Here is a 1,088,393-nt window from a genome sequence, read left to right as displayed (position 1 = left end):
TATAAATCATCTCGGAAACTGGCTCAAGCCACTTACTATGAGGAGAAAATCAGAACTTCCTCTAACTCATCCAGAGAGACATTTAAAATTGTCAAAGATCTCCTCAAAACACCAACTCCTTCAACGGTACAAGTGGCATCTGAAGCTAGGTGCAACCAATTGGCCGCTTTCTTTGAAAATAAAATTCAAACTACACTTAAAACTCTACCGCAGAACGGTCAAGCCTCTAACTGGGCTTACCCTTTGTCCCCCAACATAGGCCCTCGCCTCGATTTGTTTGTCCCGATCTTAAGGGAGGACCTCCTAAAAATTTCACACACCATAAAGAGTGGCTCTCCCAATGACCCTGCCCCCATGCATGTTCTGAATCAGGTAGCTGCCATCACTGCCCCAATAATTACAGACCTTATCAATGTCTCCTTCACCCAGGGAATCGTTCCGCCCAGCTGGAAGCGCGCCACGGTTAAAGCACTCTTGAAGAAACCTGGGCTGGACCCCGCAGAGCTGAGTAATTTCCGACCAATTTCGCTGCTGCCGTGCGTCAGCAAAATAGCGGAAAAAATAGCCAACCAAAAGCTTTCCTCTTTCTTAGAAATGAATAAACTGCTCCGTAATTCCCAGACAGGCTTTCGCCCAGGGCAGGGTACAGAGTCAGCCCTACTGGCAGTCGTAGATGAGGCAAGGTGCATTCTGGATTCAGGGGGATCAACGTTGGTGATCCTCCTGGATCTTAGCGCTCCGTTCAAAACGGTGGACCATAAGCTCTTAACCCATCAATTGAGCAATCTGGGAGTGTCAGGTACAGTGTGGCAGTGGCTCACATCTTTCTTGGAGAATCGGACATTCCAGGTGTGGGAAGGATCAGCACGATCCAAGATAACCCCTTTCGAGTGTGGGGTACCACAGGGCTCTTCATTGAGCCCTACCTTAGTTAACGTTTATATGGCCCTCCTCGAAGATGTGGTGAGTCCATTTGGGATTAAAATAGTCACGTACGCTGACGACACCCAATTGGTCGTCGCGCTCTCCCAAGAAAAACACTGCAAAAAAACCCTTCATACCTGCCTCTCAGAAATCCACTCGTGGATGAATGTCTCACGTCTAAAATTGAATGGGACTAAAACAGAGCTCATGTTGTTAGGCCACCATATAACATCTCTACCAAAGTCCATCTGGCCTGCCTGTCTGGGACCTGCACCGACCCCAAAGAATGAACTAAAAAGTCTGGGAGTATGGCTGGAGCAGGACTTAACATTTAAGACCCAGGCAAAAAAGACAGCTGGCATCTGCATAGGGTTACTCCGTTCTGCTTGAAAAATACCCCCCCTACTGCCAGAAATTTCTAGGAGGCTACTGATCCAGGGTCTAATTTTATCTAGACTGGATTATAGCAACGCTCTCCTCCTGGCAGCCTCGGAATCTACAATTAACATTCTTCAACGAGTTCAGAACTCGGCAGCGAGACTACTGACTGGCATCTCACGCAGATCGTCAGCTAAACCAGCACTCAAAGCCCTTCACCGGCTGCCAGTTCGTGAAAGGGTCAAATTTAAAGCCCTATGCATTGCTCATAAGTCCCTACAGGGGAAAGGCCACCCTATCTTAGAGCATTTTGTTCGCCCATACAAGGCCACCAGATCGCTCCGCTCTAACCATGCCAATCTGGCAATTGTTCAGAGAGTTATGCGGACGCGGGCTGGGGGTCGCCGCTTCTCAGTGAACTCAGCGACCTTGTGGAATGCTCTCCCACTCAGAATTCGGATGGAGCCTAGCCACCCGAAGTTCCGAAAGCTCCTCAAAACCTTCCTGTTCCCTCTAGACCCCTATCCGCTGGCACTGTCTTTGGTACTTTTTGTTCTATAGCGCTGGTACGCTTGCGGGCAGCGATGCGCTTTACAAATCTAATTTCATTTCATTCATTTCATTCACCGAGACACATAGTTACCCAAAAGACATTGCAGAATGGCATTCAGAAGCTAGCATCCTGCGAGTACTCGACTAGTCCCAACACTACACCTCACATCCACTGTGTCTCATGGGACGTCCCCGGCATCCTCCTCAGTTCCCGAGTCCCACGGTGAGAATAATTCTCCACTCGTCCCTTCTGATTCGCTGTGGGAAGTGTGTCCCTGGACCCCTATCCTAACACACATGGCTCGCCAGGCCAACAGGTCCTCCTGTAATTTCTCATCCCTCCTACAGCTCTGCATATGTGTCTCCTCCGCTAGGGACCATTCTCGCACATCCCTATTCCACGTGGGAATCTCCGGGGCCCTCTGGCCCATCCAAATGATAGCCACCCTACGTCTGGCCAGCACCAGCATCAATTGCATCAATCTGTAAGACAATTTACGTTTCTTCGGCCGAGGTATCAGCGCTAACAGGCAGTGCAACGGTGTCAATGTAATACGGAGCCCCGTTGTGGCCAGTACGTGTTCCACTACGCCCACCCAAAAGCTCTGGATTAGTGGGCAGTCCCAAGCCAAGTGCAGGAACCCCGCCCCCCGTGCCACATCTGGGACAATCATCTCTTCTGTCTGGGGAGTAACGCTTCAGTAAGACTGGAGTGAGATAGGTGCGGTGTAGGAAATTGAAATGTATCAATTTAAAGCGCGCATTACAAGACACCTTCTTTGTAAGGGCCCCTATGCGCTTGCGCTGTTCCTGGTCCAGCGGGGTGCCCAAATCCACCTCCCAAGCCTCCCACGCCGGTGCGACCGGCGGAGCAGAGTTCCTACGCATGGCCGCGTACAGCAGGGAAATAAGTCTACGTCCCCTGCCACAAGACAGCAAAATATCCAAGGTGTGAGTCACCGGGGGAACCTCTGGATACTGTGCCCACAGCTACCGCACCACTTCCTGCAGCCCCTGATAATGCAGGTACTGCCCTCTACAGAGGCCAAAGGCCTCCTCCGCTTGTTCATAAGTCAAAAAGACCTCAGTCGGATATAGGTCAGCCAGGGACTCACAGCCCCTCCTCCCGCCAGGCCCGAAAGGACATATGTTGTTCCATTGTCTCCATGGACTGCAGGATCCAAAGCAGCAGGTCCTAGTGGAAGGGCGCCTTCCGCAGCACCCTCTCAACGAAGCGGTGCCAAATACTCGCCGTATGCCTCGCGATGTAGGGCAAAGTCTCGCTTGCTCCCCTACCCCGCATCAACCCCACCTGAAGCTCCTGTACCGTCGCTCTGCCCGCCAATAACTGCATTTCCCAAACTTCAGCATCCGCAAACCATCTGGCAGCTGGTAGCAGCTGCGCCGCATAATAGTACAAGTCAAAGCGCGAGGCCTCCAGACCTCCCTCTTCGTAGGATCGCACCACTGTGTGAAGGGCAACTCTACTACGCCGGCCCGCCCAGATTAGGGATGTAGGGAGCGTGTTCAGAGTGCGAAAGACCCTAGGGGGAAGAGGACATAGCATGTTTTGTAGTATATAAAGAGTACTAGGCAGCATCATCATCTTAGCGACGGCTAGCCGGCCCATAAGAGACAACGGGAGGGTGTTCCAAAAGGACACAGAGCTCTGCAGAGAATTAAGCACCCTTTCAATGTTGCAGGCCAGGGAACGCGCCTCCATCGGCGCCACCTGGATCCCTAAATAGCGAAAACTATCCGTCTCCCATCAAAGCCCGAGCTCTGGCAAAACATCCCGGGGCACCATTCCCAGTCCGGACAGCGGATAAATCAGGAACTTGTGTCTGTTGAGTCTCAGTCCCGAGACCTCCCCGAATCGATCCAACTGATGAAGCAACACAGGGAGCACCTCCCTTGGAGCCCTCAGATAAAACAAGGCATCATCTGCATACAAGGAGACAATATTACATGTGTACCCCACTTGTATGCCCCACTGCGACATCTCCAGGCGGATCCGGATGGCTAAAGGCTCTATTGCTAGAGCAAAGAGTAGTGGCGAGAGGGGACACCCCTGTCGTGTACCCTGCCCCAACTGCCACTCCTCCAATCGGGCCGTTCCCAGTCTCACCGAGCCCGGGGAGAGTTATATAAAATACGGATCCATCGACAAAAGTTAGGGCCCAGACCCAACACCCGGAATGCTTCTTGCAAATAACCCCAGTCTACTGTATAGAACACCTTGGCGAGGTCGATAGACACAAGCACCATCTGATCATCCAACCCCTGGACCTCATCTATAATGTGATTCAAGCGCCTTAGGTTCATGGCGGTGTTCCACCCTGGGATAAAGCCGCATTGGTCCAGGTGGACCAATAGCGCCATATGCGGGGCCAACCGGGTGGCCAATAGCTTAGTCAAAATTTTCACGTCCGTGTTGATCATGGTGATTGGGCGATACGCGGAAGGGTCGAGCTTGCCTCCCCCGGTTTAAGGATAATGCAGATCTCCCCACTGGACATGCTCGGCTGGAGTGACCTGGTCTTAAAGACCTCGGCATAGACCTGCACCAGGAGATGCAACACCGTGTCTCTGAACTAGTGATAGCACTCCAGGGGGAAACCATCGCTACCCTGTGATTTCGCTCGTGGCAGGCGGGCCAGAGCCGCCCGCACCTCACCCACCGTCAATGCCACATCCAATTCCTCCTGGTCCGCTGCCGAGATCGATGGGCCCTGCAGATAAGGGGAATATGAAGCCTCGGAGATGTCGGGGTCCGCAGTGTATACCTGTTGGAGGTTGGAGCGGAGGGTCTCAAGAATCGCGCGCTCCGAATGAACCACAGCCCCGTGGGCGTCCCGTAGAGCCACAATACTTTCCGGGGTTTGCTCCTTACGAAGGATCCAGGCCAACAGCCGCCCCGATTTGTCCCCTTCTCTATGGAGCCGCTGCCTATATTGACCTAGGGTATAATTGTCAAGTCGGTCCAGAATTTCATGGACCTTCCCCAGGGCCGCTTGCTTTTCCATCCGCTGTAGGTCGTCGGAAGACTCATTAGTCTGTACACTTAAGAGCACCTCCTCTGCCGCCTGCAAGTCCTGGAGGAGCTGCTTCCGGACTCCATACATAAGTCCCATACAGGCACCCCTCACCACCGCCTTTAGGGCCTCCCATTTAGTGGCCAGCGACAGGTCCCCTACCTCCCAATTAAGGTCTACATAGTCCTTTAGGGCCATCTCTACATGCTCCTTCCCCACCAGATCTCGAAGAATATCCACCGGAAACCTCCAAGTACGTGGGCGGGAAACCGGGGCTCCCCATCGCCCCAGGCATGTCACTAGGGAATGGTCAGATAAAAAGAGCGCCTGGGGTGTCACTTCCATGGACATGTTAATCTCTGCATTAGCGACCAAAACTCTATCCAAGGCCCTGTCTGTATCGTGAGTGGGAGAGAAACAGGTATAAACCTGCAGCGTCGGGTTGGTCTGTCGCCAGATATCCACCGCCCCAATGTTTCCCATGACCTCCTGAAGCTGGGCAGTGATTCGGGGTTTCGTGCCCTCCCGTGGTGGAGACCTATCAAGGACCAGAACACAGCCAGAAAATTGGAGCCCCCAGGTCATCCATCAGGATGGTCTGAAGACCCGGGAAAGAACTTGGATCATCCACATTAGGTGCATATGTGTTCAAGAGGGCAACATTCCTACCATCTAATTTAGCCCTGAGGAGCAAATATCTGCCCTGAATGTCTGCTTATACATACTGTACTGAAAACGGGACCACGGGCGCTACCCAAATCAACACCCCTCTAGCATACGAAGGGTAAGAGGAGTGGAACACCTGGCCCCGCCATTTTCTACCCAGCTTCTGGGCCCCCTCGTCAGTAAGATGGGTCTCCTGAAGGTATGCAATCGAGACCCCGTGCCTACGAAGCCAAGACAGAACTCTGTATCGTTTAGTGCAGGCACCTAGCCCTCTCACATTAAAGCTCACAAACTTGTATCCCATTGTCAACGATGTGTCCCGCCTCCCCCCATAACTTCATCCATAGTGTCCCCCCAGCCCCGTGCCCGAAGTGTCATACATGCGATGATTACAACATTCCCTTTCAACAACCTCCTCTGAACCCCCACCCACAGGCAATATGCTAGCAACAACCAAACCCGCTGATATGCCCTTCCCATGCTGGTGCCAGGACGTGCACAGCCTCCCCATCCCCCAACCTGGCTAAATCTGCCCACAGAGAAAAAATAGAAAAGAACAACTACCCTCCCCCCCACTCAGCTCCCTGCAAGGCCGCCAACAGGACATAATTACAGCACTCCGGCCATTACAGTGAAGGAGTCCATCATACGTCCAACACCACGAACCCTGACCCTCCCCCTCCACCCCTGATACCCAAAACTATTTAAGGCCCTCCTTTAATCAAGAGCCCCCTTACTGTCCGACATCGGTCAACCACCATGTCCAGAGTCCAGTAAGCCATGCAGTGCCAGTTCGACTCCTCACGATAGTCCGTCCGGCACCTGCTCGAGAGCTGCAGCTGTCTCCGGGATCGTAGCACTGGTAGGAGAGACAACATCTGTGGTGGGCTGCAACGTGTCCGGCACACGAACCTCCCCAGGAAGGGGAGACTCAGACGCCGGTGGCAAACGGTCAGACTACATCAAATCCAGGCAGAGGGAGCCATCCTCACCCACCGTGACTCGGTTGCCCTCTTCCCCTTCATCTGTACAGGACCAACGCCGTCACCTCCTGCTACGCCTCCTTTGCGGTCTTGTCCCCCATGTGCTGCGGGCACCTCCCCGATCTCCTGGAGTGAGGGCTTCCCCCATAATCTCGAGCCACTCCCAGACCTCCTCAGGAGCTTCGAAGAAGTGCACCTTTCCCTGAGATATGACCTTTATCTTAGCTGGGTAGAGCAGAATATGCTGTAGGTGCATCTCCCGGAGCGTTTGTTTGACTGCCAGGAAGGACTTTCGCTGCTCCTGGACCAATTGGGTGTAGTCCGGAAAGATGGCCACCTTCGCATTCTCAAACGTGAGATCCGGAGACTCCCTCGCTGCCCTAAGGATGCAGTCTCTGTCATAGTAGTTTAGGATCTTGGCAATGAGGGCCCGCGGTGGAGCACTGGGCCTCGGAGGTGGGACCAACGCTCTGTGGACTCGTTCAATCACAAAGACGTCTGACAGACCTCCAGGGCACAATACCGTACGAATCCAGTGCTCCAGAAAGCGTTCCGGGTTCCCCGTTCTGGAATGCCCAGCACTCGTATGTTACTTTGGCGCACGCTCCCTTCCGCATTTTCTGCTCTCCTCTCCAGGGCGTCCGTCCTGTCAGTAAGTTGCTAGCCTGTATTTTTTGAGGGATGCCACCTCCCCTTGCAATTGGGTGATATTCCCCTCCGCATCCGTAACCTTGTCGGCCACTTTACGCAGGTCAGTCCGTAGGAGATTCACGTTGATGGACGCCATCTTGATTTGATGCTCCAAGGCCGAGTGGGACCCATGTATCGCTTTTAACAGTTCCGCACGGGAGAGCTCTTCAGGCACCGGGTCCCCCTCATCCTGCCCCGACTGGTGCGCGATCCTCTGCGAGGGGAGTCGCTGCGTAGTGTACTGCGTTATGGTGTTGGGCTGCGTAGCCCTGGGCGTTCTGTCCTTACCTATTGTGGACATTGAGAAAGTCCCTTTTGGGCTTCCCTGGTGACAGGGGAAACCCCACTAGCTCCACGCCACAATCAGTTCAGATGAATATCCCACACGTACAAGTCGCCAAACTCTGACTCACCCTCAATCCGCCTCAGGCAGCCCCGGCGGGCTCCTCACGACTCAAAAGCCTGTCTTGGGATGCTCTCAACGACGGGCCACCAACCAATGCCACCCCACTCTAGGCACTCTCTAGTCAACAAGAGAAACTAGCAGATCCCCTTGACAATCCACGGTATGCGGCAAGAGCCCTGCACCTGCTCTGCAGCCCTCTTCGGGCCTCACCACGTCCGGCCGGCTCTCAAGGCCTCCCCCACCGCGGCCACACTGGAAGGAGCTGTACAACAGGTCACCCAGGTGCCACAGCAAGGATCACCATTGCATCTTCCTGATTGCAGGCTTCTCAAAGAGTCTGCTCCCGTTGTTCACCACTCACATAGTCCCGTGCCAGCTACCGGGTACCCCTGCCTCTATGCACAGTTCCAATATCTGGGCCCCTCACCATCCGAAACTGCGGCGGCTCCCACGCCACTCAGCGTCTCTCAGGATAATCGCCTCGTATCGGCCGGCCCGCAAGGCCCAGGTCACCGACTCAGCCTCTCCACGTCACGCGCGGACCAGCTCTTATGGCAGCTTCAGCTCACTTCCCAGGCTCTAGGCGGTCTCAGGAGGTGTCCTCCCCACCGGGGCCCTGACCGACAGAGGGCCCCGTGTTACCATGCACCAGTCTCCGGGGGCCCGATGGCAGCGGGCTCCCAGTGTCAGGCCTCCTCCTTCTCACGCGGGGCGGCCGCGAACCCCAGCCGCAGGCATGGCTTCCCGCTGGCTTTCCTCACCTCTGCAGGGCCCCAGGCAGCGCAGGCTCCGATCCGCTCAAGCTCACACGCGGCGGCAGAAGGCCCGATGCCAGCGGGTCCCCTGTCACTCATCCGCCGCCCATCGCAGGTGCAACCTCAGTCCCGGGCCCCAGCTCCCGGAGGCCCCGTCTTCAAGTTGTGCAGAGTGCAGCCTCCTCTGCCGGGCACAGCTCACCCAGGGCCCGATCCACCGCCTACTCTTGCAACACCCAGGGGGGCCCCGATGTCAGTGGGCCTCCCGGTTCTTGTGCACCCGCAACTCGTGACCACAGGCCCAGACCCCAACCTCAAGTAGGAGTGGCCCCGCTCCCGGGCAGACAGGCCACCCCCTCCGCTCCGGGCCAGGCATTTACCAGCAGGTTCGTCCAACCCAGGGCCCCGGTGGCTAGGGGTCCCCGGTGCAGCTCTGGCGTCTCAATCTCAGCGGGAGGCCCCGATGGCAGTGGGTCCTCCCGCGTCAGGATAGCTCCGTGACACAGGGCTAGGCCTCAATCCCCGGCCTCGGGTACTCGCGGCTCCGCCCCAGGACAGTCCAGGCCAAGTTCTCAGCTGATCCGCCTGCCAGCTGTCTCAAACCGGGACAGGGGAGAGCCCAGAGCAGTCCGGGCTCGTGAAGATCCCAATATCTCTCGTTTGAGCACGTGAAGGATCTAAATTACAGGATCAAAGCGGCGGCCTGCAGGGAGCCGAAGGAGCTCACGTCCTGTCGGCCATGCTGCTTGGCCACGCCCCAAGATGGAAAATTATTAACACCCTAAAGACTGGCTTCTAATATATATATCACTGCATCTTTTTATTGGCAAAAGAAATACTGCATTTCACTGTCAAAATTGATTCCCATCTCTACTGCATGGAGTCTAATTATCCAACGCACCTCTGCTTGCCTGAGCATAAGTTCTCGATTTCCACCTCTTATGTTGATCGGAAAACTTTCGAGTCCATGAAATGTAAAGGCAAGTTGTTTCATTTTTTGTGGGCAGACTGCGGCATGCACTCCAATTGGATATCTAGTGTCCATATTCTTAAACGCTCTAAAATGTTAAGAGATACTATCTTTCATGCTCCTAATCGTCCTTCCCACATAGATTTTGGAGCAATTACATACAATAATATAGACCACATATTTGGTAGTGTAATCTATATGTTGTCTAATTGTATATGTCTTTGAGCCATTATATCGAAAATCCTTTTTTTCTTTAACTGCAAACCTACACATACTGCAATTTGTACATTTGAAGGAACCTACATTATGTCTGTGTAACCATGTTGGATTAGCTCCTTCATTTTTAGGGTAACTAGGACTAATCATACTACCTATAGTTTGACCCTTTCTATATGTTACACTAGGATATTTTGAAATATATTTCTGTAGTTGTACATCCGCAGTTAATAGGTGCCAGTGGCGTTTTAGAATTCTAAATATCGTGTGAGACCATGGATAGAAATTGGTCACTAGTGATCCAGCGCTCCAATAGAAATACTGTCTCATAAACGCTACCTAACACCTCAATACTCACCATTAATCACAAAACACATGTAAAGGCCCATAATACCAATGAGACAATTTCTGAGCAACTGAATCAGGTGGTATGAATAATAAATCTACTCACTTATTATTTATACTATTATATACAATTGCAGTTTATCATCTTTACCATGGTTTTAAACATCTATTATTTATTAAACAGACCACTAAGGCGATTGAATCAACTGATGGTAACTAGACCATGAATAAACAAGACCAGCTTGTCTTCTTCAAATCTAATTTTATTAACTTTATTATTCATAAGGAAAAAGCATTTAACGTTTTAGAATCTTTATTTCATAAGCAATTAAGAAAGCAGCTTTTTAGAAAATTCATTTATAACTGACATTTATAAAGCAAGCTCAGAAAAATGAAGTATTAACAGAATAACAGTTTCCATTCCCTAAAATCTATTTCCCTGACTATTTCTCTTTTCACCTAAAGGGGAAAAATCATTTAAAGTCTGCTGTCCTTACATGCGCCAAAGGTCCATCAGCATGTCACGACACTCAGGGATCGGAAAGTAAGAGTTTTTTTTTCTTGCTCATAGTGTCAGACTTTATACCTTTCTCTCTAGCTAAACTTTCTACATTTTACATTCTTTTTGACAAATCCAAGCTTCTCATTGGCTGTCCAGTGTCAGTCCATGATTAAATATTGTTATGTCACCTCCAACTCTTGATCAAGTCCAGGCTTCATATAAGCCCTATTGTCTTTCATTTCCACGTTTTCTGCTTCCTCAAGAATGATACTTTTTTCTTCGAGTTTTCGAACATTTACTTCCTAACCTTGGCAGACACATCTAGTTCCTGTCCTTGAGCTATCTCTCCATGAGCACGTTCAACACGACCAAAGAACTGCTTTTCAATTCACAGTAACAATGCAGAAAAAATCTTCACTGCTGCTCATGTGCAATATGCTCCACTCTGGACAAGGTTTCGCATCTGCAGCTCTGTCAGTCATATTTTTTGAACCATCTTTAGGCCTCACTTTGGAAACTATTATTAAACAAACACAAGACATCAATTAATTAAAGAATTGAGACCAATTCTGTTACCCTCCCCCTTTACTAATTAATCCTGTTAATTATGTTACCTAGCAAAAGCACATAAATGCAGCATTATAGTTACCTTTCCTTTTCGAATAACAGGAACTCCATGAGCTCTTTATCACAAAAAGACATAACATAAGCACATAAAATTAGCACATGCCATTAATTTAACTGCCTCATTTAATACTGACAAAGACATTGGACAAGGTTAATTTATTATTTTTCTTTGCGTATGCAACATAAAGCACATTCGTTTTCCCACGTGTAATGATGAATGTATTCTTAAACTAAGTTGATTAATAATTTAAAAAAAACTTGTTAATTCAATTCATCGTTATGGAAGATCAATTTCACAAGTTTGAACAAAATCTTGTTCTTAACTTGCTCCATCAACTCCCTCATCTGGTGATTTTTAAATCACCAAACAATACCCAATTTTTTTTTTAATATTTAACCCTTGAACATGTTTTGGACTTTCTTAATATTAGTATTTCTAAACTTTAGATTCACCTGATTTTCTGCATTTCTCATATTGAGTTCTCCAAAACTCTTCTAATTCTAGTTCTTTTCCTTTTCCTTTCTTAGTTTGCAAATTCTTTTCTTTTCTATTACATGTTTTCTTCTCTTGTGTATCATGCAACTAATTTTTAACAAAAGTATCACTACAGCTATGATTATCAAAGGAAAAACTATTTTACCTATGAATGAACTACCAATTTCTTGAAACCAGTGTTTAATTGCTGCAAATCTTTTAACTAGGCGTTCTGAAAAACTCTTGTCTTCTAAAGGTTCTACTTCTTCATGTATTTCAGTAATATTCTTTATGTACAACTCTATATTCTGACTTTTGTCAGGTATGTAAGTGCAACAATGTTGGACATGCAAAATTCCACAGACTCCACCCTCTTTTGCCAGCAAAATGTCTAGTGCAAGACGATTCTGCATTACCATGGTTCTCATGGCAAGAAGTTCTGTGTTCACTAATTGAAATCCACTTGCAGTATCTGTTGACAATCTATCAACAATTGTGGACATTTTTCTGATTTTATTTGCATACAGGGTTATTCCTACCATAGGTATTAATGCACCAAATATGTCTCCCATAATTTCTGTAAAGCTTTCCCTTCTAAATCTATTCAAGTGATTCCCAATTTCAAATGAACCTTTTGCATTTCTATCTACATGAAAAATCTTTGGAAAGACTAAACCTACATAACACGTGCCATACCAGTGGTCTGGGAGATTGTAATAGGCTTTATTCCCACAAACAAAATAAATTCCAGGGAAAATTGGATCCTTGCCTCCTTTAAATCCCCAACCCCCTATAATACGATAAGTATCTTCACATTGACTTGCACCTACAAAATAATTATCATATAAAGTATTATCTCTTCTTATGCAAAATTTTCCACTAACAGGTTTATCTATATGAATTGCAACATTTCCATTTCTACCATTGAGCTTTTCATCTTCAATCTGCCAAAATTTTGACTTAGTAGTTTTCAACATCTCATTTCGCTTGTAAATTGCCCTTCTCTCTTCCACCATATTTAAGAACGTCTTCTCTTCTGTTCTCAATTTACTTTTTATTTTTTTTATTTTTTATTGAGACCAGACAATAAATAACACAAGTTCCTACTTATTCAGCAGAATTGGTTTAGAAATACAGAATAAAAATATACAATCATTAAACAGGTTAACCAAACAATAAACAAAAGCATTCCTGAAAATTCTGTTCTCAATTTACATGTTAAATTATTTCTAAAAGCATACTCATAAGTGAGTTCACTAGTCGTTAGGAAAAATTCCCTCATCTGTTTAGCAGGTCTCACTTTATTCAAGTTATTTTTAACTTTTAAATTTGCAAAAATCTCATAAAAATCTTAGTAATAGTACTCCAAACGTCCGGTTTTATAAAATAAACTAGCTATTACACTACAGGTTATGCCATAAGTAAGAGGAAGCATATTATATGTAACACCTTCAGATACAGAAGTAGGTAACTTCACACAAATGTAACAGTCTTTTGCGTCCATCACCTTAACATATTCAGATAAAAGTCTTGAAAAGGTATTGCTAGAAAAATCTCCCACATATCTATCTTGATGAATCTCTGGTTTATGTACAATAATTTTATTAGTCTTATCATCTTTTTCATAATTAACTACAACTTTGCTAGTCATATTAGTTTATACATTTCTTTATCTATTCCAAAAGGAAAAATGACAGCTTAAATTAGCCAAACTAAAATTATCATAATTACACATATTGAAGACAATTTGCTACATCTTTTGAGAATTGAGCATCTCGAATTATTATTAATATAAGGCATCTTTACTTTCAAACGAAAGCCCTAAAAATAAAAATAAAAATTGAAAAATTGAAAAATTACTAAATATTCTCCCCTCTTTTTTTTGTTTTTTTTACAGATAACTTTATTCTCTAATAGTTTTTCTTTGACCTTATGTCATACATCAATGTGTTTTCCAGCTAACACAATTTCTTCAACCTTGTGTCTCCTAACACAATTTCTTCAACCCTTTGTCACCTAATGAATAAAATCAATCATTATCACTTGTATCATCAACATTTTCTTGACTACTATTTACTTCTACTAGTGGTGGAATTATAATGTAGGTCCACTCAGGTGACTTGTACTTCTGATTTGGCCTTATTATTCTCTTTGCTCTTCTGTTTATCACTTCTATTTTCTTTCCTGCTTGTTTTGTCTTATTTAAGTCTTCTTATTTTTTTTTACTTGTGATCTCATACACCTGCTCTTTTGCTTTTTTCACTAATTTAAATTTTAGGCCTTCAGTTTCTTTTGGCCAATTATCTCCTTTTCTTGTTAGCTTACTTTTTGGTTCCCCTAAATTATATTCCACTCTCCAAGCTCTTTTCCTTGATCTTTTCACTTTTTATTCATCTCCACTTTCATCTGTTTCACTTTCTGTGTTATCAGCTGATTCATCAATAATCAATTTTATTGTGTCAGAGTCTTCTTCAGATTCAGGTACTTCTTTACTCAGCAGTTTCACTTTGTTAGGAACAACATCCTTATAGCTAGAACTTGGAATTTCTTCTTCTACTTCTTCTTCTTCAATTACTTCCAATTCACCAGTTTCAGAATTTTTGTTCCTTCTTCCAAAGCTTCCAATCTGCTTTTCAATACTCTCCTGAATTTGATCTTGAATCACTTCTTGCTCAGTTTCCTCTTCTGCTATTTGATCTAGCAGATTTTTTTATCATTTTCTTCTTCTGAGTCTTGTATTACAATCTCTTAATTTTCTTCATTCAGTGCTTCATTCTCATTTGCATTTTCCAGATGTCGACTTTCTTGTCGATCTTCAGGATCTGGATTTCTTTCAGGTTCTTCTTCCGAATCTGAATCAGCTGTTGTCTCACCTTCATCGGGATTCTCAGGTGTTGGCACACGTATGGTGTGGCTTGCATGAATCCATCTTTTCAATCCCCTACACTTTACTGCATTTGTTGTGACTAATATCACTTGTCTTGCCTTCTGCCACCTTGGTACTAGGCAATTTCTTCTTCAACGTACTTTTGTCCTTACCCAGTCTCCTGGTAACAGATCATGAGCTTGTTCTTTCTCTTTTGAAAATACTTCAGTTCCTACATGATGTAACACAGAAGTCACCACGTCAGATAGATTTTTGCAGTAATCCATAATTACGCTATCATTAATGCTCAACAGTTTATCGACTGGAACAAATGCTTGCCTCATGACCCTGCCCATTAAAATTTCATGGGGGCTCAATCCTGTTTTTCTATCTGGAATGCTTCTCAAAGACATCAAAACAAGTCGAAGCGCATCTGTCCACTTCATTCTGGTTGCTAAGCACATTTTTGCTATTCTGTTTTTTATTGTACCATTCACTTGCTCAACAACACCTGATGCTTCTGGTCTGTAAGCACAATGTAATTTTTGTTTTATATCGAATGCTTCACAAATAAATTTTAGCAATCTGTTTTCAAAATGTGTGCCGCGATCTGTCTCGACCGTCACTGGAAAACCATACCTTGGTATGAGTTCTCTCAAAAGCAATTTTGCCACAGTAACTGAATCATTGTGACGTGTTGGGAGCACTTCTACCTATCTTGAAAACAAACAAATTATCACCAAGACATATCTGAGTTTGTTGTGAGGTGGCATGTCAATGAAATCAAGCTGCATTCTGGTAAACGGACCACCCTCCCGTCCTATGGTTCCCATGCTCACAACTGTTTTTCTATTTGGATTGATCTGCTGGCAGATCAGACATCTCTGACAAAGGGATTCTGCAATTATTCTGAAATTTGGATTGTACCATATTTGTCTAAATAATCTGATCATAGAATCTCTTCCAATATTTCCTGGATCATGATACATGCGTGCCATATCAGAAATCATGCTTTCTGGCATTACTACTCTGTCATTTTTTTAAACCCAAACCTCATCTTCTTCTCTTTGTCTGCATCCTGCTTTTAACCATGTGTCTTTCTCCTCATCACTCACTTCATCTTGCAACTGTTTTACTCCCTGCCAAGTCTCAACTACAGATATTAGCATAAGTGAGTTCCAAACATGCTCATTCTTTTTTCCGATTAAAAAAGACTGTTTTGCACAGAATTCTGCTATTGTGTCAGCATATGAGTTTCCTTTTGTTATGTAATCCTCTCCTTTTTTATGTGCTGTGCATTTAACTACTGCAATTTTTTCTGGTAGCTGAATTCCATCAATCAATCTTTTGATCAACTGAGCATTTCTTATTGGTGATCCCGCAGAAGTTAAATAACCTCTTTGAGACCAGAGCTGGCCATAGTCATGGACTACACCATAACCATATTGACTATCAGTCACTATGGTGATCTTTTGCTCTTTTCCCAGTTCACATGCACGAATCAAAGCAATTAATTCTGCTACTTGAGCTGAACGAATTCCTTGAAGAGAGGAAGCTTCAATCACATCTGCAACCGTACACACTGAATATGCTGCACTCAGAACACCTTCATCTGTTCTCAAGCATGAACCATCAACAAACAAAACATAATCTGATTCAGAAAACGGGACATCTTTAATGTCCTGCCTTGGTTTAGTGCAATATTCTAATACATCCAGGCATTCATGATCAATCTCATCCCTGATCTCTGTTTCAGATGTATTAGGAAGCAATGTGGAAGGATTTAAATTCACACATCTTGCAATTGAAACATTGTCTGATATATAGGTTTTTCATATTTCGTCAGTCTATTGTTTGTCAAATGCTGTGTTTTGCTTCTAGTGAGAAGAATTTCAACTGAGTGTGGTACATATACTTTTACAGAAAATCCCATTATTATTCCTTCACTTTGTTCCAAACTTACACTTGTTGCAGCTACTGCTTTTACACAACCTGGTAATGCTTTTGCAACAGGATAAAGAACAGATGAGAAATATGCTATTGGCTTTCTCAGTCTTCCGTGTTTTTGAATCAGAACTGATAATGCACATCCTTCTCTTTCACTGCAATACAGCTCAAATTCTTTTTCATAATCAGGCATTCCCAATGTTGGAGCTTCACACAAACTTTTCTTTAACCGTTCAAAAGCTTCTAATTCAGTTTTTGATAGACTAATTGGGCCTTTTATGCCTGCTTTTGTCAGTCTCTGCAGTGGTTTTGCGATTACTGAAAATCTACTAATCCATTGGCGACAATAACCTACCATTCCTAGAAACATTCTAACCTGTCTCTGTGTTTTTGGAGGTTGCATTGCTTGAATCATTTTTATTCTTTCTGTTGTCACTTGTCTGATTCCTTTGGCAATTCTGTGACCAAGATATTTCACTTCTTGTTTGCAAAACTGTAATTTCGCGGGAGATACCTTGGGCTCGATTCCGATCCGGTAAAAAGTGCTTCGAATTTCCGTACGAAGTGTTTTTAAACGTACAAATCGCATCCGTACACGTCTCCGTATGAATCTGCAAGTACGATCTCAATCCAAAGCATCACTCCGTACAACTCGTAAAAATCTCCATACAAATCGAACGTCCATACGAATGGCATCCGGAAGACGAATGACGCTACGTCCGAACGTAAATAGACCGCGTCATCCCAACCAGGAAGTACGATCCATGTCGAAGACACTCCGTACGGCTCTTCTGCTACGAGAGTAAAAAACTGCAGTAAAAACAGAGTCCGGCCCAACCTGCACCCCGGTACGCGACAAACAAGACATGAACCCCATCGTCCGGGTCATACCAGTCATGTACGCCCACCACCTCGTACATGGAAATCGACGACGGCGCAGACGGTGAGTACAACGAAATCAAACATACCTGTATGTGGTGCCACACGCGCACATCTCTATGAAACACCTGTAATGTCGGGGTACGTAGCGACACACGCCACCGCATATCACCAGTGCAAGAGTCAGACGTGCCGCACCTATCTCATCGATTTCAGGGTGCGGTACGCTACCGCATATCACCAGTGTAACAGTCAGACGTGCCCCACCTACGTCATCGATGTCAGGGTGCGGTACGCAACCCCACATCTCCAGTGTAATAGTCAGACGTTACACACCTACGTCATCGATGTCGGGGTACAGTACGCTCCCGCAATTCACCAGTGTAACAGTCAGACGTGCCTCACCAACATCATCGATCTCGGGGTACAGTACACTCCTGCAATTCACCAGTGTAACAGTTAGATGTGCCGCACCAACATCATCGATCTCGGGGTACAGTACGCTCCCGCAATTCACCAGTGTAACAGTCAGACGTGCCGCACCAACATCATCAATCTCAGGGTACAGTACGCTACCGCATTTCACCAGTGTAATAGTCAGACGTGCCGCACCAACATCATCGATCTCGGGGTACAGTACGCTACCGCATTTCACCAGTGTAATAGTCAGACGTGTGGGACATAAGTCTGCAGTCTCAGTGCAAGTGTAAGTGATGTGTAGAAAACATACCCAGCAGTGTCCATCATCAGAGTGTGTGTGGCTAAGACCCCCACCAGTGCCCAGCAGTGCCCAGCATAACAGTGTGTGTGTGGCTAAGACCCCCACCAGTGCCCAGCATAACAGTGTGTGGCTAAGACCCCCACCAGTACCCACCAGTGGCCAGCAGAACAGTGTGTGTGTGGCTAAGACCCCCACCAGTGCCCAGCATAACAGTATGTGTGTTGCTAAGACCCCCACCAGTGCCCACCAGTGCCCAGCATAACAGTGTGTGGCTAAGACCCCCACCAGTGCCCAGCATAACAGTGTGTGTGTGGCTAAGACCCCCACCAGTGCTCACCAGTGGCCAGCAGACAGTGTGTTTGTGGCTAAGACCCCCACCAGTGCCCACCAGTGCCCAGCATAACAGTGTGTGTGTGGCTAAGACCCCCACCAGTGCCCACCAGTGCCCAGCATAACAGTGTGTGTGTGGCTAAGACCCCCACCAGTGCCCACCAGTGCCTAGCATAACAGTGTGTGGCTAAGACCCCCACCAGTGCCCAGCATAACAGTGTGTGTGTGGCTAAGACCCCCACCAGTGCCCAGCATAACAGTGTGTGTGTGGCTAAGACCCCCACCAGTGCCCACCAGTGCCCAGCATAACAGTGTGTGTGTGGCTAAGACCCCCACCAGTGCCCAGCATAACAGTGTGTGTGTGGCTAAGACCCCCACCTGAGCCCACCAGTGCCCAGCATATTAGTGTGTGGCTAAGACCCCCACCAGTGCCCACCAGTGCCCAGCATAACAGTGTGTGTGTGGCTAAGACCCCCACCAGTGGCCAGCAGAACAGTGTGTGTGTGTGGCTAAGACCCCCACCAGTGCCCACCAGTGACCAGCATAACAGTGTGTGTGTGGCTAAGACCCCCACCAGTAAAAGCTGGAACATACCATTGGTAACCTCATTACCATCAGGAAATAAACACATGTTACTGTATCCAAATTTGAACATCACACCAGCTCCCAGGCACACAGCAGTCAAATACATTAACAGACAAACTAAAGTACAGAAACAAAAATAAATAGCTTTATTCAGCTGGATCCATAAATAAAATGCAAATAAGAGTACTTGCTCTTTGAAGGCCAAAGGCCAGTCCAAACAAGTGATAAAACCAGATTGGGCCACAATGGATGTTGACACACCCAAACTTGCCTGCACATGGAGTTCAATCCGCAGTGGAAACAGTGGGGGCATCATCTGTGGAATCACCCGGCACCGCAGGGACAGGAAAGGGAAGGACAGGTGTAGTGGGTGCAGGTGGTGTGGATTCATCCACACTGGCCGGTGCATTGCAGAAAGTAGCAATATAAACTTGGCTGCACACTTCAGCCAGTTCTGTAAAACTTCCACCTGAACCCGGGGACACATTGGGGGTGGAAGTAGAGGGTTGTGAGTCTGTGGTTGTGGGTCTGTGGATGCGTGTGGTATGTCTGTCCCCTCTCCCTGTGCGTGTACCTACATCCCCTTGAGATTGGGTGCTTGGTGATTTGAGTTTCTTCTGCCGTGTGGGTGTGCTGGGTGTGTCTATTGTTGTGTCTGACCTGTGGCGTCTGTGTGTACTTTTGGAAGGTATGGGAGAGGCTGAGGTGGATGGGTCAGAAGGAGGGGGGACAGATGCTGCTGGGTGGACATAGCTGCCGTCAGTGTTGACTCTATGGCAGCCGCACTCCAACTTAGATCAGACATGCCAGATGACATGCCCTCCATGAACGACGAGAGTATCAAGAGGGGGTTCACCCAGACAAAGTCACTGGGACCTGGGTCATAGCAGTACTGAGAGAGGAGGGGTCCCAGTGAGAGATAAGCAATTACCACAAATTATAAACAAAAATTAGTAATGCACTGAATGAATCTACACTGTTTTTATTCACAACGTAGATATAACCAGGATATAGTATCCAGCAATAACCATTTCAAAAAGGTTGTATAGTGCCCCAGGGAACAAGGGAAAGGTGATAAGGTGAGGATAGTGTGGATGGGGAATTGTGACATAAAATCAGGCAGTAATGTGAACGCATTTTTAGGTCAATTAGAACATACAGACGAACATAAATGCAGGTATATCACTTGATCAAAAACATGCTCCACCTAATACATAAATGTAACAGTTTTGGTGTGAAGCTGATAGGAGAAAAACAGTTGTCGACGTTTCGACCCTCAGGTTATGCAGGGATTAATGGTGCCCTTGCTGGGGGTCTTCATCAGGACAGGGCGGGGGCAGGCAACCTATTACTACATATCTCAGTACTCCATGAACGACAACAACTACGTAATGAGTTGAGTATGTCCATGGAGGACAGTCAACATGGATGTCTGACCTACTACAATCTGCCGGAGTAGGTCCACAGACTCAGCACTCAGGGCAGCAGGGGACACAGGGGCAGGTGCTGCGGTGCCGGGACCAAAGGAGACATGGGGGCTAGAACGGACCCTAGGGACCCTAACAACTGGGAGGGTGGAGATGGTAATGGAGGAGGAGAGGCCAGACAAAGATAAAGAAGAGGCCATTTCTGCATATTCCCCCTCCTCCTGAGAGTCTGATTCTGAGCCGTCCGCATGGTAGGAGGTGTCGGTCACATGGGGTCCGGCCCGCAGACTCTCCTCACCCTACGTGCAACTGGCTCCCTCCGACTCCTCAAAGCAGGTGGCACTGTCGCTGGGTCCCTCTGTGTGGTCCATGTCTGTGTCTCCTCCAGATTGTGGTGATGATGCTGTTGGCAAGGAGAATAAGAAATACATATCAGTCACCCGTACACATCTGACAAATCAGCTTTAAAAAAATTGCTAACATTTCTAAACATGGCCTGCATCATGAGTCCCAATCCACTGAACTATGCACAATGCCAAGCATAGTCTTGGGCAATCTGAAGAGAAAGTAAGTTCAATGTATAGTGGGTTGAAGTAACAGGCAAGGCAACAACTTGTATGAGAGAGACACATTGATGACCGACTGCCTGACAACTGGATAGATGATGATCAGTCACTGTTCATTTTCACACCCTGACACACAAAACCAGACCTGGCCATGGTCGAATTGCTGCACCCCTGTGCCACATGCTAAAAGTCCTTCATGAACTGCCATGTGAAGCCATCCTGGGAACTGGAGCCAAGTGTACCTTCACCTCACACTGGCATGACAGATGTCTACACCCAAAGTCACATTGTCTGGTTGACCATCCATAGGATTGCCTAACAACATGCAACATATTTTGAGTATATGCACACACACACACACTGCACAGTGTGAGTATGCACAAGCCAAAATTATTATACATGTACAGTGTGGTCCTGTAGCTAACACATCACAAATAGAAAGTACACCATGGACCAAGGCCACTGAGGCTGACTCTTGCAGAAAATACATGTTGATTCTCCAGATCAGTGCGAAAATATGTAGAAGGGCAGACCCAGTGCACATGTGGTGCTACATGTAAGGTAACAACAGGTGTCACAGACCACACTCCAACATGATGATGTGTTAAGGAATTTGCATACTAACACATAGCACCTTAGGAGTGCCTGTGAAAGAAAAGGTGTTAGCACAGAGCTGGGCAAATGTGGAGTAGGGCAAGGCATGTAAAAAGCATCTCCTGAAACTTGGCCATTCTCATGCCAATGCATGAAGTGGCTGTCTGACAACACCAATCTAACTGTGGGAGTGTTAGCATGCCTGGGAGCACTGCAGGTAGCATGTGACACACATGACAACAAACAGATATGTACCTACCCCCTTCCTGCTGCTGTCTCCCCTGCCACTGCCTATGGAGGTCTGGAAACACCACTTCCAGGACCCGGAGCTTGTTGGGGGTGAGGTGGCGGATGCCGCCATGCCGGCGTGGAGCCTCCAGCTTCAGCTGTACTCTGGCGATGCGGCGGGTCCAGCACCGGATGTCCAGCCACCTCTTCTCGATGTTTCTGAGCCTCCTGCGAGGCCCCCCCTCTCTTCTGACAGCCCTGGCGATGTTCAGCCAGATGTCACCCTTCTCATAGGCAGATACCTGTCACGAATGTAAAGGTAAAGAACATCAGTACACCTGGCCTGTGAGAAAACAGAAATGCACTACATGCCGTTGCAAGGCTACAGATGACATAAGGGCTGCAAACCACTCATTCAGTATGGCACTCACTGAGAAACATCCGCCACATCAGGCTGCACTGCAGCCCGTGACATGCAGTCATACACCCCACTACAACAAATAACCCTCTTCAGACAATACTGGGCACATTGGCACTCCATCAAAACACATAGCATCTCTGAAACATACATATACAATGGCTGTAGTGTCACACACACAACAGGTGCACACTCCAAGGTAATGCACACATCACTCACCTGATCCTCTGGTCTCCCATACAGCTTGCTGTAGTTGGGCAGGAGGGCATCCAGCAGGGCCTTGTTCTCAGCATCACTGAATGCAGGTGCCCTCTCCATGCTCAGCTAATCAGGGTCCAGAGGATACAGAGACACCAGCTGTGTTTTCCACTCCAATTTTGTGCAGGCAAGTACCCTCCCCCTGCCACATGCTGCCTTATATCTGTGCTGCTGAGGGTCTGTGAGTGCAAGGAGTAGTGTGTGACAGGCCAAAATACTTTGCATCCTATGTTCCATCCAATCCGATGACACATAAGGCCATGACACACATATGCATGGTTTGAAAAGTGAGCCAGACCTGAACAACAACTTTTGCAACATTGTATACTTTTGGCCAACTGAATTTTCCAGATCCCCTGTAGGACACTCTCAAACCTCTGTAACCATGACAACCTGGCTGCATCCTAATCCTAGTTCAACATGTGGTTCCAGCTAGCAGCTGGTCCCATCCCTTAGCGCACACCTTCTTGTACTTGGGTGTGAATCCCAAGGACTCCACAATAAATGTTAATCCAACTCAATTCGGTAACATTATTTATTTCATCAATTAAGTTCAAAGATTCTTATGTTCTATTCACATAATTTTATCCATTCTCATATCTCTGGCGTTAATTTCTCCTATGCATTTCGGGCATAGTGCCGTTCTTCAGGGAACATTACAGAGGAAGAAGATAAATGACATGTTTTTATAATCTTCAGAGTGACAAGTGTACATTATTAGCATGTTTATACTCTCATGTATGACATAGTTAGCATTAAAAACTTATACTTTTCATCAATACAAAATTCAATACATTATCGATATATCAAGCATCGTTCTACTTCACAATAGTAACAAGAAATGTAAGCACTTACATGCCAGATTCCTAGATTTAGTTGATGTGATGATAGTAGCATAACTGAAAACAGAAAATATATAACCAACGCGTCAGACACACCGTTTTACTGAAACTATCAAACTTATCTATCCTTTCTGTAGTTTAGGCTTTTACACGAACACTTACTTCTGAGACGTGGACGTCTCTTCTCTCCTATCGCTTTCTGAATGCGTGCGGTTTCAGTTACCTAGCGGGTTATGCGCTCGTATATTTTTTGTGTACGTCTTAATGTGAAGCGCACTGATTGGGCGTCCACATTCAACGTGGTTACTACTAAAACTAAAAAACGGACTCTATCGAATTTCACCAGAAGAGTATTCTGTGACTTTCAAATCAATGTAATGTATGCTCTAGATTGGTCAGGATGCCTATTGTGATCGGCGACAATTTCATCTCTCCCGCTAATGAATTTCAAAGAATATATATCGATGTGTTAAACAAAATTAATGTAAGGGACAAAAACATTAGGTATCGCTATACTGCAGTCCATATTTTCAAAAGTTCATTCATAGGTAACACGAAAATTCAATCCAATCATTTAGCCCATAGGGCTTTATCGAGTTCATTTTGTAAATCCAAAAGTTCTCTCTTCTCAATAGATGTTTGTTAATATCTACTCCTTCTTTTTGGATAGCAGTTTCTAGAATGATGAATTTCAATTGAGAAACATTATGATGAGCTTCTGCGAAGTGTACTGCTATGTTTGATTTTTGATTTTGGGTTTGTATATTGGATTTATTTTCATTTAATCGTATTTTGATTTTCCTTTCTCTTTTTCCAATAGAAGCTTTCCCACATGGGCATTTCTATAGGTATATGACATGAGTAGAATCACAAGTTCCATTTACTTTGAGTTTTATATCTTGACCTCTCATAGGATGAGTTATCACAGTTCCCTTTATGATATTGTTGCAATTTCCACAGTGCATGCATGGACGGGTTCCTTTATATGTTTCCACTTCATCTGTTGTGGTTTTTAGTATTTCACCCAGATTTTTTCCTCTAGTGTAGGCAAACAATGGCGGCTTCATGAATGATGTTTTAAAATCCGGTTCTATTTCTATGATAGGCCAATGCTTTTTTATGATTCTTTTAAATTGTATACTAGCAGTTGAAAATTTCGATACTAGTACCATTCTCTTTTCTTCAGGTTTTTTTTATTTAGTTAGCAGATCCTTTCTCGAGATGTTGTTTACTTTTTCTTTTGCCTTATCGATGATAGTTTGTGGATATCCCCTTTCTGTAAATCTTTTCTCCATTTCAGCAAATCTTACTGTGGTCTTTTCAGGGTTCGACGTGATCCTTTTGACTCTCATCAACTGCGAAGTGGGTAGATGTTGTTTAAGGGCCAACTGAGAGAAACTGTTGTAGTGCAGTGTATTGTTTTTATCTGTGTTTTTTCTGTAAATGTCTGTTTCTAGACCTTTGTCTGTCCTTGTGATTTCCACATCTAGAAATGTGATCCTTTGATCAGAGATCTCCCATGTTAGTTGTATTCGTTCATCAACTTCATTAAGCTCATTTAGTGCTTGTTCTAGTTTCTCTTTTGTATTGCACCAAATAATGAAAATGTCATCGATAAATCTCACTATCATTTTAGTGTTAGATTGCCAAATTGGTTTACTTAGAATGTTCTCTTCCTCATATGCCTTCATGAAAATATTAGCATATATGGGTGCTGCCGAATTGCCCATGGAAGTTCCCACAAGCTGTTGGTACCAGTCTAGTTTGTATTTGAAGTAGCTGTGGTACAATGTAAAAACCAGGAGTTCCATCAAGAACGTTTGCATCGATCTATTCAATTCTGTTCCAAGTATAGCCTGTTCCATGGCTTCTATGCCTGCTGCATGTGGTATTGATGTATATAAAGATTTTACATCAGCTGTGCATTCATCATTCTGGAAACTGCTATCCAAAAAGAAGTAGTAGACATTAACAAGCATCTATTGAGAAGAGAGAACGTTTGGATTTACAAAATGAACTCGATAAAGCCCTATGGGCTAAATGATCGGATTGAATTTTCGTGTTACTTATGAATGAACTTTTGAAAATATGGACTGCAGTATAGCAATACCTAATGTTTTTGTCCCTTACATTAATTTTGTTTAACACATCGATATATATTCTTTAAAATTCATTAGCGGGAGAGATTAAATTGTCGCTGATCACAATAGGCATCCTGACCAATGTAGAGCATACATTACATTGATTTGAAAGTCACGGAATGCTAGAGTCCGTTTTTTAGTTTTAGTAGTAACCAAGTTGAATGTGGACGCCCAATCAGTGCGCTTCACATTAAGATGTACACAAGAAATATACGAGCGCGTAACCCGCTAGGTAACTGAAACCGCACGCATTCAGAAAGCGATAGGAGCGAAGAGACGTCCACGTCTCAGAAGTAAGTGTTCGTGTAAAAGCCTAAACTACAAAAAGGATAGATAAGTTTAACAGTTTCAGTAAAACGGTGTGTCTGACGCGTTGGTTATATATTTTCTGTTTTCAGTTATGCTACTATCATCACATCAACTAAATCTAGGAATCTGGCATGTAAGTGCTTACATTTCTTGTTACTATTGTGAAGTAGAACGATGCTTGATATATCGATAATGTATTGAATTTTGTATTGATGAAAAGTATAAGTTTTTTGTGCTAACTATGTCATACATGAGAGTATAAACATGCCAATAATGTACACTAGTCACTCTGAAGATTATAAAAACATGTCATTTATCTTCTTCCTCAGTAATGTTCCCTGAAGAAGGGCACTATGCCCGAAATGCATAGGAGAAATTAACGCCAGAGATATGAGAATGGATAAAATTATGTGAATAGAACATAAGAATCTTTGAACTTAATTGATGAAATAAATAACGTTACCGAATTGAGTTGGATTAACATTTATTTTGGAGTCCTTGGGATTCACACCCAAGTACAAGAAGGTGTGCGCTAAGGGATGGGACCAACTGCTAGCTGGAACCACATGTTGAACTAATTTACGAAACGCCCTGGACACGAGGCGTTACCTCAGTAGCACCCATAAGTTAAAGAACTACTATATTTTTTCATTAAAAAGAAAGAGGTTGTGCACTAATCAAACATTACATTTGCATTCTAATCCTACCACTGTTGCTCTAGATGTTCTGTATGCATTTTTTTGAATATACACACAAGTATGGTGCGATAGCCCTCGCAAATGCAACTCATTCAATGGTGAAATGAGGCGTACACACGCACATAACATTGTGGTACGCTCTGCTCGCGTATGTCTAGAATGCATTGTGGAAAAGAGGCGTACGTACGTACGATTGGGGTACGCTCTACTCGCGTATGTCTACAATGCATTGGGGAAACGAGGCCTACACACGTACGTACCATTGTGGTACGCTCTGCTCGCGTATGTCTAGAATGCATTGTGGAAAAGAGGCGTACGCACATACGATTGGGGTACGCTCTGCTCGCGTATGTCTACAATGCATAGGGGAAACGAGGCCTTCACATGCACGTACGATTGGGGTATGCTCTGCTCGCGTATGTCTACAATGCATTGTGGAAAAGAGGCGTACGCACGTACGATTGGGGTACGCTCTGCTCGCGTATGTCTACAATGCATTGGGCAAAGGAGGCCTACACACGCACGTACCATTGTGGTACGCTCTGCTCGCGTATGTCTAGAATGCATTGTGGAAAAGAGGCGTACGCACATACGATTGAGGTACGTTCTGCTCGCGTATGTCTACAATGCATAGGGGAAACAAGGCCTTCACACGCACGTACGATTGGGGTACGCTCTGCTCGCGTATGTCTACAATGCATTGGGGAAACGAGGCGTACGCGCGTACGATTGGGGAACGCTCTGCTCGCTTATGTCTACAATGCATTGGGGAAACGAGCCCTACACACGCACGTACGATTGGGGAACGCTCTGCTCGCGTATGTCTACAATGCATTGGGGAAACAAGGCCTACACACGCCCGTACGATTGGGGTACGCTCTGCTCGCGTATGTCTACAATGCATTGGGGAAACGAGGCCTACACACGCACGTATGATTGGGGTACGCTCTGCTGGCGTATGTCTACAATGCATTGGGGAAACGAGGCCTACACACGCACGTACGATTGGGGAACGCTCTGCTCGCGTATGTCTACAATGCATTGTGGAAACGAGGCCTAAACACGCACGTACGATTGGGGTACGCTCTGCTCGCGTATGTCTACAATGCATTGTGGAAACGAGGCCTACACACACATGTACGATTGGGGTACGCTCTGCTTGCGTATGTCTACAATGCTTTGGGGAAACGAGGCCTACACACGCACGTAACAATGGGGTACAGTGCGTCAGACATGCTCAATGGGCTGGTTGTGTAGGCTGCGTCCTTGACCTCATACATGTCAACATTGGGAGACTGAACCTAGCAAATCACATGGCAGGGATGTAGTGTACACTCATGCTGAGCATGTGGATGTATACATCTGCATGGCATCCTTCCGTCAGCAGGCCCTAGGTGTGGCAGACAGTGATGAAGCACAGGAAATGTCATCTTGTGGCTCAGTTGATGTGTGAAGAGCTTTTGAGACATGTCAATTATCATGGTGCACATGTGGATAACATACATACAACACGTATCACCTGAGTAACGTCTGCAACATATTGTGATGCACATCAACACTGGAAGGGCACACCATTGAGTACATGGAACTGTCACATCATGACATTGACATGCCCACTGTCACAGATGTGAATTTGAAGCACAGCATGACCCTGTGTGACCACGTCATGTGTGTGCCACATGCGACATTGTGCATGCTGACAGCAAATGAAATGAACAGGTCAGTTTAATTTTCCTCCCCTTACAATATCCACAAGCGTCAGACTGGATCTGCAAATTTGTGCTTAGCAGTACCCTTGTGCGTTGGTAGGCGACGTCTGTGGCTTAGCCTGTGTCGTTGGCGTTGTGTGCGCCGTAATGACGTTGTCTGAGTACTCAGACCCCGCCTACGTGTGCTGACGCCAGCTCTGATTTTTTCACACCAGGAGCGCAGTGCTGGTATAAGTGTCACCTAAGTTATTCAAAATCAAAACCTTGTACAATCACTTTTGATGACTTTACTTGAATTTTCCACTCTGGACGGTGCCAATGGGGATCTCCGGTATCAAGCCGGTGAGGATAGTGACTGACTGATGTCGGTGACTGACCCTCAACATCGGTGTCTCCACTGTCTCCACGTCAACCACGACAACAAGAGCTGCCCCGACTGCCGGGCCCTGACTTTGGAGGCTAGGCGGGAGTGGTCCGCAAGCGTCTCCAACTCCAGCTGTTGGCCTGCACTGCAAGAGGTCAGGGTCTGGACGGAGGTCGAGGGACCGGGCGTGGGGTTTGAGCCATCAGAGCTGCGGGAGTCAACATCACTCCTCTGTAGCTAAGTCGTCAGCAAAACACAAGAAGTCAGAGAGGTCATCGCTCTTCCAAATCCCCACGATGTACGTGCAATGTGGCAGGGGATTTGTGTGACACCGCCCACACGGCTCTCTCAGAGTTGCGTGCGTCGTAGCCTGCCCCACAACCTCCTGTCCCTGGGCAGCATGGAACGCAGGATGAGTTTGAGCACTCCCTCATTGCCATGATGTCCCTCACTCCTCCGACGGGCAATGCGGCGGCTTTAGGCCCAGCGAACATGTCTGGGGTCCCTAGTGGGTCTGGTGCTTCTGGCCCGATGCCAACAGGTGCTTTGGCTCAGACAGCGCCGGCGCATTTGGCCCTGCACTGCTGGGCCACACTGGATCCAAAACTTGTTTTTGGTCCTGGCTGGTTGACCTCACGCACTCACCGTCTACAGTCCCCCAAGTTTCACCCTCGGCGCCGTCCTCGGGTGGTGCCGCCCCCAAAACCACCCTGTAAACGGCTCTGGCGTGGGAACGGCGCAGCCAAATGCCGCATTTGATGTTGCATGGGTAGTATAAATTAGACTAGCCTGCCACATCTGTTGACAATCCTGATAATCATGGAATGGGTGATAAGGAGTATTGGGATTGGTCTGAAGACCCACTGACACGTGAGTGTCAGTCCCAAGACGAATGGACAGGTGGACTGGGGGATGCGAGTGGTCTGCACACCTCGTCAGACACTGGTTGTGTCACAAGTCCAACCGTGGCTTTGGAGGAGGGGACAACCTACAGTGTGGTGTTGACGTGGGCGGCCAAAGCCTTGCCCCTTCATCTCGCTTTCGCGGCCGTGAGGACCAACCTCATCAGTGAGGTCCTTAAAGTGCAGTCACGCTCGGCTGAGCCTCTGCAGCCGTGTCATGAGGCATTGACTGATGCTATTTTGGGCACTAGGTCCAGGCCCGATGCAGGTTTGGCTGTAGATATGTACGTGGGCAAATGCCAACACCCACCACCAGACGACCCATGTGTCCTGTCCTCCCACCCCACCCCAGAGAGCCTGGGCATCCAGGCCTCCAAATCACAGATTGCATTCCCATCTGCTCCGCCGGACAGGGTATCCAAGAGGTATGAGCAGTACGGCAAGATGGTATCATCCTCCCTGAGTCTAGGACTGCGGTCTCCCAACATCACATGCCTCTTTGTCCTCTACGCCCACTCTTTGCAGGACACGGTTGCGGAACTGCTGCCCGTTGTCGGTACAGGTGAAACTTGCACAAGCCCTTGTGGAAGGGCAAGCTGCGGCATGGCATTTGAGAAGGTTTTGAATAGTAGGAGGAGAAGGATCAACAAAGGCAGACGAGGGGGGGGGGATGTTGGCTTTAATGGTAGCGATCTTGTCAAGAAAGTAAGTATTTAGTTGGTTGCATAGAGACTGGGATGGGGGGATTTGAGGTGAAGCCCTATCGGAGTAAGCCAGGTCCTGCACTAGGCCAAAGATCTCCCTGGGTTTATTTTCAGCAGACATTATTTTTGTTGAGAAATAAGAGGTTTTGGCGGCAAGGATTGCGGTCTTGTAGTCGGCGAGTGATGTAAGATAAAGGGTTTTAAGTGAGGGACAGTAATTTTTTCTCCAGTGCCTTTCAGCCTGTCGAACGGACAGTTTTAGTTCTTTTAGGTGGTCATTAAACCACCTATTAGACTCCTTAGGTCGCCGGACGGAAATGCGACGCAAGGGAGCCACTGAGTCACAACCTCTAGCCAACCAGGTATTGATAGTGTTGGCTTGAGAGTCGGACGGAAGACCAGAGAGGGTCGGGGTAGAATTCCGAAGGTAAGAAGTCAGTGTGGGAAAGTCAACTCTGTTCCAATTCCGCGCCCAGGTATTTTTGGCGTGGGAGACTTTGGATACCGGGTTGAGAGAGATGGAGAAAGAAATAAGGGCATGATCAGACCAAGGACAGGGGGAACCGTCGCCGGGGAGACTGGAAGGTTAAGGGACCAGACCTGGTCAAGTATGTGACCATGAGAGTGAGTGGGGACAGAGATGTGCGACACAAAATTCAAAGATGTGAGAGACTCAGTGAATTCTTTCGAGGCTGTGCACTCAGAAGGGTCAGAGGGCCAGTAATTGAAATCCCCTAGTACCAAGACCGATGCATAGTTGACCACCATGTTGGCCAATAGGTCTTGAAAAGCCGGCAAGAACAGAGGCGAAGACTGGGGAGGACGGTACATTAGGAGACAGGTGATGGGGGGGAGGAGGCGAGGGAGCGGACTGTAAGGAATTCAGTGGAAGGAATGGGGGGAGAGGGGATGGTTTGAAAATTTAGCTCCGACCGAGCGATTATCGCCACTCCGCCGCCAACCCTACCTGCCGGACGATCAACGATTAGGGGTGGAAGAAGGTACAAGCCCTAGTGAAATAATGTGCCTACGGACGGGATCTGAGAGTGGCCAATGGCCTTGGAGGGTGGTACGCTCCTCAGAGGAGTAAGAGATAAAATTGGCATGGAGTCGTGCCCCTAGCCCCGTCCGGCCACGGACGGGCGCAGACGGGCTTGCCTAAAGTGCAAGAGTGCTTTTCAAGGTGAAAAAATACAATTTTAAAAGTCAGCAAGCTCAATAATAGCAGCAACAGCGTCTACTCCCGGCTTTTCGCCTCAGGAGACAACCCAACCGAGCGCCTGCAACTCAGCGCTTATGAAGGGCGGGAAGGGGGCGTGGGTTAGCGGTGGGCGTGGCCAGCGGCGAAGGACGCCGGTGTGAGGGGTCACGTGAGCGCTAGATCCGCTCCGTGATGCCCTAAAGTGCAAGAGTGCTTTTCAAGGTGAAAAAATACAATTTTAAAAGTCAGCAAGCTCAATAATAGCAGCAACAGCGTCTACTCCCGGCTTTTCGCCTCAGGAGACAACCCAACCGAGCGCCTGCTACTCGGCGCTTATGAAGGGCGGGAAGGGGGCGTGGCCTAGCGGTGGGCGTGGCCAGCGGCGAAGGACGCCGGTGTGAGGGGTCACGTGAGCGCTAGATCCGCTCCGTGATGCCCTAAAGTGCAAGAGTGCTTTTCAAGGTGAAAAAATACTATTTTAAAAGTCAGCAAGCTCAATAATAGCAGCAACAGCGTCTACTCCCGGCTTTTCGCCTCAGGAGACAACCCAACCCATGGTTTGACATTGTGTGGGAGGTCACAACCACAGACTCTGTGGGGGATTGCAGCCTCACTGTGTGCATTACAATGTATCAAGATCATCACCTCCACCTTGTAGACCAGTCCAGTTTGGTACATAACAACCATGTTGTGTAGTTGTGGCCCAGTGAATGTTCCACATGTTAAGACACCTGTCCTGTGATTCTGTTCGCATGGATGCATTACCCCTTGTTGCAGTATGTCATGTCGCTGTTGTGTCGTTACCTCACTGCAGGTTGAGAATATCGCTACACCAGCCTTCACTGTGAGTATGAGTACTGTTTACATTGACCTGATGCCATGTATGTTGGGCTGATGACATCACAATGGTGTGCTGATGCACATGTTATATATTCTGTGGCACCAGTGGGGTGCAGTCATTCCCATGATTCTCATGTCCCGTGCAGCATTTATGTGCGACGGTCGGGTTTTTTATGTGGCTTGGCTCCTCATTGATTGCTGTTGACTATTATTCTACCAGCTTGTCATGTTTACCATGGTGAGGCACAGTTACTATAGCAAAATACTTGCTACAGAGTGCCTGTATTGCAATTAGGTAATTATCTTCCTCATCATTTGTGATGCTGACAGCTGTTGTGGGTGATGTACAGTCTGCCCTCATGGCCCTTAGGGGTACACATGAACATATACAGATGTTACACTTTGCGTAAGTACCACTTCCATATGTTTACATGTGTTTGCAGGGGACACATCATCATACATTGTGAATTATTTTTTGTGAACATAAATCTCATTGCATCGTAGCAGACTTGTGACCTTTACACAAGACTGAAATAGGTGACAGGCTGTCCTAGGTTTCATGTGTCCGTGTTACGGCATCTGCTCTTACGTGATAGCATGATGACTGATCTCTAATTGGCTACAGTCGGTACAGTTCACAGGTGTGACTGGTACAGTGAATATCATGTGGTATTTGTAGTGTCTGTGACATGAGATAGTACTCCTAATGCTTGTTTGCCTCTGTTTCAGGTCTCCCTCCCTGCAGTACCCATCCTCTCCTTCCCTCGCCTGATCACCCTTTTGTGTCTGTCATTTGTACTCAGACCAAGGGGCTATTTGGAGGTGGAACCCTTTGAGCATCACACCACGCTGATGGAGTAAGGTACGGCCAGTCCCTGGCAGTCTAGTCGGGAATGTTTCAGCTGCATTCCAGATGAGATCATTCAATGACTTATTTTGTCTACTGGTAAATGGCACTGACCATGTATGTTGGATTTTGCTCCATGGCCTCACAAGGTAAATCATCATGTTTTGCATGACGTGTCATTCCAAACGAATATTGTGCATCCTTGATGTCAACGCACATGTCCTTCTAATGTGCATGTATAATATATGAGCTATTGTAGGATCATTGATGATAGGTGTTTACTTGTACTGTGACAACATGGATGGTGTAGGTTGAGGCTTAAATACAGTATTGTGTGTGAGGTAGATGGGTGTGTAGCTGCTGGTTTGCTTTGGACACAGTACATGTAGACTACACTTGCTGATGGTGTGTGTCCTGTGCCCCACTTGTCCCTAAGGGGCCAGATCCTGTGACTGTCATCTTTGCTGATTACTGTGTCATTTAATTTGCAGTGACCCTGAGTGACACAGACACTCCTGCATCCACATACACATGTAAGTTAGTGGCTTGACAATGCCCTTGTGGTATGTGCTTGTTTTGCAAGTTTTCGCACACCTTCAGCCGTAATGTCTTCAATCATTTCTGCTGCTGCATACACAGCCACTATGTTGCGCACACTACCCAGATCCAGGACCACACACGCCTACAGATTACCCCTCCTTCAAGCCACACAGGGAACACCAGACAATCATCCACCTGGAATCTGAAGACCTCAAACTCACCCATGACAGATCATCTGCCTGTGTGTGCAACACATACTGGCAAGACTATGCAGAGACACATGACAGTGTGTCGACATACAACCAGGTAATGTGCCTCGTAGGGCACACACATACCTTCCTTCCACGAAAATATGGACAGTGTTACCTTGTCAGCAACACAGCAGCACATATCGCCTTCCTTACAGTACCGTGGCAGTACACTACCTTGGCAGACCTATTCTACATTTCCCTCACAGCCAGTGGATTACACACACCATTACCTTGTCTCTTGGGTGTGGTGTGATGTGGCCGTTCTGGTGAAGCTAATTGTCACACGTGGCTAGGTGTTCTGTAGGCGTTGCACACATCTCATCAGTTGTGTACTTGTAACTCCATAGGGGGAGGTCACGTGAGCAGGAGAGCTTGTGTAGACTGATACAGCCCATAGGCCACAGTCTGTGCTGCCACCCTTTGCCTGTGCACCAATCATCACATCCACAGTACAGCAGCATGCTGATGATAATTGACATACCTGAGGACACAGTTGTAGGTACTCCCAACGTGGCCACCTAGCTTTATAGCCCTGATCTATACACCTCCAAGTGACTCTCCTGTGCCTGTCATTAATAGCAGCATTGTGAGGCAAACCACCCTCCACCATTTACTAACCATCACAGGTGTGTGTTTCCATCCATGTATCTAGTTGTTGGAATATTGTTACCTATGTGTGTCCTCATCCAGACTCATATCCAAGTGTGTGGATGGCTACAGTTTGTCGCATACTTTGCAATTCATACATTTGCACACACATATTCTTCATACTGTGGTTACAGGATGACTACACAAATGCGTGTGATGAAATTTGAATTTATTAGGTGATCTTGTGCAGGAAACGTGAGTAGATGCTGTACAGAAAGGGGGGAATCCAAAGTTCACTGCTGGAGATGAGATGCCTAGCAGTTAAAGTCAACAGAGTCCAGCACACAGTGCTTGGCATCATTGGGCAGATTGTGACCAGCAAGTCCATGTGGGAGAGTCTGATGGGTGATGCTGTTGTACCCAAGGACAATATGCCAGGTCAGGTGTCCTGGGAGTTGTGCATGACCCACTGCCTCTCAACGTCTTAGCCGTGGACGACCCTTCTTCCTTGGGGGACCCTCAGGTGCAGGCCTGGGCGATGCATGGGACGCTGCGTCAGACAGTTCCTCCTCCTCCTCCTCCCTCCCTGTGGCTGGTGTTGCACTTTGCATTGATGTTTGTGGCCTGGTGACACAGGGAGGGTGCTGCATGTTGCCAGCAATCTGACGTAGTGATTGGCTCATGTCCCGATGCACCGTCAAGAGCTCAGCCAGTGTTGCCTCCACCCGTCCATAATGCTGTTCTTGCCTGGCATGTTGCTCAGCCTGCTGTTGTTTGAGTTCGGTGAGGGCCTCTGCTACCTGGCTAACCTCCCTGGTGTCCCGCCGGTATGCCTCCAGGATGGTAGTCACTTCAGTCAGACCGGTCCCTGCAGCTGACTGGCCAGAATCTCGCCTCCGCCTTGCGCCACTCCCACCACCCTGACCCAAACGAGCACGGCCTGCGCTTGTGGGCACATCCAATCGACGGGACCCCGGAGTGCTGGCAGGGTGGATGTTGTCTGCCACCTCAAGGGTGCCCGTCAAAGAATGTCCCTCATTTTCAGACTGGCTGTCTGTTGGATCATGGGCAGGGCTCTGACCAGTCTGCTGGGATATGGTGGGAATGGGTCCGGTACTTGGCACAGATGTAGCTGGGACAGTTGCTGCAGGGCTTTGGGATCCAGAGGGGCCTGGTTGGTTTGGGTCATCCACAGTGCATTGAGTGGCGTTGCTGTCGGTGGGGTCAGGGTCCTGCTGAGCCTGGGACTGGGATCCTTCTCCCCCCTGGTTGGGGGTTGTTTCCACATGTTGCCCTGTGTGTGTGTGAGAGACATACACAGTTAATGCACTATCAGAAAACATATATATTTGTTATCCATTATCAGCATCACAGTTCCACAAGCTTGACATTGTTGTCATTGTTCAGTTGTGTATGTAGTGGTAGCAAATAGATATGTAGTCAAGTATTTTTTCCTTCTTCCATTCTCTTGACAATGAGTGACACAGCCATTGCTGTGTCTTGTCTTGCCAGCACAACACATATACAGCAATGCACTGTTTCACGCTACATTCAGGATACAGTGTCAATCCTTATGGCTGCGTATGCACAGAGTTTAGATGCAGCAGGTTCTTGTAAGAGACAGAGTTTATTTTTAACTGATACATTCCAGTACTTTGGATAGTTGTTGCTGTTCCGTGATGGCCAAGCAATGCCAACCCCCCAGGACCTGTACACCCACTTCTGCATCATGGCTTTAGGACGTGGCACTTGTCCTAGAAGCGATTTACAAAAAGGGGGTGGTGATGAACAGAGTGTCTGAGTTAAACAGACCACTCTTACCCAGTCCAAAGATCAGGGCTTGATCCATCACCGTTATTTATCTCACTGCCCCATCCCAGCTCAGAACCTGGCTATATGCAAATCAGTCTGTCCCTGGCCCAGTGCATCATGGGAACAGGGCAGACTAAACTACCAAGCCAATTCTTCACCAGAAAGGAGACAAGCTACCGGGGACCGGTTTCTGGCATTTCAGCCTTCTTCGGCCCGGCTTGCTTGAATCCTGATGGAGCAGTGAGAAAGGGACTCATGTCTGAGTATACCCTGCCACACCTATAGTGGCCAAAAACGATTTACAAAAAGGGGGTGGTGATGAACAGAGTGTCTGAGTTAAACAGACCACTCTTACCCAGTCCAAAGATCAGGGCTTGATCCATCACCGTTATTTATCTCACTGCCCCATCCCAGCTCAGAACCTGGCTATATGCAAATCAGTCTGTCCCTGGCCCAGTGCATCATGGGAACAGGGCAGACTAAACTACCAAGCCAATTCTTCACCAGAAAGGAGACAAGCTACCGGGGACCGGTTTCTGGCATTTCAGCCTTCTTCGGCCCGGCTTGCTTGAATCCTGATGGAGCAGTGAGAAAGGGACTCATGTCTGAGTATACCCTGCCACACCTATAGTGGCCAAAAACGATTTACAAAAAGGGGGTGGTGATGAACAGAGTGTCTGAGTTAAACAGACCACTCTTACCCAGTCCAAAGATCAGGGCTTGATCCATCACCGTTATTTATCTCACTGCCCCATCCCAGCTCAGAACCTGGCTATATGCAAATCAGTCTGTCCCTGGCCCAGTGCATCATGGGAACAGGGCAGACTAAACTACCAAGCCAATTCTTCACCAGAAAGGAGACAAGCTACCGGGGACCGGTTTCTGGCATTTCAGCCTTCTTCGGCCCGGCTTGCTTGAATCCTGATGGAGCAGTGAGAAAGGGACTCATGTCTGAGTATACCCTGCCACACCTATAGTGGCCAAAAACGATTTACAAAAAGGGGGTGGTGATGAACAGAGTGTCTGAGTTAAACAGACCACTCTTACCCAGTCCAAAGATCAGGGCTTGATCCATCACCGTTATTTATCTCACTGCCCCATCCCAGCTCAGAACCTGGCTATATGCAAATCAGTCTGTCCCTGGCCCAGTGCATCATGGGAACAGGGCAGACTAAACTACCAAGCCAATTCTTCACCAGAAAGGAGACAAGCTACCGGGGACCGGTTTCTGGCATTTCAGCCTTCTTCGGCCCGGCTTGCTTGAATCCTGATGGAGCAGTGAGAAAGGGACTCATGTCTGAGTATACCCTGCCACACCTATAGTGGCCAAAAACGATTTACAAAAAGGGGGTGGTGATGAACAGAGTGTCTGAGTTAAACAGACCACTCTTACCCAGTCCAAAGATCAGGGCTTGATCCATCACCGTTATTTATCTCACTGCCCCATCCCAGCTCAGAACCTGGCTATATGCAAATCAGTCTGTCCCTGGCCCAGTGCATCATGGGAACAGGGCAGACTAAACTACCAAGCCAATTCTTCACCAGAAAGGAGACAAGCTACCGGGGACCGGTTTCTGGCATTTCAGCCTTCTTCGGCCCGGCTTGCTTGAATCCTGATGGAGCAGTGAGAAAGGGACTCATGTCTGAGTATAACCTGCCACACCTATAGTGGCCAAAAACAATTTACAAAAAGGGGGTGGTGATGAACAGAGTGTCTGAGTTAAACAGACCACTCTTACCCAGTCCAAAGATCAGGGCTTGATCCATCACCGTTATTTATCTCACTGCCCCATCCCAGCTCAGAACCTGGCTATATGCAAATCAGTCTGTCCCTGGCCCAGTGCATCATGGGAGCAGGGCAGACTAAACTACCAAGCCAATTCTTCACCAGAAAGGAGACAAGCTACCGGGGACCGGTTTCTGGCATTTCAGCCTTCTTCGGCCCGGCTTGCTTGAATCCTGATGGAGCAGTGAGAAAGGGACTCATGTCTGAGTATACCCTGCCACACCTATAGTGGCCAAAAACGATTTACAAAAAGGGGGTGGTGATGAACAGAGTGTCTGAGTTAAACAGACCACTCTTACCCAGTCCAAAGATCAGGGCTTGATCCATCACCGTTATTTATCTCACTGCCCCATCCCAGCTCAGAACCTGGCTATATGCAAATCAGTCTGTCCCTGGCCCAGTGCATCATGGGAACAGGGCAGACTAAACTACCAAGCCAATTCTTCACCAGAAAGGAGACAAGCTACCGGGGACCGGTTTCTGGCATTTCAGCCTTCTTCGGCCCGGCTTGCTTGAATCCTGATGGAGCAGTGAAAAAGGGACTCATGTCTGAGTATACCCTGCCACACCTATAGTGGCCAAAAACGATTTACAAAAAGGGGGTGGTGATGAACAGAGTGTCTGAGTTAAACAGACCACTCTTACCCAGTCCAAAGATCAGGGCTTGATCCATCACCGTTATTTATCTCACTGCCCCATCCCAGCTCAGAACCTGGCTATATGCAAATCAGTCTGTCCCTGGCCCAGTGCATCATGGGAACAGGGCAGACTAAACTACCAAGCCAATTCTTCACCAGAAAGGAGACAAGCTACCGGGGACCGGTTTCTGGCATTTCAGCCTTCTTCGGCCCGGCTTGCTTGAATCCTGATGGAGCAGTGAGAAAGGGACTCATGTCTGAGTATACCCTGCCACACCTATAGTGGCCAAAAACGATTTACAAAAAGGGGGTCCTAGAAGCATCACCTTGGCAGTACACATGTCCATGTTGGGACTTAAGTGCATGCACAACGTTCATATGATGGGCCAAGTGCATTGTGTGAGAGGCACAATGGACTTGAGCATCTGCACTGTGCATGTTATAGTTGTATGTGTATTCATATGTGAAACTGTTTAGTTGTGGTACATGACCATTGTGACAGTGTAGGACTCCATTGCCTGTCCCCATGGGATTACTTTCTGTACGGGGTGTGTGTGACGGGCCATGCTAGTAGTTGGTATGTGATTTGCAATCTTCCATCTTTTTTGTGGTTTGGCTGTGCCCTCATGAGACATGCTACCTTGATCGTGGTTGAGGGTTCCTACACAGGATGTCTGACTTTGTCCTGGAGTTTTTGTTTGCAATGTTCACAGGAGTGCCTTGTTCTGCCTACACCAGGGCCCATTGTCTACTACAGAGCTTTACAGACTGTGTGTCCTGAAACAGTACTGTGTCACCTGCAAATGCTGGGTGTGTCGCAGGCAGTTGGCACATTACTGCTGGTAATTGAGCAACATCCCTCGACACTCTGGTGTATGGTCTTTAATGGACCTATGAAGTGCTGAGGTGTGACTGTGTGTGCCCAGGTCACTGGGGTGAGTTGACCGTGGGAGGATAACTGAAGGCGTAATACAGAGGGAGGAGGGTGACAGGGTGTGTAAGTCAGACCTAGGTAGGGAGACAGACAGAGGGAGAGTGAGGGGGACGGAGTTAGAGGGAGATGGAGACAGAGGGACAGCGACAGAGGTTGCCAGACACAGGGAGACTGTCGGAGGGAAGGAGACAGACAGATGGAAGAGGGCAACAGAGGGATGGAGACAGGTGGTTCGGCCTCACTCGCTTACTACACTGCCTTACTGTGTCACCAAATGATGCATCTACAAAACATGTCTCAAGGACATGGAAAAAATAGATTTGTGTGGTGTACTATCTTGTCTGTGCTTTCACACTCCATGTGCATTCAGCATGGTGCTTGTGTGTGTACCTGGGACATATGGGATGAGAGCAGCCTCCTACCCTATGCCTTCTACCCTTTCTGCCTCCACCTTGCAACTACCCCCATACAGTTTTGCACAGCTGTGACTTATGGCCACCCACCCCATACTGCTGTGCACTGTGGTAAGTTCCACCATACTACATGTGTTTGTTGTGTACTCACCAGGCTCAATGACTCCTTCTATTCCGTGTACTCCCACCGGTGGCAGCAGGGTCATGACTTTCTCCTCCCAGGGATGGTATACTGGAGGTCTGCGGGGACCACCACCGCCTGTGTGGTGTGCAGTGGCATGGACCAGGTCCATCTTCTTCTTGACCATCCTCCGCAGATCATACCACCTGGACTGGCATTCCGCCTTGGTGCGCCTGATGGGTGCAACAGCATTGACCTTGTCTACGATCCTCTCCCACATGCGAGTTTTGTCAGCTATGCTGGTCTGTCTGACCAATGCGCCAAACAGCTGGGGCTCGACTCGGATGACTTCATCTACAAGGATCTCATTTTCCGGGTTGGTGAACATTGGATTCTTTTGTGTGGTCATGGTGTGGGGTGTGTGTGATTGAGAGGGTGATGGTGTGTATGTAAGAGGGTGTGTGTGTCTGATTGTGAAGGGGGTGGTGTGGGTGTATATGTAGTTGGTTTTATGTGTGAAGGTTAATGGGTGCTGTAGGTGATGTGCTGGCAGGCTCTTCTATTTGCAATTAGGTATGTTGCAAGGGATGTTGGGTTGTATGTGTGTCCACTTTTATTGGTCCATTTATGAGTGTGGCTTAGTTTGAATTGGAGGTGTGTGTGTTATATGGGGGGTGTGACTTGTGCCCTCTGTTTGGCTGTGGCCAGAACTCTGTTTGTCAATGGTGTGTACACAGGTGACATGTTTAGTGTTGTTGTGCGACTAGTTTGAATAGTCCTTGTGTTGGTTTAGGGGTTTGCGTTGTGTGTGCGTGTAGTGTTTGTGCGTGCGGGTGACTTGTACGGGCCGTTGGGGGTGTTGGGGTTCGCGTTCGCTTGAGGGGGGTGTGCGTGTGGTGTTTGTGCGTGCGGGTGACTTGTACGGGCCGTTGGGGGATGTTGGGGTTCGCGTTCGCTTGAGGGGGGGGGGTGCCTGTGGTGTTTGTGCGTGCAGGTGACTTGTACGTGCCGTTGGGGGTGTTGGGGTTCGCGTTCGCTTGAGGGGGGTTGTGCGTGTGGTGTTTGTGCGTGCGGGTGACTTGTACGGGCCGTTGGGGGTGTTGGGGTTCACGTTCGCTTGAGGGGGGTTGTGCTTGTGGTGTTTGTGCGTGCGGGTGACTTGTATGGGCCATTGGGGGTGTTGGGGTTTGCGTTCGCTTGAGGGTGGTGTACGTGTGGAGTGCGTGCATGTGGGTGACTTGTACGGGCCGTTGGGGGTGTTGGGGGTCACGTTCGCTTGAGGGGGGATGTGCGTGTGGTATGCGTGCGTATTACTTGTACGGGCCGTTGGGGGTGTTGGGGTTCACGTTCGCTTGAGGGGGGGTGCGTGTGGTGGTGCGTGCGTGTGGTGGTGCGTGCGTGCGGGTGACTTATACGGGCAGTTGGGGGTTTTGGGGGTCGCGTTCGCTTGAGGGGGGGTGTGCGTGTGGTGTGCGTGCGTGCGGGTGACTTGTACGGGCCGTTGGGGGTGTTGGGGTTCGTGTTTGCTTGAGGGGGTTTGTGCGTGTGGTGTTTGTGCGTGCGGGTGACGTGTATGGGCCGTTGGGGGTGTTGGGGTTCGCATTCGCTTGAGGGGGGTTGTGCGTGTGGTGTGCGTGCGTGCGGGTGACTTGTACGGGCCGTTGGGGGTGTTGGGGTTCGTGTTTGCTTGAGGGGGTTTGTGCGTGTGGTGTTTGTGCGTGCGGGTGACGTGTATGGGCCGTTGGGGGTGTTGGGGTTCGCATTCACTCGAGGGGGGGTTGTGCGTGTGGTGTGCACGCGTGCGGGTGACTTGTACGGGTCGTTGGGGGTGTTGGGGTTCGCGTTCGCTTGAGAGGGGGTTGTGCGTGTGGTGTTTGTGCGTGTGGGTGACTTGTACAGGCCGTTGGGGGTGTTGGGGTTCGCGTTCAATTGAGGGGGATTGTGCGTGTGGTGTTTGTGCGGGCGGGTGACTTGTACGGGCTGTTGTGGGTGTTGGGGTTCGTGTTCGCTTGAGGGGGGTTGTGCGTGTGGTGTTTGTGCGTGCGGGTGACTTGTACAGACCGTTGGTGGTGTTGGGGTTCGCGTTAGCTTGAGGGGGGGTGTGCGTGTTGGGTGCGCGCGTGCAGGTGACTTGTATGGGCCGTTGGGGGTGTTAGGGGTCGCGTTCGCTTGAGGGGGGGTGTGCATGTGGTGTGCGTGCGTGCGGGTGACTTGTACGGGCCGTTGGGTGTGTGGGGGGTCACGTGCGCTTCATCGAGGGGTACACGGTTGGTATGTTTTGCTGCCACTTGCTGTTAGGAGATGTTTCCGTACGAATCAGTCTTCATGCGCGACTACTTTGGCCCGTACGAATCGCGTACAGGCTTTCTGCACCGGATCGTACTAGTGTTGTTGTACGGCATGTTTAGTAATCGTACAAAAGGATTTCCGAATATAATTCGTACGGGTCACCGACTTTGATTCGTACGGTGCGATGATTTTCGTACGGTAATCGACGAAAATGAATCGTACTACGCAGGTCATACGGTACTTTCCCATTCATACGGATTCGGCTACGAATACGAATCGTACAGCGTTTTTTTTTCCGGATCGGAATCGGCCCCTTTATGTCCCTCATCTGCCTGATGATTTAAAACAGTAATGGTATCGGTTACACAATTATCTCTGGTTTTTGCAGCCACAAGGAGGTCATCAATATACTGCACTAACGTAGATTTTCCAGGTAAATCTAGATTTTCCAATGATTTCTTTAGCAACTGATTAAAAATAGATGGATTTTCAGTGTACCCTTGAGGGATTCTACACCATGCTTAAATACGTTCTTTGAACCGGAACGCAAAAATTTGTTGGCTTTCTGGATGCAATGGAACAGTAAAGAATGCATTACATAAATCAATAACTGTATACCATTCTGCATCATGCGGAATCTGATATAAAATTACCGCTGGATTTGGTACAACCGGGCAACATGGAACAGCAATTTTATTAACCTTTCTCAGGTCCTGAACAATTCGGAACGTTCCGTTTTGTTTTTTGATTCCCATAATTGGTGAATTATATGGGCTACTCTCGATTTCTTTTAAAACACCTTGTTTTATGAATTTGTCTATTACAGGAATAACTCCTTCAATCACTTCTGCTTTCATTTTATACTGAGGAATGTTTGGATAATCTGCTCCTTGTTTTACTGTTATTTGTACTGGATCTACATTTTTCATCAGGCCCATCTCATCTCCAGTGAAATCCCAAATTTTTACATTACCTGGGTCTTTTAATTCTTCATGTAAATTATTCTTATCAAACACAGGAAATACTTTGCTTTCTTCTGCCTCAACCATTGACATTGTTAATTTGTAAAGCCCATCTTCTTCTGGAGTTTGAAGCTCTATACCAATCAGTGAGCAATATATTGCACAGTTCATCTTATAAAGAATATCCCTACCTAATAGATTTACAGGACTACTATCACAAATATCACAAACTACAAATCTATGCATGTCTTTAAATTTACCTATTTCAACTTCTACTGGTTCAGTTAAATTCGTTTTTATTTGCTGATTAGCTACACCTACTACTTGGATTTTATCTCCAGAGAGAGGAAGATTTTCTATTTCCACTGATCTAACAGTAGAACGGGTAGCACCTGTATACACTAGGAAAGTGATTTCTACATCATTCACTTTACCATTTACAAATGGACCAGATTGATCTACCTCAAGAGTGGCTCCAAGCACACACTCTTCCTCCTCTCTCAGGCACCGTCAGAAGTAATCTTCAGATTCACTCCCTCCATCTTCTTTCAACCAATATTGTTGAGACACATTTGACACATTCACTCTCGGTGATCTGTTTACCTGTTCACCTCTGCTGAATCCTGTTTCCGCACTGTATCTCTGCACATTTACACAGTTTGGAAGTGGCAGTTGTGGTAACTGACTTTGCTGAATCACTACCTGTCGCTGTAGCTGTTGTTGCTTATTTATCTCATTCTGCATCTGTGGAATTAATAATGTATTTTTTAAATGAATTCCGGGCGGATTCTTACACTCACGCTTCCAGTGTCCAATTTCGCCGCAATTAAAACATGGGAGTTTCTGTTTTAACTCTTCTATATTTCCCATCAAATTTGGTTTATTATAATTACCTTTACATTTCCCTTGATTTTGTTCAACATTCTTATTTCCTAAAGTTGCTATTTGTTTTTCAGCCACTTTTACCTGTGCCCACATAGCTTTTTCTTTCAGCTTCTTTTGTTTAGCTTCTATTTCATCACTACAGTATTTTGCTTTTCTCAAGATATCATCTACTGTGTGAGATTGCCCTACCAACTATTCCAGTTGTTACCATTTCAATAATTTCAGGTCTCAAGCCATATACAAATCTGTATATAAAATGGCTCATATCTTTTTCACTTAAATGTTCATAACCACTGTATTGTTTAAATACCAGCAGTAATCTTTCATAAAATGAATGTACTGATTCTTTTGACTCTTGGATTGTTCTGTCAATTTTAACCCAATCTATCTCTTTTGGAGGAATTTGTTTTTCAAAAACACAATTACCTGTTCATACTTTCTCATTACCTCTGGAGAAGGAGCACCTGTTACTTTATCTCATTCATATTCCTCTCTAGGCCAATCTATAGCAGTTTTACATTCTGTCCAAAGATCTGATGGAACAACTATGTCAAATAATCCATCAAGATCAACCCAAAAAACTTTTTAAACTTTCACAAATCTTTCTACCTGTCGATACCATTCTACAGGTTTTTCTCTTAATCGAGGAAAATCATTTGTGAACAGTAAAATGTCCTGTCTTGTCCATGGGACATGAACATACCCTCCTCCTGCCATTTCTCTCATTGGAAATTCATTCACTACTTTTTCCTTTTCTCTGACAGGAAAAGCTAAACTTGTTCTGTCTTCATCCCTTTTCTTTGTCCATTTCACTCTACATTTACTCAATTCACCCCATTTTCTCAAAATCACAATTAAATATTTTATATGAGTGATTTTTCCTGAGGTATTCATATTTTCAATCTATCATTTTCGCTTTTTCAGAGAAATCCACCCTATAATTTTTCTGTAAATTCTTCTGCTTACTTAAATCCACTTCTAATTCAGAAGCCATATCTTCCAATTGATCATATTTGTTTTTCGTTTTCCATGTTATGCTTTTGCAAATAAATAATAATTCATCATCCTGATATGCCTTTAAACTGTCAGTTCCAATTGTTCCAATTATTAATTCCTCTAAATCTGCTTTCAATTTTCCAACATCAAGTAATTTACATTCTGGGGTTTGCGTTAAATCTATTTTACTCAAACTCTTTTCTGGAGTTCCAGAATCAGAATCTGCACCTGTTGGACTTTTACATGACAAACTTTGATTAAAAGTTAAGTCAGGCATCATCATTTTCCCTCGATGTATTTCAGGCAAGTCTGAATAAAAAAATCCTGTCACTTTCTGTATTTCTGAATTTAATGGAACAGTTAAAGCTGAATGTCTAATTTCTTTTTGATCAAATACTGGAAAAACAGGTCCAATCGTTACAGGTACTGTTACTTCTTCCATGCTTTTTGTTAACTGCTGTATTAATTCATTTGCAGAACGAATATATTCTGAGGTATCTGGTAAACCCTCATACCTTCCTGTTCTAATTCCACTTTTTGGAGTTTCATTTCTTTGAACTGGAGTTTCAGTAAAATTACTATTTTCTCCTGATATATTTGAACTATGACCTGTTTCCACTCTTTCAGGTGTTTTTCTAATATTTGGATTTGTTTCAGGGGATGTCTCATCAATAATTTCTCTTTGTGGGGCACTTGGAGAAGTCCATGAACAAACTGGATGATAAGGTGGCGGTTTTTTAGTATAAATTTCTTCTAATACCGCATCTTCTGAATCACTTTCTTCACTAATTCTATTTTTCTTTTGGGTACTCTTTCGTCCAATTACTTCATCAATTAGTCTTACTGGATACAAGCCATCACACATGTCTGCGCTTCTCCATCGACGCATTCTATCCTGATGAGTTTCTCTATCAAGGCCTAATCTTGTTCCCCTTGATACTCCTCTACTCTCTCGTTCTAATTCATGCATTTCGTCTTCCCATTCAACTAAGGCTTCAAATTGAGTAGGTCTAGGCCTTGGTACAAGTTTCATCATTCTTTCTCTTAAATTTTTCAAAACTGCTATGTTAAATGATCCATCTTCTGGCCATGCTAATACACCATCATTTTCAGTATACTTCATCCAATTCTCAATCCAAAGACATAATAACCATATTCACCCAACATATAAGCTGCAGGTGTTTTGTACTTATGAATTAATCTTCCGCCTCACGTTGAAATTTCTTTATCGGTTTTAAATTTCTTTTTCAATTTCTGAAACCATGAAAGCTTCTTTTTCTCTTTCATAAAATAGTAATCCATATTTTTAAATACTTTCCCTTACTTCGGAAAAGATCGTAACAACTTCCTTGTTATTCCGTAACACCAACCAATCCGTGCGCGAAACTCACCAACAAACCAATCAGGTTAAGCTTTCGTCACTATTTTGCTCAACCAATAGAATTACAGTTTTTCAGGATGAGCCAATCAGCTGTAAGCTTGCCTTAGTCACATGAACCAATCTGTGTGCGAATTCTGTGACGTATGTTAACCAATCACAGTGCGACACTAGTGACGTATGCTACCGCTGCAGCTTCTCTGTCTCTCAACTCACTCCTTAAATTGACCCCTCCTTTACAAAAAATTTTCACAGCGCCATATTTACAAAACTTTCAATTAAATCCAGTTATTAACTCCACAAAGACAAACCATTTGTCTGTTTCGCTAAAATAAAGTGATAGTTTTCCAAACATTCAAGTATTCTTTTCACGTGAAATAGACAACGCTATTTTCACAGAATATATAAATTCATCGATAAAGTAAGACTACTTTACCCTTCTAGCAGGTAATAACGAACTTGTTTCACTCTTAATGCACATACAGAGATATTTTACACCTCCTTAGAGACAATTCAGAGTTTCACTCGATCATATATTACAAATTCATTTACACACATACGTACGGGAAAATCCCTAACCATGCATACATAATTTTTTTGTAGGACTTTAATCCACCGATAGAAATCCTCACTCGCCAGTAAGATAGACAACGCTTCCTTACCCTTCACTCAAGTTTAGATAAATTCTACTACTCTTTTCACAGTGAGTTTTAAAACAGGACAGAAGTCCCTGTACTCGAATGTTACAATTTCATAGACAATCCTCACTATACATTCTACCTTGCACGCCTATAATCCCTAAACTTGTGCTGTACGACCACACCACTAGTGATATACAACGATACCACTATTTTGAAGCAGAACAAATGCACTGTGTAACTTCACCTGTCACACTTCTCATGCCGGCACAAACCAGGAATTTTCACACTGCTAGAAAACAACCTTTCGACTACATATAACAACTAAACAGACTTAACATGTTTTAGACATCGATCCTATGTAATTACCATGTAAGATGCTAGTTACAATAGAAACCGTAACTCTGCTACCAAGTAATTGATCCAGCGCTCCAATTGAAAAACTGTCTCATAAACGCTACCTAACACCTCAATACTCACCATTAATCACAAAACACATATAAAGGCCCAAAATACCAATGAGACAATTTCTAAGCAACTGAATAAGGTGGTGTGAATAATAAATCTACTCACTTATTATTTACACTATTATATACAACTGCAGTTTATAATCTTTACCATGGTTTTAAACATCTATTATTTATTAAACACACCATTAAGGCGATTGAATCAACTGATGGTAACTAGACCATGAATAAACAAGACCAGCTTGTCTTCTTCAAATCTAATTTTATTAACTTTATTATTCATAAGGAAAAAGCATTTAACGTTTTAGAATCTTTATTTCATAAGCAATTAAGGAAGCAGCTTTTTAGAAAATGAATTTATAACTGACATTTATAAAGCAAGCTCAGAAAAATGAAGTATTAACAGAATAACAGTTTCCATTTCCTAAAATCTATTTCCCTGACTATTTCTCTTTTCACCTAAAGGGGAAAATCATTTAAAGTCTGCTGTCCTTACATGCGCCAAAGGTCCATCAGCATGTCACGACACTCAGAAATCGGAAAGTAAGAGTTTTTTTTCCTTGCTCATAGTGTCAGACTTTATACCTTTCTCTCTAGATAAACTTTCTACATTTTACATTCTTTTTGACAAATTCGAGCTTCTCATTGGCTGTCCAGTGTCAGTCCATGATTAAAAATTGTTATGTCACCTCCGACTCTTGACCAAGTCCAGGCTTCATATAAGCCCTATTGTCTTTCATTTCCACGTTTTCGGCTTCCTCAAGAATGATACTTTTTTTATTCGAGTTTTTCGAACATTTACTTCCTAACCTTGGCAGACACATCAAGTTCCTGTCCTTGAGCTATCTCTTCATGAGCACGTTCAACGCGACCAAAGAACTGCTTTTAAATTCACAGTAACAATGTAGTAAAAATATTCACTGCTGCGCATGTGCAATATGCTCCACTCTGGACAAGGTTTCGCGTCTGCAGCTCTGTCAGTCATATTTTCTGAACCATCTTTAGGCCTCACTTTGGAAACTATTATTAAACAAACACAAGACATCAATTAATTAAAGAATTGAGACCCATTCTGTTACCCTCCCCCTTTACTAATTAATACTGTTAATTACGTTACCTAGCAAAAGCACATAAATGCAGCATTATAGTTACCTTTCCTTTTCGAATAACAGGAACTTCATGAGCTCTTTATCACAAAAAGACATAACATAAGCACATAAAATAAGCACATGCCATTAATTTAACTGCCGCATTTAATACTGACAAAGACATTAGACAAGGTTAATTTATTATTTTTCTTTGCGTATGCAACATAAAGCATATTAGTTTTTCCCACGTGTAATGATGAATGTATTCTTAAACTAAGTTGATTAATAATATCACCACAAGCTTGTTAATTCAATTAAACGTAATGGAAGATCAATTTCACAAGTTTGAACAAAATCTTGTTCTTTACCTTGCTCCATCACTAATCTAACTGACTGTACCCAGTGATTGGACTGAAATTGAAAATTTGAATTGGAATAAATAAAGAAGATACGGATAATCACATCAACTTGAAAAGGCTATTATTGATTTGGACACTAGTGATTACAAGAGTTGCTCAAATTGGGGAATTGTGTTGGTGACTCCCAGCAGAGGCCAGACATATGAGGGGTGGGTGGATTTGACTCCCAGCAGTGCCCAGACATATGAGGGTTGGGTGGATATGACTTCCAGCAGTGCCCAGACATATGAGGGGTGGGTGGATATGACTCTCAGCAGTGCCCAGATATATGAGGGGTGGGTGGATATGACTACCAACAGTGGCCAACAGTATGGGGGCGGGTGCAGAGGACTCCCGGCAGAGGCCAGACATATGAGTGGTGGGTGGATATGTCTCCCAGCAGTGGCCAACAGTATGGGGGTGGGTGCAGAGGACTCCCAGCAGAGGCCAACAGTATGGGGGTGGGTGGATACGACTCCCAGCAGTGGCCAACGTTATGGGGGTGGATGGATATGACTCCCAGCAGAGGCCAACAGTATGGGGGTGGGTGGATATGACTCCCAGCAGTGGTCAACAGTATGGGGTGGGTGCAGAGGACTCCCAGCAGATGCCAACCGTATGGGGGTGGGTGGATATGACTCCCAGCAGAGGCCAGACATATGAGGGGTGGGTGGATATAACTCCAAGCAGTGCCCAGACATATGAGGGGTGGGTGGATATGACTACCAGCACTGCCCAGACATATTAGGGGTGGGTGTATATCACTACCACCAGGGCCCAGACATATGAGGGGTGGGTGGATATGACTACCAGCAGTGGCCAACAGTATGGGGGTGGGTGCAGAGGACTCCCGGCAGAGGCCAGACATATGAGGGGTTGGTAGATATGACTCCCAGCAGGACAACAGTATGGGGGTGGGTTGATATGACTAGCAGCAGTACCCAGACATATGAGGGATGGGTGGATATGAATACCAGCAGTGCCCAGATATATGGGGGGTACATCATCATCAGCATACCACAACTACCTGGGGGTATGTGCCCATCCCTAACTTGTGACTATAATGATAGAGCCATAGCAACACATCACTAACAGCAGTGTCCCACTCCCTGGAGGATGGATTACTTTCACACACTGCATGACACACCACATGTGAGTGTGATGTCAAATTCCACATGCATATCCACGCATGAAGGCTGCAGGCGAAATACACACCCTACAATCATGACACAATGGTGTATAGGGATGTAACAGCCTACCAAACCAAGAGAGCGAAAGGGAACACACACTGTCACGCACATCCCAGGACTGATATGAATGTCCAGGTGGTGGTCAGACCACCAAGATTTAGTCTCTCATGGAAGGAATAGGGTTGAAAACAGTTAGATACAATGCACAAAATTGTGAGTCTTGTGCCCAAATACCCTGCATAACAATTCCCAACATAGGGGTAGGCTGTGATTTCACACATGCATAGTGGTGAAAAGGGTGAATGTGTCCAGGAAGGCCTTTGTACATACTCAAAACACAAGTACAGTGAGTTGCAAGCATGGCACAGACAAATGAGCAGTAGACATCTGTGAGCAGGCATGGCCATTGTTGAAGGGAACCATCACCGAAAAAGGAAATGTGCACATATGTCAGCACTACAATTGTGCAACTGTCTGCAGTGAAGATGTCAGGTGCCACAGAGGAAGGAAGACTCCTTGGGATAATGTCTCTAGCTAAACTGAACAAACACAACCAATGATTAATTGCAAATACAGTGTGATGGCACACAGATACCATGGTCCACCTCATGACCATCAACAAAAAACATCTTTCAGAACCCCAAAATATTACCATGACACCAACTCCAGGCCCCTCATCACCAACATCAAGTACCTTAAATGCAATAGTGTTGAACGTAAAATAAAAGGCTTTATTCAGCTGGAAAAAATAAGATGTGCAAAAATGAGTCAGTGCTCAAATAAGGCCAATGGCCAGTCCACACAAATGTCTTTGTAGGGGTACGTTGGGTAGGCGGTCTACCCCTAGTTTGCCTGCACATGGAGTAGCTAATGGGATGTTGACCCTTGGGGGGCATCATCGGGGGCAGGATCAGGCACCGCAGGGACAGGAGTGGGAAGTGTAGGTGTGGTGGGTGCAGGGGTGGACGTATCCTCCTCAGTGGCTTGTGCACCGCCAAAGGTGGACAGATACTCTGCACTGCACACTGCAGCCAGTTCATCCAGACCAACCCCTGCACCCAAGGACACTATGGGAGTGGAGGGAGAGGACTGTGAGGGTTGCGGACTGTGACTTTGGCTGCGTGTATGAGGTCTAACCCCAGCCCCTGTGGGTGTGCCTGCAGCCCCCTGAGTGTGCATGCCAGGAGGTGTGCGCTTCGCCTTATGTGGGGGTATGCTGCCTGTGTCTGTTGGGGTGCATGATGGTGTCTTCCTGTGTGTGCGTGGGACAGGTATGGGAGAGGGGAGTGTGGATGGGTCCGAAGGAGGGGGGGGTGGACCGCTGCAGGAGGGAAACTGCTGCCGTCAGTGATAAGTCCATGGATTGCATAATCCGATGTTGATCAGACATCATTGCTGACATGCCCTCCATGAAAGACAACAACTGTGTCAGGATTTGTGTGTGGGAATGGAGGACATTCAGCATCGATGTCTGACCAACCTGTTACTGGCGGAGTAAGTCCACAGACTCCGCACTGAGGGCAGCAGGGGTGACAGGGGTAGGGGCTGCGGTGCCGGGCTGAAGGAGACATGGGGGGCTGCACGGACAAAAGGGACGGGAGCAAATGGGAGGGTGGAGATGGTGCTGGAGGGGGTGGGGATAGACTCGGTGCTGCTGCCCGGTGTTGCTGCAAATTCGCCCTCCTCCTGGGATTCAGAATCGGATCCATTGGCGTGGTAAGATGTGTCGCCTTCTAACATGTCCGCAGACTGACTCCCCTCACCCTCTGTGCCACTGGCTTCCTCTGACTCCTCCACGCTGGTGGCACCGTGGCTGGGTCCCTCCTCCTGGTCCGTGCAGCTGTCTCCTCCAGTTTCGGGTGATGATGCTGTGGGCAAGGAGAATAAACAGAAATGCATCAGTCACCTGTACAGATCTGACACATGATCACAAAATCAATAGGTCACACTGCAAATCATGCCATGCATTATGAGTTACAGCCAGATAACTCTGCACATATTTGAGCCTTGTACTGCCCAGTTGGTATAGACACAATGCTACTTGGACACAAGGATCCAAAGAACACACCAGGCCACAACTTGAGTGAGAAATACACAGAGAAGCTAGTGGTTCTTTACAGGAGAGCAGATCAATACAATGAAGTGATGCCACCTCTTGTTCACCAAGAAAGAAACAGTAGTGGTGCCCCTCAGGGCAAACTAAACAATCTCACTCCCCAAGGTGTCACCACACTCAGAGCCCTGTAAGTACATTGGCCAAAAATGTAATTTGAATAAATGTTGGTACCTTGGGACTCACGAAGCTTTACACAATCTACATGTATTGAATGTGGTAATTCGCCATTTTGAGAAAAGAACACTTATGTGCCTGCATGAAAGATGTCTCACAAGGAAATGCACACTAAAAAACTTTTCCACATTCATTGAAAAAGCTGGCACCCTTCAAAATAAAACACTGTTAGAAACAAATGGCGTTGCAGATTGTCCATCTATATGGGCCAACGGAGGTCTTGATGTCTTGACACTCCTTAGTTTGTATAATCCACAACAAAGGACTTTCACAACCCCAAGACCAATGTGGGAAAATGTATATGGAGATCAAGGCACACTATTTATCGCTAACACCGGCCTCTTTGAAAAGGTGCCAGTGTCTTACATGAAAGTGGAAATGTAGTTTTCTGTGCACTACCTTGTGGGACATCTATCATGCAGGCACATAAGTGTTATTTACACAATTCGTCATATTAACACATTCTAAACATGAACAACTTTTAACAAGTGTTATGAGTTCCAAGGTACAATCATTAATGGGACAAACTTCAAGTATGTCAGTCATCACATGGGCATCCATTCCCTGATGACACAGTTGCTTGCACATAAAACATACTGGCTGTCATGTGGAGTGGCACACATGTCCCAACTCAGGACAATGCTTAAGCTAATGGGCCTGCAATTGTGATGAACAAAATCATTGCTGCATTGTGAGCACACCCTTATCCCCAGGCACTTCCACTATTCCACTTCCACCTTCCACTATCCACATATGACAGATGCTTATGCGCGCAGCGTTCACGCGCAGCGGTCGCGCCCCATGCGTGCCAAAGGTGCACCAAAGGTAAGCCCGTCTACGCCCATCCGCGCCTGGACCGCGCCCAGCGCCAGACCCCCTGGTCCTCGCAATACCCACTCCACCCGCTTGACGTATGACGCCGCTACTCTCCTTGCCCTTAACCCCGGCCGCACCCCACAATGCTGCGTAGCTACCCCAGGACACACCCACGGACCTTTCGCCTGCCACTCCTGCAAGTTCGCCTGCATCGGGACCCACATCAAACCCTCCTCCTCCAAACACAGCTCCGAATCTAACCACCTGAAATGCATCCTTCTGAACACCCGCTTGGTCCACAAACACGCCACTGAACTCTGGGACCTACTCGACACTACATCGCCGGACGTCGCCTTTCTTACAGAAACCTGGATGAACGCATCATCAGCGCCCGACATCGCCATAGCCATCCCAGACGCTTACAAGATCATCCGAAAAGACCGCACCAACCAAACAGGAGGAGGCATCGCCATCGCCCATAAGAACACCATCCGAATCACGACCAGCTCCGACGATAACCTTGCAACCGCCGAACACCTTCACTTCCAGATCCACACCGACCCCAGGACCACACTTAGAGGCACCCTCATCTACAGACCACCAGGAACCCGCACACAATTCAACGAAGACATCACTGACTTCATCAGCCCACATGCCCTCACCTCCGAGAACTACATTCTACTGGGAGACCTCAACTTTTACCTGGAAAAGAATAACAACAGCAACACCACCACCCTTCTGGACAACCTGGCCAATCTCGGACTCAAACAGCTTGTTGACACCCCCACCCACTTAGCCGGACACACGCTCGACCCTATATTTACCTCCAGCAAACAAATCTCCTTCGATCACACCACAGCTCTCCACTGGACGGACCACAGCTGCGTTCACTTCAGCTACAAAAAGACCACAACCCACATCCCACCACAACCTATTCCTCGAAGAAACTGGAACAAAATCACCACGGACCAACTCTTCACATCGCTTAACCAAAACCCCCCCGCCATATCATCGGACCCAAACCAAGCTTCCACCAAACTCACACAATGGATCACCCACAGCGCTGACGAATTAGCACCCTTTAAAAACCACCAGATCAAACAAGGCAGCAAAAAGGCCCCTTGGTTCAACGATGACCTTAAGAAATCCAAGAAGTTATGTCGTACCCTCGAGAAAACCTGGAAAAAAACCCAACCACTAACAACCTGACCACCTTCAAGGACGCCACCCGCAAACACCACCAATTGATCCGATCCACCAAGAAATCAGCATTCAAGGATCGACTCGACAACAACACCCACAACAGCAAGGAATTAGTCAACATCGTCAGAGAATTTACCAACCCCACCGCCGGCACCAACGACATCACTCCCTCCCAAGAACTCTGCGACTCTCTATCCTCTTTCTTCCACAACAAAATCGCCGACATTCATAACAGCTTTGAAAACCTGTCCGAAGAACAACCCACTCCACCCAACTCCGAACCAAAACAGCACTCTCACAACCTTTGCGCCTGGAACCCAATCACGACTGAAGACACCATCCGCCTGATGAACTCCATCCACTCAGGATCGCCAACCGACCCATGTCCCCACCACATTTTCAACAAAGCAGACTCCATCATCGCACCCCATCTCCGCGATGTCATCAACTGCTCCTTCAACTCCGCTACCTTCCCAGATAGCTGGAAACATGCCGAACTCAGCGCTCTTCTGAAGAAACCCACAGCGGACCCCTCTGAACTCAAGAACTACCGCCCCATCTCACTCCTCCCCTTCCCGGCCAAAGTCATCGAGAAAGCCGTCAATAGTCAGCTCGCCGCCTTCCTTGAATCCAACAATTCACTTGACCCCTCACAGTCCGGCTTCTGAGCCAAACACAGCACCGAAACCGCCCTCATCACTGCCACAGATGACATCCGAACGCTACTGGACAACGGAGAAACAGTTGCCCTCATCCTACTTGACCTTTCTGCCGCCTTCGACGCAGTCTGTCATAACACCCTCATACAACGCCTCAGCAACGTCGGAATACAAGGAAAAGCGTTGGACTGGATCATCTCGTTCCTCGCCGGAAGAACCCAGAGAGTCCGCCTCCCCCCATTCAAATCAGAGGCCACCGAAGACATCTGCGGCGTACCACAAGGATCATCACTCAGTCCCACCCTCTTCAACGTGTACATGAGTCCCCTCGCATCCATCGCGCGACAACACAACCCCAACATCATCTCCTATGCTGACGACACCCAGCTGATCCTCTCCTTAACCAAAGACCCTAACACCGCCAAAACCAATCTACACGAAGGAATGAAAGAAGTAGCCGAATGGATGAAGAACAATTGTTTAAAACTAAACTCGGACAAAACGGAAGTCCTCATCTTAGGATCATCCCCCTCTGCATGGGACGACTCATGGTGGCCACCGTCTCTGGGCACAGCACCCATACCTACAGACCACGCACGTAACCAGGGCTTCATCGTAGACTCCTCCCTATCGATGACCAGACAAGTTAATGCCGTCTCATCATCATGCTTCAACATCCTACGCATGCTCAAAAAAATCTTCCGCTGGATCCCCACCGAAACAAGAAAGACAGTCACCCACGCACTTGTTACTAGCCGACTAGATTATGGAAACACCCTTTACGCCTGAACCACAGCCAAACTACAGAAAAAACTCCAACGCATCCAAAACGCCTCAGCCAGACTCATACTGGACATTCCCCGTCAAGCTCACATTTCCGGTCACCTGAAAGATCTCCACTGGCTTCCCGTCAACAAGAGAATAACGATCCGTCTCCTCACCCACGCACACAAGGCCCTCTACGAACTAGGACCCGAATGCCTCAACAAACGACTGTCCTTCTACACACCCACCCGCCAACTACGCTCATCCAATCAAGCCCTAGCCGCATTACCACGCATCAATAGATCCACCATGGGAGGAAGATCCTTCTCCTGCTTAGCGGCCAAAACCTGGAATTCTCTCCCCACTCATCTCCGCCTCACACAGAACCACCTCTCCTTCAGAAAGCAGCTAAAAACCTGGCTATTCGATAAGTAATGCACCCACCCTCCCTCAAGCGCCTTGAGACCCTCTGGGTGAGTAGTGCGCTATACAAATTACTGAACTTGAACTTGAACTAGGCAAAATGTCGACACAGATGGCTGCACACAAAGACAAAACAGCGTTCCATCTAAACTACATACATGTGGCAAAAATGTATGAATCTGAATCATGTCTGAAACAAAACAACATAGGCTGCAAAGCTCCAAATGAAATCACTGGCCACCATCACAGGGAAAGTGCATGGTGAATCATTGTTCAGCCAATTCTCACCCACAGGTCAGACCTGGCAAGGCTAAATCAGGTGGGCCCATGTAGACCTCTCCCGCACAACACCCCCATACCTTAGTCAATGTGGGTATGACTCCCAGCAGTGGCCAACAGTATGGGGGTGGGTGATATGACTCCCAGCAGTGGCCAACAGTATGGGGGTGTGTGGATAGGACTCCCAGCAGTGCCCAGACATATGAGGGTGGGTGGATATGACTACCAGCAGTGCCCAGATATATGGGGGTTACATCATCATCAGAAGGCCTCTAGAAGCTCTCCCTAGTGAGGGAACTGGGGCTGCGAGCTGCACGTGAAATGCTGTGATCTGTGTTGTAATTAGCGATCTGAACTCGGAGCACTTGGAGCGTTTTTTAAACAATTTTAAACTGCATCATTTTATCCTGGGGGGCTTTTAGAATAAGGGGAATTAAGTGACAGGCACTCTGACACCCTAACCAGCTACCTATCACTTGCCCAGCCGCTTCTCAGCCGATACTCGGCGGCGGTGGGCGCCATATTGAGTGAGGCGGGGACAGCGCTCTAGTCGCGCCGTCCTCCCGCCCTCTTAGATTATTTAATCAGTCTTCTTCCTGCGCTCGGTGCCTCTAGAAGCTCTCCCTAGTGAGGGAACTGGGGCTGCGAGCTGCACGTGAAATGCTGTGATCTGTGTTGTAATTAGCGATCTGAACTCGGAGCACTTGGAGCGTTTTTTAAACAATTTTAAACTGGATCATTTTATCCTGGGGGGCTTTTAGAATAAGGGGAATTAAGTGACAGGCACTCTGACACCCTAACCAGCTACCTATCACTTGCCCAGCCGCTTCTCAGCCGATACTCGGCGGCGGTGGGCGCCATATTGAGTGAGGCGGGGACAGCGCTCTAGTCGCGCCGTCCTCCCACCCTCTTCTCTCCCTTCCCTCCCTATATCATGTGTAAGGTGGCCAGACGGCGCAGCGGGCTGGCGCAGCGGGCGCGCCGGATGCGCGCCGAAGCCGCGCCTAAGCCAAGCCCGTCTGCGCCCGTCCGCGGCCGACCGGGGACAGGGGCCATGACCCCTGCCCAAATTATTAGTAAGATTCCAGACTCAAGCGGAAACTTTACTTATACAAGCCGCGAATTGCTGGATCTGATTGGTAAGACGGCCATAAATACATTTGACTGCGCTCACATGGGTCCGATGGACACTTACGGCCCATTTAGCTGTTACAACTGTAGATGGGAAAGTACCCCCACGCTGAATCCCGTGAAACTAAATTTACCTACAATTCCCCTTAAATGCATCTATACGAACGCAAGATCACTACCCAAACATTCCACCTATATTTGGGATCTTCTTAATGAACATCAACCTGATCTATTGTGTTTATCTGAAACTTGGCTTGATGACCACAATATCCCTGACATAGTCACAGCCCTTCCCCCAGACTATAAGATACTGAATGTTAATAGAGTCGATAAAAAGGGTGGTGGTGTAGCTCTACTGTTCAGAGACCACCTTTCATGCAGGCAAGAGAGTATCGTGCCGGCTGAAAAATATGAAGTCCTGGCATTTACTGTGTCCATAAACACCAATGTGCTATTCGGAGGCATTTTAATCTATAATCCCCCAGGCTGCACATTAAACTTTAGTACACAATTACTTACACAAATCATGCCTGTCTGTTTGAAGAACAAGAATATCCTCCTTCTTGGAGATTTTAATATACATCTGGACAACAGCAGTAGCTCCTTGACGAATCTATTAGTGGAAGACATGGCTATCCTGCAATTATCTCAGAGAGTCCATCAACCAACTCAAATTGCAGGACATACATTAGATTTGATATTCTCTAATATAGAATCTATAGACATCGACCCTCTAACACCACTGTTATGGACTGATCATTACATGATTACCTTTCGTATTAATCTTCCCATCCCCCAGACCAAAAAACACAGTGCATTTACAGCAAACACGAGAAATTGGAAATCTTTCACAATTGATAAATTTAGAAATCATTTCTCACACCCCTCTTGCACAAGCACTAATATCCATGAGGAGATAGATCTCCTTCACAAAAACATTAAAAATGCTCTTCAACATTGTTCGACCACCCAATCCCGTCACACACCAGGCAACAAAAAATCAGAGAGATGGTACGGACCTGAGCTTAAACTTTTAAAAAGAAATTGCACTTCCTTTGAGCATAAATGGAGAATATCCAAAACAGATGAGACCAAAGATAACTTCAGGAAAGCTCAAACACTCTATCACAGGGCGATCAGAAAGGCAAAAAAGGAATACTTCACACGTAGAGTATCCGAGAATAAAAATTCCTCAAAAGAACTTTTTAAAATTGTCAAAGAATTATGCAACCCAACCAATCTCTCCCTACATCTTACTCCCTCACAGGAAAACTGTAACAAGCTCAATGACTTCTTCTGTGAAAAAATTGATACCATCTATGCCTCCTTTCCAAACCAAATGACCGAAATCAACGAACAATATGTACCAACCGTTGCACATACCAGCTGCCACGGTTTCGGCCCTTTCTCAGAAGAGGAGGTAGAAAAGGTCATGCTTGAGGTCAAGTCGGGTTCCCCACTTGACCCTTGTCCACATCACATTTTCTCCCAGTTAACCCCTGTAATATGTCCAGTAGTTACTAGAGCACTCAATCTCTCCCTTAGTTCTGCTGAATTCCCAAAATCATGGAAACAGGCCCTAGTGACCCCTTTAGTAAAGAAGGCTGGAGCAGACGTAATTATTATTACAGACCAATATCCCAGCTACCTTACTTATCAAAGGTTCTGGAGAAGTTAGTCAACAGAAGTCTTTCCACATTTTTGGAAGTGAACGGTCTGCTGGACGATTCACAGACAGGGTTCCGGACAAACAACAGTACCGAAACTACACTCTTAGCGGTGACAGACAGTATCAGAACCAAGGTGGATCAGGGTAGAACAGTCGCACTGATACTCCTTGATTTATCAGCGGCTTTTGATACCGTACCCCACGATCAACTATTGAACACCCTGGCAGAGAAAGGAATACAAGGCAAAGCATTAGGATGGCTACAATCGTTCCTAGCGGATCGAACCCAATCAGTACGCTTGGGTGACTACACATCCCCTCCACGACTTATAAAATACGGAGCTCCCCAGGGGGCGTCATTGAGCCCAACTTTGTTTAATGTATTCGTCTCCTCGCTGGCAACCATTGGCAAAAAGTGGGGTGTCGAAATGTGCTCCTATGCTGATGACACTCAGCTGATGGTCACCATTGATGAAAATGATGACTAAAACTAGATTGACGAACTGTCTGACTGAATTGGCAACTTGGATGCAGGACCATTGTCTCAGACTAAACGCTGACAAATCTGAAATCCTATTGTTCGGCAGAGGTACACAGGCCTGGGACAACAGCTGGTGGCCAAGTGACTTGGGCTTGCCTCCCATTCCTACTGCAAAAGCAAAAAATTTAGGAATAACACTGGACAGGGACTTATCCATGAAATCCCATGTTTCCATAACTTGCGGAAGACGCTTTGGACTTTTAAAGATGCTTAGACGAGTCTTCCCCTGGGTGCCGACGGATTGCAGGAAAACCTTAGTCCAGTCACTATTGATGAGTAGGTTGGACTATGGTAATTCTCTGTTTGTAGGAATGGCAGATTATCTCTTCTCTAAATTACAGATGGTTCAGAATGCCGCTGCTAAAGCCATCTGTAATAAAAGAAAATATGACTCAGCTAAAAACTGCATGCGTGAGCTTCATTGGCTCCCAATGCAACAACGAGCCATTTTTAAGCTGTTGTGTATTTCTCGCAAGGTACTTCACGACTCAGGCCCCACCATCCTACATGACATGGTTAGATTTCATAAACCCTCTAGAAACCTACGATCTATGACGTTAGGAAGAGCAGCTATCACCCGAGCTCGTACTGTCAGGATGGGAGAGCGGGCCTTCTCTCACATTGCGGAAACAAAGTGGAACGAGCTACCCCCTAAACTTAGAACAAATGACTGCTTTGTCTCATTTAAGAAACAACTGAAAACATTCCTTTTTCCCAGGCTAGATCAATAATTTTCAATCAGAGCTGATGTCAAATCACTTGCAACTTTTCCTCAGCGCCGTGATGTCCTTTCAGGATGAATGTTAGCGCTTTACAAATAAATAAATACAAATACAAATCAGCATGCCACAACTACATGGGGGTATGTGCACATCCCTAACTTATGACAATAATGATAGTGCCATAGCAACACATCACTTACAGCAGTGTCCCACTCCCTGGAGGATGGATTACTTTCACACACTGCGTGACACACCACATGTGGGTGTGATGTCAAATTCCACATGCATATCCATGTATGGAGGCTGCAGGCGAAATACACACCCTACCATCATGACACAATAGTGTATAGTGATGTAACAGCCTACCAAACAAAGAGAGTGAAAGGGAACACACACTGTCACGCACATCCCAGGACTGATATGAATGTCCAGTTGGTGGTCAGACCACCAAGATGTAGTCTCTAATGGAAGGAATAGGGTTGAAACCCCCTAGATACAATGCACAAAACTGTGAGTCTTGTGCCCAAATACCCTGCAAACAATTCCCAACATAGGGGTAGGCTGTGATTACACACATGCATAGTGGTGAAAAGGGTAAATGTTTCCATGAAGGCATTTGTACATACTCAAAACACAAGTACAGTGAGTTGCAAGCATAGCACAGACAAATGAGCAGTAGACATCTGTGAGCAGGCATGGCCATTGTTGAAGGGAACCATCACCAAAAAAGGAAATGTGCACATATGTCAGCATTACAATTGTGCAACTGTCTGCAGTGAAGATGTCAGGTGCCACAGAGGAGTGAACACTCCTTGGGACAATGTCTCTAGCGAAACTGGACACACACAACCAATGATTAATTGCAGATACATTGTGATGGCACACAGATACCATGGTCCACCGCATGACCATCAACAAAAAACATCTTTCAGAATTCCAAAACATTACCATGACACCAACTTCAGGCCCCTCATCACCAACATCAAGTAGCTGAAATGCAATAATGTTGAACCTAAAATAAAAGGCTTTATTCAGCTGGAAAAAATAAGATGTGCAAAAATGAGTCAGTGCTCAAATAAGGCCAATGGCCAGTCCACACAAATGTCCTTGTAGGAGGACGTTGGGTAGGCCGTCTACCCCTAACTTGCCTGCACATGGAGTAGCTAATGGGATGTTGAGCCTTGGGGGGCATCATCAGGGGCAGGTCCAGGCACCGCAGGGACAGAAGTGGGAAGGGTAGGTGTGGTGGGTGCAGGGGTGGACGTATCCTCCTCAGTGGCTTGTGCAGCGCCAAAGGTGGACAGAGACTCTGCACTGCACACTGCAGCCAGTTCATCCAGACCAACCCTGCACCCGAGGACACTATGGGAGTGGAGGGAGAGGACTGTGAGGGTTGCGGACTGTGACTCTGGATGCGTGTATGCGGTCTAACCCCAGCCCATGTGGGTGTGCCTGCAGCCCCCTGAGTGTGCGTGTCAGGAGGTGTGCGCTTCGCCTTATGTGGGTGTGTGCTGCCTGTGTCTTTTGGGGTGCGTGATGGTGTCTTCCTGCTTGTGCCCGGGACAGGTATTGGAGAGGGGAGTGTGGATGGGTCCGAAGGAGGGGGGGGACGGACCGCTGCAGGAGGGAAACTGCTGCCGTCAGTGATGAGTCCATGTACTGCATAATCCGACGTTGGTCAGACATCGTTGCTGACATGCCCTCCATGAAAGACAACAACTGTGTCAGGATTTGTGTGTGGGAATGAAGGACATTCAGAATTGATGTCTGACCAACCTATTACTGGCGGAGAAAGTCCAAAGACTCCGGACTGAGGGTAGCAGGGTTGACCGGGGTAGGGGCTGCGGTGTCGGGGCTGAACGAGACATGGGGGGCTGCACGGACAGAATGGACAGGAACAACTGGGAGGGTGGAGATGGTGCTGGAGGGGGCGGGGATAGACTCAGTGCTGTTGCCCGGTGTTGCTGCAAATTCCCACTCCTCAGGGAAGTCAGAATCGGATCCATCGGCGTGGTAAGATGTGTCGCCTTCCAACAGGTCCGCAGACTGACTCCCCTCACTATCCGTGCCACTGGCTCCCTCTGACTCCTTCACACTGGTGGCACCGTGGCTGGGTCCCTCCTCCTGGTCAGTGCAGCTGTCTCCTCCAGTTTCGGGTGATGATGCTGTGGGCAAAAAGAAGAAACAGTAATGCATCAGTCACCTGTGCACATATGACACATGATCACAAAATCAATAGGTCACACTGCAAATCATGCCATGCATCATGATTTACAGCCAGATAACTCTGCACATATTTGAGCCTTGTCCTGCCCAGTTGGTATATACACAATGCTACTTGGACACAAGGATGCAAAGAACACACCAGGCCACAACTTGAAGGAGAAATACACAGAGAAGCTAGTGGTTGTTTACAGGAGAGCAGATCAATACAATGAAGTGATGCCACCTCTTGTTCACCAAGAAAGAAACAGTGGTGGTGCCCCTCAGGGCAAACTAAACAACCTCACTCCCCAAGGTGTCACCATACTCAAAGCCCTGTAAGTACATTGGTCAAAAATTAAATTTAAATAAATGTTGGTACCTTGGGACTCACGAAACTTTACACAATCGACATGTATTGAAAGTGGTAATTCACCATTTTGAGAAAGAACACTTATGGCTGTCTTGTGGAGCGGCACACATGTGCCAATCAGGACAATGCTAAAGATAATGGGCCTGCAATTGTGATGAACAAAATCATAGCTGCATTGTGAAAACACCCTTATCCCCAGGCAAAATGTCGACACAGATGTCTACACACAAATACAAAACAGCGTTGCATCTGAACTACATACATGTGGCAAAAATGTATGAGTCTGAATCATGTCTGGAAGAAAACAACATAGGCTGCAAAGCTCCAAATGAAATTACTGGCCACCTTCAAAGGGGAAGTTCATGGTGAATCATTGTTCAGCCAATTCTCACCCACAGGTCAGACCTGGCAAGGCTAAATCAGGCAGGCCCATTTAGACCTCTCCCGTACAACACCCCCATACCTCAGTCAATGTGATGTGATTGATTGATACAGCTCAAGAAGTGAGACCTCTGAATCAGGGTTACAAAAACTGCGCAGCGATAATTCCAAAAGTAACCCAACATCACCTTGTGGGGCTGGCAATACATATTTGTGACAAACAACCACCAACAGATTGTTGTGAATAGGCACACAGGCACTGCCCAATGTAAGTACGCACAAGCCAAATGTTGTATCCCTGTCCAGTGGACATATGCTTACAGACCCCGGTGGTTATAACGCGCTATATAAGTTAAATAAATAAATAAATAAACAAATGTAGCAGACACAGGAAAAATACAAACTATGCCAGGGACCAATGCCACAGAGGCAGACCCATGCTGAACCCACATAGAATGGGCACAGTGTTGGATGACACACATGATTAGGAGGCCAGGGTGTCTCAGGGGACTGTAGTTGGCACCCTGATCCGTGGGTCTGGAATGAGCTGACTGTACCATGAGCAACGGCCATGGCACTATGCATATCTCCCACTGATGTACATCATGTCTGAGGACACTACATAGGTCATGCATGCTGCAAGGGTGTGCAGTTGAAACCTTGCACTCCTATGTTGAGAGTCATCATCAGTGCCAACAAATATGGAGCCCCAACACAGTGCACAGGTCATGGCACATGCAAGGTCCCAACACATGTCACAGACCACCCTCCCACATGATGCGGAAATCAATGTGCAGTCTGATTTTCTTGCACCCTAGATGAACATGTGCAAATGTGATTATACAGAGACCAGGGGACACATGTTAAGGAGGAGAAGGGATGAAAATGAGCACCAGGTGACTATGGGGAGCCGAAAAGGCACTCCACATATAAACTGTCTGAGCTGACACCCCAACTGTGAGAGTGTAGCCAGGCTTCAGAGCACTTCACAAAGCAGGTGACACACAACACAACAAACAGCCATGTACCTACCCCCTCTGGGAACACCACAGCCAGGACACGGAGCATGTGGGGGGTCAGGCAAAGGCGTCCACCATGCCGGCGTGGAGGTGACAACTTCAGCAGGACCCGGGTGATACGCCGGGTCCAGCACCAGATGTCCTGCCACCTTTTCTGCACGTTCCTCAGGTGCCGGCAAGGGCCCCCCGCAGACCTGACAGCCCTGACGATGTGCTGCCAGATTTCCCCCTTCTCTTAGGAAGTTACCTGTCAGGAAGACACAGTGAAACAACATCACTACACCTGCTCCATGTCCCAGAGACACACACTTGCACATCTTTGATAATGTGAACAGGGCATAGGATGCTGACAGGACTTGCATCATTGTCCATGTGAATTTGGCCTGTGTGCAAGCCCCAATGCACTAAATGGCATTGGAAGCCAACAGATGGCGAAACGGGTGCAACACAATCACTGATCATGGCACACACTGGGCAACACATGCAACTGCAGGGTGTGGGACAGCACGTGTCAAGCAGTCACATATCCCACTCCACTGAATAACCCTCAGCAGACCAGACAGACACACCCTGGCACAGATCACTCGCCTGTCACTGACAACAGCGGATACAACCCTCACTTTGCACATGTGCCACTTGCCATTGGGGTGTCACAGGTGTCGTGCCAGCTTTGCAAGTCCGGCACACTGCATTGCTTATTTGTCACATCAGATGGGTAGAGCTGCTGCATACACCATGCAGCAGGGGTGCAACACATCACATACACACTCACCCACATGACAAGGCACATTCATACACATCAATGTCCATGAGTTTGTACACATCATTTGAACAATCTCACCACAGATCCCCTCAAGTCGTAAACATCTGTGAGTATAGTCACCTGTCACTCCGGGGGGACCACTGTTCTACCTCAGGACATTTGGAAATAAAGCCACCAAGGTCTGGCACGGCTGAATGTGACATTCACTATGCAGTGAATGTCACAGTAAGCACAATGCAAGTGAGAAGTGAACATACATGACCTACATCATGCTCTGCATGAGAGACACCACCATGTACACCCCCCGGGACTCACTCCAAACCACATTGCATGACTGTCCCACCAATACACAATGCCTGTTGTGACACTCGCACAACTGGTGCACAGTCAAAGGTAGTAGAGTCAGCACTCACTTGCTCCTCTGGTCTCCCATACAGCTTGCTGTACTGTGGTAGGAGGCTGTCCAGCAGGGCCTGGTTCTCCTCCTCTGTGAAGGCTGGGGCCCTCTCCATAGTACGTGCCATGATATGCCAGAGAATGCAGAGTCAGCAGCAGTGTGGTCCACTCCAACGTTGTGCAGGCAAGTGCCCTCTCAGGGGTTCATGCTGCCTTAAATCAGTGCTGCTGAGGGGCTTTCAGTTCGAGGAGTACAGAGTGATAGGTCAGATTCGTTCGCATCGTACTTTTCCTCCAATCCCTTTAAACATACGGCTCTGACACGCATTTTGCATCGTTTAAAATTTGAGCTTCAGCTCAACAATCATTGTGCAACATTGTATTTTTTGGGCCAACTGAATTTGCAGGACACCTGTTGGACACATAGCTACTCGAAACTCAGTATCCATGACACCCATGATGCATTCAATCAATCAATTAATCAATCATTACGTTTGTAAAGCCGGCTACACACCCGTGAGGGTCTCAAGGCACTGGGGGGGCTGCTACTGATCGAAAAGCCAGTTCTTGAGAAGTCCTCTGAAGGCCAGCAGGTCTTGGGTCTGTCATAGGCCGGTAGGGAGAGTGTTCCAAGTCTTGGCGGTGAGGTAGGAGAAGGATCTGCCGCCAGCGGTGGTTTTCTGGATGTGTGGAACTGTGGCGAGGGCGAGGTTGGCAGAGCGGAGGCTGCGGGTGGGAGTGTAGAAGCTGAGTTGGTATGCTGGTCCGGCATTATGTAGGGCTTTGTGTGCGTGGATGAGGAGTTTGAAGGTGATTATCTTGTTGATGGGGAGCCAGTGCAAGCCTCTCAGGTGGGGTGTGATGTGGCTGCATGGGGGACATCGAGGATCAGTCGTGCCGAGGCGTTCTGGATGCGTTGCAGCCGTCTCAGGAGCCTGGTTGTTGTTCCTGCGTAGAGGGCGTTCCCGTAGTCCAGTCTGGGTGACGGTTCTTCTCGTATCGGAGGGGATCCAATTGAAGATCCTGCGGAGCATTCGGAGGGTGTTGAAGCAGGAAGTGGAGACGGCATTGACCTGCTTGGTCATGGTGAGGGCAGAGTTGAGGATGACCCCTAGGTTGCGTGCGTGGTTGGTGGGTTCTGGGGCTGTTCCTAGCAATGTTGGCCACCAGGAGTTGTCCCAGGCTGAGGGGGTTGAGCTGAGGATGAGGACCTCCGTCTTGTCTGAATTCACCTTCAGCCTGCTGTCCTTCATCCATTCGGTGACGGCGTTCATTCCTCTGTGGAGGTTGGGTTTGGAGGTCTGGGGGTCTTCGGGGAGGGAGATGATCAGCTGGGTGTTGTCGGCATAGGAGATGATGTTGAGGCTATGTTGTCGTGCGACGTGGGCGAGTGGTGCCATGTAGATATTGAACAGTGTCGGGCTGAGGGATGATCCCTGAGGAACGCCGCAGATGGTCTCGGTGGTCTTGGAGCGGAAGGGTGGGAGGCGGACGCTCTGGGTTCTGCCAGAGAAGAAGGATGTGGTCCAGGCCAGGGCCTTCTCTTGGATTCCGGCGTCATGGAGACGTGCTGTTAGGGTTCGTGGCAGACCATGTTGAAGTCTGCTGATAGGTCCAGAAGGATGAGGGCGGCTGTTTCTCCTTTGTCCATAAGGATCCTGATGTCGTCGGTGGAGGCGATGAGGGTGGTCTTGGTGCTGTAATTGCTGCGGAAGCCGGACTGGGATGGGTCCAGGATATTGTTGTCTTCGAGGTAGCGGGTCAGCTGCCTGTTGACGATCTTCTCCGTGACTTTCACCGGACAAGGGAGCAGGGAGATGGGCCGGAAGTTCTTGAGGTCATTGGGGTCTGCCTTGGGTTTCTTCAGTAGGGCGTTGATCTCGGCGTGCTTCCAGCTCTCTGGGAAGGTTGCTGTCTCGAAGGAGATGTTGATTGTTTTCTGGAGGTGGGGGGCGATGGCTGTGCTGGCTTTGTTGAAAACGTGGTGAGGGCATGGGTCAGATGGGGACCCAGAGTGGATGGAGTTCATGGTTTTGACGGTGTCTTCGTCGCTGACGTTCGACCAGGCGGTCAGGCGGCTGGTGCGGGTGGTGGTTACAGGAGTGGTGGTCTCGGCGGTGGAGGTGGGGGTGGTAGTGTTGAAGCTGTCGTGGATGTCGTTGAAGCTATCGTGGATGTCGGTGATCTTGCGGTGAAAGAAGGGCCTACGACTCATCCCCTATGTGTCCCCTAAGTAATTTTGAGATCCACACACGGGTACGTTGTGTTTCACGCACTCGCGTATGGCACCATTACAATAGTGATACTATGCGCACACACGTTCTGAAAGTAGGGGTACGGTGCATTTCACACGCTGATGCTAATGCAGGGGAACGGTGTGTTTCATACGCTGATGCGAATGCAGTGGTACGGCGCGTTTCACATGGTGCGTTGCACACGCTGATGCGAATGAAGGGGTACGGTGCATTTCACATGGTGCATTTCATAAGCAGGGGTTCGGTGCATTTCACATGCTGATGCGAATGCAGGGGTACAGTGTGTTTCACACGCTGATGCGAATGCAGGGGTACGGTGCATTTCACATGGTACGTTTCACACGCTGATGCAAATGCAGGGGTACGGTGCGTTTCACATGCTGATGCGAATGCAGAGGTACGGTGTGTTTCACAGGGTGCGTTTAACACGCTGATATGAACGCAGGAGTATGGTGCTTTTTACACGCTGATGCAAATGCAGGGGTCCGGTGCGTTTCACACCCTGATGCCAATGCAGGTGTACGATGCGTTTCACATTGTGCGTTTCACACGCTGATGCGAATGCAGGGGTATGGTGCGTTTCACAAGCTGATGCGAATGCAGGGGTACGGTGCGTTTCACACGCTGATGCGAATGCAGGGGTACAGTGCATGTCACATAGTGCGTTTCACACGCTGATGCGAATGCAAGGGTACAGTGTGTTTCACATGGTGTGTTTCACACGCTGATGCAAATGCAGGGGTACAGTGTTTTTCACACGCTGATGCGAATGCAGGGGTATGGTGCATTCACATGGTGCGTTTCACACGGTGATGCGAATGCAGGGGTACGGTGCGTTTCACACACTGATGTGAATGCAGGGGTACGGTGCATTTCACATGGTGCATTTCACACGTTGATGCAAATGCAGGGGTACGGTACATTTCACACGCTGATGGGAGTGTAGGGGTATGGTGCGTTTCACATGCTGATTCGAATGCAGGGGTATGGTGCGTTTCAAAAGCTGATGCGAATGCAGGGATACGGTGCGATTCACACGCTGGTGTGACTGCAGGGGTACGGTGCATTTCATATGGTGCATTTCACACGCTGATGCGAATTCAGGGGTACGGTGCTTTTCACATTGTGCGTTTCACACGCTGATGCGAAAGGAGGGGTACGGTGCGTTTCACATGGTACGTTTCACACTCAGGGGTGCGGTGCATATCACACAGCGCTTTTCATACGCTTTTGCAAATGCAGGGGTACGGTTCGCACAAGGATTTCTATCAAGTACTTGTCATTGCATACTTTCATATGCAGGCCCTAGGTGTGGCAGCCAGTGACATAGCACAGGGCATCTAATCTTTTTGCACAATCGATGTGTGATGACCTGTGGACACATGTCATGTGTGATGGGGCACTATGTGGCACACTTCACCTTGACACTTGTCACATGTGCATCATTATTCCGATTTTGTCATGCACAGCAACACTGGGATGGCACAGTCATCACTACCGGAACCTGTCTCCTGATGCCAGGGACTAGGGCACTTTGTCAACTGACATGTCACGCTCAGCATGACCCTATGTGACTATGTCAGGTGTGTGTCATGTGTTATATTGAGCTTGCTGTTTGTGTTCGGTAAACAACATCTGCTGTTGGTGCATCTAACATGGGTCTGTGTTGAGATGGGAATGGTTTCACATCTACGCACACCATGCCACATGTGGATTCCCACAGCTGTTGGGTCTGTTTGCATCAGACATTATATTTCCCCAGGCACACATGTCTGGGTTGTGTCAATGGCTGTGTTGTTTTGTTGTCACATGTACATCTTAATCACAATGTGTTTGATATGTACATTTGACATTCCATGTGACCTGTGCATGTGCCTTGCAGTCAGCTGTCTGTATGGGATGACAACCTTCCACTGCAGGTATTGTGACGTGTGTCACTCCGGTGTTATCTCAGACTGTTAACTCAGACCGGCCCAGCAGCTCATTTCAGGGCATGTCATGTTGATTTGTCAATCAACAGGTGTATCTGGCTTTTCGTAGGAGTGCCAGTAAGCTGGCATATGTGTCCTGGATGTATTGTACACGCCAGACTCCATAGTGACCTGATGTCTAGTAGCAGTTTTGCATATGCTATGTACATTGCCATTGATGTTGGCTGACTGTCACTCTCCATTATTCCCAAATATGTCCTGCAGGGCACCGCCTCTACCAAGGCCATTCCCAGACTTGGCTACCATGAGGGAACGTGCCTGCATCCGACGTTACAGATACACTCAACAGTTGATTCAGAAGTTGACAAACAAGCTGGAACCACATCTCCAACCGCAACACAGGTATCCTACGGCGCTGACCCCCAAGATAAAGGTGATGGCAGCCCTACATTTTTTTTGCAACAGGTATGTTTCAATTAACCATAGCTGATGTTGGTGGAATGTCACAGACGATGTTCAGCCATGTCCTGCTTGATGTTTTGGCAGCCATGTTGGTGCACATTGATGAATTCATCAAATTTCCGACTCCTGAAGAGTTGAGAGATGTCAAGGGTGATATCTATGCCCTGGGAGGGATGCCACATGTCATTGGGTCCATTGATGGGACACATGTGGCTTTGGTGCCACCACAGGCACAGGAGCAGGCTTACTGCAACCGTAAACATTACCATTCAATAAATGCCCTTATGGTGTGTCTTACTAACCTGCTGATTTCCACGTTTGTGCACGTTTTCCAGGTTCAGGCACACGATGCATTCATCATGAGGCGTAGCAGGTTGCCACAAATGATGCTGCAGCTGCGCAACGAGCGGGCATGCCGTGTTGGTGGGTAAACTCTGTTTGTCCTGTGTGTTTCTGGATCTTTTGCTCTTACGGCATCTCCTGGCCCACTTATCTACATGATGTATGTATGTAGGGGACTCGGGATATCCCAATATGCCATGGCTAATGACACCTCTCCGCAACCCAAGAACAGCTGCAGATCAGCGGTACAATAATGCACACGGGCAGACCAGGCAAGTGATTGAGAGGACGTTTGGCCTCCTGAAGAGCCAATTCCAGTGCCTCAGTAAGACCGGCGGATCCCTCCAATATGCACCGGACAAGGTCTCTAAGATCTTCATCGTGTGCTGCATGCTGCACAACATGGCAGTTGAGAAGGCAGTGCCACTTATCCTGGATCCTGAGGAGCAGGAACATCCACCCGTTGAGGATCAAGGGCTTGGTCATGATGCAAGTGATGAGGAGGTGGAGGATGATATCCGTAGTCAGCTCATACGCAACTTCTTCTCATAATTGTGAGTCACTGGGTATGAGTGAGCAAGCTTGTAGCATTGAGTGTCATGTGTAGCAATGTGTGTGTCCAGCTGACTGTATGCAAAATGACTTTGATGTGTGTTCTGATGTGTCACTCAAGTGCTGATGTCAGGCCACACAGTAATGCGCCATGACTTTCTTTGAAATTTGCATGTGTCCTACATAGTTCATGTTTCGTAACTGCCCATGTCTATAGCAAAGATTTTTACCGGTGACCTCTTGTGTGTCTGTCATTCCCAGGTTGCTGTGCCTGTTGTCTGCTCGTGTCATCTTTGTCCTCCTTCTATTCCTCATGATGATTGCAACATGGGCTGAATCAGCGTTCCATGCACAGACATGTGTAAATGTCAGTTCGGGTAAGAGGTCCAAACAGGTTTTTTGGTGTTGGTACGCTTTGGGAATGTGTGGAAACTGTTTCTGTACATGTTGTAGTACCATGCATACATGTCTCATCACCATGGATCAAATTACATGTTGCACCACTCCCATGACATGACAATCACCCTTCTTGACAGTCATCTGTATTGGAGTGTGGACTCTGGTGAAGGTATCAATGTGTGTAAACCTTGCCCCTGACACATTGTGGATGCCCTGGTTGACATTGTGTGGGACCTCACAACAACAGGCTCTATGGGGAATTGCAGCTTCTCCGTGTGCAGCAGGATGAGTTTGGCTCATCTACTTAATCTTGTGTGCCAGTAAAATTGGATTTCCAACATCCATGTTGTGAAGGTGGGGGCCAGCGTATGTCCCACATGTTCTGTCAACTGTGCTATGAGTCTGTTCGTATGGATGCATTGCCCTTTGTGCCAGTATGTCATGTCACTGTCACGTCGATTCCTCAGGGTCGGTGGAGAACACTGCAGTGCAAGTCTTCTCGGTAAGTGGATGAAAAATTTCATTTCCCATCAAGCCAAGAACTTGGCGCTGATGACATCACAACGTTGAGCGGAAGCGAATGTAAACGCTTCCTTGGCACCAGTTGGGTGTCGTTAATTCCAGGATTCTCTTGTGGCGTGCTGGATATCATGGTCACTGTAGGAGTGCATTTGCGCCATCGCTCCTCAATACTCTCTGTTGAGTTCGGACCCAGCAGCTTATGTTTTGCATTTCAAAGCCCAGTTTGATGAGCCGAGGACTGACTCTTGTGGGACTTCCTAATTCCCTCCCTCGTTGGACAAGCTTCTTAAGGCTCTTGCGGGGTCTGTGTAATTCCCGTTCTTGACCCTCACTGATTCCCTGGGGGAACTACGGATTGTTGGCTTTGTGTGAGACGCGCAGCAGCGCATCTGAATTTCTGTTTATTGGACTTTATTCATACACTGTGAATTTCTGGATTACTGCATGCCTTTAATTTTGTTGGAGCCCATTTCGAAGTTCGTGGATGTCTTCTTGAAGGAATTTACCATCAAAGTCCCTTCATTTCTCCGGGACACCATGGATTTCCTAACCAAAGTGGAGGGGGTAGAATTTGACTCAAGTACCCAGCTCCTAGTGACAATGGACGTATCGTCCCTTTACACTCAAATTCCGCAGCAAGATGGAGTGGATGTCATCGAAATGTACCTAGACTCAAGACCTCGTCCCCACAGAGTGTCGACTGAGCTGATTGTGAACCTGGCATCTCTCGCCCTCAAGAAGAACTTCTTTGTATTTGAGGATGAAATGTTCTTACAGATAAAGGGGTCGGCGATGGGGTGTCCCTTCGCCCCGGAAATGGCTATACTCTACATGGCCCAATATGAAGAGAAATATGTCTATAATAACAATCCGTACAGAGCCCATATTGGGCAGTGGCTCAGGTACATAGATGATGTGTGGTGCATCTGGAATGGTACACCACAGTCCCTTGAAGATTTCCATGATTGGTTGAACAACCGCAGTCCGGATATAAAATTCAGTCTGGCATATGACTGCAAAACCATGCCATTCCTAGATGTGGAAATAAAATCGACACCAGAAGGCCTGAAGTCCACACTCTATCAGAAAAAAACTGATAAGAACAATGCTCTACATTATGCAAGCTTCCACCCCAAAAGTCTAAAGAATAATCTCCCCTATGGCCAATACCTTAGGGTGAGACGGAATTGCTCGAGAACAGAAGATTTTATCACCCACGGAGAAGCATTGACCAACAAATTGAAGGCACGAGGCTATCCTGCAAAACTTTTGAAACAATCCATAAAGAGGGCAAGATGGACACCTCGGGAAGATCTGTTGCAAAAGCGAGAAAAACCTAAGGTGGAACGGATGGTCTGTGTTTCCACCTTTGGACCTCACACCAACCCGGTACAGAAAATCATCCGGAACAACTGGCACCTAGTGGAAGAAATCCTGCCCGACATCCGTAAACCGCTGTTTGCCCTAAAAAAAACCAGAAGTATCGGACAACAGATCTCATCTACACGAGGCACCACCAAAAGAGAAATACAAGGGACCCTTTTCAACATGGGCCCGGTTAAGGGTCATCACAAGTGTGGGACATGTTCGGTGTGCAACCTGACAACAGAAGGAACTCTCTTCACGGATGGTCAAAAACATTGGCGACATGAAAATTTCACGAACTGTAAGACCAAATACGCAGTCTACGCCATCACGTGCCCACGTGGAAAAGTCTACATAGACAAAACAACTCAAGAAGTGTGCCAACGCATTATCCAGCATAAATCCCGGATTAACAACAAGGTCCTGACAGCACCCCTGGTATCCCATTTTTTGCAAAAGGCACATTCGCCCAATGATCTAAAATGGACAATCCTAGCAAACATCAAGAACACTCCGGGAGCAGGAGGGGACCCTGATGCACGCCTTGCCCAAAAGGAGGCTTATCTCATCTTGCGATTCAATACTGCCATGTGTGGACTCAATGACCTCAATGAATTTAGTAGCCTGTAGCCATCTCTGTGGCGATTGTCTGTCTTTGCTCACTGCTGCTCATGTGTCCGCCAAACTTTCCACTGCTCACACAGCTTATTAATGTACACGTGTCATTCTAATGATAAGGGTCCTCAGTTGCGAACCCCCTTTTTGAGCCCCGCTTCTAATCCAGCCTTGGTTTTGCGCCATGACATATGGTCGAACTACATCTCCCAAGATGCATCGGGACTTGGTCCGTGTTAAATACACTTGGACACGCCCCCTCAAGCTTCGACTTGTCATTTCACCACTGCTTGGGCGCCGGTGCAGAGCTTTCATCCATCGGTTCTGAAGTAAGTCCCGCATTGCAATTATTAGTTTCCTGCCAAGCGAGCGCCAAACTAGAGCCTAAACGACCATTCTCTGTTTTTACAGCGGTATAACTCATGCGGCGGCTGCCGCTCGCGTTCGCGCATTTAGAAATTCTAACTTCTACACACGAAGGTAGGACTCTTTACATATTTACATATCTGTATCACGTTTCAGCAATTGGGACTATACTAAGAAAGGGTTTGTGCTTCTTGTAGGCGCTCCAAAAATCTAAAAACCACCGTAGGTGCTCCGGCGCCTTAACTACCATCCAGTGTTTACCAAGCCAAGGTATGTGGCATAATTTACTACTCTGACCAGGTGGCTCATAGGGAATTTCACAAAAACCAATAATAACTGAGGTTTTTTATCATCTTATTCACAGAGAGTATCCTGACACTCCAAGTACAAGGTACTCACACGTTTACTCACGTTGTTTGAGTTTGAGTTAGTTCCTAGTTAGCTCGTCATTGATACCATTTTTTTAAACTTACTTCACAGTGACAACGACCCCCCAATCCTTGTCCTGAGGAGAACCCGTAAATCGCTGAGTGGGTTCGAAACGCGTCGACGTCCAGCTCCACCAAGATACCAAATCGCTAGGGCGTAATAGGAATAGAATTCACACATTTCTACACTATTGTTTAGTTTATGTGTCTTCCTATTTTTCGCACCCTGTGACAAATTCACTGTGTATTCTGTGGTGGGTGAAACAAGTAGGCTAGTTTTTTCATCTTGTTAGTCCACTTGTTCAATTTTCATTCAGGATTGGTGCCTCACTGACATAATTTGCTGAGGCCTTGCACAGTTGTCTGTATTTATTGTTATCACAATTGTCTATATGTGTTTTATTGATTGTATGTACTGTATATGGTTTATTCAATGCATTTGTGAACCTCTGTAAATGTGGTGGTGTATCCTTTAATGCTAAAAATTGTTCATAACTTTTCATAAAAAATAAGTGACTAAACACAAATGGTTTTTCAGCCTAGCAATTCATTATACTAGGTTTGCATTGGTTTCAAAAATTATACTGTCCGGCTCCTTTTTTGTTTCTTCTATAAGAGTGGTCCAGGCCGGCCAGGGACAGGACCCAAGCCTTTCCTTTTTTCGCTGTTTAATTTTGTTGAAGCAACCTGCAGAGCGTTATACCCCCTCATATCGCTGCAATACTCTGCTACCTTTTATGTTTCTCCTGTTCCCTGTGCTAGTTGCACAATCCTTGAAGCAGGATCTTAATATTTGCCTTTTTTTTGCAACTTGTACAACATTATCTCTGGTGTGTTATGGTGTTTCATCAACTTTACATGTGCTATGAATTCATGTGGATTGTTCATCTCTGTTTTTACAGCAGGGGCTTGTAGAGCTAGTCTGGAAGAAAGCTCCAATTCCCCAGGTACGTGGCTCTTAAAACTTTTATGGGTATGTTGCTAACTGCTGGATAAATACACGGACACGTATGGAACTGCCTTCTTTGTAAGTGTGTAGTAATGTCCTTGTTCGATCCTCAGATCCACTAGCACTTTCATTACTGTGATCCCAACTAGGATACAGTGTCTGTTGTTTTCCTTTACAGGTATTACTGTTACAGTATAGGTCCTGAGGTATTATGTTATTCAGTGACAAGAAGTATTGAATCCTTATGCTTGTTTACCTTTGTTTCAGATCTCCTTCGCTGCTGTTCCCTTCCTTTCCTTCCCTCGCCTGATCACCCTTTTGAGTCTGTCATTTCTACTCAGACCAAGGGGCTATCGGGAGATGGACCCCTTTGAGCATCGCACGTTTCCGACGATTCAAGGCCCTGACAGTCACAGGCAGTCCTGTACACATTGGATCACCAGCAGAAACAACATCACTACACCTGCTCCATGTCCCAGAGACACACACTTGCACATCTTTGATAATGTGAACAGGGCATAGGATGCTGACAGGACTTGCATCATTGTCCATGTGAATTTGGCCTGTGTGCAAGCCCCAATGCACTACATGGCATTGGAAGCCAACAGATGGCGAAACGGGTGCAACACAATCACTGATCATGGCACACACTGGGCAACACATGCAACTGCAGGGTGTGGGACAGCACGTGTCAAGCAGTCACATATCCCACTCCACTGAATAACCCTCATCAGACCAGACAGTCACACCCCGGCACAGATCACTCGCCTGTCACTGATAACAGCGGATACAACCCTCACTTTGCACATGTGCCACTTGCCACTGGGGTATCACAGGTGCCGTGCCAGCTTTGCAAGTCCGGCACACAGCACTGCTTACTTGTCACATCAGATGGGTAGAGCTGCTGCATACACCATGCAGCAGTGGTGCAACACATCACATACACACTCACCCACATGACAAGGCACATTCATACACATCAATGTCCATGAGGTTGTACACATCATTTGGACAATCTCACCACAGATCCCCTCAAGTCATAAACATCTGTGAGTATAGTCACCTGTCACTCCGGGGGGACCACTGTTCTACCTCAGGACATTTGGAAATAAAGCCACCAAGGTCTGGCACGGCTGAATGTGACATTCACTATGCAGTGAATGTCACAGTAAGCACAATGCAAGTGAGGAGTGAACATACATGACCTACATCATGCTCTGCATGAGAGACACCACCATGAACACCCCCTGGGACTCACTCCAAACCACATTGCATGACTGTCCCACCAATACACAATGCCTGTTGTGACACTCACACAACTGGTGCACAGTCAAAGGTAGTAGAGTCAGCACTCACCTGCTCCTCTGGTCTCCCATACAGCTTGCTGTACTGTGGTAGGAGGCTGTCCAGCAGGGAATGGTTCTCCTCCTCTGTGAAGGCTGGGGCCCTCTCCATAGTACGTGCCATGATATGCCAGAGAATGCAGAGTCAGCAGCAGTGTGGTCCACTCCAATGTTGTGCAGGCAAGTGCCCTCTCAGGGGTTCATGCTGCCTTAAATCAGTGCTGCTGAGGGGCTTTCAGTTCGAGGAGTAAAGAGTGATAGGTCAGATTCGTTCGCATCGTACGTTTCCTCCAATCCCTTAAAACATATGGCTCTGACACGCATTTTGCATCGTTTAAAATTTGAGCTTCAGCTCAACAATCATTTTGCAACATTGTATTTTTTGGGCCAACTGAATTTGCAGGACACCTGTTGGACACATAGCTACTCAAAACTCAGTATCCATGACACCCATGATGCATTCAATCAATCAATTAATCAATCATTACATTTGCAAAGGCGGCTACACACCCGTGAGGGTCTCAAGACACTGGGGGGGGGGGACGGGGCTGCTACTGATCGAAAAGCCAGGTCTTGAGAAGTCCTCTGAAGGCCAGCAGGTCTTGGGTCTGTCGTAGGCCCGTAGGGAGAGTGTTCCAAGTCTTGGCGGCGAGGTAGGAGAAGGATCTACCGCCACCGGTGGTTTTCTGAATGTGTGGAACTGTGGCGAGGGCGAGGTTGGCAGAGCGGAGGCTGCGGGTGGGAGTGTAGAAGCTGAGTTGGTATGCTGGTCCGGCATTATGTAGGGCTTTGTGTGCGTGGATGAGGAGTTTGAAGGTGATCCTCTTGTTGATGGGGAGCCAGTGCAGGCCTCTCAGGTGGGGTGTGATGTGGCTGCGTCGGGGGACGTCGAGGATCAGTCGTGCCGAGGCGTTCTGGATGCGTTGCAGCCGTCTCAGGAGCTTGGTTGTTGTTCCTGCCTAGAGGGCGTTCCCGTAGTCCAGTCTGGGTGACAGTTCCTCTCGTATCGGAGGGGATCCAATTGAAGATCCTGCGGAGCATTCGGAGGGTGTTGAAGCAGGAAGTGGAGACGGCGTTAACCTGCTTGGTCATGGTGAGGGCGGAGTTGAGGATGACCCGTAGGTTGCGTGCGTGGTTGGTGGGTTCTGGGGGAGTTCCTAACAATGTTGGCCACCAGGAGTTGTCCCAGGCTGAGGGGGTTGAGCCGAGGATGAGGACCTCCGTCTTCTCTGAATTCACCTTCAGCCTGCTGTCCTTCATCCATTCGGCGACGGCCTTCATTCCTCTGTGGAGGTTGGGATTGGAGGTGTGGGGGTCTTCGGTGAGGGAGATGATCAGCTTGGTGTTGTCGGCGTAGGAGATGATGTTGAGGCTATGTTGTCGTGCGACGTGGGCGAGTGGTACCATGTAGATATTGAACAGCGTCGGGCTGAGGGATGATCCCTGAGGAATGCCGCAGATGATCTCAGTAGTCTTGGAGCGGAAGGGTGGTAGGCGGACGCTCTGGGTTCTGCCAGAGAGGAAGGATGTGGTCCAGGCCAGGGCCTTCTCTTGGATTCCGGTGTCATGGAGACGTGCTGTTAGGGTGCGGTGGCAGACCGTGTTGAAGGCTGCTGATAGGTCCAGAAGGATGAGGGCGGCTGTTTCTCCTTTGTCCATAAGGATCCTGATGTTGTCGGTGGAGGCGATGAGGGTGGTCTTGGTGCTGTAATCGTTGCGGAAGCCGGACTGGGATGGGTCCAGGATATTGTTGTGTTCGAGGTAGCGGGTCAGCTGCCTGTTGACGATCTTCTTCGTGACTTTCGCCGGGCAAGGGAGCAGGGAGATGGGCCGGAAGTTCTTGAGGTCATTGGGGTCTGCCTTGGGTTTCTTCAGTAGGGCGTTGATCTCGGCGTGCTTCCAGCTCTCTGGGAAGGTTGCTGTCTCGAAGGAGATGTTGATTGTTTTCCGGAGGTGGAAGGCGATGGCTGTACTGGCTTTGTTGAAAACGTGGTGAGGGCATGGGTCAGATGGGGACCCAGAGTGGTTGGAGTTCATGGTCTTGACGGTGTCTTCGTCGCTGACGTTCGACCAGGCGGTCAGGCGGCTGGTGCGGGTGGTGGTCGCAGGAGTGGTGTTCTCGGCGGTGGAGGTGGGGGTGGTAGTGTTGAAGCTGTCGTGGATGTCTTTGAAGCTATCGTGGATGTCGGTGATCTTGCGGTGAAAGAAGGGCCTACGACTCATCCCCTATGTGTCATCTAAGTAATTTTGAGATCCACACACGGGTACGTTGTGTTTCACGCACTCGCGTATGGCACCATTACAATAGTGATACGATGCGCACACACGTTCGGAAAGTAGGGGTACTGTGCGTTTCACACGCTGATGCGAATGCAGGGGTACGGTGCATTTCACATGGTGCGTTTCACACGCAGGGGTATGGGGCGTTTCACACGCTGATGCGAATGCAGGGGAACGGTGTGTTTCGCACGCTGATGCGAATGCAGTGGTACGGCGCGTTTCACATGGTGCGTTTCACACACTGATGTGAATGCAGGGGTACGGTGCGTTTCACATGGTGCGTTGCACACGCTGATGCGAATAAAGGGGTACGGTGCGTTGCACATGCTGATGCGAATGCAGGGGTACGGTGCGTTTCACATGGTGCATTTCACAAGCAGGGGTTCGGTGCGTTTCACATGCTGATGCGAATGCAGGGGTACAGTGCGTTTCACACGCTGATGCGAATGCAGGGGTACGGTGCATTTCACATGGTACGTTTCACACGCAGATGCAAATGCAGGGGTACAGTGCGTTTCACATGCTGATGCGAATGCAGAGGTACGGTGTGTTTCACATGGTACGTTTAACACGCTGATGCGAATGCAGGAGTATGGCGCGTTTTACACGCTGATGCAAATTCAGGGGTCCGGTGCGTTTCACACCCTGATGCCAATGCAGGTTTACGATGCTTTTCACATTATGCGTTTCACACGCTGATGCGAATGCAGGGGCATGGTGCGTTTCACAAGCTGATGCGAATGCAGGGGTACGGTGCGTTTCACATGCTGATGCGAATGCAGGGGTACTGTGCATGTCACATAGTGCGTTTCACACGCTGATGCGAATGCAGGGGTACAGTGCGTTTCACATGGTGTGTTTCACACGCTGATGCAAATGCAGGGGTACAGTGTTTTTCACACGCTGATGCGAATGCAGGAGTATGGTGCATTCACATGGTGCGTTTAACACGCTGATGCGAATGCAGGAGTATGGCGCGTTTTACACGCTGATGCAAATGCAGGGGTCCGGTGCGTTTCACACCCTGATGCCAATGCAGGTTTACGATGCTTTTCACATTATGCGTTTCACACGCTGATGCGAATGCAGGGGCATGGTGCGTTTCACAAGCTGATGCGAATGCAGGGGTACGGTGCGTTTCACATGCTGATGCGAATGCAGGGGTACTGTGCATGTCACATAGTGCGTTTCACACGCTGATGCGAATGCAGGGGTACAGTGCGTTTCACATGGTGTGTTTCACACGCTGATGCAAATGCAGGGGTACAGTGTTTTTCACACGCTGATGCGAATGCAGGAGTATGGTGCATTCACATGGTGCGTTTCACATGGTGATGCGAATGCAGGGGTATGGTGCGTTTCACACACTGATGCGAATGCAGGGGTACGGTGCGTTTGACATGGTGCGTTTGACACGCTGATGCAAATGCAGGGGTACGGTACATTTCACACGCTGATGGGAATGCAGGGGTATGGTGCGTTTCACATGCAGATTCAAATGCAGGGGTATGGTGCGTTTCAAAAGCTGATGCGAATGCAGGGATACGGTGCGATTCACACGCTAGTGTGAATGCAGGGGTACGGTGCATTTCATATGGTGCATTTCACACGCTGATGCGAATTCAGGGGTACGGTGCATTTCACATGGTACATTTCACATGCTGATGCAAATGCAGGGGTACGGTGCGTTTTACATGCTGATGCGTATGCAGAGGTACGGTGTGTTTCACATGGTGCGTTTAACACGCTGATGCAAATGCAGGAGTATGGTGCGTTTTACACGCTGATGCAAATGCAGGGGTCCGGTGCGTTTCACACCCTGATGCCAATGCACGTGTACGATGCATTTCACATTTTGCGTTTCACACGCTGATGCGAATGCAGGGGTATGGCGCGTTTCACAAGCTGATGCGAATGCAGGGGTACGGTGCGTTTCACACGCTGATGCGAATGCAGGGGTACAGTGCATGTCACATAGTGCGTTTCACACGCTGATGCGAATGCAGGGGTACAGTGCGTTTCACATGGTGTGTTTCACACGCTGATGCAAATGCAGGGTTACAGTGTTTTTCACACGGTGATGCGAATGCAGGGGTACAGTGAGTTTCACACACTGATGCAAATGCAGGGGTACGGTGCGTTTCACATGGTGCGTTTCACACGCTGATGCGAATGCAGGGGTACGGTATATTTCACACGCTGATGGGAGTGCAGGGGTATGGTGCATTTCACAAGCTGATTCGAATGCAGGGGTATGGTGCGTTTCAAAAGCTGATGCAAATGCAGGGATAGGGTGCGATTCACACGCTGGTGTGAATGCAGGGGTACGGTGCATTTCATATGGTGCATTTCACACGCTGATGCGAATTCAGGGGTACGGTGCTTTTCACATTGTGCGTTTCACACGCTGATGCGAAAGGAGGGGTACGGTGCGTTTCACATGGTACGTTTCATACGCAGGGGTGCGGTGCATATCACACGGCTTTTCACACGCTTTTGCAAATGCAGGGGTACGGTTCGCACAAGGATTTCTATCAAGTACATGTCATTGCATACTTTCATGTGCAGGCCCTAGCTGTGGCAGCCAGTGACATAGCACTGGGCATCTAATCTTGTTGCACAATCGATGTGTGATGACCTGTGGACACATGTCATGTGTGATGGGGCACTATGTGGCACACTTCACCTTGACACTTGTCACATGTGCATCATTGTTCCGATTTTGTCATGCACAGCAACACTGGGATGGCACAGTCATCACTACTGGAACCTGTCTCCTGATGCCAGGGACTAGGGCACTTTGTCAACTGACATGTCACGCTCAGCATGACCCTATGTGACTATGTCAGGTGTGTGTCATGTGTTATATTGAGCTTCCTGTTTGTGTTCGGTAAACAACATCTGCTGTTGGTGCATCTAACATGGGTCTGTGTTGAGATGGGAATGGTTTCACATCTACGCACACCATGCCACATGTGGATTCCCACAGCTGTTGGGTCTGTTTGCATCAGACATTATATTTCCCCAGGCACACATGTCTGGGTCGTGTCAATGGCTGTGTTGTTTTGTTGTCACATGTACATCTTAATCGCAATGTGTTTGATATGTACATTTGACATTCCATGTGACCTGTGCGTGAGCCTTGCAGTCAGCTGTCTGTATGGGATGACAACCTTCCACTGCAGGTAATGTGACGTGTGTCACTCCGGTGTTATCTCAGACTGTTAACTCAGACCGGCCCAGCAGCTCATTTCAGGGTATGTCATGTTGATTTGTCAATCAACAGGTGTATCTGGCTTTTCGTAGGAGTGTCAGTAAGCTGGCATATGTGTCCTGGATGTATTGTACACGCCAGACTCCATAGTGACCTGATGTCTAGTAGCAGTTTTGCATATGCTATGTACATTGCCATTGATTTTGGCTGACTGTCACTCTCCATTATTCCCAAATATGTCCTGCAGGGCACCGCCTCTACCAAGGCCATTCCCAGACTTGGCTACCATGAGGGAACGTGCCTGCATCCGACGTTACAGATACACTCAACAGTTGATTCAGAAGTTGACAAACAAGCTGGCACCACATCTCCAACCGCAACACAGGTATCCTACGGCACTGACCCCCAAGATAAAGGTGATGGCAGCCCTACATTTTTTTGCAACAGGTATGTTTCAATTAACCATAGCTGATGTTGGTGGAATGTCACAGACGATGTTCAGCCATGTCCTGCGTGATGTTTTGGCAGCCATGTTGGTGCACATTGATGAATTCATCAAATTTCCGACTCCTGAAGAGTTGAAAGATGTCAAGGGTGATATCTATGCCCTGGGAGGGATGGCACATGTCATTGGGTCCATTGATGGGACACATGTGGCTTTGGTGCCACCACAGGCACAGGAGCAGGCTTACTGCAACCGTAAACATTACCATTCAATAAATGCCCTTGTGGTGTGTCTTACTAACATGCTGATTTCCACGTTTTTGCACATTTTCCAGTTTCAGGCACACGATGCATTCATCATGAGGCGTAGCAGGTTGCCACAAATGATGCTGCAGCTGCGCAACGAGCGGGCATGCCGTGTTGGTGGGTAAACTCTGTTTGTCCTGTGTGTTTCTGGATCTTTTGCTCTTACGGCATCTCCTGGCCCACTTATCTACATGATGTATGTATGTAGGGGACTCGGGATATCCCAATATGCCATGGCTAATGACACCTCTCCGCAACCCAAGAACAGCTGCAGATCAGCGGTACAATAATGCACACGGGCAGACCAGGCAAGTGATTGAGAGGACGTTTGGCCTCCTGAAGAGCCGATTCCAGTGCCTCAATAAGACCGGCGGATCCCTCCAATATGCACCGGACAAGGTCTCTAAGATCTTCATCGCGTGCTGCATGCTGCACAACATGGCAGTTGAGAAGGCAGTGCCACTTATCCTGGATCCTGAGGAGCAGGAACATCCACCCGTTGAAGATCAAGGGCTTGGTTATGATGCAAGTGATGAGGAGGTGGAGGATGATATCCGTAGTCAGCTCATACGCAACTTCTTCTCATAATTGTGAGTCACTGGGTATGAGTGAGCAAGCTTGTAGCATTGAGTGTCATGTGTTGCAATGTGTGTGTCCAGCTGACTGTATGCAAAGTGACTTTGATGTGTGTTCTGATATGTCACTCAAGTGCTGATGTCAGGCCACACAGTAATGCGCAATGACTTTCTTTGACATTTGCATGTGTCCTACATGGTTCATGTTTCGTAACTGCCCATGTCTATTGCAAAGATTTTACCGGTGACGTCTTGTGTGTCTGTCATTCCCAGGTTGCTGTGCCTGTTGTCTGCTCGTGTCATCTTTGTCCTCCTTCTATTCCTCATGATGATTGCAACATGGGCTGAATCAGCGTTCCATGCATGGACATGTGTAAATGTCAGTTCGGGTAAGAGATCCAAACAGGTTTTTTGGTGTTGGTACGCTTTGGGAATGTGTGGAAACTGTTTCTGTACATGTTGTAGTACCATGCATACATGTCTCATCACCATGGATCAAATTACATGTTGCACCACTCCCATGACATGACAATCACCCTTCTTGACAGTCATCTGTATTGGAGTGTGGACTCTGGTGAAGGTATCAATGTGTGTAAACCTTGCCCCTGACACATTGTGGATGCCTGGGTTGACATTGTGTGGGAACTCACAACAACAGGCTCTATGGGGAATTGCAGCTTCTCCGTGTGCAGCAGGATGAGTTTGGCTCATCTACTTAATCTTGTGTGCCAGTAAAATTGGATTTCCAACATCCATGTTGTGAAGGTGGGAGCCAGCGTATGTCCCACATGTTCTGTCAACTGTCCTATGAGTCTGTTCGTATGGATGCATTGCCCTTTGTGCAGGTATGTCATGTCACTGTCACGTCGATTCCTCAGGGTCGGTGGAGAACACTGCAGTGCAAGGCTTCTCGGTAAGTGGATGAGAAATTTCATTTCCCATCAAGCCAAGAACTTGGCGCTGATGACATCACAACGTTGAGTGGAAGCGAATGTAAACGCTTCCTTGGCACCAGTTGGGTGCCGTTAATTCCAGGATTCTCTTGTGGCGTGCTGCATATCCTGGTCACTGTAGGAGTGCATTTGCGCCATCGCTCCTCAATACTCTCTGTTGAGTTCCGGCCCAGCAGCTTATGTTTGGCATTTCAAAGCCCAGTTTGATGAGCCGAGGACGGTCTCTTGTGGGACTTCCTTGTGTTTACCTAATTCCCTCCGTCGTTGGACAAGCTTCTTAAGGCTCTTACGGGGTCTGTGTAATTTCCCTTCTTGACCCTCACTGATTCCCTGGGGGAACTACGGATTGTTGGCTTTGTGAGAGACGCGCAGCAGCGCATCTGAATTTCTGTTTATTGGACTTTATTCATACACTGTGAATTTCTGGATTACCGCATGCCTTTAATTTTGTTGAAGCAGCCTGCAGAGCGTTATACCCCCTCATATCGCTGCAATACTCTGCTACCTTTTATGTTTCTCCTGTTCCCTGTGCTAGTTGCACAATCCTTGGAGCAGGATCTTAATATTTGCCATTTTTTTTGCAACTTGTACAACATTATCTCTGGTGTGTTATGGTGTTTCATCAAATTTACATGTGCTATGAATTCATGTGGATTGTTCATCTCTGTTTTCACAGCAGGGGCTTGTAGAGCTAGTCTGGAAGAAAGCTCCAATTCCCCAGGTACGTGGCTCTTAAAACTTTTATGGGTATGTTGCTAACTGATGGATAAATACACGGAAACGTATGGAACTGCCTTCTTTGTAAGTGTGTAGTAATGTCCTTGTTCGATCCTCAGATCCACTAGCACTTTCATTACTGTGATCCCAACTAGGATACAGTGTCTGTTGTTTTCCTTTACAGGTATTACTTTTACAGTATAGGTCCTGAGGTATTATGTAATTCAGTGACAAGAAGTATTGAATCCTTATGCTTGTTTACCTTTGTTTCAGATCTCCTTCGCTGCTGTTCCCTTCCTTTCCTTCCCTCGCCTGATCACCCTTTTGAGTCTGTCATTTCTACTCAGACCAAGGGGCTATCGGGAGATGGACCCCTTTGAGCATCGCACGTTTCCGACGATTCAAGGCCCTGACAGTCACAGGCAGTCCTGTGCACATTGGATCACCAGCAGTACAGGTAGACTCATTACAATTTCCGCAGACCAATGGCACTGGCCATGGACATTGGCTCATGCAGCATGGCCAAAATCACATATTTGATCCGTTTGTGTAGTAAATGTGTTCACCACAGTACAATGTGCCTCATCTCTGTCACCGCAGATCTCTTGCCACTTTGCATGCGTCATCTATGGCATAATTGTCAAAGATAGTGCATATGGGAGTATGTGTACTTCGGCAACATGCATGCAGTTCTTCATGGCTAATGATCCCTATTGTGCATGAAGTACTTGGTTGTGTATGTATTTGTACTGCTTGCTACCCACAACGGGCAGGCAACACCTGCTGACGCTGTGTGGCTTGTGCGCAGCTTGGCCTTTTGGAGCCTGATCCTGTGCCCGTCATTTTTGGTTATTATTCATCCCTTTTTTTTGAGTGATCCATGAGTAACCAGACACTCCTTCCTTTCCATACACCTGTTACACTGTGGCTTTCTAACCTCCTTGTCTTTGTGTGCTACTTTTTGTCTAGTTTCTCACCCCTGCCGCCATCAGGTGTTCACGCATTCCTGCTGCACCGCCCCACCGAGGGCCCTGATTCTGCAACACACACGCCTCCCAGATGCTCCTCCCTCTCTCCACCCATTCTTGATGCAGGAATCAGCTTGTCTGGGCCGCTGTTGCACCAACACCGTGACAAAGGTAGGACCGGCAGCGCCCGGCAGCGCCTGCAATGTGCACAGTTCAAAACCCTCTGGTGCTTGCATGACCCACGTAACACAACAGACTCATGCTCCAGCCACCCTCCAAGCAATGAATACCAGACAATCAACCACCTGCTTTCAGGCAACCCTTAAGCGCACACATGACAGCTTTGCATGCTGGGTGTGCAACTCCTACTGCCTACACAATGCAGCCCCACCTACCAGACCATGTCCGTACAACCAGGCCATGTGCCTCCTACTCCACACCAGCTCCGTCCACCAGCACACCATTGGACTATGTTACCTCCTCAACACAACAGCCCCACACATTGCCTTCATTGCAGTAACCTGGTTCAACACATCCTCAGCACACAACATTGCCATCACAGACGGATACAGATCACCCGCAGGGACCGCACCATCAATCCAGGAGGATGAAGTGCAATTCATTCAGAAGTACACCCTCAGAGTCACATACAACACCAAGGACACACTCAGCATTGTCAAGCACCTAGACTTCAAGTTTCACACCAACCCCCTGACCACCCTCAGACTAACAGTCATCTACAGATCTCTAGGCCTCCACCCACAATTCCGCTAAGCCATCAACAAATACATCAGCACGCAGGCCCTCACCTCCACAGACTACATGTGGCTGGGGGACAGCAACTTCTGGCTGGAGGACAACCACACCACCATCCTTTATTGGTACATCAACATTTGCATCCAGTTCTCTGACAAGCAACACACTGCCCCACACTCCGCTACAGATCACCCAAAGATGCTTGATCTAAGTCACCACAGACGAGCTGTGTGGCACCCTCGCCCAGGACACTCCAACCAACACCACCTCCACTCCCTGCAACTTCACACACTGGATCAGCATCTGATCCAACACTCTTGCCACATTGGCAGACTTTCCTGTGAAGCACAGCAACAGTTAAGCCACCTGGGACAAGGCAGACCTACTGGACTCATACAGATCTACCCGGACCCTCGTGCAAACCTTGAGAAACAAACAACCATCAGTTACCTTTCAGTCCTGAAACCCACCACACACAGACATCACCATATCATCAGCACGGACAAGAGGACATCCTTCAGGTAGGGCATAGGCACCAACACACACAACATCAAGGAGCTCATCAGCATCGTGAGGAACTATCTAACCCCAGCTCTCCATCCAAAAGACATCCCACCCTTGCAAGGCCAGGGGAATCCCTCACAACTTTCTACCACTGCAAGCTCGTGGACATTCATGACAGCCTCCCCACACAGAGGCAGACAGCTATTATCCATGGGACACATACCCCCCTCAGATCTTTGACTCCCGTCAGCAGCAAAGACACTACCTGGCTCATGTACACCATCCACTCTGGCTCTCCATCAGGACCCTTCCCACCCAACATCTCAATTTCAGTATACACCATCCTTGAAGCCCACCTCCGGCACGTCAAGAATGTCTCCTTTGAGTATGCCACATTCCATGGTAGCTGGTGGCATGCAGAGACCCAGGCCCTTCTTAAACAACGGACGCCAATACCTCAGGAGCTCCTGGAACATCACCCTGCTTCCCTACCCGGCAAATGTCATCTCGAAGACAGTCAACTGACCAACTCCCTCCAAGCAAACACCTCCAGGCAACCCGCCCCAGTCACTCTTCCACAGTAATCAGACCACTGCAACTGGCCTCATTACCACCACCAACATTTTGGACCCTGCTCAACAATGGTGAGACCACCACCCTCACCCCATCGACCTCTGAACGGCATTCTACACCATGTGCTACCACACTGTCAAATCACACATCTCCAACACTGGGATCCAGAGGAGGGCCCAGGATTAAATCGCCAAGTACCTCACCAGCAAGGCCCAGGGAGTCCCCCTCCCCCCTTCAGCACGTAATACACTGGGGTCTTCTGGCCCATGCCCCAGGGCTCATCTCTCAGCGTGACGATCTTCAATGTCTCCATGACTCCCTCTCCACCATCACATGCGCACACAACCTCATCATCATGTCCTATGCCATTGACACCCAGCTGCTCCTCACCCTCACCAAGGACCCAGCCACTCCCAGATCCAACCTTCAAGAAGGCATGAGGTCCGTTGACGAATGGATGAACATCAGCCACATGAGGCTGGACTTGGACAAGACTGAGGTCATCATCTGAGGATTGTCCCCTTACGGCTGGGACAACTCCTTGTGTCACACCGGCCTGGGCAGCGCACCAGCACCCAGTGGCCACGCAAGCTGGTGTTCATCGTAGACTCCTCGCTCACAATTACAATGCAACTCAACACCATCTCTACCTCATGCTGCAACACCCTCCGCATGCTGCAAATGATCCTCAGATAGATCCAATCCTAGGCAAGACAGACAGTCACCCAGGTCCACGACACCAGCCGGGTCAACGACGGCAGCGCCCTCTACGCAGGAACAACAGCCAGACACCAGGAGGACTTGTACACATCGAGGGTGCATCCGCACACCTCATCCCCAACATCCCCTGCCACAGCCACATGACCGTCCACCTGAGATACCTACAATAGGCTCACTGTCGACTGCAGGATCACCTTCAGACTCCTCTGCCACACTCAGTAGGCACTCCACAACCCCAGACCCAAAAACGACCTTGGACGTCTCTCATCCCACACCCTATTGCCCCAAATCCGTCCAGCCAATGTTGCCCTGGCCACCATTCATCACATCCACAGAACAACTGCATGCGGGAGATAGTTCTACCACCTCACCAAACAGACCTGGGACTCCCTCCCCGGGCACTTCCACATGAACCATGACCTCTACGCCTTCATGATACTCTTCAAAACCTGTCTGTCGAGCAGTATGGCAATCCCCCCCCTCAGCAGCTTTAAACCATCATGGGTGAGTTTTGCTCTCTATGTATGTATTTGATGATACAATGTAACCTTTGTGTGTCCTCGACCAGACTCAGATCCCAGTGTATGGATGGTTTGAGTTTGTTCCACACTCAGGCATACTTTAACATGCCCCCACACGTATGTTGTTGACTCATGCAAAATGACTGCAACATCAATTTTCCATGTGATTGTTTTGTTTATTTATCTGTCAGGTGCATGAATCGTGAGTAAGTAATAGGTGCTGTACAAAAATCCCGGGAATCCAAAGTTCACAGAGGGAGATGTGATGCCTTGCAGTTGGAGTCACCAGAGTCAATACCACAGTGCTTGGCATCATTGTTCAGACTGCAACCAGCAAGTCCATGTGGCAGAGTAGGACAGTCAATGAGGTGATTCTGTTGCACACAAAGTCAAGGTGACAGACGAGGTGACCTGGGAGATGCGCATGGCCTGCTGCCTCTCACTGTCTTTTCCAGACGACCCACCTTCCTTGGGGGACCCTAATATGCAGGCATGACGATGCATGGGATGCTCCGTTACATGATTCCTCCTCCTCCTCCCTCCCAGTGCCTGGTGGCGATCTTCGCCTAGAAGTGTCTTGCCTGGTGACACAGGGAGGGTGTTCCATGTTGTCCGTGATCCGACGGAGTGAATAGCCTATGTCCCTTTGCACCACCAGGAGCTCAGCCAATCTTGCCTCCATCCGTCCTTGGTGTTCTTGTTGACTGGCGTGTTGCTCGGCCTGCAGTCTTTTGATCTCTGTGAGGGTCCCCACTACCTGGCTGATCTCCCTGGTGCCCCACCGGTATGCCTCCATGATGTTGTGTAGTTCATACATACTGGGCCCTAAAGCTGGCTGGTCAGGTTCTCACCTCCGCCTGCCGCCACTCCCACCACCCCTGCCCACACGAGCCTAGCCTGCCGTTGTGGGCACATCGGGTCAACAGGACCCCTGAGGGATGACAGTGATGATGTTGTCTGCCACCTCCTGGGTGTCCGGCGAACCTTGTCCCTAATTGTCAGACTGGCTCAGTTGTTCACTGTGGGCAGGGCTCCGAGATGTTTACTGCGATATGGCAGGAATGGTGGTGTTGGTTGGCGCCGATGTTCCTGATCCAGCTGCTGCACGGGTTTGGCCACCAGAGGTGCCAGGTTGGTCGGGGTTATCCGTGGAATGGTGAGAGGCATCGCTGTCGGTGGGATCAGGGTCCTGCGTAGCCTGGGACTGTGATTCATCTCCCCCATTGTTGGGGTAGATTCTACACGTTGCCCTGTAGGTGTGAGAGACAGACAATGTTAATGTCATTTAATGCAACATCCATTTTTCATACACATTGTAGTTGGCACTGTTCCACCTGGTAGTTGTCTATGCTTTGGATTGTCGTCAATGTTCACTTGTGGATGGGTATGTTGTGGGGTTAGATTGATCTGTGCTCAGGAGTCATTGACATGTGGGGGCATAGTTACAATCACTGTCACAGCCCTGCATATCAGTCGGGATTCGCCAGTCATTGTGCACCACAGCTATGCCAGCATGGATGCGACACATTTACAAAGCGGAGCACCATGGGGGAAAAACAGCACAGCTGCATCATGCATCTGTGCCGTAGAAGTGGCGCATTTCTGGAGATGCGTCACCAGCGCATGGCAGCTCCAGCAATGCTCTGTGGGGCCCTATCTGCACAATGCTGCGTCAATCCTTACGCCTGCTTCAAGCATGCGCAGGGGTTTGACGTAGCATGTGCTTAAAAGTTATAGATTTCACTCAACCACTTTTGAGAGGCGTTGCTGCGCCGCCCCCCTTGCACCCTTCTCCCCACTGCCTTGCACCCTTCTCGCCCTCCCCCTTGCACCCTTCCAACCTCTGCCTTGCACCCTTCTCGCCCTCCCCCTTGAACCCTACTGTAGTTGTGGGCGTGGGCGCTTGGGGGTTGGTGCAGGCATTTTTTTTACTTGGGGTCTGGATGCCATTACCCCCATGTTACATGAGTTGTTTGTATACTCACCAGGCTCGACGACTCCTTCAATTCCATGTACTCCCACCGGTGGTAGCAGTGCCATCACCTTCTCCTCGCAGGGCTGGTACTGTACTGTTCTGCGGGGACCACCATCTCCAGTGTGCTGGCTCCGTAGGTACTCTTCGTCCATTTTCCGCTTGATCATCCTCCTCAGATCGTACCACCTGTCCTGGCACTCCTTCCTTGTGCATCTGATGGGTGCAACAGCATTCACCCTATTGGCTATCATCTACCACAGGCGTGTTTTCTCAGCTATGCTGGTCCGTCTGACCAATGCGCCAAACAGCTGTGGCTCAACTCTGATGACTTCATCTACAAGGATCTCCAGCTCCTCCTTTGTGAACTTTGGATTCTTCTGTGCGGACATGGTATGGGGTGATGGTGTATATGGATGTGGGTGAGTGGGTCTGAATGTGAATGGGGGGTGTGTGGGTCTGACTGTGATGGGGGTATGTGTCAAGGTGGATGTGTGCAGTTGGTGGTATGTTGTCAGTGTCTCTTGCTAATTGGGTCTGTTGCAAAGGATCATGGTTTGTGTGTGTGGGCCCTTTTTATTGGTCCATTTGTGAGTGGGGCTTAGTTTGAATTTTTGGTGGGTGTGTTATAAGGAGTGGTTCTGAGGTAGCCCCTCTGTTTGCCTGTTGGATCTGGCCAGGACATTCATTTCCATGGTTTGTACACTGGAGACGTGTTTTGTGGTGTTGTGCGAGTCATTTTCACCCTCCTTGTGCTGTTTTTAGGGATTCCCGTGTGCTTCGTTCAGTGTGGGTTCGTCTCGTATTTGATTTTTTGGCTCGCTCATACGCGACGTTTTTACGGGGTTCGCATGCGCTTCGTTCAGTGTGGGATCATCTCGTATTTGATTGTATGGCTCGCACATACAGGAAGTTTACCGTACAAATCGCAGCTCATACGCGACGTTTTCCATACGTATCGCATTCTGATTCCCCGGTCTGGATCGTACTTGTCGGGTCATACAGCATGTTTACGATTCGTACGGTTCACTTTCAAGGTCCGTATCGTACGGATTTTCCCTTGATTTTCGTATGGTTTGCAAAGATTCAGACATATTTTTTTCCTACGGATCGTACTATACGATTCGGACGGATTTGTACGATTCGTATGGAAAGGGCTACGAATTCGAATCATCATACGGATTTGTTTCCCGATTCGGAATCGACCCCTAAGTGTCACACATAGTCGGTGAATGTAGCTGCGCTACTACTGTTTGCCCGCACTTGGCCCCGCAAGGACTTCAAGGACCAGAGAGCCGCGGGGGATGCCACCAGACCGCCCGCCCTCTGCACCGGGGGATTTAAACTCCTTGCGTCTCCCGATTCGGAATCGACCCCTAAGTGTCACACATAGTCGGTGAATGTAGCTGCGCTACTACTGTTTGCCCGCACTTGGCCCAGCAAGGACTTCAAGGACCAGAGAGCCGCGGGGACGCCACCAGACCGCCCCAGCCTTCTGCACCGGAAGTATTTAGGAAATCAGTTGATTCCGCAAGGCGGACGCGCGCCGGTCGAAACCCGGTCCAAGGGCGGGACCGTTTGAGGCCGTTCGAGAACGGCTCGGAGACGGGACGGGGCCACCCTCTGACATCTAGCCAAGGTTAGTACTAGATTGTTACTTGGGGACCTCTTCGGATTTGTAATTTATACCCTGGTAAACTGTTTCACGAGGGTTTTTTCAGTGGAACATTATACTGAAGTCAGATTACATACATTGACAAAATGGCTTCTAAGGCAGGGAAAGGAGGGAAAACAACAACTACTGGCACAATCATGGGAACGCTGGATCAATTTATTATACAGGCTTCTTCAATCTTGGCTCATGAAATAGACCGCACAGAAAAAAGACCGTCACTGGACCCTGCTTTTAATTAAAGGTCTTCAATAGGAAGGCTGGCTCAGGTGGTGTCCCCTACCCCCACCCAGGCCTTGACGTTCCCCTAAGTGAAGGTGTTGCGGTGGACCACGGGGTTCATCTTGTTCAAGTCCATTCTGTCCAAAGTGATCCGGATTGCCCAAGCACTGCTCAAGGAGGTAACACGTCTGAAGTGAGAACTGGTTCCCCTGAATGCAGCATCCTGTCCGACCCCTCGGAGAGTACTGTAAGGGCTCGACCCACACGTGGTGCAAAATCTGGGCAACCAATACCGGTTACCATGGGGGTAACATGGGGGTGCAGCTCATAAGGGCAGAAAAGCTAAAGTTAAGAAGCCAAATGCTATTATAGAAGCTCCTGGGGTAACATTGACACCACCAAATAACAGTGCAGAGGATTTGACTCCGACGGCTGTTGTGGTGGATCCAGTGACGCCACCTAGGACGGACTCTCAATTCAAATGGAGCCAGAACATGTGGGATAAACTTGAGCAGCTTTTTTATAGGTCCTGCTTCCCCATCTATAACAGACTGGACTCCATTGAAAAGAGACTCACAATCCTAGAATCTCCAAGGGCCAAGGTCAGAGACAATAGTAGGCCTGGGTCTGTGGACGGGTCAAGGAGTGGGGATGGTGGTTTGGGTGATTCTGAGGATAGATCAAGTCCCAACCCTCCTATCCAGATAGTGAAGGCAGAGGCACCCAAAAGTAATTCCGCCACGATTGCTAGTGATTTTATCCCTCAGACTAGCATGTGTGGGGCTAACGGAGTGCAGCTACTGTGTGGTGAGGGAGATGGGGTGGGAGGTTTGAATCCAGGGACCCAACTCCTAGGCTGTAGCAATAGGGTGTCTAACGAGACACCCTTAGATTGTCTACCATGTATAGATCACCCCTGGCTTCCGCACCATACGTGTCTATTTTAACGGGGGTTCCCCCACTGAGACCAGGTAACGAGAAAACTATGCAGAACTGAAGAACAAGTGCATCCACTGGCTCAATGTGAATCGGTCTTTACCCCCCAGGGTGTCGGCAGAAATTCTATTCGTAAGAAGGGTGCATTGGGTTGGGCCCAGACACAAAACTACCAAGGGTGATGGTGTTATCATCAATTTCAGGGATACCAGAGCTGTACAGTACGTATGTGGCTGGGAACATCAAGGTACAGATTCCCTCATTAAAGCACTCCCTATAAAATACCTTTATCCAGCTAATTACCTGGGTTATTCGAATGCCCAGGCAGGAAGGAGTGGGTTAACCCAAAGGCCTTGGGGAGGTTCGGTGTATGTACGGGGAACAGGTACGATGTATTATCTGGCCTAGAAGAGTGTGATTGACATCAAATCACTCCCAGCCTTTATGTTCCCGTACGTGCCCCGCAAGCTGATATCCCCTATAACTTTGGTCGTAGATTGGATGGGTTGGGACATGGTGAACCCAGTTTAATTAACCCCCCGCCCGGCAGAGTTATATGTTAGGCTCATTTATTATGCGCACAGATGCTCCAGCAAAGGAGCGTCCTGGCGCCCGACAAGGTAGCAACACAACATAACTGGACAGAGTGAAAGGAAGAAACTAAGGAAACAAAAAAGTTTTTACAGCTCGGCGAAAAGAGAGCAAGTCCCTGTATAGAGAACGCAGGTAAAGTCCCTATAGATGGCAGTATATTATCTACTGGTGGAAATGGTGGCAAAGAACTGTTATGTTTCACGGGGTTGAATAGGAGTCCTAGTCTGCCCCCTACTCAGGACGGTTGTCCCTTAATAATGGATCTCTGTACTTAAAGGTCCAATACTGTGTGACTTCTATCCTGGAACATTGCAGGGCTGGGTTCTAAATTAGTGCTTCCTGAATGGTCAAACTTCATAGATGCTCACGATATATGTCTCTTTCGCAAGACATGGGAAGTAGAGCCCGTGTTTCGTCCGGGGTATCTTTCATTCCAGGTTCCAGCGGTAAAACAAGCGAAGGGCCGTCCAGCGGGGGGGTCTGGTGATTTGGGTTCCGCAGGCTTTGCTGTGCAAAGTATCCCAAATATGCACAAGTAACATTGACATTCTCGGAATAAGAATTATCCCAGAGCAGGGTGCTAGTGTGCATATCTACACTGTTTATGCAAGAGGTCTCACTGGTGGGCGACGTTCGGAAATAGTAGCAACCATCGAGAGGTTGTTGGATGGCATGCCATGTAACACTGGTCCGATAGTCGTTGGGGATTTCAACACTACGTTTGAACCACTAGGGCTTGAGGATCAGTGTTTCATGGAAGAAGAAGACGTAAAATGGGGTATACCTATCTTCGAAATTGATCCAATCAAAAAATGGACAGATGCAGCCATTCAAATGAAGGGGATGTGTATAGGTTACCAGTTGAGGGCCGCAAATGGGCGTACAGTGTTCGACAGGATGGGGGGTTAACACTTTTAACAATGGCCACAGGTCTAGCCGTATTGATTATGTGCTAGTGAGTTTCTCACTGTGGCAGTTCCTAAAGGATATGGTTGTTACCACTTGAGCCGAAAGCAATCATAACCCACTTATTGTTACAATGGCTGGGTTGTTAAGTGAAGCTTTACCCAGTAGGGAAGAGGCAGTGGCCAGTGACTTGGTACTGTCTAACGATACCCGCCATTTGAAATGGAGTAACGTTATAGAATACCCAGAAACATTGCTAGCCATGAATAACGAGGTAGACAGGGTATTAGAAGTCTGGGGAATTAGTAAGGGAAGCCAGGCACAGATGCCCCAAATAACCGAGACGCACACTATGCTTTTTGACCAGTTAAAGCTATTCTTCTGCAAACCTGCTAATACTAAGAAAGGCAGGAACAAGAAACCGGAAGGGTGGTTCAACGAGAAATGTCGGCACTCACGGAGGGCACTGGGGGTAGCCTTAGGTTGTGGGGACTCAGCTAGAGTAAGACTGGCGCGGGACTCCTACAGAAAAGCAGTTAAGGAAGCCAAAAAGCTCTGGGACCAGGCAAAATGGCAGGTGCTTAAGGAAGCATGTGAGTCTCGGAACTCCAAACTATTCTGGAGTAAGTACAAATGGGACAGTGGGGTGCCCAAAACCCCCGCAGAATAATGTCGCCTATCACCTATGGGTTGAATACTTCAAACCTCAGTATGCTTCCCTTGATGATGAGCGGATTATTGATCCGTTTGATCACACTTTTTTTACCAGTGGGACATTTACCCTAGAGGGTGTGGATAGGGCGTTAGATACTATCAGACCAGGACGTGCCCCTGGAACTGATAGCATCCCCGCGGATGTTTTCTTAAACTATAAGGCATCTTGGCGTCTGAATATAAGACATTTAGCAAATGCAATTGCTTGTGGTGCTCCAATCCCACCATCCTGGAAAGGGGCGGAGATAATTCCAGTATTTAAGAAGGGTGACAAATCTGTGGCAGCTAATTACAGGCCAATTAGCCTTATAGATTATATTCAAAAGATTATGGGTAGACTGATTTTACAAAAGCTTCAGTCATGGATAGAAGATGAGCAAATTCTAACCCCATTCCAGGCGGGTTTCCAACCCCTTACAAGCACTTTAGATCAGGTCTTCCGTTGTATTACTATCTATTGGAAGACAGTTGTTCTGGGGAAAGGGGCCTTGTATGCGGTATTCGTTGATTTGAAGGCAGCCTTCGACCTGGTACCGCGATGCAGGCTGTGGTGTGTCTTGAGTGAGATGGGGATGGCTCCCGAACTGCTATCCCTAATCGTCCGCTTACATGAGGACAACCATGCACGGGTCCGGTGGGGGACCAGGGGCGAGGTTACTGAGTCATTTGCCATGAACAGAGGAGTGCGCCAGGGTTGCGTGCTAGCACCACCCAGTTCTCACTCTTCGTAAATGGGGAGGCCGATTTCCTCCCAGTGGTCCACTCCGATGCCCCTATGCTGGCGGAAGAACATATACCTATCCTCATGTTCACGGACGACACTCTGATTATCTCCAAAACACCTAGTGGCCTGCAAAAAGCCCTACGTAGGTTTGAGGACTTCTGTTCTATTCGGGGCCTAGTAATCAATACGGCAAAGACAAAGTTCATGTCATTTCGGGGCAGGGTATACATGAACAATGCTCCCCTTGAAAAAGTTGACGCCTTCACCTATCTGGGAGTCACACTACAGGCAGATATGAGGTGGTTAAATCAAATTGATGTGGCCACATTAAAGCATAAACAACAGTCAGGGATTCTTGCAGCTAAATTGAAATCCTCCCTCTCTAAACCAATCAGCCCATTACTAGAGATCTATGGCATAAAGGTCTTAAGTTCCGCTCTGTACGGGGCTGAGTTCTGGGGGTTCACAAACTTAAACCCTCTAACTGTAGCTGAAAATTCATTTTTGCGAAAGGTTACCAGCACTCCAAAAAGTACACCTATGCGACCACTACTGCTAGATCTAGGCAGGAAAGCAGTAATGGATCTGGCGAAACTTCGCCCCCTTCTATATTAGCGAAGATTGTGGTGCACAGTCAAATTATCACATTATGCCAAGGGTTTCAAAGATGTAATGGATGCAGATCGCTTCCATAAGGTTCATTGGTTGAGGGAGATTAGGTCGCTGTTGGAGAACCTGGGCCTTAGTGAACTGTGGGACGATCCCCTTAACGCTGCTTTTCCTTCAAAGAAGGTTCTGTAGGAAATGTATTGGGATATGATCATTGTAACAGTATGCTCTAGTGGATCAGTAAAGCATTTAACAGGCCGGTTTCTAGAATTTAAGTCAAGGCACATTTTAGAGCAGTATTGGGATGCTATCGAGAAACTATTTGATAGGAAATTGTATTTCCAGTTGAGAGTCGGTACCCTACCTGTCAGGACATTCACTAGTAAATGGGCAGGGGTTACTGGGAATGCATGCCTAAGGTGTCCAGATAGACAAGAAACGATCAGTCACCTGTTGTTTTTTTGCCCATTATATAATAAACCCTGCACTTTGTGGGTTATACCTATTTGCAAGCTATTAGGCTTTAGAAGGCATGAAGAGGCGTTGAGAGTCCTTACCAGGAATCCAACCCTACCAATAGCAATTGCAATGGCCAAGTTTTTGGGTTGGGCCTGGTCTATCTGATCTAGGGTGTTTCCCCAGGCTTAACTAAATGATCACCTCCAATGTTACCCTGTAATACAAGCAATGAACTGAATTTATGAAATGCTGCTGGTGGCTTAATGTCGATTTTTATGGTATCAGATATTTTAAATCCTTTTAGATACATATTATTAGTCAGCTACCAAATGTTTAATATTTTCTTAAATATGTTTTTAGGCCTGGAATATTTATGTATTTTAATGTGTATGTTGTAATGTTTATTTTGTGCTTTTATGACATATCTGTCGAATAAAGCTATTTTGATTGATTGAATGTCACTTATAAGTATGCTGAAAATATGAAAATGTCACACATAAGCAATCTCAAACCAGCTATACAACCGTGCTTTTTGTCGCATGGACCTTTGTTTGTCAACAAAGAGTATAATATTTTTTCTAGCTAATGGATGGATTCAGCATTTCCAGACACCCTCAACCACAGGCGGCCAAACTCCTACACACATTGATCTCTTACAGTCACTTGCAGGATGTCTGGCGTCTCTCCCATCATGATTCTGGCGAAGGTACATTCATCTCCACATACCATAATACATGGTCGAGGATTGACCTTTGGTTAACCTCCAAGGATGCACGGACCTGGACAAAATCAATAACCCACTTGTCACACACCTTATCATATAACACGCTGGTAAAGCTTGCCTAGCAGATCCCTCACACTCTACCCCAAGAATTCACCTGGCGCAAACCACAGGGAGTATTAGACACGGTGTTCCGGGACGAAATCCGTTCAGCTTTTATCGAATACTTCGAGCAGAATCCCAAGCACGACGGTACAGCGAGGGAGACCTCCCAGGAAATACACTAACAGGGTTGCTCCGCAAACCTCATGCATTCGCCTATGTCTCAGACCTCCACAATGCAAACGGCAAAATTCATACATCTCCACCCGACTTACTGACTAATGTCTGCATTCTACGCACAACTATAAGCCATCAGCCCTATTGCCGGTTCTGCTGAGCTTAAGGCATACCCAGACACAATACAGCTCATATGGTTAAATAGCCCCCACTGGGAATGTCTATGCTCACCTATAAACGTGGGGGAAATCTCCCAGGTATTTGCGGCCCAAGGCCTTGACGGCCTCACAGCAATCTTTTACAAATAAAATGTGCAGATCCTGGCTCCCCGTCTTCTAGATATCTATAAGAACTTCCTGGCGGTGGGCTCGCTTTCCTCCCTCTCTATGGGAGGCTGTCACTTTGCTCAAACCAGACAAGTCAGCCGAGCAATCTGACTCCTACTGCCCACTATCGCTTATAAATATCAACAACAAGATTTTTGCTAAAGTTATGGCGAATCAACTGCTACCCTTACTGCCAATGATAGTGCTGCCAGACAAATGCGGCTTTGTACTGGGCCGCTCAACATCACACAATCTTTGCACAATATTCGCAGTGATGCACCACCTAACCCTGCAGATATCGGCCGCGCTACTGGACACCACCAAAGCGTTCGATTCACTCGAATGGGATTACCTCTTTCCATTGCTACAACAACTGGGACTCAGCTGCCAGTTCATTAAGCAAATCCAACTCTTATATACTCTCCCGGTGGCCCGGGTGCAATTTAACAACCTTGCCTCCAAACCATTTCCCATCATGCGGGGCAGCAGACAAGGTTGCCCGCTTTCACCGATCTTATTCGCCATCGGTATGGAGCCCCTAACTGCTAAGCTGCGGTAGCATCACAAGGAAAAAGGCATAAGATTTACATCCAGAGGCTTAGTGGTATTTTTATATGACAACGACGACATTCCCTTATATGCGCATGCCTTCCAGACCAATCTGGGCCCCCTGACATGCAAAGTGCTGCGATTTGAGGAATAGTCAGGTATCCAAATAAACTGGTCCAAGTGAATCAATGAATGTACACTTATAAAGCGCATGGCTACCAAAAGATGTTTATGGAACAGATGGTGGTTAGGCTCCCGTCGAACAAGATCTGGTAACTGATTCCAATATTTCGCCGCAATGGCGGAAAATCGACGGCCACCACTTCGCACTCGGTTACTCTAGAAACTATTGCGAGATGTTTCTTCTCAGAGCGCAGTGATCTTTTTGAAGGTACCGGGGGATAATGGCACGGAGAATCGGCGGAGCATTATCCAAGAGAGACTTATGGGCAATGCACAAAGCCTTAAAAACGATTCTCTCGGCCACTGGCAGCCAGTGCAGAGAAATTATATGAGGTTTAGAAGATTCACGATTGTGAGCCTGCGTAAGCAGTCGTGCCACACAATTTTGGACCGTTTGAAGTTTTTTGATAGTAGAACCGAGGGTGCCAAAATACATCACATTGGTGTAATCAAGCCGTGAGAGACTCAAGGCTTGCACCAGCAGTTTCCTAGAACTAAATGGCAGAAAGGGAAGAATCTTTCTAATCATTTTAAGGATGCCATACCAGGTCCCTGCTACCCTACGCGCCTGATCCTTAAAGTTCAGGTTGCGGTCCAGCCATACCCGAGACTTTTTATGTGTTTTTTGGGGGGTGGCATAGTACCTTGACAGTTAGGCCAAAATGTGCTGATCTCCAGATTGGTGGACTTGCCCAAAAACATCAGTTCCCTTTTAGCAGCATTCAATTTTAAAAAAGAGCCATCCATCCATGCTGACACTTTTTCCAGGCAATTTGCAAGGCTGGTCTTATTATTGTCCGAGGGAATAAGGGGCACAATCAGCTGAGTGTCATCAGCGTAGGTGATGATCCTAATCCCAAAGGGCTTGACCACCTCGGCCACGGGGCACATATAAACATTAAAAAAAAAAGCGTGAGGCTCAGGGAAGAGCCCTGAGGCACCCCTGCATCTCAGAGGCATCCTTTCAGAGACGGCATTGTCTTTAAAGACCTGGAATGACCTATCCATCATAAAAGACTCAAGCCATTTAAGAAGCAATTCAGTCACCCCACTTTCTCTTAGTTTTGCAACCAAGAGTTGATGGTTGACCGTGTCGAAGGCAGCACTGAGGTCGAGTAATATAATAGCTTGTAGACCTTCTGACATCTGGAATTATCCTTGATTCCTCAATCACCACCAATAAAGCAGTCTCTGTGCCTTGATTGGTTCTGAAGCCAGTTCGTGAAGGATGCAAACGATTGTTCACCTCCAAAAATGTGGAGAGAACGGAGTTGACATACTTTTCACTTATTTTGGCTATCCCTGGCAAGAGGGAGATTGGGCGATAATTCACCCATACCTCAGGGTCCATGGTTGGTGTCTTCAGCAGGGCTCTGACCATAGCCCGTTTCCAAGAGGAGGGAACAATCCCAGAGGAAAAGGATGTATTCACCAGTTTCAGGATGACAGGGGTGATAGAGTTGATGACATGATTAAGAATAGTGGGGGAGTGCAATATCGCACGGGGAGCCAGATTTCAGCTGATCAATATAGATTTTTAGAGCTTTAATATCCATGGGGGGGATTGACTCAATAATGGGGTCAGGGAGTTGGGCAAGGTCTTCAGACAGGTCAGTCCTTGTTGCTACTACTCGGGGGGAAAAGCGGAGTAGATATCTTCAATTTTCTTATAGAAGAAATGTGCCAAATTGTTACACCGTCCAACGATATCCTCTCAGAGCAACGGGGGAACCGGAGGTTTCAGGAGGGACTTAGTTATTTTAAATATTTCCCGGGGAGAGTTGGCGGCTGAGATGATTTTCTTTTCGTAATAGCCAGATTGGGAAGTTCTAATTTCTGTCTCATAGGCTTTGATAGCATCTCTGTATTCACTTTTTTCCTTAATGGAGAAATCCCTTCTCCAGTTTCTCTCAAGGCGTTTACATGATTGTTTTAATTCTCTGAGTTTAGGGGAGTACCAAGGTGCACAGTGCTCGACGTTTTTGCTGGTTATCCACTTTTTTGGAATTAGGGCATCTAGTGATGTCTCTAGCCATTGATTAACTGTATTGCTGGCAGATTCTGGATCACTAATTAAAACAAGTCTCATGTTGTCCAGGGTAGATGCCCAGGAATCAATTGACAGTTTAGACCAATTCGTATTCCACGTTTTTACCCTTTCTCGTGTTTGACCACCCTCCTGTAGAGACCACACAAAGGGGACTACATAATGGTCAGACCATGGCATAGGAATGGGCTTTTCCACTACGAGGCTATTAGAAAACAGACGGTCCAGAAGGTGACCTTTTTGGTGGGTGGGTCCAACCACTTTAAGCTTCAAGACCAGCGCGTCCAGATTGTCCTTTACTGCCTCTGCATCGAGTGAGGATACCCAGTCAAAGTGAATGTTAAGATCACCTAATACGGTAACATTGGAAAAGGAGCTCAATGGTTTGGCAATAATTTCAAGTCTGTCTTTTTTCCACTAACTGAAAACACCCAGGAATTCTCCACAGTATACCACTTGAAATGAGCAACAGGCCCGACCAAATATCTTGGAATATGGTTGAGCTGGGACACAGCGGAGCTGCGGCAAGCAAACTATGGCCGCAAAACCGACCGGATTTAAGACCGGATTCCAGTTTGTCCAGACGTACGTTAATTGTGGCAGGCCGCATTGCAATAGCAACAAGCATTGGTATAGCCAATAGGTTTTGCCTTTGGGACCTTATAAGTGTTTAGCCATGCGGCGCTGAGTACTGGCTTACTCTTGGGTCTTGTAGTCCTGGTGCGTCACGGGGAGCACGTGGTAATGGAGAGCCCCGGATTTAAGCATGTGTCCCTAGTGAGGCGCATGGTGATTGCCCTTTCCCTTGCCATCCTCAGCTGTTTGTGGGATGTACATGCCCCAAATGACGTAAAAAATAACCAGTACAGTGTATTGTTCTCTCTGAAAGTTATGTGAGCGCAGCTATGACCTCACAAATGATGTAATGTAACGTTTCGTCTGGGTAATACCCAACTGCCGGTACAATACACCATGCACATCCTTTGACATCTCCAACAGCAATGGAGGGCATCATTCTAAACTTATGACATCACAAACATGCGTGGTAATTAAGCGGTCTAAGCTCGTGACATTACAAGCACCAGTTGGAATGGAGCATGTTAAGATTGTGACATCACAAACAAGCATTACAATGAAGCATTTAAAGCTAATGACATCACAAACAGCCGGTGATATGCACCGGTCTAAGCTCATGACATCACAAACAGCCGTTGGAGTGGCACAGTCTAACCTCATGACATCACATACAACTATTACATTTAAGCGTTCTAATCTGATGACATCACAAGCCGCCAATGGAATGATTCATTCTAAGCTCATCAAGTCACAAACAACCGTTGGAAGGGAGCGTTCTAAGCCTATGACATCACAGCCAGTGGGCGGTACATTGTAAGTCTGACATCACAAAGCCAGTGTAATGCAGGGTTGTGAGCTATGACATCACAAGACATTGGAATGTAGCATTCTAAACCTATGACATCAGTCTTTTGAATGTAGAGTGCTCAGCCCATTGCATTACAAACAGCCACTGTAACAAGGTATTCCTCATTTATGACGTCACAGCCAGGTTAATGAATGGAACCTACAGAGACCAATAAGTGTAAAAGCCACCACGTATTGTATGACTAAGGAAAACAAAAAGGGAGGGTCATCATTAAAACGCCTGCTTTTTCTCTAATGACCTCACGCTCGCTGGTCACGCTCCTTCCATAATTTCCGAAGATCCACCTCCAGCAGGTGATGTTTACACTGAGGGTTGGATTAGACAGAAGCAAGATGGGTGGAGCGATGCCACATGCCGTGCAGGGGTGATGCCCAGCAGGTTAACCCCTGCGGGGTCCGTTCCGGACTGCAGATAATCATGACGTCAGCACAGTGAGGTAAGTGAGACGGTGGCTTGGGGAGGGAAGAGAAACATGGTCCCAGACCTGCAGTGCGGGGCTCTTTCAGAGAGTCACTGGAGTTTATGCCACCAACCCCTCGGGGATAAGGCGTGCAAAGGGCAGCATGTTTACCCCACAGCCCAGGCTTGTGCAACCCTCCATGTAATCCAGCCAGCGAAGCAGCTCAGTATCACAGTACAATGCACAAATGGCAGAGCTCTTTGATTAATCTGCTGATTAGGGTTACTGCATCCTGTAGTGTAGTTCCTATATTCTCAATAGGCTCTGTGCATTGGAATTATATATTCAGCAGTGTAGACGTAGGACTGAAGTCAACTAGGTCTCTACTGACTATATTAGACTTAAGTTTCGCCAGATAGCTCAGAGGTCACTAGAAACTTTCTCGAATAAACGAGGAGGAGTTTAACCTCCCTGGATAGACAAGAAGGGATTAGCTTCTGACAACCATATAACATGACAATTTTGCTCCCCCAGAATAAGAGTGTATCTCTAGAGTCGTGTGAAAACAATAGACAGCTATTTAACCCAGTCAATTGTGCATACTTAGTTTCACCAGAATGCAGAGAAAAGAGAGACGGGCGTTTTCAATAAAAAGGCATAATTTATTGAGCAGTCTTCCTTCTCATGCAAGAGAAATGAATTGCCACAATTGCAATACTTAATGTAAAGTAAAGTGCGTACAGTAAAAGGAGTCTTAGAAAATAATACTGCAAAAGCATTGATATGGTTTCTTAGCCATAAGATACTTAAAATGGATAAAATCTATACATACATATATACATTGGCTAACGTACTCAACTGGTGCTTCTAACTATGCCTACTCCGGTGTACCTGACCTAAGCCTAATACATGGGAAGGAGTAAGGAAGTAGCAGTTTAAGTTAAGTTTGTTTTGCCAAGGATCTGAATGAGGAATTCTCTTTAAGGGTTTAGTCAGCTCCGTACCTTGGTATTAGAAAGCAGGAGGTCTGGTATCTCTTGGTCAGGACTCGATATCCCAGCAACCCGCGAGGGTAGGCTGGAAATGCCAGAGCTGGATTTTCTCGGCTGGAGAAAAAGACAGCGTCTTTCTCAGCGCATCAAAGAGGAGGGGCAGCGTCCGTGGGCTCTCGCATCAGCTGGGCTCTCGGGCAAGTAGATAACTGCTCTGCTCCAAAACCACCACCGTGTGTTTGCTTAAGGCAACGTTGGTATATTTATACCTGAAAGGTGCCGGGTTTGACGTAAGGGTGGACATAAGACGTCAATAAAGATGTCACCAAGAACTGGCCGTTCTTACAGTGTTCGCAAGAGTTCTATTACAAATCAAAACAAAAGCAAACAGGGATTTCCCAGGTTGCTGGAGGTTTGGTGTGTTTAGAGAACTCATTGTGCTTTCTAGGAGTCCGGGGAAGTAGCGTTGCTTAATATGACTGCACGGGCTACTGCTAGGTATGGATATAATTCTTATGCCGTTATAGGGACATTATAGATTATACCCGGATAAAGGCATAAAACAGGAATATCGATATAGGTTCCTAGATAAAAACACAATACCCACTCCACGATCTAATGTCCATCATTACTAAAACTAAGCAATAGTAAACATTTTAAAGGTGCATGTGTATTCCAACCCACCCCAAAATACATTTTTTGCATTCGAAAAGGTGTATGTGAAATACACAAAATAGACTATAGGTACTGTACGCATATTAAGCAGAGTAATCATTCAGTAAAAAAAGATGCATATTTGCTGAACGATTTGCGAAAATTACACATGAAATGGCTCTTTAATACAGAAAAAAGGTCGAGACCATTCCATCACATATAAATACAGTTGCTGTAAATATGCTAGAGGCTGAGGTAATGTAATGTCTCTAGAGTCACTAAAAATAGAAGCTCTGTTCTTTAAGAATAGTTCTACTTTAAGCAGATTATATGTGCCAGAAAAAAGGTAAATATTTTGGAAGTTGAACGTTTTCAGGGGAAAAAATAGTTCAAAACGTGTTCAGTAGCTTTTGTTATCAAAGTTGATGGCCAAATTCAGAGTTCAGAGGAACACTGTGTGCTCGTCGTTTAAAAAGTTATTCTCTCTGTTCAGGGGAGAACATCATTTCAGACAGATGTGCAAAAAAGCAGTCTACAGCTTCAGGTGAAAGTTCGACCAAGTTTGAAAATGCCGAAACAGTGCAGTTTTCTGCATGATTGCTATCATCGATGTTAGGATCAGCAATGCTCACAGAAGGTCGTACCTGGGTGATGTTGCTCTCATCTCGTACTTCACTCCCACCTAATCGTAGTGATGAAGTCTCAACGAATGCCGTCATCAGGATTGGTAACCGCTGGGGACAACACCATGCATGAGCCGTCACAGGACTTAGCAAAGTATCGATATCCATTGGTACTGCTGATTGTAGTGTAAGACAGGTGTCCAACACACATTCTTCTCCGCATAGCATACATCGAAGCACAGGTAAATTGCAATTTTGCCAGATTGGCCTGAATGATAGAAATCAGGTCATATTCAGATCTCTTAGCCGGGCTAATCCAAGGACTCTAGTTAAGCGGTCCCGATAGCGTATGGCTAGGATCATTTCTTCCATCGTTGCTGGAGTCTTGTCTGCAACTTGGCTTGCCATATCGGATCAGAAGTATTAAAAATAGAATTCCTGATATGAGTCCCAAAAGTAGAGGTAGACCGCCAAAGACAGAATGGACAAAATTGGGAAAGATGCCCAGGACTGCTTCAAAGGGTGTCAACAGTCTCGAAAAAATTGTCTTAAATACATGTGCGATCCCACTGGTATCTGACATGTTTAGGATTTGGCTTAGCATTTCTACGAAATGCACGGGGCAATTTGTTGATAAAAGGGTATGTATATCTGCTGTTGTCCTTGCAACTTGCAGATCATACGTTTCTTTTGATGACGTAAAAGGCACTGTTGTCTGTAAAAGAACAGACTTCATTCTGCTTAAAGTATCAATTCGTATAGAAGAGATATTCAAAGAAGGCCAAATCGTCGTCTCCGTATCTGGAGAGGCGTTTGGATACAATACTTGCATACAGCAAGTGACCATGGAACTAACACTTACGAGATAGGCTTTCCCTGGCACCATGCCACAACAGCTGCGGTCCGTTATTAGAACGTAACTCCCGTTAGAAAGTTGTCTAAAGAATGGCTCTATTTGTGTTGCAGGTGTGCCGTGCTGGTGGCATGAAAGGTTATTTGAAGTCCCCTCACAGGCCCCATGCAAGTTAATACCTTGGCACAGAAGTATACCGCTCAGTGATCGTTTACAATTGTTACCACTAAGAAATACATTCTGTTTTTTGTCACTATAACATGTGTGTGTGTAAGGTAATTTCCATGATGACTTAATGTACCCTTTGCCCAACCTTTCATACTGGCCTGCTGGTATATACTCTTAATTCAAAATATGACTTAATTGAAAAAAGACAACTGTTTCAAGAAGCAAAGTTATTAGATGCAAAAAAGTTTAATTCAGATTTGCACATGTTACCTTTCATTGGTTAGAACACATAACAATTTTTTCTCTAAGTAGCAAGATTTTTTATGTGCCCACATACACAACGGGGAAGGGGTGAAGTGAGGGAAAGTGTCAAGGATAGGGTAGGATAAAGGGATAACCTGAATCATTCAGTGACAGGTATTATTCACAATTCAAAAATTAAATACAAAGGCCACAACATAAGGCTCATAAAGAGTCCAGAAACAACTAATGCAGACAACCAGACTCCACTTCAGCCGCTAAAGTCTTGCTTGGGGTAGGAGTTGGTAATTGTTGTATGGTCTACGTTTCGACCCAAAATACGTGTAGGAAAGTAGCCCTTACAGAACGGGTCTTCTTCAGGACAAAACAGTTGTGGGTGGGCGACCTCCTAGGGGCAGTTAAAAAGAAATCAATTAACACACACCCTCCCTGTTGATTAATACAAGGAAGGCGGAATTAGGAAAATTATCAGTTTGCCTGAAACATTAAAATGGGTGGTATTGGAACAGGTGACACTAGGCCCAAGGGGAGGTGATTTGTCAAGTATCCTCAATGTTAGAGAGCTGAAGTGGATCCATATTTTCAATTCTGTAGTTGAGGGCCTAAACGAATCCGAAAGTAGTTTTGTATAGTTGGCTAACCTCTGATCCTTTGAACGGGCAATATGTTGAACAGTCTACACTACCCTGCGAGAAAAGTGCACTGTCTACAGGTTTGCACTAGAGCTGATGAAACCAGGGAAAGGGGTATGGTTTACACTATCCTGCGAGATAAGTGCACACTGCCCGTATATATACTACATGTACATTCCATTATCTGAACATTACTGTATGGCTTTTGCTACCCTGTTTGGCAGGCAAGCCATAGATTCTATACAACAATGAATAACATGTATGTATTTCATGTGTCATATATGATCATCTACTACATAGAATTGCAATAACGTAAATTGTGTGTCTGTGCTGTGATAGAAGATGGTTACAACCATAGATGGGGTTTTACTTCTGATGTCCCACATCTCCATGAACATACAATAGGGTTTCTTTAATAATGTCACTCATTTAATATCAGACACCAATATGTGTGCCATGTTGGACACAATTAATTTTGCCTCTCTGAATAATTATCCATTATGATGGGGCGCGGCGCGCCTGTGGGCCTATCAACATGAACTATTACAGCTCCATGTGCCTAGAATAAGTTTTTACTCACCCTCATGTGCCTAGAATAAGTCTTTACTAATGCCTTTCAATTAGTGCCTTTCTTGATTTGTCCTAACACGACTAGAGGAGCAACGCTCCTGTTATGAATTTTTTTACACCTTTTTGTGTGTTTAGTTGGATTCAATCTAAATAACCTCGTTTTATTATTTATTAATTTATATTTTTTACAATCACAAATTGAGCCCACAAAGCCTTCCATAATAGGCATTTTTTTATTAGAAAATCGGCTGGTACCAAATCGGCAAATATCACCTGGGTAAGCCGGGGAGGAGTAGTCTTTGTACTACCTCCATCGAGGCTTCGGTGGTATGCTCCACCCCCTACCCCCAACCAGGAAGTTCACGAGGCCCCGGTTGTTTGTCGGAGACCTGAGTGCGTCGGGTTGCGGGAATACATTCCGGTCCGATTCAAAAGTTTGAAGGTAAGCGCTTTAATCATATCCCGTCTTTCGCCCTATGATGTTGCTTTAAGGTAACGTGGCATGCAGGGGATGAATACTCAAACCCACCGGTGTTTTCGTTGTTTTGCAGAGAGGTGTGCCGGATAAATACGATTAACTCTGCCGGCATATCAGAGCCCTTGAGGTAAGCCCCATGTTTAAAACCGTGCCGGTTTAATGTAGTACGTTGTCGGCTTCTATACTAAATGCCCTCCTCCTTATTTAAAGGCAGAAGAATTATGGAATAATAAATGCTTTTCGGCGAGACGCCTCCAGAACCCTTTGGTGGTCAGAGGTATGTCTTTAATTTTGTTTACAGTGAGGCACTGACAATTGTGCAATTGCACTTTACCGATAGCACTATTTTCCTGCTTTGTTTCCCATGCACAGGCTCTTTCCCAACCCCCACAAGTTGACAATACGAAATAACTAAGTGGTTTAAGGTATGATCACTACATTTGGAATGCATTAATTTTAATGTAGAACTATGGAATTCAATATTGATCGGTAGACATAATGTTTGCCATTAACTTGTTTGCAGAGAGACGGTACTCAGGTCTATACTGCACATGAAATATACGCGCTTTCTGGTGTCACAGAATTACACGTGAGGTATGTCATTTTTGAGCCTACGTTAATAGACACCCTTAGAAGCTTCAATGGCTGAATGTGTAGAAAACACGACCACTCGTATATCTCTATTCAGGGAGCCTGATTTTCCCAACCACTGAATACTTCTGGGACCTTTGCCCTGTGTACTCGAACTAACAGTCTGGTATTTATCCTGTTAATTGGGGTTTGGCGAAGCCCTTATGGGTATTCGATTACAGTCCAAGCGACAAGATGTCCATAGGTGTGTCTGTTTGTCAACGAAAGTTCTGAATTGCCTATATGAAACAGAATTTGGTGTAATTTTTAGCTGACCAAGAGATGACAATGTCTTTTCTTGTAATTTTCTGTCATAATTCTATAACATGGGATGGGAGACACCACCCCCTGGAGACTCTGTTCCTCTCGCCCTCCGCGATAGGTGAGTCAGTACCAGATCTTGTATATCTGGATTGCAATCCCCTGCAATATTAGAACTATGTGTGTAGTGTCTTTTGCATTTTGACAACACGTTTTTAACTGATAATTTTCCTAATTCCGCCTTCCTTGTATTAATCAACAGGAAGGGTGTGTTAATTGATTTCTTTTTAACTGCCCCTAGGAGGTCGCCCACCCACAACTGTTTTGTCCTGAAGAAGACCCGTTCTGTAAGGGCTACTTTCCTACACGTATTTTGGGTCGAAACGTAGACCATACAACAATTACCAATTCCTACCCCAAGCAAGACTTTAGCGGCTGGAGTGGAGTCTGGTTGTCTGCATTAGTTGTTTCTGGACTCTTTATGAGCCTTATGTTGTGGCCTTTGGCTAAAGGAACCACATGTATTTAATTTTTGAATTGTGAATAATACCTGTCACTGAATGATTCAGGTTATCCCTTTATCCTACCCTATCCTTGACACTTTCCCTCACTTCACCCCTTCCCCGTTGTGTATGTGGGCACATAAAAAATCTTGCTACTTAGAGACATTTTTTTTATGTGTTCTAACCAATGAAAGGTAACATGTACAAATCTGAATTAAACTTTTTTGCATCTAATAACTTTGCTTCTTGAAACAATTGTCTTTTTTCAATTAAGTCATATTTTGAATTATCTGTTTTCTGTCTGGGACCCCCTTCCTTTTGTACTGCATAGTTACCCAGGTCCTTTTGACTTTAGTGGGTTTAACCCTGTTCTTCTATAACGGTATATACTCTTGGCAATTTTTAAATTGGAAAGTTGTTATCGGAATTGTGATTATCCCGTGTATTAATCATTCAATGACAGGTCTTTCTGACATTGTCAACGTTAATCTCTCAAGTTTTTCAATGCTCAGAATCGTATAGTCTGCTCCTTTCTGTGCCAAACTGATTTGTTTATCATTAAGGTTAAAGATAGAGAACAATGACGTTGTGTTGATTAAACGCCAAGGCACATAGCTTGAACGCAGATTTTGCAACGTCCAGCCAAGCTGTACAATAGAATGTAACTGGGACTGACCGAGTTGTAACATTAGTAAGTCCTGATCTATTATATCGATATCAGATGATACAATACTGTCCAGTGAATATATTCTGGAGGACAGAGTCATTAACCCATTGTCCACCACAGAAAACGATTTTTCCAAATTAATACGATCAATTTCTCGTATGTTCTCTGCCGTTTCAATTTGCATTACTTTCCAAGCTTCGTTGTATGCAGCGTATATACTGCCCCTATGAAACGTTTTTGACGCTGTTTGCGTGGTCCCATTAAGAAATCACGCAAGTCAGCACCGTCTTTAAGTAAAGTCAAGTGTTGCTTAATTTCAGCCAGTGTGGATTTCTCTAGCCAGTCAAGGCATAGTTTCCCTTCACTGTATGTTGTAACTATCCCTGGATGTTGTCTCTGGGAGTATCTAGGGTCTGGCCTGGTCATTTTGAATCCCTCTTGTTTGTTCAGGAATCTATTTTGACAGTTAATAGTGTCTGTGGGCCAGATCAACCATTTTTTCCAATCGGGATGTGTTCTGTTTTGGTGTAAAATATGGGATACGTCTATCTCAATGTCTGTAGTGCTATTATAGTCAGATACTGGTTTAGGAATAGACGGTTTATTTAAGTCTTTAATTTTAGCTAGGCCAAGACAGGTTGTTTGTTGGATGGTGTCATTCAGGAATATAATTTGTTCTGGGATCATGCCGGCTCTAAACAATGCTTCTAAACCTTGTACCTGCCAATCTTTTGAACCCCAGATGGTTTTTGTTTCAATGTTGTTTTTCCAAAAATCCAAAACCAAATGTAATCATTTTTTCATAAAATGTTTCTGAATATATCAATTTAGTATTTGTCAACATTGTTTTTAAACCTTTTTTTTCTGACAGTTGAAAATAAAACGTTTCTGTATCACTTGTGTTAAACCCTGAGAAGTATGGGAATTTCTCATAAAATGTCTTCGAACTGCTTTTGGGTAGAGTTGCACAATGTTCCCACTGATTAAAGTTAAAAACATTTCTAGGTTGTGCAAATTTATGCAAGTAGTGATGTGCGTAGTGATTGTAGCAATACATCTGTTCATAATTCGATGAACCTTGTGAGTAATCATGTTCTGTAAATTTTGCTGACATTACTAAATCAGACATCAAAGTCCCAATCATCAGAGAATGTACCTGGTTTTATTAAGTCACTTAATGAAACCTTGAACTGATGTGGATACTTTAAGAGTTCAACCGGGCCATAGATTTCGTAATCTGTTTTGTCCCAAGCTACCCCGCCGGGTATTGGAATGGCTGTGACATTTACTGATGAAAGTTCACGTTTCTCGATGTGAGATGATTTGTGTGGTTTCAGGACCAAGTTGATTTTCTGGCTTGTAATGTAATGTAATGTAATGTAATGTAAAAATTACTTATAAAGCGCGGCATTCACCGGACGGTTTCTTGGCGCTGATCACTTGTTTGGTAGAGGCAGAGGGCGGGAGGGGGAAGGCTTATGTGTAGATGCTACGGAAGAGATGAGTTTTTAGGAGAGACCTAAAGTGAAGGTAGGAAGGAGAGAGTCTCAGTTCCAGCGGGAGGGAGTTCCAGAATGAAGGTGCCAGAAAGGAGAATCTGAGGCCTCCGTGTTTTTTGCGTCTAAAACGGGGAGTCTGGAGGAGCGCAAGATGAGAAGAGCGGAGGAGCCTAGAGGGAGCATAAGGATGCAGGAGAGAGGAAATAAAGGAGGGACCAATGCCGGCCAAAGATTTATGAGTCAGGCAGCCCAGTTTGAACTTACAGCGCTCTGAGACTGGAAGCCAGTGTAGGGCTTTGAGGAGGGGACGGACGTGGTGGTGTTTTGGTTGGTGATAAATCAGGCGAGCTGCCTGATTCTGTATCAGTTGTAGTCTATTAATTTGATATTGTGGGATGCCAGCGTACAGGGCATTGGCGTAGTCAATCCGAGAGATGACTAATGCCAACAGTGCTAGGGTGAGGGCCTCAGTAGGCTTGCCGAGTCCATTGTACTGTATTTTCCTTCAATGAATTTTCCCAGGCAAAGGACCATGATGAGCCAAAGCAGGAGGAAGAGTACACCTAACACAAACCAAACTTCAATCCATGGAGAAATCAAATACATTTCTTTGAGTTGAACAAAGAGTTCAGTTACTTTGTCTTTAAAACTTTTTGTTGCTGGCGTTTCTTCATGTTCGCTTGGATCTTCCGAAAAGTTATCAAAGTTGATGAAGTAGCCAGATGCAGTTCTGTCAATTGGTGGAATTGCTTCCGAATTTTCATTTGCTTTATCATCTCTTCTTTCATTAGCATAGTCTGAGGCTACATTGTTGTAGACAGGTGTTTCATGACGAACTGTGGTGATTTGGGTTTCAAGAGGCACAAGTTCCATGGCATTATTGCATAGACCTTTATTGTTCACTGCAGGTTTATCAAATGTGATTAGTCTCTCAGTTTAAACCTCTTGGATTGTAGCAAATTTTAGTATTCTGCTACTTCTTGGGAGACCACTGGGCCTACTTCTTATTATTGGCCACATGATTGTGGTTTTACCAGGTCGATGGATACAACTCGGTTCTCCTTTTTACCAGCAAGGGGCGGTAGTACGACTGATCTTGTTCTGTTGACAGCTAACACAGGTACTGCTTTTCTGTAAGAAGGCCCAAATTCCTTCTTTACCGCGATTTTTTCTCTGACCAGATCCCCAATCTTTGGAATCCAGACAGGCCTTGCTGGGACAGGTGGTGTATCTTCAGTGGCTGTCGGCTGTTGTTTTAACTTTATGTTGCTCAGAGCTTTTCTTTTTTCATTTAAGTCCTGTAAAACAGCCAAACGATCTTTGATATCAAAGCATTTCTTTTCTACCACTGAGCTCTGATGATCTAAGTTCTGAATATGCATTCTAACACCGAACAATAGTTCGTACGGACTGAAACATTTTAGGGAATTTCTTGGCAAATTGTTAAGACTACGTTTGACACTTGTTAAATGCTTGACCCACCCATCACCCGAACCTAATACCTTTGCCGTTATAGATTGCTTTATGTCTCGCTTTTTTCTTTCCACAATCCCATTTCCCTCAGGATGGAAGGGACAAGAGTACCGCAATGCAATGCCCATGCTGGTCATGGCCTCCTTATAAGCTCAAGAGCTAAAAGCAGGACCTTGGTCAGAATGTAGCATGCCAATTGCGTATATGCCGATAAAGACTCACAAATCTTTTATAACAGTTCTGGCGTTAGCCGAGCGCTGGGGCCACATCCAAATGAATCTCGTACCGGAATCCACTGTGACCATGATATATTTATAGTTACCGTCCCTTTCTAAGGGACCACAGTGGTCCAGGTAAACACATGCTAATGGTTTATCCGAGATTAGGAGGGGCGTCTGTGCTGGTCGTTTCACTGTTGATACCTTCATTCTTTGGCATATATCGCATTCTAGAACATAGTTCTTAGTTTGTATTCTCATGCGTGGCCACCAATATCTCTGTTTTAATAATGATATTGTGGCGGAAACACCAGCATGTGCAGAAGCGAGCCCTTCGTGTGCCGCTGTAATCAGTCCTAACCTGTGTTCCGTGTTTGGAATTGCCCTATCCCCCACTCCTGGGATTCGAGCAAAAGGAACATTATTCGCATCAGTTATGTATGAGTACTTTACTGGAAATCAGTCAACAAAAAGAGAGAAAGGGATTCGGGCACTCTTGGTCCCCAGTCAATTAGTAAATAAACAAAGGAAGAGTGTCCGTAGAATAAGCGTTCAGAATGATTATAGCACGTGAGATTGAGGCCAGTTGTAAGTGGTCGTATGGAAAGACCATTTCAAGAAAAAATGCAAGATTTTTTCAGGAAACCCTCACTCACCCTAGTGGTGACATGCTTCATCATAGAATAAGCGTTCAGAATGATTATAGCACGTGAGATTGAGGCCAGTTGTAAGTGGTCGTATGGAAAGACCAATTTCAAGAAAAAATGCAAGATTTTTTCAGGAAACCCTCACTCACCCTAGTGGTGACATGCTTCATCATCGGGTCCACCGGAAGAGATCGAATACCTCCCCGGTGTGCTGCGACGCCAGGAGACTGCGGAGCAGGTTTTCGTGAGGGTAGGGAGTGAAAAAAGTAGTGAATTTAAAAATGTCCAAGGTTGTACCAAAAAATCATTTATTGGTTGGTCAACCTGACATATTAAAAGCTTTCTATGTGTGGGGAAAACTAACCAAATAAAGTATACTGGTGTTTCCCTTTTAAAGAGAGGTCAACATGTTTCTGCCCGTGTTATGTGTGACTTTACAGGGCTTTCTTCAGGACCAGTTTGCGAGTGTCACCTTGACAGGTCTGGGCACGCTAAGGCCCACCCTGCCAAAGGCAGTGAAAGTTAAAAATAGCACTATGTGTGAAAAGGTGCATGAAAATAAAATCATACAAACTTGTAAGTATGGGGTTTTACCTCTATTACGAGGAACCTAGAAGTTTGTAAACAAATGAACCACGCCCCATAGAACTCAGGAGGGGGGTGGGAGTGAAAATGGCACACCGCCCGCAACGCTCTGCACCCTCTCGGTACCTAGCTGCTCCCTGAGGGTGCATGAAAATAAAATCATACAAACTTGTAAGTATGGGGTTTTACCTCTATTACGAGGAACCTAGAAGTTTGTAAACAAATGAACCACGCCCCATAGAACTCAGGAGGGGGGTGGGAGCGAAAATGGCACACCGCCCGCAACGCTCTGCACCCTCTCGGTACCTAGCTGCTCCCAGGAGCAGCTAGGTACCGAGAGGGTACAGAGCGTTGCGGGCGGTGTGCCATTTTCGCTCCCACCCCCCTCCTGAGTTCTATGGGGCGTGGTTCATTTGTTTACAAACTTCTAGGTTCCTCTTAATAGAGGTAAAACCCCATACTTACAAGTTTGTATGATTTTATTTTCATGCACCTTTTCACACATAGTGCTATTTTTAACTTTCACTGCCTTTGGCAGGGTGGGCCTTAGCGTGCCTAGACCTGTCAAGGTGACACTCGCAAACTGGTCCTGAAGAAAGCCCTGTAAAGTCACACATAACACGGGCAGAAACATGTTGACCTCTCTTTAAAAGGGAAACACCAGTATACTTTATTTGGTTAGTTTTCCCCACACATAGAAAGCTTTTAATATGTCAGGTTGACCAACCAATAAATGATTTTTTGGTACAACCTTGGACATTTTTAAATTCACTACTTTTTTCACTCCCTACCCTCACGAAAACCTGCTCCGCAGTCTCCTGGCGTCGCAGCACACCGGGGAGGTATTCGATCTCTCCCGGTGGACCCGATGATGAAGCATGTCACCACTAGGGTGAGTGAGGGTTTCCTGAAAAAATCTTGCATTTTTTCTTGAAATTGGTCTTTCCATACGACCACTTACAACTGGCCTCAATCTCACGTGCTATAATCATTCTGAACGCTTATTCTATGATGAAGTATGTCACCACTAGGGTGAGTGAGGGTTTCCTGAAAAAATCTTGCATTTTTTCTTGAAATTGGTCTTTCCATACGACCACTTACAACTGGCCTCAATCTCACGTGCTATAATCATTCTGAACGCTTATTCTACGGACACTCTTCCTTTGTTTATTTACTTTACTGGAAAGCCTTTCGGGAGTGTTTTTCTGCCATCTTTTACTTACCCACTGACAGCTTGTAGTATGTCGCTATCTATTTTTGTTTTTGACCGGATGATAGCAGCTACGGAAGCCGTTTGCACAGCTGCCTTTGCTGCTTCATCAGCCAATGAATTCCCTGCAACGTGAACGCCATCACGTTGATGACTCAGTGTATGTATCACGTGAGTTTTTTGTAGTTCTTTCTGTAAAAGAACTACTTGTTCCCAAAGCGTTTTATGCTTGATTATGCCACCTTTTGCATCTTTGAAACCGTTTTGAACCCAGTTCTGCAAGTATTCATTATAAGATTGAATGCAGTAATATGAATCGCACACTATTAGTGTGGGGAATTCGCGATCGGTATTTTCAAGCGCCATCTTAAATGCTAGTAGTTCAGCTCGCTGAGCTGTACAATCTCCTAGAGATTGCGTTTTAGTGACCAGTGGTCTAAATTTACCTTTGTGCCAACGACCTTTAACATTCGCGCACGCAGCACTGTAAGCTTGTTTACCCCCAACTTCGGGTTGTGCTGATCCGTCTATATATTATACAGCCGTAGTGTTCTAGAGGCAGGATTTCGGCTGGCAGAGGACATTCATATTCATATTGTAGAAATTCTTGCATTTTTAAATTAGCATCAAATTCGTATACTACGTCTGTTGCAGCAAGAGAATTAACCCATTGGATCTATCTCGGATGTAGTGCTTTAGCATTTGGGATGCTTGCTTTTGTTACCGCCTCTAAGGCTGGTACTGGTGTAACGATTATTATTTGTTTACCTTTTGCTAAGGCTCTTTCTTTTGCTACAGCAGTCTGAACCGCAGTTAGAATTTTTTCAGTTGAACTGAATTTCATTTCAGCTTTTGTTGTACAAATGTGATTTGTAAGCTATTGGTACCGTTTCTCCCTCATTAGAGGTCAGGTACGTGAATTCGCATCTTCCTGGGATGACTTGGATTACAAGGTTGCGTGTGTTGTCGCGAGTTTCCAATTTTGTTTTAGCTAACATGTCTGTTTGCAGTGATCTCAAAATTTCTGTGTGTTTCTGAGTCCAATTGATTGGTTTAAAATCAGGTTTTATTAATTCATAGAGAGGTTTAACCCTCTCCGCATAATTTAGAATGTAAGTTCTTCCGAAATTCAGGAAACCTAGTGTTGATTGTAAGTTCCTCAGCGTTTTTGGTGCTTGGAGTACAGCGCACTTCTCTAAGATGTTGTCTGCTAGGCTTTTGCCTTCACTCGATAATTCATATCCTAAAAACAGGACAGTTAGATGGGCAATTCGTGACTTTTTAAAGTTGAATTTGTAACCCTCAGCTGCGAAACCAAGTATTATGGTGTTCACTCATTTCAAGTGAGTATCCAGGTCATCATCTGTGATATAGATGTCATCGACATAAGATAATGCCTCATCATCATATATTTGTAGTAACTCTGTTACCCTCGCTGAGAATAATCCTGGGCTATTCTTGAATCCCTGTGGGAGTCGACAGAAATCTTTCTGTGACCCCATTATTGAGAAAGCGGTCAAATACCTGCTTACAGGTGCAATATTTTGATAAAAGAATCCATTAGAGATGTCTAACGTAGTTTTGTATTTTTTGCGCACAATGTTATTCATTAGTGCTGCACTGTGTGAGGTTTGTACTGCAAATGTTTTGCAGCATGAGTTAAGATGTCTGTAGTCCAAGACTAGACGATATGAATTGTCTGGCTTGGAGACAGGAAACAAAGGATTGTTCATTTGAGAGGTGCATGTTTCAATCACCCCTTGATATTCAAGTTGATCTAAGATATCCCCGACTTGCTTTTTAGCTTCTTGCTTAATTGGGTACTGCCTCTGTGCAGTCGGTTGACATTTTAACTGAATGTTGTGAGGAGGAGAGTCCTCATCCCATCCTACATGATTTTTATATAATGCAGGTGCTTGGGCCACTGCCCATTTTCTTGCATATCTGTATTTTGTTTAATGGATTGGGATATGATCAGAAAAGGCAGGCATAATAATTTCTTCGCCATGAGGGCACTCCCTGACAAACTCTGGTGGCCAGTCTTTCTCAGCTAACAGAATGTCATAGCCTTTCGAAAGTTTTTCCCAAAACAGACTTTTTATTTTCCTGGTTTTATCTCCCTCTATACGTAATGTTATTTCATATAGTTTGTGGGGCACACTAACTTGTGTGTCTGTAGTTTCCACCTGAATGTACTCATTCGTGTCCACTGTCTCCAGAAGATTCATCAGGGTCTTGTGAGCTATGGTCACTTCTGCTCCGCTGTCTAGCATTGTCTGTGCCCACTCTCTGTTTTTCAGCTGTGTCCTCAGTATCCTCGGCATGTTTGATTACTTTAATACTGGCTACCTTTTTTCTTGTGAATTGTAATTTTTTTACTTTGAGCAGGTTCCTTGTCTTTGGACTTGACATGCTCTTCCTTGTGTTCTGACCATCCTCTTCTTTACGATTTCTGCGAGGAAGTCTGAAAAGATCGAGAAGGACGTGCATCAATATCTTGATATCTATCAGGTTTCTTCAAATTGTCCCTATTTCTAAGGTTGTATTTTTTTTCAGAGGGTTCCCTTTGGGGAGTCTTGTCTTCTCGGCCTAAAGATCTCTCTCTGCGCTGAGGAGACCTTCCTCTGGACTGAAATTTTTTTCCTTTGGGAGTGGATTGTTTGTTTCCATCCCAGCTCTTTTTCTGAGTGTTTTGATTATTTTTTATAAATATCTTTTCTGGATTTTCAGTTAGTTGGGGTTTCACTGGTTTTCCACCCAAACTATCTCTACCCAATTCTTCATAGCATTTTTCTATGATTCTGGCAAGTTCAATTGGTTTCAATTTCTGGCGGATCGCCACAGTTGCTGCTTCTCCTTTTATATTGGCTAATAATATAGCCGAGACCTGTTTGAAGTCTTTCAGTAATTTCATACCCAGAGTTAAAGCAGGTTCCGGACCGTATTCATTTTGAATCTGTCTTAGTACTTGTGGTATTACCGCCGTAGACGGAACACCATGTGGTTTTTGTGTAAATGGAAGCAAAGACTGTGCCCCAAGTGTCACAGTCCTCCACATGTGGTGCGATCCCCATTGGAAGACAGATAGTCAGAATTCTGTGTTTCTCAGTTGGAATAGTATTGGGGAATACTGCCTCTACTTGAGTTATTTTTTGTGCTAACCAGAATGGGATTTGTTCCCGTTTTATCGGTACTTTACCAAGACATGATTGTATGTTCTGTGGTGTTATTTTGTTTGTGTTCCCCTGGTGAGGGGTTGGTTGTGGAATGTTAATAGCTGGTTGGACTGTTGAAGTCCGCATTACATATTGGACTAATTGTCTAAGTATTTTAATTAGTACTTTCAGCTGGGCTAAAAGTTCCCGGTCTGACATTTTTTCGATGTCCGGACGTGGTGTGTAGCTGGCTAGAACCGGCCACGTTGCTCCTGGTCTACCTAGTGGACCGAGCCTGGTGATGTGATTATTATGTTGTAGGGCACCTTTAAATCAGAGCAGGTGCTCTTGGTAATTTAATGGGATTTCAACATCCTCGAAAGGAGTATATTCATCCGGAGGTTCCTCTATTTTGTAATAGTGAAAGTTGTGTGTGTCAGCGTTTGCTGCTGGAAAGTTTATCCATGTGTAGAATACCTCTGTCTGCCGATATTCATGGGCCTCTACCACAAATATGACTGTACCACCTCGTGATGTCAGTCCATTTTTTATAAGTTTGAGAGTTATAGATCTTCTTACGTTGACCAGAATGATTATAACATTCGGGTCCGTCTGTAGGAGACTCGTGTCTTCCTCTAGGAGTCGAGCTGCTATTCTAGCTGTCTCCGCTTCATCGTCACCTTCCACCATTTTACTGACAGAAAGTTTTTTTGTTGCAGATCAAGTTTCAAGGAAACAAAGATTAGGTGCACAATATTTTGGAACACTGTATCCTTCAACGTTGACTAAACCAAAAACTATACATAGGAATCTCTTCCTACTAAGTTCCGGCGGATTTTAACCTTTCACCCACTCCAGACGTCTATTGGAGTATTTACAGGAAAAAGGGTCTGTGTGAAAAAGCACGACTGAGTTACTCTAACGTCTTGCGTTAGTTTTATTGCCTTACCGAACGTTGGGCGCCATGTAGTGTAGTTCCTATATTCCCAATAGGCTCTGCGCATTGGAATAATATATTCAGCAGTGTAGACGTAGGACTGAGGTCAACTAGGTCTCTACTGACTATATTAGACTTAAGTTTCGCCAGCTAGCTCAGAGGTCACTAGAAACTTTCTTGAATAAACGAGGAGGAGTTTAACCTCCCTGGATAGACAAGAAGGGATTAGCTTCTGACAACCATCTAACATGACAACTTTGCTCCCCCAGAATAAGAGTGTATCTCTAGAGTCGTGTGAAAACAATAGACAGCTATTTCACTCAGTCAATCGTGCGCACTTAGTTTCACCAGAGTGCAGAGAAAAGAGAGACGGGCGTTTTCAATAAAAAGGCATAATTTATTGAGCAGTCTTCCTTCTCATGCAAGAGAAATGAATTGCCACAATTGCAATACTTAATGTAAAGTAAAGTGCGTACAGTAAAAGGAGTATTATAAAATAATACTGTAAAAGCATTGATATGGTTTCTTAGCCATAAGATACTTAAAATGGATAAAATCTATACATACATATATACATTGGCTAACGTACACAACTGGTGCTTCTAACTATGCCTACCCCGGTGTACCTGACCTAAGCCTAATACATGGGAAGGAGTAAGGAAGTAGCAGTTTAAGTTAAGTTTGTTTTGCCAAGGATCTGAATCAAGAATTCTCTTTAAGGGTTTAGTCAGCTCCGTACCTTGGTATTAGAAAGCAGGAGGTCTGGTATCTCTTGGTCAGGACTCGATATCCCAGCAACCCGCGAGGGTAGGCTGGTAACGCCGGAGCTGGAGTTTCTCGGCTGGAGAAAAAGACAGCGTCTTTCTCAGCGCGTCAAAGAGGAGGGGCAGCGTCCGTGGGCTCTCGCATCAGCTGGCCTCTCGGGCAAGTAGATAACTGCTCTGCTCCAAAACCACCACCGTGTGTTTACTTAAGGCAACGTTGGTATATTTATACCTGAAAGGTGACGGGTTTGACGTAAGGGTGGACATAAGACGTCAATAAAGATGTCACCAAGAACTGGCCGTTCTTACAGTGCTCGCAGGAGTTCTATTGCAAATCAAAACAAAAGCAAACAGGGATTTCCCAGGTTGCTGGAGGTTTGGTGTGTTTAGAGAACTCGTTGTGCTTTCTAGGAGTCCGGGGAAGTAGCCTTGCTTAATATGACTGCACGGGCTACTGCTAGATATGGATATAATTCTTATGCCGTTATAGGAACATTATAGATTATACCCGGATAAAGGCATAAAACAGGAATATCGATATAGGTTCCTAGATAAAAACACAATATTACAGCAGGCCTGGTATGGCTTTCCATCCTTCCAGGGACACAGACTCGCATCACAAGCCATACCTGTTCTTTATAGCGCTTCATGTCTGAGGCTGCAACTGCAAGCACTGATTAAAATAAGTTCTGTGTAGCCTCATTCCCAGCTCCCAGTGCTCGGTTTTCCCTCCTGCCACTGTTTCAGCTGGAGTCGTCCTGTAGTGTACATAGTAGGCAGCCTACTCTGTTTTGGCTGCGGGTGCCTTAACCCAAAAAAAACAAGCAACCGCAAAAGTGAAGCGGCCGCCCTTAAAAGGAAAAAAGAAAAAGCCAGCGCAAGCGCCATCTATTTACAATTAACGCGGGTGCGATAATTGGGAACAGATTGCACTGATGCTCGCTCTCGCAAGCCCTAACCCAGGGGAGAGAAAAGGCAGGACAGGCACCCACCTTTGGCCAATTACGTGTTATCTTTCTTCGAAAGACGCACGCAATGGCCAATAGCATGTGAGCAAAAAAAAGCACACGAACGAGCGTATGGTCCAAGTTGGAAGTCCTTACTAGAAGCCTTGCAGAGCAGCGCATGCGTGCTGACTCAGGCGAGACCTGAAAATAATCATACTCCTCCAATTCCTCTACCTGTTTGTAAATACCTCAATCCCAATCACCACATATTTTTTTAAACAACTGTGGTCTAATTTGATATTGTTAGTGGGGTCAGGGAAACAAACCTGGATCACTGACACAATATCGATTACAAAAATATCCCCATACACATATATCGACACATAAATATCAATGTCAAAAATATCGACATCCTATCTTTATATTTATTTATTTATTTATTTTTTTTATTAATTTTTGTGGCAGAGGTAAATTACATAAACAAATACAATTGCAGCAGTCAAGAAGAAAAAACAAACAAAAAAAAAATGAAAAAGAAAAAAAAAAGCAATTATATAGCACCCAATAAAACACTAAGGCACATACAAATTCATTAGAATACTTCTGGAGATGGGAGACCTCCCCTCATATCACATAGTCAAATAACTAATACTTAATACATAGATAGCTTTTTCAAATCCAAGTTTCAATCGGGGACCATAATTTTTGAGCAAAGATCTTTCTTTTCCGCCCCTTAAATTTATAAACCGTCTTTTCCATCCTGTATATATTTAACAGTTTAGATTGCCAATGACTAAAAGTTGGGGGGTCCTTATCTAGCCACTGTGAAGTTATACAAGATCGAAATACTGCCATGGTTATAAATAGAAAACCTTCTTCAGCTGCTGACAACATTTCAGATTCAGTTTGAATTCTAAAAATTATAAGTGCAGATGATAAGATCACATTAGTATTCATCACAATATTTAGAAATTCTTGAATTTTAGATACAAATTGCGTCAATTTCGGACAACAAAAAAACATATGGTTTAGGTCGGCTGCAAAGAACCCACAACGACTACAGCATGTGCCCTTTAGTGCTTTCCACTTTGCAAGTTTTGAAGGTGTATAATACAGGTCTAAGGCAGACATAAAATGCTGACTTTTAAGAGAGCCATTAACTAAGACCCTATTACATATCTCAAAAGCCCTAGAGACATCTATTCCCTTGATTCCCAAGCTTTTTTGCCACTTCTCATCATAAAAAACTAAATCGTCTTGCATCCTGTCTAGCAGTAGTTGGTATACGACACCGATTCGATTTTTCTTTCTGCAGCTCTCTAGGACATTTTTTGTCTGCATTGAGTCAGTGTGTAATAAATTATTGGTTTCCAGAAAGCTACGAATCTGCAAGAATTAAAAAAAATCACCCCTTATAAGTCCAAATTTTTCCTGTAATTCTGAGAATTAAACAAGAGATCCATTTTGATATAGTTGCCCCAACACATAAACCTGCGAGACTTGCCATCGAAGCATAGCGGGATTCGCGAAGATCCCAGAAAGAGGACTATTCCCATAAAGCGGCGTGTAATAATTGAGTTTTGGTAAAAGATGAAATTTCTTATTTATTTGTTTCCATATCTGAAAAGCGGATATCATTATCTTAAACTTTGTTTTTTTATAATAGCTCGGTTCAAAAAATTTCACCAGGCATTGTCGCGCCTCCTCCCCCAGCAGCATTTCATATATAGATGGTGTCATGAATGTTTCTAAACTAAAATCATGAAATAATAGAATCCCCATAAGTCTAAGTATGACTGCCCAATAGTAAAGTCGGAAGCTTGGTATTCCCAGGCCACCGCGCAGTTTCGGCAAAATACACCACTTTAGAGACCTTCTGGTACGATGGTAGCCCCATAAAAACCTAGATACCATTCGATCTATTTTATTAAAAAGGGACGAAGGAAAGAAAAGTGGTATAGTGCGAAAAAAATAAAGAAATTTTGGAAAAATCAACATTTTCACCACATTTGTACGGCCATAAAGTGATAAATGCAAATTATTTAGCCTTTCTAATGTCCTATTTGTAGAAATTAACAAAGGGTCCAAATTTAGCCCAACTATGTCCTCCACCTTGGCCGAGATAGTTACTCCAAGGTACGTGCCTATGGGAGCTAGAGCTATACCGGTCGGTTGACTAACAGATGAGTGTAGAATTTGAGTTTTAGAGATGTTGAGCTTATATCCTGATAGTGCACCAAACTCCTGTGCCATTTCTATAATTTTAGGTATAGCTAAAGCAGCATCTAAGGTCACAATGGCAACATCGTCTGCATAGGCAAAAACCTTGTGATCAACATTATGCACTTTTACTGGTGGAATCCCTGTTTCTTTAATAGGTTTGTTCAAATATGGCTCTATGTAGAGTGCAAACAGTAAAGGGGAACAGGGACAGCCCTGCCTTGTCCCCCTGGTTATTGAGAAAGAATCAGAGATTTCTATACCTATACGAATCGCTCGTTTAGGACTAAAATAAAGCGCCTGTATGGCCATAATAAATTCTAGCGGAAGACCCTTCCAGGCCAGAACAGACCACAGGAATCTCCAGTCAACCCTGTCAAAAGCCTTTTCAGCATCTAGCAGGATAACCCCGACTGGAGATTCCGTGGCCTGTGCCCAATCTAAATTTTAATATGTGGTTCAGAGTAGGCCAAATATTTTACAACCGTGCATTTAGTCTGGTTCTTTCTGTCCCGCTCTTCACAATATAAATCATACAATGCCCTTAAAATGATGGTCTTATGGGAGCGATTTATTAGGTTTGGTGATGTGAACAAGGAAGCCAAACCCACACTTGCAAGGCACTCTTTTACTGATTTCAGCCATGGTATATGATGTCCCCTATCACACTTTAGGCAATCCAAAATGATTTCACGGGTCAACGTAGCTGCCGGGTTGTTCCATATTTTTATCCAGAACAGTACTGGTCTTGATCTCACAAAATCCTCTATGTAGGGAATATTTAGTTCATTATGACAAACATGGCTTGGAGAACAAATAACCCCCCCCAATACCTTACGACAAAATCTATTTTCTTCTATTTGAATAGGGGAGCCGTTGGTATAACCCCAAACCTCGGCGCCGTAAGTGCCGGTTGGCATACATTGGGTTTGATATATCTTAACCAGGGGAGTTATCACATCAGCTTGGTTGGGTTGTCTCAAGGAGGTTACACAATTAATGGCCTTGCCCAACTTATTCCTGGCATAAGAAACATGTGCATGCCACGTACCACTATTTGAAAATAGGAGCCCTAAATAGGGAAAAGTGCTGGTGCTTTTTAAAACATTTGACCCTGAAGTAATCTGGGGAATTTTGTGATTTTTTGGGCCACAGCTCATAATCAATGATTTTTTAAAATTAGTTGTTAGGCCTAAATCGGCCATAAAAAGGACAAACCCTGAGATTAAAATACGCAGTGCCTTCGGAGTGCGGCCCATCAGGACCGCATCGTCTGCGTAGAGAAGGGTGGGTATAGGGGCTCCATTAATATAAGGCACATCACTAGTTAGGGTGCTCAAAGTACCGCTTAGCTTATTGATGTACAAAATAAACAGGAGAGGGGCCAGCACACACCCTTGCCTGACCCCCCTACCAATGCTAATATCATCAGAAACTTCACCCATTTGTTTCTGTTTGTACTTTTATGGATGTTTTTTATTCCGAATAAAGATCTTTTGACTTGACTTGATCCCAGGGAACATGAGTTTCTTGTATACACAAAAAATCAACACCTAAAAGCTGTATTATTCTACGAAGAATCCCTACTTTTTTCGGGTCGTTGAGGCCATTGATATTTAAGGTACAACATTTTATTTTCTTATCCATCCTGTAGCAATAACCAGAAAAAAACAAAAACATCAGCAAAACGTAATATGTGTCTTAATGTCTGCACACTAGTAACTACCTCTGCCTTACACCCCCACCACCAACCCCATCCCCAACCCCACCACCCCCCTCCCAACCGGAACCCCCGCCCCACCCTCCCCATCATATGAGGCTCAGGAACTACCAGTTCCTGTAAAAGATGGAGTACCGCGTCCCCTGCCCTAGAGACCCCCTCCGGAGGTAGAAGGAGAACAATTCATGCATATGCGATATCTGTGAAAACACAAAAGAGAAAAAAGATACACACTAATCTTCTTAGAATAATCTAATACAGCAACTTTGCCAGCTCAAAAAATATGCATTATGTCCCAGAGCATCATAGAGTGTCCAAATATTCCTTAGCTTTAACTTCTGAAAAGAAGAATTTCATCTGTCCCTTAAATATAGTCTTCAATTTAGCCGGATTTTGCAGAAACACTGTGGCTCCCTTCTTCTGGAAGTCTGGAATAAGTTGACGCAGTTGCCATCGTTGGGACACGGTGGCCTGACAATAATCAGGTCTCACGAAAAATTGACAGTTCATGCCTTCGGCTTTTTTATCCGGTCTTGCTAATGAAAAAATTGCTTCCCTGGCAAGAAAATTATTAAAGGAAACCAGAATGGCCCTAGGATATTCTTCTTGACCTTGTCGTGGTTTCCTAATTACAAAAGGAAATCTATATGCACGCTGCACTTCCTTGGACCAGTCCCAAGTCGTCAGTTCAGGAAAGGCATCCTTTAGTAGCCCAATGATAAAACCCCTGACATCAGCCCCTTCTTTTTTCTCGGGCACACCCAAAAACCGTAAATTATTTCTACGGGCCTGGTTCTCCAAACTTGCCAGCTTATCAGAAATATCATATCTGTGGGCTTTAATGTTAGCGACCTCTTGCTTTTGCACTATAGTCTCATCCTCAAGAGCAGATATCCTCGCCTCTGCCTCAGTGACTCTATCAGCTGTCTCTGTGCACAATTTGATAACTCTGCGAACTGCATTTTTTACATTTGAGCATGTCGCCTGAGTGCGCTGATTCTCTGCTTTGCTTTCGGCCCTATGACTCATCATAGTGTTATAAATAGTTATTAGAGTGATTTCCTTAGAATTGTCATTAAGAGGTCCATCCTCGGCTATAGCATTAGCATTAGCAGCCTGATCAATGCCCTCAAGGGTTTTAGATGCACTGGTTTTTTCCTGAGGATTTGCTTTAGAAAAAACTCCTTCAGCCAACTCCAGTAAATTAGATTCACTCTCCTTATTTACAACCCGTTGAGAGCCCCTCTTTTTCCGTCTCCTGACCGTAGAAGCAGAAGCATTCGGAGTAACTGGGCTGCCGCTGAGCTCCCCCTCTACTGAACTACTCTCGTTACTGCAATCACCCCAGTCTTTACTAATATTCGTACTCTCATCTGTAGAAAAATCAGATAGAGAGTAAAAATTTTCCGGCAGTTCCTGGGGGGGGTAACATTTCTACTCTCGGAATAGTTTCAGACACTAATGAGGGGCCTGATTCTTGACCAATCTCCTGCATATCCTGTGTATCTCCCAAAGTTTCCAGGACTCCATCTCCCATAGAGCAACAGTTTGCGCTATCCAGAGCCTGGTTTATCAATAACTCAGTGTCTTTAGGCTGTAAGGCTTTCTCATTTTTTCTCCTTTTTACCGAATGTTTTTCAAAAAACTCAGGAAGTGTCAAAGAGATGATGCCTTTCCCACCTGTGCCCGCCGGCTTTTCAACAGGCTTCTGAAGTTGAGCACTCCCCTTCTGTGTATTTTTCCCCACTCTGGATACAGTCTTACCGGGAGTCTTACTGGAAGTAATTGTTTCTTTCCCCACATTGACGCCACTGCCATCACTGTTACCTCCTGCAGTATTTTCATCTTCTTCATTCGGTTTATGACTGCGAGTTCCAGCCGGAGCTTGAGCCAGAACTTGAGGCTGCATCTTCTTTTTGCGGGACCCCCCGCGTCCGGGATACACGCTGCTCTGAGCCCAGAGCAGATACACCGTTACACGCCACAGCGGGGCACGCCGCTGAATACGGAAAAGGTCAGCCAGCATTCGGAGCAGCTGCGGCAGCTAAGCCGTAGGAAAACGAAGATCTTCAGCTGGATGCACCGCCTCTGATAAAATCAAACACGGCTACACAGATCATGAAGAAATCACCGGAGCTGGACCGGGGCCACTCAGTTCAAGTATGTGCACTTTCAAAAGAAGCGCTGGTAAGAGCTTTTCTCCAGCATGCGGCGCTCACTGTAGTCGGTCAGAACGCAAAGGTCTCCTCCTTCTACTCCAGGGTGTTCGGAGCAAGGGATAGGGCTGCTCACACAGCCTTCGCCACGGCCGCCATCTTGCCACCCCTATCTTTATATTTAAAGTACAAAAATATCAAAAAAAGAATATGGATGTAAAAAATGGTACGCAGTCAAAATATCGAGTAGGAAATATCGACCTACCATAATATCGAGTCTGAAATATCGAAGGAGCATAATATCGAAGTCAAGAATATCGTAGGACAGAATATCGACCCAAGGTAAGTAATATTGAAATTCTTAATATCGATGTAAGTAATATCGAAGTTAGTAATATCGATAGCATATATATCGATGTTACTAATTTCGATGACACTAATATCGATATTTGTATTATTTTATGGTTTTTTATTTTGTATGTGTTATATGTTTAATTTAAGTATTTAAAATAATTACTATTATATGTGTATTAATTTTATATAATAATAAAGTAATTTATAAGAAAATTGTATGTTTTAGTACCGGAGCGGGTTGTGGGTTTATAGGGGAATAGGGTGGGAAGTAATTTAATTATGGTAAATTGATTATTAATTAGTAGGATTAATTAATAAATTAAAATTAATTGGTAATTAATTGAAAATAATAGGAAAATAATTTTATTTACTTTATTAATTGATATATATGTTCTGTAGCGGGTTGTGGGTTTATAGGAGAATAGGGTGGGAAGTAATTTAATTATGGTAAGTTGATTAATAATTAGTAGGATTAATTAATTAATTATAATTCATTGCTAATTATTAATAATTAATTGGAAAAAATTAAATTAATTGATTAATTGACATATATTTTCTGTAGCGGGATGTGGGTTTATAGGGGAATAGGGTGGGGAGTAATTTAATTAAGGTTAATTATTTAATAATTAGTAGGAATTATAAAATAAATTATATTAATTGGTAATTAATTTTAATTAATAGTTAATTAATTTTAATTATTTACTAAATATTTTTCATTAAATCATTATTGGATAAATGTGTTATATTATGGGTAGTTGTTTTATAGGGAAATATGGTGGGAAGTAAAGTAAATTTAATTAATTAATAATGTATTAAAACTAATTGTATTGTTTATAATTTAATTGATAATTAATTATTAATTGGTAATTAAATATTAATAAATGTTATTATTTTACATTAATTTTAGGTAAAATATATTTTGCTAAGCATGTGTTTTATAATTAAGTATAGGTATTGTATATGGTTTATATTTATTTAATAGTTAATTTATTTATAATTACAAAAGTCGTTTATTCATAAGTATGTTATTTTAACCCTTATACTATCCAACACTTTCCCTACTGTTGCACTCTCTGGAGTTGGAATAGTATTTTTTACCCCTACGCTATCCAAAGCTTTCCCTACTGTTGCACTCTCTGGAGTGGGAATAGTAATTTTTACCCCTACGCTATCCAATGCTTTCCCTACTGTTGCACTCTCTGGAGTGGGAATAGTAATTTTTACTTCTACGCTATCCAACACTTTCCCTACTGTTGCACTCTCTGGAGTGGCAATAGTACTTTTTACCCCTACGCTATCCAACGCTTTCCCTACTGTTGCACTCTCTGGAGTGGGAATAGTAATTTTTACCCCTACGCTATCCAACGCTTTCCCTACTGTTGCACTCTCTGGAGTGGGAATAGTAATTTTTACCCCTACGCTATCCAATGCTTTCCCTACTGTTGCACTCTCTGGAGTGGGAATAGTAATTTTTACTTCTTCGCTATCCAACGCTTTTCCTACTGTTGCACTCTCTGGAGTGGGAATAGTAATTTTTACCCCTACGCTATCCAACGCTTTCCATACTGTTGCACTCTCTGGAGTGGGAATAGTAATTTTTACCCCTACGCAATCCAACGCTTTCCCTACTGTTGCACTCTCTGTAGTGGGAATAGTAATTTTTACCCGTACGCTATCCAACGCTTTCCCTACTGTTGCACTCTCTGGAGTGGGAATAGTAATTTTTACCCCTACGCTATCCAACGCTTTCCCTACTGTTGCACTCTCTGGAGTGGGAATAGTAATTTTTACCACTACGCTATCCAATGCTTTCCCTACTGTTGCACTCTCTGGAGTGGGAATAGTAATTTTTACTTCTTCGCTATCCAACACTTTTCCTCTTGTTGCACTCTCTGGAGTGGGAATAGTAATTTTTACCCCTACGCTATCCAACGCTTTCCATACTGTTGCACTCTCTGGAGTGGGAATAGTAATTTTTACCCCTACGCTATCCAACGCTTTCCCTACTGTTGTACTCTCTGGAGTGGGAATAGTAATTTTTACCCTTACACTATCCAATGCTTTCCCTACTGTTGCACTCTCTGGAGTGGGAATAGTAATTTTTACCCCTACGCTATCCAAAGCTTTCCCTACTGTTGCACTCTCTGGAGTGGGAATAGTAATTTTTACCCCTATGCTATCCAACGCTTTCCCTACTGTTGCACTCTCTGGAGTGGGAATAGTAATTTTTACCCCTACGCTATCCAACGCTTTCCCTACTGTTGCACTCTCTGGAGTGGGAATAGTAATTTTTACCCCTACGCTATCCAACGCTTTCCCTACTGTTGCACTCTCTGGAGTGGGAATAGTAATTTTTACCCCTACCCTATCCAACGCTTTCCCTACTGTCGCACTCTCTGGAGTGGGAATAGTAATTTTTACCTGTACGCTATCCAACGCTTTCCCTACTGTTGCACTCTCTGGAGTGGGAATAGTAATTTGTACCCCTACGCAATCCAACGCTTTCCCTACTGTTGCACTCTCTGGAGCGGGAATAGTAATTTTTATCCCTACGCTATCCAACGCTTTCCCTACTGTTGCACTCTCTGGTGTGGGAATAGTAATTTTTACTCCTACGCTATCCAACGCTTTCCCTACTGTAGCACTCTCTGGAGTGGGAATAGTAATTTTACCCCTACGCTATCAAACGCTTTCCCTACTGTTGCACTCTCTGGAGTAGGAATAGTAATTTTTACCCTTACGCTATCCAACGTTTTATATAAATAATTGTAAAAAAATTAAATGTTTATTTTATTTTTTATATTACTTACATTTTATTTATGTTATTGTTTTATGTTTGTAAATGTATTAGTAAATCAGAATATATTTTATTAATTTATAAATTAGTAAAATAATTATTAATACTTATTGTTCAGTACATATATATTATATATTTAGTGTATATATTTAATTAATGTATTATTAATATATATGTATTATTTATTAATTTTAAACATTATTAGATACTTTTAAATATGTATATTTTATTTATTAGTGTTATATACTTAATTTTACATTTATATATTAAAAGAAAAAAAATCGATATTTTTAACATCGATATTTTTTACATCTATATTATTTTTTCGATATTTTTGTACTTTTGTAAATATGCATTATGTCCCAGAGCATCATAGAGTGTCCAAATATTCCTTAGCTTTAACTTCTGAAAAGAAGAATTTCATCTGTCCCTTAAATATAGTCTTCAATTTAGCCGGATTTTGCAGAAACACTGTGGCTCCCTTCTTCTGGAAGTCTGGAATAAGTTGACGCAGTTGCCATCGTTGGGACACGGTGGCCTGACAATAATCAGGTCTCACGAAAAATTGACAGTTCATGCCTTCGGCTTTTTTATCCGGTCTTGCTAATGAAAAAATTGCTTCCCTGACAAGAAAATTATTAAAGGAAACCAGAATGGCCCTAGGATATTCTTCTTGACCTTGTTGTGGTTTCCTAATTACAAAAGGAAATCTATATGCACGCTGCACTTCCTTGGACCAGTCCCAAGTCGTCAGTTCAGGAAAGGCATCCTTTAGTAGCCCAATGATAAAACCCCTGACATCAGCCCCTTCTTTTTTCTCGGGCACACCCAAAAACCGTAAATTATTTCTACGGGCCTGGTTCTCCAAACTTGCCAGCTTATCAGAAATATCATATCTGTGGGCTTTAATGTTAGCGACCTCTTGCTTTTGCACTATAGTCTCATCCTCAAGAGCAGATATCCTCGCCTCTGCCTCAGTGACTCTATCAGCTGTCTCTGTGCACAATTTGATAACTCTGCGAACTGCATTTTTTACCTTTGAGCATGTCGCCTGAGTGCGCTGATTCTCTGCTTTGCTTTCGGCCCTATGACTCATCATAGTGTTATAAATAGTTATTAGAGTGATTTCCTTAGAATTGTCATTAAGAGGTCCATCCTCGGCTATAGCATTAGCATTAGCAGCCTGATCAATGCCCTCAAGGGTTTTAGATGCACTGGTTTTTTCCTGAGGATTTGCTTTAGAAAAAACTCCTTCAGCCAACTCCAGTAAATTAGATTCACTCTCCTTATTTACAACCCGTTGAGAGCCCCTCTTTTTCCGTCTCCTGACCGTAGAAGCAGAAGCATTCGGAGTAACTGGGCTGCCGCTGAGCTCCCCCTCTACTGAACTACTCTCGTTACTGCAATCACCCCAGTCTTTACTAATATTAGTACTCTCATCTGTAGAAAAATCAGATAGAGAGTAAAAATTTTCCGGCAGTTCCTGGGGGGGTAACATTTCTACTCTCGGAATAGTTTCAGACACTAATGAGGGGCCTGATTCTTGACCAATCTCCTGCATATCCTGTGTATCTCCCAAAGTTTCCAGGACTCCATCTCCCATAGAGCAACAGTTTGCGCTATCCAGAGCCTGGTTTATCAATAACTCAGTGTCTTTAGGCTGTAAGGCTTTCTCATTTTTTCTCCTTTTTACCGAATGTTTTTCAAAAAACTCAGGAAGTGTCAAAGAGATGATGCCTTTCCCACCTGTGCCCGCCGGCTTTTCAACAGGCTTCTGAAGTTGAGCACTCCCCTTCTGTGTATTTTTCCCCACTCTGGATACAGTCTTACCGGGAGTCTTACTGGAAGTAATTGTTTCTTTCCCCACATTGACGCCACTGCCATCACTGTTACCTCCTGCAGTATTTTCATCTTCTTCATTCGGTTTATGACTGCGAGTTCCAGCCGGAGCTTGAGCCAGAACTTGAGGCTGCATCTTCTTTTTGCGGGACCCCCCGCGTCCGGGATACACGCTGCTCTGAGCCCAGAGCAGATACACCGTTACACGCCACAGCGGGGCACGCCGCTGAATACGGAAAAGGTCAGCCAGCATTCGGAGCAGCTGCGGCAGCTAAGCCGTAGGAAAACGAAGATCTTCAGCTGGATGCACCGCCTCTGATAAAATCAAACACGGCTACACAGATCATGAAGAAATCACCGGAGCTGGACCGGGGCCACTCAGTTCAAGTATGTGCACTTTCAAAAGAAGCGCTGGTAAGAGCTTTTCTCCAGCATGCGGCGCTCACTGTAGTCGGTCAGAACGCAAAGGTCTCCTCCTTCTACTCCAGGGTGTTCGGAGCAAGGGATAGGGCTGCTCACACAGCCTTCGCCACGGCCGCCATCTTGCCACCCCTATCTTTATATTTAAAGTACAAAAATATCAAAAAAAGAATATCGATGTAAAAAATGGTACACAGTCAAAATATCGAGTTGGAAATATCGACCTACCATAATATCGAGTCTGAAATATCGAAGGAGCATAATATCGAAGTCAAGAATATCGTAGGACAGAATATCGACCCAAGGTAAGTAATATTGAAATTCTTAATATCGATGTAAGTAATATCGAAGTTAGTAATATCGATAGCATATATATCGATGTTACTAATTTCGATGACACTAATATCGATATTTGTATTATTTTATGGTTTTTTATTTTGTATGTGTTATATGTTTAATTTAAGTATTTAAAATAATTACTATTATATGTGTATTAATTTTATATAATAATAAAGTAATTTATAAGAAAATTGTATGTTTTAGTACCGGAGCGGGTTGTGGGTTTATAGGGGAATAGGGTGGGAAGTAATTTAATTATGGTAAATTGATTATTAATTAGTAGGATTAATTAATAAATTAAAATTAATTGGTAATTAATTGAAAATAATAGGAAAATAATTTTATTTACTTTATTAATTGATATATATGTTCTGTAGCGGGTTGTGGGTTTATAGGAGAATAGGGTGGGAAGTAATTTAATTATGGTAAGTTGATTAATATTTAGTAGGATTAATTAATTAATTATAATTCATTGCTAATTATTAATAATTAATTGGAAAAAATTAAATTAATTGATTAATTGACATATATTTTCTGTAGCGGGATGTGGGTTTATAGGGGAATAGGGTGGGGAGTAATTTAATTAAGGTTAATTATTTAATAATTAGTAGGAATTATAAAATAAATTATATTAATTGGTAATCAATTGTAATTAATAGTTAATTAATTTTAATTATTTACTAAATATTTTTCATTAAATCATTATTGGATAAATGTGTTATATTATGGGTAGTTGTTTTATAGGGAAATATGGTGGGAAGTAAAGTAAATTTAATTAATTAATAATGTATTAAAACTAATTGTATTGTTTATAATTTAATTGATAATTAATTATTAATTGGTAATTAAATATTAATAAATGTTATTATTTTACATTAATTTTAGGTAAAATATATTTTGCTAAGCATGTGTTTTATAATTAAGTATAGGTATTGTATATGGTTTATATTTATTTAATAGTTAATTTATTTATAATTACAAAAGTCGTTTATTCATAAGTATGTTATTTTAACCCTTATACTATCCAACACTTTCCCTACTGTTGCACTCTCTGGAGTTGGAATAGTATTTTTTACCCCTACGCTATCCAAAGCTTTCCCTACTGTTGCACTCTCTGGAGTGGGAATAGTAATTTTTACCCCTACGCTATCCAATGCTTTCCCTACTGTTGCACTCTCTGGAGTGGGAATAGTAATTTTTACTTCTACGCTATCCAACGCTTTCCCTACTGTTGCACTCTCTGGAGTGGCAATAGTACTTTTTACCCCTACGCTATCCAACGCTTTCCCTACTGTTGCACTCTCTGGAGTGGGAATAGTAATTTTTACCCCTACGCTATCCAACGCTTTCCCTACTGTTGCACTCTCTGGAGTGGGAATAGTAATTTTTACCCCTACGCTATCCAATGCTTTCCCTACTGTTGCACTCTCTGGAGTGGGAATAGTAATTTTTACTTCTTCGCTATCCAACGCTTTTCCTACTGTTGCACTCTCTGGAGTGGGAATAGTAATTTTTACCCCTACGCTATCCAACGCTTTCCATACTGTTGCACTCTCTGGAGTGGGAATAGTAATTTTTACCCCTACGCAATCCAACGCTTTCCCTACTGTTGCACTCTCTGTAGTGGGAATAGTAATTTTTACCCGTACGCTATCCAACGCTTTCCCTACTGTTGCACTCTCTGGAGTGGGAATAGTAATTTTTACCCCTACGCTATCCAACGCTTTCCCTACTGTTGCACTCTCTGGAGTGGGAATAGTAATTTTTACCCCTACGCTATCCAATGCTTTCCGTACTGTTGCACTCTCTGGAGTGGGAATAGTAATTTTTACTTCTTCGCTATCCAACACTTTTCCTACTGTTGCACTCTCTGGAGTGGGAATAGTAATTTTTACCCCTACGCTATCCAACGCTTTCCATACTGTTGCACTCTGTTGAGTGGGAATAGTAATTTTTACCCCTACACTATCCAACGCTTTCCCTACTGTTGTACTCTCTGGAGTGGGAATAGTAATTTTTACCCTTACGCTATCCAATGCTTTCCCTACTGTTGCACTCTCTGGAGTGGGAATAGTAATTTTTACCCCTACGCTATCCAAAGCTTTCCCTACTGTTGCACTCTCTGGAGTGGGAATAGTAATTTTTACCCCTACGCTATCCAACGCTTTCCCTACTGTTGCACTCTCTGGAGTGGGAATAGTAATTTTTACCCCTACGCTATCCAACGCTTTCCCTACTGTTGCACTCTCTGGAGTGGGAATAGTAATTTTTACCCCTACGCTATCCAACGCTTTCCCTACTGTTGCACTCTCTGGAGTGGGAATAGTAATTTTTACCCCTACCCTATCCAACGCTTTCCCTACTGTCGCACTCTCTGGAGCGGGAATAGTAATTTTTATCCCTACGCTATCCAACGCTTTCCCTACTGTTGCACTCTCTGGTGTGGGAATAGTAATTTTTACTCCTACGCTATCCAACGCTTTCCCTACTGTAGCACTCTCTGGAGTGGGAATAGTAATTTTACCCCTACGCTATCAAACGCTTTCCCTACTGTTGCACTCTCTGGAGTAGGAATAGTAATTTTTACCCTTACGCTATCCAACGTTTTATATAAATAATTGTAAAAAAATTAAATGTTTATTTTATTTTTTATATTACTTACATTTTATTTATGTTATTGTTTTATGTTTGTAAATGTATTAGTAAATTAGAATATATTTTATTAATTTATAAATTAGTAAAATAATTATTAATACTTATTGTTCAGTACATATATATTATATATTTAGTGTATATATTTAATTAATGTATTATTAATATATATGTATTATTTATTAATTTTAGACATTATTAGATACTTTTAAATATGTATATTTTATTTATTAGTGTTATATACTTAATTTTACATTTATATATTAAAAGAAAAAAAATCGATATTTTTAACATCGATATTTTTTACATCTATATTATTTTTTCGATATTTTTGTACTTACCATGTTGTAGATAGGATGTCGATATTTTTGCCCTCGATATTATTGACTCGATATTCTTGTAGGTCGATATTTATGAGGTACAAATTCTGTCAGTGATCCGTAAAAAATATCGAGGTACAAAATATTGGGGGTTTATATATATAAAAAATAATGTTAAATAAATTAATTAATAAAATTAACTTAAATAAATATTTAGATGTAATATACATTTTAACAAACATAATTAATACATATTATTTAAAAAAATGAAACATACATATATAAAATGTCATATATATATGTATATATACTTTAAAACAATTACTACACTTATAGTTTTAGTTTATTTGAAAATGTTATAAATATATAAAAAAGTACAAATAAATATATACATGTATATTTTTTTTCACACAGAATCGGATAATAGTAGAGGCTGTCAAGTGGGGCGGTCCTCGCTCGGGGTATCGGAAACCCTGCAACATGCAGCACCCAATTCCTGACGTTCTCAGAAAAAGCAAGGACACCTTGGAAATTTTAGTATAAAGATATTACTGACTGCCCCAGCAACACGTTTCAGCTTACGCCTTGGTCACTCTGAAGGCTAAGCAGTAACATCATCCTTTTATTTTAATTTACAAGTGCACTAAACATAATAAAAAGGACAATTGCACCAAAAGGTGAAAATTTCACAAAAACATAACGGCCATCTTGTTACTGTCACACAAATGTACACATCAGAAGCCTTATTTCTTATTTCATATAAACTCTTGGCTATTTTAGCTTCTTAACAAAAGCCACCATTGACATAATAATCATTCTCCAATACAAATGTACATTCTTATTAAAGCTATTCAGCATTGTTCAACTGTATATTCGTGTGACTTACACTAATATTAGCCACTCACATGGAACATTGAAGACAACTGACCATATTGTCAAAGCATGCTTGAACCTATATCTATCCCCAATGCATCAGCTCAATAGCTATAATAGAACAAGTTGGCCAAAAAGTCCCATGTTCACAGTATATGCATTAAACAATTAAGCCCCAGTGGGCTAAGGATTCCAATATCTCATATGTGCGCAGTCAACAGTTCTACCCCAGTGAGCGAAGGATTCCAAACTTGCATTACGATTACATGGCCTGAGTGAACCCCTTCTATGCTGATGACGGCCCCCGGCTGTCATGCATCACGGTGGGCGTGTGCTGATGACGGCTGGGGGCCGTCATGACCACGCCCGCGATCGGAATGTGCCGCACAGGCGCAGAATTTCGTCCGCGGCAGAGGAGTGAAAGAAGTGTACCCCACCTAAAAATGTGAAAGATGACATAAAATTATTGAATTATATTTGAAAAAACTATTAAAAAGCAGACAAAGTATATAATCTTTGCATCTTAAAAGTTACATTCCATGTATATGGTTCATTACATATATACAGTTCATTAACCTTACTGTAGATGTACAGCTAACTCCTCACTTTAATCCTAAGGGAGTCATAGGGCTCCATTAGGATGTCGGGCGGATTTCCTCCACCAGGGTAGCGGTGGCCACCGCCACCCTGGCGGAGGCAATCCACCCGACATCCTTCTCTACATTCCCCCGCCATATTACGATGGCGGAGGGGACCGCAGCGGTGGGAAACACCGCCCGCCTGTTTTCTGCCCCGGTCGCCTTGCGGCCGGGGCGGAAAAGGGATAACATGGTGGCGGTGTCTATCAGACACCGCCAGCCATATTAGAATAGGCATTTTTCAATGCCTGTCCGTGGCGGCAATGCTGCCACGGAAAGGCATGCAGTGTTCACTCTGGGGGGCCCCTGTGGGCCCCCAGAGTGACGGCCAAAGGGGGGTGGCACATGGGGGGGTACCTGTGGTACCCCCCTGCATTTGCATAATCGCAGCGGCAGGCACCGCACGGTGCCTGCCGCTTCGATTATGCAAATGCGTGCATTTGTTATTAACATTGTGGCGGGTGGTGCAGTGAGCACCGCCCGCCACAATGTTAATTTGAGGAATGCGCCCCCCACTGTGGCTGGCGCATCCTAATGCCAATGTCGGGACCCCCGGCCTTTGGGCGGGCGGTCCCGATTTACGATGGGATGACGGGCAGGCAAAGTCCGCCCGTCATCCTAATGGAGCCCATAGTTTCCAGGTGAATGATATATCTTGACTCTAGTTGGCGTAGTGCAAGTTGTCTATTCCCACCCCTTACATTAACTGGGACAGCGTCAATCACCACCATTCTTAAAAGTTTTTCATCTTGAAGATGATGATCAAAGAAATGTCGGGCAACTGAATACTGCCTGTTGTTGTGACGTATTGCCCTGACATGCTCAAGTACACTTTTTTTGCGCAGTGAATCGTACTGCCTATATAGGCTTTATTGCAAGGGCAAATTTGTGCATAAATGCAGTACATAATATTGCAGGTAAGGGCTTTCTTGATCGCAAATTCCCTCTCTCAGCTTACTGTGACAAGTGTCGTGCAGTCCCTGCTATTGCTGCACGCTTTACACTTTCTGCAGCATCGAAAGCCTGGTACACATTGTGACACCCTTCCGAGTCACGTGATTTGGGCTCAATTCATCTCTGAAAGATTTAATTCTCTGAAATCTAATTTGGGGGCAACTGTTAAAGGGTTTTCGAAGGTATACATCAGTTAACAAGATGTGCCAATGTTTCTTAAGTATCTGACGCACATCTTGTGCTTGTCCCGAATAGGTCGTTATAAATCTCAAGTTATCAGTACTAGTTTGAAGAATTTTTGGAGGTAGCAATTGTGTACGATTAACAAACTCCACTGTGTTACATGCCTCCGATATAGTTCTAACACTGTATCCTCTTTTTTTGAAGCGTTGGACCATTCTTTCTTTTTCTTGAAGATAACTGCTATGTGAACTACAATTGCGCTTAGTGTGTAGTAATTCACCATAAGGGATACTCAGTTTCCAAGGATGGGCACTCGTGGCGTTCAAAATACTGTTTTCTGCAGTTGTCTTCCCGAATAGTTGTGTCTGTATAGTATTATCATCAATTTCTACCACAACATCCAAGAATTCTATTCTAGTTTTACTTATATGTTCAGTCAGAGCCAGGTTACGTTAATTGTCATTAAGTTTGGTGACAAAAGTCTTGACTTAGTCAATATCCCCATTCCATATGATGAAGATGTCATCAATAAACCGTAGCCACAGAGCACAGCGGTCATATTCTGGAAATTGTGCGACCACCTGCTCCTCCCACCAGCCCATCACCAGATTGGTGTAGCTGGGGCGAAGCAGGTTCCCGTCACTGTACCCCGTGACTGACGGTAGACAACATTATCAAACAAGAAAGAATTATTAGTCAAACAGTACTGAATCATTGCCAAGATCATTTCAAAGTGTGACCATAGAGAAATTGAGCGAGTTTTTAAATAATGTCTTACAGCTTTTAGGCCAAAATCATGTTGGATACACATGCATAAACTACACACGCCAAGGGTAACCAAGGTGTAATTTGGTTCCCAATGGATCCCATCAATAATGGTTAAGAAGTGTGTATCCCTCAAGTAGGCTGGTAGGCTGACCACAAATGGTAATAGATAGTGATCAATAAAGTGAGAAGTGTTCTCCAAAAGTGCTCCAATGGAGGAAACAATCGGCCTCCCTGGAGGGTTGCCTGGATCCTTGTGGAGTTTAGGCAGCAAATAGAGTACAGGGCCTCGTTGGTGGGGGCATTTCAGATAATTATATTCCTCCTATTCCAGTAGTCCCCACTCCCTCCAATCCACAAGCTCTCCATATTCCACATTAGGTTTCAATATGGCATTTCTATCTGACACACTATAACATGTTACATCAGTTAACTGTCTGTAACCTTCCATTAGGTAAGCTTGTTTATACTGTACCACTATATATACATACATATATATATATATATATATATATATATATATATATATATATATATATATATATATATATATATATATATATATATATATATATATATATATATATATATATATATATATATATATATATATATATATATATACACACACACACACACATATAACATAAAATCTAATAAAAACATTATATTATAGATTAAAACATTACAATATTTAGTAATTTTTAAACTTACACTTTGCACTCCATTGAGTGCAACAGTAGGGAAACTGGTGGATAGAGTAGGGGTAAAAATTACTATTCCCACTCCAGTGAGTGCAACAGTACGGAACATGTTGGGTAGCGGAGGGGTAAAAATTACTGTTCCCATTCCAGTGAGTGCAACAGTAGGGAAAGTGTTGGCTAGCGAGAGGTAAAAATTACTATTTCTACTCCAATTACCAGACGACGATCGATTATATCATTTTAAGCGACAAATTGCAACCCCTAATGTCAGATTACACAGTCCACCCGCGCAGTGACAGCGACCACGCCGCCCTAACAATCACTCTGAACCTGACAGCAGAAACACGCCACAGGCTGCAATGTATGGGGGGCTGCTAACGGAGACGAACTGATAAAGCTCCCTAGAAGAATTAAATGGGGGCACGTAGCGACCTCCAAATTTAATAACTGGATAAACTCGTGGGCGGGCTGGCCATCGTGTGAACAGAAGGGCGCTATAACAACATGGGATGGCATCACTGGGACATTAGCGGTGATACTTCGAGAGGACTCAAACAGGACTCCCCACCGCGATCCATCAGCTGCATTCGGATTCAACCGGGTAATCAAAAATAGTGCTAAACACCTGAACAGGAAACGAAAAGCTTTTCGTAAAAATGGCACAGCCTCAGATAAAAAACAACTACAAGAGGCTGTAAAAAACCATTCCAAGAAAGTATGGGCTGCAAAACGCGAATATTGCGATGGACAATGGCTGAAGATCTTTGACCTGCTGAGCCCCGGGAAAACGCAAGAGTTCTGGAGCTACCTAAGTAATCTTGGCCGAGGCACTAATCACAGAGAAAACTCCCTTGAGGCCTCAACCTGGGTAGCCCACGTAAAAGCTCTATACTACGAAGACAAATGGATCTCCCAGGAAAATAATGGACCAACAGTAAGAGACGAGCCATACTCCTACACCGACAAGAAGACCGTGCCTTGTAAATTGTTAGTCTCAAAAATCCTAAAAAAAATCAGGAAAAATGGGGCACCAGGCCCAAATGGCCTTCCTGGCCAATTGTTCAAAGCGAACATCGAATTCTGGTCCGAAAATCTGTGCCACCTATATGACGAATGCTGGCTCTTGGGGGACGTGCCTGATTCCTGGAGAGGCTCACTTTTACACCCAATCCATAAGAAGGGGCCTAAATCAGAGCCGTCTAACTACAGACTGATTGCCCTCTTGGACATCGAGGGCAAAGCCTATGCCAGTGCAACATTGACGGACCTCGCAGATTGGGCACGTGAAGAAGGTCTTTTGCCTTTCTGTCAAACTGGTTTCAGACCCGGGTCTTCGACCGTGGACAACATCACTGCACTCTCCTATTTGGCCTATCAAGCACGGTCACGTAAAACCCTCCCTCTATTCGCCTGTTTCATCGATTACTCTGCCGCTTTCGATGGGGTAGACCGCGCAATTTCATGGAGAAAGCTGGCACAATGGAACATCAATTCGACCCTGCTAAGAGCAATTCAGTCACTCTATCAAAAAACTTGGGTTAGAATTAAACTCTCGAGCGTTTCAGCATCTGAGAAGATCAACACGGACCGAGGCCTAAAGCAAGGGTGCGTGCTAGCGCCACTGCTGTTCAATCTGTACACAGCAGACATGGAGTCAGCCCTGTTGGGGGCAGCCTTAGCAACCCCAAGGATTGGGGGGGGTCAAAATCCAGTTTATGCAGTACGCTGACGACTTGGTACTCCTGGATCACACTAAAATAGGACTACAAAAGATGCTAACAGCCCTGGCAACATATAATAACGAAAACAGGCTGGTGGCAAATCCTTCTAAATCAAAAATAGTCATTTTTGGGCACTACCCACATAAAAAACGAGTAAAATGGAATCTCGGTCACCTCTCCTTGGAAAGCACACAACGATATACCTACCTGGGAGTCTGCTACCATGAGTCAGGTCTCTCCGGCGCCCAGTTAAAGAAAATCCAAGGCAAAGGGAAAACCATCACTTATGCACTCTGTAAATTACAAGCTTCCTTACATAGCCCAACTACAACTGCCATTCGAAGAGTATTAAAGGCCAAACTAATGCCGGCCCTCAACTACGCTCAGCAAGCGTACCCTGGCAAACTAAACAAGGAACTTGAAAAAATTCATTGCAGAGCATACAAGAGAATATTTCACTTACCGAAGAGCACTAGAAACACCCTTATCCGCTTAGAATTCTCGCTCAACCAACAAATCTTGGAAGAGATGGCGGCCTTAAGTAAATACTACTACCTTACTTCAACCGCAAAAGATAAGACACTTAAGGCAGTTTTGAAATATATCTTTATGGAACCTGGGAATCCTTGGTCAGCTACCCTTACAGCGGCAAAAGTACGCCTCAATCTGGCCACGGAACATTGGGACCCTGAACTAGTCAACTACATGGCAATCAAAAATGCAATCAAGAAACAAGTTCAGGTTCGCTCCCGCGAATTGGACTTGGAGTCACTAGCGATAAGAGACCTACACGAGACCCTATGCCTGCCGCATATTGTGTACAATCCAAAATACCATCTCACGCAGGCTGTGGGCCGCACAGCTCTCCATAAGATTCTAGCCTATAGACTACACCCTCTGCCCCTCAAAGAACTATATGGTGTTGAGCGGGCAGAGCTGGGTGCATTGGAATGCAGGCTCTGCAACTACAAACGTGAGTCCCACGCTCATCTGTTATTTTGCTGCCCGGCCCTGCGTGCAGCACGCAGTCTCTACCTCAGGCCTATTCTAAGACATGCGGGGACCCGAACTGTAAAGGAGGCGGTCCATCAATTATATACACTGTCTACAGTAAAAGACATGGCCTCATTTGGGAAGTTCATCCAAGAGACACAGTCTAAGATGATGGCCACTCAGGGCTTAAATGAATAGAGACTTCGTAAAAGCATAGACTTTTTCGCTAACCCATTCCCTGTTTTAACTTTTTGTAACTCCTTTTTATACGTTTGTTTTAATGTAATGGTTTTGAGTAACCAAACAATAAAAAGTTATTCATTCATTCATTCATTCATTCATTCATTCATTCATTCATTCATTCATACTCCAATTACTGCAACAGTAGGGAAAGTGTTGGATAGCGGAGGGGCAAAAATTAGTATTCCCACTCCAGTGACTGCAACAATAGGAAAAGTGTTAGATAGCGAAGGTGTACAAATTACTATTCCCACTCCAGTGAGTGAAACAGTAGGGAAAGTGTTGGATAGCGAAGGGGTAAAAAGTAATATTCCTACTGAAGTCAATTCAAACTTAAAAACAAACAAAATATCAACTTCAATACAGAAGATGTTAAAAAACAAAAAAGAAAACATATATGAATTACAAAAGATAGAAACATATTGTAATGTTAAAACAAAATAAAAAATGACTTACAAAGTATACTTTATAAAAACTTAAAAAAACATTGACAAATAACTCTATTTAATAGAAAAACATTAATTGTTACATACATTTAATATTTTTTATTTCCTACCCTATAACACACACAATTCACAACACACTTCTAAATTTCTAAAAAATTGTACCTCCATAATTAACATAATAAATTGTCAAATAAACAATTATTATTAACTTAAAAAACAAATTAAAACAACCTAAAAATTAATTTACTCGCTAAATATTGCCCATATAAAACCAAAATCCACACCCCAAAAATAAAATAAACAATTACCATAAATATTTATCAATTAATGAATTAATATTAATGAGCAACTAATTATTAATTAATGAAACCTAAAATACTTTCCACCCTCTACCCAAATAAGCACCACAACACACACCTAAAAATCATTACCCAATTTCCATAACTAATTTTACATTATTAAATTATTATCAATTAACAAAAACTTATTAATGTATTTAAAATAATTTACTTCCCAACCTTTACCCCTATAAACTCCACAACTCACATCTCAAATTAATTACACAATTGCCATATTTATTTTTTACTTAATTAATTACCATTAATTAACAATTAATTATAAATAGATTTCTTCTCATCCTATACCCCTATAAACAACAACCTGCTCCTACAAAAATGGCACACAACATAATTATCAATTATAACAACCAATGAATGATTATTTAATAATAAATTAATTACCACAATTAACACTATTACATTGAAATTAAATAAATATTAAGAAATAACAATATATTCATTAATTTAATATAGTTAAATTACTTCCCACCGTATTCCCCTATAAACCCACAAGCCGCTCCTTAAAAAAATAACACAATTACCATAGTTAACAATTAAATAATTAATAAAAATTAACAACCAATTAAAAATTGACTAATAATTAATTTATTTCCACAATTAACGCTATAAAATCCAAATTAAATAAATACTAAAAAATAAAAATATGAATTAATTTATTATAATTAAATTACTTCCCACCCTATTCTCCTATAAACCCGCTACAGAACTAAAAAATGCAAAATGTAATTATCATAAAATTATTAACGGCTAAAAATGTAACACATATATTTTTAAAAAAGCAATATTTATACCAGAAAATAAATCACAAACTTTTAAAATACACACTAAAATACAAAACACTAACTTAAAAATCGATATTTTAAACAACTATATTTTTGCAAACGATATTACTAACTTCGATATTTTCAAAACCAATATATCTTACCTTAAAGTCGATATTCTTGACCATGATATTCTTGCTGTCGATATTTCTGTATCACACTATTTCCAACTCGATATTTGTGTATGTCGAAATTTAAAACTCGATATTCTGTCTATACACCAACAACCCTAGGCCCGCACGAACTGCGTATACTGATAAAGTCTCAAGGGGGTTTAGGAGCACTGGATATGCACCTCTATGCTTTGTGTGCTCAGGCCCAATTTTTACATTATTGGCTCCATCCCACACCATTTCAACCACACTTTACCATTGACCGTGACAAAGTCTCACATTGGCCACTCAAAACTGCATTGTTTCTCCCACACAAAACTTCCAGAGCTGAAATTGATACTATAGGAAGCTTGCTCTGGTCGTGGGTCAGACTTAGAAAGTGGGGCGCGCCTTAACACTGTATGCTCCCTTAGTCTCTGTGGCCAACAACCCCTTGCTTCTCTCACTGCAAGACAGCGGCACTTGGTCGTGCAACCAAAATGGGCCTAACAACATTCGCAGATATATACCCCGACTGACCCTCCCCCCGCAACAGCCCCTCCGCCACTCAAAATGCTTTTATACTTCCAACTACGAGCTACATGTCGAGCGATACACAGCTCTTTCCCTGCTACACCAGTGACCCTACCTGCTCTGGAATACATGGACACCAACCCATCACAGTGCAAACTCATAACCCACATCTACACACATAGGCAACACGCTCATCCAATCCCCTTCCAAAGGCCCTCAAGGCCTGGAACAGTGACCTAGACCAACACCTGTCTGACTCCCAATGGACATTCTGTTGCAGCCAATTAGAATTCTTATCTCCTAAATTACCCGTTGCTCCTCATTCAATTCAAATACATACCCCACTTATATCGCACACCAACGCAGCACTCCAAGATAGGATTATCTTCCGACTCACACTGCTGGCGCTAATGTATAATAAAATTTAGGAGCGGGATGTGGGTTTTTAGGGGAATAGGGTGGGGAGTGTTTTAAAAATTTGTATATTAAATTTTAATTTATAAAAAAAAAAATTAATTGTAAATGTAATTAAAATTTTTTAAATAATGTATAACAAAATGTAGGAGCGGGATGTGGGTTTTTAGGGGAATAGGGTGGGGAGTGTATTAAAAATTTGTATTTTAAAACTTAATTTCTAAAAAAAAAATTGAAAATTTACAATTTAATTTAAAATTTTAAAAATAATGTATCATAAAATTTCGGAGCGGGATGTGGGTTTTTAGGGGAATAGGGTGGGGAGTGTTTTAAAACTTTGTATTTAAAAAAAAAACATTACATTTAATTTAACATTTTTAAAATAATGTATAATGAAATTTAGGAGCGGGATGTGGGTTTTTAGGGGAATAGGGTGGGGAGTGTTTTAATAAAGTGATTTTAGAATTTTGTAAAAAAAATTCTTCAATTAAATAATTAATATTTTTGAAATAAATGTATAATAAAATTCAGGTGTGGGATGTGGATTTTTAGGGGAATAGGGTGGGGAGTGTTTATAAAAATAAAATTAGATTTTTAAATTTTTAAAATTAAAAAAATTATTTTTAATTTTTTTTAAACAAAATTCAAAAATTTGGGAGCGGGGTGTGTTTTTTTTTTTAGGTAAATAGGGTGGGGAGTGTAGTAAAAAATTGATTTTTTAAGAAATAAATTATTTTAAATATTTTTTTTTAAAAAATTTAGGAGTGGGATGTGGGTTTTTAAGGAATTTGGGTGGTATTTTTATTTAAAATTAGTATTTTTATAAATAAATTATAAATTTAAAAATAAAAAATAAAAAATAAAAATAAAAAAAGGTAAACATTTTTTGGAGTGGCATGTGTGTTTTTAGGGGAATAGGTTTGTGATAATTGTAAATGTTTTAATTATTAATAAAGTTTAAATAATTGTTTACAAAATTTTAATTTTTTTAATTTTTTTCTTAATGTATACTTAGATTTAGAAATGTGATGTGTGTTATTATGTGAATATGGACAGTAGTTACCTTAATGTTTTGAATTTGTAAAAGTTAATTTTAAAAAATTTAAAAAATGTAATTAGTAGATAAAAATTTGAAAAAATTATATTTAAATTTAAGAGTGGGATGTGTGTATTTATGGGCATAGGGTGTGGAATGTTTTAAAAATTTGAAATTGTATAATATTTTATTAAAATGTTAGAATTAAATTGAATGTAAATAAATATTTAAAATACCTGACGTTGTGCTTGGTGGAGTGGGAATAGTAAAATATATGGTTTTTGTGACCAGCACCTTCACAGAGTTTGTACTTGGTGGAGTGGGAATAATAAATTGTATGGGTTTTGTGTCCAGCACCTTCCCTGAGTGTGTAATTGGTGGTGTGGGTGTAATGGCCGGATTTTCTGCTTAGATGGGATCAGCCCCTAGGGGCCCCTCTAACCCAGCCAGAACGTAACCACATCCCTCCTCAGGACCATCTATCCAGCCACCTGGGTACCTACCTGAGGATGGGGAACTCGCAATATACAGGCTCATATTATCAGAAACACCACTAAATCTATAGGGATACTAAGAATACTCACTGATTACTAAGGATATCCATGCCCTACACCACACTCATACCTTATAGTCTCGCGGCCACTCAGACCCAGACTAATCTACCCTGGGGCAGATATGACACACAATCCGGCGTGTCTACACACGTGGGTCTGCAGCCCCAGTGCTCTCCTTTACACACGGTCTACAATCCGGCAGACCTCCACGTTGGTATCCCCCCCAGCGCTCTCACTTACACACGGCCCGCAATCCGGCAGACCTCCACCCTGGTATCCTCCCCAGCGCTCTCATTACACACCAGTATCCTCCCTGGTGTTCTCATTAACGCCACTTACCAATGACGACCACTTTCCTATGAATACCTTCAGCTCTCTGTCTATTCACTAAGGGTCTGCTACTACAATATTATTATGGGATGGCCGAATTACTTAGTGTCAACAATTCCCTAGCTCAAGGGCTCCCTGTTCTCTCTATTTATTCAGACTTACCGGATCAGGGGCAGCATCTGTTCTGGCTGTAACATCTGACTAGGAGAAAAAGGTTACCTATGCTTTGGAACAGAAGACGCTGTTTACAGGATTATGGGATGGTGTACTAACTTTATCCCTTAGTTGCAGGTCTCCTATCTCCCTAATTATTCACTATTACTTACCTGATCAGGGGTAGCATCTGTTCAAACAGTAATACCTGACTAGGAAATGGGATTACCCTCACTGTGTGGGGACAAAGATATACACACTATGTGATTGAGTTATTCCTTGATTTAAGCGCTCCTACTCCCTTCTGATCCGTCAGTGGCTCAACAGCAACTGGTTAGAAGACAGGCTAGCTTTATCATAAAAAACTCATGCACACTAGTTCACTAATTAATGGGGAAGTTTATTATAACAATGATAAAGTACACATACACAAAACTATGGGGTCTCTATAACTAGCAGTAACTTTAACACACCGCTGAAAGAAAAGGATTAGACATACAATTTATCTGCGGGGTAACAGGAACTTTTAACACACCGCTGAAAGGGAAAAGATTAGACATACAATAGCCTAAGGAATAAAGACAAGATTAAGATGTAAGTGTAAAGGGGACTAGTTCAGACTACCTCACCTATTAGAAGGAAGATTTCTCTCTGACTCTGGTGGGATCAGGGCTCTCTCTCTGTCTCTCCCTCCGTCACCACAGCACCACGCCTCTGGTTCAATTGCTCCAGCTGACAGCCTTCTTTGATGCTCTCTGCACTGCTCTCTCTCCTCATCTTCAGCAATCGTCTGCCTTCTTTCTCCATTCCAGAACTGCACTCTATTCTGCAGCTCTAGCAGACATCCTGTTCTCTCCTCTGCAAGAACCACACTGCTCTCTCTCCAAGCTGAACTGACCTCCAAGCTGGACTGCACACAAGCTGGAATGAACACTCCTCCTCTCCTGCAGCTCGCTATTATGGATTCCCCTCCCCTCATGGAAATTTCCACCAAAGGGCTGCCTCCCACCGAATTCCTGTGCCAGCTCCAGAGCTCTTTACGCAACCGCAGTGGCCAGCTGCATGTTACGTCTGGGCCCAAGAGAAAAACACATTCCTCGGATAAGAAGCAGTCCTAACTGGTTTTTCCTCTAGCACACAAACAGCCTTACTGTAAACTTTACCTTTCCCCCTGAAGCCTCTCAGCTCCATCAAGATGGAGTCCCTCTAGTTCTAGGCCTTATAGGCCTAAGAAGGATGAAATAACCCTTAGCTCTGTCAGAGTACCTACATAAACCATACCAATGTGTAATATAAAGCCAGGACCACAGGATCCAACCTCTACTATAAGAAATAATGACAGGCCAAAGCCAATAGGCAATAGATGGCCTCCTCTAGGTCTAGAAGAAAGGGCTTAAAAGGGCCAACACAAGCTAAGAATACATATCCTAGATGTGAGCAAGATTAAAGTCTATATCACTGCTAAATAGAGCCAAAAACCCTGCCAAGACATTCCACCCTTAGACTTTATTTTGCGAACATCTATAAACAACAACATCCATATAAACAAACATCAACATAATCTATCAACAAATCAAAAACCAAAAAAAAACTCTCTAAAATGAATGACAACTTTAGGAAATTCCACCTAAAACTCAATATAGGGAATACAAATCTAACAACCAACTGAAAACAAATCAAAGCACCCTTGACTTGAATGCTGAAACATATCTAAGATTGGATCTGATAACAACAGAAACTATCCAAAGCATCCTCAAACTAAATGTGCCTCAACTTCTAGTGATAACTGGTGAAATCTAGTGATGTAGGGACTTATGTGTTGAATGAAAACAGCAAGGGGCCTAAATGGGGCCTAAATGGGGCCTACCTACTTCGGACAACTTAAGAACTAAATGTGTTTTAACTTCTAATGGTAAAACAACAAAAGGGCCTAAATGAGGCCTACCTACTATGGTCAACTCAAGCTAATGATAACTCATGAAATCTATTGGTGTAGGGGCTTGTTTGTGGGATAAAAATAACAATGGGCCTAAATGAGGCCTACTGACATTGGTCAACTTAAGGAAAAATTTGGTGAAATCTGAGAAGTAAACATGACAAACGGTTCTCAAGGTCTGGGCAAACATTAATAATAGATGTAGGACATAACCATACTAAAAGACACACCTCCCAGGACAACCTAAAGTCTAGGGTAACCACCCTTTGATCAATCAAAGTGAAAGTGTAATAACAGGAAAATAAAGACAACCCCATTCCTACAAAATAGCTGGTGTAGCACTATGCATTTAAAATTTATCTAAACGTGGTGCATACATAAAAGCACAAAACAGTTAGCACCTAGTTTTCATCACACTGTGGAACACATGTGTGCACCACCATTTTTTTTGTTTCCCCCGTTCCTCCATACTGTTTTGCAGAAAACAGGAAAACTATAATAGGTGACTGCATCCTAAAAAGCAAAGATAGTACTACATAAACATCAAAACCATGAAAACATTTCTTTTTTTTGTTTAAACGTGGGGCCTGTTGGTAGTGATTGCAAAGAAAAACATGGGAATAATGCAGGCCAAGGAATTACATAACAAAATCCTTTTGCGGGAAATCGCAAAAATATATATGGTTTTTGAACCTGACCGCTGAGGCGGCCAAACATAGATTATAATTAACCCCTTCCATGCTCATGACGAGCTCAGCCAATTGCAAGTGGTAAGTCCAATGTCCTAATATCGGGGTTCAAGGCAGTCAATTTTGGGACATCAGTGTAGGTCACCACCCTGCATCTTCATCCGGTACCAAGGAAGCACGTCCTCCACCGTTGATCCACCACCAATCCGGTCTGGTCTGGTCTGGTTCCATCTTCCAAAAATAATAAACTAACATAAAAACATGAAAGTAAAAAAACTAAAATAATAAAGGGAGTGGGAGGGGGGTGGGCCGACGCACGCACCAACACTACAACCCAGAAACCTATTAGAACGAGAAAACCAGTATCATTAATCTAGCATGATAAAATTTTCCATTTAAAAAGCACCCCAAGTGCTTTTCATTGTTAAAAAGAAAATATCCTAATTAATTAAAAACATTATTCTGAAGTCAAGAAATAATTAAAACCATATACTTTGAAATTTGTTTGAGCAAAATCTAATTTTTTTAATACACAGCTGGAAGGGTTGGGGCCTAACAGTACCCTAATCCTCTGTGAGACAGCCCCTCCCTTCAGAAAGATGTTCGCGCTCAGAGTTTTGAATCTGCTCCAAAAAATACGCAGAAGCCAGGCTACAGTGTGAAGTAATTTGAATCACTGCCAAGTGATGATCTCATAGCAGGAGCAGGGCGCTGCCAAGCACTCGGTTCAAGCCTCTCTTTCTCTAATCAGGGAAGCCTACCCAGGCCTACTGTATCTAACTAACTCCAAGGGCCAAGAGTCTGCCAACTACTCTGCATGTACAAGGATCCCTTATCTGGAGGCAATGAAGCTGTCTGCGCTGACAGCAAGGAAGAGCGAGTTAACCCCACCCTTACATAAACACTTTCTGCGCGGAACAAAATTGGATGTTAACCAATCATAACAAGACAGGCAGTGATGGGAGCTTCTAGAGGGAAAAAGCCCCCCTTTACAAAACAGCTATCTGAGAGCCAGGCAAGATCAAGGTCAAACACATTTCCTGGAAGCCAAAACAATTCTGTTCCCAGGCCAGATTCTCTAACTAACGAAAGCAAATTCAAATGTGGTAAAAAGCAAATTAATCTGCCTACTTAAAAGCTCCACTTTCTAAAAAGACTTTTGTCTAACTAATTCAGCTAGAAGGCAAGACATTTGAAACATGGGCATTTATTTAGCATGCAGATCAACACACAAAAAGGGGCAATTTGCTTCTGCACACAAGACTATGCATTTTGCATTTGAAAAAAAACGAATTATCATGGACTGTTGGGTTTAATATTTCTCTGCAGGCAGCATGTTTAGTGAACACTGCTTTTACCGTCCAAGGTATTACCTTTCTATCAACAGCGTGTCAAAGTACATAGGCGAGCCTTGTAACTAAATGCAAATTAAACTAATGTAAGGGACACATAGCAATGCATTAAGATGGTAGTGTGTTATAGTTATCATTTTTAACAATATATTCTGCTCCACCCTAACTATACACACTAGCATCCAAAAAATAAAAATATATACTGTCAGCTGTTGAAAGGGAAATAATTGTAAAACAACATAAAATGCAGACACAGTTCACCATTGGTTTTTTTTGTTCAACCAGGGGCAACATGTAATATTGCATTGCAGCATAATTTATCGTGCAAGCCTGTCAATTCAACCTAATAAAAGGGCCACATTCATATATTATCAAACAGCCATTTATTTTCTAACTGAGTGGGTTAACTTACATATGCTGGTCTGCTGCATATTAAAACATCTACATGTGAAAAAAGGTTCAGCTTGCATTTGGGAAAATAATAATGAGAACACATTTATTTCAAAAGCACACGGTTGCCTTTCACTAATTAAAGCACATGTTACCATGCACTGTCGGGCAAGATTGATTATTCTCAACCTGTGATCATTGCAAAACACCGGCCAGCACATTCCTTTCTAGTTGGAAACCTTCAAAGAAATAATTAAAGAAAACAGCCCGTAGCGTGCACTCTAACTGGGCCATCTTTCTAATCATTCACTCATTTTAAACATGCATTCAAAAAATAATTCTCCACATGTCTGTGGATGCATATTAAGTAGCACATTTAAAAGAACACAGCTCTCTCCGTGCAAACCCTTATCTCAATCCGACTGGCTGATTTATAACTTACCAACCTCTAAGAGTCAGACACATGAAGTCATCCGTTCCAAGGCAAACCCACACAAATTCGTAGACGCAGTTCAAAAAGAATGTTAAATGAACAGAGCCCTACGCTCAGCACAAGATGTTACCTTTCCGTCAAGAAGCTGACAAAGCACGTAGGCAGACCCAGGAACCAATAAAAGTCAAACCAAACCATCAATCATCAAAATACTCACTGACTATTAGAGTCAGCTCAACCATGCATGTTAGACAGCATGTTAAAATAAATACTGCCATCTCAATTCAAGATATTGACCCTTTGGCAGCTCAAGTACAATCATTCCCCAATGACTGCAGATACATGGGAAAGTCATGAACTCATCTCTCCACGTTTACAGATAACACGTACGCACATCTACAAAACAATTTCCCCAAGCAGTTGAAAGAGAACCAGCTCTCTCCTACCCAATGCAACAATAACATGCCCTGTCCAAGCCATGACCACATGGCGCTATTCACAAGCCATATTTACAAGACAAGCTCTTCACAAGTAATATATCCAAGGCGCAATTCACAAGGAACACAGAAAGTCAAAATGAGAACATGCTCCTCACAAGCCACATTAACATGGCGCTATTCACAAGCCATATTTACAAGGGGCTATCTACAAAGAACTCCACAAATCATATTACATTGAATACATTTCACATTGCACAGTATAAGCAAACGCAGCAAGCAAGTTAATGGGCAATTTAAAAGCATTTTTTACAAACATTTATACAATTGGACCATCACAAAGATGTTACTGGCTCCCTCATGTAATGCCATCCTTCAACCCTGACAGTTCAAACACCAAAACGAAAACCATTCCTTCCACCCTGAATAAACCAAATGCCATGATGTAATGCAATCTCCTCACACTGCAACTGTTCAAGCCCATAGGTCACACAGGCTACATAAACTGCCAAACTATGCCAGATGGAACTGGCGCTCAGGGCACTCCCTCACAACACATAGGAACCTCTTCAAGCACATGGCCAGGTCACACAGCATTCGTAAACAGACGACTACGCCAGATGTAATGTCTGGCGCTCAGGGCACTCCCTCACAACACATGGGAAACTATCCAAGCACATGGCCAGGTCACACAGGATTCGTAAACAGACGACTACGCCAGATGTAATGGCCGGATTTTCTGCTTAGATGGGATCAGCCCCTAGGGGCCCCTCTAACCCAGCCAGAACGTAACCACATCCCTCCTCAGGACCATCTATCCAGGCACCTGGGTACCTACCTGAGGATGGGGAACTCGCAATATACAGGCTCATATTATCAGAAACACCACTAAATCTATAGGGATACTAAGAATACTCACTGATTACTAAGGATATCCATGCCCTACACCACACTCATACCTTATAGTCTCGCGGCCACTCAGACCCAGACTAATCTACCCTGGGGCAGATATGACACACAATCCGGCGTGTCTACACACGTGGGTCTGCAGCCCCAGTGCTCTCCTTTACACACGGTCTACAATCCGGCAGACCTCCACGCTGGTATCCCCCCCAGCGCTCTCACTTACACACGGCCCGCAATCCGGCAGACCTCCACGCTGGTATCCTCCCCAGCGCTCTCATTACACACCAGTATCCTCCCTGGTGTTCTCATTAACGCCACTTACCAATGACGACCACTTTCCTATGAATACCTTCAGCTCTCTGTCTATTCACTAAGGGTCTGCTACTACAATATTATTATGGGATGGCCGAATTACTTAGTGTCAACAATTCCCTAGCTCAAGGGCTCCCTGTTCTCTCTATTTATTCAGACTTACCGGATCAGGGGCAGCATCTGTTCTGGCTGTAACATCTGACTAGGAGAAAAAGGTTACCTATGCTTTGGAACAGAAGACGCTGTTTACAGGATTATGGGATGGTGTACTAACTTTATCCCTTAGTTGCAGGTCTCCTATCTCCCTAATTATTCACTATTACTCACCTGATCAGGGGTAGCATCTGTTCAAACAGTAATACCTGACTAGGAAATGGGATTACCCTCACTGTGTGGGGACAAAGATATACACACTATGTGATTGAGTTATTCCTTGATTTAAGCGCTCCTACTCCCTTCTGATCCGTCAGTGGCTCAACAGCAACTGGTTAGAAGACAGGCTAGCTTTATCATAAAAAACTCATGCACACTAGTTCACTAATTAATGGGGAAGTTTATTATAACAATGATAAAGTACACATACACAAAACTATGGGGTCTCTATAACTAGCAGTAACTTTAACACACCGCTGAAAGAAAAGGATTAGACATACAATTTATCTGCGGGGTAACAGGAACTTTTAACACACCGCTGAAAGGGAAAAGATTAGACATACAATAGCCTAAGGAATAAAGACAAGATTAAGATGTAAGTGTAAAGGGGACTAGTTCAGACTACCTCACCTATTAGAAGGAAGATTTCTCTCTGACTCTGGTGGGATCAGGGCTCTCTCTCTGTCTCTCCCTCCGTCACCACAGCACCACGCCTCTGGTTCAATTGCTCCAGCTGACAGCCTTCTTTGATGCTCTCTGCACTGCTCTCTCTCCTCATCTTCAGCAATCGTCTGCCTTCTTTCTCCATTCCAGAACTGCACTCTATTCTGCAGCTCTAGCAGACATCCTGTTCTCTCCTCTGCAAGAACCACACTGCTCTCTCTCCAAGCTGAACTGACCTCCAAGCTGGACTGCACACAAGCTGGAATGAACACTCCTCCTCTCCTGCAGCTCGCTATTATGGATTCCCCTCCTCTCATGGAAATTTCCACCAAAGGGCTGCCTCCCACCGAATTCCTGTGCCAGCTCCAGAGCTCTTTACGCAACCGCAGTGGCCAGCTGCATGTTACGTCTGGGCCCAAGAGAAAAACACATTCCTCGGATAAGAAGCAGTCCTAACTGGTTTTTCCTCTAGCACACAAACAACCTTACTGTAAACTTTACCTTTCCCCCTGAAGCCTCTCAGCTCCATCAAGATGGAGTCCCTCTAGTTCTAGGCCTTATAGGCCTAAGAAGGATGAAATAACCCTTAGCTCTGTCAGAGTACCTACATAAACCATACCAATGTGTAATATAAAGCCAGGACCACAGGATCCAACCTCTACTATAAGAAATAATGACAGGCCAAAGCCAATAGGCAATAGATGGCCTCCTCTAGGTCTGGAAGAAAGGGCTTAAAAGGGCCAACACAAGCTAAGAATACATATCCTAGATGTGAGCAAGATTAAAGTCTATATCACTGCTAAATAGAGCCAAAAACGCTGCCAAGACAGTGGGAATAGTAAATTATATGGTTATTGTGTACAGCACCTTCCTTGAATTTGTACTTGGTGGAGTAGGAATAGTAAATTATATGGGTTTTGTGTCCAGCACCTTCCCTGAGTTTGTACTTGGTGGTGTGGGAATTGTAAATTATATGGTTTTTGTGACCAGCACCTTCACAGAATTTGTACTTGGTGGAGTGGGAATAATAAATTGTATGGGTTTTGTGTCCAGCACCTTCCCTGAGTGTGTAATTGGTGGTGTGGGAATAGTAAATTATATGGGTTTTCTGTCCAGCACCTTCCCAGAGTTTGTACTTGGTGGTGTGGGAATAGTAAATTATATGGGTTTTGTGTGCAGCACCTTCCCTGAGTTTGTACTTGGTGGTGTGGGAATAGTAAATTATATGGTTTTTGTGTCCAGCACCTTCCCTGAATTTGTACTTGGTGGAGGAGGAATAGTAAATTATATGGGTTTTGTGTCCAGCACCTTCCCTGAGTTTGTACTTGGTGGTGTGGGAATAGTTAATTATATGGGTTTTGTGTCCAGCACCTTCCCTGAGTTAGTACTTGGTAGTGTGGGAATTGTAAATTATATGGTTTTTGTGTCCAGCACCTTCCTTGACTTTGTACTTGGTGGAGTGGGAATAGTAAATAATATGGGTTTTGTGTCTAGCACCTTCCTTGAGTTTGTACTTGGTGGTGTGGGAATAGTAAATTATATGGTTTTTGTGTCCAGCACCTTCCCAGAATTTGTACTTGGTGGAGTAGCAATAGTAAATTATATGGGTTTTGTGTCCCGCACCTTCCTTGAGTTTGTACTTTATGGTGTGGGAATAGTAAATTATATGTTTTTTGTGTCCAGTACCTTTCTTGACTTTGTACTTGGTGGAGTGGGAATAGTAAATTATATGGGTTTTGTGTTCAGCACCTTCCCTGACTTTGTACTTTGTGGAGTAGGAATAGTACATTATATGGGGTTTGTGTCCAGCACCTTCCTTGAGTTTGTACTTGGTGAAGTGGGAATAGTAAATTATATGGGTTTGGTATCCAGCACCTTCCCTGAGTTACTTCTTGGTGGAGTGGGAATAGTACATTACATTGTTTGAGTGTTCAGCATCTTCCCTGAGGTTATAGTTGGTGGAGTTGGAATAGTAAGTTATATGGGTTTTATATCCAGCACCTTCCCTGACTTTGTACTTGGTGGAGTGGGAATAGTAAATTATATGGGTTTTGTGTCCAGCACCTTCCCTGAGTTTGTACTTAGTGGAGTGGTAATATTAAAATATATGGGTTTGGTATCCAGCACCTTCCCTGAGTTACTACTTGGTGGAGTGGGAATAGTAAATTACATTGTTTGAGTGTCCAGCACCTTCCCTAAGGTTATAGTTGGTGGAGTTGGAATAGTAAATTATATGGGTTTTGTGTCTAGCACCTTCCTTGACTTTGTACTTGGTGTAGTGGGAATAGTAAATTATATGGGTTTTGTGTCCAGCACCTACCCTGACTTTGTACTTGGTGGTGTGGGAATAGTAAATTATATGGGTTTTGTGTCCAGCACTTTCTTAGAGTTTGTACTTGGTGGAGTGAGAATAAGAAATCTGAAAATAATTTTATTGACATTTTTTAATCTTATCTGAACATTTTTATTTTCATTAAATCAATAAAACATATTTACATTTTCATCACAGTTGTACATTTGTCTGAAAATTTTTTTGCAAACATAATTTATTACAATTATTTTGAAGTAAAGTAATATTTATCTGAGTGGATATTTTTATGTTTATTTCACAGATTTTAATGTAAAAATAAATATTTATTTGACACGTTATATATAACAACTTTTTTTAGAATTTTCTAACATTGTGGTAGTATTTTTAAACATTTTTTGTAGTACACATATTTATAAACATTAATACAAAAAGGTAGGTTTTGTTAACATTGTTATAATATTTACATTTGTATATTTTAGAAATACATTTTTATTATTAATATATAAAATATTAATAATAATAATTTTTACAGATACATTGTAATGTTTTTAGATAAAACATTGCTTTATACAAACAGTAAATAATAGTAATATTAATAACAGTATTGTATATTCATACAGTCATGTAAGTAATTTGTAATAAGAAAAATGTTTTTGTTTTTAATATAAAGTCATTGAAAATAACATATAGTACATTGGAATAATATTTATAACAATGTTACATTTTTATTTAATTGAAAAAAATACAATAGTTACATAATGTATATTGTAACATGTATAAAATAATTTTTAAATGTTATTTAATGTTAATAGGAATGGGACTATTTGTTTGTTTGGGCCTATTTTGTAACCGCGCCATGTTATTTTGGGTCATTTCGACTTGGAGGAGCTCGCGGTTGGAGCCTGCTTCGCGTGTGGAAGGGTAAGTTTAATTTTAAGTACTTTATATAAGCTATATGTTTAGTTTGAGTGTTTGTGGAGTGTGTGTAAGTTTTCTATCGTTTTGTAGTTGTAGGATGTCTGTGTTTTAGGAGGTAGTTACGGTTTTCGTTGTGGTTCCGGTTTACTAATTTTGGGTTAATATGTTGATGAGGTAGGAATAGGGTTAGAAATGTAATGTAATGTTTTGTATTGTATTTAATAATGTTTTATAATGTATGTTGGGGTGTATTGTGTGTGGGTGGGTATGTATTTTTTCTATCTTACAGGTACTTTATGTGGATTTTGTTTTTGGGAGAAGATTGCGTTTTTTATTCGTAAGAAGGGTCTCTATTATTTTTTAATATATTAGAGACACACTTTCGACCATTTTCGGGTTTACCTGGAGCGTTTTCCTGGAACGTTTTTTTTATGTTTTACACTATTTTCGGGTCTTTAATGGCTTATCGCTGGATCCATTATGGAGAAGAATTGTTGTTGGAGCATATTTTTATGGATTTCTTGTTATTTTTGGATGACCCATTTTGATTTGTTTTGGTGGATTATTTCGAAGGAATTACTTATTTGGTTACAAAGGTTTTTCTTCAGCAACAAAGTGAGTAAGTATTTTTCATTTTTTTTATTGGGTGGGTTTGTTATGTTATATTTTATGTAATTTTATGGTATATGTTAGTAATTGTAAGGAAATTATTTAGATATATTTAATATATTTCAATAATTTCTAACATGTTTAATATCTATATTTTATGTTTACTATTTGAATTTTGTAGGTAGGTGAATTAGGTTTAAAGAATTGTTTTAGCTATGGTAGATAGGTATGGTAGGTCTCTGGTAGTTGGGTATAGGGTTACCTGGCTTTGTAAGGTGTTGTACATTTTTATAGTTTCTTTAGTTAGTTTCGGGCCTATTTGTGTTATAGATTGCTCCATTCTGAGTTCTTGATAGCTTTGCTCTTTTTGTAATGCTTGAAGGAGTTTATGTAGGGTTAGGGAACCTCTGCCTGTACCTGCTTGGAAAGCATTGTACCATCCTTCGACAGCGTTGTTGCTTTTAGCTAGTTTATTTAGTTTACTTAGATAGACGTTCCACCAGGGGATTTGGAATTTGGGTTGCCTTCTGTGTCCTGATCTGTGTAGTCTCCATACCCATGTATCCTCGAAATAACCTAAGAGAGGGCTTAGTTTAGTTTCATTTTTTTATAATAGGGGCTGTCTATTAATAAGTTATAATGTTCGGCTACATCTGTAACTGGAACGTAGGCCAGGGAAATCAATTTTTTTACCTGGTAGGCAAAAGTACTGTCAGTGCAGTATTGGGTGCTTAGGGCCGATTTTTGTATATGTTTCCATATACATTTGTTAAAGTGGTAATAGCAACCTTGGATTGCTGTGTGAGGGTAGGATTTTAGAATAGTATTTATCATTGCTTTCTCAAAGTCAATGATAATTTTTGGGGGGAAGTAATTATTTGTTAGGTCTTTTATTTTATCTAGTACCTCAGTATAGGTTGCTTGCTGTTTGTTGGGTAGTAGGGCATATATGAAGGGGATATTGCAGTTTTGATAGTGTCCATGGATGGTGTATAATTGGTAGAATGGTTTTGGGCACACTGAGAATGTGCCATCCATGTATCGCATTGGTGTAATTTCACCATATTGTTAGCTGTAGCAAACATTATAATTCTTTTTTCTTTACATGCATTGTCATATATGATGAAAGGTTCATTATTATGGGTTATTGTTAGTTCAGGGGGTATTTGGACTTCCTCAAATGTTTTTGGGACAGGTGGTGTAGCTGTAGTTATTCTTTTTTGCCTAGCTATTGTCCTTTTTAGAGAATCTATAGAAGGGGACTTGACTTGATGCATGTTGGGGGAGAGTTCTTAGATGGTCTTTAAGAATAGTTATAGATGGGCGGTCTGTGTTAGTGCTTGCTTCTTTTAGTGAGTAAAGCATTTGTCTAATTTATTTTTCTGTCACGTTGGGAGGGTGGTTATGTTCTGTTGTGTTAGTTACAGTTGTTTCATTAGTTATAGCACGTCCATTACATTTATTACTGTTTATTTACTGCATTTCCAAAACACTTTCAATTGATGTTGTTTTTCTTGGGTATATGTGTAGCCCATATAACAAAGAAGCATTTTCCCTTTCTGTGAAGTTACAAATTTAGCTTCTTCTGTCATTGTTCTGGTTTCTTTCTACAGTAAATAAATGTTACATAGAGAAATTTAGGTTTGTTTTATGTTTATCATTACATTTATCACATTTGCACAGTATATTTACCTGTTTTTCAGTTGTTTGGAGGGCTGTGCTCTGTGTTTTGATGTTTTTTTCTCTGTTTCTTTTGTAGATGGCTCTGTTGGTAAAAGAAAAATAATTTATTGTATATGTTTTGTTCTCAAGTATTGGATTCCTTTTCACTTGGACTTTTTCTTTCTACGTTTCGTTTTATAACTTGTATCTGTTATTTCAGTTTATATACTTACTTTGTTTTTAGAGTTGATAGGCTTGTAAATGTTGGTCTTTTTTTCTTTAATTGTGGTGTATCTGCAATAAATGGTAAAAATGAAAGAAAAAGTTTAGTTTATTGTTTAATTTATTACTTGTAGTTTGTAGTGTTAAGCCTAGTAGTTAATGTCAGGTACTTACTTTGGTATTCTTTATCCTTTGTTTGATGGTAGCAGTTTTCTGTTCTGGTGAAAATTTGGCAGAATTTCCCCTTCTTCACGTTTTGTGGCACCAAGTGGTATCTAATTGTGTGTTTTCTTTCTTTATATAGTGTTTGAATTATGTGTTGGTTGATCTCATTGGTCGATGTAATTGTTTGGGGTGTTTTATTGGTTGTTTGAGACATTTTGAATTTTTTTGGTAGTTCAGTGAATCGTTTTGTAGATGGTAGGTAATGATTTTATATTGTTGTGCATTTATAGTTAATTTTTATTATTTAATATAGTTTTGTAATATGACCTGTATAATGTTTTATATGATTATATCATGTGAACTTATTGTATTATAAAAATGTTTTATATGTGTTAAATGTTGCTGTTTATTTATTGTTTAATTGTAGTATATTATATGTTATATAAGTATACTGATTTATGTTATGATTAAAGTGTATTTTTATAGATATATTCCTATATTTATTATGTATATTGCAGTCGATATAATTTTTTTCGAAATTTTAGTGGTATATATTTTAGTTTTCGATATTTTTGATTTTTTCTTTATGTGTATTGAAAGTCGATATATTTGAATTGCGATATTTTTTAGGGTCGATAATGATGTATTCGAGGTTTTTTAGTATCGATATATTTGAGTCGATATTTTAGTAGTTTTATGTTTAAGTATAGAGAGTCGATATTTTGTAGTTGATATAATTACGTCGATAATTTTTGTAGTCGATATTCGGTCCGTCGATATTGTTTCAGTGATCCGTATGAAAAAATTGCAAATTGCGAAAAAAATGTAAATTAGCATTTTTGCAAATCGCAATTAACACCAAGTACATGAAGGTGGTAACCAGGTGCAAGCTACTTAAACCAGCCCACAATGCTTCAGGTTCTTCCACAATGGCAGCACTATATGTAATGGCCAGGAGGCTGCGAATTCGGGCAGTAACACAGAGGAGAATGTGACAAAAACAGATCTTCAGACTGCGCGTCAATCTGTTCCAGCAGACTGGAGAGGAGATCCATGAGAAGTGCAGGCTGGACCCAAAGACAGGGTCGGACTGGCCATAGAGCGCATCGGGCATTTCCCCGGTACGCCGCTTGGCTGGGGGCCGGTTTTGGGCCCCTGGGGGACCTTTTTTTGTTACCCGGGGCGCAGCAATATCGGCCCCCTGTAACAAAATCGGCCGAAACCGGCCCTCTCAAACTGCTCAGCTGCTCTACCCTTGCCCCAGGGGGGGGCCAGCTGAGCAGTGTGCCAGGGCTGGTTTCTGTTCCCAGTCCAGCCCTGCCCAAAAACCATTTTAGACCTGATTAAGGAGCTGTAACCCTATCTGGAACACCCAACACGCAGGACCCTAACAATTCCGACCCATGTGCAGGTCCTGTGCTGCCTGCACCTCCTGGCCTCAGGGAGTTTTCAAGGGATGATAGCAGCGGCAGGTGGGGTCTCACAGAGAGCCCTGTCGCGCTTCTTCCATGCCTTCTTAAATGCAATGCTACAGAGGCTACCACATCACATACACTTCCCCAGCACACAACAGGCATTACAGCAAACAAAACTGGACTTCTACCAGATTGCACGTTTCCCCCACGTTATTCGCTGCATAGATGAGACCCATGTGGCCCTCACGCCCCATCAACAAATGAATATGTCTTCAGAAATTGTAAATCCTACCATTCCCTGAATATACAGGTTGTGTGTAATGGGAAACATATCATCAATGACATTGTAGCTAAATGCCCAGGCAGTGCTCACGACTCTTTCATCTTTAGATGCTGGTGAGTTTGGTGAGGGCTACCTGCTAGGTAAATGCAAGGCACACTTCCATACATACAGTACATCTTGTGAGGGGGGGACATTGACTCACCTATTGTTTCTATCCCTGCAGGTTACAGTGCCTATGTGGGACTTCATCCTGACCCCGTATCTGAATCCAGCCAATGCAAGGGAGAGGAGATTCAACAGGGCACACAGAGTTACGCGCTGTGTCATAGAGCGTACGTTTGGGATCCTGAAGAGCCGGTTCTGGTGCCTGCATAAAAGCGGAGGAGCACTCCAATACAGCCCTGAGACCTGCTGCAAAATCGTCGCTAGCTGTGCAATGCTCCACAACATAGCAATGGAAAAAGGCATCCCAATTATCTTTTAGTGTACAATTCACCTCCTTCGGTGACGGACTGCTGCTGGCCGTTCTTCAGGCTGAGTGCCCTCTGTTGGGTACCTAGGTGCTGCACCCTGTCTGCCAGTGCACCTTCTTGTATCTGGCACTGTTGGTGTGTAGCTACTCCTGCTCGATGTCTCCTCACTCTCCCCTAAGACCATGAGTGCTGTTCCACCTGTGTTTGCCATCTGCATCTGTTCTACAGCACTGGTGACCTGCGCCAGGCCTTTTGCGATGTCGTGGCAGCAGTGTGACATCTCTACTTGCATGCTTATGCTGGGAAGGGTCAAGTTCCTTGTGGTGGTGCACAGGCGGTTCATCGCCTTGGTGTAGCTGTGCAGACGGGCGTTAGCACGTTCTTGGTCCCAGTTCAATGTCACACACAGGTCATGTATGGCACTTGAAATGGCAATGATTCCCTCCCCCATTTAGTGCTGATTTTTGTTTAATTTGCAGAGCTGCCTATTTATTGCTGTTCTCTAGACCTGCGAAGACTGTAGGATCTTCTACTGTGGCAGTGCTGGTGCTGGCCCTTGACCTGCGTGTTCCAGTTACTGGCTCCCTCAGTTGGGGTGTGTGCTGTCCACGCGTGTGTGAGACACCCTGCCTTAGCTCCTGTTCATTTTCCTCCCATGTGGCATCGGTGTCATCCTCCAATGGGGACAGTGGGGGCACAATTGTGCGCTTCCTACGTATGATTGGTGTGGGCTCTGTGTCATTGCATGAGTCCCCATCATCAGCCTGGTCCTCAGGATTTATAAAATGCTCGTCCTCTGCACTGTATTTCAGTGTCCTGGATTGTGCTGCGGATGTAAAGAGGAATTCATGAGTTTGGGACAATGTCTGCATAAAGTTTTTACAATTTATATTGGCTAACATCTGACACTCCCTTTTCCCCTTTTCATTGATTCACATGTTGCGTTTAATTTGCTATATCTCATGGACACACTATCATGCATCTGACTTCGTCTCCCATGATGCATTGCTGGGTGTGCTGTAAGAAATGGACCGGAGTAACATGTGTGGTTTGGGTTTGGTGCATTCCTGACTGTATGCATGGGATGGGGGATGTGTGCTGCTATATTTTGCATGCATCTTACCTTGGCTGCTGGTTGCAGGGTCGGAGCTGTCCATGTAAGCCACACCAATGACGCTCTCAGGCAGGAGGGTTGACTCCACCAGCTCCTCATGGGTTGTTGAGTCTGTTGCTGTGGATGCTCCTCCCCAGGTCTTGTTGGCGTCCTTCAGCCTGGCTGCCACCCTCTACTTCGACCTTTGGCGCCTGTCGTACCATCTTTTTCGTAATTCTTCCACTGTGCGATGGGTCAAACCAACAGCATTTACTTTTTGCTGGATGTCCAGCCAGATCTTCCTTTTCCTGGACTCTCCAAACAGCCTCTGACTGTGACTCAGGCAATCAGGTGCAGCACATCACTCCCACTTCCTGAGTGTGATGTCATCAGGCTGCACCTGTATTGCAGATTCCCGATTTTTGCGATTTCTTAATTTGCAAATTTTACAATTAAGGAATTGCAAAACGAGTTTCTGAGAATTTTTTGCGAATTTTAAGAAATCGCAATTTGTTAGTGAATTTTTATTTACAAAGCCATTTGCGAATCTCAAAATGAGAATCGTAAAAATTCGCATTTTTAGATCCGCAATTTGGGATTTTGATACATATGCCCCCTAGTCACTTGTTAATTTAATGTTCCACTCAGTTTATCCTGAGAAATTTCAATGCCATATGACAATGTGGGGCCAATTTTGGCTTTCATGACTTACAACATTGGAGTTAGGCTTGGGCCCGTCATTTTTTCGAAAGTTTTGAAAGATTCACCTGGAGAGCCATGGCTTTCATTGAGATGTTGCTGCAATGTTTGGCAAGGGTGCCCCTGGGGTCAAAATTAACCCCAAGGTATTTGTAGGATTTTCCTACTACAAGTCCACAAGGGACCATCAGAAAGCTGTATTGCCGTTTGTGGGAGTCACTGGAAGAGCCTCTGCCCTGAAAGGAGGTAACGCGAGGATTTTTACCAGCTCCTTGCCGGACCCGCTGCGCGGGTCCCGCTGCGTTGCCTGCATCTGTGAGCCATCGTTTGGGAGCCGCAGGGCTGCGAGCTGACCCGCAGGGACTCAATCTCTCAGGAGTCCCTGCGTGAGGTCGAGACCCGCAACACCTGGGTCGCTCTCCCTGCCTGCCCCGCCCTCGCCTCAGCAGATAAGGACCTGCTGCACCAACCCTCGCTGGGACCATCAGAAAGCTGTATTGCCGTTTGTGGGAGTCACTGGAAGAGCCTCTGCCCTGAAAGGAGGTAACGCGAGGATTTTTACCAGCTCCTTGCCGGACCCGCTGCGCGGGTCCCGCTGCGTTGCCTGCATCTGTGAGCCATCGTTTGGGAGCCGCAGGGCTGCGAACTGACCCGCAGGGACTCAATCTCCCAGGAGTCCCTGCGTGAGGTCGAGACCCGCAACACCTGGGTCGCACTCCCTGCCTGCCCCGCCCTCGCCTCAGCAGATAAGGACCTGCTGCACCAACCCTCGCTGGGACCATCAGAAAGCTGTATTGCCGTTTGTGGGAGTCACTGGAAGAGCCTCTGCCTGAAAGGAGGTAACGCGAGGATTTTTACCAGCTCCTTGCCGGACCCGTTGCGCGGGTCCCGCTGCATTGCCTGCATCTGTGAGCCATCGTTTGGGAGCCGCAGGGCTGCGAGCAGACCCGCAGGGACTCAATCTCCCAGGAGTCCCTGCATGAGGTCGAGACCCGCAACACCTGGGTCGCTCTCCCTGCCTGCCCCGCCCTCGCCTCAGCAGATAAGGACCTGCTGCACCAACCCTCGCTGGGATCATCAGAAAGCTGTACTGCCGTTTGTGGGAGTCACTGGAAGAGCCTCTGCCCTGAAATTAGGTAACGCGAGGATTTTTACCAGCTCCTTGCCGGACCCGCTGCGCGGGTCCCGCTGCGTTGCCTGCATCTGTGAGCCATCGTTTGGGAGCCGCAGGGCTGCGAGCTGACCCGCAGGGACTCAATCTCCCAGAAGTCCCTGCGTGAGGTCGAGACCCGCAACACCTGGGTCCCTCTCCCTGCCTGCCCCGCCCTCACCTCAGCAGATAAGGACCTGCTGCACCAACCCTCGCTGGGACCATCAGAAAGCTGTATTGCCGTTTGTGGGAGTCACTGGAAGAGCCTCTGCCCTGAAAGGAGGTAACGCGAGGATTTTTACCAGCTCCTTGCCGGACCCGCTGTGCGGGTCCCGCTGCGTTGCCTGCATCTGTGAGCCATCGTTTGGGAGCCGCAGGGCTGCGAGCTGACCCGCAGGGACTCAATCTCCCAGGAGTCCCTGCGTGAGGTCGAGACCCGCAACACCTGGGTCGCTCTCCCTGCCTGCCCCGCCCTCGCCTCAGCAGATAAGGACCTGCTGCACCAACCCTCGCTGGGACCATCAGAAAGCTGTACTGCCATTTGTGGGAGTCACTGGAAGAGCCTCTGCCCTGAAAGGAGGTAACGCGAGGATTTTTACCAGCTCCTTGTCGGACCCGCTTGTCCTAGAAAAAGAAATAGCGGACACTGAAAAGCGCCTATCGATGGATTTGCTAACCGGTAAGCGCTCCTCCTTAGGTCTGATTGGGAATGCCCGCTCTCCACATTTGATCGACTCTGATTCTCAGTCCTCCATTATTCCCTCCTCTAACATTAACTCACTCTCATTTTTGGGAAACGATGCAAGGGATACAATCACTCACCCACTTAAAAATGAACTAGAAACAGAACAAGAACCGGTTCCTGAAATAATTCTAGTCAGTCCCAATGCATCTAGACTATCTAGCTCCCCAAATCTCTCCATTTCCCCCCCACCTCCCTTAGATCAAACAAACAATCACACCAAGAAACGAAAGTGACAATCTTCCCCTACTGTTTCTAATACAATCACTACTCTGAACACAACCCCTCCTCCGCCAACACCCCTCCTCCTTACCACCACGGCGCAGAATACCCGCACCACGACAGGATTACTTCCTGAAATGGAGGCGGAACTTCTCTCCAGAATAGAGGTAATAGTGAAGGCTCTCATGCTCCGTCTTCTGGAGAGAACAAGACTAATGAGCTCTCATTTAGAAAAACTGGGTAAACAACTAGAAGAAAATACTGCGGCCATTCTCAAATTATCCTCACAACCACACAAACACCCAGCATATAACCCTACAGGCCAAAACGCACCTCTACTGGCCCAACCATCGACCAGTAGTGCGTCCCTGAAACCAGGAACCACACAAGGGAAAAAAGCGGTACCAAAAACCTTAAAAGAAACAACAAAAAAAGATAGCCCAAAACCATCGAACAGTAATCAGGTAAAAGATGGGGCAAAACCAACCGTAGAGGGCAAAAACACGACAGGGAAGAACCCTACAGAAAGAACCCTCCCCGCATCTAACACCACCTCTAACCCCCCAACGAACCCAATACCAACTACCGAGTTGGGCGAACAGTTATCACAGCGCCCATATAGACCTAGACGTAGGATAGTTGATTTACCTTCTGAATCTGCACCTTACACAATCGTAATGGCAGGAGCTCCAAAACTAGCAGAAGGGGATAGAGAATCATACCACGTGCTAAAAAATAAAACCATCTATTGGTTGAAGCAGAATAGACCCCTCCCTGCTCACGTTAACGGGGTAATTCTGTCGGTCAGGCGGGCTGTTTGGGTGGGGTCCAGGCCGAAAGACAAAAGAGGGGACGTCATAATCATCAATTTCAAGGATCACAGGGCAGTAAGAACTATAGGTGATTGGTATGAGATTACAGGAGGGGACAACATCACAACACACTACGTTAGCTACTTCTACCCACGGGAATTAATTAATAAGCCACCTCACCATCGCATTAGTAGGCAGCGCCCTGAGTGGAGAGAACTAGGCTATCAATTCACCCAGAATCAGTTTCTAAATCAACAACAACACCCACCTTATCACCATCCCTACCAAAATAACCTGTTTAACAACAATTACCATCTGATCCCCTCAGGCTATAACATACCTACATTCAACCCCTTCTCAGCCCTGAGCGGCTTAGACGGAATAGATTGACTTGCCAGCAACCAATCTTCACCCGCAGAACCCTTCATGACAAAAGAGAATATCCCCCTGGTTGTTACAGTTCTAGACACTCCAATTAAAACCTGTAGTAAGGTAAGCCAACCTCAACCTACCCAATTGCACGGAACAAGTCCGAGGGATCAGAAAGACTCTAGCATACAGACCGAAACAAATGTGAGGCCCATCAGAACATATAGGGAACCTATTCCAGAGCCAGATACGGTCACAAGACAAACAGAAGATGGACTAAATAAAGGACAGATCCTCACCAGGAGAATAGAAAATATCCAGATAATGTTCTGGAATGTTGCGGGCCTCCGTGAAAAAATGGTGGATGGAACTTTATTAGATTTTGTCAAAGACTGTCAAGTAGTGGCCCTTCAGGAAACATGGCTTACGAAAGAAATGCACCTTGTAGGATACAAAACCTATTCCTCGGCAGGGATCGCAGGAACGCATGGAAGAGCCAAAGGAGGGCTGGCAATTTACATATCTAATACTACACCAGGCTTAGAAGCGACTGTACTTAGCTCAGAACCCAACTTCCAAATTTTAAAGCTGGTTTTCAAGACAAAGAGGACAGTAATTCTTGTTAATCTATATGATAATACAGGGGAAAATGACAGGCTAAAAATGCTGGGGGCCCTTTGCAAGAAATGATCTAGTGGCGCGAGACTAAGACCAGGGCTGGAACCCGCAAGCATCGTATGGGGAGGTGACTTTAATCACCATCCGTGTACGATGTCAAATTGCGATGTCTGCGGGATCGGAGGTGACTCAGAAGGCCAGATAATCCACTTTAGTCATTCAGTGGTGGGTGATCTATTAAATGAAACACTGTTGAGGCTGGATCTACTTATACTAAATCAAATTGACCCCCTAACCGGGAAACTGGATCCCACCTACCTTGGCAGGGGCCACGAAACAACTGTCGACTACATTCTTACGACAATAAATAAAGTAATAATGGTTCTGTCGGACAGAAATACACACAGTTTTAGTATTTCAATGTTTCCTTTCTTCAGTCCCGTACCTAATCAGGATATCAAGACAAGTGTACTAATACATTCACAAACAAAACTCACTGACCATAAAGAAAAATGAAAGCAAATTTTACTCAAATCTTTCACATGTGAACACAAAATACTTCAATCACTGTCCCTAACGAACATTTAAAACATATAAGGCACAAAAACTTTGTGCTAGAGTAATACTAAAAACACCAAGTAAAATGTGTTACTTCATATACTTTTGGGTTAAACAACTATACATATACAATCATCCTGTAGACACATCAATTAGATCTTGGATCCTACAGGATTTTGAATAGTTTGTTCACGCCAAAGGAGAGGATTGCGTCGACGTTTCGACCCTAGGGGGGGCGATGCGGTGTTTTCACGCATCAGGTGCGGGTCTTCATCAGGACTGTATATATATATGGGACAGCCTCTTGCAGACCTAGCTCCGCATGGAGTCCTGGTCTCTTCCTCTTGAATCGTATTGTCGGTCCGTGTTAATCAGGCCGGCTAAATGTTCGTTACACCTCTGTATATATACAGTCCTGATGAAGACCCGCACCTGATGCGTGAAAACACCGCATCGCCCCCCCCTAGGGTCGAAACGTCGACGCAATCCTCTCCTTTGGCGTGAACAAACTATTCAAAATCCTGTAGGATCCAAGATCTAATTGATGTGTCTACAGGATGATTGTATATGTATAGTTGTTTAACCCAAAAGTATATGAAGTAACACATTTTACTTGGTGTTTTTAGTATTACTCTAGCACAAAGTTTTTGTGCCTTATATGTTTTAAATGTTCGTTAGGGACAGTGATTGAAGTATTTTGTGTTCACATGTGAAAGATTTGAGTAAAATTTGCTTTCATTTTTCTTTATGGTCAGTGAGTTTTGTTTGTGAATGTATTAGTACACCTGTCTTGATATCCTGGTTAGGTACGAGACTGAAGAAAGGAAACATTGAAAGACTAAAAAAGTGTGTATTTCTGTCCGACAGAACCATTATTACTTTATTTATTACCCACCCAGGTTCTGAGGGCTACAGGGTCACCCCATTGCATGTATTGTGATACATTCTTACAACAGCATCCCTAGTAAATAGGACTGCAAATTTTAAAACTAAAATTAACACCCTGAGTGACCACTCTGCCTTAGTTTTTGATCTAACCTTAGACCAAGCTCAGCCAATAGTCCAGACTATAATGTCTACCCTCGCCCAAAATAATTTACAGCTCACAAAAACAAACGGCTACACCCTGGGGTGGGGAAAGATTGACCCAATTGAGCTGACACATAAAGTGGTAACCGAAGCAGAATTTGCTATATTTAATTGCTTAGACCTCGAGGCTAGTGATGAGAATGTAATATTCCACTTAAAAAAAATATTAGCTAAAGTAAATGAATGCCTTACCAAGGAACAGAAAGGGTCTTAGCAAACAAAGAAAAAGGGTTGGTTTAGTCCAGGTTGTACGGCTGCCCATAAACAATTAAAGAGAGCCCTGTCAAAAACAACAAGAAACCAGGAGGAGATTAGGATCCTGAGGAAACAATACAGGCTAGTGTGTAGAGCGCGTAAAGAGGAACTAAAAAAGGCCCTATGGGATCAGCTGCACGAAAGTTCACTCAATAGAGACAGTGATCTGTTTTGGAAGGTGGTAAAAGCACCGTTCCTGAACGACACAGACGACCATCCTAGCATAGATGTGGCCATTGAGGGACAAACCTGGGTCAATCACTTTTCTAAGATCTTTGGACAAACCCAGCCTGTAGTCCCTATAGATAGAAGACACTCCCTACATCAGGATGAAGTATACTCAATCCCATTGGAAATCCAATTATATGAAGTTATCATGGCAGTTAACGCTAGCAAGAGTGGAAAAGCGCCAGGCCCTGATGGGGTCCCGGTCGATTTCTTTAAATTCAAAATAGACCTGTGGGCGCCCATCATAACTAGGGTCTTCAATGCAACAATGCATCAAGGTTTACTTAACTCTTGGACACAATCTATACTAGTACCCATCGTTAAAAAGGGCAATAGAGAGGAGGTGACTTGTTATCGGCCTATTTCCCTTCTCGACTCACTGGGGAAAGTACTGGGAAGAGTAATACTCCAGCGTCTGCAGGAGTGGGCAGAGGATAGCGGGGCCCTCTCCGATGTCCGGTACGGCTTCCGAGAGGGACTTGGAACAGCGGAACAAGCCCTGAACCTGGCCCTTTTGCTGGGAAAATACGTGTCGGCAAAACGCGGGAAGGTCTACATGGTTTATGTCGACCTTTCCGCGGCTTTCGACTGCGTATCCCATGCAAAACTGTGGGTGTTGCTGTCCGATATGGGAATAGACGAGGCCTTGGTGACTTTTCTTAGGAAACTCTACTCGAACGCCTCCTCCAGGGTGCGTTTCGGAGCAAGGGGCGAATTGTCGGAACCATTTTCTGTGGAGCGTGGGGTCAGGCGGGGGTGCGTCCTCGCCCCCTTCCTCTTCTCCCTCTACACAAATGGTCTCGAGGCGGAAATGTTGAGGGGGGGTTTGGACCTGCCCCGTGTGAACAAGAGACTGGTGCCCACGCTCCTGTACGCGGATGACGCGGTGCTTCTAGCACGCACCCCACGAGAGCTCCAAAAATCCCTGAACACCTACGCTAAATTTATGAGCGACCTAGACCTCCACATAAATATAAAAAAAACTTATGTGATGGTGGTGGTACAAGCCAGGAAACAGGGAAAAGCTATCTTCCTAAATAGTGAAAAGCTGGAAACCACCTCCCAGTACCCTTATTTAGGGATTATGATAGATGAGAGGCTCACCTGGAGAGCAGCCATAGAAGCGCGCAAACACCAACTACTGCGCTCTATCGCTGCCCTAATGAAATTTGCCCAAAAACTGAGGAAAAAACCTCCGGTAGAACTACTTAAGATATATAGAGCCAAGTGCCATTCCATCGCTCTATACGGGGCGGGCCTATGGGGACACAAAAATATAAACGCCCTGCAGGTAGCAGAAAACATTTTTCTGAGATTCTTGCTCGCGGTCCCAAAAAGAGCCTCCACCTATGCTTGTCATGCAGAACTGGGACTCCCACACATTGAAGATCTGGCTAAAGTTGAACCAGTACTTCTTTGGTGCAGAATATGGGTCTCAACAAAAAACACACTTACCAAAGCTATAATCATGGACTGTATGACTCTAGACAGGGCCGAAAAAATAGCCTGGCTTACATATGTAAAGAAACTTTTTGCAGACCTGGGAATGCCGGAGTACTATTACAATCCTGAAACTATCGCCGAAATAACAAAAAAAGAACTAAAGGTAAAAGCACTGAGCTATTTCGAAGAGCTTCGCATCACTGTGGGGATCAGGAAACAATCAGTACAGCATTCCATAGCAGTTATGTCCACCCTGGAAATGGAACCCTATCTAACATACGTAAACTCGCAGTTTGAACGTTTCTTATTAACGAGATTTAGGTTGAAAATTTTCCACAGGGTGGTAGCATTCCCTAAAAGAAACAGCTGGGATGAATGTTTAACTCTTTGCCCATGCAACGAACTATCAGAACAGTCAACAATGCACACTGTTTTGTTTTGTAAATTCTATTCTGTTCATCGCAAACTTTGGTTAATTCCTCTGCTTCGATCTTTACATTTTAGAAGATGTCACCCTGCTATGTTATGGCTACAATTCTTAAATTCGGCTTACGTGTGTAAAGTTGTTAGCACCTTCTTAAAATGCATTTTTAAGCATAGGCTAAACCTTGAAAATAACAACCTCTAAAATTATTTGATAAGTCAATGATGACGTCTTACCAAACTGAATTTTAATCTGTATTGTTAAATGTTATAAAATGTTTGTACACTTTTATGGTTCTCTTTTTAAAAATGAAACCGAATAAAGATTTTACTACTACTACTACAAGTCCAGAGTTGTTATACGTCCAGCCACTACCTCCGTAGTGTTTTCTGCAGAATATGACTACTTGAGTTTTCTTTAAGTTAACCTCTAGGTTGTTCGTGCGTAATGGTATAACTATGTAGTTTATTTAACAGTCGTGCAGCCCTACTCGAGTGAGACCGAAAAGAACAAGGTCTCTGGCGTACAGAAGGGATGGCTTTTATCGCATCTAGTTCCCCTGAAAGGTCGGTGATGACCAGGTTGAAGAGCAATGGAGCTAGTACACATCCCTGTTTGACTCCTCTTGTCGTCGTGATTTTTTGAGACAGATGTGAGCCAGTGCCAAGCTTGACTGGTATCCAGGTGTTAGTATGTAATTGGATAATGGCCTCCAAAAGATCGATCAGGATTCCCCATTTCATTAGCTTCGCCCAGAGTGCTGCTATAAGGACCCGGTCAAAAGCAGCTTTCAAATCAATAAAGCAAAAAAAAAACACCTTAGATGAAATAAGTGCTATATCGATAAGTATTGATAATGCCATTAAGTTAGACATAATGTCTGAGTTTGCGGTGAAGCCGGTTTTATGTTTTAGGATCATGTATTTCTAGTCCGCCCAGGAGCTCAGGTCTTCAAGTAAGATATTCGCAAAGTACTTTGCCTCATTGTCCAGTAAGGCTATCAGCCTGTAGTTATTTGGGGACGAGTGGCAGCCAGACTTGTAGATTTGGTGGATTATTGCACCTCGCCAAGAGTCAGGTATAATTGAACTACTCAGTGTGAAATTGAAGAGAGTTGCTGGATGTTGTGACCAGAGAGGAATATTTGTTTTAAACAGGACCTGTGGCAGGCCGTTTGGAACTGGCGCTCCATCTGGTCTTGCTTTTGATAATATTTTAGCCAGCCTTGCTTGAGTAATGGAGATTTTCTCAGATTGAGGTTGTGTCAGCTCGTGAGAATAGTCCTGGCACTCCGTAGGACCATCTTAGATCAGTGTATAGTTATTCATTGCTGTAGGATCTGTATCTCCATTGGCCGTAATGTGGTCAGTCAGGAATATGACCCAATCTGCCTCAGCAATGTTTAAACTCCTGTGACTAGTTGTACCATTGATTTGTCTATTTGATAGCGCCCAAAATTTTCTTGTGTTGCGATTTTTACTTTCCCAGAGAAGTTAACACCAAAATTGGTCACAGTAAGATTGTTTGTCCTTTTGGTGTGCCTGTCTGAAGTTTTTTTGTGCAATTTATAGTCATTCAGTCGATCATTAGAATCTGGCTGCTTCCTAGTTGCCCATAGGGTGGTATTTCTGATCTTCTTTAGTACCATGGTTTGTCTTGAAATGGAAAACTGGGTGCTTCGAGAAACCTCATGAGAAAGCGAGTGAGTTGGAAAAAGACAACAAATGATAGCAGAAATTTCACCAATCAACGAAGGGAGAGGCTGTCAAAGGGGGCCACCTAGTGTAAGGGACAGACATTCCTTCATGATGTTAAAGCTGATGTGGAAAAGCTAGTGTGTACAGTTCCTAACTGGACGTGGGTGGAGGGAAAGGGAGGTCTTTCTTCGTGTTGCCCTCACACACCCCAGAGGATGTCATGCTTCATCATTGGGCCTTGCTCCTCATCGGGCCGGCACTATAAACGCGGCTCTTTGTCAGAGATCTTTTGAAGAAGCCGGTGGGTGCATGCGGGTGTGAGGGCTGGGTAGTGCAATTGCATGTGATTTCAGATTAAAAAAGGTTGGGAGCAGTCCTACTCTGGTCACGTTTATTGACTTAAGTAGCTCAAGCCTTATTACAATACATTGTGTGAGCCCTTACATGGAAGTGATGTCCCTTTAAGGGCTGCTAAGGTGCAAATAGGTCACCATTTTTCGGACCTCTTACGCCTCTAACGGGTCTAATGGCACTTCTTCAGGACCAAGAGCTAAAAATCTTTGTGGTGCACTACCGCCTGGCTCCGTTAAATTAGGGGCTAGTAACCAGATCAGTGAGGGAATACCCTGGTAGGCTGGTACTGGGGTGATGAGTAGACCTGGATGGAGGGAAAAGGGAAAATGGGACAACCAAGTGCAAGTTAAAAACAGCTTGTAACCTAGGAGAGCAACAAACATTACAAGTGAAATGGTAAAAATATATGTTAGCAAGGTTGTGCAATACGGATTGCTGATGTGGAAAAGCTAGGGTGTACAGTTCCTAACTGGATGTGGGTGGAGGGAAAGGGAGGTCTTTCTTCGTGTTGCCCTCACACATCCCGGAGGATGTCATGCTTCATCATTGGGCCTTGCTCCTCATCGATTCGGCACTGCAATGCCTGACGGGCTCCCGGCTCTTTGTCAGAGATCTTTTGAAGAAGCCGGTGGGTGCATGCAGGTGTGAGGGCTGGGTAGTGCACAGGCATGTGATTTCAGATTTAAAAAGGTCGTGAGCAGTCCCACTATGGTCAAGTTTATTGATTTAAGTAGCTTAAGCCTTATTACCAGTGCTTTAAATGGGCCGGTACTCGCCGGTACTGAGTACCGGCACTTCTTTTTTTCCCCCCCAAGAGTACCGGCACTTCTCCGTCACAAAATAGAGTACCAGTACTCACTGTCACGCATAGTAATATGAGCATGCATCGCATTTCTACACTGCGGCGCATGCTCACATATTGGTGATTTCACACGGAGGGCAGTAATGGCTTGGCTCCAAGGCAGGGCGATGTGTGACCCAGGCGCGCAATGCCCATTGGACTTTAGCCCCCCCATCCTCGTGTGTGAGCCTGGCTGAGACAGCTTCCGGGCGCGCACACAGCCACACCCAAGTACTTCACAGGTCTTTGAAAGACCTATTTGCTTGTTAATGAAGCGTTGATTTACTTCACCCCTTCTTAGAGAGCTCCTGCAGTACCACTCTGACTTTTGCTTGAAGATACTCTCTCCCCCCCAAACATTTTTTCCTAGGCCCACCCCACTCCTTTCTCCGATATTTGTCTTTCGTTGCTCCTCTGGTGTGACCTCACTCCCCGCCAGGAAACTGTGCACAGGAAGAAAGGGAAGCTCTTTAAAAAGCCCAATTTGCTCTGGCTTTCCCTTTCTTCTATGCGAAAAAGATGGAAAGGAAACAATAGCACAGCAGGTGGCTGGTGAGAAATGGAACAACAGGAGAGCTTTCAGGAGTAACGTCACACATCAGCTGAAGAAATTGGGGAGGGGTTATCTGAAGAAGAAGAAAGGGGCAAGCAAATTATAGTAGACAATACTCTGCAGGCGCGGCCACTGGGTTTAAAATAAAGCACATGATGGATGAGATGAGGATCATCTGATGAGAGTCGGGGGTCGGTGTCCCAAGAAAGAGCCAAGTCGTTCGAGAATGACACAGGTCGGTGGAAGGGGCCTGTTGAAAAAATTCTTGCGCCCTTCAAATGTTTTTTCATTAGACTCACCCTTAGTCCCGCCTCTAGCCCCGCCCCGCGTAAGAGTACTTTCGACCATTTGTCCATGACCAATTTGGGGGAATGTCCTGTGTGAACCTACCGTTCATTACAATGAACCTGGTGCTGTAAAGTTGCAACACACACAGCTCTCCTAAGCCGCAACATGATTGGTTTGGAGGTTTAAACTGAACCTTCATTGCCGGCGATGGCAGTGGTAGAAGACCTCCAAAATCCGATGGATTTCCCTGAAAAAGATTGGTGTTGAAGTCCCCGGTGAGCAGGCAGTCAACATAAGGAATGTCCACAGCCAAGCCACACAGAGTTTTAAGCAGATGATTTAAAAGAGCCCTATTTGTTTGTGCACTTGGATAAATATAAGCATTAAGAAGCAGGAGGGATGGCTGTTGTCTCCACGAGCTGATTTTAACTCCAAGCAACCAATCCTCATCGAAGTTTAATAACTCTGTTGGACCCTTTAGACTGCAAGAGATGTAGATAGACAAGCCCCCATTAGGGCTTCTATAATTACAATCTCTAACGGCTTGTTTCCAATGTTCGATAAATCCTACAATGGGGCACATGTGGGTGGCCCATGTTTCCTGGAGGGTAATTAGGTCATGACTAAAACAAAAATTTCTGGTCTCCAATGAGGTCATTTTATGATGAAGACCACTAATGTTCCACGAACACAGAGATAGACGAGACTGCAGGGTTTGTAGGTTGGAGCTGAGGAACGCTAGGTTTGACAGCCTCTAGCGGATTAAATTCTGGTGGGTGTTGGCCAGTTGGTCAGGCTGAGTTTTTACAGGACAAAACTGCTGGCAGCCACCCCCGGTCTTGAACTTTATGGAGATTAGAAGATGTAGTCCATGAGCTTTCTGTTCAAGATGCGTCACCTACTGCATTTTTTAAGAGTGAGTGTGGATTGTTTCTATCACCATTCAGGGTCCGATGAACACTTGCCTGGGTAGCTGATTGCTTGGCTAGCGCTGTAGGGTAGCCTGGATTAAGGTGTGGGTAGATTTTGATTCCCCATGATCGAAAAATATCTTTAGAGGCTAGAAAGGCTCGAGCCCAGGTAGTGGATTTGAATGTCACCAAAGTTACTAAGGAGGGTTGCAACCCTTTTGGCGGGAGATATTCTATGTATTCCATGTCTTCAGATGCCAGTGTATCAAATCCCGGTACTCCTTTCAATAGTTTGATGATATTTGCTCCGTGAAGGACGTCATGATGGCCTGTTGATTTATATTCCGGAGCATAGTAGAATTTTGGAGATCACTGGCGCTGCTTTGTTGACAAGGGCCTGAGTCAGGTAAGACATTTTTTTCCGTTAGGAAGCCAGGAACTATTCCTAATTTAGGCAAAGCGTTATCTCGGAGCTCTTGCAGACTTGTCAAGGATTCCTTAGGTGGCTTTGGTGTGTTCTTGAAGGTTAATTTTGAGAGGTTATCTCCGATGCTTGATGGAACAGTCTGAAGGCAAGGATAAGGAGAAGATTGAGTTTGAGTAGTCATTTCTGTTGGCAAATTTGTTTTCACTACATGTAATTGACCAGTTGCTTTGTCTGTGCCAATTAAAGACTCTATTGCCTTTTTCAGCAGCCGCGATATCATGAGGATTTATTGGGAGACCTCATAAGCAAGAAGGGGAAGCCTATTGAACCTGGTGGTGTACAGGAGTGGGCTGCTGCGCATTTGATATTAGAAGAGCAATGATGGTCTGTTGATCCTGTTTTAGTGGAGAAAACTTGAAGCTTGTTTATTGTCCGAAGTTTTAAACAATGGGAACAATTTAAGGGGTTCAGCTGTGGATTTTATTGTTGGCTTGTTTCTTTGTTTACTTTGACGTTTTCTCTTTCTCTTACTGAGAGGATGAAGTGGTTGAAGGTTTGTCTTTGAGCAAAATGGGGCCGGTGTGGGTGACTTAGGGTCCAACTCAGCATGAGCAAGGTTGACTGAAGTTGTTGCGCAACTCACAATTTGGATGCTCAAAGGCAGGGGTGGTATAGGCTTGGCTAGCAGTGTCAACTCTTGATCTTAATGATGCAAATTTGATTCTACAGAAGGTTTTGCCTCTTTAACTTTCTGGAAACCCGTCGACCACTGATGTTGGAATTTTGTCGTTTATTTTGACGAACTTAAATCTGTACACTTTAAGTGGTCCTGGTCCTGGCGCTGGTAACACTACCTCCTGACAGTTGTTTGACTTCATCTGAGACACAATTTAAGAAAGCTGGAAGTGCTGAGAGGCTGTCAATGATGGGTGAACAACAGCAAACTGACTGGACCAGGTTTGAAGATGATTGAGCCCTTATTGTTAGGTTATTTAGGTTCTCTAACTTATTGTCAATACCTGCTGTAAACAGGGCTAAGGTGTTCAAAAGGTCAACTTGCATGTCCCGTATGTCTGAATGGTAATTTAATGCAGTGACTGTAGTTTGAAAGGTTTGCAGCAGTTGTGGCCAAACGTTCAACATAAATATGGGGGGGTAAGCCAGTGGGTCGTGTTCCAATTTCAGATTAGGTAATTTGTCTGAATCTTTGAGAAAAAAAGATAGATCCAGTAGTGATTGGTCATTTTAGTCGGTTCCTTGTTGGTGCTTTGTGAGAGCTGTTACTGTGGCTGAGTTTGAAGGCATTTGAGGCAGAAGCGGTTTAATGTTCCCCTTCAGTGGTCTATCCCATTGAGCTGCAAGTGGGCTAAATACGTCAAAGCTTGGTGTTTGATTTTTTTGTGCAAATAAAGGACATGGAGACGTATATTGTGGTAACATGGTCATAGGGATGTCTATTTGTTGTGACAAAACATTACGTTTTGGCTCGATGGTTTTGGTCCAAGAGTGATTGTTTGAGACGTGTAGTCTGTGACTTTCCTGGGGGGGGAGATGGATAACAAAATGGAGAATGCTGGATAGCCGAGAGGACCCCAGAGGGGAGCACTGGAGGCGTTTTCTGATCATCCACAGATGATTTTACGCTGGGGGTGACCAACGATGATATAGTTTTATTAATTGGCGGCATGTGGAAAGTTGCCTGTTATTTGTTGGAGATTGCTGGCCTTAGGCTCCTCCAAAACTTGAGAGGTACTTTTTTGAAGTAGTCCAAGAGGATCGCGAAGTCTTAAGGCTCGACAAAGGAGGGCGATCCCTGTTAGTGTCAGGGTCAGGTCCTTGGAGATGAGGACTCAGTGAGTGCGGCGGGGACGTAGGCACCAATTGTTTGGTAATATTATCTGCGGCTCCTTCTACCACTGCTGTCAGCCGCTTTAGTTTTTTTTTGCTTCAGTGACAGGAACGCCTTCCTTGCTCTCCCAGATCTCATAACTCTGCTTGTTAGGCTGCATTGCCAATAAGGAACTGCTTACGCTTCTGCTTCTGCTGAATCCTGGGTTCACAATGGGTTCACACTGGTGACTACAGGCACTGCAGCTGTGGCTTGGACCCCCCGTTCTCCCCCCCTCCTCCCTGCCCACAACAACCTGCTGTATGACCCTTGTTACCCTGCCACCTCAACCAGGTCTACAGTGGAGCTGGGACAGAGTATGGTATACTGCATGAGGTATATGTAAGGGCCTCAACAAGGGGTCAGTGTGGTCAGTGTAAAAGTGTGTGCAGTGAAAACGGAGGGGTGATGGTGCTGATGGAAGTGAAACCAGGCCGGTCACGGCAGGTCGATGCTACAGCAGAGCAGAGCTGAACTAGGGTAACCAGGGTAAGTAGAGCTGGAGCCAACCAGGCCAGCAAGTACGGCAGCTGCAGTTGGTAAATCAATAATTAAATACAAGCTAGTGCAGCTAGTGCAGCCAAGACTAACCTCAGACCTTTCAGTGTGAGCAACACAGCCAAGAGGAAGCAGGCGCAACAGGCACAACATGCACCATATCACTGCTGCACTGCTGCACCACAGCACAACCGAGTGAGGGTGAAAGGAGGAGGGTGGTGTTGTGCTAGGGAGTTGAAGTTGGGGTTGGAGTTGGAAACACCATCGACCAACGGGGGAGTGGCGGGGGACTGTACCTGCGGAAGTGGAAGTAGAAGTTTCTACAGTATCCGAGGGTCAAGACTCACCTCGGCAGGCTTTGCCCTCAGGAATCAACAGGGGCCCCCGCGATACTACTGCCGCGTCTCTACTCTGCACTATTCCACCTCTACTCCTTCACACCCTCACACCTTACAGTGCCACAGCCACCACAGACTGTGATCGCCACCAGCACCACCACCGGCAGCTGGACTGCCGCTGCTGCCGCTGCCGCTGCTGCTGTCTGAGGCTCCGCCCCTACGCACTACCACACTGCTCTGCTCACGCTGCACGCTCCGCTGAGCTCCGCTCTCTGCTCTTATCTCTACTCTCGTGCTCCACAGTTTTTATTATTGAAAAGCTAGCACGTTTCTAGTAATAATTCCCTAGTTACTTGAATTCTACCAAACTTGAGGGCTACCTTTTTACAGCAAGAAATCCCCAATTGCAGGAAACCACACAAAAACAGTACACCAATGAAAATAAGGAGCAGTGACAGGCACATTCTGGGCACCCATCAGGAAAACCAGGACAATAAATTGGAAAACCAGTCCTGTGCAGGGTCATCCCCTTGCCTGCTTTATGTCAGCTTGTAGACGATGCAGTGCTTGGATGGCAAGAGCCAGTGTCCTGTTATCGATATAATTCCAAGGGATAAACGTTCGGCAGGACACATCGATCTTGGCACACAACCCACCCTCCATCAGGTCATCAAGTCCAACACATACCGATATTGCATCACCATAATTCGAATGGCTCTTAGTTCCTCCTTGATAGTGTTTAGGCCGAGCTCAGTATCGTTGATCATTTTTTACATCCCCCCACCTGGTTATTTGTAACCAGTGGGCGTTCGCTTTTGTTTGCAAGGTGTAGAAGGATATAGATCCTTCTGAGTTTACTTGAGTGTCAGAAAACAGTCTGAGTTCTTCAGGAATATCCTTCGACTGAGCCCAGCCAAGGTAATCAACAGTTCTTTTTTCTCAAGCCTGATGCTAAAGAGTTGTTTTCTTCAGTAGCGGTTGTTGGAACAACTCGGACAGTTCTTCTCCAGGGATGGCCATGTTCGGTGTATGTATGGTTATGTGGATGCAGGGGCCCTTCCATCCACGGACGAGCTGCACTACCAGTAGGCATCCATCAACATGGAGGTGCCCCAATGCAGATCTGGTACGTGCAGTATTGCTCCACAATTTTGATTGGTGCTTAGTTGGATTGTTCCTTTGCCTCTGAAACACAGAGTATACAGTGTGCATTTCCATACAATTAGGGGTTGCTCGTCTCTTCTAGCCATGTGTACCTGCCTATCTCTGTGTCCCAGATTTCCTACAATGGGGTATCTTTGCTGGCATTCAACCCTTCCCGACTCATTTTCCCTTGTATCATCGAGGTGAATGGCCCCGCACTGGAACTCCATGTCTGGGGTCCACTTGTTATTAAAGAATACTGACCCAGATATGCTAAGGGCCATTCTAGGACCACAGACAGAGGCGGGAGCAGACACCTTTGCGCACTGGTGCAGTGGTCTTGCTATCTCCTAGAACCTATCTTCTGGGAAATCTCAGGGCCAAACAGTGTCCTTCCCTATGGTGTCCCGCCTGTGGATCCTGTCTAGCTTGGTTTGAATGTCGCTAGGCTCAGTGAAAAGGTGGAACGCTGCAGGGTTGGTTTTATACCGGGTGATGTTTACCACCAATCTATGGGGTTCTACTCTACTGGATTGTATTTTGTCTCTAAACATACATAAGTAAAGGTGGATAGGACATTTTCAGGGACTATTTCTTGTGATTGGTAAAGTCTGTCTGTGCCCATGGTGTGGGGTATCAGAAAGCAGACATAGCATGACTTAGGCGACGTCTAGGTGCTGATGGCAGTATGCCATTGGTACCATGTGTTGTGCAAGAGTGCGCTGTGTAGTGTGTGTGGAATACTAACGTTTGGTTCAGTGTAAGTAAGGTAGGAGAGGTCCTTACGCAAGCACTGTAGGAAAGTTGAAATAGGCTCCATGTGATTAGGCAAATTTCTCACTGGGAATGGATGTGGACACACCTATGCTAAGCAGACGATATACAAAAGTGCAATACTGCATAGTTTTAAAAACATTACAGGTCTTGGTATGGTGTCTGGAGGGGTCATCTGTGGCTTTCTGGTGTCCAGATTTGTCTTTGCATGGCACAGTGTAAAGAGTCAGTTTTTCAAAAAATTGTCTGTAAAATATAGCCTGTGGTCTTTTGGTTTGAACCTTTTGGCCTCTTTGCGACTTCGGAGTATGTGCTGAAGAGGTTGTGGGCCGTAGTAAAGATGGTGCACGTAGGTTTGATTGCGAACCTGTTGGATAAGAACTTTGGGTTGAAGTTTAGCCTTTAGAACAGCATGCATTATTATTCGGTCTTGGAAATTCCTGTGCCTGTTCTTTTTGGTGAACATTTGGTACATTCATTTTGCGTAACATTTTAGTGGGGAACAGGAAGGTGGCCCGAGTTAGGAAGTCATTTTTAGGAGACGATGAATATTTAGTCATGGAGCACCTGGGGTTTGCCTGTGTGGGTCATTTTGGTCCTCCCCTTCTTTGACAGAGGTGGGTGTTTTAGCAAGGTGAGCTTCATGGGTGCGTATATTACTCTTTTTGACTAACTAGCGTTTTATCGGCGTTGCCAGCCCTCTAACATCCTACTTTTTCTAACATGTGTGTGTGTAATTTTACCAGTGTGGATGGTACCTTTTGATCTACACATGAGCGACGTGCCATTATAGTAAGGAGGCGTTTCGCAATTTGTGGGTTGTGAAAAATTGCAACATGTCGTGAGGACACGTGTATGCCCCTTTGGTCCCTGCACATGGTGTGCAATAAGGTTTTCCTTTATGGAGTTTGGTGTTTAGGAGAAGCCCTATTTCTGGAAGCTCTGTTATTTTTAGCTAATTTTGGGATTCTGCCTGCAGATCACTGGGTGCCTTCCTAAGGTCGCGTAGTGTTGGCTCTAATGCTGCATGCCTATGGGTGTTGGGAAGCTGCTCTGTGGTCTTGTGCAATTCAGATAGTAATGACAAGGGCAGGCCCTTTGCTTCCTTGGACATTGTTCGTGAGGCCTTGTGTTATTTGAGTCTACACATTGGTGGCGGTGGTGAGCGCACTTGTGCACCTTGTGTGGGGGCTACAATGGTCTTCTACATAACCCCTTAACTCCCATCACCTCCTCCCTCCCTCGGATCCAGGATGCTCGGAGCACTCGGCGGGACTCCGGGACTTCTACCTGGTGACACACAACTCCCTCTTCTTTGGAGGGACATTATCCGAAAAACAGACTGTGGCTGTTTTGGAAGCATTGGGGAAGAGGAGGAGGCAAGATCTTATACTTGCGATGGGAATCATGTGCATGGCTGGGACTTGTCGTGCCTTGAATAACAAACTGAGATGGTTGATTGCCCTGATGTGTTTCCCTACTGACTTTATGCAAAATTGTTGACTACGGAGTTCTACGGGTCATCTCCGACACCCCAAGTGCATGGAAAACTTGGTTTCCCATGCCAGAAGGTCCCCTTGATCTGACACTGAAAGGGGTCCTCCATTTACTGGAGGCCTGGATGTTGAGGAATGGGGTCCGTTTGACCAAGCAATAGGTTCCCGTCAACATTGAACTCGGGCAAAGGGCCCTCAGTGCCTGCTTTTATTGCATTGGTTGGAGGCCGCCCTACCACCTCATCAGACTGCCCTCCCGTGGGGCATGGCCAGGCAACCCCACCCTAGGGGACCAGCAGCAAAGTGGGGCCTACACCCCTACAGGCACCCAAGATGGCGGACTTTAGTACGGATTCCCAATCAACCGAACATACTAGAGCTCTGAGTTTTTCCTGAACGCAAGAAAAGGCTTGAGTTTTCTCCTAATGCAATGTCATTGGTCTTTATTGTTTTGGTGAGCTTTCTGATGTAGGTATGAAGTGGATGTGCCATATTTGTGATTTTAGGCTTGCTGCGCATTTGAATCGGGCGATTGTGTAAAGTGATTACCTCCCCAGACAGTCACCCCTCCCTGCCTGATTCTTGATTGGCTGGGTTACCTGACTGCTGCGGTTGCCATGTGTTTGGCCAACCAACTGTTCCTTGTTGCAGCAGTGTGTGTGCTGGCTGATTTGCTTGTGGCTGAATGTGCTGTGTCCTCAAGTTGACCTGGGCTTGGTTTTGTGGATAGGGATTTTGTGGAGACTGGCTCGGGACTATCAATCTTTGCTCATGTTAAGCTTTCAGGCAGCATTGGCCCGCCATGTGGCCCATTTGGTGACAATAGTAGCACTCTCAGAGGTCTGGCTGCTGCCAGCTCTCTGACCTCTGCCGTTAGGACTGAGTGAAAACCCTCTGGAGTTCAGCGGCAGAACTCCCTTCAAGACTGTTGCTTTAGGAACGCTTGCGGCAAATTCAGCCCCCTAAAGGAAGGTATTACTTAACTTATATTGGACCAGCTTAGCGATGTCTTTTTGGACTTGCTTCTATCTTTCCCTGTCCCTTTACTGTTTCTTCCTGTGGCATTGTAATATGTGGGCCTGTATCTCCTGCCAAGGTTTGGTGTCTAATGCTGCTACACTAGCTAGGACACTCTGTATCTCAGCGGTCATTCCTTTTTTGAGGATGTTGTACAAAAATGCAACTTGGGGACCAGTGTCAGTCCATGGCTGTCCTTCCCTTGACCTGAAAACACAAAAGGTGATGGAAGGAATGCTTGCAATTTGTCTAATCACTGGCGATCGCTCAGAGCAGCATCCCAACCCACCGTTCTTTTGCTCACCATGTCACCTCAGTTTGGATCCAGCTATATGCAAATCAGTCTTGACCCTGCTCCTCATGGGAACAGTCCAGCCTGAACTGCCAGGCCTGCTCCTCCCTGAACTGAAAACAAGTATCCTGGGACTGGTTTTGTGAGTTTCACCCCTCATGAGCCAGGCTAGCTTGAATCCAGTGACACAGTGAGCATGGGTCCCATGTCTGGGAATACCCATGCCACTTAGGGCGGTACATGAAAACACACAACGTGATGGGAGGAATGCTTGCAATTTATCTGAACAATGGCGCTCGATCTGGGTAGCATCCCAACCCATCGTTCTTTTGCCCACCATGCCACCTCAGTTTGGACCCTGCCATACGCGAATCAGTCTTGACCCTGCTGCTCTTGGGAACAGTCTAGCCCAAACTGCTAGGCCAGATCCTCCCTGAAGTAGAATCAAGCTTGCCAGGCCAGGTCCTCCCTGAACCAGAAACAAGCATCCTGGAGCCGGTTTCCGAGTCCACCCCTCCTTAGGCAGGCTAACTTAAATCCAGAGACACAGTGAGTATGGGACCCAGTCTGGGCATAACCCTGCCACTTAGGGCGGTACATGAAAACACAAAAGGTGATGGGAGATATGCTTGCGATTTGTCTAACCACCAGCGATAGCTCAGGGTAGCATTCCAACTCATTGCTCGTTTGCTCACTATGTCACCTCAGTTTGAACCCTGCCTTATGCAAAATAGTCTTGACCCTGCTCCTCATGTGAAAAGTCCAGCTCAAACTGCCAGGTCAGGTCCTCCCTGTGCAATGGGTATGCCTAGATGTGGGTACAGTGCTCTCCATGGCACTGGAGTTAAGCTAGTCTGGCTGATGAGGTGTGAAACCCCTAAACTGGTCCCAGGATGCTTGTTTCCGGTCCAAGGAGAACCTGGCCTGGCAGTTCAGGCTGGGCTGTTCCCATGGGAAGCAGGGTCAAGACTGATTTGTATTTGGCTAGCTTTACACTGAAATGGCATGGGGAGCAAAAACCGATGGATTTAGGCCCGAGCTCTGTACTGGGGTGAATGTTTGACATTGTTAAACATTCTGTCCATCAATTGTTCTTTTTGCCTTTGTCAAGCCAAGTGGACCGGGTATGCCCAGACATAGTACCTGTGCTCTCCATGTCACTGGAGTCAAGCTAGCTTGGCTGATGAGTGGTAAAACTCTGAACCCGGTCCCAGGATGCTTGTTTCTGGTCCATGGAGAACCTGCCCTGGCAGGTGGGGCTAGACTGTTCCCATGGGGAGCACGGTCCAGATTTATTTCATTATGGCTGGGTTTAAACTGAAAGGGCATGGGGAGCAAAAAAGCAATGGATTTAGACCCAGATCTCTGTACTGGGGTGAATGTTTGACATTGTTCATAATTCTTCCCATCAATTTTTCTTTTTGCTTCTGTCTCTTGACCCCACAGTTCCCTCATTCCGTTCAGAAAGTCAGTCACAGTTTTTCCAGGTTTCATGCTCTCTGCTATCAATCCTTCTACTACTGGGCTGTCAAGGAATATTTCTCAAAGGGCTGTCCAGATCTGGTGTCTGCATGAATTAAATGCAGCCCGTCATGCTCGGTGTAGGTTATCATGATGGTTGGGAGTCAGGCTCGGGAAAACACTGTATTGGTCTGCTCTCTAATGAGACAGCTGAGCAGACTCTTGATATCTCTTATTGCTAGATTTATCCTTGCTGTGTTTTTGTCAAAACATGAGATCAATTTTTCCACCCCGTTCATCAATGCGGACAGTTTGGTCCTGAGCACTTCTTTGCCCATCTGGGCCCATGGTACATAGGTGGTCCTGGTGGTGCCTTTCTGTAACAACAGGCATATTTTGGCTTGAAGCTGCTACTCTGGCTTTTCCTCTAATGTTGCGCTCGCATCTTCCCAGGCATTCATCCATGAGGAGAAGTTCCACCTGGGATCTCCCCAGTCTTCTGTGATGGCCATGTCTTCTGTTTCGAAGGATCCCTCCTCTGACCAGTGCTTGTCATACTGACCCTCCCTTTCGGTCCAGCGGGATAGCAGGTGGCAGAATGGTCACGCAAAGATCCTGCCTTCTTCTCTCAACTTTATATCTCTAGGGGTCAGTTTGCTTGACCGGCGCGTTCAAGGGGAGCAGCAGTCATCCTCTTTGCTGCTCTCCTTGTGCATGTGCAGAGGTGCCTTTTTTCTTCTCCTTTGTCTTTACTGGGTTTGGGCTAGGCTTCCCTGATCTCTTATTTCTTGGTTAGACCCTCTCCTATACTGACGATCTGGTGGCGTCTGTGTTCCTGGTAGGGGCCTTCCCTCTTGTTCTATTTTGGTCTCTTCTTCACATGGAACATAGGACCTAACTCGGATATCCTTTAGGGGAGGGTGGGTTTCTGTCTGTGCTTCCCAGGAGAGGGCTCTTTAATTTTCCATTCTCAACCGGTGCCTCTCCTCTTATTCCCATCAAGGCTGCCTCCTTCTCTCTGTGTTGTGCATGGTTCTTCTCGGAAGGAACTTGTCCTCCAGCTCACTTCCCGTTGTTTGTTCCAGTGCCTGGACATAGCCTGGCGGTGCATACACTGCGGCACCCCCTCAATGTCAGACCCCGGAGAGCTGGGACCCCTTGTATCCCTATCACTGTGGTATCACTATCCAGTATGTCTATGAACCTCCCAGTTACCTGAGAGCGCTCTGCCGACGGGTTGGAGTGCTGGCTCCCCCTGCCGCTGGGGCCTGGTGGGTTGCACGCAATGGATTGGCATCGAACTTTGGGGAATCCTGGCACCGAACTGGAATAAAGCCGGAATTGTCTGGGTATGCTGACCTGGAATCCTCCTAGCCCTAGATCTAGTGGTTTGCTGCCTGGTGGAGGGCCTTTTGGCCCCATCGACTGGCGGATTAGCATAACACAGTGCAGGAATGGCAGGGATGGCGGGCTTTAGAGTGAGCACCTCTGAGCTCATGTATACTACTCTGATCGTGAAGAAAATATGTCCTATGAGCTCAGTTTTGGGAAACAAGACATCAAAAAAGCTTAGTACATAAAGCAACACATATGGAGAATATCAACCTTTAACAAAGTGCAATGGTTAAATTCAAAACACTGTGAATTTTTAGGAGCAGAATAGCAGATATAGAACAACAATTCTTGGGAATGGTAACTTCTTCATGATTACATTAAATCATTAACAAGACAAATGTTCAACATGAAAAAAGTAACAATTATCTACCAGCACCAAAACATCAAGAATGTCTAAAACATTGTGAGTGTAACATCTGAACACTAAAATGACATGAGAGAGAGAGAAAGAGAAAAGTAGAGAGAAAAAATAATAACTGGCAGGAAAAATTGTGATTTTGCAAACAAAAACCTTAGTTGCCTTCTAGCGTACGATGGCCGATTTCGAGGGGATCCTCTGCGTGATACATGGAACTAAGGAGCCCGATAGTCTGTCAATATCCGCTCAGGGACAAAGATAGCAGCAATTTGCGCCAAGAAAAAGGAGCAACTCGACAACTACAGGCCCTCTTTGTTCAAGCACAAGCTACACCTCACGCTCCAAAAGACCAAAATGTTCCCTAACGTCCGAATGACACCCTTTATAACCCCTTGGGGTCATGCGTACCATCTGTCTCATGCCCAGCGGTCCAAGCAAGTAACACCTCCCACTTCTTTCAGATACTACCAGTGATAGGAAACCGACAGCACTAAGAAAACTCCTTTAGACTAAAAAAATAAGATCAAGATGCTGACCATATATCACACCCAGAGCCTATGCGTACCTTCTGTTTCTTGCCCAGTGGTACAAGCAGCTCCTGTATCACACCCAGAGACAAGTGAACCCTCTTTGTCACACCCAGTGATCCAAGCGCAAATGATCCTCACATTACCTAGTTTGTCATACACCAAATGCTGGGACTAAGGATCAGAATTAGTCTCTAACTCACTGATGGGGACTTCAGGATGGACCCCCGCCCCGCGGATTCAGCAGAACTTTTCATCAACTGCGGCATCCGCTTATCGATCTTGTTGCGAAGATGTGAATCTGTACGGGCAAGGTCCTTTTCTTTTGGCAGCATTCGGGCTTGAAGAACCAATCTCTCCTGCCTGGCTCACCAAAATGTTGCACGAATATGAATTTACCTTTGAAAAAATGAAAGACAAGAGGCGTTTGGCAAAATAGGTACAGTTGTTTAATTAGACGCAGTGGTTAGGAGAACAGACAACAGAATTGGGGTCTGAAGCTGTCTCAGAGCTCATTGATTTTGGCCCTCATTTTATACATTACACAGACCCCCCCAGGATATTGCGGCATAGATTATCAAATTTAGCGGCTTAAAAATTGTAATTTGGCTGCACAAAAATGTTCATTTAGCTGAATTATTGAGGCACTTTATTTTAATCATAATCATTCCTTTTCAGTCTTAAATCAATGCAAACTGTTTTAGCAGAGTATTCCACTTTCATATAGGCATGTTTAAAGTGTCTGAGTGTTTGTTTGCTATGCTAAGTCCCCAAGTCCAGTAATGGCTGGCAGCAACAATTTTTGCATCTTACTGGCAGCCAATCAGAGAACTTGCAGGACTCTGACTTCCACAGGAGCAATATGGCCCAAGGGAAATAAAGATCCCAGGGAGATAAGATTGTGACTGCCGTAGCTCGAACATCATGGTGCTAGTGCTGGTAAGTTGCATTTTTAAAAAGTATTCACTGCTGGATTTTTTTAAATACAATTGTGCAAAGCTTCCTTACCGTTTACTGTTCACAATCCTTGGCAGAAGCTACCCGCCTATGCTCCCCGGTCCATCACGGCAAGTGCCGATTGTATGGAGGGGGCGGAGGGCGCGGTCAGCACGCCATCACTTCCGGCTGAGAGATCATTACGGGGGTGAGCGGGCTAGTTGTTGAAGCCCTAAGACTAAAAAACCACGGGAAGGGCGGACACGGGGTCCATAAGATTGTGAGTTGTGACTGCTGTAGCTCGATTATCGTGGTGCTAGTGCTGGTAACTTGCGTTTTTAAAAAGTATTCACTGCTGGATTTTTAAAATACAATTGTGCAAAGCTTCCTTACTGTTTACTATTCACAATCCTTGGCAGTAGCTACCCGCCTGTGCTCCCCGGTCCGTCAAGGCAAGTGCCGATTGTACGGATGGGGCGGAGGGCGCTGTTAGCACGCCATCACTTCCGGCTGGGAGATCTTTACGGGGGTGAGCGGGCTAGTTGTTGAAACCCTAAGATCATTTAAACTCATGCTGCTACGTTCGCGCAGCAGGCACAACGGCGGCGCGCCAAAGGCAAGCCCATCTGCGTTTGTCCGCGCCTGGCCCGGGAAAAGGGCCAGAATCTCTGCACAAAATGAGAACAAAGCGAACAGGAGGGTTTATAACAGTTTAGAACTGAGGGAACTACGGACTAAGCCGGTTTGTGAGATTCTCAATCATTGGGAAGAAATCAAACACTGCCCCAGTTGTCCGCTGCACCTCTGTTACACGCTTTGCGGCACAGCAGCGCGTCAGTTTCAGCAGCCTGGTCTTATTTCTAGTGAACAGATAAAGGCAGCATTGGTGAATGTCAGGTCCCTAGTGAAACATAATACTGAAGTAGCCAATCTGATCGACACTCATGACTTAGATCTGTTGTATATAACGGAAACTTGGGCAGATAAATCCTCAGATATTGATATGGCGTTAACAGTCCCGGGGGGATATTCTCTCCTTTGAGCAGACAGAAATGGGAAGCGGGGGGAGGGCTTGCCATCATCAGTAAAGAGGCATTTCAGGTGCGGGGTTTGGAGGGCTTGAACTCCCCTGAGTGTGAGACTCTACTGTTTAAAATTTGCATGACTAATAACTACACATTTGCGGGCCTTCTGCTGTATAGACCTGCCAAGGCTAGTTTCCCATTGTCACAGTTGCTGGGCCCCTCTCTGGAGTCCAGTCTCTCGGGGGCAGACTATACTATTCCGGGTGACTTTAATATCCACCTTGATAAAGTCGAAGACAAAAATACGATACTCATCACAGAGACCATGACTAACTGCGGGATGACCCAATTAGTCCAACAAGGAACCCACTCCGCTGGTCACACCTTGGATGGGATCTTCTCCTCCAATCCTAACATCAAAATAGGGGATGTGATGCCGGTTCCCTGGTCTGATCACAAAGTTGTCCATTTCACCTTAACCATTGACCACACAAAAACGGTCAGGGTCCAGTGGGGGGGGGGCAACTCTCGTACCAGGAATGGGACAAGATTGAAATAGCCAAACTGCATGCACAGCTAGGTGCTACTATATCAGGCTTAGATCAAGACTGCAATGTAGCTACAAAACAAGTAGATAAATGGATCAAATCAGCGGTTCTCTCAGTAGCTCCCATTAAAATTAAGAACCATAAGAGGAAAAACTTCTCGGAGCCTTGGTTCTCAGAAATATTAAGATTACAAAAACAGACATGCAGGCGGGCAGAAAGGAGATGGAGGGCCCACTATGAGGTTAGGGAGAAAGAAACTTACTGCTAATTATTTGCTACCTATATGAAACTGATAGCTGAAGTAAAATCGGCCTTTTTCGTAAAAAAAATCAATGAGGCAAAAAACTCTAGTAAAGAACTGTTGGCCACTGTAAAAAAACTCACTGAACCTACTGCCAAACAAAAAGAAGGTAGTTTGGACCTGAGTAACGAACTGAGGCTATTTTTCACTGACAAAGTGAGACTCATCTACGAATCCTTTGTTTCTCCGCACTGCGACACACAGGCAAGGGGTAATCTCAAGCCTAATCTGGGAAAGCCCTCAGTTTCAAGTACCCCAAAATTCAAATTCTCAGTCCTGTCAGTAGAACAGATTAATCATCTCGTTATGTCAACCAAGTCAGGGGGCCCCCTGGACCCTTGCCCCCCCAAGGTCCTGCATATGTTCCCTAAGATGCTCAGCAATCAACTTCAGCTGCTCCTCGCCAACATAATACAGTCCAATGCTCCCCGAAGGCTTGGAAAGCAGACTCCATTCTTCCCCTCCTTAAGAAGCCTAACCTTGACCTTTCTATCCCAGCCAACTATAGGCTGGAATCTAGAATCCCATTCCCGACCAAGAGCTTAGAAAAGCTGCTGAACTCTCAACTTGCTGGGTTCGTTAGGGACTCCCATGTCTTAGATAACTCCCAATACGGGTTCCGGGAGTAACATGGGACTGAAACCGTTCTGGTTATGGCAGCGTAGGAAATTAGGAGTATACTGGACGCTGGGGGAAGGCTGCCATCATAATGTTAGACCTGTCGGCAGCATTCGACACCGTCAACCATGATATACTCTTATCCCGGCTTGAGGAAATAGGCCTACATGCATCAGCGATCGCATTGCTGGCCTCTTTTCTTGGTGACAGATCCTTCTCGGTCCAGCTTGGGGAATTTGTATCAAAGTCCTTCAGCTGGCCCTGAGGGGTCCCCTAGGGTCCTTCATTAAGCCCCTCCCTCTTTAACATTTATGTTGCCCCTTTAGCCAACATCATCAGAAACTGCGGCTTCCTACCAGTTTCCTAAACTGATGACTGCCAAATAGTGGTGGCAATTTCAAACAACCCTGCTGAGACAGCGAATAGATTCAGGCACTGCATGGACCAAGTCAATCAATGGATGCAGACTAACTGCTTAAAGTTGAATGGCGATAAGTCAGGGGTCCTGCTACTGGGGGCTGAACCTAACATCTGGTCAAGCAACTGGTGGCCCAACAGTCTCTGCAGATGTCCGTCACTGGTGGACAAGTTAAGGAACCTGGGGGTCATATTTGACTCCAAACTTACTTTTAATGAGCAAATAAATATACTTGACTCCTCTGTATGGTACACGCTAAAACTGATTAGGAAACTGCTGCCATATAAACCTCCTGACACCTGCAAAACCTTGGTAACCTTGCTGGCTCTATCAAAAATAGATTATGGGAATGCACTGTATGTAGGGCTGCAAAAACAGCTATTATTCAAATTACAACGGCTCCAGAATGCAGCAGCCAGGCGGGTACTGGATATTCCTAGGTTTGAACCAGTGGCCCATAAAATGAGAAGTCTCCACTGGCTCCCTGTAGAAAAAAGGATCCAATTCAAGTCAGCTTGCCTGGCTTACACAACTTTGCATGGATCAGGCCCTCACTTTCTGAAAAGAAACTTACTACATTATGAACCTCCTAGGACTTTAATATCAAGTAGTGCCAAGCTTCTCAAAACTCCTAGATTTAAACAACTAAGAACACAGCAAAAACCTGGAACAAGTTTCTTGTAGAACTAAAAAACAGCCCTTCACTGTTGTCTTTTCGTAAGAATCTGAAGACCTGGCTTTTTTCAGCATAGTCTTGTCTGGCTGTCGCACGGCTCTTTCCACTTCTGCAGCATAGTCATTTAGCACCAAGATGCCCTCGGGCATTCGAGCGCTCTACAAATCCAATAATCAAATCAAATCAGGGACAATAATAACTCTCTACTTTTAAATTGGAGTGGCAGCAAGAGTCTAAGACACTCTTGCAAGCCTAAATGCACTCCTGCTGGATCCCAAAACAAGAAGAGAGGGGATGTGTTGCTGGCCAATGCTGCTTCCCGCTTCCTGTCTACTCACGCCCCAGAACAGGGTACAGGCACCTCTACCCTGACCAGTGGCATCACCCCTTCCACTCTCCCACCACCGACCTTGCTTACAAGCCTACACCATGGTTTGCAGTAATTCGATTCTCTCCTGGCTGCTCATGCTCTTAAAACTGAGCAATAAACAACAAGTTGCACACGTGATTATACTGACTGACTTCCTCTCGCCTCACCTATCACAAACCCCCTCCACCAAGGCATGTGTCCTAAAAAAAAAAGGGGGGGGGCTAACCAAGTTAGGTAGTTTGCAAGTGACATCATGGCGCGTGCCACCATAGCACATGACGCTATGACACAAATAATTATTTTATCACTTTTTACACAAGTCTCCTCAGAGGATGGGGGTGAGGATTCAGGGAAGAGAAGCATGGACTTGTGAAAGAGTGCATGATTACAGAAAATCCCACAAACTGTTTATGGAGGGAAGGGGTGCTTTGACAGGAATTATTAAAGGTATTTTATGAAATCCATGTTTGATGGAGTCATATGGATGGAGGGATGATAGATTTCCAAAGTATTGGTGCAAACCCAGAATGGGGGGCAAGCACAGTCCCTGCCAAGCACAAGGTATCCAGTTACACACGAAGTGTTCAAAGCTGCCACTGACCCCAACCACTGTAGAGGGCCTTGAGCAGTCTTACTCTAACCTTCCTCGTACCCTAGGCCTAGACTTAGGCCCATATTTACAGAGGGGAAAAGTAAAACTACCAATCCCAGCATGCAGTGGTGAAGCTTCAGAGACCTTGGTGGGTAGTGCACCCCCATCAGCTCGAGATAGAGGGATGCCCAAGGAGTACCAGAGGTGCCAGTTCAAAGAGGGGGCTGAGTCACCTGCCTGTGTGGCCTCAGAACCCCTGAAGCATCAGTTGACCAACAAACTGGTACCTATCAAGGACTCCTCCTCGATATCATTTGAGGTTGGGACTTAGTGCAATGACAGTCTGAGGATGATTGTTGCAAATCATTAGTTGCTTTTCTTGTGTGTGTCATGGTTTTGTTTGAACTCGGGTGCATGGGGGGGAGGAATGTAGTATATGCACTTGCACACATTCTTGGGGCTTTGGTGGGTTGGGTGGGATGATTTGTCCTATGCTTTTGGAATAATGGTTCTGTCTACAATTATGTCACCTTGTTATAAAAAAAAAGGTACTGCAGGGGTCTGGGCCCTTCAATTAAGAGTATGACACTAACCTACTACATGCAGGGCTCTGGGAATATACGGCAGAGGATAACCAAATTATAGGTAGTCTCCACTAACTTTTGCAACAAAGGCAAATTCTGTGGCATAATGCGGCACATTTTGTGACAGCATTACCTCATTATTTTGGAATTCTTGCACCTGTTCACACTATTTGTGCAAAGTTTTCCCTCATTAGTACCACTTTGACACTCAAAATACAGAAATGAGCAACAGAAAGGTAGCAATCCAGCCTTCTGAAGGGCCTTCCACTGTGCGGCAGCATGCATGTATCTCGCTGCATTTTTAGTAACTTTTGATCCATTTGAGCTACCCAAAAACATTTTTGTTGCAATCTCCTGATTGGATTATGTGGAACTGCGGTAATTCGATAACTATGTGAAAAACAGCACACCTCAAATTCACGCAATTTTATTGGCCCTGACTATATGAAGCCCCTGTCACTGTTGCCCCAGTGTGGTTCTGTTTTGTCACACGCAGTTCGCGTATGGCAGCTTTGGGCCATACGCGCCAGCCTGTTCATCTGAAAGGAGGTAATCGAAACTCCCGGGTTCCGATGAGTGCACCTCCTGCGTGACGAGGCCCGGCTGCTGTGCACACAAGCACCTGTTATCTGTGGCAGCATGTCAGCAACCCTCTGTAGACCAGTCACACCGGCCTCCTGGGGCCCCCATTGCCAGGCGGTCCCATGTCGTGTCTGACACTTGCAGGCATTCTAGTTGTTCAGAAAAGAGCTCAGTGGAAGCCAGCACCATTGAACCATTACCCACAGTGTTAAAAATAAACTACAAGTCCCACAAGGCTGTTTAGTAAACAACCATGACTCGCTGGTGGAACACATGGCATGTGGCAACCAGGGCCAGACTGAGAACCAAAACCGGCCCTTGCAAAGTGCTGGGCCGGCCCCCTGGGGGTGCGACCGAGCTCTTTGTGGGGTCAGTTTTAGGCCGATTTTGTTACAGGCCCGCTTTTGCAGCTATGCTGCAAAAACGGTCCTGTAACAAAAACGACCCCCTGGACCCAAAACCGGCCCCCACCCTTGCGGCGCACCGGGGGATTGCCATTCCGGGTCTGGTGGCAACCTGACAACTATGTACCCGGAGTGTGCCAGCTCGTCAGCTGGTGTGGTATAGCTTCAGGTCAGTCACTGCACTTTAAAATCAAGTAGCTTGCACTGGGGCATGGAGCCTTGAAGGTGAAAAGATGTCTTCTAAGAACGTCCGGAAGAAGAGTCTTTGCATACATCCTGAATTTGAAGAGCTCCCCACCTGACCCCGCCCCTCCAACCATAATTACACACAGTGACTGCCACTGTATGAACTTCAGGCACGCAACACCCATTGGGCTCACCGGGCTCATGGGAACAGTCCAGCCCCCCAAACTGCCAAGCCATGTCTTCCCTGGACCGGAATCATGTATCCTAGGACCGGTTTCTGGCTATCAGCCGTCCTCAGCCAGGATAGCTTGACTCCAGTGACGTAGTGAGCCGGGACCCACGTCTGGGCATACCCTTCCCACATAGGGCGAATACCAAAACACACAAGATGATGGACGGAATGTTGCACATTGGCAAAACATTCACCCCCAGTTACAGATCTGGGTTTAATCCATCGTTATTTTGCTGACCAGGCCACCCCAGTTCATACATGGCCATATGCAAATCAGTCATGACCCCGTGCCTCATGGGAACAGTCCAGCCCAAACTGCCAAGCCATGTCTTCCCTGGACCGGAATCAAGCATCCTAGGACCGGTTTCTGGCTATCAGCCATCATCAGCCAGGATAGCTTGACTCCAGTGGTGTAGTGAACACGGGACCCACTTCTGGGCATACCCTTCCCACATAGGGCAAACAGCAAAACACACAAGATGATGGATGGAATCTTGCACATTGGCAAAACATTCACCCCCAGTCACAGATCTGGGTTTAATCCTTTGTCATTTTCCTGACCACGCCACCCCAGTTCAGACAAGGCCATATGCAAATCAGTCATGACCCCGTGCCTCATGGGAACAGTCCAGCCCAAACTGCCAAGCCATGTCTTCCCTGGACCGGAATCAAGCATCCTAGATCCAGTTTCTGGCTATCAGCCATCATCAGCCAGGATAGCTTGACTCCAGTGGCGTAGTTAGCACGGGACCCACGTCTGGGCATACACTTCCCACAGAGGGCGAACAGCAAAACACTCAAGATGATGGACGGAATGTTGCACATTGGCAAAACATTTACCCCCAGTCACAGAACTGGGTTTAATCCATCGTTATTTTGCTCACCACGCCACCCCAGTTCAGACATGGCAATATGCAAATCACTCATGACCCTGTGCCTCATGGGAACAGTCCATCCCAAACAGCAAGCCATGTCTTCCCTGGACCGGAATCAAGCATCCAAGGACCGGTTTCTGGCTATCAGCCTTCATCAGCCAGGATAGCTTGACTCCAGTGGTGTAGTGAACACGGGACCCACTTCTGTGCATACCCTTCCCACATAGGGCAAACAGCAAAACACACAAGATGATGGATGGAATGTTGCACTTTGGCAAAACATTCACCCCCAGTCACAGATCTGGCCAGGGGAATTAAAATCATTCTAGTTTCAGGTGAGTTGTGGGCAGTGCTTTAAATGGAAAAATAAGTGCAAGTACTCACCAAAAGGAGTGGTAGACGGGGGGTTAAGTGTGGGGCGGGACTAGGGGCAGGGCCAGGGGCGGGGCTAGGGTTTCAACCTTTTCAAACTTTATATGCAAGAAAGCCTATTGTAGAGTAAAAAAATCGGAATTATCTGTCCTATGGTTATGGCCCTAATAATAATAAGGGTATGTTCAAAACCGTCTCAGAATTTTGCCATCAAAGCTTTGCATGCTGGAATTTTCAGACACCCTTACTTATAATGAGAAAGGAGAACTACGAGCCCCAGCATGTAAAAGCATTACCAGCTAAAATCTATAACTGTCTGAAAGTCTAAAGCATTCCATGAGTTGCATGTCGCATTTGGGTTAAACATGGTTTCCCAAACGAAACAAGTGGTTTAAATGCACCAAACCCCAAAAAATTGTGTTGTCTTTAAAGTGTTTTTTTGTTTGAGGGTAATCGTAAAATTAGTGGCAAGGGCAGGGATTTACATTCTATTAAAAATGCTTAATTTAAATTGCTGATGAACTAACATTTTAAAACAATGGCATGCTGAAAAGCTGTACTGCCCTGAAGAATGCGCCCCACGCCCTCTCCATTATTGGACTCTCAACTCCTACTGTGCAGGATGAAAGGGTAAACAAAACACCCTGCCCCCCCCCCCCCCACACACACACACGCTGCTGGAAGAGTTGCAGAGAAGCAGGACAAGATTGCTGTATGCTGGTGACAGGAACTACTGCCTGGAGCTCCTGTGGGAACTCAGCTCAGGATTACAATATCAGAGCTGGTCGTGTTTAAAGTGCTGCTGAGGCACGAGAAATTTAAGCGCACCACCTGTGTCAAGGCAAGGCCCCCCATGAGTACCGGTACTCTCCTTGTCCTAGGAGAAGTTCCTGTACTCAAGGGGCAACAATTAAAAAGTGCCGGTACTCCATACCGGTGAGTACCAGCCCATATAAAGCACTGGTTGTGGGTAATAAAGTTCCAAATAGTTATGCACATGCACTTGTGTACTGCGGCTTACAGACAGTCGACTTCTCCGGTGTTGTGTGCAGGCCGGCGACGTGCATGAATGAATGATCATCTGCAAAATGTATTTTGGCAGGAGCGTGCCAGAGGCTATTATTTAGCGCTGCACATGAATGATGAAAGGAGCGGTGGTCAGAGGGAGCAGTTACTTCACTTTTCTAGTCAATTCAAACAATTAAATCAGTTTATTCAAGTGTACCACATGTCTGCACAGAGTGCCGCTTTTAATTATTTATCCAAAATAACGCACAATAGACTATATGACCATGAGCACACACACTTTTCTTTTACTTTAAGAACAACTACATGTCACTCTCCTGAGACTTGCACAATGCCCAGTACCATCTGTGGTTGGTGCGAGTCCAAGACGTCTTCATTGCTTGATTTTGCTTGCGAGAAAGTGTCACATACAGTCTTTGAAATGTCACTCCTAATTACACTGAAATTATGAAAATATCACACATGGCAATCTGAAACAATGGCAGCTATGATTGCATGAGGCAGTATCATAAACTGATTTATGCATTCCTTCGTTAACAGGAAATGTTGGCCTAATCAAGGGGCCATAAATCGAGGTGTCTGATAAGAAGCGCAGGTGGGCCTCGAACTAGCATGGGCATGATGCTGGGCCAGTGGTTACATGTCCAGATGGGTACTTGTCTAGATGGCCGGAATGAGGAGCGCGTGAGCACTGTTTGCAATGTGCATGTTGTGTTCTGATATTCTGTGTGTTTCTAACTAAGGAGCTCATTAGGATGGCGGGCAGAGTCACCTCCTCGGTGCTAGCGGAAAATGTCATTTTCCGCACGCCAACAGCAGTCGTCGTTGCCACCATATTATATGAAACATAGCCCATTTCCCGTCTGCTGTAGTGCGACGTGAAACGCCATAAAAATACGCCCGCCACCTTGGCAGTGGGAGCGAATAAAGATCCACCACAGTGCCGAATGACGTCTCGTCCGCCGTAAAAATCAGGATGCCCCAAACAGCCCATCACACCGCAGCGGAGAAACCACCCAACCGGAAACAGTGGAAGCACTACAGCGGAGCCCCAAACCAGACTCCCAGTCCCCTCCACAGAGTCCGGACCGCAATGGATCCAGCTTTACAAGCCTTTACGGTGCTGTACCTGATCCACTCCCAGCAAATAATGGACCGTCGTGGACTAATCCGCAGGTACGCAATCACACAACTCCGCACACATACACAACACACAACTCCTGGCCTGATATACAGTTCATGTCCACATCAGACACTCTGGTGGGGACAGGAACACTTCCTCAAATGTACCCACACATGCCCTACCTGTCACAAAATCACCCCTCCGCATCCGGGTCACCCATCAACAGCGAAATCACAGCAATGTCCCGGTCACATCACCACAGCGGTGCAGATACGAGAAAACCTGCAAACAATGTAGTAGGCAGGTCCAGCGCCAGGCATGGGAAGTCGACAAAGATTCACAGGGCCCCACCTCAACTTTTCACACACTACGCCCCCCACAGCCATATGGGGACATGCTGTGTACTCCTCCTGTGCCCCTCTGCGCAATTAACCAGCCAGGTGTACCCAAACCCTGTACCACACACACCAAACAACCAGGGAGACTGTCTCAGAAGGTGGGGTGAAGAGGAACACCTTGCATAGAAGCTCGGGGGCAGGATATTCCTCATCCCCCCACCAACCCTCCACTCATGTCAAGCAAACTGAGTCCAATCACAAAATGAAGACTCACACTGCATGTGAACAACCACTGAACTGGCCACACTGCCTATCAAGTCACACACCAACACCCAACACTGACACCCAGATGCATACTCATACCATAGGGCAGCAGCAATGGAGGACAATAAATGGGCTAGCCCAAAGTGAAGTGGACAGTGCTGGAAAGCCATGGAACAAGCCTTACCGCATGTGTACATCACATTCACGAGAAGGAACAAATCACACCACCCTTAGGCCATCAAATCCGACATGGGTGGCACAGTGAGTGAAATTAAACCAAAGTGACCCCTGTGCAACAACACAAGGTATACATCAAGGCAAGCCATGCATAGGCACATGAATGATACTAAGTCTTTGAAGTCAAACAATGAGTAGCCACACATCTGTCTCAACTTACTTGACATGTGTATGTGATCAGCACATAACACATGTCTCATTGTCACACACCCTGACTGTCAAACACAAGTTGGATCCTTCACACATACCCCTCCTCTACCCATCTCAACACCAGTGTTAAACACACAGAATGGTGCAAATGATGTCCTGTCAGTACACAGACAATCAATCACACTCCCTGGGGTGCATCCACAAACATCACACACACACTCAGGAATGCCTGAAACAATGCTAACACAAAAACAATATCCAAACACAAACCTCACAAACAACATACACAGAAGTACAACACGCCCACATATGGCCAGCCAAACAGTGGAAAGACAATGGGACCCCAGACAGAACAGGAGTGCACAATATTTTCACTCAGGACCACTGCACAGACACCATAACCCAAAACAAACAAGAATTGCATCATCTCAAAACAATCATAAACACAAACTGGCATCAAGCTAACACAGACAGAGACACCACACCACCCATCAAGTCATCATGGTGTCATAGTGTACCACAAGCATGCACGTGCACAATACAGACAAGCAACAGGTCAAATATAGGAGGACATTGCACTAGTGTGCACTCAAAACAAGCCCTGTAACAAGAACACACCTTGCTGCATGTGACAGACACACAAGTAATGCACACTACACTTGCAACACACATCAGAATGTATCACAATGCACAAACTACTGACACACATTGTCATGCAAATAGAACACCACACACAGAGCCTCTGTCAGCAGAAAGAGTCAACACAGACCAAACACTACATACATCAACAACAAAAATATAACAGATGCACAGGCCAATCCATCACATTGCAAACTCAGCTGGACATCAGAGAGATGCACACCAGGCAAGTTCAAGGTAACATACACTCAGAGCACTGCATGCAGGCTAAGCAGTGTGTGCACACCAACCAAATTAGTAGCACACACATCTCAGTGCCACAACATGTACCCCCACAACACAAATCAGCACATCATAAAGACAACATAACACTCAGGAAGGGTAGCAGTACCTCAGCAAACACACATACAGCTAACCCAACACCCACAGATGCACAACTCAGGGACTCCTAGGTGCAAACAACATGACCAGAGGACTGTGCTGCCAAAACAGTTGCACTGCACATGAGCAACCATTACTGCAAACCAGTACAAGAAAATCGCACATAATTAATTGGGAAACTGTCCTGAGTGGCACATTGGTCATGTGCCTAGATCAGCACCACAAATCATAGTGTAACAAATGAAGTGGTGGGGAGGCTAACACACTGGCAACCTAAGGGGTAGTTGACATAAGATTGAAGTGGTTTGTATGCCAGTAGTGGACAGGTTAGGAGTGTACTGTATACAAACACATGGAGGAGTCACTCACAATGGGTAGGCATCAAAAGCACAGATAGGGGATGGTATGACTCCATATCCGACATACCGTACTGGAGCCAAAAATGGCTCAAGTAACAGCAATGCATGAGAAAACTCACCAACAAGGTCAGTGTGGCTGAGCAGGTCTGCACAGTGAGCACAGCAGTAACAAGACACATGGCTGATCAACAAAACACAACACAGACTTGGCGGTCACACACTCTGCATACTCAAACTGGCAGCAACAACAAGTAGGTGTCCCCCAGGAGTGCAAGGACACACCAACACACTGCACAGTGCACAACCTACAACTCCTACATGTGCACACAATCACAAGCACATGGCAGAGAATTCAAACAAACAGGCACCCAGCTCCTGGGTCATACATGTGTGCAGTTGGAATTGCAGGGGCACACACACATCAACACTACTGACAAGTCACCCCTTCACACTTCATGACCACTCCAGTGCACACATTAAAATGTACCCATGTGAAGACTAGGAAGACAGTCCATCACAAGATGACCATACATCAACAGAGCTGTTCACACATCAAGAAAGATCACACAGACATGCTGGACCCTGGCCAGCCTGACTGTAATCCTGTGGATACAATTCCCCTCTGTGCTGGTAGTGCATCCTAACATGACGTGTACAATTTATCAAACCTGACCATAGAATGATTAGGATAATAGCAGATCATCACAAACAACCATCATTGCACCCTCAAGCCTCAGAGTCAAGAAGAACTGAAGAGCCTGTCACCTCTGGCAAACTCTGAAAAAGTGAAACAAGCAATTGGCAATGTGAAAGTGGCATACAGAGCATGAATGATTAGGATAACAGTAGATCATCACAAACAACCATCATTGCACCCCAAGCCTCAGAGTCAAGAAGAACTGAAGTGACTGTCACCCCTGACAAACTCTGAAAAAGTGAAACAAGCAACTAGTAATGTCAAAGTGGCATACAGAGCATGTGTCACATGAAACCATATCCATACAGAAAAGTTTGTATTAAGCAAGGACACTGACAAAGCAGACAACAGGAGTAACTGTCTTTATTACAAATTACCCAGATAGGCATCAAAAGTAGACAACAGCAAGGCCAGTGGCCAGTCCATAATTCAAAGTAGGCACATGTGTGCATGAGAACCTGCACGGGGAATGGGCATCCTAAGTGATAAACAGCAAGGCCTTTTTCCGTTACAAAGTAGAACAAAGTACATGTGTGCTTCAAAAACTGCACAGGGAATGGGCATCCTAAGTGATAAAAGCAAGGCCAGTGGCCAGTCCATAGTTCAAAGTAGGCACATGTGTGCTTGAGAAACTGCACAAGGAATGGGCATCCTTAGTAATAAACAGCAAGGTCAGTGGCCAGTTCATAGTTCAAAGTAGGCACATGGTGCATGAGGACCTGCACAGGGAATGGGCATCCTAAGTGATAAAAGCAAGGCCAGTGGCCAGTCCATAGTTCAAAGTAGGCACATGTGTGCTTGTGAAACTGCACGGGGAATGGGCATCCTTAGTAATAAAGAAAAACCAAAGGGGATGATAGATGGAGCGTTGACAATACAATACAAGGCAACTACCTGTGCCAACTTCTTGTCATGGTCTTGGAAGGCATTCAGGAGAGTTGTCTGACCCACGCACAGCTGGCACAATGGTCCACAGCCTTAACACTGAGGGCAGCAGGGGAGACAGGGGCAGGGGCAGAGGTGCCTGGAGGAAGGACACTTTAAAAAAAAACATATATTTATTATTTATATCAAAACAAAGGCAGCATCAGCAGTTTACAACATTGTCAGTTGCAACTCTGGTTATTCTACTTCAGTTGACAATTGGATATAATCTCTCTGATCAGATTCCACATAGGGACATCATACCAGTAATCACATTACATAGCCAAGGCAACCGATTATCCCTCTACTACAACATCCCGCATGATCTCAACAACACATCTCTACATCTTGACATTCCAAAATATCTATACACATACTTAACCAGTACTAATTTCACTCGTGCAGCAATTGGCAATGGCAGGCATGTATACTGTCAATCCCCCCCTTCACCCCCTCTAGGTCCCAGCACTGCATTCCACCCCACATCATTTCACATTATTCTTTATTAGTTTGGCTTAAGTCTCTTGGCTGAGCAATCAAGTAGCATTGTGAAGGGGCCCATATATCTCGGGGTCTGGATGCCATGGGCAACAGTTTTGCAGATGCTGTAAGTCTCTCTTGGCAGGTTATCAAATCAGCAACCCATTCCTTAAATTTAGGTGCTCGCCCCCTACCCCACTGGCAAGTCACCCTCCTCTGAGCTATCAAGAATGCCATGGCAGCGAATCTACAATGTTCCGCTATTAGAGGCCTAACATACCCCAGCAGGGCCATCAATGGGGTTGGCTCCACGGGTGTATCAATCATCAATTGCAACGCTTGAAACACCTGTTCCCAGTACTCTCTAACCCCAGGGCAATCCCATGCTAGATGTAAAAAATCAGCCCCCGCCGAGCGGCATCTATCACATCTGTCAGTCTCTCTTAACTTATATCTGCACATCCTTGCCGGGGTATAGTACAACCTATGTAAAAATGTATAGTGTATTATACACAGCCTGCTGCTAGCTGACACCCATTCAGTCTGCTGACAACAGAACTCCCATTGCTCATCTGTTAAGTCAAATCCCAATTTCTCACCCCATATTTTGCGTGAAATCACAGTTGGCAATTCCATTTGTGTATGTACTGTTTTATATATCAGGGACAACAGTTGTTTAGCTGTAATGATTCCTAATATTAACTGCAATGGGGCGAGCGCCTGTGGCTCTGCCGGAAAGTCCGGAGTAAGTGATCGAATCCCCTGCCGTACTCTAATGTACAAAAAGACATCAAGTGGAGTCCTCTGTCTTTTGTCAAATATATGCTCACTAGTGCGGAATTGGCCATTATAATATAGATCCTCCCAAGTGTGAATGTGGGTTCGCTGTCAAAAGTTGTGAAACACTGCCTCCTGTAGCAATGGCATGTCAGGGTGGTAAGTAAGAGGCAATAATGGCGAATATAGCATAGGGACACCTAGCATGTGTCCTATGTTTTGCCATGCTGCTATACTGCATGTGTGGGCGTTGGACCTCCTATCTCTATAGTCGATCTGTACACAGAGCGCACTGTCTATTGGGATGGGGTGTGCCAACCAATGCTTTGCTGCTACTTGGGGCATGTATTTAGGCTGCCTCACCCAAAACCAAGCATAGTGTGCTTGTGCGCACGTAAAGTACAACTCAAAAATTGGAATGCCGAATCCCCCCTGCGAGTACGGCTATGTCAGTAGCTCCCATTGTAATCTGGAGCTCCTACCTCCCCATACGAGACGTATCATTTAGGATCTCAGTGTCTTAAAGAAATGCGCTCCCGGGTAAAATGGGATATTTAAAAAAAGGTACAGAGGCTGGGGTAGCACCACAATTTTTATCAAGGACACACGTCCCGCCATGGAGAGGGGCAGTGCCACCCACCTTGTGACACAGTCCGCTATCCGAGTTATGGCCGTCCCGTAGTTCAGTCTCATAAGTTCCTCCGGAAGGACACTCTTCCCTTCTTACTGGTGCGAGCACGTGCAGCACTAGTGGAAGTAGCTGGGAGGACGGGCACTGGACGATGTGTGGTGGAAGAGGAGGCAGATTTCCCACTCTCTGTGCCTGTCAACATCGAGGAGTCACCGCTGGCATCAGATGACTTTGAGGTTGGTGTTTCTGGGCGGGATTCCTCAAGGACACTTGTAATGGCCGGATTTTCTGATTACATGGGATCAGCCCCTAGGGGCCCCTCCAACCCAGCCAGAACGTAACCACATCCCTCCTCAGGACCATCTATCCAGGCACCAGGGTACCTACCTGAGGATGGGGAACTCGCAATATACAAGCTCATATTATTAGAAACACCACTAAATCTATAGGGATACTAAGAATACTCACTGATTACTAAAGATATCCATGCCCTACACTACACTCATACCTTATAGTCTCACGGCCACTCAGACCCAGACTAATCTACCCTGGGGCAGATATGACACACAATCTGGCGTGTCTACACACGTGGGTCTGCAGCCCCAGTGCTCTCCCTTATTTCCAAACGGTTCGCAATCCGGCAAACCTCCACACTGGTAATCCTCCCCAGCGCTCTCACTTACACAAGCCACAATCCTGTGGGTATACACGCTGGTAATCCACCCCAGCGTTCTCACTAACGCCGTATATCAACGACGACCACATTCCTATGAACACCTTCAGTTATATGTTGGGAAGTCTCTCTCTCCCTATTCACTAAGGGCTTGCTACTACAATATTAGGAGTTAGCCAATTAATATAATGTACCTCTTATTCTTGGCATCAAAGGTCCACTCGCTCCCTATTTATGTGATCACCACTTACCTGATTGGGGTTACTCATCCATTCATATAAACAACAACCACCTAGGAGATACATTTACCCTGATTGAACAAGAATACAAGGCACATTGCAGTTCACTATGAACTGGGGGTTTCTTTATTAGAACAATATAAACACCTACACAGATCTGTACACATTCACATGTAACTGACAAAGACTATAGATAGAACACACCGCTGCAAGGAAAAGGATTAGCAATACAATAGCCTAGGGAATAAAGACAAGATTAAGATGCAAGTGTGAAGTAAACTAATATGACAGGATCAATATCACCTGATTAGTGTGAAGTCTTGTTGTAGCTGTCATCTGAGTTCCTCTCTCGTCTGTGCCTTGGCTCATCTCAGACTCTCTCTCTCTCCTGCACTCTTGGATACACCTCTGCGCTGATCACTTTGCACTGGACTCCTCTCCCCCACGAACTGTCTCCACTTTCCAGCTTCAATCTAATGGTTTCTGCCGCTCTGATGCTCTTCATTCCACTAGCTTGTTCACTCTATTTTATGTCTCTGTACCAATGTCCAAATAACTCCAGCTGCTCCCACAGATTAGTCCACGATCTCTCCTCCGTCTCTTCTAAAAGGCATTACTTCAGACTCCAGCTATTCACACCTCCTCCTGATAAGTAACTGCTTCTGACTGCTTCCTTCAGTTCCAGCTCACTGACTGTCTGTTTCCCTTCTCTCTGTTCCAAGCATGTCCTGTCTCTTCTCCTCTTGTAATTCCACTCCTCCAACTCTACCAACACTCTCTGCTCCTTCAATTCAACTCAGCTCTCTCTAGCTCGAACCCTCTCTCTCTCTCCTACTCCAACAGCTCCTCACTCTTCTACCACTCCAGCTTGACTCCTCTCCGCTCTGCCAACTCCACTCGACTGCTCACCACTCCTCCATCTCAACACGACTCACTGACTCCGCCTCTGCACTTCACTGATATAGAATGCTGTGTCCTCATGGAAAGTTCCAGCCATCAGCCTGCCGCCCACCAGATCTTTGCATCACCTCGCATCAAGGACACACACCCAGCCGGCCGGCCTTTTGTTGTGTCTTCCACACAGAGAATAATACAGCCTACCGATAAGGGCTGGCCCAGACCGGTTCTCTCCAAGTGAACAACAGCTTTAACTATAAACTTTACCTTTACCCTGAAAAGCCTCTCAGCTCCATCAAGATGGAGTCTCTCTAGTTCTAGGCCTGTAGGCCTGAAAGGGATGAAATGCCCCTTAGCTCTGCCAGAATACCTACATAAACCATACCAATGTGTCAAGTATGTCAAAGCCAATAGGCAATAGACAGGTTAGAGTCAAGAATAAGGGATCTATCATCATATTAAGCAGCTATCCTCTTCTAGGTCTGGAAGAAAGGGCTTAAAAGGGCCAACACAAGCTAAGAATACCTATCCTAGATGTGAGCAAGATTAAGATCTATATCACTGCTAAATAGAGCCAAAAACCCTGCCATTACATTCCACCCTTAGATCCTTATCTTGCGAACATCTATAAACAACATCCATATAAACAAACATCAACACAATCTATCAACAAACAAAAAACCAAAAAGACTCTCTAAAAAGAATGACAACCTAAGGAAATTCCACCTGAAACTCAATGTAGGGAATACAAATCTAACAACCAACTGAAAACAAATCAAAGCACCCTTGACTTGAATGCTGAAACATATCTAAGATTGGATCTGATAACAACAGAAACTAACCAAAGCATCCTCAAACTAAATGTGCCTCAACTTTTAGTGATAACTGGTGAAATCTAGTGATGTAGGGACTTATGTGTTGAATGAAAACAGCAAGGGGCCTAAATGGGGCCTACCTACTTCGGACAACGTAAGAACTAAATGTGTTTCAACTTCTAATGAAAAAACAACAAAGGGCCTAAATGAGGCCTACCTACTATGGTCAACTTAAGCTAATGATGACTCATAAAATCTATTGGTGTAGGGGCTTATTTATGGAATAAAAATAACAATGGGCCTAAATGAGGCCTACCTACTATGGTCAACTTAAGCTAATGATGACTCATGAAATCTATTGGTGTAGGGGCTTGTTTGTGGGATGAAAATAACAATGGGCCTAAATGAGGCCTACTGACATTGGTCAACTTAAGGAAACATTTTGGTGAAATCTGAGAAAATAAACATGACAAACGGTTCTCAAGGTCTGGGCAAACATTAATACATAATCATACTAAAAGACACACCTCCCAGGACAACCTAAAGTCTAGGGTAACCACCCTTTGATCAATCAAAGTGAAATTGTAATAACAGGAAAAATGAAGACAACCCCATTTCTACAAGATAGCTGGTGTATATATTTAACCACATGGCTGCTGCGGGGATTTTTGCCCTGTGCTGGAAAATCACTGATGCCATTTATTCATGACGAGCTCAGCTCGTCATCAGCACACGACACCCGTGGGTGATGACGAGCTGAGCTCGTCATCAGCAGCGAAAGGGTTAACACCTAGTTTCTTCACACTGTGGAACACATGTGTGCACTACCATTCCTTTTTTTTTCTTTTTTCTCCTCATACTGTTTAGCAGAAAACAGGACTACATAAACATCAAAACCATGATTACATGTTTTTTTTTTTTTAAAGTGGGGCCTGTTCGTAGTGATTGCAAAGAAAAACATGGGAATAATGCAGGCCAAGGAATTACATAACAAAATCCTTTTGCGGGAAATCTTATCATGATGCATTCTGTCACAAATAAAAAAAAAAATTGTCTCTGTTTTTTTTTTTTCAAAAATATAAGTCCAATGTCAATTTTGGGACATCAGTGTAGGTCACCACCCGGCATCTTCGGTATCCGGACACTTCCTCCGATGCGGCCATCCACCACCAATCCGGTCTGGTCTGGTCTGGATCCATCTTCCAAAAATAACAAACTAACATAAAAACATAAAAGTAAAAAACTAAAATAAGAAAGGAAGTGGGGGGGGGGGCCGACCCACACACCAACACCACAACCCAGCAATCCTAGGACAAGAAAACAAGTATCATTATTCTTGCAAAATAAAATTTTCTATTTAAAAAGCACCCCAAGTGCTTTTCATTATTGAAAAGAAAATATCCTAATTAATTAAAAACATTCTTCTAAAGTCAAGACATAATTAAAATCATATATTTTTAAATTTGTTTGGGCAAAATCCAATTTTTACATACACAGCCAGAAGGGCCTAGTCATACCCTAATCCTCTGTGAGACAGCCCCTCCCTTCAGAATACGCAGGAGCCAGGCTACAGTGTGAAGCAATTTGAAACACTGCCAAGTGATGATCTCACAGCAGGAGCAGGGCGCTGCAAGCCTCACTTTCCCCAATCAGGGAAGCCCGCCCAGGCCTACTATATCTAACTAACTCCAAGGGCCAGGAGTCTGCAAGAATCCCTTATCAGCAGGCAATGAAGCTGTCTGCGCCGACAGCCAGGAAGAGCGAGTTCACCCCTCCCTTACATAAACATACCGTCCGCAGAACAAAATTGGATTGTGGCCAATCATAACAAGACAGGCCGTGTTCGGAGCCTGCAGAGGAAAAAACCCGCCTTCACAAACCAGCTGGTCTGCCAAGGTCGACAAACACATTCTTTGTAAACCGTTCCCAGGCTAGATTTTCTAACTAACGAAAGCTAGCATTTTAAAAATAATTCTGTTACAATGTACTGCTACTTAAAAGCTCCACTTTCTAAAAGACTTTAGTCTAACTAATTCAGCTAAAAGGCAAGACATTTGAAACATGGGCATTAATTTAGTATGCAGATCAACACACAAAAAGGGGCAATTTACTTCTGCACACAAGACTATACAGTCTGCATTTGAAAAAACGAATTATCATGGACTATTGGGTTTAATATTTCTCTGCACATATATCTATCAGGCAGCATGTTTATCGTGCAAGGTATTACCTTTCTATCAACAGCTTGTCAAAGTACATAGGCGAGCCTTGTAACTAAATGCAAATTAAACTAATGTAAGGGACACATAGATAAATGGTAGTGCGTCATAGTTATCATTTTTAACAATATATTCTGCTCCACCCTACCTATACACACTAGCATCCAAAAAATAAAAATATATACTGTCAGCTGTTGAAAGAGAAATAATTTTAAAACAACATAAAATGCAGACACATTTCACCATTGTATTTTGTTCAACCAGGGACAACATGTAATTATGCATTACAGCGTAATTTATAGCGCAAACTTTTCAATTCAACCTAATAAAAGGGCCACATTCAGATATTATCAAACAGCCATTTATTTTCTAACTGAGTGGGTTAACTTACATTTGCATATTAAAACATCTACATTTGAAAAAAGTTCAGCTTGCATCAGGGAAAATCATAATGAGAACACATTTATTTTAAAAGCACACGGTTGCCTTTCACTAATTAAAAGCACATGTTACCATGCACTGTCGGGCAAGATTGATTATTCTCAACCTGTGATCATTGCAAAACATCGGCCAGCACATTCCTTTCTTAGATGGAAAACCCTCAAAGAAATAATTAATGAAAACAGCCCGTAGCGTGCGCACACCAACTGGGCCATCTTCTAATATTTCACTCATTTTAAACCATGCATTCAAAAATAATTCTCCACACGTCTGTGGATGCATATTCAGAAGCAAATTTAAAAGAACACAGCTCTCTCCGTGCAAACCCTTATCTCAATCCGACTTGTTGAATTATAACTTACCGACCTCTAAGAGTCAGACACATGAAGTCATCAGTTCCAAGGCAAACCCACACAAATTCGTAGACGCATTTCAAAAAGAATGTTAAATGAACAGAGCCCTTCGCTCAGCACAAGATGTTACCTTTCCGTCAAGAAGCTGACAAAGCACGTAGGCAGACCCAGGAACCAATAAAAGTCAAAATCAAACCACCAATCATCAAAATATTCACTGACTTTTATAGTCAGTTCAGATAACCATGCATGTTAAACAGCATGTTAAAAATAAAGACTGCCATCTCAATTCAAGATATTAACCCTTTGGCAGCTCAAGCACAATCATTCCCCAATGACCGCTGATACATGGGAAAGTCATGAGCACATCTCTTCACGTTTACAGATGACACGTACACACATCTTCAAAACGTTATCCCCAAGCACCCGAGAGAGATCCAGCTCTCTCCTGCCTAACGTTATGATAACATGCCCTGTCTAAGCCATGACCACATGGCGCTATTCACAAGCCATATTTACAAGACAAGCTCTTCACAAATAATATAACCAAGGCGCAATTCACAAGGAACACAGCAAGTCAAAATGAGAACATGCACCTCACAAGCCACATTAACATGGCGCTATTCACAAGCCATATTTACAAGGAGCTATACGCAAAGAACTCCACGAATCATATAACAATGAACACATTTCACATTGCACAGCATAAGCAGATGCAGCAAGCAATTTAATGGACAATTTAAAAGCATTTTTTACACACATTTATACAATTGGACCACCACAAAGATGTTACTGGCTCCCTCATGTAATGCCATCCTTCAACCCTGACAGTTTAAACACCAAGATGAAAACCATTCCTTCCACCCTGAATAAGCCAAATGCCATGATGTAATGCAATCTCCTCACGCTGCAACTGTTCAAGCCCATAGGTCACACAGGCTACATAAACTGCAATATTACGCCAGATGGAACCGGCGCTCAGGGCACTCCCCCACAACACATGGGAAACTATCCAAGCACATGGCCAGGCACACAGGATTCGTAAGATGCCGACTACGCCAGATGTAATGGCCGGATTTTCTGATTAGATGGGATCAGCCCCTAGGGGCCCCTCCAACCCAGCAAGAACGTAACCACATCCCTCCTCAGGACCATCTATCCAGGCACCTGGGTACCTACCTGAGGATGGGGAACTCGCAATATACAAGCTCATATTATTAGAAACATCACTAAATCTATAGGGATACTAAGAATACTCACTGATTACTAAAGATATCCATGCCCTACACTACACTCATACCTTATAGTCTCGCGGCCACTCAGACCCAGACTAATCTACCCTGGGGCAGATATGACACACAATCTGGCGTGTCTACACACGTGGGTCTGCAGCCCCAGTGCTCTCCCTTATTTCCAAACGGTTCGCAATCCGGCAAACCTCCACGCTGGTAATCCTCCCCAGCGCTCTCACTTACACAAGCCACAATCCTGTGGGTATACACGCTGGTAATCCACCCCAGCGTTCTCACTAACGCCGTATATCAACGACGACCACATTCCTATGAACACCTTCAGTTATATGTTGGGAAGTCTCTCTCTCCCTATTCACTAAGGGCTTGCTACTACAATATTAGGAGTTAGCCAATTAATATAATGTACCTCTTATTCTTGGCATCAAAGGTCCACTCGCTCCCTATTTATGTGATCACCACTTACCTGATTGGGGTTACTCATCCATTCATATAAACAACAACCACCTAGGAGATACATTTACCCTGATTGAACAAGAATACAAGGCACATTGCAGTTCACTATGAACTGGGGGTTTCTTTATTAGAACAATATAAACACCTACACAGATCTGTACACATTCACATGTAACTGACAAAGACTATAGATAGAACACACCGCTGCAAGGAAAAGGATTAGCAATACAATAGCCTAGGGAATAAAGACAAGATTAAGATGCAAGTGTGAAGTAAACTAATAGGACAGGATCAATATCACCTGATTAGTGTGAAGTCTTGTTCTAGCTGTCATCTGGGTTCCTCTCTCGTCTGTGCCTTGGCTCATCTCAGACTCTCTCTCTCTCCTGCACTCTTGGATACACCTCTGCGCTGATCACTTTGCACTGGACTCCTCTCCCCCACGAACTGTCTCCACTTTCCAGCTTCAATCTAATGGTTTCTGCCGCTCTGATGCTCTTCATTCCACTAGCTTGTTCACTCTATTTTATGTCTCTGTACCAATGTCCAAATAACTCCAGCTGCTCCCACAGATTAGTCCACGATCTCTCCTCCGTCTCTTCTAAAAGGCATTACTTCAGACTCCAGCTATTCACACCTCCTCCTGATAAGTAACTGCTTCTGTCTGCTTCCTTCAGTTCCAGCTCACCGACTGTCTGTTTGTCTTCTCTCTGTTCCAAGCATGTCCTGTCTCTTCTCCTCTTGTAATTCCACTCCTCCAACTCTACCAACACTCTCTGCTCCTTCAATTCAACTCAGCTCTCTCTAGCTCGAACCCTCTCTCTCTCTCCTACTCCAACAGCTCCTCACTCTTCTACCACTCCAGCTTGACTCCTCTCCGCTCTGCCAACTCCACTCGACTGCTCACCACTCCTCCATCTCAACACGACTCACTGACTCTGCCTCTGCACTTCACTGATATAGAATGCTGTTTCCTCATGGAAAGTTCCAGCCATCAGCCTGCCGCCCACCAGATCTCTGCATCACCTCGCATCAAGGACACACACCCAGCCGGCCGGCCTTTTGTTGTGTCTTCCACACAGAGAATAATACAGCCTACCGATAAGGGCTGGCCCAGACCGGTTCTCTCCAAGTGAACAACAGCATTAACTATAAACTTTACCTTTACCCTGAAAAGCCTCTCAGCTCCATCAAGATGGAGTCTCTCTAGTTCTAGGCCTGTAGGCCTGAAAGGGATGAAATGCCCCTTAGCTCTGCCAGAATACCTACATAAACCATACCAATGTGTCAAGTATGTCAAAGCCAATAGGCAATAGGCAGGTTAGAGTCAAGAATAAGGGATCTATCATCATATTAAGCAGCTATCCTCTTCTAGGTCTGGAAGAAAGGGCTTAAAAGGGCCAACACAAGCTAAGAATACCTATCCTAGATGTGAGCAAGATTAAGATCTATATCACTGCTAAATAGAGCCAAAAACCCTGCCATTACAACACTCCTGTACCCCTCCGAGGCACTGGTCACATCAGTGTCAGTGAGGTCGTGTGTAGCAGTCGTGCAAGATGCCTCACCACTGGTGTCCCTCCCCTGTCCCTCTGTGCTGCAAGAGACAGAGAAGTAGGTTCAGTTTAGTGCCATACACACAAACACCATCTACAAGCAAAGCACAAAACAAAATGATGATACCCCCAAGTTGCACACCACTCTTTGCAGTCACATTGTGCAACCTTAATTCTAAACTCAAAAATACATGGTAACATGCACACTTGGCATGATTGACCCATGTGATGTCCACACAGCCAAATAGCTTGCCCGTGCCACTGTGTAACCTGGGACAGCAAGTCCGAAATGGATTCGTTTCCAAACCGGAAGCCAATGTAAGGAAGATAGAAGATGGGTCGTGTGTGTCCTAGGTCCTGGCAAAAAGATGGCCCTGGCCACCACATTCTGGACCATCTGCAGACAGCTAAGTAAGTAATCCAGAAGGCCTGGTACTGAGAGTTTATGTAGTACAGTCTTGAGACCACCAAGGCCTGGACTACTGTTTTTCTGTGAGAGACTGGAAGCAGGAGGAGAACATTTCTCAGAATTCTCAATATCCCAAAACAGGTCCCGGCCACCGATTGAATTTGAGCCTTCATCGAGAGGTCAGCGTCTAATTTGACCCCAATATTTTTCACATTAGTAACTGGTGATGAGGGGGGAGACATGTCTTGCGGCCACCAATAGTGCCATGCTTCACAAGGCCTTTTGCCAAAGAAGATAATCTCTGACTTTTCAGAGTTGCACTTCTGTTGGTTTTGTCTAAGCCTTGAGAATTCCTCTGAGAGACAAGTGTTGATCGCATTGCCTTTGAACTCAGCACCCTTCTTGCACGTGAACAGCAATTGAGTTTCATCTGCATACAACACTATTTTGGCACCGTACTTCTCGGCAAGGTGTGCAAGAGCCCTGTGGAACCCCAACATTCATGGGAGGGATGGCGGCAGCGAAAGGAGGGGACTAAATGGTTCGTAGACGGATGTTTAAGAAGGAGGTGAACCATCTCAATACTGTTCCTCCGATATCGCGCTCCCCCAGTCTATGCAGTAGTCTGTTGTGAATCATGTTATTGAACGCAACGAAAAGATCCAACAACACCAAAACCACATGGCTTCCTCTGTCCATTGTGGCTTTTATAGTTTCAGCAACTTCTAATAAGGCTGTTTCCGTGCTGAAGTTGTCTCTGAAACCCGACTGACTCGAATGCAGAAGATAGTTGGCCTCCACGTACTCTGTGGTGACTGTGTTGATTTTTGAGGAAAATAAAAGTTTCTTTCCCTCGTGGACATTCTTATAATGATCTTTCAAAGCCCGCTTATAAATGACTTAATCAGTAGATTTGTAATTCGCCCGCCACTCTCTTTCAAAGCATTTGCACGCGCTTTTTCTTTTCCTAAGGGCCTCCATAAACCACGGAATAGAGGCTCGGTTAGTTTTAACTGCCCTCGAGGTGGGAGGGGAAAGTTCTAATGTGCAGAGTTGAAGCCAGTGCTCTAAGGAGTTCACATCCCTCTCAAAGTTCCCGCTAAGAGGAATAGGGTAGTGACTCAGTGCACTCTGCATAGCCTCTTCGGAGATCATGTGGAAGGGGCTAAAATTATTGGCGCAGGCCTTGCCATGTAGTTGGGGACTGAAAAGCTCACTACAGAATCTAAAACCTTTCAAGCAATGGTCCGACCAAACTGAAGGGAGGGGGACATCCATTTCGATCAGATTAGATTAAAAAATCTGATCCCACGTATGCCCTTTTTCATGAGTGGGGAGGCAGACATATGGGGTCAAGTTAAGTATGTCCAGGAATTCATGCAACCTCACTGACTCTGGTTCCGAGGCGTTATCCATATGGATATTACAATCTCCAAGAACCTGGCAGAGACTATATTTGGCTACTATGGGAGAGATAACATGGCTAATAGATTCAAAGAACTTTCCTGCCGGCCCTGGTGGGCGGTAGAGAACTACCCCTCAATGGACTGGTGGGCCGAAACAGTTATAAGGAAACCCATACTCTCTGCCCCCTCTAACTCCATGTTTGGTAATGAAATGCAGTAGAAGGAGCTCCAAGAGATTAAAGTCACACCCCCACCTCTCACCTCGAGTCAATCCTTCCTTAGGATTTGGTAACCCAGGGGATTACATTATCGATAGTGGGGTTACATGCTTCAGTTAACCACGTCTCAGTTAAGAACAACAGATCAGGTGTTGAGTTGACTAACAGGTCGTGGAGTTGAAGCTCATGTTTTTTACTGAGCGTGTATTAAGTAGGAACGCCATCAGGTGGTTGCCTACACCGTCCCGCTGGACTCTGTGTGTGCCCATGTTAGAGTTCACACAGCGTTTCACCAAATTGGGGGAAAATCCCCAGTTACTGTGTTTGCAAACTTGGTAATTTTCACTCCACTGCACAGGCTGGTGGGGCCTAGAGCTCACACAACTACCGATGTTAAAGAGACTGTCTCTACCATACATAATGGGATTAGGCTGTTCTGATGGTGGACCGGCAGCATTCCCGGCGCCGGCCCCCTCCGGGATGCTGACGGGCGCAGACGGGCATGCCGTAGGCACGCCTTCGCCAGGCCAGCAGCGTGCTCCCACAGCGTCACGTTTTGAGGTGTCCAGGGTAAAACAACTAGACAGCACCGTCTAGGAAAAATGGCGGCGATCGGTGCAAGAAGCCTCCCAAAGTCAGGGTTCGATTCCCCTTCCCTCCCCAATCAATTTCCCCTTAACAATAGACACTAAAATTCAGCACACAGTTTTAAAAGGTTTAAAAGATTCAAATTTAGTGCAAAAGAAATGCGAGGTAGCAGCAGGTTCAATAAGCACTCAAATTCAACACAGAATGATTGAAAGGTTAAACGATTCAAAACGAGTGCAAAAGAGTGCGAGGTAGCAGCAGGTTCAGCAAAGGGACATGCCGGTCTCTTCAAATATGGAGTCAACATAAGGGGACAACACAGATACAGACTTCAAAATGTAATTTAGCGATGGCAATGAGCTCCTGCTATCCACCATGTCATGCTTTGCTGCACAACTACAGTTGCACATTGGTGTCAGATGTGTAGTTCTCACAATTTTGAGCTCAGGCACTGCACACATTGATGATAGAACACTCAGATGAGCCACACTGCCGTTCACTGCCATGGGATGTCCCTGACTCCCCTAATTCAGCTGATGCCATAAGGTCAAAACTCAAAATGCAACGTCAAGGGCCAATACATCAATGACATGAGAAATTACATGTAGTGAAAATGCATGAAAGCTGCATCCAACAGAGAGGCCACTTACCAGCCACTGCATCGCACTAGCAACATCACAGAGCGCAGCACTGGATTAGGGTTGGAATACATGCAGTCACTCACAACCGAAGTCACCCTTCCCCGAATACTCACCCCCAGCTTGCTGCTGATTGGCCCTCAAATGTTTATCCAGCTCTGACTGTGTCACAGCCAAGATGCGGGCCATTAGTGGTTTCATGCTCCTGCAAGCCAACCTGCCAGTCCGAGGGACTGCCCCAGTGTCATCTCTGCCATGTTTTTGCTCAGCCGGCAGATGTCATCCCACCTCTTGTGACAGTGTGTGTGCCATCGGTTGGAGACACCCAGAGCCCGCACCTTGTGTACAACAGCCCTCTATATGGCCTTACGCTGGTGGACTTTGAGCTGCAGACATGGGATACAAGGAGAGCAAATGTCAGTGTCACTGGGTTATGTACCACAGTGTCTCAGTACGGGAGCATGCACACACTCAGCACAGCTATTCAGATATGTTTAGCAGAGACAATACAGCATGACACATAGTACATCAGCATGAGATAATCATACCTAGATGCATGCAGGTATGAGTATGGACACAGTACCTGGCCATCTCATACACATGCAGAATGCCAGCACAGATAGCAAGGTGAGGATGGCCCACATCTGCAATGTATGTATGTATGTATGTATCGCCTATTTATATAGCGCTAACTGTCACCCAGAGGGTACCCTGGCGCTTTGACCTTCCTGAGCATGCAAGATGTTACGCTATAACGATGTTACGCTGTCCTAGGAAAAAGGTGAGATTTTAATCCCTTTTTAAAGGAGGTAAGTTCCCCCGCACTCCTTCGGGACAAAGGTAAGGAGTTCCAGAGCTTGGCCGCAGTAAAACCAAAGGAGCGGCCGCCCATCCGACTCCTAAGAATTCTGGGAACTGCCACCTAGCATGCGGACAAGGATCGCAGAGGTCTGGCTGTCGTGTACCAGAGGAACAGCTCCTGCAGCGGAACAGGCCCCAGACCATGAAGGGCCCTGAAAACTATGCAGGATGCTTTAAAGTAGATGCACTGGTGGATAGGCAGCCAATGGAGGTCAATGAGCGCTAAAGAAGAGGAGTCGGAGCGCAACCGAGACAAAGCCAGCTTGGCTGCCATGTTCTCTATTCGCTGCAGCTTACCAATCAAGGTGCTAGGTGCGCCCAGAAGTAGTGCGTTGCAGTAATCAAGCCTGCTTAGAATGATACTGCGCTCTACCTCTGGTCTGGCTTGAACTGGAAGCATGGGGAGGATCTTACGTAGCGTGCGAAGCAGCGTCATGCATGTGGCGACTGTTTTATTCACAAATACATCCAGCTGTAGATTTGGTCCGAAAATGACACCCAGGTTGTGGGCAGAATCTGCTGCCACAACTGTACCCTGGGAAGAAATGGGCCAAATGTCCACCGGCAGAGGACGGGGGGTACGATCCATGGAGCAATGCAGTACCTCGGTTTTAGAGCTGTTAAACTGAAGAGAGTTACAACGCAGCCATTCCGCAGTGGCTGTCATGCAACGATGAAAAATCTCCTGAGACACAGCATCACTTCCTTCAAAAGAGAAGATGAGCTGAGTGTCATCAGCATAGTTGATAACTGAGATACCAAAAGATTAGATCAGCCTGACCAGAGGGCGGAGGTAAAGATTAAATAAAATAGGGCTAATTGCTGACCCCTGGGGCACACCTTGCCCTACTTTTTTGATCTCAGATCTATAAGGCGGCAAGGCTACTACCTGACGTCTATCGTGAAGATAGGAAACCAGCCAGTCCCGGGCCAGGCCGGCTACCCCAATTTCCTCCAGTCTGCTGACTAGGATAGCGTGACTGACCGTATCAAACGCGGCCGACATATCGAGCAGCACTAGAAAGGCTGCCCGACCAGAGTCGACTCGCAGGCGAAGATCGTCCAGGACGACCACCAGTGCGGATTCAGTGCCGTGAGCTGGCCTGAAGCCAAACTGGGCCACGTCCAGGCAGGTATTAGTTTCTAGGAAGCAGGACAGATGTTTGGTGACCAACTTCTCCAGGATTTTAATGGGAAAAGGAAGCAGCGAAATTGGCCGGTAATTCGCTGAGCATGTAGGATCCAGCGTGGTCTTCTTCAAAAGAGGAGAGGCCACAGCCAGTTTCCAACATTCGGGAACCCTGGCGGTGCTAAGGGACTGGCAGCAGATGGCATAGAGAGGAGGAAAAAGTTCCTCTTGGAACACCTTCCAAAATCTATGAGGCAACGGGTCCAAGGGAGAACCCGAGGACACACCTTTAGCCAAGAGACAGAAATCCCAAAAGGAAGGGGGAGGGAAGCTGTCCAGCCGTGCCTGTATCCCGGCTTCCTCATGGACCCCAGAGATGGCTAAAGGTGCTGAGTTCAGCCGAGACTGGAGGGGAGGAGTAGCCGGGTCACCGAGATTGCTCAAAATAATGGCAATCTAGTCCTCAAAGGCTGTTGCCAAAGAATCACATAAGGATTGAGAGGCCGGGATGGTGTTAGTGGCACAGGTAGGATGGGAGAGATCCTTAACGATTTTAAACAAGGTCTGGGACTTATTCACTGCCTGCATCAACGTCTCCTCGAGAAACTTGGCTTTCGCGCACTTGATTTGCGCATTATAGTGCAGCAGTGTCTGTTTAAAAAAGACTTTATCTGGCTGTTTTCTCCAGGCTCTTTCCGCCTGCTTGCACTGAAGTTTCAACTGGAGGAGATCTTTTCAATACCAAGGCATGGCAGGTTTAGACCTATCCCTTGCATTCCGCCAGGGGGCCGCTTTGTCCAGAGATTCTGTGATTTGCTGGCTTAGGCATGCATAGCTCTCCTCCACATTTGCTCCCAGGGTAAAACCCCCTGATAGTAGGATTGGTAGGCTAGAATGTTTCAGAAGCCTGGACCATTGCCTACTAAGTTTGGTGGTAGCTCCCGTGGTGCCTCTCCTCAAGGTGTCAGCAGGGAGAAGTAGGGTGAAATCCACAAGAGCATGGTCCGTCCAGCATTGGGGGATTATGTCCCTGATCACTACTGGACTAACATCTGCAAAAACCAGATCCAAAGCGTGACCCTTAGATGAGTCTGGGAGAGCACCAGCTGCTGTAGATGAATATTACAGCAAGCCTGGGTCAGGTCTCTATAGGCTGAGTCCAAGGGCCCATTAGGCCACAAATTGAAGTCTCCCAGAACTATTAGCCTGGCATGGGTATTGGAGAGATCATAAATAAGATCTACCAGTTCAGGTAAGGCTGACAGAGTGTTGGCAGGAGGTCCATAACACAACAGCCCCGAGTGTAGGACACCTCCCTGACCTTTTAAGGAAAAGCCCATCAGCTCAAAGCCCCAAACTTCCTTAATCTCCAGAAGTGAGAGGTCCAGTGTGTCCCTAAAAATGAGACCTAAGCCACCCCCTCTATTCCCTACCCGAGGGTTATGCCTGATTCTATATCCCGGGGGGCAGGCTAGGCCCAATTCTACCACACTGTCGACTCTAGTCCATGTCTCCGTCAGGAATAGCACATCTAACTCATGTGATTCAATGAGGAGAGCAGTTTCCACATGATGCTTACTGAGAGCTCTAACATTAAGCAGGCCGCAGGACAGCGTCTCTAAGCGGCCGGCGATGGTATTTGAACGGCCGCTCAGGTTGGATCGCTGATCAAATCGAGTAAGCTCATTTCTGGAATATACCAAGCGGGAACAGACAGAAGAGGCAGCATTACCGGCGCCGGTCGCGACCTGTGCGCGAACAGGCGCAAACGGGCTTACTTCTGGCGCACCTCCAGCGCACCCACGGCGCGTCCGCTGCGCGCCTATGCTGCGTGTCTGAGAAGTAAGCATCTTATATTACCGTAAGTGCAGGAGTCCTACGAGGAAAACCTCTAGCCCCACAACAAAGATGGCGCCAGTAAATCGGCACCCAACCTAGTTTCCCCCACCCAAGATGGCGGCCTGAATCACCGCGACGCGTTGAACAGTGGGATCTAGATCACCCTAAATCCCGCAAAATGCGGGGTGAGGAACAATTATAGTGCGAGGTCAGGAACTAATGCCAATTATCGCCCCCAGAATAGCAAAGGTGAGAGGCAGCGTCTGTGTTCAAAAAACAGCAGCGCGATCTTGCAAGATTTAAAAAGTTAAAAGCTTAGCAGTAAGCAAAGTATGCGTACGTGCTGTGGTCAGTAAGTCTACCTGCCAGCAAAGAGAGTCCGGTTTTAAAGGCTCCTCCAGCGCGGTAGTCCTACGAGGAAAACCTCTAGCCCCACAACAAAGATGCCACCCGTAAATCGGTACCCAACCTAGTTTCCCCCACCCAAGATGGCGGCCTGTATCGCCACGACGCGTTGAACAGCGGGACCTAGATCACCCTAAATCCCGCAAAATGCGGGGTGAGGAACAATTATAGTGCGAGGTCAGGAACTAATGCTAATTATCGCCCCCAGAATAGTATGTGAGGGAGCAAGACATGCATTACAGTGGAAATGGTGTTTTGGGGCAGAATCACTTTCTCTAACACTTCACACCCCTCAATGTCCTGGGCCTGTGAATGGCTAGCTGTGTCATGGAGGTCACATATAGGGACATGATCTCACAATCTCACACCCCATCACAAGGTCTGTCTTGTGCAATACACAGGCGTAAGATAGGTCATTGATAAATAGGGTAGCAGACAACCCATATGTCTCACTCTGTCCATTCAGTGATGGGTCCCTGACAAAATGGGCAGTAACTGTGAAGGCCAGGGGGCTCACACTGCGGTCTAACGTGGGCATTCAGAACTGTCACATGCATGTACAATATGTGAGGAAAAGATGTGCCAACACATGTGAGTCTGTGCACATTATGAAGGCAATGGAAGGGGGATGTCTCAAAAGTACAACAATCTACTGTGTCATAGGTGATTTTACAAAAAGAGTGTCACCCTCAGGCATTTCACTCTTGTTCTTAATGCTGACATATCCATGGTAGCAATATGAAGTCAAACACACTTCCATCATTACCCTCTGGACGGAAACTCTTTGTAATGTCACAGATGAGCCTGTGACGAACCTCATGGACCCAAACATCCATTAGCACAGGTAATGTCTGTCCCGACTCCCACTTACCAAACTTGCAGTGTCACTGTATGGCTGCAAAAACACTGCATGTCCCTTCCATCCTGATATGTAGTCAGGGAAATGTGTAAACAAGGCTACAGGCCCCTTTCCCCTGAAGTCCGCGTGCTAGGCAGTGTATCACACAAACCCTCACTCTCGGGCACATACTGCAGCAGATCCAATTGATTTGGGCACTCCCTGCACTCCCCTACTTTCATTCTGAAACACTTACTATGACATCAGGAGCACCATACAACTTACCGTACTGTGTGAGCACCTCGTCCACCAGGACCTCTAGCTCCTCTGTGGTGAAGGGACGGGCCGTGATGTTCTCAGTCCTCGCCATCATTGGGTCCATGAGCCATGAACAGCAGAAGTTGGTGGTGAAGGGTGTCAGTCAGCAGTGTCTGCAAGCAGTGAAAATGTGTGGCTCTCTCCCACACATATATAGCCCCCTGTGGCTGTTTCACTGGTACTAAGCTGCTGTAATTGGTGTTCCAGGTCAGCTTTTTTCAAATGCATCCAATGACCGGGCCTGCGGTAGCGGTCACGCCTACCGCGATTTTCGAAATTGCATTTGGCTACCGTGATTGTGGTTTCCATTGGCTGTAAGGGCATGGGCAATGGCGGTGAGAGGGGCCCGGCGGTTGCTACCGCGATCATGCATCTTATAATTGCATCCAGTGACCGGCCAAGATTCTGGAGACGGAGCACACCAACCACCATTTTACAATTTGTATATCTCTACAGCGATTGCGGTGGGAATTGGCGGTGGCACACCGCAGGGACCAGGCGGTCGCTTCCGTGATTTGGGCATTTGATATGGGTGACTTTGGCCGTGATTGTGGTGGTGGTGCACGCTTATGCCACCTATGGACACATCATGCTGTGGCATTGTCAATGGCAAATTCTCAACATTGTACAGTAGACACATGAATCATGCCACCAGATAGTGCAGACCAGTTCTAGTGTGACATTTAGACCACTGATGACTACACATGCCATGTCTATTCCCATGATTACATGCACGGGCATGTACTCACTCATATGTCACTTATGAAATTGTTCTGCATGTACACAGATCTGTGGTGTGATGGTCTCTCGTATGTGTACACATTTCAATGTGGGAGATGTTAAAGCGACACACAGTAATGAGGGTCTAACCACATATTGTTCCTATTTCACTGTGTAAATTGCTGGACTCATGTCAATACTTGATCTTTGTGCACACACTGTACACATTGTGTTGCTAATGTGTGCCCTGTCCGAATTACGCAAGAAGATGTGGAAGGTACAGCAGCTACGTTGAAGCTAGCAGTATTGCTGTCTCACACATGTGCTGTGTTAACTAGTCTCAGGGCTGGTGGCACAAGATGTTGTGATGTACCTTATTTGAATGCACATAGTTTGAATCTGTTTTGGGGGAAATCTCTGGGTGAATAATGGACATATGTGCGACTAGTTTAGGTCAAGGTGTCCCTATATGTTAGTTGTGCTGTAAGCCGAAGTGTTATTGACAATCATTGTTGGCGTTGTCTCTGTCAACACGTAAGATGTTGGACACATCACATAGGGGAATTTAATTGACATGTGTGCCCTTTCATCTCAACTAGGAGGCGACAAAAATGTTCATCGTCCATTCATAGTGCTAGCGAAAATGGAGGATGAGGACATCATATGTAAATTCCGTCTGGATCGACCAACCCTTCAAAGCCTATGTGCTCTCTTGGAGCCCCATCTGAGGCCTCGCAGAATCTATCTGACTGCTTTGACTCCAACGTGTAAGGTAATGGCAGCCTGCATTTCTTTGCTACTGGTTCATTCCAGTACACAGTATCCACCGCAGGTGGGATGTTGCAACCTATGTTCAGCATGGTGCTACATGATGTCCTGTCCGCTATGATGACCTACAAGGACAGATACATCCATTTCCCCAGGAGGCATTAATAGGCAGCTGTTAAGGGTGACTTTTATGTCCTTGGCCACATACCTAACATTGTTAGTGCCATTGACTGCACACGTTTTCCTGGTTCCACCACAGGCACGTGAGCACATCTACAGGAACAGGAAGCATTTCCATTCCATTAATTAGCAAGTGGTTTGCCAGGCGGATATGATAATCTCCCATGTCTGTGCCAAATATCCAGGATCAACTCATGATTCGTACATCCTGTGTAACAGCATCGTACTACAGCTGATGGCAAATCTGCATCCAGAGCGTGCGTGGATTTTGGGTGAGTACGCAGAGTCAAGTAGTGTGCTGTGTGTGTGACATGCTGTTTTCAGCTATTGTTTCTCCTACACAATTGGTCTGTGTATCTCACACTTAGGCGACTCTACAGATCCCAACCAGCCTTGGTTGCTGAGCTCACTGAGGAATCTCCGGACCCCGGGTGATGTCTGCTACAATGATGCCCATAGCTGGACCCTTAGAGTGGTGGAGCGTACTTTTGGTTTACTTAAGTCATGATTTTGCTGCCTGGACAAGACCAGAGGTGTACCTATGTACTCTCCCCGAAAGGTGTGTCAGACCATAGTTGCATACTGCAGAGGAGGAAGGTGTTGGCCTGCGTCAACAGCTCATCAACCGTAACTTCCCTTGAAGGTGAGTGAAAACGTACAACGGTGCCATTGTCTGCAGATTTTGTTGTTGTTGAAAAGGCCTAGGTGAGCTTTGTGACTGCTGCTTGTTGTTGGCTCTGTGCTGGCCTGCTAATGTTTCTGGGACAGGGTAGTCATGCACAGCTACAGGGTGTCTATGTTGGTACTGTTGCTCATTGTAAGGTGTGCAGAATTGAGTACCTTGATGAAAAGTGTTGTGTAATGGCTGTAATGCCCTCACCTGACTAGTGAATAGTGTTTTCTTGTGTTTTCCTAGGTCCCTTTAGTCTCTCAATGCCTCAAAACAATCAGTGCTCTTGGTACATTGTAAACAGTGTGACATTGTACATCCTGGGATAAACATGGAGCTGACACAAAAACATAGGTGTGTGTAAAGAGTGTTTATTTACAATGGGTACATGTGACAGGGAAGTGAATATTGACAAAAAGGTGAAAAGTGAATCAATGAGTTGTCAGTGATGGAAGATGAGACAATCAAGTAGTCACCACATTTATGTGTTGACCCAGTCCCACAGACGCATGTCATTAACCTGGCAGTGTGGGGAAGGACAGTCAACAAAGTCAATGGCAAGGTGAAGAGGAGTGCCATCATGGCTGGATACTTGACTGGCGTTTGGCTGGTTCTTTGCCACAGAATCCTCTCTGGGATTTCTTTGGACGGCCCCTAGAACGTTTGGCAGGGGGGCCTCTGCTGCAGGCTCAGTGGGATCTGAGAACTCGCCCCTGCCTCTGTGGCCGCAGGGGAGTTTGGGGAACTGCATCCTGCGGGACACTGGAATGAGGTGGAGCTGTTTGGGCCACAGGTCTGTCTCAGTACTGCCACAAGCTGGCCCAGTAGGTCCAGGATTTGGCCCTTGCGGGTGTGAATGGACCTCAGCAGAAGGTGGTGCTCACGGGAATCTTCAAGAGCCTGGCCTGTGTGTCCCTGGGCCCATTCATCGGCCCCAAGCACTCTGGCGTTGTTGGGCAGGGCTTCGGTCCCAGTGTCCGATTGTGTTAGACACCCTGTTGCCCTCCCACCTGCCCTGCTGTCCTGGACCTGTGGCGTCACCACTGTACACACCCGCGTACTCTCTCTGCCCTCCTCAGATTGTGGGATGGGGTGGTAATCTTCTGTGGCAGCGAGAGTGTTGCAGGCAGCACTGGTGGTGCTGGTGGTGGTGGTGGTGGAGGTGGCTGCACAGGTCGTTACAACAGGGTTCAGCAGAGTTGTTGTTTCTAAGGTGGTGGCAATTGGGACAGTGGGGTCCTGGGACCTGTTGTGCCCTGGCATGCCTGACGGGCCGGCTTCTGGCTCTGCATCCAAGAAATCTAAGAAGTCAGCATCAGAGAGTCCATGTTCCGGGGGTGGAGACTGGCCCTGCAGGTTGATCATCTTCTGCTGTCAGTTTGTGGTCACCTGTGGAACAGAGGGTAAATGTTCATTGGAGTGCATCCCTCAAGCTTGGTGTTAGATGTATTTTATTTACAAGTTATACACCACACAGTTTACATTGATATCACATTGTATGTCTGCACAGTAGCGTGCATCATGACATGATGTGGAGGTACATACATTACTTGTCCATGGTGTGACATGCCAATAGATACCATGCGCCACATGCAGTTTTTGTGATTACAAGGACATGTTGTCATCTAATGACTAGCAGCACAACGACTTTATGTGAAGAATCTTTGTTGATTCCTCCGCATGGAAGACTTTACATCTGAGCATGAACTAGACATTGTAATCTCATGCATACCTTTGTCATGTCATATGCTTTGCTTTCTTTTTACTACAGACCTTGATTGTTTTGTTTTCATATGGGCCTTGATGCTCTGCCCACATGGCACTTACAGATAGCATTCAGTGATGTGCATGATTGTGCCCTGAATTTCTTAAGTTTAGTTGGTGAGATACAATGGCTGCCACAGGCTTCTGGCTGTAGGGGAAGGGCTACATCTTGCTGAGCTGTGGGACAAGGGGGCCTGGTGGGAGTTGTAGTGCTGGCTGCCTGTTCACATGCAACCTAGGGAATGTTGCTAGCTACCTTTGGGGCGAATGAGAGGGCCTGAATGTTGGATCTGTGAGACATGTGTTGAGGAGTGTGTGGTGCACATGGGTGCATTTGGGCCTAGGCGGTGTAGATTTGTCGTTGTGCAAGGCAGTACATAGCAGTGTGATGGTAGACATTTGTTTGTGCTTACCAGCCTCCACTCCCCCGGTTATTCCTGTGAGACTCTCTGGATGCAGTATGGCAAGAACCTTCTCCTCCCATGCAGTGAATATTCTTGGTGGAATGGGAGGGCCACTGCCAGTCATCTGAGCCAGCTGACAGTTCTTGTTGTTCTTCTCCTTCACCTGCCTCTTCAGGTCATGCCACCGATTCATAATCTCCTTTTTGGTGCGTGGGGTGGTCCCATACTGCATTGACCTTGTTGACTATCCTTTCCCACATTTGTGCTCTGGTGGCTAATAGTGTCTGTTGGACCAGGTGACCAAACAATTGTGGTTCTACTGTGATTGTCGTATCTGCCATGACTGACAACTCATTGTCAGTGAATTTGGGCATTTTCTTTTGTGCCATGGTGTGTGGTGTGCAAATGGTTTGAGGTGCAGGTGTGAGGGTGGTGGGGGTGGTGTAGGTGGTGTGTGTGTTGTAGTGCTGATGAGATGTGTAGTGTTTTGCCTAGCCAATGTGGTGTAGGGTTTAGTTTCTTCAGGGGTGGAGTAGTGCAAAGGATTCTGGTCAGGGAAGGGGCAGGTTTTATACTCACCTATGTGGGTGTGTCAAAATGGTGTATTGCTGTCAGGTGTGTTATGTGGGTTGTCCTGGGATTTGTATTTTTGTAGTTGCCCTGGGGTGTGTCCTTGGAGTGTGTAAGGTGTTTTTGGGGGCTGAGTTAGTTTGATGTGTACACTTGGTGGCCTTGTTGTGTTATTATTTTTTACCTCCATAATAGTTGTCGAGCGGGCGCGGCGGTGGGTATGCAACAGCCCTTCCGCCGGCTCTTCCATTCATCACTGTTGGCGATCGCGGAGGTCAGGAACAGCGGATCGTTCCCCTGTCACCTCAATGGTATCCTAATTGCGTGTGCGGTCACTCCCCTGGCCTAGTGACGGGTTTGGGTTTTTCCGCCACAAATCCGACCGCCACAGATGGATTTTCACCTGCTCCACCTGCTACCAGCAGTCTTTTGTGGCATTGTTCCGCTGCGGTCGGATTTTTCTGGCGTTTGATCCGGGAAACATTCTTCACAATGCAGTAATAACACCGCACTACCTTTACAACACAGTCATTACATCGCAACATCCTTTACATTACATGTCATTACAATGCAGCCTTTACATCGCATGTATGAATGAATGAATGATTACGTGTTTATATAGCGCATGGCTACCCGGGGGCATCCCAGCACTTTAGACCGAGCACGAAACACCGCTCACTGAAAGAGAAAGGTCTTCAGCCGTTTCCTAAAGGCCAGATGGTTGGATTCCAGCCAAATACAGTCAGGGAGCTGATTCCAAAGTTTGGCTGCGTGAAATGAAAAGCGCCGGCCACCCATATGTGTCCGCTTGACCCTAGGAACTATAAGAAGGTTTTTGTGGTTAGATCTGACAGATCGAGGGATCTGATGGTGAAGAAACATGGGGCATAGAAGGGCTGGGCCATTGTTGATGGTTGACTTGTGAACCATACACATGGCCTTGAACCGGATCCTCTCCTGCACCGGCAACCAGTGCAGAGCTATATTTAGGGACATCCGTGAGTAGTCGGGCCGCACAGTTCTGGACAGACTGCAAGATTTTAACAGTACCTAATGGTGCACCCAAATAAACCGCGTTCGCGTAGTTCAAACGGGATAGAATGAGTGACTGGACCAGGAGGCGTCTAGCCGTGGGGGGGGAAGTACGGCCAGGACCTTCCTTAGCGATTTAAGCAGACCATAACATGTTGCCGCAACCTTGCGTGCCTGCACTTGAAAACCCAAACTAGGGTCCAACCAAACACCCAAGCTCTTAATTTGGTTTTTAGGGGGTGGGGGGGGCAGACACTCTGGCCACCAAGGATCCAGATTAATGGGGGCCTTGTAACCTAGCATCATGATTTCGGTCTTTGCCCCATTAAGCTTCAGGAAGGAGAAGTTCATCCATGCTAGCACCTTAGTGAGACAGGGGGTAACCACAACACGTGTCATTCCAACGCATGTCACTACAACGCAGGCATTACATCACAAGTCATTACAACGCATATCCTTACAAAGCATACACCATCTGACACTTACCCTACTGTTGCATTCACTGGAGTTAGAATAGTAATTTTTACCCCTACCCTATCCAACACTTACCCTACTGTTGCACTCACTGGAGTTAGAATAGTCATTTTTATCCCTTCACTATCCAACACTTACCCTACTGTTGCACTCACTGGAGTTAGATTAGTAATTATTACCCCTACACCATCCAACACTTACCTTAAATGCGATGTAATGGTATGCGTTGTAATGGTATAATGCAATGTAATGGAATGCCTTGTAAATATAGTTTCTAAAAATGTGATGTAATGGTATGCGATGTAAAAGAATTCTTTGTAAAGGATGTTGCGATTTAAAAACTGCTTTGTAAAGGCATGCATTGTAAATGTATGCGTTGTAACGTCATACATTTGTTTGAACCTAATCTGACCGCCGGTATTGCCACAGTACCTGCGTACGGTTAATTTCCGCTACCATAGTGGTCGGAATGGTTTACCGACCCCCATCCTAATAAACCCCTAAGTGTGGCATCTGACTTTAAGGCGTTTTAGGAATGTGCACCCCTCCGGTCAAACATGTTTTATTGGGGTCAGTCTCCCGGGACCTTTGTGATGGCACTGCCTATCTGTATGATTGATCTGGGTTTTCGTGTTTGCACGTTTGTCTAAGGGTTACGTGTCCCACCACCTGTGATCGTCAATGAGTTGCTTCAGGCCTATGTCGTAGGACCTGTCTAACCATGCATTTCTGACTCAGGGTTGAGGGGGAGGTCACATCAGGTTAATTCAACAATGGAGGTGCAAGTTTGTTTTTCTATGTACATATAGCACGGTGTCATAACGACTGAGCATTGAAGGTCCAAGGATTCCAGGACTATATCTGTTTTCACAGAGGTTTTTGTGGAGGTGGAGGAAACATACTCAAAAACTCTGGACCTTTTAGAGTTTTAGAAAAGAACAGTTTTTTGAAAGGTAGAGTATGTTTTCCAGGTTTTTGTGCGTGCTATTTTTTAGGTTAAATCCTGTGATCGTTGATTCAAATTTTCATTCAACAAATGAGGTCGATCCAAGGTTTAGAAAGAGTATAACATTTTATTGGTGCAAAATTGAACGAAGACAGCCGACACGTGTTTCGCCCTCTTTGGCGAATTGCGCCAGGGCTTTCTCAAAGCTAAGTTCAGTTCCTCAATAACAATCAATTGGATTCTCAAAAATACATCGTAGTCGGTATATACAAAGGCAAATTCCTTATAAATTTCAATTTTGAGTTGAATCTCCCGCCAGGTCAACACGTTGTCACGGTGTACATCAACATCGTACTTTCCAATATTAACACCAGTGTTAGAGTGCTTTGGATTATTCTGATTTACAACAAAGATTCTTTAAAACGTAACAGCTTTTGTTTGAATTAGCTAAGCTGAACTTGTAAATACTTATTGACTTCTCCGAACTGTGTCATTACCTGTATCAACTCTTCATTGTTTGGTGACATCTTAAACAATTCTTTTCAATGGCTTCTAACAGTTTAGCTCAGATCTCACCCTTTCTTCAACTGCCTTGGAAGCCTTTGATGAAGTGCAATGCTTTTGAAATTGATTTAATCGCATTTGGAGCAGATGGCTTTGAACCTAAAAGAGAGGCTGCTATTTTGTTTAGTCATTTGGGAAATGAAGGGCAGCAAATATTTGATAATTTTCCCCTAGCTGCTGCTACATCTGGACAGTCTGGAGATTCTAAGTGCTCAGAAGTGATTAGAAGACTTAGAGTCATGTTCTCAGAACAACCTGGCATTCTGGTGGAAAGATTATATTTTTCAAGAAGCAACAAACAACTGATGAAACTGTTGAATAATTCTTATCAGCATTAAGGACATTAACTGCTTCATTCAAGTTTGGAGCATCTATTTACTTATACATTCAAGATCAGTTTTTGTATAGCTGCTTTTCAAAAAAGATGCAAGAAAGGCTACTCAGTTTCAGAGACACCCATTGTCAGATGTTGTTGATCTGGCCAAAAGCATTGAATGTTCAATAATCTCCAGTCACATGTGAAATCAGGAATCCACTCAGACATCTTCTCCAATTGTTCATGCTATGGGTATTCTGAACTTGTTGATGCTGTACAAATTAAGGGCAAAGTCATTAGGAATGTTCAACATAATATGATCACTTTTTGTTTCAGGTACAGAACTAAATCCCACTCAAGCAATTATATGGAATGTCCAGCAGTAGGTAAACGAAGTAACAATTGCAAGAAATTAGGTCACTTCCACAGTGTTTTCAAATCTGGTAAACACCAAGCTAAAGTACAGTGTTGACTTAAATGCCAGAGGCTGTCCTGTGGATCTGTCAAATATGGTCCTGAATCTGGAGATTGACACACACTTTTGGATCTCAAATCAGCTTACCACCAGATCCCATTTGATGAAAGGTCCCAAGAGTTAACCACCTATGTAAATCCTTTCGGAGCATTTAAGTTTTGCAGACTCCGTTTTGGATTGACTTTAGAAGCTAATGTTTTTTAGCGCCTCATGTATAACATATTGGAGGGTATGGATGTGGTGCATGCGTTGATGATGTGATGATTTTTTACAAAATCTTAACCTTAACATAATCACACTCTTGGAACAGTTTTCACTAAATTTAAAGAGTTTGGTATCCCTCTTTGCACAGATGAATGCAAATGTTTTGAAGAAAACATGGACTACTTAGGACTCTCGATCACTCCCAATGGTATTTTTCCAAATTTTTATTGATTACATTATTGAAGATACACATCCACCCACTGGCAAAGATGCCCTTCGCTCCTTTCATGGGCTAAGCGAATGCTCTTCAAGGTTTGTGCTAGGTTATGCTTTTATTGTGCAGGCCTTGAGGAATTTACTAAAGAAAGGAGTGAAGTATATCTGGTCTGATGATGTCAAGAAGCTTTTCAGAAATGTAACAATCTCATTATTTCATAATTGGCCCCAAAGTGGTTTCGAAAATTTCTATAAACCCTTCTTGACCTTAGTGCGGTTTCTGATCAAAACTCAATCCCCTGCTTTCAATGTTAACACAGTGTGCTATGTCAAAATATTCTTTAAACTGACCTTGCATTGCTTCAGCTCTGGATGCAGCAGTCTGCAAATCAAGTGTGCTCTTTTTGCTTATCTCTCTCCCAGTCAGGACAAACTGAAGCCCATGGAAATCTTTTGCGTAACATCATAAATGGGTACACACCTATTGTACTCAATGGAGTTACTAGATATGACCAAACCTTCTCCCTGAGAAAAAATTCTACCTCAAGACCCATGTTCAAGGCTGTTTGCACACCCTTTTAAGAATGTATTCATGTGTTTGAACCATTGGCAGAAGGTTAGCTTTAACTCCATTTGTAGCATGGCAGAAAGTGTATCATAACTGTCGATGCCAGTCAAGTTGGATTGGGGGCTGTGATTTCCCAGTTATGTTAGAACAAAGAAAGCCCCAATGTCTTTGCCTCTTGTTCTCTCAGTAATGCGGAAGCCAATTACAGTACCATTGTGCAAGAGGTATTGGCATGCTGTTAGGCGGCAGAAAGGTTTAAAACTTTCATTTGGTCGGTCCTTTAGATTCCTTGCCGCCAAGCTTTGGAATTCTCTACCGGTATCCCTGCGGACCAATTCAAATTTGCTTGCCTTTAGGAAAGATTTAAAAACCTGGCTGTTCTCTGATTAATGCGCCCCCCTTTCTTTTTGTTAGGTTTCTGTCTCTTTTACTGTTATGTTTTCCAGCTCTTTCTTAAGGTTTAGAGTACAAAGCGCCGGGACACTCCTTTGGAGTAGCCGTTGCGCTATAAAAGTCCCATTTTAACATAACATTAACATTAACAAAACATAACATTTGGAGTTCCCATTTTGATCTATTCACTGACCACAAACCAATTTCTCCACGTGTTGAGTGTGGATGGTTCAGGGAAAGCATCATCACTATTGGTCAGCATGTTCTCAAAGCTGCAAGAATGTATTTTACAGTGAAACAAGTACCTGGTAGGAAAACATACAAGCAAACTGTCTCTCTAGATTACTCATTGAGGTGAAGAATCCAACATACGTCAAGATAATGAGAATGTGATTGCTTTTGCAGAGGCTATACTGTTGAACGAAGGGGTGATTACACATAAACAGTGTTTAGAAACTGTTCATGAAAGAAGGTTGCCCAAAGGAAAGAACTATTAAGGCCTATGTGAGATATGTTGTACAGATTATAGAGGACCTATGAGTTGTTTAAGGGGAGCTAGTATGTAATGATGTGTGTGTGCCTCCCGTGACTATCAGAGTTGACAATATTAAGGAGGCACACAAGGGTCATTTAGGGGTCAGAAGCAATTTTACTAGTGGCCTGCATTGGAAGCTCAAGTTTCTAAGTTTAATGGTAATTGCCCAACCAAATTGGTATCTGATAAGCAGTGGAAGGTACATGAGTCACCTATTCATGTGGTACCTCTTCCGGAGGAATGCTGGTAAAAAGTGGCACTTGATTTTGTGGGTCCATTTGAGCTATTTCCTATTAACAAAAGATATATGATGATTATGATTAATTATTTTTCAAAATGGGTGTATTTTGGTTTTTACCTCTTTTACCAACACTGACACTATAATAACATTTAAAAATATTTTTTGATGTAGAAAGAGCACCCAAGGAAATTGTTACAGACAACGGCACCCACTTCACATCAGCGCGCATGAAGGACTTCATTGAGAATTTTCATGTTACTCATCTATGAGTTGCACTTTAATCACCTTCTGCCAATGGGTCAAACACATGAATACATTCTTAAAAGGGTGTGCAAACAGCCTTGAACATGGGTGTTGAGGTAGAAACTTTTCTCAGGCAGAATGTTTGGTCATATCTAGCAACTCCATTGAGTACAATAGGTGTGTACCCATTTATGATGTTACGCAAAAGATTTACATGGGCTTCGGTTTGTCCTGACTGGGTGAGAGAGATAAGCAAAAAGAGCACACTTGATTTGCAGACTGTTGCATCCAGAGCTGAAGCAATGCAAGGTCAGTTTAAAGAATATTTTGACATAACACACTGTGTTAACATTAAAAGCAGGAGATTGAGTTTTGATCAGAAACCGCACTAAGGTCAAGAAGGGTTTATAGAAATTTTCAAAACCACTTTGGGGCCAATTACGATGAGACCCGTAAAGCCCTCGACCTGCGGTATCATACCTTCTGCTTGAAGATCGTATGTGCACCCAGAATAGGAAACCATTTACAGTGCTCTTGTTAAGCATTAGATAGCATACTAACAAGATGACAACCATTTTTTCGTTTGTGCCTTATAAGACACAAGCTATTACCAGATCCAGTACTCCTCAACATGCACATCATGAATTCCTGTTTGCCGATGCCTTTATGATTAGATACGCCCACTCCATGTCAACCATATAATGGTGAAGCATTCAAAAGCTGAATTATAAGCATTGAGGCAAGGCGAAGCTTTGGAGAAGATAAGGCCACAGTAGATGAAGGTTGAGAACCACGTCATGCATGCATTAAGGAGGCTTCCTGTTAGTCCTTAACCATACTCCTCCTTAAAAAGACATGATTTCCTACCTACAGCCACAATGATAACCCCCAAACTGCGATCCTACTATTTGCACAGGGTTAAAGTTGGTGCATTTCCCATCCCAGTGTGACTGACCCTATTGCTGTGAAATTCCCCGGCAGGAGAAGAATACTTACTTGCTGCCTGGAATAGAAGCCAGGAAAATGCACCCTATGGCAAGCCGCATACTGGAAGTCTCTGATTGTGACTCTCACTCGGGAAGTTGTTGAGGGATTTGTTGAAAGTTGAAATGAGCTAACTTAGTGTTAGATCTGTGTGGCTGTAAAAAACCAAATCAATATAACCTATCTTACCTCTCTGTTAAGATGAGCAAATTGTAAGGGAAACATGCATATTGTACGTCAATTGTAACCTATTGATCGGCACAGATTTATTCTATAACCTAATAAAAAACATAAATATTTTTTTAAAATGCATTCAGTATGAACATTATAAAACCATTGCTTGACCTAGATGTGCTTTGAAATCAAATTTAATTGTTATCTTGACCTCTATTATCTAAATGTGAATAACGGTACTCACAGGGACATTCCCTCCTGATAAATTAATACATTTGATGAGACATTATGTCTTTCTCATTTTTAAAGATGATAATGCCTTTATACATTTCATCAAGTTCGGGTTTAATTCTTAATATGAGAGTTTACATATTAAATCATCAGCCCGTGAATGAAACAACAGGGACACTTTTGGGTTCTTCAAGATTAATCCAGCGATCCGGGACCAATAATTTTCCAATGACTAGGCCCAATTTCCATTACCCAACAAGTACCTTCATGCTGGGTTATTGTTATTCAAAACTATTCTAATTGACCAATTTCCATTTAGTATTCTCTTTTCTAGTATACTAAATTTGGCGATGGAATCTTAATTTAGTTGATTATACTTGGCAAACCAATACTTGTATCAGATCACTCATAATCTAGAATAAAAACACTCCTAATAAAACAGACTCTTTTGTAAATGCTCATCAGTACCAGTACACAGAGTACAAATCATAGATCGGCACAAGGTAAACAACATCAGAAGTGAAAAGGACAAATTCATATCAATGACAATGCATAAAGGAGTGGATAGGCGAAAAGACAAAAGATTCAAAGTCAAAATACATTTGCAAATGATTATGCAAATTTAGATTTCAGACTATACTAACCCAATCAAGAAATAGGAAATACTACTCTCTGGCCATGAGAGTAGACAGGGCCCCTCAAGAGGATTTGAAGAGGTAAAGACTAAGCCAGTAATCAGTGAAACATGAACAGTCAGCATCAGAATAGGAGACAGCAAACAAGGTCTCTCCTCACCCAGGCAGGACATTAAACCGACGACAAACAACAATCTCTTCCCAACAGTCTGTCAAAATGTCTGCCCCAAACCCCTCCCTCCAGACACCTCAATTATGCCATAATACCCAAATGTCCAACCAACACATGTATCTAAGCTAAGGGTTTTCTTCACATTTGATTGGTTAAGGAAGGGGTATATTGTCACACCACTCTCAGAATTTTCATAGCATCTAAAAGTATCATTGTTTTATTCATTCAATTACATAAACTTCCACCCCAGGAAATACAAATTCGAGCCACTGTGATTTCCTTTCCTCCTCTCCGGCTCGTTGCAAACTTTGGATAACTTTTACAGATTGTACCTCAGCAGAGGAAGCTTCTCTCCGCGTGTCGCATTGTTCTTTCATTCAAATCTTGTCAGGCACTCAGAATTTTGAAGGACAGAGTTATATTCCCCTTTCATCGTCTCTCTCATTTTCTCAATTTTAAGGATTTTATTCGGAAACTCCATAAACCCCTAGGTCTCATGCAGTGTAGGAAAACATGCTTCTATAAGAAACAAATACAGACATTTATTATTCACATGAAATGCTTTTTTCGCTATGCACCAACCCAATTCTGCATTTATCCCAGCGCATTCCATTGTTAATTATTACCTTTTCCATAGCAGACAATAATGACAAGGACAAGAGCAGCACTAGTCCTTTTAATTTTGTTAGTCAAAAAGCATTGCGGACTACTTTTAGCACCTTAGTACGCACTTGCACAGTATTATCTTCCATCATGTTAGCTAATCCCGTCTAATTTTCACTGCACACAGTTAGTAAATGTCACTGAGGGTTCAATCCAAACAGGTTTTATTTAAGCAAAAACTCTGCTCCATCAAGATGACAGTCTGATTTCTATCCATCATTAGAAATTAGATAATGTTATAGCCAGGCACATGATAAGGTCCCTGTGTTTATGTCTCATTTTATACAAGCTTGATTATTGTGTCCTGATAATTTCCCTGTAAATCTATAATCTTTTGAGACAAACAGTGGATAGAGGGAATACATATGCCTGCCATCTATTACAGCACAGGATCTGGATATATATGTTCTTCTCACTTGGTCTCTCATGGAAATTACAGCATTCGTATAGTTGATAAAATGTATTTATTTAAATAGTTGGTTAAGGGCGTAGTTTATGGTCATGTGTATTGCACCCTTATCTTACTGATGTCCTTCCTAAGGTGTTAAAGGTGTAGGGGGCAGTGTGTAGCCCAAGGTTTTCCACCCTTCCTAACTGGTTAAAATGTAGGGGGTACTGTGCAACCCCAAGGTTTTCATCCTTCCTAAGGGGTTAAGGGTGTATGGGCAGTCTGTAAGCCCATGGTGTTCATCCTTCATCAGGGGTTAATGGGGTAGGGCAGTGTTTCTGCCAAAGGTTGTCCACCCTTCTTAAGGGGGTAAAGGTGTAGGGGCGGTGTTTGAGCCTATAGTTGAAATTTGTAGGGGGTATGTTCTTACACCTCAATTCTGTAGAGGGTGGGAGAAACCCCATGTCATGTGTGCATGGTGTGTGGTGTCTAGTGGTAGAGGGCAATTGTGTGCCTGGGGTCTGCTTTGTGATTGTGTGTGATGTAGAGGGTATTTGGGTATCTGGGGTAAGGTGTTGTAGAAGTGATCAAGGAGTTTGAGTCCTTTATGTAGTAGTGAAATTTAGTGATGTCTGATTTATTATTCTATTTCCTGGTATAGTATTTTTTGTATTGTTTTTTCAGGGATGGAGTTGTGTTGTGGTCTTGTATGCGTCCCATATTCCCTATGTTCCCTGCTGCTCAGCTAGGGAATTTCTGGATCAACGAGGCCAGAGCCATGAGTACCCGAAGCCCGCAAGCGTAACCACGCTTGCCTGAACACCAACTTTGCCTTAACCACAAACATGCGTGGTTATGGCAAATGCGCTGTTCGGAATGGGTGGGAAAGAGGTGAGCTGGGAAGCTGACACGGAAAGGTAAGTGGCGCTGGGGCCAGGTCTGGGGGTTTGTGGTATTTTTATGGGATGGTGGGGGTTCAATATAGTTTTAAGGGATTGTGGGTGCTTAGGGTAGTTTTATGGGGTGGTGGGGGCTCGGGGTAGTTTTAGGGAATGGTGGGGGTTCAGGGTTATTTTCAGGGGTGGGGGGTTCGGGGTAATTTTTAGGGGTGGGGGTAGGTTTTTGGGGTGTTGGTTGTTCGGGTAGTTTTTTGGGAGGGTTTGGGGTTGTTTTCATGGGTGGGAGGGAGTTCAGGGTAGCTTTTAGGGGTGGGATTTTGGGGTAGTTTTTAGTGTTGGGGCTTCCTGGTTGGTTTTTTAGAAGGGATTTGGGGTAGTTTACAGTGGTGGAGGGCAGTTCGGGGTAGTTTACAGGGGTAGTGGGGGTACGGGGTATTTTTTAGGGGTGGGAGTTTGGGGTAGTTTTTAGGGGATGGTGGAGGTTCGGGGTTGTTTTGAGTGGTGAGTTTTGGGGTAGTTTTTAGGGGTGGGGGTTTGGGATAGTGTTATGGGGTGGTGGGAGTACTGGTAGTTTTAAGGAATGGTGGGAGTTTGGGGTTGTTTTCATGGGTGGGGGTTTGGGGTAGTTTTTAGGGGTGGGGTCAGGTAGTTTTTAGGGGTGGGGGCTTTGGGGTTGTTTACAGGGGTGGAGCGAGGTTTGGGGTAGTTTTCAGGGGTGGTGGGGGTTCGGGTTGTTTTTAGGGTTGGGGTTTGGGGTAGTTTAAAGGGGTGGTGGGTGGTTCGGGCTAGTTTTTAGGGGTGGAGGGGGTTCAGAGTAGTTTTCAGGGGTGGGGGTTTGGGGTGGTTTTTAGCAGTGGGGGTTTGGGGTTGTTTTTAGCGGTGGGGGTTCAGGTAGTTTTCAGGGGTGGGTGGTGGGGGTTCAGTTAATTTTTAGGCGTAGGGTGTTCAGGGTAGTTTAAAGGGGTGGCTGTTTCGGGTATTTTTTTAACTGGTATTAGGGCTCAGAGAGGGGAATGGGGTAGTTTTTAGGGATTAGGGGAGGGGGGGTCATTTATAGGGCTCTGGGGAAGGGGATGGTAACCTTAGCCAAGCATACCCCTTTACCATGCATGCCATTACCATGAAAAAAAATCGTGGTAAAGGCATGCGTGGTTAAGCAAGTCATGGTTAAGACGTAGTCATTATACAAAGCGCATTGTTTAGGTATGCAGAGTTGAGGAACTTGTTATTCTGTCATACAAGGAGAAGTGTGGCTCAATGGTTAGAGCGGCAGACCCTGATGCAGAGGTCTAGCCCGGGACCAGGGTTCAATTCCCGCCTCGGCGGGTCTTGGGCTCAATTTCCTCGGACCTGATAATTCTCCCCTCAGTGCCTATTCTAATCATGGGTCCCACTCTGCAACTCTGGGCAATAGCTTGCTTAATCTCCACAACGGCCCCAACAATGCTAGGATGCCTGGCTTCCCCTTGGGGGTGCCCAGGAGTGGGCACTTCAAAGGGAAAAGCCAGGAAGGGTTCCACAGCGGTATGCGTACAAGCGCCAGATACCCTCATGGGTCGATTTGTGCGCTATACAAGTACTACTACATTTACAACCGCTCAGCCAGTATGTGAGGTCTTCCAAATGTTGAGAGTGTTTAAAGTTGAAGGAGTGTCAGTGGAAGGAATGGATAGAGCAGCAAGGATCCTGCACCTGGTGGGGCCTATCTGTACCCTACAACTAAGCTAATAAACCTATTTCTTTTATAACCTATTACAATCCATCTTTGATTATAGCAAATATGTCAGGGGCTCTGCCATGAATTGCCAGGATAAAAAGAATCAAATAACAATGTATAACAATGATGTGCCAGATACTGTAACCATGTGCTTTACGACAACTCCAATGCCCAATTACATCACTAAATACTTTGGCACAGCCCCAGGTATCAAGGATCAAATCTAAAGGCAAACAAACAGCCTGAAATAAAACAGACATAATGAAAAATACGTAGGCACAGCTGCAAGTGTCTAGCCATAGCCCGAGTCTGCATGCATTAGCTCAAATAGCCATTCACAGCTCTAAAAGGCCCAGGCATCGCTTCAAACGCGGAATATTTATGGCTTATGCAGCAGTTGACATGTTTCCATCACAGAGAGGGCAGTAGTGTTAACTCTTATACTGGGCTATAGGCAGGGGCTACTCTATTGAGAAGAGCACACATTCTTAGAGAACTTTGAACACCGAAAGTTCAATTTCACAAATCACAGGGATATAAACATTAAACATTAAAAGCAAACAGCCTTATGCAGGTGATGCAGGTGGCTAGCCTTACAGTAGCTGAGCGTTAACTGGGTTCAGTTAATGATGAGCCACAGATTTATTTGAGAAAACCTTTAATTACTTTGTCCCTGATGGCCCTTAGTGTGTGGACTGCTCAATCCTCATTTATGTTTTTGTTTGTCCTACAAAAGGGTCATTACATGCTGAATCAAAATTCTGAGTAGGGGTCTAGAGGGAGTGATGAGGAGGCTAATACAGGCTTCCAAGCCTGGAGTTTGGAGACAGTAGTTGTATGAGCTATAGAACAATTGGCTATGAGTCCATTTGAAGAAAGCATAGGGGGCTCAACCAGATAACCCTTTTACATAGTGCTGTAATTATATAATAAATAATTAATCAATCATTTGCTGTAATCTCTCTGCAAGATTGGTCTCTCTAATGATTGTAGGCTTTTCCTCAGGCTACATCAGCATATTTATTGCAACCATTATAATAAAACAGATTTGGTATGTGGTATGGAGGTCTGTGTTTTTGTTCCAGGTTGTGCTAACACTCCAGAGGCTGAATTACAGCCCATAGTTGTTTATGATACACTAAGATCCTTTTGAGTGTTGCTGAGAGTGATGGATGATACGGATCAGCAGTGTGAATTGTATCTGGTGCTCACTGGGATGAGAAAAGTCCCATTAGTTCAATGCAGAGCTTTGGGTGCAATGTTATATCTTCTTTCTTCTTTGACATGAAAGGTTTATTCCCAGACATTTGTTTTGTTCTCGGAGACTCTGTAATGAGGGGTGATCTTCACAATTTGGCTTCTTATCCACAACAATGTTGTTTAGGTTGTACAGTCTCTAACAATAGGTCCTCTCCCTCCCATGATATGTCAAACAGCACTAAGTGCATCCTGCTTTCTTACTAGCTGGGCTCTTTACTTACTGAATCCAGTTTGCGACCTATGTGTAGTGTCTTATGAGTTAACAATAACAGATACCTTTTGGTTCCTGATGGACTCCGTAGAACTATGACGTAAGTGTTCGGGTTTGGTGAATACAGTTCATGTTTAGAACGTTGAGTTTGCATGTACACACTGAGGAATAAAGAAGTGTAATACCAAGCTCTGTGTGAGGCATATTCATTTCCGAGTACCCCTGATGGTGAGGGCATTATACTATGCAAGAGGTTTCTTTCCCTAGGCTTCCTGCTGGTATGACGTTTTGTCTATTAAATTAACCCTCTAAGCTATCATGTGCTCTTTGGGGATCGTCTGCCAACGTTTAAGGGAGAAACCCTTTTGTGTCCCTCTTATTACTCCAGTTTACCAGCAATAGGCTGGTGGTGGTCCGGACACTATCACTCTACAGTCCGTTACATAATAGTTCCTCCAATCTACTGCTTCTGCAATAAATGTTGACATTCACTTCTTGTTGCTGGAGAGGTATTTGCTGCCAGGTTTGTGAGACCAGGTTATTCTCACAAAATGTACAGACGAATACAAAGCAGGGAACTTTTAATACATGTGGTCATTTTCTAGCTCCCCCTTATGGCCCCTTTATAAATCTTCAACACGTTTGAAGGCTATTACATAAGGTAATCAAGCATTGGATAAGCCAAAAGCTTTGGCCTTGGCAAGCAGGTGTGATGGACAATTCTCTTTTCTTTATTGTAAGAACATGCCTCAAAAAAAAAAAAAAAAGAACAAAAGCAAACATACCGGCACTTAAACATGGCAGCTATTTGCTTGCCATAAAAATAGTACATTTAAAAAATAACCTTTACATATAACTTTAATAGAACACTGTCAATCAATCAATCAATCATTTGTAAAGCGGACTACATACCCACGAGGGTCTCAATGCGCTGGGGAGGAGGGGGGAGGGGGCGCTACTGATCAAACAGCCAGGTCTTGAGTATCCTCTTGAAGGTCAGCAAGGTCTTGGGTCTGTTGGAGGCTCAGTGTCGTAGGCTCTTGGCGGCGAGGGGGGAGAAGGATCTCCTAACAGTGGTTGTTCTTCGGATGCGCGGGACGGTGGCGAGTGAGAGGTCGGCAGAGCATAGCTGGCTGTTGGGGATGTAGAAAGAGAGCTGTCTGTTGAGGTAGGCTGGGCCGGTCTTGTGGAGTGCTTTGTGTGCATGGATGAGGAGCTTGAAGGATATCCTCTTGTTGATGGGGAGCCAGTGCAGGTTTCTCAAGTGGGGCGTGATGTGGCCGTGTCATGGTACGTCGAGGATCAGTTGTGCCGAGGAGTTTTGGATGCATTGTAGTCATTTGATGAGCTTGGTCGGAGCTCCCGCGTAGATGGCGTTTCTGTAGTCGAGTCTGCTGCTGACGAGGGCCTGGGTGACTGTCTGTCTTGTATCTGTCGGGATCCATCTGTAGATCTTGCGGAGCATACAGAGGGTGTTGAAGCAGGAGGAGGAGACGGCGTTGACTTGCTTGGTCATTGAGAGCGTTGAGTCGAGGATGATTTCAGGTTAGGTGTTTGGTCGGTGGGTGTCGGGGCTGCCGCCAGTGCCATCGGCCACCAGGAGTCGTCCCAGGCTGAAGGGTTGGAGCCGAGGATGAGGACCTCCATCTTGTCCGAGTTCAGTTTCCGACGGCTGATCTTCATCCAATCGGCGACGGCCTTCATTCCTCGGTGGATGTTGGCTTTGGCGGTGATGGGTTCTCTTCTGAGGGAGAGGATCAGTTGAGTGTGTTGGCGTAGGAGATTATGTTGGAGTCGTGCTGTCGGGCGACGTGTGCGAGCGGGGTCATATAAATGTTGAACAGTGTCGGGCTGAGGGAGGATCCCTGGGGTACGCCGCAGATGACCTCAGAGGCATTGGAACAGAATGGGAGTAGGTGGACGCTCTGAGTTCTGCCGGAGAGGAAGGAGGTGATCCATTCCAGAGCCTTGTCTCGGATCCCTGCGGCGTGGAGGCGAGCGCGTAGAGTGCGGTTGCAGACGTTGTCGAAGGCGGCGGAGAGGTCTAGGAGGAGGAGTGCTGCGGCCTCACCGTTGTCCAGCAGGGTCCTGATGTCGTCGGTGGTGGCGATGAGGGCAGTCTCGGTGCTATGAATACTGCAGAACCCTGACTGGGAAGGGTCCAGGATTCTGTTTTCTTCAAGGTATCGGGGGGCATATTATCAAATGGGTTTATCTCCGCTTTTTTGGCTTTAAAAGCCAAGAAAGCGGAGATAAAATTATCTCCCTATTACCAAGCTGTCGCTAACACCAGTTAGTGACAGCTAATAGGAGATAGCGACCATCTTGGGCCCCGCTTTGCATGTCAGTGATATTTATCACTAATGACATGCAAAGTGGGCGTGCCAAGATGTTAGCTACTGGAAACAGTCCCTAACATCGCTATCTCCTATTACCAACTTTTGGAGATATTCGCGCTAAGCGCGAATATCTCCAAAAGCTAACACCTGCCCTGAGCAGTTCTTAGCCATGTTATCCAATGGGAGGTGGATAACATGGCTAAGAGCATTTGCTCGATAATGCATGAATATCGCTGACTTTTCAGCGATATTCATGCATTGCGGCCGTTTTTTATCGCATTTGCGATAAACCTTGCTAATAGCAAGGTTTATCTGCGATAAAAATCGCCGATGTGCGGCGATAATTTTGTCTCTAAACAAGTTAGAGACAAAAATTATCGCTAGTTGTTGGTAATATGCCCCCGGGTTAGCTGTCTGTTGATGATTTTCTCGATGACCTTGGCCGGGAAGGGGAGCAGAGAGATGGGCCGGAAGTTCTTGAGGTCTCTTGGGTCTGCCCTAGGTTTTTTGAGTAGGGCGTTGATCTCGTCGTGTTACCAAGTCTCTGGGAAGGTTGCGGTATCGAGGGAGAGATTGATGACATTGTGCAGGTGGGGTGCGATGGAGCTGCCTGCTTTGTTGAAGACGTGGTGCGGGAATGGGTCTGATGGAGAGCCCGAGTGGATTGTGCTCATGGTCTTGATGGTGTCATCAACGCTCATGCTGGCCCAGGCAAGCAGGGGATCATGGTCGATGGTGTGCAGAGGGTCTGTTGTGTACTTGTCTGTTGGGGCTGTCTGGGTGTTGAAGCTGTTGTGGATGTCTGCTATCTTGCGGTGGAAGAAGGTGGCGAGGGAGTCGCACAGGGCTTGCGACGGCGGGATGTAGTTGGTGTTGGAGCTGGGGTTGGAGAGTTCCTTCATGATGTTGAAGAGCTCCTTGCTATTGTGTGCATTGTTGTCGAGGCGGTCTTTGAAGGTGGTCCTCTTGGCCGCCCTGATGAGGTGGTGGTGGTGAAGGAAGGTGTCCTTGTGTGCTGCGTGGCTGTCCGGAGTTTGTTCACTGTGCCATTCCTTCTCTAGTTTCCGGCAGGCTTGCTTGGAGGCAAGGAGTTCTGGGGTGAACCAGCTGGCCTTCTTGCTGGTGTCTCTGTGGAGGAGGTTCTTCAGCGGGGCGAGGGTGTTGGCGCAGTCTGAGTCTGTGGGCAGCGTTGTCAGTGTTGGAGGGTTCGGTGGGTGGGCTGAGAGCGAGGATTGCCAGAAGTGTCGGGGAATCTGTTGGGTGCGGACTGCGGAGGTGTGTGATGGGTTTCTGGAAGGCGAAGTGGATGCAGCGGTGGTCAGTCCAGAGGAGTTTGGTGGTGTGGCTGGCAGAAACGTGCGGGCTTGAGGAGGAGATGGGGTCGAGCATGTAGCCAGCGGAGTGGGTGGGCATTGTGACAAGGTACTTCAGTCTGGGGTTGGCGAGGTTATCGATCAGGGTTGTGGAGTTGTTGTTGTTCTCAAGGTGAAAGTTCAGGTCTCCGAGGAGGATGTAGTCGGCGATTGAGTCGCTGAACTGGGGACAGGGTCCGGGGGGGGTCGGTAGACGAGGGTACCTCTGAGGGTGGAGTTAGGGTGTGTGTGGATCTGGAATTGCATGTGTTCCGGGGTGCTGAGCGCGTTGTCGGTGCTAGTCGAGACCCTGATGCTGTTTTTGTGGATGATGGCGATTCTTCCTCCGACTCCGTTGGTGCGGTCTATGCGGGTGATCTTGTAGCCATCTGGGATGGCTATGGCGATGTTGAATGGAGAGGAGTCATTTAACCAGGTCTCTGTCAGGAAGGTGACATCCGGGGATGTTGTGTTGAGCAGGTCCCAGAGCTCGTGTTGCGTGCGGAGCGGGTGTTCAGTAGTATGCATCAGAGGTGGTTGAGGACTTTCTTGGCGGGTGATTCGTCGGCTCTGAGGCTGGTGTAGCTGCAGTTCCGGCAGGTGAAGGTACCGTGTGTGCGTTTCGGGGTGGCCTTGAAGCATGTGTGGGTCCATCCAGAGTTGAAAGTGTGCAGAGTGCTGGCGGCGGTCGTTGTGGTGGGTGCTGGGGCCAGGGGTTCTGGTGCTGGGCGCGGTCCAGGCGTGGACGGGCGCAGACAGGCTACCCTTAGGCACGCCATCGGTGCGCCAGTGGCGCGGCCGCGCCTTTGGCGTGCCTAAGGGGGAGGTGGGAGGGAGGAGCAGCTGGGAGGCGGGGGCAGCAAGTGGGCAGTCAGGGGGTGTGGGCGCAGGGGGCGCAGCGGCGGGGGCAGTGAGGGACGATGAAGGGAACAGAAGGCAAAAGAGCACAAAAAAAGAGGGAAAACAAGCGTCACAGAGGCAAAAAGGGCACAGAAATACAGGGAAAACTAGTGTCAGAAGGCAAGAGGGCACAGAAATACAGGGACAAAACGAGTGGCACAGAAGGCAAAAAAAGGGCACAGAAACACAGGAAAAACGAGTGTCACAGAGGCAAGAGGGCACAGAAATACAAGGAAAAAAACGAGTGGCACAGAAGGCACAAAGGGCTCAGAAACACAGGAAAAACGAGTGTCACAGAGGCAAAAAGGGCACAGAAATACAGGAAAATCGAGTGTCATAGAAGGCAAGAAAGCACAGAAATACAGGGAAAAACGAGTGCCACAGAAGGCAAAATGATTTAGAAAAGGGGGTGGTGATGAACAGAGTGTCTGAGTTAAACAGACCACTCTTACCCAGTCCAAAGATCAGGGCTTGATCCATCACCGTTATTTATCTCACTGCCCCATCCCAGCTCAGAACCTGGCTATATGCAAATCAGTCTGTCCCTGGCCCAGTGCATCATGGGAACAGGGCAGACCAAACTACCAAGCCAATTCTTCACCGGAAAGGAGACAAGCTACCGGGGACCGGTTTCTGGCATTTCAGCCTTCTTCGGCCCGGCTTGCTTGAATCCTGATGGAGCAGTGAGAAAGGGACTCATGTCTGAGTATACCCTGCCACACCTATAGTGGCCAAAAACGATTTAGAAAAGGGGGTGGTGATGAACAGAGTGTCTGAGTTAAACAGACCACTCTTACCCAGTCCAAAGATCAGGGCTTGATCCATCACCGTTATTTATCTCACTGCCCCATCCCAGCTCAGAACCTGGCTATATGCAAATCAGTCTGTCCCTGGCCCAGTGCATCATGGGAACAGGGCAGACCAAACTACCAAGCCAATTCTTCACCGGAAAGGAGACAAGCTACCGGGGACCGGTTTCTGGCATTTCAGCCTTCTTTGGCCCGGCTTGCTTGAATCCTGATGGAGCAGTGAGAAAGGGACTCATGTCTGAGTATACCCTGCCACACCTATAGTGGCCAAAAACGATTTAGAAAAGGGGGTGGTGATGAACAGAGTGTCTGAGTTAAACAGACCACTCTTACCCAGTCCAAAGATCAGGGCTTGATCCATCACCGTTATTTATCTCACTGCCCCATCCCAGCTCAGAACCTGGCTATATGCAAATCAGTCTGTCCCTGGCCCAGTGCATCATGGGAACAGGGCAGACCAAACTACCAAGCCAATTCTTCACCGGAAAGGAGACAAGCTACCGGGGACCGGTTTCTGGCATTTCAGCCTTCTTCGGCCCGGCTTGCTTGAATCCTGATGGAGCAGTGAGAAAGGGACTCATGTCTGAGTATACCCTGCCACACCTATAGTGGCCAAAAACGATTTAGAAAAGGGGGTGGTGATGAACAGAGTGTCTGAGTTAAACAGACCACTCTTACCCAGTCCAAAGATCAGGGCTTGATCCATCACCGTTATTTATCTCACTGCCCCATCCCAGCTCAGAACCTGGCTATATGCAAATCAGTCTGTCCCTGGCCCAGTGCATCATGGGAACAGGGCAGACCAAACTACCAAGCCAATTCTTCACCGGAAAGGAGACAAGCTACCGGGGACCGGTTTCTGGCATTTCAGCCTTCTTCGGCCCGGCTTGCTTGAATCCTGATGGAGCAGTGAGAAAGGGACTCATGTCTGAGTATACCCTGCCACACCTATAGTGGCCAAAAACGATTTAGAAAAGGGGGTGGTGATGAACAGAGTGTCTGAGTTAAACAGACCACTCTTACCCAGTCCAAAGATCAGGGCTTGATCCATCACCGTTATTTATCTCACTGCCCCATCCCAGCTCAGAACCTGGCTATATGCAAATCAGTCTGTCCCTGGCCCAGTGCATCATGGGAACAGGGCAGACCAAACTACCAAGCCAATTCTTCACCGGAAAGGAGACAAGCTACCGGGGACCGGTTTCTGGCATTTCAGCCTTCTTCGGCCCGGCTTGCTTGAATCCTGATGGAGCAGTGAGAAAGGGACTCATGTCTGAGTATACCCTGCCACACCTATAGTGGCCAAAAACGATTTAGAAAAGGGGGTGGTGATGAACAGAGTGTCTGAGTTAAACAGACCACTCTTACCCAGTCCAAAGATCAGGGCTTGATCCATCACCGTTATTTATCTCACTGCCCCATCCCAGCTCAGAACCTGGCTATATGCAAATCAGTCTGTCCCTGGCCCAGTGCATCATGGGAACAGGGCAGACCAAACTACCAAGCCAATTCTTCACCGGAAAGGAGACAAGCTACCGGGGACCGGTTTCTGGCATTTCAGCCTTCTTCGGCCCGGCTTGCTTGAATCCTGATGGAGCAGTGAGAAAGGGACTCATGTCTGAGTATACCCTGCCACACCTATAGTGGCCAAAAACGATTTAGAAAAGGGGGTGGTGATGAACAGAGTGTCTGAGTTAAACAGACCACTCTTACCCAGTCCAAAGATCAGGGCTTGATCCATCACCGTTATTTATCTCACTGCCCCATCCCAGCTCAGAACCTGGCTATATGCAAATCAGTCTGTCCCTGGCCCAGTGCATCATGGGAACAGGGCAGACCAAACTACCAAGCCAATTCTTCACCGGAAAGGAGACAAGCTACCGGGGACCGGTTTCTGGCATTTCAGCCTTCTTCGGCCCGGCTTGCTTGAATCCTGATGGAGCAGTGAGAAAGGGACTCATGTCTGAGTATACCCTGCCACACCTATAGTGGCCAAAAACGATTTAGAAAAGGGGGTGGTGATGAACAGAGTGTCTGAGTTAAACAGACCACTCTTACCCAGTCCAAAGATCAGGGCTTGATCCATCACCGTTATTTATCTCACTGCCCCATCCCAGCTCAGAACCTGGCTATATGCAAATCAGTCTGTCCCTGGCCCAGTGCATCATGGGAACAGGGCAGACCAAACTACCAAGCCAATTCTTCACCGGAAAGGAGACAAGCTACCGGGGACCGGTTTCTGGCATTTCAGCCTTCTTCGGCCCGGCTTGCTTGAATCCTGATGGAGCAGTGAGAAAGGGACTCATGTCTGAGTATACCCTGCCACACCTATAGTGGCCAAAAACGATTTAGAAAAGGGGGTGGTGATGAACAGAGTGTCTGAGTTAAACAGACCACTCTTACCCAGTCCAAAGATCAGGGCTTGATCCATCACCGTTATTTATCTCACTGCCCCATCCCAGCTCAGAACCTGGCTATATGCAAATCAGTCTGTCCCTGGCCCAGTGCATCATGGGAACAGGGCAGACCAAACTACCAAGCCAATTCTTCACCGGAAAGGAGACAAGCTACCGGGGACCGGTTTCTGGCATTTCAGCCTTCTTCGGCCCGGCTTGCTTGAATCCTGATGGAGCAGTGAGAAAGGGACTCATGTCTGAGTATACCCTGCCACACCTATAGTGGCCAAAAACGATTTAGAAAAGGGGGTGGTGATGAACAGAGTGTCTGAGTTAAACAGACCACTCTTACCCAGTCCAAAGATCAGGGCTTGATCCATCACCGTTATTTATCTCACTGCCCCATCCCAGCTCAGAACCTGGCTATATGCAAATCAGTCTGTCCCTGGCCCAGTGCATCATGGGAACAGGGCAGACCAAACTACCAAGCCAATTCTTCACCGGAAAGGAGACAAGCTACCGGGGACCGGTTTCTGGCATTTCAGCCTTCTTCGGCCCGGCTTGCTTGAATCCTGATGGAGCAGTGAGAAAGGGACTCATGTCTGAGTATAATCTGCCACACCTATAGTGGCCAAAAACGATTTAGAAAAGGGGGTGGTGATGAACAGAGTGTCTGAGTTAAACAGACCACTCTTACCCAGTCCAAAGATCAGGGCTTGATCCATCACCGTTATTTATCTCACTGCCCCATCCCAGCTCAGAACCTGGCTATATGCAAATCAGTCTGTCCCTGGCCCAGTGCATCATGGGAACAGGGCAGACCAAACTACCAAGCCAATTCTTCACCGGAAAGGAGACAAGCTACCGGGGACCGGTTTCTGGCATTTCAGCCTTCTTCGGCCCGGCTTGCTTGAATCCTGATGGAGCAGTGAGAAAGGGACTCATGTCTGAGTATACCCTGCCACACCTATAGTGGCCAAAAACGATTTAGAAAAGGGGGTGGTGATGAACAGAGTGTCTGAGTTAAACAGACCACTCTTACCCAGTCCAAAGATCAGGGCTTGATCCATCACCGTTATTTATCTCACTGCCCCATCCCAGCTCAGAACCTGGCTATATGCAAATCAGTCTGTCCCTGGCCCAGTGCATCATGGGAACAGGGCAGACCAAACTACCAAGCCAATTCTTCACCGGAAAGGAGACAAGCTACCGGGGACCGGTTTCTGGCATTTCAGCCTTCTTCGGCCCGGCTTGCTTGAATCCTGATGGAGCAGTGAGAAAGGGACTCATGTCTGAGTATACCCTGCCACACCTATAGTGGCCAAAAACGATTTAGAAAAGGGGGTGGTGATGAACAGAGTGTCTGAGTTAAACAGACCACTCTTACCCAGTCCAAAGATCAGGGCTTGATCCATCACCGTTATTTATCTCACTGCCCCATCCCAGCTCAGAACCTGGCTATATGCAAATCAGTCTGTCCCTGGCCCAGTGCATCATGGGAACAGGGCAGACCAAACTACCAAGCCAATTCTTCACCGGAAAGGAGACAAGCTACCGGGGACCGGTTTCTGGCATTTCAGCCTTCTTCGGCCCGGCTTGCTTGAATCCTGATGGAGCAGTGAGAAAGGGACTCATGTCTGAGTATACCCTGCCACACCTATAGTGGCCAAAAACGATTTAGAAAAGGGGGTGGTGATGAACAGAGTGTCTGAGTTAAACAGACCACTCTTACCCAGTCCAAAGATCAGGGCTTGATCCATCACCGTTATTTATCTCACTGCCCCATCCCAGCTCAGAACCTGGCTATATGCAAATCAGTCTGTCCCTGGCCCAGTGCATCATGGGAACAGGGCAGACCAAACTACCAAGCCAATTCTTCACCGGAAAGGAGACAAGCTACCGGGGACCGGTTTCTGGCATTTCAGCCTTCTTCGGCCCGGCTTGCTTGAATCCTGATGGAGCAGTGAGAAAGGGACTCATGTCTGAGTATACCCTGCCACACCTATAGTGGCCAAAAACGATTTAGAAAAGGGGGTGGTGATGAACAGAGTGTCTGAGTTAAACAGACCACTCTTACCCAGTCCAAAGATCAGGGCTTGATCCATCACCGTTATTTATCTCACTGCCCCATCCCAGCTCAGAACCTGGCTATATGCAAATCAGTCTGTCCCTGGCCCAGTGCATCATGGGAACAGGGCAGACCAAACTACCAAGCCAATTCTTCACCGGAAAGGAGACAAGCTACCGGGGACCGGTTTCTGGCATTTCAGCCTTCTTCGGCCCGGCTTGCTTGAATCCTGATGGAGCAGTGAGAAAGGGACTCATGTCTGAGTATACCCTGCCACACCTATAGTGGCCAAAAACGATTTAGAAAAGGGGGTGGTGATGAACAGAGTGTCTGAGTTAAACAGACCACTCTTACCCAGTCCAAAGATCAGGGCTTGATCCATCACCGTTATTTATCTCACTGCCCCATCCCAGCTCAGAACCTGGCTATATGCAAATCAGTCTGTCCCTGGCCCAGTGCATCATGGGAACAGGGCAGACCAAACTACCAAGCCAATTCTTCACCGGAAAGGAGACAAGCTACCGGGGACCGGTTTCTGGCATTTCAGCCTTCTTCGGCCCGGCTTGCTTGAATCCTGATGGAGCAGTGAGAAAGGGACTCATGTCTGAGTATACCCTGAAGGCAAAATGGGCACAGGAAAAACGAGTGTCACAGAGGCAAGAGGGCACAGAAATACAGGGGGAAAAAACGAGTGGCACAGAAGGCAAAAAGGGCACAAAAACACAGGAAAAAAATATGAGTGTCACAGAGGCAAAAAGGGCATGGAAATACAGGAAAAACGAGTGGCACAGAAGGCAAAAAGAGCACAGAAACACAAGAAAAACGAGTGTCACAGAGGCAAGAGGGCACAGAAATACGGGGAAAAAACAAGTGGCACAGAAGGCAAAAAGGGCACAGAAACATAGGAAAAACGAGTGTCACACAGGCAAAAAGGGCACGTAAATATAGGAAAAATGAGTGGCACAGAAGGCAAGAAGGGCACAAAAATACAGGAAAAATGAGTGTCATAGAAGGCAAGAAAGCACAGAAATACAGGGAAAAACGAGTGGCACAGAAGGCAAAATGGGCACACAAACACAGGAAAAACAAGTGTCACAGAGGCAAGCGGGCACAGAAATACAGGGGAAAAAACGAGTGTCACAGAAGGCAGAAAGGGCACAGAAACACAGGAAAAAAATATGAGTGTCACAGAGGCAAAAGGGCACAGAAATACAGGAAATTTCAGGAAAAACGAGTGTCACAGAAGGCAAGAGGGCACAGAAATACAGGGAAAAAACGAGTGGCACAGAAGGCAAAAAGGGCACAAGAATACAGGGGCAGCTGAGAAACAGAAGGCAAAAACGGGTAGAGAGGCATGGGGGCAGCGAAGGGAACAAATGGAAAGCCGGGCTGAGAGACACGGGGCAGCGAGGGGAGCGGAAGATGAACAAACCTACGGCCTACCACTGGCCACCAGGGATGAGGCGCAGGTAGTAGCCTGCGGGTGGTTGAGGACCTCGAACTTCCTCAGCAGCGGCAGCTGGGGCAGGGACACACAGGCGGTGCTGTGCGGAGGAGGAGCGACCTACCTGGTGGGGTGTGGGTGCTTTGGAGCAGGCAGGTTTACTAAAAAAAGGTATAAAAACCTTTTTAAATTTTAATACACATTGCAAGAAAAGAGGATTCTCATAGGCTCAAAGAAAATGCACGATTTGTGTGAATTACTGTAAGTTGGAAACATTGTTTAAAAACACACGAAAGTAGAACACATAAATAAGGGATAAAGAAAGAAAAGAAAGAACTCTTTGACGAGGTACAGTTTTGGACCACCTTCCCTGGCACGAAAGTGGACTTCTTTTTAGACAGATATTCACACGGGATCAGATGAAATTTCATCTCTAAAAGTGCAAGACAGCCAAGGAGTAAAGGGGGCTGAACCATTGTCCCATGCGGCACCCGTTGGTGGGTGAAAGCAAAATGCGCATGACAGTGTACCAGACCCATGGATGCAGAAGGCTGAGTCAGAGCACCTATATTCATGTATGTATTTTTTATTTATCATTTTTGTAATTTATAGGCTATCAACAAAGCTTTAGCTTTCTGTAAGCCAGGCCTAAACATACAGTTTTATCTATGTATGTGTGTATACGTGAGATGTGTCACGTTTGACTTTAGTAGTCAAAGAGTTATTGCTAGAGAACCTACAGAGAGTTTTGTTTTCCCACCTATCTCCAACCATCGCATGCAGTCCTTTCATCACTAACACACCACAAGACCACTCATGGACTGTCCTGATGATTGCCACAGTCGCTCTGGTGGTTGAGTTTCAGTGACTACACAAGACCAGTCTCAATGTTCGACGGCTGTAAATGGCGCCAAATTAAACAGACACTTGGAAATGTAGAAAACAAAAATATTTTAATGCAGTTTGTTTTTACACATCTAAAGTCCATAAAACAAATCCATAGAAATGAGGACACTGTTTGCATGCAGTCTGCATTTTCTCTTGCTTAAACGTTTCTGCTCACAAAAATAACAACACATTTTATTTTCCTTCAAAGCCACTAAAGCAGAGGGAGAGCAAAACATGCAACACTGTACACATTTGCATAGTATTTGTTACCCAGCATGCCTTGTAGAATGCTACACATATCTATAGAGTTAAAAAGAAAGAAAGTGAAAAATTAGCAAAAAAACTAAATACAAATGTGTACTATTTTGGTTCAGTAAAGGCAATGCTTTCCCACCCTTTCATCTGTGGCTTGGTCATTGACTAGCTGTTGAAACAACAAGGGCCACAAATTGTAAATTTGAATGATTCGTTTTCTCGCATTAGCTTGAAACATTTATTCAAGTGTTATAATATGAAACTTTTGTATTCATAACTATTTTACCAATCCATCTTAACTTTTATAGTCTGTAAATAGTAAGACACAGTTTACCAACAATTTAACTTTGAGAGCCCTAGTAAATTTTTAAAACGGACTTCAGTGGTCCTGTCAAAGTTTGGGCAATACAACATTTCACATTCTGCAGATTATCCATGCCATAATGTTACACAGGAGCACTAGCGAGTAACTCGCCTACATTCAAAATCCTTTTTTTTTTGGACAACATTTGACTAACTACAATATATTATCAATGATTTTCTATTCTAGACAATCATAAAATAGGCATAGTGTTGCATGGAAAAATCACAACGAGGCACAATTTGCAATATTTTGAAACTGTTTGTGTGAAAAAGCAGATACAAAGTCCACCAAATGAACAACACGTCCATCTATCCGAAAAATCAGTGACAATCTAATAGCTGACTAACTTTGTGCTGTTCAAAATGTGCTTTTTTTTCCTCCATGAGCCGTATTTTCGCAGTGCCAAAATATAAATCTCATTTTAGTGCTGTACAATATATTCTCTACCTACAATATTTATTATCTGAATGCTAAATAGGCTACAATTTATCAAGGGTATGGATTATTGACAAGTGAGAGCTTTTGTAAACAAGGTCTGAAAACAGTTCTTGAAAGGCAATAACAGGCAGGCTGTAACAGAAACACTTTAAAATGATGACTTTAATGAACGAACAATTTTCAGTTTTAATGCCAGCACCGAAAGAACAAGCCTGTAACAAGAAAATACAGGGGAAAGAATAATGCATTCAAAGGCTACTTGCAGCACAGGCAGTGTAAATCCAAAGAAAGCTATTGATTTACTTTTTGATGTTCAGTGCTATGGCTCTACCTGAATTTTAACTTTTTGTTTCACCTGCCTTCATCTCCCCAAAACCTCTATCAAACTATAACTGAGCATGGTGATTTAAGAATTTTATTAGTTTTGAAGAGCAAATCTTTTGAGTCCGAAAATATGGGCGCTTCTCCATGGTGCATGATGTAGATTTCCAGCTCACCTCACTGCCCAAGATAATTTATCAAATGAATTTTAAGGGTATTAACATGGAACTATGTTTGAGTTTTAAAATTGTGTAGGGCTTGCACAACAGGGAACAACACCGGGCTGAAACCAAGGAGAGTATTCCTATCAAGGCTAAAGGAAAACATGTTTGCTGAAACGAGTTTGCAAGCTGACAACATAGCATTCCCTACGATGCAACCACTGAGTGCAAATCATATGCTATACGTTGATTGGGAATTGAAAGGTATTCTACACATTATAGTAACTTCCCCGTTGAGTGGCCACTGATTTGACTGAAGCTGCAAACATTCCGCTCACATATCAATAGATAAAGGCGCACGGCTAACTTCCAATGTACAAAGGAATGACCATGAACATTAGCTTCTGGCCTTTTTGTACTTTGCTTGCAAGATAACAAACTAGGTGCAAACAAGTTTGAAGAGCAAGGAACCAGAATGATATGGAAACTTATCTCATGTTCAAAACACAACTAATGTTTGAGTCAGTATAACACATGGAGATTTGACAGGTGCACCCATGCTAAAAAGCAAAACTACTTTGACATGAATTTTGCCCTAGCCATCACAGAAACGTGCAGTAAATTGAGAGACTGAGCCACACTGGATAGGACTGTCGAATTGAATATCCTCCCAGCCAATTCATTTACTAGCTTTTTCCAGGAATAGCAAACCTTTGGAAGGACAGTGAATGGCTGGTGTACAGCTGGGCAAAGCCCAGTGATATAACTTGTCAAAACATATGAGGCATCAAGAATTTCATAACTATAAAATTTAAACAATGCCTATTTGTTTATTTTGTCATGTCTGTCTGACTTAACAGCTACATGATTTCACTGCATGTGCAAAGCAAGGACGGTTGCTTTAGCCTCGCCATCTCATTTGACCCTCATCAGTGCTAGAACAGCAACAGGCTGCACCCATGATTGCCATTTTTTGACATGCTACTTATACATGGTATCCGTAACACGATGACACTCTGTATGTATACTTGGTGAAACAAGTAGTATGTGTCCAGATGGACATGTAAGCTGTGTGTTCTTCCCAGGCATGTCTTGTGTAGCACAGAATGTGGTTTGGAGATTCTCAGTATATTTGTAACTCTTTCTTGGTAATTTCATATCATAAGCCAGAAAAATCAGATGTCTGTTGATGGTTGCCCCAGTTAAGCATGCAGGTTGTCTTTTGTATATGCGTTGTGACACTGCTCTGCATGTTGGTTGACACTGATTGTACATTTTGTCTTAATGACGATGCTGTGGTCAGCGTTGGTATATTGTTGGTGTTTTATTTTTTCAACTATACATTTGTGAGGCGGTCTTACCTCAATCTCTACCTTCTATTGTGATCAATGAATGTTTATGGTACATACATCGGTCACTGTGGTCTACGTCTCCTCACTCCTGGGTGCATGCATGTGTGAACTCTGTGACTGTTTCTTAACATTTCTGTCATGGTGTCCTTAATATACTGTGGCATCCAAATGGCCTCTTTTAAGTCCTTTTTGCTTGTGTGTGTGTGTGCTTGCTCTATGTAAAGGGGAAGCTATTACAGCAAGGTGCTGTCAGCCATTTACAGCTGCGCCTGTATGATGTACACCATTCATATTGTTAATGAGGATGCACTGACTGGTTAGAGGTTCTCCTCAAGTAGCCACCTTCAGTTTCTAGTGGGTGTGGTTAGTTGACAAGTGTTACACTGTGCATTTCCCTTGCCCAGTCAATATGGTTTGCCATTTGATTTGGTAGCTTGGATGATTCCATCTAAATGGTGACTATGGTTAATATTTAGTGGGGACAACATAAAGACTGAAGTTAGCTTAGAAAATAAAATAAAAAGTGACACTATTTTTGATTTATACGTTTGAGATCAAACTGTTTATCTTTCAAAAATTAAACTTTGATGTCAACCTTATACTATCCTCTGGATCTGCGGCACGCAAGGATGGGGCATGTATGCACTCCAGGCACCCGTTTTTTTCAAGAGAAATGCTATCAGTAAGTTACATTTTAGAGATTTGACATAACATAAGAACACACATTTGTAAGATATAAAGATAATCCCAAGCACACACAAAGAAAACGAAATGAGCCTTGATCCCTATGTAGAGGGACATTGCTAATTTTCCATTCATGTTTACAGCACGTAAAGTAAAGGAAATATTCCTAATTACAAGCAGGGCTGGACTGGAAACTAAAATCAGTCTTAGGAAGTTTTTTAAAACTAATTGCACACTGCAGGAGGTAGCAACCAGACTAGGGCCACGGGGTCGTGCATGGGACATGGCAGCCTGTCCTGTTCTGAATACAGCCTCCAAGTCTCCAGCCCACAAGGGAAATGCTAGAGTGGCAGAATTGACAGTCTGGCCCTTAGCTTAAGTAGAGTAGACTAAAACAGCGAGGTTCCTGCAGGAAGCAGGGGCAGGCAGGAGAATGTCTGGAGGAGCAATACATTATTTTGTGTGTGAAAAAAATCAGAGTTGGGGACGTGAGAAAAATTATTTTTTTGATAGACGTCAGGAGTCAGTGTGTAGTCTATGGAAAGTCGCAAACATGAGTCATTATTTATATGCTAAAGAAGTTAACTGGAGTAAGCAGAACGATCAATTAAGGAGTTGTATGTATTGGTAGTTGTAGCATCAACCTTAGGTAGAGATTAATAGAGTGCTGAAAATGGGCGAGAGCGCTGGAATTTGATTTGAAAGCGTTTACCCGGAAGTATATTATTGTACGGTGATGATACCTAATAAGCGGAAATGTAGTCAGTAAATTGAATTATGTTGATCAGAATATTGACAGTGCTCAGATGCCTTTCATGACTGCTAAACAACAAAAAGATAGACCTTGCATCAGATTTTTGATGTTCACCGTTAGAAAGAGCATGACTTAAGTATTTTAAAATATATATATTATTATTGGACTGCTTTGGAATCTCTTACATTGGGCAAGAGATTCTGGTGAGCCTGGCAACTGTGGATTTAGATGAGCTTATTCCTCACTTTCTGCAGCACATTCAATCAGGTTGTTGCATCCCAGAGAGTACTAGCATATAGTGCATGACCTTCTGCTAAACGTGGCATTTATAGTGGACTCTCTGGAATTACATTTTGCACGTGGTGTCAATCACTACTTTTCCTAAACAGAAAATACATCTCTTTTTAATGACATTCATCACAAATACCTCCTTTGGTGTTCCAACATATTTCAGTTTTGACACAGGTCATTTTAATGTATTTATCAAACAAATGGTTTATTTGATACCTACATTCAGAAAAAGAGTTTACCACAAGCTAATCTGCAATAGTGTTCACCCCGATCCTAATTTAACGAATGGCTCCATAGAATGCCAAATCCAGAAATAACTCAACATTATGAACCTGATGGAGTCCCTTCACAATTTTTCTGAAAACATCAAGTCAGTAGGATTCATCATCAGCAGCAACCTTTTGTTCAGAAGGAACGATGTGGTAAGTTGCTAAGACTATTGTTTCTTGACGTGCAAAGCTGGTAAAGTATTTAGAAAAGAGAAATGTGCATCTTTGGGAAATGATTTTGATGCTACTCATGTCTTCATTTAAGCTATCAGTGGACTTCTGGACATTAAGGTGTCAGGGTATGGACAGTGCAGTAGCGGCTCCTGGAGAGAGTGCAGCGGGCGGTGAGGCGGGGTGGGGGAGGGTTAGGGTGGAGGCTAGTAAATTACAGCATACGGACGAACAGAGTTAAGTAACTACCTAAATAAATAAAATGAATTACATTGTGCGCGCTGCATCGCAAATGGAGATGCGGCGCGCGCAACGTTTTTGGTTTTAATAATTTATTTAGTTACTTAACTCTGTTCGGCCGTATGCCGTAGTTTACTACCCCCACCCTGCTCCTCGCCCGCCCTGCCCCACCGCCAGCAGTACTCCCTCCAGGAGCCGCTACTGCGACAGCTTGAGGCTCCTGAGCAGTGGCTATTGCAGTGCTTAACCTTTCCCACTCTGGAGTAAGAACAGCTCGAGTGTTAGCAGGAAAAACTCCATGTCTGCAGGAGCCAAGCCATCCTTCTGGAAGTTTACACATTGAACATAAGACTTTTGGCAATCAAAGCCAGGTGATACAGAACTTCACCTTAGGTAAATTTGGGAACATTTGCTCACCTTCAGGATGAATGAAGTTGTTCCACTTCGTGGGCAAGGGTTGAACTTCACCCTCCCACATCTCTTGCAAAACATATGCATCATTATAACAGATATTCCATCTCTGCTAAATGAAGCCTTCAGAACCACCTTAAAAAACCTTGTCCTTTCCCACATGGATGGTGGCAACACTCTGCTCACCTGCAATCCCCGGCTCTCATGTGACTCTACTGAAGTGGTCTGCACGCTGCTGCACTATTAAGATAAGGCTTTATGAAGAACATCCACATCACCCAGATCTTGACAGAACTTCACTGGTTTGCCTACAGGCACTTTATCTCCAAGACGTGGAAAGTCGTCTGCTCATGTCACTTTACCCAACTGAAACTAGTAGTATCACCAGGGCCATAAGTCATAACAGAAAATTAGGTATGGTAGCAGTAGCCACTTTAAAACACATACATAATACCTGCCATAGCGCTTATGCCGTAATAATTTGATCCAATATATTAATTTAAAACATAATATAATTTGAGTAATAATAATTTGATCCAATATATTAATTTAAAACATCATAATATATGTGTGTATGCTATCTATAAGATATGCTGGATTTGTAACTTGTATAACGTTACAGTAAGAAGTGAGATACACAACACCTACAATCAGAAGCAGCAATGTACCTCTGCTGCTATGTGTCTTCCCAGTGGAGTGTTTTATCACACATCACTACAAAAATTGCAGCCTATCATGCTAGGGGTGCAATGCTTCATTGAGTAGTAACTTTGACTATGACTTGGTCCTTTGTCCAGCCAGACTGAGGATATTCAAAGGTGGATGCAAGAGAGTAAGCTCACACTGAATATTGAACTTATTACCTGTGGGATCCAAGATGGTCATAAAAAATATATGAGCAGTACTCTCAAGATATTTAAGGCTAGGAATGCGGAAGGTGAACTCCCCAGGGTTAAGACCTTCACAGTTGTGATCAACACCACATTTGAATGAAAGACCAGGCTAACCATCATAACTAGATTATATGTCAGAATTGTCATAATAAAAACATCAATCTGACATAAATGTCATGGCCTAGATCTCATGTACAAGACTATCACTCCATTGGGTTGTATATTGTTTTATTATTAACTCTAATGAGCAATAGTTTTTTAAAAGGTATTAAAGACGTAATATTTTTTTCAGACAATATTTAGGCTACTCTCTTCTGGTATTATACCCTCTGCTCCTATATTTGTGTTCTGGCTAAACTAAAACTCTATCATCCAAAGTCAGTCTGGTTGCCTGTGCCAAGGCCTTCACTGGATTCAGACTTGATTATTGCGCCTCCATTTTTGCGAGAGTCTTGAAGAAGGTTGTTGGATGGCTGCAGAAACAACAGTATACTACAGCTAGGGTTTTTTAAGCCATGTTGAATGTTAACATGTTATTCAAACTATTCGAAAGATTCACTGGCTTTATTTTGCAAGCTGTGTGAGTTTTTAGGTGGTCAGGATGCTTCATAATAATCGCATACTAGGCATGCTCAATTCACTGAACTTATTTTTTTGGGACATGAGTTCCAGTGCCTGAGTTGAGATCACAAACATATGTTTTACAATTTCAAGTTTACGATGTAAATGAGGAAGAGAAAATTCCATAAGAAGTAGGACTACAGTAGTGGAATGAGCTCCAACAAGAGATAATGAAGGAAATGATCTAGATTTATAAGGGTCACAAAAGCATCTAATTTATGAAGCCAGACTGATACCTTGTGGTATGTGCTGACAACTAGGTACCCCAGGATTTTTTGCCGTACAAATCCTATGACTTATTTCACTCCACCATAATGTTCACAGATATCAAATCAAGTCCTTCAGTGGGGGCCAATTTGGTTGGAGTATGCCCTGTGCCAATTTTCCATGCTCTTAGTCTAAGCTGGTCATATTGGCCACCAAAATATTAAAATACAGACACACGCAATCTGCCGATAACAATTTTGAGGTAAAGGAATCACCAAAGATGCAAGAAACAGAGGCAGACCACACTCAAAAATGGCAAAAACTGAAACACAAATGGGAAATTCAGGACCAGAAAACAGCATACCAAAACCACCCAGGGATCCAGAAGCCAATAACCCTCTGGTGAAGGAAAAGTAGAGACGATTCCCATCCATGCATCAGGAGTTGTACTGTACACCCAGTACAAAACACACTAAATAAGCAAAGAGAATAAACACTTTTAATGCATCACAAAAATCCTGGGATACCAAGCAATGTAATGATGGGACAAAAAGAGCAGAATATTGTACTGAGAGCTACAGAATTTGCCAGCAGCACCTGGAAAGGAAGCTGAGAATCGAAAGAATGGATGTAAGAGAACTTCCACTGCAAAAAATATTGCTTTTTTATGCAAGAGGTACTAAAAGGTTGAGTTCGCACCAGACAGGGACATAAAACCTTTGTTGTATCCATGGGATTTCACTTAATACTAGACATGACTCAATTTCGTCAGAATGCTTGTATAAAAATAACGATAATAATGTTTTTGTAGAAGCTGCTCAGTGTATTCAGGAAGCATGTGCGTATGTATGTATGTGGTATTTGCATAGTGCCAAAAGGCAGCAAGTTGTAAGATAATGGATTAAGATAAACCAGTTGTTGATGACCACAATGGTCAGCTGCAAGGCAATGTATCAGTTATGCATTGCTGAATAACACCCTTTATTAATGCTCTCAACATCTCACCGGCAGCACAGAATTTTAATAGCCGGTAGATTAAATCATTAGGTAATTCTTTGCAACCCACAATACTAAGAAGACATTATTGTCCAATGCACCTTTCAAAATTCGAAAGAACCTTTTTCAAAGACTAACTAAATTGTCACTGGACATAAGTATACAACCCACAGAGCTTATATTTCAATTACAACACCACGTCTTATAGTGAGATTGAAATATGTGCTTTTCAAGAGCTCTGTAATGTTATAATGGACTAAGTAGTTTAGGATTTGTTTTTCAAGACCTGTAACTCAAACATAATCCTGATTTAGAATGCAAAATTCTTAAATCAAAGCATTGGCACAAAGTTACCATGCTTTTGTGATTGTCACAGCCCATATTATTCTTAATCAAAAGACTTTCTCAGCTCAAAGCAGCTAAGGCTAACAAAGACCCATATCACTTAACATACATCTCTAAATATTTGTTCTAATATCTGAATTTTAGCAATACCAATTTAATGACTCATAAATGCCCAGTAAAGTGTTGATACTATAAAATAATGGATATTACTTTAAGTTTTGGTCTGAATATGTTGACTTCATAATTTCACATCAAAGCATTGTGATAAAGAATAACAATTGCAATGGCTAACACTGTACAATTAAAGAGACCTATGGTACAAAAAGGGCTCACGGGAATTCGGTTAGTGGCTTTGCCCAAAGTAATGTAAAATTTATAAACAATCGTGCATCTGTACTAAGTAAACTAGGGAATTTATGTATGATAACCACTGACCACAATGAAATTCATTTGCATCAGTGGTTCAAATATTCAGTTTTGGGTAGTTAAACATATAAACGTTGAACTTGTTGCAAAAGAATCCCCAAATAATAACTTTGAAAACATTATGAAGGCAAACTAAAAAACTTGCAAAATTAAAGAAAACATTTTAATGTTTCTGCAATAAAATACATGTACATGTACTTTAACATGTAGCCCCCTTTAGAATGGTGTATAAGAACACAAAACAACATTGTCATTGGCACAAAATGAAATATGTGCACTTCTTACAGAATGTAACATATGGTCTAAATGTTTTCCCTTTTCTAGCATGGCATGGAAGACTTAAAAGCAAGGCTTCGAGGGGCTACAATAGAAAGTACATTTTTCAGTTCAAATGATAAAGCAGCACTATTAGTTTCTAGAAATATATACAGAATTTGTTTTGCAGCCAAAAGAGATTTTGTTTTCAAGCATTTAAAATGACCCAATCGCTAATGCTGCTACAGAAGTAGAAATGAAGGAAAAAAGCTCTCTATTCTAATTTTATACTGTACATTGTAGTGCATTCTTTGCAATCAATATTTAATGCACGCAAAAGAACCCTTGAAAGGCTACAGCAAATGCTTCACCGAGTGCTTTCTCTCTCATGCAAATATGTGTGCTGTACATATCATAAAAACTGGTAAAACTACCAGTGAGTGCTCCACTGTGCTATAGCATACAATATTGGTACTGGCAGACTTAGCCAATTTCTACATAACAAATGTTCAGGCTTGGGCAAACACTGTAACTGGCATGGCGTGCTCTTTATTTGTCACTTGTTGAAAAGTGCCTCTTAAAAAAATTGCAACATTTAAGGCTTGCATGGATGTGGACATGACAGACAGAATTGCCAGTGCTGCATTCATTTTCTGGAAACAAATGTTGAAAAACTTTGTCTGTCTTACATTGATACAGTACTGTCACTATCAAGAAAATAAGCAGGCATATCCAAACAGATTTCTCAATATACCTACTTTGTAACACAGGTTTTGAAAAATGTAGTTATGATAGGAAAGATTGTTTAACATTCCATGCTGTCAAAGCCTACAGATCAGTAGGCTTTTGGGAAAAAATGCAGTGTTTGATGTAATCACAATAGTAGTTAATTATTGTAATTCACATTTTATGTCTGAGTACTGAAGAAATTATCTGTAAAAAAAACAACATGCTCTGATTGTATCCACCCAGGGGATATGCAATCCTTTGCAATTCTTTAACCAGCCCAGTGTAAGGCTTCCTAACTAACATAGGGTATGAATCCAATACATCATGAATTAAAAAATGTTTTTTTTAAAGTCAAGTTTAAGTAATGTAGATCATTTCTGTTTTTAAATATGGTGCAGTTCTTTGTGTGATATTGGGTGAAACATCTAAAGGCCCTATCATACAATAGCTGCTTTTTCAAAACCCATGATTCACGGCAATTGTATCATCCTTTGTATCAAAGGCTGTAATTCAAAGATGAACAAAATATTCAAAACAATTGAAAACCTAAAAAACTTTAACATCTAATATCAAAAATACATCAAAGGCAACATGTCTTGACATCGGTAAGCTGAATCATGTAGTAACCTATTTGGAAATCAGGAGTAAAAAGAATAGGAAAAATGTTTACTTTAGAAGAAAGATTTAATTGTTTTTTATTTCTGTTAAAAGTAAGTTGCCTGAAATAAGGGTTGATTTATAGCTGTTCCCTGTAATGTTCAGCTAACAATGAACAGCTCATTGGATGCAATGTTTCTTTTTGTTCATGCTTCATGGATAATATGCTACCATATCAAGGGCCGGTCAACTACTTGAAATAGCTGCTTTAATTATTCACATAGATTCGTCTGTTTGGATGTCACACAGAGAAAATAGTTAAGAGAGCTAACAGTTGGCTGGCGTCCTTGATTCAAATATGGAAGTATTTCACTCTTATGTAATCTTTCTAGTGAATTTTAGGTTTTGAAAACGGCAGTTTGTGTACACATATTGCCCGCCTTATAGTGCATATTTAAACAACTGAAGGAACTGCTTCATTTATTTATGAAAAGTAATTATAAAAAAGTGATTTGTTTATAAAAATCAATTCTTCAGTAGAAGTGCAATGTATTCTTTAAAAGTGTATGTGTGTGTGTGTATGTATGTATATATATATCTAAAAAGGCTCCTTCTTGCCTCCCGCAGGCATTTCTTCAGCAAAGCAGACACGGATCCATAAGTGAGTGCTTAAAGTTGCAATTTAATGTCCGCCATTACGTGTTTCGGTCATTGTAGTGACTTCCATGATGCCAGGCCTACGTTTTACATTTGAGCCAACCAAAGGACAGCTTGGCGTTTATATTAATGGTAACTGTATTTGTGCACATTCAGCTATGTCAACTTTGTATCATTTCACTAAGAACTTTTTTATACGTGCTAATCATAAATTCCTCTATGCAGCTACAAGAGATCATCTGGGAGGTAAAATGAAAGTGAAGTCACTCGATTGTGCAGGCAGCAGGTTACAGAAAATGTAAAAACAAGCGCAATGTAGATCTTACGGTGTGAGAAAAAACTTCACATTCTCATTGTCTTATATCACCTTTACATTACCCTACAGTCTTTTTCCGTAAGGGCATGCATTTTGCATTCTTTTATTATGCAGCATGAGTCTAGGAATACTGTTCTTTAGAGACAGCTGTCACTTAACAACAGACCTTAAACTGACCCATATCAATGAAGCTTTAGTTACAGGATGCTTTATGCATTCTGAAAAATAAAGTCTGATGTTGTTTGAAATGCGTGTGGCAAAAAGTTAGGATGACAGCTTTAACCCAAATTTCGAGTGTCCAATTGTAGCTTCAGATTATATACAGCATTCTTAATGTAGTGGCTTACATCAAGTCCACAAATTAAAAGACAGGAAAAAAAGTTTGCCAATCCTATGAGATGCTGCAGCAACCGTGCTCGCAGTGTTTAGGAGAGTGAGGAAGAACGAGGAAATTGAAAACAATTTCATTTGTCAACTCATTTTTGTTTTTATCATAGACATGATTAGCTTTGCTATTACTCAGTGAACACCCACTTCTTTCACATTGCACCAGAGGTCCATGTCGTCACGGGTGACAATTAGAAGCATTTTGGCAAATGAGCTGACATAATGTGCTTTGTGGTGACCGCCATACCAGAACATCTTAATCTTAGTGACAAAGTTTGGTGTAACTGTGGCATCCTTTTCACAATATTTGGCACCATCCACGTTCAACATTTGGTAAGTTTGAAAAAAAAATCCAGAATTAGTATTGTACAGTGAAACCTACATATCTTTAACTTAAATTTAGCTTTCAGCAAATAGCAAATAAATAGCTTTTTATTCAATTTTTTGGTTTATATCAATATTATCATTTTATTTATTGTTCATAATTCCATTGTTATTATATTTTTTCAAGTGATTGCAACATGCTCGAGTAGACTTTCCAGTCAATTAACCCAAATTCCAACAGGAATTGGCTTATAAATTGGTTCCAACTGGAACTGTTTATTTGGAATTTCCAGCACTGGAAATTTTATTTTTTACTGTATCTGTGCCTTGATACGTACTCTAAATTACAGATTTAATCCTCTAATATATAATGAAGAAAACAAGCTCCTGCGGTGATGAAAATGTTGCACTACAAGAACTATAGACTGGGCAAAATGAATTTTCACCTAAATATATGTGAGCATGAAATATAATTTTCTATGATTTACATCAATCATTGGTGAGTGAGCACAGTACAACTGTGGTGCACTTGGCAAAATAACGTGATGTGTTCTTTTTAGCTATGTTTTGGCAATTTGTTTAGTGATGAATGCTATCTTCCTTTAAAACCTAAAATCAAAGCCTGTGTCTGGAGTCATGGCTGTAGCCTCCAGGCGATCCCCGGTTCCTATGAGGTTTGTAAGTGTCCTGGTACGAGTCAGAGTACTCTTCTTCCACCAGAGGGTAATGATCGCGGCTATGCTGGGAACTGGAAGACAAGCGATTCCTACTCTTCCGAGCCCTTTCATTGTGATAGTTTTCATCAGCTGTCATCAAGCTTCTTCTTTCAATTGGGGAGTTTTCTGTTGAGTGGTTGCTGTGCCTCATGCGTTGACTCTGTACAGAGCAAAAAGATACAAACTTAGCTCTAGATAGTTGACTTTCATCACATTTCAAGTAGGAATTCCTAGCACTTTAAACATCTTATTTTCTTCGAATTTAAAGAAAATAACCTTCAAATAAAATAAAATAATTATCTTAAAGCTGCATAGTATCAAAAGAAGAGTACTTTTGTGGGGAGTCTTGTGATTTACCAACATTAAAAAAGCACAGGCGCAGCAATTTGATATCACTTAAAATCAGGGTTGGAGCAGTTCCTCATAACAAAAAAGAGGACAAGCAGGAAAGGAAATACTCTAGCCTGCCATTCACTTCATTTACACCATGCTGTGGACTGGGGCTTTACTACCAATCATACAGTGCGGCATGTAAAGGAGATCCACCACTGCATCATAGAAAGATGCATCAGTGGCCACACAATCTCAACCAAAAGGTATGCCAGATAAATAGTGGTCTACTCTTGAGCTGTGTCCATCCTTCCACCACTGGCATCCTGATATCGATTTTGGATTTGATGCCAGGGGTGGAAGGCGATAGGCATCATGTGTAGAGGGTATGTCGCTAGGAAAATTATGCCTACCATTCACAGCAGTTGTGTTGAGCATTGTATTCGACTGGCAGGAGACACCATCCATCAGTGCCAGTCAGTGTTGTTAGGATGCGACCTACTTCTGGGCAGTACAGTTTATAGCCCATGTCTGTATTAAAGGACTGGAAGATTACCTTATTAGTCAATGACAGTGCTAACCATTTACAATGATGTGAAATCAACTCTTCAAATTAGCACAATGCTGGCAAGCTGCCAACACTCTATGTTCCAGGCCAACAATTTATGAGGATGGCATCTGAACTTCATTCAGAGCCTCTGAGATGCACAGACAGGCAATGTGATGCTATTAGCACTTGTGTTGATGAATTTGGGTTCTAGGGCATTAAATCTGTCCTTAACAAACTATGAATTTAAGCAGCAAAAACAGATTTAAGTATGTGTGCATTATACACAACTCCATCAAAGGTCACCTACGTACGCCTTCCATCCCCAGCTCACCCATCCTTTGTTACTTTATGCCACTGTCCAGTCCCACAGCCACTCTGTTCTTCTGACTCAAATTTCTCACTTACTGTAACATCATATACCACACAATGTTGATCTATCATCCCATAACACTTCCTGATAAATATATTTACAACATATATCTCTGTGACAGACTGCATCACCAAATTCCAATCATTGAGTTTAAGAGTTTTGTCATATTATAGCAGCACAGTGATTTCCTTAAAGTTGACACATCACTCCTTAGGGATTCTTATTTCTATATCCTTAAACACTTTGGCCACCACTTACCAATATTAATAAATCTCAGTGGAAACAGCCTTTGACGCTCCCATTGCAGGGCTCTTTCAAAGGCACTGTCAAAAAACTGTCTGTCAGAGACTTTCAAAAGTCGTACTTTGGTGGGAGGTCTATTTTGTCTTTGGCGGTCTCGGGCGGGTTGGTGATGTGGCGGCCCGCTCCAAGACCACAAAAGTCAAAATAAGGCCCTAATTCTGTTTATAAAGATTCATGATCTTTTTATTCTTCCAAGAACACTAATGGCCAATATGTGTTTTGCGACTTTGTATAATCTCTTCAGTCGCTTTGTCAGGATCAGCAAGTTACGTTTTCTGAATGATCATTATTCAAAAAATGTTTTAGGTCCGTTCCCACCCATTTCAGTCCCACCCAAATTTACTACTAAAATGTATACTTAAGTGCAGGAAGACTCCACAGAGATGGCGGAGAACTCTGCACACATACTTACAGATAATGTGGAGGCATGAAACTCCATCCATAGTTTGTGGATTGCAATCTGTAGTCTGATTTGGTGTAATACAGAATAAACTACAAAGTGCAGTTTGTGAGTCAGGTCCACACACACACACACACGTAGGAATTTCCCCAGTTGCTGACTGGTTCATTGATAGTAAACATGTCAGTTAAAAGTACTGCAGGATTCTTCAATGTGTCCCTAGAGAATAAATGGTTTATACCATCCATGCTTCTGACCATGAAAACATACCATACCCTTTCTAAAATAAAACATTCAGAACAACAGAAAGTGTTATTTTTTTCTATTATATCACATTGTACAACACTATACAGTTAGTAACAAAAGTCAATTTCAGAATGTCACCCCTGCGGAAGAGTCAATTAAATGTTGCCTCATTTTCTATGAACCTCCATAGCTGAAGCCACCATCTTCATTTAGTGAGTTTGGAAAATACACTTCATCCTAGCATTACTCCACATCATTAACAGCTTATGTATTTTAAAATATACTTTAAACAAACTAAAAACCATTTTGAAGATGTTTTATTTCTTTTCAACCCTATCTTAAAAAGTAAACAATGAAAGGGGAACCTTGAGCTTGCAACAGGTTATCTACAAATGGTACGTCACTGCTTGACTGTAAACCACAGTGCACAAACAGAGGCTTTTCTGGCGTATCTCTTAGTACAAATAATGTACTGAAAGTTAATGTAAAAATAAAAAAAGAGTGACTGACTGCAACGTATCAAAAATGTAAAATAAGATTTATATAGATATTTTTGTTGCCCTAATATTTTAAAATAAAACATTTCAGAAGTTTGCTATTGGATTCCTTGTAATTTTTCAAAATTTAAATCCATTATTTGCCCCCGTTTGTTATAACACCACATAAGAGTGCAATGCATTCTGATCTATCCAAGGATTTCTGGTTGTCCACAATAACATTTATACACAAAGGGGATAAACACTTGTTAAGTGACTGTTGGGGCTCATCAGAATGCTGGTATACCTGGTTCAGCCAGGCGTCATGTCTAGCAGAAAAAACAGGTTAACTGCATGATAATCTGGCCTTGGCACAATGGGTGGCTGAACCAATGGCAATTTTCTGTAGGCTGCTCAAAAGGTATTGACTCTGTAAAATGCTCCTTTCTATTTTATGTTTAAAGTATTTTATTGAAAGGGTACACAGAACAAAAGGAAAAACATTTAAGCAATGGCATTGTGCTGCAGTCCCGGGAGCCCATCTTAAAGTAAATGCTACGTGTCCCGCAAGAGCAATAGAGGCTGCGTGGGCTCCTCGTCCATCAACATTACATTCGATAACCCCCTGAGGTAGAAGAAAGTGTCCATGCCCTTCCCTTTTAAAAGAAACAGTTCCCCCCCAACTCCCCCCACCCCCCTCTTGTTCCCCAACCCCCTCCCAACACCCCCGTCCAGTGTCCTGTCTTAGCCAAACCTACTGTGCTCAGCCCCCCCCACTACTCCCAAACACTATCCAACCCATGATTATTGTGCAGTGAAATCTAGCGGTGGTGTCAATCTCAAGAGCCTCAAGTACCTCGGCAGTTCCCTAAATTCGGTAGCCAGCAATGCGTGGAAGGGCTGCCACAACTCCCCAAATTGCTCTACCTCCCCGGCCATCATCAGTGATAGTTTTTCCATACCCAGGACATGCCATAGCCTATGTAACCAGCCCGTGATAGATGGAACAGTGGTGGTCCGCCAATGGATTAGGCAGTGCTTAATTTGTAAAATATGAAGTGCAGGTGCTCAAATTTTTGGGGGGAGGCCACACCCACTTTACCGGCTCCACCCACTTCATCTACTGGCTCCACCCACTTACTCTATTGGCTGTACCCACATCCTCAAGTGGCACTTCGGAAAGCCAGATGTAATACCCAGTGATTCCATGATATATAGGGGGGTCATGTCTTTAAAAATAAACATACTGGGTCATGTCCATCAAATATCCAGGTGCATTAGGCTTACACAGTCATCATATGCACTATAACATCTCCAAATTCACTGCACACGCACTGCAATGCACATGGCTGCGACATAATCTATCCTGCAAACATAGGTAGTGTACGGTGGTAGGTGGTGTTCTCCACAGAGCTGAAGGTGGGATAGTGGTGTGTATGCGCTGCTGCTTTAATAATAGGGTTCCTCTTAAGTGGTTGTTTTTGGCACCCTCGAGCAAAGGGGCGAGAGGGACCCCTGCTTTGACTGGGGTGCAGTGTGCTGTGAATGAGGGAGGACTGAGGGAGTTGCTTTCAGGGCTGGAAAGACAGAAACTTCCGGAAAGCAGCATCCCAGCCACCATTGGAACAGGGTTACTAACCCCTTCCAATATAGTAGCTCAGCCCCTCCTAGATTCTTATTATGCACAGAGCTAACGGTTAGTCTATTAAATCAAACCAAATAAATGTTTTTGTACAGCAGGAATGCTGAACTCACAAATTGGAACATGCTCTCTGAAGTGATGAAGAAAAAAGTGGCTATGAAAAATAAAATATTTGCATAGGATGGCATAATGAGACCAGTTTATGGGTCATGTACAGGACAGATCAAAAGGATTCTTCAAGTTAGCATACCTGGGGGTTATGATTTTTCGAGGTCTTCAGAGGTATTAATATGTGAATGGAGCCCCTGTCTCAGTAGGACTCTGAAAGCTCTTTCTTGTTGATCACTTAAGGTCAAGCACCCTTTGAACTGTGCAGGCAGACAAAACAATCATTTGCAATGCAATAGGTCTCACATTTACGCAAGTTTAAGCTATTGGTAGTGTAAATGACAATGCGTTTTATTTATGTTTTAAAAACCAAACCATACATAAAAGGCATTGTCATTTACATGCCTATAGCTCGAATTCGCATAAATGCAAGACCTGTTGCATTGCAAATTAATTGTTGTTTGGAGTATTTTGGCTGATATGGTGTTCTTTCTACAATAAAACATGGCGGATCAGGTAACAAGCCAAAGAGCGTAAAGTGTGATTAGAAAAGAAAGAAGCAGGACGAGTTTGTTATTTAATAGGGTGAAAGTAATATCATTATGCATATTCCATTTGAACAAGTGAAACAGGCATTCGAACAAGTGAAACAAGTGAGTAAAAAAAAACAAACATGAGTGAAACTACAACTTAACAGCCTGAAAATTAAAATGAATTACAACAGTTTATAAAACAAAACCACTTACCACCAGATTGGGTAACTTGATAGACCATGAGTCAGTCTACACACAAACAGTGCACATTAAAAAAAGGCCATCGGAAGAGTGATTTTAAAGCAGCTAGGGAGAACACAGCAAGGGGAGATGAGGTAGCAGGGGCACGGAAGACACGAGACGAAAACAAAGCAGTATTAAGCAGTGACTTGGAAGGTACTAACAGTCTTGTTAAATTACTTATGGATTGAACATCGGGTTCTCATTTTAATCACGCCATTATCCACAATATGTTTGTTTGTCACTTCGTGTTTTCTGTCAATGGGAAACCTGCAATATGTCCTTTAAGTGGATCGATAAAAAGATTACATAAACATATTAAAACTAAAACTTTTTTTTTTATCTGAAAGGAAATTCGCACTGCGATGTTGTGGGCCCTAAGGTGACATTGCAGGGAAAACAAGGCAGACAATGAAGTGCTCAGTGTAACTGGAGCGCTGGAGAGGTATGTCTAGCTGAAGATGATCATCAATCATCATGGCATGGACGGCAGGCACATGGTGGCTACTCTACGTCGCACTTGCTACTACACTACTTGTTTAGTTAACTAACTTCCTGCTTACATCTACTTAAACTTAGGGTTTTTTTGTTGACGTGGTGGGCCGGGCGGCTGGCCTGGATTACTAAAAAAAGTTTGCATTCGAAATAAAATGCACTTTTTTGTTTATATTATTGTGCTAACATTTTAAGGCCAGAGGTGAACTACTACCGCAGACGCACGCAGACAATGTGCCAGGTAGGTGCCCATTCTACAGTAGACTAGCATACTCTTTCAAGGAGTGGGGGGTGTAGGATCAATGGAACGTTGGGGGAGAGGGGAGGGGGCCGGGGACCGGATGGGTCATCAGTCAGTCAGTGTTCGAAAATACAGCAAAGCCAGAAGAACGTAGACACGTAGTGACTGCAGAAAGTGCACTGCGGTGCGTGCGTTAACTGAAAAATAAGGGCACACTGGGCCAGGCAGGCCTGCAGTGCAGTGCCTGCCTCACCTTGTGCTGCAGCTGTTGCCTGTGTAGTATGGCCCCACTACTACTGCTGCCTGCGATCCTCAACCAACGTAGTTGTCGGTCGTCGCTGGAGACTTAAGTTTAACGGCCATTGATTGAAGTACTAGAATTGATTTTTTTAAAACGTAATCCTGTGCCTGCGGCCCCAGCCAGGCCCTGCCCAGTGCCAGCCCTGCCTGCCTCGCCTCACCTGCCTGCGGAAGCGCAGCTCTGCTCATCATGAGGATTATTTATTTCGGCCGCCGCCGGCGCCGGCCTACCCCCAGGGCAGGCCATCTTGTCCAGGCGCTGCTCGTAGCAGTGGTAGGTAGACCAATCCTGAGCACTCGGATGCGCTCCCAACTCCGAGTCCAGCAACTTTGGGCGGCGAATACCAGATACTCGCCGAGGGCCAGGGAGAGGTGCGGGTATGCTGGGGCGGGCAGAGAAAATGCGCGTGCAATGCATTCAATTGCATGCAATCTGCGCACGCGTCGCTTCCTCTGGTGCGCACAGCCCCAACCCCCTCAGCAAAGCCCTGCCCAGTGCCCTGCCCTGGCCCCTGCAATTGCAACAACACTCAACAGTGTCCCGCCCACTGGGGCCCTGATCCGCGCCGCGGCCTGGAAGAGAGAGAGTAAACTGGGAGCAGCAGGCACGTGACGTCACCGACACAGCAGTAAGTACTGCCAGTGCATGCATGATCATCGAAGTGAATGAAATTAATCAACAAGTTTGGCACAACAGCAGTAGCACAGCAGCGCCACGCTCTCTGTGTGTGCCAGAGTCACCAGTCAGTGCGCAGTGACATGCACGAGTCACGACTCTTAAAAAATTAAATTCTGAGGCAGGAGGACAGGTGCACTTAATGCCGCGTGATAGACCCGGCCCCCATAATTAAGTGCCGGTGCTGAGCACCGGCAGGCTCCGGCTCAAATTAAGCCCTGGGATTAGGATATTCTGAACGGCGGAGCCCAGTGCTATTGCAATTTGTCTGCCCCTACGGGATTTCAATGGATACATCAGCCCGTTGGGCAAGCCCAACAGGACATATGCCGGAAAGCGGGGCAACTCTATTTCAAATCGAGTATCAACCTCATCTAGCACCTCCTTCCAATAAAGGCTCAATACTGGGCACTCCCACAGGACGTGTGTCAATGTGCCCGGATGCCCACATTCTCGCCAGCAAGTATTATCGATATGTCTGTCCATCTCGTGTAACCGCTCCGGGGTGTAGTACCAATACGTAGACACCTTAGTGAAAGTTTCAGTAAGCCCTACATGATATGCAGAGTGTCGTGCGCGGTATGAAATCTGGTCCCACTCTTTATGGCTCAACGTTCTTCCCAGCTCTCTGTTCCAGCGTTCCCTACCTGGATTATGAAAGTGTGAGGGGGAAGGCTGCAGTAATTTATAAAGATCTGTGATGAGTTTAGCATCCGAAGAACGCGTCACTAGCCACCTCTCGTACGGCAATAGTTTCCTATCTGCCAGCTCACGTACCTGTGGTTGCAAAGCCCAGTGTCGCACCTGCCAGTAGCGCATCCTATCCGTCTCAGCCAAACCGTACTCCTCCTTAAGCGCTTGGAAAGAGAGAACTCCGTCCGGCCCGTACACATGGAAAAGTGACCTACAACCAGCAGCCTTCCAGTGTGCAAAAGCCCCCTGGGTAACCCCTGGTGTGAAATCCGGGTTGTCTGCAATAGGAGTAAACGGGGAGGGGAATGTGGTAAGCTTGTGTGCTGTGCTAGTAGTGTCCCACACCCTCAGCGGGACCCGTGTTACAAAAGACGCGTAAAGATTCGGAGGGCGGTGAGCCCTGCGCAAAAAGGGCACCTCTTGTAAAGGGCGACCCGCTACAGCCTGATCTTGAAATAACCAATGCTTGTCCGACTCCCATCGGCTCCATTCAACCAGATATCGGAGCTGCGCCGCTTGAAAATACTTGTGTAGGTCTGGGATTCCCAGCCCCCCAGACTCCGGTGCCAGCATGGAGAGAACTCTCCTCATCCGTGGCTTACGGCCTTGCCAAATAAAATGGGATAGGATCGATTGTGTCTGCTGAAACCAGCCCTTAGGCGGGTGTAGCGGCAGGGCCCGGAATAGGTATAGTATCTGAGGGAGGACAGTCATTTTAACCGCTGCCACTCTCCCTAGCCACGATATCAACCCTTTGCTCCATCTCCCCAATTCCTCTTTAATCTTTCCAGTCAAAGCCGTATAGTTGGCTGTCACCATAGCCTGCAGCGTAGGTGCCAACAGGATGCCCAAATACTGGACTTGGTGAGCCGACCAATGCATGGGGAAGAGGCCCTGCAACTCTTGCCGTGTTGCAGGATTCAGGGAGATATCCAGTGCTGTCGATTTGCCCATGTTCATTTTGAATCCAGCCACCCGTGAGAAAGCCTCCAATTCACCGATACATGCAGGCAGTGCGCGTCTCGGTTCCTCCAAGGTCAAGATCACATCATCCGCATAGAGGCTGACCGTGTGGACATATCCCCCCATCTTCACTCCGGTAGCGTCCGGATTCTGTCGGAGCATCTGAGCGAGTGGCTCCATATATAAAGCGAAAAGGAGCGGGGACAGGGGGCAGCCCTGTCTGGTACCGCGCTCAATGCCAAACCTCCGAGAGCCACAGCCATTCACCCGCACCACAGCCGACGGGAACCTGTAACAATTAAAAACCAGGGTTCGATATTTCTCACCTATGCCCATCCTCGTCATAACCCTTCCAGATAGGGCCAGTGCACGCGATCAAACGCCTTTTTCGGCGTCCACCGAAAGGAGCATTCTCTCTCCAGGAATCCGGGAGGCCTTCTCCAGAACGTGCACCACTCTCTTGGTGTTGTCCACCGTCTGCCTTCCGGGGACAAAGCCAGCCTGGTCCGGCTCCACCAGGCCCGGCAAGTGAGGCGCTAATCGCGCCACCAGAATACCCGTGTACAGTTTCAAGTCCACGTTCAAAAAGGAAATCGGGCGGTACGAGCTGCATTGGGTCCGGTTTTTCCCTGGTTTAGGGATAACCGAGATCGAGGCATGTAGGAGGTCCGGAGGGATTGCCCCCGGCTCGGAGAAGGAATTAAACAATTTGGCTAGTATGGGGGCCAACGTGTCACTGAACGTCCCATAGAAGAGCGCTGTGTAGCCGTCCGGGCCTGGGGCCTTCCCATGTTTAAGCCTGGAGATGGCAGCAATCACTTCCTCGACCCGTATCTCCCTTTCGAGATACTCCGTTTGTGATGGTTCTAGGGACGGGAGTGTGACTGAGTCCAGGTAGTCCTCAGACTCCTGATCCCGCAGATCCTCCCCGGTGTATAAGTCCGCATAAAATCGGCGGAAGGCCTCGGCTATCTGGTCGATACCCGTGACTAGTCCGCCATTCTCGGTCGCAATTTCCTTCACCCGATGACGTTCATTGGCCACCCTGAGTTTATACGCCAGTAGGCGACTACACCTGTCCCCCCGTGTAGTAAGCGTGTTTCAGTCGAAGTGCAGCGTATTCTGCCCTATCCATGTCCAGGGATGACAGGAGCTTTCTCGCTGCCTTCAGCTGTTTCCAAATCCTGGGGGCCCCCGTACGGCGGTGCGCTTCTTCCAATTCCCTTACTTTTTGGGTGAGCTCGTCCCGCTTCTGCCTCCGGTCCCTGTTTTCCGCCGAGGAGATCGCAATAAATTCCCCTCTGACCACTGTTTTAAGAGCGGCCCATTGCGTCGCCGCCGAGGTATCTGCGTTATCATTTTGCGTCTGGAAGTCCCTGATCACCTCCGTAACCCTTTGCACAACAGATTTCTTGTGTAACGGAGCGTCCCTGAGGCGCCAGCCCCCCGGGGGGCCCGGTCGGCCGGCAGAGAGAAGCTCCCTGAGACCGGCGTGTGATCCGATAGAGATAAGACCCCCACCTCCGATGTCGTAGCTAAGTCACGTACCGGGCCAGTAACTATGAGGTGATCCAGCCTCGCGTAGGTTTTGTATGCGTGGGGGTAAAAGGAGTAATCTCGGTCTGTGGGATGCAGGTGGCACCAAAGGTCATGAAGATCCAGGTCCACCAGTTGGGATTTAACTGCTTGTGACATTTCCCCTGTCTGTGGTGAGCGCTGTGCCGACCTATCTATAGTGGAGTCTGCCACCATATTTAAATCCCCACCCAAAATAATGTGCCTGTCCGGGGATGGTGTTATGTCCACCAATGCCGACTGAAAGAAGCTATCCTGACGTTCATTCGGGCAGTAAATCGAACCGTTGATAAATGTCGGAGCCCCCAATTTGAATCTGTGCGCTAATAGTCTCCCTTTTTGTTCCGCAAACTTGTGGAGGACCTCCCCTCTAAAGGAGCTCGACACTAAGATCGCCACCCCTGCCGTCTTAGTGCTGGACGAAGAAAAAAGCTGTGTGGGAAATTTGAGGGATCTTAACCTATGGCAGTCTCGTGCAAGCAAATGAGTCTCCTGTAAAAGACAAATGTCAGCTTGTGTGTTCTCTAGTAGGGACAGAATCGCTCTTCTTTTGACAGGGTTATTAAGTCCCTTAACATTAAGGGTCACTACCTTAAGAGTTGCCATCCGGAATCAAGACAGAATGTAACATGCAATGAATCCTGTGTATCGGGGGGGGGCCTATGGGCCTCAACTGCCCGTGACTCCCCATCGGGCCATCGTGAAAAGCTCAAGAACACTGAACGGACTGTACTCTCCCCTGCTCTACCCAACTCCTGACCCCCTCTTCCCCCAACTCCCCAACTCCCCCTCCTCCCACCCCCCGTTCGGTCCCCCAAACCCCCAGAACCCCCAACTTCTTCCAAAGAATTGTCCCAGCCATGTCCTATCCGGACAAGTCCGTGGTAACTTATCGTAGTGGACGTCCAGCCACACCCTTCACCCCTCTGCCCCCCCAGCCCCTCATGGCTCTAAGCCGGCAAAGACAGAAATGCAAAGTCGTTCTCCCCCCGGAGCAGTCTTACGCTGTTAGTGCGACTCCGTCGTGCACCACTATGTCTCTGGAGGCTTCCTGGATGGCACTCGCCATTTCAGCCCTGATGGTAGGCGAACTCGGACGTTGGGATGCCGCTGATGTTCTGCGTCTCGAGACTCTGTGCCAGCCGTCCCCGGTGGTGTGTCTCCTGCGAGGTGTGGTGGAGGCCTCTTCCTCCGCAGTGATCCCCAACACCTCGCACGTGTCCTGTAGGGACCTCAATTGATGTAGCACACCGTTCCAACGGAAAAGAAGTCGGAAAGGGTGACCCCAGGAGTACGGCGTTTCATGCTGTTTCAAGAAGTCCGTTGCGATTTTAAACGCCTTCCTTTTTTGGAGGGTGATGATGGACAGATCTTGATACAAGGCCACAGGGTGTCCTCTAAACGTCAGCGAGGGTTTTTTCCTGGCCTCCGCCATGATTCTTTCTTTCAGTGGAAAGTCAGGGAGTAACGCGAGGATGTCCGGTGGTGGGCCTGAAGCGCGTCTACGAGGCCCCACTCGATGAGCTCTGTCAATTCGTACCGGAAAGTCTGCTGCTTCGCCCAAGATGTCCCTGAAAAGCTTCCTCAGATATTCCGCCACATCTGTCCCCTCCTCTGTGGATGGCACACCCCGGACCCTGATGTTATTCCGCCTAGAGCGGTTCTCCAAGTCTTCGTTGTGGGCCTGGAGGTCGATCTGTTGGTCCCTCAAACGCAGCACCTCCTGTTGTAGCTGCGTGATCTCCTCGTCTTGCCTCTGAGCGGAACTTTCCACCGTGACCACTCTCTCGCCAAGGCCGTCGACTTCTCTCTGGATCTCGCGGACTTCCCCGGCCACCTCCTGCTTCAGCGCCTGAAAGTCGTCTCTCAGCGTCCCAAAAAGCGACTCCAGAAAGGACCGAGTGACTGGGGGTTCGCTGCCGCCTGTTGCATTGGAGCCACTCGCTGCGTTCGGGGACGGTTGGCTCCTTTCACCCCTGGTCTGAGACCTGCCAAGCATCTTGGGGAGCGTACGGTCGTTTCGTTTATTGCCTTTCTGACTCGCCATCTTGTCCTCGAGGCCGCCCTGCCAAAAACTGGCACCTCGTCAGCCGGACACCGGGCCAGCGACTCCACTCGCTTCATCTGGCTAGAAGGACTCCGTCCTGTGTCGCAGGATGCTTCTCTGGGACCCTCCGTGTCCAGGGGGCGACTTCAATGGCTGGGCGCCGTCGCTCCCGGCCCCGCCACAACCAGGGCCCGCGCAAATCGAGTCCTCTGGCCTGGCTCGTTCTTCGGCTACTGCCAGAGTTAGCTGCGGTGAGCCGATTATCCAAGACGGAGTTCTCAAGGGCTCAACACTTCGCCGTCCGACTCTTCACCATCACCGAAAGCCAAGATGGTGCCTCTGAGTGCCCCTGTAAGCTACCGTTCCCCCTCCGGTGAATGTTCCGGCTATGGGCGTCTCCCCGCCCGGCTCAGGGTCAGTTACCAGCCGGCTAGAAGCGGACTCCTCCACAACAGCTTGAGGGTCTCGGTTCCCGTCTCGTCGCTGCAACTCCTTCGCCGCTTATGCGTCCAGTGACCCCGCCCTTCCGGCTCCCAGGCCTCCGATCAGCTAGGCCGCAGCCGCGACCTCAATTTCGATAGGGATCGGCAGCCAGGGGCGCTTCGTCTCCGCGGGCAGCCCGTCCCTTCTCCGGGTCGCAGGTCCTGTCACGGCACCCAGGCGTGGCACCCGCTGCCCTCCGCTGTACCGCCGCCGACTTCTACATGCTTCGGGGAAAGAGCTCAGGACAGCCGCAGCTAGGACGCCATTTCTCTTTGCGCCTGGTCTCTGCGTTGCTCAGTGCCCCGGTCCGGATTACAGTCACTCCGAGGTCAGATTACGGCTCTGATACAGCCCAAACCGTTCCCGCACTGTCCCCACTCGGTTTCACGCCGATGGGGGGGAGAACAAGCTACACAAAAGGCTCAGGGCCCGGGCTGGGTCGGGAGCTCCCGGAGAAAGCGTCTCCTCACTCCGCCATCTTGGCCACTCCCCCCCTTTCTATTTTAAAGTATGGGATTAGTCCCCAGAAGGGTGCAGGGATATTTTTCTGTTTGACTCACTTTGGGTGAGAGTTGAAGTAAATTGGTCATTGTCACAGACTGTCATGTGAGATAATGTGCAAATTGGCCATTACAAAGCAATGAGAAGGACACAGATGTAAAAAAAAGTTGTGCAATCTCTTAGGTGGAACTCTGGAAATAGAAGCACTTTTGATAATGCTAAGAATCTGGAGAGACCAGAATGGTCCTTCTGTCCTCAAGTTGAAGACGCTCTCTTTTCTACCTGAGGCTTTGAGAGACTAATAAGGACTGATGTAATGTAATTTTTCTCAGAAAACTACTTACATAAGAACCAACAATTAAAAAACTAAATCTGAACTGAATGCCATGAGGAAAGTGAGTCAAGATGCTTCTATTATTACTGACTCCTCTGATAATGGGGTAAATATTGTAATTATGCTCTTGACGAAGGTTATAGACAGCTCAAGAACACCAGTTAAAACAAATAATCAAGTACACCTACTACATATCTGCCATCTAAGTTTAGCAACATTATAACAGAATGGGTAAACAATGGGGTTATCAGCAAAGCAGAGGAAATTACAATAATCTCCCAGAATATCCAAGACACTTGTAATTTATCATTTAATCTGCACCCATATCTGCAACACCATCGGGTACACCAAGTACCAGTAGCATAGGCAGCCTCACTGAAACTTTAACTGTAAAGATACTAACACATTTTGACTGCCAAAATTTAACCTGATTAACATATATTTTAGGTACAGGGAATGCCATAAAAACTTGGAAGTTGTACCAAAAAAAACAGTTGGGTTATTTCCACCCTAGATGTATGATCTCTTTATTCTACTATTTAACATGATGATTGTATTCAATCTTTGACCTCCTTTCCTGTCTTATCAGTTTGCATCTTATTTTAATCACATCAATATGCTGATTGATATGACAGCCCTTATCTTGAATAATAATTATTACTTCTTACTTGAAGATAATTAGCAGAGCACCGTTAAGGGCACAGCATTTGCCTTATCATATGCCAACCTTACATGGGCTTCTTTGAAAACAACTGTGCCTGGTCTCAAGACCTCAAGTAATACACTTGTGACTTCGAGGTCTGGATCAGATATGTAGATGATCTTTTTGTGGTTTGGAGCTCAAACGTAATAGGCTGTTACAATATAAATAGAAACTTAATCAGACTCCATGGGGTATAGAGCTGATTCATACATTATCAAATGACAGTGTTTAGTTTTTGAATCTTTATGTGATAGAACGGGATGATAATTTGACAAGTAAACACTGGCCTTTGTTGTAATCTGATTCAAATTTAAAAATATATGTTTCATTTGGTGTTAAAACATTTTTCTTCAAAGGTGAAATTTCAAAGGATAAACTTACCAGTAGCATTAGTACACCGTTTACTTAATATGCTTCGTGGCTAACTGAAAAATGATTCTTTTATTGCAGTATATACAGAAATGCATGGAAGGAATGAAAAACATTAAAAAATTTGAACATTCATCAACTGTAAGAGTTCCTATATAGTGTATGCACTACACTGCCCTTAAGGCTTATGATATATGGATGTACCAACAGGCAACTAAAAAATCGAATTACATATTGTTACCATAAGAAGGAATAAAATAAAATACCCCATACCATTACTCTATGACGAATATGATTCCTCATTACTTAAATTGCTAGCCATATGTTCCCAAAAATCAATGTGAAAGGTGGGAATTGGAGCTGAAATTATGATAAATGTAGTGACAGTATGACCCAAAGATTTGCATTTAGAGGAAGGCTTGTCATACTTTCTGAAATAATTATGATTTGTTGAATCTGGAGAAAGATAAAATATAATAATGGAATTGTTCTAGCTGAGGCATACACTTAAAGAACATCAATGTTTAATACATTTCACACTGAATCTTGTATGATCAATACATGGCAACATTTTAGAAGAGGAAAGTGGGAGATGTTTAACAAATAATCAGGAGAATGTATTTGCCCCAATGGATATTTTTAAAACAGTGGCAGTATTAGGCAGGAGATATCTAATATTACGTTTTTTTTTAACTTAAAATATCAGGAGTCTCCAACCTGAATCGGGTCTATCGGCATGTATATTGGCATAAAAATGTGTTCTTTAGCTATTTATTTGTATAATTTATTTTACTAAATTTGTATTACTTCCCATCATGTTATGTTTTATTGGTGGCTTTAATATATGCATAACCTTAGCTTCAATATATACAAAACCTCCTGATGAATACTTTTCATCAATTTATTATGTTAATTATGTATCAAAGGGATTACAATACAGATTTTCCTAACAATATATATGTTTTTTCTCCTTAGCCATATGCAATCAGAATATTACGGAGCACTGTGGCAAATTCAGTTCTGGGTATTTGCCCTTACCATTAACTATAACAAACAAGTGTTCTCAGTTTGAAATTTCTATTTTCTACAACACCAACCATAGAAGAGACAATTGAAATAACTCCAATAAATCGACTACAAGCACAAGTGAATACCAAAATGGCAGTTCCTCATGAGTCAGAATGTAAAGTTATTTGACACTAATAAACCAAATGCAAGTAATCCAAAAAAATGTAACATCGTTTTAGCGCATAATTTATAGCAAATGATAACCTGTGAGAATTCTCATGAATTTAAAAATGTGTATTTTCCTCCCTGCACCATGACAAGCAGGCCTAGTAAGCAATAAGTAGTAAATACCCATACTATACTATTGTCAAAGTACTCTCCAATTTGGGAAATTGTTATAACATACAATAACAACTCAAGGGCATAACAAGCTGACCAGTCAAACCACGTTGGATGCCTTAACAAAATACCCAAGATAAACCCTTCCATAACTCCCATCTCAGTTTAGTGTTACTCCAGGTACTTAGTTAATCAATCATGTGATTTCTAATCTACTCGTCAACATACTCACTCCGCCTCTTACAGACATCTCATTGGCACTCAGTGGTGATTACAGAGGGGTAGCCCCAATTGAGACTTGGCATCTTTCAGCATTTAGGTTAAGCCCTCCTGCACAGGACAACCACTCCCTCCATTGTATCCCAAATTCTCTGGAACAGCATTGGTAATTCTTTTGGATCCAGAAGTGGATGACAGTAGTTAGCATTGCTCCTATGTGGTGGACACTGCTATTGGAGCATCAGTCAGCTGTGCATTGTTGAGGGCGCGCAGTGTCCTCAGCTGAAGGGCTGCCAAGGTATGGCATCCCTGGCAGACTATATCGGGGGTTTGATTTCTTTTTGCACTTAAGGGTCTCTAAACCTGTATCCACCAGTTCTCTCCTGACAGTCCGTAAGTTAAGGTTTTAGAAATTAGGGCAGGTGAAGAAAAAGTAAAGCAGGGGATGAATCCCAAGAAGTAGGGGAGAACAACTGAAATTTGGTGATGCAAGGCAAACGTGATTGGAATGAAAGTAACTGAGGAGGGGAAATTGACTAGCACATATTTTCATGCTCAGAAGGTGATGGCTGACACTGTGACACTTCAATAACAATGGGAGCATTGTAGAGTGGAGTGTGAGTAAAGACTGTAAGATAATTAAATGGCGGTTGAAAGATAGACATTTATTATCCTGAAATATAGTGGGCTTTATATGCAAAATGGAGGATGTTGTGGGATGTGGAATCTAATTGATATGTGTTCCTTTCAGAAGACCTGGCCTCTATTCCCATGACAAAGCCATATTATATATAATTTGTAAAAATAGCTAGTAAACAAACAAGCCATAGCAGGAAGGGTGGTTTGTGTTGCAACTAGGATAAATTCTACCCAACTACATTAACATCATTAATATCCTTAACATTATTAGTAAAAGGGGCAATAAGTAATGACTCTACTTTTTACCTCGTAAATTGCAATAATCCCATTTGTGTAAGAAATCCCCAGAATATTTCAAACATCCTGAGAAGTTACTGAAGACATAAAGAGTCGCTGAAATAAGAACTGGTGGGGGCATAGAATCACAACGAGAGGGATTTTAATGCCAAATGCAGGAATTAAGTACTGGGTTGTCAGGAAATCCATTGGGAGGGTGAGACATGACTGATTCAGGCCGCTAACAGTAATAACCACAAACGTGGCTATTTAAAAAATGCATTTATATCTATATATACCTTTAAATTAATCTTAGCAGAAGATGTGGACAGTGCTGTATTAGTGGAAACCTATGTGAACTAACAGTATGGTAGGCCAGCAGGAGATGCCCTGCTGTGGAGGCAGATAATTTTGCACAAGGAGGGTAAGTCAAAGCCGAGCAGCCTGAGGCAGGACTCTGCTTCTGCCACCCCAGTAGCTTGACGACCTTCCACCTCAGTATAAATTAGTGAATCGGTATTATAAACTTTGTAGAGAGGCAAATACACATTTACTGGAGAAGGCTAAGTGGCCAAATGAAGCACATAATAAGGAGCAAGAACAGCATGTTGGAAGATAATTACAGAGAAACAAAAAAGTTGCAGATTATGCAGGCATAGAAAAAGAAAGAGTTAATTTTTGGAGCATACTGGCAAATAAAATATCTATTTCCCCACATGTAAAAGAGGTTGTCACTAAACCCTTGAGATGGATTACATACCTTGGCACACTGTTAGGGATATGCTAGATGGAATTAAACCAATCATTTTATAGGACTTCAGAAAACGGGCATGCTACCAAGGAGAAAGAACCCATGAAGCAATTTTTCAGTCACAACATTCTGTGTTGCACTAGGTCACTAAATAGCAGGTAAAACCTCTGAACCAGATCACATTTATTTGAAATGTTTTATAAAGCACGAACATGACTCGAACGGGTATCAGAGCGCTATACAAAGGAGAGTAGGTGGAATGAGGTGAAGAGCATGAGTACAACATCAAAATGGAACATATGAAGTACATGAAAAGTAACCAAGTCATAGGGGAGCACGTGGAAAAACAAAATAATAATAGTGACCCAGGGTAATCAACCCATCTTGTCGGACCTGTAAAGTTCCAGCAGAGTAATAAATCACAAGGGTACGAGAGGAGACACCTATAGCACTTTTGAACAAACAGTATAAAAGAATGTTAAACAGAAGATGGAAGTGGATTAAGATGGCATCAGGGCTATTGCTGTAGATCATGGGTACTCACAATCATTTCCCCGGGGGCAGCAAAGTGCTGTCTGTGGCATGCCTAAGGGCCGCACCGATGAAAACAATGGGAGGGTCGCTGAGAAGAAAGGAGAGCATAGGAGGACACAAAGCAGATGCATGGTGTGAACAACAAACCAAGCCTTCACATGACTTCTGTATGCCACCTATGCTCTATTCTATTCTCATGCATCAAAATTAAAGTCAAAGCATAAACTTATGATGTAAAACATGAGTGGGAAAGAGTTACTGCTCTGGTGGTAGAATTGTAACATGGGAAACCAGAAAACCTGGTATCAGTCCTGGCTTCCCTACTTGATGAAATTGTGTGATCCTAAGCAATTTGTTAATTTCACTTTGCCTCCTATTTCTTCATTAACACGCCTGGGAGCCCCTTAAAATACTTATAGGGGTTCAAGAATAGGATATGTAAGGTACAAAACCTTCTCAAGTTTTATTTCATAAACAATAATGGTGTTCCAATTATAAAACAACCAAGGCTAATCACAAGGTACACCTGAGAAATGACTTCCATCTTGGTTCACTAATAACAATCTTTTCAGAATGGGGGCGGCATGAAAGTTTCCAAGATCTTGTTTGAAAACTATCACTGCTAATAAATGCCTCTCAATAAAGGGACAATCTGATCTGCTAAAGTAAAACTCTCATGCATGTTAATAAAATGCACATCTTTGCAGAGAGTTTGAAGCTAACAGTGTCTTTAAAACTAAAGGTGTTCCTAAACATACATTTTTCTAGAGCACTTGTTTTCTTCTTTATGGTTACTTTAGCTAATGTGTAAAACGTGTATATAAAATATTCCCGTCTGTTTTGCAGCTTTCTGAATTTTTATGCTTTGTTAAGTCAACAGCAGCTCTGGCCACAATTAAAGGTCAGGCGGGCCGCATGCGGCCCCCGGACCCTACTTTTAGTATCCCTACTGTAGATGGTCATTTAGGAATGGCCATTTGACATGTTTTTTTAATTAGGCAGTAGATGGGTTAGATGTGATCTCAGGAGGAAGAGTGTTCCATATTCTTGGAGCAAGACCAGAGAAAGCACAATTGTATGGTCTTTTCTTGTTGAATTTTGGAGGTTTCAACAGTAGGGTATTAGAGCTTCTTAGGTTCAGAGTTGAGCCCGATAGCTCAAGTTTTTTTGCCAGGTAAACAGGGTTGTTGTAATGAATAGATTTGTGCATCAGGGAAGCTATCTTAAAACGGATCCTTGCTTCGATGGACAGCCAGTTTAGTTGAATTAGGTCTGGTGTGATATGGTCTTGTGTTCTGGAGCCCATGATGAGTCTGGCTGAAGAGTTCAGAGTGGCTCTCAAAGGAGCCAATCTAGCTTTTGGTAACTCAGCTAGGGTCACCAATCCATATTCCAAGCATGAGATAGCTAAGGATTGGACTGCTGACTGGATTTCTTCAGAAGGTAAGAATGGCTTTAGTTTCCTTAGAGTGTTGAACTGATGATTGACTTCCCTAATATGATCTTGCATATTTAGGTATTTGTCCAGAGATATACCTAAAGATCTAGCAGAGTCAACAACATGAGGGCTGCAGTTAAACGTAGTAAGTTGTTTGAGCTAGTTTTGAGAAGGTGCGGAGTAATAGTGGGGGGCAATCAGGAGGAGTTCTGTTTTGAGGCTATTTAACAACAGATGATTATGAGTTAGCCATTGTTGAGGTTTTAGGAGTGTATAATTTTGAGTTTTTCTGTCATCTGATGAGAAGATTTTCAAATACAGTTGAGTGCCATCAGCATACATATGGTATTGAATGTTAGACAGACCCTCCAGGATTTTGCGGTTTGCCGCGAAATCGGCACTTTTGTAAAAATGCCGTGATTTTTACAAAAGTGCCCTCGAAATCGGCACTTATGTAAAAATGTTGTGATATTTACACAAGGGCATTTTTTTTTTAATGGACCAGGTTTGATTGGTGAGGGAGGCCGTGGTCGAACACCATGCATTGCAGGCAGCTCCTACGATTTTGTTGGTGCTATAGAGATGGTTTGTGAGGATTGGTCTAAGTGTATTGTGCCCTCCGGTAAAAGTGAGTAATTTTGTAACTTGCTGAACTGCTTGCAGTAGCGCACAAACTGTAAAACGAGCTTGCGATCTCATGGAGAGGATGCAGGTAGGAAAAGGGGGGGCTTATGAAGTATGCCTTGTCGTATTGAGGGTTGCATGTGGATGTGGGGGGGTTTGAAGAGGAAGATGTTCAGTTCCGTCCTGAATAGCAGAAGTGAAGGAGCTTGCTTGTCACAAATATCAGTGCAAAACTGTACACATCACAGTGCGTAAGATGAGGCCTTCTAAGTGGACTTGACGCGATCAAAGTAGAGTCCAGACCTCGAGACAGCGATGCAGATACAGGAACTGATTCACAAAGCCAGTGGCACTTGTAAAGGTACATTGTAGAGGGCACACATGGTTTGATTTTACAAGTGCAAGATAGCCACAAAAGGCATTTTAAGGGAGTAAATCCCACCCATGGGAGGAAGAATCGTATTTTTTTATGCTTTGTAAGTTTGTGAATGCCCACAATCACATCAGTTAGTAACCTCCGACCCTTTCAATGGTTGCATGTTTGCTGCTTCGAATGGCGCAGTAAACCCCTCTCCAGGAGGAAAGGGCACTGAAACGATACACACTGTGTGATTAGACGAAAGAATTTCTTCTCATGAAAAAAAAAAATTCGCCTGAAAAAACATGTGCTATTGCACAAATATTGGACAGCCTGCAACTGATCCCTGCATACAGTTTTGTATTGTTCATATCTATGTCAATACATGAAACAGCAGTCACAAAATCTTTCTAGGAGAACACCTGGAATCGTGTGATTGGTGCAACGTGAGAAGCCAAAAGTCTGCAATCTAAACCTGTGCCCATGAGTATCTGTACTAGTTCAGCTTTAATTCCAGTTTGTGAGTTGGGTGTATTGTTTCGAGGCCTTGGTACAATATTCCGATCTGACATCCAGAATTGGATGGAGCAGTCCAGATACCACCTCGAGAACAAGCCACAATTATCACATGTTAAGTTTTTAGTTTGCTTAAGTTTGACACTGCCATGTTTTCAGTGAGTGACATTTGATCACGAGTAGAACAAAGCAGTTATTTATCTCCATGAAATAAGATAATTATTAGAAAATACCCACTTTTGCAACCGAATTGTTTAGAACTGGCTTTAAAGCAGCCCAGGATCTAAAATGAACTTAGCAAAAAATCAAGGACATATTAGATGTGTGAATCACCCAAGACACAGCACCGCTTCCCAACTATACCATGGGATTGCACTTTCCTACCATGACTCCCGGTGTGCAAGACCTCAAACACACACACATGCACACCTAGACACGCCTCAGGAAGCGAAATGTGAAGTCACAGAAGTTTGTGAACAGCCAGAAACATGTCTTTTTATTGGCATTCACAAACTCCTCTTCCTCCGCTTTTCACCCTGAAAAGTGTTGATTTTTCTCCAGCTCAGGGCTGGAGTAAATACCTTTCCAGGGTGTAAAGGGTCTAGATCACCCTTAGATTTAGTGGGGATTTAGATGAAGGGTTTCTCTGTGTGGAGTTCTTCACTATGAGAAATTTGCACAGCAGGGATAGGATCCTGCTGGGAATGCCACCTGATCTTTCCAGAAATACACATGGAAGCATGTGCCTGACAGAATTCAGAAAAGCTATACATCTTCACTTGTACATAGGTGCAAATCTACTATTACAGATTCAGTACTTTATTTGTGCAATCAGGCCTTGGATGTAATATGATGATCTATAAAAGTGCGCTTACCAGTCCTAAGAACATTCACTATCTGTTCGAAAACCTCCTATGCTCTATACAGCTATCCTCCATCCGACATCCAATGGATAGTTAGTTGGCTATTCAAAGTGGAATACTCTGCTAAAACAGTTTCCATTGATTTAAGCCTGAAAATGAATGATTATGAATAAAATAAAGTGCCGCAAAAATGCCGCTAAATTTCCATATTTGTGCCGCTAAATTTCCATATTTGTGCCGCTAAATTTCCATATTTGTGCCGCTACATTTGCGAATCCATGCCGCTATATCCTGGGGGGTCTGGTTAGAGCGATTCAGAATATCAGAGAGTAGTTCCATGAAAAGGTTTTAAAGCGTGGGCGAAAGTGCGGTACCTTGAGGTACTTCAATAGTGACCGGGGTACTAGTTGCAAGGGATTGGTTAACTTTGATTCTTTGTGTATGGTTATGTAGGAAAGAGGCAAGCCAATTTAAAACATTGCTTGTTTACAGGAGGTGATCCTAGAACTGTGGTCTAGAATACTGACACGAGTATTGAACTATATTGCAGCCAAACTCAATGCACGGTAAGTGTGAAAAGGACCCATAGTAGTCCCAATATTTAGGACACATTATGGTAAAGACCAAGCAGGAGACCTCACTAAATTAGTGATTGACAGCCAGATTGTTTGGCAATGTTATACATAATTAGCAGAGTGAATAGGTGGAAGCAAGTTCTGAAAAAGTTATCAAGCACTATGGGTTCCATAGGGGAATAAGAATCATTGATCAAAAAGCTATCTTCTTTTTACTATCCTCCTCTTTGTTGTTAAAACGAAAAACATGTAGGTGGACTTCTTGATCCGGATAATAGATTTGATATTGTGCAGGGGCATATGGTTGTTCTTACTGGCACTTGTATAGTGTACTATCTATCTTTAGACTGGCATTGCAGCACTTTCCATAGCTTGGGGATGACTGTACAAAGAGTTCAAAAGCTTACTACACAGAGCAAAGTCTGATTTGTCTTTTGTAGGGGTACTGTCGGTAAATCGAGCAGGACTGTATCTCTGTTAGATAAGTTTGTCAACCAGTATGAGTTGTAAGAGTAACCCTTTAGTCTTTGGTGAGTGTGATTGGAGAGGTCTGTCAAATTGCTTACGATTCGTCTAGGTAGCTACATAGGCATTTGGCCAGCAGATGTAAGTGCGTGAAAGGCAGCCTATGAGCACTCTATTTCAACCTCTTACAAGAAGAGTTAGTTGCAGTAGAACCACAAAGGGTACATTTTGTGCAAAGAGGGGTGAGGCACCTTGGCTCTATCTCTCTGTGTTCTGCGTTTGAATGCTAGTATGCGATATCTGTGGGGCCGATTATGATGTCGGGCGTTCGGACAATCAGGAGACTTCCTGACGAGCATGCGGCGGTATCATGATGTGACCACTGGGCTGGTGGTTGTAAACAGCTCCATTTCATGGCGGCTTGTGCTGCAGCTGAGGAAAAGGGCCTCAGCACAAGCCGCCGTGAAATTGAGCACTTCTTGCACATCCATGCACCATATGCCATGCACCATGTGGTGCGGGGCACATGGTGCATTGAGGTGAGTGGGAGCACTACATGTGCCCCCAGGGCCACTTTGCAGTGGCCCCCAAGGGACAGTGGCCCAGTTTGTGGCCCCCAATATCCCTTTCTGACAGCCTATACATGGTGGTGTTCCTGCCATGAACAGGCTGTTAGAAAGGGATATCCAAATCCCGACGGTGGTGCCTGGCTCGGCACTGCTGCCATTAAGAGCTGTAACTCCGATTGCCTCCCAGTCGGGATCTGAGATCCTAACAGAGGCGGCAACGTGGACTCCGACCGTATGTGGTCTGACCGCCAGCATCATAATGCGGCAATCAGACTGAAGGGCTGTCAGTCGGACCGCCTGTCTGTGGTGGTCCGACCGACATCGTAATCAGGCCCTTAGACACAGGTCACAAATATGACTGTAACTCTTTGCAAATTATACTCTGTTACTTGTAAAATTCCCCGCATTTTACAGACAGCCCCAGTGCCTATTTAGGCAGACTACGATGTGGGGCCTACCCCATAGCCTAGTAAGGTTGCAATATTCTCCACTGCTTGGCTTCTCTAATATAAAGAGAGAGAGGGAGAGAGCATTAGGTGGGAAAGTAGAGTTGCCAGATAAGTGACCAGGCCAGCCAGGAAGAGGATCTGGGTGTACAACTTGGATGCCCAGGCAGGGATCATAGACACAATATAGTGGTAAACAATATCGTTGACAAAAATATTGTGTCAAGAAATATCATTTACCACAATATCGTGCTCCCATACTTATATCTGTGACACTAATATCGTCCAAAAATAGACAAAAATATATTATTTTTGCATATAGAGTTTAAAGTAGTAAATATTAAATATGTTAATATACAAATGTAATATATATATTTTTATTTATATACTTCCTATACTACCATAAATATTACAATGTATTTATTTTACACTATATTAATTAAATACATCTTTGTAATATTTTAAACATATTACTATACAAATATATATAACATTTTAATTAATAACATTTCATTATTATGATCATTGAATAAGAAAAAATATATATTAATGTAGACAATAAATAAATTATAAACTTTGAAAAATCCCCAAAACACATTCACAGAAAATACTATAAACAATAAAAAATTAAATAAAAGCAAATAACATGAAATATAATGAAAGAAAACAATAATGCTATAAAATCTATTTAACCAATATTATGAAACCTATTGGAGTCTAAGAATATTAAATATACTATTCCCACTCTAGTTTATGCAACAGTAGGAAAAGTGTTAAACATCGGAGGGGTTAGATATACTATTCCTACTGCAGTAAACATAAAGTTAGGGAAAGGGTTAGACTTTAGAGGGTTTATTTTTACTATTCCCACTCTAAACAACTCAACAGTAGAGAAAGCTTTTGATTTCGGAGAGGTAAAATTTACTATTCCCACTCCAAACAACACAACAATGGAGAAAGTGTTGGGCTTCAGAGGGGTAACATTTACTATTCCTACACCAATCTGAGCAACAGCAGGGAAAGCTGTTGGGCTTTGGAGAGGTAACATTTACTATTCCCACTCCAGTCATTGCTAGATTAGAGAAAGTATTGGATTTCGGAGGAGTGAAATTTACTATTATTACGCCAAACAGGGCAAAAGTAGTGAAAGCATTGGATTTCAGAGGGATAACATTTACTATTCCTACTCCAAAGAGCTCAACAGTAGAGAAAGAGTTGAACTGTAAAGAGTTTCATTTGACTATTTCTACTGCAGTCTCAGCAATAATAAGGAAATTACTTCACTTCAAACATATTACTTATATGAGTATTTGCATGAATGTAGACAAAATCTTAAACCCCTAAAAAAAAATAATTAACATTATATATATGTATTTATAAACTAAAACCAAGTAATCAATTTACATAATACTCAATAAAACTGATCAAATAATAAATAATGTTTATTAAATTAATTAATTAACATCCCACCCTGTACACCAACAAGCCTAGCAGTCCACACCTAAAATGTAACTCATTAAATAACTATTCCATAACGTACATATTTTAAAAAAGAAAATGTACCTAGACACCTACAAACCTAGCATGCGGCAACTAAAATAAAATTAATTAAATATATATTCCACAATTTACATATTCAAAATTCAATTAAATAATTAATTGACAATTATTAATTAGTAGTTACAATAATTATTACTTGATTAACTTCCCACACTATACCCCATACAAACCTTGCACCTTGTAACTAAAATATAAGTAAAATAAATTTGTATTCCATATTTTACATAATTAGTAATTAAATAATTAATTTGAAATTGATAATATATTGTTAATTAATTATTGCTGAATTAACTATCCACCTTACAGTACTACAAACCTAGCAGCCCGCTACTAAAATATAAGTATATTCAATGAATATTCCATGAATTACATAATTAAAAAACAACTAAATAATTAATGAACAATTTATAATTAATTGGTGATTAATTATTACTTATTCAACTTTTCCTACAAACCTAAAATCCTGCAATGAACATATAAGGAAAATAAATCAGTATTACGTAAATTATATAATAAATATCTATCACATAACTAAATAAAATGTGTTAAATAGTTTTAAAATATTTATTACCCAATTAATTTCCTGCCCTATAACCCTACAAATGCAACAACACTCTATGGCACTATAAATGACTATAAAAATGAATGAACAATACTAAATCACTTAAATTACAAGCTATATTTTAACAATTAATATAAACTATAATAACACATACATTTATTAGATCAACTGAAACACATTAACATAAGTAAAAACCTATATCTGTAGCTACTATATAGTGAAAACTATATTAAAACATCAATATTATTATTTGATACATAAGCATCTTATGTTAATATTTGATGTCCAATTCCAGCTCTCCTTTCCCATGATTATGCTTGGTCCATTGGCCTCTCCTATCCCGTTGCCTTTAGATTCCTTAGAATTACAACTAATGGATCTTCTATTAACTGTTGCTGTCAAAATGATTCTTATGGAATGGAAGTCTTTTTCCTCAGTCTCATACCATACCTGGTGGGCATGGGTTTCCTTTTTGAGAAGTGCACACACTTCGGTTGATGAGGCTCATCTCTCTCCTTCGATCTCTAGTGGTGTTTGGAGAGCTTTGGATGCATATATGGAGTTAGCATCGAAAGGTTTGGTTGCTCAATATCCCTTTGGGCTACCTGATTGAGTGTGTCTTGTGTGTTTGTTTGTGGAGCCTCGCATGAGTTTGTTTCTCTATCTTTTCTTCCCTCTCACTTCTTTCCCCGCTTTCTTCCTCTTTTCCTTTCTCTTGCTATTTCTATTGCATAGTGATACTGTTGATGCTTTTTATTATGCTGATCACTAATTCTTTGTATTCTACAATACTTATATGCAATTTATCCAATGAATTATTTGTAACTCAGCCACCATTGATATATCATTCTTTATCACTACTCATCACTTGTATCACTTTTTATTATGTTTTACTATTTATTTACTGCCTCAAATTCTAATAAAATTTTTGAACTTAAAAAACATCAATATTATTTACAATGATATTACTTACCTTAAAAAACAACATTCTTGTCAATGATATTTGTGCATCACGATATTTCTGTGTCACGATATTTAATTTTTGATATGTCTATCTCCCAATATATTTAAAACAATATTTTGTCCAAACACCCCCAGGCAGTCTTGGCAATAAGGATAAGGGTGCCCCACATGATGGACAGGGACACCCTATAAAAGTAAAGAAGCACAACATTGGGTAATTTTGTTTGACGGAAACAAGTAGGACAAGAATGAAGACAAAATCTACTGATAGAAACATCCAAAACAATCACTGTTCGTAGAACCATCTGATCTCCTCAAAAATGCTTTGACACACACATTAACAACTCCGTGTAGTTGATAGCAAGAAAACTGTCTGTTGTCTGTTTTCCTAATTCAATTGTAAGCTTTGCAGCCTGAAAAGAAGAGCACAATTATAAAAAAAAGTGCCTGCCTAATGAGATACCAGAAAGCCTTGGGGACATCAATTCTTGTTCATATTAGAAGGGAATCATCAGTAAATCTGAACCGACATGTTCTAAAATGGCAGTTAAATGAGGCTGTGATGGGAGTTGGTGAGAAGAAACGTATTCTCACCAAATCCTATAACAGACTCAGAAGAAAAGTGAGAATAACCAATGTCTATAATGACTAGAGTTGGCGTAGATATATCGGGTGAAGTCCGAGAAATTGCTCTTACACTGAAAAGCTATGTTCACCCATACCTTTCTATAATATCTAGGTGTGATCCGATAGCTTGAGTAAAAAGACCGAATAATGTGTGAGGGGGTATAGTGCTTAATCCTCCTGGCTATAAAGCAAGGGGCAAAGCCAACTGGGTCTTATTAATGAGGCAGCAGGTCTTAAATTGAATTCTCTGTTTTATCGGTAGCCAGCAGAGTTGTTTCAATAGTGAAGTGACATAGGAGTTTCTCAGCGGTTTGTATATTGAATGAGCAGCCTGTATTTAAACCACTTGTAGTCTGTGACGAATGTTGTTCGGGAAGCCCAAATAATTGGAAGCAGCATAATCAAGTCTGGAAGAGATAAAGCTGTTGCCACAATTTTTGGGGATTCCTGAGGTAGGATTGTGCTAGCTTCCTGATCATTTTCAGCATAAAGATGCATCTAGATAGTACAGATCCAGTGTGTGGTACATGTGAGGTTACAATCCAATATACCATCAAGACATTTAGCACCTATTTGGGACAGGAGCAGGACCAATTTCTGCAAACCATTTAAATTGGCTCCAGATGTTCACTCTCTTGTTTAGAATTATTATTTCTGTCTTAGCTGCATTCCATTTTAAAAGATTAGTATCCATCCATTCTCATATAAAATGCATAGTATACTGGAAGTTCTGTTGTGTGGCTGCAGTTCCAGTTAGGTGAAGCAATAGTTGGAAGTCATCTACGTAATTGTATAGCCTGCAGCCTCATGTAGCTAACTCCTTAATTAACAGTCTTACATATATATTAAACAAATGAAGAACTAAGGAGGACTACTGAGGGACCCCATATTTTACCTGTATTGCTGTAAAGTTATCTCTTGCATGGAGAGTAGGATTTATGAATAATAGATGTTCATGATATAATACAATGCTCTGCAATGCACGTCCTAGAGAAGGCAAAACTATTCCACTCCAAGACTGCACCCAAAGCCCTATGTGAAGATAAGGTTTTTGATAGGGTCTCCTGACCATTTATCAGAACTGCCCTTCATGAATTTGACTATGGTTTGATGGGCCTGGCCTTATATGTGTATTCAGTGGCCAATGTTAAAACTTGTCGAGCCATCTTACAGACCTTCTCACTCTAACAAGGAACAAGACAGGAATGCTCAATGCCTCCTGTACTCTTCACCTTAGGAAAAGAGCCACATTAGGAATCAATAAGGATAACACTAACATACTGGTGGTGTCCTTCTCCCACTTAACATAAAAATCTGCAGCATGCACTGACAATATTCTAGTCTTCCCAGAAATAACAGAAACCTCCATCTGAGCACTAATACCATTGAGCAATACTCTGCTGTTCTAGCTTTTCTTTCAATACAATCTAGACAGATGCTCTGCTTTTGAATATAAACTGTACACGGGAAGTTCTAGGTAATACTGGCTTGTCTTGGCAACAAGGGTTCTATAAAGACTTAGGCACATCATTTCATGATGATATATCTAAATCAGTGAAACACAATGAACAAATAATGTTAGGGAAATATCATGCAAATTTCTATCCTATGGGGAGATATTGGGTACTGGAACATGGTAACACTGATGGCTGATTAACCGGAATGTGGGGGGACCCCCTGCTGCCCAGAGCCTGCCACCTCCCGGGGCTGATTCCCTGAAATGCGGAGGGGCCATGCGGCCCCCACAGTCCCGTGGACCGCCATCACCCGGGGCTAAATTTACAAATAATGCGTTGGGGGCTCCAGCCTCCACACGCAGCCCCGGGGATGGCCACCTCCCCAGTGCAACTGTATACTAAAGTAGATACAGAGGCTGCGTGGCCGTCGCAGCCCCGGGGACCACCACATCCCTGAGGCTTGATTTGTGTTGGAGGGGGGTGGCCCCCCTCATAGAGTTGTAGATGACCCTGGGGACAACCACCCCACAGGGCCAGCTCCAGCAATGTTCCGGGGTGCCCAGTCCAGGGACATTGTAGTTAGCTAAGGTTTGGCAGGAGCACAGCTACCGCCAAGTCATAGTGAATTCTGCTCCGGCTCATGGAAACTAGAGTATTGAAAATGCTCTTGCATCCATGAAGCAGACAAGAATTGCTTTTGGACACAGGGAACTGCATGTTTTTAGCTCCCTCCATCCAAAAGCAATGCCAGCTCCTGCAGGAGACGGGGAACCAGCGGGACCTCGCGGGCCTTGAGGCTCCCCCAGCAGTCCCCAATATGGGTGATGGGGTGCCTGGAGCAATATCTGCCAGGGGACGCGAGACGCAACGGCCCCCTCCCAATTAAGAAAAAAAAAATTATGACGGCTTGGCCCCTGGGGATGGATTCCCCGGGGCCCAAATGGGGGCCACACAGACCCCCTCCCCTTTAAAAAAATTAAAGGCCTGCCCCCCTCCCTTAAAAAAAAATATAAAAACAAAGGGCCCGGGCAATGGGGTCCCTGGTGCAAAACTGGCTCAGAAAAGTGGGGCCGTGTGGACTGCCTCCCCATTTAAAAAGAAAAGAATGGCCCTGTGGGCTAGGTCCCCAGGGCTGAAATCGGCTGAGGGAAGGGTGGTATGCAGCCACTCTTCCCTAAAAAATGTTTTTATAAAAAAAAAGAACTCCGTCAAGTTGCCGTAGGCCACGCGTCCTTCACCACGACTTTGCAAATGCACCTCCTGGTGCAATGGTGGTTGGAGAACGAAATCCCCTTGATTGCTGAGGGTCTTTGGGGGCCAGCAAGCCATAGAGCAGGGTTGCTGAGAGAACTTGAATGCCACACCCCTTTCTACAGCACTCTGCAAACGCACCTCCTTGCATGCTTCTGGTTGGGGAATGAATGCCACTTATTTCTGAGTGCCTTAGGACTAAAGTGAACTACTTCCCCCAACCAGTAGTGCTTCAAGAGGCTCATTTGCAGAGTGGTGGAGAAAGGAAGCGTGGCCTCTGACAACCTCTCAGCAATCCAGCTGTGGGGTGTTACTAGAGGTGGCAGGAGGGGTAGTTGACCCCCAAGACAAGGGGACTTCATCCCCCAACTAGTAGTGTGCCAGGAGGTGCGTTTGCAGAGTGGTGGAGAAAGGGGATGTGGCCACCGAACATCTCTCAGCAAACCTACTGTGTAAGTCTTACTGGCGTTAACAGGATCCTCTGGAGCCAAGTTGAGTCAGAGATTATGTGGATGATGTAATCAGTGATGTCACTGAACATGTCATGAGTGATGTAATATGTGGTCATAAGCAGTGCATTGCGGTGGCACGTGTTATAGCTGCTGAATTTCTCTGGATTTGTACGAGTAAAATGTCAGCCTAAATATAATATCCCTATAACCTTTGTTTTTTTCCAGTGAATTTCTAAGATTTTTTTACATTTTTATTTCCTAACTATAAAGCCCCTAAAACCTTTGTTTGTGTTCACTGAATCTATATTATATATATTCACAAAAAATCAAAGGTTAAAGGGATGTCAAAGGTAAGTATGGTAACAGGTGTTAGTTTATATTAAAACAAAATGCTAGAAATTCGAAGAAAAAATAAGCCTTGAGATGTTATACTTGCAGCACCCTGTGGGTGGACAACTCCCCACTGTTCTTGGTCTTTGGGCCCTATTTTCAACCCTGCTGTGGGCAGCCAATCCCCCCTACTATAATTTGGCCATGTGCAGCAGAGGGTTGGTCACAGAGCCTGTCCAGAGGCAGCCAACTTCACTGAGAGTGGCTTAACCCCTGCTGTGCACAGCATGCAGTCAACTGCTGGGCTTGGCCTCTGTCCAAGCCCTGTGACCATCCCCGACAAACAGAAAATCCCCTCCAGGCTGCCAACCCCTTGTAAGTGGCCAACTGCTCAATGTGCACTGGCCAGGCCCTACGTCCAACTTTCCATGGACACCCAACCTCCACGATACTCGACTCACATTTAATTTATTTTCTAAACTTTTTTTAGGGTACCGTGGTACTCCTGTAATGCTAGTGCTCAAGCTTTAACCTACATTGTACTGCAATGCTGTGCAAGCCTCTCCCATGGCACCTTTCATTGTAACGGGGTATCACGATTAAAAAGCTTGAGAGGAGACGCCAAATATTCTTTTTTTTTTAGCTTTTGGCCCCTGAAGGATTCTTGTGAGACCAACCCCCCCACATGTGCCAGGTGTACAGGGTGTCACTATACCACCATATAACACTTTTTTTAAACACATTCAAGATACAGGAATAGAGTCCCAGAGTCTTATAATGGAGCCTGCCAATCACATCTCTCAGCGCTGCAGGACAAGTACCAGTCCCTTGGTACCCAAATAGCTTTGGCTAATCAAAGGGTCCTATTTATAGAATTTTTTTCAGATGTACCTACCTTTTAACCCCTTCATGACCACCCCAAGCAGCTGCTTAAACTCGCATTTCTTGAAAACGTTGAACAGATTTATACCAAATAATGAAGAACACTAAATTTCTAACTTTCTTTGCCGAGGGGTGTGAAATTCCCATTGCTAGACAGCAAGGCCATGTTTTTTGGACAATAACCGTTGATGTTTAGTTTGTATATAAGATTCATTAAGGCAATGTTAGGGTGAGAACTGTAAGGAAATGTAGTGAGCTGTGAGCTCAGTTTCCATTACTGACAGCAGTTCCAGTATAAAATTGTGTACACATGTTTGCTAAATTGAACAATCTGAGGCCATGTATGATGTTCACTGAATACAAATAAATACAAATAGAAGTCTGAAAACAAGATTGGTGATTGTTTCCCAAATAAAAAATGAAAAAACTATTTCCAACTTGAATTCCATGCATGAAACCATCACTTCTTTCCCACATCCACACTGGGTATGTAGGTTTGCAGAAAGGCTGCCAAATGAGGACATTGCTAGATCCAAACCCTAACATAATATGAACTCTAACACTATCAGAGATTCTATCAGAGGTCTGATATAATGAGAACACTGCCATAATTTATCACCTCACTGCGTGGCACCAAAAGGCACAAGTGTATTTGTAATTTTACAAGACAAGTAACTTTCTGAAGCATATAATTCCTTGGAGAATTATATAAATTATATAATTTTGCATTCCTGTTGGACACTTTATGGAACACTCGGAACCTTTCTGGGAAGAAGCTGAGGTGGATGAACTTTTCTTTTTCGGAAAATTTCATGCAGATTTATTAAAAATGACAAAAAATTATCAGCAAAATAAAAAACAAGTCTAACCTAAGTATGACCACTGTTTTTATATATAAATATACATTACCCAGTAGTGGTTGCCACTGGGTAGTTAAAGTTAGATCAGCGTTTCCAAGGGGATTGTTTTTTTTGTGTTCCTAATAACTTTGGCACCGTTTGACTCTCCACTAAACCGTTTAAGAAAGTGCTTTTTTTTGCCCTTTCTGTGCATGAAACGTTTCAGGGTAATTTCCCAAGTGGGGGCCGAGAAAAAAAGGGGGGGTTCAAAATGCTAAATCCCCATTCATTTTTCATAGTTTTCAAAGAAGGGCTTCGTCCTCAGATTGTGCTTTTTGTGATTTGGTATAGATTTGGTATAAATCCGGTTGGTAGTTTTTGAGATAAAAAGGTTGAAAAGAATATAGATATCTGGACGGTTATGTTCAAGGAACACTTGTGAAGGCCTGATAAAAGTCCTGTGCTCCTGTAAAACCGGTGCAAGATCACAGTGTAAAATAACCTTGTAGATGAGACCATACATGCCAGTGTTTTTTTGAGTGGGATTAAACCCTACAGAGGGTCAATTCTTGGATCACAATAAGTGTTATCTATTGTATCAGTAGTCTGAGAAGAGCCCTGTCGGTATGAGCATGGGTCATGGATTGGAAGAACAACACAAATTCCCAAGCTTTTCTGACAGGAAAAAATCACAAACATTTTATTAAGTGGCCAGGCATCGTGTTGGATGAGTAAGTAAGGCACTTGTTGAGAGAGGGAGTCAGAGATATGACTAGCAGCGGAGAACAACCTGCAACACAAACAATACAGCTTGCATGTGTCGTTGGTCTGCCACGGATAGCCAGAAGGTCATCACAAAGAAGTCAGGGATGAGCCACTAATATGCCTTGGACAACTAGAATGTCATCAAGAATGTCCACTATTATTTATGCCACAGATAGGTCACTATATGCCAGGGATACCCATACTGTTACCAACAATACCTGAAATATGAGAAGGATGAGATAGATAGAACGTTGCCAACAATGGCAAGTATCGGCTATTTTGTCAAGGATAACTTGCATATCACCAACAATATGCCAGATTGGGCCATTTTTCTGCTGAGAATAATCTGAATATTGCCAGGAATGTATTCAATATGGTAAGTTTGACCACCGTTAGGCCCTGGATAGGTTCACAGCAGGGCAAGGGTGAGCCACTATTATGCCAGAGACAGCCAAATTATCACAGGATGTCATGTAAGAGCACTATGAGGCCGTGTGCAAAGCAGTTATTACCTAAGCTGAAGGCCTTAGGTCAGGACCTCAGATTTAGCAATAACTCCTTTTAGAGGTGGTTGGAAATGAGTGAGGTCTGCCAACCCTACCCTAATCAGCTTTTCACAAGTGCTCAGCAGACTCTGGTGGTCTAAAACCTATGTGCATAAACACAACAGAAACTGGCAAGGCAAAACTAATCATACCTGTAATCCAGAGATTGCAGTAGGGTATGGTGAAAGTGCAGTAGATCCCAAATTTCTTCCAAGAAGAGGAGTCATTGGTGTGCTGCTCGTAGTATGTGTTGCACGCCAGTAGGCGTCAAGGTATTCTGATAAATGTTCGCAGGCATCCTCTAGCTGATTTTCATCCAAAATGACATCAAACATTTCCTGTTAACAAGAAAAGCCATTACACCATGCTGGTAAGTAATTTAGGAAAAATATTCTTGAAAGAAATTTACAGTACATATTGTAAAATTAGACATTTGTCTTATTCAAAGCAATTGCAAATATCAATCCCTCTAAATCTGAAATTCTCCCTGTTGGCAATTGGGACAATACCTTATTGCCTACCCCGCCAGGGGAATGTCCCCAACTTGTCACCTCTATACATGACCTTGGCTTCCGGTTAGACATGGACCTCAACCTACAGCTTCAGATTTCTAGGGTCACCCAGTCCTAGTTATGTGAAATACGTCTCCTAAGATAGATTTTTCCCTTCCCTTGTTTTTGACATAAATTAAAAATGGCCAATGCTTTTGTTCAATTGTGCCTTGTCTGTGCCAACTCTGCTTCTCTGGGGTTACCTCGTAAAGCAATCAATTAATTGGAAAAGACAAAAAATGCTAAGTTTATCCAGTGGCTACCCACCAAAAGCAACTTCATTGGCTGCCGATAAGTAAGTACATAACCGCTAAAACCTCTGGCATCAAGTACAAGATCTATAATAAATGAACTATGTAGCTGCTCTTTTCAAGTTCTGGTTGCCATTATAGTTACCTTAGGGCACAAGTTAAAGTTTCTTGACATAACTATTACTATAACTGCTGAATGTCTATGGGTTTATGTGTGTCAAATCTGAACCTAACCATAACCTTTGGTTTTCTAGGGAATTTCTAAGTTTTTTAAAATCCTATTTCCTAACTATACCATCCCTGTAACCTTTGATTTTTTCAGTGAATTTCTATGGTTTTTAATGCTATTTCCTAACTATAACACCCCAAGTAACATTGTTTTTTATGGTAATCCAACCGCTGCCTTCGGCTGTGCATGTGGGAGGTTGATTGCAGGGCCTGGTCGTGGCTTACAGCCAACCCCACACTGTTCATGGGCTTTGGCCATGCACAGTGGGGGGTTGGCCACAAGGCTTGGCCTGTGGTCAAGTCCTGTAGCCAACCCTCCAAAGGCAGCCACACCGCGGGCCCCCTCCCTAGGCTGCTTTTGGCCCCAGGGATCCCATCCCTAGGGGCCTGGCACATTTTATAGGGGGAGTGGTGCACAGATCCCATCCCCGGGGCCTGGCAACTTATTTTAGGGGGAGGGGCACGTGCCCCCCAGGCTGATTATCTGCAACGGGAACCCCATGCTCAGGGCCCAGCACCATAATTGTGAGTGGGTGTGTGAGTGTGTGAGTGCCTGTGGGGGTCTGTGAGTGGTATATGAGTGGTTATCTGGGTATCTGACTGGGTGTGTGAGTGGCTGTATCGATGTCTGAGTGGGTGTTAGACCCAGAGGTTTCTGACTGGCAGGGAAGCCAATCAGAATCCACCGCTCTAGGTAGGATGAGTACTAGACACATGTCCGACAACCTGTGCTCACCCTTGGGTAGTTTGGCACGAGCAGTCAGGCCTTATCCTCAGGGACCAAGTGTAAATTATTGGCACAACACCACCCTCACAACACACTGCGTATGCCACAAAAAGACTCCACACTGTATGTATAAAACAATTATCTTTATATTCCACAAACTGAAAAGAAAACGGGATACACAGGCAGGTGCCAACAAGGCACACAAAACCCCTCAGGCTTTGTCATGATGTTCTCCACAACAAAGTACCTTGTGGCCTGGGTCCAGGCGAGAGGGAGCCAACAACCTCAGACAGAGGCCACAATATCAGGTACTGTCGTCCTTCTGATCTGGAGGTCAAAGACAGTCTCAGCTCCCAGCTTAGGCTCCCCCACATCCCTCGAACACCACACGCTCTGGAGCGCAAGCTAGCATAGGTCCCCTTGGGTGCGAGCACAGGTCCCTTGAACTCTACAAGCTTTCCCTGCACTCCTCAAACTCCTCTCATCTTGGCACCTCAGGTGGCTGTCGATCTTTATGATCACACTCTTCTGCACAGCGTCATGATGGTGTACATCAGGACAGTTCTTCTCCCAACCAATGATCACTTCTACCTGTTTCCACCTCACTCCGTGAAGCCCTTATGATCTCATGGAAATAGTGACATCCTTTGTGTTCCTGGAATCTCAAGGATAGGAAGCCAGCTGACCGGTCCTTATTGAGTACTTTGGGACCTGGGCCCCACAGTTGTCACTTAGCTGCAGGCCAGTAATGTCCAGGAAAAATCCACCAAGTGATAGTCCCCTTCCTGGAACACTGACAAGACCCAGGCCACCACAAGTATGTGGAAAATGCAGTTGCAGTCCCTCCCTATGGATTCCTCGTGCTGATGTATCAGCGTCGAACCAGTGTTGTGTGGTTCCAAAATCGTCTCTAACCGCTGAGGCCGGAGCCCAAGTAGTTATTCCCACAATGGCCTTTAAATATCTATTTAGTTCAAGATGTCACCTTTGAAATGCAAAGGCTCTCTCTAAATTATTTCCTGTCTGCCACCCTACTACGGGAGCTTAGATCAGTATCTTTAGTGGGGCCAAGACTCTGCCCCTTGGAATGCAGGTGCCAATTCCACCTCCATGTAACCATCTCAGAAAGGTCCCCTAGAGTCAGAGGTCCACAGTTTCTCATGAGACCCTAGTTTATGGCCTTCAATCAAGAATGCACAGATGTAGCTGTCCCCCTAGCACCCAGATGTGAATTGGAGACAGGCTGACAGCCTCAGGCACAGAGAGCCATGAGCATCGAAATGCCCACTTTCCCAAAAGTAACATTTCCATACACGTAATGTTGGATCCACTCACACTGTCAGAGAGGATTTGACATTACAAACTCATTGATATCAAATATCATACTGCTACTACTCTGCCCACATGAAATATTGCTCAATAGCCTTTCCCTACATTCCCCATGCTAATCCAATGTGAAAAGCAAGCTGCGTCGTACCAAACAAATCAAGAGGTGCCATTCACGACCCTTGCATACAACACACAGGCACATGCCCTACATCTTCCCAACACCGCAACCTGTTCCCAGGGAAAACGCTGGTATAGCAAGGGACATGCACATGGTGAACTCCACTCCGTTCATTGAGTTTTTGGAGTGTTCTGCATTCGCAGAGCTTGCAGAGTTCAGAAAACTCTGCTCCGTGTAGGGCAGCTGAGATTTTTCCTCACTCGTGCTCGCCAACGTTAAGTTGGCGAGCATGAGCTAGCGCTTGGGTACAATTTCTACTTGAGCAGCAGGAAGATCAGCACGAATGGCAGTTCTCACTGTACTCTGCCACTTGCACCCTATATATGACTGGGTGTGTCAGTGGTTGTGTGGGTGTGTGAGTGGGTCTGTGAGTGGATGTATGTGTTTTTAATTTGGGTCTGTATCCAAGGATCCATCACCGATTCACACAGGGGGCCATGCTGAGCATCGCAGTGGACACGTGGATCCTCAAATGTACAAAAAATAAGTTTTCTAACAATGTATTCCCTTTGAGGGGTCCCTCACAGACCTCTCCATCAGTCCCATGTGGTCAAGTTACCTCTATCCTGAACCTTCATATCCTATTTTTACTTTACCCCCCCCCCCCCCTCCTGGAACCGTGTCCCGATTCACAAAATGGAGGCTGCAACTTTTATCTCAGGTTGTAGTCAGCCAATCACAACATTGCTATTGGCATGTGGATCCACATCTCTAGGTATACATAAATCTTCTTTCTTTAACAACTCCAAAACTACTGAACAGGTTTACACCATGTTACGAAAAGCACTGTTTCTGGACCAAGATCTATTTTTCTGCCACATTTGGTTTAATTCTGTTTAGCAGTTCGGGCTGCAGCTGTGTCTAAAATCCCCATGGGAAATTGAACGGAAAAATACATTTTGGGATACCGCCTTTTTCCCGGCCCCCGCTTAAAGAATCACCCCAACACTTTCCAGATAGCAGCTGAAGTTAGTGGCAAACTAGTTTTGAAAATCGCGTGAAGATTCGTCATACAGCACAAAAGTTATTAGCAAAACAAAAAACGCTTTTCTTATGGAAACTAGGGGGCATATTACCAACAACTAGCGATAATTTTTGTCTCTAACTTGTTTAGAGACAAAAATTATCGCCGCACATCGGCGATTTTTATCGCAGATAAACTTTGCTATTAACAAGGTTTATCGCAAATGCGATAAAAAACGGCCGAAATGCATGAATATCGCTGAAAAGTCAGCGATATTGATGCATTATCGAGCAAATGCTCTTAGCCATGTTATCCACCTCCCATTGGATAACATGGCTAAGAACTGCTCAGGGCAGGTGTTAGCTTTTGGAGATATTCCCGCTTAGCGCGAATATCTCCAAAAGTTGGTAATAGGAGATAGCGATGTTAGCGACTGTTTTCAGTCTCTAACATCTTGGCACGCCCACTTTGCATCTCATTAGTGATAAATATCACTGACATGCAAAGTGGGGCCCAAGATGGTCGCTATCTCCTACTAGCTGTCGCTAACTGGTGTTAGCGACAGCTTGGTAATAGGGAGATAATTTTATCTCCGCTTTCTTGGCTTTTAAAGCCAAAAAAGCGGAGATAAACCCCCTTGATAATATGCCCCTAGGTCCTTACAATAACTACATACTGGCAATCAGCAGTAGGTAATATATATATGTAAAAAATGAATGTATGATTCAGCAACTACCTCTTAAATAACGAATGCCTAAACCACGAAGGCTAAACAACGATCAAAGCCAAACAACTATGTACTGAACCATGACTTACTGAACCACGAAAATTAATCTATTGGCATATACTCTGAATCTACCACTATGTTTAAAACAATGCATGTTTGAAACATGATCCCAAAAATGTAATTTAATTAAACTAAACAACACTTCTATTAATAACTATTTTTAATAAAGAATCTTGTGCCTCTACTGTTCCAGACTGGCCCAGTGACTCCCGCTAAAGCAATGTATTGCTGCAAATCAGCCCTTTTCAAAGAAAACCCAGTAGCGCTTTTGCCACAACTATTACTAATTGTGTTGCCTCTTTCTGAAAATGCTTATCTTGGAAATTGGGTCATCACTTCCGCTGGTCACTAATTGATATTTGTAAATTGAGTGCTTTCCAAATAGGCGAGTGTGTAACTTTAACCGTGCCGTGTCAAGTTTCATCCAGCCACTAGATGTAATTTTTGCCAAAATTACTGTACAAGTGCTGTTCATCTGCAGCTAGAAACTTCTGCTTATAATGAGTCCAGTTTCAGTTTTTGCACTCAATCGGAGTTTTAAACCCAAGGTCATGAACATGGACATACTTTTTACCCTCCTACCCTTGTCACATACTTTAAATAAATACAGATGGATCACTAATTGTCGTGCTTGATTTTATCTAGATGTTCATATTTTAGTAAACATGATATTGTTGAATTCTTTAATTAAACCAATTATACTAATATGATCTGTTGAAACCGTTTACCATATTTGTTAACTTATAAATACACTTACCTCTTAAAATTCGTTGTAAATGAAGTAGTAGTTAAGGAGGTTGTGGTTCAGGTCAAGAAGTGGTTAAGGGGGTCGTGGTTCAGGTACAGGTCTTTCTTTAGGTTTCGTTGTTAAACCCACTCGTTGTTAGAAATTCATTATTAAGGTTGTTTCCCGTAAAAAATATATTTAAGGGGGGGAAAGTATTACGCACTGGCAGCTGTTAGGATTGCGTTTCCATAGTTAAAGCATTTTTGGTTTGCTTATAACTTTGGTGCAGTTTGACGAATCTTCCCAAAACTTTCTTTTAAAAAAAAGGTTCATCCACCTCAGCTACTTCTGGGAAAGTTTTTGGGTGATTAAAAACTAGAGAAAGGATTTGCACCAAATAACAAAAAGCACAATTTATGCTACAACATCTACCTATCTGCAAAGTATGGCGTAATTCCGTCCAGTGGTTCGGGCTGTAGGTTCGACAATGCGTTCCTGTAGGAATTAACAGTACACACGCACCTTATTTCTCGGTCCCCACTGCACGGATCACCCCTCAAACTTTTCATTACACACAGAACCTAATGTGACACTTTTTTGGGAAAATTTCATGCAGATTGGTCACACAACGCCAAAGTTAGAGGCAAGTCAAAAAATGCTTTTCCTATATGTAGGAAGGTGGAATCTGACTACATGGTTGCCACCACTTTTTTGCTGGTGTTTTGATGGTTTGTGACTTAGTTTGGCTGGGATCCTGCTATTCAGAGCCCCAGCCTATCTGTTTTCTCTTCTAAAATGATTCCAAGTACTTTAGGTACACTCCAGTTTGGTTACTTGGGTACCCTTATGAGTCCCTAGTACGGTACCTAAGGTACCTAGGGCATAGGTACCCCAGAGGCCTACCAGGGGCTGCAGCATGTATTATGCGACCCCTGGGAAGCCTTCCAAAATGACACCACAGGACTGCTACTGCAGCCTGGGTAAGGTGGTGCATGCACTTCTTACTTAGATATAGGCTACCTATATCTACCTTAAATCACTACACATATAAACCTATTAGTCACCTCTAAGGCAGGCCTTGTCAATCTTGAAGGCAGGGTGCTGGGTTTTGTGTGAGAGGGTGCCCATTAGCAGGGCCCCTCTGCAGCCTTCAGAACCTATTCTCTGCGGCTTGTCGGTGATGCAGCCAGACCATATACTCTTAAATGCATTTTAATCTCAGGAAAAATGCTAACTTTGGAATGGCTGCACGGAAACATGTGTTTGGTGTCAAACACTTTGGAATCTTACCCCCCCCCCCCCGACAGTCCTGGCGGCGGAGGTAGAATTTCACCCTTCTAGAGGGAGAAACATGTACACACTTGTATACCCGGTACCTGTTTAAAAGAGCCCTGGCATCAAAAAATGGATGCTGTAGCCACAGACACGAGTGTGGCCTCCTGCTGCTGGACGAAACTCCAGCAGGGGAGGCCTGGACAATAGATTTCCTGTCACAGGGAGGTGTAACCGCCTCCCAGACAGACTTTAGTGTATTGGGGCTGTGTGGGTGCACTCTGAGAGAGCTCTGAAGTCAGCACTGGGGGCACAGTTGATGTCCCTGTGCATAGCCCAGTTAAAACCGGTTTCTGGCGTGAAACTGGACAAAGAAAATGGGTGTAGCCACTCCTCTTTCCAAACCCTCCCATAGATGGGTCCCCAGAGTTAGTCCAACCCCTTCCTTGGGTATAAGAAAGGAACCCCTGACTACAGAACTTTAGATTACACCTGGATGAATCTCTGCTACAGATATCCTGTAACTTTGATGATCTACACGACTAGATAACTGAAGAATCTCCCTTGGAGTAAAGGAGTTACTCATCTGCTTGGCAGGCACCTAAAACGCATCTGACAGGTCTGCATCTCGGAAGATCCCGACGGACTCCGAAGTAATTGCAGCCCAGGAGGTGGACTTCCAGACCTCTCCGAGGCCGACCTGAGTCCCCAGCAAAGCTGAGGCCTGCAGCCTTCGTGAGTACTGTGGAACCGGAACCCCTGAACACCGTGCACACTTGCAAGTGCATCAGCTTCTCGACGTCCCTTGAGGCTGTGCATTGGGTTGCTTGTAGCCCAGACCCCGAGCACCTTTTCCACTGAAGATTGCTGGCCTACACTTCATGAGTGTTCCGTGAGCATGCCCTTTGTGTTTTCTCTTGAGGTACCTTCGTGATCCCTGGTCCGTTGACTGGTAGGTCCCTGAGAAGGCAACTTTGGCTTTCATTGGATTTCCCTGGTTGCTCCAAATGTGCCCTGACTCTCCACCTCTTGGTGAGTCCCTCGGACTTTGCTGGTCCGCACCGAAGCATTTCTTCACTTTCTTCGCGGGTTGCTGTTGCCATGTCTTGTTGGGTCCAATCCGGTCACCGACGCCGCAGCACTCAACATCCTTTGTGGGACAGTTTAAATCCAGCTCCTGGTTGTTGTCAACACCTCCTGGTCCTCGTGGCTGCGGAGTCAAGCTTCCCCTCTTCAACCTGAATTCACCCAACATTGGTGGGCATTCGTCTATCGTGCCCCTGGTCACTGGCAAGTGACCCAGACTCTGTCCCCTCTGCTTTCAGGTTCTTCTCATCTTTGATCCAGGCTTGGATCACACTGGACACTTTCCACTTCGACGGCAGCAGCACTTTGCTGCAGATCGCCTTTGAAATCACTGACGATTCCCAACACCAAAAGACTCCTATGCACCAGCTTCCCTGGTTGAGGTAACTCGAGTATTCCAGTGCTCCCGTGGGTGTTGGCCCTAGAACCCCTGAAGTCTAAAGGGGTTTGCTCAAAGTCCTCTCCTAAATGTCCTTAATCGGTAAATTTCCAACCGCGACTTTCCCCATTGAAGTTAACGGCGATTTGTGGCTGTGTTCTCACACTGCACGCGTCCCCCGTGGGTCCCCTGGGTCACTACATTGAGCCGTTCCTTGTGGCTCCAACATCTCAATAGGCTCTAGGCCTTGTGTCTGGCCAAGTTGTGGTTCTTATACCACTTTCTCAATATATGGTTTGGTACGCCCCTAGAGCACAACGTATATATTGTGCCAATTTACTGTCTGATATTAAGTGTACCGTATGTGCTTTTACCTATAGCCTCATAAAGAGACTAATAGGGTGAGTTTAGAATAAATACATATATTTTATATATTTACCTGGTGTGGTTCTCCTTTCATTTGGTCATTCAAGAGGTTATAGACTGGTAAAAGAAGCTGCTTTACACTCCTTCAAGCCGGAAGGCTGCTCTCCATAGCTACCACTAGGATAGCTTTCAATAAAGGTTGTCTTTAACCTATCACCTGTTAAGGGGTTGTTTGGACTGGTGCAAGGTGCCCACTATACCTAGTGGACAGCATATGCCAGGCCAAATTCTCACACTATGGAAACTAGGATTTAACTATAACTACCTACCTTAGAAATTCACTGAAAAAAAACACAGGTTTCAGGGACTTTATAGTTAGAAATGAGCTTTTTAAAAACCTTACAAATTCAGTGAAAAAACCCACAGGTGTCACGGACGTAATAGTTAGAATTTAGCATTTTAAAAATCTTATTCACCGAAAAAACAAAGGTTACAGGGACGCTATACTTAGGCTGACATTTCACTCGTACAAAACCAGAGAAATTCAGATGTTATAGCCCCCCGCAATGCAGTGATGACACCATCCGGTGACTTTGAGTGTTTTTTAAAAGTTTGAGTGTTAAATATATATACCAAGGTGTATTAGTGAATCAGTGGGTTATGAATGACTGTATGGATGACTCAGTGGGGACGTGACTGACTGTGTAAGTGAGTGATTAGGTGTCTCAGTGAATGTATGGGTGAGTGGCTGGTTGTGTGATTGTGTGTACCTGTCTGCCATGTAATGTCTAAATCGGTGTATGAATGTGATAGTGTGTACCTGAATGACTATATGGATGATTTATTGGTTGTCTGACTATGCCTGTGGTTGTCCAGGTGTCTGTGTTTGTAGGTAAGGTGTGTGACTGCCTGTATGGATCAGTGAGTGGGTGAGTCAATGGCTATATGGGGTACTGTTGTGTGTGTGAGAAGTTGTGTGGGTGAGTGAGTGTCAGTATGGCTGTGTCGGTGATTGAGTGCATATGTCAGTATGGGTGATTACCTGAGTATGTGAAAGTCAGTATGCATGAGTGACGGGGTATTGTATTGTATTGTATTGTATTGTATTTGTTATTTATTACGCGCAGCTGTCACCCTACGGGTATCCTGGCGCCCAAACAGGAAAAAGTCAGATGGTACAACAATACACTAGCTGTCATGATATATAGAACAGCCGCCAGAGCTATTAAAATAGAGTTACGGAGATTATACTTTGGCGAACAACCAGGTTTTCAGGCTCTTTCTGAAACCCAATAGGGTGTCAATTTGTCTGATGTTCTGAGGAAGCTCGTTCCACAACCTAGAGGCAGAGGTGCAGAAAGCTCTGCCTCCCATCCTCGTTCTCCTGATCCTGGTAGTAGCTGCCAAACTCTGGCTAGCAGAGCGCAGGGACCTGGAAGGTCTATACCAGGAGAGCCTTTCCTGTAGAGGGATAGGTCCTGTGTTGTGCAGGGCTCTGTACACGATACAAAGGGACTTGAAGGCAACTCTACTCCCGATTGGCAGCCAATGTAGATCTCTTAGCGCCAACGTAGTGGAGGAACTACGAGGTCTTTTAAGAGCCAGCTTGGCCGCTATAGACTGGACCCTCTGGAGCCCCTGTAGAATATATAAGGGGGCCCCTAAATATAGAGAGTTACAATAGTCTAGTCTAGCCAGAATCACACTCCTAACTACTAGAGGTCTAGACTCATCAGGCAGGAGGGGCAGAATCTGTCTGAGTGCCTTCAACAATCCATAGCAGACACTGATGGCTTTATTGGTCTGGGAGGTCATTTGGAGATCCGCATCAAACAATACCCCTAGATTGCACACAGTCTTAACTGGGATGCAAGGTTCTGCTCCCGGCGCAAGCCTGATCTCATGGGAAGGTTGTTGACTCAGTTTGGCTGACGAACAGTAGACAACCTCTGTCTTCCCCTCATTAAATTGAAGGGAGTTTAATGTCAGCCACCTGGCCACCTTGTTCATGCAGTTCTGGAAGGACTCCATGGTCACCGCCTGTCTTCCTTCTAAGGAGAACACCAGTTGTGTGTCATCGGCATAGTTTATCAAATCTATACCGAAGGATTTGATCATGGGGATCAGGGGCTGCAGATAAAGATTAAAAAGAATGGGGCTGATCGAGGAGCCCTGAGGGACTCCGTGACTGACCAGGGACTTGGGAGATGAAAAGTGTGCTAGGGTCACCACCTGTTGTCTACCTGTCATGTAGGATTGTATCCACCTCAGGGCCTTGCCCTTCACGCCCAGTTTTTCCAGCCTGCTTAACAGAACTGCATGGCTAACCGTATCGAATGCGGCCGACATGTCCAACAGCACCAGGACTGAGGAGTTGCCATTGTCGGCTCGCATCCGGAGAGTGTCCAGCATGGTTGCCAATGCAGTTTCTGTTCCGTGGCCTGGGCGGAAGCCAAATTGGTCCTTATCCAAAAGGCAGTTGTCTTCCCGATAACCTGACAAGGACCTACTGACCACCTTTTCCAGAATTTTTATCGTGTAGGGCAAGAGGGATATGGGCCTAAAATGCGCCGGAATTGTAGGGTCCAGCAAACTTTTTAAGCAGGGGGGTGACCACTGCCTGCTTCCATGCTTCCGGCACTATGCCTTCTTTAAGAGATTGGCGACAGATCTGATACATCCAGGGGAACAGCTCTGGCCCATATTCTTTCCAGATCCTGTGCGGAAGAGGGTCTAGAGGAGACCCAGATGACACATTCTGGGCCAGTGTAAGAAAGAGCTCCTCTGTAAGAGGGGTGAAGTTTTCCATTGCAGACAATGTTGATGAGGGTTCCTCTTCTTCAGTCTGTGCCTCTGTATCTTTGCAGTTATCCCTTTCCTCCTTCAGCCCCCCCACAGTTTTAGCAATCTTTTCCTCAAAATAGATCGCAATCTCATCACAGAGTTCTTGTGTGGCAACCACCTTATTACTCGTACAGGTGGGATGTGAGAGATCCCTTATGATATTAAAAAGGGTTTTGGTACTGTTAGGGGACTGAAGAATAGTAGTGGCATAGAAGAGTGCCTTAGCTTTGGCGATGGCTCCTTTATATATTGCCTGTTCCACTTTCAGCTGTTTTTTATCAATCTCAGAATAGTATCTACGCCATTTCTTTTCTGCCTGTCGGCGTGCATTGCGTAGGGCTTTCAGCTCCTCATTAAACCAGGGAGCAGATGGTTTCTTCTTATTCTTTATAATTTTCAGGGGTGCAAGTCTATCCAGGGTCTTTGTGATTTGATTACAGTACTTTTGGTAGTTCAAGTCTACCGATTCCTCTGGGTCATAGGAAACATTACTCATAAAAACAGGCTTTGTTTTATCCTTTGGTAATTTAGACCAATTCCGTCCCTTCCTATAAGTCACCGGTCGCTCACTTCTGTTCCCCTCGATAGATAAGGAGATCTGGAAGTGGATTAGGGAGTGGTCGGTCCAGTGCTGAGGTAGGATATCAACCATCCTAGTCTCAGTCTGGTTGGCGAAGACCAAATCTAGGATATGTCCCCCTGAATGGGTTGGTTTCTGTACCAACTGATCCAGACCCCAGTTTCCGCAGTTGTCCTTCAGATCCCTCAGGTGGCTCCCTAGGGACCCGTTGTCCCATAGGTTAAAATCTCCCAGGATCAACATTCTGGAGTGGGACAGGGCAAGGGCAGCAATGGTGTCGAACAGCGCCTGGTATTGTGTTTCCGCCCCAGGTGGTCTGTAACATAACAATCCGGTCAGGATCCTACCTTTTGGTTCTTGCAGGGAGAACCCCAATAGTTCTATCCCCGCCACCTCATCAATCTGTTTAGGGGAAAAGTCCCACTTATCTTTATAGATCACTCCAAGCCCTCCTCCTCTTCCCAGTGGCCTAGGTTTATGAAATAGCTTGTACCCTTCAGGGCATGACAGTCCCAACTCAACTGTGGTGTCCACAGTAGTCCATGTCTCCGTGATGAATAGGGCATCTAGGTCCATATCATTTAGCAACTCTGACACTTCCAGGTGATGTTTCACTAAGGATCTGCTATTGATCAATCCACAGTCCAGCAATACAGCGCACTGTGGTAAAGTGCTTAGAGGTAAGCTCCCAACACTCTTACCTATGGTTAATAGCTCATCCCTGGAATACCTACAGTCGGCAGCGGTCCTGGCCCTGAGCCCGTCCGGGGCACGGACGGGCACAGACGGGCTTTCCTCTGGCGCTCCTCCGGCGCGTCGCTGTATATGAGTGACTGTATGCATGAGTGAATGAATGTGAGAGTGGCTATATAGATGAGTGCATGCTTCTGTCAGTGAAAGTATAGCTGAGTGAGTACGTGTTACTATTGGTATGAGTAAGTAAGTTGGTGGGTGTGTAACTGTTTGGGTGAGTAAGTGGCTGTATGATTGACTGTATGGGTGAGTGTCTAGGTGTGAGAGTAGTTTTATGAGTGACTCACTCAGTGTGCCAGCGCCTGTATGCCTGTATAAGTGGATATGTCAATAGCTGTATTAGTCAGTGAGTGGGTCTATGAGTGGCAGTATGGGTGATCGAGTGGATGTATGTATAGATCAATGAATCTGTGACTGGGTGTGCATGTACTGGTATGGCTCTGGGAATGGGTTTGTGAATGGTTGTGTGGGAGTGGCACTGGGTGTATAAAAGATTATATAGGGGTGAGAGTGGGTACATCAGAGATGCTGTTGATGATGTCATCACTGATGTTATTTGTGATGTCATATGAGATATCATCAGTGATGTCACTGACCATGTCATGAGTGATGTAATATGGGAGGTCATAATCAGTGCATTGCAGGAGTGCTATTTATAGTTAGCTCAGCAAACTATAATGGCTGAATGGTTTTGTACGAGTAAATTGTCAGCCTAACTATAAAGCCCCTGTAACCTCTGTTTTTTCTATGAATATCTAAGGTTTTTTAAATGCTAATTTCTAACTATAACGTCCCTGACACCTGTGGTTTTTTCACTGAATTTTTAAGGTTTTTAAAGGCTAATTTCTAACTATAATGTCTTTGAAACCTGTGTTTTTTTTCTGAGAATTTCTAAGGTTTTTTAACTAGCAGTCACGTTTGCAGAGTGGTGGAGAAAGGGTTTTGGGTATCCACCCAGCTCTCAGGAATTCCATTACGTAGGACTTACAGGCCCTTACAAGGCCCCTCTGGAGTAAAGTGGACTTTATCCCCCAATTAGTAGCGTGCCAGCAGGAACATTTGCAGAGTGGTGTAGAAAGGGGACATGGCCTCTGAAACCTTCCTAGGAATTCTGCTGTGTGGGACTAACTGGAAGTAAAAGGAGGTGTAGTTTGCCCCCAAGGACTTCATTGGTGACAACTACCCCTTATATTGCCTCCAGTAGGTCCCACACAGCAGGATTGCTGAGCTCTTATAGCAGGCCATGCCCCCTTTGTCCACCACTCTGCAAACACACTTCCTGGCACGCTCTTGGTTGGGGGAGAAACTCCCCGTCACTGCAGTCGGTCCTCAGGGGTCAACTAGCCTACCTGATACCTCCAGTAAGTCCCAGATAGTGGGATTGCCGAGAGTGGTCGCAAGCCATGCCCCCATTCTCCACCACTCTGCAAATGCACCTCCTAGTGTGCTTTTGGTTGGGGGATTAAGTCCACTTGCCTCTTCAGGGTCCCTGAGGTCCCTGAGGTCCCTGAGGGCCAACTAGTCCTCCTGCTACCTCCTGTAAACCCCACACAGCTGGATTGCTGAGAGGTGGTCCAAGGCCATGCCCCCTTTCTCCACCACTTTGCAAACGCACCTCCTGCCGTGCTGCTGCTTGGGGGATGAAGTTCACTTTAGTCCGGAGGCTTTCAGGACACAAGGGGACCTCATCCCTCCCACCACCAGTGCGCTAAGAGGCACATTTGCAGAGTGGTGTAAAAAGGGATGTGGCCTTCGACCACCTCTCAGCAATCCAGCTGTGTCTGGCATACTGGAGGTATCTGCGTGGCTAGTTGGCCCCTAAGGACCCTCAGCAGCGAAGGGGACTTCATCCCCCAAACAAGAGTATGCCAGAGGCGTGTCTGCAGAGTAGTGCAGAAAGGGGGTGGGACCTCTGGCAAGTTGCTGGCTTTGTGTTTTTTTTATTTTGCAAAGGGACTTTGTGGGCCACCTTCCCTTGGTGCTTTTGGGCCCCGGAGACCACATCCCCAGGGCTAGGCCTATATTTTAATTGTAATTGATTAAGGGAGGGGAGATGAGCCGCTCCCCTCCCCCAGGCCATATTCGACCCCGGGGACCCCATCCTCTGGGGATTGGTATTTCTTTTCATTTCTTTTGTTTATTTTGAGGTAGGGTGGCCGTGCGGCCCCCCTTCCCAGGCCGATTTCCGCTCCAGGACCTCATCCCCATGGCGCCAGCCATTTTTTTTGTTTAAACAAAAAAGATAGGGGGGCAGAGTGACACCCCTCCTGGGCCGTTTTCGGCCCCAGGGACCCCATCCCCCAGGGCTTGGCCTCTCATTTGGGACAGCCGGGGAGCCTCAATGCCCGGCAGTCCCTGCCGGCTCCCCACCGCCGGCGGGAGCCGGCATTGCTTTTGGGCAGATGGAGCTGCTAACATGCAGCTCCCTCCGCCCAAAAGCAATTCTGCTTCGCTTCATGGAAGCGAGAGCATTTTTAATGAATTGAAGCAGTGCTTGCTATGGCTTGGTGGGAGCAGTCCTCCCACTAAGCCTTAACAAACTGCAATGTCCTGGGGGTGGGCACCCCAGGACAGTGCTGGAGCAGACCCTGTGCGGTGGTGGTCCCCAGGGCCAGGGAGGGCTCCTGGAGGGGGAGAATGTGGCCCCCTCCCATCTTCTGTATAGTCCTGAAACGTGGTAGTCCCCGGGGGTCTGTTTACTTAATTTGTGCCCAGGGAAGGAGCTGGTCCCCGGGGCTGCGTGGGGGAGCTTGAGTCCCACCCACCCATCTTTCTTAATTTAGCCCGGGTAGGTGGTGGTCCCAGAGCATGCTGGAGGCCGCACGGGCCCCTGCTTCTCATTGTTATATTGCCCCCATGACTTGCCCCACCCTGGGACTTCAAGGAAACTGAGCGCGGGAGACCAAGCTTAGTTTTTTGTTTAAATGTTCATCCGGATTCACGTATCCAATGCGAATACCACACAAAATACTCCCTCTGCTACCTAAAGAGTCGCGATCACTGGTGGTAAGCAGTATAGTGGGAAGCAGACTGGATTATTGTAAATCTTTGTATTTGGGGGCCCCATTATACATCTTTCAGGGGCTCCAAAGAATCCACGCTGCAGCAGCTAAACTGGCCCTTGGCAGGCAACGTGGATCCTCCACAACACTGGCTCTGAGAGAGCTACATTGGCTGCCCATAATGGAAAGGGTTCAGTTTAAATCCCTCAGTCTGGTTTTCAAAGCAGTGCATGAGTTAGGTCCGGTTCCTATGCAGGAAAGGTTTTCATGGTATTTACCAACAAGGGAGCTCCGCTGCTTTAGTGCCGGCCTAGATTCAAATGGTCCAGGTCAGGAGGAAGGGCATTTAGGGTGGCTGGTGCTCGTTTGTGGAACAAACTACCCCAGAGTCTCAGGCAGTCCAGCTCCTTGCTAGAGTTTCGTAGGAACCTTAAGACTTGGCTTTTTACTAAGGTTTAGTCCTTAAGCCCTCTCTTTTTTCTGTTGTGACCTGCTTTCACTCTGGTTTATTAGTCTGAAGCGCCAGGATACCCGTGGGGTGACAGATCGCGCTATATAAGTGTAAAAATCAATCAAGCAAATGCAACACTGGTCGTGCCTTTCGAGGTAGAACATTTACAGTGTGGTCCAAGGTATTCTGTTATCTAAAACTTGTGAAGTTTAACAATGTGGTACTGAAACATATGAAAGGCTAAAGGGAATTGTAAGCCACTGTTATCTTACACTCCACAAATAGAAGGTGTGAAGAGAACGCATACCAGGATGATGTCCAGTATCAGAATATCAAGATGCATATACTGCCCCACAAAAATATTGTGCCAGGGATTCTGATTACCATAATTTTGTGAAGGTAAGTATTTATTGGTACTGTAGATGTATTATTGTTAACGCCACATATACAAAACTGGACTCTCTCTCTCAATACATATATTGTATATATATATATATATATATATATCAAAGCTCAGAAAACATTTTCTTCAAGAAATGTGAAGCGCACTCCAGAGGTAAGGCGGCAAGATTTTATTTTCAGCCCACAAACACTTCGTGCAACAGACGCGTTTTGGACGCCAAGTCCTTCGTCAGTGTTTACACATTCAACCATCTGGCAGCAACATATAAAGTTTACCAACAAACTGAAAAACGGACTATAATTTGTAGCATAGCAAATGCAGTGGCCATTTCAAAGTAGGTTAAATACTACAATCGACATTAGGAAAACTCCAATTATATGTCAAAAAAAGGCCCAAAATAGCCTTCAGGTCATGTTTCATAATGCCGTGTATCGGCAAAGCACTGCATTGCAAAGCGCTAACGTACTGTCCGTTTCAGCAGCATGAGAACACAAACATCTATACACATCTATATGTAGGTATGCATGCATCGATCACATCCGTGATTCTGATAGTTCTTAAATCAAACGTGCATGCATATAACAGTCAATACCTTAAATCAAGGCTGAAATTAATAAAATAACGAGAATCGGCATATCACCACACCTTGCCATCCTAGAGGTGAAATTCTTAAATTATCCATATTTCATAGTCACATTCCAAATTTTCAGAACAACATAGCATAGGTAATTGTTGAGGAGATGACCCATTATCTCAGCATAAGGGTCCTACATAGGTCCCCCGCATGAGTCAATTTATAGTACATTAGCCGTCTCATATACATGCAATTTCATATTTCACATTTCTCAAGTCAACAGACTCAATTTCATCACATTTGAGCATATTTCAACTGTATTCATCATTTTCCCAAATGTACCGTTAATTCTTCCCCACTATTGAGACCTTGTGGGTGTTTTGTTTGCATGTCAATGATATAACGTGACTCGAGTCTACGAAGGCTAAGTAGTCGGTCCCCCCCTCTAGGGTTGAGGGGTATGTGGTCCAGACCGAAGTACTGTAACAGCTCCCTGTTACTTTGATGTGTCTCTGCGAAATGCCGCGCTACAGGGTATACCATATCTTTATTCATTATGGCTCGTTGGTGCTCTAAAATTCGCATTTTTACGTTTTTAATCGTACTTCCAATATACTGGAGTCCACAGGGGCAGGTGAGACAGTAAACAACATAGGGAGTCGTACATGTGATGAACTGTTTGATGGGTTTCAATTGGGACATCCCTGGGATCTTATAAGATAAGATAAGATAAGACAGGTTTACTCTTTTCGCATGCTCGGCATATGTATATGGCGGTCGCCAGTAGGTAGTTATAGTTAGGACCAAAGTTTTTTGGTTTGCCAATAACTTTGGCGCCACTTTACGAATCTCACAAAATTTTCAAAAAACGTCCCCTTTTTGGTTCATCTGCTGTGTTGAATGTTTCAAGATGATCTGTCAAGTGGGGGCCGGGAAAACAGGAGGGTCCAAAAAAGCGTTTTCTTGTGTTGAGTTTATAGGGATTTTTCATTTTTTTAACATGACTACAGCCCGAACAGCTGAACAGAATTTGGCAGACAGCTAGATGTTGGTCCAGAAAGCGTGCTTTTTGTAATTCGGTGTAAATCGTTGGGTAGTTTTGGAGATATTATAATTTAAAAAATATAGATATCTGGTTGCCCAAAAACCTACAGAAAAGCTACTGAAATTTGATTGCCAACCAACACTTCAACCAGGAAGTGTTGAAAGCCATCTCATGACCAATATACATGATAGCACTCCATTGAAATACATTGTAGTAAATGGCAGGTTTTGAGGGTCACAAAAAGGAGAACATATAAACGGTGATAACAGATTTTAGTAAACAATACATCATTTGTTAATGGAACCATACTAATTTTAGGAAACGTAGTGTGTTGTAAGGTGATTTTACATTAAAAAAAGCTTTCTGCTAGGATTTCATGAATCATGTTTGAGAGAAAACTGTTTTCTCGTGATTTTCCCATAGAGGTTATGGAAGGTGCTCCAGAAGCTAAAATGCAGAGCATATTTTCTGTGAATTCACACTATCTTTCTCAGCCATATGAAAATGAAGTCTGAAAGTTGATTCCCTTGTTTTCCACTGCAGCCTTCCAGAGTGTTTTAAAGAAAAACTACAGTGCTAACATTGATACATATGACAAAACTATGGCACACTTAAAGCCATGTTAATTGAATCAAACTGGTAGAACTTAAAACATTTAATTTAGTAAGGAACAAAATGAGGGGGGTCAGTTTGTCACAGAAATTATGGTTAGTGCTGAAGTAAGAAACATTAGGACACATTTTGAGTGATTTCCCAGATATCTTCCCCTTCTATTTCACTAAAACATTCTGACATGCAGACTGAAACATGCACTTTCAATACCTGCAGCAGACTGCCAGTTAACTCCCTGGTGATTAGCAGCTTTACTACAGGGTTCTAATGAGCAACTAGATTGCTAACATTCTGAATTTATTTCAAAGGTCTAAACCCCATCTTGAAAGAATGGAAGTCAAAACCTGAAAGCATTTTCTACTGAGGACACTGCAGTAAATGAGGAAATTAGGGAGCTTATAACAAATAAGTCTCCCAGGATGGCTATCAGAGAAAAAAAGAGCACAAATACAGCACAAATATCACCAACAAGTATCCCAAGTATAGCCCAATGTCAGAAGTGTGCAAAACACTTATTTATTTGCAGTTTTATATAGCACAGACTTGACCCTTGAGGTATTGGAGTGCATTACATGAGCATCATTACTGATAAGACACATTAATTTTGTTTTTAGGCATGGGGAGATTGAGTGGTTTGTCCAGAATCTCAGGATGTCGAGCACCGAAACTCAAACCTAGTCCCCCAGTTGCAAAGTCTGCAGCTCTGGCCATAATGCCACATCCTCTCCCTAAAGTGTAACAAATAATCAAATGATCAACTGGGTAAAAAAACATAAAGATTGCTAATTATTTAAATATGCTTTGTCGCTATTTGAGAACTCAGAAAATAGGTCCTCATTTTAGTTGTTTAGAGCACTAACCATAATTTCCCTGAGAATAAGACCCTCTCATGCATGGTGGAGGGTGCAGAGGCAATAAGTTGACCATGCTGGACAGGTGGGATGGGCACTTGCAGTACAACAAGGTTTTTCCCTTTCTTATTTCTCAAACTCCTAATTGTGAAGCTCTCTGATACTCATCTTGGTCTTGTTCGTGCTATACAAAACTTTATAAATAAATTAAATAAATAAACAGACCATGGAGGGCAGAGGAAAGGGGGCAAGGGCAGCAAACCAACTATGCAGTACAGGCAAAAGAAGCTGTGGCAACATGAAAGACCACCAATGGCAGAAGGAAGAGGCAGTGACAGGACAACCATTTGGGCCAACAGACCCCATTCAGGCAGGAAACTCCCAATGTTTTCCAGCCCAAAAGAGCTTTATTTTATCTGTGTTCTGCCTAAAAGCTCCTCTTTTTCAACCAATGGGGAAAATCAATTCCCCAGGTTTTCTTTTTCAAAATCTCCCTCTTACCAAAATGTTGGTAAATAAGGTACATTGGATCGTGAAGGGCAGGAGGAATGGGGTAGGGACTTGGGCTAGGATAAGAGAGGAGAGGGAAGATCGGCAGGGGCACCAAACTGACCTTACAGAGCAGGCATCCGGGGTTGTAGCACCATTATACACCTCACAGGGCAAGCAAGATGGCAGTGCAGAACAACAGACCATGGAAAGCAATAGGGAGGGGACCGGGCCATGCACATTGACAACAGAGAGCAGAGGGGAAAGAGGCAAGGGCAGCAAGCTGACCATACTGGACAGACAGGAGGGACAGTTGCAGCATAACAGAACATGAAGGGCAGGAGCGAGGTGGCAGGGGCATGAAAAAGGACCAGACAAGGCAGGAGAGAGGGGATAGCGGTCTGCACATGGAAAACAGAGGCCAGGACAGGGGTCAGGGCAGGAGCAGCAAGCTGAACGTGGTGGGCAGGAGGGATGGGCACTGGAAGCACACACACCATGGAGGGCAACAATGAGACTATAATGGCATACACACAGACATTGGATGGAAGGTGGGAGGGGGATCAGGGACAGCAAGCTGACTATACCGGGCAGGTGGGAGGGAATGTGGCAGCACAGAAAACCATGCATGGCAATCAGGTGGGTTAGTGGCAGCACAATGGCTACGGTGGGCCAGAGGGAGGAGACAGAGGCATGCCCAAAGGACCATGGAGGACAGAAGGGAGGGGTAGGGGCTGGACACAGACAAAAGAGAGCAGGGGAAGGGGCTTCATGGCAGACCATGTAGGGCAGACAGGAGGAGCAGTTGAAACAAAACAAAGCCTGGAGGGCAGAAGGAAGTGGCAGCAAAATGGACCATAGAGGACAGGAGAGAGGGGAGGGGGCATGAAACTTGGACAGGCAGGTTGAAGGTGGCAGGGACAAGCGGCAGCCATCTGACCATGCTAGGCAGGTGGAAGTGGCTGTGGCAGCTCAGCAGAACACTCAGAGTAGATAGGAGTGTGGCAGGACCATGGAATATGGTGGTCGGAAAGGGGGGAGCAGGGGCATGCACACAGACATCGATGGGCAGTGGAAGTGGAAAGAGAGTAGGGGCAGCAAGCTAGGTACAGAGGCTAAGCAGGAGGGTAACAATGGAGCATAGAATTGGGCAACGGAGGGCAGGAGGAATGGGCAGGGACATCAAGCTGAATGGAGGGCAGTGGCAGCACATCAAACCATGGAGCGCAGGAGGGAGGGGGCTCATGTATGGACTCGGACAACAGAGGGTAGTGAGGGGGTGGATGTGGCAGCAAGCTAACTGTTTAGGGCCGGCAGGATGGCAGTGGCAGAACAATTGGCCACAAATGGCTGTAATGAGGGAGCAGGGTCATGGACTTGGACATTGAATGGCGCGGAGGGTGAGCATCAAGCTTGGGTGGAGGCAGCAAAATGCCGGGCCAGACCCTGTGTTCAACCCCCCCACTGTGCATTGTGATGGACATCTTACTTCATGTTAAAAAAAAAGTAGAAATTTACTGAAATAATCAAAGGTTACAGGGACGTTATAGTTAGGAAATAGAATATTATAAAACTTTAGAAATTCACAGAAAAAGACCAAAGGTTACATGAACTGTATAGTTAGGCTCAGATTTCACTCACACAAAACCAGTAATATTCATCAGTTATAGTTACTTGATCTAACTAAAATTTAGTCCCCCACAATGCACTGCTTATGACCTCACATATTAGATCACTAATGACATGGCCAGTAACATTACTCATAACATCACTGATGACATCTCAAATGACATCACCGATGACATCATCCAGTGTTGTTTCTATATATTTATATTCACTGAAAAGACCAAAGGGGAGAGGACATTATTGTTAGGAAATGGAATATAAAAAACCTTGAAATTCACTGTAAAAACCAAAGGTTACAGGGACGTCATAGTTAGGCTCAGGTTTCACTCGTACAAAACCAATAAAATTCAGCAGTTATAGTTAGCTGAACTAACAATAAATTGCACCCCCGCAATGCACTGCTTATGATCTCACATATTACAGCCCTCATGACATGGTAAGTGACATCATTTAAAACATCTCAAATGACATCACTGATGACATCATCTAGTGACTGAGTATTCAAAACAAAGTTTACGAGTGTTCTAAATATAAACCAAGGTGTATTGGTGAATCAGTGGGTGTATGAGTGTCTTATTGGATGATTCAGTGGGAGCATGACTAATGGTATAAGTGAGGGATTAGGTCTCTCATTGAATGTATGGGTTAGTGACTGATTGTGTGAATGTCAGTATCTGTCTGTCAGTTGCTGTCTAAGTGGTTGAATGGGTGTGAGAGTGGGTACATGAGTTTCTGTATGGTTGAGTGATTGGTTGTCTGAGTACCTCTATGGGTGTCTCAGTGTCTGTGTGGGTGGGTGAGAGGGTGTGTGACTGCCTGTAGCGGGTGAGTAAGTGGCTGTATGGTTTAGTGAGAATGTGTGTGAGGGGCTGTATGGGTGAGCGAGTGTGTGTATGACTTTGTGGGTGAGTGAGTGCATGTGTCAGTGGTATATGGGTAAGTAACTGGGTATGTGAAAGGCAGCATAGATGCGTGATGGGTATATGAGTGACTGTATGAGTGAGTGAGTGAATATGAGAGTGGCTGTATGGGTGATTGTGTGCTTGTGTCAGTGACTGTATAGGTGAGGGAGTACATGTTAGTATATGTATGAGTAGGTAGGTGTGTTTGTAACTGTATGGGTGAGTGATTGTATGGGTGAGTGAGTAGGTAGGTATGTGAGGTGTGTGAGTAGCTCTAGGGGTGACTCACAGTGTGTGAGTGGCAGAAGGAGTATATGAATGGATATGTCAGTGGCTGCATTAGTGAGTTAATGGGTGTATGAGTGGCTATATGGGTGAGTGAATGTGTGTGTAGATCTATGAATAGGTAAGTACTAGAATGGGTATGTGAATGTGTTTGTGAATGGCTGTGTAGGAGTGGGTGCATGACAGGTTCTATAGGGGTGTGAGTGGATACGTCAGTGATTCTGTGGATGTAGTCATGAGTGATGTCATGAGTGATGTCATTTGCGATGTAATCAGTAATGTCACTCAACATGTCATGAGTGATGTAATATGTGAGGTCATAAGCAGTGCAATGAAGGAGCATGAGTTATAGTTAGCTCAGGTAACTATAACTGCTGAATTTCAGGGATTTTGTATGAGTGAAACCTGAGCCTAAATATAGCATCCCTGTACATTTCACTCATACAAAACCATTGAAATTGCTCCTATTTAGTTAGTTGTACGAACTATATTTCACGCACCCGGAATGCACTGCTGATGATGTCACATATTAGATCATTCATGATATGGTCAGTGACATCACTGATGACATCATCCAGTGAATGTGGTGTGCTTCGTTATTTAAATATGCATTATATATATATATATAGCGATTTGCATTGAACAATGAGTGGATATATATAAATAAATATTTGGCTGGAGGATTTAGTAGCAGTGTAATTGACTGTTTACTTGACCAATTTATAGTGTCTCACTAAATATAGTGGATAGGGACTAAACTGTGTGAATATCTGTATCACTTTGTCAGTTGTTGTGCAAAACTGGTTCTACAGTTGGTTTCTAGCTATGTGAATGTCTAGATTATTTATTAGATAACTGAGTATTTGTATGGGAGAGTGAAAGTGTGTGTGGTTCGGTGGGGGGTGTGTGACTGTCCAAAGATGTGTGAATAGTTGATTCAGTAGATATATGAAGTTAAATTTACATGTTCTAACAGTTTGGGTGAGTGAATCTCTTTATGGGTGTGGTGATGAGCAAATATATTTCTCAATGGTACATGTCCAACAAACTAGAAAAATAAAAGGCAGTGTATGTTTCAGTTGTTGTATATAAATAAGTATACATAAGACTCAATGATTGTGTGAGTGACTGTATGGATAACTATATACTTGTAATAATGATTTTATAATTGACTAAGTATGACTTACTATCTAAATGAATAGATGAAGTGGTGTTTGTATAAGTGTGTAGTTAAGTAAATATGTAGGTATGATACATTGTGTGCATAAGTGAGTAGGATGACTTCATATGTGAATAGGATGTGTGCTGTTGTTTAATGTCGATATAGGTGTATAAGTATTTTTGATGGTGTTCTATTGTTCATTGACAGTATGTATGAGTGAATCTACAGGTAAGTGATTAGATGTGTGTATACATCTATGAATCACTGAGTGGGTTTTTAGATACTTGTATTGCTGTGACAATGGATTCAAATATGATACTCTGTATTTTACAAAGAGTGATGAAAGATTTTGCTTGTGTATGAAAAGGTGTATGTGATTGTCACATGGATGATGTCATCAGTGATGTCATCAGTGATGTCATTTGAGATGTCATCAGTGATGTCACTGACCATGTCATCAATGATCTAATATGTGAGATCATCAGCAGCGCATTGCGAGTGTGCAAAATATAGTTAGTACAACTAACTATATAGGAGCAATTTCAATGGTTTTGAATGAGTGAAATGTCCAGCTAACTATAACACCCCTAAAACTTTTTTGAGTGAATTTCAAAGGTTTTTTAAAAGCGAATTCCTAACTATATAAGGCCTGAAACCTATGGTTTTTTCAGTGAATTTCAAAGGTTTTTTAAATGCTAATTCCTAACTATATAAGGCCTGAAACCTATGGTTTTTTCAGTGAATTTGCAAGGTTTTTTTAATCCTAATTCCTAACTATATAAGGCCTGAAACCTATGGTTTTTTAAGTGAATTCGCAAGGTTTTTTAAATGCTAATTCTATTAGCGGATAACGTTTAAATATGTTAATTTCCTTGTGGGACCACCTGAGCAGCCCTAGGGGATCAGGTTGTTTCTACCCTGCCCCCTTTTTGCATTCTACACGTTTCTTTTTCTGCTTCTTTTGTGCCTCGGTCTACCTAGCACAAGATGAATGCCATCACTTCCTGGTTAGAATTGTTGACAGCCAATGAGCATGCTGCTTTCCTGCGAAAGGCATGCTGATTGGCTGCCACTGTCTGTCAACACTCCAAACCAGGAACTGTTGGCAGCCATCTTGTGCCTCGGTAGAACCAAGGCACAAGAAAGCAGTGAAACAAATGTGCAAAACACTCAAAGGGGGCAGGGTAGAAGCACCCTGACCCCCTAGGCCTGCTCAGGAGGTCCCACAAGGACCCCCCAGGCCCACAAATATATATATTTTTGGTTTTCTCTGTGGTACGCTCAGGGTACGTGTACATGACATCGCACCAGCGCGTACTCCGCAAAATTTTCCCCCAAAAAATTGTTTTTTTGACCTTCGGGGTCCTCCTAGGCCCCCCTGATAGGGGTCAGGGGGTCTCTACCCTGCCCCCTTTTATAGTTTTCCCCTTTTATTTTTCACCTCTTGTGTCTCGGTTCTACCGAGACACAAATGGCGGACTCTCTGGACCGTTTGCAATGTTCACAGACACCCGAGAGCCAATCAGCTTTCCGCTCGCGCACTTCCGTGTCGCGCGGGTGCGCTCCCCGGTACGCGTACCTGTAAGCGCTCGAAGCGCGCATATAGATATATATGTGTTTTTGAAGTTAATTTTCGTAAAAACCACTGAAGCAATTTTCACCAAATATAGAAAAGGCACTTCTGCGTACCAGTCCCTACAATTTTGCCAAGTTTGGTGTAATTCCGTTCAGCCGTTCGGGCTGTAGCCGTGTCTAATCGTCCTATGGAAATTAACATGGGGGAAAACACGTTTTGGGACCCCCCTTTTTCTCGGCCCCAGCATGACGAATCCCCCCAAAACTGCAAGGGAAGGAGCAGAGTGGAGCTGGCCTAAATTTTGGAAAATTACACGCAAATTCCTCAACCGGTGCCAAAGGTATTCCCAATAGAATGTTGCAGATTTCCTATGGCAGCTAGGTCCTAACTATATATACCTACTGGCTATCGCTAGTAGGTAATATATATGTAATGTAATATATATATATATATATATATATATATATATATATATATATATATATATATATATTACCTACTGGCGGTCGCCAGTAGGTATATATAGTTAGGATTTTTTTGAATAGGAATTTCTGAAAATTCTATGTTGAATAACTTTGGAGTTGATGGACGGAATTGGCTGACATTTTCAGGAAAATGGCACATTTTGTTTCTGAGCGTCCCCTGAAAGTTTGGGGGGGTTTCGTCAAGCGGGGGCCGAGAAAAAAGGGGGGTCCCAAAACGTGTTTTTAACATTGAGTTTTCCATAGGGCGGTTGGACTCACTTTTAGCTCGAACGGCTGAATGGATTTCCACAAAACTTGGCAAAATTGTAGGGACTGGTAGCCCGATGTGCCTTTGCTATGTCTCAAGATATATGCTCCAGTGGTTTTTACGAAAATTAACTTTGAAAAATATATATTGGGCTACATTGGGCTATATATATGTTAGAGCCCAAATGTAGCCCAATGTAGCCCAATGTAGCCCACAGATGGCCACCAGAGACAAAAAAAAACAAATGTAGCCCAAATATCAGCCAGATGTAGCCCAACTATAGCCCAGTGACAGAATGTCCCAGAGTGTTCTAAAGAACAACTAGAGCGCTAACAGTCTTACTTATGACAAAAGTATGGCACACCTGAAGTCATCTTGATTGGAATAAAGTGTTAACACTTAAAACATTTAATTTGCAAAGGAACAAAATGAGGGGTTTCATTTTGCCATAGAAATGTTATATATATATATATTACCTACTGGCGGTCGCCAGTAGGTATATATAGTTAGGATTTTTTCCCTATGGGATTTCTGAAAATTCTATGTCTAATAACTTTGGCGTTTGTGGACGGAATCGGCTGAAATTTTCAGGAAAATGGCACATTTTGTTTCTGAGTAGTTCCTGGAAATTTTGGGGGGGTTCGTCAAGGGGGGGCCGAGAAAAAAGGGGGGTCCCAAAACGCGTTTTTCCCATGTTAATTTCCATAGGGCGGTTGGACTCACTTTTAGCCCGAACGGCTGAATGGATTTCCACGAAACTTGGCAAAATTGTAGGGACTGTTAGCCCGATGTGCCTTTGCTAGGTCTCAATATATGTGCTTCAGTGGATTTTGAGAAATTAACGTTTAAATCAAGATATATATCTGTAACAGCGCTCCGGGCAGCGATCCGGTTAGCGAACTTTTCGCGTATCGGAACTTTGCGATGCGAAGCTGATTGGCCCTCCGGTGTCTGTCAACATTCTAAACAGTCCGGAGCGGCCGCCATCTTGTCTCTCGGTAGGATCGAGAGACAAGAGGAGGCCAAAACAAAGGGGGAAATGAAGGAAAGGGGGCAAGGTAGACCCCTTCTGACCCCCTAGGATTGATGAGGGGGATATTATAGAGCCACGCGGGGCCCCAAAAAAAAAAAAAAAATATATACGATTTTTTCGCCGTAGAGACGCGTCTTGGTAAGCGAACCGGGCAGCTAACCGGGCAGCTAACCGGGAAGCTAACCGGCAGTGTAACGGGAGTCTGAGGAGTAGCTGATTGGCTGTCAACATTGTAAACAGTCCGGAGCGGCCGCCATCTTGTCTCTCGGTAGGATCAAGAGACAATAGGAGACCAAAACAAAGGGGGAAATGAAGGAAAGAGGGCAAGGTAGACCCCTTCTGACCCCATATGATTGATGAGGGGGATATTATAAAACCACGCGGGCCCCAAAAAAAAAAAAAATCCTGAGGAGTAGCTGATTGGCTGTCAACATTGTAAACAGTCCAGAGCGGCCGCCATCTTGTCTCTCGGTAGGATCGAGAGACAAGAGGTGGAAAAAAAAAAGGTGTAAATGAATGAAAGGGGTAAGGCAGACCCCTCCTGAACCCCTAGGATTGATGAGGGGGCTATTAAAGTTCCCTGCGGGGCAAAAGAAAAAAAAATTGCGATTTTTCGCGGTAAAGGTGCTTCCTGGTATGTTAACCGGGCAGCTAACCGGCAGCGTAACGGGAGTCCGACATATTGTGTTTTTTGAACGTTTGTGATATGTGCACGTGTGGATTTTGTCTAATTAAGGTTAAAAATATATATATATATCTTTAAGCGTGTTCTGGCGCGCTTACGTTTTGGGTTTGGTTTGCGCTGCAGAGACGATACGTCACGGTTATGCGATGCATCATGAGGCGTCTCACGGGGTACGTGATACGTCACTTAATAAAGAATATATTTTACAGCTATAGATATTAGCTTTTAAAAAACCAATGAAATTCACAGAAAAAACCATAGGTTATAGACCATATATAGTTAGGAATTTGCATTTACAAAACCTTGAAAATTCACTGAAAAAACCATAGGTTATAGACCATATATAGTTAGGGATTAGCATTTAAAAAACCTTATTTTATTTGCACAAAACCATTGAAATTCCATATATAGTTAGTTGCACTAACTATATATCGCGGACCCGCAATCCACTGCTAATGATGACACATATTACATCATTCATGACATGGTCAGTGACATCACTGATGACATCACTGATGACATCTCAAATGACATCACTGATGACATCACTGATGACAACACCCAGTGACTGTATGTTTCTGTAAAGTTAAAATATGTCTTACATATTGAAGAATGAGTGGATGTATAAGTGTCTGGATGAAGAATTTAGTAGGTGCATGACTGACTGTATGAGAGAATGATTAAATGTGTCTCACTGAGTGTATGGGTTAGTGATTAAAGTGTCTTAATTTGGCAATCATTATTTATGTTGTTCTGTAAACTGCTGCATGTTTAAATCAGTAGCTATATCAGTAACTATATGGGTTATTGAATGGTTGCCCAAGTATTTGTATGGGAGACTGAGTATGTGTGTGGGTGGCTGGGAGGTGTATAACTCTGTGCATAGATGTGTGAGCAGTTGATTCCCTAGGTGTATGGGTTCAAAAGTGCATGTAGAAACAGCTGTATGGACAGTTGACTGTGTGCATGAGTATATTGGTGAGTGAATGGATATCTCAGTGCTACATGTCAAAGTAAGTACATATGTAAAACACACTCCATGTGAGAGTTGACATATATAAATAACTGAACATAAGAGCCAGTGAATGTGTGAGTGGCTGTATGAATCATTGTGAACTTGTATCAAGGATTGTATAAGAGAGTAAATATGTGTTACTATATGTTTGAATAAGTAAGGTGTGTATAACTGTATAGTTGAGGAAATGGAGATGTGATTGATTCTTTGCATGACTGACTAGGTGTGTGAGTAACTCCATGGATGTGTGACAGTCTGTGAGTGCCTGTTTACACTGAGTGTATCTAAGGTTATATTAGAGTCTGAAGATGTATTATCACATAAATGATATCATCAGTGATGTAATCAGTAATGTCAAATGAGATGTCAGTGATGTCATCAGTGATGTCATTTGAGATGTCATCAGTGATGTCATCAGTGATGTCATTTGAGATGTCATCAGTGATGTCATCAGTGATTTCACTGACCATGTCATGAATGATGTAATATGTGACATCATTAGCAGTGGATTGCGGGTCCGCGATATATAGTTAGTGCAACTAACTATATATGGAATTTCAATGGTTTTGTGCAAATAAAATAAGGTTTTTTAAATGCTAATCCCTAACTATATATGGTCTATAACCTATGGTTTTTTCAGTGAATATATATATAGTTAGGATTTTTTTGAATAGGGATTTCTGAAAATTCTATGTTGAATAACTTTGGCGTTGATGGACGAAATTGGCTGACATTTTCAGGAAAATGGCACATTTTGTTTCTGAGCGTCCCCTGAAAGTTTGGGGGGGTTTCGTCAAGCGGGGGCCGAGAAAAAAGGGGGTCCCAAAACGTGTTTTTAACATTGAGTTTTCCATAGGGCGGTTGGACTCACTTTTAGCTCGAACGGCTGAATGGATTTCTATGAAACTTGGCAAAATTGTAGAGACTGTTTGCCTGATGTGCCTTTGCTAGTTCTCAAGATATGTGCTCCAGTGGATTTTGAGAAATTAACTTTCAAAAAAATATATATATCTGTGACAGCGTCCCGGTTAGCGCCCCGGTTCGCGTACCAGACGCGTAACGGAACTTCGCGAGGAGCAGCGGATTGGCTCTCCGGTGACTCTCAACATTCTAAACAGTCCGGAGCGGCCGCCATCTTGTCTCTCGGTAGGATCGAGAGACAAGAGGTGGAAATAAACGAAGGGGAAAATGAATGAAAGGGGCAAGGTAGACCCCTCCTGACCCCCTAGGATTGATGTGGGGGCTATTAAAGGGCCCCACGGGGCAAAAAAATAAAATACATTTTTTTTCGATTTTTCGCGGTGGAAGCGCTACCCGGTACGCGAGCTCACCGGTAGCGTAACGGGAGTCCGCCATCTTGTGTTTCGGACGAATTTAGTCACAAGATTGAGGATAAACAATGTTGGGAATGGGTATAAGGGGGCACGGGAGACATATCCTGATCCCCTAGGTTTTCTGAGGGTGGCTGAGGAGGCCCATATATGTAAAAAAAAACATTTTTTTTCAAATTTTCGCACGGTTAGCGCCCGGTCCGCGCACCGGGTAGTGTTCCGGAAAGCGTAACAAGGGGAAAACCAAGGGAAATAGTAAAATAATATTTTAGAGTGCTTTGAGGTAGGGTAGCTCTGAATAGAGCTGTTGTGTTGTGTGGGTGATGTAAGTACCAACATGTAGGTACCAATGAAGAGTCTAAAATTCAATGTACACCGTCTCCTCTGTAGATATTTTGTATGTTCTAATATGGGTTATTTAAATGTAAATGTGTGGAAAAGCACTTCATGCTTTAAAGCAATTGTATTTTTGAACTGATTGTTCTTTCCTCTTAGTCCTCCACTTTGTTTTTTATCCCCACACTCTTCTTCAGCATGATAGTTGATAAATTCGTTCCCTCAAAAAATGTATATACATAAAAAAATTATATTAAATACATATAAAATATATTTTTCCTTTAAAAGAAGAATACATTTTACAGCTTTTGATATTTGCTATTAAAAAACCATTGAAATTCACTGAAAAAACCATAGGTTATAGACCATATATAGTTAGGAATTAGCATTTACAATACCTTGAAAATTTACTGAAAAAATCGTAGGTTATAGACCATATATAGTTAGGAATTAGCATTTACAAAACCTTATTTTATTCACACAAAACCATTGAAATTCGCATATATAGTTAGTTGCACTAACTATATATCGCGCACCCGCAATCCACTGCTGATCATGTCACATATTACATCATTCATGACATGGTCAGTGACATCACTGATGACATCACTGATGACATCTCAAATGACATCACTGATGACATCACTTATGACAACATCCAGTGACTGTATGTTTCTGTAAAGTTAAAATATGTCTTACATATTGGAGAATGAGTGGATGTATAAGTGTCTGGATGAAGGATTTAGTAGGTGCATGACTGACTGTATGAGTGAGTGATTAAATGTGTCTCACTGAGTGCATGGGTTAGTGACTAAACTGTCTTAATTTGTGCATCATTATGTCTGTTGTTCTGTAAACTGCTGCATGTGTTGATCAGTAGCTATATGAGTAACTATATGGGTTATTGATTGGTTGCCCAAGTATTTGTATGGGAGACTGAGTGTGTCTGTGGGTGGCTGGGAGGTGTATGACTCTGTACATAGATGTGTGAGCAGTTGATTCACTAGATGTATGGGTTCAAAAGTGCATGTGAAAACAGCTGTATGGGCGGTTGACTGTGTGCATGAGTGTATTGGTGAGTGAATGGATATCTCAGTGCTACATGTCAAAGTAAGTACATATGTAAAACACAGTACATGTGAGAGTTGACATATATAAATAACTGTGCATAAGAGCCAGTGAATGTGTGAGTGGCTGTATGGATCATTGTAAACTTGTATCAGGGATTGTATAAGAGAGTAAATATGTGTTAGTATATGTTTGAATAAGTAAGGTGTGTATAACTGTATAGCTGAGGAAATGGAGGTGTGATTGGTTCTTTGCATGACTGGCTAGGTGTGTGAGTAACTCCATGGATGAGTGACAGTCTGTGAGTGTCTGTTTACACTGAGTGTATCTGAGGTTATATTAGAGTCTGAAGAGGTTCATCGTATTATCACATGAATGATGTCATCAGTGATGTGATCAGTAATGTCAAATGAGATGTCATCAGTGATGTCATCAGTGATGTCATTTGAGATGTCATCAGTGATGTCATCATTGATGTCATTTGAGATGTCATCAGTGATGTCATTTGAAATGTCATCAGTGATGTCATCAGTGATGTCACTGACCATGTCATGAATGATGTAATATGTGACATGATCAGCAGTGGATTGCGGGTGCGCGATATATAGTTAGTGCAACTAACTATATATGCGAATTTCAATGGTTTTGTGTGAGTAAAATAAGGTTTTGTAAATGCTAATTCCTAACTATATATGGTCTATAACCTACGATTTTTTCAGTGAATTTTCAAGGTTTTGTAAATGCTAATTCCTAAATATATATGGTCTATAACCTATGGTTTTTTCAGTGAATATATATATATACATATGTGTGTGTGTTAGCCCAATAAAGATTATTGGACTCGTCCCTGCGAGTGCTGTGTACTTTCTGAACAAAATATAGCTTAGGTCTGAGGGACCAGCGTGGTGTCCGTCACCCCGCATGAACAGCACCCTTCACGAGTGAGGGGAAGTTGACGGAGAATGAGCCTGCAAATATATATATAAATAATAATCCGTTTTTTTGCCCTTTACTTCGAGTGCTGATTTTCATTCTCATATTGGAGTTTATAAATACTTTATGGATATTCCGGTGCTTGTGATAGCGCTGTTTAGAAGCACCACCAGCGATTAGGCAGCAGGCCAGCATTCTGCATGTTTTCTTCTGATATATATCTATATATATATCTTCAAGGTACGTAGATGTGGAGTTGAGAATAGTAAATCAATATTCACCTAAATATACACATATACTTTCAGGATATTCTGGACGTCAATATTGTGGATACAAACTTTTTGTATAACAATATTTTTCTTATCAATATTCTGTCGTATAACTCCCCCAACGTCATTACAGAATGAAACCTTCTAAAGACAATCTAGGCAAAGGTGGGCAATAACTACGAGAATGTAGTTATACTCGAAGCTGCCTTTCCCGCTTTAAAATCGATTTCTACTTTGCAAAGTCAGGCATTATATTATAACAGCGTATTTCTGACCATTTTTTTAAGCATTGTTACGAGCAATACAAACAAAGTAAGATGATTCTACAAGCACACATGAGATGCAAAATATCTTTAACTTACCGGTGGGCACTGTGCAAGTTTATCAGCAGCTACCAACTGAACGTTTAAATGTTTACTTTGCGATTTTCCTCTGGACTTGATCAGCCGCTGCAAAACCTGATGGAGAAAACGAAACTTTCATTTTTTCAACCCATTAATGATTTTTTTTATACTCAAAGAATAATTAAACTTACATACTCACCAAATGTACCGCTCAGAATCCTACATCATACTAAGTTAATTTGTTATGAACAGAAGCACATGGCGCAATCAGAACAAGTGCTATGTCTTTACTGATTTTTTGGGTCCAAGAATTTATGGTCTTCCACTATGTTGGGCATTAGTATTCTAAGGAGGATTCTCCCCAATTGTAGGGTGTACAAGTATACTTATATGGGTAGCACTGCACTGGCATTAGCTTATCTTAATCCTGGTGTCCAACAGTTACTTTTTGGTTACTTGTGTAACTCAAATGCATAATTGGAAGTCTTGTACAGTAGGGCTACACTTTTGAAGAGCTTTAAAAAGGAGTGAACTTATAGCTGTAATGTACTTCACCCTGGACACATTTTCAGACTGAACTGTTTTTAAATTATAAGATCATATTTGTCTCTTAAAATATATATCACTAGATTAGCCACCATTTTAGTGTATTCTGTGTATCACAGAATGTCTGTCATGATATTTAAGACAGTGAAATAGTTATCAAAGTATATTCCGTGCTAGCAGTGGAATTAACTTCAACCTAAACAATAGTTTCTAGCCTTGCGTATATATATATATAGGCATCCGGCTCATCCAAAAGATCTGGTCGCTAAGAATGAAGATGGAAAAATTATGGCACAGGTAAAAAACAAAGCTGTTGCTGCATGAAACGAAGGGAAGCCGCTGCCCGGCTCCAATTCGCTAGGGGAGATAAGCGTTCTGATATTGGTGGGTTGATATTTTAGGGCTTTAGAGACTCGAAGTGACTGTGGGACAAGTAGTTGGTTGGACTAAGGAAGGGATTGACAGCAGCTACGTTGCCCAGGAACACTGGGTCAACAAAAGAAAATATACCTGTATGTGGTTTAATCCGGGGCTCAAGGTCTGTTTATATCTGACTTATCATTGCTCAATTCTTATCCATGTTTGTATTGCAAATTTTGTTCCACTGTCATGGTGTACCCATGGTTTGTACTCCATACATTTGCCTGTTTAGAGACATGCATGTCTTCTTCACATGCATGGGGGTTTCCCTTGCGTGGGCACAAGTCTTCCATTGCCATAACTGTAGTGTACCCCTGCCCAATGGAGAGTGCAGTCACAGAATGCACCCTTTCCTCACCACAGGTAGGTTCTTTTGCCTTCAAAAGTTGATTGGGCTCCCTTAAAGAGAAAAAAAGCATTTGCAATGCAAATTGGTCTTGCATTTGTGAGAGTTAGAAGTATTGGCATTGAAAATACAATGTCTTTTACCAATATGTTTTGGAGTGGAATGGATGTATGTGAAGTGGAGTGGAATTATGTGGGTTGGATTGGACTTGTTAGTTGTGGAATTGTGTGTGGTGTGGAGTGGATTTGTGTAGAGGAATTATGTGGCAGGTGTGCAGTGGAAATATGTGGGTAGTAATTATGTGGTATTGAGTGTACTGGAATAATGAAGAGTGGGATTGTGTGTCAGACTGTAATTATGTGGAATGGCAATTTGTATTGTGTATTGGTATGTTGTGGAGTTAAATTAGGTGGTGTGCTGTTGTATATTGTGATAGATGTCCCCCCTTCTTGTGACTCACAATTTATCGCACACTTTGTGAATGTTCCTACTATTGTCAAAAATTGAGTGGCTATTCAATGAAGAGTATCAGAAATACTTGAAGATTGTAAAAAGGACTGCCTTTGCTCATTTGGAAAGACTAAATTATGAAGCAACGTAAGTATATTTGTTCAGCTTTGTGCTTATTTAATTTTAATGATGACCTGATTTCTCCTGATGTTTTTTCTCAAAATTAGATGTGTCTCCTTTTTAACTATACATGGATTTTAGTCCTTTTACTGTATAGTATGCTGTATAGTATGCTTTTGTGGACATTTTGTATGATCCGAATAAAGCTTGTTTTGACTTTCACTTTGACTGCCTTTCACATGGCAGCTAATACTTACGGAAACATCGGGCTGCGCCACAAGGAGGCCAGTTAAAACACCTGGCTTCTGTTAAATATGAAATCTGTGTACTAGACAGTAGTAGCTGGCCATCATTCAGACATGCCATAACACACAAAGAATTGTGCTCAAATATGTTGCAAATCCGTGTCACGTGGCTCAAGTGTGCCAAATGGATGTGTGTGTTTGTATGGCCAAACAGCCTGTTTAAATCCCTGACAGAATGAATGGGTCCCAAAATAAAAGAATACAGTGAACCTCTGGAAAAAAGTCACACAGGAAGTAAGCAAGACAACATGGATTCGAGGATGACAGTAGATCCGCTTGCACACCAGTACTACGATTGCCGTGGGCATCCCTAAATATACACGTGTTATATGAAACCAACGACAGGCATGAGCATTCACTGAACAACATCTACTAAAACCCCTATTCTGAGTGCTGTGTAATTCCCTGGGAAATATCAAAGCAGTGGGAAGCCCAAAAAGCTAACCAGCTAGAACCTGATGACATTTCCCAGTAGGTAACCAGCTGGAAATGGGGAACTACAGCAGTAATCGGTGGTAGTAACACTGATACCAGAAATTCCCCCGTTGTATGAGGCTCTCTTAGGTGTCACTCAGAATGCCACGATACTCCCACATCCAGGAATTTCCAATGTCTGTGGTATCTGCACTTCTGTGCCTAATGGTGTAGTATTACGGGACTCCTCAGAATGGGGAACCCAAGTGATGTCACTAAAGGGAAAGTGATTTGAGCCTCCCGAGTACATTCCCTGAAGGCAGCAGCAATAGCTCTGGGATATATGACATGCAGGCCCAGTCGGTGAAACGTGTGCTCACAACCAGGAGAAAACACACTCTGCCTCTGCCCGACAGCGAGGAGAGAGCGACTTTCCCCCTGGTTATATGTTTCAGACAGCTTTTATTTAGATACAGTGCTTAATCTGTAGTCCCAGACCAGCGGGTCGAAGATAGAGCGCTGGTTGAAGGCAAGGAAGGAGGGACAGGTGTGGGTGCTGGAGGGAGAGTGAAAGGTGTGGGCTGAGCGCCTTCTCCTGTACAGCACCTGTAGCCAGTGTGCACAGTCCCAGCCGGTGATATGTGTGTTCACAACTCAGAGGAAATCACTCTGCCCCTGCCCGACAGCGAGGACAGAGCAGCCTACCCCTGGCTATGTTTGAGACAGCTTTTATTTAGAAGACACACAATTGCTGGACAGAATGCAAAACAAATTAAAACATTCACCCCCCAGTCAAGAGATCTGGGTTAAATCTATCATTCTTTTGCTCACCATGCTACCCCAGTTTAAACCTGGCCATATGCAAATCAGTCTTGACCCTGTGCCTCATGGGAGCAGTCCAGGCCGAACTCCCAAGCCAGGTCCTCCCTGGACCGGAAACAAGCATTCTAGGACCGGTTTTGGGATATCTTGAATCCAGTGGCACAGTGAGCCCAGGACCCACATGAAACCCCAAAACCGGTCCTAGGATGCTTGTTTCCAGTCCAGGGAGGACCTGGTCTGGCAATTCAGGCTGGACTGTTCCATTGGGCACAGGGTTAGGACTGATTTGCATATGACTGGGTTCAAACTGGAATGGCATGGGGAGCACAACAACAATGGATTTAGGCCCAGATCTCTGTACTGGGGTGAATGTATGGCATTGTTCTGCATTCTGTCCATCAATTGTTCTTTATGCAAATGTTATTTAGAGGTGGTAATTAAATTTAAATAAGCATTTGTTAATGCACTGTCTTAGATAAAGTGACACAGAGCCTATCAGCGAAGCTACCCTCCAGGCTTTATGAAATGGAGTCAGAGAAGGAGGAATTGAAGTCATCTTGGTATGTCTGACTGATTTGTTAATTGCACTCTGCTGGATGCTCAGTCGAGCCAGTGTTACACTGAAGCCTGCTGCTGCCTCCTGAGCCTCAGCAGCCTCCTTTGTGATCCACTGCTGTTGCACCGCAGTATATGGTGTGAAAAACAGCACAAAACACCAGGGCTCACTGAAAATGCCAGACTGCACTGGAATGGAGGTAATATCAAAGTGCAGTGAGAAAGCAATTGGCATGATGGGATATGTAGTCCCTGCAACTTAAGCAATGTGTGCGATTAGTGCAGTTTAAAGGAAAAAGGAACTACTTTTTCGGGTATTCATTGAAAAGTATTTTATTTCGGTGACTGGTGACAAGAGCTGCAGGGAGATCAGGACAACAAGGAGATCAATATGAATTTCATGGAATAAACACACAGCCACGCAGGGGCAGGTGGGGGTGGGCATATAACACATGGCATGAGGTGGAGACATGCTAGAAGGGGTGAGGGACGTGAGAGCAGGAAATAATGAAATAAAATAGTTCCCCAAATGAGCGTAACTATACAGCAGTTGGTCCCTACTCCTGTGGGAGGAAACCAAAGTCAAAAGGAGGGACAATAGATAGGATTGACCACTAGCAAGCAAGTATTTTTAGAGGACAATGAAACAGAAAAATGGTAGAAGTGGGTGAGCTCTAAGCTCACATATAAGTATATAGAAGTATATACTAAACTATATACGATAGGTCTCGAATGCTCGGCCTAAAAAGGAGGTACTGGTGTCACCACACTGTCTTTTGCTTCACAATTGTTTACAGCTCATACACAAAATTACAGAGAGTTAGGGCAGGCACTGGAGAGACCACATTTTTCTGTAATTGGCATATAGTCCCGGTCTGCATCTGTGCGCAACGAGTGCGCATGGGCACAGACTGGGAACAGGCGGTCAGTACAGAATAATTATTTCGGCATCAAGCTGTAGAAGATGACATGCATGACTAGTGTATTAATTATTCTCTTTTGAAAGGCAGCAAACAAAAACATACTTATGCTGTGGTTCGGAAGTTGTATAAAATTTCTCTTGTAAGTCCTAGTCTGCCTTAAATCTCAATGCAGTTTTTTTATAGCTGGTGATTCAACCATTAAAACACTAATTTTTCTCAAAAAGTGGTCAAAGTTGATTCTTATATCTAGGGCATTACCTCTTAGCAGTCTGGGAAATAAGGAAATCACCGGCTTTCGGCTTTAAAGATTTAGCATTCCCCATGAAACAGCAGTATTCCAGGTAATTTTGGGCAATTTACCACTGGGCCTATGACCTTCCAAAGCTAATTAATCCAAACTTAACACGGTATTTTATAGCAATGTAGTAAGCGAGAACATCAAGGAAAAAGAAATATTTGTATAGATTTATTTAGAACTATGATCTTTTGTCACATAGGATGCTTCTTTTAAATTGTTGTTAATCTAATGTACTTTTTTATGGATATGGGTCAAATTGATAATATGTTAAATAGCTTCGGTCTTGCCTTTCCAAAACTATTAGAAGGGTTTGTTCCCCCTGCAATTTACACATCACTCGTGTCCCAGAGAATTTTTATGATTATGAAATACAATATTATGTCTTGTATTAAAAAAAAAAAAGTTTTATGGGGTTAATCCAGAAATAAACATCTTTGAATGAGCGAATGATTTTTTATTGATGACCTCCCTTGCACTCTTTGTTATGAGTGAATTACCCAATGCATTATTTATTTTAGTCAGATTATTAGCTATCCCTTCAATCACTCAATTAAAACGTTATGTAAATGTTTTGAATAGCTGTCTTTACTCTTTAATTTAGCTGTGGATGAAGAAAAGGTAAAGGAGCTCCCAAGCGAGTAGCATGCCCCACATGGAATTATAACACTATGTCATTAATTCACCCCTGGGTGTCTCCTAATATTCTCAGAACAATATTTTGGTAAACAATATAATGGAAGGTTGAGTTCAAAACATCATGTCTGATTTACTTGTTTTAAAGGTGAATGTCACAGATGGAAATCTTAAAATCTCCTCCTAAAGCCTGTACTTTGACTGAGTTAAGGTAATCTCTTAATCTATCATAATTAGGTGTGACATTATCATAACACCAGCATAATCTTGCATAGCTTGCGCTGCGAAAATGCACTAGTATGCGTCATTATGATTTGTTCATAGCAATAATTTTGCACAAGCGCACGGAAACAACATGAATTGTCATGTCCTTTAGGCTAGTCCTGTCATGTATAGCCCTCTTTACATACATTGTCCCATCTACACTACAATAACAATTCTAAACAGGTGACCTTTTACCTAGTAGCTTGCTCCTGTCTCTTCGACACCAGGCTCTTAGTATGCTATCATAATCCCTGTACCTGACATAGATAAACATATCCTAAGGCTCAGCATCATTATTCTGTATAAGGGTCACCACATTGTTCATCCTTGGCCAACAGCCCGCCGTGCATGATCGTATTTGTTTGGAAAAACATTTATGATTATTTTCAAAACATATTGATTCTAGAAGAAACCCTGGAGTGACCACTCTAGTATAAGACTCCTATTCCCCCCTACAAATCAGCGGAGAATTCCTTCCAAGCTGACACAGGGTCCTGCATGCTGAATCTTTGACACTCAGCGGTCTGACATCCCTTGTGGGATGTGTCATCCTCGAAGCAGAGACAGGGTAACGCTCATGGGGTGTTCATTTATTTTTTTCAAACAGAGTGCCATTTGAAATATGAACATACATAGAGTATTAAGATCTCAGGTATGTTTGCTTCCCACGCATTGTAGAGCCACACCAGTTTAATGTTACACAACCAGTTTATTCAAAATAGAACTTTATTGTCCACAGATATCTATGGAGAATAGATTATGTACTCTTGCCTTGCATGATTTAAAGATAAGGACAGAAGAATTCCCTACATTGGCAGGTATGTGCTGAAAAACCTTCAAAGGGTCAAAGAATTATTGTGAAGGGTACGGTGCAAAAGAGTTATAGCTTGTTTATTTATGTTGTAGATGAGCCCAATGTGTGGAAAATAAGATGCCCTGATGAGAGCCCATAGAGAACCCGTGAGGCTTGAAACGCGTTGGCAATTAGCTACTAATTGAGCTGGATGTGATAAAGGATCAAGAAAAAGGAAAATAATTGATACTTTATAATATATGGAAGAAACTTGAAGGCCATAAAATGCTTAATGCCATTGAAATTGATCAAACATCTGATTATTTGTTACACATTGTTTTTTTTATGTGGTCTTGATTGTAAAAAGTACTGTAAAAGTACAATGTATGTTTTGATCAAATGTTGGTCTTGTATATTGTTGTAAGTATAAGTGTAAATTGTGATATATGTAAATATATGTACTATATGTAAGATATTTTTGTGTTTCTGTGTGAAGGTTAAAGTCCTTCTAAAAAATAGGAATCTGAAAAATAGGGTGAATAAATAACCCAATCACGGAAAGAATATAGCGTGGTTGTTTAAAAAAATAAAATATAAGTGACAAGGATACCAAATATTTTCTCGTTTAACTTTTTGCGATTCACAGCGTTTGCGAATCAAAATTCGGTAGATACATATGGCCCATAGTATTTTTAGTTGAAGGTGATGTTCAACGTGTTGTTAAAGGGATTTTTTGGGAGAATCTGACTTCTTCATGTGACCTGTTCTCAGGACACCCCCGCGCCGCACGGCCCCTAGCTGTGTGTGTGCCCCCTCGTGTGCCCTCGCTGCTGCTCGCAGTATCGTTCTGCCGTTCTGCCTGCCTCCCTAGCTGCCTGCCTCACTGTACTGTCCCCCAGCTGTTTCGCTTTAAAATTGTGTTAAACTTGTTGTATTTTGTGCCTCATTTTGTTTAGAATTGTTGTATTGGGTACTTTTTCCCGTTCTGCCGCCTGCCCTGCTCTCCGCTTCCCGCCGCCTTTCTCGCGGCCACGCCCCCTTTTTCTGTGTCCTCCCTGCTCCCCCCTCCCAGCTGCTCCTCCCTCCTACTTAGCCTTAAATGGCGACCGCACAGACGCGCAGTGGTCACGCGCAGCGGGTGCGCCGATTGTGCGTTGAAGGCGCGCCAAAGGCAAGCCCGTCTGCGCCTGGACCGCGCCCAGCACCAGAACCCCTGGCCCCCGAAGACGCCTGCCCACACGATGGACCTACGACGCCGCCACCCTCAACGCATTCAACGCCGGCCGAACCCCGCCTGCTGCTGAGCCACCCCGAAACGCAACCACGGACCCTTCACATGCCAAGCCTGCAAGTTCACCTGCATCCGGACCTGCACCGCACCCGCCAAGCCGAGCACCCGCGGCAAGCACCTAAAGTGCATCCTGCTCAACACCCGCTCCGTCCACAGACACGCCATCGAACTCTGGAACCTGCTCGACACCACATCACCAGACGTCGCCTTCCTCACAGAAACCTGGATGAACGCCTCCTCAGCGCCCGACATCGCCATCGCCATCCCGGACGGATACAAGATCATCCGGAGGGACCGCATGAACCAGACTGGAGGAGGCATCGCCATCATACACAAGAACACCATCCACATCACGACCGACTCCAGCGACACCTTCCCCGCCGCCGAGCACCTCCACTTCCAGATACACACCGACCCAAAGACAACCCTCAGAGGCACCCTCATCTACAGACCCCCGGGACCACGCACACAATTCAGCGAAGACATCGCCGACTTCATCAGCCCGCACGCCCTCCCCTCCGCTGACTACATCCTCCTAGGGGACCTCAACTTCCACCTGGAGAACAACAAAGACCGCAACACCGCTGCCCTGCTGGATAACCTCGCAAACCTCGGACTTAAGCAACTGGTCAACACCCCCACTCACTACGCAGGCCACACGCTTGATCCCGTCTTTTCATCCAGCAAGCACATTACCTTCAGCCACTCTACCGGACTTCACTGGACCGACCACAGCTGCGTCCACTTCAGCTTCAGAAGAACAACGACCCACCACCACCCGCAACAGGTTCCTCACAGGAGCTGGAGCAAGATCACCGCCGAGCAGCTCACCACCTCCCTCAGCCAGAACTCGCCCTCAAGCACAACGGACCCCAACGAGGCAGCCCCCAACTTCACACAGTGGCTGACCGACTGAGCAGATGATCTCGCGCCACTGAAAAACCCTCCCAGCAGACCCAGAAGCAAGAATGCCACCTCGTTCACCGACAAACTCAAGGACTCCAAGAAGAACTGCCGCACCCTCGAGAAAGCCTGGCTCCTCAACCAGACCACAGACAACATGACCACCCTCAAACAAGCCACCCGCAAGCACCACCAGCTCATCCGCACTACCAAGAAGAAAACACTGAAGGAACGGCTAGACAACAATGCCCACGACAGCAAGGAACTCTTCAGCATCGTCAAGGAGTTCTCCAACCCCAGCACAGGCAACAACGACATCACTCCTTCTCAAGACCTCTGCGACTCTCTCGCCTCGTTCTTCCACCGCAAGATCGCCGACATCCACAACAGCTTCGGCGCACCATCCACGCACCCTACCGTCGAACCAACGCCCCCCACCGCCACCCTCCGCACCTGGACCACGGTGACCACCGAAGACACAGCCCGCACGATGAACACCATCCACTCCGGATCTCCGACCGACCCCTGCCCCCACCACGTCTTCAACAAGGCCGACTCCATCATCGCACCCCAACTGCGGGACATCATCAACATCTCCTTCGACACCGCCACCTTCCAGGAGAGCTGGAAGCACGCCGAGCTCAGCGCCCTACTGAAGAAACCAACAGCGGACCCCACCGACCTCAAGAACTTTCGCCCCATCTCGCTCCTCCCTTTTCCTGCCAAAGTCCATCAACAGACAGCTTGCCGCCTTCCTCGAGAAGGACGGATCCCTTGACCCCTTGCAGTCCGGTTTCCGAGCCAACCACAGCACCGATACCGCCCTCATCGCAGCCACCGATGACATCAGAACCCTGCTCGACAACGGGGAAACAGCGGCCCTCATCTTCCTGGATCTCTCCGCAGCGTTCAACACAGTCTGCACCACACCCTAGTCCAACACCTGAGCAACACAGGTGTCCAAGAGAAGGTTCTGGAATGGATCATCTCGTTCCTCGCCGGAAGAACAAGAGTCCGCCTCCCCCCATTTCGATCCGAGGCCACCAAAGTCATCTGCGGTGTACCACAAGGATCATCACTCAGCCCCACCCTCTTCAACGTCTACATGAGACCCCTTGCAGCCATCGCACGCCAACACAACCTCAACATCATCTCCTACACTGACGACACCCAACTGATCCTCTCCCTCACCAATGACCCCGCCAATGCCAGAACTAGCCTACACGAAGGGATGAAAGACGTCGCCGAGTGGATGAAGAACAGCCGCCTGAAACTGAACTCAGACAAGACGGAAGTCCTCATCCTGGGACCATCGCCCTCCGCCTGGGTCGACACCTGGTGACCCCTGGCCCTAGGCAGCGCACCCAAGCCAACAGACCACGCACACAACCTGGGCTTCATCCTGGACTCCTCCCTCTCGATGACCAGACAAGTCAACGCCGTCTCCTCATCATGCTTCAACACCCTACGCACGCTCCGTAAGATCTTCCGATGTATCCCGACGAAACCAGGAAGACGGTCACCCAGGCACTTGTCACAAGCCGACTGGACTACGGAAACACCCTCTGCGCCGGAACCACAGCCAAGCTACAGAAAAGACTCCAACGCTTCCAGAACGCCTCCGCCCGACTCTTCCTGGACATCCCCCGACGCAGCCACATCTCCGGACACCTGAGGGACCTGCACTGGCTCCCCATCAGCAAGAGAATCACGTTCAGACTCCTCACCCACGCACACTAGTCCCTCCACGACCTGGGCCCCAAGTACCTCAACGACCGCTTGACCGTCTACACGCCCATCCGCCAGCTACGTTCGACAAGCCTCGCCCTCGCCGCCATACCACGCATCCGAAGAGCCACCGCCGGAGGAAGATCCTTCTCCTACCTGGCGGCCAAGACATGGAACTCCCTCCCCACCCACCTCCGGCTGACCCAGGACCATCTCGCCTTCAGGAGACAACTCAAGACCTGGCTGTTCGAGCAATAGCAGACCCCCTTCCCCTAAGCGCCTTGAGACCCTTCGGGTGAGTAGTGCGCTATACAAATGCTATGATTGATTGATTGATTGATTGATTGATTGATTGATTGATTGATATGACATCTTGTTAGCTGAGGCAGATTGGCCCCCGCCTTTAGTATTGGCCGCTCCGAGGGGGGAGGAGGTAATCCTCCCTAGTTTGGCACACACTCTGCCTAAGGAGCAGGTACTACATTTTGCAAAAGAGTGGGCTCTGGTGCTTGCACCAGCTTTGTACAATACTCCAGTTGAGTGGGATAAACTTTCACCACCCCATGAGATACCATTGCAGTCTATGCCACAGCCGCAACGCCAATATCCCCTCCGGCGGGAGGCAAAAGCTCCTGTTTCTGAAATTCTAGACCAGTTACTCTATAAAGGAGTAATTGAGACATGTGTGTCACTGATGAATAACCCTCTTTTTTTACTGTAACCAAACCTGATGGGTCGTACCGCCTAGTTTTGGATTATCAACATTTGAACTCTCATTGTCGAACCTGTGTGGTTCAGAATACCCATAGTTCTGCCCTCGTGGATAGTCTTGTAAGAAAAAGATTTGAAACCACTCTTGATATTTCAAATGGCTTTTTTAGACATAACATGTCCTCTATAAGTAGTCAATGGACAGATTTCACTTCCGGCGGCAAACAAAAACAATTTAAAAGATTAGCCATGGGCTACTAGAACAACCCGGGCGTTTTTGCCGCACGTGTCGTCTCTTTGTTAGACGACATAGACCCTGATGCGTACTCGTATGCTGATGATATTTATCTCACGGATGATGAATTATGGCCGCATCTCTGTCGCTTGGACAGCATCATTGTTTTGTTTGCGAACTACGGATACAAATTTTACTTTGCAGAGTACACAATGTTGTTTCTGGGCTATGAGCTAAAAAATGAAGGTAGAAATGCACACGTTTTTGTTCTCCAACAAGCCTGAAAAAATTACAGTCTTTGCTGGGAGTTTTGAACTTTGGTCGAACTTACATTCCCGAGCATACCCAGCATATCAAGCCGCTATATGCCTTGGTACAACCAATCTTTACGAAAGCCTGCTGGCTTCCGGAACACTCAGCTATTCTGCAATCTTTGCAGTCTGATCTTCTTGAATCTGAATACTTGTTAACACGTGACAACCACACAAACCTGGTGATAAGATTGTTCCAGGCGCAGTGGGCTTTACATTTAATAAAGGTGACACAGTACCTATAGCTTACAAGTCACATTTGTACACTTCAGCTGAAATGCGATTTTCAACGGTTGAAAAAGTCTTGACGGCGGTCCAGATGGCGATCCTGAAGGAGCGCGCACTGGCGCAGGGAAAATGCATGTTGGTTGTTACACCGTATCCTGCGCTTGAGGCAGTGACGAAAGCCAGTGTACCAAACTCAAAAGCTTTACATCCTCGTTGGATAAAATGGACTACATCGTTGACATCACCTGATGTCACTTTTATCTTTGACTCCTCATTGTGAACTCAGGAGTTCTTACAGTATGAATTTGTTCATCCTGCTCCTCTGTCTATGCGCCCGCTTGAGGATTACCAATGTATCATTTACACAGACGGTTCGGCGCAACCTGCGAGAGGATCTAAAAATTCTTATTCAGCAGCCTGCGCTATAGTGGCCGGGACCATGTTGAATGGAGAATTCAAGACCAATGTCTGGCAGACGCAGGCACTAGGGGACTGTACCACCCAGTTAGCAGAGCTGCGTGCTCTGGTGCTTGCACTGGAGTTTGCAGATCCACATGTGACAACTTTAATTGTAAGTGACTCTTACTACTATGTTCAGTTCTTGAAAGACAACTTATTTTTGTGGACTCAGAATGAGTATTGTGATTCCAAAGGTAGCACAATCAAGCATAAGATGCTTTGTATTCGAGTCGCAGAACTAAAAGAACATCTGTCTCTCACACATGTAATTTATACTCTTGGTCACCAGCGCATAGGAGTACACGCTGTTGGCAACAGCTTGGCTGACAAAGCAGCTAGAACAGCAGTAGCCACATACACAGTTGCAACAGTTACAATATCCAAGAGTAAGATTGATAATGACATTTTAGCAGTGATAGCAGCTACAGAGCAGGGAGGTAATTACCCAAAAGGTTTCCTTTCTAAATACTCTTATCATTTAAGTTCCGATAAAGTTCCCTATGTGAGAATTAATGACGTTGGTGACAGGTTGGATCCCAACGCGGACCGCAAACTTTCATTAATAACAGCCTCAGACGAAGGCATGGCCTCGGCTCATGCAGGCGTTTCAGTGACTGTTTCTATCTTACAGCAGCGTTACTGGTGCTGTGGGTTGTATAAACAAACCAGTGATTATGTGCTTTCTTGCGACATCTGCCAGCAGATTAAACCTTCTACTGCTGTGCGGCAGCCACAAACTCACCTGTACATTTTTAATAAACCATTCGGTTGTGTTTATTTAGATCACTGCGGTCCATTTTCTTCAGATAATGCGTATGAGTTTATCTTAGTTGCAGTTGATTCGTGCACACGCTTTTTATGGGTCTGGCCACAACGTAGTGCTGATGCACAAACTGTCATCAGGGATTTGCATGTCTTAGTGGGAATTTTTGCATGTGGCACCTTCCATTCTGACCAGGGTCCTGCGTTCGCCTCTAAGGCGTACAAGGAAGCCATGGGGTCATTAGGGGTGCAAGTCAAATTTTCGTCTCCATACAGGCCTGAGGACAATTCCGTTGTGGAACGAAAGAACTGTGACTTAAAGCAATCCTTGACAGCTAGAGTTTTAGGTACTGGCAGAAACTGGCTTGCCCATTTATATAGCGTACAATGTGCACTTAATATCTCCCGAGAGGATCTCTGGGTGGGCGGACCCCATACAAATTGCTCTTTGGCATAAAAATGTTTGTCCCGGACCTTGATGGTTTAGATATGGCGGCGTCAGCCGCAGCCTTTGACGTAGATAATCATTCTGCTGTATTACAGAATCTACGAGAGACTTGTGACGGTCTTGCAAAGGAACACTTGCCCTCTGCCACTGAAGCTGCACTACAGATTCCGGTAGCTGGCTGGCTACCTAGAGTTGGAGACCTGGTCCATGAGAAGGTGGAGAACAAGAAAGAGTTTGGCCCCCCTTACCGTCTACCAATTCCGGTGCTTGGCGTAAAGGGTACTCGTACAGTCATTTTATCACCACTTCCTGATCGCAAGGATAACAGATACATCTCAGTGGACAATGTCAAATTACAGCGAATGGCCGATTCTTCTTAGTATGATTCCAACTGTTTCCTGCTCAGCAATGTTAAGGAACTCTGTCTTGGACTCAACAAACAACATAAAGCCTGACATTGCCATAGAGATGCCAACTGTTACGAATCCTTTATTCATTGCCTGGTTTGCAAACAGATGCAGTTAACCAGTCATGTTTTTCTTTTGACACTGACTCCACAACATCGAGTTGCCCCTCAAAATTTTTAATTTTTGTTACATGGTTTAAACACAATTTTTTAGTTCCACCTTGGACTTACATCTGGTTGGCCTTCATCGCCATTTTTTTGTTTATGTTAATTGGATTTGTGACATTCTTTTTTCATTTAATCAATGGTCACTACCTTACTGAACGCTCTGCTAAAAAATTGATTGATGGAACTTTAGCACCACACTCTTCTACACACATTATGAAACGAGACCAGACTTTTGTCAACATCTCTGCCTGGCTAGTGTTGGATGTAATTGTTTGGGATGCTGTAAAGTTCCAAATTCTAGGACTTACAGAGGTGGTTAATGTCCCAAATGTACTTCGTGTTTCGATGGGGGATACAGTGAAACAAAACATACGCTCTGATGATTGGAATGTTCAAGCCGTTCAGTCTTCATTTTCTGATTTGAAATATTATGCTGCTTTAGATGCTGAAGATTTGTATTTGAATTCTGCTAATTATGCTGATTTATTTTGTCACCAGCAGTATGACCATCCTTTTCTGCATAAAGCTATATATTCCGAATCTTTTATTGATCAATTGGCTATAGGTGGCTATGAGCTATGGAAAGAAACTGTCGATCTTAAATCTGTTTGGGGTTCTAGACCCTGGCAGGTTCAGGGCACGTAAGCTTTACATCGAGCATTCCTGATCCCAAACCAAATGATGTTTTTAAACAGTTCAATTTATAATACTACCTGTTTTGGGTTGGCCACTTCAAAACAAGTGAATGCCCCTAATATTCCTAATCTATATGCTTATGACACTTGGAACAATCATACAGATGTGACCCTAGAAGAGTTGCAGTCATTAATTGTGAATGCTTCTTTTAATGTTTCTACCTTAGACCCCCTGGGTTGGTTGGTTTGGCAAACAAATTCTGATTCCTGCCAACACCGTTTTACTGAGCAAGGCTCCTGGTTACAAACAGGATAGACCTGATCCACGTTTTCCAAGCACCCATTCTGTTACAACATATTCAGTAGGAAAATTATGTCAAAATTGGCTGAAACATTCTGCACTAACATCAGTTAAACACCATTTATCTTTATTAACTGAGGATGTTTATTTGACAGATGCAGGTGCCAGATCAAAAAGATTTCTGTATGCTATTTACAATGAAGTTTGAAAGCTCTGCCAAATTGAAACAGCTTCACGTCTTAGGGCAATAGACCAAGCAAATATTGAAAAGGTGCTTGCTGTCATTGATAATAGCATTAACACGCTTTCCTTCCGCATTTATACACTGGACAATATTGTTTCATCTGTTGTGGATATTGTTCACGATGAAGTCTCTGTGTTGTACCATGGTCCGAATCAATTTCGTTCCATCATGCAATTTGCTTGGACATTACAAACACTTAAGATGGGGAAAGTTTCTTGGGACTATATGAAGACGTCAACTTTATTTTTGCCTTTTAACCTGACACATATACAACAGTTTATGTCCATGAAGGATAGAACATACAGAATGTATATACAGCGCCTTGAGACCCTACGGGTATGTAGTGCGCTCTATAAATGTCATTGATTGATTGATTGATTGATTATGTTGCATATTGAAAAGTTAGAACCTTTACCTATTTCAGTAGCCAAAACCGATTCTGCTGCCTGGCTTATCCATGGGGTGATAATTTTACCATTTTCACTATTTAAATTTAGTTCATGCATGAAACATTGTGCACTTGGACATTATGAACCCTTGGGTAGAGCATATCTTCATGAAGTGTGGTCTTTGCCATTCACATACCAATGCCTTTGAGATGGCAAAGAAGTGTATTTGACTGGGGAATCGTGTGATTCCTCACTGGATCACTCCCTTGTGTGTAAGAATATACAATTGCACTGCGCTTGTAACCTTCAGGCACCAAATTTAGCTTGTATTTTAAAGGGAAATCCAGTGCCAGCAATCACACCTATATTCACACTGCTTGCTAACGGTAGCTATTTGCTTGTAAATAATGAAGCTTGCTGTGGCATGCTGGCTGGCATCCTTTACATTGTAACTGTCTTCGCAACGTGTCGTTTTCTGTAAAGATTTCCTTTTTTCGCCACCACATGGGAGGCTAGACATCAAATTTTTGATCTTCCATTCCAATCTTGAAAGCAGAGTTCAATAAATTGAGCAGAATAAGAGCACTGTTGTCCCAAAAAGAAGTTGCGCTCACATCTTCCTGTGAAACATTAATCCTTCACGTGGCCAACACCTGCACAGAAGTACAGTCAATTTTAAATACTGATCTCCCACTTAATTTCGGTGGCTTGATACATATAATTTTCATTGCCTCTAGTACAACTGGCTTGGCCCATTTTTTTAAACTTGTGACTTCATTCCAAACTATATTTGGTGTGATACTGGCATTTTTTAATTCTCTTTTTTCCAGCATCTTCGGCGGCTTCCCATTAATACTTGCCGTGGCTGCAGGAGTACTGCTGTTATTGTGCCTGGTACAGAATGGCTCCTCTATATATGGCACAAAACAGCAGAGCCAGGCTGATACAACTACATAGTCGAATGCTTCAATGCTACGGTACTCTGCTCCTAGCACCTCTAAGCAAGGCTTATGGATTGTCTTTCCGATTCGCATATTTCACTTGTGTGCAACCTGTATTCCACTGCCTGGATTGTTCTTTTGAATGGGCACTGGATTTATATCTCCCCAACACAGTGTCTCCGGACCCGGATTACGGAATGCTAATGAGTCCTCTTGTGACGCATGAGATGGAGTGTTCGGGTGTTGGGAATATGGCCTGTGCTGCGGCGCTTGGAGTGTTAGCTGAATGGGACGTCTGTGCTGCTGCACATGATTTCCTGCAACAAAGTTACTTTGAAGAGCACGCAAGTAGTCCTCTGATGGTGCTAGAGGCTCCCTTCATTGAAGAACATGTTTGTTCATTCTCTTTGCTTGATTGGATGGTATCTCTCTTTTCTGAGCGCAACAATGACTTCCCCTTGGAGGCCGTTGCCACTTATTGCTCGTATACACTGATGGATTAACTTGGCAGCCTTCCATCATTAGTTGAGAACCTTAACTGGAATTTTTTCTGTTAGCTAAACACCTAAATTTTTCTTCTCTCTTTTCTTTTTCTTCTCTTTTTTTCTCTCTTTAGTAATGTACCAATTTTTTACATGGATGACCTTATTGCTTGCTCACTTGAACTTGAACTCTGCGTTCTACTGAGTCCTTTGTACTTTAGTCTGCTCAAGGGGAGGGTGTAGTGAGGGTACGGGGTCAACTGCAGACATTGCTATGTTAGCATAAGTGAGGTATAGGCTTAAACACCATTTTGCTTCTTTTGCCGCTTTTGCACACAACACTTTATGGCTCTCGTAAATAACCTGCTTGTGCTCTTGCTCATGAAAACTGTCTGTTTTTCACAAATCTAGGCGCGCTCTGTGCCCTTAGTCTGCACAGCGCGTTCAAGGTGGAATAACAATGTATGCTGTTAATTCATGTTGATCAGTCCCACACACTTTAGACATAACAGAAAATGCATCTGCTCATGCTCAAACTTGGGTGTTTTTAATATTGCACTGCAAGCATGAGACGGCACCAACATCAAGGAGCTGTTCTTGTGGTTGGATGTGATTCATTCCATCTGATCTTCCCGCACCAGTCTGGTGCGTCCCGCAAACGAAGGATGCGATGGCTCTGGCAGGGACAACAGGCGCTGCGACGATCTCAGCCTTCGTAGCGACGGGAATTTCCTCTCACTGTCGGGGATGCTGTCCGCAAGCGAGCGATGCAACACAACTTGCATAAAGTCTTTAAAAGCTTGGTTTCCAGCTTCCCAACACAGGTACAACTACCAGAGGCACCACAACTGGCCCAAGCACTCTAGGAAGGACAGAACTCTCTCAGCAGAGTTAAGGGAAGCTGGGGGTGAAGTGCTTTTGTTCCTGGGACTTCAAAAACAGGGAGCCAGCTCTTCCCAGGCCCTTGGAGATTCCTTCAAGACAGGGGACACAGCACCAAGCAAACTCCTTCCCCTCTCCTTGGCAGCAAAGCAACAGCAGGACAGTCTTCCTTCTTCAGTTTCAGCTTTCTCCTTGGCAGAGGTTTCTTCTTGATTCCAGGATGACCTAATTTTCTGTAGTCAGGGGTCCCATACTTAAACCCCTAAAAGTCTTTGATCCCTTTGTGCAGGAGGGCTCTGCGCCCGGTCTGAACAAGTTCTGGGTGTTCCTTGAACACTTTGTTTTCCTGGCCTCTCCTTTCCTTTCAGGGAGAGGGGCAGGGTCGTCAGCCGCCCAGCAGGAGGTGGAGCCAGCATTGAGGAAGGCATGCACAGCCCTATTCAGGCCCAGGTGCTATCCCCTCCCCCCACTCAAGATACAGATGCAGTCATTCAGCCTAGGGCTGACCCAGCCAGCCTCCTGGGGACCCCCAGCCCCTGCCACTCTCAAACCAGACAGCCAATTCACAAACAGGCCAAGGCACACAGAAGGGTTAGACAAGAGAACAGCAACTTCCTAAAAGTGCTGTTCTCAAACACAGGATTTAAAAACCACCTTTCCTAAAAGATGTGGTATTAAAATTCTGAGTTCAGGGATACCAGACGTTTATGTCATATCTTGCTCCTATGGGAAGATATGCTGGTAGCCACTGTAGCCAGCATCCCCCATGATAGCCTATGGGGCAAGATAGCCTTACAATAGTGAAAAACTAAAATGGCTGTAATTCACTACCAGAGCATTTCACCTGCACAAGTACATGCTCTACCTTTCACATACACTGCACCTTGCCCAAGGGGGTACCTTGGGCCTTCCATAGGGGTGACCAATGTGTACAGAAAGGGAAGGGTTAGGCCTGGCCAGTGGGGACACCCACCAGGAGGAGATGGCAGTTCACAGACTGCACACAGGCACTGCGGTGGCAGGCCTGAGACACCGTTTTAGGGCTACTCATGTGGGTGGCACAATCAGTGCTGCAGGCCCACTAGTAGCATTTGCTATCACCAACCCTGGCACACTCAGTGCACTTTACTAGGGACTTCTTGGTGACACAAATATGCCAATCATGGATAACCAATCACTATATTAATTTACACAGGGAGCACTTGCACTTTGACACTGAACAGCAGTTGGCAAAGTGCCCAAAGCATCTAAACCAGCAAAAACGAAATCCAGCAGAGCATCAAAAATACAGGAGGTAGAGGCAAAAAGATAGGGGGTAACCACGCCAAAGATGCCAGGTCTAACACTCACATTGTGGACTGGTATGAGAGCTAGAACAAAAGAGTGTTCTTGATTGCCACTGTTCCTGAGAGTTTACTAAGTCGCATGTTCTAGGTTGGCTAATCATTGGTAGCTTCGCTGTAGCACAGAGAACAAGTGAGACACTAATGCTAGCCTGGCCACTGAGGTGGGTTTTTTTGTACACCACAATACACCGAGGTCCTGGTTTCCTGCGCTAGTTCTATGCATGAGCAGAATCCCTGCAACATTGTACTCACCAAGTTGAGGTTGATGAACGTGAGGGAAAAACCTTTTTTCTGAACTTCGCAAAATCTGCATAATATGGAGTGCGGAAAACTCTGCGAAAACCAAGAGCGGAGCAGAGTTCACCGCCCAGATTTAGTTGTCTTGTTCAGTGGTTGCCAGAAACTACCTACACCACTGTAAGATACAGGGGGCAGTAGTGGCACTGTAGAGCTAGCTGGTCTAACAGCTGACATATACTGTGGGGGTGTCCGGAAGCAGTTGGGACAATAAGCTCTCAATTTAGGTTCTCCAAAACGTGCAAGTCCTTGGGATTCCTAGGAACTACACGACATGGTGCTGCCAACGTTGGTTTGGTTCCTATATTAACAGTTAAAATGTGAGTAGTTCAGTCATGCTTTCTCAGAAAGCCCTACTCACACCTTTCAGAGACATCGGAAGTGGGAAAGGGAAATCCGCAGCAGCTGAGCAGATATACCCTGTGTATTGGCTAAAGGTTTAAACAAGCTTGTAAGGATAAAAGGTTCCCCACAATGTGCAAAAACCTTAGTCACTAAAACATTTTCTTCTCCTGAGAATGACTGAGTCTACGAGTGGTGGTTTGTGCTCGGGAGAAGACGAAGTTGCAAACGCTCTTAACATTACAGGGAACTACGGAAATGCAGTAACAATTAAATTGATAGAACATGGCGTACCAGCAACAGGTGGCTGTGTTACCTTTGTGATTTAGGCACACAAGGTGTTCGGATCAGAGGTTTTCTATTCTTGTGTTCAGTTCCAACCTGTAGATCCACAGACTAAATTGTTCCACACATATTTTGTAGTTGAATCACTGGAAGAATACAGTCCATACTAAGACATTGAAGTCCTGTTAACTTACCAGCAACACAACTGTTTTAAAAGCGCCCTCGCTCACACATCTGTTGTAAGATTCGGGCGGCTCAGCATAGAAGGAGCAACCTGGACGGTCTTAGCAATATATACTCCACATCCACAGATAGACACACTACCAGTGGATACAGTTCGTACAATATATAAAGACATAGTCAGGCTATACAGACACATTGTCCAGTTTGTCATGTGAACATTGACAGTCCAACCTGCGAGAAATTCTCCAGTCAGTCTACATCAAGCAACACCAACAGTTAGCCCACAGGCACTGAAATCAGTAATAGAGACAATACCTTCCAAACAGGCGCAAATTCTGTTCTGGATAGCACAAAAAATAGCACTACTGGAAGCAGTATTTCCCCATACGAGTCCACAGGAAAAACATAGAATGCTAACCATTTGCTTGTCAATGGAGATTGTTCCCTCGATTGAAGATTGTACCACCTGGGGAACAATCTTTGCTGCCATATACATGGTACCCCTTCCATGGCAGCCGTTCCAGAGGTATTGAAACATGCAGAATGAGTACAGGGCAGGACGCTTGAACTGTTATAAAGGATTTGCGAGTCTTCATCGGGACATATGCAATTGGCATGTTACATTCCGACCATGGCCCTGCATTTAGCTCTCGGATTTACAAGGAAGCCATGGAAAGAATGGGCGTTGGAAATTGGGAGATTGTGAGACCGACAGTGGAAAGTTATAACGATTCGGCACATTGAGGAAGGAGATAATTCAACCTAGAGGGAATGGTCACGGGAAGGATACTACCGGGCGTTTGGATACTTGCGGGCACTTAAGGGCGCACACAGAGCAAATTGAGTGGCGAATTTACTCCAATTGCCACCCGCCTGGGTGTCCGTTTGTTCTACCCTTTTAAGAACGGTCGAATGGAAAAGTACATACTCAACTGCCCTAGTCCTGATGAGGCCATCAAATATATTGGCTGAAACGCGTCGATAGATTTGTTTAGAGACCATAAAAAAATGAAATAAAATGTAAAATTAGTAGAGAATGCCTGACACAATATAGGGGTTGAATTAATAAAACCTTAAGGCGATTCCAAGGATGGTGATCTAATAAAGGAATGCAATTGGTTTATATCATGTAAGGTGCATCCTGGTATAAAATAAGGGCCTAAAGAGGAAACAATTTCTTTATATTCATGTTTGTGTTATATGTACAAATGTAAATAAGTGTATATATATGTTCTATTAATGTATTTGTCAGTATATCTACTTTGAAAATAAGATGTTATGCTTTGAATGAAATGCAATACAGATTAATCTGAACTCAATACACTTGATTGTTCTTTGACTACATATATTTGAAAGGTATAAAATGTATTGATAATAGTGAAACAGATAGGAAGAGTTAAACTGATTTTCTCTTCATCTTACTCTTTAGTTTATCTATTGATCCCGAGGCATTGTATTTTTTTCGGATTGTATATTATTACCGTGATGCCCAAGGGTTAATTGGGTTGTCCCCTGTTTTAAATGGCATACACATTGAAGGGATTTCACTGGCTGATGAAGCCTCCAAGGCGACAGTACGAACTGCTGACGCTGCTGCAATCACTCGTTCTAGCACGTTGATAGTCTGAGACATGCTGATAGCTGTCAACACCTGAAAGGATTTCCGAAAGGCTTTCCACTCAAATATTCTTATAAATTAGATGTGCAAAACACAACACATGCTCAAATTCCAGGAGTGAGGGATAGAGGTATACGAAACATGGATCGCAGATTAGGTTTAATACTAGCTGCACTCAAGGGTCTGGGCTTAGCACATGCAGGAGTCACTGCTACAATTTTATTTATGAAGCTGCGATACTGGTGGCGAAGTTTGTCCAACCAAACAAAGGCTTATGTCTTAAAGTGTGACATCTATCAGCAGATGAAGGGTTCCACTCACGCACAGCCACAGCAAACACCATTACTTATTTCAGACAGACCTCTCGAATGCGTCAATTTTGACCACTGCGGCCCCTTGAATTCGGACGGGGCTTACAAGTAAGCTTGGTGAAAGTGGATTCATGGTCTATATTTCTATGAGTTTAGCCTCAGCACTCGGCTGACGCTTGAACTGTTATAAAGGATTTGCGAGTCTTCATCGGGACATATGCAATTGGCACGTTACATTCCGACCATGGCCCTGCATTTAGCTCTCGGACTTACAAGGAAGCCATGGAAAGAATGGGCGTGGCCATGCGGTACTCCTCCCCCACCATTCCGAGGAAAATTTGGTGGTGGAGAGGAAAAACTGGGACCTAAAGCAATCCTTAACAGCAAAGGTATTGGGTGCGGGCGGTAGTTGGGCCAATCACCTATATGGAGTCCAGAGGGCACTATACAATATGCCAAGAAAATCCTTGGGTGTATGTACCCCCTATGAGATCCTGTTTGGGACAAGAATGTGGGTACCTGACCTCAATCGTGCCAGCACAGTGGCGGATGTAAAATCATTTGAATTGAATGATCTTTTGGCTACATGACAGAATGACCACAGTGCGGGAGGCTGCTGTCTGCAGTGGCTGTGTTTTTGCACAAATACATCGAAATATGTCCTTGCATCCAAAATAGACACAAGGAAGCACTTCACGCTAAAATATAACAGCTAAGGATATTTTTCCATTGCATGTAATTACTTGTAATTTTGCAATAATTTCCCTGAACTGTCACATAGTTACACAAATGCAAATTACATTAATTCTACATAATCCTGGTCCTAATATAGGAGGAAATTAGCAACAAGGAAATTAGCTGCTCATTCTACTTTCTCAACATCTTGTGTTAGATTCCTAAGAGCCCAAGAGTTTATCTGCTCCGCATACTCATAAGCATCAATATCCATTATCCTGGTTATCGTGCAATACTGCTGGTATAGAAAATATATTTAAAGGTTTCCCATTATTTGTTTGCACGAGGTGTGGTGTACATTCATTTTCAGTCCCAAATTCCTTTGAGAAAGAGGAACCTGTAAGAAATGTAGCAAGAGACATACATACCAAGTGCTACATGATCACTTCAATCTCTGATCCTTGGAGGGAGTGCTGTGAACAGGGGAAGGCACCTTTGTTTATGTGTGGTGGTCCTGTGCACATTTTCAAACATTCTGGAAGGAACAACTCATCCACATTAAAGGGACATTGGGGTACCTACTCCTAATTGACCCTGACACGCTTATCCTAGGGCTGAGACCACTGAATATGGAGGGTTAAACAGGCTCTTATTAGAGCTTATTCTTTATATAAAGGGAGTGGCCAAGCAGTTCATAGCTCTTTTCTGGAAGAAAAAAGACCCCCAGCTACCTCACTTTGGTTCCATTAATTATGGCAAGCATTGACTATGGCGCAACTAATGCATACGATATCAAACTCTGAAAAGGAATTTGTTGGCTCATTGCAATCAACTGTAGACTAAATGTCTCAGTTGGAATGTGTCTGCTCTACCCCACAGAGATTTAGGGAACTGCAACTTTTTGACTGAACCAGGCTAACTGGGACATAGACTTCCCCTCTCAGGGAGCTGGATTTCTTTTTACCAGTTTTAACCAAGCTGTAGTAACAGTGATGGAGTTCTCTTGTCTCTGCTACTTAACCCAGGCAAATCTCCTTTGCTTTGAGCCCATCTAACAACGTAGTGCCTAAATACGATGTCGGGGGGGGGGGAATCCCCATTGACAGGTTGTCGATAGAGATCCACCCAACATCAGACACAGCAGTCCGACCACAGCATTACGATGTGGTAGGTCAGACCACTGCAGCCTGGGGGAAAGACCAACGCCTCTGACAGGATCAGAGACCCCATCGGGCCGTCAGTCGGACACATAATATCCAAATGGCAGTGGTGCCTGCTCATGATGTCTGCTTCCCACAGCCTTTCCATGTCAGCCTCTCCAATATGGAAAGGCTGTTGGAAAGTGACTTTGGGGGCCCTTAGCAGACCCCCTTCTCCTTTGGCCCTCCGCTATGAAGCCTGTGCCCACCTAAACATCCCTGCACAGTGTGGCAGGCACCATGTGGTGCCTGCCACACAGTCCAGGGATATTTATAAAAATCAATTTTTCGATTGCAGCATGTGCTGCAGCCCTTTTACGGCCTCCGCACAAGTTGCTATTGAAAAATGTATGTTTCCAACTGCCCAAAGGGTGGTGCATCCAAATTTAGTAGGTGGAACCGCCGACTTATGGTCGGGCGATTCCATTCCACAACGGTGTCCCGACATCGTAATTAGGCCCATAGTACCTATATCCTCTACCCACGCACAAGGAGCCCAACACCCCCACCATAAAGGGACCCCTGATTCTTTAACTAGACCGTGACTACACTCCTCTTTCCTCCTTCTCTCGTTCTTTTGTCTTTCTCCCACTGTTTGCATATGTTTGGTTTAAAGGGACATTAGGACTGAGATGTGGTTGCTGTGTTATTTTTACTTTGGACTTTGTACTTTTTCCTTGTTTTATTGAATATTCTGGGGAAATGCTAGCAGATGTCAAGACAATGTATGACTATGGCTATCACTTCTCTACTGATAAGACATTGAACTGGTACGACTATGTTGTATTTTAAAATCCAATAAAAAGATTTTAATGAAATGACTGGATCTAAATAAGGGTATTAATAAAGTTTCCTGTAAGATATATATATTTCTGGTGCCTTTAACCCTAAGTTATGTCACATACTTGGTTGAGAGCAATTGGAATTCAAGCACAGTCACTGAATTGTTTCTGGCCTATTTAATTGTTGTTCACAAATATATTAATTTGTTGACCAAGGAGTTAGATACTTGGGTACAAATTGGGAGATTTAGTGGATATTCTGATGGATCTAATATATTTTGAGATGGTGAGAATCTGTTTTAAATTTCACATTTGTTTGAATATGACACTTTTTAGGTCGAAGGCCTAAAAGGCTGCGCTTGCGCAGTCTTAGGCCGGAGATTTAATGACTCTGAGTAGCGGCGAAGGTCCCGCCTCCGTGCCCCATCTCTCCTTCATTGGCTGGCTTCCTAAACGGAGGCCAGCCATTGGAGGAGAGATGCGTCACTCCAAACAAGCTCCGTCCTTTTCGGATTTGGGGGCGTAATTTTTGATGTTCTTTAGACAGTGACGTTGTCCGTCACTCAGAACATCAAAACCACGCCCCCAAATCCGAAAAAATCTCGGAGCTTGTGTCCGCCATTTTCGATCCTTCGCAGTGAAGGTAAGATCGTGGCTGTTTCCCTCCGTGCCTTCTTCCCCCTGTCTGTTTCCCGCCCCCCTCCCGCTCTCCGTGTATTTTCGCTGTCCGTGTGTGTGTTTCCCGCCCCCTGTTTGTTTCCCGCCCCCCTCCCGCTCTCCGTGTATTTTTGCTGTCCGTGTGTGTGTTTCCCGCCCCCCTCCCACTCGTGTGTGCATTTCAGAGCAGATACCCGCATCATGGTAGGAGTTATGATAATGCTTGTCTAAGACGTCATAATTTTAGTGTTCTCTGCTCACTAGTCTCTTTCATATTTTTCTACTTTTGTCTCAAACTTCTTCCCCGTCTGTTTCTCGCCCCCCTCCCGCTCTCCGTGTATTTTCGCTGTCCGTGTGTGTGTTTCCCGCCCCCTGTTTGTTTCCCGCCCCCCTCCCGCTCTCCGTGTATTTTTGCTGTCCGTGTGTGTGTTTCCCGCCCCCCTCCCGCTCGTGTGTGCATTTCAGAGCAGATACCCGCATCATGGTAGGAGTTATGATAATGCTTGTCTAAGACGTCATCATTTTAGTGTTCTCTGCTCACGAGTCTCTTTCATATTTTTCTACTTTTGTCTCAAACTTCTTCCCCGTCTGTTTCCCGCCCCCCTCCCGCTCTCCGTGTATTTTCGCTGTCCGTGTGTGTGTTTCCCGCCCCCTGTCTGTTTCCCGCCCCCCTCCCGCTCTCCGTGTATTTTCGCTGTCCGTGTGTGTGTTTCCCGCCCCCTGTCTGTTTCCTGCCCCCCTCCCGCTCGTGTGTGCATTTCAGAGCAGATACCCGCATCATGGTAGGAGTTATGATAATGCTTGTCTAAGACGAATGCACGGGGCAGCTTGATGGGGTTTGTCAGTGCTTATTTCTTGATGGGGTTTGTCAGTGCTTATTTAATTAATTTTTGTTGATTGCAGAGAGGCTTACCATTAAAAATTAACATGCGGTAACCAGACACTAAATACCTGAGCTGGAAGCAGGGTTGATCTCAGTAAATATCTGTTGCCAAGGTTTTCTGGCAGTAACCAAGGGAAAATAAACATCGGCAGTGGTTTTGCTTTTATTGCAAGTGTGGTTAGCGGGGTGTTGACTCAACGCTCTCCGTGTATTTTCGCTGTCCGTGTGTGTGTTTCCCGCCCCCTGTCTGTTTCCTGCCCCCCTCCCGCTCGTGTGTGCATTTCAGAGCAGATACCCGCATCATGGTAGGAGTTATGATAATGCTTATCTAAGACGTCATCATTTTAGTGTTCTCTGCTCACGAGTCTCTTTCATATTTTTCTACTTTTGTCTCAAACTATGAAGTTATTAAATGCGTGAATCAACAAAACATTAGAGAGCAGTGAATTGATCGAGAGTCAGGGTCTTGCTTGGAAAAGGTTACAATGTTCCCATTAATTCAGGATTTGTCTATTGGAAAAGAAATAAGCATAAGCATGTATTTGGAAAACATATGTTATTTTCTATGTAGCCACGGTCTCCTTGAGGCTTGTTTAGAGATAAGAGAGGCTCACTTCTTCTTTCCGCAACTAGCAAGTACATTTTTTGTTGGTGATATAGGTGATTTGACAGGTGATATATTTGGTGGCAGGTTTGTGTGTTACAGAATGTGTCTTGCTGCCTACAATTCCTCTGACATCTGTTCTGCACTGATCATGTAATTGCATTCCTTATCATGCATGCACGATTATGCATGCAGGCATTTCCAGAGTACTGAGCCAATAAAAAGAGACTGAAATATTCTCAATAATGACGTTTCATTCAACAGGAGAAATGTTTTAAACCACCCAATCCACCATAAGCGCATCTGGCCATCAGCAATAAAGACTCTTCCTTCTTAACTCTGTGGCATGATCGTTTAAATGCATTTGACTAAGTAAATGCTAAAACATTATTACAGGTGAAATCTCTGAGTTTAAAATTTACCAAATCTTCCTGTCTCACATTAATGCTACGGCTTTGATGCCTTGGTTTGTCCATTTATACTGACATGCAATATAAATTACAGATGCAGAAAGCAGTCGCATTTATTCCATTTAGTGGTAGCAGTGGAATGATTTGGAATTCTTTACCTGCAATTTAAAATTTGCCACTGCATGCGTCGCAAAGTGAGTGCAAAGATAGCTGTGTTTAATATATTTAACAGCTGTGTTCTTAAAACCATTTTTATGTAGTGAACTAATGTAGCTCTGATTTCTAGCCAGCTCATGTCTGATTTTTTTCTTGGGTGAATTCTGCTAATATTCGCAGTTAAGGCAATATAATAATAGTTTCCAGAATGAGAGAACCATTATCTCCCTGATCCTCAGGTAGTATCAAAGTCTTCTTTTAAGTCTTTAGTTTGTTCCCAACAAATGACTGTTCGCTTTAAAATAACTCAAGAACATTGTGGCATTGATTATTCTAGAGCATTCTGAACATCCAATCAATATTCTACTTACTGTTCTGTTGCAACTCCAGGAATTAGTTGGGGGCCCATTTTCTTAAATCCGTTGAAAGTTGGAATGAATGGTGGAGCGATAAATTAATAAATTGGTCATGTTTGCAATTAAAGGCATTCAGGTGTTCATTTACTCTCTGAAATAGCGATGAACCAAAACCCTTTTCTCAATGTTCCATCATGAATTTTTCTAAAGTGCCCTTATACCTGGAAAATCTAGTTTCAGTTGATGTATTTAACGGGTTATTCTGAGTGATTGATGGAAATCACGACATTATAAAAATTGGATTCTACAAGAGCAAACCACCCCTGCTTCATTGAAATTGATATAATGCTGTACTATTGACAATCATTGGGGCAACTGAACAGTCTTGTTGAACTTTTTCCTACTCTCTAACCTGAGGTGCAAAACCAAATGTTTTCTGAATAGGAAGGGCTGTTTGTGCTGTTAGACTCATTGTTGCCATTCAGTGGGAATATTGAAGATACCATGTCATCTTTTGTCATGTCATGTGGATCACTTTCTGGTTTGATCTGCCCGTATGGTGTTAATGAAATCCCATGTTGGTTTGGTATTGGTTTCATGGCGCTGCTCACAGGGTTGAGGGCCGACTCTGTTGCTAAGAATTTTGCTTTTCTTTGTTTAATTTACCACATAGGCTCCATGATGAGCTAAGTGTTCAATTCTTTTTGCTTTAAATCTAACTTATTTTCTTTTGCCCGGAGCACAATCAAAGGATTTATTTTCAGTACTTGAATGCAGTGTAACTAATTCAGGGTTGGGGATTTTTTTAATGTAATGTTCAAGAAAATGTGCCTGATAATATTAGGAACGTGGCAATAATAACATAAAGGTTTAACTTTTCGCCTACATGGGTGACCTGTTTCTTTGGCTTAGAGTGTGAAGGAATAAAATAGTTGGTTATATCTTTATTTGTTTCAAAGAAGATGTTATTTCTGATAAACAACGAGCAGGGTAATACTATTCAAAAGAGTGCTATATTTTCCAGTTGAATCTGTGTGTGTCCTTGACAAACTTTCCATTTAGACATGGCTTTCTCTTTCATATAGCCTTCAAGTTCAAGGACCTTAACTATATCTGCCCGATCAAACTAGTTGTATTTCAGTATAACAAAACATAACCTCTCTTTTCTGGAAGGATGTTAGTTGTCTGTCTGTGCCTGATGTCAAGTGTATTTAAGACTTGTCTTTTTCTCGAATAATTGATCAGAAATCCTTTAATCCTTTAAGGAGTCTCTGGCACCTGAGTACTCATTTCTTGAAAAAGTAGTATTTTTCTTGAAACTCACTATATCACGACACACTCTCTAAAGTTCACTACATCACTCTCACTACCCCACAACTTCACTCTCTCTAACTCACTACTTCACTCTCTCTATCTCACTACCGCACTCTCTCTCTCTCAAATACACTAACTCACTTTCATTCTCTCATACACTACCTCACTCTCTCTCTAGCTCACTACTTCACAACATCGCTCTGTTTCTATCTCAATACAGCACAACAACTCTCACCCTCACTACCTCGTTCTTTAACTACCTTACTCTCTCTATCTCTCACTACCTCACTCTAAATCTACTTCACTCTCCCACAAAACAAAAATAACTACATCACTACTCAAATTATATCTATAAAACTATCTCACTCTCTCTCTCACTAACTCTCTCCATAACATCACTCTATTTCGATATCACTCTCACTACCTAACTATAACACAAGTCATCACTCAAAAAATAACTACAACACTCTCTCGCTGACTCACTCTATCTCACAAGTTCACTCTCTCTCTCCAACTCACTACGTCACTCTCTATCTCACTAACTCTCTCTTTCTATCTCACTAAGTCACTTTCACTCTCTTACACTACCTCAATCCTTCTCTATCTCACTACGTCACAACATCACTCATTGTTTCTATCTCCCTACCACCAAAAATCACTCCATCACTAACTCACTCTTTCACTACCTCACTCTCTCTCACTACCTCACTCTATCTACCTCACTCTCTCTCACTACCTCACTCGCTCTCTTTCTATCTCACTAAGTCACTTTCACTCTTTCACTACCTCACTCTCTCTCTATCTCACTACCTCACAAACTCACTCACTGTTTCTATCTCACAACCTCAGAACATCCCTCTACCTCACTCTTTCACTACCTCACTTTCTCTGTCTCTCACTCTCTATCTACCTATCTCTTACTACATAACTCTCTACCTCACTATTCCACTCTATCTCACTATCTCACAACTTCTCTCTCTCAAAACATCACTACCTCACTCTCTCACTACCTCACTCTCTCACTACCTCACTCTCTCACTACCTCACTCTCTAGCTCACAACCTCACAACGTCACTCTCTTTCTCTATCTCACTACCTCAATCACTCTCTATCTCACTACCTCACTCTTTCTATCTCACTAACTCACTTTCACTCTCTTTCACTACCTCTTTCTCTTTCTCTATCTCACTACATCACAACATCACTCTATGCTTATATCTCACTACCTCACAACATCCCTCTACCTCACTCTTTACTACCTCACTCTCTATCTACCTCACTCTCTCCCACTACCTCACTCTCTCTCTATTTCAATACCTCACTCGCTCTCTCTATCTCACTCTCTCTCTGCTAATGCAATAGGTATCACATATGCAAAATACAAAGCTAATGCCAATACAAATGACAATGCCATTTATTTAGGGATACAAAAAAGATTTAAAAAATGAGCAATTCCAATAGCTCTACCTATAATATTGCCGAGACCATTGCATTGTAAATGCTTGTTTATTTTAGTGGTTTAAAAATACCTACTTAAGCAATTTAGGTAAATGTTTGGCAGCACAGTAATTCTTTAGAGGCATGAATACTGTATGCACTCAGAAAGTAAATTGCGTTATTTCAGTTTGGAAGTTTCATTGGGGTTGCTAGAAATAATTATTTTATTTATTTAGTTATTCTATTCCCAATCCGAACATTGCCCCTGTGTAAATGAATATAAAGGACAGGCCCATTTGGGACTTTATTGATATCAAGAAAGGTAAAATACATTTTTATTACTGGATCATGTAGGACAGTGGATCTTAACCTATGGTCCGACGACAGCCTGGGGGTCTGTGAAACCTACTCAGGGGGTCTGTTACTTGTTTTACAAAATGGAATAATATTAAAATTACTAAATTAAAATGAATAAAGTATATACATACACAAAAAAGCAACATTTAAAATTTTACAACCTTTTCTATATTTGAATTTGAATGAAACAAAATATTTCAATACTTAAGTATTTGTTTAGTATATAATTTTTCTGTACTTTTCTGTGTATTGTTTTGAGGTTCAAATCATAGACATTGTATAGGCTAAATGCCTGTGGCTCCCAGTAAAGACTCAGAGGGGGTCCCCAGATTTTATTAATGATTCAATGGAGGTCCATAGAAGTCAAAAGGTTAAGAATTGCTGCTATGGGAAGAAAATGAATTAGTGGAGATGTTATCAAATGTCTTTAAGAAATTAAAAATCCTTCAATGAGCATTTTAATTTATAAGATGACCGATGCATGACAACATGTACGGCTACGCATATCTTTAGGTCTCTTTGTGAAAAAAGTAAATGACAGCTTAATTTGTTTAATATTACAGCATTGCAGTTTAATAATAATTAAGTTGAAAATGAAAAGTTCATTTTCACAACAAATGTGGGAAGATGAGCATAATGTTATAAAATGAAAATAACAAATATTGGCAATCAGACACAAGAGGTGTGGGAGTACAGACTGCTTGGCGCAGTAGCGCTATAATCCTACAGCCTAGAAGGTGCCTTAAAAATGCTCCCTTTTTGTATCAGTGACAACGTTAAAGTGATGGTTTAGTACAATCATTTTGGCCGTAGTATTTACTTATCTTCCTATGGGAAGGCACTAATCAATTTTAAGAAGGGTTCCTGCCAGCTGACTTAAAACGGTTGATAAATCACATCGCTGAATGTTTCCACAATGCAAATTGGAAATTGCATTGTCATACAATATGTTAATATGTAGGTCTGAAATGGGCTATTTGGAGAAACATCTAAACTATGTTCTCCATCGATTACATCACAAATGCGCTACAGTGAAATGGTTTAATGCACCACTTTCTCAAGCATATCCGAAGCAAACTCTACTGTGGTGCTGACAAAATGCACATGATAACCAAGTGCTCTAACCTAATGTCATCATAACAAATTATGACACAGCCTGATTTTCTCTAACCACATTCTAAACCTATTAACGTGTTCTTTATTATATATCAATTTCTCCATTTGGAAAATTCTAAAGCTATAATGTGTGCAGCTGCAAGACCAGGTGATGCAAAGGAAGTCGGAGACAGAAAAATAAGAAGGGTAGAGATAAGAAGAGGTGAGTTTGCTGGAAAGTTGTGAAACCTTTACGACTAATTTGTTTACCTTGACAATATTGACATAGAGCTCCTATTTTGAGAACAAGTAGGCCTGAGTTATTTATGATTTTAGGTACTATGAAGGTGTCCTAGTTAAAACTGTGAAGGGTTCTAGCTAGGGTCTGTTTTGAAATCTTGGAGTAGAGATTAGATGCCACTTTGCCATGAATCAACTTTTGCATTGGAATCAAAATTGTTATGTTAATCCTGGCAGCATCTGGGAGCCAAGCGAGGTCTATCACTGTGGGGTTTATGTAGACTTGCTTGGATGTTCCAATTACAAATGTCTGAATGCCTGCAAGAATTCTTTAAAAGTGACATTCAGGAAAGAGTGGTCTACATGTTGGAGGGTTTACTAATGAATGTGTGCTATAGCTTTAAATACATTCTTGGCTAATGATTGGAGGTCTAATCAACTAGTGCTCTTCTTAGCCAATAAACAAAGCATCAAGTCTTGGAGTTCTTTCTGATGACAATATCTTTATTTTTCTACAAAAACGCATGGTAGACGCTATGTATATTCCATGTATATTCTACTTCCGCACCTTTAAGAAAATCCTACCATTCCTTATTGAAGCTGCTATTTCTTCCTGAATATGGCAATGCCCTGTACTTGGGCTTGCGTACATATCTTTTTTTCAGGCTCCAAGCGATTCAGAATGCCACTGCCCATTTTCATCTGGATATCAAGAAGACTCAAGCTATTTCCAGTCAACTTGCCACCCTTCACTCGCCTATTACAAAGAGAAATCATGTGGTAGCCCTATTCCTAGTGCATTATACACAATTATTATGGGATTTTTTAAATTATAAGAAACAAAACACCAAACACTAGACAGTATAGTAGTCACCACCGCGGTTTCACTAGCGCCAAGATCGATTCCAGTAAAACAAACATAATTTATATTCATATACTTCAAGGCAGGCAAGATTGATTTCTTAACATAATGTCCCCATATGACTGAAAGGTCAGAAGTTTGCTAATATGATCACAGCAGCCTGCTCTTCATCCATCACTCTTTTCCCCAGAACTCAGTTGAAACACAAAAAAAAAACTGGAAAAGATTTTTTGGGTACCCACTGCCCTCGCATTCATTTTTTTTCAGTGGACATAACACCAACCCATGTTTATGCCCCATATCTTTCGAATCTAGAATGGCCACACTTGCTCACTGTCAACAGGAGGGCTGGGCTGCAACTTCTTTCCAGAAGGAAGATCACCATACGCGGGAACATACAGTCAGAATAATGTGTGCTACCATAGCCTTTGTTACACAGATTACTTTTCTCGTAACCCAAATTCCTTATTCTACTTTTAATGGGGGTTAGATTTTAGTACCTGGCAGGTGTTGTTGGGGTGTACATCAGGAGCATGTCTGAGACTGAAACAGTGAAAGAATTCGATTTCGGCTTGAACTAAAGACAGTTATTCCATGCTCCCGAACCCCATACCTCGTTTATTGTAGAAATGCCAATATTGCCGCATTTATCCAAGCGCATCATTTTTTGTACCAGTGGCAAGCATTTGCTAAATCATAGCAGAGTAAACCTGGTCAATTTATCTCTCACCTCGGTATATGTCGCTAGGAACAAGGATTGTCTCCAGAGCTTAATTTGAGGTTGTGGTAGCCAGTGGTGCCTACCTGCACTTATTTTTATCACATTAGACAATACCCGCGAGCAAGCAAGGTAAAAAACATGGAAAGGAAAAGGAAGGAGGAAGAAAAAGATGGAAAAAAGTCACAAAAGGAGAAAGCAGGAACCTGCAAGGGAGGGATAAAGGGGTTGGGTGTGTCTGGTAGTGGATTAAAGAGACATGAGGTGGAGTTAAGACTAAGCAGCCTTGGTATTCGGCGACCAACAATTATAGCACCGTTCATGCGCTTCTTAGCAAAGCTTTAGGCACCAGCACTCATTCTTTGACAAATTCAGCACCGATTGTCTCCTATTATACAGAGCTCCCAGACACCCCACCTTCCCCATGGCCTGCTGGTCTACTCTCAGAGATGGCCTATGCTATCGAACACCGAGTAGTGCACTGGTATAATTTGTGCAGCTCAGTAGTAACTACAAACACGTATTCAACAATTCAAATTTGCGTTTTAAACCTATATTTTACTTTGTTGCTTCTGACAAATACATCACCACGTGAAATACTTGATAAAACAAATGTATTACTCTAGATACTATAATCAGGTGTTATGCAATATATTAATCTTAAACCACCCTAAATTGATATTACCAGCACTACACTCATGTCTGGAGCTCCCAAAAGTGGTGAGAAAGCACACGTCACTCGTACACTGGCGTGTTGTGCACTCATCTCGAAACAGACTGCTACGCAGTTTGCTAATAAAAACGGTAATTGTGCCTGGAGTTGAGCCAGCGATTGAGGTCGGTCATAATATGAAGACATAAGTCGATTAATATGCCTTACGTTTTAATTAAGCAGACAATCATTTTCAGTTAGGATAACCTCTTCAGCTTCGACAACGCTGAGGACAGAAGAGATTGCCGAGCAAATTATATAATACATTAGGCCAAACAATGCCCCATTTGGAGAAACCGTGCAGTGTAGCTTTAGCAAACATTCTTGTGGGTGGAACTGCCATTTAAAAGAGGCTGTATACGATACGCGTGTGTTGTAGTCCATGAGATTTCCTTCACCGTAGGTACATGCTTTATGAATACCCCAGAAACTATTATTAGCTATGCTGAAGTGCAACGAAATGTTTCAAGTATGTGTGGGAGTTGTATGTGTGGGAGTTGTATCCCTTTATTTTGAATGCATTATAAACTGAGCTTATGCTAACTTAAACTAGGTTAACTCTGTCCTCCATCTTGCAGCTAAGTCATGATACATGTAACTACTGTTTTTTCTTCCAGTTCTAAATAAAGAATTGTTAGGTTTGCAATACTAAACAGAGAGTGTTCCCAGAGAACTTTCCGTACTGTAGCTAACCAAGGGCATCCTAACTGTCTCAGGCTACTGTTGTAGAATCTATCAACTAGTAGCCTTGAATAAACTGTGAGAACGACTAAAATCCAATGTAATAAAATAAATAAAAGAATAAATAAAAGAATCTCTAAAGATTGGTCTTGCAGTACTGAAAAGCAAATGTAAATAGTTTTTCAATTTCAGGATATGTAAAATTTAAAAGTACATGTCAATATTTTAAATACCCTGCACCCTGCCATTGGGGCTGTGCAAGGCCATCCTTACGATTGACTTATATGCATTAAAAAGGAGGGTTTGGCCCTGGCATAAGGTTCAGATTGCCACATTAAAATAGCAGTTTAAAACTGTGCACACATTGTCTGACTGGCCAATATTTATACCTGATGGAGGCTGTGAAGTAGGAGAATGTTCTGGAGATTTCCACCCCCTGAGGTGTTTGGAATATCCTGCCTCCCTGCCCTAGCCCCAGCTTGTCTGTGGTCACAAAATACTAGGGTCAAACCCGTTGTGGAGTGCTCAGGTACAGCATTTGTGATGGGCATGTGCTTTAGGTGACAGCTCCGCCCCCTCATCAAGTTGGAGATAGCCCATCCAGGGGCGTAACACAGGCCCCCGCAGCCCACGCGGTGCGGGGGGCCGAAGCTCCAGGGGGCCCCCTCGGCACTGCAATCTGTCCGGAGAGCTCCTAATTGAGCCCGAAGGGGGCCCCTCTACATGCCTTGCAGGGAGGCCCCCTCGATTTTCGTTACGCCAGTAAGCCCATCCTGTCAAGATAATCCTCTAAAATGTATTATTGATGGGTCCAATCGGGGTGCACCAAAGTCTGTATTGGGACTACTCTTCACCTGCTTGGCACATTTTGATAAGATTATTTGATACACATTTGCAAGCTGACAGATCTGGTAGCAGAGGTGATGGTTCCTATTGAAGTCAACCAGTAATTACTGAATCAATTGGCTCTAGAACCGATAACTGAAACTTCATGGTGCAAGTGGTTTTCCCTGATATTAACATTGATGCAGTCCCAACCAGATATGCTTCTGGGAGCCAATAGGGCAGAAGAAGAATGGCATGAATGTTAACAGAGATTGCACATATGCAACAAAAAGTTACGGACCAGTGCATGCTGAGAGTTGTAGTAGGCGCATTGTGGTGGAATGCAGTGGACGAATTTTGAGAGCAATTATTGTGTGGCTTTCATTTTGGGATTCTTGGGAGTGTTAGTTATTGTTTTCTTGATGATGTTCTTTGATTTTTGAAAATGACATCTATGTGAGTTGTTGTGTGCATAGTATAGAATTAAGGAGAGGTACCTCAAGTTAGAGTATTGACCTGTTGAACTTCTCTGCTAAGGTGAGGTGTGCTGTGAAGCACGAACAGCTACAACAAGATAGGGACATAATCTTTTCTGCCTGGGTGTACTAATTTAACTTGGTAGTGGATCGCTCCATAGTGTACGGGATTGAACACACCAGGTACAGTGACTTTGGCAGATTGAGGGCCTATCATTGGATTAAAGTAGGTAGTATTCTTCCTATTGTAGAGATTTCTTCCTAGTCGGAACAATTATAAAAAGTTTGTAAAAAGTGGTTCACAAGAAGTCTGGCAGTATTTTGGTTTTGCGTCATCAAGGTGCTGCGTATGGATTGGCTGGTGGACACCATAGCTGTGTTGTGATAGGGTGACCTTTGACAGAGACGCTCTATTATTAGTGGACAGATCGTGACCCCATTAGTGTGGAGTTAGTGAGTGATTGGAACAGAAAGTGACTGAGACCTCGTCAGAATTGAAAATCCCTCTTCAAAGAAGGAGAAAGACGTAAAAAAGGAGGATAGCTTTAGCCCTGAAGATATCTCAGCTAGGGAAGTGGCGTCCAAGAAAGGGTTACACATGTGTATTTGGCTTAGCAAGTGGCACAAATTTATATCCAAAGTTGAGGAATTGTGATTCCCACTGAGTGGGACCTTCCATATCCCTACATTAGAGAACTTGAGAAGAAGAATGTATGACTTAAAGTCACATCAAGGCCTACCTAATTTTATTCCTTAAATCTTTGGGAGCAAATGGTGAATGAAAAGGTAGAAATTTCAAGATTTGCAATTGAGCTCATGTGTGGAGGAGCGTGCAGATTGAGGAAAGCTATAAAAGGTGGAGGGAGGAAGTCATTGAGACTGTTGGGGCCTATCCCTAGATAGAAAGCAAAGTGAGCGAAAAGTAAAAAACAAAAAGTTAGACAGAAACGGAGAGAGTGAGGAGGAAGATAACTTTGTATTAAACAAGCTCCTCAATATAAGACCACCCCCATTAAATGTGGCAGGCGTTGCTCGAGCACCACAGCCCTGGCAGTAACCAAGACAGAGATAGTTGCAGAGTCCCCTATAGCAGCTCGTGCACCCGAGGTACACATAAACTGCCATCCCATCCCATGCTGAGAGCCCTGTGCCTGTAGCAGTAAGTACCCTGCTATCGTTGAGTGTTGAAATCGTTTCCCTAGTTGAGGCACTTATTAGTACTTTACCAAGTCAACCTGTCCCAAGTATACCTCAGGACTCAGCACTGAGGCCTGGATGGAAGGCAATAGTACCCCTGCAAGGAGAGAGCTCAGTCAACAGTGTGATGGGAGTTCAGACAACTAGTACTGCATTGCCAGTTAACTCACCAATCGCAGGGTAAACCCCAAATCGGAATAACATCACCCAGCTGAATACAGAATTCAAAGACATTGTTATGCGAAATGTGGGAATGGATTACCTAGGGCATTATAGTGAGAACAAGTTGCTCTACATGAGTAAGGAAGCAGCGAGTGTGGAGATAGAGTCACATGCAAGGATGTCAATGTAACCCAGCAAAAGAAGTTGCAGAAGAATGCTACCTTGACAATGGATGGGAAGGAGTTGAAAATTTTGAAGTTGAGAGAATTAAGGACCCATGTAAGGGAATTGATCTAGAACATTAGGGAATGGTGTGAAACCGAAAGATGTAGGGGGTTTTCGTCCAAGAAGGAGAAAGTCATGGCGAAGCAAAAGAAAGAGAGGGTGAAGGAGGATGGGGAAGGAGACACAGGGGGAACGGTAAGGGAATTTCCTTTGAGAGAAGTACAGGGAGGAGCATACATACACATCCCCTGGTATCAATTGGACATTTTCCACTTTACAAACTACCGTCCCAAGCTCAGTGAGAATCCCACTAAGTGGTACACAGAGATGGAACAGATTGTGACCATTTACAAGGTCCTGTGGGAACATTTGGACGTAATGTTTGAGGTTGCGGAACCAAAGATCTGTCAGCAGAATGTAAGAGGGCAGTTGATCATAGGAACCCCCCAATGGTGGCAGGGACAAATGCCTGCCACTTATAGTCAAAATTAAATATGACGAAGTCATAAACCATTTGAATACAAATGTCCCCGAAAGAAAATTAATTAGTATTAGATTTTATGAACAGAATTTAAATAATTGGTCCATGCCTATTTCAAGAGGTTGATGTAGGGAGCATCTAAGAATGAACAACCCACTAGGGGATAACATGGGAGAGATTCTTGCCTTTTTTGTGCAGGGACTAAAACCCAAGGTTAGCAACCAGATCATCCAAAATGTGTTTTGCTGGAAGAGCAAACCTGTTAGCCAAATCTTGCAGTATGTGAAATACTGTATCGATATGCTGGAGGCAAAACTAAAGGGGATAAATGATAGCCCAAACCTAATTAGCACAGAGTACAGGAATAAAGGAACTTAAACCTCTGCATCAAGGACCCAAAGTAATCAGGTGATAGCAATGCAAGTAGTTTCCCTGACATATGGTGGAAATGTCCCAGGAATGGGAAGAGGTGGAGGTAAAATACCAGGAACCAGCCTACGTGCCCTAAACAAGGTTACCCCTTGTCACATTTACAACAAGGTGGGGCATTGACAACAGGAGTGCTGTTAAAATCAAGATCAAATCATGACCGACACTCAAGATGCGAGGCTTGCGGGTCAGGGAGAGCTTCCATCCAATACCCAGACCTCTATGTCAGCCGGAAAATTCCAAAGTCTGGCATGGTGCCATATTCCTCCAATCCCATACAAATGCAGGGTAGGATTCCATATTCCCAACTGAGCCATAGGGTACTCCAAAACCTGATGATGTCTCCAAATGGCCTTGTCCCAATGGTGTTTGAATTTACCACAAATTTCAATCAGAACCAATGATGGTGTCTAAGAAAGGAGGAGGAGGAGAGGGTGCTTGGCACAGTCCTGGAAGTGGAACAGAGGAGACCTTATGTGAATGGAGAGATCAATGGTCATCCAGTATCTTTCCTAATAGACACAGGAGAGACTTGTTCAATGGTTAGAACAATTGAGATCCACAACCTACCTATCAGGAAAAGAAGTCCTAGTTGTAGGTATCACAAATCAACAGCCTACCAATCAAATTACTGCCCCAGACAGAGTTGGAATTGAAACACAAGCTGCCAATGCTGAGTTTAAGTTACAGTAGCCGGGGCATGTTGTCATGTGATATCCAGTTATTACCAAAGAAGACTTATCAGTTGATTTGAGAGAGATAGTTAGGGAGGAAGTCAAGTCTGGGATTTCACCAGGAGGGAAATTGGATTGATCAAAGGTGCCAAGCCCCTAAAGATCACCCACCGACCAAATGCTGTTTTTCCAAAAAACCTATCCTTATAAAATTACTCCAGAAGCTGTCACATAGATCAACCCTGTCATTGAGAGCATGTTTGAACAGGGCATTTTAAAGAACGTTATTGGGAGTCCATGTAACTCATTGATCATGGCTTTATGAAAGGCCAACTAGAAGTGGAGGATAGTACAAAACTTGTGAAAAATTCACCAAATTGTCATTCCATGTTTTCCGTGGTACCAACCTCTGCTGTCATTTTGTTCTAAATACCCCCTGAGGCTGTGTGGTTCAAGGTCATTGACCTCTGCAAAGCCTTCTTCTTAAATCCTTTACATGAAGAGAGCCAGTTTCTCTTCACATTCCGGTTCCAAGAGAAGACCCTCATGTGGTATCGCACACAGAGCCCATCCTATTTCAATCAGACACTCAAAAAGAAACTAGAATCTCTGCAGCTACCATGTAGTTCAACCGTAATACACTAAATTGGGGATCACTTGATTGCATTGATGACCAAGGAAACTTGCAAGCAAGACAGCAGAGCAGGAAAGAGCAGTGGAGTGGTGGGGTGGGGACAGAGTGGTGGCGAAGTGAACAGAAGACAATGAAGGGAAAAAAAAGAACAGGGAAAAAAAAACCTTATCGGTGATGCAGCGAGCGCAAGAAAAGTGGTTTTCTTTTTTTTTTTAATAAAATGTTATTTTTAATGAAAACACACCAACCAAAGACCGGTACATATAAAAACAGAGTCATTGTACAAAATACACTCTCGAGTACATACTGGTGTTCTACATAATGCCATTCAGCCCATGGCGGATTGGGGGTACAAGTAAAAAGGTTTTCGTTATACATTTCCTGGCAATAGTGCGAGACCTGATTATACATCAGCTGCAAACAGACGGTAACAGGGAGTGGGGGATGGAGAGATTTAAAATGTCACCCCTAGGGTTTTCTTTTTTAATTGAATTTTCCCTTGTCGTCATCTGTCGACTTCACCCCTATCCCCTCCTCACCGTTCTTACCTACAATGGCCACGACTGAAGCAAGATACAGTTGCTCTTTTAAACCATTTGGCTGAGAACAGGCATAAGTTCTCTCCTGAGAAATTACAATACTGCCAAAAGGAAGTCATGGTCTGGGAGATCAAATAGAAAAGGTAGTGAGGTGAGTGTCTCATGAAAGCATAGAGACCATTCTCAGAATTAAGTTTCCGACCACTCAGAGGGAAGTGCGAATGCTCCCGGGCGTGGTTGGATATTGCAGATAATAGATCTTGCACTTTTCCCTTGTGGCAAAGCCTTTACTGAGGCTGACGCACACTGATTTCAATGGCCCGGTACCAAGGGATGGTGAAAACATAGAAGCCTTTCAGGAGTTAAAAAATGTCCTCTGTAGCTCACCCACTCTTGGCATGTCAGATGGCAACCCCCCTTCCAACAATATCCGTTTCAGCAAAATCAATACCGCCCTCCTTTTCAGAACAGAGGCAGGCGCGGAAGAGGCCGCAACAAAAGGGGCAATACCGTCCATTGGGAGGAAGACGATATGGTGAGCAGCAACACCAGGAACAAAACCGCATCCAACAAAGCAGGCCCCAGCAACATGAGGACCTAGTGACCAATCTATCGTCACACATCCTAACAGACATTGAGAAGAAGGTCCTCAACAAAGGACTGGGATTTGTCCCCACTGCCAACTTAGACAAGTTCAAATTACATTGCGAACTAGCTGCGTTCTTTAGAAAACTGAAACTGAAAGCGTTTGTTGAAAAAACCAACAAGGAAAACATTGAGGAAATACCCAATGAAACTGGTTTAAAAACTAAATCAACGTTCGTTCCCCCACCACACGCCATCCCAGTGGAAATAAATACATTTGAACAAGCGGTATTCAATGATATAGAATCCACCAGAATCCCCACACGGTATCAGAACACCAGTGGAGCCGAGAGGAAAGCTCTATCTGATCTGAAGGGAGATGACACAATCATCATAAAACCGGCCGACAAAGGCGGAGGCCTAGTTATCATGAACCGTACTGATTACCAACAGGAATGCAGACGATTACTTGAGGATCGGAAGAACTATCTCCCCCTCACCTATGACCCCACAGACGACCTGAAAAGAGAAATTATGAACCTGGTTGAAGAAGCGGAACACAAAGGTGAAATCTCAAAACAGGAAGCAGATTATTTAACCAAAACAGAGGCTAAAATTCCATATTTCTATGTGGTCCCAAAGATGCACAAGAACAGAACACCACCACCTGGTAGACCAATAGTATCCGGAATAGGCTCACTCCTCGAAACACTGTCCAGATTCTGTGACTACTTCCTGAAACCGATTGTACAGGGGACCTCAACCTACCTGAAAGATACAAAAAGCCTCCTAACACTCCTGGAAACCATCAGAATGGAGGATGACATGACCTTGGTCAGCTTCGATATAGAAAGCCTCTATACCAACATCCCCCAGGACGCTACCATCACTGTACTAAAAGAAACCTTGGAGCACACCACGTGGGAATACAGAACACCCAAGAGTTTCATCATTGATTGTGCCACCTTGGCCCTCAAAAGGAATTTCTTTGAATTCGAAGGATCCCTGTATTTACAAATAGGGGGCACATCTATGGGCAGTGTTTTTGCGCCTAGCATAGCAGGACTCTATGTCTTTGAATTTGAGAAAAAACACATACTCTCACCTACCAACCCATATTTTGAAAACATAGTTTTCTGGCGCCGTTACATTGACGACGTGCTAGCAATCTGGAAGGGCCTGCATGAAATTCTTACAGCCTTTATCGCTTGGGTCAACACACGTGATCAACATCTTCACTTCACCCACAGCATAGACAAAGAAAAAATGGTCTTCCTAGACATTGAGATTCAAAAGAATCAAGAAGCCCTGACCACCAAAACACATTTCAAGCCCACGGCAAAAAATAACCTCCTTAGGTTTGAAAGTTTTCATCCCCGACCTTTACGGGAGAATCTTCCCTATGGCCAATATTTAAGACTACGGAGGAATTGCAGTAATCTTCAGGACTTCAAAGAACAAGCTGAGGACCTCACCACCAAACTGTCACAACGTGGATACCCAACCAAGATCACCAAGAAGTGCCGACAACGAGCTAGAAACCAACCACGTCAAGCGCTTTTGGAAGAAACCGTAAAAGACACTGAAAACATACCACTGACCTGTGTGACGACCTATAATGTGATTTCCAATGAAGTGAGCAAAAGCATCAGAAAGCACTGGTCAATAATCAATTCTGGATCATTCAATTGGGAGAAACCTCTCTTCTCATACAGAAAAGCGAACAGTCTGAAAAACACCTTGGTCAACACTAGACCCAAAAACAACATCAACACTAGTGACCCGACATTAACACAGATATGGGGTCTACCACCAGTCACTGGACATTCTCGGTGTGGGGACTGTAGTGTATGTCACCTAACAGAAAACACCAAGACCATCACCTTGGAACCTGGAAAAACATGGGAACAGAGATCCCACATGAATTGCAATAGCAACAATGTGATTTACTTGATCACCTGCACCTGCGGAAAACCCTACGTGGGTATGACGACACGCAAAATTAAGCAACAAATTTGCGAACACAGGAGCACGATAAGATGCAAGAAGAACATGACAAAACTCACAGATCATTTCCTCACTGCCCATCACACCACCAATGACATGAGGTGGACGGTCATTGAACAGTTACAAGCGGGCCCTAACATCCAGGCTCGTTTATTTGAAAAAGAACAGAGATGGATATATAGACTTTCCACTCATATCCATGGGCTCAACGACAATATCCCGTGGAACTCTGTATTTAAATAACATCTTTTCCTAGTAACTCTGTCACATGATACATTGATACGTTGCTCTAAAAAAAAATCCCCTAATGTAGAGCCAGTCTGACACCACAGACTGTTCCCCTCGTTTATCTGTAACAGCTCCCAGTTTGATAACCCCAATCAGGTCCACATAGTCAGCCCTTACTTATGGATGCACCTCATCCCTTACTTTGCCGGTAACAAAAACCACGAAGCCTCTTAATCAAAACTCCCGGGCTTCTGTTATGCCTTCCCTGCCCCATTCCGTTATTTACAGCACAAGCGCGACCCAAGTCCTTTCCAACACGCGCTCACCCTTCATACCGCATAGTGATCACAACAACACGATCACTACGGCACAGACGCAGCGCCCAGTGGTTACCACGCCAACCACCCCTCGTGGTGATCACAACAACACAATCACTATGGCGCAGGCGCAGCGCCTAGTGGTTACCACGCCAACCACTCCTCCTTACGGGCCGCCGTAGCTGACACGTGACACCCCCCGGAAGCAGCCAGGCGCATATACGCCCAACGCCCTCACTTACTTGTTGCTACCAAGCAGTGAACAGGGAGACGTAGGTGATCCGCCTTTGCTCGCCACATCCAACTGTAAGTTTTATTTTTCCTCCCCATGCAGGACCAACAATTGGGCTTAACAACAAAACCGCTATGTAGACTTATTTCGCTACGGAGGTTAATCCTCATTTTACAACATATGCCTTTCCTATTAGAACATGTTGTAACCGGCGAAGCGCCCACCTCCTGCTTGATGCAGCTCAACTAGAGCTCCACTCCTGCAAGCCCTTTTCTTTTCCAGCCATGTGACACGTCGTGATAAGCTCTTTGTTATATGTGTATGTTAGTCTAGTCTGTCCTTATATGTTGACCACAAATCCTGATTAGGACTTTCTCGAACATTTACAATGTAAATAAAAACTACCCAGCTGGCACAAGTTGAACCACGGCGGTACAAGTATGAGCACTCGAGTTTAGTGCACCCTGACCAACGGCGCCAGCATGTACTTTTAAGGCACGCACTAAGGACGAAAATCAAGAGCCCTTAGCCAGATATACCTTACTCTATAGATTTACTACTCCCACGATAATGAGCACGTTTTCACACCACTTGTAGACACGCTCTGTACTGATGAAGGCACTGTGTCATTCACCACTGTGGAAAGCAAGAATAACTGCACGTATTCTGCACCCTAATTCTGCACTACGTTACAGGATAGTAATTATTTTATTTACTCCCTTTCTTCCCCACAGGTTTTTATCTGCACCCTAAATCTTAGGAGTGCTTACCCAGAAGTATATTTTTCTTCTGGATGACCAAGGAATTAGGACTGGGTGCGTCTTTTAGGGGGCGCACACCACCCACTTCCTTGTTTTGGTCCTGAGGAATACCGGGGATTTCCCCATATGGTAGAAACATGTCGACCAACACATAAACGGAGATATGTAGGCCGTAACTTCCCTACTACTATCTCGCCCACATTTTTAATATTGTCCAGTTACTTTTTTATTAAAAATTGTATAAAAGCATTAACCAGGACAATTTTAACATTCACACTTTTTTGTTTGCATCCCACACTTCACTACCTGCTCCACTCTTACTCAGGTGTTGAAGCACACCCAAGTGACGCTAGGCCACTTGGGTGGGCCCCGATGATGAAGCAAGTCACCACCAGGTGGTGAGTGAGGGGTTTACTAACAAAGGAACAGTGTTTCCTTAGTTTGGACAAAAGCCTTCATTTACCCTCATCGGGTAATACTCCTCCATTTGTTCTTTTGATGTCAGACTATACTCAATCATTTTTTATCTTCTCTCATGAAAGAATTGGGTGTGCACTCTCTGTACTAACACAAGTCCATGAGGAGACTAAGCGCCCTACCAGATGCTGCTTCTCAGCTACTCTTGATCCTGTGGCAGAAATTTTGCCTGGTTGTGTCAAAGCGGTTGCAGTGGGAAGCCTTAGCATTCAGCAAACTGAGGGGATTGTGATGGGTTATCCTCTAATCGTGATGGTCCCTCACTCTATTGAGATACTTATGACCTGTACCCGAACACAACGTTTGACAACCAGCTGCCCTGACCACCTCCAAACAACCTAAAAGAGAGCGAAAGATCAACTGAATGTATTCAGGCCCATATTTGACATACCTTGCAAAAATGAACTTTAAATCTGATGATTGCCTGGCTGACATTGATGAACCTCCCTGAGACAAAGACAAACTACAGCAAGGGTACATTCTCGACAAATGCTGAAAGGACGATTCGAGAGTTAGGATAATGGTTGGAGGACAGTAGCTCCTCTAGGCTTTCGGTTGATGCAGAATAAAACTAATTGTAGCTTTTGAGATAGGGTAGTGAGGGTAGGGTAGAGCCCAAAGGACTAACCATTATCACCTGAGAAGCTGAGATTTCCTCGGTCAGCTTCAAGCTAACATGGTACAGATGCACTGCAAAATTTTGCTTGTAATTGTGATAGTTGCCATAGTTGGATGGCTGTTGTACGTTTATCTGATGGGAAGGGATATCCCTCATACTCTGACAAACTCCACCGTTTTGTCAGTAGTCAATACACCCTCACACGAGAATATGGATTCACACCGCTCAAAGCATGAAAGTGTGTATAGTTTATATTGTATATTATCAGATGTTAGCTGAATATGTGAAAGTTGCAGGAGTAGAAAACCATTATGTGTGCTCCTATCTTTCAGCTTTGGAAGTTGAAGGAGCTGTATTTTTTAATTTACCCTAGTCCTACTTCTTTTCCTGCTCTGTTTTCTGGAATCTCTATTACCAACAGGATTCCATTGTTCTAATCTGATTTGTATAAGCTGTTAGAAGATGTTCCAATTGTAACTGGTGCACATCTGTATTTGTGGGCTACTAAACATGTTTATCAATCTTTTAAAAGGTTTACCTCGAGAGATCAGAGTGAGGACATATTTAAATTATTTACCCCCTGTAACTAACATGAGCACTAATAACCAGAGTAGCATGATGTAACCTGCAAAATTAGTAAAGATGAAAGGGCATTTGTAGACAAACTAAATGAGAGAATAGAATAAAAACAGATGAAGAGAAATGGGAGGGGAAGACAGGTGCAGCACTTGTTATTGGGAAGGGTAAGGAACTAACTCCAAGACAGGGCATTGATGTCACCAAGAAGGGATCTATGTTTAATGCAGCAGCCAGAGGGAAATTACTGTTGAAGATTTTGGATGGAGCGAATGTGAGCATAGTTACTTAGTCAAAGGAAAACTTTTTCCAAATTTAGAGGTAAGTATAAAAGGTATCTATTACATGTGCGGTTAGTCAGCGTACTTCCTGCTGCCACATGAATAGGTTGGTAATTGCTATGCCGCCCTTGGGTCCATCATACTAACGAGCTAGATTTCCCCCTTCAGCTATGCATAAGGTGAAGCAAGCATAGTTTTAAGCAGATTCTTAGCGACATCTTTGAAGCTTTCCATAGAAGTGACCTTAAACAACGTAAAGATTAGAAAGTTGTCCACACTGGTAGATTCGCTTACCACTAACACGACAGGAGCATTAACCGTAATTAATAAAGAATTGCTTGTTATGAGATATATGATTATGCAAAAGGTCCTTGCAAAGAAAGGCGGAGTTTGCAAAGTCATTCATTCTCAGGAATGCTGTGCTTATACCGCTTATAGATAAGCAACATGACAGCTACATTATTAGCATACTGAATATAACGCATGAACTAAATGAGCTTGAAGAGTCAGGTGCATGGGAAGGGCTAGGGTCTCTATTTGGATCGATTGGGAGAGGCTTTGCAAAAATCAGAGAGCAGCTTGGTATTTGGTGATGGAAGAATTTAAAAATTATTTTGAGCACCTCTATTCTATTGGTTATACCAATAAAAATTGCATGTGTGCTTATTTTCCTCAAATTTTGCAAGAACATTTTATCAAGAAATGGTATGGATTGTGGATATAAAAAGCTGTCAGCAACAAAAGGCACAAAAAGAAAGCAATGATCGGAAGGTTAAGAAAATGCAAAGTGATCTATATGACACCTTGAAGGACTTGGGAGGATTCAAAGAATCCGAAGCTAATGAAGCTAATGAATGACGTGTTGTTATAAAGAGATGACGTGATGATTTAGCAATCATCATGCCAATTATTTACTAGCTGTGCATTCCTGTACAAATGAAACTGGTAAAGCAGAATTCAAGTTCAATGGAATTGACATAGCCAAGCCAGATCCCGGAGGTGGAAACAGATGCCTGCGCTTACTGCAACTAGCGACTAGATGGATCTGTAAACTGCGGACAGCAGAACAGGGTCTGAAATCAGATAGGGAATTGCACAGCTTCTTTGACTAAGCAGGAGTGAGCTAGGACTGGTGTTTATATCATGAAACTAGATTAAAGACGACTTTGGGAATAGACATGGTAGAAATTGAAAGTTTTTGTCATGTGTGGCCCTCTATCCCATGGACTCTGTAGTACTCGGATCAGCGTCTCTCTATTAGCATCTTGCTAAAGATGAACTTGTGTATACATGCAAGGAACTATGTGCCTAGGGATATATTTAACAATTGAACATGACTCTACATATGCTAAATGATGGCATTTAGTCTTATAGGATGAGGTACCTTTCTGGATTTGCTCTGAGCATAAATATATATTTCCAATGTGGATTTCCCATATTAATGTTATAGTGAATTATGAGATGTATCTATATAGGATAAATCACTTATATGGACATAGGGATGACTTTAAAACATCATATTTTGCATTGAGTTAAAGAGGATGTTGGACTATGTTTACCTCTCAATGGGCTGGGTACATGTGGTGACTAACGTAATTTTAATGGGCAATTGTGTCTGAATTATGTTTGCCGTGTTTGAGGAGGCAATATGTACACTACAACAAGCTCAAGATGGCCCTCATGGTTTTTTAATACAGGTTGATTTTAAGAGGATGACGTACATTAGCTTGGGAAGAACTTAAGAGGATGATGTGACATCTGTCAGCATAAGATGGCGCTCAAAAAGTTTATTTTTTTGGTAACGATATCCAAGTGTGTGGAGCGGTCTATTTGCTCACACTTCCGAATCACTACAAAATGGAAAGACGGACCATCACATTCCGTTTGGCAGTCTGGAAATGGAATGGTTTCAATGGGTGCTATCAACAGGTGAGTTTTTTGGTCTTCTCCACTAGACATTTACTGTATGGATATAGGGAGTTTGAAGTGCTTGTTGTATTTAACAGCACAAGCATGTATATTGTGGGCATGGTGTGGAGTGAACACCTAAAAGGTGTTTGTTGGTATGTGGCGCTTTGGACATGCTTTTGAGGTTGGATATACCGCAACCTCAAATCACATGATGCATACAGTATGGGACTGGACTGAATTTAGGAGTGAGTGTATATAGCATGGAGAGTAACAGGAACCTTTGAAGGTTACAATGGATGCCGTACACAGGTGAGTTTTTTCTGTCCTCTCTTCCCCTGTCATTCACTGTCCGAGGTAGGGGGTTTGATGTGCTTGTTGTACTTAACAGCAGGTGCACCAAGAACACATTAATGATGTATCCTGGTATGTGGTGCTTAGGACATGTTTTTGAAGTTGGATACTCCACAACCTTTAGCCACCTTGTGTTTGATAAATGATTATGGGCCAAATGTAAGACCCTACCAATTTGCGAGTCGCAAATTGCGTCATTTTGCGACTTGCTATTGTGACTCACAAATAGGAATGTACAACAGTGTCTCAGACACTGTTTGCGATTTCTAATGGGGTCACAAATTGTCTGCCGCATTAATATTCATGAGGCAGGTGCTATTTTTGACCCCATTAGGAATGGCTAGCTCTCCCAGGGATGGTGATGACCTGCTGGGCCATGCCTGTGACTGTTTTTTAAATAAAAAAAAAGAACAATTGATGGACAGAATGTAGAACAATGTCATACATTCACCCCAGTACAACGATCTGGGCCCAAAGCCATCATTTATTTGCTTAATATGCCACTCCAGTTTAGACCCAGACATATGCAAATCTGTCTTGACCCTGCGTCCAATGGGAACAGTCCAGCCCGAACTGCCAGGCCAGGTACTCCCTGGACTGAAAATAAGCATCCTAGGACTGGTTTCGGGCTTTCAGCCCTCATCAGCGAGGATAGCTTGACTCCAGTGGCATGGAGAGCACTGGACCAATGTCTTGGCATACCCGTCCAACCCGGGGTGACAAATGCAAAAAGAACAGTTGATGGACAGAATGCAGAACAATGTCATGCATTCACCCCAGTACAGAAATTTGGGCCTAAAACCATTGTTTTTTTGCTCACCATGCCATTTCAGTTTGAACGCAGCCATATGCAAATCAGTCTTGACCTTGCGCCCAATGGGAAAAGTCGAGCCAGACAGCTCCTCTCCCTCTTCAAGTCAGAGATGGCCCATCATACCAATACCTATGGACCTTTGTTTCACTCTCTGGGAGCAATGCACACAGACCAACTGCAAGCTACACCTAGTCATGTGACCCAGGAAACAAGTTGCAGGCACCAAATGGTTAGGACAAGTAAATGCTAACTTTCTAAAAGTGGCATTTTCAGAATTGTGACTTAAAATCCAATACCAATAAAGAGAGTTTTAAAGTCCAATTCTTTAGACACCAAACTTGACATTCCCACCTAATCCCAAATGAAAGTTGCTACTCCTTAAAAATAAAAGGTCAACCTAATGTTATCTACTGGGAGAGGCCAGTCTTGCAGTAGTGAAAAACACTTTTAAGACTACCAGGACATGTAAACGTTAAAAGTACACGCCCAACTTATTAAGCACAATTTTCCGTGTTTAGGGCCTAAACTAAAGGTGATTTATATGCATTAAAAAGGAAGGCCTATGCCTGGCAAAATGTGTATTTTGCCAGGTCAAAATAGCAGTTTAAAATTGCACACACAGGCTGCAATGGCAGGCTTGAGACATGTTTAAAGGAATACTTAAGTAGCTGGCACAAGTAGTGCTGCAGGCCCACCAGTAGCATTTAACTTACAGACCCATGGTACATGCAGTGCCACACTACTAGGGACCTTCAAGTAAACTAAATGTGCCAATTGGGTGAAAGCCAAGGTTACCATGTGAGCACACACACTTTAGCACTGGTTGGCAGTGGTAAAGTGCACAAAGTCCTATGGCCAACAAAAGCGGGAACAGCAAGGAAAATGGATGCGTGAGGCAAAATGCTTGGGGGACTACCATCCTAAGGCTAACAGGTCTAACAATGAGTTTAACCAGACACAGTCTGCAGACAAAGCAGGGCTCCACTACATTTTAGTTCCCAGATTACCAGCTACACTTTTGGTACCAATAATGTACTTAAGTGATGAGCTCTTTAGTGTTCTATATCTGGAATACACCAAGGAAAAGAACTGTGCATCAAACATGGTGCAACTGCATTCAGACCAGTCCCTTTTGTATCTGACATCAAGAGTGGATGCTAAGCCGCCTAGGCTAATTTGCTGCCCGCCACTGTAGTAAGTATAAAAAGTTATCCTTCTGGATGTTCAGAAGAGCAAACAATTCTGAATGCATTCTGTTTTTTGGGTATGGTTCTACAGATCTATATCCTACAGGGTGATACATGCAATATATGTAAAGAATTAAAAAAAATACCAACAAAGGAAGGGTAAGCAATGAAACCAAAATAGTGCAATCAACGAGATTGTACTGAAAAAGCATAAATATAAAGGTGCTATGTCGTCAATGTCTTTGTTAGATCTGGGGGTCTCTAGTTGCAGAGGAAGGTGCCATTGTCCAAATAGGGACCCTTGCCTCTAGTTAGGGTAAGGAGGATACACTCTTTAGATGACCCCTACTGACCCCCTTGGTAGCTTGGCACGAGCAGTCAGGCTTATCAAAGGCAATGTGTAAAGTATTTGTACCAATACTCACAGTAACACAGTGAAAACACCACAAATGGACTCCACACCAGTTTAGAAAATTAGAGTATTTAATCTAAACTAAACAAGACCAAAACGACAAAAATCCAACATACACAGTTCAAGAATATGGTTTCAAAAGAGTTCTTAAGGTTGCGGTAAAATAATCCACAGTTGCGTCACGTTTTAGCCAACAGTACCTTTAGATGTGACAAAAGTTCCAAGTGAAAGCTGCAGCCTTGAAAAACAAGCGATGCGTCACTCCTGAGACCCATGCGACAACCCCGCTGGACGCAGTAGGCGTGTTGCGATGACTCCGGTCTGTATGGGGAGGGATGCGATACCTTGTATGGATTCAGGTGCGCAGGTTTCATAGGAAGCGTTTCGCAAAAGGTTCTTCGGGACGGCGACGATCTCAGGTGCGGAGATGATGCGCGGCACAGCGTCGATCTTCTCCTTTCGCTGCCCCTTGATGCGATGGCTCTGCGTCGACTCTCGGAGCGACGTGATGCGGTCCGCAAGAAAGCGGTGCAATGTTCTCACCCACTGACGACAGGCTCTCCGACGATACCCGTACCGGAGCGATGCGTTCCGCAAGCAAAGGATGCGTTGGTTCTTGCAGTGGCAACAGGCGCTGCGACAATCTTGATCTTCGTGGCGGCGAGAATTTCCTCGCTCTGACGGGGATGAGCTCCGCAAGCGAGAGATGTGTGAAACTTTGTAAAAGGTCTTTAGTATCTTCATTTCCAGCTTCCCAAGCACAAGTACAACTTCCAGAGGCACCACAACTGGCCCAAGCTCTCACGGAAGGACAGAACTCTCTCAGTAGAGTTCAGGGAAGCTGGGGATGAAGTCCTTTTGTTCCTGGGACTTCTTAATAGGAAGCCAGCTCAACTCAGGCCCTTGGGGAGCTCTTCAAGCAAGGGGACACAGCACAAAGCAAAGTCCTTTTGCTCTCCTTGGCAGCAAAGCAACTGCAGGTCAGTCCACAAGCACACAGCAGGACAGTCTATCCTCTTCAGTCTTCCAGCTTTCTCCTTGGCGGAGGATCCTTCTTGATTCCAGGATGATCTAATTTTCTGTAGTCTGGGGTCCTATACTTATACCCCTAAAAGTCTTTGTTACCTTTGTGCTGGAGGGCTCTGAGCCCGGTCTGAACCAGTTCTGGGTGTTCCTTGAGCACTTTGTTTTCCTGGCCTCTCCTTTCCTTTCAGAGAGAGGGGCAGGGTCGTCAGCTGCGCAGCAGGAGTTGGAGCCAGCATTGTGGAAGGCAAGCACAGCCCTATTCAGGCCCAGGTACTACCCCCTCCCACCACTCTAGATGCAGATGGAGCTATTCAGCCCAGGGATGGCCCACTCAGCCTCTGGGAGCCACCCAGCCCCTGCCACTCACAAACCAGACAGTCAATTCACAAAAAGGCCAAGGCACACAGAAAGGTAAGACAAGAGAACAGCAACTTTCTAAAAGTGCTGTTCTCAAACACAAGATTTAAAAAACACCTTTCCTAAAAGATGTGTTATTAAATTCTGAGTTCAGGGATATCAGATTTTTATGTCCTATCTTGCTCCTATGGAAAAATATGCAGGTGGCCATTGTAGCCAGCATTCCCCATGATAGCCTTTAGGCAAGATAGCCTTACAATAGTAAAAATCGAAAAATGGCTGTAATTCACTACCAGAGCATGTCACATGCACTAGTACATGCCCTACCTTTCACATACACTGCACCCTGCCCAAGGGGGTACCTTGGGCCTTTCATAGGGGTGACCAATGTACACAGAAAGGGAAGGGTTAGGCCTGGTCAGTGTGGACACTGGCCAGGTTGATATGGCAGTTCACAGACTGCACCAAGGCACTGCGGTGGCAGGCATGAGACACCATTTTAGGGCTACTCATGTGGGTGGCACAATCAGTGCTGCAGGCCCACTAGTAGCATTTGTATCACCAGCCCTGGCACACCCAGTGCACTTTACTAGGGACTTCTTGGTGATACAAATATTACAATCATGGATAACCAATTACAAAAACAATTTACTCAGGGAGCACTTGCACTTTGACACTGATCAGCAGTGGCAGAGTGCCCAAAGCATCTAAACCAGCAAAAACGAAATCCAGCACATCATCAATAATACAGGAGGTAGAGGCAAAAAGACAGGGGAAACCACGCCAAAGATGCCAGGTCTAACAGTCTTTGACTCTCCTAACCGGATGACAATCCTATTGAGAATAGTTGTTATCCATATTGAAACGTCGACTCAATCTTTATGGGACTGCCCTTAATTCTCTACATTATAAGAGTTTTTTAATTTCTATTGTCATATAACTGTTTACAAAGTAAAACAGATGTACGTAAGAGTCTGTTCTAGTATTATCTACAGCCAATAGATCCTTACTTGTTTTATTATTGTATTAATACTTCCATCATGTAAGGGGCAAGAGCACAGCATCATCACTTCACTATCCTTTGCATTGCATTTTTATAAAGTTTGATTATGGAGATTAATGTTAATTCATTGTATTTTGCTGTAGTTCGTTTGGATGGAGTTCAAACAGTGATAAGGAAAATGACTCTGATGGAGGAGTAAAATGCAGCTCTAGAAGGCATTAGTTAATACATTAATTTAATCTCAAATGAAATAGTAAAGTGGAATGAACATCGTGATGCAATCACAAAAAATGTTGTCAAGTTAAGAAGAAATTTAATTGGTGACACAGATAAGTTAATTCTCTGTTCATGAATGTCATTTAAAAAATGGTTGAAAGTACCTCAAGTACATCATTCAAGTATTTTTCCACAGCATCTTCCTTGCTTGTGGAAGCATCTCCCTCTCTGAAAAGGCAGGTAGGAGCTGCAACTGGCTTTCTTGGTGCAGGTAAAATGGAAACTCAGATACTTCAAATTTCTGTCTGCGGGCTAGTGGCCACCATCCTGTTTGTGATTAGACTAAGCCCCAAGGTTCTATCCCTTCCTTCACCTTCATCTTCCCTCTCATTTTGTAGTTTCCAGCCAGTTCCTCCATTAGACTTCTCTTGGCCAGTTCCTAGGTCTCAACATCTGAGTAAACATGGGATTTGAACGCTGAACAATATGGAGTGCACCAGGGGACAGGAGCTAGAATTTAAAGCAGGTGGCCCAGAGTATAACTGCTTATCAATAAGACTATGGAGGAGCCCTCTCTATCAACTTATAGGATAATGTAGTGTAAAGTAATGGAGAGAAAGAAAGAGCATGCCACAAACTGCACCGAGGAGCAGTCGCCTCTGTAGTGACTGCTGTCCTCAACCGTTCAGCATGGACTGACTGTGATGGACAGCCAAGCATCATCTTCTAGTACCCAGAGTCTGAACAATTTGTCTGCAAAATAAGATTTTCTTAACTGGCCGGCACAGCTAAGAAAAACAGGTGGTTAAAAATGTGACAGTGAGAGTGGTCAGAAATCTAGCACCTAAAGCATAGACACTGAAAGAAGAGGTACTCAGGGCGCTGCAGCATCCCCCTAATACACATATGGCAGCTCAATGGGGTGAATGAGCAAGAAACATGCCTTTAAATTTTATTTTATCTTGTCACATTTTTGCTGTGGGTTCAAAGGCAGGAGTCAAATGTCAGGCTATGTCTACTGACAAACTGCTGCTTATTATTTTAACATGAAGACTGGAGGGTTCATTTTCTTTCTTTGACTGCATTTTGTTTAATTGAACTATGAGGCAATCTTGCTAGGGTACAAGGAGTGTGAAAGGAAAAGCTGTAGGTTGTCCATTTTTTCAATAAACTAAATGTAAAAACTTGTAAATTAACTTTACAGATACTGCAAAGTATATAATCAGTTAAGAAAGCACAATTGAAGTATACTTTTTGTAATTCTGAAGTCTCAGGGAAACAAAGACTCTAAAAGATTAGGAACCATTACTTGGTGATGTAGAAATAATAAATATTTGCAGAAATCTGATTTCCACATGTTATCATTTGTGTGCTGTATAGTTGTATTAGTAAAACCACTTAAGTGCGAATTTTGTGGCCATTTCAAAAGATACTGTAGATTGCAGTGTGCTACTATACCATGTTTTAGCAATATATTTTCTGCAGTGTTGCTAGACCTGGCATCCTTGGATTGGTTTCCCCTGACTGTTAGCCTTGAGACCTCCTGTTTTTGCTGACTTCGTTTTCTGCTGGCCTTAGAACTGTGGGCACTTTACCACTGCTAACCAGTGTTAAAGTACACGTGCTCTTTTATTTTTATTTTTATTTTAATTTTTTTTTTTAATAATGCATTTAACAAACTTAAGTTATGCCAAAACAGAGCATTACAAAAACAGTAAATTAAACCAGAGCATTACACATGAGGAAAAAAAAGGAAAAAATATAACATAAGATAAACCAGCAACAAAAAAAAAACAACACATGGGTGATGCATAGAAAACAGATAAGGAAAGGAACATAGAGGTAGCCACGAAAGCACAACCTATCCTATCCAAGCCGTTATAGGGATCCATATTTTGCGGCTCATTTCCTGTCGTTTTCTTCCTTTTAATCTATAGACTGCTGTTTCCATATTGTAAATTGCTAGAAATCGGGATCTCCAATTAATAAAGGTAGGGGCAATTAATAAAGGTAGGGGGATCAGAGCTGATCCATTGGGCAGTAATCCCCGATCTATATATATATACATAGCTATGAATAAGAAGCCTTTTCTGGTTTGCTATGCCCTGACAGGTTATGCGGTTGTTCTACCCCCAAAATAACTAGGCTAGGTGATAGCCACACAGCTTTCTCAGAGACCTGAGTGAGAAACATTTCTATATCTTGTATGTAGTTAGAAAGCATAGGGCAAGAAAAAAACATGTGTAGAGTATCAGCAGCAAAGAGGTCTGTACCTTCTTGCCCAAGCTTTCTATCCCACTTTTCACTTTGGGCATCTGGCTGATTGAATAGTAGTATTTTATAAATTATCCCAATCCTTGCCCTTTTCTCTATAGGTCCAACTAAGGAAATCTTCTGAAACTTTTTGGGTCCTCCTAGCATGAATTTAGATAAATAGCTCCTGATTTGTAGGTACTTAAAAAAGTGACTAGTTGGGAGTCCATATGTTCCCTGGAGATCGGAAAAAGAAATAAATTGACCCTCAAAAAAAAATCCCCCAAAATTCTAATTCCTAAATTAACCCATCTAGGAATAATAGGATCCTGAAATATGGAAGGCAGAAGGCCGTGAGCTGAGAGAGGGGTATGTGCATTAATATTTAGGATCCCAAATCGCCGCCGGATTTTCCGCCAGACATAATAAGCTGATTGGATGATTTTAAATTTAGTTTTCTTATAATAACCTGGTTCGAAGATGCTTACCAGACATTTATGAGCAGCTTCACCAAGTAGTGTCTCGTAAATCGTGGGTCTTGTAAATTCGGGCACAATTCAGCTCTCCCCTGAAATTAGCACCCCCATGTGTTGCAGCAATGCAGCCCAATGATAGAGCATTAAAGAAGGCAAACCCAGGCCACCCCTTAGTCTAGAAAGTATCAGCCACTTAGATGCCCTTCTGGGTTTATGGTACCCCCAGAGAAATCTCGAGCAGGCCCTTTCTGCGCTAAGGATGTACTCCTTCTCGGCGTCCAACAGGATCATTGCCAAAGGTTGTTTACAGGCAAGGGCCCAGTCAAATAGAGCGATCGCCCGCCTAATATGATCAGAGGTGTCGCAACCAGGTATAAAGCTGTGCTGACAAATAGAAACTAGAGGAGTGATGACCCTTCCTAGTCTAGATGGCATAATTTTAGTGTAAATTTTGCTATCGGCACGCACATATTAAGGAGATTGGTTGATAGTTTTGTCCTTTTTCTTAAAGACTACAATGGTAGTTTTGTGCCAAGACTCTGGTGTCTGGCCACCCTGAGCAGATACAAACGGGGACTCAAGCTCCTCATACAGAATACTGCTGAACGTTCAATAAAATTCCAAAGGTAACGAGTCTGGCCAGGCAGCCTTCCCCGCAGCTAATGAGGTAATTGCTAATTCTATCTCTTCCCTTGATATTGGAGAAGATAATAATCTAACTGCTGTAGTGGAACCTTCGTTGTTACATAGTCTTCCAAGTAACCCTCCCCTGGAATAACTTCAGCATCCTTATCTGCAGAATATAATGTCTCATAAAACTCTTGAAACACCTCAAGCACTTATTCTAGTTGGCCCTGCGTAGCACTATTTTTATCATTAATGCAGCTAATCCGGTTTTCCACCTCCTTGCATTGCAGTCTCTTAGCCAAAAGCCTACCTGTATTTTCCCCGTACTCATAAATTTCGGTTCTATATTGAATGTACTTGGCAGCAAGCACTTCACCAAAATACTGTTGTATTCTGTTCTTACTGATTACTATTTGTCGTTGACACTCCTCTCTTTTCCCTTGATCATCAATAACTAGAATAAGTTCTTCGATTTTGCGAAGCTGGTCTACCCAACAATTAACCTTCTCTTTAATGACATTCTGATGATGTTGCAATCTAAGTAGGTTATTAAGCTATCATTAGTGGCACATTCCGCCCACCCCTCCGGACTTCCTCCTGTTGGTATGTTCCCTTGGAGGCAGCTTTGGAATGTTGGGACTCACCTGATAGTCTGGAGAGTTGGGTGACAGAATAAAGGTTCTTCTTACCTTTTCCTGGTGACTACACGGACGACGATATTTGGCGTAGGGGGCCAACCTGTCACCTCCCCATTCTGTGCTCTCTCCGTTTGCTGCTGGTCCAAAGTAAACAAATGTGCAAGCTGATTAATATGAAGAGAGACCCGTGCCTAATGATGACAGTGCCTTGTACATCTTGAGGTAAAAGACAACCGAAGGTGAGGAATCAAGAGGAAGGAGCCTGAGGTGTTTATGTGGCTAATGCGGTAGCAGAGACTGGTTCACTGGAGGTTCACACGTCTTCAGCTCCATTGATACGTCGTGGGAGTTGGTTGGTGAGTCCTGTGTCCAGCTACATCCTGCGCAGGCATAGCCGGTGCTGCTACATATTTTTGGGGTCAAAAGCGGCAGTGAAAGGGAACGGTGATTCGCTACTCTTCCGTGTGGTGCCGTCCTACCTTCTGGACTCTGCCAATGTGAAATTTGTGCTGAAGTACTGGTCCACCGAGGTTTCCCCTCGGTTTTGACTCTGCCAACGTAAAATTTGTGTTGAAGTACTGGTCCACCGAGGTTTCCCCTCAGTTTGTGCCGCCTAAAGCCTGCCAAGCTCCGAGACCTGCCACTTAAGAGTGCCCTCAAATCTGCCAGGTAGCGTGTAGAACCATCCTGGAGGGGAAGGGGCAGCCTTTTCCTGGTGTCGAGATTCTTTCTTCACTACAGTCTCCCCCCTCACCGCGGCTTTAAACGTGTCCCAGACAATTAAATCAGAAGCTGTATCTTTATTATTCTGGAAAAAATCATGTGTTCATGTGATCACGGTACTCTGCATCAAGCAGTAATCTTCGCTCAAATGTTCATGTTGACCTTACAGGTCTTGAGCCACTGGAGGAGAGTTGCAGTATTACCGAATTATGATCTGAAATAACTCTGGGATGTAACTCACATGAGACCCTACCAAGGATTGATTCTGCAATAAAAAAAGAATCTAGGTGGACAAATTTGCGATGGGGAGCTGAGAAAAACGTGTAGCCAGGATCTGTTGACCGTAGTCTCTGCCAGACATCGACCAAGGCGTGCTCTCGACTGAGCCCACGGACTGCTTTAAACGTCTTCATTTTTCTACCCAGATAGGGAGCATCACTATATAGGTCATTATTTGAGTTCAAATGGAGATTAAAAGCTCCACACATAACTTTAGGAGATGGCCATAATGCAAGTTCGATGCTTAACATATTAAACATAACAGGATCGTCAAGATTGGAGCCGTATAGAGAACAGATAGTGTAAGGTGAACACCTGACTACTACTTCTGCAAGTGCCCATCGTCCTAAATTATCAATCTTAACCTGCTTAGACACATATGTACCCCGCCTGGCCATTATAGCCACACCTCTAACTGTCGTAGTTTGCCGTGAGCAAGCAATGAGATCAAGACCCACTTCTGATAGACATGCACGGTTATTCCAGGAGACATGAGTCTCCTGTAAGCATAATATGCCATCTAAATGTCTAATAAGTTGGTCAAGGACTCCCCTTTTTTTCCTGTCATTTAATCCACAACAATTTAAAGAACAAAACCAAATCAATTCATGTCTCCCCATCATCTTTAGAGATTTTCCACCCGTAACAGCCCACTGAGACCCAAACCTCTATACATTAAACTCATGCTTGCAATCAATGTAATGCAAACAAATGAAGCAAAAATTAAACACATACCACTAAAAAAAGAATTTTTGTGCTGTTTGCCATAACAACTTAGTGAAAAACCTGTTAGTGCCCCAAACCCGCCACCCCCAACCCCAGCCGATCCTCCCACGCCCCCTCCCACTTCCTAGCCCCCACCACATGCAGGGCATGGGGACCAACAGTCCCTGGTGATGTGGAGCTGCCCCCCCCCATCTCTCTCCACTGCACTAAAAAAAGCAACAAAAAAATGTTATCTAGTTAAAGGTATTGAAGAGCCAAAATTGTAATAAGCACAAAAGAAAAATGCAGCGATAATAAATTGGCATAATTCTCCCAAGATAGAAAAAGGCGATAAACCATCCCTGTTAGCTATCCCTAAGCTTTGGTTATCCAGTCAAAGAGCTAAGGCTTAGTCAATTCAATTTCAATTCAAAGTTTCTTTATTCGGCTGAAGGTAAGTTCAGTCATAAAAGTACAGAAAAAAAACACATGTATAAACAATTCATCAGTTAAAAAGATTACATATAAGACAGTAGAATGCATGATAGCCTATCACAGCTCGTGCAAATGTGAAAGTGCAGTTTATCAGAGACTTGTTAACCTTCTATACTTTTTCTAAATCTCAGGGCTGTTTTTAGAAAATTGCATACGTATAAAGTGCTTTCACTGTGCAGCATTTTAAGATAAATTAGTGCGGGCCTTATTTGCACAAAATTCAATTTTTTAAAAAGAGGTTTTAAAAACATTTTTCGTGGTAACGTGTAATAGAAGCATATAAATAAAAAGTGCGCCAGGTCTTGCGGAGATTATTGTCGCAGCCGCAAGCTGGCAACACTTGTCCCCTGTGGGCTCCACTGGGCACGGCTAGCAACAGGTGGAAAAAATCAAAACGAAATCTAGTCAATAAAAAGCGCTCATATCTGGAGATGGGCCAGGATAGATATGGTTCTATTTGAATACATGATTTAGTTAAAGTATGACTCATCACGCTGCCCTTCTTCAATTCGGCCTCTTCCCTGACCATCTGGCGAGTCATTAAAAAGGTTGTCCTTTACAAAAATTACATCTCGCTTTGTTACTAACTGTGGTGTTAAGAAGAGGTCCATCCTGCCCAAATCTTGAAGACAGTTTCGAATATACTTTATCCAGGGTATCTTGAATTTCCCTTCCCAGTTAAGTGCTTCCGATAAAATGTTCTGGGTAAAAGGTATTTAATTGTTCATCCAGCAATTTAGCCAGCACAGGAGGGGGTTTACCACAATTTTGTCCTCTAAATAAGGCATGCCCAGTTCCTCGTGGGTAAGGCTTAGTCTTAGCACATCTTCAAGGAGAGAAACAGAAAAAAATAATAACAATGAAACAAAAACAAGGCCAAAATATTACATTAGCCATTAGTTATTCAACTAACATAATCAAGATTTTTCTTGCCGCCATGGAGAGCAAATACTCCTTGGCCTGGATCTCTGATTAGAAAAAATGTGTCTGTCCTTTATAGATCACTTTTAATTTGGAAGGATTCAAAAGAAACACCTGAGCACCCTTCTGCTGAAATTCTGGGATCAACTGTCTTAAGAGCCAGCATGATTCAACTGTCCTCTGACAAAAGTCAGGGCGCACAGAAAAACTGCATCCTTTACCATCTCTTTTGCGATCAGGCCTGGCCAAGTCATACAGAGACTTCCTGGGCAAGAAGTTGTTCAGAGAAATCAGAATTGCTCGGGGCTATTGTCCGATTGACCACCAGTATTGCGACGATTGAAAAGAAAACAATGTGCCCTTTGAATTTGGGTCTTCCAGTCCCATTGAGGGAGATCCGGGAAAGCTTCCTCAAAGAGTTCGACCACGAATTGGTGGACATTAGTATTTTCTTTGCCCTCCGGGACACCCAAAATTCTTAAGTTATTACGCCTTTCCCGATTTTCAAGGTCGGTCAATTTGAGCGGGGTATCGTCTTTTACCATCTGTATATTCTCAACCTTCGATCTTTGCGAAGCCAGGTCATCTTCAAGTTGCAAAATTCCGGTTTCCGCTTCTGATATTCTAGAAGAAAAGTCCGAACAGGTTTACGCAATCCTGCAGATGGAATTCTGAAGTTTCCTGCAAACTCCTTGTGTGCGGGAGCTTTCCGCCCTTGCCTCCTCCCTATGAGCCTTCATCACTTGGTAAATGGTTGAGAACGTAATTTCCTCAGGAAAAGTACTGGTTAAACCCGACCCACTAGGCACTCCTCCATTTGTTGTATTATTTGGGACCCCTAAACCAGATGAATAAGAATAGTCCCAAGACATCACACCAGGGATCTCCTCGTCAGAGTGGGACGAGCCGGCACTGTTTTAATTTGTTTAACAGTCTCTGGGCTTAACAGAGAGCATTCAGCGCCACCCTCCCAATGCAGGCTGCTCGAATCACTGCCATCCCCAGCCCAGTCTCTGTCTTGAGCATCTTCTTCTCCGGAAGAGTTAGACACATCAGACAGAGAAAAAAACGTATCAATTGTGTCATCATCTCTGTTCAGGTCCAGTTCTTCTTTAGGAACCTCAGTCTGAAGTGTGGCCAATGCGTCTGCATCGTGATTCCCCAAAAGCAGGACTTCATTTACCAGAATGCATCTTTTTTGCATAGTGATAGCGGTGTCTGCATCGGTACCAGTTCTGGTCTGGAAAGCAATTGTATCAGTATATATAATTTCTTTATTCGGTTTTTGACATTACAAAACCATAAAAGCAGCAACGAAATTCATACATTTACAAAATTCCAGAATGTTAAAAAAAATGGAGTTCATAAAAATAATTCAGTTTTTAAAGATTGTTCCTGTGCCTGATAATACATTTTAAGAAGTTAAGTACATGATAACAAGTTCGTTCAGAGTCTAACATCTGTAGAGATAACATGGCGGGACGACACTGTCTGAAGCCCCAGCACTTTAACAGTGGGAATAGCCAAATTTTTCTGTGAGTATGAAAATATTTGCAAAACAATATTGTATGCATACAAGACTGTGGCGACATATCATCACATGGGCAATGAGCCAAAGTTAATTCCCAAGTATTTTTTACTGGAAAGGCTACAAGCCTATGAAAAAGATTGAGTCTAAACCTTGTCAGGAGCATCTTATCATATGTACTGATTTCTAATGTAAGGTAAGGCTGGATTTGCGGGGTGAACTGTACCATGTTTGCATGCAATACAGATTGTTTGGTCGATAGCAGAGTGATCCTAAGAGTCTCTAGATGGGTCATAGCTAGTTGCTTCAGCTCTTTCTTTGTTATTTCAGTTAGTTTCTCTGGTGTAAGATAATACTTTTCTAGTCCCAGATCTGAGAAAAAATGCCTAACATAAGTGAGCCATGCTATTTTTTGCGCACAATCCAGCGCCATGGAATCCTCTAAGATATGTTTGGTCAGCACGTTTTTATCCGATACCCAGATGCGTCTCAAGAGTAACAGTGGCTGAACCTTTATCAGATCTTCTATGTATGGGATTCCCAATTCCACATGACAGGCGTAGATAGAAGAGCATTTTGGAGCAGATAGGAGAAATCTCATGAAGGAGTTCTCTGCTATTTGAAGAGAGCCAGCATCTGCATGCCCCCATACCCCAGCCCCATACAGTGCAATAGCTTGGCATTTTGCTGCATAGATTTTTAGCAGTTCGACTGGTGGTCTCCTTCCAAGTCGTTGTGAGAAGTTCATCAGTGCTACAATTGCTCTCTTAAAAAGATGCCTCCTAGACTCAATGGCTGCCCTCCAATTTAATCTATCATCTATCATTATGCCCAGGTAAGGGTACTGGGGAGTCCTCTCAAGTTTTTGTTCATTTAAATAAATGTTCTTTGTGCGTTTTCGCCCTCCACCAACCACCATAACAAATGTTTTTTTAACGTTTATATGTAAATCTAAGGCACTCATAAAATCAGCATATTTGGTCAGGGATTTCTGAAGTTCTATTGGTGTGCGGGCCAGGATGACCGCGTCATCCGCGTAGAGCAGTGCGGGGATCAGGCGTTGATTTAATCTGGGGAGGTCCTGCCCCCCTCTCAGCATCTCCTCCTCCAGTCCGTTGGTATACAGCGAGAAGAGAAAGGGGGCCAGGACACACCCCTGCCTGACTCCCCGCTCTACTCTAAAAGACGCGGTGAGCTCCTCTTTTGTCCCATAGCGCACTCTTGCAGAAGCTTCAGCGTATAATTCTCTCAGAAAATCCAGGAGGGGAAGATCCACCCCCATGGTTCTCAGGAGGGTCCATAGCTTCGCGTGAGATACGCAGTCAAACGCAGAGGACAAGTCCACGTATACCATGTGCATTGTCCCCTAATTTGCGTGTATGTACTTGGACACGATCATACTTAAGTTAAGGGCCTGTTCTACGGTTCCAAAACCTTCCCTGAATCTAAATTGTAGATCCGATAGGATCTTCTTATCATCTGCCCATTGCTGGAGTTGCTCTAAGAATACTCTGCCAACTACTTTGCCCAGAGAGTCCAACAATGAAATGGGACGATAGCATTTTACATCCTGGCGGTCCCCCTTTTTAAAAATTGGCACCATGATGGAGTTGGACCAAGACTCCATCAGGCCCAATTTCGCTGCTGCGGAGCATACTCTTGTAAGTATGGGGGCCCAGAGATCCGGAAGATGTTTGAACAGATCTACTGGCACCCCGTCAGGTCCAGGTGCTTTACCACCTTTACTTAATTTTAATGCCTGTATTACATCGAGTATGTCAAATTGTAGGGAAATTGGAAATTCAACTGGGGGGAGAGAGTGATGTAATTCTTCTATTGGAGATGTTAATTTGAAGATTTTGGAGAAGTGGTTTACCCAGGTTTCCTCTTCTATGGCCACATCAATCTGAGGTCTGTTGGAATCAGATAAAAAGGGGGACTTGACTATCCGCCAGAAGGACTCGCTATTTTTCGTAACTGCACTTTTATGAAGATCGTCCCATAAAGCTTGTTTTAGCTCTTGTTTTCTCAGCTTCCTAACCTTGTTATATTGAAGTCTGAGATGCTGTATCTGTTGCTGATCTCTGTTTGGTTGTTTAAGGGCCTTTTTTAGCTTGGTTTGTGCCATAGTGCAGTCGTGGTTAAACCATCCTGTTGGAGTTGACTTAGTTTGATTAGAATTTCTAGTCAACAATCCTTTTGTTTTCTCTAATATTGTCTTGAAATTTTCGAGGACCGTCCCGTCATCTATTGAGATCTAAACATTTTATTATTTTGGGGTATGTTATCTTTATCAGTTTATTAGTTAGTTGAAAGGGGTCGATCTTTTCCCATTTTACAGTGAACCCGTTTTTTTTGCCCAGTTCTATCCTATTTTGAGATAGGGTGTTTGCTATTATAGTTGTATGAGTTTCTAGATTGTTCAGGTAGAGATCCAACCTAAGAGCAGAGTGATCACTTAAGATGTTTTTCATGAGTGTAAAATCCCTAGTTAGGTGTCTCAATCCATCCGTCGAAAGAATGTAATCGACGGTGGTCTCATGCCCCCTCCCTAGGTATGTTAGTTCTAGTAGGTTCTTAGTAGGGCCTTTTTTATTTGCTATTGACAATTCAAGGTCTAGGAGAAGATTTTTCATAGCTGTCCCCGTTCTTACGTGGGGGAAGTGCACGAGAGGGTTGTCATACTCATCCACTATCCCGCAACTCCGGTTGTCCGAGCACGGGCAGGGGTGTAAATTAAAATCCCCTCCCCATAATAGATGAACAGTACCCTTTTTTCCATACGATTGTCTGAGGTGGGCAATTTTTTCCTGAATTATTAGAAGGATGTTGCAAAAATGGTCGTCCTCTAAATTATTATAGAAATTTATTAGAATTATAGTTACTTTTTTCCCTACCGAGAGGCAAAGCAGTTGGAAGTTTGGGGCAGATTCTGTTTTTAATATCTTCAAGTTTTTTATTGTATTGGCTACGTAAGTGACCAGGCCCCCCTTAGGCCTACCCGCGTTACTTGGAAGGGCTGGGGAAAAATACGTTCTATAGCCCAGAAGATGTAGCTCCTTCATGGCCCATGTCTCTTGTAGACATATTATTTTACCTTCCTCAAGGAAGTGAGCAGCGGAGCCATCCTCTATTTTTAGGCGGAGGCCTGCAATATTCCAGAAAATAACAGACAAAAATTGTGTTTTATTTTCTGGGCCTGAAGTCGTTGTCCCTAAGGGGTCTGAGGATGGGATAGTTTGTTCAAGAGTTGGGTTTTCTGCTAATGGTCAGTCGACCATTTCTAGGCCACTGAACCGATTCATGGTCGGTATACCCATCCAGTTATGCCAATGTGGCGTTTCTCTGTAGGTGGGTCTATATGGTCACTGTGGAGGCCCTCCCCACTGTTCCCGTTCTCTGCCTCTATTCCGTGGTCCCGCGATCTGCCATGAGCCCTCATAGTGTTGGTAGTTGGGGTCCACTGCCCACCAAGGGCTATCATGATCATTATATCGCTGGGCCATTTTTGGTCTGGGGTTGTCAAGTTCAAATTGTATCAGTATCTTGAACTACACCCTCACCCCCTGCCACACCGGTAAGTGATGCAAATATTGTAGATTTTGACCCTTGGGGGCATTCACTTACTGGTGCAAGCTCATAGACAGGAGGAGCTGCAGCGTTGTCACAAGCAGGCGGTGCATTCACAGCGGAATTAAAGAGTTTTCATTAAGTCGGAGCCTCTGACCCCAATACCAGTGTCAGCGCTGGAAACAGCCTTTGTTTTTAAAGACTGTGCCTTAAACAGCTCAGGAACTGTGTGCTTTACCCGACCGGCGGTAGAGCACTTCTTAGGCTTCACTGTCACTCTCGGAACAGCAGGCAAGACAATGGTGCCCTCCGTGACGGAATCGGCTGAATTGGCTCCAGGAGCCTTTGCCGAAGCTCCGGCCGTAGTGCTGCGACCCCGGGTTCCCTTGCTGACAGCTTTTGGAGCCATAATTCTGAGCGGGAGCAACCGCATTCCATCAGCTGGTAGAGAAACAGTCAGACAAGACAAACAGCTCTCCCGGCGTCGGCACACCAGGAAGCAGGGGATCGGAGAGGTAACTAAGGCAGTTTCAGGCAGGCGTCGAAAATGGCTTTGATAATGGCACAATATCGCTCATTTCCTCAGAAGAACACTCAAATGTAAGCTCTTCATAGCCCAGCAGATATGGCAGCGGTGGAGAGAAGGAAGAGAGCATCTCACTCTGCCATCTTTGCGGCCGCCATCTTGCCCCTGATTTCAAGTACATGTGCTCTCTGCTTAAATATGGTAACATTGGCTTATCCACAGTTGGAAATTTACATTTACTTAAAGGTCCCTAGTAAAGTGCACCAAATGTACATAGGGCTTGTCAATTAAATGTTACTTGTGAGCCTACAGCACTGATTGTGCCACTCCCATCAGTAGTCCTTTAAACATGTCACAGACCTTCCATTCTAGAGCCTGTGTGTGCAGTTTTAAACTGCCATGTCGACCTAGCAAGTTATCCCTCTTGCCGGGCCTAAACCTTCCTTTTTTAAAGATATGTCACCCCGAAGGTAAGCCCTGGAGGCAGGGTGCAGGGGATTTTTAAAAGTGGGACATTTACTTTTATGTTTTCCATGTCCTAGTAGTGAAAAACTCTTACGTGTTTATTCACTACTGCAATGCTTATCTCTCCCACAGGTTAATATTGCCATTACCTTATTACATGGGTACTCACAAGCTTTCTCTCTGAGGCCAAATTTACAGAATGGTTTGTGACTGAGGGCCGCACCGGTGGGGGTGGGGTCAGAGGGGGAGGGGGCAGGGCTAAAGCAAAAAAAAATTATGACCATGAGGTTGAACACAGGTCCCTACAGCAGACGCCTTCGTCCACTGAGCCACCAGACGAGGCATAGACACATCTCTCTCTCTCTCTCTCTCTCCCTCTGTCTGTGTCCCTCCGTCTGTCTCCCTCCGCCTACCTCCCTCTGTGTGCCTCTCTCTGTCTGCCTCCCTCTGTCTGCCTCCCTCCATCTGCCTCCCTCCGTCTGCATCCCTCCGTCTGTCTCCCTCCGTCTGTTTCCCTCCGTCGCCCTCCCTCTGTCGCCTTCCCTCAGTCCCCCTCAGTCTCCCTCTCTCTCTCCGTCTCCCTCTCTCCCCCTCTCTGTCTCCGTCCCTCAGTCTTCCTCTGTCTCCCTCTGTCTCTGTCCCTCTGTCTCCCTCTGTCTCTCTCCACTGTCTCCCTCCCTCCTCTGTCACCCTCCTCCCTCTGTGGCCCACCTCCCTCTGTTGACCTCCTCCCTCTGTCGCCCTCCTCCCTCTGTCTGTCTCCCTCTGTCGCCCTCCTCCCGCTGCTTCCCTCTCTGCCTCCCTCTCTCTGTCTCCCTTCCTCTCCCTCCATCACCCTCTGTCTCCCTCCCTCCTTCTGTCACCCTCTGTCTCCCCCTGACTGCCTCTCACTGTCTCCCTCTCTCTGTCATCCTCTGTCTCCCTCCCATTGTCAACCTCTGTCTTCTCCTCTCCCCCCTCTGTCTCCCTTCCTGTCTCCCTCCCTGTCTCCCTTTCCCTCCCTCCCTCTGTCTCCCTCCCTCTCTCCGTCTCTCTCTGTCTCCCTTTTCCTCTCCCTCCCTCTGTAATTCTCTGTCTCCCTCCCTTCCTCTGTCACCCTCCGTCTCCCTCCCTCTCCCTCCCTGTCTCCCTCTCTCTGTCTCTCTCTGTCTCCCCCTGACTGCCTTTCTCTGTCTCCCTCTCTGCCTCCCTCCCTCCCTCTGTCAACCTCTGTCTCCCTCCCTCCCTCTACTTCCCTCCCCCTCTGTCTCCCTCTCCCTCACTCTGTCGTCTTACCCCGTGTGTGTGTCTGTGTCAGCCCTCAGCCCGCCCTCAGCCCGGACTGAGACAGCTATCCCGGCACGCACACACAGCCGCACCCGAGCACTTCACAGGTCTTTAAAAGACCATTTACATGTTAATTAAGCTTTGTTGTATTTCAACCCTTAGCGCCCCTGCATCCCCACTCTGACAATCACTGGAATCCCCCCAGAGCAGAGGCTCTGAGAGTCCGGACTGCTGCAACCGCCGGTGTTTGCTGACACTATTTAATTTTTTTTTAATATCACGGGTACGATGTCTGCAAGGTCCGCGGGTCGCCAAGAAAGGCTTGCCAGGCCGATGGCGGCCCACGGACCGTACTATGAGTACCCATGCCTTATTACATCGTATAAGTGTAATTTCCAATTCGGATGGGATGCGACCCTGATGTTTGGTGTCTCTTGAATTCCAATTTAAATTCTCAACATGTATGGTGATATTAGATTTTAAATTGTAATTCTAAAAATTCCACTTTTAGAAAGCTGGCATTTTCTTATTTAGCCATTTGGTGATTTCTGCTGGTCTCTAAATACACATCTGGGGTGGATGACAGCTGGGTTTTGTGCATTCCCTCTAGACCGCCACACACAAAGGCACAAAGGGAGCTTAGGTGTTAATGATGGGCCAGCCACATCCTGATGGGCCATCCTTGGCAGGATGGGAGGGAGGAGCTGACACTTACACCTGAATAGGATATATCCTGTCCCCATACAAAGGGAATGCATACCCCCCTGTAGTGAGTCTGGAGCCAGGACAGGAAGAGCAGGGACTATGTGCACTTCAAAGGCCTCTCTTTAAAATCTCCCCCACTTCAAAGGCTTAACTGGGTATAAGTACTGGACCCCTGACACCACCAAGTCAGTACACTTCTTGACCTGTGGATACTCTCAAGAAGAAGACCTGCTGTGCTTCTGAAAGGACTGTCACTGCGCTGGACTTTGCTGGGCTCCTGCTCTGCTGTGCTGACCTGCTGCCTGCTGCCCATCTTGCGTGGTAGTGAGAAGGACTGGACCTGCATCTCTTCAACTCAGAACCAAAGCGACTTCCCGGGCTTACTGGCTTGTCTGCTGTTTAAAGTCTTAGGGACATCAAAGACTTCCAACCCATGTGCCTACTGTACCTGGACTCTGCCACCTGTGAGACTTGCCCTGACAAGTAGTGCCATGCCAGTCCTGAGCCCTTGGAAGTGGGTATAAAGTGCTGCAACTGCAAAAACCTACGCATTGTTGTTGTTACGCCACTCAGAAATGGCACATCTCCATCCACACTGACACATCGCTGCTGCTGTGAGGATCAAGGAGATCGCCGACTGGGTGGCTTGTCACGTCTATTCTTGACCCATCTCTGAATTTACAGGTTGGAGCCGACGCATCGCCTACATCCTAAGGATCGACGAATCGCCTCTTTTGCTCCTCACAGCTTGTCCTCAATGTAAACGCAACAGTGAACTAAGATACTATTTCAGTGGGCCTGGGCTGGTCCCTATATCAGACCCACGCTCCATCTTGGTCGGCCTGAACTTTTGGATTAGACCTGACCTAGTGCGACCAGATAGCGCTGATTGGTGCTTTATGTTTTAAGCACTACATTTCAGCTTATTCTTTAAAATTGAATAACCCTAGTTTTATTTATTGAAGTTTTGTTGTTTTAGTCTTGTTTTGTTCAATAAATTACGCCCTATTTTGCTACCCAGGTGTGGTATCTTTTTTATGGTGTTTTCACTGTTTTACTGTTTGAACTGTTGCACAAATACTTAACACATTGCCTCTTAAACTAAGCCTGACTGCTCTGTGCCAAGCTACCAGAGGGTGAGCACAGGTTAATTAAGGGTGTGTATCTGAATTACCCTGACTAGGACTGTGGTTCCTGTTTGGACAGGGTGCATACCTCTACTGATCAGAAACCCAATTTCTAAGAAGTGTACTCCAAAATGGGCTCCCGGCTACAACCTACACCTTTATTACCCTCATTTTAAATGGCTGTGGCTCATTGCTTCAACTTGATCTTTGTGAAACCCTTGCATTTTTCACATTTCCTATGACTTCAATGATGTTACACTGATAGCAGCACTTCCACTGAAAAATTGTTCCAGCTCTACTGAACTCAAAAACATGTCACCTATGCTAGACACTTCTTTCATTGGATGCATGCATAGTAAAAGATTACATTTAAGGTCCTCACATTGACACATAAGGCATTTTACTGGCATGCATCACAGTATCTAAAAAGTAGTATCACCTCACATAATTGTTTCAGGGCACTATGCTCACATGAGAAACAACCTCTGATCCCACACAAGTTCTAATAGGCCAGGGCAGGAGCCAAGGCCTTCTTGATACATGACAGTTACAGCCTATAACAACATATATAATTAAATAGTCAACTTTGTCCATTTTGGGCATCTCTCAAGACATACCTGTTACAATTGAGAGGACACCTCCTCTTTCACCATACACTAGGGTGCAGGCTAAAAAAAGTTTATTCTGTCTTACTAGTTTTCAGCTAATTGTGTCTCAACCTCTAACTTTGATGCTAAATTCATGCCTGCTTAGATGACTATCAAATTGGAAAGAACAGTGAAAGTAGCCGGAAAAGAAAGGAGATAAAAATAAAACACTTTAAAAAAGTTGTCAAAAGAAGGAAGAAGCTACAAAAAGGGAGCCAGTGGTGACATTATTAAATCAATTAGCTCTCTAAACGTGCAAACGCATCAGCACATGGTGTTAACCAGTTAGGCTAAGTGCAGAGTCATAAACAACTGTTATGTGGCCAAGAAAATATGCAATTTTTCAAAAATGACCATACTAAGGAAGAGCTTACCGGGAATCACAAAACAGAAAACACGTACCTATTATGATATATATATATATATATATATATATATATATATATATATATATATATATATATATATATATATATATATATATATATATTACCTACTGGCGATAGCCAGTAGGTATATATAGTTAGGATTTTTTTCCTATGGGACTTTTGAAAATTCTATGTCTAATAACTTTGGCGTTTGTGGACGGAATCGGCTGAAATTTTCAGGAAAATGGCACATTTTGTTTCTGAGCAGCTCCTGAAAATTTGGGGGGGGTTCGTCAAGGGGGGGCCGAGAAAAAAGGGGGGTCCCAAAACGCGTTTTTCCCATGTTAATTTCCATAGGGCGGTTGGACTCACTTTTAGCCCGAACGGCTGAATGGATTTCCACGAAACTTGGCAAAATTGTAGGGACTGTTAGCCCGATGTGCCTTTGCTAGGTCTCAATATATGTGCTTCAGTGGATTTTGAGAAATTAACGTTTAAATCAAGATATATATCTGTAACAGCGCTCCGGGCAGCTATCCGGTTAGCGAACCTTTCGCGTATCGGAACTTTGCAAAGCGAAGCTAATTGGCTCTCCGGTGTCTGTCAACATTCTAAACAGTCCGGTGCGGCCGCCATCTTGTCTCTCGGTAGGATCGAGAGACAAGAGGAGGCCAAAACAAAGGGGGAAATGAAGGAAAGGGGGCAAGGTAGACCCCTCCTGACCCCCTAGGATTGATGAGGGGGATATTATAGAGCCACGCCGGGCCCAAAAAAAAAAAAAAAAAAAAATCCGATTTTTTCGCCGTAGAGACGCGTCTTGGTAAGCGAACCGGGCAGCTAACTGGGCAGCTAACCGGGAAGCTAACCGGCAGTGTAACGGGAGTCTGAGGAGTAGCTGATTGGCTGTCAACATTGTAAACAGTCCGGAGCGGCCGCCATCTTGTCTCTCGGTAGGATCAAGAGACAAGAGGAGACCAAAACAAAGGGGGAAATGAAGGAAAGAGGGCAAGGTAGACCCCTTCTGACCCCATAGGATTGATGAGGGGGATATCATAAAACCACGCGGGCCCAAAAAAAAAAAATCCTGAGGAGTAGCTGATTGGCTGTCAACATTGTAAACAGTCCAGAGCGGCCGCCATCTTGTCTCTCGGTAGGATCGAGAGACAAGAGGTGGAAAAAAAAAGGTGTAAATGAATGAAAGGGGTAAGGCAGACCCCTCCTGAACCCCTAGGATTGATGAGGGGGCTATTAAAGTTCCCTGCGGGGCAAAAGAAAAAAAAATTGCGATTTTTCGCGGTAAAGGTGCTTCCTTGTACGTTAACCGGGCAGCTAACCGGCAGCGTAACGGGAGTCCGACATATTGTGTTTTTTGAACGTTTGTGATATGTGCACGTGTGGATTTTGTCTAATTAAGGTTAAAAAAATATATATATATCTTTAAGCGTGTTCTGGCGCGCTTACGTTTTGGGTTTGGTTTGCGCTGCAGAGACGATACGTCACGGTTATGCGATGCATCATGAGGCGTCTCACGGGCTACGTGATACGTCACTTAATAAAGAATATATTTTACAGCTATAGATATTAGCTTTTAAAAAACCAATGAAATTCACAGAAAAAACCATAGGTTATAGACCATATATAGTTAGGAATTTGCATTTACAAAACCTTGAAAATTCACTGAAAAAACCATAGGTTATAGACCATATATAGTTCGGGATTAGCATTTAAAAAACCTTATTTTATTTGCACAAAACCATTGAAATTCCATATATAGTTAGTTGCACTAACTATATATCGCGGACCCGCAATCCACTGCTAATGATGTCACATATTACATCATTCATGACATGGTCAGTGACATCACTGATGACATCACTGATGACATCTCAAATGACATCACTGATGACATCACTGATGACATCTCAAATGACATCACTGATGACATCACTGACATCTCATTTGACATTACTGATTACATCATTGATGATATCATTTATGTGATAATACATCTTCAGACTCTAATGTAACCTTAGATACACTCAGTGTAAACAGGCACTCACAGACTGTCACACATCCATGGAGTTACTCACACACCTAGTCAGTCATGCAAAGAATCAATCACATCTCCATTTCCTCAACTATACAGTTATACACACCTTACTTATTCAAACATATAGTAACACATATTTACTCTCTTATACAATCCTTGATACAAGTTCACAATGATTCATACAGCCACTCACACATTCACTGGCTCTTATGTTCAGTTATTTATATATGTCAACTCTCACATGGAGTGTGTTTTACATATGTACTTACTTTGACATGTAGCACTGAGATATCCATTCACTCACCAATATACTCATGCACACAGTCAACTGTCCATACAGCTGTTTCTACATGCACTTTTGAACCCATACACCTAGGGAATCAACTGCTCACACATCTATGCACAGAGTTATACACCTCCCAGCCACCCACACACATACTCAGTCTCCCATACAAATACTTGGGCAACCATTCAATAACCCATATAGTTACTGATATAGCTACTGATTTAAACATGCAGCAGTTTACAGAACAACATAAATAATGATTGCCAAATTAAGACACTTTAATCACTAACCCATACACTCAGTGAGACACATTTAATCATTCTCTCATACAGTCAGTCATGCACCTACTAAATCCTTCATCCAGACACTTATACATCCACTCATTCTTCAATATGTAAGACATATTTTAACTTTACAGAAACATACAGTCACTGGGTGTTGTCATCAGTGATGTCATCAGTGATGTCATCAGTGATGTCATTTGAGATGTCATCAGTGATGTCATCAGTGATGTCACTGACCATGTCATGAATGATGTAATATGTGACATCATTAGCAGTGGATTGCGGGTCCGCGATATATAGTTAGTGCAACTAACTATATATGGAATTTCAATGGTTTTGTGCAAATAAAATAAGGTTTTTTAAATGCTAATCCCTAACTATATATGGTCTATAACCTATGGTTTTTTCAGTGAATTTTCAAGCTTTTGTAAATGCAAATTCCTAACTATATATGGTCTATAACCTATGGTTTTTTCTGTGAATATATATATATATATATATATATATATATATATATATATATTCACTGAAAAAAACATAGGTTTCACACCAGTTATAGTTAGGAATTAGCATTTAAAAAACCTATTAAATTCACTGACAAAACCATGGGTTTCACACCAGTTATAGTTAGCTTGAAATTTTACTGTCATAAAACCATTGAAATTCCCACGTTATAGTTAGTTGGACTCACTATAACTTGCGCGCCTGCAATGCACTGCTGATGACGTCACATATTACATCACTCATGACATGCTCAGTGACATCACTCATGACATCACTGATGACACCATCCTTGTGACAGAGTGACAGACCTAATTTCAGTGTAATGTAACGCTTGAAACACATATTCAAAAATAGAAACAAACATTTTAAAAAAAATGGGGATACCCAAACCAGTAACAACAACCAATTCAGTAATTCCACCATCTATATACACATCCACTCATTCATCAACAGTTCTATATAGTCACTCATATATATACTCACTCATCATATGTAGTGATACACCTATACATCCTGTTACACATCAGCAGTCATCCAAAAGTTACTCACACACATACTCACACATGCAAATAAACTATTGAACATCCATTTATTTGCATATACATTTATACACACACTACCACCTTACTTCTAAGGAAACTTACACATACTTACTCTCTTAAACAATCACTTATAGAAACACATACTTATTTAAACAGGAACTCCTACAATCTCTCACTATATATACTAGACTCACTTATATACATCAATACTCACATATACTAGATTAAAACTTATGTTGTTACTAATGAAGACACTAGTGAGACAGTCATTCACTCACTAACACACACATATACACACTCATCCACCCATACAGTCCTGCACATATGCTGTCTTCAAAACACATACAAACAGTGAGTCAGTCACCAACCCCTGCAGCCACTTATACACAAAGAGAAACACTGATACAAACATTTAAATATTTAAACAATACTCGCTAATATATGTATTCACTAAGATACACTTAATAAGCCAGTTAACCAACCAATTTTTTTTTAAAAAAACATCCATTTACACACTTATTTAAACATTTATTCTTCCATCGACCTTTACAAGTACATATATAAAACAAATTTATTTTTCAGAAAGACACACATTCACTGGATGGTGTCATCAGTGATGTCATGAGTGATGTCACTGAGCATGTTATGAGTGATGTAATATGTGACGTCATCAGCAGTGCATTGCAGGCGCGCAAGTTATAGTGAGTCCAACTAACTATAACGTGGGAATTTCAATGGTTTTATGACAGTAAAATTTCAAGCTAACTATAACTGGTGTGAAACCTATGGTTTTGTCAGTGAATTTAATAGGTTTTTTAAATGCTAATTCCTAACTATAACTGGTGTGAAACCTATGGTTTTTTCAGTGAATTTCAAAGGTTTTTTAAATGCTAATTCCTAACTATAACTGGTGTGAAACCTATGGTTTTTTCAGTGAATTTCAAAGGTTTTTTTAATGCTAATTCCTAACTATATAAGACCTGAAAGCCCACCAGGAATCTCCAGTATGCGCCAGGGGACTGCATTGCAGAGAGGTGTAATGAAGCCACAACCCTTTTTACACCTCTCTGCAACGCAGCCCCCGTGCATGTTTGAAGAGGGGGAACTAATTCCCCTTGCATACTGGGGGCCCCTGGGGGCCAATTAGCCCACCTGGAACCTCCAGTATGCGCCAGGGGCTGCATTGCAGAGGTGTAATGAGACTATGCCCCTTGTTACACCTCTCTGCAACGCAGCCCACTGCCGCGTTTGCAGAGGGGGAACTAATTCCCCTTGCATACTGGGGGTCCCTGGGGTCAACTAGTCCACCAGGAGCCTCCAGTATGCGCGAGGGAGCTGCATTGCAGAGAAGTGTAATGAGGCCACACCCTTGTTACACCTCTCTGCAATGCAGGCCACTGGCGCGTTTGCAGAGGGGGGACTAATTCCCCTTGCATACTGGGGGTCCCTGGATCATATCTGCCCAAACACCGATATTCCGAACGATTGTAAATGACTTTTCTTGAGAAACATTTGGATTTGGATTATCATGTCCTATACTTTGGAATTTTTGAAAGACTGACTTTGAGGATGCTATAAATTACTCAAGTCTGCCCGAATTGTGTGGGTAAAATTGATACCTAGTCACTTTGAATAAGAATATACTTATGTCTCGTCTAACATTTGGAAGCAATATCTAGTTATATGACAACTGGATACCGACATAACTTGAAGGAAATAAGAACGCCCTGAAGAAGTTCTGTTGTACAGAACGAAACGTTTCGGCTGGCTGTGGTACATAAACTTAAGGAAAATAAAAGCATTTGAATATACACCAAGATTCAGCGCTTCAATAAGGACTCTAAGTGATAGTATTTGATTGGACTCATTGTGAAAGTGGTGCTGTGCCAAACTTTGGAATATTCTCCACTACTCTCTACTACTTACTCTCTCCTACTCCACTACTCTCAAATACGCACTGTCTACTACTCATTCTCTACTACTCTACTACTCTCTACTACTCTCTCTCTACTACTCACTCCCTACTACTCGCGACTCACTGCTCCCTACTACTCACTATCTACTACTCTCTACTACTCACTCTCTACTACTCTCTCTCTACTACTCACTCTTTACTACTCACTACTACTCTCTACTACTCACTCTCTACTTCTCACTCTCTACTACTCACTCTCTACTACTCTCTCTCTACTAGTCTCTACTACTCACTCTACTACTCACTCTCTACTACTCACTACTATTCTCTCTGCTACTCATTCTCTACTACTCTCTACTACTCACTCACTACTACTCACTCTCTACTACTCACTCTTTACTACTCTCTACTACTCACTTTCTACTGCTCTCTACTACTCACTCTACTACTTACTCTCTACTACTCTCTACTACTCACTCTCTACTACTCTCTACTACTCACTCTACTATTCACTCTACTACTCTCTACTACTCACTCTCTGCTACTCTCTCTACTGCTCTTTACTACTCTCTACTACTCACTCTCTACTCTCTATTACTCACTCTCTACTCTCTACCTCTCTCTTCTTCTCTCTCTACTAATCTCTACCTCTCTACCGCTACCTCTCTACCTCTCTACCTCTCTACCTCTACCTCTCTACCTCTCTCTACACGCACACATATACACATATATGCATATATATATGCATATGCATTTATATATATGTATGTGTATGTATAAAAAAAACAACAACATTTTTTTTTTTAAACAGCTACTTTTAAAACTGTCATTCTTTTTCCCTATGGTACGCTCCCCGGTACGCGCACCGGTGCGCGTACCGGTGCGCGTACCGGGCGCTCCCCCCGCGAAAATAAAAAAAAATATTTTTTTTTGCCCCGCGGGGCCCTTTTATGGCCCCCACATCAAACCTAGGGGGTCAAGGGGGGTCTACTCTGCCCCCTTATGGTCATTTCCCTCTTTGTTTTGGCCACCTCTCGTGTCTCGATCCTACCGAGACACAAGATGGCGGCCGCTCCGGACTGTTTAGAATGTTTACAGACACCCCAGAGCCAATCAGCTTTCAGCGCGCAAGTCGCGTAGCGCGCCCGGTGCGCGTACCGGTGCGCGTACCGGAGCGCGGCTATAGATATATATATTTTTTTGAACCTTAATTACTCAAAATCCACTGGAGCACATATCTTGAGACATAGCAAAGGCACATCGGGCTACCAGTCCCTACAATTTTGCCAAGTTTGGTGGAAATCCATTCAGCCGTTCGGGCTAAAAGTGAAATCGACCGCCCTATGGAAATTAACATGGGGAAAACGCGTTTTGGGACCCCCCTTTTATCTCGGCCCCCGCTTGACGAATCCCCCCCAAACTTTCAGGGAAGGACCGGAACGCCGCAAGGCCATTTTGAGGAACTTTTGAGGCAGATTCGTCAACCGGCGCCAAAGTTATTCCAAATAGAATTTTGAGATTTAACATTGAAAAAAATCCTAACTATAACTACCTACTGGCGACCGCCAGTAGGTAATATATATATATATATATATATATATATATATATATTCCCTGCTTGTCTCTCAGGTACTCCGCCGCACACCTAATAATGAGGGCACTTTGTTAGTGTGGACCACCCAAATTGAGTCCGATTAAATTGAAAATTTCCTCCCACAGAAAGGTAACAAAGATATGTCTCAAGCCAAAACTTTTATTCGTCGGCTGAAGTTGAACGTGTTTCGCTTGATTGGTGAGCAGGCGAAACGAGTTCAACTTCAGCCGACGAATAGAAGTTATGGCTTGAGATACTGCTTTGTTACCTTTCTGTGGGAGGAAATTATATATATATATATATATATATATATATATATATATATATATATATATATATATATATATATATATATATATATATATATTTAATTGCAAAACTAAAAATACTCTTCCATATGAGATGTGAAATTGCAAATGTATATATATATTTTTTTATACAATAATACTACAGGACTAATTTATGTATTTATACAGTTATTAATTCTCCTCTGTATTGGCACCTATGAGAAACTATAGGCAAATGTATTTATACATGTAGTATTTTGTTTATGTCCATCATTGGAACATGTGACTGCACGATATCACTTTAAAAAGGGCAAAAGCAATCTATATCGCCATGTGACCAAGGTCGCTGGGACGGCCGAAACGCGTCATGACTTTCTGGTTAATGGTTGAATAAACAAGATGCTGAGAAAAGCTGGTCCTTGCCTCGTGTTTCTTTGAAGGAGCGCTGCTGCGAGGTATTTGCAGATACTTATCGGCATTGGATTGCTGCCGATGTTGGACCCCCTCTTCTGAAAGCCGGCTTCACAGCAAGCAGTCCTTCGTTGCCCGGCAACCTTCTGAGCTCCTTCCTCATGGAGGAGAGTTGGCGGGGACCCCGGGGGCACTTTGAACATCCCATTCAAGGGAAGGAGTGGAGCCATCCGATTATGCACCGTGCGAACAACGGAAACGCTGGAGAACGCTAGAGAATCTCTCGCCCTGAGGCTACAACAGAACGGGTGCAGCAAGGAGATCAGCGCGCTTTGTGGGCGCCATGTGGCGCCGATATATAATCAGGCAGCTGGTCCCGACATGCGTCTTTGATGGCAGCTTAGCCAGTGGCACGGAGTGGAGAAAGCACATGCGGTGACAATCGGATTGAGGAGGTACGTGTTTTACCGCTAGCGTCAGCTGCTGCTGACATAGACTATTGAAGCGAAAAAAAGCGGTTTTTGTTAAACACGTTATTCAGCACTTAATTAATTTACAGCCATTAGCCAGAATATGTCAGGCGATGTACGGAGGGCCCGTGAGCTCGCTGCGCAAGCAATGTTTTCAGACGACATTGAGCAGGAGGTGATTGCTGAGAAGGAGGTGGGGACAGGGGGACCAGAAGGTGCTGCTAATAGTACCGCCAGAGACTTGTTCAGGGAATTGGAAAAACTGAAAAGAAATGAACAGTCTAAATGGTGGGAAGCTCGCTCCCTCAAAAGATATCTGGATGTAGGGAGAGTCCCCAGAGGACTTCGCATCATGCTGGCCCCCAGTGATGGAAGAATGGGGTCAGTGTAACCTTGAATCCTCACGGAAACTAATGCAGATTCTGGTGAAGTTTGCTGAAATCGATGGTGAGGAACTCCAAACAAAGATAGATATTCTTGAGGAGAAAATAAAAGCACTTCAGGGTGAGAAGGAAACCCCACAGACCACCAAAATGAGGAATGAAATGATAACAAGACTATCCAAGGAGGAGGAAAAAATCAAGACAAGAAAAATATATAAATTTAAAAGAGACCGGGACGACTACGCGAATGGCCAAATATTCACATTTGCACGTCGCTACGATAATCTAAGAAGAGCCACAGCAAGTAAGAGAGGAGCAGCCAGCACAGGGGCAGTGCCGGCAGAATCTGATGAAATATCTATATACAGCTCGGCCGCAGAAAGTGGCTCGGACAACGAAGGGGCAAGAGGCAATGTTGTTTTGACGATGGGGGAAGAGTTGGCGGTCTTGAAAGACAGCAGAAAGGCAACCCTAAGATCGCACTTCCAGGGAAAATTGTCCCAACCAAGTCCCAACGCAGGAGGGGCAGAAGAAAAGCTGCCAAACAAAGGCGAGCCGACCAAGCGGGGACGAGGCCGTGGACGGGGGAGGAGCAAGAAACCCCAGGCTTAGCCAAAGACAACACTATGGATTCTTCCAACACTGTGAGCTGTGATGGAGATCAATCCAGCAAGGAGAAACAAGCTAAATCCATAATCAACCTAAGCTCAGTACAACTATCAGCTGCAGAAGAGCAACTTCTAAGCTTAGGTTTAAGCTTTTGCCCTGAGTCGAACTTTTCCTATACCACCACGAGGGCAGACATTTACAGATTTATAAGGAAATTGAAACTTAAGAAACAATTCCTAAATAAGACAGCCAGCACAGAAAATGCTCCAACTAGATCAGCGACTAGCACCTCTGAACTGGCAGTCAGTGACCTAAATCTATATCGTGACATGTGCCAGCTGGGGATTGATGAGACTATGGGGACACAGGAGATAGTGGCATCCAGTGGTCAGATGAAACCAATTACCCCATTCAAGCCTAAGTCCAAATACATTCCTCTGGCGGCACGTGATGGTCTTGACTCGTTTAGCGATGCTGTGGTGCAACAAGTGAAAAAGATGGCCTTAAGGACTGACAATAATAAGCGACAATTTACGAATCAGGAAAGAAAATTAAAACAATTGTCCACTAAGTTAAAAGATGCTGAAGTTATAGTTCGGAATTCAGACAAAGGCGGGAACATTGTTTTATGGCCTACCACGGAATACCTTGAGGAGGCGCACAGGCAAATAGACGACCCACAATGCTATACTAAGAGCAACCCCCAGAAATACAGGGCAATGTTAGAGGCCTTGTGTAAGAACCTGGTGGCATGGAAGGGCCTTGGCATGCTAAGTGGAGATGAGTTTAAGTATGTTAAAAAAGATCATCCACTCACTCCATATATATATTTCATACCAAAGGTCCACAAGAGTATCTCCAAACCACCAGGCAGACCAATAATTGCAGCTTGTGGTGGCCCGTTGGAAAACCTCTCAAGGTACATTGACTATTTTTTGCAGCCACACATGAAATCTTTAAAGTCATACGTACAAGATTCTAGTGACTTTCTGCGAAAACTAGAGGATGTAGTGTGGAGCCCAGACTTGCTGTTGGTAACGTTGGACGTCAGTTCATTATACACATGTATAAAGCATAAAGATGGCCTGCGTGCATGTGCGTACTATCTTAGCCGCAGGCCTATCGAACTGGCCCAACATACCAAAATGCTTTTAGAAATGCTAACATTCTGCCTTAACAATAACTTCTTCATTTTTAATGGACAAATGTACCAACAGGTCCAAGGTGTAGCAATAGGGGCCAGTTTCTCCCCCAGTTACGCGTGCCTGTTTATGGGGTGGTGGGAGGAACTGGTCCTCAGGCGCAAATTTGAGAAATACTGCACCACTAACATCACCTGTTGGCTCCGTTTTATTGATGACTTATTTATTGTATGGCGTGGTTCCGAGGAAAGTGTTTTAAATTTCATATATGAAATCAATGAAAATGATCTTAATATGCATTTTACCTCTGATGTAAGCAGGGAATCGGTGACATTTTTAGATGTACAGGTTTTTATATCTAATAATATTCTTACCAGTACCCTTTTTAGGAAACAGACGGCAGGTAACACTCTTTTACATGCCACGAGTGCTCATCCCCAACATCTAATCAAATCCATACCTTACGGCGAGATGCTACGCATCCGCCGTATTTGTAGTAATCATGATGACATGATTGTTAAACAACATGAAAGTTTTCTAAGATTTGTAGATAGGGGTTACACTGCTCAGATACTGAACACTGCTATAAGGAAATCCAGGCTTAAAGAAAGAGGTGACCTGTTGATTGAGAAAGTGAAACAATGTGATAAAACCAATGAAGTTAGACTTATTCTGACTTATTCCAAGCAGGAGAAAGAAATCAGGAGTATAGTCAGAAGAAACTGGCACTTTGTAAAAGATGATCCCATGATTGGCGATGTGATGCCCCCAAATCCTTCCATTACCTTTCGTAAAAGTCTAAGTATGGGCTCCATCCTCTCAAAAAACAGTCAAGAAAACATAGGCAAGGAGCCTTGGCGACCCACCAGCAGGGGCTTCTATAAATGCCTGGCATGTAAGGCTTGCCAACATGGTGTTAACACCAAAAAATACACAACAGTAATTCCAAGAACTACGAGGGAGATAAAACAGCATTTGACCTGTAGAACTGAATACTGTGTGTATATATTGGAATGTGACTGTAAACTCAAATATATTGGTAGCAGTAAACTGCAAATCCACAAGCGTATCTTACAACATCTGCGTGCCATTGTAAATAAGGACCAGAGTTATCCAGTGGCCAGACACTTTGAGGCGTGTCACAACAGTAAGCCTCAGTGTCTCAAATACTTCGCCATAGAATCCATCCCGCTTACTAAAAGAGGAGGCGATAGGGAGGCGTGTATGCGCAGGCTTGAAACCAAATATATTTTGGAGTTTAATTCAAAGTGGCCGGGAGGTCTTAATACCACGGAGGACCTCCACACATACCTTTGATCACTTTATGATAATGCCACATCTTAGCCATATAGTTAACACCATAATACAACAACATACCATACTATAAGAGGAGTTGGTCCGCACCTTGCACTTTTTTTACACAATTGTATTTATATTGTAATGTATTGTGCATAATTTATATATTGAGTGTAAAGTATGGGTGTGTATATATATGAATTGATTGATTTTAGACGTCGTTTTAAATATTAGGGTAGTTTTTTTATCCTGATGTTTGATGTGATAGCTGATTTTAGTCATGTCACCGATTCCCTCTTTTTTATAGATTGGTTTTATGGTGTGATTTTTTCTATATGTGCTACATTGGTAATGTATGATCATATCTTGTCTTGAATACTATAAGTATAACTCTGTTCGAATAGAGTTAAGATTTTCCCTCCCCATACTACCTCATTCCAGTATAACCCTCCAGCACCAGCCACTTTATTTGTATCTGCACTTTGTTTGCTCGATGTCACTTTATGGAAAAAATTATATATATTTTTTCTAGTTGACACGAAGCCACTTTAAAATACAGGTGCAATAATATGGTTGAAGGTGAGAATGAATTAATAGAACTAAATAATATCAAGCGGTATTATATCCCCTTCTTCCGAGTTTTTAATGGCTGGAAATATGTTCAGCATGAATTCATTTCTTTTTTTGTAGGGTCCTTATAGATTAAGTTATCTTCTTTTTTGGATCTTCCTTTCTCTACTATCATGTAATAGTAGTGATTATTATTATTATTTTGTATTATGATTTAATACACGTTGGTGAGCACTGACTATGCACAATAGTTATTAATGGATTTGATGGACAAAATTGACATATTTTTCTCATTACCAACTTGAAGAGTTAAAGGCATTCATGCTGTTATGTATAAAATTGCAAAACTAAAAATACTCTTCCATATGAGATGTGAAATTTCAAATGTATATATATTTTTTTTTATACAATAATACTACGGGACTAATTTATATATTTATACAGTTATTAATTCTCCTCTGTATTGGCACCTATGAGAAACTATAGGCAAATGTATTTATACATGTAGTATTTTGTTTATGTCCATCATTGGAACATGTGACTGCACGATATCACTTTAAAAAGGGCAAAAGCAATCTATATCGCCATGTGACCAAGGCCGCTGGGACGGCCGAAACGCGTCATGACTTTCTGGTTAATGGTTGAATAAACAAGATGCTGAGAAAAGCTGGTCCTTGCCTCGTGTTTCTTTGAAGGAGCGCTGCTGCGAGGTATTTGCAGATATATATATATATATATATATATATATATATATATATATATATATATATATATATCCATCCATATCCACTCCGTAGTTGTAGTTAGGATTCCCAGAGATTAAAAATTCCTCAGATTTTTGGTTGCTAATAACTATTGCCGGTTGATGAATCTCCAAGAAACTTTGTAGACCTATTCTCTACAACAACTTCGACAAACCGGAACCAAGGCACCAACACAACACCTACCACCAGCAATGCCAACCAGCCTACCATCACCGCCTGGACCCCGTTCACCATAGATGACACTGCAAAGGCCATGAGGAGCATACATTTAGGAGCCCCCACCGACCCCTACCTACCGCACCTCTTCCACAGAGCTTCTTCCGCCATAGCACTCAAACTACGACATACCATCAACTGCATCCTCGAAACAGGCACGTTCCCCGATGACTGGAAATGCGCAGAAGCCAAACCCCTCCTCAAGAAGCCCTCTGCAGACCCGACTGACCTCAAGAACTACAGACCCATGTCTCTCCTCACCTTCGCAACGAAAGTTACCAAGAAGATCGTTAACAACCAGTTCACAAACTTCATAGAATCTAACTGATCCTCGACACCTCCCAATCCAGATTCCTCAGCAACCACAGCACCGAGATTGCCCTCCTAGCTGCCACAGACGACATCCGCACTCTCCTCGACCAAGGCCACACAGTAGCTCTCATTCTACTAGACCCCTCAGCAGCCTTCAACACTGTCTCCCACCGCACACTAGCCGTCCGACTCCACAACACAGGCATACAGGGAACTGCCCTAGACTGTTTCCACTCCTCCCTCATCGGCCAAACTCCAGGAATTAGACTTTTGCAGTTCATCTCCAAACCCACTGAGATCAGCTGCAGAGTACTCCAAGGATCCTCACTCAGCCCCACACTCTTCAACAACTACATGGCACCACTAACTACCATCGTCACAAAACAAGGGCTCAGCATAGAATCCTAATGTCGACGACACCCAGCTCATCCTCTCCCTCACCAAGGAACCCGACATCACCAAACACAGTTTCCAGGAAGGAATGCAGGATGTTGCATCCTGGATGAGCAGCAGCTGCCTGAAGCTCAACTTAGAGAAAACGGAAGTCCTCATCCTCGGATCCACCCCCTCTGTGTAAGACAACATCTTGTGGCCCATTGTTCTTGGCAAACCTCCCACAGACCACACCTGCAGCCTTGCCATAATACTAGACTCCGCCCTCACCATGAACCGACAGATCAACGCAGTATCTTCCACTTGCATCAATACCTTTCGCATTCTCCGCAAGACCTTCAAATGGATCCCCCCCGAATCCAGAAAGACCGTCAAACAGGCATTTATAACCAGCTGACTGGACTACAGGAACGCCTTCTACGCCGGAATCAACAAATCTCTCCTCCTCAAACTCCAGACTATCCAGAACGCAGCAGCCAGACTCGTCCTCAGCATCACAGGACAATATCACATCACCCAGCACCTACGAGACCTCCACTGGCTCCCCGTCGAAAAGAGAGTGACTTTCGAGCTGCTCACTCATGCCAACAAATCCCTCCACAACACCAGACCGCAATACCTCAACGAACGAATCTCATTCTACGCACCCAAGAGAAACCTCTGCTCCTCCGACCTTGCACAAGCCGAAATCCCTTGCATGTGCAGAGCTAGAATGAGAGGAAGAGCATTCTCCTACATCGCAGCCAAAACCTGGAACAAACTTCCCCTCAGCATCAGACGAAACCCCACACTGCAAGCATTCAGGAAGAACCTCAAGACCTGACTCTTTGGATGAGACGGGTGAGTAGTGCGCTTCACACATCCTTAATTGATTGATTCTGTTTTCTACACTGGCTGATGATGCACAGTTTTGTGGTGAGTAGTTATGGGGGTGCAAAGAAAAAAGGGGTCCCAAAGCACGTTTTCCCACCAATGGAATTTCCACAGACTATTAAGACATATGTACCAACAAAATGGCTGAATGGATTTACATGACATTTTACAGGAATATAGGATGTGGTGTGGAAAGAGTCTTTTTTGATCTGAATTTGTCAATCGTTTTTAAGTTACATGGGATAGAAACTTTCTTTTTAAAATAACTTTATTGCCATTTAAACATGAAACAGCATACCTTCGAGGAAATGCAGCAAAAGGTATCATCCAAGAGTAAGTACTTAAACGTGGCCCATCTCGCCTAGAAAGACAGTATCGTGCTAGCAGATCATACAATGAAAACAGAGAAATGTGGCACATGAGACAGTTAAGATAAGAACTCATGTTGACATAGTGCATCTAATCCGATAAAGAAGAAGTCAACTTGCCTGTTATGAAATAAAACAAACTGACCACCAACAAAACCCTCCGGCTGATGCCACTCAGAGGCAGCATGTCGACATGTCTTTACATGTGGGTGGGCAGGTGGGAGGAGGAGGGAATAAAGGTTTATTCCTACGGGGACCCCTACAGGGAGATACATGGGCTGCAGTGCCCCCCAGCACCCATGCATGTGCAACGAGGCCTGTGGCACCCATATCCCTCGTACCATCTCCAGGTGGCAGTATACAGGATTCTGTTCCCGAGTTGGGGGGGGCTCATGTAGTTTGTCAAATAATTTGAGAACGTATGTGTACCAAAGCGTGGCGACGCCACCTCTCCCTCGTAGCCAATAATCACGCGCCATGGTGTCTGATTCTGCCTGAGCCCACTTGTGAGTCACCTGAAGCCAGCCTCTAAGCATGAGCAGCTGCAGGGCCTTTCAGGCCATAGCAATCAAGCATTTAAAAAGGAATTAAACTAATAATTTGTGAAGGGATACCAAAGTGTTTTAAAATAGCAAATAAAGTTGTCCACACCACTAAATCAAAAGCTTTCTCTGCGTCTAATAATAAAATTAATGCCGAGACTTTTTTAACCTGAAAATAATCTAACGCTTCTGTGAGAAAATGGGTATTGGTAACTAACTGCCGGCCTACCACAAAGCCATTCTAATCTAAGTGAATAAGATCCGTTGCAATCGAATTAAAGCGTATTGAAAGTAATTTAGTGAGGATCTTATAATCAGTGTTAAGTAATGTGATAGGCCTATATGAGTTAGGGTCTTTTGAATCTTTACCTTTCTTCGGAAAGCTAACAACTGTCCCCTCCCCAAAAGAATCCGAAACTTGACCACCCATTAACAAATAATTAAATAATTGTAATAATAAATCAGAAAAAGCACTAAAGAAGCTCTTAAAGAATTCAACTGGAAGGCCATCCGGACCACAAGCTTTACCAATTGGTAAATTCTTAACCACTAATTCTAGTTCTGATTTAGAAAATAAACGCTGCATTGAATCACTATCTACCTGAGATAAAGAGGGCATATTATATCTGGATACAAAATTTGAGAGCCTGGAATGATCTATTTTTTGCTGTTGACTGTAGATCTGTTTATAATGGGACAACATAATAGTGCCAATAGCATCCGCCTGTGATACTTCTACTTGAGTGACAGGGCACTTTAAAGAGTGGATTAAATTTGCGGCCACTTGCTCTTTTGCCTGCCATGAGAGGAGTTTACCAGAGAAATTACTCTCCTCGTAAATCCTCTGAGATTTTATCAAAAATTTCTGTTCACTCTGTGTAAAAAGGAATGTATTAAGTTCACGTTTGGCCTCATTTAATCTTTTTTGTACATCACTGGAAGGATTAACTTGACGCAGCAGAGTAAGTGAGTGGATTTTTTGGTAAAGTAAGGTCTTAGTTTGTTTACTAGTACGCCATTCTTCTGCATCTTTACTAATTACGATACCACGAATAAAAGCTTTTAATGAGTCCCATACAATATGCAGTGGGGCTGTATCTAAATTACGTGCTATAAACTCGGCGATTTCGATTTTTAAAAAAGAGATCCAATTATTGTCCTGCAGATACATTTTATTAAATATCCATCTTTTAGAAGACTTAATTTCTTCGCCTACTTCAAATTCAATTAACAACATTGCGTGGTCTGAAAAACCATTATAAAAAAGTTTTTGATAGGAAAATTTTAATAACCTAGAAGCCAGAAAAAAATCTAATCGGGACGAGGATCTATGTCTCCCTGACCAACAAGTAAATTCTTTTTTCCGTGGAAATTTAGTACGCCATGGGTCACAGAGATCTAATAAAGATATATTCTGAATAATGGACCTTCTTGATTTTGGTTTAGGTTGTTTCCTCGACACACCCGTGGAATCTAATTTTATATCCATAAGGATATTAAAATCACCACCTATCACTATGTCCCCCCTAACTAACAGCAAAGATTGTAATAACTCATCATAGATTGGGGCACGGTCTTCCACTGGGGCATAAAAACTGACAAAAGTAATTGGTCTTTTCCTATCTTTTATTAAGCACGTGACCCAGCACCACCGCCCTGCCCCTCCATCTTCAAACTGGATCATTTCTGCATCTAGATTCTGATTTAAAAAAATAGCGACCCCACTTTTAGATTCTTGAGCGCATGAAAACCCTCTATATAACGACCATGTTTTAAACATAGAAAAGGAGTTAATTTTGGCAGCAGAAATATGGGTTTCTTGGAGCATTACAACAGCTGGTCGCTCTGACTTAATCCAGAGCTCAATTGCTCGCATTTTTTTCCGATTATTCAGCCCATTAACATTAAAGGAAATCACTAAGTCCCCCAATAGACATGTATATAAATCATTGATAATTCATTGAAACAAACTTCTTGCCAACTTATTTTTCCATCAAAATGCAACAAGAACTTCAATTTTTTCCTTTTTTCCCCTCCCCCATCCCACACCCCACCTCAGGTGCTCCCCTCCAGCACCTAACCCTATGGCCCTGTACTACACCTTCACCTCCTCCCAACGCTGACCACCTGGCACTAACCCCTCTCATGGAGGTGCCTTGTTGTTGCGCCCCTAACCCCGTGATCTGCCTGTTCCTCACCTACCCCCCCCCCCCACAATCATATCTAGTTACATCATTATCTTATTTTGGCTTAACTCTGCGCCAGCTGTTTAAGCATCTCACGTGCCTCATCAACATCAGTAAACAAATAGAATTTGCCTTTGATCAAAACTTTTAACTTTGCCTGCTGTGCCATCGAAGCTTGCACACCCTTGTCCTTAAATAATTGCAGAATCTTTACAAAGTCTTTTCTCCGTCTAGCAGCAGCAGCCGACATATCGGAGAAAATCCGGCATTTAGTAGTTGGATTGGCATGAAATTGTCTTTGCTTAAAGGCCTGTGATAGGATTATTTCTTTGACATGTACATCAGCAAAGTTAACAATAATTGTCAGAGGAAACGGAGAATTAGGAAATGGACGAGCTGGAACTCGGTGCGCATGTGTTTAGGGATTACCTCTCGAGAAAAGAAAGAAGTAATCCATTGCATCATATCCGAGCCTTAAATATTCTCTGGCACACTCACTACTCGAAGGTTTGACCTTCTATTATAATTTTTTAACTCATCCAATTTAATTTCAAAGGCTTTTGAAGATTTGGATATAGTCGACAACTCCTTCTGCATAGTAGTCATATTGTCCTCCAGCCCTGACATTATAGTCTCGGATTCTTGAATTCGAATTGGAAAAGAAGCCATCGAATCTTCAATTTTATCCAAACGGTTACTAATTACTGCCAATTCTGCCTTTTGAAATTGCTTCATTTCTCTTATTTCCCCTAGAATCAGGTTTAACATGTCTTCCACTGAGATTTGGAAGTCCCCAGTAGTCTTAGTGTCCATCTCCAAAATCAGGCTCTATGCCATTGTATGTGCCATAGCATCACCATGGGAATCTAATTTAGATTGTGGCAAGGTAGAAGATATGGCAGAAGGAACAACCGTAGAAGAAAAAGTTGAGACTTCATTATCACTCAAAAATGCAGTTTTTATATCTAAAGACGGAGAGTCTGTTAAGTTGACTAAATTACTAGTTGATGTTGTTGAATCTGTAGGATTTACGGGGGTTGGGGCCCCTGGCGAATTTGCCCGGGTCCCAACTGTATTAGCAGTAATATGCACTGTGCCCTTCCGCTCAAATAACGGAAATTGTTTAGAGACCTTGGTGGTGGAGACTATCGGGGGATCTTTAGGTACCTGTGGTCATGTGCCACTGTAGAATTCGCGCCTTGTACCGTTTCCGATGATTTAACTCTTAACTTGACAAGGCCATATCCATTCCAACCACGGGCCACTCTAATACCTCCTTCACTTCGCTAGTAATGGAGTTACCGGGGTCTTGTTGGTGAGCCTGTGTTATGTTACCGCTCGGGAGATTGTCTTCACCTTCTCCAGAGCTCTCAGAATTTTCAACAGAAGAGTTTTCCTTCTCTGTAGCAGATCCTGCCAGTTTAGCTTTCTCTAATTTATCTTTCAGTTGTTGACGTCGTTTTATCGCCCTGGTCCTAGCTGTCAATTGCTTGCCCATAATCCGATAACAAGGCGATGTATTCTCACCTCGAAATCTCTGAGCTTCAATCTTTAGCCGGAACAGAATCGGTCTAGTAAATACCAAGGAAAGCCAGGGCGTCGGGGATGCTAGGACTTGTGATTTATGATAATTTCAATCACTGGCAGGACCCCAATTTATTCGAAGTCTCGCCCACACAGCGGCTTCAACGCAATACTATATAGCGGAAGCGGCGGGGCAGAATAATCAAAATCAGAATCGGTCCAATAACCTCTCGAATCGCTGGGAATGCTGGAACTTGTAGTTTTTTTTTCTTTTTTTCTTTTTACCCACACCACGTCATCGGCATCAACATCAGCGCTCCATTGTATAAGTAAAGTGGCGGGGTAAAGCAACCTCAATCAGCTGTGAGACCACTGAGTTAATCAGTCATCCAATCTGAAGTTCAAGCCTTTCAACCGACTCCTAAATACTTGCTACTCCACTCCGAAACTGTGAATTTTCCCAACCAAGCTTCGGAAAAAGTTTTGAGCCACTGCAGCGCTGTAAAGCGTTTTTCCAGGAATAGCAAAAAGGAATAGCAAACAGGTCCCAAAAAAGATTAATTGCCGTGCTCAGCGTGTGACTAATAACAAGTTCAACACTCCTAGTCAAAGACGCCACCGACTATCGCGTTTGCCTCCAAAAGTCTACAATGAAAGAGAATGCCCCGCAAGCCCACCGATGCGAGCACTTCTGAAGCTTCCAGTGTCTTAATTTAGCAAAAATGTCACTCTCCGATGAAAGCACGGCGTCCCCACGGCATGCACTTTCCAAACGGCTTCTTTTGAGAGAATACCTTGGGAGAGCGCGTCCTTCCTTCGTGAATTTCACTGCATCCGCATCTCCTGCGACAACCAGCGCAACAGCGTTCACAGCACGTCACAAATACCAGCGCATATCCTCACTGCACTTCAATCAGATCGAACACTGCGGGCACCGCAGAAACGCCATGAATACACCTCCGGCGCCATCACCCTTGAGGAGCCGAGTGGGGGGGAGGAGCAAGGAACAGGAAGCCCAGGTGCTACGTGGAGTTTAATTCAAAATTTATACACGGGTGCCAGAGCTAATATAATTATTAATTCTGATATGGTGGGCACAGTATCGGTTCAACGGGGCACCAGGCAGGGCTGCCCCTTATCCCCTATTCTTTTTGCTTTTTTTATTGAACCGTTAGCCACAGCAATCCGTGAATCTGTAAATATCCCTCCACCGATTGCATCTATGGCAAAAATTAAACTTTACGCCGATGATATTATGTTGATAATTAAGACGGATATCCAATCTCAGACTGCTGTTTTACAGCTTTTTGAAGAAATTGAGGCCTTAGGAGGTTACCGAATTAATAAAAAAAGACTGAAATATTAGTGTGTGGCGGGGGAGAGGTGGATTTACATGTTGATTTAGCTGGCTGCATTAATTTAAGACCAAAACAGTATTTAGGGGTTATGTTTTCTACTTTGATATCCGATTTAGTTAAGCTGAATTTTGATCCACTTTTACGGAAGGTACAATCCTTATTTACTAGATGGGATTCACTCCCATTTACTATTATGGGTCGGGTGGCACTTATAAAGATGTCTATACTTCCACTATTTAATTTTTTATTTTCAGCTATTCCGTGTTTTTTACCTAGTATCTTTTTTTCAAAAGTAGAATCATTATTTTCAAACTTTATATGGGCTAAAAAAATGCCCTAGGATAGCAATGAAGACACTTTACGTGGATACCGAACTGGGAGATTATTATAGTGGATATTTCGCCCAATATTTAGAACGATTTAAATCCGGAATGCAGAGTCCAAAAGTATTTATTAATTTCTTTTTTGACCAAATTAGTCAAGAGGTTCAAACCCCAGTTCCTCTGCACATCCCTAAATCGCCAAAACTCACTCGGTATAAACTTATGTATTGGTTTTCTAAACGTCGTGATGTTTTTCTAAAAAGATATTCTCTCCCGCAGTTTAATTCTAGAACTCTCCTAAGGAATGCTCTCATTTTTATGGGAATGAAAATCGGAGCAGATATTGTCTTGCAATGGGAACGGGCTGGGTTCTGTACTCTATCAGATTTTTTAAGAGAAGGGGCTTGGTTGTTATCAGGAGAGTTGCAGCAATTAATTTCAGGGAATTTTATGTTATTAAATTCTTATGTTTTGATCTTTAAAACACTGGGACAAGTTGAGCCAAGAATGATTGACTCTCCTTGTCAGTTGTGGGACGATTTGTTTTTGATTCCTCAGATGAGGAAGCCAGGAGCATGGAAACGTTGTTTAGCTCAACATATTGAACTAGATCTCAGTATAAGAGTCATCAAGAAATGGCAGGAACAAGAAAATCATGTTCTTACTACGAATACCTGGAAAACTATAAATAAGTTGAATTTTAGTGTTCTTCGAGGATCTAATTGGAGGAGAATGTTTTTTTTAGTAAATGGCTCCTATATCGAACTCCTGCCGTCATTTCTAAAATGTATGTGAATGTCAGTGCCATCTGTTTTAGATGTCAGCAATACACTCCTGCTAATTGGTCTCACACTATAGCTCACTGTGTTAAAATCGTGCCTTTTTGGAATGAGATTTTCGAATATTTACAAAAGTATTGTGGGATTCAGATTGTTTACAACGTCAAACTAATACTTTATGGATATGATTCTGATCTTGGATTGTTAGAACAGATGGTTAAATTATTATTTATTGTGATGGCAGTAGCAAGGTCTCTGGTGCTCCAGAATTGGAAATTAACACAAGCTCCTTCGTTTAATACCTGGCTTCAGAAAATGAGAAATGTTAGAATAAGTGAATTTCGTTATGCACAGCGAATTGGGGGGATAAGGAAATTTGACAACATTTGGAAATCGTATTTTGAGTAATATTGGACATTGGATTCTGTAAACCATGATTCTGTATTCTTTGTTTGCCAATATATGTATTTTCTTTCTATGTCATTGAAATTATGATACAAGAACTTCAATAATAAAAATTGTAAAAAAAAATTTAAAAAGCATTTAAAAAGGACTAGTGTCGGGTGCAACAGCTTGAAATAGTGCCTATTGTGCTTGGTTGGTTGCATAATCCCCCCCAAAAAACAGGAGTGGGTCTGGTGGTACCTGCACATCAAACTCCATTAAAACCTGTTCCCTCACCTGGATCCACACACGGGGCAACAGCGGACACTCCCACACCCTGTGCATAAATTTAATGTCTGCATGTCCACAATGCAAACAGGCCGGTGACACAATCGGGAACATTCTATGAAGGCAGTGTGGTGGAAGGTAGGTCGGATGCAGGCAGATGAATTGTGTAAATTTCAGACGGGTGTTGCAGGAAATGCATTTCACCCGGTCCAAGGTCATGGCTCATTGTTTGGTCCTCAAGTCTGTCCCTAAGCACTCATCCCACTTGGGGTTGTCTTGAGTCCGGAGATCAGCGCGACCTGCAAGCAGGGTTGGATTGGGATTGAAAATCGGCCCGGGCACGCAATTTTTTTTTTTTAAATCGTCCCATATTTGCATAATCACTCCTCAAATCACTGGTGTAATCTCATTAAAAAACTTTAGGAGGGGGTAAAAAAAAATGCACGCGCTAGTTTACACTGGTGAAACAAGTGAGGCCACTTCTACTCAGGCCCCCTGCCCCTACTCAGTATGTGCACACATTAATGGGCCGGCCCGCGAGTCAAAGGGAGTGATACCTCTGATAAACGGAGGTAATGAGCGCCCATCCGCCTTTAGAAAGGCCACTCAGACACCCACTGGGCCGCTGGCTGTTCGAACAATAGAGACCGCGCCCAAATAGCCACCCAGACTGCTGAAAAAAGTAGCCCACAGCAGAACTCGGACACCGGCCCCTCGGGCATTGCCCGAATGCCCGCGTTACCAATCCAACGCTGCCTGCAAGTAGTGCAACGTATAATGCCTGGCAGTCCAATCCGTGTGTCAAGAAGCATTGCAATCCCAAATGTAGTGGTAGCTTAGCCTGTCCTGTCGACCATGTATCCCCGGAAGCGGCCATAAATGCATTGTGTGCAAAAAAGGAGCCAGGTCCCAGTCTATAGAGTTCTCTTAGGGCCTGGAAGGAGAACAGAGCACCCTACTCGTACAGGTTGCCCAGCTGGGAAATCTCTGCCTCTCACCAGGTGGAAGAGTTGTGTTCCTCAAGCAAGGCATTGAGAGCAGCTTCTCTTCAAAGGGGGGCAGTTGTGGTGCGTAAGGGCCCGGTGTGCTGCGGGGGCATATAACAAACCCAGATCAGTTTGGCCACATGCGGAAGCCTTGCCAGTCCCCCAGTAGAACCTCCTGAAGATAACTACCAGTCTAGTCACATCCTTTAAATCTTCCCAAATGAGTCTACCCTCCTCAGCCTCATCACCATCTAGCCAGCACATGGACCATTGCAATTGGGCTGCTGCGAAATACAGCTCCAGGTCATGGACCCCAAACTCTCCATCCAGCATAGGGCACAGAATCATTGGAAGTGAAACATGCTTCTGAGCGGGCGCTCATGCAAGCTCAGCATATAAACTTCGTAAAGCAGAAAAAAAGGATTGTGGGGTAATCACTGGTAAGGCATCAAAGAAGTGTAGAAGCCTTGGGACAATATGCATCTTCGCTATTGAAGCCCTACCCATGGGTAAGAGAGGCAATCTATTCCAAAAAAGTAGGGATTGATGAAGCGAGGTCAGGGTCCTGCCATAAATCCCGTAGATTGAGTTCCTGTTGATATGATAGACATTCACACCAAAGTAATGAAATGTTTTAAAGCTCCAGGAGACACACCCGTCTACCGTTGACATGCGACATTCAGGCGTGACCCAGAACTTGCCTAAATTTACCCTGAGGCCGGTCATGTCATCAAAAGATCAAGCAGGGCACAGAGGGCCAACCGGGTAAGTGCATGGTCCCTTAGGGACACCAAGACATCATCCATGTATAAAGACACAATGTGCCAATCCAATTCCGCCTTGACACCCCATTCTCGGCCCTTGGCACATAGCTGAACAGCTACTGGCTCCATGACTAGCGCAAAGATCACCGGTGACAGGGAGCACCCCTGACGGTTCCCCTTGCGATGGAGAAAGAATGCAAAATCTGGCAGCCAGTGTAAACCCTCACCTGTAGGATGGTATAAAGTGTCGTGACCCATTGGAAAAAGCCACGGCCCATCCTGAAGTTTCCAACACTTGCAGCAAATAAGACCACCTCGGCGTATCAACCGCGTTCTCAAAATTCAGGGAGACAATCATTAGGATGCCAGTCCCCCTGGATACAGCATCCATGATATGATACAGGAGCTGAGTATTGGAATATGCTGCTCTTTGTGGCACTACCCCACATTGGTCTGAGCTGAGCACTGGGATCAGTCTATTGTGAGGACCTTGTTTAATATTTTATAGTCAATGTTCAGCATTGATAGTGGGCTATCAGAACCCACCTCAAGAGAATCTCTACCCGGTTTGGGTAGCACCACTCTAAGGGACTTACAGAGAGTCCCTGGACGGTAGCTTCGGTCATGTGCCTCCTGATAAACTTCAACAGATGAGGGGCTAGGGTTTCTCTGTAGATGGCGTAATATTCCATGGCAAACCCATCAGTGCCCAAGATCTTGCCACAAGTCATCTGACTAATAGCAAGATGAATTTCCTCTAACTTAAGGGGTTGTTCCAGTTCCCACAACTGTATCGGGGTCGAACGAGGAAGTGTAACTGCATGAAGATAATCTTGTAGCTGTGCCGGAGCTGGCTCTGGAGGGAGGGAATACAACCGTTCATAATATTGTGAAAATACTTCATTAATATCAGTTTGCGTGTACACCACACAGCCCGCACTGTGCCGCATGATGCCAATCAGAGTCCTAGGGACACCAGAGTTCAACAGCCACGCTAGTGTGCACCTTGTTATTGCTGGCAGCATGGGGGAGGTCTAAGGAGGTCTTGGAATCTTGAGCACACAATCTTCCAACCTCCTCCTGATACTGACGACACAAGGCCATAAGGTGGGGTGGGTGGCAAGTGTCACCACCACCTCTATCGCAGGTATTCAAATACGAGTCTCTATGTCTAGCACAGTGCATGTACATGCTGCCCGAACTCACCATGTAGTACTGATACAGTGTTCCCGCATGACCACCTTTAGGGCATCCCATTCAAACCTTCGAGAGTCCACTGAGTCCGCATTATTGGCAAAGTACTGGGTGAGGTGTGTGGCTATGGTGTCTCTATACACCGTATCTAGTATTGCTTCCGTGCGGAGCCGCCAAGTTGGAATAATAGCCTTCGCCCTTCCCCACTGGAACGTGATCTGCAATGCATTATGATCATATAGAGTCCGGTCTTAGTACTTAGAGCTGTGTACAAGGGGCCAGCAGTCGGTGTTGATAAAGAAGTAAACCATCCTAATGTGAACCTGGTGCCCCGGTGCATAATAAGAGTACTGAGTCTCCCCGGGTTGTCCCAGGCGGCAAACACCATGCACGTTCAAGGCCGTGTCCAGTGTCGAAAATGTTTTGTGGCCTGTAAACCTTGTGTGTCCAGGATTGGGGGGATGGAGCGGTCCAAGTCTATATCATGTACATAGTATAAATGCCTGCCCCACAGCCCCAGAACCTGTGGATCAAGTAACATGGCAGGGGAGAGTTAGTCCAGAAACCCGACCTGTGAGGCTCTGGGTGCATGAAGGGATAACATAAAAACAGGCGTCCATCCAGTGTTCCCTCTAGGGCCACATATCTGCCCTCTCTGTCAATCAGGAGCTTGCTTTTCACAAAAGGAACCACTGCGGCAACCCAAATCAGATCCCCAGGTTTAATACTGAACACATGCAAAGTGGACATGCAGGCAATAGGACAGAGACTAAGGGCCAGATGTATCAAAGGGTTTTACCCATTCTGTGTCTTTAGGAAAATGTGATCATACATATGGCCCTAAGTGATTTATTGAGCCCCGGTACACTAGTATACAAAGCAATGGTGAACACAATACTATTGGTCAATCCTAAAGACCTTGCAAAATAAAAAGGTAGCCATGTTGTTTAGACTACTCTTTGTCTTTGTTCTTTGTTTTAATGTTAAATATAGCTAATAACTCTTTTTGTAATGCACAGAAACAAATGATGCAGTTTAGCCAAGTCTGTAGTTAGGAAAAAGTATTTTCATAGATTTATATATGTTTTTGAAAAGTTGATTATGCACCGCAGTATTTACTCAAAAGTATTTAGAAAGTACCACGATACTAAAACAACAACTAAAGAAGTAATACCATAATTAACAAAATTATATGATTACAAACACATTTTTAAACAAGCATTGGAAATGCAATAGGGCTCGCATTAGGAAAGTTTGAGCTATTGGTCTTATAAATGTTTTTTTTTAATGTATGTGTTAATTTTTCAAATAGTTAAATTAATAGCTTTGTCATGTACAATGGCAATAGTTATAACTTTCGCAAATGTGACACCTATAGCATTTGTAATGCAACATGTTTTGTACTTACATGACTTAGATTTATTGATATTACAAATAACAATGCTTTTAATTTTTTTAAATAATTAATACTTAAATAATTTATTTACTTTGTAATGACAATAGCTTAAATTTTTGTAAATAACTTTTGTGAAGAATATGTTCAGTGTTTTTTATTGTGACGAAAATCCAAGAACAGAAGTGAAATATTAAGACCTTTTTGTGATTTGTAAAAAAGCGTGAAAGCTTGAAAACAGCTTGAAACATTGAAAGAACGTATTTGAACCAGTGATGCTGTGGTGGTGCTGAGTGGTGCTGTTGTTGCGCTGAGTGATGCTGTGGTTGCGCTGAGTGATGCTGTGGTTGCGTTGAGTGATGCTGTGGTTGCGCTGAGTGATGCTGTGGTTGCGCTGAGTGATGCTGGGGTGACACTGAGTTGATGCTGGGGTGGCGCTGAGTGATAATGTGGTAGTGCTGAGTGATGCTGGGGTAGCGCTGAGTGATGATGTGGTGATGCTGAGTGGTGCTGTGGTGGTGCTGAGTGATGCTGGGGTGATGCTGAGTGATGATGTGGTGATGGTGAGTGGTGCTGAGTGATGCTGGGGTGGTGCTGAGTGATGCTGTAGTGGTGCTGAGTGATGCTGTGGTGGTGCTGAGTGGTGCTGTGGTGGTGCTGAGTGGGAGATGGGGAGAGGGAGAAAAAGGAGAGGGTAAAGAGAGGGAGAGAGGAGAGAGAGGGGGAGAGAGGAGAGAGAGAGGGGGAGAGAGGAGAGAGAGAGGAGAGAGAGAGGGGGAGAGAGGAGAGATAGAGGGGGAGAGAGGAGAGGGAAGAGAGGGAAAGGGAGAGGAGAGGGAAGTGAGGGAAAGGGAGAGAGGGAAAGGGAGAGAGGTAGAAGGAGAGAGGGAGGGTAAGAAGAGAGGGGGAGGACGAGAGCGAAGGACGGAGGGGAGAGAGAGGGGAGGGAGAGAGAGAGGAGAGCAGGCAGAGGGGGAGATGGGGAGAGGGAGAAAAAGGAGAGCAGGGGGAAGGTAAAGAGAGGGAGAGAGGAGATAGAGGGGGAGAGAAGAGAGAGGAGAGAGTGAGAGGGAAGTGAGAGAAAGGGAGAGAGGTATAGTGGCCTGGCTACGGGTGTACCGAGAGCCACCAGAGATGGGGAGCTTTTCCACGCGTTAACGGTGATAGTCATAATGATTTTATAAATGATGCAGCTGGTTTTGAATATTGTGTGGGCTGGCAAGGCGAGTTCATGTAGTTCCATCAGTATAGGGGGGGGGGGGGGTTTCAGCCCTAGTCCCTAGATGAGACATGTTGCAGCACGTAATGTGCTTTTAAGGGATGTCGGTGTGGAGTCTTGTAAGCATTACCACCATCCTGGGCTGTATAAGTGTCCGCACTATAAATGTTAGAGTACGAAAATGGTGACTGAACCCAGGTGCGCCTCTGCAGAGGAGAAATGTCCCTGTATTTCAACATAGAGATGGGAAGTAATCAAAGAACCTCGTTTTTCCTCTTAAAATCCTGACAACAACAGGGTGTGATTGAGCAAGACATTTTATCACGTTGAGAGCAATCAAGCAGTTGGCAAAAGGGTCTTGGTTGAAAACAATTTGCAATTTCTGTAGCTATTGAGGAAAAAATCTGAAAGTCAGGGGACATGTGAAGTCCACACAAAGACATCCAAGGCGCATCAAAACTAAAGCGACAATTTGGAGACCAACTGCCCTGATTGCATATATTAAAAACAAGTTGCACAAGCTTTCCAGCACACGCCACGGTAAGGGCAAGCCAGGCTCACATGCACCAAGTGCAACGCACTTCCTGTTTGACACATTCAAGACGATTCAAAGCAACATGAATTACTGAATGAAACCTCAACAAAAGGCATTATTTGCCGCAAATCACAGATTCATTCTTGTTCGGCTGAGCCCTTGATCAGAGATTTTTCAGTTTCAAGAGGACAGGATTTCTTTCTCACATCAATCAAACCTGTTCTTTTTTTTTTAACTCAGAGCTATTTCTGTTCTTTTTTTTACTTTGTTTATATCAGATTATCCAAGTAATGTTATTATTTCTTTCGCAAAGTGTTTACAGGCGCAGAATGGAATTTAATAACAAGTTAAAAAAAATAACAAGCATCAGAGAGCCTAAAAGGAGATACGGCCTGGCGGCCGTGAAACTGAAAGTACAGCCGGCCGGCCGTGAATAATTAGGGGATGAGAAATGCGCTGGGAGGAGAAATGCAGAACGCACGCTGAGAAGCTTGTGGGAGGGAGACTGGGCTGCCTTTGATGTGGTAATGCGAGGCAGGCAGGCAGGCGTTGTGCACGCGCTTTTTAGGGCTTGCGCTTGCACAATGACCTAAAAAGCGCACATGCACTGCATGGAATCGCCAGTGGTTAAACTCTGGATAAGCCACTATAGAGCTTCGCCAGCCATGCGCAAGAGCATCAGCAGGCGAGCCCTGAAAACATACTAATTCCATTTTTTTAAAGTAAAGGTTTAAGATTAGTTGTAGTTAGGAAAACTTCATTTGTTATTTTTATATAAAACCAACTTAAACTACACATACCATAGAAAGGTCTAAAAATATAGTTATAAATTAAAGTTATAATTTGCTCCCCAGCCCAAATCTTACTATAGCTTGCACACCTCCGAACAGTGTTGTCAACTCGTTAGCCAGACTAAATGAACTATAACCCAGCCCTCTACCATGCACCCTTTCAAATGACATCACTTATAGCATGTTAAATCATAGCATTCATAACGACACTTATGACATCTCAAAGAGATCATTTATGAGAAGTCTGTGTATGGTAGGTAAATGGCGCAGTTTTAGTTCATATTGTCTGACTAGCAAGTTGACTCCTAAAACAGAAACATATTTCATAAATCTAAACTGCCTTCAGCTGTAAAGCATCGATGTTTCCAGGATAATATAGATAATATAAAGTTTCTTTTTACAGGAAGGATAATACCAAAATGTTTCCAAATAGTAAAACACACTCAAAACACAGCCATTTCTCTTATAGCACCAAAACATTATAATGCAAGTAGTACAAAATCCAACTGTACAGAATGACCTTAATTTTAAAAGGCCATTTAATTTGGGGACAGTGTCTCGTCATTCAAATAATAAATAAACGTTGAGAGTCGCTTCGTGAACTTTGGTGGCTCAAACTAAAGAACAAGAAAATGTCCAGAAGTATGTCATAAATATGGTAACCCCGAAAGAGTGTTGTTAATCCGGAAGAAGATCTGTCTAAAACGACAAACTGTTGTAAGCTGAAACTGTGAGGTCCAAACAAGGACCTACCTCTCTGCTTCTAGTCCCCCTGACAGGTTAGATGTGTCATGCTTTTAGCTAAAATATAATTCACCCATTCCTATTATAAATTAGCCGTTCCCTGTTGACATCTCCATTGCAAATAGATTTTGACATAAATAATTCATACATAAATAATTCAAAGGGTTAAATGTGTGCTCATTCTTGCGTGAAATGCTGGTGTGCCCGACGTCTTGATTTGCTGTTGTTGGGCAGTGATAATGAATGCAGTACGTGAAGTGTGTTTTGTAGTGAGGGCGTCTTAACATGTTTTGTTTGTCCACCAGATGGCAGTGTTGTATTTCTGTCAGAAATATTCAGTTTATATATTGGTTGACAGGAATGAAAGTGTTTGAAAGGAAAGGATTGTGGGTCACGTTACAGCATGGCACTGTCACTCACCCAGGTTACCACTGTCAGTGTGTCTTATCGGTGTTTGGTCAGTGAGAGGCTTCTAGCTGAACCAGGATCACTGGTACTTAGTTGTCATGTCTACAGCATTTATGGACAGCACCTGGAACAGGCGAAGCTCCGTATGACACATGCAATAGCGGATGTAAACTGACAAAATTCTCCCCTCATTTTACAAAATGGTGCGATCCCCTACGTCACTTTGGGGACGCGCGAGAAGTGTCAGAGAAGCACCCTTCTGCATTCCATGTACAGAGGCAGGTAAACGCCACGTCACATGTTCTTTGCACCCGGGGTGAGCCCCTCCTTCAGTAGTAATAGTGGAATATTCTGTGCCCATCCCTCAGGTGCATTGTCAGTAAAAGGAATATTTGGTTACCGTTTTATATTTGATCCTTTTTGAGTGCTTTATAAATCACCACATGCTGACTGCCATTCGGCAGCAAATAAGGCTGTAGGAAAACAAATTACACAGCTCTAGTCTGGCTGTATTATTCCCATTGTTACCATCTGGGGGTTAAGTGAACAGATTTTACACTATATCCACATTTAAGTTAGACCAATTCCTCAAGATGTTTTCATCTGCTTCAGAAGTAGGTGAGTTTTCAGGCAATTATTGAAGGATGTCAACGAAAGCCCCTGCTTGCTACTTAAGAGGGATGTTGTTCCAGTTCCTTGGAGCAAAACCCGCACAGTGTATATAAAAAAGAAAATTGGTCCAATATACTCTGGAATTTAATATTGTGTTCCTCATAGTGTTGTCTACACTCCAAACCTCACACTGAGTTAGTTCTCACTTAAATGCTTTTTTAAGGCAGGGTAAGCATTTGTGGAGTTGAAGGAGCCACCTCGTATGGCAAGTGTTTATTTTTAAAATGTTTTTAGTAGTGAGCACATGACTCCACGTCACCAAACACACAGTCCCTTAGCCCTTGGCTTTACTTAAGCTAAACACGTTTTATAGTGTGTTAATTCATATGGATGAGCCAACGGGAACCAGAGCATTTCCCCCCACAGTACATTAGGTGTGGTTTGTTCCCCCACTGCCGACCAGGGAGATCAGGCAGGCGATGCAACTCATAAAATTATTAATTTTTTACAAGATGGAGGCCTCAGGTCTGTCTGCACCTTGCTATTGCTATAACTTCTCTTCTCCTTCCACTACAGCCCCTCGCTATTATCTAGCTCCTCCTCATCCAGGCACCCTGAACTGACCACGATTGGAGCCACACCTATTTATTTATTTATTTGAACTTGTAATGCGCAACAGCTACCCGCAGTGGGTTTCCCGGCGCCAGGGATAGACACAAGAAGAAAAAGAAAACACAATACAATACAATGAGCCAGCTAATGCGAAAGGACAGATCTACTGAAAGAGCAGAGTCTTAAGTCTTTTCCGAAAGCGAAATACATCAGTCTCAAATTTCAGGGCGATAGGTAGTGCGTTCCAGGATTTGTGGCCTAGATGGGAGAAGGACCGATCCCCCATCTTTACAAGTTTAAATCTTGGAACAGCAAAATCACCATTTGCAGAAGATCTCAATGTGCAACTGGGTTTGTAGGTTTGGACAAGACTCTATAGATATTTAGGGGCCAAGCCCTGTTTAATTTTAAAAAGATAACACAGGGCATTGAATTTGATACGGCTCGGCACCCTAAGCCAGTGTAGATCACGAAGAGCCTGTGAGGCCGAAAATCTCCTCGGTACATTACAAAGAAGTCGGGCCGACGACTTTTGCACCAGCTGAAGTTTGTTGATGGTTGAAGTGTCGGCACCGAGATAAAGGACATTTCCATAGTCCAGGCGGGAGATTACTAACGCCTGGACAACGGTTCTCTGGGTGGCACGGCGCAGCATCCATAAGATTTTCTGAAGCCATCTCAGGGTGGCAAAGCAAACGTAGGCCACCTTAGTGACCTGCTGCCTCATAGAGAGCTTGTCATCTATAAGAAATCCGAGGTTGCGAACTACAGAGACCGGCTGGGGGAGGGGCCCCATTTCACTAGGCCAGTGCTGAGGGCCCAAAAGATCTTTGTTCTTCCCCAAGATGACGATCTCGGTCTTGTCACCGTTTAACTTGAGGAGATGCCTCTGCTATTGCCTTTATGTTCACATTTTCAAGAAAACACAACAGATGCTTAAACAAGCACAAAGGGAAAGGAGCAGAGAGCACGTGGAGACATGGAATCATCCGGTCAGTCATTTTTTGCCTTCCATGCAGAGCGCGTCACTGTTTTGTTGGATGGTGCCTGTAGAATACTACAATTGTGTCCTGTTGCGAGAAGCATAAAGTCCCACTAATGTATATGAGATGCACCAGGAGCTCATCCAATCCGGGTTTTCGTGCGCTTCTGTTTCGTTGGGAGCAGCAGAAACCCCCCCAAAATGAATATAAAGTACATAAAAGGCTATGAACTCCTATTTAACAGCCCTGCATGATTTATTTGCTTTATTTCCATCATGTGTTTGTAAATTACACTCCGCATCAACACGTCACATTAGTTAACACCTAGATTGTTTTAAGTCACGTTCCATTAAAACATTGTGGATTTGGAAGCTCCATGAAGTCAATCTATTGACTTTGGGACATTATCAGACCCCCCCACGATATAGCGGTATGGATTCGCAAATTTAGCGGCACAAATATGGAAATTTAGCGGCACAAATATGGAAATTTAGCTGCATTTTTGCGGCACTTTATTTTACTCATAATCATTCATTTTCAGCCTGAATTCAATGGAAACTGTTTTAGCAGAGTATTCCACTTTGAATAGGCAAACTGGAATATGGAATAGAGGAAGCAGCCCACAGCTGAAGGCTGTTATCCCTTGGAAATGCAATTCTCCATTTGCTTTACTATAGGTTGGTAGCAGTTATCACACCTTTTGACACATTGCGGGACCAGTGTTTGGCACATCCTTAACCCTTTTCTCGCCTGAAAGTCTCAGGGCGGCTGGACACCTCTTTCATGGACAGGCCATGACCCGTTGAACAGACCCAAGAAGGCCCACTGTGAGAAAAATAACTTACTTTGTTAGTACACAAACCTTTTGAAATCCTACTTCAGCCCATTTATTTTAAAGCTCAAAATGATTCTGGTGTCTTCTTCCCACATCCTAAAGCTAACTTCCTGATTTGCAGAAGGGAAGAATATTTGTAAAAAATCCTCTCACGTTTGCCTCAATTTGTAACAAGCTAATATACAGAATTTGGCACACAATCCCTGGTAACCCCTAGTTTTACTGCAGAATAATTAAAGACACAGGTTATCTCTGCCCAGTCTGAGGTAGATAAGAGATGTTAATATAAAGGTCTTTACAGGTGGTCTCTTTGCTAGACAAAGTAGCTTGGTAAAGTGACTTTAGCGAGGCTGTAGCATAGAAGGGTCACACTCGGTGTACATAATTTACAGCTGCCACGTGAGTCCATGTATCATCGGTGTGTGGCTGGGGGGGCCTCAGCAACAGTCCCCACACTCTCCGCCACATGCAGCAGGCTCCAAGGGCTCTACACAGGAATCACCATGCCAGGGGGTAGTCATGTCATCCCAAGTCTTTAGCTCGCACTCTAGGCCGGCAGCAGAGGGGAGGTGGCAAAGTGGGCCCAGTCACTGCCCTTCTGGGCAAGTCCTGGCCCGAGCAAGCAGATCCCTCAAGGGAGGCTCGTTGGGGTGCAGGATACATGGCCCTCTGGAGTCCAGGTGGCCGACACAGCTACGTCTCAGCACCAGGCCCTTGCCAACTGTCCCTGTTCTCAGACTGTGGGAAGTTAACAACAGCAATCAGTATGCCCCCTTCTCACCTGATATCCCGCGAGTGGAGTGGGGGGCTTTGCTCATGTGTGGTCGGTGGGCCAGGGCACTGGATGTGCAACCCTCTCCGTTTGCGCCACTTTCTGGAGATCAAGTGCAGAGGCCACTGCAGCGGGAGACCTCACCTGCAGCTCCCCTCCCTGACCAGGCCTCACAGCCACTCGCCGACCAGCCATGCGCCCTCCAGCCAGGACTATCAGCACCTCACAGCTGGCCAGCGGTCTCTGCTGCAGGGACAGGAGGAGACTTGGTATGTGAGCCCGTAACTCACAATGTCACTCCACAGGCCCTGCATTGAGGTCCCTTCAACCCAGAACCCAGAACCTGTTGAGACATTTACTAGGTCTCACTTGATACTACATAATATCTTTAGACTACTGTAGGACCGTAGTGAGGGGAGAAGAGTTTAATGGGGGGTTGTTGATTTCGCAGGCACTTTTGTAAAAATTGCAGCATTTTTACAAAAGTGCTGATTTCACAGGCACTTTTGTAAAAATCGCTGCATTTTTACAAAAGTGCTGATTTCGCGGCAAACCGCGAAATCGCGAAATCCAGGAGGGTCTGAGTAATATGCAAAAGAAACAATTAATGAATGGAATGCTGGACAATTCAAACATTCACCCCCCTTCACTAGGATCTGGGTTTAATCCATCATTCTTATTCTCACCACACCATCCACTCCAGTTGGGACCAAGCCATATGCAAATCAGTCTTGACCATATTCCTTGTGAGACAGTCCAGCCCGAACTCTCAAGCCAGGTCCTCCCTGAACCAGAAACAAGAATCCTGGACCGGTTTCAGGGCATCACCCTTCATCACCCAGGCTAGCTTGAATCAAGTGGTGTAGTGAGCAAGGGGACCACGTCTGGGCATACCCTTCCCACTTAGGGCGACATATGCAAAAGAAACAATTGATGGACGGAATGCTGGACAATGCAAACATTCAGCCCAAGTCACAAGGATCTGGGTTTAATCCATCATTCTTTTGCTCACCACACCACCCAGTTTGGACCCAGCCATATGCAAATCAGTCTTGACCCTGTTCCTTATGGGAACAGTCCAGCCTGAACTGCCAAGCCAGGTGCTCCCTGGACTCGAAACAAGCATCCTGGGAACGGTTTGAGGGCATCACCCTTCATCAGCCAGGCTAGCTTGAATCCAGTGGTGTAGTGAGCACAGGACCCACGTCTGGGCATACCCTTCCCACTTAGGGTGATGTTAGAAATGGGATTTCTGGTTGGCTAGGGTTTCCGCCTCAGCCAGGCAGAAACCACCACTCTAGTTAGGGCAAGGGAGTTATACGCTGAAGATTACCCCTGCTCACCCCCTTGGTAGCTTGGCACGAGCAGTCAGGCTTATCCCATAGGCAATGTGTAAAGCAGCAACACACTAGGCACACCACAAAAGAAACTTCACACGAGGTTATATATAAAAATAGCCTTTGTATTATCATAAACAGTAATCACGCAATATACACTGTGCCAACTGGCACTGGCAATATTTACAGGGGATAATATACATCTGACAGGGCCAATTGGGCCACTGTCAGAACCATCACAAGCCCAACTAATAAATGTAGAACACAACCACTAATGACTGGCAAAACACTGTACTCAGCATTATATCCTGCAACATAAATCATAGTATGCAATCAGCATCACTTTAGGAGTGAAATATATTCTGCACCAACCTCATAAGCCTAAACACATTAGACAATATCCTCATCAGCATAAACACATTATGCAATAACTTCACTAGCATAAATACATTATGCACTAACCTCATAAGCATAAATACCTTATGCCATAACCTCATAAGCATAAATCTTAGATTAGGGAATAACCTTCTAAACATAACTACTAGAGGCATAAATCACAGTGCATAAAACACATCTAGCACATTAGCACATAAATCACATAAGGGCCTGGCGCCCTACCAACCTCACACTGTCCCCCTGGCCAATTGGCCTTCTCAGAGGGCTCAAATACCCTATGTCCATAATGTCAGGGTGTGCTGCCAATCCAGCAGAATCCAGATGCGCAATTGCGTTGGCACCACTGTGCCTCTTGGGTCCCCACTGGGCCTCCTTAAAAAGGCTCTGGCCTAAACATTGTAGCTGCCGCTAATTGCCGTGCAGCTGTGATACAAAATGAGGGCATGGGAACTCACTGTGCCCTCTGGGTGGGTCTGCACTGGGACTCTCTCCACAAATGTAGCCCAATGTTGCAGCTGCCCACTACGGAGGTGCAGCTGTAAATCCACAAGACAGACACAGGCACCTCGGTGCCCCCTAGACCCCCACTGGGGCCTGAAGAACAAATTATGCCCATCGGTGCAGTTGCCCGCTATGGTGGCGCACTGAGGTACAAAAGGGGCACTGGTTCTCTGTAAACAAAGTGGCCCCCAACATTGGAGCGGCCCAGTCTCTGTCGAGACCACTCAGGCACCGGCAATGTGCCTTGACTGGCACCATCACAGTGTAACCTCGAGCCCCCACTCACGGGCTCTGGGCAAGACTCGGTTTCGGTCTTCTCTCGCTGCTGTGATCGGCACTGACAAGGTGCCGCATCGGGTCCAGCACTCGGTTCTTCTCCCTCTGGTTCTATCTTGGGCACCGGGGGTCCCAACAGCTCACAGGAGCCCGATAAGGCCGGATGCACCTCTGCCTCACCTCCGGCCATACACGGCATGCTCAGGAGAGCCCCTACTCTTCGGGGACTCTCTCTCCTTTCTCTCCCGTGGCTTCTCCTCCCTTCACCCGGGCCCCCTCCTGGGACTTTGATGTGGAGCCACGAGGCTACAGACGTCCGGCTTCAGTTTTCAGTTTTGCGGCCCCACCCACAACCAGGCAAGGCCACCTGGCTTCCGCGTTGCACCCGAGGTGCGGCTTTTCTTCTCTCCTGTCGGCATAAAGCGGGGTGGGCACCCACTCTACAGGCACAACAATGCGGGGTGGGCACCCGCCGGGAACAGGTGCATAAAGCTGGGTGGGCACCCTCTCCTACGCAACTCGCAGGAATCCCTACGCCTGGGATTCCCTCTCTCTTCATACAGCACAGCACTGCAAAGCCCACGCGCTCCTCTCTCCTGGAAACATATCACGCTCACAGGGCGCCAGGAAAATTAAAAGGTGTAGTGCTCACAGGGCGTCAGGAGCCATAGCCAACAGCAAAAGTCCTCAGAGATCAAGGGGGCAAGGCTGGGCCCAGGAAGGCAAGCCCTCATTGCGAATCCTCCTGCGCCCAGCAGCAGGACACCCCAGCGAGGTGAGGAACAGCACACAAACATGGGGTCACAGCCCCTACATTTATACTCCACAGTCTATTTCTGCAGTACAGGGCTTGGGGGAACCAGATGCAACTGGTTCAGGGGGAATTGGAGCACAATGTTTACCAGGCTCATATTCCCCTTTGTCAGGTGTAAACTCAGTGATCAGACACACCACATGGGGCGGAGCCAGCATTTTCCAGGCTAGGCACAGTTCTATTCAGGGTCAGAGGATTACTCCTCCCACTACTCCCAATGCAGATTTCTCATTCAGCCTAGTGCTGACACGCCCTGCCCCTCCTGGAGCCACACACACCTCCCAGCCGCTGTCACTCAAAAGCTAGACATGCAATTCACATCAGGCAGGCAGACACATAGTACACAGAAATGCCAACTTCTAAAAGTGGCATTTCTAAAATAGTTATAATAAATCTGCGCACACCATTGTGCAGCGTTTAATATGACAATTCCAAATATACTAAACTTGACCATGCTGCTCCTCCCATATCAGGAATTACCACTGACACACTGATCAGGGAATCCCCAATGCATTTCTATGGGAGGGCAGGCCCATCGTACCAAATGTAGCATAGAGAGTGCACACACATTACATTGGACAGCAGTGCTAAAGTGCCTAGAGGCCTAAAACCACCAACACCATGTCAGAAATAAGGCAGGGAGAAAGGCAAAAAGTTTAGGGATGATCCTGCAAAAAGGGCCAAGTCCAACAGGCGACATATGCAAGAGAAACAATTGATTGACGGAATGCTGGACAATGCAAACATTCAGCCCCAGTCACAAATATCTGGGTTTAATCCATCATTCTTTTGCTCACCACACCACCCCATTTCGGACCCAGCCATATGCAAATCAGTCTTGACCCTGTTCCTTCGGATATTAATGGCTGATATTGAACTGCTTCAACGTTCAAATGCTTATATTTCTGTTTCTTACTTTTAGTCTAGCACATTATATCCTCAGATTGTGGACTGTTCTAATAATAATAAATAACTTCTGCCTTGTGCTCTACCTGTCATTATTGTCCCTTGTTTGTGCTTTCAGGTGTTATCTCAGGTAGAGAGCCTTTAACAAATATAGCCATTAAAAGCAGGCTAAAATCCTCTGTTAGTACACTGAAATGTTGGGACCTAATCAAAGACAATGGAGTGGCAGAAGGTCAATAACAGCCGGTATAGACTATCTGCTCCAGCATTTCAATGTTTGTCTTTCTATTTCTATAGGTCTATAAGTCTAGTCTGTGTGGGTGGAAAGTTCTCATACCATTAAAGGACTAATGACTCAGTCTGAACTAGTCATTAAAGAAGACCCTCTCCCTTGTCACAGGCCAGGTAGACAGCCTATAATGCAGTCACGGCTGGCAGGGAATGGGCGTGTCAGTGTGGAGGGACTGAGGCGGGTGGGGGGGGGGGAAACGTACCTTTTCACAGCAGCCATTTTTCCTTAGCTTCGGTCCCTTCTTACGGCCGCCTTCTCCTCCGCTTCGGTCCCGGAAGCACACTGGCTCCACTAAGCCAATCACAGTGCTGCAATACAGAACTGTGATTGTTCTGAGCGGCGTGGTTCAGCACTCCGACGGGGACTGGGAGCCTGTGCATTTTCCCCACCAGGGTGAGTATTACAGCCCGGTGGGGAACATGGAAAGTGCGCATAACTATTTGGCCGGCCCAAGATGGCCGGCCCAAGATGGCCTGCCAAACCGTCATACGCACTTAGAGTGTGCCACCACTCCTCCCCCTGACACCCCAGTCCTGCCCTAACCCAGCCCTGTAGCGAAAAATAAAATATTAATAACAAGGTTATTGTCTTTTTATTTTTCAAGCTGTGAGAGCAGTGGGGCGATTTTCCTCTGCCTTAGCGGAGGAGCCACCCCTGCTATAATGGTTGTGGGAATGACTTATAATTCAAAAACATTCCTTCCGTCACAGTTGTCCAGAGCTATTTCAAGATGCGCAGTTCTCCTCTATTTTACCGGAATCTTCTCTGGTGAGTCAGGCTGACTGTGAAAAACAATCAGAACTAGGACAGGGATATCTATCAGAAAGTCTCACTCTTTACTCCTCATTTTTATGGACTCAAAGACGTAAAGGGCAAGCTGTTAAGTGGCATTGTATTTGGTTGCCCCATAAAGCAGTCAAGTGATCTAGTTAGTATTTTGGTGGCACAGTGTGTGTGGGCAACTGTTATAATCGGGTAATGGCCAAAGGGCCTACCAGCCTGTTATTAACTGTGAAATGGGACCTATTGTGAAGTGAGTGTGGCTAACAATAGGTTTATAGAGTATTTTAAATGGACTGGTACTAATGGTCTCTCAGTAATGCACTTCCCAAATTTACCATTTTGTGTGCTTGGAGTACCGGCAGTGGTTCTGCAAAATTCTGTACAAGTGTCAAAGAAGGCTGCTCTTGCAGCTGATGTGTGCAGTGACACACCTTGCAGCTTTGCAGTTGTTGTGTACTAAACATTCGAGTTTTTCAAATGGACCCTGAGACATTCAGGCACATACACTTGTAACCAGTTGCTACAGCAGGCAGACTGAAAAAAGACAACAATGAGAAGAATTAAGACCTTAACGGTGGCTCAGTAAAGAGCTCCTTTAGAGGCAAATCTGATATCTTCAAATAGCCTTTTGTCTTCTGTCCTAATTTAAGGTTTATTTATGTATATTGTTCGGTTCCAAAAGTTTTTTCTGCAAGGAGGTTTGGCCTACACCTGACCTGCTCCTTAATGTCCAGGAGTAAGGCACACATAAAACATGGTAAAGATGTATTTATTTGTTTATTTATTTATTTATAGAGTGTCTGAATCACCCCATAAGGGTATCTCTGCGCTTAGGACACAACGGCGAACACAGGAGCCTAGTTAGAAAAGCGAGGTTTTCAGTAATCTCCTAAAGACCAAGTAGTCTGTGCATTGCCGTAGGCGAATGGGGAGAAGAAGCTTCGCGAAGAGTGTATACCTGTGTGCAAATGCACAGACAAACACACATTTATGAAATATCTTTTTTGTGATGGAGGGGCTATTATTTCTATATTTTGATAGAGTTAGGTAGGGCATGTGTCAGGAGCCCCACACATATCTCTTTTTCACCCCATCTCTGACTCTTTAGGAAGATTACATATATTTTAGATCTATATTTGGCAAATTTGTAAGAGTTTCTATTGTTGGAGAGTGGAGTGCGGGGATAGGAACCAGGTTAAAAGATCCACCGAGTCTTACCTCTCAATTTAAGGAACTCATTTTGTCGACCTTAGAGAGTGATGGGCAAAGTTGATCCATGAGAGATTCACACCTGTGATCTCTGGGTTGCACACATATGTCTGCAGTAAGTATCCCTTTGTGTTATCTTACTGTTATTGGAGCTTTGCAGAAGGTGCGATAACCCATCAAGCAACTGCACGGACATTGGGATCTGAGACCCCCCCCAAATTACGAAGATCTCTACAGCAGAGGCCCAATGCCCTGAACAATCAAATGTTAGAACCTGTAACCCATGGGTTACAGAGATGTTGTAGGCATGGCCTTAACTTACTCACCTACCATTTATCTCACGCTTCTGTAATGCCTCACACTAAGGGCCTGCTTTAGAGCTCCGGGGACACGTTTCTCTGTCACAATCGTGACGGATAGTCCGTCTTCTGTATTACAAGTGACACTAGATATATTGCACTTATAATACGACGGATGGGATATCTATCATGTCTGTGACATGGTGTGGTGGAGAGGTGTGGCACAGCAGGCAGGTTGGCTGACTCCGGAGCACGAAGCTCAAGGTACGATCGCCGGTGGCAGCTCAGCTCAGCATCATGTGACTCTGGGAAGTAGTTCACATAATCTCCCCGACGGCCCCCAGCGCCTTGAAACACTTGAGGAAGTGATATTTTTGTGCTTGACAAATATGATATATTATTATTATAGAGTAGCCTGTCCACTGAACTTTATATCAGGCTCACAGATCTCATGCATAATGCCATTATTGTAGAAGTGCATTGTAAGAGCATTGAGCGATCTAATTTCTGAGATACCAAGTGCACTAGAAATCAGGGTACAGGTGCACTGTGAGATTATCCAATATTGTCATACAGGTGCATACTTCCGGCCACAATAGCTTGGAATTGTAAGATTTCCCAGCACTTTCAGTGCCTAAGGAAAAACCACTTAGATATTGATTCAAACAAGATACAGAGGTGCACCATGCAACAGTTATATATCAAAGTAACCAGAATGTACATTTCCATTTCCAGAGACGTGTTTTCAAATCTTCTTTTTATTCAGTAATATATTAAAAGAACTGTTCAGTAAGAGGTCATTTAGATAGTCAATCAGGGTGAGTTCAGCCCTGGAGCTTCCAACTAAGGAGGCCAAGGGTGCAAAAACCCTAAAACCGGCGACAAAGACAAGTTCATGCCTCGCTGAGACCCACAAACGATGTTCGAGCCCACAGTTGTGTGTGGGCCTCAGCAAGGCACTGACTTGACCGGTTCTTTATATATAGAATGCAGCACTATATATACACTTAGACCACGCTCTACCCTTACTGTTGGATAGGTGAATCTGAAGCATCACCATCACATACATCTATTTGACACTTGCTCTGAAAAAGTCCAATGTTTTGGACGAAACACGCTGGCTGTTTTCTGCTGTACACATATCTTATATGTGAATATAACTGAATAAAGAGAAGATTTGAAAACACGTCTCTGGGAATAGAATTGTTTTTTCTAGTTTATTATATATATAACTGCTGCATGGTGCACCTCTGTATCTTGTTTGAATTTATATAGTCTTGTTAAGTCCGCACCTAGACGGTCGGTGCTTGAATTGTGTGCACAATGCCAGGTCATGGCTTTTCATTTCTTCCTAATATATTGGAGATATCAGGTTAGGTGCGATCCCTCTCAAGGGTTCAACTGTCGTGCTTAGGTTGAACTTAGATATTGAGTGAACTCTGTAGTTATGAGGGAGCGTAAGCAGCACATGTAGCAAGGGTTGCCCTATTTGAAGTCTGGTCATTTTAGCTGTTAAAACCATAATGAACATAGAACAAAAGGTAGTAGAATGAAAAAATTAAGAAGGTCCAAATTAATTACTCCTTATAGTGGGCAAAGGATAACTGACAGGGCATGTACTATCTGTTCTATGAAGGGGGAGGCGTGGTTGTAAGAGTGGTAGGACATCCTCAATGAATTTCTTAAAATGCAAGTCTTCTGTCTGGTGTGAGTGCATCTTCCAATCCTGGAACTCATTTTGTATTGGGGTACTTGTCGTTTGTTGTTTTTGTGCACGACTATAAATAGAAAAATACAAAGAAAACATCATATGTATGAGCTACTAATGGCGTGGCACAATTTAACAATGCCAAGATACCACTGTAGTGAAAATAGGCAGGGGGTAGAGGGATAAGGAAAGCTTGGTCTTTGTGCTTTGAAGGGTCAGCAGGAAAATCGAGAGGGATACTGGGCCAAAGAAAGCTCTGAGTTGAACGCAGTACATTCAAAGAGAATATTAAATTGGACCATTTGCACATGCAAGTGCAGAAAGACAACTCACACACAAGTGGTATAAGGAGCTTGGACACAAAGAAAATCTGGAAAGTCCATTCCATGCGCTGTTTCTAGGCTCCACAACTTAAGCCCTCAGCCCTGAATCAGTATCTGTTGTGTTGATCCACCAAATAACTGTACAGTTGCACTTCGCAAAATTAAAGAGAGAACATCTAGAAAAAATGCAGAGTTTTCCCCAACTCTTGCCTCTCGCATACTCAGCTAAAAACTACATAGGCACAAGTCCAGTGGAAACCGTGACAACTGAGATCTAGAAGAGTGATCTTGGTGCAATACTATTAGAATAATTGGCCCTCCTAAATACAATTTCATGGAGAAGGCAAAAAACTGCAACTTTTCACAAAGTTAGTAGGAGCTTGGCAGGCAACACAAAAACACAGCATTACTCTGTGCTGTTCAGAGTCAAGCCTGTGATTATGCACCAAACAAAAGTCACCTTTTCACCATAACTGATGCTGTGTGGAATTTGACATAAAGTGTGAGAATTTTTTTTCTGCTCCTCACTTCTTGATGGGTGAGGAGCAATGGGGTCAAGGTTTTAATCTGCAGTTTCCACCACACCACTGGGTGCCACACTATTTTGGAAGTAGTTTTTTCATTCAATAATGTTTCAATTTGTAATTTATTAATAAAAACTCAGAAGAGAGATATTTAAAAAACTTTCTATCTGAAGCTTGATAGGAAAGAAGTGGTGACAGTTTTGTTCTTGGTAAGCTTTCTGTGACCTCAAAGTTTTGCAGCAATATTTTCCACAAGAGTGAAGTCTCTAGAAGTTGGAATAGGCCACCAAGCGCAGGGGCAGCAGGAGAGGTCTACAGATCCAGGTCACAGGCGTTAGACAGATCTAAGCCTATGAAGAGACCACTTCTTGTAAAGAAAATGTAAATATTGAGTGAGAAAGAAGGATTGTAGCACCCCTCTTCAACACCCACCACCAGTCCTGTAGGAAAACTCTTAATCAAAGGCACCAATGCGTGATTAGCTGCCACCTTCCTACATACACTCCTTCTCTGTTTCATTCTGTGTGCTCTCTCTCCCACACACAGTTATATACATGGATAATGGGCTAAATGTAGTTATATTCAGAAGTATTACATTTTTATTACTTGTCTTCCACTGACATTTCCTTCATATCAATGTACAGTGTGCACTGTCAAAGAAAAAACCTAGGAGAGGCTAGATTCAAGCGCCAGTACTGTATACTAAAGGTTGATACATTGGTAACATCCAGAAAGTAAAGGGAGTACCTTTGGAGATGAAACTTTTACATGCACAATAATGGGTGCTAATGATGTCTTGATGAGTTGTGCAGGGTGGTTGATTGTGTCCGCATCGAGAACAACCAGTTGTAAAGATCGCGCCAATTCAAAGATTCTCTCAATCTCACTCTGGACTTCGGCTAAAAAGAGAAAGAGCAAAAGCGTTCATAGTTTGTCTGGGTAATAAAAGCAAATATTAAGAGTTTACATTGTACCTTTCAAGTAATATCACTGAATGTAATTCTATGCATGCTTTTACATTCAGTTACTAAGAATGAAACATTGCCCCTATTCCAAAGTCTACCCATAGATCTGACTCTTCACATGTGACAAACCTCCTTTGCACCTTTGGCCAAATGCTTGCAGTGTAGAGCCCTAATGAAAGAGGTATGGCAATCTGCATACATAAAAATCTATTTGATATTGGATATTTAATGTGTCTACTTGACAAAAGAGATTAACTGTTTTCTCTATTAAAACTGTGATATTACAGTACACACTAACTTAACTTATGACATCGTTTTCTAGTACTTTGTGGTATTCACGAACATAAGAACAAGTACGTCACAAATTTTTCAGGCTTCAGAAACACTTTTTCTATATATAGAAACATTTGATATGAAGCTAACAGATTCAGATTTGCCTGACTTTACTCTTCCAATCTAACAATAGTAAGGGACAAATGTACTAAGCACGTTAGAGGTTGCAAACCCTGCAATTGGCTAAATTAGGGGGGTTGTGACGACTGAATGGCGTTTTACTCTGCAATATGCTCATTTTGCAATTCAGTAAATGGTTACCAAATCACAAAATGGGTTTAGAAATACATAAGTAATCACAATTTGGAATGGGTTTGTTTAGAGTGTCCATTGCACATTGTGATGGGCAATCCAAAGTATAAATGGTTTGTGGCCACAATTCCAGTTGCAATGCATTGAACAATAACCGCCTCCTCAAAGGAGGTGGTAACCCATTCGGAAAGGAGAAGGGGTCCCAAATTTTAAATAAATTCTAAAATAAGTTTGTTGAGGAGTAAGCAGTGGTTCAGAAGACCACTGCAAGCTCCCAGACAACCATTTCAAATTATTGAAACTTTCTTCTTCAAAAACAGCTGCATTGAAAAAATAGGTTTTCCTTATTTAAATGCCATCACAGACATAGTGGCCTGCTGACCCTAGCACCATACCTTTGATTGCATCTATTTAGAGTAATTTTCAATTTGCAACCTACCTCATTAATATTCAAGAGGTGGGGTGGTTAGGAATGTTGCCCACTCCAAACCTAGGTTGATTCACAGAATCTTATTGGATTTGCCAAAACTCAGTGCCCAATTTAGGAAAACCTTTTGCTAATTCATCAGGGCCTAGGTCATTTGTTGCACTAGTCCAGTTACACATATTAACCCCTTGCGTGCTGATGACAGAATGGTTCCGTCATCAGCATCGGTTGAGCTGTGCTGATGACGGAACCATTCCGTCATGACTCCGCCCGCGCAAGGCAGAGTCAGCACAGGCGAGAAAATACGCCCCGCACGCAAGTGGTTAAAGTCCATTAACATGTAAGAGTGGCCCCTTATGGACAAGAATGGGCCTGCATGGATCTAACTCACTTTCAATACTCATCAAATGCAAATGACATCAACACAAACATAGGACTTAGACTCCAGAGCAAGACAAATCAATTTAGTTTCCAGGCTTGAGACAAAACCTAACAGAGAGTCATCGTGGCTCCAAGCCGAAGACATTGCATATCATAATTTATGAGGCTCCTTGCGCCTCTGGAACATCACTTTTGTGACGTTCCGTGGTGCAGGAGCCTGCTCCATATTTACGAAGCAGCACTAAGCCACTTTTCTTGGCTTAATGCTGCCTCAGACACAGTTTTCTGCGTTAAAGGGGTGTGCAATGGGTGTTTCTAGAGCGTTTCCAGCAACATCCATGGCTTTTTGAGACTACCCCAGATTAAAGAGAAATTATAAATATGAGGAGGTGCAAAAAGCCTACGCCTCCTAGAGGAGGCGAAGGGGGGCACAACGAGGAGAAATATCATTATTTCTCCTCGTTTTTCCTTTTTCTTTGTGTGCTGCATTCTGCAGCACACATAGAAAGAGGAAAAAGCCTCTTGTGATTGTTTTTGTGCAGGAAGGTTTCCCTTCATGAACAAAAATAATCATCCCTACAATGCAGGAACCCTTGCACCATGGTGCAAAGGTGCCTGCATTTGTGTGTGGCAGCCCATTGTGCATTGGTAACAGGGGAAAAAGACAGGAATGTGCAGTATCTGGTAGATACAGCCCATTCCTGCCCTTTTCCTTTGCTGAAAGGCAGTGCTGCAGGAAGGCCTGTGGCACTGCCCTACGGCAAAATCTCATAAATGAGGCCTTCTGTTTATCAGAAACCCATTAAGCGGAATTCTTACACTCCTGTACTGTTTTCAGGAGACACCATCGAAGCAATCTGAAGACGATTCACTTTCACTGGATAACCACAGGTCTGACTCAAAGGAAATTTTTATCACTGATTAAGCCCAAAATGGATTTGTCATTTATGTCTGTCCTCTGTTTCTATTCTGCCTTGGCCATTGAGCTCAAGCGAATAAATACATCTTTCCGACGCCCATTGCTACTGGTAGATTCCAAGATTCAACTTTTATTTCAAGACTCTCACCACTCTTCCAGTGTAGGTTATGTTCTCTCCCATTTGGGGTTTTAATGCATTATTTTGTTACTAGGACCTCCTAATCTATTAAATGACGTTAATTTCGAATTGTTTAGACACTCCTGAGATGATATAAATTGTGTTTTGGTGTGCCATGACTTCCTTGATCTCTGGTAATCTACCAAATGTTGAGTTGGATGCGTTTAAATTAAACTGTATTCCTCTTAGTTTCTAAGTACCCGTGTCCAAGTGAGGTGTGAATGAGGGTCAGATACAATGGACCACATGTATCACTTTTGGAAATAGCGATAACCGAATTGCGATTTTCTTTGAATCGCAATTAGGTAATCGCTATTCTTAATGTATGAAACTCCATGAGTTTCACATAGCGATTCCTAGTGGGTCGCAAATCGACCTACCTCCTGTTTATTAAAGAGGTAGGTCGCGATTTGAGCCCATTGGGAATCGCTAACATCACAGGGATGATGGCCTGCTGGGATCACCAGACCACCATGTCTGTGATTGCTTTTAAATAAAGCAATCATTTTTTTTAAATGCAGCCCATTTTCCTTAAAGGAAACTTGTTGCATTTAAAAAAGAAAAATAAAAAGTTTTCTTTTAATTTTTTTAGGAGCAGGTAGTGGTCCATGGGCCTCAAAAAAACGTTTTTACATACATTTACATAGGGGAAGGGGTCCCATTTGCAAATGGGTTACCATTAGATTGAATTTGATGGAAAACTGCAAATCTTTTGTGACCAGTATTTGGGTGCAAAACATTCATACATACCTCTGGGATTCAGTATTTGGAAGGGATGCCCTGAACATACCCCTTACAAATACCGAATGGCAAACTCATTTTGTGGTTCGGTAACAGGTTACCGAATAGTAAAATAGAGGTTGATACATTGGGAAAGACTTTTTGTATTCACGAACGGGTTGATTCTGAGAATTAGCCCGTTTGTGAACGTGAAATAGCTTCTTACATGTGGCCCAATATATCTTACTCTGTTAAAGGGTCAATAAAATACTCCTGAAATTGATTTGGAAGAAAATACTTTTTTGGTTCAGTACCCTTTCCAAAGATTCAATTGAGCAGGCACAGCCAGCCGAAACCCTGGCTGCTCAAGATTTTTTCTTGTGTGATATTGTATACTGTGTTTCCTCAAACTGGCCATTAACAAACGGGGAATTTTCATTTTAACTCTCTTTAAAATGTACAAGTCCTACTAAAGGTATTTATCTACACAATTCTATAAGAAATAAGATATCCCCACCTAGACTCCACAAATGTCCATTGCATGTTGTCACTGTAAACTTGTGCTATTTCACTACCTTGTGGACTGTGTCTAATTTTCTCCTGAAACTCTATACCTAGGGGACTCACATTTTCACTCTACAAGTTAAACTATTCAGAGTTTCTGTGCCAGAGTATTCAAAAGAAACACCTAAATCCATGTTGAAGGCAGAAATAATTAACTATCAAATAAACAAATTCACACAGAATCTGTTCCAATGAGTGCAAGATCCTGAAGATTAAATAATGGTTCCGGCAGCTGTGTGGTAACAGAAAGGAAAACCTAAATACAATTAATCTAGAAAAGAGAAGTACTGAGCACTTCTCAAGTAAACGTCCACATAAGTTAAGAATTGCCATTAGTATTAAACTTTAAATGTGCCTTTCAATCAACAGGGCAATTATTCAATCTTACCTAAACTTGATCTGGTGTTTGAGCGCTCGATTATTGCTCTCTTGCTGGGGTTATTGAGTACAGACCTCTTGGCAAGAGAAATGTCAGCTGTCACTCTAGTTATTGAGATCCTGAAAACAAGAACAAAACCAAAGAGGGTGAGTTGCGGCAGGAGGAATCATACAAAGGATATCGCGTAATTTTAGCCAAAAGTGAGTCCCCCAAACTTCCTCTTATATGGATGTACTAAACACCTAGAGAATAGAAAGGTTTCCCAAAAAACACCCCGGATGGACGGTTCATTTACACTACTAAACTGTTACATGCTCCAAGTCTCAGTGGCATCTTGATACATACATCAAATACTACTTAAGTGTCCCCACAGTGTTTCCTAGTGACTTCATTCTTGGTTGTAAAAATGTGGTCTATTGACTGTAGCTTCCCATTTATACTCGTGGAGCCATGGGATGACTCTATTACAGTGGTTAGGTACCACTATGTGGGGAGTTCGGTTGGAAAGAAAGGTATAAGCAACACATTTGCTGTAGGAGGGACAAAGTTCAGGTGAAGAAGTCCAATGCTCTCTTCCTGTTAAATATTTTTAGTTATGCCATTTCCAAAGGTGTGCACACTTTTAGACACAACAGAGTGTCATCATTTTGTCTACATGCCCTAATGGATGATAGGTTGGTTACCAGGGTTCTCAGATGTTCCATGTAAAGACAGGATGAGATTAGGAGGAATGAGGTTCTTATCCTTGGACAGTACATTATAGAATCATGATTTGGCAGACTTTGACCTCTCAATGTTGGCTATTGTGGGGATAGCTAGAAAGACAAGAACCAATTGAGTGGTGTTTACCCACTGCCTTTGCCTTTTATACAGATATTGAGGATAGCTCCATGGTCAATAATTCATCCTGGGCGGGAGCACTAGCCGTGCATTGCTAGGTAGTGATTTCACACAGGAGGTATAGTTCTGAATAGAGGAAGTAGTTGCTGAGAATCACCTAATGGAGTGATTTTGTTCAGCGCCGGGTTGCCTGGACTATCATGAGGGTGCAGGATTATGTTGTCCTAAGGGGGCTTGTGGCATTGAAGAAGGCATTCAGGTGGGTGGCTGGAATTGGATCGGTACGGTGATTGACTGATCTTGAAGGGGAAAGATGTTAGTGATGTTAAACCATCTATCTGAGCTGTATTATTGTGTAGTGAGACAGATTACAATAGTCACGAAGAGCTGATTACATTTTTGGCTGTTCTACGTATGCCATCATAGTCCATGGTCCAATTCTAGACATTTCGCCAAGTGGCAGGGTCACAGCTCAGGGCGGGGGATGTGGGGAGAGGAATTGTGCATTTTTCTAATACAAATAGTTGCTTGGTGTCTTGCCTGACTTCTTGTAATTGATATTTCTGGTAGTCCATTCTGATAGAAATGGCATCTTTCTATACTTTCTATCCACATATGTTACATAATTTAAATGTGTGTTATTTTAGTGCCTTGAAGTGTTTCTTGAGTAATGTCCTGTTTTCTGTATTAGAGCTGCTGAGTCCCACTGAGACATGCACTTAGTCTTTTCTTTCAGGGAAATTGGGGGATTCTACAGAACTGGTACCAAGCACACGTATAGCAGCGTATATTGGTGGCAATAAGCTTGGTGCTTCTGTTTTGGATGACGTGATTGTGTGACTATGTTTGCTGTCTCTGATACAGACTGTACATTGATTTTATTACTCAATCCTTTAATCCCTCTCCTCCACATCACACATAGATGTGTATTTATTGTAAAAACTTTGAATCAGCTTTTGAATGTGTCCCAAAAGCATAAATAAATTAACAGTTTAAGGACATTTGAATATATAGGTGCTGTGTAAACAGGATAATTTGAGGAACAATTCACGATCTATGCTATGATGTGAAAAGAAAAATATGTTGCTGTTGTTACAATTGAGCCAGTTTCCGTTTTATGTAATGCCTGGGACATGGCAGGGTGTTCCTAAAATAGCAATTTTCCTTCAGTTATGCCATGCTGAGCTTGAGGTTTTCCTCCACTGGAGGTTTTAGGGAAAACACTACAATCTTGTGAACACCCTGAGGATATTTGCTGAGCAAAAGTAATCCTGCCCAATCTTTTTACAGCTGTAGTCTGTGTCTGTATGCACATATGTACATTTGAAAAAATGCCTTAAAAGGATTGTGTTTCAGTAGGAAAGCAAACAATGGTACTAATGATGCCGTGGAATGATGTGCATAGCGAAAAGTAGTATTTCGCTATATTTGTTTATTGTATAGTTAATATTAGCAATTATGCATTTACTGTACTGATACATGTTTATTGTTTGTATTATATAGTTGATTAAAACTATATGATTGTAGGTTTTTGCTAATTCTGTGAATTTCTGTTGAAATAATTTTAATATTTGTACTCAGTGATGAGAAGGATCTATTTTAGTCACATCTTGCACCTTTTGATGATTTTAAAAATGTTGTTTTAATTGCCTTCTAATTGACTTCAGACACTTGTTGGTTTCAGCGTGTTTATTTATGTGCCACTGACAAGACGGGTGCTAATTGCTTAAAACTCAGTATCAAATGCTGCCCTTGCCCTACTCTCCTCTGAACCTCACTTATTATTCAGTTCTCTGCCAACGGAAATTATATTCACAAATTTGATTGATCATCTTCCCACGATTCTGGCATCGTCTGATATCTCATCATCATCATTTGCTTAGTCTGTCTGGAACACATTGGAGGCACACAGATATAATATTTTTCAGAAGTTGTGGGCAAGTCTTCATTGCATTTGTAAAATCTGTTTGCTATCGATCATGTCCTCAGGTATACACCTGTTACAACGCATTTTTTACAACGCACTACTGTTACAACGCATCTATTACAACGCAGATACTGTTACAACTCATGTTTTTACAACGCATTTTTTTACAACGCAGGTACCCTTACAACGCATACCATTACAACGTAAGTATTGGTAAGTATATAATTATATTTTAAATGGTATATGTTTGGGGTAAAGGGGTATTTTTAGGGTTTAGGGTCAGTTTTGGGTTTTAGGGTAAAGGGGTATTTTTAGGGTTCAGGGTCAGTTTTCAGTTTTTGGGTAAAGGGGTATTTTTAGGGTTCAGGGTCAGTTTTTAGTTTTTGGGTAAAGGGGTATTTTTAGGGTTTAGGGTCAGTTTTTAGTTTTTGGGTAAAGGGGTATTTTTAGGGTTTAGGGTCAGTTTTTAGTTTTTGGGTAAAGGGGTATTTTTAGGGTTCAGGGTCAGTTATCAGTTTTTGGGTAAAGGGGTATTTTTAGGGTTTAGGGTCAGTTTTTAGATTTTGGGTAAAGGGGTATTTTTAGGGTTTAGGGTCAGTTTTTAGTTTTTGGGTAAAGGGGTATTTTTAGGGTTCAGGGTCAGTTTTCAGTTTTTGGGTAAAGGGGTATTTTTAGGGTTTAGGGTCAGTTTTTAGTTTTTGGGTAAAGGGGTATTTTTAGGGTTCAGGGTCAGTTTTTAGTTTTTGGGTAAAGGGGTATTTTTTGGGTTCAGGTCAGTTTTCAGTTTTTGGGTAAAGGGGTATTTTTAGGGTTCAGGGTCAGTTTTTAGTTTTTGGGTAAAGGGGTATTTTTAGGGTTCAGGGTCAGTTTTTAGTTTTTGGGGTACAGGGGTACAGGGTAAAAATAAATTAAAATTAATTTTAAATTAAATTAAGTAATTGAAATTAAATTAAATTAAATGACTTTAATTTATTTTTCGGGTTGAGGGTCAGTTTTGAGTTTCTGGGGTACAGGGGTACAGGGTAAAAATAAAGTAAAATTAATTTTACATTAAATTAATTAATTGAAATTAAATTAAATTAATTTACATTAAATTATATTTTTGAAAATTAATTTACGATTATAATATTAATATTAATATATACTTACCAATACTTACGTTGTAATGGCATGCGTTGTAAAGGTACCTGCGTTGTAAAAAAATGCGTTGTAAATACATGAGTTGTAACAGTATTCGCGTTGTAAAAGATGCGTTGTAACGGTATGCGTTGTTACAGTCCGCGTTGTAACATCATATATCCATGTCCTCATACTTGTTGGATATATTATATATGGACAATTTAACCTCTATAACACACCCTATAATATCTTTCATTTCCACATTATTTTACATTTGGACTGGAATGACTGCTTGTTACAAGTATATGTCATATTTTAATTCTTAGTTTTATAGTTACTTCTGCATTGATCCGCTATTTCACCATAATAAAGAACAACCCTAAGTCGATTTGGCAAAAGTAACTCTATTCTTAAGATATATTCCTTCAATGTGATTGTTTAAAGAAAGGTTTCCTTGTGCCCATTAGATTTCCTGTACTTGCATTGACTGGTCATTCTACTGTTCCCAGGCCATGAATCCTGAAAACTAGTGTCAATGGACAAGTCTAGACTGCATTAAGCTTGGTGGAAGAATAAGGTTAGTCTGCACCTCACAAAGAATAATTAGATAAGTATCTGGCAGCTAGGAAGGTACAATCCATTCAAGGGGCAAACATAAAGATCCAACCCCACAAGGCTTAGCAGAGCTTAGGCCGACATGGATTTGGGACACACTAACATCTAAAAGAGGAAAACAAACGCAAAGGAAGGTAAAATAGTGTCTTGAGAAAATTACATCTCCAAAAATCCTCTCTGTCAGTTACAGGCATTTGCAGCCCCACTATTTTGCAGAAGAAAATACAGGGAAATATCTACTTAATTCTGAATGTATTGAAAAAAGTGCTGCTGCCGCATTCACAGTGCTTGATACCACAGTCCACAGGACTTGGGCAAGTGGTATATTAGCAAATTCCACAAAAGAATGTTAGCGGAAATTTAAGTTTCACGGAAGATCAACTACTCTAAGATCCAAGACATTTTCCAGGCAGAGGCTAAATCTTGGGGTTAATTTTATGTGCTGTTCATCCTACAGAAAATAGCTCTTTCAATTTATTAAACGTAGGCTTTAGCCTTCTAGCAACGGGGAAGAGTAAAAAAATAATATACCATGAATCAGCCCTGGACAGTAATACCTGAATCTTCTGAACTTATATGGACATAACTGGCTGCTGAATTGGACCAGAGTGTCTGTAGAGGTCTTGAAGTAGAGTCAAGTTAATGAAAGAGATATATGTGTACTCCTAAACTGTCTCCTCGAAGATATAACATTCTAGAACACTCAGGGTATGGTAAGAAAATGAACCTGAAAGAGGTACCCAAATACACATTTATGGTGAACAGCTACACTGATCCCAGCAGTGATCACATAAGTCAACACAGGTTCAATCGATGACACACTTGCCATCTTGCCTAACACTGCCAGAAAGGGTCCCAGTCAATAGAAGTAAAGATTAATGTACAGACTGCACTTGCACCTAAGGACACGCAGAAGAACAAAACTTTGTTATGATCAGCTGTGCTGAAAGCCAAAAGTAGAAAAAAAAACTATTTTGGCAATGATATACATGCATGCGGAAATAAAGTTGTTTATGATGAATGTTATCATTTATATACCCTTACTTAAGGGAGACCACAAAGAAAGTTGGACATGTAAAATGTTCTTTACCCTATAGGTCTAAAAATGAAGAATCCATACAGGATGAAAGGAAAACAGTGGTCACCACATGGAAGGCACACAATTTCTGAATCTGCTTGAAGCATTGGAAGTTATGATGGGGAGCTCTGGATGCGGTTGTCAAAATCTCCCATATGTGTGCTCTGAGTAAAGGCAACTGAAGAAGACAACCCTAATATCTCCTGAGCTATGACAGCACCAGTCTACATAAGCAATGTGGAGGGAGAAAAGTCAAGCCTTGATGAAGATAGTTACCCGTCCCACTTAGGGCGACATACTAAGGTATACAAAACAAAATGGATGGAATGTTTGAATTAATCATACCACTGGTAATTACACGAGCCGCATCCCAGTCCATCGTTACTTTACACACCATTCCACCGCAGTTTGGACCAAACCATATAAAAATCAATCTTGCTCTGCTTTGCAGGGGGCAATTCAGCCTTGTACTGCTAGGGCAGGTCTTCCCTGAACCGGAACAAAAGCAACCTAGGAATGGTTTCATCCTAGTTAGGGCTACTTAGGGCTATTTAGCTAGGTATACTTGTTTCCAGTGACACAACGTGCCAGGGACCCATATCTTACCATACCCATCCCACTTAGAGTGACATACTAAAGTATACAAAAAGGTGATGGATGGAGAGCTGGAATTAATATCAGCCACTGGTAATTACTCAGGCTGGCTCCCAGTCCATCGTTATTTTGCACATCATGACATCTTAGTTTAGACCCACCTATATGCATATCAGTAAGGGCCAAACCAATCCTGGGATGCTTGTGTTCTGGATCAGGCAGGACCTGGCCTGGAAGTTTGAGCTGGACTGTTCCCATTAGAGCTGGGTCAAGACTGATCTGCATATAGCAGGTTTCCAACTGAGGTGGCATGATAGGTAAAAAACAATGGATTGGGATGCGGACCTGAGTGATTGCAAGTGGCTGAGATTAATTCAAGCATTCCAACCATCACCTTATTGTTGATGCCCTATGTGTGATGAGTATACTCATAGGTGGGTCCTGCTCTCATTACACCTGAGGAACAAAGCTATACCTGGCTGATGAGCCCTGATAAGGGAAAAATGATTCTGGGTTATTCGAGTTCTGGTTCAGGGAGGATCTGGCCTGGCAGTTCGGCCTGGATTGCTCCCATTAGAGGAGGGTCAAGAGCGATATGTCCATGGGTAAATCCAAACTGATGTGGCCTGGTGGGTGAAAAACAGTGGATTGGGAGGCGGGCTCAAGCGATTGCCTGTGGCTGGGATTAATTCTAGCATTTCATTCATCACCTTATTTTCGATGCTCTAAGTGTGACAGGCAATCCTAGACATAGGTCCTGACCTCACTGTGCCTCTGGAACCATGCTATACCTGCCTGATGAGTGCTAATAAGGGCAGAACCGATCCTGGGTTGCTTGTGCTCCTGTTCAAGGAGGACCTGGATTGTCAATTTAGACTGGAATGTTTCAATTGGCGCATGTTCGAGACTAATTTACGTATGTCTGGGTCCAAACCGAGATGGCATAAGTGGGAAAAATAATAATGGATTGGAATGCAGCCTGAGCAACTGCCAATGGCTGAGAATAATCTAAGCATTCAAGATGCTCTACGCTCATATCATGCCAAAATAAAGACAGCACACAGACAGCATATCGCTAACAAAATAGATCAGACAGGCAACTCCTCCAAGTACCTATTTTAAATCTTAAACACCATTGTCAAACCCCAGACCTGTTTCTTGGATACTCAAGCTTCTCAAACATACTGCAGAACCTAAGCTACACATCTTCAAACAAAAATTGAGGATATCTACAATAGTTTTTACCCTATGAGTTATCCACCCATTCTAATACCATTACATTCCCCCTTAGGAAGCTTCAAACCTATCTCTGAAACACAAATGTTGGATTTAGTAGCCAAAGCAAATTCAGGGTCTCCTTCCAATCCATGTCCTCCTCATGTCATTCCACTCCTCTCCCCTCTCTTTGCCCTAGCAATCGTAGCATTGTGTAATCAATCCCTGAGTCAAGCCACTGCACCGAAACAATGGAAAGCTGCTCATTTTACACCCATTATGAAAAAAACATCTGCAGACTCCAAAGACCAGACTAACTATCGACCCATATCTCTCCTCCCTCTGTTGGGTAAGATACTGGGACACATGTAACAAACAACTCTTGATCTACCCACAGAACAAAAACCTGCTAGACATTTCACAATCATGCTTTCGACCATCACACAGCACTGCGACGGCTCTACTGGCAGTAGTGGACACCATAAAACTATCCATGGATGCTGGACTTCCAGCCATGCTGGTTTTGCTTGACTTATCAGCAGCACTTGATACCATCTCGCATTCTATTTTGGTACAGCGTCTCCAGCAAATAGGTATAAAGGGATCCACCCTCAACTGGCTGGTGGACTTCCTCAAAGATAGGGTTCAAACTGTCTCTATGGGTAAATTCCATTCTAACAGCACCTCTATGGACAAGGGTTTTCTGCAGGGCTCCTCCTTGAGCCCTTCTCTTTTTAACATCTATGCTGCTCCCTCAGCCCAACTAGTCAAGTTCTTTTCGTTGAGGCATTTCCATACTTGGATGCACCCAGTTGGCCATCTTATTTGGGCAGGAAATGGAGAATGTCAAACTGAGATTCCACACATGTAGGAGAGAGATTTCCATATGGATGTCCCTACACTGTCTCCAACTTAATGGGGGCAAGACAGAGATTCTACTACTTGGCAAAGCTTAGCTTTACTGGACAGAGGATTGGTGGCTCGCAGAACTTGGTCCTCCTCCTTTGCCCAGTCGAACCACAAAAAACTTAGGCATTCTCATAGATGAAGATCACTGTCTATGGTCGACCATATTACCTCCAGATGTGGAACCTGCTTTGGTACCATGCGTCTCCTTAAGAAAATCTTTCAGTGGCTTCCGCTGAGCTCATGTAAAACTCTCATTCAGGCCCTAGTCATTAGTCACTCGTACTATGGCAATGCCCTGTTCCTTGCCTCAAATTAATATCTCCTATCAAAATTGCAAGTGGTTCAAAACACTACTGCCCACATAGTAAACAACCAGTCACCGAGAACTCCTTCAGTGCCTACACTCTGAGCCCTACATTCGTTACCCATCCATAAGAGAGCACTGTTCCAACTGCTTTGCCTGACTTACAAAACCTTATCAGGCTCAGGCCCAAACTATCTACAACAAAGACTTATTCTCTATGCCCCAAACAGAAAGCTGCAACCAAGGACCCAATTGCTACTATACCCACAGCACATTTTCACTGCTAAATATGGAGGCAGAGCCTTTTCCCATATTGGCCCATTTCACTGGAACAAACTTCCTTTGTTCATCCGTGTGTGTCAAAGACTACCTGAATTAAAAAACATCTTAAAACCTGGCTGTTCTAACACCTCCTCTTCCTAATGCCTTTCTTTTCAGCATTGAGATGTCCCTCCAGAGATGAGTCGCATACTATATTAAGATAAAAAAAATACCATAACATAACATTGCATCCACTACCTTGTTTTTGATGCCTTCAGTGTGACGGGTATACGTGGATGTGGGTCCTGTGCTCATTGTGCCTCTACAACCAAACTTTACCTGTCTGATGGGCCCTAATAAAGGCAAAACCAGTCCTGGCTTGCTTGTATTCTGGTTCAGGGAGGACCGGCCTGGAGGTTTTAGCTTGACTGTTCCCAATGGAGCAGGGTCAAGACTGATTTGCATTCCGCTGGGTCCAAACTGAGATGGCATGGTGGGCAAAAAATGATGGATTGGGATGTGGCCTGAGGGATTGCCAGTGGCTGAGATTAATTCAAGCGCTCCATCCATCACCTTGTTTTTGATGCCCTTTGTCAATCCTAAGGCATGGTGAGAAAATGAACACCATGACTTGCTGTAGTGTCCAGCTATTCAGAAAAGGATATGCAAGGAATAGAAGAAAGACTGAGAAACCTTAAATAATCATGATTCTGATCAACCATTTGATTGTCAGGCCTGAAAAAGGTGACAGGAGAAAATATAGTTCTCCCTGACCTGTACAACAATAATAAAGTTGAGCAGGGATTTGAAAGGATGTTTTACCAGAGATGATAGGTTGCGATTGAGAGGGGGCTATGAGGGTATTTCCTATGGTTCCCTTCTTATATGATCCCCTGGATCCAGTTAAGAAAACTGAAGCACTTGAGCCTGCTAGAAGATTCTATTTGAAGTCCATCTGAGGCTACTCAGAAAGAAGAACCCTTCTTGGGCAGTCTGTGCTCAAGTGCCGTTGCTCAATTCAACTTTCATCGTGAATCAAACGACAAGAAGGGTGACATGTTTGCACCACTTGGGCATACACCTATTCGGTTGTGAGGTGGACCACTGGGATGAGCCTCACTATGAATATATTTTTAAAACAATGATCACGTAAGAGGACGTCAGAGGATATCTAAATCTAAATCCAATGGCGGTTAAGTACCGCGCTCAAAAAACAATCTATCCCAGAAGCTGTTATCGAGCAAATTAGCTACACATAAACATGGCATGGACATTTCTATACATGCTCTTTTCTACTTTCAGGGATAATTTTATATCCTTGGTTGGAAAATATAAGTGCAGAGGTAGAAAGGTTTCATATTCTTTCTTTGTCTTTCATAGTCTTGTACTATTATTGTTATTGGTTCTTATACACATTTTCCTCCATGAGGAGCATCTTTTTTTATTGAAGGCATTTTCACTCAAATTAAAGATGCAGAAGCTACGTTGAAATGCTTTGAGCGTTTCCCACTGGAGGATGTGCTCTGATAATTTGTGAACTATCGTCTATTCATCAATGCTGCTCCATGACCTTCTTCACATTGGCAAACCAAAAATGTAGTTCTGTGGTTACATTTGCCGCACCCACAAGAAAGGAAAAGTAGCAAAAGCTGAGCTCCTCAAATCCATGTTTTTTAGAAGTCCCAACATTTGACAGATTTGTTAGCCTAGGACTATTAAGAAGCTTGTTTGCACATTGAGTTCACTTGACCCGAATAATAAGGTTTGGGGTAGCCCCATAGTCAGCAACATCGCGTTACAAACAATGGTGTAGGGCTTGTGGGTGGACAAGGCCCTATATTTTCATAAATATCTTGGAGGTTATAAGGGGGACAATATATTTAGTTTTAAGTGATGCCCTTGGCATCATCAGTCTGCATACAAGTGAGTTGCCAATTAGCTCCCTGCTCCTTGCTACTTTCTATTTGAGGGGGTGGTGAACCAAAGGACCCATATCTACAACTCTGGTAGGGCTAGGTTCTTGGGACACTGCTCTGCTGAAACATATGTGCTTCCAGGTTAGGATATGCAGGTATAGGGACTACCTGAGTACATGGAGTTCATTATTGCACTCTTGCCAACTCCTAAACCATGACTATGCATCTGTCTAGTATTATCTTTGAAACACAAGAGACCAAGAAAAACAGACTTTTACTGCAAGAACTGTGAGCCATATTATCAAGAAAGGGCGATACATTATCGCCGCTTTTATCGGCAGGAAACTGCCGCTAAAGCGGCGATAATGGGCTTGAAAGTATGCCCTTGTGAATTCCCATAGCAGCCCAGGTTCTGTTGTTAACCTGGGCTTCTATGGGAATTCACAAGGGCATATTATCAAGCCCATTATCGCAGCTTTAGCGGCGGTTTCCTACCGATAAAAGCAGCGATAATGTATCGCCCTTTCTTGATAATATGGCCCTGTGTGTCTCTCTCCCAAATATGAAGCCCCCTTTGCCCATAATTTTGATTTTTTCGTATTGTACGTTCTCTGTTTTCATTTGTTTCAGTGCAGTTTGCATCTGCATGTCACAAGTCTTCAGCCTGCACAGTGGTCAGTATTTGAACATGTTGAGAAATTAATTTGCCAGACGGCACAATCAGTTTCATAAAGATTTTATTTTTCCACTTGTGGGCTGAAACTAAGAACGTTTGTTGGGACATGTAAAAGGCAACATTTTCCAATTTTCAACAGTAGGGCTAACCTCACTGGGACCAAAGATACACTCTCACTTAAATAGTCATATTCTGTTATAACAAATGTGGTTCCCCATTAAATGTACTTTCTAATTAGGTTCTCCCTAAAAGCACAGTCAACAATCAAAAGTAGTATCTCAAAAGTGCCCCTGGGGGTCTGGGTGCCAAACGCACCCAATTTACCCTTGTTTACCGTATAATACAATACAATAATTTACTATTCTACCTGCTGTTCTGCAATTTTGAGAGAAATCCTGGGCATGCTTTAGAGCTTGTCTGATAGGATACTCGCCATAAACGTGAAGAAAATCCTGTCTACTGTATTGCAAGTGCATTATGTCCTATGGTAGTTGTAATAAAGGTGGTTGGATATCCATCAAATTTGTGATGGAGTATTCTATCTGTCAAAATCTGAACCAGGTCTTCTGAACTTAGGCGTGTCTGTGGACAGAAACAGTGTGAGCATGAAAACCGGATTATATGGAGAACCAGAGTCCAAATAGCAGTACCATAAACAGCGGCGACTAACTGAAGCAATGATAGACAAGGTACAGGTTTTGGTAATTCAGGGAATGTGAAGATACACTTAGCCTATAAAGTGTACCTCCTCTGTCTTACGATAGCCCGAGAAACTCTACTGGGTGGCTTTAAAATCCCTGTTTTTTCGATTCTTAAAACTTGAACCACATATGGTTAAACACCTCACTTTTTCCTTACTGGAATAAGGTACAGCAATATCGAATCATGGTGTAAAACCGGATTGGGGCAAAAAGAAGAGCACAGAGGGAAAACAAAGACAAGAACAATGAGGTTTCAATAGAAAAAAAAGAGAAAGAAATAGTAAATGGCGATAGGACTATCTTTTAAAATCTAATAATAGGTCCAAAAAAATGTGTGTGTGTGTGTATATGTGTTTGTGAGTTCATATACATATATGCGTTGTCTAAATGCAAACTTCGCACCCTTTGCCAGCATGACATTCGCTAGATAAGACCTGGAGGAAACCTTATGGGCAAATAGCGCGCATTCCAAACTTGCAAACCACAGAACAGGGGACAGTCATTCACTAGTAGTACTTTGCCCTGTTCTGAGGTGCACACGTTAGAATGCCATGCTTAGCGCTTGTGAGTAATTGGCGATACCTGTGCTATTGATCTGTACCAGGTGCACAGTTTGCACCAAGAATTGCCTCCAACAAAGATAGAGGGGCATGGTGAGAGCATCTCTGCAGTGTAAGAAAATCCTGTTCTCAGATGTTATGCACCTCTTTCCAGATCTCAACAGACACCAACAACCCTCCGACCCTCCCCCAAATGCAAATGACCACGTTTCTCACCTCCCATCAAACCTGTGCTTCAGGAAGTCAAAAAGGGCTTTCTGCATCATGTCTGTCACCTTCCCAGAAGTGAGGAAGATCGAAAGGAAGAAAATCGATGGAGAGAAAGAAGTGACAGGTAAGAAAAGAAGCAAAGGACAGACGATGTACATCACTCATCATTCATTTGCCGTCACGTGGACAGGGTTCATTAGAATGCGTTGCCATGTCGCCTAATTCGTGCGTTGCCATTTTTGGCTACAACATTTTAATTGCAATTGGAAAGACTCAATCAACACCCTGCGAGAGATTCTTTGCAAGATTTCGAGTTCACACTTTGAGGTGCGCCAGCCTCTGGCGGGCCGCTTAAATGTGACACGCGTGCAGAACATCACAGCTCTCTGAAGCATCACAGACCCTATGCCTCCACCATGAAACCAGGAAGGTTAACCATTTCATAGCTCAGCTCATTGATCCAGCATCCCCTGTGCAAAGAAGTTAGTTGTAGATTTTACTTCAGTTTGATCACCTGCTCCAACACCCAGAACTCCTTCCCGTTCTTGGACACCCAACAATGTCTGTACAAGATCAAGGACCACACACCCTTCACTTCCCCTGCTTCAAAAGTGTCAACAAGACAGTGTCGCAGCCTTGATGTAATTCACACATAATTATTACATATAGACACATTCAAACTTCAGAACCTTTGATGTATACCTTTTCTGCGTCCCAAATCGGCCATCAAATTCGATTGGTCAGTTTGCGTTGTTGACACTCTTTGTCTTCTGTTGCCAAAATGCTTCCCCACATCTTGGTTCAGGAGAAAATGAGTTTTACAAGAAGTAATAGTACCATTTATTGGGCGAACATAAATCACACACAGATGTTACCAAAACACATCCTTCCTGAGAATGTACAAAGGCACTTAGTTGACTTGGCCATTTAGATCCCTTTGAAACATTTAAAAAATATTCATGTTTGTCCAATACTGATCTTTTCTTGTATTTACTAGTTTTTTTTAATTTTACGGAGATTTATATAGCGCAAACTTGACCTGCAGGTATCGGTTTTACACGAGCACCAGTTGCGTTACATGATTACACATTCATTTTTGTTGGGCACGGGGAGATTAAGTGATTTGCCCAGAATCACTGGATGTTTAGCGTCATTGCCAAATTTCAAACCTGGTTCCCCAGCTCTGTGGTCGACCGCCCTAGCCGTTAGGCCAACTCCTCTCTCCAACTACTTTTACTAGTAGTAAAAATGTATAGTGTAGTAGCTGACATTACATCTAGTGACGTGTGGAACACTTCAAGTTAGTTAATGCACTGTATGCTTTTGATTGTGCAGTGAATGTTTATCACTACTTGAGGCATTATTAAAAAAATCACTTGTACAAGCGAATACAAATTACAAACCCACACACAAGGCAAGGGGTTGGTCCTCCAGGAGTATGTGGACATGTTACGAGATTCACCACTAGGATTTACAAAGTGATGTTAAGGGGGGAAGGTGGTAATGTTACTGAGAAATTGGGATAGGATAGGAAACACACCCCTTGGGAATCATAACCTATGACTGTCCATCTCAGTCGCAGAATCCTCAGACTTCAACGAGGCAGATTGTCAGGCCCAAAAGTAACCCTAAGTATAGCCCTGCAAGACAGAATAAGGTGGTCGCAAATGGAGTTATGCTCGGGCCATCTAGCTCAGGGTTCTCCAAAGTCAATCCTGGAGGGAGGGATCCATGCCAGATTTTTAGCATATCCCAATTTAGATAAATATAGTTACTTTAACAATCTAGCATAGATCCGGCCCTCCAGGACAGACTTTGGAGAACCCTGATTTATATCCCCATTACAACTGGTGGAAGATCGTGGAGTGCATACAGTCTCCGTCGGCAGCTCTAAAAGCCAGCTAGAGTCGACTGATGGTGAGAAATCATCTGTACCCCCTTCTAACACTGTTGTTGTACAACATGCAAGTCACCACTGTTTATAGGACAGAACCTTGCCTATAAATCAAAAACATGGCGACTTGACCTCTTTGAAAATGGCTGGTTGGCCAAAATTGCCTCTGTAGCATCAGCAGTTACTCTGATCATTTCTTAGCCCTCCTGTTGAAAACCAGTTACTAAATGAAATCTTTATCCATGTATTTTTTCTGGAAATGATACCTTGATGGGCATTGGTGTTATATATCCAAGCCCACTTGTCCACCTAAGGTCTCAAGGCGGCTCCTGTGCTATTTGATTGCGGATTTTCAGCTGACACTATCAAGCATCTGTTGGCATTCAATCTCAGGAAAAACTTTGAAAAGTATATATTCCAGAACATCCAGCCTTATTGTATTGTCTAACATAAGAAGAAACAAGGCTTGAAAGCAGCGTATTCTCCTTTGTGTTCTCCTTTTTCGTATCACAATTATTAGTGCTATGATTTTAGGATAATTTAGACCCAGATAGGGACTGATTTTAGATGCTTTTTCATATTTTCAAAGGTTTGCATGGACAGCATGGCGGCGGACTCTTAGGAAGGGTTGTCTTCAGTTCAAACTGAGAGGAGGACCTTGCATGCTGTGAGAATCTTTAACTTCCTCCTTATAATGAAGGAGGCAGCAAGAGAAAAGCATTGTGTCTGCGGTTTGAGGCTCCTGGGGCTTATTTACAAGCCCCTTGCGACGCGGATAACTTGCGACGCGGATGCTTGACTTTTTATCATGTAAAAAGTGGCGCACCCATGGCGCAAGGGGGTTGTAAATAAGCCCCCTTATTTGTTGACAGGTTTCCAACATGAGCACTCAAGAAGAATTGTAAATAGAGCCCGGTTTGAGATTATTTCTACAATGCAGGAATTATTATGATTTTATTCATCGGAGTTTGCTTTAACTTTGGCGTTCCAGCATTTATTACTAAGAACCGGCCCTGAAATATGGTCCTGGACATAGTTTTTTTTTTGTTTTTACATTTTTTTATTGAACTTTTCAGACAAGTCATAAGCGAGCAGTATACAGTCGGTTACATTCACAAGATTTCCAATACCACATATTCACCAAATGATATCTGCATTTACTGCACTGTCGCTTCCATTGCTAAATGGGGGATGGGGGGGGGGCTGGGAGAGACAAAGGAAAAGGGGAAGGAGGGCAACTCAGCAAGGGGAGAGAATATTAAGCCTCCCCAAAGGGAGCTTCAAAGTATGCACTCTAATGCATGAGGGCAGATGCATCGCACTGCATCCTCTCCTAATTGGAGAAGTGTGGCTCAATGGTTAGAGCGGCAGACCCTGATTCAGAGGTCTGGCCAGGGACCAGGGTTCAATTTCCGCCTCGGCGGGTCCTGGGCTCAATTTCCTTGGATCTGATAATTCTCGCCTCAGTGCCTATTCTAATCATGGGTCCCACGCTGCAACTCTGGGCAATAGCCTGCTTAATCTCCACAATGGCCCCAACAGCGCTAGGATGCCTGGCTTTCACCATGGGGTTGCCCAGGAGTGGGCAATTCACAGGAAGGGTTCCTCAGTGGTATGCTTACAGCACCTTGATGCCACGTGTGGGGTGATACGTGCGCTATACAAGCAACACTACATTTACATTTAACTAGAACCCCTAAAGAGCCCAAATCACAGTGACAGGGTATGTGGCAGGAAGTCACCCCCAGCAGCAGCTACAGGCTATTCCACGCCCGCCTGGGCGTCGAGGTACAATTCTAAGGGGGGCTAAATATCTTTGGGTCGGGTCTTGGCCATAGTACCATTCACCTCCTTAAATTCATGCTGTCCAGGGTCTTTCTTCTTCAACCACCCATGTGCAAAAGATCACACATCTCATTGTGGAGATAACAGCTACATCAGCTTTAGTTTTGTTTAACTCCATGCTCTTTCGAGCACTGACTTGTCTCCATACAGGGTACATACTTACCACTGCTGGCTTGGTCTGAAAGAAGCAATCACACCCCTAATCAAATTTAAGTAGGTATTGTTGTAAATATGTATTCTTCATATGTTTACTGCCTAACCGGTTTTTCTTTTGAGGAATACCTAGAATTGAATAATACTTTGGTGGCTGTCATACTGAGCATGAGCTGGTGATTAACTGTGACACTTTAGTGCATATTGGAAATGAACTGCTTAGGGTTCACACGTTTCTTATCTGCTATTCCCCCCAGGATTGCCAGTTGTCATGGGACTGGCATTGCTCTGGTGGTATAGCCTCTGCACCATACGTAGCCCTCCTTTTAGTGCCCACGGTGGGGCGCACAATGACTATATCCCTCTATGTACTTAGCGGTGTCTATTACATGAACCATCAGTCACCTGAAGGCACTGAAGCAGTTATGGTCCGTGCATGTAACAGCGGTGGGGGCGCGTGTGGGAATTTTCGAGGGACGATGCCAAGGGAAAATTATTTATTTATTTAATTTTCCTTCGGCAACGGCGATGAGGCGGGGTGGGAGGAGTCGACAGACAATAGGATAGGTAAAATTAAATAAAATATTAAATAAAAACACTTACCTTGCGCTTGCCGCATCGCCAAGTCAGCAATGCGGCGAGTAGAAGGTAAGTGGGTTTATTAATTTTTTTATATAATTTTACCTATCCCGTCGTCTGTCGACTTCCCAACCCGTACCTTGCCCGCCCCTCCCCCACCCTGTTCCACTGCCCCATCGTTCTTACCTGTGCTGGCTGCGCCTGCGGTCTAGAGCCCCTCTATTCCCTCCACCAATAAATGGTGTACCATGTGAGGCACTTGCTCCATTTTGGCCTTCTAAGTGACAAAAAGGACTCCTGACAAACCTTTTAACACTTGGAGATGCCCAGTGTCAATAAAATAGTTTCCTGAAGCTTCAAAAACCATAAACAAAACTTTTGCAGACCCACAAAGCCTACACCTCGGGTATAGCACCCCTTGATTTGTAAAACCTTTGTCCGCCAATGTCTCAGTCTTATAAAGGGATCAGCTGAACATCAAGGACCACTTACATGCCACTAGTCTTAATGGAAATAACCCTAACTCGCTCCTAAGAGCGGACAGAAGTATAGGTAACTGCTCAGCACTTTGGAGCTCTAAGACATCAATTCATAAAAATGGTATGTCATCACTGAGTGCCACTAGCGTGAACACCAGATGCTACATCATCAAGAATTCCAGGCTGGCCTAACAAGACTCTCTGACAGCCTGTCAGTGCTGCGCTGCACACTGCTCCGACAGAGTGTAGAGGGCACAGCTTCAGGAGCGAGCAGGAAGGCACCAAGGATGGTGGGGGGGGGGGGGAGTGTGGCAGGCAGCAGGTATTTGTTTTCTTTTCCATTTGAGACAGAAAGGAGAGGCCAGGTTATGTATGGCTTCTCTGTTGCTCCTCTGCCCCTGCGTAGGAGCTGAAAGCAGGGGCAGGTGATTTTGGGAACCATACATATGATAAAATTATAGATGACTAAACAGTGAATAACGGGGATGGTTTCACCCCAGGGTTCTGAGGTGGCATCATACATAACTTAAGTTTCTTTTTGATTGTCCATTTAATTTCACTCAGAACCTCTGTGAAAAACATCTCCATTTTCACTGTTACCCACCTCTACTTCTATATATTATGTTTTGAGTATTTATTCAATGCTTTTACACCGAGGATTCCTGGCACTAAGGGCTTGATTTAATGCTTGGAGGACAGAGTTTACTTAGTCAGGATGGTAGAGGACAACACTTCCGCCATCCCGAGGAACCTCTGCCCGCCTAATTTAGAGCTGTCCACTGGCCCAGCAGACAACTCTCAACATTGACAGAATCTGCTCTCATGACAATTCCTGACAATGTAGGAAAGGTTTGATGGATGGTGCGGTCAGTCATGATGGCCGGCCGGTCAAACTTTTCAAAAGTATTTTGTTTTTCAAAAACAAACTCCCAAAGAAGGAGTCTGATTTTGAAAACCAAAACTGAATGTCCTGGTACCCTAGAAGTTGTTTTTCAAGGTTGTCTTGATCATTATTGTTGTTTTCTTTTCCTTTCTCGCCAGGTTTTTCCTGGTGGTGATGGACTGGAAAAACTTTAGACCATCTACTCTAAATAGAGCTGATGGTGTAAAATCCTTCCTCTAACAGCCTCTGGAAGATGTATTCCATTGACAAAGCTGATGGGGGTTATGCTGACGAAATACTAATGGTCCCCTGACGCTAAATAAGACAGGCGGGCGGAGGGTTTGGCGGACAGGGTACTCTGTCATGTTTTCAATGGAGTATTTTGTCACTAAATTCTAAATCAGGCCCTCTGATATCTATAATTGATTTAATTGAAGCTGCAGGGTTATGATGGAGTCAGAAACGTTTTTAGTTGCTGTCTGAAGCATAACAATAAGTTTCTGCAGGGATAGATAATGGTAATGCCACCATTTTGCAGCAGCGACTTAAAAGGCATGGTCAATGAAAAACAGTTAAGTATTATACAGTTTGCTGGAAACACTGCAGCTGCAAGGTGTTTTATAGCCAGATTGATTCCACCTGCTGTAAACTGGCGGAGACACCAGGTGAAATACTAAGGGGGAAAGGTGGGACACGGCATGGTAAATCCACCTCCTGCGTGTTATCCCCCCAAATTTTCTAATGTCTGTTACATATCCATCTTGGAAATACTGGGACCCTCCATAATGGTAATTACCCCCTGGATGTGGTCCTCACGCATGATACTTCTCCTTTCTGGCAGAACCAATTCCCTAGCTGAAACTCAAAAAGTTCCCCCAAGATGGCCCCCGTTACCCATGATGACATCACAAAAGGGAGGAACAAATGAAACACTTCCTGTAACATATCACGCCAAAAGGCACACAAAAACAGGAAATAGTCAACCGCCATGCATGGGCGGCAGGGCGGGAACTTAGGACTGCATCCAGGTAGACCAGGACTCGGAGTAATGAAGATTACTGGTAAGTAACAGGGGCGTTCCGGTGGAGGAGAATAAAGGAAATAATTCCGAGCTACTCGTGATGAGTTACTGCATGCTCCAAAAAGTGCAACGAGCTGGGCACCGTGCACCCTAACCAGTCACAGAGATTTTTCCAACATGTTATGTCCCATTATTAAACTGAGGTAATGCCAGGTCTAATGCTATTTCCCTGAGCGACTTTTTCACATCCCACAAAATGAGTCGACAAAATAGCAATGCTACAAAACATTTGCATACACCCATTAAAGTTTGAAGATGCAGGTGAATCTGATAATATTTTTAAGGCAAAAATACAGTGCCATGCATATTAAAAGTGAAGTCAGGTGGCACTTGCTGTGAGTATGAAGATTAAAGACATGCAGAGGCTATCCGCAGACGTCACCAATTAACAGGCACCATGCACCAACATATTTCTATCTTTGTAAAGTAGAAATGAAATACTGTCCCCAGAGGTCTGGCTGCACTAACACTTACCACTGAATGCTTTCCTTCCTGACGTAGACTTGCATGTTTTTTATAGAGATGCTAAAGCCAATAAGTATGTTTTCATACCTCATAACCTTTAAGCGATGGACCAACCAGCACCACCGGCCGCATGGATGGCACAACGTCATAGGGAGGAATGTGTTCCGTCTGAAAGAAGGAAGGCAAACAGTACCAAAATTAGGATCACAAATCTGCAAATTGCCATGGGTTATAGAAAGATGCGTGAAGAGAGAACTCACCACTTTCTGCTTCTGTTTAGCTAAAAAAGGAAACAAGAAATAAAACTTGTAAGAACCAAGTTTAAAAAAAATAAAGTGTGAACAAGTCCCATGAAGAAACATGCAAATTCTATTTGAAAGATATTGATTAACACATTTCTTAACAAGAATGCTTTTTTGTATAACTTAAATTATTTTCAAGACATTTTTTATTTATCTCACCAACAACAGCTATCCTTCCACACAGATATACCATTCTGTCTCCCATTTATATGTTTGGGTTTCTTGCTGGAAGGTATGTATACATCTCTCAATGCATACTGTTAGAACTGAGGGTCTCTAGTTGGCTGAGGTAGGTACCTTAGTTCAAATAGGGACCCTTGCTTCTAGTCAGGGACAGGAGGGACACACTCTTTGATAACCCCTGCTCACCCCTTGGTAGCTTGGCACAAGCAGCCAGGCTTATCTCCAAGGCAATGTGTAAAGTATTTGCGACCACACTCCCAGTAACATAGTGATAACACCAAAAATGGACACCACACTGGTTTTATAATAATAGAGGTATCTTTATCAAAAGGAATACGATGAGACCAAACGATAGAAACCCAACATATGCGTATTCGTAATATTTCACTTTGCCGGTTATTCGGCCAGAAATCACTCGTAGGTTCTTGCGGTATTAATGAGCAGTTCACGATGATCTAATTCAGTCCTAATGCAATGCTATGCAGTTCGTAATGCAGCTCGTAATGTAGAAATACGACAGTCCTTAATGCACGTATTAATGCAGTTCGTAATGAAAGAATAATGCAGGTCATAATGCAAGAATAATGTAGTTCATAATGCAAGAATCAGGCAGTTCGTAATGCAAGAATAATGCGGTCCGTAATGCAAGAATAAGGCAGTTCGTAATGCAAGAATCAGGCAGTTCGTAATGCAAGAATAATGTGGTTCGTAATGCAAGAATAGGGCAGTTCATAATGCAAGAATCAGGCAGTTTGTAATGCATGAATAATGCGGTTCGTAATGCAAGGAATAATGCAATAAGCCAATCTGCGCTGTCAACTCGGGCACCTCTATGCCACAACAGCAGAGACAAAGGTTGTAAGCTTGAAGGAGCGGCCCCGGTAATGCTGGGCAGGTAGAGGTCGCTCGGGGACTCAGCGCATCTAACAAAGCACAGCGGGAGAGGGATAGGAGCACTCCTGTACTCCTCCTACACGCCTCCCCAGGCCACACACACTTACGTCTTCCGAGTGGAGTCCAACCTTACCTGGGGGGTGCGCTGCCTCACTCTCTCTCTCTCCCTGCTCATCAGACGCCCTGCTGTGCGGCCCAATGGCGTTGCAGCTCTGTTGTTAAGCGACACTACAGCCGGGCTTGTTATGGCCCTGCCTTCTCCTTTATTGACGATCTTGAGCAGATTCCTCTTGGTGAACAATGATCACGATCCCTTTCACTTTGCAGCTTTCTTACCTTCAAGAAATCCTTTAGCACATTGCGGCTTGGGCCGGCAGCGGCGATCCTTACTCACAGCCTCAGCTATGATGACGGCTCGGGCCAAAAACAGCAATGCAGCAACTTGGACGATGTTTCATGCTGCAGGGGTAATGCAGTCATGGGGCACCTCGTAAACAGCACCATGGACCACATGGCAGTCTCAGGCGTGCAAAAAGCACATGCACCAAGCGTGAGACACGGTTGGAAACATTGATGTTCCTGAGTTTCCACAACAAGGGACCAGCTCTCCTCGGGTCCTTGGAGACAAGTTACTTCAGGACATAGCACACAGCAAAGTCCTCTCAAGCAGGAGGACACATCACACAGCGAAGTCCCTTGTCCTCTCCTTAGTCAAATCAGCAAATTGCAGGCCAGCCCCAGAACTCACAGCAAAGGAGGTCCTTCTCTTCAGTCTGTTCTTCTTTGGCAGAGGTTCCTCTTGATCACAAAGTAGTTTCAATCCTTTTTCAGTCTGGATTTCAGTCTTGAGTTCAGGGGTTTCAGCTTTTACATTATACCCCTAAAAGTCTTTGTGTTCAGGGGGCTCTAACCCAGGTCCAAACCAGACCTGGGTGTCTTCCTGCCAGTGCGCACGCTCTTCCTTTGATAGTCAGGGTCTGGGCCCCAGATGCTTTGCAGGAGGTGGAGCCATCCTTTGGTAGTAGCAACACAGCCCTCTTCACATCCAGGGGGCTACTCCTCCCCCCACATCAAATGCAGGTCAGCCTGTTTCTGTCTCACCTACTCCTCCCTGGTGTCAGAACACGTCCCAGACCATGTCACATCCAAATCCAGACAGGCAATACACAACCAGGCAGAGGCACACAGGATGGTTTAAGACAAGAAACCAGACACTTCTAAAAGCAGGGTTTCTAAACACACAATTAAAAAAACATCTTCACAAAAAGTTCAGGCACACTAAACTCCATCTCTCCATCTTATGCCTATGGGAAGATATGCTGGAAATATGGGACTCAGCATTCCCCATTCTGTCCTACGGGCAAGATGGCCTTGCAACAGTGAAAAACTAATTTGGCAGTATTTCACTGTCAGGACATGGTACACATCTCAGTACATGTCCTACCTTTTACATACACTGCACCCTTCCCAGGGGGGTTCCTTGGGCCTACTATAGGGGTGTCTGGTGTGCATAAAAATGGAAGGGTAAGGCCTGGCAAGTGAGTGCACTTGTCATGACAACCAGACAATTAACAAACTATGCCTGGGCACTGCAGTGGCAGGCCTGAGATCTCTTTTTAGGGCTACTTGTGTGGGTGGCACAATTAGTGCTGCAGGCCCACTAGTAGCATTTGCATTACCCAGACCCTCCAGGATATCGCGATTTCGCGATTTCGCGATTTGCCGCGAAATCGGCACTTTAGTAAAAATGCCGCGATTTTTACAAAAGTGCCCGCGAAATCGGCACTTTTCGTAGAAATCGCGGTATTTTTACATAAGCCGCTATATCCTGGGGGGGGGGGGGTCTGACTTACTTTGTTTATTGGGGCGGGCGGGAAGGACACAGAAGCACGAAAGAATACCATTCTGGGCTTAATGGGGCATTAGCAGCTCACTCAGCTCACAATGGATAGAAGCGCACAGACCGACCCGGGGACTGCAGGTGGCCAGAGGCTGGGGGGCATCTATCTTCCAGAGGGCGGGGGGAGGGGGGAGTAGAGTGTCTGCTGGAGAAGAGCGGCTGCCTTGCAGTGTGTGTGTGTCTGCCCTGTGTACAGACTGCGCTGCCTATGATGTGGGGTGAGCGTGAACACCGCTGCAGGGCGGGCGGGGCGGGGGGGGGGGGGCTCGAAGTGGACACCCGACCCCCCCCCCCCACCCTGAAGAAAAGCCTCAGTGTAATCCCGACATTTTACTGCAAACGATCTGACATTCTCTTAATAAGGCGGAAGCGAGTTGCAAAGTGAAAGCGAGTGGGTTTTGTGACAGTAAAGCTACATCTCAACTACTTGAAAAGGTGAATCCCAATCAAAACATTTGTATCGTCCCAATGTGTAAGACACTTTAATGCATATAATTAGGCGACTTACATGGGTGAAGGAGAGATCCTATAACTTTCCATTAATACTCTCATTAAGTAAAAAAAGAACACAATTTTCTGTGTAATCCCGACATTCCTCTCGGTAATGAGCTCTGGAGCCGGGGGTCTCGGGAGGGAAATGAAACAAACACGAGGATTGTGATGGGATTGGATTCCCAGCAGGAAGCAGGGGCTCGCACCTCCACCGCCCCCCATACGGCAGAGAACCCACAGCACTGAACTCCTCTTGCTTCACAGATAAAATTGGCAGTAAACCTAGGTCTGAAATGCATGCTACTTTCAAATTGCACATTATCTAGCATCGAAAAGTGTGTCACTTTCACTTAAAAGCCTGAGTAATCACCGATGTGAGTAGCCTCCAGCCAATGGAAGGCAGCCTATAGCAGCCTGTGCCTACTTTTGCCCTATCCATTAGCAGTGGAGCGCAAAGGTAACGAGGGGGAGCAAGAATGAAAACTGAGGGTATGGGGCAGGTGAGACGAGAAAGAAGGGGTGAAAGAGAGGGGGAGTGAGCAAAGAAGTCACAGGTGGGAAAGAAGTAAAGGGTAGTAGGGGGTGAGAGAAACTGGGCGAATGAAAGTGAAAGGTGGAGAAAAGTAGAGAGGAGTGAGCAGGAGAGAAAGAGGGAGGGTGAATGCGCGAGAAATAGGGCGAGAGAGGAAGGGGAAGAAAGACAGTGTCTGGAAGAATGAAAGTATGAGAGTTAGAGAGAGAAGAGAGGGCTAGGAAGGGAGAGAGGGCGACAAGAGAGAACTAGAGAGGCAGGGTGCTAGAGAGATACGAAGATGGAAAGAGAGAGGGACGGGGGAGAAGAGACTGGGCTGATGAGAGAGATATCGAAAAGGAGAGAAAGATGTGTGTGTGTGTGAGAGAGAGAGAGGATGAGTGAATGAGGCACAGAAAGGAGGGGGCATGAGAAACAGAAAGCTGAATGGGACAGTGGAAAGAGTGAATTAGGAAGGAAGATAGAGGAGCTAAAAGCGGCAAAACACAACTAAGAGAGGGAGAATTGGGAGGCAGAAAGAGTGTAAGGAAGGGCGGGTGACGGATGGGGTCACTGGAGGCCGCTTTATGAAGGTCCAGGGCCAAATGAAATGCCGCAAAATTGCCGCTAAATTTCCATATTTGTGCCGCTAAATTTCCATTTTTGTGCCGCTAAATTTGCTAATCCATGCCGCTATATCCTGGGGGGTCTGATTACCAGCCCTGGCACATATAGTGCCCTTTACTAGGGACTTTACTAGTAAGACAAACATACAAATATGGACAACCAATGACCATAACACTTTATACAGGAAGCACGTTGCACTTTGACACTGATCAGCAGTCGCAAAGTGCCCAAAGCATCTAAACCAACAAAACGAAATCCATCACAGCATCAAAAATAGAGGCGATAGAGGCAAAAAGTCAGAGGTAACCACACCAAGAAATGCCAGGTCTAACACATACCAAGGAATCCTTAGTTAATTTTGCATCTAATACCTTGCAATTTCAAGCTTGAAGAGTGTCAGATGTAGATCCTCCTCCCCCCCCCCCCCCCCCCCCCCCTTGTGGATGGTATGTCCTATTAAGGAGAGCAAACCACAGAAATGGTAATTGCCACAAAAGGGGCTGGAAATGTTAGAAAGTATAATGCACGGTGCACGCAATAAAAGATTTACTGTGGCAAGGCATAATCCACAACTCTGATAATGCTATTGAGGTCCATGATTTGAAGTTCTTCCATGCCAGGAAGGCACTTTATGATAAGGAGAGACATGATTTTGAAGGGAGGATGAGCACAGAGTTTAGGTGAACAGGAAACATTCACCCACAAGGTCTACAAGACCGCAGACATATCCCCTTGGGACTCTGAAGTGGACCTATCTTTGGGGGTCATGTGAGGAGGCAGAAGGAGGTGTACTCATCTAATGCTGGTTCCCGATGGGTGAGCAGCTCTGAAATAAGTGGGCTAAACAGGAAGAGGAAACACAGTGCTGTTGGAGTGAATTTCAACTGTGGATTACCACCCAGCCAACAATCAAGTGGTTCAAGATGCTTACTCACTGAGTTCCAAAGCAAAGAATTCTGAGAGGCGAGGTGGTGCCAGTGACAAGATCGAGTAGGCAGTAAACTGGAATGCCCTGCTTAGCCTTCCTCCCTGTGGATAGATTCTGGAGAAGACAGCACAGATAGAAGGCCACAGGATCTGCCCTCTATATGACTATCGGGACACAGTGTGTCTTTACTCCAGATGATGACCTATTGTGAGCACATGATGTGGAGTGTAAGTTTGGTAAACAATTAAAGGAAAGAATCCTGCAACAATGCCTCTAAAAGCACAGAATGGTTAAATTAAGATAGCTACATCCTATTTATTTGGACCATGGCCATTCCCAATGTCAGACAGGAGAGGAAACTCAGAAGGAACATTTAGGGCTGTGGTGACTGGCGGGTCCTTCAATGAGACACACCACAAAAGGTTCCCACACCAGATTAGGAAAATATAATATTTTTAAATAAAAAATACAAGACCTAAATGACAAAAATCTAACCAGTAGAACCTGAAATATTACATTGTAAAGATTTAATGGTAACATAGCGCCAAAAAGCACAAAGCGCAAACCACAGATATCTGGTTGCGTGAGACCGGGAGAAAGTCAAAAGTTCAGGCTGACGCTATTGAGCAAGGGTAGGATACAGGAACCAGGTTAATCGAGCTGAAAAGTTACCTTCTCAGTCCCGCCTAAAGAGCTGTTAGCAGTGGAGCGGGTCAAGAGGATCATGGAAAAGCATCACGGGTGGTCATCCTTGTAGCGCGAAGATCCTGCTGGCATTGCAAATGGAAAGGCTGGTGATTTGTGGTGCAGTCCACACGAGCGGTTGATGATGTAGCGCGAAGGGTCGGACTGAAGGAACTTCGCGTTGCCAGGCAGTGCGAGTGACAAGGATTTGGTGCCAACAGGCCCATTCACAGTTGCGAAGTGACCAAAAACTTCAATTCAGCTTCTCTGAGGCCGCACTAAGGGTCGAGGACATAAGCGGTACTACTTGGGAGTCAGGGACTTGCTCCAGCTGGATCTCTGTGCAGGCAGTTTACTGCCTGGTATGATCCAGTGGCTCAGAACAGCAGACTTACCCTTGGAGTCACTCTAAGAGTCCTGGGTTCGATTACAGGTCTAAATCCCTCTGACACAGGTAGGAGGGCTTCAGGCAGCAAGGTAGCATTGCAGCACCATTGCAAACCAGTAAAACAATAGTCCGACAGGGCAGCTGTCCAGCAGAGTGGCAGTTTTTCAGCAGCACATCACCCCTTCTTCCTGGGAGAGTGTCCACAGGTACAGAAGTGTACTGAAGAGTTGGTGTCTGAGGTCCAGTATTTATACCCAGTTGTGCCTTTGAAGAGGGGGAGCAGCTTTTAGAGGTTTCCCTTTGGAGTCCCCAGGCATCCTGCCTTCACTGCTGCGGCTCCAGACTAACTAAAGGGGGTATGCAGCCCTTTGTGAGAAGGCAGTACACAACCAATTGAAGTGTAAGTAAGGCTATGCCCAGCACCGCCCTCCAATCATGTCAGTGATGGTGCATCCAGGCACACCTAAGCTCTCTATTGTGTGTGGCTGTCTAGGAGGAATACACAAATCATAACTTTCAGCTACATCCAGTCTTGTGACCCAGGGAGAGGCTACAGCCCCTAATGGCTAAGGCAATAAAATGGCAACTTTCTAAAAGTGGCATTTTCAACATTGTAATGTCAAATCCAACTTTAGCATGAAAGAGGATTTGTTATTACAATATGAAGACACCATGTCCAGAGGTAAGGCCCAATAAATTGTTTCTGTTGTTTCCAGGTGAGTATGGATACCTTTTGATACAGGTTCCTAATTTACACACCAACTGTTCCTGGCGAATATGTGACATTACAACGCGATCAAAATGATCCCGGTACGTTACATCACAGCTTTTACAACGCAAGCGATTACAACGACTTGCGCTGGAGGGCGCAGGACTTAGGAATAGCATGATTTACTATTCCAACACCATTCTCTGTACAGTAGGTAAGGTGTTGGAATAGTAAATCATACTGTTCCTTAGGTTAGAGCACCATCCAGCGCAAGTCATTGTAACGACTTGTGTTGTAATACCCACGATGTAAAGACATTGCGATGTAATGCCCGCGTTGTAATGGATATTACCCGTTCCTGGCACCTGAAAAGTCAGTTTTGTGACCCCTACCTACAACTGTCTTAAAAAAGTATTTGGTGAGGAGGGTACATTCCCTGTTATTCACCTCAGGGATAGGGACATAAGTAGAAATATGATTAAAGATCCCCTAACAACATAGAAGACATCGATTGATGTAGGAAACTATCCCATCACCAGCCACAGTCATTTACTAGAGTTCATGTCCCATGGTGATCCCAAACTATGAAATGAGGCCTCAGCCTGTTTTTTTAGCTTCAAGCAGTGGAGAGGGAGATCATTTGTGCTAATCTCTCACTTGTAGCTTAACAACAGAATCATCAGGGGAACATTTATACTATTATGCTATCGTAGTCAAGCTATTTCCCTAGGCAGGAAACATCAAGAATCCATTATTGCATCTTAGACTGACTGAGAGCTAGACAGACAGATACACACAGGGTATATACCATTGTTAGCGTGGGGCTACTCACACTTTTATCAACAGTCTTCCAGGCCCATTTCCTGCCATGGATTGTGACTGAGCATGAAGCACCAAGTCACCACCAGGAATTCATTCGGCTGAGGACAAGTGAGGCAAGAAACAAACAGGCCTTGCACAATCTGTGTGTGACAAGGTACAATGGGGCCCCCAACATCTTCAGCAGGTGCAGCACTAAAGCTGGGATTGCGCAGCGCCTGATGTAGGCACATTCAAATCCTTCCTGAAGAGGTTGATACCTGTGTGTCTGTAAAGATCATGGGGCTTTGTCTGGGATGCTCAAAATAACAATGACATACTAGGCTACTGCTAAGTGGAAAACCAAAGAATCAACACCACAACCAGAAATTTGTAAATGGCCCGAACCTTTCACTTTGGTCCATGTTCACAACTAAATATTCATGTTCCAGCTTGAAATTATCATTGCATTGATTTAAATCTACAATCCTGCACAGGATTTTCTTTTAGGGCCATATCAGCACAGTCTTTGAGTCGAAACTGAATGAAATGAAATGGAGTTTTATAAAGCGCATTTCTACCCGAAGGCCTCGTAGCACTGAGGACGGGTGGAGGGGAGAGCGGCCAGACTGAGGGTTACTGAAAGAGGAATGTTTTCAGGGTTTTGCGAAACTTAAAAAGATCAGGTTCGCCGCGCAGGGTGAGAGATAGGGAGCTCCAGTCGGAGGCAGCGTTCCATGAAAAGGATCGGCCTCCCCATCTAGCTCGTTTGATTTTCCTAGTTGAGGCTAGAAAGGTTGTGCTGGAACATAACGATCTAGGAGGGTGGTACAGAGTGACTCGGGAACATATCATTGCAGGACCTTTTTGCCACATAGCTTTGTGTGTTATGCACATCGCCTTGAATTTTATCCTAGCCTGTATGGGCAACCAGTGCAGTTTCCTCATGGCGGCAGTGCCCGAATATCTTCGGGGAAGTCCGAGAAGGAGACGTGCCGCGGCATTCTGGGTGACCTGGAGTTTCTTGACAGAGCTTACCGGAGCGCCGAGATAAAGTGCGTTCCCGTAATCAAGGCGGGACAGGATAATTGACTGCACCATTATCCTTCGAGCCTGGAATGGAAGGAGAGGCAAAAATTTTCTCAGCATCCTCATCAGGCGGAAGCATGTGGCAGAGAGTTTGGTGGCTTCCTGATTGAAGCTTAGGTTGTTATCTAGCCATATTCCTAGACTTTTGATCTGGTCTTTTGGCTCTGGCGGGGCACCTATGCAGGTCCGCCAGTCGATGGTTGCTCTAGGTGAATCGGATTTTCCGAGAAACATCAGCTCCGTTTTTTCCCCGTTTAGTTTCAAATGGGATAGCGCCATCCATTTGGGTATTGCTTCCAGACAACTACCCAAATGACTGGGCGTGCCCTCCAGATGGTTTAGAGCCACCACTAATTGGGTGCCGTCTGCGTAGGTTACAATTTCAAAGCCATAAGGTTGCACTATCTCTGCCAAAGGCTCCATATACACATTAAAGAGGGTTGGGCTTTGGGAGGAGCCCTGGGGCACTCCACGATTGAGGGGCCATGCTTTGGATTGGTTGGCACCCTCTGATACCTGGAACATCCGGCCTTCCAGGAAGGATTGCAACCAGGTGAGGGCCTGACCTGCAACTCAGAGATGTTTTAGGCGGGATACCAAGATATTATGATCCACGGTATCAAAGGCGGCACTCAGGTCTAATAGCATAATTGCCGTAGTGCCGCCCTGATCCATGTGCTTTCAGGTTAGCTCAGTTACCGTCAACAAAGCTACCTCAGTCCCGAGCTTTGAGCGGAAGCCTGTTTGAGAGTCGTGGAGTAAGTTGTTAACCTCCAGATGGTTAACCAAAATGAAATTAATATGCTTCTCAAGCAGCTTACTCACCCAAGGGAGAAGGGAGATAGGACGATAATTAACCATGGTTGCTGGGTCTAGGTTAGGTTTTTTCAATAGTGCTCTGACCTAAGCGCACTTCCTTGCCTTTGGTACTGTTCCTGAGATGATTGATGTGTTCAAGATGTTTAAGATGAAAGGTCTAATGGTACCCGCAACCAGCAGCAGGTGGCGTGGAGGAGCAGGGTGAGTGGGGGAGCCCGACGAGACTTTTAGCATTAATGCGTTTCAGGGTCCTCATTAAGCAATGGGAATTCCACTAGTTGGCAGGTAGGGTTTGCGGGGAATTTTCCTGCGTCCGGGGGATTATGTTCATTTGTAGTAAAGGACAGAGAGATAGACTGTATTTTTTGGAAAAAGTACTCTGCCTGTTTGTTGCAGCGGTTTGGGGCTTCTTTTGGGTCAGGGGGATTAGGTGGAGTTTTAATCAGAGTTTTGGCAATTCGAAAAATTTCCCTTGGAACATTGGCTGCCATCCTTATCTTTTGCTCATAGAACACAGATTGTGCCAGTGTGATTTCGGCCTTGTATTCCTTAATGGCTTCTCTATAGTTCTTTCTGTCTTGCGCCCCAGTGGTCTGTCTCCAATTCCTCTCTAATTTCCTACAACTTTGCTTTAGCTCTTTCAGTTTAGGAGTGTACCATGGTGCTTCTTTGGACTTAGTTTTTTTCTTAAGGATTTTTAAGGGGGCCACAGAGTCCAACGAGGTCTGTATCCACTCATTAAAATGCCTATTCAGAGACTCTGGGTCTTCCCCTGAAGATAAAGGGGTGGCTAGAAGGGATTTTGTCCAGTGGTTACATGATACCTTCGACCAATTCCTCCCCATTAATGTGGTATGGGATGGGATCGAGGGGGGATTCGGGATTTCCCAAACTAACAGTACCAGTAGATGGTCAGTCCAGGGGAGTGGGATTGGAAGGCCTACATGAAGCCTATGGTCATTGCTGAGAACAGTATCTAATAAATGGCCTTTTTTATGTGTTGGATCGAATCCTTTCTGAGTGATTTGAAGAGCTGCTAGATTATTCAGAAAGGCCATCGCTTGATAGTCAGAGGATTGTCTAAGTGTATGTTTATATCTCTCAGCACCGTGAAATTTGGCGAAGATAGAGCTAGCTCGGCAACATGGGAGGGGAGAGAGTCAGTAAACTTGCCTATCTGTCCAGGGGGCCGATAGAGTAATAGTCCTGAGAAAGTCAGGGTGGGTGACCGTTCTAAAGCAAAGCTCATGCTTTCACAGTCAGGGACTTCGGCTGGAGAAGATCTACACTGGTAGCAGTCTCTGAATATTATCCCTATCCCCTCTCATCTTCCCGCTTTCCGGTCAACCCTCTGCAGTACATAGCCTGACTGTAAAATATGACTAATAGCAGGGTCTGCCTCCTCCCTTAGCCAAGTGTCCATGAGGAAAATAGCATCCGGATTAAGGATTTCTAAAAGGAGTCATATTTCTACTACGTGTTTTGTCAAAGAGCGGCAGTTTAGGAGATACATTTTAACAGGTGGCCGAGACTCACAATCTAGTGTGGTGGAAGGATTAAGTTCAAAGTGGCAGTTGAGGCAACTCGGGACGATGTTAATCGGACACATAGCGTGGAGGCAGGGGGCCTCTGTGAGTGGCTGTAGGTTCCGAAGGGTCTGGGAGTCATACCTGAGACGAATTGCTTGATTTCCGAGGGGCAGGGCAGGGGTTCTGGTCCATGGTCTCGGAAGGGCGCGGACGGGCTTGCCTTTGGCGCGCCTTCGGCGCTGCGCGCGTCTGCTGCGCATGCGCTTGGCTTGCAGTTTAAGTAGAGTGGGGTGCTCCAGGACTAGAGCGCTACCCCTCCAGGAAGTGATGCAAGCGGAAGTAGGAATCTTCTCCCTCTAGCCCTCCGCACAAACGGCAAATGCCGCGATGGAACGGGGCTTGGGAGTTTGAAGAGGCGTTTTTAAAAATACAGGTAAGAAGTGAAAACAGTGCAGTTAAAAATAGTAGATCATTTTAAAAACACAATAATTGCCGTAAAACTTCCCAAGTAACAAGAATACTCAAGTGCAGTTGTCTCTCTATAGAGATCCACTGCGTCCACCACGCGTGCTCCTGCCTTGCAGTTTAAGTAGAGTGGGGTGCTCCAGGACTAGAGCGCTACCCCTCCAGGAAGTGGTGCAAGCGGAAGTAGGAATCTTCTCCCTCTAGCCCTCCGCACAAACGGCAAGTGCCGCGACGGAACGGGGAATGACTGTAGAACACAACTTTGTTTTCACCAGTGTAAATTATTATCCAACATTTGCACTGGTGATAGGTAGCCTAAAAAGCACAGTCATCCTTGAGTTTATCTGTCTGTGTAAGGGTGAAAGTAAAAAAAATGACAGCTTGTGCGAAAATGGAGGTTAGAAAGAGAGAGAGATATGAGAAAAGTAAGTCAGTATGGATAAGGTTATGTGTAAGAGAAGGTCAAGTAAATTGATTAGTGATGGGGGAAGAGTTTGATGGAGAGAAGCTAATGTGTGCATGTGTGTGTGAAAGAAGAGCATTATTTAATTGGATGTGAAGGTAAGGGCGTGTGAGTGAGAATGGGATTGTAAGTAGATTTTGTGTGATAGAAAAGTGGATCTTTGAGAGAAGGGCATGAGAAGAAAAGTGAGAGGAGGAGATGTGAAAGGAAGAAGTGATAAAGGAATGTAAACAATAGTGAGATGACTTTCATGAAAAGTAGTGTATGTGTTCGGAGCATGAGAAAAGTGAGGATAGAAAGAGCAGTGTGTCAGAGGATGGATGGGAATGGATGTCCAAATGAAGAGTATGAGAAGTGAGAGAGAAGTAACTAAGATAGAGAAAGGAAGGTGGATGTGTGAGAAGGGGAAGTATGAGGATCATGGATTTTTGAAGATGCAGGAGGATGTATGATTAAAAAGAGTTCATGGGATTCGCTGTGAGAAAACAGGGTGGTTTGAGATACAGGAGAGAGCAGATACATTTTTTGGGAAAGAAAATACTGGAAAAGTGAGTGCTACAGAAAAAGGTACTTTGAACTAGGATGGCAAAAAACCATATGTTGGTTATAAGGAAGATAGAAGAAGTAGAGAGGAGGAAGTGAGAGACCGGGTAGGTGAGAGATAGAGGGAGTTAGAGCCTGGGAAAATGAGAACAGCACTGCAGGTGGTCTGTATAATAGTTTAAGCTAGGAAAAAAAGAGGGTGAGTGAGGCATGTGTAAATGAAGAGTGTGAGGAAGTTGATGGTAAGAGAAAAGGGAGAAATAACAAGGAAGCATGCAACAAGAGGAAAATAGGAAGAGACTGAGATGAGAGAGAAGAGTTGAGGAGAAAGGGGTGAGAGGGAGGGAAAGTGAGAAAGAGAAAAGGGATTAAAGGAATGACAAAATATAGGCCAAGACTGAGACTGGAAAGAGAGTGAACGAGAGAGAAAAGTGGAATATGTAATAGAGGAGGGAATAAATGAACAGAAGACGCAATGGATGGTGTGAAAAAAAGCAACACATATGCATGTTTTTTGTTCATGTTGACATTGTGTCTTTATATGGCCTTAATGGGGACATGCCTCGCTCCCCATTTCCTTTCCTGCCACAAGTAGGGAAGATCTCTGCATTGTTACACAATGGCCCCAGTTTATGAGATCTAAGGTTCGTGTACAAATATGCATGTTAATAGAATGATAGCAGCTAACCTGCAGGAAATAACCACAGGTCTGACTGACAGCAGCACAACTTTCAGGGTGTGGCATGCTGTGGCGGCCGGCACAGGTAAGCTCAGTGGGGCGGGGGGGGGGGTGGGGTAGAGTCAACCGACGAAGTAATAGGTATTATTATTTTTTTTAATTATGTCAAATGTCAAATGCTTTTATATAGAGCAACTATCACCAAAGTAGGTCTCAAGGCGCTTGGCAGAAAGAAAGGCAGCATCCTTATTGAGCGGAAACGTCGGAAGAGAGGCATTATTTGGGAAAGAGCCATGCTTTGAAGCTCTTACGGAACTCCAGATGATTGGAAAGGGACAGAAGATGGGCTGGCAACTTGTTCCAGAGTTGAGGAGCCACATAAGAAAAGGACCGACATCCATTCCTTGATGTCCGGACCCGAGGCTGGGATAACAAGTATTTCGAACTAGAGCGAAGTGCTCTAGACGGTCTATACCAGACTAGTTTTTTTGCTAAATATGAAGGTCCAATGCCATGAAGCAGTTTATGAGTTAAACTCAGAATCTTAATTTGACATCTCTGGCGCACAGGTAGCAAGTGCAGTTTTTTGAGGTTGGGTTTATAGGCAGACCTAGGGGGCAGTCCCAACACTAGTCTTGCAGCCGCATTCTGGAGGGTTTGCAGCTTAGTCAGCAGACTCTCATTAATGGAGGCGAACATCGCATTTCCATATTCAAGCCTGCTAACTATCAATCCCTGAACCAGGGGCTTTCTGGTTTCAAGAGGAAGCCATTTGAAGATTTTTCGCAATTGCCGCAGTATTCCGAAACAAGTTCCGGATACTAGGTTAACATGCGCTTTCATGGAGAGAGCACTGTCAAGCATAAAGCCTAAATCTCGTACGGCTTCTTTAGGTCCAGGGCAAGGTCCTAGATCGTGAGGCCACCAATCCTGAGACCATATAGTCTTGGCCTTTCCAAATAACAGAATTTCGGTCTTACTACAGTTGAGTTGAAGTCTGTTTTCACTCATCCAATTACTGATACTGATACTGATACTGTCCTTCGTCTGTCGCCCGCCCCTTTCACCCGACCCATCCTGCCCCGCCCCACCCCACTGCGCTCACCTGTGCCGGCAGCAGCTGGCGCAACGGAATATTACACAAGTGAGACAGGTGCCAGAACTTGCATATTTACTCACTCAGCAACCTATGCTTTACTGTCAGTGAGTTATTCACCGGCTACATAAATCTGTCTGTGACTACAGGTCACTCTTGCCTCAACTGTACATTTTCTGTGAGTAATGAAAGCTGGTGCTAGTGCTCCCTGCTGAGCCTGTTCTGCAGGGAACCAAAGATTACACGTTCTGCCTCCTCTAAGAGAGAGGTGCTTGCTTTGCTACAGTCATCCTGTACCTGTTCAGTGTGTAAACAAAAGTTGCACTGTTACTGCCATATTTGTATGTGTGTCTAGAGATTGAGAAAGCTTGATCTGAAGCAGGCTAGCTGTACCTGTCCGCTAAAGGAGGGAGTCTCAACCTATTTCAGCCCAAGGTGTATTAAATCTATGATGAAAGGATACTTCCACTGCTGGTTCCACATCTTATGAAAAAACAAAGCATATACTCAATGTACTTGTGTTTCTTGCCTTACGAACCAGGGGCGGTTTCACAATATTTGATACGAGATGCTGATGAAGATACCTGCCCCTCTAAGGCAATATTTGAGGGTTGAAACGCGGCGACAGAAAAGAGTCCATTGCTCGACCCTCCTGTTATTTATCTTGAATCGTGAGATGTTCCTCCCGCTACTATCGCTTATCCTTTACTTATTCTTTGTTTTCAGTACGGTTGTGCTGCTGCTGCTGCTCATGCTGCACCTTTTCTTTGTAGTGATACTCACTATAAAAAGTTCAACTGCACAAAAGACAAAATGAGTCACATTAACAATGCCTGTTTTAATACATGCGGTGAAGGAAAGATTGAGCTCTCACCAAATACGTGTGCAGAGTTTACTTTTGGTTTTCTGTGTGAAGCAAGCAGTTTTTGAAATGGACTTGATGACTTCGTAAAATGGTAAAATGTGTCTGGCAAGCATGAAATGCTTAATTTGTCAAAAATAAGTGCTGATACTCATTTTTTTTTTACATAGAATTGTCTGCAACTCAATCAGCTGGTGCACAGACAATGACAAACTGTTGCACTCACCACCTTCCCTGTCTCGTTTTTCAGCTCCTCTTACTAAAAAATATGCTTGTGCAATAACAGTGGAGACCACAGCCTGGACAGAGATGACAAACTACACAGTGAAGGTGGTGAATGCAAACATTCATCACACTCTTTGAGCTGCCTGATTGAATTCAGGGGTCTACACTATGAGCCCCAGTTAGCAGAAATAAGTGCAGGTGGCGCCCAACATCGACCACCAGCAGAAATCAACCAGTGGATGGCACAAGATAATGTGAAAAACATGCAGCCAATCATAGCAATATGCCAGCAACACTTAGCATGCTGGGGTTTTGAGTCCAAAATGACAGTGTTAAAAGCAAAGCTACAAGCCCCACATTGCATCTTGCTTTTTCCTGAAAAGCCAGGAATGGCAGATGTTATCATGGGTCATGGTGTCACTTTCCAGACCAGTGAAATCCCGAATAAAATGTAGTTCCTGACTTTGTGCGTTTTTTTCTTGTAGACAATCAATAATGTACTTAATGAGTGTGTCCTACGTAACTGGTGCTATGTAAAGCGCTCTGATACCCGATTCGGTTCGGGTCAAGTTCGCGCTATATAAAACTCTGCAAAAATAAAAAAAACACACACACACTTGGTGAGTGGCCTGGGATAGCCTTCCTATGCACATGCGCGCATCCAATGCTATTAGGCTAACATTAGTACCCAGTAGAAAAATAAACTGGCATGCTGAAAAGACAGTATTTGCCAACAATGCATGTGACCAACAGTTCTGAGGAGACACTAAGAAGGAAAAACAATGTGCCAGCACCCCTTTTCCTGACCCCATCCTCAGCCTAGAGGATGGCGTGATTTACGTGGCGCGCCTGCCTTGAAGAAGTGCAGCACGTGCTGCCCCTTGAGGGCCGCCAGTGACGGGATGTACCCAGAATCCTTCGGGGCCGAGCCTGGAAGGAGGCACAGAGCACCTCAGTCTTCCTGCGCCTCGCCCCAGCAGCAGCTTTCCGCATATTTACTTCAGGAATCCAATTAAGTCCAGTACCGAGTCTGCAGAACAAGTGCTGAAGCAGCGTTTTAAAAACACGCTCGCCAGCAAGATTATGCCTAGAGTCTGCTTTTTAAGAAAGTGGCTTTGACTCAGCATTAACATTAAAAACAGTTCCTTGCCATCGTTCCCTAGCACTATAGTAAATAATGTGACCATTGGCATTACAATGTACATAATTGAAGTGCTTAAGTGCTTAACAGCATCATTTACAAAAGCTTTCAGAAAAAGGTCTTTAGCCATCACTACTACATTTTTTTAAATTTATTTTACCTTTTCTATTTTTAATTATGTTGCTTCTATTTCCAGCAGTACAACACTGTTATTCAATAAATGGAATACTTCCTTTTAATAAAGGTTCACGTCTTCTGTTTTACTGAATTCGATTGTAAATACAGAAAAACAATGTTTTCCTCTCTGAATTTATTTTTTAAAACTGTTAAATAGAGACTAGGAGCCACAGATATAAAATGATTTTGCAATTGCAAACCCTTCAATTCACAAAATACTTTTTGACATGTTCAAACCCCATTTTGCGAGTCGGAAAACTTTTTCCGATTCCTAAAATGGATTTTGTGACCCATATTGAATCAGAATTTGAAAGGGGCATTAAAGGGGTGCTCCTTTCAAATTGCGATGTGGTATATGGTATGCTTCAATGGTTGCGATCACAATTCTGGTTGAAAACCATTGAAAAGTTACAGAATTCTCAAAGGAGGTGGTAACTGATTTGCAGAGGGGAAAAGGTCCTTTGGGACCCCTTTCCTTTTGGATTCGGGGTGGCAGCCTCGCTCAGAGGGAAGTAGGCAGCGGTCCAGGAGACCTTTTTTGTAAGCAGCACAGTTTTTTTTAGGGAAGACAGCTTGCGTTAACCCCTTGTGTGCTGTTGACGAGCTCAGCTCGTCATGAGGGACAGTTGAGCTGCACTCATGACGAGCTGAGCTCGTGACAGCCATTGGAACGTTCGCACGCGGGGATAATTTCCTCGCTGTGCTGAACGTTCTAAAAACGGGTGTGGTGTGACGAGCTCAGCTCGTCACGAGGGCAGCTCCGCTGTGCCTCATGACGAGATGAGCTCGTCAACAGCACAGCGGCCCCGCGCGCGGCCCCCTCCCCCCGCACAGCGGGGGGAATCACCCCGCAACCAAGGGGTTAAACAGTGGCATAACTAGACCTACTGCCACCCGGGGCGGACCCTAACTTTGCAAGCTGGTGCAGGTAAGAGCGGTGTGGGGGGTGGGAGGGGGGGTGTTGCATCCGACAAGTAACTTGTTCTGGGTGGGAGGGGGGTCTGGCTGCCGACAGCTGACTTGTTTCCGGGGCGTGGGGGAGGGTGGTAGTCGATAGACTAGACTTGCTCACCTCTGCCACCCCGTAAATCAGTGCCGCCTGGGGCAGACTGTCTCCCCACACTCCTAGCTACGCCACTAGCTTTAAAAAAAAAGTTTTCAGCTTTGAAACGCAATCTCCGGGATGGTGGTCTGCAGTCTCCTGAAAGCCACGTCCCTGTGATTGCAGCCAATCACAGGCAGTCACCAATTGCGACCTGCCTAATGATTTAGGCAGGTCTTTCTACGACCCCATGCCAATGGTGATTTTGCTAAATGACCTAATAATAAAAAGGTCAGTTTGCAAAACCTGATTCCATTTGCAAAAAGTCGGTGTGCAATGTGCAACCATTTTTTTGCAGATGGAATCTTAGTAAAAAGATTAAGACCATGATTTCCTAATGAAGCTAATTAGCAGCATCTGTGTTGCTATTACAATGCACAACGTTTATGCTTTCAGATGAGTCTACCAGTTAATATTTTTGTCAGTTTAGCACACCAAAAACATATAGATATTGAGATCTCAGCGTGCATTTATTGGTTAAATACATGTAGGAATATATTAGCTGCAAGGTTATTCCTTCAGCAACAAAACATGTAGATACATATTAACAGAAAGAGGAAAAATATGGTCAAATACAGACATTCTCATTGGGAACATTGGTAGGGTGCCACCACTTTCTGACAAAGCAAGCCGTCCAAGCGCCATGTTGGATTTACAAGAGTGGGCATTAGACGGATTAAATAAGTGGTATTTTCTACATCTGTGTATTTGTCACCCCTCTTCTGCATGCTCCCTCAATTTCTCATATGCCTCCACGAAGGCAAATCTTTCAGTTTTCCTTGTTACAGGGCATGATTCTTTTGAAAATACCTGAGAGGCAATAACAAGCAAGAAGTACCCTAAGCTCTCAACCATGTTATGTCAGTGTCTAGGTTTAAAGAAGATATATTAAATAAATTCCTCACAGTTGATTTTATGATTCATCAAGGTGTATGTGTGAGTTCCTCACACCAATGGCCATGAAAGGCCCGTACGGGAGAAGCTAAATCCCGACCCTGAGGCATCATATCGAAATTTGCAACTCCGTGACACCGAGTGAAGTGATGCAATAATTGCAGCAATTATTAGTGATTGGATGTCTATGAATGGGATCCACACGAAAGTAAATGAGTCTGAAGACAAAGGATGAGAGTTATGAATAGGATAGTGTTGGGCCTGGCCCTTTTGGCGGGGTTATCCCAAAACGTTTCTTCTTCCTATATTTTCTGACCTCCTTTTGTTGGCTTTAGGACTCTGGGCACTTTGCCACTGCTGAATCTGATCAGTGCTAAAGTGAATATTCTCTCTGTCTAAATGTATTTATTTATTTTGCACTGATTGCGCCACCCACACGAGAAACCCTAGAACCATGTCTCAGGCTTGCCACTGCAGTGTCTGTGTGGGTAGTTGTAAACTTCAATGTTGACCTGGCCAGTGCACCCACTTGCCAGGCTCGACCCTTCCATTTTACTACATGTAAGGCACCCTTAAGCTAGACCCAAGGTAGATCCATGTGTGGGGTGCAGTGTATTTAAAAGGTAGGATATGTACTGGTGTGTTTGACATGTCCTAAAACTGAAATACTGCTAATTTCGTTGTTTTACTATTGCAAGGACCATCTCTCTCAAAGGTTATTATTGAAGCTGGCTTGTAACCTCTTACAAGTGTAACTTCCATTTGGGAAGAGATGGAGATTTGGAGTTCGGGGTCGCTGAACTCACACTTTAAAGATACATCTTTTAGTGAAGTTGTTTTTTAAACAGCATGTCTGAAAATAGTAAGTGAAAGACACACAGATGATGGACTGAATTCAGAGCAAATCAACATTCACCCCTAGTTCTTTTGCTCACCATACCACCCAGTTTAGACCCAGCCGTATGCAAATCAGTCTTGACCCTGTACCTCATGGGAACAGTCCAGCCTGAACTGCCTCCCTGGACCAGAAACAAGCATCCTATGACTGGTTTCCGGGCAGCACTACACGTGGCGGTCTCTCTGTTTGCCGCCCTGCGGCAGCATTGATGAGAGGGTTGCTGGCGTGATTTGGGACAGATTGTCGCCCCGCAACAGGCACTCCGTGGAGCTGGGGTGTGGATTGCAGCCTGAGACGGCAGGTAAGAGCGGGAGGTGGCCGCCGCCCTCAAAACTTGGACCATCCGTGGCTCCGCCCCCCACCCCACCCTTGCTATGCCACTGAGGCCTTTTTCACCCGCCAGCAGATACAGCTGCCCCTTTATCTCCCTCAGGCAGCCTCCCTTTCTTTTCTGCTTTCTACCTTTGCCTCTGGTTCTGAGTCTTTTACTTCCTCTTTCTTTCCCCCTTTTGTGTTTTTCTATCTCTTGCTGGGTGAAAGTCTGATGAGGAAAAGTAAGTGCCTGTCTTTAAAAATGAGTGCTGGTGGGCCCCACCTGCAGTTACCGGCTCAAGTTAAGGACTGTTTTACACTATTGTGTTGCCTAGTAAGAATGACTTTAAAAGTCGATCTTCACTTTTGTGCTGGAAAAGCAGCGTAAAGTTGTTATCTCCCCAAGTCACTGCCTCCATGAATGGACACCATTGGTTAATTTGTAAAAAAAATTACAAAAAATAAGTGCCAGGGCTCTCATCAGGAGGCAACTTGCACCAGCCCATTTCCCCCGATAACGCCGCCTAAAACAGAACCAACAACTAACCATGATAGTGGGGAAAGGATGTGGCTGAATGACCAGAGCTGCCGACTTCAGACCTTGGGAACCAGCTTCGAGTCTCGACATCGGGTCAACATCCTGTGATAATGAGCAAATCACTTAATCTACCCATAAGTTAGTGTGTTCTTAATTGGCGCTCATGAAAAGTGCTGCTGTTTGATGATTAATGCCTGTGCTGAGCACCAGAAACCACAGGCTCAAATAAACACTGATGAACGCTAGCTCATCTGGCTTTCCCGTCATAGGGGCTTATTTACAAGCCTGTTGCGCCGCTGGTGCATCACGTTTAATATGGGGAAAACTGATGCACCGACGGCGCAAAGGGCTTGTAAATACGCCCCTTAGGGTTAGACGTACAACTGTTTTTGATGGCCGCAAATGGTAGATTGGCCTGTTTGCAACCGCAAAAAAGCATCCTGGCATGTACAAATGCTATTTTGCAAGTCACTGACTCGCAAAATAGCATCTGCGACTCGTTATTTGGAAGTTGCATCCCTTCTTAATAGCGAGTCTCAGTGCAATGTGCTATTGTTTTTATGACCGCATTTGCGGCCGCAAAACACTTGCAGTTTACCACCTACTTCAAGTAGATGAAAGCCATTCGCAAACGGGAAGGGGTCCCCAGGGACAACTGCCAGCTCTTAAAAAATGAAACAGAAAAGTTTCATTTTTTTTTTTTTTAAATGCATCCCGCTTTACTTTAAGAAAAACTGCTGCATAAAAAAAATAAATGCTTTATTTAAAAAGCAGTCACAGACACAGTGGTCGGCTGACCCCAGTAGGCCACCATCCCTGTGAGTACTGGCCATTCCCAATGGGGTCACAAATTGCACTTGCCTCATGAATATCAACGAGGTATGCAATTTGCGGCCCCATTGGGAATTGCAAACAGTGTCTGTAACACTTGTACATTCACTTTTGCGAGTTGCAAATTGACGCAATTTGCGGCTTGCAAAAGTGAATGGCCGTACATCTGGCCCTAAATCTCTTCTTTCCCTTGGGTAAGCAGGCCTTTAGCTCACCAGTACTTTCACTGGTGTAGCCGGAGGTCAGATCTTCAGCCTGCAGTACTGCTGAAAACGAACAGTGCTACCCAGAAGGTGCTCTTGATTGCCTCCTTAAGTGGCTTTCAAATTTTGTTTCATGGTGTCACAATGTTCCTATTTGTATTTCCATACTAACTTAATCTGTGCAATCTTTACCTTGGACTCTCTCCTGATCAACGTGATGAGAACTGATTGAAAACCTCTTTTTATATTGCATTATATAAATATGGAAATGTCGACTTTGCTTCAATAAATGCTCTAAATTAACTGTATGGGACCATAACTATTTATTTATAGGTTTTATATAGCGTTAGCAAGACCCGAAGGTATCAGAGCGCTTTACATATATAAGACTATATTCCGGTGCCTTCCATCAACTACCACTGGGAGAGGTTTTGCCTAATTTGCTAATATTGGTGGATGGAAGAGGTAAGTGCAGTCTGTAAAAATAACATTAATACTTATGCTATTGCTACAAATAATAATTGCAATTATTATTTCAAATCTGAAAGGATTACACGGCCATACTAATGGCAGAAACGCACTAGGCAAAGGCACATCACCTAACATTTATAGAATATGACGTTAATTAAAAACTGGGTTGTGAGTAGGAGAAGAAGGTTCCAACATCTGGAAGCGACGTCAATGGAGGCTTGTGTGACAAAACATGATCTGAGGAAACAAGGGACAGAGAGAGGAGGTTGTTGATAGAAGAGTGGCGGTTTCAGGCACAGTTGTGATGCTAGCATTTAGTTGCAAAGCATGGTGGGTATTCTTTGCAAAAGGCAAAGTGCACAATGGAGGCAAGAATCATATACTATTGGTTATTGCGAGCAACGGGGTTATTAACCGCATCGCTGCTGCGGTGATTTTTGCGCTGTGCGGCTGTTTTCCATTTACCGCGATACATGACGAGCTCAGCTCGTCATCCGCACACGTCACCCGTGGCTGATGACGAGCTGAGCTCGTCATCAGCATCGAAGGGGTTAAAGACTGTTGTATGTGTGATCCCTTCACTTGAGGATGCTCGAATGTGAGCACTTTGCCATTTGCATTTTAGAAACAATGGGCAGCCAAGGCATAAGCCTATTTCATAGTAGAACTGTAATAAGATGAGAACATTTACAGGAATTACTATCTGAAAGAACTTAAGGAATGAGAGGATCTTTTGAGATCCTAGATGTGGAACAAGCAGAAATACACACATAAAGCAATTTCAGGTGTCAATGAACTCTTAAATATAGTGGTGCAGAATATCGAAATTCAGGTAAAAAATATCGATTTCCATAATATCTAAAATAATAATATCAACAGTCATAGTATAGTTGTTAAAAAAATCGATTTTTTATAGTGTTTTAAGTGTTAGTATATATGTTAAAAGTATGTATTAGTTTTTCACTGTAAGGAAATGGCTGGTGCAAGGTCTAAGTCGTTGAGGTCCAATGGAGGGACTCTTTTCGTTACGAGTGATGTTTAGCAACTTGGTTATGTTTTGAGTTACCTTCAGCAAGAAGTGAGGCGCCCAGCGGTATTGCAGAGACAGCATGTACTTATGGAACAAGCCAGGGGTGAAACTGCACTTTATGTTCTTATTAAGCAGGATCCAGATGTATTTGTTGTGAGAAGGGAACATGAGGCTGAACACGTTTACATGGGATGCAAATGAGCGTAAAAATTAAATGAGGAAGAGGGAAAGTCAGACGCCTCTACAAACATGGCAGGGTTTAGGACGGGGACTTACAATAGGGAAAGCAATGAGGTTAGTTTAAGAGGAAGGTTGGAGCAAAGTTCTTAATGACAGCAATTAGAAGGCAGGGAAAGAGGATGTAATAGATGACAATATGAAATGCTTCTGACAGTTGTAAGATAAATTAGTCATTGACTCCACAACCATCACTTAGCATTCATATGTCAATTTGGAATCTTGGAGTGACGTGGTCATTGATTCAGTATGATGGAGGGAAGAAAGCACTTGGTTTTAACCAACCAGTTTCTTGTCTCACTAGACCATATCCTGCCCTTAAAAACTTATCACTCCACCAGATTACATCCGTAGCCCCATGGTTTACTGAGGAACCACAGGTAGCAGAAACAGGCTGTAAGAGGTTGGAGAGGACCTGGAGGATCAGCTATGATTACTAAATAGCTTTGAAACGGTGAACAGTCATAATATCGAAAACAAATATCGAATTGACAGAATATCGAATTGCCAAAATATAGTGGTGCAGAATATCGAAATTCAGGTAAAAAATATCGATTTCCATAATATCTAAAATAGTAATATCAACAGTCATAATATAGCTGTTAAAAATATCAATTTTTTTATAGTGTTTTAAGTGTTAGTATATGTGTTAAAAGTATGTATTAGTTTTGTAATGTAGGTTTGAATTTTTTTAAAGTAATGAATTTTGTTATTTAATTTTTGCGTAATTGAATTCTGTAGTGGGTTGTGGGTTTATAGGGAAATAGGGTGGGAAGTAATTACATTTTTATTAAGTAAATATTTGTTAATTAATTATTAATTGGTAATTAATTTTTCTTAATTGGTAATAATGTATTAATTGATAATTAATGTTTACTAATTGATTAATTGATAATTATATTAATTGTATTAGTTTATTATTCGTATTGGGTTGTGGGTTTAGGGAATAGGGTGAGAAGTAATTTAATTGTAATTAAGTAATTATTGAAATAATTTTTGTGTATTGGTAATAAATTTACTATTAATACATTTTTTATTTTTTATTATTAGAGAATAATTTTTGGTATTGAAAATTAATTGGTTGTTAATTAATCATTAATAGGTAATTAATTTTTAATAAATAATATTTATTGGTATTTATAATTAATTAATCATTAAATATGTTGTAATTGGTGATTCATTTTAATACATTTTTTATTGGTATTGATAATTCAATTTTTTTAAAATGTATATATTAAATCATTACTTTCCCTACTGTTGCACTCACTGGAGTGGGAATAGTCATTTGTACCCTACGCTATCCAACGCTTGTCCTACTGTTGCACTCACTGGAGTGGGAATAGTAATTTATACCCTCCCGATATCCAATGCTTTCCCTACTGTTGCACTCTCTGGAATGGGAATAGTAATTTTTACCCCAACGCTATCCAACACTTTCCCTACTGTTGCACTCACTGGAGTGGGAATAGTAATTATTTCCCCTACGCTATCCAACGATTTCCCTACTGTTGAACTATCTGGAGTGGGAATCGTAATTTTAACCCTCCCGCTATCCAATACTTTCGCTACTGTTGCACTCACTGGAGTGGGAATAGTAATTTGTATCCCTACCCTATCCAAAGCTTTCCCTACTGTTGCACTCTCTGGAGTGGGAATATCAATTTTTACCCTCCCACTATCCAACGCTTTCCCTACTGTTGCACTCTCTGGAGTGGAAATAGTAATTTTTACCCTCCCTCTATCCAATGATTTCCCTACTGTTGCACTCACTGGAGTGGGAGTAGTAATTTTTACCCTTCCGCTATCCAACGCGTTCCCTACTGTTGCACTCACTGGATTGGGAATAGTAATTTTGACCCTCCGGCTATCCAAAGCTTTCCCTACTGTTGCACTCACTGAAGTGGGAATAGTAAATGTTACCCTCTCGCTGGCCTACGCTAAAAATATTGATTTTTTTAAAATATTACGTTAATATATACATGTATTAAAAAATAAAAATGCTTGTTTATGTTTTTTTAACTTACAATAATTGTTTATTAATATTAAGGTTATTTAAATATTTTAAGTATGTTTTAGGTAATTATATTTATTTCATTAATTTTACATTACTGTTAAAACATTTAAAAAATTGATCTTTTGACTAACTATATTTTTTTCAACGATATTTTGGATTTGATATTTTTGTACTTATCTGTTTGTAGATAGCAATTCGATATTCTGGCATTCTATATTTATTCCTCAATATTTTGGCAAGTCGATATGTTGCTCCTCGATATTCTGTCAGTGATCCCTTTGAAACAGTAGCATAACCTCTGCAAGACAGCCCACACAACCTTCTACTCAGATCAGATCACCTCAGCCCAACATATCCCTGAGAGGCCCCCTAGAACAGTAAATGAGCTGTGTGACCCCAGTAGGACTGTCCATGTGTCAACTTTATACCAAAGTCAATGTGAGGAATCAGTGTTGTTCTTTTTGAGCAGAGTACAGAATATTCAATATTTCTTGAGGGAGACAGGTGGGAAACCTTCTAAGCTCTCCAATTATTTGTCGCATTCAGCCTCCATAGACTGTACCATTAACACCAGGCGTTAGACACTTGGGAGGCTCTGGATCTGGCTTTATTTGCAACCCTGGTTCAACTCATAAGATCAGGCTCTCCTAAAGATCCCATTCCTCCAGCCAAGCTACGCCTCTTGGATCTTGACATCTTGCTTCCCTTGGTAAGGCTGCTGAACTGCTCGTTACAGGAGAGAGTCCTTCCTCACTCTTTGAATCATGCTATGGATCTCCCTTCTATGACGAAACCTAACTTGGATCCTTCAATCTGGTCGAATTATCAACCTATTTTGTTGCTTCCTGTTCTATCAAAAGTCATAGAAAAACATGTTTGTAAACAACTTACAGCTTTTGTGTGGAGGAACAACCTTTTCTTCATGACCCTCAGTCAGTTTTCTGAATTGGGCACAGTACCAAGTCTGCCTTCCTCGGGGGTCACTGAATATCTCAGGTGGCTCCTAGACAAGTGCATGATGGCAACGCTGATCTTACTTGATCTCAGCGCTGCCTTTGACACTGTGTCCCATGATATGCTCATTCTGAGGCTGGCATAATTGGGACTCCATGGAATAGGACTTCCCAAGCTATCCTATTTTCTAAAGGGCAGAACCTTTCAGGTTTTCTCAGGTAATTATTCTTCCAAGTGTCATGAATTGACTTCTGGGGTCCAGCAGGATTTAGCCTTAAGCCCGGCACTTTTCAACATTCATGTTCGTCCTCTGGTGGACCTGGAAAGTTGCAATATGACACTATTCTCTTATGTAGATGACACTCAAATCATACTTTCTTTATCAGGAACGTAACTCTGTGTAACTGAACTCTTGTCTGATATCCTGGATGAATATCAACTCGCTGAAATTGAACGGATAAAAAAAGGGGTGCTTGTGCTTAGTAAGAATCCGTCATTTTGGGGACCTCAGCATTGGCCCGATGTTTTGGATGATAGTCTTATCCCTGCCACTATAGTTAAGAATCATAACTTTTTTGTGGACTCCAAGCTCTCCATGAAGCCTCAGGAGGTGAAGGCGTCAGCGACTTGGTTCACCACCTTGAAATGGCTTCTGAAATTCATCTGGATTCTTTCTTTATCTGCTCAATGAAAGGTCCTCCAGGCACTTATTCTGTCTCGCTTGATTATGGTAACAGTCTGTATTTGTGGGTTGATAAAGCCTCCACATGACGCATTCAGGTGGTGCAGAATGTGGCTGCCAAACTGATCTATAGACTGCTAAAACATGTTTCGGCCACTCCTCTTCTACACGGGCTTCACTGGCTAAGGTTGGAGAAACGTATCCAGTTCAAGGCTCATTGTTATGTCTACAAAGCTACGGCTGAGTTTGCTCTTGCAATATCACTGGCTTGATAAAATCGTTTCTACCCGCATGTTGTCTGCGTTCTAGCAACCTCTCTCTGTGCACAGTTCCCAGGATTAAACAAATCTGTATGGGAGGTCACTCCTTTGCGTACCTCGGCCAAAACCTCTGGAATGCCTTACCGGAACATCTGAGATTCTGCCCTTCACTGACTATCTTTTGCAGACAACTAAATATGTGGCTGTTGTGAGCTAGCTGAGTCAGGATCACTCTTTCCTGTTGTTAAAGCGCCGGTAAACCCCGAGTGAGTAGCTGTCACCCTTTATAAACTTCTTAATCTAATCAAATGTAATCTTGTCTTCGAAGTAGGAGTAAAGGTACAGGGGTACGGGGGCACAAACGTGTTTGTGAGTACAGTAATTGGACTGAGGAGTCAAACTACATATTCTTACATGAGTTTGTGAATCAACCCTGAAATGGCTAACTTGTTATTAGTAACAGTGCAAAGAGGACACAGTCCTTTCTATTTGTACTAAATATATATGAATATGTCTAAACATTCCTATTTATATATTTTGGGGCAAATTCACCAGAGCATCAGGGGTATGTAAAAGAGTACTACAGGAGCACTACTTTATATATTCCAAAATGCCTGTTTAAATAGACCCCGCACAGCCTCAATATTTTCACAAGCCTGGCAGGAAAAGGGAGGTTAGAGATTGGGTGGTAATTCTTTAGAACCGCAGGAAAGGGAGAATAATGTTAATGTGTTGTGACCACAGCCTGAAAGATGGCAGAGCCGAAGCTGAGGTGCTGTCGTTGGTAGAGGTACAAGTAGAGCAGGAGTTCCTGATCATGGGTAAAAGATAATGCATATTCCAAGATAGGGGTAACATAGTGAAGCTGGGGGGATGTTGCTGGGGGGGGTCACACTGGAAGGTTTGGGCAAGGATACAAGAGGTACCAGAGTGTTACTGGATATGTCATGACACATTGTGCTACCTCGCTTCAAAAGAAGGTGGAAATCACAAAGGGTGGCAGAGGCTGGGATTAGTTATGCTCATGGTGCTTATGAGATGAGTTCCAAAAGTAAGTAGTTACACAATACATTTATTCTGAAGAACATGAAATATTTTTTACAGGAATCCAAGCACACTCCAGACTTGGTGGCATATATCTATTTACAGCATATTCTGCTTAATCCACGGATGCAGGAAAAAAGGTTGCAGGGATACAAGATTCCACTACCCCAAAACTCCTAGTGAACCATTTATGGACCCCGTCAGTCCTCAATTTCACAATCTTCATTAAGTCATAAGCATTTTTGCAAGGACCAGTCACCAAGGATTGAGGCGTTTTAGCATCCCCCTTGGCAGCAGTAGCTGACATGCAGCAATTGCCACAAACATGCAGCAAGTACATCAAGATAAACAATCTGATTGGATTGATTCCATCTTAATCTAATTTTAAGACTTGGGGACTCCCTCATTGTTGCTAGGCTAGACACATTTGCCCCTAATTTAACTTGCAAACACAATTATGGCAATCCTTCAGACATATTTCAGTGCATTAAAGCTGTACATCAAATGGCTCAAAGTTCCCAGTTAGTTCTCACATCATTGACATTTTTCCTTAAGTTCTGGGACCATCGCCACAGCTTTGGTGGTGTATAATCCAGCCAAACCACTATTCATCCAATGTTCAGCAGCCATTTGCCCCTCTCAAAACACAATGCTTACCTGGCTTATGTCTGCCTCACTTATTGGTATTTCCTTTCGGCCCCTTTTTCTCACCAGATTTTAGAACCATCTTTCGAAAAATGGGGCATATTCACTAAGAAGTGACAAAGCACAGCGTTAGCCTTCTTGGCTCCTCCACTTTGGAAATGCAGGGCTGCACCGTATTTACAACAGTACGGCGCAGCCCTGCTTTTCGCCTTGCATTGATTGGCGCTAATTACAGCTGCCTAGTGCCAAAGCAGGCACCCTTGTACAATAGTGCACGGGTGCCTGCATTGTAGGAATGATTGTTTATGTGCACGAAGGTTTCCATTCCTGCACATAAACAATCTTAAATGGTGATTTGAAACTTCTATGTGTGCTGCTTTGTGCTGCACACATAGAAGTTGCAATTCGTAATTTGTAAAATTATTGTTAATGTGCACGAAGGGACACCTTCCTGCACATAAACAATCATGCATGGCATTTGCTGTTTCCAGGAGTGCTGCACTATGCAGCACACACAAAAACAGCAAATTGAGGAAAAATATAGCATTTCTCCTCGTTTCGCCATGTTAAAATCAGGTTTTTTTGTCTTAATTTTGGCGCGGACCCATATTTACAGCACCCTTGTAAATAGAGGGCAGCGTCAAAATAAATGGGTGTTTTGCGGCGGAACGTCCACTGTAACACCCATTGCCCTCCCATTTCATTCTAAGTATTGTGTGAAAGGGTGCCTTATTTACAAGGCAGCGTTTAGGCGCGTTAAGTGGCTTAACGTTGCCTTATAAATAAGGGGAAACCCGTATCACCACAGGAACATCTTTAAAAGTGATATTCCTGTTGCAATAGGGGCTTGTAAATCTGCCCCTATGTGTACGCAAATGAGAGAGCACTGGGAAGGAATTGGTGGGATTCACTGCTCACCATAACTTCCGCTTTTCAGTAATTTCTATGATTTGCATTCTTACCATAACATTTCTACCTACACCACTGTGGTTCATGTGTATGCTCTCACTTACCCTGCCTGTGTGAAGCGGCTTACAGCTTTAACTCAACTCCCTTTGCTATTTGCAGCGGAGTGTAATGTAGTGCTGGGTCTTAGATATCATACAACATGGAAACTCAATACTGTTCCCATTTGCCCAGTAGGCAAGTGTAAATTCTATCTGCCCAAGAATCCTTTGAAGCACCCCTTCCTTGACAAAGGAGTGCACGATTACTAGTTCAATGGAGTCTGATACCTTTGCCCATTAAGGATAATGGTGTTGACTGCTTTTATTCGGATCTTAAATGTATCTCGGGACATAATTCCAATCATTAATCTCAAGGTCCACTTGAACTCACCCAGCTGTTTCCCAGCCTCTGCTTCCATATATCTAGCCTACTTGCACTTTAAAGATTAAGGTACTTATCAGATACATTTTTAGATTTAGGACTTTCCCTTCAAACTCAAGTCAGCTCATATAGAGCTTGCCAAGGTGCTGGCTTCCTTGGTAAGTCTTCTCCATGAGGTAGGGATTCATCTTCATCTCTTTTTGGGTAACTGGTTTCTCATTCCTCATTCTAGGAATCCAAAACTCAGCCTATGCAAAGGGTCTGCAATTTTCTTCAGCCTCCTAGATAACTCTTGAACCCGGGCAAGTCTCATCTACTGAACTTGCATCACCTTGTATTCAAGGTTGCTCTTGCCTGAAAGCATTTTCATATGGCTCCTTGGATATGAAAGCTGCAATATTATCTTCAGTCTCAGCCTCACTCTCACTTTGGTAGCATCTCAATGTCATTTCATAGCTCATCCCATTGGTTAACTTTGACCCATGCACTATAACCTTGTGACAAGGGTCTGTGAGTTCTTGAACCTTAAGGAAGCTTTGAGAAGTTGCGGCGTAAACACAATGTTCCCATCCTGTAAATGATCATCTAATTCATGAGGCCATTCTTTCTGATGAATGATGGTATAACAGAGCCAACAAAAAAGAAATATAAGACTTTGACAGCAGTAAAAATTACATCTATTCTGAATCAACCAACCCTGTAGCTTCTAAAACAGTGCATGACAAATTGAAGGGCGGATCTTATCTGGAAAAAGGGTGGATGTGCATATAATTTTCAAGAGAGCTGCCTTTTACAGCATAGGACAGCACTGTCAACACAGTTCAGCATGACGGAAATTTAAGTCCACCAAATTATTTGATTATTATTGCTGTGCTTTGCTCTTTCACAAATCTGGGTTCGAGGTTTCAATGGATACGGCCCCCACAACGCGAGGGATGCCTGGGCTGCACCATGGGGGTGCCCAGGAGTGGACACTTCACAGGGCAAGCCAGGAAGGGTTCCCTTGCGGTATTCGTACAAGCACCTGGAAACCCACTGCGGCTAGCTGTGCGCTATACAAGTACAAAAACATTTACATTTACATTTGTATTTTTTATTTTTTTTTTGTACTTAACGGTAACAGAAGCAGGAAGGGAAAAAAAGGACATTTCCCTATGCTGTTGCTGTCCCACTTTTATTATCAATGGATTCTACCTGCTTTTCTGTAGGTTGCTAGAACAATCTAGCACCGGCACTCTTAGATAGTACTTTTGGCTTGCAGTGTCCAGCAGATTTAAATAACATGAATGTAGCAATTTTCGTTTGAATTATAAAGCAGGTATGTTTTCAAAATTGTCTGTTGTCATATTCGTCAATTTTATTTTTTTAACCTCCATTTCACGATTTTTGTAAAGTAAGAAAAACCCAGTGGCTGAAAAAGCCCACGAAAAGTAGGCTTTGAGAGAGAGAGAGAGAGAGAAAAAACAATACAACTTTTGTGGGCAAGATCTCTGGAAAAGAAGAGGATTTTTTGTTCGAAACCTTCTCCTACATTTGAAGTTTTTATGGGCCTCATTTATGAGAAATGAGCATCGCTGCGTGAAAGCAGCGATGCGTCACTTCTCAGTGCGCACTCCTTTCGACATTCCTGATGCGTCATATTTAATGTATGACGCATCATGTCACAAGGAGTTACAGATACGTCAGTATTTCTGACGTATCTGTAAGCGCAAAAGTGACGCATTTCTGGAGTGTGTCACAACAGTGACGCAACTCCAGCAAAGCGTCCTTTTACATGGGGCAAGCCCCATGTGAAAGGGCCTGCGTCAGTCTTACGCCTGCTGTGAGGCAGGCGCAAGATTTTGACGCAACAGCGTCCTAAAAGGGACGCCGTGAAATCTCATAGATTTCACTGCGTCACTTCTACGACCCTTCCTTGCGTCAATACGCCCCCCTTGCATACATTATACCTGGCACAGGTATAATGTGGCGCAGGGGTTTACAGAGTGACGCATCTACCTAGATGCGTCACTTTGTAAATATGGCGCAACAAGGCGCATTTTTTACGCCACTGGTGCGTCACAAAAAGTGGCACACCGGCAGCGTAAAAGTGACGCACGGCCTCATAAATGAGGCCCATGGTTTTGTGCAGCTATAAATAAAGTTTGTAAATATCGCAAAACTACTAGCAGAACTACCTGATCACAGCGTCACAACAACATTTAGACTATCAGTAATTAGGTCATCACCAAAAGCCTAGAGCTAGCATAAATGCTAGAACTACAACAAAACTATGGTAGATAAATATTGACAAATATGGCTCGAAGTTCCCCATCAATCTGGCTCAATATAGTGCTTTTAAAGTTCTGCTGTCCTTTGTCTATGATATTGATGGGAACTGGCATCCTCCTGAAGGACCTAATTATAGTTTTCCAAGCTCTCATAAGACAACAATAAAAAATAAGAACAGGACTCACCAGCAGAGGGGGGCGTTGCTCGAAACGTACCATGTACCATTTCTCCTAAACTTGAAGAGGAATTTCCACTTGGTTTCCTATATTTCAAGCAAAGGGCAATAAAACAGATTCATATTAGCATAGCTGAGCAAAATGGGTGATATATAATCCAGCACATGTGCTAATAGGGTGAGGAGCTATTCACAACAGTGCAAGATAATAATGTACAGCAGTAAGTGAATTCTATTATTGTATTGAAATGATTTTCTTTAGCTTTCACAAAAGCATGCAGATCAGTGGTTCTTAACCTGTGGTCTGGTGACCCCTAGGGGTCTGCAAAGCATACTCAGGGGGCACACAATTGCTTAGAAAATGAAACAGTATGAGACTAATATGGGTTATATAACTAAAAAAGCAAAATGTAAAGCTGCCATTTTTAAAACATTATGTAAATGTCTAGAAATTTGAAATTTAAGGCTACAAATTAAGGTGGCATCCTTTAGATTGATGTGGGAGCAGTGCAATTACACTAAACAGGATGTAGTATGAACAATGAGTGGCCTCATTTAAATTTATAAAGGCTCCAACCTCCTCTTTTAAAATTCAATTTTTATTTTTTTGTCTTTGCTTGTGAATTCAATAAAGTATTTCATCATTTGTGCATTTGTTTAATGAATGCTTGTTTATGTATTTCTTGTGTATTGTTTTGCAGTTCGAATCATCTCTAATGCTTATGCCGGGGTCTCCTGTCAGTAATGAGTCCGTGGGGATTCTCTGATTCCAAAAATGACTCCAATAAAGATTCCGTCTGTCTCAGTGAGTTCCATTACTGATTAAGTGGGGGTCCACAGAAGTCAAAAGTTTAAAAAGACCTGACGTAGATGATTTTTGTAAGTGAATTTTTCCTGTACCTAACTGTACTCTCTGTTGTAGTACTTTATGTATTGCATGTCAGAGCGGTGAGGATGCACCACAGTAGGCAATCATAGCCTAGGATGCGGCTGGTAGGGCATCTGGGATCTTTAAAGTCAGGTTGAGGGCAGGGCTGCCCTTCCCCTCCTCCTCTGGTATGTATTGCCATGGCCATTATAAAAAAGAGTATTGTTAAATAATTTTTTCCTGATTTTTTCAACTTTTGGAAACTTAGGGACTTTACCTTTGTCTCTATTGTTAAAATTGCACATAGTAACAAAAATTATTTAAAATGCATCTCCATAGACTACATACTAAAAGGACAGAGTATAGTATGGTAAGTGGCACTAAGCACTATAAAAATGTCATATTTACAAGCCACATGGAGAACCTGCTTGGATGATAAACTCATATCGGAGTGCACGTCCTACAAACCTATTGGGAAAGCTTAATTTGGCTGAAGGGACATGCTGAACCAGCATTCTTTAAAACCATTCTGACATGGGCATCAATTAGTGGTGCCAGAGGATGCAACTGCCCATCTTGAAGTGCCCTTTGGTGTGCCATGATTCTGTCTTTGCAATGACTGGTGTCAGAGGTCATGAAGGCAGCGCAAGAGCAGAAAGGACACAGGGTTGTTGAAGTTCTGTTAAGTTCTGTAGTTCCCATACCTTGCCCTTCCTCTGGTGCTTCTGTACAAAGTGAGAGGCTAATCAGGCAAATGAGGGGTAAGTATAGGTGAAGAGATCAACCCTGTGACATCACATTGGCTTAAAGGTGGCAGAGCACTCTCTTGAAATGTTGCCCATGAATACTGAACGTATACAGTCACTGCTGGGCTAGCTATTACTTATGCCCCCACAATACACTGCTTATGACCTCACATATTACATCATTCATGACATGGTCAATTACATCACTGATGACATCTCAAATTACATCTCTGATGACATCATCCAGTAAGTGTAAGCGCGATAGTATTTCTTATATGTATGTCATCTGTCTCCGAATGGCTCTGTGAGTGGCTGTATAGGTGTGTGAGTGGATGCATTAGTGGCTGTATGGGTATGTGAATTGGTATGTGAGTGAGTGGCTGTAATGGAGAGTGAGTGGTTATGCGAGTGGCTGTATTCAAGTGTGTGCAGGTGTGGGAGTAGCTGTTTGGGTAAGTAAGTGGTGTTTGAGTGGCTCTATAGGTGGGTCAGTGGTTGTGTGATTGCCTGCATGGGTGAGTGAGTGGGTGTGTGAGTAACTGTATGGGTGAATTTGTGGCTGTGTGTTGCTGTATGGGTAAGGGATTGGGTCTGTGAGTAGCTATATATGTTACTGAGTAGTTGTTTGAGTGTGTATATAGGTAAGTGAGTGGGTGCCAGTGGCTGTATTAGTGAGTGAATGCCTATGTGAGTGGGTATATGAGTGAGTGAGTGGATATGTGAGTTGTTGTATGGATGTGTGAATGGGTATGTAAGCGGTTGTGTGACTGAATGCACAGCTGCATGAGTGCCTGTATAGATGAGTGTGAGATTAAATGAATAGCTGTATGGGAGTGTGAGGCTGTATGAGTAAGTGACTGGGTATGTGAGTGGCTTCATGGATGAGTGACTGGCTGTATGGATGACTAAGTGAGTGTGATAGAGGGTCTATGTGAGAGCATGTGGTTGTCTCAGTCACTGTTTAGGTGACTGAGGACATGTGTTAGTATCTGTATGGGTGAGAGACTGGTTTGTGTGAGTGCTTGTATGAGTGAGTAAGTAGGTGTCTCTATAGATGAGTGAGTGGCTGTGAATACTGGTATGGGTCTGTGCATTAAAGTGGTTGTTTAGGTGTTTGAATGGGTGTATCAGAGGTTCTCTATGGGTATGAATGAGTGAGTACGTGGTTCTGTGGATTATGTAATCAGTGATGTCACCGACCATGTCAGGAGTGATGAAATATGTGCGATCATAACGAGTACATTGCGGGAGCGTATGTTATAGTTAACTCAGGTAACTATAACTGCTGAATTTCGATGGTTTTGTATGCGTGAAATATGAGCCTAACTATAATGTCCCAGTAACCTCAAGGTTTTTCAATTAATTTTGAAGTTGTTTTTAAATCTATTACCTAACTGTAACGTTCCTGTAACCATTGTTTTCTCCAGTGACTTTCTAAGGTTTTCTAAATCCTATTTCCTAACTATAACATCCCTGTAACCTTTGTTTTTTTTAGTGAATTTCTATGTTTTTCTTAATGTTATTTCAAAAATTGTAACCTGCAACCTTTGAGAGTGAGTGTGTCAGTAAGCGCATGAGTGACTCACTGGGTATTTGAGTGAGTGCATGAGAGTCTCACTGAGTGTGTGAGTGGGTGCATGAGTCTCTGACTGTGCCTGTGAGTGGGTGCATGATTGTCTGAGTTGGTGTGTGAGTGGGTGTGCAACAGAGTGGGTCTGTGAGTAGGTGTGTAAGTATGAGTGAGTCTGTGAGTGGGTACATGAGTCTATGTGGGTCTATGAGTGGGTATGTTGGTTTCTGAGTGGGTTGGTGAGTGCGTGGATTGATCCATCAGTGCGTCTGTGAGTGAGTGTGTGACTCTCTGATTGAGTCTGTGAGTGGATGCATGAATATCTGCGTGGGTGATTGAGAGGGGGGCTTGAGTCTCAGAGAGGTCTGTCAGTGAGGGCGCAAGTCTCTTAGTGGGTCTCTTACTGGCTGTATGACTCTGTGAGTGCATACATTACTCTGTGACTGAGTGTGTGTGTGTGTGTGTGTGGGTATATATATATATATATATATATATATATAAAATCCTCAGTCCTGAAGCACGAAGATATATATAATATATATATAATTTCTTTTTTGTTTCAGCTAGGTTTGCAACTCTGCCACAACCTTACACTGGGGGCGGGGGTCTAACTGAGCGTGGTGGCGGGTCTGCGACTCCAACCACATGGAAAGGAAATATGGTGTGTGGCATTTTAAACTCATAAGGTGTCCCTCAGATACCCCTCCAAAATGCCCAGGGGATCAGGGTACCCCTACCCTTCAACAACTGCACCATTAAGAGCCTCTATCAATGCTGCAGCAAGGCTCATAACTGGCTCAAAAAAACGCTCACACATCTCTCCTGATTTAAAATCGCTGAATTGGCTACCGTTTGAAGCTAGAATACATCTGAAAATCGCCTGCATCACTCACAAGGCCTTACACCACAGCTCGCCCAGTTACATCGCTCAGAAACTGACAATCTCCGGAGGCTCAAGAACCACAAGAAGCGTAGAAACTCTCCTTTTGAAACCGCAAAGATTCCACAAGAAAAAAACATACTCAGGGATGGCCCCCAGGATCTGGAACGCCCTCCCCCCAAAAATCGGACTCATCTCATCCACTGCATCCTTCAAAAAAGAAGTCAAAGCGATCCTCCTGGCTAAATTCACTTGAACATAATCTCTGCAAACTCCGTTTGCCTGTTTGTCCCTCCCTCGTTTTACTCTGTTTGTATTGTTCTACTTTGCAAAAATTGCCTTATGAAGTTTTCTCTCCTTTGGTCCTCTTTGCTTATGTATGTGAAGCGCTCTGAAATCTGTTAAGGATCTTGTTCGTGCTGTACAAAACCCTGACAATAAAATAAATAAAATAAAAATCAGACAGGACAGATTATATTTGGATTCATGGATTTTACTGCTTTGTGTGTAGTACACCACCTACATCCTTCTGCTTACAGTCTCGTCCTCTCCTTGACTAGACAAGCGCATACTTCCTTGCAAATCACTCTCTCTTTTTCTTTCCATGTTTCTCTTTGCCCTGATTGCCTTTCTCTAATCTTTCTTTTGAAGAAGAAACATCAAGCTCCTTTTCTCAAGAAAGCATCCCTCTAAAACTGTAGTCGTTTTTTCTGGCCATGGCAAGAGCTAGTCCATTCCAATACATTAGGAAATATTATCTGACTTTGAAGCTGTTTCAGGCTATAAAAACTATTTGGATAAATCAGAGTTAATGCTGCTCAATTATTCTAAAGATGTTTTCCCAGATGACTTCACTTGAAATGGTGCCTGACCTTGATTGAGCATGTAAGCATGCCAATTCCACAGCCGTGTTTTATGATCTGAATTATGCTCGCCGGTGTTGTCAGCTGCTATATTTAGATGCATCATTATCTCTCTCGTTCTTTATTTCCCTCTCTTTCGCTCTCTCGGCTTCTATCTTTTGTTCTCTCTTTCTCCTTGGTCTTACGGAGTTCAATTTAAAATTATGAAGAGGCTTTTTATGGACCTTTGCCTGGTACACTCAGTCCTCCTGAATACTGGACATTCACAACCTGTGGGTCTGAATCCTTGCATCTGTCCCCTCTTTACATTCAGCTTTTTGCCTTGGTGCCAGAACCCTTAATCGGAGTCCTAGGAAACATTTTAAATATGTGATAATGACATTACTACTAGTTATTACTGATTTCCGTTTGATAAGTCTAAAGGCCTGATTACAAGTTTAGATGTTATTTAATGCACCTGACAAATAACAATACCATGTGGTACAATATTTATCGGGTGCAATAAACAACACCTATTACAAGATTGCGGGGAGTAATATGTGCATTTTGGTGTTTAACACACCAAAATCTGCATGGTACGGTAAATACCATATGCTTTCCCTTTGCTAAATTCTGGCAGTTTTGACCAATTAAACTAGGCCCCTAATTAACAAGAGGCCTGCACTGCCTGAGTATCACTTTTTATGACGATTCAGTGGTGTAGGCCTCTGAATTGACGCACACCAGGGGTTCTGTCCATTAACACGACAGATCTAACCTCACACTGCACTTTTTTAATACTACCAGCCGGAGTTAGGAATACATTTTTTCGAGTAAACTCACGTGCCAGGTACTTTTTAAACCTTCACCACGTCCCACCACTCACTTTGTTAATACACCCAATACACATGCACCACATATAGTAATTAACTATAAGTGCTCCCATGTAGTCGTAGGTCTCAGCACGCCGCATCCCGTTAGAGGGGTGCGAAGACCCCGATGATGAAGCATGACACCAAGGGGCCTTTTGGTGTGTAAGGGGTATTTTACAAAACACTAAGTGCTCCAACACCAATTGTTGAACACTTCTGCCTCCCTCTGAGTTGGATTCTCTTTGTTTAACAAAGTAGTTTGTGGAGCAAGAATCCTTCTCTATTTTGCCCTACCTCCCCATCCTGTTGTTTGTACGGCCTCTGAATCATATGCATGAGGCCACCCTACATGGCTTTGCCTGGCGTCATATATATGGAGTAAGGCAAGACAGCGCACTGCGCTGCCTTACCTTACTCTGCATCAAGGAGGCATTCCATGGGAGTTGCTGTGGGTGTTACCACTCAACACCTAAGGAATTTGACACTGCTCCAGATTTGCAACATCACATAAACCTGTGGCAGAGCCAAAAACGTATGCATCCCCAGAGCAGGCATAACGAGGAAACACGTTTAAATTTCTCCCTGTTTTTTCCTCTTTCCATGTGTTCTGCATTCTGCAGGACACATAGAACGAGGAGAAAGCATCTTGTGAATGTTTTTGTGCAGGACGGTGCCCCTTCATGCATAAAAACAATCATGCCAACAACACAGACACCCTTGCACTGTGGTGCAAGGCTGCCTGTGTTGGCGCTCAGCTGCAAATAGTGCGCTGGTGCTGACCGAAAGGACAGGAATGCACCACAACTTTTAAATGCGGTGCATTCCTGCCCTTTTGAATTAGCATAGGGCAGCACAGCTAAATGACTTGTAGCACTGTCCTACCCCAATTCTTTGTAAATGAGGCCCTGGGTATAATTATTAGATGTGTTAAATGCCTTCAAACTCATAATTCCGACCCTTGCATAATGAGGGGGCGGCGAAGTGAGCTAAAGAACGATGATGGATTCAACCCAGATCTGTGACTGACGTTGAGTGCCTGAAAAGTTTCAGCGCTCCGTCCATCATCTCCTTGTGTTTGCTTTGTTCGCCCTAAGGTAGCAGGATATGCCAAGACGTGGGCCCCTTGCTCACTTTGCCACTGGATTCAAGATAGCCTGGCTGATAAGGGCTGTTAGCCCGAAACCGGTCCCAGGATGCTAGTTTCCAGCCCAGGGACGACATGGCTTGGCAGTTCTGGCTGAACTGTTCCCATGAGGCACAGGATCAAGACTGATTTGCATATAGCTGTGTCTGAACTGGGGTGGCGAAGTGAGCACGATGATGGATTCAACCCAGATCTGTGTCTGGGGGTGAGTCTCTGAAAGGTTTCAGCGCTCCTTCCATCATCTCCTTGTGAGGAAATAGAATGAGGAAAAAGCCTCTCATGAAGGGTTTTGTGCAGGAAGGTGCCCCTTCCTGCATGAAAAAATCATGCCCACAATACAGACACCCTTACACTGTGGTGCAAGGCTGCCTGCGTTGGCGCTCAGCTGCAAATTGTGCGCTGGTGCTGACTGAAAGAACAGGAATGCACCACATCTTTTAAATGTGGTGCATTCCTGCCCTTTGGAATTGGTGTAGGGCAGTGCAGATAAATGACTTGTGGGGCTGTCCTACACCAATACTTTGTAAATGAGGCCCTAGGTTTAATTATCAGATTTGTTAAATACCTTCAAACTCATAATTCCAACTCATGCATAAACAGGTTTACACATGGGTTGGAATTAAAAGAACCAACCTTAACCAGGGCCTAAGATTTTGATTACAAGTTCAGGGCAACATTTGAAATCATAAGCAGGCAGGGGTTTGTACCGGGATTGGAGTTATGGGCCTGATTCACAAACTGCACTTTTGAGTAAGTTGCTGGGTGCAATAGTGGAGGAGTTGTACCAAGCTTCATACACAGACAAAGTCATCTGACATCAGGCCTGCCCCGTCTTTTGTCACCCAGACTTTTTGGAGTATTTACAAGGGAAGGGAAGAACTTTCCAGGCACGGATGTGTTGGTAATATGGGGCATGCCCCCTTCAAAGGCTGGCACCCTGTATAAATATTTAGCCTCCAGACCCACTCATCAGTACACTCCTGGACATTATAGAAGGACTGCCCTGCTGTCAGGGGACTACCCTGCTGCTTAAGGACTGCCTTGCTCTCCAAGAAGGAATAATCAACCTCCTCCCTTCGTCCAAGGCTAACCTGAGTGACTACAGAGCCAGTTGGCTGACATCCTGTTTGAGCTACAGGCAGTGCCTAATTTGAGCCAGCGGTTTCTGGTGCTCGTCACCGGCACTTAATTATCAACACCGACACGTATGGCAGTCTGCTACATGGTGTCGGTGTTGTCTAATTTAGAGATGAGTTCTTCATTAATCCAGTACACATTAAAAATGATTAATACCTACCATCTAAGCCAATGTTATAGCTTTGGGGGCAAGGAATAGTCTGAATTGCCACACTTGCAGGAGTTTGATGGTTTTTAGTTATGTTGGTACTGTCACAGGCAGCGCTGGCAGGGGAAATGAGTGGTGCAAGGTGCAGCGGATTCCTGACGAAGCCCCTGCACTTATTTTTTTTTATAAATAAGCACTGGCTACAGGAACAGAACAAGCTCCAGAGGCCTCCCTGAAACTGTTTCAACTGGACTTGCCTGGACCTGCAACTGGACTGCCTGGTCCCTGTTGTCCTCTGAAGGAGTGAGTTCCTGATCCGCAAGAGGGACCCACCAGGTCAAGCATCCTTGGCTGCCATCAGTCTGAACTCCTCCCATGAAGAGAGGTGAAATCCTGAAGTTTGGGCGCTTTGCGACTATGAATGGGCTCCTGTGCTTCGAGACTCTCCTGCCCATGATGATTTACAGCACGAAGCTTGAATGAAGACCTGCTCTTCTTGCTACAGCAACCACCAGCTTTGACTGGCAACACAACATCTTCACTTCCTGCTACAGTAACGACAGCCTGTGGTGACTGCCAATGCGAAGCTCCAGCAACAACCATCCACCAGGACTGAATGGCTCTTCTTTCTGTGCCACCCGGTCTGCTCTTCACACTGCAGCAACAACCATCCACGCTGCGCTCGCTGTTCATTGCAGCCTGCTCCACCATGAATGAAACACTTAGCGCTACACTTTGAGAAGGTAACTTTTTCAGCAGGACTAAGCTGGTCTCTGTATCTGGGCCATGCTCCACTTGTGACTTTCCCTCGATCAACCATTACCAGATGATTGTGAGTGGTACTTTGTGCTTTTAGATGCTATCTTTACTAAAAAGTTTGAAATTGCATATCTCTGCTCCTGCTAATTGACATTTTTGGTGTTTATTTAAATGTATTCTTTTTTTCGAAATTGGTTTGGGATTTTTCTTGTATTCCCTTTGTTTTGGTGTGTGTACTGCATAAATACTTTACATGATGCCTGTAAGTTAAGCCTACCTGCTGTGCTCCAAGCTACCAGAGGGTTAACCACAGGCTAATTTAGTGACTTTTTGTTGTTCACCCTGACAAGGAATGTAGTTCTTGCTTGGGTAGGGCTTCCACCCTCTTAACCATTCACCCGATTTCTTACAAGAGGTATTTATCACAGCAAGTAAATATCTCACCTCGTGGTAATGGAATTTAATGGGTACGGTAAATACCTTACCCTATTCCATATCATTTTGGGAAGGGGTCTAAATTAGGTGTTATTCTGCACACAGACTGCAGCAACAAATGAAGTGCATCAGAGTATTCCACTTTATGATGAACTAATACAGAGGTCCTGAGGTGTAGAACAATCACTGGAAAAAACAGTAATTCCATGAGAACTCCAGGAACATTGCTAACCTTCCCTTGAGTGCAAAAGCAATTGTGAATTCCCTGATTCTACCTTCCCACCAACTGATTCAAATGTGGTGGAAGACTGGAACCTGTGCCAGTGAACGACAATGGCTGAATGTGCAAAGTGTCTCATACCTAAAACTTTTAATTTTTCCTGATAGGTTTCCTACATTGTTTTAGTATAGCCCAGTTTGGGGAGAGGGGCAAATGCAAAGGGACTATAGGGACACTCTTGAGGTACTTTTGGACACAGGAAACTGCTCTGTCCACAATGTAATCCAAGGAGGGTTACCGCCTCTACTCTTTGGTCCAGGTCCAGGCAGGTGGCAGCATTCCTGCTACCTGATAGCATGTCTGTCGTTGCCCTAGTGGTGCTGAGGGGCAGTTCCTGGCTGGCTTGCACACTACCAGAACATAAAGGTTCTTAGAGGCCCAAGCAAGTGCCCTTTGGGTCTGTTGGCCTACACTCCATCTTCAAGGGAAGGTCAGCTCCCTGCCAGCCACACTTCAAAATCTAACTCTCCCTTCCACCCCCTCATGTGGAACAACTGGCCCAGTGTTTCAAGCAAGTTTGAACAACAAAATATAACTGGACCTACAGCTAACGGGAAACATCATTTACCACGAAGGCATTACCACTACTAACGTTTACCACGTGACATTTACCACGCAAACGTCTTTAAAACGAGGGTGCCTTCCACGACGTCTTTACCACGGGCTGGGGGGGAGACGTGGTATTCCTTCAAGTCGTTCTGCGTGGGCTTGGGGGGGCAGAGGGGGGGGGCTCGGAGGGGGGCTGGGGGGGGTCTCCCCCCCAAAAAAATAACAAGCAGGTTACTTTAAAAAAAACGAACATAATTTTAGAAGAAAAAGGAAAGAGCCTCCCCCAAAGACGTGCCGTGTACGTCAAAAAAGCAGTCCTTTTTTTATTTTGGTATACGTGTTTTGACGCTTGTTTCCATGGAGGATGGAAGTAAGGGCTCGTAGAGAAAGACGTGCAGGTAAGACGTTTCTACGCGTAGTAAAATCCTACGTTGTAAATACCAGCGTGGTAAAGCCACTTGCGATGTAAAATTCGCGTGGTAAAGCCATGCGTGGTAATTGAAATGGTGGTATAATCATATATTACCTCCTCGTAAGTCTTCCTCGCCACATGATTTACATAGTGAGCTTTAGCTCCACAACAGAACCCTCCAAAGCAAAAGAAAAAACCTCCCACCCCCTCCCAACATGGCCGACCAGTCCCACCTGACCTCTATAAGAGGCGGACCGGCCCCACCAACAGCCTGTTTTTTTTGTTCTGCGCATTCTACTCCAGAGCGCCGTAAGGTAAGACATGGGACCTGCCCTAGCTGGTCCTGGGCTCTTGGGTTGGAGGTCCTGCCCTAGCGGACCCTAGGACCTGGGACCCTGCCCCCTCCCCCTCCTCCGTCCCCCGTCCTAATGGACGGGTGAGGTGCTGCTCTAGCGTACCTGGGCTCTTGGGGGGAAGGGAGGGGGGGGCGGACGGAGGGGGGGGTTGAGGTGCGCCCTTTTTCCCCTGTGCCGACCGTTTGGGGTGACCCTCGCCCGTTTCTCGGGCTCGGGGACCCATCACTGCCTCTTGGGTGTGTTTCTGTTATGTCTAGATTCAGGTTTGCTGCAATTCCTGTTTGCTTTACTTTATGCTGATTAAAACCTTATGTTGGTTTACCTGCATCACCGTGTGGTGTGGTTCTTCTGGTGGTCAATGACGCCTTGTTGGCTTGGGTATTTGCTCACTATGTAAATCATGTGGCGAGGAAGACTTACGAGGAGGTAATGCCCCGGTTACTTACCGGTAATCTTCATTACTCCGAGTATAGTCTTCCTCGCCACATGAGTTCCCTCCCCCCCTCCCTGTCTGGCTATCGGCTTCATTGTTTGCTTGGTAGATCAGGCTGTTGGTGGGGCCGGTCCGCCTCTTATAGAGGTCAGGTGGGACTGGTCGGTCATGTTGGGAGGGGGTGGGAGGTTTTTTCTTTTGCTTTGGAGGGTTCTGTTGTGGAGCTAAAGCTCACTATGTAAATCATGTGGCGAGGAAGACTATACTCGGAGTAATGAAGATTACCGGTAAGTAACCGGGGCATTCCAGCTAACACAATTGCACTCTGACACCAGGTACACAAGAAGTTGGGGTGGCTCACTAAAATAATCCAGGCAACCCCTTTTTTTGACATGGAAATTCTCAGAACACCACGTAATTGCCCATGTTTCAACTGATGGGACCACATAGGTATTTCCAAATTAGGGGATATGTGGACTAAAGGAGATGTCATCCCACTTGTAGACTGACAGTGGCAGAATGACCTAGCACCCACGGAAACGTTCTGATACCTGCAAATTAGACATGCCTTAAATGCTGTGATACCGTGGGGAGCGACCTCCCCAATGCAACTTGGAGGACGAAGATTAATTGGAAGCCCTGGCATCCCCGAAGGTGTCAGCTATGTCGTCTAAACTTAGTTTAGTTCAACTCAGAATACTCGATAGATCCTACTTTTCATGTAACACCGTAGTAAAGATGGGAAGAGGATTAGACTCCAAGTGTCACATAGGGTGTGGGCAGGACGGTCCATTTTACCATATTTTATGGGAATGCCTGCAGATTAAAACCAATTGGCAAGTTAAAGAACAGTGCCTGTGAGGGGTATGTGGGGTGAATTTACAACCCTCGCCTAAGTGGTGCCTTCTCAATGTATAGCAAAAGACAGACAATTGATGGATGAAATGCAGAACAAATCAAAACATTCACCCCCAATCAAGAGTTCTGGGTTAAATCCACCTTTCTTTTGCTCACCATGCCACCCCAGTTTAGACCTGGCCGTATACAAATCAGTCTTGACCCTGTTCCCTCTTGGGAACAGTCCAGCCTGAACTGTCAAGCCAGGTCCTCCCTGGACCCGAAACAAGCATCCTAGTACCGGTTTCGGGGTTTCAACGCTCATCAGCCAGGATAGCTTGATTTCAGTGGCACAGTTCGCCCGGGACCCACGTCTGGGCATACCAGGCGCACTTAGGGAGAGAAATAAAAAAAAACACAATTGATGAATGGAATGCAGAACAAATAAAAACATTCCACCCCAGTCAAGAGATCTGGGTTATATCCATCATTCTTTTGTTCACCATGCCACCCCAGTTTAGACCTGCCATATGCAAATCAGTCTAGACCCTGTGCCTCATGGGAACAGTTTAGCCTGAATTGCCATGCCAGGTCCTGCCTGGATCAGAAACAAGCATCCTAGAACATTTTTGGGGGTTTTACCCCTCGTCAGCCAGGATAGCTTGAATCCAGTGGCGCAGTGAGCCTGGGACCTACGTCTGGACATATCCGGCGCACTTAGGGAGAGAAAGCAAAAGACACAGAATTGATGGATGGAATGCAGAACAAATCAAACATGTACCCCCAGTCAAGAGATAAGGGTTAAATCCATCATTTGTTTGCTCACCATGCCACCCCAGTTTAGACGTTGCCAAATGCAAATCAGACTTGACCCTAAGCTTCGTGGGAACCGTTCAGCCCGAACTGCCATGCCAGGTCCTCCATGGACTGGAAACAAGCATCCTAGGACCGTTTTGGGGGTTTCAGCCCTCATCAGTGAGGATAGCTGGAATCCAGTAGCACAGTGAGCCAGGGACCCATGTCTGGGCATACCCAGCGCACTTAGCACGAGAAAGCAAAAGACAAACAATTGATGGATGGAATGCAGAACAAGTCAAAACAATCATCCCCAGTCAAGAGATCTGGGTTAAAGCCATCATTCTTTTGCTCACCATGCCACCCCAGATTACACCTGGCCATATGCAAATCAGTCTTGATCCTGTGCCTCATGAAAAAAGTCCAGCCAAACTGCCAAGCCAGGTCCTCTCTGGACCGGAAACAAGCATCCTAAGACACCCCGAAACTGGCCCTAGGATTCTTGTTTCCAGTCCAGGGAGGATCTGGCCTGGCAGTTCGGGCTGGACTGTTCCCATTGGGCGCAGGGTCAAGACTAATTTGCATATGGATGGGTTCAAACTGGAATGGCATGGGGAGCAAAAAAACAATGGATTTAGGCCCAGATCTTTGTACTTGGGTGAATATTTGACATTGTTCTGCATTCTGTCCATCTAATGTTTTTTTTGCATTTGTCACCCCAAGTGGGACAGGTATGCCCAGATGTGGGTCCCATGCTCTCCACGTCACTGGATTCAAGCTATCCTAGCTGATGAGGGGTGAAACCCCGAAAGCGGTCCTAGGATGCTTGATTCCAGTCCAGGGAGGACCTGGACTGTTCCCATTAGGCGCAGAGTCAAGACTGATATGCATATGCTGGGATCAAACTGGAATTGCATAGGGAGCAAATAACGATGGATTTAGGCCCGATCTCTGTACTGGGGTGATTTTATGACATTATTCTGCATTCTGTTAGTCAATTGATCTTTTTGCATTTGTCACCCCGAGTGGGACCGGTATGCCCAGATGTGGGTCCCGTGCTCTCCATGCCACTGGATTAAAGCTATCCTGGCTGATGAGGGGTGAAACCCCAAAACCGGTGTTAGGATGCTTGTTACAAACTTACAATCCAGGAAGGACCTGTCCTTGAAGTTCGCGCTGGACTGTTCCCATTGGGTGCAGGGTCAAGACTGATTTGCAGATATATGGCTGGGTTCAAACTGGAATGGCATGGGGAGCAAAAAAACAATGGATTTAGGCCCAGATCTCTGTACTGGGGTGAATGTATGACATTGTTCTGCATTCTGTCCACCAATTGTTCTTTTTGCATTTGTCACCTGAGTGGGACGGGTATGCCCAGACTAGACGGCATCAAATGAACCTTGTGTTGAGTGTGAGAGAAGTGAATCCTAGCATGTTTCCAGGCAGATGCATCAAAAACTATTAATATTCCAAAATCTGAAACTAAAAGAACAAAAGTGCAAAATTTCCAATTTTGAAGAGCAGCAACGTAAAATCTTATGAATGCGGGCCAAGGATGTCGACGCCTGGGGGGCCAGGCGGGGAAGTTGGCGTACATCCGGCACCCTCCCACGCGCAGAGTAAGCAGCAGAGTGCTAGCACGGGCCTCTGCCCGCCAACAGGCCGTGGACGCGGCATCAAGCGGTGACGCTTTGACTGGGGATGCTGCTCAGTGTGAGCATAGGCTTAGCATTCATGGGGCCCAAGCCAATCCACTCAAATGGAAAAAGTGCATTAGCGTGGCGAGATAGAGATTATGCTAAAGACCCTCGTGTGGAGGCTAGGCCTCCCCGCCACCCCTAGGGCCGCGTCGTGCTTCAGGCTGCGGAATCACATACAATTCAGTCAGAGTGTACATGCAATGTTAATATCACAACTTAAAACCGGAAGATACAGGGTTGCAATGAAGAACTAAAGACGGGGTCAAGTTTCCTCCGTATGGCCTTAGGCTGTAGCTTAGAGGCAATTTAAAATGGCTCTAGTCCAACCGATCCTCACTACCAGCACCAAAAGGGGAGTTGGCTGTTAACCTTTTGCTCCGCCCGGCGCCTAACGCAAGGCGATATTGCGGCAACCTGCACATGGGGGGCTAGGCCCCCCTCCTCAGTACAAAAGGCCACTACCGGCCACAATGTGCCAGCATTTGCGCATCTTAATGGAGGCATCGCAGGAGGTCAAAAGAATCAAAATAATCAGCACCCTTAGAGCTACATACCCCCCCTTTTGGTGTGCTTCTGGACTGGGGGAAGGGGATGGACGCTTAATCTTTTAGGATGATGAACTGTAAGGCTGAAGCATGCTCCTGGTCATATGCACCAGAAGAAGGGTGCATTAATTATCTGCATTACACAGCCATCAGGCTGCTTGTTCCTTGTGCATGTTCGGGTGTCCTTCATAAAAAAAATGTTTTGTCCTTTAAGTGCTGCAATGGCCTACATCATCAAGTCCACCTGTGCTAAACTTGACCGAGCGATTTCTGGTCCGTGGCACAGTCACTTAATTGTAACCCCAGCGCTTGGGACAGTCCGCCACGAGTTGGCGCTGTCTGTCTATGTTAGAGATGACCACAACATACACTGAATAATTTGTAACAATTTTTGTTAATTGATACAATAAAATATATTCATTCATTCACCGAATAATTTCATATACATTAGCATTATTATTGGCTGCTGCACTAGCCATTCAGACAATTTTGGGGACCTGGAATAGCTTGTATTGTCACACTTGCACAACTGTGATGGTTAGAAGATTGGCAGCAGGAGCAAATGGTGGAGTAAAACTAAGTGGCCGCATGTCGGGATCCCTGGCAGATAATTGCACAATGGTCAGGATTAGTGCTGTGATCTTATGATTGGCATGATGGCAGGAGTGAGGGGTGTTGTTAAAACAAAATGGCCGCTTGACGAGATCCTGGGCAGATAGCGGCACAAGTATCAGGGTTAATAGTTGTGATGTATGATTGGCAGCGTGGCGGGAGCAATATGGGCCTGAAATTAACTGATGTCTGCTGGCATGGTTCTCCATTCAAGCACTTAACGTGTGAAATCTGTGAGGTCCTGGGGCACTGCAGGAACTCAGTACTGCATCCTTTAGAGGTCAATAATACTGTACCATTGAATTGGGCAACAATAACCATGTTGTTCAGTGCCAAGATACCACTGGGTGAACATATCCACGATTAGTCGGGTATGGAAATTTTAAGGAATGTTGTGAAATGCTGTGGGCTCACTCAGCAGTGTAGGAAGCAAGAGTTTTGCACAATTTCCATAGGCGGCAAGGGTGGGCAGGCAGCAGGTTATACCAGCTGAAACAGCAGGGCCCCCTGTGTCTGATGCACAATAGACATACTAATTGGAAAGGTTTTGTATTTGAATGGTTTTATATAGAGCTGGTTAGAACAGGAGGCATCAGAGAGCTTTACATGAGTAGCAGACCATAGTTGCAGGTTACATCGTTACAAAGGATACAGTATTAGAGCACAGCGACATAGCTACATGTTCGGTCGAGACAAACAATAAGGACATATGCTAAAGGGAAAGAATAGCCATGGCAAGCGATTTAGGGGGATACATACATGCATGTGCGAACAAGATTGACACCATTCAATTGCTGCCGTAGTTTAGCTCCAAAATGTCTGGTCAAGGACGCTAAGCATGGGCATGTGGCTTCAGTTAAGCTAGAAGCACCTGCCCTTTAGCCTTGGCAGCATGGCGAAGGTGGGAGTTGTCACCATTAAAGTGCACTGTACATAAGAGGTTGGGGGAAACACTGGTTTAGAGCACAAGGGGCTACGGTAGTAAGGAACACCAGGCATTCCCGGTATTCTAGAATGGGCAGGTAGCGGTCATACTGTTCCCCCCTCCTTCGTTCCCGCTAACTTGTCTGCTCCCTGGTGTACATTAGCAGAAGTTTGGGGAGACACAGACCTCACCCAGGGGTGCTTGGCCTAAAGTTGAGGGGCGAGTCCAAATATATCACATTTACTGAATGTGTAGGAGTTTTCCATTATCTGTGCATAGTTACAGGCCAAAGAATGGCGGCATGGCTCCTGTGTTTTTCGGGCGGTTTGATTGGAGGAAGGCGGCGAGGGGCTGCCTGCTTTGAGTATGATTGGTTGTCAAACTTCTCAATGTTTTCGCAAGCTTGCGCAGGCTGCTGTGGCCACAGAGTTTGGGGCAGGTTAGCATCCCCTCCTTACATTTAGCGTTCCAACAGCACAGTAGTTGACAGAACATGGGAAACACTCGCCCAAATCTGGCACCAGAACACAAGTTTAGTCAGGGCCAACCTGCCTTTTGGGTCTCTTGTGCAGGTGAAGACTCAAGTCAGTTCCTGCACAGTCCTATCAATTTGGAATTAAAGTGTTGCCTGAGTTATCCATGGGCATAAAGGAAGGGCAGGTAAGCAGCCATGGGTCCACAGAGCAGGATCCCTTAGCGTAGGATATGCTGGCTGCGTCACCCACAGCAAGGAAGCAAGCATGTCTATCAAGTGTTTTGCAGGACCCATTCTCAACATCAAGTAATAATTTAGCCTTGCTAAACTTGCCAGGAAGACAATGCTAATTTGGAGCGATTGAGAGCTGCAGGGGCCATTCCTTGCTTGAGATAGAACCAAGCATTAGGTACCTGATAGTACACACAAACGGGTTCGGTAGGGGCATAGTTCAGGCACCAGGGGTCCTCCATTTGTCGGACCTTCCGGATCCCCGCAAAGCACCATTGCTCTTCAAGCTCTACACTTGAGGCTCCGTAGGAACATTTCAGCCTACACCTCAAACTACAGCAAAGACTGGTAGGGGATGCCCCCCCCCAATACATCCTGTTCATCCATCTTGTTGTTCACAACAAGCACACATGTGGGAGATTCTATTATTTGTGCACAGTCATTTCAGATACCCAGTTTCATGTTAAATTTAGATTTGGGGTAGGCATGAGTCGCAAGCCTGAGATCCCCTCAATGCCAGCAACAGCTCACTTGTCAGCAAGCTGCCTGGGAAGGCTGGGTATGGTCACCACATATGGAACTGAACAGGCAACAGTATGGCAGGATAGGAGGAATGTGGAAGTGATTGCCCCCCCCACACCCCTTAGCAGCATGACTATTGCACACGAGGATGGAGGGTGATTCAGGGTGATTCAGGGGACCAGGTGGGGTGTCGGGAATGCTAGACTGGGTAGGAAGTTTCGCATTCACATCCAGAAGGGTGCCTTGTGGCAAGAACCAATAAATACATTAATTCATGGGTTCCTTTAGCCTTGCGTTTTATATCTTTGCAAAGGGAAGAGATAAGTTAGGCACCTAATCGCTTACAACCTAGCACATTTAGGCTTGCAGTGTTGTTTGGTGAGGTAGCAAATGGGTAACATATACCGAATATTCAGCGACAGAGGGCCCCAGGGGCAAGCTCGCTTCACACAGTGCTGCAACCAGGAAAGGGCCAAGTGGCAACAACCAGTAAATAGGTAAGAGGTGGCTCTTTGTCCTTACAGCTGTGTGAAGCCATCCTCAAGTTTGAGGTACACCCAGGTGGGAGATAGGTGCTTTTCAAGGTCCTCATGACCACTGTAGTTTTATCGTGGCTCGTAGCGGACTGTCCAAGGTCATCCTGTGCTGCCCTCCCAAAATGGGGAAACAGGGTGTCAAGCACGAAAGACTATGTAATAGAGCATGTGGCACATCCAGCGTGCTACACAAATTTAAATTCGGCAGGGCAGGTTATATTCCACCCCTGTTCGTTAATATGCTAGGGAGGGGGTCAGCAGGACTTAGTCAGCCCTTAAAGGTAGGCACCATATGACCAACAGTGGGCACGGTATAAATTCCGACATTCTGTGAGTCGGTAGGCTCAGGGGGATTCACCTCAGAGGGAGCTGAGTTGGCGATCAATTGCTCTTTGTCACATACTTTTAGTTATGAACAACCAGGGGCGGCAGGATTTAGAAAGCAGAATGACGGTGCATATGCTAAAGTATAATCCTTTTCACCCGACAGCCTATGTAGGCAGGCGGGTGTGGGGGCGGTCAGCTAACAAGTGGGCTGCTGCCCCTTAGATGTGGGGCACCTGTGTGCTGACACACGGTGCTAGTTGGATGGCAGCCAGGTGCGATCAGTAAATTCAGTGGGCCATGTGAACCATAGTGCCTGAATGCGCCCCGCCCCAGTGGCAAGGGGCAGAGTCATGTGAAGCAATGGAACTTTCCCATGGGAGGATTAGTTCTTGACACAAGTTCACTTGCCAGAAAGGCTTTCGTCATGAGACTCTGGCGGTCTAACGTCATTGGGATATAGATGGGCAGGGGACCTGTATATTAGAAGTGGCAGGTGAGAATGGAGCTGTTTTTGGTGGGGGGGTCTGTCGGCGACGGTGGCCGCCGCCAGAGCTGTAGCCTGAGTTACGGGGCGATCTGGAAGCAAATGGGTACAGAAGAGTACGGAGCCTCATGGGAGGTTCCTGGAAGCCGAGTCGGCGCTCCGTTTGTCCTTCGGGCGGTTGTGGGCCTGAACAACCGGGGGCTTGCCTTGCTTCGCTCCGCCCTGAAAGGAGCGTGAGTAATAAGGGAACAGGTGTCACGTGATCCAGGAGAAGGATCACCGGAAGGGGCAGCACAGATGGGGTTCCCCCCAGTGCTGCTTGGCTCATCAGGCGGGCAGGTGGCGAGAATGCTGCCTGCCCTTGGATCGCCCGTAAGATAACCCACCATATTACATAACGTTGTATGTAATACACCTGCAGCAGTTTTTTCCCAATACCAAAATCTGTGTGGTGTGTATTTATTTGCATGCATGCTATGTGCTTGGGGGTGGGGAGTGTTGCCATGATGGTACTACATCCGTACCAAGTGGGTGTTGCTGTGACTCCAAACATAAAAAGTTCATAACCCAAGTGGGGTGAAACAAAGTCCCGCTTTGCTCCTCCATAGTCAATGATATAACACTCAATTCGGGCCCACTCGTTCCAGCGATGTCTCCAATGACGAAAAGGTTGCCCCTGCAATGAGAACGCTCCACAGGTAGGTATCCAAAGCTCTAATTATACCATTAGAGCTATGAAAGTAAGTACAAAATAGCTCAGAATATTATGAAGCGTCTTTAGTGCTATCACACATACAACCCTCATCGGTAAGGCAGGCTTGTGCTATTTGCAACATTGAGCCTATGCCATACGCTTCATGGGTAGCCAACTCAGGGCACCCGTCATACTCTTTTGGAGGCCGCAGTGGGAGCCCCAAGACCCCCTCAGCTCCCTATATACAGAGGTAGTTGGCATTGCTCCCGCCCGCATGGAACAGCTCCCAATGCTTTGATCTGTTTACCTGCCTGCTTCAGTACCGGCTGGGAAACAGATTAAAAGTCCGCTCCCAGCCGGTGGGAGCATTTTCATAGCTCCCGCCAGCTGGAAGTGGACTTGATGTATGAAATACTCCAGCAAAGCAAGAGCAAAGCCAGATTTCCGTGCCACTGCAGGCAGGGAAACCGCTATGGTCCAGGATGGGCTACCCAGAACATAGCATATGAGCTGGCCCTGGGGGGATGGAGTCCACAGGACCATTAATGGATCAGAGTGGGGGGACATGCGGCATCCCCTCCCTCCAAGTAATTAACCCCAGGGATGGGATGGATGGGGCTGTTAATGGCTCTGGGATAGGGGACGTGTGGCTCTCCTCCCCATTTTGTAAAGATTTTGGCCAAGGGGAGGGCTCCCTAGGATCCTTGAAGGCTCGGGGAGGGGGCCACGCTGTCCCGTTCCCATTTTCTCACATTTTGTCCCCAGAGTGGGGTCCCCAGTGCCTTTGGAGGTTCGGCTCCCCTACCCATATAAACATATTTTGACCTCAGCGGTGGGCTCCCTGGGGCCTTTGGAGGCTCAGGGATGGAGGCCAAGCAGCTCCCTCCCCTTCATGAATTCAGCCCCGGGTGTGGGCTCCCTGGGGCATAAGCTATATAAATGCGGCCCAGCCGCCATTTGTTTTTTTGATACTATGAGAGTCTTTCGAGATCACAGCATTTTTTTGCCAATTATTTTCAATTTTTGCCGCAGGGGGGGTCCCTCTGGTTCCCCCCATGGGGCCTAGGGGTAAGGGTATTGCTACCCAGGCCCCTTCTACAATTTTTTTGTTTTTAACTTCAGTGCAGAGGACTAAATCCCGAGTCCTGTAATGGCTGCAAATAACATTTTCTCATGTTGCTGGCAACCAGTCAGAGTGCTCGGTCCCACCTAAGTCTGACCCTCGCAGAACGAGATGACCGAAGGCAAATAAAGGTCCCAGGGGCCAATCAGACTGCTCCATTTTTATATTGGCACTCCCACAGGTCCAACTGTCCAGATATACAATTATTTTTGATTGTTTACTTCTCAAAAACTGAACAGATTTAAATCAAATCACAAAAAGCACAATCTGCGTACCAAGATCAAGTTTCCTGCCAAATTTGGTGTTATTTTGTTCACCAGTTTTTACTGTAGTCTTGCCTAAAGCAGTCAATGGAAAATGCATGGGGATTTTGTGTTTTGGAACCCACCCATTTTTTCTCGCCCCTGCTTGACGGATCACCCTGAAACTTTACAGGAAGGAGTTGAGGTAGATGAACTTTTTATATTATTTTGTAACTAAATTCTGTTATCACCCTTTCTGTGCTCCTTTTTGTGATCTTCAAAACCTGCCATTCACAACAGTGCATTTCAGTGAGGACCTTGTCCCAGAGTCCTGTAATGCCTACCGCAGCATGTTGTCCCTTTTGTGGCCAGCCAATAAAGGGGGGATTCCGTTGGGTCCCCCCAGATGTCGTTTTGGGCCTGTGTGTGCTAACTCTGCCCCTTACATATTTACATATTATTTTGAACTCATTTACAGGACGCAGGGACCAAGGCCCACATGCATCAAGCATTTTTGGAGTCGCAAACGGTGCGATTACTTAAAATCGGCCGTTTGCGATTCCAAAAAATGCTTTTGAGATGCATCATGCCATTTTAGAAATTGCATCTTTTTTGCGATTTCTAAAATTGCGATAGCATTTCAGAAATCGCGGCGGGAGGCAAGATGGCGTCTGCTGGTCAGACGCGGGTGTGAGAGCTCCCACTGCGGCGTGGGGATCAAACTGGTTCAGGCTGTGATGGCGTTTGGCTTTTAAAATCCCCGCATACCATCCTTATTGAAACGGCGGCGGCGATGTAAAACGGACAAAACACTCACCGTTTCGACGAAAAGTTCTCTGCGCTGACGGCAGCGGAGCTCTGACTGGAGCTGGAGCCGAGGTATAGGTGGAGCCACGCCGATCCAGGTGTGGGCTGAGCTGAGCTGAGACTGCGGGCTGAGGCGGAGTCACGGAGCAACGGAGCATTGGAGTAATGGAGTGAAGGAATATCAGGTACTGACGAGCCAAATCTTTGGCGGCGTTCGGCGGAGTTTTGCAGGCTGTATGCGGGGGAATACTGGGATATACCGACTTCTGCCCTTTCCTGCGTTATCTGGACTCGAGGTTAACGAAGGGGAGTCGGAGTTTTGCTGACTTAATTTGCTCTGTGCCTGGGACGTGTGTGTTAAGACATCGTGCAGCGTGCAGCAGCACATATACAACGTAAGAGTCAATTACCAGGTGCATTTCTCTTTTTGTCAGCTACCTGTTCAACAAAATTAGATATATAAAGACTGCCTTTAAGAAGAAATAGATAGACTGCCTGTGATAAAGATATAACTACGGCGCTATCATGCCACCGAAAACTGCTCGTGGCGGAAAAACCAGAGCGACTGGAGAGATGCAGATTGGTACTCGTGCAGCATTAGCAGCTAAAGGCAAGCAAGATCCCAGTAATAGTACAGAGGCTGATGGATTGCAAGCTGGTACTCCGGAGATCACGCAAATGTTTCAACCTATGGGCAAAACAACAACATCAAAAATAACGACCTCAGCATCGGTCTCTGCAATTCCTGTTGTTAAACCACTAGTCTCCTCTGAGAATGATATTTTTGCAATTTTAGAGACAAAAGAGGCCACATTTGATACAGAAAATAAGACCAAGTCTCAAAAGGAGAATATTGAGGGTATAGAACATACTGAGAATACTGAAAATATGGTAGACACTACCCTGACTGAGGCATTATCAGATTTGGTAGTCTCCCCTAGGCCCATGCAAGCTGCGACCACCCATACTACCATTCTAATATCTACCCCTACACTGACTTCTACCACAGTAAAGAAAGCCGACCCTGGAGAGGATGAGCTTATTGGTAGCAAGGATAGTGAATATTATTCATTATCTGAACATTCAGATCACTCCGACGCCTCGGAGGAGATAGAGGCAGAGGAAGAGGAGGAGGAAGAGGAGGGAGACTTGGAGGACGATGGCGAAAACACTGGGAAACTATCTCTCGACCTTACTGCCGTGGAACAAGGGAACGTGAATGGGCAGACCTGACCGCTGGCAACAAGGTTAACGATAGTCGTGGTCAATCTGGATCTATGGAAATTACCGAATGGGCATTAATCGAGAACAATCCCAATGATGATCAACCTGGTGGGGCGGTGTATAATATGGGCGCAACGGCGCAGGAAGCACCGGATGTAGTACTGAAGGCCATTTCTGATCAACGTGTAGAGGCTAAAGCGGATCATCAAAAAACTCATAACGCCTGCAAAAAGCTACAGAATACTGTCCGCCGGTTAGCAAAATCCTGTAATGACTTTACGGATAGAATGATTGAAGCAGAAGGACGCATCTCTTCACTCGAGGATCAAATGGTACAGAACCAAAGTGATATTAAGGAAATCAAGGCACAAAAATTTGATGTTAGTTCAAAGTTGACTGACTTAGAAAACAGGCTACGGCGCAATAATTTACGCATTTTGGGTGTGCCCGAGGGCCGTGAAAGCCAAGATATGCGTCAGTTTGTTATAGATTTAATTAATGATGCATTTCCGGAAGTTAAGGAGTGGCAATGGGCACAAGAAATTCAACGGGCTCACCGTTTTCCATTTCGGTCACAACCGGCACGAGCAAACCAAGGCGCTCGATATCCACGGGCTATTCTAATTTCTCTAAATAATTTCCTGGCTAGACAGCTACTCTATGATCTCGCACGACCAGATAAAAAGAGAGCAGGCCTGGGGGTGGAATTCTTCGTCCGCCCTGATTATTGTCATGCCACTGTCGAGAACCGGTGGCGACTTCGCCAATTAATTCCTGCATTTCAGGCGAAAGAGGTGCAAGTGTTCCTTTTGCAACCTGCTACTTTGAAAACGATGTATAAAGGGCAAAATCGATTCTTTATAACTGAGGATTCAGCCAAAGAATATTTGAACTCACTACCCTGAGATGACATAGACTTGATCATTATGTGATTATTGTATGTTTAGCTATATGGAATCTCAAGGTTTCTTGTTCCCATTTTCGATAATGATCTCCACAGCCACTGGAGACACTCTCACACACATCAAGGGGCAATAGGCCCTACTGCCTCATTGTTGGGGGAGGGTCACATAGGTGGGGGAGGGGCTGTTTTGGGGAGTGCTGGGTGGGGGAGGGTGTAGGATGGTGGGGGTAGAAAAAGGGGAAAACTCAGTTCAAGACCGACAAGATGTAAGAGCTATTGAGATGAAAGAGTTTGGTTTCAAGGGATTGCTATCACATACTGCTTTAAGTAAAAATAATGGCTGGTACTAATTTTCGAATATGCTCCTTTAATGTTTGTGGGCTGAATAATGTTGTAAAGCGTAGGAAAGTGATGCACGAAATACGTTTGATACAACCAGATATTATTTGTCTCCAGGAGACACACATATCATGGGGAAATCGTAAAGTGTTGAACGAATTTGGGTATACAGTTCTAGTTGTATCACAACAGTCTACCATGAATCGGGGTGTTGCTATTTTGGGGCGCCAATCAATTATTGCAACTACAAGAGTCAAAGCTGATAATATGGGCCGCTGGGCAATCTGTGAATGTGTGATAGGGAATATTCCTGTGACCATATGTACTGTATACGGCTCAAATATTGACGACTCCGCTATACTTGAATTTCTGAATGTTGAACTAGCACTTTGGCGCACGCCCGTGTTGGTAATGGGAGATTTCAACATTCAGGGGGATATAAACACTTGGGACCCAACCTTTAAAGATTACAGGGGTCGAAAACCGAAGGTATTTAGGGGGCTAAAACAACTATTGCTGCAACACGGTCTGGTAGACTGTTGGCCACTCTCAAATCCACTAGATGCTGGTTATACTTTTTTTTCTTCCCCACATAAAAAATTTGTTCGGCTTGATTATATTTTTTCAACACGAGACTTGACAGTAGGTGCCCGGATGTTCGTAATGCCACGTATTACATCTGACCACGCACCCGTAGTGTTTGATATGTTAATATCCAGCATAGCTCGCATGCAAAGACCTTTCACATTTAATAAGAAACTTTTGGTAGATACGGTGTATGTTTCTCAAATGTTAGATTGGGCCCAACAGTTTTTCGATATTAATAGAGGATCCTCAACTAGTGCGATGGTATGGGATTGCTTTAAGGCGGGGCTGCGTGGCGAGAAATGCAGCTACGGTTGGGCACTGCAACGTAAGGAAAAGGAAGTAATGAAACAGCTACTGCAAGACCTGGCCAACGCAGAATGTGAATTGATAGGTGATATAAGGAGAGGACAGGATTGCTGTAATACTCAAGATAATGTGGCGAAATGCAAAGCGAAAATTACGGGGGTCTGGAGCCAGAAAATTGCATCTCAATATAAATTGTATAGGGCCAAAAGGTATGAGTATGGTGAGATGGTGGGGAGGTGTCTTGCTCAAAGAATGCGACAACGACAGACTATGCAATATATATCCTCTATAGAAAATAGACATGGTTTGAGGATAGAGACACCTAAGGGTATTTTGAGAGTTATTCAAGAATTTTATACCGAGTTGTACACTCAAGACAATGCCACCCCAGATTTAATCGAGCAGTTTGTTAATAGTTGCCATACGGGACAGGCTGTGGAGGATATTCAAAGAGAGGAATTGGAAGCTCCAATCACGATGCTAGAACTTGAGACAGCTATTAAAAGTCTAGTTTTGGGCAAAGCTTCGGGCCCTGATAAACTGCCATTAGAGTTATATCTTAAATTGTTTCCAATTATTAAAAATGACATGTTAGAGACATTTATAGCTGCCCAGTCAGGACATCCACCGCCATCATGGGACGACGCTACTATAGCTGTCTTTAAGAAAAAAGATAAGCCCTCATATCTGCCTGGTTCATATCGGCCCATATCGCTTATCAATGTAGATGTCAAAGTCTATTCTAAAATTCTTGTGAACCGGCTGATCTGTGTGGCTCCTGGAGTGGTTTCTAATCAACAGTATGGATTTCTACCTGGGCGGGATACAACTAATCACATTCATCGAGTCATTACAACCCTTGACTACGCCGAGACGACGCATAACAATATAGGTTTAGTATTTTTAGACGCGGAAAAGGCGTTTGACCGCGTCTCATGGCCGTATTTATGGGCTGTCATGATTAAAATGGGGTTTGGACCTCGATATTTGCAGGCCATTCAGGTTATGTATAGGCACCCGAGGGCGCAGATCTCTATTTCAGGGCAGCTTTCAGGGTATGTAAATATTAGTCGTGGTACACGTCATGGCTGTCCCTGTTCACCACTCTTATTCGCTATCTACATTGACCCACTGATACTGGCGTTAACTACATCACCGCATATACCATCTATGATGCTTCCGGGGGGTAGTGTGCGTGTGCTAGCATATGCAGACGACATTGCAGTTGTAACATCAGACCCGGAAGCTGCAGTTCCCGAGATTGAAGTTATAAATAAAGAGTTTGGCAGGGTAGCAGGGTATAAACTCAATATTTCTAAAACACAAATTGTATGTACGGCAGGATTATGCCCTAATGATAGTCGAGTGACCCCAGAAGCCAAGTACCTCGGTATTAAAATTTGATTGTCTCTTCATGACCTGGTTATGGTCAATTGGACCGATATTATACAATCAACAAAACAACAACTAGAGAAACTCGAATGCTTACATTTATCTATGGTGGGGCGACGCAATGTGCTTAAAATGTCCATACTACCTAAAGTATTGTATTTTTTTAGGTCAGTACCACTTGAGGTACCACCCCTAGAAGTGCGGAAACTTCAAGCAACGGTTGAAAGATTTTTATGGGGATGGAAATCCCCGCGTGGGGCATCTAAATTTATGACACTTCCTATGTTGAGGGGAGGTTGGGGCGTCCCAAACTTTGTATTATATTATTTGTCTTGTTTGTTACAGAATATTAAGTTTGCTGTAAATGGGATTGACCCACCTCAATTTGAGGACCCTGATATTTTTTATTTATTACTTGGCCCACAAGCACGACAGATGCTTCTTCGTTTTTACGAACCTAGCTACTACAAGAGAACTAAATTTAAACTGGTGTTAACTGCTTTTAAGGGTTGGCGTATGATTAGTAAAATTATGCATCTGCGTCGCATTAACGATCACACTCCTTGCGACTCCCCGGAACTGTTACCATCTGTATTTTGGGACTATAGAATGCATATTTATGGGTGAAAAAGGCTTAATAATGTTTGGCTCGCTGTTTAAAGACGGTGTAATGTCATCTTTTCAAGAGCTTAAAGATACCTATGCAATTCAACAGAACGATTTTTTTAAGTATCTACAGCTACGAGACTTTATCTCTAAACATTTAAATTTAATACCTATCCTGCCTAACGGGCTACTGGTAATTCTCAATAAACCGACACGGATTGGTATTATATATAACTATCTACTCGATCTACATCAGGATGACCTGGTGCTGCAGGAGTCCAAATGGTCGATGAGGTTAGATACTAGCTCTGTACCTTTACAAGATTCTATTAATACAGCGGCTGAAATTATTCTATCAGCGAATTTACACTCTCAGCACTACACAACTGTATTCAATCTTTACCATACTCCTGCAAAAATGGCAAAATGGGGCAATAGTTATAATGGGAAATGTTTTAGATGCCAAACTAAAATGGCTGACATTGTTCATATATTTGCTGATTGCAGTGCGCTAAATCCATTTTTGCATCCATTGTACAATTTCTCTCAAATGTTTTAAATGCTGATGTCATAATTTCCAGGGAAATGATCATCTTTGGTTTATCTAGTGACTTGGATGTGTTCTTATCGTATCGCAAGTATAGATACTTGCCATTCATAGTTATGGCAGTTGCTCGCCTTTGCATTGCGTCAATGTGGTTGAAACCGGAAGCTCCAGCATATGAGATGTGGAGAGCAAAATTCTACAATGTGTTTTACTTGGAATACAACCTATATTGTACTAAGTCAATTAAGAAAAAGCAAAGGGGGATCAAGGTCTGGCAGGCGATGATTGATCATATGGGGGTTGAGGAATGATGTATGTACGTATCTAGATCAATGAAGGTTTACACTGTAACGTTATACCAATATGGTTTTATATTTGGTAATACTCATTTATTGTATTGTTTTATTTATATATAGTCTGTATTGCTTTCTGCTGTCTTTTGGAAGTGTATAACTGTTTAACTGTATTATGAACATAAAATGACATCGGTTTTGAACTGTACCAATAAAAAAAAAAATTAAAAAAAAAGCATTTCAGAAATCGCAATTTTGCGATTTCTGAAATGCTATGCATCATCTGATTTCAAATTGCAAAATTTGAAATTGCAAGTGCAAATTACCACGAAGTTGAACCCTGTGGTAATTTGCGAAATTGATTAAAAATGCACAAAAATGCATTTTTTAAACTGTTAATTTACATACACACATGTCCTTAGGACATGTGTGTATGTAAATTATACTTAAAAGTACATTTCATGGGTGCCGGGGGGGGGGGGGGTCACTTGGACCCCCTCTCCACCCTTGAAATGCTTTGATGAATTGCGATTTTAAATTGCGAATTCGCAATTCCCATTCATTCCTATGGGAAATTTTAGCCCATAGGAATGAATGGGGATTGCGAAATCGCAAATGAAAAATCGCATTTTTTATGCGATTCGGTAAAAATAGCGATTTTTACCGAATTGCAAAAAAAATGCGAGAAAAATCATGCATAGGCTTTTGCGATTTCTAATTTGCGATTCCCTAATTTTCACAAATTAGAAATCGCAAAAGCCCATATTGATGCATGTGGGCCCAAGTCCCTAATTTTTATAACGGGTGCAAAAGCATATTGTTCAGGTTGAAACCAACCAATCAGGATTGACTAGTCCCCTTTTAATTAGCCAAACAGAGCATACCTGGAAACCAACCGTACATATATACAATTGTTTTTAACCATAATTTCTCAAATAGTACTGAACGGCTTTCACCAAATCACAAAAGGCACAATCTTCAGACTCCAGCTTCCTGCCAAATTTGGTGTAAATTCATTCAGCAGTTTTTGCTGTAGCCCGTCTTAAAGAAGTCTGTGGTAATTGTATGGGGATTTTGCATTTTGGGAACCACACTTTTTCCTAGGCCCCTGCTTGCCGGATCACATCTGAAACTTTGAAGGAAAAAGCTGAGGTGGATGAACTTTTTTTATGGACAGCTTTAAGAAGATTTGTCAAATGGGGTCGAAATTATTAGCAAGCCAAAAATCCCTCTTTCTATGGAAACGCAGACCTAACTGTAAATACACAGTGGCTGTAAAAATCAAATGTTAGAGGGATTTTATAGTTAAGAAATAAAATTAAAAAAACCTTAGAAGTTCACTAAAAACATTAAAAGTTACAGGGACATTATATTTAGGTACAGATTTTACACACACAAAACCATAGAAATACAGCAGTTATAGTTATACTTATCTAAAGAAGCTATAACACATATCCTCAGATAACTATAGCACACGCTCCCACCATGCGCAGTTTTCTAATAAATTATTTTATTGCAAATGTTGCAGTGATATTATGAATGATTTTATAGAAGATGCAATGACTGATGTAATATGTGTTGTAATTAGCAGTGCACCAGAAGGACATGAGTTATAGTTACCTTAGGGCATGAGTTACCTTCTGCCAACTCCCCACATGCAGCCAACCATGCGCCGGTCACAACCTTTGGTCGTGCATGACAGGGTGTGAGCCGCAGTGCCTGGCCTGTGGTGGTGCCCTGCAGCTAATCCCCTGCATGCAGCCGACCCCAAATCTCATGGCCTTCAGCCGTGTGTGATGGGGAGTTGGCTGAAGGGCCTGGCCACAGGCCAGGCACTGTTGACAATTCCCCAAAAGCCAGCCAACACTGAGGGGGGCATGCAGCCCCTTACCCTGGGTCAATTTCAGCCAGAGGGACCCATCCTACGGGCCGGCCATATTTGTTTTAGGGGAGAGGGTACATGGGCCCCTCCCTAGCTATTTTTGGCCATGCAGACCCCATCAGCCAGGGCCCATTCCAGAATACATAGGGGAGGGGGACACGCAGCCCGGGCCAATTTTTGTCCCCAGGAACCTAGCCATTTTGTAAATGGGGAGGGGCCACACAGCCCCCCTTCCCAGGACTCCATCCCCGGGGTCCTCCACTTTTTTAAATGGGGAGAAGGGCACACAGCCCGCCTCTCTGGGTCGAATTCATTCCCGGGGTCCCATTTCCCAGGGCCCTGCCACTAAAGAGTGGCTGACCTGGAGTCCACCCAGGGCACCCACTACACCATTGTTGGGGCTGTGGGGGAGCCACAAGGCCCTGCAGCCCTAACCGGCTCCCCGCCTCTCGCAGGAGCCAGCATTGCTCTCGCCCGCAGGGAGTACCTAAAAATGCTGCTCCCTGCAGGCTGGAGCACTATTCAGATCTTTTTCTGTGCACGCATCGCTGTAGACAAGGAAACTGCTCACAGCTGGCAGGAGCATTTTTAATGTTCCCACCAGCTCAGAGTGGACTCGTGTTTGCTCTCGCTTGGGGGGAGCTTTAAATTGCTTCCGCCAAGTGAGAGCAAACATATTTTCCTGCCCTGCGGCAGAGCGGGCAGGGAATTCACTATGTCCTGGGGTGGGCACCCCAGGACATAGCTGGAGCTAGCCCGCAGGAATGGGGACCACAGGGCCATCAATGGTTCTGGGAAGGGGGCCGCCCACTCTCCCATTTGTCTGCACAGCCAGGACCTGCGGTTTGGGTCCCTGGGGCCAAAAATAGTGTGCCCCCTTTTTTTATGGCGAAGTCCCAGGTGGTGTCGGTCGTTCTCCTCCTTTTTCTCATGGCTGGGCCAAAATCATCCGGAGTGGGGGACCGCGCACTCCCCTCTGACTCTAAAATAAGGCTGGGCCCCAGGGGATGGGGTCCCTGTGGCCAAAATCAGCCTGGGGAGTGGGCCACATGTACTCCCCTCCTCCACAGATTTTTATTATCAAATTCCTCCTAGGACCTTGCCCACCCGTGTGTGTGTGTGGGGGGGGGGGGGGGCAAAAACAGCAAGTGCGGATAGCCACTCTTGTTTTTTAAATAATAATTCCCACAGATCGCGGATCATCCACGACTTTGTGGGGGCAAAAAATGTAGGTTCCCCTTGGTGGTCAGGGTATTTCTACCCTGCCCGCTTATGTTAATTTTTGGCTTTCTGTTCTTGGGACTCAGCTGAGTCCCATGATGATTGTCACCACTTCCAAGTTGAAGTGGTGCCAGCCAATCAGATCTGATCATGAGATCTCACAGATCTGTTTGGGTCCCACCAGCTTTCAAGCATTTTCATTTGGCATGTATAGCGATCCGCTCTGGCCACGAGGGAGCCCTTCTGCAGAAGCAGCAGGTCCGTGCGTCTTTGAATTCTTTGGCGCACAAAGGAACAATGTGTCCGTACTGGCAGGACACAAATAAAGCAGCAACTCCCCTTTGCCTACAACAGCGACCCACAAGGTTATTTTATTTTTGGAAGGCAAAAGACAGCAACATCCATTTGGAAAACATTATCCCCAAACTACCAAGACCATGATGCACCATTGGAAAACGCTCACTAAGGCGGGACTGATGATAAAATCGCGAGTGCGCTTTCAATCTGTGCAGCTGTTTCCCTTGACGCCAGGCCAGTGAAAAGGGTACTTTTTTACCTGAAATGCGAATGGCAAATTGGTGAAGAACTATATGCTGGAAGGGCACTGCTGTGATTGCTGCTGCTACCAATAAAGAAGGTCACATTTACATCGTGTGTGGCCCCTCAAGCTTTCGTGCATCATCAATTGGCATGTATAACGGTCCGCTCTGGTGGCGAGGGAGCCCCTCTGCAGACAGCAGCAGGTCTGTGCGTCTTTGAATTCTTTGGCGCACAAAGGAACGAGGTGTCCGTACGGGTGGGACACAAACAAAGCAGCAACTCTGCTGTCGCGTTCTAATCTAGGACCCTGATCGATACTGTGACCTTATGCCCCTATACGGCTATAAATCCATATATTCCCTATATTGGCATAACCAATCAAATGCAACATTCAGAAACTCGTCTCTGGCCCCACACGAACAGAGCCACATTTCAGAATCGCTTCCTCTGCAACTTCCTTTGCAGCTCATTAGTGCAATGACAAAGCAGAAGTTACTATCTAAGATTCCTACATTAACACTCCGAGTTCTTCAACAAGATAAAAACTCAGCAACCTGGGAAAGCCCCGCTTGCTATGTTTTGATTAGTAATAGAACTCTAATGAGCACTGATAGACGATCACTTCCTAGTGACATCTTTATTGACGTCTTATGTCCAAAAACTTACGTCAAACCAGGCACCTTTCAGGTATAAATATTACCTACGTTGCCTTAAGAAAATGCTACTGTTATGCTGAAGCTATCGCTGTCAAGCTAATGCTGACACTATCGCTACTGCTATCGCTGCTAACGAGCGAACGATGGTGTGGTGAACACAGAAGCTGAACAGCCGTCCCCTGCAAGAGCCCAGCAGATGCAAGCTGCCCGCGGATGCTGCCCCTCCTCCTCCTCCTCGACGCGCTGAGAGACGCTGTCTTTTCTCTTGCCGAGAAAATCCAGCTCCGGCGTTTCCAGCCTACTCTTGCGAGTGACTGGGATATCGAGTTCCCTGAAGGAGATACCAGACCTCCAGCATTCTATTCCAGAGGTATGGTGTTGACTAAACCCTTAGAGAGAATTCTTGAAGCAAACCTTGGCAAAACCAACTTAACTTAAAGCTACTTACTTACTCCCCTCCCAAGTATTAGGCTTAGGTCAGGTACACTGGGGTAGGCGTAGTTAGAAGCACCAGTTGAATATTTTAGCCTAATGTATACATGAATGTATATATGTTTTATTCATTTTAAACCATTGTATGGCTAAGAAACCATATCAATGCTTTTACAGTATTATTTCGCAATACTCATCTTACTGTACGTACTTTTTATAATAACAAGTCTTGCAATTGTGGCAATTCATTTCTCTTGTACGAGAAGAAAGACTGTTCAATAAATGTTACCTTTTATTGAAAACGCCCGTCTCTCTATTCTCTACATATTGTGAAAGTAATCTGCACAACAACTGACTGAGTAAAATAACTGTCTATTGTTCACACGACTCTAGAGATTGACTCTTATCTGAGGAGCAAAGTTGTCATGTTGCACGGTTGTTGGAAAACTGAATCCCTTCTTGTCTGTGCCAGGGAAGCTGATCACTTCCTATTCAGTCAAGAAAGTTTCCAGTGACCTCTGAGCTAGTTGGTAACAAACCCAATTAAGTTTAGCATAGTCAGTAGAGGCCTGGAAGATCCGCACTTCTACGTCGATACTACTGTTTATGTTATTCCAATGCGCAGGGCCTATTGGGAAAATAGGAACTACACTACATGGCGCCCAAACGTTTGGTAAGGCGATAAACTAACGTAAGACGTTAGAGTAACTCAGTCGTGCATATTTCACACAGACCCCTTTCTCCCGTAAATACTCCAATAGACGTCTGGAGTAGGTGAAAGGTTAAAATCCGCCCGAACTCAGTAGGAAGAGATTCCTATGTAAAGCTCTGGTTTATTCAACGTTGAAGGATACAGTGTTCCAAAATATTGTGCACCTAATCTTTGTCTCCTTGGAGACCTGCTCTGCAAACCTTGCATTTATACAATGCCAGGAGAAAACGGGACCGTTGAAACCCCAGCAGATGTGACTCAGCAGGGTCCCGACGGGACTACTGAACCGGGTGCAATAATCATCCCGGCACATTTAAGAAAATCTATAATGTTAAAACTTATAGAAAATGGACTGACCACACAAGGTGGCACAGTCGTCTTCGTGATAGAGGCACACGAATATCGGCAGACAGAGGTATTCTATTCATGGATAAAATTTCCAGCGGCAAACGCCGCAACACACGAGTTCCACTACTATGTAGTAGGAGTTCCACCGGATGAATACGCTCCTTTCGAGGAGATTGAAATCCCATTAAAATACCAAGAACATTTACTTTGGTTTAAAGGCGCCCTAAAACATAATGATCATATTACCAGGCTCGGTCCACTAGGTAGACCAGGAGCAACGTGGCCGGTTCTAGCCAGCTACACACCACATCCGAACATTGCAAAAATGTCAAAAGATGAGCTGTTAGTACAGCTAAAAACACTTATAAAAATACATAGGCAATTAGTCCAATATGTAATGCGGACTGCAACAGTCCAACCAGCTGTTAATGTACCACAGCTGACCCCTCACCAGGGGAACACTAATAAAATCACACCACAGAACATACAATCATGTCTTGGTAAAACACCCGTAAAACAGGAACAAATTCCCTTCTGGTTAGCGCAGAAAATTACTCAAATAGAGGCAGTATTTCCGAATACTACCCCTATTGAGAAACACAGAATCTTGACCATCTGCCTTCCTATGGGGGTCGCACCACACGTGGAGGACTGTGACACTTGGGGTACAGTCTTTGCTTCCATTTACACAAAAACACATGGTGTTCCGTCTATGGCGGTAATACCAGAAGTGGTAAAACAGATTCAAAATGAATAGGTCCAGAACCTGCCTTAACTCTTGGTATGAAATTACTGAAAGACTTCAAGCAGGTCTCGGCTATATTATTAGCCAACATAAAAGGAGAAGCAGCATCTGTGGCCATCTGCCAGAAGTTGAGGGAAACAGATATAACAGATCAACCAATTGAGCTTGCCAGAATCATAGAAAAATGCTATGAAGAACTAGGTAGAGACAGCTTGGGTGGAAAACCAGTTAAGCCCCAACTGCTCGAAAATCCTGAAAATGTATTTATTAAAAATAATTCAAACACTCCTAAAAAGAGTTGGGATGGAAATAAACAATCCACTCCCAATGAAAAAGTTTTCCAGTCCAGAGGAAGGTCTCCTCGACGGAGGGAAAGAACTCCGACTCGAGAACACCAGTCTCCCCAGAGGGAGCCCTCTGAGAAAAGATATAACCTTAGAAATAGGGATAATTTGAAAAAACCTGATAGATATCAAAGTATTGATACACGTCCCTCTCAATCTTTTTCGCAGAAATCGGAAAGAAGAGGACGGTCAGACCCAGGAGAGCACACCAAGTCCAAAGACAAGGAACCTGCTCAGAGTAAAAAATCTCAATTTCCAAAAAAGAAGGTAGCCAGTATTAGAATAATCGAACATGCCGAGAATACTGAGGACACAGTTGAAAAACGGGGAGTGGGCACAGACAATGCTAGACAGTGCAGCAGAAATCAGTATAGCCCGCAAGATCTTGATGAGTCATCTGGAGACAGTGGACACAAATGAATACATTCAGGTTGAAACTGCCAACACCAGACTTAGCGAGCCCCATAAGATATACGAAATAACATTGCGTATAGAAGGTGATAAGACTAGGAAAATAAGGGGTCTATTTTGGGATAAACTCTCAAAAGGCTATGATATTCTGTTAGATGAAAAAGATTGGCCCCCAGAGTTTGTCAGGGAGTGCCCTCGTGGCGAATAAATGATTATGCCTGCCTTCTTGAATCACATTCCGATTCACAAAAAATATACTTATGCAAGGAAATGGGCAGTAGCCCAGGCACCGGCATTATATAAAAATCATGTAGGATGGGATGAGGATTCTCCTCCTCACAAAATCCAATTAAAAAGTTAACCAACTGCACAAAGGCAGTATCCCATTAAGCAAGAAGCTAAAAAACAAGTCAGGGAGATTTTAGATCAACTTGAATACCAGGGGGTGATTGAAACATGCACCTCTCAAATGAACAATCCTTTGTTTCCTGTCTCCAAGCCAGACAATTCATATTGTCTAGTTTTGGCCTACAGACACCTTAATGCATGTTGCAAAACTTTTGCAGTACAAAATTCGCATAGTGCTGCACTAATGAACAACATAGTTAGGAAAAAATATAAAACGACATTAGACATATCTGATGGTTTCTTTTGTCAAAACATTGCACCAGAAAGCAGATACTTGACCGCTTTCTCAGTAATGGGGTCTCAGGAAAATTTCTGTAGGCTCCCACAGGGGTTCAAGAACAGCCCAGGACTATTCTCAGCTAGAGTAACAGAGTTACTACAAATATATGATGATGAGGCATTATCTTACGTAGATGATATCTATCTCACAGACGACGACTTGGAGACTCACTTGAAAAGAGTGAACACCAATATACTTGGGTTCGCAGCAGAGGGTTGCAAATTCAACTTTAAAAAGTCCCGAATTGCCCATGTGACAGTTTTATTTTTAGGATACGAATTATCAAGTGAAGGAAAAAGCCTAGCGGATAACTTCTTAGAGAAGTGCGCTGTACTCCAAGCTCCAAAAACGCGGAAGAATTTACAATCGATTCTAGGCTTTCTGAATTTCGGAAGAACTTACATTCTAAATTACGCGGAGAGGGTTAAACCTCTCTACGAACTAATCAAACCTGATTTTAAACAAATCAACTGGACTCAAAAACACACAGAAATTTTGAGATCACTGCAAACAGACATGTTAGCAAAAACAAAATTAGATACACGTGACAATACACGCAATCTTGTAATCCGAGTCATCCCAGGAAGATGCGGATTCACGTACCTGACCTCTAATGAGGGAGAAAAGGTACCAATTTCAATTAAATCTCACTTGTACACACAAGCGAAAAAAACATTCAGTCCCACAGAAAATACTGTGAAAGCAGTGCAAACTGCATTAGCGAATGAACGAGAACTAGCACATGGCAAAAGGATTAATATCCTCACAGCGGAATCCGCCTTCGAGGCGCTATTCAGCCCAGTAAACCTGCCTACAGTGTCACTGGATCCGAAATGGATACAGTGTATAGATTCTCTTGGAGCGGATGACGTGAAATACTATTTCGCCCCGCAATTCAAAAAACGGAATGATTTAGAATATGAAGAAGAATATCCTCTGCCAATCGAACTTCTGCCTCTCCCACAGTACACCTGTATAATCTATACAGATAGATTTGTACAGCATTTCAACGTAGAGAGCAAATCCTATGATGCAGCCTACGCGATTGTTAAAGGTCGTTGGCTGTGCGGTAAATTCAGACCGAAAATAACAAAAACTGAATCAGTAAAGTACTGTTCGGCTCAGAGAGCTGAAATCAGATGTTTAAAGATGGCGCTCGAAAATGCAGAACGTGAATTCCCGACACTAATCGTGTGCGATTCTCATTTATGCGTCAACCCTTACAACAATAAGTTGCAGAGCTGGATTGAAAACGATTACAAAGATGACACAGGTGCCACAATAAAGCATAAATTGCTCTGGAAACAGGTAGCTCTTTTACAGAAAGAACTACAAAAGACTCACGTGCTACACGCACAGAGTCTTCAACGTGATGGCGTTCACGTTGCAGGGAATTCATTGGCTAACACAGCCACAGCGGAAGCAACTAAACCGGCTACTGTAGCCACAAAAAAGCGTGCAGAAAAATACATAGACGGGGAAACCATGATGGCAGTCAAAACTTCCGTAAAAGGCGACTGTGCAGCACTACCCGTGAACTAACCACTCAATTATGCATACGTAATCGATGCAAACTCCGTTCCTTTTGCTCGAATCCCTGAAGTGGGGGATAGAGTGATTCCAAACAGGAGCAGGAGGGGCTTCCTCTTACAGGAGGCACATATGGGGTTGGGTCTGAGACACCAAACAATCAGGGACTCTCTGAGAGAATTACAATCAGAGTACTGGTGGCCGGAAATGAGTGAAGGTATTCATGAGTTTGCAAAAAACTGTGAAGACTGCAACAGAGATCGCAGTGAAAAACCGGCCAGTGTAGTGTCAGAAGCCCTAATAGAAAGCATTAGGCGATCTATTCGCGCAATCAAAAAAGAGAAACGCGTCCCATTGTACATCATGAAGGCTAAATCCACTTAAAGGATGTGGCCCCAGCGCTCGGCTGACGCCAGAACGGTTATAAAAGATCTGCGAGTCTTTATCGGCACATACGCAATTGCCATGTTCCATTCTGACCAGGGTCCTGCTTTTAGCTCTCGAGCTTATAAGGAGGCCATGGCCAGAATGGGAGTTGGGTTGCGGTATTCTTGTCCGTCACACCCCGAAGGGAACAGTGCGGTAGAAAGAAAAAAACAGGACATAAAGCAATCTATAACAGCGAAGGTATTAGGTTCGGGTGCTGGGTGGGTCAAACATTTAATAAGTGTCCAGATCAGTCTTAATAATTTGCCAAGAAATTCTCTAAAAGGTTTCAGCCCTTACGAACTATTGTGCGGCACTAGAATGCGAGTTCAGGACTTAGATAGTCAGGTATCAGTGGTACAAGATAAGAAAACAGACTTTGACATCAAAGATCGTTTGGCTGTTTTACAGGACTTGAATGAAACAAGAAAATCCTTAAGCAACATAAAGTTAAAGCAACAGCCAGCTACCACTGACGAGGCACCACCAGCCCTAGCCCCAGCAAGGCCTGTCTGGATTCCAAAGATTGGGGATCTAGTCAGAGAAAAAATAGCGGTGAAGAAGGAATTTGGGCCTTCTTACAGAAAAGCAGTACCTGTCTTAGCTATCAATGGAACAAGATCAGTAGTACTACCGCCCCTTGCTGGTAAAAAGGAGAACAGAGTTGTATCAATCGACCTGGTAAAACCACAAGCATGTGGTCTATAATCAACAGTAGGCCCAGTGGACTCCCAAGAAACAACAGAATACCCAAACTTGCAACAATCCAAGAGGTTCAAACTGAAAGACTAATCACATTCGATCAGCCTGCAGTGCACAGAGAGGGACTATGCAATAATGCCATGGAACTCGTGCCTCTTGAGACACAGATTGAAACAGTTTGTCAAGAAACACCAGTCTACAATGATGTGGCATCTGAATGTGCTACCGAAAGACAAATTGAAAGAACAATTCCAACAATTGACAGAACCGCCTCTGGCTATTTCATCGACTTCGATAACTTTTCCGAGGATCAAAGCAACCCAGAAGTGATGCCAGAAACAAAGACTTTTAAAGAAAAAGCAACTGAACTCTTTCAACAAATCAAAGAAGTTTATCTGGATGCACCATTGATTGAGCATTGGATTATTTCAGGAGTATTCATACTCCTACTATGCCTAATTTTAGTTTTAATTTTAGGAAAGTTTATTACAGTACAATGGACACATCAAGTCAGAACATCAACTTAGTCCTCAAACCACACAGATCATCCCACGTGAAGAAAAGAGAACTGTCAACAGTGAATGTCACAGCCATTCCAATACCCGGTGGGGTAGTATGGGAGAAAACTGACTATGAGATCTATGGTCCGGTCGAGATCCTGAAGTATCCTCATCAACTCAAGGTTTCCTTAAAGTGACTTTGTAAAACCCAGTACATTCTCTGATGATTGGGACTTTGACAGTATTAATAATATGATGTCTGATTTAGTAATGTCAGCTAGATTCACAGAACATGATTATTTACAAGGTTCGTCTAGTTATGAACAGATGTTCTGCTTCACACAATATGGTTTCCATTACTTGCATAAATCTGCACAGCCTAGAAATGTTTTTAAGTATAACCAATGGGAACATTGTGCTACACCACCTAAAAGCAGTTCTAAAACATTCTTTGAGAAATTCAAGTACTTCTCAGGGTTTAACAGCAGTGATGCAGAAACGTTTTATTACAAACTGTTAGATAAAGCAGGATTGAAAACAATGCTGACAAATACTAAATTGATTTACTCAGAAGCATTTTATGAAAAAATGATGACATTTGGTTTTGATTATTGGAAAAATAACATTGAAACAAAAACAATCTGGGGTACAAAAGATTGGCAGGTACAAGGCCTAGAAGCATTATTCAGAACCTGCATGATACCAGAACAAATGATGTTTTTAAATGACACAATTCATCAAACATCCTGTCTTGGCCTAGCTAAGAATAAAGACCTTAACAAACCGTCTATTCCAAAGCCAATACCTGAGAATTCAACAACAGATATTGAGATAGACGTAGCTAAAATTTTATATTCTAAGAACGGATCACAGATGTTGTGGCCTTTTGCCAGGGAAAGCGTATCTCGTAAGCGTAACTTCCATGGTCAAATGCTGTATGCAAGCATTGTTTCCGAGCGGCCCTGGAGACATAGAGACTCCCATCTGGCCTCGTCTGAATTTCTCTTCTATACGAATTGATACTTTAAGCAGAATGAAGTCTGTGCTTTTGCAGACAACAGTGCCCATCACGTCATCAAGAGAGACGTATGATCTCCTAGTTGCAAGGACAGCTACGGAGGTTCATGACCTTTTATCAACAAATTGCCTCATGCATTTCGTAGAAATGCTTAGCCAACTCCTTAACATGTCTAGTGCTTTAGGCATCCCAGGCATATTTAAGACGATTTTTACGGGACTGCTAACACCATTTCAAGCAATTCTGGGAATCGTTCCCAATTTTGTCCATTCAGTCTTTGGTGGCATACCCCTATTTTTGGGACTTGTAGCAGGCATTTTATTTTTGACCCTCCTGTGTTCGATATGGCAAGCCAAAGCTCAGACATGACTCCTATGGGAATGGAAGAAACAATCCTAGCAATCCGCTACTGGGACAGAATAACTAGAGTCCTTGGATTGGCCAGGCTGAGAGATCTAAACATGACCTGGTTCCTTTCATTCAGACCGATATGGCAAAACTGCATCTTACCTGTGCTACGAAGTATGCTATGCGTAGATGAGTGCGTGTTGGACACCTGTCTTGCACTTCCATCAGCAGTACCAATGGATATCGATACTTTGCTCAGTCCAATAACGGCTCACGCATTGTGTTGTCCCCAGCGGCTACCAATCCTGATGACGGCATTCGTTGAGACTCCTGTACTACGACTAGGTGGTAACAGTGGAGCGAGTGACAAAAGCAACATCACCCAGGTACGACCTTCTGTGAACATTGCTGATCCAGCCTTTGATGACAGCAATCATTCTAGCACCTGCCAAGTTACAGCACTATCAAATTTGGTCGAACTGTCACCTGATTTTGTAGACCAATTTTTTGAGAGCCTGTCTGATATGATGTTCTCACCCGAACAGAAACAATAACTTTAGAAAAGCATTCCGACACACAGCGTTCCCATGAACTCTGAATTCGGCCTTCAGTTTTGAACAACAAAAACTGCTAAAAGCATTGGAACTCTATTCCCCCGTTCTACAAGAATTCTTTTGAATTGAACACTTTTTAAAAGATATTCACCTTTTTTTGGCACGAAAATTCTTTGCTTAAAGTAGACCTATTCATAGAGAACAGAAGCTCTGACTTCTATTTAGGTAAATCTAGAGACATAATAACTTTCAACCAGCCTCTAGTACATTTTACTGAAATGCATTTATATGTGATGAAATTATCTCGCCCTTCTTTTCTGTATTCAGAGATATTTCATGTGTAATTCTTTTAGCAAAATCGTTCATTGATTGCATATGCTATCATTTGAATGATTTCTATGCTTCAAAAACGTACAGTACCTATATTTTCACGTATTACAAATATGCCTATTTCAAATGCATATATGTATTTTGGGGTGGGCAATGTTACACATGCATCTTATTGCTCTAGTTTTAGTAATTTGATGGACATAAATTCATGGAGTGGGTGTCGCGTTCTAATCTAGGACCCTGATCGATACTGTGACCTTATGCCCCTATACGGCTTTAAATCCATATATTCCCTATATTGGCATAACCGATCAAATGCAACATTCAGAAACTCGTCTCTGGCCTCACACGAACAGAGCCACATTTCAGAATCGCTTCCTCTGCAACTTCCTTTGCAGCTCATTAGTGCAATGACATAGCAGAAATTACTATCTAAGATTCCTATATTAACACTCCGAGTTCTTCAACAAGATAAAAACTCAGCAACGTGGGAAAGCCCCGCTTGCTATGTTTTGATTAGTAATAGAACTCTAATGAGCACTGATAGACGATCACTTCCTAGTGACATCTTTATTGACGTCTTATGTCCAAAAACTTACGTCAAACCAGGCACCTTTCAGGTATAAATATTACCAACGTTGCCTTAAGAAAATGCTGCTGTTATGCTGAAGCTATCGCTGTCAAGCTAATGCTGACACTATCGCTACTGCTATCGCTGCTAACGAGCGAACGATGGTGTGGTGAACACAGAAGCTGAACAGCCGTCCCCTGCAAGAGCCCAGCAGATGCAAGCTGCCCGCGGATGCTGCCCCTCCTCCTCCTCCTCGACGCGCTGAGAGACGCTGTCTTTTCTCTTGCCGAGAAAATCCAGCTCCGGCGTTTCCAGCCTACTCTTGCGAGTGACTGGGATATCGAGTTCCTTGAAGGAGATACCAGACCTCCAGCATTCTCTTCCATAGGTATTGTGTTGACTAAACCCTTAGAGAGAATTCTTGAAGCAAACCTTGGCAAAACCAACTTAACTTAAAGCTACTTACTTACTCCCCTCCCAAGTATTAGGCTTAGGTCAGGTACACTGGGGTAGGCGTAGTTAGAAGCACCAGTTGAGTATTTTAGCCTAATGTATATATGAATGTATATATGTTTTATTCATTTTAAACCATTGTATGGCTAAGAAACCATATCAATGCTTTTACAGTATTATTTCGCAATACTCGTCTTACTGTAGGTACTTTTTATAATAACAAGACTTGCATTTGTGGCAATTCATTTCTCTTGTACGAGAAGAAAGACTGTTCAATAAATGTTACCTTTTATTGAAAACTCCCGTCTCTCTATTCTCTACATATTGTGAAAGTAATCTGCACAACAACTGACTGAGTAAAATAACTGTCTATTGTTCACACGACTCTAGCGATTGACTCTTATCTGAGGAGCAAAGTTGTCATGTTGCACGGTTGTTGGAAAACTGAATCCCTTCTTGTCTGTGCCAGGGAAGCTGAACACTTCCTATTCAGTCAAGAAAGTTTCCAGTGACCTCTGAGCTAGTTGGTAACAAACCCAATTAAGTTTAGCATAGTCAGTAGAGGCATGGAAGATCCGCACTTCCACGTCGATACTACTGTTTATGTTATTCCAATGCGCAGGGCCTATTGGGAAAATAGGAACTACACTACACTGCTTTGCCTACAACAGTGACCCACAAGGGTATTTAATTTGTGAAAGGCAAAAGACAGCAGCATCCATTTGGAAAACATTATCCCCAAACTACCAAGACCATGATGCACTAGTGGAAAACGCTCACTAAGGCGGGACTGATGATTAAATCGCGAGTGCGATTTCATTCTGTACAGTTGTTTCCCCCAACGCCAGGCCAGTGAACAAGGGAAATTTTTACCTGGAATGCGTATGGCAAATTGGTGAAGGACTATAGGCTGGGAGGGGATTGCTGTGATTGCTGATGTCTACCAATAAGGAAGGTCAAACTTACGTCCTGTGTGGCCCCTCAAGTATCTTCATTTGGTATATATATATATATATATTTTTTTTTTACTGAAAAAAACATAGGTTTCAGCCACGTTATAGTTAGGAATTAGCATTTAAAAAACCTTAGAAATTCACTGAAAAAACCTTAGGTTTCACACATGTTATAGTTAGCTGGACATTTCACTCATACAAAGCCATTGAAATTCCCCCGTTATAGTTAGTTCAGCTAGCTATAACTTACGCGCCCGCAATGCACTGCTGATGACATCACGTATTACATCACTCATGACATGGTCAGTGACATCACTCATGACAAAACTGAATTTCAATGGTTTTGTATGAGTGAAATGTCCAGCTAACTATAACATGTGGCAAACCTATGGTTTTTTCAGTGAATTTCTAAGGTCTTTTAAATGCTAATTCCTAACTATAACGTGGCTGAAACCTATGGTTTTTTCAGTGAATTTCAAAGGTTTTGTAAATGATAATTTTGAAATGTATTAAATGTTATATTTTTTTTATACTGATTTACTACATTGTTTTAAACTTTTTATTTTTAGATATTTAATTTTTTAAATTACATTACATATTTTTGATATAAATTGAAAAAAAATGTTTTTAAAAATATTGAAATTGTAATATTTGTTTCTTTTATTTTATATATTTAAATTTATTTATTTTTTATATATTAGGCAATGATATCCTATGGAAGAAAATTCAAGTTACTGTAAGTACGGTTAGAATTACTTTTCAGGATCAGTAGTGGGCTGAAAGATGCAGCACTTAGGTCTCTCCTGATAACAAGTGAGTACATCGGAATTCGTAGTTCGGCTGATTTTAGACACATTTTTTAAAGTTCCAAAACTCCACACTTAAAAGAATTTCCAAGTGAAACCAGTCACTGTTAACCTATGGAAGGAAATTCAAGTTACTGTAAGTACGGTTAGAATTAATTTTCAGGATCAGTGGTTGCCTAAAAGATGCAGCACTGAGGTGTCTCCTGATAACAGGTGAGTAAATCGGAATTCGTAGTTCGGCTGATTTTAGAGGAATATTTGTATGTTTCAAAAATAGACACTTAGAAACTTTTCTGGTGAAAACCACACACTAGCCCACCAGTAACCTCCAGTATGCGCCATGGGGCTGCGTTGCAGAGAGGTGTAAAAAGGGGTGTGGCCTCATAACACCTCTCTGCAACGCAGCCCCCCGGCGCATTTCCAGAGTGGGAACTAAATCCCCTTGATACTGGGGGTCCCTGGGGGCCAACTAGCGCACCAGGAACCTCTAGTATGCACCAAGGGGCTGCGTTGCAGAGAGGTGTAAAAAGGGGCGTGGCCTCATTACACCTCTCTGCAATGCAGCCCCCTGGTGCATACTGGAGGTTCCTGGTGGGCTACTTGGCCCCCAGGGACCCCCAGTATTCAAGGAGAATTACTTCCCCATCTGCAAACGCGCCCCCTGGCGCGTTTGCCGAGTGGTGCAGGGAGGTGGCGTGGCTTCCTCCCGGATCCCGTTTTTTGAATTTTTTTTTTAAGAAGGGGCTTTGCAGCCCGCCTTCTGTTTCCCTATTTTTTTGGGGCCCTGGGGACCCCATCCTCCAGGGCCTGACCCCCAAATATTTGTTTTTTTACATTTTGTAACGGAAATGGGGCCGCATGGCCCCCCTCCGGTGGCTAATTTCAGGCCCTGGGAATCCCATACCCCGGGGCATAGCCACATTTTGTAAAACATTTTTACATATATATATATATATCTTTTACTGTAAGAAATTGGCTTGTGACAAAGACCGCCTGGTCGAAACGCGTCACCAATAAATATACTTTGCTAAACACGGACCCTGGAGTGCGAGTCATTTGTTATCCCTGGGAAACATCCAGCTGGGAAAACCTTCGTGAATATATATATATCTATACTACTATTATAAAGAGAGAACACAAACCTTTGAGCCAGGTAAACTCGGGAACCACAGCGCCAATCCACACACCCGATACATCGTTGAAAATGTCAGGGTGTGCAGATGGACATAGGCTATCTAAAATAAAAATTAAATGTAAATTTAAAAATGTAACTTTAAAAAAAAAGTAGTCCCCTGGAAGTAGGGCCGGCCGCGACCTAGCGCTGGCTGCGACGTAGCGGTGGCCGCGATGTGCGTGATGACGAGGAGGAGCGGCAGACATGAGCGCGGGCAGGGGCGGCGGACAGGCGGGGAGGAGCGGAGAGGAGTGGAGAGGAGCGGAGAGGAGCGGCGGACAGGCGGGGAGGAGCGGTGACGAGTGGCGTGAAGTCAGGAGCGCGGGGAGGAGCGGCGGCTCAGGTAAGGCAAAGGAACACGTAAAATGTCAGGGCGGGAGGGGGCCGGGGCGGGAGGTGGCTCCGAGACACGGACAAAGTTGGGCGGGCGGGGGCCTGGGCGGGCGGGGGCCTAGGCGGGCAGTTGGTCCTGAAGCCTCATTGCCCCCGGACAACGTCTATCAATCAATCAAAACCAGCTTTATTCGATTTCTAGTAGTAAAATCATAAAAGCATATAAAACAAATTAATCATCTAATAAGACGATATAAATACATCTATGTACCACAATCCACTAGATTGCACTAGTAATTTCATACTATACTTTCAGAGAGATGATTCATCATTTGGAAGGATTGTCAAGTCAACTGTCCCTGGAGTTCACAAATTGTTAACTTTCCTGATTCTTATTGCTATCTTTCAGAATCCCGCCATCGAGCCAATACTATAAAAACTGTCCAGCACCTGTAAGTAAATAAAATCAGGGCAGCATTGCCTCCACCCTCCCTTTTTTAGTAATGGTTTTAACCATCTTTGCCTTTCAGTAAGGTAAAACCTACAAAATAAAACCAAGTGGATCGTACTTTGTTGTGATACGTTATCACACGGGCAGTGACACAAGTTTCTTGACATATATAAAAGAATATACATCTAAAAAGATAAACATTTATAAAATATATATATATGATTATAAAAAAATTCAAATCTTTGCTGTTATTCAAACCTGATGTAAACATTGAGTCTAATTCTAAGATCATCCTAGACTCCAAACTTCTAAGTAGTTTTTCTCACCCCTTCTGAGCGGTGGTATAGATCCAATGACAAAGTAGGTGAGACATTTAGGCTCATTGTTATGCACTGCTTCAAAATGTCTGGCTACAGGGTATGCAGGGTCTGAGTTTACAATGGCCCTTATGTGCTGAAGTATTCTTACATACACCTGATGCTTTGTACTCCCCACATAGCGTAACCCGCAGGTACACTCAAGCACATACCCTGCATTGTCTGTGCGACAGTTGTTGTTTTCCCTTAATGGTACTTGTTCGAGCTGAAAGGGGAAGTGTAATGGGTGGTGTTTACCTCAAATTTACATGCCCTACATGAACTAAACCTAAAGAAACCTTTTTGTGGGGCTGGCCAAGTGGTAGCTGTGCTTATCTCTGGACTGTTTCTAACCAACATTGTCCTCATTGATAAGCCACGCCGAAATATTAGGGGAGGCTTTTTTGGGGATTTTCCGGGCCAAAATAGTATCAGTTAGAACTATATGCCAGCTCTTATTAATAATTGCCCTAACTTTGTTTTCTTGCCGGTTAAATGTTGCTATTAATTTGATGTTGGGGCCTTCACTCTCTCTTTCCTTAGTGCTTTGTTGTATTACATTCAGTGTGCTGTTGTTCTTAACCAACAAGTTTCCTCTTGGAATTGTATTGGCTTTGGCTATTGCCTGGTTGAGTGTTTTGTTGTTGTAACCTCTCTTCAAAAATCGAGCCCTATTTTCCTGTTGGCATTTCTCTAAATCTCTTTCGGCACTACTTATTCTCCTTAATTGTAAAAGATCCCCGTAAGGAATGCTGTTATTGAGGTGCCTGGGGTGAAAGCTATTGGCATGTAACATTGAATTACCTGCAGTGCCTTTGCAATGTAAAGTTGTTTCTAACTTGCTTTCTGCTGTGTATATTTTAACATCAAGGAAATTAACTGTTCATCAATGTGTGCGGTAAATTCTAAATTGTATTGGTTATTATTAATAGCTTCAACAAAGCTATCCAAACTTTCTTAGTACCATGACATAGTATAACAATATTGTCGATGGACCTCATCCAATTAATTACATGCCTCTCAAACAAATCGGAGTGTTTCCTCCCACCAGCCTACATGAAGACATACATAGCTGGAGGAGAAGCAGGCTCCCATCACCACTCCTCTCACCTGTCCGAAAATTTCCTTCCCAAACAGGAAGAAGTTATTGTATAGGCACCAACTGATTAGATCCAATAGCATTTTGTTATGCTTCAACATATCAATCGATCGTTTGTTCCAAAATATTGTACTGCATTCAACCCCACTTCGTAATATATACTCGTATATAGTGATGTTATGTCTAATGTGATAAAGATATATTCATCTTTCAAATGTATTTCCTGCAGTTTCTTTAGAAGGTCCCCAGTGTCTTTTATGAAGGACAGAAGTTGTTTCAGTTCCTGCAGGAAAAAGTCTACAAATTGTGATATACTTTTGAAGAGACTGCTTTTGGCAGGAATAATCGGGCTCCCAGGTATCGGAGCGGTAACTTTATGTATTTTAGGTATAAAGTATATGATCTGAAGTATAGGATGTTCATTATGCAGAAAAGCAAATTCCTCCTTAGTGATCAGGCCTTCTCTTTTCCATTGTAGCAGATCTTACTTTACCTTTTCTTTTTTTATGATGTAGAGTTTAATGTCTGTGCGCTCATAACAAGATGTATTGTCCAATTGCCTATATGCCTCTGTTATATATGGTTGCTTTGGCCTCAGCACTATACTCCCGCTTTTTTCCAGACTTATTTATCACAATATCTTTGTTGTCTTTCAGTTTTCTTATTAGTTTGTTATATTGTTGTTGTCGATATCTTTGTTTTGTAACCTGTTTGTTCTTATAGTAGACTTTTTTTAAATCGCCCGTAACTCGATCGTGGAATATATCCATGGTGTCTCTTGGCATCATGGGCACAAAGCTAGAGTTTGGTTTAAATGAACTACCCGCAGCTGCTGATGTATTGATGGCTAGATATAGAACCAGATAAATTTGCCAGTTATAGTTAGTTGAGCTAACTATACCTCGCACACCCGCAATGCACTAGTGATGGCGTCACATATTACATCATTCATGACATGGTCAGAGACATCACTGATGACATCACTAATGACATCACTGATGACATCTCAAATGACATCACTGATGACATCATCCAGTGAATGTGTTGTTCTGGAAAGTTTAAATATTTTTCATATATATCTATGCCAAGGTTTATTGCAGAATGAATGCATTTACAAGTGCCTGAATGGATTATTTAGTAGGTGCGTGACTGACTGTATAAGTGAATGATTGAACCTGTCTTACTGAAGGCATGAGTTAGTGACTAAACTGTGTGAAAGTCTGTATTAGTCTCTCAGTTGGCGTGTAAGCTGCTGCATGGGCTGGTGAGTAGCTACATGAGTGTCTATATGGGTAATTGATTTGTTGTCTGAGTATCTGTATGGGTTCCTCAGTGTCTGTGTGCGTGGGTGGGAGGGTCTGTGACTCTGCATAGATTTCTGAGTGTGTGATTCACTGGTTGTATGGATTCAAAAGTGCATCTGGGAAGGGCTGTATGGGTGAGTTAGTGTGTGTATGGGTGTGTTGGTGAGTGAATGAATGTTTCAGTGGTATTTTTATGAGTAACTACATATGTTTTAAGGCAGTATATGTGAGTGTTGGAATATATAAATGACTATACATGAGAGTAAGTTATTCGAATAGTGTGTGTATAAATGAGTGTCTGCTTGTATCAGTGATTGTATGAGACAGTAAGTATGTGTTAGTATCTGCATAAATAAGTGATGTGGTGTGTGCATAAATAACTGAGTTGGTGTGTATAACTGTATACATGAGTAAATTGGTATGTGCTTGATTCATTGCATGACTGACTAGGTGTGTGAGTAACTCTATGGATGAGTAGCGGAGTGTTACTGTATGTATAGGTGTATGAATGCATATTATAGTACTGTATTGATGAATAACTGCATGTATAAGTGACTGGATGTGTGTATAAACCTAAGAAATAGTGGGTGGTATGTAGTATCTGGCATTGTTGTGTGTATGGTTTGAAAAATAGTAGTCTGTATTTTAGAGGGCGTGTATCAAACTTTATATGAGGACATCAGTATATGCATCAGATTTTCACGTGGATGATGTTATCAGTGATGTAATTTGAGATGTCATCAGTGATGTCACTGACCATGTCATGAGTGATGTAATATGTGACGTCATGACCAGTGCATTTCGGGCGCGCAAGTTATAGTTAGCTAACTATAATTGGCGAATTTCTCTGGTTTTATATGAGTCAAATGCTCAACTAACTATAACGCCCCTGAAACCTATGGTTTTTTCAGTGAATTTCTAAGGTTTTTTTATAATTCCTAACTATCACATCTGTAAAACCGCTGTTTTTTTTCTGTGAATTTCAAAGGTTTTTTAAATGTTAATTTCATATTTTAATATTTATAAAACCTATATTTTTTCTAATTGTCTTTTAATTTTTTACAACTCTATTATCCTTTGTTTTACTTTGAACATTATGTAATGTTTTATATCTTCCCCCAAAAATATGTGTTTCATTTTTTTTTTCTTTTTAGAAAGACACTACTGCTAGTCTACCAAGCTTGAACAGCACGCAAATCCTATCCACCACATTTAAAATATGCACAGTTCGTATCCTCCAGGTTTGTGGCACCGCATCCCGCATAACAACATATACATATGAGGTCGCGCCAGCTACTACTTTGGTATGCAACCGGTACGCACTAGCAAGCAGCGCGTTATGTCATGTACGTATAGGGTCGCGCCCGCTGCGAATTGGGTATGCGGCGAATGCACGCTGTCATGCTCTGTATACGTCATAGACGTACGGTGTCGTGCCACGTACGCAATTCCCTATTTTTTTTGTCTCAAAACTATATGTTAATAACTTTAGAGTGTATAAAAGAACTATCGATAATCAAAATTATTTTAAACATTTATATAATTCTAACTGTAATAAACGTATATTATAGTAAATATATTTTCTCAAAATCACATTGGGTGCGGTCTGCTTACGCGCTGGATGCACGATTGCCATGTGACCATAAAAAAAGCATTTCATTAGTTCATAAAATTTCCCATTGTAACAGTTGGAAAACGCCACCCATTTTAGTCATTCTCTGTACTGCATTTGATGAGACACACCTCTTCTGCTTAGAGAGCTTTTTTCCAAACATTTTGCTACGTACACATATCTTACACTACACACAACATGCAACCATCATCTTCATCAATATTCATACTTTGTAAGTAGCCATACACCTAAAAGTTACATAACCAAAGTTTTCTCCTCTACCAGAAGTAACATGGTTGCATACGCTTTCCACAGCACAATGTAATGTGGTACTGCCCAGAGGCAGTATCATGCATAGATAATGAACACAATGACACAGATAGATAGTGTAAGTGGGTACGGGCACGTGCGCTCAAGACCTTTTTATTACCAGGGTCACATATCCAGTGACGTCTGTGCTGGATGTGTGTGGGGTGAGTGTAAAGCAGCCCTCAGGGAATAGTTGCTGCTACCATCAGCTACAACAGTAATCATTCAATCACACACAGAGATTTAATATTAAAAGAATCGATAATTTGTGCTGCACTAAGGTAGGGACAGTAGATGTGAAATAATTCCGAAAAAAGTTCTATAGTAAAAGAACCACAACTTGTGATATACTGAGACACAATCAACAGATCTGAAATAATACACAAAAATATTATATCATAAACGCTCCATCAGTTCTAGTGCACACAGATAGCCACATCAAAAGCATTCAGCATGTGCACAGCCAGCGATGATGCGTGCTGCAGGCAGGCGGTACTCTGAGCAATATCTGTTGCCATCAACACTGCATCATCTGCAATAGCGACTGAATCTGAATTGTGAACACAACTGTCTGCAGTGTAGGCCATAGAGAGCGGTCAGCAAGGACCCACAGCTATGTATGGTGCCTTGAGCTGCCCAGTTTGTCGTAAGCGAAGCAACAAAAAGTGTGTGCGGAGCCTGCAATGATACGTATCCATGGTGCAGACAGTACGCACTGGAGCAAAGTGTTTTCCTACAGGACTACCTCATCGACAATAGCGACTCGATCTCAATTGTGAACACTGCTATCTGCAGTGTAGGACAGACAGAGCAATCAGCAAAGGCCCACAGCCACGTGGCATTGACTTGAGCTCCACAGTTTGTCATACGCAAAGCAAAAAAAAGCGTGTGTGGATCCTGCAATGATGCGTATGCGTGGTGCGGACAGAATGCACTGGAGCAATGTCTTTTCCTACAGGACTGCATCATCTACAATACCGACTCGATTTCAAATGTGAACAATGCTGTCTGCAGTGTTGACCAGAGACACTGTTCATCATGGGCCCACCGCCACATGGCATTGACTTGAGCTCCACAGTTTTCAATGTGTGAAGCCACAACGACCGTGTGTGGAGCCTGCAATGATGCATATGAGTGGTGCAGACAGAACACACTACAGCAATATCTTTACTTACAGGACTGCGTCCTCTACAATAGCCACTCGATCTAAATTGTGAACACTACTGTTTGCATTGTTAATTAAAAGCAGTACTCACACACACAACCATGAATACTTTTTCTCACTGCCTCCTCACAAAAGACAACAACATAAATTACAGAAAACTCTGCAATAAATAAATCAAAACAATTCGAATTCCATTTCATCTGTCCAGTCTACACTATTCATTGTTACTTTTGACTTGCAAGATGACTATGGTCACTTTACTAAACATATAACTCATCTAAAAAAGTTCTTCAAGCAAGTATACTAAAACAATATTGTGTATATTTCAATAGACGTTGTAGTTTCTTGACTACTAGATTCTGTAATAAAAAAATCACCACACGATCTAAATTGTGAACCCTGCTGATGGCAGTGTAAGCCAGAGGCACTGGTCATTAACGCCTCTCAGCCACGTGCCATTGGATTCGAAAGTACGGAGTTGGTTGCACCTGATCAGAGGGGGTACACAGAAATCAACACAGACTTTAACTTCTGACATCCTCAATCATAGAACCAAGACCCAGTTTCACTGTTAGGACCTGCTGTACCGCGCTGTACTGCACTGACTTGTGTCAACCAATCACAATCATCATGTGCAGCAGTTAGCTATGCAAGCACAGAGTCTGATGTACCTCAACGGAGGGAGTTCTGTGAAAACCACGCAGAAGGTAATATCGGACATCTTCCATTGTAGGATCAAGACACCGTTCCACTGTTGGTACCTAGAGTTGGTTGCACCTGGTAAAAGGGAGTACCTTCATCTCCACTCTCAGATACAGTTCTAGCATCGCCCACTATGGCATCAAAACACTGTTCCAATGTTGGTACCTGTTAGACTACGGTGTTAGTAGTACACAGAGAACTCCACGCTCCTGGGCCTCAGGCTTGGCGCTGTGTGCCTCTCTCGCGGTAGCTAGCGGTAATCTCAGGAGCCTCCCGAGCTCACAGACCTCGGCCCAGGAGCTGCCGCCGGCACATGGTGGGCCCTCTTTCGTAAATGGCGGTGTTGAAAAGTGAACTGTGGAGGATATGTGTGTCGCAGTGGCCATGACGTTTCTGGATACCAGCACGCTGAAAGCATCATTCACGCAGCCACCTTCGCTCACAGCATCAGCCTTGTGGGAGTGTAAGCTGCGCAGACTTATCAGAGGCGTTCACCAATCCAGAAGAGAACCACACCCAGAGAAATGTACCTTTTATTCATCCCCCTACGATAGCCTTGCATACACTGAGCCAGCCCACTATCCTAAACATTTGGGGGGTGGAGGGGGATGAGGTACGTACGTGCTACGTTTCCGTAATTTTCCCTACTGACTGTACTATAATGGTTGCATCCACTGTCCACTTTACTCAATAGACCATCAGTGTATGTTGACATATACATGTCTGTGCTATTCACGCTCAAGTCTGTCCCGCACATCCCCTCAAGACTTTGCATTGTATACTTTTATAATCAAGAATTACTTGCTACCTTTGCACATACTTTGCTCCTATCTGTTCCCGCATTCTGCATTGCGTGGCAGAGGTGCCATGCCATGTTTGCCTTGTGTACATGGCTAGAATCCCTTCCCACAGTACGTACTGTTGTTGTGTCTGCTAGGTATACATGTTGTTTGTCAAGTTGTATGTGATTATATAAGGTAGCATGTTTATTCACGAGAAGTGGTTTCTCCCATTTACATATCCCTGTCTTAAAGAGCATACAGAAGTTTTTCTCACAGGTGAAAAGTGCAACCACAATGGCAGTCATTCATTACTATCCAAGAATGTCCAACTACACTGCGCTTCTAAGCTTACAGCCCTCAATCTTGCATCCTTTCTTAAAAGGACGCCAACTCCCACAATTAGACCAACATTCGCACAGCTTTCTAACAGCAGTTATCTGCTTCTCAATAACATGCACTCCTATGGAATGTGAGCTGACATACCGCATGTCTTTACTGTTTCAAACCGAGTAACTTGCTGTGGCAATGTCTATTCCCACCCACACAAACTAATGCCCAAACTTCAACTTGACCTTCAATCCCTACTTTGAAAACAGATTTCATTAAACAAACCAAACTGAAAGCACTTTTGTTCAGAACAGAAGTCTCCCTCACTTCTACAAAAGAAATTTATCGACTGCAGATACCACAAACTTCAAGTAAAATACACTCCCTTTTAAATACGAACCTCTAATTACACTTTGTGAATTGTTACACAATTTTCAACACATCTGACACTCAAGGTCTAGCACACTTTCTTAACACAGTCTCCTACGGCCTTCTACCACGCTTTCAAACTGTCTTTCTTTTAATACCAGACTTCATTCATTCGATCATTTCTGGAATAACCGGAGCAGTGCCCATAATTCTCGCTCTCTTTGCGGCCACCCTACTACCAATTCTGCTTGTAAAAAATGGCTACACTTTCTGTGGTAACAACTATGTCCAAAAGAATACGCCTCTACGCCAAGCTACATCAATACAGTAAAAAACTGGAAAAACTCTTCGGCTACCTACCTCTATCTAATATCGGAACCAGCTACAACATAACATTTATTTACACAAATGCAATATGCGTACAACCACCTTTTGATTGCAAAACTTGCCAATTTGACTGGCGAATGGATCTATGCCTTGCCAACATTCCAACAATCACTCCCGATATCATAAGGTAATGCAGTATCTTGAACACCATGAAAGTGATTGTTCTGGCAGTGGAGCAATGATGAATGCAATGCAAAAAGGTATCATAGCGGAATGGGATTTCTGCGCATCCGCGAAAGATCTCCTGCAACGTGCGACCTTTCACAACATCGCAGATTGCCTGCCAATTCAAAATTGTGGCTCCAACATCCGAGGAACATTACTGTCCCTTCGAAGATATGAATTGGATTGCTTCGATTTCCTCACACGATGACAACAATAGTGTCTTAGAACATTACGCATCTCAAGCCGCTGAAGAACTTCTGGACTGCAATCTCCACGACTTGTAAGAAACTCACATTATTCTTGGATGGATTTTTTTTAACTTTTTCCTTTAAATTTTTTATAATACACTTCAATTCTACTACTTTGATATAATAACTTTCTAAGTGTACTCAGACATTGCAGGCTCAGACAAGTCAACATTTGAACTCTGTCTTCATTATTGCCCCTTACGTCTCCACTCTACCCAGGGATCAGTGATGGACGAATTATGCAAATACACTATTTACTTAATTAGCCTAAACCCGACACCCATTTAGAAACCACATCTATTCTTTGTGCACACGCCTCTATGCCTGCCTGTTATCCACAAAGCCCTTTCACACAAACTTACCCATACTCACCCTCTGCTCACAACCGGACGATAAAAATGAAAAAAGATGACTTTGTTTAGGAATTGGTTGGCACCGTGTGATAATCATACCCTACCTTTATTTTCATTACACAATTTAGTCATTCATGTCTAAGAGCTATTGATCATGTCACATGGAACTGTAACCTATAATGTGGAATTCACTGATGCAGGAGCTTTGATTTGAATACAGCAAAAGTGATTGGAGTCTGCCTCAGCTCGATGCCTCAGCTCTCTACACAAGAATGTTTTTTTTGAAACAGCTGACAACAATAATGTATGGTTTGACTAGATATGTACCGAATGTGCTTCTCAGAAACGCAATGTCTCGATTCCTCCTCAAAGTTCCAATGTGGGTAGAGCATATACAAATTCTGACACGCACCACATTGAATCTACTATACAACACATTGCTGTTTTACTGTTGATAATTTTGTGTTGCAAAAAAACAGTACCAGAGTACCTAAAAAGTTTGATGATTACATTTTGCAATTTCTTTTTTTTCTTTCTTTTCTTAAAGGGTGCATGTGGTAATAGTATCCTACCTTTATTTTCCTTATAGAATGTATAGTCATTCAAGTCTAATAGGTATTGTCTGTGTCACATGTAACTGTAACATGTAATATGGAATTCACTAATGCAGGAGCTTACGTTTGAATACAGCAGAAGCGGCTCAAGTTTGCATCAGCTGGATGCCCTAGCTCTTGCACCAGTGGGTCCAATTATGGCACTTGAATAAAGACACTGTCTATATAATTTTCAAACTCCATCCCTTTATTACACACAGCCACTTTCTTACACGCACCTCATTTCACCATTTGTCTTTTGTGGCATTGCAACATTCTGCATTATATTCTTCATGATTATTTCTTTATTCCTGCTTGCTAAAACACTGCATTAGAGTCTTCATACCGGTAGGGGTGAGAAGTTTGCTTACCACTCCCTGTATAGTATAAACGCATACTAACACTACTTACACAGGTATGCTACAGTGGCCAGTATCCTACAGCGCCCACAGCACATCACTTTGCAGCAATCAGCTCACGACTTAGACTCACAGTTTCATCCCTGAGTCTTCAGACCAATACCAGTGAGTAGTTTACTTCCCACTCCCGCTATACTCTAAACGCATACTAACACCACTTGCACAGCTATGCTACAGCGGCCAGTATACGACAGCGCCCAGAGCATATCAGTTTACAGCACTCAGCTCAAAGTTTAGGTGCACAGTTTCATCCCCGAGTTTACCGGTACCTCACCTCAGCACCATCTCACTCCAGGCAAAACAGCACTTTCACACCGGTAAGGGTAAATACTTCGCTTCGGCCAGTATGCTACAGAGCACTCCGCTCATAGTTTAGGCACAAGCTTTCATCCCCGAGTTTACCAGCCCCTCACCTCAAAACCATCTCACAGAGGGCAAAACAGCACTTTCACACCAGGAGGGGTAAATACTTTGCTTCGGCCAGTATGCTATTGCGCCCAGAGCGCATCAGTTTAAAACACTCAGCTTACGGTTTAGACGCACGCTTTCATACCTGAGTGTACCGGCACCTCAAAACAGCACCATCTCACAGTGGGCACAACAACACTTTCACACCGGTAGGGGTAAATACTTCACTTCGGCCAGTATGGTACAGCTCCCACAGCACATCAGTTTACAGCACTCAGCTCACAGTTTAGGCAAACGCTTTCATCCCCGATAGGGGTAAATACTTCACATTGGCCAGTATGCTACAGTGCCCAGAGCACATCAGTTTACAGCACTCAGCTCACGATTTAGAAGCACACTTTCATCCTCGAGTGTACCAGCACCTCACCTCAACACCATCTCACAGTGGGCAAAACAGCACTTTCACACCGGTAGGGGAAAATACTTCGCTTATGCCAGTATGCTACAGCGCCCACAGCACATCCGTTTACAGCACTCAGCTCACAGTTTAAGCCCACACTTTTATCCCCGAGTTTACCAGTACTTAACCATCTCATTCTAGGCAAAACAGCACTTTCGCACTGGTAGGGGTAAATACTTCACTTCTGCCAATATGCTACAGCACCTCAGTTTACAGCGCTCATCTCACGGTTTAGGCGCACACATTCATTCCTGAGTTTACCAGCACCTCACCACCAGCTTTCATCCCAGAGTTTACCAGCACCTCACCTCACCACCATCTCTCTCTGGGCAAAACAGCACTTTCACACTGGTAACAGTAAATACTTTGCTTCACACTCCCTCTATAGTACACCCTAAAAACCCCACAGAGGTTACAGTGCTCCTACCCTCCGCTTTCCTACTCTTTTTGCCCTTTTTTCGCCTTACTCGCTTCAACAGAATCACAAAATGGTGGCCAACACTTCCTAGTTGCAACCGCTCGCAGCCAATAAGCAGCAAGCTCGTGCTCGTAACGCCTCAGCCAATCAGATGGCAGAATTCCCAAATATCTATATCTGTAAATTTCGATATTTCTCAAAAACTACTGAGTGGATTTACACCAAATAAACAAAAGCATGCTTTTCAGACCATCACCCTTCTCCCTGCCAAATTTGGGGTAATTCCTTTCACCCGTTCGACCTGTAGCCTTGTCTAAATTTTCCAATGGAAATTAACATAGAGAAAATACTTTTTGGGACCCCCCTTTTATCTCGGTCCCCCTTGACAAATCACCCCCAAACTTTCAACATAGGAGCTGATATGAATAAAGAATTAGTTTTATAAATTTCATGAAGATTCATCAAACAACGCCAAAGTTATAAGCAAAACAAAAAATGTTCTTTCTATGGAAACTTGGTCCTAACTATAACTACTATACTATATATATATATATATTACCGACTGGCAGTCGCCAGTAGGTAGTTATAGTTAGGATTGTTTTCTATAGGAAATCCGCAACATTCTATTGGGAATAACTTTGGTGCCGGTTGAGGAATCTGCCTGTAATTTTCCTTAAATCTGCTCCTTCCCTGAAAGTTTGGGGGGGATTCGTCATGCGGGGGCCGAAATAAAAGGGGGGTCTCAAAACGTGTTTTCCCCATGTTAATTTCCATAGGGCGGTTGGATTCACTTTTAGCCCGAACGGCTGAATGGATTTCCACAAACCTTGGCAAAATTGTAGGGACTGGTAGCCCGATGTGCCTTTGCTATGTCTCAAGATATGTGCTCCAGTGGATTTTGAGTAATTTAGGTTAAAAAAAATATATATCTGGGCGGAGCCTAACCACACATCTGATCTGATTGGCTGTCAGCACTTCATCCAAGAAGTGTTGGCAGCCATCTTGGGACCAATATACATGATAGCACCTCATTAAAAAGCATTGTAGTTAATAGAGGGTTTTAGGACTTTAGTTACATTATTAATCATTTGTTGATGGTACCATACTCATTTTAGGAATTGTGGTGTGTTCTAAGGTGATTTTACCATGTGAAAAAGCCTTCTGCTGTGATATCATGAATCATGTTTGAAAGAAAACTAATATCTCATGATTTTCCCACAGTGGTTTGGAAGGGGATCTATAAGCTAAACTGAAAGCATATTTTCTGTACATTCACATTATCCTTCTCAGTCATGTGAGAATGAAGTCTGACATTCTCAGTAAAACATGTACATCCAACAAGGACAGATACTGTCAGTTGATTCCTTTGTGTTCTACTGCAGCCTCCTAGAGTGTTCTAAAGAACAACTAGAGTGCTAACAGTCCTACTTATTACAAAGGTATAGCACACCTGAAGCCATTGTGATGGGAATAAGGTGGTAACTCTTAAAACATTTAATTTAAAAAGGAACAAAATGAGGGGGTATATTATGCCATAGAAAGTATTATTAGTGGTGCAGAAAGAAAAATTAGGGCACATTTTGAGTGACTTTTCAAATCCTATTCTATTTCATTAAAAAATTCTGCCATGCAGTCTCCCAAGATGGCCACCAGAGACAAAAGAGCCCAAATGTAGCCCAAATATCACCCAGATGTAGCCCAAGTATAGCCCAATGACAGAATGTCCCAGAGTGTTCTAAAGAACAACTAGAGCGCTAACAGTCCTACTTATTACAAAGGTATGGCACACCTGAAGCCATCTTGATTGGAATAAAGTGGTAACTCTTAAAACATTTAATTTAAAAAGGAACAAAATGAGGGGGTATATTTTGCCATAGAAAGTATGATTAGTGCTGCAGAAAGAAAAATTAGGGCACATTTTGAGTGACTTCTCAAATCCGCTTAAATTTCATTAAAACACTCTGACATACAGTCTCCCAAGATGGCCACCAGAGACAAAAGAGCCTAAATGTAGCCCAAATATCACCCAGATGTAGCCCAAGTTTACCCCAATGACAGAATGTCCCAGAGTGTTCTAAAGAACAACTAGAGCGCTAACAGTCTTACTTATGACAAAAGTATGGCACACCAGAAGCCATCTTGATTGGAATGAAGTGGTAAGTCTGAAAACATTTAATTTAAAAAGGAAAAAAATTAGGGGGTTCATTTTGCCATAGAAAGTATGATTAGTGCTTCAGAAAGACAAATTAGGGATTATTTTGAGTGACTTCTCAAATCATCTTCTATTTCATAAAAAAAATTCTGACATGCAGACTGAAACATGCACTTTGAATACCAGCAGCAGACTTCCCTGGTGAGCAGTAGCTTCACTACAGTAATCTAATGAGCAACTGGAGTGCTAACATTCAGAATTTATGGCAAATGTGTAACACATCTGAATGCCTTCTTGATGGAACCAAAGTAAACAAGCATTGAAAATGCAATAAATCTCGCCCTCGTTTAAGTTAAAGCCATTCTGTTTGTAATGAGGTGGCTTTTTAGCTTTGCTTTTATTAGTGTTTTTTAAACTTTCATGTAAATAACATGCATCTGTATGCATATATGTATATGTCTGCATGCATTTATATTTGTATTTATATAGATATACAGATTATATATGTTTATATATGTATGTACATATATATACATTCACATACATATATATAAATGCATATGCATATATATGCATATATATATATGTGTACATGTGTGCGTGTAGAGAGAGGTAGAGGTGTAGAGGTAGAGAGGTAGAGGTAGAGAGGTAGCGGTAGAGAGGTAGAGACTAGTAGAGAGAGAAGTAGAGAGAGGTAGAGAGGTAGAGAGTAGAGAGTGAGTAATAGAGAGTAGAGAGTGAGTAGTAGAGAGTAGTAGAGTGAATAGTAGAGTGAGTAGTAGAGAGTAGTAGAGAGTGAGTAGTAGAGAGTGAGTAGTAGAGAGTAGTAGAGAGTAAGTAGTAGAGTGAGTAGAAGAGAGCAGTAGAGTGAGTAGTAGAGAGTAGTAGAGAGTGAGTAGTAGAGAGTGAGTAGTAGAGAGTAGTAGAGAGTGAGTAGCAGAGAGAGAGAATAGTAGAGAGTAGTGGAGAGTGAGTAGTAGAGTGAGTAGTAGAGACTAGTAGAGAGAGAGTAGTAGAGAGTGAGTAGTAGAGAGTAGTAGAGAGTGAGTAGTAGAGTGAGTAGTAGAGAGTGAGTAGTAGAGAGAGAGTAGTAGAGAGTGAGTAGTAGAGAGTAGTAGAGAGTGAGAAGTAGAGAGTAGTAGAGAGTGAGTAGTAAAGAGTGAGTAGTAGAGAGAGAGTAGTAGAGAGTGAGTAGTAGAGAGTGGTAGATAGTGAGTAGTAGGGAGTGAGTAGTAGAGAGAGAGTAGTAGAGAGTAGAAGAGTAGTAGAGAATGAGTAGTAGAGAGTGAGTATTTGAGAGTAGTGGAGTAGGAGAGAGTAAGTAGTAGAGAGTAGTGGAGAATATTCCAAAGTTTGGCACAGCACCACTTGCACAATAAGTCCAATCAAATCATATCATTTAGAGTCCTTATTGAAGCGCTGAATCTTGGTGTATATTCAAATGCCTTTATTTTCCTTAAGTTTATGTACCACAGCCAGCCGAAACGTTTCGTTCTGTACAACAGAACTTCTTCAGGGCGTTCTTATTTCCTTCAAGTTATGTCGGTATCCTGTTGTCATATAACTAGATATTTCTTCCAAATGTAAGTACATTCTTATTCAAAGTGACTAGGTATCAATTTTACCCACACAATTCGGGCAGACTTGAGAAATTTATAGCATCCTCTAAGTCAGTCTTTCAAAAATTATAAAAAAGTATAGGACATGATAATCCAAAACCAAATGTTTCTCAAGAAAAGTCATTTTAAATTGTTCGGAATATCGGTGTTTGGGCAGATATGACCCAGGGACCCCCAGTATGCAAGCCGAATTAGTCGCCCTCTGCAAACGCGCCAGTGGCTTGCGGTGCAGAGAGGTGTAAAAAGGGGCATAGCCTCATTACACCTCTGTGCAATGCAGCCCCCTGGCGCATACTGGAGGTTCCCGGTGGGCTAGTTGGCCCCCAGGGGCCCCCAGTATGCAAGGGGATTTAGTTCCCCCTCTTCAAACATGCACGGGGGCTGCATTGCAGAGAGGTGTAAAAAGGGGCGTGGCTTCATTACGCCTCTCTGCAATGCAGTCCCCTGGCGCATACTGGAGATCCCTGGTGGGCAGTCAGGTCTTATATGGTTAGGAATTAGCATTAAAAAAAACTTTGAAATTCACTGAAAAAAACATAGGTTTCAGGCCTTATATAGTTAGGAATTAGCATTTAAAAAACCTTGCAAATTCACTGAAAAAACAATAGGTTTCAGGCCTTATATAGTTAGGAATTAGCATTTAAAAAACCTTTGAAATTCACTGAAAAAAACATAGGTTTCAGGCCTTATATAGTTAGGAATTAGCCTTTTAAAAACCTTTAAAATTCACTCAAAAAACTATTCGTTTTAGGGGTGTTATAGTTAGCTGGACATTTCACTCATACAAAACCATTGGAATTGCTCCTATATAGTTAGTTGTACTAACTATATTTCGCGCACCAGCAATCCACTGCTGATGATGTCACATATTACATCATTCATGACAAGGTCAGTGACATCACTGTTGACATCTCAAATGACATCACTGATGACATCACTGATGACATCATCCAAGTGACAATCACATACACCTTTTCATACACTAGTAAAATCTTTCATCACTCTTTGTAAAATACAGAGTATGATATTTGAATCCATTGTTACAGCAATACAAGTATCTAAAAACCCACTCAGTGATTCATAGATGTATACACACATCTAATCATTTACCTGTAGATTCACTCATACATGCTGTCAATGAACCATAGAACACTATCAAAAATACTTATAGTTTGGGGGGGATTCGTCAAGCGGGGGCCGAGATAAAAGGGAGGTCCCAAAACGTGTTTTCACCATGTTAATTTCCATATGGCGGTTGGACTCACTTTTAGCCCAAACGGCTGAATGGATTTTCACAAAACTTGGCAAAATTGTAGGGACTGGTAGCCCGATGTGCCTTTGCTATGTCTCAAGATATGTGCTCCAGTGGATTTTGAGTAATATAGGTTCAAAAAAATATATATATCTATAAGCGCGCCCCGGTACGCGCACCGGGGCGCGCTCCAGCGCACTACGCCAGTTCGCGAGTGGAAAGCAGATTGGCTCTCGGGTGTCTGTCAACATTCCAAACAGTCCAGAGCGGCCGCCATCTTGTGTCTCGGTAGGATCGAGACACAAGAGGTGGCAAAAACAAAGGGGAAATGACCAAAAGGGGGCAGGGTAGACCCCCCTGATCCCCTAGTTTTGATGTGGGGGCCATTAAAGGGCCCCGCGGGGCAAAAGAAAAAAAATATTTTTTTTCGATTTGCGCGGAGGGAGTGCCCGGTGCGCGCACCGCGGAGCGTGCCGGGGAGCGTACCATGGGGAAAAAAGAATGACAGAGTTTTTAAAAAATGTAGTATTTTTTTATAAATTGGAGATAGTTCTAAAAAGAACTGTTTTTTATTCTTTTTGTTGTTTTATATTTTTTATTGTTTTTTGGAACATTTTTAACTTTTTTTGGCTTTTATGAACAATTGTATATTTTTTTGTAATTTTTATGGGGACAAACAAAAAACAGGGAATTGTAAACAGCTCAACTGGAGCAAAAAAAAACTGGAAAAAATTAAGGTTTGTTTTTGCACTTGTGGTTGTTTCCAGCACGGTTAATCAGTTTAATACTTTGCTCTCCATAGCAAATTGTAGTCCCGCAAAATTTAACTTTGTGGCTGCATGGGTTGGTGAGTAGCTACATGTGTGTGTATATGGGTTATTAGATGTTTTTTTAGTATCAGTATGAGTGTCTGTATGGTTTGGTGGGGGTGTTACTTAGCACATAGATGCATCAATGACTGACTCACTGTTTGTATGTGTTTTGAAGACAGCATATGTGCAGGACCTTTGGGTGGATGAGTGTGTATATGTGTGTGTTAGTGAGTGAATGACTGTCTCACTAGTGTCTTTATCAGTAACTACATATGTTTAAATCTAGTATATGTGAGTATTGATGTATATAAGTGAGTATATGTGAGAGTGAGAGATTCAAAGAGTTCTTGTTTAAATAAGTATGTGTTTCTATAAGTGATTGTTTAAGAGAGTAAGTATGTGTAAGTTTCCTTAGAAGTAAGGTGGTAGTGTGTGTATAGCTGTATATGCAAATAAATGGATGTTCAATAGTTTATTTGCATGTGCGATTATGTGTGTGAGTAACTTTTGGATGACTGTCGGTGTGTAACAGGATGTATAGGTGTTTCACTACATATGATGAGTGAATATATGTATGAGTGACTATATAGAACTGTTGGTGAATGAGTGGATGTGTATATAGATGGTGGTATTACTGAATTGGTTGTTGTAACTGGTATGGGTATCTCTATTTTTTTGAACATTTTAGTTTCTATTTTTGAATATGTGTTTCAAGGGTTACATTACACTGAAAGGAGGTCTGTCACTCTGTCACAAGGATGGTGTCATCAGTGATGTCATGAGTGATGTCACTGACCAAGTCATGAGTCATGTAATATGTGACGTCATCAGCAGTGCATTGCAGGCGCGCAAGTTATAGTGAGTCCAACTAACTAATATAACGTGGGAATTTCATTGGTTTTATGTCAGTAAAATTTCCAGCTAACTATAACTGGTGTCAAACCTATGGTTTTTTCAGTGTATATATATATATATTCACTGACAAAACCATGGGTTATAGACCATATATGGTTAGGAATTAGCATTTACAAAACCTTATTTTACTCACACAAAACCATTGAAATTCCATATATAGTTAGTTGCACTAACTATATATCCCGCACCCGCAATCCACTGCTGATGATGTCACATATTACATCATTCATGACATGGTCAGTGACATCACTGATGACAACTCAAATGACATCACTGATGACATTATCCAATGACTGTATGTTTCTGTAAAGTTAAAATATGTCTTACATATTGAAGAATGAGTGGATGTATAAGTGTCTGGATTAAGAATTTAGTAGGTGCATGACTGACTGTATGAGTGAGTGATTAAATGTGTCTCACTGAGTGCATGGGTTAGTGACTAAACTGTCTTAATTTGTGCATCATTATGTCTGTTGTTCTGTAAACTGCTGAATGTGTTAATCAGTAGCTATATGAGTAACTATATGGGATATTCATTGGTTGCCCAAGTATTTGTATGGGAGTCTAAGTATGTGTGTGAGTGGCTGGGAGGTGCATAGATGTGTGAGCAGTTGATTCACTAGATGTATGGGTTCAAAAGTGCTTGTGGAAACAGCTGCATGGGCGATTGACTGTGGGCATGAGTGTATTGGTGAGTGAATGGATATCTCAGTGCAACATGTCAAAGTAAGTACATATGTAAAACACAGTACATGTGAGAGTTGACATATATAACCGTGCAAAAGAGCCAGTGAATGTGTGAGTGGCTGTATGGATCATTGTGAACTTGTATCAGGGATCGTATAGGAGATTAAATATGTGTTAGAATATGTTTGAATTAGTATGGTGTGTATAACTGTATAGTTAAGGAAATGGAGGTGTGATTGATTCTTTGCATGACTGACTAGATGTATGAGTAACTCTATGGATGAGTGACAATCTGTGAGTGTCTTTTTACACTGATTGTATCTAAGGTTATATTAGAGTCTCGCTTGGGGAAATACCTGCTTTGGCCATAAACGCTGCCGTGAGGGGAACGGCTCTTCAATCCTTCCTGAGAGTGCCGCCGCAGTAGCGTGAACGCCGCCGTGAGGGGAACGGCCACCGTAGTCGCAGCAAGCCACCACAGCCGCAGGGACTACACTTCCCAGCTGCCCCGGCGGGTGTGGCGCGACCAACGTGACACCATCGGAGCGCCCCTTAAGAGGGAGGAGCGCCGAGCGAGCGCCGAGAACGCTTGGGGAAATACCTGCTTTGGCCATAAACTCTGCCGTGAGGGGAACGGCTCTTCAATCCTTCCTGAGAGTGCCGCCGCAGTAGCGTGAACGCCGCCGTGAGGGGAACGGCCACCGTAGTCGCAGCAAGCCACCACAGCCGCAGGGACTACACTTCCCAGCTGCCCCGGCGGGTGTGGCGCGACCAACGTGACACCATCGGAGCGCCCCTTAAGAGGGAGGAGTGCCTCTCGCCCCGCGAGTCGCGCGCGGGAGCGCCCGGGGCAAAGCCCGGGCAAAGGGCGGGCCCTCTTAGGCCCTCAGAGGCCAGAAGAGGCTGGGCTGGACCCGAAGTTCTGGCCAATTTCCTGAGTAAGTAGTGATCCATCTATTATTCCTTCTATAGTTAAACTGCACAATGGCTACAGCTGCCGCTAGCTCTGCCATTGCCGGCTTGGATAAAAGTGGGAGCATATTAAATCGAACCCTGGATGACTACTTCTCCAAAGCAGCGCCTGAGGGTAATAAAGAACTACTACTTGCTGAGCGGCGGGCGGATCGGCGCCGCTCAATTGAACGTATTAAAAACAGGACATTGTCTGAGCCCATTATCTCTGTTACCCTGGACAACGAAATGAATAGCATTTTGACAGACAACATATCTCCAACAGCCAGTGTGCCCATACTACTCAAGGAATGCCTAGCTCCCGTTATTTCACCCACGCAAACCCAGCCAGAGTCACAAATTGAGGCACACGATCTTCCCAGTATACCTAACTCCGTTAAAATCATGATTTCACCCACAATCAGGCCGGGCAAGGTAGTAAGAGGAAAAAACCAGAGGCCATTGCCACACAAAGTACATGGGCCCCCACCTTCCAAAATGAGACGGAAGAAAATGGACACAAACAAGCCTAAGTTAAGCCATACTGAATTCGGGAAGAAGCCCAACTCTGTCACTACCATGACTCTGGGAAAGCCTGTTAGTGAACAAGCAACAGCAACTGCCTTAACCCCTCCAACACTCGTGATACCATCCTCCCCATTAGTCACAGTGCCAGACATTATCCACATTCCAATGGAAGAAGGTTCGCAGCCAGCTTCTCAGAAAACTCTTTTGGACAATATAGAAATGATTGTGCGAACTTACATGCTAGCCTTATCTGAAAGACTTAAGGGAGTGGAGTTAAGGTTGGGGAAAATTGAGCTGGATCTGGCAGCTCTTGGGCAATCGGATAGGCCATTAAGGTCTCAGAATGCGTCACAACCCCAAAAAGCTTTACCCTCAATGTACACCCCCCCCCAATTGAAGGAGCAGCTGTAAAATCTACCAACTCCACTATTGATAATAACCAAGTAGTAGCCATTTCAGCTGCCCCTAACCACCCAACTACAGGTGTTTCATCTGTTAGTAAACCTTCCAATAATTCTAAATCAAAACTGCTAAAAACACCTATGAGTAGACCAACTATAACATCTAATTGTACTGATACTCTTGCTAATATCCAGGCCAGGGAACCGAGCATCCCCCCGAATAGTCTCTTAAGAGCCGAAGAGAATGAGACTAGCCGTGTAAGAGGGGGACAGGGAAGGAGACCACCTACGGAACTTCCGCCGGAAGCTTTACCGTATGTGGTGGTACTCACTGGGGTCCCTGAGCTGACAAGCGGTAAGCGGGAAGGTTACTTTCAACTAAAAAACAAGATAATGCACTGGTTGTCATTGTACAGACCCAAAGCTAATTATGTAAATGGCGAAATAGTTCACGTTCGCCGTCTGTCTTGGCTGGGTGGAAGAACAAAAGACATAGGGGGTGACATTGTAGTTGTAAACTTCAGGGACAGAAAGGCGGTCCAATACATTTTGAGCTGGCCCTATGGCAATGAAAATAACTGTATAGTGCCACACCCATTGACCTATTTCTACCCAAGATCCACTGTATTTCCCCCCCAACATCTAACCAACAACATCCCCTTCAACGCCCATTTTTCAAATATGGAAACAGCTAGGAATCCCGCCTATTTGCACCAACTAGTTCCACCCCCTGTGATGCATGGGTGGAACACCATACCAACTAGTCACAACCTAGGAGGAAATGGAAAAATGTCCCATCTCATCCCATTCACTCCCTTAGAACTATCAAATAGGTTTGAGGCATTCAGTGGCCTGGAGGAGTGCGATTGATGTTTAAAGAGTATGGAAGATAACAGGGGTATTGAAAATGTCTCATGTATTTTGGGGTGTACTGAGGAAAAAGGATCTAGTAGTCCGAAGCCAGGTTCATGCTCTGTTGTAACATGTGATGAAACATATAGTAGCTTGTCTGTTGCTTTACCTGTAGCAGCTCCTGGGACAAATGAGAGTTCTCTTTTGTTATCACTCGCCTCAAGTCAAAAAAGTAGAGATGCTGGGGGGAATGAAAATGTGTCATGTACCTTGGGATATCATCATGAAAGAAAAGGCAATAGCTGTCCTAAGGTGGACTTACGTCCCGTTTTCATAGGTGCCGATGATGTCAATAGGAGCTTGCCAGTTGTTTCACCTGTTGTGCCCCACGATTTGAATGAGGGATCTCCCTTGTTTACACTTGTATCATGGAATATTGCAGGGGTGCGTGCGAAATTAAGTGACCCCGACTGGAATGCATACATGAACACCTTTGACATCTGTGTATTACAGGAAACATGGGCTACAGTACTAATGCATAGGGTTGGTTATAAAACCTACCAAATAGAGGCTGTGCCTTCCCCAAGAGGTCGCGCATCCGGAGGCCTACTAGTATGGGTCAATGTTTCCATTAAATTAGGTATTAAAATGATTAACACTGACTCCCCAGACATTCTTTGTCTGGAAGTAACGACAGTGGATAATAGGGTGTTGTTGGAACCTGGGATGTCAGGTCACCTAGGGTAGCCTGGCCTAGGGGTAAGACAAGCAATTCTTGAGGCACAAGTGTGAAGGTTGCAGACCACCCAGCAGTAAATCCACGCAATACACTAAAAAAAGGACACTACACCAATTCGTTAGGAAAATATGAGCTGTTTTATAAAAATAAGATTCTCTTTGTTTTAGCTCTAGTATTCACAAGTGAGAATTTTACACATAGATCAAGAGAAATGGTAACGCTTTTCTGTCTGTGGAAATAATATTACAACTCAATACATTCAACCTGTAAATATCCTTAGTCTTTTACAGTTAATAACTCAACATCTTACGCAGACTTCCTTTTAGAGATGATAGCTCAATACAATATATTCAGGCAGTTGATACAGTCCCTGCAGAAATGCTAACTAAAATCATCAATTTCACATCACTAGTACATTTACTCAGATTCTAACATTTAATTAGGCGTGGTTACGAGGTAGTGCTCTAAACCTTCTCCCACTGTAGGTAACTTTCCCCACAACAGGTAGACAGCCCTAAAGGGGGTTTAGAAACTCAGGATTGTATAAAAGCACCCACACTTTCAATGAGGAACTGATGCCTCTTTCTGGAAAGCAGGCACCAGCAGCACTAGTTCCAAAACTTGTACCCTCCAACTACTCCCCACTTCCTGTACACGGCTGAAGGGAGGTGAGCAATTTAAAAGTTACTGTTTGGCCGGTTCCACTCTTCCCCCTTTCTTCACAGAGCCCTCAAGGACCCCTCTCCTTACTGTACTGTTGAGACGGCTTTTCCAGTCACCGCGCGTCTCTGTTGACCGGAGGCTCCTCAAAGGTCTCGTTTGCCCAATCTCCCTCCTTCCGCCCAGTCAGTTGCTCAATTTATGCTGGTGCGGAGGCAAAACGGGGAACACAATCCTCCCTTCCCGCTCGCGCCGGCTCCTTCGTGAGGCGCTCGAGCGGGGGAAGACGATGCAACACACCACAGCCTCTGCTCGGCTCTCGGCGCCTCCCCGCCTGGTCCCGCCTCCGCCTTCCTGAAGGGAAGCGGTGCGACCGGGCATGCGAGAGCGAGCAGTGGCTTCAGCTGGAGACTGCTCGGTTCTGTTTCCTCCGGCCCCGCCCACAAACACTGGCTCACTCGCTACTTGGGCTGGGTTAGCGCTGACAGGACACAGCGCAGGGAAATGACCTTCCACCACAGCGTCCGCCGCCACCACAGGTCACAGGCACACAGGCGGCCCGATCAAACAACCAGTGTTCCACGAAGCACTTCGAGTAGAGCACGCTCCCAGCCCCACTTCAGTTACAGGGAGATCACTTGAGCAAGGGCAGCCCAGGTACAGGGAAAAAGGGGGGAATATCTTGTGATACGGGGCGATAGACTCCTCACCAGTTCACAATCCTTACAGCCCCTGTAATAATATCCTGGGGATCACTTCCCTTAAATTCCTTTTCTGGGCAGAGGACTGCGCTCCGCAGCGCTGCAGTCTCCTTCTCCTGAAAACTTCCCCTGTATGATTTAGACAAGGGGCAAGCTAGGCGCCCAGGGTCTCCAGTAACCCTCAACAGCGGGGTCAGGACAAGTAACCCAAAGGGGGGTAGTGTGGTGGATCAGTAAGGCAGCTTCCCAGTCCAGGAGGTCAACCCTATGTCTAGCCTCTTCCCACCCTTAGCTACAGCCTGTCCTCCAGCTGACTCTCTCAGGTAGACAAAATGGCTGCCCCGCATTCCGCCTTATATAGGCTGACCCTCAGTGGTCCAGAATGGACCAGAAGGTTCTGGAACGCCCTATGCTAGGCTATGGGCAAGTTCTGAGTTTGACAGTTAGGGCAGTTGGTAGCCACCATTTTGTGGTTCCAACTTTTCCTGTCAGAACAGGCCTCTGGGCCTGAGGTGAAAAATTATGAGGGGGAAAAAAAAAGAACACCTATCCCCTTGACCAACACCTATAAAAGTTAGTAGACAAAAAATTATCAAGGGTATGAGGGGCAAAAAGGGGACAAAATAAATAATAAATTGGAGGGACTACGCAAAAAGCCAGACAGGTCTAACACGCGTCCCCCCCAGCTGAAAGTGCGGAGAACTACCCAACCCCTTGGGAGTCCTCATCACTAAGGCGGAAATACCTGGAGAGACCGTCTGCATTGGCGTGGTCCACTCCAGGCCGATGTTCCACCCGGAAGTCCATTCCCTGTAGGGAGATGGACCACCTCAACAGCTTAGGATTTTCCCCCTTCATTTGCATCAGCCAACAAAGGGGTCGGTGGTCAGTCTGAACCAGGAAGTGCGAGCCAAAGAGGTATGGCCGCAGCTTCTTCAGAGCCCACACAACCGCAAAAGCTTCCCTCTCAATTGCACTCCACTTCTGTTCCCGGGGAAGCAGTCTCCTGGATAAGAAGACTACAGGCTGATCCAGGCCCTCTTCATTTAGTTGCGATAACACTGCCCCAATGCCATGTTCCGATGCATCTGTTTGGACAATGAACTCCTTGGAGAAGTCTGGGGCCTTCAGGACCGGTGCTGCACACATCGCCTGCTTCAATTTCTCAAAAGCCTGCTGGCAAGCTCCCGTCCAAACTACCCGTCGAGGTTGTTTCTTTGAGGTGAGCTCTGTGAGGGGCGCTACAATAGTGCCATACCCCTTCACAAAGCGACGGTAGTAGCCTGTGAGGCCCAGGAAAGCTCGGACCTCAGTCTGTGTCTTGGGGGGTTCCCAGGCCATGATTGCCTCAATCTTCGCCTGCAGGGGCAGCACAGTCCCCCTACCCACCAAGTGTCCAAGGTACACAACCGACCCCTGCCCAATCTGGCATTTGCTGGGCTTGATTGTCAATCCAGCTTGTTTCAGGGCCTGGAGAACTGCTTGCAAATGCTGCAAATGGTCCTCCCAACTGCTACTGAAGACAGCAATGTCATCCAAGTAAGCAGCAGAGAAACTCTCCATTCCAGAGAGGACTCTGTTCACCAGCCGCTGAAATGTGGCAGGGGCGTTCTTGAGCCCAAAGGGCATCACACAGAACTGGAAGTGTCCCTCAGGCGTGGAGAAGGCTGACCTTTCCCTTGCTCCATCTGTCAAGGAGATCTGCCAGTACCCTGAAGTGAGGTCAAAGGTACTCAGATATTGGGCAGCTCCTAGCCGGTCAATTAATTCATCCGCCCTAGGGATCGGATGAGCATCAGTCTTTGTCACTGAGTTCAGTCCTCGGTAATCCACACAGAACCTCAGTTCGGGTGTGGTGCCTGGTGGTGCGGCTTTTGGCACGAGCACCACCGGACTGGACCAAGGGCTGTTGGAAGGTTCAATAACTCCCAGCTCTAGCATCTTGGCAACCTCTCCATGGATGCTAGCCTTCACCTTGTCGGACAGCCGGTAGGTCTTCGACTTCACTGGTGGGCTGTCCCCTGTGTCCACATCATGGGTACACAGGTGAGTCCTTCCCGGAACAAGTGAGAACAACGTAGAGAACTGCTCCAGGATCTGGCGGCAGTCCTCCCGTTGCTGAGGAGTTAGAGTGGGAGAGAGAATCACTCCCTCCACTGACCCATCCTTCTCTTGAGAAGAAAATAGATCTGGGAGAGGTTCGCTTTCCGCTTCCTCTTCCCCGTCAGTCACCATCATCAACATGACTTCGGGCCTCTCATGGTGGGGTTTGAGACGGTTGGCATGCAGCACCCGTAGGGGCTGTCGAGGGGTCTTAAGGTCCACCAGGTATGTGGCCTTACCCTTCTTCTCCAACACTTCACAGGGGCCTGTCCAGCGATCCTAGAGGGCACTAAGCTCTCCAGGCTCCATCACCCACACTTTCTGGCCAGGCTCCAATTCCACCTGGTGAGCATTGTGGTCATACCACTCCTTCATGACTGCCTGGCTGGCCTCCAAGTTGTCAGAAGCTTGCTTCCACAACTTCGCCATTTGGCTCCTGAAGGCCAGCATGTAGCTCACCACATCCTGGGGGGGTTTCCTGGGAGATTTCTCCCAACCTTCCTTCACCAGGCTGAGAGGACCGCGTACAGGGTGCCCATACAGAAGTTCAAAGGGGCTGAAGCCCACTCCCTTCTGTGGCACTTCCCTGTAGGAAAAGAGCAAACAGGGTAGGAGGACGTCCCATTTCCTCCGCAGGCTTTCGGGCAGACTTCTGATCATGCCCTTCAAGGTCTTATTAAACCTCTCAACCAGTCCATTCGACTGGGGGTGATAAGGAGTGGTGAACCGGTAGGTCACTCCACACTCCTTCCACATTGCCCGCATGTAAGCTGACATGAAGTTGGTCCCCCTGTCGGACACAACTTCCTTGGGAAATCCCACTCGGGTAAAGATCCCCATTAGGGCTCTAGCCACTACAGGTGCAGTGACTGTCTTCAGAGGAATTGCCTCTGGGTACCGTGTGGCATGATCCACCAGAACCAGGATAAACCTGTGACCAGCTGTTGTTGGTGGATCTAAAGGCCCTACAATGTCGATGCCCACCCTCTCAAAGGGTGTGCTAACGACTGGAAGTGGTTCCATGGGAGCCTTTAGCTTCACCCCTGTTTTCCCACTGGCCTGGCAGGTTACACATGTCCGACAGTAAGTGTTGGACGCCACTTTCATCTGAGGCCAGTAAAAGTGGAGGACAAGCCGTGCAAAGGTCTTGTCCTGGCCTAAGTGTCCTGCCAGGGGTATGGCATGAGCCAATTCCAAAAGAAAGGCTCGGTATTGTTGCGGGACTACCAAGGCCCTTGATGAACCAGGCAAGGGTACCTTGGGTTCACTGTAGAGGAGTCCATCCTCCCAGTAAATATGGTAGTGTCCTGTAACATCACCTGCTGCTTGGGCTTCAGCCTGTCGCCTCAGTCCCTCAAGGGTGGGGCACTCCCTCTGCCTCTTACAGAATTCCTCTCTGGTAGGACCTCCCTCCACATGCCACTCAGCAGGGATGGGTAAATCCTCCAGAGAGTCTACTTCCCCCTCCACGGACTCCTGGCCCACCACCGCAGGTGGCCGATCTGTACCATGGGGTGTGGAAGCCGGAGCAGGCTCTCCCTGTCTCCGGGTCTGTCCCTTTTTAGCAGCGGGTTGGGCCATTGTTCCAGGCTCCAACCCAGGCGAACTCCCTCTCCGGGCAGTCGCAGACCGTGTGCTTGCACAGGCCCAGTCTGGTGTACCCAGCATCGCAGAATGCGTCCGGTATTCCACCTCTCTCCAAGTGTTGTGTTCCATGTCATTCCCCAACAGACAATCGACTGGCACGGCAGGGCTTACGGCAACTCGAAGTGAACCTGCAACCCCTCCCACTCAAAGGGAACCTCAGCCACTGGATAGTGGCCCATTCTGCCGTCAGCCATCGCGGCGGGGTGGAGTACATTAGGAACAACCTGCTCTGGAGACACCAGTTGACTTCTCACCATAGTCATACTGGCTCCTGTATCTCTCAGAGCCTCCCCTCTCTGGCCATTGATGGTGACCCATTGCCCATACTTTGTAGTATTTGGGGGCACCTGGATCTTTGGAACCATCTCCCGCTCTCCCAGGGACACTAAGGTGACACCCGCCCACTCACCCCCCTTATCTAAGGGCAACTCCTCCCCGAGCGCTACACTAGCTACTCCCGGTGACTTTCCTCCGGTGGGAGGGGGTGGTCTCTTTGGGCATCTGACATCCCCCTTATAATGTCCAACACCACCACATTCAAAACAGTGGAGAACCCTTGGCTGCTGGCTTTGGCCAGGATTAGGGTTTCTGGGCGGGTTTGCCCTAGGGGTGAAACCTGCTCCCTTCCCTTGGAAATTATTTTGGGGACCTTAGAGAACTCCTTCTTTTTCTCTCCCCCCTCCTTCTTCTGGGGGGTGCCCTGTCCGGCTTTTTGAGAATCCCCTCCAGTCCCCTTTGAGGACACCCGGGTACTTGCCCAGATGTCCGCCTCCTCTGCAAGCTTCCGGGGATCGGTCAGCTTGCTGTCCACCAGGTGTTGGCGCAGCTCGGGAAAACATTTCTCGAGGAGGTGTTCTTTCAAAAATAGATTGTACAGCCCCTCATAATCTTTCACCTCACTGCCCTTGACCCAACCCTCTAAGGCCTTTCTGGCGTAGTCAAGGAAGTCCACCCAGTTCTGGGTGCTTAATTTGTGGCTCCCCCTGAACTTCTGACGGTACCTTTCTGGGGTAAGCCCAAACTTCCTTAACAACGCCAGCTTCATGGTGGGGTAGTTGGTTTGTTCCTCTGGTTCCAGGGCCAGCAAGGTGTCCCGACCAGCAGGAGGCATGTATTTATACAAACCACCCCCCCAGTGCTTTTCCTGCACCCCATGGGCTCTTAGGGAGACCTCATAAGCAGCCAGCCACTTAGCTATGTCATCCCCCTGACTGAAGCTAGCTGTAAGGTCTTTCGGAAAATAGGGTCTGGTCTCCCTGGCTGTCTCTTTTGTCTCGCTGCCACCATTCATTTCAGGAGAGGACCCCCGTTGCAGGCTTCTGAGTTCTAATTCCTTCAGCCTGAACTCATGGGCCATCCTTCTCTCCTCCTTCTCCTGCTCCAACTTAGCCAACTCCCATCTCAACTGTCTTTTCTCCCTCCTATCAGTGAGCTCGGCTTCAGTTAAGCTTCCCCCAGAGGCGCTACTGCCCCTTCTGGAGTAGGACACTGGTCCTGGGAGTAAGTTTTCCCCCTCAGAGTGGAATAACCCATCTATCTCCCCCACCAGAATGGACCAGAAGGTTCTGGAACGCCCTATGCTAGGCTATGGGCAAGTTCTGAGTTTGACAGTTAGGGCAGTTGGTAGCCACCATTTTGTGGTTCCAACTTTTCCTGTCAGAACAGGCCTCTGGGCCTGAGGTGAAAAATTATGAGGGGGGGGGGGAAAAGAACACCTATCCCCTTGACCAACACCTATAAAAAGTTAGTAGACAAAAAATTATCAAGGGTATGAGGGGCAAAAAGGGGACAAAATAAATAATAAATTGGAGGGACTACGCAAAAAGCCAGGCAGGTCTAACAGGTGTCTTACCTTCTTAATGTATATAACAGTCCCCAATCTTCCCACAAGGAATCCCTATGTATAGGGAAGCTAGAGTCACTTATGGATTCATTAAAAACAGAGGCAAGTGTTACTCTATGTGGAGATCTGAATTGTAATTTTGAACCAATCACAGGGATAGCTCAATTGTTTGAAGAGGAGGACACTGCCAATGGAATACCTGCCCTGAACGAGAATAGTATGGTGGCCGGTACTGCATTGGCTTTACAGATTATGAGGTTCTTGACTTCACATGGCCTGAGAGCATGTAACGGCCGTATGCCATCTGACAGCCCGAAAGCCCCCACTTTCAAGAGACGTGATTATGGAAGTAACCTAGACTATGTTATCGTCTCCTTTGACCTTTGGCCCTTTACAGTAGACCTAAAGGTCAAAGAGAGATATGAAAGTGACCATCGCCCTCTGGAAATGAGCTTTCTACCAAGCATGTTAACGGGGCTTGATATCTCGGAGGGAGGCCATAGCCTAGCATCCTCATCCACAATTGATAATATTGTCCTTAGTAACAACCGTAGGGCGGTTAAATGGGCCTTCGTATTAGAAAAAGAGGACCTATTGGCCAATATTTACTGCATTTTTGCAGATACCCTGGACTCATATTGTCCACATAGCTGCGACCCTAAAGAATTCATTGATTTACATAAGTCCCTTTTCAGCAAACTATTAGAAATTCTTACAAAAAAACCTAAAAAAGGTCTTGGCAGGACTAATGCAAAACCCACAGGCAAACCTTGGTATAACAAGGAATGCCGTCTTGCCAAAACTGCACTGATTAATGCTGTAAAAGGGGAAGGTCCGTTAGAAATTAGAGATAAAAGGAAGGCTTATAACAAAACAATTTTAAGAGCGAAATCCTCATGGGATGAGGAAATATGGCTCAGTATGTTAACAGCCGCTAAAAACAAGGACCAGAGACAATTCTGGGAACTGGCAGCCAAGGAAAATAAACGGGAGAAAGGTTCCAGGGAGGTTTATTTAGATGAGGATACTTGGGTAAAGCACTTCACGTCATTGTATGCAGCAAAAACTCCAACTGTCGCTGTTAAGACGTATCCTCGGTCATAATACCAGCTAACACCCACCCGGTAGTCTTCACCATACAAGAAACAGAGACAGCAATTACTACAGTAAAGAAAGGGAAGGCGCCAGGGCTTGATAGAATTCCTGGTGACCTGTATCTGTATAATATTGATGTTTGGGCACCCTACTTAAACCATCTATTTAATATAGTTGCGGCTAGCGATCACATTCCGGACACATGGAATGGCGCAGAAATTATTACCATTTTTAAAAAAGGGGACCGTGGCGACCCAGCCAATTACCGCCCCATTAGCCTTTTAGATATTACGCAGAAGATATATGCCAGGCATATTTTAAACCGAATAAACTCATGGTTGGAGGAGGAGTCAATTTTATCTAAATATCAGGCGGGATTTAGGAATAAAACAAGTACTATTGACCAAGTATTTAGGCTATGCTGCTTGTACTGGAAATATGTCATCATCCGCAAAGGTCACTTGTATGTGACCTTTGTAGACCTTCGAGCAGCATTTGACCTAATCCCACGCGACCTACTTTGGGAAACCCTGAATAGGCAAGGACTGCCAGGCGAATTACTAAAACTAGTGATGGGTTTGCATCAGGAGAACTACGCTAAGGTCAGGTGGGGCCCAAATGGGGAACTCACAGACCCGATCCCCATAAAAAGGGGAGTGCGTCAGGGTTGCGTTCTGGCCCCCACGCTTTTCTCCCTTTACCTAAATGATATTGCAACCTACATGGAAAATTGTGACAACGACTCGCCCCGACTGGGAGGGGAACGTGTTGCGTCCCTCCTTTTCGCGGACGACACAATTTTAATTTCGCAAACGCCACGCGGTTCACAGATCCTATTAGACCGGTTCCAACAGTACTGTATCCATAAAGGATTAGAAATTAATATAAAAAAAACAAAATACATGGCACTAAACCCGCACAAAACTTTTAAAAAGAATTTAATGTTAAATGGGCAAAAATTAGACTACGAGCACAGTTTTACCTACCTGGGGGTCTTGTTAGACTCTGTAATGGGATGGGGCCCACAATTGGAAAAATCAAAATTGGTGTTCAAACAAAACTGTTTTCCAATAACACAGAGGTATAATAAAAGTGTGAATAAGGCAGTCACTCCAGCAATAGAGCTTTTTAGATATAAGGTACAATCTGCCTCTTTGTATGGGGCAGAAATCTGGGGGCCAGTATGTAAAAAAACTTTTGAAGTACTGGAGAATAAATTCATTAGGGGACTACTAAAAGTTCCAACCAATACCCCATTGATACCTTTATTCCTTGACCTAAATATTAAACACACAGATCAGCATGCTATATTGAGACCATTGCTGTTGTGGGTCAGATTATGGACAACTTTGGAATTATCTGACTATAAAAATGGGTTTAAGGAAGTACTTGAGCTTGATAGAGACAGTAAGATTTTTTGGTTTAAGCAAGTAAAAAACTGGCTAATCAAGCTCGGACTAACACACTTTTGGAACGAGCCTGGTTCCCTAAACTCAGCTTCCAAGAAAATTGTTAAATTAACTTTTTGGTCATATGTGAGCCACGATTCTGTGTATATAAGAACACACGGTCCTCTCACAGAAAAATTTCTTTTGGTAAAAAATGAGGCATCTTTCGAACAATTTCTTGATGAAATCCAGCCTCCATTGGCCAAATCTCTATATCTAAAATTTAGGTATGGAACGCTGAGGATAAAGGTAACTGAGAAAAGATGGGGAAAGACAGATAAAGACCATTGTAGCTTGTGCACCAATTATCAAAGGGAGGATATCTTTCACATATTGTTTTTTTGCCCTAGTTACGGCAAGGCAAGGGAAAAATGGATTGTCCCCTTGTGCCGTAACATTGGCTCTACCTCCCACAGGGAAGCTGGCAGGATCTTAAGTACGGACACCAGCCAAGTAATTGTGTTCGGAACTAGTAAATTTCTATTGTCCGCTTATTTTATCAGAAGGAAATTATCTCTCTCATTTTAACCATGGAAAACTGTACATCCGGACTTTCCTTAACCATGAATAACGCCTAGGCATTGTACCTTTTTAATTCTTGGCTGTTACAAATTAATTTAATGTTCTTTTAACTTTTCTACTGTTTTTAAATATTTTAATATTTAACTGATTCTGTGCCAAACCCGAAATTGTAAAATCATGTGTCCAAATATGATGAAATGTAATTTAATGTGCCCAAATATGATGAAATATAGATGCAATGTGGTTTATATATTAGGGTGCCCACTATAATGTATGAATTGAAGGTTTATACTGTTGTATATTTTACTATGAACTGTATACTTTATGTTATCTTTTATGTTGCAAATGCAACGAAATAAAGATTGAACTTGAAAACTTGAGTCTGAAGAAATTCATTGTATTATCACATGAATGATATTATCAGTGATGTTGTCAGTGATGTCATTTGAGTTGCCATCAGTGATGTCATCAGTGATGTCACTGACCATGTAATGAATGATGTAATATGTGACATCATCAGCAGTGGATTGCGGGTGCGCAATATATAGTTAGTGCAACTAACTATATATGGAATTTCAATGGTTTTGTGTGAGTAAAATAAGGTTTTGTAAATGCTAATTCCTAACTATATATGGTCTATAACCCATGTTTTTTTCAGTGAATTTTCAAGGTTTTATAAATGCTAATTCCTAACTATATATGGTCTATAACCTATGTTTTTTTTCAGTGAATTTCAATGGTTTTTTAATAGCAAATATCAAAAGCTTTAAAATGTCAAGTACGTGGTAGGCAAAAACATTTTCTTGTCTATTCACGCTGATGTGCTTTGAACGCTGCCACCCCCCCTCCCTCCCCCCCTCTTTTCTTTTAGGAGTATTCTATCTTTGCAGATAGTGAAGGGTAGGTAACACAGGCCGTTGCCCCCGTTGTAATCCGTCATGCCTGCTTCCCTCTCCATTTGATTTATTGTTATCCAAGCATTTACTGTTTTAGAATTAGTTCTCTTTGGTTCATTCTCTATTTACAAACAAGCACAGAGTCGCAATACTCTGTTTAGTCTTTGTAGATAGTGAAAAATCGTTAGAAACAACAAAAGGAATCAAGCAAAATCAGTAGGCCACTAATGGGATCTCTTTTTGACCTCGCTAAAATAGAAACATTAGGAGCAACCCCTCATGAGAAATATGAAACTAGTGAGAGGAACTGAGCTCGACGCCATGATGGCTGCAAGACAGCTCGGCTCCGCCGCCCACCCCGCCCAAAACAACGACAAACACTATGCAAATATTATAAATATATACAACACACCAGCAAAGTAACAGGGTAAAAAGTTTTATTAAATAACTATTTACATGGCAGCCTGCTGCAACATCGATCCCTGGATTTCTTCCCGACTACTCTGCGGCCTACGAGATGGAGAGGCCGGGGCGTTGACTAAGCGGGGCCTCCAGCCACAAACAAAGCGCCAACGATCGCTGCTAACAGCCACTGATCTGAAGAACCGCTGCCTGCGATGCTTCCCTGAGCCGCTTGACGGAGACCCCTGAGGGGCGGTGTGGTGGCGCGGACTGGGAGGGGGCGCTTGATTCCTGCCCCCTCCCCAAGTCTTGTTGCCCTGGTGTGGCCTGAGATCGCCCCCGACATAGGCGGTCGGCTCCCGGGGTCAGGCGGAACTTGTTGCCTTTTGGTGACTCTTCCATTCTGGACTTTGTCCCACAATCCGTTTGACCTGAAGACACGTCCTGCGGTGCCCTGGTCCAACCATCACATATACCTGCGCCAGGACACGGCGTGGGGTGCACTGAAAGGGAGAGGCGGCGCGAACGAGCCTCCCCACCTCCCCAGGTGGAGGTTTCTCAGCTACACCCCAGCGCTTCACTCGGCCACCTGAGTTGCGCCCGCTCCTGCTGCACAGTGCCTCGCTCATCCAGCTGAATTGCGCCTGCTCTTGCTATTACAGCGTCTCACCCGCCATCCGGCTGAATTGCACCCACTCTTGCGGTACAGCGACAGGCGGCTGCCACGGAGCTCAGGGAATGGCGGTCGGCTCCACAGACTTGGGCCTCGCCTGCAAGGATGGCTCTGGGCAACCCTGGAACTCGGACGCTTGACTTCTAGGGCATGGGCCCCATTCCCAAAAGTGTCCCCTCAGCCTTGAAGATTCTACAAGAGTCACCGGGGCCCCCGACTCCCGCAGACTTACGGTGAGGAGCGACTGCCATGATTGCTTGCGGAATGGCCACAACGGAGTCACAAGATGGTGGTGCTCTCATGCTGACGCCAGCTTCAGTCTGAAACATCCAGAAACACTGTAGACTACCAATTCGATCAGTTCCGGTGGAGCCCCAACGTGACCCGGTAGAGAAGAACTTGCCCTCCCCTCTTTGACTGATGGTTCTTGTTGCCTGTCCCTTCTGTCATATGACGCGCCGCGTTGGCGCACCCAGAAGTGCTCCGGTGCACGAGGCGCGAAAAGCAGCTACCCGGAAGCGATCCGGGGCGCGGCGCGGAGCGCGTCACGTAAGCATAACAGGTCATGTGACTTGTTAATAAAACTTTTCATTGGTTCATTTCACTTTTGAGTTCCAAATGATGTAAGGCTAGGTCATGTGACCTAAAAATAACACTTTTCATTGGTTCGGACTAGGAGGGGGCGCTTAGCTCCTGCCTCCTCCCCAAGTCTCTCTCGGACAGCTGAGTTGCGATTACTCTTGCGGCCTACGACATGGAGAGGCCGGGGCGTTGACTAAGCAGGAGCCTCCGGCCGCAACCACAGCGCCAACGATCGCTGCTAAAGGAGGGGAGCCTTGCCGGTGAGAGCTACTGATCTGAAGAACGGCTACCTGCGGTGCCTCCCTGAACCGCTTGACAGAGGCCCCCCAGGGGCGCTTGGCTCCTGCCCCCTCCCCACGTCTCTCTCGGCCAGCTGAGTTGCGCCTGCTCTTGCTATTACAGCGTCTCACCCGCCATCCGGCTAAATTTCACCCACTCTTGCGATACAGCGACTCTTCCATTCTGGACCTTGTCTCCCCAGAGGTACATCACCTTACACAGACATGCACTCTGATCTCCTTGGTCTCAGTCAAGCATCAATAGTAAGATTTTCATAGGTGAGTAAGGTGATAGGTGTAAGTGGGGGTTGTTTGAGGACCTGACTGCATTGGAAAGCAATGTGATGCGGTGCCTCCCTGAACCGCTTGACGGAGGCCCCCGAGAGGCGGTGTGGTGGCGCGGACTGGGAGGGGGCGCTTGGCTCCTGCCCCCTCCCCAAGTCTTGTTGCCCTGGTGTGGCCTGAGATCGCCCCCGACATAGGCGGCCGGCTCCCGGGGTCCGGCGGAACTTTTTGCCTTTTGGTGACTCTTCCATTCTTGACCTTGTCCCACAATCCATTCGAGCTGAAGACACGTCCTGCGGCCTGGTCCCTGAATGTGTGCAAGGGGACGGTATTGATTGGATCAAGATGGCGGCTTCACACAAAGCTGACTCAAGTGTTGCTGCTGATGCTATGCAAACAAAAACTGGTTTTCAGTTTGTACATTCTTCAGGATTTTTCCATCCAAGGCTGGTTGAGAGTTTGTAGAACGATGGCTTCAGATTTTCAACATACTACTCTTCAACATACTTCATAAATGTAACAATGTGAGACTCACTAGGAGAAGGGCCGTTTATCTTTCCTTTCAAAATGCTGGCAACAATATTTTCTGAATGGAAGACACCATCTTGCAGCATAAAAGGCTGCGTCAAGGGTGGTATTGCACAGAATGTCTTGTTTTCTAGTGCTCGTAATGACGAAGCCAGAACTGCCGAAAAGGATTCTGGTCCTGCCGCTACTTACTGGAGACATTGAACTATACTCTGGACCTGCCTGGCCTCGACCAAAATGGCGCCAGTATGTGAGGGACTTGCAACTCCTTATGACGTTCTAGTTACTTAGCCTTGACGTTATGGGGGATGTATGCGGTCTTTGTGCACATGGCGGGCGGGGAAGGGTACTGACTGGGAATACGGACAACCCTATTGATGTCGATTTTTCATTATTAATTATTGTATTAATAAAGCTTCGAAGTAATGTTACCCATGATACTCGCCCATGGTGTGCGTATAGACGATTTTATTGTAACTGATCCTGTTATACTTTCAATTAAAAAATCAACCTTCACTGATCCTACAACCGTTTGTCACGTTTAGTTTTTTCAATTAAATGGCTCGCTTGTTACATACTCCTATACCCCTGGCTTTTGAAAGACACCATCTTGTACAATAAAGGGCTGCGTCAAGGGTGGTATTGCCCAGAATGTCTTGTTTTCTAGTGCTCGTAATGACGAAGCCAGAATTGCCGAAAAGGATTCTGGTCCTGCCGCTACTTACTGGAGACATTAAACTATACTCTGAACCTGCCTGGCCTCGACCAAAATGGCGCCAGTATGGAAGTGACTTGCAACTCCTTATGACGTTCTAGTTACTTAGCCTTGACGTTATGGGGGATGTATGCGGTCTTTGTGCACATGGCGGGCGGGGAAGGGTACTGACTGGGAATACGGACAACCCTATTGATGTCGATTTTTCATTATTGATTATTGTATTAATAAAGCTTCGAAGTAATGTTACCCATGATACTCGCCCATGGTGTGCGTATGAAGGATTTTATTGTAACTGATCCTGTTATACTTTCAATTAAAAAATCAACCTTCACTGATCCTACAACTGTTTGTCACGTTTAGTTTTTTCAATTAAATGGCTCGCTTGTTACATACTCCCATACCCCTGGCTTTTGAAAGACACCATCTTGTACAATAAAGGGTTGCGTCAAGGGTGATACTGCCAAGAATGTCTTTGTTTTCTAGTGCTCGTAATAACGAAGCCAGAACTGCCGAAAAGGATTCTGGTCCTGCCGCTACTTATTGGAGACATTGAACTATACTCTGGACCTGCCTGACCTCGACCAAAATGGCGCCAGTATGGGAGCGACTTGCAACTCCTTATGACGTTCTAGTTACTTAGCCTTGACGTTATGGGGGATGTATGCGGTCTTTGTGCAAATGGCGGGCGGGGAAGGGTACTGACTGGGAATACGGACAACACTATTGATAACGCAAAAAAAATGATTTATTTTCTTTTGCCCCGCGGGGCCCTTTTAAAGCCTCCACATCAAACCTAGGGGGTCAGGGAGGATCTACTATGCCCCCTTATAGTCATTTCCCCCTTCGTTTTGGCCTCCGGGTTTTCACCCGTGTGGGCTCCATCTTTGAGGCAACTCTTGTGTGATTATGTTGAGCGGCGTGCCTAGCCGAGATGAGAGCCCCGCCACTGTTTTGGACCCAGGCGATTCCTATGAGGGGGTTGCTGTTGGGACGAGGTGCTGCATGTGGACTGAGTAAGCCAACATCGTGACTTACATCGTACAGTTGGCCACCCACTGGGGAATATTAATTAACTTATGAACTGAGCGCATGCCAAACTCACTGGAGAAATACTTCGCACCACAAGTACTATGAGGCCGCAGGAGCAGCCACGCCCAACCGGGCTGGTACAGCGATATTTAGGTGCTTTCTGAGGGCGTGTGCACATTGGTTCAAGTCAGCCTGAGACGAAGGGCAGGAGCCCGAAACGCGTCGGCGTTTGACTTTGTTTAAATCCTGTGCTGCTGGCGGTGCCTTTTACCTTGTTGCAGTCTACATTAAAGATGTAGAGAACTTCACCCGTGTGGGCTCCATCTTTGAGGCAACTCTTGTGTGATTATGTTGAGCAGCGTTCCTAGCCGCAATGAGAGCGCCGCCACTGTTTTGGACCCAGGCGATTCCTATGAGGGGGTTGCTGTTGGGACGAGGTGCTGCATGTGGACTGAGTAAGCCAACATCGTGACTTACATCGTACAGTTGGCCACCCACTGGGGAATATTAATTAACTTATGAACTGAGCGCATGCCAAACTCACTGGAGGAATACTTTGCACCACAAGTACCATGAGGCCGCAGGAGCAGCCACGCCCAACCGGGCCGGTACAGCGATATTTAGGTGCTTTCTGAGGGCGTGTGCACATTAGTTCAAGTCAGCCTGAGACGAAGGGCAGGAGCCCGAAACACGTCGGCGTTTGACTTTGTTTAAATCCTGTGCCGCTGGCGGTGCCTTTTACCTTGTTGCAGTCTACATTAAAGATGCAGAGAACTTCACCCGTGTGGGCTCCATATTAGAGGCAACTCTTGTGTGATTATGTTGAGCGGCGTGCCTAGCTTCGATGAGAGCCCTGCCACTGTTTTGGACCCAGGCGATTCCTATGAGGGGGTTGCTGTTGGGACGAGGTACTGCATGTGGACTGAGTAAGCCAACATCGTGACTTACATCGTACAGTTGGCCACCCACTGGGGAATATTAATTAACTTATGAACTTAACGCATGCCAAACTCACTGGAGGAATACTTCGCACCACAAGTACCATGAGGCCGCAGGAGCAGCCACGCCCAACCGGGCCGGTACAGCGATATTTAGGTGCTTTCTGAGGGCGTGTGCACATTAGTTCAAGTCAGCCTGAGACGAAGGGCAGGAGCCCGAAACGCGTCGGCGTTTGACTTTGTTTAAATCCTGTGCTGCTGGCTGTGCCTTTTACCTTGTTGCAGTCTACATTAAAGATGCAGAGAACTTCACCCGTGTGGGCTCCATCTTTGAGGCAACTCTTGTGTGATTATATATATATATATATATATATATATATATATATATATATATATATATATATATATATATATATATATATATATATATATATATATATATATATATATATATATATATATATATATATAAACACACAGTTGTGGCTATTCCCCAAGCCTCTTGTTCGGCGGGCACACGGCAGGGGTAGCCACCCCCGTATATTAGCACGAGTTTCACCAGCAGGTTCCCTCCTCCAGTCCCAGGAAGAAACCACACAGGAGCCGTGGCCACGATTCAAAAGTGCAGTTTATTGCGAATCACAAGGACCTACGCGTTTCGGAGTAAAACACTCCTTCCTCACGGGCCCGTGAGGAAGGAGTGTTTTACTCCGAAACGCGTAGGTCCTTGTGATTCGCAATAAACTGCACTTTTGAATCGTGGCCACGGCTCCTGTGTGGTTTCTTCCCGGGACTGGAGGAGGGAACCTGCTGGTGAAACTTGTGCTAATATATATATATATATCTATATATATATATATATATCTATATATATATAGATATATATATATATATATAGATATATATATATATATAGATATATGTAGATATATATAAATCCTCAACTCCGTGATGCCGCTGCAGCAGTCAAGTCCCCTCGCCAGCTTCTGCCAACAGAGACATGAACCAGAATCCTTGGTGCAAAGTTTTTATTTGCGTGCTATCTTGTCACCATAACGTTTCAGCTCCGAGGAACCTTGATCACATGACAAAGTGATCTTGTGAAAACACAATTTTTGACGTGACTTGTGCAATCCACGTGGTATACTTCTTGGAATGGACATAAACAACAGATTCATCTGTCCGTTTTACATATAAACAGCCATACTGATACTCAATCTGTAAATTCATTATAGTTGCAGTAAAAAATCTATAAATACATCTCAAAGTATACATTCAAATTTATGTTGACATATCACTGCCTTATTAAAATTCAAATCATTTTTGAAATTTTAAAACTGATGGTAACACAATATATCACACTGTGCAAAATGACGCCAGATAAATAAATAATTTTGATTGGTAAAATATTGTATAAACCTAATATCTATGAAATAGGTAACCCCAGTATCATTTAAAGTGACTTGTGCATAACTATTGCCAATGTGCAAAATAGCGTAATTGTAAACATTGACACTAAATAGCCAGCATTCACTAGCTAATTGAGTTTGTGGATTGTATGTTACCTCGGAAGGCAGTATTAATACTTGAGAAACTGAAAGTATAATTAAATCTTCAGTGTAGTGAACAACCAAGACAGATGATAAAATATACACATAATGCGTAATCATTTTTCTAAACATGACCCAATGGTTATTCGTCTTCGTTGTAGCTTGTCAGAACCCTCTGATGGATAAAGTGTACATCCCAGTCATGGGAACCATCACTTACTAGGATGGTACGATTAAGGATAAACTCAATTTAATTCAAATATATATCCTAAATCCTGTATAGTATATTAGGGAAATTGAGGAGAAGTCATGGTGTCCACTGCTAGTATACCCAGATATTAAATTCCTGGTATATCATAATTGTTTAACCGTAGGCCACTCTGGAATCACGGGTTAAATCCCCTCATAACAAGTCCATTCCTTTAGTACCATCACGGACTGTAAACAATACCATTTGTGCAAAAAGTGCATAAAGTGCTGGATGTGTATAAAAACTAATCACTGATTGAAAGGAAGACTGTAGTCACCACTTTACTAAATGACTACCAGAGTGGACTGAGCCAAGTCACACGCATATTTTCATTATAGCTGCCTAACATCAACACATAAGGAATTTAAGCTGCTGAAAAAGAATGAGGAATAGAGTGCAAATGACTAAAAACTAGATAGAATTCATGGCAACAGATAAACGACAAAGGATACTCTTGTAAATCTCATTAATGAAAACTAGCTCAGCCTAAAATGAATGGCAATAACCGCCCGCATGTCAAGTTATAACTGCCACTTATAACTGCATGGGTCATTACAGATATTGGATAGGTTGTTAATATTCGCATATACTACAAGATAATAAGACAGTTCACTATATAGTATATTCTCCTGGCAATAATCCTCTAAAATAGGAAATATACAATTATAAATAGTTAACAAATGATTAAAAAATCACCCTAAAACCACTTATTAAACTATACATGAAGTTTGACCTATGAACAATCTGACTAATCCAGAATTAGTTACTGACCAAGATTAGTGTGCAAATCTTCAGTGATGTTAAGCCCACCCGGCTGTTTGGAATCGAGTTGGAGGATATATTTAGTTTCCAACTTTCGAAGCATAGCTTCTCTATCACTTCCTCGTCTACTTGCTACCACCGCATCAATTACAAAATATTTTAACCCTTTGTTATTGCTTTGATGTACTTCTTTACCGGGCCCCCGGTTAGGTATTGTCTTGGTTTGTTATGGCCCTTAGGTGCGCAGGATGCGTTTGTTCACTGCCAGTTTTGTACTCCCTACATACCTAAGGGAACATGGGCATTGGAGCACATAGATGGCATATTCAGTCTTGCAGGTTAAAATCTTATCTATTTTATGTTCCTTATCACTGAAGCCATCCTTGTACACCTTGGTATTAACCCCATGTGTGCAGGATTTGCAAATCTTACACTTAAAAAAGGCACTATTGGTTTGTAACCATGTGTTTTTTTCTATCACTTTGGGATTAGTATTAACTAGGCGGTCCCTCATAGAGGGTGCTCGGCTGTATGTGATAGTAGCTTTGTGGGGAAGGGTAGGGCCTATGATGGGGTCACTTTGAAGTGTCGACCAATTACGGTTTATGATGCGATATAGGTCCCGGTGCTGTCTACTGAATCCCGTAATGATCCTAAATTCGTTTTGTTGTTTGTTGACACTTTCTGGGATGACAGGAACAACACTTGGCACTTAATGATCATACTTGGCCAAAAGATCCTGTCTCTCCCTAAGTTTAGATTTAGTGATGGCCCCATCCACTAGTTGCTCTGTGTATCCCCTTTCGAGGAATCTGATATTACTGTTGGTCTGTGCCACTCTGAGTTCAGTTTCACTGCTGCATACCCTATGCAGACGTAACATCTCACCATATGGTGTGCTGGCTATCAGATGTTTTGGGTGCGCACTGGCCGCATGCAGGACTGTATTGCCTGCTGTTTCCTTTCTGAAGAGCCTAGTCTCAATCATATTATTCTCTATGTACACTTCTGTGTCCAAAAAAGTTACATTGGTCTGGCTCATTGTTACAGTGAAATTCAGATGAAGCTTATTGATGTTAATTGCTTTTACAAATTCTTCCGCTTCCTCCTTTCCACCTTTCCATACAATAAATAGGTCGTCTATGAAATGATACCAGCCAACAATATTTAAGTTGAATACCTCCCTATGTTCAGTTCTGAGGACCAGTTCCTTTCAAGCTCCCATGTGTAAACATGCATAGCTTGGAGAGAAACTGGCCCCCATCGCTACACCTTGTAGCTGACGATAAATAAGACTATTGAACATAAATACATTATTATTCAGACAGAACCTGAACATTATGAGTAATATGGTTTTATGTTCTTTGAACTGCTCTGCCCGCCGAGACAGGTAATATTCAACTGCGGCAATCCCATCATCATGTACTATGCTTGTATACAAAGAAGACACATCAAGTGCCAGCATCCAATAACCATCCACCCACTAAATTGCTTGTAATTTGAATAGAAAGTCCCCAGTATCTTGGATATAGGAGTCCAATGACTTGACCAGACCCTGCAAGAAATAGTCAATATAGACCGATGTATTCTCCAACAGTCCTCCCCTGGCCAAAATAATTGGCCTGCCCGGGGAATTGGCCAAATCCTTATGTACTTTGGGGATAAAATAAATAAGGGGGATTACTGGATGATCGTTGTTCAGGTACTTGAATTCATCTTCCGATAGAATTTTTTTGTTCTTCCATTTAATCAGTTTTTGATGATATTCAACCTGCGTTGCTTTCACATTTGCCATGCTGGTTCGTTCATAGTGATCCCTGTTATTCAGTTGTACATATGCTTTTTTATCATACATAGGTCTCGAGAGGAGTACAATGTTACCTCCCTTGTCACTCCCCCATACTATGATATCCTTGTCATCACTCAATTTTTGTATCAGTGCCTCGTATTGTTTCGTTTTTATATCAAATTTCTTCGGAAAAGGAAAGCGGCGAAAAACACTCGTGAAACGGAACTTTCCCAGTCCGCTTTCCATGGCTATCACATCCAGCCAATAGGAGCCCTCGGCAGGACTTATCAAAAAGCCCCGCGAAAAAACAACATTTTGAAGCGCACTCAAGACATCCCGGCACTGAGGAAGGCAACCGCCGAAACGCGTCTGCCAGGGACAGAGAACTGGGTGCACAATGCGCTATTTTATGCTGTGAAATTGGAGGCAATAAACCATTGTGAGCAACCCCAGCATGTGTCGGACCCGTTCTTAACCAGGGCGGGACTGGAGGAATATATATATATATATATATATATATATATATATATTCACTGAAAAAAACATAGGTTTCACACCAGTTATAGTTAGCTGGAAATTTTACTGACATAAAACCATTGAAATTCCCACGTTATAGTTAGTTGGACTCACAATAACTTACGCGCCTGCAATGCACTGCTGATGATGTCACATATTACATCACTCATGACATGGTCAGTGACATCACTCATGACATCACTGATGACACCATCTAGTGAATGTGTGTCTTTCTGAAAAATAAATATGTTTTATATATGTATTTGTAAAGGTCGATGGACGAATAAATGTTTAAATAAGTGTGTAAATGGTTGTTTATTTTTAATAAAATATTGATTGGTTAACTGGCTTATAAAGTGTATCTTAGTGAATTCATATATTAGAGAGAAATTTTTAAATATTTTAAATATATGTATCAGTGTTTCACTTTGTGTATAAGTGGCTGCATGGGTTGGTGACTGACTCACTGTTTGTATGTCTTTTTAAGACAGCGTATGTGCAGGACTGTATGGGTGGATGAGTGTGAATATGTGTGTATTAGTGAGTGAATGCCTGCCTCACTAGTGTTTTTATAAGTAACTACATATGTTTTAATCTAGTATATGTGAGTATTGATGTATATAAGTGAGTATATGTGAGAGCTAGAGATTAAAAGAGTTCCTGTTTAAATAAGTATGTGTTTCTATAAGTGATTGTTTAAGAGAGTAAGTATGTGTAAGTTTCCTTAGAAGTAATGTACTAGTGTGTGTATAGCTGTATATGCAAATAAATGGATGTTCAATAGTTTATTTGCATGTGTGAGTATGTGTGTGAGTAACTTTTGGATGACTGTCGGTGTGTAACGGGATGTATAGGTGTATCACTACATATGATGAGTGAGTATATATATGAGTGACTATATAGAACTGTTGCTGAATGAGAGGATGTGTATATAGATGGTGGAATTACTGAATTTGTTGTTGTAACTGGTATGGGTATCTCAATTTTTTTGAAAATGTTAGTTTCTATTTTTGAATATGTGTTTCTAGGGTTACATTACACCCAAAGGAGGTCTGTCCGTCTGTCACAAGGATGGTGTCATCAGTGATGTCATGAGTGATGTCACTGACCATGTCATGAGTGATGTAATATGTGACGTCATCAGCAGTGCATTGTAGGCGCGCAAGTTATAGTGAGTCCAACTAACTATAACGTGGGAATTTCAATGGTTTTATGTCAGTAAAATTTCCAGCTAACTATAACTGGTGTGAAACCTATGGTTTTTTCAGTGAATTTAATAGGTTTTTTAAATGCTAATTCCTAACTATAACTGGTGTGAAACCTATGGTTTTTTCAGTGAATTTCATAGGTTTTTTGAATGCTAATTCCTAACTTTATATAAGGGCCCAAACCTATGTTTTTTTTCGTAAATTTCAAAATTTTGTTAATAGCAACTGTCTATAGCTATGAAATGTAATATTTTTGAAAATGAATGAATCCTATATTATATTTGTATTTAAAAAAATTTTTTCATGTATATATATATATATTTTTTTGCCCTGGAGCGCTCCCGGGGCGCGCCCCGGTGAGCTCCCCGGAAAGCGTAGTCTTTTGAAGCGCCCCAGGGCGCGCTCCGGAGAGCGTCCCGTTAGCGCTATTGCCGCGAACGAAAACAACATCGTGACGTATCGCGTAGCCGCGTCCACGTGATACGCACACGTAAGCGCACCCGGAAGCACTGGAGCGAATACGATTACGCAACGTAAACATCCGACGCTATTACGCGACGCGACCCGGGGTGCGCCTACGGGCGCGCCCGGGGGCGCGTCGCGTAAGCGCGTCGGGTCATGTGACCTGAAAATAACACTTTTAATTGGTGCAGAACAGTTTTGATTTCATAATGATGAAATCCCTAGTCTTGTGACCTGAAAATAACACTTCTCATTGGTTCAGGACATTTTTTTTCCAAATGATGAAAGACCCCACCTTTTTTCCTTATTCTGATTTTGTCCTTTGACTGAGGAAGACCTGTTTTGAAATATTTTAGGTATATTTTGTACTTTGAAATGGCTACAGTTGCAGCATCAGCTGGAGCATCTGCACCACCACCACCACCACCAAGAGGACCACCACAACATCACATTGGTGGTCAAGAAGAAGAGGAGGAGGAGGAAGAGGAGGAGAAGACGAGGAGGAGGTTGCTGGAAGAACACAATACCCCATACCAACCCAAGCCACACATTGTATGGGAGTTTTTTTCCATCCCTGAGGGAAAAAAGAAAGTGAATGCGGCAAAGGTGACTTGCCTTATCTGTGACATGGAACTCTCAAGGGGTAACCCAAATAAAAAATATTCATTTGGGAGCAATGCCATGATAAGGCACATGCAGTGCAAGCACCCTAACAACTATGCTGCCGCAGAAATGAGAGAACTGGCCAGCAACCCTCCCCAATCGACACCCAGCACCTCCAAACGAAAACAACCCACTCCATCGGGACCAGGGACAAGGGAGACAATCCCTTGCATTCAACCACGATTTGGAGAATTTAGGGTCACCTGTATTTTTTGTGGTAAGACCATCTCCTATGGTGAGCAGAGCCTAAAACTCATCCTCCTTGATGGTGACAACCACAATTGCCCCAAAAACCCTAATTTTTTCCTGATTTTTTTTTTGCTCCTGTTGAGCCATTTTCAATTCCCTGTTTTTTGTTTCTCCCCATAAAAATAACCAAAAAAAATACAAAATAGTTCATAAAAGCCAAAAAAAGTACAAAATGTTCAAAAAACATTAAAAAAATATAAAACAACAAAAAGAAGAAAAAAAACAGTTCTTTTTAGAACTACCTCCAATTTCTAAAAAAAGGCTACATTTTTTTAAAACTCTATCATTCATTTTTCCCCATGGCACGCTCCCCGGTCCGCTCCCCGGTGCGCGTACCGGGCGCTCCCCCGCGTAAATCGAAAAAAAATATATATATATTTCACCCGCGGGCCCTTTTATATCTCCCACATCAAACCTAGGGGGTCAAGGGGGGTCTACTCTGCCCCCTTATGGTCATTTCCCCCTTTGTTTTTCCCACCTCTTGTGTCTCGATCCTACCGAGACACAAGATGGCGGCCGCTCCGGAATGTTTTGAATGTTTACAGACACCCGAGAACCAATCAGCTTTCCGTGCGCACCTCGCGTGGAGCGCCCAGAGCGCTCCCCGGTGCGCGTATCGGGGCGCTGCCATAGATATATATATATTTTTTAACCTAAATTACTCAAAAAACACTGCAGCACATATCTTGAGACATAGCAAAGGCACATCGGGCTACCAGTCCCTACAATTTTGCCAAGTTTGGTGGAAATCCATTCAGCCGTTCGGGCCAAAAGTGAGGTCGACCGCCCTATGGAAATTAACATGGGGAAAACACGTTTTGGGACCCCCCTTTTATCTCGGCCCCTGCTTGACGAATCTCCCCCAAACTTTCTAGGAAGGACCAGAGCTCCGCGAGGCAAATTTGAGGAATTTTTCAGGCAGATTCGTCAACCGGCACCAAAGTTATTCACAATAGAATTTTGAGATTTTGCATCGAAAAAAACCCTAACTATAACTACCTACTGGCGACCGCCAGTAGGATATATATATATATATATATACATCAGTAAGTCCTCGGTCATGTTCCTTGATGTTGAGATATTTGTGTGCGAGAACTCTCTTAACACTAGTTTGCATAGGAAAAGCATGGCGGGCAATTCAGTGCTTCATGCAGACAGTAACCATCCGGCCCACCTGATCCGCAGCATCCCTTACGGGGAGATGTTGCGGATCAGGAGAATCTGCAGTATAGAATCAGATTGCCTTAAAGCACAGCAGGAATGTCGGATAAGATTTATCGAAAGGGGTACAGCCCCAAGGTCATTGACAGTGCGACCAGAAGAGCCAATGCTCAAAGTAGAGCTCAGGCATTGGTAACTAGAGAAAAAATCAAAGACATTCCCATTGATGAACAGCCCCTGAGACTCATTCTAACTTTCAGCGATCAGCATCAGGCTATTAGGAGAATTATTACCAGGAATTGGCCTCTGATTAAGAACGATCCAATTTTGGGGGAGAAACTCTCACGTTCCCCCAACTTGACTTTCAGAAAAGCTAACTCCATGAGTAACACCTTGGTTTCTAGTAGTCTTGAAATTAAATCTTCTACAGACTGGCTGACGAAAAGTAAGGGCTTTATCAAATGTGCTACTTGTAAAGCATGCAGACAGGGTATTAACAAAACTGAATATTATAGCCCGTTCCACAGTACACCTAGGAAAATAGATAAAAAACTTACATGCAAGACGGAATATGCGATTTATGTATTGGAGTGCCCTTGCGGATTAAAATATGTAGGGAGCACTAGACCCCAATGTCATAAGAGAGTCCTTCAACATCTACGGGCTATTAAAAATGGGGATGAATCATACCCCGTGGCTCGTCATTTTTCAGCAGTTCATGCAAAGGATTCTGATCTGCTGAAATATTATATTGTTGATTGCATCCTACCTCTGAGGCGCGGTGGGGATAGAAATGCTAGATTAAGAAGATTGGAAACAAAATACATTCTTGAGATGGACACTAAGAGCCCGAATGGTTTGAATTCAACAGAAGATTTTTATACGTTTTTATAATCTATATCTGAGGTTTAAGGTGGTTTTAAAGTTGTATATATCTTCAAGAGTCCATCTACAATGAATAAGTCAATATGCCACACGTAAAATGAATCAATTTTAAGTATTTCACATTTTCACTATTTTTTAAGATATCTTGGGTTTAGGGTGGTGAATACACTGTTTTGATATATATTGAGTTGGTGGATGATTAGGAGTATGCCCACTGGGGCTTTATTTAAGAGCAATTATTCTCATGTTCCTGCAGGAGTAGTGGCTTAACACAACTCTCCTTATGTGCCAGTCACGGATGTGACTCATGTTTTCGAGTGAACTAGACTCATTATTTGAAGCAGCCGTGGAGGACTTTTGTAGCATAGATTTTTAAATCATGCATATATTTTAGAAAGTTCCTTTTATCTGGTTGTTTTTAATAATGGGATGTTTTTATCATGAATAATGAATTTAATTATTTATTGATGTTTCTTACTCGATTTTGCAAATATTTATTGTGAATGTTTACTCAAATTTCAAATTTGCACATGACTTTGGCACGTTTTGCACTTTACATGTATTGTATTTAACAGCAATATTTGCACAGGAGGTTTGTACGACAAGTATAAGCCAATTGGTGCTGTATTTCACAGTTATATTTGCATTTAAGCAGGGACTGCGTCTTTCATCCATGTTTAGTACATTGGTAATTGCACTGTCACTTTAAAAGGTGTTGATCTGCCCATGTGATGTGTCATGCGATCAAGGTCCGAGAGAGACCGAAACGCGTCATGGCGGTGGTGTTGGGCGAGTAACTGCAATAAAGAAATATTCAGCACGATTCTGGGTCTGCATCGTCTCTAGGGATTCGATTCCTGTGTGCTAGAGGCAAATCAGGATATATATATATATATATATATATATATATATATATATATATATATATATATATATATATATATATATATATATATATATATATATATATATATATATATATATATATATATATATATATATATATATATATATATATATATATATATATATATATGGTCATGTGACGCGTCGTGAGGTTTTTGGTGGCGTTTAAGAAATAAAATGTAAAGCACCAAACTGGGTCTGCCTTGTCTTCTATGTGAATCCGGCTGGAAGTTGCAGTTGGAGCGAGCCTTGTCGAAATATATATATCAAGGGTAGTCCATACCCGAAACGCGTCATGCCAGAGGGAGAACTAAGGCGATAATAAACTGACCTGTTGTACTGGACGAGCTGTGTGGTGGTCTTTGTGTCCTGCGTGCCGTGCCTGGAATATATATATATTCCACTCCTTCCTGCCTCTCCAGGCACGGCACGCAGGACACAAAGACCACCACACATCTCGTCCAGTACAACAGGTCAGTTTATTATCGCCTTAGTTCTCCCTCTGGCATGACGCGTTTCGGGTATGGACTACCCTTGATATATATATTTCGACAAGGCTCGCTCCAACTGCAACTTCCAGCCGGATTCGCATAGAAGACAAGGCAGACCCAGTTTGGTGCTTTACATTTTATTTCTTAAACGCCACTATATATATATATATATATATATATATATATATATATATATATATGTATATATATATATATATATATATATATATATATATATATATATATTCACTGAAAAAACCATAGGTTTTAGCCCATATATAGTAAGGGATTGGCATTTACAAAACCTTAATTTACTCGCACAAAACCATAGAAATTCGCATATATAGTTAGATGCAATAACTATATATCGCGCACCTGCAACCCACTGCTGATGATGTCACATATTACATCATTCATGACATGGTCAGAGACATCTGACCATGTGCGAGTAAATTAAGGTTTTGTAAATGCTAATTCCTAACTATATATGGGCTAAAACCTATGGTTTTTTCAGTGAATTTCAATGGTTTTTTAATAGCAAATATCAAAAGCTGTCAAATGTCAAATACGTGATAGGTAAAAACTTTTTCGTGTTTATGCACGCTGATGTGCTTTGAACGCTGCCCCCCTCTTTTCTCTTAGTAGTACTCTCTCTTTGCAGATAGTGAAGGGTAGTTAACGCAGGCCTTTGCCCCCGTTGTAATCCGTCGTGCCTGCTTGTCTCTCCATTTGATTGATTGTTATCCAAGCATTTACTGTTTTAGAATTGATTCACTTTGGTTCATTCTCTATTTACAAACAAGCACAAAGTCGCAATACTCTATTTAGTCTTTGCCGATAGTGAAAAATCGTGTAAAAAAACAAAAGTAATCGAGCAAAATCAGTAGGCCACTAATGGGATCTCTTTTTGGCCTCGCTAAAATAGAAACATTAGGAACAACCCTTCATGAGAAATACGAAAATAGTGAGATGAACTGAGTTCCACACCATGATGGCTGCAAGACAGCTCGGCTCCGCCACCCACCCCGCCCAAAATAACGATAAACTCTATGCAAATATTATAAATATATACAACACACCAGCAAAGTAACAGGGTAAAACATTTTATTAAATAACTATTTACATACCTATTTTATACTTTTTGTTGCCTGATCCGGCTAGCTCAATCGATCAAGCATGAAACTCATGCACTCTGATAGCAAGCGTTGCTGCTGATGCTATGCAGACAAAAACTGGTTTTCAGTTTGTACATTCTTCAAGATTTTTCCATCCAAGGCTGGTTGAGAGTTTGTAGAACGATGGCTTCAGATTTTCAACATACTGTATGGTGGCGCGGACTGGGAGGGGGCGCTTGGCTCCTGCCCCCTCCCCAAGTCGTGTTGCCCTGGTGTGGCCTAAGATCGCCCCGACATAGGCGGCCGGCTCCCGGGGTCCGGCGGAACTTTTTGCCTTTTGATGACTCTTCCATTCTGGACCTTGTCCCACAATCCGTTTGACCTGAAGACACGCTGTAGTGGGGCGCCCCTTTACCGTTTCAGTTGCCATTCCGCCCGCTTTTGCTACACTGTGCCTCTTCCGCCATTCAGCTGTTTACCGCCCGCTCTTGCGACTACAGCGTCTCGCTCACCATGTAGTTGAGTTGCTCCCGCTCTTGCGATGCAGCGATAGGCGGCTGCCACAGGACTCTCAAAATGGCGGCCGGCTCTTCAGATTTGGGCGTGGTCCACTAAAATGGCCCTGGGACACCTTGGAACTCGGACGCTTGTCTGCTAGGGCTTGGGCCCCATTCTCGAAAGCGTCCCCTGAGCCTTGAAGACTCTACAAAAGTCTTGGGGGCCCCGACTCCCGCAGGCTTCTGGTGGGGAGCGGCTGCCATGATTGCTTGTGGAATGGCCACGACTGAGCTACGAGATGGTGGTGCTCTCATGCTGACGCCAGCTTCAGTCTGAAACATCCAGAAACACTGTAGACTACCAATTCGATCAGTTCCGGTAGCGCCCCAACGTGACCCGGTAGGGAAGAACTTGCCCTCCCCTCTTTGACTGATGGTTCTTGTTGCCTGTCCCTTCTGTTGTCATTTAACAGAACTTTTTAGACTGCTGAAAGGGGTTGTGTTCCGACTGCTGGTTGGTGGAGACATTTTGACTATATTCTGGACCTACGTTGTCGCGTAATGCGTTATATGACACGCCGCGTTAGCGCACCCGGAAGTGCTCCGGTGCGCGAAGCGCAGCTTCCCGGAAGCGATCCGGGGCGCGGCGCGTAACGTAAGCATAACAGGTCATGTGACTTGTTTATAAAACTTTTCATTGGTTCATTTTACTTTTGTTATTCTAATGATGAAAGGCTTGGTCATATGACCTAAAAATTACGCTTTTTATTGCTTTCGAACATTATTTTTTCTTAAACATATATGTTATAATGTTCCAGGCTAATGTACTTTCCCGGAAAATTTACAACTGTCCTGCAAGTAAAATATATTCCTTTTTCTAGCAAAAGGGCGTTTCTTCGTCCCATGACGGAGCCGTTGAGCAAAAGATGCTCGGCCTGCTGTCTTAGTCGCCGATACGCCTGAATATCAGATTCTTATCGATCACTTTATGTTGCAGGAGTAAAAAACACAACAGCCCTTGACCATTTATCTTTACTGCGTTCCTGCGTATTATACCTTTTATCCGTCATGTAATTGGACTGCTTTATTTCACTTGCCTTTTACTGATTCGAAAACAGTGACTAAAATTAAAAACTTTACCAATGTAAATACTACTACCATGTTTTGTTTTAAAAACCTTTATTGTGAAAATGTCAGTATACAAATACGGGCCTATAACCACGTGGGACGGCCACGGAGCAAACTGGAATCGTATATGATGAGGAGACATTTACACTGTAGAGGAACGTAACGAGCGGGCCATTAGGTTGCAAGAACTAAGGTGTCTAACAGTTGCGGAATCGGTGGACGTACATTTTGTAATTAAAATACGACAGGGCCACTTACAATAAAATTTTCTAGATATACATTTGCGGGCAAGTACCATGGGTGACGTTAATTCGAACTTTCAATAGTACAGTAATCAATAACACATCAGAACTTAATATCAATAAGGATGTCGAAATATTCAATCAATTCTCGTCCCCGCCCACCATGTGCTTCAAAACTGCATACGTATTGGGTCAGTCCTGTGGGAATCCTTCTTCTTCTTATTTCTTCTTTCCTGTCCTCTCTTCCTTTTCATCTTTTCTGTTGCTATCTTCTCTTCTTTTCTATTTTCTTTCTTTTCTTCTGTTTCCTCCCTTGTCCCCATCCTCAAATCAGAAAGTGATACGTTTGCTTTTGTTTGCTGAAGGCCTATATTGGATCAGATCCTCTACTTCTAATCGATTTCTTTTTAATTTTATTTACAGCTATTTTACTCACTTCCCAAGTCGAGCACATGTTTGTATTTTCCGCTTGAGTCCAAATGTATCACTTATATTGTATTTGATTTTACTATTTGTATCATTATCTTTCTCAATAAAATCTTCTTGAAATCAAAAAAAAAAAACTGCATACGTATCTCGTGATATCAAGGTTGTGCAACCAGTACACAACAAGGAGTTACGAGTCCCATTTATACCAGCGCCATTTTGGGCGAGGCCGGGCAGGTCCAGGATATAGTCAAAATGTCTCCACCAACCAGCGGTCGGACCAGAACCCCTTTCGGCAGTCAAAAAAGGTTCAGTTAAATGACAACAGAAGAGATAGGCAACAAGAACCAACAGTCAAAAGAGGGGAGGGCAAGATCTAAAGCCATTGTTCTACAAACTCTCAACCAGCCTTGGATGGAAAAATCCTGGAGAATGTACAAACTGAAAACCAGTTTTTGTCTGTATAGCATCAGCAGCAACGCTTGAGTCAGCTTTGTGTGAAGCCGCCATTTTGATTCAATCAATAGCGTCCCCCTGCACACATTCAGGGACCTGGTCGTGTCTTCAGGTCAAACGGATTGTGGGACAAGATGCAGAAAGGAAAAGGAAAAAAGTTCAGCCGGACCTCGGGAGCCGGCCGCCTATGTCATGGGCGATCTTTGGCCACACCAGGGCAATAGTGAAGCTGCAGCACGTGCAAATAAGCTTCAGACAGTGTTACAAGCACTGCTCAGAACTCTCAACTATGACACCACCTCCGTGCCATCCGGATCTTGGCGCCTTGTGCTGGTTCCGACCTATTCACACATCGGTCCGCTACTGACACCACCTCATAAGCCAACGGGGCACCCCACGCCGACTTTCGGCGCAGCATTGTAGGATGGCCACACCAGTGCGGCAACTTGCTAGACACCACCTCGGTGCCATCCAGATCTCGGCGCGTTGTGCTGTCTTCGGCCTACTGTAGCCGCAAGTGCGGACGCAACTCAGCTGGATAGCGAGTGAAACACCAAGGGGCGCCCCACTGCAGCCGAGGAGCCTCCATCTTGGGGGCGACGCACAGCATCACATTGCTTTCCAATGCAGTCAGATCCTCAAACAGCCCCCACTGACTGACGCGACCTCACTGGCCAACGGGGCGCCCGACGCCGACTTTCGGCGCAGCATTGTAGGATGGCCACACCAGTGCGGCAACTTGCTGAACACCACCTCGGTGCCATCCGGATCTTGGCGCGTTGTGCTGCCTTCGGCCTATTCGCACATCGGTCCGCTACTGACGCCGCCTCACGTGCCAACGGATTTTCTACGCTTTTTATAGCAGCGTGTAATGTAAGCATAACAGGTCATGTGACTTGTTTATAAAACTTTTCATTGGTTCATTTTACTTTTGGTTTCCTAATGATAGAAGGCTTGATCATATGACCTAAAAATAACACTTTTCATTGGATTAAAACATTTTTTTTTCCCAAACGATGAAAGCTCCACCTTGTTTCTGGATGTTTCAGACTGAAGCTGGCGTCAGCATGAGAGCACCACCATCTCGTGGCTCCGTCGTGGTCATTCCGCGAGCAATCATGGCAGCCGCTCCCCACCGGAAGCCTGCAGGAGTCGGGGGCCCCCAAGACTTTTGTAAAATCTTCAAGGCTCAGGGGACATCCGAGTTCCAAGGTGTCCCAGGGCCATTTTAGTGGACCAGGCCCAAATCCGAAGAGCCGTCCGCCATTTTAAGAGTCCTGTGGCAGCCGCCTATCGCTGCACCGCAAGAGTGGGCGCAACTCAACTACATGGTGAGCGAGACGCTGTAGCCGCAAGAGCGGGCGATAAACAGCTGAATGGAGGATGAGGCACAGTGTAGCAAAAGCGGGCGGAATGGCAACTGAAACGGTAAAGGGGCGCCCCAGTACAGCAGACGAGCCTCCACCTGGGGAGGCCCGTTCACGCCGCCCCCCCCCGCCCCCCCCCCCCCCCCCCCGGGGCACCCCGCGCCGTTTTTCGGAGCAGCATTGTAGGATGCCAAAACCAGTGCGGCAACTTACTGGACATCACCTGGTTGCCATCCACATCTCAGCGCGTTCTGCTGCCTTGGGACTATTCGCACAACAGACCGCTACTGACGAGGCCTCCCCCCGCACCACCCGGGACGCCCCACGCCGTTTTTCGGAGCTGCATTGTAGGATACCAAAAACCAGTGCGGCACCCAGGTAACATCACCAGGGTGCCGTCCAGAACTCAGCACGTTGTGCTGCCTTGGGACTATTCGCACAAAACACAGCTACTGACCATTGTTGCTTCTTTTTTAAAAAAATGTTTAAATGTATTTACTGTTTTTGTTGCGTTGTATATATTTATAAGTTATTAAAATGTTATAATCCTACTACTTTGTTGGAGTGCTATATATTGTTAATGTGACACATAATTGTAAAAACTTTGATGTACAAAGAGGCATCCCTGGAATCTTCCGCTTCAGGCTCGGACCCACACACCCTCACAGTGAGAATCCCCTCCCCAAGCACAATACAGGATGGTTATCAGATAGTAGGAACGCGTGTGGTGTGACAGATCTCATCGGGTGGGGGCCTTGATCTACTGTAACTCCTTTGAAGAGGGGTGATTCTCTACAGCTGGGGCCATAAACTACATCTGCAGGGCTAGGTGATAGCCTGGGACCGGCCTGGACAATCGGACACAGAGGAAGAGGAGTGTCAGAGGGTGCGGTAGTGAATAGGGTGAAAGGGAGGTGTCGGGCAGGCACAGGGTGTGATTCTCAGAGAAGAACAGCGCAGATGGGAGGAGGTTTCTGGCCCATGCATGAGAGAGAGAGCGGGGGTGACCAGTGCGTGGGGGAGATGCTTGCGAGGGTGGGGAGCCATGCTGAGGATCGGCGGCGTGCAGAGAGTGGGTCTGGTCAAGGCATCTAAAATGGCTGCCGTGCTCAACAAAAGTGTGGCATTGCAAAAAAGGCAAGATGGCGCAGACAATGTTTATCAATAAGGATTAATTTATAACAATTATTTTTAACAAAATATTTAATCGCAGTGACAAAATGGCGGTCAACAGTTCCTGATTTCCATCGAATCGAGCGTTAACAGACGTCACGCAGCAACAAAAAAAAAAACGCTCACGAACAGCGCAGATGGGAGGAGGTTTCTGGTCCATGCATGAGAGAGAGAGCGGGGGTGACCAGTGCGTGGGGGAGATGCTTGCGAGGGTGGGGAGCCATGCTGAGGATCGGCGGCCTGCAGAGAGTGGGTCTGGTCAAGGCATCTAAAATGGCTGCCGTGCTCAACAAAAGTGTGGCATTGCAAAAAAGGCAAGATGGCGCAGACAATGTTATCAATAAGGATTAATTTATAACAATTATTTTTAACAAAATATTTACTCGCAGTGACAAAATGGCGGTCAACAGTTGCTGATTTCCATCGAATCGAACGTTAACAGACGTCACGCAGCAAAAAAAAAATAAACGCTCACGCACAGCCGCTGGAAGACATGTATCAACATATATGAGCCTCCTCAGCCACCCTCAGAAAACATAAGGGGTCAGGATACGTCTCCCGTACCCCCTTATACCTAGTAATTTAATTATATCGAAACACAAAATGGCGAATTCACGTTTCGCTACCAGTTTGCGACCCGGTTTGCGAACCGAGAAGTGCTTCTACCGCGAAAAATCAAATTTTTATTATTTGCCCCACGGGACCCTTTAATAACCCCAACATCATTCCTAGGGGGTCAAGAAGGATCTACCTTGCCCCCTTTCATTAAATTCCCCCTTCGTTTTTCTCCTCCTCTTGTCTCTCGATCCTACCGAGAGACAAGATGGCGGCCGCACCGGACTGTTTAGAATGTTGACAGACACCGGAGAGCCAATCAGCTTCGCTACGCAAAGCTCCGTTACGCGAAAAGTACGCGATCTGGTGCGCTATCTGGGACGCTGTCACAGATATATCTGTTTTTTTAAACGTTAATTTCTCAAAATCCACTGGAGCACATATATTGAGACCCAGCAAAGGCACATCGGGCTAACAGTCCCTATAATTTGGCAAGTTTCGTGTAAATCCATTCAGCCGTTCGAGCTAAAAGTGAGGCCAAAGGCCCTATGGAAAAATGAATGGGAAAAACGCGTTTTGGGACCCCCCTTTTTTCTCGGCCCCCCCCTTGACGGAACCACCCCAAATTTTCAGGGGCTGCTCAGAAACAAAATGTGCCATTTTCCTGAAAATTTCAGCCGATTCCGTCCACAAACGCCAAAGTTTTTAGACATAGAATTTTCAAAAGTTCCATAGAGAAAAAATCCTAACTATATATACCTACTGGCGACCGCCAGTAGGTAATATATATATATATATATATATATATATATATATATATATATATATATATATATATATATATATATATATATAAAAACGATTTGCCACAAATTTGAAGAGATCACTCCCGGTGAATAAACCCATTTATTCTGAGGGTTGCACAAACCAACTGTCAGGCACATAAAAGCTCCAATGGTCCAATGTTCAGCCTTACGCGTTTCGGGCTCACGCCCTTGTTCACTGGCCCCAGAACACTCGACAGCAAGCGGACCACCTGTACACAATTAAATGTCCCGCCCCAGTGGGCGTGTGTGCGAGTGCATCATGGTCCTCGTAGTCCACTTTGAAATAGAACCCATGTGGGTGCCGCTGAATGTCCGAAATAAAACACTCCTCCTCATGTGGGCAAGCTCGTGGTGTACAAGGCAGCATGTCCATGCCAATACATGCCCTCAGAACGGACTCACCGCACACGCACATTAACATTTTTTCATGTTAAACGGCCCGTCCAGGTCGCGAAGAGCCCCACTGCAGACTATGCGGGACAGCAGCGTCAGAAACAAAGAGACGCGTGTGCGGTGAGTACGTTCTGAGGGCATGTATTGGCATGGACTTGCTGCCTTGTACACCACGAGCTTGCCCACATGGGGAGGAGTGTTTTATTTCGGACATTCAGCGGCATTCAGAACGGGCCGCTAAACAATAACATGAGTGGTCTCTTCAAGTTTGTGGCAAATCGTTTTTTCATGTTAAGTGGCCCGTCCAGGTCGCGAAGAGCCCCACTGCAGACTATGCGGGACAGCAGCTTCAGTGTTTTATTTCGGACATTCAGCGGCACCCGCATGGGTTCTATTTCAAAGTGGACTACGAGGACCATGATGCACTCGCACACACGCCCACTGGGGCGGGACATTTAATTGTGTGCAGGTGGTCCGCTTGCTGTCGAGTGTTCTGGGGCCAGGGAACAAGGGCGTGAGCCCAAAACGCGTATGGCTGAACATTAGAGCTTTTATGTGCCTGACAGTTGGTTTGTGCAACCCTCAGAATAAATGGGTTTACTCACCGGGAGTGGTCTCTTCAAGTTTGTGGCAAATCATTTTTATTGATATCTATATATATATATATATATATATATATATATATATATATATATATATATATATATATATATATATACAACCCACCCATATATATAGATATATATATATATATATGTGTGTATATATATATATATATATATATATATATATATATATATATATATATATATATATATATATATATATATATATATGTGTGGAGATATCTCGGGCTGTAGAGGCGCAAGGAAAGTCGCACACAGGATTTCTAGATTACAGGAAAGTATTTATTGACTTGACGCGTTTCGACAGCACGGTCTTTGTCAAAAAGTCATACAAAGACCAAAGTGAGGCCATGTCTTTTTAAAGCATTCCCAAAGCATACAATAAACAAAGAAAACATATTCATTTCCTGTTTGTGTGTACCATGTGGTCTTAAGGAAGAAAGACTCCCGCAACATTTTATCAATTATTGCTTGATAAAACTGGTGAGCAGATTACAAAGCATGTCATGGTAAAAATAACATCAGTGATGTCATTTGAGATGTCATCAGTGATGTCATCAGTGATGTCCCTGACCATGTCATGAATGATGTAATTAGTGACTTAATCAGCAGTGGAAAGCGGGCGTGCGAGTTAAAGTTAGCAGAACTAACTATAACAAAGGAATTTCAATGGTTTTGTACGAGTGAAATGTCCAGCTAACTATAACACCCCAAAAACCTATGTTTTTTTCAGGGAATTTCAAAGGTTTTTCAAATACTAAATCCTAACTATAATATGTCTGATACTGATTTACTACATTTTTTTAAACTATTGATTTTTAGATATTTTATTTTTTAATTTACATTACATATGTTTAATATGAATTGAAAAAAAATGTTTTTAAAAATATTGAAATTCTAATATTGTTTTTTCTATTGTATATTTTTTTAAACGGAAACCAGTGCTGTGAGGGGAACAGCCTTACACTAGCTCCTCAAACCTCACCTGCCATTGCTGCCGGGACATCCAGCCGTGAGGGTAACGGCTCCAGTGCACTCCAGGAGAATGCCGCCGTGAGGGCAATGGCATTTACATCCAAGACCACATCCCCCAGCAAGCACTGCCCGACGCTTGCTGGGGACGTCACCGTGGCGCCTGGAGGCGTCATATCAGCGGGGAAGCCCTCCAGCAGCACGGGACGCGCTATTGAAAGGAAACCAGTGCCGTGAGGGGAACGGCCTTACACTAGCTCCTCAAACCTCACCTGCCATTGCTGCCGGGACATCTAGCCATGAGGGGATCGGCTCCGGTGCACTCCAGGAGAATCCTGCTGTGAGGGCAGCGCCGTTTACATTCAAGACCACATCCCCCAGCAAGCACTGCCCGATGCTTGCTGGGGACGTCACTGCGGCGCCTGGAGGCGCGATATCAGCGGGGAAGCCCTCCTGCTGCACAGGATGCGCGCGGACTTGCCCGGGCCATGGGTGGGCCAGTCTGCGCCTGTCAGAGCCAAGAAGAGGCTGGGCTGAGACATCCCCCTTAGTTCCTGCAAGGGGCAAAAAAAACTGTCATGGGAACTTCAGCAACTTAAATCATCCATAAAGGTTAGTGACCCACGAATCACGGGGCCCGAACCCTCCTGGACAAATAACTGTTTCCTCTGCAAAGATGGGAAGGCGTGCCTGGGCTCCCAAACCAAATGTTGCTCCACTTCAGACAGCATCTACTATTAAACAGACTTCTATAGATAGAATGCTCCAGAGAGCCATAGGCGTAGTGGCAAATGAAATAGAACTTACGGAAAGACGTTTATCACTTACACCCAATCTCGCCGTCGTCAATATCCCTTATGAAATATCAGACAGCGCTCTTTCTAGAGATCAGGAAACCCCCCCGAATGTCTCTAGCCCTGTCGAGCAAAACCAGGAAGATACCCCACACCCGGTGGGGGGGCTCGCCCAAAGAAAGGGAAAACTAAGGCTAGGAATATAAGAAGAATAAACAAAAAGTACTAGCCCCCGAGACCCCCACTACCACAAGGACCAATGCTCACAGTCCTCCACCTATTGATGATTTGGTACAGCCAGCTTGAGTTATGGATGTGGTTGTAGATATGCAGGGTCAACTGAGGACCATAGTGAGGGACGAATTAAAAAATATTTGGGATCGAGTTGACAAATTGGCTAAGCTAGTAGAATGGTGGGCGGACAAGGCTGAGGCTATTCTCAAAGAAAAGGTCATAAATAACACCCTGGCACATACAACACCCGACCCCCAAGCCATAGAAGTGAACTCGCTCTCCACTGGCAAAACATCCCAAACAAATAAGGAGAATGAAGGGAAGCAGCACAGTGGAAGAAAAGAGCCGGAGAATGGTATTACAAATCGAGATCAGGCACCTAACCCTGAAGCCCATAAGGAAAAAGCTAACAGTGGGGGGCGGGGGGGTAGTAGGACCCTGTGAGAATACTTCAAATAGCGCAAGGGCCAGGCGAAACAGCAGGCGCGTTCATATGAGGTAGAGCATGCCCCACCATGTATCAATCTTCCCCCCGCTTCAATCCCCTATACAGTCATTTTGGCAGGAGTCCCCGAACGGAAGAAAGGCACAAGGGAAACGTATCATGAACTAAAGAACACATGCGTTCACTGGCTAACCAGTAACAATCTACTCACCAATAGGGATATAAATGAAAATATTATGATTCGAAGGGTGGGATTGGTAGGCTGGAGATCAAAAGACATTCTAGGGGACTGTGTCATTTTAAATTTTAGGAGCTGGGGGATAGTAAACTATCTCGTAGGCCACCACCCAGTCAGACCAGGAAGTATTATTAATCTACTCCCCCTAGTGTATTTGTATCCCCCCGCCGGTACCCACATGAGTCTGGAAGAGTTCATATGCAGAAATGATTTGAATAACCGACCCCCCACATCTTTACAGGAGTATTCCAACCCGCAAATCTTTAATATCCCAGTGAATAATAGGTTTAGTTCCCTCGAGACAGTAGACTGACAATCATTATTGCCAGACCCTACATTAGATAGAGCGCAATTTGCTACGTGCACTATGTTGGTAAGCAGAGTTGCACAAGGGGGAGATCATTTAGAAATTTTTAACATCAAAATGCATCCCATAGAGGCAGTCACAAGCGTCAGATTAATGGAGGACGTATCAACATAAGTGGGAGATCATTTAGTAATTTTTAACACCAAAATGCATCCCATAGAGGCGGACACATGCGTCAGATTAATAGAGGACGTATCAACCCAAGACTGTAGGGGACAGCAGAAAAAATCTAAAACCCATGAAGACATGCATTCTAATGAATCAGAAGAAGGGGAAGCCCCACCCCCAATTAGAAACTGTTCTACTCCTACCATAAACACAATTCAAGCCATACACAAAGAGTATAGCAAGGCCAGTCTCAACCCAGTCCAACCTATAAACGCAGTCACTGAGCACACCCAGAGCATGTAAATACATTCCTGGAACATAGCAGGAATATCATCTAAACTGGAGAACCCCGATTGGGGTTTCTTCATTGAACAACATGATATCTGTATGTTCCAGGAAACATGGTATAGAACTGAACTGAGCAGGCAGGGATACGCTGTTTTCACTATTCCAGCGATGCACGAGGGAAGAAGTAGACCCTCAGGTGGCCTGTCCACATGGGTGGGAGCCCACTTAGGCTACGAGGCTAAATCCATTGAGACTTTCTCACGCGATATCCTTTGTGTTCTTTTAACATTTTCGGGAAAACAAAAAATAATGCTTATAAACTTATACTCACGCCCGACACCTCGAGGACAAGAATCTAGTACCCTAAGCCAGCTTAACACCCTTCTAACAACAATACCACCAAATTGCGGTTTAATTATTGGCAGAGATTTCAACTGCCAATTTGAGCCCCTGGATGGTTTGTCAAGTGGCCCAAAGAAGGATGAAGACATTTACTGGTCCATCCCTGAACCTAGCATCTTGCCCATAAAGACATGGACTCCGTTAGCAGTACGGATGCAGGCTATAACATTAAACTTCTCCCTTAGAGCCTGCAATGGATGTACCAAATCCGATAGTCCAGGCAACCATACCTTTAACAGACCAGGTCATACCTCAAGCATCGATTTTTTTATTTTTTTTAAATTTTATTTTGATCACAGAATGCCTTACATACAGAGCTAAACGCCTACAACCCATCCTGGGCCGGCTTCATCGCAACTTAAATAACACATGTCCTGCCAAATGAATACTTAGTAATAGAAAAAGTAAAAGCATACATGGCATCTCTTTAGCAGGTCTCGCTTCTGGCGTACTTAGCTCTGCTCTGTGCACAGACTTGAAAAAGCAATACTTTTTAAACTTTTTTTGCCCCCCCAACCTCCCCCCGAACTCCCATTCCACCCCCCCAACTTCCCCAGTGGTACTCCTAGTGTCTGTTGTTGTGTGCTAGTGCGTGTGTCTCGCCCCACGCTCTACCCGCCCAATACCTTGGGATGGGGGGGGGGGGCGCGTCCAAACCGTTGCCACCCGAAATTGGGCATCTGTGGTGATGCGTCCCCTCAGCTACAATGCTATTCTAGTTGTAGGTCCCCGTCGGGTGCATCTGTGTGTTCCTCCCCCTCTGGGACTGCGGGTTCTTCCTCAGTGTCTTGGGCGTTCAAGTAAGTTTGGTATAAGGCCCAGAAGTTTTTGGGCCTGCTCCTAGGAGGGAGTAGTTCGCCATACAGTTCAGATTGTGTGTTGCAATACATCATGTCGTTGGACCATCTCTTCAGCGTGGGGAGCGGGCCCCTCATCCAAAACATTGCCACCACTCTCTTTGCTAGGAGCATGCCCATGCCCAACAGTTTCCTCACCGCCACCGGTACTGTCCTCGTGTATCCAAGAAGTGCTAGGGCAGGGTCAATGGTCAGCTCCAGCTCCACTATTGTGCTCATTTCGGCAAAGACTCTGTGCCAGAAACGCTGCACTCCCGGGCACGCCCTGGCCACATGTAAGAAGTCTGCCACAGGAGCATGGCATCTCAAGCATTCCGGGGTGTCGGGGAGTCCATACCTATGCAGCCTCTCCGGCGTGTAGTACACACGCTGAAGGTATTTAAAGTGGACCAGGCGATGTCGTCCGTTTAAGGAAATTTTTCTGGTGGCCGCACGGCAGTAAGCCCACATATCGTCTTGGATCTGTATACCAAGGTCGGCCTGCCAGGCCAAACGCGCTTTGGTGTAGTGTGACGCAGTGTGTTCATGTCCTATTTTGTAGAGTTTGGTGATAAGCTTCTGGGGTGCCTCCGTAGCAATGACATATGCCAGCTCCGGAACTTCTGGTGGCTCTTGGAGGTCAGGTCCCAGTAATTCCTGGAAGGCGCTTCGCACTCTATGGAATTGGAAGCGCTGGAGCAGCGAAGGATGTGCTCCTCCCCTTGTGAGCTGCTCCCACGTCTTGACTGTCCCGTGCTCAAATAGATCTCCCATTTTGTGGGCCCCGAGGTCTCGGAGAGCCTTGCAGACCCCCGCTTCCGCCAACGTCGGTAGCCATAGCGCCCATGGAATAGGCAGGTTCTGCGCATATAGCAGTACTTTGTCCTGTTTCCGCAGCAGTGAGTGCCATGCGTGGTTAGTGGTGAGCAGGGAGTCTAACGTTCCCACTCTGCGGTCCATGGGGCCACCTACTGTCGCAGAAAGGGGTACCGGGTCCGCGAAGTCTTTCCAGTGTCACGTGTGGAATGTCCGGACTGCCGTGGATCCACGTGTGTAGATGGGCAGCTTGCGCGACCCTATAGTACCGTTCCAAATTTGGCGCTGCTAGTCCCCCTGTTCATACGGCAACATGAGGGTCTCCCATTTCACTTTAGGTTGCTTTCCCCCCCCAGGCTAGGCGAATGAGGAGCTTAGTCAAGGTGGAGAAAAAGGACTTAGATAACACGACTGGGATGTTATTGAAGAGGAACAGGAACCGGGGGAGAACCACCATTTTGATTATGGCTATGCGCCCCATCAGGGACAGTGGCAGCCTGCACCAAACCTCAACATCGTCGGACAGCCTGCTTTACGCTACGCCATAATTCTCCCTAATCATGACGTCCGGGTCAGTGTGAAGCATGATTCCCAAGTAGCGTATTGGGTCCGTCGACCATTGGAGCGGGTAGTCCATGTCAAACGGAGTGGTAACAGGGGTGAGGGGGAAAGCCACCGATTTGGGCCAGTTCACTCGTAACCCAGATAAGGCTCCGAAGCGGACCACTTCCCTCAAGACTGAGGAGAGGTTGTTAGCCGGGTCCCGCACATACAGTAAGGTGTCGTCCGCGTAAGTGGATATCCCTATCTTGTAAGTAGGGTAATTAATAGCCTCATAAGAGTGGTACTCTCTGATTGCACAGGCCAGTGGTTCCGCCACCAGGGCGTAGAGTAGTGGGGAGAGCGGACAGCCCTGCCTTGTGCCCCTGCTAATCTCGAACGGTTCAGAGACAGTGTCGCCCAAGCGGATTCGGGACGTAGGCCTATAATAAAGCGCCCCCTGAAGCTGTAGGAAGAGATCGCCCAGCCCTAGTTTCTTAAGGACCCTGCTAAGGAACGGCCACTCCACAGAGTCAAACGCCTTCTCCATATCGAGAAATACCGCAATGGCCTTGGAGTCCTGCCGGGTGTGCTGAATGGCCCCCATCACCGTACGTATATTATATGTGAGGTTACGTGACGGAATGAAGCCGGCCTGTTCCAGCGCTACCAGTTCTGGGGCGACCATAGCCAGACGGGCTGCCAACACCTTTGCATACAGCTTGGCATCCACATTCAGGAGGGACAGTGGGCGGTAAGAACTCGCTTGGGTGTGCGGCTTACCCGGTTTTAGTATCGTTACAATGATGGCCTCTCTCATGGAGTGCGGCATGGTACCTTCTTCGCAAATATCATCGAATAGCGACGATAGATGCGGTAGTAGCTCATCTTTAAATGCTTTATAAAAACCCACTGTCAGGCCCTCTGCCCCGGGTGCACTGTCAGATCTCATACTATCCAGCGCGTCCGATATTTCATCCTGTTGTATTGGGGATCTAAGGAAGTCTCTCTGCCAGTCTTCAAGGAACGGCATTTTAATGTTGCTTAAGTAGTGATCGATTTGGTCTTCTACCCCAGAGATTTTGGTGGTGTACAAGTCTCTGTAAAAGTCCCTGAACTCTGTGAGTATCTCCCCCTCCTCCGTGAGCATGTCACCTGCGCCCGTTTGCAACTCTGTGACCATTGGTCGCCTCCTGGCCCCTTTCATGAGTTTGGCTAGTAGGGAGCCAGGTCGCTCCCCCTCCCCGTACACTCTTGCTGTTGCGTACTTGCCCAGGTGACGGACCTCTCTGTCAGCCTCTTCTTGAAATTCCTTCAGAAGCTCCTGCAGGTTCCCAGCTCCCTCTGTTAGTATGCCCACTACTTGTTGTCTCTCTATTTCAGTAATTTGCCCCTCTAAGTGTGTCAGTCGTTGTCTAATGGTTTTTAGAACACCTGAGTATTTGGACATAGCTACGCCCCAAATGAAAACTTTGAATGCCTCCCACACCGTGCGGAAGCTGTCAACTGATCCAATATTCGTTGCAAAGTAATTGTCAATTTCCTCACCCAGGTCACCCCGGAAAGTCTCGTCTAGCAATGAATACGGGGGGAAACGCCAAGTAAATGGCGGGATCCTTAGTTTGGGGGAGCTAAGTGTCAATAGTAGCGGGGAGTGGTCGGACAGCGTGCGGGGTAGCACCTCACAGCCACGGACCATCTCTAATAGGGCATGTGTGGTCATCCAATAGTCTATCCTGGTGTGGATATCGTGGTAAGCGGAGTAGTGGGTGTAACCCCCCTTGTCTATATGCCTCTCCCTCCAGACGTCCACCGAACCCAGTCGCACCATCTCTGCCTGCATTTGCAACGCCGCTGCCGCAGGACGTCTAGGCGGACACGCTGATCTGTCCAGTTCAGTATCGAATATCAAGTTAGAATCTTCCCCCCCATAGCATCTTGGTGGAATTCAGTTCTACACAACGTCCTGCAACTGCAGCATAGAAATCAGGCGAGTCATAGTTAGGGCCATACACATTCACTACCACAAAGTCGTGCCCCTTACCCACACATCTGTTCAAGACAAATCGTCCCTCCGGGTCAGCGCACAGTGACGTGAGGTGAAGCCCTGTTCTCGGGTTGACCCATGTGAGGACCCCCCTTGCATGTGTGGTGAAGCCCGCGTGTGAAATGTTGCCTTGGAGCCCCTTGTAAGAAAGCATCCGACTGCTGTTGGGAAGGTGTGTCTCTTGCAGCAGAGCCAAGTCTATATGGTGTCGTTGTAGATAGTGTAGGACCCTGCGCAATTTGCGATAATCGTTGAGGCCCCTGACGTTCCACGTCAGTGCTCTGAGGGACTCAGTGTTTACAGTCGAGTTCCTCGGAGGTGTATTAGCCTTAGTCTATGCATTGCGTCACATCGTGGACACCCAGAACACGTGGCAACAGTATACCACCCACCAGCAAAGTAATTGTTCGGAGTACAACCGTGTCCCCCCCTACCCAAGCCCCCGTTCCTGAACTCCCCCGTCCCCCCCCCTCCCACAGCCAACCGACCCCAACCTGGTCTGACCGAGCTCCCTGTTTTCTCCCCCTCCCCCCCCTCCAAACTGCAACTCATTGAAATCCCCAACCTAGACCCACTGTGGGTCGAATCTGCTGACAGTGCTAGGGCAGAGGTAGCCTATGAAGTCTCTCTACTGGCCGTCCCCTGCGGCCACCAATAGGCAGTTATCTGTAATTGCCCCTTCGCCATCACCCCCCATGCAAATGGTGACAGTGGCCATTGATCGCCTAAGCAGCAAAGCGGCAGTGGCCCTCCCCGCCCCCGCCCCGAAGAGTATACCCCAGCAAATCGGTTCTCTCTTAGTTGTCTATGTTCAAATGTCTAACCAGGGCACCCTCCAGCATGTTCAACCCCTCTTGTACAAGTCTCACCCCAAGGTATCGTGGCGGGACCCACCGACTGGGCGTAAACGAGGTGCCAGAGGAGTCACCCGCTCTTCCAGGGGCTCGCCACGGCAATAGTCTCACCAGTGCATCGGTCCAGCCTGAAGATTCCTACTCCGGATCAGTCCTGCTCCTCCAGGTCGTTGTTGCCTCCCGTCGCCGTCGACTGGAGCCCCGGACTCCCACGTCGCTCCCTGGCCCACACTTTCAGGGATTTTTGTAGCTCCTTAGGGTCAGTGAAAAAGTGAGAATGGCCTTGCCTGTTGATGCGGAGTCGTGCCGGGTACAGCATGGCGTAGTCCAGGCCAAGTTCACGTAGCTGCTGTTTGTACGGGGCAAAGCGCCGTCTCTCCTCCTGGACTTTGGCGGTGAAATCTGGGTATAGCGAAATATCCATCCCCTCGTACTGTAGTTTACCTTTTTCGCGGGCCGGTTTCAGGGCCGCATCCCTGTCCCTGTAATTAAGTAATTTCGCTATAATTGGTCTGGGGTTGTGTCACCAGGAGTTTTTCGACAAACAGTTCCATTTTACCCGTTTGGGTCGTCTCCGCCACTCCTGTAATGCGTATGTTGGAGCGCCTAGAGCGGGCCTCCAAGTCTTCAGATTTGTCCTGGATGACCTGCAGTAATCTGCCAAATTGTTTTCGGTCTCCGTCCCACTCCGTTTGCACCTCCTCGGCCTCAGTCAGACGGCGCTCCGCCATATCTAGTCTCTCTGCGTGCTTGTCCACCCTCTCGGACATGCGGTCCATCCGATAGGATAGCGCGTCGATTTTAGTGCCGATGGCCGACATACCATCCTGGAGGCCCTTTTCCATCGTGGTTAGCATCTCCTTGATTTCTGCGCAGAGAGAGGCCCCCGGCTCTCCTCCGGTGGGTGTCGAGAGCGGTGTTTTAGGTTCTGGCTCCTTCTGCTGCCGCTGGTCGAAGGACAGCTTCGGCTGCGTTCTTTCCCCCTTTCCCATAACTGCCGATGTGGGGGCCTTAGTCGTGCCAGTCCGGAGTGCCCCCGTGATCTTCCTATGGATGCACAGTCCGTCGATCTGTGCGGTATGCCCACGAGTGGTCCGCCGGGTGGGGCGGCTCTCCCCAAGTGTCCGAGCAGCTGGCGGTGTAGGCCCCGCGCGTTTCGAGGTGTAATGGATCAACTAGTCGGCTGCTCCTCTTGGCGTTACAGATCCGATCAGATGCAAGGCTCCGATGCGGGGACTCCCTGCAGGCAGTCTCTTGTGTGGGTCACTGTGTGCTGTCTCGCTAGAAATGCACCCGGGGAGACTCCGGGCCCAGGTCTCGTCTGACGCGGAATGACCGCACCGCCACACGGCCTCCTCAGCGTCCCCGCGTGGTCGTCGCCACTCCAAGCCTCCCACGCGGTCCAGACCAGCGCTGACCCCCCTTCAGCCTCTCCTGTGTCCGGGGGCAGTAGCGGGGTGATCAAGTCTTGGGTTCCGGAGAGCTCCGGGTGCCGGGCCCCTCTCCAGCCGCACGTCGGATGTCGCAGTGCGGATCGCCAGGTAGGAAAGTCCGTTGCTTTTGGGTCCAGCCACACGCCCGCGGCGGGAGTCCGCAAAGCTCGGATAACAGGCGCGCTCCTCGCTGAAATTTTCACCAGGGCTGGGTCGAGGTATGGGGGGAAGATTCCCACTTGTTTCGTCTCGAAGGCCACGTCTTAAGCAGGATTATTTAAGGATTTTGTTGGGTGATTGCGAGGAGCTCCGCTCTTACGCGTCCGCCATCGACGCCGGCTAGCTCCGCCCCCTCAATCATCGATAATATTATCGTAGATGTACAGTCCTGGCATAAGGTACTAGACTTTAAAATTAAACCACAACATGACAGCGATCATCATGCCCTAGTCTTACGTTACATCCCAACCTCTAATACAAACTAATACTAATAGGGGAAGAAGAGTTCGCAGGCCTGAAATCCTCTGCTCACCAGTCAAATTCACCAAACTATACCAACAAGTGGTTCCCTATCTTCTAACTATTTCTGAACTCACAGAGGGCAATGGAGACCCAGATTCCCTCATAAAGATTCGACAAAACCATCATGATCTGACTAATACCCTGGCAACTTTGTTTTATCAAAACAAAAAATCTATAGCATGTAAAAGGCCCAAACATAAATGGTTTAATGCTAACTGTCGAGTCACAAAAACTGAATTAATCATAGCCATCAAAAGTCGGGATACTATAAAAATCAGAGAAACTAGGGCTTTGTACAAAGCAGCTACAATTAGAGCCAAATAACAATGGGAAACACAGCAATGGGAAGACCTCAGAAGCGCATTAACTACTAAAATCTGAGGACTTTTTGGAATATAGTGAACACCAGCTCCCACGTTGGTAGATCTGCCTCAGAACCAAATACAGATGAAACTGTCTGGCGAGCGCATTTTGAAACGCTCTACAGTAGAGACAGAGAGTGAAGAGATGATACGTTTAGAGCCCAGATGTATCTTAGCTTATGCCAGGATATAGCCCCCAAAATCACGATCAGAGAAACCACTGAAGCCTTAGGGAAGATCCAGCCTACAAAAGTGGCAGGTCTGGATAGAATTCCCAGAGACCTATTTCGATGTGAACCGAATGTTTGGGATCCCTATTTGACCAAGCTGTTCAATACCATTCTACAAGGCATGGCAATCCCAAATACCTGGCTGGGAGCTGAAATCATACCGATTCATAAAAAAGGCTCACCGCTCCTGCCAACCAACTACCGGCCAATAAGCCTTATAGAAGTAGGACAAAAAATATTAGCTTGAATCTTACTGGGGCGCCTAGAATCATGGATGGAGGAAAATAACATTCTCACTCCCTTCCAAGCCGGGTTCACGGCTAAAACATCTACTATCGACCAATTATTTAGGCTGCAGTTGTGGCATTGGAAATCGGTACATTTAAAGGGTGGCAGCCTTTATCTTATCTTCGTAGATTTAAAATCTGCATTTGATTTGGTCCCGAGGGATGAGCTGTGGGTAACATTAAGAGGCCTGGGGTTCCCCGAATACTTGTAATACCATATAAGACAGCTCCATGAGGGGAATTTTGCACGTATTAGATTTGGTAAGAACGGTGAACTCTCTGTTCGTTTTCCCGTGTACTGGCACCCACACTCTTTTCATTATACATAAATGGGCTCATAGTTTTTCTTTTACAAGGATAGAATATGGATGCCCCCAGATTGGCCCAGCATAGGATCCCGGCCCTGATGTTTGCAGATGATACGCTTCTCCTTTCAAAATCACCAATGGGAATACAGAGAACGTTAGATAACTTCAGCGACTTCTGAAAACAGCGGGCCTGGAAGTAAACCTACAGAAAACAAAGTACATGGCCTTCAATATAGGCAAAACAACTTGCCCAAACCCCTGTTTAGGCTCCAGACCTTTAGAAAGAGTAAAATATTTGACTATCTAGGCCTGACGCTGACGGAGCAGATGGACTGGGGAGCCCAAATTAATAATGCTGGGTTAAAACTCACCCAAAAAATGGGGGGCATCCCATGCACCAGAAAATCCCTTAGCCCAGCACTAGAAAGTTATATGTTACAGGCAAGATCTGCTGCCCTCTATGGGGACACTCTGCATTGACCCCGCTCACTTGAACAGAAAACTCCTTTATAAGACAGCTTCTATCCCTCCCCATGAGTACCCACCTAGTACCATTTCGTTTGGAGCTAGGGATCAGGCCCTTAGTAGATGAGGTGGCCCTTAGACCTCTTCTCTACTGGCGCCGCCTCTGGGGTACCCCTGAGCTAATAGCATACAAGGAAGAACTAACTGAAGTCATGGGTATGCGAGGCCCTGGGAGGATACCTTGGCTGTTAAACATTAAAAAGACCTGTGAGGGTCTAGGAAGGGGCAACCTTTGGAATAACGCAGAATACACGTCACAAACTGCAGCAAGAAAAATCTTGTAGTGAGTTTTAGAGAACAGAAGCTCGATGAACTAGAACAGAGAACCGCTATTGGCAGTTTAACGGCTGCAATTCTTGCCATAAAAAACACCTACAGTTTTGAACAGATACTGGACGATATTCAGCCCCTCCTAGCCAAAAAGCTATTCATCCAGTTTAGACATGGAGTTCTTCCACTGCATGCCTTTACTAAAAGTTGGGAGTGGCCCTTGAACATGAGTTGCCCGGTTTGTAATTAACCCAAAGAAACTGAAATTCATGTGCTGTTCTTCTGCAGAGGTTATGGAAAGGCCAGAAGATGCTGGTTGATACAGCTTTGCAGAAATGTGGGGTCTAGACGCTGTAGTGAAGTATATAAGATTTTGAAAACTAATATGCAAATACCTCTTTTTTACTCCGTTTCTCGTTTCCTTTTTAACATGTGGCTTGCTCACAGTGCCTTTCTCTAAGGCCTGCAGTAGCAAAAAGATAATGCAGGATAATGTCAATTTACTATTGTCCCACTGTGATGTATTAGGGGATTTTTATTTTTTTATATCTTTATCAAATCGTTACTCTGATTAACTTTGTATTTAAATAATTTTTAAATATTTATCTATTTTCCCTGTGATTACAGATGGATTGTATTATAAGTTTTAACATGGTGCTTCTATGGCAATTGCCTGCCGAAATAAAGTTTTATGACGATGATGAAAAAAATGTTTTTAAAAATATTGAAATTCTAATATTGTTTTATTTTTATTTGATATTTTTTTATATATTTATATATATTTTATATAGCAGGCAATGTTATCCTATGGGAGGAAATTCACTTAGCAGGTAGGTAGTGTTATTTTTACTTTTTCTTACTCAGTGGTGGATCTTGGATCCAGCACTGGTGCATCTCCTGTAAACAGTTGAAAGAATGCGTTTAAGTCATACAGGCGATTTTTAAGGAATATTTGTAGTTTGTGGAAATAGACACTTTGAAACTTTTTTTGTGACAATGGATTCCTATGGAAAGAAATTCAAGTTAGAATTACGCTTAGAATTACTTTTCAGGGTCAGTGCTGGGCTAAAAGATGCAGCACTGGGTTCTCTCCTGATAACAGGTGAGTAAATCGGAATTCGTTGTTCGAATGATTTTAGGTGAATATTTTAAAGTTCGAAAACTCCACACTTAAAAGAATTTCCAAGTGAGACCAGTCAATGTTAGCCTAAGGAAGGAAATTCAAGTTATTGGTAAGTATGGTTAGAATTACTTTTCAGGATCGGAAACTGAGTATAAGGGAAAGAACTCACACATCAACAATAATGTATTCATTTTAATACTCGAATAAATAAAAAAAATAAAAAATAGCACCTTTTTTTTAAATAATGATAATAGGGGTTTTGGATGAGGAAGTGTATTAAAATTGCAAACATAAACTGTACACAGTAACCAATAAATATACTTCTTTTAAAAAATAAATGCAAGGGTATTAATATTCATTTAATAAAAGAGAGAAAGAATTAAAAGAAAAAGAAAGAGCGAATACGTGTGAGGATGTAAAACAAAATTAAAATTGTTTAACAAGTTTTACTTTTACAAAAACACATGTGCAAGTTAAACTGTGGAAATGTGAGCACGTGTTCACTTAAAAACGTTACAAAAAGTGGGAGTAGCACTAAATTGGTTCCATAGTGACTTCAATAACCAAAAGGTATATGAACCACACCCGTAGGATGAATACTTTAATTTCTGTGATTTAATTACGGGTGACCAAACTACGAGCAAGATAAAGTTTACGATCGTCGGATTCATCTTCAGTTTATCGTCCATTTCCTCAGAGGGAACATAAAGTTGATGTATATATTGTAATATATAAAACATTATGCTCCCTCCAGAGGAGTTGGATGTATGTTGACGGAAGGAGGAAAGTATTTTAAAGAGAGATAAATTAATAGTATAAGTTTATGCTTTATATATTTTTCTAATGCAAGCATATTATTATGATTTCTAAATGTAGTGTGTAAAAGTATAATTGTACTTTAGAAACAAAATGACGTAAGAACAGTTCATGTATTAGCGTCGCCAATTGAAAATACTTCAAAGACGCAGAAAAAAGAAGGTTTGAAATATGTACAAACCAAAACAAAATGATCAAGTAATTCTCTTTTTCTTCTAGAGTTAAAATGGATTTATCAGTATGTACATTGTGTAAAAATGTGACGTATTTTCACTCATGAAGAACTGGAGGTTTATCGTTGCAAGCAGTAAACATGCAAAAAATATTATTGTCAATTAACAAATAATAAAATAATCCTTTTTAACAGTCACAATGTTTTCATAAAGACTAATTGAAAAGAAATGTATAAAAAACAAAAAAGAAAGATGAAGTAGTGAGGGGGTGTTTGTAGTAGCACTTCTATTCTACTTTATCATGCCCTCTTATATTAATAGGAATTTGGGGCAACACTTTTTGCGTAGAAAAAAGGGAGTGTGTGCATATTTATATAGCGCAAAGTCGACCTAAAACTATATCAGCAATTTACATGAGCACCGTATTTATAGTACATTTTCAGGCAGGCGTAGATTACATCATTTCTCTTTAATAACAGGATGTGGACACGACTCAGAAGCTCGAACACTGATTTCCAGCACCGAGTTCGACAGTGTACCTGAATGACCACATACGTATATGTATTAGCTGCCCTTCATGTGCCAAAAACTGCATCCTAAGGCTTTCATAGCCCTGTATTACTACAGCTACAACACTCCACTGAATTTACAACAAACATTCATGTTCGCAGAAAAACGTCATGTCCACCATCTTTTATGTGTGCAACTATGGATGAATATAGGATCAGTGATACCCCGTACTTTCCATGTTGGCCATGCTGTAGTACTTCACAGATATAATAACACATTTGCATTTAAGACTCGGGTGACGTCAGCACTATAACACGGACACCCGAGTCAGTTGATTTCTCACATAGCTCACGATGGAACCACACCCATAGCTCCAGAATCATGGTTCACAGCCTCGCGCAGCACTGGCATACATCAGTCCAGCCCACTCCACTTACGCTTTCAGGAAAACCACAACATATTAACAACACTTTCCTAACGCTAAAGCGATGATAATTTTAACGCTGTCTTTGTATATAATTCAGAAACGGGGGTGGTGATGAACAGAGTGTCTGAATTAAGCAGACCACTCTTACCCAGTCCAAAGATCAGGGCTTGATCCATCACCGTTTTTTAGCTCACTGCACCATCCCAGCTCAGAACTTGTCTATATGCAAATTAGTCTGACCCTGGCCCAGTGCATCATGGGAACAAGGCAGACCAAACTACCAAGCCAATTCTTATACTGGGAAGGAAACAAGCTACCGGGGACCGGTTTCTGGCATTTCAGCCGTCTTCGGCCCGGCTTGCTTGAATCCTGATGGTGCAATGAGCTAGGGACTCACATCTGAGTATACCCTTCCACGCTTATGGTGGACAAAAATGATTCAGAAAAGGGGGTGGTGATGAACAGAGTGTCATATCATACATATAATATTTTTTCTCTCTTTTGATGCAACTGTGCAGATGCATCGTAAAGGCAGATGCATGGCAAACATATGCAATGTAAAATAAAATGTGTGGGTAGGCATGCATGGTAAAGGTATGCTTTGTACAGGTGCCGTTTACTCACCAGATACAGCTTTGGAAAATATTCAACTAGACACAGATCAGTGTATGAAATATCATGCTAAACGCAGGACTGTCAAAAAACATGGGGTAGTGTACAGGATACCTAGCAAGTGTAAGCTGCACAAGGCTTTTGGTAGCAGTAGACCAGGGATGAGGCATTATTACTTTGCTCTATGTCACCTTGGAGATGATACAAGTAAGTGATGGCTGAGGTCAGGGGCATAGTGGAAGGTTGACTGTGGGATGAAATTCAGAGATAATCAATTGCAGTGAATACTCACACTCCGAAAATACATACTAGTAGCAGTAGATTCTGCTTACTGCATTTCAATTTTATGCGCAGGACACTCATGACCTGGTAATGCTCCTTAAAATTTATTCCTAAGTGCGGAGAACTTGCGGTTTCATTTCAGTTTTAATGTAATATAGGATTATCCAGAGTTAGCACTCTGGATAATCCTTTTATGCAGAGTTACTAGAACAAAGGGGCGGACATATGCACAACAATCAGGTAAATTAAGTTTCAACTGCTAAGACATGTCTTAGGTATTCATGCTATAACCTAAAAAAAATAAAGTCAAGGAAACGTTTGCTCAGTTTGCCCTGCTATTGGCAAAAAGATTAAGTGCAATCAATTTATGGAGCTTAAGAGTGTCTACGTTGGCCTTGCGACCAACCACCTGTATGCAGCCAGCCCCCTGCCATGCACGCCATTCGGCCTTGTGCAGTAGGACATTTGCCACAAGGCATAGCCTGCGGTCAGGCCCTGTGGCCAACCTTGAAAAAGGCAGCCAACCTTTGAGGCCCTTCCCCAGGCCCCTTTTGGCCCTAGGGACCCCATACCCTGGGCTCGGAGCATATTTTAGGAAGAGGGGCACTGTCCCCCCTCCCTAGGCTGCTTTTGTTCCTGGGACCCCATCCCCGTCACTATATTTAATGGGGATGGGGCATGCAGCCTCTCTCCCATCCCCTGGGGCCTGGCCAAAAATGGCCTTCTTCCCCATTACTAATACAGCTTAGCCCCAGGGGAGGGAGTCCCCAGGGCCGAAATCGGTGCCTGTGGAGGAGGGCTGCGTGCCCTCCTTCTCATTTCTTACTTTGGCCGGGCCCCAAGGGATGGGGTCCCCAGGATCAAAATAAACCCAGGACTGCACTTTGAAATAAAGTTGGGCCATGGGTATGGGGATCTCATGCTCAGGCTGAAATCATTCCGGGAGGGGGCTGCTTGCCTCCTCCCACTTTGAAATGGGTTGGGACCCTGAGATTGGGTCCCTGGGCCCAAAATCGGCCCAGGGAGGGGGACGCGCAGCCCGCTCCTATTCTCAATATTGGCTGGGCCCCAAGGGGGTGGGGTCCACAGGGCAAAAATCACCAGAAATCCTTAATATAAACGACCAATGGTAGGTAATATTATACCAGTAGCAGGAGGTAAATGTAGTTATGATCATGTTTAAGAAGGAAAAGTGTTTTTTGACTTACTTATATCTTTGGCATTGTTTGACAAATATTCACAAAAGTTTCCAAAAAACGTGTCATAGTCAGTCCTGTGCATGGAAAATTTCGGGGTGATCCGTCAAGCATAGGGCAAGAAAAAGGGGGGCGGGGGGGGGGGGGGTAAAAAAAGTTTTTTTACCTTGTTAATTCCCTTCGGGTTAGAACAAGACTACAGCCTAAACGACTAAACGTAATTGCACCAAATTTGGTCGAAATGTAGATTTGGTTACACAGATGACGCTTTCAGTTATTTGGTGTAAGTCCGTTCAATAGTTGTTGAGAAATTGAAGGAAATACAAATTTGTATGCCTGCGATCACGGCTAATTCGTGAATAAACAAGCTCATGCACGGAAATGCAGAGCTCTGATAAGCTGCCAACACTTCCAACCAGGAAATGTTGGCAGCCCTATTGGGACTCGGCTTCAGGCGAGTCTCACAAAAAAATGGAAAAAAGATAAGAACTCAAGGTTGGAGTACCCTGACCCCCAAGCCTTGGTCCTGGGGTTCCCCTCGGACCCTGCCACAGCATCAAAACTTTTTTTCACAGCGATTTTTGTGACATATTTGTCAATATCATCAGGAATTAAGCTTCCGTGCTTGTTTTAATTGTAGCCCCCAGGTGGGCCAAGACCCGGAGGTATGCAGGTTTAATTAACAAAATGGGGGAGGGCACAGGCCCCCTCACACCAAGGGATTAAAAATGCCCCTGGGACCGTCCCCCTCTGGGCTAATTTAATATTAGGCAGGGGGCCACGTGATCCCCCGGGACCGAGGGCCACCACCTAACTGAAGCTACAAACTAAAACGGATATTGGGTGTCACATGGACCCCCTGAGCCCCTGGGACCACCACCTCCTCAGAGCTACAAATACAATGCTTAGGGAAGGCGCACAGACCTCGAGCTCCGGATACCACCACCTCCCCAGGGCTAACTTAAATGTGGATTGGGGCAGGTGGATCCCCGCACGCCCCAGGGGACCACCACCTCCACGGGGAGGCCCGTGCACATAGAAGGAGGGGTGTCACATGGCACCCCATCCTGGAGCCATACATGATTCTGGACACTGACACCGCCCAGGACTGGCTCCTGCTATGTCTTGGGGTGCCCACCTTTGGGACATAACTGTTTGCTTTTGCTTGGCTAGAGGTTTGACAGCTCCTGTTAAGCAAAAGCAAACATTCCGTTTCAAGTAGGGGGGGGGGGGCGGGCTGTCAAAGTGCTCCCATTCACAGCAAGTGGAGGTTTCATCTCTTTCCCTTTCCACAGCGATGAAACGATTCCTCCTGCAGAGAGGGAGCTGCCTTTCTAGCAGCTCCCTCTGTGCAGTAGCAATGCCAGCTCCCACAGGAGGAGGGGTGCCGGCAGGGACCGCAGGTACATTCAGGCTCCTCCAGTGGTCCCAGTCATCGATAACAAAGGCTGTCATTTTCCCACCAGGTGAAAACATGTTATCCAAACGTGGTTGTGCATCAGATGTGAACTCAGCTGCATTGGAAGTATCCGAGGCACTCTGTGTAATTGCGGTGTGCACTTGTGCAGTCATAAGCTAGCTAATTACAAATTAGAGGCCGACGATGAACTTCACCATGCGCAGTCAAGGCGCCCAGAAAAAAAGGATGGGGAATTCGCAAAATAATCGCCTTCACAATTACAAATGAACTGGCCTATATTCAGTCTGTGAAATAAAGATAATAATGAGGTGTTTCCATCAAAGCATGTATAAAATACCGTACATTTAGAAGATGAAGCATTTTTATAGTGTTTGCTCTTTCGCTGTGTATTTTGCTTCTGTTGTGCTGTTTGCTTTCGAGATTCAGTGGCACTATAAACTCTACTAGCATATATGGGTATGCGCATAGCCGCGCACCTGCTTTAACAATTCAATGTAACAGTGCAATTTCCTGCATCAGTGTTTACACCTTGTTCTGCGGAGACTTTGCCCCTATCCAAGAGAGAGCACACATGGACTCTACTCCCACGTCAACGGTCATTAACAGCAACACCTAGTAAAAGAAGCCCAGAGCATTTAGGAGCCCATAAGGAGGGATCTGCATTGGAAAGTTTGTTTGGGGCAAATTATTAGTGGCTGCTGTTTGCTTCAAGAATTATGGCTAGGACAGATGCTGACTGGTAATGCTTGATCGTTATGCTTCTTAACTACTTCCCTATCAAGGAAGTGCCTTGCCCCTAGTTTCCACACTTTAAAAAACCGCAAGGTTGCCGTCCCCTTTGCTGAACTAGTCTATTTGGGTCACTTATTGGAGCATTGTCAGGGAACACATCTGTCAGATAGTAGCATAAAGGTAGGGGTTAGCAGGGCCCTCAGGGAAACAACAACTAACTCCAGGACAATGACACTTTCTCTGAGGATGGACAGTCAGTGGGAGGGGTCTTTCAAGAACCCCTATGCAGTGATCAGAAGGATGAGACAGTAGGCACCCACACCAGATGCTTGCAAGTTTATGGGAGACAGCAGAGGTGTCACTTATTTCTGGTTCACAGTGTACTGCAAAATGCAACCCCACTTGCCCATCTCCACATAGTGTGTGAGAAGGTTGATGGGTTCACCTCACCTCAGCTCACCTCAACTCAGTGTGCTCAGTGTGCTACTTCTTTGTGGAGGTTGGTTTCATGTGGCGTGGCCACAAGCATGCTGGGCCCAACCATTTTGCACAAACACTACCAAAACCCTCCAACAAGGAGAGAATAAGTATCACCTGGCAACAAAAAAGTATGAGTGCGATGCGTCTCTAACTCAGAGCAAAAAGTAACCTTACAAAAAGGGGATTGAGATAGTACACAAATACAGCAATACCAATACATTTTCAAAATCTCAAAGATGATTTATATAATTTTATTATTTATATTCAACATGAAAAACTATGTATTAAATATTTTTAAATATATTAAGAAAACAATCTGTATCAAATAACATACGTAATAATCTTTAAATGGAAATAAATAGAAATCAGGATAACAATGATATTGCCCCCTATCACTCTTCAACAAAGAAAAAAGACATTAAAAAACCTCTAAAACATGTCCTGAATAACATCACAATTCAACATGTTATCAGTCATACTTCAGTCATACCCATACATCTAACATACTACCAAGACAGGCATGTAAAAATAGTGAACATGGACAAGAACCACCAGAAAGACTATGCGTGGTAACAACAAAAGAGTATGTTCAAAAGCACGGTATTAGGTTATTGTGAAAAAATTGTTAAGAGTACACATACTAGCACTGTATAGTGTTTATATTCAATGTTAACAATTGAGGATACACTTTCTCTGGTTGAATGCAATATCCTCTTATGCATGGACAAAGTTTTCGTTAGTTTTGAACTTTTATATATATACAAAATCAAACTCTTCTTTAGCAATAGATGCACCACTGTGTAGTTCTTGTTGCCAGGTGTGCGACGATTATTTCGGTATCAGGCTTCAGAGAAGCCAACAACCTTCTTCTGGGCACTGGACCGATGAAATCAGGGTAACCACATGTACGATAGGGGGGGAAGGGATGGTATGGCAGTAGCAGATAGCAGATCACAATTCTAAAAATGAAAAGAAAACATTAAATTGAGCCAATCTCAATCACAACAGATGTGAAACAGTGCTGATGCACCGACTGATATACATAACAAATAAAGATGCCAGTGCCTCATCTAAATGTCACCGACCTGATAGTGACATCCTTAGACAGAGAGGGGGTCTCCAGGACGTGCAGAGTGAGGAATTGAGTCATAACCACATCCAAAGTTATTATGAAACCGCAGGGAGTGCCACCTCAATAACTTTAAACTTTAGAGACTGAAAAGTGATAGTAAGGATAAAAGATGAACCAAGATAAAAAAAAGAGAAAACCACTTACGGAAGATTCAAATCAGTCATAATGCTACACAAAAATCTGGATTGAAGAGGTATGAAAATCTAAGTAGGAAGGACACACAGCTGTTTCCTACCCAACAGAAACAAAAATAAGGGAAAAGCACTAAGATACGAATGATACTTGAAGGAAAAATAGGAAAGGATATGTCCACAAAAGGAATAGAGAGAGGGAGGGAATAAAATAACAGGGTAATAGAAACTACCTTCGAATACTGGCACCAGTTCTATTGGATGATGTACGCAAGTAACTCATGGTGTGATGGGCTCCCAGCCGGAATGGCTTGGATAGCAGATTCCCAAGACCTTAGCAAGGTGGATCTATGAAAGGTAAAATAGTACTTTAAGACACTACCCAGGCCATCCAAAACGAGGGAGTAATGCTAAAAGGCTGGCCGTAAGTGGCCCCATAGGCACCCTTCACATGAGGCGTGGACATGGAAGACGGGTGAAAGTAGAGAGAGACTAAGCAAGTGGATCGATCGGAAATATGGGGGCAGAGTAAATAATGTGGTGACATGGAAAAAAATCACATCTAGAGACAATAAAGACTAAATAGTCCACCTTAAGAACACAATATGTTGGCCGTATCGAAAATGTCAACACCAAGATGAAAGTAGAAAACTGCTGTGGTGAATGGAGAGCAGGCCGTGCATAAGAATAAGGAAAGGATTCAAAAGAGGAGCCTCGATAAGAAATGCCAATGCTGACCGTGAATATTAAAAATCCCCCATATATAGCATGATCGATATGGGCATTCTGGGATACCAGCCAAGAAAAAATAATAAAATCACCATGTACTCACAAGAAGACGTTTCTCAGGAAGCCGAATCTAGTCAGTCACTGAGGGAGGACCCAGCTCCTAGGCAGCTGCGGGGCGGCCCACTTCGAGGGACGGCAAGCCAATAGCCCCGGATCATGCCCGGTATTGGTGGAGCTGGGGAAAGAAGGATCTTGTCGACACTAAAATGATTGCTGGAAACCTTGTGTCAGAAATGCCAGGACAACAGGTAGACACAGGTGAGACTCCGGATATATAGAGCCCGTCTCCACCCAGTCATGCGACCAGAAGTGGGAAAATCTAGTCGGCAGCCTCCAGTTGCCGCTCTAGGTAGATGGAGTGTGAGAAGGGTTGCCATGCTGAAAATGTCGTGGTCACACAAAGAGTCAAATGGATGCTAAAAGAAGGCTGAATAAAGGGCCTGACAGAGAGCTCTCATAATAACAAAGAAAAATAAAGAAAACAGGACAGGCATCCTACATGAGAACAGATGCCTGGTTACAAAAACCACAGGGTGCCAAATAAATAAATGTCCCGGTTCCATAACAAGATGAGAAAGTGTGTACTTGGAAACAGAGGGATCATTACATTAGGAGGTGGCAGGCCAAGACTGATCAGTCCTAGATGATGCAACTAAAAAACAATATATATTTATATCCTAGTGCTGATGTCCAAAACCAAATAAATGGGTAACAGACCAAGGAGGGCATGATCTGTAAGAAGAAAGCATAGGTCACATAGTGAAGATAAGAATACATGAATAACGAGAATTTGAGTCCTGGATCTCAAGGGCACAGAATGGCAAGTCCTGTATTCGGCAATTGAAGACGACCAGGCCAGATCGTCAAAGGGCGATTATATAGCATGTTCCCAGGGAGAGGTTTCATGAAGTTCTCTAAGTTGGGTATTCAGAAAAAAGATCCAGTATACCTCTCTTTTTTTGCTATATTTAGTATCATCACATCCTCAAATGGGCATTATCTTTTCCAGTATAATCCATCTGAGTTCCCTGTCTGTGTGGCCTAGTTCAAGCCAATGTTGAACCATAGGGGCAGTGTTTTTTTAAAATTAATATTGGACTTGTGTTCTGCAATACAGGTTCTTATTTCCCTTCCTGTTTCGCCCACATAACAAAGGTTGAATGGGCAGAGAACCCAGTAGACCACATTAGTGTTCCTGCAATTTGTCATATTGCATAGTTCAATTCTTTTATGTCCAATATTTATATAATCCATAGTAATGGCATTATCACATGTGAGGCATGTGCCACATCTTTGGTTACTCTTAACGGGATGGATGCCTATAATGGATTTTTGACAAAAAGAATCCTCAGTTTGAGGTTTGGCTCTGACTAAGAGAGTTATCAGGTTCTTATACCTTCTGAAGGCAAATGTAGGTTTGTATACTTTGGGTTCATCATCTCTGAAGTTTAATAGATGCCATTGTGAATACACTGCCTGTCTGATTTTTTTATCCAGTTTGGAATGCCGAGTAACACAGACCAATTTATCTTCCATGGTGTTAGCTTTGGGCTCGAACATGGCTTCCCTGGGCCCGATTCACAGAATGAACTTAAGACTCAATCCTAAACTTACTACTATTTTGGTATTCACAGAATGCACTTACTACTTTTGGCATTCACAGAATGCACTTACTACTTTTGGTATTCACAGAATGAACTTACTACTTTTGGTATTCACAGAAGTTAGGATTTTGTCTTAAGTCTGTCTTAAGTCTGTCTTAAGTTTGTCTTAAGACAAACTTAAGACAAAATCCTAACTTTTGTGAATACCAAAAGTAGTAAGTTCATTCTGTGAATGCCAAAAGTAGTAAGTGCATTCTGTGAATGCCAAAAGTAGTAAGTGCATTCTGTGAATACCAAAATAGTAGTAAATTTAGGATTGAGTCTTAAGTTCATTCTGTGAATCGGGCCCAATGTTATCATATTTGACCCTTTTAAATGAATCTCGAATAAGTCTCTTAGGGTATCCTCGAGAGAGGAACTTCTGTTTGAGTGTCTCAGCATGCCTCACAAATTCGATGATATCAGTGCAGTTTCTGCGAAGGCACAAGAATTGGCTAACTGGGATTCCATCCTTTTGACAGCGTGGGTGGAAGCTACTGTAACGAAGTAGAGTGTTTTTCGCAGTTGGTTTGGTATAAAGAGACACAGAAAGATGTTGATTCTCATGCTCAATCCAAATATCCAGGAATTCCACTCATCAAAGAGATTGATCCATTCCAAAAACTGGTCTAGATCATTCCCATCGCCATGCCACACAAAGAAGATGTCATCAATAAAAAGATACAAAGATTGTGTACTTTCAAAGAAAGGTGCAATTTCATTATGAATGAACTGCATTTCAAAATTGCCCATGTACAGATTGGCTATGCCGGGAGCTCAGGTGAGTACTCACACATCCACTCACAAACCCACTGAGAGACTCACACACCAAATCACAGGTCTACTCAGACACTCATACACCCACTCACAGACCCACTCACAGACTCATGCACCCTCTCACAGACCCACTCGGAAACTCACACACCCACTGACAAACCCACTCAGACACTCATGCATCCACTCACAGACCCACTCAGAGACTCATACCCCCACTCATAGACTCACTCAGAAACTCATGCACCCACTCACTGACCCACTCAGACACTCATGCACAGACCCAGAGACTCATGCAACCTTTCACAAACCCACTCAGAGACTCACAAACCCACTGACAAACCCACTCAAAAACTCATGCATCCACTCACGTACCCATTCAGACACTCATGTACCCACTCACAGACCCATACAGTCACTCACAAATTCACTGAGCAGCCCATACAGCCACTCACACACCCATGCTCAAATGTAACAGGTTATAGTCAGGTAGTAAAACTTCAAAAAACTTCAAAAATCAAACATTATAGGGATGTTATACTTAGGTAATAGAATAAAAAAACCTTCGCAATTCACTGAAAGAAATAAAGGTTACATGGTCGTTATAGTTAGGAAATAGAATTAAAAAACTTAAAAATTCACTGAAAACACCAAAGGATACAGGGAAGCTATAGTTAGGAAACAGAATAAAAATATAAAAATTAATTTATAAAAACAAAGGTTACAGGGATGTAATGTGTAGGAAACAAGACTTTAAAAAAACTTAGAGAGTCACCGAAAAACCAAATGTGACAGAGATGTTATATTTAGGAAATAGAATTTTTAAAATTCAGTGAAAAAAAACAAAGGTTACAGGGACGTTATTGTTAGACTCACATTTCACTCATACAAAAGCAGACAAACTCAGCAGTGATTGTTACCTGAACTAACTATAATTATGCCCCCGCAATACACTGCTTATTACCTCACATATTACATCACTCATGACATGATCAATGACATCACTCATGGCATCTCGAATTATATCACTGATGACATTATCACATCCCACAGCCACTCACACACCTATAGAACCTCTCATACACCCACTCAACACCCACACATCCACTCACAAACCCATTCAAAGACCCATACAATTGCTTACACAACCATCCACTCCTCCATAGAGCCACTCACATACCCACTCACGCACTCATACATACAGCCACTCATACAACCATTCACTCACCCATACAGCCACTCATGCAATCAGTCGCTCACCCATACAGCCCCTCACCGAACCACACACTCACCCATTCAGCTACTTACACACAGGCTTATTCACCTATACAGTCACTCACACACCCACTAACTTCCCCCAAACAGTCTCTCAGCACAGCCACTCAACCATACAAGCACTCACACACTCACTCACAAACCCACTTACATATCCATCCACACAGCCATCCAAACACTCCCATATACACTTACTCATACATACAGCCAGTCACACAGATACTCACTCTCCAATACAGCCACTCACACACCAACTCACTTAACCAAACACCCACTTACTCACCAGTCACTAACTCAAAGTCATTGAGACACCCACTGACTCACCCATACAGTCACTCACTCACACAGTCACTCACTCAACCATACAGCCACTCACATACCCACTCACACACCCATACAGCCATTCAGACACCCACTCACACACTGATATAGACAGTCACACAGCCCCTTCAGATCACACATGTTAGAAATAGTATCACTCATTAGTAGTACAACTAGCATACTAATCTAACATTTGTAGTAGGCTAGTATATATGTTTAACACTCATAAACTCTTAGAAAACACTAACACTCACTTGATGATGTCATCAGTGATGTCATGAGTGGTGTCACTGACCATGTCATGAGTGATGTAATATGTGTGTTCATAAGAAGGGCAGCAGAGGCATAAGTTATAGTTAGCTCAGGTAACTATAGCTGATGAATTTCTCTGGTTTTTTACGAGTGAAATGTTAACCTATCTATAACGTCACAGTATCCTTTATTTTTTCAGTGAAACCACCCCCAAAGAAAAAAAACATAAACACACACAAACACACACACACACACACATATATATATATATATATATATATATATATATATATATATATATATATATATATATATATATATATATATATATATATATATATATATATATATATATGTGTGTGTGTGTGTGTGTGTGTGTGTGTTTGTGTGTGTTTATGTATTTTTTTTATTTTTTTGGGGGGGTTACATATATATATATATATATATATGTAGGTATGTATGTATTTATGTATATATGTATGTATATATATATATATATATATATAAATAAAAATAAAGCGCCCAACAGTGGATCCCTTCCAATAACAGCACCTGAGTAGCTATCCCTCTGTTATTATGGCCTCATCTATATTTTTGAGGAAATGCGTGCACACCGTATCACACCCACTGTCACAATGTTATTCCAATTGGAACCCAACAATTTTAAACAAAAGCACAGGTGCACCGCTTATCACTAAATAGGGAAAAGCAAATATACAATTTCTTCCCAAACAACAATATATTTTAAAAATTTCCTTTATTCTAGTATCAAAAATCATTTGTAAAAACACGGTCATAAACATCATTTGTTGACAGTTGCAGAGCCAACGCGTTTCGTCCTTGAAGCGGACTTCTTCAGGGCTCTAAATGCAAAACACATAAACGTATCTATAAATACAAATAACTAAACAATCACATAAATCACTTATATACATACACATTAGACAATAATTAAAAAACGATAAGGACTTTTTTTCTCTAGTGCAAATACATTGCATTGGATAAAAACCTGTGACAGACAGACTTCAAATGTTATAATCAATTGTGATTTCATTTTTCCAAACCTAACATCATTGCAACAGATTCCAACATCTCCATAACAATTCATATGTGTTATATAATTTTGGGCACAGAAATGCTAATAAGGCCAGACAATCAATATGTGTAGCAAAAATAAACAAGAAACAAAGAAACAACGGGACAAAGGGAGAAAGGAATAGGAACAAATAAGAAAGAAATTAGGCAGCCAATCTAGGGTGAATATTTGACTGGATAGCGATGTTGTCCTAAAATAGTTAACAATTGACCAAGAAGAACAAGATATATGCACAAATTAATCACGATAGTACAAGGTAGGTTAATTGTCTCAAGAGTGGCCCACTGTCACCCCATCTCATATGAATAATAAAAAGAAAAAATCCTCAGAGAATACTAAGTTAACCTCAAACTGACATGTGCAAATCAAAATGGATGAGACATAAAAGTTATGGAGAATATGTCAAACACATATTCAAACAAGCAAAAGTACATCGCAAAGGGACTAACAGCCCATATGGTACAATAATAAAACAGAACAAAAAACAGAACAAAAAAACATCCAATCCATAGCAAGAACCCAATTAAAGCCACTCCACTTACCATAAGTCACTGATTTCCATATGGTGATATTGAGTAAACCCACATAGAACAAATAACTCGGGTATACTCACTTAATTTAGTCCCAGACAGAATATGTCAATATAAACACATTCCTTTCCGGAAATTCTGAAATTGATTCTGAACAACGGCAAAGTTATAGTCTGCAGAGGTGAAAAAGATATAAATATTAAGAAGGGAGATCTCCTGATTTACAGTGACTCTCCTTTGAAACAGAAACTAAAAAGAAGGAATTCATCATCCACTTCCTTAGGTGGCAGATTTTAAACAATATTAAAGTACAAAGAGACGCCCTCTTATACTTCCAATCAAAAACAAATAAACAATCAGACCCGACAGAAAGCCTCCTCTAATATTAAGGCAAACGCCATCAATAGCGATCCTGTAGCCTAAAGAGAGAGAGGGGTGAGAAGATGTAAGAGCAAAGTCAGATGTCAAAAAGTATTTTCCCTGAGAGTTTGAAATACTCTAATTGGACCAAACCACCCAAAACATTCTCTCCTTAGGACAAGTAATCACCTCCTATGGTCTATATCAAATAGGTTGGGGACACAACAGACATTGGTACACCACCAGTTACCCCCAGTCTATGCATGTTAACAGGATACCAGCGGTTAGTATTATATATAGGGCCACCTATATAGTTATCTTGGTAAAACCAAGTGGAAATATAATAAATAATTGACAGGGCGACTGCAAATGTGTACCACCAAAATACAAACTTCCCTCTGAGTGTGATTCACTCCCGTAGTCAATACTCATAGAGATACGCTAAATCACCACGTTCCTCAAGGGACATGGGTAGAGGGATTCCCCTTTAGAACGCTTACCGGTAAAGTGCTAGCAAGCATGTTGACCAGGGTCCATATGGGTGCCAGGCATCGTAACAGGAGGAACGAAGCAGGAAGGAAAAATCTGCAGTGTCTTAGTCCCGGTTTAAATACTCGTAATAAATTGAGAAAACTGCAACACCTGCAGTATGCCATGTATTAGCGAGGACACCTGCACACCGTCTAATCGTGGTGGCCATCTTAGCCTAGTAACTCAGATTCTATTTGTAATAAGGGTTATTACACATATAACTCTAGGTAAATAGATACAAATGTCTTTCCTTCAAATAAAAACATGCTCGCAATTCAAATTTATTTGCGCCCCAATTTCAAAAAAGAAAATACCCAAACGCCCAAAAAATATATAATATAGTCCAAAAATTAACAAAACCTAATGCGATCCACCCTTAAATAAAAATAAAATGTCAAGAGGGCTGAGATATTCCGGAAAAGAAAGATCCCGCTTGAAGTGCACTTCATCCAGAAATTATCGAAACCCAGGTTGCGCAATCAGATAGTAGCAACAAACGTATTCGAAATTAGCGGCCATCCTAACACTGTAAATTAGTCACTGTGACCGCGATCATATCAGAACAACCCAGCATTCCCTGAGACAATTTAAAAAGATCACCTTATTCATATCAAATTTAAAGACAAAATTACCAAACAGGTGGAGGGATCGCCTTGATGAGAAAAGAATAAAACAGTGGTCACAAACTAGTCACTGTGACCTCCATCCCATCAGGCATATCCAAAACTCCTGATGCAATTTAAATGGATCACCCAATTTTTAACAAAATTTAAGTCATATTTACCATGCAGATGGAGTGGCCACCTTAACGAGAGATGTTAACAAATAATCATACCAAAAAAGAAAATAATATATATACAAGCAATGTGTGAAAAGATAAGTCCATAATAACACCAAATTTAAGTTAAGGTAGACAACGAAGGAAGTCTATGCCATGATAATCTTGACAAATTACAAGTCATATGTACCAAACAGAAAAAATGGCCACCTTAACCAGAGATATTGAAAATGAATACATATGCCAACACAGCGAATCGTCATAGTAATGTTTGAATCTGCATTACAGCAAGGGTACAATGATTTTTATATTATATAAGGAAACCGTATAAATCTAATTAAATATAAAGGGACTGAAATCTGATTACAAAGGATGAAAATGAAAGCATCCTCTTTCCAAGCTAAAACCAACAAGACAATTTTAATATCTCTTGTTAAGGTGGCCATTTTTTCTGTTTGGTACATATGACTTGTAATTTGTCATGATTATCATGGGTATAGACTTCCTTCGTTGTCTACCTTAACTTAAATTTGGGATTATTATGGACTTATATTTTCACACATTGCTTGTATATATATTTTTTTCTTTTTTGGTATTATTTGTTAACGTCTCTCGTTAAGGTGGTCACTCTATCTGCATGGTAAATATGACTTAAATTTTGTTAAGAATTGGGTGATCCATTTAAATTGCATCAGGAGTTTTGGATATGCCTGATGGGATCGAGGTCACAGTGACTAGTTTGTGACCACTGCTTTATTCTTTTCTCGTCAAGGCGATCCTTCCACCTGTTTGGTAATTTTGTTTTTAAATTTGATATGAATAAGGTGATCTTTTTAAATTGTCTCAGGGAATGCTGGGTTTTTCTGAGTGACTAATTTACAGTGTTAAGATGGCCGCCAATTTCGAATACGTTTGTTGCTACTATCTGATTGCGCAACCGGGGTTTCGATAATTTCTGGATGAAGTGCACTTCAAGCGGGACCTTTCCTTTCCAGAATATCTCGGCCCTCTTGACATTTTATTTACATTTAAGGGTGGATCCCATTAGGTTTTGTTAATTTTTGAACTATATTATATATTTTTTGGGCGTTTGGGTATTTTCTTTTTTGAAATTGGGGGGCAAATAAATTTGAATTGTGAGCATGTTTTTATTTGAAGGGAAGACATTTTTATCTATTTACTTAGAGTTATATGTGTAAGAACCCTTATTACGAATAGAATCCGAGTTACTAGGCTAAGATGGCCGCCACGATTAGACGGTGTGTAAGTGTCATCGCTAATACATGGCGTACCGCAGGTGTTGCGGTTTTCTCAATTTATTACGAGTATTTAAACCGGGACTAAAACACTGCAGATTTTTCCTTTCTACTTCTTTCCTCCTGTTACGATGCCTGGCACCCAGATGGACCCTGGTCAACATTCTTGCTAGTACTTTACCGGTAGGCGTTCTAAAGGGGAATCCCTCTCCCCATGTCCCTTGAGGAACGTGGTGATTTAGCGTATCTCTATGGGTATTGACTACGGGAGGGAATCACACTCAGGGGGAAGTTTGTATTTTGGTGGTACACATTTGGAGTCGCCCTGTCAATTATTTATTAGATTTCCACTTGGTTTTACCAAGAAACCTATATAGGTGGCCCTATATATAATACTAACCGCTGGTATCCTGTTAACATGGATAGACTGGGGGTAACTGGTGGTGTACCTTGTCTGTTGTGTCCCCAACCTATTTGATATAGACCATAGGAAGTGATTACTTGTCCTAAGGAGAGAATGTTTTGGGTGGTTTGGTACAATTAGAGTATTTCAAACTCTCAGAGAAAATACTTTTTGACATCTGACTTTGCTCTTACATCTTCTCACCCCCTCTCTCTTTTCAGACTGCAGGCTCACTATTGATAGCGTTTGCCTTTATATTAGAGGAGAATTTCTGTTGGTTCTGATCGTTAATTTGTTTTTGATTGTAATTTTAAGAGGGCGTCTCTTTGTGCTTTAATATTGTTTAAAATCTGCCACCTAAGGAAGTGGATGATGAATTCCTTCTTTTTAGTTTCTGTTTCAAAGGAGAGTCATTGTAAATCAGGAGATCTCCCTTCTTAATATGTATATCTTTTTCACCTCTGCAGACTATAACTTACGGGAATATCAGTCCCATTGCTGGGTGCCGTTGTTCAGAATCAATGTCAGAATTTCTGGAAAGGAATGCGTCTATATTGACATATTCTGTCTGGGACTAAATTAAGTGAGTATACCCGAGTTATTTGTTCTATGTGGGTTTACTCAATATCATCATATGGAAATCAGTGACTTATTGTTTGTCTCCTTTCCTTGTCTTGGACTATTCCATAGATATCATGTTGAATCATCATTAACTGTGAATTTGAAGTTGTGCTGGCCATAGCTCCGTGCTACTTATTTGGATTTACGTATTTGTTAAACCAAGTAGCCCCCCATTACATGGGGAACTTGTAATGGTAAGTGGAGTGGCTTTAATTGGGTTCTTGCTATGGATTAGATATTTTTTTTGTTCTGTTTTTTGTTCTGTTTTATTATTGTACCATATGGGCTGTTAGTCCCTTTGCGATGTACTTTTGCTTGTTTGAATATGTGTTTGACATATTCTCCATAACTTTCATGTCTCATCCATTTTGATTTGCACATGTCATTTGAGGATCACTTAGTATTCTCTGAGGATTTTTTCTTTTTTTTATTCATATGAGAAGGGGTGACGGTGGGCCACCCTTGAGACAATTGACCTACCTTGTACTATCACGATTAATCTGTGCATATATCTTGTTCTTCTTGGTCAATTTATAACTATTTTTGGACAAGATCGCTATCCAGTCATATATTCACCCTAGATTGGCTGCCTATTTTCTTCCTTATTTGTTCTTATTCCTTTCTCCCTTTGTCCCGTTGTATATTTGTTTCTTTGTTTCTTTTTTATTTTTGCTACACATGTTGATTGTCTGGCCTTATTAGCATTTCTGTGCCTAAAATTATATAACACATATGAATTTTTATGGAGATGTCAGAATCTGTTGCAATGATGTTAGGTTTGGAAAAATGAAATCACAATTGATTATAACATTTTAAGTCTGTCTGTTACAGGTTTTTATCCAATGCAATGTATTTTCACTAGAGAAAAATAGTCCTTATCATTTTTGAATTATTGTCTAATGTGTATATATATAAGTGATTTATGTGATTGTTTAGTTATTTGTATTTATATATACGTTTATGTCTTTGGCATTTACAGCCCTGAAGAAGTCCGCTTCAAGGACCAAACGCGTCGGCTATGCCACTGTCAACAAGTGATGTTTATGACCGTGTTTTTATAAATGATTTTTGATACTAGAATAAAGGAAATTTTGAAAATATATTGTTGTTTGGGAAGAAATTGTATATTTGCTTTTCCCTATTTAGAGATAAGCGGTGCACCTGTGCTTCGGTTTAAAAAAATATATATATATACATATATATACACATATCCCATCTGTTTGTGGAAGGCCATTACAAAGGAAATAAGTCAGCGATTGTCTGTATTGAGTTTCCAACCCCATCACAAGCGTAGAGAAAAACAGTCTGAGGAAAATAAGGCATCACCCCTCTGATGTAGGAGGTGCCGGTAGGGAAGACAAAATAAGCAGAAACTAAAGAAAGTGAAAGGGAATTCTCTACCCAGGCATAGTGGACCTCTTCTTGAAAAAAAAACTCTCCATCAGTAATATTAAAGGGCATTCTACTGACATTGTTTACTTCTCCCACATTTATTGATTATCAGCTTAAAGTTCCATTGTAGAGATCGAAGCCTATGAAACAATTTTAAGAGACTGAAGAAAAATACCAGGAAGACAAACATCACAATTTTCAGGAAATGAATGTAAAACTGTTAAAAAGTTATTATGTCACTATATCGTTTATGTACTCACACTTTACAACATCTATGACAAAGAATCTCGCACTAGAAGTTCTATTAGGGATGTATCCAGAAAGCTGGAAACACAATACATGGCTAGTGAGAAATAATCATTGTTGTACACAAACTAAAAGGGTTACATTTGCTTTTTAAGCTGTCATTCATCATTCCACATATACATATATATTTGGTTTAGATATGACTTTAGGCTGCCTGATACTGTAACAATCGTTTCTAGATTTAGAGGGAGAAGGAACGGTTGTTCACAGCCACGCCCCTTTAAAAAATAATTCAACTCTCGAAGATATGTCTTAGGCATTTGACCCTTAACTTACACATTAATGATGGCTGCACCAAAAAGTAAGGAACGTATGTCATTGAATGACGTCGTAATTTTGCTAGTTGGAAGTTGCTTCCTTGACTTTGAGATGATGGATGGTGCATCAACAGCACATTGATACAGTGGTTACCAATTTGACATGTTTTGTAATATACAAATCAACCCATTCATAATGCACATGACACCATTTTGTAGATGCAGTTCTGTAGCTATGATAGGCATCTAACAAAACATCTTCAAGACTACATGTGGTCTAAGTAAAGAATATCACATAAGGACAAGAGAAGGTTCTATGTCCTGGTCAGAGACTCGTTGGTTCATCCCAATTTCAAGTCTGAAGCAATATTAAGATTCAATAAATTCACTCAAAGAATTATAACTTCAGGTTCTCCTGCACTACTTCAAAAACACGCGGCAGAGTAAAGTTTGATGATGTGTCTAAACTCTTAAGAACGCCCGTGTTGCTTAATTGTGACACTCCTTATTGACTCGATTTATGAGTGATAGGAAGTTTAACATGTGCAGGTGGAAGGAAGCCATCAAATGCAGGAAGTTGTGCACAAGAAACATATTTGTTAACTTTCACCCATAACATTGATGTTTGTGGTTTGAAGAATACAGATTTTTACAAGAAATCCCTAAAGGTACGACAATAAATAACTTTAACCTTACCCTCCGTGGAATCGTCCTCTTTTCTGCTCCTGCTGAATGCGGATATTCTCCAGTCGGAGGGGACTTGGAATGAAACCGATCTCACAGCCTTCTTTAACCAACCTTCCTATCCACCAGTCATTGCTGTATTTCTGCAATAAAGGTAGACAGAAAAAGAATCATCAGGGTGCTTACATTTCCAAACACATCTATTTTATTTTTACATTCACAACAGTCTTGTAACTTTAGTATCATAGACAACAACTAAGCTCTACGTAGCCTGAGAAACAGCTAATATATTTAAAGGTAATTATTTGCCTGTTTCATTCCATCACAGTGCCCTTCCTTTGGTATTTTGGTCTGGGAAGCCAACCACCAAGCCTTTTGGGCGCGACTGGCAGCAATGACCGGGCAACACAAGTCCCATCTATGCCTGTCATCTGAGCTCACCATTAAAGTTTCTTCCTAAAAGCTGCTAGGCAGACTCCTCTTGGTCTCTGTCTGACTCTCAACCTTAGCTCAGGCTCTCCCTTGAGCTCTGGTTGTCTGGTTCTGATCAGCCTACTTTTGCTCTCCTCTACTTTGCAATTTATAATCAAGCCATGAGATTAAATGCAGGTTCAGTTTACAGACATACCTTGTTATTTTCTGTGTAGCTCTTTAACAGTCTCTGCCTATGCCCAGGTAATCCAGAGTGGTCCTTCCCTTCCTACTTTAGTTTCTAGCTGGTCTTCTGCTCTTCTCCGGACTGTGGTATCAACAGAGCAAGACCCCCTCTCCAATGGCATCTACAACCTCATCCACTCATTTGCTTTATTTGGATTGGCTCTCTGTCACTCCAAGGTTCTTCCCAGTCAACATTTACCCCTTCAAACCCAGCACGGTGTCGCCGATAAGGCTTTTACGCCAGACACAATTTCTTCTTCTTAGCATGTAGAGGTCAAGCGGTGCCCCATAACCTCTAACTTCGTTCTGTGGCTCTTGTTTGCTACTACACTACTTTCTTTCCCTTCAGCTTTCTCGCTGCGCTGAGTGATATTTAAATAACCACACACACATACATATTACACCAACTGTTTGAAATTAAATTCCAGTAAAACTGAAGTACTTCTCTTCGGCAGCAACACTAACTTCTGGTACCCAGCTTTCTGGCCATCAGAGCTGGGTGCATTGCCCATTCCAACAAATAAGGTAAAAAACTTAGGAGTCACTTTTGACTCCAAGCTCTCATTCGAAGGCCACGTGAACCAGGTCACCTCTGTATCCTTCTATACACTAAAATTACTTAGAAAGATCCTTCTATTCATTCCTGTCAATTTACGTAAGCTGGTGATCTCTGCGCTGGTTTTGTCCAGAGTCGATGACTGCAACGGTCTTTTTATCAACCTGTGCACTAGGGGCTAGATGTAGGAGCCTTAATACCGGTCGGAAACGGCCGATTTTGGCCGTTTCCGACCGGTATTTGGCTTTTGAGATGTAGGGGGCATTTTATTTACTGAATCTGTATATTTACCGATTCGGTAAATATACAGAATCGGTAAAATACCGAATCGGTAAATATACCGATTCTGTAAAATATACCGATTCTGTAAATCAAGATGTAGGTGGCACTGTAATCAGTGCCACAAGCCCTTACCGAATCGTTATTTACCATGGAATACTATTCCATGGTAAATAACGAATTCCAGTGTACATGCACATCTGTGCATGTACACCTGTGCCATGTGACACACAGACATGCCCTTAGGGCATGTCTGTGTGTCACATGGCACACAAGCCAGAAACAGGGGTGCTACCCTGTCCCCCTTGCAAAATCGGTAATTTTACCGATTCTGTAATTAAAGAATCGGTATTTGCCATTGATTCCTATGGGCTTCAAGGCCCATAGGAATCAATGGCAAATACCGATTCTGTAATTACAGAATCGATAATTACTGAATCTTACAGATTCGGTATTTTTACCGAATATTTTACCTACATAGCAATTACCGAATAGTGAATACCGAATCTGTAAAATTCGGTATTTACCATTCGGTAAATTGCTATTACCTACATCTAGGCCTAAATGTCTAACCAAATTACAGATTGTACAAAATGCCGCAGCGCGCATTTAGCTGGACAAAGCACAAGCTGCGCTAAAAGAGCTACATTGGCTACCCGTAAAGAGACGTCTTTTTCAAGCAGAGCTTTCAACTGTACTCTCCTACCCGCCATCTACGCTCAGCTCATTCTCACAATCTGGTGATTCCCAGGTTCAGGATAAGCTCCTGGGGTGGTAGAAGCTTTTTGGTCAGTACGACCAATCACTGGAACTCTCTTACCCAGAGGTTAAAAGACGAAACACACTTAGTGTGTTGAGGGGAGAAAGGAAGCCCTCTGGGGTGTGGTCACGAGTCACAACCCACAAACCACCCTGCTGTGGTCATGAGCCGTGGTCACAGGTCACCGACGCACACTTCACTGAGGAACAAGGAGCAATGATATGAGATGACAAAGATCACATTTAAAGTGGCATTTTATTTGTTAAGTCTTAAGTACATCAGAAAATGCATTTATTAATTGATCAGCCTGAGCAATGAAATGTTTGAAAGTCTGACTTTAATCTGTCAGGGTTAAAACAAAACGCAAGTTCACATTCAGAATACATTCAAAGAAACCATAGCGCCTACAAAGGTGCTTTTCTGAAGAGAATTACCCATGCAAGTTTTAACATTCCAAAGAGATCCAAGGTGCGAAAAGGACTGAGATCTTTTAAAAGGCACAATAGAAATTAGTTAGGGAAAGCAGAACACTCTATAAAGTCTAGTGCCTTGAAGCACCTTAACCATGAAGACTATCCCAGCAGGGCCTAGTAGTTTAAGGGAACCTAAAAAATGCAAGGAATTGGGTGTGAATGGAAAATACAGAGCAAGGACAGAGATTTAAAAAGACAAAAGTATTATCTGGCTTAGGAAGTCTACCACCTGAGAGAGAGGATTTGAAGTCCCAAGTCAGACAATCGGCTAGCCGGAGAGCTTGCATGAAAGGGTCACATCAGCAGAGCTCTGGTTTCAGATTTGACGTTTGGGCCTGATATACCCAAAATTGAGGAACTAGGGTTCTATGATGACGCTGACCTACGCCCTTTCAGTGCAGGTGGTTTACACCGGAAGGAAATCTTTTCAGTACATTATGTTCTGTTCTAAAAATATACGGAACATCTTGTACCTTTGAAAGAGAACATTTTCAGGACATCTTGTACCTTAGAAAGAGAACATTTTCAGGACATCTTGTACCTTAGAAAGAGAACATTTTCAGGACATCTTGTACCTTAGAAAGAGGACATTTTCGTCACTTATTTCTAAAAAAATGGTTACATGTTGTACATTGCTAAAAAAGGACATTTTTCTGTCACGTACATTTCTACATATCTGAAAGTGTGAACTCCCATGATAGATGCTGTTTATTGCTAGAAATTGCTGCTTATACTTGTGCAAGCTATGTTTCAAAATATAACGTTAGCAAGGGTTTCAGGAAGCTGTACCAACGGGCACCCGTCTGTGTGTGTGTGTGTTCGTCTTGAAGCTGGCAATGAAACTAACTAATCTTTGAAGGCCTAATTTTACCTTGTTCAGTTCAATGCACAGAAACGTGTGTTTTTAAGCCTTAAGCATAGTGAGCCCTGGGGCCTTTATTTACTAATGAGGAAAGCTAGTTATTTTAGCATGTTTTCAGATTTCTATCACGCAGGGCCATGTAGGGCCTTCAGGCTACCAGGGTCGATAAAAAGGCCCCTCTATCATCTCCCTGCTCTTGTTCATTCTATGAACACTCTTTTAACTGAGTATCTCTGTGACCCTTCAGCCAGTGGCGGTATCCAGGGCATGTCATTAACATAACACTTAAAGCTACCTTGTTGTTGATCTATTTCCTTGGCTTTGTCTTCATTTGGCCTAATGAGTATTTTCGCATACTCTGCATCTTGCTCATTAAGCAGGCGTTCATATTGGGCTTCTGTTGGACTCTTACTCAGACAGTCTACCTGGGAGAAGTGGAGGAGCTGTTTGTATTCCATAGTGGGTGCTAGGTACTGCTAACTCGCTCATCTCCATTCGTATTCCAGTCCCATCCCAATGAACACGATCTTTGTCCTCATACTCAGCTACCTGTAAATACCTATGCTAGTGTAGTTTGTCCCCACTATCTTGCGGCTAACTTTCTTTTCCTACAATGGCACTCATCTGCGGGATGCAACACAAAAAGAAACAGCAAAAAATAAAAACTTTTTAGAACTGCCACAAAGGTATCCAGTCAAAGTTCAACAAATCTGTGGCTCTCTACTATGGCATCTCCTCCAGCAATCCATTTCTTTTCTATCTTGTTCAAGTTGTTGATGGCATTGGTCAGTTGAGCCATGTTCTTCGTTGTTAGTAATGTACAGCTCACTCCTTATCCAAAGGCATACTCTCCCCTTGGTATTTCGAAGCCAGAGTCCTTCTGCCTTGGTGTGGAGCCTCACAATGATGCTGTAGGAAAAAGAGCTCGTCTCTGTTCAACCGGCAAACTCCTTTGGTGGGTCTTTGAACACTGTCCACCCTTAGAACTGAGCACACTGCTCTTGTCCGTGGAGCCAGATAACAGAGCCAGAGATGGGCATCGATGTTGGAGATATTTGCTGGTGGAACCATCATGGAGACTTGGTGCAATGTTCTCTTGAGCTCAGGCTGCTTCTTCGTTAGGGCTGTTGGAGATAGAGCCATTCTCTGCAGGCCCAGAAAAAGTCAATTCGGTCAGAGATGCCATATTTATTGTCTGAAAAAACTGCTGTTTTCAATTTGAGTGTCGCCCCACAGGTAACATGCCATTCTAGAAAAGAGAGAAGAGGTGTCTTTTAGTTTGAAATCAGTTCATGCTTTTGGACATTTTTATTTTATACACCCTAAGTGGACAACCTGTCTATCTTTTTTTATAATCCTAGTCTCCCCTATGTTGCCCTAAGAGCGCTTCTTTATACCTTAACTGACCTCGGGCACTGAATTTTGCCATGGGCGTAACTTTTTGCGAATAACAACAACGCCGTTCTAATCTGTCATGGGTAATGGAGAGTGTGGCGGATGGAGCAATGATAGTCTAACAGATACCCTGCTATCATAAACCTATTGATTCTTCAAAAAAACTACACTATGGGCCATACCATGAACAGTCATCTGAAATAGCCTTGTTGTCTTCACTTCCATTCTGAATGTGTCAGTGATGACCTCATGCATCAGTGAGGTGGAGGAGTTGTCCCTTCCTGTTCTATGTATAAACACTTTAGAGACAGTGGCCTCAATAATCTGACATTAGTTTGTGTATCCTGCAGGAGGTGTTCTATAGTCTGTGGTCGTATCTTCCTAGGTGAGAAAAGCTATCTGTTCTCCCTGCATGGGGAGTGTATGAGTCATGTAACAGTGCCTTAGTCTTCTGTCTACCTATTGTTGTCATCTAACTGTATCTCATACTCTGCAGAGAATCGTGAGCAGGATGCTGTCTAGCTGCTTGGGCACTATTTCTTATTATTGCATTATTACTTCCGTCAGGGGAGGTCGATGAGGACACATGTTGCAAATACAATTATTCTGGGGTGCTAACTGTGCTGGTAGAGGGGGTGTTGCACCTTTCTGCATGCTTGCAAGGGCTATTTACTCCATGTGCTAACAGATATATTGGAAGTGACTTTGTTGCTATTGGCAACTTCAAAGATATGAGCAATACAAGTCTTCCTATTAACACAATTTAAACAAAACCAATTCAATTTATCTAATTCCACTTCTGCCAGTACTGCAAAATATTATAATACAAAATACATAACTTTAGATAAGACACTTCTGTGCGGCAGGTGTTGTGGTTACGTCTGAATCCATAAACGACCAAGCTGTCACCGCCTTCTTCCTCTTGGACAGTCAAATGGAAACAAGTTAGTCTTCTCTGATTTGCAGAGTTGACCTTGAAGTCTGTTCTGTTATTTCGTTCCTCTTGGCAATGGGGACAGCTGCTGGTTAATAGTCTATTATTTCCAAAAATCTTTGAGCCAAGATCTGTGTTCCATTATTCATATGTCGAAGCCCAGAACTGATGTGGCCCCACTTCCTGGACCTGACTTTGAAAGAAACTTCGAAGTGCATGTTAGTGTATACAAACTTTTGTTATTTTTAATATTTTTCATTATTTCAGAAGAGTTTTCACTTGTGTTGATGCATAAATAATAATTTTGTGAAACCTTGGAACATTCATTACTTAAAAAAAATAAAATACACTAAACACCTAAAACATGATACTGTCATAATTCCAGGGTATTTAAACTTTTAAAGCAGGTAAAAAATATGTACAACCATCTGAAGTCTGCAACTGTACTTCAACCGGCCTGGCAATAGTAGTGCTATTCACTGCTGTATGTTGTGTGTTGGCTAGCTGGGGTATGGAGGGAACTCCAAATGAAGGAAAGAATCTGATACTTTAAAGAAAAATCCATTATCTAAAAAAAGGAACTTTAAAATATGTTGGGCTATAGCTTGTCTCAACGTCAAACATGTTTGAAAATCTCTGTCACAGTGACCCCTGTTCATAATCTGCCCCAGGCTCATAAACCGAAATGCTAAAACATTTCACTAAACTACCTGAATCAGGAATGTACCATTTCTTTGCAACATAAAAATAAACAAGCCTTGCCACGTCCAGTAGGCCTCAAATATTTTGTTAGCCTTTTGTCTTTGTCAATGCACAATCAGTATTTTAGTCCCTGGCTCCTGTACTGCTTAAAAGCATTTTAGCACAGTCGCCGTACAGTATCAATACACAATATTTCCTGCAATTTTGAAGAACCTAGAAATAAAATTATTAATATACCTATATATTACTTCTGTTATGCACACATATATACACATATTTATATATATATACACATGTGCATATTTCTCATTTTGTGTGATCCTGCGATCATCGATGTTCCAACTGCAAAAAATTCTCGTTGCAGACCACAGGAAATGTATTTCCTGCCTGGCTCAACGCCCAGAATCTGTGGCTGGTTACTTCCAACGGCAGAGAAAGCCTGTTAACTCTTTTGTCACCTTGTAACATCTAAAAACATGTGCTTTTTTAATTTGTAGGCTATGCTGACCAGAATATTTAACATCACATTAAACACAGGCTCATGTTCTCTGTATGTCGCGCATGCTGAGTAAACGCCGTATATTCCATTCCATAATGTTATCCCCCTATTCTCTCAGTATTTCTGTGCATAAGAAATTGTGGGAGATTCTTTTATTTCATTATTATCTGCTCCGACATCTACGTGGCTCTAAGGCCAGTGGCATCATTCAACTTGAACGCAAGCCAAAATTTCACAAACCCTATTTTGTAATGGCGAACATCAACTGTCAGTGCCCTGTTGTAACACCCTCCCCGATCTGTTCCTGCATTCAGACCATTGCTTGCCTACTTAAACTGGGACTGAATTCGGATGCTGGTAAGAATAAATTATTTTGTACTTAGTACCTGGGTGCTGCAGCATTTTTTCCTTTTTGGGGCATCATTTTGTGTATAGGTGTCTATTGTTGCTGTTGCATGGGAACGTGCATTCACAGGAACTATTGTTGGACTTGGGCCACATTCATAGGGGCCATAGGGGCTTAGTCCTTGTTGGGCTGGACTCATAAGTTGCTGGCTTTGGTCTCGAAGCCTATTGCGGCACTGTCTTTGCATGTGACCTATTCTGTGGCAATAATAACAAGTGTGCTGTGTTGGCTGTGATTGGAGCCTCAGTTGTACCATTCCATTTACTCTTCCCTGTATACCTGATTTTCTGGTGGCATTCTTTCTGTTATTTATATAATAATTTTGTTGGTCATTTCTGTAGGCATGCTGTGCTGCTATGTATGGTACTGGGGGCTGTGGCTGTATGTACTGATCAGCTGGCTGTCGTTGGGCCTGAACGTATTGTGCATATTGTTGTGGCTGGGTCTCTAAGTATATTATGGCAGGCTGTAATGGGGCCTGGATGTATTGCATGGTGAGCTGTTGTAGCAGCGCAGGCGGTATGTTGACTGCCGTCATTTGACTGACAGGTGCTGCTATCATGACAACCTATTAGTTTAGAATGACTATTTAAAAGTTCAATAGCAATCAGTCAGAAATCCCTAAATGCGGAAATTTTAACCGTGCACGAATTTACAATTTTAAAGCACATACAAATGCAATGAAAGGGTGAACTGTCATGGTCCTGTGGCACTAAACCAAGGCGGCTTTTATTTGAGGGGGTGCCTTGCAAATTTATGACATAAATAGATGTGCACGTTATAGAGAAAATACCTCATTTATATGGTAGAAGAACTGTTTTCAACATTACACTGGGCATCTGGCAAAGTCTTGGCATTTACATGCACATTTCTAGAGTGCAAATCAGACTCATTCAAAATGCAAAGAATAATATCTTAAATCAATGGAACTACTTAAAAATGTAACCTACAATGAAAAACACACTCCATGCTCATGTCAACCACCACTGCTTTGTGATTGCAACAAGCTTCTCCAACCAGTAGCTCTTGAGCTACTGGTAGCTCTCCAGTATGCAGTTCAATTTACGAAATTAAAACCTATTTAGTGCTTTGTTGAATTAATGTATGTATATCAAAATTGAAACGCACATATTTGATATAAAAGATTGGTATATTCTAAACGCGTAATGTTATTTTTGAAGAAACAATTTTTGAATTTGCCAATATTTGTAAAGCTTATTTTGGAGTAATAAATCATGCAGCATTGGGAGTCTTATTCCTCATATTATTTCCTTGGTGCTAGGGTCATTGAAGCTTTAGCTGCTATTTATTGCCCACCTAGAAGCATTCCATGTTAAACGCCCCCCCCCCAGTTAAATGTATAAATGCAGGATAATCTTTTAATGGGGGTCTATGGTGTGACACTCTCTGCCTATACTCTTCCTTCTTAGTTGCTGTAATTGAGATCTTGTATAGGTCCCTCTTCTATACCCTTAATGACACAGGGGTATATACCGTCTTATAATTCTTGATCCTGTGCAGCGGCGCAACCAGGGTAGTGGAGCTGGCTGCCACAACTGGCATAGGCAATCTTAGACTGACATGGGTATTTTGTTCAAAAGCTTGATAGAACTAGCAGTCTTTCCCAATTTTCAATTTTAAGATAAAATATATGTCAAAGTCAGTAGGTATTCTTATATATAGTAGAACTCAGTATCTTATTCATAGGGACACTAGTATCTGTGTTGTTCACTGTGAGCCTGTGAGGAGAAATGTTATTTGCTTGCTTGGGTGTGCCCTGCTTGTATCTTTACCCTAGATGTTGGGAAAGTTGGGGAATCGATCTAGTGTTCATTTCTCAAACACTGCCTGACGCATCTGCATGGGGATTTTTGTCTTGGTGGTGACGAATGGGTGGACTTACAACAGACTGCGTAGGATATGATGAATCTGAGTCTTCCCCATCAGTGATGACAATGGAGTTTGAGCCGTCTGGGAGACCGGAATGGATCGAATGAGCGGAGTGGGACGTGGATAGGGCGTCAGAACTAGACGAGTTGTCAGAGTTGCAGAATAATGTATGTGTGGTTGCACATACGTCAGTCATGGAAATGGTAGAGATGTGAACCTGGGTGTTGGGAGTGAAGATGAACCCCAGAAGTTCCCAAGCAGTGGCTAGTCTCTCTCGGCTCTTGTTATCAAGCTCTGTTAACGTGTTAAAAGTGGTGTTATGGACTGATATAGGGACGTCATGTACCAGATGGATAGAGCAATTTATAGTACGTGGGGTGGTGTTGGACATCGCGGATATAGAGGATGTGATGAGGACGTCAAGGGGCTAGGGGGAATACTTGGATACACGTCCCCCCTTTTTGGCTATCAGTCGCTATGGCTAATGATAGACAAAGACCCTCGTTATTCCAGAGGCAAGGAGAAGCAACGTCAGTGCGTATCTTTAGACGGCTAGCCACCTACCTAGCAGGGCTGCAATAAGGAAAGGGAGATACAACCCAGACAGCAATGGGAAAGGGAAGGCCAGGTAGGGCACCTGGCGGCTGTGGGAGATGGTGCAACTAGGACTGAGACGCTATGTCACTGGACGCACAGAGAAGCACCATCAAAGCACAACTACTACACAGAGCAAAGCAATGGACAGTTTACATGGAACAAAAACAAATATCCACCATGACAATACTTTCAAAGACAAATCAAACAGCAAGGCAAAAAACAAATATCAACCATGACAACATATTCAAAGACAAATCAAAAAGATATAAAAAGATGCGTCATAAAAACTGAAAGTACAGTACAAAGGACCTAGATATTAAATCTCACTAAACACGGTGGAGCACCACAGTGTGCAAGAATGGGCGAGAAAGGAGGGGGGAATCTGAAAATACCACAAGTTACTTCCTCTTTCTGTACCTTCGCGGAACGAGAGATCACGGCAGCAACTGACAAAGCCAGTCAGTAAAGCAGACTAAAAGTGGAACTGAACAAAAGATATGGACACCCAAACCTTGCTAAAATAAATCGTGAGGAGAAGAAAGTAAACAATGGAAGGGCGTGAAGGCAGCCCTCATGGAAGAGAACGTAGGGGCACAAGTGGCAGAGGAAGGGCGCGGAGAGAAGAATGGGCAACAAGGAAGTGCGAAGATGAGGACCGAACAGACCGGAACAGAGGAAGAGCACAATATGCTATGTAAATAGGCAATAAACAGTTTGGAGAGAAAAAAGTAAATAAAAAAAATACAATATGCAAAGTAGTAATGTGTTATCAACCTAGAACATGGCACAGAACAAAATGCGATTGCACGTCAAACCATAATGCAAAAATGGAGAACTAGGGGAGACTCTTACTCCGACCCCGGACACAAAGGCTCCGGGGGACACCCTGCACACAGACTTGAACTGGAGAGGGATCATAAACCTGCCCACAGATTTGAACTGTAGAAGGGGAGACTCAAACTCCGACCCCGGACACAGAGGCTCCGGGGGACACCCTGCGCACAGACCTTAACTGTCGGGGGATCAAAAACCTAGAACCATTGATGCTATAATCATTCCCTCCGGACCGGAACCGGCAGGGCAAACAAGAGTGCAAAACAGGAAAACCCCCAACCTCGAAGGCACAACTGTTATGAACCAATATGCAGCAGAAAAGCCTATACTGGCCTCTGACAAGAAAGTGACAAATCGTGACCTCACAAAGACAGAGAGAGAGAGGGTTCAAATCGTGACTAGAGATAGTGCTGCAGGGGACAGGTGGCAGCCAGAGACAGTCCAAAAAGAGTCAGTCGCACCCTCAGGCAGCAGAGACCCAGGAAATTCAAGGGAAAAAAAACCTTGTCTTACCCGTGGTCTCTGCCGCAAAGGAGCGGAGCCCGGACCCCTCAGGGACCTGTCGTGGATGTGCACCGGATCCGCTGCAAACAGTACGTAGTACGATTTTACGTTGGGCGCCAGCTGTTGAGGGGAGAAAGGAAGCCCTCTGGGGTGTGGTCACGAGTCACAACCCACAAACCACCCTGCTGTGGTCATGAGCCGTGGTCACAGGTCACCGACGCACACTTCACTGAGGAACAAGGAGCAATGATATGAGATGACAAAGATCACATTTAAAGTGGCATTTTATTTGTTAAGTCTTAAGTACATCAGAAAATGCATGTATTAATTGATCAGCCTGAGCAATGAAATGTTTGAAAGTCTGACTTTAATCTGTCAGGGTTAAAACAAAACGCAAGTTCACATTCAGAATACATTCAAAGAAACCATAGCGCCTACAAAGGTGCTTTTCTGAAGAGAATTACCCATGCAAGTTTTAACATTCCAAAGAGATCCAAGGTGCGAAAAGGACTGAGATCTTTTAAAAGGCACAATAGAAATTAGTTAGGGAAAGCAGAACACTCTATAAAGTCTAGTGCCTTGAAGCACCTTAACCATGAAGACTATCCCAGCAGAGCCTAGTAGTTTAAGGGAACCTAAAAAATGCAAGGAATTGGGTGTGAATGGAAAATACAGAGCAAGGACAGAGATTTAAAAAGACAAAAGTATTATCTGGCTTAGGAAGTCTACCACCTGAGAGAGCGGATTTGAAGTCCCAAGTCAGACAATCGGCTAGCCGGAGAGCTTGCATGAAAGGGTCACATCAGCAGAGCTCTGGTTTCAGATTTGACGTTTGGGCCTGATATACCCAAAATTGAGGAACTAGGGTTCTATGATGACGCTGACCTACGCCCTTTCAGTGCAGGTGGTTTACACCGGAAGGAAATCTTTTCAGTACATTATGTTCTGTTCTAAAAATATACGGAACATCTTGTACCTTTGAAAGAGAACATTTTCAGGACATCTTGTACCTTAGAAAGAGAACATTTTCAGGACATCTTGTACCTTAGAAAGAGAACATTTTCAGGACATCTTGTACCTTAGAAAGAGGACATTTTCGTCACTTATTTCTAAAAAAATGGTTACATGTTGTACATTGCTAAAAAAGGACATTTTTCTGTCACGTACATTTCTACATATCTGAAAGTGTGAACTCCCATGATAGATGCTGTTTATTGCTAGAAATTGCTGCTTATACTTGTGCAAGCTATGTTTCAAAATATAACGTTAGCAAGGGTTTCAGGAAGCTGTACCAACGGGCACCCGTCTGTGTGTGTGTGTGTTCGTCTTGAAGCTGGCAATGAAACTAACTAATCTTTGAAGGCCTAATTTTACCTTGTTCAGTTCAATGCACAGAAACGTGTGTTTTTAAGCCTTAAGCATAGTGAGCCCTGGGGCCTTTATTTACTAATGAGGAAAGCTAGTTATTTTAGCATGTTTTCAGATTTCTATCACGCAGGGCCATGTAGGGCCTTCAGGCTACCAGGGTCGATAAAAAGGCCCCTCTATCAAGTGGCTTTCAGGAAAGCGTTAAAGACTTGGCTCTTCAACCTTTGACTCTGAACTAAGATCTTATGGCATATTTTCACCTGAAGAGCTAGCGCCTTGACACCTTTGGGTGATTGTATCATGTGTTATATATCTCTCTCTCATTTCATTTCATTTCTTTATATATATATATATATATATATATTTACTTTTCACGTTGTCATGTGAACAAGGCTCTTTTCGAGCCGAAACGTTATGGCGACTAGCACGCATTTAATCAATAAATAAAATTGCACTGGAGTCCAGGTCCGTGTCTGTGTCAATTGGGGCAGGCGATATCAGCAGGCTGCTTCGACGATTGCACAGAGTTTCAGGATATATATATATATATATATATATATATATATATATATATATATATATATATATGCGGTATGTGTCGTCCTGTTAATTCAGCATGCCCAGCCAAACAATAAGGAAGAGACGAGACCCGTTTCTTAGGTGTTCAAACGTTTATTCTGCCCAACACCAGTCTGCCATGACGCGTTTCAACTACCAAAAGCCTTGATCACATGACGCAGTCATGGGGGCTGGCCACCCGTTTTAAAGTGCTAGGTGCCTGCTGCGTAGTAAACATGGAAGAAATACTGCATGCATAAATGCATTGATGTCTTGAAGCAAACTTAGCTCGCAATAATATAAGTAAAATACATGTTGAATTCATTTTGACTGTATAAATACGTGTGTGTGTGTGTGTATATCACATTCACACATGCGCACACACGCACACATACACACACACAGATAGCCAACTTTGTAGTTTCCATAGGAGGAGAGTTTTTTCATTTGCCAATAACTATGGCGTTGTTTGATATGGACATGAAGAAGGAGAGGCTTATGTTATCCCCTGGCTTGCCCCTTTTACTCTTTTTGAAGTGTTTTTGCTACTCCTCGCCTTTGGGGGCAGGGAGTAGCATCAGAAACAGAAAGTAAAGAGGGCCCTTAGGATTGTGTTTACTTGTACTTACTGGGGTTCTACTTCTGTTACCCCAGCGACCTCTGAGCAGCAAACAGGAGCGCTATGTGGGTAAATTAAGAGAGATCGCTATACGAGTAATTGAATGGAGACAATATTATGTTTTTCTAGATCGGGATTCGGCCTTATACAAAGTGAATACAAAAGTTCTGCCAGAGAATGTAACTAGGGAATCGCCGGTGAAACGTTTTTATTGATTTTAAACTGTAAAAGTCCTCGGGGGAGTATGCTGCCAGTGCCGAAACACTGAAATGTGATCAATAAAGATAGAATGGAATACTGACAAAAGCCATCCATTCAGGAATGGGTTCTGGGCAGACCCCAAACCTATAAGTCAGAGCCGCGCCAATGCCAATATAAAAAAGGCACTTATTGCTCATAACACTTTTAATAGTTTTAAACTCATTATCGGAATTAGCTTCATGTCAAAAATGTATGATGAAGGTGTATTGGGATTTCTACAAGAACAGACAACAGAAGCAATAGTGTACCTTGAACACCTGTGACACTTAAAACAATAGAGGAAAAGCCACGTGTATCCCAGGAAGAATGTGATAGGGCGGTTGTAGTGTGATGTCTTCTGGTTCGCACACTTCTGTATATTCCATATCTGGACTGTACGTCAGTGCTGCATAATGTCCACATATGACCTGCTGCTTATACACGGTGGGACTCGGGTACCAAAAGCAGCCCAGGAAAAAAAATGCTCAAACGAACCCTACTTCTTTCGTCTCCTCGCGCTCTCTCCTTCTCTCTCTCCTCCCTCTTGATCGCCTTCTCTCTACCTTCCTCCTCCATCTAGCTCTTGTTTTCTTCCTCTAGAAGCTTCCATGTGCTGCTCCAAGTCACCTCATGGATCTGGGTAAAGTGAGGCACCAGGAGCAACCCTGGGCTTTTGTAACCCCGGGGAAATGCCCTGTGGAATTAAAGGCCTCTCTAGCCTTATATGGTACCACAGTTGTGTCTTCTGCCTGCTCTGTTACATTTTTCCACTTTTAGAAGATGCCCTGCTTGGCCTAACCGACAGCTAGGTTTTTACATTCCCCTCTACCATACTTAGATGGTTGACCAAGAAAAAGACAGGATTTATGGCCGCACATGACACCTACCTACTCCACATATTATGCAAGCATTGTAAATAATCCTACTGCACCCAGTCCATTCATATTCCTTTTAATCAAAATAATATTCATATTCCATGCTCTTCGCTGTCCCGCCTCCATGTATTGTGTTCAGCATCATGAGACCCATCAATCAATCAATCAATCATAACACTTGTATAGCGTGCTACTCACCCGGGAGGGTCTCAAGGCGCTTGGGGGAAGGGGTCTGCTACTGTTCGAACAGCCAGGTCTTGAGTTGTCTCCTGAAGGTGAGATGGTCCTGGGTCAGTCGAAGGTGGATGGAGAGGGAGTTCCATGTCTTAGCCGCCAGGTAGGAGAAGGATCTTCCTCCGGCGGTGGCTCTTCGGATGCGTGGAACGGCGGCGAGGGCGTGGCTGGTCGATCGTAGCTGGCGGGTGGGTGTGTAGAAGGTCAGGCGGTCGTTGAGGTACTTGGGGCCCAGGTCGTGGAGAGACTTGTGTGCGTGGGTGAGGAGCCTGAACGTGATCCTCTTGTTGACGGGGAGCCAGTGCAGGTCCCTCAGGTGGCTGGAGATGCGGCAGCGTCGGGGGATGCCAAGGATGAGTCGGGCGGATGCGTTCTGGATGCGTTGGAGTCTTCTCTGTAGCTTGGCTGTGGTTCCGGCTTAGAGGGTGTTTCCGTAGTCCAGTCGGCTGGTGACGAGTGCCTGGGTGACCGTCTTCCTGGTTTCGGTCGGGATCCATCGGAAGGTTTTGCGGAGCATGCGTAGGGTGTGGAAGCAAGATGATGAGACGGCGTTGACTTGTCTGGTCATCGAGAGGGAGGAGTCCAGGATGAAGCCCAGGTTGCATGCGTGGTCTGTTGGTTTGGGAGCGGCGCCCAGGGCAGGGGGCCACCAGGAGTCGTCCCAGGTGGAGGGTGATGGTCCCAGGATGAGGACTTCCGTCTTGTCTGAGTTCAGTTTCAGGCGGCTGGTCTTCATCCATTCGGCGACGTCTTTCATCCCTTCGTGTAGGCTGGTTCGGGCGGTGTCGGGGTCTCTGGTGAGGGAGAGGATCAGCTGGGTGTCGTCGGCGTAGGAGATGATGTTGAGGTTGTGTTGGCGTGCGATGGCTGCAAGAGGTCTCATGTAGACGTTGAAGAGGGTGGGGCTGAGCGATGATCCTTATGGTACACTGCAGATGACTTCAGTGGCCTTGGATCGAAAAGGGGGGAGGCGAACTCTCTGTGTTCTTCCGGCAAGGAACGAGACGATCCACTCCAGTGCCTTCTCCTGGATGCCGATGTTGCTGAGGCGTTGAACTAGGGTGCGGTGGCAGACAGTGTCGAACACTGCAGAGAGGTCCAGGAGGATGAGTGCCGCTGTTTCCCCGTTGTCGAGCAGGGCTCGGATGTCGTCAGTGGCTGCGATGAGGGCGGTTTCGGTGCTGTGGTTGGCTCTGAAACCGGACTGCGAGGGGTCGAGGGATCCGTTCCTCTCGAGGAAGGAGGCCAGCTGTCTGTTGACTATCTTCTCGATGACTTTAGCAGGAAAAGGGAGGAGCGAGATGGGGCGGAAGTTCTTGAGGTCGGTGGGGTCCGCTGTTGGTTTCTTCAGTAGGGCACTGAGCTCGGCATGCTTCCAGCACTCCGGGAAGGTGGCGGTGTCGAAGGAGGAGTTGATGATGTTCCGGAGTTGGGGTGCGATGGTGGAGTCGGCTTTGTTGAAGACGTGGTGGGGGCACGGGTCGGTGGGTGATCCGGAGTGGATGGTGTTCATCGTGCGGGCTGTGTCTTCGGTGGTCACCGTGGTCCAGGTGCGGAGGGTGTTGGTGGGGGGCATTGGTTTGACGGTTGGGTGCGTGGGTGGTGCACCAAAACTGTTGTGGATGTCGGCGATCTTGCGGTGGAAGAACGAGGCGAGAGAGTCGCAGAGATCTTGTGAGGGAGTGATGTCGTTGTTGCCGGTGCTGGGGTCGGAGAACTCTTTGACGATGCTGAAGAGTTCCTTGCTGTCGTGGGCGTTGTTGTCCAGTCGGTCCTTTAGTGATTTCTTCTTGGTGGTGCGGATGAGCTGAGGGTGTTTGCGGGTGGCTTGTTTGAGGGCGGTCATGTTGTCTGTGGTCTGGTCGAGGAGCCAGGCTTTCTCGCGGGTGCTGCAGTTCTTCTTGGAATCCTTGAGTTCGTCGGTGAACCAGGAGGCCTTCTTGCTTCTTGGTCTGCTGGAAGGGTTCTTCAGTGGTGCGAGGTTGTCGGCGCAGGCGGTCAGCCACTGTGTGCAGTTGCGGGCCCGTTGTGCTGGCGGGTGGGCTCTGGTTGAGGGCGGTGGTGAGCTGGTCGGCGGTGATCTTGCTCCAGCTCCTGTGAGGTACCTGTTGCGTGTGGTGGTGGTGGGTCGTGGTTCTTTTGAAGCTGAAGTGGACGCAGCTGTGGTCAGTCCAGTGGAGTCCGGTGGCGTGGCTGAAGGTGATGTACTTGCTGGAAGAGAAGACGGGATCACGCGTGTGGCCGGCATAGTGGGTGGGGGTGTTCACCAGTTGCTTGAGTCCGAGGTTGGCGAGGTTTTCCAGCAGGGCAAAGGTGTTGCGGTCCTTGTTTTTTTTTTTTTTAACATCATTTTTATTGCATCACCAATATAAATGTACAGACAAAATAATCAGCAATATACATTCACAGTGTACAAGAGTGGTGTTAACCAGTCCTACATTACCCGGGGGGCCCGCCTTTTCTTCTGGTGCGGGTGGCCTTGTCCATAAATGTCTCTCGTATCACCTTACAATGTCTGACAGTAGTAGTAGTCAAGTATTGCTGGGTTGCTTTTGTGATTTTCACCCCTCCCCCTCCCCTGATTTCGGTGCCCCAACAGCCCGCCAATTCCGACTTCCTTGCCCGTGGTCGCTCTGCGTTGAGTCAGCAGTGTAAGAGTGTCTGGCGCGTTGTAGGAGGAACAAACATTCGCTAAGGTGTGCTCTCCTGCAAAATGACAGGGCCTGCCCCATCTAGCTCACCCTCACCTTCTAGCTCCTCAGCATCCATATCTCGGAGCGCCTGCACCATCATTTCCCATGCAGTAGCCCTCTCCAGAGCCTTCTCGTCATTCATCCTCCAGGCCACCTGGTACCTCAGGGTGCTTTCACATGCGGCCCACCTCAGGCATTCCCCATACCATCGTTTATACGTGGGCCCCACTCTCGACTTCCAGTTCCTCGTAATCTCCCGCTTGGCCAGAATAAGTCCCAAGTCTATAAATTTGCTAGTGGTCTTGTTTCTAGGCGTGTGTGGGAACCAGTGGAGGATGCCAACCGCTTTTGTGTACTGGATGTCTCTGTCCGTCGCGCTGTTAAGGGCCCGCCCCACTTCCTGCCAATAGTCTCCCAGAGCGGGGCAATCCCATAGCATGTGACCCAGATCCGCCCCGACCGTATTACATCTAGGGCAAGCAGCGTCGTCTACCCCAAAATACTGTCGTATTTTCCCCGGTGTGAGGTATGCCCTGTGGATGACATAGAAGTGGATTAGTTGAAACCTGGCGTTTCTCGAGCTCTTCCTTGCCCGCCTCAGTAACTGGCCCCAGGTCGCATCAGGTATTTCCACTTGAAGGTCCAGCTCCCACTTGGCCTTTAGGGCCGTCAATGGTTGCAAGGCCTCCCGCTGCATCCTGGAGTACAAGCAAGTGACAGCCTTAAAGGACCCCGCAGCCATCATCGTGTACTGACAGGCCATGGAGGTGCCCGGCTCCTGCAAGCCTTCCCCCAGTGGGCCTGCATTGCACCCGTGACCGCCGCATGCAACAAGTAGTCGCCTCTCGGCAGGTCGAAACGCTCTTGCAAAGCCTGAAACGGCAGCAGTACTCCATCCTCGTACAGATCGCCCAGCATTTGTATCCCCGCCTCCTCCCAACCTAGCAAGCGCGACCAGTCACCTCCATGCTGGAGGGCCGTGACCATACCCAGCGGAATTTCAGGGGCATACATAAGGCGGACTCCTGCCCGCTTACGGGCCCGGTCCCAGCAGAGTCGGAACGTCTGCTCCTCGACCGTCAAATCTCCCACCCGGAGCTTCTGGTGCAGCGAGATGTACGCCAGAACATGCTGCGGGGTACCTTCTACTCTCGCGTCCTCAGGGCCTCTATATACTCTCGCAACCTCCTGAGTAAAAATCTGCAGCTGCGCAGCCAGGTAATACCCTTCAAAATCCGGCACCGCCATTTCTCCTTCATCCTTGGGGCGCAGCAAAGTATCGTGCGCTATGCGCCTCCTGCCTGTGCCACATAAGAACGCTATGACCAGAGACCTCAGGCGTTTAAAAATAGAGCTTGGGACCCACACCGGGAGTGTCCTAAAATAATACAGAAGCCTGGGTAGGGCCACCATTTTGAGCAGGGAAATCCTACCAGCCAGGGATAACGGCAGGGTCGACCAGAAGTCCCTGGACCCCCGTAGGGCAGTAATACAGCGGGTGATGTTGCCTTCCAGCAAATCAGCCGGGGTGTGATAAATATAGACCCCCAAATAATGCAGGCAGCGCGGCTCCCACCGAAGTTCCTGCGCGGTGAGTGGACACGGTTCTCCTGATCTCAGGGGGAACAGGCAGGATTTAGGCCAATTGACCCTCAGGCCCGACAACCGGCCGAACCGCCCTAGTAGCCGCCGTGCCCCCTCGAGCTCGGGGCCCGCGTCGGCCAGAAACATCAGCAGGTCATCTGCGTACAAGGAAATGAGGTGCGGCCTGCCCCTAAATGATAAACCGGCATAGTGGCGGCCCAGCCTGGCCTCCACAGCGAAGGGTTCCATAGCCAAAGCGAACAGGAGCGGAGAGAGGGAGCATCTCTGTCTGGTACCACGCCTGACCGGGTATTGCCTCGAGATCAGAGTACCCACTCGGACTCTCGCTACCGCATCAGTATAAAGGACCGTGGTCCAGTTTATGTATCCGTCCCCCAATCCGAAGCGTCGCATCACCTCATACAGGTATCCCCACTCAAGGCTGTCAAAGGCCTTCTCTATGTCAATGGAAAGGACAAATGGGGAAACGGCGCTCGGCCAGTCCCCACCCATCAGTCTCGTAAGCCTACGGATATTATGGGTAGTGTTGCGTGTCGGAATAAAACCGCACTGGTCCTTGCGAACAAGGCCCGTCATGTGCACCAGCAGTCTGTTGGCAAGAATTTTACTCAGGATCTTGTAGTCCGTCGTCAACATGGACAACGGACAGTACGAGGACAAAGCCGCACCCTCTCTGCCCGGTTTTAAGAGCGGTATCATGAGGGCCTCACTCATGGAGCCCGGGAGCCGGCCCTTCGTTTGCGCTTCATTGTACACCTCACACAGCCGAGGAGCAAGGTACTCTAGATATTTACTGTAGAATTCGATCGGAAGTCCGTCAAGTCCCGGGGTCTTGTTTCTGGCCATTTGCTTTACTGCACACCCTATCTCTCCAAGAGTGATGGGCCGACCCAGCTCTTCTGCCTCCGATTCCTCCACTCTCGGCAGTTGGAGGCCGTCCAAGAACTCCCCTAGCTCATCCGCCCCTCCTGTTTCACCACTCTCATAGAGCCCCTCGTAATAAGTACGGAACTTATTCAGGATCCCGGGTTGAGTATGGCAGGGCTCCTCCCCTATCTCTTGGATCATCATGATCGGCATGCCCCTCCTGACTGGGTTAGCGAGCCATGCCAGCATAGACCCCGCCTTATCGCCCTCCGCATGCGCCCTCGTCATGTAGCCTTATGGTCAAAGCTGCGCAGCCGTTCCAACTCTACAGCCAGCCCCTCCCGTGCCCCACTAAGCCCCTCCTGCAACTCAGGGTGATTCGGGCGCCTTTTCTCCAGTTCCCTCAGCCGCGTTTCAGCCTTATCCAAGTCGTCCAGCAAAGTCTTGCGGGCCCCAGCTGTGTGCCCAATACAGTGTCCCCGCACCACCACCTTAAACGCATCCCACTCTACCGCCCTCGTGGAGGCCGTACCACTGTTCTCCTCAAAGTAACTCTCAATGCGTTCCCCCAGAGCCTCCCTGAACAACAAGTCATCCAGGGTGTCGGGTTGCAGGCGCCATGTTGGCACGCTGTTAGCAGTCACCATCCAGTTCAGGGATATCAACAACGGGTTGTGGTCCGATATCGTCTTGGCCAAGTATTCCGCCCCTCCCACCGCAGGGAGCATGCATGGCGAACAAAGAAACGCGTCTAGCCGCACGTGTAGGTCATGCAAGTGTGAGTGAAAGGAGTAGTCCCTAGTAGTTGGGTGTAACGCCCTCCATGCATCTGTGAGGGCCCAGCTCTCCTGCCATTCCAACCTGCGCTTGGCGACTCTATGCACTGGGGACGCGCGCAGTGGGGGATGGGATCTATCCAATAACACATCCTCGACCGAGTTGAAATCCCCCCCCAAAAGGACCGGCCCTGCCAAATAACCCGCCAGTTTGCCCGAGATTGTAGACAAAAATGCGGGTAGATCTACATTAGGAGCGTACACATTGCAAAGAGATATCACCCTGCCTCTCAGCCTCCCCTCCACCGCCACATACCTGCCCTCCGGGTCCACCAACGTTTTTGTTACCTGGAAGGGGACCCCCGCCCGCACCCAAATCAGTGTCCCCCTCGCAAAGGCCGAGAACGTCGTGTGAAACAGCTGCCCTCTCCAGCGTCTCTGCAGAGCAGCCCCCTCTTGCTTATTAAGATGCGTTTCTTGCAGGAACGCTATATGGACCCCCCTACGCTTGAGGTATGCCTGAACTTTATGCCTGCTTGTCATGGACTGCATACCCCGCACATTCCAGGAAACACATTTCAATGCCCCGGTACTAGCCATCCCCCCCCACACAACCGGACCAGACGATAAAGAACAATGTCCTCATGTGCTCCGCGACCACGGGCCAACCCACCCTCCCCTCTCCCAACAGGAAGCCAAACCCCTCCAACAACAACTGCCCCCCGAGCAACCCCAACTGCTCGCAACACCCACCCCCCCAGGACAGGCCCCCCCGCAACTGGAAGTACCCCCATCCAAACCAACACTCCCAACCACCCCTCAAAGAAAGGCAGAAATGGCCGCAGTCTCCACTGCGGTGACCTTAGGGGCCAGTAAGGCGTGGCTCGATGCAATAGATCCTCAAAGCAAATCCACCCCGCGCACTCCACCCCACAACCCCCACATTATTGCGCCCCAAAAACCTCAAATCACAGCGTTCCACTGCCACGGGCCCAGTGCCCCGGTGTCCAACCAACGAGTCCATTCCACTAGTCCAGGTCAGCACGCCTCGAGTATCTCCTCCGAAGTCTGCGGTGTCACAATAGGGCCCCCGGGCCCCACCAAATTCCGATTGTCCCGTCTCCGAGCCCGTGTCCGGGCCCTCTGAGTCCGTGCCCTTCCCGGACTGACTTCTGGTGGTCCTGGATAAGTCCGCCACCGCCTGTAGAGCCGCCTGCCTCTCCGCCTCTGTCTGCGACACCGAAGGTTTGCCGGTTCTCCTGCGGTTCCTCCTGATCCGTTGGGATTTCCTGACCGGTTGTGCCATCTTAGCCTCCTCCTCCCTGGCCTTAGCACCGTTCCCGCTTTATAAGTGTCCCACCAGGTCCAAGCGTCCGCAGAAGACGTGAAGAAAAGTGACTGTTCATCCACCACCACTCTCAGCTTCACTGGGAACAACAGGGAATACTTGATGCCTTCAGCACGGAGCTCCCGCTTAAGGGACAGAAAGTTCGCCCTGAGCCGCTGCGTTTCAAACGTGTAATCCGGGAACATAATGACCCTGCTGTTGTCCACTTGAAAGGGCCCTGCCTCTCTCGCCCTCTGCAAAAGCCAGTCTCTGTCCCGGTAATGGAGCAATTTGAACACCACTGGGCGAGGAGGGAGGCCTGAGGCCGGCGGGCGCGCCGGAACCCTATGCGCTCGCTCCAGGGAGAAGAAGGGGGACAGTCCCTCCGGTGCCACCTCCGTTCGCAACCAATCGAGGTAGCCCACCATATCGTCGCCTTCAATTTTTTCCGGCAGGCCCACAAGGCGTACGTTGTTGCGTCTATTCCGGTTTTCCGCATCTTCGGCCCTCCGTTCCAGCACCTTCAAGCGGTCCATCACCTCCGACATCTGCGCCTTCACCGCTGCATGGCCCGGGGCTAATTCCTGAACCGTGATTTCCACGGACTTCACTCGGTCCTTAAGTTTATCATGGTCGGCCTTCAGGAGGCCCAAGCCTGTCGCCACCTGAGCTATATCTTGTTGTAAAGCGTCCTTTGTGGTGGCGATGGCCTCCAGGATACGATCCTGCATCCGCTGCAGTGCCGATTGGTCTCGATCCGCTCCTTCCGCGGCCTCTGTATCAGTCGCACCATCTCCCTTCCCTTTTGGCTTCCCACATCCGGGCTGGCACGAGCGATGGCCTCCAACTCCGTCCTTGCTCTCTCTCCGCACGTCGCCGGGCTTCGTCCTCAGGGAGGTCCCCTGCAGCTGCAGCGGGAAAACCTGTCCCTTCCATGCCTGGGGCGCCGCTCAGGGCTCCGGATCCAAGGCTGTCTCTAGGGAGCAGAGTCTCCGATCAGCCGCTAGTCCGGATGGCGCCAGTCGTGCTCAGAGGCCCAGGGCCATCATCACAGGGCCATAGCCATGCTGTCGCCGCCACTACCAAGGGGCGGATCCCAGCCACCGCCCGAGGTGCGCCCGAGGTCCACTCCACCACCCAGGGAGGGGTGCGATGCAACCGCGAACACCTCCTAACTGTAAAGGCAGCAGCTCTTGGTGGGGCTCCGGTCCGGCGACTCCGTCGTCTCCGTGTCTCACGCCACCGCCGCCATCTTAGGTCGAAGACTTCGCGCCTGAGTCCAACTTTCGAAGTCGAATAACGGGTCAGGAATGGCCCGACGTCGTCCTCCGTGGGCACCGGACCCTCCGTGGTATCTTCCAGTGTCGGATGATATCAATTACGTCGGGGTCCGATCGGATTTTCAGGATATTTTCCGGGATCGGGCGCGGAGCTCCGAGCTCACGCTGCCTACCTCCTCGGCATCCAAGCCACGCCCTCTGTGTTGCGGTCCTTGTTGTTCTCCAGGTGGAAGTTGAGGTCTCCTAGGAGGATGTAGTCGGCGGAGGGGAGGGCGTGCAGGCTGATGAAGTCGGCGATGTCTTCGCTGAATTGTGTGCATGGTCCAGGGGGTCTGTAGATGAGGGTGCCTCTGAGGGTGGTCTTGGGGTCAGTGTGTATCTGGAAGTGGAGGTGTTCCGCGGTGGCGAAGGTGTCGTCGGAGTCGGTCGTGATGCGGATGGTGTTCTTGTGGACGATGGCGATGCCTCCTCTGGTCTGGTTGATGCGGTCCCTCCTGATGATCTTGTACCCGTCCGGGATGGCGATGTCGGGGGCTGAGGAGACATTCATCCAGGTCTCCGTGAGGAAGGCGATGTCGGGTGATGTTGCGTCGAGGAGGTCCCAGAGTTCCACGGCGTGTCTGTGGATGGAGCGGGTGCTGAGCAGGAAGCAGGTGGTTGCTGCTGGTGTTTGGCTTGGCGGGTGAGGTGCAGGTTCGGAGGCAGGTGAACTTGCAGCTTTTGCAGGTGAAGGGTCCGTGGGTGCGTTTTGGGGTGGCTCGGTAGCAGGCGGGGTTCCGTCTGGCGTTGAGTGCATTGAGGCTGGGGGCATCGTAGGTCCGTCGGGTCGTCTTGCATCGGCGGGAGCCAGGGGTCCTGGCGCTGGGCGCGGGCCAGGCGCACACGGGCTTGCCTTTGGCGCGCCTTCGGCGCACAATCGGCGCGCCCGCTGCTTGTCAACGCTGCGCGTGCGTGGGGGGCGACATAAGAAGGAGACGGGAGGGAGGAGCAGCTGGGTGGCAGGAGCGGGGCGGTGAATGGGCAGGAGGGGGGCGGGGCCGCAGGGAGGCAGCGGCGGGAAAGGAGGGTAGAGGGCGGCTCAGCGGCGGCTGGGTCGCCCTGTGGGACAAATGCAAGTGAAAACGAGTGAAAACTAAGTAGGGCAGCAGAAATGAAGGCAGAAGAGGGCACCAAGGGCAGAAGATGACAAGAGAGAAGGAGGAGGCAAAACGTAGAGTGAAAGAACGAGAAAGAAGACGAGAAAAACGGGAAAAAAAGAGTAAAAAAGAGTAAAATAAAATTAAGACTGAGGCAGCAAAGCAAAGGCAGCAGGGTCACCAAGGGCACCAGAGGGCTGATGGAGGCAGTAGCAGGGGTGTGTGGGGGCGGCCTAGCTAGCTTGGTGGAACAAATATCCTCGCTGAAACATCAAAATCCTCCACAACTGTCCTAAATCATACTCAGTGCTTACTTCCAAGACAATATAAACCTGTGTGCAATAGAGCCCAGAGTTTGCATAAAGTTTGTCCTTGCATTCTGGACTCATCACAATTAAATATTCATACAGACGACGACTTCGAGAAAGCTGGCACACTGACTTTGGGGAATAGGAGGACAAAAACTGGGTGGAGGTCCTGGCACCCCTGAAGGAGTCTACCTTATCAAAACTTAGATTAATTCAACTTAAAATACTCCATAGATCCCACCTTTCCTGTAACACCTTAGTAAAGATCAGAAAAGGGTTAGACTCCAAGTGTCACAGAGGGTGTGTGTAAGAAGGATCTTTTTACCATATTTTATGGAAATGCCGGGAGACTAAAACCGATTGGGAGGCTATAGTACAGTACCCGCGAGAAGTGCGCGGGGTGGACTTGCAACCCTCGCCTAATTGCCGCCTTATCAGTGTATGGGACCCAACGGCTCTTAGCGACAATGAGCTAGTCTGAGCAACTATGGAGACGCTGATCGCTAAACGTAATGTAGCCCGGAGATGTGGGGCATCGACAGCGCAAACATTAATAGAATGGAAGAAAGAAACGGACTGGTGCATGGTGACTGAGAAAGTCGTAAATGAAGGCATGGGATGCCCTAAGAAATGGGAGCAGATCTGGGGGAAATGGAACACTTACAGGGAAACATATGCATCTACCATACTAGGTGGTGTTGCCCCAAGACTGACCGCCCATGAGGAACTGGATGGTTAAACCTAAAAGGGCTGTGAGGTTAATGGAGGGACAACTGCAATGCTCAGTCATTTTGAAACTTTATGTGCGAATGGCTGCTCTGATATGCTTACTGCTGGACACTTTGTTCTATGTTCAATAAAAAGAAATAAAAAATAATATATAGTCATGCACCACAAACTAAAAATATGGATCACTGATCTTTTTCCCCAGTGTTTCATACGCGCAACGGATGGCCTCGGTGAAGGTCGAGGACCTGTATGTTCGGCGGTCAACATGTTTCAGACCTTTATAACGCCATTGCTTGAATTGTGCAGGTGGAGTGCACAGGTACTCCTGTTTGGGCACCAGGAACGTTTTCCTAGTCAAATGTTGATCGAGTGCAAAAGAGAAAAAAGCGGACAATGGACAAAAAAAGAAAGAAGCGATAGACAGGGAAACAGGGAAAAGAGGAGAAGGTAGGGATGACAACAAACCTGCAAAAGTGAGATCAAGAGACCGGCTGTGTAGGGTGGTGGAAGAAAGTGGCATGAGGTAGAATCAACAGTTGACAGCAGGGCACAAGTCGAGGGTATAGGCAGGTACATGGCATCCACCCATTATGTTCAGGGGGTGGACGCCGTCCACCCTGACAAGAGGTTGAATCCCACAGAAGTATGTTGAACTTGTCCCGGTGTAATTTTCAGACACCAAGACACGTTCAGCAGCGCCTGTACTTTCCCTACTTTCCATTCCCAGCAGCAACGTGCAGAGGGTGAGGGTTTATTTTTTTCACCTCCTGATGGGTTGATAATAAATGCAAAGTTAAGGGGCCATCTGACCTCCTTTTGTTTGAATATGCTGACTGGAGGCAGCCTGGAACCTCACACTTAAAATTAAACGCAATGGAGGGGAAACAAACAAAGACACACAGCTTGTCTCTTCACAGGTACTTAAGAGAGGCATGCTTTTGACTTTGTTCAGTCTCTTTATGTAAGGAAGTGCATGCACTATAATAATGTCAGATGTGTTGGTCTGTCCCTGTATTTACACAAATACCAATTTCAAAAGCACTGTTTTTTTATTTTTTAAAGTGCTACACATCCCAATGCAGGGTGTCACATCTCTTTACAACACCTACACATTATACACTGACAATAAATCATGTAAGTGTGTAAATCAATGTACAAGATGAGTGACATGAGACAGGGTTACAAGGTGTAGAAGTCACATGACCATATCTGACTGTGCTATATTAGAAGGATCACAATTTATGAAATGCAGATAACAAAAGGATCTCTGTGTTAAAAGCAGTAGCCCACTTACATAGTTACATAAAATAAATATATGTCATCTGCATGTTACATGTTGTGCTTAGCCGGAAGCACATTAAACTTATATACTACTTTGCTTCAAATCTGGGACTTCACAAAACACGGATCTCTCCCACATAAGCCTTAACCTCCAGAGTTATCTCAATATTATTTCTATTCCCTGAGATTTACTGGGAAACTGTGCAGCAAATGCCTTAACCCAATCAAATATTTTAAAATGAAGACTTTGCAACCAATTAAGCAGAACAGATCTACTGCCATGCTTCCTCTTGTTGCCAATATGTTTGTGTCAGAGTTTAACAAAAATAAATGTTTTAGTTGAGGCCCAGATTTTGCGTCAGAATTGCTCCACTTTTTAGGCACAACCCCGATTCAAAATATAATTTGTTAAATCTCATAATGAAATGTACTCATGATATACCTGATAAACTTAGGTGTGAGGTCTTAATATCTGATGCCACTTCGCGTCGTGACATCATGCGCTGTGATGGCACGCGTCATGCTTTCACTTGCATATTGCCTAACCTGGTTATTCCCAACTCCTTTTTTAAGGACTTGTGCCCTGGTTTACAGGGTTGGCACTTGTCAAACACAGCATTTGGCAATGCCAGTGATGCCTCTAGAAGAAACTGTAGGTCTGTGCACGTATCTCAATATTTTTACAAATTAAGGGGCCGATTATGATTGCGGATAATCCGCATCCTCCGGGCCGGCGGAAGCTACCGCCGGCCCGGAGGATGCGGATTATCCGCTGCAGACTGGAAAAAGACCCCCCGCCAGATTATGATGGCTGGGGGATCTATTTTCCGTCCGACGCTTTTCCGCCGCGGTCACCTTCCAACCGCGGCGGAAAAGCTCTAACATGGCTGGCGGTGTCTATCAGACACTGCCAGCCATATTAGGATATCTGCGGTCATATGCCTTTCCACGGTGGCATTTCCGCCGTGGAAAAGCATACAGTGTTGTCTTCGGGGGCCCGTTGCGGGCCCCCAGGGGTGAAGGGGGGATGCACATGGAGGGTACCTATGGTACCCCCCTGCCTTTGCGTGCACGAAGCGGCAGGCACCGCGCGGTGCCTGCAGCTTCGTGCATGCAAAGGTAAACATGCATTTTTTTAACATTGCGGCGTGTGCTGCTTCAAGCAGCACCCGCCGCAATGTTAAAAATACAGGATGTGACCACCAAGGTGGCGGTCACATCCTAATTAGCACGGAGGGACCGCCCCAGACCCTGCGGACAGTACCCCCTCCTCCGGGGTGGCGGACAGACGCAGGTCCGTCCGCCATCCTAATAGGCCCCTAAGTACAGAGTGAGATGAACCCAAGGTTGATAGAGGATATCTGGCAAGCACAGCTATAAACAGCATTCAAACACCTAGCAGTGCAAAATAAAACAGAAAATAATAATTAAATACCACAATTCAATAAAGGAAGGGAGAGTTAAAGGCAGCAGCAGCCAACAGGAGACGGGCACGGGCAGCAGCATCCAATAGGAGCAAGGTATGCAAGGGGCAACGAGTGAGGCTGGCGAAAGAGCTAGTATTCATTTAGCAGAGACAGATCTCAAAGTCTAGTTTCCCTGGTGCTTGTCATTTGGCAGCATTTCTCTTTGAATTCCTCCCGCACACTCCTTTCATTGGAAATTCATATTACCTTGGCCTCACTGAACCGCAGTTCTCACAACCTGAGCACACACACACACACACAGCAAGGACACAGTGTTCCTCTTCTACTGCAGACACGAATGATGTCACCATCTTTGCAGCAGATTTCCCTGCTCCGGAGGGATACAAAGGAAGTAGTAACTATGTATTGCCGTTATCAAGATGAAATACATTCTTGCAGCAGTATGTGGAAAAGCAATCCTAAATCTATATCTACGAGATGAAAGGCAGATGTGTTTTCATCTGAGATGTCAAATGGGGTAAGTCTGGGGTCAACTGCTGCTACCCCTTTGTTACCATTGGTCTCCTGGGTCCTGAAGGCCCTGTCACAGGAATGGAACATAACCAGGGCGGTAAATTTACAGGTTTTTGCTTTGACTCTGTCCTCTTCTACTCCCTCTGGCGCAAGTAGGAGGCTATCAAGGGGCCACGGGTGTCAACACTGTGGTGTAGTAAGCGGGCTGAGGGCGTGTAATGTCACTTCTGCCTACCTTGGCAATCTGGCCAATTAACGTCCATGTCTACAACTGAAACATGTTCCTCCATGCTTACAGTACTTCTTTGGGGGAGAATCTACCTGCTTCCATTGCCCTTCCCCAATAACTCGCAGAACAATACATTCTGATGCTTGGACCTTTAAATTGCAGCAGTTGTTTATGTCTCTGCAAGGATTCTTTGGAGGAAAATATCAACTACCATATTCAGTTCCACTAATTCAGAAAAGCTTATTGTTGATAACAAGCCCCACCCATTCGCTATAACAGGAGAAAGTAGACTCGTTGTGGCATAACTGGGGAGGGGAATATTATTTACTCTTAATGCCATAGGCTTTGCAAAACTGACTTTATAAGTTATTTAGAGGTCGCTGAGATACCACTGGGGGGCTTTATCTATCTCTTGCTGGAGCGCGACTCGTGGTGACGACCGACACCAGAGGGTGAAGCTCTGAGCCGGGATCCCCACCAGCTGGAGGGGACCTTCTGGGGGATGATGGCCCCCAGCGGTGAGTGGAGCTCCGGTTGCGAAGAGAGGCGGGGGCTCCCTAAGCTAAGCTTGCCGTGGTCAATGAAAGCACCATTAGACTGGCACCTGACCTTAAAATGGCGGCAGTCAAGCTCCATCTCAGCGTTACAGGGGAGCCCCTACCCGTGGTCCCCTTTTCGGCAAGCTGCCTCTGCCATGGCCCCTCTCTTCATGATTTGGGAAGTTGTGAGACCACCAGACGTTAGCCTGTGGGGCAAATTCGTGTTTTAATTGAATCGTAGGCGTTTCTGGACTAAAGACTTTCAGTCACCCAAGACCACCACCCTTGAGTGCAACACCACCTGAACACCTGGCTGACAATGGCAAGAATTTCCTGCTCTGTACATTTATGATTTCCGAGTTTATTTGTTTGTATCTCTTCCTTAAGTGACTCTACAATTTGTACATTTGCAATTTTTTCCTCCTTTCCCTCCACTTGTATATATAACTCCAACCACTAGTATATGTAGTAGACCTTTGTACTTACTACCACTCCTATGTGATTTTAAAGTTTATTTGTTTGTATCACTTCCTTGAGTGACTCTACAACTTGTACATTTGCAATTTTTTCCTCCTTTCACTCCACTTGTATATATAACTCCAACCACTAGTATATGTAGTAGACTTTTGTACTTACTACCATTCCTTTGTGATTTTAGAGTTTATTTGTTTGTATCTCTTCCTTGAGTGACTCTACAACTTGTACATTTGCAATTTTTTCCTCCGTTTGCGACACTTGTACATTTGCCATTTTTTTTCTGTTTATATCTCTTATGTAACTCATGTAATCCTAAGTCCTTATGTAACGCAACTGGTTCTTTTGTAAAGCGCTCTGACAGACACCTTCAGGTAATGTTCGCGCTATATAAAATTGCATTAAATAAAATAAATGAATACAATCTATCTATCTATCTATCTATCTATCTATCTATCTATCTATCTATCTATCTATCTTTATATTCACTGAAAAAACAAAGGTTACAGGGACATTATACTTAGGAAATGGATCTTAAAAAACCTTAGAAATTCACTGAAAAAAAACAAAGATTACGGAGATGTTATAGTAAGGCTCACGTTTTAACCAGAGAAATTCAGCAGTTATAGTTAGCTGAGCTAACTGTAACTCGTGCCCCCGCAATGCACTGCAAATGACCTCATATTTTACATAACTCATGACATGGTCAGTGACATCACTGACCACATCTCAAATGACATCACTCATGACATGAAGATTACATCATCCAGTGACTGTGAGTGTTTTTAAAATGTTTATGGGTGTTAAATATATATACCAAGGTGTATTGATGAATCAGTGGGTGTATGAGTGCTTGTATGGATGACTCAGTGGGTAAGTGACTGACTGTATAAGATGGTGATTAGGGATCTCAGTGAATGTATGGGTGAGTGACTGGATTTTGAGAATGTCTGTATCTGTCCGTTAGATGGTGTCTAAGTGGCTGTATGGGTTGGTGAGTGGGTACATGAGTAGCTGTATGAGTGATTGATTGAGTGTCTGAATACCTGAATGGGTGTATGAATGTCTGTATGGCTGGGTGAGAGGGTGTGTGACTGCCTGCATGGATGAGTCAGTGGGTGAGTCAGTGGCTGTATGGGTTAGTGAGTGTGTAAGTGAGGAACTGTATAGGTGACTTACTGTGTGTATGGCTGTGTTAGTGACTGAATAGATGTGTCAGTGGTATACGGGTGAGTAACTGGATTTGTGAAAGGCAGTACAGGTGAGTGTTGGAGTATATGAGTGACTATATGTGTGAGTGAGGGATTGTGATAGTGGCTGTATGGGTAATTGTGTGCTTTTGTCAGTGACTGTGTAGGTAAATGAGTATGTGCTAATATCTTTGAATTAGTGAGTGAGTGTGTGTTTAACTGTATAGGTGAATAAATGGCTGTGTGATTGATTCTCTAGGTGAGTGAGTAGATATGTGGGTAGCTCTTTGATTGACTGACAGTGTGTGAGTGGCTGTAGTTTTTTTCTTTACATGTTTTATATTCATGGAGACGTCGCAATGATTGCAATTACGTCGCGTAATCCCAAAACAAAAATTGCAAACATTCAACGACCACCAGCTCACTAAAAATTATAACTTAAAAAAAACATTCTATCTATTACAATCTACACATTACTAACTTAATGACCATGTTGGTAAACATATATTTGTAGTAACTGTTAGAAATGGGGGTCTCTAGTTGTCAGAGGTAGGTACCTATGTCCAAATAGGGGACCTTGCTTCTAGTCAGGGTAAGGGGGATACACTCCTAAAGTAACCCCTGCTCACCCCTTTGGTAGATTGGCTAGAACAGACAGGCTTATCTCAGAGGCTGTGTGTAAAGCATTTGTGAACACATACAGTAATACAGTGAAAACACTACCAATGGACATCACACCAGTTTAGAAAAATAAGTAATCTTTATTTAAACCAAAACAAGACCAAACAACAAAAACCCACAATACGGTTATCAAGATATCCTCAAAAATAGGTTATTCACTCAAATAAAGCTTTTAGCAACAAATAACTCCACCTGGAGTTATTACGACATCATGACAGATGAAAATTCCAAAAACGGCGCCGACCGTGAGGTGCGTGGCGCCTGGCCAATTGTCAAGCACACCCACAAAGAACAGTAGCTTGGAATTGATGAAAGCAAAGACGGTGCACCGTGTCAGGGAGGTGATGCTTCGTTGGTGCCTGTGGCGTTGGTTCCATACGACCCCAGGGGAGATGATGCCTCTGTTCCTTACTGTAGAGCAGGAGAGGTGAGACGTTGGTTCCTTACTGTGTCGAGGAGGTGACTTCACGAATGGCGGCGAGTTGTCGGTTCCTTAAGACGGTACGATGTCGATGGATTCGAGAGTCACCCACGATGAGGATCGTCTCCACATTGATGAAGCACTTGCGTCGCTGAAGTCAGGGCTGCGGTACAATTCGGGACGGTGCGTTGTGGACGTCACAAGCAGTGTCCTTGTATCCGGTGCAGGCAGCGGCCTCGAGGACGGCTTCGGAGTTGATGCAGCAGACATCATCAGGCGTCGGGCCTACGGTGCAAGTTGGGCAGTACGTTGTGCTCTTCACGAGCGGTGCCCACGGCTTTCGTGCAGGCTACGGCGTTGCTTGCCACCGTCGGTGTTGCAATTTCCTTCTGTAGTAGCTGAAACAGCAGTTCCAGATGCAGAGAGACAGAAGGGAGGACGTCTTTGTGTTCCTGAGACTTCAAAACAGGAGGCAAGCTCAGTTTCAAGCCCTTGGAGATCTTCCTCAAGATGACACAACAAACAGCAAAGTCCTTTTCTCCTTTCCTAGACAGCAAGCAGCGACTGCAGGCCAACCCCAAACAGCAAACAGCACAGGGGCAGTATTCCTCCTCAGCTTCTCTGGCTCTTCTCCTTGGCAAAGGTTTCTCTTGATTCCCAGAAGTGATCTAAAAGTCTGTGGTCTGGGTTCCACTTTTCATACACACAAATCCTTTTTTCTCTGAAGGCAGAGAGTGTTGGACATGGCCAAAACCAGTTCTGTCCTCACTTGTGCAGCTTTCTGGCAGGAGGTGGAGACAGCATTGTTGAAGACAGACCAGGCCCATTCAGGTGAAAAGGAAATCTCCTCCCCTTCTCTAAATGCAGGTCAGGTCCATTCAGCCCGAGCCCTGACTCATCAGACTTCTGGAGCAACAGAAACTCTTCAGCCTCTGTCACCCAAAAGCCAGACATGCAATACACAAACCTAGCAGAGGCACACTGGATGGTTAGCAAGAAAATACCTACTTTCTAAAAGTGATATTTTCAAACACAGAATGAAAAAGTCACCATCACTAAAAGATGCACTTTGACATTCTGAGTTCAGGCATACTAAACGTTATTGTTTTACCTTGTTCCTTGGGCCAGTTATGTTTATAAGATGTTATAAACAAACTTCCCATTCTTGTCTATGGGAACAGGTAGCCTTGCAATAGTGGAAAACGAAATGGGCAGTAACTCACTATCAGGACATGCCACACACATCAGGGCATGTCCTAACTTTCACATACAATGCACCCTGCCCACAGGGTTACCTTGTGCCTACTTTAGGGGTGACTGACATGTAGAAAAGGGAAGGTTTAGGGAGTAGCAAGTGTGTGCACTTGCCAAGTCGACATGGCAGTCCAAGACTGCACAAACCTCTGCAATGGCAGGCCAGAGTTACATTTAACAGGCTACTTCTGTGGGTGACACAATCAGTGCTGCAGCCCACTGGCAGCATTTGATTTATAGGCCCTGGGCACACACAGTGCACTATACTAGGGTCTGACAAGTAAATCAAATATGCCAATCATGGAATCACTAATCCATTGATGTTGTTTGCCATATGATTAAGACCTATGGAGGTTAAAAACGCGTAATGGTGGTTTCTTTGGCTTCATATAAAGACATAATGAAATGAGAATCAGAAGGTGGCCGTGATATAGCGAGAATTAAATGCTAAGAATAAATGAATTATGCATGCTGTAATATACGAACGAAGTAGCACATATGATTAATTAATATGTTGCTGTATATTTTATTGAAATATTTGCACACTCAAATATGGAATCTAAAAATAAGAAAATGTGATTGTCCTTCAACACCTTCAATGAAGTGAGTTGTATACAAATATGAATTTGAAAATGGCGCAAATTGACATTGATGTAGGCTAACGCCAAAACATGTCTGTTTGCTGTAATTTTGTGTACGCAGTAAATCCTTAATGAGGAATAATCCAACGTGAGTGCTGGTCCTTCCTTTTGGAGTTGAGCTGGAGATTGTAGCGGATCCGCAGGATCGATAGCACACGTACAAGAGTGCGGATACTATTGGGCAGAAGTCCACACACATTCATATATATTCTCTGAAAAAAACAAAGGTTAAAGTGACATTATATGCTGTAGTTGGGTGTTTGAATGAGACATGCTGTGAGAAGTTGGCCTGATATATGATGTCTCCAACTCTGGGGGCACCTTGTATCAGTCCAAACAATCCCTTATGGTGATGGTTATAAGTCAACCTTATAGACAAGCTATCCTAATGGTAGCATGGACTAAGCAGCCTTAAAGGCTTAACTCAAGAGGTCGTGTTAAGCGAGCTGTTTTACCAATCACAATCCTGTAATATCAAATGAAAGGACACCACACAAGTTATATATTATAAAAATATATGTATTTATTACTAGAATAATCCTCTGTACTCTTTATGAGTGCAGAGGCACAAGCGTTTAAACAAAAGCACAGTTAAACATATGAAAGTTGCACAATTATGGATGAGGCCCAGGGGCCAAGCAAACCATATATTAAAAAAGTGGTATAAGAGATACCAATTGAACAGTGGTTAGGCCTAGGGCCTAGGGAATCGCTGGGAGCAGTCAGGACTAGCAATGCTGAAGTCGGGAAAATCCCGCGGGATTCGGGTGCAGCGCTTAAAGCACACACATGCACCAATGCAATGTCAATGGTGCGTACAAGTTATAAAGTTATAGTTAAAGGAGACTTCCGCTTAACCTAACAGGATGAAACTTTAGACACATACACTAGAGGTGTGTACCAGTGTAGGAACACCGGCGTTGCTGAGTTACCTCACCCACAGGAAGCGGGTGCACAGGTGCGAAGTAGTGTCGGGTTTTGCCACGCTGGTTGATGGTGCTTGGAGCTGAAGATGCTGCAGGCGTCGAGACGAGAAGTGTCCGGTGTGATCCAAGGGTGGATCGAAGATAAAGATGATCTGAAAGCAGAGGGGACAGAGTCTGGGTCACTCAGCAGTGACCAGGGTGGAACCAGGAAGGAACCAGGCAATGTCGGGCGTATGCAGGTCGCTGTCGTTAAGCTTCTCTCCGCTGCCACGTGGACTCTGGGGCACCGAGGATGTCCAGGAGTGGATCACGAGCTGTCCCACGAAGGCTCTCGCTGTCGGCGGTGTCGGCTTCTGGATTGGAGCAAACAACCCTTGGCAAGCGCAACCCATGCAGGACTCGAAGATGGCTTAATACTCGGACCAGGATGGTCAGAGCGGGTGCTCCTTTTCAGAGGAGCGAGTGCAAGTCTGGAGCAACCAGATTCATAAGTTAGGTTTCAAGGTTCATCTGCACAGGGGCCACTAGCCAACGGGCAAGTGACCGGGCCAACGCATTGAGCCAAAAGATGCAGAAGGGCCCCACGCAGCACTTGGTGAGTGTGGAGGGGTGAGCTTCGGTACAAGAGAGGCTGAGGGCTGGGGCTTCTCAAACCCCAATGCACAGCTTCAAGGACCACTCGTGGGCTGCACGGTCAGCGTCTTGTAGTCTTTCCAAGATGGCGGGCCCTACGCTTCCGGTCGCCTCAACGGGTCTCAGCTCTGCAGGGACTGTGGATCGGGCTGTTAGAAGGCAGGCACGCTTGGTCTTGTCGAACTCTGTCGCTCGAGTTCCAGCGGGAACTGCAACAAAGCAAACGTCGAGGTACTGGATGGTGCCTGTTTGCACAGGGTGGTTACACCTTGACCACAAGGGAGATTCTTCAGTCTTCTACGTCGAGTAGGATGTCGAAGGGTCCAGAGTTTTGTTTCATAAATTTCTGTCAAAATAATCTGAGTGCGTTGGCACTGCTCCCATTCTTATACCAATTTAGGGGGCTGGATTACCTGCTAGGTCCCCTCCTATGGGTGGGACCCAGGAAGGGGGTGGTTACACCCCTTTCCCTTTGTCCAGGGTCGCACTGGGACTGGGACTGGTGTGCCCCAGAACCGGTTTGACCGGATTATGCAAGGGGAAGCCTTGTGCTCCCCAGGCACTGTCTGGTTTCTTTCAAACCTCCCTGCTACAATCCACTATCTCCTGTCTGGGGTGGTGTGACACCTCCCCGCGACAGGAAAGCCTTTGTCCAGGCCTCCTCAGCTGAGTTTCGGTCAGCAGCAGGAGGTCAGACTCGTGTCTGTGGCAGAAGCGTCCGTTTTGTGATGCTGAGGCTCTTTTAAAATCAACAGCGTTTCAGTAAAGTAACATGTCTTCTCCCTCTAGAGGGGTGGAATGCTATCCCCATCAACAGGACTGTCGAGGGGATAGTATTCCAAATCGTATGACACCTTACACGACATGTTTTGATAAAGCCAAACCAAAGTTAACATATAACTGCGATGGATTATAATGCACTTAATAGTATATGGTATGGCATTATCCGGGAACAGCTTAGGGAGTTGTTCCTGACAGCTGCAGACAGGCTCAGCTCATGCTCGAGCACCACCTCACGTTAAACCACGCACTCTGCCTCCAGGATTGATAAGGCCTGCCATAGGAGTGACTTATAGGTTTATATGTGTCCAGATATAGGTTTAGATATATGTATACTATATCTAAGCAAGAGGTGATTACACCAACTTGCCCCAGCTGAGTGACCAGCCAGTTGTGTCAATTTAAGAACCAGCCTGGGGTGGCAAAAGCTATGCTGCAGCTCCTGGTAGGCCTTGGTGGCACCTATGCCCTGAGCACCTATAGTGCATGGTACAGGGGCTGACAAGGAGTCCAGTTCTAATTGGGTTATGTACCTATAGTACATGTATGTGAATTTAGAGAGAGAACAGCAGGCTGTGGGGCTGATTAGCAGGCCCACAGCCACATTAAGTCGAAAACCAGTGAAGCAAAAAGCAAAAATTGGGGTGACCATAGGATAGCAGACCATACTCTCCTACACATGTAAAATTAAAAAACCCAAAAGCCACTGAAATTTACCAGTTATAGTTTAGTGAACAAACTATAACTGTTGCGCACCCGTCATGCACTACATATAACCTCATGTATTACATCAATCATGATGTTAAGTGAATGGTTTGAGCAAATCTGTCAATTGTGTCAAAAGTTAGAGGCAAGTTAATAAATGCCTTTTCACTAGGAACGTTTGAAGAGTAGCGACTATCAAAAATGTAAAATTCGTACAAAACTCTTACAAAAATTATATCCACATTGGGTGCATCATGGTAGCTTCACCAAGTGAGGGCCAGGAAAAATGCGGGTGGTCCCAAAACTGTCATTTCCCATTTTAATTCCCATGGGATTCTTGGCTGTTTGATAGAGGAGAAACAGCTAAACGAAATTACACCAGACCTGGCAACACAGTAGAACTTTACAGTGTGCTTTCTTTGGTTTGGCTTAAAAACTTTCAGTAGTTGAGAAATTAGCATTCATGTCATGGAATGGTTACATTTTAGAGATGTCTGTAATGTAATTTTGTGAATCCTCCAATGATTCATGTATCCATAGAGGATTTCATCTCCATTGGAAAAAAATATATATAGGCATCTCATTGTACTAGGGAGCTGCTTTATCCCTTTGTTCATTGCGAGTTCGCAAATTCTCTTAAAGATATATACAATTGGTAGTAGCAATCCTAAAAGGGACAAACCGCACCTCATGACGAAAAGCAAATATAATAATTCAATGATATTGATGTTTGTACAACAATGTAAGGGGATTGGGGTGCTAAAATAACTAGTAGCACCAACTACAAAATGGTGCTGTTAGCAAGTCACAAAAACAAGCACATGAACAATTGAAGAATACAGTTATAGCACACCCTTAATTAGTCATAATGAATTTCATTAGAACATATCCTTAATGTGGGAATATATCACAACCATATAGGCCAAAGTCTTGAAGTTGAAAGGTGAATAAAGTATGTCCAAATCACACACAGGTTCTCAAGGACTTTCCACAACAGATGAAAACAGATATTCTTTATTCGTATACGGCAAATTCCCAGCAATTATCGAAGCCAACACTATACACAAGCAGATGTAAAGCCATGCAGGGTGCCTGTCTGCGTCAATTTAAGAATTGGCTTGCAGGTTTTGCTGCTGGTGCGTGATGCAACGTGATGCACCTGTTGCGCGAGGTGCCTGTAAATGAGCCACAAATATCATACAATTTCCATGACAAATAAAGATTTGGACCATATCCTCGGATGTACATGAATGTCAGAACCAAAAATGACCAGCCCACAGTAAGATACATGCATCATGTTGTAAGGAAACCTTATATGAGTATTATGTGATGCATCACTTACACAAGACCACGCATCAACTCCAAAGTCAACATAATTCTGGGTTGAGTCACTTTTACACACAAAATGGGTCACATCTTGCTGCATATTGACGCAACCAAATGACAAATGTTTGTGTCGCGTATCCTGTACAAATGCATCTTGCCTCATGAAGTCTAACACAGCTATTGAAAAACCACATAGAAACGTCACGCATATATATGTGAACATCAAATGGCAATCGCGCCTAAACCACGATGCACCGGCAAAAATATGCCGCAAAACGTAAAAACATGCCGCATCCATACAAGAAATTATGCAATGACTCAGCCATGCAGCAATTCAGGAAGTACACAGTTACTTTCTCTTTCACTTACTAGTCCTAGGAGTTTGCTTGGTGGAGGGGTCTGTTGTGCATTTTTGAGAGAGTTTGCTGAATTTGTCCTGTGTTTTGTGAACTATTTACATTTTTTGTTTGTGAATTGTCCTCTTAAACTATTTGTTGTGTCAACATTGTTTGTGCATTTTTGGGGGTAGATAGTTGTAGGATACTTTTAAGGGTGGGTTTTAAGTTTCGGTTTGTATTTTTCATTTTTTGTTCATTAATTTAAAGCAAACATGTCAGGCAGATCCAAAAACCTGTCACACAAACAGTTTTGGGGCCTACTTTGGCTCATATTTTATTTTCTGCTCAGAATGCTCAGCACAGGGGGACAGGTCAGTAAAGGGTACCCTCCAAAGAAACGCCAGCAGAGGTGTGAGAAGGCCCAGCACCACATGTCACGCATTTATGATGTGGATCGGAAGGATGTTTCAGCACAGAGAGAAAGAATTGCTGGACCATCTCAAACTGGAAATCGGTGGACCCAGGGCTTTAAGTGGGATGAAAAAACTGGGGGGTCTCTCAAAAGGGCGTGGTCAGTGTAATTAGGGGCGTGACTTTAAATCACTTACGCAATAAATCTGTGCTTAGCATAGTGTGCCGCCTGACTTGTATTTTGCTGTTTCTGTCATTGCATCCAGATATTTGATACAAGTAACATCATACCTACAATAAGTGAGTAATATTGGCTTTGTCAATGGTTATTACTTGCAGAAGATAAATAAGCTGCAACTATGACTTGTATATAATATTGACAAAGCTTCCAATTAAATCCTTGGTGACCCTACCACAATGTTGCTGTTCCTGAGTTTCAGAAAGAGAAGGGAAATCCAGAGAGAAAATGACTCTTAAAGGATTTCCCTTCCCCCACAACGCTCCCCTGGCATGACGTCATGCTGTAACTTCTCTACTACTGAGAAGTGAGCAGTGTGAGCAGCGCACATCCATGTGCCTGGTGCTGTCTCGAAACGGGTCTCCATCAGGCTTTGTTTTGAGCCATGGCACTTTTTTTCCGGACTGCAGTGACAGCAAACAGAGGTCATTGCACTCCGGGAAAAAACGGGCTGCCTGTGTCAGGGCTCAAAACAGAGCCCGATAGAGACCCGTTTCGAGGCCCCCTGAAAAAAACTGCTGGTGCTCAGACCCCTTGAGACCCGGCCCACTTAAAGCCCTGGGTGGACCTATTGGTAAGTTAATACCTACTAACACATATATGTGACTTATTTACAGGACTGCAGCGATGACATACATTGCTTCCTCCATTATTAAATGTAAGGCACTGGTGGCACAAAGGACTCACAGAAAAGACCACATAATTTGTTTTGAATGTTTGCATGTTGGAAGATCACTGTGCCATACTTGTGAAACACAGCATGTTTTCAAATACAATAGGCATTGTTGCTAATTTTCAAGCACCCAGTGCAGACGGTGCATCGCTTTGATTGATGCACCAGTCGAGGATTTTGCAGCACCATAGTACCAGTGATATGAAAAGGCACCATGTATGGCATTCACTGGCCTTGTAGATATGGCACCTTTATGCGCTGCACTTTTCATAAAAGGGCTGTTCCATTTTTGTTGCTGCGGGTGTTCCCATGCAACACCCATCTAACATGAAACACTTCAGTATGTTAGGGAAATGGATAGAACATGAAAAGCATCTCACTGCCACGCCGACCCAAGGGAGGCATAGGGAGGCACAACGTGGAGGAATGTACTCATTTCTCAAACTTATTTACATCTTAATATGCATCTTGCAGCAAACGTAATGCAATGATATCAACTATGGTATTGTATCATGTACAAGAAGGTGCCCATTCCTGCACATACACAGTCATCTCCGTGACACAGATATCCTTGCACCGTGGTGCAAGTGTGCATGCGTCAGGGCATGCAGATAATTCTGCACCATTGCAGGCAAAATAACATGGATGCAACACATCATTGTTAAAATGTCACAAGCCTGTGCTGTGGAAGTTTTGCAGCGTGGCACAGTCAAAGGACATATGGTGCATCGTTGCAGCACTTTTATGTTCATGAGTCTCGTGGTCTGTAAATTACCTGCTTGTGTAATGCCAATGTCTTCTGTTCAATGCATAGACTGTAGGCAAGTCCAGCATTCACAGCTCATTGTACCTCTGTTTATGTCACCAAGGTGGACCCCAGCCTTACACACAAGGGGAGTTGGACTTGTTCGAGAACCCCAATGCTACCAGTTAGTATTAATTCTCAATGATTGTGATCATGATGGCCGAAGCAGAAAATTATCTATATCTGTAAAACATCACACATGCCACAACAGACAGAAGTATGTTCCTTTTAAATTATGACATATATGTGCCCTTAAATTATGTATATTTAGGTATCACAGGAAAGAATACATCTGGGTCAAATGTTTCAATACACAGTGCTGAACTACAAAGCACAATGAACTCAAACACGCACATTGAGTCCATAACACATTTCCTCACTCTATCAAGGGTTGCTTTAGCATAGAATGGGTCTCATGAATCTTAAGTTAGTTGAAAATGCCGCCTAGGTGGCAACGTGCCACATAGTCAGTTCTGCCACTAGCCATGTACCATTTGGTGTAGTGTGTCTGTGTAATGACTGTTGCAGCTGAAAATCACATTTGACAATGGTGCAGGTCTCATTCACAACCATTCTTAAGTGTTTGGCACAGGTTCCAAAATGTACACGGTGTAACATGCATTTCGAAAGTCATAAAATGAAGCTAGATGCACTTATCCTTCCACAATGCTATTGCAACGTGTGCTGCAATTTGCAACACACATTGCAACGTTAGGATGACAACATAGCTTGAATATGAGCTGGAGGGTGAACCTACCAACACTGACACCAATGCAGGCATCTGTCCAACATAGTGCATGATTGTCAGCATTGACACATGTCAAGATCTTGATAATCCGTAACATGATAACATCTCAGATTTCGCTGGCTCATGTGGCCGTGTGAGAGAGTCACAATGTATGACGGTTCAAGGTTAGACAATGTTTTAGTGTAAATGGATGGGACTTTAACTGATCAGTATGTGAGAACATGTATGTAGTGTGGACAAGGTCAGAAAGCTTTGTGAGTGCCAAACCTAAAGCTAAATCGCATATGCTCATGCCTCTATATGGCCGCCTGTACCTGGGTGCTGAGCAGACCATGGTGCACCTTGCTGCCCGAGTGTGTAGTGACCATCGGGGACATGGCTGCTCAGTTAGTATGTCTAACAGAAAATGTAACAGGATTTTCCTTTTGAGCATTAACTCTGGGATCATGATGGTAATAACAATCTTTACGTTCTTCCATTGTCATGATTTGTCATTGCACTGAATGTGGGCATTAAGGCTGTGTGTGTAATTCCGCTCCACAAGCAAACTTTGCTGAATTTTATAACACTGCACTCCTTTTGGAGTGTGACGTTTACAAATAGTCAACAGTTGCAGCAGAGTGGAGTTGACCGGTGATGCAGGTAGGCTTACCTTGCAGAAGGCAAGCCTGACCCTATGAAATCCAATGATAGGGTCAGCCATGCCTTCACACAGTACGCCATGCGCAATGCTGTTCCTCGTCTCAATTGACCTGGAGCTGCAGAAGTCAAGTGGAGCCCGCAGCAGGAGCAGGACAGCGATTTGGGAGCAAGGTAATTCTACCAGCAGGCCTCACAATGCGGGAGGGGGGTGTGGGGGTTAAACGGGAGGGGGGTAGGGTGCAATGTGTGACTCCACCAGGTCACAGAACTCTGCGGAATGCGGAATTTCAAGTTTTAGTGTGTACAACAACACAAGCTCCACCCAGGCTTAGTGTGAATCCAGGACACCCATGTTACATGATTTTGCAACATCACGTGTGAGCAAGTTCACATGTTGAATATTAATATCAGGTAAATCCAGAAAATCTCAAATGTTTTGGTGATGTGACATTGTACACATCATTCACTTCCAATGTAAAAAATAAGACTGATACAAATAGTACTTAACAGATGTATAAGAATGACAGTCGCCTTGTGTCATGTCGTAATGTGATCTTTGTGCATTGTTCAGATCAAAAGTTAAATGTGTATTTCCGTAAACAATGTACATCTGGGAGTCTGGAACTGCCTCCTGAGTCCTGCCTGTGTGTGAATGGATTTGTTTATCACAAGTGATTGAATGGTGCATCCGCAGGAGGCATATTCTGCTTTCCCAAAAAGAATGTTTTCACAGAGGGTTATTGTATAGACACGATGCACTAGTCATGATTGTTGAACACATGTGATGTATTGAATGGTGAACAATGTACACAATACATAAGAATGTTGTGTTCCAGGTAGGGACATGGGTCCCTACATCATCAATACATAGTTAGTTTCCCCTGCTGGTACTTCCTGGAATGCTGCATGTCTTTCAACATTGAGTCTGGCATTCAATAGATTTGGCATAATTGTGGAACCACAGAGCACTCTGTCTGCGCAACGCTGTGGCACTTTCTGAGCACATCACAAGTTTCCTGTCATAGATCCCCTGAGTAGCTGAATGTATCATGGTGGGGCATAGTACATACATGTTGGTGGAAAATGTTTGGAAAACATGATGTATGGTTACTAGTGAATCATAGCTCTGTGTGATGTTATCAATTGTCTCCCAGGACATCTCATCACTCTCTTGTATTCATGATGTTCAACTGATGGCACAGCATGTGATGAACAACCTTGATTTGTGCTGTTGTGTGTTTCTCACAGAGTGATCAGATGCTTGGCACAAGTTTCATAGTCAGCATCTACAATGTACTCATACATTGGCTAGCTTTGAGTGTCAGCAATGAACACAATGACTGACATGTGTCATTCTTGTCCAACAGACAACATGACTGCTGAGGAGGAACATGCTTTCAGAATAAGAAAGACACGCTATTCACACATCTCTAAGATAGCAAAGGGGTTCCGTGGAATGCCTCGTCTTTATGAGAAGCAAGACTGCAAAGATCTGGGTGTCTCAGACTGCAAAGATCTGGGTGTCCACTGTTTGTATACTGTCCACTGTTCCTGCCAAGAGGAAACCTAATGGACATGACAAGACGGCCTCCAAGGACATGGACAATGGATGTGGACATGATCTGCAGGCTGGACCATCGTCAGCACAAACACCAGCCCCGGACAGGCTGCGCACTCATGTGCTGGGCAACCTGGTGGTCAGGGGATGGCCACATAAGACGTTGATTTTTTAAAGATAAAAATGTTGGGTTTGAAACTGCAAATGGCCACTTCGTCGCGGAAAATGGACAAACTGCAGAAGTTTGTGGACAGCATACTGGCCCAACTTGAGTGGCCATTTTGTTTACCAGTTTTTCTGTCATTTTTTATGTACTTTATGTAAAAATAAAATGTAATGTAATTTGACTTATATAGCGCACAAATCACCCGAAGGTCTCAGGGCGTTTGCTTAGGGAACCCGTCCTGGTATTCCCTTGTGAGATACCCCCGGCAGGGTATCCACAAGGTGAAAGCCAGGCATCCCGCCGCGAGGGGCCGTAGTGGAGATTAAGCAAGCTATTGCCCAGAGTCGCAGAGTGTGACCCCGTGAGTTGAGTAGGCACCGGCGCGAGAATTAACGAATTAGAATAGTTATAGTGTAGGTGTAGGGTAGGTTAGATTAGGTAGTGTAATTAGTAGTTTGAACATGTTAATAGTTTTTCATTTCTTTTTTTATTTGCATTCTTCAATACTTTGGGGTGGGTAGGCAAGTTGTGATTTATTTCCATATTTTCATACTTTTCATAAATAAAAACGAAAAAAATCTATGTATGTGTTTGATGACTGGTTAGCGCTTAGTTTATATATAGATTAAGTATGTGTATGTCCATTGTGCATTGATGTGTTAAGGGGGGGTGTGGGCTGATGTTTTAGTGATCTAACGTGATACATGTGTAGCACAGGATAAGTTAAGTTATATAGGTAAGTCATAGTTAGGTTAGATAGATTTCGAGATCGAGATAGAAATGTAGGTTTTAGAATTATTTAGGATAAGGAAATGTGTTAGGTGTATAACTAGTTTCAAATACAGTTTTAAGTATTGAAAAAAGAGCCATATATACTCTTGTTCATTGATGGGCATCATTACAGTTAACATAGTTCTGGTTTTGACTGATTAGGGACATGCAATGAAATTTGGATTGTGTGTTTGTGTGAGTGGGCATAGCACATTTAGTATGGTGAAGCATCATTTGCCTGACATTGGACATGTGATTTCAACATGTGAGACTCAACAGTTTGGGGCAGACACTCTTGGGAGTTGTCATACATGAGACAATAATTTTTCACCTTTCAATGCTGAGAACATGTGCATGTCTATGTAACAAGATTCAGTGACATCAATGTTGAGTGCTATTCTATTTGTGAAATTAGTTGACAGGTTGCTTAACTTGATTGCTTCTAGGGGCTCAGACGATCGTGGTGGGCCGAGCGTTGTGTGGTGGGCTCCCGCAGACGCGGGCGCCATCTTGGCTTGGGCTGCCCAGCCGAATCTCCATCTTAGCCACTCCCCCCACGCTACTCCCTATTTAAATAGGCCATATGCGGCAGCGCAGCGGGCGCGACGAAGGCGCGCCGGAGTTGCGCCTGAGTTAAGCCCGTCTGCGCCCGTCCGCGGCCGGCAGGGGCTAGGGGCTACTTCCCCTGGCCACTTCATTCGCTACTCCTCAGCTGATCTCATTCACTTACAAGGTCATTGGCCCCTCGACCCCCGCACTACTCACCGGATTACCAACATGGGCTGTTTCTCTCCCTGCCAAGCCTGCCCACAGGGCTGCCCCCTTCCTTCTGTTTCTCCGTTAGCACTTCAGTCAACGCTCCTGACACTCTCTCTCCCCCATTATCTATAATTTTATTAAACACTAGGTCAGCCATTAGACACCATCAGGAACTATTCATACTCTTAGATACGGGTAAACCCGATCTTTTATTCCTAACCGAGACGTGGTTTTGTGAGTCTTCCCTCACGTCTCTACTGGCTGCCCTCCCTTCGACATATTATTCTATCCGCGCCGACCGCCCAGTAGGGAAAATGGGTGGAGGCGTTGCCCTTATCGCCCGTACGGATTTTCAGTTCCAGATTCTCCCCTCACCCCCTATGGGAGGAATTGACCACTTAGTGGTCCGTTCTACCTCTTTCTCCCCTCACCTAGCCTGTGTGCTGGTATATCGTCCACCTCAACCCATCCCGTCCTTTCTCCCCGCCTTTCAAGATCTACTTGGCACACTGGTTGTTAATTATGCTTCAGTGCTGGTCCTCGGGGACTTTAACTATTGGCCCTCCGACCCCAAGGAATGCTGTTCTTCCAAGGAATTTTCTGAAACTCTATTGTCACTCAATTTCTCCTCCCTGGTTCACATTCCCACTCAAATTCACGGTCACATCTTAGACCAAGTTTGGTCTCTCAACTGTCCCCTTTCCTCACTCACCGTTTCCCCTTGCACTTGGTCAGATCATTTTCTAATCTCCTTCTCTCTTCGCCTCTGTCTGACCAAGATGCCCGTCCACGCCAAAAACTCGTGGGCTCGCAACTGGGGCAAAGGTAACCTGTCGGACCTAACCTCCTCACTCCTGGCCTCTTCTCCTTCCCTGTCGGGCTTGGCGTGTGCTGCCAAGCTAAGGCCATCGATTCCTGGCTTACCGATGGAAGCGACAGTATGGCTCCCCTTCGGCGTACCTCGATTAGGCGCCCTAAAGACGCTAACCGGTGGTTCAGTAAAGAACTAAAAGAGCAGAAACTAACGGTCCGACAGGCAGAACGCAGATGGAGACAGGACTACTGTCCCATCTCTAAGTCCCGTTACATCCTCCTTCTAGGGACTTATAAAAAAAAGCATTCTTGAGACCAAGAAGGCTTATTTCTCAGCCAAAATTTTAGCAGCAGAGAACCAACCTAAGGAGATCTTTTCCATCACTCACGACCTGGCCTTCTCCGACAGGACCTCATTGAAGCCTCTCCCCTCTCAAAATCTCTGTGACTCTTTGAACTCCTACTTTGTGGAAAAAATTGCGACCATCATAACCAATATCCCCCCCCCCGTCCCCCCTCTTTGTTGACCCCCAGTTACCCCCTGCCCAAGCTTCTCTCATCTCTCTCCCTCCTCTTTCTGAGGAAATTTTCCTTTCTCTTCTCCCTAAAATCAAATCTGGCTCCCCAGCTGATATCTGCCCTGCACACATCCTACGGCAGATTTATTCAGCGTGCACCCTGCCCCCTCTTATGTTTCTTAATAACTCCTTGGCCCAGGGTGTCGTGACCCCGTCACTGAAATCCGCCACTATTGTTCCCATTTTGAAAAAACCAGGAGCCGATCCCTCTGCCTTAGCTAACTACCGCCCCATCTCCTTGCTACCCTTTTTGGGTAAGGTGCTTGAGCGACACGTGACCTCTGTGCTCAGCTCCTTTGTCGAGGAGAATGGGGTGCTGGCCCCCTGCCAGGCGGGGTTTCGGCCAAGGCATTTGACAGAGTCAGTGGTGGTGTCTGTGCTGGATACCCTCAGGGAGGGCATGGATAATGGTCAACGCCAGGCGCTGGTCCTCCTTGATTTGTCCGCCGCTTTTGACACAGTGGATCATTCCATCTTACTCTCCCGTGTCAGGGCGGCGGGTATCGGAGGATCGGCCCTCATTTGGCTTTCATCCTTCCTGAGGGACCGGACCCAGGCGGTTCGTTTTGGGGAGTTTTCAGCTACCCCCTGTAAGGTCCAGTGCGGGGTGCCTCAGGGTTCCTCTCTGTCTCCTCTATTATTCAATCTGTACATCTCTCCTCTCATCTTTGCTCTTCAGCAGCTGGAGGTCACGGTATATAACTACGCCGATGACCTCCAGCTCATCTTTAATCTTTCCTCTTCCCCTGACTCTATATCTAACTTCCAATCTATCCTGTCTTTTATCAGGGACTGGATGAACTTCAACCACCTGAAGCTTAACCCCGATAAGATGGAACTTGTGCTTACGGGTGGTTGCTCCAGTCCCTGGAACTCTCTATTTTGGCCCCCCTCATGCGGCTCTCCCCCCACTCCTGCTTCCTCAGTTAAGACTTTAGGTATCAAGCTTAACGATAAACTCACCATGCACTCCCAGATAGGCTCCGTGGTATCTTCTTGCTTTCTTACTCTCCGTACTATCCGCTCCATTTCTCGTTTCTTCTCTTTCCCTGCATTCAAACTGATCATGTCCGCACTGGTCCTATCCCGCCTGAACTACGGGAATGCCCTGTTCAACGGCATCCCACAGTACAGCCTGCGCAAGCTCCAACTGGTTCAGAACCAGGCGGCCCGCCTTGCATTCGGTCTCCCTAGATTCCACCACACCTCTCCTCTGTTGAAGACCCTTCACTGGCTTCCAATTCGGGAACGCGCCTTGTTCAAATTAGGCTGCATGGCCTTTCAGGCCAGGTCTGGTCTGGCCCCTATCTTTATATCCTCAGCCATCAAAACTTACGTTCCCAGCAGAGACCTCCGTTCCTTGGCTCAACATCAACTAGTAGCCCCACGTTTCAGGAAAAAAAAACAGGGCGGTTCTAAATTTGCTACTCTGGCCCCTGTGTTTTGGAATTCCCTTCCCTTCCACCTCAGATCCCTTACCCAGTATTCCCTCTTCCGTAAATCCCTGAAACTTTCTTGTTTACCAGGCCTTTCTGCCTTAAAATTCCCCCCCTGTTTCAGTCTACGTCCTAGTGGTTGACTCTAGCCCCTCTGGTAGTTTGCTATCTCAGAGCCAAGAAACCGCTCGGTGTATGTCGCGCTTTAGAAATATTTTAAACTTAAACTTATTAGGTGCTAGTTCTTAGACAGATGGACAGCACATACACACTCCACATTGGCAGGTTAGGTGTTTGACCTATTTTATGAAAATGCTCAACAAGATAGTGTATTACAAGTGGTAAATTAAGGCCACTGCTCACCACAATGGCTGCAAACAGGACATCCTGAGTGGGAGTGATGGTGTATGTAGTACAAAGCGAATACTTGGAAGACAGCTTGTTTTCTGATATGATTTCATACACTCGCTGTGGCTAACTTAATAAGTGAACATGGAATTAACTCTGCTTCCAATGGCAGTAGTTGGACATGTTTTTGCAGCATCCACATTGTGGTCCTTTCAAGACAAATATCGAGTCATTACACACACCGTCACTGGTGGTCAAATTTATTTACACATCTACTAAAAGAACAAAGGGTAATTGGCTATACACAGAAGAATGAGACATTGATCTTGGATAACGATTTTGTATGATGCAATTACGTTTCCAGGGGTGTGATGAATGACAAACATGTGTTCAAGTAGTGGGGTAGTGAGGAAGTCAATGTGATGTAATTTAACTCAAAAGGATAGCCATGTTGGAGAGGTAGATGTGTACATAATAAGGAGCGGGCATTGACTCCTAGTTCCAATCCTGCTAACTTGTGGTACAATTTCTATTTTGTCACAACACATGTGACACAGTGAATTTTAGTGTCCTGTTTTATGCTTGAATTGTTTCTCAAAAGATTCATCTTTTTCAGATGTGTCCATTTGGTGCCATTTGCTGATTGTGAGGGATGAGTGACACCAACATCAGGGCCTGAGGTTGTTTGAGCCATGGCTGCATCAGCATTCCCCTGTGACAACAGGTTGGACATCAGTGCGTTGAGTAATGTTTGCTGGTTGCTCAGGACAGCTACTAAAAACCTGTGGCAGGCAGACATTGTTACAAGGCAGGGATCCTGCTTCTGCTGCATTTCATGTAGGATGTCTACAATTTCCTCCAGATGTTTCACAACCTCCCTGCTGCCACTTTGTGTGGGCATTTGTTCCTGCCTCAGCCTCATTGCACCTGAGATGTTGGCCAGGGATTGTACAAGGACAGGGGTTTGATTGTTGTTGCATTGTGCAACATCAAAGATCTGAGTTGAGGCATCTGAGGGTAGCCTGTAGTGTACCTCCCACACTATCTACAGCCACATGCACCTATTTCAGAAGCTCGTGCTGTAGTCCAACAGCAGTTTGCTGGAAATTAAGTTGTGTATCCTCCGACTCCAAAGGTGGGGGGGGGGGGGGGTGCTGACAGATGCAGTGGTTGAACTTGTTTGGGGTTTATCTTGAGCTGCAAAAACATTGGTGTCAGCAGGAGGAGAAGGTGACCTTATGGTGGACAGGTTGGATCAAGGGTATCATGATCAATGGTGGGCAGGTTCTCGTCCATATCTTCAAAATAGTGTGTTTCATCAACCTGTTCGGATGTTGTAGGTGCATCCTCTACAATGAGATATAAATGTGTTACTACTGCTTGCATGTTGATTCCGGGAAAGGTTTTCTCTACAGCTTCACATGTGTTTTTCCAAATGTGATTGCTGTGGGCCAAGCAAGATGTCATTATAGTATTTCTGACCTAGCAGCAAGACTTATGCCCCCTAGCATTAGCATTGCACCTCTTTTTGTGATACACCAGTGATGCAGTGTGTTGGCACATATTTTCAAGAACATGTGAAGCCATACTACCTTGCTTTAATTTTTCTGGTTGGTATGTACACTTTGCAGGCAACACTATCAAGGCACATTTACTAGTAAGAGGTGTTGCAAGGCGTTAGCCTCCTTGGCTGAACACCACACTACACCACTTCTAAGATGCCGGGCTGCAACATAGTTACAACATTATGGTGCATAAATGAGTTTCATACTGCACAGTGCCAACCCAGGCACCCTGGCTTGCACCATAGTGCAAGGCTGTCTGCATTGAGGGGATGATTGCAGAAACACAATAAATGTTATTTTGATTTTTCATTGTGAGCTGCACAACGCAACACACATGGCAACACCATCAACGGGAAATTGCACATTTGAACATTTCTCATCATTTGTGCAATATCAGACCAGGTTCTACCTAGTCTTCTTTTTTGCTCAGCAACATATTTTCACAACCCTTGTGAATATGAGGCAGAATCAACACTCACTAGGTGTTGCAATTGAACACAAAAAATATACGTGGAGAGGGTCAACTAGGGCTATATTTAACGACCAGAACCACTCATGCCCCAAGAGACCTACAACAAACAAAAGAGGGGCCTGGTCAGAAACCTGTTCGTGTGCCGCAACTGAGCTAGTTACCATAAACCATTAGAAGCACTAGAAGTGATAGCCCAGGTATGTTAGAAAAATTCCCATCAGCCCACCCATGTGGCGGAATGTCGTCATGTGGGAGATGTCACCAATCCAATTCTCAAACAGTGCACCTAGTCATGGTGCAGAGTTGGATGGATTAACCATGGTGTAAATACCGACCAATGGGCTCCACTGGTGATGCTAATGGAGTGCAGTGCATAAATGAAAATGATAAACGTGAAAATAAAATTGACTCCGAGGGCCAAAATTAGTTTAATCAGTATGGCGCTTGGGTCAAGATTAAAATTCTGCCAAGATAGTTTGAAATTATAACTATGTGCGGGCAGAGTAAGTGAAGGTCGACATGTTTCAGCTGTACTGACTATTGGTCTAAGCTTTCTTCAGGACCATTAAGGAAACTGCGACTGCAAAATAAAGATGTAAAAAAAAAAAAAAAAAGTGATACACGCTGATGTACAATGGATAAATCCTACCAGTTCCTCTGAGCCCAGATGGATACTGCAGGAAGTCCAAGACTGTATGTATCTCCTAAAGAAACATAAGCGTGAAACAACATGTAGTGCAAAACAGGTCTCGGGAGAACAAGCACAATATACTAAGCACACAGACAGGGCGGTGGAGACTGTCTCTCCCCGCTCAATATATTACCATGTTTAAAATAGTGTCAAAAAATCACTTAAACTAGAATAAGCTTAGTGACTTACCCAGCATTGTGTGGGAGTACGCCTCACCTCACCCGGAACACACTCGGGAAAAAGGGAAGGCCCCGCTCTAGTTAGGGAAGAGAGTGGACAGAAAAGAGTGTCTTTGAAAAATAGCAAAGAGACTCGCACCAATGGTAGTTGTCATCTCCTTAGTTGTTCCTAACATAAACCTAACCTTAGTTAAAAAAGAGACTCAACCAAATATGAAAAAACAGACTATGCATAGAATCAATCAGCCACGGTTGGAGTCCTAATGGGAGGATGTCCTGCAACCATTGATAAACCAGAGTGGGCTGTGTCTAGCAGGCAAGATTACTGTCAAAAGTCAACAGGAAATAGGCAGTGGAGGGAGGCTGGAATTACTACTCTCCATGGTAACTATAGCTCGTACAAAAAGCAAGTGGAAGGGGCTCTCCCTACAAAATGGTGAGTAGAAGGTCTAATAACCTACCTATCCGTCGGTACCTCGCCGCAGACGTCCGAGTGGGAACGGAGGTACCGACGCTGTGCGTGTTCGTGTATTTATAAGCCCATTAACCAGCTACAGCTGATGTTAATTAGTAACGCGAACGCTATAGACATCGGGTGCCAGCGCTGTATTGCGCATGCGCCTGGCATCCCGATAGTGCGAGTTACAACGCGCGTGCGCACAGCGCATAACATGGAGTGCGCATGCGCGGGCCCTGAGCCGAGTGGAATAGCCGGCATCTGCACTGCGCATGCGCAGGAGAGCAGGCACATTACCGGCAATCGCGCTACGCATAAATGATGCCGTAGCGTGAGCAATGCTAAACAAATTGCCTATTCTGGAGCGATGGACCAAGTTAGAGGCACTCAGATGTATTTCACTCTAATGAAACCCCTACTGTCAGTGTGAGGAAAATGTGTACATGTGCCCTAGTGTCTATAAACATGTTACACAGATTAACAAAGAGAGAGCAACCAAACATTTTACAAGGCAAGAGAGTCGTATGCTATCAGTTGTGTTCCCTGTTGCCAAGGTACGGGCAGATGGGTGTATATTACATAATAACTCTATGTAAGTGATACATAGATATGTATTTAAAAATAGTAGTATGTGTGTAACGAGTGGTGTTCACTACAAATAGGTTCTATGTAAGCCAAGTGGTGTATCTGGCTCAAAAAGGCTGAATGTGGATTGGGCACATATAGACAAATTTGTATGGGGTAGCTTAACATACAGATGTGTAGGACTCTGGGCTAATGGATTCACAGGGATGTCCACGGTATATCATCGTTCAGACCTTGCATATGGCTTTTCAACAGAAAAATCCATTTTTGCTCCTTCCTGAAAAGGAACTTGGCTACATCACTGATGTGTGACGGAATGAATGGCCTTTCTAAAATGACCCATTTCATCTCGTCAGCAGTGTGTCCTTGCTCCAGGAAGTGGTTTGTTAGTTTAGTGGCCTGCTTGCGGCACCTGATGGTGCTCTTGTGCTCCCCAATTCTTAACTTAATCTAGCGGGTGGTGTAGCCAACATACTTGAGGGAACAGGGACATGTTATCATATAGATAGCGTTGTCGGTATTACAATTCGTATGTTTCTTAAGCAACCATGTCCTTCCTGTCCCTATATCTACTGTGGTAGTTTTTTCAGTCTGAGGACAGACACTGCACGACCCACAGGGGTAGTGCCCAGAGACTGGAGGAAGGTTCCATAAGGTAGTTAAGCTGTCAGTCCTGGTAGTCCTTGGTCTTGTATGGACAAGAGTGTCTCGAAGGCTAGGTGCCCTTTTGAATGAGAACAATGGTAATGGAAGATTGGCCCCGGTGCTATTCAAAATCGTCCAGTGTTTACGAACCATTTTCTGAACAGGGTTGGACATTGTGCTAAATGTACTCACAAATGTCAGGCGCTCCATTGGTGGTTTGGGTGGGCGTTTTTCAATCAGTGCCTCGCGGTTGTTGTTGGAGGCACGCTTCCAAGCTTTTTTCACAAGATGCTTGGGGTAACAGCGTTCCTCTAAGTGGGTGGCTAATGTCGTTGCATGCTTGTTAAAGAGTTCCCTGGATGAACAATTCCTCCTAACCCGGAGGAACTGTCCTACCGGAAGATTCTCCCTCAAGGAGCGTGGGTGGTAGCTGTTAAATGACAAAAGTGAGTTCCTTGCCATCGGTTTGGTGAACAACTCGCTCCGGAGGCTACCATCCTCAGGGAAGATGGATAGGTCAAGGAAAGGGAGTCTCGTGTGACTGTACTCCAGTGTGAACTTCAGATGCGGGTTGCATCCATTTAGCCAAGTATGGAATGCTTGTACTTCAGGGATAGATCCTCGCCACACTACTAGGACGTCATCTATATACCTCTTCCATAGCACCAGATGTTTTGAGAATGGGTTGCTATGGTTGAGGATTTGAGTCTGTTCCATTTGATGTACATAAAGATTCGCCAGACTCGGGGCAAAAATGCTCCCCATGGAGGTCCCGGAGATCTGTAAAAACAACTGTTCTTCAAACTTGAAATAGTTTCGCTTCATGGCCAGTTCTGCAAGTGATAGAATAAAGTTGACTGGAGTTATGCTGTCCAGATCTTCCATTGACAGAAGGCCTCTGATTGTATCCAACGTGTCCTGTTGTGGGATACAGGTGTAGAGTGATTCTACATCGAAACTGACCATTAGGTCAGTTTCCACGTTGTACTCAATCGTTGGTAATAATCTGAGGACATCGGCTGTATCCTCCAGATACGTGGGCATTTTCTTAACTAAAGGTCTCAAAAAGTGGTCCACAAAAGTTGAGAGTGGTTCCAAAATGGAACCGATCCCAGAAATAATGGGACGGCCTGGTGGTGGTCTGGTCGCTTTGTGGATTTTGGGGAGACAGTAGAAACCTGGAATGGTAGGTTTCTCGGTTACAAGGAATCTGGCTTCCTGAGGTGTAATCCACCCCTCCGTATTCCCTTCGTCCACCAAAGTTTTGATTTCAGTAAGTAGACCTTGAGTGGGGTCTGAGGTGAGACGACGATAAAATTTATCATTGTCCAGCTGTCTGAGGCATTCCTGGCGGTACTGTTCTAGATCCATAACAACAGTGGCTCCCCCTTTGTCCGCCGGTTTTATAATGATGGACGGGTCTAATGAAAGATTTTTCACCGCCAACTGTTCAGGTTTCGAGAAGTTGTGGAATGTACTCCGTTCGGTAGTTTGCAGTTGCGAGATATCGTGTCTGACCGCCTGTTCAAAGGTGGTAACGAGGGAAGGGACTTGATGATTCAAAGGGGTAAAAGTGGAAGAAGGACGTAGTCCTGTGTTCTTAACAGTCTCTTCACCTGACTGAGAGTCATCAGTCTTATCCTTAAAGAAGAAGTGGAGGCGCACTTTGCGGAAAAACTTCTCAAGTTCTGTTCTTAGAAGATATGGGTCTCCGACATTAGTTGGCACAAAGCCCAGACCTCTCTCCAAGACTGACTGCTCAACTGGAGTAAGAGTGCGGGAGCTTAGATTCACAACTAGACTCCTGTCGTCTCTGGACTGTTGTTCTCCTGAGCTGCTCTCCTGCTCCGAGTGTTCGGGAACGTCTGTTCGGTTTCCCAATGGACAGTTTGTGGTCCTTTTCTTCTTCCCCTGTTCTGGCCCCGGCCACGCCCTAAAAAAGGCTGGTTGGGGAAGAACTGGGGAAAAGGAGTGTATGGGTTCATGGGTGGCGGATGTGGCTGAAAGCCCCATGGGCCTGGTGGCCACCAAGGACCCGGATGTTGGTAATTACCTGGGTGTTGATTAAACATAGCACCTCTCTGTCGACCACCCCTCTTGAATGGTCGTTGTTGAGACCCTGTCCCTCTCTGGGGAGCTCCAGACGTGCTGGGTGCCTCTGAATCACTAGAGTAAGTGTCAGACCCAGAAGATGAATAACTGGATCCATACTGTTTGCCTCGGCTATTAAAGCTGGGAGCTACGTAGTTGTCGCTAGTGTATGGATAGGTTTTCTCCATAGAAAAGCGATCTAAATCTTTCTTAAACTTATCCATCTTACTCATCAAGATGTTATCTTTATAATCTTTGTTTACCTTATTAGTTTCATCTAGCTTTTTCTTGAACAGTGTGCTACACGCGGCTTTAATCTGACCTTCAAGCACCTGAATTTCTATGAGAATGGCATCCGCTGCTCTCTTAGCTGTGCTGATTATTAATATCAGCCAGTCCCGTGTGCAGCGCCACGCAATGAGGGACCAGTCTCGTAGAAAGGCTTTGTCAGTCAGAAAAAGACGTGGTGTGTTGGTAACAATAAGGCCCGTAGGGGCACATTTGCCTCTCAAATATTGTGCCATAATGGTTCCATGGATAGAGGTGCGTGTGTGTGATTTCTTCAGATTCAACAGTGTAAGCCAGTCATCCTTTGCTACACTGGGGGTCTCGGGTAGTGAGTCCAAAAGAGAAGGGTTATCGTCCAAAATAGTTTTTAGCATCTCATCATCAAACGCTAGTCCTGCAAAGTCAGCCATCTTCACAATAAGGGAGTCTCTTAAACAACCATAGGCTAGGTGAGCACCATCAAGGGATATACCCTGACTAATGAATTAGGTATTAGAAAATGACCCGCAACGGAGGTTGCACTAAATACAAAAAATATACGTGGAGAGGGTCAACTAGGGCTATATTTAACGACCAGAACCACTCATGCCCCAAGAGACCTACAACAAACAAAAGAGGGGCCTGGTCAGAAACCTGTTCGTGTGCCGCAACTGAGCTAGTTACCATAAACCATTAGAAGCACTAGAAGTGATAGCCCAGGTATGTTAGAAAAATTCCCATCAGCCCACCCATGTGGCGGAATGTCGTCATGTGGGAGATGTCACCAATCCAATTCTCAAACAGTGCACCTAGTCATGGTGCAGAGTTGGATGGATTAACCATGGTGTAAATACCGACCAATGGGCTCCACTGGTGATGCTAATGGAGTGCAGTGCATAAATGAAAATGATAAACGTGAAAATAAAATTGACTCCGAGGGCCAAAATTAGTTTAATCAGTATGGCGCTTGGGTCAAGATTAAAATTCTGCCAAGATAGTTTGAAATTATAACTATGTGCGGGCAGAGTAAGTGAAGGTCGACATGTTTCAGCTGTACTGACTATTGGTCTAAGCTTTCTTCAGGACCATTAAGGAAACTGCGACTGCAAAATAAAGATGTAAAAAAAAAAAAAAAAAAAAAAAAAAAAAAAAAAAAAAAAGTGATACACGCTGATGTACAATGGATAAATCCTACCAGTTCCTCTGAGCCCAGATGGATACTGCAGGAAGTCCAAGACTGTATGTATCTCCTAAAGAAACATAAGCGTGAAACAACATGTAGTGCAAAACAGGTCTCGGGAGAACAAGCACAATATACTAAGCACACAGACAGGGCGGTGGAGACTGTCTCTCCCCGCTCAATATATTACCATGTTTAAAATAGTGTCAAAAAATCACTTAAACTAGAATAAGCTTAGTGACTTACCCAGCATTGTGTGGGAGTACGCCTCACCTCACCCGGAACACACTCGGGAAAAAGGGAAGGCCCCGCTCTAGTTAGGGAAGAGAGTGGACAGAAAAGAGTGTCTTTGAAAAATAGCAAAGAGACTCGCACCAATGGTAGTTGTCATCTCCTTAGTTGTTCCTAACATAAACCTAACCTTAGTTAAAAAAGAGACTCAACCAAATATGAAAAAACAGACTATGCATAGAATCAATCAGCCACGGTTGGAGTCCTAATGGGAGGATGTCCTGCAACCATTGATAAACCAGAGTGGGCTGTGTCTAGCAGGCAAGATTACTGTCAAAAGTCAACAGGAAATAGGCAGTGGAGGGAGGCTGGAACTACCACAGTAGATATAGGGACAGGAAGGACATGGTTGCTTAAGAAACATACGAATTGTAATACCGACAACGCTATCTATATGATAACATGTCCCTGTTCCCTCAAGTATGTTGGCTTATAAATACACGAACACGCACAGCGTCGGTACCTCCGTTCCCACTCGGACGTCTGCGGCGAGGTACCGACGGATAGGTAGGTTATTAGACCTTCTACTCACCATTTTGTAGGGAGAGCCCCTTCCACTTGCTTTTTGTACGAGCTATAGTTACCATGGAGAGTAGTAATTCCAGCCTCCCTCCACTGCCTATTTCCTGTTGACTTTTGACAGTAATCTTGCCTGCTAGACACAGCCCACTCTGGTTTATCAATGGTTGCAGGACATCCTCCCATTAGGACTCCAACCGTGGCTGATTGATTCTATGCATAGTCTGTTTTTTCATATTTGGTTGAGTCTCTTTTTTAACTAAGGTTAGGTTTATGTTAGGAACAACTAAGGAGATGACAACTACCATTGGTGCGAGTCTCTTTGCTATTTTTCAAAGACACTCTTTTCTGTCCACTCTCTTCCCTAACTAGAGCGGGGCCTTCCCTTTTTCCCGAGTGTGTTCCGGGTGAGGTGAGGCGTACTCCCACACAATGCTGGGTAAGTCACTAAGCTTATTCTAGTTTAAGTGATTTTTTGACACTATTTTAAACATGGTAATATATTGAGCGGGGAGAGACAGTCTCCACCGCCCTGTCTGTGTGCTTAGTATATTGTGCTTGTTCTCCCGAGACCTGTTTTGCACTACATGTTGTTTCACGCTTATGTTTCTTTAGGAGATACATACAGTCTTGGACTTCCTGCAGTATCCATCTGGGCTCAGAGGAACTGGTAGGATTTATCCATTGTACATCAGCGTGTATCACTTTTTTTTTTTTTTTTTTTTTTTTTACATCTTTATTTTGCAGTCGCAGTTTCCTTAATGGTCCTGAAGAAAGCTTAGACCAATAGTCAGTACAGCTGAAACATGTCGACCTTCACTTACTCTGCCCGCACATAGTTATAATTTCAAACTATCTTGGCAGAATTTTAATCTTGACCCAAGCGCCATACTGATTAAACTAATTTTGGCCCTCGGAGTCAATTTTATTTTCACGTTTATCATTTTCATTTATGCACTGCACTCCATTAGCATCACCAGTGGAGCCCATTGGTCGGTATTTACACCATGGTTAATCCATCCAACTCTGCACCATGACTAGGTGCACTGTTTGAGAATTGGATTGGTGACATCTCCCACATGACGACATTCCGCCACATGGGTGGGCTGATGGGAATTTTTCTAACATACCTGGGCTATCACTTCTAGTGCTTCTAATGGTTTATGGTAACTAGCTCAGTTGCGGCACACGAACAGGTTTCTGACCAGGCCCCTCTTTTGTTTGTTGTAGGTCTCTTGGGGCATGAGTGGTTCTGGTCGTTAAATATAGCCCTAGTTGACCCTCTCCACGTATATTTTTTGTATTTAGTGCAACCTCCGTTGCGGGTCATTTTCTAATACCTAATTCATTAGTCAGGGTATATCCCTTGATGGTGCTCACCTAGCCTATGGTTGTTTAAGAGACTCCCTTATTGTGAAGATGGCTGACTTTGCAGGACTAGCGTTTGATGATGAGATGCTAAAAACTATTTTGGACGATAACCCTTCTCTTTTGGACTCACTACCCGAGACCCCCAGTGTAGCAAAGGATGACTGGCTTACACTGTTGAATCTGAAGAAATCACACACACGCACCTCTATCCATGGAACCATTATGGCACAATATTTGAGAGGCAAATGTGCCCCTACGGGCCTTATTGTTACCAACACACCACGTCTTTTTCTGACTGACAAAGCCTTTCTACGAGACTGGTCCCTCATTGCGTGGCGCTGCACACGGGACTGGCTGATATTAATAATCAGCACAGCTAAGAGAGCAGCGGATGCCATTCTCATAGAAATTCAGGTGCTTGAAGGTCAGATTAAAGCCGCGTGTAGCACACTGTTCAAGAAAAAGCTAGATGAAACTAATAAGGTAAACAAAGATTATAAAGATAACATCTTGATGAGTAAGATGGATAAGTTTAAGAAAGATTTAGATCGCTTTTCTATGGAGAAAACCTATCCATACACTAGCGACAACTACGTAGCTCCCAGCTTTAATAGCCGAGGCAAACAGTATGGATCCAGTTATTCATCTTCTGGGTCTGACACTTACTCTAGTGATTCAGAGGCACCCAGCACGTCTGGAGCTCCCCAGAGAGGGACAGGGTCTCAACAACGACCATTCAAGAGGGGTGGTCGACAGAGAGGTGCTATGTTTAATCAACACCCAGGTAATTACCAACATCCGGGTCCTTGGTGGCCACCAGGCCCATGGGGCTTTCAGCCACATCCGCCACCCATGAACCCATACACTCCTTTTCCCCAGTTCTTCCCCAACCAGCCTTTTTTAGGGCGTGGCCGGGGCCAGAACAGGGGAAGAAGAAAAGGACCACAAACTGTCCATTGGGAAACCGAACAGACGTTCCCGAACACTCGGAGCAGGAGAGCAGCTCAGGAGAACAACAGTCCAGAGACGACAGGAGTCTAGTTGTGAATCTAAGCTCCCGCACTCTTACTCCAGTTGAGCAGTCAGTCTTGGAGAGAGGTCTGGGCTTTGTGCCAACTAATGTCGGAGACCCATTTCTTCTAAGAACAGAACTTGAGAAGTTTTTCCGCAAAGTGCGCCTCCACTTCTTCTTTAAGGATAAGACTGATGACTCTCAGTCAGGTGAAGAGACTGTTAAGAACACAGGACTACGTCCTTCTTCCACTTTTACCCCTTTGAATCATCAAGTCCCTTCCCTCGTTACCACCTTTGAACAGGCGGTCAGACACGATATCTCGCAACTGCAAACTACCGAACGGAGTACATTCCACAACTTCTCGAAACCTGAACAGTTGGCGGTGAAAAATCTTTCATTAGACCCGTCCATCATTATAAAACCGGCGGACAAAGGGGGAGCCACTGTTGTTATGGATCTAGAACAGTACCGCCAGGAATGCCTCAGACAGCTGGACAATGATAAATTTTATCGTCATCTCACCTCAGACCCCACTCAAGGTCTACTTACTGAAATCAAAACTTTGGTGGACGAAGGGAATACGGAGGGGTGGATTACACCTCAGGAAGCCAGATTCCTTGTAACCGAGAAACCTACCATTCCAGGTTTCTACTGTCTCCCCAAAATCCACAAAGCGACCAGACCACCACCAGGCCGTCCCATTATTTCTGGGATCGGTTCCATTTTGGAACCACTCTCAACTTTTGTGGACCACTTTTTGAGACCTTTAGTTAAGAAAATGCCCACGTATCTGGAGGATACAGCCGATGTCCTCAGATTATTACCAACGATTGAGTACAACGTGGAAACTGACCTAATGGTCAGTTTCGATGTAGAATCACTCTACACCTGTATCCCACAACAGGACACGTTGGATACAATCAGAGGCCTTCTGTCAATGGAAGATCTGGACAGCATAACTCCAGTCAACTTTATTCTATCACTTGCAGAACTGGCCATGAAGCGAAACTATTTCAAGTTTGAAGAACAGTTGTTTTTACAGATCTCCGGGACCTCCATGGGGAGCATTTTTGCCCCGAGTCTGGCGAATCTTTATGTACATCAAATGGAACAGACTCAAATCCTCAACCATAGCAACCCATTCTCAAAACATCTGGTGCTATGGAAGAGGTATATAGATGACGTCCTAGTAGTGTGGCGAGGATCTATCCCTGAAGTACAAGCATTCCATACTTGGCTAAATGGATGCAACCCGCATCTGAAGTTCACACTGGAGTACAGTCACACGAGACTCCCTTTCCTTGACCTATCCATCTTCCCTGAGGATGGTAGCCTCCGGAGCGAGTTGTTCACCAAACCGATGGCAAGGAACTCACTTTTGTCATTTAACAGCTACCACCCACGCTCCTTGAGGGAGAATCTTCCGGTAGGACAGTTCCTCCGGGTTAGGAGGAATTGTTCATCCAGGGAACTCTTTAACAAGCATGCAACGACATTAGCCACCCACTTAGAGGAACGCTGTTACCCCAAGCATCTTGTGAAAAAAGCTTGGAAGCGTGCCTCCAACAACAACCGCGAGGCACTGATTGAAAAACGCCCACCCAAACCACCAATGGAGCGCCTGACATTTGTGAGTACATTTAGCACAATGTCCAACCCTGTTCAGAAAATGGTTCGTAAACACTGGACGATTTTGAATAGCACCGGGGCCAATCTTCCATTACCATTGTTCTCATTCAAAAGGGCACCTAGCCTTCGAGACACTCTTGTCCATACAAGACCAAGGACTACCAGGACTGACAGCTTAACTACCTTATGGAACCTTCCTCCAGTCTCTGGGCACTACCCCTGTGGGTCGTGCAGTGTCTGTCCTCAGACTGAAAAAACTACCACAGTAGATATAGGGACAGGAAGGACATGGTTGCTTAAGAAACATACGAATTGTAATACCGACAACGCTATCTATATGATAACATGTCCCTGTTCCCTCAAGTATGTTGGCTACACCACCCGCAAGATTAAGTTAAGAATTGGGGAGCACAAGAGCACCATCAGGTGCCGCAAGCAGGCCACTAAACTAACAAACCACTTCCTGGAGCAAGGACACACTGCTGACGAGATGAAATGGGTCATTTTAGAAAGGCCATTCATTCCGTCACACATCAGTGATGTAGCCAAGTTCCTTTTCAGGAAGGAGCAAAAATGGATTTTTCTGTTGAAAAGCCATATGCAAGGTCTGAACGATGATATACCGTGGACATCCCTGTGAATCCATTAGCCCAGAGTCCTACACATCTGTATGTTAAGCTACCCCATACAAATTTGTCTATATGTGCCCAATCCACATTCAGCCTTTTTGAGCCAGATACACCACTTGGCTTACATAGAACCTATTTGTAGTGAACACCACTCGTTACACACATACTACTATTTTTAAATACATATCTATGTATCACTTACATAGAGTTATTATGTAATATACACCCATCTGCCCGTACCTTGGCAACAGGGAACACAACTGATAGCATACGACTCTCTTGCCTTGTAAAATGTTTGGTTGCTCTCTCTTTGTTAATCTGTGTAACATGTTTATAGACACTAGGGCACATGTACACATTTTCCTCACACTGACAGTAGGGGTTTCATTAGAGTGAAATACATCTGAGTGCCTCTAACTTGGTCCATCGCTCCAGAATAGGCAATTTGTTTAGCATTGCTCACGCTACGGCATCATTTATGCGTAGCGCGATTGCCGGTAATGTGCCTGCTCTCCTGCGCATGCGCAGTGCAGATGCCGGCTATTCCACTCGGCTCAGGGCCCGCGCATGCGCACTCCATGTTATGCGCTGTGCGCACGCGCGTTGTAACTCGCACTATCGGGATGCCAGGCGCATGCGCAATACAGCGCTGGCACCCGATGTCTATAGCGTTCGCGTTACTAATTAACATCAGCTGTAGCTGGTTAATGGGCTTATAAATACACGAACACGCACAGCGTCGGTACCTCCGTTCCCACTCGGACGTCTGCGGCGAGGTACCGACGGATAGGTAGGTTATTAGACCTTCTACTCACCATTTTGTAGGGAGAGCCCCTTCCACTTGCTTTTTGTACGAGCTATAGTTACCATGGAGAGTAGTAATTCCAGCCTCCCTCCACTGCCTATTTCCTGTTGACTTTTGACAGTAATCTTGCCTGCTAGACACAGCCCACTCTGGTTTATCAATGGTTGCAGGACATCCTCCCATTAGGACTCCAACCGTGGCTGATTGATTCTATGCATAGTCTGTTTTTTCATATTTGGTTGAGTCTCTTTTTTAACTAAGGTTAGGTTTATGTTAGGAACAACTAAGGAGATGACAACTACCATTGGTGCGAGTCTCTTTGCTATTTTTCAAAGACACTCTTTTCTGTCCACTCTCTTCCCTAACTAGAGCGGGGCCTTCCCTTTTTCCCGAGTGTGTTCCGGGTGAGGTGAGGCGTACTCCCACACAATGCTGGGTAAGTCACTAAGCTTATTCTAGTTTAAGTGATTTTTTGACACTATTTTAAACATGGTAATATATTGAGCGGGGAGAGACAGTCTCCACCGCCCTGTCTGTGTGCTTAGTATATTGTGCTTGTTCTCCCGAGACCTGTTTTGCACTACATGTTGTTTCACGCTTATGTTTCTTTAGGAGATACATACAGTCTTGGACTTCCTGCAGTATCCATCTGGGCTCAGAGGAACTGGTAGGATTTATCCATTGTACATCAGCGTGTATCACTTTTTTTTTTTTTTTTTTTTTTTTTTTTTTTTTTTACATCTTTATTTTGCAGTCGCAGTTTCCTTAATGGTCCTGAAGAAAGCTTAGACCAATAGTCAGTACAGCTGAAACATGTCGACCTTCACTTACTCTGCCCGCACATAGTTATAATTTCAAACTATCTTGGCAGAATTTTAATCTTGACCCAAGCGCCATACTGATTAAACTAATTTTGGCCCTCGGAGTCAATTTTATTTTCACGTTTATCATTTTCATTTATGCACTGCACTCCATTAGCATCACCAGTGGAGCCCATTGGTCGGTATTTACACCATGGTTAATCCATCCAACTCTGCACCATGACTAGGTGCACTGTTTGAGAATTGGATTGATCACTTCTAGTGCTTCTAATGGTTTATGGTAACTAGCTCAGTTGCGGCACACGAACAGGTTTCTGACCAGGCCCCTCTTTTGTTTGTTGTAGTTGCAATTGAACACCCACATGAACACCCATTGCCTGAACCTTTCACAATGAGTATGCCGTGAAGGTGAGACATATCTACAAATCTGCATGAAGCCTCAAGAAGTGGCTTAACACTGCCTTATGAATGAGCCAGAGACTGTATTGCCACAACAATTTCCTTGGAAGTGAGGGGGGGGGAGTGGCTTGAAAGAATGCCCCTTTGTGTGTGTGAGCCGTGCCATGGGTCTTGATTTGTGTATTCACATGCAACAGCTGAGACTTCATTTGATTTGCGAATTTTTGAAAATGTCCTAATGCTGGGAATGCGTCATTGGCCTAAGGTTACCCAGGGTAGGCATTTGGATGCACAAAATTGGGTTATTTTCAGGATTTGCTACAGTGACTTTTCAAGTTTCAATGCATGCAACTTTCTGCAAAACTCAGAGGGGCAGATTTACATGCCCTTTACACTGCTGGTGCGTTACGTTGCATGACGCATCGGCGGCGCAACCTGCTGAGTGACATTTACAAGCACAGGTAAAGCCACTTTGCGTGACTTGTGCTTGTAAATATCGCCCCTTTTCACGCAACACTTTGCATGTTAGGGGTGTGACATGGGTGTTGTTCACACACAACACCCATGTTTACTAATGCATTTCCAGATTTACAAGCAAGCATAAATCTGTAAATGCATCAGAATGCTTTGCCACCTTAGCGAGGTGCAACGAGGAGAAATGCTTTCATTTCTCCTCGTTTTTTTACTCTTTCAATGCGTGCTGCATTCTACAGCATGCATTGGAAGAGGAAGTCACCTCAATTGATTATGTTTGTGCAGGAAGGTGCCCCTTCCTGCACAAAAACAATCTCCCCACAATGCAGGCATCCTTGCACCATGATGCGAGATTGCCGCAGCAGTTTGTGCACCAGCGCAGGGTGAAGCACAGAGATGCAACATATTGTTGTAAATATGTTGCATCCTATTGCTTCGAAACTATCGCAGCACAGCACAGCAAAATGACTTGCAGCACAACGCTGCATTGGATTCCTGAGAATCTGTCCCTGAAGGTTTTTACATATTGGATATGGTTTACATGTTTACAACAGGAGGTAGTTGGACAAATGTGACATGGAGTGGTGTAGTAATTTGTACATGGCATTTAGGGACATAGTGGGGCTGTTTTGGCATGTGCAATGTGTGATTGGCCTATGTAATTTACTTACATTCTGAATGGACGGAACTGGGGACAGGTCCCAAAACATCAAGATGCACCTAGCAGACTGTGACAGAGGTACATATCTAGCTGTGACCACCACCATAACCCATTACTCACATATTTGCACTTGTTGTCACTTACCCACTGACTCTTGAAGATTTTGTATGCTGCACTGTTCTATCCCGAGATTCCAGTCACCAACTCCTCCGGGATTATGGCTGCCACCCCCTCCTTCAGGCCATCCAACACCTCCTGGTGTGCTGGGCTTCCTCCTCCTGTCTGCAATGCTGCCTTGTGGTTTGCTGCAAATTTTTCCTTGGTCTGCGCTTGCAGTCATGCCAGTGCTTTTTGCAGTCAGCAACAGTCCTCTTCGCTTGTCCAACGCAGTTTATTGTCTGCACCATTGTCTACCATATCACCTCCTTTTTAGAAAGTGGCAACTTGGAACTCACAAAGAGCTGGTACTGATGATTGATCACTTCAGTGACCAGTGTCTCATTTTCCTCTTGACTGATGTTAGACTTCCTCTTCCTCTTTGCCTGGGTCCCTGCATGTGCGTCAGGAATGTTGTTGAGGTTGGTTGCTTGAAGGTCCTGACTACTGCAGTGTGCTCCCTGCTCCATTGCAGACTCCTCTCTGCCCCCCCCAAAAGGTTGTTTTAGGGAAATACATTGATTTTGGCAGATAGTGTGCCGCTTCGCGCATTGGTAACTGTCGCAGACCGCTCAAACTGGCTTTGCTCGATGCAATTGTGCCTTACGTCACTTTTTCAACAGTTGCTTCAGGTTGACTTGCAGTGGTTTTGAGGGACCTACGTCATTTCTTCTGATGTAGGATGCAGAGTTGTGCCACGGTCCTCCAAAATGTACATATGGCGCAACCGTGGATATTCTACTTTGATGCATTGCAGGACACTGTTTTTGACGCATCTCTGCATTGTGACAGAGATGCGTCACTTCTTGTAAATCTGCCCCACAATATATAACACCCTATCTACCACTAAAAAATCATATTATTAACTGAGATATAAACTACATAGATATCAAATACATCGATAATTAAAACAACACCTAAAATAATAATTTTGACAACTACGGGAAAGACAGTGATATTCATGTGTCAAAAAATATTCTTGAGTCGATATTTATGTTACATAGTATTTTTAATTTTATATTTTGGCCGAATACCATTTCAAACTGATGGTTCAAGAACACCTTTGCTGCCATATTGCCCATTCAAATAACTTCAGCTTTTCTCCTTATGTTGTCTGTAAAATTCTGAAGATCTCATTAAATCAATCTTATTTCCCTCTAGTTGGAAGAATGCGAAATTCCTTTCTGCATCAATGACCCGGAATCATTTTGGAACCCAATGTTGCATCTCGCTCCAGACTGCTGGTATCTGGTGTTATAATTAGTGTGTTGGGTACAAGAAAGTTAATTCCTGTCCTTAATGTTGATGGAATGATCCACTACTGGAGGTGATCCTGAATATCCAGAGAGATTGGAATCATTCTTTTGTAATCTGTGAGTGAGGAGAGTAGTTTTGAAGATTATTATAATATCACTTGTCCATAGGGTAACTGAGCTTATGGAACTATGCATAAGGTTACAGCCTGAAATAAAAATAAAACAAAAAGTGAATGGACCCTATTCCTACTTAATAGACAGGTGAAGAAGTATACTATTAGGATGTTTGCTTACTATGTCTCATTGGCCTTAAAGGCATTTTTAGGCTGTAGCCCTGCCCTTTTTTAACATCTTTGGCAGCTGAAGCAAGATTCTGCTTAGTCTTGGTGCTAAGATAAGAATTTTGCCCAAATGTGTACCTAAAACAAGCCCGATGAATTCCAAACTCTGCATCAGATGGAAATCGGATATGGAGATATGAATAATGAATTTCAGATTGCAGAGTGTTCTCATCACAATCTCTAAATCTTTTAAATGGTGATCGAACTAAGAGGCCAGAATCAGTAGATTGCCCTGATATGGATTAATTTGTATTGATCTGTTGTGAAAAAGAGTGATTACGGATACTAGGAACTTCGTGAAAACTCTGGATACTGTTTTAAGTCTAAATAGAAGTACCCGGAATTGCCAATGACCTTCCAGAGAAATGTTTGAAAAGATCATTTCTTGGGGATATGATGATGTGCATCTTGAAATGCTATCTTTGATAGGATGTTTTGCATTGAAAGCAATAGAATTAGATGCTGATTGTAGCTTGAATTAATTTGTTCACCAAATTGAGCTATATAACCCTCCTGTATTAACCAGGCAATTTCTTTACTGGTAATACAATTGAATACCACTCCAGACCACTCTGTTAAGGTGGAACAAGAAACTACTTTCTTCAAGCCCAGAAATAAGATGCTGTCATGTAAGACTCATTTATTTTCAAGGTCTCTGGGCTAGAGTGTTTTGATGAAATAGGAATTTAGAGGGATCATGCGAATGTCTATCGCATAATCTATGAAACAACTTCCAGAACCCAATTGTCTGTAATCAATGCCTTCCGATGAGTATGAAATAGTGTCTAACGTTCCCCAAATGGATCCGAGTGATCTTCTGTCTCTGCATAGTCAGTATTGCTTCGTCTGATTATCCTTGTTCCCTGTACCATAACCAAAGATAAAAAAAAGTTGAGAGTTTTTGTATAGATGAAAAACTGGATTTTCTTTAAAAGATTTATGGGTAACAGACTCAAACACTTTCCCAAAAAGTCTGCCTCCTTAAACATGCATCATGAAAAGGCACTTTTTCTGTGAAGACTTCATCTGCTAAACTCTTAAATGCAAATGGCGCTGTGCTGCAGCAACCCCCCTTGACGCTATAGCAGAACTCTCAAGTCACCAAAGGTAATGTCCGATAAAAGCTAAGCCTGAACTTTCATGGAGGCCAATAATTGCAAATAATGCTCCCCTTCCTGAATATTTGTAGATAAGGCTTGAAATATTGAAGAGATTGTGAACTACAATCTTAATAGATCTGGCTGAAAGACTCAGGCCCGCTCAAGATCTCTTTAGAGCATCCTTTGCTTTTCTATCAACAGGATCGCACATAGCAATATTATCTTATATCAGCGCTATCTGAACCAAAAGATTGACCAGGACAGGATCAGTGACTAAAGATTGTGAAAGCTCTAAATTCCCTTAGGCTAATTGATTTTCTCCCACCATAATAAGTGAGGCAGTTGATCTGTCAGGGTATCATCTTTCTCTTTTACACATTGCTTTGATAACTGAAATCACAGGCATGTTTAGAACTGATAGTCCATTAAAGTGACAAAACCAATGTCCACTGTTACTGGGTTGCCCCTCAGCTGGAAAATAATTGTAAGTTTGAGGATCAACATGAACTAACTGGTTGAATCTCTTTCTTGTAAATGTACTTCCCTCGAGGAGGAGAGGCATCACCAGAAAACCCAAACTCACCCTCGCCACATTCCAGAGAGGCTCATGATGACGATACTGATGAGGGTAAATATAGTGAATCCCAGGATTGATCTAAATCATGAGGAGATTTATCTTTAGGGGAGAAAACACCCCTGTGTGTCTGTGGTATGCTTCTGACAGAGACTTCACCAGTGCTTGAAGAGTGCAGTGTGATTAAGGGATAATGAACAGACCAATAATAGCTCTTCTTAACCCCATGCTCATAGTATTCCCTGATAGGAAAATAGGGAATTGAATGCTGACTTTACTGCTAATGATTGCTTATCTTCACCAGTTCCTAAACTTGCAACAAGTGAGGAAGCTTCCAAAAGTCTGAAAATGGCACTCAGTGGCCCCACAGAGGGAAGTTAAAATGTCTGTAAGTTAAAGATTCCACTTCAATGTGTTTAAACAACTTCAAAAATAGTACCTTATAAACAGTGATGCTTTTATAAACATTTTAGCACTTTAAATAAGTTTACCCTTAAAGATATATGGGAAAATTATAAAGTCTACTAAATACATAACAAAACAAGTAGAGTGGTTTGTGTGCCTCATTTAGTAGGCAAGCCATAAGAGATTGTGCCGCCAGGTAAACAAAATGAACCTAATATTTCTTTTTGTCCTTTAAACGTCTCACCTACTTTATAGCAAACATGGGTCTTGCCCTGATCTCCACTACAAACATTTAGCAGGGGACCAGAGTCCAAGGACCTTCAATTCCAAAGCAAGCTGATGAACCCCTTCTTTGGAAATAGTCCAGGTTATCTCCACCAACTGAACAATCAAAAAGGGACCAGTGACCTGCATACTTCAAGCCATTTCACTCCTACATCATGAGTTGAGACTCTATCTAACCACAGGTTCCTCACCTTTTGAATTTGAGTGGGTTGCTAATCCTGACCACAGAGGTGGTGGTCGCTGCAGCCGTTAAAACTTCTGTGCACTATGTTGATGCGTTATTGGCTGATGGTATGGGGTACCTCTGCCGAAGCCATAAAAGGGATGGTAGAGCTGATGCATCTGGTGAAGCAAGGCAGAGGAGCCCAGGGAGTGTACAGTGACCCTACTCTCCTTGGCCCTCTTCAAAGTGGAATCTGCTTTGTTCGCAAAGAGGCAAGGGGCCTCATTTATGAAAAGTGACGCATCGCTGCGTGAAAACAGCGATGCGTCACTTTTCACTGCGCACTCCTTGCGACACCAATGATGCGTCATATTTAATGTATGACGCATCATGTCGCAAGGACTTACAGATACGTCAGTATTTCTGACGTATCTGTAAGCGCAAAAGTGACGCATTGCTGGAGTGTGTCACAAAAGTGACGCAACTCTAGCAATGCGTCCGTTCACATGGGGCAAGCCCCATGTGAAAGGGCTTGCGTCAGTCTTACGCCTGCTGTGAGGCAGGCGCAAGATTTTGACGCAACAGCATCCTAAAAGTGACGCAGTGAAATCTCATAGATTTCACTGCGTCACTATTACGAGGCTTTTTGCGGGGGAACGCCCCCTCTGCATACATTATACCTGACGCAGGTATAATGTGGCGCAGGGGTTTAAAAAGTGACGCATCTACCTAGATGCGTCACTTTTTAAATATGGCGCAACAAGGCGCATATTTTACGCCGCTGGTGCGTCACAAAAAGTGACGCACCGGCGGCGCAAAACTGACGCAAGGCCTCATAAATAAGGGCCAAGGTCTGTGACTTCTGGACCAGGAATTGAACTGGAAGAGACCCTTCGACTTGGGCCGGTCTTGTTGCGGAGTCTTCTGGTGCTTGGGGACATAGAGGTTCGTCTTCTGGCGTCATATGGCCTTCGTGTTAATCGACGCTCAGTCACTGCAGGCCTTAGAGTCGTGGCTCGACCTCAGAAACCACCAGCCAACCTGATAAGAATCTGTCATAGACATTTGTGACGGTCCTTACAGGATTTTCAACCTTTCTTCTTGGGAGGTATAATTTCCAATGCACACTGAAAAATCTTTGGTTTAAAAGCTGTCTAAAAGAGACGAGAGGTAGCTCTGGATCTGTATCTGATGCGCACAAAGTCAGAACTGATGTCAGCCGTGTGGGAGTGCCACTTATATTGCCCCTGCATGTCATTTTCGGAGCAGAAAGGCATCAGAGGGAAGTCGCAAGGTGCCACCTACCAGTGCGCAGAGATACTGCTCAAAAGTTTCCAGCTCCAGTCTGGTGCCTGGAAATATTCAAAAGGTGCAGAACATTTTGTTAGAAATCTTCATTGGAAAATATTTTATTAACTTTCTTTCATAAACAAGGGCTCAGAAAGTTTTAACAGGAACATGCTCAAACATAAAAAAAACTTAGCACCGGGTCTTAGCACTCAAGGAGTTTAACACTTTCTGGGGTATATTTACAAGGAAAGTGTTGGAGTGCGGCATTAGCCTTCTTGGCTTAACACCGGGCTCCACCTCTTTGGAAATGCAGGCTGCACTGTATTTACAACAATACGGTGCAGCCCTGCGTTTCCCCGTGCACTGGTTCTAATTACAGCTGCCTAGCGCCAACTCCAGCACCTTTGCATCATAGTGCAAGAGTGCCTGTGTTGTGGGAATGATTGTTTATGTGATGTGCAGAAAGATGTCCTTTCCTGCACATAGACAAACTTAATTGGCGATTTGTAACTTCTATGTGTGCTACTTTGTGCAGCACACTTAGATGTTGCAACTATCATTTTTAAAATGATTGTTAATGTGTAGGAAGGGACAATCATGCATGGGGTTTCGCTGTTTCTATGTGTGCTGCACAATGCAGCACACATAGAAACAGGGAAAACGAGGAGAAATAAAGCATTTCTCCTCATTGCGCCGTGTTAAGACCAGGGTTTTTTTGTCTTCATTTTTGCGCTGCCCAATATTTACACCACCCTTGTAAATACGGGGCAGCGTCATAATCAAGCAGTGTTGCGGTGGAACACCCACCCCAACACCCATTGCCCTCCCCTTTCACTCTAACTATAGCGTACTGGCTTAACCCTGCCTTGTAAATAAGACAAAGGCTGTATCGCCACAGGAACATTAAAAAAAAGCAATGTTCCTGTGGCGATATGGGCTTGTAAATATGCACCTCTGCGTCTTTGATTTCAGCATGGGTTCATATTTCTTCATACAGTTGTACCCACTAATATGACGCCACCTGTCAATGTTACTATGCTGTTGTGTAATCATCTCCTTTAGGTCCTCAGGTTTGGATCCCAGCTTGACCTAAGGACAAAGGCTTTCTGTCATCACAGACAGTATCATAATCAGGACTGTTGTTCTATGATGGCAGTGATATAACATCACATAATAGGTTTAGGGCACAAACTATTTCAACATCGGTAAAACTATGTATGAGAATTGTAAGACACAAGCCATCTGGATAAAATCAATGAGAAGAATAACTGAACCACTCATTTCAATGCCAGTGATAAACTTTTGGTATGAACAGTGTCTTTTAGGTAACACGTAGATGCAGCAGCAGGCGCTGATTCTAGAAGGTGTCGAAGAAGACCTCCAAGTGAGGGTACAATCTGGTTCCACAATTGTATAGCGCAAGCTTATCACCCCTAGGAGTATCCAGGCGCTGGGGGTCATCGGGGAGAATAAGTGAGCTATTGCCCAGAGTCACATGATGCTGAGCTGAGCTGCCGCCGGCGATTGAACCGTGAGTCACGCGCTTTGGGTCGGCTGCTCCGGCCGCTGTGCCACACCTCTCCCATGTGGTTAGTAAGCCAAGTTCCTTAAGGAAGTATCGGAACAACGCAACATATGCATCTCGGATCAACGGCAGTAGGCGTCAGCCCTGCAAGGGTGTCCAGAGATGTAGGAGCAGTATTGCAATCATGGAGTCAGCTCACCAGAGCTCGAGTGCATGATTAGCAAATTCTTAGCCAACTATCAATAAAGCCTTCTATAAAAAAAACAGAGCGCGTAACTGATCCTCCAAACACCAGGGAATCCATCAGGTCCACGGTGTATGAGATTAGCAAATTCTTAGCCAACTATCAATAAAGCATACTATAAAAATGAGAACGTGCTATTGTTCCTCCAAACACCAGGGAATCCATCAGGGCCGCGGTGTATAGTAATCAGAGATCTCTGGGTCACACTAATAGAAAGAGAAGACATTTATGAAGATGTGAATTATGAAGATGCATACCTAGGAAGAAAGATCAGCAATGTCTCAAGAGTGATAACCACTGAAGAGTATGAATGAAGGGAGTCTCCAAACTGGTCATGTGGCAAGGCTTTGGGATTCGGATGCATGCTTCAAGGGCGAGACAAAGGACGCACTGCATACCCACTCCCAATGAGCTTTTGAGCCCGTTGCATCCCCTGCAAAGCAGTAATGAGAAGCACTTTACCTGCTGGAAAAAACGAACAACTCAAATCGCTAGTGCATCAGAAGGAGCCAGAACACTACCACATTGGAAGTCAAAACACACAAACTCCTCAACACAAGAAACAGGTACAAGCACTTCTATACAGCCAGAATAAGAGTGATGGCCCTCTGTGCATTAGGATAACTCTATCCATCTTAACATAACATGTATGTAAAGCACATGTTCATCCAAGGGTATCTTGGCACTGAATAACAGATGTTTATTTTAACCCAACGGTACTCATTTTATCAACCTCAGAAGGATGAAAGGCTGAGTGGACCCGCTGGGATTTGAACCTGTGACCAAGAGGTCGAACACAGGCCCCTAAAGTGTATGTACTAGTCCAGTAAGCCACCGGACTCCTTACCAACCAACCATAATAGCGCTCAAGCTGTCACTTCAAAGAAAACGTCATCCACCACTGACCAGAAGCTTTCCAGCTTCCACAAGGGCTCATGCAGAAATGATTGCTACTTCCCATGTCACTGTGCAAATCCTTCACCCCACCTTGGACTGCCTTCCAGCCACCTTTAAAGGTGCTCCAATGCTCCCAGGTAGCATCGCTCAATATAAATAAATACTAACAACAAGCGCTGCAGCTTGCAGGGTATAATATGCAAAGCACGTCTCATGGGACAAGAGAAGGGGAACAGCTGCACCACAGGAAACACTTCTTTGAATCTGATTAATGTGCTGGAGAGAAGATCAAAAGAGGAGAATGAAACATTCATGCTTTAAGAGTTTGTGCAAGAAACATGGTAAAATATTCAACTTTCATTTGATCAGGTGAAGAAAATGGCGGTAATCCAGTCGAAATAATTCAGAACTTTCTTTGGTGTGAAGGGTGGTTGATTTAGAAAAGGTTCACTATGTTGAGCTGCATTGAGGCAATTGCTTTTGGTGCCTTGTGATGTACCGTTGTGTTTGAATGTTCCAGTTATTTCACTCGCATTCTGGGTACAGGACACTAAGGGATTGATTTAGACCTTGGTGGACAGGTTACTCTGTCACAACCAAAATATAAACACCATTATATCCTATGGGATTTATAGTTCAGTGGACTGGATATACGTCAGCGTCGTGACGGAGCAATTCGTTCGCTGAGATCCAAATCAGACCCTAACTCTCTTCAGCAATCATATCTCCCCTGAAGCCCTATATTTCTAATGTTTGACCTCTAGGGGAATATGCAAGAGAGGTTCCTTCCTTTTAACTGGAGTGATAACTCCGGGACAATGACCAGTAACTTACAGCTGGTGCCACAAGTGTGGCAGAACCGGCACAGTGCGTGCGTTAGCGTGTGATAGATTAACCAGCCCTTTTTCTCCTCCATGGGCAGAGCAGAGTCCATCCCCAGTGCTGTGAAGCGGTGACACTAGGCACAGCACCGGAGGCCTTGGTAAAGTCTACTCATAAGAGGACGTTTCTAACCTTTCATAATGGAGAATGGAAAAAATGGATTTACCACTTCCATCGATGACCCCCATTGGTAGGCATTGTTCTGCGAATGTAGAAGCCAAACTGGGATGTGCATTAAATTATGGGTACCCCTCTATTTCTATTCCGCCGCATTCTGGATTAAATGGAGAACAAATGAAAGTGTCTGCAGCAATCTCTATCATAGGCTGCAGTAAGAGAGTCAGGGTGAATGATGATCAGTGGTGACAAGTCCTCTCCAGATAACAACAAATTTAACCTCAACTGGATTAGGGTTATCCAGAGCCACTGTCACAGGGCAGACAGGGAACATGAGTGTGGGAGTACAGGGTGCCAGTGAATCCTCTTGCCAGCAACAGGGCACTTACACCATTCAAGACCGGAGAGGCTGACGTTTTTTTCTGAATTCCAAGGGGATGGACAGACCTCACGTTAGTCAAGAAACATACAACAGCACATTACTTTCCTCCTCTACACAGGATCCCATATATTATTATGGCCATGATATCATTTTCCATCAAGGTCCTCAACAGCATTTGCCACCAGGAAACACCACACACAGATGGTTATCTGCCATGTAACAGGCATGTCAGTCCATAGATAAGATTCACAGGCAATTATTAACACCAGTCAACCTTTACCCTAAACAACAAAAATCAAACAACCACAATGAATAAGGCATAGCAATCTAGCTGAGAGGAGAACCAGAACACATTACCCATAACACATCATCAAAGGCAGAACCATATTTCAGGCAAAGGTCCATGGACAAAAGAAGCGCGAGAACGGCATTACAATAGAAGAATGTTCGCTGATCAACCTCCAATAACGTAAATATCCATGGAGCAATCAAGCAGCACTGAGAGACACTAGTCGCTGCTGCTATGAGTTGTGCCACACATTAGAGCTGGCCCTCATTTATTCGTGCATGATGGGTTGGTGCAGTCTCCTTGCTTAGTAATCCTGGTAAGGTCTCTTAATTACCATGATATTTTTTACAGATTCTAATTATTGGTTCCTTCATGAACTTTGTGTGAATCTTTGTATTTCAATACTTTGATAAGAATTCATTAAAAAAAATTAAATCTGTAAGCCAATTTGAGAGCACCTACCTGCATATATTTGCTTCCAAGGTATGTGCCAAGCATGCATTTTCTTTAAATATTCATAAACATGGAAAGGAGAGAGAGCATGTTATCCTGTGCTACTTTGACCCTCAGCCCAGCATTCTTTTCCCATGCCATAATCTTCTGTTTCTGGTTTCTACTAGGGTTGTGTGAAATGCTCATAATTGGGTTTGGCGTAATAACGTGAAATTTTTTGAAAGTGACAAGAAATTATGAGTCAAAACATGAGATTCGATACTTCCAATTGGTGCTATATTTTAGTGCAAAATGCGTCCTCGTAAATATTTTAGATGCAAGGATCCATTTTGCGCAAAAAAGAGCAAAAAACACAAGCACTGGGAACAACAACGTTGTGACGTTTGTGTGTTTGCACTAAATTTGTAACACGAATCTAGCGCAATTATGCAATGTAATGTAGTGTAAGAGCATCATTTCAGGAATTCTGCGCAACAAGTGTACAGCAAAACAGTTGAAATTACACAACATTATGGCAGCGTAACAAAGCTTTCATCCCTGCCTAGTTTTTACACAATTCAAATGTGTAAGTTGCTATGAAGTAGTAAAATATGAAGATTTTTTGTTGTTTTTTTAGTACTAGAAAATGTGATGCATCTAAAGGAGGCAGAGGCATCTTCCCAATGGTATAATTTTACAGTTGTTTAGCCAGAAATTGGCACATTTCCAAATACAACTCTCATATTTTGTATAATTAAATTCTGTAGAATCATTAATAATTTTATCACTTAAGTATTCTAAAAAAACAATTATGCCATATAATATGTCACAGGTTGGTTACACCAGAAAACGGTAAGGATATTCTGAACAAAACACGTTTTCCAAGACAGGAAATCAGAATTCCAGGTTGTGGTTCCGAATACAGAAGTATCGGGCCACGAAACCGTGCATTGATTACACACTTGTCAATTCAAAACATAGAATTGTTGTTACAGGCTAACCATTTTACAACATTCACTTTTATGGTGTGTAGGAAGCTTTTGATTGCGGGAGGAGTAACCCTTCTGATGAAGGTACCACATTCCATATCAGGGTGAACCACAAAAGTCACTAAATTATCTTTTGCTCAACTCTCTGATAGCTTAGCATAAATGCAGTCAGGCGTAACTTAGAGACAATGTGTTAAGTATTTATGCAGTACTCAAACAGTAATACAGTGAAAACCCTACACAAGAAAATCCCCGCATCAATTATAAATAATGTTAATACAGAACAAAAATACAATCAGTAGAAGTAGAGTTATGAATTTTTTAAGTTTTGAGTGAAAACTAAAGCCTAAAAGATCAAAGCACCAACTGCAGACAACTAGTTGTACGAGACCAGGGCAAAGTAGAAGTTATGGCCGGCCGTGATGGAGCATGGTTGGGATACATGAGGTGGATTATACCCGGTCTCCGCTTACTTTTTGACTTAAGAGAATTTTTAAAGAAAGATTCCTGAGAAGGTAAAGTTCAATGGGGCAAGGCAGCTGGTGGTGTCCAAGGAGGATACCTCTTTGTCAGGAAGCCACTGGACGACGTCCCAGTGAAAATTTCTATGTTTGAACAAAGGGCCTAATTGCTACTTTGGCAGCCTGGGGATCACCATCGTCGATTGGCGGAATGACCATCATCTACCCTGGGGGTCCGACCACCGGATTACAATGTAGGTGGGTGGACCACCGCAAGACCGCCGCCAAGATCTCTGGTCCTGCAGCAGCAGAGTGGACAGCAGCAGTCAATGGTGGCAGTGCTGGCATTGGCATTGCCGTGGGTATTATGACCTGCCTTAGAGCAGATATTTTCATGCTAGGGACATCTTCATGAACAGGTCGGCTGAAAGGCAGGTGAAGGGTCACAGAAAAGGGCCCAGGGCAAACAACCCCACGTGGTCACGGCACATGTTGTGCCCCACAAGCCACTCATGTTGGTGCTCGCATTGTTTGCCATGTACGACATGGATCATGGCAAAAGTGCGCCCAACTTGCTGAATGTGCGGCCGGCATTGGCTTCAGGCTCTTTCCTAGAGCCGAAGCATGCTGCCGCCTTGGCTGTGCTGCTGCAACACCGCCAGCCCCGCAGTATAATTGCAATGCGGTAGTCGGACTGACACCGATTTGGCAGCGGTCTCCCAACTGACTGCTGGGGGCTGGCGGTGTCCCTGCCAAACGTATTCAGCCCCTTAGTCTCTCTTTTGGAAGATTAAAATCTCCAGTGTGATGAAACTGCAGGCTGTAGCAGATGACAGCTCCAGGAGGCTGGATTCCCTTCTTAAAAGGAGCAGCTGACCTGGAATTCCTGCTGCGGAGAAGAACATAGAGGGAACTATCGCAAAGTCAGCCCGACAGGCAATGTACCTTGGGCAGATCGGGACTCAGGTAGGTTTCGCTCTACTGTTGGTTCTCAGACTTCAGGTATGGATTTAATGTTGTTGGAGCTTTTTATGTCACCGTATCTGAGAACAGGAGGCCAGCCAACTAGCCCTTGGAGTCATGCTGGTAATCTTGGGAACAATCAGCAAGCCAGGCATTAAGCAGCAGGGCAGTCCTCTGAGGGTACAAGGCAGGCTTCAAGCAGCAAGGCAGTCCTCTGGAGGTAGCAGGGCAATCCAATGAAGTATAAAGAAGGTCTCAAGCAGCAGGGCAGTCCTTTGAAGTACAAGGTAGTCCTTCACAGCATCTCCTGCAGGTCCAGGACTGAAATCAAGAGTGGTTCTGAGGATCCAATTTTATACCTGATGCCAGCATTAAAGTGGAAGAAACATCAACATTTTTCGCCTCACAGATGATTCTGAAATTTCCCTCCTTCCTGCTTACGCTCCCAGGGTTGTGAGGTGACAACAGGCTAGTGTGAAGTTCTATGTGAGTGTGCTGACGCAACTCCTTGTAAATGTAAGTGGGGCATAGAAAAGCTTCACCCCACACATCCTGTTCGAATGGCCCATCCTGCCAACATTCAGTTCTCCTTTATATCACTGTCTTGGAGAAATACAGAAAGACTAACTGCCATGCTGATCACAGTCATGTGACTCAGGACACAGGATGCAGACAAAAAGTGGTTAGGACAAGAACATGGCAACTTTCTTAAAGTGGGATTTTCAGAAATGTGACTTAAAGTCCAACTTTACTATTAAAGAGGATTTTAAATTACAATTCATAAGAGAAAAAATAAAATATTTCAAATTGTTCCCAAACAAAATTGTTACTTATTGTTTAACCCAGTGGTTTCCGGCTGGCTGGGACACATCAAAGCCAGTCAGAATCCACCATCCTAGATAGGATGAGTACGATAGATGTGTACAATAACCTGTGCTCACCCTTCGGTAGCTTGGCACTAAACAGTCAGGCTTATCCTCAGGGCCCAAGTGTAAAGTGTTGGCACAACAGCACCCTCGCAACACACTATGTACGCTACAAAAACTCCACGCCATCTGTATAAAACACCAATCTTTGTTTTACACACACATTGAAATCGAAACAAAATATACATTGTATATACACTTTACATTTGCATGCAATTGTCAAACTTTCCCATTAGCAGCAAAACCGGATGAACATATATGCCCTATTCTGAGGTATTTATCCACCACAACATTCCTCAGTATTGGATATCCCCAACAGTTGCAATGGCCAAGCAATAACAGGTCTTTGACTACGCCTCATGACCCATCCACTTAGTCACCCAACTACACCAGCCAATGATGCAGATTGTCTCTGCTGGCACCACGTTGATTAGATTGTCGGAACCACCTAAAGCAGCAAGAAAGAGCTACTTAGTTTGGTCCATCCAGACTAAACTTCCAGGTGCGCAGTGGCACCTCCAGGAGTGCGGGATCGCCATCCCCCCATAGACTATAGTTTGTGTCCCAGGAAGTCTGGAGAAATGTTTCACCTCAAGCAGAAGTGTAAGCTGTCATAGCTCCCAACAGCCAGCCATAGGTGCCCACAAGGCACAAACGAAAGCCCTTGGGCCCGGTCACGACAACAAAGTACTTTATGGTGTGGGGGCAGGGAGAGGGAGCCAGCAACCTCGGATTGAGGCAGCGATGTCAGACACTGTTGTCCTCTCAGTCAGTCACAGCTCCCAACTCAAGTTCCCCAACACCCCACAAACACGACACGTTATGGAGGGCAAGCTAGGCAACTAAGCTCCCCTTGTTGCAAACACAGGTCCCTCGGACTCTGCAAGCTTCCACCGCACTCCTCAAACTCCTCATGTCCCTGCACTTCAGGTGGGCTGCCGATCTTTACAAGTACACTCCTTTGCACAGTGTGATGACAGTTACGTCAAGACCGTCTTTGTCCCAACCGACAATCACTACCATCCATTACCACTGCACCCTGCGCTGTCCTTACGATCTTGTGGAAACTGAGATATAATTTCTCTCCCTGGGATCTCAGGCCCTTGGAGAGTACCTAGGGTACCGGACCACGACAAATGGCACTTAGCTGCAGGCCAGCAACGTCCAGGCAAAATCCACCAAGTGACAGTCCCCTTTCTGGAGCATGACAAGCTCCAGGTCACCACAAGTCTGCAGATAATCAAGTTGCAGTCCCTCCTGCCTTAATGATTTCTTATGTTGATGTCTCAGTGTCCAACCAGTGTAGTATGGTTATAAATCAAAGAGCATCTTTAACATTTGAGGCCAGAGCCCCAGTAGTTATACCCACAATGGCCATTGAAGATACAATCAGTTCAAAAGGCCACCTTTGAAATGCACTGGCCCTCTCTAAATGTTGTCCTGTCTGCCATCCTATCCCTGGGAGGTTTGATCACTATCTTTAGTGGGGCCAAGACCCTGCCCCATGGAATGCCGGAGCCAATTCCACCCCCACGTAACCTTCCCAGAGAGGCAACTCTGAGGTCTGTAGTTTCCCTTTAGTCCCTAGTTTATGATCTTCTATCAGAAATGCAGAGATGTAGCTGTCCCCCCAGCACCCAGATGTGAACTGGAGACAGGCCAAAAGGCACACAGAGCCATGAGCATCGAAATGTCCACCTTCCCAAAGTGACATTTCCACATACATAATGTTGGATCCACCACTCGCAGTACTGGAGAGGATTCGCAATTACGAACTCATTGATATCAAACACTATTCTGCTAATATTCTGCATGTATGAAATACTGCTCAACAGCCTTTCCCTACATTACCCCATGCTAATCCAAAGCGAGAAGGCCCTATGTACCAAGCAACTATCCGGTGTCATTCACAACCCTTGCATGTAAAGTACCTGCGCACATGATCTACCTTTTCCAGACACCACACCCTGTCCCCAGGGAGATCTCAGACATAGCATGAGACATGCAGAACCTGGGCACCTAGCTTTTTAAGTGCCAAGCCTTGGAACAGTAATCGGGACACACAGGCCCTACCAGGGCAAACTTGTTGTACAATCGATGAGCTCCCACTATGGGTGGCATAACTTGTGCTGCAGGCCCACATATGAGCATTCGAGTTACATGCCCTGGGTATCTGTCTTACCCCTAGACAAGGGACTTACAGCTAACTCGATTCAGACAATCGTGTGTACACCAATCACCAGAATGTAGATGACAAGCACAGCACTTTGGCACTCAATGGCAGTGTCAAACGTGCTCAAAGTTCTATGGCTAGCACGTAGATCAGTGGTAAACCGGGAAGGTGAAAATCAAAATGTCATGGGAAAACACCCTAGGAAGGGCCATTTCCAACATATATTAAATGTAATAAGGTAACCCAATGTTATCCTACCAGGAGAGGCCTTACAACAGTGAAAAACGAATTTAGTCGTTTTTCACTACCAGACTTATAAAACTTAAATGCACACGTCAAACATTTTTTATTACAATGCTCCCTGCCCTATGGGCTGTTTAGGGCCTACCTGAGGGGTGATTTATATATTCAAAAGGGAGATTTTGGCCTGGCAAAAGGTGTATTTTGCGAAGTCGAACTGGTAGTTTAAAACTGCACACAAGTTGCAATGGCAGTCCTGAGACATGCTTTAAAGGGCAACATAAGTGGGTGGCACAAAAAGTGCTGCAGGCCAACTAGGGTGCTACCCTAAAACCGGTCCCAGGATACTTGTTAAGGTCCAGGGAAGACCTAGCTTAGCAGTTCAGGCTGGACTGTTCCTTTGAGGAACAGGATTGTGACTGATTTGCATATGGCTGGGTCTGAACTGGGATGGTGAAGTGAGCTATAGAACGATGATGGATGCAACACAGATCTGCGACTGGGGGTGAATGTCTGAAATGTTTCAGCGCTTTGTCCATCATCTCCTTGTATTTGCTTTGCAGGCCCACCAGTAGCATTTAATTTACAAGCCCTGGGTTCAAGGGAGTAGCCCAAAAAATAAAATACCCCCCACTTCGAACCAAAGCTCTGATGGCCACAAGCAAAGAAAGCAAATCATTACAACCGTCCCCAGAAGAACTTGCTTGTTTCTTTCTTCCAAGCACCAATCCATCCATCCTTTCATCCTTCCAATTACTTGCTGATATCCAACATTCTATCTATCTATCTATCTATCTATCTATCTATCTATCTATCTATCTATCTATCTATCTATCTATCTATCTATCTATCTATCTATCTATCATCCATCCATCCAACCTTTCACTCATCCATCTCTCCATCCACCCTTTCACTCATTCATCAATGCTTTCAGTCATTCATTCATTCATCCTTTCCCTCCATCCGTCTACCCATCTAACCTTTCATTCATCCATCTATCCAGTCACACATCCATCCATCTACTCTTTAACTCATCAATCCATTCACTCATTCATCCATCCATCCATCCATCCACTCACTCATCCACCCTCTCTTTCACTCCTCCATCCATCCACTCTCCCTTCCACTTTTCCACCCATCCACTTATACATCCATCCATTTACCCTTTCACTCATCCATCTACTCACTCATCCACCCATGATTTCACTCATCTGTCCATCCATTCCCCCTCCCTTTCAACCGCCATCCCTGAAGACTATAAGATCACTCGCAAAGACCGTACCAGCCACACAGGAGGAGGAATCGCTATCGTCCATAAGAAATCAATCCGCATCTCAACCAGCTCTGACGCCAACCTCGCTAACTCCGAACGGATCACTGACAGAATTTCGACCTCAGAAATATCGACCTACAAGAATATCGAGTCAACAATATCGAGGGCAAAAATATCGACATCCTATCTACAACATGGTAAGTACAAAAATATCGAAAAAATAATATCGATGTAAAAAATATCGATGTTAAAAATATCGTTTTTTTTAATATATATAAATGTAAAAGTAAGTATATAACACTAATAAATAAAATATACATATTTAAAAGTATCTAATAATGTTTAAAATTAATAAATAATACATATATATTAATAATACATTAATTAAATATATACAGTAAAGATATGATATATATGTACTGAACAATAAGTATTAATAATTAATTTACTAATTTATAAATTAATGTAATATATTCTAATTTACTAATGCATTTACAAACATAAAATAATAACATAAATAAAATGTAAGTAATATAAAAAATAAAATAAACATGTGATATTTTAACAAATAATTATATAAAACGTTGGATAGCGTAAGGGTAAAAATTACTATTCCTACTCCAGAGAGTGGAACAGTAGGGAAAGCGTTTGATAGCGTAGGGATAAAATTACTATTTCCACTCCAGAGAGTGCAACAGTCGAGAAAACTGACCCTGAACCCAAAAAACACCCCTTTACCCATGAACTGAAAACTGACCCTGAACCCTAAAAATACCCCTTTACCCAAAAACTGAAAACTGACCCTGAACCCTAAAAATACCCCTTTACCCAACAACTGAAAACTGACCCTGAACCCTAAAAATACCCCTTTACCCAAAAACTGAAAACTGACCCTGAACCCTAAAAATACCCCTTTACCCAACAACTGAAAACTGACCCTGAACCCTAAAAATACCCCTTTACCCAAAAACTGAAAACTGACCCTGAACCCTAAAAATACCCCTTTACCCAAGAACTGAAAACTGACCCTGAACCCTAAAAATACCCCTTTACCCATGAACTGAAAACTGACCCTGAACCCTAAAAATACCCCTTTACCCATGAACTGAAAACTGACCCTGAACCCTAAAAATACCCCTTTACCCAAGAACTGAAAACTGACCCTGAACCCTAAAAATACCCCTTTACCCATGAACTGAAAACTGACCCTGAACCCTAAAAATACCCCTTTACCCATGAACTGATAACTGACCCTGAACCCTAAAAATACCCCTTTACCCAAAAACTGAAAACTGACCCTGAACCCTAAAAATACCCCTTTACCCAAAAACTGAAAACTGACCCTGAACCCTAAAAATACCTTTACCCAAAAACTGAAAACTGACCCTAAACACCCAAAATACCAAGAACTGAAAACTGACCCAGAACCCTAAAAAAAACCCTTTACCCAAAAACCCAAAACTGACCCTGTACACTAAAAATACCCCTTTACCCAAAAACTCAAAAATGACCCTGAACCCTAAAAATACTCCTTAACCCAAAGTTAAATAATATTATTTAATTAGCAATTAATAATTAATTAACAATAACAATAAAGTAAATATATTAGCACATAAGCTGTAATTAATATAATTTAATAATTAATATCATTTTTCCCCAATTAATAAATTAACAGTAACTAAAAATTATATATATAAATAAATTACTCTAAATAATGTAATTAACTAATTAATATTATTTAATTACCAATTAATTACTAATTTAAAATATGTACAAAATTATATTAATTAATTAACTAATTAATATTAATTATTTGCCAATTAATTAGTTATAAATATTTAAAAACATATATTAATTAATTAATTATTATTAAATTACTCCCCACCCTATTGCCCTATAAACCCACATCCCGCTACAGAAAATATATATCAATTAATCAATTAATTATTTCCCAATTAATCAATATTAATTAGCAAATAATTATAATTAATTAATTAATCCTACTAATTATTAATCAACTTACCATAATTAAATTACTTCCCACCCTATTCCCCTATAAACACACAACCCGCTCCGGTACTAAAACATCAAATTTCCTTATAAATGTATATATTATTATAGAAAATGTATACACATATAATAGTAATTATTTTAAATACTTAAATTAAACATATAACACATACATAATAAAAAACTATAAAATAATACAAATATCGATATTAGTGTCATCGAAATTATTAACATCGATATATATGCTATCGATATTACTAACTTCGATATTACTTACATCGATATTAAGTATTTCGATATTACTTACCTTGGGTCGATATTCTGTCCTACGATATTCTTGCCTTCGATATTATGCTCCTTCGATATTTCAGACTCGATATTATGGTAGGTCGATATTTCCAACTCGATATTTTGACTGTCTACCACTCCGGACACCTTCACTTCCAGATCCACATCGACCCCAAAACCACACTCAGAGCCACCCTCCTCTACAGACCACCAGGACCCCGCGCAAAATTCAGTGAAGACATCACGGACTTCATCACCCCACGCGCGCTCCCCTCCAAAGACTACATCCTTCTGGGAGACCTCAACTTTCACCTTGAAAAGATCAACGACCGCAACACCGCCACCCTCGTGGACAACCTCGCCAACCTCGGACTTAAACAACTAGTCACTTCCCCCACCCACATCGCAGGTCACACACTCGACCCCATCTTCACATCCAGCAACCATGTCTCCTTCAGCCACACCACGGACCTCCTCTGGACTGACCACAGCTGCGTTCACTTCACCTACAACAAACCAAAACCCAGCACCCACCTCCAACCTACCCTGCAAAGAAACTGGAACAAAATCACCACGGACCAAATCTCCGCATCGCTCCTTCGAAACACCCCAGCCCTCTCTTCTAACGCTAACGAAGCCGCCGCCAACCTCACCCTATGGTTATCCAACACCGCTGACACCGTAGCACCACTGAAAAAACGTCAAAACAAACCTGGCAGCAAGAAGGCCTCATGGTTCAACGATGATCTCAAGAAGTCCAAGAAACTCTGCCGCTCCCTTGAAAAGGCCTGGAAAAAAGACCCAACCACTAGCACCAAGGACGCCTTCAAAAACGCCACCCGCACTCACCACCAACTAATCCGAAAAGCCAAGAAAACAGCATTCAAGGATCGACTTGACAACAACGCCTACAACAGCAAGGAACTTTTCAACATCGTCAAGGAATTTTCCAATCCCTCGGCCAACTCCAACGACATCACCCCCTCTCAAACCCTCTGCGACTCCCTAGCCTCATTTTTCCACAACAAGATTGCAGACATCCACAACAGCTTTGACAACCAACCCGGAAACCAACCCACCCTACCATTTGCTAATCATCTTCCCCCCGTGAACACCCTTAACGACTGGAACCCAATCTCCACTGAAGACACCATCCGCCTGATGAATTCCATCCATTCAGGATCCCCCACAGACCCATGTCCTCACCACATTTTCAACAAAGCAGACTCCGTCATAGCACCGCACCTCCGAGACGTCATCAACTGCTCCTTCAACTCCGCCACCTTCCCGGAAGACTGGAAACACGCTGAACTCACCGCCCTTCTGAAAAAACCCACAGCGGACCCCACCGAACTCAAAAATTACCGCCCCATCTCGCTTCTTCCATTCCCGGCCAAAGTCATCGAGAAAGCTGTCAACAACCAGCTCGCCGCCTTCCTCGAAGCCAACAAATCCCTCGACTCCTCACAGTCCGGCTTCCGAGCAAAACACAGCACTGAGACCGCCCTCATCGCAGCAACAGACGACATTCGAACTCTACTGGACAATGGAGACACAGTCGCCCTCATCCTCCTTGACCTCTCTGCAGCATTCGACACAGTCTGCCACAGCACCCTTTTACAACGCCTCAATAACATCGGAATCCAAGGAAAAGCACTTGAATGGATCACCTCGTTCCTCACCGGAAGAACCCAGAGAGTCCGCCTTCCACCATTCAAGTCCGAGGCCTCTGAAGTCATCTGCGGCGTACCACAAGGATCCTCACTCAGTCCCACCCTCTTCAACGTATACATGAGCCCCCTCGCGGCCATCGCACGCCAACACAACCTCAACATCATCTCTTACGCGGATGACACTCAACTGATCCTTTCTCTCACCAATGACCCCAGCACCGCCAAAACTAACCTACACGAAGGAATGAAAGAAGTTGCCGAATGGATGAAACAAAGCCGTCTGAAACTGAACTCAGACAAAACAGAAGTCCTCATCTTAGGTACATCCCCCTCTGCATGGGACGACTCCTGGTGGCCGGAAGCCCTCGGAAAAGCACCCATCCCGACAGACCACGCACGGAACCTAGGCGTCATCCTGGATTCTTCACTCTCAATGTACAGACAAGTCAACGCTGTATCCTCTTCCTGCTTCAACATTCTTCGCATGCTCAGAAAAACATTTCGCTGGATCCCCTCCGAAACAAGGAAAACAGTCACCCACGCTCTGGTCACGAGCCGACTGGACTACGGAAACACCCTCTACGCAGGTACTACCGCAAAACTCCAGAAGAAACTCCAACGAATTCAAAACGCCTCAGCCAGGCTCATATTAGACATCCCACGCAACGAACACATCTCTGGTCACCTTAAAGACCTCCACTGGCTACCCGTCAATAAGAGGATCACTTTCCGACTGCTTACCCACGCACACAAATCACTCTACGACATCGGACCAGAATGCCTCAATTCACGACTGTCCTTCTACACCCCCTCCCGCCAACTACGTTCTTCCAGCCAAGCCCTCGCCACTGTACCTCGCATCAACAAGACCACCATGGGAGGCAGATCCTTTTCATACCTGGCTGCTAAAACATGGAACTCACTCCCCGCTTACCTTCGCCTTACCCAGAACCACCTAGCATTCAGAAAGCAACTTAAAACGTGGATATTTGACAAGTAATCCTCCTCCCCTTCCTAAGCGCCTTGAAACCCTCTGGGTATGTAGTGCGCTATATAAATTCTATGACTTGACTTGACTTCATCCATCCCCCTCCCTTCCACTCAAACACCCTTTCATCCATCTACCCATCCACCTTCCCTTTCACATCCATCCATTCTTTCACTCATCCATCCTTCATTTCACTCATCAATCCATAATTCTGCTCATCCATCCATCTATTCTTCCATCCACCCTTTCACTCCATCCATCCATCCTTTCACTTATCCCATCCATCCATCCACCCTCCCTGCCATTCAGCCATTCATCCTCTCATCTACCCATCCACCCTCCCTTTTACTCAGCCATTCATCCTTTCACTCACTCATTCATCCATCCTTTCTCTCATCATCCATCCATCCTTTCACTCATTCACCCATCCATTCATTCACACTCCCTTTCACTCATCCATCCATCTATTCTTTCACTGATCCATCCTTTTATCCATCCATTCATCCATCATCCCTTTCACTCATCCATTCACTGTTTTACTCACCATCCTTACATCCACCATTGCATTCATTCATCCATCCATCAACTCATCCATCCTGCCTTTCACTCACTGATCCATCCCACATTTCAATCACACATCCATCCATCCATCTTTTTACTCACTCATTCTCTCATCTCTGCCAAGATGCCGATAGAAGAGTCCCGTCAAGAACTCCACTCCACTGTAACTGCTAATGTTGGGGGTTCAAGATATCTCAGCTCCATCCTTTCACTCATCCATTCATCCATCCTTTCACTCATCCGTCCACTCCTTCACTTATCCTTCTATCCACCCTTTCATTCCGTCCATCCATCCATCTATTCACTCACCAATTCTTCCATCCATCCATCCATCCATCCACCCACCTTTTCACTCATCCATCCATCATTTCCATAATCCATCCATCTTTTCACTCATCCATCCATTCATCCCCTTTTATTCATCCATCCATTCTGTCACTTATCTCACCATCCACCCTTTTATCCATCCATCCACTCTCCCTTACACTGATCCGTCGACTTTTTCACTCATCCATCTTTCCATCCTCCTTTCACTCATCTATCCATCCATCTACCCATCCACCCTTTCACTCACTCATCCACCCTTTCACTCACACCCATCCATCCATCCTTTCACTCACTCACCCACCCTTTCATGTTATTTATGAGTCTTTGTCAGCCGAGTTGCAGACAGAGGAGGCCCATCAAGATTTCACTCCGCGGCAGCTGCTAAAGTGGGGAGTTAATGATGCCCCTGTCTGGGTACATGTTGTACCACTTTGTTAGGGACTTATAAGTAAATAAGTGTGTCAGTTGAGTGTAAGACAGATTTACCAAGTTTAGTGGAGTGAGCACAAGCACTTTAGAACTGGTTAGCAGTGGTAAAGTGCTCAGAGTCCTAAAGCCAATAAAAACGAATGTTGGCAAACAGGAGTTGAAAATGCAAAATGTTTGGAGGAAGACCAGCCTAAGGGCTGTCAAGTCTAACATGGTGCTAGTTCATCCAGTGGCGTAACGCAAAATGATGGGGTTCCTCTGCAAATGGGACGAGGGACCCATGAGTCTCCCATATCTCACAGATATTCATTGACCGAGGGCTGGATGGGGCCCCTTGAAGACTTAGCAGCACCCTGAAGGGCTGGAGCCTCCCCTGCACAGTAGGGGCCACAGGCACCTACGTTACGCCCCTGATTGCATCCCTACGTTACCTCTGAAAACCTATCACACAAGAAAGGAGAAAAAAAACAGAAGCCATGAAAAAGCACAGCGAAAGAAACAGCTCGGTAGGGGTGTGAAACTACAGTGAAAGGGAATGGTGTATAATGGCGTCTATAAATCCAGCAAGGCAAAAAAGAACAAAGCCTTGACGAGTAGAAACCCAACTTTGCAGAATTGTGCTTTATATGCAAGGTATTAGTGCATCTCGAGATAAGGTACATTTTAAAATGACATGCAGTAAAAAAAAATATATATTTATGTTATCACAAACAATATTAACACATTTCACAAGCAAAGCTCAAACTGCCACACAACATAATAATGATGCTGTATTCTGTACCCACATTTTTAATAGATTTTTTCTTTGTCAGGTTCCCCAACTCACATTTTTACCACAGGGTTGCACTGCAAAAAAATACAATACTTCGCTTTAATTCACAGCGGGCTCTCCTCTCCCTATTGTTGGGGCAGTTTTACAAGATTTACCCTGCAAAACCGTTACAGAAGCAGAAATGCTGACAGCGCAAGAGTGTAAGGAAATAATTGGAAGGAATGCGCTGCACTGTTTAATGCAACCTGACAACAGCCGAGCTCTGCTTAGCAAGATGGAGTTGGGAAGCGATTGTACTTCTGAGGAGTGACAAAGAGTGAGCAACAGAGTTTTTAATAGCGCAGGCCGCGGCCCCTCGGTGTTAACCAATGATAAGGATGAATACATCTGGCTTGCACCACTAATGAAATGAGCTCTCCCTCGGTTGGCAGCCGGTCAGCTTCCCTTTTAGCCTTGGTAGACTCTGGCCTGATCGCCAAGGTATCCGTGTTGGCAGCTGTAAGGAACATCACATCCGGTATTTACCTCTTTAATGTGCAAAAAGTCCTTGGCATCGAAGGAGATGGCGGTGCTGGGTACAGGAACATCTTCGTCCAAAGCCCCGCAGTAACTCACATTGGTCTTCACGGCGAAGGCTACAGGTTTAGACTGGGGACAGAAAGGGGGAGAATGAGATACAGGAAGTTAATGTATACAGATTTTATGCAAATGTAGAACAACACCCAGAATTCGCATTAATATTTATTCGTGAAAGAGGTAAAGAAAAAGAAGGGGTAGATCGGATAATGATAATACCAAATGTACAGTTCAGCGCTTTCGACTGAATAGTGTCAAAGTTGAAAGTGATCATCTTGTAACCCAAAAAACATAAGGGCATATTTACAATAAACTAACAGAGTGCGGTGTAGCTCCAAAATGGCTAACGCCGCGCTTTGTCCGTTTAAAAATGCAGGGATGCGCAGTATTCACAGGAATGTAGCGCACCCCTGCGTTTCCCCTAGCACTGGTGCAAAATCTAACTGCCTAGCGCCAACACAGGCCCCCTTGGACCATAGGGAAAGGGTGCTTGCGTTGTAGAGAATGATTGTTCGTGTGCAGGAAGGTGTCCCCTCCTACAGTGGCGTAATGAAACTGAAGGGGGATCCCCTGCAAGGTACACGGAGGGGTCCCTGTTCTGGATTTAATCAGGAGCTCTCAGCTCTCAGTACTGTGCTGAGTGGGCTCCCTGTATCTCAGGGGCCTCCCGCACCACGGGGGCTATGGGGCCTGTGTTACGGCAGTGCCTTCCTGCACATAAACAATCTAGAATGGTAATTTGTCATTTCTATGTGTGCTGCTTTGTGCAGCATACATAAAAGTTGCAACTCGTCATTGTTTTATGATTGTTCATGTGCAGGAAGGGAAAACCTTCCTGCACATACATGAACAATCACTAGTGGTAATTTGCTCTATCTATGTGTGCTGCATAGAAACAGCAAAAACGAGGAGAAATTAATAATTTCTCCTCGTTTCACCAGGTTAAGACCAGGTTTTCCCTGGTCTTATATTTGCCACTGCCCCTAGGGGACAGTATCAAAAGCAATGGGTGTTGCAGTGGAACGCCCACTGCAACACCCATTGCCCGCCCCTTTCATGATAAGTGCTGTGTGAAAATGGGCCTTATTTACAAGGCAGCGTTAGGCCACGTTAAGTGGCTTAACGCCGCCTTGTAAATAAGGTGAAGGGCTTATGGCCACCAGAATGCCATGAAAAGTGATGTTCTGGTGGCAATAAGCCCTTGTAAATATGTCCCTTATGGACCTCTTTACTCAGTTCTGCTCCAAGGAAATAGAAGAGGATTCTTGGTGAAAGGGGCCATGACCCGGAGCCAGGGAACACACCAACACAGAGGCACAGATTAAACAATACTGGGATAGGGAATACCCTGACACTGAAACAGGGAGCACACTGACACTGAGACATAGAAAACACACAGGGAGCACACTAGCACTGAGGCAAGGAAAACACAAACACAGGGAATACACTGACATTGAGACAGATAAAACACAGAAGCAGGGAATACACTGATACGAGATAGGGAGAACATAGACACAGGAACGGGGATTTGGGGGGGGGGCGGCCGACCAGCGGGAGGCCTGCCACCCCCGGGGAGTTTTGGGGCCGGGGGAGGGGGGGGTAGAGCCAGCACCGTACGTGGGCTGGTTTTGGGCTACTTGGTAGCCTTGGGCTGGTTTTGAGCTGGTTTTGGGCTGGTTCCATTTATATCCGGACATCTTGAGTCACAGGCCACCATTTTAGAAAGAAGGTGGCTGGTGACACAGCAGCCGGGCGGGGGTGATGGCGGAGGTAATTGATTTGAGGTAATTGATTTGGTGATTTGAGTTGGTAGTGATTTGCGGGTGTACAGTTACTGCATGATAATTGTGCATTTATTGAGGATGCGTGCGTTCGTGGAATGGTGACATTCGGCGGTGATAATTTGCTTGTCCGTTGGAGGCGCAAGAAGCGCGATTGTTACGCTAGTTCGGTAATGGTTGGTGGCGCGATAAGCGCGATTGTTACGCTAGTGCAGGACTTGTTGGTTCCGGTGGTATGGTGGATTCGTATTTGTAGGGGGCGCATGAGAGGCTTGGGTTTTGAGGCGTTATGTTCGTGGGGGGGGCGGGGTGGCGATGTTTGTAGTCGGGGTGTGCGGTAAATGGGGGGCCTCTAGGGGTGTCGGTCTTTCGGTTGGCCTCCCCGCCCCTTTTCGGGAGACGCGGTGGGTCGGGCAGCGGCGGCGGAATGGATGAGACGCTGGGGGGGGGCTCGGCCTCGGTTACGTCTATTATAGGGTTTCAAAAGAATTGATGTGTTTTGCCCAAACAGTTCGTTATGTTTTATGGAGGCTTTCGTAGCGTATTTATTAGTAGGTCATAAAGAACTGCCGCCGTTACTATGTGCCTTCTCTCGTCGGATGCCAGTGGGCATGACGTAGGGTACGACGCGGCATGTCGTGTGAGAAGCTCGGTTGGATTTACACGGGGGCGGACGGGGGGGGTGCCCCCGAGGGGGCGGGGGGTGTCCGGCGTGGAACGGAGGTTGGGCAGGGGGGGTGGCAGAGGCACGGCGAGCGGGGGGGTTCAGAAGGGTGTTGGGGGCTTGCGGGGTGCGGGAGTGGGGGGTTTGTTCCCCGGCGTGCTGGACCACACCTCTTGTTTTGGGCATGGACGCTGAGGTAGGCGCTCGGGAGAGCAGCATGCGGCTCCACTCGACCGAGGGGATGGGCCGGCTCTGCCTGGTACGGGCGGTTGTGCTCCCACGAGTGACCATCCTTCATGGCATACTTGTTAAGCAACACTACCCGGCTCACACTACAAAAGTTAATATTGAGAAACAACAGCTTGGGCTTCTGCAATGAATGTCTGTCTCTTTTCAATGAAAGTTGGTTTTCTGTCCTCAACCCCGTCTATAAAGGGAATTCTCTTCAGTGCGCAGAGGGATGCCTAGGAGCTACTTACAGGACTTAAAATGCACTGGTCATTTGTTTTCAATTTTCATGCATTAAGTTTATGTGTGCATATTTCACAAGTGGAGATGATGTTAACCAATGTTCGCTTATCATATGTCATTGGTCAGGTTGACATTTACAGGCATTTAATTTTCAGGTTTTTTTTTGTTCTAAAAGCGAATGACAGCTCTACGGAACACATGTTCTGGTCACTCAACATCTGTTGATGGGAAACAGGCGACTGCTCTCACTAATAATGCTCTATAACTCCAATGAGTTATATGCCACTCCCACCCCGAAGGGTCTGGACGGCCGCCGGGGGTTGGGGAGGACGGTGTGAGCTGTTGGACAGTGCGGATTATTATTTATTTATTTATGCAAGTGATAATAAGTACAGACCGGATACAGGAGCATTACCAGTGAATGAATTGCTTAAGCAAGGTTACAGTACAGGCGGCATAAGTGACAAGCTTGGGCAAACAAAATACAAGGGGAGTGGCATGTGTGCGGGTTACAACGGCGATGTGCTAGTAGAGGTAATCAGAGTGAGAGTTACGGGGCGTGGTGGCCCCCGTGGGAGTATTGGAAACGAACAGTGTAGGAGGTGGACAACGGGGTTACACTGGACACGTGGCGTGGGCATGTTAATGAGAGCCCGGCACTGGTGCGGAGTAGTACTGCAATAATGGCGGTCACATGGACCACGCGTGCCCACTGGAACGGCATTTGCATAGTGGGAGGGACAAGGACTTTTCTATACAAACAGGGTCTGCCTGCAGGTAATAGTGGGGCATGATTTCACTCTGGAAGGGCATCGAGGGTGGCGAACTTTGAGGGCAGTTTGGAAAGCCCGGGAGGAGTTGGTTGGGTCGCTAGATAGCGGGGGAAGAGGAGTGAGAGGTTTGGGGGGTGGAGAGATTGCGGTAGTCCAGTTGGGGTGAGGACCAGCGATGGGAGCAGGGTGTTAAGGTGGTAATGTGGGAATAAGCGATGGAGCCCACTAAGAGGGCGCAGTTGGTGTCGAGCAGGCTTGGCAATTGTGGTACGGGGTGGGTAGATTGTGTAGTGTGACGTTTAGGCCACAGGGTTATGCGCTGGCGACAGGGTTGGGTGTGTCGTTTCATAGATTCAGCTGGTCCATCCATGATTGCATCAGTGGAGGAGACAGTAAGGGTGTTGTATGAAAGGTGAGAAGGTTAGCACTCCCCTTGACGAGGATGGAAGAGGTCCTAGTGGCATTTACATCACATATACGGTTAAGGCACTGCCACTTACTTCGTGGCGTCTAACATGTTTGGACGAGTTATATATTTATTTATGCGATTTTATATAGCGCAGACGTTACCCGAAGGTGTCAGGGCGCTTCCTGAATTACAAAAGAGAACGTTGGGTTACATGGGTCAAAGGGGCCAATAGTGAGCAACCAAAATACATGAGGTAGCACCCGGTGCATCACAGGAGAACAAAAGTGGTCTGTGTGCAGGTTACAAAACGTACAAAGTACCAGTAGAGGTATAATACGGCAATAAGTGGCGGACACTCAGGCACAGGAACAGGCGTTCCGTGGGCAATGGTGGCACTCGGGCAAGTCCCTAAGCAAACAAACTGTGAAGGGTAGCAAACTGTTTGTTACAAGCGGAAGGTGGAAGGATGGGCCCAGAGCTGGGCAGGAGGCCATGGGCCATTGGAACTGGTGGAGGGGTCTGAGGAGGAAGGGGAGATGCGAAAAGGGGGGGGGGGTGCAAAGTAACGGTGTTGGTAGTGTGTTTCAGGTATGCCCACGGCAAGGAGCGCCGAGTGAGACACCCCCCCCCCCGCCCCCGCCTCCGCTGGTTAGGCGGCGGGATCCAGTGGACGCCAGCCTTGACGCCAGGTAAGGATGGTGGCGGAGTAGGGGAGTGGTTTGAGTAATCCTCAGCTGTCGGTTGGTGCGGATACCGGGGAGCCTGGGGGTCGGTGGGGGCCCGGTTTGACCGGGGGGCACTTGTGGAGGTCAATGGCATGGGGGTGTCGTTTTCGCGGGTGTGTCGGGCGTGTCAGTTCCGTGTTGCAGTGGGCTTTTTCCTGGCAGACAGGCTCTGGGACAGACGCACGATCTGGAGGACTTCTTGCTGGTGGGACGGCCGGGTTCAGCACACTGCCAGCGGTTGCTGGTCAGTTATGGGCCTCGTGGTTTGCCTGGGGGGCGCCCCTGGCGCCAGAGAAGATGTACGGTCCCAGTATGGTGCTGTCCTTGTTTGGATAGAGCTCGACTCCTGGCCATGGAAGCACGCCTGCCAGAGGACGAGGGGTCAGCAAGGTTGGCATGGGGGGCGACAGCACGGCCCATGGGATGTTCAAATTGGGTGAGCTGGGTGCGCCATTAGGTGAATTTTGCAGTGGGTTTTTTCCTGGCGGACAGGCTCTGGCGGTGACGCACTATCTGGTTGACTTCTTGCTGGTGGGGCGGCCGGTTTTCGACGGACTGCCAGCGGAGCTGGACAGTTTTCCGGGCATGGTGGCTTACCTGGGAGTGCCCCGGGCACCAGAGAAGACGCACGGTCCCAGTTTAAGTGCTGTCATTCCTTTGTGTAGAGCTCGACTCCGTGGCCATGGAAGCACGCCTGCCGGAGGCCAAGGGAATGGCAACGTCGTTGTTGGGTCTGACGCTGTCCGGTTTTGACGCAGGCCGCATCCTCGGGTACGTCGTCGGTGGGGGGAGAAAAGGGGGGATGGGCTTGGGACAGGCGTTCGGGGCATTTCCATGGTGTGCATGAGAGCGGACACGGGAGGAATTGCGGCGGGGGTGCAGTGGGGGCTGGGGGATAGGCGGCTTCCGCAGGAGCGGGTCTTGCGGTTCGGGTTGAAGTTGATGGACGGGGGCTTTCGGGGGGCGATTCGCCGTTGGCGGGGGAATGGGGGGACGTATGCGGCACAGGCGTTAGGGGTCCTGCGGCACGCCCTATGGTGTATGGGTGAGGACCCGAAGGTGTTACGGAGGCATTGCGTCGGAGTCGGAGTGGGGGCGGCAACGTAGGCGGTGCGTCAAGGTCAAAGAAGGCCTCAGGCCCTGGAGGCCGGACTGTTAGCGGGCAGCTGCGAGCTGCGGGTGTGGGAAGTGAACATACGACATGAAGGACTTTTCTCGCCTCTCACATGTGTGTCTTTTCAGGTGCAGGGGAGGGGCCAACTGCAGCGGCGCTGGAGAATTATGTGGGGGCACACTCAGTTGTACAGCAGGCGGAAAGGGGGACTGGGTCAAGCAACGGAATCAGTGGTTGGAGTCGGACGACAGGTTTCATGGTCAGCGGCAAGGAAAAAGGGCATGAGCTGGCATGCGTTGTTGCAGGCTTTGTGTGCAGTGGAACAGGAGAGAGTGTGCCTGACGTGGGCTTGGTACAGTGCAAAGGGTTAGCGTTGGGTAAAACATGTGAAGAGGGATCTGTTAGAGATACGGCGCAGGTAGGCGGGGTGTCAGGTCATTTGGTTAGAGTTTGGTCCCAGGTGGGTTGAAGGGGGGTGAGAGGCTAGCGGCCATAGATAGGACACGTAGGGAATTTTCAAGGAAGTGAAGGTTTCGGGGAAGATGGAAGGTTGTGAGGATGTAGCACCCAGAGCTGCGGCACGGGGCAGTGGATTTGCAGGGGCATGGGGGTTGTCACCTTGGATACGGAATGGAGTTATGTGCTACACTTGAGGGAGGCACTGGAGCGGGTTATTGGGGTGCAGATGGCAAAAAGGGCAGGAGGCCTAAGGGGGGGGGGGTCGAAAGCCGTTAGCATGCCTTTCGAGTGACGGTTCTTCCTAATACATGGGGGAAGTGTAGGAGATCGGTTGTTGGATTAGCGGGGGGTAGGTCAAGCATAATAAAGGATTTAGCCAGGTGGAGAGGCAAATTGACGTTTCTGCTAATTGTTTACTGTTTGTGGATTGGGGGAACCAGTTAGGGGAGGGGGTGGGGGGTTTTGTCGGGAAATTGCATATTTAGTGAGGTATCGTTTTGTACGGCGCAGGCCAAGGGTTTTCATTGTTTGAGGTGCACCTGCTTCCAATAAAGCGGCCTTTATCACACCAAATTTGAGTCTCTGGTCGGTGCTTTCCCCCCTCTCCCCCTTGGGCCCCAAAGGGGATTTGGGGGGGCGGCCAACCAGCGGGAGGCCTGCTACCCCCGGGGAGTTTTGGGGCCGGGGGAGGGGGGGTAGAGCCAGCACCGTACGTGGGCTGGTTTTGGGCTGGTTACATTTATATCCAAAATGTAACAGAAGGGGGGAGAGAGAGAGTCAGTGGATTCAGTCTCCCTATGCGTATAAGTAAACAAAGTGGAATCCACTCAAGGTGGTGATCCCTAAAGTGATGGGGAGACACACAGTGTTGTTTAAATGCCCCTCACACACCAACAGGCCCCTTGGTGTCATGCTTCATCATCGGGGCCTTCGCACCCCTCTACGGGATGCGGCGTGCTACGACTAGCGGGTACGCAGGAGCACTTTGAAGTGAACTATGTGTGGGGGTGTGTGTGTATATAACCGAAGTGTGAGTGAGGTGAGGTGAAAAAAGTGAAAAAGTTAAAAAATACCTTTTACATTTATATCCAGACATCAGACATCTTGAGTCACAGGCCACCATTTTAGAAAGAAGGTGGCTGGTGACACAGCAGCCGGGCGGGGGTGATGGCGGAGGTAATTGATTTCCCACCCTCCCTCCCTGGTTTTCGATCAAGTTGATTGGGGGGTTTTCAAGTACGGGGCCTGGGGGGCTGGGGGAGGGGAGATTGCTTTTCTTCAGGGTGTAGGTTGGGTTTTTTTGTGGTGTGCGGTGGTTTTTGGAAGGAGTTTTCTTGGGGGCCGGTGCATCTAGTTTTGCTCAAGGGTTGTGGGGTTGGTGGAGTCGCTGGAGCAGGTGTGGGGTGAATTGTTGCCTTGGTGCGGTTCTTCCTAATATATGGGGGAAGTGTAGGAGATCGGTTGTTGGATTAGCGGGGGGTAGGTCAAGCATAATAAAGGATTTAGCCAGGTGGAGAGGCAAATTGACGTTTCTGCTAATTGTTTACTGTTTGTGGATTGGGGGAACCAGTTAGGGGAGGGGGTGGGAGGTTTTGTCAGGAAATTGCATATTTAGTGAGGTATAGTTTTGTACGGCGCAGGCCGAGGGTTTTCATTGTTTAAGGTGCAACTGCTTCCAATAAAGCGGCCTTTATCACACCAAATTTGAGTCTCTGGTCAGAGGAATACAATGCCAAAGAGACAGGAAAAGCAAAGGCACAGCACATACACTAATACTGAGTCAGGGAGTACACAGACACAGAGGATACACTGAAACTGAGACAGGGTAAACAAAGACACAGGGAATACACTGATGCAGAGACAGGGAACACACAGACACAGGAAAGAGACTGACTTTGAGGCAGAGAAAACACAGACACATGGACTACACTGCCACAGAGACAGGAAAAGCAAAGGCACAGCACATACACTAATACTGAGTCAGGGAGTACACAGACACAGAGAATACACTGAAACTGAGACAGGGAAAACAAAGACAAGGGGAACACACTGACGCTGAGCCAGGGAAGACACAGAAACAGGAAATAGACTGACTTTGAAGCAGAGAAAACACAGACACAAGGAACACACTGACACAGAGACAGGGATAACAAAGGCACAAGGAATACACTGACACTGAGACAGGGAATACACAACCACAAGAAATACACTGACTCTGAGACAGGGAACAGACAGACATAGTAATACACTGATGCTGAGACAGGCAACCCACAGACGCAGTGAACACACTGATGCTGAGACATGGAAAACACAGACACAGGAAATAGACAGACACTGAGACAGGGAAAACACAGACACAGGGACCACACTGATACTGAGACATGGAAAACACACAGGGACCACACTGACACTGAGACATGGGGAACAGTGAGACTGGGACACCGAATTCAGTGACACAGGAAATATAAATACTCTGGCACTGAGACAGGGAAAACAAAGGCGCAATGAGATCTCAGATACTGAAACAGGGAGTGCAGTGACACTGGTGCAGTAAATACAGTGACACAGGAAATAGGAATGCACTGGCACTGAAGTACAGAATACACTGACACAGGGAAGAAACTGACACTGAGTCAGGCAATAAGCGGAGACAGGGAATAAACCTATCCAGGGAATACATTCACACTGGGACAGCAGATACACTAACACCAAGACAGGGAATACATTGACACTGAGTCAAGTTACAAATTGAATGTGAAGGACAATGTTAGAACCCGGAGTCTCTAGTTGGCAATGGTATGCACCTTTGTCAAGTAGGGACCCTTCGTCCACATCAGGGCAAGGGAGTTACACGCTGAAGATAACCCCTGCTCACACCCTTGGTAGCTTGGCACGAGCAGACAGGCGTATCTCAGAGGCAGTGTGTTAAGCATTTGTGAACACATACAGTCATATAGATAAACCACTACAAATGGACACCACACCGGGATGTATCAAAAATAAGTAAGCTTTATATAGTTATCACAAGATCTTACAACAAAAATTCACAGTACGAATATGCTTTATGGTTACTCAAAAATAGGCTTTAGCTTCAAGTGTCTCTGGCAATGGATAATCCCAATGGGAGTTATCGTTTCAATGCACAACAGAGTTCTCGGTGTACAACCCCCCAGCGAGGAGCGCAGCGTCGGGCCCGGAGTCACAACTAGACTCTCACGAGACAGTACCTCTAGAAAAACAAACAAAGGCTCTTCTCGGCATCAGGGATCTGCGATGCCATGGGGCACGTAGTAGCGTCGGATCCTTGTTTCCGGGGAAAGCGGTGCGGCGGGTCTCAGAATGCAGATGCAGACAGGGGGCCGCTTCGGTCCTTACCAGAGAGGAGGTGACTTTGCGGCAGTGCAGACACCACAGGTCGTTGCTGATGTCTTTGAGTCAATGAGTGCTTGGTTGCTCTTCTCGATAACTGGCCCCGTCCAGATGACAATTTCGGGCTGGTTGCAGAGGTTCTCTGTAGCAAATGAAACCGCAGTTCAAGCTCTGCTCAAACAGAAGAGGTGAAATCGTTGGCATCCCTGCATCTTCAAACAGGAGGCTAGCTCGCTCTAGCCCTTGGAGAATGTTTGGCAAGATGATGAAAGCTTCTTTGGTCCTTTCTACCTCTCCTTGGCATGAGAGACACCACCACAGGCCAACCCACTACAGTGCTCTGGCAGGGGGGCAGTACAACTCCTGCGGTCTCCGGGTGCTTTTCCTCGGCAGAGGGTCGTCCGTTCCCAAAGTGATCCTAAAGAACTGGGCTCCGGGGCCCAGTATTTATACTCATAAATCCTTTGTCCTCTGACGGCAGAGGGTCCTTTGCCTGGTCAGAACAAGTTTCAGGTGCATTCTACCAGTGCGTGTATTCTTCATTTGTCGGGGTGGGCCAGGGTCTTCAGACTCACCACATGGAGTGAAGCAGACGTTGTGGGAGATGGCCCATCTCTATTCAAACCCCGGTGCCTACTCTACCCTACCACTCTCAAGACGATCACCCATCTCGCCATCGCGCCCTACCTCTCGGAGTCCCCCTAGCCCGGTCACTCGCAAACCCAGACACACAATACACACGCTAGCAGAAGCAGAAGGGATGGTTAGGTAACAAAATACCGTCTTTTTTTAAAAAGTGGTATTTTCAAACACAGAATGTCAAAATCAACTTTCCTAAAAGATGCATCTTACCATTCTGAGTTCAGGCATACTAAACTCGATTCTCTACCTGGTTCCTTGGGTCAGTTAGGATTATAGGGTGCTGTAATCGGAAACTGCCCAGTCTGGCCTACCGGGAACAGGTAGCCTTGAAATAGTGAAGAACGCGCTTAAGTGTAATTCACTACCAGGTCACGTCAAATACTTCAGGGCATGACCTGCCTCCTACATACAATGCACCCTGCCTGCAGGCCTTCTGTAAGGGTGACTGACATGTTGCAGTGGGAAGGTTCACAGACCGGCGAGTGGTTGCACTCGCTGAGTCACACAGCGGCACAGGCAGTGTCCGGCGCTCCGCAGTGGCAGGCCCGAGTCATACTTTACAAGCTACTCCAGCAGGTGGCACAACCGGTACCAGGTCTAACAGACAATGTAGTGAGACATGGAATAAACTGACACTGAGATAGGGGGTACACTGACACGGGGAACACAGCGAGGCAGGAAATGCAGTGATGATGAGGGAGGGAGCACAGTAGAATACAGAGGGACAAGAAACCCAATGACAAATAGAGTGGGGATACACTGAGACAAGGAGAACACTTATACTGAGACAGGGAATATAATGAGGCAGGAGACACATTGACACTGAGGCAGGGACTACAAGACAGAGAAAAAACTGACACTGAGTCAGGGAATACAGAGGCACTGGGACAACCAATACACTGAGACAGGGAATGCAAACAATTGCAATCTCAATACACCAACTTGAGACAGTTAATAAACTGACACTGAGACAGGGAATAAAGTGACAAAGAGAGGGAACACGCCAACACAGAGACAAGAGACATATCAGCACTAAGACCGGGAATACATTGCTACTGAGGCAGGGAATACACTGGCACTGAGAGAGGGAATAAACGGAGAAACGGAATACAATGGGGCAGAGACGACAGTGACACTGAGAGTCACTGTCTCTCTGCCCAACACAGGCACAAGGATTTAAAGGAGCTGATCACCGGGATAAGTGCTGAGAAGACAATCGGCCGGTGGAGGCCTGCTCGAATCCACATGGCCTGTGCTTGTTTGGAGTGAGGAATACCTGCAAGCACTGCCCCACCCTCTTGGTGCTTAAAAAAGAGTGGGAGGACCCAACAGAAAGACCTACAAATATCAATCGAACTCTTCTGGAATTTCTGGGTCTGTGTGAGGACATAAACTATCTGCTGACTGGTATTTGGTGCATTGAAGGAGCGGCAGCACCCCCCAAAAATCTATACAAGGGACTGGGGGCAGCTTTTTTTCGGACTGGCACGACCCAGTACCCTCACAGCAGCAAGCTGCTAGAGGCAGGCTCGGCAAACAACAGGTAAGCAGGAAGGGCTGGGGACAGCTCTCCCTGGGGCGATGCAACCCAAATCCCAGAACGCAACACTGCTCACACCGAATATTAGGGCAGGAGCAACACGGCTGCTACAGAGCACGAGCATGGAGAATCACAATGCTGGTGACAAACCAGGCAAACTTGAGCAGCTGCTGCAACGGATTCGGGCAGCATCTGAGAAATATGGCACGAATTTGCTGCGACCGCACTTGGACGAGAACCCGGGCAAAGGCCCCAGTGGACAACATAAGAGTGGATCAGCAGCACCAGGGGAGTGTTAGCTACCAGGAAACACCAGAGACCCACCACAAAAGCATCAAAGAAGGCAGAGGTGAAGAGAGGGTGCAAACAGATGGACCCGTCACCTGTAGCCATTTAGGCGATGGCGGGGCCCAGTGGCGAAGCCAACAACACAGCTGCAGATGGTGAGCATATCAGCACAATAGTACAGGAATATTTGAAGTCAATTGCTCCCTTATTATTTAATGGTTTAGGCACATAGGGTCAGGGTATTGTGGGCACGCAGGAACCACCGCTGGGGTGTATCCGGGATTCCATGGCACCTGTTGAACACAGGGTGCACACGGCTAAGACGGCTGCAGGGGCAGCAGGAAAGCCCAGGTAGGGAGGTGAGCAGACCGGGGTCAGCAAGCAGCCAGGCTGCAGGGCAGCAGAGGTTGTTTAGTGTCCCCTTTGACAGCATGGGGCAGTACAACCAGAGCAGGCAACCCGGGACTAGTGGGGCAAGCCCCAGAGGCATATGCAGGGCCCGCACCAAGTGAGCTTGTGGTCCTGCAAAAAAGGGTGCGGCCAAGAGGTGGCTCCAGGTAGCCGATGTCAAACCAGGGGTGGCAAGACTAGATCTGGTGCTGAGGGGGTCAAAGACAGACCAGGTGGGCAAAGGGGTCTGGGTGTGCCTGGAATGCATAGGGGACCCCAGATACTGCGCGGTTTGCTGTCTCTTGGCCAACATGGCGATACGGGTAGCAGGGGATGGCCCACTATTCAAGCACAGAAATAGGGACCTGTTGAGCAGATTTTAGCTCACAGCGGTCATCCACCATACCCTGGGCAGAGCAGGGCTCCCAACCTCTTTATTTGCATCACATTCCTTTAGGATTGGGGCAGCTACCTCGGCAGCACAATATGGGATGGCCGAGACCGGGATCAAGTGGTGGGCAGGTGCCGGTCCCGCATACAAAACATATGTGAGACCACGGCTAAGATAAATAAATGAGAGATATGCAAACTGACAATGTGATTGTTGCCTCAGCTGGGTGCCACCCCAGACTGGTTTGGGTGGTCGATCACAGATATATCAACTGTATGCAAACATGGTGGTTGCACGGTGGTCACAAGCAAAAGGATCAATCGATAGGCACATGCCTCAGGGGATGGGCCACTCAGGGATGAAATGGAACCAGCTTTCTGCGACCCTGAAGGGGCTACAGGCAGCAGCTACCTGGTGCCCGGATATCCTAGTGATGCACCTGGGAGGTAACAACCTCACGCAGCTGGGGAGGAGGGACCTCCTCCACAGCATCCAGATAGGCCGAACAGAGGCAACCAGGCTATTTGGCAACACCACCATCATATGGTCTGAAATATTAACCAGGATGGAATGGCAAGGAGCTATGTCAAATAGGGCAGTCGATAACTTGAGATGGAAGCTGAACATTGCGGTAAACAGATTTTGCAGAATCAATGACTTGGACAGCATCAGGCATGGTCTGATCAACCCAGGCCGTCTGAAGTTCTACACCCAGGCTGGGGTGCACCTGTCTGAGGAAGGGATGATAGTTTTTTAGACCAACCTATGTGGAGCCATAGCATATGTGGGTTGCACCTAAAAGGGGGAGAGACGAAAGACGAGAAGGAAAGGGGGAGCCGCTGCTAGACAGAAGCCTCTCCGGCAGCGTTATGGATAAGAAGAGACACATTTGTTGGTTATGGAGGCACACAGGTGGGGCGGTGTGCAGGAGGAAGGCCACTCACCCTGCCTTACAGCAGAGTGAGCAGACCGAAAGTGGGGAGCAAACAGAGAGGTACACGTAGCTCATATCTGCCAGATGGTAAGGCACAAAATGGACGAAGAAGATAGCGAGTTGGGGCCTAACTCCTGCGAGAGGCTACCACCCCCACGCAAGTGGCTTTAAAACCAACAGAGAACTTTATGACCCCATAAAAATGGCATGTATGACTTTTGACCTGTCAGCCTCGGGAGCATGACTTATGACCACAGAAAAGGGACGGATAACAAACTGTGAGGCTGCTGATTTATGAACTGGTAATACTAGCAGAATGATTTAGGACCATGATTTATAACAGCCTGTGACGTTGATTTATGGCCAGTCATAGCGAGTATGGCCACAGCAATGTATTGTAAGGAGTATTTCATACATGTTATGCAAATAAACTGCGGTCAACATCAACCGCAAAGTAAAAGAACACAACACGTGTTGGCTAACTTTAATAAAGATATTTAAGGAAGTGACATATGGCAGTTTGGAGTGAGGTCTGATGCAGAGGTTATGGTAGAGGCTGCCCCGAAGGGGGCTTTACGGGCTGGCGCCATAACAACTACCGGGGAACCAGAAAAAACAGTCAATCAGTCAGTGTCAGTCAGTCAATGTTAGTTAGTGTCAGTCAGTATGAGTCAGTCAGTTTCAGTCAGTCAGTGTCAGTCAGTCAGTGTCAGTCAGTCAGTCAGTGTCAGTAAGTGTCAGTCAGTCAGTGTGAGTAAGTGTCAGTCAGTGTCAGTCAGTCAGTCAGTGTCAGTCAGTGTCAGTGTCAGTCAATCAGTGTCAGTCAGTTTCAGGCAATCAGTGTCAGTCAGTAAGTCTCAGTCAGTGTCTGTCAGTGTCAGTCAGTGTCAGTCAGTCAGTGCCAGTCAGTCAGTGTCAGTCAGTTTCAGTCAGTGCCAGTCAGTCAGTGTCGGAAAGTGTCAGTCAGTCAGTTTCAGTCAGTGCCAGTCAGGCAGTGTTGGTCAGTGTCAGTCAGTCAGGGTCAGTCAGTGTCAGTCAGTCAGTGTCAGTCAGTCAATGTTAGTCAGTCAGTGTAAGTCAGTCAATGTCCGTCAGTCAGTGTCAGTCAGTCAGTGTCATTCAGTCAGTGTCAGTCAGTTTCAGTCAGTCAGTGTCATTCAGTGTCAGTCAGTCAGCGTCAGTCAGTCAATGTCAGTCATTGTCAGTCAGTCAGTGTCAGTCAGTGTCCGCCAGTGTCAGTCAGTCATTGTCAGCCAGTCAGTGTCAGTTAGTGTCGGTCAGTCAGTGTCAGTCAGTTTCAGTCAGTGTCAGTCAATCAGTGTCATTCAGTCAGTTTCAGTCAGTGTCTTTCAGTTAGTCAGTGTCAGTCAGTCAGTGTCAGTCAGTTTCAGTCAGTGTCAGTCAGTCAGTGTCAGTCTGTCATTGTCAGTAAGTCAGTGTCAGTCAGTAAATGTCAGTCAGTGTCAGTAAGTGTCAGTGTCAGTCAGTCAGTGTCAGTCAGTCATTGTCAGTCAGTCAGTGTCAGTCAGTCAGTGTCAGTCAGTCAGTGTCAGTCAGCTTCAGTCGGTGTCAGTCAATGTTAGTCAGTGTCAGCCAGTCAGTCAGTCAGTCAGTGTTAGTCAGTCAGTCAGTCAGTGTCAGTCAGTCAGTGTTAGTTAGTCAGTGTCAGTCAGTCAATGTCAGTCAGTCAGTGTCAGTCAGTCAATGTCAGTCAGTCAGTGTCAGTCAGTCAGTGTCAGTCAGTCAGTCAGTGTCAGTCAGTCAGTGTCAGTCAATGTCAGTCAGTTTCAGTGAGTGTCAGTGTCAGTCAGTCAGTGTCAGTCAATGTCAGTCAGTTAGTGTCAGTCAGTCAGTGTCAGTCAATGTCAGTCAGTTAGTGTCAGTCAGTCAGTCAGTGTAATTCAATGTCAGTCAGTTTCAGTGAGTGTCAGTGTCAGTCAGTCAGTCAGTGTCAGTCAATGTCAGTCAGTTAGTGTAAGTCAGTCAGTCAGTGTCAATCAGTCAGTGTCAGAAGGTGCTGACAGAGCATTAATGACTTGTTCAGCTGAAGGCGGCCCTCCATCCTCCCCCAGACACACTGGCTGGTCTGAGATGGATGTCCAACCCCAGCTGAGGCAACGTACGGCCCCCACCGCCTCCATGGGGGTAGGGGGGAATACCATCGATGAGTGCGGGGGAGGAGGGCAGCTGGCCAGCCCCTGGTCAGCTTGGCTGCCTTCCACTCCTCCACACTAACAGAGGCGCCCCCACACACCCCACCTCAGGGTCTGCCTCAATGAGATCCTGTATGCTCCAGAGGGTGGGGGGAGATCCCTGGGCAGAGATGAGGGCACGGCAGGGTGGGGCAGGGGCCTGCAGGGACTGCATACCAAACAAACTAGGAAAGGGCGCCGACGGGTTGGACTGTGACCCCAGCCCGACACTTGTTTCAGGGACCTCTGAGCCAGTGCCAGCAGGATCCCGGCCCTGGGCTGGGGTGCCGTGCCCAGAGTGCACGTGGCCTTGGAACAACCACCGACTGCGACCAGGGTGGTCATCTTTCTAGATTTGCTATGGTTTCAAGAGCCTGCAGAGGCCCGGACGTGATGCTGAAAAGGATATTAAACAAAATGGGAAATACTCATTTGTATCAGACTTTTCTATCTCCGTTCATCAGTCCGGGATCGCGAATGCGGCTGCAGAACACATGGTGCAGTGCTTTCTATTTATATCTGCACTGCAGTTTGAAGTATGGACAGGTAAGGGCTAAAAATGCCGGCTTTATGTGATGGGGGTATCTTTCTACTGGCAGGGACATTAAAACACCAGTCATGTGGGGAGAAAGCCGGCCTAATGCCAACTCTAGGTGCGACTAACTCTAGGTGTGACTAGTGCACTGTGTACACACACACGCAGCATGAGGGTATCAAGCCAGAGTGTGCAGCGGGCAGATACTCAAATGCTCAAGCAGCGGACCGCGCTCACAATGAAAAAGAAAGAGTGCGTCCCAGCTACTGAAGGAGACAGTATCACGCCGCCAGTGAGAGATCCAATCCCACTGGGCAGGGCTAAAAGGACACAGGGTGGCAACAAGGAGGGATTCGCCTGCCTTCGATGCAATCATTGCACTGCCTTTGGCACAATTCGTGACACCAAACGACGCGCACAAATCAAAACTGAAGGCGGAGCTGCGACAGGGCTTCTGGAATCGTATTGATTCCTCGAAGCCTCGTATGTCTAGAGCAGCGCATTAGCTGCTTACGTCAGCCTGAGACCTAAAAATGACTTTGGCTGTTTTTCCCTACCCTGGCATATAAAACGTATTTTAGATTGTCCCTGATTTGACAGTGCACCATTCCCTTGGGATACCTAGGGAAGACCGTAGGGACTGCCTATAAGTTATAAAAAGGTAGTTTTGGGATTGAGAAGTACTTTTCATTCCAAAGTCGAATGTAGACATAGTTTTATTTTATAACCAACCTGCAAGGCAGGCCTATCCTTAAAAGGACACCAGACACCACAGCAGTGCACACTTAAGTCCATTAGAGTCTCTAAACCTACATGCCCTACGATATACTAGGGACTTACAGGTAGATTGACTTTGCCAATTAGAATTCTACCAATTAGCATATACCTTTAGAGGACAAAGCACTGGCCCTGGTTAGCAGAGTCCAGGGCACTTTCAAAGATAGTAACCACCAGCATCAGTCAAAAAATGGGGGTGATAGGGCAAATAGGATGGCTTTCCTACAGGGGGGAAGGCTGGTAGAGTTAGAACAGGTTTGAAATTGCCTGCTGCCTTCCAGCTATGACCATGGTAGAATCTATTCCTCCTCTGGAAATGTGTGGTTTACGTGATATTCAGCCTAACACTGCCACTTAATTTGATCCTTTTTTGCAATATTTGTAAAGAATGTGCGAGCCTGCAAACTAGCGTTGCAGAACCTACTGTATCTGGTGCAGTGAAGTCCTTTAGATGCGTTTTAAGGGCCCCGTTCAGTTTCTGGCAGAGTGTTGCTAAGCAACGTGCATATTTGGCATTGAGTGGTCCAGAGACCAGCCTGGTCTGCTTCAAGAGACTTGAGGCAACGTCAGCACAGACCGTTTGAAGGAAACTACATGATGTCTGCTAGATACCTACAATGTTCACACGGATGGCTACTTACCTGAGATGACAGCTTCCACCTTTTCACCCCTCCACCCTTGAGGAAAGGCCTGGTTATTCTGGGGACAGGATGGCAGAGGGTTCTACCAAGCACAGAGTAAGCCTTAAATAATCTGCACCATGCAACACAACCAGGGAAATACTTCTCAGAGTAAGTGTTCTGTATGCAGACTGGGGCGTAGCTGGGTCAGAAAGATTGGCTGTGTGTGAGCTTTAGGTTTTCCAACAATATAAAATTCAACTACATTATACCACAAACAGGGTGCATGGAAGGCAGTGAAAATGGAGAGAAATGTGGATTGGTAGGGGTACTAAGTGAGAGAGATCACAATATATTCCAAAATAACCAACATTTTTGAAGACTTTCAAAATTGAGAAATAGAGAGAGTGCGTGTGCTTTTTTCATCTGTGTGTGTGAAAAAGTCCTGGTGCAATCTGACAGACACCTCACCAAACTCAACTAAAAGCACCTGTGGCCAACTATTTACCAGAAAATACATTTATTAGTGGGGTGTAACACCCCAAACACCCCCATGCAGCTACGCCCTTGTATGCGGACAGACTCCAAACAGGGAGCATTCTGGGGCTGATGATCTTTTGTAGCCCCTCCCACTTAATGGGGGGGGCCTTACAGAGTTATAGATATTCATTCTTTTTTAATTTAAACAGCATGTTGCCAGTGGGTTATTGTAGGAAAGTAAGATCTTTCATGATCACCCCCACTATTTGCTGCTGTTTTCTGACTAGTCTGACTGGGATACTGCTAATCAGGACCCCAGTCACAGTGCTTCCCCCTAAATTGGTTATAGTATCTTCCTATTTGGCTACTGGGGCACCTAGTAAATAGTTCTAAGATACCTAGGGCATGGGTATGCCAGGGGTCCCCTATGGGTTGCAGCACGTATTATGGCATCCATTAGGGAGCCTCCAGACTACCACTACAGGCCTGCCATTGCAGCCTGTGTGAGTTGGTGCATGCACCACTCACAGAAGACATGTTTCCATATATCTAAAGCTCACTGCACTTGAGACCTAGAAGTCACTCCTCTAGCAAGCCTTTCAGTCCTTGAAGGCAGGGTGCTTGGTTCTAAGTGTGATGGTGCCCCTGCATGAGCAGGACACCCCACAACCTTCAGAGTCCATTCTCCTGGGTTGTACGTGCATCAGCCACTAGTATTGTGTAAATTGTGAGTTTATCTCCGGGTAGGAGATATTGTACGGTGTTAGTGAGTGATTGTAATAAATACATATTTTTATAAGTACACTGTATGGCTCTTTTTCATTTAGCCTATACTAAAGGATTAGATACAGTAAACCCAGTGGCTTTGCACTTCTCCTATACTAAGCCTGAGGGATGCTCTCCACAGCTACTACTTAGAGAGGTTTCTATGGTTATCTAAACAACTAAAAACTCAATATTGGTTATTCAGGTTAGTGCAGGGTGATACACTTACATAAACTGGAATGGCGTACAGTGCAAAACAAACGATGGATTGAACCCAGATCTGTGACTGGGGATGAATGTTTGATTAATTCAGCATCCCGTCCATCAGCTGTTCTTTTAGTATTTATCACCCCAAGTGGGAAGGGTATGCCCAGACGTGGGTCCCGTGCTCACTATGGCACCAGATTCAGGCTAGCCTGACTAATGAGGGATGGAACCCCGAAACCGGTCACAGGATGCTTGTTTCTGGTCCATGGAGGACCTGGCCTGGCAGTTCGGGCTGGACTCTTCTTATGGGGCACAGGGTCAAGACAGATTTGAATACGGCTGGGGCTACACTGGAATGGCGTTGTGTTAAACAAAAAGGATGGATTTAACCCAGATCTGTGACTGGGGGTGAATGTTTGAATAATTCAGCAATCCGTCCATTGTCTGTTCTTTTTGAATGTATCGCCCTAAGTGGGAAGAGTATGCCCAGACATGGGTCTCGTGCTCCCTACGCCACCAGATTCAAGCTGGCCTGGCTAATGAGGGGATTTACCCCGAAACTGTTCCCATGAGGCTTGTTTCTGGTCCAGGGAGGACCTGGACTGTTCCCATGGGGCACAGGGCCAACACTGAGTTGCATACAGCTGGGTCTAAACTGGAATGGCGTAGCGTGCAAAATAACATTGAATTTAACCCAGATCTGTGACTAGGGTGAATGTTCGATTAATTCAGCATCCCCTTCCATCATCTGTTCTTTTTGTATTTATCACCCTGAGTGGGGAGGGTATGCCCAGATTTGGATCCAGTTCTCGCTACACCACCAGATTCAAGCTAGCCTAGGGGATGAGGAGTGTTACCCTGAAACCAGTCACAAGATGTTTGTTTCTGGTCTAGGGAGGACCTGGCCTGGCAGTTCGGGCTAGACTGTTCCCATGGGGCACAGGTTCAAAACTGATTTGCATATGGCTGGGTATAATCTGGTATGGCGAAGCATGCAAACAAACTATGAATTTATCCCAGATCTGTGACTGGGGGTGAATGTTTGATTAATTCAGCATTCTGTCTATTGTCTGTTCTTTTTGTTTTTATCACCCTAAGTGGGAAGGGTATGCCCAGACGTGGGTCCCGTGTTCGGTACACCAGCAGAGTTACGCTAGCCTTGCTGATGAGGGGTGTTACCCCAAAACCGGTCCCAGGATGCTTGTTTTCGACCCAGGTAGGACCTGGCCTGGCAGTTCGGTCAGGACTGTTCCCATGGGGCACAGGGTCAAGACTGACTTGCATACGGCTGGGTCTAAACTGGAATGGGGTAGCGTGCAAAAAGATAATGGATTTTACAAAGATCTGTGTCTGGGGTGAATGTTTGGTTAATTCAGCATCCCGCCCATCAGCTGTTCTTTTTGCATTTACCGCCCTAAGTGGGAAGAGTATGCCCAGATTTGGGTCCCGTTCTCGCTATGCCACCAGAATCAAGCTAGCCCGGCTGATGAGGGGTGTTACCCCAAAACCGGTCACAGGATGCTTGTTTATGGTCCAGGGAGGACCTGCCGGGCAGTTCGGGCTGGACTGTTCCCACGGGGCACAGTTCAAGACTGATTTGCATATAGCTGGGTTTAAACTGGAATGGCGTAGCATGCAAAAAAACTATGGACTTAGCCCAGATCTGTGAATGAGGGTTTCATTAATTCAGCATTCTGTCCATTGTCTCTTCTTTTTGTATTCATGGCCCTAAGTGGGAAGGGTATGCCGAAATTTGGGTGCCGTTCTCGCTGCGCCACCAGATTTAAGCTACCCTGGCTGATAAGGGGTGTTACCCCGAATCTGGTCCCATGATGCTTGTTTCTGGTCCATAGAGGACCTGGCCCGGCAGGGTCAACACTGAGTTGCATATGGCTGGGTCTAAACTGGAATGGTGTAGCGTGCAAAATAACAATGGATTTAACCCAGATCTGTGACTGGGGTGAATGTTCGATCAATTCAGCATCCCGTTCATCATCTGTTCTTTTTGCATTTATCGCCCTAAGTGGGAAGGGTATGCCCATACATGGTACCCGTGCTCGCTACACCATCAGATTCAAGCAAGCCTGGCTGATGAGGGGTGTTACCCCAAAACCGGTCCCAGGAGGCTTGTTTCTGGTCCAGCGAGGACCTGGCCTGGCAGTTTGGCGTGGACTGTTCCCAGGGGGCACAGGGACAAGACTGATTTGCATACGGCTGGATCTAAACTGGAATGGTGTAGCGTGCAAAAAAACGATGGATTTAACCCAGATCTGTGACTGGGGGTGAGTGTTTGATTAATTCAGCATTCCGTCCATCGTCTGTTCTTTTTAAAATCATTGAGCACCATATACTGACCCGGCTTCTCACAGTTACCTATCTCAAAAGTGTTCAATTGCTTCATTGATTCTAGAAGGAATGGGTTGGATAAGTGAATAGGGAGGCAGAGGTCCTAAGGTGAAGTTTAAAAATGGCTTGGGAAATACACTCACATTAAAATGCTGGTGGCCTAGAACCTTCTTCCTAAGATGTCAGTTGAACATTTTAAAAAGAAGGATCTTTCTTAGTAACTGTTTATAACATTGAGAAAAAGTTGTTTTCCAGTAGTTTAATGGACCGCAATTGCATCAGTTTGCTAGGACTTGAAATATGTCACCTAAGGCAGTATCTACAACTACAGAGTAATTTACAATCTGCTAGAACATATGATCTAGCACATAGAAAACACAACTATGGGGTAGATTCACAAAACAGTTTAGGAGTATGAAATGTGGAACTAGAGGAGTACTCTTTTAGCTACTCTTACATGTCTTTGGGAATTATTCCCAAAATATCTAAAATGGGAAAAAGTTTAATATTCATGTAAAATTACTAGAAATAGAAAGGACTAGGCTGTTTTGGAACTTTTGCTAATAGGGAATTGGCAGTTTTAGGCTGATTTACAAAGCTCTTTAAGAGTTCATAAAGGAGTAATCCTGTAGTACTACTACCTATGCACATAAATGCTTTTGGGAACTTGCTCCTACATGTGAAGAATTACTGTTTAGTTTTCTGATTAGGTCTGTTCCTGCCCATTGTCCTAAGAAGGTCATTGTTGGGTGCAAAGTCTCAACTAAATAGCAGGTTTATGAACATTGCAGAGAGACAAAATGCTTTTAGGATCACTATTTTTTTAACCAGATACCACCATGTTGTTGTTATCAGATGGGATATATTTCAGGATGGGACTCGTTAGGTTTAATTCACAGGGACATAGCAAATTGATCAGATTTCCAGCAACAACAAAAAAGCAATATACGAAAAAAAGTGGCATATCAATAAGCCCAATCAATATGTTTTACGTGTTTGAATTCCAACTAACAGGTATATCTGGAATGTGTTTAGTGTACATTTATTCCAGAGAGAGAGTCACAGAGAGAAAGAGAGATGTTTTTTCTATGGGATGTAGGCCTTTTGGCTGTTATATTTGAGCAGTTTGTGAATTAATGTCATGTAGTGATGTTTGCATTAGCCATTGACTCTTTGGGTTTGTTCCTCAATTGATTGAGTTCATGGTACTTGCCTAGATGATTCTGACCATCCCTGGAACACCTACAGATGAAGGAGGAAGATACTGGCAAGGAGAAGCCTTCACTTGAGAATGACCCGAGAATGACTCTTCCAAGCTACAGCAACCATTACCATCAACAATAATGGTACTATCCTCATGCAATCCACGGATCATAACCTAAATTTACTAGAGAACATCTACCCCATCATTTAAGACCATGTATCCAATACCCTTACTACTACCCAACCCACCCCCATAGCTAATCCACTTGTCGCCTCATCAACATCCCCCTCTATCACCCTCCTGCCACCTTACCCCTGTCCTCCACAGGCATCAGCTCCATACGCCCTGCCTCCCGGACTACCCCCCTCCACCACACCCCATCCCACCTCTCCTTACCAACTCACATATGTCCCACTTAGCCGGACTGAGACAACACACACCTCTTCCACCCCGCTTACCCTTCCCACCAACACCCCATCTCACGCTAATTAACCCCCACACGTTATCTCCACTTAGCATGACTGAGACTACACTCGCACCCCCAACAGGATTGAACCCCCTCCTAGCATGAGCAGGGCTCTCCCCCCCTACCACCACCACCTCCCCCTTATTCCTCTCTCCCACCACGCAACCCATACCTCACAACGCCAGCCCTAACATAGAACCCACACATCCCAGGCAACCCCATACACCTCATTCGCCAACACATACGAATACACCCACCACCACCACACAGATCAACTGCTGCCACATATGACTGCTCCCCTCCACTACCATCCGGAACATGCTCCCTCCAGCCCACACTCTATTCCCATCTACACCCACTCACCAGCACTCACCAGCAAACCACCCTAACACCAGCAAACCACTCACCAGCAAACCACGCTAACACCTCAGTTACCCACATTAACAGATCCCCCTTCCACATATACATCACCACCAATAACTCTATATTTGCCCGCTCCAGATTGTACACCCACCCAGGCTGGCACACAACCCCCTACACTCATATTTCAGCCACCCTCCCCACTCACATCCGCTCCTGATACCACTCTGGATGAGTTATCACATCCACCCACCCCACTCATAATAGCGCCAGATACCAGTCTGGATAGGATTATGTCCGCACTCCACCAAATCAAAGATGAACTCCACACTGTCAAAGAGATGATATCTAGACAACCAATGCACATTAGATCTGCAAACACATCTAGATCAAGCAACCCCCCAACTCGCCTTTCACGCACCCCCAATCATATTCTCCCCATCTGGAATTCCATTCCATCCCCCAATCTCACTTCCCGCCCAATCCGAAGCACCAACCCATTTTCGGAGAGTGATATACGCTCCCTTCTCCATTCCTACAAACCTCCTCTCATCACCCCCATCGCTTCCGCACACACGGCCATTCCGACTATTACCCCCAACCCACACAGGTCCTCCACACACAACAATAGAGGAATTATCGATAATAATCTTAGAAGAATCACACTCACACTCGATCCCACCCCTTTCCTCGTAACACCCCGTCTTAGAGGCACCCTTCTGAACTGTAGATCGGCCTCTAGACACGCAGTAGACATTGCCGACCTCATCATCTCACATGAGCTTGACCTGATTGTGTTAACAGAAACCTGGCTAACTGAATCATCCTCGCCCCTCTTGGACATTCTTGTACCACCAAACTACAACATCATTGACTGGATAGAAATGATAAGTCGGGGGGAGGAATCGCGTGCATTCATCGGAGCAGCATCTCAGTAAACAGAGCCTTATTCCCCACATTCTCCTCTTGTGAATACATGTGCATTGGCAACACCAGCAATGGCACTCCAATATGCTCACTACACATCATCTATCATCCACCTGGCGACAACCTCACCTTCACTGAGCACTTCATGGACATGGTCACAACGACCACCGGACGTCAAAACACTCAAATATTCCTAGGCGACTTCAATCTCCATTGGAACAACCTCAACGACTCAATGGTCAACAGTCTCAAAACCTTAATCGGCGTGCTCGACCTCACCCAAATTTGCAACAGCCCCACAGACAACAAAGGTGCAACACTGGATTTAATAATCTCCCAAAATAACTCCACTCAGCTTGACTCAATCCTACCCTGTGATTGGTCAGACCACCATATCATCACCTTCTTTATCAGGGAAACTGTGAAACTCAATGCAGCCCAATCGACTAAACCGAAGATATGGAAAAGAGACTTGAAAAAACTCAACGCCAACACTTTACCCGCCTACAGCCATAAACTACTCCAGCCTCCGACTGGCCTCTCCAACGTACATGACCTCACCAACCACTACCTTAACTTTATGACCTCGCTTATCAATGAGGTTGCTTCTCTGCAACTAAAGAGAATTTCCTCGAAAGACTCTAAACCTTGGTACAATGACCTGTTGAAAGATGATAGACGCTCTCTTCGAACTTCCGAACGCAATTGGAGATCATTCTCATCTGCCAAGCACCTAAAAATTCTAAGGAATAAGAGAAATGCTTACTATAGAAAGATCCAACGCACTAAAGCAGACTTTTTCACCCACCAACTAGACCAAGCAAGAAATCATCCCAATTTGTTTTTTGAATTAATCAAATCCCAATCTAAGGATGAACTTCAATGACAACAAGACATCGCTCGTACTCAACCTACATGTGATGAATTCTCTACCTTCTTTAATTTAAAGACGGAAAATATCAAGAAAGATCTCCTCAATTACCTTACAGTCTTACAGTCAAGCGCTCACACCAAAACACCTCCCATTCTTCTGACGTAGCCACAACAAGCCACCCCGAAATTTGAACTAAAAACGACGCTGCCTGGTCTTTCTTTTCTACCAACACTAAAGAAGCAATATGTAAGATTCTTAGCACCCTCAAGTCGGCCAATCACACCACCAATCCTCTCCCCACAAACGCAGTTAAAGATCTAACCCCTTTGATTCTGCCGCTCTGGACCAAGATCATCAATAGCTCACTTCATCAAGGCTGCATCCTGGACATCCTCAAAGTAGGACAAGTTTCACCCATCCTCAAAAAACCCACAGCTGACCCCATGGACCTTAACAACTATTGCCCTATTTCCAATAGCCCTACCCTAGCCAAACTCTTGGAAAAATGTGTACTCCACCAACTGACAAAACACATTGACCACTTTGATCTTCTTGACAATCACCAATCTTTCTTCAGAGCATGGCACAGCACCGAATCAGCTATGACACACATTATTGACGACGCTTTACAAATACTTGATCAGAATGGATGACGCCTACTCATCCTATTAGACCTCTCTTCAGCCTTTGATACGGTCAAACACGAGAACTTGATAGGTCTGATGACTCTCAGAATGGGCCTATCAGGGTCAGTGCTTAATTTGTTTACCTCCTTTCTTCAAAACCGGACTAAAAAATTCAAGGTCAACAACTCCCTGTCCAAATCTGTGCCAGTAACTTTGGGAGTCCCACATGGGTCCGCATTATCCCAGACACTGTTTAATTTATTTATGGAACCACTTACTGTCCTGTTGCAAGCACCCAATGTCCAATTTCACACGTAGGCAGACGATATGCAACTGTACCTTAAGCTACACACTCCAGAAGACATCAAATTGCTCAACAAAATGCTTTTGAACACCCAGTCATGGTTAGCTGAGAACCATCTCAAGCTAAACGCACTAAAAACTGAATTCCTCCTAATAGCTCCACCCGCCAAAATGCCCTTCTTGTATGATTGGTTCAAACACCTTACGGCATTCAACGTTCAACCAACCATCATTGACTCACCAAAATCATTGGGTATAACGCTTGACTGCAACCTTAACATGCATAAACATATTAGCAATGCAACAAAGGGAGCAAATTTCCAGATTAATATACTAAGGAAGCTGAAACCCTTCTTACCAATCAATGATTTCAAGACGGCAGTTCAATCTCTAGTTATCCCCAGGGTGGACTATAGAAGTATCTCTCTTTGTGGCCTCCCCAAAGCGACAACAGCACCACTAAGAGCCTCCATCAATGCTGCAGCCAGTAAAGGCGAATTTAGCGGATTTGTGGTCCGCAAATTCACGCAAAGTTGCAAAAAAATCTGCGAGTTCGCAAAAAAATTGGCAAATTCACAGATTCGCAGTTTTGCACAAATAGACTGTACTTTCTGTACTTCTACTGGCTATTAAGTAAGTGCTACCTTGTTGGGTAAATGTATAGTGCTTTTCCTACACTACAGCTGCGTAAAGTGCCAGAAGAGTTGTCTCCAGTGACCATGTGTGTGTTACTATGCAATCGCGCCAAAGGACGCAGGGGTCCCTGGAGGGAGCTGTCCATCATAGTGGGTAAATGGCGGGAAGACGGTTCACACAGCTAGAGTGTGGTTGGGGCCAACCGGGCGGGCTTCTATGCGAGTTCACATGCCTCTTGTGTGTATAAAAGGTCAGAGACCGTTCGGAGCAGCAGATGAGGAGAAAGAAGCTCCTGGTCACAGAAACTGCACGGGGATTGCGCTTGTGAAAGTCAAGGATGCAAAGGCCTCTATCCAGCATCACAGCTAATTTTCGACGATAGATGTGGGGAGAAAGCACACCTGCCCTGCCTCGACAAAGCTCACAATTGTTTTTGGGCTGATGAATACGTTACTGAATTTGAGCTTCAACTCGGGCACCTGCTTTATTTATATCTGTAAGTGCTTCCTGTTGAGGTTTAATTTTTGTGACAGGAGCATTGTGCTAGAATGAACCCTGCCCTTCATATTTATCCAAGAAGACACTACCGGTTTGTGCGATACCTCTACTCAACTGCCCAAAATCCGCCCAAGAGCGGATTTACGAATTTTTCGGCAATTTCGCGAGATTCGCGGATCATGAAATTGCTGAAAATCCGCAAAATCCGCGAGCAGAACGGATTTTGCGCCCACCTTACTCATAACAGGTTCCCAAAGAAGGTCCCACATCTCCCCTGACTTAAAAGTCTTGAACTTGCTACCATGGGAAGCCAGAATTAATCTAAAAATTGCCTGCATGACTCACAAAGCCATTCACCATAAGACACCCGGCTATCTCACTCAGAAACTGACTATCTCTGGGGGTAATAGATCCACAAGAAGTGCAGAAAACCTATTACTGAAGCCACACAGATTCAACAAGACGAAAACTTATGAACGTTCCTTCTCAGGGATGGCTCCTAGGATCTGGAACGCACTACCCCCAGAAACCAGACTTATCGCATCTACTTCTTTTTCCAAAAAGGAAGTATAGGCGATTCTCATGGAAAAATTCACATGATCATTACCTTAGGAAACCATGACCTCTACTGGTAGTTCTTTTATCACACGGGTACAAACCGACAATCTAAGCTCCACAGTTGCTTTATCGTTCTGCACCCTTTTGTTTGATTTACTTTGCAGAACATGTTACTTATATTTGATCTACCTCTTTTGTTTCGATTTACTTTTCACATTATGTCATGTTTACTTGGTCGACTTGTTTCTATTTTGTTGTATAGTATAATTTTTCATCACTGATTGTAAAGCGCTCTGATATCTACAATGGTCTGGTACGCGCTCTATAAAACTTTCAAAATAAATAAATAAACAAATACGGCAAAGGTGACTTTTTGCTGAAGAGGAGGCAGAAATGTAGAAGAACACTGCTGATGGGTGTCTGAATAAGGATGCAGCCTGGTGCTATCGAAGTATAATAAGGCCACAGAGTGGAAAAGCTCTGTACAGGTTCACATTTGTACGATCGGACCTTGAATGCACTGAATACACTGGGAACACAAGCACAACATAGTGGAGTTAATGGTTACACTACTGTTAAAAGGTAAATCCTTAATGCTAAGGGATGTATAGCGAATACAAGCTTAACAACGCAACAGCCGTTCAACTGTAATCTGCATTCAACAAGCATTAGACTGAAAACTAAAGAAGAGCAGGGTAAAAAAAAACCTGTAATGACTAGGGATGGTGCAAGGACATTCTGCTTAGAGGTATAGGTAGAAGCCCTGGGGTGCTTTGCAGTCTGAATAAGTACCCATGGTGCATGACATGTAGAGATAACAAGGCATTGATTTGCCAGAAATGCTTCTTATTCCATAGACTGGGAATGTATGCTGAAATTCCTGGGAAAAATTAAGAGATTAAGAGAGGTCCCACCTTTATGAGACAGATCAAACTACTCTACTGATAAAAGCACTGATTGTGAAAAGAAACAGAATTCCTGCCAGACAGGGAAGAATATATAGAAGGATGTGACTGGGGTGGTGGGTTTCCCACTGTGATTCTCAACAGAACCTGAACCAATAGCTTGAGCTTTCCTAAAAGTATTTGAAGAAAATTGCATAGTGATAGGGGGTGAAGCCCAGGTGGGTGTTTTCAATGCAGACACCATTCTCTTGGAATCCCTTGGAGAGTGGTTATCCAAATGCAGAGTGAGGGAATCCGTTTTGGGATATGTTCAAACCTGAAGATAAACTGGAGAAAGTAAGCCCATGCATGATGGGTTCCTGGAGGTCCTGCAGAAATGTCAGACTGTACTTCTCCTGGTGTCCTGAAAGCGAAGAAGAATGATAGTAATGGAAACAGGACAGAGCTCAAGCGTGCAACGGCTTGTAAAGAATCAATTGTAATCAATTGAGGAGTGGCAGAGAAAGAGGTCTAGGCAGTAGGTTGATCCATGGATGCAGATCAGCCATTTTGCTAGTTTTATGGTCTTGGCCTTGATGTCATCTAATGATATGTCCCCTTGGTAAGGTCCTTGGTTATGTAATGTAACTAGTACACCATCTGATATAAAAAGTGTGAGAAAAGGTGAAATTACCTAGTAACTTCGGAATCTCAGATATGTGTATGTATTTCCATAGGAAGAGTTTGTCTTTATGTTATGCATATTCAACAAGAGAGTTAAAATGAAGTCCAATCTTTCCTTCTGTCATTGATGATGCCAACAGAGCTATTTCTGAGTAGACAGTAACCCATGGACGAAAGAGAGTTCAACAGGAAACCATACTATTACACACATTTGCCAGTGTTAACTTTTAAAATATTTTGTATTATTTCAACACAGGTTGAAATGTGTCTCTCTGTACATCACCAAATGTTTGTAGGATTTTTAACCTAGCAACCACGGTCATACTATTGACTACTACAAGGCAAAACTTGATTATCCAATAGGTAATGGTACAACTTATACCTTGTGTATAAGGAAGTCTTATGCAAAGACCCATGTTTTTAGCTTATATTTCATGTACTAGAGAGCTTATTTTAACAATATGGGCCTGATTCACAGAATTAACTTAAGACAAAATCCTAAACTTACTACCATTTTGGTATTCACAGAAGGCACTTACTCATTTTGGTATTCACAGAATGCATTTACTCACTTCGGCATTCACTGAAGTTAGGAGTCCTAACTTTAGGACTCCTAAATGCCTTCTGTGAATACCGAAAGTCTTAAAGTTAGGATTTTCTCCGTTTAGGAGTAGTAAAGTTAGGACTCCTAACTTTAGGACTCCTAAATGCCTTCTGTGAATACCGAAATGGTAGTAAGTTTAGGATTTTGTCTTAAGTTAGTTCTGTGAATCGGGCCCTATATCTTTGAGAATTAATTTATTCACATATATTCATATTTTATATCTTTCTAATGAAGCAGATCAATTTATATCACAATACTCTGCTTTTGATGTCGTTTCACACTGCTATTTAAAACACAGAAGATTTAGACTGCGTCAATTAGATGTCAACTAGGCTTTCCATTGGGTCAGTAGGATAAAGTAGGAATTTGCTGCTGCCCCTGTGATGAATCCTCACTTCAAACACTGTTACACTTTATACTTTTTGTAAGCATTATCAACAGTTTTCACAGAATTTCCAAATTTCAATATTGAGAGGAGATTAAAATGCAAGAACTGTAAACCTGCATTACTCCTCTTATAAAAGCTCAATTCGCATGAGGTATGCCTGAGAGTAAGTTTCTTTTTAAAGCAGGCTGTTAGATATAGGAAAAACATACGTTTTTAGGAGTAACTGGGTATAATTTTAATAGTTCATTCGAATTTGATAATTTGCTGATCCTTTAACTGTATATTTCTGTTTGGACTACTGTCTTTTAAGCATTTTATCCTGTATGAAGGCTCTTATTAATATGAATTCAAATAAACTGTATTTTGTACACTTGTAACGTATCAATGTTATACTGACTGTTATGTGCATTTATGATTATTTACAAATAATCAAATAAAAAGTTATGCTGGTAATGAAAACACAGATGTTTATTTTTATTATTATTATTTTCATAACGTAGTCTGGAGGAGTGCAATTCATATTTCAAAGAGGGCAAATTTGTGACTAACACCAAGGGGGGCTGGTCTACTACGGTGGAGGAACGTTGCTACACTGCTTTCTCGCAGTGCGAGAAGCAGAAACATAAAATGGTAATAACTCCCATTTTATGTTTCTGTTTTCGCACTGCGAGAAAGCAGAAGGGTTTGGCTGCTGGCGGGAGGGTGGGCGAGGCTGCTCTGCGGGCAGGGCTGGGCAGGGGAGGAGTGGTGTGCCCCTTCCTGAGGGTGCAAAGACTGTTTGGTCGGCCCTCCGGGGCCGCCCAAACCCGTCAGGTGCACTCTGCCCTTTCTCCAATCAGGCTGCAATGCAGCCTACATGGAGAAAATTTCCTCCCGTAAGCCCCTGGCTGTGCGGTGACCCCACCAATCACAACACTGCCATTGCAGTGTTGTAATTGGCTTAGGGGAAAGAAGGGAAGCTGCCTGCTTCCTGTTCCTGTCGGATGCAGGAGAGCATGAGTATTAAATGTACCCCCCCGCGCAATCTCCCCACCCACGATTAATGCCGGCCGCGACTATCTAACAGCAAAACAGACTTAGCATCAAATGTGCACTTTTTTACCACAGTAAACAGACCAAAAAAATTCCTCGACCAGCCATTTTATCTTCTGCTTAAATCTACAAAACACGTATGCTCTGTCTTAAGAAAAAAAACCAGAGCCAAACTTGTCTAAACGAAACATGGAGTCCCTGGCTGTTTGTCACCAATCAACATAGGTTACTTTGCACTAAGCATTGGACTAAAGCAGTCATCCACATTATCAAAATATTTTTATTCGGCTAAACAATAGCCGTAAAAGCACAAACTTTACACATAAATACCCAATTGGTTAAAAACACCCAAGTAGGTAAAACAAAAAATCTACAACAACTGCATACGTCTATTTACAATGCGCATTCTAGTAATGTTCAACAACATTTCCTTATTTTGAGGGCACTTTGAATAAAAAATAAGTTACCACCAGGGAACACATTCCAGAAGCAAGTTTTTGTAAAACCAACAACTCCTAACTGGCCCTTCGCAATGACAAAAAAACGCAGTAATGGTAATAGATAACATTACCTAGGATATGAATAATATGTACAAAAGAGGATAACGTGAAATGTCCTCTGATGAGATTGGTCATCACATGGACATACAGTAAGATGTTCAAACCAATTACCAGAATATGGGAACACAACCAAAAAGTGCACAATATTCAGCATAAAATTCCTTAGGTAAAATCTATGCTGAGGATTTGATACCATTGAGAGCTAAGCTCCATTGCCTACCGCTACAAGTAAATATGTGGTATTGCATTGTAGGTTTGCTTATTTCAAACCTTAGTCTAGCATCTTCAAGGTATGTCATATAAAATATTTTCACCTTGCCTTGTCCCTACAAGATACGCTCAACATTTTTGACTCGTTAAAATACTATGATACTCCCAACAACAAAAAATGGTGTATTTTATATATGCGTGCCAAGGAATACGCCCCACTTTATCCAGGAGCAAACAGTCACACATTATCGCTTGTGTGAGACTGGTCTCCTCTTTGGACCATTTGGAATCCCACAGAAATAGCGGTCGCATTTCAATTTAGTTGGAAAGAAACGGCAAACCCAATTCATTGTGACATATAAAAGTGTAAGAGCCCTGAGGGACCACCAATACTCTACAAGGAAATGTATTCTCAAACTTCTGATAAGGACCTGCCCATTCAAAGCCCCAAAGCCCAGCTCTGACTCAGCTAAAGACAAACACTTACTCTTGTATGGTGTCAAGATTTCCTTAACAGGTGTACAGCCCAACTTCTGTGCAAATCTGAAAATTGCCTTCAAGGATCTGGTAAATTGCTGTAGCCTGATATTTACCAAGTGAATCATGTAAAGAGTAAAAGGGAATTCCTAAATAAATGAAGGTCTTGACACACCCCACAACAGAACCATGTATAAAGTATGATCATTTTTTGGTATTTTTTGGGTGCAGAAATAATAGTAAATGTTTTTATTATTATTATTGTTGAGATCTAAATTTCTCATAATAAGATTAAAATTGTTTAATGCCTTAGACCATGTGCAGTTCTAGCTAACTGAACTGCATCATCAGCATAGAGAAATATGGGCAGCGGATGTTTACTCACCTGAGGACCATCCTTTCCCTATTTAACTAAATAATCCCCTATAAGTTGAAATAAAGAGTAAAGCAAGATGGGGCCAGGATACAATCTTTGGCGAACCCCATGGTCACATTTAATGGACTCAATGCACTTCCCATTTGGGCCAAAATGGAGCCTTGCTGTAACATCCCTGTGCACATCCTTCAGAAGGATAATCAATGATGTTTCCTTCTTCAACTCTGTCATAATAGGCTACAGCTTTGATCCCGTCACTATGTCAAATGTACAGGACAAAACAATAACCAGTGCTTAATTTGAACCAGTGGTTTTCAGGGGCTCAACAGTAGCACTTAATTGTGAACACTGGCCCTAATGACAGTCTGTGGAAGCAGGAGCCTCGTTAGGCCACAAAGCCCAGGATGAACAGCCAATAAATTGTCAGTCAACAAAGGTCAAGAAAATTCTACTGATTTAATCTTTGTTTAATTCATATGTTATGTTATGTTATAGCATTTATTGAGTGCACTGTTACCCGTAGGTGTCCTGGCGCTATGTGAAACTTCTCAAGGAATAAAACCTGAGTCATGCTAGTCCACAAACAACCAAGTTTTTAAGGCTTTTCAAAACGCCAGAGGTTCAACATACTTCTCAAATACAGAGGAAGCTGATTTCAGGCTCTAGCTGCATTAACTACATATCTTTTGCCACACCATGTGGCTTTTTTTACAAACGGCACATAAACCAGTTTGACATCAGATGAACGTAATGGTCTATTTTGAGTATACCAGTATAACCGCTATTTTATATAGGACGGTCCTTCTCCGTTAATGCCTTATGAACAAGACACAAAGCCTTGAACCTGGTACGCTTCCTAACTGGCAGCCAGTGCAACTTCCGTATCTCTTTTGCTATTGGGGCATATTTTGGGATGCTCAACACCAGTCTGGCCACAGCATTCTGCAAGAGCTGCAAGCTCTGCAGTAATCCTTCCCGAATGTTAAAATACAGACTATTGCAGTAATCCAGCCTCGACATGGTGAGGGAGGTGACAACTGTTTTTCGGCATTCTGTAGGTAAATATGACAGAATTTTCTTGCAGGACCTCAGCACAAAAGACGTGGCCTAGGTTACTGCATTTATCTGGTCATTAAAATAAATTGAGCTTCTGATCCACCCATACACCTAGGTTTTTAACCATCCTGTTCGGGGCAGGGAGGGGGCCCATGGTCTCTGGCCACCATTCTGGTGTCCAGAAATTAGGGTCATTGCCAAAACATAACACCTCCGTCTAACTAGAGTTTAATTTAAGGCAGTTTTGGGCCATCCAAACCTACGGCATTCATACACTCTTTAAAATGGCGAGCCGTGTTTTTTGCCTCAGATGGAAAAAGAGACACCACAATTTGCGTATCATCTGCATACGTAGTCAAACTAAACCCAAATGACCGAATAAGAGGCGCCAGTGAGGATACATATATATTAAATAAAGTCGGACTCAGTGATGACCCCTGCAGTACCCCAAATGGCAATGAAAAAGGGTCTGATACAAATTCCCCCAGCTCCACCTGCTGACTCCGGTTTGACAGGAACGATCCTAGGAGTCTCCCTGCTGACCCCGTATACCAATCTCCTGCAGATGGTCCATCAACAAATCGTGATGGACCGTGTTGAATGCTGCAGAGAGATCTAGCATATTCAGAGCTGCCTTGCCACCTTGATCTAAAATAGTCCGTACCTCTTCGGTGGATTTCAAAAGTGCCGCTTCAGTGCTGTGGCCCCCTCGAAAGCCATACTGCGTTTGGTCAAGAACTTGTGAGGATTCCAGAAATTGGCTGAGCTGTGAAATTATATGTCTCTCTACTATTTTCGCCGGTATCGGAAGTCTGAATATTGGCCTGAAATTATTAGGATCTTTAGTGTTGAGGTTCGGTTTCTTTAATAAGGGCAAAATGGAGGTTTTTTTCCAGTCCAACGGGTAATAGCCTTCTCTATACATCGCATTGAAAATGGGTGCCAAGACTCGAGCGACAGGCTCTGCTGCTAACTTTAAAATTGCTGTCGGGCATGGATCCAAAGGGGAGCCAGATCTCACCTGCAACAGAAGGTTAGCAGTTTCTGTGGTAGTTAGTTGAGCAAAGATGCAGGTTATCTGGTTGGTCCGCCATGGTTTTTGGAATTAAATTGGTAAAAGAGGAAAAGATGGTATTCACTTTCACATAAAAGAAGCTAGCCAGAGTTTCACAGAGCGCCTGACTGGGTGTAATTGTAAAAGCCACTGGATTGGCCAGACTGGTGACTGCATTGAATAATTCCCTAGCAGAGTTAGTAGCTCTATTTATCTTCATTGAGAAAAATAGCAGCTTTGCCTGATGGATCTGCTGTTTATATATGGCAAGACCTCTTTTATACTCCTCCTTGTCGCTGTCCTTGTACTCCGTTCTCCATTTTCTCTCCAGATGTTTACAACTCAATTTGTTTTCCCTGAGTTCCTGTGTGTACCAAGGAGCAGAGGGTTGCCTTCTAGTGGGATAGAACTTATTTATAGGAGCAAGCTTGTTCCCTGCTGTTTCTAGCCAGCAACTGTGGGAACATGTAGCCTTTTCTAAGTTTGCGGGCGGCATAGTTATGGTCTTATTAAGTGTGTCACGCAAATCCTCGGCCACTACTTTATTCCACGCTCTTGTCTCGAGTTTCCTTTTTTTTACTGCTTTTTGTGGGTGGTGCGCAGGAATGTTAAGATTAAATCCCACGGCTTTGTGATCCGACCATGGTAGCGGAATAATATCTGTCATTCCTAAATGTGGATTGTTAGAAAAAATGCCATCCAGTATGTGTCCTGCCTGGTGAGTCGCCTCTGTCAGCTGTTGCTCTAAATTACTACACTTCATCAAGTCTAGCAATTTGGCTGTGTCTGGATCTGCTGTGATTTCCAAATGGAAATTAAAATAACCTAAGATGGTATAGGAGCACGCCATTATACCTGTTTCCATAATTTTGCCCACCTTCTCAATGCAGTGGGCTCTGGGGCTTGGTGGTCTATAGACAAGTGAACCTTGGAAGGTATACTTGGGAGGTAAGCGGAAGGAGAAGTCTAACGCCTCGCAGCCTTCCACCTCTCCCGGGCTAAAGGAGGAGATAACGGAAGAGTGGTAGATCACAGCTAGTCCACCCCCTCTTCCCTTTGGCCTGTTCAAAGTATAGCAAACAAAATTAAGCAGAGTCGCCTGGATCAGATCCGGACCAGAGGCATTGTCCGTCCAGGATTCCGTAATGAAAGCTATCTTAATGTCTTCGCCTTCTCTCTGTGCTATGTTTGATCAGTGATCTGACATTCATCAGGGCACATTTCCAGGTAACAATACCTGTGTTATTTCCAAGCTTTGCCGAAATCCAGGTAACAATACCTGTGTCATTCCCCAGCTTTGCCGAAATCCAGTTTCGTCCATACATCCTCCAATCTTTACATTTTTCAACCATAAATTTCTGATTATACACAGTGGTGAGTCGTTGACATAGTTAAAGTGCTATATAACAGCAGAATGTCTGGTTTCTCGCTGAGAGTTGTAGTTTCTCATATAAATGTTTATTTCTTAGTTACCCCTGAGGAAGGGCAAGTGTGCCCAAAATGCATTGGATCTGATAATTCGAATCCGAGTTACGAAGAACAGTAAATCTCTTCATGTTTTGAAGAAAAGCCTGAAGGCTCTGTGGAACTTATTGTTGAAAAATGTAAAGAATGGACGAAACTGGACTACATACAGATTAAACAAAGATTCAATAAGAAGAATTTTCTTGAACTCTGTTGACTGAAAATGTATTGGCTGTGCATCCTGGGCTTGGGGGACCTGGTGAGGCTCCTGCTTCCACAGATGCATTTCTGCACATGCACGGAGCGCATTCCAGGGTTGTACACGCTTCCAACGCCTTTCTTTGAGCATGTCAAAACTTTTGCAATTAACATGGTGTGCATTCCACAACTTTTTTCATGACTTTTGGCAATCTGCCACATGGTGCCTCGGTTTGTTTATTTAGAGATGAGCACAACAACAGTAATTTATTAATACATTGTGCATTAAATATTACTCATACCTGTCGCCCAAATCATTCTTATAGCTTTGGGGCCTGGAATTGTCAGAATTGACCTTACTTGTAGGAGCATAATGGTTAGTAGTTGTGTTCGGACTGTCACTGGCAGCGCTGGCTGAGGCAATGGGTGGTGTTAGGGGCAGTGATCTCCATACGAGGCTCTGGCTCTTATGTATTATTTTGGTGTTTTTCCCCCCCACAAATTAAGCACTGTCCATAAATGACTAAATAAGTCAATTACATGTGCGAGGATTTTGTTTCTCTTCGAAGTGTAATCTGCAAGAAAGAAATCTACCCAGGCCAGAGTAAAGCCTACTGCACCAAATGACATGAGAAGGATAATTGAACAGCACCTGTTGGCAGCTCTAACAAGATCTGGGCATCGCTAGAGGTCTAAGCTGCATCAACCAGGTCTAATCACTACTTGGAAATCGTCGCCATGTTTGAAAGTTTCAGTAAAGAGCTCTAAGTGAATAGAGAATGTGTGCACTCCCAAAATGTAACAAAAAAAGGAAATTTGTGACATGGGCTGATAGCAGCAGGTTTGTATGTTCCAACTTTCACTAAAGGAGGCAGACAAGTTTAGCAAGTAATTAAGTGCACATGCAGGTGGTGAACGATAAAAGCAAGCAGGCCCACGCGCTAAAAATAAATCTAATGTGTAATTTAGAAAGAAATGCCAGCATTTGTGGGCAACAAACAAGGGTTTTTGTGGAGTCAATTATTGAAATGCAGCAAAAAGAGGAACGTTGATCTAGACTGGACTCTGTGCCTTTTTTAACCTGTCCGGCCCACCTCCTTATCACTGCATTTTCCACACTGATGATGTTGCACTGTGGGTAAATTATGGAGGCTGCAAGTTGTGGTTCATTTTTGTCTTTTTTCAAGTTGATATGAACGATGCTCTGGATTAAGACCAGTGGTGGCCAGCACAGGAAAGAGCAGTGAGGCAGAGCTTTGGCCTGGTGTGGTGGGGGTGTTGACAGACGACGTGGTAGGTAAAATAAAAAAAATAAAAAAACACTTACCATAATGCGGCGAGTGCAACTTTAGTAGTTTTATTTATTGAATTTTACCTACCCCATCATCTGTCGACATCCCCCATCCAGCTCCTCCCCCACCACCCCACCATCCCTCCGTTCTTACCTGTGCCGGCCGCCACTGGTTAAGACTGAAATGGGTCCCATGCAACACAAAGACATCTTAGGACCAACATGGGTTGTATGACACAACCGTGCATGCCTAAACCACGCGTTCCTAAACAGCGTGGTCAGAAAGACAAATGCGTCTTAACCATGCATTCCTTTACCGCACAAGTCTTTACAATGACTTGTCTTAGGGAAAGCACTGGACTTTGGAACAGTGTAATTTACTATTCCAACTCCAGTCGATGCAACAGTAGGGAAAGCGTTAGATTTTAAAGTTTAACGCCGCTTTACTGAAGACATGTCATTGTAACGACATGCGTGGTAAAAAAATGCGCGGTTCGAACTTATTCGTTGTTCAAACCGCGTTGCACAGGCACCGCGTGGCTTGGCCGTCATTGAAATGCTGTTTCCCGTGGCTAACGATCCAGAACAAATTGTGTCAGCCTCAACTGTTCCGTAAACCATTTTACCTGCTACTGGACTACATTTAAACTATGAAGTGCTCAATAAGGCTTGTCCGGTTTAGGGAAGTTATTTTCACTCAGAATCCCTGCTTTTGTTGTTTACTTCCAAGGAGAATGTAAGGTATAGGGGAAAAACGCTATTCCATTACTCATGAGGCATGTAAATAAAACTATAACCTTTAAAACAGGGCAGCAGCACTTGACTAACTCCAAAAGGAAATCTGGCAATAATTCCAGTGAGGAAAGCCATATTGGGATTAATATTTTGCTAAAATAGACAACATGAATAATCTACAAAACAGACGCAATGGCTCACGCTACTTTGTTTATCAAGATCTGTGAAGAGCCCCAGTTTCATTGTTACACCTCAGTCCCACTAATGTGGTGGTAGTGTGGGCAAACTTTAGTCGGCGTTTGTCAAATCTCCTTTACTGTTCCCAAAGCTGATCCAAATTAGAGGGTGAGTCTGGAGCCCTTTCCTTATTCATAAACCATACGGTTCAGTCTGCATAATTTTTTAAGGCATTTTGCGGGGAAACAGCAATTTCAATGAAGGCCGAACCACATGTTGTCTTTGCAACACGGTCGGAACAACAAATGTGTCTTAACCACGCATTACTTTACCACATATGAAAAGTTTCTGGTGTGAATTGAAACAAGACTTATTGCCAGACTTCCTCCTGCTCAATAGACCACAAGGGGGCAGATTTACGAGCGCCTTGCGCCACGTTTACGCCGCGTTTATCCCTGGGGATGCGCCAGTTATTGTAAATCTGCCCCAAGTTGTTTAGGGACCCAGAGTCCAAAGTCTACGTGTTCTGCTCTCAAGGTTCTCTGTTATAATTTTATATTGTTAAATAGTTGTAGCAGTAGCAACATTCAGAGTAGTAGGCATAGTAATGATAGAATCAGTGTAACTAACTTTGCAGATGATTCACAAAAAAATATGCTAATCCCGACATACGTAGGCATGTCTATGCATGGTTGTAATTCATGACTGTGGGGCTGAATCCTAAACCCTTCTACTCCATCATTGATTAAATTCTGCATGGCATTATTACAAAATGGCATTATATTCATAAGCGTAGTTTACATATGCCCGTTTTATTAAACATATATGTGTACAGACAACGCATCACACCGTTTACATCGGTGTATAGTTAGGACATTAGCACAAATATATAATATTTTGCTGAAAATATTTTCCTTGAAATGTCTTTCCTTCCAACCCACAGCCTGTGAAATTAGGGAAAAGTCAAGTGGTGCACTTTCCTGCAGCAGTCCCCCCTGCAGCAATCAGGGTTAGTGTGATGTGCAGCTAAGTGTGGGACTGCATCACTAGATGTTTGTGAAGACCCATAATTGTGAGAGGGTGTGAAAGAAGAGATATTTATGCACATGCGCTTATGTGCCTTTGTGCGTTCTTTGACCTCATCTTTGCTGCATTTCCCGGATTAATCCTCCCTGGGAATCTACACACTACATAGAGAGGGAAATGAAAAAGTACACAATTTGTGCTTACTTTGCATAACTCGTGTACACACAGATTACAAATCTGCATGTGAAAACTGAACATTTGGAGATTGATGAATAATCAGTAAATTCCACTTTCTGAAATTACACGTTCTTTTAGATATACCACCTCTGCCCGGGAATCATTTCTGCCCATTTAACAAAAGCATTTATGGTTATGGGAAGTAGTACTATATACGCAAAATCTTTTACACACTCTTACACACCTTTATGAATGCTCCCCAAAACTCTCAATTAGTAAAAGGGCATGGTTTCTATTCGTACTAACTGTATATGAATAGTCTCTGAATTGTCTAATTTTATACCCTTTTTAGATGTTATGAGGCCAATTTACCAATGCAATGAAAAGTACATAAAAATGTACTAGCATATTATTATTAATTTAAGTACTCCAAAGTTCATCTGTGAATAGCCTGAATATCTTTTTTCTTTTTTTGAAATAAGTGTAAAAGGAAATGGGTTCAGGAACGAGAAGACTGGAGAACAAGTAAAGAGAACAAGGGGAGAGCAGTTGACCTAATGGCTAGGGCGGTCGACCTCTAATCTGGGGAACTGGGTTCGAGTCTCGGCAATGATGCTGAACATCCTGTGATTCTGGGCAAATCACTTAATCTCCTCGTGCCTAAACAAAAATGAATGTGTGCACTCATGTAACATAACTGGTGCTATGTAAAGCGCTCTGATACCCGATTCGGGTCAAGTTCGCCTATATAAAACTCTGCAAAAAAAATAAAAAAGTGTAAGGATAACATGTAACGGCCGTCCTGAAAACTCAGAGTTTCTTGATGAGTTTGAGTGTTGTAGGGATTTTGCACATATACAGAACTATCACAGGACCTCAGTGAATAGGTGGTGTACCAACCTACCACATCCGTAAAAAAATCCCAAACCAACTAGCTATAGTGAATACCAAAATAGTGTCTCAATTGTTCTCTGTCTACAACGGAGCTACCAATGATTAGACAACCCAGAACACGTCACTCTATCTTGGGAATCGCGGGAGCCAGACACTCTTTCGCTTACTCACTCATACTTGTCCACAATGCAAGTAATCAGAGATTCTGTATAGTGTAAAATGTTTATTTTAACTAACGCGCTCTATGGTGCAGTACACAAGACAATACTAGCAGCAAAATGCATAAACACAACATAGTGAGTATTGTTACAATACCATAAAACACAAACGGAGATAGCATTTTAGAAAACAGTGAGAAAGTACTATACGACCTGACCACCTCCATGTGACAAGAGATAGTTTATTATAAAAGGGAAGAACTCTGGGCAGCAGCAGACCCCATACCTCAAGGCCAAGATGCAATGTTCACATTACAGGACAAGCACAGCTCTTCTTGCCAGAAAGGTGTCTGCAAGTGTGTCTAAAACAGGTTACGGTTGCAATATTAAAGTACATGATTTCCAGGAGTGCAGCTGTGTGTAGCATGTTATGTCTAGGTGCGAGTAACTGATCAGAACAGAATACCAAGGGGCATTGTTGTTTAACCTTGAACATTGTGTACAGACTAAACCTCAGAGCACAGCAAAGAACTTGCAAGGTAAACAGTTCTCATGTGAAAGGATCACAATGAGAGTCTTGTGAAATATATGCATGCAGTGCAGTGTGCAAAAGCAGCCTCATGGCAGCGATGCTCATGCTAACTTAAAAATTGTCGACAATGGACCTATAAGCCTTACTACATGAGAAGGAATGGGAATTAGTCCCAAAGGATGATCTGGATATTATATCATGAAGACCAACAAAAGATCACAAAACTTTGAACGTGAGGATGTCTAAACAAAAGACGTTTGGTTATTTTGCTTAGGCATGCGGTTCCTTAGTTATGAAACTTTTTCTAGCCAAAGTAAGTGCCTTTCATGGAAGTACATGACTGCCAGGAGGGTCAGAACCAGATTTTCAAGATAATTTCTGACAATGCAAATGATTCCTAATTAGACTGACGGTATACCAATTTATCCCGTGCAGGTATCCAGACTATCTGCCATGGATACATTTAAAATTATCTTGCATGCTGCTGTACATAAATGGAAAGTTCCAACAAATGTCTGGCAGGCAAGGGAAACATTTATGAGCACATTTTACTCTCAGTGGGAATTAACCTCTTGTACGGCAGAATAAACATCAGGACAATTACAATTTGATAATCATACTATTTTAAGAACAATGTCTTTCTGATTCATGTGAACTTTCAACCATAGTTACGGATATATAAGAAGTAAACTATGTAAGACTTTAAAAATTACAACCTACCTTCGCCCTTTCAAGTTGTACAGCTGCTTGTTGCTCTTTCTCCTGGCGAATTGCTTCCCTGTCCTCTTCCAGAGAGGCATCGGAATCTGATGGTCTGCTTGTGTAGGAATCTGCTGAGCCCTGCAGAGGAATATTTATTGAAAATGTGATTTTTGCATTTCAGACTTCTAATGTTACTTCATTTTTTTCTTTTTTACATTGAGCGGCAATGCCGCCCAGAAGCTGTTTCTAATTGACTGTAGCCAAATTAGTGAAAAATAAACGTAGCTAAATAATAACAAACTTAAGGAAGATGAACATAAAATAAAAATTCTTTAAGTTGTGTAAAGTTTCGAAACATTTACTCCTCCTGCGACAGAAATTGAAAAAAATTGTTTTGAAATGTTTTATGAACTGTGTAATTGACCATGTTCAGAAATAAAAAATAGAAGGAAATGGAAAACAAATCAAGAAAAACTGACGAATGGTCAGTAAGAGAAAAGGGGATCCGTGAGAAAGACCCTGGGAGAAAAAAGGGAGAGCAGATGTTTAAAAAAATATATATATACATATACATATATATGCGTATATATATATATATATATATATATATATATATATATATATATATATATATATATATATATATATTTATATATATATATATTGTTACTTGTATGGAGTGATCGTCTTTTTGATATATATATATATATATATATATATATATATATATATATATATATATATATATATATATATATATATATATATATATATATATATATATATATATATATATATATATATATGGAAAACTCGCCACACGCGGCAGAATCACACTGCCAGATTGCAAAAATGACGAAGAGTGGACCCAATCGTTGCTGGTGCAAAGTGTGGTTTATTTCATAAACCTCCAAGGAGGCTTCATCACATGACAAACTACTCGCCATCACGCTGACAATTTAAAGTGACAGTGCAACATGGTTTACAATAAACATAGTAAAAATACTGTACAAAGAACGCCATGATCCCAATATCTTTAGTCAATGCTAAAAATTGGAATTAAAAACTGTCTGTATACATAAATAACTTTAAAATTATCAGGTCATTTTTAAACTATGTACAAATGATACATCTATCATTTACGTTAAAAAAAATGTTTTGCATTCCTAGATAAACATGACGGCAAAATTTGTCTATGTAAGGAAATCGATAGACCACATAATAATATCATATGTTGTACATGTCAGGGTAAATTAATGATGAATTTATCCCTTTTATAAACAAACAGTTTCCACGATTGCAAACGGAGGAAAACAGCGTAAATTTATACATTGGTAATGAAACCAGGTATTGTACAACTCATGTGATCTGATTTGAATAATTCAAGCAAGAGTAAAGCCCAAGTGGGCCTGCCACAAAAAAGTGTCTGCTAGAGCATATAAAGTGCAAAATAGTGATTGTGCAAAACATTATTATAAAGTGCAAAAGGTATATAAAACAACAGATTCCTAATATTTATAAAAGGATTAAAAAGTTTCAAGTAATGTATCCAAAAGAGTCACCACATTTCTCAGTTTTATCCTATAAAAAAGAGAGAAATTTGATTAAAACCAGTACAGTTTTTACATTATCCGGACAGGTCTTATGGGCATATTCTCTGATCCTAAATACAGGTATAAAGGTCTTCCCTGTCATTCAATCCGTTCGGATTTTTTGTGTTGAGCTCCAGTATATATCTGGTTTCAAGGAGACAGAGTTTGGCCTCGCGGTCACCTCCTCTCCTTGATGCCTCTACTGCATCTATCACAAAATACTGGAGCTGATTAGGTATGCCTTGATGTTTGACTTCAAAGTGCCTGGCAACCGGATAATTTTGGTCGTGTCCCGAAATTGCCAGTATTTGTTGGAGTATCCGTTTGTGGGCGGGCAGTTTGGTACTGCCCACATATTGTAGCCCACACGGACACTCCAACACATAGATAGCAAATTCCGTTTTACAGGTGAGCCACTTGGTGATGGCAGTAGGTTCTTTACGAAAAGGGCTCTTACAGTGTGTCCTATTGCTGCCGAAATGGCAGGCTTTACATTGAGGACAGGTTTTAAAACCCTTTTTGAGTGCCATCCAAGTGCTCGAAACTTTAGGTTCAATGGTATTGCTGACCAAAGCTTTGGACATGGAGGGGGATTTACAGAAAGTGAGCATGGGCTTCTTGCTCACTTTGTGACGGATGACAGGGTCACTCTGCACTAAATTCCAGTTTTTATAGATGATCTTTCTAAGATCTCCATGTTGATGATTAAAGGTCAAAATAACTTGTGGGGAAATTACATGGGCCCCAACGTGTTGTTGGTCAGCTTTCATGTTGGTTCTAACTTTAGGAACTAAAGCTTCTTGTCTGCTAACAGAATTGGACCGCTGAATAGCTTTCACCAGACTAGTGTTAGAATAACCTCTGGCAAGGAAGCGCAATCTGCTAGCCTCCTGTATAAATATATATATATCGTCACAATACAGTGGAGCACCATAATTGGTAACAAAGAATGTCAATGAGTACTTTTCTTGACAATTCAAATAAATTCCATGTATTAGTCTAAAACTTAATAAACATTTTTAGATGAAATGTATTCATTTGTAGCTGATGTCGTTCTTGAATGCAAGTATTAGAGGTATCAACTGCATCAGCCAATACATTTTATAGTCTTGTTGCAACTTTCTCAGGATTTAAACGGAATGAGTTGAATTTTCTGTAGTGTACCGTACCTAGAATCATTGCGATTACAGATTGTGATCAATTTGTGCACTGCACACCACCTCTGTTTTAAAGAATGTTAGTCAAAGAAAGTAGATATATCTTAATTGTAAGCCTTTTCTTCAAAAGGTCAAAGATATGGTATGGTATCTTCGTCAGTTTAAATAAGCTATTAGCTGTAGCGATAACAAGGGTTGACCTATTTGCATGGGTTATGAATAACAAAACACAAGTTCAGTACTTGCATTTGCAGAATTTGAAAAGGGACCATCCAGTGTAGTGCTAAAAATCCAGTTCTTTTTCCACATCCCTAACAATTGCCAACAATAGGGATTCCAGACTGTTCCTTTATTTGTCAGCTTGGGTTCTGAAACAAAGTGTGATCCGTTCACAGGATTGCTCCGCTTGGTCTTTGCAAGTCTTCTGGTCTGGTTAGTAGTAGTGTAAATGTATTCAACATACAAATCCATGTCCAGATTTATGTAGAAGTCACGTAGCGCAGTGCAGAAAATAAAGGTGCTGCGTTGCTTTGCGTGAGGGGAAGAGGGCAGAACAGTGTCATATCTAATATGATGTGGCACTTTTATGCTATCTCCCTTCGCTAGTGCAGTTTTTGCTGCCATGCGCCCTCAGCAGATACCCATGCAACATAGTGCAAGGGTGTCTGTTTTTTGACAGCATAGGTTTTATGTGGGAAAAGATGACTTCCAATACATAGAATGTGCTTGGCAGCATTTTCCACTTTGTATGTGTGCTGTACAATGAAACACACATGTAAAGTGGGAAAAACAAGAAGAAATGTAAACATTTCTCCTCGGTACACCTGCGTCGAGGAGGTACAGATTTTGGTGGAAGTCGTTGCCTACAATTCTTTGTAGATTGGGATTTGCATGAAAACCCATTGGTGGTTGAATGGGAACGCCCATGCACGGCACAAGGAACGTCACCTTGACGCAAAGTAACGGAAGGCAATGCAGCTGTGCATAACTTTGGGTTGCAATCCAACGCAAGTGGTGATTTACATTGGATTGTAAATCCCACCTGAACACTTAATACTTTATTTTTCAGTTTTTGCATAATAGTGGAAGTTGGACATCACAGTTCTATCTGCGGTAGCAATGACATTAAATCACGCCCACAAAGGAGTTACATATATAATAGTCATAGACAATGCTGTGAACTGAACATATATACAATTAAATGTCAAATATGTCTGGTTAATGCCTGGGTCACAATTGTCTAGCAGTAAAAAATAAACAAGAATCATAATAAATAACATATGGCATCCATAAAGCAGTCTGGCCAATAACGAGCAGTGACATAAATGAACAGGGGTCTGGCGTCGAGTTTGGGGCTGTTGCTCAACGAATACCCTCAGGTGTAATGCCACTCCTCCTGCGACTGGTGTGTCGTGCCCAGCCCGCTTCCTGTCAATGGTCAATGTAATCCTGATAAGGCCCCCAAAGGTCTACAGGGTAGGAGGCGCTGGGGATCAAGGCGGAGTACTCTTCACAATTAACATTACAATAAGCTAAACTACGGAGCCAAGCCTGCAGCGAAGGAGCCCTTTTGCTGCCCCATAATAGAGCCCCATAATAGAGCAATTTCGCGCTGGACCAACAGGAAGCAAAGTGCTGCCAGTTTCCTGACCTTTTTGGGAAAATTTGCTACATAGCCTAACAATGCGATCTCCGGGGTGGGCAGTAGCTGCAAAGACAGAATGTCACTCAGTGTGTCTTGAACTTGAACCCAGTACTGGTGTATTTTAGGACATGTCTAGGCGAGGTGGGCAAAGTCGGCAAGTGGGGCTAAGCATTTCGGGCAATGATGAGGCCGATTAGGATCAATTCTGTGGGAGCGGGCAGGGGTGTGATATATCCTACGAAGGAATTTAAAATGAAGCCACTTGTGTCTGCTGTTTACTGAGATCTCCTTGATCGCCCTACAGCACCATTCCCATTGGTCGTCAGTGATAGGCCTACACAAATCCCCCTCCCAAGCAGCACGCACTCTAGCATCAGATATAGGTCTGGACATCCCACATTGTTTGTAAAGCTTGGAAACGAAATACGCACCAGTGGGGCTCTGTATCATTAGCGTCAGCGGTGGAGTAGGGTCGGGGGTAGCAGGGAATGAAGGAAAAGTGGCACGAAGCATGGAATACACCCGTTTCATTACAAAAGTGTCCATAAAGGAACGGTCTGCAAATCGGGCATCCTCAGACATGGAAAAAACATGTCCGTCAGGGAACAAATCACCTACTGTACGGATGTGAAACTTTTCCAGTGTGCGCTGTACAAGAACTTCGCCAGTAATTGGAAACAAAGAAGGGTTAGGCAGGGCAGTGCGGGAGAATAGAGCATGTCAAGCCCAAGCAACCTACGCAACCTAACCCACACCCAGAATGTGGTGGAGGCTGTTTGGATGTCCCGGGGATCACGTGGGAAGCCTGTGGGAAGGATGTTGGACAAAAGGTGCGGGTGCACCAAGTCAGTCTCTGGCTTTGAATAAGGGATACGAGCATCAGGTTGAAACCAAACATGTGCGTAACAGCATTGCGCCACAAGATAATATAAATAAAAATCAGGGACCCCAAAGCCCCCCCTCTCATAAAGTAAAGTCAAGGTCCGCCAACAAACCCAAGGTGTTTTGTCCGCCCAAACAAGGCGTAATAACAATGTACGTAATTGTGTGAAAAAGGTCTTAGTAGGGGAAATGGGATATTGTTAAAAAGATACAAGAAGCGGGGGAGGACGACCATTTTGATAATAGCAACCCTACCTGCCATTGATAGGGGCAGGCGCAACCCCTGTTAAATTTGCGATTCCAGGGACCCAATGGCCCTTCCGTAATTCAGTCTGATGATGGTGGCGGTAGTACGGTGAATATACACTCCAAGATATTTAATTGAATCATGACACCATTGAAGCGGGAACTCACAGGGCCAGGTGGGCGTGCTGGCCGTGAGCAGAAAGATGACTGATTTATGCCAATTAATGCTGAGTCCGGAGAATTTGCCAAACCATGCAATCTCCAATATCAAAGGTTCCAGGTTTAAATGGGGCATTCTAACATATAGGATAGTATCAGCCGCATAAAGCGAAACCAGAAGAGGGCCTGTGCGAAACTGGAGACCACGATGTAAATGCTTCTCTTGGAAATGGCGAACTAAAGGATCCATTGCCAGAATTAATAATAATGGGGACAGGGGGCAGCCCTGCCTAGTACCGTGAGATAGGGCAAAAAGCTCCGAGAGGGTACCATTAAGTCGCAACCTGGCGGTAGGCCTAGTATATAAAAGTGAAACCGTGGGGACAAAGCATTCTGGCATACACATGCATCGCATCATGGACAAGAAAAAGGGCCATTCGAGGGAATCAAACGCTTTCTCAGCATCTAGGAGGACCGCAGGAGCTGGGGTGGCGGGGTCAATCCTCTGCAACACCGTGAATAGTGTGCGAAGATTAAGGAAAGTGGCTCTATGAGGGACAAAACCAGATTGCGCTGGGGCAATAATGTACTCCATTAATAAGGACAGTCGTATGGCGATATTCTTAGCTAGAATTTTGTAATCAGTGTTTAACAAAGATAGTGGCCTATAGGAACTGCACATTACGGGGTAATTTCCTGGCTTGGGGAGAAGAATAATGACCGCTTCTCTAAACGTCGGGGGGAGTATACCTGTCTCAAGCGATTCCGCGTAAACCTCGATCAGCTTCGGGTCAAAAATATCTTTGTATGTCTTATAGAAATCGGCCGAGAAGCCGTCCAGTCCAGGAGCAGAGGAGCTCCGTAGTGCATTAATGGCTTCGATGATGCTATCCTTGGAAATATGAACAGATAGAAAGTCCTGCATGTATTTTTCTAAGTATACTAAATCAACTTCAGATAAGTATTCCCCTTGTTCTCGCAAATTACCACTGACCTTGGAGGAATATAACGTCTTATAATAGGTAAAGAAATGCTCACATATTTCAGGGATAGAGTGGAGCAAGTTGTCCCGTGGCCCAGACACCGCCGTTATGTAGGCGGAATCTCGCGGGGTGTAAAGCCTGTGCCAGGATTCTCCCCGGTCTTTCACCCTCACCATAGCGTCTCGCAGAGCACTGCCTACTAAGGAAAAGTAGCCCCGCTCAGCTGTCTCCCTAAAGTCCAGCAACAGGGCCAGGCGTTTGGCCTCACATGAGGCGGAGACCGATAGTAGTTGTTCCTGGTCCATGTCAGCAATGTCCTTTTCAATACGATCCAACGTCGAGCGGAGGTCCCGCAGGACTCCAGCGCATTTGGCAATACAGACTCCTCTGATATAGGCCTTGAAGCCCTCTTCCCACCTGAACACTTAATGTGTGTTTTGCTCTAGGAAAGTAATGAAAATCTGACGCTAAGCGTTTATAAATCTGTGCCCCAGGTCCAATCAAATAGTAGTAGTGCAAACTCGCTTAACATTTAGAGCAAGTACAGTACAAGCAGTAGGAGTGCAAACATTTCTCTCACATGTGACAGACAGAAAAGGTCACAGAAGTGCAGTCTTGTCTTATAACCATGAACAGAGTGCAGACAGCATCCATGCAAACTACCCTGACACACACAATTGGTACAGCACATGCAGCAGTGGAAACCTTCATCACATACAGCAGAGGTTGAGCACAGTCAACAGTAGTGCACGTTTCATTCCCAGGTGCCGAACAAAACATGCATAAGTCTGGGGCGCGGCTACCATTGGTGCAGCAGGTGGAGTGCACAGGGCCCAGAACCCTGGAGGGGGCCATTGAGCCATGATAATTGCTGTATTTTAACCCCTCCCATGCTTGTGACGGAACCGTTCCGTCACGATCCTCGGGTGGGCTGTGCTGGCGACGAAACGGTTCCGTCACGGCCCTCTCGTCGCGCCTGCGCGGCACGAATTCCACGCCTGCGCTAACGTTCTGTAGCACGGGCGGGCCGTGACGGAACCGTTCCGTCACAAGCACAGCTCACCCGCGGGCCGTGACAGAGCGGTTCCGTCACGAGCACGGGACCGCCGCGCGGCCCCGCCGCCCCCTTAGCACTACGGCGGAATAGCCTCCGCAGTGAAGGGCTTAATACCTCCAACAATATTTTCCTTGCTGGCACCAGGGCCCATGGCTTCACTGCTAAGGTACTGGCATGTGTAGTGCATCTTTCCTCGTACACAGAGAAAATATACCGAACAGCAGGCAGCAGTGCAAGCTTCCTTTTTACACAGAGGCAAGGTACAACACAGTTGACAACGTCCAAGATTACTTTTTACACAGAGGCACGGTACGACACATTTGGCAGTGGTGCAAATTTCCCTCACAGTTAGAACAACTACAATGGTGTAGAGTGATGGTTCCTATCTCCTTCAAACACACACCCCATGCAAAACAGGGCCAGGAGGGGTGAAGGCTATTGAAAACCCAGGCCATGCATGGCACCTGTAAAAACAGAGAGTAGAGTTGGAGCACTGTCAACCCGACATGGAATACTCTCTTCCCCAGCCCTATTCACCAGACAGAAGGAAGAGAAGAGAGCCCCATTGGTAGTGGCTGAACTCACCTGAACTTTAATGCAGCAGCAGACACTTCTACTTACATTCTAACCCCCATCCACCAACCTAATGGAAGCATGCAAGCCTTGATCACAGAACAAACACAGTGGCGTCAGGCATGTAAGAAGTTCTTGCAGGTCTGGGTCAAAAAAGTCACCCTGGACCCACATGTTACAAGCATCTATTTTTAAGTTATAAAAAATGTCCTCAGGGAATAAACAACATGGTAGAATCTTTACCTGCTTTCATTTAGGGCTTTTAGACACCTTAGCTGCCCAGAATTAACAGAAGATGTCCACTCTGCTGAGCCGCTCCCCCGGGCTATGCTTGCAACTGCTCATTGGAGAATGAAGCTGCACCCTAGGGTTATAGCAGTTGCTGCAGCAGCTTATGTTATTTGTTGCTCAGCAGAAGAGACACCATCCTCTGCCCAACGGAGAAAAGTGCCAGCTGAAGAACCAATGTGGCTAGCACACTGCAGCCTACGCAGCACTTAAACATAGTATTGCTTGGAAACATTTTAGAGCCCTTTATGGAGGGGAAACATCCATTACAACGAAACTTTTACGACGCAAAGCTATTACAACGCAGGTTTTACAACGCATACCTTTACAACGCATTACACTGGGGGGCGCTCTAGGATAGGGAATAAGTTTAATTTACTATCCAACACCTTCCCTAGTGTCCACGGGGACTGGAGTTGGAATAGTAAATTAAACTATTCACTATCCAGCACCCCAAAGTGTAATGCGTTGTAAACGTATGCGTAGTAAAACCTGCGTTGTAACAGCATGCGTTGTAAAAGCATGCGTTACAATGTCATACATCCTTTATGGAGCCTTGTCCATTGACTTCTTTGTCTGATGCAACGCCCAGTAGCCTTGAAGGATACAGGGAACCATAAAGCCTCCATGAAAGAAAACTGTCCCAACATTATTGAATGTTGCATCTTATTAACAAAAACCCAAGTGGCTGCCTTTTTTAACCATAATGTTTAGTATATTGCCAGTGATAATGATAAAAAAAGTTTTGTGATTCCTGATCGATGGACTTGTATTTTGTATTTTTTAGCTCTCTGTTCGTGGTTACTTTGTGTAAATTGATGATCAAATCTTTGTCTTTTCTGCGGCTACTAATATTATCACTATTTTTGGAACTTTTCAGTAATGGAAGATGCACATCTTTTTGAGTGTACGGGAAATATTGCTTTTTTTATTTATGAGCATGGGTCAGCCTCCACCTGAGAGCTGCCTGCCACACATCAGGGTTACCTGAAATACCCACACTGACTGGGGTGCCTCAGAAGCATCTGATTTGTCTAGAAAAAAATGGGTATTTGTAAGCGAGCAAAGATCCCTGCTGCTCGTTAAGCTCTGATTACTTATGTAGCATAATTGTACCTTGTGTTTGCTTGCTAGGCTCTATTTGATCGAGTAAGGGATTCGCCTCCGAGTTTTACAGCAATGCTTGTGAATGAACCACTTTGTCTTCTATGTTGCATCTTATGCTTTGCAGCTCGGTTAAAGGCTTTTTTCTAGGAATTCTAAGTTTCTTTTGGATTTTGACTGGGCTAAGTTCAGCATCAGTCTTTCTGAAACTTTTCTGGCCTGCTTCCAAAATTTCTGGCAAGTTTTGTAAGAATGTAGCTTTTGGCCTAATTTGGCATTTTGATTTTAGACTTACCTTTGAAACAAATCAGCTCCATTTGAACTGATTGCATGGAACTGTGGGGCATATTATCAAGAAGGGCGTTAAAATTATCGCTGCTTTAGCGGCAGGAAACTGCTACTAAAGCGGCGATAATGGGCTTGATAATATGCGGTTGAGAATTCCCATAGAAGCCCATGTTCACACCAGAACATGGGCTTCCATGGGAAGGGAATTCACAAGGGCATATTATCAAGCCCATTATCGCCGCTTTAGCAGCAGTTTCCTGCCGCTAAAGCGGCGATAATTTTAACACCGATTCTTGATCATATGCCCCTAAGGGCCCGATGTAGGTCGGTCGGTAACGGCCGAAAATCGGTATTTTCGGCCGTTACCGATCGGTAAATAGGCGAATGGTATGTAGGGGGCATTATTTTACCGAATCGGTAAAATTACCGATTCGGTAATGTTACCGATTCGGTAAAATAAGTAATCGGTAAATGTACCGATTCGGAGCCACCCATATGTAGCTGGGACTCTTCAGAGTCCCAGGAGCCTTAACGAATCGGTATTTTACCATCAAATCCAATTTGATGGTAAAATACCGATTCCGGTGTGCATGCACATGTGTGCATGCACACCTATGCCATGTGACAGGCAGACCTGCCCTTAGGGCAGGTATGCCTGCCACATGGCACCCGTGCCTGTTTTGGGGGTGCCAGAGGGTGTCAAAGTGACACCCTCTGCACCCTTGTGTGAATCGGTATTTAACGATTCGGTAAATACCGAATCGGTAATGCCCATTCATTCCTATGGGCTTCAAAGCCCATAGGAATGAATGGGCATTACCGATTCGGTATTTACGAATCGGTAAATACCGAATTCATCCGATTCGGTATTCCAGCACATCTGGAATACCTACATGTCGGACCCATAGATTTACTGATTTTAAATTACCGCATCGGTAAAATTCAGTAATTTAAAATCGGTAAATCTTTCCTACCTACATCTAGCCCTATGTCTCTTACAATTCCCTAGAAGGTGACTTTGCTCTCTTTGGGGGAGCGGAAATGTATGAAGATGCGCCTTAGCTTTATTCCATCATTTCAACATACGGGGCAGTTGTTCTTCTAGCAGCACCAGATTACATTTGATGTATAAATCTTACTCATAAGAGATTTTTTGCAGAAGCAAATAGCTACATCTTGCTGTTTTTCGTTACTTCTTCTTGCAAACAACTTTCCAACCAGTCGGTTCTCTTTGTACCAAACGTTTATCCACCTATCCAATCGCACATGTTGAATGCAGCGTGAAGATAAGGAGTTTAGCCTCAACCAGTTAAAAGGCAAAACTTTTTGTTCCAAGAATCATTTATCCCAGCACATCTACCAAAAAGCGAGAAGAATCGTAAACTAAGACCATCTCGTATTCCTTGCTGGTATCGAAAAAATGACGATTCAGAATATTCAAAATTCCCAACAGAGGGATTTCTGCCAACCACCGAGTGGTAAAGTGTTACTGCTTGGAGGAAAAGCTGGCAAGTAAAGCATTCAAGTACAGCCATTGGATTATTCCAGATATACAACTGGGTTATAAATACTTAATGCCCTTCGAATAAACTATGCAAACAAGCACTGGCAACGCCAATAGATCTGGCTTTAATGCTCCAACACAGACATTCACAAATGGTGTTTCCATGTGTTGCTTTAGACATGTGCAAATTTACCTTTGTGAATCAGGCGGTATGAGTTTCTCTTTTGCTGGTAAATCTTACTCACGTATGCCCTTCAATACACTCATGATCCAACTAAACTAATTTCCGCCTTTGCAATGGTAAAATGTATTTTGAAGTGGATTAGATTCCTAGCAGTAACTGGCTATCACAGACGCATACTCCCCTTTATAAAGAGTTGCATAGCTATCTCTCAACCGCCTGCGATGCTCTTAGATCTTAATAGGTGCATATTACCAATGCATGGTAGTCACCAAATACAACAATGAGCACTTTGCTGGGCTGCCCTGCCTAGCTTGATTTGATATTACCAATTGACGAGAGTCTAGCTCAAACTTCATTCTAAGCTGACACAAATCTTAGCCTTTTGCTGGAGCAAATATAGCTTGAGCAATAAAGTGCTCCAGGTGAGGCTCAATTCCTGAAAGTCACGCTTTCTGATACACTAAGACGCTATCAGCTAAAGTGCAGGTGTATTGTTCTCCGTCTTAATACTTCGTAAAATGACAATGAGTGACTCGAAAATGCAATGCAAAAGCGGAGGGGCATATTATCAAGACAGGCGATAAAATTATTGCCGTTAATGGGCTTGATAATATGCTCTATGGATTTCCAAGTGAAGCTCATGTTACATGTCCTTCACATTTAACATGGGCTTCAATTGGAATTCCATAGAGCATATTATCAAGCCTATTATCGCCGTTTTAGCTGCAATTTTCTGCCGCTAAAACAGCGATAATTTTATCGCCTGTCTTGATAATATGCCTCTCAGACCTTTCGCAAAAGCCCGCAATTTTCATGTGAAGAGATTTGAGGTGGAAAATGTCAGTTCCAAACATGTGCCATTTACATCTTTGTTTGCAAAGCCTGATGTTTCCAATGCATTCTATGAATGTCACCATTGGTGCTCAGCAGCTGAGCAGGCAGGCAATCAATGGATTCTCATGATGCTGACTCATAATGTGCTCGAATGGCTGCTATGAATACCTAGCATGAGGTCAAATATTCCTAAAGGAAAGGTCTTCATTCACACTGCAAGATAACGGCTAGCTGCAAAGGAACTCTTAATGACTAATAGGGAAACTTTGTACGGCTGCACTGCGGAAAATGGGCAGCTTCACCGAAATCTCTTTGGATACACAAAGCTGGTCAATTTAGCCTCGCCTCAAACCTAGTTTAATGTGCACTAATTGTTCACTTCAATTCTACTCGGCAACAAACAAGATGGTTACCTTGTCTGATAGACTTTAATGCAAGTGGAGAAGGGCTTCTTTTTCTGTGGGTATCTTTAAAATCACCTCAATAATATAAACCAAATGTCAACTCACCAAAATTAGAAAATTAAAAATTATTTTGTAGATATTTTTACAAGGTAAAAAAAAAATAGAAAAACATATTTTTATTACAGTTTGGAAGGTCAGGGCAGCAGGGGTCAATGCGAGGTGTTGGGGTGAGTTTGCATGTGCACAAGGTTGTGTGCAGGACAGGGCCATAATTAAATCAGTAGTAAAGTTGAAACGGCATTATTCAGTAGCGGGCTATTAGGGCTATGCATCAGATAATGAAAGAGGCACACTAGTGCCACTCTCTAATGCAGAGGTCTTCAAACTTTTGTACGCTGAGCCCCCCAGCTGATTTTTTTTTAGATGTTGGGCCCCCCCACCACCTGACGGAAATGTCTGGAATCGACCCCCACGCGCATATTCCGGGCATATCCAGCAAATAATGTTCAATACAATAAGAGTGTTTAGTAAACTGCAGGTTTGTGAGTGGGTGTGGTGAAATGACAGAGGCTTATTACACAGCTCAAAACACCACTTTCCAAGATAAAATGTGCACAAATTGTTTTTACAAGAATGCTTTGTTTTACACAGAACATAACACACATAACACCACCAACATAAATGTGACAGGTGTGCCTGTTTTTCAGAGACGGTCAATCTTTGGATGGATTTGGAAAGAACTTTTAATTGTTTTCTAGAGCTGCCTGAAGGATCCATGACTGATAATAACAGGAAACAAAGACAGAAAAGTCACATTACAAATGAATACGTACAGGGCCGGCTTTAGGGCAGTGCAACAGGTGCAGCCGCACTGGGCGCTGACCTATGGAGGGTGCGCCGACCACATGGGTAGGCGCTGTGTTTAGCAGTAAGTTATGAATGGCACATATGTCTGGTGGTAGTGAGAGGATCCGAGGAGGCAGTCATGGGGTCTGGGGGCACCAAAAAAGATTCTTGCACCAGGCGCCACCAGCGCTACAGCCAGCCATGAATACATACTTTTTATCAAGCTGTTTAAACAACACATGGCTGGTTGGCATTTTGCGCGCCTGCCTGTGTAATTTTAAAAGAAACTTTCAGGGACGTTTTAAGGATTTTGGGGGCCCTGGGCCAAATGTATTTTAGGGACCCCAGTTCGGACCAGCTTTGATTTTATGATCCAGTCTCAGCTCTTTCATGCCTTCTTTGGTCAAATAATAAATGTGTGTACATCTGATATTCAGGGATAGTGATGCGTGTTTTCAGTATGTAACAACAGCAGTTCACTAATATTACTGCAAATAATCTGTCACACCCTCCATTTCTCATGTGTGAGGTCATGTATTGATCTAAAATAAACTTTTATATGGATGTTGCATGAAACAAAAACATTTTGTCTGCAAAATGTCTGTGATAAACTCTTACACATTAAAAAATTAATGATAAAAAAACGCTATTTACAACACTTTAAAAAAATGTCAAGGTCATGAGGGGAAGACTGTAGAACAGGGCTGGCTTTTTCAGTCAGCCCCCCCCCCCAAGCCCCCCCACCCCTCTCCCCCTTTAAAAGGCTGGGGCCCTGGACCAGAGCCCACCTTGCCCAGAGCCCACCTCGCCCACGCCTTGAAACATCCCTGGAAAGTTTGTCTCCTCTCTGGGAACAGCTAACTCTACCAGGAGGGGGTTAACTCAGAGCTGAAATGCTTCAGCTGCAATGGAAGGCAAGGGGTCTCCTCTGCAACCCCCTCCTGGGAGGGTTAACATAACAAAAGTATGGCGCTTTGTGCCCCGTCGATTTCCCCTCCCTCCTCCCTCCTCCCTCCAGCCTTACCGGAGTTCTCCCAGGGGAAGGTCAGATTACAGTGGAGTGTGCGCCCCCCCTGAGATGGTGTCACGCCCCCCCAGGGGGGCGCGCCCCACAGAATGAAGAACTCTGCTCTAATGTAAATTATTAGTGTTTAAAAAGTAGAGCACAAGAAAATTGACTTGCCAGTTTCTATTCATTGTTTGATAATTTATTTTTCATGAGAAAATAATTAAACAGAAAAGCAAAAAAATCCATATTTTTTAGTGACAATGCGCTTAGGTCAATTCATTTCAATCAGCTGAGTACGAAATGAAATAATGTGCTGAAAATCTACATATTGTCTTTGCAGTTTCCACATAGGAGAAAGAGAAATATGGTGGCTGAGTCAAAAAAACATTTATTATAGTGCGATGAAATAAAGGAAAATTAAACTGTATACAACTAAAATTTCTAATGGCTCAAGGACAGTTTCAGAATACCAGGACAGATGAAGACACTTTGAGTTTGCTACTAAGCAAAGTGCATCTCTGCTGAGAGCACTGCCAGGCTGATGGCTCGACAGGCAGCTAATCTGCCCAGAAAAGGCCAACAAGCCGCACGCCAAGAAGACTGATGAGGGAGCAGCAGCATCACAGCATTACAAGTCTTGTTTCTGTCCCAGCTTTCGACATACAGACTGCGGGTTGGAGTTCTCTGTCAGAGTAGTGTGAAAAGGGGAAGTGCTCAGCAAATAACTGAGAAAGTGGCAGGAGGAGCACGCTCAATTTGCAGCCTGTCAGGTTCAAAGCTGGATTGTAGTGCTGAACACTGCTGGTAAGGACCACAGTGGCGACCCCTACGTTAAGGCGGAGGTGCGTTGCCCCACTGCTTTGAACCAGTGAAAGAAAGGAAAAATAAAATGATAATAACATGATGTTATCATTTTATTTTGTCCTGCTGCGACAGCGTTGTGTGATGGGGAGGGGCGGCGCTGCTCTGTCAGTGGAGGAGTGGTAGCACACTCCTAAGTGTGCAATACCTGTTTATCATGCGACCTTTGCATGTTCTCCACACAGGCTGCATTACAGCTTGTGTGGAGAACAAGCCCAGGCCCCAAGTCCCTGGCGGCTCTCAGACCAATCACAAAGCTGCTCAGGGGAGCCTGGGTGCTTACCAATCACAACGCTACATTGCAGCGTTGTGATTGGTCACGGGAGCCTGGCTGCTTAGTTCCGGTTTCGTTCCCGAGGAGAGACAACGGAGAGAAAGATGATATATATAAAAATGCATGAAAAAGAGCATCTGCAAAGAGCACTCTTGGACGGTGCATGCATAACAACCTCATTGGGGGCCTGCTAGAGAATTGCTTCAATCCCAAGTAACCGTCAAAAGGCTAACATGTGAGACAGAAGAAGCAGGAGGATGTATGAAAACAAACGATGAAAACCTACTATTCTCAGATAATTCTTCTTAGGAGGCTAGGCTAAGTGGGTGAAAACAAAATGCGCAATATTGATCATGTTATAATTTACTCTAACCTCGTTTGATAAAGGAAATTTGTTTTATGATTAACCGGGAATAATTAACTCTTAAATAAAGAAGGGATGAGACCCTTTCAGTGAGTTATCTGATTGAATGTTATATGTTTTGGATTCGTATGTGATAAGGAATATAACAGTGAAGAACATAGGGAAGGGATGGAGACCAGTCTATTAAATGGATCAGGTTGTTGTAAAGAAAAACATATGAGCAATTAACAGTGATTATATAATTATGTATTATGTTGATTTATTATTATTGCACAGAAAATACTACATTATTATATTGATGTTCTTTTGTTCCATAGCATAAAATAAACCTCCTGATGAAGAACTATCTAGTCCGAAATGCAGTGAGGATGAGGATCCCAAAAAATTGAATACTTAATGAAATGAGAGAAATGTAAAATGTGATAGTCAAGAATTCAAGAAAGCCGACTTCTAAATGACATTAAGAGTTGGAGAACAAATGTCTTACTGAATTGTTTAATACTGAGGAATACAAAGGAGTGCCAGGGGGACTTTGCATTTGTTCGATGCAGTGGAGCAGTGAAAACAAAATACCCCACACCTGTGAATTTGAAGCAAGCACAAGACCAGGTGTGTCAACTAAATTAAACGTGTAAAGCAAGAACGAGGTGTAGCCAGCACAGGGGCTGTGGAAAATAAATGTGAAGCTCCTAGATGGGAAGGATGCTAGAAATAGGAGACCCCCTTAGAAAACCAATGTCTTCGAAAACTGTACCATTTGGATCCTTGTCAAGGCTCCAGAACCACAGACCATAAAGGCCTCCACAACACATCAAGAAGAACAAAGTCAAGATAAATATCAAAGAAAGTCCTGGGAGGGGCGATTAGGGAAGTCATAAAAAAACAAGAAAGATTTAGACAGACAGGAAAATATGAACGCAAAAGTGAAGTAATGACGGACAAAGACATCTATGGGAAGTCTTTATTGGACAATTAGATGAAGAAAAAGAAAGGCATCTTCATAGCAGTAGAATTAAACAGTCTTAAGCAGCACACATCAATACCACTTGCAGTGATGAAAAGATGAGTAAACTACCCTTACTAAATGCTTCAAACTTAAGGTATTTCTCGTCATTAGCGCTTCTGCTTTTTAACCCAAACATCACCCTTTGCCTCCCATCCCAGTGTTTGACAATAGATCAGCAACCCCCGCTTGGATCCATGGGGTAGAAATCATCTACAGCCCATGTGAGCCTTGATTACCTCTCTCTCCCACGCTTTGAGTGTCTTCTAGTTTTACTACACAGATTCTGTTTTGATTTTTTGTCTTCTCCTCCCGTTCAAAACCGGCAGCATGTGAATGACGTTCTCCTGCTGCACTCAATTGACAACATAATGCACTGAACTCCTTGCCGAATTTCGAGAAATTTTGGGGATATATTTATTCCTGTAACCACAGATATTGATAGTGCTAAGATTAATGCACTTCACAAATATCACGATACGCACAATAGCCTGCTGGGAACACGTTTGAATCTTCACGTTTGGCAGCATGAGGGTCATTTCACTCACTGTGTCACAACGTCACAGTGGATAAGTTATTAAAATGTCTTAACTACAATGACATGTGTTATCTTTCAGAATTTTACTTCCCTTTCAGACAAATCGGAAGGTCAAATAACCATAAGTTAACGGTACTCATTGCCACTGGTGAGGTGGCACCTTAGTGTGTGCATACTCCCGTGACATATCTGGTCCTGAAGAAAGCCTTACTACTGGTGCATGGAGGCTGAAACATGTAGACCGGCTATCACTTCTCACCAAGGATGTCTCTGGCCATTTTAACCATTTAATACAACCAACTATATCCCCCTTTTAATCTTACCTTACTTCTCCACCATTAAAAGTATTTTAGGATAAGTAAAGGTAAATTTAATCATCACGGTGTTACATTGTTGCTCACAACAACAAAAAAACGCTCCGCTGTAACCAGGTGTCGTAGCACACCCGAGAGGCACTCGGCCCCTCGGGTGGGAACCCTATGATGAAGTATGTCACCAACTAGGATGGTGAGTGAGGGTTCTTTTTAAAACACTGTGACTCCTCAGCTACTGTTTATCAGTTGGATTCACTCGTACATTATTTAGCACAAGGGGGCTAAGAGTGGCTCCACTAAAATTCCCTTTCTCTTTTTTTGTTTCTATTATGTGGTATTCTTAACAGCTACCTGGAGAAATAAAAAGTATAACAAGATGGTTGAGAACTCTATATAAAAACATAATTTGCTAGAAAGTAAAACTTTGTCATGTTATGTCTCGAGACTGAAAAGAAAAAATATTTTTTCTTTTGATAACTCGTTACCATTGTTGAATAATCACAGAATAGTTATACTTTTATTGACAAGTGGAAAGAGTGATTTTACTCAAAATTTTCACCACTATCAAAGGAAATAATGGAGTAATAATGGAACAATTTGCACTTACAAGTGTTGTATTGTATAATGTATAAAGTGCACAGTCCCACTCTGCACCAAGGTGTGCTGGACGCACACCAAGAATGTGTGCCCTTTTAAGATTCATGAGTGTTTCAAAGTGCAAGTGTAAACAGTGCACTAGTGAAAGGCTGTCCAGCTGTTTGAAGCCACCAGTCTGCCTTTCACTGCAAGCTGGAATCAGGCTTACATTTCAAAGGGGCTCAGCGATCCACCTGAAGTGAGTGCATTGACTATACCTGCCTGCAGGGAGAAGCCTGGAGGGACCTAGGACCTCTCTGGCCCCCTCTCAAAGGGCACCCTATCGGGCGCATTGTTAGCGTTGCCACTGAGCATGTGCGCCTCCTGTCGCCTTCTTTGCCTCTACACGCAGGTCAGTAATATAGTAGTAAACAAAAAAATGATAATGGAAATACTTGAATTAATCTCAGCCAGTGGTAATTTCTAGGGCCGCATCCTAGGCCATCGTTATTTTGATTAGCATACCAACTCAGCTGGGACCCAGCCCTATGCAAATCAGTCTTGACCCTGCTCCAAAAGGCGCAATCCATCCCAAACTGCCACGCCGGGTCCTCCCTGAACAGGAACACAAGCAAACCAAAACTGGTTTCTTGTCTGTGATAAGGCATGGACATGGCGACAGCATTATTCTTATTTGCATGGAGTCCCACCCCCATGTAACTACGAGACCTTACTTTCAGGATCGCTTAAGTGCAAAACATGCACCTGCACAATCTGTATTATAAAAGGGGCTGCACAAGCATCTGCGGCGCCTTCTATATTACCAAAGTGCCCAAGAGGACTTTTTGGAACACGGCCCATGGGGTGCTCGTTTGAGATCCAACAAGGAATATACAGTACTATTGGGGGGCATGTAAGAAAATTGATGTGTCACAGATCGACATCTCACACAACTTAACACTTTGATATTCAGTTTCAGTGCAACCTTCATTCACCCATCTGCATTTGAAAAAACTGATTGGGCACACCCTCCCCTCAGCAGAACAAGTTCTGGCATATTCAGAAGGAAGGCATACTAATAATGAGATATCTGTAAATAAAGATATAGGGGGCATTACACAAATGAAGGCTTATTACTTTCAATGAAGAAAAAAGTGTCGAAAATTAAGAGAAGAGCATAACAGAAAGTTATGAAACAACTTTGACAACTCACAGCTAACCAGTGAAGATATACCTTGCAACAGAAGAGACTATGTATATGACTTGATAATGAATCATGTAAACAGAATCCTAAAGGTATAGAAATTGTTTACTTCACTTGAACTGCACAAGATATGAATTGCTTTGTGTAAGAGACATGTTAAAACATACAGAGTATAGACACAAAGCCTGTATTCGCTCATTAGAGATTAACTGATCCCTAAAGTTTCAATTTGCAACTCCTTTTACTGGGCAGAATGGCCACACTAAGTGGTGTCTTCAGCACCCAGACAATGTACTCTATTGGTAAATCAAAGCAGTGCTTTATGTGATTTCTACAGGTCTTTTCTAGCAAGTATAATATATTTAATTATGACAATCAACAAAGGCCAACCTGTGGAGCATAAAGCCTTAGTTAAGAGACTTTCCAGAGCTGTACTGAAAGTACAGAGACATCACTGCAGTATCAATCTGATAAAGACAAAACTAACACGGCTTCAACTTCTGCATTGCACTTCTCTGAGTGCTTGTGCCTCTGTAAAAAAATTCAACCATAAGCTCCATCCTTGTTGTTTTCAAATAACATCCATTGAAACACTCAAGTAAACAAAAGTGACAACTTGCAATGGTACACTTTCTAACTGGTAACCCATGTCTGTTTGTGATTTGCCCTGAGTAGTAAGTCCATCTTTTCTGCATGGTCACACCAGATTTGTCGCCTTTTCTGGACCTACTTTTGCTGGTTTTGTGACTCTGTGCACGTTATCACTGATGAACAGTAGTGGGTGCCTGCCTTCCACTCTAAAACATGTACTGTACACTGGAACTTCCTATTTTGCCAATTTTACTTCCCTATTAGTCTGCTATAAATAGTGCCTAAAGTGCACCTCGCAGTGAAATAAAAACCAAAAGCTATTTTACTTTGTGGGCCTGGATGGACTTTTCCCTAATATGCTTAGGTGGAATTAAAATCTTTATTTGACACCTCCTCTTAGTAAAGTGCTATAAAAATGCTTCAAAGTTATTTCCTGTTTAGTTTTAAAAATCTCACCAAATGCTCAAATCAGATTTTTGAGAGCTTAACTCGAAAAGTAACTTTGTATGAATATACTTTAGGTTCAAAACCAGTTATCCCACTCAACGCACCTACAGAGATAGAATGCACTTGCTTGGCTGGGTGAGTTAAAGACCCTGCTTCAGAGAAAAATGGCCTGTCTACGAGCCAAGGAAAGACCAATGGGTGTTAACTACTGACCAATTAGCAGGGATTGAATCGGGGGAGTAGACAGGAAAAGTTGGTTGAACAAATGGCTGTTTTAGTACTACCTAATTTGAGTTGGAATTGCCAGGAAGGGATTCTTCTATTCATCCCCAAGACCCTCCTAGACAGTCTGGTTTCAGCCACAGTAGGAGTGAAAACCAATCTAGACATTATCAAGTAGGTAAGTGGCCACAAAGCTGAAAATAGGCCTGCCTGGTAGCAGCTAAGTCCTGCCATGTTGAAACAGGGGAATCCTAGGTAAGATTATAGTACTGCAGATAGGAAGTGCTGCAAACAGAGGCAAAGAGACTGTGAGGATATAGGGTCTCATTTGGATGGCGGACACCCCCGAGGTGGAGGGACCGTCCGCAGGGGCAGCGGCATTCCCTCCGTGCAAATTAGGATGTGACCGCCACCCTGGCGGTCACATCCCGTATCTGTAACCTTGTGGCAGGTGCTGCTTGAAGCAGCGCCCGCCGCAAGGTTAAAATTGCATGCTTTGCATATGCATGCACAAAGCGGCAGGCACCGTGCAGTGACTGCGGCTTTGTGCATGCATATGCAGGGGGGGTACCATAGGTACCCCTATGTGAACCCACACACCCCCCAACACCCTAGGGGCCCGCAACGGGCCCCCAGAAGCAAAGGTCTACATGCTTTTCCACGGCGGAAAATCCGCCCCGGAAAAAAAAAAGTTTCCTCACCCTTTGTAATTTGCCTGGCGGCAGACACCGCCACCAAATTGCGGACAACATCCTGCGGATCAGCGGCGGACGGACTTGCCGTCCGCCGCTGATCCAACCGCCATCCTAATGTGGCTGGTGGTGTTTTGGAGGTCCCCAGCGGTGAATCCGCATCCTCCGGGCCGGTGGTGACTTCCGCCGGCCCGGAGGATGCAGATTCACCGCCATTCTAATCGACCCCTTAGTTAGGATATGGTGACAGATATTTACCAATCACTCGCTAGTGCACAGGATGAATCTGGTACCTCAGGTCACAGCTACTCAAAATTTCCTGGATCTAGGAAAATTCCATTTGAAGAAGAAGGACCTGCTGGAAAAGTAATCCTGATTTCTGAGTCTTGACTCCTGCTGGAAACCAGGCTTGTTTTCTCTTGAAGCTCCAGCTAAGCCTTGCCCGCATTCCTTGCCCAGTTTCAATCACCTCCTTCGCATTACCCTGAGATAGGGGGATGACAAGACTTCTCAGCAAATCCCACACTCCACCAGTGGATGTATGACAGGACAACAAATTTTGTTGCAACACATGGCTTTACCACACATGCATTACCATGCAAATGCCTCTACAATGCATAACCTTTACCATGCATTTTTTTACAATTACCTTTGCAATTAATTTCATTGTAAAGGCATGTATGTTAAAGGCACATGCATGGTAAAGGTTTTCCCCGCCCCTGCCCATTGCCCTCAAACTGGTCCCAGGACCCCCCGGCCCTTGTTAAAAATACCCGACCCGTGGCCTAAGCCCTAAAACTAGACCCCACTGTGACCCCCCCTTGGCCTTCAGACCTTTTTTAAAATACCCTCTGCCCTGAACCCTAAAACGAGACCCCAGCATGACCCCCACCCGGCCTCCAGCCCTTGTTAAAAATACCGTCCCCTGCCCTGAGCCCTAGAACAAGACCTCCTCTTGACCCCCTTCACCCCTCCCAGCCTCAAGCCCTTTTTTCACTGCCACCCCGGGCCCAATCCCCCCTACCTCTCCACGATGACGAGGCAGCCAATCTCAGGCACTGCACAGGTCGTAAAGAGGAAGCAGAAGGGTCTCTCCATTTCCTATAACGATGCTGATAGCCTTTATCGCGCCGGTGCCTTTACCACCACTCAAATGCCCTTATCACCCGTACCATGCATATGCCCTTACCATTTATACCTCTACAACATTACTTTGTGGCAAGGCGATGCGTGGTAAAAGTGAATGCGTTGGAACACATCCGTGGTAAAGGTTGCAATGGGTGTTTCCCTCCACCAGTATGCTTAGTAACATCGTCACCAGGAAATAATCAACAGTAAGTTTCTTTTCCGTAGTCTCACAACAGTCACAGACATCATTGCATACAATACTCCAGAGTAAACCCATACTCATGATTAGATTTCTTGTCAGACTTTTATTGATGGATTTTTTTCTCCTTATTCTAAGTTCGTCCCTCCCCTGAAGCATAGCTCATATCCCCTTGGTTTTTCAGGTTTCGCCTGTTGAAAGCTGCGCAAGCAGCCTTTCGCGCAGGCGAAATCTAATGGCTCACACTGTGTGGCTTTGTTCCGCCCTCTCTTTCCATTGGCTAGCTCCATAAATGGAGGCTAGCCATTTGAAGAGAGATCTGCTCGTCATTCTGCGAGCAGATTCGTGGGCGTTCCGGCGATTTTTAGGCTTTTCGCTACGTCATGCGGCTGTGGGCGTGTTTATTTTTTTTAGAGGTTTTTTTTTGGTCATTCCGCGGAAAGCCGCCGGAAGAAGTCGTCCTCTGGTGAGTGCTTGTTTCCTCTTTTCCCTCCTTATTCTTGTCTTTCTGCCATTTTCCACCTTTCTCTTTCCCATCGGTCTCTTCCGCCGCTTGCTCTTCCCCGTCTGACTCCTGCCTCCTGTTTGCTCTTCCCGTTCTTTTCCGCCTCCCCGCGTTGTAAATAAACTTCTTGAAGAATCTGATACCAGCTTGTCTTTCTGCCATTTTCCAATTTTCTCTTTCCTATCGGTCTCTTCCGCCGCTTGCTCTTCCCCGTCTGACTCCTGCCTCCCGTTTGCTCTCACCGTTCTTTTCCGCCTCCCCGCGTTGTAAATAAACTTCTTGAAGGCTCTGATTCCAGGAAACTCGGGGGCTGAGGGGTTGTTGAGTCATCCCCCCCACTCCCCTCTCCCAGTCTGCTGCGGGCCTTTTGTGTGAACAAAGGTTAAAGTTCTCTTCACGAGCCTGCTCCCTCCCACCCGGAGTGTGGGGCGCAAAGCGGGTGGTGGTAGTTTCTTACTTTAATCTGATGTTTTGGGTACATTACACCACACCCAGCGCCACTAACTCTGGAAACACTCGTTTTCTTGAAAGGAAAATCGGAGTTTGTGTATTTCCTTCATCATGCTCCGATGACCACCTCTTTCCTTCTTACTTTACATGTTGTATTTTGCCGCTTCTAGGCGCTGTAAATCAGTGTTTAAACTTGGGATATGGAGGTACAAGCAGCTTGAACGCTTTGTTGTATTCTTTTAGTGAGCACCCGCGTGGCAGCGCGTTACTCGCTAATAAATATCAGGTCATTCATTCCTCGGGCCAGGCTTTCTCTACAAGTGATCTCAGTCAGCGCCCTCCGACCCCACACTGGGTGGTCTGAAATGGATCTGTGTCCAGAGAATCGAAGCCCCTCTCTGTGCGGGCACTCACTCTATTTATAACGCTCCCCTCCCATGGGGGGCCTATCAGTAGTGCAGTAGGCGCAGTGGCACCGGGGCCCAATGATCTAAGGGTCTCTGGGGTTTAAGGGGCTCTCTGCACCCATATATGTGTCTGCATTTCAGCAACTAAATGGGGACATTAGGGGTGGGGGTGTTTTCAGCTTCCATTAGTGCGCGTGGCAATCTCCCTACGCCACTGCCCTACCAGTGGCATGGGGCAGGGGACCTCGGAAGAGGGTCCCTGATTTGGGCTGTGTGTGGAAATGGGGTATCAGCAGAGTACGAGGGTGCTATAGTTCCACGAGGCCCCGCCCCCAACAAGCACACACACACCGGGCACGGGTGGTCTGGTCTCGATGCCACTCTGCTCACAGATTGGCACTGCTGGCTGTGTCTTACAAATGTAAAGTAAATATGCCGCTTTACCACACACTCTGAAAGTCTGTAGTGAAATAACCAAAAGCCTGTCTCCCGGTGTCTGCTTTCTAGTTACACCACTCTCCAAACCTCGCTCCGTGCAATAATCAAACCGCCCCCCCCCCCCCCCCCACTCTGGCCCACCGGGGCCCCACTGGCTCTGGCCAGTCCAGCCTCGATATTAACCCTTTCCAGTCTTGCACTGATACATAAACCATACAATCAAAATGAAAATGTGTATAACACATGTGACAGAATCAAGTGCAGTGCACTTCCTTTATTGATTCTGTACATTCATGTGCCTATACTGCACATTCCTGTACTAAAGCTACACACTGTTGTGGCATTGAGCAGTGGGTCATTTGAATATTTCTCTTGGCACTGATAGCCATAGGGGTAAACTAGACTGCCAAGGCCAGTCACGTCTCCATCTATAGCCACTCTGCGGAAGTTCACCTGCGCCGTTTAGGAAGAATTGCCAGCATGGTAGTTCCTTTAGAGGAAAGTGCTCCCACCAACATAGTAAAAGCGCTTTTGTCAAAAATGAAAGCTGGGTGGGCCACCATGTCATGGGAGTCAGCTCAGAATTAAACCTCAAAAGCCTACATGTGTTGGAATGCTGGCCTTGGCATAATGGTGGCAATTTTTGGACCCTTGTGCCCACCAGTGGTCAAGTGCTTGACCTCACACAATAGTGGGATTTATTGTAAATTTGTGAGCATCTATGGCATGCCACCTGCTCTGGGTAACTTGTTTTTCTGCCATAATCATGACAGACCCTGGCTTATTGTGGACCAACAAAACAGAGAAGGGAAAGTGAGTGGAATATCCCAGCATAGAGGACAACTAAGCATATTTCTTCAGTACAACTATTAAACACAAAAATATCAGTGCACCAGTGTCTCATATACACCACCATTCAATGGGTGGTTTTAGATAATGATGATTATAGCATGATAGATCCTTCCCGCCTACTGTGGCATGCTTCATTACCGATCCCCATCAAGCACTGGGAGCATCCTGAGTGCACTTGAGTTGTAATGTATTTTGAAAGCATTGTACAGTGTGCAGGCATTTGAAGGATGATGATGTAAAGAAGGAAACCTTGAAAGATTTCAAATTGCCTGAGGGTAGGCCACTCGCTGGACAGGAATGGTACTCACGCCCCTCTGTACCTTAGGTTCAAAACAGATGGATCTGGAGGTCAAACCCTGGCAGTGTTACTCATCGTGTAGGCTTCCAAGGTACAATGGCACCTATAACTGGCATCATGCTGGTCTGACAGACTGGTGGTCATTATTGACATATTGTACATGGATCACTGACAGAATATTGGAAACAGAAATATTGTGTGGATATGGTCTCAAGTCAAAAATATCGAGGACCAATATATCAAGAAGGCAAGTGCAAATAGGTAAGTATAAATTTACTGTTCTTAACGCTACATCTACGTGCCTTGAAGATATATATCATCAAGGTACATACATGTAGAGTCGTCTATAGTAAAACTTTGCTAAAACATAGACACTTACCTTCACAATATTTCTGTTACTGATTTTCTGTCTAAATATCATTGTGCGTATCCATTGGACAGTACTGCCCATATGAGACATAATGGCAGTAGAAAAGTACTTCTAGGCATACTGGCTGTACTCATTGCACACTGGTGCCAAGCCATCATGATGTGTACCTTGGTAGTATGTTGGTAATTCTTGACATACTATGGCCATCCTTTGGACATTGATGGTAATTCTTGCCATTCCGCAAGAATGCCTCATCCTTCGTTTGCTGTCATGATGACCCCTCATTATGGTGGTAATAAATGGCATTGTCGGCATGCATGGCCCAATGGTGTGTACTCTGATCTAATGCGGGCCCTGGCTAATAAGTGTCAATTCCTGGCCTATTGTAGGCAGCCATGGCACGATAGTGCCACATGTTCAAACAGGCCCAAAAGCTTTTAACCAGTGCAGGTGAACATCTGTAATCTGCACACCAGTGTGCAGGTTTTGCCAACCCTCCCTCCACCTAGAACATACACGTTTTTGGCAAAGAAAGGCTTGGGCAAGGTGAGTCCTACATATATAAATGACTGGCATAATCATGTGCCACTCTCCATTTGGGTTGCTTTACAAATAAGATCATCGAGTTGTGTGGCCTACACAATGAGACATTGATTTATTTACGGAGCACGGAAATCTAAGTCAAAGGAAAAAAAAAAGTCTAGCCTTTGAAATCATGGTCAGCGAACACGGCTCAGAAATAATGTTTGCTTTGCTAGCAAGAAGTCAGGATTAATAACATTTTGGAGAAATGCTTTTTTAAGGAGAATTAATTAAACACAATTAAATGTAGGTTTCGTAAGGTTTTGTGCTGCAAGGTTTTATGCTATCATTGAAATCTCCATTTGCTTAATTAAAAAAACAAACAATGTTCATGTTCCATCCATTTCACGCTCAAAAGGTGCGGGGAAGTTTCTCCAGAGAGGAAGAATATTCTATAAAGAAGCTTAGCAGGTTTTCATTGTCCATTGTTTATTGGAGAGCCAATGTATTGCATGGGAGCCAGCACATGTTAAACTGTGTCACTGCGATTAAAACCAACATGTTAAGAAATACACATATTGACCGGGTACTATGAAACTGATTAGCAATTTAATCTAAAATCGAAACGTGTAAGGGTGCATGTGTGAATAGACGCTTAAGATTAATGTGTTTTTCAGTTAGCCATTTCGTTTCATTTTTTAGTTCTAGCTTGACATCACAGCTGTCTGTAAGTCATAGTGTTACCAATTCTTGAAGCATATACCTAGAATTGGCTTTGGAGTATTACTATCTCACCTGATGTCATTGCCTATTTTGGATATCCTTCCACCTTCCAGGAAGTGCTTCCCTTGGAATACAAGAGGGGCTATTTTGTATCCGAAAAGTACACTCAATCTTCATCTCCTATGTGCAATCTATACAGAAATCAATCCGGCTACTCACCCCCCCCCCCCCCCCCACCCCCTGCATAGGCCAATGTAGTCTTATACGTGATAACCCGCTTTTGTACATGCAATGAATGGAACTTGAATTTAAGGCACATTAAAGTTAGACCTTTTGACTTTGAAAATGCTTGTTCATAAAACGAGTAGGAAATATATGGTCCAATAGATTGATATGTTCAGCGCCAAGATGCTCCTCTGGAGTGATAGTTGCATTTTACAAGTGTTTTCATTCATTCATTCATTCATTCTTTTATGTTGAAGTCTGCCCCAAGTATAGATGTGACATAATAGCAGTGTTCAAGCAGCCTTCTGCAAGTAGCATAACGTAACACATAAATAACAAATAGTTACTTTGCCAATTTGGGGGTGGGGGTGTTAGAATATCTTCTCTGTGGGATCATCATATATAATGAAGATTCCCTGTAAATGACACTTGCCAAACAACATAATTTGGGATGTTCTAAATAAAGGTACTTCTTACTCACCATAGCAACTGAAACAGGTTCACTTATTTCTCCCCATAGTGATGTAAGGTACCAAACACCCATTGTAAGCCGCCTCAAGATAACATTGTATTTACTTAAGGCTTGGCCTGGGGGGAAATGCAAAACTCTCTGATTATAGGAGGAACTGTTAACTCCTTCCACGCGGGCCTAATTCCCCCGTGGTGCAGAGGGGGGGGGGGGGGGGGGGGGGGGGAGGGTGCCGTGCACGGCACCGCAGTGCTCGTGACGAGCCCAGCTCGTCATGCTGTACAGTGGTGTTGTGCTCATGATGAGCTGAGCTCATCACGACTCCGCCCACTCCCATGGATCGCCCGCACAGGCGGGGAATTAGCCCCGCGTGGGCGTTCCGTGGCAGTTATGACGAGCTCAGCTCGTCATGAGCACAGCTCCACTGTGCCTCATGGCGAGCTCAGCTCGTCATATGCGTTGAAGGAGTTAAAGGAAGAACCCACCAGAAATCCCTTTGTGAATTCCTTGCAGGAGTTAAAAAGGTAAATTTGGACCTATAAGGATGTTTACAAATGAATTTACCTTGGTGAATAGGGTCCAAAGCACTTATTTCAGAAATCAGAGGATGTTCTGCTCTCATGCAGCTCTAAATCAGACCTTTCTTTATTTGTTGACTGGGGAAGGCACTTAGTCAAGTTAATGCTGCGCCTATTTAAGGTTAATCAAGCAAAAAAACTGTGTTCACAAGGAACTCATTAAGTCCAAAAAATACAGTTTATGCAAGGAGTTTCTTGTGCAATTTAAATAAAAATCAACATGTGATGAAGTAAATCGATACATCATTTAGAGAATGTCATATTTTGATAACAGAAAATGCATATGTCTCAAGAGAAGACAAAAACAGCCCACAGACAAACAATGCTTTTGCTGTACCCACTTCAGCCGAAGTGAGCATTTTGTATTCTACATAAACAGTATTGTAAAAATAGAAACATCTACTGTGTATTCACACTATATACAGTTTCATATTTGAACGTGACTTTATGACCCCAGTGAATTGACCATAACCAAAGCAGTGCAATAACTGTAGTAAAAAATTCAGGAAGCGATTGGTTATTGGAGTACAAGGGAAGCCCTTTGGGTATCCAATTTGATAATTTGTTTCTAGGAAAACTTTCTAGTTTGCTGGGACTCTCCCTTTTGTAGTTGTCAACGACGTTTCGACCCTCTTGTGATACAGGGTTTCTTCAGGACGGGGATTCTGGGGACCAAGGCACTATGAAAGTGCCGGAGGTGGGATTAGAATCAGACCTCCAGGTTCCAGAACTAATTTCTGTCCCGAGCTTTTCAGAATTCTGGAACCTTACTTTGGTAGATCTCATTTCACTATCCTGGGCGATATGAATTTTCATCTAGAGGATCTGGCATCTAAAGACACATCCTCCCTGGTTAATTCCTTGGAGGCATGTGACTTTGTCCAAATGGTACTTCATCCGACCCACAAGGCTGGTCACACCCTTGATGGGATATTTTCCAATGACTCTAGATTAACTGTCGGCATGCCTTTGCCGATAATCTGGTCCGATCATCTAGCAGTCCCACTGTCCTTAGACATTCCTTGTTTGGAGGGTAACTTGGGTACTAACAAGAAATGTCTCAAAAGAAGCTTCAGGAATCTTACGAATGAGGCTCTGGCCCCTTTTATCCAAAACACTAATATTACATCCCAGCGGATGGTGGATGAGGCGGCTCAAGAACTCACTGACTCTATCACCAAAGCAGTAGATGAGTTAGCCCCCGCCTCACTCAAATTTGTGGCGCGACATGAGCCAACAGCCCCTTGGTTTACAGATGCATTGAGGCTTCTCAGACAAAAATGCAGAAAGAAGGAACGAGGATGGCGCAAATCTTGGGATCCTAAAGATCGAGAAGTTTACAAGGGCCTGTTATGAGAATATAAAAGCAGAGTTATTAAGGAGAAACAGGATTACTTTACTAACTTGACCTGTTCTCTTACGTCATCTAAAGAGCTCTTTAAGATCGTGGACTCCCTATGCTCTCTCCAGGCACCCGACCCCGTGGTTGTTTCACAGGAGCTATGTAACAACATTTCAGATTTCTTCTAAAAAAAAATAGATGATATCTATCTAGCTCTACAATCACAGAGGAACTCTTTGAGTGAGGAGAACTCCTCTCGAGTTAAACATCTGGAATCTTGGGACGTGGATGCTCCTCAGGCCCTTAACCATTTCCCTGCGCTCTCCCTGGAGGGACTCAATCTCCTTCTAGATAAAACGAAATCAGCTTCTCCTCTGGACCCGGTTCCTTTGAAAATACTAAAGGACTGTAGGGATATCATTCTTCCTCCGATGCTGGAAATAATGAATGGAGCCATGGAGCAAGGTATTTTCCCGGTGGCATGGAAGAGGGCCATTGTAAAACCTCTTCTTAAAAAGCCTACCCTGGATCCTGGTCTATTGAAGAACTTTAGACCAATATCCCTTCTGCCGGCCCCTGCTAAGATGTTGGAGGCCCATTTGAATTGTCATCTTTCCAACTTCCTGGATGCCTCAGGGTTTTTGGATGGGTCCCAACATGGCTTTAGAACGCTTCATAGCACGGAGTCTGCTTTGACTAAAGTCGCGGATAATATCCGCCGGAAAGTAGATCTGGGTCAAACCACCGTGCTAGTACTGCTGGACCTTACAGCAGCATTCGATACCCTGTCTCCCTGTACTTTAACATCCAGGTTAAGGGAGGCAGGGGTAGCAGGACCGGCCCTCAGTCTCCTGAACTCTTTTCTACAGCAACAAGAGCAGCGTGTAATGCTTGGAGATTACCTCTCCCCTGCTAAGTCGTTGCAATGTGGGGTGCCGCAGGGGTCGGCATTGAGTCCGACCCTGTTTAATATCTACGTGGCCCCCCTTGCAAGACTAGTAAGATCCCAGGGGATGGAGGTAGTGTTGTACGCCGACGACACGCAGATTATGGTGTCCCTGACCCACTCTGTGAATGTCACCGCGTCCAACTTTAGGTCCTGCATGCAACTTGTTGCAGAGTGGATGATTTTCAACTCCCTAAAGTTGAACGGTGACAAGACAGAGGTCCTGGTCTTTGGCAAAGACCAGGGCATGTGGTCAGGTGAGTGGTGGCCTCCATCTTTAGGTATCTGCCCCACTCCTACACAATCTGCTAGGAACCTAGGCGTCATCTTTGACACCCGGCTCTCCATGGAACTTCAGGTCAATAGGACGGTGGCCACCTGCTGGGGTGTCATCAGGACTCTGAAAAGAATCGTCCACTATCTTTCCCCACAGGCACGTAAGCAGGTTGTGATCGCTCTTGTTGGCTCAAGGCTCGACTATTGTAATTCACTCTATGCCGGGGCCAACAAGGGCCTTCTGCAGCGCCTGCAGGTTGTACAGAATGCGGCAGCGCGTTTTGTTTTGGCCCTGCCCTGGCTGTCCTCTGCGACCTTGGCTAGGAAGAATCTCGATTGGCTCCCTATTCCCTCCAGAGTTTCGTTCAAACTTCTCTGCCTCACGTACAGTGCCCTGATGGCAGGCCCGGCTGATGCCCTGGGATCCTTGCTCACTAGGTATGTCCCGAACAGATGTTTGCGCTCTCTAGAGCTAAACCAACTGGTAGTCCCACGTGCTAAGAGGGCTAGATGGGGGAGCAAGGCTTTCTCCATTCTAGCACCCCAGTTATGGAACACACTTCCCCTGGAGATCAAATCACAGCCTTCACTTGATCTCTTCAGGAAAGCGTTGAAAACCTGGTGTTTCATTAAAGCATATCAGTAAGCTCCTGTATCTGATTGCCCTCAGCTAGTTGTTTGAGTTAGGCGCCTTGACGCCCATTGGGCATAGTTGCGCGTTACAAATTCCACTTCATTCATTCATTCTTCCTACAGCAGTTCAGTGAAGGAGCCCAGTTGTAGACAATGGCCAATGAATTCCCTTAACATGGATTGGGCCTCTGGGATACATGTCAGGCAGTGTTCATGGGTGGGTTAAACAAGGGTAACTCGAGGGCTACCATGGTTCCATAATAAAAACGTGGTGGTGGCGTGATCTATTTCACAAATACAACGGATTAACTCAATCGCTGTCGCTGCGGCTGTGGCGTGTCTAATTCTCCTGGACGTTGGTCCGTTCCCAACTGGATAGCACTAAAGTATTTAAGGAACACTCAACTGTCAGAGAAAATATTATTATTATTTATTTGTTAGTTTTGTGGTGGTGTTTTGTATAGATTTGCATCTCCGACAATAACGTATATTCACTGTCCGTATGAGTAAAGCTACCCAGTGATTTTTTTAATTGATCTCTATTTCTAAATTAGCTTTCAAATATCACAGTAATAAGTCGCTACACCAGGAGTTTTTTGTAAGGAATAACAAAAAAGGATTGTATATCCTCTTCACAATTCTTACAGTTTGTAAAATCAAGCTTTTCAAACACAAATCATCCTAACCACATGTACTAACTGCACATGTGCAGAATACTCAATAGTAGGGTTCATAGCATTGTTTTCCACTAATAAAAGTGCGGCAGTAAAATCAGTTCACGCCCCTGTGTGTAATGAAGACAGTGGCCATCGTGAAGGCACACAATGTGCTGACTATGAGGTTTGTTTTCAGAGTCATTTTCTATGAAAATTACCTCCAGTGTGAGCCTGATACCAACTTGTGTGATCTTGGAAATACAAAGTATTATTAATATCCAACACATATGGAGCTAATATGTTAATAAAAATCAGTAAATGTAAGGAGTTTCAATGAATTGAATGCATAAGGCAATCCTACTAGCAAATATATTGAAGGCACGCTGTGTCTAGACTTGGGGCCTGTTCTAGAGTTTGGTGGTTGGGATATTCCATCACAAACATGGCAGATGTCCCATCCTCTCTATTATAATTACATTATAGTCCATGGCCAGGTGTGGTTCCTCCGTTATGGCGGAGGAGGGGCGCCCCACTGAATAATAAAATGATAAAAAAAACATTTTATTATCATTACATTTCTCATTGCTGCCAGCCATGGTTAGGGCGGAGGAAGGGCCCTCCTGCCTAGCATCACACTTTAGGGAGGAGTGTTGGGCACTTTTAAGTACGCAAGTCAGTTTTGGACGGCCATCCTAGGCCGGCCAAACAGACATGAATGAGTGTTTCTCCAACCCAGCTCTGTTGCAACAGTCGGCTTGGTTGAAAAGCCTCAGGCTCCCTGGGCCTGAGCGAGCGTCAAGTCAGCCCACTCAGACCAATCACAGCGCTGCTCTCATGCTGGTACTCCCAGCATGGAAGTAGCGCAGTGATTGCCCCTGGGAGCCTGTGCAGTGTGACCAGTGTCGGGACTCCAATCACAGCGTGGCTCTCATACTGGTACTACCAGCATGGAAGTAGCGCTGTGATTGCCCCTGGGAGCCTGTGCAGCGTGACCAATGTCGGGAAAAGAGCACCGAGAAGGCAGGCGCAGAGGCAGGTATGTGGTTTTAAAATAATTTTCTCCTCATCCCTGCACATTCATCTTGCCTCTACCACCCCAAAATTGATAGAACCGACACTGCCCATCAGCTCAATTATTAAGGACTATCTTCATTGATAAGCTTGAGGTAAGGTTTGTCCATAATCTTTTAAATTGGGTGGTCCAAGCCCCTGCTGCAGAGATCCATGTTTACACATGAAGATAAATCAGATGGTTGATGTAATTGATGCTGAGATCTGTGGTCATACCAGAGTCATAATCAAATAGCTCAGAGGGTTAATAAGTGAGCTTCTGGGAACTGCATGCAACGTGCCGGTCACTGATTTGTGTTTTGTGAATGGTAGTTTACTGGGTTAAAACTTCTACTGCAGAGATCCTTGTCCAACCTACAGGTAATAAGTTGCAGTCCTGGTAAAATAGCTCAGTTAGTTATGCATCCACTGCAAACCTACAAGGCAGAAGTTTGATACCTTTATAGTTTTTCTAAATATTGCATTATTTTAAGGTTAGTAAAATGGGTTCCAATGGTGGCTAATTAACACTAATTGCTAAGTGCCAAAAAAGCAATTGATGGGCTGCTGAGTCTTTCAGTAAGGGGAGTCGCTCCAGCTGTGTAACGTATGACCTCCATCGCCAGCAACCAGCTAAGAAACACCACCACTAAACAGACTTACTTAAGGGAGGGACTTAAAAAACAGGTTACCCTCAATAAGAAAAAGAGCTCCCAATCTCCCCTTCTGGTTGCCACAAAGCACACACTGATTACCTGATTGACCTGTGCCACTCTAACACGACAACATGGAAATGGCTTCACCATTCCTTCTTGCCTTTCCACGGAGCCTGTAGAAAATCTACTGTGCTCCTTATAGGGCAGTCGGCAATTCTATCATTTTAAGGTCTGAATGTAGACATCTGTAGCCTATCTGTCAGTGTAATGCATCTACAATTGCTTGAGAGGCTCACATAGGGGTAGTAAGCTCCATATAAATACTGCAATATGATACAATACAATGAACGGGACTCTTTGAAAATGCATAGGTGAATGGCTGCTAGGTGTTCTAAGGTTCTCCTCAGTATTCATTCTAGAATTGCAAGTGTCATGGCCGACATTGTGAACCCTGGGACAGGCCATGCCTTTCCACTCACACTGTCGCAGGCAGACAACATGTGGTGTGTAGTGCTGGACTGAGACACCCAGGCAGTGGGAAGCTTGGACCATGTGGACTGCAGGTAGGTCATCTCGTTTAAACTCTTGTTTCGTCCATCATTGCAATTTAAACAAGGGAATAAACAGATTCATGCTTGGACCAGTAGCTTCAGTCTAAATCCACAGACCAGTGTGGTGTGTTCACATAAGAGCAGAGCAAACCTCAATTACTACAACATATGATGCATAGCTGTCACTGCTTGACAAACACCTTGATGCTTCCCCAGGCCCATATCAAACCTCCAACTGATTTGATGTGTCTGGTGAAATAAGTGAGTGAGACTGTGGGGCTGTCCTATAGTAGAAATGTGGCCTACGGAGGCCGGTCATGTCTTCCTGGTTGCAATGCTGGCAGAGTAGGCAGATAGGAATGCTCTATCATGTCCTAGCCAGCAACAGGATCTCCCTGGCCTATGACAGAAGAGGCATCAATGCCTGCTCCAGACCTGACAGACAACAAGGGATGAGCTAGTGTGGAACATTTAGCCCCAAAATGGGGTGGGGTGGTGAGCAAAAAACATAGCAGATTAAACCCAGATCTGTGGCTGAGGGTGAATCTTTGATTTGTTCAGCATTCCATCGATGAGCACGGAAATCTTGTGGAAATCTCTCTTTGGAAAATGTAATCAATGTGGTACAATTTATTTATTTATTTATTTAGGAGATTTGTAGAGCGCATGGCTGCCCGGGAGCGTCCCAGCGCTGACAGAATCCACTAAGTTCTCAAAAAGGATGGGCCGGGGGATGGCATGGATCAGGGGAACAGCCATGTCTTCAGGGATTTACGGAATGTTAAGAGATTAGGTTGGGCCCGGAGGGCTGGTGGAAGAGTGTTCCATATCTTGGATGCCAAGTAGGAGAATTGCCGATCTCCGAAACGTGATTTTTTGGTTTTGGGTATTTTAGTCAGGTGGGCATTGGTAGAGCGTAGGGTTCTGGTTGTTGTGTGGGGGGTTATGAGATTTTTCAGAACCGGGGGACCTTTTCCGTGCAGGATTTTATGGGTTAGGCACATAGCCTTGAAGTGCACTCTCTGTTCCACCGGGAGCCAATGTAGTTCTTTGAGTGCGGGCTTGGCAGAGCAGCGCTTTTTGGTGCCGGTAAGAATTCGTGCCGCAGCATTTTGCACCACCTGGAGTTTGGAGATGACTTTTTTTGGGGATCCAAGGTATAGGGCATTTCCGTAGTCCAATCTGGACAGTATGAGGCCCTGGATGACCAGTTTTCTAGACTGGAAGGGAAGGATAGGGAGGATTTTGCGGATGGACCGGATCAAGCCGAAGCAAGTTCCCGCAGTTTTCTTGGCCTGGGTGCTGAGAGTGAGTTTATTATCCAGCCAGATCCCTAAGCTTTTGATATCGGTTTTAGGGGTTGGAGGTGGGCCATCACCCTTTTTCCACGCCAATATCTATTCTCAAGGTTACGAATCTTGGCCACCGTATTTTGACCAAGAGAGCTCCTTCATAAACATAAGCAAGTAATCAAATTCAAATACATTTTTTAGTCAATAGTGAGAGTTTGTGAGTAGTTTTCAAGGGTTTTATTTTCTAATTACAGTTTAAGTTTCTCTGATTCTTTATTTATTGGTCAAATATCAATCAGCTTACAGAATTGAAAATAAAAAAGTATTGCTAGAGCAGATTTTATTATATTATGCATAGAGCACGTTCCATAAAGGAAAGAATCCCTATTCTAAGAAATGGGGCAAACATTATGTCAGTCAGAACTCATGAAGAGCTCAAAAATAAAGGCAAGCATGAGATTAGCATGAAGCAAACAAATCAATATTTACTAATTACAGAGTTTCCCAATAAGAGAGAAACAAACCATTAATTCTAGTTAGCTGTCACTGGTTTCTGTACTTTTCAATTTTGTGTAAATGTAATACAAACTTCACATTACTTCTGAATACATGTTTAATAATTATTGTAAGTTAAAAAAACACATTCTGTAGTTAAGACAGAATCTAAACTAGTCACATTAAAGTCTAACCAAATGTGTGCATGTTTTGGCAGTCAAATTAAAGGGAAAGCGTCTTGTTAAAGGCCCCAAAAGTCTTGTGTTTTCATGTTTTCAGCATCAAATGTCTCTGTGTTATGTTTAAAGCCCAAGGCAGATTGTCAGTACGGATTCATTTTTAAGAAATGTTTTCTTTCTTTCATGTCCCTCATTTCTTCTTTTGGCTTTTGACACTCTAAGTGGGAAGGGAATGCCCAGACGTGGGTCCTGTGCTCACTGTGCCACTGGATTCAAGCTAGCCTGGCTGATGAGAGGTGATACTTCAAAACTGGTCCCAAGATGCTTGCTTCTGGACCAGGGAGAACCTGGCCGGGCAGTTCGGGCTTAACTGTTCACTTGGGGATCAGGATCAAGACTGATTTGCATATGGCTGGGTCCAAACTGGGGTTTTGTGGTGAGCAAAAAAACATTGGATTAAACCCAGGTCTGTGACTGGAGGTAATGGCTTGATTTGTTCAGCATTGTGTCCATCATTTGTTCATTTTGGTTTTATCACCCTATGTGGGAAGGGTATGCCCAGAAAATGGTCCCATGCTCACTGTGCCACTGGATTCAAGCTAGCCTTGCTGATGAGGGGTGATACCGCAAAGCCGGTCCCAGGATGCTTGTTTCTAGCTCATGGAAGGACCTGGCCTGGAAGTTTGGGCTGCACAGTTTTCATGTGCAGCAGGTTCAAGACTGATTTGCTTATGGCTGGGTCAAAACTGGGGTGGCAAGGTGAGCTAAAAATGATGGATTAAACCCAGATCTGTGACTGGGGCTGAAAATGTGATTTGTTCAGCAGCCTGTCCATCATTTGTTCTTTTTGCTTTTGTCGCCCTATGTGGGAAGGGTAAGCCCAGACATGCGTTCCGTGCTCACTGTGCCACTGGATTCCAGTTAGCCTGGCTGATGAGAGGTGAAACCCTGTAACCGGTCCCAGGCTGCTTGTTTTCGGTCCATGGAGAATCTAACCTGGCAGTTCAGGGTGGTCTGTTCCCATGGGGACCAGGTCAAGACTGATTTACATATGGCTGGGTCCCAACTGGGGTGGTGGGGGAGCAAAAAAAAGACAGATTCAACCCAGATCTGTGGCGGGGGGTGAATGTTTGATTTGTTCAGCATTCCACCGGGCAGCAGCTGGCCAGTTTGCGCAAAAGCCATGTGTCGGTACCTTGGCATCAGCTCTAGATCTGGCATGTGCGCCATACATAACACAATGAACTGTCACCAGCTTTAGCCCTGGCACCAAACCATGCCTGATGCCCGGGAGACCGGTCTTTGACATAGGCCCAGGAAACAGCAATAATCCAATAAATCAGTTTCTTGGACTATCTGAATCTCTGCCACTAGAGCAGCCACTCACACCAACATTGAGACTTGGGAACAGGCACTGGCACCAGCCTGGGCATAGAAACTGCTTCAGCGTCAGACTGCAATCCTGGAAAATAAGCCTAATTCTCGATTTTTAGAGCATCAGTCTTCAGGCCTCGAGCATAAGCCATCACACTACGACCAGTTGTCTTTTAACTCTAAACTGCAGGCCTGGAAGGCTGAATACCAGTCCGTGTGCAGTCAGTAGTAGACTTGGTACATCACATGAGCATCCTTGGCACAGTAAAAGCCTCTTGTCACATGATCAGCCCACCAGCCCAATTACAGCCCTGTGGCACGGTCACAGTGCCACAGGCCATAGTGCCACACAGCACAAATGGGAATGCATTACGTGTAAAGCAGCCTGGGACACAGAGTACGGCCAGTGTTTTCCTTCGGGGGAACCAACAGCTCCCTGATACCATGAGCTGCTCATCTTTTCATCTTGCTGCACATTTGCATTATTTCCTCTTTGTATGCATCCTCTCTTATCAGCCGTCCACTCATCCATCCACCCTCCCACACATTCATTTTACCCTGCTTTTCCTTCTCACAGTACCATTCTTTCATTCATCCATCCACCCTCACACGTTCATACACAGACACTTGTGCAATAGCCGGGACGCCCACCAACTTGACAGCTTATCTGCAGTTCTATACTTCTAAATGTATTGGCCTACTGAGGTCCTGGTGTTTGTTTACTTTTTGTTCTTTGCCTGATTTTTCCTAAGTCTTTTTCTGTACGTTTTTTTCTTTTGTACGTTTTTTGCTGTTACTTTGAAAAATGTACTTTCCCCTTTAGGGAACATTAAATGTAATTGTTGCTTGCATTTTAACATAATTTTAAGGTTGTTTTTTTTATTCTTTTGATTTCTACATTGGATATGTACAGTAAGTCGGATACCATTTCGACGACAGTCTTGCACTTTAAAAGTAGTTGAAATAAACTACACTCTAATAAACAAGCACATGCATTCATTAATGCAAAAGTCAGACCTGCTGGCTTCGTGAATGCCCGTTTGAATGAGGCGCCTTTTTTCATCACCGTTAATTCAAACGTCTTCCTGTCACTGATTGGTAAAATGCCCCTTGCATCCAGGCAAGCTGACAACAGATACGGGCACCTGGCTCCTGATTAAGCCACATCCCTCACGGGTGATTGACACTGGCTGGCAGGTAGCTCCAGTCTGCACGAGCCCTGGGAGTTAGAGCAGGCCGCGGCCTTTGCTCTACATTCCGCTTAATAGCACCTTTAATTATTAATCAGGGCAATTCCCTCTGCAGCTGCAGGAACAGCCAGCAATCCCTCCGACTATTATTGACCCAAAACACATCCTCTCAGAGGAAAACAGGCCGCGGTGCATTGCTAGTGTTATCCACACAAGCATGCTTTGTTTCTGCCCTTTCCTGACCTGAAAAGTATCCTGTTTCTAATCTACTTATCTTTCTTCTTCCCTCACAGCTTTACAGTAAGATGATTAATTTGATAGCCTTACTGGTGTGGCGGTCAAGGAAGAGCAACAGACACGTGTGTATCGGGGTCCACTATAAAGGACCAAAAACATCTCTTTTATGCATGCATTCCTGGGCTGTTCCCTGAAAATATTGTTAAAAAATTATATGAAGTTACAGACAAATATGGCATTAAAGGAACTGTTTTATGAAAGATAAAATCAGTGTTTTGCTTTTTTGTTTTGGCACTTTCATTTATCTTTCTTGTTTTTATTTTATGCAGTGTATTTTATTGTTCGTTCCATTCTACCACATATGGCTCTGGAGGTTTATCTCATGTCCTTCAACCCATGGAACAGATGGCTATGGCACAATTTTAAGTCTGGCCTCTCGGCTGAGAGACAACTAGACCTCATGGGAGCCCTTTTCGGATTCAAGACTAGTCTCAAAAGCCGCTGCAGCTGCACTCTGTGCGTCACCATAAATTGCACCTTATTTGCCTGAGTTTTTACCAGCACACAGTGCTTAATATGAGCCAGTGGTTGCCAGTGGGAACCACTGACACTTATTTTTGGGGACCTGCACTTATTTTTCCACGTCAGACATTTACCGATAGCAAGCGAGGGAACAACACATCGAGCGGAGGCAGAAGAAGAGAAAGACAGAAAAACTGCCACTAAGAGAGAGCAGAACCTGCAAGGGTGACATACAGGGGGAGGGAGTGTCTGGTAGTGGATTAAAGAGGCACAGCTTTGGTGTTTGGCACACCCATATTTAATTGCACCGACCATGGGCTTCTGAGCAGAGGTTTGGGCACCAGCACTCATTCATTTACACATTAAGCACTGCCAGAAGACCATAATCTGGGAATATGGTTACCAAAGGAGCCTCAATACAGCGCTAACACTCCTAGATTTTCTTTCAAATCCAATGTTTTCAGGTGTGTTGGTCTAAATGATTCAAATGAGCTGAACCAAGTCTACGAATCCCAGAATGCACTGATTTATTAAACAAGGACCACCAACTCGAATCAAAGGGCCCAGCTGACATGGAGTCATCTTGTCGGTTGTAAATCAGAATACCGAGCACAAAAATACTGTGCTACCGAAGTACTGTAGCCAAAATATCTTGGCTGTAAGTACTCGTATGAGAGTATAGATTTACTATTCCTACCCTCCCTTCTATGTACCTTGAAGATATGTTTATTGTTATGGTTCATATATGTGGAGTTGAATATAGTAAATATCGACTTTATCTACAAACACTTAGGGGCCTATTACGATGGTGGGCGGTGCTGTCAGCAATGCAAAATATGCATGTTGTGCACGGGCATTCACACGGTGCCTGCAACCCTGTGCATGCTAATGAAGGTGGGTACCATGGGTAGCCCCCAAGTGCAGGCATCCACCCCCCACCCCCCCGGGGGCCCGCAACGGGCCCCTGCAGGCATTCTTCGCATGCCTTTCGATGGCGGAGTCTCCGCCATGGAAAGGCATGTCACTGCAGGCATGCTGTTATGGATGCCGGCCTGCAAGGCACTGCCAGCATATTGTCAGCCTTTTCCACACGGCTGGCAATCCGACCAGCTTAAAAGTGGCGGACAGTCTTTCCGTCCGCCGTGGTGCCCCTCGCCATACTAATATGGCGGGGGTGAAAAAGGATATGTGGCGGGCGGATCGCCACTGTCGGGCCGGCGGTGACAATCCGCCAGATATCCTAATGGGCCCCTTACTTTCAAGATAGTTCAACAATCTATAATCTGGCTGCAATAATGTGACAGCACAATATTTAAACCATGAACGTCTGCCAGTCTACAATCTGGGAGCCCTTCCCCAGAGCCATCCAGTGACCACTGCTACTGACTAATATGCTTCCACTGGACCAAAGTCTCTTCCTGCTACGGTTCCACCATACCATGAATGCGCTTGTCTCTGCGCTGGTGCCCACAGTGTGCCTCCACCATGATGGATCCATTCCTCCACCCGGAATTCTCTAGGGTTTCTTTCTCGATTTCATTCCATATTAAAGCTTGTTTCACAAGCTTTCCCACCAATATACAAGTTAAAAACAGATTAGAACACTGGAATGTTGAGAGCTCCATTGAAAACATGGAGTGCTCCGGGCTTCTAATAGTATAAGTGTGGAGCTTTAACATTTCAATGTTTAACAAAGGCCTCATACAGCCCAAGGGTATTTTATCCCCCTCGGGCTCCGTGAGACCTTTGTTTTACAAATTCTGCCCTCTAGTTGCGGAATGTTCTAATAGCTGTAGAGCCCTCTGTAGCTGCTCTACCAGCCATTAAATGCCCACTCCCTTTTTGAAGGCCCTATCCTGCGGTTCGGGCCTTTAGGCTGTCACAGACCTTTAATAGCCGGTAGAGCTCACTACGGCGGGCTCTAAGGCTGTAATAAAACATGTCATGACTAGAAATTTCTGAAAACATAGTCACAATAATTCACATGACAGATCCAGCCAAGGGAGAACTTTTCATGTGGAGGTAGATATGCAGTGTATGGGGATAATTTTTTGATCAAATGCGTATATCCATTTAAATCTACCCCACTTTCTTTGTGTTCTTGTTGTCTGTTCTCTCTCAATCAAACGGTTTTTAGAGTTGTACGGGGCCTTGTCAGTGTAAGGCATTAGGAGAGGCCTTTCTCTCCCTCTGCCTTTATGACCCCAACATTGCCTCCATCACTCCACATTTCTAAATTACCCCATGCTTGGCTCTATCAGTCCACCATCACTCCATACTTACCTTTCCAGTGACATCACTAGAGAGGGTGCCAGATGGGGCCGGTGACCACACTGCACCTTGCCACTCACATTTACTTGTACATCTGCTTTCCACTGGAAAGCAGTGGTTGTTTGAGACAATACACAAGCCTACCTTTTTGCTTAAAATGCTTAAGCCAGACTTTCTATGTATATATGCATATATGTGTATTTAGATATGCATATGTAGATAAAGATATATACATACACCGATACGAAGTGAGTTTTGAGCATTTTAAGCAATGTCAAATCTTTGAACTCTTATGTACAGGACACAGGCAACTTTTTGCTTAAACTGTCTAGTATTGTATGGGAAAATGATTTTTCATTGATTGCATTGGATGTAAGTTCCTTGTATACTAGTATACATCACCAGGATGGCATTAGGGCCACGGAGTAATTTCTGAATAATAGACCCATAGGAATGGTTGCACATAACAAAATGTTGCTGACAATGATATCAATGTGTTTGGAAAACAATTTCTTCTTGTTTCAAAATCAGATATATCATCAAATAAGGGGAGTTGCCATGGGGGGCCTGCTTTTCTCCCAGTTATGCCTGTTTACACATGGGATACTGGGTGGAGCAGGTCCTCATGACACAATATGCAGACACCATGCACAAACATTTAGTATGTTGGTATCGCTTTATTGATGATCTGTTTTTTTATCTGGAGAGGAGACGAGAGTACTGCTATTAGATTCATTGAAGAGATTAATGTGTATGACTTGAATCTGGAATTTACATCTCAAATGAGTAGAAGATCGGTTGTGTTTCTGGATGTGGAGGTGTTTATTAAGGATAAGCAAATACAAATGCGGCTGCACAGACAGGAGACAGCAGGGAATACTATTCTCCATGCACAGAGCCATCACCCACAGCATCTAATAAATATCATTTTCCTTTGGTGAAATGCTACGCATTCGCAGAATTAGCAGTACCGAATCGGAGTTTATACTAGCCCGCAATGAATGTAGGGAAAGATTTCTCGCCAGAGGATACACAAAGAAAATTTTGGACAAAGCGATAGCCAGGACAGGTGCTATAAGTCAGAAAGCAGCGGTGACAGTAAAAACTACAGATAAACTGACTACACAGAAAGGAATAGATCAGGAAACTTGCCTGATTTTGACTTTCAATCAACAACATAAAGAGCTTAGGCAGATTGTCAGCAAGACTGGTCATTGGTAGCCTCAGACACAGTAATAGGTAACGAACTCCACAAAAGACCTACCATTACGTTCAGGAAATCCCAATCTATGAGTAACATGCTGGTGAGCAGTAGTCCAGAAGTGATATCTTCCAGCTCCTGACTCACGGCTAGGAAAGGTTTCTACCGTTGCACCTCATGCAAAGCCTGCAAATTTGGAGTCAATCACATGTCCTATATTAGCCCCTTTTGCCCCAAGCCCATCATCATATCACAGCACCTTAATTGCAAAACGGAGTTCGCCATCTATGTGCTGGAGTGTTCCTGTGCCCTGCGGTACGTGGGAAGTACTAAGTTGCAGGTCCACAAGCGAATACTCCAGCACATGAAGGCAAACACTAATTGTGATATGACGTACCCGGTGGCACGGCATTTCCTGGAATGCCATGGCAGTAAGCTGGAGGACTTCAGCTATTGGGTGGTAGATTCAATTCCCATCGATAGAAGGGGGACAATAGAAAGGCAAGGCTTAGGAGAATGTAAACATGCTATATCCTGAATATGGACAGAAAAACCCCGAAAGGTATGAACTCCAGTGAGGATTTTTACACCCATTTATAGGAATCCTCAAAGCTATACCCCATTACTTAACATGATCCCCATATGCAATGGGATCATGGACCAATGACCATTCCAGTGCGAATTTTAACATATACAAATAATTTTATCAATATTTGAAAATCACTTTTTAATTTTTTTACTTTTTTAACACATATAAAACACCCGTTTGCACTTTCCATTTTTAATTTTTTTTTATGATGATTAAAATCATAAAGGTTTTTACGGCAGAAGAACCTTGGATTAAAAGTACGAATTTGCACATTTGCACTAGGCACTTTACGTGACTTTTAGATGGCAGCTTAGCTGTAGTCTAGTTACATTTCTAGGACATTTTTATAAGCAATGCTCATTTATTTACATGCTGTTCGAATACTTTGGTTGTTTTAATCAGTACTAATTTGGAAAACAATAATTCGGGTTTTTGCACAGAAAGTGTTTTTAGATCACTATTGCAATTATTTATATATTTATATATTTATTATTACGTATTTATATACTTATTTAAACTTTGTAAACACCATGTGAACTTTAAACCAAGTACATGACATTAGAAGCAACCTAAATAACTAAGTGTCAGTAAATGAGAAAACAGAGTGAGTATCTAAATTGTATTATCTTTATGTCCATGCCTCACTTGAACAATGTATAGACGTAACAACATGGGTGAATATAAATGGTTAAAAAATGTCCTCAACCTGTCATGTGATCAAACCCTGGGATCGGGGTTAAACGCGTTGTGGCTGTGGTGCGGGCTAAATAAACAGCTTGAAGCACACTATCCTGGGTCTGCATCTGTTCTTGTTGGCAGTGAACATTGGAACGGAGTGCTGGACATATACATATATATATATATATATATATATATATATATATATATATATATATATATATATATATATATATATATATATATATATTTTTTTTTTTTTCTCCAATGATGCGGCACACAGACTTGGGTGATTTTCAGCTCGGTTTATTCAATAACAACTCTAATCTGGTTAGAGTTGTTATTGAATAAACCGAGCTGAAAATCACCCAAGTCTGTGTGCCGCATCATTGGAGTAAAATTGTTGTTTTTGGGCCATGATCCTGCCCCTATGCTGAGCACCAGTAGTGGAGTGCAAACAGGGTTTGAAGGATCACTTTGTATGCAAATATATATATATATATATATATATATATATATATATATATATATATATATATATATATGCACACACACACACACAGGTGCACTCTTCACATTTGACCTTTGTAGGTGGCCCCACTAGTTTTATGTGTGACCTAGTGTGTGCACCTCCCTTAAAATCACTTTTTGAGATGACACTGTGCCTTTCTACCACCAAAATCACTCACCATCCCCTTTTTCAATTGCCTCTCCTGTCTCTCCTGTCCTACCAGTTCCTTTTTAAAACTATGACTGATCATCCTGTGTCCATTTGCCCCACTTGTTCAATAAGTTTTTGTTTCTCTCCATCACATTCACCGCTTCTGCCTCTTTTCCATTTCCCCCTATTCTCCCATTTTCTCTCTCCCTAATTATTCAGTCTCTTCCCCCTACACTTTAGACTGTATAACTGTACCCCTTAACTATGTTTGCCACTTAGGAACCTCCTCTATCCTGCGAAACTTCAGTTTGGAGAGATAATTGAAGCCCTCCCCTGCTCCCACCACCAATGAAATCTACTGTGCTTTTTTTGGAAGCTAAATCTTATAGTCATCAATACAGAAACAAAAACATTGTCTCAATCATTAGCCTCACAACAGAACCCCCAGTGTGAGGTCTATAAAATCACCTTCTTAACTTGTACTATCACCTTTTACCTCACTCAGCTTCATTACAGGATTCATATCTTGGTGTAAACAGGTCACATTGTACTAACTGTCATTAACACTTTATCTGTCAGTGGTCAGCAAATTTCAAAAGAGGCACAGATACCGTTGCAGTATGTTTACTACTTTGTATTTACTAGCACAAACCTTTATTGTGCCATTGGCTAACATCAATACAAACTGATCTTCACCTTCATCACTAAATTCTTTACATATAGGCTAAAAGCAGCTGGCTCAATATTATACTATGTGAATCTCTACAACAAACTACATACCTCTCGGTAGCTGATCTCTTGTTCATGAAGCCAGCATTTTAACCGAAGTTAAGCATCTGAACACTGTGAAGTGTCCAACTAGTATCCATAGCACAAGTGGTGCTATTCTGTAGAGGAAGATTTGATACAAGTTGCCAAATCTCTGTCTACGTGATAACTACACCAGAATTCAGTACAAGGGATGAGTCAAACTGCGCCAAGACAAAGACGAAACGCAAGACAACCCCATTTAAACAATGCTGGCAAAAGGACCTCAATGCCCTACCAGTCTCCAAAAAAGACCTCAACTTGTGTGATGTGAAATGGGCGATTTAAGGAAGCTAGGGCTTCTCTTTGACCAAATATCACAGGATCAGATGGCTACAGTTTCACAATTCTAAAGGAGTGATTAACTGTTTTCTGGAAACAATTTCCGAATAACAAGCCTGCAAGCTTCCATCAATGAACAACAATATAGGGAGAGGGTTATATTACAATTCGGAATATTGGCAAGCAGGGACAGTGTGAACATTGCCACGCCTCTGCAAGAGATATTGTTAGAAAAGGGTACTGTAAGCCCCACCCCTCTTTTCCATTGGGTAGTGTCAGTGCTGATGGTAAATGCTGGCTTCCCATTGGAAAAGAGAGGTATTGGGTGCCACCTTGTCCACTGTTCGTACTGCCCCTCCGGACAAGGTAGCCTGCTTGGTGGCTGGCGTAAAGACTATTCTTATCTGCTTGTTTATTTTACAAGCAGATAAGAACATTCTTCACGTCAGCTGTGAAGCAGGCACCGAGAACAGAGGAGCACGGGGTGACGGTGAGGGCAGGGGGATCCCGGCAGACTCTGTGTTTTGCACGGGCAGTCTCTCCTTGTTTGAGCCCCCCACCCTCCTCGGAGCACGCGTCCACCTCAGGGAGCCTCTCCTCGCCCCCCACCCCGTCCCAGCTCGGAGCACACGTAACTCATTCAGATCTTATTTGTAAGGTGGTGCAAGCAGTAGGCAGCACCTTAGGACTGTTGACGTACCTTGCCATACGGACAGGGGCGCCTCCTCCATTTGAGCAGAGGAGCCCCAGAGCTAAAAAATAAAATGGTAATAAAGTTTATATATTACCATTTTATTTTTCAGCAACTCGTCCTGTACTTAGGGGCATATTTACAAAAGAATGGCGGAGGAGGGTGTTAAGCTAAAATAGCTAATGGTAGCACTAGGTAGCATTTTTCCTTTTTCTGTACTGACCACATATATAGGGAGACACGTGTGTGGTTATATGCTTTCCACTGCTAAATTTTTTGTTAAAATATTTCAATGTTACTACCTTCTCGTGAACTGAAATGATGTTTTATGTGTTCTGTTTCTTTCAGTCACCCCACTCAGAGACACTATTAGTGTATACAGGTTTATCTGTTGAAAGCCCTTTGTTATTTGGCTTTTTTGTTTATGCAAACTAGGAGCTATGCTTTGCATTTGACATACATGTGCTCACTTGTTGGACTTTAACTGTCTATGCTGGTTTATCTGTTGAAAGCCCTCTGTTGTTTAGCCCTAATTGAAAATTTACATGAATCTAACCAAATGCTGAGCTGTCTTTCTGGTTTACTATGTGGACTTTCTTTAATACCAGCTCTTTACTTTCTTACTGAAGTTTTTTTTTTGCGTGAGACACTTTCTTCAAAAGATTACTAGAGACAGTAATTTCTCTATCTGTTCCTTACCTGTAGTCAGTGACAAAAAAAGGATCTTTTGTGAGGCGATCAGTTGGGGCATGCATGTGCAACCTTAAGTTTCGGTAAGTGACTATTTCACTAGAATTGTTTTCATTAAGTATCATTATTTTGACCACACCATAAGGCTCATTCTTTTTTGGGTCATTAGTTGTCACACAGGATGGCTTTTTTTTAATTTTGGTCCTGAGGAAGAACCCAGTGGATGCATAAGTCACGCATCATGATCAAGGAGGTTGAAACGTAGACCCTCCGGAGAACAGAACTTGAACTACTGATGTTTGGTTGGAAGGAAGTGTATGCCAGTGACCCGCTGTTATTAGAATGTTGACCATGGACTGAAGCCAAGTTGTCTTCAAAGAAATGTGTAATCCTTGATTGAAAAATTGCTGTTGTTTTTAATATTGCACATTTTTCACACTGCACAAGCACTTTTTATCACTACTACACCAGTACATATTGATTCTAATAATTACAGTTTAAATATCTTTGTTATATTCATATTGATATATATTGTGTGAATCACTTGGACACTACACCAATGAGCTTGGTGGTCTTTATTTAAAGCATTCAATATGAGCCTAAATGGAGATAAGATGAATGCTATCCCAATAATTATGGAAATGTTTTTTGAAGTAACTCTGAGGGGCGTGGTCATAGTGTTGTTCTAGTCCGAGTTGTTGTGTCATCCTGACCTCTCCGACATCATGGGGGAAAGCATAGGGTGCACTCCACGCGTACATTCTTTTCTCAAGAGATTAGCAGATTTCTAAAGGTCCTGAAAAATATATTGCATGCCCTCTAGGGAGAATTTGAGCCTTTCCAAATATAACATTGCGTATTCTTACTGGCCTACTGTAGTAATTTTTTCACTGACAGGAACTCACGCTGTGCCTCTTGTACCGCTATTGTGAAGTCAGGAAGAATTTGCTGATGTTACGGTCATGTGTTATGGCCCCTTTTTCAAGTGTCAATCGTAAGTCTGTGTTACAAGGAACACAATGTTTGAGTAGTGGCAATGTTCACACAATGACTTGTAAAGTTTGTGCTAGGCGTGTCAAAGTGGTTGATGGGGACTGAAGACACTAAAGTATTTCTCATTCTTAAAAAATGGTATCTGGTTAACAGGGATCTTTGAGATAATTTGAATTCTATAACCACAGTAATTTAAAACACCACCTGCATCGTAATCATACCTGAGAGGAACAGCTCCTTCAGATTCTTACCCTTTCTCCTCATCTCTTCCATTCCCAAGCAAAGAGGAGCTCTTTGCAAAAACATGTGTAGCCCATTTCCCACCTCCTCCTAGCTCCATGTAAACTCCTCATTGCACTATCCCTTGTATATTAGGTATCTGGGAGGCCAAGGAGGTAGGGTGTTTAAGACTACACCAGCCCATCACTGCTCAGGTGATTTATCAAGCACAGCTTGTTGAGCCTTACTGTTGGCACCATACCTGTACTGATAGTAGGGCTACCTTCTCGACCTCGGCTACTTACGGCAAACTACATGAATCCTTACACTTATACGTTCGAGCACTCTTCTTGTAAGAGCTAATTGCGATGAAGTGCCCCAGTGAAGAGGTACATAAGATAAGCCACACTTTTCACAGCAAACTCACAATGATTCCATCTAAATGTTTTATATAGGCCAATCAAGCAACCTGACTGAATGTGAAAGCTCATTTTCATAACATTAAATTACACCAGCAGTTTAGTTCAATGATTAACATTAGGTGGTTTTGCTCAAAGGAACAGATTCACACCGAAATGTGCCTTCCCGATTTAGACCAGGCCAGGTCAAACATCACAATGATGTCTCATGAGCTCTATACAGACACTTTATAGTCATTCTCCTACGTCCACCCTTCTCATAAAACTTCTTGTAAAGTGCGGGTCTCTCTTAGAGGTCATAGGACCTCTGATAGGATTCCCTCTTGGATAAACTCAGGCCCAGATTTTCTAAACTGTCACACAACGCATCACAGCACCCAGAGTTGCTGTGTTGTGTAGCAGGGAGAGAACAGGAAAGTGCCATATCAAGAGAGATAAGCAAAAAATCGAAAAGAATAGGTGGTTGGATTTTTGTTTTTTTCACAAGATCATTCTATTTAACAAACATGACCTGTAAATCGATTAAGACACTTTGACATGTTGACATATGTTACTCAATATTTTTAGACAGAGAGTGATACCTAAATACTTACTAACCTGATAACATATGAGAACACCAATCAAAACATAGAGCAAATCAAAGTTCACAAATCAAAAATTAAACAAAACTGATTAAATTACAGTGGTGAATATAAAAACGCAAATTCAAAAGTAGAACAAATCAATGTTCAACCAGTCCAAAGTTCGTAGCCAGAGCAATTTTTAAAATAGTCTACGCGTTTCGAACCACAATCATTTTGGGTTCTCCTCAGGACCAGGGCTGGGTGATTTCTTAAGAACTCTAATAGGATGCAAAAGGAAAAATCTCTTTCAGCAATGTCCTTCATTACTTGGAAATAAAGCTCGATGTTAGCAGATTTTCAGTTCTAGCTGATGACTGTACTTTATTTCTATATTCGAGAGGCAAGTCCAAAGCTAGACACTTCAGCCTCCTACCGGAAGTGCGTATCGCAAGCACACACCTGCAGCACTTTATTCCGGAGAGACATGGCATTATCCGGCTCTCTTCCTAGTGCCGGTGCACAATCAGGCTGCTGAGCAGCGGGAAACATCCTTTACAACGCAACTTTTACCACGCAGTGCTTTTACATCGCAACTTTTACAACGCAAACCATTACAACGCATTGCGCTGGGGGCGCTCTAGGATAGGGAATAGATTTAATTTACTATCCAACACCTTCCCTACTATCCACGGGGACTGTAGTTGGAATAGTAAATTAAACTATTCACTATCCAGCACCCCTCAACACTATGCGTTGTAAAGGCATGCGTTGTAAAACTTGCGATGTAAAAGCATGCGATGTAAAAGCATGCGTTGGTATGTCATACATCCCTGAGCAGCACGCACTACCAGAGGTGGTGCAGAGTCAATGCTCCCCCGGGGGTGCCTTCTGAAAAGAGGAAAGATGGCCCCAAGGACCTCCAGACATCCCTCTAAAGACGGGTGCAGTAAATCAGTGCAGCTGCCCGCAGGGGAATGTCTGCTACCCCTGTATAGTGCAGAACAGGTACTACCTGCACTGAGAAAGATGGAGGGGCTACTTCAACAACCACTCCACAGTTCACTGATGCTCAGCCACAAATGTGCGCATTACATGTAAAGGCGCCCCTCATTTAATGTGTGCCACAGTGCAAACATAGACAGTGTGCCCCCAAGTATAATACAGCCGCAGCAGTAAATCAAGTTCCACCGTCTTTGAACTTGAACAGCATAAAGGGCATTCGCGAATGCTGTTAGCTGTTGCATTTCACGACAGGGCAAGCCTTAAAAAAAAACACACTTTGCGAGTAAAGTATCCAGCTAGAAAGGCCAAAAAATAAGCAGTTCATTAAACCAGCCAAAGGACTGTAGGCTGCACCAAGGCCTTAGAGCTGCTAGGCCCAATTTATTTATAGGTTTTATATAGCGCTAGCTGGACTGGACGGTATCAGAGCACTTTACATAAAATGGCTTTACATATAATGCAAGACCCTGAGGTTCAAGTACATACACAAATAGAGAAAAAGAGAATCGTGAGGCAGTTAGGGTGGTTACAGTATGTGGGCAATTAGAACAGCATGAGTTAAAGGAGTAAATGGCATATTAGACAGCTGAAACAATCATACAACCGACTGTTGCAAAGTGTCTGGTTAAATAGAGAGTGAACCATTGGAACATAGTAGGTCCTCAGTAACACCTCCAGGGGAAGTATTTGCACACAATACATATCATTTCTGAATTGAATTTAGGTAGACTAAGGCTCTGTTTCCGAGTCGGCTCTGAGAAATAAGTGGCATTTATCGCATGCAACATTTAAAGGTAATCTGAGGTACATTAATTATTTGCTGCGATAAATAGCACCTATTCTGAGATTTTGAAGGATAGCATGCAGCTTTTAGCACTTAATATACCAAAATCTGCATGGTACAGTGAATACTGTACATTTTTCTCATGTTACATTCCAGCAGGAGTGATCTGCATAATTTAACACAGGATGAAGTTTTAGCCCTTGGCAATTACTGGTTGCAGTAAATAACACCCGACTCAAAATTGGTCGGAAAAACTCTGAATGAGGCTTCAGAATCCTTGAGGGCAGAGATCTGCTGCAATGCTCTATAGGTTTTTTCACTATCCAGTGCACAGAGTATCTGTGAGTGTGCCCCTTTTCAAGTGATTACCCAATAAGATAACTGCATTCCAGCGTCAATGACAGTAGGCCTTCTCTTATGTTCTACTGCACTAGGGTCTAGGTTAACGTTCTGAAGCACCACTGTTTGTTTCAGTCTATTTCTTCCTGAAGCAAGTGCATATAACATTGTGCTGCTCTGGGTAAGTCTCCTCTATCTATACACAACCACATTTCCACTGATATTTTTTTTTCATGAGGGGTGAGTTTAGCCTTCAGCAACCCTTAATATTATAGACTCCCTTTCAGGCAGCATTATACTATATGATGCTGTAGGTCTCCTGACATTCAACATCATAGTGGGGAGGAGGCACACTAGACTGAGAAATGGCAAGCACCACAAAGGTACTACAAATTGTCTTTCAGGATCAAGAGAAAGCCAACTGGAGTGGTGTCTGCCGGTTTTGGGGCCTCACACATTTTGGTCTGATAGTTGTCATTGAGGGGCAGGTAACAGCTCCTGTGCCCATTGTAGGCATCCAGTGGTATAATCGGACTAGCAGGCCCCAGTCACCTGCAGTCTCAATAAACTGTTTACACATGCATAGGAGGGCACCTACCTCATCACACCAACTGTCCTGAATTCTAACACCTTAAACCAACCTATCTCCAACTGCACCTAATAAGACATCAAATGAGGCGCATAAATGACAACGAATGCAGACAGCTCTGTCTGTTCCTCGTTCGCCAACCTTAGAAAGACATGTTCACTACGCAATGACAATGTGAGTACAAATCTCCATGACTCTTAAAGAAACAGATGCATATGTTTGGCAGATGTAGAATTACATGAGTAATGCGTTTTATTTAGTGTCCTTGTTTTATAATGTTTGAGGACTACAGAATTAACTATCAACATCAGAACATTGTGATCAGGTGTATACAAGGCTCCAACCGATAGGCATCCCTAGTAATATCTCAAAATTCGTTGAGAGAATTCAGAATATAGCCATAGCATCCAGCATGCACAATGAATTGGCTTGACACTTCAATTTCAACAACCTGCCCTCAATCTGCCCCAGGCAAACTAGTGTAGGTTGAGGATTATAACATCAGCGTTGCGCAACCATAAAAGCTCACTTTTCAATCTGCTTTGGTATGACAATACATACGTGTATTGTCGGGTAAACAGACACGTTAGCTAGTAAAATGCCTGAAAATTTCAAATGTAGAGAACACACCAGTGGAAAAAACAAATCTGCATAGTAAGACCCAGGGCATTTTTACAAAGAGCTGACGCAGCGTGGTGCTGCAAGCAATTTAGCAGCACCACGCCATTTAAAAAATGCAGAGATACACTGTATTCACAAGAATACGGTGCACTCTTGTGTTTTCTATTGCATCTGCACTAAAAAAGCTGCCTAGCGCCAATGCAGGCACCCTTACGCCATGGTGTAAGGGTGCCTGTGTTGCAGGGATGATTGTTTATGTGCAGGAAGGAACACCTTCCTGCACATAAACAACCATTAAAGGCGATTTTCTCCTTCAATGTGTGCTGCAGAATGCAGCACACATAGAAACAGCAAAAAATTAAGAGAAATAAAAGTATTTCTCCTCTTTGCGGCAATCTAATGCCTGCTTTTCAATGGCGTTAGTTTTTGGCGCTGCCTCAGATTTACACGTCCTTTTAAATCTGGGGCAGCATCTAAAAGCAATGGGACTTGTGATGGAACACCCACAGCAACACCCATTGCAAGCCCCTTTGACACAGACACCTGCGTCAACGGGAATGATATTTTCAAGGTGACATCAAGCTGCGCAAAAGTGACTGAAAGACACTTTTTAAATATGGAGCAGGGCATTACGCCAGAGGAGCGTCGGAAAACGTGACGCTCCGCTGGCACAATGCACTTGTAAATATGCCCTCCAATGCTTCCAGGGTCAAGCTGATCAGTTGTGCAGCACAGCACAGTAGAGCTAGTCCAAGATGTAGCACTTCTGGTTCAGTGGAGACAGCATTGCAGAAACATTATCTGGAACAGCTCTTGTTATAATACTTGGTTTACACTTCAGTGAACACTCGGCCTATTCATTCCCATGCCTTTGTTGTTTTTCCCCTCTCATTTCTCAAAGCTGTGGCAAACTCACTGCTGTGCTTGGCCAAAGGCTGTGCATGTTGGTATACTTATATATGGTAATAAAATATTACTTTACGATAAAAATCATCTGAAAACTCCAAAGTTTAAATTGATGTTATAGTTAGGTGAAAATGTTAGTTTAAACGTAACATTTTAGACTAAACTAAAAAACTGAAATTCACCAGTTACACTTCTTTCAAGTAACAATAACTCATGCCCTCACAATACACTGCTGATGACTCACATTTTACAAAATTTATGAAATGTTTTATAACATCACTGATAACATCACTGATGGCAATTGATATTACTTCATTGATGAAATCACTGTGCAAACTGTGAATTTTGAGTGTGGCTTCAACTTGTAGGACCTTGAGCACCAATAGAAGGCCCCGCCGGAGACCGACCAGATGTACCACCAGTCTGCATTGCTAAAATCTTCTCAGCAGCCGATTACCAAAAGTTGAAAGAAAAGCGTGGCTCAGCCAGTCTGCAGCTAATACCTTTCACAAAAGAGGTGTCCTGGTCAAAGAGAGATTGGTTTCTGTCACTGAGATATCATACAAGCCTCATTAGCCAGGTTTTCACAAGGTGTGCCTCGAGATTACTCAAATAGGATTTGGACAACCGCCTGCCAGTCATCCCGACCTGGCTGAGCCGGTGCTGAGATACAGGCAAGGCTCCAGAGAAGGCTTGACATGTGAATACTGTATACCTTACTTCAAAAATTTGGGAGTAAAGACATTACTAAGGGATTAAAGGAGTAATTCACATTCTTAGTATTTTTCACCGTGTATAACTTGAAATAGATTTTCAGTTTTAAACTTTGGGGGTATTGCTGTGCTCTTTGGTTGTTTTATTGGTTCCATGTTTAAATATTGATGTAAAAAATATAGTTAAAAATAATATCGATGTAAAAATATCGAATACAAAAATATTGACTCCCTATACTTAAACAGGTAAGTACAATAATATTGAATCAAAAATATCGAAGTAAAAAATGATGTAAAAAATATCGACTTAAAAAATGTATATACCTTAAACAAAATATATTAAATAATATTAATATTTTTAACAAAATAAATTACATTTAATATATTTTAACTAAATAAAACAAACTAGCTTACCCGTCGCGCGTTGCTGCGATCTCAGAAGGAAGGAAATTTAAGGAAACTTGCTAAGAAGTGTGGCTCAGGGGTTAGAGGCGGCAGACCCGGAATCTGAGATCGGTCCTGGACCAGGCGTCAATTCCCCGCCCCGGCGGGTCTTGGGCTAAAAATTCCACGGACTCGATAATTCTCGTCCCGGTGCCTCCTCGACTCACGGGTTCACACTCTGCGACTCTGGGCAATAGCTTGCTTAATCTCCACAACGGCCCCTCGCGGCGGGATGCCTGACTTTCACCCTGTGGACACCCTGTCGGGGCTTCTCACAGGGGAATACCAGGACGGGTTCCCTAGGCAAGCGCCAGGATGCCCTTTGTGGTGACAGGTTGCGCTATATAAGTATACCTACATTTACATTTACATTTACATTCAATTTACATTGTGTCATTTTTATAGAAACTTATTCATTTTAATATGGAAAACATTTTAAAGTGTTGTTTTAATTCTGTTTATTTTTTCGAGTGCTTGTGGATACACAGTATTTTTTTTTTCCATCAGGTGCGTACAAGAAAAAATCAGAAGGTTTTCCGACACGTGAGCTGGCCACATACAGTTGTCCATGTGAGAAGCACGGATTCTCCAAATCTAGTCCACACACTTGAAGCGATTGTCCTTGTGCTTTGTTGATGGTCATTGCAAAAGCGAGTCGCACCGTAAACTGTAAACATTCAGTATTGGAAAGATTATGAGGGCCCTGGGGGGCCGGAGGACCGATATTTAACACATTTTTCTTTTTTTTTGCCGGAAACCTTCGCGGGAGTGTACTCAACAACTTTTAACAATTATTTATTTTTTTGCCAGAAACCTTTGCGGGAGTGTACTCAACAACTTCTCAAAGTTTCATGCCGATCGGATGAATGGTGTAGTAATGCATAAAGGACAAACAGACATACTTTTGTTTTTATATATATAGATAAACTTAATTAAAAAAATATAAACACACACACATGTGTACATACACATATATTTACTTAAATACATTTTATTAACTATTATCTTTCTTTAATTTATAAACTTTTTAAATTATATAAAAATAAAATATATACATATATCAATAATTTAAAAAAAAATAAAACATCCTAAAATTAATTAACACATTAAACTATTAAAAAAAAAAAACATAAATTTCACAACAAAATAATTACAATAGCAGGGAAAATGTTGGATAGCGAAGGGGTACAAATTACTTTTTCCACTCCAGTGAGTGCAACAGCAGGGAAAGTGCTGGTTAGCGGAGGGGTAAAAATTACTATTCCCACTCCAGTGAGATAGTGGAGGGGTACAAATTACTATTCCCACTCCAGTGAGTGCAACAGTAGGGAAAGTGTTGGATAGCGGAGGGGTAAAAATTACTATTCCCACTCCAGTGAGTGCAACAGTAGGGAAAGTGTTGGATAGCAGAGGGGTAAAAATTACTATTCACACTCCAGTGAGTGCAACAGTAGGTACAGTGTTGAATAGCGTAGGTAAACATTACTATTCCCACTCCAATTAGTGCAAAAGGTGGGGAAAGTGTTGGATAGTGGAGGGGTAAAAACTACTATTCCCATTACAGTGAGTGAAAAGCAGGGAAAGTGTTCGATAGCGGAGGGGTATATTTTGTATGGTAAGCTGATATTCTTCTTATGCATGGGTTTGAACTACCGATCATTTATGGAAACCACAATTAGGATGAAGTCTAGCTCCATGCAGGACTCCGCCATTTTGGAGCCAGGCAGAAAAGATATGTCACCCCTCCCCCTTTCCATATCTGCAGGAATGAAGCAGTTACTGAATCCCAGTGAACATGGTAGTGCATGCTGAAAACAAAACGCTGTGGTTCGTGCAGGACAAAAGTGTAGGATTGTTGATGTGGAGTAAAGAGATTCGCCTGGTTGTAGGGCTGCTCACAGAATAATCGAGGGGTTGTCCCTAGAATACTTAAGAAGGTAGTAGTACATCTAGTCATCCAGCGACCAAGCTTGGGTTTCATTTACAAGAAATAAATGAATACCCACAATGTTTAATTTAAATGAGATATGGATAATATGTTGAATGCCTTTCTCTAGAGCTGGAAGTACCACAACCTGTTTCTCTGAAAAGATATATGTGAAACAGGAAATGACTGTGAAAAGCTAAACAGACAACAAGCACTGGCAAAGCTAAAAGGTCTAGAGTTGACTGCATTATTTTGGCTTTGCCAGTGCTTGTTTTATTTTATGTATTGTGAACCTTTCTTTTTGAGAGTGCTACAGGGTCATGGTCAACACAGAAATTAATTGGCTAAAAGCAAAAATACGTCTTTGGTCTAAAAAACACACATTGCCATAGTAGTGCCTAGCACGAAAGGGAACTACTTTGATGGTGGATGAGCTACTCAAGAAAAAGGAGCATGTTGTCACTCACAGTGAAGTTAGCCATTGGCTGAAATTGGCTGACGATTTGCCCCACGGTAAAGTCTGTAGTTGGCAGAAGAAATATTTGAATGACACAATAGCAGATCGGTGGATGAAGAGGGTTGGCTGAAAGGCCCAATACGTAAACTTGCTATATATATAATTTTAGTATTAGCGCCAGACGTAAAACAGTAATGGGGAGATTTTCCTTCATTTTATTGCTTCACAGTAGTTCACAAAAGAATGGAGGGCAAATGAATGCCAAGAAACTAGCCCACTAAGCCAGTACCAGGCTTCATATTTCAAATCCTTGGTTATGAAATTTGAGAATGGTACAATTTACCGCATTGCTCATGTTATGACAGGGAGCTGCTGGCTTCTGCTAAATGGATTTGTAGCACATATTTTTATAAACAGTTGCAACTGCCAAGTATGGTCTGTGGTTTTAGAGTAGGCAGAGAAACGTGAAGCCATGATAGAGCTGGCGGTACGTCTCTGCCATGAATCCACTTAATTTGTTGCTTGATTTTGCGTACAGTGATCAAAACAACTTCCCATTATGAGAAGCAACAGCATGATAGCAAGGGCCATGTTCCAAGCAAATGGGAAAGATGTCAAAGGATAGATATGTAGTCAATGCGCTCACAGAGCGCCTATGGACTGTGTCACTTCACTTTTTTGTATAATAGCACCCAACAACGAGTTAGGAGGGAACAGTGTCACCACACTGAAGTACATGCAGGCCAATACAACAATGTACAAAAATAACCCATCCACTACATCCACCTAACCACAACATCATAGAGTAATGATATATTTGGAAGGACATTTACTATTACTTCACAAGAAGCGATGCATCATGGGAACTTGCTGCGCTACATTGTATGAAATGTAGAGAGCAGAAGTGCTCCATATTTACAATGATACTGAGCATTTCTGCTCCTTCTTTGCACTAGTGCACTGTGTGCTGCCTATGCCACTGCAAGCACGGTTGCACCAACCAAAGTGCAAGGGTGCCTGCGTTACGGACAAGATTGTTTTTGTGCAGGAAGAGATCTATATTCAGTGGCGGCTCGCCAAGGGAGTGCTGCAGGGTGGTGGGGCTGGGGAGGGGCAGGGTGGGGGGTACTGGAGTCCGACATACGACGGACAAGATTAAGGTAAGTAATTAAATGAATAAAACAATTTACCTTGCACGCGTTGCATCGCCAATTCTGTACTCCCTCGGCGAGCTGCCACTGTCTATATTTCTCCTTGTTATTACCTACTCCCATGTGTGCTACATTGTGGGGCACTCATAGCAGGTGATATAGGACTCTAAAGATTGTGTTTGTGCAAGAAGGTGTCCTTTCCTGCATAAAAACAATCCTTATATTCATATACCTCTTTCTGTGAGGGCTAAAGAATGCGGCACACATGGAAAGAGGTGGTAACAAGGAGAAATAAAGATCTTTCTCCTTGTTACGCCTGTGGCCAGTAGGCATACCATTTAGGCAAAACCCCATGTTTACAAGTCTTTGTATATCTGGGTTTGGATTGAAATACATGGGTGGATGCATGGGAACACCCATGCTCCGCACATATAAGACCTACCTGACTCAAAGTAATGTAAGGAAGTGCTATGCGCTGCCTTGCGTTACTATGTATTTACTAAACCGCGCACAATCAAGTAAAGTGGCTTTGGATAGTTTAGTAAATGAAATAACAACAAAAGAGTGACTAGCTGAAGCTCCATAAAAAAAAAAACACACAAATGTTTGTAAAAGGACCCTCACTCACCAACCTCGTTGATGACATGCTTCATCATAGGGTCCCCACCGGAGCGGCCGAATGCCATTCCGGTGTGCTGCGACGCCTGCGTTTGCAGAGGAGCAGGTATTTGTTTTTTGTACGAAAAAAGTGGCTTCTCCCATTGATGGTTATTGCTCTCCAGGATTTTCCAGTGTTTTCGGATAGCTTTAGTGTCTGCGTGTGAAGCACTGTTATACGTAGTCACACATGTCAGGGGTATCTCCCCCATGTTTTTTACTGTGTCTTCCAAAAGGGATTCCCTATTCTGGTTCCGGGCGCAGGTTAGGGTACACCTTAGCGAGCGTATACCGCCGCGGTCTCACTATATATATTTTTTTTAGGTCCTGATGAAAGCTTAGCAGAACATACACTAAACATAAGCAGAAACATGTCGACCATTTTTTTACCTTTTTGACTTAATCGGATCCTCCCGGCCACACTAACCAGCTGGCATAGATCCGTCACTTGTTTTTAATAGTAACCAAATCACCCAGAATAAACTATTCCTCAGGTAGTATTTGGCAACTTTTTTTTTTAAGTTCAAGAAAATTTTATTTGATAATGACAAGAGAAAAAACAGGTGTCAAAACAAAGTACAGTGGAATATAAACTTGAAGACTATGAGGAGAATAAAACAAGCATACAAATGCAAATATTATGAGAAGGTAAATCTGGGTAATGGAGGAAAGGAAAAAGAAAGGGTAAAAGAAAAGCATGTTAAACAGCAAACATAGTAAGCATTAAAATATTCGAAAGGAATAAGAAGATGGTACAATGAAGAAAAATGGAATGCATTGAGCAATTAAGGAGGTTTGAGGACTTCCTGTTGCGAAGGTGGTGGATGGAACAAACGCTTAGTACATGAGTCCAAATAAAGCGTGACAGGGAACCATAAGTCCATGCGTTTTGCAGCCATACATGCTGGAAAAACATAAGCAGTGTCAAGTCTATGATTGTGGCAGACATTAAACCACCACGCCTTGAAGGAAATATTGGAGAAGTCTTTCCAATTAACCGTTATTTGCTGGAAAGCAGCAGCCAGTAGTAAGTCAACAATCTGGGGCTTTAGATCAACATTGTCCCAGCAAGGGGAAAGGCTGCCCAGGAAGATGTGTATGTGAGAAAAGGGGATACAAGTATGAAAAATCATATTAATTTGAGCCCAGACCTGTAGCCAAAAACCATGAACAGGAGTACATAAAAATAACATGTGAAACAAAGTAGCTTGTGGTGATGAACAAGACCAACATGTGTGCGGAGTGTTTGGAAAGCGTTTGTGAAGGTCAAAGGGTGTAAAAAGAAGTCTGTTGTAAATAAAAAACAAAGTCTGTGTAAGAGTTGCCGCTCTCGAGGATTTACGGATCTTGATCCAGATTTTGTCCCAAAATGAAACTGACCAGGACACAGACAAGTCGTGTTCCCAACATTCCTCCACCTTGGATTTAGGTCTGACAGATTCACCGTTGTGGAGGTATTTGTAGATAGCAGCAGCTTTTGGTGCAGTGCGTAAAAAGGAGTGGAGTGAGGAAAGGAGAGTGGGTGAAGCAGGAGGAGGACAGGGCTGAGAAAGCCGATTAAAGTTTGTTAGGACTGTGTCCTTAAGCAACTGTATTTGGCAACTTTTTAATCTGTACAACATCACCTGCACAAGCACAAAAACAAATACATGCTCCGCGGCAATCGCAGGCGTCGTAGCACACCGGAATGGCATTCGGCCGCTCCGGTGGGGACCCTATGATGTAGCATGTCATCAACGAGGTTGGTGAGTGAGGGTCCTTTTACAAACATTTGTGTGTTTCTTTTATAGAGCTTCAGCTAGTCACTCTTTTTTTGTTGTTATTTTGTATACATTCCAGGGGGATTAAGAGTGTCTCTCTCCCTCACTCTCCTTTTGTTTTGAGTAGTTTAGTAAATGGCAAAAATTATTTTAATGTTGGGGCAGCACCATAAAAGTGATGCAACCCCGACGCAAAATCATAGAAAATCTGGACCTTGCTATATTACCTTCATATCCACTTTCCTGCACTCACCCTGTGATATGATGTTTGGGGTAGGGGCTGAGATATTATTGGCATACTATATAACACAGAAGCTTAGAGTTTGGAACTGGTACTGGGGAGGTGCAGGTATTTGGAGACAAGCATTTTTAAGCGGCACAATTAAGTTGCCTGGTAAACGGGAGTGATAGTTGGGAAGCACATTGATATTCATTTGGGGGTCGGTATTGCAGAGTTGAAAATACACAGATTGTGATAATGGAGTGCTGGTATTGGGGGATCAGGTGTATTCAGTAAGGTCGGCAGCAGGGGAAAGCACAGAATAAACAGTATATAGATGAATGCTGGCACTGGGATATTTGTATCTATGGTGGGCAGGGGCCTTCTCTGAGGCTGGTGTTCGGGGGTATATAGAAGTAGGGTATGGAGGTCTAGCAGTGGTGCAGGTACAGAATTTAGGAGTCCATTCTACATCCCTTCCTCCTTTTTGCTCTCTCTCTCTCTCTCTCTCTCTCTCTCTCTCTCTCTCTCACACACACACCTTCTCTTTTATTCCTTCGAAATTTGTCTCATTCCCTTACCTTTTCTATTTCGAATCTTTTCTCCCTCTGTCCCCTTTTAATAACTGCCCACTTCTGGTCCACAGCATTTCTTTTCAACCTCCTTGGTTTGGCCCCCCCTTGCTTCTTCCATATCTCTTCCACACCCTCTAGTCACCCCTTTCTTTTAGCCAGATTAAGTTGTCCCTTGTCAGGTATATGTAGTTCAACCAGTGAGACAGTTTGCTGGTGGTATGTGGTGTGTTGCCAGTGGTCGAAGTGGGAGGGATCGGCAGGGCACGGCATGCCCCTCCTTCTATAATTCAATACATCCCGTGCCCCTACTTTTTTCATTTTAATAATGCGTCCCAGGAAGGCAGAAATAGCCGAGGCCTGCAGAGAAGGCTTGGCGTTCCTGGCCGTTCGGGGCCGGGCGGTGGGCACAGAAGGAAAAGGACTCTTTCTTTTCCATTTCGCCAGAGAAGTCAGGACAGTGTCCACTTCCGAACTGTGACTGGCAGCTGCCCCCCCTCCATTTCCTCTTACTCCCTCTTTCTGGCTCGCTCCTCCTCACTGAAAACCATGACTTCAAGAAATGGTTCTCATCCTCTCTTTCTTCCTTTCGTTTATTTGTTCCCCTGTGAAATGGATCCAAAAAAGAAAAATACTTTTGTTGCAAATGTCTTTTTCTGACATTATTCTATTCCAAAGTACAGCCTGGGGACGGAGAGAAATAAAAGGTTCAACTATGAAAAATAAATGAATAAATAAAGCAAGAAAGACAGTGTTCACGAAGCGGCAGATTAATTTTATTCACACCCAAACACATTAGCCCCACTATACAGAGTTTGCCAGTGAAGCGCTACTTTTGTTTTATCTTTTATTTGAGCAGCATTGCTTTCCCTAAATAAGGAAGTGCACCGTTCCTGGAGATACTGCAATGCCGGATTGATGTGTGGATTGGAAAACAAAATGTGTACTGCGGCTAGGTGTTTATGGATGTGGTCTTCTTAAACCATACTGGTTGCGTATTGCAAGGATATAAGCAATGGACATTGAAGCAGGTCCCTTCCGGGCCTTGTAGTCATGTCCTTAACTTTTCAAGCACAAGCACTCACTGATTTCTGAATAGTGAGTGTAAATGCGTTAAGTTATCCATGTAGCTCCTGCCTACATTTCACATGCATAGCCTAATCTTGCATTCCCTATGAGTATTTGCTTTTTTACGGATGTTGTTACGTTTTTTTAGGCAGTGTATTGCTCTTGTGTAGTGCATAATTTGAACTGAGTCGCATCCAGGTATTTATAGCAGGGCACAATTGGGTTGTAGTTGAAGGCCGTGCAAGCTTCTCTCAGTGGGGCATTATGGTGTTCAGTGGGGGAGAGGATGTGGCACTATGGTCAGAGCTGCTGAATTTGGAACTGGGAACCAGGTTCAGCCTTCAAGACCGTTCCCCAGACCACTCTCCTGAGATAGCACATTCCCCTGCTAGGCCTAAGAAGGCACCGCAACACCATAGAAGCCCTGGTGTCTTAGCGCCAGCAGGTTTACCCTAGTGAGGGCAAGTGTGGGTTAACCTTGGAGGCCTGTCCACCACAATCCATACTGAAGTTCACCTCTAATCTTGCGGGCAGGCTTATGAAGCAGCACACCCTAGAGCAACAGTGTCTCTGTGTGTTCGCACCAGGTGCTGACTTTTGTTGGCAAGTATATTATGGTTTTAAAAGTGCTTGCTGCCTTCTTCCTGGCCTCCAGCAATTTTCGGCAACAATAAAAATGTTATGATAACTCCTTTGATAAATGTTATTCCTAGAGAGGGATCAGAGTTTTGTCTAGTGGAAGTTTTGATTCATGAAAAGGTTGCGCAGAGGGTTAATGTACCTGCTGCAAAGAACATGCACCATGCAGATCACAAAGTGCACATAATGTAAATAGGTCAGTGGGTTACTCCCTTTGTCAGACAGATCTTTGGTTACTTGCAGTTTAGAAGTTAAAATCCTAACATAAAACAGTGAGCTATTGTCATCTAAGAGCTGCATGCAAACTGTAAGGTATAAATTAGAGCATTATCGTTTTTTCCCCCAGTCTTTGATTATCCTAATGTTGCAAAAAGTGTTCTTTTGGCTAGAAATCAATTCAGATTAGTAAAGAGAACCCCCAACCATGGTATTACATTTTAAATTCTGAGTTTGTGTTTGTCCAGACCAATCAATATTAAACTATACTGCCTACTAGTATGGTTGTCATGTGACTTCTACACCTTTTAGTCCTTTGTCTTATATAGCATTTCCTATACCGTGACTTACACACGTATAATTGATTGTCTCTTTGTAGTGTGTGGGATGTAAAGAGCTCTGAACCCCTACATTGGTATGAGGGGTGCTGTAAATTAAATTAAATGCGAGAGAGTGTGGTTAAGGAGACTTGAGGGGCACTGTTAAAGGGTCTGCCCTTGAGGCCAGTCCACCTCATCCATTAGTACCTCCATTGTGCTTGTTTCAGCAGTAGTAGCTGCAACTCACCAGGGATTGGCACTGCAGGATTTGCACGCACACAAAACTAAATTTGCAAATCTCACATTCTCTCTGCTTCATGCACAAGCACTTTTAAGATGTGCTGCCTGCTTTGGGGGCCACTGGAATTGTGCAGCAAAAGAAGACAAAATTACGCTGCAGTGTTGACTACATTATGCAGCAAAAAAAGGCTGCAACCTAATGCAGTATATTTTCTGACACTTTATTATTTTGACATTTTTACACATGCTAACAGTCTCTGGAAAGATTTTGCCTTATTAGTACCAGTCTAACATACAAATCCAGCAGTGAGAAAGGTGATCAGCCAACCTTTGCAAAGGGCCGTCCACTTCGCAAAAACAAAGCACACATTTTTTTGTAACTTGTGATCCGTTTGAGCTACAAACTATTTATTAGTTGAAATCGTCAGATTATGTAGCAGATGATGTATTATGTGGCAAATATGGCAGAGCCATATTTATATAGAAAGCTTTAGCAAAGTAGGATATTTTTCCCATTCGTGTTTGAACTGCTGTTGTGGAAAAAGGGAAGAGAAGTGCTGATGACAGAAACTCCATGGCTCAGACACAAATGGCTTGTGCTTCCACTTTTAAGCCTGTTTGGGATATTCTGTGATTGGAAACATATCCCACTTTGTGATTGTATTTTAATGTGAATAACTCATATTAAACCGTAAATAATTCTGTGTATCCATTGATTGAATTAAATAACATAATAAGCTGTAACTAGTCAGTGAAATGCCAAACAAATAAAAACAATTGTGATGTTTTTGCGCATTCTGGCCACACCTCTGACTCCGCCCACTGATCCAGTTCTCGGGTTAATCCCGCCCTTTGATTCTCCACCCACAGTTCCCCTACTTTTGTTCCCCACTTCGACCACTGTGTGTTGCCCGGGGAGGCTAAATGAGGCATTCTTATCTTCGATTACACCACCAGATGATCGTTGCAGTAACCAGGTTAACTCATGACTATTGCCCAGATTAGGGTCTTAGCTGTGTGGAATGGAAGGCAGGCAGGAGACCTTGCATACGTGTAGTAACTGCTACGCATCCGCCATAGATATGTTAAACAAGAGTTTTTAGACGCTTCTGGAGTAAGTATCACAGCAAGGTTTATGGATGGAGGTGAAAGCATAAGATTACTTTAAAGGAAAAGTGTAGGATGAAATGGAAAACTTAGTCCTGTAGAGGAAGAGAAGTACCGAGTTCCAGTTCTGGATGAGTTCAGTACAAGAGAAAGGAAAGCCTTACAGTGCTTTACTGCAATTTAGCAGTATGAGATGCAAACCCGGAAACAAGGAGAGAAAGATGGAAAAGAGAAGAGGGTTTGGATGTTGAGCAACAGAGGCAGCCATGTGAGGACAGTCTGTCAAGTAAAGAGGTGTTTGAAAGAAGAGTGACATTTCTGGCACTGTCATATTGTATGTACTCCTTGCCATTAGGCACTCACTCACCCATGAAATAATGCTGACCTTGGTATAGTGGAAGTAATTTCCGACTTATGACATTTGGAATAAAACAGTATCTGCTCCTAGGAAAGGCCAGACTTCCCTGGTGCACCATGAAAGTACTGGAATATTTCATGAATTACCTATGAGGGTCATTTTAGCATTTTGACCCCAAAAGTTAAAAGAAATTCTCAGCGGCTGTTCCTACGACAGCATGTAGTAAGGGTTGTAAGAGAGTGGGAGGAGCACCAGGAGAAACTGAAAGACCAGTTACACAGAGGACCAATTAAAGAGTGAACTGGTGACGCCAAAGATTGACCTGTGTTGTGAAGATGGGGATGATTTGGTGGTGTCAAAATGTGGCAAGTACTGGAATAGGAATGACAATAGAGGATAAGCAACTGCAATGTGCAGAGGTCATGATAGTCAACACGAGTGAGGGCTGTTGCCAGGACGTGAATCACTCAGAACTCAAGTGGAAGTCATTAGATAGGTTGTGTGTAGACATTGTGGGTTCAACAGAAGGCACACAAGTGATTTTGAGAACAGGGTAGGTGAGAGAGAGGGCAAGAGCTGGAGAAAGGATCAGCAGCATGCTCAGTGAGTAATGGTACAAGAGCTGTTGTTCTGAAGCAGTGTTGAAAGAACCAGGAGGGTCCTGTGAGTTGGATGCTGGATGGAGAGTGATATGCATGAATGGATCTCAGTATGCACATCGTTCAGGGGATGGGGTTCTGCTTGTGTGATCAGAGAGGATAATATTTAAAATCACGAGTGTTAGGATAAATGTCAGGGTATCTGTCACACAATGGTGTTTAGAAATTGGGAGCCAATTGTAGACTCTTTATATTCTTGGAACAAAAGGGGGAAGGTGGCACTTTTTGGGCAGTGCAGCGCCATATTCACTGCCTCTGTGCAAGTGTGTGACATAAACTTTTGCCTACATATCGTTTATTTCATAGCGTCTTCATGTCTGTCAGAAAGGGCTGGAGCTCATTCTGCTCTGATATGTGGGATGGTGTTCAAATGTCAGCCTGCCTGTGTGACAGTGTCCAGCCTGCACGTGTGATAATGTCCACCCTGCATGTGTGACAGTGTCCAGTCTGGATGTGTGACTGTGTCCAGCCTGCAGATGTGACAGTGTTGAGCCTGCATTTTTGACAGTGTCTAGCCAGCAGGCGTGACATTGTCCAGCTTCAGGTGCACTAGTGTCCAGCCTGCACATATGACAGTATGTCACCTAGCATGTGTGTAAGTTTCTAGCCTTCATGTGTGACCGTGAGTAGCCTGCATTTGTGACAATGTCCATTCTAGCATGTGTGGCAGTTTATAGCCATCATGTGTGACAGTGAACAGATTGCATGTATATCCGGCCTAGCAGGTGTGACTGTGTCCAGCCTGCATGTTTGATAGCAGTGTCTGGCCTAGCATGTGTGTCCATTTCTAGCGTGCTAGTGTGACAGTGTTCAACCTGCATGTATGACAGTATCCAGCCTTCATGTGTGGCAGTGGTCAGCCTGCATGTTTGACAGTATCTAGCGTGGATGTGTAACAGTCCCCAGCCTGCAGATGTGACAGTGTCCAGCTTAAGATGTAATAGTGTCCAGCTTACATGTTTGACAGTATGCAGCCTAGCATGTGTGTCAGTTTCTAGCCTTCTTGTGTGACAATGAGCAGCCTGCATGTACGACAGCATCCAGCCTGCATATTTGATAGTGCCAGCCTGCATGTGCGACAGTGTCCAGCCTAGCATGGGTGGCAGTGTCTAGCCTTCATGTGTGACAGTGAGCAGCCGGTATGTATGACAGTGTACAGCCTACCACGTGTGACATTGTCCAGCCAGCATGTTTGATAGTACCAGCCTGCTAGGCTAGACTAGGTGATCAGGATGTCCTTTCACATAGAATACCGGAGTAGCCAATCATCTGCTGATGGGCCAGTAACAGAATTCAAGAAGTAACCGGATCCGGAAACATCCATTGAGCTTCCCCGATGAGGTGTGACATTGTCCAGCCAGCATGTTTGATAGTACTAGCCTGCATGTGTGACTGTGTCCAGCCTAGCATGTGTGTCAGTTTCTAGGCTTCATGTGTGACAGTGAGCAGACAGCATGTATGTCCAGCCAGCATGTTTGATAGTACCAGCCTGCATGTGTGACAGCGTCGAGCCTAGCATATGTGGCAGTTTCTAGTCTTCATGTGTGACAGTGAGCAGACTGCATGTATGTCCAGCCAGCATGTTTGATAGTACCAGCCTACATGTGTGACAGTGCCCAGCCTAGCAGTTGTGGTCGTTTCTAGCCTGCATGTGTAACAGTGTCCAGCCTAGCATGTATGACAGTGTCCAGCTGCATGCTTTACAGTGTAGAGTCTGGATATGTGACAGTCTCAAGCCCACAGTTTTGACAGTGTCTAGCCAGCAGGTGTGAAAGTGTCCAGCTTCCGGTGTAATAGTGTCCAGCCTGCATGTATGACAGTATGCAGCGTAGCATGTGTGTCAGTTTCTAGCCTTCACGTGTGACAATGGGCAGCCTGCATGTATGACAGCGTCCAGCCTGCATGTCTGGCAGTGATCGGCCTGCATGCCTTACAGTGTCCAGCCTAGCATGTATGGTGGTTTCTAGCCTGCATGTGTGACAGTGTCCAGCCTGCATGTGTGACGGTGTCCAGCCTAGCATGTGTGGTGGTTTCTAGCCTTCATGTGTGACAATGGGCAGCCTGCATGTATGACAGCGTCCAGCCTGCATGTCTGGCAGTGATCGGCCTGCATGCCTTACAGTGTCCAGCCTAGCATGTATGGTGGTTTCTAGCCTGCATGTGTGACAGTGTCCAGCCTGCATGTGTGACAGTGTCCAGCCTGCATATGAGACACTGCCCAGTCTAGCATGTGTGACCGTGTCCAGCCAGCATGTGTAACACTGTCCGGCCTGCAAATAAGACACAACCCGATCTAGCATGTGTGACACTGCCCAGCCTAGCATGTATAGCAGTGTCCAGCCTGCATATAAGACACTGCCCAGCCTAGCATGTGTGACACTGCCCAGCCTAGCATGCGTGGCAGTGGCCAGCCAGCATATAAGACACTGCCCAGCCTAGCATGTGTCACACTGCCCAGCCTAGCATGTGTGGCATTGTCCAGCCAGCATGTGTGACAGCGCCCAGCCACCATTTTTGACAGTGTCCAGTCTCCAGGTGTGACAGAATCTACTCTGCAGGTGTGGTAGGGTCCATCCTGCAGGTGTGATAATGTCCAGCCTACAGGAGTGATAGAGCCTGATTCACAAAGGTAAACTGGGATGGAATTATCAAATTTGATGACTTTCGGTATTCACAACAGGCATTTGTGAGAAGTAAAGTTAGGCTTTTGTCTCAGTTTTGGTCTCAGTTAAACTTAAGACCAAAACTTAAGTTTAACAGAGACAAAAGGCTAACAATACTACTCGTAAATGCCCTCTGTGAATACCGAAAGTCGTAAAGTTAGACATTTGTCTCAGTTTACCTTTGTGAATCTGGTCCATAGTGCTTACCCTGCATGTGAGTTGTTGGACTGGAATACTTTGGATTCCGTTAAGAAGGCAAAGATCTGTATTACAATCTCTTCTGACAGATGGAGTGAAATGCTGTGCTTCATCCCTCCTTGAGAGAAGTGGAAAAGCAGGCTTCATTTCTTAGAATTAAATGTTAACAAGGTGCATCAAATGCCACTAAGCGTCCCCATTACACTAACTTCAATATTCCTTATCTACCGGCATTATTTCTCCAAAGGGTTTGTTACCATATTATATAGTAATTAAGCTGTCATAAAACTGTCCACCTAAGATGTGCGACCTATTAGGACTACGGAAGGTTTAACGATATAAGATGCCACTCAGTGAAAATGTTTACCGTGTGTTAACACCTCATTGAAAAGAACCATAACGCGTCCAATCAATACTAGCTGCAGTACAGAGGGACTCTGTGAAGGAGAGGACACTGTGACCGACACTGCCCACTGAACTGGGCGTGTAGGGAACGAGGTGGACCTGTGACATGTGATGGAAACCGAGAATCAACTTAATTTTTCTTAGCAAGCATTTTTATTGAGTTTTCTCCTATATGAACCACATTGTGTAAGTGTGTGCAGATGATGTGCCTGGATATAGCTCAGGTGGTTAACGTGCCTGCTGCAGTGGTTTGTGTGTAAACTGAACACAGCGCATACAAATCCATGATGGCGTTGAGACATCTATTTGAAAAATACTGTAAGGAAGTGATCAATAAATAATGTGGTCAATGCAAATACTCTCTTTGCATACCTAGAAACAAACGCACCATTAATCTGTAATAGGCATTTAGAATACAAAGTATCTATTAGGAAGATTTTGTTCGCCCTTTCCTACTGAAACTCATTTGCAGAATCTTCATGAATTATATTTTGCAATCGCTGGACTTCATTATCGACCAAAACCTCAAGCTGCTAGCTACATCATGAAGCTTCCAGAAACTGCATCATTCCTGCTGTTAAACTGTTTATCCCCCAAACACACAGACATAAAACAGAGGTTTAGGTGCTGGTCCACTCTCACTTTGACTGGGGCAACACCCTAGTCTCAGGTCTCCAGAAATCTGTTCTGGATCCCCCCCAAAGCCACTCTTCATGAGTTAACTTGCTTTATCAAGGTACTTTTGCTGTCCCTCCTGGCAGTAGCGAACAGTAAAAAAAAGCCATCGGACTGCCCTCTCTAAATAGGGCAAACAGCTGGATGACTTACCAAGGATGGCCCGCACTTATTCGGGCCATTGAAGGAAAGTTTACACCAATGGAGAACATTTTGTTCCATTTGTGTAAACCTGGCGGTCTGCCCGACTCAATATTAGAAAGATGGACAGAGAGACAGTGAATTTGAAGGACAGGGTACTGTGCCGCTGTTGCAACGGAGTACGCCAAACTTTAACTTGTGTCCAAAGATGCTAAAACAGGAATTCTCATGCCAAGCGCTAGTAATATGGAATCCACTACCCGAGAGCCTAAGACAATCTGTTGGTTTTCCAAAAGAACCTAATAGCCCACCTTTTCAGATCGCATTTAGCAATGTAAGGTCTTGTAAAACACACACACATGTATATATATATATATACACCAGCTGCAGTCTCCCACCACACCGCCGACGCGATAGTAGATAAACCACGCAAATCCAGCGTTTCTTCTTTAGGCACAGGTATTTATTAAAGTTGAGTTACCAAATCTGACGCGTTTCGGGCTTCCGCCCTTGCTCACAGATATATATATATATATATATATATATATATATATATATATATATATATATATATATATATATATATATATATATATATATATATATATATATATATATATTCACTGAAAAACCATAGGTTTTACAGACATTATAATTAGGAATTAGCATTTAAAAAACCTTTAGAAATTCACTAAAAAACCATACGTTTCAGGGATGTTATAGTTAGTTGAACATTTGACTCATATAAAACCAGAGAAATTCACCTGTTATAGTTAGTTGAGCTAACTATAACTTGGGCGCCCGCAATGCACTACTGATGATGTCACATATTACATCACTCATGACCAGGCCCGGACTGGCCGTTGAGGGCACCGGGCAATTCCCCGGTGGGCCGCATGGTTGGGGGCCGGTTTTGGGCCCCTGGGGCCGTTTTTGTTACAGGGCAGTTATGCTGCAAAAACGGCCCTGTAACAAAAACGGCCGAAAACCGGCCCTGTCACAGAGCGCGGTGGCACCTCTCCCCCCTCCCCTCTCCTCCCGGAGGGGGGGTGGGGGGCCGGCGGAGCACTTTTCCAGGGCCGGTTCTGGTTCCCAGTCCGGCCCTGCTCATGACATGGTCAGTGACATCACTGATGGCATCTCAAATGACATCACTCATGACATCACTCATGACATCTTCCATGTGACAATCTGATGCATATACTGATGCTCTAATATAAACTTTGATTCAACCATTCTAAAATGCTGACTACTATTTTTGAAACCATACACAGAAGAATGCCATATACTACATAGCACTCACTATTTCCTAGGTCTACACACACATCCAGTAATTTGTACATGTAGTTACTCATCAATACAGGACTATAATATGCACTCATACATCTATACATGCAGTCACACTCTGCCACTCATCCATAGAGTTACTCACACACCTAGTCAGTAATGCAAAGAATCAATCTCATACCCATGTACTCATGTATACAGTTATACACACCAACTTCGTTATTTTTAGACATACCACATCACTTATTTATAAGATACTAACACATATTTACTGTCTTATACAATCACTGATAGAAGCAGACACTTATTTATACACCCACTTTTCAAATAACTTAGTCTCACGTATACTCATTTATATACTCCAACACTCACATATAGTGCCTTAAAACATATATAGTTAGTCACAGATATACCACTGGGACATTTATTCACTCACCAACACTACCATAGACACACTAACTCACCCATACAACTTTTCCCAGATGCACTTTTTAATCCATACAACTACTGAATAACCCACTCAGACATCTATACACAGACATACACCTACCCACTCAGACACTCAGGGACCCATACAGATACTCTAACAACAAATCAATAACCTATATAGACACTCATGTAGTTATTCAGCAACCCATGAAGTTGCTTATACACCAATTGATAGACTAATACGGATTTGCACACAGTTTAGTCGCTAACCCATGCTTTCAGTAAGACATGTTCAATCACTCACTTATACAGTCAGTCACGCACCGACGAAATAATTCCTTTAGGCACTTGTAAATGCATTCATTCTTCAATGCACCTAGGCATATATATATAAAACATATTTAAACTTTACAGAAACACTCATTCACTGGATGATGTCATGAGTGATGTCATGAGTGACGTCATTTGAGATGACATCAGTGATGTCACTGGCCATGTCATGAGTGATGTAATATATGACATCATCAGCAGTGGATTGTGGGCGCGCGAGTTATAGTTAGCTCAACTAACTATAACAGGCAAATTTCTCTGGTTTTATATGAGTCAAAGGTTCAACTAACTATAACGTCCCTGAAACTTATGTTTTTTTTGTGAATTTGTAAGGTTTTTTTAAATGCTAATTCCTAACTATAACGTCTGTAAAACCTATGTTTTTTTCAGTGAATTTCAAAGGTTTTTTGAATATTCATTTTATATTTTCGTGTTTATAAAAACTATATATATATATTTTTTAAATATTTTGGAACTCTATTATACTTCTTTTTTGTAACTTAAAAAATTATGTAATGTTTTATATCTTCCCCCAAAAATATATATATATTTTTTTAGAACACTGCACTCCCATACCGGTAGTGTACCAAGCTTCATCACCTCGTGAATCCTATCTGCCATATTGCTAAACTGGAGATGATGCGCATTTCGTATCTGAAGGGTTCGTGGCACCGCGTCCCGCGCAACCTCATATACGCATGAAGTCACCCCAGCTGCTACTTTGGTATCCGACGGGTACACAGTACCAAGCCATGCGTTACATAAGGTATGTATAGGGTCACGCCCGCTGCGCGTTGCGTATGCGAGGAGTACACGCAGCCAGGCCCTGTTTTACGTCACAGACGTATAGTGTCACGCCGGGTACACCATTCCCTCGTTTTGTTTTTTTGTCTCAAAAGTATATCTAAATATCTTTAAACAGTATATGAGAGCAAGAGATAATCTAAAATATTGTAAACATTTATATATTTCTAACTGTAATTAACTTATATTATCATAAATATATTTTGTCAAAATCGCATAGGGTGCAGCGTCCTAGCGCGCTCGGTGCTCGATTGCAAAGTGACCTTAAAAATAGCATTTGATTGCTTCATAACATTTCAAATTGTAACAGTTGGACGACCCCACCCATTTTACTCATTCTCTCCACAGCGTTTGATGAGAGATACCTCTTCTGCTTAGAAAGCTTTTTTGAAAAGTGTTTTCCTGTATACACAATTCTTATACTACACACAATATGCAACGATCATCTTGATCAATATTCATGGTCTGTACATTAGCCTTCCAAATGTGATTGCCATGCATCTCAAACGTTCCATCAAAAAACAAATGTGCCTTACACGATGCCCAAGGTGTGTGTGCACATTATTGTGCTCCCTTTCGGCCTGGGTATTGGTGTCTCTAAGAAGTATCAGAAGCCACGGGCAGAGTGCACATCCTAGATTACATGTGACAAACAGTAAAGAGTAATGTGTAGATTTGTGTTGCAGTATGCTCTGTTGTCAAACTTTAACAGTATAGTAGTGTGTCATATGTGAGATTTTCAGATTCACTTTTCACATGCATTGCTTGAATGTAATGAGCGTTATGACTGTGTTTGATGTAGCCTCACTGCTGATCCTCCCTCCATCCGAGCACATTCACATGTGTATGCTTCGCGATAGCAACACTTTCAATAATACCGCGCACCATTGACATGCATGTCTGCGCATATCCACAACCTTGACAATGACATGTGATGTTCGCCATTCAATCTTTTCAAACACCATCTCATTAGCGATAGTTGCTGCCCTCCCGACACATGCTACACTAATGTAAATTGCACACTCTGCGAGGTCAAAACTACAAAAGAAACACACAAAAGTACATTTCCTGGCCAGGCAGGAACTGAACAACGCCCAAGTCCCTGGAATAATTATTCACACCCCTACACTGGCCTTGGGTACGCAAGCCCATCCCAATTTGTGTACATATAAATAGGATAACCACAACACCACACCTCCCTCTTCTTCCACACTGCCTCAGGTGATATGGCCGCATCCACCTCGCATATCACAATGCTCAATAAAAAAAAGCGATCCATGAGGTGTACACCATCCTCCAATCATCACTCCAGCAAAATTGTGAGCACTGCCGCCCGTAGTGTTTGGACACACAACAATGACAGCAGGTGAGTAGAGCGGCCTGGGTACACAGGGCCTCCAATTCAGCGCGGTGTGGCGGGAGGGGTGGGGTGCATCAGCCTGGCTGTGCAGGTGCGAACAAACAATGTTGCCATGCGTAATGATGTGATCTCTGACTTTATTCAGTCTCATTTAAAGACCTGCTGGACCGTACTGTAGGCCTGAGCCAGCAGGCAGTGCTGCCCTACAGACACCTGTTGAGTGCGGTGCTACGGGAGAGGTGGGGTACTTCAGCCTGACTATGCACGTGCAAATAAGCGTTGTTGCAGTGCGTAATGATGTGATCTTTGACCTCATTCAGTCACATCTCTGTCTCATTTTAAGGACCTCCTGGACCATACTGTAGGCCTGAGCCAGCGGGCAGTGCTGCCCTACAGACATGTGGCGTTGGCTTTTAGGGCACTGTAGTGAGCTCATTACTAAGTGTACATGCACACAGCCTTCCGCCACTGCATTACACGCTCACATTATGCTTCTACCATGCGCTCTGTTCCTTTCTATGTAGACGTTCGTATAACGTATTATTATTTACCCTTGTGAATTCTCGAGCACACCAACTGCTCTTTGAACCACGATCACCACTAACAGTTGGTAGATCATACTTCAAAAACGAATGATGCACTCAACTCCTGTTTTCTATCAAGCTTGAAATAAACCTTCATTTACCTCCAGACGTTTCCATCATTAAATTATATCTCCCTTTTCAGACACTGAATTGATTGGCTCAAGATGGGTGGAGCGGGAGCACACCCCGTGATGAAGCCCTGGGCATTCTGATGCTTTCCATCATGGTATCAAGACACCGTCTGCGACCGGAGACCTGCTCTCCTACCGTACAAACGTACCCCGGACTGGCAGCTTGCACCAACACATTGTGGGACACACCAGTGATGGCAGGTGAGCAGTGAAACCTCGGTGTGCAGGACCTACAATTCAGCACAAGGCAGGGGAAGGGACTGGGGTGCAGCACCCTGGGCGCACAGGTGCATGCAAGCGATTTTCCCATAGCTAATAATGTGGGACTATATTATCAAACAATGGCGATAACATTATCGCCACTTTAGTGGCAGGAATCTGCTGCTAAAGCGGCGATAAGGGGCTTGATAATATGCCCTTGTGAATTCCCATAGAAGCTCAGGTTCACACCATATTATCAAGCCCCTTATCGTCGCTTTAGCGGCAGGCGGCGATAATGTTATCGTCGTTCCTTGATAATATGGCCCCTAATCTTTGGCCTCATATGTTTTATTTTAAGGACTTACTGGACCTCACTTTTTCTCGCGGACCCCACGTCCTAGACAAATGGGTGACGGGAGATAAACACTGAGGGCTGAGTGCAGTAGGCCGATGGTCTGTCTCCTCCTCCCTCTGTTCTTTTGACTCTCCCTTACCTTCTCCCTTACACCCACTCCCTCTCCCTCCCATTCTCACTATCGTCCTTTTCCTTCGGACTACCTTTCTTTAACTCTTCCACATAGCACACATACTTATATTTCATTTTTGTCTTGCAGGTTTTCTACGCTGCTCTTACTGGAGTCCAACCCAAGTTTTTTATATTATACTGTTTGTTCTATTAAACTTACGTTTCTATTTATTTGTGTTTTATTAAAGGTTACTTTTTTTCAAATAAATAACTGAGTGTATAGGTCTTCTATTTCTGACAACAATTGTCTATAGTTTATTGTGAAAATCATCTGTTTATAGGAGATTATGAGGGCAAACCTTTGTAATATTACAGTGCACCTACCAAACATAATCCAATTGACTATTACACAAATGAAGCCTGGGTAATTCTACAACTGCAAGAGTTCTATGAGTGTATCACTTTATAACACCGTGAGTACTGCCCGTGTGATTACAGAACCAATAAGGCACTGCCTAGGACCACCAAGGTTTCAGGGACTGCCAAGGCCCACTCTTCCTATTTAAGTAAAGCCCCGGAGTGTGGCGATCCCCGGACTTCAGTTGGCCACGAACCCCCCGAACAATTAGTACACAATACCCGGGAAGGTGGCGGTCCCCTAGGCTGCAAAACGTCTCTGTGCCCTTCCGCACCTAATTTACATGTGACATTAAGATCCCCAGTCCTGCAGAGACCCCGCAATATAACAATTGGATTGGCCACGGAACATTACCCACCAGTGGCCTCATTTAAATGAACGGGTGAGACCCCACCTTTTTTTTTCTCTCCAATTTTACCATCCACATCCCCTCTATTAAAGCAATATGATGTTTTCCTCCTCTCGCTTCAACTAGTCAAACAAGGGTTTGCTATCACAGGGTAGAAGCCATGCACCTCTAATAGCAAACATAAATGTTCCGTGGATGCACACCCCGGGACATTGTATGAGCTGGGCCTGGGAGGTCGCCCTCCCTAGGACCATGATGCATTTGTTAGTATAAACACATACTAAGACTACTTACACATGTAGTACAGTGACCAGAATGTAGTGAAGAAGCAGAGGAAGCGCAAAATCTAAAAATACACATCCTGCCAGAAGTCGGATGACATAGTTTAATGAGCCGACGACCCTGGCATGAGTAGAAACACCTACACGAAGAAAACAGGTCTTCAGCACAACGCAAGCAATTCTGAAATATTGGTAAGTGCTGCCTTCTTTTTACCTTCTCCCGCTCGTCGCCAAATTTATGTAGTGAAGAGGCAGACAGCAGTGGATCCAATAAGTAGATTTTTTACAGGAAAGACACCTGAAACAGCCACCAACAGGAGCAGACAGCAAGGCAACCGTCTTCTCCAGCATCATGTACAAACTCCGCAAGGTTCCCCTCATGACAGCCCTACATTCTAGCATTACATACTTAGATTCTAGTAGAATTACATACTAACATTCTACTATGACTTACATTGGAATACTACACAGAGCATATGACTTTACTGTAATGAGCTCATGGTTTTATCCGCGAGTCTTGAGACCGGTAGGGGTGAGTAGTTTGCTTCCCACACTCTGTAAACGCAAACTAACACTACTTTCACAGGTATGCTACAGCGCCCAGAACACATCACTTTACAGCAATGAGCTCACAATTTAGGCTCACGGTTTAATCCCTGCGTCTTCACACCAGTAGGGGAGAGTAGTTCGCTTCCCACTCCCTATATACTATAAACGCATACTAACACTACTTACACACTTATACTACAGCGGGTAGTATCCTACAGCGCCCAGAGCCCATCTATTTATACCAATCAGCTCGGTTTCATCCCCGACTCTTCACACCGGTAGGCGTGACTACTTTGCTTCCCACTTCCGGTATAGTATAAACGCACGGTACCGATCAGTGGTTTGCTTCCCACTCCCTGTATGGTATAAACGCCTACTAACACTACTTCCACACATGTACTACAGACCCCAGAGCCCATCCCTTTACAGCAATTACCTTGGTTTCATCCCCAACTCTTCACACCAGTAGGAGTGAGTACTTCGCTTCCCGCTTCCGGTATACTATAAACACACCGTAGCGGTCATTAGTTCATTTCCCACTCAGTGTATGGTAAAAACGCCTACTAACACTACTTGCACACGTATGCTACAAAGACCAGACCGCATTACTTTACAGCAATGACCTCATGGTTTAGGCTCTCGGTTTCATACCCGAGTGTAGCACCATATCATATCAGCACCATGTCACTCTGAGCAACACCGCACTTTCAGACCGGTAACAGTGACTACTTCGCTTTGCACTCCCCACAGAGGTTACAGTGCTCCTACCCTACTTTCCAACTTTTTTCGCCCTTTTTTTCCCTTACTCGCTTCATCGTAATCCCAAAATGGCGGCCAAAACTTCCTAGTTGCAACCGCTCGCACTGCTCGCAGCCAATCAGCAGCAAGCTCGTGCTCGTAACGCCTCAGCCAATCAAATGGCAGAATTGTAACTTTCGATATTTCTCAAAAACTACTGAATGCATTTACACCAAATAAACAAAAGCGTGCTTTCTGCATCAAAACTCTTCTCCCTGCCAAATTTGGTGTAATTCCGTTCACCCGTTCGACCTGTAGCCTTGTCTAAAGTTTCCTATGGAAATTAACATGGACAAAACACGTTTTGGGACCCCCTTTTTTCTCGGCCCCCCCTTGACGAATCACCCTCAAACTTTTAACATAGGAGTTGATATGAACAAATAATTTGTTTTGAAAATGTCATGAAGATTCATCAAACGACACCAAAGTTATAAGCAAAACAAAAAATGGTCTTCCTATGGAAACTCGGTCCTAACTATTAGTACCTACTGGCGACCGCCAGTAGGTAAGATATCTATCTATCTATCTATCTATCTATCTATCTATCTATCTATCTATCTATCTATCTATCTATCTATCTATATATATATATATATATATATATATATATATATATATATATATATATATATATATATATATATATATATATATATATATATATTATATCACTATAAGGTTAATTGCAAAATGCTTCATTACCCTTGTGCTTACTTAGCGCCATAAACATACCTTCAATAAATAAATAAACAAAAGCTGTGTTTTGTTTATTATAGGGTCCAAAACATTGGATTTGTAGCAATGTAATGTAAGCCAAATTTATACTTGCCAATAGGCCTTCTTAGTTCATTAACACATCCTTCCACACATCTCCTTCGCTGACTTCAGGAAGGTGAAAAAAAAGGCCACTACATCAACAAGAAAAGGTAGCATGGGGTCAGAGTCAATGTTAGGTTCATGTTATGGTATGTTAACAAACCTATAGAGCGCAACATATACCCGGAGGTGTTTTAGGACTGGTTCATCGTGCAAAGATGAGAAAAAGAAAGGAAAGCCTACCGATTGAAAAGCCATGTTTTCAGGTGCTTCCTGAATTGGAGTAGAGCGGGGCTGATCTTATACATAGTTGGAGGAGGTTCCAAGAGGTCCCAGGATGCTTGTTTCCGGTCCAGGGAAGACATGGCTTGACAGTTCAGGCTGGACTGTTCCCATGAGGCACAGGGTCAGACTGATTTGCATATGGCCATGTCTGAACTGGGATGGTGGAGTGAGCTAAAGAATGGTGATAGAATAAACCCAGATCAGTTGACTGGGGGTGAGTGTTTGATTTACTCAAGCGGTCCGTCCATCATCCCCTTTGTATTGCTTTGTTCACCCTAAGTGGCAGGGTATGCCCAGAAGTGGGTCCCTTGCTCACTCTACCACTGGATTCAAGATAGCCTGGCTGATGAGGATTATGAATCCGAAACCGGTCCCAGGATGCTTGTTTCCGGTCCAGGGAAGACATGGCTTGGCAGTGCGGGCTGGACTGTTCCCATGAGGCGCAGGGTCAGACTGATTTGCATATGGCCTTGTCTGAACTGGGGTGGTGGAGTGAGCTAAAGAATGGTGATGGGTTAAACCCAGATCAGTTGACTGGGGGTGAGTGTTTGATTTGCTCAAGCGCTCCGTCCATCATCCCCTTTGGTATCGCTTTGTTCATCCTAAGTGGGCAGGGTATGCCCAGACGTGGGTCCCTTGCTCACTCTACCACTGGATTCAAGATAGCCTGGTTGATGAGGATTATGAATCCGAAACCGGTCCCAGGATGCTTGTTTCCAGTCCAGGGAAGACATGGCTTGGCAGTTCGGGCTGGACTGTTCCCATGAAACACAGGGTCAGGCTGATTTGCATATGGCCATGTCTGAACTGGGGTGGTGGAGTGAGCTAAAAAATGGTGATGGATTAAACCCAGATCAGTTGACTGGGGGTGAGTGTTTGATTTGCTCAAACGCTCCGTCTATCATCCCCTTTGGTATCGGTATAAATCAATATGTCATTACTTTGCCAGATCTGCATATTTAACTTTGATATTAGGTAGTTACACATGATGGGGAAGGTCCATATTTAGTTTAGAAACCATTATGTATGGGCCCAGTGTAACCACTCCGCGAGAAACTCACAATATTACAGTCTATCTCTAGAAAACTAGATGAGAAAAGCATCTTGAGAGTTTTCGATTCAAGGAAAATATTTGAAATTAATGTTTAACTTGAACACTATTAGGCCGCCTGACCAACTTCAACCACAGGTACAGTGGTTTTTTTAACAAGCACACAAAGATTATATAAAAAAAAATTTGAAACAAACATGGTTTGAAAACATTGACTTAGGTGATGGGTATCTTAACTGGATTATGAGGCACATGCACTTTAGTGAAACAGGCCTAAGAGTAAGAATAGACGAAATCTGGGGGAGCCCAGAGTGGGACACACTTATATGAAATGGATTTAAGACACTATCACACAATGTAACCCCAGCATTTATGCAATGACTTTGGCCATTAAAATGAAATTGCTTTCCTTAAAAATCATGTTAGGATTTTTATTGCAAATTTTAAATGAATATTTATGTATTTATATATTTATTCAAATTTAATGTCATGAGATGTATGTATTTTTATTGCATTTTATATTTAATACTGTTTTAATACCTCATGCATGCAGAAACATTATAGACTTTTATTATGAAGCTTAATGTATTCAACAATATATGTGATAGCCTGGACATGCAATTTTAATTAATGGAGGTCGTTTTACATTTTACTTTTTGTATGGTGTAGTATCGCATACAATCTATTTAAAATAGTATGTCTTCCATGTCTATTACAATCCTCCAATGGCATTGAGCACAAGTCACTTTAAAAGGGTGGAAAAAACCATAAGCGTTGTCATGCGATCAAGGTCCGGCTGGACCGAAACGCGTTATTGCCGATACTGAATAAATAATCAAAGCACTAATTTTGTGGTCTGTGCCTGCTTTCATCCACGAGGAGCAGATTAGGAAAAGGCAGTCAATTTGGATATATATATGTGTGTTTGTGTGTGTGTGTATATATATATATAGATGTGATCCAGGCAGTGGCAACACAGCCGAAACGCGTCATGCTGAGATGACTGAATTGGCAATAAAGCTATTTGAATTTACACTTTGGTGGTCCGTACCTGTGTTTTTGTTACCAGACGAAGAGGTAATTAAGGATTTTGTGGTTGTATATATAGTAGGTAGTTATAGTTAGGATTTTTTTCAATGTTAAATCTCAAAATTCTATTTGGAATAACTTTGGCACCGGTTGACGAATCTGCTTGATAATTTCCTCACAATGGCCTCTTCGAGCACCGGTCCTTCCCTGAAAGTTTGGGGGGGATTCGTCAAGCAGGGGCCGAGATAAAAGGGGGGTCCCAAAACGCGTTTTCCCCATGTTAATTTCCATAGGGCGGTCGATTTCACTTTTAGCCCGAACGGCTGAATGGATTTCCACCAAACTTTGCAAAATTGTAGGGACTGGTAGCCCGATGTGCCTTTGCTATGTCTCAAGATATGTGCTCCAGTGGATTTTGAGTAATTTAGGTTCAAAAAAATATATATATCTATAGGCGCGCTCCGGTACGCGCACCGGGGAGCGCACCGGGCTCGCCACGCGACTTGCGCGCAGAAAGCTGATTGGCTCTCGGGTGTCTGTAAACATTCTAAACAGTCCGGAGCGGCCGCCATCTTGTGTCTCGGTAAAATCGAGACACAAGAGGTGGCAAAAACAAAGGGGGGAATTGACCATAAGGGGGCAGAGTAGACCCCCCTGACCCCCTACGTTTGATATGGGGGCCATTAAAGGGCCCGCGGGGTCTCAAAATTTTTTTTTTTCGATTTTTCCCGGGGGGAGCGCCCGGTACGCGCACCGGGGAGCGCACCGGGGAGCGTACTATGGGAAAAAAAGAATCACTTTTAAAAATTGTATGTTTATTAATTGTTCTTTTTGTTGTTTTTTTTTTATTTAAGTACCAACATGTAGGTATCAATGCAGAGTCTATAATTTAATATACATAGTTTCCTTTGTAGATATCTTGCATGTTGTTACAGAAGTTATTGTGGTATATGGAATTCTTAACATAGTCTGTCAGGAAAGCTGAAACAACATTGAGGCAGGAGATGGATAAAGAGATGTTAAATACACATTGGAGATAATATAGTGGGAGAAAGGAAGTAACTATGAGCAAACTTTCTATGTAACACAATAAAGTTGCACAGTATATTATAAGTCTCACTTTATATTTTAAACATTTTTGATCTACTTGATGAATTACATATAAAAATGAATAATGGCTCGAACAATTTTTGATTATTAAATATAAATTTATTCTTCTGATTCTTTTTCATAATTTAATAAAACTTCTAATAAATGTTGTCTGGAATCTCTTCATTTACATTCTGTGTTTCCATTGATTGCACACATTCAAGTAATTCATGTTTACTTCTCTTTTCCTTACTTTCCTACCACATTCAACTTCTTTCAGTGCCCCTGCTCACCCACACTCCCTCACTTACCTTTTTTTCTGGTTCACTTAGGCCCTTTCTGTCACTCCTTCCTTTACTCTCTCTCTTCTTTCTCTCTGTCACTCCCTATGTCTTACCCTTATTCACTTATATCCACCCTCTTTCACTCCTCTTAACTTACACTCATTGCTATTTTCTTTCCCTCCGTCACTACTGTTTTTTTTCTCTGGTTCCGTCACTATCTGTCATTCCCCATACTTAAGTCTCCTTCCTTTTACTTTCATCACCCATTCACATTTTCCCAAAACCTCTGCTTTAGTCTTCTTCCTCTTTCTTCTCTTCTTTTGCTCCCATATTCATTTTCTTTTTGTCAGTTACTTCCTCTTACACCTTTTCTCTGTCTTACTATCTATTACACAGTCCTACTGTGTTCCTCCCTCTAGCTCTCTTTGTCTTAACACCACTCTCTCTGTCCCCATTCCTCATGCTCACTCTTTCATTTTTTTTTTTATTTTTTTTTTGTTGGTGTGCTGACGGGATGCGCACCGGTACGCGCACCGGGGCGTTCACCGGTACGCGCACCGGGAGCGTACCAAAGTCAAATATAAAAAAAAAAGAAAATACAATTTTAAAACAAAAATATTATCTTAATATACAATATAGGGTTCATTTTTAGAAAAACATACCTTTCTCACTTAAAGAAATGATTATATATTATAGGTATGAAGCCCTATAAAAAGTTAAAAATTAGCAGTTAAAAAACCTATGAAATTCACAGAAAAAAACATAGGTTTCACACCAGTTATAGTTAGGAATTAGCATTTAAAAAACCTATGGAATTCACTGAAAAAAACAGAGGTTTCACACCAGTTATAGTTAGGAATTAGCATTTAAAAAACCTATTAAATTCACTGAAAAAAACAGAGGTTTCACACCAGTTATAGTTAGCTGGAAATTTTACTGACATAAAGCCATTGAAATTCCCACGTTATAGTTAGTTGGACTCACTATAACTTGCGCGCCTGCAATGCACTGCTGATGACGTCACATATTACATCACTCATGACATGGTCAGTGACATCACTCATGACATCACTGATGACACCATCCTTGTGACAGAGTGACAGACCTCATTTTCTGTAATGTAACCCTTGAAACACATATTCAAAAATAGAATTAACATTTTTTTAAAAATTGAGATAACCATATCAGTTACAACAACCAATTCAGTAATTCCACCATCTATATACACATCTACTCATTCACAAACAGTTCAATATACTCACTCACACATATACTCACTCATCATATGTAGTGATACACCTATACATCCTGTTACACACCGACAGTCATCCAAAAGTTACTCACACACATACTCACACATGCAAATAAACTATTGAACATCCATTTATTTCCATATAGAGCTATATACACACTACCACCTTACTTCTATTGAAATTTAAAGATATTTATTCTCTTAAACAATCCCTTATACAAACACATACTTATTTAAACAGGAACTCTTACAATCTCTTACTCTCACATATACTCACTTATATACATCAATATTCATATATACTAGATAAAAACATATGTAGTTACTGATAAAGACACTAGTAAGACAGTCATTCACTCACTAACATACACATATACACACTCATACACCCATACAGTCCTGCACAAATGCTGTCTTCAAAACACATACAGAGAGTCAGTCAATTATGCATCTATGTGCTAACTAACACCCCCACCAAACCATACACACACTCATACTGATACTAAAAAAAATCTAATAACCCATATACACACACATGTAGCTACTCACCAACCCATCCAGTCACTTATACACAAAGTGAAACACTGATACAAACATTTAAATATTTAAACAATACTCGCTAATATATGTATTCAGTAAGATACACTTAATAAGTCAGTTAACCAATCAATTAAAAAAAACACATACATTAAGACTTTTATTTAAACATGTATTCTTCCATCGACCTTTACATATACATATATAAAACATATTTATTTTTGAGAAAGACACACATTCACTGGATGGTGTCATCAGTGATGTCATGAGTGATGTCACTGACCATGTCATGAGTGATGTAATATGTGACGTCATCAGCAGTGCATTGCAGGCGTGCAAGTTATAGTGAGTCCAACTAATTATAACGTGGGAATTTCAATGGTTTTATGTCAGTAAAATTTCCAGCTAACTATAACTGGTGTGAAACCTCTGGTTTTTTCAGTGAATTTATATATATATATATTTATGTATACACACACAGCCACTTATTTCCCATTCAGATACAATTGCTAATCCAAAATAACAGTTCCAATGTAATGGTATGGGGACGGAGATGGCTTTAAGGTGGTGCGACCAGCAAAGCCCCACTTGGTAGTGATCTTGGGGTTACTGTCTTTGTCATAGAAATTCTTTTGCTACATGTAGTTCATAAATTACAATCCTCATGAAATTCAGTAACCTGTGAACTGTTATCAAAGAGCCACATAGAAACTGCTTGGTATATTTTAGAACGTTATGTTCACCCACCAGTCTTTCATATTCCTAAAGTTGTAAAAAAAAAAAGGTTTGCCAAGTTAGAAACACATTCTTAGTAGTAAGGCAAACCAACCACTGAGGTACATTTTAAATCCTGAGTTTATGCTTCTTCAGACGAAGTACTCTTAAAATATACTGCCTAATAGTATGGATGCCATGTAATTCCTACACCTTGTATTCCTCATTGTCTTGTGTAAAAATTCCTAGCAACAATTTACACATGTATGATTCATTGTCTTTGTATAAAGTGTGTGTGATATAAAGTACTCTGACACCCATAACTGGAATGAGTGGTGATATAAAACAAATGAAATGCATGTTAGAGGAGCTATGGGGAGAGGAGGTGTACTGTTGGAGGGTGTCGGTGATGGGATCGCACCCGGCGCCATCATCATTAAAGCCTGCCCTGCATGGGGAGGTTAGAGAGTTCAAATAAAGTGCACACATAACATTGAGGCTCTTGTTATGAGCTGTGAGGAGTGGTAATACCACTTGTTATGGATAAGGCTAAGCCTGCAATTACCAGCGGCGTGAAAAATAAGATGGCAATAAAATAATTTAATTGACGTTTTATTTCTCATGTGTCACGTCGCAGCCGCCATCCTGCCCTCAGTCCAGAGAAATTGGGGTTTGTGCTCCTCTTCTGCTGATTGGCAGCATTGAGGGCTGGAGGAGCTAGCTGAATACTCCAAAGTACGCATGTCAGTTTGGCCGGCTCTCTTATGCCGGCCAAAGTGATATGCCCATTTTGCAGCTCTCCACCCAGCTGTCTTAGACAGCTGGGTGGAGACCAAGCACAGGGCTCCAGGCCCTAAAGGAGCGTCCAGGCAGCCGGCTCCATCCAATCCTGGTGCTTCTCTCATGTTGGTTACCAGCATGAGAGTAGCACTAGGATTAGTTAATGGAACTGGCTGGAGCAGGAGCACTCTGAGCGGAGGGACCGGAGCGAGGACCAGCCGCGGTCCGTGCTGGTAACAGCGGTGGGGGGGGATTTTGAGGGACGATGCAGAGGGAAAATTAATTATTTATTTAATTTTCCCAATGCATCGTCCCTCAAAAGCCCCCCTTACCCGGCCCCACTGCTGTTACCTGCACGGACCGCGTATGGCAAGGACGGCGTTGGAAGCGCAACAAGCAAGGTAAGTGACTTTATTTTTTTTATAGCCTACCTTGCATGCACGCACCCACCCACCACCCATTTGCCCACCCCATCAATTTAGCTTCCTGCCAGCCGCCCCTGGCTATTACTACGGCATTATCTTGCACAAATCGTAGAGAGACCGTCACTGTGATCACGCTCCTAAACAAACTGAATTGTTATCCACTTCCTTCACAAATTCATCACCGTCACCACTCAGTTTGACAAGGACCCAACAATGGTCCTCCGTTTGATAACAATTCTAAAAACAGCCTTATCTCCATTCTTTCGTGCCAACACTACTTGCTACTTCAGTGGCGCATTTGATTTAATGACCGAATTCCTTTCCTCAATCTCTTTCAGGACTAAAATAGCCTGCTGCGACGTGCACGGTACAATTCTGACTTCCTTCAGCTCCGAGTCTGAACCACCGGTCTTTATGTGCCTTGACTGCTCGCGCCAGCGTTGCTCGTGGGTAGTTTGCGGCCCGGGATGTCTTTAGCATTATTCACACTAAAAAAAGGTTTGGAGTGCTGTCACTTCATGCCTACGGTTCTCTCCATGGTGGTTACGAAACACGGAATAGCAGGGATAGTTAAACAAGAAGTGATCTCTCTTTGTATGCGAAACATTATTTCTGCAGGGGTGGGAGACTGCAAACTAGCTTTACTTGTACACAGCAACAGCCTTGTTCTTTTATGCCAGCCGTCAGGTTAACTTCTAAAAATAAAAGCCAACTTTCCTTTTGCATTCTTTGGCAGAGGCTGATAAACTTTATGGGGCATATTTACAATAACTGGCGCATCCCTGCATGTCAGCAGGGATGCGCCAGTTATTGTGCGCCACAGTTCCGCCATCATAGATGCGTCGCATTTACAATGCGGCACACCATGGGGTAAAAACGGCACAGATGCGTGACACATCTGTGCCGTAAAAGTGGCGCATTGCTGGAGTTGCGTCGCAAGCGTGTCGCAGCTCCAGCAATGCTCTCGAGGCCCTATCTAGTTAATGCTGCGTCAATCCGTACGCCTGCTTCAGGCAGGCGCAGGGTTTTGGCGCAGCATGGTCCTAAAAGTGACTGAGTGAAATCTTGTAGATTTCACTCAGCCACTGTTAGGAGGCGTTCCTGCGCTGGAACGCCCCCCCCTGCCCAGGAACGCCTACATGTGGCGCAGGGCTTTCCAACGTGACGCATCTCCCAGATGCATCACATTGTAAGTACCTCGCACCATGGCGCAGGATTTGCGCCGCCGCTGCGTCACAAAAGTGACGCAACAGCGGCGTAAATAAGGCGCAAGGGGCTTGTAAATCTGCCCCCCAGTTGTTTGTTATTTGATCTCATACTAGCTGAAAGTTGTCTCTCTACCGGAAGCAGAGGAGACAGCGTCCCCTTTAATGGATGCTTGCCAAAAGTAGACCGGAAGTAGATTATTGCACAGTGATGTTGCAGATTATATTGACTTTTTGGTTCCAGGAATTCGTTTATACAGCAACTTCATGCCTACTTCCTTCCATGGCGTCTGAAATTAAGGGCCTGCACATAAATAAGGGTGGAGCACATGAGTATACGTTATGGATCTGAAAAATTATTCAATTAAAAAGGAGAGAAAGAAACTAAAAGACACAGAGGCAGGCTGCCAAAGATATTAGATTAAATTTGTGACCACTTTAAAAGTCAAGTGACTTATTTTTTGTGCGATCCAAATGAACGTACGTCACTCCTGGTGTAATCATCACAAATATCCGTATATTGGGGGAGAGGGGCAGGGGAAACAAGTTCCAATATATAGAAAAATGAGGAAAACTGGAATAAACATGGTGGGATGCAATGCTCAATTATTAAATAAGTGCAGAGAAAGATTTTTTTAGGATCCTGATTCTAGCGAATACCATGGATTGCCGAATTGCAGGTACTTTCTTATCCCTGCCTTCTTCTTTTGCCATTGTTTTATTATCTTTTTCTTCTTCTTTCTTTCTCTGTTTTCTCCTTTTCGATCTTTTGCTCTGTGTCACAAAAAAATCCAGCCACAAAAATGGAGTGTCTGTGTCCACTACCTGCAATTACCTTCCTAAATTAAGCACTGCAGGTCTAGTAACTCTATATCAATAAAACAGCACATAAAATGCCTCAACTGCTTTACAAGGAGTAAGCCCGCAGTTTACCAATATTTTTGTTGGCTGGAACCCCAAAAGTCCAAGAGTCTAAATGCAAAAGCGTGATCAGACTCCTACATCGCTGGACCAACGAATGCACAGTAACTCTTCCGCCATCAAACTAAAAACAAAGTGTGAGCAGTCCAGCAGGAGAATGTGATCGGATAATGCTACGAACTCAGGACGAAGAGGAACTGGTACTCTATGGCACACAAATGAAGGTGTTTGTTGACCACTGCAGCTTGACTCCTACCACACTAGCTGCAAAATATGCCAAATATGCATCAGCCGTCTAAGTGGTGGGTGATGACAAGAAAAAAATGTTTCTGGAATGATGTCAGTAAGGCTACCCTGGAGAACCACAGTGGGAGACATGAGCAAACTATGCATTAACTTCAACTGAATCAGCAACAAATTCTCTGCCTGCCTTGCTGTGATCGGCAAACTCCTCTGGGGTAAACAGCTTAAAAACCACATCCCAAGACTGTCTTGCAGTGCAAAAGGCCACTTTAAAAGGACCGGTATTTGAGCCATAACATTAACCATTGCATGACCATGAAAGCCCTGCATCGCTAAACATAGAAATTTCCTAACATCTCTTCAATCTCCATGGGATCCAAACACCACCAGCCAATTCACAACCACAAACAACCAGGATGAGTTTTTAAATCAACTCCTGTCCTTTTCAAAGTTCCTCTTGCCCCGCTTCCCAACTTCTATGATCCTGCCCATCTTTCGTTAATATAAAGCATACACATCCTTTAACAACATCAACTTCACACCCAAAGAAGCTGGATTTGCCTGCTTAGTATTGATCCAACTCAACCGTCAAATATTGTATCATCTGCTCCCCCTCCAGCCAATTTATAAAACTAGAACAAGGTATTTTCCTACTCTCAAAACACCCACAAGGTGAAGGAAGGAGTGCTTGCGAAAAGTTTAAACCAGTGGTTCTTAACTTGTGGCCCCGGGAGTTAGGGTAGTCCACAGAGACTCCTCAGGGCGTTTGCAACTGCTTAGAAAATTAAATAATATTAGCAGATTAATCAAGTGTATATAACTAAAGAAGCAAAATATAAAACTGGACATTTTTTAAATGTTCGCCAAATGTGAAGGGATTTTAAATTGGAGGCTAAAAATTAAGTTAGTATCCTCAGATCGATTTGTGGGAGCAGTGCAAGTGCATTCAAACAGAATACAGTATGGATTTAGTGACCTATATTGCATTTAGAAATGCTCCATTCTTCCCATCAAATTGACATTTTAGATTTTTTACAATATTTGCTTGTGAACTAAATAACATATTTTATCATTAGTGTATTTGATTAATTCTTGTTTCTGTATATTTGTGTATTGTTTTGCCATTGAAATAATCGAAAATGGTTAGGCTGGGCTCCCCGGCGTCTAGTAATGACTCCGTTGGCGTCAACAGAATCCAATAAAGATTCAGTGGGGTCTCCGGGTTCCAGTATGATTAAGTGGGAGTCCACACAAATCAAAAGGTAGGACCCACTGGTCTAAACCACTGACAATTGCTCTGGGTAGCATACCAACACATCATATTTGCTAACTTTTCCCTCTAGACAGAGATTTGCATTATGTAAATCAGTACTGGCACTACTCATCATGAGAGCAGACCACCCGAACTTCAAGGCGAGACCCCCTCCATAAGGGAGCGCAATCAAAGGTCTCATCTTATTAGACCTTGCCAGTGGATTACAGCCTGGATCTAGTGGCTCAGCAAGCGACAATGGTCTTTAAGCACACAGAAGGTGATGGGACGAATTTGTGCAAATACTGTAAACCACTGGTTCTCTGTAGCATTCCAACCTACTGGTTTTCACCCCAGTTGTCACTCTAATATGCAAATCAGTACTGCCACTTTAGCCCTAAACCTTACTACCACTAACACCATATTCTAACTTTAAAGTTGTTAAATTACCAATACTTAAACAATGTATAATCCTCCTGGCATAATTCCTTATTTTATCACAGCATTTAAAGAAACCCACCTTCCCTTACCTCACAAATACATTTTGGACTGCATCAACAATCCTATTGTAAGAAGGACATACTCAGCCTCAATGTCTTTGCCTCCGTTTCTTTATTTCAAGCCCCGAAACTTGCACCACAGAGGATTTTCTTCCTCCACTCATGGTGTTATGTATGGCCTTTTTTGTTTTCACTAGAAATCGGTTTATTGACATTTTTCAAGGCAACATAGCAAGTAACAAAGCCTGCGAAAGCATACACAAATGTTCAGAATCTGCAATCCAGTGTAGCATCTTAATAAATAAGTCCAATGGGGCAACAGCAAATGTGTAGATAATCAAAATTGAGAAAGATACGCAGCATCGGAACCACATACGTGTTGGATCTGTATAATATTAAACAAATAGCATATACAACAAAACAAAAGAAGAAGGGAAATCCATACATAATAATACATATGTAATTAACAGTAATTTGATAAAGGTCATAGATGAGCCTGTGAAGGGATGTATGATGTTACAACGCATACTTTTACAACGCATGCTTTAACAACGCATTTTTTACAACGCAAAATCCTTTACAACGCATTCCATTACAACACATGCCATTACAGAGTATTGTCTAAAAACTACCTTTACAACGCATTCCATTACAACACATACTACCTTTACAACGCATACCATTACATTGCATGTATGGTAAATATTGGATAGTGTAGGTGTAAAAATTACTATTCTAACTCCCGGGGGTGCAACAGTAGGGTAAGTGTTGGATAGCGTAGGGGTAAAAATTACTATTCTAACTCCAGGGGGTGCAACAGTAGGGTAAGTTTTGGATAGAGTAAGGGTACTATGCGTTGTGATGGTATGCGTTGTAATGGTATGCGTTGTAATGGTATGCTTTGTAATGACATGTGTTGTAGTGGTATTCGTTGTAGTGTCATGCGTTGTAATGGTTGAGTTGCAATGGCATGCGATGTAATGGATCTTGCATTGTAAAAGTTTCGTTGTAATGGTAGTGCGTTGTAAAAGTTGCGTTGTAAAGGTTGTTTCCCCTGTGAAGAGCAATGCCAGCCCGGGGAAACATATGATCAAGAATAAACAGGAGGGCAAGGCCGGGAGGTCAGTGTACAAGAGGCTGCATGATATGATTAGATGTATATAGTGGCCCCCAATTTAGGTGCAACAATTGCAGCCAGGAGGAGCATTAGTCAAACAGGTGAAAAGCCTTGAGTCTGTGCAGTGTAAAGCAGGAATGTTCCAACCAAGTAAAATAGGTTATCAGGGGTTGCCAGGTGAGCGTGAATTTTTGAATGTGTGTGGTACCCTGTGTGAAAGGAGTTCCATGGCCATGACATGCCAAAGGCGAGTAAACCACTGGGAAATCGGCGGGCAGATGATTTCTTCCAGTCGAGTGCAATAAGTTGTTTGGCGGCACCGAGCATATGGGCTATTAATCGCCAATCAGCATGTGTCATTGTTTCCAGTGCCAGAGGGCGGATGTCTAGTATCACTGTATTGTAGAAGTTTGGTAGCGGGAAGGTCACAACCCCTTTGATGTGACTTAAGACTTCCTTCTTGTACGTGGCTATGAGGGGACATGACCATCAGATATGCAGGAAATTGCCAGCTACCCAAATGCAGTGCCAGCAGAGTGCAGAGGTAGAGTGGTAAATAGAATGTAAGTGTCTTGGGGTAGTAATACCTTGTCATCAGTTTATATGTTCCTATACAACTTGGGGATGTAGACCACAAATGTTCTCATTTTTTCTGAGAGATTCCCTCAGTGGTATCAGAGTGCCGCTGGGATTGATATGTGTATGAATGAGCAGGGGTCGAGTGCTGGAGTACTTGATAGGTGCACAGGATCAATCTCCTTGTCCCAATGAAAAACCAAACTAATGCTTCAAACGAGGTAAATGGTTGTGTCGCCTCCTGGGCATTGGGGTTTAGAGCGCCCAGTTGATAGCTGATAGCATGAATCCTATTTGCACTGGTCAAACGTCTTGATCGTTTCTCTCTCAAATAAGTCTCAGAGACTGCAACAGTCTCCCTCCAGTCTGGAAAGGAGTGGGCCTTTAAAGCCGGCAGGAGATCTGGCTTGCGGGCAAACGGGGTGCTCGGGGAAGGGAAGGTGGTAAACCCATCCTAAAGGCTACTTTGTCCTAGATTTCCAGGACCTTTTTGGTGGGGACAGCTATGTATGCACTTCATGGTCGAGCATATTTAGGGAGCCATGCCAAATCCCGGAGAGGCCGGCATTCACCGCTCGGTCCATGTGGAACCAATGCTTTCACTTTTGTGGATGACCCATTCTGAAATGTAACGTAAGGGAGCTGTCCAATAATATTTGAGAATTTAGAACACACCAGTCCCCCTGATCTCTGGGAAGCACCAGTACTGTATTTGATAGTCTCTGACATTTCCCTCCCTAGATAAAGTTACATAGATCCCTTTAGAGACGAAGGATAGCGTCATGGGTGATGGGCATGGGTAGTGTCTGGAACAGATAGAGGGTTTTTGTCAGGATAGGCATTTTAACAGCGTTGAGGCACCCCATCCAGGATATTTTTAATGGCTTCCATCTGGGTTGATTCTCCAAGACCGAGTGCCGATACTTCGGCCAATTGGCGTGTGTCCATGATGCAAGATTGGGGGTTACAGTTATCCCTAAATATTTAATAGAATTCAGTGCCAATTAAAAGGGGAAAAGAGACTGAAAAGCAGGAAGAATAAGTCAATCTTATGCTCACGAACACCGAAGAGGATGCCCGCAATGTTCTCTGCTCAGCAGATAATGATCGCTAGGGGATCTACAGCTAGTGCAAAGAGTGAAGGCAAGAGCAGACTGTCCTGTCTGGTGCCCCTCCCCAGGTGGATTGGTTGCGAGGGTTGTCCATTAGCATGGATCGTAGCCATGGGCTAGGCATAAGATGCCATTGTCTTGGAAATAATTCCCGGTCCGAGACCAATTTTATTAGAGACAGCTTTTAAAAAGAGCCAGCTAACCCAATCAAAGTGCCTTCTCCGCATCTAGAGTGAGAATACTTAGGATAATCTTGTAACCAGTAATTTATGCTGTAATGGCGGAGGAGCGTCGTCCCACAGGTCAAAATCAGTCACAGAAAAATAAAATGATGATTAAACAATAATATAATTGTATTTTTCTGTGACTGACTGAGTCAATGCCAGTGTAGGGCAAGGCTGGGCACGGCAGGGGGAGGAGTGATGGGCACTGTAAAGTGCGCATGTCAGTTAGGCTGGCCGTCTTAGGCCAGCCAAACCAACCTGCGCACTACTATTTCTCCAACCCAGCTGTGTTGCACAGCCGGGTTGGAGAAACTGCATAGACTCCCATGCACTGTCTACGTGAGTGGCAGAAAGGTTGCGCATGCCACTCCTGGTGTGGTTCTCATTCTAGGTATAGCATGAGAGCAGGGTCTTGATTTGGCGGGGAGCCTGTGCTTTTGCAGTGACCACTGGGAGCAGAGAACCACAGACACAGAGGCGCCCATCAGTGGCAGGTAGCTTAAAAAATTTATTATTATTCCCCGTCCCTTACCTCTTCCCCCGTAAATCTCCACCACTTTACTTTTGCAGCAGCCGCCACTGGTTGCAACTGTGAGATTTTTCGACTAAGGGTGAGACACAGTGATGTTATCCACTCCCTGTCTCTGGCAGATGAAGCCAACTTGGTCCAGATCAATTAGACCAGGAAGATATGGCTCCAGTCTATTTGCCAAAATCTTTGTATAAATCTTGGCATCTGTATTTTAAAAGAGCTAGCGACCCTATCCCTAATAGGGATACAAAATATTTCCACTGCCACCACGGTGAGGGTCAGGACTGTGTCTGCTGTAAACGTGCTAAATAAGGACAACATATGGTCCTGGAGTTGTGGGAGGAAATTGTGATAAAACGCCATTGGGAGACCATATGGGCCCAGAGTTTTGCCCACTGGCAATTCCTTGAGGACTCTCTGTAACTCAGCCAGGGTGATGGGGGCATCCAAGAGTTCCGAGTGTTGAGGGTCATGGGGTTCCCAAGGCTGTCTTTAAGGTAGGAATCTTCATTAACCTGGGATACGTTATCAGCTTCATAAAGGGATTGATAGAAGGCATGACATGCTTGTTGTTTTGCCAACTTATTGGAGGCCAGGTGTTGCCCCCGAGTTTGATTTTAGATATAAGGGTGCCTGCGGTTTGTTGACGGAGTTTAAGTGTGAGTAAAGAACCCACTTCATTCCCCCTTCATAGTATCTCTGCTTCAAGGCCAGCAAGGAACGTCAGCATTGTTCATAAGGTGTGCCCTCAGTTGGCCCCTCAGTAGAGCAAACTGCCTTTTATTGCTCCTAGATAGGGTAGAGTGGTCTAGGCGTTCCAGAGTCTTAATTCCCGCTAAAAGGCCCGTCTCAACCAGTCTGGCTTCCCATGTTCATGTGATGGCTATGGACAATATGACCTCCCCTTATAGTGGCTTTGAAGCTGTTCAGAGTGTTTCAAGGTGGGTGTTGGTGTGGAAATATTCAGAAATCTTCTTTTGAATCTCGTCAATATCAACTGGGTCCCCGAGCAGTTGCAGGTAAAAACAACCCCAGGAGCGGGTGGGGGTGGAGCGCCCCCACTCTACCCAAGGTTATCTCTAAGTGAACATGGTCTGAAATGGATATATCTTAAATGTTGGTGGATTCCAAGACCTGTGTGAGTGAGTCAGAAATAATTGATACGTGAGTAAGAGGTGTGGTTGTGAGAGTAGAAAGAATAGTTTTGAACCCCAGGATGCCTATACTGCCATCCATCCATCCATTAAGCCAAATTGGTAAGATCACATTTGAGAGCAGCAGATATCGTACCCATACCTTGAAAGGACGTGGTACTGGGGTCTATTTCAGGGTCCCACAACAGACTGAAATGTATGACTGTTTTGGTTTTATGAGGTGCACTAAAAGCCTACTCTGAAAAGTGTCTTGTGAAACTTGAACTCTATTAGACACAGTCCATGTCTCCACCATACAAACACAATTTTCATGGTTTCTTCATTAATCACAATCTTGTTCTATTAGGTGTGATGCTCTTACGACTTCCCGACTAAAGGTTGATGGCCAATAGATGTTCTATCCATAATGAATGCATACAGTAAAACAGATGGGCAAATGTCATAGGATATATGAGGAAAGTATTACACTTTAACTAGATTTCAAGATCTGAAAAATGTGCGATTAATGATTTGGGAGACAATACAGATATCCAACCTCCTCACTTCTATGTTATGTACCGTGGGGTCTTCTTGGTCAGAACATGATGCAAAGTGCATTCCTCTTAAGTTCTAGTGGCACAAGACCTGAGAGTGACCATCAATTTACAAGTTCCCCAAGTAGTAACAGTTTCTTTAAAAGGTGAATTCATCACAGGGTGATTAATAGCAAAATGGGAGTACAGACTTATAAGTTCATGAACAAGCACTTGCCAAAGATGACGACCTGAACATGATGTTTAAAATAAATGAACAAGCAAAGTCAGATAGCCACAAATAGTCTAGGGAATGTAATCTAAATGGCGAGAAGAGAAATCGACCACTGATGACACAGAACCTAGGAGCATATTAGCAAGGGCAATATCGCCGCTTTAGCAGGACTTTTTCCCGCTAAAGCGGCAATATTTTTATCGCCCTATTAGCAAGCTGTCACTAACAGCAGTTAGCGACATCTTTTAGGTGATAGCTACAGCTTTGGGGCCCACTTTGCATGTCAGCGATATTTATCGCTAATGACATGCAAATTGGGCGTATCCAAACTGTTAGCGACTGAAAACAGTCGCTAACACAGCTATCGCTTATTAGCAAGGCAGGCGAAGCAATAAAAAAAATCACGCTAAGCGCGATTATCGCTATAAATTAACGCCTACTACAAAGTTGATTTACCTGTATAGTCAATGGGGGGTGGATTATCAGATTAAGTCCCCATTGGCGTTAATGCGAGAATATCGCTGGATTTCCAGTGATATTCTCGCATTTCACCGCTATCGCTGGATATTTTAGCACAATGGAGAAAAATGTTGCTAATAGCATGTTTTCTCCACTAAAATATCCAGCGATAAAAAGTCGCTAACCACATTTAGCGATAAATATCGCTATTTCTTGCTAATAGGCCCCCTATTTCTTTTATTTGTACTTGTATAATATGTTAATTTGTAACCCTCATTTACTTTAGCTTACATGAATCACACACAATTTATTCATTGTGTACTCATATGTCTCCTATTAGTCTTCATATGGATTCATATTTAGAGCTAGCAACATTAATTGTATATTTGATCAACTTTAGTTAGCTCAGAAGCAATTCAAGTTGGCCTGAGTGGACCCTAGGTGCCTCATTCCTTTTTGAAATAAATGTTGTAGTCCTGATTGTTGTGCATACCCCTTATTTTGTTTGTATGCACAAGATTCATTGTGTTCTCATGTAGAAATGTTATTCTTGGTTAACTTACATCTTGAAGGCCTTTAGTGCGATTGTCCATGTTCACCTATATTTTTTTACGGAGTTTTATATGTCTTGAACTTGACCCAAAGGTATCGGGTATCAGAGCACTTTACATAGCCCCAGTTGGGATCTATGATGTTACAACGCGTTATTTTACAACGCAGGCTGTAACATCGCAACTTTTACAACGCAGGTTCCATTACATCGGATGCCATTACAACGCAGGACATTAAATAGCAGATGCTATTACAACGCATACCATTACATCGTAAGTATAGGTAAGTATAACTTTAAAAAAAAATGTAATTAAGTTAATTTAATTAATTTAATTTAACTAATATAATGAAATTAATTTTAAAATTGTAATTAATTTAATTTATTTAAATAAGTATAATTTAATTTAAAATTGAAATTAATGTAATTTAATTAATTTAATATCATTTTATTAATTTAATTTAATAAATTTTAAAATAGTAATTATTTTAATTTAATTAATTGAATTTATTTAATATAATTGAATTAATCTAAAAATTTTAATTAATAGGATTTAATAAATGTAATTAAATTTAATTAATTTAATTAATTTAATTTAATTAAAGTCGTACTTTAAAAAAATAAACCCTAAAAATACCCCTGTACCCCAAAACCCAAACCCAGCCCTAAACCCTAAAAATACCCCTGTACCCCAAAACCCAAACCCAGCCCTAAAACCTAAAAATACCCCTGTACCCCAAAACCCAAACCCAGCCCTGAAACCTAAAAATACCCCTGTACCCCAAAACCCAAACCCAGCCCTGAAACCTAAAAATACCCCTGTACCCCAAAACCCAAACCCAGCCCTGAAACCTAAAAATACCCCTGTACCCCAAAACCCAAACCCAACCCTGAAACCTAAAAATACCCCTGTACCCCAAAACCCAAACCCAGCCCTAAAACCTAAAAATACCCCAGTACCCCAAAACCCAAACCCAGCCCTAAAACCTAAAAATACCCCTGTACCCCAAAACCCAAACCCAGCCCTAAAACCTAAAAATACCCCTGTACCCCAAAACCCAAACCCAGCCCTAAAACCTAAAAATACCCCTGTACCCCAAAACCCAAACCCAGCCCTAAACCCTAAAAATACCCCTGTACCCCAAAACCCAAACCCAGCCCTGAAACCTAAAAATACCCCTGTACCCCAAAACCCAAACCCAGCCCTGAAACCTAAAAATACCCCTGTACCCCAAAACCCAAACCCAGCCCTAAAACCTAAAAATACCCCTGTACCCCAAAACCCAAACCCAGCCCTAAAACCTAAAAATACCCCTGTACCCCAAAACCAAAAACTCAGCCCTAAAACCTAAAAATACCCCTGTACCCCAAAACTCAAACCCAGCCCTAAAACCTAAAAATACCCCTGTTCCCCAAAACCCAAACCCAGCCCTAAAACCTAAAAATACCCCTGTACCCCAAAACCCAAACCCAGCCCTAAAACCTAAAAATACCCCTGTACCCCAAAACCCAAACCCAGCCCTAAAACCTAAAAATACCCTGTACCCCAAAACCTAAACCCAGCCCTAAAACCTAAAAATACCCAAACACCCCAAAACATATACCTCAGTACCCCAAAACATATACTCCTATACTCATACTTATTTTAAAAATTACTTAAATTAATATATTTAATTTATAAATTAAAAAAACATAAATAAATATATTTATTTATAATTAATATTAATAAAATTAATTAAATAATATTAAGTAAAATAAAAATAAAATTATACACTTACCAATACTTACGATGTAATGGTATGCGTTGTAATAGCATCTGCTATGTAATGTCCTGCGTTGTAATAGCATCCGATGTAATGGAACCAGCGTTGTAAAAGCTGCGTTGTAACAGCATTACGATGTAAAAGTTGCGATGTAACAGTAACATACCCCCAGTTGTGTTACATGAGAACATATTCATTTTTGTTAGGCACAGATAGATTAAGTGATTTGCCCAGAATCACAGGATGTTCAGCGTCATTGCCAAGACTCGAATCCGGTTCCCCAGATTTGCCGTTGACTGCCCTACCCGTTAGGCAAACTCCTCTCCCCAACTCCTCTCTACCTTTGCATCCAGACATCCCTTCTCCTCTCTTGCATCCAATGCTACTTATTTTTCTGCTAATACACATACTCATCTGAGTAAGTATCTTTATTCATATTCTAACTGGAACATTTGTCTGCTTCGTCTTTTAATTCTATCTTGTTTGACACCGGCTGCTTCAAAATGTCCCGATCTACCCACAACCTTAGCTTAGAATGACGGAGTTTCCATTGTAGAAACATGTGTTGCTTCAATTTCCACGTTGCCCTTAATAAGGAAAACTCTTCATTGCTAATTGAACCACATGGATTATATTCATGTATGCTGTATTCTGTGAGTATCAACTGTATTTAATTGACTTGACTGGAGAGCATAACTAAACTAATCTGTTAATACACCTTTATGGTTAGCCATCTACTCTTCTCTGTCTTTATTGTGGAGCAAAATCTGCTTCACTGTCAATGAAATGTTAAGGAATTTGTAATTTCAGCCCAGTTCAAGATAAAGACCCCTGTGGGTGTACTTACAGGAGTTCTGAGCTTGCGCCCAGTTATCACTGCGCAAGGGCAATGCTTCCCTTACCCGCTATCACCACCATTGGCGTAATGTTGTTGAATTATTTAAAAGAACCTGGCATTCATAGAAAGATGCCCTATGCAGGTCACGTTGAAATGTGCCTTGGGATGACTGCACATTCATCTGATCACACTTCTTCTAAAAACACATTTTCACTTACTAATATAGTTAAATATGCAGAGCCTCGTTCTGTTGAGAAAAGGGTGCTAAATACAGCAAAGTGAAGGAAGCTGAAAAAGGTAAATTGTGTTCTTCAAAGGGTGAGAACAAGGATATTAATAATTTAGTACTCAGTGGGGAGAAATTATAAAATGATGGTTAAGGGAACAGTGTTGGCAATTCAGGTTCTGTTGCAAACAGTTTATCGATTAGTGACCCACCTAAAGGTTTGACTTTGCCATCATTTGAGATTAACCTCAGACCTGTGGTTGATCAGTCACTCGTTCTTGATTGAGGGGTTTAGGTAAGCATATTTGCTATCAGTCATGGGTCTCCTATGCCACATTTCTATCAGCATGCCTAGACATAAGAGTTTCCAGCTATTTATATCACTCCAGGTTCACACCAGTACATCCTCAGGTCTCGTCTAACGGATAGGGCTCCAAATTGGGACATAGTAATCCTACTCTCATTTGGCCTACAAGATGCATAAGGAAGTAACTGAGGGTCTTCTATTTTTGTAGGCACCAATAAAATTCGCAGCTGCAACACCAGCTGTAGAAATCAAGGGATAGCCTTTATATAATACATATGAATTTTTTCCTTTCAAACTTTCTTTATTAATTTTTCAAAGGCACTGAATGAAACATGGCATTGTCATTATCACAGAAGGCAATCAATAAAATCAAAAGGCCAATGGTAGGTTCAGTTTAGAAAAAAAGTAAGTTGTGGCCACATTTTGATACATGAATCAAGTGAGAAAGAAAGAAAGTGATATAGCATGATCATTCAGATCTGGTACATTTGCCAATTAAAGTGCCCGTTAACCCGTAAGTTAAGAATATGTTAAATACAGAGAAGTAACTAAAGGAAAAAACATTGCAATAAGCATGGATGGGGATGGAGTGCTTGAGGTGATTAACTTCAGGAGGGGGGTTTGGATTGGGTGGGGGATGCGATCTCATGGTATGACTAGGAGGGCTCAAAGATATATGTCCTATTGACAGGTGTTAAGTCTGGAACAGGTGGAGAGCCCTCATACAAGTGGGACAGGAGAAAAGCAGGAGGTAAATTGTACTAGTGGTCCCCAGATAAAATCAAAACTTTTCCAAGTGTCTGCAAGAATGTCAGCTATATTTCCATTGTGAGTTGTGAGGGCTTGCCAGAGGCGGGCATGCCATTTTGGCATGGAGGGGGGCCCGGGACTCTTGCATACTGAAGACAGGGCAATCTTGGATGCTCCCAGATAGAGCCAGAGGATAGAACGATCTCCTTGTCTTTGATATTTTAGGTATGTGTCTGGAGACCTAGGAGGGCAAACTCTGGAGTGCATGGAACTAGATTGCCCAGAAAGTTTTTTACCCGTACTAGAGTTTTGGCCGAGTAAGTACGTATGGTTGGGCAGTATCACCAAATATGTCAAAAAGCACCCATTAGCCCACAACCCCTCCAGCATCGGTCTGATGTATTTGGGAATAGTTTCTGAAGCTTTGCTTGGTGAAGATACCAATCATAAAGAACTTTATAGTGTGTTTCTCGAAGACCTAGTGAGCGGTTCAATCTGGAGATCTCTTTCCCAAGTGTGCGCCAGTGATAGGCATCCCCAGGGTTTTTTCCCAGAATGAAATGTGACGGATAGTAAAGATGGCAGTGGACATCAAAAGCGTATAAGAAATTAGATGCACCCACTTGTTGTCCCTGCTCTCCACAAAAACCGCTCTAGGGAACAGATCTCTGGTGGCAGCTAATCATTGATCTGGTTGTGGTACCCAGTGCTTCAGTTTGGTGTAGTGATATATCTCTGATGTAGGTACATTAAAGTCACAGCAGCAATTCTCAAAAGTCAGCATGTCCCACCCATAAAATAGAGTAATGCAACCTCCCTCCTGCCATAAATCTAAATGACCAGGCAGCACCACAGGCTGGAAGGCCGCATTATAGTGGATAGGTGTGTAGGGAGTTTGGGAAGTTGCAGTGAACCAGACTTGCTGAGCCCTAGTTGTTGGGGAGAGCTACTTTCCATTTACATTTACCCATATGCAGCAACCATATCATAGTCAATTTCACTGATGCGACCATCTCACAGGATGTCTTTCCATCTGTCTAATAGATAGGAAGAGAGGCAGTACTTAGGATGATCAGGAGAAGCAACAGTAATAAGTGAAAACAGACGATGAAAAAACACTCAGGCCTCGATTCACAGAACTAACTTAAGACAAAATCCTAAACTTACTACCATTTTGAAATTCACAGAAGGCACTTACTAATTTTGGTATTCACAAAATGCACTTACTCATTTCGGTCTTCACAGAAGTTAGGAGTCCTAACTTTAGGACTCCTAAATGCCTTCTGTGAATACCGAAAGTCTTACAGTTAGGATTTTTCTCAGTTTAGGAGTCCTAAAGTTAGGAGCCCTAACTTTACTACTCCTAAACTGAGAAAAATCCTAACTTTAAGACTTTCGGTATTCACAGAAGGCATTTAGGAGTCCTAAAGTTAGGACGCCTAACTTCTGTGAATAATGAAATGAGTAAGTGCCTTCTGTGAATACCAAAATGGAAGTAAGTTTAGGATTTTGTCTTAAGTTAGTTCTGTGAATCAGGCCCTCAGTAGCTAATAGGGAAGGGTGAGACCCAGAAGTACATCCCAGGGGAAGAACATTTGGTAAGAGCTAGTAGAAGAAAAAATGAAGGTACGGAAGGCAGCTCATAGGAGGCATGGCACGCCACTCGGAGTTATCCCACAGAAGTGGAAATAGTTATCGGGGCAATACATACCGTTTGATTTTTAATGCAGTGTCTATAATTTAGGACATGATTGTCACATGCAAGGGTGTAAATACAATGAACTTCCCTTGCTAAATTCACCTACACAACACTTACCCTCCCAGGATAAGGCTTGAATGTTCTGATGCTAAAGGCAAGGTTGCACACAACCCACCAAACCACTTCTTACCTCGGCCACTAAACGTAAATTGTATGTTAGCTGCAGTGATTGCCTAGGTAAGTTTCATGGAGCAATTGTATAATATCAAATATATCACAATATTGTTTTGTAGATTGAAAGCTACTTTGCACACTTCAGCAATCAACCACCCGACAGGTTTTTCTCTTTTTTACTTCCCATTTTCACTTTGAGAGAGCGCAAACTGACCAAAATGTAGAAATACATCACACTTACACGTAGTAAGCACAAATCATGAAGAGAAATGCCATGAGTGCTGATAGTATCCAAAGTTATATTCTGAAATGTGTAGTTAATATAGAAGTTTAAATAGAAGTGGAACTAATACAGAAATGTGTGAAGTAATACAATTTTATTAAGCGTGATTATTCCTAAATCCATGTTGTGTAGCTGCTAAATGTAAGATGGCATATGGAAACGTTGAAATGTGGTAGGCCTCAGGGCCAGAGCAAGGCGGGAGGGGGAAGGTGATTAAAATTCACAATATGGATTGCACTAATGTTTAGTATTAATGAGTAGGCTTTTTGATTTATAGATGTGTTTACCGAAATCAGTAGAATATGAGTACTAACATGCTAATAATTAAAGAAGAAGTTGAATGCTATAAAATGTAGTAGAGCTGGAAAGCTTTAAATGTTGATTTATACGTATTAGTCTGGGTCGGAGAACGTTGCAATGCGGTTGGAAAACCATGAGAATTGGGATTAGGCTGCAGATGTCTGTCTGGAAGAGAAAAGGGGGTATTCAATTATTAATATAATGAATAGAAGCTTGTTCAAGAAATGGACCAGACATGGAGGAGGGTTCCGGAATGTTTAAGGGGTATCAGCGGGCCGGAGACGAGTCTGAGAAGCAAGGTCGACTCTAACCACAAGGCCTCATCATGGAAACAGCCAGAAGCTACACCACGTGAGGGGCGTCTCACGAGGGGCGTCCTAAATGTTGTTGTATTTTTGTATTAGGGACAGCACCCCTGGGGGGAGTTAGAGCAGACGCCTGAGGACCCTTTAGAGAGCGGATGGGTAGGCAGAGAGGGGCCATGATTGGAGAACTATAGGTTTTCACCAAGAGTTCGAGAGTGAATGGCTTCCCTTGGGAGTCATTCACTGCTGACACCTTTGATAGATTGAGACCTGGTTAAGTAGGGACACCATCTAGAGCAGGGTAGGGAAAGCCTAACCTGTATTTTCCTTCCGCCTGTAAATGAGTGATAGATTTCAATATGTGTCTATGCTAACGGCACTATTGTTTTTAGAACTGGTATTGATAGTTTCCGTTGTTCGTCTGAGGGCTTTCAGAGAACACGTGTACGTAGTTGGGCCCGTGTATCTGGTGAATCTCATCTTGAGATGCTTGTACCTACAACTTATAATAAATCTTTGAAAGCTAGAAGTTGTTTGTGATCCTTTGAAGCAGAGTCCTTTACTGGGGGAACTAACTTGGTAAGAGATGCACTTTCTTTCCTCAATGACAGGCAATAAAGATTCAGTCGGCCAGACCGGGGTTTAGATCGATAGTGATAAGGTATTGATCAAAATCTCAACCCTTCCAGTTGGTAGCTATAGAGAATGGTTGCCTTCTTGAGGAAGGTGATCTAGGCCAGGTTAGATTACCCCAAGCCCCTAGAGACCGATGATCGGAGGAACCGCCCGCGGAAGAAGGACCGGATGACGTGAGACAGAAAAGCAGCAGTATCGGTCGAGAGTGAGTATAAAGGGTCATGCGTGTTAAGATTGCGGTGTTTTGTATTGTATCTATGTTGTAATGTTTGGCGGAGTTGAATGACTGTAGAGAGACTGTGGAACAGGTTGTGAGCGCGCGCAACCGGTGGAAATCTTAGGCTCAAGGAGAGCTTAAGTGGTTCGGGTGTATCGGACACCCAGAAGTAATTGTTAACCAGGGTGAAGGGGGTCATGAGGTACCAGTGACCACCCGAAGGACCAGATAGGGGGAGTGAGTGCGCGAGTAACAGACGCTGGTCGGAAGTTACTGTGTGCGTAAAGAACCTATCAGAGTGACGACAGACATCTCGTCAGTTGTGTTGATAATTACAGATAGACTGTGGACGTACAGTCGAGGGAAGTGACCGCTTGGTCGGAAGTAGTCATTTTTCGGAGTATGAATGGGACGCATGCATGACCGCGAGGAGAGCTGAGAAAGGAGGGGTGCTGCTGCGAAGCGGAGACTAGTGACGTCAGAAAGTGCCGCGCTGGGATTGGCCGGCCGGTGAAAGACCGCGCTGCGATAGGCCAGCTAGCAAAGCCGCGCTAGGATTGGTGGATTGTCATCAGGAAGTAAATAGAGTATTCAAGCTGGAAATCTTGCGCATAATTATGAAGTGTTTTAAATGGTTAAAAGCGCTGTTTAAAAGAGAACGTAGGGGATCGTATGAAGGGGAAGAAGCCCCGCCGGAGGGTACGCCAGCTCATTACATGGGGGTAAATGTTGGGCTGCACACGATTCTGTGGATCTCAGAGTGGGAGTTGCGAAAGGCCGCACCATAGTCCCTGTGATGACGGACATGAGCGCAGCCCAGGGAATATGGGAAACCAAGAAGGATCGTATCAGATACTGAGTGATACAAGGCCAAGAGGGGATGGGGACCGAAGGGAGAATAACAGGGAGTCCTACTGTGAGAAAAGAGGAGAGAACGGACAGAGTAAGATAGGGGGTAACAGGCCTGTGTTCCATCACCTTCCAAGATCGGATGGCCGAGCATGGGATCTGGAGAGATGGGAACAAGAGAGAGCACTCCCCAACTCTCCCGAACCCAAACGAAGGGCCCGGAGTTGGGATGGGAGAGACACCTGTGAACCTCCCTCGAAGGAGATATTACGAACAGAAATAAAAGCCAAAAGGCTCGATGTCTCCAGCTTAAAGTCAGATCTGGATGACATGGTAGATGGTACCCTGCCCTTAGAAAGAATAGACATGTATGAGCAGGGTGAAATTCTGTTCATGGCAAAGGACGTAACTCGAAAGGCGAGAGCAACCCATGAGAAATTAGTGGAACTAGCAGGCAAGTACATGGTAGACCTGTCAAGAACCAAAGCCTTACAGGGCAACCACAGGCTACATTACACAGACCGAGACCTAGATGAGAGGCGAACCATCGGATTGAAAACACACATAAGGGAACTGATCACTGGAATAAGGACATGGAGGGCCCTAGATAAGTGGGAAGAGAGGTGGTCCAAGAGAGGGACCGTCAGGAGAAGCACACTTATGATGACACCAGGAGGACAGCAGGGAGTAGAGACATACCCTTTGAGGGAAGTCGCAAATGGGACCTATGTCCACGTCCCTTGGAGTAGGGGGGATTTAGCTGCTTTTACCACCTCTTTCCCCAAATTGCGGGAAAACCCAGTGGAGTGGTATAAGCAAGTTGAGAGATTCGTAAAAATCTCAAAGGTCTTATGGATAGATTTGAACACGCTGTTTGACATAGTAGTGCCAGGAGATTTGTGGACCGCATGCAAGGTTAGCGCTGAGTGGCCCACCATAGAGCCCGAGAGAGATGCTAAGACTAATGGACCGTCCGAGAGTGTGATGGCAAAGTTCGAGAGAGTAATGACTTGGCTGAAAGATAAAGTGCCAATGCAAGACATAGATTGGGTAAAAATTGACCGAACCAGACAGGAACCCAAAGAGACAGTTCACGAATACTATGAGAGATTGCTGAAGGCGTTCAAACAGTATAGCGGTCTGGATGTAATGGATCCAAAGGACATAGGGCAGTTTGTGTCCAAATTCGTCTTGGGCCTGAGACCGGATATTAGTTTAATGATACAGCAACACTTGATCTGTTGGCAAAATAAACCCCTAGACGAAATACTGAGGTATGCCAGGTACTGCTGTGATGAGATAGACTCTAAGGCTAAGAAACTAAAGGAGAAACTGATGGTGGTACAGATGCAGGCAGCAGGGAAGGGGGGACAGCAGCAACAGCAACCGGGAACAGGTACTGGAGGAAAGAAACAGTACAGTCAGAGCAAGGACAATGGGGAGAACTCCACCTTTAGACCCAGGATAGATATAACTGCCTTAAAGAAAACAACTAGGTGCCACCAGTGTAACGAGGTGGGACATTGGAAACGCGAGTGTCCCTATAATGTTGAGATAGGAGACGAAGAGGTAGAAGAGGAAGCGACCCAGAGTGCGCCTGCAAGAGGGGTAACGCAGTACCAGGGAAAGGTGCTCAAGGGGGGGGGGGCCACCTCCCCGAGCTCAGTTCCCACAGCCACCCAGATTAGGGACTATGGGTAAGACCTATAGACAGATGCCACTGTTTGTCGGGGGAGAGGAATGTTATTATGTGGACCCACTAACTGGACAGAGGGTAGAAAGGGATGACTGCACCCTCGGGGCAGCTCTGGAGGTAGATCAGAGGGGACCCTACGTTGAGGCCGAAGTGGCAGGGTTCCCCACGACCTTTCTAGTGGACACAGGAGCCACCAGATCCACGATCAGGTCAGCCGCAGTGCCAGGCCTGCCTATGTCTGGAGAGACCATACAAGTGGTGGGGGTCGCTAACAGGAGAATGACCAGTCCTCTGACGGAACCCGTGCAGGTGAAAATAGGGAAGTACAGTGATGAGCACCAGTTTGTGGTTTGCGATTCTAGTCCTGTATGTCTGCTAGGAAGAGACCTTTTATGCAAATTGAACTGCACTATATATTGTACACCGCAAGGAGTGGAGGTACTGACAAATGATGATGATGCTGACTTTAAAGTCGCCAACTCCAGAATATGTGTGGAACTGTATCCCACTTTGACAGTAGACGAGCTCCCGTGGGATCTGAGAGAGACCGTTGCTCCAGAAGTATGGGATTTCACTGGGGAAGAGATTGGGTTGGTGAAGGGAGTAGACCCAGTGAAAATTGTAGTGAAACCACATGCTGAGTTCCCAAGAACCCCTCAGTATAAATTGACCCCAGAAACGATTGCAGGCATACAACCCGTGATTGAGTCCATGATTAAGCAGGGAATACTAAAGGAAATCGTGGGTAGTCCATGTAACTCCCCGATTATGGGTCTGCAGAAACCAAATGGGAAATTCCGGATAGTGCAGGACCTCAGAAAGATTAATAACATAGTCGTTTCGTGTTGTCCAGTGGTACCAAATCCATCAGTGATACTGTTTCAGATACCGTTCCAAGCAGAATGGTTCACTGTAATTGATCTTTGCCAGGCTTTCTTTTCGATCCCTTTGGACGAAGAAAGCCATTTTCTTTTCGCATTTAAGCTGGAAGGTCGCGTCCTAACATGGTGTCGTATTCCTCAGGGGTATACAGAGAGCCCATCGATCTTCAACCAGCTCTTGAAGAGAAATCTTGAAAGTCTAGTACTGCCCCAGAGGTCAGTTCTGGTCCAGTACATAGACGACCTCCTTGTGGCGTCAGAGACAGAGGAAGCTTGCAGGGAAGACTCTATTGCTTTGTTAAACCATCTAGCCGAAAATGGGCATAAGGTGTCCCCGGGAAAATTGCAGTACTGCCTGACAGAGGTACAGTACTTGGGACACAGAATTGAAAAAGGGAAACGGAAGGTGTCACCAGACAGGATAGAGGCCATCATGAAGATGAATGCGCCTAAAACGCAGAGAGAAGTCAGGATGTTTCTAGGAATGGTGGGATATTGCCGACAGTGGATTGCAAACTTTTCACTGAAAGCAAAGCCCTTACAAAAACTGACGCACAAGGAGGTGAGTGATCCGGTACCATGGGACAAAGACTGTTTGATGGCGTTCCTGCAGCTGAGAGAGGACTTGTGTCGTGCTCCGGCTCTGGGAATGCCAGATTACGATAAACCATTCTTGCTCTATTGCTGTGAGAGAGAGGGATGCGCGCTGTCTGTGTTAGTCCAAATCCATGGGAATGCCCGTAGACCAGTCGCGTATTTCTCGGCTACTTTAGACCCAGTAGCCGCAGCGTTGCCCGGATGTCTCAAATCCGTTGCCGCAACAGGTGTCAGCATTGAGAGGTGTGAGAACATTGTAATGGGGCACCCGTTAGAGGTGCATGTGCCCCACTCTGTTGAATTGTTGATGACCAGGACCAAAACCCAGCATCTGACGAATAGCAGGCTCACGCGCTATGAGCAAGTTATTCTTGCTGCAGAGAACGTGACCCTCAGGAGATGCTCTGTTTTGAACCCTGCCACCTTGATGCCACTTCCAAACGATATTGAGGGTGATGATGAATGTACAGACCATGACTGCCTCGATGTGACTGAACTATGCACCAAACCAAGACCCGACATCGTAGATGAGCCACTGACCGACCCCGATGAAATTTTCTTTGTCGATGGCTCATGTGTAAGAGACGTAGTTGGGCAGTTAAGAGCAGCTTACGCTGTTTGTACAATTACTGGAGTAGTGGAAGCTGGATGCCTGGAAGGAGTACACTCCGCTCAGGTAGCCGAGATTATTGCCCTGACGCGTGCCTGCCTGGCAAGCAATCAAATCCGAGTCACCATATACACTGACAGTCAATATGGTTACGGGGTAGTTCATGATTACGGGCAGTTGTGGTCTCAAAGAGGTTTCATGACCTCTTCAGGCTCTCCCATTCGCAATGGAGAGTTTGTGCGCCTGTTGTTAGAGGCATTGCAATGTCCAGCAGGTATCGCAGTCGTGAAGTGTACCGCACATACCAGAAATATGGACTTCGTGTCACAAGGCAATAGATATGCCGACGAAGTCGCACGGTATTGCGCGGAAACAGGGTACTCTTTCACCGAGGCGGAAGTGGGTGGAATAAATGTAAGGACTGAATTAGCTATGATATTGGAAACTGTTGATACTTGGGACGAACTGAAGGAGATGCAGGAAAATGCTCCTGACTGTGAAAAAGAAACATGGCAAAAGGCAGGATGTGTAGTGGGGGAGGCCCATTTCTGGGTTTCAGCAGATGGCAGAGCAGTGTTGCCCAATGAGATGGTGAGCCCAATGGCCCGACAAATACATGGTCCTGTCCACTTAGGAAGAGATGCTATGCTGAGAGTGTTTAGACAGACCTGGTACAACCCCAAGTTCAGAGTAGCAGCCGAAGCAGTGTGCCAGCGTTGTGTGACGTGCCAGCAGTTGAATGTAGGGAAAAAGACACCAGTTGCACTGAGCCACATAGGGAGGTCAGGAGGTCCATTTAACCGAATGCAGATAGATTTTATTGAAATGCCAAGGTGCAGCCGCCTCCGTTATATCTTGGTGGTTGTTTGCGTTTTCTCCAGATGGGTTGAGGCATATCCTACACGCAGGTGCGACACCCTCACAGTAGCTAAGATATTGCTTAGGGAACTTATCCCGCGCTTCGGGGTGCCGGCCTCTTTGGAATCAGATAGGGGAACGCATTTCAACAGCTCGCTTGTGAAAATGATTTGTGCAGCTTTAAATATAGATCAAAAACTACATTGCAGTTATCGACCAGAAGCTTCAGGAATTGTGGAGCAGATAAATGGCACCATCAAGGCCAGAATTGCGAAGGTGTGTTCATCAACATCCTTGAGTTGGCCTGATGCGCTGCCATTGGTCCTTATGAGCCTCCGTAGTACCCCGGATAGGAGAACTGGTTTGTCTCCTCATGAGGTACTGATGGGAAGAGCAATGAGGTTACCTTCTGTCCCAACTGCTGCATTGATTAGCATCACAGATGATATGATCCTGGACTATTGTAAGGGGCTGTCTGACGCCATTCATTCTGTGTCCCTTCAGGTGCAGGCTGCCGAGGTACCATCGTGCCAGGACCCTTGTCATGACTTGCTTCCTGGGGATTGGGTCCTGGTGAAAAAGCACGTGAGAAGCAGCTGCTTGGATGTTCGTTGGCGTGGGCCCTTCCAGATCATCCTGACCGCAAACACGGCCGTGAAGGTGGGAGGCCTGCCCAATTGGATCCACGCGTCGCACACGCGGAGAGTTCCAGCACCTCTGGAAGAAACAGCTCCTCTCTCGGATAGACGTCCAGCAACGGACCGAGAAACCATAGAGGGGGCTAGCCAAGCTGTAGAGGTGCCAGCGGAAGCAGGGAACGAGTCTGACCAAGCTGAGGACGGTCAGTACAACAGCGAGACAGACGACGCTACTGAAGGGGAAAGTAGCTGGGAGTACGAGTCAGACGCTGATAGGTCTGACAGAGAGCGTGAACAAACGAGAAGAAGACGGAGTAGAAGGGTACGCGGAGAAGCTGATTGGCCGCAGAGAAGGAGCTCTAGCCTAAGGTCAACTCTGGAGAGAACCCTTCCTCCGATATCAGAAGACTCAGACCCAGAAGACGGTGCTCAGGGCGCTGAAGCACCGGAGTTGAGGAGGTCAAGAAGAGTGCGGGTGCCTAACAGAAGATACTCCACCCCTGAGTGGACATATCTGGCGACAGATGGCTTCGAAACCAGTGACGGGGAGGATCAGAGCGGTGGTGGTGTCCAGTTCTGAGCCCATCGTAACAGTGGAGATACGACTGTTAGTACCCGGAGTCGAACAAGAAGGGTCACTAACATTCATGCTCCCCCGTCCTCCCCGCCTCAGCAAGATAAAGGACATGTTTCTCACAGAATTGCAATTCCCTGATTTTGGTACAAAGATATCAGCCGCAGAAGAGCACAATCTTCGTCTGGAAATATTGAATTTTGCTGTCGAAGCTGCAGGCGAGCGCCTGATAGTGGATGCTTAAAAAGACTTTGTAAATAAGCGTGAAGAAAAGAAGATTACCTAGCGCCTAGGAAGCAGAGAATCTTAGGGACTTTCCCTGAGTTGATGGAGAAGGGCTAGGGTTGTCTATATTGAACTAAAGGGAACTTTGGCGGGAAAGGTTGTCAGCTTCCAGTTGCGTGGTTCTCAAGACAAAAGGAGTAAAGAGACTGTAAAGGAAAGAAAGAAAGAAAGGAACTTTGTGCAGAGTTACGAGAGAGCCACACTATCTGACGAAATGGAGGCTGGTACCCAGAACCGCAGAGCGAAATGTATAATAGGTACACTAATAGTAGGAGTGATAATATTAATAGCTTTAGTAGTGACTGTCTCCTATGTAAAGGGACGTGAGGAAGAGGCGAAGGTAACTGATGTGAAATCTGTAGAGGCGCTTACACCCACCGTTGCTGGTGGGAAAGGGGAAAACACACAAGAGAAAGCGTTATTAGCTGCAGAAGCCCGCAGGTTACACGTAGATGAGTCCCAAGGTGACTTTAGGTCAAATGCTTATGCAAAATTACTGTATGAATATGTGGATGCCATGGAGGTCAAGGACTGCTATGTCTGCATGCAGTTGCCGGCATCTGTAGATGAAGGCATTCGATATCATCACCTCCCGCTGACATATGGCATTACATGTAGCTTATTGCTTAGTATATTTTATGGGAGAGATAGTTTTGAATACTATTTCTCCAATTATGACTCAGTGCTACCAGAAGTCCCAAATTATAAGCAGATGAACAAATGGGACTACTGGAAGAGTGAAGACAGATTGGCCAAGTTCTTCATTCCTTGGATTACATTAGACACTTCACATGCCCGCAGAAATAACCTGACATGCAAGGTGTCAGAGGTCGAGAAAAAGTTCATAGGGCAGGTGGATGATCGGAATAGGAGACAAAAGATTTTGAAAAAATCAGGACAAGGGAAAACAGATTGGACCGATGAAGAAAAGGTACACAAAAGAAAGGGTAGTAGTGGTCCAATAGCTTTAGATAGAACGCAGAGAGGAAAGTTATGTCTTCATAGAGCCAAAACGTATTATGAAAATGTATACGTGGGAGAAGTTAGCTGTGAACATGCTTTCAATTTAGAGTACTACACCAAGGACTTCCTGAAGGGAATGCAAGTGATTCCAAATGTATATTTCGTATGTGGAAGAAATGCTTACGTGAAGCTACCTGATAATTGGTATGGCTCATGTTACTTGGCAATTATCTTCCCTAAAATATACCATGCCCAAGACTTAGAGATCATCGAGGGCAAGACATCATCGAGGGGAAGGAGAGATGTAGGAGGTGTAGAAATGGTTGGGGATGTCTTTGGAGCTGTGTTCCCTTTTCTAGGATTAATTCTTAATGATGTTAAAATTAGACGACTAGCAACAGTCGTAGACAGGTTGTCTGCCAGTACTGCTCAGTCCTTAATGCTGGTAGAAGGAGAGATGCAATCGATAAGGGCTATGGTTCTTCAGAACCGTCTTGCCTTAGATGTCCTATTAGCAAAAGAGGGCGGAGTCTGTAAGGCTTTGAAGGTCCAAGAATGTTGTACTTACATTCCAGACAATTCAAAGCCCCTTGAAAAAGTTATTAGGAACATAACTGATATTCACAAGGAGATCGAAGACCTGAGCAGAGAAAATGTCTGGGAAAAAGTGGGCCAAGGGATAAGTGACGCTGGAGGTTGGCTCACCACCTTAGGCAAAAGTTTTGTGTGGAAAATACTAAAACCTATCATCATAATATTGATCTGTGGGATCGTGTTGTGGGGATTGGTGAGGGTATTCAAATGGTACAGATCAAGAAGGTCAGAGAGGGCTCGGAGAAAACAGCTGCAGAGATTGGCTGCCATACAAGATAGTCAGTACCGGAGTCTGAGGGCTTTGGAAACACAGAAACGAGTTATGCTAGCAATCACTGCAGTTTGAATATTAATGATGACCCCGAGAGGTCATCAAAGGGGGGAACTGAGAGAGCGCAAACTGACCAAAATGTAGAAATACATCACACTTACACGTAGTAAGCACAAATCATGAAGAGAAATGCCATGAGTGCTGATAGTATCCAAAGTTATATTCTGAAATGTGTAGTTAATATAGAAGTTTAAATAGAAGTGGAACTAATACAGAAATGTGTGAAGTAATACAATTTTATTAAGCGTGATTATTCCTAAATCCATGTTGTGTAGCTGCTAAATGTAAGATGGCATATGGAAACGTTGAAATGTGGTAGGCCTCAGGGCCAGAGCAAGGCGGGAGGGGGAAGGTGATTAAAATTCACAATATGGATTGCACTAATGTTTAGTATTAATGAGTAGGCTTTTTGATTTATAGATGTGTTTACCGAAATCAGTAGAATATGAGTACTAACATGCTAATAATTAAAGAAGAAGTTGAATGCTATAAAATGTAGTAGAGCTGGAAAGCTTTAAATGTTGATTTATACGTATTAGTCTGGGTCGGAGAATGTTGCAATGCGGTTGGAAAACCATGAGAATTGGGATTAGGCTGCAGATGTCTGTCTGGAAGAGAAAAGGGGGTATTCAATTATTAATATAATGAATAGAAGCTTGTTCAAGAAATGGACCAGACATGGAGGAGGGTTCCGGAATGTTTAAGGGGTATCAGCGGGCCGGAGACGAGTCTGAGAAGCAAGGTCGACTCTAACCACAAGGCCTCATCATGGAAACAGCCAGAAGCTACACCACGTGAGGGGCGTCTCACGAGGGGCGTCCTAAATGTTGTTGTATTTTTGTATTAGGGACAGCACCCCTGGGGGGAGTTAGAGCAGACGCCTGAGGACCCTTTAGAGAGCGGATGGGTAGGCAGAGAGGGGCCATGATTGGAGAACTATAGGTTTTCACCAAGAGTTCGAGAGTGAATGGCTTCCCTTGGGAGTCATTCACTGCTGACACCTTTGATAGATTGAGACCTGGTTAAGTAGGGATACCATCTAGAGCAGGGTAGGGAAAGCCTAACCTGTATTTTCCTTCCGCCTGTAAATGAGTGATAGATTTCAATATGTGTCTATGCTAACGGCACTATTGTTTTTAGAACTGGTATTGATAGTTTCCGTTGTTCGTCTGAGGGCTTTCAGAGAACACGTGTACGTAGTTGGGCCCGTGTATCTGGTGAATCTCATCTTGAGATGCTTGTACCTACAACTTATAATAAATCTTTGAAAGCTAGAAGTTGTTTGTGATCCTTTGAAGCAGAGTCCTTTACTGGGGGAACTAACTTGGTAAGAGATGCACTTTCTTTCCTCAATGACAGGCAATAAAGATTCAGTCGGCCAGACCGGGGTTTAGATCGATAGTGATAAGGTATTGATCAAAATCTCAACCCTTCCAACTTTTACCAACTGTTGACTCGCCCCCTTAGCCACCCCTAGCCCCGTGGTGGGTCCAGCCTTGGCCCTGCCACTGCTTGTGTTTCAAACTGAAAGAGGCGAACACATTTGACATTATGGGGCAGATAAAAGGGGGATTCTGAACAGGAACAATAGAATGGGCTGACGCAACACCGCAAGCAGCGACATTATCACAGCCGGCAGCTGCAGTAACAGAGCTATTATGAGCAGCAGGCGTGACAGAAAAGTGACTGTAAGGCTTGGCACTGATCAGTGTAAATGTTGTTCGCCCTGTCCCCCTCCAGTTGTTGTTTTCAAGGGTAAACAACATAAAAAAAAGTGTACCATGTAGTACTGCATGTATTTTAGTTTTATTCGTCCAACTGGCTTTGCTGGCGTCGGAAAAATCTGAAGCTGGCGTTTCCATCTTCCATGTAACCAACCAGATCTTGCAGTGAACCAATCGACTTGGAATGAGCTACAGCGATTACAATCTACAGAAGAGGATTCCAAAGGGCAGGCTTGCCTTACTGTGCACTATGCCTTCAACAAGGTTTAACAATTATAAATCACTATTTATTTAATACATCGAATATTGTGTGATAGTTTATTCAGGTGAACATGCACCAGGTGGAAAATCTGGTGCAATTTTGTTCATCACATTTTTTGTTTCAAGAAATGCAGCAACCCTGTGAGGACTAAAAGAAAATTCTCAATACAGTATAAAACTGGGGTAATCAACCCTACTAGTTATTCTATCTGATTCTACACATAAATTGACCGACCAATGCTGTTGATAAGTAAGTCTTCTTTAATGTACTCCAACTACTTGTGTAGCCAATTAAAGGGAGATAACATAGATAATGTAGCAGCATTTTGTGCACAATAATTGACACAACAGTGTGTGCAATTTCAAGAGGACTGATTAAATTGTGGTGGTGACTAAAAGTGGTTGTCAGAAACTGCCACAGGTTAATATTTAACCCCAAAATTAACTTTAAAATGTACAAATCTTTCAAAATCAAACCTCTTATATACCTGATCGCACACAGGGAAGGAAGAAAGAAGAGCTTTTCTTAAAAAAGTATTTTTGTGTAAATTACATTTTCGGTGCAGATTCATTTTATTTCCAAAATACCTTAAGCTGTAAAATAATTTATAGGTATATTTTAATTATAGCATTCTTTACAAATAGATTTTTCATGCTCCGTAATAGCAACTGTTGTGTCTTTAAAACATGTATTGAAATAGAAGGTATTTAATGTTCTATTGTTTGTCTCTATGTGCACATTGTTCCACTCCAGTCAGTTGAACTTTTGGCTGACTCAGGGAATGCCCTACTTAGGAAGCTTATATTACATTTACGTGAACATAACTCCCTTGTGTCTCAGCTGTATTTGTTACAACAATTTTGGGTGATAAGGAGCCAGCCCTGCAGCCATCCAAGTGACAAACGGATCCACAGAGCAAATCCTTCTAGCTGGACTGGTGATTAAGGAATGTCCCCGACACCTGAAGAACCTGAGGATTGTTTATATTATCCAATAGGTACTCTTTATTTTGGCAGCCATTCAGTTTGAAGGCTTAGCGAATTTCAGCGGGACTTTAAGCGCATCAGTTGCAGCAGGAGCAAAGACTCAGTGCGAGTCCAAGCGCGTGAGCAGCCTCTCTCATTGGAATGTGCATCGCAGCGACACGTATGTCCCTTCAAAGTTGGAATTCCCTTCCGGAGGTCTGCACGTCAGAGGATCATGGTGCTTGCCGCTGGCTCTAAAAAATCTGTGTGCAGGGAACTTTGTAATGATTTTGCTAACTCGCTGACAGTGTGTGGCACGCATGGAGGTTTTGCCCCTCTCACTTCCTGGTGCATCATTAGAGGAAAATACTCTCACTTCCTGGTGCATCATTAGAGGAAGTCCCCTGGGACATCATCTCACCATTTAAAAAAAAGACTTTTTGCAAATTTCTGTTGACGTATTCCTTGTGCTGTGGGGTAGTGTTTTCTTTCAGTAAAGTATCTATTGCACCATGGAATCTTCATCTGTGGCAGCCCTCCTACCTTTCATTTCGCCTCTGGGGTCCCCACCTATCCAATGGGAAGATTGGACGGTTATGTTTGAGAACTATTTATTAGCTCTGGGTGGTCATGGGTTCATCCCTGACAGGAAAAACACTATTCTTTTAAATGCACTTGGATGTGAAAGACAACACATGTTCAAATGTCTTCCAAAAGAAGTAGACTCGGATGGTCACAGGATCCATGATGTTTTTAAGGAAGCCAAGTTAAGATTAGAGCAGAGATTTGTAAAAGAAGTAAACATTGTAATGACAAGACATACATTTTATACACAGCCACAGAGACAAGGATAATCCATTGGTGAATTCATAGCAAGATCGTAAGAAGTATCATTAAAGTGTCAATTTGGCAATATGATAGATGAATTAATCAGAGACCAGTTAATCGTACAGTGAAAGAGTACGAAAATCCAAAAGAGATTGTGGGCAGCTAAAAATATTATTCTGAAGGACGCTCTGTGCATTGCAAAGGTGATGGAGGAATCAGAATTTTGCATGAGGGTGATTGATAAATGAGGTGAAGGTGGTAGAGAGGTGGAAACCAAGGGAGAGGTAATGGCAGTGAAGGATGTGCAAAATCAAGATAATATTGTAGGGGCTGTGTCTAAAGTTAAAAGTGTTGTAAAATCTTAACAAATATAGGAACCAAACAATTTCGTAGGGTATGTTATAGGTGTGGGAGTAATGTCCATTCTGGAGAATACAAAGTCATGTTTTGAAAAAAATGTGTAGGTAATGAGGCAAGAAGTGTAATTTTGCACTGATGTGTAAAGAATTTACCAAATATAAGGTAGCAGTGACAGAGGAGATTCAAAATGGTAGCATTAGTAACCAGGTGTTGAGCCTGGGTTCAGATAATGGGAAGGAAAAGAGGAAAACAGGTCCAAGGCATTGTTTACAGGGTTGAAACATACAATTGATGGTTAACATGGGATCAATGTACACTATTATACCCAAAGAAAAGTTTGCAAGTGAATGGCTGGATATTAGGATATTAGGAATCTAGTGCCCAAATACTTTTACCCCTGAGTTTACTCCTGAGTTTATCAGGGGGAGAAGATTGATATTCTAGGATATTTTCAAGGAACCATTGAAATTCATGTCTAGAGAGATTGAGGGGAAGGTCTATGTTGCGGAAAGTAGCCCACCAATTTTGGGATGGATGCATCAATATGATCTACCTATTATCGTCAAGAGTGCCCAAATTGTTTATCATTGTGGATGAATTGGGGGTTGACTATATATTAGAAGAAGCTATTGGCGTTTTCAGAGAAGAACTTGGAGTATGGAAAGGGTATGTACATAAAATTGTTGTTGGATCAGGAGCAATACCAATAAAGCATAAATTGAGGAAAATTCCCATCATAGTAAGCATGAGGTAACATAAATGTTGAATGAGATGGTAGCAGAGGGAATTATCAGAGCTATTGAAGTTTCTGATTGGGAATTACCAGTCATAATCACTTAGAAAGCTGATGGCAGTTTGAGATTTTGTGTAGATCTCAAAAGTATGAATCAGAACAATGACATGGATGTATTTCCTCTACCAAATATAAATGAATTGATCTTATTGCTAAAGGTTGGTAAGATTAAAAAATGGATTTGAAAAGTGTTTACCAACAAATACAAATGCATGAGGAAGGTGTTTATGAGCTTGTCCAATGTTATCTGTTTTCATGACGATATCCTTGTATTTGGGGCAACCGTGGAGGAGCATAACCAGAGGCTCAAACAAGTGTTGGATGGGTTTTTGAAAGCTGGTCTAATAAAGCGCAGGGAAAAAAAAGTGTTTTTTGGTTGAGGAGGTGAGTGGGTGGAACCCAAGAGGAACCGTATTAATGCCATTAAGCTTTCTCTGCAACTGACATAAAAAGACCGCTTGAAATCTTTTATGGGTTTAATCGAATATTATTCAAGTTTGTGGTTAATTTTGCAGCCAAGACTGAGAGGTTGGGAATTTTATTGAGGAAAGAATGTGTGTTTAAATGAGGAGATGAGCAGCAGGAATGTTTTAAGTGGATGGTCTGCCATGTTTACCAGCAGATTGGCAAGTTGAGGATGGCGATACAGTGGTTTCTAGAGAGAATTAATTGGTGAATTATGGTGCAGTGTCTGTATGGAAATTATAGGTCCAATGGCTGATGTCAGGGCCGGACTGGGAACCGAAACCGGCCCTGGCAAAGTGCTCGGCCGGCCTCCCCCTCCCCCCAGGGGGGGATTGGGGTGCGACCGTGCTCTTTGCCAAGGCCGGTTTTCCGCCGTTTTTGTTACAGGGCCGTTTTTGCAGCTATGCTGCAAAAAACGGCCCTGTAGCAAAAACGGCCCCCTGGGGCCCAAAACCGGCCCCCACCCATGCGGCCGACCGGGGGATTGCCCGGTGCCCGCAATGGCCAGTCCGGGCCTGGCTGATGTGAATAGGAAGTTCAGATTTGCCATGGTATTGGTAGATGTCTTTTCAAATTGGTTGGTGGTAAAATTCATGAAGGAGATTACCGCAAAGAACACTATCTTTGTTTTGGAGCAGATTTTCATGGAGGAAGGGTTTCACCATACTTTGACTACAGACAATGGTATGCAACTTTCTTCCCAGGAAATGAAGAAATTTATTGGTAATTGTGGTATTAAACATCGTCACACTACTTTGTACAAACCTCAAGCCAATTGTATACATGAGAGGGCCAACCATGTGATGAAAGGAGCAGCTCAAATGACAATTCAAAGTACTGGTAAAGTAGGTAGAGTTGTAAATGACATGGTGTTGCCACATCATACTAAGGTGAATGGTGTGACTCTGGTTTCTCCATTTGAATTGATTCAAGGGTGGTCATCTAGGGAGAAGTTGGTACCGAGTTGGCTAATGGAGTGTAATAGTGAGTTGGAATCCCAAATCAAGCAAGGGAGTGTGCCACTTGTCATCAAGGTAGGCGACAGGGTTAAGGCTAAAGATGGGCATGTGAGGAGAGGTCTCTTTAAATTTAGAGGGCCCTTGAGAGTGAAGGAAGTACATGAGTGCTATGTGGTGTTGAAGATTGGTGACAAGTGGAACAGATGGAGAGTAGCACTTTATAAGAAGGCAGGTGGATATCATGGCAGGAGTGGTGAAGATGGCTATAGTAGTTTTATATTGATGATTGATGGAGAGTTGAAGAGTTGTGCGAGAGTTACAGGATAGTGATCAAGGGGAAGGAGGGTGGCAAAATTGTGTGCAATACGAAGGTGGTATGATAAAGAGTCATGCGGCAAGAGAGAGGAGGCTGCCAGAGTATTTGGGGGATTATTTGCAAAGATCATTACCTATACTCCAATTTTAGGTTTCCTTTCATTATTCTTTATTGTATTTCATTTGCAGGATTATGTGCAAAGTTAATTTCCTTTACTCAAGTTGTAAGTGTTCTTTTATTACTCTGTATTCTAGTTTGGGCTTTGTGCATAGTTTAGTATTTTTATAAGGAAGGGAGGGTAATATGTTGTGTCTTTAAGACATGAATTGGCTGATGTGAAGGACATGGTTGCATTGCATGTTATCACCATGTTTAATAAAAAGATTTATATCAAAAACAACATGTCCGACCACCATCTCATTGTTTTCCATATTCCTCTAATCAAACCCATTCCCACGCAAAACTCGAGCTCTGTTCATCCACGGAGAAAATGGACCAAGTTTAATTAAGGGAGCTTTTCCTGGGCATTACAGATTAATCCACCTCTACTGAGTTACGAGTTTAACACGGCTAATTCATCAGTGGAGAAGTGGATTTCGGAAGCACTTAGTGTGGTGGCACCATGGACCACAAAAATTCCACAGAGAGTGTCTAAATCTGCTCCTTGGTATAATGAAGAGCTGAGAACCGCTAAACAAGGCTGTAAACGCCTTGTGCGTAAATGGAGGACAGATTTCTGTAAAGAAACCACAGAGGCGTATAAGACAGGACACAAAAAAGTACCACTCTCTATTGAAAAAGAGGCGTATTGCGTACTATATGGATACAATAAAACCAGAAAATTCCTCTAAGGAACTATTTGCGACCCTTAAAGAGATCTCCTCCTTAGAGAGGACACTCATCACACCTACTAGCTCTGTGGAGCGTTGTAATCAGATTGCCGATTTCTTCCTAGTGAAAATATCTAATATATACAATACCTTCCCTGAGGAAGCCCATAATGGCCCTGCCTCACAGCCAGAGAAATCTATTGAAACAGGGTTAAATTCTCTCTGGGAATCCCTATCACCCCCAGTGATAGATCTCAAGGGGGTGGCTCTAAGTATTAAATCTGGCTCACCTGCTGACCCAGCAGCACCTAACAGAATAAAAGAGGGCATAGATCTGATACTACCCTATGTACAGCAACTATTGGACCTATTTATTGAATGTGGGGAAGTCCCTAGGACATGGAAGCATGCAACTCTTCTACCTTTGAAGAAAAAGCCCTCAGCTGACCCCGAGTTGCGCCATCCTGTTTAATTATTGTTATTGGTACGTTATTGGGACCCATCACACCTGAATACCTTGCCCCTTTAATGTAACCCTCTATTTCATTACACGAGAGGGAGCCATACTCTCTCCCTAACGAGAAGTCAAAGGCCATGTCTGAATTCCACCTAGCCGAGGGATTTAATGCATATAACTGAGAAATATATATTGTCCTTTCTACATCAGATATCAGAACGGGTTTTGCTTTAGTTGTACCATTGTAAAAAAAAATGGCAATTAATGCCCAATATTTACGAGTATCACCGTACTGTGCCACCTCTTAATTTTATGCACTTTGCATCTTCCACCCCACGTCGCTCTGATGTCAATTTTCTTTTTCTTGCCTGTTTTAACCTATTAATTTCCTCTTGTCAGGACATAAACGACTGCTTAAATTGTGCCCTTATCAGGGAGTTAATCTCACGATTTCGTTTTTTTTTATCTCCCATGATTTGGCTCCTAAAGGATTAGTGCTACTAGTTTGTTTTTTACTTCCGTACAATCTAATTTGGGCCAATATTCTCTCAAACCTGCTGATGGGGTTTTCCTGACTAGGGCCAGGATGCACGCTATCAATTATTTTCCTAAAGCATGGGATGTTTTAATTAGACCAAATGGTACGCCCGTTAGTACTGTTGTGTAGAATATTTTCATTCCTACGATTCCAGAGTTCCAGCCTCTAGGGTTCCATGTTAACTTTTACTGACAAAACTCCATGATCACTCAAGTTTGTAGGCAGTACCTTAAATTGCGTGCATGCACCAAAGAATTAATAGGATACCACCATATAGTCAATCAGTGAGTGCCCGCGGGGGCCATGAAAGGTAAGAGAGGCTAGAGAATCATCTGCGAATCTGTCATTCAACAGCACAAAATCACACGTTCTCAAATTGTGCAAAAAAGACAAACCCAGCTTATTTGATCTAATATGGCCCAGCAATAAGGATTCAGGGATAGACCATACGTCCTCCAGCTCCTGGTTAGAAAAAGCCAGAGACTAAACAAATCAAGATTTTAACATCAATATTACCCACCATCAATATCGAGGTACAATGTTCGGAAATACTTTGTCTTAAGCATGAATGTAAAAATAGGTTCAACCAGTGAGTCTGATACTTTCCTATGTGGAATGTATACATTTACCAAGAAAAGTAATGCAGTCTGTCCTTGTCTACCTGGAGACAAATTATTTTAAGGTTTGTGTTCTAATAAGGAATTTAACTTAAGGTTGGAATTTCCAATGCCCGCTAACATGGGAAGATTTGTATTTTCTTTTGAGCCGTTCAGCGAGCCAGCTATCCAGCTCCACTGGGCTATCTCTTCATCCCCTATGTGTTTAAACGATCTATAAACCTCAGGCCCTATAATGTTAATATTTATTTTTCCTGAAGAACTACCCACTGAGATGTTAATATCTTTTGGGTTTATTGCGCCCCTCGTGTTGGAAAGCCTCCTACCCGGCTCCTGGGAATCTGTCCTATGTGAATCAACTGGGCCACCAAAGGATCAACATGGGAAAGCACATATATCCCTCTTTTTTCCTAAAATAACCAGCATTAACCAACACTAACCATGCAATTATCCCTGAACTAAATGTGACCCTGGTCTTTGGTGTATCGCTGCTAACATCTAGATAGACCAGCTCAATGTCTTTACTTGTTACTAGTCTTAGATCCTCTATTTCCTGATAATAGCTGCAACAGAGAGCTTCTGTTAAATAAAGCAAATTTGGTATCAAACAGGGAAGAAAAAATCATAATATTAGTTGCTTGTGCAAAACTATGTCCAACATGTAACTCATCACTTCCTTAGACTGGGCCCCGAAGCAGACGACAACCTAGTACAAGGAACAAGGTCGAAACACCCCTCCATAAGCCTCCCTTTGCCAGGATCAATCTGTGTTGGGAGAGTACCCCGGTCAGGAGAGAGAAAAGGGGCATTATCCGGGGCCTGACCTAGGTCTGGCACACCAACATAGGTTTTGCTATTAAGTTCCCTGAGTTATGGGCTTTCCTAATTCCTTGGTACTCTGCATCCGTATCAATATGTATTTAAAAATTCTACATTGAGTTTACTATTCCTCCCTCATGAAATTGTGTGGTCCCTCTATCTTCCCGCCCTTCCAGTCCCCCTAATTCCTTCCAAAAGTAGTCAGCTACTATAGAGGAGGAGACGGGAGGATTTATCTCTGCCTGCCCAAATTTAGGCCATCATATGCGACTAGGGGTCTAGAGTCCTTCCTACTTAGAGGTGAATTGGAGACATCCGGTTCCTCTGGTACTGTAGGAAACCGCAATTTTTTGTGCTTCGGTTTTGGGATGCGCCATATCCTACTCTTCTTCCTTCTCTGCCCTTTTAATCCATTGTTTTCTTTCGGTGGAACAACCTCCTCATGGGGAACAACATGTGGACTGTCGGAGGACTTTTTAACGTGAGGGTGGTTGGTTACTGATTCCATAGTGCCTGGTATGTTCCTGTTCCCTTTTCTGGAGATCGGGTACACTTGTACTGGATTTATAGGTGCAATTACTTTTAAATTGCTCTCCAGGACTAATGTACAAGGTATACCCTGTGCAATGTAGTTTAGGGACAGAGCTTACCAAGGGAATTCCTCTGCGGGGAAACAATGGGAACTCCCTTATCTTAAAGAACCTCGACCTGGATTCCAAACTAGATGCCCCAATACAAGTCAGACATGCCTGGGATTTTACTACGACACAGGAATTGGCAAAGTTAAGCTTCTGAACCCTCATTAAAATTGGTGAAAGAACATCCAGTATATGATCAAAATTCATTGTGGTTTTCTCCAATAAGGATAAAATTGACGAGAGAATCCTCTCTTAAACATAAAATATCTCAAGTTTACCCCTCCCCCAATCTATTATCCGTTACATTTATCCCTTTATCTGGCACCTCCAGATTAGACAGATCTAATGCGTGCACACTAGATACACTAGAAGGGGTGCTACTATACAAGGTAGTCATACGAGAACAATTGGCGTGAACGTCCGATGTCAGTCTCTGCTCCACTGCGCTAGCGGCAGGGGATTTCAAAATGGCCTCCAAAGCTCTGTTTTTTTCAAACGGTATAGCAATGTCTGGCAAGGTGTAATCCTCCAGTTCCCCGAGTTCAAGGCTGCAGTTTACAGTCTGTGTGATTTGTTGAGTTGGTTTCGGGAAGACAAGGCCGGGACAATGCTCAGGGTTTCTCACGGGGCTAGATCTATCAATCAGGGATATCAGCCCTGCCAGTGGGACAGCCCCTTTCCAGGGGGTTTTATTTCAGGTTGAACCTCAGCATTTTCCACAGGCTTGTCCATTTCCATCTTGGAATTCTCAGCCACTACCGGAAGAATGCTTCCATTGGTGACCTGTGTTATTAGTGATGTTGAGGCAATTCCGCCAATGTTCTGGTGGAAAAACCTGGGGAAAAGTGGAACTGTCAGCTCAGAAAGAGCAGGGCAAGGTACAGGGCAAGCGCCCGCCTCAACCTCACAAACTAAACCGATGGCAACTCCCTAGGCCTTATCCTCTGCCACAGTGCCCTTTAGTGAACTCCTTGCACCCTTCTTTAGCATCAACATCACAGAGGGGAAGGATTTTAAGTGCAAGAGATTACCACAAGGTTTCCTTCGCCTAATGGTCTTAAGTGACCTTAGGGGATTAGTGTGTTAAGAAGAGTGACTAGCCGGCCCTAAAGTGAACCCTGGCGATCCTGTGGGAGAACCAGAGGGAGCATTTGAGCGCCCTGATCACAGGCACCTGGAGGGCATCACCAGCGAGTAGATTGAGTTTGTGGGCTTATAAACAAAGGAATAATGCAGCACCAACACTATAACTGTCCGAGTGAGCACTGCAGATTACTCTGGATGTGCTGCCCTTCCTTTTTAAGACCAACAATTTCCTGAGTTCTAGGTGAGTAATGCTGTACCCCCAGCTGGACCGGCACCTGGCAAGCAGCTTCACTGCACCTTACCTTAAAGTCCTTGCCGGTGTCAAATTGTCAGATTACCATCTGCACTTCTGGCGATATTACGCTCAGCAGCTCCGGTCTTCCAGTGCACGAAGACAAATGAGACACAACCACTCCAAAGAAAAGAAAAAACTGGATACCACAAAACCCCAAGTCCAGCAATCTGCGCTAGGTCCTGGGAAGCGGCCCTCTGGTAGGTAGGTGGGGCAGATGAGGCAGGTGGGGCACAATAGGGCACAATAAGACATGAACGAGTGGGGCAAAACTGGATGACCCGCAGACCGAACCGGGACCTAACAGGGCCGCCTCCGCGGACCACTGGGGTTCACACTCTGTGAAGGCCGAGTATGGCTCCCTCACTCACAGTGCTCGTGGCGCTTGTGGTGCTCCACCTCCTTAGGAACAATTGAGCAGAGCAGCAAACACTGGCAAACGCAGGGCTCAGGCAAGGCCAAGGACGGCAAGGATGGGCAGTTTGTCTGGTGCGCCCCAAGGAGTTTGTCCATCTTGTCTTTTTTTTCGATGGCTCCTTGGACTAAGGTTGTTAATAAGCCACAATGCCAGCTCCTAGCTCCGGTTTCACAACACCAACGGCAGGAATACCAATAGCAGAAATTTCATAAACTGGGGCAAGTGGGGCCCTGCAGGCGGGTGCAGGCCACACCTAGAACTAACCAGGCCGCCTCCGCATCCACCAGGGGCACGCTCACCGCGGCTGCCTATTGACGGCAGCCGCATTCACTCAATCAATACATTTATAGAGCGCGCTACTCACCCGTGAGGGTCTCAAGGCGCTGAAGGGAGGGGGGGTGCTGCTATTGCTCAAAAAGCCAGGTCTTGAGGTGTTTCCTGAAGGTGAGATGGTCTTGGGTCAGTCGTAGGTGGGTGGGGAGGGAGTTCCATGTCTTGGCGGGCAGGTAGGAGAACGATCTTCCTCCGGTGGTGGTTCTATGAATCCGTGGGAGGTTGGGGAGGGCGAGGCTGGCAGAGCGGAGCTGGCGGGTCGGAGTGTAGAACCTGAGGCGGTTGTTGAGGTATTCTGGGCCCATGTCGTGGAGCGCTTTGTGTGCGTGGGTGAGGAGCCTGAACGTGTTCCTTTTGCGGACGGGGAGCCGGTGCAGGTTTCCCCGGTGGGCAGATATGTGGCTGTGGCGAGGGATGTCGAGGATGAGTCGTGCGGAGGCGTTCTGTATGCACTGAAGTCTTTTCTGAAGTTTGGCTGTGGTTCCTGCCTATAGGGCGTTCCCGTAGTCCAGTCGGCTGGTGACGAGGGCCTGGGTGACCGTCTTTCTGGTTCCGGTGGGGATCCACCAGAAGATTTTTTGGAGCATGCGCAGGGTGTTGAGCCATGAGCATGAGATGGCGTTGACTTGCTTGGTCATCGTGAGGGAGGAGTCCAGGATGAATACCAGGTTGCGTGCGTGGTCGTGGGTGCCGGTGCGACGCCCAGCGCTGTGGGCCACCAAGAGTCGTCCCAGGCGGATGGGGACTGTCCGAGGATTAGGACCTCCATCTTGTCTGAGTTCAGTTTCAGACGGCTGAGCTTTATCCATTCTGCGACTTCTTTCATTCCTTCCTGGAGGTTGGTTTAGGCAGTGGCTGGGTCTTTGGTGAGGGAGAGTATCAGCTGGGTGTCGTCGGCGTAGGAGATGATGTTGAGGTTGTGTTTGCGTGCGATGGCGGCAAAGGGGCTATGTAGATATGTAGATATTGAAGAGGAATGGGCTGAGTGAAGAGCCTTGGGGTGCGCCGCAGATGATCTTGGCCGCGGAGCGGAAGGGAGGGAGGCGGACTCACTGGGTACTGCTGGAGAGGAACGAGGTGATCCAGTCCAGGGGTTTTCCTTCTATCCCAGCGTTGTGGAGGCAGTTTATTAGAGTGCAGTGGCAGACGGTATCAAAGGCGGCTGAGAGGTCTAGGAGGATGAGGGCGGTTGTTTCCCCGTTGTCAAGCAGGGTCCTGATGTCGTCGGTGGCTGCGATGAGGGCAGTCTCGGTGCTGTGGTTGGCTCGAAATCCGGACTGGGATGGGTCGAGGGAGTCGTTTGCCTCGAGGAATGTGGTCGGTGGCTGCGATGAGGGCGGTCTCGGTGCTGTGGTTGGTTCGAAATCAGGACTGGGATGGGTCGAGGGAGTCGTTTGCCTCGAGGAATGTGGTCAGCTGTTTATTGACGGTCTTCTCGATGACTTTTGCAGGGAAGGGAAGAAGAGAGGTGGGGCGGAAGTTCTTGAGGTCTTTAGGGTCCGCTGTGGGTTTCTTCAGGAGGGCGTTGATTTCTGCCTGCTTCCAGCTCTCTAGGAAGGTGGCAGATGTGAAGGAGTTGTTTATGACGTTCCGGAGGTGGGGTGCGATGATGGTGTTGGCTTTGTTGACGATGTGGTGAGGGCATGGATTAGAGGGAGAGCCAGAGTGGATGGTGTTCATGACGTGGGTGGTGTCTTCAGTGCTGATGGGGTCCAGGCACTGAGGGTGGTGGCGGGGGCGGTGGTTTGGTGATTGGAGGCGGAGTCTGGGCGCCGAAGCTGTTGTGTATATCGGCGATCTTGCGGTAGAAGTACGTGGCAAGGGAGTTGCAGAGGTCTTGCAACGGTGTGATGTCGTTGCTGCTGGCGCTGGGATTGGAGAGTTCTTTTATGATGTTGAAGAGTTCCTTGCTGTTGTGTGTGTTGTTGTCCAGCTGCTCTTTGAACAATGTCCTTTTGGTGGTGTGGATCAGCTGGTGGTGTTTGCGAGTGGCTTTTTTGAGAGCTGTCATGTTTTCTGTCATCTGTTTGTGGCACCAGGTTTTCTCGAGAGTTCGGCAGGATTTCTTTGATTCTTTGAGGGCGTCGGTGAACCATGTGGTTTTCCTGTTGCCGGTTTTGCCTGGGGGGTTCTTTAGTGGAGCAAGGGCTTTGGCGCAGTTGGTGATCCACTGTGCGAGATTGTGGGCTGCGTCGTTGGTGTCAGAGGTGTCGGTTGGTGGGTTCTGGCTCAGTGATGTGATTAGCTGGTCTGTGGCGACTTTGCTCCAGAGTCTGCGGGGGATCTGTTGCGGGCGGTGGTGGGATTTAGTCTTCTTGAAGGTGAAATGGATGCAGCTGTGGTCGGTCCAGTGTAGCCCGGTGGAGTGGCTGAAGGAGACGTGGTTGCTAGTGGAGAAGATGGGGTCGAGCGTGTGGCCGGCGTAGTGGGTGGGGGTGTTCACCAGTTGCTTGAGTCCGAGGTTGGCGAGGTTGTCGAGCAGGGTGGTGGTGTTGTTGTCGTTATTGTTCTCCAGGTGGAAGTTCAGGTCCCCTAGGAGGATGTATTCCAATGAGGCGGGGGCATGCGGGCTGAGGAAGTCGGCGATGGTTTCACTGAATTGTGTGCGCGGGCCGGGGGGTCTGTAGATGAGGGTTCCTCTGAGGGTGGTCTTTGGGTCGGTGTGGATCTGGAAGTGTAGGTGTTCAGCGGCGGTGAGGGTGTCTTCGGTGTTGGTTGTCACGTTGATGGTGTTCCTGTAGATGATGGTGATTCCTCCTCCGGTTTGGTTGACGCGGTCCTTACGGGTGATCTTGTAGCCGTCCGGGATGGCTGTGGCAATGTCGGGGGCTGAGGAGGCGTTCATCCGGGTTTCCGTTAGGAAGGTGACGTCCGGGGCTGTGGTATCGAGGAGGTCCCAGAGTTCAAGGGCGTGCTTGTGGACGGAGCGGGTGTTGGGTAGGATGCACTTGAGGTGGTTGTTGATGTTGCTTGGTCCGGGGGACGGGGTGCAGGTTCGGAGGCAGGTGAATTTGCAGGCTTGGCAGGTGAAGGGTCCTTGGGTGCGCTTCGGGGTGGCTTGGTAGCAGGCGGGTGGTCGTCCGTTGTTGAGTGCGTTGAGGGCGGCGGTGTCGTATCTCAGTCGAGTTTCCTGGCTTCGGTGGGGGTCCGGGGTTCTGGCGCTGGGCGCGGTCTAGGCGCAGACGGGCGCAGACAGGCTTGCCTTTGGCGCACCAGAGGCGCGCCAGCGGCACGGCCGCTGCGCGCGGCCGCTGCACGCCCGCTGCGCGCGGCCGCTGCACGGTCTCCATATGAGGGGCTGTGGGAGGGTGGAGAGCTGGGAGGCGGGAGTGGGGCGGCGAATGGGACAGCAGGGGGGCGGGGCCGCACGGGATGCAGCGGTGGGAAAGTGCGAGGGTGGGGGAAGGAGGGAGAACCAGAAGGCAAACGGGGGGCAGGGGGGAGAGGGTACACAGGGCACAGAATAAAAACAGGCACAAAGGGTACAGAATAAAAAAAACAGGCACAAAGGGCACAGAATAACAAAACGGGCACAAAGGGCACAAAGGCACAGAGGAAAAAAATGGGAAAAGAGGCAGCATGTCACGGAAACGGAGACAGAGACAGGCATACGAGCACAGTGGCAGCGGGAACAGCGGCACAGGAGGACCGTTTGGTGGCTGAGGGGGTACTACTCGCACTTGCTCTCACTGTTGAAGTTGAGGCAAGCTTCCTTCCAATCTGCTGGTTCGTGGGGCGGACTCAGCCCCCTTAGGCGTCGGTTGATACTGTGGGTTAAACCCACAGAGGGGAAGAAAAAAACTGGAAAAGCTACGGTCCGCAGTTTCCCACAGCTCCCGCAGATCCAGCAAGTCCAGTCAATGCAGCACATAGAGAAACAGTAAAAAACGAGGATAAATAAAGCATTTCTCCTCATTTTGCCATGTTAAGACCGGATTTTTGGGTCTTCATTTTGGCGATGCCTCCTATTTACGCCACCCTTGTAAATAGGGTGCAGCGTCAAAATCAATGGGTGTTAAAGGCAAATGCCCACCGCAAAACCAATTGCCCACCCTTTTCACGCTAAGTATAGGGTGAAAGGGTGCCTTAATTACAAGGCAGGGTTAAGTCACATTAAGTGGCTGAACACTGCCTTGTAAATAAGAAGCCTGTATCGCAACAGGAACATCTTTAACAGTGATGTCCCTATGGCAATAGGGGCTTGTACGTATGCCCTCTAGAATGTTGGCCATAGTACGCTGGACAGGTTTAGTAAGAGACAGACCAGCCATGGAGTGGTGGATCATAAGATAAATTACATGTATCAGCGCCAATACAATAGCATGGTATAACTAGATCCCAAAATAATTCACTCCTACTAAAAAATGTAATTGTACTTATAGTTATACCTGAAATCGTGCATCCAGGTCTATGGTTTTTAATTTTTGGGCAAAGCAGTATGGTGCATAAGTGATACTTCTGAAATCCCTCTACACTTTCATTAGACGTGTTTGTGCCTAGAACATAAGATACTTCTGCTGTTTTTATTCACTCTGGTTTTCCTTTACTTTCTCCTGTTTACAGTAACACACTGTGGTGCAATTTAGCAATAATTATAATAATACAATATAGAATTACTCCCCCCGCTGAGCACAAGTGCTTTATAGAATGCCACCAGAAACCAAAGTACTCTTTGACAGCTTGATTATGTTCATAAAGGATTAGTGTAATTTTATATAACGAAGGTAGTCATTTACAGGAAACGTGAATATCGTTATTTTTTCAAAATACCTGCCAGACTAACCTTTCATTTTCACTTCTCTCTAGCCAGGCTTCACTCATAAGCTTAATTAACAGTGTCAAGTCTGCCCTGCCCAGTTAATGCCTGGCCATTAAAAAGTGACCTTTTTCTACTGGGGTTACAAAATAAAGGCTGTCTCTTGCTCTTACTGCGGGTTCATACCCCCCCAATTAAAGTCCTGCAGATAATAATAGATAAAATAAGAATTGGAAATGCCAAATGGCCTGGCTGTGAAGGAATGTTGTAGGGTAATGTGCTGCATTTTTTACAAGTAAATATAATAGGTATAGAAATGTATTTGGGTGGAAACAAAGAATTGTAGAATAAAGTTGGGACGGTTTAAAGGTCAGATGACAGTTGCACCATCAAGCTAGATATACAAAAATCCATATTGGTTAATGACTTCCCTCCTCACATCTTTGCAACTCCCAGAGTAAAACAACATAAACCATCTAGTTATCTAAGAGACATTAATAGCATTCTAATGTCATTCTTGTATACCAGTTCTAGGATGCTTGTTTCCACCAGGGACGACCTGGCTTGGCAGTTCGGGCTGGACTGTTCCCATGGGGCACAAGGTCAAGGTTGATTTGCATATGTCTGGGTTCGAACTGGAATGGCATGGTTAGCAAAACACGATAGATTTAGCCCAGATCTCTGTACTGGGGCGAATGTATGACATTGTTCTGCATTCTGTCCATCAACTGTTGTTTTTGCATTTGTCACCCTGAGTGGGACGGGTAAGCTCAGACGTGAGTCCCGTGCTCTCCATGCCACTGGAATCAAGCTGTCCTGGCTGATGAGGCCTGAAAGCCCAAAACCGGTCCTAGGATGCTTGTTTCCAGTCCAGGGAGGACCTGGCTTGGCAGTTCGGGCTGGACTGTTCCCATGGGGCACAGGGTCAAGACTGATTTGCATATGGCTGGGTTCAAACTGGAATGGCATGGTGAGCAAAAAAACGATGGATTTAGGCCCAGATCTCTATACTGGGGTGAATGTATGACATTGTTCTGCATTCTGTCCATCAACTGTTGTTTTTGCATTTGTAAAGTTTAAACCTAGGCAGCTGGATACATAAAATGTTCTTAGCTGTGTGGAGGACAAACACTTTTTTGTGGAAGAACACCAATTCTGTCCAATTGAAACATGTATTCCAGGCTCAGAACACGTGGGCGGAGCCAAAGTCCCTCTTTAGTGATGCTGACGTAAATGTCTAGAGACAGCTGTGCTGCCAAGCGAGACCATAAAAATGGCTGGAATCCCAAAGCATTTCTGTGGGCTATGAAGTGCAAATAATATTGGATCCGCAGTATGGGTGAACCAAATTCATTCCAAAAGGACACAAGAATTTTAGCATCAAACCCCGAGAAAGTAGTATCTTAAAGGTGCATTCTGCAAAAGAAAGATTAAAAAAACGAAATTATGAAAATATTACGAAAAACGCATATATTTTGGGATACAAATTGTTCACAATGCGACACATCTACATAAAAGAATATTATTTTTTAATAGACAGTTTACTTTTAAAAGAAATAGCTTCCAATCTGAATTTGAAAAGGGCATCTACTTGAAATCAGTTTTAAAAAGCAATGCTCGAAGTTACCCGTTTTTACATTTCATTTTCCCAGTTACAATTATGTCATGCATTCGCTCCAAAATAAACCACTGGAATACTCTCTCTCTGGCACAGGGTACCAACGCCATGTGTCACCAGATCTACCCGAAAAGGTCCCCGCGGCAGCAGGAAGTACCGTGCATTCTCAAAGAAACTGGTTCAGTGATTAGCATTCAGTACTAATCATTGGAGCAATTTCATTTTGACCTCGTAAGCATCAAATGACCTCACAAGTTATTAAATCAATCCGACTTTACACATAAAATGTCTCCTCGTAAGAGAACGCGACTGACCCGCCATAAATCAAAGTTGCACTTATGCTTAAATTGCTCTTATTCCAGTATGAAATGACCGCCATATCAGCTGTTACATATCTTCTAAATAATCAAGAAATTGTTCTCATACTATAAATGAAATATACAAATAAGCGCATAAAATGTCCCTTGGTAATGGCAGCATATTGCACCAGATGTAACAAAACTGCTCTGCGAGTCGCAAAATGTACCTACAACATTAGCAACGAGGCAAACAGGCTGTCCATGCATAAACCACAACTTTCCCCAAGAAGCATGAAACTGTCACAAACAAAAGCCACATACATTAGTCCACGGTCCTCAAGAGACATCAAATGCCCCATGAACCATCAGATGTTGCCCTTTACATCATAACTTTGTTCCTACATAAACATAAATTGCACATTTTATCCATGGAATTGTTGTCAGTTAGCGCACTTAGTCCATACCTTTAACTTTGGGAATGGAGGGTAATGTCACCATCTGCAAGGGGCTGTATTCTATAGTTTGTGCAAGGGCATTCCCATTTTAACACCCAAGGGTTTTGATGCACATCCCTATCTACAAAGATTTTTAGACATGGATTTGCTCCAAAGTCCTGCTTTCTACATCCTATATAGTGGTAAAGCATAGTGTATGAACTGTGAGGGACCCCTACCTGTATAAAAACTATACCTACCACACCACAGACACCCTTACTCTATGGCACATGGCAGCCATAAGTGCACCAGTGCAGGGAGAGAATGGAACAGTACACATTAGTAGATATGGTGCTGTTCTACTTTGTCTCATTCAAGCAGTGCAGCTCAGCAATTCACTAGCTGCACTGTTTTGTGTGATTTTAATTTTTTTTAACTAAATCTGGGCTCTGGTTATTACACACACAGATGCACAGGAAGTGAACTACAATCAGAAAATGTGAAAAGAAGTCCAACATTTCCATTTCCGACCACCCACACCGAACAAACTGATGGCGGAAGGAGACTCACTCCATACTGTCGGAAGAAACATAAAGTCAGGGCTCCCAGATGGCAGTGGAGAGATGAGGAGACTAAGAGGAAGAGAAGGGCAATGACCCCGGTAGGAAAGGTACCAAAAGCAAGTGCATTAACTGAAGACTCACGTATTGGAGACAAATGAGATGCTAAATGCTGACTCCAAGGACTGACCAGTCACCAGAGTGATGCAGAAGCAGGCTAAGCAGACAGTGGGTCAGAGGTAGGACAGGATTCGCCTAGTGAGAAGTGTTAAGTAAGGATGACTCTGGACACTTATCCAAAGTCCCTGTGACAACTACATATATTGTGCCTTAATGAATGGTGTAGAACTGGAGCAAATAATGATCTAATCTCACTATGAGCAAGCACCTCCTGAAACAAGCAAATGCATGAAATGGTAATCACAATCGGATGATGCAGTATCCTCTACAGTAAGAGAAACTATAGGATAAAGTGTTGTGAGACACTCATAGAGGACAGTGTCTAACAACAAATACACAAACAAGTACTACCTGATGGATAGAGAAAATGTCACACTGGCAGAAATAACAGCAAAATGACATCCGTGCTTTAGGTGTATACAAAGCATGCATGTGCAAGTGCACGTGCACGCACTCACACACACACACGCAATAGCAGGTACCCATCCTCATAAAAAGAAGCACAGAGCATCCCTGAAAGTGCAAGAACACCATACCGTTACAACTACTTCAAGAAACACTTGGGAATCAATCAATCAATCAATCAGTATTTGTAAAGTGCAGCACTGTCACCCCTAGGGGTATCTGGGTACTGGGAGTGCCCATCGAAGAGGTAGGCCTTGACTTTCTTTATAGAGTCCGCCATGGAGGGGGCTGTTCAGAGATAGAGGTGCAGGTTGTTCCTAGTCTTGGTGCAATTTGGGAGAAGGAACAGTCACCACTGTGGTATCGATGGAAGCGGGGTGTGTGTGCGATGGTTGATGTAATTTGGTACTTGGTTATGTAGAGCTTTGTATGCGTACGTGAGGATTTTGAACTGGCATCTAGTCTGGATGGGTAGCCAGTGGAGATTTCTGAATGGAGGGGTGATGCTTGTCCATTTGGGGAGGTTCAGAATGAGTCTGGCTGTGGTGATCTGTACGATCTGTGTCTTTAAGAAGATGGGTGGAAATTCCGGCATCAAGAGCATTGCCATGATCGAGGTGGCCGGTGACATATACAATGACCTATACAAGATACGATGAAGGTCGCACATACATTTTATCACGTGGTAAGGTTTCACCATCATGTTAGCATTCACTACATAGTGACCTCATAGATTCATCTATAGTAACGTGACACCTTCTATTCAATATAGAAAATAAAGTATAGTGACATTCACCCTCGATAAAGACTCTGTTATTCCATTCCTGGACTTGGAATTTACAATACAGAAAACTTGTAAGTCAAGCCCGAGTTTACCCTATAAGTGGTGATATCGCACTATGGGAACTCTGGAGGTTTTGCATGTGGGTACCTATAATCTCCTATAATGATTGTTTGCCTTTTACTTTCACTACAATATATATCTTATTCTCACTACTTGGATTCCCTCAAAGGCTTAAAGAAGAAATTGTAACTTGCACCTTTGAGAAGAAAGTCCACACACTATAATCAGCATGACCACAGTGAAGGGGTTTAGACTATCTCTGTAGTGTTTACATTGTTGTGCAACGAAGTGGTCTGATCAAACATATAGTCTCTATAATTGTTTTAGTGTATCGGTTTACAAACACCTTTATTTATTGTTCACCAGGTCCCCCCTGTTTATTTGCCTTTGTGACACTGTACCCGATTTGGACAAGGTCCTGAAAAAGGTGGTTCACATTTTGTGTTAACCCACTGAATCGCGTGTCGACCTCGTGTGTCCAGACCTTATTGTTTTTTTCATCTTGGTGGAAATGGATTACATCTTGTGTTTCCCTCTAAATCCAGATGTGTATAAGTGTCTTGCATGAGTGTGAACGATTGTGAGGAATGTATGAGTTGAAAAGAAGATTTGTTATTTAATTGGGGGTCAACAATATTGTATTTAACTTTGCATCATTAATTGTCTACATGTACATACATTATTATAAAAAAGCAAAAAAATGTTTTTTATCTATTCAAAAAATAGACATTCAATGCATTGTAAAAAAGGAAAAAAGAAGTTTATCAAAATAATAAACATGAATTCATAAAATCAAATATGTTGTTGTAATGTTATAAATATTTGATGTTTGGCATATATTGATACCCATACCAGATTCAATCTCTTGCAAAATAAATATAGGTCTTTAGGGAGTGTTTTTTGGTTAATTTTGGTCAGTTCGGTTGCCCTCCTACTCCCAGACCTCTTTCGTCTTTTAGAGGGGGTCCTTTGCTGTCTGATTGCATGTCACACAACCAAAGGTCGTCCACACACCTTGAACTGCCGGCACTATGTTGTGTTATTAACTATACCATACTTATTGACTCTACCCTGTACGTCTGTTTGTGTCTTTTTGTTAGGTGTACAGTAAAGCGGAGGGAATCCCCCTCCATACACGTATAGCACCTTAGCGTGTGTGACACTTTTTAACAACACATATCACTTTATATAATTTATAGTTTTTTCACCACACACTCATTGGTCCTGAGGAAAGCCAGATGTAAATATAAAAGGCCTGGCTGAAACATGTAGACCACATAGTACGTGGGAGCTCATAATTCACTCCACTGCGCCCGACTGCCTTTTTATTCGCTAGCGTGGGCCCAGATATTAAAGTGACCTTTTTACCCTCGGGAACTGGGACCCACTGCATAGCTTTTAAATCACTTTCTTACACACCCCCCTCACTGCACACTCAGAGAAGTATACTAGCTCCTCAGTAATCTGGAGTCGAAGCACACCCGGGACACATTCGGTGTCACTGTGGTGGGCCCGATGATGAAGCATGCCACCAACTAGGTTGGTGGGTGAGGGCTTAACAACCAAACCAAGTGGTTTGCCATCATACGTACGTACTGAGTCTCCCTAAAAACACAACGAAGCTAGTCCTTTTTTTGATAATTCCATGTTTACAAGCCCCAGAAGTGGAGTAGGGTGGCCTTAAGCCAAGGAGGCTAACACCACGCTTCGCTGTTTCTCTAGTGAATATGCCCCACTTGTGGGACACCCCCGCACCGCACGGCCACCAGCTGCTGCGTGTGCCCCTCTGCCCTGCCTAGCTGCCTCGCTGCCTGTCGCGCTGCCGCTGACCACGCCCCCTCCTCCGAGAGGCGCGGTCCGTGCCTGCCTGCCGGTTGCTCTTAGTGTTTGTTTAAATTATTTCCCTTGACTTTGTGCTTTCTCCTTTTTGCCTGTCTCTCTTTGTAATTGTGCCCGTGTTTTTTCTCTCTCCGTCCTGTCTGCCCGCCTACCACGCCGACCTCCGCTCTCCCTCCCCGCTTCCCGCCACCGCCGCTAAGCCCCGCCCCTTTTGCCTTCTGTATCCCTCCCCGCTCCCGCCTCCCAGCTGCCCCGCCCACCCGCGCACTTGGCCTTATATGGCGACCGTGCGAACGAGCAGCGGTCACGCGCAGCGGGTGCGCCGATAGTGCACCGAAGGCGCGCCAAAGGTAAGCCCGTCTGCGCCCGTCCGCGACCGGATCGCGACCAGCGCCAGGACCCCTGGCCCACGAAGACCCCGACCTACCCGCCTGACATACTCCGCCGCCACCCTCATCGCACTCAACACCGGCCGACTCCCAGAATGCCACCAAGCCACACCACGACGCACCCACGGACCTTTCAGCTGCCACGCCTGCAAGTTCACCTGCATCCGGACCTGCCTCGCACCAGCACCCGCCAAGTCGAACACCAGCAGCACCCACCTCAAGTGCATCCTGCTCAACACCCGCTCCGTCCACAGACACGCCATCGAACTCTGGAACCTCCTAGACGCCACAGCCCCAGACGTTGCCTTCCTCACGGAGACCTGGATGAACGCCTCTTCAGCCCCCGACATCGCCATCGCCATCCCAGAGGGCTACAAGATCGTCCGGAGGGACCGCAACGCCAACCAGATGGGAGGAGGCATCACCATCATCCACAGGAACACCATCCGTCTCACGACCAGCACCGACAACACCCTGACCAGCGCCGAACACCTGCATTTCCAGATCCACACCAACCCGAACACCACCCTCAGAGGCACCCTGATCTACCGACCTCCGGGACCACGCACACAATTCAGCGAGGACATCGCCGACTTCGTCAGCCCGCATGCCCTCCCCTCCGCTGACTACATCCTCCTGGGGGACCTCAACTTCCATCTGGAGAACAACAACGACCGCAACACCAGCACCCTGCTCGACAACCTCGCCAATCTTGGACTCAAGCAGCTGGTGTCCACCCCCACCCACCTCGCCGGACACACACTCGACGCAGTCTTCTCCTCCAGCACAGACATCGACTTTAGCCACGCCACAGAGCTTCAATAGACGGACCACAGCTGTGTCCACTTCACCTTCAAGAGAACGACGACCCACCACCACCAGCAACAGGCCTCCCGCAGAAGCTGGAACAAGATCACAGCAGACCAGCTCGCCACCTCCCTGAGCCAGCACCCTCCTGCCAGCTCAGCGAACCCCAGCCAAGCCGCCGACAACCTCACGAAGTGGATCAGCAACTGCGCGGACGAGCTCGCCCCGCTGAGGACCCCGCCCAGCAGACCCGGCAGCAAGAAAGCCCCGTGGTTCACCGACAAACTCAAGAGCTCCAAGAAGAACTGCCGAGCCCTCGAGAAAGTCTGGAGAAGGGAACCTACACCGGACAACAGGACCACCCTCAAACTGGCCACTCGGAAGCACCATCAGCTGATCCGCGCCGCCAAGAAAACTGCATTCAAGGACCGGCTGGACAACAACGCACACAACAGCAAGGAACTCTTCAACATCGTGAAAGAGCTATCCAACCCCAGCGCAGGAAACAACGACATCACCCCATCGCAAGACCTCTGCGACTCCCTCGCTTCTTACTTCCACAACAAGATCGCGGACATACACAACAGCTTCAACAACCAACCAACGCACACCATGACCGAACAACCACCCCCCACCACCACCCTCCACGCCTGGACCCCGATCAGCACCGAAGACACCATCCGCACGATGAACTCCATCCACTCCGGATCACCGACCGACCCCTGCCCTCACCACGTCTTCAACAAGGCCGACGCTGTCATCGCACCCCATCTGCGAGACATCATCAACACATCCTTCGACACCGCCACCTTCCCTGAGAGCTGGAAGCACGCCGAACTCAGCGCCCTACTCAAGAAACCAACAGCGGACCCCACCGAACTCAAGAACTACCGCCCCATCTCGCTCCTCCCGTTTCCAGCCAAAGTCATCGAGAAGACCGTCAACAAGCAGATGGCAGCCTTCCTCGAGACGAATGGATCCCTCGACCCCTCACAGTCCGGCTTCCGAGCCAATCACAGCACCCAGACCGCCCTCATCGCCGCCACCGATGACATCCGAGCCCTGATGGACAACGGAGAAACAGCGGCCCTCATCCTCCTAGACCTCTCCGCGGCATTCGACACTGTCTGCCACCGCACCCTAGTACAGCGCCTCAGCAACGTCGGAATCCAGGACAAGGCGCTAGAATGGATCATCTCCTTCCTCGACGGAAGAACACAGAGAGTCCGCCTACCACCGTACAAGTCAGAGGCCTCCGAAGTCATCTGCGGCGTCCCTCAAGGATCCTCTCTGAGCCCCACCCTCTTCAACGTCTACATGAGCCCCCTCGCGGCCATCGCACGCCAACACAACCTCAGCATAATCTCCTACGCCGACGACACCCAGCTGATCCTCTCCCTGACCAACAACCCCGCCACCGCCAGAACCAACCTGCACGAAGGGATGAAAGAGGTAGCCGAGTGGATGACGACCAGCCGCCTGAAACTGAACTCTGACAAGACGGAGGTCCTCATCCTGGGCTCTTCACCCTCCGCCTGGGACGACTCCTGGTGGCCTCCTGCCCTGGGCCCCGCACCCAAACCGACAGACCATGCACGCAACCTGGGCTTCATCCTGGACTCCTCCCTCTCCATGACCAGGCAAGTCAACAACGTCTCCTCGGCGTGCTTCAACATCCTACGCATGCTACGGAAGATCTTCTGGTGGATCCCCACCGAGACCAGGAAGACCGTCACCCAGGCCCTCGTCACTAGCCGACTGGACTACGGCAACGCCCTCTACGCCGCTACCACCGCCAAGCTCCAGAAGAGACTCCAGCGGATCCAGAACGCCTCAGCCAGACTCATCCTCGACATCCCATGAACCAGCCACATCTCCGGACATCTGAGAGACCTTCACTGGCTCCCCGTCAACAAAAGAATCACCTTCCGCCTCCTCACCCACGCACACAAAGCCCTACACGACCGAGGCCCGAGCTACCTCAACAGCCGGATCAACTTCTACGCTCCCAAACGCCACCTACGATCAGCCAACCACGCCCTCGCTGCCGTCCCCCGCATCCGAAGAGCAACTACAGGATGAAGGTCCTTCTCCTACCTGGCCGCCAAGACCTGGAACTCCCTCCCGACCGACCTGCGCCTGACCCAAGACCACCTCTCCTTCAGGAAGAAGCTGAAGACCTGGCTGTTCGAGCAGTAGCGGCACCCCCCCTCCCCCAAGTGCCTTGAGACCCTACGGGTATGTAGCACGCTCTATAAGTGTCATTGATTGATTGATTGATTGACAATTTGTGAGTGGTCAGCTCTCCCAGAAACCGGAATGAAGTTACTGAAACAGAACTTAAGTGCAGGACCCTCTGTGTGAAGGACTGTGACACAGTGTGTGACCATTTTTGTGTGAGAGATGAGGAGTGCGGTGTTTGCGGGTGTTGATATTTTGGAGTTCAGCTTATTTGCCCCTCTTGTGAAAAAGTTGGATAGAAAAACCTCTCTCGTTTTTTCTGTGACCTCCTCCCTGGCAATTATGTAAGTAATCAATATTTTCCCAAGCCTAAGTATTCCTCGTAGGTTTATGTATGTATGCATTCTTTTTATATAGTTCAAACATGGATGGGGCAACACAAAACGATGTAAATCAGGTGAGTGAGAGCAATGATTTGAGATTATGTGTCAAGTGTGGGCAACAGCAGCAGTGGAGGTGTCTTGTGTGAGTGACCCACTTGTGCTGTGGGAGGTGGTAGATTCCCTTTCAGTGATGGAGGATTTGCTCTTTGAAAATATGTGTCTTGATCTCTTTCCTGAAATTCCTACACAATGAGACAATCCTGAAGGGTAGAGAGGGGTTGTTCAGAATTCTGGGTACACCGTTGGAGAAGTTTACGTTTTCCTCTATCAAAAGAACTGGTTGCAGAGATGGTGCATATCATCCTGACTTTTGATTTTACTAAAATTGTATGTATAATATACTGAAAGGGGCTTTAGCCAGCCCTCTCCATTGGTCTTTTATTGTGTCATTCATATTTTTCTTCCACCAACTACAGCATTCTGCATCGGTCAATGGGCCAGCCTACTTCAGCCATTACCTAACTTCACTGTGAGTGACGGCATTCCGCCCTTTCACAAGGAACACATTACACTAAAAAGAGTAGACTTAAATGCCAGGGACCATATTGACAATATGTGCTTTGTGAGACCAAACTATATATTTTGTTCAGAGTGATGAGGGACTGACAGTTTCCCCAACAATAAAGCTTAGAAAAAAATATGACAGAGCAAGCAATAATAAAGTCAAAAGGGTGGCGGCCAATATCAGATCTATTGGCTTGCCAATGAATTTTTTATACTGTTGCATGCCCAGCAGCTTCCCCTACAATTATGTTTTACAAAAACCATGACAAAACCCAAAAAAGCATTTACAAAGCCAAAAGCCTGGCAGCCAAAGACAGACTTTTTGACTTTTCAGTTGCAGGTATGTTTTCTACCAGACAAATGTATTGTGACTGGTTCCCAAATAGTATAATGCATTTCCACTGCTGAATACTACTAAAAATGTTTTCCAATAGACCACATCATCAGCTACTGAATACAGGGCATCTGTCTATTTGTTGTTGCAGGGACTGAAGCAACTGTATAAGTGATCAACATACAGGTGTGGCAGGATAATTATTTTTTATAAACAATTGTTAATGTTTTATTGTAAGATATGACAATACAGTCAGAACAACCATGTCACAGACATTTCCCCCTTACATGAACATAGACAGAACAGCTGACCAGATCCAGGTGGAGATACTCCCACCAATTGCCCCAGATTTCCAGTGTTTTTGCAGACAGCCCTTGGCTGGGTAAATATGTTATTCTTGTTGAGCACACCAGTTCACTCCCACCTGCCACACAGCCACAGATGGGGAGTTCTTGAAATTCCAGCCTCTGGTAATATCTCACTTGGCAATCAGAGTGGGACCCCAATAAACACACGTTCCAGCCTTCGTCCTCCCATGTCCTCCAGTCGGCCCAGGAGGTAACTTTTGAGGAGAGCTCTATGGGCAGGCCCAGGAGTGATGCAGTGTCTGATGCTACAAGCTGGCATGAAACCACATAGATCAGTATGAATCAAGTAAGACAGGGTCAGCCATAGCCGGTTAGACAAGATTTTAGCAAGTACTTTGATCTCAGAGTTGATAGGCGATACCGGTCTATAATAGGCACATCTGTCCAAGAGTTGGCCTGCTTTATGGATGATCACAATTGTAGCTATGTGAAGCACTGAGGTGAATGTCCCCGCTTCTGCTGCTTCAGTATACAGGGCCAGTAAATGGGGAACCAGTGTGGTATAGAATTTCCAGTAATATTTAAAAGCGGAACCCTTCGGGCCTAGGTGTTTTACCCGAGTGCATGGCCAATAATGCTGTGTCAATTTTGTCAGCTGTGATTGGCTGGTCTAGGTCACAGGCTAGTGATCAAGGGATAAAGGGCAGTGGTATCTCTGCCGGCAGTAGTTGGGCCAATTCCCTTAGGGTTTTGACCTCTGGGCATACAGAGGTCACTGAAGTAGTTAGCAAACATCTGCACAATATTGGGGGTGCGAACTCTGAGCCAACCCTTGTTGTCTGTAACTTGAGGGACCACTCTGGAGGCAATCTTGTTGGTGACCAGCAAGTACAGGAGCTTCCCAGACTTTTAACCATGCTCGTACACCCGTCGGATTGTAACCCTCCCAACAGTGCTGTGCCTCCTCAAGAGAGATTTGTAAAACTGCGGCTCTCACCATCGCCAGTTGGTGGTTGAACTCCTCTGATGCCTAAAGTCATGATGTGTTCAAGTTTCTCTTTCTCTTTGCCCCTAACATACCTCTTCACTATGCCTCTAATTGCAGGTTTACTAACCGCCCAGAAAGTGCCCGCAGAGCCACAGACCCCAGATTATTCTTAAAATAAGACTTAATGTAGTCGGCGCAGTATTGATTGTTTATATACTAAGCGATGAGGCTCCACAGAGGCCTCTTATTTAGCTCTGGGAACCCCAGATGCATGATAAGTAGTGCATGGTCTGATATCCCCCTAGAAAGGATGTCCACCATCGACATCTGTAGGTCATCAGTGGTGGGGAGGAGCAGGAGGTTGATGTGCGAGGATGTCTTTTGGGATGCTGAGGTGTGATTGTACGCGGGATCTTGGGGGTGCCATGTCCTCCATGCATGGCAACCCCCTAAGGAATCAATGCAGATTGTAAGCCGGTGGGATCGGGACAGACACCCTGTCCCTGGGGGGCCATTGGAGTCAATCTCTGGGTTGGGAACTGCATTGAAGTTTCCTCCAATGATGGTGGTACCTAGTGGGAACCCCAAAAGGATTGCTGTTAGTGAGCTAGCATAGGGAGCACATCTGGTTTCGCACATAGACTGAGAAAGCATTATACTGTTTACCTTCAAGCAGGCCTTCAACCCTAATGTATCTCCTGTTGGGTCTATGTGCGTTATTGCCCCACCAGTGGAAAATCTCTATGTAGTAGAAGGGCTACTCAACTTATGGAGAAACTTGACCTAAGAGTCAACGAGAAAAAATCCCACTCGATGGTGGTTGGCCAACAGAGCAGCAAGCCTAAAACTAAAACCTTCGTTTGCAAGGACGAGGTGGTTTCAAGGGTCACTGTCTTCCCTTATTTAGGGGTCCTGTTCGACGAGAGGGGGTCGTGGGCTCCCCAGATAAAGGCCAAGAGCTTATCCCTGGTCCGTTCCACATCTGCCCTGATGGGTTTCTCAAAAAGGCTAGGGGCCAGGCCGATGGAGGCCCTCTTGAAAGTCTACAACAGCAAATGCATCCCTATTGCCACCTATGGGTCAGCCATGTGGGGCTACGTTGCCCAAGATAAAATCCAAAGGGTAGAAAATGGGCTCTTAAGACAATTTCTGTCTGTCCCTAAGTCCTCTCCCACCTTCTCAATCCACTCGGAGGTGGGCTTGGTGTACATAACGGATAGATTGAAATTGGCCCCCCTAGTATTCTGGGCAAAAACATGGCTCAACTCAGAATTAACCTTGAACCATGCAATTCTGACGGATGTTTTGTCTCTGGACCACGCCTTGAAAATACCCTGGGTGAACTATCTAAGAAACACTTTTAAACACCTAGGGAGATGTGAACTATTCCTGTCACCTTCTAATATCAGGAGAGAGGATTTCAAATGGATCAAGAGTCACTTCTTGGGGCGGGCATGTCTGGCTAGAGAGGAGCGGGAACTAGTGAAACCCTCAATAAGATCACATCTCATGTCAACCACCTCCCCTTCTCTCGAGCCTTACCTTAAAATTGTCACCAAACCCCTACATAGATTTTTATTGACAACATTTAGATTTAATTTGATCTACTTTTCTCTGGGTAGCTATCAATCACGGGCCAAACCAGAAGAGGCTCCTTTCTGTAACTGTGATAAATTTTCCCATCAAGATACCATGCATTTTATGATGTTTTGTGGGTTTTATGCGGGTATAAGGAACACATATTTGTTACCTATCTTGAGGGAGGCAGGCTTTATTCAAGTCAGGCCTGCATTAATTTACCTCCAGATGTTGAGTAATACTCGCATTATCTATTGTGTAGCAAGTTTTTTAGCGGCGGCATTTAGAATTAAGCACAAACACGCGCCACCAAATGCATTATATTAATCATGGTATTGCCTATATTGATTTTATTTTCGTGTAATTTGTAGTGTAAATGTTTAGTTGGGCCTAGCACTGACTTTGTACATTCATGAATTGCCTATTTTAACCATGTATGTAATTTGTATGCCTTTTATGATTTTTAACAAATCGAATAAAGTGTTATTTGACTGACTGACTGACTGACTGGCTACTCCACTAGACCCTCTAGTAAACCTGGAGTGGTACACTCGTTTGTAGCCATAGTGCTGGAGGAACGGGCAGTGCTCATCCATTAGGTGGGTTCCCTGCAGCATGAGAACAGCAGACTGGAGGCATATAGCGTACCAAAGTACGATGGTGAGTTTAATGCGGTCCAGCAAGCCGTTCATGTTCCAGGACAGAACCTTAACTTCAGTCATGAGGGTGGTCCTTCTGGTGCAGGGAGCCTAATCACATGAGTGCACATTGGGGGCCTCCTAGTGCAGTTGCGACCTGGGATAAGGGGGTCCGTGTGAAGGCCTTGGTGTCTAGGACTTAAAAACTGTAAAACCAAACAAAGATAAACTAAGATAACCCTCTTTACCCCCAACAACCTATACCCCTTACTGCTAACCTGATGCATCTGTTGCCCTAAATCAAGGCATAACAACCAATAAAGCAGCGAACTTTCCAAATAATAGAGACCTCATCAGTTGCAGGATAACATAGTAAGACCTATACATGATAACAATATGCTGTTAGTTCCTCTCCCTCCACAGAGGCACCCTCCGCTCCACTGAAATGGCACAATCAAATGGTCCATGATGAAGCATTATTGGTCGCAATCTGCGAGCTGGAAGGTCCGAGTGTGCACCCGGGGGGGCTCGGTGTTGTCGTCCTCATCAGTGGCTGCACGCTCTACATCAGAGCCAGAGGAGTACAGGTGGCCGCAGTAGCGCATGCAGTGCCCTAAAGCTATAGTTAGTTTTTTCATTGGTGGCTTCAAATGCAGGCGTAAGAGGCTCTCCGGAGGCCCCAGTACATTGTCGTAAGTCTTGTCAGTTCAGCCGAGCTCTCTCCTCCCAGTCGCCCACTCCCAGGCCCGTTTGAGTGTCTTGAAGACGTAGGTCTTAGAAATGAACAACACTTTTAGGCTTATATTGAAAGTTAAGAGCACACAGTTTTTGTTTCACCTCGTCAAAGGAGTATTTGTGCTGTTGGACGACCCGGGTACAGTCAGGGAAAATCATAATATGTGAATCCTGGAATGGGGGATCAGGCCACCCCCTGGCCTCATAAAGAATGGTATCCCTGTCACTTGGTTAAGGATCTGGGCGATCCACGGGCATGCTGGGGTCCCGGGAGGGGGTCTCTGGGTAGGAGACCAATGGGCATATTCCACCATGAACCACAGTGACAGTTTGTCTCCAGTGATCCAGGACTGCAACTAGTGTTCCAAGAAACGCTCTGTGTCAGATGCTTCGGAACGCTCCGGGAATCCAACAAACGCTAGTTTTTCAAGTATCACTGTTGTATATAGCAATTTGGGAACTTGCGTTTTAAGAGTGGCTACAATATATTCTACTGCGGATACCCAGCTCTCTGCCTATTTGATCCGTTGGCGACATTTCAGAGGTCTTGTTGCAGGAGTGAAATGTCCACCTTGACTTCTCCCACCTTAGTCTCCTCTGCTTCATGTGAGTCCTGCATGGCTCGAAGATTCCTGGCAGGATATTCCATGGATACATTTCTCCACGATTCCTCCGTTATTTGAAGGGTAATCTGTTTGCTATTCCTAAATTCCCATAATGATGAGGTAGAAATTGTCGTGTTCAAGCGCCAAAATGCTGCATAGAACGCAAACCTATCTTGTCATGTAGAATTTATATGCAAAAAAATCATAAAATGTGGCTGTTTGGTAAACAGATGTTTACCTTGAAGCTCTTAGTTCAGATAAGTCTATCTCTACTACAGTTCTGTAGAGCAAAGAGAGCTATTTTGGAGCATTTATGGGCTTCTATAAATAGACTTTTAGAAAGAGATGAATAATTGTGCAGGCCACCTAACATTTGCATTGGCAAAAGCAGCAAAGCAGTCGATACAGAGGTGTGGAATTCCCATCGTCCAACGCCCAGGACATGTTGTTTGGGGCCAAGGACAAGAAGATTTCATATTTTATTTGCCCATAGGACAAGATGCCAACTCTTAGGCTGCCAGTTTACAATACCACAGTATTGCTATGTGAACTGTCTATCACTAAGGCACAATATGCATTCATATATTTATGTTGTTCAAACTTCTATATATGAGTCATGCAAAACCTTTTATCAAATTCAGTGATATATGCCTAGCTCACATTACTGACATGTGTTCCAGTATGAAAATGTGAACAGAGGTTTGCAACATTTTACAATTGAGGGCTACTTAGAGTGTTACCAGATTGCTCCCCGATTATATACAAATACATTCAGTAGCATGAAAGCAGGATTGGTGTTTTTTTGCATTTAAAAATAAAATTCACACAAAAAATATCTATTTGAAAAGAACATTTTACTAAACTATTATGCAACTGTAAATACAATTTATATGAGGCATCATTTACCTAAACATGCAAAAATCTGCTCAGCAACTGTAGATTCCCTTTCCCTACAGTCCATTTTCACCCACACCATGAACATTTTTACTTCTGCCTTTCTTAAGAGTACATTTCCAACCATCTTCCAATGAGGTAACAGACTGGAGAGGAGCTGGTGAATATCTTTAAACATGTAAGTGTCTGGGTATGCACATCCTCACTGGACATTCCAACCCAGGAGCTACTGTTTCAAGTCTACTTCCAGACCATAGATGTAGATTTGTGGAAAAGTGGAAAAATCAAACCCTTGCTCGATTTGCAGACCGTGATAAAAGATGAGAATTACCACAGTCAGCAAAGCTTTTACCAGAGCTTTGATATAAGTAGTGTGCTGCTATAATTTGTTGGGGCACCAAAAGGGACAAGTCTATTTTTTACAGGACGAATAGATTTCCGAAGCATGCCATTCTTTTAACAAATATATTTTTTATAAAATTCCACACGCTTATGCTGTATGTAATTTTTCCCTGGCATTACAAATGTCACCTCTTCGCAATATGGCAAGTCAGAACCACTGGCTGGAGACGCTGCTCATTGCGCTTCTGGTGAGACCAGAATCTCTACTTCAAGGCTGAAGGACCGAAAAAGAGCATTCATGGTCATGGAGATACATCTGCCTCCATAACAGGCTGCTAGGACTGGTTACACACAATTTTCACCTCTGCCTATCCATGTTTTCAATATTATTTGAGGGACGAGGAATTTAGAAGATAGTTCATTCTCTTTCGACTATTAGGAATAAATAATTTTGGTCGAATGACCACAGCAATCGGGCTAAATGTTCTCTGAAAGATTAACTGGTCTTAAAAGTAGGAAGGTGTTCATGGTATTGAAGCAAGTGGACATTCGAAAGATTCTAAAGTAAGAATGCCTTCCTTAATGTGGAAGCAAATATTTCCTATATCTTTACTCTAAAAAAGGTACATTTAGCAACAGAGCCCTGCTGGAGGGACACTTATGTCGTCACAGCATAATAGCTTCTCTTCATTAATCCCCAGGTGTCTTGGTATTTTCTGTGATTCATCTGCTACCTTCTGACCCCTAACAACATTTACTTTCCAAAGGAAACGTCACAATCACCCCTATAGTTCTCATTCATCAAGCGTAGGCAACTGCTGCTATCTCCATGGTGATAGAGGAGGCAAAACCACAAAACCTCTCATTTGTAAAAGAATCTGAAACAAGGCCTGTCACCGGAGTCAGGCAGTTTCCACACAACTTCCCAACCTGGCAGGAACTTAGCAGGCTGCGCTTTAAATTACACTTCACTTATTTGTGCACAAGATATTCTCCACAAAGCAACCCTCTAACCCTACTGACATTCTGGGAAGTCTCCTCCATCAATCCTGCAAACAATTTTTTCAAAAATAACTTATTGAGCGGGTCCTTCTCAAACGCAGACCCAGATGCTTAGGTGTTCTCTTCCACCTCTTACCTAAACAATTTAACAAACTCTTCTGTTTCTGAAACTCCTGATGATCCACATGTTCTGAGTCTCCTTTGCACTATGCACAGCTCAGGCTTCCCTGCATATACAAAATGGAGACCAATGCACTGCAGCCAGCACTGCGCCAGGTCATAAATATAGGATGTGTCAATCATATCATGGGTTTCCACCTGAATGGGAAGAATGGTGACCCTTAATAGGGTGTACTGATCTACACAGAAATATAAATGTAGAAAGGCCTACTTGACTTTGCTAGAATGCAACGTTAATTCATGTATGCAGGATTACTTCGTTTATTTATGGTTTGTCTTTTGGTATTACAACTCTTGGTAGTTCTATGCAACAGAGCAAGGAAGGGTCAGAGCATTTTTTTCATAAGGCACAGACTTAGAGGTTAATGGCATTATGTGAACTTTGGCCTCCATTAAATGCTGAGGGTATTTCAACCTAAGCATGTTGTCCTTTTCGTCCCTGTATCCCTGACCACGCAGGTGGCAGAACTGGGAACGTGAAAGGAGCCGGGCAGGATATAGTGGTTCAAACCATCATTCTCCTCCGGGGCCGGCCATTTCACAAACACCCACATTATAAAGCACTTTAGCTTGGGAGCCCCAAGAGACGTCTAGTGAGAGTTGGCCTAGTCTGCAGGTCCATGTCAACAAGCCAATCCCAGATAAATTTTAATTTCTGAGTATTGCAATAACCCTTGTGGAGATGGTTGCAGTGGTCTGGATAGGTTTACACCTCATACCACCGCTCGCCTGCCGTGCACTCACTGATGATCCCAGGGTAGATAAAGGGGAACCAAATTACAATGAAATGTTCACTTAAAGTTATGGCTCTAATGCAGTCAGGTTCTGCAAAACATAGGTCTGCTCTGCAACTATCACCAATCACGATTTCTTTGACATATAGTAGCCCACGAACCCAGTATTTGAATACAGCATGTTAATCCAGGCCCTTGAACTCTTTTTTCATTCAGGTAGTGTAGCCCCAAACCAGTCATATTCCTTTTTAGTTTGAGTAGAAACGCATTTATCAGCAGCTTATGTTTTTTCAAGCAACCTTTTTGAATGATAGATTTAAAAAATCCTTGAGCCCTTGTGTGAGCTGCCATAAAGGGTAAGGGGCACTTATTTAAGTGCCACCCTCTCCCCTTCCTCCAGTCACTTCTTGAGAGGCGTGCAGTTCCTTTCTGAAGAGGCCTATGATTCTTTTAAGTAGCCGATCCAAGCCGTTGTGCAGCTGTATCCCACACACAGAACAGGCTCTTCACTTCCCACAGACCGTAGGGATTTCTATTTCTCTATTTTAAAAGCCGCTACATGCCCTTCTACTGTAGGATCGCTGACAGCAAATAATGCTTCTCAGTATTCATCATCACACCTAATAAGATTCACACGGATGTATGACGTTACAACGCATGCTTTTACCACGCATGCTGTTACAACGCCAGTTTTACAACGCAAACCTTTACAACACATAGCGCTTTGGGGTGCTGGATAGTGAATAGTTTAATTTACTATTCCAACTCCAGTCCCCGTGGACACTAGGGAAGGTGTTGGATAGTAAATTAAATCTATTCCCTATACTAGAGCGCCCCCCAGCGCAATACGTTGTAATGGTTTTCGTTGTAAAACCTGCGTTGTAATAGCATTGCGTTGTAAAAGTTTCGTTGTAAAGGATGTTTCCCTTTTTACACACCTGTTCTTTTGCCTTAGATTCTTATTGGCAAGCTTGGTCAAAATTAGTCAAACTCCATTTTACCTTTTTTTACATTTTCAGTAATGATTAATGCTGTTAAAGGCTACTTATTTCCATAAAAAAAGTATGTGTCAAAGTATTCCAGGAAGAGAATCTCAGTAGTCCATTGCTCCACTAAAACAAGCCTGGCTTCTGTTTCAAGGGTGTGAAAAGTAATATCAGGTCCAAGGCCAGGGGTGGAACCGAGACAGTAGCGTACATTTGTGCTTTAAGGGTATGCTTATCTGATCCTTCTTTTATTATTTTATGTTTATTTTATTTAGCGCGAACTCGACCCGAAAGGTATTGGAGCGCTTTACATGAGCACCAGTTACGTTACACAAAAACACATTCTTTTTTTTGGGTGGGGGTGTGGGGAGGGGGTGAGGGGGGTTTGCACGGGGAGATTTAGGGGCATTTTAGCAAGGTCCTGCGATAATTATCGCTCAGCGCTTTAAGCGCGAGGAAAATTATCGCAGGCTAACCCTGGATTCCATCGCAGAGATAGCGTGCTATCAGCAACGCTTATCTCCCAAACGATAGGATATGTGTTAGCTGGTAAACAGTGTGATTATCGCTGGAAATACAGCGATAATCACACTGAAACCAGCGAAACCTTGCTGATAGGGCTGGGTGATCTCTTAGCCATTTAATCCACCTCCCATTGGATTACATGGCTAAGTCTGAAAATTAGCAGACGTAAAAAAGCAGTGTTAACCGTGGTTAGCGCTGCTTTTTTTGTCTCTAACAGTGTTAGCGTGAAGCTTCATAATAGGAGAAATGTCCCTTAGCGACATTTCTCCTATTATTTCGCTCTGGAACGCCCACTTTACATCTCATTAGAGATGCAAAGGGAAGCGTAGTGTAAAAGGGTGCTAACAAGCTATTTTGCATGTAAGCACTCTGTTGTTGATAGGGCGATATTTTTATCTCCGCTTCTTTGGCTTTTAAAGCCAGAAAAGCAGAGATAAAGCCCTTGATAATATGCCCCTTAGTGAATTACCCAAAATCAGAGGATGAGGAGTCGACCATGTGATTCGAACCTTGGCTTCCCTGCTCCAAAGTAGGCAGTCTAGCCGTTAGACCACACCCTTTTCTCGATATGTATGCACATTAACTATGTACTCAAAAACTGTTTTTGGTTATGGGACAGGTTAGCGACAAAAACTGAATATTACAAAGACACTTTAAAAACGATAAAAAGTGTATACAATGGAAATATATCAGGAATTGCTGCACGCTCGTCACATGTGCAGGCAAAGTGTCTTCATTGAAATCTGCATATGCGATCCAATACATTGTGCTACACCAACAATAAACAGCACAATATTGCCCCTCTCGCAGTGGTGCAAATGCAATCTTTATTTACATGCACTCACAAATCATCAACCCCTCAGCCACATAATGAATACACAACACAAATCACAATTGAGAGCAAAGGAGTAATTAGATGCTCTAATAAATTCTGCAGGTTACATACACAAAAGGGAGGCTATGAGGAAATATACTTTTTGTCTGTGGGGATAGGATTAACCTCTCAGTGAAATAATACAAGTCACAAACGTCTAAGTACCACAAGAGATTGGTTACATCAGTAACCTTACTTGTTTGTGTTCTGGAAAAATGCAATTATTAGCCCAGGCTAACAGGCCAAAGTGCAAATCCTCTTTTAGTTGCACCAATAAAATGCCCAAAAAAGCTTGGTTCCTCTTCCCAATTTCTACTTCTTATAGAAGAGAGACCAGAATTAATTCTTCTTGCTTTTGTTTAAATGGGTTTATGTTTTATGCTAAGTTACTTACCCCTCCAACAGCAACTTCTGTCAGATAAAAGATACAATACAAGTTTCCTCTTCAAGAAAAATATTTCTGTTCTGTTTCCAGACCCACATCCATACTGAAATATACAATTTACAGAGTAGGATAAAATCATATCATCTTTGCTGATTTCTTCTAGAGCATGTCAGTCCATATCCAGGACATAAGCCATGTAGCGGTTAGGCTTGCCTATTTCACTGTAAAACAAATGTATTTCTTTAAGTATTTCCAAAAACTTAATAAACAAACTTGTTAAAAAAGATGAAAATCATTTCATAAAAATAAGAATATCCCACATTACAGCCAAACCTTTAAAGAAATAGGATATGGTTAAGGATGTCTACAGCATAAACCTACATTTCTAATCAAAATTGTTAATATTGTCTTAATAATTGAAAAAGAATACCTAGGATTTATTCAAACTCGAAAATGTTGACTCCTCTTTGCCAACTCCTACAATGAAACCTAGGTACTTCAACTTGAACAACTGATCTAACATTGATCCATCCATACTTTGTTGGACTTGGCCCTCTCTGCAGGGGCATCCCCAAATGTTTTGTCTTCAACCTGCTGCTTTCTAAACCCATGTTTGTCGGCTTTTGGGACTCTGCACACTTTATCAATGCTAATCAGAACTAAAGTGCTTGTGCTTTCTCCCTTACAAAAGGTAACATTTGCTTACACCCACTTGACAAATTCTCTTTACTTGTGATTCCCTAGTAAAGTCATACTACATGTAGCCAGGGCCTGTAAATTAAATGCTACTAGTGGACCTGCTATAGAAAACAAGGTTTTGTTGTCTCACTGTTTCGTGGGTCACGGCTGTGCCCATTTGTCATTGAATGTTTCTAACAATTTAATTTTATATATATTTGCAAAATAAATTCTTGCCCGGCTGGACAAAAGACATACTACCTATTTAGAGTATGATTATTGTATATAAGTGATGCTTCCTTTGAAAAATAGGGACCATTGTTTTCTATAACATGATATTGCCCAAAGTCCCCATACTATACCTTTTGGGTTCCCTTGTTTTCTGTAACAACTAGTGGACCTGCGGCGCTCATTGTGCCACCCACTCAAGTAATCCTATAAGCATATTTCAGGTCTGCCATTGCAGCCTGGGTGAGCAGTTTTAAACTGTCATTTCTATCTGGCCAGATCAACCTTTTGCCAGGTCTTAACCTTCCTTTTTAATACATATAAGTCATACATATGGTAGCCCCTAAACAGCCCATAGGGTGGGTGCAGTGTATTTAAAAAGTTGGTCATGAACTTTTAACTTTTACATTTCCTGGTAGTGAAAAACTCTTAAATGTGTTATTCACAACTGATAGGCCTACCACTCCCATAGGACAACATTGGGATACTGTGCTACATTTAATAAGAGCTAACTTTCAATTGGGAGCATGTAGGAATTTCCTGTTTGGTCTCTAAAACATTATAATTCGAAACCCTATTGTGAGAAGTTGGCCTGGTATATGATGTCCCCTAATTAAAGAGGGCAACTTGCACCAGTCCAAACAACCCTAATGGTGATTTAAGAGATCAAAGATAACATTAGAAAGCTATCCAAGTGGTAGCTGTGGAGAGCAGCCTTCAGGCTTAGTCTTGAAGGAATGTTAAGCAACTTGTTTTACCAGAATGCAACCTTAATGTATTTGTTAAATGAAATCAGAATCACACAGTAGTTAAAAATATGTATTTATTATTATAACACACCTTAAATACCTCATAATATCTGCTACATGCAGATAAACACACTACACACAATACTGTAGCACAGAAACAAACGTAAGTAGCACTAATACACAGTGGGTTACAGGGGGAGACCAAACCATATACTAAAATAGTAGTATAAGAACCACTACTCGAGTCAAGACAGTGTCTAGAGGTTGTAGAATCACTGGGACCCCAAGGAACCACCCAAGGTGAGTAAGTAGGAACCCACGCCGAAGGGTGCAGTGTGAGAACACGACCGCGTGCTACATACAATTCAATGGGAGAGTTGCGTTGCCATTTTAATGTATAAGGACCCTTCCCAGTGGATTACGAAGAAACGCTTCGATCATAGAAGGTTGGAGAGCCACCCCACCCGTGGATACCAAAGTACCAGAGTTACCTATCCCAGGGAAGCCGGGTGCATAGGGTCGAAGTGGCGTTGGAAAGCGCCGTCATTCTCAATGGGAGTCTTCAAAGAAATGCCACTGCAGGTGGATACTCGAAGAAAGGAGCATGAAAGCAGAGGGGACAGAGTCTGGGCAACTCAGGAGTGACCAGGGGCTCGATAGACGAATGCCCACCGATGTTGCATGCTTCTGGTGTGAAAATGGAGACCTTGACTCTGCAGCCACGGGGACCAGGAGACATCCAAGATGACCAGGAGCCAGATATGAGCTGTTCCACAAAGGATGTTGAGTGCTGAGGGATCGGTGTCCAGTGGGAGCACCGACAATCCTTGGCAGTGGCAACCCACGAAGAAGGTTGTGGAAGGTCACTGTGTGGCTCAGCAAGGACCAGGGGACTCACTACAGCAAGGGGAGTCAGGGCAGGGCTGGAGCAACCAGAGGTGGCCAAGAAAAACAGTGTTGTCCCTCTAATGGACCCACAGGCCGAATGTACAGGAGTCGTGAGGGAACCTCAAACAGTTTCACAAAGTCACAGCTTGCAGGGGACAGTGTGAGGAAGCAAAAGTCCTTTGTAAGAAATGTGCACAGTGGTTTGGGATACCAATATCCCAATGCACTTAGTTGGGGAATGCCAACAAGCATATGCAATTGCAAAAGTACGCAGTGCAAAGGGGTTCGAGTTATGCAGTCCCCACAAGGGATACTGGCCTCAAACTCAGTGAGAGGGCACCTTGACCTCAAGGAACGTAAAAACCCATCTCCTGTGTTGCTGGACCCTTCGGAGTCTGCAGGAGCTCAAGATCAGAAGACCGGTCAGTTGCATTACGGTACCTGTCAATATAGGGGAGTGACTCCTTCACCCCAAGGTAGATATTTCAGGTGTCCTTGATACTCCACAGGTCCTGCATAGAGCCTGTATTGTACATGGGCACAGACGATGCTTTGGACGGAGAGGGACACGAAGTCTCGCCTAGTTGTAGTGCAGAGAAGTCCAGCATGTCCAGACGGTCGAAGTTCAGTGGTTTCTTGATCAGAATCTTGTCCACATCGAATCTAGGGTCCTACAGCCAGGTAAACCCTTTTGTACTCACAGGAAAGGGTTGGACAAATTCAGGGGACCTTCACAGGGAAGGGTCAGGACAGTGGGGAGGATACTCCCATGTCCTTTGTCCAGTTTCCCACCGAGCTGGAGCCAACGGCTCCCAGAACTGGTTTGAACTGGACTATTCACAGGGACCCCAAGTTTGTCCCAGATTCAAACTTTTAGGCACTTTGGAAGTGCACCCACCCAACCCTAATACACGAAATCCTGTCTTGGAGCTGGTCACACCTCCCCTGTGACAGGATGCCTATTATCCTGCCTTCCTCTGCTCGAGTTTGGCTCAGCAGCAGGAGGGCAGAAATGTGTCTCTGGTTGGCAGCAACCATTTTGTACTGCCCAGGTCGAGAAGGACGGTACCAGAAAGACTAGTGACCCCATGAATCTCGCTTCAAAAGGGTGGAATCATACCACCCACACCGGTTACCGGTGTGGAGGTATGGTTCCAAGGTGTCTGATACCAAACATGACATGTTTTGTTGCAGCCGTTTTCGAGATAGCATTTTACACGAGCATGTAAAGCCCCTCTACCTATATGTCTGGCTGCAGCACCGACAACCCTGGAGAATGATCTCTGAAGGCTGTAGAGGGGCACCCTCTCACATAAAACCCAGCAACCTGCCTTCAGGATTGTCGAGGCCTGCTATAGGGGTGACTTACAGGTTTTAAGTGTAGTGACCTATAGATATAGTGAACCTATATCTAATGTAAGTGGTGCAAGAACTGGCCCCATGTTCAATCCGCAGAGACATAACAGGCTTCTTTGATGACGACTCATCTCGACACAGCACGACGCAGCCTGCTATGACCACAGTGCGACACAGCTCGTCCTCGAAGCATATTACCACAAGTCCTTGCAAGCACCTGTGGCTTCTTTAGCATCGACCCGGGCCAGCATGATACCTCTCATCCCCTGCACCGACGCATCGTAGCACGGATCTCAGTTAGCTGTACCGGCTTCATTGACAAAGATTCAGCACTTCCGCATCGACAGTCATCAACTCTGCCACAGCGTGATGCATTTTGATACTAGACCTCGAATCGCAGCTCCTAGTAGACATGTCCTCAATGCCAGCCTACGCATCTTGATGCAAGGGCTTCACATCTCAACACCCAGGCCACAAGTGACTTTGTAAGCAGACTGAACTTAGTCCTGTATCTGGCCCGCCCTCCATCGGGTTGGCCTGAACTTATAACTTGATACCAGTCTACCGTGACCATACAACTGCTGTTACACTTTTAGCTTCTTAGCGCTGGATTTTCACGAAACCATCATAATTGCATACCTCAAGTTCTACTAATTGAAGATTTTGGTGTCGATTTATTGAATGTTATCCTTTTTTCTAAATTTGAGGGGTATTTTTCTTGTGTTGTGTTTTCATTTTATTACTGTTTGAAGTGATGCATGTATACTTTACACATTACCTCGAATGTAAGCCTGTTTTGTGCCAAGGTACCAGCGGTTTGAGCACAGGTCAGTTTGTGGTTTGCTTGTGTTTCACCTTGACAAGAATTGTGGTTGCTGCGTAAGTAGGGTTTCAGCCCCCTCAACCCAGTGGTGTAGCAAGAGCTTCTGGTGCCCGGCACTAATCTCCCAAACTGCTGCCCATGGCAGGTAGCAGCGAGAAGGGGGATCTGGGGAAAAATGACGGCGAGCAGCAGGGGTGGATTGGCAGGGTTTAAGTTACAACACCACTCTCTAATCTACTGCATAAGAAAGGGAGTGAAACTGCGGCGTAAGCATAGAGCAAACCTCGAAGGTCAAGTCTCAGTTGATGAAGGCCCCCCAGCACTAAAATGGTAGCTAAACGCATAAGTAAATGTATCCCTTCCTCCTCTTTACACCACTCCATACTTAACTGACACTACAAAACCACAGCTGTAAAACCACCCGCTAGACATCAAGCACAACACCAAAACAACTCCCACATAGATCACACTCTAAACCCACTCTCTACCAAACAACAACAGTATTTAGAAACATATGCAAAGCTATAGCTATCTCCTTTTTGCTCCACTCCATGCATGTAATTTAAGAAACACCCCTCAGGTCCTTATGCATGAAACCAATGTCACATAGGCCACACTATACACATTCATTCTCGAGAAGGCCACTGAAGTTGCAGTGCGAGATAGTGCTCATGAGAAGGCCGCTGAAGTTGCACCCCTAGATAGCAGTGCTTGAAGTGCAGGGCTCCCAGACCTCCCTGATCCGTGGGTAGTTTCAATTTGGAAAGGAAAGTGCTACTCTGCATCATTCTTTATTTCAAATTTGATCCCCTAGCATGGCATCCAGCTTGTGGAAGAGGCTCTCGGATCTGGGAAATGGTAAGTTTGAGAAACAGTACAGTGATCTTGACAGCATCACCATTTTAGTCAGGTATGCAACAGACCTATTATGTCTGCTAGGGTTTATCACCCTCAAAATGGTTTTAAAAAGGGGGTTAAATATTGCATTTTAAAGCAACAAAAAATAGGTTCTATAGGGGGGATGGTAAATATTCCAGTACTTTCAGGGTCTGCCTCAGCCCACTCAGTCACCCTCCTGTCAGCTTCAGAGGAAGCTGGTGATCTAAGGCAGACACTGGTGGCCTGACATACACACTGCAGTGTTTCTTAAAAAAATCATAGTACCACCACCACTGATAATGAAAATGTAGAGAGAATATTAGCAGTGGCCAGGGACAAAATGTGCTGACTTATAGGTGGCAGGCATTGACATTAATTGGTCCTTACAATTGCTTCTGCCGAAAATTAAAGTAGCCTCTACTTTGAATTAAAGTGCTGATGCCTCCAAGCAAGCAAAGCAAGTGAGCTGAACCCGCAATATAACAGTTTTCTTGTCTCTTCCATCCATACATCTATCTATTCATTCTTTCACCCTTCCACCTCTCTACTGTCATCCACCATTTCACCTTTTGATTCTGTCATCCATTCATTCTTTCATACATCATTCAATATTTCCCCATTCTTTCTATCCATCTATCCAATTTGCCATCCATATATTATGCCATCCATCTGCCCATCCATTCAGTCTAAAAACCAACCATCCACTCTGCCACCCATCGATCCATTCACTCTGCCATTCATTCTCTTTGCCATACATCCTCCACTCTGTTATCTTACCATCACCTCTGCCATTAATCGATCAACTGCCATCCTTTCATCAATTCATTAACTCTTCCATTCATCCACTCGGCCATCCATCAGCCTACTCTGCCATCCATCCACCCATCCTCCTATCCTCTCTTCCATCTTTCCATCAATCCAATCTGTCATTCACCCTCTCTGCCATCCACTCTGCCACCCATTGACCATCCATCCACTCAGCCACCCATCCATTCATCAACTCCTCTATCTTTCCAACCACCCATCCACTCTGCCATTCATTCATCCATCAATCCATCCACTCGGTTATTCAACCACCATTCATCCACTCTGCCACGCATCAATCCCCTCTGCCATCCATCCATTCTGCCATTCATCCGCTCATCCACCCATCCATTTATCCACTCTGCCATCCATCCCACCATTCATTCATCAATTCATTCACTCTGCTATCCAATCATGCATTCAGTCACTTTGCCTTTAATCCATTCATGCTGCCATGCATCATCCATTTACTTTGCCATCCATCCAATCTGCCATCCACCCATACATTCATTCACTTTGCCACCCATCTATTCACCCTGCCATCCATTCATCATCCATCCACTATGACTTCCATTCACAGATCTTTTCACCCACTCATCCATCCCTTTACTCTATCCTCCTTTCAGCTGTCCCTCCACCTATTAATTCACTCAACGATTCATCCATTTGCTCTGCCATCCTTTCACTTGTCCATCCACCTATCTATTCAGTCACTCGCCCATCCACCCATCCCGTTACATTACTATACTTTCATCCATCATCATTCACTTCTTCTTTCACCCCTTAATTCATCCACATATCCATTCATGCTCCGACTCATTCATCCCTAATTCCTTTTGTTCACCCTTTTCTTCCAACATTCCTTCTTTCTTTCCCTGTTCTATTTACCCAGCTGTTGGTTTTCTTCGCCCCTGCTTGCTCTTCTATTCAGGCTGCATCCTGCATTAAGGATGAGCTTTTGACTGCCGAATGGTAGACAGAAGTTGCCCATAAAGAACGCCCCTCCCCCACCCAACGCTGTAGCTGCTAAAGAGGGAGTTCACAACGCCCCTGGCAGCAAGCAATTGTTATAACAAAAATGTTCTACTGCATGGAAAACTAACTGATTTGCCTCTCCCACAAATAAAGCAGTATGTGCTGACCATTGAAAATAGAACTAGCACTCACTTTAAATAAAATTTAAAAATCTGGGTACCTTTGTCGTGATACCTTCTGCCCTGAGTGCAAAGCGTCACAAAGGTGTCGTCCCAGTATATCGTTGTAAATATATCGTTTGATATATATATTGTATCCTGTATAATGTCTACAAACTTTGCAAACTTTGTATTTAATAATAGAAAATGTACAACCAGTGGCACAATAGTGTTGGAAACAATATTTTGGACACCATATTTATGCCAGGCAATTTTTTGTATATGATATTGTTGCATACAACCACCACAGTCTCTTCAGTTCTCTTACGGTGCACAGGTTTAAAATACTAACCAGATCTGTTTTGGGATTACAATCCAACCCTAGGATGTACTTTCTACTTTATTTCATGATTTGATGTTATGTTACAAATTGTATATAGCCAACCAGTGCAATTGGTATGGCTTTGCAGCACTTTGCTGGTTAGGTAGGGCCTCTCTATGCCCTTACGGGTTTGACTATGGAAAGGAGATATGGGTATCAAGTGGATGGGTGGAGTTAAGCTGGTGGTGGATGGTATCTGGTGAGTACCTCAATGTGTCACAGACAGTGGAAGGGCTTTGATGGGATGCAGAGTGTCGTAGGTTGCCGTATGAATGGGGGTGTATCTTGGCTGTGCTCTGATTCTATTCCATTCGTAGGGTTTTATAACGCGCGTAGCTATCCAAGTAGGGCCTCCCAGCGCTAAGTTAGCAACAGATAAGGTTCTTATGTACCGTGTACTGGACCAAAGGCAGTTTTTTTTCTACAATGGCTACTTCTCAGGCAAGTTGCTGTCCCCTGGAAAATGGGGATGTGGGAGTGCTTCCGGTTTCCACGTCAGGCATGTTTAGTGTCCTTCTTGCTAGTCCACAAAATTCAATGAACTGAATTTTTGCATATTGCGGCGCTTGGAGTGAGCCTTGCATACCAGAGCACACAAGGAGATGAGAGCAGAGACGGGTGGGGCGAACATAGAAGCCGCGCGGATTTTCAGCACAGTGAGTGCCTTTCTGTTTATTTGACTTTTTGGAAGAAGTCAGTGTCGCACATGGGGCATGGGAAAAAAGAAACCGAACAAACAAGTGCAGTCTTATCCTAACTAAAGCTTACCTGGGAATTCTGTGCTATTTCCCTCTGGCCGATTCAAATCGCTAGGGCCTCCTTATGTAGGCGGCTTGGAGCAGTGGTGGTCGGTCTCAAACCAAGTGAGACTGGTGTTCTTAACTGGTTCCATGCTCATGACGGAGCCGCTCCGTCATGAGCCTCGGTTGAGCTGTGCTCATGACGGAGCGGTTCCTACATGGCCCGCTTGGCGCGCCTGCGCGGCGCGAATTCCGCGCCTGCGCTGGACGTTCCATTGAGCGGGCGGGGCCATGACGGAACCGCTCCGTCATGAGCACAGCTCAACCGCGGCTCGTGACCATCACGAGCATGCGAGCGCCGCTCGGCCCCCCCCTCCCCCCTAGCGCTGCAGCGGAATTTCCGCCGCAGCGAAGGGGTTAATCTAGCTGGACTGTTTGCAGAAAATTGCCCAGCAGCACTGCAGAGACTTCGAGAGCGCGTAGTGGTGGCGCGCGAACGTGCGCATGCACATCAGTGCTGCATTTAAACAGCAGAGTGCGGGGCTGGCCCAAAATGGGACCAGGTGCGCTTGCACTTACATACATGTGACGTGTGCAGTGCTGCTCGACTATGTGCCCAAATAAATACTGGGCTGCCACCAGCGCCACGCAGCTGCCGCCGGCCGACACCAAAATAGTGCCGCCTGGGGCAGACCGCCCCCCTAGCTACGCCAGTGCCTCAACCAGTAACCCAATTTCCTACATGCTTTGAAACAGATAAGGAGGAATTAACCAATTCAATAGGAATACCCCTGTGTATCTAAAAATGATTCTGGGTATTAATTTAACGTATTGTTTTTCTCATTATCAGGGGAAGGTTATATCTCTACTCAAGGAAATCAGACAAAAATAATAATGCCTAGAAATGTGGGTGGTTCAGTGTTGACCCATTTCTTCGTGACTAATTGTTCTGGCGTGGCATAATTGATTAACATACTTCTGTTCTCTCACCTAAAGCTTAGACCAAGGGCCGAATACATGTATCCATATTTTATGGAATAACACAGCAAGGTATATGTGTAGCAAGTAATCTAACCTTTCAAAATGTTTAATTCGTTTCGGGCATAGCGATAAATTGGGAGGGAGGGGTGAGGGGGGGTGAGCAGACACCAGACCAAATTGAAAGTGTGCAAAAGGCCGCTTTTATTGAAACAGGTGCATATTTACAACAATACAAACCTGGCAACCGCCTCACAAAACTAGTCCTCACTAAATACGATGTTACCTTACAACCCCAAACGTCAGGCCCGCCCCTAACACGTCACAAACCCCGCCCCCACCCAGCAGAACATAATTACAATTCAAACAATACCAAAACCTGATAATCATTTACATATCATCCCAACCCACCGCCAAACATCACATTGCAAAATTTACCCACCAACAACGTACATTGCCCAAAACCTTGTAACCACCCCACGAAACAACTATTTAAACTTTTCCAGCCATAGCCCAACTTTATAAAAAACCCAACAACCTTCATGTCCCAGCTGACCAAGAACGCCCAAATTCCGCACGGCACCTGTTCCAAGCGACAATGAACAACATTTTGAGTTACCCCATATCCACCTGTTCCGACAAAAGACCCTAAAATTATGGAGATAAATAAATAAATAACGAAAATAAATAAATAAATAAAACCCCGAAAAGAAATAGACAGAGCTAGCCGAGAAAAAAGGGGGGGGAGGGGGGGGGGGGAAATTTTTCAATTAAACTAAGAGCTCCCGGCCACCAGGTCATTCAACCTAAAATGGTGGCCGGGAGGCGGGGCCAGGGGATTATATAGCTGGGCTCCCTCAGTAGGAACCGAGGGAGCCCAAAACCAGCCCAAAACCAGCCCAAGGCTGGCGCTCTGGCACAACCCCCCCCCCCACTGACCCCTCCCAATCAGCCCGGGGGTGGGGACCTCCCTGCGGTCGGCTGCCCCCCCCCAAGCCCCCCTTGGGAGGGAGGGGTGAGGGGGGGTGAGCAGACACCAGACCAAATTGAAAGTGTGCAAAAGGCCGCTTTTATTGAAACAGGTGCATATTTACAACAATACAAACCTGGCAACCGCCTCACAAAACTAGTCCTCACTAAATACGATGTTACCTTACAACCCCAAACGTCAGGCCCGCCCCTAACACGTCACAAACCCCGCCCCCACCCAGCAGAACATAATTACAATTCAAACAATACCAAAACCTGATAATCATTTACATATCATCCCAACCCACCGCCAAACATCACATTGCAAAATTTACCCACCAACAACGTACATTGCCCAAAACCTTGTAACCACCCCACGAAACAACTATTTAAACTTTTCCAGCCATAGCCCAACTTTATAAAAAACCCAACAACCTTCATGTCCCAGCTGACCAAGAACGCCCAAATTCCGCCACCCAGAAAAGAGGGGGAAAGGAATTACCCTCCTCTCTTTCTGCCCCCCAAAACCGACCAACCAATGAACCAGAACCTCAACCCAAGAAATTTCGAATCTTCAAACACCTGGAGAGCACCTCTCGCAATTCCAATAGATATAAATCCATCCCTATACGAGATAAGTGAACACCATCGCCGCGAAAGAATTCCACATTGTCATACCGGATGTCCTTATGGGACACCCGCCCAAAACCCAGATCTCTACAAAAACGGGAAACCTCCAGATTCAACTTCCGTCGCGCCTTATCAACCGCCCTAGGCTTGATCGCACCCCTCCAGGTTCTTCTAGGGACCAATTCTGTCCACAACACATGGCAACCTGCCCATTGTTGACGAATAAGAGAAAGATCCCTCTTCATTGCTCTCAATAAAACCACTCCTTTCACCCCACAAAGGTCATTCTCCCCAAGGTGCAAGAGCAACACGTCAGGACAAACACCTCCCACCAACCAAGAATTCAAGGCCCGGATAAGCTCCCTCCAGATCATACCTCCCTTCCCCTTCCATACAACATGAAAAAGACGAGAATTAAAACCAAGGGTGGAACCAAAATAGCTTCGTATAGCTTGATCTTCCGCGCGCCTAATGAAGGAATGTCCTACTATCCAGATCGTCATGACAGTAGAACGGGGGCCGGCCACTGAACCTGAAAAAGAAAAGCAGTATCAAACTCAAGAAAAATTATCATCCGCAGGCGCCACAACAGGATCAGTACGCACATAGCGCCTAAAACAGTTGGATGACCAACGCCCCAAAGACATAATGTCCTGCTGCGACCAACCCCTGTTGTGAGCTTCCGTTGCCGCCCCAATCCTGAAGGAATGCGTACCACACTGTGTCTCATCCAAGCCCATGAATCGCAGCGCTTTACGCAAAACCATGCGCAGTTGGTACTCAGTCACCCTGGAACCATCCACATGTCGGAAAACAGGGCCTTCAAAGGCGGCCCCCGAACAGTCCCGCAAACGCCTGGCCCACCTCAAAGGACAAGTCTCAGAAGGGGATGAAGCTTCCAGCCAAATGCCCCTCCCTTTGCTAAGTTGATCCGTTTTCGCCCGAGCCAACCAGACGTGCAACCCCGTTTCCAAAAATCGAACATTCTCCCACTCCACCCCAAGAGTAACTTTCGACCCCAGTAACTCAGAAACTCTGAAAGCACCAAAAAACATCCACACCATAAGAGTAGAAAACAGACAAACCTCAAACTCATCCAAACAAACCGAGGGCAAAAGCTGCAAAACTCGGGCTAACGTCTGCCAAGACAAAGGTCGGCGAACCATATGTTCCCTACCCCTCTCCCTAGACCAACCTTCCAGCATGCGCTTACCCACCTCCCCTGCTGAAGGAGAATAGCCACACAGTAATTTGCCCATGAACGCAATACCAGCCAATTTTCCAGCAATCGTCACACGTGTCAGCCCCCTGTCTATCAAGTGAAGAATGAACTGTACCACATCTTCAGATCGTCTCCAGCCCGGAGCACGCCAGACGGCCCCAGATTCTAAAAACTCTTTCCAGGCCAAATCATACGCTGTCCTAGTGGAAACTGCAAGCGAACCTACCACCAACTGCAAAACCCTGTCTCGCCTACAGTCCACAGATGTTCCGGCATGCGGGTCGGCGTCCTGTCCGCCTCCGAGGCTAGCCCATGGAATCTCTCCCACTGTGAACGAGACAAAGCATCCGCAATGTCATTGTCCACGCCAGGAATGTGTAAGGCCTTAAAACTGATGTCATACGTCAAGCACCCCAACACAAAGACTCGCAAGAGCTTCAAAATGTGAGCATCCCTGGCCGACTGCCGATTGATAATGTCCACTACAGCCTTATTATCAATTCGAAACAGCACCTTTTTGTGAGCAAGCTCCTGACCCCACAGAGTCAACGCCACCACCACAGGGAAAAGCTCAAGGAAGGCAATACTCCTGCCTCCGTTCTTCCACGCAGCAGGCCACTGTTCAGCACACCATCTGCCCTGCCAGTAAAGACCGAAACCATCACTGCCTGCAGCATCTGAAAAAATGTGGACGTCCCAAATCCAATTCTCTTCTCTGTACAGAGGAATGCCATTGAAAGAGTGTAAAAAGGCTACCCACATCCGCAGATCTTCCTTAACACCTGCTGACAGGCGGACGTGATGGTGAGGTAAAAACTGACCAGACAGAGCTCTACCCAAACGCCTGCAAAAAGTTCGACCTGCCCTGACCACCCTACAAGCAAAATTAAGATGGCCCAGCAGCACCTGAATTTCCTTCACTGTCACCTTTGCTTTGTTCAACATCACATGTAAGAGGTCCAACATTTTCGCTTTTTTATCCGCTGGTAAGCGTGCCTCCATAACAGTAGAATCAATTTCAATCCCCAAAAAAGACATGGTCGCGCAGGGGCCCATTGTCTTTTCGGGTGCCAAGGGCACACCTAAAAATTCCATCAGAGTTTGAAATGTACGCAAAGCATTCTGGCATGCTGAGGAATTGGGAGCGCCTACAAAAAAGAAATCATCTAGGTAGTGGGTCACAAGCTGGTGTCCTGACGTGTTCGTGAAAAACCATTGGAGAAATGTGCTAAAGGTCTCAAATAGCGCACAGGATATGGAACAACCCATTGGGAGAGCCTTATCAACATACCACTTTCCTTGAAATTGAATCCCTAAAAGATCCCAATCCTCAGGATGTACAGGCAATAAACGAAATGCAGATTTGATGTCACACTTTGCCATTGCCGCACCAGTGCCGGCAAATACAACCAGGGCCATGGCCACATCCACTGAAGAATAAGACACGGAAGCGGCCTCACCGTCAATGAAATCGTTAACTGATGAGCCCTCCGGCCATGACAAATGTTGAATCAAACGAAATTGCCCAGGCTCTTTTTTAGGTACCACACCAATTGGGGAGACAATAAGATTTTCCAAAGGCCAATCACCAAAAGGACCCGCCATCCTCCCCTCACGCACTTCCTTCTCCAATTTGTCTTGTACCACCTCTGGATGCTCACTGGCTGACAAAAGATTCTTTGACCACCGCCGCAACCGCGGCCCTGTGTAACCAAGACGAAAACCCTCCTGAAAACCACCCAACAATAACTTAGCAGCATCAACATTCCCATAACCCTTCAGAGCCACAGCCAAGTAAAAAGGATTAACTGGCGTATGAGCCTTTGGGCCCAGTTCCAGAAGTGTTTTTCCCTCCCCTGTTAGGTTGAGGCTGCTGTGCAGGAGCAGGGGCGTTGGCAGACTGCTGTGACCACTGCCTGCCCCTTGTAACCCGAGGCCCCCAACACCTGGACAGTGGGTGCGTTCTACCACATTGGGAGCATTCGTGTCTAAATTTACAATACTCTCTCGGGCAGTATCCTCTGTTAAAATCCCAACAGGTCCCATCGGCAGGTTGAACTGACGCAGCTGCACCCACCCCTCCCCGAGTGGGCTTACCCTGAAAGGGCCGTGAAGGTAACGGATACCCACTACCTGTGAAAATCGTCTTACCACCCGCTGATGCTCCCATAGTGTGTTGCCACAGGTCATTATCTAACTCCCCCCATTTCGCCTCAGGATCCCAAGCCATCCGGGCCCGGAATTCCTCATCATACTGAGACCAGGCATAACCACTGCCAGTAAACTGCGCCTTTCTGATCACATCCATATACTTAAACAGGGCCACACAGCGCTCAGGGAATTTCTCACAGTACACGCTAGCATATATAAGAAATGCCGCAGTCCAATTTTCGATGGTCAGGGGAACCTTGGGGCGCTTGGCCAACTCGTACTCCTCCTCCTTAGACCCCTCCTTAGACCTAACTTCCCTATGTAAGAGCTTCAATAATTCCACGTACTCCCCTTTCCAAATCCTTTCCTTAGTGGACAGCATTAAATGAGCGCCCAACGGTTTTGTGACGCCCATGTAAGGCAATTTCTTTATTTTAAGTTCCTTGCTGTGTGGGGGATCCTTACCTACCTCCATGGGCTCTGTAACAGTCCCGGAATCCACCTTAGAACCCACAACCCCGTCACCCGTGCCCACTCCCTGATCCTTAACATAACGACCTTTATGGAGCTTAAGATCCACACCCTCTGCAGGAGGATCCCCCCCCCCCGTTCCAACTGAAACCATCAATGGCTTGTCCCGTGGACCAGCAAGCTCACCTGGATTCAATAAAGGCAGTTGGGCCGGCCTCGCTCTCCATGCCATCTGTTCAACACCGTCGCCTGACCGAGGAACCCTCACCGCGGGGCCGCTCTCCCGGATTGATCTGGAGACTGTAGTCCTCGGACGCACCACCACCGGTGCCTGTAAAACATTATCAGAAGCGTGAAAAAGCCCCCCCCTTTCACCCTCTGCCTGTATCTCGCCCTCCTCAGGGCTCTCCTCATCGTAATCCAAAACCAAAGATTCCTCCAACCTAGGAGGGGCCAGTACTTTTGACGGACTTCTGAAACCAACCTGGGCCTTACCAGCCCTTATGGACACCTGAGGCGGGGGAGCCGACTGAACCCGTCTGTACTCCCCCGAACTTTGACCAGTTTTGTACTTTGTAATCAACGATGAATCCTTACGTTGATGAGAAGAAACACTTGGGGCCAGCGAGGACGCGCCGGTCCTGCTTCTGCCAACCCCGCCGATATCCAAAGAACCTGACAATGGGGCCAGCGAGGACGCGCCTGGTCCGCTTCTGCCAACCCCACCTATACCTGTAGAAAGAGAAGTTGGGGCCAGCGAGGACGCGCCCGACCTGCTTCTGCTGACCGCGCCGAGATCCAGAGAGGAGGACGTTGGGGCCAACGAGGTCGCGCCTGACCTGCTTACGTTGACCGCGCCGGGGTCCCTCGCCGGTACGGGGTATGCCGCGCCAGGCTCCACCCTCCCTTCTCCTCGGTGCAACCGGGCCGCACTCCACCCTACCAAGTCTGCCTCTCCACGACGCTCTCCGACCTGCAAAGAAAAAGGCTGAACTGATGTGCCGGGACCCTTATTACCAGAACGGCCAAAACTGCCAACACCACTAGCCATACAAAAACTAGAATCCTGAAACTGCACCTGACCAACCTCCCGAGAAACAGACCTCTTTGAGCGAACCGACAACCCCCCACGAGGAGGGAAAGGCTCCACGTCCTCATCACCACTACTCCAGTCCAACAATTCCTGAACAATCTTAGACGCAGGCCCCAATGTCATTCCACCCTGCCCCTTCTGCTGGACATCAGAGCGGGGCTGGTCCATCCTCCCAAGCGATCTGCCCCTGACAGGCAACCCTGGAAAACTCAAAGTGCCCCCAAAACCACTCAGCATATCAGTCCCCTGGAGGGGCTCAGCCCTGCCTGCATCACGAACCCCCTCCGCCCATGAAGGAAAAACATCCAAACCCTCCCAAGACCTAGCACCCACCTGCTTATCACCACTGCCATGAACAGAAGAAAAAACCCCAACCCCCCCCGCAGATTCCACAAACCCCCCACTCGACTCAGAAACCACTGCAGTGCCAGACAACACACCACCACCAGCCTCCTGACCCTGCAACACAGCCTTCTCCCTCCTCTCAACCTGCGCCCATTCCCCCTCCCCCACAGAACCACTGAGCACTGAATAAACCTCCCCACGATCAGAGACAGGGGGGGGAAACAACAGGGGACTATAAGGTACAAAAACCTCCCCCGCCCCTAACTGTCCAGGCTGAGCCTCAACACCTTTAGCCAAATGCGACCCAGAAACGCGAGCTGGCGTATACACTCTGTCACTCACAAGCCCCCTGCCAGTCGCAGGCAAATCCGCCTCTCGATCAACACCAATTGCCCCCAAAACCGAGCGTTCTAAAGCTACAGCAGCCGGTACTGCCGACGGTAAAATATCCTCCAAATGGGCGCGCTGCGCACTAGCGTCAAAATGCGCATGCGCGCCAACCGCCGTCACCGCACCCACCAAGTCCTCGGCCTGACCGGCGGAGACAGAAGCGGAACGCTTTCTGCCTCCCCGCTTGACGGCCCGCTTGCCTCTGGCAAACGTTGCGGCGGCCCCACTGCAAGCAGAGGAGCCGAAGCCTCCTCCTCCCCTAAACCCCCTTCCCGCCGTACCGCCGCCTCTAAATCTAAATGCGCCACATTCCCAGGGGCCGCCTTTCTAGCACGCTGGCGGCCCCTGTCACTTACCCCTTCCCGGCGCGATTTCTTTGGCGACGCGCAAGCCGCGACCACCGCAGCAACACGAGCTGAGGCCTGCCGCCGAGGACGCGACGGCCCAGCAACATCCCCCAGAACCAGGTCCAGGCGTCCTGCTTCGCTCAAGAGGCGGATCGCCTCCAAGACGCGATAATCCTCACCAGACATGACAAAGTCGAAATACAAATACCACACAAAAAATTTTCAATTAAACTAAGAGCTCCCGGCCACCAGGTCATTCAACCTAAAATGGTGGCCGGGAGGCGGGGCCAGGGGATTATATAGCTGGGCTCCCTCAGTAGGAACCGAGGGAGCCCAAAACCAGCCCAAAACCAGCCCAAGGCTGGCACTCTGGCACAACCCCCCCCACTGACCCCTCCCAATCAGCCCGGGGGTGGGGACCTCCCTGCGGTCGGCTGCCCCCCCCCAATCCCCCCATGTGAGGCAAGGCTCTGCTGCCCTTTCAGCTTATCACCCATAGATTATTTTGACATGCATTCAAAGTCATGAAATTTGACTGGTGCACAATAAATGTCATGAATTATCTTACATAGGGGTTTTTAAAGCTATCATTTCGGGAATATTCTTTCCTATGCACCCAGATGTATCAGACCAATACTAAACAGGGGCACTATATCACATACCTCCTTGCTCTTATGCTACCTAGCTTTGTTATTATAGAAATGACCTTGTTGGTAGTGATGCAATTAAATTGGCAACAAGACGCCAGTGTTAAAAATATCTTGTTACAGGAATGATTATTGTTCTTATTGAGTATTATTATTGATATTTCTGACAGATCTGATTCTCAGGAAACCTGAAACACATATTTACTTCAAACGGGGACATTTTCTGAGAAAGCGAATGCCCATATTACATTGTTTTTAACCAAAGAAACAAAGTCTTAATGCATTTGAGTATATTGAAGAATGGGTGAACCTTGAAAACCTTTTCAAAAAGAGTAAATGGACAATGATAATGCATTATCCTTAAATGGGTAAACAATATCTCAAAGAGACCAGAGCGCCAGAGAAGGCTGGCAACAGTGGGGTCTTGGAATCCAGGATGGAATCGAGGATGTCAAACGCCTAAGTTCATTCCTCTATGATCTCCAGCAAAATGGCAAGAATTTCTGAAAAGGTGTGTGAACAAGCCTTATTCTGAACCCTTCCCAAGATGATGGATTGGCCATAGATCATTGATTTGAAATTCCCAATCTAAGATGGAGTTTGATTCTTTTTCCCTTGGTGGCACTTCCGATTTGATCCATTATAAGGACGATAGTCAGGAGAGGAAGATGCTTCACGAGGCATTTGTCATCATGTTTTTCAAAATACTGTAGCCACTGGTAGACAAAATCCTTGAATTATTTTTTCCAAGTGAAATCACAAGAACTTCCTCAGAATCAAAGTAAAACACTGCAGCCCATGACGCTCATCCAACCTATGCCTGAAGCACATCCCTACACAAGCTCATGTTGTCTGTAGAACTCTCCATTGAATAAAGCATGTCTATGTAAAACACAATAAAAATAAGATTTCCAAATAATCCATATTCCCATCTCGTAAACCCAGGAGGCATGCTGAGGTTGTGCATTCTGCGCTCCTGTGCTATGCAAGTTTCTAATAATTTCTTCCTTATACACCCAGTCTTTAAATATATCTAGTTATTAAGGTCTGAATGAAGCTGTTTATAAGAATATCAGGTCACTGAGATCTTTACAGTGCAGTAGCCAATAAAGGCACCGATTCATTATGTAACCAGAACATAACAAATAAATATATAATAAAGTGAATCTTATCTTGTTTTTGCTGTATAGCTGTCCATTTATCAAAGGCAGCATCTTTGTTCAAAATATTGATCCACCCTCTATGGTTTATGTTAACAAAATGTTCTGCCAATCAATGTATGTTTCACCTTTTTGGCCTTCAGTACAACATTTTTGGTAGAAATGTCTTCCTAGTCATTTAGATAAATACATAGATTTTAAAAGTTCCCTTTAAACCATAACACACTCATTTATCATAAAAAAAACTGTAAAAACTGAAAAGTAGCTGACTTCGTTGGGAAACTGTGTTGGAAGAATGAGGTTTGGGTAGTTCTGTGTGTTAAAATACTCAACACTGTACGGTCATTAGGAACTACATCAACATCGTTCCGCTCCCGTACATCCTATTACAGACACCTGGAAACTCATTCACTCACTTATTCATGCATTTCTTTGACTAACACATTCAATCACGCAGTATGGAAGGAGGCCTCGCTCTTAACTCACTTAAAATTACCAGGCCTCTTCGGTTCACCTGCCAGTCCTGTTGAAGCCATAGTAGGCTCGTTACATGGAATTCAAAGAACACTCAGTTTGTCTCTGAGTCTGGCCTACTTGTAAGCACTGATAAATAAACACCAGTCACACTCCTTCAGCACTTGACTCTCAGGGTCACGAGGTGATCAGTAAAAGGATTATTTAGGGAGACGGTGTGGTGTTAGAGAAGTAGAAGTCAAAACAATGCACCCAAAACCGCTCAATAATGCAATATACCACCAGTGCTTTTTCCTGGTAAAAAAAAAATACTTTAATATTTTTTTTTTTAAATACTACACACCGTTTTTTTTTCAAACGTCATAATACAAGATACTTCCACTATGGTCGTATCTAGTATTTGTTTCTTTCTGGAGCACTCCCATTAGAGTAGATGGAAGAAGGCGGATACACAAAATGAGTGAACCAAACTGACTGGCACACGAGGGACGCTCAAAGCATGGTTTCGAAAGGAGTAGAGGAGAAGGACCGGAAGTGAATGTGTGTGTTCCAGAACATGTCACTGACTGGTGTAGGTGACTACTTCACCTGGAAATAGAACTCAGTAGATGCAGCAGCCTCGTCACTTGGCCTCATATCTAACGACGGTGAGGTAGCGCATCTACTGTCCTCGTGCTCCGTGCAAGGTGATATCTTGGTACTTGCTCCCCCGATTGGCTTCCTGTGGTTGTGAACAGAATCTGTTCGAGTGCCAAGGTGCACTATTCACAAGCCCCTCAGGGTGCTACAATGTATACCAATCGTATCGGTCTTAATACAAGTTTTTACCATAATCTCAAATAAATTAAAGCAGAGAAACTGCAGCTTGCATCATCTGTCATGCCATCATAATTCAAACCTCATTATAGTCAAGCAAGAAAGTAAACAAGACTACAAATATGCACTCTTATTCAGTGTATTACTTTTTAAATAAAGTTTTAAACAAGAGTAACATATGCATGAAAAGCTGAAAACAGTGTAGAAAAAATTAAATAAATCACAAGAAATCAATACATCTTCATATACAATTCTTTGTATTTGAAAAGCTGTTGTGATTGTACCATCTTGGAGATATCCCCACTGGCAGTTGTTTCCATGGGCGGTGAAAGACACCGGCTGGGTGGAAAGAATGATGCTAAGTAGGGTCTTCTCCCCATATTGGTCATTCCGCGGAAGCACTACTATTTTGAAGCAGAAAGTAGGGATAGCCTTAAGTCTATTTCTGTCCCAGAAGGTCACATTCCCAGTGCTTTTTGCCAACGTTACCTAATCGAAAAAGAAGTTAACCTTCTCATATTTAATGACATGTCCTGTCTAGATAATATACAAGGAGGCTTAGGTCAGAGAAGGTTGTGTCACAAAGTTCATGTATCCCTATTTTGTACTGTGGCCTCTTAACTACTATTTTCATCCCTTATTTTTGCTTCATTTTTCTGCAGCACTACTCCTTGTTGGATATCCCTTCTAGAACCCGTATGCTTGGCTTTTTCTCGACATGGTATCAAGATTGTTTTGGTGTCTTTCTTTTCAAAAGTTATCTCATTTATCATCTTCAATCAATAACTTCCAACACTGCCAAGGATGTTCTTCCACCCTTTCAAGCTTTTTCCTTGTAATTGGGACTTCTTTAAGGAGCTACTCGACACCTTTCGTATGTATGCTGAGTGAAGAGTGGCATGTGACTACTAGGAGGAGTCACCATTTTATCTGACAACTAAGAAGGAAACAAGAATGACCTTCATGTTATCCAGTCCTTGACAGTGACACCCAACAGGCTGTTGGGTAAATATTCTGAGATTTAGGGCTGGTGTCCTTGACAGCCAGCTTTCGAGAAGTGAGGAGAACATCACCCGAAGGAGTCTACAACAATTTGCTGGAGAAACTTTAGATCTGTCCGGTAAGAGGATTCTGTCTGGCATACTGCAAGAGGGATGCTGGAGGCATTTTTGCAGGAAGGAGTCTGCCTTGAGGAGAGGCCTGTCATTAATGCCTGCAGTGGAGCTGCCCAGGAGAATAACTGTCTAATAATGTCAGAACTTGTTGGCCTGTCTAACCTAAAGTATATCTGCGTGGTTAAGGTAGCAAAGTGTTGGGTCTGTGTAAAGGTATACCTCTGCTGTCTTAGGTCTCATCCTGTGAGATGGCTCTCCTGTCTGTATGATGTTTTAGATCTGCTGAGTGATAACCCTGCTATCTAAAGCCTGAGCCTCAAAATGCTGTGTAACTTGAGGGACCGTGTTGACATACAAAGTGTTGGACCCGGCCCATTAGGCAGGTTCACCCCTAGACTTTTTGCGTTTTCCTAGCCTATTTATGGAACCTGGTGTTGGTGATTTTTGGCCTCTGCGCACTTTTTCACTGTGGTACAGTGTAAAGTGCATGAGCTCTCTGTATGTGTGGTGAGTGACCTGCCCTCCCATAGGAATGAATGGGGAGTATGTATGCCCATGGTAGTTCCTGATGTGTGGGGAGTGCAGGGGCGAGTTTGGTATGTATCAACTCGTGAGAGTGAATGCTGCAAAATGATGTATGCGACATGACTGTGTCTAGTCTAGAAGTACTACTTTTGGAAGTTGGCATATTTGTGTAGGTTGTTGCTAGCGTGTGATTGGCTGGTGAGCCTGGCCCAGAGTGCATGGGCCTGCTTGTGGATTGACTGTCTGGTTTGAGGATGACAGGGGCTGGAGAGCCCAGGAGGTTGTCTGAGTCAGCCCATGGATGAAAGGCAGCATCTGCTGCCAGGGAAGTGGGAGGAGATGGCACCTGATAGTGAAGGGCTGTTCCTGTGTAACCACAAAGCTGGCTCCACCTCCCGCTGGGTGACTGACACCTCTGTCCCTGATACTGAAGGGGACTTCCCTCTAAACCAGTCCAGCTGGTTCTCACACTGCCTGCTTCAAAGGACTTCAAAGGACTTCAAAGGTTTTGCACTGTATAAGAAGGGGTTGTATCCCCTTCCAAAATGTTCTTGTTTTCAACTTGAATCTGCCAGGGGCATGCTGATGCTGGGGCTCAGGGGGATCCCTGGGCCCTGCCCAGCTCCTGGACACTTGATGGACTGCTGAGGGACTCTTCCTGGCTGTCCCCCTGCCTGGCTGCATCTTTAAGGACTTTTGCTGGGCTTCTTAAGCTTTCTAGGGACCCTTCTTGCTGTAGGGGTCTGCTCTGGGGACCTCTGGCGCCTGGGAGCGCTGTGCTGTGATCCTAGCGCTTGAGAGCGCTCCTGGCGGCATTTTGAGCGTTTCGTTGCACGCATTTTGCGTGAGGATTGGCGGGTGCCACCCCGCTTATTGGCTTATTTACTTTGCGAGTGCCCACCTCGCTTATTGCCAACTTTGCTTTTAGTTCGGCTGCCCACGCCGATATCTTTAATGCCTGCCCGCCTGCCTGCCTGAATCGGGCCGCCGCGCTGCCCGCGGCGACCCGGAAGTACCTGGCCGGCCGGCCAATCCCAGCGCGGCCGGCCGGAAGTCCCGCCCCCGCAGCCCGGGTGCCGAGGAATGGTGACCGCGAGCCCGGGGAAGGAAGGGAGAGAAGAGGACGTATTGCGGCGGGTCGGCCGGGCTCCCGTGAGCTGAGGGCGCCCGGCGGCATCTGAGGAGGAGGCCGGAGTGAGGAGAGGAGCGGCGGGGGCGCGAGGCACATTGTCGGTGCCTGCCCCCACCGCCAGCAGAGAAGAGCTGCCGTCCGGAGGAGCCGCCCCCGAGGCCCGGTGAGTCTGGGCTGGGGCCGGGCGGAGTGGGGCAGAGCAGGGGAGGGGCGCCGGGACACGTTGTCGGTGTCCGCCCCTCCCCCGCAGTAGCGCAAGCTCGCGCTCGATGAAGAGAAGCCACGAAGGCTTCAAGGGCGGCCCCAGATGGCAGTGGGCCGCCCCAACGTTGCAGAGTGCCAGCAGGAAGCCACGAAGGCTTCAAGGGCGGCCCCAGATGGCAGTGGGTCGCCCCAACGTGCACGGAGCCCGGAGAGGCTCCCCGCCCCATTTTTCGTATTTAGAGCCCTGAGAGGCTCTGGGGGCATTTTTGAGAAATTAGAGTCCCCCGTAGGGGACTCCATCGTGAACGGCGCAGAGTCAGGGCGGCCCCAGTTGGCAGCGGGTCGCCCCAACGTTGTCCAGAGCCATGAGGAGGCTCGAGGGGGCATTGTTTGCAGAGCCTGAGGGCTCCAACGTTTGGCCACAGTGGTTGTTTTAGAGCCTGTGTGGCTCCAGCATGGCGCAGTTTGCGCCCAAGGGTCAGTGAGGACCCTGTCGCAGTTTATTTTATTGCGATGCCCAGGTGCCCAGCACTTTGTGGGCACCTGCCACGTTTAGGCTTTTGTACTTTGGACTGGCGCTGCATGGCAGCGCGCCCTGACTTTGGACCCAGGGCATCCTTGCCCCATCAAGGCCAGTTGGCCTAGGGACTGCCACAGGTAGTGGCTTATGTAGTGTAGGCGCAATGTGATTTCTATGCTTTTAAATAGTAATTGCCTACTGTGTGTTTTTGCGCTATTGACTTATGTGTCTTCCTTTCCATGCGCTGCACCTCTGAATGTTTACGATACAGAAAAGGGGGTGGTGATGAACAGAGTGTCTGAATTAAGCAGACCACTCTTACCCAGTCCAAAGATCAGGGCTTGATCCATCACCGTTATTTATCTCACTGCCCCATCCCAGCTCAGAACCTGGCTATATGCAAATTAGTCTGTCCCTGGCCCAGTGCATCATGGGAACAGGGCAGACCAAACTACCCAGCCAATTCTTCACCAGAAAGGAGACAAGCTACCGGGGACCGGTTTCTGGCATTTCAGCCTCTTCGGCCCGGCTTGCTTGAATCCTGATGGAGCAGTGAGAAAGGGACTCATGTCTGAGTATACCCTGCCACACCTATAGTGGCCAAAAACGATACAGAAAAGGGGGTGGTGATGAACAGAGTGTCTGAATTAAGCAGACCACTCTTACCCAGTCCAAAGATCAGGGCTTGATCCATCACCGTTATTTATCTCACTGCCCCATCCCAGCTCAGAACCTATATGCAAATTAGTCTGTCCCTGGCCCAGTGCATCATGGGAACAGGGCAGACCAAACTACCAAGCCAATTCTTCACCACTGGGACAGGAACAGACTAATTTGCATACAGCCAGGTTCTGAAACTGGGATGGTGCAGTGAGCTAAAAAACGGTGTTGGATCTAGCCCTGATCTCTTGACTGGGTGAGAGCTTTCTGCTTAATTCAGAGACTCTGTCCCTCACCACCCCTTGTTGTAAATATTTTTGTCCACCCTAAGCGTGGAAGGGTATTCTCAGATGTGAGACCCTTGCTCATTGCACCATCAGGATTCAAGCAAACCGGGCCGAAGACGGCTGTAATGCCAGAAACCGGTCCCCGGGAGCTTGTTTCCTTCCCAGTGTAAGAATTGGCTTCTGTAGTTTGGTTTGCCCTGTTCCCATCATGCACTGGGACAGGAACAGACTAATTTGCATACAGCCAGGTTCTGAAACTGGGATGGTGCAGTGAGCTAAAAAACGGTGTTGGATCTAGCCCTGATCTCTTGACTGGGTGAGAGCTTTCTGCTTAATTCAGAGAATCTGTCCCTCACCACCCCTTGTTGTAAATATTTTTGTCCACCCTAAGCGTGGAAGGGTATTCTCAGATGTGAGACCCTTGCTCATTGCACCATCAGGATTCAAGCAAACCGGGCCGAAGACGGCTGTAATGCCAGAAACCGGTCCCCGGGAGCTTGTTTCCTTCCCAGTGTAAGAATTGGCTTCTGTAGTTTGGTTTGCCCTGTTCCCATCATGCACTGGGACAGGAACAGACTAATTTGCATACAGCCAGGTTCTGAAACTGGGATGGTGCAGTGAGCTAAAAAACGGTGTTGGATCTAGCCCTGATCTCTTGACTGGGTGAGAGCTTTCTGCTTAATTCAGAGACTCTGTCCCTCACCACCCCTTGTTGTAAATATTTTTGTCCACCCTAAGCGTGGAAGGGTATTCTCAGATGTGAGACCCTTGCTCATTGCACCATCAGGATTCAAGCAAACCGGGCCGAAGACGGCTGTAATGCCAGAAACCGGTCCCCGGGAGCTTGTTTCCTTCCCAGTGTAAGAATTGGCTTCTGTAGTTTGGTTTGCCCTGTTCCCATCATGCACTGGGACAGGAACAGACTAATTTGCATACAGCCAGGTTCTGAAACTGGGATGGTGCAGTGAGCTAAAAAACGGTGTTGGATCTAGCCCTGATCTCTTGACTGGGTGAGAGCTTTCTGCTTAATTCAGAGACTCTGTCCCTCACCACCCCTTGTTGTAAATACCTCTGAATGTTTAGTCATCATGTGTCTTCTTGCGCTGCACCCCTGAATGTGATTTTATTGCATCATGTGCTCTATTCTAAACACCTCTCAATGTTTAGTCATCATGTGTTTCTCCTTATTACTCCTCTGAATGTGTTCATGCATCATGGGTAAGGTGTTCTGGTTTATGCCCCTAAATGTGGTTATTCTTAGGTGGTTGTCTTTTCTACTCCTCTGAATGTAGGTTTATTGCATCATGAGTAATGTATTCTTTCTTAGACCCCTAATGCTGTGTGATACTTAGGTGGTTCTTCTTTCTTAGTACAGGTGGTCCTAGTAAGGTCCTGGTTCCTGTTACCAGTGGTTACTGGTGGTTATCTTTGATTATTATTTTATGTTACATTTATTCTTTATTCTAGAAGTGATTTGATATTCTACATTTTATCTAGGAGTTCTATATCTGATTTTGACAGGCGCCCATGTGGCCCTGTCTTGTGTACATAATCCCTGTGAATATTGCCCGTGCCAGTTGGCACAATGTATATGTGTGATTTTATCTGATATATTTTTACAATACAAAAGTTATTTTTATAATAACCTTGTGTGGAGTCTCTTTTGTGGTGTGCCTAGTATGTTGTTGCTGTTGTGTGCTGGCGCAAATGCTTTACACATTGCCTCCGAGTTTAGCCTTACTGCTTGAGCCAAGCTACCAAGGGGGTGAGCAGAGGTTATCTTGGCGTGTGACTTCCTTGCCCTGACTAGAATGGTGGTTTCTGCCTGGCTTTGGCGTCAGCCTTAGCCTACCAGAAATAGCCAGTTCTAACATTGTTGGTCAGCGGTGCGGATTTGGAACTTGTGTTTGCGCAGTGCCATAGCGACAACTGGCTACATTACAAAACTCTGCAATTGTTTTTTTCAGATAGTCACATGTTTGGGATTATTGTTTTTGATTTTTTTCCTCAAGAGTGTCATTTTCAAATGTGTTTCTGCGCTTTATGTTTAGTGGCAGATGAGAGAAAGTGACAGGGCGGGACGCCATTAGAGGGGGGAGGTTCCCATAGATTAGGAATCCCTTGCTGGGTCCCGTGTCCAATCCCAAATCCTGTCCCTGTGTGGGTAGATGGAAGAGAGGGAGTGTGAGGAGAAATGACTAGCTCAGGAGGGTGGTTGTTCCCTGAGTGTAGTGTGTGTGTCTGGATTCCCCAGTGTGGTAGGATCCAGTGGTGGCAGCTTTAATGTGTCCAGTGTGTTAATTCCCATTCCCCGCTCCCAGAGTTTGGTACCTGTGTCACGTATGGTCAGGTTGAGTGATCAGGGGTGGTAGTAACTGCCTTACCAGTCCGAGGGGGGGGGGGAGTGTGCGAATGAGTGATGTGCTGAACTGGAGGAGTTGGTGTGAGTTTTCTTTTTGTTAAAGAGCTTGCATGAGAGGTGTACCTCTGGTGGTGTGCAGGAGGTCCTGCAGAGGCACTGGACAAGAAGGTGGATGTCTGGCGGTGTGCTAGATGTCTTGCAGAGGCATTAGGGAGTGGTTCCAAAAGGAGTGGCTTGTGTATCTGATGATCCTGTAAAGGGGAAGAGGTTCATGTGTAACCCAGCTTGGTCCCAGTAGTATGGTAGGGGTGTAGGGGCTCACGCCCTGTCTCAGTGGAGGCGGAGTGAGTGTGGGACGGTGTGTCCCACGTCGGCCTGAAACCCTATCTCTGGGCCTGGAGGGTTCCCTAAGGGAGCGCCAGGTCAGGGGCCTAAGCTGTACATAGATCATTTGAGGAGGATCTTCCTGTGTCTAGAGGACGGGGAGTGTCTGTAACCAGAACTCCGGCGGTCCTAGTGTTGGGCAGTACCGCTCCTAAGTGGAGGGTGCAGAAGTCCTGGCTCGCTGAGCATTGGACCGTCTAGAGTGCTTGACCATTTGTGGGGCCTCTGGAGGTCGTTCCCCGAGGAGGGGGGAAAGCCAGGTTGGGGTGTGGCTTGACCTGGATGGAGTACTGGAGGAAAGTGTGTCACTGATATGCCGCTGGCGTGTGCTCTGTCTAGCCTGGGACATACTGAGAATCACCCGGTGATAGGGAGTACTGGAGGAGAGTGTGTCGCTGATACGCCGCTGGCGTGTGCTCTGTCTAGCCTGAGACATACTGGAACTGGAAGGGGGTGCAGAGGGACGGTGTCCTTACTTCTCACCCCGGTGTAACCTGAGGGTTTAGATCTTAGGTTGGGAGATTAGGAAACTTCTAGGTCAAGAGGAATCTCTACCAAAGTGGATCAGCTGAAGAGACTGAGGGGGCTGCCCTTGCTGAGTGTTCTGGGGCTCACCTGCAGTTTGTTGTTTCCACCAAGGTAGAGGAAAGGGGGCTTTGCTGTGTGCTGTGTCCCCCCACCTGCTTGAAGAGTAACTGTGCTGTGTGCTTTGTACCTCAGAAGTGAAATAGTTTCCAGGTGGTAGACCAGTGATGGAGTGAGATCCTGATCTGGTAGGAGAATTGTGTTCTGGTGAAGTGCTTTTCTGTGAGGGTGCGGAAACCCAGAAGTAGAGGTAGGGTGGGGCATTCTTGCCCGTGACCTCTGGTCAGCTTGAGGGTATGGTCCCTAGGTTGTTGGATCAGTGGTAGTTGTAGCTACACTGAGAGAGAGAGTGGAGAATGGCTATTGTATGCCAGGGGTTACTACCCCCCACTCTGTGGATTAGTTAGGACCTGTGATTTGGATGGCCTATGGCCTGGTCTTGGCTGTGGATGACTAGTGTGTACCAGTGGGGTACCTTAGTTGAGTCAGAGAGTTATTATTTGGAGGAAACCATGTAGGTTCAGAGTGGCGCAAAACTGGACGGTGTCCCTGCTGTGCGAGGCCGTGTCCGTGGTTTTGTCGCCCAAAGCAGTGAAGCCCATCAGTGGTGTGATTGGTCTACCCTGCGTTTTGGCTGGAAGGGGGTTGTGTTGGACCCGGCCCATTAGGCAGGTTCACCCCTAGACTTTTTGCGTTTTCCTAGCCTATTTATGGAACCTGGTGTTGGTGATTTTTGGCCTCTGCGCACTTTTTCACTGTGGTACAGTGTAAAGTGCATGAGCTCTCTGTATGTGTGGTGAGTGACCTGCCCTCCCATAGGAATGAATGGGGAGTATGTATGCCCATGGTAGTTCCTGATGTGTGGGGAGTGCAGGGGCGAGTTTGGTATGTATCAACTCGTGAGAGTGAATGCTGCAAAATGATGTATGCGACATGACTGTGTCTAGTCTAGAAGTACTACTTTTGGAAGTTGGCATATTTGTGTAGGTTGTTGCTAGCGTGTGATTGGCTGGTGAGCCTGGCCCAGAGTGCATGGGCCTTCTTGTGGATTGACTGTCTGGTTTGAGGATGACAGGGGCTGGAGAGCCCAGGAGGTTGTCTGAGTCAGCCCATGGATGAAAGGCAGCATCTGCTGCCAGGGAAGTGGGAGGAGATGGCACCTGATAGTGAAGGGCTGTTCCTGTGTAACCACAAGGCTGGCTCCACCTCCCGCTGGGCGACTGACACCTCTGTCCCTGATACTGAAGGGGACTTCCCTCTAAACCAGTCCAGCTGGTTCTCACACTGCCTGCTTCAAAGGACTTCAAAGGACTTCAAAGGTTTTGCACTGTATAAGAAGGGGTTGTATCCCCTTCCAAAATGTTCTTGTTTTCAACTTGAATCTGCCAGGGGCATGCTGCTGCTGGGGCTCAGGGGGATCCCTGGGCCCTGCCCAGCTCCTGGACACTTGATGGACTGCTGAGGGACTCTTCCTGGCTGTCCCCCTGCCTGGCTGCATCTTTAAGGACTTTTGCTGGGCTTCTTAAGCTTTCTAGGGACCCTTCTTGCTGTAGGGGTCTGCTCTGGGGACCTCTGGCGCCTGGGAGCGCTGTGCTGTGATCCTAGCGCTTGAGAGCGCTCCTGGCGGCATTTTGAGCGTTTCGTTGCACGCATTTTGCGTGAGGATTGGCGGGTGCCACCCCGCTTATTGGCTTATTTACTTTGCGAGTGCCCACCTCGCTTATTGCCAACTTTGCTTTTAGTTCGGCTGCCCACGCCGATATCTTTAATGCCTGCCCGCCTGCCTGCCTGAATCGGGCCGCCGCGCTGCCCGCGGCGACCCGGAAGTACCTGGCCGGCCGGCCAATCCCAGCGCGGCCGGCCGGAAGTCCCGCCCCCGCAGCCCGGGTGCCGAGGAATGGCGACCGCGAGCCCGGGGAAGGAAGGGAGAGAAGAGGACGTATTGCGGCGGGTCGGCCGGGCTCCCGTGAGCTGAGGGCGCCCGGCGGCATCTGAGGAGGAGGCCGGAGTGAGGAGAGGAGCGGCGGGGGCGCGAGGCACATTGTCGGTGCCTGCCCCCACCGCCAGCAGAGAAGAGCCGCCGTCCGGAGGAGCCGCCCCCGAGGCCCGGTGAGTCTGGGCTGGGGCCGGGCGGAGTGGGGCAGAGCAGGGGAGGGGCGCCGGGACACGTTGTCGGTGTCCGCCCCTCCCCCGCAGTAGCGCAAGCTCGCGCTCGATGAAGAGAAGCCACGAAGGCTTCAAGGGCGGCCCCAGATGGCAGTGGGCCGCCCCAACGTTGCAGAGTGCCAGCAGGAAGCCACGAAGGCTTCAAGGGCGGCCCCAGATGGCAGTGGGTCGCCCCAACGTGCACGGAGCCCGGAGAGGCTCCCCGCCCCATTTTTCGTATTTAGAGCCCTGAGAGGCTCTGGGGGCATTTTTGAGAAATTAGAGTTCCCCGTAGGGGACTCCATCGTGAACGGCGCAGAGTCAGGGCGGCCCCAGTTGGCAGCGGGTCGCCCCAACGTTGTCCAGAGCCATGAGGAGGCTCGAGGGGGCATTGTTTGCAGAGCCTGAGGGCTCCAACGTTTGGCCACAGTGGTTGTTTTAGAGCCTGTGTGGCTCCAGCATGGCGCAGTTTGCGCCCAAGGGTCAGTGAGGACCCTGTCGCAGTTTATTTTATTGCGATGCCCAGGTGCCCAGCACTTTGTGGGCACCTGCCACGTTTAGGCTTTTGTTCTTTGGACTGGCGCTGCATGGCAGCGCGCCCTGACTTTGGACCCAGGGCATCCTTGCCCCATCAAGGCCAGTTGGCCTAGGGACTGCCACAGGTAGTGGCTTATGTAGTGTAGGCGCAATGTGATTTCTATGCTTTTAAATAGTAATTGCCTACTGTGTGTTTTTGCGCTATTGACTTATGTGTCTTCCTTTCCATGCGCTGCACCTCTGAATGTTTAGTCATCATGTGTCTTCTTGCGCTGCACCCCTGAATGTGATTTTATTGCATCATGTGCTCTATTCTTAACACCTCTGAATGTTTAGTCATCATGTGTTTCTCCTTATTACTCCTCTGAATGTGTTCATGCATCATGGGTAAGGTGTTCTGGTTTATGCCCCTAAATGTGGTTATTCTTAGGTGGTTGTCTTTTCTACTCCTCTGAATGTAGGTTTATTGCATCATGAGTAATGTATTCTTTCTTAGACCCCTAATGCTGTGTGATACTTAGGTGGTTCTTCTTTCTTAGTACAGGTGGTCCTAGTAAGGTCCTGGTTCCTGTTACCAGTGGTTACTGGTGGTTATCTTTGATTATTATTTTATGTTACATTTATTCTTTATTCTAGAAGTGATTTGATATTCTACATTTTATCTAGGAGTTCTATATCTGATTTTGACAGGCGCCCATGTGGCCCTGTCTTGTGTACATAATCCCTGTGAATATTGCCCGTGCCAGTTGGCACAATGTATATGTGTGATTTTATCTGATATATTTTTACAATACAAAAGTTATTTTTATAATAACCTTGTGTGGAGTCTCTTTTGTGGTGTGCCTAGTATGTTGTTGCTGTTGTGTGCTGGCGCAAATGCTTTACACATTGCCTCCGAGTTTAGCCTTACTGCTTGAGCCAAGCTACCAAGGGGGTGAGCAGAGGTTATCTTGGCGTGTGACTTCCTTGCCCTGACTAGAATGGTGGTTTCTGCCTGGCTTTGGCGTCAGCCTTAGCCTACCAGAAATAGCCAGTTGTAACACAAAGCAACATCCTACTACATTTCTATATAACTTGAAGGATAGCTCTTAGGACGGAAACCTTACTCTTTAAGGTTTAGGATTGCTGAGCTATAAGTTCTGGTATTTGAGTCCTAACACTTGAAGAATCTGTGTAACTTTGTGGTAGAGTTTCTGCCTAAAGCTAAATCTTGCTAGATTTGTATAACTTAAGGGATAGTTTTGAAATACGTTCTTTGTCACAAGAGTGATACATTCTCTAAGTTAAACATTTAACTTGGCAAAAAAAATACAAAAATATTTTTTTATTCCCCAGCTAGATCCATGAATGTAAGTGTAGTAAGTATCAGAAAGTACAAGTCTGCACAATCACACTAAGCTACCAAAAAATGTGACACAAGAAAATAAGGTGCACTGAAAAAATAAACACCAGAGGGCAGGCTCTGTATGTACTTTTTGGGATCATAACTTCTGGATTTCTTCCTTGAATCTTATTTACAACATATATAACTTGTGCAGTGGACTTAAGCAGATACTACTTTTACAAAGTAAGTAGCTCGCGTCTCACAAATTGCTCAAAGTGCAGGGAATTAATGAATGAATAAGATAGTTTAGTAGTCAATTCAAAAAATAAACATGACTAGAATCAGACAGCACGAAACATTTAGCTAAAAAAGGCCGAAACCTTGTTATACATCAGCTGTAACCATGGCACATCTAATTGGGAAATATTCTTACCATGAGCTGCCCTACATGAATATACGAGTAAAAATACTAGTGTACAAATGATAAAAGGCGGTCAGGTAAACGAGCCAACCACAGCACCTTCCTAAGACTCTAAAACTGATTGGTCGTAAACCACCTTTTCCCTGATTAGTTAGCATGTATGTTCTTCACTAGGCGACCAGTTGTCATTCTACCAATAAAGTGCCAGTGTGCAAGACTATTTGCGATTAAAGTGACCGTGTGCAAGTCTACAGAGCGGGTAAAGTGCCAGTGTGCAAAAAGTAACTGCTTATTAGGCAGTTATTGCTATGGCATGACGGGATAGGGAGCGGCTATAGTTGTTTTCCCTAGTAACCCATCCCTGCATGTCCATTTACCCGCTCACAATTATTACATTCAGTGGCTTGACTGATTCTAAATGATTCGAACCATTATGTTAATGATACAGAACATGATATGATTTGATCATTCCACCAAAGTGCCTGTGGTTGATTAATGTTACCTTCTCCATCAATATTCTAAATGACCAGTGATTGGATGATTCCCTAAAGAATTTTAAAGTGTTATACTATTTTCCGGCATTAGAGCTGGTCTTACATGGGGCCTTTGGCATCTGGACGCTGTGCTTTTGCTGTAAAAAGGGGCCAACATGTGCAAACAAATAAAAACTTGAGCTTAAAAACACATGCTTCTGCATTCGTTGTCTCTAGCTCAGTCACAAAAAGTTTAAAAGACAATAGTCTCTCATTGCATACGAATGAAAATTGCTAACACCGCATAACAAATTGCTAAAAATCTGCACAAAAGTCATGCAAGTGGCGTGTGTATCGCCTTCAAACACTCCTGGCGTGCTCAACACCCCTTTGCATTCTGGGACATGTAATTTGTTCACCCTTTTGAAGTATGGGCTTTAAACTGCCGGGTTATAAGGTGATAGTTTTATTTATTGGCTTTCTGGTACATGACGTTTACTTATCACCTTACAAAAGCAAGTCTGTAAGTCCCAGGGTGTGAAGACATAAATAGATGAGCTACTTGTGCCTAAAGCAAACTATTTATAAAGTCACTGGCTTACTAATAAAACATTTGCAGTACAGAGCACATCACTGAAAACATACAAGACACACTGCCTCTCAATAAAACAAAACGGCACTGTTCGGATACATGCACCCTAAAACACAAGCTAAAATGTGTACTCCGGTGCCCAATCAGACAGAAAACAAATTCTCACTTCCGGGGACCAAGGATGAATATAGGAGGCCTTCATACCTTTAAGCCAGCCAACAAAACAAACATCGGCACCTATTGACTTTGCCAGTGGTATTTGGAAATGGTGTAAAGCATCACTGTTGCTGTGTGACATGACTAAAGAAAGCAAAAGAATGAAAGAAAGTGGTGCTGAGGCTGCGTCATTCTGCAGGCGAGTGCATTCACTCGCCCACATAATGACGTGTGCTACATAATAACGTGTGTGTCTCTTTTTCTTGTCATTTCCGCATCCAAGGTGGATCAGTACATTTAAAAAAGTAGCACAAGAGAGCTTTTATTTGTTTAAATCTTTAAATGGATGGAGTGGGGGTCGTCAAAGCATGCGGACATGCAAAACAGAAGGAAGAACGGCGGTTTGGCATGCAATACTGAAGGAAATGTTATACGAAGGTAGAGTACGCGGGCATGCAACACGGAGGAAAGGGTGACCAGGCGTGCAACACAGAGGGAGGGGTGACCAGGCATGCAACACACAGGGAGGGGTGACCAGGCATGCAACACACAGAGGGGGGTGACCAGGCATGCAACACACAGGGAGGGGTGACCAGGCATGCAACACAGAGGGAGGGGTGACCAGGCATGTAACACACAGGGAGTGGTGACCAGGCATGAGACTCAGAGGGAGGGGTAACCAGGCATGCAACACAGAGGGAGGGGTGACCAGGCATGCAACACGGAGGAAAGGGTGACCAGGCATGCAACACGGAGGGAGGGGTGACCAGACATGCAACACAGAGGGAGGGGTGACCAGGCATGCAACACGGAGGAAAGGGTGACCAGGCATGCAACACGGAGGGAGGGGTGACCAGACATGCAACACAGAGGGAGGGGTGACCAGGCATGCAACACGGAGGAAAGGGTGACCAGGCATGCAACACGGAGGGAGGGGTGACCAGGCATGCAACACAGAGGGAGGGGTGACCAGGCATGCAACACGGAGGAAAGGGTGACCAGGCATGCAACACAGAGGGAGGGGTGACCAGGCATGCATCACAGAGGGAGGGGTGACCAGGCATGCATCACAGAGGGAGGGTAACTAGGCATGCAGCACAGAGGGCGGGGTGTCCATGCATGCAACACAGAGGGAGGGGCGACCAGGCATGCAGCACAGAGGGAGGGTTGACCAGGCATGCAACACGGAGGAAAGGGTGACCAGGCATGCAACACAGAGGGAGGGGTGACCAGGCATGCATCACAGAGGGAGGGGTGACCAGGCATGCATCACAGAGGGAGGGTAACTAGGCATGCAGCACAGAGGGCGGGGTGTCCATGCATGCAACACAGAGGGAGGGGCGACCAGGCATGCAGCACAGAGGGAGGGTTGACCAGGCATGCAACACAGAGGGAGGACGAGAGGTCAGGCATGCAACACCAAAGAAGGGCAGGTGGGTTCTCATGCAACACTAAGGGAGGTCTGATGTTCAGGAATGTAACACTGAGGTAACAGAGGACGTTGACAATGCAACACAGAGGGAGGGCGGGTGGCTATGCAACACCAAAGGAGGGTAGGCAGGCAAGCAGGCAGTCAATCAACACCAAGGGAGGGATGGCTGTCAGTTCAAGAAACTTACGCAAAACTACCACAGGGGTAGAGAGAGAAGCACAAGGGCGAGAGAGAGAGAGAGAGAGAGAGAGAGAGAGAGCAGCATGCATGGAGAGCGGAGGGCATAGAAGCTCATGTGCAAGATAGAGAAACAAGAACTGAGGGATCGGCAGAGAAGCACTCAGACGAGAGAGCTCTACACAATGGGGTGTTCGACAGAAGAGCATAGACAGAAACAGCCTATACAACGTGGTTTTTGCCACGTTGTACCTTTACCACGCATTTTTTACCACACATGCTTTTAGAACGCTTATGCTTTTATAACGTATGCGTTTATCATGCATTTACGGTTAAGTTTGGGGGTTTAGGGGGTATCCCCCCCAACAAATACATTCTTTATATATAAATATATATAAGCAATGCGTGGTAAAGGCATATGTTGTAAGAGCATATGCGATCAAAATAAATGAGGGGTAAAAAATGCGTGGTAACGGCATGTTGACTATTTCACAGCATTGTTCCATCATACAACCCATAGGAGAGCAAGGTGGAGCACAGGGGGAGAGAAGCAAATGAGTGAAAAGGAGCAATAGGGTGAGCAGGGTAGAGAAGAGATACACAAGAGGGATATAGATGGTAAACACATGCACTCACATGGCGTGCTTTAGTTAAAAAAATTAATTGTTCCCCATATGCCAGTGGAAGGTCTAAAAAACAACCAATGAGAGAGATAGTAAATTAATAAATAAATAAAATAGTAAAGAGGTAAAGCTCCAGGGGGGGGGGTTCAGCCGCATCATGGAGAGCCACTGACTAAGTTGTAAGCAAACGAGAGTGACAATAAAGCCAACCAATGATAATCCATGGGTGGGCTTGAAGCCCAGGCCAGCTCTTGGTAAGCCCACAATAGGTCTTTTGTAACCAGATAACTGAGCGTAGCTGCGCGTAGGCTTGATGTAATGAAACAAAAACAGAAATCTACATGTAATGCCATCTAGGCGTAGAATGATGAAAGTCTTTTAATTGTGGAAAGGTCCTTTTATTGAGAGACAAAACAGGGTAAGTTTACAATGCAAAATTGGGTCATATTTCTATTTACACCCAACACTTGCTAATGCATATCACTCCTATGACATCACTCTCCCTTCTACCACGTAGCCCTCCTATGTTTGTCTCTCAACACCTTTCTGTCATACATTGCCAACTTCCCAAATCCTTGCTCCTTTACCATTTTAGACCGCCTACTGTTATTTTCAGGCTTGACTGACTTATTTTGTCACCTTGACCTGCCACACTGTTGCTCCCTTTGAGCCTACCTCACCCTCTACGAGCCCGTCTGTGATTGGGTTGACTCTCCCAAATCTCACTTCTTCGTCTTCACTTAAAACTTTTAAACGTAATGTTAATTTAACTTTGATTGTTATTTTTCTTTTGATTTTCCATCTGGCTGATGTTCATTAAGTTTGTATTTTCTTATGAAGCGCAATTATATGAGGGCATCGTAGCACTAGAGGTGTGACCTCACACAGCTCATGACAGGAAAAGAAAACAGAACAACCAGATCATATTTTCATCACCAGAGCATTTTTTCCCATTTTCTGGAATTTACTGGATTTGAGGGAGGGCATTCATTTCACAGGGCAGTGCTCTAAAGGAGATACAAGATGTCACTGCAACATCTTACAAAACAAAAAAATAATCATATAAATATCTGAGCAGCCAGAAATGCGGTCTGTTGGTTATGAGTAATGTTATGGGTAAATACTCTCTTTGAGTTAGCTATCATCAGAAATTAACACTTGGCCACTAAAATGTACACAACAAGCAATCTGCCATTCCAGAGTTAGACTGACCTCGAGGGGTCTGAATTACAGGCAGCTTCAGCTGTCTTAATGCAGACCTATTGTTTCCAATACATAACATATACTCAGAGTGTGGGCTTTGGGTCAGCGCCTTTCTCACGCCTGTGTGGCTTTGCTGCCTATCTCAACTGATTTGATTACTTTCCTCCCTATTCTTGTGTTTGTCTCGTTGTGGAGAATTTGTGTTCTGGTTGGGTGGATCGTATTCTACCACATACTTTAGGAGCCTAGCAATTCTTCATTTAACTCTCTCCCAAGGCCTCCCTTTTTCCACCCCCCCCCCCCCACTCCCTTCCCAGTACTTCCCATCCACCTTTACACATTCTCCCCACATAAAAGTAATATTTGAACATATATTTTTTTTTAAGACGACCTGACAGCTGCAAAGTGCTCCCAGGCCACTTGAACTCTTTTCTGTGCTTCATGTGATTTGATTTCACTTTTTTTATATTTTAATTTACCGACCTAACAAGGCCCCCCGCCATGTTGGATCTGTAAATTAAAAATGGCTTCCTACATCACAGCGTATGCAAATCTCCAGCCTTCTTGGAATGGGTTTTCTTAAATAGAAACCACATTCCATGATTGCCAACCAACCATGCGGGTGAGTCTTGGCACCTGCACAAGAACTAAACAAGAAAAAAGCATTGGCAAAGCCAATGGCTCAACCTTTTATAGGCGAGGGTGGCTTTGCCAATGCTTTTTTTATTTGGTACTCAGACTGAGCTCATTATATTGATAAATGAATGCAGATGTATCATCGCATACTCATGAAGAGAAGCAATATCATTCTCACGCTGCGCTAGTAATTATTAGATAATAACAGCAAACTAGGCACCAGTGCTCACAATGAGCTGGATATCTGACTTTCAAATGAAATTAGTTTTTATTGAATCAGATACCGATTATTAACTGGACACACAACTAAACTTATGTTACTTTCAGAGGGCTTGTGCTAATTAGCACAGCGGCAATAAAAAGCTACACGTCTTAAGTGTGTAGGCAAAATGTACATGTTACTATGTTGAGCAAGCAGACTGGATGCTGGCATCTTTGTGGCAACATAGTAGCCCATGCTGGAAATTACACCTGTGCTGTGCATAACTAAATTATTTCCATATAGACAGGGCACTACAAGTCTAAATACATTTTCAAGAGCACTGCACACACTGCACACACATGCACGCACATACACTTACTTAACTATCATTTAGATTATCTTTACACTTCCAAAGTCCCGGTTTTCAGGAACACACTGAAGAGTGTCCTGTGCAGGACAAGGAAAGACTTAAGGCATGTGCATGGAAGAGAGGAGACGACATGCGGAATGAGCCCAATACTATCCAGGACCATTGTAATTATGTGGTTCCGCTGCATTTTAGGCATTTACGTGGATCTGCTGCATTTGCCACAACATCCACCATCTGCCACATAATTTGAAGACATCACCAAAAAAACAGTTTTTAGCTCAAAAGAGCAAAAACGTTTTTTGAAAGAAGGTTCACTTGTGACCTTTCAGTTGCTGATTTCCGTATTAGGGTGTTAAGCTAGTAAGCTGGTGTCAATGAATTGAAATTTCCTAAGACAGTATTAATAGATGTTGAAATGATAAAACCAGGTAACAATACTGTCACATATTGTGCTACATTATGCCTATAATTGGCCTTTGATGACACATAATTTTGTCAATTCTGGCACTTAATTTGGGCCTCCTTTGCCACATAATTCTAGGGTCCCTGAGTATATCACACGCTACAACTGACGCTGCAGGCTGACAAGCCAACCTGGACCAAGACTTATTGGTCATACTAAATTCAGGACTGATAACTTTACTGGATTCCGAATCTACACCTCTGCATGACTGAAAACAAACACAGTAGGTACCAAGGAAACGTAACTGCACAAGAGGAAATCTATTCCTGGCTCAGACTTTATCTAAATCACTTACACAACAGCAGGATGCTGGAACCAAGAGTGATGTGCAACCCGGAAGCTCTAGGAGGTGGTGAGCGGCACAGTCCGGGAAGTGAACAACTGCAGAAATGGCAGCATTAGGAAAGCAGCATACAAACTGGAAGACACTGGAATGGGGGGGGGGGGGGGGGGGGGGAGATGTGCACATGTGAAGACACAAGCTAAGGCACCACGGGGACTTGAAATGTTGCTTGGAAGCGGTGAAAGTCAGCAGGAAATGACTGATTTGAGAATATCCGAGATCCAGTCTCTCAAATGTTATAAAGGCAGTGTCAAGACACACGGATGCTATCAGTAAGTAGGGTGCAAGAGATCAGAGCTCTGCGTCCACCGCAATGTAGTGTTTCCATAACCTGAAACAGGATCAAACTACAGGTATCCGACTGCATCAATCTTTCTATGCGAAGATTGAAAAAGGCACTTGGAAGAAGCAGATTGCAGGATCCAAAACCTGCTTAGAAAATGGGTGCCTTATGCTGTCGGGTGCCGGATGCTGCCTGGTGCCAGGATGTAGGAAGCATGACAATATTTTATTTGCAGATATTTTTGACAGGCATGTTATCATGAGACACTCATACTGATGTGGCTATCTCAAGTTGTTCCGCTCCAACTGATTATCAGATGATCACATTAAGTGCCTTCATCAGATAATCTCACTGTACTGCGTGTTACCAAATTTTCAAGTTGAGATATCTAAAAATTAATTTTTTAGATATTCATTAAGTGTGTTATCGGTTGGCAACACTGAGCTAATCACCATTAGCTACATATTTTGAACGAGTTATCTTCACGCATACCAGCTGGTAATCTTTAAGTATGTAAATACAGCACACTGTAACCCTAAACTGTCAATGAATTTAGTTATCAGTATATCCTCCCATTTAATCAATAATCATTACATACTGGCACTGTATAAGGTCTAGTCATACACTTCCCTTCAGGTACTCAGTATGTCTCAAAATCATGGCCTGGATATCATCCAAAAATAATACTGTGTCCGATATGTTGCTTGCAAAAATACGCAAAAGCAAAAACGAATACTATTGGTCTAACAACAAAGTAAAATGCGGCCAAAGAACAAGATCTATAGCAGCTAAACCTGTGTTGGACTGGAAAGGAGTCCCATCAGCCCACCAGATGGCAGAACATCATCTGGGATTTGTAAAACTGGCATATGATAGGCATCTCATCTCATACATTTGTGAGATGTCCTAACAAAAACCACCAGTGATGGAATAGGCCATGAGATGTAAGCTCTGTGGTGCTGCAAAACTAATTTTACAGTGTTACTAAATATGTGAAAAAGCATAAGTGCAGATTAAAATTTACTATTATGATAACAGGGATAAGTTTATTGGGGAAATATCATAATGTCAAAACTAAAAACAGCGTGTGGGTAGTTTGTCAAAATAACTACCGTCAGTTGACTAAAGAGGTCGACATGTTTCAGCTATTTTAGGTCAAAATGGACCACTGGCTTTCTTCAGGACCAAGGACTACACTACTGCAAAAAAATGAAAGAATATGGATAAACACAGGTGGGAAGAAAAAATATGATACCATAATCCGTGAGTACTAAATATTATTCCCTATAAAACTGTACAATAAAAGGCAACTCATAACATAATGTCCCAAGTACTAGATTTGCTCCCAGAATATTTCAAGTTATTTGAGATATACTTAAAGATGGATCACAGCTGGCCTGTCCATTTGTACCCTTCAAAAGACACACTCCTCAAACTGGTTAAAAGTCAACAAATTCCAACCCACACTCCTTTACAATAGCTAGGAGACAGAAGTGAATAGAAACTAAGTATATCTATTATAAGTGTTATGCTGGGAGCTAAATTCAAATAAAGACTTACTTCACACTTGTACGTTTGCTCAGAACCTGTTTCACAGATTTTGCACCAACAATTCTAAGGACTTATAATATCTTCCAACAAAAGTTGTTAAGTGAAGCATGTAAAAACACAGACCACAAACATATCTTTTGCAACACAAGGGTACTCTGAAACATAGACTACCAAAAGTTCGACTACACATAGTTATGTCCATTCAAAAATGTCCACCTCCACCATAAGCCACATACGTCTATCTTAAATCTGGTAGGTGTGGAGGAGAAATGTGTGGGAAAGATACCTAACTCCATTATTAAAGCACTGGGGATTAAGGCAGTGCAGACCAGCCCTTTTTAAGATTCTTCTACTCCAGGATGAAAAAACCATCATTACTGTATCAAAAGTTCTTAAAATTAATCATTAGATGTAGAACTTCAATGAGCCAATGAATTTTGAACTGCACCACGCACTTTCTGTAAATAATCTGAAAACTGAATTGATGTAGTCGAATTGTAATTGTTTATTTTAAACCCAAATGGTAATTTGAAACGTTTTCTATGTTTTCTATGTGCTTTTATGGTTTTTATGGAATCGAATAAAGCTATCTTTGACTTGACTTGAGTTTGCATTCACGATTTACCTAGCCCTTGAACATTTTGTAAGAAGATATTAATGTAAGGGGGGTTGTACTGCAGAAGCCTCAATATTCGCCGTTGAAAATGACAAAAGAGATACATTCAGAAAAGCATGAAGGCAGTGCCTACTCTTTAAATACACCGTACCCATCTTTTAAAAGTATTGAATTCTGCAACGAATGACCTGAGGAGTGCCATATGATTCTTGATGGCCAACTTATTTACTATAGCAATTATTAAATGAGTTCATGTGACAGAGTACGTCTAAAAGTACAAATTGTCAAACTGAATATTCTATATGATAAAAAAAACCCTACTAACACACAGTGCGCGTAAACCATGTCCAAGCGTAAATGTTCGTGTCAGTGCCACAGCCGTAGCCCACCATAAAGTGCGGGGTGCAAACACCTAGCATGAAGCATGCCACTATTGCCCTAACGTGCCTAGTCAAGTAGCATCCAGCAGCGGGGAGGCACCAGCTCGCCCCTACTGGGGCTGCGGATGTTACACAGTTCTCGTGAGACTCAATTCATCCGCCTCCCTTATTTGGAACGAACCCCCCCCCAAAAATGTACAAGGAGTGCGCTCGCCTCAAAAACACGAGCCTTGGCGATGGCGGGGCCTTGAATCCCAACCTGGGGATCTCAAGCCGTCAGCGTCCATCGCTCCCCCACTTCACCCCCGCCCACTCCCACCCCAGTGCTTCTCCTTCCCTCCCTATCACTGACTAAAGAAACGAGGGGGCTGATAGCGCCACGTGAGCGCTCGCGCGGATGCCCGCGAAGGTTCAGCCACAGGAACCAGCAGCATCTTCCACCCGCTCCGCACCAGGGCCGCCTCACGCTGCACCCACCGCTTGGTGCAGGCTCCTCTATTCCCACGTGCACCCGATTTATATAACCCCGCACGTGAGACGCAGCGGGGCCACAGAGTGCCAACCGCACGAGCTCCTCCGTCAGAAACCAAAGTTGGTGCCTGTTGTGGGCACGGTGCCAGTTCTAGGTGCCCACCGCGATAGTTTCACGTCTGTACTGACACACGAATAAGCAGATGTGCTGCACTGCAATGGCCTTTCATTTAAGAGCGGTACAGATGGCATTAACTCAGGCTCCCTGGCATTAGGCACGCGCCGGCCTGCAGTGAACACACCTCACTCGACAGTTCAGGTGGCATCACCTCCATGTTATGTAAACTGCCGAATAAAGGGGCCGGGTGGCACCAGCTCTCTCCGTCCTGCTCCCAGCGCACTTATCGCACTACTGAGGGGGCTGAAAGGTTCCTCTTGAACCATTTTACAAGGCAGCACTGCAATACATACATTGTCGCCCCTAAGGTGCATGCGGTGGTATGCAGTTTACTCGACATTCTCGAATGCAGTATTTTAAAAACCATACTTAAAAACGTGTGTTCTACTTAAGACGAACAGCCGATTCTGCCCCAAACTTGCAGTTATCTACTCAACAGAGATCCATTGTTTACATGATATCATTTCAGCACACAGCGCAATGCATGCATGGGTTATATATACATCATTTTAACACACAGCACTATACACGCATGGGTTTATACACCATTTGTGCACGCAACACTATGCATGCAAGGGTTTTTTAGTGTACCACATTCCGCGTAAGCTAACACAATATGATTGTGAATACAGGCACCGAGGCTTTGATGAATAAATATTAAATGCAGGTCAGCTATCAGCTATAAAGTACTTGCTCGTTGAGCGTGCGCCTCACGAGAACGGAAGTGCAGCATGTATGCTGTAAACGAGGGGGTGCACGGACGCTCTTACATGGAAGGCCCACACTTCATTTTATTCCGGACACGATATTATGCCATTGGCTGATTAGAGCAGGTGCCTGGACTGCATTCCTCATCAGACAGCTACGTTAAACAATGCTCTCTCTTCTAGCCCCCCACCCCGTTACACCCGCACAAAAGATGCACAGAAAAAATAATCTCAGAAATTGCTTACCGCCTCCGAATCTTCAAATCCATGCATGTACAAATTGTCGTACATGGAGGTTTAACAGCCCCAAACACGGCACAATGCAAAAAAAAAAGAAACAAAAAAAATCCCTAAAAAACAGGATTACTGCAAAACCAGAGGCAGGGGGGCAGGAGAGGGTCGGCCTTCGCGAGGAGCTCAGCCTGCCTTGTCAATTTTAAGCGGAATCCCCAGCCGAGGCAGCGTTCATTCACATTATAGGGAGGGAAGGTTACCCCAAGAGGCAGTCCAGACCTGGCATTTTATCTGCCTTGCAAACAGCGAGCACGACAGCAAAAGCAGAGCCTTCCCCGAGCAGGCGTCGATGACAGAGGCGGAGGGGCGCGCGCTGATTGGCTGGGCCGGCCTGCTCCAGTCAGCTGGAAGTGCATTCTTCTTCACAGTGGTCGGGAGCAGCGGGCTTTCCACGGAGGGCGCACCGGCGAGGGGGTCGCTCTGGTGTCCACCCCCCCCCCCCCCCCCTCCTCAGCACAGAAGCCGGGATTCGTTTGGATTGATGTACTATTGACTGTATCTACTTTATTACAAACTTTCCATACAATTAAATGATTATTCAAAATATAAATTTAGGGGCTTCAGCCACAAATGATGGAGTGTCTTATTTGATTTATGTAGTGCCACTTGCAGCCAAAGGCCGCTTCAGGACGCTTTCTTTGAAAATTAGGCACATTAAAAACTAACTCAAAGCAGCACGTATATCAGTTAACCAAATCAGATCCAAGTAGCAGCAGTATCGCATAATCCATTAATGTGCGGTTGAAACATTAAACTTAAATAATTAAACTCTCTCACTCTCATTATACTGTTTATTTTTTAAGTCATAATGTTTTAATGTCAATTACACTGTTTCTTATAAATTTCCTATAACATGTCTAATGTAAATTAAAACATTTACGGTGAAACTACATAAACTTTGCGATTGTGCAAAATAGAATGATGCTCTATTGCGCAGGTTGCTGGTGGCATAACAGATAATTTAACAAATTGAGGGGCATATTTACAAGCCCCTATCACCACCCACACATCACTTTTCAGGACGTTGCAGTGGCGATAGGAGCTTTGCCTTATTAACAAGGCCAGTGTTAAGCCATTTAACGTGACTTAACGCCGCCTTGTGAATAAGGCATCCGTTCAACCTATACTTAGCGTGAAATGGGTGAGCAATGGGTGTTGCAGTGGGCGTTCCACCGCAACACCCATTGATTCTGACACTGCCCCATATTTACAAGGGCAGCATAAATATGGGGTAGCGCAAAAATTAAGACCTGGAAAAACCTGGTCTTATACAGGCGAAACAATGAGAAATGTTTTATTTCTCCCTGTTTTTATAGTTTCTATGTGTGCTGCGTTGTGCAGCGCAGGGGGAAACACAGGGCTGCATCATATTGTTGTAAATATGGTGCAGCCCAGTGTTTCAGAAGTGGCAGAGCGCCACGCTAAGCCAAGGAGGCTAACGCCACGCTCCGCCACTTCGTAGTAAATATGCCCCTGAGTTTTGATGCAGCACGTGTTACATAAAGTTTTTTTTACATCAGTGAATAAACAGTAGCAAACTGGATTGTCATTGCAAGGAATGGTTTGTGATGAGGTTTAAGGTTTAAGGTTTGTTTATTGTATAGTTAATAAAAACTCACAATTTTAAAACGTACAAATGTTAAAAGTCAGTTACTTCTTTAAAACAAATAAAGAGCAATGGCTCAAGTATTTAAGAGTGTTAAAGTCTCAGCTTGGGTTGCATAAGTGTCAGTGGGGTTTGCGTGGTCTTGTTGCTTCCAAGTTTCGAGAACAGTGGAAGCCAGGGGTGTTTACTTTGTTATTGGTTAGCTGATGCTTGAGTAAACCCTCTGGATTTTTTATTTAGTCTTATGGCCACTATATCAAAGTATTTTGTTGTTCTGCAATTTAGCTGAGTTTCTTCAGGATTAAAACAGAGCATAACGGCCTACATGCAGCTCGTTATGCCCTTCTGGTTCCATAGAGCTCGAAACAAAGAGCGCCTTATGTCCCGGAGATTTGTGCAGATGCAGATAATGTGTATAAGATCCTCTTTCCCAGAAAGACAGAGGCGGCATTGGTTTGCAGGGTTTTCTCTTGACCATGGTGCCAGGTGCGGGGCTATTGGAATATTGCCCATGCGCATGTTAAGGAACTTATTTTTTGTCTTCTGTGTGAGGCCGTCGTTAGGTACTCTTGTGGTTTTAGAGCGCTGTAACCTTTCAGCAAGGCCCATCCGTGCCCTCTCTTGGCTAGGGTGGCTTTATCCTCAATTAATGAGACCATCTTGGTGACTTTCGACACCACTTTTTTGAAGGTGCCTTGGTCAGTTGCCGACTCCCATAGGTCTGCTAGTCCTAAGATCTTCAGTGATTCCATTAAATAGGTCCTTGCAGGTGAGTTATCTCTGATGGTTAGTTCGGTCCAGAGGTGAGAGTTTAGGGATCCGTGGTCGGCATCTCTGATTTTCCGACAGCTTTTTAAATATGCGCCTCTTCTCTCCACCACTTGTTTCTGCAGGCCGAATTCGAGATGGATTTGTGCGGGTGATGAGTTGGTGGGGAGATGAAATATTGCCCTGTATGCTCGGCTGATGGTTTTGTCTAGTGTTGTAGCGTCTTTGCCTCGCATGGACCCGCTACCGTAGGTAAGCATGGGCTGTAAGCGAGCTCTTAATACCTGTAGAAGAGGGCCTAGTGACCGGTCGGGGAGTGCTTTCTGCAGAGGCTTTATCGATAGGTGGAATGTCGTGCCCTTTCGACGTATGGCCTCTAGTTGTTGTTTGAAGGAGCCATTGCCGTCTATTGTGACGCCTAGATATTTATAGGAGGCTACCTGGTCTAGCCTCTGTCCGTCCAGGAACCATGCGGGTTTCCGTTTTTTATGGTAGTTTGTTGTCATTACTTTTGTTTTGTTTAAGTTAATTGTTAATGAATTGGTTTTTGAAAATACGTTGGTTTTGTCAAGAAGGTGTTGGAGACCGACGGGAGGACCGGCTGATGAGAACTAGATCGTCTGCGTAAAGGAGGTTTGAGAGCGTGATGTTGCCTAGTCTTGTGGCATGAGATTTAGCTGTCTCCAGTTCGCCGGAGAGGTCTGCGAGAAAGAGGTTGAACAACATGGGGGCTAGGACGTAGCCCTGTTTCAGACCTTTGCTGGTCTTGATTTGTCTCGAGAGGTGCGTGCCAGGTCCCAGTTTAATCCTGACCCAGGTGTCGGTGTGTAGCATTACCAGCTTCTGTAAGAGTGGGCCTGGAATTCCCCATCTGTCCAACTTACGCCAGAGTTTGTGCCGATCTACGTGGTCGAACGCAGCGCTGTAGTCAATGAAGCACATAAAGAGAGAACTCTTGGAAGCATTTGCTGCATCGGACAAAAGGGTTAGCGCCATGATATTTGTCGAGGTGCCCTGGCCGCTACGGAATCCGGTTTGGGTTGCTGGGATGATGTTATTTACTGTTGCCCAAGATGTTAATTCCTCCAAGATGAGGCCCGCCTTGTATTTTGCCTCTGTATCAATTAAGGCTATAAGGCGGTAGCTACTTGGGTCATTCCTGGCTCCCTTTTTGTAAATCGGGCTTATTATCGAGCCTCTCCAGGATGTTGGTGTATTTACTGTTTCCCTTATTGCGTGGAATACTGATGTCAGGATGTTGCTCCAGAAGGCAGGGTCTTGCTTGTATAGTATCGGCGGGATCCCGTTGGGACCGGGGGCCCCCTCAAGTTTGCCCTTTTGGATTAGTTTTCTTAGCCTATCTGGTGCGTCCAGGAGTAAATTTTCTTCTTGAATTTCGGATTGGTCGAGTGTTGGTAATAGGCATTTAGCCTCGGTTGAGGTTTGGTCCTGGGTTGGTTTCCACCTGCAGACTTGGTTCTCTTTGAGGTTAAGTGTACCAAAATTGTCGGAGCTCTGGCACACTTCATCTGACCTGTCTCCCCCTGTTGACTCGACCGTTGCTGGGTCAGCTGAATTGAAGTGAGCTGATAGATAGGTGGCCCAGTCAGATTCGGATATGTTGGAGTTGATGCCTTTCTCACCTGGATGTTGGAGGCTATGAATGATCTTCCAGAACCCGGAGCTGTTCTTCTGTTTGGAGTTGTGAAGGATTTTTATCCAGAGATCCTCGTTCAGTTGCCTTTTTCTTTCCCAGGTCTTCTTTTTTAGCAGTGCTTTTAACATGCGGAGATTCTTTTGGGTGTCCTCGGTGTTAGGGTATTTTTGGAGTTGTTTAAGAGTCTTTTTTATTTCTCGCTTTATATTTTTTATCTCTGCAGTTGTTATTTTTCCATATGTAATCCTGGTGATGTTATTGCCTTTATGAATTTTTATCTCTGTTGCGTGTTTGGCTCCTAATTCCGTTACGAAGTCTACCCAGGCGTCAAGTGGGTTTTTGTTTGAGCTGGAAGTCTGGTGTATAATTATTTTAGCGCTATTTGAAAGTTTCTCAGGCTCGGTGGGTTTGCATCTTATTTTTCTGTAGTTGGTAGTGTGTTCTGTGGCGATGTATCTTCTTACAACTGCTTCGTTCACGCAGGTCAGTCCAAGATTGGTTTCTAGCGGCAGATGATCACTTTGAGTGCTTTCTCCTATCTTAAACGAGCTTATTTTCTTGTACAGTGGAAGTGACACAAGCATGAAGTCAAGGTGTGAAGAAGTTCTTGATGAGAAATATGTTGGTACTGGAGGGATATCCTCTGTGAATCGTCCGTTGAGCACTCTTAGGTTTAGTTGCTTGTGATGAGAAAGTGTAGGACTTGGAGTAATGAAGGTAACTGATGTGTACTCCAACCTTTCCATCCACATCCCACCTCCTCATCCCAGTCCCCACTGAATGTTGCATAACACAATCCCAGGGATGCTAACAAAGCCACACAGGAACCACAACTGCTGAGTCATGTGACTTTAATGAGAATTCTATAGAGAACCTTCATTGTGCAGGCACGCAGAGATCCCCCACCCAAATCCAGGGGACTCGATCTTATCCAAATAGGCTGACAGCACACGCTTCACAGTGAGAAACCTCAAGTTGGCTTTCATGTCTGAACAGGATCCAAGCCTAGACCTGGAAGCACCATCACCTAAAAATAATGACAAGTAGAAACTCCTCAGAAGGAAAATATGGCCTATCGTCAACACAAGTGTCTCGTAGCGCAGCACAGCAAATGGGTTCTTACACAATAATAGTCCCTTAACCTCCTGACTGAAGAGATGCCAGACTGAAATAAGGCATCACATCAGTCAGACATTTACCATCAATGTCGTCAATAGACTCAAAGGTTTGAAACGACAAATCTTTAGTGGTCAAGACTATATCCCTCCAGCAGGCACGCCATCAAGAGACAGCACAATCCCCCTACCCCCAGAGCTCCACACCTAGAAGGACGCCCAAAAGGGCTTCTGAACGACTTTCTATCCTACAACTAGATCCTGAAAATAGAGCCTCCTTACTCTAAACTAAAATAGTTCTGCATGAGCTGCTTTTCAGCAGTGAAACAAGAAGTGGGTTTACTGCCCAATTTACACATGGCCATTAACACACCACTTTGCTGGCTTAGCAAGCCAGAAGATGATTGTGCCTCTTGCTGGTGCACCCCAAGAAGCCTGGCAATATGCCTAACTTCTAAACCAGGCTTAATCTGAAAAGCTTGGTTTAGATTGAATATCCCCACAAGAGTCAGAACACTCTTTGTTTTAACCCTGGATGCCAAGTCGGCATCCAGCCTACAGAATGGCCCTCCGTGATGTTTGCAATCCTGGGTGAAATAGGCTCGCGGCCTTCCTACCTTTCCTGGGTGAGGCTGCTCTATACAGCTCTACTGGTCAGAGTGAAAGTGAATGGTTGCAGCCCTTTCTTCTACTCAGTGGCACCAGAGAAGGATGTACGTTGTCCTATGAATTTAGCTGATTTACGTTAAAATATACCATGTTATTTCACCTGCAGCCAATTGAAATCCCGAAAACAGTCCTAGGATGCTTGTTTCCGGTCCAGGGAGGACCTGACTTAGCAGTTCGGGCTCGACTGCTCCCATGAGGCACAGGGTCAAGACTGCTTTGCATATGGCCCGGTCAAAACTGGGTTTGGCATGGTGTGCAAAAGAATGATGGATTGAACCCAGAACTCTTGACTGGGGGTGAATGTTTTTATTTGTTCTGCAATCCGTCCATCAATTGTGTGTCTCAAATTATATTAACAGGTTTGAGTTTTCTCACTTTGGACAAGCATGTGACTCGTTTTTGAGCTTGGAGTGGAAAGTCAAGATTTCCCAATGAAGCGAGCTCAGTGTCTGAGATCTTTACTGTTTATTCTTTTCTCAAAGTCTTTAGCACTCTTCTTATCAGGAATCCATGCCCCCGATAGTACCTGTTAGAAATGGGGGCTTCTAGTTGGCAGTGGTATGCACCCTGTCCAAATAAAGACCCTACCTTTGAGTCAGGGTGAGGGAGTTACACACTCAAGATAACTCATTCTCAGCCCCTTGGTAGCTTGGCACAAGCAGTCAGGCCTATCTCAGAGGTAATGTGAAAAGTATTTGTACATAACAAACAGGGTAACACAGTGAAAACACTACAAATGGACACCACACCATTTTAGAAAAATAAGCAATCTTCATCTAAACCAAACAAGACCAAAACGAAAAAATCCAACATACATAACCCAAAATATCATTTTTAGAGGTTTAAGCAATTCTATCCATAAATCTCTATGAATACATTGATTGTAGCACCAAGTACGTTTGATGCATCAAAATCTAAGTAAAAAAACAGCTTTAAAGGAGAAAAGCATCAGAAAACACAGTGATACGTCGGTTCCTGAGTTCCAGGGGAATGGATGCGTCAGTTTTGCAGCACGCAGGGGAAGTGTTGCATCGATTCCTTACTGCGAGGAGAAGCACTGCATCGATTTCAAGAGGTGACTCCTTTTAGCAGGGCGATGCATTGGAAAATTGGCATACAGGTGCGATGCGTGAGAAAATCCAGGCGGTGCAGGTCGGTGCAACGGCGAAACAGGCACTGCGTCAATTTCCAGACAGGTGATGTTCGATTCCGTGACCCACACAACAGGGCTAGCGTCGAAGTCGGAGTAGGGGTCTTGGACGTTGGAGACTCGGTGCTCTGGACTCGGGCTGTGGCGGTTTTTTGGGCAGCGAACAAGCGCTATGTCGATTTTTCAGCCGCACCACGGCGATGCTTTGATTTTTCAACTGCACTATAAGCTTCCAGTGGGAAAAACGGCGCCTGAAGGGCGTTTATGGATTTTCACGTCTTAAAGCAGCAGAACCACCTCCAAGGGCCCAGAATTGGAATTGCCACCACTTGGCAGGTAAGAACTCCCAGCAGTGGAGTTCAGAGATGCCGCAGATGAAGTCTTTGACGGCCCAATAGACTTCCACAAAGAGTCAAGCACACACAAGACCTTGGAGGACCTTGGCAAAGCAGGATAGAAGAAAGCAGAGTCCAGTCTTTTACTGCCCATAGACAGGTGCAGAAACTGCAGGCCAACCCAGCAAAGCAATACACAGCAAAATGGCAGTGCTCCTCTTGACAGCTATGCACCCCTTTACTTTTTGGGAGGGTCCTCAGTCCAGAAGAGTTCTAAACATGTGGGGTCGCAGGTACACATAGGTCACAGTAGGCATACTGTAAAGGATAGTCTTTGTAGTGCACGGATCCTGCTGTGCCCTGTCCTGGCTCCAGAAACACTATAGGGGGGTGGAGACTGCTTTGTGTGAGGACAGGCGCAGCCCTATTCAGGTGTCAGTGACAACTCCTCTCACCACTCTAGCTCAGAAAGGCCCATCAGCCTGTTGATGGGCAATCAGAATAAGAAGGGCAGACCTCAGCTCTCTTTGTCTGCCTGTCTCCAGTGAATGCACAAACAGCCCAACTGTCAGTCTAAACCAGACACGGGTTCCACAGGCAGGCAGAGGCATAGGATGGTAAAGTAATAAAATGCCCACTTTCTAAAAGTTATCCCAACAACCGGGGATGGGCCCTAATTGATCAGTAAGGATGGGCCACCTTAAATACTTTCTAAAATTGGCATTTTCAACCACACACTTTAAAAACTAACTACACAGAAAGATGTGTTTTTAAATCCTGAGTTCAGAGAACCCAAACTCCAAATCTCGACCAATATAAATACTTGGGATTGAATTTTAGGAGGAACATGAAATGGGGCATGCATTGGGACTGCGCTAAGCAGAAAGCACCATTGCAGGCCATCTGTTTGTCTAGATGCAAGTGGAAATTTGGGGATTATTCTATATCCCACTATTGAGATCTTAAGAAGGGAAGATACCACCGTTGGGACTGTATGGGTGAGAGATCTTTTCCCTTGATCCCCTCTTTGAGTGGGACCTATTAGAAGGGTCAGTTCTCAGAAGCCTTCTATCGCTACTTCCAGGTACTATGGTCCAGGCTATAAGGAGAGACTTCAACCTAGTATCCTGGAATCTGTTGGCCTTCACTCGGGCCTAAAGATACTTCAACAGCCACTCAGAGGATGATGAAGTGATCAAAGTGTCCAAACTCTGCTGGGATGAGATTCAAGGTAGTGAAAGAAGGTGGAAAAACAAAGTAAGGAGTAGATTGACCTTTATTAAGAACCTCCATCAGACTGTGGCACAATTAATTCCTGGTCCCCCTTCCTAGGTAAACAAGTATCGAAAGAGTCTGCTGTAATGGGGACCAAGACTAATGACCTGACCTATTTGAACAAGAAACCGTCTATCTGCTTTTCAACTTCTACTCTCGACCAAGACATTGTCTTCCAATATTTGATGCAGTTACCAGACCCTGGGTTATGGAATTAAATCTTAAGGGCTAGATTTGGATGTAATCCAATTAATTCATCCAGCCCATGTTGGGCCAGGGTCCAGGATAACAGCAGTATCTGCCCCGCCTCCTCGATTTAAAATGCTCTCTACTTCAAACACTTATGGACTGTGTTTTTTATCTTTCAAACTGTATTAAGTTAAGACTGTTGTTTTTTAAACATGAAACTGTCTAACAGAGGAAAGCTGTTGAGTTGTTCTCATAAATGCATTTAGATGTGGCAGTAGGAATTGCTCGTTTTTTATGGTCTATGTTAAACAGAGTTTTAATTTTGAACTGTAGTAGGAGGAGCGTGTCAGGCAGGCTAGATGGGGTTAAATCATCTATTTTAACTGCTTTATGTGTTTTTACAATGTTTTATGGACAATTGTCTAAATAAACTTGTTTTCTACCTACCCAAATCTCTATCTCTTCCCAAGTGAAAGTTACCCTTGTAAGGCGTTACAAGGTAGCTCCAATAATAACGTATGGGAGAGATAGTTCTTGCAATAGACAAAAATGAAATTATCAGGACATGTAAAACACCCCTACCTTTCACATACACTGCATCCTGCCCATGGGGCTACCTTTGGGCCTACCTTAGGGGTGCCTTCCATGTAATAAAAGGGAAGTTTTGGGGCTGACAAGTGGGTGCCCTTGTCAGGTCGACATGGCAGTTTAAAACTGCACTTGCAGACACTGCAGTGGCAGGCCTGAGACATGTTTGCAGAGCTATTCATGCGGGTGGCACAATCATTGCGGTAGGCCCACTGGTAGCATTTGATTTACAGGCCCTGAGCACACACAGTGCACTTTACTAGGGACATTCCAGTAAATCAAGTTTGCCAATCATGGATAACCAATCACAATTACCATTTACACCAGAGAGCATATGTACCATAGAACTGACCAGCAGTGGTAAAGTGCCCAGAGTCCTAAAGCCAACAAAAAGAGGTCAGAAAAAATAGGAGGCTTAAGGCAATACGTTTGGGGATAACCCTGCAAAAAGGGCCAGGTCTAACAGTACCATTATCTAAAGTCTGCTTATGTCACATGTATCTTCTTTAGACTTCCTGTATGAAGAAAGTGCATACATGTTGGGGAAATTTAGAAAGGGATTAGCATGAGATGCTCAACTGCTTGGGGAGGTGAAGCTCTGTGTCTCTGTTCTGCAAATATGACTATTTTGCTTATTTTTGCATAAAAACATGCATTAGATCTCAAGTAGGATTGGAGCTACTGTTTTTCTTACACAGATATTGATGAATTAGGCTGGGAAGCGCATATTCTCGGCCTGAAGTGGAATGTGTGCAGAAGCATATTCCACACAACAATCCCATGGACCAAACACAAGGAAGACTTTTCTCCTGGGCAACTAAAGTAGAACGTGGCACATCACTCTACCCGCTAGTAGGATCAGACAGCGAACTCCCCACTACTGTCTATTCTTGCACTGGATTGGAGTTTGGACAAACGATTGAGTTCAAAATATCGGAACACATTAATTGTGGAAAAAAAATTATTGTGATGTGAAAATATCACGGTATAGAATATCTTTGTCAAGAATATATTTTGTGTGGGGTAAGTAATATCGTTTTTAAGAATATCGCTGTGGTTAATATCGCATTCAGTAATATAGTTGTAAAAAATATTGTGTTTTCATTATTTTAATGTGTTTAGTTAATATATACATTTTATGTGTTACTATGTTTGGTAAATTTGTTAATAATTATTTAAAATATAGTTTGTCATTTTGAATGATTTGTATTTTTTATTTGTTATTAGTAAATTATAGTTTTGTAGGCAGTTGATGGGTTGGTATGGGGAATAGAGTACGAAGTTATTTAAATTGTAAATATATTTATGTCATTATTACATTGTTTTGTATTGTTAATTCGTTTTTTGTAATCTATTAATGATTATGCAATTATTTTTGTTATAATTTATTTTGATTTTACAATTGAAATTGTCATTTTTTTATTCTATTATTGGTAATAGTAAGCTATATTTTAATAGCAGGTTTTGGGGTTTGTAGTAGTATAGGGTGGGAAGTACATTCAGTGATAATCAATACAAAAATATTTTTATTGTTATTTAATTGTTTAATTGATTATTAATTATGTAATTTGTTTAATACAAATGTATTTAAGTAATATTCAGGTATGGGCATTTGGGTTTTCCAGGGCTTGGGGTGGGAATTTAAATAAAATCAAATCAAATTTAATTTAATGTTGATTCTCTACTTTATTTATTGATTGATTAGTAATTACATACATTAATTAATTTATTTATGATTGTGTAGTTGCTCCACTGTTTTGTATTTTTAATTAATTTGTTGTAATTGATTAATGATTATCTAATTATTTATGTTATAATTTATTTTGATTTTACAATTGAAATTGTAATTTTTTAATGCTATTATTGATAATAGGATATATTTTAATAGCAGGTTTTGGGGTTTGTAGTAGTATAGGGTGGGAAGTACATTCAGTAATAATCAATTAAAAATGATTTTTAATTGGTATTTAATTGTTTAATTGATTAATAATTATGTAAATTGTTTAATACAAATTTATTTAAGTAATATTCAGGTATGGTTGTTTGGGTTTTCAGGGGCTTGGAGTGGGAATTTAAATAAAATCGAATCGAATTTAATTTAATGTTGATTTTTTACTTCATTTATCAATTGATTAGTAATTACATACATTAATTAATTTATTTATGATTGTGTAATTGCTCCACTGTTTAATTTACTTGTATACATATTTTAGCATTTATATTTTTATTACACATGTATTCTTAAAAGTTCTTTTTATGTATTTGGTGAGTTGATTGGGATGAAAACAAATATGTATTTTTTTACAATAATTGATATTTACATATAATTTATGAATTAGCAATTAATTATATTTTAGTCAGATTTATAATGTAAAAAACGATTTAATGGTAAGTGTGAACGTTTGTTTGTGCTTTGATATTTGGTATTTAAATAGTTCTTTTAATTATATGAAATTAAATCTATTACTAATTATTTAATCTTTTCTGGTAGTTACGAAAGTTTATTTTATTATATGCAATTTGTTTTTTTACTGTCTTTCTTTTTAAAGTATATATTACATTGTTTTTATTTTTTGAATAAATATCTTTATTTTTATTTAATGTAATTTAATAATGCTTATGTTAAGATTTTATATTTTTCACTACATTAAAAGGGTTAATTGTATTTGTTTTTTTTTTATTATAAAAGTTTTTATTTTTCTTTTACAAACATAAGCACAATTCTACTTGCACAAGTTATATTTTAACAATTACAGTAATTTACTTAATTTGTAATTTCTAAATCTCATCTTTAAAGTATGCCATACAAAGGGTAGCTTCCACCAAAATAAATTTAGGACATTTTACACAGTAAATGAGTCTGAAACTAAACATAAAAACAGCCACCACAAATTAACCAGTCTTCCCATACACCCCCTAATCGTCCTTTCTTTGCTTCTCTTTCCATTTACTTAATGGCTCCCATATTCTTTTCCCCAAACATCTTCCTCTCCTCCCTTTCCGGGCATAAATATTTTCCTCTATTTTGTAAGCATATAGCGTATTTGCCAGCCAATTTTGGAATTTTGGGGGATTTTCATCTAGCCAAGCCCTGGCTATTGTTAATCTGTAAACTGCCATTAATACAAAAAGAAATTCTGTGTACTGCTCATGCTCCTGCTCGGCCACTCCTAGCATAATCCAAGATGGGGTAAGACGGATCGCGATATCCAGGGACCTTGCTAAGAACCCCTCTATCTCCTTAATCAAGGATTGCAGCTGAGGACAGGTTGCAAAGATGTGTATGCTGTCTGCTTCCAGTTCATTGCAACGGGGGCAATTAATTCCTGTGTTCCCACCCCATTTTGCAATCCTTGCCGGCGTAAAATAAAGAAAATATAGTGTTTTATAGTGCTGGGACTGCAAAGGGGCTGCACTTAGTATTGTGCATCCTAGATTTAAAGAATCAAAAAACAAATTACTTTCTACCCCCAATTTTTCTGCCTACGTCTGACTAAATTTCTCTAAATCATCCTGCTTTTCTTTCAGCAGGGCTGCGTAAAAGGACCTAATTGTACGATCCCCCATCAGTTTTATTTTCTCCATTATTTCTATTTTATTAAAGCCTACTGGGCCTCCCGCTTTGTTCTTTAAAAAACTCCTGATCTGCAGGTACTTAAAGAAGCCCCTGTTATCTATACCATATGTCTCTCGTAATTCTGAGAACTGTTTAAAACCATCCTGAGTAAACAAATCACCTATTTGCGTAATCCCTCTTGTTGCCCATTCTGCCATAGTTTGATCAGCAAATATTTCCACTGGGAGCGATCTATTATTAATCAGGGAGACATATCTATTATATCTCCCCATCTTGACTTTCTTTAAAAAAGCATTCCATGCTGTAGCAGCCGCCATAACAGTTTTAAACCTGGTTCTCTTAAAATAGCTGAAATCTGTGCATTTTAGAAAACAATTACAAGCATTTGGCCCAAGTACAACAGCATATAGTTCAGTAGACATAGTTTGCATTCTTGCGTCATCCGTATTCCCCCCAATTAGTCCTTGTATATATTGCAAAACAGTGGCCATATAATACAAACGGAAATCTGGTGCTCCCCAGCCCCCTTTTTCCCTGGGAAGTGTCATATATCTATAGGCCCTCCGGGTCTTACCATGTGCCCAGATAAACCTGTTACATAAGGCCTCTATACCATTGAACCAACTGGCTTCAAACAACAGAGGTATGGCCCTAAAGAAGTACAAAAATTTAGGTAGAATCATCATCTTGATGATGTTTGTGCATCCTACCAGAGATAGATGTAAGTTGTTCATTTTTTCCAAGTCCTTTTTAACTTGAACAATCAAAGGGTCCATATTATTTTTAACAATCTTATCTACTTCTGCTGTAATTCGCACCCCTAAATAAGTTGCCTCTCCCACCACTCTATCGTCAGTGCATACTACCCACTGTTTTTTTACAATCTGGGTCTTAGTGTTGTTTAAACTATAGCCTGAAAATTGTCCAAATCGCCCTGCTTCACCCTCAATTATACTTATAGCAACTGTAGGTCTTGCAGTCAGAATGGCCACATCGTCTGCGTATGCTAGCGTTTTAAATCTACATCCATTTAACACTAGTGGTGGAATTTGAGCATTGCTTTCCAATTTTCGTATATAAGGATCAAGGTATAGAGCGAAGAGCAGGGGGGAAGAAGGACACCCCTGCCTTGTACCTCTCTGGATGTTAACTGCAGAAGACTGTCCTCTGTTAACCCTTATCTTGGCCCTCGGGTTTATATATAGGGACTGTAGAGCCTTTATATATCTTGGCCCTATACCATTCCATCTCAAAACTTCCCACAAATACCTCCAAGAGACCCTGTCAAATGCTTTCTCAGCATCCAAAAACAAAGCAGCCATAGGGTCTTTTAGAGTGTTTGATACGTCCAATGCCATGACTACTTGTCTAGTGTGCTGAGTTGTTCCCTTGCCCGGTATAAAGCCATGCTGTGAAGGAACTACCAGTGTTTCAATTACCCTAGATAGTCTTTTTGCCAAAATTTTGGAGAATACCTTAACATCTGCGTTCATTAAAGTAATGGGACGATATGACCCTGGAGCATCTGCAGGTTTGCCCTTCTTTGGTATTACAATAATGTCTGCACCGCCCCATGATTCTGGAACAGACTCACCCTTTTGTGCTAACAACATTACATTAAACATTTTATTCAGAAGAGATGGTTGGAAGATTTTGTAAAATTCTACCGGTATTTGATCCGGACCAGCTGCCTTCCCAGATGGTAAATCCCTCAAAACCTCCACCAGTTCATTCAGCTGCACTGTCTCTTCCAATCCATTTCTGTCCTCCTCTGTTAGCGCTGAGGGCTCTATCTCACTTAAGTAAGTCCTAATATCTTCATCCCTTTCCTGACCATCTAAGGTATAGAGCTCCGTATAGAAATGTTTGAAAACTACTCTGATCTGTTCAGCTTCCTTGACCGTGTCTCCCTGAGAATTTTTAATCTCCTTGATATCAGCCAACCCCTCCCTTTGCCTGGCTCGCACTGCCAATATATGCCCTACTCGCTCACTAAGTTCATATACCTTTTCTTTATTTGCTACATACTTCTCCACTGTCTTTTTCGCTATCCCATCCATAGCTTCATTTTTTAACTCGATTATTTTCAATAATATCTGGTCGATTGGGGAATGTCTAAGTATAGCTGAAATAAGTGCTTCCTCTGCTTCCCTGATTAGTTTGTTATCTTGTTCAGCTTTTGCCTTTGACTTCCTTTGCATCTTAATAACATAGCTCAGGGTTTCCCCTCTTATACAAGCTTTAAAAGCGTCCCACACCATCCCTGGTGCTGCTGAATCCCTATTTATCTCCCAATATTCCTTAATCCAAGTATTCATTCTTTCTCTATAGGACTGGTCCTGTAATAATGCTCTGTCAAAAGTCCATTGTCTTATCTCTTTATTTCTCCTTTGCCCAACTACTGCAGTTAAAACTAGTGGATTATGGTCTGAAATAATCCTTGGTTCCCTGTCAATCCTTACTCTATCCATTAGATCTCTCGAGATTAAAAAATAATCCAACCTAGCCATTCTCTGGTGGGGGGCTGAAAAGAAGGTACTCCCATCTAGATTGAGGTGACATCTTAACCATGGATCTTCCAGCGAGTTATTCATTACCATATCTGCTACGGCTCTATAAGTCCTTTTTTTCCTCCCTGAATATTTCCTACCAGGGTCTAAAAAACTACTATCTTCATCGTGTATATTCAAGTCCCCACATAGTATGATAGGCTCCGGCCATTGTGCTAGTTCTGTATCTAAATATTGAAAGATATCAGGATCGTCTCCTGTGGACCCATAAACCGAAACAACCGTAATAGTTTCTCCTTTAAATATTAATTCTGCTATGACCCACCTCCCCCACTGGTCCTCCTTCTTTCTTTTAACCTGTGTGTCATGCCTCTTGCCTAGAATGGCCACTCCTCTCGTCTTTGTATTTTGATTAGTTTTTGCTAATACATTAAAACCAAGTTGATCTAGCAAATAAGCCTTAGTACCTTCAATGTGTGTTTCCTGAAGGCACACCAGGTCGGGATTGAATGATTTTAACAGGGCAGCAGCTTTAAGCCTTTTATTTAACTCATTCAGTCCACAAATATTTATCGAGACTATCCTACAGGTCATTATAGTTCTTATTCTTTCCTATTTTCTGCATACACCTGTACCGACAATTCTCAATCTGCTTCATTACTTCCTTGTCAGTCGATTTGTTTACAACACTGTTGTTTAGCTTACCCCCCAAGTCATTCTCTACTCTCCTCCGTGTATTGTGCTTGTGCCCACCACCTAAGTGCAAGTCTCTCTACCCCCCAACTCCCCCCCCCTTTTCCCCTCCGCTTCCCTCCCCTTTGGATCCCCCCCCCATCTCCCCCCCCCTTGGTACAGGCAAATAGGTCAATCCTGACCTATGTGTAGCCCCTGTAGTCTGCAGAGTCGCTACTCTCTCTCATCCTGCTCCCTCGTCTAACAGATATTTCTATCCGCATTTTGTCTGTATTTTATCCATATTTTAGTTTACTTTTACCATTACGGGGTTTTTGGTGGGCTGTCTGCTGGGGTTTTTTGCGGGCTTCTGGCTCTACCTTCCTTTCTTTTGTCTAACTCCGTGATCTCTGCGAGATACTCCCCCGCTTTTATCTCTGATGTGAACATCTTTGTGTACCCCTTCCTAGTAACTTTCAATCTTGCCGGGAACAACAAATAGGCTTCTGCTCCTTGCTTTTGGAAGGGAGCTATCATCTGCCTTAGCTTCCACCTTCTCTCCACGGTAACATGGCAGAAATCTGGGCGGGCAAAAAATGTGTTACCATCAGCAGTTTTTCTAGAATCAGGTCTTGCTTTGTCAATTATTTCTTGCCTTGCTAAAAAGTTCCCTAAGAAAACCAGCATTGCCCTTGGCAAGGCATTCTCTTGTCCCACCCGGTTTTTCTTTACAAACAGAGGATATCTGTGGGCCCTTTGTACTTCAAGTTCCCACTGCCATTTTGATTCTGGGAAGGCTTCTGTTAACACTTTGATCACATACCCTCTAGGATCTTGCCCCTCCCGTCCTTCCTCAAGTCCCAAAAGTCTTACGTTGTTGCGCCTCTGGCGGTTCTCAAAATCTTCTAACTTCCATTGTAAGTCTTCCACTACCTTTTCTTGTTCCATTTTAAAAGTCTTCCAATCCGTTATCTCATCTTCTGCTCTGCTAGTCCTTTCCTCCACTTGTGTTACTCTCACTTCGACCTCCTCCTGCTTTCTGTTTACCCTTCTGAGAGAGGTTTGTAGTTTTTTTGTATCTCTTTTTGCTCTTTGGCTTTCTGCTCTAGCCTCAGACTGCATCTGCTTCAAAGTTCCAAACAGCATTTCCAAAGTTACATTTTGAGTTTTTGCCCTTTCCTCATTTCCTCCCTCATTCTGATCTTTTTCTTGATAAGTTTCTGACGTAGCTGAGTAGTCCCAAGATAACTTCTTGTTCATACTGCTTCTGGACCCCTTTCCGTCTCTTCTACCTCCAATTCTTTTTTTCTTCTTAGTCGCTAAATCCCTAGAGTCATTGCTTGTAGCTAGACCTGAAGACTGATCCGTGCTGGTCCCCTCATCCTCATTTTCAGGTTCACTGATGTCTGTAGTGTCGGAACCCTCATTCACTGAAAAGAATTCAGGGGAACCTCCCCTAGTAGCTCTGTCTTCTATGCCTCCTTTGCCATTCCCCTGTTCATACACAAAGCCCTGTTGATCTCCTAAGCTTTGTACACTCCCCCAACTTGGGTCAAGGTGCTGTAAAGTTTTTTTTATTCAAATCTAATTCAACATTCAGTAACGCGTCTAGCATTTGAGAATTGTTCTGCCTCTCCAGCCGCTCTAGCGCGTTACCTTTTGGATCGCCTTTCACTTCTCCCCCCTCGTCTGCCTTCTCAGCCTCTGTGATCCGTAACGCTTGCTGCGTACTGTCTCCCGCAGCGTTCAGTGGTTGCCCGGCAACCGGGACCTCGACGCCGGCGTCCTCGCGGTCTGCTGCTTCTCCGGCGCCCGCGTTCAGCTCAGCTGGAAGCCGCAGAGATCTCGTTTCCCTCTGTTCTCCCGGTGGGAGTCCACTCGTATCCCCGGATTGTTGCAGGCCAGGCACCTGAATCTGAATCAGTGGGAGCGGCTTAGCAGAAAAGGATTCCGGTAAAGTTGATTGACGTAGTTGCTCCTTTGATGCCACCGTCTGCGCGCGATGGGTTTTTCCTTCTATGTCCGATGTTAGTTCTTTTGATGCTTTGCTCGCTGCAAGCCGGGTCTCTGGCTTCACTTCAGTCTTCTTCTCTTGCCTCTCCGTTTTCTTGAGTAAGGCATTCTTAGCAGAACGGCTAAGTTGTTCCGTTTGCTTTCTGGCAGTGACAGCAGCAGCGGTTAATACCTTTGGAATCGCACCTTCTCTTACTGCAGAACCTTTGGTCGGTCCAGCCGATGCAGACTTGTCTTTATCTTTATCCGGCTTGCTTCGTTGAGACATTTTGCAGGGTATTATTGCCGTATTGACTATTCTACTCCAACAACCGAGCAAAGTTACCCCTGCTTTAACTGATAGGCTTTTAAATAAGCCTGGGCTGAGTATTCCTGCCGTGATGCGAGTCAGTAATCCGGCCAGGACCCACATCCCCGTGTTCTCAAACCAAGTCCATTCAATCCAAGGATGAGAGAGAGGAGAATAAGCGACTATCCTCTACAGAGCTACGGCGGCCATCTTGCCTCTAATCCAAGGATGAGAGAGAGGAGAATAAGCGACTATCCTCTACAGAGCTACGGCGGCCATCTTGCCTCAAGACCTTTCCGGGTTAATTGTATTTGTGGTGCTTTTGAAGTGAAGTACTTCCCTACTGTTGCTTAGACTGGAGTAAGAATAGCAAATATAACTAGGCCTGGGCAGAGTTTGCGGAGATTCGCGAAGTTAACAAAAATGTTTACCGCAATATGCAGAATTTTGCAAGAGGCAGAGTGCGTTACGTTGCACTATTCATTTTGATTTTTAGCGCCAGGTGTTTTTCCCGTGCTGTAAAACCAGCGCGTTCAGCACCACACGCAGTGCAAGAGGGCACTGCTTCTTTCTGCCGCCCAAGTAGATGTTCTACTTGAGTGGCAACTTCCTTAACGCAAACGGAAGGATTCTCAACGTGAGCAGTAGCGACCATCCGCGACCACCTGCATTGAGAAATTTCACTGGGATGTGGTCTGGAGTAAGACTTTCCTTGTTCGCTCTCAGCAGCTTAACGTTGGCGAGTGCGAGCGAGGAAAAAACTCTGCTCTTCTGAGTTTTTCAGAAATCCACAAGCTATGTGGAGCGCAGAGTGGGAAAAAAACAGTAAACTCTGCAGGTGGAGCAGAATTTTTGTTCAGGCTTAAATATAGCCCCTCCGAAGTAAAACACTTTCCCTAATTTTGCTTAGACTGGAGTGGGATTAGTAAATTTCAACCTTCTGAAACCCAACACTTTCCCTACTTTTGCTTTGCCTGGAGTGGGAATACCCTCCAAAGTCCAACACTTTCCTTACTTCTGGGAACACTATATGTTATTTTTTAAAATAGAATGTTTAATATTATTTGTTTATTTTCCATGTATAGTATTGTTTGTTTTTCTTGTAAAATTTTTTGAACGTTTATGCAATTATTCCTACATTTTTGGCGGTGCTAATATTGCAATATATTTTGTATATTGGTGAAATTAATGAATAGATTTTTTGATTGATTTGTGTGTATATTCTTATGTTGTTTTTACATATATATGTGTGTGTGCATCTGTTTATTAATTGATATGTTTTTCATAGTAGTAAATAGAAAATGAAAATAAAAATTACATAATGTACAATACACCTATATTATTAATTAGGATATATATGTATGTGTGTGTGTATATATATAATTTTTTTTATAAACACACATACATACACATATGTGTTTAAATAAATATATATTTATAAATATGAATTAATTCATTTTACATTTTATGAATGTTATATTTTAAAATATTTAGGATTTACTACTTTAAAGTGGAAATATATCAGAATAATGATATTTTCTATGTTTTTTTTAATGTAAATAGGATTTTTTTTCCTAATATTTTTTCCATTTCCTTTATAAGTATAGGGTCATGATATTATGGTATACAATATTTTTGACACAAAGTTTTTGTGAGCGATATTGTTTACCACGATCCCCTGGATGTACTAGCATGGCTTCCCACAAACATTTGCCCACGAGCCAGAAAGTAAAGTCTGTGGTGTGTCCGCCGGCCGCACTGATGCAAGCAGGGGGGGTCTGGGTGGGCCACGGATTGTTTAAGGAGGTCTAAAAAAATATTAAATACATGGGCAAGCATTTATTTGCAGGTTAATAAATGCTTGCCTGTTTATATTACATTTGTTTCTGACTATTAGTGTTTAGCAACTTAATAGTAGCTCACGCTGCTGTTCACCAGGGGGCCGCATGTAAAGGTCAAGAGGGCCGCAAGTGACCCTCGGGCCGTACTTTGAGTATCACTACACTAGAGAATTGGACCTGTTAGGCCTACTCGCTTGTGGACTTTATTGGATGGATGGTTGGGAGGATAGGTTTTCTCAAACAATATTTTCATATGTAGTCAAACTAGGCAATTTATTAACTACACTTCTATCCATTTTAAACAAGAATGGGAAATATTCAGACTTAAGTATTCACTGGACAAAATCAACTTTACACCCCTAACTGATTGGTCACCAACTTCATATACACTCTGTCCTTTACAAATAATTATTCCCCATATCTGACAGTAGACTTCAACTTTGTTGTGAGTTGGGGGCTCACCTGGGATTCCTTGGTGGCATTGTGTAGAGGTGCCTATGATGGTGGTTTAACAAACATGACTGTACTCTATCTAGAGTGGCGCAGGGGGCAAATAATGATGGAGTAGTGTCCATCACTAGGTGAACGCCAGTCACTGAGCTTGATAAAAGAATTATTTCCATGACTTTGTTGTATGTTACTGTGGCTGTATATAACTCCCCGATAGATGTAAGTAATCCTGGGAGCCACAGTGCGCAAAGAGAATCGTTTGGTATTTTTATTTTCTTGAATCAAACCTCTTATTGGAGCAGCAATGACCAGAACATGCAGTTGTCTTTGTTCCACATATATTATTGTCAAAAACATGTTGGACAACAATAACTGATTTTCGGTATGGTGTTTGTACCTCAGTCTGAAGCTAACTGGCATGTATTGGGTGATGAGGGGTAACCTAACATTGAAAAAGAGGGAAGGGGTAGGTTTGGGTTTCCAGAACCTAGAAAGCTGGTGAAAGGAGCCTGGAAAACAGCTATGACTGAACAAGAATGGGGCAAGAGTCTGTCTTTGGAGAATTTTTATGGTTTGGTAATACTTTGACAGATTGTACAATAGGAAGGAAGTATTTATAAAGTGGAACACAATCAGCATCTCCAAACTGAGAGATTTATGTGGGTTGAATGGTATGAAATCTTTACACCAACTGCACAACGAAAAAAAAGTCAGTACAAATGATTTAAAAGACACTTGTTAATAAATGCCCAGACCCACGGTCCATCTAAGAGCTAGATGAAAGCGTGACATGGGCCCACTTAGGGGCATATTTACAAAGAAGTAACGGAGCACAGCGTTAACCTTCTTGGCTTAATGCCTTGCTCCGTCACTTCTGAAACACTGGGCTGCACCAATACAGTGCAGCCCTGGGTTTCCCCCTGCGCTTGCGCTAATTTCAGCTGCCTAGCGCCAGCGCAGGCACCCTTGCACTATAGTGGAATGGTGCCTGTGTTGGCGGAACAATTGTTTATGTGCAGGAAGGTGTTTCTTCTTGCACATAAACAATCTTAAATGGTGATTTGTAACTTCTAGGTGTGCTGCTTAATGCAGCACACATAGAAGTTGAGAATCGTAATTTAAAATATGATTGTTTATGAGAAGGAAGGGAAACCTTCCTGCACATAAACAATCATGCATGGCATTTTGCTGTTTCTATGTGTTCTACACAATGCAGCACACAAAGAAACAACAAAAACGAGGAGAAATAATGCATTTCTCCTCATTTCGCCATGTTAAGGCCAGGGTCTTTTGGTCTTAATTTTGGCACTGCCTCCTATTTATGCCACACTTGTAAATAGGGGGCAGCATCAAAATCAATGTGTGCTGCGCAGAACGCCCACCACAACACCCATTACCCACCCCTTTCACGCTAAGTATAGGGTGAAAGGGGGCCTTATTTACAAGGCAGCGTTAAGACATGTTAAGTAGTTTAACATGGCCTTGTAAATAAGGCAAAGCCTGCACTGCCACAGGAACATCCTTATAAGTGAGGTTCCTGTGGTGATAGGGGCTTGTACATATGCCCCTTAAGTGTCCTATACTGGCATGAAGCATAACTCTACCACCCTGACATAGCTATCTAGTCTGGATTTAGATTGGTGCCATTGAAAATCTTTCATACGGTCTACTTTGCACGCACACAACGGCATGCATTGAAGAGGGTGTTTCATTACGTGTGCTTGAGGAGCTCTGAACACAAAGCAAACTTTCTTCATTCCACTTGGTATATACTACATGTCGAGGTTTTCTGGGGACCAGTATCTGATCAGTTGTCTATATCATAGGGATCCACAGGGATACATCAGTTAAAGTTACTTAGAGTGTGGGATAACTTAGCCTGCCAAATTTAGCAAACTACTGTGGGACATACTGCTGGCAGCAGAATGTCAAAACATTGATGAACAGTAGGGTAGGCAGGCATTTCTGGGACTTCATGGGTGCTGCTTGAATGTGGACTGAAGTATGGCAGCAGAGATGGTTGTTTACACTAGTCAGGGATGCCTGTTTTTAGACCTGCCATCGTTGGTGTGTTTTCACTTGTATTTTTGATTCTGCCCACATGTTTTTTGACTGTGCTGCATTTCAATTTTGATGGTTTTAGAACTCTGTGCTCTTTCCCACTACTGATCAGTGCTAAAGTGCCAGTGACCCTGTGTAAATTGTGATTATGATTGGGTATCCACGATTAACATATTTGATTTGCTGGTAAGTGTTAGATTTGGCACCATTGGCGTGTGTCTCCATTCCTCTTTTTGCTGTTGCCTCATCTGTATTTTGTTGGTCTAAATGCTTTGGGCACTTTGCCACTGCTGATCACTGCCAAAGTGCAAAGGCTCCCTATTGTAAACTGATGTAATGGATTAGTGATTCCATAATTGGTTATTTGATTTACTTGTCAAACCCTAGTACAGTGCACCATGTGTGCCCTGGGCCTGGAAATCAAATGCTTCTGGTGGACTTGCAGCACTGATTGTATCACCCATAGAAGCAGCTTGTAAAATGTGGCTCAGGTCTGCCATTGCAGAGCCTGTGTGCAGTCTGGGACTGCCATGTCAACTTGGCAAATACACCCATTTACCAGTCCCTAAACCTTCCCTTTTCTACATATTAGTCACCCCTAAGGTAGGCCCAAGGGCAGGGTGCATTGTATGTAAAAGGTAGGACATGCCCTGATGTATGTGGCATGTCCTGATAGTGAATTACAGCCAATTTTCTTTTTCACTATTGCAAGGCTACCTGTTCCCATGGGCCAGAATGGGAAATTTAATTATAACATCTTATAATCCTAACTGACCCAGGGAACTAGGTAGAAAATCGAGTTAGTATGCCTGAATTTTAAAATACATCTTTTAGTGAGGGTGATTTTTACATTCTGTCTTTGAAAATACCACTTTTAGAAAGTCGGTACTTTCTTGCCTAACCATCCAGTATGCCTCTTCTAGGTTTGAGTATTCCATGTCTGGGTTGTGAGTGACAGGAGGCTGGAGAGGGCCTTGGCTCCAGCAGTCTGATGGGTCAGGGCTGGGCTGAATAGGACCTGCATTGAATAGAGAATAGGGGCGGGGTTTTCTTTCCACTGACCTGAGCCCTCATAGAATAGAGAGTAAGGAGAGGAGATTTCTTTTCAGCTACCTGAGCCAGGTCTGCTCTCAAACAATGCTGTCTCCACCTCCTGCCAGGAAGCTGCACCCAGGAGGACAGAACTGGTTTGGACTAGGTACTGACACTCTTGAGAATTATTATTGCCCACGCTGTAAACTCCTGGCAGCTGACGATATACATATATTCCTAGAGTGTCCAAAGATTCTTGAATACTGGAAGGAGATTGTGAACTTCCTGGGGAAGGTTTTAACAACTACTATTACATGCTCTCAGAGGTTAGTTTTTTTTGGATTACCACCTGGCTACAACATTAATAACTATTCCTCACAATTTATATTCTATGTGATGGTTATAGCAAGGAGAGAGATCTGTAAAGAATGGAAGTTAGCGGCTCCTCCCAGGTTTACTGATTGTTTACGAAACATCATAGAAGTCAGTAAGATAGACATGGCGTGCCGAGTAGAGAACACAGACAATGTGTTGTGGGAACTGGTGGCCTGGTTGTCGATATAACGGTCCGATGATTATGCCAGAGGTTTGTGTTGGTACTGTCCTCCCCAGATCCGAGGTATTCCATCATAGGACAGGGGAGTAGGATAAGGAAACAGCCTACCTCTGGGTGACCCCTGACTACCACACATTGAGTCCAGGGCGGTACCAATTTTGACAATGTGAAAGGCATACAGGGTTTCCATCTAGAGTATATACTGGTGGCATATATGAGGACACCAAAAAAATAAAAAAAGGTACAGACACTCTCTGCCTTCAGAGACAAAGGATCTGTGTGTATAAAAAAGGGAACCCAGACCCCAGAACATTAGATCACTTGTGGAAAAACAAGAGAAACCTTTGGAAAGGAGAAGAAACCGGAGAAGCTGAAGGAGGATTAGTGCCCCTGTGCTGTTTGCTGTCTGGGGTTGGCCTGCAGTGGTTACTTGTTGCCAAGGAAAGGAGAAAAGGGCTTTTCTGTTTGCTTTGTCATCTTGAGGAAGATCTCCAAGGGCTTGAACTGAGCTGGCCTCCTGTCTGAAGACTCGGGGACACAAAGACTTCACCATCAGCTCCCCCCAGAATTTCCTTGCTGGGAATTCTAACCTACAGAGAGGTGCCTTCAGCTGTTTAGGACCTCTAGAGACTGTTTGTCGCTGGGAGCTGAAAGTGCGACGTAATGAGCAGAAGTGTGTCGCTGCCACAGCAGTTGCCATGGCATCACCAAAGCGTGCCGCTGCCATAGCTGTTCGCCGTCGCATCGCAGTGGAAGCGTGTCGCATCACCAGAGAAGCATGCTGCCACCGCAGAGGTCGCCGTCACATCACCAGAAAGCGTGTCGCAGGGCCTGTTGCTGCTCCACAGATAATCGATTTTGCCGCACAGCCGTCGGGCGTGCACGCATCGCATCCATGTAGTGGCATTTCATCATAGACGTTATTTTATCGCATTGCACCAGATCGTTGCATCGTATTGAGGTGACATCTTGTTGCATCGCACAAGATCACAGTAAGAAACCGGCGAATCACCTCCTCTCCAGTAAGAAACTGACGCATCACCTCCCCTGCGCTGCAGTAAGGAATCGACGCATCACCTACCCCAAAGCAAGGAACCGATGCATCACCTTTCCGGCGACCCTTTTGTTTGTTTTGCGTGACACATCCAAGGTACTTTGAGAGTTAAGTGTTACTTTTACCATGTAAATTGAACTAAGCTATTTCTACCATTTTAAAGTCTATTTTTGATTACAGTATTTTAGATTTTTGTCATTTGGTCTTGTGTTAAGTCTAGAAAAGATTACTTATTTTTTTCTAAACTGGTGTGTTGTCCATTTGTAATAATTTCACTGTATTACTGTATGTTTTCACAAATGCTTTACACACTGCATCTGAGATAAGCTTGTCTGCTCGTGCCAAGCTACCAAGGGGGTGAGCGGGGTTTATTCAGTAGGTTATTCCCCTTTCCCTGACTAGAAGCAAGGGCTCCTATTTGGACAAGGGTGTATATCATTACCAACTAGAGACCCCCATTTCTAACAGTAAGTCCCTAGTAAAGTGCACTATGTGTGCCCAGGAGCTGTAAATCAAATGCTACCAGTAGGCCTGCAGCACTGGGTGTGCCAACTACATGAGTAGCCCTATAAACGTATCTCAGGCCTGCCATTGCAGTGTCTGTGAGAAAAGCTTTAAACTGCCATGTCCAGCCGGCAAGTGCAATCTCTTGCCAGGCCCAAACCTTCCCTTTTACTATATGTAAGGCACTCCTAGGGTAGGCCCAACGTAGCCTCATGGGCAGGGTGCAGTGTATGTGAAAGGTAGGGCATGCACTGATGTGGTTTGCATGCCCTGATAGTGAAATACTTACAATTTTGTTTTTCACTATTGCAAGGATGAGTCTTCCCATGGGTTATCATTGGAGCTGCCATGTAACATCTTACAAGTATAACTTTCACTTGGGAAGAGCTAGAGATTTGGAGTTTGGGCTCTCTGAGCCCAGAATTTCAAAACACATCTTTCAGTAAAGATGGTTTTTAAATTGTGTGTTTGAAAATGCCACTTTTAGAAAGTGGACATTTTCTTGCTTTGCCATTCTGTGCGTCTGCCTGCCTGTGAAATCAATGTCTGGTTTAGATTGGCACGGGCCTGTTTGTGCATTCACTATATAGGGTCACACAAAGGGAGTTGAGGTGTGCCCTGCATATGCTGATGGCCCACCATGGCCCAAGAATTGCTTATTTCTCCCCTGAGGCGGAAGCCGGGGGCCTCTTCACGCTATCCCTCTTGCTCTACGGTATTTTACTAGCAGAATTATAGGCAAATTGATTTTTAACATTATAAATATTTTAACTGTTCATTTTTAATCAGCACGTATCCCGGACCCCTTGGTGTGAGACTCACGTCACACCGAGGCTCCCTGCACCCGATTGTTGTACCGGCACAGCCGACTGAGGCGCTGACGCCGGGTGGCAAAGAGGGTGGACGCCATCTTGGTGGGAGGAAGGGTAGCGGTCCAGCAGTAGGACGCCTCCCGCCCTCCCAGAATACTTAAGGGCCTTCCACCGTTTTCATTCAGAATTGCTTATTTCTCCCCTGAGGCGGAAGCTGGGGGCTCTTCACGCTATCCCTCTTGCTCTACGGTATTTTACTAGCAGAATTATAGGCAAATTGATTTTTAACATTATAAATATTTTAACTGTTCGTTTTTAATCAGCACGTATCCCGGACCCCTTGGTGTGAGACTCACGTCACACCGAGGCTCCCTGCACCCGATTGTTGTACCGGCACAGCCGACTGAGGTGCTGACGCCGGGAGGCAAAGAGGGTGGACGCCATCTTGGTGGGAGGAAGGGTAGCGGTCCAGCAGTAGGACGCCTCCCACCCTCCTCCAGAACGTATATAAAGATGACCACCCCCCGTCCGCGCAGCGGGCGGACGCAGCGGGCGCGCCGAATGCAATGCGCCCGTCCGCGCCTGGACCGGGCCGAGGGCCATGCCCCCTACATCTCAGCCACTAAATGTCAGGTACTATTGTAGCAGGGTTTCCGTTCTCCCACAGAACTGTGCATAGAGATCTAGAACCTCAGTGAGTTAGGATGATCCAAAACTCATCTCAGTGTCAGAAATCTCCTTACCTAGCTAGCTACAGTGTCTCATGGATCATTATGGAATGAACCATGTCTTAGACAAACCAGAACATGATCTTTAGAATACCTCAGGAATCGTGGAACACATGAACACTCTTTCATTATATAATCATTTCAAACCAAAACTGGGAGTCAAAGAACACAAGTGCAAGTTTGAAATATTTATTATTCAATGCAAAGTTCTCAAACGCAGTATCTTGTATAATACCAAAATGCAGATTATAAAAATCAGAGTCAGCAGCATAGTCACTAATCCATAGTAAGCAAAAGGTGCTAGCATGTTATAATGCAAAACCTATAGTAATCGATATCACCTATATTTCGCGCACCCTATCTAGTATATTATTTTATATCTAAGAAGGTCTCATTCGGGCTTTAGCAGGGCGGCCCCATACCTCTCAATGTCAGTAGGAGCAGTTCACATCAACAGCTACCAGCTCTCTCCATGCGCAGCACCAAGTGTCTACGTTCATTCCGTGTAACTCTATCTTAAACCCGCGAAGAGCCCAAAATGTTGGCATCAACATTATTTGTGTTATGTCTAATGTGGTGCGAGGATCAGGCCTCTCAGCAACCTTGTGTTAGGTTAATCTTAGAGTGTGTAGCTCTCAGTGTGCAGACAGTTGTACCAAGTGTACCAGGCAAAGCTGATAGCATAGAAATAACATATTATTCTCTAATAAACCACCTCACCGCTTCTAGGGTGAAAGCTACAACAAGAAGTATGTGTCGTGTGCAAAACTGAAGCCGAAGGCAAACCGGCTGTTTAAACATGTAATACACTCATGCTAACTTAACGCCATATATGTAATGAAGTATCCATATGACACCCCCCCATTGGTCCGAGCACCGTCAAACATAAGGGAAAAGGCAATAATAAATCAGACACAACAATTGAAAGCAAAGTTCAATGATCTTGAGCTAAAATAAGCTAAAAATATGTATGAATGAATATGTATGAATGCCTACAGTGGCCTCAAATCTAAAAATAAAAACAAAACTTTTGAACCAAAAGTCATCCACCAGGTCTCAAAAATATGAAACGTAGGACCAGGTTTCATCAATTCAAATGTTTGTAAGAGAAAAAACAGGGCACGTATCCGATTTCCAAAGTCATGTGCCACATTGACGTTATCCCCAGCGACATCACATGATTGTACTCTCCATCAGCTGAACATAGTCCATCCCTCCAATCTAGCGAGGGGAAAGTCATATTTCACAACAAAGCATTCCTCCCAGGCATCTCACGATTGGAAAGTATATGCAAAGAAAGTTGCCACAGCCTCCAGCATGAAATCACTGCCATCATCCGAAAATAGTTCAGCAATCCAATTTAGCAATGGGAAAGAACATGCGTGCTCCTCCAGCATCGGATCCTCCTGTAACGTCAGAGGACAACTCGGTGGGTTCACCAGATCGCTGTGTGTCAGAAAGGCATCCGCCGCTGCAGAGATCTCCCATTGGCCCAGAACTCCATTTATCGCTGCCAAGGCCATAACTCTCTCGCCAGAACAGATCAGCTCGTGAGCCACCACGGGACGCATTAGCTGATCAAAATCGACGTCAGGAGCAGTCCTCAAGCATAGGCACAAATCAATGGCCCAATCGAACTCGCAGCTCAGGCAGTGAAACACAGGTTGGACACACGTGAAGTCGGTGAACCGAAATGACAATCTATAGGCCGTGCTTAATGCTGCAAGCGGCAATGTTCCATAGTAATTGAGCATCCGATTACGACACAGGGTCAGGAGGCGTTGAATGGCGTCTTGCGCAGGATGGGCATCCATGTTTTATGAAGAAAAACACCAACAGAAAGCCTGCGGCCACAGCCAGCAAAACAGGTATTCCACCAAACAAACTCGAAAAAATAGTGTGGAAAAACGTGGAGAACCACGGCCATGGTAGCACCGGAAGTGAAAAAAGGACAAAGAACACTTTGTAGCACAACTGGGTAGTAATTCAAAGAAACCGTTTAAAGTAGAATTCAAGCTTGAAAAGACCTATTTCAAAAATAGGTAGGTTTTTCCGACACCACCGTTTACCGGAAACGGGAATGAAGGTGTTAAGGTTTGAATGATATACTACTCGAGTGTCATGAAATACGGCCAACCAATCCGTTGGGCGCCATGTAGCAGGGTTTCCGTTCTCCCACAGAACTGTGCATAGAGATCTAGAACCTCAGTGAGTTAGGATGATCCAAAACTCATCTCAGTGTCAGAAATCTCCTTACCTAGCTAGCTACAGTGTCTCATGGATCATTATGGAATGAACCATGTCTTAGACAAACCAGAACATGATCTTTAGAATACCTCAGGAATCGTGGAACACATGAACACTCTTTCATTATATAATCATTTCAAACCAAAACTGGGAGTCAAAGAACACAAGTGCAAGTTTGAAATATTTATTATTCAATGCAAAGTTCTCAAACGCAGTATCTTGTATAATACCAAAATGCAGATTATAAAAATCAGAGTCAGCAGCATAGTCACTAATCCATAGTAAGCAAAAGGTGCTAGCATGTTATAATGCAAAACCTATAGTAATCGATATCACCTATATTTCGCGCACCCTATCTAGTATATTATTTTATATCTAAGAAGGTCTCATTCGGGCTTTAGCAGGGCGGCCCCATACCTCTCAATGTCAGTAGGAGCAGTTCACATCAACAGCTACCAGCTCTCTCCATGCGCAGCACCAAGTGTCTACGTTCATTCCGTGTAACTCTATCTTAAACCCGCGAAGAGCCCAAAATGTTGGCATCAACATTATTTGTGTTATGTCTAATGTGGTGCGAGGATCAGGCCTCTCAGCAACCTTGTGTTAGGTTAATCTTAGAGTGTGTAGCTCTCAGTGTGCAGACAGTTGTACCAAGTGTACCAGGCAAAGCTGATAGCATAGAAATAACATATTATTCTCTAATAAACCACCTCACCGCTTCTAGGGTGAAAGCTACAACAACAAGTATGTGTCGTGTGCAAAACTGAAGCCGAAGGCAAACCGGCTGTTTAAACATGTAATACACTCATGCTAACTTAACGCCATATATGTAATGAAGTATCCATATGACACTATAGAGCGGAAGCTCTCCTCAGTATGAGGCCTTTGGGAATCGAATGCTGTTCGCACCCTTTTTACGCTACAGAGCTACCAGTGATCTGTCCGAGGTGTAAACAGATCCTTAAGCCCATGCAGCTACGGGATGCGAAACCGGATTACTGTTTGCTAAACTGCAGATCCCTACCAAAACATAGGGTGGAACTTGCCCTTCTGTTAGAGGAACGTATGCCAGATGCAGTCTTTCTCACAGAAACGTGGCTTGCGACGGACTCTGATCCTGTCTTAGTGACAGCCCTTCCTCCAGGCTTTCAAATTATTCGGCAAGATCGCCCTGAAGGGAGAGGAGGAGGTCTAGCCATTATATACAAAGAGCAATTTCACTGTCGAGTAAATCCTGAAGTAATTCCAGAATGCGAGAGCCTAGCATTCAGCCTGGAATTTTCCCCTAACAACTGTTTTTCAGGCACTGTTGTATATCGCCCCCCGGGACCCTCTAAACAGTTTCACAATCACCTTCCGTCTATTGTGGCTGAACGGGTTAGTACTGCCTCTAACTATATTCTGTTAGGGGACCTTAATTTCCATTTTGATGTCGCCCTGGATCATACTGCCATGACACTTGCAGATGATCTAGCGGCACTACAGTTAGTCCAACAAGTGAAGGCACCCACCCACATTAAAGGTCACTTACTGGACCCTGTATTCAGTAACTGCACAGAGCTTGTGGTAGGGTTGCCAATTCCCCTCCCATGGACTGACCACCTACTTGTGCCTCTCACCTGGACCACACTTAAGCCAGTCCCCCTTAGTCCCACTGTAAGGAAGGCTAGAATTTGGGCTTGGCTACCAGTTGATTCCTGGTCGAGCAGACTCGTGATTGACCAGCCCTCCTTTAATGAGGACCCATGTGTGGCCAATCCGGAATATGAAGACTGGATCGCACAATCCCTCGAGGCCACCCTACCCATGTAAAATCACATTGAAACGCTCTCAAAAAACCGCCCCCTGGTATTCTGAGGCCCTTAGGGAAAAGAAACGCCACTGCAGGAAAATAGAAAGACGGTGGCGTTTAGGTTACTCACTGGAGGAAAAAGCCCAATATAGAGAGGCAATTAAAACCTATAAAGCTGAGGTCAAATCTGCCCAATCTGTGTACTTCTCTGATAAAATCATACGAGCTAAGTCCAAGCTGAAGGAAATCTTTCAAATAGTGAAAAATCTCACTAAACATCCCTCTCCTAGCACGCATTTGGACAAAACTACAGGCCACTGCAATGACTTGGCAGAATTTTTCCACCAGAAGGTTAATCAAATCTATTCATCTTTCCCCTCCATAGCACCAGATCCCACAGCTCAGGGTCAGACAAACCTGGGGGATATTCCATCTCAATCCTTGACAACTATGGATCACTTTCCACCACTAGACCCTGAATCTTTGGATTCTATAGCCCGCAAGGTAAAATCTGGGTCTCCACGTGATCCAGCACCTCCAGAAGTCATGATGTTGGCATCTCAGGTCGTTCTACCGACCATCATGAACCTCCTGAACGCCACCATCATCTCTTGTACCGTTCCTCCTGCTTGGAAGCGGGCCATGGTTCGTGCTCTGCTAAAAAAAACAATTTGGACCCCAGTAACTTCAGTAGCTACCGGCCGATCTCCCTGCTCCCCTGGGTGAGCAAAATTCCCGAGAGGTACATCAATTTCCACCTTCTGGATTTTCTCGAGAATAACCAGCTGTTAGATGTCACCCAGACGGGCTTTAGACCCAGACATGGGACAGAGACTGCCTTGCTGGCAGTCACTGAGAAAACCAGAAAGATCCTGGATCACGTTGGATCAGTGGCAGTGATCCTCCTTGACCTAAGCGCGGCATTCAACACGGTCAGCCATGACACCTTGCTGAGCCGTCTTTCGAATGTCGGAATAGTTGGCGGAGCATGGCTATGGCTCAAATCTTTCTTGAGCGACAGGTCCTTCCAAGTTTTTGATGGAGACACGGTATCCACGAGCAGGCCACTGAGGTGTGGAGTCCCGCAGGGCTCCTCCCAAAGCCCCGCGCTTTTTAACATCTACATGAGACCACTGGCTGAGGTTGTCCGTCCGTTTGGTATTAAAATCATTTCTTACGCGGATGACACTCAGCTAGTGGTCTCCTTGGCGCAGGAGGCTGGTTTGTCATCCTCAGGTGGGCTGATAAAATGCCTAGAGGAGGTAAAGGGATGGATGACTTCTTCTTCCCTCAAGCTCAATGGGGACAAAACAGAGCTGATGCTCCTGGGTCCCACAAACCTCACTTTCTTCAACTCCTTGTGGCCCCCCTGCCTTGGCGCCCCCCCAATACCCAAGGACAATATAAAGAGCCATGGGGTGTGGCTGGACAAAACCCTATCTTTTAATATCCAGGCTATAAAACTCTTGGCTACCTGCTTCGGCCTCCTTAGGATGTTGAAGAAAGTTCTCCCTCTTTTGCCTGTGGAGGCAAAGCAGGTGGCCATTCAGGGTTTGATTCAGTCCCGTTTGGACTTCAACAATGTCCTTTATCTCGGTGCCCCGGATTACAAATAGCGCAAGCTACAGATAGTGCAAAATTGTGCGGCTCGCACATTGCTTCAGCTGCCGCGCAGACAGTCAGCCAAACCTGGACTGAACAGTCTGCATTGGCTACCAGTACGACAAAGAATCACCTTCAAGGCCATGTGTATATCCCACCAAGCCTTCTGGGACACAGGACCGGCTATTGTACGGGACCTAATAACACAGTATCAACCTAGCAGAAACCTCCGTTCTAGCCAGGCATGTATGGCCATAGTCCCTAGAATAAAAAAGGCAAGAGCTGGCGGCAGGATGTTCACCCACAATGCCGCCAAGCTATGGAACTCACTTCCTTTTCAACTTAGGTCCAACTCCAACCTTTCCTCCTTTCGGAAACAGCTGAAGACCTTTCTGTTTAATGCTCCACATTAACTCTTCAGCGACTCTCTTCTGTTAAGCAATTTATACTGGCCGCTAGCGCTTGGACGCCCCAGGGCAGCAATCGCGCTCTTTAAATTTACATTTCATTTCATTTCACCAGGCTGATTGGCCTTCATGAGCTAGAGGGGTCACCTGTACCTGAATAGGGCTGTGCCTGTCCTCTTACAATGCTATCTCCACCCCTTGGAGTGTGCTTGGAGCCGGGAGACCCATCCTGGGTGAGTAGTTTGCGCTTTACAAGCCCATTGATTGATTGATTGAAGGCAAGCCAAGGCAGGAACTTGTAAACTACAAAGACTTCAAAGGACCAAAAGGGGTATAAGTATTGGACCTAAACCCCTAGATGTTTAGAACACATCTGGATCCAGAGGGACCGCTGCCAAGTAGAAGAGCTGTGAGGAGGAGATTTGCCTCTTTGCTGTGTGCTGCTTTGCTGGGTTGGCCTGCAGTTGCTGCTTCTGTTTTGGAGAGGAAAAGGATTGGACTTTGCTCTGTATCCTGCTTGTGAAGTTTCTCCAAGGGCTTGTGTGTGCTTGCCTCCTGCTAAGAAGTCTCAGGGCCGTCTAAGACTTTTTCTGCAGCTTTCCTGAACTCCACTTATGGGAGTTCTGACCTGCCAAGTGGTGCCAATTCCAGTTGTAGGCCCTTGGAGGTGGTTCCTGTTACAAAATGCTGCAAAACCCAGTGAAAAAGATGCTTGACCCTTCCAGCACCTGTTTTTCCACTGCTGTGCGGGAGAAATTTCCACACACTGCTGCCATGCAGCCAAAGAAATCGACGAAGCACCTGCCCTCAGCCAAAGAAACCACTGCAGCCCGAGTTCAGCACACTGTGTCTTCGAAGTCCAAGACCACCACACGGACTCCAGCACAGGCCCTACGGTGCAGTAGAGAAGATTGATGCATCATGGACTGCGGTGACCGCATTGACCTCCAGCACGTCCGGATTTCCACGCATTGCACCTGTGCACCAAGTCTACATCAATGCTGGGCTTCAGTAAGGAACCGAGGCAGTGAGTCCGGAGAACTCCTCATTCAGTAAGAAACTGATGCATCACCTCTTCTCACAGTAAGGAACCGACGCATCACCTCCCCTGCATAGCAGTAAGGAATTGACTCATCATCTCCCCTGGAAGCAAGGAACCGAAGCATCACCTTCCGTGTGTGTAAGGACCCGATGCATCACTTTTTCAAGCGTCTCACGTCCCCTTCGCCTGTTTTGTGATCGTAATTTTGACGCATGGCAGGTATTTTTCACAAACATTGATGCATCCATAGTTTTATATGGACTGTACAGTTTTGAACTTTTCTAAAGTGAAATCTTGATATATGTCTATTGGATTTTTGTCATTTTGTTCTTGTTTTTATTAGATACATTTTGGCTATTTTACTAAACAGGTGTGGTGTCCATTTTGTAGTGTTGTCACTGTGTTACTGTGTGTTTATGTACAAACACTTTACACATTGCCTCTGAGATAAGCCAGACTGCTCGTGACAAGCTACCAACGGGGTGAGCATGGGTTTGCTTAGCTGTGTAATCCCCTAGCCCTGACTAGAAGGAAGGGTCCCTACTTGGACAGGGTGCAAACCACTGCCAACTAGAAGCTCCATTCCTAACACCTGTGAACAGGTATTTTGTCTTAATTCACTAGTTCTTAGTTGTGCTGGGAACAATGTTGAATCCCGTTCTGACAGGAACCACATAACTACCTGACACAAACATCATTACTGAGCATGTGCTCTACGTAGATCTGTCTTTGATATAGATAAAATATGCAACCTACATTTCACCTTATTTGAAACTTTGACCTTCACCTAATCCTTCCCCAGCTAGCTCAGAGGAGGCTGAACTGGCAGAAAACACTAATTTTAGTATGTCTTCCTCTTCAGATCTGCTGTGCTTGTCCTGCACACTCTCAGGGCCAGATAACAAAAGTAATCTGAGACAAAATCCTAACTTTACGACTTTCAGTATTAACCAAAGGCATTTAGTAGTAGTAAAGTTAGGATTCCTAACTTTACTACTACTAAGTGCCTTTTGAGACTACCGAAAGTTGTAAAGTTAGGATTTTGTCCAGGATTACTTTTGTGAATCGGGCCCTCAGTTTTTCCATGCTTTTCTCAGCAATAGAACTTCTCAGAAACTCTGTACGTAAATCTGTCCCAGACCTATAAGGGCCTTGTGCTAATTTGCTTTCATTGGATGAAAAGTCAGATGATGGGGTAGCTCTTTCTGTGCCTATACCTCTCGACAGGCCTTCTGTCTTACCTGACTGCCCATCCAGTTTAAGAAAGGGAAAAGCCACAACTGTGGGCCGCATTCTCACCTCTCCTCCATGGCAGCACTATTCCTACTTGCTCAATGTGCACAGCCGGCGTTCTCCTGTCAGGTGGTTACTGCGCCCTGCATTGGAACATTGGTCTCTCAGTGTGGGATTCTCGACTTCCACTTGGCACACCAGATAGGTCCACTTTACACCATCTTCCTCGTCGGATTTCAGAACTCAGACACCAAACAAATTAGGATGTGGGGATATGCATGTGGAATTATTTCCCTCTTACAGAAAGAGATAGAGACGAATACAATGTTTACCTTTTTTGTTTAAATCTGGTAACAGTGAAAGTGTGTCTATGAGGTGCCCATTTAGTAAAAGGCTGTGAAGGAAAACATCTCAGTAAAAGATTAAAATAATTTACTGCGTTTCCCTTGATGACAGCAGCACACACAGTTCACAATCATCTTACCTAATATTTATTTATTTATTTATTTAGGTGAAAGGCTTATATATTATTCGGGAGTTTGTGTGTGTCTTGTTAAAACTGCACTGCACGTGTAAAATGACTTATTTGCAGAATATATCAGATTCACATAAAAGTGTTTTCTCCATTTTTACTGTGATGGAAAATGTTCAGGTAACATTATCTGGAGTTAAACTTGGCTGACCCATTCAATACTAAACAATGAGCAAAACATAGATGCAAATTACAATTTGCTGTATCTTTAGATCAGTGCAAGCTTTAAGTAATCTGGTCACTGTGGTTTTATGAACCACTACCTGTATTGGAGCTTATTTATACTGCCCATAAAAAAATATATCGGTTCAAAATTCAAAAATGCACTTACAATGACATGCTGTACTGTGTTGCTTGCCAGCAAAACTGTAGGCTCCGAACAGAAAAAAAGATAGCTACAAGTACCAGTTGAGGGTTCTCTCTTTTTGAAATATTCATTTTGAGGGTGAAGTCAGCAGCTTACTTTGTAAAAAAACAAATAATGTGAGGAATGTTACTGTTGGAAATGGCCCTTTTTGTGGGGTTATCCCCAAACATTTTGCTTCTTCCATCTATTTTTCTTGACCTGTTTTTATTGGCTACAGGACTCTGAGCACTTTACCACTGCTGATCAGTGCTAAGGTGCCTATGCTCTCTGTGTAAATTATGATGATAATTGGTTATCCATGATTGGCATATTTGATTTACTGGTAAGTCCCTAATAAAGTTCATTGAGTGTGCCAGGGCCTGTAAATCAAATGCTACTATTGGGCCTGCAGCACGGATTGTGCCACCCACATAATTAGTCCTGTAAGTGTGTCTCAGACCTACAAGTGTAGTGCCTGTGTGCGTAATTGTGAACTGCCATGTCGACCTGGCAAGTGCCCCCCCTTGACAGACCCAAACCTTTCCTTTTCCCACCCCTTAGGTAGACCCAAGGTACCCCCATTGGCAGGGTGCAGTGTATGAGAAAGGCAGGACATGTACTGGTGGGTGTGACATGTCCTGATAGTTAAATACTGGCAATTTCGTTTTTCACTATTGAAAGGCTATCTGCCTCACAGGATAGCATGGGAGATACTTTGTAACATCACACAAGTATAACTTCCCATTGGGGGAAGATAAAGGAATACAGTTTAGGCTTTCTGAACTCAGAATTTAATAACACATCTTTTAGTAAACATGCTTTTTAAATTGTGTGTTTGAAAATGCCACTTTTAGAAAGTAGGCATTTTCTTGTTTAACCATTCTGTGTGCCTCTGCCTGTTTGTGGATTGACTGTCTAGTTTTGGAGTGACAGGTGCTGGGGATGTGCATTCACTGTAGACAGCCAATGGGGGTGATGGTGTGGGCCTGGGCCATCCTCGATGACTCAGAGCTGAGCTGCAAAGGCCTTGGCTGCATTTAGAGTAGTGGGAGAGGTTTTCCTTGCATCTGAATAGGGCCTGTCTCCCAAGCAAAATGCTGTCTCCACCCGCTAAGGTCATACTGCACCAATGAGGACAGAACTGGTTTGGACTGGGCTCAGAGACCCTTGCACAAAGAAGATAAAAAGACAAAATGGGGTATCAGTAGTGGACCTTAAACCCCAGAACTTTAGATTATTTCTGGAATCAAAACGAACCTTTGCCAAGGAGAAGAGCTGGAGAGCTGCGAGGAGGAATACTGCTCCTTTGCTGTGTGCTGTGTGGGGTTTTCCTCCAGTTGCTGTTTCTGCCAAGAAAATGACAAAGTACTGGACTTTGCTGTGTATCCTGCTTGTGAATTTTCTCTGCGACCTTGTGTGTGCTTGCCTTCTGTTAAGAAGTCTCAGGGACACAAAAGACTTCCTGCAAATCTGCTGGTGCTGGTGGACTGTCATCTATGAGTCCTACCCTTGTCTGAGGTGCCTCCTTCCAGGTACAAGGCCTCAGAGGTGGGTTTTGTAGCTAATCTCTGCAAGAAGCAGCACAAAGCATTGCAAAACATTGCAACGCCTCTTGCAACTGACGCCAGGCAGTGCAAAGCCTCTCAAAGTGAGGCATCACCTCCGGTGTGTCACACATCGCACCTGTGCGCCAAGTTTTTCCACGCATCACCTGCAAACCTGAATCTTCTTGGATTTTGACGCCTCACTTCCCCCTACAGTCCGGATTCAATGCATCACTTCTCCTTCGTGCAGGAGAACTGTCGCCTTGCCTCCAAAAGAACTCAGGAACTGATGTATCGCTATGTTTTCCAATGCTTCCTTTCTCTGAGGCTGTTTGGCCTCGTGAACTTTGACGCATGTACATGTACAGGTACTTTGGTGTAAAATCATGCATCCATCATTTTCTATGGACCAAGTTGCTTGAAACCTTTAAAATCATATTTTGAATTATGTATGTTGGATTGTTGTCATTTTGGTCTTGTTTGGTTTAGATAAAGATATTTTATTGTTCTTCACTGGTGTGGTGACTATTTGTGGTGTTTTCACTGTGTTACTTTGTGTTTGGGTACAAATACTTTACACATTGCCTTTGGGATAAGCCTGTCTGCTCAACACAAGCTACCAAGGGGATGAGCAGGGGTTATCTAAAGTGTGTAATCCCAGTACCCTGACTCGAAGGAAGGGTCCCTACTTGGACAAAGGTGCATACCTCTGCCAATTAAAGACCACTATTTCTAACAGCTACAATTTGGACTTCAGCTTTCTAGTGTGTGCATTCAGTGATGTAAACAGACAAAAGCACCTGACAGCTTTTCCTAGAACGTCTTTTTTATTGCTCTCTGTAGTGCAGACTGCACCCTCTTGGGATTCAGAGCACTGTACAAAGCATAGTAATACTATAAGTTGAGTACGCATATAAAGAAACACTTCCAGAGCACTATCCACACATTTATTTCATTAACAAACGTCCAAATTCGCTTAGGACATTTTTACAAAGTGAGGGACAGCCTTGTATGTGAATTGTAGGCTTTAGTCATAAGGCCCTTACGCAGCAGTTGTGTCACTTTTTGTGACTCTACAGCGGCGTAAAAAATGCGCCACACTGCCCTTTTTTACAAAGTGATGGATCTAGGCTGATGCGTCACTTTGTAAATCCTTGCACAAAATTATACCTATGACGGGTATAATGTGTGCAAGGTGGGCGTTCCGGTGCAGAAAAGGCTCGGAGAAGTGTCGCTGTGAAATTTATGAGATTTCATTGTGCCACTTCTACAGCCTCACTGCATCAAATCCTTATGCCTGCTTGAAGCAGGCATAAGGGTTGACGTAGGTTTTTTGACATGGGGCTTGCACCATGTGAAATTACACATTTTTGGAGTTGCATCTGTTTCCAGACACACTCCAGCAATGCTCCATTTTTGCACGGACAGATACATCAGAATTCCTGATGTATTTGTAAATCCTTGCGACATTGAGCACTGTACAGTAAATACAAAAAGAACAATTGATGGACAGAATGCAGAACAATGTCATACATTCACCCCAGTACAGATATCTGGGCCTACATCCATCGATTTTTTGCTCACCATGCCATTCCAGTATGAACCCAGTCATATGCAAATCAGTCTTGACCCTGTGCCCCATGGGAACAGTCCTGCCTGAACTTCCAAGTCAGGTCCTCCCTGGACTGGAAACAAGCATCTTAGGACCCGTTTCGGGGTTTCACCCCTAATCAGCCAGGATAGCTTGACTCCAGTGGCATGGACAGCACAGGGCCCATGTCTGGGCATATCCGTGCCACTCGGGGTGACAACTGCAAAAAGAACAATTGATGGACAGAATGCAGAACAATATCATACATTCACCCCAGTACAGAGATCTGGGCCTAAATCCATTGTTCTTTTGCTCACTATGCCATTCCAGTTTGAACCCAGCCATATGCAAATCAGTCTTGACCCTGTACCCAATGGGAACAGTCCAGTCCGAACTGCCAGGCCAGGTCCCCCCTGGACTGGAAACAGGCATCCTAGGACCGGTTTCGGGTTTTTACCCCTCTTCAGCCAGGATAGCTTGACTCCAGTGGCATGGAGAGCACGGGACCCACATCTGGCTTGGCAGTTCGGGCTGGACTGTTCCCACAAGGAACAGGGTCAAGACTGATTTGCATATGGCTGGGTCCAAACTGGGGTGGTGAGGTGAGCCAAAGAATGATGGATTAAACCCAAGATCTTTGTGACTGGGGGTGAATGTTTGCATTGTCCAGCATTCCGTCCATCAATTGTTTCTTTGTACAGTAAATACGGCGCATCCATGGTGTCGAAAGGAAGAAGCACTGAAAAGTGTTGCATCACTGTTTTACCACAGCTATGCAAAACTTTTCTTACCTCACAGAATGGTATAGCTTGTCCGTGATTGCATTACACCAAGCTCTTTTTTCTTTGTCACAGTTCTTACTTATCTTGAGGTTGCCTGTTGTGGACCTACCAGCCATGAAGGTAAATTAGTCTGTAGTGTAGTTCCGATAGTACCCTTTCATGAAGGACCTACGCTGTTCACGATGACATATACTGTGGGCTTGGTGGCAAACTGAGTCTGTACACCCCCACCGAATATGTCAGCCTATGTTTTCGCATTAGCTAGCTCGCAGTGCTACTAGAATCTCCTGTTGTCAGAGAGATTAGTTTTAGCAACTTCAGAAAATAATAACCTCAGACTCATGGAAAATATATACTACTTTTCACCCAGTCACTCGTGCTTGCTTGTTTTACTCTCAAAGAGATACACAAAAGAAACAGTTGAGCGTGTTTACAATAAGATTTTATTGTACCGTAGTTCTTATCATGTAAAATAAGTGCGCTGCTACAACTATAATACAGTAGCAGAGATATAGAACCAGCAGTACAGTGAATAGAAAGAAATAGTATTGTTCTACCATTTTGAAATAGTCATGAACACATACATGAATATGAAATGCATTTACAAAAAATAAAGTGCATACTCCTTAGATTCCTGCCTAGATGTACCTAAGTGTACCTAGCATGTGCGTAGGTGTGAACGAGCCTAAGTCTAAGTGCCTAAGCATAAGAGCCGAGAATCCCACTAGGATTTAGTCGAACCCCCATACCTGAATAGTGAGAGTGTGGGACCTCGTCCTGGACTTGAGCTGAACACCCCACAAGGGATCGTCAGACCACAGTTAGCTGGAGCGATAGCATGTTGGCGCTGCAGCGTCTCTGGTCAGTGTGTCGACCTTGATGTCTCGGTTTCCTCCTGCTTACTGATAGCAAGAGGTGGTGTACTTATACAGTCTATGTGCATATGGTCCCCATTGTTTAGTATGAGGATGACGTTGGTGATTAAAACCTTGTGCGTCGATGGGAGAGGTGAAGTGGACCTACTGTAGAGTGTACTCATAAATTATTCATATGTGCTAAGGATGACGTCTTAGCAATATCGATTGAGAAAAGCCTACCCTCGGCATGGAACTAGGTGAAAGGTTTAGTCCATAAAAGGCGTTAGTCCTTATAAGGCGTTATGTCCATACAAGGCAGTCTGACCTTATTTGGAGTTATGTCCTTATAACGCTCGTTCATATGAAATGACGGGGAGAGGATGTAGGGGAAGTGTATGATGTTCCCTAGACCTATATCAGGGTACCGATATGAAATATAAAAAGTCCAGTAGCCGAGATATAGATCAATGAAGAAGGTTTATTGATGCAGTTCTTAGGTGGAATAGAAGATAGATATAAATCATTAAGTGAGCCCCACTAGGAGCAGCTTCCTTGCTGCTCAGCCCATACTCTCAACTGACACTCCACAAGCAGGCATCCCAACAGTCAATTACCTCACCATGCACACCAACATTCCACAGCACATCCTCACTGGCTGAGCAGCAAGGGCAGAGAAGCAGGAAAGATGGATTGCACTGGAAACAAGATACAACACTACCCTCAAGAGACGGGCGCCTCTGCTGTCTATTGTTACCATCCACCACTAAAAAATATGCATTCTCCATGAGATATATATACAATACCTCCACTCAACCTCTATCCCTATGTATTCCACAGGCCTCCTCATAGTCTAGCCGCACACAGCTGGGAGCAGTATGGGCAGTGGTGTAGCTAACCCTCTGCCTGCCGGCTGTGAAGAGCGGGAGGTGCTGGAGAGTTTTCTCCGTTTGCGGCAAACACATTGAGGAGTGGGTGCTTGCTATTGCTGCCCCAAGATGGCAGGTAGGAGCGGGGGAGACTAGCTACGCCACTGAGTATGGGGTTGTGTCCAACTGGAACCCCATCATTAAATCCAACGTAGTCAACACATCACAGCAGTCCTCGCCTTCCTGTCTTGCTGCCTAGTGGGACCAGGCATCTTTAGCCTTGACTGTAAGTAGGTCCTTTAATACCCACCAAGTGAAAACCCCGGTTTTTCACAGGCATGAGAATTATGAGTTGAGTGTTCATGAGCAGAGTACCGTAATTTACCAGCAGGAAAGTTCACAGTGAACTTCACGTCATGTGGAATTCGGTGTGGGAATCACCAAATCACAACAGCCCCTCCTCATTTTTAAGAGGAAGGCCCAGAGTATGCGGTATTTACAACACCTGTTAAATACTACACCCCGAGTATTTTATTGATCAGTTGTGGTAAATACCCGCCCCGTTTCAGTCACTTAGAATAAGGAACTTTCAAGGGTCTTAGAGCTGCCTCGTAGATATATTCATAGGTTCAAATGAATTATTAAGGGGACCCTCCAAAAAATGAATGCGACAATAGCCTTACATTAATATTCATAGCTATTTCACCATTCTTGAAAGAAGCAAAGTCTTATCGTCATTTCAGATTTCTACAGGGAAACTGCTACGTATATTCAGCAGAATCATGTATAGTGTTCAGCAGCGAATGTGGTCCCCTTGAGGCTTTGCAGCTCTTCTTAATCATGCATGCTGTCCCACGCTCTCGAGACTGAGTCACTGCATTCGTGACAATCTTAAAAGGGTGCGTGCCTGACATCACGCGCCAGAGGAGCACAGCTGGGGTGGGTTGCTAAATGACCAACCCCTCAAGGTATTTATCTTGGATTTGTGCATCCTAAAGTCAAAGAGAGGTAATCAGAAAAAAAGTTACTCAGTCTGAGAGCTCATGAATTAAGGGGTCAAGGTGTGAGAGAAAAATGCTGGTGGGGTCATGAGGGGGTGGAGCTTGAAAACAAAGTCTGGACGCCAAGTTATAAAACATTTTAAAACTATCCGCTGCAAAGAAATTGGCAACCAGAACATGTGTGACAGTAAATCTGTGGTAGATTACTTAATTGGTCATTAAGATGTTGCATTTTAAAATATCTTACAGTATTACAATACCTGCAGGAATGACCATTGTGTGCCTAGCAATTTTGAAGTTGTTATAATAGCTGTAGGATAACTCTAGTACTTAACACAGATGTGGGAGAGTTCTGTGTTTTTTCCAGTCACAATTTTGACTCAAAGTAGCAGAGCGGGATAATGTGTCTGCCCATCGTGTAACACGCAAATCACAGATTGGTACTTTATTTAGAGAGGTAAGTGGACTGCTGCTTTTGACGATGAGATCATTTTGTTACTTCCAGTTCATAAGTTGCAAGCCTTCTAATATATAGCACATTGATCTATTGATTGGCATCAAGGAACTGTGTGCAAACTGTAAGTCATGGGGTTAGATTCTAATTGTTTTTGTTTTCCTCTCAATCTGTTGATATTCTAAGATTACAAGGAAGTGTTCATTTGAGAAATAATGAAGTCTTGTTAGTACAGACAACCACAATCACCACTTTGTGTTTTTATCCCAACCATACACTCTTTGACCTTTAGGACTACAATTATGGATACGTGATTCCTAAACTTTAAAGCCCCCATTCTCTTATGTAAAATTTCCTGTACATTGATTTATACAACTTTTATAATTTATCGTGCCCCTATGTGTGCTGTAAAGTGCTTGGACACATCACACTGGGGTGAGTAGATCAATAATTGTGTAATTACGCATACAGCTAGATATATCTTGTATTCTTACAGTGCAAACACGTCTCTTACATAGGGAATTGAACAGAGTGAAAAACTTGCCTCTAATAGTTTCTCTTAGGTACTTGTAAAGTGGTAACGAGATGTATGCCTTTGTTTCCTTCTATTCCCTTGGCGTCTAGGTGTTAAGCTTCAGAATTCAGATGGCTCTGAGCCAGGATGATGCTTGAGCAAAAGGAGGTCTGGTGGCCCTTTAAACCAGTCTGTTGTTTTGGTTTTAGATGTTAAAATCAGAAAGACCTGCTAGCCGCCTGCACGTTGCTGCTCTAAATTGAATGCAGACAACAGGTGGGCGCTTTAAAAATTTCTCCCAGTGTTGGAAAATGACACCAGGACAAATTCAGCATGTTTCTCTGGGCCGGCCAGATCCCAGATCAGTCACAGGAATAGCTGCCGACACCAGGATTTGGCAGGATCCCTTTACTTTCCAGCACTTTTGATGGTGATCTCTCTGATGAATGTGCATTCGCTGCTATGGTGCACACACTTTTGCTACTATTAATGCTACGCGGGTTGTCATGTCTTGTTAGGCCTAGTCAGAATTTCTTTTTCTTTTCAGAAACAAAACCTCAAAGTGGGAGTTGGTAGGAAAAAAGAAAGCAACAACAGCTCTAGTTTCTTGCCTTGCATGGGTGACCCAGGCACATAAAATGAATGATGGTTGCTCCACTCTAAACAGGGTCCAGCGACTGTTGCCATAGCCTGCCAGCCCATTTTATCAAGGCTTTCTGCTGCCGAAATCCAGCCACCTCTAACTAGGGCAGAGAAACCATCAAGTTGGAGGGTGGTTTTTTTTGGCAGATGCCCCACATCCTCCAACCTCTACTTGACAATCCTAAATCTCTAAACACACTTTGAACTGCTTAACATCTTAAACCCCTGTTCACCTGGCTAGACAACTGCTACAGTTTATACTGGACTCAACATTCAAGCCCACCTAACCATACCCAATTCGAGCGAGTGCACTGGCTCACATCGCAGCACTCAGTTTGCCCCTATGCATCATGGTAAATGCAGTGCATGATAACTCTCACTTCAGTGAGAGTCTTTAGTTTTTCACCATTGATGGTGCAGCCAGTGATATCTCTGCATATGTGTTTCAGGACGGTTGCTATTCTTCATGAGAGCGCAACATATTGTTTTTGGGGTATAGTAAATGCTGCCCAAAGTCTTCTCAGGTCTCTGTGACACTCACTGGGCAAAGTGAATCAGCCAGAGCTTGTCAGCTCAGCAAACAAAAAGAAAGTGGGAGTGCACTGCCTCACGTCCTAGCACTCAGTTCCCCCAACGCGTCATAGTAAATGCCCAAAATTCAAAGTGTTAAGTCTTGCTTAACCCATTAATGTGCTAATTTTTTACTTTTCCACATTGTTCTGTATGTACCTCATTTGTCTGTAAGGCGCACTAATGCTTCCTGGTGAGGGGCTCAATAAACATAAAAAAGGGAACAAAAAAGGTAGGTGTTTAAGAACAAGTAGTCAGGTAGAGGTAATCTCCTTTCGAATACACTTTTCACCACAGTTTAAAGAGTTACAGGTCCTTCACTTGTAAATCTTGAATCCTGATGGTCAAAAGGTACCTGATAACGTGCACCACTGAAGGCAATATACACAAGGGAGCAAGCACGGTGACCCTATAATGATGCCTCTTTAGCAGAGGAAGGATTAGGGTGACTGGCCATGATCAACAGTTGTGTATACTGTGCTTGTATGTGATCTCCTCTCGCATTCTGAATTTTTGTCTATCATTCATTGATTCATTCACCCTGGGTATTCATAATCCTAGAAAATTGACTTCTGGAGATGATGATGGTCAGCAGGATGTCTGCTAGAACTGCAGAGAGCACCATTGATGGTTGCCCACATGGTGTGGTGGACATAAGTGTGGAGCTAGAAAGCGAAACAAAAGAGCCAGCCAATGACAATGGTCAAAGTAGTGATTAAGGATTTCTGAATGAAACTTAGTAAAGGTACACCATGCTCAAATTCACCGGCAGTCCCTTATTACTTTTTTAATATTTATACTTTATTGTTAAGGTCTGCAAAGAATATAAGGATGAAAGTCATGTAATACGCACACTGGTTCATATATATGCTTGTCAATAAGCTGAATGCCAAAACATGCCATTATACCAAGAGTTCCACCAAAACAGTTAAGTAGTGCCTGTTCTTAATGGTAAATCAGCATTCATGAATGCAGAAACTGCAGAGCACTCAGAATCAGCTCCGCGGCTGGTGGCTTTTTTGAGCACCATTGAGTAGAACAGAGAACCTGGTAGAGTTGACGAGAGAGTTGTCAGAGGCACAGGGACAGACTGGAGAACCAAAAGCAGCCCTGGCAAAAATGCTCAACCCAGCCTCACTTCCCTCATTCCCTTGCAGAATCTCTCTCCTTCTTCTTCCATCGATTCTCTCTGTCTCTCCTTCTATCACAGGGCTGGATTGGGAACCACCTGGCAAACATCTTTAACCAAGCCCAACTCCCTTCCTCCTTGCTCTCTTGTCTCCCTCTTTCCTCTCTCACTTTCCTGAAGACTCCAACCCCGGCTTGCTGTAATTATCTGGGAAAGCTGAGAAAGTGACAGAGGTGCCAGCTGTACCCCCTGCCTTAAAAATCGTCCTCTATAAGCTTCAGTCCACTGGGTAAGTGCCCGGTGGAATAAACGGGCAGGCTGGGCCTGTTCTATCCTCTCTCTCTCTCTGATCGCTTTCTCTCCACCTTCCTCCTCCCCCGCTCTCTCTATAAACCTCCCTGAGCCTGCTGCGGTTACCCTTGGGGAGCTGGGGAAAGTGACAGAGGCACCAGGAACATATTCCTGCCCTAGAAACCGGCCTCCGGGGGCTTCAGCCTGATGCAGAAGTGCTGGTGAAATAAAAGGCCTGTCCGACCCTTCACAGGGACCATGCAGATGCTTCCTGAGTTGATGAGACCTCAGAGAGCACTGGATTCCCTATCAGGATCCATGGTTATATCTGGCTTTGGCTACTACCTGCTCCTGACATCTGTAGATGCTCATCATCACACTCTGAGAGACGTCTTACCCCTTCTCGAGGTAGCACCATTCAATATTTTGGCAAAATTACTCTTGTACATGCAAACAAAACAGTTTATAAACTCCCACGTTTTAGCAGAATGAAGATATTAAGACTGTTTGGACGAAAAAGTAGAAACCTTTGTCAAATAATAAAAAGCAGAAGTGAAATAAAAATGAAAAAGGTAAACTACTAACCTCAATATATAAGGGGAGAATCAGGGCGCTTGCCTCTAAAGCATGGAAGGAGTCAGACCAGAGTCAGGGCAGATACACAGTAAGGAGTGTTTACCATCAGACATTCTTTCTTAGCAGTGGCTGCTTATGAATGTCTCTTTTGACATGTATGGCCTCAACATTACACAGGGCAGTAAATCGCAATTTTGCATGCACATTGTGGAGGTGAAGTGCTTATTCTGGTTAAATTGAACAGGTTGGATTAGAAGGCAGGCAGCAGGTGTCAGTATCAGCCACCAGCTGCAAGGATTTTATCACTTGGAATTTGTCTTCCTTTGACCATGTTACTTGCAGGTATGGGTAAAAATAGTTATACTAACATGCCACAGCGGGACGTAACACAAGTAAGTTGTGGTGGTGGTTGCTTCATTGTGGCTCCTGTCAGTGACTGACACAAAGGCGTAATGCAACACGGGTAACAGCTAGCGGGGAAGGGATGGTGGTCCAGTGTGACCGTGGCTCAGACCAGGGGCTCAGACCAGGGCAATGATTTTCTTTGAGAGGCGGCCAGAGCTGAGGGGAATTCACCAGGCAGTTTAAGTTTATAGCATGAGAAAAAGGATCACTTGGATTCTGCAGCTGTTGGACCAAGAGTGAGTCAACAACCTTGGCAGGGATGCTAGAAAACAACGCTATGAAATACCCACTCACGGAGAATGGATGCAGTCAACTGGTCACTATGGATGCGCATGGTGGTGGTAGTGGAGCCATTGTTTTTCCACTCTGAGAGGTGAAGTACAGAGACCCGGGCAAATGAGGTGAGACCTTCTTTGTGCAATTGCAGAGTTATGCAGAGTTATTGTAGCCCAGGCCACACACATGGTCGCAAGATAAGACTGCCTTGAGGTTAGAAGCCTGCAGGACCATGGAGACCATGAAGCAACAGAATGTGCACACCCACAATAGTTCCAACCTTAGCTTCCAACTGAGAAAACACAGGTTGTCAAGGAGGTCTGCAAGCATCACAGAGTGCCCACATTTTTGCGCACTTTGACCCACCTCTCAAGGACCTTTAGACTGAACAACATGGGAATAATGACATGCCATGGAACATATCTCTTGAAACCCTCTCTGGGAAAAATATGGTAGTTCCATATGGGTCGCCAAAGCAAGCCTGAGTCTGTGCTTGGACAATAAAGTGCCTATTAAGATGTGTGTTAAGCTGAAATAGGTATTGTGCTGCCTCAATTCTGACTGACCTTTCCTGCCCCCAAACCTTATACCCCTGCTGTGCCCCCTATTTCATTCCTCCCAATGTATTTTCTCTGTCCCACCATAACTTTAGTTTCCCCCGCAAACCAATGCAACTATACGAGTCTTCTCATCACCACCAGATTGTATGACTAACCATGTATTTTGTTTTATACCCTCTCTTTTCAATTCCTTTTGTCCTCTAATTCCAGGTTTTTGCACTATACAGTGTCCTACCTATTTCACCCATTTTATTATTTTGCCTCTTCATTGTCCGAGGCTCTAGAAACCCTACAGCGCGACCACAACAAAATGCTTCCCTCTTTGAGGGCGAAGAAGTCATCAAGTGCTTTAGAGAACTGAGCCTCTGGATGTCCACCTGGTGAAGGAGCACATAGTGTTTTTAAAATACCCCTCACACACCAAAAGGACCCTTGGTGTCATGCTTCATCATTGGGGTCTTCGCACCCCTATACGGGATGCGGCGTGCTGCGACCTACGACTACGCGGGAGCACTGATTACAAAGACTATGCGTGGTGCCTGTGAGGGTTTTGTGTGAGTACGTGGTGGAGCAATATAAGTGAGTGAATGATTTAAAAAGTGCCTGGCTCGTAGGGTAAGTCAAAAGTAATTTTAATGAGACCCCGGGCTGGTACCGTTAAAAAAGGTGCAGGTCGAGGTGATTATGTGATATTAAGCACATCACCTCTTGGGTGCGTCAACATGTTTCGGAGATCAACTCCTTCTTCAGGACAGGGTGCACCACACCCCACCTTACTCACGTTTTTCTAAGTAAAAAGTGTATTTACAAAAAGAGTGGAGATGTAGAACTATAATGTGCCTACAAATTAAATGGAGTTCTCTGCCAATATGCAAATAACTTTTGTTCTTTGGTGCAGTGCCTCATGAGCCTCCCAACGTTGGGGGTTGTTGCTCTGGCCCAATGGTTCGAGTTGCAGCAATAGGAATATCCTTGCTCCCCCGAACGCGGCTCCGCTGTCATTCATTGCTGCATTAATCTGAAATGCTGAAGGCCAATCTGAATCCTGTGTATAGTGATTGATTATTTGACGGGGGCGTGGCTTGATCGGTCACTTTGGCAGACGGATTCCGCTGAGGCTCCGCAGGAGGGCCTGACAAGCGCCAACCATCCGACACAACAGGGGCTCGAACGGCGAACAGGAGACTCATGTGGGATCCCTGAATACCAAAGGCACCGGTAGGAACCATTGTGGGGCAGAGATAGAAAACGTGAACGAGCAATCCGGGGGGCCGCGAGGCTGGGCGCCTGACTTCAAAATGGCGCCCGAGAGACTACCGTAGACCAGCTCCGATCGCAACGAGACTTCAGGACCATAAGGCCCGGGAGGGTGCAGCCTCCTGAAATAGTACAGCACAGTAAAGCAAATTCAAAACTGACAGCCAAGACAGAAAGGATCAGCCGCTACTGATCTGGCGTGAGGCCCTGGGGAGAAAAGGCGCGAATGTCGCGGTCCCCAGCAGATCGCGATTACATGATCCGGATCCAGTTCTGCTGAAAGGAGGCAGCAGCGGCGGGGGCACCCAGGAGGAGATAAGGGTGATGGCCTTTCGGCAGCACGGTCTGATCCTGAGGCCCTGAACAGGTGCAGAGAGAGAGATCACAAGGAAGATGCGGCCTGTGGCAACAGAAGACAACTGGTTGGTCTGCCCCTTTCTTTCCCCCTTTCATCCACCTCCCCAGTGGGTCCAATGCCCCCCCTCACCCTGGCCACTGAGAACTGGAAACCCCACGAGTGGTTTATATCGGGGGCCTGGGGGGGGCCCTTTTGGGGAAAGGTGGGCGCTGGTGGAGTGGGGGAAGACAGGGCCCACAACCCTGACCGTCCTGCCTAACTTCACTCCCCCAGGAGACAAGCCATTGCCAGTTAAGGGAGCACCACCTCCTGCATAGGGAACTGATCAACTAGAGGTCCCAGATGCCTACCGACACAGGGGGAGAATTGAGTCCACGCACAAAGAGGTCTGCACCACCCTGTGACCGTAGTCGGCAGGTGGCCATGAGGGATAAGGTCATAGTCACTGGCAAGCCAATTAGTGGCAGAAGATGCTCCACCACAGTAGGCCGACGAGGTCGAGAAGTGCAATCTGACAGCAGAGGCCTGTAAGGGAGGTTCAGGGTGAGAGGTACTTCCGATGGGGTGGAGGGCCTGGAGGACCGAAGCGGTGATCGATATTGGTAAAGAAGGACCCACACCAGACCCTGGGCGGTAGGTGCACCTCAACATTCCTCTGGGCATCCTGCCAAGAAGGCCAGTAGCAGCATCCCATAGAGCAAGTTAGTAACGGGACCATAACCCAAACTCGGAGAATTGAGTAGGTGACCTTTAATGTACAAGCCCTGAATCTGCCCGGGATCTAGCGGGAAGAGATGGCTTACCTTGCCGGGGACCATTGTAGCGGACAACCTCAGTGGCCCACCACTGGATCGGGAGAGTCTTGTGGAGGCGGCAGAGCCCAGCTAGTGCCTGGACCAGACCGACCCAAAGCCGGGGCATATGGGGCACCCCCACGTTTACACAGCAAATAGGGTGGCCGAGTGCTCACAACACTAACCGCAATCATGGGATGCCTCAAGACTGCCATGGTATCTCAGGCCCCTCACCAGACAAGATTGAAGTCCCCAACTCAAGCAGGTTCAAAGACAGGCACAGACTGTGATGAAACCATGTCAAAAAAGCTAGACAACGTTCCGGCAGCAATAGAGCACTCAAGCATCTCCATGGAAGAGCACTTCGATACCTTGGCCACGGGCCTTAGCCTGTTGCGAGACAACCATCAGAAGCTAGCGGACAAGATGGCAGAATGGGAAAAAATGCTATTGACGATGCAACCTCAATCCAAATCAAACAAAACTCCATAAAAGACTTGCAGGCCTGAGTTACGATTCTGGAAGAAAGAACGGATGATCTGTAAGGGCATTCCAGAAGGAGCATTTTGCGTGTCTTAAATCTGCCGGAGGGGGTGGAGGGAAAAGACCCCATAGAATACACAGAGACCTGGCTCTGGCCCTTTCACCATGAGAGGAACTCACCCCTTACTTTTCGATTGAGAGGGAGCACAGAGTACCGGCGAGTCGCCCTCCCCTGGGTTCGCTCCCTCGTCCCATGCTGGTAAAATTACTTCACTTCTGAGATAGGGATGTCATACTCCGAGCTTCCAGGCAGAACAATCCCATCACAGTGGAAGATAAACATGTCATGCTCTTCTCAGATTACTCCGGAGCAGTACAACGAAAAGCGAGCATCATTCCTAGAGGTAAAGAAACTACTTCGGAGTCAAACATCTAATATTCTCTGTTGTTCCCAGCATGGCTGAAAGTCATTCATAATGGCACTACAATATTCTTCACTGACCCGCAGGAAGCAACGCACTGGATGGAACTGAATTGACCCAGAGCAGAGGAACACCAGAACAACAAGACCCAAGCCGCCCAGGCCGTCAAGGCGTGGAACAAGGAGCACCCCCTAGCCAATCAGACATGCAACCACTCCAAAAATCACTGACATTGCCGTCCTGGAACAGATCATAGAGGAGTGCCGAAAGGCAATTCAAGCATCAGGGGAAATGGGAGCGAACCTCAGAAGCATAGGAAGAAGACCCTAATGACTCCAGTAACTCTGACAAGAAATCTTGGACCCTACCAACGGTTATGCCACAGACAGCTGATACACTCATATAAAGCTCTCGCACAATGGTAGACATATTGAACCTTGCTGCTGGAGAGGCCTCACTCTCTAGTTCTACAGTACATATCATGCCCCATGATGGTGCAAGCCTCAGACCCAACAATGCAGGGAGCTATACACATAGGTTCATGGGACCCACCCCGTGCGATGGCCTTAGTAGCGTGCGCGAGCCAGACAAACTCCCCTATACAGAACTTTAGTGGGTACACGGTTGTACCATCTGGATGTGCTGTCCTCCGTTGCAGCAGATCCCCTGTATTGTGTTCTAGTTCAACTGTTTGCAATACCCTGAACTCACACCCATCCCGTCACAAAGGGCTGAAATACTTACTAGCATTTCCACACCTCACACCGGGCACAAACAACCCTAGCTCTGGGACCGCCCTCCAGCATGGTGCGACCTATAAACTACAATGAGTCTGGCGAAAGATATTACATTTCTCACTCTTAATGTATTGGGCATACACACAATGTAAATGCGCTACACCATTTATGCTTACATCAAACGCCAGCAACTGCAGGTCATATTATTACAAGAAACTCACCTGACAAAGGGAGAACTTAACATGCTTCAAAAGAGATGGCGGGGCACCTTCTGTGCTACGACATATTAAGCATATGCATGTGGAGCTCTCATCTGGGGGTCCCCTTCTTAGAGTCCGGCAGGAAGATAGATCCCAAAGGAAGATATGCTCTACTAGAGGGTTTACTGGGCAGTCAGTCAATACTAATAGGCAGTGTATATGCCCTCAATACAGAACAAACAGTATTCTGGGAGACCCTGTCGCGCAGCTTAGCGCAATTCAGATCCTCACTATGGGTTTTAGGAGGGTATTATTACTGCTCTTTGGATCTCAACCCAGATATATCCTACCCAGCTTCTCAAGCCCACGCACAAACAGCTTGCTTTCAGGCCTGGTCAAACCACTGGTCATTGACGGACGCAAGGCGACACGCGCATTCGACAACTAAACTCTATTCCTTTAATTCTATCCCCCATGATTTACGAGTACAGGTGGACCGGTTCATATGCACACGCACAATCCTCCCACTGACTCAACAATCGGATTATCTGGGCAGGGTGATATTGAATCATGATGCACATATCATGACTCTCAGATGAAGCCCACCTTTACCACTGGTCAGCACTTGGCAGCTTTTATGTAAAGGTATTTACCCAGGCAGACTTACAGTACAAGAAGCTGGCTATTTAAGGAAAACATATTATATAAACATCAGTAATAAAAATAGTGCAATGGACTGAAATGATATCAAAAAGGTAGTTTTAATTCTGATATAAAAATGAATAAATACACATAACTTTGTATACACAAATTACACAGTAAAAACTTATGATTCTTTATGTGACCTTTCTTTAACACATCTTAAAAATTCATAGCAATGTAAAAAAGATTTTTTCCTTATTCATTAAATCTCCGGTTTATAGATAATGGGGCTGTATGTGTCAACGCGTTTCGACAAAGTCTTTTGTCTTCATCAGGACAAATGGATTCTCAGCCATTTTTTCTAAACAGAATAGAACAATATTTTTAGATAACTTTAAAAATAACAGTGCATTGCCTTATTATATGCATTCAAAGGTGGAATGTCATTCATTTGATAAAGACTCTTCTTAGCCAGACTTATGTTGTTACATGAGCTTATTTGAATAAAAGAGTTGGAAAACATACATGTCTTGTATTTCATAGTAACAATAATAATCAATACTGTACTCCTGTGATCATGACGATAGAACATTTCTAGACATATATACAAATGTTAAAGAGAGATTGGCGTAACATTTTGGAAATTCCGCATTTAAGAGAATACCTATGACTATAATGATAATTTGCGCAATTTAATGAGCATTCAGGTTGTGGTTCCTATCTACTTTATCCGAAATTTATTAAGTTCTTTTAGTGTTGACCGGCCTATGTTTAGAATAAAACTTCATTCAAAATTTATAATTTAAATTTTAAGTGAGACAAATCTATCTTCTAGAGATAGATTTTAACTAAACATCCCAACAACACATCTTATGTGGGAGACAAGGATTAATTAAAATACAATTTAAAGTTTTATCATTTGTACTCTGTTAACCCAGGGAACCGAAGAAGATGCAATTTAATTGAACAGGCTAAAAAAGAAGAAGGAAATTCCCTTGTTCAGCCTTATCTGCCTTTCATTTTATAAATTTTCTTACCTAGCATAGATTATTAGGAAGGTTCTGGTTTTAAGTTGATGGAGGGAGTAAGGCACCTGGAGTAGGTATGTGATAGCTGTTCAGAAAAGAGACAATTATGGTGCGTTATATTCTATAATGACTAAACAATGTTTAACAAACTGCTCTTTTTGTCACTGGTGGGTTCGAGGACTGATGTTCTTACCTGATTAAACAGTGTTCACTGCTCCCATCCTACTTCTACCTGCATCTACTTTTCATCGACTTTCAAGAATTGGGGGGTAAAACCATCAAGCATTCTCTGTCATTTTCGTTGCCACAATGCGTTGTAACCGCTAAAGCTGGTTATCTATTTGATTAAACAGAATATATGGATTTGTACCAAACATGATTTAAAACCTCCAAAGGTCTAATGGCCTAAAGTTGCTTCTTTTCCTTATTATTTACCTTTCTCAAATGACGATTTTCATAAAAACGAGGGAGACGAGAGGTGCTGTCGGCTAATGGGTCAGGATCAGATACAAACGGGTTTCAGAAACACGTGGACTTTATTTTGGGTTCGCCTCCGTAATGTGATTCAATTGCAGAGCAGTTCTAAAAATATATAAATGAACCATGTTATTGATAAAAGTTCTTCTGTTTGGGCATTATATGTTTTTCTAAATGCAAGACTTTAATTTTTACCTAGATGCTGCTTGCAGTGGAGAAGCCGATTAATACCGTCTTTTTCGCACTTTTTTTCTCCCTGTCGCCGCTCTCATAGACAAGGGGCTCCAGTTCAAAAACGGATATCCGTTATATGTATCACGCCCGCTAGATAACAGAAAGATATGGGGAAAACAGCTATATTTAAAATCAAGTTTTCAGTCGATAAAGGGAGATTTAAAGGGATTTCATTTTAAGTTAAGCGGAGTTCCGTCTAAGTAACGCGAAGTCCGAGTGGAGTTTTTCAGACTCTTACCGTTGTAAGGCTCTTGAAGCTCGAGACGTCTCTGCCTCCCTCAATGTTCCGTGTAGAAAGTGATGATTACGCGCAGTCCTTCATCTACTCCTATTTATTTCTAGGGTAAGCTCCGCCCATATTTAAAGCGATACTTCACTAAAGTTAACATGAGTAAAAGTTTCTGTGTCGTTGTCTAGATCTGCCTAAATCGGGTCACACATAGTGACAATTTATCATTGGAAATAACAATATTGGGATACTGTTCTTGCATAAAATTATGAGAGACTCGCTTTTGGTGTCATATTATTGCGTTTTCCCAGGGTAGATCCTGATTTAACCCATGGTTGAAAGTCCCAAGGGTAAAGATCCAGAAAACTTCTCTTTTTCTGCGAATCTCGTCCCCTCTTTGGTTTTTCTGTAGATGGATTTTTTCCAGGATGCGCCATTTTAATTCTTCAGGTTTATGTTTATATTCTATAAAGTGGTTTACCAGTGGGGCCGAGACTTTCTGTGTTTTAATGGCTGACCTGTGTTCGGTCAGCCTAGTTTTTATCATGCGAGACGTCTCACCTACATATCCAAGGTTACAAGGACATGTAATTAGGTAAATAACATTCCTTGTATTGCAGGTCCAGAATTATTTCGCCTGAATTGTTGTCTTATTAAACTGCATTTTTTCACCGGTTATAATGGTGTCACAAGATTGACAAGATCCACAGCGTGAGGTTCCTTTGATAGCATTAGTCCCATCAATTGATTTTTGGACAAAAGGAGTACGTCCCGTGTTACTCTTATGGCGAGAATGGACCATTTGGTCTTTCAGATTCTTATTTCGCCTATGGGCAAACATAGGTTTCGGTAGCTTTTGTTGATTCTCCAGGACATTTAGCAGATGCCAATTTGAATTTATTATTTGACGGACTGTAGAGTCCATAGTTGAGTGTTTAGTGATGCATACTAATTTCGGGTCAGTTTTTTGTTTTTGGGAATTCAATAGAATATCCCGATCATAAAACCGGGCTCTCTTGTATGCCCCTCTAACTAACCGATGTGGGTATCCTCTTTGAATGAATTTTAACTTCATGATTTCAGCTTGGGTATCAAAATCTTTTATGTTGGTGCAGTTCCGCCTTACTCTCAAAAATTGAGAGAAGGGGATACTGTCCTTCTGACAGCGTGGATGATAACTTTTGAAATGTAAGAGGGTGTTACGAGCAGTGGGCTTCGTGTACAGGTCCACTTCAAGGGCACCCTCTTTGTTCTTTATGTTTATATCTAGGAATTCAACTTTGGATTTACTAATGTGCGCAGTAAAGCGTAAGTTTTCATCTGTTAGATTCAACCATAACAGGAATTCATTCAGAGTCTGTTCCCCATCGGTCCACATAAAAAAGATATCGTCAATGTAGCGATACCAATGGGAAACAGACTCGAAGAATGGTGCTACCTCATTGAAAATAAATTTGCTTTCAAATAGGATCATGTAGATATTAGCTATAGATGGGGCCATCGAGGCCCCCATACTTACGCCTTTGACTTGTAGGAATAAGTCTTCACCAAATTCAAAAAAGTTCTCTTTCAGAACTAAGGTCAGGCAATCTCTAATGAAGGGTTTAGAACAGGGAATCTTATGTAAATCGATGAACCACATTGTGGCCTCAATTGCTTCTGTCTGGGGTATGTTACTGTACAGCGACTCAATATCAAGGGTCACTAACATATCATTACCTTCATTGTAGGCAAAATTTTCTACCTTCACAATAATGTCGCCAGTATCTTTCACATAAGATTGCGAAAGAGAAATATATGGACGGATTTAGAGAGGGCTTCCAAAGGTGTACCGATCTGTGGTAAATAAATATTTACCGTCGGAATTTCTATGCAGTAAAGTTCAATAAAATAACTCAATCGGAAATAAGAGGCAGAATCCGTGATATCTGAGTTTATAAGGGTTTTATTCCATAAAATGGAATGGTTCGAACCAGGGTATCATGTTCCTTTCACCATTAAGGATCAGGAAGGGATAGACAATACTTTATGAACAGAATACAATATATATAGTAAATGCATATAATGGTGATGGATACAGAAGGCGTAACAGCTGAGAGAAACGAGATAAGAACACATGTGCGTAACAGAAAGGCGTGCACGAGGGCGTACACAGAGGTGTGTGCTAGAAACGTCACATGAAAGTGTCACAAGTGGGTGGATACATAGTGGAATCTTGCAGTGTCAGCAGAAATCTGTAGCAAGGATGCGCGCGCAGCAGCATGCCGTGTGACTGACGTGAGGCTGGAGGGTGCAGGGGACTTGACATTTAGCACTAGAGGAAAGAGACAGAAGTCTGGCATGTCAGATCGACTCGTTCCTAAATCATATCTGATATCTTGTGTTTGGGGAACTATATTATCTAGAAGGAAAGGTCTCTTGGGCAGAGGCTACTCTATACCGACTATTAATGCGTGCATATGTGACTACGTGTCTGCGTGTAATGCGAGGGGCCATGGGCCTACCATGGTAACGGGAGCAATGAATTACTTGCATGGAGACAGAGAGGCCGGGCCCTTTGCTCTGCAGCCGGGGAAATGTTTATCTATTCTGCTAGACTGGAATGTGTTTTCGAGGAGCTGAACTCGGCTATACTGATAACTTGAAGGCAAAATACTGTCTTTGGCAGGCAAGCAGGCCGAGCCGGGCACCGCTCGCCACGCAGGGAGTAGGACAGAGGTCAGGGATGTATCCCATGTTGCAGCTTTCAGGAGGCAGAGAGCAGAAAAGGCTTGATGGCAGAAATCAGGGCCTAGCTCTGCAGGGCTAGGAAAACGTGAAAGTGCACCATGAAAAGACGTTGGCAAGGCATACTTAGGAACTGAATTATCGATCCATTCATGGTGGATCTGAAAGAGGACATGTTAACGTTGGACGCAAATGTGTTTGCGTCTTCATAGCAGGTCGAGGAGGGAAGTTACATGCACTTTAAGCTCATACATGGAGACGGTGAGGTTCACGTTAGGGGACACAATTGACCATAAAAATTCATATTACCTCATTCCCTCCTTGTCCCCTACGGACCCTTCATGATATATCAATCTTCATTAGTCCATCTATTTGTTCATATAACATCATTTGCTCTTCCTTTTTCAGGCGGGATTTAGAACGTGGACTTGGATGAGGAAAACATGATGTGGCGCACAAGCCGCAAATCGCTGGCCCACATTGTATACATAGGCAACAACTGAATACTATGAGAAGGGCTATTCCGAGGAAGGATAGGACTTTCCAACCCCAGGCTGATAACACGCTCCAAAACCAACCGGACCAAGTCCAGGTGCCTGGATTCTGGTGTATCTGACTTGCAATCTTATGGAGACGCGTTATGGCTTTATATACTGACGGTGCGTTTTCTGGAATGAAAACACAGCAACTCGATCCGATGACTCTACAGGCTCCGCCCCTATCGGCCAGGATGACGTCAAGAACAAGACGATTTTGAAGGACAACAAGTCTCATAGCAGACTGTTCCTCTGTTAAGTTGCCTAGGGCGGAAGTAGTTTCATTTACCACTGCTTCAAGGGTTCTGGTCAAGTGACGTATTGATTTACTATTGAAGATAGCTCCTAAATAGGGAAAGAAACCTTTATTGAAATCTGTATATTGTTCCCATGCCGTCTCAGTATAGTCGACAATCGGGAGTTCTCTTTTGGGTCTATTAGGTATTAGACGGGAGTTCTTATGATAATCAGGTGGAGCTAGAAAAACAGGTGGCAGAAGGAATGCAATGTAACATGTCCCATCCCAATCTAGTGGCAAACGTATATAGGCTGTATGACTACAAATAAAATAGGAATGGCGGGTAGCTTTGAATGTAGACTTGCCTTTATCACTGAATTCGATCACAGTAGTACATTTACTATGACCTAGGGGTACCGAACCATTCTTTCTGACACATAATTCGCCTTTTACTGGTAACACTGACATAGAGGGTAAGTCTGGTCCTGTATCGGACTGGACATTCAGAATCATGAGGTTAAGTGTATAATTACCTAATCCATATACTTCATTTTCTAGATCGGTCCCTGTCCTTTGTGGAAGACCCTCCTTGTTAGGATAACATGCTTTATGCAGAACTGTGTTCAGATTTCCCCATACCCAACTGCCTTGGTAGAATATGGAATCAGAGTCTAAAGAATTTATTAAACTAAACCAGGCACCACAGGAACCATTATGTGTGAACGGATACGAGAAGAGGGGCAGGACTCCCTTGTATTTCTGATAGGGAGGAAGTCGGCCACATATCCAACAATTGGTAGCATTGCTGGTCTGATGGGAATGATGTAACATACTGATAAAAGTATTGTTGCGCAGCGCAAGCCGGTAAGATAACTCGTGCGGGGGTAATTCACTGAAAGTATGCTCGACAGTGCTATTTGGAAAGAAATGTGCATGTATGGAAATAGGAAAATACATGTGTAGCAATAAACTTGCAGCAACAATCGTAAGACTCAGAAAAAACATAATCAATAATGTCACGATGCAGTGACTACGGAGAGATTTACAATATTCTCGTTTCTTGAGCTGTTTCTGTCTATCTCTCTCTCTATTGGGGTCTAACTTGTACAAGTCAGGAACCTGTCTAACCGCTTCACCTAGGGGAGGACTTAAACAATTAAACTGTCTGACTTGCTAGACCTCAACTTCAGGCGGTACTCCTGCTGAGGAGTTTTCTCTACCAGTGGGAGTTTAGTATCAGTCTCTGGAATGGGGCCGGGCTGGGAGTCTGACTCTGGCGGCAGTCCATGATATTTTTTTATATGACTTGAGTGGAGCCAGCCCTTGCGGCCCTCCACCTTCACTGCTGTCCTTGTAGTTAATAAAACAAGCTTCGGCTCCTGCCAGCGGGGCTCCAGCGGACTCCTCCTGTCGAAGTTCCTAACAAAGACGTGGTCCCCCGGAACAATCTCGTGTGGCTTCACCTCGGTGTTGTCGGGAAAGGCTGCAGCCACCTGTGAACGACAAGATTGTAGTGCAGACATCAAGGAGGCAAGGTAATCTGTCAGCATATTACAGTCAACATCTGTGATCTTACGAGGCAGAGGCGTCCCCCACATATTCGGTGGCCTGCCAAAGACCACCTCGTACGGGGATAGCCCTGTTCTAGAGTGTGCAACCATTCTCATGTAAAACAATGCAACTGGCAAGGCGACTATCCAGTCTACCCCTTTCTCGGCACAAATCTTAGCAAGACGTGTTTTCAGTGTCTGATTGTGGCGTTCCACGAGGCCTGCTGCCTCGGGATGTCGGACGCAGTGGAATTTCCACTGATATCCTAGCAGGAGTGATACCTGCTTCATTAGCTCGGATGAGAATGGCTGGCCATTATCTGAATACACGACACGAGGCAAACCGTATCGCGGGAAGAATTCACAAACCAACTGTTTGGCAGTGGTCGGAGCAGTGTAATCTGGGACTGGATATGCTTCTGTCCAACGGGAAAGTGCACATACAACTACGAGGACATATTTGAATCCTCGACATCGTTCCATCTGGATATAATCCATCTGGAGGACTTCAAAAGGGTGATCGGGAGGATTGAATCCACCTTGCTCTACGGGAATGCTTTTACCTGGGTTGAACTGACAACAGATCATGCAAGTACGCACTTTCTGTTTTGCTGCTGCTCGTAAATGTTTATTGTACCAGAGATTCTGTAAACTGTCTAACATGGCTTTTTCTCCTAAATGTGCTGGACTGTGTGCGGTGTTAATCATAACTTGAACCATAGAGTCGGGGAGAAACCATGTGGCTTTTCCCTTCGTCATCCATCCCTGATCTGTCTGGATCCCTCCTAGTTCAGTCCATTTCTTTATTTCGTCTGGAGTAGCATGTGTCTGTATGTCAATTACATCTAGTGCGGGATCCTTAACTGTCATGCAATGTGTCGGTGTCGGAACTATTGTCTTTGTCATATCAGCTGCATGTGTATGAGTCAGAGCTGCGTGTTTCGCGGTTCGATCGGCCAGGTCGTTACCCTGGGAAATAGTATCTGAAACTTTAGTATGTGCCTTGCACTTCATGATAGCTATGGCTGATGGCAAATGTATTGCTTCCAATAATTCTTGAATGAGGGGACCATGTTGGATCTTGGCTCCGTGAGAGGTCAAGAAACCTCTTTCCTGCCAGAGTACACCGAAGTCGTGTACAACTCCAAATGCATAACGTGAATCTGTGTATATGTTAACATTCCTGTTCTTGGCTACTATACAGGCTAGAGTCAGAGCAATGAGCTCTGCAGCTTGAGCAGACAGTGTATTAATACGGTGTGTTTCTTTGACTTCAGTTTCAGTGGTCACTGCATATGCGGCCACTAATTCTCCTGTGCTTGTTCTCATACATGAACCATCCACGTAAAGTGTCAGGTCTGGGTTAGTCAGTGCAACATCTGTCAAGTCTCGTCGGGGCTTTGTTACTGCATTAATGATCTCTATACAGTCATGTGGAGCTGGATCTGTTATGTTCGAAGGTAACAATGTGGCAGGATTGAGTATATTACAGCGTCTGATTTCTATGTGTGGCTGGAACAATGTCAATTCATAACCTGTCAGTCGTGCTATAGTCAAGTGTTGAGTCTGTGTTCGGTTTAAAAGAACTTCCACAGAGTGTGGAACTTGTACTGTCAGGGGATGTCCTAACACTATGGAATCACTTTGTCGGATTGCTAAGGCTGTCGCTGCAACTGATTTTAAGCACGCAGGCAGGGCCTGGGCTACTGGGTCTAATGTACTCGAAAAATAAGCACACGGCTTATGTGAACCTGCTTGGTCTTGTGTGAGGACAGATAATGCCGTGCCATCACTTTCTGTAACGAAAAGTGTAAAAGGTTTGCTGTAACATGGTGTTGCTAAAACTGGTGCTTGACATAATGCTTTCTTTAATTCATCAAAAGCCTGTGTGTGTTCCTGAGTCCAAGGGAGGACAGTCGAAGTCGCTGCCTCCTGTGTTGTCAACTGTATAAGTGGCTTGGCTAGAAATGCGTACTGGGGAATCCATTGCCTGCAGTAAGAGGTGAGGCCAATGAAGGCCCGCACTTCCTTTTGTGTCTTGGGTTGCGGTAAGTGTGCAATTAACTCAATGCGGTCAGGTGTTAGCTGTCTCCCCCTCTTGGACAGCAAGTGCCCAAGGTACACCACTTGCTGAACACAGAATTGTAACTTTGAAGGGGACACCTTGTGTCCCTTGTCAGCCAAGAAATGCAAAACCGTCAGTGATGCATGTTCACATTCAGGTTCGCTACGGGCGGTGATCAATAGATCATCGACGTACTGGAGTAGCGCAGTGTTAACTGGCATGTGAATACTGTCAAGTTGTCTTTTTAATGCTTGGCTATAGATGCTGGGGCTTTCTGTGAATCCTTGAGGTGCGCGTGCAAATTTGAAGCTACGGCCATTTAAACAGAATCCGAAAAGGTATTGGCTCTCCGGATCAATGGGGACACTGAAGAAGGCGTTCTTGAGGTCAATTACAGTAAAGAACGTCGCCTCTGAATCAATAGCAGTCAATAATAATGAGATGTCGGGGACCACAGGATACTGTGGCACAATGCATTTATTTAATTCTCGTAAATCAATCACCAACCGATAAACTGGAGGTGCATTCGGGTCAGTACGTTTAAGAATCGGAATGATAGGGGAATTACATAGATTGGAGTCTGTTTCTACAACCACTCCCTGTGTAATGAGCTCTTCAATTATTTCCAGTAAAGCCACTACAGCATTGGGTGGTAACTTGTATTGTCGGATTCGGGGCAGTACAATTCCTGGCTTGAGTGTAACTCGGTATGGTGTAATGTGCATACAACCTACATCAGTTGGGCCTTGCGCCCACAAATGTTCTTGTACATTTTTCAATCTGACATCAAAATCTCGTAATACATAGTGACCCTTAAAGTCACGCAAAAACAGTCTCACTCCTTCCGGAGAACAACATATTACGGCTCCTAGAGCTTTCAGTGTCTTGATACCTAACAAGTTTTCTGGACATGACTTCGTGAGCAATAAGTCTGTAGTACATGATAATGGACCAACTGCTAGGGGAACAGGTTTCGATACTTCATTAACAATGGGCTGTCCTGAAAATCCAAGGGAAACATTCTGTGAGCCTGAGAGGGGTGCCCCTGGAACCTCGTCGTGACTTATTGTTGTTCGACTTGCCCCTGTGTCAATCAAAAACTTTCTATCTTTTCCTAATACTTGACTATGTACATAAGGACCCTCTTGATCTACAGGAACTTCAATGAGAGGCAAGCCAACCTCCCTCTCTAGGCTGTTTCATGAGTATCGCTGATAATCGGGGTAATCAGATTGTGCATACTGGTACATCTGCTGTGAAACTTGCTGTGTCGCGGCAATGGGCTGTGCATGTGGTACCGCTACTGTCTGTCCTGTCTGTTGTGGAGCAGGCATTGGCTGTACGTTCTGTGAAGTATGTTGCTGAACTTGGTGTTGGACCTGGTCCTGTCTAGGCTGACGTGGTCTCTCTTTAGTTTTTCCTGTTGCTATATTGTATTTCAGAACCGTACATTCATCCACATAGTGACCTGGCTGTTTACAATAGTTGCATGTCCCTTTAACGGGAGCCGCCGTATTATTTGACTGTGTCATACCCTTTTTCTGACCGTCAGCTGGAACTGACTGAGCAACTAACATTTTCATTTTCGTATCTTTCATACGTCTCTGTTCGTGATCTTGTTCTTCCCTAATTCTATTCTGGTGGTACTGTAACATTTGTAACATTTGGGACGGCGTATTTGCTTGCCATGTACTTTCTACTTTCAAAACACGGTTCTTAACTTGAGGCAGGGAATTCTCGACTAATTTTGATACAAAGAGGTGTGGGTATGACTCGCTACTTGTTTTCAGGCCACTGTTAATAATAAAACATTTCTCGAATCTAGAATAAAAATCACTAGTGTCTTCATCGTGTTTCTGTTTACAGGCTGAGATTGCGTCCCAGTCTTCCTTTTTAGTTGTTAACAGTCTAGGCAGAACCTGTACTAATAAACCTGGTAATGCTTTAGTTTTATCCCCAAGGCCTAAACCTGCGGTACGTCCATTTTCTTCAACTTCTAATGCAGCCCAATCAATCTTTGTGTCTCCCACCTCCCATTCTTTCTCCTTTAGTTTCTCGTAAATTCCAGCAGGCAACAATACTTTTAACATTTTCATAATATCTGTATACGTGTAATCGCCCATGAGTAACATATCTTTAATCTCTCGGTGAAAACCTGCAGGGTCTTTATCATGACTGGGCACTATTTTCTTCATTTCCAATAATTCCATTTTAGTGATGGGTGTATATACGAATACACGTTCTAGTGTGTTATCGTCTTTTCTGACCGGATGTACTTCCCGTAAGGGATTCTGTCTGTCAAAGTAAAACATTTTTCTTTCTGAGGGTGGTGGAGCTGACATAAACTGTGGTTTCAGGAAAGCACTATACTTGTGTCTATGTTCTAGAATTTCTTTAATTAAATCAGTACCTAGGCCTCTCCATCTATTAGAGAGCAGTTCTACTAATATATCCGGTAAGGGACCTGGATCAGAATGTTGGCTTTTAAACAACGTAATGAGATGCTGAATCATGTATATACCAGCTAATTTTTGTTCATCAGGGGAAAGGTTCAAAAACGTCTGTGCTACTGCATCATCATTATATGTACTGGAATTGTTAGCCCATTGTACTGCGGACCGAGCTAGTTCTTGTTCATCCATGGAATTGAGTACATGGTACCCCATTCGATCTTGAAGTATTTTATCGGTAGCCTGGAACATATGTTCCGGAGAACTCGGATTTGATATAGCAGAGAGAAAAAGTCTTTTGCTTTCTGGACGTATTGTTTTCTTAAGGTATTTTCCCTTACCTACATATGCTATTGTCCCTTTGTCTGACTGTTGTGAGGTTTCTGCTAGATCCTCTGTTTCCTCCTCCTCTTGCGAGGAAGGTGGATCGTCTAATTCAAGTTCTTCGTCAGGTGCTCGCTGGGCATGTATATCTATTATTTCTTTACGGATCTTTCTAACCATAGTATGTACACTGTTCTCCTTATCATGTTTACCCTCCGACATATTCTGGCTCCATCTAATCAGTCTATTCATCTCACTTTGCGGAAAGCCTGCCTGATCTTGTTCTCTTATTAAACAATTAACCAAAAATCGCATTATTAGACCTTTAGTCTCAACTTTCTGATGTGACATGGCTTCAGCAACAGACTCCGGTCCTTCTCCCGTTCTAATAAAATAATACAATTTGTCTAGATGTTCTGGCATTTCTGGTAGTAGCATCAAATAATCTGTAACGCGTCTCAAACGTATGGACGCTAACAACATGGGTCCTGACGTACCAGGCACTGAGTCATGTCTGCAGTCTGTAAGTTCTCTTCTAAGTAGTTTGGCCGAAACGCCTTTCGGTGTCCGAGCCTTTTCTAAATCTCTCATTGTAACTCGGTGTATCTGTGGGGGTGTTTGATAACCTCCTGTAGCACCCCCTGAAGCGGAGGCTTGAGCATAACCTGACTGTAGGGTCGGTACCTGCTGTAGCTGGGTTGGGTCCTGGACCACGCCAGTCCCAAAAGGATTTAATGGATGCAGTTGTTGGATACCAGGGGGGACAACGGGAACGGGTGCGGGTAGCGGAACTGGAGGGATCTGCTGTTGCGGACCTGGGGGCGGATGATCATGGGGTAGGAGGCCGTCAGCAGGTGCAGGTGGTGCGGGTACATGGGCAGGTGCAGTAGTATATGTAGGAGCTACATCGTCTAAATAGGAAGAAATAAAAATGTCTGCTGCAGTCTTGTGACGTAATTTAGTCGGAACCAATGGAGGGGGCAGATCTTTTGGTATTTCCGGATGGCCTTAGGTAAACCCTCGGCCAAAAGAGGATACATACCATTCACAAGGGTGTTTCGTTGTCGGTCTACTTGCTCTGCTTTAACTCGTATTCCTTCTTCAACTAGTACGTTTTCTCGGGCTTTATCTGAATCTTCTCTATGTTTTTCTGCTTTTCTGTATTCTTTCTCTGTACGTCTATGCGATTCTTTACGCCACAATTCTATGGCGTCTTTCTGAGATTGTCTGGCCTTCTTTTTCCATAGCGCTTCTTCTACTCTCATGATGCAATCTGCATCCCATGTCCCTGTAACGGGCCATCTATATTTCTCGTCTAGGTTCTTAGTATAATCGACCCATAAATCTAGATATAATATGGCATCTAAGCCATGCTTATGGTACATGAAATTTCCGGGAGTGTCCCTAGGTGGGACAGGAATCGCTTCCTCTAGTATCCCTTTCCTAGTTCCTAACTGTCTTAATTTGGAAAACAATGGCATCTTGATATTTGGTACTTGACACTTACTCGAACCTGAACACACTTTTGACACAGAAACACGGTAATGTATATCAAACAGTCACTCACACCACGACATTAATCACATAGAAACATTTTGAACACATATTGACTATGCTTGAATTCTATAACGAAAACAAAAATCGAACCGTTGAAGACACGAATTACTTGATATACTGCTAAACAGTACAGATACACTGCTAAAACAGTGCAGACCGGGTCTGTGTACCCAAACCCGTCTTGACCGGATACATAGTAATGCACCCGTCTAGATGCGTCCCCAGCAACGGTACTCAACGGGAAGCACGGAACGGAAGGCCTCGGAAAACTCGTCTGGACTGGACCGGACTGGACTCGACTCGTGACGTCACAGGCACGTCGGAACTGGTGGGCCTCTAGACACCTCGGATCTTGCTCTCTTGGCTGGGCTCTGGTCGGGATCCTCCGCACTCCTCACCGCCTCGTCTGGGTGTCGATCGCAGTCTCAATCACCTCCGTTGGCCTGAGGGAGATACAGGAAATCCTGCGGGTACGCGTTATTGTCCGTCTCGGCTGTGGCAGGGGGCTAGGCCTGCAACGCACCGCCGGCGCGTAAGGTGGGGGAGGGGTCACTGTTCGGGCGCCAAATTAATGTGGTAAATAAATATTTACCGTCGGAATTTCTATGCAGTAAAGTTCAATAAAATAACTCAATCGGAAATAAGAGGCAGAATCCGTGATATCTGAGTTTATAAGGGTTTTATTCCATAAAATGGAATGGTTCGAACCAGGGTATCATGTTCCTTTCACCATTAAGGATCAGGAAGGGATAGACAATACTTTATTAACAGAATACAATATATATAGTAAATGCATATAATGGTGATGGATACAGAAGGCGTAACAGCTGAGAGAAACGAGATAAGAACACATGTGCGCAACAGAAAGGCGTGCACAAGGGCGTACACAGAGGTGTGTGCTAGAAACGTCACATGAAAGTGTCACAAGTGGGTGGATACATAGTGGAATCTTGCAGTGTCAGCAGAAATCTGTAGCAAGGATGCGCGCGCAGCAGCATGACGTGTGACTGACGTGAGGCTGGAGGGTGCAGGGGACTTGACATTGAGCACTAGAGGAAAGAGACAGAAGTCTGGCATGTCAGATCGACTCGTTCCTAAATCATATCTGATATCTTGTGTTTGGGGAACTATATTATCTAGAAGGAAAGGTCTCTTGGGCTACTCTATACCGACTATTAATGCGTGCATATGTGACTACGTGTCTGCGTGTAATGCGAGGGGCCATGGGCCTACCATGGTAACGGGAGCAATGAATTACTTGCATGGAGACAGAGAGGCCGGGCCCTTTGCTCTGCAGCCGGGGAAATGTTTATCTATTCTGCTAGACTGGAATGTGTTTTCGAGGAGCTGAACTCGGCTATACTGATAACTTGAAGGCAAAATACTGTCTTTGGCAGGCAAGCAGGCCGAGCCGGGCACCGCTTGCCACGCAGGGAGCTGACAGAGGTCAGGGATGTATCCCACGTTGCAGCTTTCAGGAGGCAGAGAGCAGAAAAGGCTCGATGGCAGAAATCAGGGCCTAGCTCTGCAGGGCTAGGAAAACGTGAAAGTGCACCATGAAAAGACGTTGGCAAGGCATACTTAGGAACTGAATTATCGATCCATTCATGGTGGATCTGAAAGAGGACATGTTAACGTTGGACGCAAATGTGTTTGCGTCTTCATAGCAGGTCGAGGAGGGAAGTTACATGCACTTTAAGCTCGTACATGGAGACGGTGGGGTTCACGTTAGGGGACACAATTGACCATAAAAATTCATATTACCTCAGATCGTAGAAACGATTGGACGGTAGGGTGGATTTTTTTGGTCCTTATGGATCTTGGGTAGTCCATATATGCAAGATACCTTTCTGTCTGATTTATTCAAGAATTCAAATTCTTTTTTGTTTATTATTCCTTCATTTGCTGCTTTTGTGATTAATCTGTATATAGTTTTCACTATTCTCTCAGTCGTGTTGGTATTGATTTTCTTGTAGAAAGTGGGGTCATTTAGCATTTTGATCATATTCTCTTCGTATGTAGTACAGTCCACTAGGACTATGCCTCCACCCTTGTCGCTACTTTTAATAACGATTGTGTCATTGTTCTTTAACTTTTCAAGGGAATTATGTTCTTCCTTTGAAATATTGTACTTTGGTTTTGGAATGAATCTTAGGGCCTGATCTAGCCGTTTCAGAACCACCTTTTCAAAAATGGCTACTTCAGGGCCTACTTGTTGTAGGGAAGGAGTGAAAGTGGACGGTAAAGCTACGATGTTATTGCTTATATTGTCTAGATCCATTGGGTCATTTTGTTGAAAGCATTTCTTTAACCTGACTTTTCTTAAGAAGGAATGGATATCACGGTAGAGTTAAAAAATATTCACTTTTGCATGTGGGACGAATGATAGGCCCTTGGTTAGGAGAGATAGATCTGAGGCTTCAAGAGCGAAGGAGGATAGGTTAAAGATTGGAATTACATCCCGTTCCTCCAATATTGCTTGTTTCTCGTCTCTAGATATTGCTGAGGTTCCTGGGCATATTGATTGGTTTGGTAGTTGCCCCTCGTGTGGTTCTGAAACCTGACTTTCTGACGGCCTCCTCTCCCCCCTCGGTTGCCTAAAAAAGGTTGACGGCTATTTCTTTGGTTGTTTCTGGAGTCAAAGGGTCTCTCGTCCTGATATCCCATATGATTATCTCCTTCTGAATCTGAGTCTGAGGCTGAGGAATTGGAAAAGTTGTTAATTCTATGTTGGAACGTATGGTTATTTGTTCCTGGTTGGGAATCAGCTTTATAGAAACCATCTACAATATATGGATATGTTTTTTCCACAGAATAGAATCTCTTATCCTTCACGAATTTATCTTCCTTCCTTTTTTTTAAATAATCAGAAAATGATACTACATCTTTTTTTATAGTTTCCAACTGTTTTTCTGCCTCTTCTAGGGTTGTAGATTTTTTTATTTTGTCTTCAAGTTCATCTATTTCTTTTTTTATTTCAGCAGCTAATTCTTTTGATGTGGAGATGATTAAGATCATAAGGTCTCTCGAGCATCGACTCGCGATCATGCTCCACTTTACTAGAAAGGCGTTTATGTCTACAAAAAGGCCTGGGATGTTCCGGATCCTAAGTCCCATGGGGATTATGCCATTTTTAAGATAATTTAACATAAATTCCCCATGGGCTTCCACTCTGATTAGTTTCTTTTGAAGATTTATTAATTTATTATAATCACTATTATTCTGTGGATTACTCGTTGGATTAGTACCAAATTCTACATTGGTTCCTACTAAGGTGGCAAATTCCTCATCTGAAAAACCAAAAGTTTGGAGGTTGGCCATTTTAATGTGAATTTTAGTTCTGAAAGATGTTTGAAAAAGAGTTTGAAAAAATGTTACGCCAAGGTCCTGAGAAAATAAATTTTAAATCTTAACAGAATTTGAACAATTTTACAAGAAAATAGTTTCCAACAACAACAAAGAAAATGTAGGGTAAGAAAAAGAGGAGAAAGTCCCACACGGATAAACCGTGGGTAATATTTTGTAGGTATCAAGGACCCCCTGATAAGGATAGGACTCCTGGGTCAGGGAAAACAATTTTTATGTAAAGGTATATACCCAGGCAGACTTACAGTACAAGAAGCTGGCTATTTAAGGAAAACATATTATATAAACATCAGTAATAAAAATAGTGCAATGGACTGAAATGATATCAAAAAGGTAGTTTTAATTCTGATATAAAAATGAATAAATACACATAACTTTGTATACACAAATTACACAGTAAAAACTCATGATTCTTTATGTGACCTTTCTTTAACACATCTTAAAAATTCATAGCAATGTAAAAAAGATTTTTTCCTTATTCATTAAATCTCCGGTTTATAGATAATGGGGCTGTATGTGTCAACGCGTTTCGACAAAGTCTTTTGTCTTCATCAGGACAAATGGATTCTCAGCCACTTTTTCTAAACAGAGTAGAACAATATTTTTAGATAACTTTAAAAATAACAGTGCATTGCCTTATTATATGCATTCAAAGGTGGAATGTCATTCATTTGATAAAGACTCTTCTTAGCCAGACTTATGTTGTGACATGAGCTTATTTGAATAAAAGAGTTGGAAAACATACATGTCTTGTATTTCATAGTAACATAATAATCAATACTGTACTCCTGTGATCATGACGATAGAACATTTCTAGACATATATACAAATGTTAAAGAGAGATTGGCGTAACATTTTGGAAATTCCGCATTTAAGAGAATACCTATGACTATAATGATAATTTGCGCAATTTAATGAGCATTCAGGTTGTGGTTCCTATCTACTTTATCCGAAATTTATTAAGTTCTTTTAGTGTTGACCGGCCTATGTTTAGAATAAAACTTCATTCAAAATTTATAATTTAAATTTTAAGTGAGACAAATCTATCTTCTAGAGATAGATTTTAACTAAACATCCCAACAACACATCTTATGTGGGAGACAAGGATTAATTAAAATACAATTTAAAGTTTTATCATTTGTACTCTGTTAACCCAGGGAACCGAAGAAGATGCAATTTAATTGAACAGGCTAAAAAAGAAGAAGGAAATTCCCTTGTTCAGCCTTATCTGCCTTTCATTTTATAAATTTTCTTACCTAGCATAGATTATTAGGAAGGTTCTGGTTTTAAGTTGATGGAGGGAGTAAGGCACCTGGAGTAGGTATGTGATAGCTGTTCAGAAAAGAGACAATTATGGTGCGTTATATTCTATAATGACTAAACAATGTTTAACAAACTGCTCTTTTTGTCACTGGTGGGTTCGAGGACTGATGTTCTTACCTGATTAAACAGTGTTCACTGCTCCCATCCTACTTCTACCTGCATCTACTTTTCATCGACTTTCAAGAATTGGGGGGTAAAACCATCAAGCATTCTCTGTCATTTTCGTTGCCACAATGCGTTGTAACCGCTAAAGCTGGTTATCTATTTGATTAAACAGAATATATGGATTTGTACCAAACATGATTTAAAACCTCCAAAGGTCTAATGGCCTAAAGTTGCTTCTTTTCCTTATTATTTACCTTTCTCAAATGACGATTTTCATAAAAACGAGGGAGACGAGAGGTGCTGTCGGCTAATGGGTCAGGATCAGATACAAACGGGTTTCAGAAACACGTGGACTTTATTTTGGGTTCGCCTCCGTAATGTGATTCAATTGCAGAGCAGTTCTAAAAATATATAAATGAACCATGTTATTGATAAAAGTTCTTCTGTTTGGGCATTATATGTTTTTCTAAATGCAAGACTTTAATTTTTACCTAGATGATGCTTGCAGTGGAGAAGCCGATTAATACCGTCTTTTTCGCGCTTTTTTTCTCCCTGTTGCCGCTCTCATAGACAAGGGGCTCCAGTTCAAAAACGGATATCCGTTATATGTATCACACCCGCTAGATAACAGAAAGATATGGGGAAAACAGCTATATTTAAAATCAAGTTTTCAGTCGATAAAGGGAGATTTAAAGGGATTCCATTTTAAGTTAAGCGGAGTTCTGCCTAAGTAACGCGAAGTCCGAGCGGAGTTTTTCAGACTCTTACCGTTGTAACGCTCTTGAAGCTCGAGACGTCTCTGCCTCCCTCAATGTTCCGTGTAGAAAGTGATGATTACGCGCAGTCCTTCATCTACTCCTATTTATTTCTAGGGCAAGCTCCGCCCATATTTAAAGCGATACTTCACTAAAGTTAACATGAGTAAAAGTTTCTGTGTCGTTGTCTAGATCTGCCTAAATCGGGTCACACATAGTGACAATTTATCATTGGAAAAAACAATATTGGGATACTGTTCTTGCATAAAATTATGAGAGACTCGCTTTTGGTGTCATATTATTGCGTTTTCCCAGGGTAGATCCTGATTTAACCCATGGTTGAAAGTCCCAAGGGTAAAGATCCAGAAAACTTCCCTTTTTCTGCGAATCTCGTCCCCTCCTTGGTTTTTCTGTAGATGGATTTTTTCCAGGATGCGCCATTTTAATTCTTCAGGTTTATGTTTATATTCTATAAAGTGGTTTACCAGTGGGGCCGAGACTTTCTGTGTTTTAATGGCTGACCTGTGTTCGGTCAGCCTAGTTTTTATCATGCGAGACGTCTCACCTACATATCCAAGGTTACAAGGACATGTAATTAGGTAAATAACATTCCTTGTATTGCAGGTCCAGAATTATTTCGCCTGAATTGTTGTCTTATTAAACTGCATTCTTTCACCGGTTATAATGGTGTCACAAGATTGACAAGATCCACAGCGTGAGGTTCCTTTGATAGCATTAGTCCCATCAATTGATTTTTGGACAAAAGGAGTACGTCCTGTGTTACTCTTATGGCGAGAATGGACCATTTGGTCTTTCAGATTCTTATTTCGCCGATGGGCAAACATAGGTTTCGGTAGCTTTTGTTGATTCTCCAGGACATTTAGCAGATGCCAATTTGAATTTATTATTTGACGGACTGTAGAGTCCATAGTTGAGTGTTTAGTGATGCATACTAATTTCGGGTCAGTTTTTTCTTTTTGGGAATTCAATAGAATATCCCGATCATAAAACCGGGCTCTCTTGTAAGCCCCTCTAACTAACCGATGTGGGTATCCTCTTTGAATGAATTTTAACTTCATGATTTCAGCTTGGGTATCAAAATCTTTTATGTTGGTGCAGTTCCGCCTTACTCTCAAAAATTGAGAGAAGGGGATACTGTCCTTCTGACAGCGTGGATGATAACTTTTGAAATGTAAGAGGGTGTTACGAGCAGTGGGCTTCGTGTACAGATCCACTTCAAGGGCACCCTCTTTGTTCTTTATGTTTATATCTAGGAATTCAACTTTGGATTTACTAATGTGCGCAGTAAAGCGTAAGTTTTCATCTGTTAGATTCAACCATAACAGGAATTCATTCAGAGTCTGTTCCCCATCGGTCCACATAAAAAAGATATCGTCAATGTAGCGATACCAATGGGAAACAGACTCGAAGAATGGTGCTACCTCATTGAAAATAAATTTGCTTTCGAATAGGATCATGTAGATATTAGCTATAGATGGGGCCATCGAGGCCCCCATACTTACGCCTTTGACTTGTAGGAATAAGTCTTCACCAAATTCAAAAAAGTTCTCTTTCAGAACTAAGGTCAGGCAATCTCTAATGAAGGGTTTAGAACAGGGAATCTTATGTAAATCGATGAACCACATTGTGGCCTCAATTGCTTCTGCCTGGGGTATGTTACTGTACAGCGACTCAATATCAAGGGTCACTAACATATCATTACCTTCATTGTAGGCTAAATTTTCTACCTTCACAATAATGTCGCCAGTATCTTTCACATAAGATTGCGAAAGAGAAATATATGGACGTAGAATTTGATCCAAGTATTTAGAGAGGGCTTCCAAAGGTGTACAGATCGTAGAAACGATTGGACGGTAGGGTGGATTTTTTTGGTCCTTATGGATCTTGGGTAGTCCATATATGCAAGATACCTTTCTGTCTGATTTATTTAAGAATTCAAATTCTTTTTTGTTTATTATTCCTTCATTTGCTGCTTTTGTGGTTAATCTGTAAATAGTTTTCACTATTCTCTCAGTCGGGTTGGTATTGATTTTCTTGTAGAAAGTGGGGTCATTTAGCATTTTGATCATATTCTCTTCGTATGTAGTACAGTCCACTGCTCGTAACACCCTCTTACATTTCAAAAGTTATCATCCACGCTGTCAGAAGGACAGTATCCCCTTCTCTCAATTTTTGAGAGTAAGGCGGAACTGCACCAACATAAAAGATTTTGATACCCAAGCTGAAATCATGAAGTTAAAATTCATTCAAAGAGGATACCCACATTGGTTAGTTAGAGGGGCATACAAGAGAGCCCGGTTTTATGATCGGGATATTCTATTGAATTCCCAAAAACAAAAAACTGACCCGAAATTAGTATGCATCACTAAACACTCAACTATGGACTCTACAGTCCGTCAAATAATAAATTCAAATTGGCATCTGCTAAATGTCCTGGAGAATCAACAAAAGCTATGTTTGCCCATAGGCGAAATAAGAATCTGAAAGACCAAATGGTCCATTCTCGCCATAAGAGTAACACGGGACGTACTCCTTTTGTCCAAAAATCAATTGATGGGACTAATGCTATCAAAGGAACTTCACGCTGTGGATCTTGTCAATCTTGTGACACCATTATAACCGGTGAAAAAATGCAGTTTAATAAGACAACAATTCAGGCGAAAGAATTCTGGACCTGCAATACAAGGAATGTTATTTACCTAATTACATGTCCTTGTAACCTTGGATATGTAGGTGAGACGTCTCGCATGATAAAAACTAGGCTGACTGAACACAGGTCAGCCATTAAAACACAGAAAGTCTCGGCCCCACTGGTAAACCACTTTATAGAATATAAACATAAACCTGAAGAATTAAAATGGCGCATCCTGGAAAAAATCCATCTGCAGAAAAACCAAGGAGGGGACGAGATTCGCAGAAAAAGAGAAGTTTTCTGGATCTTTACCCTTGGGACTTTCAGCCATGGGTTAAATCAGGATCTACCCTGGGAAAACGCAATAATATGACACCAAAAGCGAGTCTCTCATAATTTTATGCAAGAACAGTATCCCAATATTGTTATTTCCAATGATAAATTGTCACTATGTGTGACCCGATTTAGGCAGATCTAGACAACGACACAGAAACTTTTACTCATGTTAACTTTAGTGAAGTATCGCTTTAAATATGGGCGGAGCTTGCCCTAGAAATAAATAGGAGTAGATGAAGGACTGCGCGTAATCATCACTTTCTACACGGAACATTGAGGGAGGCAGAGACGTCTTGAGCTTCAAGAGCGTTACAACGGTAAGAGTCTGAAAAACTCCGCTCGGACTTCGCGTTACTTAGACGGAACTCCGCTTAACTTAAAATGGAATCCCTTTAAATCTCCCTTTATCGACTGAAAACTTGATTTTAAATATAGCTGTTTTCCCCATATCTTTCTGTTATCTAGCGGGCGTGATACATATAACGGATATCCGTTTTTGAACTGGAGCCCCTTGTCTATGAGAGCGGCGACAGGGAGAAAAAAAGCGCGAAAAAGACGGTATTAATCGGCTTCTCCACTGCAAGCAGCATCTAGGTAAAAATTAAAGTCTTGCATTTAGAAAAACATATAATGCCCAAACAGAAGAACTTTTATCAATAACATGGTTCATTTATATATTTTTAGAACTGCTCTGCAATTGAATCACATTACGGAGGCGAACCCAAAATAAAGTCCACGTGTTTCTGAAACCCGTTTGTATCTGATCCTGACCCATTAGCCGACAGCACCTCTCGTCTCCCTCGTTTTTATGAAAATCGTCATTTGAGAAAGGTAAATAATAAGGAAAAGAAGCAACTTTAGGCCATTAGACCTTTGGAGGTTTTAAATCATGTTTGGTACAAATCCATATATTCTGTTTAATCAAATAGATAACCAGCTTTAGCGGTTACAACGCATTGTGGCAACGAAAATGACAGAGAATGCTTGATGGTTTTACCCCCCAATTCTTGAAAGTCGATGAAAAGTAGATGCAGGTAGAAGTAGGATGGGAGCAGTGAACACTGTTTAATCAGGTAAGAACATCAGTCCTCGAACCCACCAGTGACAAAAAGAGCAGTTTGTTAAACATTGTTTAGTCATTATAGAATATAACGCACCATAATTGTCTCTTTTCTGAACAGCTATCACATACCTACTCCAGGTGCCTTACTCCCTCCATCAACTTAAAACCAGAACCTTCCTAATAATCTATGCTAGGTAAGAAAATTTATAAAATGAAAGGCAGATAAGGCTGAACAAGGGAATTTCCTTCTTCTTTTTTAGCCTGTTCAATTAAATTGCATCTTCTTCGGTTCCCTGGGTTAACAGAGTACAAATGATAAAACTTTAAATTATATTTTAATTAATCCTTGTCTCCCACATAAGATGTGTTGTTGGGATGTTTAGTTAAAATCTATCTCTAGAAGATAGATTTGTCTCACTTAAAATTTAAATTATAAATTTTGAATGAAGTTTTATTCTAAACATAGGCCGGTCAACACTAAAAGAACTTAATAAATTTCGGATAAAGTAGATAGGAACCACAACCTGAATGCTCATTAAATTGCGCAAATTATCATTATAGTCATAGGTATTCTCTTAAATGCGGAATTTCGAAAATGTTACGCCAATCTCTCTTTAACATTTGTATATATGTCTAGAAATGTTCTATCGTCATGATCACAGGAGTACAGTATTGATTATTATTGTTACTATGAAATACAAGACATGTATATTTTCCAACTCTTTTATTCAAATAAGCTCATGTAACAACATAAGTCTGGCTAAGAAGAGTCTTTATCAAATGAATGACATTCCACCTTTGAATGCATATAATAAGGCAATGCACTGTTATTTTTAAAGTTATCTAAAAATATTGTTCTATTCTGTTTAGAAAAAGTGGCTGAGAATCCATTTGTCCTGATGAAGACAAAAGACTTTGTCGAAACGTGTTGACACATACAGCCCCATTATCTATAAACCGGAGATTTAATGAATAAGGAAAAAATCTTTTTTACATTGCTATGAATTTTTAAGATGTGTTAAAGAAAGGTCACATAAAGAATCATAAGTTTTTACTGTGTAATTTGTGTATACAAAGTTATGTGTATTTATTCATTTTTATATCAGAATTAAAACTACCTTTTTGATATCATTTCAGTCCATTGCACTATTTTTATTACTGATGTTTATATAATATGTTTTCCTTAAATAGCCAGCTTCTTGTACTGTAAGTCTGCCTGGGTATATACCTTTACATAAAAATTGTTTTCCCTGACCCAGGAGTCGTATCCTTATCAGGGGGTCCTTGATACCTACAAAATATTACCCACGGTTTATCCGTGTGGGACTTTCTCCTCTTTTTCTTACCCTACATTTTCTTTGTTGTTGTTAGAAACTATTTTCCTGTAAAATTGTTCAAATTCTGTTAAGATTTAAAATTTATTTTCTCAGGACCTTGGCGTAACATTTTTTCAAACTCTTTTTCAAACATCTTTCAGAGCGAAAATTCACATTAAAATGGCCAACCTCCAAACTTTTGGTTTTTCAGATGAGGAATTTGCCACCTTAGTAGGAACCAATGTAGAATTTGGTACTAATCCAACGAGTAATCCACAGAATAATAGTGATTATAATAAATTAATAAATCTTCAAAAGAAACTAATCAGAGTGGAAGCCCATGGGGAATTTCTGTTAAATTATCTTAAAAATGGCATAATCCCCATGGGACTTAGGATCCGGAACATCCCAGGCCTTTTTGTAGACATAAAAGCCTTTCCAGTAAAGTGGAGCATGATCGCGAGTCGATGCTCGAGAGACCTTATGATCTTAATCATCTCCACATCAAAAGAATTAGCTGCTGAAATAAAAAAAGAAATAGATGAACTTGAAGACAAAATAAAAAAATCTACAACCCTAGAAGAGGCAGAGAAACAGTTGGAAACTATAAAAAAAGATGTAGTATCATTTTCTGATTATTTAAAAAAAAGGAAGGAAGATAAATTCGTGAAGGATAAGGGATTCTATTCTGTGGAAAAAACATATCCATATATCGTAGATGGTTTCTATAAAGCTGATTCCCAACCAGGAACAAATAACCATACGTTCCAACATAGAATTAACAACTTTTCCAATTCCTCAGACTCAGACTCAGATTCAGAAGGAGATAATCATATGGGATATCAGGACGAGAGACCCTTTGACCCCAGAAACAACCAAAGAAATAGCCGTCAACCTTTTTTAGGCAACCGAGGGTGGAGAGGAGGCCGTCAGAAAGTCAGGTTTCAGAACCACACGAGGGGCAACTACCAAACCAATCAATATGCCCAGGAACCTCAGCAATATCTAGAGACGAGAAACAAGCAATATTGGAGGAACGGGATGTAATTCCAATCTTTAACCTATCCTCCTTCGCTCTTGAAGCCTCAGATCTATCTCTCCTAACCAAGGGCCTATCATTCGTCCCACATGCAAAAGTGAATATTTTTTAACTCTACCGTGATATCCATTCCTTCTTAAGAAAAGTCAGGTTAAAGAAATTCTTTCAACAAAATGACCCAATGGATCTAGACAATATAAGCAATAACATCGTAGCTTTACCATCCACTTTCACTCCTTCTCTACAACAAGTAGGCCCTGAAGTAGCCATTTTTGAAAAGGTGGTTCTGAAATGGCTAGATCAGGCCCTAAGATTCATTCCAAAACCAAAGTACAATATTTCAAAGGAAGAACATAATTCCCTTGAAAAGTTAAAGAACAATGACACAATCGTTATTAAAAGTAGCGACAAGGGTGGAGGCATAGTCCTAGTGGACTGTACTACATACGAAGAGAATATGATCAAAATGCTAAATGACCCCACTTTCTACAAGAAAATCAATACCAACCCGACTGAGAGAATAGTGAAAACTATATACAGATTAACCACAAAAGCAGCAAATGAAGGAATAATAAACAAAAAAGAATTTGAATTCTTAAATAAATCAGACAGAAAGGTATCTTGCATATATGGACTACCCAAGATCCATAAGGACCAAAAAAATCCACCCTACCGTCCAATCGTTTCTACGATCGGTACACCTTTGGAAGCCCTCTCTAAATACTTGAATCAAATTCTACGTCCATATATTTCTCTTTCGCAATCTTATGTGAAAGATACTGGCGACATTATTGTGAAGGTAGAAAATTTAGCCTACAATGAAGGTAATGATATGTTAGTGACCCTTGATATTGAGTCGCTGTACAGTAACATACCCCAGGCAGAAGCAATTGAGGCCACAATGTGGTTCATCGATTTACAAAAGATTCCCTGTTCTAAACCCTTCATTAGAGATTGCCTGACCTTAGTGCTGAAAGAGAACTTTTTTGAATTTGGTGAAGACTTATTCCTACAAGTCAAAGGCGTAAGTATGGGGGCCTCGATGGCCCCATCTATAGCTAATATCTACATGATCCTATTCGAAAGCAAATTTATTTTCAATGAGGTAGCACCATTCTTCGAGTCTGTTTCCCATTGGTATCGCTACATTGACGATATCTTTTTTATGTGGACCGATGGGGAACAGACTCTGAATGAATTCCTGTTATGGTTGAATCTAACAGATGAAAACTTACGCTTTACTGCGCACATTAGTAAATCCAAAGTTGAATTCCTAGATATAAACATAAAGAACAAAGAGGGTGCCCTTGAAGTGAATCTGTACACGAAGCTCACTGCTCGTAACACCCTCTTACATTTCAAAAGTTATCATCCACGCTGTCAGAAGGACAGTATCCCCTTCTCTCAATTTTTGAGAGTAAGGCGGAACTGCACCAACATAAAAGATTTTGATACCCAATCTGAAATCATGAAGTTAAAATTCATTCAAAGAGGATACCCACATCGGTTAGTTAGAGGGGCATACAAGAGAGCCCGGTTTTATGATCGGGATATTCTATTGAATTCCCAAAAACAAAAAACTGACCCGAAATTAGTATGCATCACTAAACACTCAACTATGGACTCTACAGTCCGTCAAATAATAAATTCAAATTGGCATCTGCTAAATGTCCTGGAGAATCAACAAAAGCTACCGAAACCTATGTTTGCCCATAGGCGAAATAAGAATCTGAAAGACCAAATGGTCCATTCTCGCCATAAGAGTAACACGGGACGTACTCCTTTTGTCCAAAAATCAATTGATGGGACTAATGCTATCAAAGGAACCTCACGCTGTGGATCTTGTCAATCTTGTGACACCATTATAACCGGTGAAAAAATGCAGTTTAATAAGACAACAATTCAGGCGAAAGAATTCTGGACCTGCAATACAAGGAATGTTATTTACCTAATTACATGTCCTTGTAACCTTTGATATGTAGGTGAGACGTCTCGCATGATAAAAACTAGGCTGACCGAACACAGGTCAGCCATTAAAACACAGAAAGTCTCGGCCCCACTGGTAAAACCCTTTATAGAATATAAACATATACCTGAAGAATTAAAATGGCGTATCCTGGAAAAAATCCATCTGCAGAAAAACCAAGGAGGGGACGAGATTCGCAGAAAAAGAGAAGTTTTCTGGATCTTTACCCTTGGGACTTTCAACCATGGGTTAAATCAGGATCTACGTTAGTCAGACAGAAATTCCCTTTGGGTAAAATAGCAACAGTACATAAGTACTCACAAGCATACAGATAACAATTAACAACGAAGCAATGTAGATAAATAGGATGCAGCTACTATTTGTGAAAACACTCTCAAAACATTTCAAATTATAAAAACAATTTATTAAAGAAACATCACATTAGATAAAAACAGAAGTTTGGGAAACATATAAGGACGGTGTGATAATCAATAAAAACAACAACATTCAGTAAAAAAAGGAGTGTGCAAGAAATAGGGATAGAAACCATTCATAGAAAAACAAATTTGGTTTCCCCCTTCGTGTATATTCCTAGATTCACTCCTTAGGCGTCGACGCGTTTCGGCGGTGTAAGCATATTAATCCGCCTTCATCAGGACAGTAGAACAATACAGTTTCCCAAATAGATTCTGCAATTATAATAAAACCAATTTTAGGCTTACCAAGTTCATGACATATGGTAATCAGAAAATCACAGTCTTAAAAAACTTTAATGTAATTAGATCATTGCACCAACATATTTACATTGCTTCCAAGACACACTACATAAAACAACTTATCAGACTACATAGCCTACATAATTAGATGACAACAACTCAGGATTTCCAATTTCTCTACAACAACCTTCAGAGTACTGATATATGCATATTCAGGCTTGATGTAGAATTCAGGAACATTTGGCTTTCTTTAGGGGTACAAGATTCCTAAATTATATAATGGCAGAGGTGGCACAAGATAAAGAACATTGGTACATCACCTACCTCGAACGTATGAAGGGTATGACCTATATTGCATGGGGTAATCCGCCTCCTATGCGTCAAACCAAGGAATTCGGCCAGCGAATTCTTTCAGATATGCGTTCGAATACGCATTAAGGTACCTAGTAATAATGAGATAATTTACAGGGTAATGTTGGATAGCCATTTTCAAGGCTGCGTTACAGAGTTCACATAGACATATGACTCTTGTCTGTCTTATCCTGTATCGCCATTTGGGCTCTGTTTTATGCGCTTCGGGCTTTATGTTGCGCGCTGCTGTTATTATGCGCTATGCCTGTTAATTTATTACATATGTAACTGCTCATAAGGTCATTTATACTCAATTCTAAATCAAGTACGAAAAATTAACCATCAGCGAGCTAGTCTCAAGTCTTTTTGTTTAGCCAGTATTTATATATATGGCGGATTCTTCCACTTAAGCCGGAGAATTATTTCAGGTACTTACTATATAATGTTGCAAGGCGTAAATACGTCTTTAACGGTAGTATAATTCTCCAGTTAGATGACTGGACACTGTAAGAAATGTATATATATATAAATGAGCTACCCACGTCTAGCCAGTTTTTACAAGTATTAGGAACGCGTGCTAGTGTAAGCGGGATACTTACGATTAATTAAAAGTGCTAGAGCATGAGCACGCAGTAGTGAGGATTTATATTTTACACTTCAGTCCTGATCCAGCGCAATTAAAATACAGCATGGGTACCGGGGTTTGTATACAGATACCCGCTGTGTAAGGAGAGTCCTCTCTCTAGTCCCTATGAAATTAAACAAGAAACAAAGTCAAAAATGCCGTTTTGAAAAAACGTGCTTCTTTCTAAAAAAACGCTGTTGGCATATAGCGTGGCCCCTTCTAACGATCTGCCTACCTTAGTTTTCGGATCGTCGGACGTCCCGCGTGCTCCTCTCCGTGTCACCGGCTAGCAACGTTTGGAGGAAACACACGGATTTAAATACCCAGCATTACGCGGGTGTTTGGTGATGACGGGGCGGGAAAAAGATAGAACGGGAAAAGAGACTACCCGTTGCTAATGATCGCGGAAACCGCTTTCAATACTGACTGATTTCGTTTACAATTTCTCCAAAATGTTCAAACTGCTCAATATGTAATAAGAAAATGGAATTTAAATTTATATTTACAGAGCCCTTTAGTCACGCGGTGAACGATGCCCAAAATGATGGAACGTGAAGAAAGACCGTGAATTAGCGTTAGCAAGTGGACATCTTAAATTATATACATGCATTTACTCTTTTTGGCCACTTAATTTTTGCACTGGATAGGCAATTTACTTTTCTCATTTGTATCTACTAGACAATTTCCAGGATTAGTGGTTTTATCTTTGGGTTTGTCAGCTCGAAGGTTATAAAAATAGTTGGGAAATTGAAAATATACTGGAGATCTGGTAGTTTAATTATTATGGGCAATAAGGTTACATATGTAGACAGATCGCTTTTTCATATTAAGGAGCATATAGTTGACATGTTTATACATTTCTGCTCTGAGTTGACTAACAGGAACACCACGGAGCCAAAGGAATCCTATATAGCTCCAATGATCTTTTCCCATTCTTCTCTGGAATTAAGCCCTCTCCTCACAGTGTCTAGAAAGGAGATGTACCACTGCTCTCTCTCTTTTCTCCTAGCAACCATATTTCCACCTCGTTTGCCAATTTTTATCTTTTCCAATACGAGCCAGCCAAAATCTGAATCTTTATGGCCCTTTTCAATAAAATGAGCTACAATTGGGGCAGTGATTTTTTTCGTCCTTACTGCTGACCTGTGTTCCTGGAGTCTAGTTCGTACCTCTCTCCCGGTTTCTCCAACATACGATAAGCCGCAGGGGCACTGCAGTAAATATATAACATTTCTGCTTCTACAGTTATTGTGAGTCTTACATGTTATTTTTTTCGAATTACAGACAACATCTGATCCCACAATACACTGGTTGCACATGTTACAGCTTCCACATTTTGTAGTACCAATAACCTGTGTTCCATCAATGGTTCTTTGTTTTTCAACAGATTCATCCTTGTAAGTGTGGACCAATAAATCACGAAGGTTGCTATTCTTTTTAAATGCAAATAGCGGCTTTTCAAGTTTTACATCTTCTTCGTGATTCAGGATATGCCAATGTCTATTTACGATGTTTTTGATTTGGTTACTCATATTTGAGAATTTGCTCACAAATACAACTTTGTTAAGCGGCTCTTTTTCCTTTGGGATATTGTGGATCAGAGCTTCTCGGTCGAAGAACCGTGCCCTTTTCATAGAGTTTGACAACAGTTTTTTGGGGTAACCCCTATCTTTCAGTTTAAGCCTTAGAGTTTCAGCGTGTTTGTAATAATCATTTAAGTCTGAGCAGTTTCTCCGAAGGCGGAGAAACTGACTGAAGGGAATGCTTTCTCTTTGGGACTTAGGATGGAAACTGGAACACTCTAGTAATGTATTCTTTGCCATTGGCTTGGTATATAGTTCAACTGCCAAGGCACCATCGTTGTTTTTTATGCATATATCCAGGAATTCAACCCTGGTGGTACTAAAAGATGATGTAAATTTCAAGTTGGGATCTCCTAGATTGATCCAGAGGAGAAATTCTTCCAAGAGTTCGGTTGGCCCATCCCAAATAAAAAAGATGTCGTCAATGTAGCGGTACCAGCCCGCTACATTTTCGAAAAAAGGTTGAATTCCTGGATATATGCATAAAAAACAACGGGGTTACCCCAAAAAACTGTTGTCAAACTCTATGAAAAGGGCACGGTTCTTCGACCGAGAAGCTCTGATCCACAATATCCCAAAGGAAAAAGAGCCGCTTAACAAAGTTGTATTTGTGAGCAAATTCTCAAATATGAGTAACCAAATCAAAAACATCGTAAATAGACATTGGCATATCCTGAATCACGAAGAAGATGTAAAACTTGAGAAGCCGCTATTTGCATTTAAAAAGAATAGCAACCTTCGTGATTTATTGGTCCACACTTACAAGGATGAATCTGTTGAAAAACAAAGAACCATTGATGGAACACAGGTTATTGGTACTACAAAATGTGGAAGCTGTAACATGTGCAACCAGTGTATTGTGGGATCAGATGTTGTCTGTAATTCGAAAAAAATAACATGTAAGACTCACAATAACTGTAGAAGCAGAAATGTTATATATTTACTGCAGTGCCCCTGCGGCTTATCGTATGTTGGAGAAACCGGGAGAGAGGTACGAACTAGACTCCAGGAACACAGGTCAGCAGTAAGGACGAAAAAAATCACTGCCCCAATTGTAGCTCATTTTATTGAAAAGGGCCATAAAGATTCAGATTTTGGCTGGCTCATATTGGAAAAGATAAAAATTGGCAAACGAGGTGGAAATATGGTTGCTAGGAGAAAAGAGAGAGAGCAGTGGTACATCTCCTTTCTAGACACTGTGAGGAGAGGGCTTAATTCCAGAGAAGAATGGGAAAAGATCATTGGAGCTATATAGGATTCCTTTGGCTCCGTGGTGTTCCTGTTAGTCAACTCAGAGCAGAAATGTATAAACATGTCAACTATATGCTCCTTAATATGAAAAAGCGATCTGTCTACATATGTAACCTTATTGCCCATAATAATTAAACTACCAGATCTCCAGTATATTTTCAATTTCCCAACTATTTTTATAACCTTCGAGCTGACAAACCCAAAGATAAAACCACTAATCCTGGAAATTGTCTAGTAGATACAAATGAGAAAAGTAAATTGCCTATCCAGTGCAAAAATTAAGTGGCCAAAAAGAGTAAATGCATGTATATAATTTAAGATGTCCACTTGCTAACGCTAATTCACGGTCTTTCTTCACGTTCCATCATTTTGGGCATCGTTCACCGCGTGACTAAAGGGCTCTGTAAATATAAATTTAAATTCCATTTTCCTATTACATATTGAGCAGTTTGAACATTTTGGAGAAATTGTAAACGAAATCAGTCAGTATTGAAAGCGGTTTCCGCGATCATTAGCAACGGGTAGTCTCTTTTCCCGTTCTATCTTTTTCCCGCCCCGTCATCACCAAACACCCGCGTAATGCTGGGTATTTAAATCCGTGTGTTTCCTCCAAGCGTTGCTAGCCGGTGACACGGAGAGGAGCACGCGGGACGTCCGACGATCTGAAAACTAAGGTAGGCAGATCGTTAGAAGGGGCCACGCTATATGCCAACAGCGTTTTTTTAGAAAGAAGCACGTTTTTTCAAAACGGCATTTTTGACTTTGTTTCTTGTTTAATTTCATAGGGACTAGAGAGAGGACTCTCCTTACACAGCGGGTATCTGTATACAAACCCCGGGACCCATGCTGTATTTTAATTGCGCTGGATCAGGACTGAAGTGTAAAATATAAATCCTCACTACTGCGTGCTCATGCTCTAGCACTTTTAATTAATCGTAAGTATCCCGCTTACACTAGCACGCGTTCCTAATACTTGTAAAAACTGGCTAGACGTGGGTAGCTCATTTATATATATATACATTTCTTACAGTGTCCAGTCATCTAACTGGAGAATTATACTACCGTTAAAGACGTATTTACGCCTTGCAACATTATATAGTAAGTACCTGAAATAATTCTCCGGCTTAAGTGGAAGAATCCGCCATATATATAAATACTGGCTAAACAAAAAGACTTGAGACTAGCTCGCTGATGGTTAATTTTTCGTACTTGATTTAGAATTGAGTATAAATGACCTTATGAGCAGTTACATATGTAATAAATTAACAGGCATAGCGCATAATAACAGCAGCGCGCAACATAAAGCCCGAAGCGCATAAAACAGAGCCCAAATGGCGATACAGGATAAGACAGACAAGAGTCATATGTCTATGTGAACTCTGTAACGCAGCCTTGAAAATGGCTATCCAACATTACCCTGTAAATTATCTCATTATTACTAGGTACCTTAATGCGTATTCGAACGCATATCTGAAAGAATTCGCTGGCCGAATTCCTTGGTTTGACGCATAGGAGGCGGATTACCCCATGCAATATAGGTCATACCCTTCATACGTTCGAGGTAGGTGATGTACCAATGTTCTTTATCTTGTGCCACCTCTGCCATTATATAATTTAGGAATCTTGTACCCCTAAAGAAAGCCAAATGTTCCTGAATTCTACATCAAGCCTGAATATGCATATATCAGTACTCTGAAGGTTGTTGTAGAGAAATTGGAAATCCTGAGTTGTTGTCATCTAATTATGTAGGCTATGTAGTCTGATAAGTTGTTTTATGTAGTGTGTCTTGGAAGCAATGTAAATATGTTGGTGCAATGATCTAATTACATTAAAGTTTTTTAAGACTGTGATTTACTGATTACCATATGTCATGAACTTGGTAAGCCTAAAATTGGTTTTATTATAATTGCAGAATCTATTTGGGAAACTGTATTGTTCTACTGTCCTGATGAAGGCGGATTAATATGCTTACACCGCCGAAACGCGTCGACGCCTAAGGAGTGAATCTAGGAATATACACGAAGGGGGAAACCAAATTTGTTTTTCTATGAATGGTTTCTATCCCTATTTCTTGCAGACTCCTTTTTTACTGAATGTTGTTGTTTTTATTGATTATCACACCGTCCTTATATGTTTCCCAAACTTCTGTTTTTATCTAATGTGATGTTTCTTTAATAAATTGTTTTTATAATTTGAAATGTTTTGAGAGTGTTTTCACAAATAGTAGCTGCATCCTATTTATCTACATTGCTTCATTGTTAATTGTTATCTGTATGCTTGTGAGTACTTATGTACTGTTGCTATTTTACCCAAAGGGAATTTCTGTCTGACTAACGTCAATTGTGGTACCCTATCCCTTTGGTTTTGGGGTCCCTCTCTCTTTTATTAGAGTAAATCAGGATCTACCCTGGGAAAACGCAATAATATGACACCAAAAGCGAGTCTCTCATAATTTTATGCAAGAACAGTATCCCAATATTGTTATTTCCAATGATAAATTGTCACTATGTGTGACCCGATTTAGGCAGATCTAGACAACGACACAGAAACTTTTACTCATGTTAACTTTAGTGAAGTATCGCTTTAAATATGGGCGGAGCTTGCCCTAGAAATAAATAGGAGTAGATGAAGGACTGCGCGTAATCATCGCTTTCTACACGGAACATTGAGGGAGGCAGAGACGTCTCGAGCTTCAAGAGCGTTACAACGGTAAGAGTCTGAAAAACTCCGCTCGGACTTCGCGTTACTTAGACGGAACTCCGCTTAACTTAAAATAGAATCCCTTTAAATCTCCCTTTATCGACTGAAAACTTGATTTTAAATATAGCTGTTTTCCCCATATCTTTCTGTTATCTAGCGGGCGTGATACATATAACGGATATCCGTTTTTGAACTGGAGCCCCTTGTCTATGAGAGCGGCGACAGGGAGAAAAAAAGCGCGAAAAAGACGGTATTAATCGGCTTCTCCACTGCAAGCAGCATCTAGGTAAAAATTAAAGTCTTGCATTTAGAAAAACATATAATGCCCAAACAGAAGAACTTTTATCAATAACATGGTTCATTTATATATTTTTAGAACTGCTCTGCAATTGAATCACATTACGGAGGCGAACCCAAAATAAAGACCACGTGTTTCTGAAACCCGTTTGTATCTGATCCTGACCCATTAGCCGACAGCACCTCTCGTCTCCCTCGTTTATATGAAAATCGTCATTTGAGAAAGGTAAATAATAAGGAAAAGAAGCAACTTTAGGCCATTAGACCTTTGGAGGTTTTAAATCATGTTTGGTACAAATCCATATATTCTGTTTAATCAAATAGATAACCAGCTTTAGAGGTTACAACGCATTGTGGCAACGAAAATGACAGAGAATGCTTGATGGTTTTACCCCCCAATTCTTGAAAGTCGATGAAAAGTAGATGCAGGTAGAAGTAGGATGGGAGCAGTGAACACTGTTTAATCAGGTAAGAGCATCAGTCCTCGAACCCACCAGTGACAAAAAGAGCAGTTTGTTAAACATTGTTTAGTCATTATAGAATATAACGCACCATAATTGTCTCTTTTCTGAACATACCTACTCCAGGTGCCTTACTCCCTCCATCAACTTAAAACCAGAACCTTCCTAATAATCTATGCTAGGTAAGAAAATTTATAAAATGAAAGGCAGATAAGGCTGAACAAGGGAATTTCCTTCTTCTTTTTTAGCCTGTTCAATTAAATTGCATCTTCTTCGGTTCCCTGGGTTAACAGAGTACAAATGATAAAACTTTAAATTGTATTTTAATTAATCCTTGTCTCCCACATAAGATGTGTTGTTGGGATGTTTAGTTAAAATCTATCTCTAGAAGATAGATTTGTCTCACTTAAAATTTAAATTATAAATTTTGAATGAAGTTTTATTCTAAACATAGGCCGGTCAACACTAAAAGAACTTAATAAATTTCGGATAAAGTAGAGAGGAACCACAACCTGAATGCTCATTAAATTGCGCAAATTATCATTATAGTCATAGGTATTCTCTTAAATGCGGAATTTCCAAAATGTTACGCCAATCATTCTTTAACATTTGTATATATGTCTAGAAATGTTCTATCGTCATGATCACAGGAGTACAGTATTGATTATTATTGTTACTATGAAATACAAGACATGTATGTTTTCCAACTCTTTTATTCAAATAAGCTCATGTAACAACATAAGTCTGGCTAAGAAGAGTCTTTATCAAATGAATGACATTCCACCTTTGAATGCATATAATAAGGCAATGCACTGTTATTTTTAAAGTTATCTAAAAATATTGCTCTATTCTGTTTAGAAAAAGTGGCTGAGAATCCATTTGTCCTGATGAAGACAAAAGACTTTGTCGAAACGCGTTGACACATACAGCCCCATTATCTATAAACCGGAGATTTAATGAATAAGGAAAAAATCTTTTTTACATTGCTATGAATTTTTAAGATGTGTTAAAGAAAGGTCACATAAAGAATCATGAGTTTTTACTGTGTAATTTGTGTATACAAAGTTATGTGTATTTATTCATTTTTATATCAGAATTAAAACTACCTTTTTGATATCATTTCAGTCCATTGCACTATTTTTATTACTGATGTTTATATAATATGTTTTCCTTAAATAGCCAGCTTCTTGTACTGTAAGTCTGCCTGGGTATATACCTTTACATAAAAATTGTTTTCCCTGACCCAGGAGTCCTATCCTTATCAGGGGGTCCTTGATACCTACAAAACAGCACTTGGCAGCTCCCATGAGATTGTTTGGAAGACCCGGTGTTCCAACACGAGCAGATAGAGATCATGCAAAACTACTTATCCGAAAACAATACAAAACTACTTATCCGAAAACACATGCACTACAAGTTCTAGGACACTTGAATGGGACGCCATTGAGGTGGTCATGAGGGGAGCATGCATCAGACAAATTGCGGGGGTACAGGCAATGGAGCAGCGTTTAGCGCAGCTATCTAAAGAGGCAGACGAGCAGGTGATTCTCCCTACACAAGTGACCGAAGTCAAAACTAAGTATGCAGAAGCCTGCGCAGATATAATTTTTGTGCCTGTGTCACCAGATCTCACAGAAAGGGGAACTGAGCTGGAGCTCTGCTTGCATGGCTTATTCAGCAGGACCTAGGCGCACAACCTATCACCAGCATAAGAAACGCAACAGGTGAGAGTACTTATGCACAAGCTGACATTATGCCGGCCTTTAACGAGTACTATAAGGACCTATACAGGGAACCGATCCCATACAGAGAGGAATACATCCACAAAATGTTAAATTTTATTACTATAGCACAGATGACGGAAAGGACCAGTCCTCTCTAGATGAGCAACTCACAGCAGCAGAGATCAAACACGCGATCCACCACCTAGCCAAAAACAAAGCTCCCGGCCAAGACGGTTTCCTCGGTGCACAGACAAAATATCGACTCAAAAATATTGAATGGACAAAATATCGAGTTAAAAATATCGATAATAATAAAATATCGATAACAAAAATATCGTTGGTCAAAATATCGATTAAAATAATGTTAAAAAAATATCGAGTACAAAAATATCGACAAAGTATATATAAATAGTCAAAGTAAAAAATTTCAATAATATGTAGAAAAAAGGTTAAGAAAATATATTTTTTTTATTAATAGTAATATAAATTGTAGTTAATGTTTAGGAGCGGGATGTTGGGTTAATAGGGGATAAGGGTGGGGAGTAATTTAATAATAATTAATTAATTAATATATGTTTGTAAATATGTTTAATTATTAATTAATTGGTAATTAATTAATATTAATTAGTTAATTAATTAATATAATTTTGTACATATTTTTAATTAGTAATTAATTGGAAATAAATAATATTAATTAGTTAATTACATTAATTAGAGTAATTTATTTATATATATAATTTTTAGTTATTGTTAATTAATTAATTGGTAAAAAATAATATTAATTATTAAATTAAATTAATTACAGCAAATGTGCTAATATATTTACTTTATTGTTAATTAATAATTAATTGGTAATTAAATAATATTAATTAATTTTGGATAAAGGAGTATTTTTAGGGTTCAGGGTCAGTTTTCAGTTTTTGGGTAAAGGGGTATTTTTAGGGTTCAGGGTCAGTTTTCAGTTTTAGGGTAAAGGGGTATTTTTAGGGTTCAGGGTCACTTTTCAGGTTTTGGGTAAAGGGGTATTTTTAGGGTTCAGGGTCAGTTTTCAGTTTTTGGGTAAAGGGTTTTTTTAGGGTTCAGGGTCAGTTTTCAGTTTTTGGGTAAAGGGGTATTTTTAAGGTTCAGGGTCAGTATTCAGTTTTTGGGTAAAGGGGTATTTTTAGGGTTCAGGGTCAGTTTTCAGTTTTTGGGTAAAGGGGTATTTTTAGGGTTCAGGGTCAGTTTTCAGTTTTTGGGTAAAGGGGTATTTTTAGGGTTCAGGGTCAGTTTTCAGTTTTTGGGTAAAGGGGTATTTTTAGGGTTCAGGGTCAGTTTTGGGTTTTTGGGTAAAGGGGTATTTTTAGGGTTCAGGGTCAGTTTTCCCTACTGTTGCACCCACTGGAGTGGGAATAGTAATTTTAACCCCTACGCTATCCAACGCTTTCCCTACGCTTGCACTCTTTGGAGTGGGAATAGTATTTTTTACACTTCTGGTATCGTACGATAATATAATAGTATCTTATTTAATTATAGTATGTTACTATATATATATGTTTTAACAAATAAGATTGTAATTTTTTTTTATTATTTTCATTTATTATTTAATTATTATAAGTTAATGTAAGTATTTTTAAGTATATTTTAGTAATTAAATTTTAATATTAATTTAATTTAACACTGTTTTTAATAAAGTCGATATTTTTTACATCTATATTATTGTAAACGATATTTTGTACTCAATATTTTTGTACTTACCTGTTTGTAGATACAAACTCGATATTTTGACTGTCGATATTTTGGCAACGATATTTTTGCAAGTCGATATTTTGTCCCTCGATATTATTTCAGTGATCCGGTTTCCTCATAGAATACTACAATACATTCTCCCAATAACTTGTCCCACAGTTGGACCTAGTCTATAAGGCAGTGCTAGAGACGAGAACACTCCCCAAGACACTGCGGGAATCAATACTGGTGACCTTCCATAAACCAGATTGGGACCCTTTACTTAGGTCATCGTACCGACCTATCACTCTGCTAATTGCAGACTGCAAAATTTTAGGGAAGATCCTAGCGGATAGAGTCACATGGTGCTCCCCCATCTGGTACACCACGACTAGTGTGGTTTTGTGCCAGGGAGAAGCACCTCCCAGAATTTACGCTGGCTGTTTCATGTCCAGGGCGGTGTGCTGGCTAGTTCCTGCACGCCGCGTGCCTTGTACTAGACTTAGAAAAGGCTTTTGATACCCTAGCGTGGCAGTATTTATGCGTGGTTCTGTAGCGGGTGGGGATGGGGCCTCAAGTCATGGCGTATATCAAACTGCTATATACCGGCCTGCCCACCGTGGTCCGAATAGGCAGGCACATCTCACCTCCCATCCAGGTAACCCTGGGAGCACGTCAGGGGTGTCCTCTATCACCGTTGTTATTCACGCTTGCAATGGAACCGTTGGCAATAAGAGTTAGAGGGGGGGCCAAATCTGGAGTATACCGCTCGAGAACAAACTCATAGTGTTTTCCTATACGCGGATGACCTCCTAATACACGTTAGGGACATTACAGCAGACCTTCCTCCTATCTGGTCCACACTTTGGGAAGGCAGCGGGTTTAAAAGTGAATTAGGCCAAATCCACTATCTACCCCCTTCACCCAGAAGTGCTCCATTGGGAGATAAAAGCGGGAGAGGCCATTTTGGCATGGAATGGGGACGCCCCAAAAATATTTGGGCATTATACTATAACACATACACCGAGAGATCTCCTTGAGGGTAACCATTATAGGGCCCTATGAGGAATTAAAACCCAGTTCAGCTTCTGGCGAACGTTACCCTTGGCCCTCATAGGGATGATGGCTTTATCAAAGATGATAATGGTACCCCGTCTTCTTTACTATTTTGCAAATGTCCTGTGATCCCCCACAAGCCTTCTTTCGAGAGCTAAACTCCTTACTGATATCGCTGATTTGGGGAAAGGGTCGACGCAGGGTCGCTTTGATGACGCTACAGCTGCCGCGAGACCACGGTCTGCTGGGTGCCCATTCCTTTGAGGCCTACTTTCTCGTAGCACAGCAGCAGTGGTTCTCGCGATGGACTGCTTGACGCCACCTAGAGGAAATGGAGACACAAGTGGGGACTCTGTCGGCTCCGGAGATAACTCGAATGCTCCTCCCGGGGACCAAAGCCTATTCAACCCACCCCATTTTGGTGAAGGTGTCCAGATCCTGCATGTTAAGAATCTATCGTCTTTCCCGAGTGACGCCAATATATTCCCCACTGTTACCACTAGCGGGTCTCCCCAAGGGACACGAGCACTACACTTGTAGGGAATTACTAACCTGACAGAATGTGCACTCACTGAGATGGAAGCCCTGTTCACAGAAGGCCAGCTGTCCTCTTTCGAGGGCTTGAATGAGAGTGAGCTCCCTGCCAGACAGTTCCTCTTTCAAAGACAGCTCATAGCAGAGTATAGGAAGACGTGGGATTCAACGGAGGGAGAACCCAAAACACACCCCATACTTCACACAATATTAAATATGGGGGCAGTGAGGCAGCTTATCAGTTGGATATACAAATCAATCATGGAGCTTACATGTGTGCTGCTAACGCGGCTCCGACTAAAATGGAGGAGAAATTGGCTCGGGCGCTGCTTGATAAGGAATGGATCGTTGCCCTGGAACACCACAAAAAAGTATCACGTAACTAGCGCTCCAAAAATATCCAGTTCAACATACTACACTGTGCGTACCTCACACTGGAGTGGCTCAAGCACTTTTTCACTGCAAAGCAGTTTGAATGCCCACGCTGCCACATACCCGACACCACATTCATTCATATGGTATGGGCTTGTCCCACACTGCAGCCCTTTTGGGCAGGAGTGCACGCCACGATAATGACAGTCACAGGCCTGACAGAACCTGCCACATGGGAGGCTAGCGCCCTGGGGATATTTAAGCATCATAAAAAGGTGGAAACCCGTTTCGCAATATTGGCTCTACTACTAACGAAGCGATGCATCACACTACATTGCGCTCTTCGGACGGTCCCCAGATAGCAGCATGGAGGGGAGAGGTCAAGAAATGGGGTGATGCTGAAGAGGATACAATCAGGTTGTAGGGCAGAGGTCCTCAAACATTTGGATGCCGAGACCCCCCTGTCAACATTTTCAAGCGTAAAGACCCCCTCCTGACAAAAATTTCTAAACCTCTAGGTTATGAGGAAGGTGAGGACCAAATTATGCGACAGGCTTGACTAAATTGTGTGAGTAGAAAATGTAAATTATGTTCTGTGATGCTGCGTATTTTGGGGTAGCATTGCTTTATTATTTAGAATTTTTTTAAACACAGTAATACTGAGGAAAGATTTCACCCCATCAGTACCAGTTTATGACCAAAATACAGCAATTAACATCAGAAAGGTGTCTAGTCAACCTCTGTGAAGGGCCTCCCAATCTGCAGGAATACGCGCTGCTACATTAGAAGCTCACCTGGCCCTGGCCGGGAGCAGCAAGGATGCATTCAAACCGTGGCGGTCTTGTGCAGAGTTAAGCAGTTTACCCATGCCCCTTTCCTCTTACCCCCTTTCTTCCATCCCTCTCTTCTCTCCTCTCCCAACCCCGGATCCCTCTCTCACATTGCAGGCAGATGGTTATTAGCCCCAGGACACCTTTTGGTAACAGTAGCGCACTACAAATGTAAATAAATGTTAGAAGCAGGGGATCCACTAGACCCGAACTTCGGGTGGGAGGGGGGGTGTTAACACTCCCAGCCAGGGCTTGTCCAAGCACTGGTCGCACACGGTGCAACAGTCTTTACACCTTCTCCATGAATTCCCTCACTACCACTCACCAACAATACACCTCATCTCTCTATAGCACCTGTCTAACAAACATTTCATTTTTTTATAGCGCTACTCATAGTTTACTCACACTCAGTTCTGTGATGTGCATGGTGATCAGTGTGCGTGCATGGTAATCAGTGTGCGTGCATGGTGATTGCTGTGCGTGCATGGTGATCAGTGTGCGTGCAGGGCGATCAGTATGCGTGCATGGTGATCAGTGTGCGTGCATGGTGATCAGTGTGCGTGCATGGTGATCAGTGTGAGTGCATTGTGATTGCTGTGAGTGCATGGTGATCAGTGTGCGTGCAAGGTGATCAGTGTGGGTGCATAGTGATCAGTGTGCATGCATGGTGATCAGTGTGCTGCATGGTGATCAGTGTGCATGTATGGTGATCAGTGTGAGTGCATGGTGATCAGTGTGAGTGCATGGTGATCAGTGTGCGTACATGGTGATCAGTGTGCGTGCATGGTGGTTAGTGTGAGTGCATGGTGATCAGTGGGAGTGCATTGTGATCGCTGGGAGTGCAGGGTGAACGTGAAAATGAAGGCGAGAATGAGAAGTGAGTAGTCTGAAAGCAGGGTGCATTCCCAGAAACTTGAATCATAGGGTTTCAGATATAAGTTAAACTATAGCTATAATGGCATTAATCAGGGTTTGAGGGTGGAGGAAATAAATAATGTGCTGATCCTGCAACAAACTTCCAGTCTAATGATTAGGGTTACCAGCTCATTATTTGGATGGCCCAGAAATAAGCAGTCACCTACAGCTGTATTTTTTGCACTTATCTGTGAATATTTAGAACAGCAAATATAAATAGAAAGCACTTTTAAATGTGTTCTAGGGATGCCTCAATGATCCATGATTGATAATTAAAGAGAATAAAGACAGAAAAGTCACATAACTAATTAATACATACTTTTTTATTTATAACTCAATTTAGTGTCAACAGCAGGTCTCTGCAGGATCTTTAAACAACACATAGCAGGCATGTTTCTTTTGGCTACCCAACTTTTGATTTCTTTTCATTAAATGCATTCTCACACTACAGTAGTAAGTGTAAAAATACAAATGTAAGGAATAGGCAGAGTGGGGGCTCAGGGGGTACTGGAACCATAAAAAAACTAAGCTTTGGTAATCAGTTAACACAGGCATGTAAAGATGCTAATGGTCTTTAAAGACCTGTGAAAAACTCGGAGATAAGACTCCAGACACTGCCCAGCCACCATAAAAAAACGAAGCTTTGGTAATCAGTTAACACAGGCATGTAAAGATGCTAATGGTCTTTAAAGACCTGTGAAAAACTCGGAGATAAGACTCCAGACACTGCCCAGCCGAGGCCCCAGGAGCGCGAGCTGTACTGCAGCAGCCCGGGCTGAGACACAGGATGGGGGAGGAGGGGGACTAAAGCCCTGGAGGCCAGGGCAGAAGTGACACTGTGAAGGCGCGACCCCCTTTGCATCGCTCCACGGCCCCCCTGGGGGTCGCGCCCCACAGTTTGAATAGCCCTGTTGTAGGGGATGTGCGGAACGTGACGACGCCCCATATCCATGGAGTGGTCGATTCTCCTGCATAGTTTCAAACAGATACTAGTTACCCCAGCAGAAATCCCAACTGTCGCTCAAGTGGTGCTTAGCCCCGTAATGCCCAGAACCGCACAAGAACCTTCCCAATGGGTCCTACCGCCCCATCTCCCACGGGAACACCACACTTGTGAGAGAGGAATACCTAGTGTCACTAGGCTAGCAAAGACCAGTGCACTTATTCCTAGTTCCATTTCCCCAAGTTATCTTCCCCGGTTTTGTTGTACAAACGGATTTCATCCAGCTAAACGTAAGCACAGTAAGGGTGCACCAGTCAGACCCAAAATCAAGCAGTCCAGTACGAGGCCCACTTTCACAAAGCCGACATACACTCTAATGTACACACACCTGGACAAATAATTACTTTGTTGTCAAAATATTGCAATAGTAATGTAACGCATCCAATGCTAAATAACGGTCACTGATATTATAAGGTGTATTTACCCTGTATGACTACGCAGAATCCACTAAAAAGGTTTTACAAAAAAAAAAGATTGATTATTTGAACTATTTTCTTGCCTTTTTTATTTGCTTTTAATATTTTATCATACCTTCATTGTTTTCTAAATTTTCTGTTTTCGAACTCCCTTTTTGAGTTTCTCATTAGTATGGACTGTATTTTGAAATGCAGTTTTTTTCATCATATCACTATGGACACATTGCTTCATCTATTCTTGAAGACAACATCATCCCGATCCTGCAACGGGTGCTAGAACTATAATGCAGATTATCTAAGAGATATCGTCCACACAATAAGGAGTTCTCTGTGATTGTTTAATGGAAAAGCTGCTTTTCACATGATATACCTGGAAAAGGCAACACATTTAAGTTATTGCTCTAGGTAGATCATGTACCTTATATTGTAAATGCAAGGGACATATACAAGATATGGCTACGGGGAACAACCTTTACAACGAAGGTTTTACAACGCGGTACTGTTACCAAACAACTTTTACAACGCAAGTCGTTACAACGACTTGCGCTGGGGGGTGCTCCAGGATGGTAAATAGTTTAATTTACTATCCAACTCCTTCCCTACTATCCACAGGGACTGGAGTTGGAATAGTAAATTAAAATATCTACTATCCAGCACCCCCCAACGCAAGTCGTTGTAGCGACTTGCGTTGTAAAAGTTGCGTAGTAACGGCACGCGTTGTAAAAGTACTCGTTGTAACGTCGTACATCCGGCTATGACTTCACTAGAAGATGTAACCTACCGTCCTCCAGTCATTGCTGATGGGTCTGACCATTTAACTGTACAAGTTTATGTTCCGGCAAAGCAATGGTCCTTTCTACATCAACCATACAAGGAACTAAGGGGCATATTACCAAGCAATAGCGATAATTATCGCTATTGCTTGGTTAGCGGGAAAAAATTAACGCTGAGCTGCAGCGATTTTTATCGCAGATAAACCTTGGTATTACCAAGGTTTATCGCAAATGCAATAAAATAAAAATCGCCCGTAATGCATGAATATCGCTGAAAAGTCAGCGATATTCATGCATTAGTGAGCTAATGCTCTTAGCCATGTTATCCACCTCCCATTGGATAACATGGCTAAGAACTGCTCAGGGCAAGTGTTAGCTTTTGGAGATATTCGCACTTATATCTCCAAAAGTTGGTAATAGGAGATAGCGATGTTAGCAACTGTTTTCAGTCGCTAACATCTTGGCACGCCACTTTGCATGTCATTAGTGATAAATATCACTGACATGCAAAATGGGGCCCAAGATGGTCGCTATCTCCTACTAGCTGTCGCTAACTGGTGTTAGCGACAGCTAGGTAATAGGGAGATCATTTTATCTCCGCTTTCTTGGCTTTTAAAGCCAAAAAAGCGGAGATAAACCCCTTCATAATATGCCCCTATATGTGGGGGCGACCACTGAAAAATACAACAGTATCTATTGTGAAAAGCCATCTCCTCCCAAAAATCCCCAACCTATAGTCGAACCCCAATGCAGACAACTTAATATTAGAATCCCACATAACGTTTGATGGGCTCATTAACGAGGCACATCACAGAAAGTAAAATGTAGTAGATCCAAACTTAAACACCCTTGGCTCACCTTGGTCAAAGAAGAGGGACCTGAAACCTAGAAAAGAAATACCGGATACACGAGCCATAACAAATATAGCTCGACTCTAAAAAAGGCTGGAAAAATTAAAAATCAGCGAAGAGGAATGCAAAGTAAGCTACATCCAGGAACAGATCGCCAAATCAGAAACCCTGGCTAAATGAATTTTTTAATTCATATTCGAGAACACCAGTTCAAGAAAGTATAACATCCAGACTTCCTCACTGCAGAAATTTAACAAGTTCGTATCCCTCTTTATGAACATAATCACCACTTACAGGAAAAATTTAACACCAAATCTTGCTTCTCATACACACATTGCACCAAAAACACAAGAAACGTTAAACACTTTCTCTGAAGTTCTCATCATTGTAATTGGAAGCAACTCTAGCCATCAAACTACTTCAATGACTCAATTCCTGCAAAAATCATTGAATCCAATGTTCACTTTCTGTCGCCTTCATGGTGACCTATAATAAGTACGCACATAAGGGATTTCGAACAGATCTAATCAGCTAAGCCCCACAAATCTGTAATACTTATGTCCTTGATTTTTTCAGATGTAATTTTCACGTACATTCATAGGGGCAGATTTACAAGCCCCTTGTGTCACTTTTACGCCGCTGTTGCGTCACTTTTGTGATGCAGCGTCGGCATAAACCATGCACCACATTGCGCCCTATTAACAACGTGACGCATCTAGGGAGATGCGTCACGTTGTAAAGCCCTGCGTCACATGAAACCTGCGTCAAGTTTCATGTTGGTGTTCTGGTGCAGGAGAGGGGGGGGTGTTCCATCGCAGGAATGCCTCGGAAAAGTTCACTAAGTTACTTTTCCGACGCCGCTGCGTCAAAACCTTGTGGTTGCTTGAAGCAGGCGCAAGGCTTGACGCACCATGTTGGATATAGGCAGGGTTGGAACAGTGCTGGAGTTGGGTCGCGCCCGCGACGCAACTCCAGCACTGTGCTAACCTTACGCCGGCAGATGCAACACACATCTGTTTATCCTTGCATCTGTGGGGGCGTAAGGGTAAACTTGTGTGACACATCTTTCCTGGCACATCCCTCCTGATTTGCAGGGATGCGCCAGGAAACGTAAATCTGCACCTAAGTCTTCTTTTACGTATTCAGTGGAATTTGTCTGTTAAAACTGCCCCATGAGGGTTGCTTTGGTACAATGTAGATATTCAAATATATAGCATTGTACTTTTTATCACATTTTTATCTTGGGTCCAATTTTATAACTTTTTTTTGTTTACAACATCTCTCGACAGAAAAAAACCCACAAGAATCACAATTCAGGCCTCAATTGGGACATCTTTTGAAAGAAAATTATAAATGTCAGAATTAGTAGTTGTCATTCAACCCTTAGGGCCCACTATTTATGGACCAAACAGGAACATACTTTCAAAGCTGCCGGCTAGGTCCCCCCAAATAAGGAGGGCATATGTGTATTTCCATATCGGGGTACCACAGAGCCACGAACAATAGAAATGGGACATATATCGAAAGGGGAGTATGTTGGAGAAGGGATAGTTTAACGGAAAAACTAAAAAAAGAGGGCAAATGGTAAAACCAAACAGTGTGAAGGAAATCCAAGGACAGATATCCCTAGCCGGTGGTTTTGGTTTTGTTCCTACAGGCCAAAGAGTCTCCAGGATGAATAAAGAGTGGAAAACTTGGATAGTGGAGGGACAGGGGAAGGGAGGGAACACTGGGAAATAGGGAGGAGGAGGGGGGGGGGCATGACCCCTTTTGTTGTCTCATCAGCTATAATATTCTTATCTCCACAACCTTTAAACCACTATCAGCTTTATTCAATCATTTAGCAATTCCTGCGTCTCATATTAATGTACTCTACCAAATTACTTTGTGAGTACTTTTTTTTCGGTGGGAAAGTTCTTTAAAGATGGAGCTCTCTAGAACAGTGCCAATCAGTGATTTAGGAAGGTGCCTTTGTGGTCGCAAGATCTTTGCTTCTGAAATGTTATCATTTTTCCCAGGTATATTTATTATTGGGTAGTGGTCTTAGAATGTCAACTAATGTGTTTTATGTAACATGATCACATGGTACTTGTTTTTGTTCACTTTCTGTATTTTTGCTTGCACCGACCCCCTGATTTTGAAACTAACTGAGTTTGCAAGGATCTCAAGTATCCAGAAAATACATATTTTGCCTGCTGTCGCCACTGTCAACTCAGCTTTCCTGGATATTTGCTTGAGTGCCCCTTGCCTCGAAATCCTGTAGGTGGGGTGCAAACTCTCATTTGTGTCTCGGTTTTTGTTGAACTGTCTAGAAAGAAGCAAACGGTGAAGCCCACAGTATAAATCTTTCTATAGAACTCTTTATCCCTCAAGATTAACATGACAGTGGGTCTTTGCTTTGGGGCTGCCAATTTTGGTGGTTTCATTTGCAAACACCTCTTCTTAACTCTTGCAAGTTCTTGGAGTAGAACAGACAGCTCCCCAGACGGTCATTTAGCTATTCATTCAAATTCGGACATCCCTCATCTCCAGGAATTACCCATATTTGTAGATTTCTTGCTTTCATCATATTTTCCAACAGTTCTGGTTGCCAATGATATTCTGATTTCTCTGGCTTGCTGATAGTCCCCCTTGTAGTCTGCAATTGTCTGCTTCCTGCTTACAAAGTATCTCATAAGGTTTTCTCCAAATAAGAAATTGTGCTACCCAAAGTTGGCCCTAACTCCTGTAATGCATGACATGTCGAATTTCGAGCAGATGTGTTATTGTTTATCCTCTGATGTGTGTATCTCCTGACAGTGTCAAGTGGATTTTAATTACACAGAAGTAAAAACAAGATGCTCCTTTTATGTTTCTGCCTTTTTTAGGTCTCGCCTGCGTTGCAGCGCATGCGCTGCTTGCTTGCGAGATCTATTGTTGTTGTTTTTTTGTCAGGCTTCTTTGGAGATGGGGTTGGTGCACACCCTGTCTCCCTTATGCCCCGCCCACCCGTCATCTGTTGCCACCTATAGAATTTGCCAATTTGTGGCACTCAAGCGTTTGTCTACGTAGCTTGTTACACCATGTATTTTAAAGTGTGAATAACTAATTTTGGCGGAGAAGTCCCCAAGGCCTACTATAAATGTTGGGGCGACCACAGTTTTTAATAATGTTGAGTATGTTTCAGCATGTTAAAGTTGAAAAGCCATACATTCTTCTTGAATACAAAACACCACCAATCTAGCACATTACAAAAAAAGCATCTCCGTGAAGACATAACACGCAGGAACGTCAACTTGGGGGCAGTGATTCCCCGTGACAACGTTGTCCCACGCGGCTTGTAGTGCGACTGCGCGGAATAACGAGCTGCACAGCCTGAGGTATATGGGTAGGGAGCTGTTTCCACACAGACTGCCCAGGCGACGGGGACCAAGGTAGGCTGTTGTCCGGCCAGAGGAGAGGCTACTGGGAGCGGCGTAGCAACGGGTGAGGGATCAATTGCCAGCGGAGAGGGCTGGAGAAGAAAAATGGGGGGCTGCGTGCGTGCGCTAGCAGCTGAGCTGAACCAATCCCACAGGGAATGGGGGTCTGTATTATGAGTACACCTACTGAAGAGTTGGACATCTTTTAAGCCACGCCTACCACTAGGTGTTGTTTCAATGATGTGAGTTCCAGGGGCCATGCCCACTGAGGGACCTCCAGGGATATGCCCCCTAGCCCGCCCTTCTCGGGAAAAATGTACCTGTCTTTTTTAGGTCTCACCTGCAATGCAGCGCATGCGCTGCTTGCTTGTTAGGTCTCGCTTGCGTTGCAGCGCATGTGCTGCTCGCTTGCGAGAGCTATTGTTGTTGGTTTTCTGTGGGGCTTCTTTGGAAGTGGGGTTAGTGCATGCCCTGTCTCCCTTAGCGATACCAAAGGTGATGATGGACGGAGTGTTTGAGCAAATCAAACTCTCACCCCCAGTCAACTGATCTGGGTTTAATCCATCATCATTTTTTAGCTCACTTCACCACCCCAGTTCAGACATGGCCATATGCAAATCAGTCTGACCCTGTGCCTCAAGGGAACAGTCCAGCGCGAACTGCCAAGGCATGTCTTCCCTGGACCGGAAACTAGCATCCTGGGACCGATTTCAGGTTCATAACCCTCATCAGCCAGGCTATCCTGAATCCAGTGGCAAAGTGAGCAAGGGACCCACGTCTGGGCATACCCTGCCAACTTAGGGCGACCAAAGCGAAAGCAAAAGGGATAATCGACGGATGTCTCCCTTAGGCCCCGTCCACCCATCGTCTGTTGCTCGTCATGCGTGCCTTGTGTCCTTGCCTAACACTCGAGCCCCCCTTCTTTGAGAGGCTTCCGTTGTGTCCCATCACCCCAAACCGGTGCTTGTTTATTTACTTTCCAGTGCCCTGGCAACATATCCAACTGCAGGTGATGACCTTGAATGCTGAAAAGAACAGCCTTGCTTGAGAGATTGTCCTCATAGCAGTTGGAGTGTTGGTTCACCTCAAATGAAATATTGGAAATAAAAGGTCAGGCAATAAAAGGTTGTAAACCTAAATTCGGGGATAAACGTTTGCATAGTAGTCACCTAGCGACCGTATCCACAGGTAACAGATTTCTGTAGTGTAATGTAGTGTTCATATAGCACTTCTGTGGTTCGCAGAAACACATTTTTAGATAGATACTACACTACACTGTGCAGTGTGTGTGGCTGGCAGAGTATTTGTTGTGATCCTACATAAGAAGTGCTTTAGTGTTGTGCGTCAGTGACGAAAGAGGTGGTCTTATCTTGGGGTGCAGCGCCTAGAAGTATGATAGAGAAGGTGGTATGAGAAAGAGGCACACAAATAATAATTATACATATGATTACAAGCTAGAGCACAAGCCTAGCCATATGGGCAGCGGGGAGCTGTTTGAGTGCACAGTAAATAAATTGAGGTACACGGAGGTCTAGTAATCCACAACACTCTTGTTAATTCAGAACCCATGCAGGCTCCTGAGACTTCCACAAATTCTGATTAAAATAAA

At 44.3% G+C, this 1,088,393-nt stretch overlaps 2 protein-coding genes, 1 long non-coding RNA gene and 1 other non-coding gene across 4 annotated transcripts; 1 reads left to right on the top strand and 3 right to left on the bottom strand.

The window, feature by feature from the left end:
- Positions 1 to 34,755: 34,755 nt before the first annotated feature.
- On the bottom strand, positions 34,756 to 73,093 carry LOC147732692 (uncharacterized). Its single transcript, XM_086954305.1, has 2 exons — positions 73,036 to 73,093; positions 34,756 to 35,573 (listed from the first exon to the last, which is right to left on the bottom strand). The coding sequence occupies exons 1-2, from the start codon at positions 73,091 to 73,093 to the stop codon at positions 34,756 to 34,758; spliced, it is 876 nt and encodes a 291-aa protein (XP_086810431.1).
- A 196,337-nt stretch (positions 73,094 to 269,430) lies between these two features.
- CACNB4 (calcium voltage-gated channel auxiliary subunit beta 4) lies at positions 269,431 to 984,412 on the bottom strand. Its single transcript, XM_086957190.1, has 13 exons — positions 984,231 to 984,412; positions 787,012 to 787,131; positions 743,940 to 744,062; positions 653,003 to 653,133; positions 512,779 to 512,855; positions 479,635 to 479,654; positions 479,462 to 479,542; positions 472,002 to 472,060; positions 459,080 to 459,189; positions 454,700 to 454,851; positions 337,848 to 337,943; positions 304,236 to 304,421; positions 269,431 to 269,812 (listed from the first exon to the last, which is right to left on the bottom strand). Exons 1-13 carry the CDS (start codon positions 984,273 to 984,275, stop codon positions 269,552 to 269,554), a joined length of 1,461 nt encoding a protein of 486 aa, XP_086813316.1. The 5' UTR covers positions 984,276 to 984,412; the 3' UTR covers positions 269,431 to 269,551.
- Positions 655,479 to 664,463, bottom strand: LOC147732691 (uncharacterized). Its single transcript, XR_015308484.1, has 2 exons — positions 664,348 to 664,463; positions 655,479 to 659,111 (listed from the first exon to the last, which is right to left on the bottom strand). It is a non-coding gene; the product is annotated as an uncharacterized LOC147732691 (long non-coding RNA).
- LOC147732690 (U6atac minor spliceosomal RNA) lies at positions 748,078 to 748,202 on the top strand. Its single transcript, XR_015308948.1, has one exon. It is a non-coding gene; the product is annotated as a U6atac minor spliceosomal RNA (small nuclear RNA).
- Positions 984,413 to 1,088,393: the final 103,981 nt, after the last annotated feature.

This window comes from Lissotriton vulgaris, chromosome 2_1, assembly GCF_964263255.1.
Source record: "Lissotriton vulgaris chromosome 2_1, aLisVul1.2, whole genome shotgun sequence".
NCBI lineage: Eukaryota > Metazoa > Chordata > Amphibia > Caudata > Salamandridae > Lissotriton > Lissotriton vulgaris.
The sequence above is the reverse complement of the archived record's forward strand: the minus strand, read 5'-3'. Positions and strand labels throughout refer to the sequence as shown.

Coding starts and splice junctions, on each gene's coding strand:
- LOC147732692 (XM_086954305.1), bottom strand. CDS start 73,093: ATGCCAGGTTCACAATCAGCTCAGTCGACACTCTGTGGGGACGAGGTC. Junction 35,574..73,035: donor GGACGAGGTCTTGAGTCTAG/GTACATTTCGAT, acceptor ACACACACACAG/GGCAACATGTGGAAACAACC.
- CACNB4 (XM_086957190.1), bottom strand. CDS start 984,275: ATGTACGACAATTTGTACATGCATGGATTTGAAGATTCGGAGGCG. Junction 479,543..479,634: donor CTAAACAGAAGCAGAAAGTG/GTGAGTTCTCTC, acceptor TCCTTCTTTCAG/ACGGAACACATTCCTCCCTA. Junction 304,422..337,847: donor AACTTGCACAGTGCCCACCG/GTAAGTTAAAGA, acceptor TCTTGTTAACAG/GAAATGTTTGATGTCATTTT.